General features: G+C 38.1%; 1 protein-coding gene, 5 long non-coding RNA genes, 1 other non-coding gene and 3 pseudogenes across 10 annotated transcripts; 5 read left to right on the forward strand and 5 right to left on the reverse strand.

Moving 5' to 3' along the window:
* Positions 1 to 118859: 118859 nt before the first annotated feature.
* UNC5D (unc-5 netrin receptor D) lies at positions 118860 to 649874 on the reverse strand. Its single transcript, XM_025426288.3, is given in 18 exon segments — positions 118860 to 125569; positions 137542 to 137720; positions 144821 to 144985; positions 152049 to 152198; positions 159613 to 159720; positions 159722 to 159841; positions 161533 to 161701; positions 180643 to 180727; positions 185503 to 185880; positions 189310 to 189495; positions 204707 to 204739; positions 221410 to 221574; positions 223440 to 223607; positions 224464 to 224644; positions 306184 to 306287; positions 332824 to 332967; positions 346665 to 346883; positions 649621 to 649874. Coding segments are annotated over 18 exon segments (2862 nt in total). The 5' UTR covers positions 649724 to 649874; the 3' UTR covers positions 118860 to 125364.
* On the forward strand, positions 232000 to 237894 carry LOC112646575 (uncharacterized). The gene is made up of 3 exons (XR_003127740.1): positions 232000 to 232151; positions 232257 to 232454; positions 237632 to 237894. It is a non-coding gene; the product is annotated as an uncharacterized LOC112646575 (long non-coding RNA).
* Positions 557362 to 557831, forward strand: LOC112646401 (28S ribosomal protein S33, mitochondrial-like; annotated as a pseudogene).
* A 7117-nt stretch (positions 649875 to 656991) lies between the features above and the next one.
* LOC112646505 (uncharacterized) lies at positions 656992 to 696907 on the reverse strand. 2 transcript variants are annotated; one of them, XR_007402649.1, is made up of 8 exons: positions 696824 to 696907; positions 686508 to 686654; positions 684767 to 685761; positions 682703 to 682787; positions 676677 to 676733; positions 668734 to 668850; positions 664225 to 664293; positions 656992 to 657039 (listed from the first exon to the last, which is right to left on the reverse strand). It is a non-coding gene; the product is annotated as an uncharacterized LOC112646505 (long non-coding RNA). The 2 variants fall into 2 exon arrangements; XR_007402650.1 differs by lacking the exons at positions 656992 to 657039; positions 664225 to 664293 and adding an exon at positions 666738 to 667138.
* A 52260-nt stretch (positions 696908 to 749167) lies between these two features.
* LOC112664531 (uncharacterized) lies at positions 749168 to 799732 on the forward strand. Of its 2 annotated transcripts, none has more exons than XR_007402651.1 (5): positions 749168 to 749372; positions 772060 to 772175; positions 775115 to 775234; positions 777214 to 777339; positions 799564 to 799732. It is a non-coding gene; the product is annotated as an uncharacterized LOC112664531 (long non-coding RNA). The 2 variants fall into 2 exon arrangements; XR_003139799.3 differs by lacking the exon at positions 799564 to 799732 and adding an exon at positions 782882 to 783115.
* On the reverse strand, positions 751396 to 751503 carry LOC112664673 (U6 spliceosomal RNA). The gene has a single exon (XR_003139884.1). It is a non-coding gene; the product is annotated as a U6 spliceosomal RNA (small nuclear RNA).
* Positions 799733 to 843476: 43744 nt separating the features above from the next.
* LOC125752645 (uncharacterized) lies at positions 843477 to 859909 on the forward strand. The gene is made up of 3 exons (XR_007402652.1): positions 843477 to 844679; positions 848644 to 848872; positions 859617 to 859909. It is a non-coding gene; the product is annotated as an uncharacterized LOC125752645 (long non-coding RNA).
* Positions 859910 to 926090: 66181 nt separating this feature from the next.
* Positions 926091 to 927114, forward strand: LOC112664525 (L-lactate dehydrogenase B chain-like; annotated as a pseudogene).
* Positions 927115 to 1056733: 129619 nt separating this feature from the next.
* Positions 1056734 to 1064431, reverse strand: LOC112671407 (ATP synthase subunit d, mitochondrial-like; annotated as a pseudogene).
* A 35927-nt stretch (positions 1064432 to 1100358) lies between these two features.
* On the reverse strand, positions 1100359 to 1105582 carry LOC118350984 (uncharacterized). Of its 2 annotated transcripts, XR_007402777.1 has the most exons (6): positions 1105406 to 1105582; positions 1104903 to 1105013; positions 1103153 to 1103342; positions 1102498 to 1102557; positions 1101391 to 1101585; positions 1100359 to 1101160 (listed from the first exon to the last, which is right to left on the reverse strand). It is a non-coding gene; the product is annotated as an uncharacterized LOC118350984 (long non-coding RNA). The 2 variants fall into 2 exon arrangements; XR_007402776.1 differs by having other exon boundaries at positions 1104903 to 1105582.
* Positions 1105583 to 1153433: the final 47851 nt, after the last annotated feature.

Raw genomic sequence — 1153433 nt, forward strand, 5'->3', positions numbered from 1 at the left:
TAACATATAACCTCATAAACATGTTTTTCTTCCTTGGACTAATTCAAAAGACCAAGAAAAATGAGTTGCATAAGTGATAGCCCGGAGGGACATCTCAAATGTCTATAATATGAAGTGAACCATATGAAATTATCACTTTGCCTGGGTCAAACCCAATTGAAAACAATTAATTTTATTTAACTCAAATTAATATTATAATTATTTATATAAACATATTCTATAATATCTATTATGAAATATTGTAAGCATACAAAAAAAGGAATATTATGATGGACATCTATGTAGCTACCACCCTGATTTGTCACATATCATATTAATAATGTGATATATTTCCTTTTGATTACTTTTTTAAATAACTAGAACAATAAGGTTGAAGCCCTTGTTTACCCTTCCCCCAAATCCCAGTCTTCTTTGGGGAGCTAGAAAATATTCTTTATGGATATTTGTGCACCCTATCTGGACACAATTTATCTTTTTTTCCATGAAAACAAAATCAATGGTCTTTCTTTTGGTCCAATGAGCCACTCAATTTCTTTTTCATTAAAAAAAATATCTCTCACATATAGGTTTAATCAGATTCCACTCAAAAAACTGAATAACCTTTGAACATTCTATTGTATATAATGGAGGAAAAGGGCAAAAGTAATCTTGAAGACTTCTCAAAAGTGATCTGATTGGTGATCCAAAAAACTCAACCATTTTTTGGCAGGTGTTCTCAAAAACTCTGTGAAAGAGGGTTTAAGAGTAGAATGAGAATCCTATCCTGATAAGATGATGGTACAATGGATCTGAAATCATTAATTCATTTTGATATTTTTGTTATTATTGTTTTTGTGTTTATGCAAATTCTTTCTCTTTTTATTCCTCTTGCCTCTTCAGTATTCAACACACATATGTGAGATTGTCTGCCCTTCTTGGTCATGCCATTTGGGGAGACACACAGTAGCTCCTCAACACATGTGGGAAAACCAGTCATGAATATTAAGAGAAAATATTCAAAAGGCTCTTTAAAAAGTTAAGCAGTTAGGGTTTTCCTAATCGTATACAGAATAAAGCTGCTCATTTACAGACATGTGTGTGCATGTATAAGTACAGCTGCAGAATTAGAGGTAGAATTTTTTAAAATAAAGGTTTATTGGACTGTAGGAAATATCAGCCCCAAGGGAAGGAATAGTTCAAATATTCTTTTCAATCTCCAATTTTGACTAAAGTTCACATCATTGCCTTATGTCCATGTGCAAGTAGCCATTTCATCCTGAATTATACTGACAGCTTTCAAAATTTAGTGGAGGATAGTGAGTTTCTTCTGGAAATAAATGAAAAATTGAAGTTCCTAATGAAGGATATTCTAGTTGGAGTTTGAAAGACTGCAAACTTTCATTTGGCATTTGAAATCTACAAACTTCAACTTTTTTTCCAAAGCTTTTCTTACCAAGAAACCTCTGCATTTCAATTATTATAAAAAGAATTTCAGAAGCCAGGAAGTAAGAGAATTGGTTTCAAAGTATAGGTAGACAAAGAAGAATGTTTGATTACTTGTGTTTTGATAGCCACTTTTTAACTATACTTGGTGGGTGGAGGTGGTAAAAACTGCTTCTGATGCAAAAGCACTATCTATTTCCACTGAGGTAAATTGAAAACTGCAGAACTAGTTATCATCAAACTTTTCAATGTAATTTGTCCCCAGCACCAAAGCAAAAATTACTATAGCCTTCACACTCTTGAGATTGTATATGTGAGTGTGTTTAAACACATAGGATTCTAGTAGAATTGCACACTGGAATATGTAGAAAAGCTTTCACTTGGCAAGTAATTTGATATATGTCAAAACACTCTGATTGAGTGATTCACTCTTTAGAATAAACAGTCATGTAAGGATCTGGGAAGGAAGATTTCCAAAATCTCAGTTATAATCATCCCATTTTTCAAATGCTGACTCCCAAAAATCTACTGACATCATTAGACCTACTATCCATTAACCTACTACCTCCTCACCTCTCATCCTTCTTTTTCTCTTCAGCTATCTAAATTCCGTGGTGTCTTTGAGCTACCTTACCCTCCATAGCATCACTTGCTGCAGTGTACCATCCAGAGCCCCCCTTCAGGACAGAAGCATCCATTCACTCAACTGCTAAGACTACTGGCTATATTTGGCTCACACCCTAGTCTACTCCTGCCCCCCAGGAACTGCCCTCCACCAAAGCAAACCAGATTGTCCAAGGCGACACTTCTTCCCCAAAGCATCTATTTTCAATGACTGGTTAATGTAAGGGTACAAAGGCCAAGATTGTTTCTTATCTCAATCAGAGTCATCTCTGAAGGGCCTTCCCAGCTCTCTTCCCCACTAGGATCAGCTAAAGACCACATTGGGTTTCAAATTCTCCCTCTGCCTAATCCTATTCCCCTTACTCCATGCACATTTATTCTCCAGATCGCTGTCCTATAAAACACCTGCACACAAATCTCCATCTTGGAGTCTGGGATGGAGACTTAAACAGTTAGAATTAGAAGTGGAACAAGAGAGTGGATCCTAAAACCAGAGTTTGGAATGGGATCATCTGTCTCCAGTTGGCCATAAGGACCGCATGACTAGTGGCAGTGGAGTTAGGATAGCTCCTGGTGTGTCGCAGCGTTGTGATTATAGTAAACAGAGATGATATAGCCATGGAAGAGAGTGCACTGAGACATGATCTCTCAAACACTTGAGAGATACAGGAAAATACTAATCATATGAACTCTAGGATTGGAAAGCTGCCACAGAGGGTTGTTAAAATGCTATAGAAAGATAGTGAAAGGCCAAGGGTAATTAATCACCAATATAAGGCACATAGTGAAAGTATCCTTGGCAACATGGAAAAAATCTCTCATCTGCTGCAGCCAGAGGGAAAAAAGAAAATTGAAGATCAGGCTCAGGGCTTAATTGGTAGGAGTGCCACATAAACTTGAATTCTGCAACCTGAAAAAGTCAGCTACACCCAGGCTGGGGCCCAGATTGGGAAGTAATGTGACTGTGAGTCTTGAGATGGGCGTGTATGAGCATTTCCAAACTTTGAATGGCCAGATTTTCCTGAACATCCAGGGCTTGCAGACATGGTCCATTCCTTTCTATCAAAGGCTCGTGATCTCTTCTTACCTGAGAGGAGGGAGCATAGTCAGCTTTCAAGTTCACTAAGGTTGTTAGCAGAGTTTATTTCCTTGCAACTGAAGGACTGAAATCTTTAGTAGTCAGTATTTCCCTCCAGCCCACATTTAGTGACTGTTGATATGGGGGATCTTTACTCGCTTTTCTCAATTGAGACATCTATTAAGAGTCATTCCAGTGTCAGGATCCTGAGCCATCCCGAGGGGGCACACCAGGGATCAGTTCAACTCCTCCCTCTCCTCAAATCTGCTTCCCTTCTTCCCTTCCAAATGTCTTTCCCAAAAGGACAAAACCACTTGTATGCAAATGTCAGCTTCAGAGTTTATTTCCCAGGGAACATAGCCTATGACATTTGGCTAAACCACAAGCTGGTTGAATACAATGCTCTTCTCATTTCTTGTTTACATCCCTGAAGTTGATGATGACTAGAGAAAACCACACAGCAGTGCTAACTAACCCAGCTCACTCTGCCTTCATGACCACTGACCTCAAATAGACCCTCAGGGCTGCCCAGAAATTTTACCATCTTTTTTTTGTGGTTGTTCAGTCTTATACTCTCTTAGACTATTTCTCATCTTTCCTTTCTTTTTGCAAATCTACAATATGTCCTCTCCATTCGCACTTTCAGCTGACAATCTTGCTTTTTATATTAATGATGAAATAGAAGCGTTAATGATAGAACCCCACTACTCCCACCATCTCGTCTTCTCACCTGCCTGCATTTATGCCTGTTACTATTCATACTAGTCCCACTCCTGCCAAGTGCCACTTCCCACACGAGTAACATTTTATTCCATCCCCTTTCTTCAAGGACATTGCTCCAGAAATTCTCACTTCACTGCCACATATAATACTGTTTCACCACTCTACAGATATTCCCCATCTGCACACAACCATAATGCTATTTTTTTCTCTCAACATCATTTTATCATTCAGTTGCTGCCCAATTTTCTGTTCTTTTTTAAAGCAAAGTTCCTCAAAAAGTTGTTTGTACTCTTTCTTTAATTCATCACTTTGAGTTCCTTCTTGAACCCATTCCAAATAAGTTTTTTTTTTTTTTTACCTTCCACACATTATAGAGACTACTCTTTTGAAGGTCACCAATGACTCAAACCCAACAGAAAATTCTTTAAAAAAAATTATTTGACAGAGAGAGAGAGAAGAGAGAGAGCGCGCATGCAGGCAGGGGCAGGGAGAAGGAGAGAGAGAAGCAGACTCTCCACTGAGCAGGGAGCTCAATATACGGCTAAATCTCAGGACCCCTGGATCATGACCTGAGCTGAAGGTAGATGCTTAACTGACTAACCCACTCAGGTGCCCTGCAACAGACAATTCTTAATCTTCATCTTGTAATGTCATTTGATACAGTTAAGTACTCTCTCTTTCTTAAAACACTGCATTCACTTGGCTTCCAGGATTCCATATTGTTCTGGATTTTCTTCCACTCCATTGGACACCTTTAATCTATTCTATCAATTTCCCCCTCTTCTTCATAATACCTTACTGTAGGAGCAGCCTAAGATTCAGTCCTTTGACCTCTTCTCTTTTTTATTGACGTTTCCTCCTTTGATAAATTCATCTAGGCTTATCACCCATAAAACAATATAAAACCTATTGACTATCATACCTATAATTTTTCGCAGAATTTTCCTCTGAACTGTCTTTGCAACATCTACATTTGAATGTCTAATAGTCATCACAGACTTAATATGTCCAAACCTAAAATACAATTCTTCACCCCTAAACCTTCTATTTCAGTTCACCCATCTCAGTTAATGGCTCCTCCATCTTTCCATTTTCTAAGTCTAAAAGCACTGGAGTTATTCTGGAATGCACTCATTCATACACTTTCTTAGTCTGCTGGCTGCTATAAAAAACTACCACAGACTGAGTGGCTTATAAACATCAGAAATTTATTTCTCAGAATCCTGGAGGCTGGGAATTCCAAGATCAGCACCGGTAGATTCAGTGTCTGCTGATAGCCACCTTCCTGGTTCACAGACAACCCTCTTCTTGGAATGTCCTTACATGTGGAAGGGATCAGGGAGTTTTCAAGTTTCTTTCATAGGGGCACTAGCCCTGTTCATGAGAGCTCCACTCTCAGTACCTAATCACCAACCAAAGACCCTACTTCCTAATACTATTACACTGAGAGTTAGGGTTTCAAACATGAATTCTGTGAAGACATAAATATTCAATCTATGGCACACACTCTATCCAACCTATCAGTAAGTCTGTTGAGTGATCGTTGGGTTTGTAGGTTTTTCTTGGAGAATATCCAGAAGCTGACCACTTATCCTCTTCTCCTCTGCCACCTGCCTGCTCCAAGCCTACATAAGCTCTCCTCTTGATTATTGCAAGAGTCTCCTAATTGATCTCCCTGATCCCACACTCTCATTGTCTCATTGTCTATTCTCAATACAACCTCCAGTGTAATCCTGTTGAAACATTTGTTATTCTGCTCAATACCTCCCAATGGCTCTGGGCCTCACTCAATGTAGAAGTCAAAATCCTTCTAATGGCCTGTTGTCTGTATGTCTTGACATCCCCCTTGGCTCTCTGAACTCACTTCATAGGACTTTCATTTCTCTTATTTTACTCTAGCCTTACTGTCCTCAAATGTCCATGAACACTCCCTTCCTGTTGGCCTTTGCAGATGCTGTTTTCTCAGCCTCTAATGCTTCCCCTAGATACCTGTTTTGCCTTTTTGCCTTTCCTATGATATTTACCCAAATACCACCTTTTCAGTGAGACTTTCCCTAACCACATTATCTAAAATCACACAGATCCTTTCCTACACACATGCTTTCTATCCCTCTACCCTCCTTTATTTTATCTTCATAGCACTTTCCATCTCCTAGCATACTATAATTCAGCTACTTCTCTTATTACTGTCTGCTTCACCTGCCTGGACTTCAGGTTCATAGGGACAGAAATTTCTTGCTGTTTGGTTCAGTGTTTATATTCCTAAGGCCCAGAATAGTACATAGCACATAATATTTGTTGGATAAATAAATCAGTAAAGGAGTAGATGGATGAATGGATGGATGGATGAATGAATGAATGGATAAAACTGAACTCTTCTGGGCACTTGAGTGGCTCAGTGATTGAGTGTTTGCCTTTGTCACAGGGTCATGTTCCTGGGGTTCTGGGATCGAGTCCCACATGAGACTCCCTATGGGGAGCCTACTTCACCTTCTGCCTGTGTCTCTGCCTCTCTCTCTCTTTGTGCCTCTCATGAATAAATAAATAAAATCTTTAAAGAAAAAACTGAACTCTTCTATATAAATCAGGACACCTGCAGAGAGTACATGGGAAATTAAAATAGGGAAGTTTCTGTAAAGTTTAAAGCCCTTATTTAAAAAGTGTGGACAAAAAAAAAAGTGTGGACGGGATTGGAAGAGACCAATAAGGATGGTGAATTACCCCAGGGCCAAGAACAGAGATGTAGTAGTGCTGTCTCTACAACTAAAGAGCAAGGAAAGGAATCAGATGCCAAAATATAAAGAGAGAAACTATAAGACAAAACTGTCTAAGAGAAGTATAAACTCCAGTAGAAAGATGTCACCAAAATCAAAGGTGACCCAGTGGGAAAAGAGTTTGGAAGACAAATACACAGACATCTTCCTTCTTTTGCCCTCATATATCCTGCTGATTCCTCCTATTGGCCAAACCCACCTGCAGGTCAGAGAACAAGGAAGCCTGTAATATAGTCCTGCAGAGCCAGCATGCAAGCACAGTGTTGGGTAGGAAAGATTGGGGAGTGGGACACCTGGGTGACTCAGTGGTTAAGCACCTGCCTTTGGCCCAGGGTGTGATCCTGAGGTCCCAGGATTGAGTCCCACATCCAGCCCCTGCATCCTCTCTCTGCCTGTATCTCTCTCTATCTCTCATGAATAAATAAAAAATAAGTAAGGAAAGAAAGAAGAAGAAAGAAAGAAAGAAAGAAAGAAAGAAAGAAAGAAAGAAAGAAAGAAAGAAAGAAAGAAAGAAAGAAAGAAAGATTGGAGAATGAATCTAGCAAGAAAATGGCAACTCTCCAGGACATTTGATTTTACCTCTATCACTCACAATAATTTCTGGGCTGGGATGGAACAAAAGTATTATTTTGAAATGAGCATCCATTTGCTGTAGAAGATAAGTTTCATTTATGCGAGAAATTTTGTATGTCTAACTTTCTTTTCTCATTGCCTGTTGATCACTCATTTCTTTCCCTTAAAATAAAAATATTCAATCTTTGGATTTTTCTTTATTTTAAATCATTACAGTTCAGACTGTTTTTCCCAAATCAAATACTAACCTTTAAGAGAATGTCTAAAGGCTACATTCTTTAGCTTGTTCTATTTAAGAAACTAGGAAGAAATAGCTTTGAAATTTTCTAAAGGCATCTTTGGACATTTTTGAAATGAGTCTTAAAAACAACAACAACAACAACAACAAATGGAAGCAAGTAAAGTAAAGGAAACTGAAGCAACCATATTGTGGTAGGAAGCAAGAATTCAGCTGTGGCTAAAAATAGCACCCATAGCTGCTGATGAGAAAGAGAACATCTGGTAGGAAGAATGCATTTATCAGTTTACACTTTTGAGAAGGTGCCTAAAGCATTTAGGACACCACAACCATCCCTATATGATGGTATCCCTAAGAAGTTGGAGTAAAAACAGACAAAATTTTAGCATTACTCTTAATGTTTAGGGTAAAGTAGTCTTAGCTTTCTATTGTGTGTTGGGACTTTCTACTTGTGAAGGGTTTCCCCTGTCTTCATTGTACCTTTACTTTAAAGAAAAGCAGAGAGAGAGAGACAGAGAGAGAGAGAGAGAAAGAGAAAGAGAGAGAGAGAGTCCCAAAGAAAGGGTAATTGATGACTCAACAAGGAGGTTAGATAAAAAGAATCAGTCATTGGAAGGACTTTGGCCCAAATCTGGAGGCTCAAATATAAGTTCTTAAACCTAAGAGGTGTAGGTATAATACAGAATTGAGTAATAATATTACAAAACTCTACAGTGATTTTGTTCAGGGGCTATTGAATATGGCGATACTGCCTTTGACTCTTGATATGCATTCATTTACCATGGACATGTTCACAGGGTTGTTTTGTTTTCCTTTTGGATTTTTTATTCTACCATGTATGTCTCTCTTCTTTCAGCTCTGAGCTCTTGGGATTTGTGATTTTTGTCTTTTCTCTCATTTCTGTCTCACAATTCAAACTTTATATCTTTTGCCTCCTCTTCTTTTATCTGTGATTCCCTTACCACCACTCTTGATTAGCAAATAACTTGTGCTCTGTGTCATGGTTACTAATCATCAATAAATATTTGCTAATTTCCAGTAAATCCCACTGCAAATTCTTTGGTCACTTTTTACCTTTTCTGTGAACTCTTGGCATCTCTGAATCAGTGGCCCTGCCACATTGTCCTTCCCCATCTCAGTAAATCTTAACTGTAAATGACCAAAAAAAAAATGTATGTTTTTCACTTCTCTTTAGCGTCAAGACTTACTCAAAACTCCATTTTCTCCCTCCACATGCAGCCTGGACTCCTGCTTGTAGACATTCAGGTCTTTAATCAGATTTATCTAACTTACTTCAAACTCTGTTCCATCTGTTGAGGCCTAACCCAGATTACTTTCTCCAATATTATCCATAAAATTAGATAATAATACAAGAGTATGTTAGAGCAATTTTGTTTGGGAAGCACTTAAATTGGATGCTACTGCTTGCTGCCCTTATAGACAACATTTGCCTATGGAAATAACAAGTACTATTCCAGAGCTCTGCTCCACTAATAATCACATCTGACATCATATCTGCAAAGTAGGTTCTGTTCTCCCCATACCACAGATAAAAATCTTAAGATTCAAATAAGTTATTGTCCAAGATCATACTGTTGGTAAGTGGAAGAAGGATATAATACAACTATTTATCTAATGTAGTACTTCTCAAGCCTCAGTGTTCATTGGTATCATCCATATCAGTCTTTCTCAATATTTACTACACACATAAATCACCTGAGGGAATCTTAGTAAAATGCAGATTGTGATTTATTAGATCTAGAAGAGGGCCCAAGATTCTGCATTTCTAACAAAGTCTCAGGTGATACCAACTCTGCTGTGGTCATAGGACATATTTTGAGTAGCGAGGACTTAGAGTGCATTTAAGAAATTATTTTTGCAAGACTCCACCAGACACATTCAAGCTGAAGATAAGGGGCCTTGTGGTACATGTACACACAGGAATATTACTCAGCCACAAAAAATAATGAAATCTTGCCATTTGTGACAATATGGATGGACCTAGAGGGCATTATCTTAAGTGAAATGAATCAGACAGAGACAAATAACTTATGATTTCACTTATATATGGAAGCTAAAACAAACAACAATAACAACAACAAACAGAGAAGCAGACTCATAAATATGGAGAATAAACTAGTGGTAACCAGAGAAAAGGGACTGTGGGGATAGGAAAAACAGGTGAAGGGGATTGAGAGGTACAAACTTCCAGTTATAAAATAAATGAATCACAGGAATAAAAAGTACAGCTTAGGGAATATGGTCAATACTACTGTAATAACATTGTATGTGACAGATGGTGACTACACTTACTGTAGTGGGCATTTAGTAATGTATATAATTGTGGAATCACAAGTACATTGTACACCTGAAACTATCATGTTATATGTCAACTATACCTCAATTAAAAATTAAAAATAAATGTTTTAAATATTTTAAAAGATAAAGAGCCACTCACTTGACTTAGAAATACATTCAAAATAAGGGCAATTAATGGATAGATACATAGATATATGATAAAGTAAGAATATTGCAAATATAAATTTCAGGAGGTAGATATATGGCTTTTAACTCTAAAGTTCTATATGTTTACATTTTTTTCACAATAAAATATTGGAGAGGGATCCCTGGGTGGCGCAGCGGTTTGGCGCCTGCCTTTGGCCCAGGGCGTGATCCTGGAGACCCGGGATCGAATCCCACATTGGGCTCCCGGTGCACGGAGCCTGCTTCTCCCTCTGCCTGTGTCTCTGCCTCTCTCTCTCTCTCTCTGTGACTATCATAAATTTAAAAAAATAAAATAAAATAAAATAAAATAAAATAAAATAAAATAAAATAAAATAAAATAAAATAAAATATTGGAGAGTGGAAGTTAGGAAGAAAAGCATTTTTGGGTTCAGAAATCCTTTCTTCCCTTCAGTATACACCAGTTATACCATTCTTCTCTAAAATAACCCACCTATTATATCTTTGCATAACCTTTATTTTATTTCATTTCTTTCTGCAAAGCTATTCACACTTATTTCACTGATAGGGATAATTCAAATCTTTGAGATGATTACAGATGACTCATTGCAGAGCATGAAATTTGGGGTCAGCTAAACCATACCAAGGTATAAATTTTAAATCTGTTCTGCCCTTCACATATTAGTATGCAATTTTACCCAAGTTACCTTGTTGGTCTTAGTTTCATAATCTGAAACTTGTTATTTATGATAATATTAATAAAATATTTTCCTTATAAAACCAATGTAGCTATACTACATTAATATATACTAAGATGCTCCTTCTCTATGTATACTTTTTTAAGACACTGAATCCTATCACATAGTAGTCTTTGCTGTCTCAAACAGCTATGATTTGTGCCACATGGCTTGTTACTGACCTATCACCACATTCCCCGACACACTCACAACAGATTGGGCACACTTTAGACTAGTAACCAGTTAACACTGACTAGTCAGTGACATCTGGCTTGTAACCTATTCAAAAAGATGCACTAAAAGCATAGCTACATCTCTCAAAAATATAAACCAAAAGACTCAGAGAGAGGCAATAGTTGGTAGTAGGTTCTGAGATGGGAAATTGTATAAAGACAAGAGTTGGAAATCATCTTCATTTGGGTCAAATTTATGATTAGTAATTATGTAAAGTTTACTGAAAGAGGAAGAAAAAGTAGCTGGTAAGTAAGAGAGAAGCAGAAATGTGAGTCTATACCGCTTTAAAATATGAATAAAAGAACACCAGCTACTAGACTTTAGTTTCCTGCCCCAGTGAAACATAAGTGCTCGTGGTTCTCACGTGCCACATCACGTTCTGATGTGCCTAAGATTCCCTGTTGAATCCTTTCACTAAGCTCCCCTTCATTTGAACTGAGTTGAAGAGATCTCCATCAGTCAGGATAGATTGTAGTTTGCCGTTATAACACACACAAAATCACAGTAGTTTACAATAACAATTATTTCTACTTCTTACACATTACTCATAGTTTACAATAACAAACATTCTGGGGTACCCGGACAGCTCAGTTAGTTAGGTATCTGCCTTCTGCTCAGGTCACGATCCCAGGGGCCTAGGATCAAAGCCCTGCATTCAGCTCCCTACTCAGTGAGACTCTGCTTCTCCCTTTCTCTTCCTCTGCCCCTCCTCTTGCTCAAGCTTGCTTTCTTTCTCTGTCTCTGTCTCTGTCTCTCTCCTTCTCCCTCAAATAAATAAACAAAATCTTAAAAAAAAATTTCTATTTCTCACTCAGTTCAAGTTAGCTGGGGCTCTGTTTCATAGTATCTGAGGCTTAGTTAAGGGAAATTTCTTTTTGAAACATATCAGCAATCAATTGCAAGGCAAGCCACCATGAGCCACTTGGTGAAGCTACTGCACAGAAGTCACATTTGTGACTTCTCCCATTTCACATGTCCATACCAGAGTTCAACAGGGCAAGGATATGTACTATCAGGGAAGGGCACTGAATATTAGCCAATAAAACAATCTACTACAAGGTCTCTGTTGTTGTTGTTTATTTTTTTTCCATAAAAATAGCACTAAATGAGAGATAACATAGCAAATGGCTGGTACATAACAGATAATAAATCAGTGTGACATTTGTCCTTGTGAAGATCTTTGCCCATTGAAGGTCTTTCTTAAAGTGTCAGAAGGCTTTTTATTCATTAATTCCTCCGATATATAGAGTGTCTGCTATCTGCTAGGCTGGGTGTCAATGCCAGAAATAAAATGAAGAACAAGATAGATATAGATCTTACACACATGGTGCATAGGGAATAATGGATAATAAAGACCAACAAATAGGCAGTTTCAGTACCTTTTATAATGTTTATAATAAAAGAAGTACTGGGTGCCTAAGAACATAGGAGGTGAATCTAATTTAGAACTGGGACACACCAAATGTTTCTTGGAGGAAATGACAACAGCTAAAACCAGATAAACAAGAAGGAATTAGCCAGGCAAAGGGCGAAAGAGAAATAACGTTTTCTAAATAGAAAGGCCAACAAATTTACAGACCCAGATGTGAAGAGAGCATGGACCATTCAAAGAACTACAAAAAGAGAAGGGAGGGGCCCAGCAGTAATAACCTGTGCAGTGGAAGTTGAACTTTATCCTAGGCAATGGAAAGCCCCTAAAGGTGTCAGGAAAGGAACTTCATCAAATTTGTGTTTTAGAAAGGACACTGAGAACACTAGGGCCCACTTGAAAGCCATACATTTATTTACCAACACTTACCTCCTACAGACACACCTGTGCTTATTAAACAAAAGAAAATGGACTTATTTCAACTAAACTCTGTGTTTTCTCCATTTCCCATCATAACTATTTTGTATGTGGCATGTAGTTGTACAGTGTGCTGAAGTGGGAACTAAAGCAGTGAAATGGATACCAGACAGATAGTTGCTTGCCCCAATTCTATTGCTTTCTCAAAATGGGCAGGTCATTTAACTACTCTGAAAAATAGTGATAACAAGTTAACCTAAGAGCTTTGGAAAACATAAATCTATTACCATGGGTACCATTATTGGGAAATTTTGAATGCCAGTAGTTCAAAAAAAAAAAAAAAGAAACAAAAAATCTGTGCAATGATCTAGTTGTGGGACAAGTTAGATTAATATAGTTTACTTGTTTCATTTAGACACAACTGACCAGTAGTCTCTTTAGCAAATAAAATGCTCAGGTGGTACTCTTCAGATATTACTCAGATGTATTAATTGAAATTTTTCTTTAGTTATGTGGCTGACAAAGTAAAACAAGAGCTTTTGGGAGACTTGACTACTCTCACCGATAAGCCACTTCTGAATACTGAACTTAGTCCATTTACAAGCATTGACTTTTCCTAGTTTGGGTTGGATTTTCCAATTTGCATTTGAAATTCAAAATGTCAGGCCTAATACTCCTGCTGCATCTCTGAGGGCATGACATGGCCTTTATAACTAAATGTTAACACATAACTTGATGCCTGATAGTTGCAATTCCATTTTCCAATGCGTGGTGCTGTCAAAGGCACTGTGTGATGTGCTGTCAAGCCAGGTTGGTCAAGCTGCACAGAATATCATCTCCTTTCTGGATATTGTTCTTGAACAAGGAGCATCTCATAGGCATTCCTGTTGTCTTACAAGATGCTAGAAAAGTCTAAGATTCCTTTTTATCTCTCTCCCTTTAGGAAGATTCACCAAAAAAACCCTTCTGAGATCCAGAGAGTCAGTGCCAAGAAGTTGCTAAAGCTCATTTTTTCCTTTCTCTACTGACAATTCATTTGTTTTTCAAGTGAGGCAGCTGCAAAATGGAAAATTGTCCTGCAACTAGGTAGATTCACTCATTTGTCAAGGATGGCCTTCCACAGCCTGCAATGATCTGCTAGAGTGGAAGCAGTGGAATAGTTAACATGTTCTAGAATAAACACGGTTTAAAGACCCAAAGGAAATATAATAATTGTCAAATGATTTTGAATAAGATATGTCCACATAAAAGCTAGTACCCAACTTTTTAATGACCTAGCTCACTATGGAGATGATCAAAAAGTCACCTTAGTAGGGGCTTGAAAAAGATTTAAAAAGATGCTTTTGCCAACAAATCAATGAATGACAAATTTTGATGAAAAGAAAAACATAACAGAAGTTATGCTTTGCTGAAAGAAAATACACAAGATGGAGGGCATTAGGAAAAAAAAATGTACATGATCCTGAACTGTCAGTGAAGCCCAAATAAATGTGGAAATTCAGGAAAATGAAAATTATATAATGAAGAGTTTCCACTTCTGGTAGCAGAGGAGTTTGTTGCAAATCAACTGTCCAACAGATCAATAGCACAAAAATGTAGACTTGAAAACAAGCATTACTGGAGATAATGAAATTACTGATAAAAGTGACAATTTACCCAAAGAACGGATTTTTTATGGAGATAGAATGGCATTTTGAGTTCCTGTCAAGCTTTTTCAAGAGTTCATAAAGTCATAATTTATAAAACATTGTTTTTACAATTATCAGTCAGTTGCCTCTCTTGTCATAAATTCACTAAGGGCAGAAATTCTATTTATTATTATATTCCCAAGTTCTAGCATATAGCAAAGCACAGAGTGGGAACTGAATAAATAATTTTTAACTGAATAAATGGTTGGATGGATGGGTATAGGGACAGATGGACAGATGGATGGATGGATAGATGGTCAGTCTAGGCCTCAGAAAAGCATTATGCTCTGTTTGTATGATAAATAAGATGATATCTGGACAATGATGACATAACTTGCATATTTTTAAAACTCGAATTATTTAATAATGAGTGAGGAAATACTGGGACATCTTAGTTATAAAAATAAAAAATAGGCTTTAAAAATTATAATAACTGTGGAGCACCTGGGTGGCACAGTAGGTTAAGTGGCCATCAGCTCAAGCCCTGTGCTGGGCTTTGTGCTCAGCAGGGAGTCTGCTTGAGGATTCTTCCTCCCTCTCCCTCTGCGCCTCCCCCATGATGTGCTTTCTTTCTCTAAAATAAATAAATAAATACTTTTAAGAAATTATAATACCTTTACTTAATGAGTACAGCATGGTAGAAACTTTCTGAAGCCTGATTGAACATGCCTCCTCATTCTCCATTAATTTCATTTGATACTTGTTCTTTGTACACACCTTTTTGAGGAATTTCATGGGATAATAGGTTGTTAGAAGGGAAAATGTGAATATTCCTGGATCTTCTAGTCAAATGTCATCAATTTCCCTCAATTTACTTCAACCAAATTCATTGGTTCTATGTTTATTATTATTTTCACTGCCAGCTGCTTCCCTCTTATTTCTTGTACTCTTTGGACCTCAGGTATTTAGAGAAGAAGATAGCCAAACCACAAATGATACACAGAATTAAGAGTCTTTCAGTGGGAATCACAGCCTCCTAATTCAGTCATTTCCTGTGGTTTTATTACTGATTATGTTCCTAATTACTTCCTCTTAATCTATCACATTGATGGTCCATGTCACCAAACCAAGTTGTGGTGAAGAAAGAAAATCAAGACATTCTTTTAGGAAATCCATCCAGATAACGCCATGTTCTCTAAAACATTTAAAATCTTTAAGCATCTGTTCAGCTTTAGTTTTTGTGCAAAAAGTACCTGCTTCGTAGTCATAAATACACTGTACCTTCCTGCAGACCTATAATTGAGTTAGTTTGGTTTCCCTGGCAACCACCACGATTAATTAGAATACTTAAGCATGGTAAGTTTATAGATGCAGAAAATATTTCATGTATAAATAGTGCAATCTGTTTATGCTCAAAGGAATTTTCCCCCTCAGTTGAGAAATAGGGTTATTTTTTTTTTCTTTTTGTATGGATTAATCACATTTTCTTCCCCATAAACTCTGTAAGTAATATTTAAGGATTAATGTTGATTGAACCCTTTCAGCCAGCTCTGGCACACATTGGTGATTTCTGGCCTGCATCCCAGGTGCCTGCTGGGTGAGGCATGATTGTTCTCACATTGTATTTAGTGACAAAGCTGGTGAAGCCATCCTCTGGGTCCCATCCACATTCCTATCCTTTTCATAAATTAGCTTATGGTACAAATGATTGGAAGAATATACGTATTAAAATTGGTTTTGCTCTATGATAATCCTTGCCCAAAACCAAAACAGAACTCAGCCAGTTGTTAAAAAAAAGAAAGTCTCCAGGCAATTAATATATGTTTCACATTAGACAACATAGGAGCTATCATTTGTTGAATGTTTACTCAGTGAGTCAGTCATTTATCCAAGTGCATCCCAGAGTATATCCCAAGTATATCCCATAGGCTATGTCATTTAATCTTCATACTATTCCTATAAGGCTGATGCTCTGAACCTCATTCAGAGATATGTAAGCCGAGGCCCTAATACCTTAAGCAAGTTGTTCAATGTCCTTCACATATTAGCATCAAGTTTGAAGTTCAAACCTATACAAACTAACCTAAATCCAAAGCATAGGTATTCACACATCTGCCCTGACCATTGCCACTCTTCCTCTGAAGTGGTCCCAGAAAAAGGAATAAGAGAGATTATGACATTACATCAAAACAAGATGCCCCAATTCTTGTTTTGCACAGAATCCATCTTCATCCTTCTTTCAAAACAGATAAAATGGGTTACATGTGTGACATGTCAAAATTTCCTATTACTGACACAGAGCTGGCCCCAAACTGATTTTCAGCCATCTATAACTGGATCTTAAGTGGTTTCTAATATTCAGCATGTATAGGTAAGTCTTATGCACCCAGACTGGGAGGTGTGGGGAAGAACGAGCAGCCAGATAAAATGGAAAAGGCACTGAGCTGCTTCTAAGGAGTTTTTTCATTAACTGGCTATATATTTTAAGGAAGTACATTTTGAATTTTAGGGCTGGTAGAGGCTCTAGGAATTACTCCTTGTGATAAAAATATGAATGCCCCTCCAGTTATCTAGAAAATACTTTCTATGGCTAGCCCATTTCCTTCCAAGCTATACAATGCTAATTGCAGAAACTCACCTTCTTCCTCTCTTGGCTAAATTTATTACAGCCTTAGAAACAATGGGGATTCTAAGCTATTGTCTCAATAATTTACATATTGGAACTAGTGCAAAGATCCTAGGAATGGTTAATTAACAGTCCTATCTCTGATCATTTCCCAATTTTACCATTCTCCTCTTGTGTTAATAATAATTTTACTGTTTATCATATAAGAATATCTAATAAAAATCTGGTTCAATTTTATTAAAGTCCAATATACATTATTCAGAGACCTCACAAATCTTAAGTGGGATTCAGGATTAACTCATTTTTACTAGAAACTTGGCAGAACTTCCTTTTATGTGAGCTAGTCTCAGTGGTAAATATACATTCCCTGCTTTCATACTTGAAATTCTGAAATGAATTCACAGTGTTACTTAATTTTTTATTGACACTAATAGGTTATTTTTTGAGGGATTATTGACATGAAAAATTCTATTAGTTTCATATATATATTAGTTTACAACATAATGATTTGATATTTGAATACACTGCAAAATGATCAGGTTGGTTCACAAATTGGCTCCCACAGGGGGCAAGGAGAAATCAAAGGAAAGCAAGCCACTTCAGAAGTATATCTCCATATCGGCCCTCCAGAATCTTTAAAAAGTTCAGTCATGTATAGATTCAAAGGTTCTCAACAACCATTGCTTCTTGGAAATGGCTCCCAGTGGAAGAAAGAGAGTACAGGGAAGGGGATGAAGCGCATCCAACTGCCCAGGTCCAGCTCAAAGGTCAATTGGGCGTCACGTCCTCTTGGCCTCCTCATACAGATATACTGGAGTAAATCTAGTTAACATTTGCCACCATACATAGTTATACATTTTTTTCTCATGATAAGAAATTTTAATATAAACTCTCGGCAACTTTCAAATATACAGTACAATATTACTAACTATAGCCACCATGTTGTGCAGTACATCCTCATGACTTATTTATTGCATAACTGTGTTTGTAGCTTTTGACTCACTTCTCCCATTTTGTCAATCCCACCCCAACTCCCTGCCTCTGGCAACCACTGATCTGTTCTCCATGTTGTGAACTTGGTGTGTTGTTTTTTTTTTTTTCTTAGAGAGTCCACATACAAGTATGATCATAGGATACTTGTCACAACATATTAGATACTAATTTAACAGTACCAACATTGTATTTCTTAGTCATGATGTTAGATTGCTTCTCTAATTTAGACAGATCTTCAATTTTAGGGTCAGCGTCTAAATTGACTTTTGCTAAGAATAGAAAGTTCTGAAGTTTGTTCTCATTAAATGCTGCCAGCCCCCAGAAACTGTACAGCATACAGAATATCTAGCTTGCTTGTCTCTTTCTTTTCTCCTTTCTTCATTCTTTCCTTCTCTGACAAAGAACCTTTTTTCTTATCCCCTCTGCTGGCCCACATCTTAAATTCTCTCTATTTTGCCCCACTCCAGACATAAATACAGTTCAACTGACATGCTTAAGCAGCAATGATAGCAATTCAGGTCTTCTGACTGTAAAGATCTCCTAAGGCAATGGTATAAGCCTTTCTGAAAGAGTAGACAAGGAATTGGAGGTGAAAGCATTTAATAAAAAAAATATAAAAAAAAATAATAAAAAAAAATATAAAAAAAAAAAAAAAAAAAAAAAAGAAAGCATTTAATAAAATTGTCTCAAGAGCCTATAATGTTGGGACACCGAGGTGGCTCAGTGGTTGGGTGTCTGCCTTCAGCTCAGGGTGTGTTTCCAGGGTCCCGGGATCAAGTTCTGCATCGGGCTTCCTGCGAGGAGCCTGCTTCTCCCTCTGCCTGCATCTCTGCCTCTCTCTCTGTGCTCCTCGTGAATAAATAAATAAAATCTTTTAAAAAACAGCCTATAATGTCAACTATGTATTTCTAGATCTCTTAAGAGAACAACAGAAAGCTCATTTGGGGGCATAAAAACAGTTCTGAGCATTTTCCCTAGAGTCAAAGGCTCTAACTGTCCTAAGGGTAGGGGCCCTGTCTTATTCAGCAGTGTATTTCTAGCACCTGCCATAGGCCTGGAAGATAGTAGATCAATAGATGCACACTGGCTTGAAGTTCCAACATTATAAAAATATACTAAACATGTTTGTTTCTAGAAAATTTAGGAAGATATTGGAGGAATTAAGCAGTTGAATTAATGTGACCAATATGTTTTTGCTTAACTCTATGGGGCCTTGTTTCAAAAAATGTTACTGATTTAGAAAAAAAAAATTAATTATTTTGCAATTGGAAAGATTCTGATCAAGTTCTTTGGTTATACAAGTAGAGCTGAAAACAGCTAAAACATTTGTAAATGCCAACTCTGATTCTTTCTACCCAACCAATATTATACCTAAGATGATGGCATCAGGCACCAAGACTATGTGTAAGATGATCCATCTTGTGGAGGGAAAATGGTCATCTGCCATGGCATCTATCTGAGATGTTAAGGACACCCCCTGGTCATAAACTTATACATTTCTTAAATTTATTTAAATTTAATTAAAATTTCTTAAATTTATTTTCAAAACCGGCAAAAAAAAAATAATGTCTAAAAGCTCTATAAAAGGTTTGGCAAATTATTTCTTACTTCCTATAACAACATGCTAACACAATACTTACTATTTTCCCTTATTTGCCTTCTTGGGACTTTCAAATAAAGACCCGTAACTCTTTCATCCTGTGCATGATAAACATGTCTATTGTGTAGACACTTTGCTTTCTCATGAATATGTTATTCTATCACCTTTTGCCTTATCTTTCTATACTTAAGACTCTTCAGCATGTCTCTCCTTTCAAGTGGCAGCCCCCAAACCTACACTCTCTTGAGCGTTTCAGATTCTCTCACCAAATTTCTTCATCTCATGAATCTATAGTTTTTGACCCCAGAAAAGGGACTAAATTTCTTTATAGTTCAAGGAATAATCCCATAGAAGTGCTCATTAGCAGGCCCAACGAATGTCCACAGCAGTCTCCAGGTAGGTAAAAATTGGTGGTGACGATCAAACTGTCCTATCTAATGAGCACAGGATTCACTGAATGACAGTGATCTTGCTTCTTCAGATAGGTGACAGAACTGTGGCTCAAGTCCTACTCAAGCTCTCTTGGCCCAATAACCTCCAAATGCATAATAGCATGACATTTGTCCTCTCCAGTAAGTGTCATTAGGGTTTTTCTTTTCCAACAGTTTCCAAAGTGGCACTTCACATGTGCCCAAAGACCAATCATTTGGCCATAAGCACCACATGACATATGCCCTTTTCTACTCCGGCTTCCACTTGTCACATCCATGAAGTCTCCTTGCCACACTGCTCAGGCTGACCATAATGAGAGCTACAACACATGAAACAGGGATATAGCCTCTGATGGTCCCAAAGCTATTTTACAATTAACAGACCTTGTCTCTTAATCATATAGCTCCCAAGTCAGTCCAATGGGCCAGAAGGACAATTGGAGCTATGTGAATTTTCCTCCTTATCCTTCAGCCTACATTAATAAGCTTTTCCCCATGATCCAACATGATCTTCCCCAGGCCAATTTTCTCTCTCCTTTAGGATCAGAATTCTTAGACATCATTATTTTAGCAGCCTTTGTTTGGGGGAAATTATAATACATGAGTTTTTGTCATTGTTATTGCTGTTTTTATAATATATGAGTTTTTATTCAGGTATACAGAAAAAAAACAAGCCCCCACATTAGAAACAGTAAAACATTCTCTTGAAGTTTTTAAGCAACCAAGTTTTTTTTGAGTTTGCTCATCAAGAATTCAAGAAAAAAAAATCAAATTCCAGAACAGGATCCCTGTTAGATGGAGAATTGTTTGAATGAAGCTGGATCCCTAACTAAGATGAAGGTACTGTGAGCAGGATCTCCCCCTTGCTGAGAGGGAAAGAGGGAGGGGTGCAAATCAAAGAACTCAACCAGCCTCCAGTCCCTCAAGGGAGCCAGCACAGGAACCCAGAGCTGAGACAGAAAACCAGGCATATAGATTGAATTCCTCCAGGGTGGAGGGAAGGGCCATCCCTAGAAAGATTCTACTCAGGCTGCAGAGCAATCAGACCTATTGTAACAGGATGCCAGGCTCAGCACTTATTGATTCACACTCAGGACTAAAGATTTCTGATCCTTCTCTGTGACAGGTGGTCCTCAGGCAAGGATTGACCTTCTGGTTTGGTCATATCTTCTTTGACATAGAGCACCCAGAATTGAACACATTCACACAGGTGAAGAGAAGCCCTCTCACACCCAAATGATTTGGTGTAAAGATAGAAGTATTTGTTTTTTGGTTTCACATTATCCATGGTTGCATTGGACCTCTAGTGGCCTGTAAATTAATGTTTTTATGCCAAAGTCATTGGTTCTGTAATACTGCGGAGTGACCCTCAGCTGGGGTCTGATGGTGTTTTGGGGCGGTTACATGGTATTTATTAGAATTGCAATGCTAACAATATTAAAAATAGTGACAAGAGGTACCTTTCTGCTCGGGTCCTGCTTTATGCCAGTGCTTTGAGGGGTAGGGAGAGCTGTGGGCAAGCAGCACAGGACTGAGTAGCCCCACATACACACATGTGACTCTTCCCATGAGCATCCTGTGTCGAGGCCCTGCTATCTGAGCCGACCCTTCTCCTGCCTCATGATTAATGACTGGCTGGTACAGCAGAACTCCGTTCACAAAGCCCTTACACATGCGACATCTTGCTCAATACAATAACCCTGAGAAGTCCATAAGATAACCTTTCCTTATCCTCTCCTCCCTGACACAGACGTTTCTTCATCCCAGCACACGAAACAAAGACTGAAAGAGCAAGGTCATATAACTCAAGGGGTGCAGCAGCTGTGTGAGCAGAATCTGCCTTTCTTCACACATCCCCCACCCCGCCCCCTCCTTGCCGCTGCCTTCTGCCCAGGCCCCCCCGTGTTTTCAGAGGGCCTTTCTTTCCTGGGTTGCATTGGGAAGGAGAGGGGGCCTTCCAACCATCTCCATACCAACAGGCCACTCCTTCTCTCTCCCTTTTAAAATCACATCTTTTTAAAGGTCAAAAATAAACTCTTCCTTGGCAGGTTTTTGCATGTTATGCCTTGTGGTGTTGATCTCCCCCGCTCCCCGGGTTGGGGAGGACCAGCAGTTGGTTGCTCCATATTTATTTGCTCCATACATTGTTGTCCAGCTGCAGAGACGCAGAAAGTTTGTGCAGTGGAGCAGATTTCAAGGGCGCATTGGTGGAGCGGCTGCCTGTTCCCAGCTTGCCAGCTTTCTGTTATTTGTTTGCATTATTTGCTTTGAATTATCCAAGTCCTCCTGCATCAGCTCCCATTTCCGGTTACTATCGCTATCTTTATTCATCATCGTTGTTATCAAAGCACAGAGCATAAATAAACTACTTAGCAAATACGTTCTGAGCCTAACACAAGGAACTGTTCAGCAGGGCGGAAACAGATGCTCATTTACTCCCTGACAGCTTCTGAGCCCAAGGTTCGATGCACCAGGAACGGGAGATGGGGAGAGGCGTGGCTAATTTGGCAGAGGGATGGGCCGTGGAGTTGCATGCCTGGTTGGCCCAGTACCCAGCAACAGGTGATCAGGTCATTCCCTCCACCTGGCAATGGGGCAAGTGATGCTATCTTCATCTTCTCACTGCAGACACCTGGGACCGTGGGAGACTGACTGTACACACCCACACACCAAGGCAGTGACCCCACAGCCCTGCAGAGGGAAGAACTTAGAACTCCTAACCCTCTGGCATACACACCTTTCTAACCGGCCAGTCAGGGTCACCTCCACACATACAGGCATAGCCCCAGTGCCACATGTCTAGGTGAGCAATCACGCACACAAGCCTGTGTACATACAGATGTGCACCCATGCGTATCCATATCCTTCACAAAAATCGGCCAGTCCTAAACCAACAGATTAGAGAGCTACATCTCATGCCTGAAATCCAACAGATCTCCCTTTAGCTTACGTCTTGAAAATATACCCTTAAAAGATTTTTTAAGGTACACAGAGATGATTGGTGTGAAGCAGGTGGCAGGAGGAAGGTCATGCCCAATGTCCCCTGCCCACAAACTAAACACAACAGGCATCAGGCCTCTGAGCGTCTGTCAGAAAGGGAAGAAGCTGTAACCATCACGACTCTGTAGCCCAAACCAGTGAATAAACAGTCATCTTCCCATAACCACTTAGGAAGGGGAAATCTTCTATTATAATTCCTTCCTGATGCTTTAATGCAATTGCATCTGAGATATTTCATGATTTGCTTTAGCTAGTTAGTCTCACCTCGGCATACATTGAGCCGAATTCTTGACATTCGTTAGCACACACAGATCCATTTATCTCTGTCCCTTTTTTTGCTTCAAGAAACCAACCTTGCATTGCAAAAAAGAAAAAAAAAAAAGTACACATAGCCCGTAAAGACCCACTGATAGAGTGATAGATCTTTTTTAAACACTGGGGCATTACAGGATTTTATGAAGCAGTAAAACTTTCTCCAGGCATGAGAAGTGCAGACCAACAGAGATCATTTTATCTAGAAGGCATTAAAGTATAAGTGCCACATCGAACAAGCATAATAGAAGAGGAAAAAAATAATAATTTCAGGAAAGGCAGCCAACTCCTCGAGCAAAAAGGATCAGGCCAGGAGGTACCTAATGATCTTCAAGAAACCTGAGGAAGGAGTAGCCTATGCAGTGCCTGAGTTTTCAATCAGGGGAAACTTAGCTGCCATCCACCTTCCATCTCATCGCAAAAAGCAGAAAATTGAAGTAATTCCAGAAAGCATTTTCTGACATAAATAGTTCAGATGCTAAGAGAAAGAGAGGATTCTATTTTCTCATCCCCTTGTATCTAATTTCCCCTACCACTTCAGTGACCAATTGTGTAGTTTTATTGCTCTGCTAATATTTATTGAGCACCTACTATATAGCACACAGGCATTTTAGGTGGGGAGAAATGGCCAGGTCTCTCCCCTCAAGGATCATACATTGTTATGAGAAAGAGACTCTATGATAGTGACCAAATGAAATAAACTAGATAATTGCAGATTAGTCTAACAGCTGAGTAGAAATACAGGAGGATGTGAAGATATATTGGCAAGAGTTGTGAAAGTAGGGAAAACTTTCGTTTTTTTAATCTGAGAGGAAATTGAAGAAGTAACTACAAAGCAGGCTTTGCTAGATGCCCTTGTTCCCTTGTAGTCTCCGGAGATTTCATTTCTGGAAGGACTCTCCTGTGTTCGAACCATTCCACTTGTCTCTCTTTAGACAGTTTGGCTCTAAACATTTCCTGTTAGAGGGATGTTTGTCCTATTTTAGAGGAAGTGGATTATTATATTGTTTTTATACCATTTTTGGGTTTGAAAGTAGTCATGACATTTCTACTTCGACCCAATTTCCTGTGTTGCTTAATGTAAGCATCTATATTGTTATCCAGTTTTAGTAGAGGACCTAAAAACTATTATTCTCCCCACCAGCAAGCTTTCTGTTCTTCAGATGGCTATCTTTATTTTCTTTATTTCACCTTTACATGTAGTTACAATTTTCCAAGCTTTGGTTTTTCTAAAACTTCTTCAGAGACATTATAAGTAGTCTATCTTACCATGTAAGAGTGCTCCATTTGGATAAAGTATGAGTCACTTTTAAATGTCTTCGGCAATGAGAGACAACTGAACGCTTTCGAGCAGTGAGGTGAAATGATAAAGCCACTTTTAAGGATCACCTCCTCAATTCAAACTTCAGTGTGTTGGTGCCATATCAAAGGAGGCACAGAAATTAATGAAGCCTAGGGAATAACTCTGTTACAGGCAGTCCTGGATATGATCCGTATTCTTGGATGAGGCAGTGATTTGAGTCCATCTATATATAAGGCGCTGAGCTTTGCATGCTGAGTTTAGATTGAGAGCTGTATGTCCTTACTTTATCCTCTGATGAGGCCGGTGTATGAGTGGCAGTATATGAGTCAGTTTGAGTGTCACATCTGCCCCAGGTGAAGCCACCTCCATCCTGACAGCATTCTCTCAGTTTTAACATTGCCCATTGGTGGAGAACACTGTGGCCATCCTGTAGCATAAATTTAGGTTTTTCCAGCACTTTTGCTGATCCCCACATCATTCAGTTATTGTATTCATCATCCTGTAGTCAAACACACCAGGGGATTCTAAATGGTGTGTAAAGAGAACATCTGTCTGCTGCAGGATAAGCACATCTGCACCCATTAATTTTTCATCATTTCCCCAAATCAGAGGTCAGATGTTCACAATGTGCTAATGTCCTGGCATCTCTCTCCCCTGGATGTCATGCTTCCGAAGCATATCTTACAATTATAAGAAAATGGTATGGCTCTGGCAGAGAACATGTAGACTTGTGGAGAGACTACCTCCCACTCTTAATGGGAATATATATATATATATATATATATACACACACACACATATATTAGAGGGAGACAAATACACTTTTAAAAAGATAGTATCTTCAAGAAGATGGAAACAAGGAATCAACTTGCAGCTTATTAAATACGGGATAATTATCTTTGTTATTTCCTACATGCTTGTTTAGAATAAAATAAACATGATTTTCTTTCTTGAGAGCTCCCTCTTTTGTATTGTTCCAAAATGTAATGGCCTGTAACATTATCTTCTTTTTCTTTCACCTGCCATCAGAACAGCTTACCAGCTATTACCTCTTTTTTCCTCTATGTATTTCTTGGTCTTTTATGTTTTATTTCATCTTTTATCTTTTTATTCCAAATGAGGAAAACAATGATCTGGTGCTTCCAGACACCTGCTCTTAGTACTCCACTTGCTCAGATTTTTTGATCCCTCCCCTCTCCTCCTGTTATATTGGGTTGGATACAAGGTAAGGAAACAATTTTCAGCAAGACAGATAATCATGACTTTGTACATGACTGGCAGGGATAAATGTCTGCAATGAGCTTAACAAACATTTGCTGTAGGGGAGGAAAACCCTCATGCAAATATTACCTTCATATATAGAAGCAAACTATTTTCAGAAACATTGCCTTGGTTAATTACCAATCTCATGGTGTGTTAAATATCTAAAAATAACTATTGATTGTCCTTCTTTGCAGAGAGTTGAAATAACAGCAGGAGGGCCAGGAAGAGAAAAGATGTTTTTAAAACTTGGATGGTTTCCCAGGATTTATTTATTTATTTATTTATTTATTTATTTATTTATTTATTTATTTATTTTGGCTTCCCACTTTCCAAAAATACAAGGTAACTTCAGAGATTTCCCAAGCTGTCATAAGGTTTGGAGGGAGCGTGTCGGCATGCTCGTTGCCCCTTAGGAAACAGGCTCTCTGGTTTTCTTCCCAGCTTTGCAGTCCATGTAAGCATTTTGTTAACAGCAGGTCAGCTGTTCCAAATTCACAGGGGCTATCAACATAGACCTCGTTATCAAGGGTAAGAAAATGCTTTTTTTCCAACCTAGTTTTCTTGAAGTCTCCCCTTTGTTAGAAACCATGGCCATTAATGCTTTTATGAGTATATTTCATCAAAAACTTTCCTTCCTTAAGTTAAATTGCCTGGCTCCATTCCATGTTCTTCACAATGACTCAAAACTGCTGCCAACAGCAGGCACTGGCATCCTCAAGGTAATTATCCAGCGGACAGAGTCAGCACAGGCTTTTCTTTTCATAAAAAAGAAAAAAAATAGTAGTTTAGCATCCTGGCATCAGTTGAAGTATTTGAGTATCGGGTCTCTGTACTCTTTATCAATCAACCACTATAGACTTTCTGTTTGTTTCAGAGGTGCTGTGATCCAGGTGTTATAGGATTTAAAAGCAGAGATAACTGGCATTTCAGATGTGTATGGCATCCTACAGTTTACACAACATTTTCATAGTTGTTTTCCTTCCAAAAGCAGATTAGATAGTATATAAGATACAGTGACAAATCTATGGGGGGAGATTGAACTTATGCATGTTCACTTTTTTTTTTTAAATTGGGAAGGAAGCTAATATTTAGCATTGCACTAGGCATTGTAAATTTTTATATATGTTATCTCATTTTTCCTCAAAACAACCTTGCAAGATAAATTTCTCTGCCCAAACCAGCTTCCAAGAAATGAATAATTTGCCCTAAGTCACATATTTGAAGTTCTAATACCTGGTCCTTCCATTAAATCACACAGACTGATATTTGTTACAAATATATTCAGTAGGAATAAAGGAAATGTATCTCAGGGCACCCGGGTGGGTCCATTGAATAAGCATCTGCCTTTGATTCAGATTATGATCCTGGGGTATTGGAATTGAGCTCCTCATGGGGCTCTTTGCTCAACGGGGAGCCTGCTTCTCCCTCTCTCTACCCACCCATCCCCACTTTTGCTAGCTCTCTTTCTCTCCCGCGCGCAAATAAATAAGTAAAACCTTCTTAAAAAGAGAAAGAAAGAAAGAAAGAAAGAAGAAAGAAAGAAAGAAAGAAAGAAAGAAAGAAAGAAAGAAAGAAAGAAAGAGAAAGAAAAGAAAAAGGAAGAAAGAAAGAAGAAAGAAAAGAAAAAAAGAAGAAAGAAAAGAAAAAAAGAAAGAAGAAAGAAAGAAAAGAAAGAAAGAAAGAAAGAAAGAAAGAAAGAAAGAAAGAAAGAAAGAAAGAAGAAGAGAAAAGTATCACTGCTGAGGATCCACAGGATGTCTGTATTTCAGTGGTCCTCATACATTAGGATGTTAGTGAAGTCAGCAGTGGAGAGGGCCTGGTGGAATTTCATGTGCTGTGGGGATCTGCTGGGTCCTTAGCCCAGGTCCTTCTTCTCAGCCTCTTCACCTGACTGAGCACACATGAAATTCCCATCCTGATCTCCATGGTTACATGGATGTGTCCAGAAGACTGGGGAGTTTAGTAAGCAATCTAGATAACTCTGAGAAGCTTCTCTCTGGCAAAGTTCTGACCAATGATGAATAACAGACAGTCCTCCCAATGAATCCTTTCTCTTCTGTTTCATAAGCACTCATTCTTGGAAACAGACATAGTCCAATTTGAGAAGGAATTGGTTCTGCTCTGATAATTTACCCAAAAGGAATTGTACATAGGCTACAAAGTGAGTTTAACTCATACTAATATAACGGAATGTAAAGATACAAGTAACTTCCCAGTCAGAAAATGAACCTGCATTTCTATTACTAGTGGGACTCTGCATATTAAGATCTATTTCAAGGGTTGTTGCGTGATATGTGCCCAAAGCTCTAAAAAATTCACACTATTTTTCTCAGGAAAATAGAGTCTAGAAATATGTTAAAAAAAAAAGAGTTTGGTAAAAATATTTTTTACGATTCAGTGGGTCATCAACACATTGTTTTCAGACCAAACTGTAGTTTTTAAATTATTTTACTGAGGTATCATTTATGTATGATAAACAATATATAATTAAAGTATACAACTCAATGAGTTTTGATTCATGTTTCTACCCATGAAACAATCAAGATACTAGACATTTCCCTCCCCTCCAAAAGGTTTCTCTTGCCCCTTGGGAATCCAATCTTCCCTCACTCTTGTCCTCAGGCAACTGCTATCACTATAGAGCACTTTGTATTTTATGAAATCTTAGGTAAATTGAATGATTAGTACATTACTTTTTGTCTGGATTCTTTTAGTCTGCACAATAATTTTGAGATTCATCCATGTCACTACATGTCACTAGATCATTCTTTTGTTTTGCTAAATAGTATTGCATTGTATGTATGTGCCATATTTTGTTTATTCATTCACCTGTGAATGGACATTTGGGTCACTAAGTTTGAGGTATTACAAAATATTCATATATAATAACTCTTTGTATGGACAGATGTTTCATTTCTCTTAAGTAAATATCTGAGCAATTAGAATGGCTTATCAATCGTGGTAGGTATATGTTTATTTCATTAAGTGAAAATTTTTACACCATATAAACAAAAAACAATAGTTAAATAAATTAATGATGCTATTCTCCAAATGGAGTGCAACGCAATATTTATTATTTAAGAAGTATGGTGCTGAAGAATATTATGAACGTGAGAAAATATTTATAAAGCATTAATTGAAAACAACTTAAAATAGGCTCTCAAACAATGTGTATGATCTTTAGAAAAAAGATATGAAGCATGTACAATATTGTTAACAGTTGCTTTCCCAGAGGATAATTTTCATTTTTTTTTCCAGTTGCCTTCCCTTTCTAAATATTCTGAGGTGGAAATGTATAATGAGAAAAAAGCAAGTGTTTATGTAAATATATATGTAATATATATTTTCTTTTAGTCTTCCCAAAGGCTCACCTACCCTATGAAGGAAAGAACTTTCCTAGCACAGGAACTCTGGGGAAAGATGGTAGAGTCAGAATGAATGTTTAAAGATATCTGAGTTGCTTTACTCTTAGCCAAAAGGTAGATGATACCCAGCTATTCATAGACATATAAGTAATAGCCCTTAACTTCTTTCTGAAGCAAAGCGTCAGATGAACAAATAAATAAATTCTAAAATTCACCTACCATTTTACTGTGTACCAAGTGTTTTCCACATATATTAACTCTGGTTAATTCTAACAACTACCCTGTAAGTGATCCCAAAGGAGCGTATTACTAGGTAAGACTATATGTTTTGAGCTTAAAATTTGCCAGCAAATAAAGCTACCTCTTCAAGTGTTTTATTCAAAAGGATAAACTTTAATAAACATCACTTTATCATAGGCTTACTTTGCCTCTGTGCAGGCACATGTCCAGGTGCTTGAGAAAAGCCATCATGGTGCATGCCAGTGAAGGACATACTCTAAGATGCATTTGTACTGCTGTGAGCAATCATGGAGACATAAGTAGGAATCTAGGTTCTGGATTCTCCCTGTCTATAAACTTAAGCACAGAAGCAGATCCCTAAGTAAGAAGATGAAGGATGTTTTTTCTTCATATACATTCTCATTCCTTAAATCCATCATCTGTGCTTTCTCCTCATCTCTAATAGTGTTCTGCTCGGTGACTGATGAGTGACTCCAACTCTGAGACTTAAATTGAATAAACCCAGGTCAGTACCATGAAGGCTTCTCAGTGTTGAGTAGATTCTATAATGAATGCTCTCTCTGGTCCCTGCTCTGACCTACTTCAGAAAAGGGATTCTTCATTAACTTTTCACTGGGATATGGAGCTCACACATATGGAGCCACGTTAAAACAAAGCAAAGTCACCTGACTTTCTTCCTCCAAAATTCTGAATCCTTTATGATGTCCATCTCTATAGTTATATAATATATTGAATTTATTTTATTCAAGTTTGTACTATGATTTTATACAAAATTTTCCCCACCAAATTATATAAGCTCTCATTTCTCTTTCTTTCTCTCTCTCTTTTTTTTTTCTTATCTCTTTCACCTCTGCATCATTTGTAGAAATTTGTAGAAAGCAATTGTGGCTTTGTACATAGGAGGTGCTCAGTGTGTGTTCAATACGTTAGTTGAATTAAATTTGTTTCATTGATTCATAATCCATTTTACAAAATACGAACAGATTAATGGACCTTAATGAGCTGCTTTCATCATATTTTTTCTGGCATAATGATCTTCATGAGTGATCACATTGTCACCTAATGTGATAGTCCAATGTAGACAAAAACTTTCTATTAATTTTGGGGGTTTGCTCTATGTTGCCCCCAAAATTCTTCTTCCTCCCACCCCAACAAGAGAGATACCTGACAAAGTCTCAGCATCTTTAGTATGATCAGCACTATTTCTAGTTCTGACATGTAACTCCTCTCTGACATTTTATTCTGCTTGCAAGCTACCAAGTTATCCTAACACAGTTTTGTGGGTTGTCTGGTAGAAAACATACAACTTCTATGTCAGAAACAAAGGACATTTATTACTCATAGCAACAGCAAGTGCCAGAGTGTTAGCATTTATGCTGGTTCTCTGAGACACTGACACAAAGAGGTCCAAATGAAATCATCACACGCAATAGGTTCCATTATAAGAAAGGCATCCTGAGCTTAGGGAACTAGAATCTTTTATCATGGTCAGAAATCATGCCTGCTTTTGGCTCCAGAAGGAGACCTCACCTTTATCTTCCACGATTGTAAGTAATCATGTCCTTTGCTGTGGAGGGAAACACGCTCTCTACCATCCAAGGATGTTTGCTATGCAAGTCTAGAATGAAGGCCAGTCAATGTCTTGCTTCCCAAGTTGCACAGAAAAACAAGAGACTCATAGAAAATTATCTTAAACATTAAAAAATTACCTTAAAAAATTACCTCTTCTAGAGAATTTTCTGAGTCTCTCACTTCAATATCTACTCTAAGTAATCTGACCAGCAGGGGCTGGGACCAAATCCATTCAATTTGTCTCATACAGAATTTAATAAAGGTACTATTAACAGGACTCCAAGCAGCTGGATGAGACCAACCTTCAGTCATAACCTCAACGATGTCTCCCAGGATCCCAGATCCAGCCAGCTGAACAAACCACATAAGCCATCAGTGTTTACTTTAGAAAGTCAAGTGACTTTCTCTTTAAGGTTCTATATCGACTTTTCCACTTGACCTAAGACATTAATTAATGTACAACAGGATATATTTGCATGTTCCCAGATTCTGTGCCTTGGCCCATAAAAAGGAAGTCTAGAATAATCTCATAACCCATAATTGTTCTTATCAGTGATTTGGAGCTAAACTAAATGCTTTCTAGGGTAAAGTTTGTGTCATTGAGACAAATGTCTTATCACCTTTTTTTTTCTAATTGAGTGGCACCTATCATTATGGATAACTGTGTATCATACCATTAACTGTCTACAGAGTTAGCGTAAATAATGAGCCAGTTGTCTCTCCAAGAATTTCCTTTTGATATCTAATGGTAGCTTTACTTTAGACATCTTCCAGTCATCTAAGAGCTACATGACTTATTTTTGGTGTTTCCTTAAATACTTGAAGGTCTCTTATCACCAATAAGGTGCCAGTCATCATATTTTTGGAGTGGCAAGTTACTGAATCTCTGACTTTCTCACAAAAATTACGATCTTGAAGGCACAAATAGTACCACTTAAAAGAGTTAACAATTATTAGGGCCTACCAAGTGGACTCTATATCAGTCTGATGGCAGAGGTTGACAATACCTCCAGGATAGCCTCCCAGTCAGATGGCAGGTTTGGGTTTACCAGTTCAATTAAAATAAGTGTTTTTGAAGGGACATCCAAAAGCCATTCAATCAATCTGTCAGGTTTAACCACACCACAATGAGTGACTGAAAACAGGGTAGAGAAGACATCCTAAAGTGATGAGCAGTTAAACTGGGACCATCCGCTGCTGTCATCAGTCTCCTATGGACTTGTTGGTAAGTTTAAGAGAAAATGTGATCAAATTGTAGTCATGATTATCTCATCAGGAATGGCTGATTCAACACTCAATTAAATTTAAGGCACTTACAATAGTTTGGGAGCAGTGCAACAGGTGTTTTTCTTTATGAAGAAAATTCCAGAGACAACTCTGAAAGATGGAGATCATTAATATTTGCCCCCCCTCCAATATCTCTCAGGGTCTGAGATGTTCCCTCCCCTGTACCAGGACTGTTCTCGTTCCACGGCCACAGTAACATGACTTGTTCCCTACATGCACTCAGAACTTTTGCCTAAAAGAGGCAAGTGCAAACAAGAAAAGAAAATGTTTATAAATCTTACACAGATCTATTATGTCCCCAAATTTTGGCCCAGAGGGTCCTTCATATGGGAATTCAGCAAGCAATGTACTTGACCAAGTGTTTATTACTTTTAGGCTCTTGGACCCTGTCAACCCAAACAAGAGAATTTAAAGGCCTAAACCAGAATTCAGTTTCAGTCTCCTAGGTTACCTTTTGGTTGGACTGTCATTCAGAAGATGTGCTAACTGGGCTGACATCGGTTTTTTCATTAGGGAAAAGAAGTATCTTGCCCAAGAATGGTTATGGAAGAATCCCGAATTTTCAAAATATGTCTATACTATTTCCTATTTTATTCATACTGATCATTACCCAGAAAGTAGCTAAAAGAAAATGATCCCTCTCTAGGGAGAACTTATGAGGGACCAAACTGCCTTACTAAAGTATAGAGCAGGTAAAGGAGGTAGAGTCAGAAATCTTTTTGAGTCAACTTTTAAGGAGGCCATCCCAAGCTCAATAATAGCAGATAACTATGTATGCCAGGAATGTGGAAAGTCCATCAAATATCTTTACTATTAACCTTTGTCAAGTGGTTGTTGCAATGAAATATACACTACTGCTTCACATTTTTAGCCTAAAAATTCTCTGAAAAGCTGTAAACATGACACAGTTAGTTTCAAAGGCCACATGGTGAGGCCCAGGTCAGCTGATTTTTCCCACACAACCACACAGTTACCTGAATCAGCAACATAAAGTCTTTTGCACCCAGTCTACAGTGGTAAATGTGTTGCTATGTATGGTATGATGGTAGAACCAGGCAGATTTGGTGATTTGTGTAGTTCAGGCTGTAGAAGCAGCTTGATTACAGTTGCCTTATCAGAGAACAGGTCCTTACCATGAGCATCTTTGTGAGTGACACAGATGGTTCAATCAGCAGGCCCCAAAGTGCCTTTAATCTGCTCCAAAGGATGCCTTTAATTTGCCCCAAAGGGTGTCTTTAATCTGTCTGCCTCTGGTTTTCCAAGGGGCAGACCAAACAGCCAGACCACTGGCAACAGCTCAAGAATCAGTAAAAATACAACAAATTCATAAAGGCAAGTATTGGCCAAGGCTATGAGAACAACCCCGTGTCCTGTCCCCTGGAGTGGAAGAGTTTAAAGTGGAACAACCACATCCATTTTCCCTGTTAAGCAGCTGGTACAGCAGCACAGTGGATGCCATCAAGGGCCAGCTTAGCCAAGCCATCTGTCAATCGGGCCCGATCATTTAGAAAATCAAAAGTCCCATTGAGCCAATGACTTTGCTGCAGACACTGGAGTTGGGAGTGAAATTTCCCCCAAATGGAATGGCTGTTACTCTTTCATGAAAACTAAGATACTGGTAGAGCCAGGCCCCCTATTCTTGAATACGCCATTTCCAGTTGAAAATTGGACCCCTCCCACCTTATCAGTCAGCAAGTGTGAATTGATCTAATCCAAAATAGAAACATCAGGCTGTAGAATATCAAATTCTCTGTGAGTTAAGGTTTGCTTTTGACAAAAGTCCAATAATAGTCAGCTAATAGCTGCTTTTCAAAGCAGAGGCAACATATCCAAAATGTTTCCAGGTAGAGGCTGGCTCCCTTTGCCGCAAGCTCCAATTAGTAAATTTGTAAGTCATGAAGACTTGTAATTCAAAGTAGTCTTTAGACTTAAGGGACCCCAAAGGTATGAGTATCTCTCTACGTGCAACAACTCCTAGTCAAACTAATCCTCTCTGTCATTTATGGGACAGAGAAAAGCACATAACACATCAGTTGTTCCAATGCATTCACTGAGTGCATTGACTCCTCCCAAAGCCCCATCCATACAGTCATGTCAGCATTTCTTTTCCACTGATCTTTCCCAAAACCCATGAGTTGAATTCAGGGAAATGCTGCCTCCCCCCTACCCTCCGCCCTCCTTCCCCCTTGGGAGAATGGTGTAGAATGGTGTAGAATGGCAAGATTGGGTAGAATGGTGACTTGGATGTCTTTATCAACAGAACAATAGGAGTTTAAGTCAGTCCACCCAGATGTTCCTTACCACACTGACGTGTTAGGGATAGCTATATATGGCCTTTGATAGTCATTGAGGACAGAGAGACCTCAGCCCTACTTCTAATCATCTTCTCCTTAAAGTAGCTGGGTTTGGAGTAGAGTATGAAAGTCTAGATGGCACTAATCACAAGGTATGTTTGTTTTCAGTTTTGAGAAATATGGTGGCAGCTTGCGACTCAACCAAATGAAATTCCAATGTTTTTTATCCACTAAAAGTCCATCTATTTCAGCTTTGGGAACCCTTTGACTCAGCAGCCATAGGAGCATTATCTCCTATCTAGGACCTTGGGTTTATGTTTTTGTGAACTTGGGCTTGATTTGCATAGTAGCACCTTTTTTTTTTGATCGATAAGATATGAACATTTATTAAACAATTTCCTTATTTACGGATACTGTATCAGTTTCTACTTCTTAAACAGATAAAATTTTTGTTCTTTTTATGACAGTTTTATTGATGTATAATTCACATGCCATAAAGTTTATCTTTATAAAGTATGCAACTCAATGATTTTTTCATATATTTAGTAGAGTTGTGCAACCATCACCACAATCAATTTTGAAACATTTTCTTCACCTCAAAAAAGTCCTCAGACACATTAGCAGTCACTACCCATTCACCACTACCACCACCCCCACTCCCAGCACCTGACAACCACTAATCTATTTCCTGTCTTTATGGATTTGCTTATTCTGGACATTTCTTATGCAGGCTTCACCTGCTATCCAAAAGTAGAAGGTTCCTATGAAACTTTTGTAAGCCAAAATGGCCTAAAGCAAAGAAGCAATTACCATTTCATGAAAGTGAAAATCCTCTTCAGATTTCTTTCAGTTACCAAAAACAGAATCTAACAAGGGTATTTTACACAAGTGTTGTGGCATAAAGCCGACTTTCAAAAAAAAAAAAAAAAAAAAGGCGACTTTCGGAATACAAGAGAACCCTGTAAACGGAATTATATGGTGTGTGGCCTTTTGTGTCTGGGTTCTTTCACTTACAATAAGGATTTCAAGGTTCAGCCATATATTTTTTTTTTGCAGTATTTTAGTATGGAGGTGTAATTCACACAACATAAAATTCACCATTTTGAAGTATACGATTCAGGGGTTTTTAGTATATTCATAATGTTGCATCTATCACTGCCATCTAGTTCCAAAGTAAGTCCATCATCCCAAAGGGAAACTTTGTCCTTGTTAGCAATTCCCCCATTCTCTCTATCCCCTGGCAAGATTCAGCTGTGTTCTCCCATGTGTCAATACTTTATTCCATTTTATGGCCAAATGTTCCATCATATGAATACCATGTCTTATTTACCCATTCATCAACTGATGGACATTTCAGGTTTTTTTTCTACTTTTTAGCTATTATGAGCAAGGTTGCCATGAACATTCATGTACTAGTTTTTGTGTGGACATAGATTTTCAATGTTCTTGAATTTATGGCTAGGTGTGGAAGTATTGAGTCATTTGGTAGCTTAATATTTAACTCTTGAAGGTGCTACCAAACTATTTACCAAATCAGTGGTTTTACCATCCCACCAACAACAGATGAGGATTCTAACTTCTCTGCATCTTTACCAATCCTTCTTATTATCAGTCTTTTCGATTATAGCCATCCTAAGGTGTGTGATATCCTATCTCATTCTGGTTTTAATTGCAATTTTCAAATGACTAATGATATTGAGCATCATGGCCTGTGCTTATTTATGCTTATGTATCTTCTTTGGAGAAATATCCATTTATGTCCTTTGCTCATTTTTTAATTGGAGTATTTATCCTTTTATTATTGAGCTGTAGACATTCTCTATACAATCTAGATCCAAATCCCTTATTGATATATAATTTGCAAATATTTTATCCCGTCTGTGGGTTTCTGCATCTTCTTGGTGGTACCCTTTGAAGCACAGAAGATTTTAATTTTGATGAAATTCAATTTATCTTTTTTTCCTTTTTCTCGTGATGTCTTAGCAAAGAAATCTTTGCCTAGCCCAAGGTCATGAAGATTTACTACTGTAATTCCTTCTAAGAGTTCAAAATTCTAGTGTATACATTTAGGTTTTGATCCATTTTGAGTTATTTTTCTTTATGTGTAAGAAAAGGGTCCAATTCCATTCTTTTTACACATGAATATCAGTTGTCCCAGCACTTTTAAAAATTGAATTGTCTTGTTTATCCATGTTGAAAATCAACTGACAACTAATGTAAGGGTTTATATTTTTTAATTTTTTTAAAGATTTTATTTATTTATTTATTTATTTATTTATTTATTTATTTATGAGAGAGGCAGAGACACAGGCAGAGGGAGAAGCAGGCTCCATGTAGGGAGCCTGACGTGGTACTTGATCTTGGTCTCCAAGATCACACCCTGGGCTGAAGGTGGCGCTAAACCGCTGAGCAACCCGGGCTGCCCTATATTTTTTTTTAAATGTAGTAGTAGCACCTTTTTTTTTTTTTTTTAAAGAGCCCATCTTAATCCCAAGCATTTGCTGCTTCATTGTCATAGTGACATCCTGTAAATTCTTGCCAGATTTCAATACAAGGGACAAGAGAGTTTTCTAGGACAATGGGGCTGATCATAAGAATGTATTTGAATTCCTTTGGGACAGTTTCTCATTCTCCAGTTTAGGTCACCTTCATCAGCATTGAAACCCTTTTTGGGGAAATAAGAGCCCAAGTATTAATCACTGCCTTATCTATAGTTTTCTACACGATTTTGTCTCTTTTGGGGAAATCTCCCCAAGGAACTAAACAACCCTATGGCTGCCAAGTCCTACTGCAAAGAACTCTGAGACTTTTTACTGTCATTTTCAAATAGATCTAAGGTTTACATAAAAGGCTGCAGAAGGGCTGAGCTATAAGATGATCTTACTATTACCTTTCTTTCTTCACAAGCATTATGTGTTCTTTACTATCAAGAGAATCAGCCAAAGTTCTAACGAATCACCTAGATTCTGACCATAGTGGCCCTAAATGTCATGATTGCATAGATGCATGTCTCCATAACTGTTAAGGGTCTGAAATGTTATCTTACTTACTAGCTAACAAGTTAACCTGCTACATTTTCATAGATGCTAGCAGAAGACATGAAACCACTAAATCAGAGACCAAGGATAGTTAATACTCACAGCAATAGCACTAGTCCAAGTAATAGCATTGGTTCTAGTTACCCATGTCTTATTCCTACTTGGTGATGCAAAGAGGGATATATGACATCTTCACAAGCAGTGGATTACATTCCATGAGAGAAACCCAGAGCTTTGGGAACCTGATCCTCTACAATGAGCATAAACATGTTTACCCTTTGTTCTTGAGGGAAGCACTCTCTTTACCTTTCAAGACTTTAATTAAACCTACCTTTTGTTCCAGAGGAAGACACCATCTCTATCTTCTAAGGCTGTTCACTATATAAACATCTTTAAAAAGATAGTTTGAACAAAGGTTGGTCAATGTGCAGAAATGTAGTCCCATAAAAAATGGTCTCTCAACAGACAGCGACTGACCAAATTCAGTGTTTTTCTCCTGCTTGTGGGATCCCTCCTAAGCTTTTATTGTAAAAACATTAAACGTGATTCTCCACAGAATAGTAGTAAGGTGTGGGGCGATACCCTATTTTGCTGATTCTTTTTCTTATACATTTTTCCAACACAGCCTATTCAGTGCCTAAACCAAGTGCTTTTATTGTGGTATTATATGTTTTATAAGAGTCCTAGTTTAACAACTCCTCTTCTGAAAGACTTTAATGTATCTTTGTTTGGATGTAAAGGAGGGAAAGTGAGAGGTGTGTTGTGTGTGTGTGTGTGTGTGCACGCACACACACACACAGGCACATATACTGTTTTTCCTTAATACTATTTTTTTAAGAGAAGTTTTAGGTTTATAATAAAATCTGGAGGGAGATATAAAGATTACTCATATACCTTTTGCCCCCCTATATGCATAGCCTCCTCCATTACTAACATCACTCACCAGAAAAGTGCTTTTTTTTTTTTTTACAAAGGATGAATCTACATTGACAAATTATAATCACCTAAATATCACAGTTTATGTTAGGATTCCTTCCTGGTATTGTACAGCCTATGGGTTTGGACCAATGTATTATCACGAATCCATCACTATAACATCACACAGAGTATTTTCACTATCTAAAATCCTTTGTGCTCCACTGATTTTACTGTCTCCATACTTTTGCCTTCCTCAGAATGTCACATAATTTGGAGTCATACGGTATGTAGCCTTTTCAGTTTGACTTCTTTTATTTAGTAATACACATTTAAGGTCCCTCTATGTCTCTTTATGCCTTAATAGCTCATTTCTTTTTAGTCTGAATAACATTCCATTGTCCAGATGTGCCAAACTGTTTATCCATTTACCTACCAAAGGGCATCTTGGTTGCTTGCAAGTTTGGGCAGCTATAGATAATGCTGTCATAAACATCGTGTGTATAGGTTTTGGTGTGGACATAAGTTTTCACCTCCTTTGGGTAAATACCAAGGAGTGCAACTGCTAGACTGTATGGTAAGAGCAGGTTTAGTTTTGTAAGATACCACCAAACTCTTTTCCAATGTATCTCCCCATTTTGCATTCCCTACAGCAGTGAATGAGAGTTCCTGTTGCTCTATATCCTCACCAGCATTTGGTGTTGTCCGTATTCCAAATTTTCACCATTCCCATAGGTGGATAGTGGTATTTCATTGTTGTTTTAATTTTCATTTCATTCATGACATATGATATCAAGCATCATTTCATATGCTAATTTACCATCTATATGTCTTCTTTGGTGAGGTGTCTGTTAGAGTATTTGACCCATTTTTTAATTGGGTTGTTTGTTTTCTTGTTGTTTGTGGTTACCTTTTGAATTCTAGGACTCTGCATTTTTACGCTTTGCTTCTTATCAAAGGGTGCTGTTTTTCTTCCTTTTTCCCCAAGTTTTGTTGAGTCTTTCTTTTATTCTCTCTCTCAGAGTCTATATTTGAAGACTGAACCTTCAAACTGCACATACTTTTAAGTCCTTCCCTTATAATCTGTGCTCTGATCCACCTATATAATTTTTTTTTTTTTAGTAATTTTAGACTTAAAGTAGACTCAGGCTCTCTAGTGGTATGTTGAGATTGGCCCAGAGCTCCTTCACTGTCTTCCCTTTTCTGTCTTCTTTGCAGTTTTTCTTAGCCTCTCTTTGCATGCCAAAAACCCTACTGTGGAGGACAGGTGGTGTGGGAGTCTGAGAAATAGTACACCCAAATTTGGTCATTTTTCTTTACAGATATTTTGCAGTTTGGACATCCTCTGTCTCTAAGTTCTGCTAAAGACATTGTTTTGGTGTCAACCTATCTTTCCCTTTTTATTATTCTATATGTTTTCTGAAGGAAATATTGGAGGATAGGAAGGTAGGCTACCACCTTTGCTTCCAGTTACCTGGAAGTCCTAGACAATTTATTAAAACATGGATTGAAATATGGATTATTAAAGCACTTTTAGAGTTTCTGATTCAGTAGGTCTGGGGAGGGGCCTGTGAATTCCTAGGTAATATTTAATGCTGGTGGTCTAAGAACCACACATTGAAAGCACTTTTCTGGTGTAAAACAGCTACTTAAGGAAAATGAAGCAAGAGGAAAGGATTATCCTCCATAACAAGGAGCGTACATCTGACCTCAGATTACATTACACTTAAACTGATTGCTTCTATCTGACATGGCTTCAGAAAAATATATATAGCCAAATTATTTTAGGAATTTAGAATATGAAATTATAGTGTAGAAGAGGGAGCTGAAACTGAAATAGTAACTATGGAGTTATAGTTGTGAGTCCATGAGAATGGTATCATCAGAGCTCAAAGTTTGAGGGAACAGACATACAGAGAGAAAGGACAGAAGATGAGAGTGACACAAGTTCATATCTTGAAATAATGATAAAGGCAATAAAGAAAATGAAAAAGGTTTACATAAACAAAAGTAAGTGATACAGAAGTGGGGTTAGGCAGTGGGGCAGACAGTTTGAGATTTGTATAATTGATAGGCAAACAAATATTTGTATAAATAAAAATAAATAAATAAATAAATAAATAAATAAATAAATAAATAAATAAAGGCAGGCTTCTCTGAAGAGATGATGTGTGAACTGAGAAGTAAATGATTAGCAGCAGCCAACCATGCAAAAAATCAAGAGAAGAGAATTTCAAGGGGGATACCAAGTGTGAATGTCCTCAGTGGGAATATAAATAATAAAAATGACAGCCTTGAATCGACATTTTCATAGCTCCCTGACCTCTCTCATTGCTAAATCAGTCACCATGGCCAGAGAATTAGGATCCTATTTGAAGAAGGAGGAAGTCTGGAAATAGCCACTGGGAATATATTGGAAGCCCTGTAACCAGTCCAATATATACCTAATATATTGTATCTCTTCTCAGTGTGTGCGTGCATGTGTGTGTGTATGTTTGTACATTGTGTGTGTTTCCTATACATACAATTTGAAAAATGTCCTTGTTTATCATAATACAGTGTTTAATATACAACCACAAATTGAGCTTCTCCACTAGAGAAAAGCCAAAACCATGTCCACCTTCTACATCTTATTTTCTTTTTTTTAAAGATACTATTATTATTGTTATTACTATTATTTTTGAGAGAGAGTGTGTGCAGAGGGAGGAGTAGAGGGAGAGGGACAAGCAGACTCCATGCTGACCATGAAGCCTGATGAGGGGCTTGATCCTAGGATCCTGAGATCATGACCTGAGCTGAAATCAAGAGTCAACTGCTTTACCCACTGAGATATCCAGGTGCCCCTACATTTCATTTTCAAATGTAATCAGATCTCATATACATTCCTCAGAATTTTTCAATCTTTGAGCTACAATTGCAACGATCTTTAATTCTTCCAATTTACAAGATATATAAAAAGATCATCACATTAAAAATTCCCATGTTATGAGAAAATGCTCCGCATCACTGGCCATCAGGGAAATACACATCAAAACCACAATGAAATACCACCTCACACCAGTGAGAATGGGGAAAATTAACAAGGCAGGAAACAACAAATGTTGGAGAGGATGTGGAGAAAGGGGACCCTCTTGCACTGTTGGTGGGAATGTGAGCTGGTGCAGCCACTCTGGAAAACTGTGTGGAGGTTCCTCAAAGAGTTAAAAATAGATCTGCCCTATGACCCAGCAATTGCACTGCTGGGGATTTACCCCAAAGATACAGAAGCAGTGAAATGCCGGGACACCTGCACCCCGAATGTTTATAGCAGCAATGTCCACAATAGCCAAACTGTGGAAGGAGCCTCGGTGTCCATCGTAAGATGAATGGATAAAGAAGCTGTGGTTTATGTATACAATGGAATATTACTCAGCCATCAGAAACGACAAATGACGTGGAGGGACCTGGAGGATATTATGCGGAGTGAAATAAGTCAATCGGAAAAGGACAATCATTATATGGTCTCATTTATTTGGGGAATATACAAAATTAGTGAAAGGGAATAAAGGGAAAGGAGAGAAAATGAGTGAAAATATCAGTGAGGGTGACAAAACATGAGAGACACCTAACTCTGGGAAATAAGCAAAGGGCAGTGGAAGGGGAAGTGAGTGGGGGGTTGGGGTGACTGAGTGATGGGCACTGAGGGGGGCATTTGGCAGGATGAGCACTGGGTATTATGCTATATGTTGGCAAATTGAACTCCAATAAAAAAAAATTTCAAAATAGGGCTTATCTCAGAAATACAAGATTGTTTTAACACTCAAAAATCAATCAATACAATTCACCATATGAATGGACTAAAAAAGAAAAATACTATGTAATCATTTCAATAAAAGTAGAATTATTTTCAAAAAAAATTAAAAAATTAAAAAATAAAAATACCCATGTTAAAAAGCAGAACATATAGAGCAATATCTGGTACCATAACCTCCTTTCTAGGGAAACAGGCTTATTGATGAAATAACCTGGCCAGCCTCAGTTTTATTCTTTGAAAAGATTTGTCTTGTCCATTACCCTTCATGGCTAAGAAGGGGCACAGAACAGGGCTTTTCTATTAGAGACCATTCTCCTTTAGCACCTCCTTTATTGTTGGCACAATTGTAGAAACCCAGAGGTTGCCTAAAAGAAGACTAAAGTTATAGACCTTAAAATATGGGCCTGGCTGAGCCAATGGTAAGCACAAGAAGTGAGAGTGGACATCAGCTATGGTTAATTTACCTCTTACACAGAACTTGGTCCTTTTAAACCAAACCGTGGCTCATGTAAGCAATGGCTATTGCTCTTTGTAGTCTGTAGGAAATCATAGGTGTTGAATTCTGCAATACAATAAAAACAAGAGTAGAAATGCTTCTTAAATATTCATAATTTTGCCATTATGGATTTACTATTCATGAGCATATTTCGACTTTCAGTCTTTGAATATAGATTTTACCTGTAGAAAAAAAGAAATTTTGTAAAAGGGTCTCTTTCTTTTAATTCTTTCTTTCTTACCATGGGGATGGTGGTGGTAGTATCATTTTCCTTCCTAACCAACTTTAATGAGTTTTTCATTTATAGACCACTCTGAGGGTGGGTGGTGGGAAAATACCACCAACACAGGACCCTATAAAAAGGAAAAGAGAAAATGCTCTATGGAATTTAATTCTAATATAGATCCTGGATATACGTTTTGTAAAATCCATAACACACACACACACACATACACACACACTCACATACACACATAACATAAAGTTGATCTAGTAATCCATCCAAATAAATCAGTACATGTCAGTATGCCTCAGACACCTAATTTCCAGTTGGCTATTTTATCTAGATGTTAGCCAGTAGCTCTGATTTTTTTAAAGCACTCCTATTTATCTTTTTCTAGTCCAGTGATTTGTAAAATTCATAAACATAGAATCATGTGTATTTAATGAAATGCACACAAACTCCCAGTAAATAAAACAAATAAAATCATATTTATTAGTATATTTTACACTTACAAATATAAACTAAATTCAACTTTATAACATGTACTTGTAAAGCTAACTAATAAATAAAGCTAATTCATAGGTCATGTTTCAATGTTACATGACATATTTGAATGTGCATATTTTCTTTTTAATTCAACTTTTAAAACAGTTTGAAATAAAGTATAAAAAGGAGGTTTAAATAATCTGTAGAACCTATAAAAACCTCTGAGGAATAAACAGTTTGAAAGGCACAGTCTATATTGCTATATCTTGTCACATATTTCACTTAGCAAGTTTCTGCAAAGCACTGGCTGTACTAGTTTAACATCCTTGCAGTATAAAAAATTGTCTTCCTCTAGGTCCTTTAAGAGAAAAGTACCTTCAGAGCTATTAATTCACTTTTTAAAATTATCCTGGTTAGATAGTGACTCCAAAAGCCATCAATAACTAGTAGATGCCCAGGAACCACTGATCATAGGTTCTCTCATATTTCCCTGTAAGACACTCTTCTTAGAAATTTGCCAATATGGAGTTTGCTATTTTCAATTTTCCATTGCTATAATACTGTTAAATGTTAATATACAAGAGAATATTTGATATCCTATATGAACTAGCTCACATGCATGTTTATATAGGAAACTGGAACTCTGGATGGGGTTTGTGTGTGTGTGTGTGTGTGTGTGTGTGTGTGTGTGTAAGGAGACATTTGGACAACCACTGATAAAATGAGAAGCAAAACATCAGTAACCTCCTAATATGGAAAGATTTGGACATTCCTTGAGCAAACATATCAGATAACTAAATACTTGGGATATTTTGACTCTGATTTTATGAAAAGGGGGAGATTATAGAACTTAATTAATACAATACAACAAAATAAACATGATTTAGGACTCGCTAAAGGATTAGGTCACCTGAGTTAGAGCTCATATTGGTTCTGTGACTTTGGTGATCAATCTAATTTCTCAGAGCATCATCCCCTTTTCATTTGCATAATGAGATTGTTTAACAAGCTGTGGGCCTCAGTAGGAATCACCTGGGGTGTTCTTAAAGAAGCTGATTCCGGGGGCTCATTTCCCATGAAACAAATCAGAGTTTCTGGAGCTGGAGCCAAATTTTGGTGTTTGGTATTCTTTTTCCTAGGTAATTCTAATGTACAACTGGATTGAGAACCATTGCTTCTCCCTAGAGTCTCTTTGACTACTAAGATCCTATTTTTCATTAAGTTTCTTCTCATATTCCAGCTCAATGTCCCATAGACTTTAATAAGCATCAGAATCAACTGGGGGGTTTACTAAAGTGAAAGTGTTGGGTCCCATCCCCAGTGTTTCTGGTTTAGGAGGTTGGAGATGGAGTCCAATAATTTGCTTCTCTAACACGTTCCCAGGTAATGCTGGTGCTACTGGTCTGAACACTGTACTTTGAGACTTACTGCTCCAGCCCTGGGCTAACTCAGGCTTATTCCACAAGGTATAAGTGAGCACACATACATTCTGTTTAGAAGCATGGACATTTTCAGTTTTGCAAGCAAGCTTTGAGACCATCTCCTGATCACTTCATTCAGTTGTAAGCTGAAATAAATGGAGGCCCAGAGAACTGAGTAATTAATAAGGTCATGCGAAAAGACTCTGTGGCTATTAGAATCACTGTCCCCTGTATCTTTTCCAGTGCTTCAGAGAGGGAGAATATTTTCTCCCTAAATAATTGCTGTCAGTGGGGCACCTGGGTGATGTAGTCAGTTAAGCATCTGACTCTTGGTTTCAGCTCAGGTCATGACCTGAGGGTTCTGAGATTAAGCCCCACTTCCAACTCCATGCTCAGCATGGAGTCTACGAGAGATTCTCTCACTTTTCTCTCTGTCCCTCCCCTCCCCGCTCTCACCACCCTCCCCGCCCCACCCCCGCCATGCACTTGCTCTCTCTCTCTCTCTCAAATAAATAAATAAACCTTTAAAAAAGGAATTGTCGTCAGGGACAGCAATCTTCTTAATAAGTTATTAATTAATGAGTTCATGATAGCTGGGTTCGATGAGTACCTATTTTGTGTCAGACAGTGTGCTTAAGATGCATCATCACAGTCAAAAATAAAACTTAACTGAGGTCTTCTTATGTGCCAGGCACTGTCCTAAGTTGCTGTCCATGGATCGGTCCATTTAATTTTCATGAAAGCCCTCCAAGGTAAATAATATTAACTCCTCTGTGTAACAAATGAAGAGGTAAAGCAGGGGAGGATCAGTAACTTGCCCAAAGTTACAGGTCCAGATTCAGGGAGTCGACTACACTGTTCTTCCACCTTCCTGGCATTTAATCCTCCCAACAATCCTAGGATCTTTATTAAAACCTGTCATTTTACAGATGATCAGACAAGGTCGGAGGGTATACAACTTGTGGTTACTAAGTTGCTTGCTAATAAACTGATAAAGATAGTAGTTGAAGTTGATGAACTTTAAAATCTCGGCTTTCCCCACTATGCCAGCTCCTTTATCTGCACATAGACATTAAGGTTAGGACCAGGCAGACAATGCCAAACCATGGAACTGAGCAAGCTGGACTTGTTGCCTTATCTTTGGGCGAAAGTGCAAGTATTTCTCTCAGCTTTCTGTTTTCCAGTAGTGATTACACGAAAAAGTGGTATGAACAGACATTGCTGACAAATTTGTTCCTCCCACTATTCATTAGTGTTTTGTCACACAGCTTGACCTGAGCATCTCTTCCCCTGTTTGGCTTCTATGGGACATGTGTCAAACACAGCTGGAGGGGGAGTCACATTGACTTGATGACTTTGCTTTGCTGCACAGGTTTTTCTCCTTTCCTCACCAAAATTAGGCTTCCATTACTTACTAAGCAGTAACTATTTAGTGAATGCCTACTATATTCCTGGCACCATACTACTCATTACTGAGATAGAAAATACTGAGACTTTATGCGTTTTCACAGTCTGGGTTTCTGGTTGGGAAACCAAGAAGAATTAATGAACAAAACAAAACTAAATATGTCAATGAAAAGAACTGGAGAGTGAAACAGGCCAATGTTCAGTATAAAAAATGGGTGCAGAGGAATCTGAGAACTGAGAAATGATAGAAGCTAGAGTTACCATCTGAAAAGGCACAGCAGAGGTCTCCAACATCAATGAAATAGCTGAAATAGTGTCAATAATGGTAATCTTTCAAAGAGAAAGGCTACACAAAGGGGAAGGTGAGGGAGATCATTTAATGAGAAAAGAAAAGCCTGACAAAAGTGTGTAGTGGGGCTAAGGCAAACACCACCATATCATCTGATTTAGATACTAAATAGACTCTCTTGGAGAAAAGTCTTAACAAAAAGAAGGAAACATACACATAAATGCATCTCTCACAACCCCTCCTTTACTATCAAACAAAACTCCACTGAAGAATCTGACAGAAGAGTTGTGGTTGAACTAATATTCTTATAAAACACTCAATACCACACAAAAATTAAACAAGAAAATCAACAGACCCATACAGTGGTATTGAAAAAAGTCAGTACACCTCAATTTTAGAAGCAAATACCACTCCCCCACAAAAAACCCAATCACAAAACAGAAGGAAACTGCAAAATGACATTCTAAATAGAACTAAATATACTGAAGCAGGCATTTAAGGACATGAAACAGTTTTCAACATACAAGAACTTGAATTGTGCACTCATATACCGTTCTTGAAGTGTCTGCAAAGAAAAAGCTTTACCTATTAAGGATATGACTTTTTCTTTAAAGATTTATTTATTTATTTTAAAGAGAGAGCATACAAGTTGGGGGAAGGGGCAGAGGAAGAGGGAAAAAGAGAATCCTCAAGCAGACTCCCCACTAAGAGCAGAGCCCAATGCAAGGCTCCATCCCAGGACTCTGAAATAATGACCTGAGCTGAAATGAAGAGTCAGACACTCTATTAACTGAGTCACCCAGGAGCCTCAAGGATATGACTTTTAAAACTTCAGTGAGAAGTCTGATGGTGAGCACTTTAAAATACAGAATGTTTGTCAGTTTCTCAACTTTGGGCCTATTGACATTTTAGGCTGGGTAATTTTTTGTTTCAAGAACTCCCCTGTGAATTATGGGATATTTAGCAACATCCCTAGCCTATATTCAATATTCACTAGATGCCAAGAGCAACGCCATCCTCTGCCCACTTTCATAACCAAAAATGTCTCCAGATATTGCCGAGTATCTACAGGTAGGCTAAATTATTCTCAGGAACTACTGAGCTACATCTAAGATGAAAACATCAGCAGGGATGAAAATGGAAGGTCAATATACAATATTATATATTATGATAAAGTAGAAATAATGGAAAGAGAATGCTGCACCTGGGTGGCTCAATCAGTTAAGCATCTGCATTCAGCCTAAGGTCCTGGGATAGAGCCCCAAGTCAGGCTTTCTGCTCAGCAAGGAGTCTGATTCTCCTTCTCCCCCACCCTGCTCATGTTCTCTCTCACCATCTCTCTCTCTCTCTCTTTCTCAAATAAATAAATAAAATCTTTAAAAAATAATAGAGAAATAAAGTAAAATAATTAATTGCTGTATGGGCAACAGGTAGGAGTTAAAGGATGCCAATAAAAACCAGATAGAAGATTAAATAGTAAAACAATAGACCAAGTGTTTTAAAAATATAAGCACAAAACTAAAATAATAATACAAATATATTTAAATCCAATTTTTAAAAGATTATTTGTTTACTTATTTGAGAGAGAGAGCATGAGCAAGGGTAGGGGCTGAGGATTAGAGAGAATTTCAGGTAGACTCCACACAGCTCAGAGCCCAAAGTGTAGCTCCATCTCACCACCCTGAATTCATGACCCGAGCCAAAATCAAGAATCAGACAAGAATCAGACAACTGACTGAGCCACCCAGGCATTCCTATATATCAATTTTTTAAATTATAAGACAAAAGACACAAATATTACAAAGGCAAAAAATGGAAAATATAGTTAAATAAACAGTTTAAGAATACTAACACCAAACATATTAGTCATATCAATTTGAAAAACAGCCTTAACACACATACTAATTGAAGGAGATTTTAAGTGTGTCTCATAAACCCCAAGTGTATTCTGGATACAAGAACCAAATTTAAAACAAGGAAAAGAAGCAGAAATAAATAAGTGGTAGACAAAGGTATATCAGGCAAATGGAAAGAAAAAGAGATGAGGAATAATGATCCTGACATCAAACAAAGAAGTCAAGCCAAAACAAACAATAAGTAAAGGCACTTTTTAATGCTAAACATGACAGGTCCCAAAGAAAATATAAAATTGATGAATAATTGTGCACAAAACAACACAGTCACCATCTTTATGAAGAAAAAAATACAGAAGGTGCAAAAAGACATAGATAAAAACCCACTAAAAATACAAGACTTGAATACATCATTCACAATGCAAGTCGGATGAAGCAAATAAAAACTGAAAAAGAGAGAATACTTAAAGAACACAATCAAGAAGGTAGAATTTATAGGTATATATTAATCAGTGCAATCTGATAATATAGGAAGAAACTTCTCAAGGACTCATGGAACATTCACAAGAATTAACCAAATATTAAGTAACAAAAAGCTGGTATGTACAGATAGTAGAAATATTACAGTATAGTAAAATTAGAAGTTATGAATAAAAACACAGAACAGCCCTTACACCTGGAAATTTTTTTAGCCATTAAAAATGACTCTTCAATTAAAGAATACAAACTGTAATTATAGTTTTTAAAATTTTTTAAAATTTAAAAAATTTTTAAAATGAAACTGAAAATGCTACATACCAGAATTTTTGGAATACATTTAAAGCAGTGATCAGAGTAAACTTCATTGCACTAAACATTTTCATCACTAAAATAAAAGAATAAAAATAAATGGATTCAATTACCATATCAAGAAACAAAAAAGATACAACAAACCAAAAGAAAGAACAAGAGAAAAAATAAAGATAAAAACAGAAATAAATAAGGTCATATAGACCTAATCGACACACACAAAAAAATAGACAAACCACTAGCCAACTTGGAAGGAAAAAGAACAAGATTGCAGTATGTCTAATAGGAAATGAAATGGAGACACAACCACAGAAATTTAAAAATAAATTCATAAAGATACTACTTTGCAGATGCCTTTACAAGTAAATCCAATATTCCAGGAATGCCATGTAGATTTAATACTAGAAAGTCCACTGATATCATATATTAATATAGCCAGAAAAACAATTGTGTAATTATTTCTATATGTGCTGAACACTCCATTAACAAAATTTGACACTCATCCATGATAAAAACATACAAGGAAATAGGAATCAATTTAATATAATGATAAAATAAAGCCAATATTTTACTTAATGCAAAAGCATTAGAGGCATTTCCACTAGAGTCAGAAACAAGTCAAGGATGCCTACTATCTCTGCTGCCTTTCAACACTATATTTGAGATATTAGCCAGTTCAGTTGGATAAGAAAAAACAGAAGCATAAGAAGGGGTTTAAGAAGGAAAACTATCTCTGCAAAGTGACAGACATTCTGCAAAACACCTGACCAGTATTCTTCAGAAGGGTCAAGGTGATGAAAAGTAGGGAAATAGGGAAGAATTCTCATAGAGAATGGTGGAAATACTAAGCAGGATACCTACCAACTAACTCCAGTGTGAGACATTGAATGATATCCTGGGACCAGAAAAAGAAAAAAGGCATATAATTGGGAAAACTAGTGAAATTCAAATAAGGTCTAAAATTAGTACTATTACTGTGTCAGTGTTCATTTCCTGGTGTTGGTGATGATGCTGTGATTAAAGAAAACTAGATGGAGAGTATATGGGAACCATTTTTGCAACTTTTCTGTAAGTCTATGATTATTTCAAAACAAAAACTTACAATAATAAATTACTGTAGCAGTCCCTCCAAATGATTCTGATGCATGCTAAAACCAGAAAATCACTGCACTAGAATAACAGTCCTGGCCTCTTCCCTCTTACTATTTTTCCCCATAGAAGTGACATGCATTTGTCTAAATTTCTCAGGTGGGACAATAAGAACCAAATGATTGTCCCTTATATTTTTCTCTCTGCCATTGATCTGTAAAAGATCATGCTGTATGAAACCAATCTTTCACACCAGCTGATCTTCTCAAGGTCTGGACTTTGGGCAAGGGTAAGAGAGGAATGTTTGACCAATGTTCCAGAGTCACATTTTTCATTCACTTTATCAGTAATAAAACTAATATCTACCATTTCCTGCTTCTGTCTTTCCAATGGTTTTGAATTTGTGAAATGGAGACCTCATTAAACCCAACACCTTAGTCCCATCAGCTATGCCCAAGGGATGGGGGTCACATGATCTTTATAGGACACCTAATTAGTGAATGAAATAGGAAGGGTAATGTCCTAAATTAATTGAGTGCAGGTAGGAAGATGCACCTACCAAAGGATGATGACTTGCCATTTAAAACGTATTGAGGAATATATCTAAAACCATCAAGAAATGTTCCCAAAATTTTATGTAAATATGCAGTAGAGAATTATATATGAGGTACCAAGACAACTCAATGGTGAAGAGTCTTTTAAATAAATGTGCTGAGACAATTGGATATTCACACCAAACAAATAAAATTGAGTTCTTTTCTTACACTGTAAACAAAAGTTAATCCAAAATGGATCATAGACCAAAATGTAAGAGTTAAACCTTTGAAATTTTAAGAAGAAAATATGGGAGTAAGTTCTCATGGTCTTCAATTATGCAAAACCTTCTTCAATGTGTCACCAAAAGCACAAGAGAAAAAAAGAATAAAATGGATTAGTTGAACCTCATCAAGGTAAAAATAAGCATTTGTGCTTCAAAGAAAGTGAAGACAACTTTCAAGAAAGTGAAAAGACCATAGAACAGAAGAAAATGTTTGTAAATCATTTATCTGTTAAGGGAATTGTATCCAGAATATAAAAAGAACTTCTACAATTCATTCATGAAAGCATACATAATCAGATTTAAAAAGAGGCAAAGAATCTGACTGGGCATTTTTCTGAAGAAGCTATAAATCATCAATAAGCATATGAATTGATGCTCGACATCATTAGTTATTAGGGAAATGCAATCAAAACCAAAATGAGATACCACTTCACATCCACTAGGATGTCTGTAATCAGAAAGTCAGATAACAAGTGTTGGCAAGGGTATGGAGAAATTAGAACCCTCATACCTTGCTTGATGTATGAGGATGTAAAATGGTGCCGGTTTAGAAAAATAGTTTGACAGCTCCTTAAAAAGTGAAAAATAGAGATGATAAGCTCTAGGAATGCCTCTTTCATGTGTAAACCTAAGAGAACAGAAAACATACATCCGCGTCAAAACTTCTACACAAATGTTTGAAGCAGCACGATTCATAATAGTCAAGAAGTGGAGACGGCCCAAATGTTCATGGTCTGATGACTGGAGAAATAAACATTGTATATGCATACAATGGAGTATTATTCAACAATAAAACGTAATAAAGTGCTGATATGTATCACCACACAGATGAACGTGGAAAACTTTATGCTAAGTGAAAGACTCCAGTCACAAAAGAGCACCTTTTGTATGATTCCATTTATATAAAACATCCAGAGTAGGCAAATGCATCGAACCAGAAAGTAGATTAGTAGTTTCCCAGGGCTGGGAGACAGGCTGGAGGGGGAGGGAAGGTGATAAAAGCATCCTAAAGTTGATTGTGCTGATGCTTCCACGACTGTCTGAATACAAAAAGTCATTCAATGAGCTCAATGTACGGTATATGAATTATATTTTCATATGAATATGTGAATCAACAAACCTGCCTTAAAAAAGAAAGTCTTTAGGAAAGAAAAAAAAAAAAAACCCTCATACAACTCCATTAAACAAAACTTAAACTCAAACCCTTTAAATTATGGACCACAATCATTTCTGGGTGATAAAATTAAAGGTTACTATTTTCTTCTTTACACTGCTACTGTATTTTCAACAGGCACCAAGACTATTTTTTAAATGAAAAAAAAATTAAACCTTTATTGTAAGTGATTAAAATGGAGGGAAAGGGCTGGCTAACATAACCAGTTCCTCAGCACGCCAAAGGGAGCTATTTGAAGTGGAACACATCCCTAAGAGGAACCTATTCTTCAAATCCTGGGATGGTGGTGCCTGGGGCCTGGAATGCCTAGGACCCAAGTTCTGGTTAGCCACGAATGATTGGCAGGCCTCTTTGGGCCAATCTTAAGAAAGATCTTTCTAAACACCATTTTGATTTGCATCAGGTAGCCTGGAATTGGAATCAGAACTCCGGGAGCCACTTCCTGGCTGGAGACTTCCAATTACTTATCTACAAAATGTGGAGAGAAAATAAATACAATGTGATGATCCAATCGCACTAGATTGGGGGCTCTCAGCCCTCAGAATCAGCATCCGCTGTGAACCCAACAGAAATGTAAATTCCTGGTCTTCCCCTCAGACCTCCAGGATCAGAAACTCCAGGAACAGAGAGGCCGGCAATCTTTTTTTGTTTGTTTGTTTTAAAGATTTTATTTATTTATTCATGATAGACGGGGGTGGGGGGTGGGGGGGAGGCAGAGACACAGGCAGAGGGAGAAGCAGGCTCCCTGCAGGGACCCTGATGTGGGACTCGTCCCCAGGATCACGCCCTGGACTGAAGGCGGCGCCAAACCGCTGAGCCACCCGGCTGCCCAGCAATCTGTGTTTTAACAGATACTGATGCAGGCTGGATTTGAAAAGTACTGATCATTATTTCTTCCGTGGATGAAAAGGAAAATCCAATCAGTACCTGGGGAAGGTTTTTGAATTACATATCTTTAACCTCAGGCATTCTGAAATGCCCCTTTGACTTCCTACGTATTCTCTTCCAAACACATGTATGCACACACACACACACACACACACACACACACACACACACGAATTCCTACTTAATGAGTCACCATTACTCATGAGCATCTCTCCCCTAGTGTCCAAGGATTGTCAAGATGGCTCAAGACTTTCATATAGATGCCCTCTAATTTCTCTCAATTCCAAAATGCTGTGGTCTAGCAGAGTGCAAGAAACCACCCTACCCATCGGGAGCAGCTACAGTGGGATTTCTGGCAGGAGCAGGTAAATAGCTTTTGAAGCTGGGAAGCCATTTAGCACCTCTAAATTCACACTCCCTTCTTTTTTTTGGATACACCTCTATTGGAAATACTTGCCCTAGGGCACTTGGGTGGTTCAGTGGTTTAGCAACTGCCTTTGTCTCTGGGTGATCCCAGGGTCTTTGGATTGAGCCCTGCATAGGGCTCCCTACAAGGAGCCTGCTTCTCCCTCTGCCTGTGTCTCTGTCTCTGTCTCTCATGAATAAATAAATAAAATCTTTAAAAAAAAGGAAGTAAGTATTTCCTTACCTTTCATTGGGGTGATTTCTGGTTTTTTTTTTTTTTTACAATCTTTTCTTATATTTAACTCTAGACTTTTTCCAAAAACTTCATGATGACATATCAAAGTATTCCTACCTCCTGCTGCCTTTATCACCCAGCTGTCCTGCCCCTCACCATTGTTGTGGAGTTTGGGGCCCAAAAGCTAGTTGTGATTTTGAGAAAAGTGGAATGCCATTTAAAATTGTCTAGAAGTCTGAGCAGCAGAGGGTCTCTCTCTCTCTCTCTCTCTCTCTCTCTCTCTTTCTCTCACACACACACACACACAAAAAACACTTAAAGAGAAAGATGATATAAAGCCAGAAATGTCAAAGCACATTGCTTTGTCCACCTGAAGGAATCTAAATTCAGATTTCGTTTGCTTATATATTTGTTTTTCACCACAGCTCTCTTCTGAGAGACCCAGTTTCTTTGCCCAGCACATCTTGCAATGTCCAAGACCTTCAATGAGCGCCTTGATCTGAGAACCACACAGAAAACATTTGCAGGCTGAGCAAGAAAGTGAGGATGGACCTCAAGTTAAGTATCTTCTTTCACCTTTCGAAAACAGCAAAAATAAGCAGATGCAATTTGTTATACTCACACTGTTGACAAGCTTACCATGAATGCTACAGGCAAAGACAGCAGCAAAGAGCTCACTTCATCTGCCAACTGCTTTGTGTCTTAAGGGAATGTGTTGCCTCATTGAATGACTGAACTAAGCCATTTTGCAGAATATATGAATCTTGCCTCTGATCCTAACACTTAATGGCTATGTCGCGGGCCTGTGTTCTCCATGTCAGACACGATCTGTAACATGATAACAGCACTATCTCCTTTCCTCTCGTTCGCTTCTTATTTTTCTAAGGATAAAGAAAGGGATTCTGTCCCCTACCACAAACATTTGGATCTCTCACCTTGTTGTCTAAATTCAGCCGAGAAGAGGTTGATGGAGCTCGTCACTTTATGGGCTTTGGTAATAATTTCTCATGCTCAGAGAATTCCATCATAAGAGTAAGACGGTACTTATTTGTTCACTCCTGTCGGACAAGAGATATTTGTGTCCATAACATACATACGAAATCAACTGAGAAGGGCAATGATATTAGAACACACTTGTTCTCTAAAATAATCTGATAAGCCATTTAACAAGGAGCAAAACACAGTCAGTTTGTATCTGGAATCCCTTTCCTGTTATTTCCCTCCTTAGATCGTTCTGGTCTAATGCCCCTCATGGAAATCCTCAGGGGACTCAACACCATTCTAGCTCCTTGCTTTCTTCTGAACACATTTAACATACTCCACGGATAGTTTTCATTTCATTCTGGCCACAGAGCCTTATAGAACCAAAAGACTAAAGAATCACATTCTTCATTGAATGGAACCTCACTGGGAGGCTTTGATGCCCTACCCTGAACCCACGAATCAATCCAACAGCAGTCTATGACCTCAAGAGACTGGCCTAAACTTTGTCTCCTTCCGATTATTTAATCATATCTTTGTCTGTCTCAGAGAATCCTGGACTGATGCCCTGTATCTTTAGTTGTTTCACAGGTGGCCAAGGCATGTCTGTCCTGGATCTGCTCCCCCTCTCCTTATATTTGCTATAGAGCATACCCTCAGTTCTTGCTCCAAACACCATCACAGCAGCAATGGAGTTGTGGAGGTGCCTTCCACCACAGGTGTGCTGGGTCAGCAGCAAGCTCATACACTGCACTGGAACAGAATGACCTCTTGGCTTCACATCTAAGCTCTGCCACATACAACCCTCAGGAGCTTTTCTAAGCCTTAGCTTCTCTTACCTATAAGACACTGATGATAAGACCAATTCTAAGGTAACGCTGTGAAAACTCACCTGTTCTTTTAAAAGTTGCAGGCAGTATGGTCAATAAATACTCATTCTTTTCTTTCTTGTTTTCTCGCTATTTATATCATTAGTAAGTATATCTAAGGCTTAGGGTATTAAGGGGCGCCTCGGTATCTCAGTCAGTTAGGTGCCAGACTCTTGGTTTAGGCTCAGGTCATGACCTCAGGGTCACAGGATCAAGCCCTGTGTCCACCCTAAGCTCAGCATGGAGTCTGCTTGAAATTCTCTCTCTCTCTGCCCCTCACCCCATCCACTACATGCATACACACTTGCACTGGTGCTCACAGGCTTGCATGTACTCTCTCCCTAAATAAAATAAATAAAATCTTAAAAAAAAAAGCCTTGGGGCAGCCTGGGTGGCTCAGCAGTTTAGCGTGGCCTTCAGCCCAGGGCCTGATCCTGGAGACCCGAGATTGAGTCCCACATCAGGCTCCATGCAATCGAGTCCCACATCAGGCTCCCTGCATGGAGCCTGCTTCTCCCTCTGCCTGTGTCTCTGCCTCTCTCTCTCTCTTTCTGTGTCTCATGAATAAATAAATAAAATCTTTAAAAAAATAAATAAGCTTTATTTAAAAAAATAATTAAAAATAAATAAAAAATTAAAAAAAAGACTTAGCATATTAAACATCATAACAAATTTCCAGACATCACAGAAACTAACAATGGCACACAACTAAACTAGTGCTAGGATATTTGTTTTAACAATATAGGTCTTAACAAAAAGAATTTGTTTCCTTTTTCTTGCATCACTAAGTTTCCCAGCAAGAACAGCTAGCTGCTAGAAATGTGATCTCTATTCATAACCAATCCCTGTTACCTGGTTCAAGCTTCTCAATATTACCAAACTTCTGTTCTTTTGTCTAAGAAATTACTGACACACCTGGACATTTTTAGAAATCGCATTTTGCATTCTATACTATCATGGAAAATAAATATTTTTGCTATAGATGTGAATGCTATTAAAACTGCAGATAATTTTTAAAATTTCTTTAATCCAAAGATTAGACTCCTCATAAGCATGATTATTCTCTGGCTTTTGCCCAATATGGGCTGAAGTGTTTTTCAATATTGAATCTCAAGGCCAGAGCTTTTCTGTATCTGCATGGCTGAGTTTATATACTACCTACAGCTAATCAAAGCAAATGTAATCATGAGGACATGGTGCAATTGTCAGAGTGAAGAACCCTTAACATTACCAACTAACACACCTTTGACATTTATTTAGTTAGAATAAGTATAATACCAAAGGACAATTAAGAATCTGTTTCTTCAGGTCTTGGAGCAGGAACTATGCCCTGATTTAAAAAGGGGTGGGGGGGGGGGAGAAACTACAGCTCTCAGATAGTATGAAACCTATTGACTTGGTTTTTCACAAATTATTTTTGGGATGCCTGGGTGGCTCAGCGGTTGAGCATCTGCCATAGGCTCAGGGAGTGATCCTGGGATCTGGGATTGAGTCTCACAGTGGGCTCCTTGCAGAGAGCCTGCTTCTCCCTCTGCCTGTGTCTCTGCCTCTCTCTCTCTCTGTGTGTATGTCTCTCATGAATAAATAAAATCTATTAAAAAACAAATTATTTTCATATTCCACTGTATTTGCCCCACATTTAAATTATTAAGATCATATGAAACTTAAAACCCTGCACTTTTTTGGAAAGTGTCTGATTAGAGAAACACCCACTTCTGAATCAGCGATTTTTGTAAAATCAGAGTGGTGTGAAAAGGAAGCTCAGGGTATCATTTCTAACTTGTACCAATTGGCCTTCTCCTCTGTGACCATTAACCACAACAGATAGAACCAGGTTGATTTCCAGGGATCCTGAAAAGCAATAAAAATCATGAAGTAATAAACACTATTTACTTGGTACAACTCTCATTTGTCAGATTTTGAAAATGTCACCTCATGTCCTAAGAGTCAAGGTTTATTATTCCCAGGCAACTCTATAGGCCCAGCAGAATGATTTTCTCAGTGAATTTTTTTTTCCTGAAATCAGATTTCTTAAAGATAACATCCAAACAATTTCAAGTTAAGCACAATACTTAGGTTTGTGACTAAAATCAAAACAGAAATAGCCAGTTCTTCTATGAGGCCATTTCTGATTGTCACGCAAATCCTCTCTCTGCCACTTTCCTTCTAAAAAAGAAGTTGTGTGCATGAGAAAACAGGAGACATAAAATCATTTAGCTGAAAGAAAGCTTATGTGTCAACTTGTCACTGCAAGGATGGGAGGGAAGGAGGGAGGAGGGAAGGGAGGGATAAGGGGAGGAGGAAGAAAGGAAGGAAAGAAGGAAAGACAGAGGGAGGGAAGGAAGAAGAAGAAAGCAAGAGAGAAATAAAGAAGTTAGAAATGAAAGGGTGTTTTCATTCTGTTTTTATTCTGCTAGGTTTTCAAATGTCAGAACCGACAAGCCCTGTGCAACATTTAACTCAACCCTCTTCTTCAACTGGTGGGCTTATATTGATGAAATTAATGCTCTGCAATCAATCCTTTGAATGTAGATGGAATTCTAGTGCTGAGTTCAGCAGAACTATTAAGAAGAAAGTTGGGGTCTTATGAGCTGAACCTAAAAGCTTTTCTCTATGTAGTGGCTAAAATATGGCAAATTTTCTTTTATTTTCTGAATTGACAGAATTATTCAAATTCTAAATGCAGGGCTATAACTTCAATTCGAACTAAATGCTAATGTTTTGTCTAAAAGGTAACTCTAAAGTGATAATGTTAATGGGCATTCTATTTCCTAATCTGATCAAGAAATGGCTCTTCTTCGACTCTCTCCAGAGATTCTGTAACATTTCATACCTGCTTCATCATCATTCATCAATATTCATAGACACATCTATAATTTTTGAGACACTGAACACAGCCCCATTAGTGGTGCAGAAAAAGCAGTCTCTAGAAGGGCAGTATTGTGAAGGAAGTAAAGTGTTCCCCTTAGGGACCCTCTCCTCCTGCCCTGCCCTGCCCTACCCAGATTCATGTCTCCTCCTCCAGGGGTCTTCCTACTGCCCACTCCTACCCAGAGCCTGCCGTGACTGCCAGTGTCTTCTGCTTCTCTTCCTCTCTCCCCAAAACACCCTGCTGCAATGCTAAAGTGATTGTAGTAACCTACTTTACATGCATATGTTAATGATTTATTAGTTTTTGTGTTCCCCTCCTAGGCAACATGCTTACATACTTGCATTTTCACTTCAGCTTCCTGGGCTTTAATCTACAGGAGAAACCAGACATTCCTAAGACAGCATTTTCTGATTTTAATAGTCTCCAGCCACCTGCAAGAAGAGCAACTTCTTTCCACCTCCTTTGCCCTGAAATATGAAAAATCAATAACCAACTTCTCAAAATGATTCTGCAATGGTGAGTCCACCCCTAGCCGCAGGAGCATACCGTTCAGGTGACAGCCCCTAGACTAACACACAGCCCTCCATGGCACAACTAGAAGAAGTTGAGATGGATTTGTCACTCTGCCAGCACAGCCTCATGCCCCTCAGTCACTATGTCCGATGAAAGGCGAGAGTGTCCCAGCCCAAATGTGAAAAAGCGCCTTCTTATAGTTATTGATTCCAGGGGAGAAGAACGTGCACAGTTCAAGGGCTCTAATCCAAAAATTGCTAGGACTAGAGAACAGGAATATCTCCAAGAGTTCATTTGCTGCTGCCCTCACCCCTCCCTACTCTGCAAATTTCCTAGTATCATGCCCTTCGCCCCTCATTCTCTATCATCTTAATACCGGCAGGAGGGTAGGACCCATTTTAAAGCTAAGAGATTTTTTTTCTTCTTTGTCATGCAGAGCTTTGGGGCTACAGAATAAAGTGTTTGCAGGCCTGATTATCTCTCAGTGAAAGAAAAGATCTGCAACCACTTGGAAAGTTTTTCTTTTCTGAGTCCCCTAGCTTCAGGTACCCATCTTGTAGACCTGTTTGGTGGCACTGCTTTAGACCGAAGATCCTATTCTGTGGATATTTGTCCCTTCCCATGTAACTGTGGAACCATCTGGCATGCAGTAAACAGGCTTATGCATTAACTGTGCTCAGGAAACCTAGCAGTTAGCAATTAATTTTCTCCTTGAATAACACAGTGGCAATGATAACCGATGGGACAAAAGCGGACAACACTGGAAAGAGCCTGAAAAACACTGCATGTCTACAGATGTACAAGTTCCTATGCATTCACTCAGATCAGAAATCAAGTCCATGTCAGATCATCTTATAGTTTATGGATTCTAGTTGGTTGCATAAATGGCAGCCCACTGATTATAAATTCCACACAGGCTTCCCTTAATGACCTTAATGGGTTGCCATTATTTTCCTGTGCTATCATTCAAAAAAAGCCCATCTGGTATTCATAAATACAGGCAGAGGAGGGTGGACTTTGACATTTATAAATGCAACTGAGGAATATCTTCAGTTCAGGTGGAATGGGGAGCTTCTCTGGCAAAGCAGTTTTTCCCTCAATGAGTTTCATTAGATGCATCAACCCAAATGGCCACCATAAGGGACTGGGTAAGTAAATGGTGTTTCTTTTACATGATGGATTATTATTTTCAAATGTGTTTACCCACATTCAAGTACTGTGGAAACGGTTCAGTGACAAAAGAATGACACAAACTGCACATGTGCCACAATCACTACCATCTCATAAAAGTGCTAAGGACGACTGGCAAGGGACTTTCACTTTCTTGGTCTCATTCCTTCCTCTTCTTTATAATGAGACATGCCCCAGTCTCAGTTCCTCCTATGCACATATTGACTAATGGTCTAAGCATGAGCAATTTTTTAGGGCAATGATTCCAAGAGGCACAGTGAAGGGTGAGGAAGTGAGCTTCAGAAAAGAAAAAGAGTGTCAATTAATGAGTTGACCCGCATGGAAAACTGGAGAGAAATCCTGCTGGAGATGCTCTGAGATGCTGACTTCTCAGAATTCCCCACCAGAATATGTATTAGTCAACATCTGCCCTTTATTGCATGCCAGTTGCTCCTGGAACACTTAGTCTTATCCCATGTGGACCAAGCATGCTTCCACTTCCAGAGTACAGGAAACTGCAAGAAACCAGCTGAGTCTGGGAGAACCATCTCCAGGGTGGGCAATGGAGATGCAGACAGGGTATCTAGAGCATCCGCTAGACAGCAGTTGGTTTAGATAACTTCTTACATGCCTTCAATTGCTGGAAGCTTATTTAGAGGACAAAAATGTTACTGAATGATCTTGCTTTATATCTTTTGCATTTTCTACAATAAGCTTTAGAAGGCAAACAATAGGGGCACCTGGGTGGCTCACTCAGTTAAGTGTCTAACTCTTGATTTCAGCTCAGGTCATGGTCTCAGATTGTGGGATCAAGCCCCGAGTCCATGCAGACTCATTAAGGAGTCTGCTTGAGATTCTCTCTCTCTCCCTCTCCCTCTGCCCCTTCAATCTCTCTCTCTCTCTCTCTCTCTCTCTCTCTCATGAACAAATAAATCTTTTTTGAAAAGCATGTTATTAATTAGGTATTAGTCACCACAGTTGTGGTGACTAAGTAGCCCTCCATCCAACTGGGGAATTCTGAAAGACCATGTAGTTTACACCCCAGAGGTATTCCATAAGAGAGCCAAGGGACCTGAATGTTTAGCTACCACCTCCCATTTGTCATTTGTTGAAAACTGCCTCAGCTGGGACATTGACTCCCCAATATTGCTGATCTACACCATGGGTGGCAGAGTAGGCTCAGGTGGCCAAAGAGCATCCTTGGATAAAGAGAGTAGATGCTTGGTGTTGGAAGTCAGCCAGCTTACATAAAAATAGTGAGGACAAGGGCAGAGTGAGAGCACCATCAACATCTGCCACAGAGGAAGTTCACTTCTCAAGCCCTATGGTAGACACAGAAGGCCTAGATGACCATGTACTGTGTTATATACACAACCTATAGCTTCCTATATTCATCTATGGAGGCCACTGGAGGAAGGGATAACACCTGAGCACACTCAATCCTACTGCCTCCATCAAGGGTCTCCTACTCACCACAAATGAGCATCTTCATTGTCTTCAAACTCTTTCCATGACAGGATTGTCTCTGCCACCCGTTGAGAATTTACAACACCCTTCTTCGTTCTATAACTGGGCTGTACGTTTCTGCAGAATAGAGTGTCTGTCTTATTCTGTTCCACTCTCAGCGCCTCAGTAGCACACAGCAATGTTCCACAAATACTATTTCCTTGGATAAACTGCAAAGAATTAAGTATAGAAAAACTAAAAGGAAATGTGTTCTTTAAAATGGTATCTATGGCTGGTGGAATTATTTCCTGCTTTTGTTTTTGCCTTTGCTTTCTTTTATTTTTAACTTTTATTTTTCATGAAAACAATATGTGCTTTTTTAGAGAATTTGGAAAGCATAAAAAAAGCAATTTTTTATAAAATCGACTTTGCTTATAAAGACGAAAGTAGGAAAACAGGCTCCTGCTTCAAATATAACTCAGCCCTACATCTGTGATTGGCTCTGTATAATATCAGAATGTTTCAACTCTCAGAATGTCTCAAATCTTGTGGTAATTTGTTAAGTGGTAATTATTCTTATAGGTCTACCTAAAATAGCAATGCCATCTTTCAATAAAGAAAAGAAATGGTTAAGATTGAACATATGACCTAAGTAACTCATCCATGCTAATCTCTAGCTTCTCAAAGGATTCTTTACCTCGTTGTTTCTGGAACTCTCCAGATAATATAGAATATTTCAGGTATAAAGACTGCCTTATTTAATTTAGAAACCAAAATACACTTTAGTGCAGAGCTAAGCTTAAGAATGAGCTTTGAACTGCAATGACCCTCTTTAATTTCAATATATCATTATAAATACCAATTTAATTTCTCATGTTTTAAGAGAAACCTAGGTTTCAATCACCACATTATTAACAATTAATGGTCAGATTTGGGAAGGGATACTCTAATTTTAATAAAAGGCTTCACAGGAAAGGTCAGTGAACTCTACAGAATCAATCATTTATAAGCAGTCTTTGGTTTTCACTGAAATATTTATGAATGATAAAATTATTTTGACAAGGCGAAGTTTGATATGGAGGCCATTTTTGACAACATGACATGGTTTCATAAAAATTCCTGGGTACAATTAAAATAAAGCAGAAAGTTAAGCCAAAGGAAATGGATAATTCCATCTTAAATTCTTCAAGGAACAAAAGACATCTACTGTGAACATCCACATGATTATATATGCAACACATTTTCAGGATCAGACCAAAAGAGGCAGCCAGAACCCAGCTTGAAATGAAAATAAAAGAAAATACAACTGTTCTCCAATGTCTCAGCAAGCAGATGTTGGGACTTTCTACAGGATAAGGATGGCATTCGGTCAAAAAACTGGTTATACGCATGAAGAATCAAGTCAACATTATTTTTTAATGTAGAATTGCCTACCTCTCCTAAGACCAAATTGCTCTAACAGAAACCAACTGCATCATGTTATTTAATTTAAATGCAGCAGAGACTACAGGCAGTTAAATTAAGAATGTCCACATGATGGGCACAGTGAATTGGAGCCACCACATTGCCTACCACTGGAAGAAGGAGCTGCCTTTCAGATCTCTTTTTATAATATATGTATAAAATTAGTCCCTATAGCCCAGCAACACTGCCAGACAAAAAAGCAGGTTGATGTTCCTTTGAACCTAATTTCACATGCACAGAGACAGGAAGCCAGTAGGAAGTCATTCCTGTATGGGGTGAGCTCATTGAGATTTGCTGCTGACCCCTAGGCACCTCCACAGGCCCTCTGGTAGAGCAAATCAATAGGGTCTTCGTGTTCCCTGGGAACTAAGTGTATTTGCGGAACAGAATTAGGAATGGTTGATGTGAATGAACCAACCTTAAAGTTCCATAGCTTGGTTTACATTCTTTCCCTATCTTGCATAACAGAAAACACATCTAGGTAAATTGGAGTCAGTTAAGACTGACTAGAACTAATCTGAACCTGTTTAAACTTGCTTAATTTTGTTTGAACATGGGACTCTGTAAGCCCATGGAAAGTGAGGAAAAAATACAAACATTTTTACGAATCTGATATATAGATTTGCAGTGTCGGTAAACTCACATTAATTTAGAATAATTAGGCAGAAGCGAAATATCAAAAATATAGAAATGTTAACATTATTTTAAGCACATATATATCATGTATAATTAAAGTGTTTCCAATGGGATGCTGTGAAGTACTCCAGTTACAATATTAATGAAACTTTTCTGTTTTTTAACATTAATCATCTGCCTGTGACTTGTTCAAGTGGTTTCAAAATACAGGAAAACAATTAATTTCCTTGAGATTTTGAGGACAATGCTGGCCCGCCTTTATTAGTAATCTGCCTAAGGAGTAATTTTTTTCTACAGATGGTAGAGAATTTCCAACTAATAGACCCTATTCAAGCGAGTACAGATTCCAAATTTGTAAAACTATGGTTTATTACAGTATTTATTCCATCTCTAAGATTATTGGCTTCTGGAGGAATAAAGTTCATTTCCATCATGACAATTACTAATGTAAAATTTAATTCTCTGAACCCATGAAAAATGAGTTTGAAAATGTGGGAGCCTGCAAAACCAGTGGCCTTTCTGCCAATCTGGCATGAGCTCTACTGACATTTCCCAGTGCTGATTTCTCTCCCTGAAAAGGGTCACCTCCAGCACATTTGAGATTTCTCCTTCAGGGTCCTTTCAAAAGCATCCCATCCTTTTCACTGAATAATCCATGAATGTAGTCTCTCATCCCTGCTGGGGACTGCTCCCCACCTCCTCCAAAGCATTCTGAATATTTCCCAAACACAATTCTGATCTTGCTATTTCTTTATTTAGAAATCTTCACTGGCCCCATTGTCTCAAGTTCAGAACAGTGAATGAACACAAGTTGAATAACACAGCTTAAACAGCTGAATCAGTAAAGGTAAAAAAAAAAAAAAGCACTTCTTGCTGGAATTTTTACCATGTGTTAATATTCTCATCTGTTGAAATGGGATACCTACATTACCTGCATTTCAAAATAACTGGGGACGTTAATTAAAAATATGAAAGCAAAGTTGCTCTGAAAAGTGTAGAACTCCAAACACATGCAGGTTATCATTGTATTTCTATAAGTCTATCGGTCTGTTGGCTTTTTTGTTCAGCAAAAGTCTGGTAGTTTCTCCAGTTACCAGCTAGAACATGAGGGGACACATTTCTTTCACTGGTCTTTAATTTCTGTTCTGCCACAGAGGTAAATAAACTAAAGTCAGACATACTTAGCCCCTTGCTGTGAAAACCATTATTATTCTTTTGCATAATTATCATGCTTACAGATTTTGCAATTCTTTCCTTGTGTTTGACATTTTACTTGGTGCCCTGTATCCAATTTTTGTGTAAATCAATTCAATTTAATCTCACCGTCAGCCTCTCAGAAAAAAAAAAAAAAAAAAAAAAAAGGTTTCAAAACACCAGACTTCAAAGTTTCATTCACTCCCTGCCTTCTCTGACTCTTCACTTGGTATTTCCAACATTCATATGGTCCCTTTGGAGATCACCACATAAAAGAAAGGATGCAAAAGGCCATAAGGAAACATTCCAGGATGCTTGTAAACCTAATTTTCTGGGTCCTTCCTAAGAGTCACATTTATAAAATGTGCACTAACAAAAGCTCAGTAACCTATTATAGTGCATTAAACTTAATCCTCTGTGGACTTTTCTATTAGACTGAACTCCAATTTGATTAGGCGGAAGAGATCCCGGGACATTAAAGCTGTCTAAAATGGGTTGGGCACACACATACACATATACACACACAATAAAAACGGGAGCAGAGCAAATTCTGGCAAAGGTTTTACAAGGTTTGAACTCTGCCATTTTCACCTTCTGCATTTCTGTGGATTCTCATGGGGCAGGGAATCTTGGTGTTTTTATTTTTCACCTCCCCAAGAGAAAAGATGGAAGAAAGGAAAGGAGGGAAAGACGGGAGAAGGAAAAAAGACAAGAAGAAATAGAGAAGGAAAGAAAATGACCAATGTGGAAATGATACACGTTTTTAAACGCAAAAGAGTGAGAGGAGAATAAGGAAGGAAAACATCCCTTGGAAGGGCCAACTCAATGCTATGCTTCTATCTCCCAACCAAAGTAGCCATTCACTTCTTGAATTCACTCCAGTTCCAATTTTTAGAGCTATTAATGAGAAAGAGCTTCTTCTCTCTGAAGCTGAGAAATATAACAAAATAATAATAAAATACTGTGGTTAACACATACATTTGTGAATTAACACGAGCCAACCCTGCTCTTGTATGAAGGCTCAGAGTAGTTCATCCTGGTTTAAAATTTATTAAAAAGCAAACACTTAACCTTTGCTCCCTTCCATTCTCCATGCAGAGTTGTTTGGTAATTAGCCTGGAAGCATCTACATAATATATGTCTAGACTCACTAATGTTCATTTTCTGTGGTTGCTGCTGGCACTTTACATTGCATTACAACGTAATGACAAAATACAAGTTGTGTTAAGAGCTTTGACAGAAGACACGAAGTATAATTTTCAAAGGAAGAAGGAAGTTAGGACCTTCTTTTCTACTACAAAAAGGCCCTAGTAGGTGCATTTAAAAATACATATTTTTAAATTTTTGGTCTTTGTATTCGGATAATATATTAAAAGGGATATGGGAGTGATAAAAATTATCATTTAGATGAAGTATGTTGGTTCCCTTGAAGATGATTGGAAGTTATTCTTATATATAACTCACCTGAATGACACCAAGAACAAAGAAACTGAAATCAATAAACAAAGGGAAGAAAGTGAAAGCCCACTGTGTTGCATTATAAAACATAATCTAAATTGAACACCAATAAAAAATAAATTAAAAAAAATAAATAAATAAATAAAACATAATCTACATCTCAACAGGAGTACGTTAATTTAGAAGAAAATTAGCAAGGTTCTGTTAACAGAATAATGAATAGTTTCCTGAGGTCTACCATATCAAAAAGCTCTGTGTTCATTAATACCCAACTCAATGTTATTGTGGAACAAAGTAAGTGTGAACAAAGCAGTAATGTGCCTCATATCCTCCAAAACCTGCACAAATGTTCGCTACCTGTTACATTTACTTCAAGATATCCCATCTTAATGCCTATGGCAATATGATGACTATGACAGTCTCCAAAGATGAGGATACACACTTATTTGAAATTTGATTTTCAAGGGGTGTATGGGGATAAGTGGAGAAGGATATATGTGACCTTGTGGGTCAAAATGGAGTTACAGAGACCAAGACAATGTAGTGTAATTGAAAAATTTATACTGTACAGTGTAGATTTTAATCTCTGGTGCCCCAAATATGAGCAAGAATCTAGGCTCTCAGAGAAAAAGTGAATTTATACAATTTAGTGGGGAAACAAAATCAGTCAAATTGGTAATTTGGAAACGTGTAGACCAAATGTCCAGATGAGTGACTGGCATTTTCTCTTCTCAAACTGGTGTTTTTGGCAATAGTAGACTCAATATTGATGTCTGTGTTCTGGGGGAAATAAGTTTCTCTGTTGCCATATTTCATTTTTAATAATATTAGTTCAAATTTCTCCAGTGCCTCTCATTCCATTAGCTCAAAGCACTTTTCAAACCACTAATGAATTACACTGGCTGCCATTCCAGCAAGGCAGAAAGCAGCCCATCCATTTTCATAGCAAATGCTTCACTTCTAGCAGCACCAGCCCTTAGAGAATAGCCACAATTTTAAAAAATATATATTTTTTATTATTTTCTCACTTCCCATTTTATCTCTTGCTTCACAGGTAAGTCTGGAGCATTAAGTAGCTTCACAAGATCGTCCAAAAGGGGAGAGATCGCACCTTCAGTCCTCACTAATTTTAGTCTGTCCTACATCTTACATTATCCACTGGAGATTGATCCAATCAGTTTCTAGAACTCTCCATGGGAGGCCAAGAGAAGGAGGGAAATGCCCCCAAATTCAGTTTCCTATCAAGAGACATATCCATTACCCTTTTAGCATTCATCAGTGGGAAACAGAAAGGGTAGAAAAGAACAGGTTAGGTGACAAAAGTTATTTCCCAAAACTGAGAGAATCATTGACAACATCATCCATTATAAGGTGAGGGAGAAAGCAATTGTCAAAGAGAACAACGTTAATTTCAGATCCATTTAAATTCCAAGTCACTTTTTCGGAGAAATCCATCCAGAGTGGAGTCCTTTTGGGTTTATAAACAAACAAATGAGATGAAATGAAAGCAACTGAATGAGTCTATTTGCTCTCACTTCAAGCAATCGAATATGGTAAGTTCTACAGTTACCACTTCTGAAATTTCTGTTTTTAAAGCTTTTCACCAAGGGTAAGGAATGACTTTGATCTGCTCTATATCTACAGTACTGATCAGATTAAAATATGTAAAATAACAATGATGTTGTTGCCCAATTTGCGTTCCACAATTACTGCTTTTAGGTCCTTAACTACATGTTTCTATTCCTAGAAAATTTGACACTTTTGTTCACAAATATATATATATATTTAGATTTTTATTTATTTATTTATGAGAGACACAGAGAAAGAGAGAGAGAGAGAGAGGCAGAGACACAGACAGAGGGAGAAGCAGGCTCCATGCAGGGAGCCCGATGTGGGACTTGATCCCAGGACCCTGGGGTCAAGCCCTGGGCCAAGACAGGGGCTCAACCACTGAGCCACCTGGCATGCCCCAACACTTTTGTTCTTTTTAAAGTATGTAGACCTTCCATTTGTCCTGTAGGCCCAAAGGAGTTAGAAGAGCCCTATGTCCTAAGTGACACCCTTATGGCTGCATGAACAGAAGAAGGGTCAAGCTTCACAGCCAAGAATGAGGTGGAAGGAAAGCTTTATATGAATCTCAGAGATCAGAATATTCCTGCTTTGTGAGAAGTGTAACAGAAAGGAAGAGCAGAAGAGGAAGACTCTAGGGAAATGCAACAGCTTACTAGAGTCTTTAGAGTCTGAATTTGATATGGTATTGTAGTACTACATTATAAAATCTCAAAGTATCCAACGTTTTCATAGTTAAATGGTAGTTCAAACATATTCTGAAGTCAAATGTAAAACCTATAAAAATTAGACCACAACATAGTAAAAACAATCCCAAAAAGGCACCATAAGTGCTCCTGTTTTGCAGAGATAATGAAGGGCCTCCGGTACAGCCTGTCTGGATATGCGTAGTGTTTCAAAACACACCCCTGAAAACAATGAGGTAGAAAAAGCTTCCACAGAAACCCGTAGTAACTCCCCATCGACACCAGATGGCCTTCCACTGCCAAGTGTTCTCTTTGTGTTTCCCCCACATTAAAGAAAAGTGACAGATATTCAGAACGCTGCGATAAATACTAAATATAAGTGTGTTGTAAGCATTTTTAGATAAGTATATCAGCAAAATTTAAAGCTATAGAAAAGCAGAGATTACTTGTAAAGGTTTTTTTCTCTAAAGAGCTCGGCATATTAGTTTATTGATATAATCCTATCTCATCATTGATATTCATAACAATTTCTTTTGGAAATAGAAAAATGGATATTGCTCTTTTTATTTGACTAATAGAGATCAATGAGATACATAGAAATCAAGTTATGCTAGAAGTCAGTGAGAGAAAAGAGAACGATTTGGAGGAATAGAAATCACTTGGACCTCAGAAACTTAGGTAACAATTGGATAAAATATAAATTAATAAAGTCACCGATATGTCATTTTCTATCTTCTTTATGAAATCACCTTTAAAAAGATCAGTCTCAGGCCTCAGGCAATATATGTTAAGGTCCCAGAATAAAACGTACCTTATACATGTTATTCTATACTCCTATGCCCTCCCTTTGCTTTTTGTTCTTTAGATGTTACAAACTGGAGTATATGCACTTGTGATACCTCACTCAAGATGGAAAGCACCAGTAACTGAGTTACTTCTGTTGCTATGTAGCCCAGACTCAACATGAATAAACAGAGCATATTAAGACAGAGGAGACCAGATGAATTTCCCTTAGAATTTCCATTCATGCTACTGAGGAGGTAAAACACATCTTCACATAACCCCCTTGGCACACACTCCTTGATAAAGGGCATGGATTAGATTGCTTCAGTATGCTTTCCATAGTTGTATCAGGCAGTTAAAATGATGTCACTGACTACCTTGTATCACTGATAATGGTGATTGCTTTTTTGTTTAAGCATTGGGTTTTATTTAAGGTTGGATGAATTACCCCAGAGAAGAAAAAAAAAAAAATCTGCCACATTAAATTGATGCTCAACGTGTAAATTTTGCATCTCTCCCAAAGCTGGCTTCTGGCTTCCAAAGATCTTCACTTTCTGTTTATACCTGCTTAGCATAGTACCAAAAATGTCATGGTTACCTCCTTGTTTAAGTGCTTCTGAAGGGCAGAGACCACATCTTTCCTGACATAGCATGGTGTTTTGAACCACTTTGGGATGAGAAAAATATGGGTAAACAAAAAAACTTGGTGTGTTAAATAAACTTGTTGACATTAAATCAAGAAAAAAAGTGTTTTTTTTTCTTCCAAGTGTTTGACATAGTCGTGGATAAGATTTCACCAGCTGACTGAGACAGGAGCCACTCTCCATCAAGGGCTCTGGGTTCTGGATGATGTCACTGTGCCATGGCCAAATATATGCTTTTGCTGGAGCCACACAGCATATAACACGAATGTTGGATCTAGACAAAACTAATGGAGCTAGTAAAAACTAACCCAGAAGATCTGATATCCTATGTCACCTACCTTTATATGTGCATCCCTATGTTTAAAAGCTCACATCTCAGTAAGTATTCCTAATTCTTGAGGATAAGCTACTCAGCCTGACAAGGACCAATTCCACCTGAACAAGTACAGAGGAGAAGAAACAAAAGCAAGAATCAAAGCATCATAGAAAGGAGAAAGAAGGCCAAACCCACTGCTCATTTGTTTTCCTTATTCTCCACAAGCAATAATAGTGCCTGCTCTCTATGCCACTCAATAGAGAAGGGTAGGACTGGTGATGCCTAAGAGCTGTTATTCTCACAATAAAAAAATACATTTTTTCTAACTTTTTGGGAGGTAGGACCTGGATTTTAAAGTGTTCTAGCTAAGTTTCTCTTTGTTACATGGGTTTGGCATAGCTCAAAGGAAGAAAGGTTGAGTACCCCTGTTCATTTTGTTTAGGAACCATGGACCTACATGTGAATTCTAGTTTTACCACCTTTAGATTTTGTAAATTCTGAACCACTTCACTTCCCCTAAATGTCAGTCTTGGCTTTTCTTTCTTATTATCCAAGATGAATGGGGGCTCCCTCTATTCCTTCCCACATTTCCAGGCACTGTTAGCTTATAAGACCATAGCATCTAATTTAAGAAATTGTTTCTTCATCCTGGTCTGTCCCATACAAATTAAGGAAAATGATCTGGCTTGCAGAGCATCAAAATTGAAATATTTTTCAGTTTCTTCACTAAGAACTCATTTTGCAAAGATCCTCAAAAAACATCTTCCCTTTCTCTCTCCCTCCTTCCCTTATCTCCTGCCTTCTTCCTTCTTTCCTTGCTTAACATTTTGTGCAAATGTCCCTTTATTTACCCCTTAATTCTGTATTGCCCTATATGTGATCCAGAGTGTCCCTCATATTCAAATGAAACAAAACAAAACAAACTCTCTTCCAGATTTTTTTTTTAAGTGAAACAACCTATGTACACATATACATGTGACTTTCTCACTTTGGGGTTGAAATAATAAATTATAGGGGACATGCATCTTCAGCTTTTCTAGGTAATGCCAACTTGTTTTTCATCATAGTCTTAATAGTTTTGCTCCTACCAGCAGTATTGAGAGTTCTGTCTTTCTTGGTCTGGGCCATCCAGGGTGGATTGTTCAATTTGTTCATTTTTGCCAATCTGATGGGCATATAATGATATCCAATAATTTAATGAGCATGGCCTTGATTGCTAAAGGATTTGAGCTCCTTTTCAAATATTCATTGACCATTGGATTTCCTTTTTCCCAAAATGCTTATTCAAGACTTTTAGCCATTTTTCTATGGAATTCCAAGAGCTCTATTTTTATAATTAATACAAGCCCTTTGGCAGTTAAATGTGTGGCAACTATCTTTTCCCGCTCCATGCCTTGTCTTTTTGCTCTGTTCTTACTTTTTTTATGAATAGGAGTTCTTGGTTCTAATGTAGTCATCTTATTAATCATTTCCTTTATGGTTAGTGCCTTTTGCATCTTTTAAAAGACATTCTACCCTATCCTGATTTTATCAGTTCAATTTTCCTCCCCTTGGTTTTCAAAGAAGATTGAGTTTACCAGGCACTTGAAAGCTGCTGATTCAGCCTTGATTCAACAATGCTAAACCATACTTAGAACAATACTTTCACATTAAATGGAAACTGCTTCAGTGGCAGAAACAATATTTTATCCTTTTATTGGTATGATGGCATTGTCAAATCTTCTCATTGTTTGTAGACCTGTAGATTTGCTGGTTTAAGGCAAAAGCTTTCACATAAAGTCATCAGTAAAAGATATGTCCCTGCTGATAGCTTGATCTTAGAGGAAAAGCTACAGAAATATGAGTCCTTTACTAGGTGAAGTGGTAAAAGGCAGAAACAATGGTAGGATTACTAAACTATCATTTAGTGTGCATTGAGTTTATTCAGGATGTAAGATTTTCCCTCTACATTGATAAAGGAACTTTAAAAAAAAAAAAAAAAAAAGCAACTTGTGGAATGCCCGGGTGGCTTAGTGGTTGAGTGTTTGCCTTCGCTCAGGGCATGATCCCAGATTTCCAGGATCGAGTCCCCACATCAGGCTCCCCACAGGGAGCCTGCTTCTCACTCTGTCTGTATCTCTGCCTCTCTCTGTGTGTCTCTCATGAATAAATAAATAAAAATCTTAAAAAAAAAAAAAAAGCAACTGGTGCCACCCCAGCTCGAAAAAGGTAAAAAAAAATAATAATAAATGATAGGGTAGCAAAATCTGTAGGACACAGTTAAAATCTCATAACATATTCAGCATCTTTCTGACTATCTATATGACCAGAGAAGTATGGTACTTTTTATCCAATGGCCTTTGGTTTTATAAACATGGTCAAGAACTTCCTCTTAAGAGACCCTCCACCTCCTTACTGCGGTGAATATTCCATACTCTACTCAGAAGTGTGTCTTCCTGGTACCCTGATTAATGTTTACCCCCAGGCTCAAAGTGCCCATTCAGACATGCCAAGGCTTATAGGCACAAATCAGAAAAACAGAGCCACAAATCATTCTCCTTAAATAAAAAGGTCAACTGGTATTAAATTAGTTCATTTACAGAACTCATTGAAATTAGCAGCATGTTCTTAAATTGCTTCTTGATTGAGGACATTTGCCTCATTAATTCTGAACAACCTGAGAAGACTATTAAAATCTCACAGAAAAAATTGACCAAAGGACAAGATGCATAATACCCTTTACCTTGGGGGGCAAATGGTAAATCCCAGAAAATATATACATTGAGAGAGAAAAATCTAAGATGAGGGAGTTTAACTTCCACGTTCTACCAAGGAAGTCTCTGTGTGTGTGTGTGTACATGTGTGCATATGAGCACATATGCACATGCGCAACAGCCAAAGAGAACTTCCTAACACACAAACCTAGTCATATGATTCTCCAATTCAGTGATTCCCTTTTGTCTTTATTTTTTAAAAAATTTTATTTATTCATGAGAAACACAGAGAGAGACAGAGAGAGGAAGAGACACAGGCAGAGGGAGAAGCAGGCTCCATGCAGGGAGCTGGAGGTGGGACTCGATCCGGGGTCTCCAGGATCACACCCTGGGCTGAAGGCAGTGCTAAACCGCTGAGCCACCCAGGATGCCCCCTCCCCTTTTGTCATTAAATAAAGCTCCTGAAGATGTAGTTCTGGCTTACCCTCTACCTACCCTGCTAGTCTCTACCACACCAGACTGTTTGTTTTCTGAGTTCGCCATTCTTGGGCTCATTTTGGAAGCTTTTCATGTGCTTCTCCTTCTGCTCTCTTAGCTTAGGCCAATTTCTCCTCATCTTTTAGGATTCAATTCAGGTATCCCTTTCTCTGAGAAGCCTTCTCTGAATCCAGCATGCCACCCTGCGTGTCCCCTTTCACAATTCTCCTTACCATGAATCCCTACCACATTAACACAATTTCCTATTAATTCTTCTGTCTCCCCTACAACATGTTTTACAGAGACAGAGACTATGCCTTATACACCATTTTATTTCTGGCACATTTACCTGGGTCTTCATGGGAGCTCAATAAACAGTTGAGTGAATGAACAAATGAATGATGTGATTAGCTTAGCTCTTACTGAGCTCTTTCCCTGTACAAAGTAGTACATGATCCCACTATATTGGAACTTGTCCTCAATAAGCATTCAGTATTTTACTCAAGAGTCATACACACAAGTCACTAGAGTGTAAAATACCAGAAGTTTCTAATAATGGGCATTTTGAAGAGAGAACTTGGAGACATCAGGGAATCCTGCTAGTGTGGGAGAAGGTGGACAATATGATACAGTTCATTTGATTATTAGCTGATGATAATGTAGGATTTGGATAAGAAAAAGAAGGGATGGGTCACCTGGGTGGACCAATTAAGTGTCCAACTTTTTTTTTTTAATTTTTTTTTAATTTTTATTTATTTATGATAGTCACAGAGAGAGAGAGAGAGGCAGAGGGAGAAGCAGGCTCCATGCACCGGGAGCCCGACATGGGACTCGATCCCGGGTCTCCAGGATCACGCCCTGGGCCAAAGGCAGGCGCTAAACCGCTGCGCCACCCAGGGATCCCCAGTGTCCAACTTTTGATTTCAGCTCAGGTCATGATCTCAGGGTTGTGAGATCAAGCCCTATGTTGGCCTCTGCTCAGTGAGAAGTTTGCCTGAGATTCTCTCTCTCTCACTCTGCCCCACCATGTGTGCAATTGTACTCTGTCTCAAATAAATTTTAAAAAATCTTAAAAAAAAAGAAGAAAGAAAAAGGAGACAGGGAAGAGCATTCTAATCCAGGGAAAGAATAATATGAGCAAAGGGCTAAAGGAAGAACATTATTCATACATTCTCTCATGTATTAATCAGTCGTTGAAAACTTATTGAATACCTCTTTACTATGGCTTAGTCCCTGGGCTAGGCACAAGATATTCAGTAATGAATTAAACAAACTCAGTCTGGAGAGCCTGGGTGGCTCAGTCAGTTAAGTGTCTGCCTTCAGCTCAGGTCATGATCTCAGGGTCCTGGAATCAAGTTCTACACTGGGCTCTCTGCTCAGTGGGGAGTCTATTTTTCCCTTTCACTCTCCCTCTGTGCTCTCCCCTCACCTTTCAAATAAAGAAATAAAATCTTAAAAGAAAAACTCTGTCTTTGCTCTGTTGTAATACTCTCATCAAGAGGAAAGAAAAATATTATATAGTGAATTATATAGTTATTATATGCTTTTAACTGTAAAGGTACTATATACTATAGATAAGAGAAACATCTTTAGCATCAGGAAAGTGGGATTGAAGGAGGGTATTTTTACAATGGGTGACATGTGAGCATGTTCTAGTCCTAGTAGCAGGGATCAAGGAGATGGAGTTAAGATACAAGTGAAAGAAGAAGTAACGAATAGGATAATGGATAATGTCCCACAAAAGGCCAAAGGGGATGGTCTCTAGAGAATATGGATGACCTTAGATTAAAAAAAAGGAAAAGAAGGAAAACAAGAGAAGATGAGCCTAGCCTGGGCATAGGGTTTGGAGATTTGGCCGCAGAAAGTTGAGGTTGTACTTGTGGTCCTATATGAAACTGGAGACCAGATAATTTCACAATGGTGAAAAGAAAGTTAGAAAAAGGGACCACTCTCAGAGGTTTGAAGAGCATGACTATGAGCATCTGTGAAAAGAATCATGGAGTTCGGTGTAACTTAGGGTTTGAGTTGTGGAAAATTAGGTTGGGGTAGAAAGTGGGGCCAAATCATAGGTGGCACTGGTTATAAAGCTTAGTATGCTTATCCTTCAGCTTCTGGCTGCCTTACTAGAAAAGAAGTGGGAAAGGAACACCTGTCTATACCCACCATTTGCTTCAACGTGGATGGAACTGGAGGGTATTATGCTGAGTGAAGTAAGTCAGTCGGAGAAGGACAAACATTATATGTTCTCATTCATTTGGGGAATATAAATAATAGTGAAAGGGAAAATAAGGGAAGGGAGAAGAAATGTGTGGGAAATATCAGAAAGGGAGACAGAACGTAAAGACTGCTAACTCTGGGAAACGAACTAGGGGTGGTAGAAGGGGAGGAGGGCGGGGGGTGGGAGTGAATGGGTGACGGGCACTGGGTGTTATTCTGTATGTTAGTAAATTGAACACCAATAAAAAAAAAATTAAAAAAATAAAAGCTACCTTTTTATTATTAAGTAAATGAGGTTTTTAAATTTAATTTTTTAAAGATTTTACTTATTTATTGATGAGAGACACAGAGAGAGGGGCAGAGACATAGGCAGAGGGAGAAGCAGGCTCCCTGTGGGGAGCCCGATGAGGGACTCTATCCCAGGATCCCAGGATCATGACCTGAGCTGAAGGCAGACACTCAACCACTGAGCCACCCAGGCATCCCAATAAAAGAGTTTTTAAACACCTTTATTCTTGGTTGTGCTAAAGGAGAGGAAAAGGTCTTGCCTTTTACTCTGTGTTACTCTGACTGGTGAAAGAACTGATTCATGGAAGAAAGGAAATCACAGAGCACCTCTTGTTGAAAAAGTGCATAGACTGCCTCACGATCTCTGCATTATCAGCAGACAGAGCTGGCCCTCATTAGTGGTCTGTCATAGACGATCAGATGGTACCATTACCCCAGATTGCTGGAACAGAGCTTGGAGACCGTGTCATTCATTTACCTCATAGCCCAGCTCACAAGGAACTTTTGGAAAGTGAAACCCCCTGCAGCATCCATCATTACACCAGGGTCCCAGTGTGGTTCCTGGATGACATTAAAAGGATTATTAAATTCTGTCTTCTTTGGGGCACCTGGGTGGCTCAGTCGGTTAAGCATCTGCCTTCAGCTCAGGTCTTGACCTCAGAGTCCTGGGATGGAGCCACAAGTACGGACTCCCTGCTCAGCGGGAAGTCTGCTTCTCCTTCTCTCTGCCCCTCCCCCTGCTTGTGCTCTCACTCTCACACTCTCAAATAAATAAATAAATAAATAAATAAATAAATAAATTTTAAAAATCTTTTAAAAAATTCTGTCTTCTTTATGTATACAAAAAAAAATCATTTGGTTTGTCCAATTTCGAAGGACCTTAAATTTCAAATTTGCTTAAGTTAGTATTTTGATTTCCAGGGCAGCGCCAGGCAGTCATATTTTGGCCATGATTTTTCACATTGTTATAGTTCTGAGAATGTTAGTTGGCCATAGCAACCAACTCCCTTCCTTCTTTCCGTTGCTTAGTGTCCTTTTCTGATCCTATCAAGGGGTTACATATAGTCTTGAAACATAATCAAGAATATCATCCAAAACTGGGAAGGAAACATGGTCTGGGACAAAGGTAGGCTTCTATTTTCATCCTAATCTGTCTCGGTGATGCCTCAAATAGTGACTACCTTTCATTCTATGGAACAGCTGGAAACTACTATCATCAGGGGCCAATCTATCATGTCTCCTTTTCTGGCTTATTCATGGTCATCTTTGACATTTTTTTCTCCTGGGAGCATTCCTCTGAATGTACTCATCCCTGAAATATAGGTAAATACCCCGCCATATCTTTCACCAGACTTTAGAAAATTATCTCAATGTTCCCGGTCCTGAAAGTCAAAGAAATGAAGTAAAAGGAAAGCCAAGAATACAATCAGCATCTTGCTCTGCTCCTGAGGTTTACGTCAACCCTAGCTGATACTGACTTCGGAGGGAATCATGAGGAATGTTAACTATAGAACAAGTGCCTTGTTTGTTCATGCATATACTTATGCGCAAGATCATTCTGATGTCTAAAACTATACATAGGCAAATAGACTGAAATATAAAAGTATATTCTGGAGAAAGTTTGAATAGTGGGCGTCCCACTACCCCTTTCTGTTTGCCTCCCTCCCCCTAAAAAGGCTCTACTTTCAATGTAATAGTCTTGAACTTAAGTTTTTCTATCATATCTAGAGCTCCTTTTATGTCAAATTACATAGTGTCAACCATAGAGGAGACAGACTTACTGTAAAACTGCATGTGCTCAGGTTGAGTTATTAATTTAGCCCCAAATTTCAATTTCAGACAGCCCGAGGCTGGCCTCCCTAGTTACCAATGCTCTCATCATCTAAAAGCCCTTTGCACCCCCTATAACCTTTGGCTACCTCATTACCCTCTCTTGCATAAATATGCCTATTGAGTAAATGAGTTGTAAAGAAAATGGAACAGAGCAATGCATGAGACAGCATGGAGGGGGTTCTCTACTCTGTCACCCCCAACTTGGTGACAAACTGGTCAGCATAACGTGAGTGCCAAGATAATTAGTGGGAATGTTCTTTATGGCTGTGTAATTTCCAGCACATCTTAAAAAAAATTCTCCACCTGACACTGTGTTCCAAGGTTACTTTTTTTAATGAGCTGGTATGCGTGAAATACTAATTCTGACACATAAAAACAGAACCACTGCTGACGAGGAAGCCCAATGTGGTTTTTCAGATCTTATTTTTATATTTTTAACTCCTAGTTTTTATACACAGATTATGTGGTCTGAAGACATAAAGGATACCACACTCCAAAAATACAAATTCAAAATGTTCAGACCAGTTGAATGAGTTACATTTCATGGCTTCATCACAGCAGAATTTTATGCATCCACTGATTGGAAGTCTAAAAATCCTTTCCTTTTAGAAAACAACATCCTTTCACTATCCCGTAATTTCCACATTTATCTTTGCAAATATGTAGGAATACATTTATAAAAAATAAAAAAAAGAAATGAGACAGTCTCATCTACAGCTGATAGTTTGTCTTCTTTTCATGACCCAAGCAAAATATTCAGCCACACTGTTAATCACCAGAGGCAGCTGAAAGAAAACACCAGGAAAAAATGAAACTGTTTGGGTTCACTTATCTAATTCTGATAGGAATGTGTCACTTAGGAGGTCTTCTGGTTGTATGTTCAAGAGTGGAACAAACAATACACCTGTATTTATTATCTCCTTTAAGTGATTTAGTGATCCCACTCCTGGGATGATCCGTAGTTGAGCAATGACAGTGGGACTGTCCTTAGCATTCTGGTTGCTCATCATCATCTATGCAGTATCTTGATCGCATGGCAACTACCAAACTCCCACAATGAAGTCAAGGCAGGGAATAGGAATGTGGGAAAGCCTTATTCCTAGAAAAGGTCTGTCTTTTTATACTAGAAGCAAAGCTCTCCCATCTCCCACACCTCACTTGATGTCTCATTGGCCAGTATTGGAACTTGAGTCCACTCCTAAAACAATAAAGGGAATGGGATTGCCACATCTAGTAACTCATCCCTGGGACTAGGAACAGGTCCAACTTCCACTGGGATGGAGGATCATTTTCTACCTTAAAATCAGGGGTCTGTTAGCAGAAAATAAGAGAAGGTCACTCGTGGGTAAGCAATTAATTGTGTCAGCCACACAGAGAGGACACTGTGTCTCCAGCCACTTGGATTATTAAGGTGTTTCTTTCATTAATAACTTATTTGCCTCTATGTGCCTTCCTCCATTAACTTCAGCTCACAGCTCAGTCCTGGCAGACCTTGGGGCTTCAGGTCAAGAATGAGATCCTCATTCTCAAGTATAGCGTACTTTCCAGTACCTAAACTATGACATGAACTATCTTCTCGGAACATAAAGAAATATTCTCCAAAAGAGCATCAATAGAGCAACCAGGAAATGATACTTGAGATCCATACAGCCTGGTTAGTTTTTAAGTTTTTCATAAGCATTATTCCACTTTACCATTCAAAGGAAGAAATTGCAATTTAGGCAAGACCTAGATGAAATTCAGGGGAGGAAGCTGGCTTGCTCCTTCAAGGTTACATAGCTATTTGGTTACATAGGAAATGCTTAACCAGCGACCATCTGACCCAAATATAGAGCCTTTCTTCTGCTACTCTGAGGCTGCTCCACCTGCATCCACTGCCATAACTCTAGCCTGCTGGAGCTGCCACTCCCAGCCATTTTGCTGGTTCCACAAGGATAGCATCTTAATATAATCCTTTCAGTGTCACCTGAGTGGCTCAGTCATTTAAGTGTTCAACTGCTGAGTTTAGCTCAGGTCATGATCTCAGGGTCGTAAGATCGAGCCCCGTGTCAGGCTGTGGGCTAGGCATGGAGCCTGCTTAAGATTCTCTCTCCCTCTACCTCTCCCCACTGCCCCCCCATCTTACACTCTCTCTAAAAATACAAATAAATAAATAAATTCATTTCTGTTATCTTTCATATAGTTTCATCTTTTAGACAAAGACAATGAGGTACAGTTAGAGCTAAATTTACTCAACCAAAGTTAGAGTAAGTGTCAGCAGGGGGTTTAAGAGCCAAGCCCATATCATTCCAAATTCTACACTCTTTCCAGCATATGGCTTCTAGACCACTTTCTTCCCCAAACAAGGAGAAAAGGTGGCAGAGAGGAAATGGAACTCAAAATGCTAACTTTTGTCTCCTAACCTCAATGTAAATTCTCAAAAAGCAGCTAATTCCCCCATCTCGAGGTTGGGAGATTGGACCAACAGCAGTTGGGAAGTTCACAGCAAACAGGGTGACCCTGCAACTTATTGTTCTAAGTGGAATATTTTTGAAAGTGGAAGAAGGCCCTTTTGAAAATTTCATCAGGATAACAGGTGTAAACAAGGATTGTCCTAGGAAAATTAGGACATATGGTTGCCTGAACTATAAACTATAAAAACAAAAGCTTGCAGGAAACAAACCCTTTGGGGAGTAAAATCAAGTAATATCCAATTTAAGATTCTGGCATCAATGTTCACTTTCTATGCTCCAATTCTATCTCTAAGAAACTATTTCCACTACTGCTCCATGTACAAAGTGCATCTGAATTGCTTTTACAAAGTGTAACTCCCCTTATAAGATTTAAGTCAGGGATGCTTTGGCTTTTTTGTTCCAGCAAATCTTGTTTATCTGCCTCTCCCGTCTCCCCAGCCTCATTCTCAGGCCAAGCTTTTAGGGAGGGAAGGTTGCAGGAGAGCCATATGATGAAAAGAGTTTTATCCGCTAAAACTGCGGGGAGCAGTGCACCATGGATCCGAAAGAGATTTTAAGAGTTCTGTTTGTGCTGGTTTTCCTTCAGTGCCCTCTAGGGAAAACTCTCTGGGAAGAAAATTGGCACTTGAGCCCGACAGGATAGTGGAAAGATCTTTGTTCAACTTTATAGACTGTGTTGAACTATTTGGGGGCTTTAAGGCAATCCAGCTGGAAGGAAGCGAGCCAGGAGCCCCTATCAGTAAATGCAGGTGTGATTCAAGAAAGACTGTAAAATTTGGGGGTTTTGTTTTGGGGGTTAGTTTGTGGGGGTTTTTTCCCCCATTTTTTGCTGATTGTGTGAGGTAAAAGCTTTGGGCCTTCTGCCTGCTGGGAAAATGGGGAAAGGTTGGAGAGAATGCTCTTCCACTTAGTCTGACTTCTGGAACAAGTACCCGTGCTGCCGAAGGCAACTCTGAGTCGACTGACCATCCAGGATGGGAATTACTCGAGGACAGGTGCATGCCACAAAGGCAGAGGGATGATTGCCCTGTCCGGTCACGTTCACTAGTTTCGCAACTGCCGTCGCATCTTGTACTCACGCCAGCCCTGGCCGCAGGACGTGTTGATCGCAGGGGTCCAGGCCCTTCCATTCTGCAGCAGGGATAGAAAAACACGCTTAGACTCTGCCCAAGCTGGCCTTTCGCTCCATCTGCTGCTTCCCTGCTACTCAGCCCCTGATTGATGAGAGAAGGTGGCTGGAGGGAGGAGGGAGGCAGCAGGGAGGGCTTCAGGTGCTCCAAATTAGGGATAATTCAGCATATTAGCCTAATGAAGTCAAAAAGTTAATTTGTAGCTGCCAGCTGTTGAAAGGAAAGTTATAAAGCTCCACAGCCCCACGCAGCCCAGGAGGGGGGATGCCGAGGCTGAGCGAGAAGCGCAGGGGACTTTGAATAAACACAATCAAGAGTGTTCAGCGGAGAAAAGCGTGGCAGTGGCAGTGGCCGGGTGGCCTCATGGAAGAAGAGATAATGGGAAAAATGGTGGGAGGTGGCCAGAGCTCCAGTGGGCAGAGAAAGGAATATTTCTTTGCTCTGGCACTGGATCTAATCCCTGGTTTACAGCGCACTGATGTCAGTTGGTGCCAGGCCTAGAGCCTCCTGTTACTACAGGAATCACGGTGAGTGTCATTTCTAGGTTTCCAGCCTCCCCTGGTAATTTATATTCAGCTCCTTCATCCTCCTGTTTTGTTTTAAATCCACAAACTAGACACTTTTTTTTTAACAACAGTTCATCCCCTGCACCAACCCAGGGAGTGTGCGTTCTAGGACAAAAGCAAATTTTCAGTTGTCTTGCGGGAAGGAGAGCAGGTTCTTTCTTCTAGCTCAGTATAAGGTCCTGGTTGCTATGTGTTTCCCTATGTGCTCTTCAACTTCTCATGGCCCATCTATGTGCGGATCTTACTGGGCTTCCAAGTATACTCCGCTTAAGGTAATTATCCTCCTAACTTGGACCTTAGAGAAAATGCAAATTGTCTGGGCAGGTATTAAGTACATACTAGAATCAAAAAAACATACAGGTGAATAAATAAAAATAAAAGATTGCTTTATCTGTAAATACTTGTTTTAAATCCATAGAACTACTCTCAACAATTTCTCCTCCCAAGTATTTGGTAGTATTGGTATTATAGGATGTCTCACACTATATGGAGTTCATGTCTCTACAAACGTTCTTCTCCAGTAAACTGACTGTTCCATGGCATTCAGGAAGAAACCATAGGTCTGAAGAAATATCTACAAAATGAATGAAAAGCTACTCTTTGATGGAAGCCATCAAAATCAACCCCAGTTCTTGCTTTTATTGTGATCAGATATAGAAAGCTGTTCACACACTTAACCAGCCACAGAAAGTATTGTTTGTTTGTTTGTTTGTTTCTCAAAGATTTTATTTATTTGAGAGAGAAAGAGCATGACCAGAGGACAGGGGCAGAGTGAGAAGCAGACTCCCTGCTGAGCAAGGAGCCCGATGCCAGGCTCAATCCCAGGACCTGGAGATCATGACCTGAGCTGAAGACAGCTGCCTAACCGACTGAGCCACCCAGGTGCCCCCAAAAAGGTTTTTTGACTGCCTTGTATTCTCCTCTGCCCTGAACACTGCTCCTTCAGTGCATTGCAACTGTAATTCAGGTGCATATTTAACTGGCCTGCTGTCTCTGGGCTGAGTTTGAGTTTTAATCTTAGAAAAGAAAACTGCTTCTTTTAGATCAGGGACTGGTCATATGTGAAAAGATTATCCCCTTGCTCGTTGGAAAATTATGTAATGTTGTGGTTGTAAAACTGGGTCTTAATATCTGGCTGGTGATTAAGTCTATAATCACCCACTCAGTGCAGTGATTTAGGAACTCAGCAAATGAACTGTTGAGGCTTTTCCCCGGGGCTAGAGACTCCACCAGCTGCGCTGTTTGTGAGGGCAACTGAGAGTTTCCGAACAACGTGATCTGGCCACACGCGTGGCACGTCGCAATTCACAAAGTCCTCACCACATCTCTGGGACGATGATTTTTTTTTCTCATGTGAGCAGTGAGAATGAGCACCATCTCACAAGGAGAGTGAGGTGCAGACAGGTTAAGTAAACTACCCAAGTTTGCATAGTGTGTAAGTCATGAAGCTCAGAACCACATAAAAACCCATTATGTCTATGTTTTTCAATCTGCCATGTAGGACTCCTGCTCCCTCTGGCCAGTGAGATCTTGAAGACCATGTGTTAATTTTGTGCTTAGAGTGAGCACCTCCATGAAAAATATAAGCACCTTGAATCATCACTTTGACCATCTTTTAACCTAACATACCCATGTAGTGACCAGGTCACCTAAAAGTCCAAGTAGTGTTTATGAGCGTGTTTCTTCCATGTGATAACCAACTATTGTCAGGGAGCACCTTACAAATCAGTGTTTCACGGTGATTTTAAATAGGGAAAAGGAGTACAAAAACCAAACCCCTCAAGCCCTGCAACTTCAGACAATGAAAGCTGTCCTGAAGCTGACGGGGCCCCTGGCAGGCAGATGGCCCACCGACATCCCGCAAAGAAGCTCATCTCTATGTGGATCTGTACAGGAGCAGGAAGGCTGCACTGAACACAATTTCTATTCCTAATCCTGGTGAAAATCGACCGTTTGAAAGCAGACTTCAATAATGCAGCAATGCAAAGATTACCAGTATCTTTAATTGAATAAAACAACTTTAGAGAATGAAACTTCATTAAAATTTGCTATCATGAATTGATTGGTGGCAATTTTGATTAAGTATGTGGCCTGATTAACTTGAACTAGCCAATGATGCCTTAAAGGTATTAATACTCATTTGTAAAACACAATCACAAATTAACATTTTCTGTATTATTGAAGTAAAGATACCAAGAGAAATTAAATATAGGCCCAAACTGGAGGCTATATCATTCAATCGTTAAACTAAACATTAGTAATTTAATTTCATCAAAATAGCACCAGGCATCATATTAAATTAATGTTATTAATTTGGATTTTATTGATTTTTACAGTGTTTTTATATTTAATTTATAAACTTGGTTTTACTTGAGAACTGTAAACATAGGACACATGGAGATATAGGTTAGTAGATATTAAGTAACATATTCACAAAATAACTGGTCTTTACTCAGGGTTTACAATAACTATATTTTGACTTTAAAAGGATCCAAAATGCTCAAGTTTGGGAGCAATTACACTACTTTCCTCAGGGAAAAAAACAAACATTGAAATCTCAACTTGAGAGTAAAGCAAACTGGGTAAGTTATGGGTAAAATATTATATTCCAGGTTAATATCCTGGTTGGAGATGCTGCATATTTTTATCTATTTGCTTTTTTAAAGATTTTATTTATTTGAGAGAGAGAGAGAGAAAGTGAAAAAGAGAGAGCATCAGTGAGGGAGGGATAGAGGCAGAGGGAGAAGCAGGCTTTCTGCTGAGCAGGGAGCCCAACATGGGGTTGGATTCCAGGACCCCAGTATCATGATCTGAGCAGAAGGCAGACACTCAACTGACTGAGTCACCCAGGCACCCCTATTTATTTACTTTTAAATAGATTCAATGACTAAAAATAGTATTTATCATGCTGACCTGTTTCTGCTAAATACTTACATTATATATATATGTAAGTATATATACTTACATGTGTATGTATATACATGTGTATATGTTCGATATACACACATGTATATATAATCCTATACATGTGTACACAATATACACACATGTATATATAATCCTATATATATACACACACACATATATATATACACATATATATATACAGATGCCTAAAGAGATGCATATAAAGATGATTATCAAAATACTAATAGCAGTTTCTCAGGTGGTAGTATTTTAATATCTCTTATTTTTCTTTTCATATTTTGTGTGTTGTTCATTTCTTTCTCAAGGAGCATAATTGGAATTGGGAGGGCAGGGGGAGAGCCATTTTCATTGTGTAAAAATTAAGCCAAAAAAGTGAAATACAAAAATAGCACCTATGTTACATTTATTATTTTAAGATTATATGTGCAGGGGCACCTGGATGGCACAGCCAGTTAAATATCTGCCTTCAGCTCAGGTCATGATCCCGGGGTCCAGGGATCGATCCCTGTGTCAGGCTCCCTGCTCAGTGGGGAGTCTGCTTCTCCCTCTCTCTCTGCCCTTCTTCCTACCCTGTTTGTGCTCTCCTTTGTGCTCTCTTTCTCTCAAATAAATAAATAAAATCTTTAAAAAATTGTATCTGCGGATGAACAACAGTTGGAAAGGAACATTGGATATTGAAATCAATATTGAGAGGCTTAGGAGGTGAGAATACTGTTTGATTTCCTTAAGCAAAGGTTTCTGTTAAAGTTTCTGTGCAATTATAAAGACAAACACTGATTTCAAGGGCTCTCAGAGGACGAAGAAAACAACCAAGGGAGGAGGAAGGAAAGCAATAACAGAAAAATGAAACAGGACCTGGAATCCAGACCAGGTTTCCCAATTTATTGAATTCCTTATTTATTAAAAGTGATTTTGATAATTCTTTAAGTATGTATTAAATGCCTATGCCGTTGTAGATGTCAAGATATTGAAATCCCTATCCTCGTGGAGCTTAATTGTAATGGGAAGAGAGATAATAAGTTGCACAGTATGTTAGAACCTGGTGAATGTTCCATAAAATAAAATAAAGCTGGGAAAGCCATCGAGAATGGAGGCCATTCAAATGTAAAATGAGGTCCTCATTGTTTTTGAGCAAAAGCAAAGGAGTCAGCCAAGTGGTAGGGACGAAGCCCTGTGGATATTTGGGAGAACATGTCTGGTGGGAGGAGTAGCCAGTACAAGGGCCCTGAGGCAGGAGTGAGCCTGATTTGTTCTAGTACCAGGGAGGAAACTAATGAGTCAGGAGTGGAGTGAGGGGGCAGTAGAGAGAAATGAAGTGAGCCACTCTGGGTTATAGAAGGCAAATTGTGTGGAGCCTATGGACCACCATAAGGACTCTGGCATTTACACTGAGAAAAATGCAGAGCCATGAAGTTTGAGCAGATGAGTGACATGACCTGATGCTACCAGTCCTAGCAGGATCATTCTAGCTGCTGTGTTAAAAACAGACTGGTAAGGGAGGTAGGGTGGGCACAGAGCTATTGCTATAATCTAAGTGTATCAGTCAGGATCCCAGATGAAACAGTGACACACTAAAGTGGATAATTTGAAGAACAGTTTAGCAAAAGGACTGTTACAAAACAACGGGCAGGATGTCAGGAAACCATACAAAATGGAGCATTTACTCTTCCTACTCCTAGGCATGAAGAGGTGAGGGAGAAAGTTGTCACAAAAAACCCAGAGACAAAGAAGACTGGTGGAATGGGCTGCTTGAGGGATGGAGCCAGGCTGCCATGACCCTGCAGGTGCCAGTGGACTATGTGTGCCAGCATCCACTCCCCCTCTCATTTCTTGCTAATGTTCCCCAACTGACCAAACTCAGTGGAATCCACAGGGCAAGGGAGACCCCAATATAGTGCAAGTGTTGGCCCATAGGCCAAATGCAGCTCAGCATCTGTTTTTGTAAAGAAAGTTTAATTGGAACAGGGCCATGCGCATTCATTTTCTGATTATCTACAGTGGTTTTTACACCACACCAGCATTGAGTATCTGCAACAGAGACCATTTGGACTATAAAGCCTTAAATATTTACTGTCTAGCCCCTCACAGAAAAGGTTTGTTGATCTCTAATTGCCCACACCAGTTTGCCTCCGGGGACTGAGCCACCAAGTGTGGTAGGCAGCGGCTCAGAGGAGGGGAAGGGAAGCTCGCTAGGGCCTTGGGCATGAGGTAATGATGGTTGAGATGTGTTTTATGTCCCAGTATATGGTCTATCTTGGTAAATGTTTCAGGGGCAATTGAAAGGCATGTGCAGTTTTCTGTTGTTCAGCGAAGTATTCTATAAACGTCAACTATGTCAAGCTGATTGCTAGCTGAGGAGATAGTGAGGAGTGACTGTATTCGGGAATGATATTGAAGTTAGGCTCCGAAGGATTACAAATGAGTTAGATCTGGAGTTTAAGAGAGAGTGAAGAGTCCTGGGTGCCTCCAAGGATGTCACCCTGAGGAATGGAGGAAAGCTGATGAAGGGATGGAGAAGAAGAAGGCAGTTTTAGGGGCACCTGGGTGACTCAGTCAGTTAAGTGTCTGCCTTGGGCTCAGGTCATGATCTTGGGGTACGAGGATGGAGCCCCCTATCGGGCTTCCAGCTCAGCGGGGAGTCTGCTTCTCCCTATCCCTCTGCCCCTTCCCCTGCTCAAGCTTGCTCTTACTCAAGTAAATAAATAAAATCTTTTTTAAAAATGCAGTTTGAGACATGTTAAATTTAGGTGCCCATTAGACATCCCAGAAAAGGTATCAGGTAGAGAGTCTGATACTTAGGTCTGGACTTCAGGAGGCAGGTGTGTATTGGAAAAATAAATGGAAGAGTCATCAGCATATAGACATCTGAAGTCCAAGACTCCATGAGACCACTAAGGGAGTGAGAGTAGACAGAGGAGAGAAAAGGTTGAAGTACTGTACTCTGGGTCATTTTAAATGTTTCACACGTAATGAATCCTCACAATAATCTCCTGATGTAACTCAATGATTATTTCTACTTATGGATAAGAAAACCAATGCTCAGAAGACAACCTAGTCAAGTGTCACAGTGCTATGAGTACCCAGATCAGGATTTGAACTTCACTCTGAACTTCAGAGCCATGCTTTTAATATTACAAAGCAAGCCTTCCCACACCATTGTCCCAAAAGTTTCTCCATGTCACAACCTGAGGCAGAAGCCTCAGTGCCTGCCACCCCCCAACTCTTAGTCCTTACATTCTTGCTGGTTCTCTAAGGCTTTGTTCTTCTCCAAGGTATACCTTCTGTGAATCTCTACAGGCTATTAACAGAGGAACTGAGAGAATGAAAGGAATCTGAGTTAACTAAAAGAAATAAAAAGAAAAATATTTGGAGATAAGGAAACAAATATTTGGCTAATATAGGATGCGATCCTATATTAAAGTAGTAATAGTACTACTTTAATATATCTAATGCTATATTTTGCTATAATATAGTAGTAGTAATGCTAATTTTTGTAATCTAACTATTAAAACATCTGTGAAGAATAGTTTCAAATATGTTTCATGGTTTTTGGATGGGTGAGTAGTCTCTTAATGAAGCTGATTCAAAGGCAAAATTAACTTTCATGTAAAGGCATGTATGTGTATGTATATTTATGTACATAACGTGTATACAAACATGCACATAAATGTGTAAATACATACACACACTGTACTCCACCCTGAAAGGCACTGAAGAATGATGACAACCCTCTGTTACACATCAATATGTAAGATCTAAATGGTTGAACTGGTAAGTTTTTTAAGTTGTGACATCATAGTTGTTTTTAGCACTGAACACTTTTGAGGTTTTCTACTATTTAAGCTAAAAGTATGAGACTCCTCCATGACAACAGGGTGTGAGGCCAAGTATCTCACATTAATAAACTGACAAACTGAGAGAACCAAAAGGACTTCTGTTCAAAAGTACTTAAACCACATGACATCCAATATCTAGTTTTACTGTAGGTGCGTGAAAACACAATGTCGAAACAGGACGTTGTCAATCAGGACCTCATAAAGCCCCAGTGTGGCTCTGAACAGAACTTTGAGCTTCCTTAAAGATGCCTACACAAATACCTAAGAAAGCCATTTTGCGTTCATCAATTTGGACGAACTTCTTCATTCACCTTCATAGTAACAGTTTAAATTTAAAGCTACTTTTAATGAAATCCCAATGGAAAAAAAACAAACATGAAGCTCAAATGAACAGTGAGAATTTTATAGCATTTCAAAGGATCCTGTGTCATACTAAACACCAAATCCCACCATTACTTACGTTACTGCCCCATCGAATCCATTTACACACAAGGTTTATAATTTATTTAATACATGCAAATATGGTTTGCTAACACTGGAAAAGTTGGCCAGTCTCACACTGTATTAGAATTTCTACAGGAAAACCATGTTGACTGAGAGCTCCTCTGGCAGGAATGTAAATTGCTGTGTTGAGGGGTTCCTCTCTTGTCACTCTGCACCGGTGTCCTCTCCATCAGTATGAACCTGATGCAGTAAAAGGAAGTCAGCCAGTCAAACTCTGCTAGCTCCACTACAAAGATATATGAAGACTTCCTCCTCCTGGTCATCAATTCTCACTCACCAAGCCTGTACGACACCATCCTCAGGTCTCCCTCCCAGAACCCAGGTGGGAAGAAATGATGGTGGTGCCCTCACCTGTGCCCACCAGCCGGGCTGCGTGGGGAGAAGTCAGCAGAACTGCTCCAGGTCCAGCTGCTTGGCCTGGTGTGGAAAAATGTTGAATAATCAAATTGCCCATTTCTGCTCAATTGCTCTAATTTATTATCCCAGGCATTCGGAATGCTAATGAAAACTACCTATCATGCTAGGCCGTGTCACTCTACTTTATGATCTTATTAAAATCTCAGCGTTTCTGAGCCCAGTGACAATGAGTAGAGAGTGGGACAGCTGTCCTCCTGCCTCCAGTGTGGTTCATACACCCGCCCTGTCACTGCTAACGGCTGAATGATTTAGGCCAAATGAGCAGCCTTGGAGTGATATTTTTATACCCGTGACAGGATTATATAACTTAGAGAAAGGCCATTAGCGAATACAAAGGAATAAGCAGGAGGAGGAAGCAGGTGACAAATGGGCAAGTAAATCTTTGGATTTGACTCTTCATAATAAAATGCCCTTCACATTTAAATTTAATGAGCTGGTTATCTCACCAAAAGGAAAGGGGGATCTGTCACCTAAGCTCCTTGGCTTTCCTCAAGATGGACCCAATTATGAGGGAGAAACGCAGTAACCACAGATGCCAGGCTCTTGCCAGGGCACAGTGGCATTGTCCCTGGAAAGCAGCCCTGGGGGGATAGTTAGCAGCCCTCGGATCTTCCTGCCTAGGACTGGGAAGAGAATCCAGGAGTTCACGGGCATGACCCAAATATAAGATAAGGCTAATGAATTTTGTTAACTATTTAGGCTTTTAGCAGGTTTGTTGGTTCTTCGTAGCCACTTTATCAAAATGGAAAGAACACAATTCTGTTAGCACCATATGGTGGGAACTATTGGACAGGGTGGCCTAAAGCCATATCTTTGAGGGGGTGGGAGGTGCTGGGAAGAGCCAAACCATGTTTCTCCATCCCAATATTTTATTCTCATAATAACTATGTAAACCATACCACATGGAAGCATCCAGAGAAAAAGTATCACTACCATTTTCTATTCAAGAAATACATTCATTTGCTTTCCTCTTGGACATGATTCATAAGAGAAAAATACTTGATATTTATGTGCATATATTATCATTTCTCAGAGTTCTCTGAGTTTTTGTTGTAAAGCAAACATTAGCCTTTGTTTTAGATGATGCTCATATATAAAGCTGTGCCATTTTTATTATACACAATACACATGTAATACACACATATATATTTACATGCATATGTAACCACAAAGAATTCCTTAATGCCTACCAAGCTCACCATCTTATGGGTCCTAAGTCAGATTCCTATAGTCTGAAATCCATAATATTGATAATCTTCTGGTGAATAGCAAGAGTTCATTGTATTTCTCCAGATATTCAAAGGAAGTAATAAATAGGACGTGGACATTTGTTTTTTTTTTTTTTAAGATTTTATTTATTTATTCATGAGAGACAGAGAGAGGCAGAGACACAGGCAGAGGGAGAAGCAGGCTCCATGCAGGAAACCTAACGTGGGACTCAATCCCGGGTCTCCAGGATCATGCCCTGGGTTGAAGGCGGCACTAAAGCGCTGAGCCACCCGAGCTGCCCCTGACATGGACATTTGTTTTACATTTATTTGGGCCCTGGATGCAGCCTCTCTTGCTAGCCCGGTATCTTCTAGCCCAGTTGATACCACTTACACCTGCTCAAAATAGATTGTGCTAATCTTACTTTTTATTCCCCACTCCCACCTCTGCCACACATATACCCCACATTCCCAGGTCCCGGGGTTTCTCTATTCACCTCTTTGAAATTCCTACTGCTTACCTCCAGATGTCTGATGTGCATGTCTCTCTCTCTCTGTTGCTTACAAGGAAATTCCTTCTCCTTTATCTTTAGAATCATAATTTTTGCTGAGGAGGTGGTGGGATGGTTATAGCAGTGAGACATGTCCCAACACATGTTCTTGCCGTCACCTCCGAAGAATGAAGCGATCAAAGTTTACCACCCAGACTTCTCCTCCAAAGGGAGCTGTGTTCTCTGCAGGGGACTGAATTGTGATGCATTCAAACATAGCCTCAATGTACATAGAAATATTCTTCTTTCCACCTTCTGCTCTATTACTGGGCCAGGCTCCTTCCTTCTTTATGTTGATATTTTTTCCCTCCCTGCAGTCTGGTTTCTATCAGGCGCTATTCAAGTCCTCATAAATATCTATAGTGCTCTGAATCCCCAGGGTTAATGTTCTTACCCAGTGGCTGCCTCCATTCCAGGCACATCATGTAACGTGGCTATTCTTAGGGGTGAGGATTAATGAAAAATTTTCTTAACCTCACATCCTTGCATATGCTAGATTGGGCTGCATTAGCTGGAGTACTACCAGATGGGAGAAGGATTAAAAGAAAAGCAAGTGAAAGAAAGTAAGTAAATCTGGAAGTAACTAGCCCTGACATTAACTGATTTATCTGGACATTTACTAAATGATATAGTAAAATCCAAGCTACACAAGGGGGAACAAATATTAGCTGCATGCTTTTAAACCATAACTTAATGATCATGTCAATATTGCCCATGGAAATGTAGTATTCTCAAACTTGTCAAATTTAACCAAAAAATGTGAATAAAGAAAATACTGGTTTCCTATTCTGTGTATCACCTGCAGCTCAAAATGTTTTATATGGCAGAAGGTATCTATGTGGATGCCAGGAAAACAAAACTGTTTCATATTAGATTCTTTCAGCTTTTTTTATTCTACTCACTCACTACTGGAAATACATTGCCATAGAAGGAGAAAGACAGGATACAGCATGAATTCTTACTCAGCAGGACAAAATCAAGCTCTGTAGTCTATTTCAGCTCTCCTCTGGGTGGCTTTCTGTGTGTAATCATATGTGTGTGTGCACATATGCATGTGTGTATGCTAATAATCATTGCCATTCACCCGGGAAGAAAAATCTTCAAAGATAGACTAGAATAATAATTGTGACCTTTAAAGGCAAGACTAATTTATTAGGCTTTCTAGGGGATGAGAGGCCGTATATGTTACCGTCTCAAACCTAACACTCTCTCCTTTGCTTGGTGCTTCAACAAGCTTAAAGAATCATATGGCAGAGGTGGGCAGAGTAAGTCTTTGAAGTAAGAAGAGCTTCTTTACTAATGCTGTCTGCCCCTTGTTTAGCCTTTCCATCCATGCCTCTTCCTTGGCCATAGAAAAAATATATGCATAATCTGATCACTACCATGTTGGTTATTTGATATGTTCTTCTGATAAATGTGCACATTTTCACAGAAGGTCATCAGAATACCTAACAGAAGGAAGTAAAGTGTTGAAAGTAAAATCCAAAATATCAGTAAAGACAATGGGGTAGATGTTTAAAGGGAAGTAAAGAGAGACATGCTGCCATTGCTCCAAATTCTACCATGTAGGCTATCATTTCCTTTGCCACCATTGTTATGCTACATGGGAAAAGTGGAACTTATCTACTCTAAGTTTAACTATATTGAGAGAAATTTTTCAGTTTGGGTAGAGAGCCTAGAGTTAAGTCATGGCATATATCCTAAAACTATATAAAAGAAAAAATTGAGGCGATTGTTAACTCTATGGAAAACAAATGTTATCAGAAGACAATGTGATATATGGCCCCACTTGGCTCAACTGTAAACACTGAATATTTATTTAATAAGTATGTTGGGAGGGTAGAGTGGTACAAGTTATGTGGAAGTTGTAGTGTAAGAGTTAAACCTTCATCTTTTATCAAGAAAATTTTAAAATGTCTAAAACCAAAAATTTAAGAGATAGCAATGCTATTTAGAAACATGGAAGTATAAAGAAGAAATTAAAGAGTTAATAGCATCTGCCTCTGCTGAACGAATGATAGGGAAAGGGTATACAGGGAGCTGCTGATTATTATTAATAAATGTTGCAGATCATTTGATCTTTTCCAAGTAAGTATGTGTATTTTGAAAAAAAAAAAAAAAACCTAAAATAAAATGTTTTCTAAAAACCTCAAGACAGGGAAATCAAGAGTTCCCATTTCACGGGACACTGGGGTGGCTCAGTGGGTTAGGCATCTGATTTCATCTCAGGTCATGATCCCAGATTCCTGGGATCGAGCTCTGAGTCGGACTCTCTGCTCAGCAGGGAGTCTGCTTCTCCCTCTCCCTCTGCTGCCTGCTCTGTCTACTTGAGCTTGCTCTTTCTCTCTCCCTGTCAAATAAATAAATGAAATCTTTAAAAAAAAAGAGTTCCCATGTCTAAATACACTATAGTTTCAGGAATCTAGATCAATGAAAGAAAAGGACTGTATTTCCTTGTCTGTCCCTCTTTAAGAATGAGGAAACTTCTCCCAATATTCTCCCAGCAGGGTCTCACGTCATATCACAGTGTCTAGAACTGGTTAGATACCCATCCTTAAACCAATGCTGACAAAGAGAAAGAGAGAGAGAGAGAGAGAGAGAAACCATAAGTAACTTGGACTAATCAGAAATTAACCCTGAGTCACATGGAATGCAAGAACACCCAAACACAACAGGTGCTCTGTCAGTAATGAAGAATAGAATAGAGTTGGGTGGTCAACCAAAAGTGTCTGTTGTCACACAAAAGTTTTGATAAGACCTATCTTTCTTCATTGCTCTTTGCTTTTTGGTTTTGTTTTAAATCAGTGGAGGAAAACTAGAAGGCTGTAGGAGTAAAATACATTTGAGGCCTTATAAATGTGATCATATCAGGATTTTGTGTTTATGGGCTTTAGACTTATACTCATGATGAAGGAAAAGTGTCATATACATAATACTAATACACTTACATCTGGAACTATGTGTTATTCACTTTTCTTTTAAAAAGTTTTACAAAAGGATCTGCTTTTATTCCTATTTATGTAATGGTTCTCAGTATTAAAACAGTCACATAGATTTGGCAACTAATATTAGTTCACCAACTGCTTGAGGTATATAAAGAACATTTAAATCATATATCTGTGATATGTACCAAGAGGGGTCCTGACTCTTAAAACCACGCACTTCCAGATAATACTTTGCTAGAAACCTTATTTCCTAAGGGACTATAGGCCTACCCAATATAGTTGTAAATGAAATGCATTCATGGCTTTGGGGCATCATATAATCCTAATCTAGGTAGTATACAATTTCTGCAGGTGTGCTCAGTAGCCCATTTGAGCAACTCAAATACATTCAGTTAGTGTTAACTTGAAGGCATGCTTAACAGTTACTGATGATGCAAGGTATGATTTTGATAACAGGCTCAAGTTTCAGGGGCTCCAACCTCAGAAGATCAAGACATATCCCTGTAACTTGACTCCATAACTTAATAGCTATTGAATGAGTAAATTAGATACTCTAATCACTGGTTTTCTCATTTGTAAAATGAGAGAAGAAATAATAGTAATAATAGTAATCCCAAATGTATAGAACTATTGTGAGGATCAAATTATATAATTAATGTATCATAACTTTTAGCACATAATTATCAAATAAATGCTTAACATTTATTATATTACTCTTACTTCATTGTTGCTTTCAAGATTAGGTGAAATCATCATATGCAGTGTTCAGTAAACTACACAAAAACAGCAGCAGTACCACCACTGAACTACCTAGGGGGGCTTCATTTACAACTATTATGATATAAATGATGCAGCATGGAGTTGGGCAACCCAGAGGTCCCATATGGGAAAGTCCAACACCTGCTAGATATTTTCATTGGTATTAATAATGCCTGATCCTTCTTCTCAAAGGCCAAATAATGATTAGCCTCTATTCTTTATGCACAGAGTATTTGGGCTACACATTGCTATTAACTTATTCAAGGAGGCTCTGATGTTTTTTTCTAATTTTATTAAGATATAATAGACAAATAGCATTGTATAAGTTTAAAGTGTTCAATATAAGGATTATACATATATATATAACAGAATGATTACTATAAGTTTAGTAAACATCTGCATGTCGCACACATAGTTACAAATTTTTCTCGTCATTAGAACTTAAGAAAATGTGTTATATATTTAGAAAAATGTAAGATATATATAAAAAAAAGAAAAATGTAAGATATATATACACACACACATATATATGTATATATATAAAGATATATACATATATTTAGAAAGATGTAATCCTACCATTTGAGACAATGTGGATGGATGGACCATGAAAGTCATTATTCTAAGTGAAACAAGTGAGATGGAAAAAGACAAATATTGTTTGACCTCACTTATATGTAAAATCAAAAAAATCCAAACACAGAAATAGATATTAGAGTTGGGGTTGCCAGAGGTAGATGGCATGAATGAGGGATGGGAGAATTGGGTGAAGGTAGTCAAATGTACAGACTTTCAGTTATAAGATAAATAAAATTCTGGGGATTTAATTTACAACATAATGTTCATTTTAAATCAATTTCTTATTAGAGTGGAGAGAAGGATCCATGAAAGAATTTGCTCCTGAGGCTGCTACTCTAGTGACAATTCAAGAGAAAGCTTCATAGGCTCCTGGCAGGCTAATGTGGCACAACCTAGGCTTGTGGCACAACCTAGCATTGACAGGCTTCTATGCCTCTGGGCTGATCCTGTGGCCCCAGGATCCCAATAAGCTCCTACAAAACTAAGGTCCACATGGTCACGTACAAAACCAGGACCCTGGACAGGCTCAGCATGAGCTTGGTTATCACGGGCCTATGATTTTTGACCTATCCCAGCACCAGGCCCACCCCAACAGCACAACAACCCAAAGACCCAACCTCAGCCTGGCTTTGAAAGCACCAGGTTATAGACTTGACCTAAAGTCAGGCAGATCCCCCGGCCCCAGCTTCCAGGTAGACATCTATGAAGCCAGACTCCTTGCCCATCCCACTACTAGACCAGTTTCCTCAGACCCAAACATCAGATTCATCCAGTAGTCCCTGGGTTCTGATCAGTCCTTTAGAACCCAAGATCCAGATTCTAGACCCATCACAACAGCCTCAAGTGCCAGGCTTTCTCAGCTTTTGTCCCAGGTAACAAATCTACCTGCTGAAGCTTGCCCACAGATACCACCAGGTAGCCCACCAGGACCTTTGGATGGGCTGACAGGTGAAGAGCCTTCCCCACCAAAGCCAGGCTGTAAGAACTGGAAAGGGTGTCTATTTCCTCAAATGCAAAGACACCAACTAAGGCCACAAGGATCATGAGAATGACACCACCAAAGGAAACTAATGAAACTCCCAAAACTGACATGACAAAAATGAAGAACTGTGAATCGTCTAAAGAAGAATTCAGGATAATTCTCTTAAAGAAATTCAGTGAAATACAAGAAAACACAAATGAACAATTAAAGGAAATTAGGAAAGATTACATGAACAAAATGAGAAGTTCAACAAAGGAGTAGGAACTATTTGTAAAAATCCAGAAATCCTAGAGTTGAAGAGCACCATGAAAGAACTAGAGGATTCAAGAGACTCTTGATGTCGATTGTAAGTTCGAGTTCTATGTTGAGTGTAGAGATTACTTAAAAATAAAATATTTTTTAAAAAGAAATTAATCCCATTTACAATTGCACCCAAAAGCATAAGATACCTAGGAATAAACCTCACCAAAGATGTAAAGGATCTATACCCTCAAAACTATAGAACACTTCTGAAAGAAATTGAGGAAGACACAAAGAGATGGAAAAATATTCCATGCTCATGGATTGGCAGAATTAATATTGTGAAAATGTCAATGTTACCCAGGGCAATATACACGTTTAATGCAATCCCTATCAAAATACCATGGACTTTCTTCAGAGAGTTAGAACAAATTATTTTAAGATTTGTGTGGAATCAGAAAAGACCCCGAATAGCCAGGGGAATTTTAAAAAAGAAAACCATATCTGGGGGCATCACAATGCCAGATTTCAGGTTGTACTACAAAGCTGTGGTCATCAAGACAGTGTGGTACTGGCACAAAAACAGACACATAGATCAGTGGAACAGAATAGAGAATCCAGAAGTGGACCCTGAACTTTATGGGCAACTAATATTCGATAAAGGAGGAAAGACTATCCATTGGAAGAAAGACAGTCTCTTCAATAAATGGTGCTGGGAAAATTGGACATCCACATGCAGAAGAATGAAACTAGACCACTCTCTTGCACCATACACAAAGATAAACTCAAAATGGATGAAAGATCTAAATGTGAGACAAGATTCCATCAAAATCCTAGAGAAGAACACAGGCAACACCCTTTTTGAACTCGGCCATAGTAACTTCTTGCAAGATACATCCACGAAGGCAAAAGAAACAAAAGCAAAAATGAACTATTGGGACTTCATCAAGATAAGAAGCTTTTGCACAGCAAAGGATACAGTCAACAAAACTCAAAGACAACCTACAGAATGGGAGAAGATATTTGCAAATGACATATCAGATAAAGGGCTAGTTTCCAAGATCTATAAAGAACTTATTAAACTCAACACCAAAGAAACAAACAATCCAATCATGAAATGGGCAAAAGACATGAACAGAAATCTCACAGAGGAAGACATAGACATGGCCAACATGCATATGAGAAAATGCTCTGCATCACTTGCCATCAGGGAAATACAAATGAAAACTACAATGAGATACCACCTCACACCAGTGAGAATGGGGAAAATTAACAAGGCAGGAAACAACAAATGTTGGAGAGGATGCGGAGAAAAGGGAACCCTCTTACACTGTTGGTGGGAATGTGAACTGGTGCAGCCACTCTGGAAAACTGTGTGGAGGTTCCTCAAACAGTTAAAAATATACCTGCCCTACGACCCAGCAATTGCACTGTTGGGGATTTACCCCAAAGATACAAATGCAATGAAACGCCGGGACACCTGCACCCCGATGTTTCTAGCAGCAATGGCCACGATAGCCAAACTGTGGAAGGAGCCTCGGTGTCCAACGAAAGATGAATGGATAAAGAAGATGTGGTTTATGTATACAATGGAATATTACTCAGCTATTAGAAATGACAAATACCCACCATTTGCTTCAACGTGGATGGAACTGGAGGGTATTATGCTGAGTGAAGTAAGTCAGTCAGAGAAGGACAAACATTATATGTTCTCATTCATTTGGGGAATATAAATAATAGTGAAAGGGAAAATAAGGGAAGGGAGAAGAAATGTGTGGGAAATATCAGAAAGGGAGACAGAACATAAAGACTGCTAACTCTGGGAAACGAACTAGGGGTGGTAGAAGGGGAGGAGGGCGGGGGTTGGGAGTGAATGGGTGACGGGCACTGGGTGTTATTCTGTATGTTAGTAAATTGAACACCAATAAAAAAATAAATTAAAAAAAAAAAAAAAAAAAAAAAAAAAAAAAAAGAAATTAAAAATAGAATTACTATCTGATTCAGCAATCCTACTCCTGGTTATATCCTACGGAAATGAAACCACTATCTTGAAAAGATATGCGCATTCCTGTGTTCACTACAGCATCATATATATGTGTTCATCATCAGATGGATGAATAAAGAAGACATGATACATACATTATATGAAATATTAGGTAGCTATAAATAAGAAGGAAATCCTGCCTTGTGTGCAACATGAAGGAACTTTGTGTTATGCTGAGGGAAAGAAATCAGACAAAGACAAATATTGTGCATTCTCACTTATATGTAGACTCTAAAAAAGTTAAATTCATGGAAATGGTAGAATGGTAGTCACCAGGGGCTGGGTGGTAGGGAGGAATGGTAAGAGTACAAACTTCTGGTAATAGATTAGTAATTTTGAGGATCTAATTTAAAGCACGGTAAATATAGTTAACAGCACTATATTATAGACTTGAAAATTGTTAACAGAGTAAGTCAAATATTATTACCATATGTATACATACAAAAACAATTATGTGAGAATATCAAGGTGTTCGTTAACATTATTGATAATCATTTCACAATATATATGTGTATCAAATCATCAAGTAGTATACCTTAAACTTATATAAGTTATATGTTAATATTATCTCAATAATGCTGAGGAAAAAGCAACAATGAACATTTATTGAAAAAATTAGAGAATATTGAAAAGTATTAGGAAGCATATTAAAATTGCTAAAAGTCCCACTGCCCAGAGATGACACCATTAATGGTATTAGCATATGGAGGAATTTTTATCTGGTCATTTAACTGTATGTATATTGTAAAACTGGCATATAATTTGTAAACGGCTTTTGCTTTATCCTTAATATCATCAATTTTTTTCAAGTCATCAAAGTCTCTGACAACATAGTTTAAGGAGAGAGAGAAAGAGAGAGTCCGATGGACTATATTGTCTGAATATAAAACTTTAAATGGAGGACAGCCAAGAAAGTCACCTTATTGTACTCTACCTCATTCAGTATCAATATTAATCGTAAAAACAATGTGGGTAATGCCCTACTTATCAGGAAATCAGAATTCAGGCATCATCAACCATCTGTAACAGAAGAATGACATTTTTTTTAGTAGAGAGGAATCCAAGCAGGATGTACTGTGTAAATGATTCTGCTTTATGAGGTCTATAGGAACACTCCTTTCATTATCATATATTATATATACTGCATCCCTTTTAACAAACAGAAATTATCTTCTGTGTATATTATATAGCTGTGTTAATGTCTTCAATCCTCTCTTGAATGTTCCTTTCCTTTTTCGTTGTCTATTATGCCAATGACAATGGTGATACCAATGATGTATCTAAATGTTTTAATAGTTTCTGATACATGGTAGGCATTTCATAAAGTTTATTTTTTTTTCCCCATCATAGTACTTGCAGCTGTGTTCAGCATCCCATGTGTTCTCAGGTCACCTTTGAATATATTAAGTCCTTAAAACAGTCCATAGGCAAGGTGGAATTCATGGTAGTCCATTTATGCTGATGGACAAGTTGAGGCACTAGGAGTATTAGTAGATGTTACAAGATTATGGGGTACCTGGCTATGACAGGAATCCAAATTCTTTGTCCTCTGCTACACAATCCTGCTTAGAACCACTGTGGTCTCTACATATAATGGAAGATCTAGAACAAGCTCTTTTTAGCCACAGCCCTGACTTCAGCCTCAAATGATGTTGTTCAATTCTATGTTATTAAGAACATAATTCTGTTAGAAAGCTCCGCCTTTACATCATAGTTGTAATATGACCTTTACATTATACTCAGGGAGTACCAAGCAGGGAAAGACAACCATGGTGTGATTCCTGGGCCTAGCAATAGCAACCACTAACAGTTATGGAGCATTTGCTACATGCCTATCACTTTCTCTTCCTCAGTCTTTAAATTAAACAAAACCTCGTTGAAGTATATCTTATGATTTTCTCCAAATTACAGAAGAGAAATACAGCTTTTGGAAAGGTTAAGTAGCTTGCCCAAGGTCAGACATCTAAAAAGTGGGATAGAATGGGAACTCAGATCCAGGTGTGTTCAATTCCAAAATTCAGGGTCTTGGAACACTAATTTTGCATTATCTCTTCCTAGTTCCATAAACAGCCTCCCCACTAAACATGTTATTGAGGTCTAAAATTCTCTGCTAGACTTTCTGAGCTTAGCCTTGATTCTCTGCTTGGTTGAGACACAGTTATCTAATCTTCATGGATTTGACTCTACAAAACCTAAAGAAAACACAGTTCAGATGTTTCCAGGTGACAAGAGCCACCTCCAACCTCTCTGGAATTTCAATACTTCTTCATTTATATTAACTTTGCTCTAATCTAGTCCTGTTAAGTAGTTACTGAGACCAAATGGGAATCTGCTCACCTTCCTCCTTGTGATACTGTATTTTTTTAATATAAATTTATTTTTTATTGGTGTTCAACTTGCCAACATATAGAATAAAACCCAGTGCTCATCCCATCAAGTGTCCCCCTCAGTGCCCGTCACCCAGTCACCCCACCCCCTGCCCACCTCCGCTTCCACCCACCCCCCCCTAGTTTGTTTCCCAGAGTTAGGAGTCTCTCATGTTCTGTCTCCCTTTCTGATATTTTCCACTCATTTTTTCTCCTTTCCCCTTTATTCCCTTTCACTATTTTTTATATTCCCCAAATGAATGAGACCATATGTTTGTCCTTATTTCACTCAGCATAATACCCTCCAGGTCCATCCACGTCGAAGCAAATGGTGGGTATTTGTCGTTTCTGATGGCTGAGGAATATTCCATTGTATACATAAACCACATCTTCTTTATGTGATACTGTATTTTATAATAAATATATATTTGGTCTTTGTCCCCCTTTCTGGCACAGAGCTCCTAAAGCCTTTGGAATTTCCAGTGAATTTCCAGAGGAGTCTTTTGTTATGTTAATAAGGCCACCATTGGAAAGCAGCTGAGGATGGGGGCCAGTTGCCAGTGAAGCAAGCAGGTCATTATTAGTGAAGGGTTGGAACATTCAGTTCAATCCCTGACCTCTGGGGAGGGGGTGGAGCTGATAGTCAATGGTTTAACCTGTTATGAGCACGTAAGGAAGTTTACATAACAACCGGATGGGGTTTAGAGAGCTTCCACATTGATGAACATGTGGAGGCTGGGGGAGAATGGCTTGCCTAGAGAAATCATGGAAGCTTACCCTATACATCTCTTCCATTTGGCTAGCTTTGGAAGAAATCAACAATCTAGAAAATAAAATGTTTCTCTGAAGTTCTGTGAGCTGTTGTAGTAAATAACTGAACCCAAGGAGGGGTTGTAGGAACCTTCTATCTATGCTGGTGGGTCAGAAGCCCAGGTGACAATTTCTGCTTGCAGTTGGGATCTAAAGAGGGGAGTTGCAGTCCTCTGGGATTGAGTCTTCAACCTCTGGGATCTGATGGTATCTCTAGATGATGTCAGAACTGAGTTAAGGATACCCAGCTGGTCCTGCAGAATTGCTTGGGAGTGTGGGGAATAAATATATAATGGGAACTGGTGTCAAAACAGACTGTCTCTCCTTGTTAGGCATTTTGTGTATCTTGCATATTGCATATTTTGTGTATTATTTTGTATATTATCATCATTGGCTTAGTATTGGGTTCCTCTGACCCTCACTCTTGCTCAGATGGTTTTTATTGCTGGATTTTGCCTGCTATGTCACAGACTGTGTTAAATACTTTAGAAATACTTTGTTTCCCTGCTACCCCAGCTTCCTTTAGGCCTTCTAAATTTAATAATTAAAGCAATAATCATCATCCTATCATAAGAATTTCCAGGGAAAAGGAGCTCAGTTCTTTAAAAAGAACTCCGGTATACAATTTTCCCCTTAAGGTAGGAGTTCTAGCCTGAATCTTACTAACACTTAATATCTCTGGCTATTCCTTAAGCAGATGAAAAGACTTAAATAGGCCCCGAAGGGTCATCCTTCCATTAGATTATTAACTTTACCTGGGCAAAGACAGGGGCGAAGTCCTTACCCCAAGAGGAACTGTGGAGTTGAGAGAGGGCAAAATAAAAGTTAGAACAACAGCAGACTCCAAACATGTCTTCCATACAGCCAGGATGTGCTCACTCAGTAAGGAAGAGAGATGGAGGCTTCCCTCCAAAGTCCTTTCTTTCCAGCCATCAGAGGAATTCCATGAAGCCATTTTTTATCACTTTTGCAAATATCCTTATAATTTTTTTTGCAAATATCATAAAATTGGATGTGACAGAAGGGAGTGAGACTCTGAACCTCTATTATTTATAGTCCAGTATCAGATTAGTAGAAATCCATCTTTTCTCCTATTCAGCAGTAACCCATTCTTAACTAAGTATAGATGGCTTAAGCCACAGTATATAGGATCAAAGAACAAGTAGATTGAAATGCTTGAGAAGCAGATCTATCATTCTCCTCTTTACTCAGTTTGTCTGATTGATCTGGTATTAGAACTGCCTGTGATTTACTTCTATTGGTCTCCATTATTTCCTCCAGCTATCTGCAAAGCGAGCAGTGGGAATTGGGGTAGTGTTCTATGGGGCTATTGGCCCCTGGCACGGTCTCAGAGATCTAGCTTCCATAGAATAGTTCCCAAAAGGCCCTGAGGGAAGCAGTGGCACGGGTTCTTAATGGAAATACTTTGGCTGTAGAGAAATGAAACTCCCAACTTATGCTTAGTTTCTCCCTTCTTGTTTAAAATGAATGGCCAATCCCTGTGAAGTGCATTTATCACTTACTGATCCCCAACTTCCTACTAGATGAACCATTCAGTCATATGTTCAAGAATACATTTGCAGTGAGCAATAATTTGACTAGAGAGATGACTTGAATATAAAAAAAAAATCATTGTTGCAACAAGGGAAATTTAAAAGTAAGATATCACTGACACATGCTTTTACCATATGCTAGGTGTTAGGCAACTGATATGGGCATAATGTCCCCCCCAAAACCCTGAAGGACTGGAAGGGAAATAAAGCCTGAATATAGAACAAATTGATAAAAAGTAAACATGATCCATTCAATTCTGAGCACTTACTTGTTGCTCCCCTCCCACCCACTGGCCCTAAACCCGATGTGATTGTTTCCAACCAGTTTCTAAAGTACAGATAATTCAAACCTCTTCCAGTTTCCAGCCCAAATCCCTACCCATTCCCCAAAGCTGAACTCAAGGCCACTTTCCCCATGAATCTTCTTGCTCCTAATTCCCTTGCTCTGAGCCCTGTGTCATAGACCTTTGCCATTAGTTTTGGTTACTTGTTATTCATAAGAGTTTCCAAATCTCTTCTTTACATGTCATGTATGCCAGTCAGGTCTCCCCAACTAGACTGCATACTTCTTGAGACCAGGAACCGTATCGTACATTTCCTTTGTATTCCATAAAGTACCTAGCACAATGGGGATCCCTGGGTGGTTCAGCGGTTTAGCACCTGCCTTCGGCCCAGGGCATGAGCCTGGAGCCCCGGGATCGAGTCCCACATCAGGTTCCCTCCATGGAGCCTGCTTCCCCTTCTGCCCGTGTCTCTGCCTTTCTCTCTCTGTGTCTCTCATGAATAAATAAATAAAATCTTAAAAAAAAAAACTAGCACAATGGAAAGAATATAGTTGATTTTATTTAATCATCTAATGCCTGGTATAGCTCATGTTTCTTGATCACACTATCCTGAGCATTCACCTTCTAGGGTTTGAAGTATATGTGTGTTTGTTCGTTTGTTTTTAATTCAGAACAGAGAGATGTTTGATGTATGATGAGATACTTGGTTGTCTGTGTTTCTGGTAGGCAATTTATCTTTCTTGCTGCTACTGTAGCTCTGACCTGTCTCAGCTCCCACAGCCTGAAGTAATGTTACATCATTGATCTGACTTGGATTGAAACTTCTATGTGTCAGAAAAGGCATCTACTCATGACATATTTTCAATCAGGTTTAATACACATAACAAACCCTAAGAACACCATGGAGGTTGAGGATAATTATAATTTTAATTGCATCTGTAGAAGGGTACTTGATATTGAAGGTGGTGGCAGAACTGTGTAAAAACATAAAAACTCAGAGAAAGGACAATTACACAGGTACCGTGTGGCCTCCTGCTGGTTCCTGTTCCACTCAGTTGAGATTAAGTGTATTAACATGATTGGTAAAGTTTTTTCTTTCTTTTTTCTCCCCATTCTACAGTTGAAAGTGAACAAATACATGTTGAGGGTATTCCACTTCAATTAGGCACTTATTCTTTCCTTCTGTGGCAAATTGCCTTTGCCATGGAAGTCCTTTTGTTTTTCTGAAAATGCCTCATTGTCTAGTTGTATATTCATTTGTTTCCCCCTTTCTTTATTACAGTAATATATATACATAAGCTTTAAAATGTTGAATGGTACTTCTAAGCTTATACTGAAAAATAGCAGTTTTCTTCTCTATCCTATTCACTCCTAATCCTTGCTCCCCTGAGGAAATCCCTTTCAATTTTTGGCTATTCTTTCATATTTACTTCTGTATTTGTAAATACTATTTCTACACTACTTTCCTGATTTTTTTTAAAGCTTTATATGTTATCCATAGAATACCTACTAGGGAGGATGAGAATCTCATTCTATTAAATACTTAACACACTCACACACACACACACACAAGGATATGCACACACAACACAACCACATTCACTCATAAACACCCTATTCTGTCAATATAGTTATTCTCTTCTTCCGATGAAGATACATCACACTTTTTGTTAGATTACTACTCTGAGTTTATATTACCAAGACCAGGAAATAGTCATTCACAGCTGAACCATGTATGTAGTTCATCACAATTACATTTGCTTGTAAAATGTTAACTCCTTCCTGGTGGCCCTCTTTACCACATTTTAATTTTGCTTGGTGATCTCTTTATCATTTACAAATCTATCTCCAAAGCTCCTATCAGATTTGAAGACATCACCTGAAAATATTCAAGCAGCTCAGGTTTTCTGTTTTATTTTCTTGCTGGAGATCTTGCTCTGCAAGCGCAGATACTTCCTGTTCCCACGTTGATCGGTTCCCCTCTACAGCTGAAGCTCAGCAATATCTCAGAACCTGCACCAACATCCTGGGAATCACTTTTGCTTCTCTTTTGTTTTGGAGCTCCCTTTTCTGGATTCCGAATTTTCTCTTCTGAGTTTTTTTCTGTTTTCATGTGCATATCTTCCCAGAGTTCCCTAAGAAAAGAAAATGTTGAGACTTTTCCTGTCTGAAAATACCTTTTTTCTATCCCCCTATATTAGTGATAGCTTGGCTAGGTAGAGAATGCTGGATTGCAAATCATTTTCCTTACAATAGAGAAGACTGAAGACATCCTTCCTCATGTTCTTTTGTCTGTTTGGCTCTGGAAACATTTAAGAACTTCTATTTGAGGTGTTATGAAATTTCCAAGTAATATGACCTATTGTGGATCTTTTTTTTCCCTTCATTCACAAGAGTTCTCAATTTATGTCCTGCTCTGCCATTTGAATCTTGTTTTGTTTTGTTCTGGACAATTTCTTCTTAAATGCTATTTTTTTTCTGGATTGGCTATTATTGAATACTAATTTCCAAGTTTAATTCCTTAATCTCATGTTTCTCATCTAATTTTCTTATCTTTTTCTAGGTTTGGGAGTTTTTCTCAATCAGTAAGTTGAAACTACAAATATTTCTATGGAATTATTTTAAATGTTGGTGTCCTAGTTTTAGTTCTCAGCTCTTTTTTGTTCTCTGATACTTTTTAAAAATAGAATTTTTCATGTATTATACTTATATGTCTTATCCCTCTAAGAATATTAATCATAGGTGTTTTTAAGTATTTCTGTCTTGTATTTTTAGTTTGAGTCTCATCACTTCCTCTTATTTGTTTTTATTTTCCTCAGTTATTTTATTTTCTTTCGATTTTGGTAAACTTTTGGCTTCTTGAAGCTCTCCTCAAACGTCTGGTCATCGTTGGCCTTATATTCATATTTTAGAATGATGTCCATACACAAACCCCAACTTAAAAACTCTGTGGATGGGTAAGGCTTGTCAAATGATAAGCTTCATGGTAAGGTTATTAGGCTGACCCTGACTGTCTTGTTTGAGGGCCTCCGAACATCAGTATCCAATGTTCTTCTCTTTCAGTCATTTCATTTCCTTATTGAGGAACTCACCAATTTCCTGCATGAGTGATACAACCATTATCTGAGACAAGACATGGGAAAGAGTGTACCATGGTCTTGAGAGTTCAATATATTCACTGTCACTCTCCCTGTTCTGAGCATGGCACATATTCTTTTCTGTAGCTGTACCTGAAATGTTTCTCCAGCTGGTTTATTTTAGCTTCTTCAAAGTAAACAACCTCTGTGATCAGCATAGGACAGCCACCTCATGTGATGGAGAAAATTTCTGGGAGTCTATTTGCAATTGCTAAAGCCTATTTCAAAGGATTGTTTAAAATTAATCCTGCTTGCTGATCAACTCCACATCCCCACCTTCACTGTTTGGCTGCTACATATCCCCACTTGGAACAGCACTTGGCACATATTAGGCACTCAATAAATTTTAATGAATAATTTATAACTTTTGACTCTGATTGCTGAGCATTTTTCATGTTTTACTATAGACTCCTACCCTGAAGGTCTGGGTGCAGCCTTGTCAGATATGCTACTTTAACTACCACTCCTTTACTCCAATTAATTTCTTCTCACTGCTCTTTAATCCTTTCCCATTCTTCCTGTCTTTGTGGGCTTATGGACAGTTTATCCCTCTTTTTTCTTTTTCCATTTTCATTCTTCTGTGCCATTTTTTAAGGCAATAGAGATGGGAAGAGATGAAGGCTAATATGTACATAATGTGCCACAGAGCTACATGAAAGATTTTCTGCTTTGTCATAATTACATACATTCTGTTGATTGATTGATTGATTGATTGAGATGGGGAGTGGCAGAGGAGAGAGAGAATCTTAAGCACTGGGTGTGGAGCCCAAAGAAGGGCTTGATTTCATAACGCTGAGATCATGACCTGAGCTGAAATCAAGAATCAGATGCTTAACTCACTGAGCTACCAAGGTGTCCCTATATATATTTTGAATAAAAAATTACAAGCATTGAGATTGCATAAGAAGTATTCAAAAACAACATATATATATAAATATATATATATACATATATATGTATATAAACATATATATATATATATATATATATATATATATATATGTTCCTGCTTTGAAAAGTCTTATCATTTAGTCATCTTTGCTTCAGATTCATCTTTGTCTTAGTTTCTGTCCCTGTCTCTGTCCCGGTCATGCTCTGCCACTTGTGTCCTCACTCTGTCTTCCCACTCTAATTTTTAAAGAACCAAAGCATCTCACAAGTATATAGGTAAAGCCTCTCAACTTTCTTCAGTTTTTTTCATTTCTTTCACTCCTTAGAGGTAGCTACTTCATTTAATAGGTCTTATTCCCATCCATGTGGATATCTTAATGTCCATGTATGTGCCCCAAATAACTTATGGTTTTATTTTGCATGTTTGAAATTCTATGTAAATAGTGTCATATTATACATGTTGTTTTGCAACTTCTTTACATTCAACACATTTTCATGATGTATACGTGTTGATGCATTCACTTAACAGCTGTTGGCCATTCCAAGCATATAATCTGTATTTTTTACTTTTGTCTGTCTTAGATTAAAAGCTATCATGGAACACAAATCGGGTCCATAAAACTCACTACATGCCACCACTGCAAACAAGCAGCATAATTTTAAAAGCATGGATTGAAATCTAGAATCTTTCATTCACTAGCTGTGTAGTTTAGGGCAAATTCTTTAGCCTCTCAGGCCTTTGTATCATCATTTATAAAATTTAAACACTGACAGTACTGACCTTGTTATTGTATTAAGCATGTAGATTTCAGTACAGTAAATGACAATAGTAAATAGTCAAATAATACAGCTGCTATTATATAATGGTAACAGTTTGCTGACTCAGAATCTTAGAACTGGCATTTCAATTACTTTAGGATGTTCGGGTTTGCTTTACAAAATCCCCTCCAAGTAGTAGTCTGGCCTCTATACAAACACTTTAGTGACTTGAAATTCTTTGACTTCATCCTATCTGACAGCTATGTGAATATTACATTCACTGTAAGGAATAAAAAGAAAAAAAGTCTCCCTGAAGCTTCTGCAGAATTAGTCCTAATTCTACCACTTGGGACCAGGCAGAGCAAGTCTAATCCCTCTTCCATATGACAGACTTCCAAATATTTGAAGACAAATATCATGTCTCCCCATCCCCGAGTCTAATTATATTGAAAATTGGGGAAAAAAAGTAGAAAAGAAAAGGAGGGGAACTGGTATATGTCAGTGATGGATGAAACCTCACCTATTGAAACAAATCGGTAAAAAACAGAGATAAGTACTCTAGAACTTCCCCCTTTTGCTGGTTCCTCCAAAAGAAAAAGCTGTCAGCAGAACATTCCCTTTGAAAAAAATCTTGTAAGTGCTATTGAAATTTTTTGCTAGTACCTTTTGGGGATCTGCCTTGGTGGTATTAACATAAGTGCTACCAAATGGACTGGGAAATAATCTTTAAACATATCTTATAAAGAGAGACTTTATTGTAATCTATTATACTTTAAGCCTGGAATGGATAATAGTAGAAGGGGATGCTCTGGTTTTACAAGGCAATAATGTGGTACCTATACAGTCAAAACTTTATTGTGAGTCAGACTACAGAATAGTTTATCCCAAAGAAGCTCTCTGACAAGTACAGAAGTACCACTGCAGAGCTGGGATCAATTACAGGACAATTCTGCGTTGTTTGGTTTTTTTAAATTCTGCTTTCTAATTCCCTAATTGCATTTCTGACTTTGAATCCCGATATTGTGTTCAAAATACACACACACACACACACACACACACACACCCTATCATTATATCTTCAATGAAAACCACTTTTTAAGACTGACCTGACCATTTAGATAAAAAACATTAATACATAAGGACTTATTTTCCCCAATGCACAGCAGATTCTCAACCTGCAGAGTCATCATTGGGAGTTCAGTGAATCTACTTTCATTCTTTGGACAAGTTGTCCCTCCTGAAGATAAGGAAAGGCTAGAGCAAGGTTTGCAAACTATGGCCCTTGGGCCAACCCAGGCTGCTACCTGTTTATGTGAGCTAAGAATAGTTAAAAATTTTTTAAAGGCTTTAAAAAAAATCAAGAGTGATGTTGGACACATAAAAATTACGTGGAAATCAAATTTCAGCATCTCTAAATAAAGTTTTATTGCAACCTAGCCACACTCATTAGTTTACATCTGGTCTATGACAGCTTTCTTGTTACAGTGGCAGGGCTGAGTACTTTCAGCGGAGACCCAGTAGCCCCTAATATTTACATTCTGGCCTTTACCAAAACAGTGCACTAATCCTGAGAATGAAAATCTTGTTGGTGGGAGGAACCAAGAATCTCAACTTGAAGGGAAAGAGGGGAAAAAAAATGTCTGAGTGATGTCCTAGGATGGAAGGACTTGACCAAAATTGAAAAATGCGGGCACTGTTTGTATGCTTTAACGGAAGTCCTGGATCAAAATGATCAGAAGCTTTTAAGATTCCTTAAAAGCTCATCCCAGATTTGAACAGCTCTGTGAAAATTATGCCCCTGATAAGGGGGGAGGGAAAGTCTCGTTGTTTCTGCAGAATTGGCCCTAGGTCTACCACTTGGGAATGGGCAGAACTAGTGTGATCTGTCTTCCATATGACAGACTTTCAAATATTTGAAGACAATATCAAGTCCCCCTGAGTCTAATTATATTGAAAATGGGGGAAAACAGGAAAGAAAGAAAAAGAGGAGCATTGGTACATGTCAGTGATGGATGAAGCCTCATACATCAAAACAGACTCTTTTTACTCCCCCTCCTCCTCAACAGGCTCACCTCTTATATAGTAGCTCTGAACAACAGTCGTTGAACAAGTATAGGATTGGCAACTGCTTAGGTTTGGCTAAGGATGGAGATGATAGTGGGAGAGGCCATGTGACTTCTGTCTTCCCTGCGTGGCTTCAGATGTTGAGTTACTGATGTTGGTGGCAAAGAAGGGAAACAGACTTGCCAATTCTTGGAGTAACAGAAGGGAAAAAACCAGAAAACAAAGCACAGTAGTGAGTTGGAAAGTTGTTGAGAGATGCTGCACAAATAAAAGTCTCCCAGGAGATTTTCCAGACACACTGAGTATTGTCAAGAAAAACTTGTCAAAGACTTGAACATGGACAAAAAAAAGTACTGAGCGTCTTTTCAGGGAAGTGTTGGGTGTTGTTGAACTGGCCATCTGGGACTGTTTGATTCTGGAGGGATGTGCTCCTTTGACCTCTGCTAACTTGCTTACATTACAGGTCTGTAGCAGGAGAAGATAAACTATAGAAAACTGAGAGTAATGCAAATGAGTTTTGTCCAGATACAACTGAGTAGAAAATATAACCACAAATATTATATTTGTATTGTATTATTTTATTATATTGTACTATTTACTGTGTGTTTATTATATTATTATATTTTGATTGTATTAATATATAAGTTAATATAACAAAATTGGCCAATATCCTTTAGGGCATCTATTATTGCCCTATAAGATATCAATCAGTTTTTTCTCTATTAGCATTTCCATTTCAGAATTCCCGTATGTATGCACATGTATGTCTCTGTGTGTGTACATATGTATGTTTTCTTCAAATTCTTCTTTGGGCTAACGTTAATCAATTTCTTCTTTAAATGGTTACATATATCTTTGACACATGTTCATTTTGTATTTACCTGTGAGATGTTTTTAACTCTGTGAGAAACAGCAAATTCTTATATTTAACAATATAAAGAATTACATATTCAATGTATTCACTATAAAAAAAATCTTTCATATATGTGAATAGGTTCCCTTCAAAGCACTCCATTTTTTGTTAATGCATTTATTTGTTCTGATTGTACCAGGAAAGAGCCCTCTGGAAGGTTCTTACATGTCTCGACCAACTCTAGTGTCTTCTGATGGTTTCCAATGTGTCAGGGCTGCTGATCTCTCCTTAAAAACAGAAGCACTGGGCTCCGGGAAGCCAGTAGTGAGCAGTGACAAATAGGGAGCCTATGCACGAGGTCAGCCTTGCAGACTCCAGAAGGTGCAGCTGGTAGAATTGTTTACCTGTGGCCTGGGTGATCCATTCTGTTAGAAGCCCTGCATTCTGCCCTTAAACTAAGACTTTCTATTCTATATATAGTGTGGCTAAAAAGACCCAGAAAACAAAAACAAAAAACTTTGTTTTATAGAAATAGCACCCCAGAAGATGACCTGCTTAAACTCTGCCGCCAACTAGCTTTGTCATTTTTGGCTAAGCACTGCATTTCCTTTCTACTTTTTTTGTTTGAAGAAGCATATAATTACCCAGTTCACAGGACTTAGAGGAAAGTTTCTAGACACAAAGCACCTCATGTCTAAATGTATGACTAAGTGGATAAACCTAATGAACTTTTAGTCAGTCAATCAATTAATTTATTCAGTTTAAATTACTATTCTAATCATGTCCTTTATCCCCATTGAGGTCAGCCACCAAATGATGATCTCCCATCCACTGGACCATGGTCCTCATGAGGAGTTGTACATTTGACCCATTTCCCACTTTCCCAACTTATGAAACTCTTCCCTGGTGCTTTTTTCAGGACATCCTGATAGGGTTCAGGACACACTACCCCAAAATAAGGCATCGTGGCCCATCGAATTTCTTAAGCTGAAGGAGTTTGAGAAAATGGAAGAAACTGAAAGGTCACTGTGACCACTCCTTTTCCCCTTCTTCCCTGAATGTGGGAGCTAAATCTCCCACCTGGAAGGTATCCTCCCTGTATCAGGAGGAAGGGACACCTCCCTATAACCAGAGACAGGGAATGTAGGGCCGAGAAGGATGGATAAACAAGCCCTGTTGCTTCTTTACTATTTACCACCCCTAGCCCAATTTCCTTTGTCTTGTCAATTCTTTACCAATTTATTGTTTCTTTGTCTAGAAGGTATAAAAGGTTCCTGCTCTGGTCACTTCATTTTCTTCTGAAGCCTTCCCCTGTACATGTATAAATTCAATACAATGTGTGTGCTTTTCTCTTGTTTGCGTGTTTTGTGTCCGTTTGTTAGGCCCAGCCAGAGACCCAACATTGTACTACATTGTACTACCGAACATTTCCTCCTTTTTCTTGCTTTTAGTTAAAGCTGGCTCTTAAAGAAACTACTTCCTCTGTGATATTTTAGGGGATTGCTATCTTCTCTCCTATACTTTCTATTACCACCAGAGGTGTGGAGTAGGAGTTGTCTTTCCTTCTTATGGCCAGGTCCAAACCATCTCTTTCTTCTCCCTAATATTTTCCATGTTTTGATACTCCTGTTTCGACAGCATACCAGCCACTATCTCTGCTGGTTGTAATAATCGACGGATGCCCAAGTCAAGTCCTGTTATTTTTACTGAAGCATTAGCTTCTGACTGTCATTGTATGCAACACACTCCCACTTAAATTGTGGAGATTTAATTTTGCAGATAGATGATGCTTCTACCTCCCTACTCTAATTCCTTGAGTTTTGATTCTCCAACGATTTTGTCTTTGATCCTAGCTTAACTGCTTACTGTGACCTATCAACACATTATAGACCAGTGGTTTCAGCTGTGATTGCTCCCTAGAGGATCTTTGGGAATGTCTGGAGATGTTTTTAGTTGTCATAATTGGTAGGGACTATTGACATTTTGTGGGTACAGGCCAGAGATCCTGCAGAATATCCTGTAAAGTACAGTGCCGCCCTTCACAGCAGAGAATTATCCAGCCCCACATGTCAGTAGTGCCAGCCTCAGTAAGACTGTATCTGACAACCTGGATCACACCCCCAGCAACCCCATTCTTCTTTCCTTTGTCTGATTCTATATTCTCCTTATTTAGTCTTTAGTCTCTGCCTCCCTTCAGAGTGAATGAAATCTCTGTGAGTAGGGTAGCTTTGGTTCATTGCTGTATTCACATGGCTCCCAAGTGTTTCCTCCAGTGAAGATAATAACTATTATTTTTTAAATCAACTCAACACCTGGGTAAAGTAGAGTCAATAGGAGGCACACTTAAAGGGTAAATTGTCCATTTTTCCTAAGAATATAAAGAGTGATACAAAGAAATGGTAGTTTGGGCCCATAAAAGGAAGAAGTATTAATTTTTAGGCTCCATGCCCAGGGCAGAGCCAGACACAGGGCTCAATCTCATGACCCTGAGATCATGATAGCTGATGCTTAGCCAACTGAGCCACTCAGGTGTCACCTAGATGTGTTAACTTCTTAAGCTCTTTTGGTGATGATGAATCAGTAGTTAACCTAAGCATTTTACATAATTTTTCACTCAAGAGCATACTCCTTTTGATGATTTTTCTCAAAGTATGTGGATGTTTCAAGCTCATGTGCTGGGAGAAGAGATCATCCCTATTTCTCTGGGTACCTTAACCAAATTATTCAAGTTAGGGATCTGAGGAGATGAACAAATCTGGGTCATTTGAATTTTTTTTTTACCTGTATATCTAATAGTTTGCTCTCCTATATTGATCACATTGTTTTCTTTTGGCAACAGATAGATATGGAAAGGGGGACGGGATATGCATGATGCTGATTTAACAGATGAGGAAACTGGGACTCAGAAAGTAAACTGAATTGTCTGAGATTCCACTGGTAGGCATGACAGCTAAGATTAGAGTTCTCATTGTTTAATGCCTTCTTAACCTGCTCTGGGCTCTTTCTATTAATTGTACAGCATCTTCCTCCTGGCTGGACACCTAGCATTCACCCCTTTGAGAGGAAGAATATGTTGAATTTTTCTCTGAGCTTAGAGAAAGCGAGGTTATTTGCTACAAGTCATTTCATTGGAAAGATGCTTCCAGCTTTTAAAGCAGTCTTTAGAAGGTGGAGCAAAATATTTACAACTGACTCTTATCAGTCTTATGTGTGCCTTTTTAATTATAGAGGAACATGGTAAAATTAAGCATTCGTAGCCAAGAATTAAAATGTTAAAAAGGTTGCCATGGGCTTAGCATATGCTTAGAGATGAAAAATTTTGCAAAATACAAAGAAATTAGTTGGTAGATGAGAAAAAGTTGAAGAAAATCTAGACTGAATTAATTTAGGATGGAGGACCCAATTTATCTCTTCTACATCTTTGAAAAGTGGATCCCAGAATATTAATTGCAAGATGTTACTACATGCTCATTAAGTAGGAGTAAGTGATAAATATTTGGAAAATGTTGTAGACATTGTAGCCTTGGCTAAGTGATTAAAAATTCATATTAGCATAATTCTTTTTTCAGCTTTCCTATTTACAAAATGTGAGCAATAATAGTACTGACTTCATATGGTTGCTAGGGGATTAAATGAGTGAATCTGTGTAAAGTGCCTAGCAGATTGAAAGTATTCAAGAACTATTGACTACCCGTTATTATGTAAATAAAACCTTTGAGAATTCTTACAATAAAGAAGCCCCTGTGGATGTGATTAACTCCGCTTTTCCCATGTTGCCCGTGTTTATGGCTAAACATAGGATCAGTACCTAATAACATAGCATGAAAGTTTGGAAAGTGCAATTATGGAAGATCTAGTGGATTATAAGAACTAGAAGCATGAAAAGCTGTATGGTAGCCTCTCCTGAATAAAATACTTATGAATCTATTTATCAATGTTAATATGCCTGTTTGAATGCCCCCCCACCCCACTTATTTTTGTCTGACAAATCCTTACCTCTCTCCGATGGAGAAATTGAAACCATGAGCAAAATTCTCCACCCTTCTTGCATCCACTCCCTTTAAAGCACTGTCATTTTTGCAACAGTTCCCATCATGAGTTGGATTCTATTTCCCTCTGTGTTGAATGCGCTAGTCTTATGAGTTATGTGGGCCAATAGAATATCACAGAAATGATGGTGTTCCAAGACTATTCTTCAAAAACCTCTCCATGCTTTTCTTCCTCTGCCTTTACCATGAGGACATCCCCAGCTGCACCTACTGTGTCATTAAGAACTGTGGGGCAGAGCTTAGTCCTATCATCCTAGCCAAGGCCTTGGACACGTCAGGATCCGGGTCTGGAAGAGCCAGCACAGTTAACCTCCAAGACAGATAGCAGCACATACAGGAACGAGTTCAGCTGAGACAGCCAAGCAAGGCTCAGATCAGGAGGACCTTTCTACTGGTCCATAACTCAGTAAGAAGAATAAATGGTTACTTCAAGCCACAGATTATGGGGCTTGTTGCAAAGTGTTATTATAGATAGCTATGTTAATACAGCATCTTTAAATCTTATCCCAGTGACCACATGTCCCTGTTACTTTCCCTCACAACATACAACCTGGTTTCACCTCCCCTCCTTTATTCTCCCTTAACAATCTGTGCTCATCTCTTTCACAGCACTTTTTTGATGGCATGATAACCTCTTGATACAGAGAGAGGAAGCTTCATGAAAGTTGAGTCCATGATGTTGTTTTGTTTTGCTTTGTTTTATGAATGCCTGCTTTGTTGTAGAGGGCCTGGCACATACAGAGTAATAATAAAGATAATAATAAAGAGTAGATAACTCTTTAATTTGTACATATACTCAAGATTTTAAGGTCTTTGTGTTGTCAGAAAATGGGTCCTCTCATTGATGGAGTATCTACTCTATGCAAGATTATTACTATTTCAAACAAAATGTTACTTGTCTTAGTGATAGACACATTTTAAATATGTATTTCCCCCATCATCTGACTCCAATTCCTTCTCTCCTAAAATCATTTTAGGTGGGTGGATATAATGGATCTCATTAAAGTATTTTCACAGCTTACTGTATTAAGCATTAACCTTTATATTTGAAAAACAAAATATTTTACTTATTTTTAAGGGCCATAAGACTTTTTTTACTTTATTTTTTTGCCTTAAATAACTTTCTGCCAGCTATCAGAAAGACTAAAATTGAGTACGTCTTTGGCCCTCTTGTTACTTTACTATGATCATATAGTGAACACTCTAGGACATCTCTGTTCAGAACCAGGATGAGCCAGAAATAGAGATGTGTTTAGTCATTATATTTATTATACTATTCTTGAACATTTACTTTGTACCTAGTGAGCTTGATGGATTATCTCCTTTTAAAGACAGTTTCTTGACCAAGGTCACATGCCCAGAGAATGGCAGACTCCAGGATTACTATGTAGCCTGTGTTGATCTCCAACACATTTTGTTAACTACCATGCCTATTTCCTTTCTAAAATAAGGTAAAAGTGAATGCTCAGTTGCTTATTAAGTACCACATTAAGGATTTTACATGTATCTTTTTTTTTCCACTTAATCTTTACACTTGGGAAAGAATCTAAAATTCTATTATCATCCCTGTATACTTAAGTAGAAACATAAGTATTTTGTCTGATATTAAATGCTAAATGACACAGGCAGGATTTGAATCCGGGCTTTGTTACCATGTGGCAGATCTAAATAAATATTTTTGAATGAATATATAACCCTATCAGAGTAAATTTGATCAAATTCTAATAAATATTGGCTACAGGGAACAAACATTAGCTCAAAGTAGCTTAATCCACTCAGAACCAGTTCCTAGGTAGATGAAACATTTTTCAGACAAAACTTAAAAAAAATATTTTGAACAGTTTATTAGAGGCTCAAGCTGATATATTTTTATCCAAATGAGCTAGTTGTATCTGAATCTCTCTGCCAGCCATAGCATTCTTTATAGTCGATCAACTCAGATTGGATTTATTTGCTCTATTAAAATAGTTCTGAAACTTTGGCTTGGTTCTTCCTAATCATACTGATTTACCTAGTTAATTAAAACCAATTCTCATTCTACCAGTAACTTAAATATATTCTAATTAGCTTTAAAGCATTGGAACCTCTCACAGCCACTTTGTGGATACTATCATCCCTGCTAGTCCTATAAGATGATTCATAAAAAGAATTACATGGTCCAAAATGTTTAGAAAATGTTATATACACTCCTCTTTTAGAGATCCACCATATACATTAGATCCATCATACACTTAAAGGTTTTCAGAAATCTAGAGAATGCAGTTTCATTTTAGGGATGGTTTTCCAAATTTAATTTAATGAGCAGGGGTGGGGGTACAAAGCCTGCTATCTTACTATGCTAATTGTATTTTGTTTAAAGACAAATTTTGGAAAACACTGGTTTTAAACCAATTTGTGGCCTTCTTTTAATTTATGGCTAATTGAAATACGTCAGAAACCATCTTAAACTGGTTCTGACCGCTGTAAACAGTTATGATTACATTCTTTGGATCTTGGGAGCCTTCAGCATTTTTAAAACATTTTAAACAGATTCAGTCAGTGAAACTATCTGCAATGTGCAACATTGTACTTATTTTTGTAGCATTTTTCCCATGAAAAGGCAGAAAATTTCTATAGTGTCTGTAAAAAATAACCCAAGCATTTTGAGGTCTAAGGTGAATGATATCTCAATTACGTTAGGTTGGGATTCTCTCATGGTTTGTAAAACTACGCCCTAACTTGTGTGTATGCACGGTGGTGGTTGGGTTGAGAACCATAGGAGATAATCTCATTTTTGTTTCCAGTAGCTTCGTGGGGTCTAATTCTTGAGGCCACAAGGAGAAATTAGGTTCAATACGTTAATAGGTACTTGGAAACTGTCCTTGATGTAGAGGGAATTCCAGTTCCTGCTAGGATGTAGCAGAAAGTATATAGAGGGGGTACTCCTTAGGAAGATTTCAAATTTCCACTCATGGATATCCTAAAATGTCAATAAAAGACTCTTTATTCATAAATAACTGATATGCGGTAATTTACGTCTGTACATTTATCTTGAAAAGTCTGTAACCATCCAGTTGTTTGTTGTTGTTTTTTTTTTGTTTTTTTTTTGTTTTTTTTTTTTGCAAACTCTACATAAAACATCCAAACGGTCCATTTTGTTCAGTACAATATAACACAGCTGTTTGGCATTACCAAATATATATGTATATATATTTATAGATATGTACATGTGCTGAAAAAGAAGCCAGTGCAGCCTTTTCTAAGAAGTCCATCCAAGTATTTACTGTACAACATTCAGAATTTACATTGATAATACAAGGCACAAAAAGTGTGGTATGAAGCCAAGGCCATGCTTTATTCAAACTCTCCTCTGGCTTGCTCACTCCTTCAGCTTCATGTCAATTTAAGTGTTCCGTTCTGCTTTTTTTTTTTTTTTTTTTTCTTCTGGCTTTGAACACATCAAATAAAAGTTGAGAGTGGTATGGGTTGGAGATATGAATCACGAAAAAAACCACCCCTCCTCCTCCATGTACTTTCCCAAAATAAACAGAAGAAAACGAAATTTGTTTTAAAGTTCTTCATACAGAAATGGAGGTAAACAGTTACTCAGATTTGTTGAGTTTGGGTCAGGAGAATAAGCCAGTTTTCCTCTAATTGCTTCTATCTGCACTATTTCTGGGGGGACACTGTCTTGCGTGTACCAATTAGAAACAACTGTGAAGAATGGGAAATTTAAAATCTGTCTTAATTCCAATTTAGAAAGGAGAGAATTGTTTTCCTGACCAGAAAATTCCCACAATGAGTTTCACCTTCTTATAGAAATGTGTTGAATGGGAAGGGCCTGCATGATTGAGACTGGTCCCTCTAGAGGGTTTCTGATTGAAATTTTTTAACTACACTCTGATGAAGCTTAGATCACAGCCTCCCTGTAAGAGGTGATCTTACTTTAGCATCATCAGAGTTCGCTAATGGAGGGATATTGGAATTATTAGATCTATTTGTGATTGTAATGTCTGTTTCAGTGATGCGGGTCATAAGGCAAGATATTCTGCTTACGATTCCCTTAAAATATCATCTTCCCATAATTCAATAGAACCATTGTTAAATCTCTACCTCTTGTATCTCTTTAATTTGAAGGTACTTATACAATTTATGCCATTTTGGAATTTGTATGTAAATAATGCCTGCAATAGGGAAACACTCTTTGGGGTTAGCAAGATTTGAGGCAAAAGGACATTTCTGTCACAATCATGCCTTTTTTGTAAAAGTACTTAACACACATTTCCACTCATGCAAGAGTTACTTTACCCAATTTAGTGATCCATTTTATAATTCAAGGCGGTAACTTTTTGGAAAGGAGGATGTATCCTCTGCCCAACTCAATCATAGGGGTGGGGGAGGATATTTTTAAGCTTAGGCCTAAACATGAAGCTTACTGCCTTTTTAATCTTTGGGTTCAGATGGAGGGTGGACCCTAAGACATGAAGTTCACTGTCACTGTCTTAGGTCCACCTCATGAGGACATTCCAAATCCATGATCTTCACAGCAAAAGGAAAAAGCAAAGTAGCTGCTTCAAACACCACAATTATTCTATGTGAGTTAAATTTCCTACTTCAGATCACAGTACTACACACTAGTGACTAACAGCCAGGTCTAATTTCCATCCCCTTTTTATCTTTTGAAAAAAAACATAGCACACAAAATTGCCATTTTGCTCTTTTGCTGATGACCCTGGAATGGGGATGTGAGGAGTCCATGGTAGACGCTGGCTCTCCTAGAATTGCTTTTGCAAAGAACACCACATGCTGTCCATACAGCCAAACAGCTTTTAGAACTGCAGCTTTTGAAAGAGTATGGAAAGTAAAAACACAAAATATGTAACACGTCTAATATTAGCAACATTTTCACTTTGTGACATTCGACAAAATACATTTTGCTTGTAGTTCAGGAAAACTCTATGCAGACAAAACAGTGGAAGCTGCGGAAAAGGGTGGCCGTTCAGCTTTTGGCTACAGCATCGATTTTTCAAATACAGCGCTATGGCAACTAACACTGAAGGGCTAATAAAATTTTGTCACTATCTGTAGGACAACATTTTGCTCTCCCATTTGCTGCAGATGTGACCCCTAGTCCGGTCAATGGGAGATACCAGGATTCAGAACTTTGCAATGTTTCATGAGGAAAAGTAATGGAAATGGGCCCCATGAGGGGCCATAAGAAGCAAGTATTTCAGCCCCGTCAGGTTCCCATGACCTTCCCAGATCTGGGACAGAGACCTTGGAGGGAATTTCACCTTCACCACATCTGAGAGTGATTATTTCACACCTTTACAGAAGGACTAAGGGATTGTGGTGAAAATGGCAAAAGGAAAAGCAAGCACGTTCAATGATCTTCTCACAGTTTGAAATCCATGGGTAAATTTGCCAGAGGTTTGGCAAGTGGAGAATACTATCTAAAATCCATTACAGATGGTCCCCCAGTTATGACAGTTCAACTGACAATGTTCTGACTTTATACGATGGTCCAAAGGTGATAGGTATTCAGTAGAAACTGTCCTAGCAACTTTGAATCTGGATATTTTCCTGGGCTAGCGATATGAGGGATGACTCTCCCGTGATGCTGGCTGGGCCCCGGGCAGCCACCGCCCCCCACCTGGTCAGCCATGACATCTCAAGGGTAGACCAGCAGGATGCTGGCAACCATTCCGTTGTTTGTTTCAGTACAGTATTTGATCAATGACATGAGATTTTCGACACTTCCTTACAAAGCAGGCTTTGTGTTGGATGATTTTGCCCAACTTGAGGCTAATGCCCATGGTCTGAGTGTGCATCAGCTAGGCTATCGGCTGTGGTATTTTTGATTTAACTATATTTTTGACTTACGATGGGTTTGTGAGGACATGACCCCATCATAAGTCGAGGAAGATCTATATACCATTTTCATATTCCACTTTGTGATGTTGAGAATTTTTCTCAAGGAAAATAGGGGCAACGAATCCAGAACTTTTAATCCAAAGAGAACCCTGGTTTAGTCATCTGACTTAATAACCCTTCTCAAAGTCAACTGAAAGAAAAACGTAGGGACCATGGCACAGGAGAACACCTGCAGCTGGAGATAAAAATAATAAGAGAGAGAAAATTTCCCCTCTTTAAAGAGAATTGTGTCAATTCCTATTCATCTCTTACAAAAAGGCCAATAAAATTTTTGTGGGAGTACATCTGAGTTTTACGAGACTTTCTGCACCAGTAAATGAAGTTTGCATTTAAATCCATAGAGTGAGCTTCCTTTTGGCTTAAAGGATTTTGATGTAAACTGGTAAGACTGCACAAGCAATGTTGTAAAAACTGTAAATTAACTTTACGATGCAGCGGCAGTCTGGTACAGCTGTGAAGTGTACCTTTTGGTGGCATAATTTGAAGTCCTGTTTAAAGCATGACCATTAGACTTAAATGCCTTTGAGGACTGAAAGATTTGGCACTAAATGGGATATTTTGTAAAAATTTTAAGCAACCTGCCAAGTATTCAAGCCCATTTTTCATGTGTTGGTTCCTTTTACACTAGGACAATAAGACTTCTAAGGTAAGCACATGTACTGACAAGTGAATCTCTTTCTAGAGGGGCATTGGTGTTGTGATGGGAAAATATTAAAATAGAAAAAGGGTTTAAGGTCACAGTGAGTAACCACAAGTTCAAGTGTCAGTGAAGTCCATCTGATCTGTGATTTCCGCTCTTCCCTGACACCCCGACTCCCCAACCATGTCGGTAAATCTCGCAAACATAGGTTCCCTTTGGAATTCTACTGTAAAATAGGATCCTGATGTGCAACAGCCACAGAATTTCACATATTCCTGTAGAAATCCTATGTAGGATGCTAGCAGAAATAAAAGAAATGAAAAGAAGGAGTAAAATAGGTTGAAAGATGGATTCGAACCTTAGGCTGAAGTCAGCAGCGAATTGTGTTAATTTGCTTCCTTTGTTGTTCAATATGGTATGATGATCTTGTGAATTTATAAAAATCAAGCCACCCTCCCACCAGAAAAAAAAAAAAAAAAGTCCATGGTTGGAAATTCTAGACGTTGAGGGGTGGATGATAATCTCTTAGCTTAAAATGATCTAGATTCTAGGGAAGATATTAAATTTTTTAAGATATTAAAAACATATCAGATCTAAAAAGGATCTATGTGGATTCTCGGGTTATATGAAGCAATCATATAAGGCCAGTTATAAAGGAAAAGGAAAAATGGGTAGGATGGTTTGTTTTAAAACAAAAGTCCTCCAAGGTGGAAACTTACAAAAGTTCTCTCTGATGTTTCCTGCAAATTATTATTAAAATCAACGCAGCTTCTTTCTGTATACTACCATGCCAATAAACTCTCTAGTTTACTTTGGGTGACTGACCATCAATTTCAACGTTGTTCTCTGGAAGAGCAACATTCTTGCTCTTCCAGAAATGCTAGCAAGGGTGTCAGATGATTTACCCTCTTCTGCTTTCTCTTTGCTCATCAGAAGGAATAAATAAGTAGAGCACGTTAGCAAAAGGGTCTTTGCTTGATCTAGAGAGGTATTTTGAAAATATGCTCAGCAGTTCTAAGAGGATTTGTTTGTTCTATATGATATGCCTTTGGCTCCTGAGAAAAGCAAGATGCTTTTGAATTTCATGTAGCAAAGCCTTTCATCCAATATAGGAGACCTATACCACACATTAGTTAGAGAAAATGGCTAATGCATTCAAGAGTTGCTAATGCCTTACTCATGGTTTTATAAATTACACCTATCTCTAGGCCTTTTTTACTTCAGTGGAGATTTATGTTTTGTTTTGTTTTGTTTTGTTTTACATGAGACTTACAAAAACATTAAAAAAAAAGATTGATCATAACCCCATTGCCAAGTACTCCCCAACACCCCCATTCCCTGACTAGATTTTATTTTAATGTAGCCAGCCTCTAAGTAGCTGATCAGTCTTGTAGATAATCTAGGTCCTTGACCTCGCCTGTTCTGATTGTGGGCAGCTGATTAAAACATCCACCAGAAGATGATCAGGAACAGATCGGCACATCTTTAGTCTGCCAGGACATCTTTTCAAAAACTATTTTATAGGATAAAAGATGGAGTAAAATGTTAAGGTGAGTTTCATGAATTATTGGTGGACTTCAATTCTCCACAACATCATTGCCTATTTTTTTTTAAAGAACCATAAAGCAAGAGTCCCATATTAACAATCCTGTAGAGAAAGCATACCTAGTGAGGTTGAGTAATCAGAGCTTAAAAGCTTCCAGAACAATGCATGTGGTTTCTGGGACATTGTGGTAGACCTATTCCTCATGTCTATTTACTCCTATCATTTAGACCAAAGACTATCTGCTAATTTTCCAAGAAGCAGAAGCAGAACGAGGATGCCCTATAGCCCTATGGAAAGATTTTGTGACAACATAGTATCAAGGTGGCTAGAAATTTTCAAGAACCTGGATTGAAAAGTAGAACAGGACCCCTCATCCCCTCATAAAAATGTTTAGAGAATGGGTCAACACCTCTATCCTAGAATTATAGCTTATCTGAGGCCTTTGGCATCTGCAGTCCCTGTCCTATTTTGGGCTCGATTTGATACTCCCTCCCCCCAAATCCAAGTAATAAGCTGTGTTCTAATAGCACTTTGCACCTTGAGTGGCTGGGCTGGGAATAGAGGGTTCTGCATTGTTGAGTTAGGAGAAGTAAATTTCCATATTGAGAAGTAATTAGCCTCCTTGAAACCACTCCTATGTTCTAGGTAAGGAAGGGGAAGAAAGAATGTGGGTAGATTTGTCTCTGGGAGAGAATGAAGGTGGCATACACAGCAAGAACTAGTTTGTGGTCCATCTTACCTTCTGATCTTATTTCCATTAAGTGGTTAGGATAAATAGAGAATCGGTGCTGGTGTGATGTACTCAGAGTCTAAATTCTAAATGCCTTCCTTGACATTACCAAAGTCCTACGAATGGGTTGGCAACCCCATTTCACTTAGAAAAGCCAGTTTTACAATGATTGTTGACATCACTGGATGCCAGTTGGTAGACAAGCCTGACAATCTGGTACCAGAATCAGCTGGCCCTTTGGGGCACATCATTAAAAACCTGTTTTGAGACATGCACGATTCAATCTTTGCCTTCCTGGCTTTATTGTAGCTCATCTTTCCCCCACAATTGCTTTGATCTAACTATGCCCTCACTTTATCCTTACCACTCCAAAGCTCAGAAAGTTCATCAAGTGTGAACCCAAGTGTGGATTCAGATGAGACAGTAGAGCCCTCTTATATTTAAGAGAGCTTGTACTCTTCCCTATTAACATATTATACCTATATAAAATTCAGTTTCTTCAACCAGGGATTCTCACTGATTGTAAATGAAGGCCAAATTCTCCAAATGCCACTGGGCAGAAAGCTGTCTCTTTCCCATTTAAAGCAAATGTCCAGAAGCTGGCCATCACTGTCTCATGAGCGATCGTGGACTAGAGTCCATTTTGCCTGCTGTAGTTGAAGTCGGCTTCATCGAGCTGGGATTCTGCAATGTTAGAGAGTTTCGTGTGTGTCCTCCCAATCTCTTCAAGGGCACAGGCCAGGGAGTCAAGATCACCATCATGCTGATGACGAGCTTCCCACAGGTTCAAAATGACAGCAGATGGACTACTTTGTGTAGCAAAATAAGACAAATTCCTAGACAGAGAGATTTAAAGAAAGAAAGAACAACAAAAATGAAGACGGAATTAAAGAACAAATAAAAATCACTATAAGGAAATTAAGAATGACTTGCAGTGGATATTCTTACAATAGGAGTAGTATGTAAATGGGAGCCAGGGACAGGTCTCCAAATGACGTTGGGATTGCTCAGATTTGATCTCTCTCCACCTCCTCAAACTCAGTGCATCAGAAATGGTTACCACTCCTGTATTTCCAGATTGTCCCCCTTTGTAACTATAAAAAGTATCACTGGGATTACAAACGACCTTTTTAATCTCTCATACTGTGACATTTATTTTTGACTTTTCTCTTTATGTTGTTGCTTGCTTTTTGACATACTCAGTCTTCCTTTGCCCTTTGAGCCATTAATGCTGACTTAGGTAATACTTTGCTTTTTGCTTTCATTCAATCTATTCTCTCCATTGGGAAGACCCATTTCCTTCTTTACCCTCTGTTTATCAAGATCGTACTTTCCTGTTCATGCCTGGTTCAATTCTCCTCCACTCTTTGTTCAAAATGCTTTATTTTTTCTCTGAATTCTTTCTACTGTTGTGTTTAAATTTTCATATGAATAGGTTGGTTATATATTTCATGTGAGTTTTGCCCACCCAGCATGATTACAGACATCTGAAGGGAAAGGATCATAGCTAATAATCTTCTGATTCTGCAATAGTCCTTATCATAGTACTATGAGAGGTGTTTATTCAATATCCATTGTCTTGAGTAATTAATTGCTATGAGCTTTTTTTTCAGGTGATACAGGATCTTCAGTGAAAACAAATGGTAACCTTTTGGACAATGACTCTGCTATGATGAAGATTAAGACAACACAAAAGATTAAAGGTCACACAATTTTTCATAGGCACTTTTACATCAGGGATAGAAATGTCACCTTTGGTAAAATTTTGATAAGCTGAAAAGATCTTTGAGAGTCAACCAAGAATTGCGTATTTTGAGGATGGCACTACTTTCCCTCACCACATTCGGCAGTCACAGAGTAGACTCATGTAACGAGCACTTGGAAGAGAAGACACGCTTTTAAGGGCACATTACCATTTACAAGCACCACACACACATATAGTAATTTTGAGTGAATAAAGTGCTGTTTTATTTAAAGGTCTCAAGGGACTCCTTAAAGCCAGTTTGGTTGCCAAATAGCATGAATATCAGGGTACTATATATACTTTCTGCTACATCTGAATCTGATTGAGAGAGGGAGAAGGCCAGCTTAAAAATGTTCTTTCTAGCTTCTTTTATCTTCTTTCCTTATTTCCCTTGCCCCTTCCACTCACTTGGAATCAAATATAGTTACTTCTACACTAATAGAAATGGCAAATCAAATGGCTTGGACAATTGAAGGGATTCTGGTTCCTTTTATTTAAGAACTTTGTTTTGAATATTGTCACTTCTTCCTGGTCAGGGCCAACGTTTGTAGAGCAATCTGCTATATCTCTAGGTCTGTTCAGTCAACTGACCCACCCCTCCCAACATCCAGGCAGAATGAGAACGGAGGGAATAGCTGAGAAAAAGGCAAACTGAGAAAGTAGGGGTGGGTTAACTCTGGGTAGGCTGTGTGACAATCTCTTCATTTCCCTTTTGAGAATAAAGACCATAAACACATGTTTGTTCCTGGAATGGATAAATATTTCTGTTCTCCATTGTTGTTTCAAAAAGAAGAACAAGAAAAAAGAGAAGCATAGATTTCTCATCATTCTATTGAAGGTTTATAGTTTGTATTTGCCCTTGAAAAACAATGGACTAGTGTCCCATTAGAATAACTAGAATCCTTGTGATCTTTTCAACCCCCAAATTAGGCTTTTTTCTATACCAGGGCTCGACAAATATTTCTATGAAGACCAAATTATAAATATTTTTGACTTTAGGGGTCATATGTGGTCTTTATGTGGACTTTAGAGGCCAACTTTGTTATGGTAGTGTGAAAGCAGCCATAGACAATACATGTGAATGAGCATGACCACGTTGTAATTAAACTTTATTGACAGATACTGAAATTGGAATGTCTTACAGTTGTCATGTCACACAATATTCTTCTCTTTTTTTTTTTTTTTTTTCCTGACCATTTAAAAATCCTAAAACCTTTCTAGCTTCTGGCCTATAGGAAAGCAGGTGGTGGGCCAGATCTGGCTTTTAGGCTGTAGGGCTGATCTCTCTCCTATGTTGTCTTACAACCAAGCTAGATTTCCAGAAGTGGTAACGATTTGAGAGAAGATTAGACTGAACTTTTCATTTTGTGCTGCATTTGAAAATGAGTACCCCGAGGGCTAAAGTGGTTGAATCCACAAGTTACACATCCTGCCTCAAGCACTTTGAAAGCTTCATCCTCAGTAAATGTTCAGGGATCTTTGACATTTCAAGACATGACAAGAAGACCTGGGCAGGAAAATGCAATAATAAAACTCTGGGAGAGGCGTACAGAATATGCTTTGGAGGTCGGGATGAATCTTTGTCCTAACATGATATTAAAAGTTCATGAATCTGTGGTGAGTATGGGAGTGGGCATGGGAAGGTGTTCTAAGTAAGTATACCTGCCCAGAGGAAGAGGAGCAGGGATGGTGAATGGCTCCTGTCAGCCATTAGGTTCTCAAAAATCCCGCAAATGTTCTGATTTGTGAATAGGCAGCCAGGGCTAAAGCAAACTAAGTGATCAAGAGAGGCAGAAATATAATTCTCACTTGGCACAGGTCTCTGAACATATTGTAACAAGTGAAATGTGCTCCCCAAAGCATGGCTCAGATTTATACTCTATACAAGCACATTCATCATAACATACACAAATCTCAAATTCCACTTAATTTTAGTAGATACATACAGGAACATAATCAGTCTTATTAAAAATGATTCAGTTAGCTTTGTGATAAACAGACCTCCTATTAAATTACCTTTACTTGTCTACACCAGAATAATTAGTATATAAAAGATCCTAAAACCCTTTTTTTAAATTTATTTATGATAGTCACACAGAGATAGAGAGAGAGAGAGAGGCAGAGACATAGGCAGAGGGAGAAGCAGACTCCCAAGATCCTAAAATCCTAATGCAAAAGGCTACTCCTCCAAGATAGTTGGATTATTTTAACTGGTTATATATGTGCAAATGCACTGATTTTTGTTTTGTTCTGAAAATTTGTATACCATGCATCTGTTTGGTTGTTTCCATACTGCCCTTTTGAAATTATTCTGATCCCAACCTATGTGACCCATTTCTCTTCATAATGGTGGTGCATTTGGACACTAGCACACACAATTCAGGGAATATTATTACTACTAGAGAATAGAATTCATAGCAATAGTTGGTATTAAGCAATTTTCTGATTGTCTTTGATTTTTTTTAATGAAACCAGAACATTTAGCAAAAGTAGTAGTCCTGAAATTTAAGTGGATGCCTCAAAATAAAACTTATTTTTTTCTTTCTCTTTGAAATATGTTTAAAGAACCGAATGTTTATTCTGGTCTTAGATGCTTCAAATTATTAATCTTTTTACATTCTGAACTCTGGGTGACCTTTTGTCGTAGCCTTTTTGAATTCTGATAGACTGAAGTTATTTTTAAAAAAATGGGATTTTTATTTTTGTGGTGTCATAAAGATGCTGTATATTATGCAGATAAGATTACTCTTAAATTTTAGGAATTACTTTAGAATCCTTCTAGGTCTTCAGGTTTATTTGTCCTAAGCTTTGAAGATTGAATGGCTTTATCTTTTCATTTGGAACTCCCACTAAAATAGTAAACTATAAAAAAAAAATACATGCTAAGACAGTTGGACAAATTTATCCGTCTTAAGTTTATTGAGTAATAATGGCTTGTGAAATTTAATTTTGTTTCATTAAGCCTACATGCCTTCTATTCACCTGAGTTCTGGGGGTGTGGGGATTGGTGTTGTTATTACATGATGACTTTCCTCTGAGACTTTCCTATCCCCATCCCTCATCCTCAATTAAAATCCCATGCTTTAGGTGGAAGCCAGGACAGAACTGGGAGCATGAATCTTTACCTTAGCAATTTCACTAGCTAGACACAGGCCAACCTATAATGGTGTATATGGTCAAAAACCAAATTTTTATACAGAATCCCAGTTTTCAAAATACATCTTCAAGTTAATAACCATGTTAAGCTAATCATGGAGATTAGGTTAAAATTTGAGTATTTCTGGAAATCATGACTGTGCCTTCTGTTTCCTTTTTTTGCATGCGAGGAGGAGGGGAGAATGAAGGGATCATGATCCAATATCTTTATATCCCATCATACGGAGGGCTAGTTTTCTGAAAAGGAAAAGTGGCTGGTTGTCCCTCTCCTGAAAATTCAGAGATAGTGCCTTTTCTTAAGTACTAGAAAGCAGCATTCAAATGTAAATATCTCCAGGATTTACAAATCTTCAATCAGTTAACACAGAGATAAGAGTCCTGGGGTGCAGAGTAGGAGATGGGAGGCAAGGAGGCACAGGTCTGAGGCCCAGGGAAAATATCCCAAGGGCACAGTGCGCTCACACTGGAGTTGGCCTGGCTCCGTGTTCTTCTGTCAGGTTGTGTGTGTTGCCTACAAGGAAGGGCCTCCCTTTCATACTAAATTCATACTGAATTCCAGATAACAAACTCTGAATCCTGCTATGATGGGGGCTGATCGCAAGCTGTGAGCTCTTCTTTGTCATTAACTGGGAGAATGGATTTCCTACCGAAATATAGTTGGGGAACCACATTAGAACTGCAGCTGAATGTCGTGGTTAGCACAGAAGACACCCTCATGGCAGGGGAATGCTGCAAATTCATGCAGAATTTAGGATTTCACCCAACGCCTTCAAGTAGAAGGGGGAGGGGCATTTGTACCTGTGACATGAGAGGCACCGACCATGTTTATAGTTTACAAACTTGCTGTTTACATCTAAGTTACCTGAATTGTGTTAGCCTTTAAAAAGCCAATTTAAAAAATATCTTCTCAAGTAGGCTTGTCGTATAGAAAGTGAAAACGAAGTTTGGCTGTCTCTAACAAAGCGGGAGCCATCATTTATAGGAACTGTGCCTAATCCTGTCATTAGTGCCAAGTTGGGAAGTGAAACATAGCCCTCATGCAAAAATATTAATGTCCCGGCTATCATCCTAATTGTCTCATTTAAGGAAAGCCTCTGTGACCCAAACCAACCTTCCGTATGGTTCTTTCGAGGCCAAGAGAGGAGAAAAGCCATTCATATTGAACAGCAGTATTGGACACAACACCAGTGCTTGTTCCTTCCATCAGGCTTCCATCCCCAAATTTCAACCTCACTTGGGTACTCAACAAACCGCAAAGCTACCCTTGGGAGAGAGTCAAGTCGGTGTTTCATTTTCTAAAGGCTAAAAGATGCAGGCCATGATACCATCTCTGCCTCGCGTCCCCTTGCCTTCAAGAGAAAGGCAGCTGGCACCCACAAGGACAGGGTCCAGGCAATGGAAACCATGGAGTTCCACTGTCTTGCCTTAAAAACAGGTGCATTAATCCTTTGAGGGCAATTAATTTGACAATGAAATTCCCCTTAGTATTTCTTTTTGTCTATTCTATTAACTGGTTCTTGAAGGAGAAAAACAAGGCTTTTTTCTTTTTCTTTTTCTTCTTCTTCTTTTTCTTTCTTTCTTCTTCTTCTTCCTTCTTCTTCTTTTTTTCTTCTCCTTCTCCTTCTCCTTTCTTCTTCTTCTTCTTCGTCAAACATTTAAAGACCTGGAGCTTTCAGGGCCACCCGTGAGTTGCCAGAGAACAAGGCTGGCTGTAGACCCTGTGTTCAATTCTCCAATTTCATTCCTGACAGGATGACATTGTCTATGACAATTCGTCATATTTGGAAGTGAAGGACAATGAAAACTACCAAGTCGAATTTTTAGTTTTCTTTGAATCGGGAAAGATCAAGGAAAAAGAGGTATCATTGAAACTAATTTTCCCCCTCATAACCTTGAGACATTTTCAGCATTGTGAGGATGAAGGACATTGACCACCCATTTGTTCCCAACAGAAGACCACTGTGTTAATGCTGAATAAAAGAAGTGTCAGTGGTGTCTGGGTGGTTCAGTGGTTGAGCATCTGCCTTTGGCTCAAGTTGTGATCCTGGGTCCTGGGATTGAGTCTCACATCGGGCTCCCCATAGGAAGCTTGCTTCTCCCTCTGCCTATGTCTCTGCCTCTTTCTGTATCTCTCATGAATAAATAAATCAATTATTTAAGAAAAAAGAGGAAAAAGGAAATATTTAGACTTCTCCCTTTGCAAAATACTCAGTATGTGTTTCGCTAAAACCTTGCAAATCACTGAAAAGAAACAGTTAATCTCTTAAAGGATACTCTAATGAATTAGGTTAAAGTCCTTCCTATAATTTAATTTTCTCAAATGATGCAAACATCACATTCAGGCATACTGATGCTGCCAGTATTTTTCAGAACTGTTGGAGACTGCTCTTCTGAAGGAGATTATTTAGACAATTAAAAAAGGGCCTTGGCATGTCCGTCTTCTCTGAAAACTCTATTAGCCTAAGGGGGGGGCGGGTAGCCTGTTATTCCTTCCTAAACCAGCACAAACTCGCCCCTTGCCTAGAAGGAATGTAGTTGCCCTTGTTACAGGCCCCTGGGGCTGGCGGGAGCATGGCTTTGATTCTCTCAGAGGAACATTAAGAAGTTTCTTTTCCACATTGCCTTTAGGATGGACACCTGCCACTTTTAGGATGGTATATAGCTAGTTCGTGGCTACACTTGTCCCAAGGCTGTTTCAGCTTCACATTAGTGGGCAGTTTCAGGAGTCATTGACCTCGGTGGAACGAAATGCAAACACCCACCACTTTGCCATGTTGGGTTGTGAAGGCTCACTCTAAAGACTCTTCGCATTTCACTGCCTCCATAAGCCTCCTGGGCTACAAGCAGAAAATCTGATTTGGATGTCACTCTATTTGCTTCCAAGGACTTGTGTAATGCTATCCCTCTGTATATTAACTTCCCTTGGAAGAGTCATAAAGGTGGTTTTGTTTGGGAAATGACAGCCTCACATCCATTTTTATTACTTAAAGGTAAGGATGTGTTTTCTAGCCTCTAGCCGGCACACCAAAGCGGAGTTTGGTGTCCTCACAGTAAATCCCAAACCACGGGAATGAAAACAGCTAGTCTCCATGGTCACTGCATGACCCCCCTCTCAGTGACCTGCCTGGGAAGCAGGCATCCTGTATGGATTTTGTTCTCCTCTTCCTCTCTCACCTCAAAAGGCAGCTGGTACTGGGGCTGCTCTACTTCTGGTGAATTCTCAACAGTTATTCCAAGACAGATGAGGAAGCTGCCTTGTGACCTTCCTCTGTCCTCTTCCACTGTCCTCTGGCCATTTCACTGTTCCTGTATATCCAATTAAGAAGGTGGACAGAGGGAATGAAAGGATATGACCTCAATAGGAGAAGATTCTGTTTCTCATTAGAGGGCCTGGTGGCAAAACTAGTTATATAGCGAGGCTTATCAGCCATGAGGTTTGAGAAATTTGCTCGCAATTGCTACACCATCACCAATGAACATTAACGGCCAAAATGAACTATTTTAACCTCTGACCAATGAGAAATATGTTTCAGTTAACCCTTGAACAATGTGGGGAGTTAGCTCCCCACCCACCCCACCATACAGTCGAAAATTCAGTATGACTTTTGATTCTCCCAAAGCTTAAGCTATTACTAGCCTATTGTTGACTAGAAGCCTTCCTGATGACATAAGCAGCTTACACATATTTTGTATGCTATGTGTATTATAGACTGTATTCTTATAATGAAGTAAGCTACAGAAAAGAAAATGTTATTAAGAAAATCATAAGGAAGAGAAAATACATTTATAGCACATTTAGGGGGGAAATCCACATATAAGTGAACTGTGCAGTTCAAAGGTTCAACTGTGTTGTTCAAGGTTCAACTGCGTACTATTATGAAAAACCGTTAATAAGATGTAATTATGTGCTTCTTTCCACCTTGGCACCCTCTCTTCCATCTCGGCTGCTTCCCCTCCGCTCACACTCCCATATCTCATGCTCTTTATCCAGCAGCTGTTCCCATAGCAACATGGTCAAGCTGGCTGTGTTTTCACAAGGGTTTCTGGAATATGAAAATCATGAGGCCTTAAAGAAGCATGATCTAACAGCAGAATTTCGGGGACTGTGTAAGAGCTGAGAGCAAAGACAGGAATCCTCTCTAATGTTAGCCCTGTGAACTGTTTTCCTTTGAGATCAATTTTCAAAATCCTTTGATGATTATTCCTATCAATTCTATTTATTAGGAAAGAAGTTTCTGAGGTCAAGCATCATTAGTATCCAATAAAAGAGTTCATGTCATTCATTTAAAGATTACTGAATTTTCCCTGTAAGTAGAGAATACCATCTTGGTGGGTTTAGCCACAAGTGAGAATACAGAGTGTGGTCATCACAATATAAAGTGCTATGGAAGTTTAGATATGGGAGAAATCTTTTGGCTGAAGCAGTTAGTTTCCAACATTAATCTGTTTGGTCCTTAGCGATACTCCCCACCATCTACTTCCATGCCATCAATTCTTTATTTCTCAGTGCTACCCACCTACCAATCACATGGGGGCCAGGAGCACTGAAGTAGAGGGTTGTTGCAGCTGAATTTAGAGAACAAATGTGTAATCTCAGCTTTGAAATGCAGCAAGTATGGACTCTGAGTAATAGTCAAAGTTTGCTCACAGAATCTATAATTGCAACTGTTCTCTATGACATTCTTTGCTAGGCTGTGGAGCTTCTTTGGCGGGATCCATATGCCAGGCAAGTTGCAAGGCCACCTGTGTTGCCGCCTCATCGCACACACCACTGACATTTCTCACATTCTCATCCATTGCTAAGCCTTTCACTTGATATTCCAAGTCTTTTCCCCTATTCAGATCTAAGTAGAAACTTGTTTGGCAAAAAGGCAGATTATCATCAGTGACATTTGCATTTCACCAAAAGGAGGCTATGAGAGCATTTTCACGGCAATAAAATAAAAGCAAATACTTCCTTCCATTCCCTTTGAAGAGTCTTTCTTCCTAATTGAGGGCTTTGGTTTTGCAAGCTTTTGGAGATTTGGAAATTGAAAGGAGGTGAGGAGAGTCAGGTGAAAAGTGCTGTCATGAGATCAAGGAAGGTGAATTCTATAACAGCCTGTGTGCTTTGTCATCATCTTTCTCTTATGATCCCAGAGTTGATGGGATCTCAAGCTATGGGACAGCTCTCTTGCTCAATGATATTGGCATACTGACAATGTCAGGTTTTTGTATTTTAACACACAATAATGATCAGTTCCATGCTATTATTTGTAACCATAAGAGAGCCTGGCCAGTGATTTGGGGTTACACGATAGGAAGTTGTGACAAGTTGCATCTGAAAATCCCATTCTTCTCTGTTACGTAAGGTTTTTTCCCATGTAGGAGAGGACGGATTTTTGGTACAGTAATGAAAACCTAAAAGGAACTTGACAATTTCTGCAAAATGAGAATGAGCTAACATGGTGCAAGGTGGTTTTCAGTAGTCTTTCCTCTACTCTGCTTCTGTGAATACACTGGTGGCCCATCTGCTGGAACTAACCAGGCTGCAGGTCCTATCCTATGTTCCTCTCCCCACCACCCCCGCCAAGCTTGGATGCTGAGCTGACTCAGGAGCCTCATCTCTGGGTATTACAATATCCTATGGAAGTTTTACTAAATGAGGGTGGATTTATTTAAATTAGGAGTCAGGTAACTACATTCTATAGGGTAAAAGCAAGCTGTTGCCTGTTTTTATAAAGAAAGTTTGTTAGACAAATAGGCATAGCTGTGTTTCATGTATTATCTCTGGCTCATTCTCACTGAAGAAGCAGGGCTGAATGGTAATTATCACAGATCCTATATGGCCTGAACTATTTGCTATCTGCTTAAACAGAAGGAAGTTTGCTGATTCTCAATGTAAACCATTCTCATTCCATAGTTAGACTACTTTGGGAGAGTTAAGGACCTGCCATTCACTGAAGTTGCATACGTCCACCAAAGAAGACTGAAAGATAGCAGGTTACTTGTATTCATGCCCCCCATCTCCACCATTTGCTATTAGTGAAGACTGCAAAGAGTGACAATGATTGAAAATCAACATTTTTTGGGAACTGTGTTAGAAACTGCATAAAGTAGGTCATTTGTATTTCATATGTCAAGGAAATGTAGGCTTTCCTGTAGAAGGGCTCTTAGGGAAACCCCAGAGCAAGCAAACAGGCACACCAAGTATTCACATATAAGGATCCCGGACACTGGAAGGGCATTCTGTTCTCATGAAGCCACTTCCTGCTTGTGAGAACCCAGACACGAAAGGCTATTGACCTTCATCGCCCAGTTTGAAATGCATTTTCCCTACTGTGCAAGGGCCACAACTGATGATTCTGGGGCACTCGTAGTTCTCATAGGAAGACTGTAAGCAGAGAATGAAAGGAAAAAGGCAGGAATGAGTGTAGACTCATTCAGCAAATGAACCATAACTTCTGTGGATCCATAGATCCTTTGTGGCAATTATTTTCATGTGATTGGTGAATTAAAAATCATAAACTCTCATGGCCAGAATGGACTAAGGAGTTGATGTAGTTCGAATTCTACAAATTGCATTTGTGGAGAAGGAAATAGGAATGGTAAGTAATGTGTTGAGGCAGATTGGTATGGGGTTGTAGAACCAAGGATGCCTTACAGGGTCCCATCCACCGCCTACCCTTTTTTCTTTGCAAACCAAATTCTTATTCTCAGGTTTTTCATTCTTGTCCCTGTGGGTGATCAGAAAGTGAGCTTGACATAGTCATGGTGTTCATGGGTTATAAATGAGACATCTTCTTCCTTTGTCAAAGTTGCTGGGAAATAGTCAACCTAATTTTTTTTTTCCTGTACACTCAAACATTTTTGTGTTCTTTCATTTTCAATATATGACTCTCAAGAATGTATCTATTCTTTCTGGGCTTGTCTGTCTCTGCAAATTCCATTTTCTTTTACAGCAATGCATCGTTCCCTGATTTTCTTCTCTGAGTCTGACTGCTTTCTAGTTGGGTCCTTCGTTCCTGGATTCTGGATCCCTTTTGAAACAGGGAACAGCACTCTATCATTTCTTGGCAGACACCTACCTCCCCTTCAGAGAAGAAAGAGTCAGGTAGGATGTCTGTGAAAATAAAGAACACAAAATGGAAATGATAGAGCAAGCCAAACAGTAAGGAAATAAGGCTTTGCCTCAAAAAGGAAAAAAAAAAAGAGTAACAGAGAAGAAGGGATGTGAAATGGTTCTGGCAAAACTTGTTCTCTTTTCTAATCATTCTGGGGCATAAGGGGAGGTCAGGGTGGGGGACCAGGGCCCTCTCCCTGCTAGTTATCCTACAAGTCCAGCAGGAGTTGCCTGCCCATTGGTGCGGCTCGGGATGCCATCACTCTTGCTTCTTCTCATCGAAAGTAATCCAGCCCATTATGAATCTCTCTATTCAACTCTCAACTACAATGTTAGTATAGTAACGGGAGTCTGACACAGAGGCATGCACTTGCACTTTTGTAGGCTGAGCAAGTCCCCATTAAAGGTTAAATAACACATAAGGTGGTCTGATGCTAGGGAGAGGGTTTATGCAGCTTACTTGTTTGTTTCTATTATCACTGGCTCAAGACCATGCTAGCATCTCCAAGTACCAAGATGACCCAGTCTCTACCCCCATTTGGGTGGGCCAAATTAGCCAATCTAATGATGGACCAGGACCAAAGTAAGACTTTTCTATGACATTCCCAAAGACAGAGTGGGTGGAAGGAAATGCCACACACAGGGTCCTGTTCTTGTTCTTTGCCTAGCTACATAGCTAGGCCTCACGTGAAATACAGCCAGAGGGATCTATAAAGGCATCAGGGTCTGGAAACCATGTGGATGCACCCAACCCCCTTTGTTTTTCAAAACTGTCAGTAACCTCTTTCAAGTTTACCCCCAATTACCTGTTGATGCTGTTTTTCTGTGCTAACATCTGCCAGTCCTTGCCTTTGGCATTGGGAGTATCAAATGTAGCACAGATCCGCTGTCTGATGGAGTAGGGGATTTTGAAGGCTTTGGGACCAGTCTGTGCAGGGAAAGTGCTATCCTCTTGTGCAAAGAAAGTGATGGTTTCTCTTTCACTCTATAAACAAAGAAAGCATGGTCAGATCTAAATGGAAGTGTTACTGGTCAACACTTTTATTTTTTTAAGAAAATCTGTTAACACACATGCACAAAATGCTTGGCTTCTGTCATGGACTCTGTAACATACATTGAAATGTTCCCCTTTCCTCTAAAATAGTAAATAACTTCTCTAATAGCCTAGTGAATCATGAACTGGAGATTTACAACAGTGCCTTCCACTCGAGGGAGTCATAATCATCAAGGAGATGTCAGGTGACAGCAGAATTAAACCTTTTTTTTTTTTTTTTTACTCTCAGGGATGGATCTAGAATCAGTAGAAGTCCCCAAATGACAGATTTCAGTTCCATGAAAAGAATGACCCTGGTGATAGTCAGAGCTGACCAAAGATGAATAAGCTAATTAAAGCTGCTGGCTGGGCAGGTACCCAACAGGAAAGCTACAAAGAGCAAATGATTGTTTACTGATCAACTTTAAGTTTGTGTTGCCCTGTTCTGGGATGTGAAGTGTGTGATTCCATAGTAAATATTCTGGTCTTGTTTCAGAATTACATTGCTTTGGTCATATACAAGCCAGCGAGGAGTCAGTGAGGAGGTCTAGAGCCTGTGGAGTGGCACAGGCTGGCCGGCTTCTGCCTGCTGTCTTCCCACCCCTGCCTTCTGATTTAGAGATCCAGGGAGGACTGGTTATTTCAGTGCATGCCAGAAATCAGATCATCATCTCCAACATAAAACCATATAGACATTGGTCAAATTAAAGTGGCTGCTGATAAGTTTATGTGAACCAACAGAATTTTAAAGCCTGAAAAGTATCTGACTGAATCCTTCCTGCAACTATGATATGCTACAAGTCACAAGGGTTTCTGTAAATGTCACTAAGGCCTCTATAATCAGTTGACTATGAGTTGACCAAGAGAGATTTTCCTGGGTGGGCCTGACCTAATCAGGCCTTAGAAGAGAGAAGAGGCAGCTCTTATCTGGAGGCAACTCTCCTGCTGGCCTGGTAGAAAACAAACAGCAAGGCTGTGAACTGTCCATAGAGCAGGATAGGGGGCTAGGGTCCAAGGGCATCCCCTAGGAGCTGAGAGTGACTCCAGTCTAAGAGACAGCAAGAAAATAAGGACCTCAGTCCTCTAGCTACTATTATTGGCCAATAATCCAAGTAAGCTTGGAAAAGGACTCTGAACTCTAGCCTAGAACATATCCCCAGCCACTACCTTGATCTCAGCCTTGTGAGATCCTAATCAGAAAACCTACGGGCACCTGGATGGTGGTTAAGTGGTGAAGTATCTGCCTTCAGCTCAGGTCATGATCCCAGGACTCTGGGATTAAGCCCCACATCAGGCTCCCTGAGCCTGCTTCTCCCTTTCCCCCTGCCTGCCACTCCCCCTGCTTGTGTGTGCAAGCATATGCTCTCCCTCTCTGTCATAAATACATCTTAAAAAAAACCAAAACAAAACAATTATGCCATGCCTAGACTTTCAACCTACAAAAAATGTGAGACAGTAAATAGGCATTGTTTTATTCTGTTAAGTTTATGGTAATTTGTCATATAGCAAAAAAGAAAATATAATAATAATATAAAGAGAACTTAAAGCATCATGTCTGAGATGGGGTTAAGGGACTTGGTTAGGACTGTTTAAACCACAAGAAACTGTCCTTCATGGTAGGACTTTGTCATCTCGTGTTTTCCTTCAAGGTAACACGTGCCATTTCTGAGCTGTTCTGTGATCCTGCCTTCAAGTTTTTTTGAACCTTAACACCTCTTCCTACTTCGGCACCAGAGCCAGGAGAGCCCTTCCTGGCAAGTGCCCAGGCTCACATGGCTATAACCCTTTAAACCTTTAGACTCAGTAAGTCTTATGTCTTTAAGAATCTGTTAATTGAGGAAGCTGGTTCACACAGAGATCTTATTAATGATTGATAATATGTTTTGATATTTCATAACCATTTGACAAAGTTACATTTTGAGGGCTCTATCTTGGAAACACAGTGCCTTTATGCAGTATTTCCAAAAGGGTATTTCAGAAGATGTTCCCAGAAAGAGCAGATCTATGGTCAAATACATTTGGGAAATGCTGCATATTATATCTTCTGCTTGGAAATTCAAAGTACATATTATCATATTAAATAGATTCTACTTACTGATTTTAGTTCTATTCCTTCAGAATATTATAGAACAACACTCATCAAAATTCTTCCAGTATTTCATGATAGCATGGGATAATAGAAAAGCATAGTTTTAGAGGTAGAGAGACCTTGCTTTGGAAGATGCTTTTATACTTCCTAGATCAGTGACCTTGGATGCTTCATGATGCTTCTGTCTCAATTTCCTAATCAGTCTTTGGCCTTTTTTATAGACCCCACAAAAGTTATGAAATGTAGCGAAAGTTACCCAGGTCAGTTTGTACATGGCTGAAACTAGCAGTCTGATTTCCTAATACCTATACCAGGATTCATTTCACTATGCCATCCTACTTGAAGACAAGCAGGTGGTTAAGAAAAATGCTGAGCATTATTAGATTTATGCTTCAGGAATTAAGAGCAGGAAGGGCTTCCTGTTGGGAGGCATATGGGTTGGCTTTGGAGGATGAGTAGGTATTGACTCAGTAGAAACTGAATGGGTAACTAGTTATTTTTGGTGAAACATACAACTCTTATTCTGATATGTTGGATTGTTATACAATGAACCAACTCAGGCTTCTTAGTGCATGAAGTAGGTTACGAGAAACAACATTTTAATCGTGGTTTGTAAAATTTCTTCTGGGCTTTAAAAATGTAAAGCAAAATCAGTCTCCTTCAATTTCCTGACTTAAGGGAGAATGAGGTCCTTTAAAAAGATGGTGGAAACTATAGAGAGAAAAAAAGAATTCTATGCAAGATAACATGAGAGCTTGTCATTGTAAACTGGCATGAAAGGGTGTTAACATGTCAAAAGGTGGCCTGCCAGCAAAATTGAAAGCATTGGAAGCATCCATGATAAAAGATTCCAAGAGACTGAACTGGCTTTGAGTGGAGCAAGCTGACCAGGCTCTCTTTACTGTTGGCAGAAGGGAGACCACGCTGATCCACAGTCTTCAGGACAGTAGTGGTAGGATTTCAGAGTGAATAAAATATTATATGAGAATGACTCTTAAGTATTTTTTCTATTTTGGACACTTTAATAAGTGGGCCCCTGGTTTCCTTCTAAAGTTTCTCAATTTAAATATTTGCCATGCATAAGGATGACACTTTATGTAACATTTATGGTACATTCTAAAAGACAGCTGGGCCAAGTAATAAGAATCCTGTAGATACATCACATTTTCTGATTGTTTAAATTAAATATGCAGAGGAACAGCAGATTTTCATGCTCTGCACATCTGAGATAAGCGGCTGCTACTTGGCTAGCTGGGGAGTTGTAAATCAATGAGAAATTCCAAGTATTCTGTCTATTTTGCAACAGACAAATCATCCCCCAACCCTCCACCACTTTTGGAAGAAAGATAAGGGAACTGCTTGAAGGGAAAATTGTAACATGCAAGTTTCTCATTTAAGTTCTTTCTTCAAAAAAAAAACAAAAAAAAAAGGGATTCTTCAATAATATTACATTAACAAGGGATGATGCAATAAATGACTTAGGGATTCTTCCGTTCTCTTCAATATTAGTAAAATGATTTCGCTTTGGACTACAATTTTTAGATCAGGGATACCGTTGCTTTTATAGACTATCAATTGGCAATAATCATTAGGTAATCCAATGAGGTTACATTTAAATAGAACCCTCCTGCTTCTACAGGTTGGCACAATAATGGCCACTCTAAGGAACAGAAAAAATATACTGTCTTGATCATTGAAATAATTTTTAAGTGCGAGAATGACGTGAATGACTGTATTTATTTGGAAAGCCATTTAGATGAGAAGGCATGAAGGTATATGATGATGTGAGGCTTAATGTAAGGAACCAAGGGCCTTCAGTGAGGATAATCACGGCATTGATTCAGATATTTAAAACAAATGTTATCTTATATATACAATGACATACATCTATATGTATCTCATTTACCTCTCACGGTACCATTGTTAAATTTGTGAAACAGACCCTAAGATCATCCATTAAAATAAGTTAGAAGTTGGAGCTCTGAGCTTAACTAGAGAGGGATTTTTGTTTGTTTTTTGGAGTGGGGAAAGGGGCAGATACTTAAAAAAAATTCAGACATCTATTGAAAGCTTGAGAAGATTTATTTCATTATTATTATTATTATTATTATTATTATTATCTTTAATCAATGAAACCCTATTACTAACTTATTAAAACCACCTAATGCAGGGTCTTTCAACCTAAAGGCCATAAAGTATGATGCACTTACTAACTAATACAATTCATATCTAGAATGCATCTTGACTCTTCCAGGTAATCCTAGCTTCTCAGCACTTTATGTATCTTCACTTTTTCTGGAACCATCTACAACTAGAATCCAAGTCATTTTTAGAAAGAAGAGAATGCTCTGTATTCACTATCTATCCTCAGTTCTATGCTTCTGCCAAGAATGAGACAGTCCTGGAGTTGGAAGGAAAATGAGTGATCGATCATACACTCAAGATCTTCCATTGCAGGTGGACTGACATGTGGGAAATCTATTCTATTCTCGAAGACCTATAGAATGAACCCTTATTCCGGCCCAGCCCAGTCCAACTTTCTGCAGTCTTGAGGAAAGAACTTCCCAATTCTCATCTAATTTCATACTCAAAGACAAAATTTATGGTGCTACGATGTTTATCACTAGTGCCTAAGCATCCTCCCACCCTCCCAAAGGAAGACTTACATTACACACAAAGCCCATAGTCAGTATTATTAAATTAGACTTCCCTGATTGGGATCTGGAAGCAGTCTAGTATGGAAATCCAGACTTTGACCTGGACATCCTATAACTGGGTTGGGAACTCTTGCTCCCCATTATTGGCTTTATCATCTGGGATAGGAAAGTTGACCTCTTTGAGAATGTTACATCATGCCAAGTTGTGACAGTATAGTATTGAATCCCCAGAGTTGGGTAGTTATATGTGAAAACCCATGAAATGGTACTGAAATAGAGTGGGTTTCAAAAGTTCTTAGTTTTCTGCTGACATATAAAATAACAGATTTGCCTAGAAATATGGCTTATTATCAAGAGATGGAGAAGCACTGGGCCAAATGCCAGCAGTAACACTTGAAGAAATTAATAAAATGATCCTTCTGGGGTCAAAAGGGGTTAATAAATCTCCAAAAATGTAGTAGCCTACCAACTGGATAGTGGTAGCCCAACAGTGAATAAAGATTATTCAGATGCTTGCCTTTTATTATCAAGACATATGGTGGTGTCCTCATTTTCAAAGCATTTCAAAGTGTAAGCTTGCTAAGCATTAGACCAGGAAATGGAGAGTAAAGGGTAAGACTGTGTTTATTAGCTCATTTTCCTCCTGTTCACTTCAAAAATTTGCTTAAGTGGGGAGGATAGGTACCAGCCTATCTCAACTCCATCACAGTCCTTTTACATGGATTTCCTGTAATAGTAGGAGTTGGTCCTCACCATCTAAGTGCCTTAGAAAATAAAAACCTTTTTAACCTGGAATTGTTGTATTGATCTGTGATCAGACATTTAGGGAGTTTGCATCAGAGGTTATCTTTCCGTCCCACCTCTTCATGCTTGCTTCTGAATGCCAGAAGGAAAATCTGCTTGGATTTTCCTTTTGTATTTATTTTAAAACTTTCCTGCAATTTTTTATTTTACTTTGAGATGTATTGTGTTAAATATGCCACGACTGTTCAAGAAAGAGATGCTCAAAATATCCTACCCTATGTTTCTGGATCTACCTTGCCCATCAAAACTAGTTTAGCATACAATGTTAATTGGCAATAATGAATGCAAATACTGTACAAACATGTCAGTTAAGACAGCTATCAATTTTGAGGCACAATCCTTTAGAAAGCCATCCACTCTTCAGAAAAACTATTTGGGGAATTAGCAATGCTCATTTTGCATAAACAATGGATTGAAATGAGAATGGAGTGAAGTGATAATGTTATAAGACTACAAGTTTTCAAAGAAAAAAAACCAAATTGAGTGGTATGTATAGAACATTTGTTAGGCCTTCTGCCAAGCCTGAATGAATAAATATACATTATTTATATATTTATACATAAATATGTATGTGTGTATGTCTGTATACATGCGCGCATATGTACATATGCTACTGATGAGCAATAAAATGTGTTTTTCTACCCTAGCCAGGGATTACCTTGTCATTGCTCAACAAAAGCATCTCATGTCTCCCCTGATTCTACCCCTCAGCTGCTCTCTCTCTCTCTCCCTTTAAATAACCAGGCAGGTGGGAATGCCATTTTCTCCTTTCTAAGCCAAATACATAGCCATGATGAAGCCATTCGGTGGTTTAGGGCAAATCAGAGCCATGGCAGAAATTAGGTGTCTTTTTTGCAAAAGTGAATTCTCCTCTGACTCCCATTCTAACTTTGCCCTTTAATAATGATATGACCTTGGACAGTATCCTCTCCCTCTCTGCACTTGCATTTCCTTACTTTGTAGAATGAGACTTCTGTCTACTTTGTTGTACATTATTGCATCGATGAATCTAGATTTAATGGAAACTGGGCTATGGGGGATATGAGACATTGACATGACAGCAGGGAACCAAGGTCCTGAAGATAACTTATGGAAAAATGGTCAGAACCAGTAGAAAAGCAGCCCAATGGTGACCTCGTGCCTCTTCCAGGTCTGTGTCTCAAATGTACCATCAGTCTACAAATGAACCACAAGTGATATTCCAAACCCACAAAGGACGATTAGATTGTTTGTAGTTCTGTGCATAAAACCAGTGCTTTCCCCTAAAATTTAGCTCTCCACCGAGCCTCATCTCTGATGGGTTGAGTTTCTCAGCCCAACAGGAAGCTCAGTTCAACCCTCAGCTTGAGGAAGAAGTTGATTTGCCCTTATCGGTAATGATGCTTAAGAGTGAGTACATTCTGAAGCTCTTTTAGAACCTGTGTAACACGACTGAAATAGGTACATTTATCTTCCTGTCCTGTAGAAATGGGGTCAAGTGGTCCTGCGGACTAAGGACTCACCTCTAGGATGGATGTCTGCACTTGGAGGATCTGTTCATGGCCTTTGAGCTGCCGGATGCAGATTTTGCAGGACAGCTGGGTGGTGGTGGGCGTGTAGCGCTCCAGGGAGAAGGCACAGTGCAAGGGTTGCCAGTTACTGCACCACACGCGGGAGAATGGGACTTCCTGCAGGAAAACAGGGGAGAGAAGAGGGGTCTGGTGTGCAGAGCCTGGCTGAGAGGAGAGGCTTAATAGCAATAATTATGATGATGATGACAATGATTGCAGCAGAGATAATTGCCTGAGCAACTTTGGTGAAACTGTTGTAGAAATAATGTTCCAGCATATGCCAAGCAGCACAAAAAGTAATTAATGTCAATTCCAATGGATAACATTTGAATTCCAAAACCACAGCGCAAGAACTCAGATTTCACTTGGTGACATAGTTAGGATACCATCAAAAATTAATCCTCATGCTTTTCCCCTAAAAAAATATTCTTTAGAAGACTCCTCTGGTCCATCCTTCTCCCTAAGCCTGGGGTAGGATGATATCTTTTCATTTAAATGAAAATTTTGCGAAAGAACTCACTGACCAAGGGGCACCTGGGTGGGTCAGTCTGCTTAACGTCTGCCTTTGGCTCAAGTCATGATCTTGGGGTCCTGAGTTCAAAAGCCCCACATCAGGATCCCTGCTCAGTGGTGAGTCTGTGTCTCCCTATCCCTCTGTCCCTCCCCCCACTTATGTTCTCTAAAATAAGTAAAATCTTAAAAAAAACCCAAACACCTGACCAGCACTTATCCCAACACCACAAACTTATATAGAATTGTGTAAAAGAACACACTATTGCTAGTGTATCCACCATAAAACGTTATACATCCTGCCAATCACATGAGCACATACACACACATATACGCACACTAGAGAGAGACACAAACACTAGGCTGCCCAGAATAGTCTTGTTTGTCAACTCCTCTTCCAGGTCTGTGTCTCAAATGTACCATCAGTCTACAAATGAACCACAAGTGATATTCCAAACCCACAAAGGACGATTAGATTGTTTGTAGTTCATGTAGAACATGAACTACATTGAATTACATTGTTTGTAGAACATGTAATTCATCTGTTCCACAATTATGTGCATGGTGCTTGCTCATGACCATACGCTATACAAGATAAACAATAAGAAACTAGGTTCAGTCTGTACCATCATGGGACTCACAGACAATTAGACAATTGAGTGGCAAAAGGGGTTTTTACTATATGAGGGGGGAAATAATAAAAATAAATAAATAAATAATAAAATCTATATATACCAGCCTTTTTTCCTATTACTAGTCATTGTATGCCCGATTAGGCTGTGCTCAGGCATGTGGCTTTACAACAATGTGAACTAGAGGTCACTCATTGATATTCTTTCATCTACTAAAAAAGTCTCTCCTTCCTACTTTAATCAAGCTGAAATTCTTGGCAATGACCATGTATGACCAGCCTCTAGTAACGTTCATCTTCACTTTTTTCTCTTTTTTTCATTTCATTAATGTGTTCTTTTTTACCTTTCACTATAAATATAATTTTCTCCAATATTAACACTGGCAGGTGGCAGAAGATACATCGGGTTTGGAGGTTTGATATTCTGAAGTGTGACTGGCGATGAAGCCATCATGTGTTATAAGATCGGGGGCCATGATTAAAATTCAGTCAACTCACTTTGAGGAACTAGGAGTTACCAGAATTCTTTTTTTTTTCTTTTTAAGATTTTATTTATTCATTCATAGAAACAGAGACCGAGAGAGAGGGAGGCAGAGACAGAGGCAGAGAGAGAAGCAGGCTCCACACAAGGAGCCAGACGTGGGACTCAATCCCGTGTCTCCAGGATCAGGTCCCAGGCTGCAGGGGGCGCTAAACCGCTGCACCACCAGGGCTGCCCTTCCAGAATTCTAATGGGCACATTGCTTGTTTCTTAGTTTTCTCTACTGGAAGTCTCACAGATCCGGATTTTGGATGATTCACAGGAGGACCAGCAAGGAAGGACAGCCTTTGATTGTTGCCCACTTGAAGAGAGGAACACTAGCTGTAGGGAGTCTGAGAGAAGAAACTCATGCCCTAACCACTACCACACATCCCAGCAAGGAGTATAAGGCTTTGTGGTCTTGTTTCATTTGTTCTTAATCCTGAATCAAGGGAGAGGCAGTGGAATTTTCATCTCAAGATGCAGTCAGGGACTGAGAGAAGGTCTGGTTGGTGAGGTAGCCCAGCCATCTTTGGAGGAAGTCATTTTCCTGACAACACTCAAAAATGACTTTTCACATGCACCAAATTCTACACCGGATAAAAGAAATAATGACATGCATTTACAAGTTCTGTCATTTCTTCTTGTTGTCCAATCCAAATCTTTCTGTGCTTCTCCCCCTAAGGCTTCTCCCATGTTGGAGGCCATGGGTAACCCTTACTTCAACACTTCTGTCTGCTTGCTGACTCTTCAAGATCCTATCTGTTCACAGACTCCTTGCCACCTCTCTGTGGAGAACTCTCAATAGCTGTATCTTTGGAAGTTATCTCATTATCAATCACTGACATTATACTTCTAATCATTTTATTTGGCCTTTACTTTCTCCAACAACTCTACCTTTTCAAAACAGATTATCACCATTCACTGTCTGTCCTCCAATTTTCTTCTCTCCATTAATGATCCTCTTCTCTCCTCATTAGAGCTAACTGTGGTGACCTGCTCCCCAATCTCCTGCCTTCAGTCTCTGTGATACGGAGCTAATGAGGGGGTTAGGGCTTGGCCAGAGAGGGAAACAGGAAGCAGCTTATTGGTGTTCTTTAGGAAATAACACTGCAGTGTCTCTTCTACCTCTAATCATGAGTAGGGGACACAGATGTGACCAGATCTCCTGGGAACTCTGTTTTCATTACAAGAATCCTTTGCATTGGGGCCCAGTATGGCCCCCTGATACCTGCCACATTTAACAGAGTCTCCTGCCTGGCGCTCCGGGGCTTCCATCATCTGTTGTCCTATCTTCATTTTAATAGCCCTCAAATAAACTCTCCTTTAAGCAAGTATGTTGTTGTTGTTGTTGTTTATAGAGTTATTTTGCAACAACCTCCTTTCATGAAAGAAACTCTAAGATAGGGCTCCATGGTTAACAGGTACTTTTGCCTAATTAAGAAAACTAAAGGGACACCTGGGTGGCTCAGTTGGTTAAGTATCTGACTTGATTTCAGTTCAGGTCATGATCTCAGGGTTGTGAGATGGAGCCTTAACTCTAGAGCCTGCCTAAGATTCTCTCTCCCTCTCCCCTACCAACTCTAAAAAACAAAACAAAACAAAACAAATCAACAAACCCAACAACAACAAAAAGCTAAGGTTTTTGTGTTTTTAAATAGAAATTTGAGTCATTACAGTATAATATAAGTTCTTGAGGATCAGGGCCAGACAGAGCTGAATTCAAGGTGCCGCTCTTAAACTGACCTCCACGTTGTGCAGTGGATCTGAATCCTTGCTAATTCTTCCTTTCCTAAAAAACAAAACAATGGTACTGACCATTTATTGAAAAGTGTCTTCTCTGGTATACTTTGTTACATTTCTTATATTTTCTCCAGAGAATGCTGGCAGAAAGGTAAGAGAATCATGCTCACTGCAGAGATAATCTTCCCTTGCAGAAAGATATGAGAATCAGCACACACACACTCCTCTCTTTTCTTTTTACATTTCACTGCACACAATCAAAACATTTTAAAAATCTGATTTTAAGATCGTATCAAAAGAATATTCCTTTTTATTGTTGGGTTGAGTAGCAGCTGCCAAAAGTGCTCAACAAAACATTTAAAAGTAATAGAATTAGAAGCGCTGTGATTAGTGTGTTTTCAGGGCAACCATCTTTGCTTTCATTTATTAAAAAAAGAACAAACTATCAAGATGCTCACTGAGCGAGAGGAATGATGTGGCAAGTAATATGGGAGGACAAAGTGTAGCAAAGTTATGGGTGTTTAAAGAATTCCGGAAATGTTTTCATTTTGATTCCCATTATAATTAGGTTCCTAGCAGATGGAGAGAATGTAAATCACATCCTAGCAGGAGACAGACACAGGGTTCCCCAAGACACAAAGTATGCTGAAAAGAAAGCTGCTTTTATTCTAGGGAGGTGACAGCTCGTATTTGTGTTTTGTAGGATTTAAAGAATATTTTATTGTATACTGTTTATTCCAGCTTCCCCACCCCATAGTCAGCAACAAATAGCAGAATGGGTGATTCTGTAGCACCCAGGTCCCAGTAACCTCTGGGGAGCAGAGCTATTTATTTACCTCCTAGACAAGGTCTGCTAAATCTGTGGAGGGGATCTCTAACTGTGGTCAAGTCTTAAAAAGCCTGAGAAGAGAAGAAATACTTGTTTTTTTTTTTTTTTTTTTTTTTTCAGGGGAGGGGAAAGGGAAGACCAGCACTATGGGTTGTAGCATAGCATTTTGTCAACTCTAATCCTCCAGAAGCTAAACTAACAAGATTTCAAAGCCAGCTGGTCTGACTCTGGATCTAACCTTGAATTTACACCATTCTAAAAACATTCCTTGTGCAGTTGGTTGGTGTCTCATGGGGCAAATATTCTAGGCAGTGGGTATCTCCTAGGCCTGAAAATTCCCGGTAAATGCCAGCTATCCCAGAAGAAGAAAGGAAGGTTTCTTAGGAGAGCAGGCTTTGGGTGCCAGCTGGAATATGTCGCCTCTCAGATTCCAAAATTAAAGTTAGAGAAAGAGGGAGAGGAAGACCAGAGTTCTTCCATGCATTGAGCTGGAAGATGACAGAAGATGACAGGGAGATTTACCAGTTGAAGGAGAGACCTATAAATGATGTCAGGAAGAGTGAGATTTTATGTCTCTGCAATAGCTCTCGGTTAGTTCCCATCCACTAAGCCCTAATGAAAAGCCATTCTCTATTATCCACGCCAAGTTTATCAGTGCACATCATGTTCTACATGAAGTTCAAGCAGGATGAGCACAAACCCTCCCCAAAGGGCTTACATCTGATGCCTGGAGCAAACACAGCATGGCCATTAAGAGCAGCACAATACGCATTCATACAAGCTAGGGGATTTTAGTGATGACAGAGGCAAGAAAATTGGCGGCAAAGGCGGTGGTGGTGGGGAAAGGAGGAATGGAGCAGAAAGCCATTTGTGGGTAAGAAAAATGAAGTGGAAATGAAACTCAGTGGCAAACCCCTGGTGCAGAGAAAATTAAATTATTTCTCAGCCTTCCAAGACTCTTTCAAATTATGCTCAATTACAGAAGGCAAATATTTATCCATGTTCACAACATCCATGCAATCCAAGCCATCCCAGCAGTAAAGCTTGTTGGGTTTCCTTGTGAGCCAATGCCCTTTTTCTTTGGTTGGCCTCTGTAGCATGTTTTGAGGTCCACAGGTTCTTAGGCCTCCACACCTTTCCTGCCCTGGACCCTCCTTGGAATTCCTGGTGCTGGAATTATTGTTTAAGTGCTAGTGCAAGGTTATGGTCCTTTCATCTGACTTTTTTTTTTTTTATCTCTAAGCATTAAACTTAATAGTTACTTGTATTGAGGCACTTGCATTAAATCCAGTAGAAAGATGCCTTTAAGCCTATAAAGATTAATACAGAGGAATTTACGTGACTACCAGGATTTGTTTTAACAATGCCCTGAAGTTCAATTTGGACTGGAAACTTTGAATATGCTTTCCTGGAAACAGAGACACCTAGGTCTTAGAATATCATAAATGACCCATTTATTCATGGAAAACCTCTCAGCATAAGGAAATATGCTGAATGTGTCAAAAAAATTGTTTGGGGCCATGAGAGATGCTCTTGTTGCTCTGAATGCTCTGAAAGAGTACACAAGGGGCAGTTCCAAAGGTAATGAGAAGTCTGAAAAGTAAACAGGAAAATACAACCTTGTCCACTCTGAAAAACATGAATTTTTGAAGGCAAAAGGGTTGGTGGTTCAACTTTTTTTTCTAACTCTCATAACTCAGGCAAGGTTTTTCTCTCTGTGATTTGGCTTGTTCCCATTCTGACAAGCTGGTTCATCTTGTGCATGTTTTTGGTTGTTGTTTTTAATAAATGTCACAAGAATGGAAAGGTTAAAACCCCACAAAGCTCCATAGGTTATGATAGAACTGAGACATCTGAAAGCCTCCTGTGATCCCAGATCAATCTGAGCCCACCAGAAGCTTTTCCAAAGCTAAGGAAATGTCCTGTCACCTGGTGACTTTGATTTAGGGAATGACTGTAGACCAGCCAGCTGCTTGTGATGACAGTACTCATCAGTGGGGATTTCTATAGAATTCGGTGGCAGAGTCACACATCGATAAGAGATCTTTCTATGCTAAGCAATTACTCAAATTCCCTAAAAGTGATCTGAGGAGACTCAAGTCATTTTGCAATGTTTTAAAATTTTTTGATAGAGGAACAATAATACAGAAATATCTTTATATATTTGTAAAAGGGACCTAAAAGGCATTATTCTTTCTCTGGCTCTCAGTTTACAATTTCCTCTTCCCATCTTACTCAGCTTACTTGGTGGCAAGCACTTCATGTTCAGAACAGAGTCTCTGGTGCCTACCTGGCCAGCCAGGGCTCCCCACAATTCAAAATTGTCACCCTTAAAGGATTGACATCAGGGGTGCCAGGGTGGCTAAGAGACTAAGTGTCTGCCTTCGGCTCAGCTCGTGATCCCAGGGTTTGAGATTGAGTCCTGCATCTTCTCCCTTTGCCTCTGCCTCTGCCTCTCTTTGTCTCTCTCTCTCTCTCTCTCTCTCTCTCTCTGTCTCTCATGAACTAAAAAAAAAAAAAAAAGAAAAAGAAAGAAAAAGAAATCTAAACAACTGACATCCAGATCATTCACTGTTGACCATGATTAAAATAGTGTCTCGTAATGAACTGGTTTTAATTAAAACAAACACCACATCAACCCTGCTCTAAGTTGTTAAATGACTATCTTGAACCTATACTGAGCAAGAGTGTAAGTGGGAGAGAGGAGAAATTTTACATTGCCTGACATCAAGCATCTTTTCCCCCTACCTGTAGAAACCTGTGAGTTGATGTCAATATGATTGATTCCCTGTGTGTTGTCTAAACTGCTACATTTCTGTGACAGTTCTGAAATTAAATCCATACTTTCAAAGGAGAAGGTAAGTCAAGAGTACCCTTGCTAGGGTTTAGTGACGTGCTTGCTGGTTAAAGCAAAGCTATTTCTGTTAGCAGCCCATTTGGCCAGTACCTGGCATGCAGTGAATGGTTTGATTCTCCAGAGGAATGGAGGGATATCCAGGACAGAGATCTGAAGACTGAAGGTGTTCCCTTTGAAATGCAGCAACTTTGGCTCTTCCAGTAGCTGTCCACCTTGATGTCTTTCATCTGAAACCACTTCCTTTAGGGCAGGAAAGAGAAAAGAGGCATAACAATGAAGTGTCTAATTTCCAACACGTTGCTTTCTATAGATAGGTACGCTCACTACCATGTATCTTCTAGAAATAGACAAACAGCATCACAGACACACACTTCTTTGGTTCCCCCATATCCTTGTAAGGTCAGGGCTCCTGACTCAAAGCTGCTGACTCGTAAGGACCTAGGCTGAAAGAAATAATTGCTCTTCATTATTTGCATTGCTTAGGCTTTTAAACCAACACCGTTCCTTTCTTTAAAGCTAAAAGACCTCCCCTACCCTAAGCAAACCGTTACACCATTGAGTTGCCACAACTGTGTGAATTTCATCTGCCACAACCATAATCAAGGGATGTATTCAGAGTTTACACTGAAAGTTGAATAGCACCCTCTCCACGCTTCCACGTGTTGTGAATACGGGCATTATACAATTACTTATTCTTTGGTTCAAAATAAATGTTATAGGGTGCATGGATACTATTTATTTGCAGTAATGTTCATAAAAGTAATGCCAAAAGGCCAAGCAAAAATAAGTTATCATGTTTTAGCTCAGAAAAAGGAAATCCGATTCTTGAAGATATATATACCCTTGTATCTTTTGCTGAGAAATCTTTATAATTATATTTAAAATAAACAATTCACCTATATTCTTTTAAGCCAGCCATTTTAATTGGTTCCAAATTTGTGGTGTTTAGAATCCTACTGAAGAGATGATAAGTCAAATCAAATAACCGACATGAATTCTCCAAAAGGTTAAACTGCAGTTGGGGTGAGGCCGTCAGTGCTATTGGAGATAAGAGAGCTCCCTAAATCCATTTCTTAAAATCACCATTAATTGACTTATAATTCCCCTGCAGAGTTACAATAAATAAGATAACTGAGATCCTTTAATTATGTCCTGTAATCTTCCCAGATTCTAAGAAAGATTGTGAGAAGGCAGGCAAGTGGGATTATAAATACAATAAAACTTACATTTCAATTATCAGCGAGTAAAAGCAGCTCCAGAGGTTATCTTACCAACTCTTGTCTACGTGCAGAATAACAGGAATAAAAGCATGTCTTACTAAGATGCAGCTGTCCAGCTTTTATCCGACACATACCCATAATTGTTAATCGGTTGCTAGTATCTTTTCCCAGGACTAACTGATTCAATTCCAAGGTCATTTTCTACACTTCATTTAGCGAGAGGAGGTGTTTCTTGGGAGCTCTCAGGTCAGTGCTGAACTTTCTGTGATGTTGGAAATGTTTTAGATCTGTGCTGCTTCATGTGGTAGCCACTGGCCACAGTGGCTATTGAGTACTTGAAATGTGGCTAGAGAGAGTATGGAACTGAGGTTTTTTTCGCTTTAATTAACTTAAATTTAAACATCCACATGTTGTTAGTAATTACTGAACAGCACAGTGCTAGGTAGTCCCTAGCTTTGTAGGTCTAGCCGGCATCTGATGGGGGCTGCAAGAAGTGGAAGGATCATAGTAGGGTAGGGAGGAGAGAGAATGCAATCCAAATGCTGAGTTGAGGTTTTTTAATAGATGCTGATCAGTGGTTCTTTGTGGAGATTTAATAAGTGACCATCAGAGCTATGCTCAAACTGGACTCTAAGTTTATACAATAAACTGCCTTCTGCCACCAGAGAGCTCACAGTCTAGTAGGCATCTGACGTCATATCTAAGTATTACAAGTACATGTATACCTAGGAGGTCAAGGCAAGGCATAGGGTATAGCCTAACCCAGATGAGAGGACAGGCCAGGGAAGTAAGTGGGAAATTAATAGAAGAAGTAATATTTGAGCCTAACCTTAAATAGGAGGGCTAGCCACTGGAAAAGGCAGAGAAGCACGTGCTCAGGGCACTGAGCAGGGTATGTACAAAGGTGCCAGGTGAGGTAGAGCTGGGACAGGTAGGGTAGAAAGTAAGTGGCTGGAGGTGATGAAAATCCAATCATGAAGTCTCACTTGCTGTGCTTTGTATTTAATTTTAGAGCATGGATACTCAGGTTTTAAGGTGTGTAAGAATCTTCTGGGGACTACATATACTCAAAAGAGGATGCATTTTATTAGCTGAAAATGGAGGCTCAGAATTCCAATCACATTTCGGTATGATTGGACCAGTTACTTATTTTCTGTAGGCTTCTGTTCCTTAGCTGGGCTTATTCATGGCCAAACAAAATCATCAACCTGATACTATATTAACCTCTTTTTGCAACTTTAGTGTGGCATTAGAAACACGTACAAATAACGAATGCACTTATTAAAACCATGTTAAAGCCATACACTAACAATAGTGTGGACTCTTCAAAGTAATTTGACTGGGTTGTCTAAAGCATACTCCTTGTCTTTAAGTCATCTACCTTGCCTGAAAGTACAGAGAAGTAAACTGAGGTCAGAAGACGAAGCACCTTGGGCCAATGGCTCATTTCTTAGTGGAGAGCTAGGCTATTTTAATATTTAGAAACCACACCGAGCACCATCACACTAGAAGGGAACTGAAGTTTTAAATCACCATGTACCTTTTTACAGATGAAAATTTGAAGCACATCACTACCCCCAAAGAAAGTCATCTTCCTAAAGTTACAGGGTTAGTGAAAGAGCTAACTACAATGGGGCAACTTGACTAGTATTTTTTTTTCTTTATTTCCCTGCCTTTTTATATCCTATGCTTTCTTTTATTCTTTTCTTTTCTTTTTTTTTTAGAGTCATGTGAAGGTCAGACTGTTATTAACTCTGTCCCATAAATAATTTTTCACTGGTGCATGATATATATAAAGATGACATAGGTCAGTCCATATTTGCCCTATGGTCTAAGCAGTCCCTAAAATGCAGCATGGAGAGTATTAAAAATTTTTAATAGATGTCCACTTATAATTATCACAGAGAAAAATGGTACCTTTTAGAAATTTCTGCTTTAGGGCCCCCAATTTAAATACAACCATGATTTATCTTTGTTTTTTTTTTTTTTAGCTTACTTTCATCTCCACACATCGAACCAACTCTACACAATTAACAGTATCGCATAATCTTGCACAAAATATTAAGCAACCACAGTTACTCTGTAACAAAACAAGTACTTATTAAAATGAAGAAGCCAATCATGAACTTATCATTGTATTTATAAATTGTAAAGGCATAACTGGATCCAGAGGCAGAAAAAAACAAAGAAATAAAACCTCCTGAATACAAGCTTTAAAACACTCTCTAAAAAGAAGAAATTATACTTAGTGCAGAATTTCCAGTTATGTTCACAACTTATTGCATTCTTTTCAGGGCTAGTCCTGGACATCGGTATTTTTGAAGGCTTTCCAGATGAATCTGATGCCCAGCTGGGTTTGAGAATCAGTGGTACAAACAAACTCTGCTGAGCTAGTTCTGAGTTGCTCAGTGGATCTATCATCCCGAGTGTGAGGCCTGATACTCATTTCACTTTTCCTATCTGCCTCCTATGTGACAATGACCTTATGTTAAGTCTCCGGTTCTACTGTTAAATTGATATCTGCATTAATTAAACTAGAAAATAGGATCTGGCCAGTTTATTGTCTATAAAATGTACAAAAAGGCTATGGTTGGTGGTGGCTATAGTCTGTCTCCCTCCTCATTTCACACTGGGTGCTGCTAGCCATCCAGCTCCTGGAGTTGGCCAGGAGAAGCCTGGGCTTTGTGCCTCAGTGAGCTCTTTATGTTGATTTAACGAGACAGGCAGCAATATTCAGGTGTGCTTCAGGGATACTAAAACAGGCAGGCTGAATTTACATATTTATGAGACAAAACTGTTTGAACTTAAGTGTGCACGTGCACGCATGTGCGCGCACACACAGACACAGAGAAATTATGTCGCTATGGTGTTTTTCTTTAAATGGTTTACGTGAACAATATTTCCCAAGGTTGCATTATTGATAAACACAAGAACTACATCTGGAGGAAATCCTTTGAAATTAGATTCTAAATCCACATTAATGCCAAGTAAGTAATGAGTACCAAGAGGTACTGAATAGGAGGGCTGGGAGCAATGGAGAAAAAAAACTAGTTGTTTTTCCTTTTTTCTTTCTAAGATGAGGCAAGTGCTTAATTCCTTGCTCCCCCGATCAAGGTTTGTTTGTGTGTGTGTGCGTGTGCATGCGTGTGCACACCCATGTGAGACACAGAAAGAAAGAAAACACAAAAACCTAGGTCTTAGATGTTAGTATTTTGTAAATATCTTACCATTCCTCAACCTTTGATTTGAATTCACCAAAGGAGATGATATCAAATACACATACATAAAATGGCTGCTCTAATTATTGCAGACATACAGGAGTAGGATGGACAAAAAGTCATGGGTTGTTCTTCTACTCTTCTCTCACCTTCAGGCAGACTTTTATTTTAAAAATATACATATATCTGAGCTGATTTAACTTCCTAGAGAGAGTTGCAGATGTATTTATCAGAATACATCTTCAACAACTTGAAACTAAATTATGTTTCAAGGTGTATGAGGTATTTTGTTTTTGTCATTGAGAAAAACCAGTACTATTATTCAGATGAAGTATCCCCAGAGCAGAAGAGAAGCCCTGCAGGAGGTATAGGGTAGGAGGGCAGGGCTGGAAAGGGACAATGTTTCTGTTCCAGTACTAAAATTGTCCACAGGACTACTGTTTGGTGGGACCCACACTGGTTCTAGGAAGACAGAAGTTTTGGGTCTGGAAGCTGTCCTCCTTGCAAAGTTTCCAGTGAGGGAGGAGGTTTTAAGTATTTTATTGAACATAACTTCCCATTGATCTATGAATGAAATGAAAGATGTCATCATGATCTTCAACCAGGCTTCTTTCTTGGTGAAGAGGACAGTCCTAGTTGGGCACATATGTGTTGTTATTTCTCTGAGACATGAAAGATGCCCTACAATAAACACAGCAACTATTGTAACCAAGCTTGTGTCTGTTTCCAAATCACAACAAACATTTTTATCAAAGTGATAATGGAGGCAAATTCCAGAAAAGGCAATTTTGGCAGAAATGCTTCTGGAAGAATGACATATTACTTTTGATTAGGAAGTTAGGGTTCTATCAGAGTTACAGAACATGAGTCATCATGGTATACAATATTTTCAGCTCATACCACACAAGTTGGGGGAGCTAATATTAATGTGTGAAGTCTGCTAGAGGTTCAAAAAGTGAATTGTTGCTAAGGCTTTCTTAAAGTGGAAGAGTTTTAATAGATTAGTAACTATATAATTTTTCCCCTCTAATTAAACACCACATACAAAGCTGTGAAAAATATGACACAGATGATGTGGGATGTTAAGGTGGTTTAAAGGAACTTGGGCAGAAGGCCCTGAACCTGTTCACTTATCAAGGGAACAATCCAGAATGCTGGATTCTTTCAGAAACAAAATCCCGAGACTAAGACCGTGGACTGCATGGTTGTGTTCTGAAAACCTACAAGTTATGTTTTAATCTTTCTGTGGGCCAGTAAAGTTATTCAACCAGGGTTGACGATCTCTCACCATCCCAGGGGGAAGCATGGCTTTTGCTGCTCATGACAGCTGTCACATACATCCTGTCAAAAACAAGTACAACCAGACCCAACTTTAAAATCAGCTTCATTCGATGTAATAGGAGAGAGAAAGAATCACTGGAGGTAAATAGATTATGACAAATGAGGTCAAAAGTATTTCTACTGGGAAACATTTCTCTGATGCAAAATTAAAGTGTTTTAAGAAGTATCTCTAAATGATGAAATAAAGATATTTGGATTCAATTTAGAGGGAGAATACCATTTTCCCTAGCACTGATGAAGAAAGGATATTACCCATAGGGAAGGAGAGTGGTTTGAAAAGCTGTGTTTAGGGCCTCATTTTCATGACTTCCACTGCAATTCATATTCATCTGTGAACAGTTGAGCTGTTATAGAATCTGCTAGCAATCAACAGGAATGAAAATAGATTATCTGAAAGTCACTTAGTTTTTTCTTTAGGCAAATGTCAAACTCACTGGTATATAATATACTTCAGCATTATTCAAAGTGAGATCAAACTGGTTATGAGGGCCGACTTCCAAGGCACTTGTGATAAACAGATCCTCACAGGCACAGTGGTCGGCAGTGGGTTACCCATATGAGCCAGGAGGCTGGAAATCCTACAAGGTCCCCCTGTGTTTACTCCAGTTTACTCAGCCTTCAAAATGTGGCTAAGTTACTAAGCGTCCAACTTGAGTCATGACGCACTCGGTGGTAGTAATGACCTCAAGCGATTCTTTATTTTTGGTTGCTGAATGTCTGTTATGTATTTTATTTTGGAAAAAAATGTTATTGGGGCGGTGAAAGTAAATTAAGATGATCAAATAGCAATCTTAGGATGACATTTAACTACTAACGTTGAAGTTTTTACAAAACGGTGGCCCTCTGCGAAAAGGCCCTTTTATGAGCAGCCATATATTAAGTGTGCCTTTCAAAATGATTTGTGCTACTTAAGAGATAGTCAGGGAAGGTTCAAGAACATAGGTTGGCACTGTATCATCTTTGCTGGCTTATGTTCAGGATTCAGGTCATTGTATCTCTTTTATTGGTAAACATGAGTTTTCCAGCTCAGTGTCTTAAAAGCTAGTTACTGAGGAAATGCTCTGCATAATGGACTTAATGATCCAGGACTGGAATAGCAGGGATCTGGGATGAGGTGTGTCAGGAGAGCTAGGCTATTTATATACGGGCAAAGCTTACACAGGCATTTCTGCATTATCTTTGCTGCTATTAATAAACTCGAACTCTTTGTGAGTAGCTAATTTAAAATGAGTCTTACGTGATTAAAAATGCCAAAAATGGAAAGGAACCTTGAACTATCTCTGCCCTAGTAGCCCTAATTATTAATTGACTATGTATCCAAGGATATAATATGCCTGCCTGCTGCTGGGTGTGATTTCCAATTGTTGTACCCTAACTACAACCTTCATTTGGTTCATGCAATTTTCTCACTGCCTTCTGCACATTGAATAACTCTTGCTGTTCCTGTGGCTCATGCCATTCTCCTTTCCTGACATGGTAGCCCTTTCTCTTTTGCTCCTGAATGACATCCATCCATGAAGGTTCACAAAGGGCTCTTGGAGATTATTCTCCAATTTCTCTATTGCAATCGGCTCTCTGTTTTCTGAATTCTGACACACTTCTAAGTCAGTTTATAATTTGCACACCATGTTCACAATATGTGGTTATGTAACTCTTCTCTGTTCCTGAGCACCAAGTACCTCACATCCTTGGAACTCAGCACATTGTTGGACATATGATAACACAGCTCTTGTTTCAGGACAGGTATTCCTGGCTAGCCAATGGTGTGGCTTCATTTTGCAGACCCTCAGCTACAGAATTCTCTATGGATACTGATCTCTAGGAAATCCCATGCATTCATGACCCCAAAAGAAGAATTCTAGAGAAAAAGCTGACCTGAAATGCCCAAGGGGTATTGTCCACACAGTAGACTCTCAAGTTGTAATCCAGAGAGTTACAGGACATGCAGCCAAAAACAGCCACCTTGAGTTGCTTCACGGCACAAGTCTGTGATTGGCTCTCCAGTGAGGGCATATGTCCCAAAGCTGTCTAGGAGCACATGACATGCAAAGGGATCCAAAAGGCAGTAACAGGATGTGGATTCATCCTCCACTGACATCACTTCCTGTTGGGAAAAGGTGTGTTAGATTCTCTCAGCTTGGAAATGAGATGTGACTTGACAATGACTTTGCATGGACATACACAATTTTTTTTTTCAGAAAATTCTTATTGCACTCCCTTTCTTGGTGTCAAATAATCTTTTTCTAGCAAAGTAACTGTTTACATCAGGAACTTAATAAATAGTTCTATTCCATGTGTTGGAATTCTATAAAGTTACAACAAACCTCATTTCCAAAGTTCTCCTTTTTTTCAGTTAATTTGTTCAGTGCTGATTTTAAGAAAAATCTTAAATATTAACACCCAGCCAGTAAACTCAGTCTTGAAAAAGGTCTATTTTTAAAAATCTCTTTCCATATCCTTAAGGTAATATTTATTTTCTTTCAAATATTTTATCCTCTTTCCACCAAATTCATTCATGAGGGACCATTACACGAAGGGCTTTGATAACATGTACTAGAATATTTCACCCTCCCTGATAAGAACTTTGGTTTGTGTGACTGGGTTGGGTAGAGCATAAATCTAACACCACCTGGATGCAAAGCTTGTGAGGAGGTGCTCGTTGGAAAAAAAATTAAAAAAAAAAAAAAAAAAACTAAAACTAAACTAAAATGGTAAAAATCAAGGCAAAGCAAACCATAATGGAACAGAGAGCAAAATGTGGCCCCTTTATGAAACCCATGGAACTTCATGCCTAGAAAATGTGCCCCTGGTTGTACTGAAGAAATAGGGCTGAAGAAATAGCAGAATGCATTTTCAACAAAGAGTACAGGCTAGTTGTAGAGATAGCCCGGCAGGGTGAATGTAATCCATTGTAGCAACTGGAAATTTCTTCTCCTAAAGAAACAAGATTTTCCTTTTACTACTTTTGCTTGAAGCACTTCCTGGGAGGGAAGATCCCAGGGCTAGCTGGAACAGGTCATTCTGTTCCAGCAAGATAATTCAACTGCTTTCATGCAAAGTGACTTCAGACAGACATCAAAGGGATCTCTATCAGACAGATAAATCAGAGGTTTCACTTAAAATAGTAATTTTAGGGCAATCATTGCTGTGTCTGTCTGCCTTGTTGTTACCCTCCTCTGAAGCTTCCTCATTTTCTTGTCTTGTCTCTCTCTTCTGTTTTCTCCTTGGAATGAATTGCTTTCATATGTACTTCTATACACAGGGCAATAGTCACTCAATGATTCTCAATGCATTTGTTAGTTCACCAAAATATACTTAGCAACCACTGGGTTGCTGAGCATTTCAACATGTTATAATCCCTATGATGGCAAAATGACAGAGAAGTTTCGTTCATGAACACAGCCTGTGTGCCCTGAGCCTCCTCCCAGTCTCCACAGAGGCCAGAGGGAAAGTCAATTCAGGTAGGGTCGTGGTCTGGGAAGGACAGGAATAAAGGGTTTATGTACCGAGGATGGCCACATAAGGGTACATGTCTGTGTGGGTAGTTACAACTGGATTCTAAAACCAAACAGAAAAGCTCTGGATCCTCTCTTGCTTTCCCATCATCATGGTAAAAGACTTAACTAGCTAGCACATTGAGGATGCTGTAATACACATGCCACAAGCCCTCTGAAAAAACAAGGAAATGCTTCCATATTTTCCAGCAGACTCGTGTTAAGAGAGGGTAAGGTTAAATCTATCCCACAGCTGGGAGCCAAATCTTAATTTTTCTTAAAAGGAAGAATAGGGTCTCACCTCCCACTTGCCCTGCTGTGTCCTCTTCTTTAAATGGATGTTCCAGTGCTCAGAACTGACGTCCGCACAGTGTGGTATGGTCAATGCAAAGGGAGTGGTGACAATCATGTCTGGGGGGCCACAGGTGACTTCAGGACTCAGGAGCACCTCGGATCCATCTGACTGGAGGCTTTACGGTTGGAAAAGGATACAAGAAGCGCAGTAAAGAAGGGGGCATGTTTAAATAAGAATATAGTCATAGACTGGCTGAGGAAAACAGTTTCCCAGGATTCCCTCCTGGACGGCACCACACCTGCTCAGGCCTGGTCTGGGCAACAGCCATTTATCCGGAACTGCTCAAGCACTCGGATTGAGTTTAGCTTAGATTTCAAATCTAGGTTTCAACAAACAAAATGACAGGTATGTCTTCAGAAATACAGAGAACAGCAGAGAGCAAAGACCTGGCTGGTGTGTTACACACCAGCTGCTAAATCCTTACACTTGCTGATAACATTATCAATGACCAAAGCTGAGAGCTTTGTAGGAACAACTGATCTGGTAATCTTCCCATCAGATTCTTTTCTCCCAACAACACCTTCTATGAACATTTTTAGTGCTAATAAGTGATAAAACAAATTATTTCTTAACAAAGCACACTTTAGACATACCCAGATTGAGTATGTCACTTCTGGTTTTGAAAACATTTGTTTTCTGCCAATGTACAAATACATGAGTTATATAGCAATAGCATAAGTAGACAGTTATAAATGTGCAGAATAACATACATAAATATGTATCTTTCCACCCTTTCCTATTTTAGTTCCAAATTTAAAGTCATTCACCCAAACCTAGTGTTCAGGTTTTTCTGTATTGTGAATTATTCACAATGGAAATACAGAGTCATAAAACAGATACAGTGAAATTTAACTAAAGGGAAAGGATATCATTGAATATTTCTTTCATTTTCTTTTCCTTTGGTTTTAATCTCTGTCCCCAAACGGTAAGGTGGACTGGTTTATATGACAACAGGCAATGAGAAGAACCCAGAAGTCTGCTCATTCTTCCCCAGCTGTTTCTGGATTTTTGAACAAGCTATCTGATTTGGGGGGGGGGGGCTGTATTTTCACTTGTAAGAAATACAGTGATACAGAATATAGTCCATAAAGCAATGTAGGACTCTCAGATGAACAATGCTACAGGAGAGCTGTTGAGATTGGTATCATTATATAGAACTTTCCTCTTACTTGACCTAGGAAGGGCATTTAAATGTCATCCCTCATTGCAAAAGCCACCCCTTGAGCAAGATAAAGATGAAATTTAGCACCAAAGGATACCCTTTTCCACGGTATTATATAAACAGAGTTTTTCTATGAGTGTGTTTCACATGTTATTAGTTTCTGAGTTGCTTTTGTTGACATTGCTTGTTCTCTCTGAAGTTGGGAATGGTCATCCTGGAGCTACTATTCATAATTTGCTGTTACATTAAAAGTCCAGACACAGAAGCACCTGGGTGGCTTAGTGGTTGAGCGTCTGCCTTTGGCTCAGGTCGTGATCCCAGGGTCCTGGAATGGAGTCCTGCATTGGGCTCCCCACTGGGAGCCTGCTTCTCCCTCTGCTATGTCTCTGCCAGTCTCTCATAAGTAAATAAATACAATCTTAAATAAAAGTCCAGACACATAGGTGGGCAGGAACATCTATCTACTGTATCTAAAACAGACCTGAAAGTGAATACAGTATCCTCCCCCTTCAGAAAGGCCTGAAGACGGAGTCACAAAATTCAGTCTTCCACAGAAGCCACCGCAGTCCAAAGTTGACAATTCTTCCCATAAAACCAGGGTTCAGGGAACTGAAAATCTGTCTGCATTTATTGTTAAGCAGAGCGGGCAAGCAAGGGGGCATGGGTTGCAAAGTAGTGTATTAGCAATAACAAATGCTCACTGAACAGTCTAGAATGATATACTTGAGGTTGGGGGATGGGGGTGATGTAACATTCCAGTATGAGCTAGAGGCAGCACGAGGTGGCAGCCTGTGTGTGGATGCCTGCCAGGGGCCGTTAGGAAGGTGACACAGTCTCTGTGTAATTGCCGCTTGCATTCATCACAGATAGGAATAGCAGGGATGCTTTTGAGTGACCGATGACAAGCTCTCCTAAAAGAACTATTTAATTGCTTTCGGAGAATCATCCCCCTTGTTGAACATATTGTTCAAACATATGGGAATTTGGGGAATTATTTAATGCCAAATGAGCTGAAATCAGCTAATTAGATGAACTCTCACACTTGTGAATAGCAAGGCTCCTTTCCGTAATAACAAATAGCATTAGGAAGCAAAGGCAGAGCAGCCCAGTCTCAGGCAGAGCGGGGAATGGGAGCTTTGCCTTAAGCAGGCACTGGGCATTTCCACAAGTACAAAGGAAGTAAATCAAGATTTATATCTAATGCTCCTACTGTGAAAACAGTGTCTGTGTGTATAGGTCTCTGGTGAAGGAACATAACTTAAATCTCTCTACTTTTTTTTCCCCATGATGAATAGTAATTTGTTCTTCTCTGCCATCTTCTAGCTATAGCAATCAAGGAGATTTGCAAATATTAAAGATCTTCACACACCTGTGGAGGCAGGTGTTAACAGCATAAGGTCACAGAGAAGTCCATCAAAGCGCTGAGCTGCAAAATACACCCTAAATTTCTGACTCGTATGTAGGCCCCTGCTCTCTGTGACCAGACGTACTTTCCTTCTCTGTAACCACTAGCAGATTTCTGGTCAAGCTGCTGGCTCTTGTGACATCCTAAGTAAAGATAGGGAGAAAATCAGTCCAAGTGTAGTCATGGATACAGACTTAGGACATGTGAGGACAGAGGTCTGAGGAGAGGAGCCTTTTATTGGGCCTGGGCAAAAATATCATAAGGATAGTATGAATGACATTTCAGTTCTCCCATAGTCCATATGACAAGGAAGTATTTGCATTCCTGCTAGGAGAAAAAAGAAAAAGGCAAAATATTTTTCTAAAATTTCTGTGAGCTAATGATAACTGTGAAGTAGTAACAGCAGCAATATTAGGGCCATTGTAGGCACCACCTCCAGGCATTATATGGTCTAGTGTAGATGAAGAAGTCTGGGTGTCTTCAAGTTTTGCTACATTTCCCTTGTGTTTGATCTATCTGTCCATCCATCCATCCATCCATCCATCCATCCATCTGCTGTGCATATTTATGAACACTTATGGATCTAAAAAGATTGATAGTTTAAGAGGCAGTTCAGTGTAGCCAGGTGGTTTGTTGGGCAACTGTATGGTAACTGGGTCATGAATTCAAATTTCAGCTTACACAGTGCAGTTGAAGGTTCTGGGGAAAATTCTGCCAGCTTTGCAGTGTTGATGCCCCCAGCCACAAACTATCCATGGAGGGAGAGGGTGCTCATCACAGTCACAAGAGCATTGTGCCTAGTAATCCCATAAGATAGAAGGACTCATGTTGCTACTTTGTTTAGTACCAGAAAGGGAAGACATGAGAAGGAGAGTTGCAGAAAACACAAGAAGTGGGTGAAAGAACATCCTAATGTCCTACTGTGTCCTCACTGTACTCTTCACAGCATTGCCCTCGATACCACATTCCTTATCTGACTTTTTCTGTCATGAAAACCTCGGTTTGGCAGAAAGGGAAGCCCAGGCCTTTCTGGGCTTCCCTTTCCTAACATGCAAAATAACGCCTACTCTAAGATTGTTGTGAGAATTAAAACAAAACAAACATTAAGAACACCTAATATGTGCTCAGTGGGTGGAGGTTGTTTCTCCAATTCTGAATACTCACCTTTCCTGCCTTTTGATGAGCCCTATTTTCATAGGAACTGTGCTTTTTGAGATTGCTAACGGATTCAGTAAATTGTCATTATAGCAAGGTAGGCTTTAACAAACATTTCATGGCCTTGGAAATGGATACTGTTAAGGAATTTAAGGTATCTCAGCAATCCTTCCTTACTTCCCACGATCTATTCTCAACTCAGCAATCAGTGAAACCCAATGTGCTCCCACCTCTATGAATCCAGCTACTGTGCTGCTCTGGAGTGTTCCTTACTGACTGAAAGGTTTCCTCCAGGAAATGATGAGCTCTCATGCCACTCTGGTCTTTGCTCAAATGACGCTACTAGTGAGGCATTCCCAGACCATTCCCAACACCGACACTCATCTTTGCTTTTTTTTTCCTCCACTACATCTAACTGCCCTCTAGTACACTAATACCATTTATACATTTATTTTAGTCTCCCACAAGTGAGAATGTAAGCTCTATGAGGCTAGGGAATTTTTTTTTTTTCCTGTTCATCACTGTATTTGCAAGGTCTACTAGATGCCAGTTGTAAGCACTCAGAAATATTTCTTGAGAAGGACAGAAGAGTTAACTTGAGGTTGTTCTTACTGGTCAAAAACTGGAACATTTTGAGTATCAAAGTAAATAATGGTAGTATGAGATTATAACCCATTGAATAACATAACTCTTGAGATATATGGATATAGGTGAATGAATAATGAGAAGGGAAAACTCTCCAATGCAACAGGAAGCCAACTAATAAATGGGAAAACCATTTGGCAACCAACCATATTCCAACCAACAATACACAACCTGAATCTAATCCCAGGAAACTATCAGACAAACCCACAGTGAAGGGCACTGTGCAAAAGAACTGATCCACACTCTTAAAAATGGTCAGTGTCATAAAATAGAGACACTTAGGAAATGCTTCATAATACAGGACTGAAGACACGTGGCAATAGAATGTAATGAATGGACTTGAATTTTCATTTGCTATAAAGGACGTTATCTGGATAACAGGCAAGATATGAATAAAGTTTGTGGAGTAGATAATAGAAGTGTATCAATGCTAATTTCCTGATTTGAGAATTGTGCTGTGGTTACATAACAGAATTCCTTTCAGGATATAGATACTGAAGTATCTAGGGACAAAAGGACAGCTTGTTCATAATAGTTACGTGAATAGGCATATGTGTATGTACGTCGATCTGTGCTTTGTGTGAATATGTACACACGTACACAAATTGACAAAGAAGAGGACGGAATACGGCAAAGTAAAATGTTAACACTCGCGAATATACCTGTGGGTTGCCTGGAAGTAATATTATTCTTGCAACTTTTCCCTAAGTTTTTTTTTTTTTTAAGATCTTATTTATTTTATCAGAGAGATAATGCAAGTGTGGGGAGGAACAGACACAGAGAGAAAGAATCAAACAGACCCTGCGCTGAGCATGGAGCCTAACGCGGGATTCCATCTCTTGACCTGAGCCAAAATCAAGAGTCGGATGCTTAACTGACTGAGTCACTCGGGCGCCCCATCCTTAAGTTTGAAGTTGTGTCAAAAATAATTATTTTGACTGACTGACTGACTGACTGAATGAATGAATGAATGAATGAAGACAGAGGCCCAGGGAAAAATTTCCAGACTTGTCATAATGAAACAAGAGGGGTCACTGACCATTGCATAAAATGTGTGCTGGAGGGTGACAGGTGCCGCAGCCAGTGGTCCAAGCCTGGCCACACCAGCCACGTGGGAACTGCCATTCTGCAGCACCCACGTGCACACCAATGGCAACAGAAAGAAGGTCACGCCAAGCAAGGTCCGCTACCACATGGCAACTGCTAACCACTGCAGGTCTGGAGGTGGATCTGTGCAGTTTTGCCTTTGTTCTCAATATTTCATGACCTACTTATGGACTGGTAACGTGTCACTCTCTTCAAGCAAAACCACCGGCTCCGTATTTCGAGATGAGATTTTCCTTGTTGTTGTTGTCTGCCATGCTGCGCTCGGTAATTACACTCCCGCCTTTCCTCCTCCTGGTCTATATTATAGATTAATGTAGGTTTGATCACCTTTACCCAGAGTATCACTCAGGAATGCAGGCAGGAGAGTAATGATAGTTTTACTATGCCAGACCCCGGGTCGATACATAATTAAATCATATTTTAATGGAATAGACATAAAAGGCAGATAGATGGAGGCTGTACTTAGTCTTAAGACTGGAGCTCAGAAAACAAGGTAGCTCCAGCCTCCTACAGTTTCCTGCCCAGGAAGATACATAGTTTTAACTATTATTATTCTCTTTCATTAAAAACCTCCTATATTGCCCTGAATTCTAAACATTGCTGTGGATGAAAATCAAGGTGTGAGGGTTTATTATTCCTGTTGTTTTGAGTCTGATACCTGTCTCATTCTCCAGCTCTGACCAGATCGTTCAGACAAGCCCCAGGAAAACAATATCATAGAATCTCCTGTGGAGATGAGTCCCCAAAAGCCAAGTGTGGCTCATCAGTCAACCCCAACACCATTAGCACGTCTCCAGAGGACTTTCATTCCATAACTGCCATGTATGATTTAAGAAAAGACTTTTGGAAAAGGAGAAAAGGGGGTGAGGAGTAGAACAGAGGACAAAGAGAGAAGTTAAGCAAAATCTTCTCTTTATCATAGGAGACTCCTCTTTCAGTATTATGCAGGCCTGAAACTAAGAGTGGTTCAGAATTCTTTGGGCGGTTGACTCAAAATACTTGTAGACACCGCCAGTTAAGATTTAGATTCTGTATTTCTGGGATTTTCCATATTTTTTGTGTTCCTTACCTGTAAGATAGCCCTGGCACTAACTTTTGAGAAAAGATTGTGCAATTCTTGAAAAACAGGGGCTTGGTTGTCTGTCCAATAAGAGAGGGTAGGCTTCTGAAATGGAGGTTGGAGGTGGTCAAGGTTAAATGCTCAGTCTTAAGGCCTCGGATGATGCTGCTGTGGTGGAAAATACAACCACTCAGGTACCGTCCTACATCTAAGCAGCTTGTGAATTAATAAGCAAGGATGTCAGGTTGGGAGGGTTGATTAGTAGTAACTGGAAATAATGCTACAGCTCATCAAGCCATTATACTACATTAGCAGGGGTGGGGAAAGGAGCAGTGAGAACAGTGGATTACAACAAGCAACAAGCACAATTCACTGAGGATAGAAGCATATGCTCTACAATGAAAAGGTTTAAAGATCTGGGTCACCCACTTGGTATTATCTGAAATAGGATCGCAGGCAGGGAGATGGCATGAAGGGGGCTGGGGCAGAAGGGGAATTACATTCCTCCTGGAGTGCATATCTGAGTTTGCTGAAATGTGAGCAATCCCACAGAGAGATTAAACCGTTTGCATACGTTAAACGGCTTGAGTTTACACACACATGCCTAGGTGTTTACCAATTAATATACTAAAGAAATCACAAATCATGTGTAAGCCACCAATTCCTAGACACAATTTAAGCCTCATCTTTCATGCAGTGTCGGGCTTGTGTTCACCTTGTTTACTAGGAGGAGCGGGATAGCAGCTCATTGAGATGCCTTAGGGTGAAAGACAGGGAAGGGGAGTGTGTGGGTCTCTGCAGCACACGGCTACCATGGTTTTTATATCTGCCAATTTGTCTATGGATTCACATTTTGAATGGGAAAAACAGAGTCTTCTGGAGCAAACCTGAGTCTTTTTCCTAAATTGTTTTCTTTTAGCCTGGGAAAAGACAAGGGATTATCAGCCATTGATTGAAATGATGAAACATGGGGTATGACATGGGGTAGAGTGACATGGCCAAAGTCCTACCTTGCTTGTGACAGAGCAGGGACTAGACTCTCCAGTCCTGTTAGCAGTGGTGGTTGAAAGATATGTGTCGGGGCAGGCAGGAGACAGAACAGAAGTTCCTGGGGACATATTCCCCAAACCTAGCATTTCTAAGGTAAGACACTGGCATGAGAGTTGAAAGAGTGTACTCCAGGGACTGAGTCTTAGGATGGCAGGGCACTGAGGTCAGTTATTTGCAACAGGAGCTTGGGGTAGTTTCCCATTTTTACTGTATCATAGACTTAGTGGCTTAAAACAACACAAACATTATACAGTACTATAGGTCAGAAGTCTCACTGAGCTAAAATGAAGGTGTCAGAGGGGCCATGTTCCTTTGTGAGGGGCTAGAGAAGAATCCATTTCCTTGCCCCTTCCAGCTTCAGGAAGCTACTCACATTCCTTGGCTGGAGGCCCCTCTTCTACTTGCTGCTAGCAGAGCATCTTTACATCTTTGTATCTGACTCTGATACTCCTGCCTTCCTCTTACAAGGACCCTTCCATGAGCCCACCTGCATAATCCAGGGTAATTTCTCCTTCTTAAGGTCCTTAACCTTAATTCCACCTGTGAAGTGCCTTTCATCATGTGGGATAACATTCGCAGGTTCTAGGGATCAGAATGTGGACATCTTTGGCCATGCGGGGGAGTGTTCCTCTGTCTGCTACCTGACTTTTTATGGCTTGTTCACTTTAAAGTTAGAACCTAGAAATCCCTCTGCTTCTGCCTCCTGATCCCCTGTTGTCTCCAAGACACTACACAACTGAACAGAGGTGTCGGTTGACCTTTGGGCATGCCACTTCTCATTTCCAGATTGAAGCTTCATATCTGCATGTGACTTTACAGAGTCCTGAGAAGTGACTTTTCCTTTGCCTTAAAGATGATAACCAAAGGAGTTAGAAGGTTAGCCATCTACGTTTTTTAAAGGGTGGTGTGGATTGTCTTAGAAAGCGTGGAGACCAGCCTCAGTGTGGGCTAGTGTGTTCTCCCGGTATTTTTATTAGGCTATAACTAAGTGAAGTGGAAAGGATGATATATATTAAATATCTTAATAGGACAGGTTATTTCTACTTCCAGCGTGGGCAATAAAAGAGATGGCACATACAAATAAAAATAATTACAGTATGTGGTGATCCTTTACAATGTGCAATCAAACTCATGAACTGATGACTTTCTTCTTATTGAATTAAGGAGCACCTTCCATTCGGACCTATTAACAACATTCACAAACCATTGTTATCTTGTCAATGGCATCTTTAATTAAAGACTCCTCTGGACTGATCTAATCACTTCATATTGTCAGCTCACAGGGGCTTCAAACATACTCTGATGAAAATGACGGCAATTTTTATTTATACATATTTGTTTGTGGACCAAGGGGGTGTGGGGTGGAAGGAACGGGGAAGAGCGTGGTACGGGGAAATTCTTTCCAAAAAGATAAAGCAGATCATACAACGACAGTGTAAGAGTTCTCCAGGCCCCCCCCTTTTCTTTTCCCTCTTCCTTTCTTCTTCTCTCCCTTCCTCTCATTTTGGGGGTAATGGCATTCTGTTCTAACCTAAATGACTTTGTGAAGGAGCCAGTGTGATTTCACTGCAGTAAAGAGCACAGTCTTCAGCTAAAGGTGCATTAACCCTTCTAAGCCATTAAGATACCATTTGATTAATTGCCCCTTTTATCACACTGCATGGCAGTGGTAGCCTGAAAGAATTAATGTGTTTCCCAAATGGCAGCAATTTGCTTCCCTTGCACTAGTGGAAAGAGTCCCTTTGTTTATTCCTTTGAAAGCACCTTTCCTCCTTAGTAGTTCCCTCTGCCTGATACAGAGCTCATTAATGCCAAAGCCTCTCCAAAGGATAGATATTTGCCATTCTGATTCTTCCAATAAAAATTTTGAAAACCTCACTTAAAGCAACAAGCAGGATTCTAATCTATGGCTGAGCACTGAACAGAACTGGTGACAGAAATAATCTGTTCACCTCTATCCATCACTATCTAGTAAAGAGAGCCCGACAAAGCTTGTTCAAGGTGGCATAAGCCGCCTGCCCGGCTCACTGATCTCCTTCTCTGAACACCAGCCCACTGGAGTCCACTGTTTGGACTCCACATAGTATACCTTTAGAATATAAATCAGAGGCTCCAGTGTGATGAGAGATCAAAGAAGACTCAGTGGAACTGATGCCAAGAGTTCTTCATATCTTCACAAGGCTCTGATTTTAGAGTGAACAATTAAAACATTTGCTATCACTGAATTAATCTTTCCTGTGAATCTAGGGATGTAGTAGCGGTCAAAAAGGAACCCAGCATCTTTGGGACAGAGCTAAAGCAAATTCCATGGACTCTAGAGAACTTATCTACATAATTTAAAAAAAATAAGGCCAGATGAAAGAAAATAATATCAAAATATAGTATTTGTATGGTACTTTATACTTTTCACCAGAATTCTCATATGTGACATCATTTTGTCCTCACCATGCAATATTTCTAGATGGTAAAGTTGATGCCCAGAGAAAATAACTTGCTCACAGTCATTCAGGCTATAGGTGGCATGAGAGAGTTGGAACTCAGGCCTTTTGAATCCGTGTTCTCAAGATCCCCCATCATCTCATTTCTGATCATTCTTTAACTCTTGGGATGCCAATAACTGTGTCTACACTACTTGATTGACAAGTTATGTATGTTATCAGTTCACTTCAGTGAACTCTAGGACTTACAGATCCTTACCCAACTAGAGAGGCAAAGAAAACAAAGGTAGGCAGAAGACTGTGCCCTGCACACAGCAGGCGGGCATGGTCTGTACCCAATATCGTGATGTTTTGCTGAAAGTGTACTACTGCCACACACTCTAGCCAAAAGCTCAACATGGGATTTCGATTCAGCAGTTGTCTTTTGTCTTGGTTACAAATATTACTTTTGCGTTGTATTGATTTATTCTTTAATCAATTTCCTTTCTACTCCTTTTCCTGTAATTCAACGGGCTGTGTTTATTCCCTGGAAAGAAATCCAAAGTGGCTCCTGGAGCAACCATTATCACAAACTCTCAGGTGACCTTCAGCTGACAAATCTCTCTTAACTAGTTAATCATCAGTTCCCAAAGCAGAATTCTGAGAAGTATCTTTGACTCCTTCATCTCTCACATTAACACCTCCCCCACTCCCAATCTCTTGTGCACAACCAAAGACAAGGACATTCATATGTAGGATGACTGTAATTTATTGTCCAAACTCAGATACTTTTGAGGATGAAGAAGGACACTATTAATAACTGTGCTAGGTAAAATGAGACATATCTTCACTGTGTTCACAAAGAAGGTGCTGGTATAAGGAAGCCTTCAACTGGAAAGTGGTCGTGGAGATAAAGTAGAAGATAATACACTGAAAATGTAAATATGACCAGGTCTCCTGAAGCTTATCTTTCCCCAACCCTATCTACCAGGTAAATGTCAGTTTTCCCTAGGCAGCAAATAACCCTCCCTCTACATAGTCTAGTCCTTATCACTCCTCCTTTCATATTTTGTTCAGATTTGCTTAGTTCCAAAATATATGAAGCTATTTATACCACCGTGCCTTTGCACATTCTATTCTTTGACTGGAAAGCCTTTTCCTCACTTTCTATTTTTAAGTCAATTGTTACTTCCTCTTGGAAACCTTCCCTGACTGAGCCTTTAGACAGGGTCCATCCCTTTGCCCCTGGTTAACTTTTGTGTGTCTTTGTCACCACATGTATCGTGCTGCAATATCCTCGGTGATTTGAGTAACTGGGTTTACTTTGGGGACTTCATCTATTATGGTATTAGGTGGCTCTAGTTTTCCTAGTACAAGTTGACCCTTGAACAATATGGGGGTTGGGGGGCCACTCCCACATGGTTGAAAATGAGTATAATTTTTGACTCTCCCAAAACTTAACAGCTTACTGTTGACTGGAAGCCTTACCGAGAACATTTACAGTTGATTAATACGTATTTGTATGTTACATGTATTATATACTGTATTCTTATGATAAAGCTAGAGAAGAGAACATGTTAAGAAATTCATAAGAGAAAATACATTTAGAGCACTCTATTGAAAAAAAATCAGCATATAAGTGGATGTGCACAGTTAAAAACTGTGCTGTTCAAGGGTCGGTTATAATTGCTAACACTTGTGCTTAGTGGAACTACCCATGGTAACAGGGTCCCTCGAAGACTTCTCATTTTGATTCTATAACTATTAAAATAGTTTATTTATAAAACATATAAGACCTAAAAACTATTTTAGAAATTTAATCTTACATCTGATTCAAAATTCCACCCCCGCTCCCCAATACCAGGAACACAGACACACGTATCCACATACTCATGCACTCGCACATACACAGGGCTCTTGATGCTTGGTCTGGAGGATTCTGCTCCCTCCTGTATTCCCTCATCCACAAGTGTATCCCTATGGCACTATGGTGGAGAGCAGGGATATAAAAACACACCATCTCCTTATATAACCACCTGCGACAAGGTGGTAATATTTTCTTGGATGACTTAAGTGTCTTAAGATAACCCTTACTGGAATTGGTACAGATAGGCAGGTGCTCCAAAAATCCTCCCTGACAGAGGGTGCTGGTGATGGGATTGAAGCAGTTGCCATGGAGCCTCTGTAGTTTCTTGCTGGTCTGTTACTTCTGCCAACTGGTCCCCATCTGGCACCATCCTGACCTTGTTCTTTGACTTCTTTGCCACACATTGCACTGGCCCCTGGCAATCCTGTTTTCATTTTCACCTCCACTCCCTTCCGACTCAGATCAATCTGCCCAACCCCTTGGGAGGATGGGGACCTGGGAATAACAGAAATACCCTTTGCCCCTCTCTTCTTGGCTTTAGCAGCATGGAACAAGTCAACAAATGTACAAACCATGAGAAAATCAAACATCAGTGTCCAATTCTCCCACAGACTTTATGAGTAATTCTCTTGGGGTTAATCTCTTTGACTTTGGAGAGAGCAGGGGCAGCCATGTTTTTATACCTGTACTCCTCTCTCCTAGTCCCTTTCTTTTATCAATAGGGAGGGAGAGGGCAGGGTGTGTAAGTGTGTTGAGGAGCAGTACTGTCCATGTTGATAAAATGATGCTTCTTGGAAAGTTCTACAGGGAGGTGGGAAAATTTGCCTTTGGCTTAGAATGTGGGGGCACTTCTCTCTTTTTTTTATAAATCAGCTCTGTGCTTTGTCAATTTTCAGAACACAGAAGAAATCCACTGTACTCCCAAACATTCTGCAACATATATATAACTCTGTTCTCCAACCATCACCTTGACCAGAAATAAACTTACAGAAGGGATTGCATTTTATCCTGCTCCACAGTACTGGATGCATTTGGGACTTGATAGTCATGGACTACATTGAGCTCTAATACTAATTGTGAAAACATTTCCAGAAGTCTACAACATTTTTAGACTTTATTATTTTTTTAATTTTTATTTATTTACGATAGTCACAGAGAGAGAGAGAGAGAGGCAGAGACATAGGCAGAGGGAGAAGCAGGCTCCATGCACCGGGAGCCCGATGTGGGATTCGATCCTGGGTCTCCAGAATCGCGCCCTGGGCCAAAGGCAGGCGCCAAACCGCTGCGCCACCCAGGGATCCCATCTACAACATATTTTTGCAGTGAGAAGGTGCAGTGTTTTTGGTCTGAGCTGGGCGATGGCTTGAGACAGAGCATAGTGGGTAGGTCCCCCAACCTGGAGAAGCCCAACAGAGATACAAATCAACCCAGAAGCTTTTAATCAGATTTTCTCCCTGGTGGCAATGTCCTGAACAGTCAGACACCTGGTGTCAGGCAGGGGAGAGCCAAAGGCAGGTGCTCTTGTTTTGGGGACCTCCACACTAACTGCAGTAGCCCAGTGGCCAGGGTTCTTTACCTTGTGAGAAATCAGAGCTCTGGGAGGCCCCAGGAAAGTGTGTGTGGTTTCCTATTTTACTGTGACAAGGAGTTTTAGAATGGCCTCAAATGTCCACTTTAATATAAAGACTAGTCTACTACAGATTCATTCATTAAAATTTCATTTTTACAAGCATGGGCAACCTACCCAGGTTTTCTTACTCTTGTAGAAATGAGGTCAAAATTAGCCTAAAGGTGTTTCTTGGTGTTTGTATCTTCTGCTAGGTATGATACATGAGGACGTATGTGTGTGTGCATGCTTGTTGTTCTTGCTACCTTGGTGGCAAAGCTACGTCATTCCACAGGAGCAGCCTCCACCGCCATGTTTAACTGTGAGCCATTACCAGGAAAGAAACTTTCTTCATTTCCCAAGGTGACTTTTTGCATCTTCCTAGTCTCGTATATGGTCTTACCTCATGCTTTGCCATTAAAACTGTTGCTCCATCAAGGCACCCTAAAAACAGGTAATGTTTCATAACACTACCGTGTCTACTTCCCTGATCTTCACCTCTAGAAGTACCCAGTGGGTCATACCATTCAACAGCAAAGCAAACAAACAAACAGAAGAGAAAAAGTGGTTGAAACACACTATCTGGGCTGAGCCCAAATTCCAAAATATGTGTCCTTTTGTAAATTCTTCATAAGATTACTTATATTTCCTATTCCAGTTTAAGCATTTGGTCAGGGATATCCACATGACAGTGTAATTGGAAAAAGAAATGAGTGTTTGCCTTTGGTTTCATTTTATTGCTTCTTGGAAGAAAGCTCCATATAATAATTTTCTGGTCCAGTTCTCTACTCTCCAACTATGGGGTGGAGGGGTGCAGGAGCTGGGGGAGGAGCAGAGAGAAGGCTTTGCTGCATCCACATCATTTTCTTATTTTACTACATGTGGGGGGAGTCTCTGAAATGAGACTTTAATTCTCTTGTTGAAATACCTGCATTTTATTAAAAAAATAAATAAAAAAAATAATAAAAATAATTAAAAAAATTATCAAAACCTGGTCAGAGAGGATGAGAAAAAATTTTCCCTGAAAGCTTCTGTAGAGATGCAACAACAACCCCAGATTCGTTCAAATTGAAATTTGGGAAAAAAAGGGGGCTTTGGAGAATGAACAGTGCTGCTTTCCTGCCCTCTGAAGGGGCTGATGGGAAAGGAGGCCATGTTTAGTATTGAGCTAGCTGATTAAATACCCCAGATCTAGGAGGAGCCCTAGGGCTTCTACCAGCATATACTTCTGGCAGCCCAAATTTCATGCCTTTGCCTTTCTGTGAGGCTCTTCTAGTTCCCGTTCTTGTGATATCACTAAAGGTCCTCTAATCCATGAGTGGGCAGTGCATAAAACCTAACTCTTTGTCTGATCTGTGCCCTGGCCTAGGGTACAGTTGGAAGAAAGCTACTTAAGATAATGACTTAAAGCAGGGAAAGATATCTGGATTTAACCACTCCCCCTACCCTTCTTATGTTACATAGATAACGGAAAACGTATCCTGGAGCTGGAAATTGAGGTACTGCCCTTATGCCTTCTTTGCCTGGCCAAAGTCTACTGATGCCTTAGACTCAGGTCAAGTGATGGCTCCTGGAAGCCACTCTCTCCATACCCCATCTATAAGTCTATACTTAGACTAGATTAAGGGCCATTTTGTATTTTTCCATGGGTTTTCCATAAGATCCCCTACTGCAGTGTTGTTCTACCTTGAGTTGCAAAGTTATCACGGCCTTCCCAAATCTGAGCCCTTCCCCATCCATTTCTCTTTCACCAAGTGTGCTTTACTGGACTCATAGGTAACATACCTAATTGCACCTTAAGGTAGGGATTATGATGTAACATCATAATACATTGTAAGTCAGACACTCTTGGTTTGGTGCCTAGTCTTGCTATAATCTAAGTCAAGTTTACCAACTTTTCTTGGTGTTCATTTTCAAATCTATAAAAATTAGGATAATCATATTCTGTTTACCATACAGGCTCGACATGAAGATTAAAGGATATACTCTAGGTAGAATGCTTTGCCAAACATTAAGTGTAGCAATGAGGAGAGAACACCTATTTTATCATCTTTTAGATTTTTGCATCACTGTGAGTCATGCAACCCCACCATACCCCTATAAGGTGGATATCTATTATTTTTCAGAGGAGGACACATCTGAGTTATAGTTTTATGAATCTCTCTAAGGTTATATGGATAACAGCAGTGAAGCTTAGATCTGAACCCAAGGCCTCTGAGAGTGGAGCTCACACTCCTAGTCACTGACCTCGGAAGTTTCCTAACATTCTGTCCGCTAAGATCCAGCAATTTAGTGGGACCTGTTTCCAGCCTCTGTGCTCTCAGTTCTATGATGTAACAACAGCAATTTACCTGATGTACTTCTAAGGAAAGTTTAACCTGATCCTGACTTTCTGTCTTGCTTAATTGTCAGTGCTCAGACAGTGATTCCAGAGGATGCCTCTTTACAGGGGCCAAGAGTCGGAGCTGAAAGTCAGAAAGCTGTTTCCATAAAGTCTCTGACATTAGGGAGAGATGATATCCTTTAGTTTGTGAGCACTAGAATTGTGGTCAGATAACCTAAAGTCAAATCCCAGCTCTGCCAGTAAAGTAACACGCCCTTGGAAAGCAGCTTGGCTTCTTAAAACCTTCATTTGCTTAGATTGTTTTTTTTTTTTCTTATCTCTAAATTTGCTACAAAATCCTCTTCTTTTGACATGACTGAAGACTTAAATGAGTCAAATGCATGTGAGAGCACTTTGCAAGTTACATGGAAGCAGAGGCAATTATTACTTTTTCAAGAATGCAAAGTCCTCGTCCAGCAAACCATTTAATATGTATGTACACACAAAAAGTCAACAGAGATAATTTCTGAAGTCTTATGAGTAACCAAAGGTCCAGATCACTGCAGGAGGCTGGAAAAGATTCATTAAAATGATCATTCAAGCCTGAACGTGTAGACAGAGCAGGGACATTGAAGAATGACATCATTCCATTTAAAGGAAAGTACAGAGCCTCCTCCCGGAGGCTTCCCAGCAATAGAAGTAGGACCTCCTGAGAGGGGCAGGGTGCATTCAATTCATACAATGAACACCCTCACTTAAAACCTACCCAAGTTTCAAAATATAACCATTGGAGCCTATTTGAATACAGAGAGTTATTTTAAGTGTGTGATTCATTCCACACAGCCCTATCTCTGGGAATCTGGTAGTGAATTTGGATCAATGATTTTAGTGACAGTTCCACTAAATCATCACCCTTCTATCCCAGGATGTAACTCAGAAAAAAGCAACAGAAAGGTACCATCAATAGGAAAATGGGATGGACTTTAAATATAGCATAAAAGGCTGTTTGGAAGATCTGCCTGTAATTCTGTGTGTGGAAGCGAGGGAGAGTCAGAGGTTAAAGAGAGCGGTGATGTTTAGGTCTATGGACGGTGAGAAAAAGAGGCCATATTCTGAGCACAAGTTCAGAATGACAGAAGGACAGCATAAAATGAAAATGGGTTTTTAAGTGACATTGCAAAGGAAAGGTGACACTAAGTAGTGCCATGTTTGTGGACTTCTGATTAACCACAGGATTAAAAGCTGAAGAATTTAGATCTAAGCAGCCTCCTGTTAGGGATAGAAAAAAATTCACCAAGCTTAAGAAAAGTAGCAGCAGAAAGGCATGTGCTATTTTTAGTGTTTTGATAAATAGTTTGGAGCTTCTTGAAAGGGAGTGAGATTGTCAAGCGAGCTAAATGAACAGGAGCCCGGGGACTGGTCATTTTCTTAAGAGCCAGGAACACGTAGGAAGGTTTGAGCAACATGAAAAGGCATGTGTGCTCTGACAATGGTACTTTGTTCTCCATTTAATATACAGGAAAATGCACACCTCAGAGATCTGAAGTCTTGGATGAACCGTTCCTGTATCTGTCCACTGTTTTGGACAGCAGTAATAAACTCACTTCTTAGATACAGATGGATAAACCGAACTGGTTAGCACAGAACTTACAGAGCTAGTGGTGGCCCATGAGGTGACCACATCAGGCCAAACCTATCTTTTGAGAGGGCATCTCAAGTGACATTTCCCACATAAGTGCTGTATGTTTAATGCCTTTTGGCACATCCTAGCTCTGACCTCCTCAGATGTAGCTTCTTGTAAGAGATGGCACTTGAGGTGAATTGTAAATTGTGTGCCTTTGAAGATGGAAACTAGCCCTGAGTTGTTTCTCACATAGTGAGGCGGAAGATACTGGGTTTGAGAGGAAAGAGCTGTATGTAGGCTCAGTGGATGGATTATAAGGAAAGAAGGGTGCAAGGGCAAAGGTTGGCAGGAGGTCACGATTCGGGCAGGCTGACTGGATACTGCTTGGTACTCAATGTGCATCAGCATACATGTAATGAACCCTGACTTAAATTTTAAACAGGTATGGTTTCTCAAATAAGTCCACCAAAGAGCTAAAAAAAGAGGTGATTCTTATCTAGGAAACTCCATTTTTAGGTCTGCTTAACCGAGGTTCTGAATAAAGTGTCCAAACCCCTCTGCACCTTGGTGGCCTCTATTTGCACGTGGAGGTGCCTTCAGGAGCACAGGTGAGGGATCTCATTCTATAGGACTGAGAAGATAGCAGGAGAGCCAACCACAGCATGGCCTACTAGCAAGCCCTCTGACAGCCTCACCCAACAGCCAGCTAGCAGAGCCTTTTCCACTTCTTCCAAGCTTCCTCTCGAGAAGAAAGTTAAAACTACTGGGCACCAACAAATCCTTTCATGGAGACAGCTATCAGAATCTGTTTAAGCCATCTGTTTCTCTGGCTGTTTTTCCTTTCAGTGTTTTTCCTTCACGTGTTCTTTGCTCACAACAGAAAATCTAGTCTAAAATAACCAAGATGTTAAGTTGGAAAATGCCAGAGGTATACATCCAGTTTATGAGAGAAATTGCTTTCTAAAGAGGAGCTGGGCTGATCTTGTGTGGAGGAAAGCAACGTTTCCACAAATATTATACTTGCGCTAAGAAAATAACCAACTACTTTCATTAAAAGACTCCGCAACAAGATTTGTATTTGTTCATGTAATTGAATTTAATGCTACTGAAATTTGTCAGACCTGAAAACTATTGTGGCGTAGATGGTACTTTCACATTGAGGAAGATTACCTGAGAAATCCGCTCTCAGCCTAGAGCAGCAGGTCTTGTGCTGACCTGAAAAGGTGATAGGTCAGTCATTTTCAGCATTTGCATAATGCCTAGCCCCAAAGGACACCTCCTGGGATGATTTGTTTTGTTTTGTTTTGTTCTGAGAAGAAGACTCTGTGAAGCAGTTATTATTGATGGAGGGGCCCTGCTAATGCCTTGCCTACCGATTCAGTTTTACATTTAGTGTCTGCAGACGAGAGGTCAGTGACCTAGATTAGTTACCCAAAATTGCAGAGCCAGCTCTGTATGTTTTCATGCTAGCCAATAGTTTTGCAACTGGTTTTTTCCCCTCTATGTAGCCAAGTAACTCACAGATTTTAGCTGCACACTTTCACACCAAGTTATCTTAAAAACCTCAGAATTTCTGCAGAAGCTCCATTCCATATTCAAAATGTCATCAATATGTCATGCTTCTCTGTTTCTCACCTGGGTTCACCTTGGTTGATGGACATGTAGATCTCCCAAGAATTCTCTTCTGGGATGGCGCCATGTGGTATGAGTAAACTCACCCCTAAAACAGAAAAAGTCAAGAGGTTATTTCAATGATCTCTAAGCCCCTCAGTCGAGCACCTTATAGATGTGTGCTCTCTCGCTCTCTCTCTCTCTCTCTCACACACACACACAAATCTCACAGCAATTTATGAAATCCTGATCTTTGAAAAGTTTAAAAAGTCCAAGATAATAATAGAGAAAACATTGTTTCCCAGAAGTGACATAAAGAGGAGCATGTTATTTGACTGCATACTCAAGGTTTTTAATTTAAGGTCTTCCTGGCATTTTTTAATTCTCTTAAAAGACTGGGTGTCCTGAGACCAGGCACTGTCGAACATATCTGAGACTGTAAGAGTTTATCAGTGTATCTGTTAATCTGCTGCAAAATTTAGGAATGTTTTGCAGTATCTTGTCTCTCTCCAGTCATTTCCTGAAAAGGTATTGAGATGGTGGGCGAGACCTCTAATGCTTTTCTCAGGCCTGGTATGAAATTGTCTTATAAATAATGTACCTCAAAGTAAGTTTAAAGAGGTGATCAATGGAGTACTGTATTTTGTCAAGAAAACTGGAGGGGGAAAAAAAAAGCATGGATAAGCTTAGGGACATTGTAGGTTGTTGTATAGCTGGTATTTGGTCCTCTATTTGCAAACTGAAGCTAAAAAAGATAAAAGTTAAAGGCAACGTAACCATATTTATGGTGGTGTCAAATAAGAAAAAAATCAGCAGCCTAACTTCAGCAAAATCCTACAGCGCGAGGGGGGAAGGCCCAGGAAGGCACATCACACTGCGTCTGCAATGTCCTTTCTCTCCTCTTGTCTACTGCGAAGTAAATATTTCACTTTGGCCAAGAAAGAGGAATCTAGACAGGGCAGAGATGCTCTTTAATGTAGCTTCTTGTTTATAAAAAGAAATGAAATAGAGACACAGTAAGATCTTCGCAAAATAAAATCTCAGAACATCCTCCTATTCTCTGAATAATGTAGTTCCCACCTTTCCCCCTTTCATTAGAGCTAATGTAATTGCACAGAAAGCTTTCAGGTTGCTGATGGTAATTTACATCTAGAGATGGCAGGCTTTACTGATATCCTTCTATGTGCCTGTTAGCTGCTATAGAATCAAGGAATGCAAGACTCATTGCAAAACAAGTAATTTGTGATGCACATTTATGAGCATTATTCAGTAACATGCTAGTTATCATCAGTATCGTTCGCCAGCACTAAGAATGAGGCACATTTAAATCTTGCTTACAGCTTTTCAGCAAGAGTATCCATTTATATTCTGGACTTTAATGTCAATGGAACTGTAATTGCCATACTTAGGAGGCTCTGATCAGGCTCCTCCTTTCATTTCCTGTTCTTTTTTAAATGTAGTTGCCAAATGAAGTGGACTTCAGTACATCCTTCCCTGCTGTTGAGCAGAAGTTGTAATACACAGGATAATCTGTGTGTGGATGTCAAGCTGAATGTACACCCTAGATATTATGTATTCTCTCTTAGTTTGACACAGTGGTTTTCCTCTGTTGCCTCCCTTTTAGACGACCTAGGCCCTTGTGACAGTAGAGACATTCAGTCCTTACCCCTTAATTTTTAAAAATTTGACAGAGAGAGAGAGCACAAGCAAGGAGAGCAGCAGACAGAGGGAGAGGGAGAAGCAGACTCCCTGTTGAACAGGGAGCCTGATGTGGGGCTCGATTCCAGGACCCTGGGATCATGACCTGAGCCTGCTTAAGTGACTGAGTCACCGAGGCACCCCATGTTCTTATTCCTTGGCTTGGATATAGAAGCAAGGGAGGCAACATCAAGCAAGGATGCAATTTAGCAAATTACTTTAGCAATTACCCCAAAATAATAACTTCATTGTGCTCCCATTTTTCTTTTCCCATTCTTTTCTTTTTTTAAGGTACAATTCACATGCAAGAAATTGTACCCATTTTTAGAGTACAAATTGATGTGTTTCTGACATGCATTCTCTCATGTAATGACCACCATGATCAAGACATAGAACACTGCCATTTCCACAGAGTTGCCTTGTGCCCTTTAGAGTCCAATTTTTAATTTCCAATGCAAATGGTCATGTTTTGCTTTCTGACGTGTTGGTTAGCTTGCCTTTTGCAAACTTTCAAATAAATCATATAGTGCATGTAAAATAAAAAAGTAATGATGGCTCATTACATCAATAACATGTTGTACAATGCTTGGCACAGAGTAGGCACTCAAAAAACATCCTGAATGGATGAAGTAATAGGATTCAAAACTTTTTTTTTTTTTAAAGCCAGGTTCTGAGACATGGTCTCTTCTCTAGATCAGTCAGTGCCTGATGGTCAACTCCCATATCAAATCAGAATAAATATATGTGTAGACTTTTGAGATAGGGCTGTTTGTAGAACAGATCATATCTCATTCCTTTCAAGTCAGCTTAATTCCCTATGTTCAGATTGAAACATTATTCATAATACTCCTAAATACGACCTGAATCTACAGGATCATTAGAGCTTTAAACGATTTCATCTTTCCTTCAATCAGAAATTTTATGATTATCTTTTGAACACACTTCCCTCCTCCCACTTTAAACATGCAAATTGTAAATGGAGATGGGACATAGTCAAACACAGAGGCAGGGTCAAGATGGGTGGTAGTGTGGGTGGCGAACAGTATCTTATGAAGAATGAAAGGTGTAGTGGGGAATCCTTATGCCTGTGGGCCCCTAAAGAAGTGTCCATTTTCAATATGTCACTCACCAGTTACTTCTGATTAAAGAAACATACTCTCCCCCAAACTCCACCTGCTACCCTGACAGCCTTTTATTTCATATGACAACAGAACCACCTGTCTGAATTTCTTGCTTCATATTTTGCATAATAAATGATTTCTACAGAGTGGGGGCCATCCCATCCCTTTTGAAAAATCATTGCCAGGCACCATACAATAATCTGGGAGGATGGCATTAGAACAATTTAATTGCCGTGCCTTGCTTCTTTACACTTATCCCCCTAGGGCATATTTTGCATTTATGTTCTGCAAATAACATAGCATATGTTTCAATTCCCCACACTTATTTTTCCTCAAACTCATTCCCAGTGAACAGCTTCAATCTTGTCCAGGGCTTCTTATTAGAAGCTTTGAAAATGCCCTTTTGCAGAGGAAGTGTTTGGGAATCAGGCAATGCCATCAGAACTTTTAGATTTCAACACAAGTGCTTTTTAAGTCAGAAGGGAAGAAAAAGAAAAATCTGTTTCATGATTTCATCTCATGTTCTTTGATGAACGTTAAACAAGCAAGGCCAATGAATGGGTTGATCTTGGCATGCCTTCCACATGTGTAAACACACACAAAGATGGGAAGAGAGAGGAAAAGTGTGGGCCAGTTTATTCAGCAGATAACTACTGGGGGCCCCTGAAGTACCCCATACTGAGCTAGGAAAAGAATTCTAATCACTATATCCTGTTCTCAAGGAGGGGTTTGCATCATTTTCTTTTCCCAAAACCCACACTTCTAGTTTATAGATTCTTACAAGAAAGGTACTTGGTAAGCATGACTGACTGACTCATTCCACATTGAGCCTCCTGACTGCCAATTATGACCAGGGAGGATTACGTCACCCGTTGATTCTTGCGCACGTTTAAACGAAGATTCTTACCAGTGTCCTAAGACATCAACCAAGGAAGATTTTGAGAACTGAGAATTCAGAACACAAAATCATGAGCAGGCCTGCATTGGAGGGCTATTTCTCAGGAAGCAACTGAGGCAGGAGACCATGACATTTCTCAACTTGAACCAAAGCGCGGGGTCAAGTCACTAAGCTGCCATAGGGTCAGTTAGCTGCAATGGGAGCTTCAGACTAGTCCTACTGGAGATTTCAATTTAGAGGATAAAAGGATTGATCTGGAGAGGGTGGTTAGCTGTAGCTCAGAGGGAAGGCTGTCGAGGCCCTGATGGTCCTGATTCAATGCTGTCTGACTGTTCTGTCACACTTACTGACAAGTGTGCTCTTTCCTTTCAGCAGCCAACCAGCAATGATTCACAGCACTACCTAATTCTCGTTGCTTAGAAATCAGAGACAGTGCCTTCTCCTGCCACCCAGTTAGGTCTTAGATGGCAACTCTGAAGACTAATCCATAGATAGGATGCCATTTTAAAAGTGACCTGGTCTGTACACCCTATGTGTCCTTATCAAAACATCGGGAAAATCTCCCTTCTCAGCAACAGGAGGAAAAAAATTCTTGAGAACTAATTGTGTGCGTGATATAGCCCTGGACTTGAAGTCTGCTTTCAAAAGAACAGCTCTGTACCGAACCTGCATTCTTGCTTATCATAAAGTAACATTAAAGCAAGGTCTATGGCCACTGACGGTGTTAGGTCCCTTCCGGAGGAAATTTGACTCCAGGTGTCCTTCCGCTAAATTATCTACTAGTGTATAAACCACGTTTGGCTACAAAACATGGTATTTCTCAGTCCTGTCAAGGAATGTTTTCAGTTAGTGCTTCCGGATCATGTTCTAGGGAATATATTTCAAGGGGGCTTAAGCTCTGGGGGCCACGAAAACCTTCTAGCAAATATGGCTGTCAATTCTAACAGGGCATCAAATAGAGCGGACCCTCCACACTGAGGTGAAGATTGCCAAATCTAATCTCTGTGTCGGTTCTGGTTTGCTGTATAAATCAGGGAGCCTTAGGGATCCACGTAAGTAGCAAAGACGGTAAGGATCTTAAAAATGAATCTCATGAGACATAATTACAGACACATAAAACATTTAAAAGAATGTTCAGAAATACACAAACGCACACTTGACACCCACCTGTATTTGGCATGACTAAGCGTCCTCCTAAGTGGCCGAAGACCCCAGTGGTCCTCAGTTCTGTTCTTGTGGGGAGTGATGACAGATTCTGGATGTAGGGTGTTTTATTTCTGGGATGCATTGTACTAAAGCTGCGGTTGTTTCCGTGGGGAAAAGTCCCAGAATGATTCTTGCCATGGTACTCGGCTCTCTCAGACACGCCCAGGGACACCATGAATGAGCTCTGAACTTTGACTTTGATGTCGGACAAAGGGTTAAAGAGTGAGGCCTCTGTCATGAGCTCCTTGTCCAGAGGGTCCTGGAGGCAGATGGGCCCGCTATACGTTCGGCTGACCGTGAGGTCTGGTTGCATGGAAGAGTTCAGGAGCAGGGAGTTACCTGGTGAAAGAAAATCATTCTGTCACTCAGAAACTCAGAGGCGTCACAGTGACCCCCTTACCTCTGCCTCTGCCAACTGTGTAGCATCCGTGCTCTTGCCAGCTGCCCTTCAGGGCTGCCCCGAGAATCTATGGCAGCTCTCACAGGCTGGACAGGAGGGACTGGGGCCTTGGGATCAGGAGCTCTGGCTTGCACAGTGGATCTCTGAAAGCCGCTGACCCGAATCGCTCCTCTTGCAGAGCTCCTCGGAGGCCATCTTTTCAAAACAAGTGTTCCTGCCACCCCGTCAGGCAACTCACTCAGGTATTATTGTTTATGTGATTATCTGAACTGGCAAAGAGAAGCTTAAAGGAAAAATAAAAAGGAGGAAAGATGTTTTGCAATCCAGTTTGGAAGCAAAAATAACATCTGTTCCTTTTAAACGGCCAAGGGTGACACAGCACGGTGACTAGGTAGGGCTGTTTATAACCAGAGCGGCCCTGGCGCCAGCACATCTCACGTGGAATCCCGGGCCGTTTCTGGAGTTGGGAGAGGAAGTGATGTGTCCTCAGAGCAAAAGGGTCAGGAGACCCCATGGATCACGCCATGTCTGAGTAGTCAGTCTGCTCTAATAGCGCATATGTCACTCTGACAGGGAAAAGAGGCCCCACACGGGCAGAGCAGCTGAGAAAGGCTTCCTTTCTGTCTTGAAACAAATGAAAAAAAAAAAAAAATCTTTACAAAAACATGAGAAATTGGACTTTCATCTGTTCGGGCTCAACCGATTTTTTTTTTCTAGGCCAAATATTAAAAAGAAATGCTGTGCTATTTTCTTGTGATGAAGTAATCTCATTTATTAGTAAATAACGAAATAACCCCCGGTCCCAAACCTCCCACCCATATCAGTCCGTCAATGCGACTTCTCAAATTGAAACCCAAACCATATTAAACAGTTTTCCTTTGGGGCCTGACAAAATGTTTAAAGTATGATATTTTTGAAAATGTAGCAATTCTAGGCCATATTGTATTAGTCGCTATTGTTCTTCTAACTCATAATTTGTAGCAACGCCAGCAGGAAATCTATAACCCTGGCTTTTCCCACCTCTTGTGCCGATGCTCTAAGAATCCAAAATCATAGAGGAGGAGGTTCAAAATGAGATGAAATGGCTTTGTAGATCTAAAGGCTCCTTGATGATGCTTTTTTTTTTTTTTTTCATGCTTGAGGCTCTGGTGCCAAGATGCAGGCACAATACAGGAGCTGTGCTTTTTAATGGAACGGCACTGAATTCTATAGGTCTCAGCCTTGTTCTTGTTTATGGCCTTCCCTGGCAAGAAGCAGGACTTGAGAACCATGGCACATCTGAAAAGAATTCGGAACAGGCCCTTCCACCAAGACCTGAAAAATCATATTGCTGAGTCTCACGGCTATTTTATCTCAAGCCCTCACCTCCTGGAGCTCTCACCACCTTTCTGGCCACTTTTAAAAGACCTTTCTCACTTATGTGAAGCGAAGCAGCAAAAAGATTTCCTAGAGTTACACCTAAGTCTAACTTAAGGAGAAAATGCCTAATTATACAAATATTTATCTATGATAAGAGTCCATCTAGAGTTTAAAGAAAGTTGGCTGATTACCCCACGGTTCCCTTTGGAAATCCTTTTAAAACGTCCTGGTTCACTCTAAGTACGGCATTCTGTTGAAAAGTCTCATCACCATTCACCTTCTGGCTTTATTTGCTCAGAAGGGATGTCTCTCAAGACAACAGAGGTGAAAATAATATGAGAATCAATGTGAGGTGTATCTTCACAATAACTATAGGGTAGAGTAGAATTTTAATAAAAGAGTTTTGCTTTAATCACTAGCTTTGGGATATTCTTAGTTAAAAATAAAAACAAAATGGTGAAGTAAGTTTGGAAAGGCTATATATTCTTTTAGAGATTCACAATACAATGTAAGCTCTAAGGAGACCCACTATGGAGATATGTTTCAGCTTATGCAAGTCAGCATTCTCAAAATGTTTAGGCGAGGGAACCACCCCCTCACCTGCTGCCTGCTGTTCTACGGAACACACTGGCATCCTGTGCCAAAGTAAGAGGAAACCATTAGCTTGTAGACTCCTATTCATTACATTTATTGAGCACCCTCTATATGCCAAGGGCTTATAATCCTTGTTATTCCAGGTTACTCCATCCTCAGGAGGACCCTCTGAGGTGGATACAAGTATCCCCATTTTATAGCTCTAAAAATTGAAACAGAGAAGATAATCAATCAACTACATCATATAGTAATTTGGGATTAATCTATTTGACTTCAAAGCCTCTGTCTCTGAAACAACTGTATTTCTTTTGTTTTAAAATGGTATGGTCTGAGATACTGAGATCTTATTACTTGATGGAAGTATTTCCAGTTTCTTATGCAGTATAAAATCAGTTCTTTTTTCAATTTATTTTTAATTAAATCATATCTATTAAGCTAGGTACATATTTGTATAATCATATCATAACTACTAACAGGATGTGTCCCTTTCTGAGGCCAAGCAGGCTCAGACCTGAACCTCTGGGGCCCAGAAATGAGTGGCAGGCAGGAAAGCATTTTGTCTCTACTGGCCATCTTCCAGTTTCTACCATGTTCGGGTTCAACTTCAGAACCGGTCACTACTCAATCACTGCCAAGCAGTGAAACTTATTCGTCCAGGGCCATGGGCAGTAGAGATGCACAACAAATAGAAATAAAGGTGGTTAATATTGACAGGAAGGGTCAGGGTGGAAAAGTTTCACCCTCTAAAAGGAGATAATTCCTTTTATTTTATTTTTTTTCTAAACCAAAACCCATGTATGGCTCATCTCTATCTTGCAATCAGAAGCAGATTTGGTTCATATAAAGAGAATTATACGACTCCGTTTTGAAAATGAGTCTTGCTATAGTTCAACATGATAGATTCCCTTCTTCCTACAACAAAAAATTGGCTCAACTGGGCAACAGGTAAGAGTCATTTAGGCTAGGAACTTCATTTTTCTCCCTCTGCTGGCTAGGAGAGATTCTCTAAAGTCTTTTCCACTTCTACAAAATAGAACACAAATAACTCTACCTAATAAAGAGTATAATTCATATGAATGGGAGATTATGGTGAAGTAGTTGGTCCTCCTCGGGGCCAGCTTGTTAAAATAGAAAGTTGGATAATCTGAGACAAAATAACTTGCTAAGTTTATTCCATATCAAAGATGGAAGAATGCTGCTCATGGTAAACTGACATCCATTTACCCTCCTAGTAGCCAAGGACTGAGGCCGACTACCCCACAGAGCCTAGTTTCCTAACATGTAAAGACAATTAGGTAGCGGCTGTCAGTGCCAAGAGCTACCTTCACACAGGGCCGGAGAGCACTGGGCATCCTGTGTGAGCGTAGTCTCTATGGTCCTGAGGACGAGGTGTTGAGGGGACCTACGCCGCTGACCTTGACGGACCGTTTTGAAGTTGAAGGTCTGGAAGCCACCTGTCAATGCAGAAGAGTCAATGACGTCCACGCCATAGTCACTCTGGCTCCGTCTATAAAGGGTGACGCCAATGACCAGGACTGCAACGGCCACCACAGCAGCGCCCAAGCCCGAGTACAGAGCAATGTCGCTGGCATTCTCAATGCCTGAAAGACACAAGAAAAATCCTAAATGGCCAACATGGGCACAGAGCTGAAGAGCCACCCTGGGATACCAAATGAATGCTATTGGATTTTTGGAGCTACTGCTCAGAGAAAATGACAAATGCAGCTAGCTATAAGTTATACTCTCACACATAATCATGTTTCTCAAATACCTGTATAAATCAGATGGACTCTAGTCAAATATCTTGACTGCATTAAGGTAGCTTACCACATCATAACATCTTAAAGAGAATCAATTTTGCAAAGAATATAATATTTTTCAAGGAAAAACAGACAACTCCTTAATTTACTTGGTTTAGAAGTCATATTTACCCACAAAGTATTTTTTTTGGCATCTTATTTTTATTTGAGGGGGGACATGAGATCCACATACAATGACAAAATATGAGCGAACTGCTCTGCTTCTATATGACATGGGGAACATGCATTCACAGAGAGTGGGCTGGGGTGAGAAGGTCATACATGGTCTAGGAGTCAAGAGAGAGAAGACCAGAGCTCACAAATAGGGATTTTTAGCTTTGGCACAAATCATTCAGTTTAAGAGAACATCGACAACATTAGCTTAGGGTATTTACAGTCATTATGAGAGAATTTCTGTTGTGAGATATGGAGGTGTTGGTCCTAGGTGCTCCGATGTCCATGGTCAATGTTTTCTAGCACCATTTAAATGCTAGACTTAATACGTTTTTTGTGGAGGAGGACTAATCTCTAAAAGGGCACATGCTGTTTCTCCCATACCTCTCCTACTCCATCCTATTGAATGCATAGGCAAAGCAAAAATAAGAGCGTTAGTTGTATTGAGAATGTGGGTGTCTCCCCAACCCCCAAGATTGGTGTAGCTTCTTTCCATTTTGTTGCCCAGTTGTACTCTGGGTGTGGTTCATTCCTGAAGACATTCATAATGGCTACTGAGGTTCAAAATGAGATTTATCCAAGACCACACAACCCTGAAAGAGTCTTCATCTTGGTAAGTATGTGGAAGGAGAAGGTGGCCACTGCTAACTATGTAATTCATCTCTCTATAGATGATGGGGTGCGTACACTTAATAGGTCCCAAAGTAATTACCCTGTCACCCTGTGTTGGGTTTAGAGGCTAAAATAGAGCTATCATATATTCACCTTGTAATTGCATGGTGCTTACTATGCATTCACTGCAGCCTAATATGGTACTTATGTTATCAACTGAGTACTACTAACCACACAGGTAAAACAAATTTATTTTTGACAAAGTTAGTGGGCTGTAAAATAAGGCACTACCAAATTAAAGAGCAAATGAGGAAATCAAGCAGAACCAGTTCAGCAATAGGGTAGTTAATACATACAAATAATTTGTAAGGGAGTGTAACCATCTAAAAGAACGGTATCTGAAAGGTTACAGGATTATAAGACACTTGGAATAACCACAACAGCCTACAAGGTGCTGAGACACAGGGCATGACTCAGGTTTTAATTCCAATTCTATGGTGGTCCCGCTGGGAAAGGAAAAGGAATGGAGGCTTCTGGGTGGTGGTCTGCTCTGATCAACCAGAAACACACACGTGGTGATGGGACCTGACCCCAGGGTTCCAGCATCTGTCTGTGTCACATAGAAAAAGGGAAGGGCAGCTACGGTCCCACTTAGGCTCCCACCCTCCCTCTATTCAATTAAGTTCCTTGGAGGACATAATAAAGTAGAGAGAGGACACGTAACACAACAGAGTACCAGGGTACCAGGAGTAGTGAGACAAGTGTGGATGGAAACCAATTAGCCTTCCCCCTGCTTCCTGCCAGTTCTTCAGGCACTACTGACGGATGGCACTATTGTCTTAAAGGTGTATCTGGGGAGAACACACCTGCTCATTCTATCTCAGCACAGACAGAGAAACAGCCTGGCCATGTACTGAATGCAGCTGCTGAGTTGGCAAAGTAGAGACAATGACCCAGTTAGCTTCCAAGGTGCTAAAACAGGCAGGAGCAGAAGCCAGGATGATGACCAGGACAAACTACTTCTGCTGGAAATGGACATCTGTAGACATGAATATCTCTAGATGAAACCAAGTAGTGGGAACAGGTTGCGTCTGCTCCTCTGTCTGCCTGTCTGATTCTTTGTTTCCACCCCCTTACTAGCCAGACAACCAGAATTCTCTTTTTCAGACACAAACCCTGTTAAAGGACCCTACATATGCCTTCAGAGTGAGATTTAAATGTTTGATATCGTTCAGTGCATTTCCCAGGAATATTTGCAGAATCTATTTGAGTTAAGTCGAGTATGAAATACTGTATTACAGAATTAAAAAAAAATAAGTATGGGGACTTTGGGGATGGGGGTTGGGGGTGAAGGGAGAGAGACTCGTATGGAGGGCACTGTGTCCTTACAAAGCTCACCCTGGCACTTGGTGGGGCAGTCTAATCCAAAAGCCAGAAGTCAATCGACTCCTAAAGGAAGATAAGCAATGTGGTATTTACTTTACAAGAACAATCTATCTTGGGAATGAAAAACTTCATAATCTAATAATTTCATTTATTCAACAAACATTTGTTGAGGGCCAACCATGCCATGGAAATGAGGATGCATGTGTGAATTAACATATTCTTGTTTCTTGTCCAACAGCAGTGATGGGATTCTGACAGAGGCAGACACAAGTATTCGAAGCCACATCTATGTGTACTGAGAGATTTAATCAGACATCCTTACCCACAGCTCAAACCCTTCCAAAGTCGGGCCACAGTGCTTCTTTCTTCTTCTTCTTCTTCTTCTTCTTCTTCTTCTTCTTCTTCTTCTTCTTCTTCTTCTTCGCTCTTTTCTTCTATCTATCTATCATCTATCTATCTATCTATCTATCTATCTATCTATCTATCTATCCACTTTTGCTTCGCCTTATTCTTTTGTCTTTTTCTTCTCTGCTTCTTTATTTTCTAATCTGTCCTCTAGGAAAGGAGAGTGGTTTCTCCTCTAGGGATTGCTGCATGCTTACAAACATAGTTGATTCACTTTTCTTGTGTATTCAGAACTGGCTCCAGAAGAATCTGAGATTTAGTGCCATATCATCCACTATGACTTCATGGGAAGAGGGTGGAAGCAGAGTGTATGTGTGTGCACACATGCACATAGGCACATACTCAACTCTTATGCAAACACTGAAAGCCACCACTGCTCCTTCCCAAGAGGAGTCTTTCCAACAACATGACTAACTGGGGCTGCCACTACCCAGGCACTGATGGCTTTCTCCATGCTCTGCTTTGCTGCATTGCCCTACACCCCAAACTCAACTGTAATTTACCTGTCGGGTGGATGGATGACTGCTAGCAAATGGCTCTGTGTGGCAGGTCATTGTAAAATATTACCCCCTCCCCCTGGGCATCTAGGTACTACTCATCTATCAGGTGCCAGCTCCAGGCCCATCTCCTCCAAGAAAGTAACCCTGGCCTGGAGGATCCAGCCAACCTTGCCAACCATGTTCTTCAAAATTCCAATATCACTTAGGGTTCCTAGAACTCATTTTGGATTATGCTTTCTATTGTTTAATTATCTGAATGCCAATGCATTCTCTCTAACTGCTTTAAACGCTTCAAAAACAGTAATATCTCTACAATTTCCAACATAAATTTGCAGATCTTTGCAACTATTTATTGATTGTTTACCTGGTCTCCAAATGCAGCAACACTCTGAGGTTGATTACAAAAATCCTACCGCAGGGACTCTCTACATTAACACATATATATGTTTATACCTGTCTGCTTACTCACATACACCTGTTGAAGGTCTTTTGCTCACAATGATTTTTGAACAAAAGCACCGATATCTTGTGACTGATAATGCTGTTCTGCTTTCTGTGGGCACAGGATACTTTTCTCCGACCTTGTTTCATGAATGAAACCTTACATATCAATATGTTATTGATATCTTTCCTATGTTTTCACCCCAATTTTCCTTGATCCAAGAGTCACAAAAGCTTTAGGCAAAAGCATGGAAGGACCCAACATGTGGTACAAAAAAACAAAAACAAAAACAAGCCTGTTGAGTAGGGGAAGAGAAGGAAAAATAAGATGAAAATAGAGAAGGAGGCAAACCATAAGAGATGCTGAACTCTAGGAAGCAGAGCATTGCTGGAGGGGAGGGGGGTGAGGGGATGGGGTAACTGGGTGATGAGCATTAAGGAGGGCACATGATGTGATGAGCACTGGGTATTATATATGCAACTGAGGAATCACTAAATTCTACCTCTGAAACTAATAAAAAATTGTTGCATAAAATCTTACACCTTAGAGAAAACAAAACTGAGAATGGACTGAGAAATCTCTTGTATTCTAAATTAGTCAGGAACTACTGTGGAGTAGGTTCGTTGCTGGAAGGAGTGTGGAATATCTGCAGAGAAAGGCTGCAAAGATTAATAGAGAGCTGGAAATTGGGACCCTGGAGAGGACATGTTGATGGGTTCATTTGGCCTGGAGAAGCGAGAGCTGTAAGGTGACTGGAGGTGATCTTTAATGCACAGACTATTGTCACAAGAGGAGAACAGGCCCACAGTAGGCGCTCAGTGGCCCTTCCTTTATGATGATGCGAGTAACCAACTTTTTGCCATTTTTTAACAAGGACTGCAGAGGAGGACATGGCCTTTTATTGTAGCAATTGGGGCTCTGGTTAGATATTCAAATGACCTTTTCAACAATGAGGGTTGTTAAAAAAAAAAAAGTGTGAGGGAGACTATAGTTCTGAAGGAGACTGAAATTTCCTTTCAGAAAATCTCTGAAAAAAAAAAAAAAAGAAAAGAAAAGAAAGCAGCACGACTTAACAACAGTCTGCAGTCATTTCATTTATTTATTTTTGGTCAAAGCTGGTGAGAAGGAGCAAGTGGCCTTTGAAAGTCCCTGTGAACTTCCTAGGGTGAGGAACAGGCATCAGCAAGTTCCATGTCTTTAGGAATTTAGAGGAACCAATCTAGTGCCCAAAGGACTAAATATAAGGGCTGTTTACTCTGCCCTTTTTCACATGACTCCCATGTGAAAGACTGATTATTGCCACTAATTAATGGGAATATAACTAAATTCTTGTGTTATGAGCTTAACTATATATCAGGTTAAAATCTATTTTATATAATTAGATAGTGACACAAAATAAAGGAGTACAGCAAATGCTTTTCTAGAATATTCTATCTCCCATTAAATATTATAGAACAACTACTGCTACCGTTTCATGAGAAAAAACAACATGAATTGGCATCTAACAGAGATGGTAAAATACTGAGGAACCCACACCATCGAAATTCACAGGGAGGCAAAACAAATGGAAGACGAAAGAAGTTGTTGCTGTGCTCACTCCCCTGGAAGGGCAGCTACCGGCCATCTCAGCACCTGCCCCTGGCTCCCTGCACAGCCAGTGCTGTGGCTAGAGTCATGTGCCAGAATATTTAATTAGATGGTGAAATATAACAGAAGTTACTGTTAGAGTGGTTTATCCTTGCTGTCATTGAGAAGTAACTTTTTTAATAACACATCAGAAAATAGCTTTGAAATGGCCAGCCGTGGCCAACCATGGTGAACAATCCCAATTATATTTGCACTGCTTGGAATCTCATAACCCCTTAACCAATCAACACCTCGGCTCTTCTAATCTCCCGTCAAGAACCTCATTATTGTTATTCTGGTGACTGTTGTTTTACTGTTGCAATGAATGACAAAAATAGCCAATTCTTCAGTGTGCTTACTACGTGCCAGGTGCTGTTCTAGTTCAAAAGGAGCGCTCCTGCTCAACTGCTCTTCTTTCCAGCTAAAGACATGGTGACCGTCATATGTGAGCCCACTCCCCCACAACTCGAAATTCCTCCACTCCTGCATGCATGAGTGCATCCACTTCCCTTTTCTCTGTTCCTGTAGAGATGCTCATCATCTGGGTCAGACCGGCTCTGATCCCGCCCTCTCTTGCCTCCCTCGGGACCTGGACTCATTCATTATTCCCTTTTGGTCTTGCATCTTCAAATTTTTCCTCTGCACCTGAGCCTTGCCCTCTGCCTCCACACACTGTCTAGTCTTCTTAAATCACCTCTCCACCAAATCCTTCTCCAACTTCCTCTCAGATAAACTTCTCAAAGGCGTGGTCTTCTCTACACCCATGGATTCTTAGCTCTTTGTTTAAAAAGAACTGAAAGCATTTTTTTAACATTGAGCATTTCTTTTTTTAAAATATTTTACTTATTTATTCATGAGACACATAGAGAGAGAGGCAGAGACATAGGCAGAGGGAGAAGTAGGGTCCTTTTGGAGAGGACCCCAGGACCCCAGGATCATGATCTGAGCCAAAGGCAGATGCTCAACCATCGAGCCACCCAGGTGCCCCAACATTTAACAGTTCTTAATATGTGTTTTCTTAATACATTTCTCTAACCAATTAACTGCTGTCACTTATGTTAAGGGAATAAATAAAATACATGTATAAGGTGAGAAAATGTTTTAGGAAGTATAAAAACAGTATGCAAGGAGAAAATGCATTCTTCAACTACTATTTTTCCAGAAGTTATCTTGATAGTATCTTTGGGATCTTTGGGGGGGAAAATGTGAATGTCCTTCACTTATCTTTTTTACTCTAAAGGTTCCGCGCTATATTTCTTTTACTGTATTTTATTTTGTTGTGGGTGGTCCACATACAATATATTGTAGGTCTTTCCTATCAGAACCTAGAGATGCACTTCATTTCTTTTTACATTCGCCTCACCTGTTGCCAGGCCATATGATAATTAGTCCAGGATTTCTATGTTTGAATATTCTCTTACCCTTTAAGATCTGTCTTCCTGCCAAATCACTGTTCTTTCTTGAAGGCTGTTTACAATGTGTGCCTCAACAGTAATGTCTTTGTCTTCCTCTTTCCCACTGCTCTATAGCAGTAGACAAGCCAAGCCAACCCTTCTTCTAGAGAGAAAAAGAATGTTCCTTAAACTTGATTCCCCTACCATCTTCTTTCTTATTTAGTAACTACCTTTCATTCTCAAAGTTCTATAGACAGACTTGAAAGCTCAGTTCTTAGTCCCTTTCCTTGCTCCATGCCAATCTAATTGGATAATCGCTCACAGACAATGCTTAATGATTTCCTTGATGCCGAACATTCCTCATTAGAGATCTCCTGCCTCATCTCTTTCCTGCTCTGTGGACAACACCACCTGCATGTTGTGCTAACATCACAAATCTGTCTTCTGACTTCTGGATTCATCACTTTTACCTCTTCAAATGTTTTCTTCTCTCATATTCCCTTTTTCAGGTAATGTGACACCATGAGTGAGACTGAAGACTCATCTCTCATTCCGTCCCCATTTAGTCCTTCCCCCAAACCACTCACAAACCTTACTTGTTATATTTCCAGCGCATCTCACATCTCAATTTCAATAGGAGACACTCCACTTGACACCCTCAGTGTACAGGCTCGTCTTACCTCGTACATAGTCTTTGGTCACTGAGAGCCATTTTACACTGGATTAGTCCTCCCAAAGACAGTTCTGGTACTGCCACTCCAACACCTTTCAACGACTCTCTAGTATGAATTGAGTCCGCTCCAGGAGGGACTTATATTATGGCTCAAGATGCTTTATGCTCTGCACCATCCCATTTTTCAAAAGCTTTCATCCACTTCTCATCCACATGGACCCTACTCTCTGGCCAAGTCTGATTACTCCTATTTTCAATAGACCTTGTACTTCAGGAGAATTTTTGTTGTTCAGATTTTTTGCTCTTACTGAAAGGTTCTCCCCTCAATATCTGTTTCAATTTTAAGCATTCTTCCAAAATTGGCAATAAAGGAATTTATTTTATAAAATGTTTCTTGATAGTGCACCTTCAGGCATGTTATATTCCTCCTTTTCAGCAAAGTTGCCAGATTTAGCAAATAAAAATATGACACAGTTAAACTTGAGTTTTGGATCAATAATGAATAATTTTAGTATATTTCCCATGCAATATCTGGAATATGGTTATGCTAAAAATTTGTTGTTCACCTGACATTCAAATTTAAGGGTCCTCTCTTTTATCTGGTAGCTGTCCCTTTGGCTGCAAAAGAACTGTGCTTTTCCCCATCAGATAGGAAGAACAAATTAGGCTAGGGGATAGAGTAAAAAAGAATAGGATTTGAACTCTAACCCTTGAGAAAATAATTTTTTACTTTATTTAATTTCCTCTCCTAAAGAGTGAAGGCATAAAGCATAAACTCTGTAATCTTTGAAAATACTGACAAGTGGAGAGATGGGGCCTGTGAATTCACCTTCTAACAAGAAACTTGGGTTATTCTCTTGCTGAAGAACATACTTGTCTATCAGCTCCTTCTCTATCTGTGCTAAGTTCTGGGGAATGAAATGAAGAAAATCCCATCACATTCATTAAGGGTAGAGTCAACAATATCATTGAAAATAGTAGTAAGAAAAGGCACACACTTAGGATAAAAATTGGATAATAAGGACATTGGAAGTGGTAAGAAAATTACAAATGTTGCCTATATAGATGTGTTGGATTGATTCACAGTAGGGATGATCCTGAAGTACAAAACAAGTCATGCAATTTGCAGAAAGTGCTATATTTAGGTAATCAAAAATAATCAGCAGGAGATGAAGAAAAATGATGGGCAAACTACAAGAAAAAAAAATGTATAATGCATGGTTGAAAGATCAGCATCGAAACCAGTAGTCTAATGTTAGCTTAGAAGAGCCTAAAAGTCTGTTGAGAGTGTAAAGATATGTCCCAAAGTCACAGACAGTTCCATGGGCTCAAAGTGCTATTCAAGTCTTCATAGGCTAAAAGAAATGTCCAAATATAGTGTGGGCCACATAAATTCTGAGGCATTCCTTAACACTGTGAAGCTCCCAAAGGATGGTGATTCCCAGGCTCCAGAGCATTCCAATATGGATGAAGGCAGTACATTTTTACAAAAGACATAATGAGATGGGTGTTAGTGAGAAGGGTATACCTAGTTTTTAGACTTTAGGGACACATTTGGGCCGTTCTTTGACAGAAATGATTCCAGAAAGCACACGTTTTGGGCTTTAACTTCATGTCTGGTACAGAATAAATGATTATTCAAGATTGTGTCCTTCTCCTTCTCTGGAGTCATTTATCCTTTTCTACTTTGTATTGAAGCTGTGGGGAAGAAACATTTATTTTTTCCCCTCACACTTCACAGAGAAAAGACTATATAGAACAATTGTATAATAAATAGTTACCACATAAATGAGTAAAAATATTTAGAAGCAAATAGCTACTACATAATTGAGTAAAAATATTTGGAAGCAGACTTTATTTCACCTTAACAATAAAAGGCCTTGTGAGGAGTTAATAGGAGGATGTAAGGCATTAATTCAAGTGTTTTGAATACATACATGAATCCATCTCATACCTACTAGGCCGGTGGTGAATGCCACAGATATAAGAGTAAGTAAGACTCAAGCCTGTCTACCTGCAGGCAGGGATTGTCTGAGAAGGGGAATCCAGACCAGCATCGGGGCAATGAAAATAGAGAATTAGGAAAATAGTTTGATACTGGGTAAACTATAGGATGAATTAATGAGGGCTTGGTGGGTGAAGGTCTTATAGGGGATCTGAAGGAAGACTGAGGTCAACAAGTTCAGGATTAGGTGGAGGGAAAGTTTTCAGACAGAAGTAACAGAATATACATGTGAAAATGGGCAGAGGGTATTCAGAAAACCCAACCACTTCGTTTGGCTGAAGAATAAAGCAAGCAGCAAGTGGAACTTACCTAAAGATTCAGCTACTGAGAGAAGCTGATATGATTAAGAAGAGGAAGCTGAGAACGCATCATTTACATATTCAGTAACCTTGGACTTGATCTTAGCACTAATGGTGAGCTACTGAAGAGCTTTAAACCCGGAGGTGGCGTGACCAGAATTTATGTTTCAGAAAGATCAGATAAATTGATGAAGGGCAAGACTGGATACAGGGAGGTAACTACAGAAAATCCAGGTTGGGAATGAAGATGTCCTGATGAAGTTTTAAAAAGTTTAACTTTTTTAAAGACGAAAAAAAGTTTAACTTTTAAAGATGAAGTTTAAAAAAAACTTTCCTTCTGGGACACCATTTTCTTTTCTTTTGGTTTCTCTCTTACTCTGCTGGCTATTACTTTTGTCTTCTCTGCAGTGACTTCTGACCTCCTCCACATCTAAATGTTGATGCCCTGGAGGGCTCAGTCCTCTGCTTTCTTCCTGTCTCTACGCACATTCATTAGCTGGGGATCTCTTTCAACCTAATGGCTTTAAATATCATCTGGACACCGACAACTCTCGATTTATGTCACCAGCCAGGACTCTCCTCTGACCTTGAGACTCATATATTCAACTGCCTGCTCAACCTCTCCATTTTGATGTTTAAGAAGTTTCTTAAAGTTAGCATCAGTAACACGGACTCTTGATTCCTCTCCCTCTGGATTTGCTATACCAACCACATTTTCTCTGTTATCAGTAATGGCAACTCCGTCCTTCTAGCTGCGTAGTCAAACTTTTGAAATCATGCCCGACACCTTTCTTTCTCTCACACTTGATATCCAGTCCATCAGCAAATCCTTTCAGCTTTCAAAAGATATCCAAATGTGATCTATTTTTTTCAGTTTCTAATGTTGTCTATCCAAGCTGAGCCACATTCATCATGAACCTTGGTACTGTAAGGGCCCCCATATTCTAACAGCCTAGATTACTGTAACAGATTACTGTTACAATAGATCACTGTTAACAGGTTTTTCTTCTGCTCTGATACCCTCTATGCTTATACTCAACACAGCAGGTGGAGTTTATCCTTGAAAATATTAGGTCAGGGATCCCTGGGTGGCGCAGCGGTTTGGCGCCTGCCTTTGGCCCAGGGTGCGATCCTGGAGACCCAGGATCGAATCCCACATCAGGCTCCCGGTGCATGGAGCCTGCTTCTCCCTCTGCCTGTGTCTCTGCCTCTCTCTCTCTCTCTGTGACTATCATAAATAAATAAAAAAAATTAAAAAAAAAAAAGAAAAAAAAAGAAAATATTAGGTCATATCACTATGACTAAGCCTCAATGGCTTTCCATATCACTCAGAGTCAAGGTCAAAGTCATTACAATAGCCTATGATACATTTGGCAGTTTCCCCTCTCATTCCAATTCTCTGATTTTTGCTATTAGGACTCTTCCCTTTGCCACTCTGCTCCAGGTATCCTGGCCTCCTTGCTGTTCCCCAGACACTCCAAGCAAGTTCCCACCTCATAGCCTTTGCATCTGGTGTTCCCTTTGTCTGGAATGCTCTCTTCCAGATGTCCAGAATGCTTGTCTCTGTTTTTCAGCTCTTTTCTTAAGTGCAGTTTTAATAGAGATCTGCTCTGAACACCTTATACAAAAAAAAAAAAAAAAAGCAACATTCCTTTCTATCCACCTGAGCCCCTACCCTGCTTTATTTCTCTTGCCATCAGCACTATATGTTTTCTGGTTTGTTTGCATCCCATCCATCTCCACTCATTAAAACTGTAAGTTTTGTGGGAGCAGAAACTGCACCTGTTCACCTCAGTACTGCTTCCCCACCACTGCTTCCTAGCACATGGTACATACTCAGTCAACAGCTGTTGAGTGAACAGAGGGATGGATATGGGTAGAGTGAAAATGGAGAGATATTGATGCACTTGAGATCTGTTCAGATGGTAGAACAGTCAGATTATAATGATTTATTGAGTAACGAGCAGGAGACAAGAAAGGGAAAAGAGGGGTCCCAGAGACTGCCCGAGTTACACACATGGGGAAGTGAGTTGATGGTGTAGTATTGGCTGAACGTGAGAAGATGAGAAACAGGACTGGATTAAGAAGAAGGGCAGATAAGGAGAAATTCAATTTTGAAAAATATGAGATGAAGGTAATTGGTAGACACCAGGAACCGTCCTGGAGGTGGCTGACTCGGGAAGTGGTAATGGGATTTGTGTTTAGCAGGCATTGCTGCTGGAAACTATGTGGAAAGGAGATGAAAAGAAGACCATGTGTGTGGTTCTGGGTTATTTTTCAGGGGAAAGCGAAATCCTTCTCATCCCTACAGTGAACTTGCTGAGCAAGCCTCTCCTCAGGAGCCCTGGCCTTCTGGAAAGCCACAGCCCCAAGCCTCCTAGAAGTCCCATTGTCTGAAGGCAGCCTTTTTCCATCTGACTCTGGGGGTGCGTGTTTGCCATTCAGAATCTACTATATTTTACTGCACCTCCTGACATTGTTACACAACATTTATTGAAAGCACATTTGATGGTAATGAAGTTTCTATTAACTATGATTAAATCTCATAAAGCACCTGAAGATAATTTAAGATGTGCAGAAGCAGAAAATGAAACATTCGGTTTAGTACATTAGGATACGTAATTGATTAAATTATCTCATTTACAATAAGTGCTTTCATGAGCTATGCAGTGCACATATTTTCCCCAGTTTGTCATTATGATTTGCCAACAGATATCTTAAGACCTCACTTTCTCTTTATACCTCCCTGCAACTCAAAGCTGGCTCCTTGGCCTGCCTGCTCACAGGGCACTGCTTTCGAACTGAGTAATATCTTCTCTCCACCAGGCCTTGTGGATGTTCATGAGTACAGCTATATATAGGAACAGGTTGTTTCTCAATTATCTTCATAATTGACTTTGATTTTGCATCAGTGATGATTCATATAGTCTTAAACTAAGCCCCTCTTTCACTGAACAACCACAGCCTGAATTTGTATAATGCACTCCTAACCATGCAGCTTACAGAACCCTGTCTGGATTCCTCTGGGAGCCTTTTGCAATCACATTGATTCTGTTAAGGTTTTATTTTTAGGAAATCACAAATTAAAACAGTTTAAGCGATTCCGTTGCAGTATCCAGCAATTAAGCATGGTGTTCATGAGTGAGAACCCCAAGCAAAAACTAATTCAGGAGTCCCTGAGGACTAGAAATAGCTACTGTGGGGTTTATGGCTGGAAGTACAGATGTAACCAAATTAAAATGGCACAGGACTCACAAACTAAGCATGAAATTAATTTAAAAAAAAAACACATTTCTAAGTAACTCTCATGGTGGCCACCACATGAACACCCATGATCTTGCTGGTGCTACACATGACAGCCAGTGGAGGGGCATGGCTACGTCACCCGGAGACAGTGGGGGAGGTGGGTCCAGCTGTCACTCTGAGGTCTTGACACAAGCACAAGCAGCCAAATATTTACTGACTCTATTTTTTTCCTCCCTTCCTCAACATACACATACACACACACACATATTCACAACCAGGTTCCCCCTCTTCAGCCTTCCTGAGTTCAAAATCACCAAGCAGGATGTCAGGGGATCACTATCTAAGTACCAATAAAGACTTGATGGGCAGTGCACCTCAGGGGGAAAATGTTAAGGAAGTTTGTTTTTGTTGTTTTGCAAAGTCCTCAGACTCTGCAAGTTAACGGCACCATTATATCTCAAGCCTGCCTGAAGCAACATAACGAAGTATGAACGTAACAGCTTTCCCAGATCTTTCTCTCACGTCTCCTGACCCCCGTCCCAAGATACCTATTTCTGTCTATCCTCACAGGATCTTAATTCCTTCAAAGAAGTTCGCTAATAAAAGCTATTAGCTCTCCCAAGCTATTTGAATTTTAATACCCTAGGATTTAAAAGATCAAAAGTCATTCACTTTACACTAAAATGGGAGATACTGGCTAGGGACATCTTCTACAAGCTTATAAACCAAACTGGGCAGCTTGCTACCTCTCCTGTACTTAAGAGCTGTATTGTTGAGGCTCTTCTATTTCAAGGTTCCCCTCCTAGGCTTCACATACTTCTGAGTGCTTCAGGATCATTTGAGGAACATAGGAAAATGTAGATTCTCAGGAGGGCCCTCCCTCCTCCCGCCATCTTGTTCTAGGGATTCTAATTCATTTTTTCTATTCTGAGGTGGTGTGTATTTAACAAGCTCTCACCACACCCCAAGAATCTGAGGCAATGATTGCTGATCCCCTTTTTGAGAAATATTTTTCTAAGTGATTCTCAGCCCACGCTGCACATTGGAATCTGAGGATCTTCTAAAAAAAAAAAAAAAAAAAAAAAAACACCCAGGCATTCCTACCCTTACATGTGGAATCAAAGAAAAAAAAAAAACAAAAACAAAAACAAATGAACAAACAAAACAGAAGCAGATTCATAAATACAGAGAATAAGGTGGTGGTTGCCAGAGGGGTGGAGAATTGGTGCAATAGGTGAATTGGATCAAGAGGTACAAACTTGCAGTTATTTTAAGTCCTGGGATTTAAAGTATAGCATAAGGGAATACACTATATAATATTGTAATAACTATGTATAGTGATAGGTGGTAACTAGACTTATCATGGTGATCATTTCCTAATGTACATAAAGTTGAATCACTGCGTATATAATATTGTTTGTCAACTATATTTTAAGGGAAAAATCATATATATTGAAATATGCATTAAAATCTTTAGATCCTTAACAAACACAAAACAGGAATTCTAACCTATCCCAAATCTGATTCCATTGGTCTGGGGGTACAGCCTGAGAACTGGGCTTTTTAAAAGGGCCCCAGGTGGTTCTAACCCAGGTGGTTCAAAAGTTGAGCCAAGGATGAAAACCATAGGGTCAAATGCCTAGCTGCCAACCATTTACAGTGTGACTTTTCCCAAATCTTGCTGGATGTGTAAGGTGGATATGATGTAAAAGCCTCTCCAGGAGGCAAGTTTGTGTATGGAAAGCTCAAGCTAGCACCAACACCAAAGTTTTTAGTTTCTGATGATTTCACTGTGGAATACTGGTTTCTAGTCTACCCACTTGCTATGAATTTCACAGTTTGCATTTCAGGTGCCCCCTCCTCCTCCTTTTCCACCTAGGTAGAGAGGCTTGTAGTCAGGCTCTTGCACAACGCTGCTCTCATGAAAGCTTGTACTGACAAATATTTATTAATTTTAATGCTATAAATCTCCTCAGCAATAAGAATCCTAGATGACATTTGCAGAGAAATGGACTTATAGGCAGGCAGCATCAAGAGGAGAGATTTACTTTTACTCAGAGGTAGGGGAGGGGTGTGCATATTTCCTTTCGATTTAAATCTCTGATATGTGACTCCAAACCCAAGGAGTAGAAGTCCTGAAAGCCCTGGATCTTTTGCACAAACTTCAATTTTGTTTGGCTCCTAAACAAATACAACAGTAAGGCAGCAAATATGAGAATAAATTACATTCACAAGAGGAAAGATAACTTACTTTGGGGTTTTATTTCATGAAGAGGTTTTTTATCTAAAAGAAAGAAAGAGAAAAAGAAAGTTTCATTTAATAAATTTACATGGAGCAGATAGATTTCCTATATCACTGTATGTCCACCTCTATAAATGAAACATTTTCTCTATTTTTGCAGACGATAATGGATTATGTTGTCCGTATTTTTCCTTTTCATTCTAATTTCATATTTTTCTCTTGTGCAATATTTTCCTCTGGTGATTGCTTCATTCTTTTTATTTATTTTTCCTTTTTTCTTTTCCCTCAGGCTTACTAGAGTTTCTCTCTGCTGCATTTACTAGATTCTTATCAGCATGATGAGAGCAGGGAGTTTGCAGCGAGTCCCCTGTTCCTATAGACAGAAGATGGCTCAGGTAAGAGATGCTATTTCACTATATGTGATGATGGGGAAAAAAATGAGCTGGTGAATACGTATTTACAGGGATCCTACTTGGTTTAGCAGTTATTGTATTGAAAACTTTCAGGCTATGCCATTTGCCCGTCTTTTTTGAGGATGGATGCTGTATTGTGAGCTTGTTGGAGGCTTGTTTGTTTCATATCTCTCTGATCTGTTACGATATGTACCATCTCTCTGAATGGATCAGGTCATTTTGTAAGCGTGGTACCTAGCAGTGCAGCAGGCAGGTGAAGCGGACAGAGAAAAATCATTGAAGGGTCCGGCTCAGGTGAGACCTTTTGATCATTTCTCCCTACTGCCCTCCAGCCACTCTCTCCTGCCCTGTCTGCCATCACTAGAGAACCTACTAAATCACTCTGAGACTTGGTGCCTGTGGCTAACTCTGTCGTAGACTGTGGACAGGCTGCTTCCCATTACCCCAGCCATCCTAGACCAACACCACCTCACCACGACGCAGAAACCTGAGAAGACTCTGTTTTAATCACTGCATCGGGATTCCAGAAGATTTGCAGGGGGTGACCTCCCTCTTATCAGTCTGCTTCTGAGAACTTGGATGGAACACGGTCAGACTATGAGCTCTGAGGCTGTTGCTCATCATTCACAGAATCACACGATGGTAGGGGACCTTGAGAGGTCACCTTACACAGTCCCTTTCCTCCACTTGCCTGAGGGCAAGCCAGGCGTGGGGAGACACTGTCATTTTGGATTACGTTTTTAATGGCATCAAATCTAGCCCAGTACGTATGGGACAACTTTATAAATATTATCTGACTGCAACATATCCCCTCCCAGGCAGAGAGACACAGCTATATTCTGAATCCTTCACCAGATGCGTGTCCCTCTAACCCGCTCCTGCACTTAGTACTACTTCTGACAGCAAACCCTTGCAGTGTGCCTTCCTGAAGACAGCTCTTGTGGGTTCTGTCATCGATTTATCATGGAAGTAGCTTTTAAAAGTTGTAAGTCACCCTCTTGCAAAGGGACCACTGTTTGTTTGTTTTCCCCTCGTTATAAAGACAAGGATAAGTGGCAGAGGATAATTTCCAGCAAAGCTTTCTTTAAAATGAAAAATATTCATAAAAGATAATAATTTGCTCAAGGGGATAGGATCATATTCAGATTTTTACACAGTTAGGGTTCTTAAAACAGTCAACACTTGTGCCCCGCCCCCCCCTTTCCTGCACGGATCTAGGGCTGCTGGTTTTCCCAAGATCGGGTTGGCACCTCCCAAAGTCCAGATGCTAATGCACCCAAGAATTAGAATCAAACGGCTTTGGTGGTTTTAACCTGACTTCAGATTTTGCTTATTGCATGCTATCGGAAAGCATTTGGAAGGGGCAGAGTATGCTGGCAGGCCAGGCCAAGATGTCTCGAAGTGATGCATTACTAAGGCTACACACAGAGACTTGTAGAACATCTGTTTAGGACTCTAGCTGAGCTTAACAGCATTTTCTTCCCCCTAAACCACAGGAACGCAGATTATGCTGGGTCGCAAAATGAAACTCCATTAGAAACAGGTGAGATATAGAACCACTCCTCAGAAAATAAATCAAATACCATCAGGCTGTTAAAGCACCAAGGTGGTAGGGCTCTACCGGGCACAGCTCTAAAGAAAGAGTGAATGGGGCAGAAAAAGCCAGGGTTCAGCTGGTCATGAGACAAACTCGGTCGACAAGGGCACAAAGGGCAGAGAAGAGTGGGGCACTGCCCTCTCTGACCCAGCTCTGGGGTCATTGTTATTGGCAGTGGCATTGTGGGATTAGTGCAGACTCCCATGGTTAGCATAAGATTTCCATCTTCAATGGTTTTCATCCTATCTCAGCGTTCTCCACAGTAAAACGGAAATAACAATGTCCTTGGGCATCAGTGCTGAGATTAAATATGAGAAATATAAAGCCAATAGCTTAGCTAGCACATGTTCAGTATCAATAAATGGTAGCTGATAAGTAATATAATTTCAATATGTTATGAATAAGAGCATCATTGTCAGTCACGCAGAGCAAGAACATGACTCTGCTGCTGCTGCCTGGAGACAAGTCACAACTCCAAATCAGAAATTGTGGTGGATTTCAGGGGTACTTGAAGGGAGTTAAGAAACTTGTGTCCAGTCCTAGCTTCCACTTTAGGAAACTGAGCACAAGTTGAAAGCTCAGGTCCCTCATACAGAAAGAGAAAGACAAGGACCAGAAGACCCTTGTGGGCTCCCTAGCTTTCACCTACTATAAATTTGCAGAATAAGCAAAGACAATCCACAGAAATGCATCTGGAATGATTTTCTAAAGCAGAGTAAAAAATGATTCAAAGGGCCACTGCTCTACTGGAAGATTTGTTATGCTAAGGTCCAGCGTGTCAGTGTGCATTCTCTAACAGAAAAGGCTGGGAGCCTCTGGTGCCCGAGAGAGCTTCAGGCCCCTGGCATCAGCATCACAACTGGGTCCTGCTGGATTCTGTGAGATACCAGTATCTTGACAACAAGCTGCTATCATTAAACATTTCCCCAGTTTGAAATATCAGAGATTGTTCTACCATGAACTTGAGAGAGGTCTACCTATTGACCTCACTATACTGTGGAAGAACTGCTCAACCCCACATTCCACGTTCTTTTATTCTGTTTGCAAAATCATTCTCACAGGCCCTGGGCCATGCATCCACTTGGCCTTGGTCAAACAAAATCCTCTCTGCTTTCACTTTACCTCTCTCCAAGGCCACATTCAAATAACCCCTTAGTAAATTAATCCATTAGGGCCATGGTTCTTAATGTTGGCTGCACATTAGAATCACCTGGGGAGCTTTTTAAATAAATACCCAAGCCTGGGCCCCAGTCCAAGACCTCCTGACTAATTGGGGTTTGTGTTTTTGTGATTACCGGCTGCACCACTACTTCCTAGCGACAAATCTGGGGTCATGTGTACTCAACCAGTTAGTCTTGCCTCCCTAAGAAGCTTCAGGGTAGCTGTAGTATACCTGGAAGGATCCCTCCTGTATCCTATAGGCAGACAAATATAATTTTGAGCTAGTGGCAGTTGAGCTGTAATTTGGGAAAATCACAAGTTTTCCTGGGGTCTAACTTAGACACTGACAGGTACCTTTTGGGAAGTGGAAACTGATGTCATTGCAACTCAGTCTTATAATGATTGTGTGCATTTACAGGTTACAGATGCAAAAGTATGGTATTTTTTTAATTTTAAATTTAATTAGCCAACATAGAGAATATCATCAGTTTCAGATGTAGAGTTCAGTAATTCATCAGCTGCATTTAACACTCTGTGTTAGTATGTTTTAAATTGTCATGTTTTCTTTAAGAATCCTTATAGTCACTACACAATGTATCCAAAAATAATAGGGATCCCTGGGTGGCTCAGCAGTTTAGTGCCTGTCTTTGGCCCAGGGCGTGATCCTAGAGTCCGGGAATCAAGTCTCACATCGGGCTCCCTGCATGGAGCCTGCCTGTCACCAGCCTGTCTCTGCCTCTCTCTCTCTGGTCTCTCATGAATAAATAAATAAGATCTTTAAAAAAAACCAAAATTTTATATATATATATTTATTTTTTTCTCAAAGAAAAAAAACCCATAATTTTTTTTCCACACCAAGTGTTAACCATCCTTAATGTTAAGTTATATATATAAAATCTAGGTTTTTCTCCCCCTAAGATTTTATGTATATATAAAATTATGTGCACACATATATGTTTATATGGAACATTTTTACATACATACATTGAATTATCTTTTATATATTGTTTTGCAATCTGCTTTGGTCTGTACTCTGTGTGTGTGTACAGAGGTATGTATATTTATATATATGAAGAAGGGAGAGGACAATCTATCTTTTTATTTTTGGTAGTGATTCATTTCTTTGCCATCTTTACTTTTCTTGCTTCCTCTGTTATATGAGATGCTCCTCAAGCATTTCCATGGTATCCATTGTTCTTAGGAGCTATTTATAGCTGCACCCGTACCTTCCAACCCACAGCCAGCCTTATCCTTTCTCTGCTAGGAAACAAGTGAGGCGAGCTATGTGTACTCTAGCCCATATCCTAGGGATATAAGGAGAGCAGGCCTAAGGAGAAATGGCACATGAGGACAGATGGGTTTAACTCCAACCCACAGAGTGGGCAAGAGACTGCTGCTCAAAACTTGTGGTTGGTTATTTGAAATCAGCTTCTCTGCCTTTTAAAGACTACAAAGGTATGTTTGGTACCACAGTCTATGTTACCATTTTTTGAGAATCAGGTACAGAAGCCACTCAATGTGACTAAATGCTCCCCAGGACAGTGAGCCTGGACTCTCCTTCGAGGCAGCAATTCACATATGTCATTATAATTAATGATTATTACATTCTTTAATTTCACTAAACCACTCATGTCCCATTTTTTTCATCTCCAAAGACCATCTTTATTATTTCCTTCATAGATTCTATGCTTTGAAACCCTTTTCATCAGCTCCCCCCACAAAAGGTATGCGTTGACTGTTTTACTTTGACTCTCCAGAGCTGATTCTGAGGTCGGTGGAATAGTCAAATCTTCTTTCTCAGTCATTCTCTAGCTATTTTTTTATTCACTGGAATAAGTCTCTAGCATCAGCACCTAGTAGTCTACCATGATTCCACCTTGCCTGGAAGTCATGGCCAACTGCTCTGCCCGCCTTCCAGTCTTCTATGTACTGGTCACACCATGTTAAACGTGACTGAGTTTCTGTAGCACTTCAACGCAAATCCAAGCTCTGGTCCAATTGATCCCTGAGGTCTCCAGGCTCACCTCAGTGCTGTTGCCCATGCTGTTGGCTCTCTTTGGAATGCCCTCTTCCCTCCTATATAAAATGTCCTGTTTGCAAGGCACGGATCAATTTCTGATTCCTTCCTGAACTTTATGGTGATTATTTGTTCACAGGGATGTCTCATCCCTCTGGACAGCTTATAGTCACTGCAATACAGTGTGTGTGTGTGTGTGTGTGTGTGTGTGTGTGTGTGTATGGAGGGGGGGGTGCCTGGCCTGCTCAGTCCATAAAGCATGAGACTTGACTTTGGGGTTGTGAGTTTGAGCCCCACATTGGGAAGAAGGTTACTTTATAAAAGTATGTCTTTTTTTTCCAAATGTATTACTTCAGAACCATTCATATAGTTTTATACTTTTTAATCACTGCCGGTTACAGGTCCCTATCATAAATCATATTTAAATGATTAGCTCATGAATAATTGGCACTGCAACCAGAGAATCACAGTAAGAAAAAGAGGAAAAAGGAAATTAAAAGCTATTTGTTTGATTATTTACTGATTGGCAGAAAAGAAGTTGACGTTATTGATTACCAATGTGCTTCATTTATTCATTCTTTTCTTCTCCCCCATAACTAGAAATAATTAAGGACCAGTGCTATGCTCTCTGAATGCTAGCCAAGACTGCAGGAAATCCCAGGGCCTGGTCGATCTGCCTTGTATTATTAGCTCTGGCAGATAATTAAATAAACACAAGGCCTGCTTTGCTTTGGTGATACTACTGCGATTGAATATGTCAGGCAGACCCTGAAGATGACAAGTGGGGATTCTATTCTATGCTCTCAGCTATGCAAGTTCCTGTAGGCAGTAGAGCACAAAGAGACATGACCATAAGCTCTTGTGTTCCTCAAACTCTTCCAATGATCAAAACCATAGAAAACACAAAAAAGCATAAAACAGCCATCTCTGGTTTTCCACTCTTTTGAGTTTTTAATTTCCTAGTCGTGTTTTTATTTTTGTTCATTTCAAAGATCCTGCTCAGAATTACTCTTTAAAGACCATATTTATGACACACGTTACTGAGTTCAATTTTTGCTTCCTTATCCACTCCTCCTACCTACTCCTGCTCCTGCCCCTTTCCAGCCTGCACAGACTATTAGAAGATCTACTGCTCCTTTGAAGATGCACTCGGAGCACATCCATGGAAGACAAATGCAGAGAATAAAAGGTTTTTAGAGATTCCTCCTAGGGTTTCCCAGCTGGTCAGCAAAACCTGCCAGGGACATTCCGGGTCTGAGGCAAAAACACTCACCTGAATAAAAATCCTGAAGGTCTGAGATACATTAATAAATGAAAAACAACTCTATGGATGTCTTTCACCTAAGAATTGTTCAAGATCCCATCATGTTAGTTTGGGGAAGTCGGTGCCACAACAGAAAGCTTATGGATGTCCCTTCTCTTGATAATGATCTTTCAGAATTGCCCTTCAGTCGAAGCACATGATTAGTATACATTAGGAGATAGAGTCTTCTCTTTCAAATCTGAGGTCTCTTTCTAGAAATGTGCTTTGCCTCCTCTAAACTCAGACAAGTCTGTGTCCATAATGACCGTGTTCCCAAGGAACATTCGCATATTTCATTTTTGAGCTAAATCAGTTGAATTTCTAGAATCCATACCATCATTGTTATGAAGTTCTATCCATTTCCACCGCTTGTGTGTTAGTTTCATTTTGTGAGATGGAAACAGAGTAAAATATGCTCTTGGGTCACTGTAAATACTTTTAAGCATGGGTCCATAAAGACTTTATCAGAAATTTGCCTCAAAGTAATAAAATGCAATGTTTCCATTTTTGCTCCAAAGGAAGATGTCTATTAAAATCCTTTTCCTATCCAATAAATTAATTTGCTTTGATTCTCCCTTCCAACCACAATAGGCATACATACATATTATTAAAATAAACACTGTTCATATTGTAAAAGTTTAAGGAATAATTTATTGGTTAAGGTCTTGATGATTACTCTCTTTACCTTAAGGCAAGATGATGTCAGAATTCTTTAAAAATTTAAAAACCTTCTACAATGTAAGTGCCAGCCTTGACATAGGGTCATGGTGGTTTCCTGCTGTGTCCAGAGTTGTCCCTTTTGTGTTGCTGTATCATAGGTAAGTCTGAGTAGGGAATGGATGGGGATGGGGAGATTCAGGAGGGTGATAACTTAATGACTATTTACCAATTGCTAAGGAAATACTTAGCAACTGATATACCTAGGATATCAGTCTTACCTTAAAAAAAACAAAACAAAACAAACAAACAAAAAAAACAAAAAAATAACTCCTTGAAGAGAGATTGTGAAGAACCCTTGACTTGTACATGTTTTTAAGCCTAGTAGACCGAGCTACTTGCATGTAGTCTATATGTGTGTTTTCCACCTATTCCCAGTCCCTAGAACAGTAAATAGAAGTTAGTAGGTACTCAATAAGTATTTGTTGACTATTTCTACAAGGTTTTTTTCTTTCTTTGTTTTTTTTTTTTACATATTTTTTTTAAAAATTGGAGTTCAATTTGCCAACATATAGCATAACACCCAGGGCTCATCCCATCAAGTGCCCCCCTCGGTGCCCGTCACCCAGTCACCCCCACCCCCTGCCCACCTCCCTTTCCACCACCCCTTGTTTGTTTCCTAGAGTTAGGATCCTCTCATGTTCTGTCTCCCTTTCTGATATTTCCCACTCATTTTTTCTCCTTTCCCCTTTATTCCCTTTCTACAAGTTTTTGTTGAACACAAAATCAATGTCCATCAATTTCCTATAGTCTGTACAAATTCCTGGGATATTGTGGCTTTCAGGGAAAGGATTGAAATGGAATGCTAGTGGCCTGATTTGATGATTCATTTCCTAGGCAAGGCTGGCATGGTTTTACCTTTCTCTCATATCTAAAAGTTGTCCCCCCTCATGATGCTTAATAATCATCTAAATGGCTAATTTTAGGTGTGAACAAATTAAAACTTCTCCTCAAAACTGGCTAAAAAATAAGTGACTGAAAGCTCTGACATGTCAGTGGTATTATCTTCACATTTTATATGCATACATGTATAAACTATGTTATTGAAAATTACCTATGGAATATATATATATATATATATATATATATATATATATATATACAAGCTTACATTTAAGATATAAAATTGTAATAATTTAATGTTTTTATAATGGGATGAAACCTAGAAATCATCTGCTTTTTAAAATAGATATGGGGGATCCCTGGGTGGCGCAGCGGTTTGGCGCCTGCCTTTGGCCCAGGGCGTGATCCTGGAGACCCAGGATCGAATCCCACGTCAGGCTCCCGGTGCACGGAGCCTGCTTCTCCCTCTGCCTATGTCTCTGCCTCTCTCTCTCTCTCCCTGTGTGACTATCATAAATAAATAAAAGTTTAAAAAAAAAAAATAAAAAAAATAAAATAGATATGGACACAAAGGCACAGAATCGGGAGAGACTTGCTCAAGGAACCGTGTTTGTGTATGAAACAACTGAACTAAGATCCAGAACTCCTGATTCTTGATTCTGAGCCCTTTTCATCACCACGTGCTCTCTTTCTAAATGATCATGGCAGTTTTCCACTCTACTGAACACTAACACTGTCCTCTGCCAAACACATGTATGCAAAGCCAGGTCTTTCCTTTTTGTAAGGAGCAAGGGGACGGCCAGGGTGATAACAATGCCTGTTGATAATGTTAATATCTTCATTTTAGGTAGCACCTTTCTCCATGATCTTGAAGAGACACATGCACGTGTAATTTAAGGAGAAAAGGTAGGATCAACACAAAGAGGTTTCCTCTATATTAATTCACTTTGTTAGTACACCCCAGAGGCCACTGAATTATCTACTCAGTTTTAAATCACTTCCTTGATTGGGTTCTTGCCATTTCTTTTATAGCTGGACCACTCTATGATCTCAGGCATTAAATCTTCCTCTAGTCTAGACTAATATTTCTTACCCAGAGTTGTGTACTGTTGAATCCTGATTAGATATACGGCAAATGTAGAATCTGGATTCACACAACTAATGAAATGGAAAGAGTTTGTTTTATACTACAGAAAGCCTAATTTTTGTAAACTTCCAAAAAAGACTCTGGATATCCATAGTTGCTGACAACCAAACCCATTAAGCATTTTTTAAAAATATGGAAAAATATGGCAAAATTGCTAATTTTGTGATGTGAGAATATACAATAAGGGAAGTACCAGACGTGTAACAAATATTAATCCAGAATGGTTGGCCATGGATGGATGATTCTGGAATCTGTATATACAGTCTAATAGTGTGTATGTTAGATTTTTTTTTTCCAGAGAAAAAGAATTTTTGAATTTGTGTTAGAAAAATTAGGACTTGCTTTATAAAAATTTATTTTCTGATGAGGTGGTCAGAACATGTTTATTTTATAACATGAAGGAAACCTATATAATCTCCCAGTATGTATTGTGAGAACTGATGTTCTCACCTGGGGATCATCCCTCTCTGCAGCCTTTCCTTTGAGTGATTTTGAATTAGTGATGAGAGTCACAGCATTTAGAACTGGTTGGGACCTCATAAATCACCTGTCTTCTCCTCAGGACCAAATCCCATCTGCAAAGGAAAACTGGAAGATCAAGAGCCGTTTGTTCAGCTACTTAGAAAGTTCTGAGAAAAGGACACTGAATCTTTGATTTGACATAAGGTTTAAGAATCATGATTCTGGGGACCCTGGGGGGCTCAGATGCTCAGAGCGTCTGACTCTTGATTTTGGCTCATATCATGATCTCAGGGTCCTGGATCCAGCCCCATGACAGGATCCATGCTCAGTGGGAGTCTGCTTGAGATTCTCTCTCCCTTTCATTTTACCTCTGCCCCTCTCACTCCTCACATGCTTTCTCTGTGTCTCTCACTCTAAAATAAATCTTTTTTCCTTTTTTAAAGAAAAGAATCATCATGATTCCTAAACTCTATTTTCCAATAACTATTAATCAGAACTGGCTGGTATAAAGAACACTTTGTATCTCAGAGATTTTAATGAGAAGTATATGTTTTTTCATTAGACATACAATATTAATCAGGAAATTAGGAAATGTTTTAAGAAAATATCTAAAATGTCACAGTGTCAGTATGTAGCAGAACATGCAAAACAATTTTTCTGCCACAGGACTCCCTTTAATAGAACACACACATATGATAATTATTTACACAAATAGAGAACTTACTATGGATGCTAAATGGCTTGCATGGATTAGCTCATCTCCTCAAAAACAACCCTTTCTTTTTTCAATATAATTTCTAAAAAGATTTTATTTATTTATTTGAGAGAGATAGAGAGTGAGCATGGGGAGAGGGATAAGCAGACTCCTCACTAAGCGTGGAGCCCAACCTCCCAATACCAAATGGGATCATGATCTAAGCCGAAATTGGACACTTAATCAATTGAGCCACCCAGGTGCCCTAGCACTATTAGAACTTTTATTTTGTAGATGAGTAAATTTAGACTTAGAGAAATTAAGAACTTGCTCATAGGACTGTATTATAATTCAAACTTAAACAGTCTGACCCCAGAGTTTTGATCCTTTAACCCGTTCTTCATCTATTCGATAAATGTTCTTGTAGGCTCAGCTCATTCATTTCTTTCAATCCAAGGTTCAGACTCATTTCCAATTTTTGATAAAGAGAATAACCAGTTTCAACTCAGAATCACAGAGGACCTTTGAAGGGTATACAGCCTTTGGTCTGAATGCCAGACCTACCTTGGCCTATCCTGGGCCAGCCTGTATGAGTTCAACTTCTGTACCTTCTGACAATAATCAGTCCTAGGTTAGTGCTGATGCCTTCCCTATGCTGCTTGGGGATGGCATCTATTACTCTTTGCTTTGTTATGGATGTGCATTCCCACTAACTATCTGGTTTTGTGGCTGAAACTTCACTTCCTTAAGAAATGTTTGTAAGGTTTCTAATGGGCTGTCTCAAGCTCACACTGTCATGGGGATCTGTTCTGATTTGTTTACTTTTCTTGGGTTTTTGTTTTTTTCCAATCTAGGTGATATGATCTGGAGGTAATGTATCCTGCTCTCCAGCTGCCCAAATTTAATTTTAAAGTCCTTCCTATTTACAGTGGAGGTGTTCTATTTCAATTCTGTTCATAAAATGAACAAAGTTAACAAGATGTGTCTGAGATAAACAATCTTACAGAGATCAAATTTCTGAAGCACATGTAGTACTTTCTGTCCAATTCCACCAAAAGAATGTAAGAACTTAGCTCCAATGTCTCTTAATATGTAATAAGGTACATATTAAAACATGTGGGTGGGAAGTGGATAGGAATAGGAAACAGTGGATGGAAGAGATAGACAAGTACAATAATTGCCTTGGCTTCAATTAGCTGAGAGAGAATTTCTTCCCTAGGCTCTTCTGTCATGATTCTATACATGTAGCACACAGGTCTATGCGGAAGTAAAGGAAAAGTGGTGACAGAAGAAATTTTCCTGGATTGGGAAAAGCATCTTAAGTGTTTTAGAGCCGATTAATAAGAAGGGCCATAGATTTTTAATGACTTAAGAAATACAGACCCATCACAGACCAAGATGAAAGCCAATCCTTAGCTGGAAGGAGGATTATGTTTAAAAAATGATCAGATGTCTTTGATCTTTTTTATTAACTAGGCTAAAAGTAGATAAGTCTATAATGGATGGATAACAAAGAGGAGAGATTTTATGGTAATTTGTTGAATATGGTTTATTCTTTATTCTTTTTATGCTCCATTCCACTTGGGACATGACACAAAAAATGAGTTTTAGCCTTATAGAATTAAAAAAAATGCTTTCATGAAAACAAATGAATATTGAGATACCTCTGCTTTATTTTCTTTTTTAATTAAGCACAATGGAAACTTTAGTCATGAGCCACTCCACTCTGTCTCATTAAAGCTTGTTACTCACAGGCTTTCATATTGGGTCCCATAATGGGAAAGTGTTTGCTGGGGCATGGGGGAGAGATTGTTGCTAAGCTGCTAATGACACCATATGTGTCCAAATCTACATTCTTATTGCTCCTGTGGGCCTGCAATATTATATCCACTTCTGCTATGCAATATACATGAAGGCATCTCTGAAGTAATTGTTATACAGAAAGGCAGCGATTGGGTATTTCTAGGAAAAATCTTTGTGTAGTAAAGGAGCACCTACTGTGTACTATAAATGGGATGAAAATGGGGTTTTAATATTAAAACTACCTGGTAGAATTAGCAAGCAGTAGTAAACTCCATGACAACTTAAGAATGCACTGTGCTAGCATGTTATCCTGCTGGTGCCGTTTTTCTTTTGCCATTTAGAGTTTATGCTACAATTAAGCACTTGTGCAGTGCAGCTGGCTCTGAAATATGAACTTATCCAACACAAAGTTTAGTCAACTTAGTCAAGTGTATGTATTCCGGACTCTTTTGCCCATAGAAAGGAAAGGATGGGTTTTATTTTGGGAAAAGGGAAACCCACCCTTTGTGATCCTATATATAAAAAGCAGGCATTCTAGCAAAAGAGTTGTTTTAGATGCACTGATATAACCCAGAATGAAAATTCTCTTCTTTAGTGCCCTAGGAAAGACAGGGAAGGGACCCAGGTAATTACTGTAATGGATAACAATGAAGCTCAGAATGGTCCAGGAGAAAATGCTTACCAAGGCAGCCTTTAGTTTGATGTGATTACAGGCTCACCTTTTCAGGTGCTTCCTTTAGGTCATTTTAGTAGATCATTCAATAGACAATGTGGTTAGATTATTAGGTGTAGCTTGGGGATGTTTATTTGAACCTGCTATTGTATAGCAGGTATCTATTGTATAGATACGCCTTTACCCTTGATTTAGTTTCCAAACTGTCTATTCGAAACTTTTCTTATCAATATACCCATCAGAAATGAAAACAAACCAGCATTCAACTGATATTTTGGTTTTTGAACTGTCAATGTTAAACTGACCTATCTTACATCTTGACAAGAAGGACGGATTAGCTATCAGCACGCTCAGCCTTAAAGATTTCCTCTCTCTTTCAGACCCCTGTGGCATTTCTCTGGCTTCAGCCTCATGACACATCTAGGCACTAATCTCCTCTGAAGCAGACTGATTTAATCTTCTCAAGCCACAGCCCTTAGTTTTTCTATCTGCTAGAATAGAGGGAGAGGGACAGGAACAGGCTTCTCTTATTTCTCAGGTTCAAGCTAAACACCCTACCAATTTCACCCTTCTGTTACTATCAATGAGGCATACACCTGTGATTGACCTCTGGCTGCGATCCTCAGAGCATGGAAGCCACTAAGTTCAGCAAGTAGAAAGGGCATTGGTCAGAAAACCACTCGATGCTGGTGTTTAAGCTTAGAAAAGTTTCTTGACAATCATATCACATAATTATCTTCCTGGGAGAGAAATGTTCTAGCATAAAAGCACTGGATGTTTAGTTTAACTTTTAATTTGGATCCTTGGACTGTTATTGGCAAAGATTGCCTAATCTTACTCTCACTAGTCTTGAGGCATTTATGTTCTTGTGGAGAGCATTTAGGTGTGGCCATCTGTGATAGCATAACACTAAGGTTCTGTGCACCAGTCACAACTGACCAAGCAACAATCACACCCAAATATTAAAGTGATCATTCAGAGCTGGCAGCTCCATCTCTAGGAGTAATGCAGCCCTCAGGGACAACCAAAGAAATCCAGATACTCCGCTGAAAGCTAAATGAAATCTAAGAATTGTAGGTCATCCGAGAGTCAAGCACTGCCATTGTTAAAACTCCAAGAGAAGTCGGGAACTGAGAAATTGCTTTAGGGTTGTGTTTGGCATAGAAGGAAAAAATTAGGATGAAGGAAATTCCCCAATCATAACATGACCTAGATCCTTCGCAAAGCTACTGCTCCATAAAGCTATTGCCCAATGCTATTTTAATCAAACCCGGCCTCCATTGCTGAAACAGCTAGTTTTACCAAGAGCGGTTTGGCAGGGTACCAGTGACAAGTGCGGTGATGTTGGCATCATTTAGCTAGACTGCTGTTCATTGCTTCCTGCAGAGATGGTAAAATGTAATCCAGTTTTGTTGACACTGGTAGCCATTCTCTGTCTAAAAGGGCAGAATGTGTCCTGGTGTTGGGCTCTTATAAACACTCCCCTTTCCCATCGATGTAAAAATAGATCTCATTCACCTCTCTGATTTCAGAGGCTTCACTCTTTGTCCCTCGAAAAGCTCAGTCATTGTAGCCATCAAGAGTCCCTGATCATATTTGACAGACATCTCAATATGCATACGATGGAGGCCAGAGGTTGCTAGAAAACCATGCTTCAGTCGACAAGAGGAATGAATAGAGTAGAAAGGCTTACACAGCATTTAAACTCATGGAAGGATTTTTCCAAACCTGCTTGTCTTCCTAGCAATTTTATTTCTGCTATAGGAAAATGGAAATAGAAAATCCACTAAGTGACACATGTATGACTAAAAGAAGACATGGCCAATGTCCAGAGAGAGGTTCATTCAGTAAACTAACAACTGCTTCAAGCAATTGCCTGAACTACGGCCATGACAGGCTCTAAGAAAGAATGGAGTCTTGGAACTCCACAAGTATGTACACATCTGTGGGGATTAATTTTACCTATCAATTTGGGCCATCGGATGCCCAAATATGTGATCAAAAATCATTCTGTGAGAGTGTTTTCAGATCAGATGAGACCAATGTTTAAATTTGCAGAATGCCTTCATGATGTGGGTGGGCCTCATCCAAGTACAGTTTAAGGCATAACCCTACCCTGAGTGAATTCTCCTGCCGAACAGTCTTTGAGATATTGACTCTAAAGATATCTAAAGAATTGCTAGCTTTCATACTCACATGAGCCATTTCTTTATAATTTATATATATATATAAATTATATATATATAAAGGAATACACACACACATATAATTTACATATTATATATATTGGAAAAGAGAAGGCATTTGGAGGGAAGCTAATGGTTGGACTATTAGAGAGCATGGCCCTGTCATCACAGACCCTGGGGGTGAGTTGTCTTCTGATAGAGTCCCTTGCAGTATATCTGACATATGTAGGGTCCTCAGTACTTGGATGGAAAAAAATAAAGGCACTATGGGCATCATAGTGGTCATTTCAAAGTATTAACCATTTTAATTAATGTTTTAACCTCCTGGGTTTATTGTGAAAATACAACAGCATGTTTGAATATGCTTGCTTTGAAACCTACTCAGTCAGACCAGTGCAGAAAAGTAAATCCAAAAAAAAAAAAAAAAAAAACCCAAAAAACAACAAAAAAAAAGAAAAGTAAATCCAAATTAGACATTCCCTTTATACTGTCATTTTCCCAAATACAAAAATGACACATTCTCCTGAAAAGATGACAAACTATTGAGCTATATTATTTTTTGCTGGCTATTTTCCAAGAAGGCTACTTGGTTTTAGAATCTTAGGTTTTTTTTTTTTTGTTTTTTTTTTTTAAGGACCTAAACAAAATCAGTATATCTTAGCTCATCTGAGTAGGCAAGTGAAGAAGGGATTACTATTTACTAAGCAACCATTCTGTACCATGAAATATTCACATATATTCTTTTTTTTGTTTTTTTTGTTTTTTTGTTTTTTTTTTTCACATATATTCTTTTATCAGTTGGTCTTGCCAGTAACCAGGTTTTTGGTACTTACAAGGGAATTAAGGAGTTAGGTGACGGGTCCAGGTCACAAAGCTAGGAAGGGACAGCACCAAGTTAAAACCTGTCTATGTGATGCTTTGATCTTCCCATACTTTCTTACCCAGGCAGACTATCACCTAGAGATGGTAACAGTATAAATCCAGGAATAAAGTAGAGGCTTGGGAGTTTTGAACTGGGCACTGTATTTTGATACAAAACCACCCATCTCCTCAAGTGTCATTTTTCCCCCCCAATTTATAAGGTGAGAGTCACAACACATGTCCTGTGCCACAGAACCATGGTCTCGGGAGATTATTAAAATCTAAATATATCTTATATATATATATTTTTTTATAAAATACAAAATTTATAAAATATAAAATTTGTGTGTGTATATATTATATATACATTATTTCTTCCAAGAATTTCACAGCACTATAAAGCATTATAATATACATGTATTATATATAATATTATTATATATATTATAATATTATATTATAATGCTTTATAGTGCTGTGAAATTCTTGGAAGAAATAAAAGCATATGGTCATCTGTAACAGAATGTCACCAAGCTTTAAAATGGTGGCTAGTAAAAGAACTGTCAACTTAAAATTCAATGTTAACCACTTTCTTAAACTCTTAAAATAGATTAATAAGTATGCACCTTTAAGGAAGTTACAGTGATACAATATTTAAAATGATCCTAACGTCACTAAAAATGTACTTGACTACTTTTTACTCGTCTTACTCCTTTTGTTTTTGCTCTTGGTGCACAATTTTGCTTTCTCCTAATGTACGCAAGCAAATGGATGGTCACGACGTTTCTTTTCATGCTGTGGACAAACACTGAAGATGTTAAACAGAAGGTGTTACCTAGAATGCAGAGACCATCTGTACAGTTTTCAGATTCCTGGCTCAGCCCTTCACAGAATTTGCCCCCGTTCCTTGGGGGTGGCGCTGTGCACTCCCGAATCCGCAAATGCTCGCACTCTGGACTGCAGACGGACCATTCGCTCCACACTTCCCAGCTCCCATCCACTTTAAGGGAAACAAAAGGAACCACCATTAGAATGAATCTGGTGGCTGTCAAGAGACTCACCCCAGGGCTGCTGTTGTTCTTACAGCTGGATTTTAAAGAAATCACCACTACCATACACACACATACACACACACACACACACACAAAACAAACAAAAAACACCCAAATAATTTCTGTTTATCTTCTCTCCATGGTTTCTTTCCTCAAGACAGAGGGTAATATAAGCAGTGGTGTAATTCTCTGGCTATTTCAGGAGGAGATCAGTTACTGAATTTAGGCAAGAATTCGCATTATCGGTGCCCTTGGGGTGGCTAATAATGTCATTACCCATTCTTTCCCAGTCTTTCATGCCCAAGTGCATCTTAGATGGACAGACACGGTATGTGTGGTAACCACTGGTAATCGCCACTTCCTTGTGGGTTGACAGTTTAGAACGGAGAGTAGAATGAACTATCTTTAAGCCCTAAAAGCCCTAAACAATAAAAAGTTAAACCTATATATATTGGTGGTATTAAAGTAAAACAGGTCGGTCAAACCCCAAGATACCAGGACTTACATAAATAGAATTTTGCGGGTCACGGATTGCTTCTGTATGTAGAAATGAACAAACGGATTTTAATTCCACTAAAAATTGACCCTAGAGATTATGGCAGCTATTGGAGGCAATTGTCCCATTACCTCTTAGGAATAGGCCAACTACGCTTATGTGGGTTAAGATAGATCGTGCAATTTTTAATCTAGAGCAATTAGTCAAGAATTGGGTAACATAAAAAATACTGAATCTGAAGGAAAAATTTTGAGTACTTGTCTTGGTTGTGTTCACATAGTGGCTCCTGAGCAATCCCTTAGCCCGACTTTACTATTTTTGTAACGGGGAGATAATAAAACTCACAACACAGAATTAAAGGACATGATATCTATAAAAGTATCTTGCACAGTATCTGGCACATAGTAAGCACTCAATAAATAAATGTTTACTGAATACGAGTTTAGAATTAAACTCTGAGAATAAGCTGCTGGTGAGAGCCTCAGCTTCACTCTGAGCACTCTGATCTGAAACTTTAAAGAACACAGAGGCTCTAGTCCAGTGTCCTTGGGGTTAATGTTTTATAATGCATGTGAGACCCAGGATCAATTTATTTCTCAGTGGGAGGATATGCTTTCCATAAAGAAAGTCATCTTCCATCTCATCTATTCCTCATTGTAGAAATTGGATTAGAGCCAGTAAGAGATGAACAAAAGAGCTTATAAGAGCCATATTTGGTAAATGAAGCCTCTATTCAGAAAGGAAGGCAAACAGACCAAATATAAAATAGAAACTGCTGTGATACTGTACAATCTCTGCCAATTGCATTAGAAATAAATACAAAAATAATAAGGTTAGTTGGATTGGAAGCGATAAAAAAAAAAAGGCTCAAAGTTTTGCTACCTATTTTGTGCTCACAGATGACTCAATCCCTGTTACTGTATAAGTAAATGCCACCAAATGGAAGAACCCAAGGAGAGAAGGCAGGGCTTGGCCCAACCAAACATGGGTAATATAGAAATACTTCAAAGCATTTGGCTTGTTGATGGCAAGTGTCCAGCATCACGGAAGTATTAAAAAAAAAGTGTGTGTATATATATATATATATATATATATATATATATATATATATATATATATATTTAAGCCCCCTAATGGAGGTATCTCACCCACATTCTTGCTATCATAGTGAGTTTCACATTAGCTCTTTGGACAAAGGCTGCATTCTGAGACTGTGAGAGAGGATAACTTTGGGAAGGAAGGTTACATTCAATGCTTCCCACCAGTGTGCTAGTGTTGGTGGATCAGAAGGGAAAAGGGAATCTACACATATCTCACCAGGACAAAGAGAAGTGCAGGTTATTTTCTGCACTGACATTCCCTCACAAAAGGCCCCACCATTGAGAGGAGCTGGGTTGGTGCAGGTCCGGGAACGTTTCTGCCATCCTCTACCACAGCGAACATTGCAGGCTGACCACTCTGTCCAGGAAGACCAGCCTCCATTCACTGAGAGAGAAAAATGGGGAGGGGAGAAAGAAAGGAGAGAGGTTTTTACTGATTGCCTACTATGTGCAAGCCACTGTGCCAAGTGTTGTGAGTTCGGCATCCAGGGACCAAGGGGCCCTGGGACCCACATTGGCTGCTCCATCATGAGGCCACAGTGGGGCTCACCTCACCTCTGTCCCTCAGTCTACTCATCTGGTGTGAGAGGGACCCAGAGAATTTCCTCTGTGGGGAAATTATGAAAAATAGGAAGAATTCATCAACACATCACTAAAGCACTTGAAAATCCGTAGTACAGAAAGGAAATACCATCATTTGAATTTCTATTACTTTAAGTGCTTCAAAAATAAATCCCAGGGCTCTTCTATTGTGGAAGGGAATGCCTTTACATAAATAGCCAGGAAGTTCTTTTAAATAATACCTGAGATATTCAGTAAAGAGTAATGTTTGTTTTTGGTGGATTTCCTATGCCAGGAGAAGTGGCCACAGCAGGTCCAGAGAGGATGGGGGTGGAAGACGGATCAGGGAGGGGTGGGAAACAGAAGTTGCCCACTTTGTTTCTTTTCAAATATCACACAACAGGAGGAAATGACAGACTTTTAAAATTATTTTTAAAAGAGGGATTGGAAATGTTCCTATCTCCTGGAAGTCCAATACTGGAGGGAAGAGCCAGCACATCAATAGCAATAGGGATGTGTTCTCACCTACCAAATGGGAGAGGCAGGAGAGAGCACAGTAGTGAAGGACTCCTAAAGTAGCTTTTGGCTGGAAACAATCGAAGTTTTAATGAAATACACATCCATCTACTTCTTTGCTTTCCGTCCTCCCTATCTATTCCTGGCCTTTGGGCTGGTCTTACCATAAACCACTACTGTGGCTGACAGGCTCCTCCTCTTGGCCACGATGTTGGCTGCCATGCAGGTGTAATTGCCTGAGTCCGAGAGCCGTGCCTGTCTGATGATGAGGTTGTGGTCAGCCCTGGTGTCAATGTTCTCATCTTGCTCAGAGTCAATGGGCTCCTCATTTTTCAGCCATTCCACCTATAAGGAGAAGGGAATGTTTACTTTACTGGTCATTAAAAAGAAAAAAAAAAAAGGCCTCTTTTCTGGAATTGCTAGATGAGCACTTCTGGCATGGGGGAGATAGACATTCGTAACATATAGATCAATAGCAATGATTTTACCATATCCCATCCCTTTTATTTAGCATATTAAGGAAATTAGCACTCAATAAACTGGAGGCAGGAAAAGAACACAAATACGTACTGACTTTGACCCACTTTTAAAAAATGCAGTGGAAGAGAGAAAAGGGGGCCACAATTAGGTCATTTCATTTTATTTCATTTTATCGTGACTCTGATGATGAGGACCGTGTTTTCATGACAAGTCCAAAATGGAGCTCAGAAAATCAACACATATATGCAGAACTTTGTGATTAGAGGATATTTATGTTGTCAGACAAGGTTTCATGTCAATGTGTGCATTTAAACAAATTTTAAGAAAGGTGTGACGGGGCGCATGGGTGGCTCAGTTGATTAAGCATCAAACTCTTGGTTTCAGCTCAGGTCATGATCTCAGGGTCCTGGAACCGAGCCTAGTCTTCAGCTCTGTGCTCAGCAGGGGAAGTCCTCCCCTGTCACTGCCTCTCCCCCTGCTTGCACTCTCTCTAAAATAAATATAGTTTTTTTAAAGGTGTGATAATGTATAAAGGCCAATGTAATACAGATTTGGACAATCATAGGCAGTTAAATCCAAATTTCAGTATTCTCTAGTCTTGTGATCAATTACTTAATTCCTTCAATGATCCAAAAGACATTTAGGCCTGGTTAGATGGCAGAAACATTTAAGGCCCAGCTTCTCCCTGGAGGAGTGGACTTCCAACATCTTGGGCACAGGCTAGTCACATCTCTGATTTTTTTTTTCCTATAGTTTGCTCCTAGAGAACCTATTTTATTTTTTCCAGTTCTTCTCTAATCCTACCCTTGGTCCCAAAGTCACTTGCCTTGGACATCTGGAAAAGACAGAGTTGGAAGCTTCTGTTCCCTAGATCCTCATCTTCCCCCCGGATGAAGTGCACCACCTTTAGTGCCCCTATTTTATCAAGCAGGCCAATTTCACCCCTGAACTACCTGCCTTCCTTCTTCATCATGTATTCTGCTTCCATATCTAAGCAACATCTCTACTCTCTAGTGCCATATTGGTAGCACTAGATGCATCTCATTTGACAATAACCATTTAGCTCTAGGTATTAGCATGTATTACATACAGAAATTTAACAGACACACAAAAATCATAATTTAACACGGAAAGCAACAGTGGTGACTATACCAAAGAGACACCACACAGAAGCATATGCATTGGGGGGCTTTTCATCATACCCTGCCCTCTGTTAGCACAGACGATTGAAAGTTGGTTTTGGAATAAGATGCCTCATTACTCTTTAAATCTAAAGAATTTTAATTTACCAATAAACAAGTGGCATCTGTTGTACAGTAATTTGGTTTTATAAGGATTTGTTGGTCTTTATAAAAAGGGATTTACTTATCAGAAGAAAACCTATTACGATCCTTTATAATGAAATTTGTCCCAAGGATTTCCCCACTAATAAGTGTTCAGAGGATCCCAAATCATCACTATCCAAAAGTTACCCTCCAATTTTGGAAAATAAAGTGACACAAAATAACCAAAAGAAGAGGTCTGAGAACTGCTTTTACATATCAATAAGAGGAGAGAAAGGAATGTGGTCCGGGCCCTGAAGTAAAGAAGTAAGCCGGACTACCAACCTCAGGAGTTCCTGGAGGTATCACCATGTTCCTGCCTGGAGGAGGTGTAGGCACTGATGATGACCCAGAGCTCTGGTTAACAAAGCAGGGCAGCAGAAGGGATTTTAAAGCATCTGACCCCCAGTCTGTCAGCAAATGCCATCTGTTCCCCACTGACACTGAATATTTTACAGGAATTCATTCATTCATTGATGAATATTCAAACACACACGGTTATCGAGGGGTCTGGAGAGGGGTAAAGCAAGACAGTCAAAACCCACATAGCCTCTTCTTTCATGGATCTCACAGTTAATGGGTAAGGTGGAAATAAAGAAGTCAATCGTGTCACCACCAGATAATAAGAGCTGGTAGTGACACTGTCACCAATATCTGGAATGAAATACTTACTCTAAGGCCAACATGGATGGATTTTTGAAATCGCTATCACAGCTATGTCACTGGAAAGGACAAACTGGTCAGCTTAAAACAGGTGTGGGGAGCTTCTATTCCACACCACTCTCCTGGTTCAGAAATTCTGAGGTTAAATTGCCAGTTTTTCTGTTAATTCCCTTACTCTTACTATTTGTGGTACCTACAGAGCTGTTTCCTATGTCCCCATCTAAAGTCTTCTTTACCATAGCTCCCCACAAACAGTTGGTCAGTAAAGTCAGGCAAATCTGACCCAGAAGTAAGTCATCTCTAGTGAGTCAACAGCCAGAAAGAGCTCCGGGGACCAAAACCAAAGGAGTCCCAGCACTTAGGAATCAAAGAAAACTTTCTTGAAGGAATTTCAGCTCAGAAGAATTTAAAACCACTATCACCACATAGAGGTTTGGCTTCAAATTGAAAACTTATATAAGAACAAACCATGCACAAAATTAAATAGCCAATAAACTAGGAAAATATTTGCTACAAATTTGGCAGATAAAAGGAGAAAGAACATGATGATCTGAGGAATCATAATCTCAATAGCTCAAGCTCTCATTCACTGCTGATAGAATTCCATCCTTGGTAATACAGCGTTAAGATGAAGGAAAAAAGGGATACACAGCAATTAAACAATTGAATAAATATCCTACACCACTAATAAAAAAGTTAATATAATGAAGTTTTTCCTACCAAAATACCAAAGATTAAAATTACACACAAACACACACACAAGCACAGTTTTTATTTTTGTGGTTTGCTTTTTTTCTGAACTTGCAGATCACAGAACATTTCTGCAATCGCTCCTCTACCATTATCCCCTCTCCAGGATGTGAGCAACAGCCTCTAACTACCTGGGCTGTAGGCTGCTTTCATTCTTGCCTCCACAGTTGATTCTCCACGAAAGAATTAGATCACATCACTTTCTGGCTTGAAATCCTTCAATGGTCATGAATCTCACTTAGGGCAAAATCGCAAATCTTCACCAAAGCTAACAAAGTGCTTCTTGATCTGCCCCCGCCCCCCACCAGTCCTCCACCTCAGGTGCCCCCATACTTGGGGCACCCCTGCTCCTTCTGCTCCAGCCTTCCTGGATCCGTCCAGTCCTAGAAAGCTTAAAGCAAGTTCCCACCTCAGGGTCTTAATACTTGCTGAATCCTTTACCTGGAAGGACTTATCTGTAGGCAACCTCATGGCTCGATCACACTTTTCATTTAAGTCTCTGATCAAATGTTACCTCCTCAGAGAGGTCCTCCTAATAGTACTTTTTCCTAAGTAGCCTCTCTCCCCTTGCCTACTCCTCCACCCTGTCTGCTTCAATCTTCTTCCTAATATTTATCTCCATCCGATAGTATTAAATATAGTAATGCCTTTTGTTCATGTAACTATGACCCCAGGAATTTATTAAAGTAAAGGATTAGGGCTACAAGAAGGATTTAAATACAATAATTTATTTTTGGTAGAGAAAGAGAGGGGGGGGGGAGGAGGGAGAAAGAAAAACGTATATCAAAGCCACACGCCAAATAGAGCTTTGTTTAAATAAATCACGATGCAACAATATGATTTAATGTTATATAGACCTGCAAAGTCATGATTTCAGCTAGTGAAAATACAGAAAAGGCTCTGAATATATGAAAGGGTCCAAATGCAAAATTATATGCTTATTTAATGATATCATAAATTCATAAAACAAAAAATTCACAAATATATATACTTAATGACTGGAAGAAAATGTAGTATGTGTATAGGGGTTTAAAGGGAAGCCTTTTCTTCCTGGTGGCTAATTGTGGCACATTCAATGGAAAGCTATTTAGTAATCTGACAAAATCACTTTAGCTTAAAAAAATCTCTCTTAATTACCATGTGACACAGCGGTTTTCAAATTCGTATTCACAGAATGTTTCCTCAGTTTAATGCTTACCTGAAAGTCCAGGATGAAAAAAAAAAAGAAAAGATAAGGAAATTTCTTATAATTCCTGAAGAAGTGAGGGTATTAGAGCCACAGATGTTAGGGAACCCAAGCTGTATTAACATAGTAATTCCCAGAGCCACTGTTGGCAGAACTCCAGGAGGGATCATTCATATTCTTCCCTATGTCAGTTGTGCCCTGTAGAGATGTTCAGGGCACAACCTGGACCACCATATAAATTGACCGCACCATATAATCTATCCCCTACCCACCCACATGTACTATGGACATATACAATGGTCTGCCGGTGGGTCTCCCCAGATCATAGTTTGAAAAACACTGATATGGGATGAATGAGGTATCATAGTTTTATATATATATGTTGTGGTAAAAGTTTTTACGGTGTCACGACTGAGGTCCTGAGATCCAATTAGTTCTATAAACAAGTGGCGCATTAGTAGACTCCTAACCATAGAACTGTTTTTTATCTGTAAACTAATAGTTTATCCATTAAACTGATGGCAGGATCTTTATGAGGAAATCAGTTTGGTATTTTCTGAGCTTATAAAAATGACAAATTGCTTTTGGATTTACCCTTTTGTCACTTAGAGAAATTTTAAAACATTTTTGATGAGCTAAGTGCTCCTAATGTAGTGTAGTTTAATAAATAAGATAGAAGAGCATTCCCTAAACCAGCAGTTGCAAACTCAAATGTTCCTGGGGGCTAAGGGGGGCACATAAATTACTGAAGTGGCCCTGGGTGCAAGACATCCAGGCACATTGCTTGCATATTAAAGACAAAGGGCTGTTCATTTCCCCCAAAGGAATGAGCTCACTCTCATTTGTCTTAAAAAATGTTAGCACTTTCTGTCTCCTTTTGTTTTCCTACTTTAGGTAGAAAGATGAGTATTAAAAAAAATAAAAACCTCAAAATCAACAATGAGTATAATTGTATACTATTTATATAAGTATAATAAAGTATAATAAAAGCGACAATGACCTCATTTTTTGCTTAAAAATCTCTCAATTTTAAGGTATCGCCATACTCTTTGAATTTCTGGAGGAATCAGCCTCTGTGTCAGGATATATGGGAAATGTTGGCCATTTATGACAAAATGTAGATTACGGGACCCAAGCAAATGTGCAGCCTGACCAGTCAGGTCCAGACTGTTGCTACTAGTGTAACCAGAGCTTACAACTCTCACAAGAAAACCAGGGATGTATATTCTAATGTAATACTTCTTGATTCTAACACAAGGGCTCAAGATATATTGTGAGGGCCAGACACAATGTAGCCATAAACTAGATTCACTCCCCCTTCTCCACAGAAACTATAACACACCAGCTTTCAGGCCACTGGTGAACATTACCACAAAGAGGAGCTCAATGTCCTTCACTGAAGTTAATTCTTTTTCATGAAATCTGCTTCCTCCATCATCCTAAAATGTTATGGTTCACATGTATCACATGCCACTCTCAGGGCTTTCTCATGGAAATATCTGACAAGTATCATAAGGGCATGAATATTGAGTTAAAAAATTACTTTACAAGACGCTGCCAACACCAGAAGGCCCTAATTAAGCCCTTAACAGAAGCAACACAAATTTTCAAATTAGCATTAAGAGATCAATACATTGACTACCTTGAAGCTAACGGATATTTGTATCACTAAAGCCAAATGACCTCGTGCTAACAGGTCATCTCTTTGACAGGGAGGCTTACCAGACCCGAAGGTTGTTGGAGGCATTCACCCCTCAGAGAAACAATTCTTTGTATGATTCTCCTTATTTGGTTTAGATGGATAATCCCAGTTAGGAGTGTGTTACTCCTAGAAGAAGCTAGTTACTTAGAGGTAATGAGCTTATGGATTTGCAGGATGCCCGCATCTATTAGCATAGTGTTATGTACAGATGGTCTGCAATTTGTAGATTTTTCCAGTTTATAAACAAATCTGGAAAAGCAGACCATCAAAGACAATTAGATTTCATGCCAGACAGCAGGTTCCTGATCAGTCATTCTGGCTAGCTAGGAGCTGAACGTATGTAACTGATGAGCCTATAGGTTTTCCCAACAATAGGAAGCAAGGTGGTATTGGATGGGGAGGAAACCTCCTTTGGAAGAGTAACGGATTGATGCTTTGTGGGGCTTTTCTTATTTGAGACCGTGATTATAGGTGAAAATGTTTGAATGAGACCTAACATTTCACCTCTATTGACCTTTTGTCAGACATCTATGAATGTGCACATATAAACCTTACACTTAAATGTTTATTTTCATCAGACAGTATGTCAGAATTCTAATGCTCCTGTTCTTGTTCTTAATATTCCATAAGAAAATGAGAAGGCAGTGTTATTAACCTTTCAGAAGTGTAAAAAAAAAGCCAATGAGGATTATTTGTTGATATCATCTACCAAGTGTTCTGATCCTCCAAGACATGACAGCCATCTTGTGACTATGAACAAAAGGCAAAAGCCCACAGAGATATTGGTCCATGGTCTTTATACTCCCAAGTGAACACACTGTGATTCAAGGCATTATCTCATTGATTCTGAGAACTCTAAAGTAGGTGAATAAAGAATTTTCTTCCAATTTCACAGATCATATGATTTGCCTAATACAACATCCTTGGAAAATGGTAGAACTAGAAGCAGTAGACATCAAATAGTTTTTCTACCAGAAAACATAGCTGTTTTCTTACATCTCTCACTGACCATATAAAGTGCTATTCTTTAACATCTCCTATGATTTGACCTGCCATTCTTGAATACGTCTTAACTGTGACTTTCCTACTGCATAGCCCGACATTCTTCTACGCATAATGGAGCATACTGTCTTTTTTTTTTTTTTTGTAAAGATTTATTTATTTGAGATAGAGCACACACACACACACACACACACACATGTGAGCAGGAGGGAGGGGGAAGCAGACTCCCTGCTGAGTGGGGAGCCCAATGTGGGGTTCGATCTCTCAACTCTGAGATCATAACCTGAGCTGAAACCAAGAGTTGGTACTCAACCGACTGAGCCACACAGGCACCCCAGAGAATACTATTGTCTAAGGTCAGCTCAGGCCATTACTTGATTTTCTACTTTCAGATGACATGTCACCTGTCCTCTCCTCTCTCCTTGATAATTCATTTCCTATAATTTATTTATAACCATACTATCAGGTTTCCCCCTTTGCCTTCCTTTTCTTGCCAGACTGTATAGATTGATTTTAAAGCCACCTACACTGCAGTTTCTTCAATTTAGCTCTACTTATCTGATTACGCATCACAAAAGGAAGCAGAAATCCAGCTTAATTGTGAAGTCACAGCAGCAGAACCAGGCAAATGATAGAAACTTAATGATCACAGATTGAATCGCACTCGCTGATGCTGAAGGAAACGACAGACATGCGTACCTCTGCAGAAGCCTGAATTCTGATGATGGAACTGGATGTTCTGACATTGTAGGTCTCTTGTCAGACCAGTGCTGTCCTTTAACTTCTCCTTCTTAGTTCTGAAAGTCAGGTGTTGTCTCATGTTGTTTTTTTTTTTTTTATTCATTTTGACAGGTAAATGGTCTCTGAGAAAGGGAACACCCCTTCCACTGTTTACTGAAACTGTAACATTGTCATGAGTGAAGAATGAGCCCTGTTTACATTAACGTAAAACATTTACAATTATGATGATCAGAGGCAAAAGACATGGAACAGATGAAACATCAACAGGAGAACAGGGAGAGAGAAGCAATGGGCAAATGATTTGTCAGGGTAGGTACCTGTTACCATTTTTAGCTGTGTTTTCCATAGTGCAATACATCTTGTGCTTTGCTAATTCTACCTTGGCTCATTCCCATCTGCTAGGGAAAATGGATTCTGGCTTTGAAAGTTTGATGAAGTAACACCTAGAAGGTGCTTCCAAAGCTTGATATCCCAAGGAATGCTCATAAACATAGCGTCATGTGCCATTTCATTTTAAGACACTATTTTAGGATGGGAAGAACTCTCTAACAAGATTGCAGAGTTGGCTTTCAGAGAGACTCAAAACTGTTTCTGCATTCACATTCCCTCCCATAATTCCTATTTCCTAAATAAGGTTTAAAGGTGGCGGTTGGGAGATACTAATTAACAGTTTCCCTTTCCTGTTTCATGGTACCATGTAATATACACTCAAGTGCTGAGAAAATAGCCATTTTTTAAGGATTAAAGCATTAAAGACTGTAAAACGTTCATATCATAAACCGGTTTTAAAACCTGATATCTGAGTTACATACAATTAGATACACAAACACCTATCACTTACACACACATATACACACACCATTTGAGAAATCTAGTCTGCTCTGAATAAAAATGTTTCCATTAGCCACAGTGAAAGGCTAATCATGTAATGATCTACAAAGGAAATGCATGGACAGATATGGATTAGCTCAGCTTCTGTATATTGGGTGGCTGAGAATGAATTAGCATAATCATAAATTTGTTCCAATTACAGAAGGCAATTATCAGAGACCAGCGTAGAGCATTATCAAAATGAAATCACCAAAGTGCATCTACATTCCAGGTAGATGCCATTGAGTTAATAGTGCTTATAAAAAAAAAAAGCCCTATACTCATTCATCTTTCATCTCTTTGATTACTATACACTCCATACAAGTTCCCTTTTAGCTGACAGACACAAAGCCACAATGAAAAAAGAAAAAAAAAATACATGCTGTAAGAAAAAAAATCATGCTCAATATAATAACACAACTGTAAAAAAGTCTTGTATGGATAATTTCTCTAGATCAGTGGCTCAGATAGTGCTTTTAAATTTCAGACAGGAATTCCCATCACCTCTTATGTTCTCTCCAAAATATTGATTAGGAATAAAACTGTGACTAAACCTGTCATTATCTGTGCCAAACAAAAGTCCTCTGAGCAGAAACACAGTGCTGTTTTGCCAGGGTAACCCCACTGCTGCTCATACTGTTTTTTTTTTTTTTTTGCCCATCATAAATAGAACCTGTTGCCTTATTAATCACTGCCAGCCTGGAAAGAACACAGGAGAGTTAAATCTATTTTGTAAAGAAGGCAACAGATTTAATATCCAAATTTTAGAGTTAAAAGGCAATTCAACTTAACTACTTAAGATTATACATATATATTACAATGTGCTCAGAACTTCAGGAAACAAACATTAAAGAGATGCTTGAGAGAGGGCAGACTATAGAGAAAGACAGAAAGGTATTTTTATTGTAACTACATACAGTGGGTTGTAGTGTTAGAAAGGATGGTGGACCCAGCAGAGAGGGAGAAGGGAAAGAAGGGAAATTCACATTTTACTTGTACTGATGACCTGCTATGTATTAGACACTAATCTAGGTTCTTTTACATCTTAACCCACGAGCTGGGCATCCTTATGCTTTTATACTTAAAAAATAACTGAGCAGGCAAGAACTGAAATATTCAAACATGCTCAAAATTCTAGCGTCTTAAACAAATCAATAAGCAAACAAAACTCCTTCCTTTCTTTATCCATAGCCACCTCTTTTGAATTCTTTGGCAAACAATCATTCACTGTCATTGCACTTAAAACGAGCTTCCACCCCATCGACTCACTGGGATTGCTCTTGCTAAGACCACCAGTCATCTGCAAGTTGCCACATTCACTGAATGCATATCATTTTGCATTCTTACTTAGCTTTCAGGAATAATGAGAACATTCTTGAATTTTCTCTTCCATTGGTTTTTTATAATGCCACATGTTGCCTCTTACCCTTCTGGCCAATCCTGCCTTGTCTCTTTTCTTGGCTTCTTCTCTATCCAAACATGAAGTGCTGCATTTCTTTGGCTCTCAAGATTAGGTCCCTCTCCACATCTCATTGTATAATGTCTTTTCATATGATATCACCAGGTTTGTGTGTCATTCATGGTTGCATCCTGAACATTTACAAATCAATATCTTCAGTTCACTGACCTCGAGCTGTAGCCTCTTATATTCAGATGTCTACTCAGCATCTATTTTTGTATGCTTCAATGATACTGTAAGTTCAAGATGTAGAACTGGATTTAGATTTTTTTTTGAACCTTCTCATCTGAAAAATAGGGATTCAGTGAAAAAACTGGTAGAGTCGGTGGCATAATAATTTCACATTAAAAAGCACACTCTTGATGTCATGTATAGAATACATGGGACAGGGAAGGGCAGGCAAAGCTAGGGCAGAGAAACCTATAGAAGACTATAACAATAATCCTAGGGAGATGTGGTAGAGTGAACTGGAAAGTATATACTGGAAGTATAAGTATATATAGGTATAACTTATAGGTATATAAGTAAAGAGCCTTGACAAGAAGTGAAGGGATCAAACAGAATGAATAAAAATTTGTGACTGATTTAAGATTAAAAGAGAGGGCAGTCAATATTTGGCACCCATATTTCTGACTTGGATAAGTGATACAGGGAACACAGATGAAAAGGTCATTTGGGGATGTTGTACTGATCTGCATTGATCATCACCTTGGTCCTAATACACAAAGAGCACTCTCAAATCAGTAGAAAGAAGCAGACAAGTAAATAAGAAATGGCAACAGAAAAATATGGCGACAGAAAAATAAGCTAAGTAATTGAATAATTAACGCCATGATATATACAGTGAAATTTACAATGTATATAAGGGATTGAGATAAACAGCTTGAATCCAGAACTCTTCAGCTCCAGACCAACGTACTCAACTACTTTTTGGGAATATTTACTACACAGGCTTCGGGGTAAACTGTATCCAAGCCTATAGGCATATATGAAATCAAGCAGAAAGTGTAAGATACAGGGGGAGATTTTAAGATATAACACCCTGAAGGGGTGGCCCAGGTGGCTCAGCGGTTTAGCGCCACCTTCAGCCCAGGGCATGATCCTGGGGTCCCCGGATCGAGTCCCACGTCGGGCTCCCTGCATGGAGCCTGCTTCTCCCTCTGCCTGTGTCTCTGCCTCTCTCTCTCTCTCTCTCTCTCTCTGTCTGTGTGTGTGTCTTTCATGAATAAATAAATAAAATCTTTAAAAGAAAAAAAAATAACACCCTGAAGAAAATAATCATTTTAATGACACAAAGGGGAAGAGGAGACTGCCAAAATTGAGACTGTTGATATTGAGATAAGAGAGAAATCAGGAATATATGTATCATGGAAACCAAGAAAGAAAACATTTTAAGTACTTAAAAATTACCCCTGAAGTAAAAGGTGAGTATAGTAAAATCCCAGGCTTCATTTCAACATGAAGTTCATCCTATAGCATGTTAACTAAAGGACTCTACCCTGTCTTTGTTAATGTAAATTAATAATAATAATAATAATAATAATAATAATAATAGTATTTTCTTCTTCTGTTCACTTTCCTCAATATTATTCACTAGAATTTCCCCAAAGTCAATTGTCCACTTGAAATGTAAAGTGCTATCTCTATCTCACTCTTTACAGCAAAACAACCCCAGGCATATAAAATATTAAAAATATAGTACATGAAGCTGCAAAAGTGCCATAAGGAGGCACAGGTGAATATTTTGGTGGTTTTAGAATGGAAATGGATTTCCTGCATGATATAAAAGCAAAAGCCACAAAGACTATTTTTATTTTTAAGACTGACTATTAAAGTTTTAAAGTTCAACATACCTAAAAGATGCTTTAAAGATAAACATAAAAAAGATGTTTGCACCATATGACAAAGTGTTGTTATACTAAAATCAACATAGGAACTAAATACATTTTGTAATTTGTACATCATGATGCTCATCCAATAAAAATGGATGCTGGATAGTATATTGAATCAGTATGTACTGAATAAATATCAACCTGCTTTCTAATATGCAAAGATCATGCTAAAATCAATACAAAACATGAATTCCAACAGAAAAACGAACTAAGTACTTGAATGGATCATTTAAAGGAGAAAAATGTGTATGGAGAAGTAATATATAAAAAGTCATTCAATTTCTCCAATAATGAAAATGACAGGAATCCTGTTAGCCTATCCCTGTCGCAATCCTGAAACTATATAGGGTTGTCAAAATTGTAAAGAAATAGATGTTTTCATTTACTTAAGATGCTGGTCTAAATTAGTACATCCCTTTTGAGGGACAATCTTGCAATTTTTTTAAATTTTTTTTTATTTATTTATGATAGTCACACACACAGAGAGAGAGAGAGAGAGAGAGAGGCAGAGGGAGAAGCAGGTTCCATGCACCGGGAGCCGGATGTGGGATTCGATCCCAGGTCTCCAGGATCGCGCCCTGGGCCAAAGACAGGCACTAAACCTCTGCGCCACCCAGGGATCCCTAATCTTGCAATTTTTACCAAAACTGAAAATACTGACATCATTTGATGTCAATTTCCACTGGTTCCAGTGGAATAATCATCAGTAAAAATCCAGAGATACATGCTAAGATGATAATTATAGCCTTGTTTATAATAATGAAGAAACTGGAACCAACCTAATTGCTCATCTACAGATTAAATCAATTACACACATTTATTCAATGAAATACTATGCAACCATCAAAAAATGATGCATTTCTATTCTAATAGAAGGGGAAATATCTCCATGAGACATTCACTAGCTGTTAAAAGCAGATCTTAAAACTATATATCTATTATCTCTCCATTCAAAGACACTCATAAATAGCTGGAAGGCAGCTTACCAAACATTATTTGGGTGGTGGAACTTTACGTGTCCAAAATTTTCTTCTTTCTAAATACCTATACTGCTGAAATTTTTAGTATGAACTCTTTAACAAAATTTCTGGCTCTCCCTTACCTAAGTCTGGGTTCATTTCCTGGTCCCTGTTATTTTGGTGGGGTCATGTGACTACTTCTGGTCAATTAGTCATCAGTAGAAGCTGCTTATTAGTTCCAGGACTATTTACTTTCCCATGCTGAGACTTTTTTTGACTTCTTTGTTTCTCCCTCTGCCACAACAGCTCACAGTTTTTTTGAGAATGGCTATTCCATTAACCTTGGAACTGCAGTAACAGTGTCAAGAATAGAGTTCCCAGATGACATGTGATGGCCACGTAACACAAGAGAGAAATCAATCTTCGTTGTTTTAAGCTACTGAGATTTCTAGGTTGTTTGTTACTTTATCATAATCTAGTTTACCTTATTTTCTGCCATCTATATTATGTTTTTAAGCAAAAAGAAAAAAGCTATTTTCATTAAACAAAAATATGTTCCTCCAAATGTTTCTAACACTCCTGGTCTCTAAGAGGTAAACAAATTATCTTAAATTGCATATCTTTTATCCCCCCACAAACTAATACATTAACTAGAAAAGCAATCCATTTCTAGATGTCTGGCAGGCAAAGTGACTGTCCCCCACATTGCACTTTATCTTCATAGGCTGGCTATTTTAGATAACTCTTTCATTTCTGCATAATCTTACACAGTGTAGATCATGGCCAGTGAGTCATTGCATTCAAACCCTAACCTCTAAATTCGTGGAGAAAAATTTAAATGAAATTATGCACTTTTACATGTCACACTTACTTCAGGTAACCATACAATTTCATCAACAAAATTGAGTTTTTCCAATTCTGTTTTTATTTTTTAAAATAACATAGGTTGTGTTGTGGGTTACAAACATTCCAGGAGGAATCTAAAAAGAAGTGACTTTGCATATCTGACATCATCTCATTTGAGGAGGGTGTTTACGTTTCCCATTTTAATCAGCCTGGTCAATTAAATTGGATGGTTACCTATTTGTTTCCTCCCACTTTATCCCCCTCTTCTTTGCATTCTGCTTTTTATGAACTAGCTCAAAGCTGCTTTTTGGTCTTCACAACACTATAGGGAATGTTTAAAAAATAAACTAAATTGCTTTCGTGACTTTTTTTTTTTTCAAATTTACTGAAAATTAGATTTTCAACAGCCTCTATGCTATAACCCCCTCCTTTCTTTTTAATTTAAATTTTGGTACTGAAATGAGCTTCCAACATTCCGTTAATATCACTAGGGGAGACACTTGTTTCCTATGCAATGTACAGGTTAGTCTATAATTTTCCCCACTCCTATCCTTCATTGTTCTATGATGTACATATTATATATTTTACATAACATGTATATAACATATTTAGCAGTTTATTTGCCTTAAAAATTCTACCTTTCCATATTACTTATCAAAAGTGCTCAATGATCAAATGATTAAATCTATTGAAAAAGAGAAGTATAACCTATTTTGAAATTAAATGCTCAATCATTTTGGGAAAAATAAATGGATATACATGTATTAACTGAGTATACAGTTTTTAAATAATTAGCTGAATATAAGGTCCAGAACCAGTAGTATGCTAGACCATAAAAATATACATTGCACTTTTTCTACAGATAATTCATGAATTCTATAATGTATGTTAAGATTATCAAAAGTTGATTCTATTTCATACTTCCCTGTTAAATCAGTTTGGAGTTAATCCCCTACTATCCCTCTATAAAATGAGAAAAAAAATAAAAGGCCCCTTCTTTCCCCTACTCACAAGGATCTTGGGAGATTGAAAATGAAACTATAGAACTATGGATGAAGCAATTTTGGTACAAACGTAAAGCAATAAATTAATGTAATGTGGTAGCAGACTCCAGGAATAGAGGGTCTCATGAGGCTTCACTCGGGATGTAAAGTCAGTAGTTCAAGAGGATGAGACCAGACAACAGCAGGCTGAATATGGGTTCCACCGGTCATTCCAAGTATTTGAACTCAGCCCTGAAGTCTCCAAGGGACCACTGATGGGTTTTAACCAAAGGAGTTTGGGTTCAGAAAAAATCATTCTGCTATCAATGTGAAGGTTCCAAGTGATGATGGGTTGGAGAGGCCAGATAAGTAGTTATTATTCCACCAAGGTAGAAGAATGATAAGGGCCTGAATAAGGCAGTCAGTAAAGATAGGAAAGATCTAACACAGAATAAATACAATTGATACGTAGTGGTAATTGATAATCAGAGAAGGGGTGAATGAAGGACCTGAAGAAATGTGCATAATTCACAAGTTCTTAGCTGGGGCAACATGTACCCTTAACCAAGACAAGGGGTCCCGGATTTTCAAGGTCAAGTACCCGTTTTCTACATATTTTCTACATTGTTAGACACTTTCAAGAACCGATCCTCATCTTCAGCAACTGGACTCACCCAGCTAAACAGACATCAGTGTTTCTGGTTTAAGAATAAAAAACACTTCCACCAGGTGTTGTTATCATCAATAAAAATAATGCTTCTCCGTGGGCTTCTGGTTGGTGGTGATCATGTTATAGGTCACACCATAAAATAACTTTATAATTCTTGAATTAGGAGGAGGCTACTCTGCCCTTTATACACGTCTGACTTTTGACTGTGGTCAATAAGTGGAGTGTACAAGCATCAGAGGTAGCACATCCAGAATGTCACCACTCCTTGAAGAGCAATCAATCATTTTCTGGATGCAAGATACAACTGTAACTAGCATAAAATAAAAAAGGTCAACCTCTGGCTGGTGGTTATGACTTATTTTCTTATAGCCTATTCTTTTTGGTTTATAAACCCATGTTCTTGTTAATAAATAAAAAGGAAACTTATTTGAAGTTTCTCTACCTTTTATTTTTAAGCCAACCACTTCTTTTTTTTTATTTTTATTTATTTATGATAGTCACAGAGAGAGAGAGAGAGAGAGAGAGAGAGAGGCAGAGACATAGGCAGAGGGAGAAGCAGGCTCCATGCACCGGGAGCCTGACGTGGGATTCGATCCCGGGTCTCCAAGATCGCGCCCTGGGCCAAAGGCAGGCGCTAAACCGCTGCGCCACCCAGGGATCCCTAAGCCAACCACTTCTCATCCACTTTTTCTGGTGTAAGTAGGACCCATCAAAATAAACAACTATTGAATACTTTTTGTAATCATTTTACAAAGTGCATAGTACCTGGGATAGAAACGAGGACATTATATTTGGGAATAATTAGGATCAAATTCTTCCTCTCATTTTTTAAACATTCTCTCTCCCTCTATGTCTTTCTCTATCACACATCTAGACATATTTATCCTAACCACTGTCCTCATCACTGCCACCATCACTACTGCCTGAGTGATCAAGACAGATATGATTATTGAGAAAGGGAACCTTCCTTATTTTCCTGTGGATTCACAGCTTATCATGAATACTTAGGTTATCTTTAGGTCAAAAGGCTCAAATCATCAAATGTGCACCATAGCTACCATTGCAATAAATATTGTCAATCTGTCTGGTGCTTAAGAAGAGCAAAAATGCTAGCTGATTGGATTTGTCTTTAGAGTACAATGAATTGTAATAAGAAGGGCAGGAAGACTGGTTGGTCGGGAAGTGCTAAAAAGATCGATCATTTTCTATGAGGCTCTGGGCTGCCTAAAGACAGGGAAGGTGCTAGCTGTTTTGTCTCATCCCTGAGCACTATATCTGGAACACATCAACACGAAGCCTACCCTGGTGTTTCTGCACATAATAGTTAGGAATAAGTAAATCTCAATGAGTCCCTAAAGGAGATAGATGGTAACAGCAAACCTGTGACCATTTATGACTTTGTTTTCTTTTCAGGGTTGTTCCTTTTTAGCTTGGATGTGCTTGTTTGAAAATATCAGTGGGAGATGTGATAAATGTATGGGGGGACTCTGTGTTACCTGTTCTCTTTAGCATTTTCCCCTCCTCTTCAGCATCCTGGAGCTCAAGATCCTTTCCCTTTCCCTGTAAGTATTTACTTTGCTTTAAACCAAGACTTCTCTCCTATTAGCTCCTATATATATATATGTATATATATATATATATACACACATATATATACATATATATATATTTTTTTTTACACAAATCACAGACTGAGTGTGGTTGTTCACTTTCTCATCCACACATCTGCAATCCCTATCAACCTTGGCGGTAATGCAATATCACCAGAGGGCATTGTCTGCTTTATGAACTGCTACAACTTCAATAAAGCACAGGGCCTGCCTGGACTCTACTAGTCTAGATTGTAACTCTAACTATAGATAGGGCTGCCAGGCCACAACTCATTAGAGAACCAGGTTTCACTGAAATCGGTCTATACTGCATGAAGTTCTATTTTTTTTTTTAAGCTTCTGTTTTGTTTCTTTTTGATTTTGCTAAAGGAAAGAGACTCAAAGAAACACACATCCTATGCAGTTCATACAGAGTTAGCACTGGAACTGATACATGTTTAGGAGAGTAATCAGTCCTGGCAGCAGAAAATGTGATTTGCAACCCATTGTCCTATTTTCTATGAGAAGATAACGTTGGCACAAGATGATGCTAGGTCCTCGGCCATAGAATCTGGAGCACCAGGAGGGAAGAACTATGGAGCAGGAAATAAGTTCAATTATAGCTCTAAGTCAGAATAGAATTGCCTGGGGTTCAGGGCTGGGGTCCACTCAGGAGTTCCAGACAAGAAACCCAAAGAGTGAGAAAATCCTACACTAACTGAACAGGTACAGTTACTGGTTTGTTTCTGTATTCAATGATACGTGTGTCATCAGTGACTGGGGATGATCACCCAAAAGCAGTAAAATGTGGCAAAAGAGGGACAGTTAATGGATTGTAGCTTTACTTCTGACTGCTCAGAAGGCTGATGTGTTCTGTCTAATAGATGTGTACATGTCTAATAGATTGGCCTAGGGCTCTCGGATTTCCCAAATATTACAGAGGATTGGTTCTAGAACCTGACATAAAAGATCAATCTACAAGTGGGTGCTAAGTACCTGAGCACAAAGTCTCCAGCAGGATAAAGGAAGAAGGAAAACGGTAATTGGGGATATGACTGTGAAAGTCGTAGATTCTCTCTCTTTTATATTTTAAAGATTTTATTTATTTATTCATGAGAGACACACAGAGAGAGGCAGACATATATGCAGAGGGAGAAGCAGGCTCCCTGTAGGGAGCCCAGTGTAGGACTCAATTCCAGGACCCTGGGATCACGTCCTGAGCCGAAGGCAGATGCTCAACCACTGAGGCACCAGATGCCCCATAGATTCTCTCTTTGTACAGCTTCTTTCCATCACACTCTGCCAGTGCAGGGCTCATTCCCAAGCCCTTCCTATGCAAAAATCTCCCTTGGGAGTTTTAAACCAGAACCAATATTAAACTAGAAATGAAGTTAAAAATTAAACCAGAAAAAAATAAAAACTTAAAAAAAAATCAGATTTTTAAAAAAATGAAATTAAAATTTTAAAAAATATTTTATTTATTACTTGAGAGAGACAGAACAAGAGCACACAAGCTGGGGAGTAAGGGAGAGGGAGAACCAGGCTCCCCACTAAGCAGGGTGCCCAACTCGGGGCTTGAACCCAGGATCCTGAGATCATGATCTAAGCCAAAGGCAGACATTTAACTGACTGAGTCACCCAGGTGCCCCTGAAATTAAATTTTAAACAGAAACAAGGAAGGACTAAAATGGGCGTTACTAGTCCAAAATGTAGGCTTCAGATCCTGAGTTTTCTCTGTCTCAGTCAAGGATGTCTCATTATTTCAACTGCTGGGAACAAGCAATAGTATCTTTCAAACAAGCTCCTCTCCACTGCAATCAATTTCATAAATGTTTCTTGTCTGTGCCAATCCTAGGTGTAAAAGTACTGTGCCTTGCAATATTTACCCTGAAAGGAAAGCCATAGGAATTTACATGTCACCTATTTCCTGTCCTTACTTAGGACACTCACCAAGTGACCAGAACTCCTAAATGTACACCTAAGGCCTGGAGGTGTGTGGGAGGGAGGGAACAGTGGGTGACCTGCTCTAAGCTCATTTCATGGCAGAAGAGAAATCAGAACCCAGGCAGAAAGGGACACAGTAGGTCTTTGTTTGTTGTCAGCCACAATTTGCTTGTAAATAGGCAGCCCTGAGGGGAGGGAATCCATTTATTCCCAACCCCACTTCCTAATTGTCTAGTGCCATGGCTTTATTTTATCTCAAAGCAAACATATATATATATATATATATATATATATATATATATATGCAACTCTGCTTCCCTCTGGCTCCCCTTTTTCCCATTTCCCCTATTTTATAACATAAACTAACTCCCAGCAGAATGAGAGTGATGAAGGGGTGTCTTTGGTTCTGCATACATTACAGGGATCAAAACTAAATGCTGGGTGATAAATACCACTGGAGAGCACAGAATGCTCCAGGAGAAAATGATCTTTAATGGAGTCGCTCTTAAAAGTATCTGCATGTGGCAACGCTAAATACCATGAAGTCTCTGTTACAGATCACAGAACTCAAATGCATGAATATTAAAGAAGAAAACAGCAGTGGGGCAGCTAAAAGTGAGTGGAGGAAGCTACTAAGAGAACCACATTCATCAGGCTTACTTCCTGTCATATGGCCCCCTCCAGACAAAACCACAAAAACCTAAAACTTTTTCTTCTTGATTCATTTTCACTCATTCTTTCTTCTATCCATGCTCCTTAATCTTTCCATTTCTATCATGTTCTGCCCAGAGAGATAGGATTTGAAAATATTTGGAAAGTATAACAATGACACAGTCTCCTATATTTGTATTTTAATTGGGGCAAAGGTTTAATCTAAGAAATGATTCTCTAATGGTGAAATTTCAGGCAAGAATGAGAAAATGAAGGCGAGCATGAAATGAGTGAAAGTTTTGGTAAATTAAATCTTTAAGTTATAGCCCAGTGACACCTGGGTGGCTCAGCCAATGAGCAACTGCCTTCGGTTCAGAACATGATTCCGGGGTCCAGAGATTGAGTCCCACATTGAGCTCCCTGTAGGACCCTGCTTCTCTCTCTGCCTATGTCTCTGCCTCTCTCTCTCTCTCTATGTCTCTCATGAATAAATAAACAAAATCTTAAAAAAATAAGTTATATCTCATAAATGGTTTCCTTTATTTATACAAATTCTTTTCTACAGGCTGACTTCTTCTCTATCTGTATTCTTTTCCCTTCTAAGAATGGGTGGTGGCCATGGTGGTGGGGTGCTTAGAGCTTGGATATATCAATTTTTTCAAATGTTGACCCTGAGAAAGTCAGTGAACATTCATGTCTTTGCTCCAGCAAAGCCCAAGGTATCTTAGAAACCATCCCTGTTGAATACTCACTTGCAGGGAGGACGATGCCCATTTAAATGGCTGTTACATACAACATAGAGCATGAGGTTGATGGGGTTCAGGGCAGGCCACTGCAGAATGTGCCACTTTGATATGCAGATTATTTCAAGCTGAAGACAAGTAAATTCAAGAAGAGCTTTTTATTTCACTCTTTAACTGCCTAAAATAATTTATATAGAAGGCCTATGCCAGAAAGTGATTATCAAAGATAACTTTGTTGTTGTTTTTTAATCAGAAAGAATTCTCACCATGGCAATGACAAACAACTGATTACCAAACATTTGCTCCTTCCATCTTTCTGTAAATTGCCTTCTGCCTCTTTGTAAACTAAGTTCCTTAAGTATAACAACTCCAGTAAAAATCTACTAAGAGTATTTTTATTTCCTATTAATACTTTTCCTTCAAGAAGAGATGGCCATCATTTTCCTCTTAGTCTTTTGTGTCATTGTCATAAGAGAGTTTTAAAACCATACGATTAAACATAGGCAGAGGTCCTATTAGCCTGTGTTTCCAGCTGGCCACACAGATTGGTGAGTTCGTGGTTCTCACCAGACTGGCATCTGTTTAGATACACTTTGCTGTGGATCTCCTATGCAAAAACCAGATAAGCCTTTCCATTCATCTTTTTTTATCCTGAGACTCTGGTTTTGTGATCAGTGAGAATATTCTCTCAGGTCTCTGGAAGGGGCAAGTACAGGTGCATATCGTGTGGCCAGCTGAGTAGTCTGAGGTTCTGAAACACAGTCACAAGAGCACTTTCTTAGTCCAGTCATGCCAGCCTTCAGGGAAATGTGTCTTAAGGGATCCGGTCCATATGGCCTTTGTCCTCTCAACCTTGGTTGTCTTGTTTGTGCTGGAAAAGTCTCATTCCAGTAGTACCTGCTTGGTGTCACAGATCAGTGGGTTTGTGAATTGGAGGCATATCATGGTGCCATGGGAGGCCACAGACACAGTTCCACTACACCATTCTTACCACCCATGACAACAAAAGTTTTCGCTTTCTTAGGCTAACTCAGGGAGTGAACTTTCTACATCTTATGAGGGTCACACCTTTTGCACTTTCCCTTAGACCACCTCTTGTATCCTTGGTTAAGCCATAAAAAAAGGATTACTGGTTTTAGTCAATACAGAGAATAATAGATCTTGCCCATTAATGGCCAGATTTCTTTTGAATTAAAATAACTTTAGTATTTAAAAAAAAATTAAAGTCCTCTCACCCTAAACAACTGTCTTATTGGTACATATGGCACCCAATTAAAAAGTGGATACAAAAGAGTATAACAGCTGGCCTTGGGGACACCCTTAAGAAGATGAAAAAACAAAAATGAAACTTAGAACAAAATTAGTCTACATTCAACAAAAACTCCCCTTCTTAAAATCCAGTCACATCATCTCCACTCCCAAACTTCACCTTCCCCAGAATATAGGTTAAACACTTAATGGTCTGTTTTAGCTTCCCTTTCCTACAAAATTTATAGAGAGCACTCCATCCTCATCTGGAGGCCCAGGGTTGGCATTCTTTCTCTGTCCCTTGAAAATGTAAATCTTAGCATGTCTCTGAAATGTAAACAACCCAGGAGGTAATTGACACTCGCTTGAAACTGAAGGGTGGTGCAGGTGGTGGTGGTGATGGAGGAGGAGAAGAGGAAGGAAAAAGAAGAGACCTTTTAAAATATAAATAACAACAGTAAAGCTTATTGACTGTTACTATGTGTATTCAATGTGAGTACCTACATATAGCATGATTTAAGGTTCAACAATACTGTAAGGGGCATATAATTATCTTCAATTCACAAGTAAGGGCAGAGGGCTTAATTAACTTGCCCAAAGTCACATAGCTGCTAACAGAAAAAAATAATAAAGAGACCATTTTCAAGTAAAATACATGCATACATACACACATACATACATAAATTACAAACTGCCAAAAAAAGGTCTCTCTTGTGCAAACTCTAGATCACAGCATCATTAAGATTACATGTCAAGGGCAAATACAATTCTGAAAGTTTTTCCACAAATTAAAAAGTTTTACTCATCTGAGCAGATATGCTTTACTTCCTCCAACTGTTGTTTATAAACTAGTGAGTTTTATATTTTTATACCTGATTCAGTTAAAACTTTACAATGGAAGCTTAAAAGATCTCTGTTTATCTGCATGTTTATGTAAGTCTATGTATGTCCTGGAGGTAGGGATTACAGGAAGACCCGTCCAGGAACAAAGAAGTTGGTAGGCACCCTCTCCTCCACCTTCCCAGCATAAACACATGGCCACTTGTGGGAACTAGCACTTTGCCTGCATTCCCTACCTAACTGGCTTACACCAAGCTCTACCTCCCCATGCTTCAGTGGATCTCCTCTTCCTAGTCAAGTTTGTCTCAGTCCTAGAGCTGTGGGTCCCCTCCCCAAGAAGATCAGCATAAAGCTTGCCAACATATCTCCCTACCTGTGTGCTTTGTGGGGCATCAGTCCTGGCTGCAGTAGCAGCAGCCCATAGAGGACCAACATGAACCTTGTTAAAATTGTGCATATTACCCATGCACAATTCACAGATCCACTAGACTGACTCGGTCCCAGCAGCCCAGCATCAGGGTTCATTTGGCAAGGGGGCCAGCACACACTATGTTAAAACTGGATACCCCACAACAGCCCAGTTCCAGGGCAGTGGCATGTCTCCTCCAATATGCCCTCAGCTTGGGTCCATCCAAAGTGGTGCCACAAGCCTGGCAGAGTATAAGCAGCTCCAATAGAAGCCAGCACCAATCCAAAGTGAATCCGTCTCTGGCATGAGGGTAAGACAACCACACACATTAGTGAATGGTGGCCCCAGCAGTGGGCTGTGGGTAAACAGCTGGTCTGATTGTGGGCCTCACCCATCAATGAAAACTTCTCAAGGGCTGACACAGGGAAAGTGCCCTGTAGTGTGGTGCTACTGCATCTCTGGCAAATGCCTGGTCTGACTCAAGTCAAGGCGGCCCAACACTGGTTCACTAACAGCACAGGAACCAAACGCTGCCCACAAGAGGTAAGGAGAGCTACTACAGATGCCTGCATAGAAGGAAAAAGTGGCCAAGATACAACAGAAGGGTGCACACAAAGGAGATGCCCCAGAAGAGCCAGGTTCTGGTGAACAGGGGACACTGCATTGCAGGGCACTATAGTAACTCTTCTTCATAAGGCCACTACTTTCAAGAGCAGGGGATCTAGCTGAATTTCCTAACCGAGAAACAGGCAGAGAGTCAGATGAAATGAAGAGACAAAGAGCTATGTCCCAAATAAAAGAACAGGACAAAATCAATGTAAGGAAACTAAGCAAAAGGGGTATGAATAATATGTTCAATAGAGAATTTAAAGTAATGATCATAAAGATAGTCACTGGACATGAGAAAAGAGTGGAGGACAACAGAACAGTGAGACTCTTAACAAAGAGATAGAAAACATAAACAACCCCCAACAATCAGATGATGAACACAATAAATGAAATTAAAAATACATTTGATGGAATAAATAGCAGGCTAGAGGAATCAGCGGAAGGAATTAACAACCTGGAGGACAGAGTAATGGAACTAATCAAGCCGAGCAGATGAAAGAAAAAAAAAATATGCAAAATGAGAATAGACTTAGGGAACTCAGCAACTTCATCAAGTGTAATAATATTTGCCTTATAATAATCTTGCAATAAGAGAGAAAAAAGGAAGTAAGCAGAGTGTTTATATGAAGAAATAATAGCTGAAAACTTCCCTAATTATGGGAAAGGAAACAGATATCTAGATCCAGGAGGCACAGAGATTCCCTCGTGCAAAATCAGCCCAAGGAGGTCCAAACCATGACACATGGTAATTAAAATGGCAAAAAGTAGTAATAAGGAAAGAATTTTAAAACCAGCAGGAGAAAACACAGCAGTTTCATATGAGGGAAACCCCATAAGGCTATCAACTGACTTTTCAGCAGAAACTTTGCAAGCCAGAGAGGAATGGCATGATATACTCAAAGTGCTGAAAGGAAGGAAGGAAGGAAGAAAGGAATAAATCTGCATCCAAGAAGACTATCCAGCAAGGTTATCATTCAGAATAGGAGAGATTAAGTGTTTCTTAGACAAACAAAGACTAAAGGAGTTCATGACCTCTAAGCCAGCTCTATAGGAAATATTAACATAAGTAACATTAAGAAAAGTAGGAAGCACAAAAGCAGTAAAGATATCTGTAAAAATTAGTCACAAGGAACTCACAAAATATAAAGGACATAAAGTATGATACCGTATACCTAAAATGTAGGGGAGAGAGAAATAAAGAATGGGTACAAATTTACATGACCATCAACTTAAAATAAAGTATTATATGCAGAACAAGTTATATACAAACTTAATGTAACCACAAATCAAAAGCCAGTAATATGTATGTAAAAAATAGAGAAAGGACTCCAAGTATATCACTAAAGAAAGCCAACAAACCATGAGGGAAGAGAACAAGAGAACACGAGAAGAATCAGAGAACTACAAAAACAGCTACAAAACAAAATGGCAAAAATACATACCTATCAGTAATTCATTTGAATATATATGGACCCAATGTACCAATCAAAAGGCCTAGGATGACTGAATGGATAAAAAAAGCAAGACCCATCTATATGCCACAAACAAAGAGACCCCTTTCAGATGTAAATGTTGTGCCCAAGATTGTGAATCCTAGAAACCACCAAGGAGCCCACATCGATGCAAACAAAATGGAGTTAGTCCTGCTCTGCTTGTCCAGGGGTAGGGGATTTTTGTTAAATTTCCTGGGTTCCACAGTAAAGACATATAGATTGAAAGTGAGGCAACAGAGAAACATTTAACATGCAAACGGATGGCAAAAGAAATTTGGGGTAGCAATACTTTTATCAGTCAAAACAAAGACTATAAAAAGAGACAGAGGAACACTAAATACTGATAAAGTCAACTATAAAATGAGAAGATCCAGCACTTGTAAATATTTATGCACCCAACATAGAAGCATTCAAATACATCACATAAAACCGTTAATAACAATCACTAAAAGAAAGCAAATTAATTGATAATAGTATAATAGTAGAAAACTTTAAAATCCTATTTACAACAATGGACAGATCATCCCAAAAGAAAATATATAAGAAAAGTTATTTTTTTTTAAGATTTTATTTATTTATTCATGAGAGACACAGAGGGAGAGAGAAAGGCAGAGACACAGGCAGAGGGAGAAGCAGACTCCACGCAGGGAGCTCGACGTGGGACTCGATCCCAGGTCTCCAGGATCATACCTGGGCCAAAGGTGGTGCTAAACCACTGAGCCACCTGGGCTGCCCAAAAAAGAGTGATTTTGAATGACGCACTAGACCTTATGGATCTAACAAATATAATCAGAACATTTCATGCTAAAACAGTTGAATAAACATTCTTTTCAAGTGCACATGGAACATTATCCAGAATAGAACACACACTAGGTCACAAAAGAAGCCTCAACAAATTCAATAAGATTGAAATCATACCATGGAACTTTTCTGACCACAACACTATGAAACCAGAAATTAAACACAAGAAAAACCACAAATAGATGAAGGTAAAATAACATGCTACTAAACATTTAATGGGTCAACCAAAAAATCAAAGAAATCAAATATTACATGGATAAAATGAAATTACAATGTTACAAAATGTTTGGGATGCAGCAAAAGCAGTTCTAAGAGGCAAGTTTATAGCAATCCAGGCCTACCTCAAGAACCAAGAAGAATCACAAATAAACAACCTAACCTAATACCTAAAGGAGCTGCAAAAGGAAGAAAAAATAAAACCCCAAACAGCATAAGAAGGAAATAATAAAGATTAAAGCAGAAATAAATGATATAGAAACTAAAAATCAAAACAAAACAAAACCCCAAACAAAAACACCCAAACAACAACAAAAAATGAAACCAGGAATTGGTTCTTTGAAAAAATCAACAAGATTAATAAACCTCTAGCCAGATTCATCAAAAAGTAAAAAGAGAGAGAGAGAGAGAAGCAGAGAGAGAACTCAAACAAAACCACAAATGAAAGAGGAGAAATAACAACTGCCAAGAATGAAATACAAAGGATTGCAAGATAATATTACAGAAAAAATATGCCAACAAATTAGACAACCTATAAGAAGTGTATAAATTTCCAGAAACACATAAACTACTAAAACTGCAGCAAGCAGAAACAGAAAATTTGAACAGACCGATTACCAGGAATGAAATTGAATCAGTAATTAAAAAACTCCCTACAACATGCCCCCCTGGACAAAAGTCCTGGACCAAATGGCTTCACAGATGAATTCTACCAAACATGTAAAGAAGAGTTAATACTTATTCTTAAACTTTTCCAAAAAGTGGAAGAATAAGGAAAACTTCCAAATCCATTTTATGAGGCCATTACCTTGATACCGAAACCAGTTAAAGATACCACTAAAAACGGTAACTACAGGCTAATATCTCTGATGAACATAGATGCAAAAACCCTCAAAAAATATTAGCAAATCAGGATGCTTGGATGGCTCAACAGTTGAGCGTCTGCCTTTGGCTCAGGGCATGATCCTGGTCTAGGGATCAAGTCCCACATTAGGCTCCCTGCGAGGAGCCTACTTCTCCCTCTATCTGGGTCTCTGCCTCTGTCTCTGTGTCTCTCATGACTAAAAAAATAAAGTCTTAAAAAAAATATTAGCAAATCAAATCCAACAATACATTAAAAAGATCATTCACCATCATCAAGTGGGATTTATTCCTGGGAGGCAAATGTGGTTCAATATTGGTAAATCAATCAGTATGATACATCACATCATTAAGAGAAAGGATAAGAACTGCATGATCATTTCAATAGATGCAGAAAAAAACTTTGACAAAGTACAATATACATTCATGGTAAAAACTCTCAGCAAAGTAGTCTTAGAGGGAACATACCTCAACATAATGAAGACCATATATGTATATCCTATAGCTAACATCATACTCAATGGTGAAAAACAGAGATTTTTCCTCTAAGATCAGGAAGAAGACAATGTCCACTCTCAATCACTTTTATTTAACATAGTAGTAATAGAAGTCTTAGAGACAGCAATCAGACAATAAAAAGAAATAAAAGGCATCTAGATGGGTAAGGAAGAAATAAATTTTTCACTATTTGCAGATGACATATTATATAACAAAAACCCTAAAGACTCCACCAGAAAATACTAGAACTTATGAATAAATTCAGTAAGGTCACAGGATAAAAAATCAACAATAGAGAAATCCACTGCATTTCTATACACTAATAATGAAGCAGCAACCAAAAAAAAAAAAAAAAAAAAGAAAATAATCCCATTTACACTTGCACCAAAAATAAAATACTTAGAAATAAACTTAACCAAAGAAATGAAAGACCTGTAGTCGGAAAACTATAAAATTTCTTATGAAAGAAATTGAAGATAACATAAAGAAATGGAAAGACATAACATGCTCATGTAATAAAAGGACAAATATTATATAAGTCTATGCTTCCCAAAGTAATCTATAGATTTCATGCAATCCCTATCACAATACAAATAGCATTTTTCAGAGAACTAGAAAAAAATAATCCTAAAATTTGTATGGAACCACAAAAGACCCTGAATGGTCAAAACAATCTTTTAAAAGAAAAACAAAGCTGGAGGTATCACAATTGCAGACTTCCAAGTTATATTACAAGCTGAAGGAATCAAAGTAGTATGCTACTGGCACAAAAATTGATACATAGATCAATAGAAGAAGAAGCAGCCCAGAAACCTGCAACAATATGGTCAATTAATCTTTGACAAAGCAGGAAAGAATATGCAATGGGAAAAAGACAGTTTCTTCAACAGTGTTGAGAAACTTGGACAGTTATATGCAGAAGAATGAAACCGGACTGTTTTCTTACATCATACACAAAAATAAACCAAAAATGTATTAAATACAAAATGTATCAAATATGAGATCTGAAGCCATAAAAAATCCTAGAACGGGGACAGGTGGTAATTTCTCTAACATTGGCTCAGCAGTATCTTTCTAGATATGCCTCCAGAGGAAAGGGAAACAAAAGCAAAAATAAACTATTGGGACTAGGTTAAAATAAAAAGCTTCTGCAGAGTAAAGGAAATAACCAATAAAACTAAAACACAGCCTACTGAATAAGAGAAGATATTTTCGAATGACATATCTGCTAAACAGTTTCCAAAATACATAAAGAACTTATGCAACTCAACACCAAAACCCCCCAAATAATCCAGTTAAAAGATGGGTAGATGACATAAAGAGACATTCACCCAAAGATGACATCAAAATGGCCAAAAGACACATGAAAAGACAATTGTCACTTATCAGGGAAATGTAAATCAAAATTACAATGGGATTATCATCTGATACCTGTCAGAATAGCTAAAATCAACGACACGAGAAACAACAGGATGGAGGTTCCTCAAAAAGTTAAAAATAGAACTTCCTTGTGATCCAGTCATCATAATAGAGGGTATTTACCCAGAGAAAACGAAAACACTAATTGGAATGGATACCACACCTCTATGTTTATTGCAGCATTAGCCAAATTATGGAAACGGTCCAGTGTCCATAGACAGGTGAATAGATAAAGAAGATGTGGCCTATGTATAAAATGGAATATTATTCAGCCATAAAAAGAATGAAATCTTGCCATTTGCAAAGACATGGATAGAGTTAGAGAGTATGATGCTAAGTTAAATAAGCCAGTCAGAGAAACACAAACATATGATTTCACTCATATGTGGAATTTAAGAAAGAAAACAAACAGAGAAAAACAGATAAACCAAAAAAGCAGACTCTAACTACAGAGAACAAACTGATGGATATCAGAGGGGAAGTGGGTGGGGTGATGAAACAGGTGATGGGGATTAAAGAGTACACTTATCATGATAAGCACTGAATAATGTATAGACTTGTTGAATTACTATATTGTGCACCTGAAATTAATATAATACTGTTTGTTACTGAACTGGCATTAATTTTTTTTAAAGAAATATAATAGAAACTACCCTAAATATTTTTCAAGTTCATAGGGTCTAAAATAATTTTCAGTAAATAAAACCTAATTTAAGATTGTCAGTTTAATTATTACAGACATGTCTTTGGAGTTATCAGCATTAATATAAATAATACTTTCATTTTATATATGGTTATTAAACACCAAATAAGCTTATGTTGTCTCTGTTGCAAAATTTGTCCACAAGAAAAATAAGGTGATGGCCAGCTGCTTTTTAAAAAGATTTTATTTATTTATTTATTCATGAGAGACACAGAGAGAGAGGCAGAAACATAGGCAGAGGGAGAAGCAGCCTCCATGTAGGGAGCCCAATGTGGGACTCGATCCCTGGACCCCAGGATCATGCCCTGAGCCAAAGGCAAACACTCAATTGCTGAGCCACCCATGCTTCCTGATGCCTAGATGCTTCGTATCTTATGAAATCTTCATAAATAATCTCAGTGCGATTGTTAAGGACAATGAAATAAATGTGAATTAAGAATTCTTAGTAAACTTTTTAGCAATAATTGTTTTATATCTACTCAAACAGTTCCCCAAACCTCTTTGATAACTTGTACGTTATTGTTTTGATAAGTCCAATTAAATGATGAAAGTTCACTGAGTATCTAGATCATTTCTAAATAAGATAAAACAGAAACAATGATTACTGAACATAGGTTTATTCGCTTTTGGTTTCCTTTTACAGAGGAACTAAAGGTACTTGGGTCTATCAGTAAACATATTTCATGCCACATTGAGAAACTGTACTATGAAGAAAGAAACACAGGTCTCTAGAAATTATGAAATGCATTTACAAATTTGCCAATCTAAACAGCACAGTCACAATGGCTTACTTAGTTTTCCCTAGAAAGTAATGTTTTTAAGCATTAAAAATTTTAATATATGTAGTTAAAACTCCTAAGAGTTTAATAAGGGAAATAATTTTATGCAAGAAAAGTAGGATATGTTCTTTTGGTTAGCAAAGGTAGGAGGTATAAAGACACATTTTTGTTAAGAGAAATGTTATTTTGTCCTAAAATGAAGCTGGTTATTTCAAAATAGAAAGGAGCAAGATAAAAAAAAAAAATTACTATGGATTTAGAACATTAACAAGAGAACAAAAGGTGACATCTTATGTGATCAATCTGGCTAAAAACTGAATTGTTACTATAAGCTTTTAAATAACAATAGGGTACTCAAATAAAACAGAAACCTAATGTTGTTTCATTTGCTAAAAGGACAAAGTTTTCTTGGATTATTGATCTGCTCTTGATATTTTGAAAAGTTTTCCTTTGCGTGGTAAGTAATATGCCTAAAACAAAGATTTTGTGTCTTGTTGAATAATTTCTTATGTTTCATATCAAGTCTTTGATTAGTTAAGAAGTCTGGGTCTCATAAATATAGAGAACTGGTGGTTCCCAGAGGGAGGGGTCAGGGTTGGGCAGAATGGGTGAAGGATAGTAGGGCAGACAGGCTTCCAGTTACAGAATGAATAAGTCATGGGAATACAGGATACAGTATAGGGAATATAGTCAATGGTATTTTAATAGTGTTGTATGGTGACGGATGTTCACTGAGAATCTGACCTCCTTGTAACAGGACACAATTGGAAATTGATTATAACACCAAAACCTTGACTGGAATGTCATATTTGAGAGAGATGTACAAAGAATTTGATAATAACCGGACAGCTTTAAGGAACTAAGTTTGACTTTAATGAGCCAAAAAGAACCCTCGGAAAAATTGGCCTGGTACCTTGCTTATAGGGTTCTAAGTAGCTTTATCAGGTGAGTAAGGAAGGTCACTTGAACCTCAAGATATTTTGGGACCTTGAGAATAGACGAATTAACCCAATTCCATGTACTGCAAGCATAATCTGATGGCAAGTTCTTGGAATGGCTTCCTAGCCTCAAGAGACTTTTAAAGGCCCAATCTGAGATTCCTTATAAAAAGTTTCAGCAAAGCAGATTAAAAGATTCTATATGGTCAATTGCTATTCTAGCTGCTCTTATGTAAATATCAAGTCAATTTTATTGAAACGATGTAATTGGCAACAAATCAGTCTTATTATAGTTTCTTGATAGAAATGGGGGTGATTGTCGTAAGAAAAAATTATGTTTCAGTAGAAACTATACTATATACTTATGGATATTAGATTCTAGTTATGTTAACTGTCTTTGAGATTTTGTTTTCTACCTGTAAACTGTTGTTTCCTCCAGTATTTGTCTACAACTCTCCAAACTAACACTTTCAATTTTTTTCTCTCATCCTTATGACTTAGAATCATTGAGAACTAAATCTGTGTTTTTTCAAAACCATACCAACTAAAGTTGGACAACTGGATATAAACTTCAGAGAGATCATCACAACAGGCCATGCAGAGACAATCTTCATGTCTTTTGCTGTGTGGAACACTCAGAAAGCTCACTGGAGACATTCAGCCTGGAAACCAGGAAAAGCCGTCAGATTGCTACTGCCTACCCTCACTCCATCTAAAGAGGCTTTGAGCCTGACAGTGAGAAATCTTCTCGACTGGCTCTTCTAGAACTCAGAAACTTGTTTATAATTTGCTCCAATCATCAACTGCTGCTTTTATTTTGCTTCCATAGAACTTCTGTATTAAACACCTGATTTCTCATACAATCTATGCCTAACTTTGGAGCCCAGCTGTGTATCACCTCCTAAAATGAGATACAACTCATTTTTATACAACTATGATTATACTGTTACGTCATCAGTTTAACTAAACTGGCCTATTTTCAAGACTAAGGGATTAATTGAGTGAAATACTGGAGGAACAATCTAATAGCCCAGCTTTCACTCAATATGTGAAATTTCCATGGAAAAAGTTTCAGAGGAGGCGACTGATGGGGCTCAAAGCAGGCTGCCCCAAAATGTGCCATCTTGGCATGCAGATTATTTCAAGTTGAAGACAACCAAGGCCAGACAGACTCAAAAAAAGCTTTCTACCTCCCCCTTAACTGCCTTAAAATAATTTAGAGTATGTATACCAGCAAGATAGCTAATAACAGAGATAAGGTTTCACATCAGAAGGACTTAACTGCATGCCATGGCAAGCATTTGTATACCACGCATTTGCTCCTTCCATCCTCTTATATGTCTTCCTCCCCCTTTGAAGTCCCAAACTCTTACCCCCTTTCTCCTTTGCTCAAGATGGTATATAAACCTGAATTGCTGGACTGTTAGGGTTCCCTCGCGTCTTTGTGGAGACTTTGTGAGTATATAATTAAATTTGCTTTTCTCATGTCCATCTCTGTTCTAGAATGGTGGAAGGAAAAAGTTTTCTTCCCCTACAAGGTCATACTTTTGTGCAAGTGTTGGTATGAGCACACACATGCATGTGTGCGCTTACAGAAATATACCTTGAAGATTTCAGTTAAAGGATAAATAGAGGTTCCTAACTGCATTGTTACAAGGAAGTCAGCAATCACCATTAAATGTAACAGAGGTGATTAATTGATGCAGACCTCTACAATACCCAGAACACATCGTTTGGCTTACTAGTTCCATCTTGTGCATGTTTGCTTCTATGATTATACTGTTATGTCATCAGAATAATAAAAGACATAAATCTTCATTTCACAAAATTGATCACAAACCTTAAGAGAAGAAGAGGTCACTTTACCTGTGATACTGTCTAAACAAATCCACGGAGAGATCTTGAGTCCTTTAATCATGGCACTGTCATCTGGTTTGGGTAAGCATATTTTCCTTTCATTAGATTTAATATATAATCTCATTATAGAAACCTGACACTGCACTGACTCTCAACTCATAAATCAGCTTCTACTTCTATTCCGAAGGCCCCAAAAAGGGGGGACAAAGAAACTAACAAAATGTGATAAAAATGCATAGCATAACATAATTTGAACCATTCAGATAATGCTCCCTTGCTACTCTGCTTTCTGTTTTCATTGTTGATTTATCCTAGTCCTGCTGCCACATGGACTATCACACTGACTTCCATTTTTCTGTGCAACCAGACATTTAAAAAATATTTCACTCATGAAATTTTCCAAAAGGTCACCTCCTGACATCCCCACTCCCACCCATTTGATCACATGAGCCCTTCCATTTTTTTGTTTAAGATTTTATTTATTTATTCATGAGAGACATAGAGAGAGAGGGGGAGAGACACAGGCAGAGGGAGGAGCAGGCTCCATACAGGGAGCCGGATGTGGGACTTGATCCCGGGTTTCCAGGATCACGCCCTGGGCTGAAGGCGGCACTAAACCACTGAGCCACCCGGGCTGCCCAGCCCTTCCATTTTTACAATATCATGCAATGTCTGGGCATTCTCAGAACACCAACATAACTATTTATAGAGCATCCATGGCATGTCTTGTACTTTGCCTGTTGTTAACTGGGATGGAAAAGTAAAAGACATATTCCCTGGCTTCAAAGGTGATGTAATATCTTTGGGGAAAAAAAAATCATAATTTTAATCCCAAGTAAAGAGGCTTTCTAAATGTTGATCTGTACTTGCTGACATATCTACAATGAACAGACATGATTTATAAAATAAATTTTGTGGACATAATATACCTTTACCTAAAATAGTTTTAAAGAGTTTTGAAATAATTTCTTGTATAGACAAAATGAAGTTGTTTCTCCATTTTATAATATCATGACCCCTAAAAAAAAAATCATTAGTCTGTTGAGGCCATATAATGTTTTAGTTTCAAATAGAAGCTATGTCACCCTAAGTAGATGTGAATTTTCCATATTTGAAAATTAGTATTTGTTTTGGGAGTAGTGTGTGTGCATGTATATATATATATGTGTATACGTGTGTCTATTTTTTATTTTTATTTTTTTAAGATTTTATTTATTTATTTGTGAGAAACACAGAGAGAGAGAGAGAGAGAGAGAGAGAGAGAGAGAGAGGCAGAGACACAGGCAGAAGGAGAAGCAGACTCCATGCAGGGAGCCCGACATGGGACTCGATCCTGGGTCTCCAGGATCACGCCCTAGGCTGTAGGTGGCACTAAACCGCTGAGCCGCCGGGGCTGCCCTATTTGCTATTTTTTAAAAATCTGCTGGTAGATGGGAAGAATGAGAAGGAATGTATACACATTCCTCTTTTATAGAGGTTAATATAGCAGCAAATTCCACTCTGGCCTGTGTTGCTAAAGCTTCCCTGTGTCCAGCCTACACTGAATAACTCAGCCTTTTGGGAATATACTGTGATTGGTATTTATGTTCTTGGGATTGCAAAGTAAGGGGAGAGAAAGATTCTGTGATAAGACCCAACCTAATAGTGATGGAGCTTTGGGGTAAAGCTCCTTGAGGAGCTTTGGTTTGCATTATAGAAGTCGAAATGAAGTAACTTTTTAGTCTGACTTAAGCAGAAGGAAGAAGGAGAAAAGAAAGATAAGAAATGGGGTATGTTCAAGAAGGGAGGCCCTGTGAAGTAGTTAGCTGTATTTCCCTTGAATGATGAGGAAAATAATTTTTAATCAGCCAGTATTCAGTTTTTTGCTTTCTATGTTAAAATTCCCTCTTCATTAACTTTCAACTTCTTGGTAAAATCTGATATGTCTTATAACTTACACACTTCTCTTGCATTGAATTTGGACTGCGATGGTTTCCAGAGGCCAGAAACATAACTAGCAGTGGTCTGTGCTAGAGAATGGTGAGCAGAAGCTTGAGATACCTGCCTTTCAGCTGAGAGGCAGGTAGCTCAGGAATGGAGATTGAGACAGGTTCTATAGCTCCCACATAAAGAAGAAGAAAGTGGCTCTTCACAGGGGGAGGCTGATGCTTGGATCACACATGTGCATAACTTGAAATTGTTCTTCCTGCTGAACGTGGAAAGGGTTAATATCAATAGCCCCCAAGTTGAGTATTATTCCCATGCAAATTAAGGTAGCATTTTACATAAATAGGTGACTGAAGTTGGGTCCAGCTAAAGTTACATCTAGCAAAATCAGTTAATTTTTACGTACTGCAACTCTTTATTAGAATTTGGCTATTGGCGACTGTCTTCTCTTGCTTCCACGATGCTATCTAGTTGAGTTATTCTTGTAATGATGTGCTCCTTCCTCCTCAAAATTCCTAGAGCATTTACTCTCCACACCTTCAACTGGGACTAGCCCCACAGAGGACTGAAGTATACCTCACGGGAAGCCCCAATATCTAACTATTGCTTATTATGACACAGTTATCATTAAAATAATGACCATAACTGCTTCTTTTTATGAATAAGTACAAAAATGATTGTTGTCCTTCTAACAGAGCAAGTTAAATAAAATGGCGTTAGAGAGATGGTTATAAAGTCCATTATTTCTATGCATGGCTCCTTAGATACCAATTAAATATCCTAAAGAAATGGGCATTCACTCAATACCATCAATTGAGAAGACAATGTGTATTAGTATTTGTTATATAACCAGGAGACTTACAACTCAATAAGAGAAGATGACGATATTTTTGGCTAATATACCTGTGATAATTGGCTAAAACCAGATAAACATGAAAAAGTTAACCTTAAGCATTTTTAGGATCCATGCTTACTTAATGGAATTATTTGTTGAATGCCCTAACACATTTAGCCATTTAATGGACCTTACATGTTAAAAGTAGATCTGGGGCACCATTTTCACCACTGTAACTCATAGGATTTCAGAGATGGAAGAGGCTAGAGTTTGCCTAGCTCAGTCCCCTTGTTTTTGATCCAAGAAAACTTGGGGCCAAGGAGAAACACAAGTTACTTGAAATCACATGACTAATCTATAATTTTGGGCCCGGTAAATCAATCAAACTTACTCAGCCACATATGGAAAGGTATATATCAAGCTCTGCTAAAAGAAGGAAAACAAAAACAAAAACCAAAAAAAAACTAGAAATGCTGGCTCTGTAAGTATGACAGAGCAGCTATACAGGGAAATCTTTATTAGTACAGAGTAACTAAAAATGCTAGATAACATAAAAAACAAACAAACAAACAAAAAACCCCAACTTTTTAAAAGCATGGCTAGGGCAGCCCTGGTGGTTCAGCGGTTTAGCGCCACCTTTAGCCCAGGGTGTGATCCTGGAGACCTGGGATTGAGTCTCACGTCAAGCTCCCTGCATGGAGCCTGCTTCTCTGCCTCTATCTCTCTCTCTGTGTCTCTTGTGAATAAATAAATAAAATCTTTAAAAAAAAAATTAAAAAATAAATGAAAGCATGGCTAAAGCTGGTGCTAGTAAGATAAAAAATTAGAGGAGGCAAGACATTTCAAGGTATTTTCTGGGTGAGTCTAGGAGCAGGCATTTTCCATTGGTATGCCTTCTAGTCCTTGGGGTAGTAAGAAATGCAGACAGGATAGGGACAAAGCCTGACATTCAAGTAAGAAGGAGGTCATCAGACCCTGGCAAAAAGCAGGTATTGACAAAGGGCAACAACTCACTGAAGACATACTAGGAAAAAAAACAAAAACAAACAAACAAACAAACAAAAAAACCACAATTGGAGTTGATGTTAAGTGAAACAGGGAAAACAAAAAGTCTCTCTTGAGAGTTCCTTATCCAAAATCCATTTTCCAAAGAATGAGGCCAGGATTCATATGATAAGAAAAATCTCAGGAAGTATCAAATGAGTGGTGTCCCTAAGTAGGCAGCAGAAACAATTTACAAATATTCTCTAGAGAAACACATTCTAAGCATAGGCCACAGAGTGTTCCTATAGATGAATTCCAACAAATATGAGCTCATCATAAAAAATACTTCTAAGTACACAAAGAAACAAGTCCTATGAATGAATCTGCAGAAACAAAAAATTAAGTATTTGATGTGCAAGACTGATTGTATATAATTAATAAGTGCAGAATATACTCATATATTTAAATAAAATAATATATGAAAGTATATGAAAATAAGTCTATTAAATTGATCAGAAAATGCTGAAATAGAAACAAATAAAACTACAGAAATAAAAAGTATTTGAATTAATAAGTGCAGAATATACTCATATATTTAAATAAAATAATATATGAAAGTATATGAAAACAAGTCTATTAAATTGATCAGAAAATGCTGAAATAGAAACAAATAAAACTACAGAAATAAAAAGTATTTGAATTTAAAACTCAAGTGAATAAAGCTGAAAATATCAAATTTAACAGTTGAAGAGGAACTTCGTAAACTGACATACACAGATGAAGAAATTACATGCAAAGAGGCACTGAGAGAGAGAAAATAAGACATCTATGATCGAGGGGTTAAGAAGCATGAGAAAACAGAATAATAATATCTAACAAAGTTTGGTCCAAGTGTGGTTCCCAGAATTATAGCACTGGCATCAGCATATTCTCAAGACACAACATAGAACTATATATATGTAGTCACAAATATATTAATGACTGACATGAACGTGCACAGGCTTAAGAAGTTCAATTTGCCCCAAGCAGGATAAATAAAAATAAATCCTGACAGTAAAAATGAAAAACACCACAAACAGTAAGAAGTTTTTAAAAATAGTCAGTGAAGAAATTCAATTTAGAGTCACAAGAAATCATAATACAGTCCAGCCTAGAGAGAGGTCAGTCCAGACAAAAGCAGATGAGAAGCTTAAAGGAAAGACTCCTTCAAGATGTTAATATCCATTGAACATACAATACCTAATACGTTAGGTATATGTAAAAAAGATTTTGATACTGGCAAAAAATTTTAGGGTTTGAGTGATTGATAATCACATGAAACATTAAGAAATTTAAAGAAAAAGATTAGTAATTACTCTTCAGGGAAAACAAAATATTGGGTAATTAAAGTAATCATGCTATACCTTGTTCATCTGTGAATAGCTTTTTTATATCTTAATATAAATGATCATATAATGATCTAACATAATACAACTATATTGGGAAGATGGGCACCAAAAAGCGTGCACATATGTAACAAGGACCACGAGGGAAAAGGAAGGAAAATCTCCATTTTCTATGGGTAATACAGTGAGTATCTCAGTTTGAGAAATCAAGACATAGTAGTTTAAAACATGGAGAGAAATGCCGAAAAAAACTACTAAAATGAGAAGTAGTGGATTCTGAGGAACAATGAATATGTTTTACGTTTTTAGCAAGCTTTCTTTAACTAGTTAACACTTTATACACAACCGTGTTCAACGTTAATAATACGCCACTTTACCTTCCTGCTTACGATCAAAAAGTTGAAAGTTTGAAAACATAGTGTTGCTGAGTAAGGCCATAAGGATCAGGTACAGCTGATTGAGAGTTTACTTTTAACCACTTAGGCAGGGATCAGTGGTTTAGCGCCTGCCTTCGGCCCAGGGCATGGTCCTGGAATCCCAGGATCGAGTCCCATATGGGGCTCCCCGTATGGAGTCTGCTTCTTCCTCTGCCTGTGTCTCTGCCTCTCTCTGTCTCTCATGAATAAATAAATAAAACCTTTAAGAAAAATAATCTGGCAGCATGGCAAAGTGGGATATGCAGACTGTTTGCCAGCTGATTCTTATGTATGTTCCCTAGAGAAACTTCTGCACGTCTGCACAGGAAATACATCAAGACTGGAAATAATAGCATTGTTTGCTTGTATCTAAAGCCTGAATACAATCCAAAGGTTTCGTTTTTAAGTTTTTATTTAAATTCCAGGTAGTTAGCATACAGTATAATATTAGTTTCAGGTGTAAAACATAGTGATTCAGCACTTCCATACAATGTCCAGTGCTTCTCACAAGTGTACTCCTTAATCCCCATCACCCAATTCACCCATACCCCCACTCCCCTCTGGTAACCATTAATTTGTTCTCTACAGTTAAGAGTCTCTTTCTTGCTTATCTCTTCCCCAATGCTTTGCTCATTTTTGTTTCTTAAATTCCACATGAGTATAATCATATGCTGTCTTTCTCTAACTTATTTCACTTAGCATTATACTCTCTAGCTCCATCCATGTTGTTGCAAATGGCAAGATTTAATTCTTTTTTATGCCTGAGTAATATTCCATGATATATTTATATATAACACCTCTTCTTTATCTATTCATCAGTCAATGGACACTGGGCTGTTTCTATAGTTTGGCTATTGTGGATGATGCTGCTATAAACATACGAGTGCATGTATCCCTTCCAATGAGTGTTTTTGTAATCTCTGGGTAAATATCCTATCGTATGATTACTAGATCACAAGGAAGTTCTATTTTAACCTTTTGAGGGAAGGTCTTCCATACTGTCTTCCACAGTGGCTGCACCAGTTTGTAAGGGTTCCCCTTGCTCCACATTCTTAACAAAACCTGTTGTTTCTCCTGTTGTTGATTTTAGCCATTCTGACAGGTGTGAGGTGATATCTCATTGTAGTTTTGATCTTCATTTTCCTGTTAAGTGATGATGATTGTCTTTTCATGTGTCTGTTGGCCATCTTGATGTCTTTTTTGGATAAATGTCTCTTCATGTCTTCCACTCATCTTTTAACTGGATTATTGGGGGGGGGGGTTGAGTTGTATAAGTTCTTTATATATTTTGCATACTAACCCTTTACTAGATATGTCATTTGCAAATATCTTCTCCCATCCTATTGGTTGCTTTTTAGTTTTGTTGATTGTTTCCTTAGCTGTGCAGAAGCTTTTTATTTTGAAGTAGCCCCAAGAGTTGATTTTTTTTTGTTTCCCTTGCTTAAGGAGATGTATCTAGAAAGAAGTAGCTGTGGCCAGTGTCAAAGAGGTTACTGCCTGTGCTCTTCTCTAGAATTTTATGGTTTTAGGTCTCACATCTAAATGTCTTTAATCCATAAAATGTCTTTAATCCATTTTGAATTTATTTTTGTGTATGGTGTAAGAAAGTGGTTCAGCTTCATTCTTTTGCATACTGCTACCCAGTTTTTCCAGCACCATTTATTGAAGAGACGGTCTTTTTCCCATTTATATTCTTTCCTTATTTATTGAAGATTAATTGACCATATAGTTGTGGGTTCATTTCTGGGGTTTCTATTCTGTTCCATTGATCCATGTGTCTGTTTTTGTGGCAGGACCACACTTGATTCCTACATAATTTGAAGTCTGGAACTGTGATGCCTCCAACTATGCTTTCCAAAGGTTCTTAAGTAGGAAAATGACGACAAAAACTGTGGCACAGTCACCTAGCAGAACAGTATACAGCAGTGAATGGGGATGAACAAGACTTATACATATCGTAGATGGATCTCAGTCATATACACGTTCATGGAATAAGGGAAGAGTACAATTTCACTTACATAAAATTCAAATGTAGACAAAACTGAATAACGTATTATTCAGGGATGTATCCTATATACCAAGCAGAAAAAAAAAAAGAACAACAGAAAACAAAGGAATGAGTAGACCAAATTTCAAAATGCAAGTGATCTTTAGTGGGGAGAGAAACAAGCTGTAAGGCAGGAATGAGGTAGGGAGGGGCCAGTCTCCCAAAGGTTTTAGTTTTTAAACTGTTTTGGTGAGTTTTCTTAATGTTATTTAAGCTAAAACTGTAAGTTATATGTAGTTTTATTTCCCATTTAAAAGAAAAAACAGTAAAGCATAACCTGATTCATGCCACATACCCAGATTTTCATTTCTTAAACTGTCTGATCTCAGCCTCTGCAAACCTGGCTTCTAGCTCTGTTCTTAACCACTTTCTTTCCATTTCCTGCTTCCATGTTCTCTTCATTTGTGCACCTATTATGGTGACTCTTAGCTTCTAACCTTGGGCTTCTACAGCTATGCTTTTCTTCTTTTTCTTTGGCTCCCTATATTTACATGTAACCTTCCTGTTCTGGCCTGGCCCCTGGAAACTCCTATTCACATACACTGTTTAAAAAAAAAAAAAAAATCCTAGCTGGATTGACCCAGTTTATATATAGATATCAGAAAAATAAAGGTTGTGTGTCTTTACTCCCCACTCAGGGCTGTCCTTTAAATGGCACTGACTTCTTTTGTGTCCAGTGATACAACAGGGGCCACAAAACACGAACATGGCGCTATCTCTGATAGATGTGGAAAGTTCTACGAGCAGAGCCTGGCATATGACCACAGAGCCAAACATCTGTTAGGCTACTGAGAATGTAAGACCTTGAAGGGATATAAAGGGACAAATAAAAAACAAACAAACCCTATTTCTTTTTTTTTTTTTTAAGATTCTATTTATTCATCACACGCACACACACACACACACACACACACACACAGAGGCACAGACATGGGCAGAGGGAGAAGCAGGCTTTATGCAGGGAGCCCGATGTGGGACTCGATCCTGGGACTCCAAGATCACGCCCTGAGCCAAAGGCAGATGCTCAACTGCTGAGCCACCCAGGCATCCCCAAAAAGGCTATTTCTTGATAATGTATCTCCTTCACCTTGAAGATCATCATGATCTGCAAAGATGCTCAATGGCATTAGCAATGCAAATCATAGCTCCCCGGAGGCCCAGGACTATATAAAAATAAATAGTCACCTTTCCAACAGTACCTCCACTTTGCAATCCAGGGTAGTGATCATTAAGAGAAATAAAAAATACTCTTGTTCTCAACAATCATATCAGAAGCTGCTTCATCAGGACTAGTGGAGGCTCCTGACACCCACAGTAAGTTAATATTACCTCAGAGAGAAAGCCAGAACAACCAGAGGGCTAAATGATTACAAGTTTCACACCAAGTCAGTCACAGGGCAGAAGCCAGAGCCTTAGTCATTGTCTACTCTCTAAATTCCTGGTGCTGTGGGATTATTTGTCAGATATGGGTTATGTAGACCTTTCCTTAATCTCTGTCTTCAAAGCCCGTGTGGAGAGATATGCCACTTCCCTCACCTGTTCGTTATAAGTGTTCCTGTATTACTTAGACAAATTTTCCCTACTTTATAAATATTCTCATCCAATGATTCTTAAAAACCAGATTTATAAATGTGATTATGGAAATGTGACAAGATTCCTTCCCTTTGTTCTTTCTCCAAGAATGTAATCTCAGCGACAAGCTTAGTCTTAGTATGTGACAAAAATGCAATAACATCCCTTTCCGAGAATTCTTGTTCTTGACATTGCATTGCCTTGCTAGACCCCACACAGTTGCTTGCATTTTTTACACATATCGAAATCAGCATTAGGTGTTTTAGATTATTTATCTCTTGAGGACAGAGGGGATCTCTGCCCTGTCCAGTAGCCTTCCTTAGGCACATCGTGCCAAAGTATAATGAACTCAACTCCATCTGTCAATGACATAATTTTACATTATTAGATCTTGACCTAAGTATTGCCGAGGGTTCTCACTTTAGCTCTTGTTTTTTTTGCAGCTTCTCTCACTATTGACTTTAGAAGGAGCTTGGGATCTTTAATTCCTTTAAGGATTCTGGCCTCTGAGGATCTTGTGAGACAGTGGATGCCCATGTCTCTTTTGTTAATGATTTTAACAGTCATATGATGAATGTTGTTGCAGGGCTAGGATTCAGATTTTAGATTTAGGGCATATTAATCATGTACTTTAAAGATGTGATTAACTGGTTAATGGAAGACCACATTCTATGAGGAAGAGCTATTTGGCTTTTTTTCCCCCTGTTTTAATTGCAATACCAACTCACTCCTTCCTTTCTGCAGATACTGGACTATGATTCACTGGTGATATACTGGACTACAAATAGTACAGTACGTGTACGTGGTACACTTTCAAGTGATGCACAACACAGGACCAGTTGACTTCAATTACTCTCTAGTAAGAAATAAATGACCTGACTATTGCTGAAACTCTGGATCCCTTGACTATTGTTCATGGGAATGAGAACAGCAAATTATGTGAGTTGTCTTTGGAATGGTAGTTTATCTTGCTAACCTGGGGAGTAAAGATGGAGAGAAACACAAAGCCTTGATTTCTACAATGCTGATGTAAGCAGATTTCTTGAACCTAGATCAACAGATAAAAGAAGTCCAAAACCATTGTCTATACTTATTTCTAATTTGTCTTCATTTATAATTAACCGGGAAGTACCTACACATCGCCAATAGATAAACTGTACGAAAGGACAATCATAGATAAGAACATTGTATTTTTTGATAATCCACTAGAAGAGCATTTGTCCAGATAGCATTCATTTCAAAGATTAGAATCTGGACATAATTATAGAAAACCTAATGCAATAAATCAATAAAGTTTTGAGTATCTCCTATCCCTTAAAGTAAAAATTATGTAGTCAAGAGACTGAATAAAATTTAGGGAAAAAATGTATAATGTTGGAGGTCCCAAAAGAAACATAATTGATGCACACAAATGCACAACTACACACACACTCTCTCTCAAATATACACACGCACCACACGGGAACTCAAAACTAGGATTTTTAATGCTAATGAAGCATCTTGATAAATGTCCCATGGACAGAAAAAAAATAAATTATTTTCCATTGCTGGCGTGTGTGGGCCTTCTTTTTGATTACAGCAGCAACTTGAATATTTTTGCACTGTGTAGAAAAGCAATAGAGTCTACATGTGATTATGTTTAGAATTATAGCTAACCAGGAAGGCTGCAGATAGAAGACATTTTCTGTTGATAAACAGTTGCCTTCAAAGAGTACATTTTTCGTTTGTTTATAAGATGCAGGTGAAGTCAGATAGAAACATCATTAAGATCTGCTAATGAATCATCCTCCTATTTGCACTGGGAATAAGTGTTTGAACTCCATGCTGCATCTATGTTTGAAGAAATACAATTATTGGTTAACAAATGTGTTACATTTAGGTGGTATGGCTGGATGAATACTAACTACGAGCAAGCACAAGGTCTGTTATGCTAAAAAAAAATACAGTACATCAATGGCAACATCCCATTTTCACCTAAGCAAATACACATTTATATTATGTTAAATATATTTATCAAGTCAGAGTTACTGTTTTTAAATTAATACTGTTCTTTTTTTTCACTGATAACACATTAATTGGAAAAACTGTCGAAAACAAAGAACAAATAATCATCAACAAATCCCATCATTCAGTGATAAACACTTATAATTTTGGTGTCTCTGCTATCTGTCTTTTATCGTAGATGCACAAGCTAATTTATATATACCCACACACTCATTTGGAGCTGACCGAGAGGTAGATGTACATACAGAGGTGGCTAGTCTTTAGATATCACAATACTATCATTTAATTCTTCCCCCAGTACATTAGTGGCGAACATTGATCATGACATTGGTGTCCATAATTTATAATCTGGAGGTATTTCAATGACTAGGTTGAAGCAGAGTAGTCATAATAATGTCTGAATTAAAGACCTAGGAATAGAGACAGATAATGGGGATATTATTCTCACTGGCTCATGAGCCCCATCCAGGGTTCTTCCCAGGGCTCTCTCTGCTTCATTCCAGAGTCGTGGACTCAAATGGTTTCTGACATGTCATAACTTAAAAAGTTTTACCTCTGTAGAAGAAAGTGCAGTGCATTTCTCCTTGACTTTTCCATGCCTAAATAGGTAACTCTGGTTTCTCAACTTCACTTCTTCCCTAATTATCTACACATTTAAAGCAGAGATTGTTTCACTTGCTTGGTCCAGACCCACCATAATACCTCACATACCATGAGTACCCAGAATATAGTAAATGTGCTCAACTGTATGTCAGTGCTGCTGCCTTAAATGAAAACTGTCTTTAATATTACTCTGCTCCTTTTTTCCCCAGATGTACTCATGTCACTTATATTACTCCATGGGTTCATGGTCTGTGCTGAATTCAACAGATAGAAGGTGTTATGGGTTTTATTTGGGAATTTATTATTGTTAGTATTAGAATTGGTTTAATTTTGGAACAACTTAGCACAATCTCTTGAGAATAAGAGATGTATTTATATATCTCCTAAAAACAAGACACTAAAAATGAAATGTTTTTAGGGAATTGAAGCCCTAAAAGAACACAAACCTCACTCTTATCCAGGGCCAATAAATAGGCTAAAGACAAAAGAAAATTGGGTCTAAGTCATCATTCTTTGCCATGTCTCATCTGTCTTGACCTTGACCAGCAAGAGGCTAGGAGGGCAGAAAAGAAGACAAAACTCTCGACATGATAATGTAATTCCTTTGCCTTGCCAGTATGAATTTTCTGAAGAACAACCATATCTACTTGAAAGTGTCCTAGTTCAAGGACTGCTACTGCCAGGAAGTGAGGCCCTGGATTTTCTGGCCAGGGAAAAAGACTTACTTAGAGTACATACGCTGAAAGAGAGAGGGAAGTCCTAGAAACAAGTAATAGTTCGCTTAAAAATACATTTTTCTGGGTGGAGAAATGTTGCACATGGGTATAAGGATCATACAGTTTACATGAAATTTTTTCCCTCTAGTTTCTTTCCTTGTTCTGTTAAAGGGTCACCTGGATGCTAAAACTACAAAGCAGGCAGCCTCTGTGCATCTTCATAACAGAACACAATGCAGGCCCAACAGATTCAATAAGTGATTAATTAGGGAAACCAGGCTGCAGCTTCAGCTTCCTCAAAAGCAATGTATTAAGCCAAATAAGGATACTATCACCTATCTGGAGGAAGTGCCTCTATGCGGTCAGCTAGCTCAGGGAAGTTCGTCCAAGAGTTCCAGGGTACATAACCAAGACATTTATATCAAGACGAAACATCAGGCTTGTGCAGAAAGAAGAGATGGGATGTGGGCAGGATGCAGAGTGCATGTGCATGCATGTGCTTGTGCACATGCACGCACATGCTCAATGTGGCAAAAATGGGAGCCATTAAACAGGACGGTGCAAGCTACCCTGTCCAAGAGAAAACAGATCTGTGGGATGGAAAGACAGAGACCTTTAGAATTCCTAGATATGGTTACATTTATATCAGCTACTTGGAAAAGAATCAATCCCAGAATTCCAATAGGCACTACTCCAAGTCTCAGTGTTTAATATGTGTCTATGTCAATTGAAATTCTAGGCCTCAAGTATCTGAATCTTAGTGATTTCACCTCATTACATTACATACGATGAAAAGAAAAGCAGAAATACCAGAAACAATCAGAGTTCACTTAAAAATGTTTCTTTGCGTGTGTTTTTTTTTTTTTTTTTTTTTGGGAGTGGGGGTTGGTGAATGGAGAAATGTTACAGGTGGGTTCAAGGAAACTTACGGTTTTTGCATATTTTCTCCTAGCTGGACACAAATGTGATTAACCATAACCCTTCAAGATGATGAGAGAACTTTCACGTGAAGATAGAAAATGGTATGCAATCTTGAAATAGAATCTGAGATGCTCTTTATCAATCAGGGCAGAAATAGGCAGTAACAGGACAACCTTAGTGAAGGTTACAGCATTAGCATGCTTAGAGCTCACTGAGTTTTTTGCGTTTTTTGTTTGTTTGTTTGTTTGTTTGTTTTTAGTCTGATACAATGAGCCCAGAGAGCTTTAAAAATGCTCAAAATGGTACTGGTTACAGACCCAGGAACTGAGTGTGATGAGTGAATTTCCATTCTGAGGCCTACAGTCAACTTTAATTCTCAAGATCTCACAAGTGTCTGAGGGCAAGAGGAGGAGAAGGTGTATGCTGAATCAGCATACATCAACACAGCTACAGCAAAGACAGACTTCCTGGCCCCTGTGGATGGATTACTGACATTGTGGTGCTGATGGGAAATAAGGGTTTTCTTTAAATGCTCAAAACATGGTCATGGACATGTCTGCAATAAGCCCAAGGGAAATCCCATTCCTCCTTTTTCTGCTAACCAGTAATATCCCAATCCTTTCTTCCCAATCTGTTCTGAAATAAAAAGGATCAGGAGATCAAAAATCTTGACTCTATAGAAGCCTCAGTTTCAACCCAGTAGACTCTGGATTTTTTACTACTTTCTTAGCAATGGCAAATGCCCATGATACATTACAATTTCTAATTTCCTGGAGGGATAGTTTCCTAATAAAATTGTGGGCAAAAGTGAATCTTGAAACTGGTGAGATGCATAGCCAATGGCCCAAAGCCTTCAAGAGGTTTACTGTTCTCCCCTTGTGACCTGTGGGTAGGAGAGAAAGCATGCACTGCAGGTGGGGTTAAAAGAATGACAATAGTCTTGGGCTATTGAAGCCTGATGAAGACCAGGGCTTTATTCTTTATCCTATTTCAATTCTGCTGATACAGCTTAATTAAAATGGTAAAACAATCTCTCCAGAAGTCATTCCCTTCTCTTTCCTGACCCATTAGCATTCTGAAACATTTTTAGAAATGTAGAAGCCACTAAATGATGTCAAAGTCATGTAAGAACTGATACGCTTTGTAAACCTCAACTGTAGAGCTTTTAACACAGAGGGGGACTGCATGAAGGAGACTTGGGATGTGAAGACAGAATCAGGACAGTGGCTCTCAACAGAGGGGTGATTTCCTCCTCAAGGGATATTTGTAATGTCTGCAGACATTTTTGGTTGTCACAACTGGAGGGAGGTACTAGTGATTCTAGAGGGTACAAGTCAGGGATGCTATTATACATCCTACTGTGCACAGGATAAGTCCTAGAAAAAAAGAAATAGCTGGCCCCAAACATCCCTGATTTAGGGAGATTAATAACTCTGACTTTTATGGAGACAAGAATTAGCACGATGACCAGAAGCTATTGTGTCCCCTTCTCTAAGGATGACTTCCTGGCATGTTCCTAAACCTGAGATGATAAAACTTTCAGTGACTGTTAACTATTCAACAAAGGACACATGTTTCACCAGATTTAGAGTGGGACAGGGAGAAGAGGAAAACACAATTCTTGGAACTAAAGATGGAGGGGAGGGGGGAAGTAATTTGTAATTATGCAAAAATGTACTTTCTGTGAGCTTAATGCATCATTAAAATGTCTTATAGGTGCTTAATGCCTCATTAAAATTAAATCTGTACCTGCCAAAAAACAGTACTTTCCAGTAATCTTTGGAGTATGTACTAATTAAATTTAGTGAATGCTTTGAGATTAGCCAAGAAGCCAGCTAGGAGAGCAATCTGTTGATATGCTTTCTCTCTTTCCTGATTTGATGAGTGGACTGTGCTGATTTGGACTCTGTAGGGTTCAAAGGGGGGCCATTAGCCAGTGACACGTGGTTTTCAGGGAAATATATACACCCACTTGTTAAAGCCCGAGCATAAACCTAGATGTACAACTACAGCTAGCCCAGTGAAAGACTGGAGGGGAAGAGAGAAGACTGAAAAAAATCTCTAAAAGAAATAATACTTTCTCCTGTTGGTTCTATCACTTTTGTGATAGGATACATGTCAAAATGTGGGAATGTACTATTAATAAAATATGACCAAAGAGGAAACACACAGTGAAAGAAAAATCTCTTGACCCCAGGACTTGGAATCTAACAGTGCTTTCATCAACACTCAGGCCCTAGGTCATATGCTTAATTTACAGCAAGGAAGCAAGGTGAGGGGCAGCAGCACTCCTGTTAATTCTTCTATCAATGCAAAACAACTGCTTTAAGATCTACCATATCTGTATGACTACAAGAGTAAAATCAACGGTACGAGTAGTATTGTTAGTCATATCCAAAGGAGAAGTTACTCCTAAGACCAGTGAGCCAGGGGGGCAGTTCAAAGTCTCAGGTTGAAAATGCAAACTAAGGGGTGGGTGGTTCAGTAATTGAGCCTCTGCCTTTGGCTTAGGTCATGATCCTGGGATCCTGGGATCGAGTTCTGTCTCAGGCTCCCCACAAGACGCCTGCTTCTCCCGCTGTTTATACTCTGCCCCTCTCTCTGTGTCTCTCTTGAATAAATGAAATCTGAAAAAAAAAAAAAAAAAAAGAAAAAAGAAAGAAAGAAAATGCAAACTAACAGCAACAGGCTTTACTGAGACATTCCAGCTCCTTGCTCATAACCAATGTCTTAGAGTGTTTGAGAGGATTTTCAGGGTGTTAAATTGTGAGATGGGGCCCCCAAATGCACCCAGGAAAGCACCTGGAGAAATAAGTTTCTTCTGATCTTGTGCCAGGCCTTTATATTCAGATTATAAAAGTCTGAGACAGCATTTGGAACTGGGATCTGTGAGTCCAGAATTTCAGATAAATGATATTGTTCTCAAGGTGTATCTGCTTAGAGGTCCCACACTCCTGTTTTCCCAAGTGATCTTGAAACAGCAGTATTTTGCACAGGCTCTGTGAATGGAGCCCAAGAATCTGAGTCCTTTCTTTATACCCATGAAATGCTGCAGAATGTTAGATTGTCATAAAACATGACCAATTATAGAATATGACTGAATCTCTAATGAATATTAGCATTATTTTAAAAATGAAAGCTACATGTGTTCCCACTGAGGGAAAGGTAATTATGCCCCTACAGGCCATTGACTTAAGCATCTGGCAAAGATCTCATCAGGCCCGCCAGCCAGTGACCTCTACCTTCCCAAATGTTGTAGACTGCTTTTTTTTCTTCTTGGTTGGCAGTAAGATGTGTTATACAGACATACTCCTGCTGGCCTAAAACTGAAAAGACAGTGAATGATTAGAAACTGTTGGCAGCTATAAAATATAACTGAGAAGACACTGCTTTCATATCAAATGAGATGCATATGCATAGAAAAAAACTGCACGTTCAGCTTTATAGGTCAGAGAGGTGTGAGATACTTGTCTCTTTGAGAAACTTTCTCAACCCTAACCCATATTTTGTGAACATCTATATGAAACAACTTACAATTCTAGGCTTTGATTGGACCCACATCGAAACTACTCTCACATCTCAAAAACGCTATCTTACAAGTGAAACACAACCAAAGAAAGGACATGCTTTTGTGTATTAAAGGTTATGGCTTAGAGAATTATTGGAGAGAACAGAGTGAAGGAGATAGAAAGGAGGGGTGGGATCATAGAGTTAGGTTTAAAGAAAAACAGGACAAAAATTCTAAAATAGTCTATTCCACTAAAAGTATTCCTTTGCTCATATAGATGAACTTTGCATATTTCATAATCTGTAGCCCATTAAACAGGAACTACTTGATAGATAAGAATTCAAAAACCTGCCAGGTAAGGTGACAAGTGTGAAAACATTTTTGAGCTTCTAGGGAGTTAGATCTTGGAAGATACAGCTATTTGAAATCAGGGCAGTATGTGTACTTCAACCACCTATGACTTCTGGCATCCTTCTAGGTTATCTTTTGTAGGCAGGGATGTGATAATGGAAGATGCCAGAGATTCCTAACACCAGGGCTTCTTGCTCATGTAGAGTCACTCATGGCAGCTTTAGGTCATCCTCTAAAGATCAAATTCCAGAATCTGAATTAAAGCTATTCACTCTATAGAGCATCACATCAAGAAGGGACAAAAAGCAAACAAACAAAAAAACCGGTGGTGTTGGCCACATGCCCATTGTTAGTTGCTTCCTTCTGGGCACATGAACTCTCAAAGGGCTATGTGTTTCATTCCATAATCCTGAGTACAGAGATATAATTTGATCAGGATATAAAGGTTTCAGACCAGGGAGTGAATGAATCCTCAATTTTGCATAATTCAAGAAACTTTGAGAGCTGAAACATATTTAGCCTAGTTTGGGTTTTAACCTCATGACTTGTAAAGTAAGAATAAAAGTTGCTTTTATAATTGGTAGAAACCACCATTTCCACTTTTTTGGTTTTTCTTTTTACATTTTATGAAGGTCTATAGGAGATATCTTAAATATTTTTCAAAAGAATAAAATGAGCAGCCATGTATATAACTGGACAAACTAGAAGATTTTACATGACTTAATGAAAAAGAGTTTCCCTCCCCTACTCCTTCTTGCCTTTGAGTTTTAGCTTCTACTATTTACATCAATATGTTTTAAATAATGTGCTTTCCTGGTTATTAATTAGATTTGAGATTCTAAAAATTATCTCTTTGTTTCTCACTATTGAGGATGAGGATTTAATATATCACTATCCCTCAGCAGCATATTTCTTAATCACGCTACCAAAATAATAGACATATAATATTTTCGATTAAATTAATATTCATGGTTTACAGTATAACTATTTAGCATTGTTTGCATTTAAATTACTTAGTTTGCTATGACTCCTTTTCTTTCTTTTTTTGAGATTTTTTTTTTTAATTTATTCATTTGACAGAGAGAGAGCAAGAGAGCACAAGCAGGGGAGGTGCAGAGGAGAAAGAGAAGCAGATTCTCCACTGAGCAGAGAGCCCTATGTGGGGCTGGATCCCAGGACTCTGGGATCATGACCCCAGCCGAAGGCAGACACTCAACCGACTGAGCCACCCAGGCGCCCTATGACTGTTTTTCTTTCTTGACACCTTCTTTTTAACCCCCTGGAGTTAATAATTCCATTAATTTTCAATGGAGGCAATTTTTCATCTAAATCTCCACAAGAACTGTAAACCTCTCAATATATACAGATAAATTACCTGGGTAAATTAGGTGATATATAGTTCCACTGTCTTCTTTGAGACAAACTTGCTGAACCTCCCTACCCCTCTGTTTCCATCAGGTTACCTGAGTTGAGGCCTGCTGTGCAGGTCATTTGCTTAGCTGTGTGGTTCCTTACACTTGAGGTTTGCTTTGGGTATACAATTCAAAGACAGAATGGTACATTTATCATGATATCTATAGCACCTTTCTTGAATCTGGACTATAGGAGACTTAACAAATGTTAATTAGAAAAATAAAATCAACCAAAGTAGGTATAAGTCATATACCCTTCCTTCCCTTTACCATGTCTTAACTATAATAAGTCTCAGTACTTTTTTTTTTTAAGATTTTTTTATTTGAGAGAGAGGGAGAGTAAGCAAGCAAGAGAATATATGAGCATGCATGGGGTGGGAGCTGGAGAGGCAGAGGGAGAAGTAGATTCTGCACTGGGCAGGGAGCCCACGTGGGACATGATCTCAGTGAGAACCCTTAGATCAAGTCCTGAGCCAAAAGCAGATGCTTAACTAACGGGGACACCCAGGTGTCCCAATAAGTTTCAGTCTTAAGAGTGTTCACTTGGTCCTTTTTGCCTATTCTTGATACTATGACTGAAGCTAGTCTAAGGATATGTTTAACTTTAATCCTTTACTTATTAGAAGACAAAGAGCAAAAATATAACAAAAAATTAAAATAAAATAATAATAGTAAGAAGAAGACATAGTCCATCCTTGTCGCTGTCATTCATTTAGTAAAACTGAATCTATTATGTGCCAGATATTATTTGCAGGCAGTAAATTCTGATCCAGGGAATTCTTTCCATATTTAAACCAGTCTTCACATGCATACAGTATACCTATTTTCGTTGGCTCCCATTATTTTTTCTCAAAGCCAAGCATCTAAGCTACTGTGCCTTATGGTTGAATCACTATGAGACAAGTGTTTATTCTCATAATAAAAATATATGCAGGAAACGTAGGTGAAACATCTTCTTTCACTGTTTTAGATTAAACAGCAAATAACTGCCTTTCCTTAAAGATGAAAAAGTGTAAAAAATCTTTAATTGGTATACACACAGTTCTTAGAATAAAAATGTGAAGAAAAGATTCCATGCAAAAATGTACCACAGACTTTTTCATTTGTTCTTTTACATCCTTCTCAAGACCCAGATAACCTTGTCTTAGAGATATGCTGGACAGTGAGGGCTGGTAGTGACGTGGGGCCTGGATTAGAAACCTAATAAAGGGATATGATCTATCATGTTGTACATTGGTTGGCTGGTGGATGGGGGCTCAAGAGCAGGGCCAGCAAAACCTACAGGTCAAAAAGCAGTTCTTGAATAATATCAGAGGACGAGTGTCTCTTATAAGCATCATCATCAGCAGGGAAGAATGAAGAAGCTCTGTCCTAGGAGATGGAGCACACCATTTTTTCCCCTATAAAAAAATCCCAATCAGCTCCAAGAGACACCAATGCCAACAGAATAGGCTAACTTGTGAAGATATTGCCACCATGTGTTTACTTCACCCTCAGAGTTAATATACTGATACTGTCTAATCCCAGACTACCTCAGATCATTTAGAGAGGGCTCTGAAAATGTGAACTCTAATCCTAGCTCTTACATCCACCCCTGAAATGGGCTCATTATTACAGGTCTCCTCTCCATTTTATAGATGTGTTGTAAAGATAATTGTAAAGATACTCCAAAGTACTTTGGAGATTTCAGATGGAAATTGAAGTACAACTAGCTAGAAATTAATTTATTCTATGCACCTGGGAAGCTTGGCTTCCATGTGACACCGAAATAAGACAGTATTTTCTATTGGTGTGACAACTGAATCTGAGTTGAGCCACAATGTGTTTGTGACTCAATCACAAAGAAAAAGGTGTGATTATTAAAAAAAAAAAAAAAAAAAAGACAAAGGAGGTAAAGTTTTCCAGAGCATACATCCGTCTATGAACCTGACATATGAACAATGTGTACTGCGAATCACGAACCACTTTAGGAATTGGTGATGGGCTCTCTACTCAAAAAGGTAACAGCAGTTAATTGCACTATGTGCTTGGGCATGATCATTATTGCAATTCAACTTTCTAGGTTTCAAACATTTCTTATCAGTTGAATTTGAAGAAGGTTTGTTAACATTTTCTCCAGAGGAAGTCAGAATGGGTGCAGAGACAGATCTCAGGCAGAAATAAAGAAATGTCCCCCACAGGGGACCGGACCTGACACTGACTTGTGATTTATCCACTGTCAGAATAAACACAGCAATGTTGTTGGGGTTATTATGCTTGGTACGGGGGTTACGTGTATCTGCTGAGTAAGCAGGAGTGCCAGGTTTCCAAAATGTTTGCATAGGCGAGATATGCAAAGACCTCCTGAGGACAGGAAGAAAGGATATGCCTCTAGAGGACTCAGTGGGAATCCCTCCACTAGTGGGCATTTCCTTGGCAGATGAGTTCTCTCACTGGGGATGAGAGAACCAGGCAAAGATTCTTTGCAGTCACCCGTTCCATGAGGCAGTCTGTGTACTGGTCTTTACCTAAACCAATGGTTACATTGGGGGTGATTTTGCCCACCACTTAGCAAGGGGATTCGGCAATGTCTGGAGCCATTTCTGATTGTCACAATTGAAGCAGAGGAGAGATTCTATTGGCTTTAAGTGGGTAGAACCCAGGGATGCTACTAAACTTTCTACAATTCACAGGACAGGCCCATGACAAAATTATTAGGCCCCAAACGTCAACAGTGTCTGATCTAAACCAAAAGAATGTATCCTTTACTTATTTGATTCTAGGTCATTCACCATCTCCTTTGTGACGGATGCTCAGTTACTAAAAATGACTCTTTGTAGGTACCAAACCTATTGTTAGACTCTGTTTGCTTCCCCAACTTCTGTGAAATTGATTTATACAAATGAGTATAGAACAAATCAATAGCCCCTGCATAATGTCGGGTAAGTGCAATACAGACTGGGCAGGAGGTAATCAGAACTCAAAATGATTAGGAAAAACATAATCACTGTGTAGTTTAGCTTACTCCATGGCCTTCACTACTGTACCTTCTCTCGGCACAAATAAGGTCTTTTGAGATTTCTCCTTTCTTCTAAATATAGTTTCCTCCCCTACGTCCACCCAGTAATTTTACTTGTTTGATTTCTTTGAAGAGTGAAATGCATGTCCCCTCTCCAGCACGCCTGATTCTGGGAGAGGCAAGGCTGAGGCCATAATCTTCTAGTGCCTTGATGAGGAGGAAAACACAACAAGCATAACTCTTTTCCTTCCCCCCATTCCATATGATTTTTGATCTTCCATTTCTACATACATAACAATCTTACTGTATATGTGTCTTTTATTGTCAGCCAGCTCAAATCCTTTTGTGAAAGTAGGCAGGGTATAAATTACAAATAAATAAATGCCACACAGAAGAACCCTTTACTACATGCATCATGTGCTATTTATAGCAGGTTTCACATAGCCTTCATCAATGAACTGCCACCAGTCAGTGTTGTTAAAATGATTTCTTACAACTAAGGAGCATTATCATGTTTTTCAAGCAGGCAAGGCAATGAGTTATTATAACTTCTGTTCAACTTCTTATTAAGAACTGAACTGCCTCTGAGCCAGAGGTGGTTTCCTGGGTAGGTGAGTACACCTTGGATGAGCGACAGGAAAAGTAGAAGACACGCATGTAATGGATTAAGAGAAAATGTGCGTCCCTTTCAGAGTCAGAGGATTTTGTTGCATATGGACATGCTGTGCGACAGCAACCACGGTGTTACTCTATGGATCCATCACTGTAACCTAAAGGGTATAAATACTTAAAATGAGACATCTGAGCTGAGGCAGGGACGAGAGTCAGGAGGGACCACGGAGGGTCCGTTCTGCCCAAAACAGGAAGGAAATCATGATGCCAAAGGGTAGCGGGGGTGGCAGGGAGGAAAAATAAAACCCTAGCGGGTCCTTCTAAGAACTCTGTATCTGTTTTGTGCATCTTTGCAGAAAAAATCCAGAGAGAAATAAAACACCATGCGAACTATACCTTTATTTGTCTTATAAATGCACAAAAAGCACTTCAAAATCAGTATGTGCCATCACATCATCTATTTCTCCCTCCTGCATCAGTGTTTGCAACCTTTTGAAACTAAATAACTTGTCTCTCTGTACCCTGGAACTCAGTGTACTTCTTCTAATGCTCTTAATTCTATCAGATAGATCCATTTAGGTCACCTCATGCCCAGGAAATGAATTCACGCAGCTCTAAGAAGAGCTATCTAGTCAGGGCCAGAGGACCTCGTGATGCAAATCTTTCTCATTTTAGCGCTCCCATTAGTGGGGATGTGTTTGCTCCAGCATTTCATTTCTGTAACCTTTGTTACTCCTTTGTGTGCCGCCTTGTTTAGTTTACCACACAGAAGCAAAAATACGCAAGCCTCTTAGTTCTCAGGGAAGAGTACCATGTTGACTTGCCCTGACTGAATGGAAATTCTGGGAAAAAGCATAAGAGCTGAATGCTAGCAAAATGGCTACTGTTTTCATCTCACTTATGAGTTGAAAAGGCATTCTTCAAACAATTCTTATTTCACACCTTACCAACAACCAGAGAGATGGATATTATTATTGGGACTGAGTTTCAGAAACCTTAAGATCACATAGATTAATGAGTGGGGGAGTTAAAAATCAAATGCTAGTTTTTTGTGTCTTTTGTTTTACTGTAACACCTGTGTTCTTCCTTGTAAATTCTATTGAGTGACTGCTTTAGACCAACTTCTGGGTTCTGATCTGGTTTCTTGCCAAGATTATACCTTTCAAGTGACCATTCTTAACTCTATGGACTCTGACCTGTGGGTAAGTGATTTGCTTCTGCTTCATTGTCTAACCCCGGCTCTGTGGCACCACAGTGCTGCCTGGACCCCACTGATATGGGAAGTTTGTACTGGACAATAGACACTGCAGGTGTAGCCATTCTAACCAGATATTTTACATGCTGCACTGGGCATCCAAACAGAAAATGATTTTTTATCCTACAGAACAGGAGAGGCTACAAGAAATTGCTCAATATTAGACTAGAGGCATCTGTATCCCTAAAGTTACTGGCTATGGTTTAGAAAAAGTCTTTACAAATCAGATAAAGGTGAGACACAGAGGCCTACCTACAAGGAAGCATTTAGGCTTTTAACCTGGTAGCAAGTTAACAAGAATGTAAAGACAGACTACTAATTCACCTAAACATTGTAGAGCTGTAATTCTAACATTTGCATGATGAATCTTCTCCCCAAGGGAGCACAGAACATCAAGGAGCATGAAATATCTCAGGCAGAATGGCTGCGGGCTCAGTCAATGGCACTCTCGGAGGAAGGCAGACAGCCTTACAGAATAGACCTCAAGCCGGCCGACTTGATGAGATTTTCCTAGGACCTAGACTTTCAGATTTGCAAAATGTCCTACAGAACCAACTTATCTTCTATAAGGTGGGAGTTGATTATTAAAACTGGAGTCTAAACAAAGGAGGTGAAAATCCACTGGCAGGCAGTTTGTGGCAATGTGGGCTGTCGAGGGGGGTAGTTTTGAACTAGGGAAGAGGTGCTAAAGAAACCATAGTCAGTAGGTGAGAACTAGAGATGGCTGTTAGAACTGGCTGGATGACATGCCTCTGGTGGTGGAGGAGGGAATGAACCTAGACTTCTTGAGGTGACTGGCCCTGGCCTATAATGTGCTATAATAGCGGGGAGAAGCAGAATGGTGAGAGGTGTGACCTCGCATGGACAATATGCCCTGTCCCACAGTGGACAAGACAGTGAAAAGAGAAGCAAGCCTCGACCTCAGGAATGTGTTCCTCAGAGAATCATTTCCGTTCTTACCTATGAATGCAGCAGCCACAGTACCACAGGGACAAGGACCTGGCTGGTGGAAGGTTTTCTTATCGCCTTGGAGTAGAGGTGACTTGTGCCAGAGGACAAATACATGAACTTGAGGTCAAATACTTCAGGCTTGAGGGATCCAGGCCCCCTTCCTCAGCTTTCCTGACCATGGTGGTCACTGTGGCCACAAGGAAGAGATTTCTGTTATCCCATACAACAGACCAAATAAAAGTAGCTAGGCTTTCAGTTCCAGGTTTTGGAGGGAATCAATGCCAGCGTAAAGAGATTTCAATTCTCTAAATAACGTAGGATTTCCTCACTCAACATGCCTCAACTAGGAAGCATGAGTGGATAAAAGATTGAATTTCACCATAAAGAGGAGAAATTGAAATATTTTCCAATATGAATGCTGATCCAGGGGCAGCAGGGTTACAGATCTGCCACTGGTCCCACCTCACATATGCACATATCAGAGTAAATAATTGGGTTATAACTGGTTCTCAGCTTTATGTGCAAGGAGGCCCTGTCTTCTCTACAGAAATGCAGCAGATTGTGTCTGGAAGGAGTCCCAAGGCCTGCCAGAGAGTCAGCAAGACCAGACACATGCAGAGTACAAATGCCTGTATGAACCCCAGTTAGGAATTCATCGTATCTTTAGAGTATTGGATAAATGATGCATAGGAATTATTTTTTTGCTAATATAAGATCATAATAAATATGAACACAAGTTAGTCGTGTGAAAACACATTCTAAAGAAAGGGTGAGAGTGATGGAACATGGATCCCAAAGCTCTACAACACATACAGATCCACATACAGTAATCCACATAATCACAAAAGGTCAAGCCTAAGAGTCATCATGGCCAATATCCTCATATTACAAGTGTGGAACCGAGTCCCACGGAGGCAAAATACATTCCATAAGAGCTCTAAGCAGAATGGGGGTAAGTGTTTTCTTCACCTACTCTGTTCAGACTACTTCTGTGGAAGTGAACACCTGAGGCACTTCTGTGTTTCCATTAGCTATAATTCCCCTAGTTCATACCTGTGCTATAGTGACAAAGAGAAATGAGACTTGACCCCAGGGGACTGGCTGAACAACCTCCTAAGAGTAACCAGGTGGAGCCACCTAATACATGGTGCAGCTGAAAGAACATCCAGCCAGGAGTCAGAGGAGGTACGTTGAGAGGCTGCCATGACGCTGACCAACAGCTTGACTCTGGATTTAATTTCACCTTCCATAAAATATGGTCAAAAGATCTCGAAGGCTCTTTCCAGCTCAAATTACTCTGTGTCTCCACAAAGAAGAGGTCACAGACCCAACATCCAGAGAAACTGCTTTCATTCCCAAATGATGATCGCCATATATGGAGACATCAGTGTATTTGCCCTGACTCCCTGGGACCCACAATTATGCCCCTGAGGGAAGCCTAGCTTATATTAGGGATGAAGTTTTGCAAACTTCTGGCAGATTTTTTCCCCCTTGTCAACTCTTCTGGCTCTGAATTAATCATAAGCTTTGGTAGCACTTTAAACCAGATAACTGACATAGATGGGAAAGATTTAACTAACCACTTTTTTTTTTCTCTAGGAACTACTAGATCAGAGAAAGCAAGAAGCTGGATCAGATGGTGCAGTCCTAAAATTCTAACGAAGATCCCAGGAAATTACATAGGACAAGAATTTGCAATGTGGGCCTTCGAGAGAGAGCCAGATCACTGTCAAACACACCTATCTGTCATGATATCCCTGGCTGGATGACAAAGAAACAGAAAAGGACACCACTGTTTCTTGAGTGTTAACAAGACTTAGCTTTGGCTTTTCCTCTGCTCCAGATATAACTAGTCTGGACAATTCAAGTCACTGTCAAAGGAAAACTATGCTATCCATGAAGGGAGACTTATTTTCTGAGATCAGGACAGCTCAGAATGCATATGAATGACCACTAATCCCTGATCAGACACTGATCACACAAAGCAATTGCAAGCAGGAGAAAAATAAATTCTGCAGATCAACGAACAAAAGAGTATTTGTTATATGATCCAACTTGCTGAAATAAAATCTTTACCAACTAATTCCATTTTCATAAAAAAAAAAATTCCTGTGTGAAGTAGCTAAAGTCCAATATAAAAAGTCCAGAGTTCCATGTTGTCAGGGAAGCAATTTATTAAATTTATTTCATTGGATTCATCAATTTCAGTCCAAAAAATAAAGACCAAATTAAGGCCTTTTCTACATGTAAATATCGATTACATGTTTGCTTTTTTCAAGGAAAAAATGGTTATTAGGTAAGAAAAGATTCTAAATAAATAATTTGATTTTAATAAGGAAATGAAAAGGGAGGGAAAACAAAAAACCCTTATGGTTACCCCAAAAGAACACACAACTCTGGGCCTAGGCATCATAGGATTACCTCATTTATAATGATGTCAACACTTTCACGACTCAGAGGAGAACTGAAGACTGTAATAAACAATCCATTACAGCACAGAGGTCACAGCTGTGTGCTAGAATTTGTATTCACTTTTGTGAAACTAAAGCATTCCCTTTTCTAATTACGGGAAGAATGAGCGATTCAAAATGTAGTAAAGTGCTCATGTTCAAGTAGCTTTGTACTCTTTGATTTAAAAACAACAGAAAGCACTGCTGCCATTATTTAGTAGGAAAAAAAAAAAGTTTGCTACTGAAAGGGTGTTAAGAGTTTGGAAGAAAAATGGCAAATATAAAAGGCACAGGTTAGAAGTCCTGGATGGAAACCATACCACAGGCCTGCTCCCCATCTCTACACCAAAGAAACCCACAAGAATACCAGGGAAGACAGAACACCAGACAGGAACCTGACTGTGTTTGCATTCTAAGATCGATCTCACTCTATAGTCGGGGTTGGACAACTCTAGGTAATTAGTATAATTTATCCAGATTTGACAATTGCCAATTCTAGGAGCTATACAGATATTTTTTAGAAGGGGCCACACTGTTAGAAATTTCTAATTATGGTATCACCAAGAGTAAGGCTCATATTGTGATTTGGTATTGAGCCAGCTTCTCATGGTGTCCGTGATAACAAATTGTTCTTTATCCCCTTCGTAAACCTAATTTCTTTTTGAACCTATAAAACCTATTACTCTAGGGTTATCTAGTACCAGTATTGTAATACCTAATCCATTCCCTAAAACTCTATTTTAAGACCTAATCCATTTCCTAAAACACTAAGGACAGAGTTTTGTATTTTGTTTTTAAAGACAACTCTTTGTTGATTGCCAAGTTTCTAAGTTTCAATACCAAAGAAAAGGAAAGAAAGGAAAGGCAAAGAGTAGGCACAGTACATATTTCTCTGATTCTACAACATACATGCATACTTTTCATTTTGACACCTTGAAATCAGGGCAGGTTTGAGAGTTGATAACATCTTAAAATTAAAAAGTCACCTTTTTTCAGTGGTATATAAAGTAATGGTTCTCCTTACAACTGATGTCATCTTAAAATCTATGAAATACGGTATTATCTGTCACATAAAGACCAAATGCACACCTTTCTTCCCCCCAAAAAATAGACTGACAGTAAATGCAAAAGAAGAGTATATTATTTTTATAAAGTACTGTCAACTGGAGAATGGCATTTGAAATCTCTTGCAAAGATGACTATTTGAAAATCTTGGGTTATTTTCCAAAGAAACAAAAGGGCTGGATTTTGCTGAGTAAAGATGGCTTCCTTCTCAGGCAGAAGAAGACCCACATACTATAAATTATTCACCAGGGCAAAAGACTGCATGACTGCTATGAGGTGAATGGTGACAAATTAATACGATAAAGATGCCCTGAGTGCACTAAGATTCTGCAGCCCCCCCCCCCCAGCCTTTGCTCCTGTCATTGCAAGATGATGAATCAAACAAATTAGGGCAGAAATTACCAGATTAATTAAGCCAGGTGATTATGTCTGAACGTTATTGTTCGGAACTCGTAACTCTACCTTAAAGGTCATTGCGTTTTACTCTAGAGGGTGTGTATAAAGCTGGTAAGAATTAGAGAAGAGGAGGCTAATAGGATGGAACCTATGGAAAACTTTTTTTACTTCTTTTCATTTTGAATTTAAAGATACCCGAATATATTCTGTTCACACCTACGCTTAATTTAAAAAGATGAATGCAGTTTTTGCCTTCCTGTTTCCTAGAGGATGAGTGTTGAAGGGTAGGTGGGAGTAGAGCATCTACTTTACAGATGTAGAGTTAGCACCCACTAGGTTAGGAGCACTAAGTGTGAAGTGCCCAGTGCCGGTCCATAGAGCCTTCCTAAGTGAATCTCTCTCTGACACCAACATACAAGCCAGACGTCTGGCTGAGCACACAAGCAATTACAAACCAGCAAGGCAGTTTCATATAGAGATGTGGGCTCTATACGTATATGTAGGTTTGCCTGACAGTATTATCCTGAAAACGTTTGAACTCATACAGAGAAATAATGAAATATCTCTTGCCAGCGCACTGAGGATGCCTGGATGATACATATTCCTAGTCGGTGCTCTAGGGAAAGTAATAGCAACACAGCAAGTGGAAATTGTACCTTGCTAGCTCTGCTTTAATCATTTTCAAGCACTCCTATCTTTCAGATGGCTTTGAACCCAAATGAGCTGAAGGCTACGTGTGCCCTGTTATAAACGCAACACCTTACAGAATCTAATTAATCATTTTCATTCATTTCTAGCCTAGGAGCATGGTTTCCATGGTTTACCAAGCACCATAATCACATATATGCATATAGCTAATCAGAGTTAAAATTCCAAAAGGAGGCTATATTTTAATCTTTTGGTTGTAATTACAATTTGCAACTAAGTCCCACACAAAATGCAAGTGGACATTTTTTAAGGATTTCTAAGATCCTATGACAATTATTTGAGCATTTGTAAGCTACTGAGAGTAATGCCTAGAGTTTATACCTTGAGACTTTCTTAAACGTTGAGATTTCCTTCTTTCTTTGCCTTTTTTTGTTGTTCATCTGAGTGGCCCAAGGGAAAATTTCCATGAGGTATTTTGCAGACACAATGGAACATGGGGTCAGCTGCCCCCTTAGTGCATATGGTTCCCATTAGTATTAATGAGAATGCCACACATACATCAAGAGAGAAAGAGACCCCACAGCTTCTAAACCACAGCTGAAAGACAGTCCTGCTATCTGCCACGGAGCAATTTAATTAAACTCTTATTTATTGCCACTCACTCCAGTTTCATGGGTTTCAGAGAGCAACAGCGAGCAGCAGCAGCACCCGTGTTTGCTTATTACAAAACCAGTCTTGCTTACTTTCAACAGGGGTTTTAGATCAATAATCATTGAGACATATATTGCACACTCTGACTCGAGAACTGAAGCCAGTATGTCTTCGATGAAAAATGAAACACACTTATTGTATTTGTAACTAATGTTCCTTAAAAGTAAAGCAAATATTGATATTCTAGGCACACATAAAAACCAAGATCTATAACTAAGTGTGTAAAATGCACACTGCATGCATTTAATAATCATACTCCATTTTCAATAACGGGAAACAAGGTACAATGACTGCTATAATTCACCAGCCCTTTTTTTTCCCTTCAACAAGCACCACATTGTTTTATTACAATATAGCAATCCTGCCACATTACATTTTACAGTATGTGTACAAGAACCATAAATACACTAGCCCATCTAAAATATGCAGCAATGACTCTCCCAGCTTTAGTGATACTTCCAACTTTGCTTTTTTATGTGGATTTCACATTTTGTTGATGTGTTTGCAATGAAATCAGTACTGCCCAGAAGAGAAATTATTTTACATTTCCATTAAAAGCTACAGTAGTAAATAAACCATCAGAGTTTATGTAGATACCCACTAGAACACCGAGGAGAGCCCATTAAAGTGCCAAATCCTGTGTTAAACATTTGATAAAAGAGTATCTGAAAGGCACATTCCTAACATTTTTTTTCAAGTGATAGAGTTTTAAAGATATTTTATAATACTGTACCGACCTCTGCAGAACACTCAAAAATCAAGGCAAGTTTATGTTTGTCGGTAAAGCAGCTGTACGGTGCATCAGCACGGAGAGCCCCATCAGGGCTGGAAAAGCAACGGTGAGAGAGGACAGATAGAAGGCTACAGAGGCGGACGTGCAGAGACTGCTGGCTTGAAACACACACACACACACACACACACACACACACACACACACACCCTGAAAATAAGCATGCAGTCGATTACAATAATTAAGGCGTGATAAATAATAATTAACATTCCCGTAATTGAAAAGGCTCTATTTTAAAGAATAAATTAACAAGGAGATTTAATGTAGTCAAATACATATATGGAATGTGACTCAAAACAGCTGGCTGACTGCGGAGAGGGAAGAGCCACAGCAATTAGTTAATTTGGAGAGAGCCTGTGAATGGTTTTAAGATGCCCCATTTAGGTTTTCCCTTTAAAAAAAGAGTGCGGGCAGCCTGGGTGGCTCAGCAGTTCAGCGCCGCCTTCAGCCCAGGGCGTGATCCTGGAATCCCAGGATCCAGTCCCACGTCGGGCTTCCTGCGTGGAGCCTGCTTCTTCCTCTGCCTGTGTCTCTAATGAATAATTAAAAAAAAAAAGTGCTTGCAAGTTAAATGAAAAAGAATAAGGGAATGCGCGTGTATCCCATACAGCTATGTGCCAAGCAGTGTACCAGTCATGTCTACATACTTCCTCTCATTTACATCTTAGAACATCCAGAGGTGGGCATTACCACCATTTTCATTTCCACCACTGAAGAAATCAGTTTAGAGAAAGGAATTTGTCCAACATCACACAACCAGTGATTGTCAGAAAGGAGGGTTTGAAATCTTGTTCCTTAATTCTGAAAACTCAGGCCTTTTGTTCATGAATGTGTAAGTAAAGTGCAAAAGCAAAACAAACATCATAGGTCGCCTCATGTTGTGAATGAATGATACATAGTATCAATCTTAAAGGCAAATCACTTTCACTCAAGTAACCAGAAGTGTTTGGCACTTTAATGGGCTCTGCTTAATGTGATGGCCCCATGGATATCTATATAAACTTTGATGTGCAGCTTTTAATGCAAATGTAAAATAAGTTCTCTTCTGGGCAGTGATAATTTCATTGCAAACATGTCAACAAAATGTTTAGAAAGGTATTCCTGAAAATGAGAGTAATGCATAGGAATTGGTTAAAGAGCTAAAGGAATCTCCGACTGTCGCTGCTGCTTTGGATGGCCTCTAGCACCATGCTCTACCAGTGTTCCGTGACGATGATGACATACATTATTCATTCACAAAATGCATCATATATAATGACTTCTTTTTTTTTTTTTAGTTTTTCAAGAGGAGATCGATATGAAGAATTCATTAAAAAGCAAAATTTACTTAAAATGTGTAATTCTTAGCTTGCTTGTTTTTCAATGTCCTTGTTTTTTTAAGATTTTATTTATTTATTCATGAGAGACACAGAGAGAGAGGCAGAGACAGAGGCAGAAGGAGAAGCAGGCTCCCTGCGGGGAGCTCGATGCAGGATTCGATCCCAGGACTCTGGGATGATGACCTGAGCTGAAGGCAGATGCTCAACCACTGAGCCATCTAGGCACCCTCAATGTCCTTTTCTAAATGAAATGATGGTTATGGAAAAAGTGCCTGTTATTATATCTTAATGTCCTTCCCTGAAAAAAAAATAGTTAAAAGTTGGCAATAATCATCCAGTCCCTCCTCTTAGAGTAATTTTACTAGCCTGATATTCAGAAGTTGGAGCCATTCACTGCTCTGAAAGAGAGAGGCCAATCAATGGCATAAGCTAACTACCATGCAGCTTGAATGAATAAATGGGAAGCCAAAGAAGAGGATGTTAAGAGAGGAAGAGAGAAAAAAACAATTTTGGAAAAACTCAGGCATACGGGAATAATGAAGTCATCACAAAAAATAATAAAAATAAAATAAAATGTACGCCTTGGGTGTTCACAGCACATTCTCTGTTCCTGAGCCCAAAGTAATAGAGATTTTACTCAGCCAAAGAAAGTAATAAGGGGAACAAACACACATAAAAATGACTCAAAGCTTGACACACTGGATGTATTGACCAAGTGCTTCCCAGTCTTGGCTTGTGATTGGCCTGACAGCCACCTTGGAGAACACAGCGCTGGCTCTCACAGAGCAGGCAGTGAGAAGAAATCACCATCCAGGAGGCAGCGGGAAGTGATAACTTATCCTTTTTGCTGACTCTATCACTTAGAGCTTGGATCCATTAGTTATATTGATTCTGGATCTTCCACCTTGACTGGTACAGAGCACTTCCAATGACAAAATCAAGTTGTTCACATTCTTCATTATTTTACTTTGAAAGTAAATGGATTTGTCACTGAGAAAACATGATTCCAACAGTTGCTACATCCCTCACATCGAGAGAGATCGCGATCACTTGGAAAGAATGTGTTAGCCTGACTGGAATATGATGAGCGATTACAGGTAAGTTGGGGTGGGGATGACATTGGGCCACAGAGTTTTAGGAAGGGGGAATAATCGAGGCAACCCTCAACGTGATCTTGTATCAGAACATATTACAGTAGGAGAGCAACACGGTGCCTGAGTTAGGTCCTCAAGCTTGCTAGTGGTATGCTATGGACAAAGAGGAAAATTACAAAAAAAAAGAAAATAATAAAGCATTATTAGATTGCATTATCTAATGCTACAATAACCAATAACAATAGCCATTTACTGTGCTATGTGCTAAGAATTAAAGTAAATGCTATAATGGTATTATTTAATTTAAGTCAATCTTCCCAGTATCCTTATGAGGCATCATTAATTAATCCCATTTTATATATGAAGACCCTGAAGTTCAGAAAGGTTATATAATTAGCCCAAGATCATGCAGTTAATAAAAAGTGGGACCTGGATCGAACCACACCTGCCTTATGATTACAAGATACATCCTCTTAAATAATAGGCTGATAGTAAATAATGCCATCCTTGGATTTTACGGGACCTCTTCCCCTCCCCCCTAATCCCTTGCCTTTCAATTAGGAAAGGTAATAGCTCCATTTAAGGAAGCCCCAAGGGGATTTTGACTTTCCAGTTTATGAGCTGAGAAGGATCTGGGACCCAAGTCTCCTGCCTTCAACATGTCACATTTCCTCTACCGTCATATCAAGCAAACTATAGGATGAGTGGGGACATATTGAGCTTTGAAGGGACCACCATAGTGGCGTCTGAGGAACATCTACAGGAACATGTTGTCTTTCTTCCCTGCAGTTCACCTTTGGGGTCACCAGCAGGCTGTCTGCTTTGAGATGACTTTATCTTTAGGGTGGTGGCCTGAAGGGATTCATTCATAGCATACATTTTTGACAAGTTTAAGGCCACAGATGCAGTCTATAGTTGTGAGATGTGGCTTCTTCTTCCTTTTTTTTTTTTTTTTTTTTTTTTATGTGAAACAAATTGGACTACCTGAGGAGTAGAGGCAGAGCGTAGACAATGACCACTCTTTAGGGAATAGAACTTAATCCTGCCTGACTCACTGGGTTTCTCATACTGATTTCCTCTTTATCTATCTGTCCATCTCTTCTTACACATATTCACCTCATCTTTCACAGAGGGGTTCATGCCCACCCAATACATGTAATTTCCTGATTAATCGCAAAACCAGCAATCATTTTCACTGGAGCTCTTGGCCTACTCTTTTCTTTCAAGCATTCCCTGGATATATACTTTCTGAATGCCTATTACATGCCAGGTACTATGCTAGGGGCGGCTATAGAGATGAATATGGCATGGTTTCCACTGTCTCAATGTAATCACAAGCCAGCAGGCATCTCTTAACAGCTATCTGTTGATGCTGGGCTCAACTCAACAACAACAAAAAATTACTGAACACATGCTTATGGCAAACAGTGGATTAACCATGGTGCATAGCATCTTAGGTTTCTAAACTACAGCAAGGACTGTGTCTCAACTAGGACTGGCATTTGGCAATGTCTGGAGACATTTTTGGTTGTCACTAAATGAGGTGTGAGGGTCGAGGTGCTGCTGGTGTCTAATGGGGAGAGGCCAAGAACACTACTAAATATCCCCCACAGAACAGAGTGCCCCCCCCCCACAAAAGAGTATCAGGCCCCAAACGTGAATGATGGTGAAGCTGAGAACTCTGCTCTGTTCTATGTTCCTCTGAGTCCAAGTCAGCATTAAGTACTGAGTGACCAGTACCAGAAAAGAGAAAGGAATTATTTTTGATAGATGCTGTCCTCAATTGCCTCGGGAACCCACAGTGGCTTCTGGGAGCCAGAAAGTCAATAGAAACCAGGAAACTCAGGGATGAAAACCCAGTAATAAGAGCATGATTAGGCCCCAGTACAGAAGTGACTTAGAGGAAGATTTTAGACTTGAAAGCAGGCAAATCAAAGGAATAATGGCTCCTGCACTCTAAATGCAGGAGGTAAGGTAAGCCATAATAGCACAAGGAGACTTGAGTGAATAAAGCCCAACTGAACACATGTGTACAGGGCGAAAGCAAATGCAAAGGGTAATTGAGACAATGGGGCAGGGGAGGATGTGGGGAGAAACTCACTTCACATGATGAGTTGCAGAGGTAATCTGAGCGAAAACAAAAGCTCTTTCCACGACTCGAGTTCCAAAGAACCTTTGAGAGGATATCCACATTATCTGGATGAAAAGAGCCTGCCTCCTGGAAACAATAATGCCAACACTCTACCGTCCTTTGTCTGCCCGAGCCCAGGCTTTAGCAAAATACCCTAACGACACAGGACAGCCTGAAAAGCCGGAGCTCTGCACGTGCCTCTAATGGGCTCAAAGTCACTGGCAGACAGAAGGAGCTCGGCACGCTTCAAGGAGAATGTAGAGCAAGTACAAAGGAGGTGAAGGACACCTCAAGGCTTTGCCAAATAGTTCAGGAAGCCCACACTGAATACAGAGTTCGCGAAGGGCAGGTGCAGGGGCATCTACCGACATAGAGATTTTGACCTCTCTCTTCAGCTGCTACTTCTGCTCTGAAGCAGGGAAGGGGAAGGCACCCATTAGGTAAGCTGCGTAGTGTGAACGAAGTGAGTCCGGGCCATCGTACTTGGGGGCTACTGAACACAAATGTCTCCATTACCTACACTTCCTCCCATCAGCAGAAACGACTGGAGGGTTTTGGAAAGAGAGACCTGCCATACTAGCCGGGGTCATGGGAGGCAGGGCCAGTGGTCAGGCCCCTCAGCAGGGCACTGTTGAAAGCAGGCTTCTGCTGTGGATTTCCTGTTCTCATTCTCGAGACCTTTCTGCAAGTTCCCAATTATTTACAAATAAAGGAGCTTTGAAAAAGTTAGTTCCAAAAATGACGTAGACACATATGTGTATTTAAAACTTTCTACAGGCTTCCCTGTTACAATATCATGAAAGGGTCCATGAATGAAAAAGTAATATGGACACTGAAAAAAACAGACAAACACATAAATATGGTGTCTCACTTGTCTGGTTCAAATCCTTCAGTGGCTTCCCACCACTTACAATCAAGACATCAGTTTAAGATGGCAAACAAGGCTTCCTTTGATCTGACCCCTCCCTATGACCTAGAGTTTTCACTCCGGTGATTCTTCCATTTGTTCTCGAGCCTCTCTCAAAAAGAAGAAAACAAAAAAACAAAAAAACAAAAAACAAACAAACAAAAAAAACCTAACTGTATGTCCTGACCAACCATGCTGATTCATAGCCGTGTGCTTTTGACCATGATGATCTTGTTCCCCGAACGTTCTGTGTAACTTCCCACCGTAATGATCTCTTAACCATCCTTCAAAAACCTACATGGGAATTGTATCTTGAGAAGTCCTGGTTGACCACTCTGGCCAATAGACACAATTATGCAAATTCTATGTTATTATTGTTATTCTTATAGGTAGCACACTGTCTTAGGGAGTTATCTACACTTTTATCTCATTTATTGGATGGTGGTCAGGAATAAAGACCATCTCTCATTTATCGTTGTATGCCTTGAGGCAAAGAAGCCATCTATTAAAGTAGTAAGAGGTGAAAGCTGTATTAGACCACACAAGAGACTTTCCATGAATTGTCTTTAAGTCATACTCTGATACTTGAAACCACAAAGCTGACCCAACACCAATGGGTGGAGAGGGTGATATAATAGAAAGGATTCAACATTAGAATCAGATATATCCCTTCTGGGGTCTCTTCTTCCTTGCTTACCAAGTCCATGGCATATGGTCAAAAACAAGACACAGTGTTGGATTATCTCGAGATTTGGGCTTTGTAATCAAAGAGAACTTGGCCTCTTACCATCTGAGGGACTTTGTGGAAGTTACTTCATCTAAGCCTCAGTTTTCAGATCTATAAAATGGAAATGACAATTCAGCTGAGAGAATGAAATAGGATGGCATATGGTAGTGACGACAGCAGAGAGCCTGGCATGTAGTCCTCGATATATGGTAAATAGCTGTGATGATCATTAATAGGGGGAGTCTATTATCTGGTTGAATCACATCATTGAATGAAATGTCATATAAACACAATCCATCATTTTTAGCTCCCATTTCTACTTTGAGGTTTCTTTTCCACATTATCTTTGTTATCCTTTTTACTGTTATCCCTCTACACTTCCAATACATGCTGCCTATTATCTGAATTATTTAATTAAAAATGAGAATGTGAGTTCCCTGGCTATGAAGAAAGAGACAAATTCTTTTCCAGGCAAACGTATGATGTCCATTACCACATAATACTTTACTCCTAAACATACCCAGATTTGCAACAAAGGTATTTCAGGCAGTGCATAGATGACAATGTTAAAAAGAAGTATTAAACTGACCACCTAGCTTCATACATAATTGATGCCCTAGAGTGACTGCTCCTGTCAAATTTGGTGGGTATTACGCAGATTTCCTTGCAGTGGCATGCCAGAACTGCCTCTTGAAGGTGATCTCCAAATGATACTGTTGAGCTAGCACATGAATCGCCAGCCTGACACTTCCCGCACACAGAAATCAAGGTTTAAAATATCACTTGTAACTAGCAGGAGCCAGTGCTAGCAGAGCACGGAGGGTGAGGAATATTGCACACGATTAATAAACATGTCGACAGAGATTCTGTTGGAAGGACTGATAGCCAAATCTCTAAGTCAATACCGATATCAACAATTAAAGGGACAGTTCCAATTTAGCTAAAGCAGAGTCAAGAAAGACTCAGTTGTATTTTTTTTTTTTTTTAATGATAGTTACAGAGAGAGAGAGAGAGAGAGAGAGAGGCAGAGACACAGGCAGAGGGAGAAGCAGGCTCCATGCACCGGGAGCCCAATGTGGGATTCGATCCCGGGTCTCCAGGATCACGCCCTGGGCCAAACGCAGGCGCCAAACCGCTGCGCCACCCAGGGATCCCCGACTCAGTTGTATTTAAACCAAAATTCACCATGGCAGGGGATTATTTATTTTTCTTTTTCTTTTCTTTTCTTTCCTTACTTTTCTTTTCTTTTTGGAAGCTTAACTGATATAGCGAAGTGAATCTGAGTGATGTCTGGACTTGAGCCGCACAGCTGCTAAGCTAGGGTGGTGCGTCTGTCATGTGTAGTGTGCGAGCCACTGCAATTCATACCAACCAAAGCTCAGGGAGTTTCAATAAGTCCCTCTCTTTCCCTCAGTGTAACTTACTGCACTGAATCTAAGGAGGCTCCACAGGAGAGATCACAGCTCCTTTAGATTTTACAAAGTGGAGAAGTCTGAGCACTGTGCAGTGCAATGAAAGAAGCCATCTAGGATTCTTTCAGCAGGCACAAATTCTAGAACTGAAGCGAAACTGCAGTAAAATCAGCTGGGTGTATCTCAAAAGTACCTGCAGGCAGGTGCTTAGTCTGCAGGTCTCTAACTCATGAAGCTGAAATGGGCACGCTCTATTTTACTAGCAGTTATGTGAAAAATTCCCCATGCTGCTGATGTGCCTTCTAGTTGCCCACAGTTAACTAAAAACAAAGGACATTATAGAAGGTGGCACTTTCTTCCTGAACAGACTCTACACACAGTGGGCAGGACATGGGTATCATGGCAAAAGACTACCAACAGAAGCCGATAATGCAGTGGCTGTTTGTTTCTGTTTTAACAAGATCTGCGTACAAAACAAAGGCATTTGCTAAGTGAATCAGGACGGTGTGTGGTATGCTTCACAGAAACATTAAAATCCATGCTGTCTCAGCAGGATTGGGATGGAGTTCTTGATTCATGCCCATGGAGCATTACTGCTGAATTACAGAACCGCAGCTCTTTATGTGGAGGCCTCCCAGACTGCTTTTACTTCTGCATAATTCAAGATATAAAGACTGTTTATTGCTGCTAAACTGTGAAAAAAGGCACAGGACAGAGAAATAGCTCTCCGCCTTCATTAGGTTAATTTAGAAATCATACATTTCCTTTCCTTATGTGTTTTTCTTTAAATTTTTTACTACTGATGGATTAATTGCTAGCCTTCTGATTTTTCCTCCAAACCGCCTTCCCTCTTTTTTTTTTCCACCTTCCCTCTTGATCCATTTGTTTCTTCTTCCAATTTGAGAAGCCTTAAACACAATATGCAAATTTTATATTTTTGAAGGGAAAAAGGATGTAATTTCCTGTCAAGGAAAAAAAAATGGAGAGTAGGATAAAGGGATGTTCTGTTAGTAGGGTTTCTGCATCCCATCAAAGCCCACTGAAAGTTGTCACTGGCACTAAGCCACTCTGCAAAACCATCTCCAGAACTTGAACACAATGCAGATTCCAATGCCATCTAGTGATGGTGTTTAACTACAATTGGAGAGCAATAAGGCTCAGGCCTGTAATCCCAGACATGCGCAACAACATGCAGGAAAAGCAGTAGGCTTGCATGTGTGAACTCATATATATTTATAAATGCCATTATCTTACCTTAATACTTTTAGCTGTATATGTAGGAAACGAAATGGTAGACTCTTTAATGCCAGGCATGTATCTTACCCAGCTGCTACTCAGCATGCAATATCTGACACATAAAGAAGCTTCGTTGGGTGGATTTTTAAGAGAATAGGCTCAGAAGCCAGGTTATCTGGGTTCAATTATTGAATCAATCATTTAGTAACTGTGTCCTCCAGTAATATGTAACCTGTCTGTGCCTCAGTTTCCTTACTTATGAAATTGGCAGATTACTAGCATCTACTTCAGAGAGCTGTCGGGAGGATTCAGTGATGAACTGTGCCTGGCATAGAGTGCATATGCGATAAATGTTAGCTATATAGTAGTTTCTGCACTAATTTGTATCTGGAATAAATGACTCTATAACTAGATTCATTGAATAATGAACTCTCAGAAAGAGAAATTAAGAAAGTAGTCTTATTTGCAACTGAATCAAAAACAAGTATAATGCTTAGAAGTGAGTTTAACCAAGGAGGTGAAAGACCTGTACTCTGATAGCTATGACATTGATGAAAGAAATTGAAGATGATACAAATAAATAGAAAAATATACCATGCTCATGGATTGGAAAATTAATGTTGTTAAAATGTCCATACTACTCAAGGCAATCTATAGATTTGATGCAATCCCTATGAAAATAGCAATGGCATTTTTCACAGAACTAGAATAAGTAATCCTAAAATCTGTATGGAACCCCAAAAGGCCTCAAGCAGCTGAAGCCACCTCAAGAAAGAAAAACAAAGCTGAATGTATCATATACTTGCACAAAAACAGTCAGAAAAATCAATGGAATAAAATAGAGTCCAAAAGTAAACCCCACCTTACATGGTCTTCGTCCAAGGAGGCAAGAATATACAATAAGAGAAAGACAGTCTCTTCAATAAATGGTGTTAGGAAAACTGGACAACTACATGCAAAAGGATGGAGTGTTTACATATACCATATACAAAAAGAAACTCAAAATGGATTAACGACCAGAATGTAAGATCTGAAACCATAAAACTTCCATAATAAACATAAGTTGTAAGCTCTTGGGCATCGGTCTAAGCAATATATTTTTAGATCTGTCTCCTCAAGCAAGGGCAAGAAAAGCAAAAATAAACAAATGGGACTACATCAAACTAAAGAGCTTTTGCACAGCAGAGGAAACTGAACAAAATGGAAAGGTAACCTCCTGAATGGGAGAACATGTTTGCAAATAATATAACTGATAAGGAGTTCATATCCAAAATATATAGAGAACTCACACAATTCAACATCAAACAAAACAAAATTTTTTAAAAAGGCAATCCAACTATAAATTGATAAGAGGACCTGAGTAGGCATTTCTCCAAAGGAGACACAGATGCCCGCACATGAAAAGACACTACACACCACTTATAATCAGGAAGATGCAAATCAAAACTACAATGAGGGGATCCCTGGGTGGCGCAGCGGTTTGGCGCCTGCCTTTGGCCCGGGGCGCAATCCTGGAGACCCGGGATCGAATCCCACATAAGGCTCCCGGTGCATGGAGCCTGCTTCTCCCTCTGCCTATGTCTCTGCCTCTCTCTCTCTCTCTGTGACTATCATAAATAAATAAAAATTAAAAAAAAAAAACTACAATGAGGTATCATGTCATCCCTCTTAGAATGGGTATTACTTAAAAGACAAGAAATAACAAGTATTGGTGAAGGTGTGGAGAAACCCTCACATACTGTCGGCAGGAATGCAAAATGGTGCAGCAACTAGAAAAAACAGCATGGAGGTTCCTCAAAAAATTAAAAACAGAACTAACATATGACTCAGCAATACCACTTCTGGGTATTTATCCAAAGAAGACAAAAAGAAATTCAAAAGATATATGCACCTCTATATTCATTGCAGCATTACTCACAATAGCCAAGATAAGATGACAACCTAAGCGTCTACTGATAGATTAATGGATAAAGATGTAGTATATATAATGGAATATTACTCAGCCTGTAAAAAAAAGTGAAACCTTGCCATTTGTGATATCATGGATGGATCTAGAAGATAATATGCTAAAGCCAAACAAGTCAGATAGAGAAAGACTAATACTGTATGATTTCACTTTTATGTGGAATCTAAAACAAAACAAAAAACCACAAATGAGCAAATAAAAGAGAAAGAGACTCATAGGTACAGAGAGCAATCTGGTGCTTGCCAGAGGGGATGCAGGTGGGAGAGTGAACAAATGGAGGAAGGTACACAATTCCAGTTATAAAGTCAGTAAGGCACAAGGATACAATGTCCAGGACAGGGAATATAGTTAATAATATGTAACACCTCTGTATGGTGACAGATGCAGTTAGGCTTATGGTAGCATCACTTCCTAATGTACATAAATGTTGAATCCCTATGTTGTATACCTAAAACCAATATAATATTGTGTTTCAAGTACAGTTCAATAATAAATAACAGAGGTACTGCTATATTGGCATATCTACAAATTGTAGCTTTAAGAATCCAATGAGTCAATATATGCGAAAATCTATGTAAATTTCAAGGTGATAACTTAAGTTGAAGAGTTTATTCGTGGGTGCCTGGGTGGCTCAGTGGGTTAAGTGTTCAACTCTAGGGTTTGGCTTAAGTCATGATCTTAAGGTCATGAGATAGAGCTCCACATTGGGCTCCTTGCTGAGTGTGGAGTCCGTTTAAGATTCTCTCTCTTCATCTCCCTCTGTCCTTCCCTGCTCCTCCTTTAAAAAAAAAAAAAAAAGAGTTTATTCTTAGATGTACCACACAGCCATGTGTAAATATTCATCCACTAAGTCATAAACACTTGCCAGGTATCCACTATATTTATTTATAAATATGATTTATATATTTATATTATATATAATATATAAATATATTTATTTATATATATGATTTGCATCTCCTATCCTGAGGGGAATTACCTTAAGGAAATAGGACATACAGTCATGAAAAGTTAAAGACAGATCAGAGGAAGGGAGTAGGGGAGAGAAAACAAAACGTTCAAGGCAATATGCTATAAAAGTCTTTAGAGGTGTGGAGACAATGCTGCCCTTCCCTGAGCAGTCCACACCAATCAGATTAGGAGTCTCTTGGAAAGAGAGCTCCATGTCAACTGGGATGGCTGGGGTAGAAGTCAGAAACTGGCTGTGTTAAAATGGATCCTCCCAGGGCCTGCAGAGATGTCAGAGGTCAAGGGCATTCCAGGCAAAGACAAATTGAGCAGACACAGATTGGACTGGAAATAACAGAGTAGTGCTTGGTAAGAAAGAGACTGAGTGTGTGGAGCTAACATAGGAGATGGAGAGGGGGGAAATAAAGAAAGGAAAAGGAAGGCAAGACGAGCAACTAGGCATCCTTTCCAATCTCATTGTAGGTCCCTGCCTTTGGCTTCAAGAAATGCAATTGTATCTTCCAGGTTTTACCCCTCAAGGAATACAAAACAAGGGGGGGGGGGGGGAAGAAAGAAAGAAAGAAAAGAATTACAAATCAAGAACTTCAAATGTCTTCTCTCCTTTTCTTCCTCAGTAAGGAAACACAGCCTCCCAGATGAGGATGTGGTAAAAGTCAGTACGTTAATAAGATTTACTTAAGGACCAGTTTTAATGATGAGGGTATTTGGGCTGTAGACAGCCACTTTTTAAATAACTTATATTAACCTCATTTTCCCATCTCTCTTACGATAGCAATTTTTTTTTTTTTTGGCAGAAATGTTTTTAGAGAAGTAATTTACTGGCACTTAATTACTAGTATTTAACCAATTCAACATTCTCTTTTCTTAAGAGTCCATTAGGTTTCTATTACAATATTATACATTCTAATCAAACGTGGCTTTCTGCAAAGGTCCTCATTGTCAGTCTCCTCAAAGCAAAGTTTATCTGGACTATTAGACATTCTCTCTGCTTTGGCTGCACCAAATTAGATTAATTATTTATACCTGAGGTCCATTGCTTCAGAACTTGGGCACTTCACTTAACATTTCTCTAGTGAATTATTAAGAGTCTTATTTTTAAAATAAGGTCCTCATTTCATAGTCTGTTTGATTGAGGTTAAACACAATAGTCTAGTGATTCTTGTCTTAAACAGTTCAATATCATAAGATTCTCTCCTGGGTTTTATGCCAGTGAACACATTTGAAACAAATGAACCTTTCACTAAGAATACCCTCACAGGCGATGAGGGCAAAGGGTTTTTGACTCAAAACCTGTCTGGCACCAGTCTGGGCAGAATTATTAAAACAAGTCATAGATAGTATGTGGATTCACTGTTTATACGTCAGGAATAACTAGAGATATGAAAGGGGCCTTAGGGGTTTTCTAGTGCCCCTCCTTATTTGGCAGATAAAAAAGATATTAATGTCCCATAACATTGGCTCAAAGTGATTTGCTTTATTCCAAAGGCCACGTGGTAGATGCATTGTTAATAGTGTGGATTCCTGATCACAAACAACAAACTCTGCTCTGGCTTGTGTATGCAGGAAAGGACTTGATTACAAAATATTAGTAGTATCCAGACAATCTTTTTTTTTTTTTTTTTTTTTTTTGGCTTTTACCTTAGAATAAGGGAGACAAAAGAAAATCTCACATACATTAGAAACCATGTCAAATGGTCCACCAAGTGACCAAGATTAATAGAGCTTCTTAAGATATCTTTGCTATCCACTTGGGCATCTGGAAAGGAAAGACTCCCCTGCCCCCACATCCCTGCCCCCTCTCTCCCCTCCAACCCCCCACCAATAATTTGGCTTCTTATACTTGTCTAAGCTCTGACACACTCTTTGAAACAGCAAATATTCATTCTTTCATTCCACTCTTGGAACCTCCCCTTGTTATACAAGCATTGCAACCTAGTGATCAGTCAATGATAAAACCGATTTGGTGCCCAGCAGAAAGAAGGGAACCTCCTCCTTACCCCACAATGCACTGACTAGGGCCCCCGATCTTCTTGAATTGTCTAATTCCAGCACTGTCTTGACTCCTTGGTGAGATAAAAACAAGAATAGTGCCTGGCATGCACTGGCTCAAGGCTAGAATCTGTCAGTTGCTTAGCTTTGGGGCCTTAATTCTCAAAGACATTGAATTATTTTGAGTAGGCTGTTTACCTTGATGTGAGCAGAATTAGCCTTAGACACTAAGCCTTTATGGCTAGTTTTATTGTCCAAGGCAAATATAACCTGTTAAGATTTACAGGCTTTATTAACAGCAATAACCGTTTTATAGCCAACATCAGTAAATCAGGGTTTATTGAGAACTCTACAATTTTAATCTGTGGAAAACCATTAAAATGTCGGCTTTTCATTGGACATAATTTCTAACTTTTATGAAAGATAGATTTTCCATTTAATTGGGGAGTATAAAAAAGTGCGGTGTGGGATAATGAATTGTTTTGAAAAGAGCAAATTGGTTTTAGCTAAACAACAAGTGTCAAACACTAAAGTCGCTATCTTTAGTTAGAAATGTCCCAAGGTCAAGGTGAGAAGCAACTGCAGTGACCAAAATGCTCTAATACATCCAGCTAAAGGATGAGCTCACGGTGTTTAGAAAAACTCGGATTATCATCTGTTCACATATCAGGTTTTGCAAAGAGCGTGTGACCTATTATTATTTCATCCAAATCAGTGTGTAAATGAGTCTGTGAGAATCTTCAAGTTCATATGCTACTTTTCAGAAAGTGTTTTACTACTCCTGGTACCATACATTAGACTCTGCAATGGGGTAAGCGAGGTGAACAAACATTGATAGTCACCAGCTTCTGTCAATAACCATTTATTTCCTCCATGTGATAGATTAAAAGAGAGGGAGGTGGAGAGTGTGTCTGTCTTTTGATGAGCTTGCAAAGTAAGAATAGAGGGCTCAGGTGGGAAAGGCAGAGCTCATTGGTAGTGTGGGGTATGGAGGGATGGTCTTAGCAGCGCCCTGCTTTTCATGGGGCTGAAAATGTGTCAGATATTGTACAAGTCTCAGTTTTAATCTGGTCCTCCAGCTACAATGGAGCCTTCACCTCATCTCTGAGAACCAAAGGTTTGTGAAGCTTTATAAAAGACTAGGATAAGGAGGAAGAAGAAAAACCACAATAATCTCTACTATGTATTTAGTACCAAAAACTGTTTTGCATATTCCCTGGCTTTTTTCTTTCTTTGTCTCCTAGCAATCCTACAAGGAAAATATGCTTCCTATTTTTGGATGAGGAATCTGAGGTTTAGGGTGGCTAGTAAACTGCTAATAGGTCACAGCACTGGGAAGTGCTAGTCAGGGTTTGACCCTTCGTGACAATGAGATCTGTCATGGCCAATGCCAGATAAAGGAAAAACTGTAATAGGGTAGGGTTAGAGGGTAGAGATTACCCTTTCATACATCCACTTTTCTCCTCCTCCTTGGCCTCCTCCCTGTAACTCTGGACATTGTACTTTCCTATTTCCTAGGACAGCATCAAACCCACGCTCCTGGCCCTTGGGAGCGCAGAGCCTCCACAGACATCCTTCTCTAGACTCCTTGACCCCTTGAGCATCCAAACCCTCCATTTCTCCATTTCACTATTCTTTGTTTCACCACCAGATGACCTATCTCAAACGAAAGAACACAATTTGCAGAAGGTTTGGGATTGCTATATTAGCTAGAAGAAATTTCAATCTAAAACTCCATTTCTAAGGATGGAAAGAAAGTCTGGCAGCATAACAAACAGAGAGGTTACCCCTGGCCTAGGGGCTCTCTAGCTTCAAAAAGCTTTAGGGAGACTCACTGAACCCACAGGCTCATTAAAAACCAACAAGAAATATTAGAGAAGGAAAAAAAAAAGATCTGAGCTTTAAGGTTAGATTGGCTTCCTACTGATCTGAGAGCTTAGACAAGTTCCTATAAGAAGGACATGAAAACACATTTAATTTTCTAGCATCTCTTTTGCAAATCACATGAAATAACACAGAGAAGGCACTGAACACGGTGCCCAGCACATGGGGACATTCCATACATGGTAGCTCTTCCTATGCTTATGCAAACCGCCTTCCGTGGTCATACAGGTGAATCAGTTGCCAAGGAAACTACTTCACAGAGAGAAGACAATTGTACAGGTCTTCAGTGTGCCAACAGAGGAGACCTCATATGTCACTGCAGGACAAAACCCATGGCGCCACCAGGCACAGCTCCTTCCAGTGATGACCCCAAGGTTCCACAGCAGGTGGCAGGAAGGGAACTACATGGTGGAAAGGGAAGCATCCCTGCTCAAAGAAGATAGCAGGAGCTATTTTACAATGACGATTCTTATATAACTGACCGATTTCCAAGCAGAGTTCCCAACGACTGCCACCCTGGAGAGTCGTGAACGCTGCAGGATCCTCACCCAACGGTGATGTCAGAAGGCACAGCAGTGCACTCGTGGAAGTCCGAAGAGCGGGTGACAGGCGCTGTCAGACATCTCTACCCAGGGAGCCCCCTTTTGGAAGGGTATGCACATTCTCCCTTTCCTTCCCCATCCTGTCCTCCTCTCTCTCAGCCTTCTTCTGCCATTCTGCCCTCCCTTCAGCAAAAATACAGATGTCGGTGGTAATAACGACTGTGTGACCTATTGCATGCTAGAAGAGCTGTAAATATTGGCGTGTGGATATGGGTAGTATCTGACTCATGATTCCAAGGTAACTCAAGTGTTTGGAATTGGGATGCCTCCTCGCATTATGATGATGCGTTAAATGCTTGTCAGGGCCCCACAAGAGCCCATTAACTCACGATGTAGCTGGAACACACTCCATATCCATCCTATGATACAAAATGTACAAAACACAGCTTTCCTCCACTCTCAGCTCCGGATTGCTGTTTTAAACCATCCTGCAGTCCTGGCTGCTCCTGGCAATGGCCCTCTATTTAAAATCAGCCAGGCTGGCTCTGAAATTTATTTCTAATAACGTACACATGGTTAAAATAAAAGGGTCATATGATACCAATGGGAAAATGAGAAGTGCACTGACTTAGAGGGTCCCCCCCAGATGTCATGTCCACACAGACATCTGCAAATCAGGATTTTGAGGGGTAGATGGTGCCTGTAGCAAACTGCTGACACTCAAGTTAGAGTCCTGGGAGCACAGAGGCAGTCACGAATGGGAGTGACACATTCACCTGTGCACTTAGCGCCCCGCTGCCTGTCATCCTGCTCTGGACACCAGAGCACACTCTCGAAGGAACAAGAAGGTGGCAAAAGAAGATCAAAAATCTTTGTTTCACATTAAATGAAAATCTAAAAATAAGCATTTTCCTTTCTAATCATTTCCTATCATGCATGGAATGTTCACTTTAATTTTCAAGTCCGTTTACTTCATTTCTGTGAACCACTTGAGCTTTGAATAGTGTCCACCCAGCATGCTTTCTGTCTAAACATGCAAGTGTGTGTGTTTTTTCATTTCCCTTTATTTTCTCATTCCTTTGTCCTTCCAATTGCAAAATCCCACAGCAATTTTAGCGAAAAATATGATGCAAAGGCTCTTTCTTTCCCCCTCCCCCCCTTTTTAAATCTCTACTTCTCAGTGAATAAACAAACCATAGCTCTGAGGACAGTTTTCTAGCTTCCCACAGAAGAGTCACAACTGGACTATCTACTGCTCACCTCAGGCCTACATTTATAAAACTCATCATTCTACTAAGCATTCCTGGTACTTCCTAGCTTGCCTCTACCCCTAATATTGCCTTTCTAACTGTATTACTCATCTATCAGAACATCTTTTAAGAGTGAATGAAAGATTTAGGAAGGTTTCTCTATCACCACCATAGGTCATCACTGACAACCATATTCTAATAGCATGGTAGGAGTTCTAGAAAACATGCAAGGAGCAAAAACCACAGTGACTCTGGATTTTAGACTCCCACTGGGAAGGAGACCTGTGGCTTCATCACTTTTTATATTCCCCATGCCGGCACAATGCCTACAGCACAATAAATGCTCAGTGAATGTCTGTTCCATTACTAAAGAAAGACTAATAAGTACAAACATCAGTGACACTTGGCTCTAGGGGCTGATCTCCTTCTCTTTGGGCTTTTTCACGTGGCTCTGCCTGTTAGAGCTCAGGTTGATTCATGACCCAGTGTGCATATCACAGTGTCCAAGGTGACTGAGGACACAAAGGATACCACCTGTGTCATCTGAGGTCACCAAAATTAAGACAACAGACCAAATCCTACTCAGGCTACCTCGCAAGAGCTTTATGTCACCAACCAAGTAGACGAGAGACAATTTCCTCTTCCAAATTATTTCCTCCACAATTTCTTCATCATCTTTGGCAAATGGGTTCAGACAGCAAGAACACCACACACAGGCTCTTTTACCTCACTCAGGATCACGCAGGACTTGGTTCCCCTTCTTGGGTCCCGGGCCTTACCTCAGCAGCAGGGACACCCTCGGGCGGTCGGCAGTGTAGCACTATCATGCCTTCGATGGGAACCTCCCTTCCCTGTGGATCTTGTTCAAAGTTTTTCCGTAGATCTGCAATTAAAACAAAAACAAAAACAAAAACAAAAACAAAAACAAAAAAAAAAGAAGAGTGTGAGAGTGTGAGGTCCACGTGACAACTTGCTCTAGGGCCAGTATTATTCACATTGGTTCCAGATGCAATAAGTTAGGGAGCTTAAAAAAAAAAAAGAAAAAGATAGCGAGCTTCATGTCACAAACTAGATAAATACAGAAAAGTCACTGGGTTTCAGGAATTACAGAAGAAAACCGTTTTCCCAAGTATTCACGAGCACATGTGAAATAAACCTGCACAGAACTTCCTAACGCTTTATCCTGCCGTGAAGGATGAAAGATTTAGTGGGAGAGCAGAAAGAAAACCAACAAACAACTCATCATTTCCTGAGTCTGTGCCAGCATAATCTGCTTAGCATCTGATGAAACACTTGGCCTGATAAATTGCTATGCACAGCTATTATGCAGTTGAGATGCACGTGAATTTTTTTATTATTATTAACGAAAGAATGCCTTATTAATCTGTAACCTCTGCCTTTTCCTTAACCCTCTAGAGGGCTCTAGAAGATGGTAATAGAGTGAGATTACCTATTAGGCTTTTATGTGTAACCAGGGAGAATGGGGCAACATTCAACCACAACAAAATCTATAACTCATCCAACCAAACATATAATTAAAAAATACAACGCCCTCCAGTCAAACAGTGATGCTGGGTATCTGCATAGTGCCCTTCATGGAAGGCTCGAGGCACTTTGCAAACAAGCTGCACTATTAACCTTTTACACATGGAAGGGTGATGTTTGGAGAGGTTAATTGGCTTGCCAGTGGTCACGGAGATCATCAATGCAGCGAGGGGGAAAAATTCCCTGAGCATCCTGACATCCAGGCTCTGCTGGCTCACCAGCCAAACTTTCTTCGGGAAAAGGACACACAGATAGTTCAGAGAGAACAAGCTTCGCTGCATGGCTTTCCACTTGAGTGGATGCTTCAAGAACCAGAGTGGGAGTTGGCCTCTGCTTCTTTTGAGGTGTCACAACAACACTCTGATAATTTTACAGCACAGGCTTCACTCTTGCTGTCACTTGAAATCCTGGGATAGTAGAGCAAAGATAGCTTTACAAGTCTTTCTCAATGTAAATGATTCCCCCTCCCTCCCAGACAATGTATTTTTCTTCAATTGAGTATCTCAAATTACAGGCTGTGGATTTATTGATTTAATTTTCTTTAGTGCTTACAATAACATGAAATATGTTCTCTGTAAAGAGCAGAGCTCCAGAATCAGTTACATCTTTACAAATTGTATAAATACATTAAACTTGCTTTTAGCAAGTCAGAAACACTGGATGAATAACAAGCAGAGCAATCCATGTATTCACTTTCTTCTGAATTCTACTCTTAATGTTTTCCCTCCCAGGGGCAACCGATGTCTTTTGTCAGTAGTGCTATATATTCAGGGATCTTGATGAGTATATATGAGGCAAAAGATCTTAGAAGGACTTGCATAGCAGACAGGGGGCAGGATCCTTCTTCTCATTTCTCTGCTGTCCCCTAAATCCTAAAGCTAGCTTCCTTCTTTCAAGATCCATAAGCTTCCAGAGCCCTTAGGATTTGGAATTTCTGACTGCAAATGTGATGAGGGTTACCTGACCTAGGATAAAACTGTGAGTGAGGAACTGTGAGTAAATATCAGAATGAAAACTCTCCCACTTCCTGCACAATTTGGCCACAGGGTTTCCTTTGCTCTCCCACAAGGAATCTGTGAGTCAAAAAAAATCCCTCCTCCATAGGATTCATTTATTCATTGGGACCGTATTGAAATTAATCTAGCATACAGTGTGAGTGACTCTAACACGAGTTTTGCCAACATTCACTTTGCTAATGGAAAGGGTTGAGTTTTCGTGGCCAATTTTGTTTGGTTTGTTCGCCATTTTGTTTTCCTTGATTGTTTTGTTTCCTAAATGAAGCCTCGCTTTATGCTGCTAAATAATGGTTGCAGCTTTGACAGCACCAAATAATCTGTATTCAACCAGATGAAGCACAGAAAACGGATGGTAGGAATCTCTATTCTATCTTTCATTCCTATTCCCTTTCTTTGCTCAGGAGAAATGGAAAAGGTAGCAAAATGCATAATTTATGGTTAGTTCTGCACTCCACTATGTTAATACAGTGGCAGGTGAAAAGAAAACTAGAGTGAAATCATTTTCCCCCTCCATTCCCAACTGCTCAATGAAATAGGTTTATAAAAAAGGAAACCCTGTATTGACACCTTTCTGATACAGGAAAAAAATATTGTCAAGAAATTTTGAGAAAGTTCTAGTAGATCATATCCAGCCAGGGACCTAACCAACCTCATGCTCTTCCCCATTGACATTGGAAATCACCATTGGAATGGTTCTGACAAGAATCATGTTAAAACTCCTCAGTATGGGCAGCCCTGGTGGCTCAGCAGTTTAGCGCCGCCTTTGGCACAGGGCGTGATCCTGGAGACCCGGGATCGAGTCCCACGTTGGGCTCCCTGCATGGAGCCTGCTTCTCTCTCTGCCTCTCTCTGTCTCTGTGTCCCTCATGGGTGGATAAATAAAATTTTTAAAAAACAACAACAACAACAACAACAAACTCCTCAGTATGTAAATACAAAGACAAAAGATTAATTGGCAATGGAGTGGGAGGTCAGGGAAAAAGTATGCTGTCATGTATCAAGATCCAACTCCTAAAAGTCAGCTGGCCATGCACCAGATACCACACCAAGGGAGAAACACAATTATCATCGCATCTTGGCCTATACTAGAGGCTCATGGTGGGAACTCTGGCATTTCTGATTCCCAAGAGGGGCAAACAGACCAGAAAAATTCCAGATAGCTACTAAATGTAATGAAAACCATGGAAATAAACTCTTAGACACAGAGTTATATGCGTCCAGTTCTACCTCTGATTCTCACCATAGGTCCACCCAGCCTAATTAAGTTTCTGAATTGGCAAAACTAAGTAAGTACTTTTATCGCCTATGTTAGTTCCAAGGCTTGAAAAATTCACATAGGAACCCATGCAACTTCCAATAGTAGAGAAAACATCCCCCACCATATAAAAAGAATTCTTCTACAAATAAAGGAGGCAAACCATAGAACTGAGATTAAGTGGCTTCCTCTAAGACAAGAAACAAGAGGCATTTTTGGATAGCTTCTAATTTAGGTTCTTTAAATTCAAAAGGAAATAGCAACTGAGAATCTAGAGTAGGGAGTTATAAATAGGATAACATCTGAGATCAAGAAAACTGCCACTATGCAGGAGGGAAAAAAACACAACATAAGTGCTGAGTTAGAAATACACATATCATGAAGACTGTAAACAGCATCCTGAATACTGCAGAAAATTAAACTAAGGGAGGATCCAGGCAGGATCCAGGCAGGAAAATTAAAAGGACAAAGGGGGAAAAAGTTGGAGTAATAGAGCTGTGAGACACTGGGTATTGGTGCTGGCACCTCTGGAACTTGGAAGAAGGACCCAGATCTCTGAAGAAAGACTGACCATCAGCCTGGTGCTGACCTCTGTGTGGCCTAACAAAGTTGGTTCTGGAAGTACTTTAGAAAAATAATAACCTAGAAACCAGAAGCAACTGCCACTTCTAGGATGAAGAAACTCTCAGGGGTGGAGGTGGGGGTGGGAGTGGTGATACTGACCTGGAAAGAAAATTAACAAGAAGTAGTCTTTCTCCCTCTTGCACCTGTCAGTCACCAGTCCCCTCTGGCACCTACCACTGGTGGAACCTTACAGGGAGCCAGGGTCTAGCAAAGAAGTCTCCATCCACAGATTTACAAACTATAGACCAGTGGTTTTAGAGGCAAGAAATAATAGCTTCGTAATGAACAAAGCCCATTTTAAGAAAGTTCCTCTAGCAGGACTCTTATGATTGCTTGCTGCCTATTTGCCTTCCTCACGAGATCGTCAATTCTATGAAGGGGGGGATTTATTTTTGACATGGCCACCCACATGTTCCCAATGCCCATATTCCCATATTCCCAATACTTAACATCTGATACAGACCATGTGTTTATGTTGAGGGATGCCTGGTTGGCTCAGCAGTTAAGCATCTGCCTTCAGCTCAGGGAGTGATCCTGGAGTCCCAGGATCAAGTCCCACATCAGGCTCCCTGCATGAAGCCTCCTTCTGCTATGTCTCTGCCTCTGTCTCTTTCTCTCTCTGTCTGTCTGTCTCTCATGAATAAATAAATAAAATCTTTTAAAAAATTGAAATAAATAAATATATGTTGAATGAAAGAGCTAAGAGAAAAATGATAAAATGGCAATACATTTTCCAGGAAGATAAAATAAATAACAAAAGATAACACTGAGATAAAGAAATATAGCATTAAATATAATAGGAATTTCAAAAGGAAACAAGCTGAAAGAAAACACATAATAATCTGCTTAATAATGATAATAATTCTTTAAATTGTAAAAAAGTCTTGAGTTTGTAAAAGAGCTCACTGGATACATGCAAAATAGTCTTAAAAATAAAAAAAAGAAAGATCCTAAATACATCATAGTTGAAATTTTGAATTTTAACAAAATTAAGAAAATCATAAACACAATTTTATAATTATCTTTGGAGTAAATAAAAAAACAACTAACAATATTATAGACTAGAAGAATTAACATTGTTAGCATTTCTTTTTTTTTTCATTGTTAGCATTTCTATACTATCCAAAACCATCAATAGATTCAGTGCAACCCCTATAAAAGTTCCAATGGCATTTTTCACAGAAATAGAAAAAAACAATCCTAAAATCACATGGAATCACAAAACACATTGATGAGCCAAAGCAATCTTTGAGAAAAAAAAAAAAAAAAAGAACAAAGAACAAAGCTAGAAACATCACACTTTCTGATTTCAAATTACACTACAAAGCTATAGTAATCAAAACAATATAGTATCAGCACAGAAAGAGATACACAGCAAAGGAAAAGAATTGAGAGCCAATTATACTAAATAAGGAAAGAATATCTCTTCAATAACAGGTAGCAGGAAAATTGGATAACCACATGCAAAAGAATTAAATTGGACTACTACCTTTTAACATTCACAAAAATTAACTCAAAATGGTTTAAGAGTTTGGAGCGCCAGGGTAGCTCAGTCTGTTAAGCGCCTACATTCTGCTCAGGTCATGATCTCAGGGTCCTGGGATGAAGCCCCATGTCAGGCTCCCTGCTCAGCAGGGAGTCTGCTTCTCCCTCTCCCTCTGCTGCTCCCCACCACTCATGCTCGCTCATGCGCCCTCTGTGTCTCAAATAAATAAATAAAATCTTTTTTTTAAAAAAGAAATGGATTAAAGACTTAAATGTATGACCTGAAACCATAACTAAAAGAAAACCTAGGAGAAAAGCTTCTTGACAAGGGCCTTGACAACAACTTTTTGAATGTGACAACAAAAACACAAGGAATAACAGCAAAAACAACACCGTATCAAATTTAAAACAATTTTGTCCAGTGAAAGAAATGATCAACAAAGTAAAAAGGCGACTTACTGAATGGTAGAAACTATCTGCAAACCATATGTCTGATAAGGGGCTAATTTCCAAAATATACAAATAATCCATTCGACTCAAAAACAAAACAATAAACAGTCCACTTAAAAAAACAGGCAAAGGACTCAGATAAACATTTTTCCAAAAAAAGACATTCAAATGGCTAACAGTCATGTGAAAAGGTGCTCAACAGCATTAATAATCAGATAAATGAAAATCAAATCCACAGTGAAATATCACTTCACTCTTGTTAGAACTGCTGTCACCCAGAAGACAAGAGATAAGTGTTGACAAGAATTTGGAGAAAAGGGAACCCTCGTGCACTGTTGGTGGGAATGTAAATTGGCACAGCCACTGTAGAAAACAATACAGAGCTTGCTCAAAAAATTAAACACAGAATTATCATAGCCTGCAGCAATCCTGTTCCTGGATATGTGTGTGTGTGTGTGTGTGTGTGTGTGTGTGTGTGTGTGTGTGTATACATATATACAGGGCCTTCTGAGGAGGGGGCAAGGGGACGGGTTCCAGGTAACCAACCATCTCCCACACTCGCAGCACACACCCGAGTGGGTGCCATGCCCACCCCTACCTTGGAACACGGTCTAGAGCCACCTGGGATAGCCTTCGAAGAAAGGGCCTGTGCACAGGGCTCTGAGGGATTTCCAAGGAAAGTGCCCAGCACCACCCTCAGGGGGTGAGGGGAAGGCCTCGACTCCACAGCTGTGCCGCCCACACCTTGGGTGGGTTGCGTGCACCCCGAGCCTGAGCCATGGGAAGACACCAAAGGCTCTCCCAGCAGATCTGGTCACACTTCTCTGCTTTAAGCCTTAGCCAACTAGTGACAAGTAAAACCGGGTAATAGCCATGTGTTTTGGAACATTTATGTAAGATTGTCATATGAAATGCATTTGGGAACACATTAAAACTTTTAGCTAAAACATATATATGTATATATATATATATATTCATATATATATATGTATATATATATATATTCATATATATATATGTAAAGGAAATAAAATAACTATCTTGAAATGATGTTGACACCCTATGCTCATTGCAACATTACTCACAAAAATATGGAAACAACGTAAGTGTACATCAACAGATGAATGGATGGAGTTGCGAGTATATATACACACACACAATGGAGTGCTATTCTGCCTTAAAAAAGAAAAAAAGGTCCAGCCATTTATGACTACACAGATGGACCTCAAGGGGGGCATTACACTAAGACAAATATTGTATAATATGGAATACAAAAAAGCTGAAATCAAAAACAAGGAATAGATCAGTGGTTGTCAGGGGCTGGGGAGTGAGGAAATGTAAGATAGAGGTCAAAGGGTCCAACTTCCAGTTACAAGATGAGTAAGTTCTAGGGCCCTAACATACAACATGGTAAATATAGTTAACAGTGCTATACTGGACACTTGAAAATTACTGAGAGAACAATTTTAAATGTTCTTACAAAAAAGAAAGAAAGAAAGAAAAAGAAAGAAAGAAAGAAAGAAAGAAAGAAAGAAAGAAAGAAAGAAGAAAGAGAAAGAAGAAAGAAAGAAAGAAAGAAAGAAAGAAAGAAAGAAAGAAAGAAAGAAAGAAAGAAAAAGAAAGAAAGAGAGGAGGGAGGGAGGGAGGGAGGGAAATGTAGCTATGGGAGGTGATGGATATGTTAACTAACCTTATTGTGGTAATCATTCCACTATAATAACATATATCAAATCATAATAAATCAAAAGTTATGTAATGTAATTTGTCAGCTGTATCTCAATAAAGCTACATAAATGATTTTTTTTAAAAAGAAGTAACTGGCAAACAAAAATCAGGCTATGACTAAAACGTTTTCCTATATTAGCATATACCAGAGTATAATTAATCATATCTATCTATTTTTGAGGGGAAAAAAAAGCATGGGCACTGAAATTTTGTTCCCAAACAAGTAATTATACGTGAGCAAACTAACAATATCATCTCAGACACAACAGGGCCAAGAGAGATTATTATCAGCTGCATATCTTCCTGAAAACATTACCTTTTTAAATGAGGCTCAAAGTAAGGGATTAAGTATTTGAAAGTTGTGGTTTCCAAAAATCTGGCAGTGGCCAATAAAAACCACCTTAAAATGTTTACATCTAAAATGTTTATATAATATAGTAAGGAATATTCATGAAAGTATCCAAGAATGCTGGAAACAGAAATGCATAACACATTATAACCATGCATGATAATTAAGGATAAGGGTTTAAACTCTCAGGTCATTTGTCCCAGACTTCCACTAGGAGAGACTGTACAGTGTTGAAGAGGGTGGGGCCAGAGACTGAGCATCTGTCTGAATGCTGGGTCTGCCACCTACTAGAACCTTGATTCGATAAGCGTCTTTATCTCTCTCTGCCTCAGGTTCCTCATCTGTAAAATGAGGATAATAATTTCTATTACAAATAGTTTGAGCATTAATTGTTAATATGTATAAAATCCTTTCAAGAGCAGGGTACATAACACAGCCTAATAAAGGTCACAAATATTACTAATCCTAGTATAAAGCTGTGATGATTAAAAGGCGCTGGCTTTTTCATAAATCAGATATATATATATATGTAATAAAATTTCAGAGCATTCTTCAAAGAGACTCAAATGAAAAGTTAAGTATATGGTAAAACCACAGCCGTAATAAAATACGTATTGGATCTTAGGATGGGGAAAGGCCCTCCTAAACAAAATTCAAGGAAGAATGCTGCAGGAAATGATTGGCAGATAATTGTTTTGGTAGAAAATGTTTGGTAGATACTGTTAAAATTAAATTGTTTCATCTCAAACATTACAAGCAACATTATAGGCAGAGGTTTGACAGCCGTAATACATAAAGGGTACTTTTAAAACAAAGTGGGAAAGATAAATATCCTATAATAAAATGGCAAAGGGGTATTTAAGCAAAATTTACAAAAGAAGAGACATAACTGACTAATAAAGATAATTAGAAGGCCCTATAGCACTAATTATTAAAGAAAGGCTCATTTAAAAAGCATCAATAGGTCTCTTTACTTTTCCAAATAGGCTTTGTTTTGTTTGTTTTATTAAATACTAATCCCTGGTGTTAGAAAGAGTGTGGAGGGGTGCCTGGTGGCTCAGTCAGTTAAGCATCTATCTGCCTTTGGCTCAGGTCCTGATCTCAGGGCCCTGGGATGGAGCCCGGTGTTAGGCTTCCTGCTCAGCACGGAGTCTGTTCCTCCCTCTACTCATGCTCTCTTTCTCTCTTTCACATAAATAAGTAAAATTAATTTTTTCAAAGAGAAAGAATGTGGCAAACTAGATAGTCATCAACACAGCTAGATGAAGTGAAAATGGGTCAACATGAAGAGCAAGCTAGAAGATGTGTCAAAATCACTCTACAAGTTCGTTTTTACATTCACTTTCTAACAAATAAATAAATATGTGGTATATCCATACCTTGGGATGTTATTTGGCAATAAAATGAAATAAAATACTGAAGTACATACTACAACATGGATGAATCTTGAAAATAATATGCTCAGTGAAAGAAGCTGGACAAAAAAAGACCACATATTGTATGATGATTCCATTTATGTGAAATGTCGAGAATTGGCAAGTCCAGAGAGCAGGAAAGATTAGTGATTGCCTCGCACTACAGGGAGAGGGGTAGGGGGTGGGGGGATATCACGATTAATGGGAATGGTTTTATTTTCTGGTGTGATGGGAGTATTCTAATATAGACTCTGATGATGGCTGTACAACTCTAAGAACATAACTAAAAACTAATAAACTATAGACTTTAAATAGATCAACTGATTGCAAGGTACCATGGATTATATCTTAATAAAGCTATTATTTAAAAGAGTTCATTTACATAATTCAAGAAATTTACTTCTAAAATTTTCTAAGAAAAAGATGAGAGAAATACCTAGAAAAATGTGGTATGGCAAGATTGTTCAAATCATCACTTATAATGCTGAACAACTGCTAACAATCAAAATATGTAATTACACCGGGGGGACATGGGTGGCTCAGTCAATTAAACATCTGCCTTCTGCTCAGATCATGATCCCATGATCCCAGAGTCCCAGGATCCTATCAGACTCCCCGCTCAGCAGGGCATCTGCTTCTCCCTCTGCCACTTCCCCTTCTGGTGCTCTTTCTCTCTCTCTCTCTCTCACACACACACACACAAATAGATGAAATCTTCAAATAAATAAATAAATAAACAAGCAGACGATAATATAATAATGGTTAATATCTTTTGGCACAGTCACATAACGGAATAGTAAGCATACATTAAAAAGCCCAAAGAATATTTTAAATGGCAAGTAAATGTTTGAATAAATTGCTACATGAGATAAAACAGAATGGAGTGAATGGTCTCTATCTTTTATATATATTTTCTAATATATGAGAGCTGGCCTCCTTGAAATGTAATGATTATATTTTTATAGAATGCATCTATTTTCAAATAAAAGTAGGTACATCTGCATTAAAAACCTGCTTGGGGGGGATTCCTGGATAGCTCAGTGGTTTAGCGCCTGCCTTTGGCCCAGGGCATGATCCTGGAGTCCCATCGGGCTCCCTGCATGGAGCCTGCTTCTCCCTCTGCCTGTGTCTCTGCCTCTCTCTCTCTCTCTCTCTCTCTCTGTGTGTGTCTATCATGAATAAATAAATAAAATCTTAAAAAAAAAAACAAAACCCTGCTTTGGTAGGTAGGCCTCCTAATTTACCTTCAGGTTTTCAGTACATATGCAATAGTCTCCTTCATTCATTCTTGCTGTGGACCATAGGCTAGACACTATGCCAGGCAGTGGGTGCGTCAGTGAACTTGATACACACCATTTCAGCCCTCCCACAGCATATATGCTAGCAGAGACAGCCAGAGACAGACATTAAACAAGAAATTAAGATGTATATACGAATGATGAGATAGAGAAGCAGAAAGTTCTGTAAGAATCTACTACAGGGGGACCTACCTTAATCTAGTGATTCCAGGAAAGCTTCTCAGAGAATGTTATAGGTAAGCAGAGGTAGAGCACCACCCAGCCTACATAATACATACTGTACCACTTTTACTGTTTCAATCAGGCTTTTACTGGCTTAAAATAATTTTTTGTTTTTTGCATATAGATGCACTTGTTTCTTTCTTGCAAGTCTCTGCAAATGCCCGCCTAGCTACCTCTCTTTCCATAAGTTATCACATCACATAAGGACACTCTTTTATTAGACTTGGTCTTCTATTCATACATATTGAGAGGGTGGAATATAAATAGATTTCCACCTTCTGATCTCGCTCACAATCATGCTCACATGGTCTCTGGGAAGAAGAGAAATAATAATTTTCACATTATTTTGTATAAGGGAACTGAACCAAACTGCATACATACACATCACGATTGAAGGTTTTAAAATTTTAAAATAGCAACTGGTGTGGGATTACTATATAGGTTATAAGAAAAACCCTGAAGAGAAATAATTCAATATGTCAAAGATTTGCTGCTGGATGAGTATGGGTGTATTAATTCTCTCCTTCATTTGTTTCTGCATTTTCTAAGATTTCTGTAATGAACATGAATTATTTTTATAGCCAGAAAAAAAAAATAATGTCCAAAAAAAGCCACTCTTTCCTAGGAATTGTCAAGATTCTCTGATTTGCTAAATCAGAGTGAATCAGAAACCAGGGAAGAAAGACATTTTGTTTCATTTTATTGTAGCAAGTTTCACCCCTATCATGTCTATTAGAGAAGGAAGCAAGAAGGACTGTATTTTCAATCTTTCATGAATTCCAAAATATTGTTTTAAAATTTGACTCATAGGAATCTGTGCCTGAGGACAAAATTTTTCATTTGTTTTGTTCACTGACTTGCCTCTAGTACCTGGAAGGGTGTACAGAAGGCACTCAATAAATATTCGTTGAATGAATGAATGAATGAGTTTCCATTTCATCTCATGTGAATGATTATAAACTTATATGCAACTAGGTCCCAATAGTTAAGATGACTAGAAAAAGCAAAAACATGATGAGATAAATGTACTATAATGATGTTCAAGTAACACTTGTTCATTATCCTCGTGTATATGTGTGAGTGAACGCACATTAACGATGCTAACAACATCAGCACTGACCAATGTGGAGCAGTCTCCTGTCTACTTCTGCTCCTTCTTCACCCCACTGCCCTGCTCAGTTTCACAGCAGAATGCCAACAAGGCTCAAAGTGACTGGAAACAAAGACAGCAGAAGGGAAGAGGAGGGCAAGGTGATGAAGCCAGGTATTTGGCTAAGCTGTAAATCATCTAATCAGCACCAAGATCATCTCGAGTCAGCAGTGCCTGCCAATAAGCAGTCCATCTGGGGCGAGGCCATGGGAAGCAGCAGCCTCCCCTTCCTCACCCTATGCCCTACTTGGCCTTTTTCTCATTTTCCTTTCATGCTACTATGTTAGAAAAGTCATTGTAGCACAAGAAAATCAATAAAAATTCAATTCCGAATAATAGTTCTTTGCGGCTCAGCAACACCAGGGAGTTATCGGCTCATTCAATGTTCTGGCAGTTAATGCAATGAAATAAAAATAATTTACTCATTCAAACCAAATCAGCCAGTGAAAAATCATAGTCATTTTTTTTAATAGTCATAGTCATAGTCATTTGTTAAGATTGCAGGAGGATGGTACAATGTCCCATTAGTGTCCAACGACACTGGTATGCAAATCAGCTCTGAATCTCTCCCACCCATATTTTTCGGAAGGAACAACAAACCCCATTTGTCATACATAAAAGGAATTTGTAACTTAGCCAAATACAGATCGTTTGTTGGAATAAAAGGGCTGGTTCAAATGCAGAACAGATGGATGCCAGCAAAATGAAAGTCAAGGCCTGGTGCCCCCATTTGGTTCTGCGTTAATCCTCCAGCCCTGGATGGTTATGGCCTGAGAAGTCAGCTACTAACTCCATTTCCCAGAGGAAGCATATAAAAGGCTTCCTGTCAGGTCAATTCCTTCCTCTGTATATGCTTTCTTTGCCAGCCTGGCTTAAGCCCTCTGCCTTGCTGAGATCTATGAATTTTGCACATTTCTTGACCACTGATCCATATTGATGCAGGGCGGTTCCTATCTTTTATTTCGTGTCTTCACTTTGGATCTTTTAGTTGTTTTACTATATGTCCCTGAAGGACAATTGGTGCTAAAATGCAATTCTACATGTACGTATCTCTTTCCTAAAATCTGTAAATATTGTAGATTTGCCTCCTGCTGAGTAAATCTCACATCAATAGTGAAGGAGGGACACCTTTGACCATAGTTGCATTGCATGGGTCTCTCTGCATTAGCCCTGAATCCTACACTGGTGCCAAGCAATGAGCCACCTCTGTTTATTGGGACAATAAAGCATTTGGCTGATAACAGGGGTCCTGTCATTCAGAGACTCCTCCAGGCTGTTTTTCAGGGCCACAGAAAAACTCTGGGGCTTTGCTGGATACCCTGTGTTCTGCAATCCCTCTGCTGTTCAATTGCTGTTATCAATAAATAATTTTATAACTAGTCCTGTGTGTCACTAGCCCTTGCACACTAAGTAGCATAGTTTGTCAAGCACCAATGGTGTTGCAAAGGCAGCGTTCAGCAGTAGGGACTGATTATGGTAGGGATAAACAGCTGCAGTTTTACAAACTGCTTTGAGCACGAATTTAACCTGCTGTCTATTGAGTGATCCCCAAGTCAATACATTCCATTGCATTTTGTTTATAAAGATGCAAAACTCATTCAGATTCCATATAAAAATTGAGCATTTATTGAAAATTAGATGGACAAGAATCTTAATTTTGAGTCCAGGACTGATTGGAAACCAAGAAAAACCACAAACCAGACTTGAAAGAAAGAGCACCACAAACAAGCAGGTCCTAAGAGAGACTGTAGCACGGCCAGACAAGAGGATGAAGAGATCCAGTGAAATCCTATTTACTGGGTGACTGCATAATTCTCTTAGCATGGATGTGGCCTCCATCACTTCTGCACCTCCTAACCAATTGCCTCTTGCTCTACTGTCTTAATGGCCTCTGCTTATCTGTTGCTCACACTCACTTGGGTCTTCTTATGTCTCAGGGTCACACAACCTGCTTCTTTGTTGATCTGCCCCTTTCTGTTGCCTCTGCCAACTACTGATTCTCTTTTAAGATCAAGCCATACTTGGAAAAGCAAGAATCTAGAAATACATAATCACTTTAATCTTTCTCGAGAGGGTCTCTTGTACTGAATTTACTCACATGCAGCGAAAGTAGTGTACATTCTTGGTCCAATGGACGTGATAGCAGGCCTCTGAGGGACATAGCATGGCCACCTAGGCTTATCAACACCACTTCCCTCAGCAAAGAAATATGGGTAGGACTCCATACAGGGGAACTGTGCCTATAGAAGGATTTCTAAGGTTTGCTTTGACTCTAAGTTCCATAAAAGACACTTTCTGTGTATCAATAATAATAGGTTTGGCTCCCAGATGACAGCTGAGGTTTGACCTAAGTAGCAGATTTTCACAAGCTTCAATAGGGAAATGTTATTAAGTGAAAATATAGAAATTCTCTGTTCCCCTTGTTTTTAAGGCATTAAATCCAGTTAAAATAAAGTTAGTAACTCACATATTGTTATCTTTACATCATGTTCCGTTGAACACTCTCGGGACAATGTACCCATAAGCTCCACATCCTATGAATTTGAGAATACAATTGCCCTACCTGCTGTGCTAATGGGGACAATGAGTCTTAGATGAATGCAGAAGGAGACACCAAACCAAAGTGCTTTTGATGGAGGGAAAAAAAAAAAGTGCAGACCCAGGAATCATTGACTAGATGGGGCTGCCCAGCTCTGAAGAAGTATAAAGAAAGGTCACACTGCTCATCTTTGTCCTGTCAGGGCTCCCCATCCACTTTGTGGCTTAAGCCCCACCCCACTACCAGCTGCTCATCCATAGCTCAGCATCCCGATGAGGGTTCCAATGCAACACAAGCTCCAGGGTTGATGAAACTTAGTTTTAAGGACAACAAAGACAATAAAGAATCATTCCTGACTGTCCTGGTGCCCTCACAGCTCACTACAGAAGATTAGAAGGATGTAAACAAGCAATGCGGTTCAAAAGAAATGAACTAAAAATAACCTGAAGCATTCCATACCCACCATCTCATTATAATTCAGTACTAGTACTGCTGAGATGGGGGATGGATAGAGAATAAAGGGTAGGGGGAAGAGAGTCCAAAAGAAACAAGCCACCCCAGCAGTAGGAAGAAAAAAAAAAAAAAAAAATATATATATATATATATATATATATATATATATATATATATATAATTATTTTTTTTAAATCTGCCTTGTTAAGCTTTCTGATTCTTCCCTACTCCAGGTCTCCTCCAGGCCAGGAAGGTCGATCAGGACAGGATGTGGCCAGTGTCTTGAGCATGTAAACAGTGGACTATACCAGCAAACAACTAGCACCCTTGTCTCCTGCTTGGCTCCATGTGGCAACCAAATGAGAGGAAGGAAAACGGCATTCTGCTTTACTTTGAATCCATCTTGCTGGAACAAGGAGGATCTAAGAGATCACATTAGCCTGAAGTTGTTCACATTTTTGGTAGCAAAAGCCATGGTTTACATTAAGTCTTATAAAGAGAACTAAGAATAATGCAGATGGGCTGAAAGTTGACAAGAAAGAATCAACCACTTGGAGGTCTGGAGGGGTGTTTTCAGGAAAAGGCTCTAAAATAGGGACAATCATGGGTATCTGAAGAAGAAACACAGTCACAGGAGCTGGAACAATGAAGGGAAGCATTGTGGTGTAAGAGAACACGAGAAGGGCTGGTTAATTCTTATGGGTCCCAAACAGCCTTTGGAAAGCCAGCAGGAGAAGCACAGTCATGGGACAATGTGATCTGGGTTGTTGTTGATGTTTTATTTATTTATTTATTTATTTATTTATTTATTTATTTATTTATGATAGTCAGAGAGAGAGAGAGAGAGAGAGAGAGGCAAAGACACAGGCAGAGGGAGAAGCAGGCTCCATGCACCGGGAGCCTGATGTGGGATTTGATCCCGGGTCTCCAGGATCGCGCCCTGGGCCAAAGGCAGGCGCTAAACCGCTGCGCCACCCAGGGATCCCCTGTTTTTTTTTTTTTTTTTTAATATGCATTTTGGCTTCAGTATGGAGAATGGATTTTAAGATGTTAAGAGTGGAAGCAGGGAAGAGATGATTATGGTAAAGGAATAACAATTGTCAGCACCAGGGGGATCCCTGGATGGCTCAGTGGTTTAGTGCCTGCCTTCGGCCCAGGGCGTGGTCCTGGAGTCCCTGGGTGGAGTCCCAGGGTTGAGTCCAGGGGTCGAGTCCTGCAATGGGCTTCCTGAATGGAGCCTGCTTCTTCCTCTGCCTATGTCTCTGCTTCTCTCTCTCTCTCTCTCTCTCTCTCTCATGAATAAATAAATAAAATCTTTAAAAACAAAAAAACAATTGTCAGCACCGATGGAGAGAAGGTGGTGGATTCAAGGTGGGTTTTGGAGATAGAGCTGCTGCTGTTGGGACATGGCTGGAAGAAAGAGAAGAGTCAAGAAGACATCCATGTCTTGTCAGAAGCACTGCAGGGACTGCTACTGAACCAGGAAAGACCAGAGAATGAACACAGATTTGCAGCATTGTTGACAGACTGAAAACCAAGAGAATTTTCTTGGGCATATATTACATTTAAGATATCTCCTAGATATGAAGGAAATACCGGGTGGGCAGTGAGTAAAGAAGTCAAGGGATGAAGTGGAAGGGTAGGGCTGAGAGTCACTGACACTCAACAGACAGGACCCGAAGCCATGGAGGAAAAGATTTCACCTGGGGAGAGTCTGTGGCTTGAGGAGGGAAGAGGTTTCCAGAGGGAGGTCTAGAGAACTACAATATTTAGAGGTGGGAAGAGAAAGAAGCCTGCACAAGAAACTGTGTTGTGGGCAGTGAGAGAAGACAAGACAGCAAAAGTCATAAAAAAGCAAGCTTGGGCCCTACTCCCAGGGATTCTGGCTCTGGGCATCTGGAGCAAGACTAATTTAATGCTATCACTAAGCTTAGAGTCCTCAAAGATTAACTAAGTTTTATTTTTGTTTTGCTTAACAGCTGTTTGCATTAACTGTCAGAAGGTATCTTTAGTAGAGAAAATGAGTGATGAACTAAAATCTGTATCCTCTTCTCGGATACACTGAAGTATTTACATTTTTTTTTTTCAACTTCCAAAGTAGGAAGACTTTACAACATAACCTTCTATGGAAATTGAAAAAAAAATCCTCAAATAATATTCCTTTGTGCTACTTTTTACTGACCCTTATGTGACCAAGAAGAATTTGCAAAAATATGGCCACCACCTTTTTAGCACCTCCTGTCTGCTATTCTTGTGGTAAAAGTAAACCTTAAACTTCCTTAGAAAATGGCCATTTCTGTAAACAAATCAGTGTATCGGAGAAGAGATACAGATTTTAGTTCATCCCTCATCTTCTCTACTAAAGATACCTCCTGACAGTTAATGCAAACAGCTGTTAAGCAAAATAAAAATAAAACTTTGTTAATCTTTGAGGACTCTGAGCTTAGGGATAGCATTAAATTAGTCTTCCACAGTAGGTTATGTTGTAAAGTCATGCTACTAACTAGTAATTCCCACCTTAAAGGTGGATGTACTCCATTGTGCGCACAAATGAAGCCAAAGTAGCACAATTTTTATCAATTCTATATAAACCATTCTACTCTGTTCAGAGAATCACAATCCCTTATTGTTCAGTATTTCTCACACTTTCTTTTTTTTTAATTTTTATTTATTTATGATAGTCACACAGAGAGAGAGAGAGGCAGAGACACAGGCAGAGGGAGAAGCAGGTTCCATGCACCGGGAGCCTGACGTGGGATTTGATCCCGGGTCTCCAGGATCGCGCCCTGGGCCAAAGGCAGGCGCTAAACCGCTGCGCCACCCAGGGATCCCTTTCTCACACTTTCTACTGAAGTGCCCCTACTGGCAGAGGAGAAAAAATTTATATCTCCGCTGCATTTATGGGTGGAGCCTCAAAAGATGTGACATGCACAAAATGGCTTTAAAAATTCAAGTTCCATCTTCACAATTTAAGAAAATTTTGCCTTCTACTCCTTGTACCCATGTTTGTCTTTGATTGACCTAAAGGAGGAATATACCTGATGCTGCGGAGAGATATAGCATGTCTATCCTGAGGCTCCTTCTATCCTCAGAACATCCCTGCAGTGTTACACACAGGGCTGGCTGGCATTTTGAGAGACATGTGAAGTTAAAAATGACCTCTTATGTAAAACATTCCTCAATTTAGGTTTGTCCAATGTTCTCCTATGGTTAAATATACATTAGACATTTTTGGAAGACACATCACTAAGTGATTCAGTCTGCTCTGTCCATCACGTTGGGAGACACACACTACCGACAGCTCCCATTGCCGGTGACGTTAACAGCCAACACTTGATTAAGATGGTGTATGGCAGGATTTCCCACTGAAAAGCTATATATTTCCCCTTGGTAAGTATTAAGTATCTTGTGGAGCGATACTTTAAGATCATATCAGCATCCTGTTATTCCTGAAACTTTCACCCTCTAGGATGAGCATTCATGATACTTGTCTGAATCAATGAATATTATGATGGTGCTAAATGATGATTTCCCATTTCCATCATTCCTTTTACATTTATTTATCCATTTACTCTACTCTAAGGATGTGCTCTCTCATTGCACCTATTTATTTATGCCTTCATTCAGTTATTTTTTCAAAATACCAGTATGGATTTTTTCGGTTATTTACTGAGTTATAATCGGTCATTACCAATTACTTTGATATTCAAATTGTCCCAGATTTGGCCAGCGGGAGTCTTTTCTAGTTGGCGGATGCTTCCTCTTTACTAAGTTCAAATTGAGGGGCATTTTACAAAATAACTGACATTGATACTTGCTCAGTGTCATGAATGGCAGAGGAAGACTGAGGAATCATCTGCATTAAAGAAAGATAAAGTGACCTTTCAACTGAATGCAACCTGTCATCTAGGATCTTTGTTATTGTTTGAAAGGATGTTACTGAACAACTATGAATAAGGTCTCAGGATTAGATAATAGTATTATATCCCTGTTAATTTCTCCATAATTATACTATATACAATTATTCTTCAAAATTAGACTGCTCATTATGTCAGAAAATATCTTTGCTCTTCAAAAACCTACATGATGACGTATTTAAGGGAAAGGGGGCATCATGTCTGCAGTTTAATCTTGAACACGTCAGAAAAAAAATGATAGTCGATGTACAAAAACATGTATGGACAAAGAAAGAGAACACCAAAGCAAATGTGGTAAAATGTTAACATTTCAAGATTCTCAGTAAAAGACGTGCCTGGGTGGCTCAGTCGGTGAAGGGTCTGTCTTTGGCTCAGGTCATGATCCCAGGGTTCTGGGATTGAGCCCTGTGTCAGGCTCCCCACCTCTCGGGGAGGCTGCTTCTCCCTCTCCCTCCACCTGCAGCTCCCCCTGCTTGTGCACTCTCTCACACTCTCTCTCTCCCTCTGTCAAATAAATAAATAAAATCTCTTAAAAAAAAAAAAAGATTCTCAGTAAAAGACTTAGGGGAATTCTTTGTATTCTACTGTAACTTTTTTGAAATCTGAAATTATGTCAGAACAGAAAAAAAAAATGTAAAAACCCCTTTAAATGCACCCTTTACTCACCTAATGTAGTAATTCCTTCTAGAGAATACCGACCCAACACATACCTCCTTCTGGCCCGTGCATAGTCTACAGGAAAACAGGACCAAAGAAGAATGCCATGCATTTTTAGTTAACACCAAACATGTATTTTAAAACTTAGATCCTATGATGCTGCCTCTGGCTTTGGAGTAAAACAGAATAATCCTGTTCCCAATTCTATGTGTAATCAGTTCGAATGAGTCCCTGGATCTTTCTAGGGCAGTTATTCCCTTTTTATATAAACATTACATCTACAAAATGATTCCTGAACCATCATCACATTACTGCCACTGAAAGCCAGCTTCGTGGGCATGGGACCAGTGGGTTGCCCGGGGCCCCATACTTGACTGAATGCTTTCATGTGGATGGCTTAAAACCCTTAATTTTTGTGGGTTTTTTTTTGTTTTGTTTTGTGTTGTGTGTGTGTGTTTAAGATCTTATTTCCTCACGAGAGACACACAGAGAGAGGCAGAGACATAGACAGTGGGAGAAGCAGGCTCCTCGCAGGGAGCCCGATGTGGGACTCGATCCCAGAACCTGGGATCACAACCTGAGCCAAAGGCAGACACTCAACCACTGAGCCACCCAGCCGTCCCAAATTGTTATTTTTTTGTAAAAAGGGCCCCACACTGTCATTTTGCACTCAGTCCCACAAAATTAAGTACCTAGCCCTGTTGCCACAAGCTTATGTGGCACCTTTGTGTAACTTAGACACACATGAACAAAAGGCTTGAAAAAAAATCACCTCTGGGTTAAGAAAAACCAGCCCCTGCCTTCAGGTGATTGGAAACCGTGTTCCAGATATGCATCCTGGCTGGTGGGGCGCAGGCTGCATTTCAACCCCCATTCCTGTCCATGGCTAGATGTTCCTACACAGTGCCCAGCTTCATCCAGATGCACAGACTCTCATATCTTCAATAATACTCATATACAATTGATCCTTGGACAATACAGGTTTGAATTGCGCAGGTCCACTTATGTGTGGATTTTTTCTATACACACAATACAGCACTATAAATATATTTTTTCTTCCTTATGATTTTGTTAAAAATATTTCCTTTTTCCTAGCTTGCTTTAACTGTAAGAATCCAGATATAATACACACAACGTACAAAATATCTGTTAATCGATTTTGTTATCTGTAAGGCTTCTAGTCAACAGTAGGCTATTAGCAGTTGTGTTACTGGGAGTCAAAAGTCATAAAGAGGATTTTTTTTTTACTGCAGGGGAGGGGGTCAGCACTCCTAATTCCCATGTTGTCAAAGGATCAACTGTAAATTAATTTCAGTCTAAAGGAAAGGCTCGACCTTTGGCAGAGTAAAATAATATTTTCTCTTCACTTAGGCCACATTCTTCCATGAAGAGAGAAAAGAGAGTTTGGAGCTTTTGTGCAATTTCTACCAAGTACTGAGGGGTCTTAACAATTTCTTCCCATAACCTGTGAGCAAATTCCATGTTCTGAAAAGAGAGGAACAGAACAGTGCATGCAGCGCTGTCAGCCTTGGCCTCTTTCAGAGCCATACACTGTGTATCACAGAGTTGTATAGTTGTAATGATTCACCTACTCCCAAATCCCTATTGACCCTTTCTTTATGGCCGTAAAGATTAGCAGGAGTAGTACACAAGGCAGGGAGGACAGATATGATCCTCATAATAATGTCCTGCTGAGCTATGGATTCGCTAAAAAGCCAGATGCCATGTTAGTACCAGGGTACAATCACGACAAACTACCAACCAGTGGAAGTTTCAGAGAATTGTATCGGGCATTGATGAAGTTGCCTTTTTAAACCAAACATTCCTAATACAAGCGATGTTATAGATCAGTCTCTGCAGTAGGCTCAAAGGTCAAGACAGTGAGGGTAATACAACTGAATCTTAAAGTAGGTACATTCTAAGAAGGGAAATCGATCCCATACAATAACTTCAAAATTACTATGATTCTGGTCAAACTATAATAAGTATCATGGGATAAGTTCTAAATAAGTGCTATGAGAACTCGAGGATGGATATTTAGATCCTGTCAGTTTTGAAGCTGGAGATGCTACGGGGGGAGTATCTTTGTCAATAGCTCAGTAGATGTGTCAGGTACTGAGGTCAATTAGCATTAAGGGATTTATTAAATGGGTTTCATAGAGGAGACAGCATACAAGGTGGGCTTTGGATGTAAAAATTAGGTGGAAAGAGGCAAGAGTGCAAAGTGGGGCTGAAAATATGCTGTTCCAGGGATGAGAAACAATATGAGCACAACACAGAGGGGAAAAGTGGGTCTCATGTCCCAGAATCTGAGCTGTGCTAACTTAGTGGGAGCTCAGCACACTTGCATGACTTGTGGTGGAAGATAAGGCTAGAAATGTAGGTTAAGGCTGCATTTGAATATCAGGCAGATGTGCCTATATTTATTCCTATATCTAATGTGCTGTCAGGAGGGGGTCACTGACAGTTTTTAACCGGTGAAATTATCAGAGCTATGAAGCTGAGTTCCATAATTGAGGTTTAATTGAATATCTTTCTTCTATGTTTACCAAAAAGAAACCACCACTCCCCCAAAAGAAACAAATAAAAATAATACTGTTTTTACTGTGTGCCCATAAAATCAGGTAGAGAGTTTCATAGCTTTTAAATGAGGTTCTCCTTTAAACTCTCCACTCGTTCTTGGCATCACTGTAGCGGTATTTTAGGAGTGCCTCAAAGAAGCAGCCGATTTATATTATATTCAGGATGTATATTTTATAGATCTTAAAAATCAACAAAACCGCCGTTTCCTGCTGTGTTTCATTCTAAGGGCCAACTTGCTGTGTGACTATAACAGACACAGGTTTCCCTTCTTTTCAGCCCCAGCTCTTATATTCGAAAAAAGGCCCAAGTCTCAAGCAGCAATCGACCGACCAAGGGTTAATGATAAAGGCAAAACATTTTGTAAGCAGATGAGGAAGACGGAGAAAAACTTGAAAGAAAAGCAATAGCTAAGCAGCCAAATGTTCACACATGAAAATAAACAACTACGAATAATTGAATATTCCTAGTTTTGACAACCATCCAGCAGCAGAAGTAACAGATGCCACAGTGGCCCGACTATCTCCAGCTGGATTGGATCAGACAAATGAGAGAAGGCCCCTGGGAGCTCCTCCCTGGAGGCGGGATTCTGCCAACCTGGTGGGGGCGGCGTGTGTGTGTGTGTGTGTGTGGGTGGGGGGGGGGTAGGGGGTGGCTTTATTTATTTATTTTTACGTTTAGAAAATCACTTTTGAAATAGTGCCTCAGCTATTTCCAGCCCCAGGCGTTTGGAAGGCGGCCAACATCTCCCTGACACCGTGTAGAATTATTAAGGAAAATACAATAGTTTAAAATGACAGGCACTTTGGTTACTAAAACAAAGCCCGTACTGATTTCTCAACGGTAAGGCAGCAATGTGTTATGACTTCATGTATGTACATGTCTGTGTACGTGTGTGTGTGTGTGTATAATACATACAACTTATATGCATTGAAATATATTCAATAAATGCAATAAGTCTACCATGAGGAGGAATCTACTCAGCAATAGAATGGAAAAATAATCACTGCTTCCTCCAGGAAACACTTAAATGCACATGAACTCTTCTTGCTATGATGGTTCTCAAATTCCATTTGATAAAAAGGGATCAACAGGGCTTAGTAGCTAGAGCACAGAGGAGGGGGTGAAAGGGTGTTAATATCCCTCTGACTCCAACATGTCCGCCATCTGCTAGGTGACCTTGGGTGAAGCCACTTAACCCTTCTGAACATCTCTTACTCAGCTCTTACATGATGTAGTTGGATAAATGGGTTAAATCAACATTTCCCAAATAGTGCTTCATAAAGGTTTCTTTTTAGGATCCTGCTACTCAGACTATGGCCCATGGACCTACTGGCAGTATCATCTAGGAACTCTTACAAATAATAGAATCTCGGACCTTGGACTGGACTTGCTGAGTCATTTTAGTTGAAATTGCCTGTATTTTAATTGGATCCTGATGGATTTTTATGTATGTTCAAGTTTGAGAACCACTGTCTCTGAGCAGGATGTCCCAAGGTTACCTGATTACAGAATCACCTGGGTAACTTCATGCAAACAAAGATTCCCTGTTCCCTCCTCCAGAATCTGATCCAACAGGCCTGGAGTGGAAGCCAGGAATCTGCAGGTTTAACTGATAACCCAGGTGGGTGCATGTCAATAAAAATACAAGTTAAATATATAAAATAATTGCATTTATCCTGTTTCCTTTTAAAATCGAATGATGTCTAAGTGATATCATGCCAGTGAGCTTCCTGATATTCTTGCAGAGATTACCTAATACGATCACGTCAAGACACTCCAGTCAATACATCCCTTGGCTGAGTGCCCCAACTGCCATGAAGGTTTTGCTTGCTGTATTTTCCAAATTGCTAAATTCTTAGTGCATCATCGGCTAAATGCAGAAAGCATACGGAGCTCTGATGTTGAACTACAATAATTTAATGAATAATATAAAAATGATACTAATTTTGCAAAGTCCCCTCAAGACAATTGTCATCAGATTCATAAGCTACATTCATCTATCAAAATCCTTATTTAGCACATTAAGATGTCTTTACTACTTCAAAAACCAATCTTAAAAAGAAGAAACATAGAGACAATTATATCTAATTTGGCTTTTCATTTATTGGGAATAAAGACTATCCTCATGTGCAATGTGTTATTTGCTGGGAAGTACTTGCAAATAGCAGCCAGAAATCTTATTTCAACAAAACATGAAAGTTATTAAAAAAAAGAGAGACAGAGAGAGCAAGCCTTTTTTTTCCCCCTACGAGCAAATGAAAAAAATTTCAAGCAAGGTCCTGAAGGCAGTTTTTTTCCCTCCACTTTTGATGTCATTAAACATAGTTAAATTTCAATTTACATTTTAATGTACATTGGTCCCCAAGTCAAATGCAATATTTAATGACAAATCATGTCTTGACTTGAATAAATAATTTTAAATAAATTAAAGGACCTGTCATTTGATACATAGGAAAAAATTAAAAATATGTTTAAATTTAGGAGATTGCATTAATTGCATGATACAAGTTTTAATGATCATTTTAAATTTAAAAATAACACGCTTATCATATTCACATGAGCATACCATATACAAGAATGATAAAATGATTTTTTAAATCCCTGAACAGATTGGTGAAATTATTACCACAAAAGTATCAGATGATTCTAAAAAGGCAGGAAATGATAGAAAAGGGTTTTCCATTTGTAACATTCTTTGATCCTATCATGCCTGGGAGAGCTGAATCCTAGGGCTGCCCTAGAATGGATTTTTTTTAGAGTCCATATAGCCATAGTCTGCAGAACATTTGCTAACGCACTACCATGTAACCCAGTACAGTTGGTTTTGCTAAGTATTAACACACCTACTGAGGAGTAGGAGGCTCAAGTATGTCATAAACCAACAGCTAATAATTGGTAAGGGCTAACTCTGTGCCAGGTAGAGTTTCAAACACTTTCTAGTTATTGATACCTATGACTCTTGCAATAACTCTACGAAGTAGGCACCCTTTTATCATTGGAGACATTAAGACACAGAGAGATGAATAACGTGTCCACCATCATAAAACTAAGTAGTGGAACTGGAAACCAAGAGGAATGCAGTGCCTGGCTTCTTAACCACCGTGATATACCGTGATATACATGGTAAAATGAAATTCCAGGAGCCAAGGCCTACATCAGGGGAGTGAGAGTGAGAGTGAGAGTGAGAGTGAGGAGTGAGGGTGATATGCCAAGTGCTTGGAAACATCTAGTGTACATGATCAAAGGTTATGGAAAATGAACAAAGGTGGGTTGGAGCCATTCTTTGCCAAACTCTGTGAGCCAGGGGAAAACCCCTGGAGCTTTCCAGCAAGCAGGTGACTATCAGAAATTAAGGGGACAAGTATGGAGGTGAGAGAGACAGGAGGTGACAGATCAGTGAGATGCTATTTATAGTAAATTACAGAAGAGGCCACATGGGCCTCAGAGACACGGAGGAAGGCAAGGAACGGGAAAAGTGATGTGGAGTCACAGAACTGGCTGTGTTAAGGAAGAGTAGAATCCAACATGCTCCCTCTCTCAGCGGACCTGCTACTTTAGAGTCATAAAGTATTTGTTGGCTAAAATCAACTAAATAACTACGGGGAAACAGTTTACAATGGCTCTCATATGAAAAGCACAGCTGACAAAATGACCTCTTCTCCTTGGCCTACTAGGGCCCAGTCCACATCCAGGAAAGGGCCTCCCAAATTGCCAGTATAGTGAAGGTGAAACGCATATTTTGAGAAGAAGATTTCATTTCCCAAGAAACATAAATGTCTCTGCAAATAGCAATTCATTCCTATTCTCAATCCCTAAACCATCGACATCTGCTATGAATTCCTTGAGTCCTCAAATAAATCCCCCTTGCCCTGTATTCTTTATGGCACTCTCAAAAGGCAGCATTTGAATAAAACAACAATAACCAACTCTGCCCTCCTTCTCTCAATTTCTTTCTGGAGGAGCTTTTACACCCCTGGGCTCACCAAGGAGGTTTTATGGGGACCCATTGGGATGGGATAATGGGGGTAGGGGAATGAAGACATTTTAAGAAAGGAGAAAGGAAGTTTCTGTACTTCTAAATATGTTTGAGATGATAAAAGCACTGATGCTGAAATATGATGAAGACATCTTGGACTCTCCTGAAAAGCAATTTCCTGCTTCTTTTTTTCCCCCCAAGTGTCTTTTTTTTTTCCTTCCTTTTTTTGCTTCTTTGGAGTTCCATGCGGGTCAAACACATGCAGTTTTAAAACCCATTTCCATGTTTTAAGATTCAGAAGCAAGAGGTTTAGTAGTAGGCTATAAAAATCCCTTAATCTTTAATGTCTTATTTTTGCAGATTTGCTGGAAAGTGCAGTAAACCATCACTGCTCACCTTTTTCCAACAATGCCCCTTGAACTTGGTCATTGATAACGAACAGCAGAACCCACTTACATGGGTTTCTTTCTCTCAGGAACCGATTTTCTGGGCATTGTTGAGACACCTGCACTCTGACAATCTGCAGAATCTCTTAGCCTAACTGATTTGCTGATTGTACTCCAGAGGAAATTATCGCACATTCAAAATACAACTCTAAAAGAGTAAATTTAGTAGAGATAGAGATAGTTGTGATAGTGCTCGATGTCCTCTAATCTCTATTCTGCAGAAGCACCTGGCACATCTAGAGCCCCCCTTCAACTCCACTGATCTCTGGCCCGTGATCCCACCGGACAAGACCCACAACCCAGAATGTACTCACAAGCTATGCGCACGGAGGCCTTCCTGCTTTTGGAGGTCCCCAGGTGGCTCCATGCCACACACTGGCACCAGTAGTCCTCTGGCCCGTGGAAGTCCTCCACCTGCTGCCTGGTAACGTTGATAAACACCTCCCGGACCTTCAAGCCTGATGGGGAGACAGAGCAAATCCACTGAGGCCGCTGTATTTTTCAAACAGAAAGTTAAGGATAGCCAAACCTTTTCTTGTTAATTAAACAATTCGGTTTTTAATCAAGGCAAGGTTTTAATTACTCTGACAATAATACATTGCTGCTAATTAAATTCCAACAGCTGAGTAGGCTGGAAAGAATGAGTGTCAAGTATTACCAACCAAATGTGGCTCCAATAAAATATCAGAATTTTCAGAGTACCTTGATTAGTGCTTTTTCTTAGTCTTTCTTGGTGTAAAACCTATGAGGAATGTAGGATCACAATTAACTTCTAGGATTCTAGACGCTAAGGAGGTCTCAATACATGGACTCCAGAGATGTTATGCCAGGTGGCTCTAAATGGCCGTGTCCCTGGGTTTGAGAGTGGGCAAAGGGTCTAGCAGTGTGGCTTAGGAGAAAGAGGAAACAGGGAGCATGTGTGAACAGGCAGGGAAACCAAGGAAGGACCAAGTTTCGGCTTCAGGAGCCTCAGACAACAAATGCAGTGCAGACATGTTGAACTACGTAAGTCTCAAACCCCTGACAAGAGAGCCCAGGAAGGCCCCATAGCAGTGGCCGTGTGGGAGGAGAGAAAGGAGAGGCTCTTACAGGAGCTAAGGCTACATCTTCAAAAGAAGATAAAACTAAGAGAGCCACCTCTTAGTGTAGTTTATTATTATTATTATTATTATTATTATTAATTACTTTGCATCCTCTTAATAGTTAGAAAATATGTTATTTCTTACAGGGGAGTGTGAGTTTCTTCCAAACCTTTGACCAAGGACTATCAGCCTTCCTTTCCTTGGGAAGAATAGTCACCTTGCACAGGGTGCCAAGGATAAAAGAGAACACTCCTCAGTAGCCCTATCAGTTCAACCATCATGAGCCAGACAGCAGCTCTGACAGTCAGCCTGCTCTCTCCGTCCACCAAACATGCTGAGGCTGGGCCTTGCTCTGGGCTGGGCCTTGTTCTGGGCTGAGCCTTGCTCTGAGCTAGGCAGAGGAGGAGAAAAAGAGGCCATGCCTATTGAATTCCCCTTATGTACCGAGCATCATGATCAGCCTTTAGCCTACTCACTCACTACATTTTCTCAACACACTGTAGAAATAGTAGAAACTATTGCATCCCCACCACGCAGACCAAAGCACTGTCTCGGAGAGACTAATTCACCTGTCCACAGTTACACAGTCTGATAATGGAAGATCTGGGGTCTTAGAGCAAAACCAGCCCCACGTACAGGTCCCTCTCGAAAATTAAAATTCTGTCTCTGTATTTTAGGTGCTTATACTTAATTATGGAAATAAGCCTATCACAGGGGACATTTAAAGAAAAATTAAATGCATAATTATGCGTTTGTCTTCAAATTCAAAAGGAATTCATGGGATAGAGCCATCAGTGTAATCAAAAGAGCCCTGGGGCTTTTGATGGAGAGGGTGGAATGTGATTCTGTCTTGGGTGCTGATAGGATGAAAAGAACAGAGGTGCAAGGATTGGTCAAGTCCCTCCTAACCAATCCTTAACATGTTATCGATAGTATGTGATGAGAGAGGTTTTTTTTTTTTTTAAGATTTTATTTATTTATTCATGAGAGACATAGAGAGAGAGAGGCAGAGACATAGGCAAAGGGAGAAGCAGGCTCCATGCAGGGATCCCAATGTGGGACTTGATCCCAGGACCCCAGGATCATGACCTGAGTCAAAGGCAGACGCTTAACCGCTGAGCCACCCAGGCGTCCCTGAGAGAGTTTTATGACCTCAGAAATCACCATGCACAACTGGAGTCACACTTTCTCAATTTTTAGGAGGGACCACATACAGAAAATCACTTTGATGACAGCTGTTAACCTACGTTTCCCTGTTTGTGGAAGGAAAGAACACTTTGCTTCCCTGGAAGAGATGTAAGAGTCCCAAAAGCTGTGTCCTACACCGAACAGAAAAGAAGCCTGAGAGGGGTTTTTATGGATGGCGGTGTTTTCATCTTTGCACTTAAGGAAATATAAAGTGTGAGTGGGAAGACAGGGGTGAGGAGGAGGTGGGGTTGGCAGGTCAAAGAGACAGGAGAATAAAAATTAAGCAATCAAACAAAACAGAATGGTTAGGACAAAAGCAGACGGGGGATGGGGAGTATAGCCACGCATGCTGGGGATTCGAAAATATGTTGAAATAAGCAAAAATAAGGAACTGGGCTGCAGAGCAGGGGGCTTTTGTTATAGTTTTCTCTTTGATTTGAGGCAAATGATGACTTACTTTGAATAGTGGAAGGGAAGAGAGAGAACCCCAAATCAATGCATCCTCTGTCACAGGGTGAAGAGACCTACTGAGGCAGAAATATGCCCACTATTTAGGAATCAGGGGTCTCTCAGAGAAGCATTCAATTATAAGCTTGAGAGGTCTGCTTGTCTTGTCTGTATGCCTTCCTCCTGCTTGTGCTCACATGCTCTTTTTCCAATAAATACGTTTTTTAAAATCTAGAAATATGTTCAAGCTGGGGGAGGGCTATTCCATTCTATTCTTTCTCCATCTTACTAGAACATCTATATTATCAGCTTCCTCTAGGTTGGAAATGAAGACAAACATCACCTCAAAATGGTTCAGGACTATTTGGATGCTTATTAAACAGGAAGTTTCCATATCCAAACATCAAAACTTGCTATGATTTCATCTAGGCACCATGGTTTTTTAAGGGCACCCAGGGTTTGTTTTACTGAGGTATGGTAAGACCACACAAAACAAATGGAAACAATTGTCCAGAAAGAAGATTTAAGCTCAGAAATCCCTAGAAACAACAGGCACAGCACCCAATGCAGGGCTACCTGGGGGATGCTAGGAGGCAGAGGGGCACAGGAAAATGAGGGCAAGAGCCTTTACTGTGGTTTCCTCGGGAAGAGGCAGGGTAAACAGGTTTAGAATGGACTGGTTTGAATCATTTCAGTGGGACATAATGGCTGTCCCTAGTTGTCAGGTACTCGGTCCTGAGGTGAAGATAGGAAAATATTGCCCTGGAGTCTAAGAGCTTAATAAAATAAGTGGCTAGGCGGATAGGCTCTGGATTGATTGATCTGCATATGAAAGGCACTCTCACAGACAGATTCCCTTCTCTGTGAATTAGCCAGCCCTCTGGCAGGACAGCAGTGTCAGCAAGAGCCCAGGACGTCAGAGCATCAAATACAGAAACTAAACTTGTGGGCACATAGGCAGCTGCGTGTTTGTTTTGGGAAGCGTTAACTGCGGACCATGGACAGTCACCATGAAGGTCCTAACTGATCTTACCCCCTCCTCTAGACAAACTGCAGATAATAGCACGATGTTGAAGTCACAATTTCAACGCTAGGATGACTCAGTTACACGTCTTTCACAGAGGCTTTCCCAGGGGACTGGAGAAGCCAAATGAATAGTGGAAACCCACTATTTCTAAGCACAGTGAGTTTTTCCTGCAGGTAGCATCAGGATGGCAGGCTTCTTTGAAAGGCCACAAGAGACATCACCCCCCCCCCCACTCCCTCAAAATCACTATCTGTCTGTATTAGGCCTTCTTCTATCCACAAGTCTTCAGTCTTGTCACACATTCTCTCTAGGAGAACTCTTGGAAAACCATGAATACCTTGTACCTATTTTACTTATCTCTACCATAACAAGAAATAATTCTATTGAATACAAAATATTTAAATGGTATATTCTCTCCAAAGTCCCCCTTATTAACTCTGCCTACTGATATATACACCACATACACATATATTAAGTGCATGCGTGCCAAACACCCACGAGGAGCAGCTCTATTTAAGGAAATCTCCACTCACTCCCCTCCACTGAGGTTCATCCAACAGTGCCAACAAGATGGCTATCCACTTCCACATCTCTCCAGGGAACCTGTTCACAGGAAATGCTACTGAGGAGCACAAATCCTAGCAAACAGGAGATGACTCTCTTAAGTAAGGGTCGCACTGTACCCAGTAACTCGTGAACTAATAAGCATGGGAAGAGTCCAGCCCTGTAAATTAGTGTGTAAATTATAACCACCAGCCTTTGTGATGGACTAGAGGCTTACAAGATATAAAACTATGACTATGGGACTGATATGCTAATAAGCTTTCGGCGCTGTTGGATGGTTCAGTTGTATGGAGACTAATGTTGCCAGCAGATGAATAATTGCTCTGCATGTACTAAACATAACAGAGCAGCACAGAACTTCATCATTTGTCAGCTTTATTTGTTTAAATGAGAAAAATGCTGACAGCAGTTATTGCTGTAATCCCCTTATTTATCAGATAGAAAACACTAGTTACTCTTAGCAGGTCTAATCCTGTTGGGAGACTAAAAGTTACAGAGTTTTCCAACTAATTGAAGGTAGATGCTTTAGTGTTCCAAGAAGAGAAATACAAAAGACAGCGGGGAAGAAATGTTGAGAGAAAAAGGAGGAAAATCATTTATTCCTGGCCAACTTTTAATAAAAGGGCTCTAGCCGTAGTCTTAACTTGTTCTGTAGGAAATAAAGAATAGAACATTCAGCACCATGCCAACTGTAGCCCAGTGCCTAACAGCTGTCCCACATTTTTTATCTACTGCTCATTATCACACTTCTGCAAAGCCCATCGGCAGCATCCTGCCGTGGTCACTGTTGCCAACCTGCTCTCAGATATACCTGCTGATGGGCACTTGGGGAGGGATTTGACACAGCTCTCCCATGCTTGCCACCCCTCACAGCCTCCTGTCCTTCAATCATTTGGAGGTTCTTTGTGGCCAGATGCTTGGCTTACTAGACTGGATAACTAGATTCAAGATGGCAGGTTAAGGATCCATCTTTCTCCCTTGGAGACATCATTCCTATCCCCAAACCACACAGAAGTCAGACACCAGCAAACTAGGTTTTGGTGAACTGTTTTGTCATCCAAGGCTCAGTGCCCCTTTCCCAGCCCAGTTTAGCTCAGTGTTTGACCAACCCCGTGTTTCATGTTCCACACTGGAATGTTCCAAGATTGGGGATTAACCAAGAGAATGAGGATATTGCTTTCCAAAGACAAAGTTCCAAAGAACTATTTCCAACATAGCTTTACGAGTAGCAAAGGACCTTCCTCAATTCTTTGAAAGAGGAAAAGAGGAAAATCAAACTTTTCCTGAAAAGCACCATCTCATATTCAAGAGCCTTCTCTAAGGAACCATCATCTGTCACAGTGTTTTGGTCCCCTCTGATGCCTGCATTTGGCTCTGAGTCCCTCTATACTCCACAGTCTCCTAAGAAGACAGAAAACAAGCCATTCTGCTGGAGGAAAGGAGTCCACCATTTCTAGAAGGGAATGTTTGTCATGTGCCTCTTCCTAGTCTGGGGCTAGAGCCTAGAAGACAGGCTTCAACAATGAGAAGCTCCCCCATTTTTGAATAACATTATTATTATCATTACTGATCATTATACCATTGTGTATAGCCTTTTACCTTTAGCAATGCCCTATTTCATCCTAACACCACATTAGTATTGTTTCTGTTCTCATCTTGACACAGGTCCCACCTCATAGGAAATATATCAAAGATGTCACATGATCTGCAATGTATGTTATTTGAAAACAATAACCAAGTGCATCATATGTGCCTACCACTATGCCAGGGGCTGAGGATATGGTGACAAAGTAGATGATCCATATTCTTGCCTTGGAGGAGCTTTTAGGTTGGAGGGGAGACCTCTCAACCTGCCCCAACAAGAAGGCATGAAAACTGCCCTGGCAGGAGTGCAGAGGGCTACAGGACCCATGGGAATAGCTTCCCACCTCCCCATGGCAACAAAAGCTTCTGGGGGTGGCTGCCATTCCATCAGGGACTTGAAGCCTCTTCCCCTTACATGGTCAGAATGACATCTAAAGCAAAGATTGTATTTATTTATTCATGAGAGAGAGAGAGAGAGAGAGAGGCAGAGTCATCTGCAGAGGGAGAAGCAGGCTCCGTGAGGAGCCCAATGTGGGACTCAATCCCAGTACCCTGGGATCACTACCTGAACCAAAGGCAGATGCTCAAATGCTGAGCTACTCAGGTGCCCCCTAAAATAAGGTTCAAATATATGTCCAACACAAATTGGACACATATTTGAAGTTTTAAAAGTCTGAGATATTAGGGGCGCATTCACAGAAGTGTGCCTCCATTTCTTTGGGGACCTTGGATATCTTCAGGCCAAAATGCTATTGAAAATAGTAAGTTAAATGTAGATAATTAAAAGGTAGAGCCATATTTCATTTTACTGGCAGATGCTTAATTAGGGCTAAATGTCTTTTGCCACTTCATCCTAGCAACAAGATTAAAATGTATTTTGACCAAAAAAAATAATAATCCTTTGAATGTGCACGATGCCTAATGAATACTCTTTAGTTTCCCCTAGATAATAACCACTCCACGTATTCCTCAGAAGCACCACAAGTTCAGTGTTAAGTACAGAAACTAAGAATACACTCAAGCTCTCCAATTTCCTCCACACCAGAGATTAGAATTAATCAGCACAGAGGTGTCTGGCAGAGGAAAGCAAATTAACTTGATATTGTTGTCTGATAGCGGAGAGAAGGAAACTCAAGAGCCAGGAGTAGACACAGTAGGGTTACATAAAGGACAGAACCCTGTGAATGACTTACTCAGACATCAGATTCACAGCTATGTGGGCAACAGTCATGATTTCCAACCTTGCCACCCAAGTCAGCGACTTCCCCATCCTGCACTCACCCAAATTATCTGCTGTGAGGTTAGGGTATACCATATGACTTCTACCACCCACAATGCTACCATTGGCTTGGAGAATAACATAAAACTTGAAGGGAAGAATCACAAGCCAGTAACAAGTTCTTCTAAGCAAGACCAATACTTGGCTATTAATAATATCAGCTCTTTTGTCTTTTGGGAAGTATACAAGTTTGTAATTTTCTATTTGTTTTTGAAGAGTAATCAACAGCCACATGCTCCATTAAAAATAATAATAATAAGCAATTTTAGATTTATCCATTTGAAGGCTAACCTTGATTGACCACTTGCTCTACACCAGGCCCTCAGATGAGTAATCCTCATAGCAGTTTTAAGTGACAGATACAATCATGGCTATTTTACACTTGGTAAAACTGAGGTAGAAAGAAGCCAGGTCACATGTGTACCTGAAACAGTCTATAAAGGGAGAGTCAGATTTCAAACAGTACCGTCTAACACTGATAACCTATGCTCTTTATCACCACACTGTCTTCAAGCTTTCTTTGAGATTCCTCTAACTCCTACTTCAAACAACAATACTTCTGAGTGTTGTATGAATAGAAAAAATGGAAAAAGTCCAAAGGCACTGGTAAAGAATTTAGTGTTCACAACAGATCGCTGGTGCCTATCAGGAGGGGTTATTAAAAATTACAGAAACGGTGAGCAGCTATCTATCTCCGCTAAGGATGGAGTGAGTATAAATGGTCTCCAATTTTTTTGTAGGTAGGATTAAACTGGACACGAGAAACAAAGTCTTCATACTCTGTCACAAGTTTATGGAAAGAATTCATAATATTTTCCTGGAAACCTTTTAAGAATAGGTCAGTCCTCTCTGAGTAGCAGACTGATGAACAAGATGAAATCTGGGGTGGGACGGAAGAACATTTCTTTGAAAGTAAGTTTTAAACCCACAGACTGTCAATGGAACACCTGAGAGATTGATCATTTCTGTGTTATGTGGACTAAAATATGTTTCCCAAATGTACCTTGGTGATTTGTGAGTCATTGACGGTAACTTCAAATTAATGGTTTTCTGGAAGAAACTATATTCAAATCCCCATCACTAGCACAGCAAAGTTCTTAGATACAAACTTTAAAGATTTAATACATTTTTATTTCTACTCTTCTCCCTTTTCTCAACACAATCCATTAACCTTTTATCCCCAGAGAGGGACTCCAGTTGTTTAAAAAGGAAATCACACACAATTGAAAGCCTTGAAATGATATTCTTTAAGAAGAAAAATATTAGTTTACCAGAGTTGAAACTTTTCCCATAACGCATTGGAATATACATTATTTCACTCATTAGAGTTCAATATCTCCAAGGTAGAGTAAGATAAGAGCCATGGAGCGTTGTTAAGGGAACTCCTGTTTTTATTGAACAATAAAAAAGCGGTTTAGCTTATTGATAACTCAAGCTTCCCATAGGCTACTTTATCTTAATTGCCAAGGATGGGTTTTGCTCATTCTTGTTTTTTTTTTTTCCCCCTCTGTGTGTGTGTGTGTGCGTGTGTGTGCCTTCCTGTTATATTAAATCTCTTAATTTCTCCGGTACTGAGCACTCTGCCTGTTTTCTCAGGGGCGCGATTCACGAGTTGGGATTACCTCTCCACACCAGATGTTAACAGAGGAAAAACCCCAGGAAGTAGAGTTCCCATATTTCCAAATGAAATGAGGCCGAACAAATGAAAGAGGACCCGTTGGCTTGTGCACAGAACCGAAAGTGTACATTACTAAGAGGTATAGCCATGTCTGTGCAAACACAGTAACTCATGTCAAATAAATTGTGCCTTTTGCAGGAAAGAACTCTAGCTCTGGGTTTTCCAAGCTAAATTGCGTGAAAACACACAATCCTTTTTCTTCTTATTTGAACTCTTAGATGACGGGGCCAAATTACCAGAAAGACCAAAGGCAGTTTGCAGCCTTTAACAACTGCAAAGACTTATTGCTTCCAATTTGGAAAACACAAAAGATTCTGTGTCTACTCCAAACACTCCCAAGTCTTTGTACTTGGTACAAAGTACATTAGTACTTTGAAGGAAGAAAATGTTAAGCAAAAATAATATCAAAATTCTCTTGGAGGGCTGACATCGAGATTGTGTTGGCCAAAGATATATAAGGAGTTACTACCAACTTCTCAAAAAAACATGGGCAATTCTCTACCTCTGCTCAAATGTGGTCTTACTGTCTTTGGCCTCTTGGCATCCTTTGCTCCTACTGGACTGGCAGGAGTTACTTTGCAAACCCAATCAAAAGCCATTAAGTCTGTAAAGGTAGTCAAGCCCTGTGCTCAAGCTCAGTATTGAAGACCCCAAGGGAAGTAATGCATCTATTTTTCAATACTGAAGGCCATTTTGTTTCCAACCTTAATTGCACTGATGTATTGGTTTGGCATACACCATCTCCACTCATCTTGCTCCACTTTCCACTATTTCTCTATTAATACAGACCTTAGGAAACATAATTGCAGTGTGCAGTGGACAGTGATTTTCATTAAGTACAGAAGAAAACTGTTTAGGGCGAAACATTTTTTTTTTTCCTATTGATTCAATCAAAATGACTTGGAAGAAAAGGTTGTGCTTATTAAATTCTTTTCAAAGAGGTAGCTGCTAAAATTTAAATTCTTTCTCAACAAAAAATTGGTATATAATCTCTTCAGGTTTTGTCATTTATGAATCCTTATTCTTTCCAGTTCCTTTGAAATTTGTGACTTCTATTGGTCTTTTTTCTTTTTCCTTTTTTTTTTTTTTTTTTAAGTGGAGAGGGGCAACTTTTACATGGAAACAGAGAATGTAATCAGCGCTGCTATCTCCAAGACATGGAGTTGCCTAGCAATGCTAGAAGAATTAAAAGGGGGAAGCAATAGCAAAACAGAACATTGCAAAATTACAAGAGGGTGCAGTGTTAAATTGGATTGCAATACTTATCGAGAGGTCCTTCGATGAGAATGGATATAGGATTTTCTAGGAGTGGTATAAAAAAAAATGCCTGGCCATTTTTCAATGTTCTTCCTAGCTTTCATTTGGAGTTTACCCAATGGGATTCTGCTATTTTGAGTTCATTACGGGACAAAATCTAGGCCAGAAACATCTGACAATAAAACACAGAGCCTCACTGAGCCACTGGAACTTGAGTCCTTTCCAGCTGGACTAATTGAATATAAGACATATAAGCCTTTCATAGTCTCCCATTGTTCTACAGGCTTTTGCTCACATGGCAAATGCTATTCCCTTTGTTGTTCTTTCCCAGATTTCAGAGACCTCCTTTGAAGTTTTCACACCAAGGTAAATGGGGCTACTCTGTTTGTGACTCAGTCTCTCTCAATGCAAGAAATATTTAAGATCTCAATCCTGGGAGCATAAAAGAAGAAACTTTGCTGACACCAAGATTTGATTTGTCTTCCTCCTTTGCCTTGATTATGCCAAATCCTTTCTTTAAGAAGGACATTATACCTGCAATCCTAGAAATGTCTGTTTTCAGTTGGTATAAATTCTTGCCTAACAGCACCAGACTCATGACCTAGAATAAAGGATTAGCCTTCACAAAGATGGCAGAAGTGCCGAGGGATAGAGAAATCCCAATGGAATAACTATGGGATTATACACTTGGGAAGCAGAAATACAGGCACATGATGAAAATGAGAAGCCATGTGCTGAAACCCATCCTCATGTCAGTAAGGGAATTTGTCAATATTCTGACTACACAGGAGAACAGGAAACTGTATGTAAATGTGGCTTATAGTCTGGACGGACTATATCTGAAGTAGAAAGCAGGAGACCTGAGTTCTATTTTTCTAAGATTTTATTTTTAAGTAATCTCTACACCCAATGTGGGGCTCAAACTCACAACCCCAAGATCAAGAGCTGCACACTCTACTGACTGAGCCAGCCAGGTGCCCCAGGAGATCTGGGTTCTAGAAATAGCTATGCCATAAACTATTGTAGCTCTTGGAATTTAAGATTTTTATTGCATAAAATAGGGCTGTTAGATTATTACTAAGGTCCCTTCCAGTTCTCACATTTAAATTGCAGAATTATAAGCATGCTTTTGGTCTGCAGAACAACATCTCTAAAATAGGCACTTGTTTTTTTTTCTCTTCTTTATACCAGGTCCAAACTGCAAGAGGGAATTGTGATAAGGTTTCAGGTGTTTCTCTACCTTTTGAAGTTATGCAATCCCAGATGAGTTCAGAACTGTATGATGCTTAGCACTGTTTATATATGTTTAGTTCTTTGCCTTCTTTATTGATTCCCAGGCAGAAACAGCATCACCTGAAGATCTTTTGGAAAAAGTTTCACTTTTTCTTTGGAGCAGAGCATACTCTCTCACCCTGCATGCTTCTTTGTTGGCTGGTGATATTCCCCCTACCGACTCCCAAGGAAGTAGCATTCTGGATCCATTCTCTTTTCATGTTGCCCATTCTCTCTTGACAACTCTTTTGTCTCCATGGCTTCATCCTTTCTTTATGACGACCAAATTGACTCTTCTATTTCTGAACTCTATAAGCTCCATATCTACATCTCTTCATTATATCCCACAAATATTTCAAATTCAGCTTGTCCAAAGATCTCAGCCTTCTCTCCTTGCTAATATATTTACATCAATAGCATCCTCCCCTTCTGCTTCTGTTGAGACTGTTATTCCTCCATCTTCTTCATTCATTCATTGCACCAGCTAATAAGTCTGATTGGTTAAAGTGCTTCTCACACCAGAAATCTAGTTCTTATTTCTGTGGCTACCACTCTGGAGGCCAGACTTTTCTTTCAACTCAACTGAAATATCCCAGTCTCCTAACTCATCCATTCTTGTTTCTTCTTACCATTTCAAACACCTGTGCCAGATTCCATCTTAAAAGCAGAGCTCCAGCCACTGCATTCCCATATGTCAATATAATCAATCCCACCCTGCCCATATTCGTGAAATTAAGTAAGGAACTGCTCACTTATAAGTGAGGCCTTTTAAGCCCTTGATTGAACTAAATTGGCCAGTTTCCACATCCATTTTCTATTTCAACCAAATCAGACTTCTTTCTTTCTTTTTAAAAGATTTTATTTATTTATTCATGAGAGACACACACAGAGAGAAGCAGAGACATAAGCAGAGGGAGAAGTAGGCTCCCTGTGCAGGGCCTGATGCGGGGCTTGATCCCAGGACCCTGGGATCACAACCTGAGCTGAAGGCAGATGGTCAACCACTGAGCCACCCACTAAGCTTTCCTTCATTGCTAATGTTGACCTCCAGGCCACAGATCTCTCTCTCTCTCTCTCTCTCTCTCTCTCTCTCTCTCCTATTTAGTATAGAATTAATAAATTAATTCACTCACTTACTTTGAATTAAGGAATCATCAATATTCCTTTCAAATGCTATTTCTTGGGCAGCCCCAGTGGCGCAGCGGTTTAGTGCCGCCTGCAGCCCGGGGTGTGATCCTTGGAGACGCGGGATCGAGTCCCACATCGGACTACCTGCATGGAGCCTGCTTCTGCCCCTCTCTCTCTCTCTCTCTCTCTGTGTCTCTATGAAAAGTAAATAAAATCTTAAAAAAAAAATGCTATTGCTTCCATGCCTTTTCTGATAATCCTAATTGGTCATAAGCTTTTTTTTTTTTTTTTTTTTTTTTTTTTTTTATGCTCCATAGGATAAGTACATCTATGGGTATATTGGACTTCTCCATATCAGTAGGTGTAAAGTCCCAGAGATCACTGTGTCTTCGCATTCTTCGGACACTATATAAGGCCTTGAGTTGGCCTCAGTGTAGCAGTGGTATAGAGTTAATACATTAAGCTGACTTGAAACTCCTAATTATACTCAGGCTTTCTGACTTATTCAAAATCTGTTATCTAGAGAGTGAGTTGGGGGAGTAAGAGCAAAAATCTATAGTGAGAACAGATTGGTTTTAGGGTGAGGCTAAATTTTCAGGTGGTCTGAGGAGCCAAAGTTCAAAAGCATATACTGTTTCTGTTACACACTAAAATTTAACAAGTTAAAAATTTCGCAAGTTTTTAAAGATGTATTATTTATTTTAGGGAGAGCAAGTAAGCAAGCATGCACAAGCAGAGGGAGGAGGAATCACTGAGCATGGGGCTCAATTCAAGAGCCTGAGATCATGACCTGAGCTGAAATCAAAAGTCAAACACTTAACTGAACCACCCAGACACCCTTAAATTTTGCAAGTTTGAAGTCAAATAATCTTGCTTTCAGATTCAGCACAAACTTGCAGTTTACTTAGTGTCTCTGAGTCTCAGTTTCCTTATCTATAAGAAGGTAATGACAGTATGATTTATCCCAGAGGGCTGTTGGAAAGACAGTGAGAAAAGGTCTGTCAAATACTTAGATAAGACCTGGTACATAGTAAGTGCTCAATAAACACTAGCCAGTATGATCATTATTCTCATCATCCCCATAGGCCAAGTTAGCCAAATTAATAAAGACAGCCCCTAAATTCTTTCATACTGGAGATACTATTCATTTTAGCACTCAAATTTGGGCTCTGTCATCATACAGTAAATGAAAAGAACCTAAAGAAGATTCAGAAACCCTCAACCATGGAGAATGATGTTATAATAATAAGATCTAGGAGGAAAGTTTAAAGAAACTGAAATTATGCTGCTGAAAAAAAGGTATTTGGTGAAAGATTTGCCTTCCAAAATATTTAGAATTGAGAATATGAAAGCAATGACTGGTAGATCTTATTTCCAGTGAGAATATTAGCTTCCATACAAAATTGGGTGCTAAAGTTATATAGAGGAGGGAAATAAAAATGCCCCTTTACTCTCCTAGAGTCAACTAGCAAAGTTGCTGTGGAGTCATTTAAATATACAATAGCACTTTGTATTCCTGGATGAGGTCAATAGGACCTTATTCAAATAAAGCACTGGTGGGTGGCCCCCATAGCTTTTCTCAGCCAGAGACAACATGAGGATCTAAGGAGCCACCATGTGAGGATCTAAGAATTGCTTCACATTCTTACCTGAACTCTCATCCAGACTCTCCTCAGAGACATGTTCATTTTGATGGACCCACTCGCCATTGCATTTGAAGAATATCTGCATGGCCGGCCTTGCTTTGCACCTCAGTGCAATGGGGTTGCTCTTGATGATGTAAGCATCATCTGGCTCTTCTATGAAATGAGGCAGGGTCCCAGGAGCTGAGGGGATGGACTCAGGGAGGACTTCGCCATTGTCAGTTCCTGCAAAATCGAAGAGGCCATTAGCATGCTGCCTATATCAATAGTACATGTGTCAGCATGTGGGCTTTAAGAATCTGTGCTGGAAAACACTGCATCATATCAATACAGCACACTTGTGAAGGCCTGTGCACATGAATTCTCTTCTAGAGGACTAAACTAGTATAATATGGTGCCTCGAGCTGGACACCCCTTCAGGGTCACCAGACAAGGGAAAATAATGAATAGGAAATTTCCTCAAAATTGCAGTTCTGAGTCTGCAAGTCTTTGCTGAAAGAACAGAGACAACATCTGGCGGATGAGAAGCTGAAGCTTCAATTCCATCTGGCGAGTGGTTTACCTCAAGGTGTCCAATGAAGGCCTCCGAGCTGCCTCCAAACTTTGAAATAATGGTGGAAATAGCTTTTGTTCTCCCATAAATGAGCATGGATAATGCCAATGTTTTCGGAGGATGTTCAGTCTTAAGACATGTGAAAAAAATTCCAAATTGTCTGTCTTCTCTACCTATGAAACTGGAGATTGGCTGGTATTCAACAGTTTTCTCCAAAACCTCACCAACTTACTGAACCTTTTAAAAGGAATGCACATTCGTTCCACTTGACCATGGCTATATTCTCTGCCCCCAACCCTCCCCTCAATATACTGTGAATCTCTTTCAAGGCTACAAACTGAAATGAACCACTAAAATAGCCATGAGCTTTTTACTTTTGGACCTATAATTATGTATCTTCAAAGATAAAAAAAAAATGGCCATGATTCTCCCCTAAATTTAGGGAGCTGATGAGTAGAGAGAAGCAAAATAAAAAAGGAAAGGCAGAAGCCAAGACTTCACTTCACTACCTCTTCACTACACTAAGCAAGGACTTCAGTCCTGGGAAACTACCACAAAGTCACGGGGAGCAAGATCTGAAAGGGAATTGCCAGTATGGTGGAAGTGCCCAGGAGCAACAGGTATGCCTTCCATGGCCACTCCAAAGAAAGAACAAAGAGGGCAAGAATTTCATAGGGAGATCAACAAGTGCCCTGGAAAGGGTTATTCACATGCAAAGCAAACCAGTCTCCAGGAGAAAGCTGGGGAAAGGGACCCAGCTAGGGCACTGGATGAACAACCCAGTTCATCAGGAGCAGGGGCAAGCCTCGGTGACAGGGTGCATCCTGTGATGTAGACTGGCCCCTCTCTGTGTGCCTTCAGCATAGTTTGGAACAAGAGCCTCTTATGATTCACACTTAGGTCCACAACATGTGTCAAGGAAGCACCGTCCAAGGTAAACATAAGCCACAGTAGTAGGGGGTAATATTTTAAGACTTGGGGCATTCTCCAATGCAAATAGAAAGAGAGGGACTAGGGCATAAAAGGTATAACAGCCTATAATTCTATTTTTGTGTAAGGAAGGAAATGAAAGACAGTGAGTTATGAAAAACACGCCTTGTCAGTGGAAACACACAAGCACCACTTGTACCACTGCAATGAATTACATAAAACAAGAGTCTGAATCTCCAAACTATTTTTTCCCACTAAATACATCAACGTAAGGGAGGATAAAACCTCACACAGCAAAGAGTTTAAGATACTGTAAGCTTTAAAACGCATTTGTAATAGAAAAGCCAGATCATGTGTAAGTTACTGGAAGTACCAAAAATTCATCCTAAAGCAAATGCCCTAAAGAGCAAGAGAAGAAACAATTTATGTCATAAAAGTACAATACAGTCACTCAAAATAAATTGTGTATATGCCATATGGCATAAGAAGGGTTTCAGGACAGTATATGAGAGGTTTATTGTGGTTTTTTTTTTAATGTTTTAAATTACATTGACAATGGACTTCATAAAATAGATCATATATTAATTCATTTTGTTATTGACTGCTCATGCCAATTTCCATCTTCAATAAATACTAAGTCCCCTCAGGCTTTTGTAAATCCATGCATTAGAGGAAATGACAAAGGTATTAAAAGATTTTATATGGACATCAAACAGCTCACACTCCCATCACGGGCTTGAGTTCTGTCCAAAGTAATTCATTGCTGCAGAAAAGGGTCACTTGATAAAGAATACCCAAACCTTATGGTGACAGCCTGAATGAACAGCCCCAGGCATACATTTTGGATGATGCCTTTTGCTTAACTAGTAACAATGCACGAATGTCCAAAGGAACTACTAAAATAAGGCAGGGTGAGTCATAAACAACTAATTCTAGATAAACAGTAAGGCCACTTTATTCAGAATAAATAAACTGTCAAAGGCACTACATCATTAATCAAGTTTAAACCATCCAATTCACAAAACAGAGATCTAAAAGCAATTAAGCTACCATCCTGCTATTTTAATAAATACCCTTTAAACAAAGTAAGAAGTTTAGCTTTCACCTGAAACAAAACAGGAGAGTAGAATAGAAAAGTATGTAGGTAAGTGTCCTGCTATCTCAAGGACCTCCATTAAGAATCAATCAATCTTAATGTTCAGAGGAGGGGGGAAAAAGGCAAATTGTAACATTACATCTTAATTATTACTGAAGCCATGTCAAAGTCATGTATGTCTAGGGAAAGGGCCGGGATCCATGAAAGAAGGAACAAAGGAAAATGTCAATTTATCAAGGGTGGCAGTTGGAAGGTGAGATCATAGGTATATTTGCATACATATCACCATTTATTTGTATCCTTCCAACAATGAAATGAAATAAATGATTTTCTTTATTTTTTATTTTTTATTTTTTTTTTGCTTTTCCGTTTTTAAGTTTTTATTTATTTATTCATGAGAGACACACAGAGAGGCAGAGACACAGGCAGAGGGAGAAGCAGGCTCCTTGCAGGGAGCCCGATGCAGGACTGATCCCAGGATCCCCAGATCATGACCTGAGCCAAAGGCAGACGCTCAACCACTGAGCTACCCAAGTGCCCAGGTTTTTTGCTTTGTATAGTGAAATGTTGGGAGTGGTGTTTACTAACACCCTCCCCTAGGCCCACTTCCTCTCCCCTATGTTCCTCATTGGGCTCAGGATCAAATTTGTACTACAGTAATGCCCAGCTCTCCAGATGGCTTCTGTGCCACAAGAAGGCTGGGATCTCCCGGCAGGCAGACCTCCAGGAAGATATCCCTCCCTTAACCTGCAAGGCAGAGTCACCTGCCTCCATTTAAGCAATAGGAATGTGGCAGAAAGAAAAGTGATGTGGGTACTTTTCAGGGGCTTAGAAGTTGCCAATGGATACTGCTCTTTGGAGGAGGTGGGAGGGGGTGGCAACTTACCTTAATAAATGGTTTTATGGAAGCCTGCATGAACACTTGTGGGCTTCAGGGTAAAGGAACCTATAATCTCAATACACACGCCACTGCTTTCTAATTCAAAGAAAAGTTTTAAACCCAGTGTGACGAGCGCTGGTGACTATGCGACCCGGTCAATTGCCTTTTCCCATGCCTGCTTTTACAGTAGAGGCTGCAGAAGGCATGGACTCAGTTTACTTCTTTGCAGGTAGGAATGGTCACATGACAACCCCCTGGCAAATGATTCCTAAGCAGAAATCTCTGAGGAAGCTTTTATTTTCCTGATAAAAGAAACAGGGGTAGTAGGTTCCTGTCCCTTCTCCTTCTTGTTCCTGCCTTAACTAGGGAAGATCAAGAGGAAAAATCTCAGAGGAGCAGACAGTGTAGAGGCTGAAATAACTCCATGGGGCATCCACCTCCAGATAATTTTTTTTTTAATCTTTACTTATTTAAACTACTAACAGTCAGATTTTTCTGTTGTTTTACAGAAGATATTCCTCACTGATACAGGTAGATCTTTCTTCTTAAGCAAAACCAGAGCTCCAAGCTTCACTTTATTAAATTCCAATGTTCTCAGTGCTACAGAATTTTGGACAGCTAAAAAAGCATGGAAACTAGGAGAGCAGGGAGTAAAACTAAGAGCTGCCATGTACTGAATGATTACAGAATATGGTGATGCAACTTCTGTGTGGATTAGGTCACTTAAGCTTCATACCAACTCTCTGTGGGAGGCACTATAAGTATCCTGTCTTGCAACTGAGGAAATGCTTCAGTTAGTGTGCCTTGTCTAAGGTTATATGGTTGGTCAATGGGGCCCAGAATTTGAACACAGGTCTCAGACTCCAATCACCTCACTATTTAATTTTAGTTCAGATGAATGGACCCTTAGAAGTCTGGCATGATAATTTAGTGACCGTCTTATGGCAGTAGCATGCAGTTCATAAAACCGAAGAAGATATAAAATTGTTTATTATCCATGTAGTACCTGAGAGCCTACATTAAGTGTAATATTCATCTTAAAGATCATTCACACAGTTATCCTGTTAGCAGACTAGAAAGGTCAGAAAGCGTGTATTATGGACATATTCTAGACAAGGTCTTGAGAAAAAAATATTTTTGATAGAACAGCACAGTAGGTATTCAACTAATTATGATCAAATGACTAGGTATCCTCACTCAAGTCAGAAAACAAAGAAGTTGAAGAATAAGTGTTTGAGAGTAATGAGAAAGCTTTTTCATTATTTCGTTTGGAAACAAATATTCTTGCTTAGGGATGAAACAAACTACTGAAACTCCAATTAAAATAACATGGAGTAGGGGTGCCTGAGTGGTGTAGTTAATTAAGCGTCTGACTCTTGGTTTCAGCTCAAGTCATGATATCATGGTCATGAGATTGAGCCCCATGTTGGGCTCCATGCTGAGTGGGGAGTCTGCTTAAGCTTCTCTCCCTCTCCCTCTGCCCTCCCCTCTGTGTGGGTGCACACATACTCATTCTCTCTCTCTCAAAATGACTAAATAAATATTTCAGAAAATAACAAGGATTATTTACAGGAGACAGTGAACCTCAGCAAGAAAGAGACTGGGGCCAGGGCAATGCCATATTATCATGTTTAACCATACAACACTGCCACTATTCTACACATTGATCTATTAAATCTGTAACAGGATTGGGCACAGTGGAGGCCAGAGTCATTCCAAACTGGGATTCATAACACCCTGGGCTACCACAAAGTATGCTGGCATTGCACAGGGTTAGAGTACCAATAAAGCTGAACTTTAACAGGCTTTACGAAATTCTAAATTATTTTCATACGTTTTTTTTTTCTCCAAGAGTACTTTGAAACACATTTCTTCTTCTTTTTTCTCCCCCTTTTCTATCTCCAAAGTATGCTGTATTCTCACTGGTACAAAATATCTGTATTTGTTTCAATGTCCAACCAATAATCCTGCCATAAAGACTATATCTGGTAAAAGAGAAGAACTTTAGAAACAAATAATCTGACTTAAACTCTAGGTTACCTCTGTGAACTTCTATGAGTAACTTAACTACAAGGTTCCAATTTTCTCATTAAAAAAAATGAGCGATTAAAATTTATTAGTCAGTGGTTTATGACATTAAAGTAAGATAAAGCATGGAAAAAATACACAGTATTCTTCAAATTTCACATAAATACAATGTGCCACCACTACCACCACCAACACCAGTGCCTAGATAAACAGCAAACAAAACAAAGATATTTATAATTATTATCTCTATTACTTCCATTCCCAAGCTTATTATCCTAATATTTGTATTTTAATTTTGTGATTATGACTCTTATGTTCAGCCCAGAGCCCACATGATATGAACTGTTGCTTATAACATGTTTTTGCTATTTTCTACCCATATATATGTTAGTATAATTTTGTTAGGTCAAAACCCATGAAAACATGCTGTGAAGCATTTATTTATTCAATAAACACATAGCAAGTGCTTATACCATAAACCAGGCACATGGCTGTCCTGCAATGCAGTATGATAATACACAATGGATTTCCTGCTGGCCAGATCCCAAAACCATTGCCTTTAATAGGCAAGCAGTTATTAACCATAGGAGATTTCACAGTATTCCAGAGCTCCTCTCACTGCAGTATTTAAATGAAGCAAGGCACCTTAGAAATAGCTCTTTAAATTCCACTCGATGTCTGTGAGCATATTGGGCCACAGCAATATACAAATCAGAGCAGAAAGCCATACGAGGGAAACCAAGTTACATAATCTAAGACAATACAATAGAGCTAGGTTCTTTGCTTTTGTTTACAGAAATGTGGCTTGTCTCCATATGGTTATTTAATTAGACAGGGGATGCATTGTACCACTGAATGCAGAACAAGAGCCAGAATTTTACATACCAAATATTTAATGCAATTTATGAAACACAGACTCTTTCCCTAGGCCTCAATAAGTGTTTTCTTTTTTTAAACTCAAACTATTCTACCTTCTTCCCAACCTCTAATAAAAATGGAAATGTTTTATATATCACTGTATTTGCATAGTTCACCTCACCTGTGTCGATCTTCTGTATTGTCAGCCTAGGATATTATTCCATTGAGCAGATCTTAAATTTTTCAGAGTACAAGATGGTAAACAACACTTCCTACACAGCCAAAGAAATATGAAGGGCCATTCTTTGTTCCTCAAACAAGAAACTTTAGATTTCAGGAGAGCTTATAAAAGCACATTCACTATTCCCCAAATTATCACAACTTAACTTAATATATTCATTTTTTAAACTGACGTATGTGTGCATGCCTACTAAGATTAGTCAGTGTTCTCTGTATTGGAGATTCAAAGTTAACTGAGACATAGTTAATTTATTCAAGGAGCTCATACACTAAATTAGAGACAAAAAATTACAGAACAACAATAAACATGCAAACAGTATATTAGAAGTATACACAAAATGTCATAGGAGCACTATGGAGAGGGGGAGGGAGGGAGGGAGAAAGAGAGAGAGAGAGAGAGAGAACCTGACTTTCCTTGGAAGGGTTCATGGACAACACCACAGGGAAGATAACATTTCAGCACAGTTTGGACACAGGACTTGAAGACTTGAACAGAGAACAAATGGAGAAGGCATTCCAACCTGAGTCATGGTATGTGCCCCAAATATATTTCATTAGAACTCACATTTGAAAGAGTTTACTTTGACGTTTGTACTAAATCATTGGTCCTACTTGGACCTAACATCTCGAATATTTTTATTTTATTTTATTTATTTGAGAGAGAGAAAAGAGAGAAAGCATGAGTAGGAAGAGGGGAAAGCACACTCACCACAGAACAGGAAGCCTGCCTTGGGGCTTGATTCCAGGACTTTGGGATCATGACCTGAACGGGAAGGCAGATGCTTAACTGACTGAACCACCCAAGTATTCCCCCAACATCTGTTTCTACGTGCCTCTGACTAAGAGCTTTCTGAGATGTAGACACAGAGTAACCACCAAATTACAGAAAGATAGTATTCTTGGTTTAACAACATGGGCCCCAAAGCCAGGTTTAAAGTAACTATTTTTATATACTTCCAATGAGGGAGAAACCATGTTTATTCTGCTATGTTGGAAAGAGTTATTCTTTAAATCATACCAATACAAGTGGCATTATCTCCCAAGGCCATAGGAAAAGTTTTTTTGTTCTTAAAATGACCACCATTCTGGTTCTCCCTTGACTTATACACAAAATAGATTTCCGACGCTGCGTCTTAAGGCAGAGATTTTACACTCTTTCTGATGGCAGGCCTTGTTCCTGAAGCAACGTGCAATATACAATCAGAGTTAGCATGAGACACTTATTCCCATGATAGCAGTTCTCCAAAGGGACTTTGAAATAAGAGGCCACATTTAGTTCAATGGTTCTCTATGTATTATGAGATTATTGAGAATTTACATTTGCATTGTTTTGCTTTCACTATATTTTTAAAACGTGTTACAGATACATACACTTAGAAATAGAATATAACAATATAACCATATGACTATATATAGCATGTGTGTATGTATGTGTGTACATATTTATACATAAACAATTCTCTGTTGAGAGAAGCAATATAAAAGGTTCTGTAAACTATGGCGACTTCTAGGATTTACTTCACGGAGTCTAACTTCCACTGTGTTAAAATTCATGAATCAGAAAAACTAACAAATCTATCCCTAGGAAAAAAAATGTAAAGGATTAGATTATAAAATTTATAAAAATTATTCATTCTAAAATGTAAAAAAAAAAAAGAGTAATACTTTGCTGAAAATAGGAGGTAAGATGAAGCTTAGAAATTGTTTCTTAATTTTTTCCCCAACAATGGATATATTTGTGTATGAATGTGTACCACTGACTAGTGTTCAAATTCTTCTGAAAACCTAGTGGGATTTGGGAAAGGTTTTGCTTTTCAAAGTGTTACCGCTTTTCATTTATAACTGACAGTTTTTGAGAGTGAGGCCATTCATAGTTATGGAAAAATGGTTGTTTTAATGCAACACTGAATGACAGAAAACCAAACAATCAAACACCATTCTCATATTTTTCATTCTTGGAAAATTACCTTTCAGGAAGAGCTTCGTATTTTATGTTCTGCACGCAAATACAGCAGGGACTTTCAATCTTTTTATGACAAAAAGAAGAAACAAAAGGTGGGAAACAAAAGCATAAGAAGCAAACACTAAATTCCCTTTGAAATAAACACACTTCCATTGCATGTCAGGTCACATTTTTAAAAACTCAGATGGTGACCTATAAATTCGGGTACCTCAAAATTTTAATATGGGCCAATTTGACTGCAACCTGGTTTGTACATTTTCTTGTATGTGATCTGGACTCAAGCAAAACAGAGTGGGAGTTCATCTTAGATAATATCTGGGCCAACTCTTATCTCAGACCCTCAGAGGTTAAACAACTTATCAAAGAGCTCCAAGGAGCAAACTTAGGTTGAAATCTCTCTGTTGACATCTACAATAATATTTTCCCCATTATGCTGCTTTTATTTGGACAGGATACAAAAAACTAAAGATATAACTAAGTCTTGTGTTATCATCTATGAGAAATTTTACACAGAAAACAATCTTATAAAAATCTCTTATGATGACCTTGTAACTTGCAAACATTCTAGTAAAATCGAATACAATAATATAATCTTTAACTTTTATGATGCTTTTTATTGCAATTTATGTCTTATTATGAAACATTAAATTAGAGAAAAAATTAAGTGTATTCTTTAAAATAGTTATACATTGTCACCAAATTCCTAAATTCCCATTCATAATTCAGTATATTTCATTCTCTTTTCTTTCTTTATCAGATGTATATTGAATATTTGGGTTTTCTGTGCATATTTGGGAGATGTTATTTCATTTTCCCATGGTATTACTTTCCATTAACTAGATTCTTAATGATTGAGAGTAGATATGTCAGCTTTGAACTTGCCATTTTCTTACTATTTAAGAAAATACTATTACTTTAAGTATTAGTATAGTACTAAAGTACTATTGCTTAAGTATTTAAGAAAACTTACTTTTAGGAAAATACTACTAATAATAAAACTATTACCATTTCCAAACTTTATTTTATATTGCTTTTATAATGCTCCACTTTTCTATTACTCTAATTAGATCCAAATGTGTCTCTTCAACCCATTTCCTTCTCTAGACATTCCAATCTGTATAAGAAATTGCCTCCAGATATATTCACATAAATGTCCCTATAGACTCCTCAAACTATTTTCTTTTTTTTTTAGATTTGAGAGAAAGAGAGAGAGAGAGAAAGAGAGAGAATGTGCAAGTAGAAGGAGGAGCAGAGGGAGAGAATCTTGAGCAGACTTCCTGCTGAGCACAGACCCAGAAAAGGGGCTCAATCCCAGGACCCTGAGATCATGACCTGACCCAAAACCAAGAGCTAACACCCAACTAAGCCCCCCCCAGGTGCTCGTAGACCCACTCAAACTTCTTATACCTAAAGGGACAGCTTATTACTTGGCTCCTCAGATCTGTTCTCTGACCTAAGTTCCCTAAATGTAGTAGTCACGGGGTTCTCCAAATTCCCCAGGGCTAGGCATCACCTACTTTCCCCTGCTCAGCCCCTACATCCAATTTATCACTAAACCCTACTGGCTCTGTTTCCTAAATATCTGTGTAATTCAGTAACTGCTTTTCATCTCTATTCCCACTACCCTGCCCCTAGTCACTACCACTGTTCTTCTGAATGACTATCACCAATCCAGTCTTCATTTTAATTCTTGCTCGTCCTCCTTCACACCTAATCACGTCACCACCAGGAGGCTCCAGGCACCACCAATTCATTCAGTGGCCTAAGGCTCTTCACTGGGGATCTCTGTCTGTGCCATGCTTTCCTTCTGCCTACTTTAATAATTTCTCCCAGTTTAGCTTACAGCCTATTCTCACCTTTCAAGCTTTATTTAGTTGACACATCAGTGTGAAGCCCTACTGGAACTTCAGGGATACATTACTCTGCTTTGCCCATCCATAATACTTTGTACAACTATATAATTATTCATGTATACCAATGTACCTTCTTTTAGATTGTAGATTCCATGAAGGCAAAGGACAAGAATATCTAAATTAACAGATAGCTGAATGAAGCATGTTGAAACTCTGTGACCACTCTCTGTAACAAATATGTATTAAATACATATGATGTACAACTAAATTTATTTTAAATAAACTTTGCAAACTGACATGGCCACCAGCATTATAAAACTTGATCATTTTCCTCATCCTCACCAGTAATAAACATTTGGTGGTATTTGCTAATTGATGGGTAAAATTAATATTAAATCTTTGACATATACTTCTTGGTTATCAGCCAAGTTGAATATTAAAACATGTTTATCAACTATTTCATTTACCCTTCTACAAATCACAAATTTGTATTTTTTACCATTTTGATTTTGTTTTACAGTTTTAAAATGTAGCTACAGAATCTCTAAAAATAAGTACAAACATAAATTAATTGCATAGATTCCATTGTTCCTGTATCAGGTGCTTAATCACACGAATTACACCCTAATTTTATGCTATTTCTTCCAATCCATTAATTCCTTCTTTCATCACCAATTTGGAGTTACAGAAATCAAAAGATCAGTTCCACTATTCCAGAAGCAAGAGAAGTTTGACTAAAATGGTTAGCTCTAGACAAAGATGGTCTTATGCAGGGAAGAACTTACATCTTAAAAAAAATAAATCAACATTTTATGAGGAGGATTCATAAAGAGAAGTAAAAGGAACAAGATTTGTCTTCCATTTCTTAATGAAATGACCTTCTTTCCACAGCAAAGTCCTTCTTCTGGAAGTCACATAAGATGTTGATATGAGGATGAAGTTTTGATGCTCATATGAAATTCCTTAATTCCTTTGTTATTTTTTCTAACACACAGATTTAGTTAATCCTGCTGAGATGCGGTATTTAGTGAAGACTGACAATATACCACACAGCACTAGTGACCAGCAACAGAAGCTGTGTCCTGATCTGATCTGACAGTCATCTGATTGGGAGGTGGAACATGTATAGTTGAGGGGCTTAATATCCTTATCCTCCTTAGAGAGGATGTCAGACACTATCAGAAACAGATTTATACCAAGTTGTATTAGAAACACAAAATACTATTCCTCCTGATATCTTTTATCAAGAGGCAGCTTGATACAAGAGAACAAATGTGGGCTTGGAGGTAAGGCTTGATTCAAATCCAGGCTCTCTTATAATTAGTTATAAGACCTGAGGCAAGGTATCTAACCTACTGTATCCTCCTAATTCTTCCATATAGAAAAAGAATACTATAATACTCGACAGAACAATGAAACTGTTGTATACATTCAAAAGTAGGTAAGTGTAAACTGACCAGGCTATTTATTATAGGCCATATAATAAGCACTCCATATTAACAGAAATTATTATAAATTTCCCTTCTTAAGGTCTGGCCCAACTGCCTCCCCAAATTCTCTTACCTCCCAAACTCCTCCACCTTCCCCAGAAAATCAGTTTAAGCACTCAGCTGCCTGTTCCAGCTTTCCTATTCCTACAAGATGTACAGAGCCCTCCAGCCTCATCTCTAGGCCCCAAATGTAGAACTTATTCATATAAATGCAGACAGCCAGGAAGCAAATTTAGGAGAAGCATAAACAATAAGCTTCTTATGCTGGGCTGTCTAATGAGGCTCTATAAGTTTCAGGGCTTCCTAAGCAATGTCTTTTATGGATATACTCTCCACTCAAAGAATTAGTGACCCCTGAACAACAGCACATCTAAATTACAAACCTTTTACCCTTACTTTTAGAAGATCCTACCAGTTTTAAAGGGGTAATTAAAAAGATGAATGGCCATTCACAGTCTAACTCACAGGGAATGTATTTGGTGTTCTTCCCATACTGTGGTTATCACACAAGACTCTCCCTCCCCTATAAAGCCTCCCTCACAGAAGAAACAAATAGCCAGATTTTTTCCAGGGCCTCCTGCACATGACCAGGAAATGGTTTGGCTGGAGGCTGACATTCAGAGGCTAACAGACACATAAGTTGAGGCTTTTTCCCCTCAGGTGAATTGATCGAAGGTTAAATTGGGCACTCAAAAAGCAAGAGAACCTCCCATGGCCTTTGCTAAACATTTTGTACTGTCTTTTCAAAGACATACTGCTTTTAACCCTGAAGCTCCAGAACACAAAAATCTTGTAATTTATATATCAATAGACAGTATTCTCTCTGATACAAAGGCAAAATCAGAATAGCATGCTTGGGTGGGCCAAACTCTACAATAATGAAATTATTACAGTGGAAGAAGGCTACCCAATTCTTGGAACGTAGCTTACAGGAATGTACATCAACAACAAAACAAAAACAAAAAGAGAATGAGTAATTCTTGATTTACAACTTGAATCTTTAGAGATACAAAATTGTAACTCTAAGAGCAATTCCAAGTCCAATCACTGTTTCCTATTTGCCTTCAGACATTTAAAGAGACTGTAAAAAAAAAAATCATAACATTGGAAGTAAAATTGTTGTGCACTGAAGAAAAAGAAAAATTTACCCAGATTTCTCAAAGACAAACAGACCCCAAGAATCCTAGGAGAAAACCTGCATTCTTACCTGTCCCTTGAAGATATAAATCTTATCATGTCTTTGAAGTGTAAACACTCCAGGAGGAACTAAATCTATACCCTAAGACAAAAAAAAGAAGAAGAAAGAAAGAAAGAAAGAAAGAAAGAAAGAAAGAAAGAAAGAAAGAAAGAAAGAAGAAAGAAAAGAAAAGAAAAGAAAGAAAAGAAAAGAAAAGAAAAGAAAAGAAAAGAAAAGAAAAGAAAGAAAAGAAAAGAAAAGAAAGAAAAGAAAAGAAAAGAAAAGAAAAGAAAAGAAAAGAAAAGAAAAGAAAAGAAAAGAGAAATGCCCAAATCTGGTCCATGGTCTTCATAAGATCACTTGTCAAGGACAAATACAAATCTCAAAAGACTTCTCTACAAATATTGGTAAAAAACTAGAACCATGCAAGTGGGTAACTTTATCTTGTTCCACCTGCCAGAGACTCCAGGATTCATAAACTAGTGAGTTTTGTATTGCCCCTGATTTATAGCTAAAATTTTAGAACAGAAGCTATGTAGTCTCTGTGTCAGCCTTTTTATATTTATCTATGGAATATATATATATATATATATATATATATATATATATATATGACATTTTTCAACTTCTGGAGGTTATTGCAAAAATTAATTTGTAAAGAACTCTTTAATTGGCTTACAGACAGGTGCTTATCAAGTTATGTATTCTAAATCTCAGAAATACAATGGAAATGAACTCAGATGTTTATCAAGTTCACACGCTCTCATATGTTTTGGTAAAAGCTAGTTTAATTTTGCTGATTTAATTTTAGAGTTATCAGCATTAAGTATCATACTTATAGTCTATCTGTTTTTACTAAAAGTCAAATGAACTCATGCTATCTCTGTAACAAACTTTGTCAGCAAGATAGATAATTTCAAACGATGGCTAACTGCTTTAATGTCCCATGAAATCATCATAAGGAATCTAAAAATGGTTGCTAAAAAAAAGTGTATTAAATAGAAGTAGGAGGAGAGTTTTTAGGTAATCATTTCAACAATGTTTCACAGTATGTGTACTTGAAAATAGCTAAATTTCTTTGACTTCCACTGGTAAGAGTTGTGCTATGTTAAATGGCACTTCATTGACTATCTAGATAATTTCCAAATAAGATAAAATACAGAAACATTGGTTACTGAACATAAGTTTATCCACTTCTGGATTCTTATTACAGAGAAACTAAAGATATCTGGATTTGCCAGTGTACATGCCTGATGCCACATACTAAATAAACTGTACTATGAGAAAGTGTATGCTTCTAAAAAATCATGAAATACTCTCAAAAATTTGCCAATTTAAAAAATGCTGGCATGACAAACAGTTGACAATGGCTTAGTTTTCACCAGAAATTAAGGTTTCCACGGGTTAAGAATTCTAATATACAGGGGCACCTGGGTGGCTCAGTTGGTTAGATGTCTGCCTTAGGCCCAGGTCATGATTCCAGTCCCATATCAGGCTCTCTGCAGGGACCCTGCTTCTCCCTTTGCCTATGTCTCTGGCTCTCTGTGTCTCTCATGGATAAATAAATAGAATCTTAAAAAAATAAAACTAGTAAAAAATAAGATGGCAAAAAATGTATGCAAGGAAAATTTGATTTTTGTTGTTGTTAGAAAAGGTATGAGGTATAGAGATCCATTTTTTTTAGAGGAAAGTGAAAGTGATTTTGCCTAAATGGCTATTTCAGAATGGAAGAAGGAAAATGAAAGGCCAACTATGGGCAAAGGAAGTTGACCAGAGAGAGAGAGAAAAAAAAGGAAACCTTGTACAGTTGGAGTTGGCTAAAAAATTGATTTTTAATCAATTAATTTAATAAATTATAAAATTTATTATAAGAGGTTTAAAATTAAGCTTTATGGATGTCTGGGTGGCTCAGCAGTTGAGCATCTGCCTTCAGCTCAGGTCATGATCCCTGGGTCCGGGATGGAGTCCCACATTGGGCTCCTACGAGGAGCCTACTTCTCCCTTTGCATATGTCTCTGCCTCTCTCTCTGTCTCTCATTAATAAATAAACAAAATCTTCTAAAAAATAAAATACAATAAAATAAATAAAATTAAGTTTTAACACCACTAGTGTGCTTATATAAATCTAAATCTGCTGGAAGGACAAAGTTTCTGGGACTGTTGGTCTGCTCTTGGTAAGATACTGTGAAAGTTTTTTCTTTACCTTTTAAGTAATTTGCCTAGAAACAAATATTATTTAGTGTTCTATCAAATTAATTTTCTGTACTTCATATTATCTTTATCATCAGGTCTTTGATTATTTAAGTACACCCAAGTCTTCCTGATATTGAAAGAGCTAAGTTTTGCTTGGACTATGTTCTCTTCTATACTTGCCTCTGAAATCTTTTTGTCGTTCAGCTAAGTGGATAATTAAGTATTGTTTCATAATTATCTGTAATCTTAGTTAAATGACTGAAGTTTTTTGTTTTGTTTTGTTTTTTCACAAAATTCCCAAAATTCAGTTTCTAAATGACGTCTTCTTGGCCTCAAACTAACTTTCAGATTTCCCAGAGGAATCCCTGGAATATTTCAAAAGATTTATTTTCTCTGTATTAAAAAAGGATGGGGGTGTGAAAAAGAGAAAGAGATAGGTTACACTACTTAGGCTTATGGGCACATTAATTACATAGGAAATACTGCCAAATAAATAGTAATGAATCTTCTTAGGTTATATTTGGGGTGCCTGGCTGGCTTAGTTAGAAGACTCTTGATCTTGGGGTCATGAGCTCAAGCTCCATGAAGGGGGTATAGATAAATAAATTAAAACCTTCTTAGGTTATAGTATACAGGTAATTGTTATTAATACAAATATTCTAAAATTGCATGAAATTTCTAAAAAATCTGGAATGTCCTGGTATAAGGTTATCTCCTGTAGTTCTAGTTATTATCTTAAATGTTGTATATTACAGAAAACCAAATTTCCTCATCAATGATGAGCAATCCCTTGATCTTCAATGATTGTCATTTTTAAGTTTTTTGTCATTTATAGGAAGTTTATTGTTTTACCCTGATGCTTTTGCAATAGCATTCCTGCTAGTGTCACTTTCATTTTTAGAGAAAGTCATGGAAAAGACTGTGATAAGTATAGAATACAGGTATCTACTAACTTTCAGGTTCTATCATTGAATTAGATAAGAAATTACAGAATTTTAATGGAAAAAAACAAAACAAAACATAAAGTTGCTAACAAAAGATCCAGATCAACAAGAATGACAAGGGACAGAAAGTGATGAGAAAGAATTTTTATGACTTTTTGTTTGAAATACTGCTGGCTCTCTAATATTTTGTTTTCCAGATATAAGGAAACCTCTCCTCCTAAGCGAACAATGACAACAGTTTGGTAAAATAGACCTTTACAAGCAGAACTGAAACATCTTTTTCTCCCCTACCCGATCCTCCAGAATTCAAAAACACTAGTATTATTATTTCATGGCCATATAGTTATTTGTGTAAATTTCTTAAACATCTATTCTTGTAACAGGACACAAATGAAAACATTAGTTATATCAACAAGGCTTTGATTAGGTCATGTTTGAGACAGTCATGCACAGAGCCGGGTATAACCAGGCAGCTTTAAGGAACTTCACGGACCTTACGGAGTCAGTCAGACCCCTTGAAGACAGGGCTCCCGGGCAGCCCCGGTGGCCCAACGGTTTAGCGCCACCTTCTGCCCGGGCCTGATCCTGAAGACCAGGGATGAAGACCCATGTCTGGATCTCTGCATGGAGCCTGCTTCTCCCTCTGCCTGTGCTCTGCCTCTCTCTCTCTCTCTCTCTCTCTCTCTCTCTGCCTCTCATGAATAAATAAAATAAAAATCTTAAAAAAAAGAGAAAAGAAAAGAAAAAAAAGAAAGGAAAAAAAAAGAAAGAAAAGAAAAAAAGAAAAGAAAAGAAAAGAAAGAAAAAGAAAAGAAAAAGAAAAGAAAAGAAAAAAAGAAAAAAAGAAAAAAGAAAAAGAAAAGAAAGAAAGAAAGAAAAGAAAAAGAAAGAAAAGAAAAGAAAGAAAGAAAAGAAAGAAAGAAAAGAAAAGAAAAGAAAAGAAAGAAAGAAAAGAAAAGAAAAGAAAAGAAAAGAAAAGAAAAGAAAAGAAAAGAAAAGAAAAGAAAAAAGAAAGAAAACAGGGCTCCTGGCAGCCTTACCAGGTGAGTAATGAAGGTCACTCGAGGTACCTACGAGCAGATCAGGATACTTGCAAGCCTTGAAAGGCTTTTAAAAGTCTGAGATTCCTTATAAAAAGTTCCAGCACAACAGATTAAAAGATTCTATGGTCAATCACTTTTCTTGCTGTCCCTATGTAAATCATTAAGCCAACTTTATTGAAACTAGATGTGATTGGCAAATGAGTCTTACTATAGTTATCTTGGATAGAAATGGGGGTGATGGTAGAGAGAAAAGCGGTTTCAGTAGAAAGCACACTTAATGGAGATTAGATTCTAGTTCTATTGTCTTCAAGGCATTGTTTTCTACCTATAAGCTGGGTTGGATCCTAGATTTTTGTAGTTGTCTCCAATTCTGGGCTACAACTCTTCAAACTGACACTTTCAATTTCTCCCCAACCTTCTGACTTCAAATCCTGGAGAACTGACACTGCCATTCTACCGAAGCCATGCAAGCTACAATTAGAGGATATGATATATTCTTCGAAGAAATCACAGCAGGTCATGTATGAATAATCTCTGTGCCTATTGGTATGTGAGCCATTCAGATGACTCAAGACATTCAAACTGCAAATGAAGAAAATCTGTCAGATTGCCATTGGCCACCCTGACTCTATCTGAAGATGCCCTCGGCTTGACAGATAGAAATCTTCTTGACTGGCTACCCTCAGAACACTGAAACCAGGATTGTACTCTGCTCTAAGCATTAACAATTGTTCTGTTTCTATAGAACTGTCTCCTAATACGTACCTGACCATTGCTTGAAATGATTTTAACTGGACTGACCTATTGTCAGGACTTAGAGATTGGATCAAAGAGAACAATCTATCAACTCAACCTCTGGACTGTGAAATTTCTTGGGGAAGTTTCATAGGTGGGGTTCATGGGGAAAATATATGACCCCAAAATAGGACACTATGACATGTGGATTATTTTGAGCTGAAGGCAATCAAGAACTAACAGATTCAGTAAGAGGTTTTGGGGTTTTTTTTTACACCTCTCCCTTAACTCCCTGAAGGAATCTGGATAGAGAGCCTGTACCATGAAGAGAGGTTATACCACAGATAACTTTTTATGTCAGAAACACTTATCCCTGTGGCATGGGAAAGATATATGTGTGTGTGTGTGTGTGTGTGTGTGTGTGTGTGTGTGTGTGTAGGTATATAATATATATATCTAAATAGATCAATAGATTTTTTTTAACCAAACACTTGCTCCTCCCATCTTATGAATTGTCTTTCCCTCTGCTTATAGTTCCAGACCCCCAACCTCTTCTCCTTAACTCAGAATACCATATAAGCCTCAATTGCCTAGCCTGCCTGATAGACCTTTGGGGTTCCCATATGTACAGAATTAAATCTGTGTATTTGTGTGTTACCTCCTGTAACTCTGTAACTCTGCCCTATGTCAATTAAGTGATTAGACCAGCCAAAGAACCTAGAAGGGGGAAGGAAAAATTCTCCTTCCCTAAGATCACAACCCAGTGACCAATTCTGAGGACCTGAATGTTCTTTGAGGATTAAGGCCACTAGACTTTGCTGTAATGTGTTTGGTAAAGAGCTTTATGTACATCATTTAAAAACCTAAAGTTGTACATTGAGAATCTGGTATTTGACTTATGAAGCTTAAAGGAAAAAAAAAAGCAACAACAGAAAAGCCTACTACACACTTGATCAGCTTAGTATTACCTAATCAGCTTAACTGCACTGGGGTGAAACCTGGTCTGCATGCTGTCAGCAAGAACAATGGAAGGAAAAAGAACACTCTAACACTAAGTTTAATTACATGATGTAATTTAATTATTTAGCTATCCCAGCACCCTACCTCCATATATACAAATAAATATGAATCAGACAACATGTATATATCACTAGGCTATTTGTTTGCCATTTGTCATCAGTATGTTGATACCTTGCAGATACCTAAAGCTTATTAGCAAGCATTCAATTTTTTGGCACTTAGGGTCTGGGTCAGAGATCTGTAATGACCTGTGTTACTAATGAACAGGTTTTGAAATTAAAAGAAACAACCAATACTAGTTGATACTTTGGGGGAAGATATTAAACCATCATTCAAATGAGTCCACGCACCCTAGAAGGAATGAAACATTTCCTACCATTCAGAGGTAACTTCCAGGCAAAGATGTAGGGGGTCCAGGAGATGATCAAAATTTTTTTTTTAGGTAAGTGGGGAATAGAAAGAACAGATGCTGAGATCATTACACTATCATTCTCTTACTCCTTCTCCTGTCTCTTAGTCTTTTTTTGAAATGCAAATATATATCAAAGCAAATTTGACTATCATACTTACCTAGTCAAATACAAATGTTGCCATTTTAAATAGTAACTTACAGAACCAGTAGCACTGCAAAATCTGGGGAAGGAGATATGTTCTGGTACCCTTACTTTAAAAATGGATCTATAAACTTTTCAGATACAGTTTTACCTAAATGGATTAACTTATACTTGTTTAGAATTAATCTTTTTTTAAAAAAAAGTAGGCTCCACACTCAGCATGGAACCCAAAGGGGAGCTTAAACTCACAAGCCTGAGATCAAGACCTGGGCTGAGATCAAAAGTCAGACGCCTAACTGAGCCATCCAGTTGCCCCTAGAATTAATCTTTAGGTAACTCTAGAATCATCAACCAAAGGACTCACAAACAGGAGACCAACAATGGCATTTACAGTTGATTAGAATCAGAATTTAACACCCTAACTGAGAAATGGAGAGAAAGCGCACTGTGTACTTTTATCAGAAGAAAACAAAGTCCCGGGCATCCTGTGGCTCAGAGGTTTAGCGCAGCCTTCAGTCCAGGGCGTGATCCTGGAGACCCGGGATCGAGTCCCACATCAGGCTCCCTGCATGGAGCCTGCTTCTCCCCTTGCCTGTGTCTCTGCCTCTCTCTGTGTGTCTCTGCCTCTCTCTCTCTCTCTGTCTCTGCCTCTCTCTCTCTCTCTGTGTCTCTCATGAATAAATAAAATCTTAAAAAAAAAAAAAAAAGAAAGAAAGAAAGAAAACAAAGTCCAGACATTAAAAATCAGTGTAGGGATCCCTGGGTGGCGCAGCGGTTTGGCGCCTGCCTTTGGCCCAGGGCGCGATCCTGGAGACCCGGGATCGAATCCCACGTCGGGCTCCCGGTGCATGGAGCCTGCTTCTCCCTCTGCCTGTGTCTCTGCCTCTCTCTCTCTCTGTGACTATCATAAATAAATAAAAATTAAAAAAAAATAAATAAATAAATAAAAAAAATAAAAAAATAAAAATCAGTGTAAGACAGTGCTTAAAGCTGATAGTATGAGGCATACAATGGCGTGCCAGTACTGGATGAAGCTAATAAGAATGACGTTAGAACCCACTCACCAGAAAAACCCCTAGACCCATGCTGCATCGCCCTTCCATACCTATTATACAATCCCTAAGATGAAAAATGTAAAGGCAAACTGAGACTTAGAAATGATTTTTCCCACTGGATGGTTGATAATATGTTGTCTATACAAAAGACCAGTTGATTTTGGGAATCATAGTAAATCTGACTGGACATTGTCCATCTTTCAGGAAGGAGCCTCTAGAGTACAATGATTATCACCACATAAAAACACCACCTCCTTGTTTATCTGCTATAGGTAAGGGATAAGCGAAGATCCTAAAAATCTCAATACAGAAGAGGAAAAAAAAACAGTAAGGATCCTACAATTGTTTACTATTCAACATCTCAGAGTGCAACTTCTAAGGTGTTTTTATTTTTATTTTTTTTATTTTTTTTATTTTTGTTCAGGTGACTCATTATAGATAACAAGCCCATAATAAAATGTAATAAAAGCAGAAGTGAAGGCACACAAAGTTCTGACCCATACTAACTATAAGTAATCATCTACTCATACAGGCAGTGTGCTTGGCTATGGGGCTGGAACAAATGTTGCTATGGAGGGTATAGAAATATCAGATATATCAATACACACTTAATGGAGCAAACTGGGCTTTCACCTCTTGTTAAAAATTACCGGGGCATGGGGCACAGTGAATACTCAGTGAAAACCAATGTAAGTGACATAAGCATTTTTCCCTCTTGGATAATTCCTTTTTCTTGGATGGCAGAAATTAGATTTTCTTCATGAGGGAAAACAATAATCCTTCATCTTTCAACATTTAAAGTTCTTCGACATAATCTGATAGAGATTAAAATGTGAACACTACAAAAAACAAAATAATTCACTTGTCTTCCATTTCCCCCTACATTTGTAGTCCCCACCTCACACTCATCCTAGATGAAACTGCTATGACAACCACAAAGACTGGGGTGACAGGGGAATCCACTTGGCTTCCAAGATACCACATGCTTCTGAGGTTATGTGTGCATTACAGATGCAGCCAAGATTGATGAGGTGAGCTCCCACTCTTATTATACCTCCAGTGTCCAAGGACTCATGGAGCTACTTTCTGAAGAATGTGCTGCTCTTCCTATGACTGCAGGGAACAACACAACCTGCAAGATAAATGTGGACCCCGGATTTGGTTGAAGGTCTGGGCTTGTAGCAAATGCAGATTACTGGTTTTCTATTAGTAAGTGGAAAACAGTGGGCTTCTGTTAGATTAATTATATATCAAAGCAATGTTCTCAATTGACAACAGTAGACTTGAATGTAATACTACCAGAACAGAACTGTGCTTTTTCCCTTGGTCTCACAGGGAACTATTTCACTCCTGGGCCATTATCACACTGCAGTGATTCAGAGAAGAATGTAATGCTTAATGAGCCAAATATGAAGATAATTATGCCAGTTATATTTGGGACACACACAAAATATAGTCGACCGTACTTGTCGACTCTTTATGAACACTCTAGCGCAGGGAGAGAAGAGAAGATTTTCTTTTTTAATACCTGCACTGGATTTTACTATGACTAAATATCTTTGAAGTAACACATTGCTTTTCTGCCCAATTAAAATAACAACAAAAAGTTAGTCAAAGAGTGCATTCTTAATTTCAGAGGCTATAAAAGGGATTTTAAGTTGCTCTGAAACTCTTAATCTTATTCATGTGACCTTCCAAGTGTATAATCAGATGTCATTTTTTTTTAAGATTTTATTTATCTATTTGAGAGAACAAGTGAGTGCACATGAGCTGGGGGGAGGGGCAGAGGCAGAGGGAGAAGTAGACTCCATACTGAGCAGGGAGCCTGAGGCAGGATAGATCCCAGGACCCTAACATCATGACCTGAGCTGAAGATAGACACCTAACTCACTGAGCCACCCAGGCACCCCAGATCTGTTGTTTCTTAAAAATTATCTACTGACACAGCAGTATCTCTTCGTAATTGCTTTTTTGTGAATAACATTTTAGATAAGCCTACACAACAATACCACTGTAATTATAAGTAAAAATAAGCCTTAAGTCACAAAAGGACTCGAAGAACGAAATAATTCTAGATCTGTTTAATATAACTTGTTAATATAGATCTGTCTTAAACAAAGCTGGTAGATAGCAAAGATAATCACTAATTGACAAATACTGTTAATAAGGTTTCCATGGCAAGTATTCAGAGTAAGTAAGAGCGAAAGGCAGTAATGCTAAGTTTTGAAGACACGTGCTTTAAAAAAATACTTTATAGGAATATTTGGGGTGAATCCGTTTTGGAACAGGCAGAAAGGGGTAGTGTGGTTGAAATCTATCTTAGGAATCTGTGTGTTAATGACAGAAAGCACTATTGAAATCATCCCCCTTAAATCATTTTACAGACACGTAAAGTGTCAATCAGAGAACCTAAGTAAGTTGGCCAAGTTTACTCAACTAGCTAATGATGAAGTCGAGCTCGAGAAACTAGAAACCCCTCTCTTAATAGAGTTCTTTTTGTCATCTGAAACCAAGAATCAAGTGCAAAAATCTGACATTTAAACCCAAAGTTACCTTAAAGTATTTTTTTCCTTTGAGATGAAACTTCCTCTTTCTGCATAAACGTCTTGCAGAGTAAAAATATGCCAAGGCATTTCAGGAATTGGTTGAAATCGCAAAGCTCATTGTAATCATCTTCGCAAGCTCTCGGAGTTCTGGGAGGGCTCCACTGATCAGAAAAAGGGCAAGTGAAACATCACGCTTGGAGGGAATTTAGATTTGTCTCCACATGAGAGCTCATCAAAGACTAACTGAATTGAGTTTAGATCAGATTACTGCCAAGTAGGTGCACAACTGATTAGAAAAATGATTCCTAAAATCTGATTTTAGACATCCAAGTAGGATGCCAGTTCTCTAATGCATTGTCACAGCATTTATTCCAAAAATAGTCTTTGAACAAAATAAACATACTTAAATGTTAATTTTTAGAATCAGCAAATATCTCATGAGGATATTAGGATTAGTAAAGCACGCTATGTGCAATGTTTTGAGGGCTGGGTATCATGAGGTCACAAAATCTCAGACTTTGGATAGTCAAACAATCATGTGAATTGTTCCTCAAGGCATCTTAAGTTCAATACCTAAGGGAAGCACATAAAGCTGATCATTGCTTTAATTTTAAAAAACATTTTGATTAAGGCTGGGTTAGAGAGTTTGTTCATTAAGGTGCTGATGAGACCCAATTTAGTTAGGTGTGTAACAACGTTAGAGCAGCTGCTTAAAATACCATGTTACTTTTACAATTTTGAAAAATGGACATATACGCAAAGAGAAAGACATATTTAGAAAGGCCAATAGGGATGTTTCAAATGGTAGAATGATCCTACATCCCAAGGGTGGATATATATATTCAGGGCTTATATTTATCTTATATTTTAAGGTTCAAATGGGATTTCAAATGAAATTCTCACTAACCAAACCATTCATGGGGTTGGAATTCACAGCATTAGAATCAACTCCTAATCTCTACAAGGAGCCATTGGGAGAAGTCTGGACAACCGAGCATTTCTTAACTCCTATATTTTTCTCCCTCTCTAAACTAATTCAGTTTACCTACTCTCTCCTTTTGTCATTGAAGCAATCCCTCTTCTGTGACAGGAAAACAATCAAAATTTGGTTTCAGGTAGTCATCTTCATAAAAGGAACTTGTTCATTCCCCCATGTAGGTTCTTTTTTTAAGATTATTTATTTTAGAGAGAGCAAGTGAACACAGGAAGCGGCAAAGGGAGAGGGAGAGAACCCCATGGAGACAGCCCTCTAATCACAGAGCCTGACTTGGGGCACAATCCCACAACCCTGAGATCATGGTCTGAGCCAAAATCAAAAGCTCAACTGACCAAGCCACCCAGGAGTTTCTCCCTCGTGTAGCTTTATTCTTTTTCTCTCATCCCACCTCACCTCTTCCTCCTCTGCTATTCCCTCTTAAAGAGCAAAACAAACAAACAAACAAACAAACAAAAGACAAGACAAAATAAACCCCTTCCTTTCAGGAAAAAAAAAATGTTTTCCGTCCATTTTCTAATACAAAAAAAAAAAATCAGATTTGTATAACCCAAAACTCATTAACATGCTTGCTGAGCAATGGGCCACCTCTACCGGATGTCACCCTTTGTCTGTCTCTAGCAATCTGTCTGAGGGAATAGAAACAGTATAAACATGTGTGGTTCCATTAATAGCAGGTGCCCTAGCTTCTTCAAAAGGTAGAGAAGGCTGCATTCAGATTTTCATTATACAGTTCTTGATGCATATAAACATTATAGTAGTAAACAATGGTTAAACAATATGCATAATGTGAACATGAGGAATGAAGCATGGTAATAAAAGGAATGATCCACTTATGTCAAGGAAATATCCCAATACCATGACTCCATGTTCCCCTCTGATATGATGGCCTATCTGAAATGCACTATTAACAACCACCACTCTATGCAACATTTTTCTTCTTTTTCTTTTTTCAGATCATTTCCTCCTTCATGTTTATGGTTTTACCCTATGGGTATATAACTGTACACAACTTTTATTTGTTTTTGAACTTTATAAAAATCTCAGTAGGGTACAAGCATTTTTCTGACTGCTTTTAAAATATATATATATCTTTGAGATAGAATTCCTATATCATAAAATTCACCCACTTCAAGTGTATAATTCAATGGTTTTAGCATATGCACAGTTACATAACCATCACCACAACCTAAGTTTATTTTATTTTTTTTAAGTAGGCCCCATGCCCAACATGGGGCTCAAACTCACAACCCCAGATTAAGAATCACATACTCTATAGACTAAGCCAACCAGGCACCCCCACAATCTAAGTGTAGAATGCATTCATCACCCCAGAAATTTTGCACTCTTAACTCTTTGAGAAACAGCCATCTCTTGCACACTGCCTATACAATTTTACATTCCCACCAACCATGTTCAAAGGTTCATATTTTTCCACATCCTCTTCAAAACTTATGATCCTTCTTTTTGATAATAGCCATCCTAGTATGAGTGTAAAATAGTTTCTCATTATGGCTTTGATTTGTATTTCCCTAATGGCTATGGATGTTGAGCATCTTTCATATGTTTATTGGCAATTTCTGTTCTTCTGATAGCTTTTTGCACTCAGCATTGTTTTCAAAATCCATCCATGTCAATGCATGTGGTTGGAGATCATGCATTTCACTGCAATATTCTATGGCGTGAATATATCATGATTTACTTATACATTTTCTTGTCAATGGCCATTTCAGTTTGTTTTGTTTTGCTTAGCTACTGAAAATCATCCTGCTATGAACTTTCTTTACATATCTTCTGGTATACTCTAAATAATCACAACCTCCCCCTTTTATCAACTAAATAAATGTCTAATAGTAAAAACTGCCTTTGTGCAGCATATCAAAAGGCATAACTGGTCAACCTAATAGGCTACAAGCTAAGTGTAATTCAGTCATTCAGTACGGTCAGTACATGATGCATGCTGAGCATATATATTTGTTCTAAATTTTGAAGGTTTGCTCAGAAGAAGGAACACAATATGTATTTCCTGAATAAAATGACAGATATATACATATCTATACATAAGTATAGATTCAAAAAGTCATATATAAAAACTATGCAGTAATATAGTCAGCCCTGTTCAAGGCTATCATTTTTTTAAGTTTAGAGCCCTATTTTTTTAAAAAAATAAGATATGAATCAATCTGAAAAATCCTTGATTAGAACTACACAAATGATCTAGGACAAGAAATACCAGGAGAATGACTCAAGAGACTGGACTCCTTCAAATCAGCACATGGGAACACATGCTTATTTTAAGGGTGGAGGCAAATAGTTGGTCTTCATCACTTCTGGAGAAAAGCAAGAGAGAATGGGACTTCGATTAGAGCAGTAAGATTTTAGGTCAAGTGCTATGAAAAAATTCCCAACTCTAGTGTTCTGAGATATTAAAAAATGTAACCAAGGAATCTGGGAACTGCTACTGAAGTACGAGGGAAACTAAACCAGGAAGACAAGTTGACAAAAGTAAAGCCATTTTGGTTTCAGGCTGATCCTTAACCTGAAAGTCAGCAGGTTATAAAAAGAGTCACAATATCTGACTCATGGAAAACTACAAGACCTCACTTCCTGGGATCCCTGGGTGGCGCAGTGGTTTAGCGCCTGCCTTTGGCCCAGGGCGCGATCCTGGAAACCTGGGATCGAATCCCACGTCAAGCTCCCTGCATGGAGCCTGCTTCTCCCTCTGCCTATGTCTGCCTCTCTCTCTCTCTCTCTGTGTGACTATCATGAATAAATAAATAAAATCTTTAAAAAAAAAAAAAAAGACCTCACTTCCTCTTGAAGTAAAGGCCGTATAGGCTGGACATTCTTAAAATTGCTCCCTGTTGGTAATTAAACAACCCTAAAACAATGGAAAAACTCACTGCCTAACATAAATGATAAACTCAAAGTTAACCTACCTATACAGTTAAGCTAAAACAACAACAAACTTATAAAACCATTTATTAGAGGTAAAGGTAGGGGAGATCCTCTTCATCTGAGAGGAGATGCTACTATTAAGTAGCTCCTTTCTTACTTCTCTACTAAATAAATCTTTATGCCTTTCTCAAATGGCTTCCTCTTGAATTTTTTCTCATCTAAAGTAAAGAAACCTCTAAGCAAGAGGCATGAGGTCCCACATCTTGGTGAGGGGCATGACATTCTTCCTCTTGGGGGTTTGGCCAATCCAGCATCACTAGTCTGATATTTTTTTTCAAAGAGTAAAGAAAATTTCTAGGATAACTTAAATTAAGCACTATTCATAGGGAGAGGGGCACATTATGCACATTATTATAAGAGTAGCATTCAATTCCTTTGATGACCTCTTCCTTTGGAATATATCATTTAAATGACTCTGCCTAGCAACCACTATTTGTTAAGTAATGATTTCTCTCACTGCTTTTTAATTAGAGACATAGAGAAATTTCCACCAGGACATGAGCCAGAAAAAGCATGCATAAATATATTCTAGATGTTTTCTAGACAATAAGTAAAATCAATACACCCATCTGCTATGAGTAGAACTAATAAATCAAGGAAAGCATATTTGTGGAATAGAATACTATACTGCAATAAGAAAGGACTATCGATCTACCTACCAACATGGAAAAAATCTCAACTAATAAGAAAAAAAAAAAACACACAGAAGAATATATCTGTAGGAATCCATGTTTATAAAATTTTATAAAACATGGTCATAAAGCAATGCAAGAAATAACTATTCACAAGTATGTAAATGTATGCTAAAATATAAAAATAAAATAGAAGGATATTAAATTACCAAGAGGAGCTGCTCTTAGGGAAATGGGGAGGGAAAGACAATGGAAAGAGGTATGAAAGAAAAAGTACTTTGATTTTATCTCTACTTTTATTTCTCTTGTTCAAAATGTACAAAGCTGTTACAGAAAACCAATGCCATTTAATAAAAAATAAGAATTAAAAATAACAAGGGTTAAAGGTAGGTATATATTTTTATGGTATTTTTTAAAATTCTCAGACAACAGATAATCAAAATCTCTGATTAATCCATTGTTTCCAGTATAACCCTACTGAATTTCAAAAGTTCCAGCCCAAATGAGAAAAATGTATTGTGAGTAAATGCTCACTTTTCGTTATGCTTTATGAAATGCTGGAAATAATGCGCTTTCCCCAACTGCTCTACAACCCCGTGGTATCCCAAGTTAAAGTCAAGGGGATGGCAACGGCTCTCTTCAATATCTTCTCACAGACAAAGAATCAGACCTTCCTAATTTCATTTCCCTCTCTTTAAAAATAAAAGGAAACAATAAAGACATTGCCTATTTTCAACTAACCTCTATGTCAGGATTTGCTTTGTTACAGAGTTGCTACGCCACCAGCAAGAACTAATTCCTACCTTTCCGTTCTTTTCCACCCATACATCTGGTTCCCAAATTCTTTGAACAAGATTGCATGACAGCCTACATGCTCTATCAATCGTCCAGCTACCTGAATCAGGGAAATCAAAGAGAGGCACATTCCTGAAGATGGGGCCGAACCATTGGTTTTCAGGGAAAAGAGAAGACATAGTTTTGGAAAAGAAGGTAAAAACAGGGAATAAAAACTCTCGACTACAAAAAGGCTAAATGATCTCAAAATCCTAATCCTAAAGCTTTTACAATTATTGTGCTGAAATAATCCTAAAGGCAGAGAAGAATGTAGATCTCTTAAAAGCTTCAGTGAGAACAGTGGGATGTGGTCTTATTCGATGTGGTATTATCCATTTTATCTTAAAATTTGGGCGAATTTTGAGTTTCACTTGATATAACTAGTTAATGAAAACAAACAAAAAATGGTCTTTTATGTTTAAGTAAAATCAATGCTCCAAAAAGATGGAATTCCTCATATATTTCCACACTGCCTGTTCCTAGGATGGCATACCTCTTCTTGGGAAGCACAGAATAGGTAAGCAAAGATATTCTTTGGATTTTTACCCAGATATAGAAAGGAAGAAGCAGCCCGCAGGCTGAGCCTGAAGGGAAAGGTCTGGGAAAGTACATTTGGGAGGGGAAACAGAGAGGAGGCAAGCTGAAGGATGTACGGTCAGCTTGTCCATTCTGTATCTTGGGTACACCTAGTGTGAATGTTGCTGTGCTTTCATCAGTTGACAACATGATATGAGGGCAGATTATGATCAGCACTGGCTTCTAGCAGATTGTGGAAGCCCTTAGCACACCAGCGTAGCTCTGCTGGTGGTGAACAAAGCAAACGAGCTATGGGAAATACCAACATCCAGTACAAACTGTAGCAGGTTTTTAGAAGAAAATATATACAACTCAGTTTGGAGCAAGGCTATCACGTGTATGCAAACAAGTTAACAAGTATATATAAACAACTTAACAAAATGCTCTTAATGATCGAATATTCTAGATTTGTATGCAACTGATGGGAATTAGAAAAAAAAACGTAAGCTGAAAGATTCCATAAACCATATCTATGACGTGGTCTGAGTTCACAAAGGCATTATTTCCAACTGCATGCCTTATGGAAGGCTTTTTGGAGAGAGCTGAATTTGTAGTAAGTTGTGATATGTAGTTAAAGTATAAATTTGATAAATAGGATGAGAAAGAACATGAACTAAAGCATAGCAATTTAGGTAATTTGCAAGGAATATGCAGGAAACAACAGTTGGGCTTGACTGGCTCATAGGTCCAGAGGATAGTGGAAGATAAGATAGAAAATCCAAGTCAGGATCTCATTATCCAGGGATGCGAATGCCAGCCCATGAATGTTAGCCCTTTCCCTGAGGTAACTGAAGAGTCCTGATACAGCCCGGTAAAATCCAGGCTTCAGAAAAATTCTTCTGACAGCAGCAATATTATTGTTACTTACGATGTCCATAAAGTGTTTGAAGAAACAAGGGAAAAACAGTTTTATATTTATTCTGACAGTTTAAAAGGTTGCTGCCATTATGCATGGATTTTTGAAATCTGTTTTTGTTGATTGTACAGACTCTGCTGGCTATATACCTAACAAACTACAGAGGGATATAAAACTCAGTGGAGACAGTCAATTACTTGAACCTGAGATCAAACGACAATTTCATTTATACCCATGCACCAGTGCTTTACTTTGGTTCCATTTACCAGGAAGATGAACAACAATAATTTCAGGCAATTAATTCAGATCTTTGGCAAGGCCACAAGAGTTTTGCTGAATACAAGAATACTGTTACAGCATAAAAGAAAAACGTCAACTGCCATGCAAGTTGAGAAGCGTGAGTGTGTGTGCGCACACATGAGTGTGTGTATGTGCTTGTACGCACAAACGCACATATGTTTCTGTCATTGAAACTAGTCTTTTGGAAATTGCCCTAACCACCAGAAATCCTTCCACAGCTCCATAGACACTTTCGCAAGCTGGACTCTGATATCAGGGTAGTAGTTTCATTAGGGACCTCTCTCTTCCAAAGATCCACAGTATAAACTTTCAGAGCCGGCAACATAATCCTTCTCATCAAATATTTGGGCGACAGGTGGAAAATTGTTCTGCCAGCTGAAGAAGACAAAATCCATTCCTTCTGGCAATTTTCTGCAATGAAAACTCCAGAAATGAATGTGCAATAACTTGTGGAAATAAATTTCAAATATTATCACACAAAAGCAGTGTGCTCAAAATCTCTAACTGTAAACTAACTCCTGCTTATCTGAATTTTAAAATGTTGATTTCTCTTTGTGTTTGAATTGCCACTAAGGAAAGAGAAAATATTTTCAGATGTAAAAAGCCAAAGAAATGCTAAATTCAAACAAAGTAAAGCCATGTTGAAAGCTGTCCGAGGTTAGTGGCATCTCTCAGGTCTGGATGCCAGAACAAAAAGACCCTTTTCTACCATCACCTCATTCCTAGAAAGCATGAGAGTATCCCCCTCAGATCAGAATGCTGTACACAATCCAGCCTGGAAATGGATGTATGTTGGGCTTTGACTCTTCTTGGTTGGTTACAGTGACTTCCATCTGCTCTGGGATGCAGAGATGGATCACGAGCATTCTGATAATGTTTCTTTTAAAGGCTTCTCTCAAAAGCCCTCATTTGCTCACTCTCTAACCATATAAGAGCCTGGCAGATGGGTATATGATGGCATGGGGAGGCTAAACAGGTTTGCGGCAAGTTAATGACAGAGAGAGGATTGCACACGAGCTCTCTGGGTCTTCAGTCTTATACATGAACTGTTCAACCATTCTTTGCTATATGGGGCTTAACGCATGTCAATCCACGTGGCTGCTGAGATATAAAATGGATCCAGTTGGAGAACAGGAGAGCAATAAGGATTCTACTATTAAAACACTGTATTGAACAACTTAATTTAATCTATTTTCATTTATTTGGAAGACTCTCCTCCCTTTACACCAATAGCTTTTTTTTAATGTGGTTTGTGTCTGTAACGATAACCAATTGATTCCAATTTACTTAGTTGGAGTTTTATGCAATCCACTGATGAAGTGTATTTTTTGTAATAGCTTAAAAATGTTAAAGAATGTAAACAAAATGACCAGTTTAATGCATTCGTTTTAAAAAGCAAACTCTTTTCCTAGATTTTAAAAGAAACCATATCACAAGTCAACAACCATCATGCACACGATTTCAGTCATTGGAAAATGGTATCTTTGACCCTTTCTCTGTGCCAGCCACTCTGCTAGAGTGGAATTTCAGTGGTCAAAGAAAACAAAACCCTTCCCCTTCACATAGACGTTCTTGGGCAGAGACAGACAATATACACATTTTTACCTTTTTAAAAATAGGTAATAAAATAAAATAGTTTGATCATGATAACAGGCCATGGAGAAAAACAGAGCGGGTAAAGAGGGATTAAAACTTCTTAACCACAATAGTGTGGTTAAGAAGGGTTTAGGAAAGCAAAGGGGATAAGGAAGCATATGGCTATTTACCCAAGTGTGTTTCAAATATATGGGGCACCTGGGTGGCTCAGTTGGTTAAGTGTCTACCTTTAGCTCAGATCATGATCCCAGGGTTCTGGGATCGAGCCCAGAGTCAAGCTCCCCACTCTGTGGAGAGTCTACTTCTTTCTCTGACTCAACTCCCCCACTCATGCTCTCTCTCAAATAAATAAAATCTATATATATATATTTTAAAAGACTGAAAAAACTATTTCAAGTATACAAAAGAACAAGTGCAAAGGTCCTGAGGTGGGAGCATGGCTGTAATACTAATGGAACCATAGGAAGCAAATGAGGAGTAAGGCGTGTATGGGGGTAGGGTGGGTAGGAGGGAAAGCAGGGAGATGAGGAGAAGAAGAAAATAAAGAAGGCACAGTACACACATGGAGTGATTTAGAACATGGGACTCTGAGTCTGAGTGAGGTGATAGATCTTTAGAGTTTCTCAACAGAGGCGTGACAATTTCACTTTCTTCACATCAGCTCAGATGTTACCTTTCTGAGACCTACCTTGACAACTGTATTTAATACTGCAACTTGTGCCAGTCTTCATTCTTGATTCATCATGCTCAATCTACTCACTTCTTATCCCACAGTACTTTTCACCTTCTGTCTTCCTAGATCTCTTTGTGATTCATAATGTACACTGTTTATTCCTGATCTCTTCTACTAGAAATGTCCGATATACCAAGGCAGGAACATGTATCCAGCTGGCTCACAGATGAATCCCAAGCACATTCACGAGTCCCAGGCACTCAGAAGATGCTCAGTAAGGCTGTGAATCCTATCCGTTGTTTTGAGTGATTCAAAGAGATCTTTAAAATGCTAAGAATGATTTCAGAACAGTTCACAGAAACTTCTTTATTTTGAACACTAAAGGGAAATTTGAGGAAGTGTGTACTAGAAAGAATAGTTACTTATCACCCAGGTTTATGGGGGAGGAGAAGAGGAAGGGAGGAACGAGTTGCTATGAGAAGGAAACTAACATAACACATTTGCTGGGGTTTCTCTTCAAGATTGTTATACCCTCCCAAGTTCAAGAAATTGCTCTTTGTCAAATTATTAGAATCCTATCTAATAATTGGCAAGGGAAGAAATGTAATTTAAATTCTTCTTAGAAAATCTAATTAGTTTTCTTATAGATAATGGTAAAAGTTTCTAAGAACCAACAAGAATGCAGCCAGGTAACTAATGAAGCAACTGCAGACCAGATTGCTCTTTTAGTGTCTTAATATGTGAAGACAGACTTCCTTCCCATATTCATTTTTTTAGTCTGGGAGTACGTGTCTTTGGGTAATGGACCTCAGAATGCCTGGTGAGTTAAGGCACTGCACAATACAGACACCTTCAATCTGGTCTCAAGTTCAATAATTTAATAGCCATAAACAATTTATAGTAAACTACCCTTAATTTTATGCCCTAATTAGAAATAATGATCCTTTATCCTGATAAACCTCTAATATTCTCTATAATTATAAGGAGAATTCACCAAGTAAATTAAAAATGTAATGACTGGGGAAGGAAAATATTTGAAGCTAGTGAAAAGACTCCTATGTTTCAAGGACTTCAGGAATCTAGTTGGAGAACTCTTTTTTGCATGATTATATGAAATGGGAAAGTTACCAAATTTCTTTTTTAATGTATACTTTATATATGTAATGTGACATACCATAGTTGGTATTCATTAGTTGATATTCTATTGGGATAAGGTGTTTTGGCCAGCTATGCTTTCTGATTAGAATTACAGTATCTCAGAGTTAGAATAAGATTTAAGTACAATCTCATCTCAATATACTTTAGATGACTGAATTCTTCAAAAGTTGTATTATCCATCTCCTGCCAGAGCACATCTGATGATGTGGTCCATCATTGCCTCTGAAGACCTTCTCTCTGTCTTTCAAATAGCCAGATGCACAGAAGGCTCTGGCAGTGGTAAGGAAACCAGCTCTGGGGTTAGAGAGCATGAATCCAGATCCCCGCTACTACTACTTACTAGTGTGACCTTCAATAACGAACTCGACCTCTCTGCACCTCTGTTTTCTTACACGTAAAACAGGAGTAACCACAGGATTTTCTTCCTAGGATGGTTGTGAAAATTAAGATTTAAACCCCAGAAGATGGGGGCAGCCCAGTGGCTCAGCGGTTTAGCACTGCCTTCTGCCCAGGGCCTGATCCTGGAGACCTGGGATCAAGTCCCATGTGGGGCTCCCTGCGTGGAGCCTGCTTCTCCCTCTGCCTGTGTCTCTGCCTCTCTCTCTCTCTGTCTGTCTTTCATGAATAAATAAATAAAATCTTTAAAAAAAATAAACCCCAGGAGATGCTTGTTATTAAGTTAATTATATAGAAATCTGCATTGTTGCTATTATTGTCATTAACTTGGTTCTGCACACAGGTCCTGAGCTACTGAGGGTTAGCGTGAGATCATGTTAATTAGAATTACAAGACTTCATTTTGGTATTTTCTTGGCATCTCAGGATTTTGCAGACTTCATGTAGTGAAATAGAGGGAAAGATCAGAGTTCAGTGAAAGAGGCACTGCTCTTGCATTGACCCTAAGATTATAATCTAGAAATCACTTTTGAGGGGGAAAGTCCCTGAAAGCTTGATTTTCCTAAGAGTTGTGAATTCTCTTATAAACGCAAGGAGGCCCAGAATTGATTGATTTGGATCTTGTTAGTTGGGTTCCAGTTAATGGAGCCTTTGTTATATAATTGGCCTTCCCCTCAATTAGTCTAAATTAGTAAATTTTACTGTACATTTGTTACTGTCAAGAATGAATTAATAATTTAAGTGTGACATTATATAAATACCAGATACTGATTTATGTGTGTCATCTTTAGTATCTTTAGTACATATCAATTTTCCTGTTAAATCCTTCATAGTGACAAGAGCACAGAACAGGTAAGGTGATCAGGAAAACTTTTATGGTACCTATGCAAACCATTAAAAAATATGTGCAAATATCACTTCCTTAGAAAAGCACAAGATTGGTTCCAATTTATAGATTGTGAGCATGACTTGCCTTAATGCTGGGCAAGCTCTGTATTTGAGCATACTGGTGGGGCAATGGTGGTGGTAAGTCATCTGTTTTTTGGACGCAACTTCATGGGGCAGTGGTTATAAAAAGTGATTTGTCACAATGAAGCTTGGTTTTCCATAAATAAGTCAGAGCCAGGAGGTGATAAGTGGTCACAGGTGCTGAAAACATGCAAGCACACAAGTGGTGATGCCTTTTCAACAAAGAAGCTGGTGAGAAAGGATGGGGAAAGTATCCAGCGCAGGAAAGAATACAAGGGAAGAAGTCCAGCATGTGATATACCCCAGAGTCTTCAAGAGCCATGTTTGAGGAAAAAAAAACATTCCCCCAGCAAGCCAGGTAAGCTTGGGATCCATGTTCGAGATCCATGTTGACCATGTATTTCCTTCCTTGCTGTAGGGCTTTAGTAATTGGTACCTTTTCCTGGACCTCCTTTCGCACTTCTTGGCCCTGGTATACATCCCATGGAGGGCTGAGGTCAGGCATGTCACCCTTCCTACTACCCTAATGGGATAATATATATATATATTTTTTTTTTCCTTGATGGATCTACAGGAAAGAAAAAATTGTGCTCCTCCTGTGATTCTGATATTCCTTCTTGCCCCAAACCCCACTCACCATATATATACGACTTCTACATGTCAGCACAATTTCTGAGTAAAGACCTTTATTCCATGACATAGTCGAAAATATGGGAAAAGAGCATGTGGTGGCAGGCAGTCACAATTGAATGTGCACAATATCAGTTCTAACGGAAGCCATGAAGGCTCCTTGAGAGGCTTATCTATGAAGATGCAATTTAGAATATCTACCTTGAAGGGTGGCAGCAAGACTCAAAGAAAATAAACTAATATCACATTTTCATTAGACATTAGATTTTTTTTTTTTTTGAAAAAGAGAGCATGAAAGCCAGCTCAAGAGGGGTGAAGGGGAGGGTAGAAGGGCAGAGGGAGAGAGAGGGAGAGAATCTCAAGCAGGTTCCATGCTGAGCATGGAGCCCAATGCAGGGCTCAACCTGAGATTATGACCTGAGCCGAAACCAAGGGTCGGATGCTCAACTGACTAAGCCACCTAGGTGCCCTGTAGTAGACATCGGCTACTACTACTAAGTTCCAACTATTATTTTAAGTGTTGGAACTATGCTCACTATATCACACCTGAGGTATGCACGCTGCTTGATTCCATTTTCTGAGGGTGACAGAATTTGCCCAAATACCTCCAGTTCATTTCTAGACTGCAAACGAAGCCCTACATCTTTCTTTTACCCTCTCAGCTCCATGTAAGCTTATCACCAGTGTGTGTAATTAAGGGGCTTAGTGCTTCAGTGGCATTCTGAGACACAGCCCCTACCCTCGTGCCACCTGGCCATCTATCAAAATCTGCTGCTATTTTGCCATTTTCTTCCCCAAAATCCTTTTGTTGAAGAGAAAGTCGGACGAGATGTGAAGCCAGTTTCTATTTCTCAGCAGTACTTCCAAAAGGGTGCAGTTTGTCTTGCTGGAGCCTTCCTCTCCTCTCTTGCCTATTTCAGAATGACAAGAGAAGACTCGAATGCCACAGTTTGGTGCAAACACTCCCCCATCTTTGTTTCTCACTGGTCTCCGAAGAGAAGTGCCATCTCTGTCTCTGTCATTAGAAAACTCCTGGTGTACTGATAAAGTCAAAATGTCAGGCCCTCAGCAAATGGGGATAATTAAAAAATTTGAAATGATCTAGACTGAGGTCAGAGTTTTAACTTTTCTTCCCAGCTGCCTCTGAAAATAGCCATTACCTTTAAATAGAACAGGCAAAAGACCCTCCAAAGTCATCGCACTAGGAGTCGATGGATGTCCAGTGAGGCAATGAGGATGCCAGGACGTTCCTAGGGGCAGTTTCTAACTTTCAAAGCATTACATGCATTCAACCCTTTTATTTATCATAAGAGCTTGGGGAGTTGCCATGATTAAACTCACTTTGCTAAGCAAGAAAATCCAAGTGCCATACTGGCCATCTCAGAACCAGCGAGTGGCAGAGCAAGGGCTTCTGACTTTAGGCTTGGCATCGTTCCCATAAACCAGAGCTTCTGCAATCTACTCACTTCTGAAAGCAAGGTTTCTATGATTTTTCTCCTTGACTCCTCTTTTTATCAATTTCCCCCTCTACCAGATATTATCATTGTCCTCCAGCACCTTCACCATGAAGCCATTCTTCGTTACACGGAGTGAGGGACAGATTCTCTCCAATGGCACCGATAATCCCATTATTTCACCTATACTGTGGGTCTGTCAACAGGGATTGATGAGAAGGGAAACCGCAATGGAGACATGCCCCAAAGACTCACCTCTACAAAAACACCTTCGAAGGGTATGAATTCATCTGTCATACATGATTCTGAAAAGCCAGGATGACACTCAATAAATCAGTTAAAGCAATGTGGTCCATCTCATTTAGTCTTAGAGGTTGACAGCTCTTTACTAAGAGCCCTGACCCACAGAGTCACACGTGTCCCATTCCAGATTCACAGGTTACTCCCAACTCACAGTATCACGAGCTCATGCCAGACCACACAAGTGTCCTGTTCCGAACCCTCCCTCTGTGTCATAAGATCCCCCGAAATGACTTAATCAGTGCTCTCAGACTCCAAATACATGCATATGCTACACAAAGCAAAGAGGTCTATGAATCACATCGTAAGGAAGAGTTTTTAAATTGTGAGCTTTAGGTTCAAAATTGTGTGGTTCAAAAACTGGCTTGTCATTTTCTAACTGTGTGATCTTAAGCAAACTATTTGAATTTTTGAAAGCTCAGCTTCTTTGTCTCTCATGCTAAATCCACCTCTATCTCTAATAGATACTACTGTTTACTAATTTCTTCTTCCTTCTGAAGAAAAACACCATCTTGTACACTCCTTTAGGAGGTTCTGCAATTTCTTATGACAATCAGGAAATTGCGATCCATTTGCTCTCCCAGGAATAGGCCCAGGTGGCAATTTTGACCATCGAGAGGTGTATGACAGGATGTTAGGAGACTTTGGGACTTATAAAAATACACCCAAGAAAGAATCTTTTTTCTTCTACTAGACAGTGTTGTATCTGAATGTGATGGCTAGAATTGTTAATAGTGATCTTGTTACCAACAGTGGAGCCAGCCTAGGATACACTCTGCTCACTGGGGATTACAGAGTATAAAATTCAAAAGAACTTGTTTTTCTGATATCTTTATTGAACTACTGAAGTAATGATGTATGTTGTGTCAATTAATAAACATCCTTGTAATTTACATAATCTGAGCCAGGGCTTTCCTACCACTGAAGCTGCTAGAAAGCATACTAAGTAAAAATAATGACACTATCTAACATCAAGAAATTTCTCAATGTCAAGTATTATTTGAAACACTTCAGTATATTAACTTATTTAATTATCACAACGCTCCTCAGGGTCTGTGAGGAAACAGCACAGAAAGGTTACAGAACCTGTTCTGTTCACCCAGTAGGGAGCAGAAAAGCAGGCATTTCAGCACAGACAGGTCTGGGGCCAAAGCCAACACCGTGAAAATCTCTTTCCTTATTTACATACAAGATCTTATATGGGGTAACAGGCTTAGCTCTAAAAATAAAGCCACCTAGACCGTTCCTCATGTAAAGCTGAAGGTTTTCACATAGGCTGTGAATTTTGTTAATGATGTTCATTCTGTTAACACTTATGTGTTCCATATGTGTCCTATACTATCAGGCATCTCCTCATCCATTGCCATTGTGTAATCTTGTCTCCTTAGCATCTAGATGATTTTTTTTTTTTTTTACGATTTTACTTACTAATGGCAGACACAAGAAGAGAAGTAGAAATATAGGCAGAGGGAGAAGCCGCTGGCTCCCTGAGAGGAGCCTGATGTGGGACTTGATCCCAGGATCCTGGGATCATGACCTGAGTCAAAGGCAGATGCTCAACCACTGAGCCACCCAGGCATCCCTAGATCTTTGACTTTATTGTTCATATTGACCTTCACCACAAACTGCCCAATTGTATTTTGATGGCCTACATCCCTATCCTAGACCTTGTCTCAAATTAGCACCACTTACACCTGATTCTTTTGTTGTTGTTATTGTTGTTTGAGACAGAGAGAGAGAATGAGAGAGTGTGAGCAATGGGGGAGTGGACAGAAGGTGAGGGAAAGAGAGTCTTAAGCAGACTCCCCACTGAGCATGGATACAGGGCTCAATCTCAGGACCATGAGACCGTACCTTGCGCCAAAACCAAGAGTCAGACACTTAACCGACTGAGCCACCCGAGTTGCCCCTACCTACATCTGATTCTCAAGACTAACTTCCTTTCTGTTGGGAGCTTCCAATGTTGCATGCCACTCTTCAGACCCTAATGTTATTTTTTCAACCTCTGATTCAGTTTCTTCAAGCCAGCCTACAGAAGAGCTCCTGACCATTCAGTTGTACTAGGGCCCTTTCTTTTTTTCTGATCTCCAAAATATTCCCATAGTTTTCCAACATCCTCCTCCAATGCTCCCAAGTGAATTGATCCAAATCATCCTGAACCAGTTCCTGTCTTCATGCATTGACCCCATCCACAGCAATGTTGCCTTTTAGGGACATTCAGGTGTCTGATCGAGCTACGTCTCCATTTGCAGTGGGAACTTGAGAGTAGAGACAGGTAGCTGGGCCTCGAGAGGGGAAGATGGATTCTGTTTTACTGTAAAGGAAAAAACCACCATGAAACCACCACTACCAAATGAGTGACTTATTAGAACTCAGATGTCCAAGTCCTGCAGCAGACATAACACAAAGTTTTTAGAGACCTGGCTCAAGGATATTCATTTTAAAAATTCCCCAGAAGATTCTGATGCACATTAAGTTCTAGGACTTTATCATAATGGCCCTAATGGCCAGAAAAGAACAAAGGAGCCAACAAAGTAGAGCATTTAAATGGTATCTAAACACTTCCATTTGGTATTTAAACCTGGGGTAAACCTGTCTTCCTTCACTTCTCTTGCTTTGTTCTTATATAATGCATTAATTACACCCCACTTAAAACACATCTCCGCCCTTTCAAAAGTAGATCATTGGCCCACAGTTGTATTTACAGGGACTATATCTAATACTTCTTAATATTCCCAAAGTGGCATGAATACTAAGAGCTAACACTGATAAAGGATCCACAATAGGCAATGCCTAAGCACTCCTGTGTGTTAACTCCTTATGATGCTGTGCTCCTGTTATTTTGCCACATTACAAATATAACACCAGAAACATTTCATAATTGGCCTATGGTCACAGAGCTGGTCATAGACGATCCAGGATTTGATCGTGGCATGTGGTTCCAGAGTCAGTGCCTTTTGACAATAGTGCTTCAATGCCAGAATCCAGTGGGAATTTATCAGTAGTTACTGCCTCACTCCAGCCACGAAGTCCCATGAATGGCACACTCCCTCCCTTTAAATCGAATCTCATACTCTCCCCCGCCTGAGATCCCCTCATATCTTCCTTATCTGTCTCTTATCCATCCTTTCAGGCCCTTGGTTAATAAAAGTCAGCCAAACATGGCAACCATTTCATGGGTTAACATTACAGGAGATAACATTCCCTACTTTATAAGTTTCTTGAAATTTAAATTATATGTAAATGCTAATAAGTACTGGGCCAGCACATAGCTAGCATGCATAGCAGGTAGCTATATTTAATGTTCTTCACACTGGCCCACTCGCTTTCTTTAGATCTTAAGATAGCACGAGACACAAGGAGGCACTTTTAATATACACTCTTCCAGGGTGATGATTCAGAGGGAGGAACACCAGGAGTGGGAGTGGGAATTAAAATTCTAACTCCCTTCCTATTAAGAAAACTTCCTGCACAGCTTTTAAGCATCCTAATTAACAAAAACTTATGCTGCTCATTACTCTTAATTTCTCTGTAAGAGAATACAACTGTAGCACAGAGGAGAGAACTATACTGGGTCTTGAGCTAGGGTCAAGTCCTATCTGACACTCGCAGGCTTGTGATCTTGGGCAAGTCATTTTACCTGGATGTGACTATTGGTGCCAGCAATGCCTTTGAGTCCTGGTTTGGCCATTTTATCAGCTGTGTCAATTTTGGCAATGCTGCAAATCACCCGGGAATGCTGTTAAAATGCAGACACTGATTAAGTCTTTTTTTTTTTAATTTTTTTTTAATTTATTTATGATAGTCACAGAGAGAGAGAGAGAGAGGCAGAGACACAGGCAGAGGGAGAAGCAGGCCCCATGCACCGGGAGCCCGACGTGGGATTCGATCCCGGGTCTCCAGGATCGCGCCCTGGGCCAAAGGCAGGCGCCAAACCGCTGCGCCACCCAGGGATCCTGATTAAGTCTTTTGACAAGTTTTTAACAAGTCATTTCTAACAAGTTTTGAACTGGTCCTGATGCTCATGGCCTATGGACCACACTTGGAGAAGCAGTTTTCTTGTCTGTTAAAAAATAAACGAAAATAGCAGTGTCAACATCACAGAGTCTTTGTGAGGACTCAAGGAGAGATACCATATAACGTATGTAGCATACAGCCTTAGAAGGCACACTAGGGGACCCCTGAGATACCCTAGGTAAATAAAGGTTAGTTATTAAAATATCGGGGCTCAAGGAGCTTTCATCCAGCATAGTAAGGACAGCCCTGAAATGTGATCCTGCTCACACACAGCTAGGACAACTCTGCTTTGATCTGAATAGTACTTGCTTTTGTATTAGAGAGGGCTTTGGATAACTTTATGGGCAGCTCTCATCTCTAATTTCACTCCACCCTTGTTCTCTGTGTGCTTTAGGTAAGCTCTGCCAGGAGGTCCTTACTCCAGTGAGACTGTGCAGAAATTGAGAGGGGGTAACTTCCCTGCAAAGCAGGTCAGTCATTGGCTATGGGAGATGAACACATTTATATCTATCAGTGAGGATTTAGTATGCTCATAAAACACAAGTGGTAGCTGAAAAGACAATATCATCATCCCATTGCAGTCTCTGTGTTTTAACTCCTCATTTTTATATATCTACCTATCTACCTTTTTTTATATGTACACAAAGACACACATACACACACATCAAAAAACCCTCAAATATTAAATATTAAGTAGAATGCAAGTTACAGTACTGCTTCTCACATTTATTTAATGTACAGATTAAGAAAGGAAACCACATTCAATAAACATGAATCAGCCCCTCAAACACACACAAAGCTTTATTTGCTAATACATCAAATGAAGCAGAGCACAGTATTCACTCACAGGTAAAATGCTGGAGTGGGAACTCTGTAAGGCTCAAGGGAATCTATTTTCCTCAAATATGGTAAGGGTGGGGTAATGCAATCCAAATCATTTATTTCAATTCTGAATGAGAAGAACAGTGAATTGAAACTTTTTTGTTTCTTCCTTCTTGTATTATTATTATTATTATTATTATTATTATTATTATCATTATTTTAAAGATACAACTACTCAGAACTAAAGAGGCTTCCTGACATGTTTGTTTTACAGAATCTGTCCATCTGCCCTTGCATGGAGACATCAACAACCCAGAAAGACAGATGTCAAAATTAAGCTTTGGCTCTGGGTAACTTGAGAACATTTCCCCAGAGGACTATTCCCTCCCTCCCAGCAGCACGATGGCTTCAACCATGAGGCTGGGCTCAGGGTGATCTGCACCTGAGAGCTCTCTTCCTACTTCCTTAGGGTCCTGTGACTTTTTTGTTGATATTGCTGTTTTGTTTTATTAAGATTTTATTTGAGAGAGAGAGAAGGAGTGTGCACAAGTAGGGGGAGTGGCAGAGGGAGAGGGAGAAGCAGACTCTCTGCTGAGCAGGGAGCCCAATGTGGGGCTCAATCCCAGGACCTTGGGATCATGACCTGAGCCAAAGGCAGATACTTAACTGACTGAGCCACCCAGGTGCCACGTCCTTAGGATTCTTTGTACAGAGATCTAAAAGAAAACAGCCACAAGCACAAAAGCCACACATAGGGGACAAACACCATCTAGGCTGGCCCCTGAAGGCTGTTTGTGTTTTTAGCCTTGGTCAGGCAACACTGGGAAATGAAGGAGTCCTCAGGAGAATTTATTTCTGGCGCTAAGCCCCTCTACATAAATGAGCTTATATCTACTGCCTTGGTAATCACATTTTGTGAAATGGGTGAACTTTTCCACAGAGCACTTTCATGGCTGGCTGTCTGCCTGGTTTTGGTCATCAGACATCACATTTTTACTGAGCACCTACTATATACCAGGTAATGAGCTAGGCAGTGATGCGTAACTCAGACAGGCTCCCTGATGCACCCAGACGTACATTGCTAAGAACAGTGGTATTCTAAGTGCCTGAAGAAATCTTTCTCACCACTTTTTCTTCACTTATTAAATTATAATTTTACTTCATAATTATGATTTTAACAGTTTTTTATGAACCCCAATTACAGAATTTTTTGGTTATGCTTTTAATCCATTTTGTAAACATATTTACCCACACCTGTCTTTCAATGTAGATAACATCTGATGAAATTTACAATGATCTGGCCTGATCTCTGCTTTAATTCATTCATTCATATGCATGCATTCAGTCAATCACCAGTTCTTCACTGATCATCCATGGTTTACAAGGCTCTGTGCTGACCAGGAGAAGAAGTCCTCAGGATGCTCAGAGTCTAGTAAGTAAGGTGAAAACACTCCCAGGCAACATGAGTTGATGTGTTCAGAAAAGAGATGCCAAGAAGGGCTTCATAAAGGAGAAAATATAAAAGTCATTGGTTCATGGACATACAGCTTAACTAGACATATAGGGAGATAACAGAAGCATTTAGCATCTTATGTCAAAGAGGTAAAGATAAATCTCCTTGAACACTAAGCCATACTGCTAGAACATAAGTCTTGATGCCATTCAAACATAAAATCAATTATCTGAAATGAAGGGTGATGGTACAAATTTCTTTTTGTTGTTGCTAGATGCAGTCTTGGGTTTGAGTGGCGCGAGGTAACGTTTACCCATTCCCAACTTGATAATTTCATTTGCACAAAATCCGATTAGAATATCAGATGTTTGGCATTTTCCAGCATGAGTATTAATGAAACATCGCAGGGTGGGAAAAAGATGTTTGAGTCTGCATGATTCACGGATGTTTTCCAATATCACGCAATGCTCCAACTAATGAGCAATAGCAAAGAAGCAATATAGGGTATTAACTGTTACATATTAATGATGCCCTGCTTGGAAATGAAGATGGGCCTTTTACATGCAACTTACAAACAGCCTGTAGTCCTGCAGCTTCTCGCCTACCCCATTCCTCCCTCCAAGCTACTCTTCTCAAAAGCTTTTCAACATTAAAATCAGAACTTTCAAGGGAGATTAAACGAGTTCCTCAAAAATTGGCTTCTCTGGCTCAGTGATGCCCAAACAGACATAATTAAAGTATATTTACAACATTTGTTTAAAAGTTTTCACCCCCAGAGAACAAAGTTTTCCCAACAACTCAACTTGATATAGTCGCCGAATCATGTGTGGTCTGTCTGATGAGAAGATTTCTCTCATTTCTGTCAGTTAAGTTATGACTAATCAAAGAGAATAAGGTCCATGAGGGAGAACTAACAGAAAGCAGGGTTAATACCCCATCCTCCACCAAGGAGGGCACTAACCTAAGATTCCTCCCAAGTGCAATTACTGACCTAAGGTAGAGGCTTATGAGGTCTCCGGTCTGAACAGTTTGCTAATGCATGGACTCACACACTGGCAGGAGGGCAGTAATAAGTGAAATTGGATCCTGCCCCTGTCATAATGGCACTGTGGTGTGGTGTGTATTCTTAGCTGGAGAAACATTTCATTCACTGAAGCTACTGGTCTGAACCAATCCCGAGGCTCTTCCCTCAACTTGATTTGCCGATCAATTGTTGTGATTAAAGGAAAGAGATTTGAAGGAGCCAAGTGCTGATTCAAATGTTAGAGGTGCTTACTGCAGTGTTATTCACATCCTGCTTTAGACTAAGCTGGTAAAGGTCCTGTTTCCAAGCAAGAAAGTTTCGAAAATTTGATGAATGCTTGGAAGTAAGAGTTAGGGAACAGGATCTATCCAAGGGAAAGAAGGATATAGGACTCAAAGTCATGAAAATATGCAGGGTAAATTCTGAAAAACCCAATTCTGGTCAACTATGTAGGGTTGTTTCCTTTAGTGATTATGAGTTTTGAGCTCATAAAGCCAGGTTCGTTGCTTCTCTATACACACGACTAGGTGGCCATGCCTTATGTCTAAATCCAGCCAACAGCCTTTAGAGAAACAGGCCAGCCGTATGAATGCAAATGTATCAAAAGGGAGATACACAAGTCCTAAAACCAACCATAAATCAACTGACATCTCCACACAGTCCTATGTTCTCTTCCTGGTGTACGGGAGGAGTGTCCATCTTCCTGTTCATATAAGTTTGCCTTTGATTCTATTCTCTGCTTTCCCAGGATGCTCATCTACATGATGTTTTCCAGTCCAGTTTTCTGCACTGATCCTGTAGGTCCATAGTTAGTTGCATTAAAATCTCTATCATATTATCAAAAGCATTATTCAGCTCTACTTTCTACACTCCTTCTTGTCCTTCAAAAAGGTGGCCCTACATTCATTATTCTTTATAACCCAATCTTTAACCTACTCAAACTAGAATCATCCAAGCCACACAACTCTAACGTACATCACCAATGGCTTCCATGACAATCAACCAGAGGAAATTTTCATCACCCAACTTAAGTGACCTATCATCTTTCTATCTATCTATCTATCTATCTATCTATCTATCTATCTATCTATCATCTATCATCTGTCACAACTCCCTTGTTCTAGAAATGTTCTCATCACTTTGCTCTTGTTTGTCCTCTTAGCTCAAAGGATATTTCCTCTAAACTACAGGAGACCTCAAGGTCCAGTCCCAGACACTTTTTTTTCTTTTGTCTTCTTTTGCTTTTTAATCTATGCTCAGAGATTCAATTACCATCTATGAATTAGGTAGTCCCGCTGTATATCTAAGAGGCACTTCACTCTTGACATATCTAAAACCTAATTCATCACCTCTCCCTTCTTTATTGCCCATCCTGTCTCCTCTGATGCTACCTCTCTAAAAGAAAGGACCCACTACGTTTCAAATTCCATGGGTAAACTACAACATGGATGCACTTTTGCTGAGTGAAAAAAGCCAGATATAAAACACATTGTGTGATTCCATTTATATGACATGTCTAGAAAAGGAAAATCTATAGAGATCAAAAGTAGATTAGTTGCTGCCTAGGGTCAGAGAATGGGAATGGAGAGTGACTATAAATGGGCTTGAGTTCTCCTTTTAGGGTTCTGAAAGGATTTTAAAATTAGACTGTGAACGAACTGATGGTTGCCAGAGGGGAGGGGAGTAGGGGGACAGGCAAAATGGGTGAAAGGGAATCAGAGATAAAGGCTTCCAGTTATGGAATGAATAAGTCATGAGAATAAAAGGCACAGCATAGGTACTGTCATAGTGTTGTGGCAGATGGTAGTTACACTGTGGTGGGCACAGCATAACAAAGAGAGACCGAATCACTGTTGTATACCTGGAACTACTGTGTGCCAAATATATGGAAATTTTTCTTTCAGTTAGACTGTGATGTTGGCAGTGCAGCTCTAAAATTATACTAAAAACTAATGAGTTGTACACTTAAAATGGGTGAATTTTGTGACATGTAAATTGTATCTCAATGAAACCATTTTCAGAAATTATATAGAAAGAAGTCAGGTTTGATTCCCTCCCTTTTCTCTGTCATCTCCATTGTCAACCTATTCCTAAGTTCCACCAATCAGACTATCAGAATACTTCTCAATTCACCCATTTTGTGCTCTACTTTAAAGCAGCAGTATCTTTCTTAGACTACTGCCAATAGTACCCATCAGCTCTGGTACCCACAACAGACTGTTCTACACACTTCAGCCAGAAAGATCTTCCCTGCTTGGAAACCCTTTATTGGCTTCCAAAAGTCCTTAAAGTCCACATTCTGGGATGCCTGGGTGGCTCAGGGGTTGAGCATCCACCTTCAGCTCAGGTTACGGTCCCAGGGTCCTGGAATCGAGTCCCACATTGGGCTCCCCTCAAGGAGCCTGCTTCTCCCTCTGCCTATGTCTCTGCCTCTCTCTGTCTCTCATGAATAAGTAAATAAAATATTTGAAAAATAAAACCACAATTCCTTCAATTGACCTAAAAGACCCAGCGTGACTGGCCTACTGACCCCCTTTCACCCATCCTCCCCTCCCATACTTCCCCTGGGTCAGGGACAGTTTCACCTGCAACTCTCTTCTACTCCAATCCTCACCTGCTCCATTTCCACTCCTTCTTGGGTGGCAGCCCAAGAATTAGCTTGAGGAGAATTACCCTGACTCCTCAGTGTAAGTCTGCCCCATTGGCTATCGGTCTCAGAGAACCACAATTCATGTCTTCAGAGAACAGATTCCACTATGAGGACTTGGGTTCATATCCCACCTGTGTGCACATGCTTCTGCCCTTTTGTTCATCGCTGCATCTTCAGCACCTAGACTGGTACCTGACTGTAGATAATTGTTCAAATAATAACTTCTCTGCTGGCAAGAGTTAATATCAATACCTTTTATTAATGAATATGAAATTTCTTTCTGGATGGGCCAGTCAAGGGAGAGGGGATTGATATTATTTTGTATGAAATTTTCACACACAACAGTCCTTAATACAACTGTAAAATAACCTAGTTTCCTTTACTCCATTGAGCCTGGGTGAACAGAGGACTGAAAAGAACAAGCTGGCTGGTCTCTGAGAGGTCCAGGAGCAGCCTGAATGGAAATACGAGAAAGCTCCACCTCCTTAAAGATCAGGCAAATTACTTCAAAATTTGTCTCGAAATCATGGCTTTTCTCCTATTTAATAGAAAGAGCCTCTGCCAGCCAAATAGAAATGTTCAACCTCCTCCAAAATTCTGCTAGGAAAAAAATGTTTTGACATCCTTTCCTTATCTCTGGGCACACTGACTTCTCCCTGTGCCTCTGTTCGGAGCTGCGACAGCACCTGTGGCAAGTCCAGATTCCTCAGTCTCTCTCTTGCTTTTTCTTGTGATGAAAATAAGCTGCCAGGAGCACCTGGGCGGCTCATTCAGTTAAGGGTCTGCCTTTGGTCAGGGGCCTGGGATCAAGCCCCGAGTTGGGCTCCCTGCTCAGCAGGCGCCTTCCTCTCCCCAACTTGTGCTCTCATTCTTGCTCCCTCAAATATGGAAAATCTTCAAAAGATAAAAAATAAAATCGCTCCCCACCATCACATTGGCAATAAGGTTAGCTATGAGGTGTCTAGTCTCAACCCTATCACTCCTTTGTAAGCCCTGAGACTCACTGCCCATCTTCTGCGTATCGTTTCCAAATCCAAACCCAGAGCCCTTTTAAAGGCCATGTAGATGGGAAAGAAATCTGAAATTGTGGGCAAAAAAAAAAAAAAGTGTTAAAACAAGATTTCTAAGACTTTTTTCAGAGACTTTAAAAATGAAATAGTGGGAGGGGGAGAGTACAATTAAAACAAGGCAAAGGAAAGTCCCCTTTTAATAAAACAACTGGGGCAATTGGCTGGCTCAGTCAGTGAGCATGCAACTTTTGATCTTGGGGTTGTGAGTTCAAGCCCCATGCTGAGTATAGACATTACTTTAAAAAAAAACTTAAAAGAATATATGAAACAGGGGCACCTGGGTGGCTCAGTCAGTTGAGCATCTGCCTTCAGCTCAAGTCATGATATCAGCATCCTGGGATCCAGCCTCACATCAGGCTCCCTGCTCAGTGGGGAGTCTGCTTCTGCCTCCATCTGCTGCCCTCCTCCCCGCCGCCCTCACTTATGCTCTCTCTCTGTCAAATAAATGAATAAAATCTTAAAAAAATATATATGAAACAGAATTAAAATACACTTGGAACTAAAATAAAATCCACAAAACTGATAACTGACAATATTGATGTTGTAGATATGGACAAAATCCTGATCTGTCAGAATTATTCTGGGCAATTGCATCTGAATAAATATTCCAAGCATTTGACTCAACTTATGCGGGGCACACACACAATTAAAATTCTACCAGTGTGTACAAATGGTTTGAATAGCAAACAGCTGAATGGAGAGTACTGCTTTTCATCACGGTCACCATCTATCTGTAATTCTTAGGAAATCAATTCTTTCTAGAGATTATAGATTTTCTATCTGTAAAATGAATATAATAATACTTGGCTTTGTCACAGGATTTTTTTTAAAGAGTAACAAAAATATTATAGCATAAGTAAAGGTTCTGGTTAGGAAAGACAGGATTCTCATACTTCTGTTATTAGGGTAAATAATCTGAAGATGTCCAAAAAATGCATTATAATGCAAAATGCTGTTCAATATATTTATTATTTTATTATTTCATTTCCTTGAGAAACATTCTGAACTGTGCTCTTAGGAATTGTTCTGCAGAGATGGCAAAGATTTAATCGGATACTTCATTAACACAAGTGAAACATAAAGTTATGCAATTTAACTACAGCACTAAATAATCAATAATGTCACAGAGAAGGTAGTCTGTGTTTTTGCCCAGATTTCAGGAAATGGGAGAGTCAACTAAAAGGAAACTGTAAGCATTTAGAACAGATGAGCATGATGGGAAGATGAGAAAGATCATTTTGAGAATCTGACTCATCAGTTGGCAACTATCTGATCAAAGGGATCCATCCACTAGCAAAAGGGGGCTTAAATCCTGTCTCCATGTACTGTAATGTTAGTCATCCAAAAACAAAATTATGAAAGATACAATTAATTTAAAAATATTTTCATAGATGTTCTCTTTGCTTCAGAGAAAAATCCACCTATTAATTTCAGTAAGTTTCTCCCTGATACATTCTAATAAAACCTAGAAATGCAAGATCTCCTGCTCACAGAAATATGGCGGATAGTTTTTCAATTAAAGAAAGAAAATAAAGTATCCACTAAAAAACATTATAAAGCATACTATAAATCAAACTTAATATGGAAAACTTCAATATTCTCTTTAATTCAAACAATTTCAAATACTCAATATTAGTTTTTTTCTTTCATATTTATAACACCAACAACTGTTTTTGTTTTAATCCCATTTGTGGGTTTGGATTTTATTATTTATTTTTTTTATTCTGTGATCCAAACAACCTAAAGCTACCTTTAAATTATGTGCCAACTGGAAGAGCAAATTTAGTAATTATAAACATAGGACCAACAACATAAGGAAACGCAATGGAGTTTTAAAGTAATTGGCTTCCAGACCCTCTGTGACACAACATTTCTAAACACATCGAACCCTGACACTCCCTCTCAGCAAGACAGATCACATGCTGCCTATTTTCAAGAGTAGGAACAGATGCTTAACTACAAAGCAAACTGGTTTTTGTCACAGGCTTCATTGAAGCAAATCTTAATTGTTAATAAAATTAAAGTACAGATAAGAGGAAATGTTCAGTGTCATAACGCATGTGACAGCTTCTGGGACCCCCATGTTCTCAACCACTGATAGCTAACTCTAGCATTTCCTTGGTTGAAGAAAATGCTACTAGCCACCTTGCATTTCCCTGCTTTTGCACTGCTGATGAAGAGCAGACCCCACTGATACAGTTATTTCTTTTGACTCACATCATGTCATAGTTAAAATAAAAATAAAACAGATGAAAGATAAGAAAAATATATCTGTAAGCTCTGTGAGGAACAGCCTGGCTAGTGGTTTGATTTGACCAAAACCTGAAGCTCATTTGCTTAAGGAAATAATGACAAGAAAGGTAGACTTACATTTGGACTCTAGGAAAGAGAGGAAAAAAGAACAGTGAGTCTTCAGGAAGCAACAGAAAATAAAGTAAATTACCTAGTGAAATATTTGAGACAAGTTCATTATAGTTTATCAAATACATACTTCATGTAACGGCCATCTATCTACCCAAGTTGAAGGGAAGGGTACACTGGTTCTCTTACAAGAGAGAGATGGAAAAGAGAAAAAAAAGAAAAAGAAAAAAACCACAAAGAAACATACGAAAACAAAAACAAAACAAAACCCACACAACCACCACCGCACAACAAAAAACTACCACCACCACCACCACCACCACCACAAAAAACACAAACAACATGCACACAAAACTAAGGCGGAAGGGATCTGTTTAACAAATATCCCTACAAAAACTAATGACAGTAATATACATTCAGGATCATTTCTGGCAAATAAAGGTCTGGGTGGAGAATAAATAAGGAAATGCAGTTTCAATATTAGAAGGATATGGCGGGGGTAGGGAGGGGGGAAGAAAATGAAACCAAAAGGATACATGTGTCACAAAGTACCATTTTATCAATCCTTAAAGACAGTTCCTAGAAGCTGAAAGAACAAAAAGATTTATTTTGAATTGTGGATTTCCTCCCACAAGGAAACAAGTCTAAAGTGCTGCCTTCTTCTTGAAGTGTATTTTTGAGTATGTTGCTAGAGCTACCATAGATAGTAATGCTTGAGTTCCTCATTTTATGGAAATGAACCATCTAAAACACCTAGTTTGTAAAAATCAGTTAAAATTGAAGGATGTGGGACACCTGGGGGGCTCAGTGGTTGAGCATCTGCCTTCAGCTCAGGGAGTGATCCAGGGGTCCTGGGATGGAGTCCTGCATCAGGCTCCCTGTGGGAAGCCTGACTCTCCCTCTGCCTACATCTCTGCCTCTCTCTCTCTTTCTCTCAAATGAATGAATGAATATTTTTTTAAAAATTGAAGGATGTGGTAATATAATGATTTTGTATTAAGGTACCTTTAAATAATGACATCTCTGATGTAAATCAAGTGGAATCTAATTTATCAAATATAGGCATATTGCTTAAAGACATGGGTCTGTCATGTTAATAGTCACATTAAAAGTCAATATCTCCCTAATTCAGTTAATGTTTGTTTTGAAAAGCTACCACATGGTAAATAAATGATAATAGGTTCTCTAAAACAGAGCATTTATATCTCACTTGCACAAAAACGACAAAGGACAGGAAGAGATAAGCTTCTGGAACGAGATCCTTGTTTGATGAAACCTGCTAAAAAAAAATACTTTCTTTCCCTAAATTTCAACTCAGCAGCCTCAACTACCTGAATGTAAACAAGCAAATGGAAAGCATTGGTAATCTCTTAAAAATGAATGTTAATACTGCAAAGTTCAAGCACTATAAATTAGGCCTATAATCACAACCTATTTTTGCTTACTTTGCAAACAACTCTAGCCAATTCAATTATGTAAACACGCAGTGAGTTTTTGGAAAGCAAATAAGGAATGAGAAGAAAAAATGCTATAGGCAAGTTCATGAAAAGGAAGGAAACAAAACAATTAAATACAGTTAAAGAAAATTCTAACAAAAAAGTAAAAATTCTAAAACTATCCTCAAGAACTCAAACCACAGGGCAACTTGAAGCTGTTTGGTGAAATGACAACCAGCACTAAACTCTTATACCATCTCCTGAGCTCCCCGCTCTCCCAGAGGTCAGAAAAATGATAATGTTCATAAGGAAAATCCTAAATCAAAAATATAACACAGGTCCACTCTAGCTAATGCACCAAGCTAGAGCGTGATGAATGTGCGTAAAGACATCTCCATCCAGGATTACTAGGGTGTCTATTTCAGTTTGGATACATAAATGACAGCTTTGGTTATCTAGAGGTTTCCCTCCCACAAACCTACAGAATCCTTTAATAAAAGCAAAATATATAATGCAATCCTGTACTTACCTTTCTAGTGGCTGCCAAAGAAGAGAAAATGGAATTGCAAAGTAAGGAAAGATTGGTTATAAACAAGTCACAATTTTTAAGATTTAAGATATATATATATATATATATATATATATATATATATATATATATATAATGAGAGAGAGAGAGAGAGGAGAGGGAGATTTTATTTATTTGAGAGAAAGAGAAAGAGAGCATGAGGGTAGGAGGAGAGGGAGAGGGAGAAGCAGACTTCCTGCTGAGCCGGGAGTCTGACCAGGGCTTGATCCCAGGACCTTGGGATCATGACCTGAGCCAAAGGCAGATGCTTAACCAGCTGAGCCACCCAGATGCCCCTAAAATAATACTATCTTTATAATGTTTCATTCCCATTGGGGTTATGTGTAAGTGAAGTCCAAGTTGGTATATGAATAGCAATTATCTCTTGCTTTTAAATGGGCCATATTTACTATCTGTAAAAAATAAGTGATCTTCAACATTAACAACAACAACAACAACAACAACAACAAAACCCTATAAATACAATTAAACCTGGATGTAACTGTAATTCAGTACAAATCTTTGATGGACCTGGCTTAGATGGTGTCTCAGGATTCCAGAGTTAAGTAGCATACCTTCTGCTGCATAACTTTTAAAATAACCAACTCAAAGCATCATAGATGTGAAAGGAAACTTCACAGATAAAGCTGACTTTAACAAGTGAACAGGTCAGAATGATATACTTAGAAAAGACTGCCAAGTGTCTTTGCCAGGGCTGCCATAACAAAGGATTTGTGGCTTAAATAACAGAAATTTAATACATCACATGTATGGAAGCTGGAAATCTAAGATCAAGGTAAGGGTAGGTTCGATTTATCCTGAGACCTCTCTCCTTGGCTTGCAGATGGTCACCCTCTCCGGTGCCCACACATGCCCTTTGCTCTGTGCATGTGATCATCCCCAGCATCTTTGTGTGTCCAAATTTCCTCCTATAAGGACACTTGTCAGGTTGGATTAGGGCCTGGCCTAATGGCATCTTCTTAACTTAATCAAACCTCTTCAAAGGTCCAATCTCAAGGCACAGTCAGTTAAGCATCTGCTCCAGCTCAGGTCATGATCGCAGTGTCCTGGGATTGAGCCCTGCGTTGGGCTCCCTGCTCAGTGGGGAGTCTGCTTCTCCCTCTCCCTCTGCCCCTCCACTTTACCACCCCCTTGTGCTCACTCTTGCTGTCTCAAATCAATAAATAAAATCTAAAATAAATAAAATAAAATAAAATAAAATAAAATAAAATAAAATAAAATCTCCAATCACTAAATACAATCACATTCTGAGGTCCTGGGATTTGGGGCTTCAATGTTGGAAATTCTGAAGGGAAAAAGCCATTCAGCTCATAACACTCCACATTCTGGACCTCAAAATTCACGTCCTTCTCACATACCAAACATACTCATCCCACCTCAATGATACCCAAAGTCTGAACCCATTCCAGCATCAAGAGTAAGTTTCAAGTCTCACAGTAAATCAAGTGTAGCTGTGACTTGAAGAAGTATTTATTTTGAGGCAAAATTCCTCCCCAGCTGTGAACTTGTGAAACTGTACACATTATATGCTTCCAGAAGACAGTGGTGGGACAGGCATCAGACAGATATTCCCCTTTCAAAAAGGAGAAACAGGAAAGGAGAAATGAATTATGAGCCTCAAGCAAGTCTGAAACCTAGCATGGCAAAGTCTGTCAGATTTTAAGGCTCAAGAATAGTTCACTTTGGGTTGATGCCTTGTCCGGGGGGCCCTTAGAGGGTGATGGGTCTGCCATCCACGGAGCTGGCAGTGGCGACCTTTTGGCCCTGAGCTGCAGACAGGCCCTGCCTAGGAGGTAGCCCTGCCTTCTGGGACCGAGGAGGGGATAGAGTGTCTCACCTCTGAAACCAGGGCTCTCTGGGCCCACGGTGGTAGTGGCAGCTCTGCCAATCTCCCAGTCACCTTTTGGGTCGTTCTTTGCTTTTTTTGAAAGGCAAGACATGTTCACTGCCAGAAAGCTCTATTGTTCCATCCTGAAGGAGCCCAGAAATCTGACAATCTTCCTTCATTTTTTCCTATTTCTGCCCACTTTAGTCCAAACTTTATTACTTAGAAGTTCTATCTACCACAAAACCTTTAACACCTGTATTTTCACCACCCCAAGGCAAGCGAGGCTTTTTCTAACATGTACCTCAAAAATCTACCAGCCTCAACCCATTACTCCATTCCAAAGCCACGTCCATATTTTCAGGCATTTGCTACCAGCAGCAACCACCTCTCAATACCAGAATCTATATTAATCAGGGATCAATTGGAAATAGAATCAATAGGACATGTGTGGTCTCTCCTAAGGCTCATGAGGTATACATTTACACACAAAGAGAGAGGATTGGGAGATTTAAAATTGGGTCACATGACTGTGGAGGTGGGGTAAGTCCAAAATCCGCAGGGACGGCCAGCAGACTGGAGACCCAGGGAGGAATTGCAGTTTGAGTCAAGAGGCCATCTGCTAGCAGAATTCTTTCTTGCTTGGGGGAATCCCAGGCTTTGTTCTAGTAAGGCCTTCAACTGATTTGATGAGGCCCACCCACACTGTACCATTCATCTGCTTTACTCAAAGTCTTTCAGTTTAAATGTTAATCTCATTCCACAAAAACCCAATTTCACTGAAATATCAAGAATAATGTTTGACCAAATATCTGGGTACCATGGCCCAGCCACAATGACACATAAAATCACTCCTGACACCATATATCATTTTAGTTCCATAAGGCATATGCAGTGGTGTAGAGCTGTGTCCATTATAAGAGGCTCCGCAGACTCTGAGAATCCTTACCTTCTAAGAGGAATAACTGGACTAAAATCGCTTAAGGCAGTGAGTGTAATAAGAATCATGTACCAAACCTCAGTTATGACACTCTGACCTGAGATTGGAGGGTACGGCATAGGATTTTGCCACTGTCTACCAGGAGTTTGGGGCGGGGAGTCTTAAGATTTATGAGCATGTAGCTGTATGACCACATCTCTCAGCCTCTGTCTCTTAAGTGCTCAGTCAGCAGGTACGTTAGAAGCTAAGGTTCTTCTATGTCCAGTGACAACACTCAGGGCAGCCTCTCCAAATACCTCAGGGAATCTCCTGGACAAACTGGCAATATGGGATACTTGCATTTGGACAATAATTAAACTGAATTCACTGAAGTAGGGAGTTGGATTTTTCCCATCCATCTGATTTTTGCATCTTTTTCCAGTTATAAAGATAGACATTTTATTTAATAGGATTTCCTTACCTGATTCCCTCATGACAAATCACAGGCATTGTATGACTGGCTTTGATCTCATGCAGCAAACCAGTCAGTGATGATTAAAACAAAACCAAGTTAAAAATGTCATACTTTGACTCTAAGTTTGGATTTTTCTCCAGATTCAAATCCTTGTAAGTTTCCCATAGAGTAGGAAAGGTCAAAGACCATTTTCATATTTATCAGAAAGAGAAGCTCAGAAGAAAATTTCAAATGTCTTCTTGGGCCCCCACTCAGTCAGCATCTGAGCTTCTTCTAGCTCAACTGTCCTCAACCTGGGCACTAGATTACATGTTTAGGGGACAGATCCCCTTAGCATATGCTGGATGAATCACCACTGCAGAGGGAGTTTAACCACATGTATGCGTTACAGGAGTTAGAACGTGCTCCTCACGGCACTCAGCAAAGACTTTTATATCTACTCATGCTAATTAGGAAATTACTGAAAATATTTCCCATATTTAAAACAGCAGCACTCCTCATTGATATGCCACTCTGTCCTTATATGGCAACCCTGCTATGAATCAAAGCTGAATAATAATCCATCACTGTCAAAGGTAAATTACTGCCTAGAAAAAGCAGCAGTATGACATTTAAAAGCACCGAGAAATAGGCAGCCAGTCCTCGGTGTGATCCCTGAGCCACAGAAAGGCATGAGTGACGTGGGCAGTATGAAGGACCAGAGCCAGCAGAGGCCAAGCGGAACCCAGATCAGAGATAATCATGCCCACAGTGGAGACCGTGATGAGGAGACAACTGTTTGATCACCTCCCCTGTGTCTACACAGCTTTACACACGCTGTTGCATTTGATTCTTGGAACTACTCTCAGGTTCTAATCATCTCCATTTGATACATCAGAAGCCTTGGCCACAGCAAAATTAAAACTGTGCTCAGTGTCTTGCTGCTACTAAAAAGGGGAGCCAGGGCTAACAAGCAAAGTCTGTCCATCTTCAACACTCTGTTATTTTCACTGGCCCTGCCACTGGTTTACTTAGGTGATTGGCAGTATTTTGGTAGGTAGCACCACAAAGCAGGAGGCCAAGTGGATTAATACAGTGGATATTAATATAAATCCTGGAATATAAAATTACCTAGGGGCACCTGGGTGGTTTAGTCAGTTAAGCATCTGACTCCTGATCTCAACTCATGCCTTGATCTCAGGATCCAGAGTTCAAACCCCGTTAGGCTTCATGTTGGGCATGAAGCCTATTTGGAAATAAAAATAAATAAATATAAATAAATAAATATTATTTTTTAGAAATCGCCTCAAGCTTTCAATGAATCAGATTGCACACCACCATATAATGGAATAATAGTTAACTACCATAGGTTATGGATATTAAGTGAAATACTCTTCATATTTAGTGATAGTGTATTAGCACAGACCTAATAAAAGTATGATAAACCAGGTTTATTCTTACTCCTAACTCTAAATTCTGAAAACAGTGACAAATGTAAGGAAATATACATATATTCTACTCATCTTGTTCATCTTTCAATTAAGTTATTTTGCAGGTATTCCAGAAACAAATATTTGCTCAGTTCTAGGGAAGCAGGAGCACATGCTATTGCTATAGTAACAACCACTAAAGTAAACATTAAGGTCAACAGTAAAGTAGATGTTTGAGACTTTAAATACCCCGTCACTATTTATCTTCCCACCCACCCTCTTTTCTGTGCATTATGCCTGTCGGGGTTTGTCTCTTTTGAATCTGTGGATCTCTCTGTCGTCGAGGATAGAGACCCAATGAAATGATATGAAATGTTGTGTGGTGATGTAAATCATTACTTCCACAACATAGTTGCTTTACTAAACATTAAACAATTCAAAAGGAGGTTCTTTGCTTATGGCAAATATGTATTCATGCTAAGATACTGAGAATACAGTCAGAGCACCTGACTGTAATCCAGAATCCACAAGCTACAGCGAAACTGGGAAAGCTGTCCAACTTCTCTCAGCCTGAGTTTCTCCACTGAAGAGGGGATAACACCATCACCAAAGGGTTGTTATAAAATAGGATGTGAAGCACTTGGCCCAGTAGAACACACAGTGTCTGCTTGGTATATTTTTGTTTTGGGAATGCTAGAGTCCATGTCCATTAAGTCAAGGAAAGCCTTTAAGAGTGCTGGGATGTTCTTTGCCTAAATCATGCCATACTGGCACCACCCATCCAAACCAATAAGCAAACCATGGTCAAACAGGCAGCACATGGCATTTGCATAAGAATGTACTAGAATAGCTGGTCACCTGGGTGGCTCAGTCAGTTAGGCATCTGCCTTCAGCTCAGGTCATGATGGTCAAGGTCCTGGGATAGAGCTCTACATTGGGCTCCATGCTCAATGCAGTCTGCTTGACCTTCTGCTCATGCACACTCTCTTGCTCTCAAATAAAGTATTTTTAAAAATATACTAGGATTGTACCATCCATCCTGAGGCAGAAAACCAAAGAGCCCTACCTCTTTGGCTCTCTTTAGGCTCTCATAGTGGCCTATCATCAAATTCAGTCTCCTCTCTACCTCCAACCTGTAGATAAGGACACAGAAAGACTATTTAAGCAATATGGATTACCAACAATTATTCATTTTTTGAGCACCAACCATGTTCAGGCACTAGGCTAGGTGTGTGGAAAAGCAACCACAAACCAGACTGGCATGATTCCAGATTTCCTGAAATACATATTCTATCACAGGAGAAAGACCCAAACAAAAGCAGATAAAAAGTCACCACTTTGTGATGTATGGCCTGAAGGAAACAGATAAGATAGAAAGATGCAAACCAGGAAAATAATGTTGGGAAGAACTATTTTAAATAGGCTGGTCAGAGCCACCTCTCTGAAATTGTGGTGTCTCACCTGAGACCTGCCGGATCATGTAGGGGGAAGCTGTTATGCACAGGTAGGGAAGCACACTCAAAGTAGAGAAAAGGATGCTCTGGTCCTGAGGTAGAACAGATAGTATGGTGTTTTGGGCACTGAGAAACTACAGTGGAAAGGAAGGACTCAGGAAGAGCCACGAACCATGAAGGGAGCCCTTGACAGCCCCTGAAGGATGCAGTATGCATACTGAAAGGTCAGTGGGAAGCCACCAGAGGATCCAGGCAAGGGAACGGTGCCACCTCAGTTACTTCTAAGAAGATCACTCTTCGAGGTGAAGAATAACCTTTAGTGTCCCAGTGTGAGCGTAGTGAGGCCAGTCAGGAAGCTAGTTCAGTGACAGGAAGGATGAAATGGTGCCTCAGACATGAAATGGATAGTGCAGATAGAGAAAATAAAGGGAACAGAAATAGATTTTGGAGCATAAGTGATAACACTTTCTGATGCTAGGTCAAGGCAGAGTGAGAAGAAGAGAAAAACGAGGAGTAACTGGACCTTCTGGCTTGAGGGGTGGGCTGGCCAGCCCCAGGGGAAGGCTAGACAGTGAACAGCAGCCAAACTTTGAGAAGTTTCCCACACAAGTGGAATAGGAAAGTTCTGTGGGGATGCAAGGGTTTTTATTCTTTTTTTCTTTCCTTTCCCTGACTTAACAGGGTTTTGACAAGGAGCTTGACATTGATGTCTTGGTGATTAAATATAAATATGCTTAATTCATTACAGCCAGAGATAAAGGAACTCAGCTGTCCCTTAAGGGTCATTATCTAGATATGATTATATTGTGAGTTGAAGCCAGGTCTCTGGAGGCAGCCGATCGATTGGCCAGTTCACAAAGCCCCTCCCCATCTCCCCACATTTGGATGCAGCACAAATATCCTGCTTGGAATCTTTACTCCCAGCAGCCCTGTGTTCTCTACATTCTGAGCCTCAGATGTCAGAAAAAGCACTCTAAATGACTGCCTGAAGAAGAAAATAATTAAAATGTTTGTATCTCTTCTCGTGTCTCATTCTGCACTAATATATTAATTCAACCACTGCTCCAGTGAGTGGTGTTTTTTAATCAATACCTCCTAAGACCCAAGGAAGCTGGGGTGGGTGAAGAAAAACTCTTAGCTTTCTTTGTGCCTAAATACCTCTGTTATAATGATGGAAAGATACAAAATCTTGGGATGCTGTATTAGGGAATTCAACACTGGAGGACGAACCATATTGCTATAGAGGTGAAACAAAAGCTCTAATTCTTAGATAAGTTTCCACTTTTCAAGCCGTACTTGGCTCAAGAAAAGCCAACCTTATGAGTGACCCAACATAATCTGTGCTTCGGGAGAATTAGTCTGGCAGCAGTATATAAACTAGAGAATGTGGCCTATATTTTTCACACACACAGTCCACTCGTGTTTGGTGATGTATACAGACTCTGTATTGTGAACCATTTATGGCAAGTAAATTTAGCAGATACACAAATCCATCTAACTTGGCCATTGTGGGGGAAGAAAAATAATACCCCCTCTACTTTTCCAAGTTCTTGGCTAAGGCACCCTTGTAATAAAAAGCTTAACAAGAGCAAAAGACCAATACAACTTTAACGACGTGTATACCTCCTATACACATGGGAGATACCCAGGAAAACTGAGAGACTCTCCCAAATGGCCCAAACTACCACCTTAAATAATACCTCCAGCTAAAGAAAAAAGATGGTGGGGGTGGCGGAGGACATGGTCATGGGAGGTTACCAAGAAAAGCAAAGTACAAGCAGTAAGGTCTTCATACAGATTTATGTCATTGTCTTCTCCATGGAAAACAGTTTCTAGAGATTTATAGACATCCTGCTCTTCCTGGTATAGAGATGAGACACCCTTACAAACAGAGATTTCCCTTATAAATACAAATTTCTCTTACGAAAAGGTAATTCCTCCATTTTCAGAGCTGTTGGCTGTTTCTTACAAATATGCCAAAGTAACCTTATGTCAATAAGGAATATTTTGGGGTAACCGATTCTGTTCTCCTTCACCACCATCAGTAGACCGCTCTCATCGTTGATGGTGAGAGATCATTCTGAACTTAGGAAGGAAGAATCTTTTTGAAACTACTTAGTTCATAATTAGAGAAGATACATAACACCTTATGCTGTCAGTGGATGGATCTAAGATCTGGAGCCCAGTCCACCAAGATCCAAAACTCTTGCTGAGCATTGTCTCTTCTCCTCTTTCATATGGGACTGAACAGTAAGAAACTGGAAGACTCTCTTCAATGATGGTTGCCCTTACTTTGCAGATCATATATATTTTTAGATTTAATGTTTATATTTGTGGTCTCTCCTAAGTTTCATGAGGTTAGGTTAGTATGTGTGTCTGTTTCATCATTTACCTAACGCCCTGAATTTGCATAAAGTATTGTTAAATATATGACAACAGGCCTAAAATGGAGTCACTCTGCTAAGCCCCACATCACCAACCTGAGACTGAGTTTTGGTTCTCTCACAAATAACATCGTAAACCAACCAAGATTCATTCAGTTGGGCAGACCTAACTGACTGGTGCCTATTATCCTCTAAAGAAAAGTGACCTTACAATTCCCAACTAACTTTTTTGTCTAGTATCATTTTCTTATTCCATCTCCCTTCTGCCTACTAACATCTTTCATTTTGTACAGCTACTCAGAACCCCTTTCTGTCTGCTAAATTGGATGCTTCCTGGTTCATGAGTCTTTTAATAAAGACCATAAGAGCTTTAAAATTTACTCAATTGGGGCACCTGGGTTGCTCAGTGGTTGAGCGTCTGTCTTAGGCTCAGGTTGTGATCCCGGGGTCCTGGGATCAAGTCCCACATCGGGCTCTCTGCAGGGAGCCTGCTTCTTCCTCTGCCTCTGTGTTTCATAAATAAATAAATAAAAGTATTTAAAAATTTACTCAATCAAATTTTGTTTTTTAACAGTATTTAAACAAATAGTGATAAATTAATGAATTCTTTCTCATTTAGACAACTGTTTTCAATTCTAAGGTCCATATTTTAAGAAGATTTTTACTGTGTCTAGAATAGGCTGACCATGATGACAAAGGAACTGGAAAGTTATACTAGCAACATAAAAGTCAGAAGTGACATCCAGGAATAGGATGGAGATACAGCAGTATTCTTTGTGGACTTGAAAATTGTGTTTCAGAAAAATTAGGCTTATTCTGGAATTTCAAAAGACAAAATTAAGAAAAATGCATGGAAAGCAATGAAAGGCGCATTTAACTCAAGTTTAGAACATGTTTACAATCTAAATTGTCTAAAAAATAAAAATCTCCCTTGGGAAGAAGTGCAGATGTATCCAAACCACCACTTAAAGACCACAGCCACCTGGAATTTTACTGAGGAGATGCCTTGACCTAGGGTAATGTCCCTTTCTCCAACAATGGCATGGTTTGGTGACTTTCAATCTGTAGATTAAAATGTGCATTTTGGCTTATTTTAGATAAAAAGTGATGTATATAAAGCATGTTCTAACACCTTAATTTGGTATACGGTAGGATATATTTGACAGAATAAAGACAAAAGCATGTAATTAGGTGTGAAGTCATAAATATTTAATTAGAATGATAAAAGTAAGGATAAAGGAAAAAAGGTATCTGAGGGACATGGGAGGAATTCAATCCACATATTCTTGTGAATAACTGGATGTAGAGTTGAAGACATTAAAAAGGCACAGGATGATAATGGTTAGGCACAAATGAGTATAGGAATATTGGTAATGTTGATACAATTATTATTTTTTTACTGTAGAGGAGAAGTAGCTTTGGAAGAATAACTCAATTTTTATGGCAAATCAAAAGTTTAAGTGACATATTATAAATATATGGAAATATGCATCATAAGGTCAGACACTGATCTCAAATTCAAGGAGGAGCTTAAGACTCAGAAACATCATAGCTGTTACTGAAGGAGGAAAGGAAGAGAAAGATATGAGGGTGTAGAAGCAAGGGAGAAGAGGAAAGTTCTAGTAACCATGTTAGAGTACAGGCTTAGGAGATAGAAATATTCTCTTATTTTGGCTCTAGCACTATGTACAACAAATCTGTCAATAAGAGCAACTAGCAATTGTGTGCTTATTCTGTGACACACACTGCATAAAGTGCACTATAGTCAGTACAAAAAAGTAAAACCATCTTGAATAATAACATGAAATATTGTATAGATATTAAAAACAATGATTATATCTGTATCTATAGACCTTGAGAGATACTCACTATTCACTCTAGCTACAGAGAAATGTGTGCAGTAGGATCCTAACAGGACCACACATTATATATACACTGTATATTTCTATCACACTTCAAATTTTTCACAAAATTCTTTGATGTGCTATTTAACATACACCAAACACCACACAAAAAGGTGTAGCGGGCTAACCATCATGCTGCTCACACCAGCTATCTAGGAAGTTAGAGGGTGATGGAATGAGGTGTCTAAAACCAAACCAAACCAAAAACAAAACCCACCTGAACATAAAGATTCTAGCATATTATGAAGTTAAGCGAAAAAATAAAATTCTATCCATATTAGCATAACATCCAATGACTGCATATGTTTATAGACTGTAAGTAGAAGACATTTTCTTTTTTAAGAGAGAGAGAGAACATACATATGAGGGAAGTGGAGTGGGCTACTGGGAGAGGGAGAGAGAATCTTAAGCAGGCTCCATGCCCAGGGCAAGCACGATGCAGAGCTTGATCTCACAACCCTGAGATCATGACCTGAGCCAAAATCCAGATTGGACACTAAACTGATGGAGCCACCCAGGTGCCTTTAAAAGGTTAACATTTTTTAATAAAACCACTGAGTTGGGGATCCCTGGGTGGCGCAGCGGTTTAGCGCCTGCCTTTGGCCCAGGGCGCGATCCTGGAGACCCGGGATCGAATCCCACGTCAGGCTCCCGGTGCATGGAGCCTGCTTCTCCCTCTGCCTGTGTCTCTGCCTCTCTCTCTCTCTCTCTGTGTGACTATCATAAATAAATAAAAAAAAAACACTGACTTGAGGGTATTATGAGACTGTGGGCAATTTCAGGTTTAGATAGCAGTTGTTTTAACACTCTTTCAATATGATACTATACAAAACTAATCCTTATAGCTGAATCCAGAGGTCTACAAGAATGTACGCTCAGTGAAAAATATTTATTGTTACTTATTCTAAGTTTAATATGGCACAACACAGAAAAAACAAGTATGTCATCAAGTGTTAAGTATGTGGGGGTTAGAGAGCCAATACAAATCTATGTACAGGATATATTTTTTGTGGGTTGTTATCCACTCACTAATTGCATTGCTGAGAGCAAATACACTCTGCCTCAGTGCTGATAAGAACAGGAATGGTATCACCTTTCTGCCTTCTATACTCTAATCCTCTGCCCATCAGAGGGGCTGTGAGCACTTCATTCAATGTTAAAGGTCAAGTCTTTCCTCCAGTAGGATCTGTTTGCTTGATAAAGTATGCACACAGCTTTACATGCTATAAAGCAAATAAAGTCAGTTGGCTTGACCAATGATTACTTCATCCACAGAATCAACTAAGAGTGTGTGCCAAGAAGACCCTCTGCAAGAACCTATTACCTTCTCAGTTTCTCACTTCGTTTACAAATTACAGGTGTTTAGACACAACTCCACATCTTGACTTGGCATCTCTCCACATAGGAGACTTAACTTTCATCTTAAACTACACATGACCAAAACTAAAATCCCTACCTGCTACCCATTCTCACCAAATTCCCCCCATCTTAGTGAAGAGCAACTTTAGTCTTACAGGTAGCCGGACCAAGAGGACTGGGGTCCTTGTTGAAAGACTCTTTCTCACATCCCAAATCTAATTTATCAGGAAATCTTGTTGGCTCTCCCTTCAGGATATATGCAAATTAGGCCTGTTTCTTACCACATTCACGACTACTAGAATGACTGAAGCAAATATAATATTTTGCTCAGATAATTGTAATAGCCTCACAACTAGTCCTACCACTTTCTCCTTCGACTCTAAAAGCCTGACAGAAGATAGAGTGATGGCTTAGAAAGGGTAAGTCACATCATTTCGCGCCTTGACCAAACCCCTCAAATGATTCCTTATTCCCATATATTTCCCCTGTCAAACGTGCATGCATTCTCCTGCAACCCCCTGGCTTCTCCCACTGTAGAGAGTTTGCTTGGGCTTTTCCTTCTGCCTGGAATGTCTTATTTGATTTTATAGGGGTGAAAGGTAGGTCACCCCAAAATGTGCCATGACTGAATACTGGTTTTTAATTACAGGTATTTAAGAAACGGTTGGTGTAGGAAGAATACTCTGACACTCCTTTGTTTCCAGACAACAGGAAATATATCTCCCAGGTCAAAAGTCTCCTGAACCAGGAGGTAGAGACATCCTTATTGTCAGAAATAAGGGATTTAGGGACCAATAAGTCTATATAAACATATTTGAAGCTCCTGAATATAAATTTTCTTTGTCCCCTCATTCTGTACAGATTTAGGTTTCTAAAGTGTTTAAGAGCTGCATGCCTTGGTCATTTCTTTGGGTCTCAATTTTATTACTGGGTCTCCATATGCATGAAATTACACCCTCCCCCCATCAAGTCTATTTAATTCTTAGACTATATAGAAGAGTCTTGAAAGGTAGAGTAAAATTTTTCCTCCCCAACATTATCTACTCTGCTAACTTCCCTTTTTAATTTCAAAGGCTATCTTTTCAATAAGGGCCACCCTAACAAGTTCAAATAAATGATTCTTACAGAGGGTTTCCTTGGCACAAACCTCTCCTGACTTCTTTTATCTTATTGCCACCCCCCTCCCAGTCTTGGCACTTAAACATCTTCTAGCCTTTTATAGAATTCAATTAGTTATAAAGTTATGATGTATTTCTTGTCCTGACCCTATAGATCTGTGCCTTATATTACTGACGTATCCCAATAAGCTAAACAAACCTTCACATATAGTAAGCCCTCAGTAAATATTTTGTTTTATTTTACCATACCAACCAGAGTTGAACAACGACAAATATTTGGTCTTTATCTTTCTCTACCAAGGAGTTTCTTTAAGATCCTTCAGGAACTCAAAAGAAAGAAAGTTCAAATCCTTATAGTACCTTAAAAAATAATTATCAAAATAGAGTTCTTAATCTCATCGACAACTCTTCTAATAAAGTCTTTCTTCTAAATATTCCAAAACAAAATTGTTTTGTTTAGTTTCATTTTTTTAACTTAGATTTAAAAAAAATTAGTGTGTATTGCTCTTTATGACTTTTGTTTCCCTTTGGAAGAATAGTGGTATGATAGTGAAATTATATACATTTAAGAGCAAATATAGGGAAATCTACCATCAATGAAAGCCATGTGTTCAATATTCTACATCTAAATCACTAATTTAGTGCTGAAACACAACACAATAAAATGGATACTAAAGTGATCTTGAATAGGCTTTTAGCATATCACTGCCAACTCAAAGAGATCATAGTTTGTCATGGGATCACCATTAGAACCCCTTGTTAGAGATAGGTCAGTACTGCATTCCAAAGGACAGAGTGATGGATTCCCCAAATTTTAATGAATATATTATTCATGAAGGGCTCCAAAGTCATAGGATTGACACTTATGCCCCAGGAATCAGATACTCAGAACAGCAATTACTGATTTTAATTCCTTTGTATTTCTTCTCCAATAAAAGAAAATTACCTTCATAGAGAATCAAGCCCTCCCAAAGGCTAACAAATAATTTATTAGAAATTCCAGGTGGGTGACTTTCTGCCCCAAGTTTGAGGCAACATAGACTTACTGGTTCTCTGCGCGTCCACACCATCAAAAGGCAGGGGAAATGCTCTTCAGTGCCTCTCAAGGCAAACAATATGGTGTGAAACAAAAAGATGAAGCAATCCAGTACTGAAGATGTTGCTCTAAACTAACCTTCCTATTTCTGAGCTCCAAAGACTAATGATATTTCTCTAAGTCTCTTAGTCTAAAAAGACATCATGCTCTCTGAAGAGTTGTCCTTTATTTCACTCAGAAAATTTCCTAAAACCCTCTCCTATAATGACTAGTTTGAAATGTAATTTAAATAAACTCAATAGCTCAGAGTGAGGAGCTGCAGTGTAATTCAACCAATCGAGCCTTAAATCCCTAATGATCTAATTAAAAACAGGTTAAAGAATGTTGTACTTGACTCTTTGCTTCCTCGGATACCTCACACTTGATCAAAAAGCATAGAATGTTTAATGTCATTAACACATTTCAATACCATCAGCTTCAGATCTGATATTCAAAAACATTTAAAATAAAACTGAAATGAAGGATCAGAACTCAGTGTGGATTTCTCCCTCCTGAGACAGATATATGTGCATAGGTAAGCATGGTCTTCTGCTTGAAATCTGGCTCCATCATGAAGGAGTAACTTTAGCACCAAACATGAGGGTTGGTGGAACATAAGATTTTGAAACACGTTAACCCAGAAATACGAATCTTCGTGAGAAGAGACACTGAAAGCCAAGTTTGCTTATATGTTTTTATCAGACTATTAGAGTATAAGGTTACAACTTTATGATAACAATTCACTTCCATAAGTGCTAGTGAACATCAACTCCTGACAGCTCTTAGGTGTGTGCTTCTAACCTATGGACTGTTGATGTCCAGTTCATTTTAGTCACCAAACTAAACGAACAAAGTCAGTATAGTAATATTTAAATTAAGGTCACTGTGTTGGTTTTCTCAAGAGGGCTCACATAGGTTTGTCACACTATGAAATAAGCCAAATAAAAACTAAAAAGCTTTTGAGGTAACAAACCCTTCTGTATTGATTACTTTGGATTTTTATCTTATTTCAGGACAGATTCTAAATATTGGCTTGAGATGTGTCAACATCTAAGGGCAACAGAAAGGAACAACATTGCTAAGTGCAAGAATTATAAACTTGCCTACAGTTTCTTAAAATGAAATAATCTATTGATTGATGTAAGGCCTTACATCGATCTTGATTAGTGATGATAGTTCTCTGGCATGGAATTAAAAATTCTTTATGAATTTTTACTTTTATGTACCAATGTTTGAAGAGTATCCTCCAACTTAAGCCAATGATTTTGGTAATAAAAATATAAATAGAAACTCAATAGAAGTGGTTAATTACTTTTGTCTATGTGATCACTAGCACACATTCCAGACATGGCAAGATTTTTATAATTCTTATAAGTTGCACTGTATATCCAGATATAACCACTGAGTGTTGATTAATGACTGTTTGGTAGAATGAGCAGAATAATAATGCAATATTAAGTTTCTGGTCCATAAGACTCTGGATGTAGCTAGTTTTTAGTTTTTAGTATTGTTTTTTTTTTTTCTGTGTTGCTTACTAGCCACACACGATTGTCTTTGATTGGATGTCAGAATAGTTTGTGCTTAGCTACATTCAAATTTTCTTCACACACACAAATTCAACAATTTTTTTCTGGCACAAAAAAAACAACATCATTAGCAGTGGCATCTCTCAACAATGAGCATCATAAAAATCATCTGTGAAGAGAAAAGAAGCTGATTTTCAATGATGTGATACAGACTTTGAAATCATGCAGGTAAATGCCCAAATGATATGTAATGGATGAGAAAAAACAAAAACCAAAAACCAAGTAAACGAGAAGATGAAATACCATCATGAGTCTCAGGTTTGTGTGTGCAACATGCACACTAGAAAGAATTATTATAAACATTGGAAAAGAAATTCTTAAACTAATCAAAGAGAGGAAAAGAAAAAGATGACATTCTAAGTTTTGAATGCATTAAAATTAAACCCTGGAATATCTTCAAAATTAAGTGAAATGAATCTCAAAAGTAGGCAAATGTCTTTTAAAGTACAAAGAAAATTACCTTAGAAGATTAGACAGAGGGTCTTTTCAAGTGCAGCATATCAGATAAACCAGAAGGACCCACAGGGGGGCTAGCTGCCTGGTAAATGCAGTAGATGTTACTAAACATTCACATGCATGCCCTGCTATAATAATCACAGAAGGAATGAGATGCAGACATTAGAGAGAGTGGCCTGATTCCAGGAGCAACGAAAGAGGAGGGGAAGAAAAAGGAGAACAGAATGGAAATCAGTATTAATGCCAGAATGGGTGATCAAAGCATCGCAACTCAACATCCCGACCCTGGGCTGTGAGGCTTGAAAGAAATAAAAAGATACATATGCATAATCCTTCATTTATTTTTCTAGCCTGAGTTTGGAGGAGAAAAATAAACAGGAAAGAATGTCTGTAGAGGGAGGCGGTCTTAGTTTCAGCAAAGGTCTGAATCCCACTTGAGGCTAACCCAGAACAAATGGCTTTGCAGAAAGCGGGGCAGGAGATAATAGAGAAGGGAAAGAAACCTGGCTCGGAAATAAACTTCAGGAAGCTATTTGTCAGTGGTGGGATTGAGGACAGACACTTACTGCTTTGAGCCAGTATTGTGAAGGCCAAGTTAAGGCTAGAGAGCGTTCATGTTCTATATCACAGAAGATGTCTCTTTCTCTTATCAGTCTTCATACATAACATCCAAACTACACTCCTGGAAAAATGCAGATATGAATAAAAGAATTCAAATTGAAGAGCTGGGAGAAAGCTTTGCAAGCGTTTAGTAGAACACCTTTATAGCTCCATGAATAAATCAATACCTAGACAGGTGAAATGTCACAACAGAGCCAGGCCTAGACCCCAGGCATTCGTTCTTCAAGGCTGGTGTGCTGCATTTCCACCATGCTTACAAGGGTCCATGGTTCAACTCACTGGTTCTCAAAACAGGTGTTTGCAGAAGATTCATTTGGAGGCTTATTAAAAGATAATCCCAGGGACACCAGTCCTAACCCAACATCAACAGTTGACAGCAAGCAGGCTGAGCCAGAAAGAATTATTCCAGCACTCATACAGCACTGCTACCTTAAATTCAATGTAAGAGACATTCATTGAGGTCTCTCTGTGTGCAAGGTACTGTTCAATGATGGAAAGTCAATGATGACAAAACACTGCCCTCAAAGAGTTTTCATTAATCTAGTTACTGAACCACTGTTTCAGGCACCCAGGGGGCGTTCTGTAGACAGAGTTGACAGTAAGGATGCTAGAACCTGCCAGCTGGTGATCAACAGATCCAACAGTATGAAGAAAGGATACCTCTCCAAGTACAGTATGGATGGCCAACTCTCCACATATGCTCAAAACAGAAATGGCGTTGGGTCATTATGGTCATGAAATGTCAACAACATGTAACTATGCCATAATATTTAAAAACTTAAGAAATCAGGATGCAGACCAATATACCCCCACCTTCATGTTGAAACAAGATATAAAACAGAAGGTGTGATGTCAAATAACTCTCAAAGAAGGTGCCAAATCTGCCTCTTCCCTCTTCTCCTCCCACACACCCATTCACCAGGAGTCAGGCCTGAGCCATGGTAGGTTGAGTCCCTTGGGTACTCACTAGGAAGTGCTGCTCAAAGCTAGAGGCACAAGATCAGCCTGCAGCAACTTTAGAAAGCTAAAGGTCCAGGGACCCCAGGTGGCTCAGCTGCTTGGACATCTGACTCTTTTTTGTTGTTGTTGTTAATTTTTTTTTATTTATTTATGATAGTCACACAGAGAGAGAGAGGCAGAGACATAGGCAGAGGGAGAAGCAGGCTCCATGCACCTGGAGCCCGATGTGGGATTCGATCCCGGGTCTCCAGGATCATGCCCTGGGCCAAAGGCAGGCGCTAAACCACTGCGCCACCCAGGGATCTCTGAACATCTGACTCTTAATCACAGTTCAAGTCTTGGTCTTGAGACCGTGAACTTGAGCCCTTGTGGGGCTCCATGCTGGATGTGGAATGTACTTTAAAAAAAAAAAGAGAAAGAAAGGCTAAAGGTCCAACAGACCAAGAGCTGAATGGTTTGCCCAAAGTTCAAGTCTCAGGACAGAGCCAGCACAGGGAACAAGAGGTGGTCAGTTTCTGGATGTTTGTGGTAGCTGCTTTTAAGTCACCTGTTGGGTCTGAATGTAACTGCAGTATAGGCAAGTCCAGAAGAAAAACTGACATGCAGCAGTCCTAGACTTGGCCCTCCTTTGCCTGTCTCATTGGGGTGCTTTCATTTTGATTATCACTGATGGCAATAAGGATTTCTGAATTTAACAAAGATGTTAAACAAGGAGTTTAAGAAAAATGCAAGTAAGGCAAAAGTCAAAACCAATCAAGCAAACACCCTTCTCCTTACTCCTAGAACATTCTTTCCTATTCCCCCAAACGTTAAAGCCCAGATTAAGCCTCCCAAAAGCCTCTGGGGAGGACAGTGAATTCCGTTGCTGTTTCCTCCTCACTATTCAATCCCCTGCATTTAAGTGATTTACATAATGAAGGATCTTACCTACTGAGGCTCAGATTATCAACCCCACCCACCTAAGGAGAGCTTTATAATTCACTTCTCTGGTGGGCCTCCTTTCCACCACTATAAAGTGGTTCAGTTCACTAAAACCTTACATAAAACTTTATTAGGCAAGATAATTTAGCTTAGCTAGTGCAACAAACAATGGAAATCTCAGTGGCCTGATACAAGAAAGGGTTATTCTTTGCTCAGATAAACTCCAAAGCAGGTCAATGGGGAACCACCTCCATCCAAGATTCAGGGACCCATAACTCTGCCATCCTGTGATGGCACCACCTCAACATGTGGCCTTCAAGGTTGTTGAGACAGGGGAAGGGAGAGATGAGGCATCTTGCTGGCTTTTAACTAGCTCCACTCGGAAGTATCATGTCACACCTCTGTTCTGTGACCAGAACTAGTCCCACGACTTCATTCTAGTTTCAAGAGACCAGTAAAAATGAGGAAGCTCATGAAAGATTTAGTGTGCACAATTTCTACCGTGACAGTAATAATTATCATCTACCTACAACATTAGCATCCATGTCCTATCTGGAAGGACCTTTTCCCCCATATTCCCATAGTCCATTTCTCAAAAGTTGTTTTTCTGAGTTTGAATGCTGAGAAACATTCTCTTCCAGTGATTTAATGAGGTAGTCGAGTAAACCATTAAAACCAAAACAAAACTGTGTCAAACAAGAAATTCTTGTTTTGTTTTTGCATGTGCTTAGGATGAGAAAGTAGAAATGGTCAAGAATGAACTGTGGTAGATCACCAGGAAAGGGGTGGAGAAAATAAAGGGGAAAAATTTAACAGTTGAGTGTTATCTCTGATGAACACGTTAATATGCATCTAAATGTAAACATCCTATAGTACAAGTACACATACCTACACATTCAACAAAACAGCACGGTTACATCGTCAATTGTGTGGACATATGGCAAGTCCATGATTCACACCCCCAAGCAAATGAAGTCTAGGTATCATCCTAGTGGGTTCTACCTTCTACCATTCAATGCTCTCCTGGTTGCCCATGCTGACTGAAGAGTAAGAGATGTCCTTCAGATCGTTCTTAGAGCTTCAGGGGGCTCTTGAGCTTGTAAAGAGAATTCATTTCAACTTAAATAAAAAGTATTTTTAGGGTCTTTCTTTCTTTCTTTCTTCTTTCTTCTTTCTTCTTCTTTCTTTCTTTTCTATTTTTAAGAGAGGTGGGGGGAAAGCAGTGGGGGGGCGGTGGATCTTAAGTAGACTCCATGCCAGCATGGAGCCCAACAAGGGGCTGGATCTCACAACCCTGGAATCATGACCTGAGCCAAAATCAAGTGTCAGATGCTTAACTGACTGAGCCACCCAGGCACTCCTGAGATGTATCTTTTAATGCAGGGTGAGTACCAATTAATATGGAAAGGTTGGGAAAAAAAGAAGTCAGAGGGATATGCTAATCATCCAAACATTCAACAAATACTGAATTCCTCCCACGTTGTTAGGCACTAAATTTGAAGATAAAGCAGTGCATAGGGCTTACAAAAATCCATGCCTTCATGGAATTCACCTTCTAGAAGAACAGCATTCCCTAGTCTACAAGGCATTTTTTCTAGTTGGTTGTTTTCTTCAGTCTTCCTTTTATTCCCAACCCCCCAAGACGAACTTGATAGGCCTATTTCCAGATACTACTTCCTCTTTCAGTGTTCTCCCACATTGTCAGCTGAGGTTGACACCTTCCCTGTAATAGAAGTCATCTGCTCACTCATTTCTTGGAAATTCTGTCACTTACTGTCAGGGCAGTCACATTTAAAGAAACCTCATGCTCTACAATTGACAATGTGAATATTATTTTCACGTTCTGTTTTGCCTGGTTCACTGATCAGTCAGGCTGGCAGGACAACAACTCTGGTTTGCCTCTCTGATGTGCTTTTTGTGACTTCCACACCTGCACCACTGAACCCTCGTGGAAAAGTCAGCTTCCAATATTCTACCTTTATGCGATGCTTTCCATCTCCAAACTTCATTTTTCCATCTTTTGCTCTTTCTCATTTTTCAAGTCAGGACAAGTCATATATCATGGAAAGATACAGTTTGGGAGGAAACATGGGTCCTATGTCAATCCTGACAACAAAGTACTTCTTGGACTTTTAAGCAAATCACTCTTCCTCTTTTGTGCTTCAAGAGGTTTCTTGGTTCAGAGCTCTTAAGCACAGATCATTCCCCGCCACCACCACCCCCCGCTTTTATTTACCAAGGGGTTTTATGGTAATAGAGACTCTATGGCCTATTTTTTTAAATTATTTTCCTGGAATGGTCTCTATTTCCCACATCCTTTCCCAGAAGTATGCTATCATTCTTGTCAGACCGTATCTTAATTCCCATTAAAAACACAAGGTTACAGTTCATCTGGTTGCTTACCAGGGCAATTCACATTTAGATCCAAAGCCTCACACTTTTCCCAAAGTTCTTCCAAATAGCCTTTTTTTGTGACTTTTTCCCACTCCACCATTCATCTCAGCTTAAGACCACGTATCGACCTCCTACTCATTCTGCCAACCCACTCTTGGTTCCAGGAATCACTCAACATCCTCTTTCTTCATGGGCTGCTCTCCCAAACCAGTGCTCACCAAACCTCCTCTACCTCTTTTCAGTGCAGGTTCTAAACTATTGCTGCTCACTCCTGCGTGGGCATCATTCTCCTGACTGTGCCCCAAACCCCTACTCATACATGCTCCTTTACCAGTAAGTTTTTCCTGACCTATGGAGCTTGGTAAGGGCTCTTTTGAGGAGATCTCCTTGTCTAACTAATCTCAAGTTTTCTGCATAAGTGGGAAACTCCATTTCAACACTGTGTCCTTGGGCAGCCCTGGTGGCGCAGCGGTTTAGCGCCGCATGCAGCCCAGGGCGTGATCCTGGAGACCGGGGATTGAGTCCCACATCAGGCTCTCTGCATGGAGCCTGCTTCTCCCTCTGCCTGTGTCTCTGCCTCTCTCTCTCTGTCTCTATGAATAAATAAATAAAATCTTTTTTAAAAAAAAGCACTGTGTCCTTGAGGTCTGCCTGTCTCTTTTCAGTTTATTCTTTGAGAACAGTGGACGTTAGTTTCAGATGTACAATGCAGTGATTCAATAACACTCAGTTATGATATTCTCACCACTAGTGTAGCTGCCATCTGTCACCATGCAATACTATTATGATACCATTGACTAGATTCCCCATACTGTGCCCTTTATTTCCGTGACTTATTCATTCCATAACTGGAAGCCTGTATCTCTAACTCCCCGCCACCCATTTCCCTAACCCCTTCCCCTCTGGTAACCATCAGCCTGTTTTCTGTATTTATGGGTCTGATTCGCTTTGTGTTTATTCATTTTATTCTTGTTCTCTTAATTCCTTAGATAGGGACTAAGAGAATTCAACATCTTTACTTGTCCAGTACTGAACCACAAAGCAAACACTAAAGTGTTTGCTTGTTTTGTTTTAATTTATATAGTCATTAACTGGTTGGCAGTAATCCACAATAAAGCATCAATACATCTCGTAATGGCAGCTTCCTCTTTTAATAACTCAATGGATCTTTAAATACTCACCGAACACTACAATAGCCATCAGACAAAAGATGTGCCTACCAGTATGTGTTTGTTTAATTCATTAAGTAAAACAAACAAACAAAAAAGGAGTTGTGGTCGACTGCATCATGAAAACATTACCAGATCCCAGAATATCAATTAAGTTTTAGCTATGAAGAAGAACAAGGATATATACACTAACAAAAGAAAGACGTAATACAACAGAAAGTACTAAAGCAACAGTTGGATGTTTTTACTACTTTTCTTTTGGTATTAATTGCTTTAAAGTCCACTGGGGAACTTGAATTAACACAAAATTCAGAGTTTTTTCCCAATGTTTGTAAGTTAGCTTGCAAGGTGTTGCAATTCTGCAATTCACTGTAATTATGTGTTCTTGGCTAAAATACGATGAGATTTTTGCAGTACCTTCCAGTTGCAGGGATGGGGAAGATAGGAAGGTGCTTTGTCCAATTCCTCAATTCTCTATTCCTTATGAAATCTTTTCATCAAACCTTCCACAACATATATCAATACAGATCTTTACTTAAGGACTGTCTTAAAGTGGTTAGTCCTTGGCTATTGGGTATTTTGAATAAACATTGAGATGATGAAAGTATTAGAGGGTAAACATCATTTGTCACCCCTAGTTACAGAGCAAGGTCATCAAATAGTCCCTCTCAAGCCATGGCTCTGAAGGAGATGTGGAGGTAGACAAAAAGCTATGATCAAGGAATCAGTTGCAAGAGACCAGAATCAGAAAATGGAGGGTCAAGTGCTGGAATCCATAATAGCATGCTATGTGAACATAAGACTATCCTTTAAATCTGAGTCAGTTTTTACAGTTACAAAATAGGAAGCAACCTTAAGGGTTTGTTACAAAGCTTAAGTGAGATGATCTCTAGGAAAGCATGTTTAAATACACATAATAAAAACTCAAGGCCTCAGTGGTGATGGTGGGCAGATGGTAGGTTGTCACCCACTGATGCTTGAGCTGTGCTTTACTAGTCAATGGCAAGGCAATCCTATGTTAATTCATGTTAATTCTTCACACTATGCCTGTATGTGTAGGTCTTCCTTCTCCAGCTAGACCATAACATCCTTAATGTCATAATGCACAACTGACTTCCCACAAACCAACTAAGTGCCAGGATCAGAAGATGTTCAATACATGTTTGTTATATTAATGAATAAATTACATCGAACTGTATCCTGTTAGACTATGGCCACAAATGCTATTTCAAAGAGGAGAGTCTTTCCCTACAATCCCCCACACAATCCTGTTGGTATTTCCAAACCATTTTAAACAGACCTACATCAATACATGTCTCAGTTAATTGAAATTACTTACGCATGTTTGTCTTCTCAATTACTAATTGTATTTACTTTTTAATCCTCAGCTCCTAACTGAATATATATTCATGATTCTATGTAACCTTTGGCTGGAAAGTCATTCAAAATTCAAACCTGAAAAGTATTTATCAGGACCAGTGTCTTGCCCAATACCATGCCTACATCCTTCACCAATGGTATCCAAAACACAAGGATGGAGCTGCTTAGCCATTATGTGGTGGCCATCAGACATTCAAGAAGGACAGAGTTCATTCTTCATTCTCTTACCCTCCCCTGGCCCCCCAAAAAAGCCTTTGCATATACCTAAATCTCCATCCTATTTTGAGAGTTCTTCTTCTCTTGAAGTATAAAAACTGTGGTGCCTGGGTGGCTCAATGGTTGAGCACCTGCCTTTGGCTCAGGTCGTGATCCTGAGGATCCTGGGGATCCGAGGAGAGAGTCCCACATCAGGGTCCCCCGCAGGGAGCCTGCTTCTCCCTCTGCCTATGTCTCTGTCTCTGTCTCTCTCTCTCTCTTTGTGTCTCTCATGAATAAATAAAATCTTTTTTAAAAAGTTATAAAAAACTGATGTATGTCAGGCATAAATGTAATAATGTGCTCAGGAGATCTGATTTTGAGCTGAAAACCTTGTATTGATTACTCAGATCTTCCTGGGGGAAAAGCACTACGGTTCCCTTCAAATGCTCTTCTTTGGCCCAATGAAAGCATTGCTGGATTCATAATATCTACCTTTGTGGCTTCTGCGAGAGAGGAATAGTTAATTCTATCAAGTTCTTGGAGTGGTTGGGAAATTAAGACATAGATGTGTTATTAAATAGTTATTCTGAAGCAAAAGGAGTTATTAAACTCAAGGCTGCATTGTTTTTTCCCTCTCACACCCCAAATATATGCACCAATATAGTCTGTTACAGGAAAGAGAGATGGTGTATTTAGTAACTTATAGGTTCCCTAGCTTTGGTCCTGAAAGTAACACTGAATTTTAATTATTGAATACTGCCTATGGACAGATACTATCCTAAGTGCCTTCTCTGCATTATATCATTTGCTTTAACTTGCAAGATAATGTGATTAGGCAAGCATTATTATGCACACTTTAAAGATGAAGAAAATGAGCCTCGTGGAGCCTAAATGAACTGTCTAAGTTTAAGTCGAATCTAGTCAGCTCCAAATTTTAACTAAGTATATGTCCTCCTGATAATTAGGAGATTTTACCTACGCTGCTTTGATAACAAATGTCATCCATAAAACTTGCTCTCTCTTTGATCAGAAAGGGCTAATAGCTCCTGTCACATCACTAGAGCATTTTTAACTTGCTGAGGAAGGTGTAATCAAGGATTATTTCCTATTATCAGCTACCACCCTCTCCAACGCCCACTTTCCCCAAAGCATGGATACTTTCTTTCTACAGAGGCTTCTCTGGCCACTTTTCTCCCATTTCTAATGCCAATTAACAAGAACTCCCCCGTTTCCCAAGCACTCCCACATCCTCAGTTTTCTTCTTTCTAACCCACCTATTAATGCAGCATAAGCTAAAGAGAAGAATCCTAATTAAAAAGTCATCAGCACTGTCCCATGGAAATCACACCTTCTTTGCCAGGAGGTGTTCAGTGACAGAAAAATGGGACTCCAGTCATTCTGCAAGACTCAAACTCCCAGAGCAATTTGCTGCCACTGGCCAGGTGATAATCTAGTTAGTGCTGGAAACTATCCAGGCTGTGACACAACCTGAAAAAAAAAAAAAAAAAAAAAAAAAAAAAAACAGAGAATCTTGACCCCCATAGCTACAATCCCTCAAGGAGACAGAGGCCCTACCAACATAGAGGGTCAGAGGTACGCAAAGGAGAGCTCAGGATTTAATGGCCAACACTGACAACTCATTCTTTCTTTATTGGAAAAAAAGAGTATTGAAATACCACTTTCACCCCATAAGCTATTCTACCCAACATGAAGGAGAATTTTGGTATCCCAACGAATGCAGGCAAAGCAGAGAAGTATCAAATGGCAGGAAGAGCTGGTGATCTTTGGCTTATGAAGCTTAAAAGCACTTTCTTATCCCTATTTACCTGAGGCTTCATTTCACATGTTCCCAGTGATCATTCATCACTCTAGCACTGGTAAAACCTCTACCAGAAGCATGCTTCCGGGTTAAGTTAGTTTCATCAACCACTGCATTGGAAGTGTCATCTTTATTTACCTGACTAAAGTCATCAGCTAGTAAAGTCTGTCCTAGTGATAACTTTAATTTAGGTTATTATTTCTTTTACAGGAACTTATAGAACTCAATGAGTATATATGTGTGTATGTGTGTCCTTTTAATAAAAGAATTTTAAGTTTGGTAGGAAAAAAAATCATGAAGGCCATCCAGTATCACTTCCCACCCGACCTTTCCCTAAAAAGTGATCCTCTAACCTTTTGGTGAAAGCCTGAGGTTATTGGAAGGACACTCCATGCTTACTCAGCTCCTGTTGTAGGAGGATGCTTTGTAACAATGAATGAACTCTGCCTCCCCCCAACACCTGACCCTAAGTTCTGGTTTTGCCCTATATGCCACCCAGTAAATGAGATAATTTTCTTCCTTCTCTATCTGCAAGTCCTTTAAATATCTGGAGACAGTTATTGACAGGTCACACAAACAAGCCTGATTTTTTTTTTCCAATCATAGTGTCATTATGGCTGGGATGCTCTCAAATATAAAATAATGGCTCTGGATTATTCTGAACATTAATGCTGTATACCTAAGGGGATGAGTCCAACAATCTCACGTATTTCCACTGAATTTAAATTATCTTCCACTCTGCCTTCATGGCTTAACTTGTGCTTTCAAACTGTCAATCCACCCACTTTGAAACCAACTAACTCGGCATGTCCACACACCCTCCCACACTTCTTCTCATCTTCCTAGAACACAGTTCCAGGATGAATTTGGCATTGGAAAGAGAACAGGTAGCTTTAGCTGAGTTCTCAGCAAAGGACATCAGACTTTAGAAACTAGCCAGCCAGCCATTACTTAACATAAAGGCAAATGGCACTGAGGGGTAATTTTTAAGGCAGGCATCTTAAAGAACTGATGAGGGCATATGAGTTTCTGAGCCTAAATATCCAAATCCTACTTGTCAGAAGCAGCTTCAGAAGACATCCTAAGTGTCTTTACATTCACATCTTATTATAGCTGTATATGTTCACCAACCTGGAATTTTGCTCCTTGTCAAAGAGTCTCTAGGAGAAAGCATCCTTGACTTCATTTTATATTCCAACAGAAAAACGAAATTAAGTTGTAGCAAGTGAGGCAATTTCCTCATTTTCTCCTGACCTCTTCCTAAAGAAAACACACAGGACACTTACTATATAGTATAAACATGCTCAGATGAGGCAGTCAGTCTTCAGCTCATGTTGCACTTCTGAACATACAGTTGTGCTGTTTACAAAAGTCTTCATAAGCAAATGTATTTAATTCTAGTGTGCGTACCAACCTTTATTTTAAAATGGCAATGGAATTTTGATATATATATATATGTGTGTGTGTGTGTGCGTGTGTGTATGTGTGTGTGTATATATATATATATATATATATATATATATATATATATTCCTGCAATTATAAATACAAGACTGTTGAAATTCCAACGCTCTCATTTTTTTCAACTAAAAAGAAATGAGTTTCTCTTTTCAAAAGGGGTCAAAGAGATGGTCTTGTGGGATAAGGAAATTATTTCTTTAAGGAAATATCTCCATCTTGTGGGCATTTAGGACTCATGTTTAGCACCATATACAATGTTTTGCATTTTTACAATTCGATTCAAAAAAGCATTGGCTTGAATGTAAAATTCTGTGAGGGGATACAAAAATAAGTAATCTACTAATCCTATTTTCTGGATATTCACAATCTGAGGTTAGAGAGACACACACATGTATCTAATAAAGAGAGTGTGCTGACACAGGACACAAGGTTTTAGGTAAGTATGGTAGGGTTAGAGAGATGAATTTTGACTACAAGTATCTAGGAAGTCCTAGAGCAAGTGAGATTTACACTGGACTCTGACGTCTATCTGATTTTAGTAAGTCAATGGGAAGAAGAAGCTTACCTTCAACACAATGATCAGCTTGAGTATAAACATGAAGGTGGGTATGTTAGTTTCCCATTGCTGTCGTAACCAATTATTTACTACTAGCATAGTGGGTAAAAACACAAATTCACTACCTTACAGTTCTGTAGAAGTCTGACATGGGTCTCACTATGCTACCTCAAAGTGTGATGCCCCTTTCTGGAGACCCTAGGGAAGAATCCTATTTCTCTGCCCTTTACAACTTCTGGAAGCTACTCACATGCCTTGGCTCAGGGCATCTTCTTCCATCTTGAAAGCTAGCCACAGCAGATGGAGTTCATCTCACATGTCATCATGCATATCTTCTTCTGAAGTCCAACCCCACCAGTCTCTCCCCTCTGCCCTCTTCTTCTACTTTTAAGGGCAGTTTTTGATTACACTGGTCCCACCTGAGTAATCCACGATCCTCTCCTTATTTTAAGGTTAGTTGATTGGTATCCTCAAGCCATCTTCATTAATTCCCCTTTTCCAGGTATCCTAACATCTTCCCAGGTTCTAGAGATGAGAACAGGGGTGGGGGATTTTATTCTGCCTATCACGATGGGAGAAGACCACAGTAAGAGATGGTGGGTAGAGAGGGTTTTGTGTAAAGAAACAAAGGCATATGGGAAGGATGTTAGGGGAAATAAAGTTGGAAATGAGAGATTTGAGACTCCCCACTGGCTTCTGAGCATGGAGAAATGTTATTTGATCTTGTTATGAAGAACACAACTCTGGCTGCACCATGGCAGGCAGGGGAGACCAATGAGATGAGCAGGGATAGTTATGACAAGTGATTGTGTGACTAGCAGATGTGAAAGACACTGCAAAAGAGAGAACAGACATGACTTTGATGATCATCAGGGTTCTGGAGAAGACAATGGAAGATTCTACCAACACTGGAGTCTCAAATATGAGAAAATACTATTCTGTTAGGAGAGCTTGGGAACATAGGAGATATTATTCAAGTGTGTGTGGTGGGGGCCCGGGGGGTCATGATTTAGGAGATGCTAAGGAAAAGGGATAAACAGAGTTTTAACCTAAAGCAACAGTATCTGTAAGATCAGACAAAAAGACTAGATGAAATATGAAAATAAACAGCTGAGAATTGACCTCCAGAGACTGCCTCCATGTAAAAGGGGCACAAAGGAAGAAAACAGGAAAAAGGTGAAGACAGAGTGAAGGAAGACTTAGAGACAAAATACAGAGAAAAACACATGGTGAAAAATGAAAGCTGCACATATGCTAAGCAGGGTAAGAAAGAAGACCTACGAACCCAGGAAATTAAAACTAACCTGGGCACCCAAGGCTGGAGTAATTCAGCATTAGCAAGGGTTTTTCTCCAGGTGAGGGAAATCACAGAGATCACAGATCAATACAAGTATGAAACTACTGGCCTGGTAATCATCAGGCAACTGTTTCCAGAGAGATCACTGCGAGATTAGAAATCTGCAATGGATGACAGACAAGTTTTCATCGAAGCATACTCATGGCCAAGTATTTGTTGGAAATTTTCTGCATGCCAGTCACTGTTTTAAGAACTTTACTTTTTGTTAAATGAACAAATATACTATCCAGGCACTACTGCAGGTGCCAAGGAGACATCAATCACCAAACAGATGCAACTGCTGGTCTTCAGGAAGCTTCCATTCTCTTGGATTTCATACACTCAACAGTCCTTTGAGGCAGGTCTTGCTACTGTTTTCTGGATGAGGTACCTGAAATAGGTATGATCAACACAGCCGTGAGACACAAAGCTAGGGGCCAAGCCAGGTGGTGTCGCTTCAGAGTAACCATACAGGTACTGCCTCTTGGGATATAATTAGTCCCCAAAGGGAGAAAGTGATACCTAACATACTTTTAAAAATAGTTGCATTTCACATTAGCATTAGTGACTTTCCAGATTTGCATAAATGCTTCTATTTGCCTTCTCACTTTTTCTCTTGTAACTAATATTAAAACCCAGAGCTCTATCAATAAAAGAAACATATCCCAGGCTTCAGCAAGCAACTGCAAAGTGGGGGATATGCTATGTGGGAGAAATGGGACATGGCTTCAGTCTGTGGGAACACATTCAGGCAATGCTGTGACATATGCAAATCCAACTGGAAATGCTTTTAATATCTACCTAAACAAGTTGTAGTTCTGCCAGGAAGAAAATATTTGTTGAGAATACAGATTCAACATGTATCCAATTCAAACAGGTATTAGAAGTCTTACACAAGGATGTGATGCTCCAGAGGGGAAGACATCTCATGTCTTAAGAGAGTAGGAAGAATGAAAGATCCGCCTGTGTTAGCTACATGCCTAGGGATGGTTACAACTTTGTAAGGAGAGCATTAAGTTCTGACATTACTTAAACACATCATTAGGACAATTTCTTTGGCAAAAACCAAGTTATTTGTTTCACCCTACTATTTTGGGTCTGTAACTCACCTATACTAGGACAAAGACCCCATATCCCCTTGGTATGACATTCTCTTCTTCTTGGTCAGTGCAAGTGTCATTTAACGCAGGGAAATTTAGAAAAAAAAAAAGTATAAAAATTATTAAGACAACCAGTCCCAGCCTATTATTATCTTTATTAAATTTGAGAATATCCCATGTAGGGGATCCCTGGGTGCCTTAGTGGTTTAGCTCCCGCCTTCGGCCCAGGGTGTGATCATGGAGTACCAGGATCGAGTCCCGGATCAGGCTCCCTGCATAGAGCCTGCTTCTCCATCTGCCTGTCTCTCTCTCTCTCTCTCTCTCTCTCTCTGTGTGTGTCTCTCATGAATAAATAAAATATTTTTAAAAAAGCATATCCCGTGTATAATTGATATTTTAAATACATTACTTGTATTGTTTAAGAGAATTCAATGTTGAATATTTAAGAAATTACCTTTACCAGTTCAAGTTTTAAATGAGGCATACTTGAATAACTTTTGTCTTTCTTTTTTAAGTAGGTGCCATATCCAACATGGGGTTGAACTCTTTCTTGATCCTTGTGAATCACATGTTCTACTGACTGAGTCAGCCAAGCGTCCTTAACTTTTAAAACTGTAAATTTAAATTGATAGCTATAAGAAAAATTTCCTAAAGTTGTAAGTAATCTTGTAACATGCAGAAGAATTAAAATCCACTATATTTACAACCTGAATTTATGAGATTTACAAGTGTTATTGGAGCATGTGAGAAAGTTTATTTGTTAGACAATTCAAGTACTTAAAAAGAAAATAAAGTATCTTAAATTTATAAGTGCAGTTTAAAATATTTAAGTGATTTAATTAACTAGGTCATAAAAAAAAAACCTCTTTAAAAGTGATTGCTAAAGTTGCCAGATTTAGTAAAATAATTAGATTTGTAAATTGAACTTAAGGCTTAAGAAAGAACTGTTTTTGAATTTATAATTTTAATAAAGTGAATTATCAATATTCAAAATGAAAGTAGCCCTTCAATAATCTTTGTAAGGATTAAAATATTTAAGAATACCAAAAAGCTCACACAGATATCGTGTATCTGTTGCCTCATTGATTCTGAAAGGCCTGGGTCAAAGAGCCTCTAACATCCCAGCCAACTCCTTATAAAGAGCTGAAGGTCTTGTATCTGGCCTGCTGGGTAGTTTGTTATTCATCGTTGGTCACATTTACAGTCTTCTCCAAAGGGTCACAGGGTATAGTTCAGTTCTTATCCCAGAACCACGGTTCAGACCTTAAGTGAGTTGTTTCCCACCCTCACGCACAAGAAGTGGACTTCCCAGCCCCTGCTCACTGGGCTGCCATGAGAACTAAGGAAGCAGTGTTTCTTCTTTCATGTAGAGGCTGCATCTTACCAAGACGTGGTTATAACAACTTTCTGTTCTCCTGTTTGTCCCTACAATGCTAAAAGGTGTAGGTGAACAGTATTCAGAGTGGGATGAATATACCTCTTCTCCAGCTGGAATGGAATCCCTATTATTGTGTTAGGATCCATTAATGGTTGTGTGTATTGGATTTTTTCACCCCCTCCAGGTGATGGATGGGCTCTCCACCACCTCACACGGCTCCACTTTGCTTCTGCTCATGGAATCTTTCCAGATACAACCCTGAGCATTTCTCTTTTCATCAGAATATAGCACAGAAGTAGGAGCTTCGGAACGTAAGCAATGCAGAAGCGTGAGATATAAACCCAGAAATAACTCTGAACTGAAAGGCCCCAACCCACCTACAGAAACAATGGAACATAGAATCTGTCAACAAATATCATTCAATGTCCCTTCTCTACCCAACCTCCTGTTGCCTCTCCTGTCAAAGAGTACCTTGCCCTGTAACTTTCTCCTAATTATCCAGGTAACTACCTCATCACGCCAACTCCACCTAGGTGACTTTGCTCTCAGAACCACCCCATCTGATACTCAAAGAGTGTCACATCCAGCAATCCCAAGCCCTGGGACCGAGTCTGCTTCATTTGCCTAAATGCACAAGAGGGATAATAAGGTAAGGATTTGCTCATGAGCCAATAATGGGAATCATCCTGACCACACTTCCTGTTTTGCTTTCCAAAGAAACAGACCACTCGATGGACAAAGTCTGAAAAATATAAATAGAATGAATCACTGCTGCTGGTGTCGAGATCAAGCAAGCCTTCTAAATTCGCTGAATGAAAGAACAGGGTGATCCGAATTGCCTGAAGGGCATATGCACAGAACAGAGCAAGAAACAGAGAAAAAGAGCTAGGAAAAGACCAATAAGGAAAACTGTCTCCAACATGTGAGCAAGGGCTTCAAGGGGCTTGAAAAACTTTAAAGGCCTCTGCATTACTCCAAACAAAGAGCAGGAACAATGGGGACATGATAAATAAAACATACCCTCAAAAATCAATGAATAAAAATTAATTGGTTTGCAGTTTAGCACTATAGTCACTGCATTTCCTTGGCTGAAACCCTATCTACCCAGGGGATTTTGAATAAGTTGATGAAGCCATGTGTGTTTCAGAGGTTTTGTGGTCCTGGTATAATTTCTGGTTAACAAGTTCAGACTTTGCATTTCATGTTATAGCATCTGGACCATTTCCTGATGTGGAGTTCATATTAACCTCCATTTCCATGAGGTATCTTGAGATGCTCCACTCTGGTGTCACGCAAGCTGTCAAGGCCATCCTCCTGGGGAGATTTTAAGCTTTTCTAGGGAAGGCAAGCCTCAGGAATGTTTTGAAGAAGGGACTACTTCTCTCTCGTTTTTTTAAATTTTTATTTATTTATGATAGTCACAGAGAGAGAGAGAGAGAGAGAGGCAGAAGAGACATAGGCAGAGAGAGAAGGAGGCTCCATGCACCGGGAGCCCAACGTGGGATTCGATCCTGGGTCTCCAGGATCGCACCCTGGGCCAAAGGCAGGCGCTAAACCGCTGCACCACCCAGGGATCCCAGGGACTACTTCTCAATTCCGTTGCTCAGAAAGCAGCAGGGCCAGCATTTGCCATCCTGACTGCCCAGTGCACAGTCTTTTAATGTTCTGGGAGTAAATACATTTTGATAATCCCAGTTTTCTAAACTGATGCCAAAATGAGCTTTTCTTTCCTTTCCTTTCATTCCAAACTTCCATATCATTTGGGGACTGGCTCTCCTGCTCAGAGGAGCTGGCTGGCCCTCACTAGTTGCTCTCACCCCTTCCAGCATTCATGAAGCTGAATCCTCCAGGATAGATCTCTCCAGTTCAGTTACATTCTGTAAAGGCCACAGCAGATCTAAAAATACTTAATGAGCCATGTTCATGCAAATGTTTGCCAGTTATAGAAGGACTGTCCAATGGCATAAAATCAACCTAAAAATATATGCAATAACATGTTAGAAATCAAAGCAGAAGGCTCATTAGTCTAACAGGAAGGGTCTACATTTGAAATAAGATACTTTTGGATTTGACAGTATCAGTGGAGTTCATCCACCCCCATAACTAAGCCCTGTCTAAAAAAAAAAAAAGGTAGTGTTTCCTTCACCTAATCTGATAAATAATGCATTGGTGATGGTGACAGGTTTGTAAAGACTGTGCAAGAGATCATGGGGGCTATGAATCTTCTTAATTCTTCCCTGTCTAATACACACCACGACCTTCAGCTTTGTGATTTGAACATTTGGCCTCAAATGTCAAAAGGCTTATGCAGTGAGCCGGTGAATTCAGCTATGTGTGATTGGATTCACCACAAATTCCAGAATTAATGTGTGTTCAACAAGCAGTTATACTTCAATAACATTTCAGCATGAAAGAAAAATGGGGCCAAGATGTAAAAATTGAAATGTTATTAGCCTGCTTCTCCTTGTTATTGGCAATACTATCATTTCTAGTTAAAGGCTTAGCACTGCTGCTTGAAATTCTCCAGCTTGACCTAACTGACTAAGACACGCCGGATGAATGAATGCAGCAGTCTCTTGTCCGCACCAGGGCAACAGAGGCTATCATCAACAGGGACCCGGCACTACTTGTGAAATCAGATGAATTAGCCTTTCTGATATTACCCTTCTTCTCCTCATACCACACCCTGAATAAGAGCTAGGGAAAATTAAGTAGTAATATATCAATCAGTGACTTCCACCGAGATATCTACTGGTTCATGGACCTTCTGAAATTTTTTGACCACACATGTATGGCCATGGAGACCAAAAGAGGAAAAAAAAAAGGAGGTTATGGGGATGGGGAAGAAGGGGAGGGAGAGAGAGAGAGGAGGGGAGAGAGAAGTGGTTTATACACTTAAGATAATTATAATGCTATTTATTTGGATAAAAATAAGAAAGAATAGGAAAACCTCCCAAATCTGAAGCTTGCCTAAGGTTATGTTGGCCTTAAAAAGGCTACTTGTAATGTTTTATTTCATTGTTTTCCTTCTGAAGCATGTCTCTGACCCTGAACGTGTATCAACAATTTCCGGTGTCCCTGGGGTCTCCTCTCAGTGCACCTGTTTTCATCCATCTGGAAGCGTCTTGTTATTTAAGATCAGCGTCTTGGTTTTCCTTAGTGGCATAAGTGAGGGCTTTCCATGCCAGCATTGTTCTCTTATTTGTTTTCCTTTAGATGCTATTAATTAAAGATTCCTTGTTGGAGTGAAGAGGGACTGAATCCCATGGCCAACAGGTCAGTGCTGGGGGCCTCAGAAAATGGTAGCACCAATCATGGTGAGCCCTCAGCAGCAAGCTACTGACAAGGTCAATAACCAGCATTAGCAATGCTTCTCTGTGGAATGTATCCTGATGACCATTTGTACTAAATTACAGAACTCATTTCTGGGTTCATTACAAGGTAGGCAAAGGTACTGGTAGGCATTTCTGTGCCAGAAAACACAAACTCCCCACAAGGGGCAGTGAGTTTCCTGCTTTGCGCAAGAATCGGACTGTCCTGGGCAATCTTCAAGAAATGGCTCTAACATTCTGTTCTGTACAAGTGGGGACGGTCCCACAGCCCCATTATTAAGGCACAAAGCAGTCCACCAAAGAGTTGAAAACTAACACATTTCATAAGGTCTTAATACGATGTTCCATGCTTTACTGCCAATTTGAATAAGCCTTTTAAAAAGTTGCTTGCCAACCTTTCATGAGATCCTTGCATGACTTGCGATTGTGTAGAAATTCTTCTACTACTAAGCTCTTTTATTCAAAAACTGTGATTGAGCCCATACTGTGTGGACACTGCGCCAAGCAGTAGGAATAAGAGAGTAAACAAGACCCAGTGTCCTCAAGCAGATTCTTCCCGTTAGGTTCTGGAGGGACTGAGGGAATAAGTGGCCTGGAAAATTAGTAAAACAGCAGAGAACTGACTTCAGATATGTCGCTTCTTCATGGATTTGGGGCATTAGACACCATTCTAACCTTTCTCACCCACTTAGAGTGAGGCTGATACCCCTGCCTGCAGGTAGCACCCAAGCCAAAAGTATCAAAGTGTAACAACATACTCAAACTCACCACCTTGGGGATGATAAATAGTATGGTAGCAAATGAGTCAGCTGGAGACAGTCAGACCCTGGCCGTGGCCATCCTGTTCAGAAGCAGAAGGTAAGACAATAAAGGGAGCAGGTGGTCAGAATTTGAAGCTCACCAGTCTTTAACTGGAAGACCTCCCCCATCTGAGTCTTAAAGAACACAGAAACATCATGAGACCAGAAATTCTTTCCAATTATGTCTGAAATCAGGAGATTTCAATTAATTTTTAAAATTTTTAGTATTAAGCAAATGACATAAAAAGAAAGGGAAAGAATTAAGTATTTATTACGTGCCAGTCATTTCACAGGCTATACGATTTAATCTTCGAAGTAAACCTAATTAAGGCTAGGTGGTATTATCCCCTTAGCAGAGGCGGAAATGTGGCCCAGTTGGAAACAATAAGAATATGCGCTCGAGGGCATACATTAATAAATTTCTGAGCCAAGACAAAAACCTTGTCTAAATGCACTATAAGTATAGGTAGTGGCATGTGTATTACCTATGTATTACAGAGACCACAGCTGCTAAGAAAGTTAAGCATGAGACATATGTTGAGTGTGATCTCTTAAGACCCGAGAGAATGTATACATAAACCACATCTTCTTTATCCATTCATCTTTCGATGGACACCGAGGCTTCTTCCACAGTTTGGCTGATACCCAACCCCTAGATTGTGTTTCCCATCGTCCTTTCTTAACAAGCCAGAGAACATTACTAAGAAGTGCAGCATTAAGACCCAGATTCCCATGTAATGAAGTGAAGCACTATTGGATTGAACAACTCTTGACTTTTAACAAATATTCTGACAGATAAGGTCAATTACATCAATAACTCTTTCTCCCGTGGCCCTTTGTGGTCAGGCAGGTCCTGCCTCACCAAACACATTTCTACTTTTAAGCACTGTGATGCTGTGACAAGCCACAATGAAACGAAAGCCTTTTTTTGGGGGGTGGGGGGGTGGGGAGCATCACCACTCCATTCTCACAGTGCATTAAGGACACAATACTAAATGTTGGTTACATATGACGATCTGCAACTGTCTGATGAACATCCATAAAGGGGAAAGGCTAATCTCACCCAAACTTCTCTAATTTTTGTGACCTGTTGTGTCCTTGAGTAGCGGGTATCAAGTTGTGTTTGCACAACCAACAACATCAGCAGCACCTACAAATGCAGATTCTGGGCCCCATCTCAAACCTGCAGAACCAAAATCTGAAGTTAACCAATTTTTAACCTGGGAGGGCCTCCAACCTGAGGTTTGAAAAAATTAAATCCAAGCCTGGGGATGAAACTCAACCAATCTGTGTTTTCACTTACAACAAGCCTTCTAGGTGACTTAAATAGTCATTCCAGTTTCGAACAACTGGCCTAAAGAGAATAGCAGCCGAGTAACCTGGGTTCTAAATAAGAGGGAAAGGGGGTGCTTGGGTGGTTTAGTCGGCTGTCAGACTTGGTTTTGGCTCAGGTCAAGATCTCCAGGTCATGAGGTCAGAGTCCCGTGGTAGGCTCCGAGCTCAGTGTGGAATCTGCTTGTGAGTCACTCTCTCTCTACCCCTCCCCCTGCGTGTGCATATGCTTGCAACATTCTCTCTCAAAATAAATAAATAAATAAAATCTAAATAAGAGGGAAAGAATCTGAAGCTCCAACTAATTATAATGCTAGGTAATATTCTAATGAAATCCCTTACAGAATGTGGAATCGGAAATATGCTTGCCTATTTTGATAAATGGATGCTCTTCCTTAAATAAAAATTAAAATCTGAATTATGCAGGCCATTAAGTTTACCTTAACTGCTAGAGTACAGTCTCTAAATTCTTGGCTGTTCTGTATATTTATTTCACAACCATCATCTGTGATTTTTATTATATTAGAATATCCATTTCTAATTTTAATTTTTTTAATTAATATTTTTAGAATTTTAAAACTTTATTTTATGATAGGAAGGTGAAACATTTATTACTACTATATAAAATACAGTTTATATCTGAAAGCACAATGATATAAATAGGTGGAATGAAAGACGGATGGGTGATTAATAAATAAATGATAGATTGATAGATAGCATGGTACCTTCCATCTATATGGTAATTTTCACCGGAGCAAATCTAAAGTCTCCACAGGGCCTCAAAAATTGTCTCCGCTAGATTATCAACCACATGAGAGCAAGAAATAAGCCTTACTAATTAAAGTGCGTAATAAATATTTGAGTTATAAACAAGCTCTAGAGAAGTTTTTTCTGAGTCCAGAAAGAGAAGCTGCCAAACAAGAAGCAGTTCTTCACCAGCACAGGAGAGGATAAACTTCCTCTGCACTCTCAAGACGTGTCACTGAGGTTGGTGAATCAAACTGATAAAAAGCCAGACTAACAGGAAAAAAGGCAGATACATCCTAGCGATGTTTTTAATTTTTATGAGTTTGGGGGATTCACAGAAACAAGCGAAAAATCAATTAAATCATAGGCTTGAGGATTTATGTACCCTTTTAATAAAGGGAGATAAATTGTAGAGAAGTGACCAGACAAATGAAAAGGGTTTGAGCCTCTACCAAGAAAGTGAAGATGCTCAGAAACTAATGAAATATAAGGGTTATTTTAGTAATGTTAGTTTGCACGGACGTGTCTCAGGACAAACTTTCCTTCTCTGGTGCTTACAGTTGTTCTCTTCCTCCTGGTAGATGAGAAGAGACGAGGGTACATTCACAAAGAAAAGGTGATGCCCTGCTTTTGGGGCAAAGAAGGGGAAAGCAGAGATTCCTTCCTGGATTTGCTTCTTCTCAAGTATCTTTGTCTCAAAATAATCCCTGTGATAAAGTGGCATATTTTGAGGTGGCATATTCTGATCCCCTTCACCAGTAATTCCTGAATCTCTGAGTCAGTGAAGAAAAATGTCTCTGCTTGCTGCTTGCTGGTTCTCTTCTTTGGTATGTTCGTGTGTGTGTGTGTGTGTGTGTGTGTGTGTGTGTGTGTGAGACATCCTCTAAGCTCCGGACCCCTATCCATCTGGCCAAAGAAGTTTAAGAATCACTACTGCGACAGTGATGGCCACGGGCTATTTTTCCCTTTCCACTGGTTTCTATGTAACAGGAAGACACTCAGGCAAGAGAGGGAAGGAAGGTTGATCAGGGCGGCAGATCATAGGTGGGTCATAAACCCAAGATCCAAGTATCCTGGGCCATTTCATAGGCTATGCAATGCAAACAGCCCAGTATTGTTATCTTTTGTTCTTAATGCTTTCCTCTATTTCTCTGATTTCGTATTTTTCTGCCATTAAGAGAAACAGGTTGGGGGGATGGGGGAGGGAAGTGATGGCTTAACAAAAAACAAAGCCAGCCCCTGCTACTGAGTGTGGGCAGGAGGCTAATTTTACACCCCAGCTAAAGCAAGATGAGGAATGTCCTGGTAGGCAGGAGAGTGGGCGAGTGGCAGATGTCTCACTCTGCCTTTTAGAAACCCACGTTTGAAAGTGGAGTCCTGAATATGCTACCCCCTTGAGATGCAAAGCAGCCAAGAGCCCTGCAAGGAGGGAACACAGACAAAAAAAAAGAATTAGGCCAAACAGCAATTAGGAAGAGACATTAACCAGGAAAATGCCAGAGGACTTTATCCTCTCTTTTCTCTGTTCTCCGAGTACAAACCTAAAACTGTTAAAGGAACAGAATTATCCTCTTATTTTATTTGCTTTACTCTTCAACTGCTCTTAGGACTCTGTCATCAGGGAAGACCCTGAACATCTCTCAAATTATAATCATTGAGATTCATGTGACCAGGAGTTGCCAGAAATTTGAACTTGCAGGGGTAATGCCACCCACTTCCAAGTTACCTTTGCCTTAGGTATCCTTCTGAATTCATCCATTTCTCTCTCTTTATTAAAAGATTTTATTTATTTATTCATGGGGGGGGGGGTGGAGACAGAGACATAGGCAGAGGGAGAGGTAGGCTCCATGCAGGGAGCCTGATGTGGAACTCAATCCCAGGACTCCAGGATCATGCCCTGAGCCAAAGGCAGGTGCTAAACTGCTGAGCCACCCAGGCGTCCCATGAATTCACCCATTTCTCAAGACTGTCAAAATACAATACATTCACTTCATAAATCTCCAATCTCCATTTTGATGGAGATGGTGCACAGAATGGGCATTAACTAGTAACAACTACCAAAAAATTCCAGAATTTGAGGATAATAATTCATTGTTCTCTGTGTCATCAAATGCTACTGGAAACAGGAGCAGAAATTCAAACATGGAAGTGCAACTTCAGCCTCATGCCGTTCATCTGAGGTCAGTAATTAAAAAGATTTCCTCACATTCCAATGAAGACATTTCTGACCTTCCAAAAAGAGGCTGTGGGTATTCTACTGATTTTGCATAAGTGTGAGAGCCAGAAGCCTGCAGGACAAATGCATTATTTAATTTTCTACTATCACACACTAAACAGCTTCTTTGGACTCTAGACATCAATTTGTTCCAATACTAAAGGCCCCAGTGGTAAAAAGATATGAAAATATTCAAAGTAAACTAATGCCTGCAAAACTCTTGGATCAGAATACTAATGCCTCCATCTGAAGAGGCCTTTAGTCTGTTATCTTTCCATTAGAAACCTTTCACATAAGTCCATTTGGACAATAAATACCTGCGGCTCATGGAGCAGTAGTCAGTAATATCCATTTATTTTCCTATGTAATGCCCTTCTTTGTCTGCATGCCTTGTGCAAATTTATCAGCTACACTGTTTTTGTGCTTTAAATCCTCAAGAATTTTTTTTTTAAAAAGGCCTCTACTAAGCCTCTTTTTTAGCTACCTTTGAGTGGCAACAAGGATAGCATCATGTGGCTTTGGTGCTTGATTACATTTGTTAATGAAAGATATTAAAATTCTCTTCTCTACACACACACACACACACACACACACACACACACCCTGAAGCTCTAAGCAATTAAGTTAACAAATTTGTATGGTGGGCTTGTGACTCACAACATTAATTCACATGCTAACTCATTAAGAATTTGTTAAGTAGTTGCTATGTGCCAGGCACTGAGCACGGCACGTTGAATTGGACAGATAACACTTGTCCGTGAAGAACTTACCAAATGCAGAGAAGGAATGCATGCAACTCTTTCACTAAATAAATGTGTCAAAGGACTGCTCATTGCTGGGTGGGAGTGGAGAGTGAGGACAGGGGGTTCATAGGAAGTGTTGGGGCTTCACAAGAGAAAGCTCTAGTTCTGGTTTCTTCTTCAATAGAATGAGGCTCTTCCTTACCAAAGGAACTTCATATTTCTTCCCTTCATATCACAGCGTGGAGAACAAAATGAACTTAAAGACAGCATTGCACCATCAATCAGAAAGGCCCAGGGCACAATCCTCAGTGTAGAGCTTATGGACTTTCAGCAACAAGTGCAGACTACAAATGACCTACGTTCAGTAATAAGAAGGCCCACACACATGCTCTGTGACACACGGACAAGAATATGGAAGAGCACATCATTTAAGACCATGAGAAGATGAAAACTTCAGAACATTTTCTTCTGCAGTTGAAACCTTAGCTCAGTCACCTATGTGACCTTGGCTGAGCACACCTTATCTCTCCATATCTTTCTATACCTCTCTGTTCCTGTTTCTTCATTTGTAAAATTAAGATAGGAATGGTTCCAACCATGTTGGACCAGGGTGAGGACTCCATGTCTTAACCTATATAAAAAGCTTAAAATCATACTGGTACCTAGTCAAGTGTTTTATAAGGATTTGCTAGCTAATGAATGATTCAATTAGTCACATAGGTTATAAAAAAAATAGCACTCTTGGTTCTTATTGAGTGAGAGGCAGATTGCTTTCAGGAAGTACTGTAGTTAATCTTCATTTTCAAGTATACTTTATAAAGAGTACCTAGGTTCCCCTATATAATATAGATAATAGTCCCTGTGGTCATAAGGTGTCACATGAATTATTACTTCATCATTAGACAAATTTAAAAGCGCTTTTGTCTTCCTTCCTAAGTCCTAAAGTAAAGAACTAATCTACATATTATTATAGACCTCAATGTTATTAATAAATAAGAGTGGGCCAGAATAGGAAAACCCAGGGAAACATATGGCTGGCTCTTTTACTTGAGGATATTGTCTTTACTGGTAGAGGAGACCAATAAGCTCCCCTGGACAAGGCACAGGGCATGTGAACTAATGGTCACTAGAAGTGACAAGGATGGAATTTTAGTGAGCCATTAGAGTGCATTAGCATGCATTTCATCAATCCAAATTTATTCGGCACTCCTGGACATGACATCTTACTAAGTGCTAAACAGGTTACATTTGCATTTTTGGCCTTCGAGGAGTTTAAATTTTAGCTGAGGTATCATGTCTAGTATAATATAAGCTTAACAAAAATGTGTCATGAAAAAGTTCCAGAAAAATCCAGGGTAGGGTTATTTTATAAGAAATCATTATGGGTCAAAATGGTCTCAAAAGGCTTTGCGGAAAAGGAAGATAAATGAGAAGACTCTGGGACCAGTTTCGATGCCTGCAGGTGTCCTCTCACCACCAAGCAATTCCCACACAGGAGCTGGATGTTACAGTTCAGCTCAATCCAACTCTATCTACCTTCAGGGCTCAGTCCCACAAAACCATTCCCACGTCAAATACCAATCAAAAGTCCAGGTTGTTACCTGGATTTCTGACCAATGAGCTATAAATCAGAGGTACCTAACCTATAATCATCATCTTAGGTTTAATCGATTTGTTAGAGAGGCTCACAGAACTCCAGAAATTAGCTTACTCCTTAGATTAGCAATTCATTACGAAGGATATTAAAGGATAGGAAGCAACAGCCAGATGCAGAGTTACATAAGGTGAAGCAATGAGCAAAGGACCTTCTGATCTCCTGGTAATCCTCAGTCTAGCACAGTTGTACAAGGAAGCATGTTCACCAGCCTAGAAGCTCCCTGAATCCTATCCTTTTGGGTTTTTATGGAGGCTTCATTACTAAAGCAAGACTGATTTAAAAATTTGCTCATTAGCAATTGTAGTCAACCCTCAGCCCCTCTTGTGGCAGAAGGAACCTGAAAGTTCCAACCCTCCAATCACAGGATGGGTTCTCCAGGCAACCAACCCCCATCCCCAGGTGCTTGCTAAAAGTCACCTCATTAACACAACAAAAGACCTCAGTTCTTGCTCTCCTCTCTTAAAATTCCAAGGGTTTTAGGAGTCCAGATGCCAGAAAAGAGGTCAAAGACTAAATATATGTTATTTATTATAAATCACAATACCACACATGGGAAGCGATTCTTGAAAGACAGAAATGTATAAAAGTTACAAAGGTCATGCTGAATAGATCAACATTGTAGGCAAAAGGTCAAAGACTGGCAATTGCAATGCATAGTAGTCAATGTTAGTGTGAGTTTAGTTATAATACAGAAACGTCCTTAATAGAACTAGAATATAGTGAACAACTACGGTGTATAAACAATAGGCAGGGTGCAGAGGTAGCAAGCCAAAAGAGAGGCACATGATCTAATGGAGCTTTCCATACAGTTGAATACATAAAAAAAGGAAAAATACTGACAGCATGATGTGAAATCAGTTAAATTATGTAAGAAAGATTCCAGTTCCCAAACACAGAAAATATAAACTCCATGAAGAAAGGAACCAAATCTATTTTCTTACTATTTTGGCAAAGTAGATGCTTAGTAAATATTTGTTCAATGGAGAAACATCAAAGAGATTTAAAATATTCTAGACAAATTAGGGTACAGGCCAATATTATAGAGGGGGGCACTGAGAGTCAGGAAATGCTTCATGAATGGGTTGCCATGTGAACTGAGTCATGGACAATGGGCATATTTCCATGACAGAGCAGAGTGGAGATGTAATGTGCCAGGGAAAAGGCTCAATGAGGAGGACCTGAGGGTGGGGTGGGGAGCAGGAACTTGAGTTTGGTCCAGTAATGATCATGTCCAGTAATGATGACAGTTATCACCAATGTGGAAATAGAAAGTTTTGAGTTTCCATACTAATGGACACTAATCACTAGAATTTGAAAGGAAACAGAATGTCACCCCAAAATAGGCCACTTTGGCATATCAATTATCTTGAATTAAAGGTATTTAATAGCCTGTGTGAGAAGGAACCTCTGACCTTCCTTGTTTGCTGTGAAATAAACCTCCCATGTGAAAGGTACCTTCCATGTACCAGTCATATACAAAAACTGTTGCTAAAACCAACATCCAAGAGCTTATTGCCTATATTTTCTCCTAGGAGCTTTACAGTTTCGAGTTTTGCATTCAAGTCTTCAAAGCATTTCGAGTTAATTTTTGTGAAAATTTTATAGGGATCTAATTTTATTCTTGTGTATGTGAATATTCAGTTTTCCCACCACTATTTATTGAAAAGATTATCCTTTCTCCATTGAGTATTCTTGGTCCCCTTGTCAAATATTAGTTGATTGTATATGTATGGATTTACTTTTTCTGGCCTCCCAATTTTTTCCATTGGTTGATGTGTCTATATTTATGCTAGCACTATACTGATTAGGAACTATAGATTGGTAGTATAGTTTGAACCTAGAAGTGTGATTACTTTCAACTATGTTCTTTTCCAAGATTGCTTTGGCTATTCAGGATCTGTTTGTGGTTCCATTTGAATTTTAGGATCATTTGTTCTATCTCTGTGAAAAACGCTGTTGGAATTTTGATAGGGATTGCACCCAATCTTTGGATGGCTTTGAGTGGTAGAGACATTTTAATAATATTAACTCTTCTGATGCATGAACATAAAATATCTTTCCTCTTGTTGTATCTTTAACTTCTTTCATCAAAGTCAGTTTTCAATGTACAGATCTTTCACCTCCTTGGTTAAATTAATCTCTAAATATTTTATTGTTTTGGATGCTATTGTAAGTTAGTTTTCTTTATTTCTTTTTCAGATATTTCACTGTTCATGTATAGAAATGCAATTGATTTTTCTACATCAGTTTGGTGTCTTGCAACTTTGCTGAATTTGTTTACTAGTTCTGAGGATTTAAATTTCTAATAGCTTCCAGGTGCTGCTGCTGCCACCTGCCCTCCTCTCCCATTGGAAGTGGCACTGATCTAGATAGTATGAACTTAGCAAGGGCTTTGGGTCAAGTGAAGTCTAGCTAGGAAAGTAATTTGGGCTGGGGGGAAAATATTTATTAAGGAACAATAAGACATTATTGTTCAGCTTTCCAAACATCCCATCATCACCACCACCATCATCACCATCATACTTAAAGCAAATGAATTAATCCTTCACTTCAATCCTCAAGACAATCTTTAAAATATTCTTTTAATAGTCTTAAAAACACAATCACAAAACTCCAGTGGTCAAAAAGCATATGGAACAACACCAGCCTAATCTGATGGGGGCAGAATGGAATGGAATTTCTGTTTACCAATGGCCTTTGCTTTTCTTCCTTCTTCCCTTCCTACTTTCCTTCCTTCCTTCCTTCCTTCCTTCCTTCCTTCCTTCCTTCCTTCCTTCCTTCCTTCCCTCCTTCCCTCCTTCCCTTCTTCTTTCCTTCCTTTCCCCACCTCCTTCTTTCTTTATTCTAGGCCAGCATGTTTATTAAAAGATATTAATTTCAAATTGATGACAAAATGTGTCACTGCTGCAGCTGAAAATCCTAACAAGCAAGAGGGAGGTGGAGGGAAGGGGAGACTTGGAAAATGCTGGAAAACAGCCTCAAAAAACAGCAGGAGTTTTAGGAGGGAAAATTCCAGAAACTTTCAGACAGAGGAGTATTATTTCCTGAAGGAATACTGTTGAATTTTCAGACCTTCTCAAGTTTTACTGCAACTGGTTTAAGACGATGATTATAACAGCAGACTCTGGAGAAGAAGATGCAGAGTAAAGACTTGGAACTAGATTTTCTGAAACTCTCCATTCCAGGTGGGGTGGAGGGGATGAATAGTAAGTCCTCCAAGGTAATGCTTCTTCTCCATGCAACGGCAGTACCCTATGGCATGCACAAGTTAGCTCACCCAAACTATCTTGTTTTCACTGCAACCGTCCAATTATTGGCACTACTGCCTAAGAGACACATTTTTAAATACTTTAAATGTCATTTAAGTCTCACAATATCTTCTAGAAAAAACAGTAGTATTTTCTCTACTTTACAGGTGAGGTAACAGGCCCAGAAAGGCTAAATGACTTGAAGGTCAAAAATCATACATATTAGTTGAAGGATTCAAACAGTTTCAAAGTCTGGACTCTCCACACCTGTGTTCTCCTAGGCCCATTCCTTCATGCAGCTGATGAAAAGTGTGTAATCACAACCTCCCAGATGTAATGAGAACCGCCTGCAGCTCGCCACCAAACAGCCGGTGATTTGTCCTTGGCCAAATACCCTGCCCTCTCAGAATGCCATATTCTTCCTATATAAAATGGAATGTCATCAAGTCAGTAAGATTTAGTAGATATTTAGTAGGTTTTGTGATAAGTGTTTACCAGTAAACACCCAACTATTTCACTTCTTGGCCACATAACCTTAGCCAGCTTTCTTCTTCTCTCTGCCATGGTGAAAAATAAGAGTATTTGCTTCCCAGAGTTTTTATACAAATTAAATAAGCTATTCCACAGAGACCACTTAGAATAGCCTGGCTGGTACAAAGTAATCATGGTAATGATGATGATGGTGATGACTATGCTACTTTTATCAATACCTGTCCGCAAACCTCCCGTTCTCCATGTAAAGGTAAAAGCAATTAACGTTCTGGAAAGCATAACGCATAAGGCATCGCAGTACACAGATATTAGTTTCCAAAGAGTCATTCAGAAACTTAAAAGAATTGTGTTTACTGGAGGCCAGGTAGTGGATGGGAAGAAAGGCCATCTGAGTCCAGACTTAACGGAGTGCTGGAGGGTCACCTAGGGATAGGGAGCGGGGGGAGCTATACTCTGAAGCCAATGGCAGAAATGGATAAGGGTTGATATATACATCACCTGGTCAGGTGAGATATTTTACATTTAAATGATACAATTTGACCCCAGGATAAAAACATCGCCCATAGCTAGAGTGACTCTGGGAATTCTCATCCAAAGTAAGACACTGTAAATGTGAACAGAGGGAGGTAATACTAATTATTACAATGGACCAAAAAGTATAAATGAGACTTCTAGCCACAATCACCCTCTTCCCTTGATATCAAAATTACTAAATTGAAATTATTCTTTTCCTCGAGTCAACAAAGATCATTCTTATCAGATCTGAATTACCTTGGGGACTTGGGATTCAGATACAGTTCTAGAGGAAAGCTTGATATAATTGAAAGAATAGAAATCTGGAACACAAAGTGACCTAGATTCAAGATGGTGGTCCAGGCCAGAAATATCTATCCTATAATTTCTGCTGCTGTTGATTCTCCTAAGATTAGAATCACTTAAGACAATAATTTTTCCAGCTCTGTTATGATTTTATCACATGAATGGATTTGGGAAAACTTGTATGTGTGTTTGCATTTGTTTGTTGTGTTATCACATACACATGCATTACAACACACACACAAACACACACTTATTCTATGAGTTACATCAAAGGGGAAAAGAAAATCAATCAGGTCCTTCCACAAAGACCGAGAAAAATCTGCAACAGACTGATTACTTTCCAGGAGGTGAACATTCTCTAAACATTCCAAGTAATATCAGAGGGAATATACTTCCAAATTGAAATCAGCCAAGTCCCTCAAAGAGTTTATCACTTGGCTTAGGAGAAAGAGCTAGCAGAATGTACAAAGGTATAAAGTGAAGCATAAAAGCACTAATACATACACATACATTGCCCTTCAACAGAGCAGAAAGAATAGGGAACTTGATATTTGTTCCCCTGATGCCTACACACTCAGTCACCTTCTATCAGGAGAATGAACATACAGAGATAAGGTTAAGAGAAGATCCCTCTCTTGGAGTGTGGTTATCATGTGCTGTGATGAGCAATTCATAATGTTTTTTTTTAATATTTTATTTATTTATTCATGATAGACATAGAGAGAGAGAGAGAGAGAGAGGCAGAGGGAGAAGCAGGCTCCATGTCGGGAGCCCCACGCAGGACTTGATCCCGGGACTCTAGGATCATGCCCTGGGCCAAAGGCAGGCGCTAAACCACTAAGCCACCCAGGGATCCCCGAGCAGTTCATAATGTATATGTAATTGTTGAGTCGCTATGCTATAAGCCTGAAACTAATAAAACATCAGATAAACTTCAATTAAAAATAAAAACAAATTTACACATAGCAAAAAAAAAAAAAAAAGAAAGAAAGAAAAAAAAAACAAAACAGAAATCCCTTCAAATGCCTTTGAACAGTTGGTAGAAATACCAAATTACTTTATTAGGCTATATCAAATAATTTCATTTTTTCAACAAAAATACATTTTTAAAAATGAGTCAGAAAAAGTACATACAAAAATAAATTATCATCAGCTTCCATATTAAAGCAGTGAAGAAACTGGCCCTGTCTTATGTATGTATGTAACTCTTCTAAGAGGATCAATACAGAACTTAACAACTCTGTTTCTGTTCCCATGATGAAAGGTGATCAGCTACTTCTACCTAATATAACACCTTCAGATACATTAACATACAGACTTCCATATGTAAATCTAATGCTATATTACATCCCCGGTGTTAAATTTATGGCAACAATCAGACCTCAAGGGAATGACTTCAGAAAGCACCGCTTCATTAAAAAGAAATCTTACGCTTTTAACCACAGTTTGTTAGAAAAAAGAATTCTCTCTAGTGTGAAGCTAAAACCATCAGCAGGAAAGGATCTGGAGCAGAAATAATACAGTGCCTTTCTTCTTGATTAGAACATTTGTCACATTTTCATTGGAATCCATAACCTATCTTTTGAGAACCACCAAAGAACTAAACATCATTTTCCCCAAGCTGCATCAAGATGGAATCAGAACATGCCTCTTGTAATCAGTATCTGGCTAGGAGCTTTTCCCCATTTATTCCCATCTGAGGATACCGGCTTCTGTGGCTTACTTCCCCTTGCCAGTAGTAACTGAGTGATCTGTTGAGATTAACTCCTGCTGAGTCATCTCCATGCTCCTCCTCTGGATACTGTACTTCATTGTCATACACAGCAAATTGATTCACTAGCATAGAAGTTGCTATATGCTCCAAGAAAGAAATTGCAATAGGTACATACTTTACATGAGTCCTTAGCATTTTCCTTCTTCTCCAAGGAGTACATCATGCCTAGTCAAATAAACAGGGTTATTTGGTTTTTAGCACCCACAGATAGAATAAGCTCAGGAAGGTATGGTGTAAAGACCATGTATAAATATGTAGTCTAACACTGTGTGGGTCAATTCTCTCTTCCTAGTTACTAGTTTTAAATTTAGAGGCAAGCTAATTAACATCTCTGGGTCTAATGGTCCTCCTTATAAAATGATATTGTGATGTCTATAATCAATGTTAACATAAAGTATAGCGGTGTGTGTGTGTGTGTGTCTGTGTGTGTGTGTATTTTGTGTGTGTTAATATGTGACAAACAGAGCTTTAATTTACAACCACGGGTAGTTACTTCTCTGAATTCGGTTAGTTCTCATATAATCTAAGGGATACAGTAGCTATTAAAACCCTCCAATTATCTTTATCTCTGAGCAGCAAAAGAGATTTTTATTAAAAAGCATAAAAGATTTTTGAAATGGTGTTTCATTGACAAATTTTGTAATTTCAAATTGTGTGGATAGGCTAGAAATGTTACACATTTCCCCGCATGAACTTGTTATACAAAGTCTGTACCTTTGAAAGGGACCTGAGATTTAGTTTTTAAAAGGACTTGAATCTCTCCACTATTACAGAAGATTCTGATTATGAAGGCCAATTATTCTAGTAAATAATTCTTGCCTCTAGGAAAACTGTTGTTTGCTACAGTCAATTTTTTTTTTTGTATACCCTGTGGGTAGAACTCTTAAAAGAACAGACCACTGGATGTTGCTGTTCAGCTACCATGATTATGATTAATTTCACACTTTCATTCCAATAAATACTTATATTTATAGCAAGGTTTGGATGCAAATATAATTTGGCATATAACAGTAAAGTTATCAAGGAAGAAACGTGTAACTCTCCCTACCTCCAAGGACTATTCATTAAAAAACAAAGCATAACAACAATAAAATAGCACCAAAAATACTTAAGGATTGGGAAAACCAAATTTGGTTCCATCAATTTATAAAACATAAAGAGAAAAATAAGTACAAATAATAACTTTGCATTTTACTAGGATCCACAGGATCCACAGGACAGATAGGCCTTGGTAAGGATGACAGGTGATGTTATGTATCTGGTACTCAAGACAACACGAAAAAGTTAGTATTTTATCATCGTGAAAATGAAATAGGTTCCAGAATCAGAATTTCATTGGCACATGGCTGGATCCTTAATTGAAGAATCTTGCCTTCTTGTTGTTTGTTCCCTTATTAATGTTAGATGAATGATAATGATACATGATGAAAAACTGGATTCTGCTGAATATGGTACTAATTCTCCTTTACCTTTCACAGGTAATACCCAGTATTGAATGTTCAGTCAGCTTCTCTTATTAACCTATTCTGTTGCCCTACACTGGCTCAAATAGCTGCCCTACTTTATATCTTAGTATAAAACATGCTAAAATGTGAAAATTTGTAAATTGTAGCAATATAAAAAAGATGTAAATTGTGGAATCAATAACATAAAATGTGAGAAAGTAGAGTAAAAGTATGGAGTATTTACATATGAATGGGTTAGTTGTCACATTAAAACAGACTGTTATAACTACAAAATATTTTATGTAAATCTCATGATAATTGCAAAGAAAAAACCTGTAGTAGATATATAAAACAGAAAGAAAAAAACAGAACCAACTGCCACAAAAATATTAACTAATCTTTATTCAAAACAGTACTAGTAGTAATAGTGATAAGCAATCAAACAAGAAAAGGAGATAAAAGGCACCCAAATTGGTAAAAATGAAATAAAACTGTTACTATTTATAGATGACAGGATACTACACATGGAAAACCCTGAAGACTCTATGAAAAAACTATTAGAACTAAAGAATGAATTCAGTAAATTTGTAGAATACAAAATTAATACGGAGAAATCTGTTGTTTCTATACACTAATGATGAATTATCAGAAAGAGAAATTTAAAAAATCCCATTTATGACTGTATCAAAAAGAATAAAATACCTAGGAATAAATTTAACAAAGGAAGTGGAAAACCTGTACTCTGAAAACTATCAAACACTGATGAAAGAAACTGAAGGTGACACAAATAAACAGAAAGATAGATCTTGCTTATGGATTAGAAAAAATATTGTTAAAATGCCCATATTAGCCAAAGCAATTTATAGATCCAATGCATTCCTTATCAAAATACCAATGACTTTATAGAACTAGAACAAATAATCTTAAAATATATATAGAATAACAAAAACCCCAAATATTCAAAGCAATCTTAAGAAAGAACAAAGATGGAGTATGTTCTCCAGATGGTATGTTCTCAGATTTCAAACTATACTATAAAGCCATAGAAATTAAAACAATATGGCACCAACACAAAAAGATACAAACAAATCAAGAGAGTAGAAAAGAGAACTAAGAAATAAACTCACGCTTAAATAGTTAATTAATCTGTGACAAAGGAGGCAGGAATACACAATGAAAAAAAGATAGTCTCTTCAATAATTGACGTTAGAAAAACTGGACAGCTACAATAAAGGATGAGATTGGACCACTTTCTAAAACCATATACAAAAATAAAATAGAGTAGAGAACTAAATGTGAGACTTGAAACCATAAAACTCCTAAAAGAAAACGTAGGTAGGAAACATTTGGACAAAAGTTTTAGGGGATCCCTGGGTGGTTCAGCGATTTAGCAAACATTTGGACAAAGTTTTAGCGGATCCCTGGGTGGCTCAGTGATTTAGCACCTGCCTTCAGCCCAGGGCATGATCCTGGAGTACCAGGACTGGGTTCCACATCGGGCTCCCTGCATGGAGCCTGCTTCTCCCTCTGCCTGTATCTCTGAGCCTCTCTCTCTCTCTGTGTCTCTCATTAATAAATAAATATATTTTTTAAAAAGTTTTAGCAATATGTTTTTGGGTCTGTCTCTGTAGGCAAGGGCAACAACAGCAAAAATAAACAATTGGGATTGCATCAAACTAAAACAGCTTTTACACAAGAAGGAAGCCATCAACAAAAAATGCAATCTACTGAATGTAAGGAGATATTTGTAAATGATACATCCAATAATACTATCCAAATATATAAAGAATAACTCATTCAACTCAACAGCAAAAAAAAACAAAAAATCTGATTAAAAAATGGACAGAAGACCTAAATAGACATTTTTCCAAAGACATCCAGATGGCCAGCAGACACATGAAAAGATGCTCAACATCACTAATCATCAGGGAAATGCAAATCAAAACCATAATGAGATATCACCTAACAACTGTCAGAATAGCTAGTATCAAAAAGACAAGAAATAATAAATGTTGGCAAGAATGTGGAGAAAAGGAAACCCTTGTGCACTGTTAGTGGAAATGTAAATTGGTATAGCCACTATGGAAAATAGTAGGAAGTTACCCAAAAAATTAAAAATATAAGTATCATATACTCAAGCAATTCCACTTCTGGGTATTTATTCAAAGAAAACAAAACTACTAACTGAAAGGATATATGAACCTCTATATTCACTGCAGTATTATTTACAATGATCAAGATAAGAAAGTAACCTAAGGGCCCATAACTAGATGAATGGATAAAAATGCATAAAAATACATACACACACACAAAAAATACATATACACACACAAATACATACACATACATACATTGGAATGTTACTCAGCCATAAAAAAGAATGAAATGCTTTATTTTGCAGCAACATGGGTGGATCTAGAGAAGGTATCATACAAAGTGAAATAAGTCAGACTGAGAAAGGCAAGTACCCTTATATGTAGATTCTAAAAACTAAATCAAATTTAAAAAATGGAAACAAACTCATAAGTACAGAGAACTGGTGATTGCCAGAGGGAAGTGGGTTGGAAAATGGGTGAAACAGGTGAAGGCAGTTGAGAGGTACAAACTTCTACTTATAAAACAAATAAATGATGGGGATATAAAATACAGTACAGGGAGTAAAGACAACAATATTGTAGTAACTTTGTAGGGTGACAGATGGTAACTAGTTGTATCTGGTGATCATTTTATAATGTATAAAAATGTCAAATCACTAGATTGTACATCTGAACAAGCAAGCCTTCAATATCTCATTTTCCATGATGGATAGATAATCCAGATAGAAATTAATAAGAGCAGACATCACTATTGATGACCAAATGGATGCAACAGATATACATAGAACAATCCTTTAAAATATATATACATATATATAATTTATTTGAGAAAAAGAGAGTGTGAGGGGAGGAACAGAGGGAGAGTGAAAAGCAGACTCCCTTCTGAACAGATAGCCCAACATGGGGTCCAATCCCAAGACCCCAGGATCATGACCTGAGCTGAAGGCAGACATTTAACTGACTAAGCTACCCAGGTGCCCCAGAACATTCCTTCAAATAGCAGCAAAATACATTTTTTTTTCTAAAGTGCAAAAGGAATATTCTCTGGGACGTATCATACGTTAAGAAACAATAAAGTCTTAAATTTAAAAGGTCAAAATTATATCAAATATCTTTTTCCAACCACAATGGTATTAAAGTTGAAACCAAAACAGGAGGAAAAATTGGAAAATTCATAAAGATGTATAAATTAAACAATACACTCCTAAACAACCAACAGACCCAATAAGAAATCAAAAAGGAAATCAAAAAATATCTTGATACAAACAAGAATGGAAAAACATACCAAACACATACAATGCAGCAAAAGTAATGCTGAAGGAAATTTATAGTGATAAACTACATTAATATTTTTTAACAACTACATTAATATTAAAGAATGATCTCCAAAACTCTAACTCTATACCTCGAAGAACTAGAAATAAAAGAATAAACAAAACCCAAATTTAGCAAATGAAAGAATATAGATCAAAACAGAAATAAAATAGAGATAAGAAAAGTAACAGAAAATATTAAGAAATCTAAGAGTTGCTTTTTTAAAAGAACAAACAAAATTTATAAACTCAATTACACTAAGAAAATGAGAATAAAAAATAAATAAAGTTATTAGTGAAAGAGGAGATATTACAACAGATACCACAAACATAGTTAGATAACTTAGAAGAAATGGATAAATTACTAGAAATATAAAACTTACCAAGACTGAATCATGACATATTAGAAAATCCAAACAGATCAATAATGAGGAAGGAGATTGAATCCATAATCTAAAATCTGCCCACAAAGTGCAAACAAACAAAAAACAAGAGCAGATGGTTTCACAAATCTATTCTACCGAACACTGAAAGAAGAATGAATGCCAAACTTGCTCAAACTTTTTCAAAAATTGAAGAGGTATGACTCATTCAAACTCATGCTATTAAGTCAGCATTATTCTGGTACCAAAGTTATACAAAGACATTCCAAGAAAAAAAAATTATAGGTCTATTTCCCTAACTAAGATAGATGTAAACACCGTCAACAAAATGCTAGGGCACAAAGTTCGAAAGCTCATTAAAAGGATTACACAAATTATCAATTGACTTCTATCCCTGGAATGCTAGGATGGTTCAACATACACAAATCCATAAATGTGATATGCCACAGTAATAGGATGAAAAAGAAAAACCATTTGATTACATCCATAGATACAGAAAAAAAATCATTGAACAAAATAAAACGTCTTTTCATAATAAAAACTCTCAACAACTTAGATACAGAAGAAATGTACTCAAATATAATAAAGATTATAATGACAAGCCCATAGATAATATCCTCAAAAAGCTAAAAGTTTCTCCTATAAAATCAAGAACAAGACAATGCCCACCCTCACCACTTCTATTCAACATAGTGGAATTAGGCAAAAATAAGAAATAAAATACACTCAAATAAGAAGAAAGTCTTTTTTTAACAAATGACATGATTTTTTAATATAGAAAACCCTGAAGACTCCATCAAAAAGAGTTTTGGGCTAATAAATGCATTCAGTAAAGTTGTGGGATACAGAATCAACATACAAAAATCAGTTGCAATTTTATACACGAACGATGAACAATTTGAAAAAGAAATTAAGAAGATAATCCTGTTTATAATGCAATTGAAAAAAAATAAAATACTTAGGCATAAATTTAGCCAAAGAAGTGAAAGATCTATACAATGAAAACCCAAAACATCGGTGAAAGAAAAGTGAACAATACACAAATAAGTCGAAAGATATCCCATATTCAAAAATTTGAAAAATTAGTATTGTTAACATGTCCATACTATTCAAAGTGTTCTACAGATTCAAGAAAATTCCTATCAAAATTTCAATGGCATTTTTCATAGCAAGAGAAAAACACGATCCTCTAAGAACACAAATATCCAAAGCAATCCTGAGCAAGAAGAAACAAAGTTGAGGCATCATGTTACCTGAGTTCAAATTATATTACAAAGCTATAAGATACACTTCAGAGATATTGCAGGCTCAGTTCTGGACCATGGCAATAAAATGAATCTGGCAATAAAGTGAGTCAAATGAATTTTCTGGTGTCCTAGTGCACATAAAATTTATATGTATACTATACTGTAGGTCTACTAAGTATGTGATAACATTATTTCTAAAAAAATGTATATACCTTAATTAAAAACATTTTATTGCGAAAAAAATGTTAACCATCATCTGAGCTTTCAGCGAGTCATAATCACTCATTATAGGTCATCATAATAAATATAATAACAAAATTTTAAAATATGTGAGAATTACCAAAATGTCACACAGAGACACAAAGTGATCAAGGGCTATTAGAAAAATGGTGCTGACAGACTTGTTCAATGCAAGGTTGCCAGAGACCTTCAGTTTGTAAAAGTGCAGTCTCTGAAGCATAATAAAAAAAAAGTACAGGGCAGCCCAGGTGGCTCAGTGGTTTGGCGCCACCTTCAGCCCAGGGCCCAATTCTGGAGATCCAGGATCGAGTCTCATGTCGGGCTCCCTGTATGGAGCCTGCTTCTCCCTTTGCCTGTGTCTCTGCCTCTCTCTCTCTCTCTCTCTTTCTCTCTCTCTCTCTCTGTGTCTCATGAATAAATAAATAAAATCTTTAAAAAAAAGGAAAAACTTTATAAAAAAGTACAGTAAAATGAGGCTTGCCTATAGTAATCCAAACAGTATATCAGAATAACAATAGACATATCAACTAGTAAAACCCATACTTTCCTGGTCAACTGGTTTTGTTAAAGATTCCAAAAACATAACAATGAAGAAAGGACTATCTCTTGGGACGCCTGGGTGGCTCAGCAGTTGAGCGTCTGCTTTCAGGTCCAGGGATTGAGCCCTGCATCAGGCTCCCTGCTCAGCGGGGAACCAGCTTCTTCCTCTCCCTCTGCCTCTGCCCCAACTCCCCCCACACCAGCTCGTGCTCTCTCTCACTCTCTCAAAAATAAATAAATAAAATCTTTTAAAAATATGTTATTGAGAAAACTAGATATCCACATGCAAAAGAATGAAGTCGGACTCCTATTTTACACCATACACAAAAATTGACTCAAAGTGTATTAAAGACTTAATATAAGACTTGAAACTCTAAAACTTCTAGAGGAAAATATAAAGAAAAAGTTCCTTGACATTGGACTTGGCAATGATTTTTTGGATATAACACCCAAAGCACAGACAACAAACACAAAAATAAACAAGTGGCACTACACCAAGCTAAAAAACTTCTTCCTAGCAAAGGAAATAATAAAATAAATAGTCAACCAATAGAATGGGAGAAAATATGTGCAAGCCATATATCTGATAAGAGGTTAATATTCAAAAGATATAAGGAACTCATACAACTTAATAGCAAAAAAAAAAAAGAAAGAAAGAAAGAAAAAAATTAATAAACACAAAGAGAATCTAGTTCTCCAAAGAAGACATATAAATGGCCATCAGGTATATGAAAGGATGTTCAACATCATTAATCATCAGGAAAATGCAATTCAAACCATAATGAGATATCACCTCATATCTATTAGAATGGCTATTATTAAAAATCGAGGGATGCCTGGGTGGCTCAGCAGTTTAGCGCCTGCCTTTGGTCCAGTGTGATCCTGGGGTTCCTACATCAGGCTCCCTGCGTGGAGCCTGCTTCTCCCTCTGCCTATGTCTCTGCCTCTCTCTCTCTCTCTCTCTCTCTCTGTGTCTCTCATGAATAAATAAAATCTTTAAAAATAAAAATCGAAACATATCAAGTATGGGCAAGTATATGGAGAAAAGTACATCCTGTATACTGTTGGTAAGTAAGAATGTTAAATTAGGTCGGCTATTACAGAAATCTGTATGGTGATTACTCAACAGAAACTAAAATATGATTCAGCAATGTCCCTTTTGATTATTTATCCAAAGGAATTTAAATCAGGATCTGAAAGACAAGTCTGCACTTCCAGGCCCGTTGCTGTTATTAACAATAGCCAAGATCAGCCTATGTGTCCACTGAAGGATAAAGGGATAAAGAAAATGTGATATATACATACAATGAATATTATTCACCCCTAAAAAATAAGAAAATCCTGCCACTTGCAACAAAGTGAATGGACATGGAGGACCTTACACTATATGAAACAAGCCAGCCATAAAAAGACAAATACTGTATGATCTTATGTATATGTGAAATCTAAAATAGTCAACTTTTGGCAACAGTTTTACCAGTTGCTGAGAGGAAGAGAAACTAAGGAAATGATGGCCAAAGGGCACAAATTTTCAGTTATGCAAGATAAATAACACCATTATATAGCACAATGCCTATGTCTAACAATACTGTCTTGTGTACCTAAAATCTGCAAAGTGGGTAGTTGTTATGCTCAATGGGGCGCCTGGGTGGCTCAGTGGGTTAAGCATCTGACTCTCTCAGTTTAGACTCAGGTCATGATCCCAAGGTCCTGGGATAGACCCCTGTGTCAGGTTCCCCACTCAGCAGGGAGCCTGCTAGAGACTCTCTCCTCCTCCCCTCCCAAACAAATAAGTCTTAAAAAAGAAAATATGCACATTCAAACATATATAATATATTAATAATAATGAAAGAATGCAAGGAAACAGTAGTGATGAATATGTCTGTGGCCTTGCTGTTACTGTTGGTTTCATGGGTTGGTTTCATCATCAGTGAGGATACTTATCCCCAGACACATCAGGTTTATACTTTAAATACACACAGCCCCCCCTTTTTTTTACACGTTAATCACACCTCAATAAGGTGGTAGAAAAAATAAAGATCTCTCAGTACAAGAAACCCCAATGTCATGGCAAAGAATGGGGAGTTGGATAAACTAACAGGAAATTGCATGCCCTGAGGACCTGCAAATCTTCCACCAGGCAACATTTTAGAAAACACCTAAACAGCAGATCTTTATTAAACATAGTTAAGGGAAAAGATAATATCTGTTTCTTGCCTTCATCTTAGAGCATTAATAGTCTGGTCATGGAGATAAGATCACCATGTATGAATCACCGAACAATATATTTGAAAACACATGAATCAGGGACAGTATTCAGAAGACAAAAATAGCACTCATTAATCAAAGAATATATACAAATTAATTTATGACAAATGTTTTATGTGGCAGAGTCGTTTAGGGAAGATAAAAATTGGCAACAGCAACTAACATTTGCATAGCACTTCCACGTGCATTAATATTCCTTGTCTTTAATCAAGACAAGAGCAGCCAAGGAAGGCTTTGCGGAAAAAGTAAGATTCTAAGAGCTCTGAGGTTCAGTGTGGTCCAAGTTTAGTAGAGGGCCTGAATGCATCAGAAAGCCCCAAGAGAAGTAGTCACTATACAGTGTGTCTATCTGGACACAAGCGCAAATTAAAACACACACAAACCAGAAATACAAAAATCTTAAAATTCACATTTTAATTTTTTTTTTTTTCATTTAAGGCATGCTTCATGAAAAGCTGCCAGAAATGGATGTATTTTCTGAGAGACACAGGCTGACTGAGTTTGGAAGAATGCACTCTCTAACAGTGATTTGTGTTCCTGTGATATGCTCCAATGATGCACTGGGGATTCTAAAATGAGACCATAACACACAATCAGAAGGCTTTTAGGATCTTAGATAAGCCCAGATGGCGATGCTTAGTTTCTTACCTATGAAGAAACATTTCTCCAAAACAAAAGGATGGAGTTAGTTAGAGCCGCCAGGGGCCTATCGCTACAGCTCAGCAATACAGGTCACCAGAGTGATAAAGGTGAACTTGAGGACAATTGTGGAAATGGAGGATCAGTGAGCATGTGGGGCAAGGGCAATGTACCAAATCTGAAAGTACCTTCCTTGTGACCTTAGATCTCTATATAGTACAACTGAATACATCTTCTTATAACTGCAAATAATTTTTCTATCTCCTTTCATTTACCTTTAAAACATAAATTATGCCAGCAGGAGAGACTCTTTGCTACTTTGATACAGGCAGGAGTTCAGTAAAGGATGCGGATTATTCCTCTCTTCAGCAGAGCAAAGTGTCCTAAGGAAAGATATTCTCCATAGCTAGGAAACCCTTCCTGGGAATGACAGCGAATTCAGTATATATAGTTTTGTTCAAACACTCCCTTATACATAGCAAAAGGGAAGCCTGAGAAATTAGGAGGTGGTTGTTATGTGGCCTCAAGAGACTTCTGCTAAAACAAGCATTCATTACAGCAGAGACACAGCGTTCCAAACCAGACGTTGGTTCCTAAACTTGCCCAAGTAGTGAAACACTTGGAATTTGTTGATTTGGGAAGAACAGCATGAAATGTTGATACTGTTCATTCATTTGTTTTGTCATCTGTTGCCGCCCACTGGCAGACAAGGAGCAGTCAACACCAAAGGGTGAAAACATCGATCTCGGAGAAACTGTCAGTTAAGAACATCCCAACCACACTCAGGTTTCCTGCAAATTAAGAAAAGGCTATTCTCACGCTATTTTATTAATAGTGGCACACACTGGATCTGCTTGCAGAATGCAGCCACTGCACTGGGGCTCAACGATAATTACTATTTACTCAGAGCCTCTCGGGCAGCTGACACAATTGTAAGTACTTTCCAAATCTTTCAAACAGCCTGTGAGGTGGGTATTATTATCGACATTATAATATCTAGAAAGAGGGCTTACATAATTTTAAAAACTTGCCTGTACTCACTCGGCTTGGCAAAATGAATATTTGGACCAGAGCTGTCTGATTCACTAGGCAGATTTCCAGCCTCTGTATCCCCTTCTCCCTCCACAGAGGTCCCTTTACCTGCATTTCCCCTTTTATCCCTGTTGTCTCGGAAGCCAGATCTGTACCTGACATTTCCCTATAATCTCATGCCCTAATTATGGTAAAGAGGCTTCTCATGACTGTTCCCTGTTCGTGGATAAGTTGACATTCTAAATTCTTTACTGCCGGTGTTGTACCTTGCAGTTCTTGATCATTCATTAACTGGAGTTTTAACCTAAGCTTCAACCTTTATATTCTAGTTCTTGCAACTTGCTGCAGATTTTGCCAAAGCAAATTATGTGAATGCCAGGATCAAAGCAAACCTTCCATTAAAGGGGGTTTGTTTGTCTTATGTTAAATAGTCTTCGATACACACACACACACACACACACACACACGTACATATACCTATCTATATATACATACATATTTACACATACCACCATATATAGGGATCCTTGAAAGCATATGTGAATGTAAAGGCATTTATAGTTTCCTATATACAAGGTGACCACACATCATTGCCAAGACCAGACCTGATTTCATGGTGATTGTCCCGTATAATTAGGGATATGCCCGCCATTTAACTCTCAAAGCGGTCTGTTTGAATGACAAACTTTAAGGTCATCCTAACCTATGTGCACTATTGAGACGTTGTGAAGGCACTACTCAAACTTAATCTATCTTTCCACGTGAATTTGAAAATGTAGCTAACCTTATTCCCATTATATAAATGAGTTAAATGAAAATTAGCCAAGATATCTGAATCAAAGACACATGATTAACTAAATGGAGGTTAAATTCATATCCAAGTCTGTCTGAAGTGAGGTTCCAGGTAGCCTTCTTCCACTAGCATGCTGCTTTCCAGCAGGTCTTTCCTAAGAAACCCTAGAACACCTCTTTGTCTGCCTATCCAACAGTCCATGTATTTTTTTTTTTGCCTTTTCCAATATAGATGTAAAGTGGCTGACAATTACACATAAAATATACCAAGATTACATAAATCTGAAGTGGAAATAAAAATACTAGAAAACAGAGTCTTAAAATGGAGCCAGGTATAACTATAATATCAAATTATTTAACATATGACTCAATATTCTGGCTTCTTGGGAGAGAAAGCTAACCAGTTTGTAAACCAAGTATCAATAAGAACAGGAAAAAAAAATCAAATGATGTAAAGAAACCTGTTGCTGGTACTAAGTCCAGAAAGTAGCAGACCAATTCACCTAAGAAGCACTCAGAAAAGGGACATTGTATCTAAGGAACAAAAAAAATCACAACAAAATCTTTATAATAAACCTAAAAATGTTTTAAAGGTTTCTTTGCTATAGTGTCTGTCCTCTGATATTGGCTAATGGCAACACTGTAAAGGATAATTCAGGAGAAAGGGAGTAGAGGTGGAGAAGATAGACTGATTTTATATGAAGCTAATAAAATACAATTCAGGTAGGTGAATATTATAGCTGGGCTTAATTCTGGAATAGATATTAGCACATTTAACAGGTATTCATCACGCAATCGTCTATAGATGTTGTTTCATTCAGCTTAATATTGACAGATACAGGGGGAAAAGTCCATGTATTGCCAGAAGAAATTTGCTGGCCATTATATACAGATCAAAGAGCTACATATATTTTTTTTCATTATAGCTTTATATTACATATGTATCATCTACTCATTCCATGCTATAGAGAAAATTCAATACATTAAGAAATGAAGAAGTCAATGATATGGGCAAAATTTGATGGTTTTTCAAGGAAATACTTACTAGTCATACCATGTGTTTAGGTTTTTATAACAAAAATGACAAACGCAGTATCTATCCTAAGAACATTAGAGCACACTTTGTCCCTCAGAATAACCAAAATGGATGCTTTAATGAAGTTTCATTATAGCAGTAAATTGAGCATCCCAGTATTGCTATGAAAGATACATTTGAAATAGTTTGTAAATATTTTCCTTTATTCCCCAATGTCAAACCATATACCAATTAGCACTAAGTTTTTCATTTTTTAAAAGGCTCTAAAAAAAAAAAAAAAAAGCCTAGAGCCTGTGCAAACTGGACTAAAGTAGAGATTCTGACTCTGAGTAGTTATTCCTTTCAAATTATAGTCCCTAATGAGTTCAAGAGTTACCAGAAGACTTTGTCTCCCGATCAAGTGAATACATTCTGATTCTATCCTATTGTGAATTTTTTATTGTGAGTCTTAAATGGAGTTTTTATTAGTATTTATAAGGTAAAATGCAATGTTAGTTCCAAAGGCTTCTAATTGGGTTCATCGCTTAACAAATCTGAATGCCAATTGCTGAAAATACCAGAAAGTTCCTTAGCTAAATATATGGGTTTTGGTGTCCTCAAGAGTAGTTTTTGAGTACAGAAAAGTCTACTCAGAGCTTTTCTTTAGTTTCTATCATAAAATCCAATTTTTAAAAAATGCATAAGCTCAAAATCTTTCTTAAATTTTTAAACTAAATGAATGAAGTTGCTATTTATAAATCTAATAAACTTATTTTAAGGGTGCTTTGAATAATGTTTGCTTTAGTTATAAATTTAAACATCTTCAAACATTTGAAACTGAATTTATATATTTAAAATTTTGTAATATAGGCCTTAGTGAGTAATTAAATTACTGTTAGAATCAATGTATTTAAACTATAATGTGAAGGAATGCAAAATTTATGAATTAAGTGTTCTAATAATGTTTACAAGCTTACTAAGACTCAATTTAAAATCATGGTTCTAAATTAATTATTCAAATTATAAATTTGAATAAGTATTATATTACTATAATAATATATTAATAATTATTATAAATTTGAATAATTAAGTTAGAATTGGAGTTACAGGCTAATCTATCTTTCTAATAGTTCAAATATTTTTAAATATTTTAAGTTTTTATAAACTGCTTTTTTGTATAAATATTAATACAATGAAATCAATGCTTCCCTTACCTCATGTTAAACTTCATGTTTCTCTTAGTCTCCAAAAAGGTTTTTTCTCTTATATGGATTTTTGCACTGTTTCATATGCTTAGAAACATTATAATAATACATCTAATTGAATTATGATTAACACATGGCTCTGTTGTACTATTTGGTTAAAGCTTTCATGGTCATTCTACCTATAATCTACAGTTCTCAGAAAGGAGAGAGGTTCTTTTTTTTTTTTAAGATTGTATTTATTTATTCATGAGAGACACAGGGAGAGGCAGGGACACAGGCAGAAGGAGAAACAGGCTCCATGCAGGGAGTCCAATGTGGGACTCGATCCAGGAACTCCAGGATCATGCTCTGAGCCGAAGGCAGACGTTCAACCATTGAGCCACCCACGCATCCAGAAAGGAGATTTCTGTATTATGAAGTCACTCACATTTTAGGATGGCAATTCATTTTTTCCAGTTTTTCCCAGAAATGACTGGAAGAATTTAAGAATGAAGACAGAGAATGTTTTCATGCAATGATAAAGTTATACTGTAGCTTCTCCTCTTATTCCTGAAGTGAAATGCAATCCTTAATATCTGCATTAGTATGTAGGTCATATTTAGTTCTTCATAAGTATTCCTAAATTAATTTGTTTATCATGTTAAGACATTCCAAAACAAAACTGCAGTCATATGTGAAATAGAGATGAAATGATTTGGAGAAACTCCCATATAACCAGCTAAAAGATCATTGTTCTCAACCCCCTTTGAATCATTGAACAACCCCTTTCAGAAAAATCATATTGGTCTTAAAGGTTGCTAATATTTTTTTTTTTTAATTAGCACTAGCTAATGTAAAAATCTCTTTCTCTCTCTCTCTCACACACACACACACACACACACACACACACACACACCTCTAATAATAACAGACCAAGGGTTGATTCCCATCCTTTCATTAATAATCAACAGAATCATTCCTCTGGGTCTATAGCCAGAGAATATATTTTAACTGTTACAATATAAATTACAGTTGTTGTTTTGGTTTTCTTTAAATGAAACTTTATCTAGCAAAGAACTTTCATGACAGTTTTCAGGAAACTTACTTGCTTTTAAATTCTGGTATATACTTAGAAATACAATTTTCCGAATGAATGGTATACGAGCCATTTCTAAGTTAAATGTAGCACTGAAGTAATCACTCAGGATTCATAGTAAGTGAATAACAAATATGCAAGGAGGAAGAGGAGGGAGAAATGAAGAGGAAGAAGAGAAATGCTCATTTTTACTTCTAGGAAACAGTTTCTTAGCAAAAAAGTTAATATTGTGTATAAAATTTGAAAGCCAATGTCCTACATTTCAATATCAGAAGTGAAAAAGAGATTGTCTGTTGTTACACAGCTATTACTTAAAATCAAAATAAAACCATTCCCTCTTTCAACATCCCCCTAATAAAACAAATTTTCACCTCAGACAAATTCTAAGGCAACAATTAATACTTCTTAAAACCTAAAATTCAACCACTGGTTCTTATTAGAACTTATTATATTTCCACTAAAATGTTACCAAATTGATTTCTGTATTTCAGTATTATGGATGAGTTAATATACAAAAATCCATATGAAATTGATTAGATTTAATTTAATGCCAAGTCCATCACAAGATTTCATAAAATTCACCACACTTTTCAATAAAGGCTAAAATTTTTACTTTCCTCAATCAAGGAATAGATTTTAGTGCTCTATCCCAAGACTTATCACGTTACATATTCTAACTCCTTCTTGAAAAAAATGTTACTTTAAAAAGTAAGTTACATTCTAAACAAAGTGATAATAATAAAACATACTGCAAGCATATGTTGCAAAATAAAGTAGGAATCAGAAAAAGGTACCTTGGTAATGACTGAACTGATAAAGTTTCATTGATATAAATTAGAACATAAGGTCATTATCAGTGAAAATGGTCCTCTTCATCAACATGAAGCTAAGAATTATTTTACATACAATATTTACAAAAGTACATTCTCTTCATTCTTATGCTCTCTGAGTACTGATGGTTTATAAACCAATTAAAAAGATATGAAAAATATAAATATACTGCCCATATTCTTTCATTTATGTTCATATTCAACACCAGTAAAATATACCACTATTTTCAACAGTAGTCTTTCAAAACAGAATTAAGTAAACTTTTATGATTATGTTTTTGTTGGCCGCAGGGGTGAGGGGGCAGGGGTTGATAAAAATTAGTTCATTTAAACTCTATAAACTACTATTGCTTTCTTTTGGAGTTAGTGAGTTTTCTTCTTGTATATTGCTCCCACTATTAAACTAAGAAAGGAATTTTAGAAAATTTAGATAGATAATATTCTACATAATTTCAAATTCAATATTATAGTCTTAGTAAATGGACCAAGGAAATAAAGATTTTGAGATGCAAAGGGAGATTCCAAGGTACCCGTGAATATTACAGACCGGGTGGATCCATATCATCCTAGGCCCTAACCACTGCATTTGATTATCCATCCTATAATTTGATTCTTGCTATTTTTAGAGAGAGCTGGCAAACCAATGGAAATTTATCATCTAAGTCTTCATGCAAAACATGATAGTCAGTGAAGATAAATTTTAGCTTTCAGACTCAGCCTTGGAAATCAGGTAAGTATTCAATTCAATTACATAAGAATTTATGTACCTAATATGTATCAACACCATTAGCTGTCAAGGACATAATGTTGTATATGACATAGACCTTGACCTCCAGAAATCTCACAAATATTTATGAATATCCTGTTTGCTTAACTACACATTCACTGTTTCCCTATGTAACTAAATAAAACACTCTTCATTAGAGTCCTAAGAAATTAATTGTTCCTGGCATTAGACAAAGTTGCCTTGGCCTTGAAAGTGATTGCAGATCAAAAGTATTCAGGCAGGACAGCCAACTATTTGGCGAATTGAATTGAGAAATTGGAAACCTTTACTCTTATGCAAATATGAAAAATACACAAAATGTGATTTCAGTGCAAGCAAGATAAGGGATGGTTTCTTATTTAACTGACGAGCAATCCACTTTCCCAAGTCTTTCCATCATCAAACACTTTTCTCCTGCTTTTCCACCACCGAGCAGACAACATTAATTTCATAGGATTTTGCACTAACCTTGATGATCTAACACATTCTAGTTAGAATTAAAATATTCAGGGGATCCCTGGGTGGCGCAGCGGTTTGGCGCTTGCCTTTGGCCCAGGGCGCGATCCTGGAGACCCGGGATCGAATCCCACGTCGGCTCCCTGCATGGAGCCTGCTTCTCCCTCTGCCTGTGTCTCTGTCTCTCTCTCTCTCTCACTGTGTGCCTATCATAAATAAATAAAAATTAAAAAAATAAAAATAAAAATAAAAATAAAATATTCAGTATAAAGGGTAATAGTAACAGTAAAAGTAGATGGGTCTTTTCAGCACTTTGGACAGTACCACAGAGCCAGAAAGGGAGGGAGTATTTCATAAAGCAAGACAATGGAAATTGGATCTCTTTCAACTGAGCATTTCCAAAGTTTTTCTGATTCATTGAACTGTGTCATAATAATATGTTATATTTTCAAAACTTGGAGGATTAAAAAACTATTTTGAGGAGGAATAGTAACAATAATAGAGGTCTATGTGCCTGATACGATTTTAAATATTTTCTGTGGCTAAGCTGGTTAACCCTCCCAATTAACACTATGATGTAGTTTGGTATTACTTCCCCTGTTTTATAAATAATTACACTGAGATTAAATAACTCTCCCAAGGTCACACAACTAGTACCTTATCAAACCAGGATTCCAAGACAAATATCTTGACTCTAGAGCCCATGTTCTTAATCATTTTTCTGTGACATAATAAAGAAGAAAGTTTATGTTTTTAAATATTATAACATAAAGTTCCTGGTAATACTCTACTTAAAATTAATCATAACTTTTACTCAGAAAATTGTTTACTTCCTTCCATTGAAAAAGAGGCCATGCTATTTAATTTATTTCAAGAATAATTTATTGTTAATATTATTACTTGAGACAAAGCATAATTTATACATTTTTTTAAGATTTTATTTATTTATTCATGATAGTCACAGAGGGAGAGAGAGAGAGAGAGAGAGAGGCAGAGACACAGGCAGAGGGAGAAGCAGGCTCCATGCACCGGGAGCTCGACGTGGGATTCGATTCTGGGTCTCCAGGATCGCGCCCTGGGTCAAAGGCAGGCGCCAAACCGCTGCGCCACCCAGGGATTCCCTATACATTATTTTTAATTTAATATTACATTATATTAAATTTGGAAAACAAACCCACACTATGATAAAGCAGAGTGAAAAATGTAGAGTGATTTGGTATCAAAACTGTATAAAACATCTTTCATTATCTGATGCTTTAAGTTTTTAGATTTTATTCATAAAAAAAAAACATTTGGCATAAATATATTTGTGTTTTATTACTAAGTGATGACATAACAAATCTTTATACCCTCCCAAATGAAAAACCAACCTGAATATAATTTTTACTTCCTTTTTTCATTCTATGATTGTTTGCAAAAGCAAAAAACTAGGTGGTAAAATTTTAAAAGGGAGTTCTATGGCAAATTCAAACAAAATATTAAAATCTACAGAGACAAAAATATATAAAATCAGTAGTTGTCATAGGCTGGGTACTGGGTCAGTGACAGACCACAGGGGGATATTAAAAAAACTTTCAGAAGTGATGGAAATGTTTGGGATCTTAATTAGGATGGTGTCAAAACTCATCAAAAAGTACCTGTAAAGTGGATATAGTTTATTACACATAAATTGTACTGTTGATGACATTGATAAAATGGGGAGAACATTATTTTATACCTTGTAGAGTACCCTTACAAAACTCACTTGCCCAAGGGAATGTTTTCAACATGAAAGGTTAAATAATAACAGTAATATAAAACACACTGAAAATAAAATCTTCAAAGAGAATATGGATTAGTGGCGCCTGGGTGGCTCAGTTAGTTAAGCATCCGCCTTCGGTTCAGGTCATGCTCAGGGTCCTGGAACTGAGCCCTGCATCAGGCTCTCTGCTCAGCACAGGGCCTGTTTCTCCCTCTGCCTCTCCTTGCTTGTTATCTCTCTCTCTCTCTCTTTCTCTCTCTCTTTCTCTCTCAAATAAATAAAATAAATAAATAATCTTAGGGAAAAAAGGAACATGGCTTCAAGACATTAGAAAGATTACAACATACATATCTAGAGTTTTGAGTTCGACACCATAAATAAACAGATGTGGTTGAACATGCCTACCTTGGTTTCCACCAGAGATAAAACACTAAGTTAGTGAAATTCATATGGCGAAACAGGTCACAGGGTACAAAATCTAATCAATTGCTTAATGGACAACCCCAGTTTATTTCTATCTCTATGAAAAATCAACAGTTTAAAATTACTTCCACAACACTCTTTGACCTTTTAAAGACACTGACCCCCACTGTACCTCATACTGTTATCAAAAAAGTAAGGGATCAAAAGGGGACAAATACAGCTCTTGAAAAGCACAGTCCATATTCATGATGACAATCAACTATGATGTGTTTTATACAATGTAAATGAAGCATAAAATAGCCAACAGATTTCACTTTCATTGGTACCATATTTTCCATTTAACTAGCAAATTGGGGCAAAGAGATGGATTTACTCCAGCTTAGCATTATCTCTCATTCTCTCAATGACTAATCAATTACCATATTAAATCTCTTTGTAAATTGCCTACTTTTTCAGTGATTATTTACTGTTTATTTGAAGGCTGTAAAGCCTTTAACAAAAAACAAGAAATGGTCAGGAGAGCAAACACTCTCCCTCCTCACACTGAGCGTCGGTTTGCTGTTTTTCATTAGCAAGCTGTCTCTTCCTCACTACCACAGAACTTTTTTTCCCAAGTTAAGCTATGATAGAAAATTCTGATATGTGAGTTCTTGCTGCTGGATTCAATACTAATTTGCTAATTAATCTCGGGTATTCATTAAGATACATGGATACCCACATTAAGATACATGGATATCCAACAAGAATTATAGTGTGTGTGTTTGCGTGTGTATGTTTATGTTCTATGTGATTGTGTGTCATAGTTTCTGAACACAAGCACAGTGGCCTTATGTTGCACAAGGCAAATGCATCATAAATGGGGCCGAGGAGAGCCAGGAAGGAGCACCATCCATTATTTTACAAGAAGTAGGGTTAAAAATACGATGTGACATACCACTGAGTCCCTCAGACTCATGTCAGTGGATGAAGAAAAGGCCACATGAGCAAGGCTCTCTGCCTATCAGTGCCTTATGATTCTGGACTCTGCATCCTCGGTTCAACCTAAGACTATGTCATTTATTTATATCAAATATTGGGATTCCAGAAAAGATTTAGTTTTGAAAAAAAAATTGACTGTTGAAAGCATTTGTAAAGTACAACTTTATAACACTCATCAGACCCACTGCATCAATGAGTTTTAGATTCATTGGCTCTGACTTGTCCTGACACAGAATACCTTGCTACTTCATTAGCATAAAATGGCAAATATGTCCCAGATGCTTGTGACATATAAATGAGCATTCCAAAGAAAACTTAAATCTGATCAGGCTGACAACATCCTGGAGATTATCAGTGACAGCAAAATTGTCCAAGAGAACCAAAAATAACTTAGTCCAGCCTAGTTAGTGTACAAAAAAAGGGACAGGGATTAAAAGCTACTCTCTCAGAATCGTAGAGCAGAAACTATTCTAACTGAAATAACCCATGATCAACAATTTCTCCTTATTTCATGCAAACTCCATCACCACTATATCTAAATCTATCCTTACCCATTCTTCAAAAAGCAGCATGTGTCTCAAGGCTGATGGTGGACAAAGATATCAAGCTCTGTTTGGCATCCATCCTGCTAAAACACATGAAAAATTCTCTGATCACAGAAGCAGTTCAGCAAGTAGAATTTCATATAGCAGTAGTGTGAAAACTCTCTGGACTTCTCATTCTGGTTTCCTATCTGGATGGATACTGCCCTAGGTAGCCACAGGTGGAATTTTGAAGGTCTGTGTTCACTTGTGCGTGCGAGTGTATGTGTGTGTGTGTGTGTGTGTGTGTGTGTATGTACTCACCTATGTGTGTGTGAACATCAGTATAAGAAGAGAAAGAAGGGCCTCAGGTAAGCAGAGGTTAGAATAGGCACCAAATCCCAGGCATGTCTCCATCTCTTTATGGGTGATTTCAGCTAACAGGCTTGACAGAATAATTCAAAAGGAAAAAACAAAACAAAACAAAACTCTGAATTCTACATACAGTATCCAGTTAGAGCTGGATATCCTCCAATTCTACCAAAAGCTGTTTTGTCAACGCAAGAGGAATAAATCAAGGAAGATGTATTTCACCTTTAGTGGAGCCAAGTGATTGCAAGAATCAACTCGTTCATCATCTTCCATCAGTGAGAAATTTAGTAAATAGTAGCAGAATAGGAGTCGATAAATGTGCTTAAATAATACCTTCGCTGTTACTTGCTGTGCTTTTAATTTGGTAAATAAATGCCTTCCACTGGGCGCGCACCCTAGAGTCCAGGCAATGACGTGGATTAAGTACTCTGTTAGTTCTGCAAAGCTGAATGCATCTCAGAGGTCTAGCTAACTATAATGGTCCTGGAACATTCCGCCTAAATCTCCCTGCTGTTTAATTTCAAACACTAAAAAGGGGCATATGGGGGCAACAAAACTCTGAAGTTAAAAATACCACCTTTTTAATAGTTTTAAGTCTGTCAACTGTAGAAGAGATGAATGCTATCAAGTTAAGAAATACTAGAATATAGATGCCTCTATAAGATCATCACGAGATATTTCACTAATTATATTAAGTTAACCTCAAAACAACCCTCCTAATATAATACTAGAAAGGAATACTTAGCAAAGGAAAGACGCCCACTGTCCTCCTACTTGGTTTCACAAAAGTAATGCAAGAAGTGGAATGCACCATTATTTTCTAAATGGTGAATTCTATGATTATCCAGAAGAGAAAAAGAAAACCTTCACATACGTTTCTGTTGCTCCTTTCTTTTCCTTATTTCTTCCATCTTTTATGAATCTGTGTTTGTCAGATTATATTTAAAGCACAACATTAAAGGCATAGTCCTGTAAATCCACTGAGAGGAGAATAAGGAAACTTGGAACGTTTTACGAGTAAGACTTGAAAGAACTCAGAATTAATCCACCCAAAGAGAGAAAGGCAGATAGAAACATTGATGGAGGGTCGAGGAATCATAGCCAAGATCCTTATTTTCAAATATTTGAAGAGTTGTCGTGTTTAGGTGTCCTACACAGCTTCAAAGGAAAGAAGTTACAGGAATAAATAGTTCAGTTGAATTAAAGGGGAAAATGAGCTGTTCATACATGACCTGGGCTGCCTTAGAAGGTGGTGAACTTCCTGTCATTGGGGTTGTTAAAAAATAAACTTGGAGGAGAAAATGTCAGGATGTTAGGATGTTAAAAAATCACATAAGGGGTTAAACTAGCTAGTTTTTAGGTTTCTTCCAACCCTTGAGAGGGTTAGAAAACAGGTCATTGTTACGTCACCAAAAAGCAAACCTTCACAAATTCAAAGCCTGCCAATCCACCCCTTTGAAGTAGGGGAGCAGGGGCAGGGCAAGTAGAGAAGCCAGAGGGCTTGAGCAGCAAATAGGAAGAATCAGAGCCTTTGAGAAATGTATTGTCCTTGAGCAACTCAATCTGACCTTCTAAAGTACAGCTTTGTTCAAATTTCTATAAACACTCACTTAACTTACGGGCATGCTGTGTAGCTTACCATAATCCTAAAGTGACACGGTATACTGAGCACAGCAGTGTTTTAACCTGGGGGTCTCCGAGGGCTTATACATCAGCATTTACCACATTTTGTGGCTGGATAAACAGAAGCATCAAGAAGCTAAAAGGGTAGCTAAAAGAATAATGCATTTAGCCAGGGGCTGAAACAGAACCTTCCCAGATTTCTGCCTTTACACTGACTCTGTTTCTACACAGAGCATTAACAAGTAATGGGCTTCAAGGCAACTTCCCCAGGAAGGACTCACCTTTGCCAGAAGAAGGATAGTTTCAACTCTATACTTACTTGCCCATTCACATTAACAAATAGCCCTACAACTATCCCACAACCAAGGGTTAAAGAAAGAGAGAAGGTTAACATTCAGATTCACTATTTGAGTATCAGCATCCAATGAGTCAATCCCTTGCTGACATAAGGACAAATTTGTTATGTGCTGAGTTACCTTATGCAAAGCAGAGCCATTAGAATTGAAAAGAGGCCTAAGGCCTGAGTCCACCCTAAGGAGGTTGGTGTCAGGAACTGAACTTCAGAGTCCCTTGAAATCACCCAAAGGGCATCAGCAACAGATGTAGAGGTCTCACTCCAGACTTACCAAATCAAAACCTCTATGAAAAGGGTCTAGGACGTCTTATTTTTTTAAAGCTTTATAGAGAATTTTGCAACCCACAGAAGGACCATAGGGTTTGTGGATCATTTCTACACTGCTACCCCAGATCTGCCCTAATATGGGAGCCACATAAATTGCTAAGCACTTGAAACATGTTTAATCCAAAATGAAATATAAAGACACAACCAGATTCCTAAACTCAGTACTAAAGAGAGATTATAATACGGATTACATTTCAAATGATAATACTCTGGATATATCATATTCAATAAGATAGATCATTAAAATTATTTCCTCTTGTTCCTTTTTCTTTTTTTAATGTGGTAAATAGATTGTTAAAAGTCATGTATATGATCTATAGGCACTGCATTAATTACCTCTTTCATTTCTACATTTGTATAGATTGTCATATTTTCAAAGCATATGCTGCCCCAAACACTGTCTCATACAAATGCTCAACAGAAGGTAATTACTCAAACTCACTCAGAACTATACTCTATTAACATCTTTCAGAGACACCTGGGTGACTCAGCAGTTAAGCATCTGTGTCTGGCTCAGGTCGTGATACCGGGATCTGGGATCAAGTCCTCCATCAGGCTCCCCGCAAGGCCCCTGCTTCTCTCTCTGCCTGTATCTCTACCTCTCTCTCTCGGTTTCAAATAAACAAACTAACTAACTAACTAAAAAAAAAACCTTTCACTTTACAAACCCATTACTGCTATGTCAAGCCCTTTGGTTTCAATTAATGTCAGCAGTAGTCACCCTTTATATGTCTGTAGAAATGATGCTGTTCTTAGTTTTACATCCTTCAGGATATATTTTTCCAATGACATTATCTTCAAAACTTGGCACCTATCCAAAATTATAGCCCTACTACATATTTGGTGATCAATGGTTACTTGCCAAAATAGTAATGGCTCAAGTATTTGTCACTTTCCTATTATTGAACACAATCACTGAAAAATTGAGTAAATTTCTATGTCCCTGTGTTTATTAATCAACTGGGGGGTTGTAAAATAAGGTATATGGCTTTTAACTTGAAGGAAATTCATCTCATCAGGGAATAAGCTTACAACTGCACTGTGTGTCTATCACCCGTTCCAGGAGTTGGAGCAGCTGACTTGGCAGGGAGAGACATTTCAGAGAAGAGAAACATCATGAGTGAAGGTCTGAAGACTGCCATAAGGATGGCATCTGTAGGACACAACATGGCTGGAATGGCTCCTGTGAAGGTGCTTAAGGACACATGTGGTGACAGAGGCTCGTGATATGTGTGTCTTCCCTATTCTTGCCTCACCAACTGAATTATGAACATTGTTCTCCATGCAAGTAGAATAACATCATGCCATATGTGCCATCAAACCACTGGCTAAGTTGTATTGCATCTGTTTCTCAAAAGCCAAAGGGTAGTTTCCACTTGTGAGTGATCAGTATCGAGGGATGAGTGACAAGACCTGGAGTCCAGCACCAGCTCTTCAAGTAGTAACTATATAATCTGAGGCAAGTCACTAAAATATGGGGCTTTGTGTATTCTGTGAGATTCTTTATTTCAGAGCCTCAAGTAAGACACTTGCACCCTTTCCCACTTTTAATTTACTATCATTGCAACATGGTGGATTTTGGAGAGAGACTATTAATATTTCTCTATCCCAGTTTTCCAATTTTAAAAGAGAAAATACCACATATCTCATACAGTTGTTACAAAAATTAAATGTGATTATTTATTTAAAGCACCTGGCACATAGTAGGAGTTCAATAAATGATAGGGTTGGTCTCAACTATTATTATTTCAAGTGCTGTCAAGCCACATTCAAAATTTTATGCACATGAAATTTAGTCACACACACACACACACAAAATTCTCTTCTGCATAGATAGTGAAATTTATGGGGAAATGGAACCTCAGGATTCATGGGAAGACGTGTCATCTTTTGTCATTCTATATTGTGGAGGCAATTCTTCCACTCTTTAATGCCTGAATCCAATGACTGGTCTCCTGCTAAGCACGGCAACTGTTTCTAGACCTTCACTGACAATGAAAAAATATTGTACCTTTAGAGAACAATCAAACCCTCTCTCACACCAGAACTGACTCAAACAGTTCTGCCTGGCAAAACAAAGGCTAACTGAGAGAACGGTCTCCCAACGAAACTCTCTCCTCTCCAACTTCTTTCTACGCAGACACATTTTTATTAGCACATTCTTCTATTTTGCTGTTTCCATAGAGTGCCATGGACAGCAGTCCAACTGTTGCCGTTACCGTGTGCCATAAGCTCACCGGAAAAAGGCCATATTGAGGTCTGGCAGCAACTTGGAGAGCATAAGGGTCTCTGCATAGTTGAAATGGCTCCAGAACCCCGGTGCATATACAATCAGCCAACCACATGCAAATAATCACTTCAGAGCTAAAATAGTCAAAAAGTCACTGTTGAAAAGGTGTTCCATTAACAGCCATGAAGAAGACAGAAGGTATATTACTCTTCTCAAAGTTCAGTTTCTATCTTGTGTTTTTCAGGAGGACATCAATGAAAATTTATTTATTCACAAAGGCCCACTATAGAATGTGTGGAGATATATATATGTGTATGTATGTGTATATATATATATGTATATGTGTGTGTGTATATATATGTATATATATATATATATATATGTTGAGTTTAAGTTTTCTTTTTCATTATTTCTAAAAGATAAATGATAGTATAAAGAGAAGTTTAGATTAGTCAAAAGAAATCTAAAACTGAGGGTGGGGTTACTTAGATGCACACACATATTTCATACATAAATATTTTATGGCTATAAAAATACAAGCTCATAAGAAACTAATGCAATCAATACTGAAGTGTATAAATTATAACACTACTTTATAAACAATGCTGCTGCCAAATAACAAATGGATAAAATATAAACAATCCCCATTATTAAAGCATAATTTAAAAGTTTCTAAAAACAGGAGCTGCACTTACTCACCAAATCTCTTCAATGGGGATCTGATACATATTTGTCAACAATATAAATGCCTTCCCTCCTAAATTATGTTTATTCCACAATACTAATAATTATCTTCTCCCCTTTCCAATTACAGTTATTAGGTGAGGTCTTGAGGCCAACGCCAAGGCTGACTCGGCAGGGAGGGCTGGCAGAGGGGGGGACAGTCTCCTCTCCAAATTCAGGGCTTGATGAAATCATATTTCAGTCTGTGCCACATCAGTTGTGCAAAGAAGCTATGCTTGGCCTCCAAATGCCACAGCTCTTTCACCTACCCCAACTGTGCATCTGAGAGAACTGGCACATACTCAGATTAAGATGCATGTGGAAATCAGACCCTGATTGGGAGTCAAGGGAGGTGGAAGAAGGAGCACTTTGAGCCGCAGAGCTCCTAAATGGGGAAGATGCCAAGGAACAAGGACAAGAGTGCAGGGTGGGCAAAGGGGGCACCTTATACCTTCACAAAGTTGCCTCGGCCCAGCCTTGCAAAGAAAGATAATAGCACCCAAGCTATAACTTAAGTCCAAGTCTCTGGTAATGCCAGAACAAAGGAGTCACACATCATTTCTGACCTGTATCCTATTTGACTTGTCAGACACTTTATATAATGGTGATTTTTATAGCTCTCCGGGGTCTACCTCTCTGTACTAAGGTATGAGAGGAATATACACACTCCCTTCCAACATACTGAAATAGCAGTCTCTCCAGAAAAACCCATGGTATTAATACATTTAATTAATATGGCATCAGTATGACTTTTCCACTCACTTACCTCCTAAACTGTAGACTATTATGGGAGAAAGAGAAGGACAGGAGGTACATCTGGCTCCCTATGGGGGAACTGGTGTCTCCACAAGGCATCTGCTAGTCTATTCTTGAGTTGTGGCTTCCACAGACTCCACGCTAATTGTAGTCAAATTAATGGAGGTAGCAGACACTTTATCGGAAGCTCCATTCCCATATCTGACTTCAGGATATATCATCAGGCAGCTTGTACAGTCCCACCTTGGCAACTACCTTTATGAACAGTGAGAAATGCATTTGTGCAGGGGGAATCAATAGGAAAAGAAAATGCTATGTTAGTTGACTTTAATGAGAAGTTTCCTAGAAGGTCAGATCTTATTCTTACATCTCTAATCAAGAGGATGTTTAGGAGATTTTTACCAGGTTTGTGAATGCTATTCAATTATAAATATATTAATAAAAGCTTTATGGCTTCTATAAGGGGGCTCTTTAATTTTTATATTCTTTTCTCATAAAAAAAGAAGAGGAAAAGGAAAAACAGTTGCTCAAATGATTCTTCATTAGCTGGCCACAGAGATGCAAGGATTCCTCCCAGAGGGAAGTCCAGTCAGCTGTTTAATTAGCATGACTTGTGATGCTGGAGCATTCTTACTACACAGAAATCCACATGCAATTTGTATCCTACTTACTGCAAGGCAGTGGTGCCACTTAAGAAGTGCAATGGTTTAAAAGTAGGTGCTAATGAGCCACTTCATCGTGATACCCATGGTTGTATTTTGGGAATCATGTAGAATTGTGAATTTTTCTACTAATAAGTGGTTTTGAATATTTCTGGCTGCTTCTGCCACCCTAAGTAAGTCTATTCCCATTTCCAAAGCCCCAGTGCCCAACTAAAGTCAGGGACCATCCATCCCATGGGCTCTCAGGCCGTTTGCTCACAAAACCTATGCCACTCCATCCTTCCACCCTTCAAAATACTTTCCTGACTCCACGGTGAGGGTTCCAGGAATTTGTGCTAAACAATTCGGGACACAACTTTTAAGATACTGCAGACACAGAGTAAAGAGTTCAGTGTGCCAGAGTCTGCTGGTGAGCATAAGCCTACTCCACCACATTCATTTTATGTCAGATCATGATGCTATTAATGAGATATGGAATAGCAACCGGGGCAGGGCTTTCATTACCCGGTCCTTCCAATTCATTTCTACTTTTTATTGTAGTTTTGCCTTATCTTGTTTTGTTTTCTGCATCACAATCAGGAACTCTGGCAGGACTCTGACTGTCATCCTGACATTTTTTTAGAGACAGGAGCGCAAATGCCCTGGCATTTGTCTAATTCAACAGAGGTACTTCCGTGTTTCATCATCCTGGAACAAGAATCTGAAGCACATGGAAAAGCAGGGCAGCAATAAGGGCTTTAAAATCATCATTAATGTGCATTGAAATGAACAATATGCCCCAAATGCCTTTACTTGTCAACTAGGAAGTAAGCTTCTGGCACCTGCAGATGGAAAGACAATGAAATGAAGTGCTGGCAACAACTCCATAGCCCTGCGAGAGAACAGGATGAGTGTCTGGTAACAGCTGCTCCCTGGAGGCTGTGAGACTGCTGTGAGCAAAGCAAGAGAGGTAGAGGGTACCATAACCAAGGGCTGAGATGATTTCTGAACACCAGTGACATGGGCCCTGGGCTGTAAGACACAAAAAGGCACAGGGTAGAATTTTTTTTAATTAAATAAAAATAAATTTAAAGCTGATTAGCTCCAAGGGGGAGTTCTAGCCCCGTCTCTATTTTCAAAACTCTGCACTTGCCCTAGACAGTGGGCCCAGGGCCTGGGAGAGGGGACTGCTCAAGGCTTGCAACGGGAAATAAATGCACTCATCAGATTTAAACTACCTCACCTAAGCACTGTTCAGTGGAGTTGAAAATGAGCATAGTTAAAATCTGGAAATCAGAGTCAAAAGTCCCATTGTCTTCACTCCACTGATTTATTGTGTGACACAAATACTCTGCCTTGGATGTTCTCACATCTGTGAATCTGGGATAATGATTCTTTTGTTGGTCTGCCTAGAAATATGGAAGCAGTAATATAACATGCCCAGGGGTCTCTTTGGCAATCACTTTTAAAATGAAAAGACAGTTCCCATTTCAACAGGGAAATTCAATAACCCAAAGGTGAATGAATGTCATAACAAATAAGCAAATGAAAAGGCATTAGCATGTTTAAAGGAGAAAAATTTATTTGTGTAACACCTAGATTTGAGTCATTTAAAAAAGAAAATCTATATGTTTGACCTGTTACTTCAAGCAAGATCAGAATGGAGTGCTGTACTGGCGGATTCATTCCATGTTATATTGCTTCTCTGCACACTAACTTTTTTCAAATGGTTCTGTTGGAGAAAATAAATCATTTGTACAATCCACTCCTTAGCCACATCAATCCTACTTAAAATGTATATCCAAACGTAATGCAAGTACCCAAACTCATCTTGCCCCACTGAATCTGATATAAAAATCAGTCCGCACATCCTTTCTTGACCAAGTTCTAGATGTTAACTCTTAATAGCAGACCCCACATCCAAATGGTTCATTTTAAAGAACCCTCAGGTTGCCAAGTTCCATCTCAATGATAACTCAGCTTGCAGTCAGACCACGGACATTAAAAGCTGTACAATTATTGTCATGCATTTATCTGCTGCCTTTCAAATGAAACAGAGGGAAAACTCTATGTGGCACGTTATCATTAGTAAATCAAGGTCACACATACTTTCTTCTCTCCCAGATGGAAAAAAATCAAAACAGATACTGTTGACTTGATTCTTATTAGAAAGGAAATGCCATAAATGCAACAAAAGTAGACAGTGAGGCCACCTGTGTTTTCTTCACACATTTATCCAATTAGATATTTTTAGGGTTATTGTCAACTTTCCCTCTCAGGACTGCCTAACAATTTTTGATATTTACATTGTCCAAGCTTTTATAGATCAACTTGTTTATGAAGTACCAATTAAAACAAATGCCAGATTTAAATGTGCTCTGAATTAATCATTTCTAAATGAAAACAATACAAGTATCAGTGCAGTACAATATCAAAGTGGGTTTTTGGATTCGTTTTGGTTTTATTTTGGTTTTGGTTGAACTAGCTGCTTCTTTTCTCTCTCTCTCTCTCTCTCTCTCTCTCTCTCTCTTTTAATCTCACTACCTACATCACCTTTCTGTGCTCAAAATCTGGTTTTCCTTTTCTAATTTAGTGACTAATTTAACAATGAAGCCAGCAGGTACAACCTCTCGACTAAGTCAATCTTCCTATGGTGATGCCTGACCCTTGGCACCCTGGAATCTTGCATCATAGAAAGGCGACAGCAGCAGTAGCAACAATTAGAAAACTTTACTTTGTTCAATACTTTACAGTGTGCAAGGTACATTCCCAGGGGAAGTCAAATCCAAATCTTTTAATAGAAACTCAGGTATCTTCCTAACCCATTGTGGTTCACTTTTCTGATGCATGAAAGAATTACAAAATTTGGGGCACCTGGGTGGCTCAGTGGTTGAGCGTCTGCCTTTGGCTCAGGTCATGATGGCAGGGTCCTGGGATCGAGTCCCTCATCTGGCTCCCAGCAGGGAGCCTGCTTCTCCCTCTGCCTGTGTTTCTGCTTCTCGCCCTGTGTCTCTCATGAATAAATAAATAAAATATTTTTAAAAATCAGGAAAGTAGCAGAAACAGTGGGTAAAGGAAACTAAAAAGAACCACCTGGATAATTCTCCATTAGCAAGTGGGAGGCCACTGCATGCACCCTCCATGGCCAATGCTGTAAGAGAAGTGTATAGCTATCTAGTTGAGAAGGAGTCAGAGAATATTCAGGAAACCGAGGGGTGACTGTTTCGTGAGGTAGGAAAAAACTAAGCGGCCAGGCAACAGAGAGTAGAATACTCTTTCCTCTCTAACCTTGAATAGATTTTAAATAATTCAGGATGTGCATTTATAGGTTATTTAACACATAAATAAATTGAAGAAGAAAGAAAGGAAGCCAGATGGATTGCATGGTCATAGACGGTCTGGAAATTTGCTTTCCAACCTTGACTTCACATCGGAATTACTGAGTTGTATGGGGTCACTTAGTTATTCATTTAGAAAAAAATAAAGCAAGACCCTGAGGTTGTCAGACTCTAAACATACACAATTTTGTCAAGATTAGTTATAAATCTAGACACAAAGACAAACTATAAAATGACTATTAGAAACTCTATAATAATTTTTTGTAATAGTATTGGGTGGGAAAGGCAAAATTTTATAAGCAGAATTTCCAAGATAATTTTGTTTGAATTTAGTGGGTCTGAGATGGAAGTCTAGCCATTATGTACCTTATGGAAATTCCCTAGAGTTTGCTGAGTGTTCTTTTAAACACTGTGGTAGTTAGTAGAGAATATTTTGTAATAAATGACAAGAGACAGAGCAAAATGAAGAGTCTTCTTATTCAGGCCCAGTGCACATCTAACTGTTCACTACTGAGATAGGAAAAAAGATCAAGTTTATCATGATTTGGAAAACTGACCCATGAAGAGTTGTAAGAAAAATATGAATGAATGGAATAATCATTGTGACAGACAGAATTTCTTCAGAAGTAAATCCTAAAGCCTCCCATTCACATCAAAATTTGCACCAGTCCGTGGTAAAATGTGACAAGCAAGACAATGTATTTTGTTTTTCAAGAAGCTCAACTTCCTCTAAAGCTTTCCTCAACTTCCTCTGAAATTGTGTCCTTTTTAATATTTTGGTTCTCAAATGTCTTTTTTCAAAAGTGAAATTCCCCTGGTAGTAAATCGTAGTGTCTTTTTCATTGTGGAATCTTAGATTTGTAAATAAGGAGCTGGAATACCTAAATTAGACTTGCAATGGGGCTAGAAGATTTTTTAAGTAAGTATGACAAATGAAGATTGTAAGAAGAGTATATCAAAGGTAGATAAAGAAGGCTACAATTGGAGAATAGGTAACACAGCATGTGTTAGAACTACATGAGAACAAGGTAGTCACCATAAATTTTAAACTTTAATGACCATGAAGTCTTGCATTAAGACCTACAACATAAATATTCAAGAGGCCATGAAGAAGACATAAGACATAGTTCCTGCCCTGGAGTGACTCATAATCACAATTTCATCAAGGGTTCTTGGATCTGTTTTGGATTTCCATGGGAATCTTGACTGCAGACTTTACAGAAAGATTAATATAATAGAGCTGGGTGGGGTGACCTAATAGGATTGATGAATGCTACAATAAGTGATTTCTCAGCATCACTGGCATTTTAAAACAACTTGGGGAACTTTATAAGCAAGTGACACGTTGATAGCTGTGTCCCATTCTGATCAAGAATCTGAGGATGGCTTCAGGACACAGATATCTTTTAAAAGCTCTTGAGATGATTCTAATGTGCAGCCAGCATTAAGACCCATTGATGTAGAGTCTATACTTTAGAAATTCTATATGACAGAAAATTTGTAGACCTATTAGGGGGAAAAACCACTCTCTGCTACCAATTTAAGAGATGGATTAGAGCAGATTCTCTTTCCTCCACTTTTTGTGATTTCTTAGGCCAGCCTCACTACTTTCACAGGGCATTTGAAAAGATCTTAGCCGTTCTTTGAGTTGAATGGATGATTGGACGAATTTGAAATAAGTATTTTGAGCTTTGCACATTATTACAAGTTCCCTGGGTAGAGAGACCCTTTCATCAAGATCAAATTGTCTCTTTTTACATCCTGTCATGTGACTTAGATGATGGCAGAAAGTCAAAGGGCAATCATGATCGTCACCACCTCCACCATCCTCCTCATCATCACCACTCCACTTAGCGCCTGCCAGTACTATGGCAATAGCTGCTATTTTCACATTGAGAATGTAGCAGTAAAAGTCTCCTGGAAGCAACGGGCTTCTGGCTATATTCTTAATGAGTTTAAGAGGGGAGAGAACAAACAGCTGAATGTTTTGTTTTGTTGCAGAGTCTGTTAAAACCCTAGCTTCCAGATGTCCAGCTCCAATTTGCTAGGACTGCAAAGGAGTGGGGGGAGGGATCAAAATCCCTAATTAGAAAACCAGAGAGGGATATCTTTAGAAATCTAAAATGCAGGGAGATGGAACACAGCTAATGTAGATTAGTTTTGCACTGACGACACAGTGTAATTCACGGTTGTCCTTCGAAGTAAACAGACCAATACTGGCAAATTTTGTATGCAGCTCTGAGCATTAATCCACTATATGCTGTGCTCAGAGCCACTCGATGTAAACAAGAAACTGCCTCAATAATGAAATCAATAGAACCAGGTCATTTTATATGCCCAAAAGGAAGCCCGTGAGACCCACACATGTGTTATGAAGCTCTTTCAGTGGAGACTGCATACCCACCTCCCTCTTGAAAGAGTTTTCTGCAGCTCTCCATGGAATTAGTTTGGTTCTGTTTCTAGATTACTAATTGTGAAAGTTGGAAAAAGCGCCCTAACTAGTTGTGCGTGATAAACAGGAGCGCACCAGGATAGTATCCCATACCTGACAACAAGCAGTCTATCCCGAAGGATTATCTTATTGTGAGGATTTCCTTTCCAAAAAGGCGAGTGCTTTGTTTACATGTATTGATTCATCTTTTAAGATTCCTATTCCTAAAAAAGAAGATGCCATTTTGTCATGTTAAAGGGGATAAAACCAGGGCAGGAAGAGATTAAGTACTCTGCCTGAGGTCATAGAGAAATCTTACAGTATTTGAGATTAGAAGTCCCATCTTTCTGATTTGTGCTTCATGTTTTTCCTGTCATTACACACAAAAAACAAAGGACCTCAGCACTGCACAATGAGCATCCTTAGCCCAAGGGAACATCTCTAAAAGTTTCTTCCAAATCATTTGTTTTTACTTAACCCAATAGCATGCATATTTTTTAAAAAGTGTAAGATGAGATGGGAAGAGCCAATACCACCAATCTGTGCAGAATATTTTATCCCTATTAAGGTCAGAGTGGGCAATTTAAAGATGTCCCCCACTGCTGCCCACTGGAGGGTTCTAAAAATAGGATGAGTGGCAGGAGCTCAGAGAACCTAATCACCAGTACTGCATTCAAAATACCTGTGAAGCATTCACATGGGAAGAGATGTAAAGGAGAACACTAGACATTCATCAGAGGCAGTTCAGTCACCAATAAATAAGAAACAGATAAAACCAATCAGGGAAAAAGAGGATGTCCACCATAGCAGATCACAAACCTTTTTCAACAGGAGATGTTCTGTTCACTGTTAAATCCCCTCCTCTCTTTAATACCTCCCTAGTGTCACAGGGACAGGACAGGACAGGATATAACGTGACACACAATCTCTTCTTTAATTTTTAAGAGAATTACTAAAAGCAGGTAAGAATCATTTTATTCATTCAGTCAAGGAACAATGATGGAACACTTTTTAATACAATATTCAAAGAACCATACTGAGTACTACGGAGATACGTTGGTAAACAAAACAAACACAATCTTTGCTGTCCTGGAAATTACAATCAAGAGAAGAGAGAAAATAAGTATATATGTAATATAATGCTAGTGCTATTTATATCATGAGATATAAAGAAAGCAGGGATACATGGGTGGCTCAGCTAGTTAAGCTACTGCCTTCGGTTCATATCATGATCTCAGGGTCCTGGGATCAAGCTGCACGGTGGAACAGTAAGGAGTCTGCTTCTCCCTCTCTCTCTCTGCCCCTCTGTTCCTCCTCCTGCCCCCCATTTGTGCTTTTTCTCGCAAATAAATAAATAAAATCTTTAAAAAAAAAAAAAAAAAGGAGGGGAGGGGAGGAGAGGAAATTTGGCTAATGGAATCAAGAATGACAGAGGATGGGGCAGCCTGTGTGGCCCAGTGGTTTAGTGCCGCCTTCAGCCCAGGGCGTGATCCTGGAGTCCCCGGATTGAGTCCCACATCAGGCTCCCTGCATGGAGCCTGCTTCTCCCTCTGTCTGTGTCTCTGCCTCTCTCTCTCTCTCTCTGTCTCTCACGAATAAATAAATAATATCTTAAAAAAAAAAAAAAAAAAGAATGACAGAGGTTGTATATATGGGTAAGGTGGCCAGGGTGGACTTCTCCAAATATGTGGACATCCAACTTGAGATCTAAGTGAGAACCATTTCATTCACTCAGTCATTCATAAAAAATTGGGTCAATGTCTACTCTGTGCCAAGCCCCATTTTAGGTATTTAGCATATATGTTAGAAAATGGCATCCACAAAGCCTCTGCTCTTTAAGAACTATTTAGGGGTAAGAGTAGAAAGATACAATTATGTCACTTTAAAATTATGAATGGTATTTGTAGGTTTATATACAACCACACAATTTATGCTCTAGTTTTCTTGTTTCTTCTTTAACCCCTCGAGCAAACTGAATTCACATATTTAAGAAATCATAAATGCAACAGTTTTAAACAGCTCAACTGGCACATCTGTAGATGGACTTCACGTATTCTGAGACAGCAAGAGACATTCTACTTCGACAATGAGAACAAACTTTTGAGGCCCTCAAGGCCCTGAATGATTCATGTGCCATGAATAACCCATGGGCCATGGGTCATGGCTGGAAAAGCAACCGTCCTGTGTCAGAAAGCCTCATTAAACTAAGCTGACACCTAGTTTCTGATGATCTCTCTCTCTCAAGTCTGACAGTGTTTCCACCTGGATTACAGGAATAACATAAAGTAATGAAACCCTGATGGTGCAGACTTAGCCACCGACTAGGGCTCCTTACTATGAGGGAGGGGCCTCAAGACATCCTTCTCTCAAATCAAACATTGAAGCTAAGATAAAGTCCAGTCACATTTCTGACTATAGAATACAAAGGAAACAAAAAACAGAGTTTCCATAGAAACAAAGAATCCAGCTTGAGGAAAATCTTGAAAAGGCAGTCATTGAGGGCTTTGTCCTAAGAATCAGGAGATGGGAACTCTATTTATGCTCTTGCAACAATGTGTCGTGCAACCTTGGGCGAGTTACATAATCCTCTTTGAGGCTCACTTTTCTCATCACTGCATTAATCATAGGAGGCTTTCAAATATCTCTGCAGAGTCCAGTTCAATCTGAGCAGCTCTGCTTTTAGCTATTTTAACTGTATTTCTGAGTAAGACTTCATTTTAAATGTATGTTCCCTGATGAAAAAAAGAAAAACAATATGATTATCACTGGAAGAGATGTTCTCTGAAGCCTCTTTCTGCCCTAAGGTACCAGGATTTCTACCACCCCTCAGACCTGAGGTCACAGCTGAGGAGACGAGGGGGAACCTTTTGAAAAACAAACTCTGACCCTGCCTTACACTTGTTACCTTCTACTTTTCAAAGGTGGAATAAGGTACCACCATGATACCACCACAGTTTTGTTTGGCAACTGAGCACAGTGACCACTGCAGGGAGTTACCTGAAGGTTTTTCACTCTCTCTCTTTTTTTTTTTTTTCAAAAAAGAATTGCATAGTTTCCTTTACCCCTAAAGATTTCCCTTGAATAAAGTGAATGAGAAAGACAAAATCAATAGTATCTTCGCTAAGCTGCTGCTTTATCCAATAAATATTTATTGAATGCTTACTACATACCAGACACTAGTTGCTCTTGGGAGCTAACTAGATGTTCTCAAGTTAGAGTATAATCCTCAGTTAAATATAAATCCCAGACCTAAACAAAGGGAGTTACTTTGCTCATGGATTGTAATACTCATTATCATTAAAATGTCAATTCTTTCCAACCAATTTTATTTGTAAATTCAACAAAATCCCAATCCCAGCAACTTTTTTGTAGAGATTGACAAGTTCAATCTAAAATTTATATGGAATGGCAAAGGCACTAAATAGGCAACAATTCTGAAGAAGAATGAAGCCAAAGGACACACAACCCAGTTTCAAGACTTACAATAAAATAACAGTAATCAAGGGGATCCCTGGGTGGCTCAGTAGTTTAGCACCTGCCTTCGGCCCAGGGCGTGATTCTGGAATCCCAGGATCGAGTCCCACGTCGGGCTCCCTGCGTGGAGCCTGTTTCTCCCTCTGCCTGTGTCTCTGCCTCTGTGTATGTGTGTGTGTGTGTGTGTGTGTGTGTGTCTCATGAATAAATAAATAAAATCTTAAAAAAATAACAGTAATCAAGAGAAGACAGCAGATCGTGTTTCCAGTTACGAAATGAATAAGTTATGGGAATAAAAGCTATAGTATAAGGAAAGTAGTCAGCGATATTGTAATAGCGATGCACTGGGACGGATGGTAGGTTTACTTCTGGTGAGCATAGCGTAATGTATAAACTTGTTGCATCACTATGTTGTACAACGTGAAACTAATACAACTCCCAAGTGTCAACTATACTCAAATTGGTGAAAACAGAGACATACAGACCAATGGAACATGAAAGAGAACCACACAAATACAGTTAACCGATTTTCAACAAAATACAAAGGTAATTGAATGGAGAAAAGATAGGTTTTCAACAAATGGTGCCTTAATAGCTGGATATTTTATGTAAAAAAAGAACTGAGAGCACGTGTGTGGCTCAGTTGGTTAAGCGCCCGACTCTTGATTTAGGCTCAGGTCAGGATATTCTGGTCATGATACTGAGCCCTGCATTGCGCTTTGCACTGGGTGTGGAGCTTGTTTGAGATCCTCTTTCTCCCCCTCCCTCTACCCCCTCCCCACCCCACCAACAAAAAAGGAACCTAAAAGTATAAATCATACTTCATAAAAATTTAATTCAAAATGGGTTATAGATCTATACATAAAATGTAAAACTATAACATTTCTAGAAGAAAAGAAAAACTCCATATGGCCTCAGGTTTGCTGGTGCTGGTACTGATCTTAGATATGACACTAAAAGCCTGATCACAAAAGGAGAACTTGATAAATGAGTCTTTTTCAAAGTTAAGAATTTTGCTTTGCAAAACACAGAGAAAATAAAGACATAACACAGACTGGGAGAAAATGTTTTCTTATCACATACTCAGTTAAAAAAACTTGTATTCAGTGTGTGTGTGTGTGTGTGTGTCTGTGTGTCTATATATATATATATATATATATAGACACACATGCAGAACTCTCAAAACACAACAAGAAAACAAAAGTCTCACTTTAAAAGTGGGCAACAGGGGATCCCTGGGTGGTTCAGTGGTTTAGCGCCTGCCTTCGGCCCACGGTGTGATACTGGAGTCCCGGGATCAAGTCCCACATCGGGCTCCCTGCATGGAGCCTGCTTCTCTCTCTGCCTATGTCTTTGCGTCACTCTCTGTCTCTGTGTCTCTCATGAATAAATAAATAAAATATTTTTAAAAAAACATAAAATTGGGCAAAAGATTTGAACAGACACATCACCAAAGATTTACATATTTCAATAAAGTATTTAGAATGACATAAAACCGCAGTGAAATACCAATTTCTACCTGTTAGAAGGCTAAGATTAAAATAAACAACAACGAAAGCTGGCAGTAACAAAGATGTGGACAGGCTCTAGAATGCTCATACACTGCTGGCAGAAATGCAAAATGCTAAATAGCTACACAGCTTTGAAAAGAGTCTCGAAGTTTTTTGGTTTTTGGTTTTCGAGTCAAATAAAGTTAACATATACTTACTATACGATGTAGCATTCCTGCTTCTAGATATTTGACCACAGAAAATTAATGTAGGTCCACCCAAACCCCTGTGTGAGAAATTTTAAAGCATCCTTATTCACAACTGCCCCCAAACTGCACACAGTTCAAGCATCTCTCAACTGGAGAATGCATAAGCACACAGTGGTACACCCTAAGATGTGATGCCACTCAGAGATGAAAAGCAAGAAATTATGGGTACATGCAACAATATGGATGAAACACAAAGGCATTAAGCAAAGTGAAATAAACTAAACTTAAAAGGCTACATATTCTACTTATCAGATATTTTAGAGAATGCAAAACCGTAGAGATCAGGGGATGAGAGGAGCTAAGGGTGGAGAGAGTGTTTCACTACAAAGTGATGGCAGGAGGGAGATGTTTGGGGGATAACAGAAGAGCTCTGTATCGTGAATGTCATGGTGATTGCATGACTGCACATTTGTCAGGATTCATGGAACCATGCGCTTTATTGTTTGTAATTAAAAATATGTTTGAATCAACTTAAATACATGGGCATCTATGACAGACATAGACATAGGTACAGATTTCTCTACCTTTACTAAATCTCTACTTACCTAGGAATCTAAACGTGTGGTCACATTGCAGAATTTTTTTTTTTTTTCTGAAATCCTACAGGTGAATATGAGTTTTAAATTGTGCTGGCATTGAAGCATGTAATATTTATGAACACACTTTTGATTTAATACAGGAAGTATTCCTCCTGATTTCCCATCCCCATTAAATAATACATTTCAGCCATGCTCTGAAAGCCATGCAAATGAACAGCCAAATATTCGTAAGAAGCAGTCTCATTGGAGCTAACTGTCCAAGTTTGGCTCCCCATGTAATAAAAGTTCAACAGAACATAACAAAATCATACACACAGATACAGGCGCACACATACACACACGCAACCAGTTACTCCAATGGACCTTTAAATCCTGTCCTTTTCGGGGATCCCTGGGTGGCGCAGCGGTTTGGCGCCTGCCTTTGGCCCAGGGCGCGATCCTGGAGACCCGGGATCGAATCCCACGTCGGGCTCCTGGTGCATGGAGCCTGCTTCTCCCTCTGCCTGTGTCTCTGCCTCTCTTTCTCTCTGTGTGACTATCATAAATAAATAAAAAATTAAAAAAAAATTTAAAAAAAAAAATCCTGTCCTTTTCATTTTGCCTAATGTAAGTCAAGACCCTATTGGTATTAAAATAAGGACGTATATTCCTGGATTGTTATTTAAATATCGTAATTTAAAAAATAAAACATCAAAGAATTTTCAGGAATACAAGCAATTGCAAAGAAGGAAAGTGAATCAAAGAGCTCTTTAATCTTTAAACTGAGTCAACTAAATCTTTAGCTGAGTCAACTAAAAAGATAAGAAACCCTGAAAACAAATGATTACATTTAAAATGGATCCCTTAGGTTTCTTCTCAAATATTAATAATCTTATACAATATTTTTATAAAAAGCACCTGTCTGAAATGATATGAGTGATCACAAACTTTCCTGAAGAGAGAGCTGACCCCACATGATCTAAAAGTGGAAAAATAACTATAGTTTACTCTTCTATTTTAAAACTTACATTTCTATAATATACCCTTTGGGATTTTTATCAGAAATTGATCGAATTGAAAAAGAGAGAGAGAAAGAAAGTGATCAAATTCAGTGTAAAGGTGTATGTCTTCTCTCTGGAGGCACATTTACTAGACGATCAAAAATAGTTAATGCAAAAATATTACTATCAAGTGTTTTTTACTAATTCATATATATACATATACTATATATATATATATTCACATGGCAGTTCATACACATATATGCATACATATACCACATAATCCATATATATGTAATTCTGGATGTATGAGTTTGTGATACAATGAAAATATTCCTAAAATACATGTCCAATACTCTACGAGATTATAATCTTAACTATGGGACCTTGGAAAAGATACTTATTTTTCCTTACCTTTAGTTTGCTAAATCTAGAAGATCATTTCAAGTTCTAAAATTCCATCAAAGTTCTAACTAAGGAAATCCCTCATGGGAACTTAAGTACCTTCTGTTTCTTTCTCCCACTTGGCCTCTCTTCCCCCTCCCTCAGTACCAAATTCTCTCAGGGAGATACACTCTTTGAAGCAGATGCTACTAGTATCTTTTATTATTAAAACATTTCAGAGCAAATGACTATCTACACCGATCTTTCAGACCAGCCCATTATGATTTGGATGATGCACAGTCATGGAAAATTAAAGTAGCTAAATTTTATCAAGGAAAGGTAACCTTGGAAAGCAATATAACTCATAATTCTCAAAAATATGTGTAACTTGTCAATACCTCAGTATGCAATATAGAGATTTAAGGTTTCACAATTATCATCATCTTTTGGAATGACATTCAGCTGATATCACTGGAGAAGATTCAGTTACTGTTTTGTTTTTTTTAAATAAAGATTTTCTTTATTTTAGAGAGCGCAAGAGTGTGAGCACGGAGGGGGAAAGAATCTGAAGCAGACTGTGCACTGAGTGTGGAACTCAACTTGGGGCTCCATCTCAGGACTGCGAGATCAGGACCTGCGCCAAAACCAAGAATCAGATGCTTAACCCACTAAGTCACCCAGGTGCACCTACTATTAAAAAAAAACAAAACAAAAAAACAATAAAAGGTAATTACAGGTGGTTAAGCATCCAACTCTTGATCTCAGAGTTGTGAGATCAAGCCTTGTGTTGTGCTCCATATTGGGCACAGAGCCTACTTAATAGGAAAAAAAAAAAAAAAAAGGTAATGATAATGTGGAGAACCTACGATTATTATCTCTAGTCCATCTCACTTGCACTATTTCATTATGAAGCCTGAAATACAATAAATGGAAGAAGAGGTGAGATCTCACATTGCATTATTTGTTCTCCATAATTAATCTCAATTTATGTTATTTTAATAAGTATAGAGAGCTCAGAAACATGTATATTTGTACTTCCCTTCCTTTTAGCCCATTTAAATCTACAAACCCAGATTGCAGCTAAATCTTTGAGTTACATATGTCAGGATTCTAAATTCAGCAAATTATATTCATATAGATATTATTTTTATATACTCCAGTTCAGCACACCAAAAGGAAATATATAGTCACATGTAATAATATTTTCCTACGAGAAAGAAGTGCTAAAAGCTGGTCAGAGTCGTAACTAGAAATGAAGTTGAAAATTAGAAAATGAATCAACTGTGATAATGTGATTTCAGAACCTATAAAAAAAAGTTGTGAATAGAGAATGTCAACTCCTGAAAACAGTTTAACATTAAGGAAACCTCATTACCAAATGAACATGGATTTATATGAAAATAAAGAATGTGGGGGGATTATTTTTAACTTCTCCTTTCACTAAATATTTTCAATTATCATGAAATATATAATACCATCACCGTGTCAGCTTACTATGCAATTTAAAACCAGTTGGTCAATCTAACACAAGACACTATGTGAACCATAGGCCCAGCTTGAATTCAAAATATATCTGATATTTTGCCAACTGGATCTTTAGAATTTCAGAATATTGTAACATATTAATTAGAGTATAGGGTTCACTTTCACTGGGAGTCAATATACACTCCCAACAGCCCAATTACTATCCCTAATCTTGACTTCCAACTCTTTCCACTTTCTCCAATACTAGGTGAAAACAACTATAATCATATGGGCTGGAACTGCTGCTGCTATTAAAAATGAGATTTTTTGTGCAAAGTCTCAACTCTTGACAGCTCTCTACTTACATAATATCTTAAAATTTTCTTATGTTTTCATAAGAGCTTTCAAATATATGATTATTTTTAAAATATTTACAACAAGGGTGCTTGAGTGGCTCAGTCAGCTAAGCATCTGCCTTTGGCTCAGGTCATGATCCTGGAGTCCCAGGACTGAGTCCCATACTGGGCTCCCTGCTCAGTGGGTTGTCTGCTTCTCCCTCTCCCTCTGCCCCTCCCCCCTGCTCATGCTCTCTCTCTCTCTCTCTCTCTCTCATTCTATCTCTCTCAAATAAATAAATAAGTTCTTTAAAAAATATTTACAACAAAATCCCCACTTGATAGATAAGTATACTAAAAGACCAAAAGCCTAATATTAGCAGCTATTAGTAAGACTGATCCCTATGAAACCTAAATTGCCTAAGAATCATTTGAGAAACAAGACAAGGGTGCCCACTCTCACCATTCTTACTCAACACAGTACTAGAAGTCCTAGCTAAAGTAATGAGTAAGAAAAAGAAATAAAAGGTATTAGAATTAAAAAGGAAGACGTAAATTTGTCTCTATTTGCAGATAATGCTTTTCTTTCATATAGAAAATCCTAATAACTACATCAAAAAACAGATCTAATCAATGAATTCAATAAAGTTGCAATATGGAAAAGTAACATGCAAAAATCAGTAGCATTTACATATACTAATAACAAATTTTCTGAAAAAGAAATTGATCTCAAACAATAAATACTTAAGAATAAATTTAAGAGGATGAAAGATCTCTATTCTGAAAACTATAAGATGATAACAAAAGAAACTGAAGAAGACACAAATAAATGGAAAGGTATCCCATGTTCATGGATTAGAAAAATTAATATTGTTAAAATGTCATTACTACCAAAAGCCATCCACAGATTCAATGCCATCCCTATCAAGATTCCAATGGCATTCTTGACAGAAGTAGAGAAAATACTCCTAAAATATATATGAAACCACAAAAGTTCCCCAAAAGCCAAAGAAATCCTGAGGAAAAAAAGAACAAATCAAGAGGCATTATACTTCCTGATTTCAAGCTATACTATAAAGCTATAGTTCTCAACACAGTATGATACTGACATTAAAAATGACAAACTGACCAATGGGGCCAAAGAGGCCAGATATAAGCCTAAGCATATATGACCAACTAATATTTGACAAAGGAGTCAAAAATACTCAATGGAGGAAAAAAAAAAAAAAAAAACAGTCTCTCTCTTCATTAAATGGTGCTGGGATAATTGGATACTCACATGTAAAAGAATCAAACTAGACACATATCTTACACCACTTCCAAAAATTGATTTGAAATTAATTAAAGGCTTAAAACATAAGACTTGAAACAATGAAACTCCTAGAAGAAAAGACAGGAGTAAAGCTCCTTGGCATGAGTCTTAGTAATGATTTTTTTGGATAGGACACCTAAAGCACAAGCAACAAAATCAAAAATAAGCAAGTGGGACTGCAACAAACTAAAAAGCTTCTGTATACCAATGAAATCATTGGCGGAGTGAAAAGACAATCTACAGAATGGGAAAAATATTCACAAACCATATAACCAAAATATATAAAGAAGTCATACAACTCAAAGCAAAATAACAAGAACCATAACCCAATTTAAAAATGGAAAAAGCACCTGAATAGATAATTCTCCAAAGAAGACATACAAAAAGCTAAGAAGAACATTAAAACGTGCTCAACATCACTAGTCATTAGGGCAATGCAAATTAAAACCACAATGAGATATCAGGATCATGCCTATCAGAATGGCCATCATCAAAGAGGCAAGACATGACAAATGCTCATGTGGATATGGAAAAAGGGAGTCCCTGTGCACTGGTGATGGGACTGTAAGTCATCAGTATGGCCACTATGAAAACTATTTGGAATTCAGATATTCTATGGTACACAGGATCCCACCCACCCACCAAACATGAAAATAAAATGACCATATGATTTAGCAATTCCACTTATCAGAGCATATCCAAAGGAAATGAAAACAGTAACTCAAAAAAACTATCTGTACATGTATGTCCACAGCAGCAGCATTTATAACAACCAAGGCACAGAAACATTCAAAGTGGTCACTGACAGATAAAGAAATAAAGAAATTCTCTCTCTCTCTCTCTCTCTCTCTCTCTCTCTCTCTCTCTCTCTTTCTCTCTGTGTAATATTAATCAGCCAAAAAAAAAAAAATGAGGAAATCTTACCGTTTGCAACAAGATGGATGGCCCCTGAAGACATTATGCTAAGTGAAATAAGACAGATAAACACAAATACTGTCTGATCTCACTAACATGTAGAATCTAAAAAGCAAATAAACAAATGAAAAGACTTCCTAGAAAAAGAGATCAGATTTGTGGTCACCAGAAGTGGAGGGTAAAGGGAGGCAAAATTGGAAAAAGATGATCAAAAGGCACATATTCCCAGTTGTAAGATAAATTAGTACTAAGGGTGTGCTGTACAGCATGATGATGACAGTTAACACTGCTGTATGATACACAGGAAAGCCGTTCACAGGAGAATTTTTTTCTTTTTCTTTCTTTTCTTTTTAACTTATCTGTATGAGAAGATGGATATTAGCTGAACCTATTGTGGTAATCACTTCACACAATCAAACCACCATACTGTACACTTTTTTTCCCTCTTTTGTTTGAAAGATTTTCTATCTATCTTTCTATGAGAGAAAGAAGCATGCATGCATGAGCAAGGACCATGCCTCCAGAAATGTCTAACCACACTGGGCAAATCCTCTCTTCCATCCCATTACCACACGTTCTCGTGTTTTCTAATAGACCCATACGAAGTCACCATTTAACAGAATGGCTATCTTTTTGTTTTCAATACTAGAGAGGCTACAGGCACTTGTACTCTAGCAGGCCCCCAGGGAGGTGAGGCTGGAGAAGGGAACACCATCTGCAGGACCTCAGGCTAGCAGAACAAGTGCCGACAGCACGTGTCAACACCCACACTGTGATCTCCACACAAGAAACCAGAGAGCTGGCATCAGATGAGATCTGGTGAGAGGAGTGGAGAGAAGTCAGAGGAGGGAACAGAGGGGAAGATGGTCAGAGAGGCACAATCCAGGGACAGGACACTCTACCCCAAAGGGAGCAACTAACTGGATTTAGTTCCATTTAGTCAGTCAAAGGACAGCTGAAGAAGCTAATGAGAATTCTCTTTTCTGAGAATTCTCTACTGTAAGTGAACTCAGGGCACTGAGGTATTTATAATTTCTCCACTTTTGATATGCCTCGAGACTGTTTACAGCCCCAGTGTCTTCCACACAGTAGAAGCAACATAGCAGCTCTTGGAACTGTACAGAGGACCATAGCTCTAAGAAGTAGGTCTGAAGCTGGATACAGAAGCATCCTCCTCCAGATGTCCTAACCATCCAGAATAGGCAGCAACACAAAGGTGTTAACATAAAGCATCTTCACTGAGGAGGTGACCTGAATGTGGCTTTTACAAATGTGACATGGAGATGGGAGACTGCTGGCCAGCAATCTTCATCAAAGGGTGAGATCATTACAAATGGCTTATGGTTTCACTTCCATTATTTACACTGTGTAAAGCAATGGCTGAGCCTGATTAATACAGGGGGCAGGGAGCAGAAACAGCAAAAAGTGGCAAATGTCAACTTACATAGTCCCTGACTTTCAGGGCCTGATAACTCCTATTTTCCAATGACCTGGCAGGACCTGACTATGACACCAGAAAGAAAGAACAAGTCTCTGAGAGAAAATGAATGTTTATGCAGGTATGGCTTTCAAAGGCTGGAGTAGCACTTGAAAGTGAAGCCTGAACCATTAGAATCCCAGGGTCTACAAATATGGGGAACCCTTAAATGAACAAAGCATTGGATAATCTGAAAGGCATCCAACTGTCTCCAATTCCTTGAGGGTCATAGTTCTCAACTTCTCACTATTCTTTTGGGCTAATGGGGAAGAGGGCACAAGGATAATAAAGATGTTCTGAAGAGTAATAGTAGTGATAAAAGTAATCAAGCTCCTAATGGAGACTCCTAATCCTTCCTCCAATGGAGGGTCAAGATGGGAAGCCATTGTCAGACAGCTTAATTGGTCATCAAGTTGGTGAATAGGGCCAAAGAAACCAATCTCTTCATGCCTCATAAGAATAGAGAGTTTGCATAAATTTCAAAATCCTACTTAAGAGGATAGGAAATAATGACAGACATATCAGATAAAGATTCAGTTTTCTGGAAGCCACTCAATAGGACATAAACCATCCAAACTCCTTGCTGGTTAGATTTAACATTCAGAAATGCAGGACATTTCAATGACCCATTTGGAGCATGAATAATGGAGCAGAAAAGCAATCATACAAAGACTGATCAGAGAGTGCATGGGTATGAAAGTGAGCAAAAGCGTTCCAGGTTAAATCCATTATTCACGAGGCCAAATTAAGATCAATATTAATTAATTAAGCTAATTATTAATGAAGCTAATATTTCTCTCCCAGTTTCTTATCCTCACTTTTTTTTTTTTAAGCAATATCTTTGTCATGGTTAAGTGGACTTATTCATCCTATCCTAGGAGTATGTTATCTTCTTTTATAAGAGGTGTATAGCTCATCAGGGTGGACATTCTTGAGATCATGCAATTCTATTGCTTATTTCTGGTAATTCTAGAGATTATTTACATGTAAATTGTCTTACTTTGCCAAAATAACAGTGCAGCTGACTGCTTGCTGAGAATGCTTCTAGTGCTAATGAATAGGCATTATGTATCAGATATATACATATCCTATACATATATATCCCCCTTCCCCGTGCAGGCACACACCACTCAGTAAGATGAATAACTGCACTAAGAGCCACAGGGGCAATGACAGACTTTCTGATCCCACTTCTCCTGGCTCTCCCTCACAGGAGAACTGAGCAGGAGAAAGTGGTAAACGATTGCAACTGAAGTCAATTTTGAGTGTGAGGGGAAGACAGTGATGATGATGGAATAGCTACAAAACTTTGTCAAAATGTATCACTTTCCAAAATCGGGTCTAGAAAGTTTTTGGCAACTAGTTAAACAATACCTGTATTGATAAAAACCAAGGCACCATGCTGGTGTCTTTGTTGCTCTAATGACCTGAAGGAGAACAGAGAAGCGATGAATGTAGGGTTTTATTTCACTAATGAAAAAAGGAAATCCACACCTGTGGTTAGACCTCTAAGGAACAGAAAAAACCAGTAAAGGAGAAAGTGTCCTTGCTAACAAAATGCTGCCTTAATTGCTGTTAATATAATCCAGGATAATGAACAGCTTGATTGTTAAGCCCAATGGTAAAATATCTATCACCTAAATTCAGGTACCCACTAAAATATTTCACCAACACACACAGACACACACACACACACACACACACACTTTCAAATGGGTATCTTAAAGGTAAATTTATCATAAGTGCATTTGAATTTTTAAATTAATTTTCCCAATGTATCAACAAGTTTGTTATTTTTTTTTCACTTAGAAACAGAATCTCATCTAAAGGTGGCTTAAACTATAAGGACACGTATTATCTCACATGTAGTATTGGAGGATACCTGGTGCTTCCAAGGTTGCTGCAAATGCCCAATGATGTAGTTAAAGGCACGTCTTTCTTCTTTTTTTCCACCTGGCCAAAAGATTGTCAAAAGAGGGCTGCCATTGCTCCACACATCACATCCTTATTCAAAGGCAAAAAAAAAAAAAAAAAAAAAAAGTGGTTTCTCCATACATAGCTGTTTTTATCACAAGGGAAACATTTCCAGGAATTCCCAAGCTGAGCACACTCAGACTCTACTCCCTAGTTTTCAGATTTCTCCTCTGATCTCATGGTGCCATTTGCCTACTTTCTGGCTGCTGAGGCTTCAGAATAAGTGGATATTGTATCTTTTAGCTGTATAGTTAAAGACAGCTCTGCTGCCAAAGAGGAACCCTAGTGAGTAGGCAATCAACTGTGTCCACAGCCAGCTTTCACAATTAAAATTTAAACTCTTGTATTGAACGAAGATCAATGAAAAGCCTTTCTTCTGTAATTAAAGCAGTCTCAATTCCAATTTTCTTTTTTTTTTTCTTATTGCTTAAAGAGACACAGATGTTAAGTATGCTAACTTTTGACATATATATGCATGGAAATTTGTGATGCCCAGATGTAGAAATGAGTGTATAAACAAATTTCCAAAGATAGTGGAAAGTACGTGGCTTGAAAATAGATATACAAACCCTTCACTTTGGGTTAAATCTAAAATGAAAGCTCTCACTCTAGAGAATAAGGTATCATAACAGCAGGATGACAGCAGTTGAGCCAAGTGTTGAATTCTACCCACAATTTTACACCTATTTGACCTATTTGGACCTTTGAAGAAAAAGAAGACAGGGTTGCCTGGATCACCACCTAAAAGGTTGGGAAATGCCAAAGGCTTCCTAGCATTTGGAGTACACTGCTTTGTTCATAGAAACCAATTTTGTGCTTGACTAGTTCTGGGAGATCAGAGCAAATTCACACCTACAGGGGTGAGATGAATTAATTGATATAAAGAGAACTGTTTTTTATTGAATAGTATTCCTGTTTAAAAAAATAAATGAAATTTGGATCATTCCCATCTAAAATGCACACAAATCACTAGCAAACCAATATGCCTGCGAGTTTTTGCAGAGATAAAACGTCAACACATAACCACATTAATCCTTTTACATACTCAGTAAGATAAAAACTGAAGAAATATCTTCGTGATGTTAACGAAGGGCTCCCCAAATACAACTTTGGTGAGGGGTAAAATAATAAAGCAAGAGGAATGAAGAAAAGACAGATCAAAAAAATGCCTGTATGGAAGCTCAGCCATTACCTAATTGTGAATTTAGGAACTATTTATAAAATGTCTCCTGGGACTGCTGCTGCTTGCTGGCTATAATGCCCATGAACTTGTGAAACTTCACAGCATAGTGGAGATAAAAGATGTTAAACAAATCATCACATAAATTAGTACATAATGATTATGACATGAGTAGTGTAAAGGAAAATGACAGGTTGTTAGAGACGAAGACAGGCATCCAATTTCGACAGACAGGGTCAAGTAAGGGCTCTCCGGGGGAGGGACTGATTATTAGGATGACGACGTTTCCAAGGTTGCACCTGCTGACCTGGAAGAATTACAAATACCACTCCCTTTTACTCTAAAGGGTGTCCCGGTTTGGATGATAAATCATGTGCTTGCCCGACCTTTAAAGTAAGCTGTAAACATTAGGCGTTGACCGAACAATAAGAAAGAAAAGTAGCCTTCCAGGTGTATGAATGAGCTTGTGTAAAGCATGGGGATGGAGAGAGCCCAGGGGCATGTGAAAACCTCGGAGAAGGCCAGCTTCTCTGCAAAATAAGAGAGAGAGAGTGATCCTAGATGGGGATGGATGAGTCAGAGCCAGCAGACGTCACATTACAGACTTTGCAATTCATCTTAAGAATAATGTGAGCTCCTGAGGAGTAATGTTAACCAACTTTAAGAAAGTTTCGGCTGCTTTGAGGCATCTGGATTAACAGAGGCAAATGTTGAACAGAGAAGCTGGTTTGGAGGCCCCTGCGACATATCAAGAGATGAGTGGCTATGGAATGCCTGGGTAGCTCAGCGGTTGAGTGTCTGACTTTGGCCCAGGGCGTGATCCTGGGGAGTCCCAGGATCAAGTCCCGCATCAGGCTCCCTGCAGGGAGCCTGCTTCTCTCTCTGCTTGTGTCTCTGCCTCTCTGTGTGTCTCTCATGAATAAAGAAATAAAATCTTTAAAAGAAAGAGAGAGAGATGAGTGGCTGGAACTAAGATAGGGCAAAAGAAACTGGGTGGACCCTGGATCTCTTTGAGGCATAGAGGACATAGAACTTAGCAGGGGATTGTGTGTTGGAATGGAGGAGAAGCCAAGTAAAGCACCTATAAGTATTGGGGGGGTGGGGAGGGATGTGAGATATAATCAGAGTTTTCAACAAGTGCCTACTATATCAAGTTTCAAAACAACAGGTAAAGAAATTAAGAAGATTACAGATTAATATACAGATTGTGCAGAAAAAAGATAACAGAGCAGGCCAAATGGCTATCTTTTCAAGGGTCTGTTTATAAAGTTGGTCCTTAAACTGGCCTCTGTGAACTTGGATTTCAAGAGGGCTTCCACCATTCCAAGAACTGCTATGAATGGTGCATCGTGACCAAACTGCTTATATAAACAAGATGGTTTACACTGAACATCTGTTTTCTTTATGGGAGTCTGGAATTTTGGTCATGCCAAAAACCCTGGGCAGAGTCCCTAATGAGCTTCCCTGATTGGCAACACCTCATATGTACGGTGACAATTCATTCCTGGAGGGATGAAGCACCTCCTGTATGACTCCACTGAGAAGGGGCCATTGGATGCTTGTGTCTCATCTTCCTTGGATTTTGCCCTGTGCACCTTTTTCCCTTTGCAGACTTTGCTTTTTATCCCTTTGCTTTGTATCTTTGGCTCTAAAACATCATGGCCCAGAGTCCTCCTAGTAAACCACCAAACCCCACGATGACCATGGAGCTCTCTGACATGATGATCAAATGCCAAAATGGAGATTTCAGCATAAATGTATAATAGAAGATAAAGAATGGAGAGTGGACTATGTAGGATACATATGCCAGAGACAGGACTTCAGGGAGTACTTAGTCAAATAAATGCCAAATGCTAAATTCACTCCAAACTCATGTTTACACAGCTCACACTCTGGAGCTTTCCCTTCCTTTCTTCAGGGAGATAAAGACACCATAGCAAGAAAAGAAATTACTGATAACAGTATTTTCTTGACATTCAGGTTAAATTTTCCAGTATTCCAGGGCCTGGGCTTTCCACTGTGCTGAAGAATCGAGTTTAAATTCTGTATCTGTGGACCACACAGAACGCCTGGGGACTGTGACAGAGGGGAGACTAGGGCTTGCTGATTTCTGATGAAAATAATATCAGGGGCTGAGGAAGTGCCTGTGGATTTTTTTTCCTGAATAAGAGGTGCTTTCTTGTCTTGTAAAAATATAAAATTTGGCCATTGCCTACCTATTCTGGATGGGAGGGACTAAATAGAGAGATGTGAATTCTGAGCAGGTTTGGTCCCGGCATGGTGATTATTCATGAGTTCTCCTACCATCTGAAATGTTTACTCTCTAGTATTACATCTAAAAATAAGTTCTTGAGAGAAAAGCTTCCTTAAATACAAAATAACAATTCTAGCAACACAGGCAAAGACAATCCAAATAAACGTTAGGATAATTATAACATTAACTCTACCCCACAGTCTCTGCAGCCTAGCATTCTCTTTTTTCTTCTTGTAAATGATGTTAAGAACACTGCTCAGATGTTGCCTTTTACTCTATCAGATGTGCAAATGCCTTATTTGGTTAGCCCCTCCACTTCCATAGCCACATGTTTAGGGAAAAACAATATTTACCTCTTCTTTATTTTTATATATTTTTTAATTTATATAATTTAATAGCTTTATCAACTGCCTAATATTCAAGGCACAGTTCTAGATATTGGCAGAAAATAGTAACCATAGGAATCATCCACGCTATTGAGGATTCGAACACTGGACCACTACCACTTGGAATAAAAGGTCTCCCTTCTGAACCTGACATTCCCAAAGCACTCAATACACATTGTCCATGTAATTTCCCACCAGTTCCATGAAAAAAAAGAGAGTAGCCCTATGATTTTCGATTTTTGTTTTGTTCATTTTTGTTTTTATTTGTTTACACATAAATACTTAAGGCACTAAAAAGTGAAAATACTATTTGCCAAGGAAAGGTAAAAGGTAGGTAGAGGTGTTCCCACTGCTCTACCCATCTATTCATCCAATAAATGTATTTGGCAACAAGTACCAGGGTCACTGCTAGATTCTGGGGATTAAGAAAAAAGTATGAAACCCAATTTACATTACCCTTGATCTAGAGATTGGCCCTTCTGCCTTTCTCGCTACTAATGTGAACTGACAATTAAAATGACAGGACTTCTGGCAATATGAGAAATAATACCTCTTCGTATATGCACAGACACTCTTATCCTATTAATTTTCATGCTATCTTGATGACACAGAAGCTAGCATTAGTTTGCCCCATTTTTTTGTAGTAATATCTTGTAGTTTTTTGCCTTTTCATTTGCTTTAAAGAGGGTTACTAAGCTGTTATATGCCATTAATTCACCAAAATTTAAGCCTCCTTAATTTTTATTTCTTTCTTTAGATAGTCAATATAAATGCTGATCATAAATTTCAAGTCACCCAGATATGTATGAAGCATGAAGTAACAGCCCCAACAGGACTCTAATCCTGTTAAATTGTTAAGGTATCATCTTTCCACATGCTCATATCTCAGCATAAATATAGACACATAGTTTTTAATAGTATTAAAATAAAATGTATATACACAAAAACGCACAAGTCATTGGTGCACACTCTTTATTTTCATACCTCTGGAACTATTTCCCAGATGAAGAAACACTGTAAATATACCACAAATGTAAATTCTACTGTCTGCAACTTCCCATATCAGCAAATATTCACTAACACTGCATTGCTCTTCTAAATTATTCAACTTAACTCTATTTGATAGGCATTTAGGTAATTTCCAATTTTTCATCATGTGAAGAATCACAAATATTCATACCCACGCAATTCTCTTCTGCTAGTAAGGAACTACTTCTGTAACACAAACCTTGTCAAGCCCGTGACAGAATGGTCAGGTGTGTGCCTAAAAATATATGTCATTTAAAGTCTTGGGGCTGAGAACAAGAGAGAGAGAGAGAAAGAGAGAGAGAGAGAGAGGGAAAAACCTAAGAAAGGGGAAAAAAGGAAGAGGAGAAGGGGAAAGAAAAAGAGTAGGAAGAAGCGGCACAAAAACAAATTCCTATGCCAGCTCTATATTTATTCCCATATTTTATTTAGCCACACAAAAGTTTAAAACTGAGATTATCTTGGTTTAAGCTCTATAGTGGGTTAGTCCAATCTAATTTCAAACTACCATTAAAAAAGAAAAGAGGCCAGGAGCACCTGGGTAGTAGTTCAGTTGGTTAGACATTCAACTCTTACTGGTTTCGGCTCAGGTCATGATCTTGGGGTCCTGAGATTGAGCCCCGCATTGGGCTCCGCGCTCAGCAGGTGTTGCTTGAGATTTTCTTTCCCTCTGCCTCTGCCCTCCCACCCACCCCTGCTGGCCCTCTCTCCCTCTCTGTCTCTCTAAAAATAAATTTAAAAATCTTTTTGTTTAAAAAAAGGCCAATTTTGACAGTTGAACAAGGCAAGTTCCTTCCCCTTTCCTTGGAACATACTTCACATAGGAGTCACAGGGTGGTCATGAGGTGCCTTGAGGCTTAATGAGAATACCTTCCATGGTTGAAAGATCTTATGGTAACTCAAGGGGAAAAAGGAAAGAGTTCTTTCTCCCTGTGCTTTTCATTTTCGGTAACTAAAGTAGGGCACTCAAATCTATGGGTGCCACTGGTGCTTTTCAAATGAGGCAAAGTCTGTGCTGTTGATGTCTTTAATTTGGGGAATACTCTCTGCACTGTGTCTCAAAGAAAGGATTCCTAATTTATGTAAAATGATACTGAGAAAGCGATCTATATGATGGTGTGATATAAAAAGCTAAATGCAAGTCATTTCTCACTGAAGATAATTTGAAAAAGTATTGTATCAAGGGAGTCACTAGATTACAGAGGATAAAATGTAGAAATAGGTATTCAGATATTTAGCTATATTTGCATAATCATCTTAAGTAGGTATCCCATGTTCTCCTGGGGCTAACTAGCACACAAAGAACAGGATGGTAGTTTCCTCTAAAAAAAACACCATAGAAAAGATTTTTTAAAAAAGCATAGAATATATGAGTGTTATCAAATAGGTCTTAATGACATCCATCTGATTTTAAGAGGCAGAAGCTCTAAAGTTCTTGCTTTTTATGAACTTAAATAAATGCTCCAAGATTTACCAAAGAATTATCTGTACCATGAAGTCATTCTGGTAGCCAAAGGCTGCAAGAGGATAGTTTTCCCAATTTCTAGGGAATTTATCACACACACTGTAGGGCAAATAATGCGACTTCTCCACTCTCCAAGATGTCCTCACCTTAATCTACCGAACCTGTAAATATGTTATCGTATATGGCAAAAGAGCCTCTGTAGATGTGACCTTGCAGTAGTGGGAATATTCTGGATCATCGAAGTGGACTCAATGGAAACATAAGGGTACTTAAAAGTGGAAGATGAACACGTAACTTTAAGAAGGGTTAGAGAGATTCAAGTTTGCTGGCTTTGAAGATGGGAATAAGGAGCCACTAAGTAAGGTATATGGGCAACCTCTGGAAGCTGAGAAGTTCAAGGAAACAGATTCTGCCTGGAAAACATCTAGAAAGGAATGTAGTGCTATAGACACCATGAATGGAGCCCAATGAGACCTATGTGGGAATTCTTACCTACAGAACAGAACTAATAAAGGTGTTTTTAGCTACTAAGATTGTGGTAACTTATAGCAGCAAGTGGGACACTAATACACACTGCTTCTCCATCATTAAGTTTGAAAACTGAAACCATCACACACTACGGTTTCTGTGGTAAGAAATATTAGAATCAAGCAAAAGGAAATACTTGTGGTTGATTGGTTGGTTGGTTTTGTCTCTGGAAGCTAAGACCATAAACCAGGTAAAGTAGGAAACTTATTGACAAGACTAATGGCTGGTTAATGATCCTGATCCCACTGTACCCTGATCTCACTGTACCATCCAGACCAGTTTTTTTTTTTTTTAAGATTTATTATGTATTCATGAGACACACACACAGAGAGAGAGAGAGAGAGAGGCAGAGACACAGGCAGAGGGAGAAGCAGGCTCCATGCAGGGAGCCGGACATGAGACTCCAGCCTGGGTCTCCAGGATCACACCTTGGGCCGAAGTCAGTGCTAAACCACTGAGCCACCCAGGCTGCCCCAGACCAATTTTTATACAAAGAACCGCACAATCAAAACCAGCTCCCTATCTACAAGACCTGCCTCAAACTCACCCACCCAGCCTTTTTATTTCATAAACAGCCTCCCTCATTTTCTTCCTTTTTTGAGACCCCCTAAGACTCCTCAAGTTGATATTCTTTCTTATTGCAGTAAGTCTACTGAACTTATGCTTAACCAACAGCGTTTCCTATTTTGAAGGGAGGTCGCACAGGACATGGGACATTTCTTCCATTGGCACAACTGAAAATGTCTCTATATAACTATAAAGGCAAAGGCATACAGACCCAAGTATACTTCTGACTAAGATGTAATAATGAGATGATAGAAATTAAAATGTACATTGAAGACCACAATTCTTCATTTGTTTGTGTTTATGTTTTTAAATGCCAAACCCAAACTTTACATGTAGTAAAAATTTTAAATGGAGATGGGCTAAGTCTGTGTCCAACAGATAATAATTAGCTTGGCTCACATTTTGGAGAACTAGGAATTCCATCTGGAGCTGAGGAATGAAGATGGGAAGGCAGAGGTCTACGCATCCACCGAAGGAAAGCAGATGGGATGGCTTTTCCCCCACTGCATAACCAGCATTTCACAACATGAAAATGGAACAAATGTTTCACCTCAACAGAATCAGTCCACTAACATGCTTCTTCATCAAGACTCTTATACCTATGGCTAGGGAACAGGAAATCTGGGCTACTATCCCCATCCCAGCACATGTCAGGTGGCCAGTCACAGATGAAAGGTCAGGGACTCAGCTCCCACAAGCTCTAATTTCATACAAAACAGAAAGACTCAAGGAATGCCTTAAAGAATTCCAACATTACCACTAAAAGAAACCTCCTTTGGGCACGTGGAATGTAGCTTTTGTTCTCTCTCTTACTGTTTTTTAACTCTTGGAAAAATAAGAGGAGTAGACTGGTGCTGCTTGGTTTAACCTGTTCAAATGACAATGAAGAGGAGTTCTAATCCATTACATCCAAATTACAACCATCTCTTGGAATGGGGTGTTTACTAGTGAACATGAATGTTTAATCCATAAAGAGGAACTAATGAGACATTTGAAATGGAACACATGCTTAATTTAGAGAGACTTTGCCTCTCTATAATGTATTAATGACATGCCAGAGTATTATCAATTAACAGGAAAAATATTTCTTTAGGATGTTTACTTTACAAAAAAAGCATGTTTGTTCATTTTTTTCCTGAAGTTGTAATATTTCGGTTTTATCCTATCCCTTAAAGATTTTGATTCTCAGCATTTTGCTCTTTAGAATTATTCTTATTCTTCTTATATTGTAACCAATACTGAGAAAGTTCTCTTAAAAGGACCTCAAGAAAAAGGAGCATTGCCATCAGTGATGATAATGTCAACAACAAGAATGATGGCCATAACTACTATTTACTGAGAATTTACTATGTATGCCAAGAGTCTCAAACCTATTTTAAATTAATGTTCTTAACAGGTGGGTATAACCAGTAGGTATTTTCTCTTAATAGATAATGATGATTATAATTATGTAGCTATAACTGTATCTGGATATCCACGTACATATTCTTTCTCATTTCCTTTTAACTTCTCATTACTTCTATATACTGCCCCAAAAGACTGACTTTTTTATCAGTCAGAACATTAACTTCCAGAATTCCATTAAGGAGGTGAACCGTGGTTGCAAAATCCTTTCTATACTGCAAAGTCATTTTCAGGCTTGGTAATATACATTTAATCATGTAAAGAAAGAAAGGGCAAGTTATTTAGAAAGTTGTAATATTCTTTTCCATTGTTATAAAACAGGAAAGCAAAGATTCAGAATTGTCATAATTAGGGTCATGGTACAGTATTATTTTTTTAAAGTATAGATCATGATCTAGTTCTTTACTACTCAAGATGTGGGCTGAAAACCTAGAGCATCTGCATCACCACCAAATCCTCAGAAATGCAGAGCTCCAGGCCCTACTCCATTTGAACAAAATGCCCAAGTGATTTGCATGCCCATTATAATTTGAGAGCAATGACCTAGATTTTTTTCCTCTCATGCCTTGAGAAAGCCTGTACCAGGACTCAAGAATAAAGCAGGGCTTCTCTCCTAGTCTCAGCAATCAGACAACAAAAAGAAATAAAAGGCAAAGAAGAAGTCCAACTTTTACTCTTCACAGATGACATGATACTCTATATAGAAAACCTAAACTCCACCAAAGAATTGCTAAAACTCATATAGGAATTCAGTAAAGTTTCAGGATATAAAAATCAATGCACAGAAGTCAGTGCATTTTTATACCCTAACAATGAGACAGAAGAAAGAGAAATCAAGGAACTTATCCCATTTACAACTGCACCAAAAATCAAAAGATACCCAGGAATAAACCTAACCAAAAGGGTAAAGGATCTGTACTCTGTAAACTATAGAACATTCATGAAAGTAATTGAAGAGGACACAAAGAGATGGAAAACCATTCCATGATCATAGAGTGGAAGAACAAATATTGTCATACTACCCAAAGCAATCTACACATTCAGTGCAATCCCTAACAAAATACCATCAACATTTTTCACAGAGCTGGAATAAACAATCCTAAAATTGGTATGGAACCATAAAAGACCCTGAACAGCCAAAGTAATGTTGATAAGGAAAACCAAAGCTGGAGGTATCACAATTCTGGACTTCAAGCTCTATTACAAAGCTGTGATCATCAAGACTGTGTGGTACTGGCACAAAAACAGACACACATTAAAAAACAAAACAAAACAAAACAAAAAAGACAGATACACAAATTAACGGAACAGAATATACAACACAGAAATGGACCCTCAACTCTATAGTCAACTAATCTTTGACAAAGCAGGAGAGAATATTCGATGGAAGAGACAGTCTCTTCTACAACTGATGTTGGGAAAAATGGACAGCCATATGCAGAAGAATGAAACGGGACCATTTTCTTATAATATACACAAAAATAGGCTCAAAATGGATAAAAGAGGGGCCGCTAGGTGGCTCAGTTGGTTAACCGTCTACCTTCAGCTCAGGTCATGATACCACAGTCCTGGGATGGAGCCTGACTTGGGCTCCCTGCTAGGCAGGGGAGTCTGCTTCTCCCTCTCCTTCTGCCTCCACCCCCACTTATGTTCATGCGCTCTCTGTCGCCTACTCTCTCTCTCTCAAATAAATAAATAAAATCTTTTAAAAAATGGATAAAATACCTAAATGTGAGACAGGGATCCAGCAAAATCCTAGAGGAGAACATAGGCAGGAAACCTCTTTGACCTCAAACACGCAACTTCCTGCTAGACACATCTCCAAAGGCAAGAGAAACAAAGGCAAAAATGAACTATTGGGAATTCATCAGGATAAACAGCTTTTGCATAGCAATGGAAACAGACTTCTCAACTTTAGTTGACAAAACTAAAAGGCAACCTACCGAACAGAAGAAGATATTTGCAAATGTCTTACCAGATGAAGGGCTAATATTCCAAAATCTGTAAAGAACTTATTAAACTCAATACTCACAAAAACAAAAAATCCAATCAAGAAATGGGCAGAAGACATGAACAGACATTTTTCCAAAGAAGACACACAATGGCCAACAGACACATGAAAAAATGCATCACTCAGCATCAGAGAAATACAAATCAAAATCACAATGAGGGATATCTCACCAGTCCAAATGGCTAAAATTAACAACTCAGAAAACAATGGATCTTGGTGAGAATGTGGAGACAAGGAAACCCTCTTTCATTTTCGGTGTTAATGCAAACTGGTGTAGCCACTGTGGATGAAATCAGAGTAGACAAATCATAAGAGACTCTTAACTCTAGGAAACAAACTGAGAGTAGGAGAGGTGGGTGAGGGGATGGGGTAACTGGGTGATAAGCATTAAGGAGGGCATTTGATGCAATGAGCATTGAGTGTTACATGCAATTGATGAATCACTAAATTCTGATATTAATAATACTAATAATATTCTATCAATTAATTCAAGAATTTAAATTTTTTAAAAAATATAGGGTTTCTCAGCCCTAGTTGTCTATTAGACACCAGTGCAGAATATGACCTACAAATTCAGAATCTCCAGAAATGGGTTCCAAGCTTCCATGTTTTTAAAGAAAATTAGACACAGTTGGTTGTGATGTACAGTCATTACTGAAAACTACAGGTAAAAGTCTAAAGAGGTTTATTTTCATCCACTTAAGAACTACCTATGCACACACACTCCCTAAACATTCCTTAGTCTATCTGTCAACTCTGACATGCAGCAAAGTTACATAAAATGCAACGCAGGGCAGCCCGGGTGGCTCAGTGGTTTAGCGCTGCCTTCAGCCCAGGGTGTGGTCCTGGAGACCCAAGACTGAGTCCCACATCAGGCTCCCTGCATGGAGCTTGCTTCTCCCTCTGCCTGTGTCTCTGAGACTCTCTCTCTCTCTCTCTCTCTCTCTCTCTCTCTCTCTCTCTCTCTCCCCGTGTGTGTCTCTCATGAATAAATAAAATCTTTTAAAAAAAAAAAAAGCAATACAATGAACTCTGAATGGATTCAGTGAAAGGAACCACTCCATTCACTCAAAAAAGAGATCCTTGAAGTCTCTTCGAAAAAACAAAAACAAACAAACAAAAAAACCTTACTCAGGGGATCCCTGGGTGGCGCGGCGGTTTAGCGCCTGCCTTTGGCCCAGGGCGCGATCCTGGAGATCCGGGATCGAATCCCACGTCGGGCTTCCGGTGCATGGAGCCTGCTTCTCCCTCTGCCTGTGTCTCTGCCTCTCTCTCTCACTGTGTGCCTATCATAAATAAATAAAAAATTAAAAAAAAAAAAACCTTACTCATTACACTAAGCCGAGAAATCTTTGTATACACAAGCTGCATTTCTTCATATCTAAATGTTGACTGCCTTATCCATGCTCAAATTTTACCTCAAATAATTATTAATTCAAATATATTCTGGCACATATCAGTGCCTCTCAATTCAAAAATCAGAAAAACAAAAAAGAACAGCCATTTAGGGAAATAGCATGTCAGAGTCCTGATAACAGGACTATCTTTCATACACATTTTAATCTATAGCATGGAGCATGGGGATTACACAGATAGAATGTGTGCAGTTAATGGAACTGACTGGAAACATGCCTATAGGTTGGTAATAGTACTAACTCTCGCTGAAAAACTGTAGTCGTGCCATGCACTTGCCAGTGATTTGACTTTACAACCCTTTTATTTGGGTTAGTATTACAAGACTGTAGAATGTTCAGATTTAAATCTTAAAACTATGAAAACAAGGAAACACACTGCCTTTATAAGGACATTCTGAAGGGGCTCAAAGTGTGGTGGACTGAACATTCAGTGCTCAGTAACACAGGGAAAAGAAGGCAGTTTAAAGGGCTCTGGATTTAGGGTGCCTAGGTGGGTCAGTCGAGCATCCAACTCTTGATTTCGGCTCAGGTCATGATCTCAGGGTCATGAGACTGAGCTCCATGCTGGGTGTAGAGCCTACTTGGGATTCCCTCTCTCCCTCTTTCCCTATCCCCCTCTCTAAAAAAATAAAATTCAAAAAAAAAATTTAATGAAGGGCTCTGGATTGTTTCCATTTTCAAATCTTCCTTCTTAATAAAAAGCTGATCCCTGAAGAGGACTTAAGGAAATACCTCTTTGGTAGAACTCTTTACCCATTCTAGATCCTTTCCTCATAGGTTTATATATTGCTCCTTTGGGAATCTGGTATTACTTCTCTTCTTAATTGTTTATCCCATCAAAGGCTTCTTTCAGTAAAGAACCAGATAGCATTCATTTACACATTATCATAATATCAAATACAAAATTATTTTATTGTTAGTCATAATTAAAATAAGCAGAATTTTTACTCCATGTTTACTAGGTCCCAGGTACCATCTCTAAACATATGTACTCACAAAATCTGTTCAGATGCATAATATAAACATCCCTGTACCATCCCTATTCTACCCATGAAAACACTGAAGATCAAAGAGGAGAGGTTAAGGAAGTGTTTCATGGTGGCACAGCCACCAAGTGACCTAGTTAGGATTCAAATACAGATGGCCAACACAAGTGTCTTCACACTAGATCTCAATCTTATTTGTTTCTTTTTTTGAAAGACAGAGAGAGGTGGGGGGTGGGGAGGAGGAGAGGGAGAAAGAAAATCTCAAGGGGACTCTGCACACAATAGAAGCCCAGCATGGCGCTTGATCTCATGACCCTGAGATTATGACCTGAGCTGAAACCAAGAGTTGGACACTCAACCAACAAGCCACCCAGGTGCTCCAATCCTGTTTGTCTCTTGGCTACCTTTCATTTCTTCAAAGTTAAAGAAGTCTGCACCTTTAGCCAACAGAGAAGTATTTTGAGCCGGTAATTGCAAGTAATTTGGAGACTAGAGAAGGAAGGGTTCATCTATGAAAACTGTGTAGACATGAGGGTCTTATACTTCAGCATGTATCTGATCCATGCCTTCACTATGGAGGGGTGGAGGGGATGGGCCAGGCAAGTAGATTCTTTCTCACCATCCATCATTTGCAAATTACATCCATCACATTTCCTAAGTGATTTTTCATTTTCGATCTTCAGCTTCCCCTCATTATCACCTTCAGAAGAGAGTCTTGGTTTTATTTTTTTTTTTTTTGAGAGTCTTGGTTTTAAAAGGGGAAAAAAAAAAAAGTAAGCCCTGTGCATATCATTTTCTACCAGAGCTTTCAAAAAAAGGTAAACTCAAATCGCCCCATCCCATAGTCACAGATTTAGCCACTTCTTGAGATTGAATTTAATGTGGAAAGCCTCCTGCATGCCACTTTTGATAACAAATAACCCCGGACACTCTTCAGTGCCATTTCTTCAATTATATTTTCTTTACTGTTCAAACAAGATAAATGGGGGGAATCCAAACAATTTTTCATAGGTCAGAGATTCAGCGCACCTGATGCAGCTGGAGTTTGGTTAACAATACAGCAATAGCTCTTCTAAAATTATAACCTAGACGTTTTTTCCCTCTTCAGGCTTTTTGTGGACTTTCTTTTCGCAGCACTGAGTCTCCTTTTGCTAAATAAATAAATAAATGAATGAATAAATAAATAAATAAATAAATAATAACAGAAGTCACTCCATCTTTCAGTTAAAAAACGATGAGGTGCTGTCATTAAAAAGGCAAGCAATTGATTGACAGGCTCTCGGTGCTGAGGGATTTTCTTATGTAAATTGCTGTGTGTATGTGTGTGTGTGTGCCTGTCTTTAAAAAAAGATATACCATATTTCTACTCTTAGCTAATAATTTTAATAGTTCCTGATTGAAAAGTCCATCTTTAAATTTGAGCACATGGTGCTCTTACAGAGTTTGGGTTACACAGCTTGAAAATAAGTGATAGCTGACTTTATCATTCTTCCTCACCTCAGAAATTTTTACTAAAGAAAGAGAAACTGGGGGAAAAGAAGTAAAAAAAAATCAAATTAGGCATGAACATTGACATTTCAAATAGACAATGAACCCCTTTGTAATTCTGAGGTACATATAATAATTGTTCCATGCCATAGGACATATCTGCAAACTGAACTGACACATGATTACACATAATACTGGATCACAGTCAGAAGTGAAATTGAAGGCAATCTCATACAACAAAATACACAACCATTGCCTGCATAAGTTTAGAGGTGTCAGAAATTGTTGTGAAGCATGAGAGAAATTTTCAGCTAAAAAGCTAATCCCCTTTTTACTGGCTAAATATCTGCGTAATTCTGAAGAGGGTGCTTCTACTGCTGTCTTTTGTTGAGAGGAGAAAAGCAGAAGGACGTGAACACAAAGCCACCACAAGTGTGACCCTCTCTAATAGAGTAACCATCCTATTGAAAAATTGGTGGCATGTCGGTTTCAGGTGGTGCAAGAATCTTAACGAGGAGCTACAAGGGTCTGTGTGCAGAATGACAGCTTGAACAAATCAAAAGAAATTCACCACTGGGAAAGATCAATACCTTATCACTTGCATCAGTTAAAAGTGGACTGGACAAAGAACTAGAGACTCAACCATAAGCAACAATCCCCAGCCTGGCAGAGAGGGAAGGGCTGGATGACATCAAAGACCCTTCCCATCTTAATTTCTATGAATTCACAGCACTAGCCAGGCCAAAGTAATTTCACTAAGGAAGTACTGTGCTTCGAGCAATAGCTTCTTGCCAAGGCTCCTTTGACTTCACACTGGCGTTCTCAGAATACCACTTAGGGAACACTTTCAACACATGACATAGAGGATGGAGACTCTGTTCACCACCTCACCGCGCAGTACCTGTTTCCAGAAGGCTCCAGTGTAATCTACCACCCTTTCATGCAAATTCCAAAACTAAGACCCATGCCTTGCAGGATGCCTGGACACTCCCATGCTGCTTCCAGACTGCTGTAAACTCACAGACCTAAAAACACAAATATTTTATGGGATGCCTGGGTGGCTCAGTGTTTGAGCATCTGCCTTTGGCTCAGGGCGTGGCGTGATCTTGGCTGGGGTCCTGGGATCGAGTCCTGATATCTGGCTCCACACAGGGAACCTGCTTTTTCCTCTGTGTCTCTACCTCTCTCCTGTGTCTCTCATGAATACATAAATAAAATCTTTTTAAAAAAATGCAAACTTTTAGTCCTATCAAATTCCAGGGCTACACTTATGGTAGTAGATATGCCTTCCTTTCTGGGGCCAAAATCTCACTCACCTTGTCAAATTTAAAAGTGAGAATGAAATAAACTGCACCTTTCACCTGCTAGTTAATTAGCACACTCTATAAATGTGGGTCAACTGCTTGCCTCTTACTTCTCTTTGTCCCAGTTTGGGTTTGTGCAGGTGCTACCATCTGTAACTTTGATTAAGAGTCTGGCATTTTATTAAGCAGCCAAAATTGTTTAGGGGAACAACCGACTCATTTGGAAGCAAAGTTGCACCAAATAAATAGGCATTAACAACAGAAGGCGCTTTTAGAGGGTTGACTGTCAGTATAGACTTGAAAGATACAAACTACTTACAACTTAAACGGGGAAGAAGAGAGAACCCAAAATGTAAGGCCAAGTGTGTTGAAATGCACACATATGGGTACACCCACATTTACAGTGTATTCACAGTGTATTCTTTGTACGCAACCTAAATACTTTGAGAGATAGAGTTAATTCACAAATACGCCAATAATTTTCGAAGACCATACTATTCTAATTGTTGGGGGATTTTTTGTTTTGTTTTTCTTACTGCAGTCATACACGTTTATGTACAATGAACTCAGCTTTATTAAAAAATTAAGGACATTTCAACTGCAAAACAAGGTCAAAAACTGGAAGCTAAACTTTAGTCTGTAATTTATTTTAAATCCCACCTGTTCAGCCCCATTCCCACTCCTATTCCCGCTGCCATGCTTTTGCCTGCACTGTGCCTCCTACGTGAGATGCTCTTTACCTACTGACTTATCCTTCAAGCCCAGATAGAAAGAACTCTTCTCCTGGAAATCTCTCAGATAACATCAGTCAGGTTTTTCCTTATGAACTCAAATGAATGGGTACATAATTATGTAACTTCAGTAGCACTTCTAACTTGCCTTGCAATTTTCATCCCCTCCATGTGACTGTGTGCTCCTCAAGGGCATGATCTATTTAGCGTAATATGCAAATATATATTCTTGACACTTAACTAGGAGGTTTAACTAGAACACTTCCTTGTGACAGGTGCTGCAGGAAATGACACAGATCGGGGAAAGCAAGTGGGGCCCTGAAATTAAAAGGCCCAGGTGCCAGCCAGGGCTCTGGTTTTACCAGTGGTGAGCTGCTGGACAAACTGTCCAATGTCATTGTGATGAAGTCACCTTATTTGCAAAATCAGGAAGGTAAACTGCCCTCCCCTCGAATGGTTAAATCCGATCACTGATATGAAAGTGTTCTTTAAGTCTAATGGGTTGTCAAATCACCACTCAATATGCAGGTTCTTCTCTCCTACTTCTCAACGTGGAGTGTTTTAAGCAAGGTTCCACCGAACACCTAAAGTTTACTAAGCCTGCACAGTCTTCTAGCAAAGAATTCCTGGGACTTTCAATCAAAAGTCAGTGATAAAAGTACTAACAAAATGACAGTAACAGCGATAAATGGGAGAAGTGATTACGATCAAGGATATAAACAGGAGGCACACGTTTTCACAGAAGCATCAAAGCCACAGTCACAGTCCAGGGGTACAAACAAGCTCACCAGCATTCTGGGCTCCATAAACAAACAGTGTTAAACTGGCGGGTGTGGATGTCCTCTGCGAGATGTGATAGCAGGAACCACGTGCAGACATAGTCATTGTAAATCTACAAAGCAAAAATCTCCTTTGCAATTCCTATTCATCTTTCGGAATTTATCACCGATGAAATATTAAAGCTTAGCCTCAAGACAATACAAAAGATAAAATACTTCAGCCAGTAAACTCTAAGGTGAATAAAAAAAAAGTGTGTTTTTTAAAATAAATAAAATACCTGTAAAACCCCAAATCAGCAAAAGGGAGCATTACATTTTTTTTAAGTCAAAAAATAAAAAGGGACATCACTGTTCACAGTTGTGTAAGCTAAGGACTCTGAACAAGTTCAGTTTTCTCTTAGAAAAAGTGACTTGAGGCAATTCTAAAAGTCTCTCCAATGTTCTTTTTCTCTTCTGTTTAAGGACATCACAGACACGTAAAGGAGGATAAGAAATACAGTTGTCTGGCCCAAGTTACATATCAAAAAATGTCATCAACTGCTGTAGGGGAAAACACAGAACCTCAAACTCCAGGCTTCTGGATGCCTTTCAATTCACCTTGACAGATTTTATCTTCGTCTGGGCAGAGCTGTGAAGAACTCCTCAAGGTTATTTGAGATTGCTTTATGGTGGGTCTACTGTGTCAAGATTTCCAGGCGCTTGTTACTTAAAAATGTACTTGCACTAAAATAATCCATAATTACAAAGTTATTTTAAAATCCCAAAAGGCAAATGAATTCTTTCAAAACGCTGCAACACTCACTTTTGATATCACATCCAACCTTCAAACAGGTGATCCTGGCAGTGTTGCTGTACTAACATCCACTCCCCTTTTAAGTTAATGAAGATTTAATATGAAATGAAAACTCTGGCACAAAACAAAAGCGGCAGAAATCTGTAACAAGAAAGCATGAAGAGGAAAGGAGGCAGGGGCTCTGTTAAATCAAACCCAGGCAAGTGTGCAAAGCACAGGGTGACTATATGCTTTGTGATAAGGCTTTCTGCTAGAATCAAAGGAGCAAAACTTCAATATTTCATGTTACCATAGTGGCTTGGCAGGGCTAAAAATTTAATAAGTGCTATTTAATCTAATGGCAGTGCTTCAGACTGGAAAAAAAAAAGCTGCATAAGATTAAGCATTCTAATGACTACTTAATGAAACTTAAAAGAATATAGATCATCTTTTCTTGAATTAAATTACTCACTCTAAATAATAACAGTTAAGAAACATAGTAACAGCCCATAGCTGAGTGCTGCGTAAGAATCGGGAGCAGAGCTAGTGATTAGGCTGAGATCTCACTAACACTGAATGCCTGAGTGGGGGGCTTGTGCAATGCTATCGCTAGAGGGGATCTGTTAACAGAGCCATGGCTGGCCTAGCTCCTCTCCAAAGTGAACATCTATAGTTATAAATCACCCAGGCTTCAGGGCCTTGGAAGAGGTAGAAGTAAAAAGAACAAGATAAATTATCTGGACTCAAAAGGCAAAATTTAAGTGTCATTCACACCGTCAAAGTTCTCGTGATCATCTCAGTCAACCCACAGAGGTCTCATTCATTCAAATTCTTAGAGGAGTTCTCTCTTCCACTCATCGGAACATTCAGGAAGCTGATTTTCCATGCTGATTATCATATTAATTTGACTTACTTATACATTTAACTAGAACAATAATTCTTCCTGGTAGAATTTTCACACACACACACACACACACACACACACACACATCTTTGTATCTATCCACAGGGTCTGACACCATACCCGTTTTCCTGATTATCCAGTGAATATTTCTTGAGTGATTAGAAGGTTACCACCTAGAGCAAGAGGATGGGAAGCAGAGTCCTAGAAAACACGATGTCAGACCAAGCACTTCATTTTCAGGGCGTCTTTATTTCTCTTCAGAGTGGATCTAAAAACTGCTACAGGCTTAAAACAAGAACTATGATTCAAATACATGCATCCTATCAGTCTCCACACAATATACACAGATTGACATATTGCTATAATTATCAGTGTATGTCATTCCTAATTGTGTAAGATCCCAAATCCTCCTTCTTCATCTAATTGGCAATTTTACAGAACGGTTTGCTTCCTCTGCTTTATGAGATCAAGTGCAAAGAAGCCTTACTTTCAACTTTCTAATGTGGAAGCCAGATTCTTAAAAGCATGAAATTATATAAAAAATAATTAACATTCATAAAAATCATACCCCCAAAATCCTTACATTGTATTCTTCACAAAAAGATTTCCTCTTCCCCCACAGAAAAGATCATGCCTTAGGATGCAACATCCTTCTTCCCAACATAATTCATGGGCCCATACTATAATACATTCAAATATATTCAAACATATTTGTGTTTGTGTATGTGTGTATATGAAATGTATAGATGTATATAATACAAATGTATATAAAAATGGCAGCCTTACAAATCAAAGCGTGCACTGGCTAGGCTACAAGGCAAGGGAAGCTAACCTTAAGGAAGCACCAATATTTATTCCCTTTGTCTCTCTTCACAGAAGCCTTTGTGTAAATATGAGTTGCCGTGTTTGCTTTCTTCTCATTAAGTCACTGGTTTTCTTAACTCGGGGTCCCAGATAGAAACTCCAAGGCAACGGAGAGTCCAGGGGGACTCGAATAAGAGGGGATGGAGAAGATAGGTCTGTAGCCATGCATTTGGTAGATGGACATGGCAGTGTGATTTTAGGGCAGGACACCCCAGAAAGTCAAGAACCCCCACTGCAATCACTAGTGAGATCGTTCTGGGGAAAAGTCATGCAGATAGTGCCACGTCCAAAGAAGACAAAGATAATGGAAGGAAGAGAAGAGATAAGAATAGATCTAGAGATGGGACAATCCACCAGTCCTAGTGACTCACAGAGGTCAAGAGAAAGGTTAGAGAGGATGTGAAGAGCTCCCACATAGAAGACGGAGGAGTGGATGTGATGCTATTTGCATAAAGAGGAACAAGAAGAAGGTGAACCATTGGTGGGAAAAGAGCTGAAATGTAACTAAACAGTGTGAACACTGTCAGAGCCAATGGGAAGAATACTGGAGCGGGAGAGCTCAGACCCCCTTAGCAGTGACCTTGGCAGGACACGTAAATCACCTCAGGCTTCAGTTATCTCCTGCCAAATGAGCAGGATGAATTAGATGACATTTTATTCTTTCCTCAGCTCAGGAGACTACAAGTCTGGCGTTATTGCTCCTATTTCCCCAATCAGCAATATAGAAAATCAAAAGAAACATCTCTTCTTCTTGACATGGGCAGTAGCTATAAAGAAGAAGGAGGAGAAAGAGGAGAGAAGGAGGAGAAGGAGAAGAAGGAGAAGGAGAAGAAGAAGAAGACCAGAGAATTTCCTGCTAACGTTCTTTCTGGGGCTCTCCCAATAACCAAGGACACCTGATTAATCGACCTCCACACCTGTGACCTGACACAACCAGAGACTTAACCTCCTGCTTTTTAGTAGCACGAGAGGAGCACAATGAGAAGGCAACTGGAAGGAAGTCACTGTAGGAATTCCTAGTCCATCACCAAATTGCAGGGCCCACCTGTTCTGTTCCCCTTCCTTCCTTCCTTCCTTCCTTCCTTCCTTCCTTCCTTCCTTCCTTCTTTCCTTCCTTCCGTCCATGGTGCCCTGTCACCCCACAGAACTTCCACAACCCAGGTGTTCACCAGAAATACTCAGTTTGGGGCACGTGGGTGGCTCAGTCGATAAAGCGTCCGACTCTTCATTTTGTCTCTGGTCATGATCTCAGGGTCATGCGATCAAGCCCCACCTTGGGGGAGGAGAATCTGTACTCAGAGGGGAGTCTGCTTGAGATTCTCTCTCTGTCTCTGTCTCCCTCTGCCTCTCCCCCACTCACATGTGCATTGGTTCTCTCTTTCTCTTTTCTGTCTCTCTCAAAAAGTAAAATCTTAGAAGAAAGAAGAAGAAGAAGAAGAAGAAGAAGAAGAAGAAGAAGAAGAAGAAGAAGAAGAAGAAGAAGAAATCCTCAGCTCTGTCTATAGTTTCCACTGGCAGGTGAAGCAGAATGAACTCAAAAACAAAGAGATTGATGCCCAGGGACACAGGGCATTCCAGCAAGAGTGAGAACCCAGAAACCAGGCCAGGATCAGGCAGGTGCAGCCAAAAACATGGGAGCTGTGCACTGTGCTTGAGGAAGAATGTCTCACACTGGTCACAGGAGACACCTGAATGTGCAAACTCATGGAGTAGGGCACAGTCCTGGATACAGGCCAAACTTCAGGAGGCAAACCCCTCAACACCAACTAGGCTTGTTTAGAAGCAGGAGCAGGAGTCAGAGTGAAACCGGAAGGCCAGATTACAGTATGGGTCATAGGTATTATCAGGGAGCAAAGAGCACACCCAGGGCCTGGCTACTGATTCCAGAAGACAGGAGCTTCTGCTTCAAATGTGATGTGACACATCCTTTCCAGTCGAACACAGGGTGGAAGGCTTGCCTGACTCTTCAGAACTGGGCCAGTCTCCTCAGATCCTTTTTCTCTGCCTGGAACCCACAAAGGAGGCTGGAGCCTTCAGGGAAATGCTCCAAGAGAACTGGTGGATTGAAGCCAAGTGAAAAGTTAGTCCAAAATAAAATTTTCTCCTTGGGCAGAAAATGGCACTCACATAGGTCTTCCTATCTGACAGGAGCTATGAAGGACCCCATGATCCTGCCCTTGTAGGGAGGACTGTCATGAGACACTGTGGGCAAGGAGATAGGGCATACGAGTTAGGAAGCCAGCATGGCTAGCCTCACAGTAGAATTTTTTAAAATACTAAAGATTTGAGGGTAGAGATGGACAGGTAAAAACACTAAAGACTGAGTAATGAAACAGTAGTAGCTACAAGTGATTCGTAATCACCGAATCACTGGACACAAGCAGTTCTAGGACACAAGCAAAGGCAGCAAAAGCCTTGGATGACAATAGGATGTCTGTAATATGGCAGGTGGATAGAGGTTGAATCTCATAAAAAGGAAAACAGAAATAAAGTATATATAATAGAAATGGACAACTTCTCTCAGGAGGAAAACTAACTGGAAACTCAAAGCAAATGGACAGACACAGTAGAAGAGCACATTAAAAAAAGAAGTGTACATGTGACATTTTTGCTAAATCCTTCAGAAAAGCGACTCATGATGGCCCAGTGACCCAGCAGTATCCACATATATGAATGTCTTCCGCATGGCTCACCTGGAGACTCCTCTAATATATATCACCACCTTTTTATGTAAACACAGATAAACTAGAGGGAAAAGGGCAGACAAATCAAAGGAATTCAAGCTGTCCCTGCAGTCCTATAGAGGTTCACTAATATATTCCTGGGCTTCACAGCAGGAAGCTGGGGTCAGCAGGAGAGGAGGTGACATGGGGAGCTTTCCCACTGTGCTGCACTTATAGAAACACTCTGCTTTAATAACCCTGAACTCAGAGCTTGCAGAGACATGTCACTCACTCTCTCTGCCCTTGGACACCCACTGAGTGAGCTCTGCAGGAGGCTCTGAACAGTGGGAGCTGGGTTCAGGGGCTCCTGGAAGATTTAAAATGCAAATAAGAGACCTATGCTCCACATTACAGGACAGTAGTCATCCCGCACCTGAGCCAGGATTAAGGTTCTACCAGAAAGTGTCGCCCTGTTACAAAGGCGAGAAGGCTCCTAGGCCCCAGATCAGGTCGGACATCCAAAGGCAGTTTTGTCACAAAGGTCTGTGATGATCCATATGGCCAAACAAAAATATTTGCTGAGCAAAAAGGCACTATGCAGTATAAGATCTGAGAAGTAGACTAAAAGAAATACCACATGTGCTATTGTGGGGGGGAAAAAAGCCAACCGGAGAAGATGATGGGTATATAAAATAAGTATATAAAAAGAGGTAAGGACTCCCAGATGGCAATCCAAAGTCTACCAAAGGCAAGCAAAAAAGAGAACAAGCATTATGAGGTAAGGTAGTCATGGACATTTTTATGAGAAAGTTATGATTTTTGCTGCCCATAAGGATGGTAGGAACATGAACCACGGTGGGATGGGATGATGACTCCTGGCTAGAGGACAACTATGAGCAGAGGGAGTAAGGAAGACCATGGTTGGTTACAGAGTGCAGACATCGTATCGGAGAGCCCTGGATAATGCACAGGCAGGTTAGGACTATAGGGTAGTCTGAAGAGACTCCATCATCTGGTAGAAGGAAGCACTGAAAGTTTTGGAGTTGGAGACTAACTTCTGAGAAAAATCAAAGGAGTCACAGATTTGGAGGAGATACATTGGCACATAGTCTTATCAACTCTTTTTATCAGTGACATGCACTAGCAAAAAAGCATCTGCTTTCCCACCATCCCCTCCAAATAGCCATGCTTACTCACATACCTATAACTTGGGTTTTTTAGCAAGAGCTCTTCCCAACCAGGCTAACCATCCACCATCCATGGAATTGTACTCATTACCCACTGTGCCCTGTAGCTGTTCGTCTCGCAAAGGACATCACACAAGCCAACGTCATTTTCTTTACCAAATATTTTACTGTGCGGAAATTCTTTCTGGTCTATTGTCCAAAGTTATGATAAGAAAAGCCTTTTAAGCAAAGGCCTTTGGGGACAGGCTTAAAATTCTGACGTGTCTTTGCTCTATTGCTGCTGCTTACATGCTTGCTAGTGCAAGAGAAAGTACATGACACAAAGTACCCTTGTTGATAATCATCTGACCATTAAGTGTGAGTGTTAATTTCTGGACTATCCATTGTATTCCACCAATCTGTCTCTCTATCCTAAAGTGCCCTGGATTGGTCTTTGCATTAATCACCAAGGAAATGCAAATAAGAACCACAGTGAGCGGCCACTTCACACCCATCAAGATGGGCAGAATCAAAAAGACACATGATATTAAGTGTTGATGTGGAACACCAAATCAAAGGGGTTCCCCCCAAGAAGACAGTATGCAATATGCTCTGCTTATACTTCAGTTTCACTAGAGGGCATTTAATCCATTTTTGAAACAACAATTTTACTAAAAATGGGAAGTGGTAAGATTTTCTTCAATCAAAAATGCACAATATAAGACCTTCTTCAGGACAACGAGATACAGACTGCCGTTGGCAAACACCAATTTCTGGGATTGTCTCACATTTCTTCTGAGATTCAGGAGGTACAAAAGCACAAAGGGGTGTTTTTACCTAAAATTATCTTGTTTTTTTTTTTTTAAGATTTATTTATTTGAGAGAGCACATGCGTGCACTTGCAAGCTGAGGGAGGCACAGAGGGAAAGAGAGAATCTCAAGCAGACTCCCTGCTGAGCAGGGAGCCAGACACTGATCTCAATTTCAGGCCAGGATCCTGAGATCATGACCTTAGCCAAAACCAAGAGCCAGAAGCTTAACCAAGTGCACCCCTACCTGGAATTTTCATATTGAAAGAATCTAAAAATGATTAGCATTTGGGAGCCCAAATACCGCCCTGTGTTCTTATTCTAAAGGGATTAAAAATATAATTCCTCTTTTCAAAAAAGCAGTTGAACTACTGGGACAAATTCAGTTGCCCAGCAAATCCTCTATAGCTTTAGGAACTGCAGACTCCATGAAACTCGACTGAAATCAATAGTTTGGATTAGAGAAGAAAATTCTCAATGACCTTTATTTATTCTGTTGCTCTAAAATGTTAGTGATTTCTAACAAATGGAATTCCCACAGTCAAAATTAAATATAGAATGTAAAGCCACCACCATTAATCTTATTTGTTACAATTGTTACTGTATGAGGATTGGTTCGCCATCATTCGCGTGATCTGAACTGTAATTCAGACTTAGGTTTTGTGTGCCTGTTGTCTTTTTTATTAGATAAAAGACCAACTGCAGGAGGGGGGTTCTTAACCATCTCTAACTGCTATAGGTGGACTCCGTCACATCCACTTTCTTTTTCTTCTCTCTCCTTCCCCAGTACCAGCAAGTATGGCAATTATCAAGGTATGAGCTCTTTAGAAAGACATACTTCAGGAGTTCATACTAAATATCTTGATCCTTTACTTTATTATTTTTATTAAAGATTATTTATTTATTTATTCATGAGAGACAGAGAGAGAGAGAGGCAGAGACACAGGCAGAAGGAGAAGCAGGCTCCATGCAGGGAGCCCGACGTGGGACTCAATCCCAGGACCCCGGGATCACGACCTGAGCCAAAGGCAGACGCTCAACCACTGAGACACCCAGGTGTCCCAATCTTGGTGCTTTAACAAAGTGTTGGCAACAGACATTTTTTGCTTAAAATACTTTCTGATTCTTCCGTGGATAGTCTTTTATGGAAAGCAAACTTAATAAAAGCTTTTTCCTCCCTTTACCTTTCAATGTGAGAGCGATGACATGAACCCACCTATAAATAAAGATTTTTTTTTCCACTCTAGATTGTAGTTCACATATTTTTCCCTATAAAACAAGCTCACTACTTTCAGCTTTATTATAGCCTCTAATAATATGAATATAATTCTTAGCTGAATTCCACCTTGATACTATGCATGATTTTTAAAAACTTGCAAATAAATAATATGGAAAAGGTTGTAAAAAGAACAGTTAGCTCCCTGTAATAAAACATTTTTTCTCATTCTCAGAAGGTTCGTTTATATGTGAAAATTTGATCTGCTAACGCTAATTAAAACTAGTCTTACCTCCCTATTAAAGCAGACCTTCAAAGAATCTCAGGCAAAACTGTGAGCGTTTAGTTCTCAATGCATCACATGGCCATACAATGTGCTTCCATTTTTAAATTCTAGAATCCAAACTTGCCACCAATTTTACTTCTCTCACAAAGGCTCTGATTCAGGGAAGGCCTCAATGTACATTTGTGACCTCTGTTAGGAGGCAGAGGGAGATAAAGTATAACTTAAGTGAGTATTCAGTGGATGTGGTTTTTTTTTTTTTTTAAGATTTTATTTGTTTATTCATGAGAGACACAGAGAGAGAGGCAGAGACACTGGCAGAGGGAGAAGCAGGCTCCCTGTGAGGATCCCAATGCAGGACTCAGTTCCAGGACCCCTGGGTCAGGACCTGAGCCAAAGGCAGACGCTCAACCACTGAGCCACCCAGGTGTCCCAGTGTGTTTTTTTGAGACAGTAACAAATACACATTTGGGAGTCTGCTACTGCTCCACACAGATGTGACTGTGGATGGAAGGGAGTGAGGAGGGAGTGAGAAGGTGGATAATTTCTAATAGCCTCCTTTGTGTTTGGTCCCTTCATGGACCCAAACTAGCTCTATCATATCCTGTCCATTCTCCATACACCAAAAGCTTTGTGTGTTCTCTAAGCTGTATGTTACGTTCTCGTCACTCCTCTGGAGTCTGTTTTCATAGCCACTTCTCATTCTGACCAGAAATTGGTGAATACCCCATGAAAAATCATTCTCACTTGTATTTCTTTCCTCCAACTTCTTTTGGACCAAAAGTGGAACTTTCAACCCTTACCATTACATCATCATCTTTGGACACCTGGCTGGGAACAGCAGACAAACCCTATTTAAAACATATACATTCTGTCATCATTTAAGTGAATTACTTCTAGTACTAAACAGAAAAGGAACAGTTTACGGGGAGAGCAAAGTAAAAGCGCAGTGGTAATTTCTCCAACTGAAATGCAATATCATCAATACACATTTAAAATGTACATAAAACTACCAGTACGTCACACACACACACACACACACACACACACACACACACAAACATGATTTCTCTGCAAAGTTCATGGTATTTTTTTTTTTTTTGCAGCTACTCCATTGTATAAAAAAAAAATAGCTTTTTAAATGCACGTCGTTCACTCACTTGCTTATCTTTTCCCTTAAGACAAAATAGTTCCCAACCCACCTTGGGAAATAATGCACAGCAAAGAAAGAAAGACCAGTTTGATCTCTGGAACCTGGTGCTCAAATGAGATAAGGAAGTGTCTGTACTGATGTGTTCATCAACATTTTTTTTCTATAATGATACCAAAAAGTGAAGATGAGTTTAGACTCATGAATTTTGAGCTAACTCTGGGGTTTAAGCATTCACACGGTGTATAACCACAGATCGTTGATTCTGGCCTCTCCTCTCAATTCCCTATCCGCTTTCCAGGGTAAGCCAATCCTAAATGCATTGCTGATAAGTTCTCAAGACAGGGTAAATCCAAAATAACAACATCATCTGCCTTATCAGGGGGCCCCTTGGCTGCACAAACTGTCGCTTTATTGCACCAGAGATAGTAATTAAACCTTCACCAGCTCACGCATATGTCCCAGTGCAAGCAGAACAAGCATGTGGCTTCCTATTATGTGATGCTTATTAACTAGAAAATAAAAGCTGTGTCAAAAAAAAAATGTGCCTGACAGAAGAGAAGGATAAATATGGCCATGCTTTATTGCTACATGTATTTTTTAAAGAAATGCCTATTGTACCGTGGAGTAGGTAACATTTCCCAGTATGTTTGAAATCATTCAGTGTAGCACCATATGGTGCGGTAATGTCACTGAACAGTGGGGCACAAATAACTCACAATTCATTTCACTTTGTACTCTTATTTGTTTAAAAAGTAAAACTATTTTGAGAACACTGCCATTTGGGGTCCTTCAGAATCAGGAAAGGCTGAGCATGAGTGAAGTTATTCTTTTTCACATATGAAGCCACTGTAGAAATACAAGAGGACAGGCTATCCTTCTGGAAGGGATATCTAAATTAGCAAATGTGTGAGATAGGAGTGGATCAGGCAGAGAGAAGGGAGATGCTGTTTACCTGGCATGCAAAATAAAACAAACCACTGGCCCTGAAGTTGAAGAGTATTTTGGCACTCATTGGGGTGGACAAAAAGATGATTCAGTCAAAGGAAATGTGAACGGAATGGGTGAGTTGAAATATTCAGACTGTCTGACCCATTATGAAATTGAGCGCCTATTCCTTTTCATTCTGAAGCCTCAGCTTCAAATATCAAACAATGGCTTTGTTAGGTAAGCCAGTCTGGTTCTTCTGTGAAAATATATTAACTCCTAAAAGTATACAAGACCGATGTAGTTTCAAAGGGCCAAAAACTAGTGAGGAGCCAAATCAAGAAGAAATCTTCTTGTGTCATTATCAAATGTCAGTGTGAGGGTGGGGGAAGTGAAAGGAATGATGAGACTCAGATCAGAGAATAAGATCAAAGAATCAAAGGGTAGTTGAGTAGTATGTCCCCATGATTCCTCCTGACCCACTCAATTAGACAACTGTTCATTTTCATACTTGTTTGATCTGTTCGAAAGGACCAAAGCTCAGATGTCCTAACTAAGAAGAATGATTGTAAAAATGTCTTTAACTCTAACCATCCTAAACTAAGCATCTAAACTTCCTGATGGGACTCTATGCAGAAATACTTACCATTATACACAGTGAGGCAAATAAAATTATAACCAAACAAAAAAAACCTCTAGAACTGCAAGTTATAAAAGGATGTGGCAAGAGTGTCCAAAGATACATGCTTCAAGAATTGTAACTTGGACCAATTTTTTTTTCCAGTATGAGTCTTAAGAAGTCCTGACAGCAATCATTACCTAAGGAACTGTAACATGGTTAAGTTCCTCTTACCAAACCAGGAAGACATACCTTCAACCAGCGGTATTCCTTCTCCTACCAGGTATTTACCAGACAAAGGCTTGACATTCAGCCATAATCCTCAATGAACTTTTCAATTTTTTTAACATCCTCTATATTTTTAAAAAAGGATGATGCCAATGTAACACATGTCAAAACAGAGAACTTCATCAAATGCAAGGGAGGGAAGTATTGAATCAGTACTAGCCTGGAAGCAGCAACACTTTTTCCTTTCTCTCACATTAAATGGGACCCAACTGTCACAAGTATGACTAAGACGTAGCGATCCAATAGCAAAGGAGCATGAGGCATAAATCAGAACACATCTTACCTATATGCTCTCCATCCCAACTACCTCAGACACTTTTTGAAAAAAATAAAAATAAATTTTGTATGGAATGTTTTAACATGTACATCATAAGGAATTCAACAGAAATTTTCCTCGGGTTTCTTTAGAGGTGATTGACTAGGCTGTTTTACCACTTCCTTAGTTCCTTCATTCATTCTGCCTATCTCCCATGAAGGGTAGCAACCCTCATTATGTTACACCCATAATTTCTCATGTTGTTAGAAAACTATGGTGGTACTTGGCTCCATACCAACAAATAGAATGGATTTGATGGCCTCAGCATGGTTTTCGTGTATGTTTCATTTTCACGACTAAAGTTACTTTTATTATTTGGTTCCATTTTTTCTCAGCTAACAGGAAATAAAGCAGAAGTTGACAGACTGTTAAAAAAATATACAACATTCTAAACAGCACAAATAAAAGTGAACCATAAAAATCTTGGGAAAATTACTGTTTTTTCCCCCCTCCAACGACAGTTTTTATTTTAAACATTTCAATATTCTTATGAAATCTTCTAGACACAATTACACTGAAAAGGCTTCAGACATTTAAAAAGAATATGACAGAGCACTTAGTTAAATGTTATATTAAAGATTCATTGTAAATTAGATATTAAAGTATTCAACAGATCCAAGTGTGGTTCAAATCCATCTGTTACTACAAGCTATATTTTTTCTTTATCTTAGCATTGCCATATGCCATGGCAGAGCACCCAAGCTTTTTTTTTTAATTTTCCATTTGAAAACCTTCCTTAGAAATGAATAGTCATGGTTAATACATGGCATTTATTCTGCACCACAGATTATCACAGAGTCATATTTCACTAGGTTCAAGTGAGAAAGACTATAGGTAGAATTTAATTAGAAAAAGCCTTCCCCCACCACCAAAAAATGTGTTAGCTTCTTAGGCACTGTGGATAAAATGCTCATCACTAAATCAATCTCAAGGTATAAGAAAAATGAAGAAAGGGAAATATTTGTAAGAGTGGGAAACAAGGAAGTAGGAAAAAAAAGAGATGCCAAACACAAAGCAAAAAGAAAACTGCAACCCAGAAAACAACTGAGAGGCTTTACCTTTCCATTCTTTGTGCCACTGACAATATGATTATTGACTATACAGAGAAAGCAAAGGAGAGAAAGATCTAATAAAATCCTTACTGAACAAAAGCTCATGAGACACAGGTCTGCTCATGATAGTCTATTCTGAGGGATAATGAAGGGGACAAAAATGGACAAAAAACCCTAGAATTGTCTACATATCATTGCAGAACAACCAACATACCTATTCCCAGTGGGAGCTGCTTGCAAACAAAGACAACAAACCAGAAGAGGAAGAAAAAAGAACTCTACGGGACACATCTATGGATGAACATAGCCAATTAAACAAACTCAGTCCTACTGGACCAAGGCAAGAGGAGGAAGCTGTTGACAGCAGATCAACCTACATGATATGGATTAGAACCTTTTCTGGCAGAGGCAAGAAAAATCTGAGGGGACAAGTCAATTGCCCAACCTCTCTCGATAAACATCCCCATTACTGTTTTCCACCCGGCGGTAACAGCGCAATTGCCAAGTGTGTGTATACTTGATTTCTATTTCAAAGGCCCTAAATCCTGACTATTGAAAGGAATGTCACTCTACTCATTAATTTTTTTAGAGATTTTATTTATTTATCCATGAGAGAGGCAGAGAGAGAGAGGCAGAGACACAGGCAGAGGGAGAAGCAAGCTCCTTGTGGGGAGTCTGATGTAAGACTCAATCCCAGGACCCTGGGATCATGACCTGAGCCCAAGGCAGATGCTCAACCTCTGAGCCACCCAGGCGTCCCTCTATTCATTAATTTAAATAAAATGAATTCAAAGTATAGTTCTACTCACCAAGTTTTCTGCATTCCACTCAGCATTATCTAGACGCTGAGAATACAAAGATGAATAGTATGTGAATCCCAAATTACACCTGATTCTTGACCTTTAGAAGCTCAGTTTCTAGGGACACAGACAACCAGAGAGACAGGTCTTGTCATCACCACATGCTAATTACCAATATAGTTCTTCTGAGTTGTTACACTGTTAGATAAAATATGTTTAAAGTAGGATTACGGAGGGCATTTAATGGGATGGGCACTGGGTGTTATACTATACGTTGGCAAACTGAATTTAAATAAAAATTTTTAAAAATAAAGGATTAAGATACATTATCTTAAATAGATCCATATTATATCATAATTTATCATACGATAATTTTATAATGGTATCTAACTCAAGTTGCTATAACAAAATGCCACAGACATGGTGGCTAAAACAACTGAATTTATTTCCTCACAGATCTGGAGACTGGTCCAAGATCAAGTTACCAGCAGGGTCAGGTTCTGGTGAGAGCTCACTTTCCAGCCTGCAGGAGGCCACCTTCTCACTGTTTCCTCACATGGCTTTCCCTCAGTGTGTGCACTTGGTTAGGAAGAGCAAGCCCTCTACAATCTTTTCTTAGAAAGGCACTAATCTCAGCAGAAGGCCCACTCTCATGACCTCATCTAATCCTCATTACCTCCCAAAGGCTCCACCTCCAAACATCATCACATTGGAAGTTAGAGCTTTAACCTATGAATCTGGAGGGATACAAACATTCAGTCCATAATAAACATACTATATAATATATATTACATATGTTTTATGTAATACATGACTATATCATATTATCTTAAATTTATACTATATATCTTAATTTTTACTAAATAATTTTTTAAGAGAGAGAGAGAGAGCATGTTTGCATGTGAGCAGAGGGGAAGGAGAATCTCAAGCAGACTCCCTGCAGAGCACAGAGCTACTTGAGGGGCTTGATCCCACAACCTGGAGACAATTACCTGAGCTGAAATCAAATCAGATGCTTGACCAACTGAGACACCCAGGTGCCTCTAAATAAATTTATATTAAATATTTAAATTTATAGCAAGTTTCTTGAGTGTGATGCAATATGATGCACTAGAACATCTTTGTTTTTAGCAAGAAATACAAGCTGATATATTCAGAAATGAACTACAAAGATTTCTGCCAATCTTTAAAATGGGTTACTTTAAACCTCTGTGTGTGTTGGGGTGTGTGTGTGAGAGAGACAGAGAGAGACAGAGAGAAAGCAAATGTTACAAAACATTAGTCACTGGTAAATCTGAATGAGAACTCCGCATAAGTATATTTGCTATTCTTTCAACTTCTCCATAAGTTTGAAATTTTTCACAATAAAAATTGGGAAAATCACAAAGTTAACCAAAATGATGTTTTAAACCTAAATAAAGCCATTACAGATGTACCAGCTTTAAGACTTTTCTCTTTTCCTAGGTTTTTGGAAATATGTCACAGATACGATTTGATCTTTTTTGCTACCCTGTGATAACGTCCTACCACGTTATTAGACCACTACTTCCAATTATAATCAAAAGCAGGATTACACCAAGCAACGTGCAAGAGCACACTTTAAGGAAATCTCCTTGTTAATCAATTTAAAATAGAGGTATAGAGAAGTATGAACATATGGAGAAGGGAGAGAGGGAAGAAATAAGTAAGGTGGAGAGAAAGGAATGAGCAGACGGCCTTGTAAATGGCTTATATACTGGCAACCATTTTGTTATGCCCCACACCACACAGAAGAATGACTAATTGGTTTGGCTCATCTGGTTGAACAAGCCTGTAAGAGCAAACTTTCAGGGTTCCTGCAGCCCAAAGAACCACCATGATACTGACTCTCTTTGCCACCATTAAACAATTCACTTTGTTTTTTGAAGTCTCTGAAGAATGCCTTACTTTTTGTTTTAATTGTTGATCTCACTATTTTTCTATCTGCTATTTTATACCATTACAGATTCAGAATGCAAGTATCTCAGGGTATACATAGTTGAGAGAAGCGTGTTCAGTAGTTATACCATGTTCCAATCCTTAGGAAGGTATTCTTCCTCTGGGAAGATATAAGGGCACATTCTCTCATCCACTCCCAAACACACTGGTCCCCAACATGATTCATTTATAATCAGCTTATCACCTGGGGAGGGAACAGTCCCTGCTTTGGTAAGAAAGTCTAGTATGTCTGAAATCTTCCTTTCTTTCTTTCTTTTGTTTTTATATATGCAAGAGGTAAGAAAACTAGAAAAATGAAAGTTTAATGGCACGCAGGAATTGTGGAAGTTCATGAAAGCAGGGGGAGGGAAAGGAGCTAATAACTTATAATGATTATAATAACTTATAATCATTCTCTCAATAGGTATGTGGGGTAGGGAAGAGAGAGAGAGAGAGAGAATGAAAATCACTGATTCTACAAGATGCTCCATTGTGGGGAGAAAGAAAAAGTGTTTATGATCATTGTGGAAACACCATGTACTATATTCTCTGTGAGATCCACAATGAAGAATAGTATATATATGGCAGGCTCAGTTACCTCCATTGTAACAGAATTACTAGTACCCTTTTAGGCCAAGAGATCTGGTTGTTACTTCCACTAACTAAATTGTAGCCCAGTCCGTGATACTCTTCCCTGTTTCTCCCAGTGTGGGCTACTCTAGGAAATTATTCCTGCCATCTTTAGCAAGGAAGTTCTCAAACCCTTCATCTCACCTGGCTGTAAGTGATGACTGGTAACTGTGTGTGGCTTTGTTATCGGTCACTTTTGGTGGGGGGCTATAAAAACTGCAAGCTGAAGAGATAATCCTCCACTGAGAATTTTGGACAAAGAGCAGTAGGGAAAAAAATTTCATGAAGGCACACGTTGTAAGGACTTCCAGCTGGGACCTTCTCTTAAAGCTATTTCTAGGTACGTCTTTGTTTTAACCTAATATATCCTGGAATTATCTCCAGTTCATAGAGATCTTCATTTTTTTTTTTTTTTTTGTTACAGCTCCACTGCCCAGGGCCAATCTATGGATGTATAATTTACAATAATTAATTCAACCTTTCTCCTATGTATGGATATTTAGGTTCTCATAGTATTTTGCCACTACAAACAATGCCACCTAACATATTTTACATATATGCATTTCCTATATTGCTGGATGTAGAATAGCGTATAAAAAATTTCCATGTATCTGGCTTACTTGTATAAAATGAAACATAGAAAGCATACACTAGTCATTCCCAAGATAAGTTACACCCCCAGAGATAAGTGGGAACAGAATGGAAATATGTATAAATGGGACTGGGGTAGAAGGACAGAAAGAGTGACTCTTCTCTGAGGGTAACTTTTCAATACTTCTGACTTGAGAACTATGGTAAGGTTTTACATTTTACATAAGTAATTAAATTATATGGGAAGATGGTAAACAAACACTCATAAGTGAAATGAATTTTATTACAAATGAACAGCATAACTACACTGAAGGAGGGGTCACCTAAGTGACCCTGGAAAATAATACACTAACTATATAATATAAGGCTAAAGACAAAAAACAAACAAACAAACAAAACAAAAAACAAAAACCACAAATAGGCGCGTTTTCACAAGGTGTAGGGTAGCAATTTCAAAACTACCTGCTTTTATTCTAAGATTGAAAAAATTAGTATATCATGCATAATGGGAGCCAGCTTTCTCACTGGAAAGGAAGGAAGTTATAAATAAGAAACAGGGAAAGGCTGGATTCCCTTTACGTTGGATTGAAATTAAAAGAATTGGTATGAATTTCAATATACACACAGACACAAAAACAGAAATGCACATGTGTATGTGTGTACACTTACACGTGTTTATGTTCCAGCTCTGTTCACTGACAGGGCATAAAACCTGTGGTACTCTAGTAATAACAGCATGTTTACTTCCTCCCTTCACTATTTCTAAATATTACTATCTGATAAAATGAGTCAGCCATCCTTAACAAAATACCCTGATTCCAGGGCTGGGGCAAACAGAGCACAAGATGAACCCAGAACATCTTATGGTTCCATAATCTAAGAAAATGCTTAAAAAATGATGGGGGCATACAAACAGAAACAACAGCTTACTGAAGCGGCCTCCCAGCAGCCAAATCTGTGATGTTTCCAGAAAAAAAATGAAGACACAACAGAACTTTGCCTGATGTACAAAATATAAACAAACAAGGAATAAGGGAAAGCAGGTCCTCACAGTAGAATTCCAACTGATAAATGAAAAAGGAATAATAAAACTAAAAGGCATCATTTGACAAACAATACAGTTATTAACTGTTTAAGGAAATAATAAAAAAATGGACACTAAAATTAATGGGCAAATGTATGAACACATAGTCTCAAGGTAGGATCACTGCAAAGGAAAGAACAATAACTTTTTTTTTTTTAAGATTTGTTTTTTTAAGTACTCTCCACACCCAACATGGGGCTCGAACTTACAATCCCAAGATCAAGTGTCTCATGCTTTACTCACTGAGCCACCCAGATGCCCTGTGACATTTAAATTGAAAAGAGAGAAACAGGGGCACCTGGGTGGCTCAGTCAGTTTAAACATCTGTCTTCGGCTCAGGTCATGATCTCAGGGTCCTGGGATCAAGTCCCACATCTGGCTTCCTGGTCATCAGGGAGTCAGCTTCTCCCCTGCTCCTTCTGCTCGCTGCCCCGCCCCCCTAATAAGTAAATAAAATCTTTTTTAAAAATGGGAAAAGAGTAAGTGTATAGTGGAAAAACCTGGCAGATAACATACCATCCAAATGTTAGCATCGCCAATAGGGGATAAATAGTGTGCTTCCTGATATAGTGCACAGAGAAGGTCACAGTAGCATCTCTGTGTTATTCTTAATGAAAATGTACTATCTAAATATAACCATGAAGAAATATCAGAAAGGCCCAAATTGACATACCACAGACAAAATAACTGGTCAATCTGCTTCAAAAGTTTTGAAGTCACTAAATATAAAAGCAGACTGAGAAATTGTTCCAAATAGAATGAGGAGGAGACATGAAAACATGTAACACAGGACCTGGGATTGACTCTGGGCCCAGGAAAGGATATTAGCAGGATAATGGACTCATTTTGAAAAAAAGGTCTTAGATTTCACAGGTTGGAAAACTAAGGCCAACTACCACCTCTTCTTATGATTAAAGTTTTTGAAACACATTCCTAATCATGTTGATATCCTCTATGGCTGTTGTCCCACTATGATAGAGATGAACAGTAGCGACCAAGACCCTACCTCCAACAATGCCAAAAATACTCATTCTTTGGCCCTTTACAGAAAAAGCAAGCTCATCTCTGGATCAGAAAACAGTACTGTACCAACAAGCAAGGTTAGTGTCATGATTTTGGTCACTGCTCTATGATTCTTAAAAATGTCAGTTTGGGGAATCTGAGAGAATGGTTTACAGGAGTTTCTGTTCTTTGCCACTGTTTTGTAAGTCTGAAAATATTTCAAGATGAAAAACTCGAAAATAATCTATACCTTGGAGTCGAGTGATTTCCATTGTCAGAGCGGTTCAGTCATTTGTAAGATGAATTCTTCCTTGGCATAATACATTGAGGTTTGGCCCTTCATTGCCTCTGGTGAGAGACAGCTACTTTTACGGGGCGCTAAATATGGAAATGCAAAATCCATGCACTCAGCCAGAAAGTGCTCTTACCTAGAACGCACTTTATGGTTGCCATTTATTCTGTGTCAGGCTCTGGGCTAAGTGCTTAACACCTATTTTCTTGTAAAGAAGTGCATTTGCAAAAAGGAAAATCCATTTACTTAGAGATTTCTAATTCCATAAAGACACTTTTTACTAGATAGTAAAGTAAGCAAGCAAGAGCTACAGAGGAATGGCATGAGATACTGACTCAACCATCAAGGACGCTGCGTGAAAGGGTTATTTTTAGCACGAGTCCTCCATCTCAACATCCCAAACATATTAATGGAGGTTTTATGTATTTACTTTACAATGAATATTGTCTGAATAAAGAGACTCATACCCATACCTTTCCTGGTAATACAGGTGAATTGCATAATCCATCTAATCTGATATCCTATTGATTATAAGATACACCAGTGTTTTACTGATCACAAGGAGAAGAGGCTTTGCCGATTATACTTGGAATATGCCATCAATTATAAATACTTCTAAATTCAAATATGCATACTTCTGAATGAATTACAATATATAACACATACTCAATATGTGATCAATAAGTATCTTTGGAGGTACCTTTTATCAATTTGGATTGTTCTGTGTGAAGGATATTCCAGGTCTGCCTTAGCAAAGAAAGCAAAGAAGCAGATGGCCAGTTAGAGCCGTTGCTAAGACTCACACTAATGGGAATGCTGGTCAACACTGGAAAATTTCAGCTCTGATGAACGAAAGAAGCTGCACAAGCGATTCTGAGAACCCAAATTACCTCCCGCACAGACTCTGTTGACTGCAAACTAATGACCTTCTCACATATCTCTGCATTTCTGTGAGTGCTCTGCGACTGATATCCATGACAGTCAACATCCCACCTGAAAGAAATCAGTCCAGTGTCCTTATTTCTAAACATTCAGAGCTGGCATACTGAGGACACTGCGATAAGTGGCCAATTTTTTGTGACTTTCATCCTGAATGTTTGTTGTTCTGGAGAGGTTGTACAGTCTGATAATTTAAAGTCAAACTGCTCTATTTATTTCCTTATTTGTCATCCATGTTAAAAACAAGGGCAACCAGGAGACTTTGTAGTTGGGTCTTAGATACTATCTAGTCTCAGTTCTTTATTCCATAAAGGAGGAGAGACCAAAGTAGAGAGGTGAGAGTATTTGTATTTAGAAAGGCAGTGAGGGAGACTGGGGCAAAGCCCAGACCAGAGCCCAGTGTCGTCACTCTTGGTCCAGGAGCCAATCCATTTCATTACACAGAGGACTGAACCTTATTCAGTATTTTGCAACCCCTCTGAAACTTCTCCACTACCCACATGCCCATTATCACAATCCTGGCAAGCATACTTGTTTTCATGTATTTTCACATCCATTAAACTTATTTTGCTCTTAAAAAAATGAGTCAAAATGTGCTTTTGATGTTTAAGGGTATATATTTTTTTTAAAAAAATCTTTTTAAAAGCAAGTTGTATAAAAATAAAGCCATCTAAAGCAACAGCAATTTTGTAATAGTATTCCAATCACAACTCTCCCACCTGCAGAGACCAACTGAAAAAACACAGTAAGAGTTTTAAACTATTGTCAGTAGCTATAGCTTGAGTTTTTAAAAAATACATGGCCAATTTCATATCACCTCTTGGAATATATATTCATATGAATATAGTCACACTCTACACCTGCCACGATGCCCATCTAGCCTTCCACACTCCTGAAATATGTACTCAGCAAGCAGAAATTAATAGATTGAATTCAGAAATGCACATACTTATAGAGAAGCTGCGGTTAAAATTCAGATGCATAGAACAGAGAAGACAATTTTCTTTTCAAGTAATGACTGGTAACCTATAGGCAGTGCACTAAACAAGACAGATTACAGAATCCTGGAACACACTCAGCATTCCAGAGAATATGCCGAGCAGCACATCGAGCCAATCAGCAGCTCAGCAAAGCCCAAGATCAGAGACCACATCTTCCATAACTCTGATTTAATGTAGTTCACAGAAGCTGTTTTCAAAGAAGAAGCCTGAGACAAAATTAAGAGTATAGAGATTCTCTAATTGAAGCACTCCAGGCAGAAAAGATGTGTGAGTTACAGGAATTCAACATGTTACAACTATTTGGAATGGCTGTTCACATTTGCACATGAGAGAAAAAAGAGACAACTGACCGTAGAGGCATGATGACATAAGCACCACATCTGACCCAAACTTGATCAATGTGCTGCAGATAAAGCCTTTAAGGACAGGGAAAAAAAAACTGAGAATGGTCCAGTTTGAGGGGAAAAAAACCTCAAACAACCAAATTTCTAGTGCATTCTCATTTGAGTTTGCACACTTAAGTAGAATAATTTCAACTAATTCAGAACAAAATTGAAAGTGATCACAGAGTCAGCTAATGTACAGAAACTCCTCATTAACCCTCACTTCCAAGCTTTCATGGTAGAATGATAATTGGTATTCATAATTTTAGATATACCACTTTCTGAATCATCATAGAAGATTATCAGAAACATCCGTTTAATAAATGCAAATGCAACCCAGAGTATATTTTGAATAAGCTACATACTCAATGCTGCAGGACTGGAAGATACGAGGGTCATAATGTAGGTATTAAAAGGAAGGGGAATAACATATTTTTCAACACTAGGCAATCCATGTAGGGTATAAACAGTAACTTCATTAATCAGACATGCAATTAACTACTACAGGCCAAAGAATAGAGTTTACATGGATTGCTACAGGAACCACAATCCTCTCACACATAGGAGACCTGGATAATATTGTAAATGTCGACAAATAAGGATATATGCAAAGGGAGATACATTCCACAGGGGTGATGAAGTCTTACCCCATGATTTGGCAATCATAGAGAAGCTGGTAGTCGTGTAAAGAATTTCTGTTTTGAGAGTTGATAGTTTGTGTGCAAGAAAGAAAAGGAAACCACAGGGTCACAGAGGTATTCAGACTTTTGCTAAATGTAAAAAACAAGGATGTAAAACCAAACAAAAATATGCTGTTCAAAAACAAATAAAATTTCTCTGTTAAAAGATTTAAAATCCCTAGGTCCACTTTCCAACTGTATCTTATATATTTATAAGCAAACATGATTTTGAATGGGTTAATTTTTGACCTTTTCATGTAAACATCTAGTTTCCAGTTAACCTAATAAAGGCATACAATGCTATCAATTCCACAGGAATACCAAAGGATAGCAGTAATATAGTTCTTAAAATTTTCTAAATAGGGAAGCATGAATAACTGCCACTGGACAAGATTGTGTGTATCACAAATATAAGAATGCTTCCTAAGGAAAGAGATAGTTGGAATAGAATGGCTCAAGGGTTCAAAGAGATCTCATGAAGAAGAGATGAATATTGCACTATGATCAAAAACATGGCATAGCAGATACAGAACACAGAATTTGATCTAAAACGTCTGGAGAGTAAGCAAAGATCTGGAGGCTAAAGAAGAATTTCCCAGAGTTTCAAATATGATATAAATATGGAAAGATGCTGTTATAAATTATAGTAACTTCCTACTCACCTGGAAGTCAGTCATATGGAAATCTCAACTGTCTAGATTAAAATAGAACCAAAAAGAGAAAGAAAAAGAAAAAGAAAGAAGAAAGAAAGAAAGAAAGAAAGAAAGAAAGAAAGAAAGAAGAAGAAGAAAGAAGAGGAAGTAAGGAAGGAAAAAATGAACAAAAAAGGAGAGGAGAGGAGGAAGTGGAGGGAGAAAAGAAAAGAGAAAAGAAAAGAAAACAAACACACTGGCAAGCTAGCTGGGTCAACCACAAGTATGTTGCCATAACAATGGGCAACAGTGCTTCATCCAAAGAACCACTGGCCAAAGCATATTTACTACTAGCTTTACTTTTCCCAACAATTGATCTTTATTTGGAGCCTAGGATATACCAGGTACTGTTCAAAGCAGTGGCAATATGGCACTCCAAAAACTCCAGTCTCTTACACATGAAATGAATGTAACACTGTATGTAAACTATTTCCAATTAAACAAGCAAACAAAAAAAACTCCAGTCTCCAGCCCCCCAAGCTTCCAGTCTACAAGGAGATACTAGACTAGCAATTGAGCAAAGTCAGCTCAGTAACATGCAAGGATATCTATCATGCTAAAAGTAAGAGGCTGAATTAGGAGCATATGCGGTAGAAACTTGGTCTTGGTGGGTCTAGGAGGGCCCCTTGAGAGAACTGTCCTTCTTTCTGAGACTTAAGAAGTAGTAGGGAGAGGGAAAGAGAAGGGAGGGGGGAGAGGCTGGAGAGAGCAGGGGAGAGACACCATGCACATGGCCTGAAGTTTATAATAAGCAAAGCATGCAAGGGGAACAAGACTGGTTCACACAGTTGGAACATCAGGGAAGAAGGGGAATTTGGGTCACGATGAAGCCTGAGGAAAGCAAGAACCAATCATTCAGAGGCGTGTAAGTTATTTGACTTTAATGGCAACAGAGCCATTAAAGAAATTTAAGCAGGGATTTCACATCATTAGATTTTCACATTAGGATGATCACCTCCAGCTGCAATGTGAAAAATAAAACAGAATAGAGACAAGACTGGTATCAGAAAAATCAACTGGGAGACTTTGGACAAAAGAGATCTAGAATAGTAGCCAAAACAGAAGCAACAGTAAAGAGGAGAGATAAAACAGGTCGGGAGTAGGTGCATGAAGTTTAAAGAGAGAATAACTAACTGCCTTATCACCATTCATTTATGTAGCTACACTGAGCACTACCATACTCCTAGGACCTCCTGGTGCTGGGGATACAGACACAGACAAGACACTTAGCCTACTCTTCTATATTCCCCTAGTCCACAGGATTGGCTGAATGATGAGGGCTGAAGAATTGGGAATAAGCCCCAGTGCCTCATGAAAGGTGGCACTCCATAACAAGGTTCTCAGCAGCTACTTCAGTCTGCTTGACATACCAAGATGGAAGACCGAGAAAGCTCGTCTTAAAAGGCTATTATGTAAGAATGAATAAGCACAGTTTTGGGACTGAGGGTCAGGTTACAGACTGCTAGGATGAAGAGGAAGAAGAGAGGCTGGATTCTATATTCACAATTCCCATCTAGGCAAGTATTTTCTAATAAGGTAAAGAATAGTAAGTTGCTTTGACTTGGCACAGAAGCACAGGCCAATTGCTAACAAGGAAGGAAGGTACACTTTGGAGTTTGAGCTGAATGAGGGCATTTTAATACTTCCCAAAAAAGTCCTCAGGATCTTGTCCAAGTTCCTCATAAAAAAAAAGAAAAGAAAAAAGAAAAAAAAAAGTTGGGATGGATTAAAATTAGTCCCAAATACTTTGACATGCCTTCCATCAATAGGTTGGTCCAAGTCCCCTGCCTCTGGACCTGAGTTGACTCTGAGACTGCACTGAGTACAGAAATTATGGCAGAAGTGACTTGCACTAGTTGCCATGTCCATCCTAAAAAGACTGGCAGCTCTCAATTCCTATCTCTTGGAAAAGTCACTCTAGGAAACCAGCTGCCAAGGAAGCAGACTGATCACCTGATACCACCATACTGGGAGCATCCAAGCCACAACAAGAATCTTGTAGAACAATGTGCTGTGTGGACAGAGAAGCTATGGAGAATTGAGGTGCCTCACATTTGGGTGAAGACACCATCTTAGAAATGGATCCCCCAGGGTGTGCCTTAGTGGCTCAGTCAGTTAAGTGTCTGCCTTCAGCTCAGGTCATGATCCCACAGTCCTGGGATCGAGCCCCACATCAGGCTCCCTACCCAACAGGGAGCCTGCTTTTCCCTCTCCCCCTGCTTGTGCTCTCTCATTCTCTATGTCAAATAAATAAATAAAATCTTTAAGAAAAAGAAAGAAAGAAATGGATCCTCCAGCCCCAGCTATGGATGAAAACCAAACCACACAGTCAAACCTTTCCTAATACCTTTACCAAAGGAAAATCATGAGCTACATAAAATGGTTGTGTAAGCCTCTAAGTTTTGAAGTAGTCTGTTATGCAGCAATTATCTAAGGATAACTGGGATGAAAGTATAAGTGAACTAAGAAAACAAGGCCACCTTTTTAAAGGATCCTAAGTAAAAAATTGCTTCTTTGGTATCAAGAGAGCCTCTCCCTCTCCTCAGTGAAAATATATTAGCAACATAAATAGTGAACAGGCCAAGGATAGTAGTTACTATGTAGACTAAGCAAAACAGAATAAATTATGCATAACAAAAAGAAAAAGCTCAGTCACCTTGAAAACACATGCATATGAAATAGCTCAAGTTGCACTGAAGCTCACTATAACCCTCTGTTAACATCTTGTAAGATGATAATTTTAAGTGCTTATTAACAAAGATGTCATAAACTCATAAAAATTCCCACAATGAACTTTTCCAATGACAAGCTGTCACTCATGTATTTGAGCATTGTCCCTGCTTTGCCTGATATATCAGAAGAAAGGAAAGACAAGAACAGGGGTAAGAAAAGAATAAACACATGGCTCAGAAAGAAATGGCCCACTTATTTTACCCTGTTTGAAGATTAAGACTTTTGAAAAAGGAAAAAAAGAGATAATGGCACTCAGTGATTCCAATAGGTTTTCCTGTATTCAGTACAACCTTGTGAGTAATTACTGAACATGCCCAAAACAAACTGTGGGCAGCCATATTAATATCTTGTTTATAACTAAATATGTATGAGGTGCCTGGGTGGCTCAGTCAATTAAGTATATGACTCTTAATTTTGGGCCAGATCCTGAGATCAAGCCCCATCCTGGGTTCCATACCAGGCATGGAGCCTGCTTGAGATTCTCTCTCCCCCTATCACACTGCCCCTCCCCTCACACTACTTTCGCTCTCTAAATATACATATATGTAATTTACTTTCAGGCCAAGTAATATATTTATATTATTTATATTATATCATTCAAACTCTAAACCTGGTAAAGAGAATAGAAAGAAAAAGTCACTCTCACTATCCTGTCTTCAACCATGCAGCAATATTTCCAGGAGACAATAAATATATTCAGTTTCCTATACATATTTCTAGAAATATTTTATTTAATGGAAGTACATATGCTTTTATACAATTATATTAAATATATCCCAAATATATGTATCTGTGGGGGATATATATATATATATATATGCACATTTTATATATAAATTTTATGTACTTGAGTATGAATGTGTAGATATACATAACTTTTACCCTTTCTACACATTCATTATACAATGCCATAAAGCTTCCCTTTTCCAATATGGTTTTGGAAAAATTTCCAATATTAATACACACTATCCTGTCACACCACTATTTAATCAGAGCCCCTGATGCACATCATCAGATGCTGGCAGTCTTTGCCCTTCATCACCAATGCTGTGATGAATGACCTCATACATCCTTTGCTGGCATACAATATCCCTAACATTTCCAAGATGTGAAGGTTCTGGGTGAAAAGGTAAATATGGCTGACCTCTGAATACAAGTTTGAACTGTGCAGGTCCACTTATCTGTGGATTTTTTCCTTATCCTGGATTTTTTACAGTACAGTACTGTCAGTGTATTTTCTCTTATGATTTTAATATTTTCTTTTCTACAGCTTAAGAATACAGTATATAATATACATAACATACAAAATATATATTAATCAACTGTTTATGTTATCAATAAGGTTTCTGGTCCACAGTAGGCTAGTAGTAGTAAAGTTTTTTGAGGATATAAAGTTTTAATAAAGATTTTCAACTGCATGGGTGGGCAAGTGGAATTGTTCATGGGCAAAATCCCTGTATATTTATAATTTGGATAATTACAATTTGCCTACGCAGAGACTATATAAAGTTACAATCCCAAAGGCAATGGTTAATTGTATCCACAGACATGACAATAGTCTTAAATGGTTAGATTTTTGCCAAATTGACAGGTGAAAAATTAGTATTTTGATTATTAATGTATAAGACCCATTTGTGTTTTCTACTCTGTGAGCTCTTGGCTCATATTCTTTTCTGTTTTCCTATTGAGTTATTAGTCTTCGTCCCTTAGGTTTCTAGATATGCTCTAAAGAAATTAGCCATTTGGCTGTGATAGGAATTCCAAAAATTATTTTCTAGAATTGTCCTTTGAATTTGCTTTATGAGGTTTGCTATGAGAATTTTTTTTAAAGATTTATTTATTTATTCAGAGAGAGAGAGAGAGAGAGAGAGGCAGAAACACAGGCAGACGGAGAAGCAGGTTCCCTGCAAGGAGCCCGATGTAGGACTTGATGCTGGATCCCAGGATCACGCCCTGTGCAGAAGGCAGAAGCTCAACCACTGAGCTATCCAGGCATCCCTGCTAGAAGAATTTTTAAAATGTAGTTGAATTTATCAAAATTTTCTCCAGTGGCTTGTGCATTTATGGTCATAGTTGTGAAGACTACTTTTCTTGATTTATTTTGCTTTAATGAATTGACTATCCTGCTCTACAAAAAGCAGATATTAGTCAAATGTCATTAAGAAATGTCATCATTGAGAATATCTTCATGTAACAAAAAATGTCTTCTAATCTCCTTATTAATGAATCAATTCTTTCTAGCAACATTTGAATCACAGCAATTATAGTACAATTTAAGAAATACAATGGAGGCAACTTCTTGGTTTTCACCAGACAACACAATTTTAGATAATTTTTGATGTTGACAGTTTTTTACTTTTAAAATTATTGAACAGGGGATACTAGCAAGATGGAGGGCTACAGGGTCCCAAAGCTCATTTCTCCTATAAAAATAACAGATAAGTACAAATTTTTGAAAAATGGTCTGGGATAAGTTTGGGACTATGACAAAACAGCAGAAACTTTGTACAGCCCCAAACTGAGGATTCCTGTTTAGAAAAACATAGAAAACATCGTATCTGAATTACCCCATCTCAGAAACCAGAGCAACTTGGCATCAGAAGGGATTCCTTCAGAGGGATTTCACCCCACCAGAAAAAGAAGAGTAGAAGATACTCAGCAAGATTTGCTGCCATAAACGTTTGCAGCCTCTGCTACTGAAGACCCAAGTCTTCATCAACACCAAACACAGCTGATGGAGATACCCAGAGTCCAGCAAACACATCCCCTCCCTAGGACCAGAGATACTGCTGACCTGAACCCCACCCTCAAGATCTAAGTTGGGCCTCTGACTCCTCATACCCCGATTGAACTGCATCCCTGGCTACTCTGAATCCCTCCCTCTGGGTCCCAAATCAGAACTCTGACCTACCTTAACCAGGGCTGCGGTGATGTTGCTTTGCAGCTGGACCCTAGTTCCTAAGTCACTGCCTTGATTTGTGATCACTGGTACCCTGCCATTGATGCTCTGTGCTTAAACCTCTGGGGCTTGAAATGAGGTGTTAAAGGGTCATCACTAGGCCCATGACACTGCTCTTTTACAACTGCCCCCAGAAGGCTACTCAATCTCACTTTGACCTGCCATCCTTGGGGTGCACTGCTGCAGCTCTGTACCCCACCCCAAGGTTCTAAGTTGTGGCTTTGACCCGTCATTGCTGGAGAACACTGATGCCTGGTCTGCACTGCAACACATACCAAACATAAATTACAGAACTGAAAAAATGAAATGAATAAAATGCAAAATGCAACACAGAGCTACAATGGCAGGTTCAGTCAACCAGAAGGAAAAAAAGCCGAAACTGATCTTTCAATATTAATCAGGAGAAAAGAAAAAAGAATAAGAAGGAGAAAAAAGTAAGAAAAACCTGCATGAATTATGGAATACCACTAAAGAAAACAATATTAGCAATGTGGAGGTCCCAGGCAAAGAGAGAAAGGGATCAGAAACCTATTTTTAAAAAAATCATGGCTGAAAACTTTTCAAATCTGGGAAGATGTATGGCCATCCCAGGCACATGAAGCTCAAAGATCTCCAAATGGATTCAACCTAAGGAGGTCTTCATCCAGACACATTATAATTGAACTTTGGAAAATCAAAGATAAATGAGAATTTTGAAGGCAGCAAGAGAAAAAAGACTAATACAGTGGAACCCTGATAAGACTAACAGCAAACTTATCAGCATTAAATTATAATAAGAGATAAAGAAGGTCATCATATAATGATAAAGGGGTTAATTTACCTAGAGGACATAACAACTGTAAATATATACACACCCAATATCAGAACACCTAAATATAGTGAATTATTATTAACAGATCTGAAGGTAGAAATAGACAGCAGTGCAATAATAGTAGGGGATTTTAATACCCCCAGTTTCAACAATGGATAGATCATCCAGACAGAAAGTCAATAAGAAAATAATGGACTTGAACTATACTTTAGACCAAATGTACCTAACAGACACATACAGAACGTTCCATCTCACAGCGGAAGAATACACATTCTTCTCAAACACACACAGAACATTCTCCAGGACAGACCATATGTTAGCTCAAAAAATAAGTCTTAATAAATTTAAAGAGACTGACAAAACCATAGTAAGTTACCACCTCACATCTGTTCATGTGGCTCCTCTCGGAAACAAATAAAAACAAGAAGTAACAAGTGCTGGTGAGGATGTGGAAAGAAAGAAATCCTCCTGCTCCACTGATGGGAACACAAACTAGTACAGCAACTGGGGAAAAAAGTGTGGAGGATCTTCGAAAAATTAAAAATAGAACTACCAAATGATCCAGCAATTCTACTCCTGGGTATATATCTGAAGGAAATGAAATCAATAACTCAAAGAGATATCTGCACTCCCATGTCACTGCAGCATTATTCACAATAGTCAAAATAGGGAAACAACCTAAATTTCCTTTGATGGATGGATGAACAGATAAAGAATATGTGATATATATACACATACACACATATACCCACTAGAATGTGTGATTCACAGCCACAAAAAAAAAAAAAAAAAAAAAAAAAAAAAGACAAAGAAATCCTGACACAACAATATAGATGAACCTGGTGGCTGTTACACTAAGGTGAAATAAGACAAGAGAAATACAAGTAATGCATATTATCACTTACATATAGCATCTTAAAAATTAATTTTAGGGACCCCTGGGTGGCTCAGCGGTTAAGCGTCTGCCTTCGGCTCACGGTGTGATCCTGGAGTTCTGGGATCGAGTCCCACATCAGGCTCCCTGCATGGAGCCGGCTTCTCTCTCTGCCTGTGTCTCTGCATCTCCCTCTCTCGCTCTCTCTGTGTGTATTTCATGAATAAATGAATAAAATCTTTTAAAAAATTAATTTTAAAAAAACTGATTTCACAGAAGCAGAGAAATCGGTAGCTGCCAGGGGCTGGGGTGAGAGGGAAATGAGGTATAGTATAAAACTTTCAGTTATAAGAAGATTATGTTCAGAGGATCTGAGGGACAGCATAGTGACTACAATTTAAAATATAGAATTGTATACTTGAAAGTTGCCTTAAAGTACATTTGAAGTGTTCTCAGTTCAAAAAAAAAAAGAGTTAACTATGTGAAGTGATAAACGTGTTAATTATCTTGATATCAGTAGCTATTCCCAAATAGGTGTATGTGTCAATATGTTCAGAAAAAAAATTATATACACAACAAATGATTGCTATGAAAAGCCTGGAAACAGAGTATGGACCAACCAAATCAAGCCAAAATTGTTGGACATCCCTCTATCAGAATAGCTGCTATTACTCAAGTGTGTATCCTTCCTGTTTTGTTTCATTTGTTGGACATTTAATAACAAATTGTACATTATTTTGTTTAGCATTGAAAGAACATCCTTCTGTATCAATAACTATAGAACTATACACTTATATATAATAATAAAAATTTGGACATTTAATAACAAATTGGACATTTTGTTTACCATTGAAAGAACATCCTTCTGTATCAATAACTGTAACTATAAAACTATACACTTATTTTAATAGTTACATAATACCCTCTAAATTTATATATTTTTCCAACCCCCTAATGTTGAATTTTTTTTAAGATTTTATTTATTTATTCATGAGAGACTAGAGAGGCAGAGATACAGGCAGAGGGAGAAGCAGGCTCCCTGTAGGGAACCCGATGAGGGACCTGAACCCAGACCCCAGGGATCACACCCTGAGCCGAAGGCAGACGTTCAACCACTGAGCCACCCAGATGTCCCCCAACTCCCTAATGTTGGATTTAGCCTATTTTTCATTTTTGCAAATACTAAAAATACTTAGATGTGTCCTTATGTAACAACATCTTTTTATATTTACACTATTATTTTCTGTTTCCTGGAAAATTTTCAAAAAAGGGAATATATGAATCACTTCTAAGGAGTTTTAATAATTATTAAGAACTTACCATCAAGATAGTTGTCCACTACCAATTTCTCAGTGGACACATTGCCCATTTTCCATATCCTTGCCAACACCAGCACCAGTTATCATCAAACTTTTAATCCTTTATTGATCTTAAAAGGGGAAACATGGTATTTCCATATTTTAACTTGCATTTTTAAATTATGGATAATTTTTTAAATAGAATAAAAGTTTTGTCATTTATAATCCTACTAACACAAACCATTTCTTATATTAGTCAATTGCCTGATGAATGTCACCTCGGGACAAGGAAATTAGTAAATTTCATTTTCTGAAGGTGGTAGTTATTTAAAGCAATGAATTTTTTTCCTTCCTCAGGGATAATAATTCTTAGTCTTTATGTGCAGAAAAGCAGTTGTTTGGTTCTGCAATCTTTAAGGACACCATAGGTAGAATGGCTCTGACTATAATTTAGCAAGGAAGATGCTACTCTGATGGTGCCACTTGCCATATTATATGAGACTTGAAAAATATTTACACTGGCATATGTGAACCTGTCCAGCTTTATAAAATGTATAGATATATTTAATATTCTGAGTTCAGCTGCTTTAAATGCCACTATCAGGAATATTTTAGAAATCTCTCTATAAGATCACCTCTAACTTTTAAAAGTTATAACTGTTTAAAAGTTACATGAGCTATGTGGGGACTAGGTGAGTAAAGAAAGAAAAAAAAATTTTAATGATCTTTTAGGGAAAAAAAAATTTTCATGTCTTTGGAAATGTGGCCTCTGTTAATAAGTACTTCCATACACGTGGATTCCCACACCTGATTTTAAGCCATTAAAAACTGATGCATACTTATGCCAATGTTTTCAAGTTGGCTGTCTGTAAAGCTTAAATACAAAAATAAAATAAAATAAATATATGCGCACACACACATACTTTGCTCTTTTTACAACCAGTAGAAAGAAATATCCCCCTCACCAGAATAACATGGAGTCTCAAAACATAAGCTTCTATTTAAAAGGCCTTTTTTAATTTTCAGAATCCGCCATTCCCCATTAAATAAAACCTGAACATTTTCCACTTCATGAATATAGGGAAACAAAAACAGCAGCAAATGCAATAACCCACAAGCACTTGATGGTCACAAGACAAGAGGGTGCACAGATTGTAAGGCAAAACCAATGCAAAAATAGAAAACAGCATGTTCTAACATATTTTTCTAAACATAATTCCCTTCATCTCCTGACTTATGGAATGAACCATAAACTTCACTTTTCATGAAGACTTACAAGGAAGATGGAGGATAGGAAATTTGACTGTTCCTAATAATTATGCCAAAACAATCATTTGGAAAAAATATGAATTCTCGATGTTCAAGTCCATTTTAAAGCTAGACATGAGTTTTAAAATCCAAAGTCAGGGAGGGTGGAAGGAGTTTATTATTCCCTCAGTGTTTTCCTAAACATTGTACTGTTTAGTAGTTTTCCACACTCTTGAAATTTTATTAATGGAAATTATTGATTTGTCAAAAAAAAATACTTACTGAGGGGGCACTGGGTAGCTCAGTTGGTCAAGTGTCAGACGGACTCTTAATTTCGGCTCAGCTCACGATCTCAGGGTCATGAGTTTGAGTCCCACACAGGGCTGCACGCTAGGCATGGAGCCTGCTTAAGATTCTCTCTCTCTTTCCCTCTGTCCTTCCCCCCCACTCACTCACACTCTCTAGCTCTAGCTCTCTAAACAAACAAAACAAAACAAAACTTACTGAGTGCCTATGGTGTGCTGAGCACTCTTAGTTCTTTAAGATGCACACATGAATGAAATAGACAAAGATACCCAGCCTCACGGAGATCACATCAGTTGGCTATAATCTTTTTCACTTCTCTTTTTTTTTTACCTAACATGCTTTAGAGATAGAACCCCATGCTCTGACCATACTACAACTTATTTATCCATCTCCAAGTTAATGAGCATTGAAGGTATTTCTGAGTATTTTTCTATTACACACAACTGAACAAAAAAACATATCTGTACATACAGTTTAGTGAATATGTGCAAGGTTTTCTTAAGCCATTATTCTGAAAACGTGGTTGACACAATGCCGGGAGTTCCAACACTCGTTTAAGGGATCCAGGAAGAAAAAAGTATTTCACCAAGAACACTAAAATTTCTCCTTTCACTGGGTTGACATTGAACTTACGGTATAAAATCATGGTGGTTTCAACTTGGAGCACCTTAGCACCTTAACAGAATTGATACAGTGGCACCAAAGCCTACTTGTCATCATTGTATTTTTTACCACCACACCTTACACCCAAAACGGTGCCCGCCTCAGGCTCTTGATAAAGCAGTAAACATCATTCATTCTATTAGATCTCCACTCTTGAATACATGTATTTCTAATAACAAAAACTATGCATAAAGCCCTTCTGCTGAATATAAGACTGGGATACTAGTATATAGGAAAAGCCCTCATGTAACTAGTTATAAGCTAAACCAGTTTTTTGTTTTGTTTTGTTTTTCTCATAGAACCCCATATTCTACTTGAAAGAAGATTGACAAAAATATCATTCAGTGACACCTGGGTGGCTCAGTTGTTGAGCCTCTGCCTTTGGCTCAGGTCATGATCCCGGGGTCCTGGGATTAAGTCCCTCATCGGGCTCCCTGCAAGGAACCTGCTTCTCTCTTTGCCTAGGTCTCTGCCTCTGTCTCTGTGTCTCTCATGAATAAAATCTTAAAAAAAATGAAAAGATATTATTCAAAATTGGGTATTTAGCAGAAATTTTCTCAAAATAAACAGTGAGATTACCACTTCAAAAAGAAACTGACAGAACTCATCACTAATAACAGAATTTGTGCTTTCCTTTGAAAATGAGAATTCCTGAAAATTTTTACCTGCCACCGTGAACTTTACAGTTCCCTGATACTCAAAGTCCTTTCAGGTGAAATCAGTAGTAATGTTAATAAAAGTGATTTTTATATTGCATTATGAAATGTTTCAACACTTGGAAGATCTGCAAAATTCTGTGAGCCAATAGTTTGTAATTGACTATATTTTCTATCTGTATTTCTGGTCAATAATTTCTATTGACCAATATTTTCTAACTGACCATCACAGAATGTTACAAATACATACATGGGTAAAGACCCACTCAAAATGCAAGCTAATAGAATATAAATCAAGTATAAAAGTTCTTTAATGCTGTGTCAGATTGACTAAATTTCACAAAACCACCACTCGTCAAGTTTTGGTGTTATATCAAAAAGGATGCCCATAAAAAAAAAAAAAAGGATGCCCATAAATGCTGAAAAGCCTACTAAAACACTCATTCTTTTCAAGTATACATCAGCGTAAGGCTAGATTTTCTTCATATACAGGAATCAAAACAAGATGTCAGAATAGATTGACTCCAGATGCAGATATGAGTTGTTTCCTATTATGCCAAACATCAAAGAGATGTGCAAAAATATGAAATAACACATTTTTAGTAAATTTATCTTGGAAAACATGACTGTTTTTCATAAGAATATGCCATTTATGATAATATGGAATGCACTTATTTTTACTATTTCTAAATATAATGATAAATATCTTTAAGCTGTCTAAAATTTAACACCTAATATTGGTAAAGATCAATAGATAAAACCTCTATAAATAAAAGCTTCCTTTGGGTTCTCAATTCTTAAAACTCTAATGGTTCCCAAGACAAACTATTGATAATCTCTTGTCTCAGGTACATTTCTAATATAGAAATACAGGATTTAGGATATACACACACCTTCAGCTTTATTAGATAATGAAAAAAAAACTTCCAATTTTTACTCTTAGTTGTACATATTTAAGTGTTCCTCTTCTCTATATCCTTTCCAATATTTGGAATTATCAGAACAATTAATGTTTGTCGTTCTCATCACAAAGAACTAACATTTCACTGTTGTTTAACATTCCTTTTCTCATGACCCAATGAGAGCAACTCAGTGTGGCAACCTGACACTGATTTTCACAGGCTGCTTTACAGCTCTTCATAGCATTTCTACATCTTTCAGTACTAGAAACAAAGAAGCTGATTTATACTGAATAATTAATTTGGTATATCCCTCTTATTTTATTGCATGCAATAGGCTTCATAATTATTGAACTCGCTTCTCTCCCAAATGCACCTCACAGTATGCCAGGCTTTTGCTTATCTGCTTACATGTCTTGTGCTCATGACTTTGTTCACTCTATGATGCATTTTTTCGTGCAAATTACACTAATATGTAAACAATTATTTTATTTTAGTAAAACAATGCCATCAATGATATGGGAATTAAATCTACTTTAATATAGTCGTATGAACAATTTTAAAAGGTGTAATGAGAAACACCAAGCTGTCGATATTGGTTGTATCAGGTGAGGAGATTGGGATCAAATCCCAGGGAGGGAAGGAATCAGATCAGTTTTGCCCTTATACATCTTTGTATTGCTTTGTTCTGCTCATTAAAACAAAGAGGTATTAATTCTGCAATCTGAAGAAACCCAAATAAAGATAGGTAAAATAAAACAGTATTTCTCCTTAACACCAATCACATGTTACTCGGTTCTGCTTATGTTAGACCTTCATTAGTCTTCTGTAACTTTTCTTGTTCTTGCATCATGTGACTTCCTTGGGCACAGTATAATGTAAATTGAATTCTAGAGCATTCTACAGAGTTAAAATCATCATACAAAAATTACAAATTAGGATGACAGTCATAAAGTATGAGGAGGACTGATCTGGAGGCCAGGTCACTTTCTCTCGTTGCTACCCGTCACCACATCAAGGCTCATAGGAGTAGACTTAGCAAGGAGGGATGTGTTGGGAGTTTGAACAATGCATGATGGCACTCAAATATTCTCCAATCAAACCCTAAAGGAATCACATCACAGGTTTAAGAGAATGAGCTCTAGGTATACTGGAGGAGGAGTGGAGGGGACAGGGGATGACACCAATTATGGTGATTCTAGTAAAAATTTTGCATCAGTACTCTTAGGAGAATTCTCAATTCCCAGAGAATGCACATCAGCTGCAACTAAAGTGTCCATATAAATGTATTTAGATTAAACTGAGTATAGACTAAAGATGACTGGTCTACTGCCATATTTCCATCACACACTATGACATAGAAGTTTAGGTTACAAAGCTCTGAAAGACAATGACTAAATTATATGCCCTGTAGAGTCTACCTACCACATGGGTAGATGATTAGCTCATGAGCCACCACGGCTGCTGCTCACGGAATCGGCCTCTGTGTAGGCTCTTTGCGACAACAAACCTATTTCTGGTCCAAATGAGTCAATTATTTAACTTGTCAGTTGGTGTGATCTGTTGACCACACTCACATTACAAGCCTCCAAAGCCATTTTCCAAAACATTAAGTTGTTCTTCACTATCATTTTAATGGTAGCAAACATCCCTCTCTTATATTTGCTTAATTTTAGTTCCACTTCTGCCAAGCTTCAATTAACCCAGGGAATAGTGGCTATTGTGCTCTAATGTATAAATTGTCTTGTCTACATTGATGTATTATGTTATTCTGAAGAGATCCAGGGTGGTTTTACAGAAACAAACACAAACAGAAAGAGAAAATCATGGCTGTGGATGCCAACATCTGACACATAAAATCATTAGGGAAAAAAAATTAAAAAGAGGTACATATGAAGGAATCATGAAGGCTTACTGACTCAGAACAAACTCATTATAATTCTAATAAGAAGATAATGTTTAGGAGAGTAACACTCTACTATCTACAGTCCAAATGAGCAATTGATTCCATTGTACATTCAGTACAAAATTTTTATCTGATTTTTATTGTATCAAACACTTAATATTTAAGCTTAAAAATTCTTGGTTCTATGAAGATACTGTACAATATTTATACATATATACTAATATCTATTTTATAGCTATATGTGTATATATATCTTTATCTTTATTCCATGGTTTTATATTTTTCCTGAAGATGATCAGAAATTCTTCTCTGATATAGTATCCCTCCAATTTCTTTTGACCACTTAGCCTGTTCCAACAACATAATGCATACACTGTCCAACTGTATATTGAAAAAAAAGCAGCAAAATGGCACATATGATTAAAAATGAAAATACACCTTGAATTCCACATGTCACCAGGGTTTTATGTTGATTCTTCGAATCTTTGCAGCCCTCATCAGTTTTCATTACTTTCTATATAAATATATATTTAATTAGTCATTATCACTGGAAGTCTCTAATCTGATTTGCAATTCCACACAAAGACAATGACTGCTTCCACACGGTTCCTCTGTCAGTTCCTACTAGTCTAAATAATGATGATATCATGACTGCCATCTACTTTACACCAAGCTACAGCTCATTTCCTTTTCTCCCCAGGAGAATATACAAAATAGGAAGGGAGCATCAAGTAGAGCAAAATGTTTTTGGACATACAGAATACTTTTTCTTCTTTCAAGAATTTCAACAGGATGAGAATAGCTTGGAACTCCTCCACAGAGAATATGTACCATGACCTAGAAGGTCAGGGTAGACTACAGAGAGACACTAAAGACCACCAGAAATTACATGTGCAAATCTTCTTTATCTTTCAACTCGTTGGTGATATGCCTCACAAAGAGATGACTCCACTTTTTAACTTAATTTTTGGCTGTCAGGTGTGTATTAAAATCATAAAACCCTTGTTCCTTCCTTTGGACATTATCCATTTTATTAGGCACTTTCATGCATGAGTTTTTATTCAGTGTTTGAGGTAAAAAAAAAAAATCTAATACGTGTTTCAATATCCTCTAAATTTTTGTGAGCACACAGAAGAACATTTAAAATAAAAGTTTATAGCAAAGTCCCAGAGATATAAAGTTGGCATATTGTGTTTCTGAGCACACAGCTACGTTTACTTTTCTTCCCATGCCTTACACTGTCAAAGATGATGAAAATTACTTTCCCAAATAAAAGAAATCCCTCTCTTTAAATGAAAATGAAAGCGGAGTCAGAGGAAGCTTACTAACACTGAGATGTGTTATTCAAATGTACCTAAAGCAGAGTAAAGCAGAGTTTTTGTTTCTAGAAATGCTCTGCCACCTAGTAGGAAAGCTCTCTTAAGGTTCCCTTGGGAAGATTTAAGTGTTTTCTAGGAGGCATTTTTCTCTCACACTTCGGCTATCTTATAGCAACTTATTTTCTCTTCACATGTTAGCAAAAGGGTCATGGAAAATTCTTGAAGAATCTCATGAAATGAAGATCCAGCAGGTCAGGAATAAATATAGGCATTATGAAATGTAAACACCACTGGATACAATCAAATATAATTAGATTACAAGAATTCTTTCCGGCTCCTGCATGGAAAAAAATATGCATTTTGAGGTAAATGCCTATGATTTAGCAAATTTAGAAGTTAATATACAAATTAAACCCTGCCATATTTGAAACATTAAATGTAATTGAGTTGCACTATGTAACCCTTTTGGCATTTACCATAGCAAACACTTTACTCAATAGGCTAGAGACATATGTACATTATTACCATTATGTTATTTCTATACAAGCACAGGAACCCACTTAGGTAAGTATTAATATTTATCTAGGATATTAAACACTAACATAAGAACATCATCTCACATTTTGAAATCTATGCTTCTTACATAAACTTTGTATCAATTAACAATACCATGTCCTGGCCAGAAAGACAAACCCTTCCAACCCCCTAGTAACATTTCAAAGGTTTTGAAAGATAAAACATAAATGATCTGAAGCATCAGAGTACCGGATAACCATTCAAAAAAGCAAAAGATTCTATGTAGTAAACCTCTTTATGAGACTGTAGTTGTTGGAGATGAAATTGTATGTGGGAAAGGGTAGATTGCTTTGATTTAGAAAATTGTTGCCATTAAACAGTTTACAAAGAGCCTACTGTTTCTGCATCATTATCCCCAATGTGTCAAAGTCAGCATTTTCACAATATTTAAAGCACTCCCAACTTCCTCATAAATATCATTTATATTCCTGCACAGCTATTCAGCATATCAAGGAATATCATTTACAGTCTTCTACAGTTGCACAGTATCTGAGCCAATGCATGTGAACCCAAAATAACGACAGAGAAGAGGGTAAAGTTCTCTCCAAGCAGAATCATGGAGATCATGTACTTTTACTGCCAACATTGACCCTAGACTCAAGGCAATTATATGCTTTGCATGTGGAGAGTAGCCCAGGTCATCTGGCCTTATGTATGCAGCAGACTCTCACTACTGGGCAACTCAATTGTGAGTGAACAGCTGGCCCAGATACTGGCATTGCCATCTATTTTTATTTATTTGTTTTGTATTGGACGAGGCCTTTCTTATATTGACACTCCTGTGTAAGTAACTAACTCTAAGCCAGGAGAATGATAAAAGTAGTCTCTAAGGGGTATTTGCAAACAAATTCATTTATGTTCAAAATGGCAATGCGACAGAATTGTAAGTGCCTTCCTACATCTAACGCAGTGAAAAACAAACAGTGGCTACCACAGACAGCAAGTTACCTCGGGTGCTGTGACTGGAAGAACTGAAGCCTGTAGTAGCCACAAGGTAAAAGGGAATCAACCAGCAAAGAAAATAATTTGTTTATTAAAAGTATAACTCTGCAAGTAGCCAATATAAAAGTTTAAAAAGAAAATGCCAGGAGTGCCTGGGTTGCTCAGTTAAGTATCTGACTCTTGGTTTCAGCTCAGGTCACGGTTTAGGGGGTCCTAGGATAAAGCCCTGCAATGGGCTCTGTGCTAAGCTGGGAGTCAGCTTCCCCTCTGTCTCGCCCTCCTCCTTCAATTGCCTGGCTTGCATGCATGCTCTTGCTCTTCATAAATAATCTTTAAAAAAATAAACAGAAAAATGCCCAAACTGGGAAATATTTCCAAGATAAAGAGAAAACTTATTTTCTCTATTAAGCACTCTACCACAAAACCCTGAGACTAACAACACCTCATTGAAAAAGTAAGCTACAGACAGAAAAGCAACTTGCCCAATGAAAAGAGAATTTTCTAACATACCAAAAAAATCATGAATATTAAGAGTGGTAAAAAAACAAACCAATCATGTTTTACAAGACAACTATTTATTGATTTATTTGTTATTTGCCTATCAGATGAACAAAGACTAAGATAGGGAATGCCTGGGTGGCTCAGAGGTTGAGTGTCTGCCTTTAGCTCAGGTCACGATCCCAGAGTCCTGGGGATCAAGTCCTACGTGAGGCTCCCTGCGAGGAGCCTGCTTCTCCCTCTACCTATATCTCTGCCTCTCTCTGTGTATCTTTCATGAATAAATAAAATCTTAAAAAAAAAAAAGACTAAGATAGAATGATGAACTCTTGGGTTTTTGAGGTCCTGGCAAAATCACCATAGCTATCTACTGCTGGAAGGTAAGTTGGCAACATAGATCAGTATATTTGAAAATTGTGATCTCCATCCTAGTAATTCCACTTCTGCAAATGATCCTAAGGAAATTATCAAATCAGTGCATAAATATGTACATAACATAACTTATTATAGGAGAAAAAATGGAAATACCATACATGCCCAGTAGGAGACTGGGCAAACAAATTAGTCTTTCACTGAATCTATGATAAAGTCTTTGATTGAATCTATGAAATCCAAAAGCTGTGATGATACATAATTATTTTAAAAAGGAAAGTATTCATGCATTGCTAAGTGAAAAAAAATCTGTCACAGAAAAATAAAGCATGTTATAAATATCTGTGTAATAGAACACATTATTAATCAATTAATGTCTTCAATCGCCAAAGCCCCCCCAACCTGCTAAGGGAACCTAGGATCTGCTTCCACAATTACTTTCCTCCCAAACTTCTAAGTAGAGTTCCAGCTAGTCAGACATTTTCTTTCAGACTTCTTTTCCTTGTTTTTTCTTTAAGATTTATTTATTTGAGAGAGAGAGAGAGCCTGAGCACACAAAACAGTGGAGCAGCAGGAGAGGGAGAGAATCTCAAGCAGACTCCTTGCTGAGCAGGGAGCCTTGATGTGGGGCTCAATATCACCACCCTGAGATGATGACCTGAGTTGAAACCAAGAGTCAGACACTCAACCAACTGAGCCACCCACATGACCCTTCTTTCAGACTTCTGATATCATGTAAATTTAGAAACAAAAAGGATAGGAGTAGAGGATAATTGATATCAATCTGATTCTGGGTAGGGTTTTTTTTTTTTTTTTTCTTTTTAGTGAGTTTTAGAAGTTGTACTACTCAAAAAAAAAAGTGCAGGAGCTACCCTAGAATTTGACAGGTGTGAACAGAACAAAAGGATATGTTAGAATTGAATTGCCACGTTTCACATACCTAACCTTTAAATATTCCAAGAATTACAATTAAAGAATTTGTGCTACTTTAATTGCTTCTCCGTTGATGGATGTGTCCTTTTGAACACAACGCAGCTCTAAGACTAGACTTGGGAGGTCATGGCTAGCAGTACAAGACGGTACGTGATCTGATCCCCATGTTCACTTCTAGATGCTATGTGACTTAAAACTTTTACGTTTTGGTACATGAAATTTCTAATTCTCCTATAATGAACAGTCATTGCTAATAAAATAAGTATACTTCACAAAGAGTCATTAAAATGTTGAGTTGCTATATAAATGTTTCTTAGGTGCTCATTCTAGTTTCCTAGCATTAAGTTTTTTACTCCCCAAGCCCAAAGTAACCTAAGAGACAGGATCTAAGTGAAAGTGGATTTCTTTAGGATGTATTGCTAGAAAACACTGGCACGTAAATGCATAATAGCAATGCCCGTAGGTACAGTGATTGAAAGGAAGCAAGGAGGACAAGGAGGCCAACACAGGATACAGATCTGAGCAGGTTACTCTGCACCATGGGGCCCAATCCTGCTGGGAACCTCTGAGAGAGGCTGTTAGATGCTTTCAGAGCTGTCCCTGCCTTGGGGTATTTATCCAGCAATTCTCTTGCACTAATTCCTCTGGCATTTCCATCTCCAACAAACCTACCCTCAGGTCAAGCATGGTCAGCCAGACAAAGCCCACAGAAGCAGAACAGAGGGACCCTACTCTTTCCGTGTAATGAAGCATCAGCTACACAGCGACAATGCCATACATTATTCTGAAAGTTCCCTCCTTTCTTATCTCCTCCCCATGATAGCACTCAAGACTGAGTAAGAAATGTGATAGGGCCACCTAGGCAGCTCAGGGGGGTAATTATCTGCCTTCAGTTCAGGTCAGTGGTCCCAAGGTCCTGGGATGGAGCATTAGCTCCTCACCATGGAGTCTGGCTCTTCCTCTCTCTCTGCCCCTCCTCCTCATGCCCTCTCTGGCTCTCTCTCAAATAAACAGAATCTTAAAAAAAAAAAAAAAGAAGAAGAAGAAGAAGAAGAAGTGTTATAAGGTAACACTAATCTCTCCCAAAACATCTGAGTCCTATAGTCAATGTCCTTAGAATGCAAACCTTTAGAGAGCAACCTGCCCCACGAACATTGTCCACTGTACTTGGTCTTTATCTGTGTTCTCACCCAGGATACTCGGTCCTTGGCTGATGAACTTAGTAAACAACAAACAGAAAATAACACATTTGAGGGGAGAGGAAGGTCGAGAGTAGTAAACTCTGCGCCCAACATCGGGCTTGAGCTCATGACCCCAAGATCAAGAATCACGTGCTTTACTGACCAAGTCAGACAGGTGCCCTAGAGGGGCCTCTTGCTGCTCAGGAAATGTCTTCCCTTTCAGAATATGCCTTGCACATGACTCGTCTGAGTGCCTGACTGTTGGGTGAAATTGCCAGGCCTACTGACTCCAAATCAATGAAAGCGGTGAAACTATTTAGCGAGCAGCCTTTGGCCAAGAGGAAGGAGACTTATGACTAGTATCCAAATCACAACACTTTGCACTCATGGGACACTATGTTTCCTTGGCCTGTATAGAGATGAGCATCAGGACTTCAAGGATGAGCAGCTGCGTCTCAAGAAGCTTCGTGGCAAAGGAAAACCTAGGAAAGGAGAAGGGAAAAGAGCCACAAAAAAACAAATAGTGCTGGTCCATCAGAAGAGAAAAGTTCTTCCTCAGCAGCTGACCACAGAAGAAGGTATATTTATCTTTCCACTTGCTGGAGGAGTGTGAGCTTCCGAGACTGAAGAGTATTTGGAGGGACACGACCATTTCTGTGTTGAAGTCCAATCCAGTTGAGTTATAACTGGTTCCTTGGACACTTTCTAATTCTGCAAAGCTATTCTGGCTTTGGCTTTATACTGTGAGGTTTACCTCTTTCTCTGAAGAAGTGAATGCATAGGTGGTTGAAGACAGACTCATTTGGGGTGGGAATGTAAGGTTGGGATCATGGGAGGAGACTCGTTAAATGAGCATTGTTTCATCTCCCCAGGATCCATTACACCAGCCCGACCTCTGTCATCCCTCTGGCCCTTCAACCACTGTCTCCACCACCAAGCTCACAAAGCTCACATTATTACCTAGTAATACCATGGTTAGCAAGAGAAAACATTCCCTGCCTCATGGAACTTTCAGGCTTGTGTGAAAGATTAATATCATTAGATAAATAAAATTGTTTAAAATGCTACAGGGGATCCCTAGGTGGCTCAGCAGTTTAGCGCCTGCCTTCAGCCCAGGGTATCCTCCTGGAGTCCCAGAATCGAGTCCCACATCAGGCTCCTGCATGGAGCCTGCTTCTCCCTCTGCCTGTGTCTCTGCCTCTCTCTCTCTCTCTCTCTCTCTCTCTCTCTCTCTCTTTCTCTCTGTCTCTCATGAATAAATAAATAAAATATTTTTTTAAAAAAGAACACATTTGATAAGAATACAAATATATGGCATAATTTAAAGCATTCTCATCCAATTATTCGAGGTAGAGAAGGAGAAGAAGAGGAAGTCATCAGACTGGACTAGAAACAGGTTTTTTGTTTTTGTTTTGTTTTGTTTTTTAAGAATTCTTCCTTTTTAAAGAGAGAGAGAGAGAGAGAGAGAGGAGAGAGGCCAAATAACAGCAGGGGGAGGGGAAGAGGGAGAGAATCTTTCAAACAGCCTCCCTGCTGAGTGAGCAGCCCTGATGCAGGGCTCCATGCCACAACCCAGAGATCATGACCTGACCCAAAACCAACTGCTGGAACCCTTAACAACTGAGCCACCCAAGTGTCCCAAAACCAGTCTTTTTTTTTAACTCCTCATTAAAAACAATCTGTCTCAACTTGCTACAATAGAGGTTCTTCTCTCCAAGTATCCCCAGACCAGCAGGGTCAGTCTCAGCTTGGAGCTTGGTGGAACCACAGATTCCTAGCCCTCAGCCCAGACCCACTACACTTGCCAGAAACTCTCTAACAAGACCTCCTGGAGATTGTTGCATGTTCAAGTTGGGGAATGACTACTTGGAAGACTCGTTTCAAGCTGCAGCTGGTATAATATTGCTGCAGAAAGTTGTTTAAAATGTTATGGCACGACAGCAGTTAAGGATGAAGTGTCACATGCCTGCAGCTTACTATGAAATAGCCCAACAACATCCCCTCTGCATTAGATATAAGAAAGGATACAAAGGAAATCTGGCAAATACTAACAATTGTCGAGTCTAAACGGAGAGTGCATGACACACAGTCTTCCCAGAGATTGTGTTAAAACAGGTCTGTGCTCAGGGATCTGGGTTTTTAGCAAGTATCTCAGGTTTTCCTTAGGATGATGGCTTACATCACTTTAAAAAAATGGTTAAAAAACACTGCTATAGACATCTTCCATATTTCCTAGTAAATGATGGATTTGGCAGAGCAGTCATCTACCCTAGAAGATACAAGTGATTTCTATGTGACAGGCCAGCTGGTTTTATGGTGTGCTTCTCTTGCCCTCGCTCCCATTATCTGCACACAGTGGGTTACCAACAGCTTTCCTGATGGTTCAATACTTTCCTGCACACATCACAGAAGATCATCGTCAATGTGTTTTGAATCAGAAGGACACATGGCATCATGTGGTCACTCACTAGAAGATCAAGTCAGTCCCAGACCTTCCTTCTTTCTGTCTGTCCATGAGACAGAATTTGACCTACTTGGGATACTCACATTACAGGGAATAACCAGAACTCATAGACCTGACCTCAATGAATTTTATATTATTCACAAGTTTCCTATCTGTGAGCTCCAAAGTCCTAAAAATTCCATGAAGGGCTTTGTTTGTCCCACAAATCACCTTGGGAGAAATCACTTCAATAATTGCATCAACGGTGAGTTAAGTTTTACAGGATGTTACAAGGTTGAGAGCCCAGGGTCTTGAAGATTGGGGGGGGTGGGGGGGGACAAAACCTATATTCTACAGTATTGATACCATGAAGCATGTCATTTAGGCTACTCTAAAATTATAGTGCTCAACATTTTGCCATATTCTCCTAAATGTAAATAATTGGGGAAAAAAAACCCACATGCTACTCCAAGAGCCATTTATACAACATCTCTTTAAATATGTTTGTCTCATAAAGCTGAATTAGCTATGATTTTCTCATTTTAAAAATGTTAGCTGGCGGCTGCATGTTTCACTATCAATTCCATTTATACGAAATATTTGTCACATCACTGGCCACTCGTTAATAACGTGTTTTGTTATTAGTTATTTCTCCTATCAAAGATGTGTCTGCTCTGCCTAATTTACATGATTATTAAGCATCTTGACTTTCTTCTGAGTATGTATGTAAAGGTTGTATCAATACGACAAGCCAAAATGTCTTTAAATGGTTGTAAAAGAAGAGGAAGCAGCAAATCCAATGGTGCTAGCATATCCAAGGATCCATTCAATCAACTTCAAATCTGTCCCTTCTAAAAACAAAAGCTTCTCCCTGACACTACTGCCTCAATTTTGGTTCTGGCTTTTCCGCTCACTACCCTTCTATCTGGAAGACTATCTGAGCATTATTGCTTATGTCAGGTCAGAATGAACATCCCTGTAGTGCTGAACTCTACTCGAAGAGAATTGTTTAACTAAGCCCTGTCTTTTTTCCACCTTAGATACATATATCAAAAAATGGATGCTAAATGTCTTATATTTCCCACATATAGTTTTGAGTACTTATAAAAATCATTTCTAAATTATAATGGAAAAACTCTGAACTATTTCAATTTAATTTATATGGTAAAAAAATTCTAGGGATTTTGGTCTGAGTGTCATGGCTCCCCAAAATCTTCGTGATTTAGTTGTGTTAACAATATAAATGAATAATCACAGAGAACTGCTGTTACAATAGTCATAGGTCAGGGTACGTTCCTTAGTTCTGAAATCAACCATTTTTAAACTATGGAAGATTAGATATAGAAAATCATTCTATTCTCCTGGAAATATCTTGTACTCTCAGGAAGAAGGTGGGTATCAAAGGAATAGATTTTTGGCCAAAATGCTTTTTACCTACCTAACATCTGACTAGAAACATGCAGCCTCTGAGTTTCAAGGCTGGTAACAAATCAACAAATCTGCTGGTTCCCTTGTGAGGCTATTATGTATGTCTCAACTCTAGGGTCCCTAAGTCAGGTACTACTTGTTATCCGTGCTCTGCACAGCAGTATACACATATTCAGGTTTTTCTCCCAGTGGTATATCCCACGTGACCAAACATTGTGAAGAGGGAAGCAGAGAATTCTGGACATGGGTGCCAGAGACAAAATAGAGATAAATTCTAAGTTGCAAATGGAAGATTCCCAAATCATCTCCATGACCATGAAGAGATACTCTTTTCAATCCCATCTGCTGCCTTATTGTTTTCATCCACACTTTACAATGCCTATCTAAACCCTCAAACACACCAAACCAGTGAGCATTTTGCAAGTAAAGCAATCAGTCACTAAATAAAACCCCACAGAGCAGGAACAGTTCTGGTCCACAGACAACCTCGTGCTAGGCTGATGTATCTGTTATTACACAGTTTACAGTATTCTTCCATAATCCTGTTCAGGGTGTCCAACAAGGCATTCCCAAGAAGATCTGCATTTAGAAACAGATATTCCTGCCATGAAACAGAGGAGTATTTTGTACTATAGGGATAAATTGATTTTGTGTCCTTTTGTGAGCATGGAGTGTGCAAGGGTGCCTTTGAAAATTCTTTCACCAGTCCTGTCCTCTTGACTTGTTAAATGCACTCTGGATGGGGGCATAGGCCAAAGGAGGGTAAATAGCAGGTGTGAAAGCAGTGGAGAAACTGCAGTGTTTCTGAAACAGTAAGGCAGAGAGAAAAGCGTACTGAAGTCAGAGATAGGAACAAAACTTTTCCTCTGCCCCCAGTGGCCCAAGACCAATCCTGCAGTGGTCTCTAACAGAAAATCTCCAAAGTCACTAGAGAATATGAGTTATGCACCCACTGTTCTGTGGCTCAGTTGATCCAGGTCTTAAATCTATCCTAAGGAAAACGTCTTTTTGGCAAATCATCTCATGGGCCTTTCTTATTTTACACACATATATAAACACACACGTATACACACACAGACAAAGCGAAACATGATTAAACGAATATTGCTGAAGGCATCACTGAATTTTAGACACAAATCCATCCTGCCAATTGCTATTAGTTGCTCAACATTTAGAAAAGAAAGAAAAAACCCTTAAGAACAGCAAATTTGAAAACCTGGACAAATCTGCCTTTTGGGACACTAGAATTTGGCAACCTATCCTGTGAGAATAGGTTCCAATGAACTTTCTACATTGTAAAGGAGAGTATATTACCTTTATGTTAAATGATCATTTAATTCCCCAGAAATTGCGTTTAAAAATACATTCAAGAAGATCAATGGATGAATGTTGAAGGGTTTCATTTTGAGTTTCCTTTTAAAACACTAAATTAGCACAGTGATTGTGAATACTGTACAACAATTTTAATATAATCATTTGCATTCTGCAAACATTTTAAAGCAATGAGAAAGCAAAAGGCAAATTAAATTTTTACCGCATGCCAATCAATTTGGCTAATGCAGAAGTGAAAAAATATCACAAACACAGACCTTTAATAATTTATAACTTTGACAGTAATAACTAAAAATATGATTACCACTTTGGAAATGTTAAAATTAAACCAACAATTGACTTTTTTGACTATCTGATTTGCCTTTTTTGGTCCTAGAATAGGAAAAGATGATGCAGTTTTTCCATATTTGCATAGAATGAGGCTTTTATAAGTTTTTCCAACAAAGATGATCAGAAGTTGAGTTTGTTTGAGAGAAAACATTCTAGCAATTTACTGAAAGGAGCAAAATTCAATGTAAGCTGTGTACCACACTGGAATGCTAAGAGGAACTGCCCACAAATTGGGGCACATTCTCTGAACTCAGTAGGAAAAGCTGACTGCTTTCTTGATGACTGGGAAGCTGAAGTCAGTGCACGTGCTCAGTCCCAGCAGACTCACTGAATAGGCTAAATGCATGAATAAAATGTCAGTAGTGGCCCAAAACATTACTTCCTTATGTCAGAATGGAAAGAAATTATTCTGTTTAAAACCAAGCTCTAAATAAGATACTGCCAAATAAATTTCCCCTGCCTTTCAGGATTCCTCAAAGAAAGTAACCAGTTTTTAACTGAAGAGATATTAGCTACAACCTTGGAAACTCCTATCAAAAATCTTCCCCTGCAGACTGCTCTGGTGGTCCTGTTGAGATGTGGGGGCAGAGAGACTGAAATTTATTAGAGACGCTGATGTCTCCTCAAGTGTGCATCTGAAAAAGACAGCATTAAGATCATTCTGCAGTTCAAGTCTATGATATATTGTATCAGAATTTATCACCACTGCAGTATTTCTAAATCATTACTCTCCTATAGTGGGGTCAGCATTTTGAATATTACTCAGGGAAAAGCAGCTATACATATAAATAAAGAAATATGAAAAATGCAAATAACAGTCCTGACAAAATAGTGCAGGGTGGTTATTGGACAGCAATTGCTCACTGGCATCTGTTCATCCAGCTGCTAGTTGGAAAGACAGACAGCAGGTGTCGATTTAAGTGCAGTGTTATGGTTAATTTCATATAAGGCAGCAGCACTGAAAATAATATCCAAACAACAGTAAAACTAAAAATAAAGTAGAAGAAAAATCAGCACTTCCTAATGTCTATCTGGGATTTGTTTGCAAAAACCACATCTTTGGAAAAGGGTCCTTCCTCCGGATACTACAACAGTTGGCAGGAAAGAAAAATGTCTGTGAACTGCTCATGTCTAGGCGACTTTCAAGCAAACTTGGAGGGAGGGCAGCTGCCCAACTCTGACCCCTAGTCAGTAGTGATAAAACCCAAGAGCTTATCTCCACCTCCTGTGATACCTGGCTGGCTTTCAGCATGCAGACCAAAGAGATAACAGAACTGAATCTGAACACCCAGAGAGGACTCCTGCATAAATACATTAATATCTACACCTCTCCTTAAGCAATCATAAAACTCTCCATGGGCATAATTAAAAAATGATTTCAACTCAATATTTAGATTTGAGGTAGTGTCAGAATGGGTAAAGAAGTACCTTGTCATATAATGTGTCACAGAATCACAGATTTTTGAGCTGGAGGCTAATTCTTCTAAATGGCAGAGAGGTTAAATAATGTCCCCAAAGCAACACAGCTAATAAGGAAAGTGGATCCCCTCTCAATCTAGAGATCGCCCCTCAATTACTACACAAGAATGAAAGGAGAAGCTACAGAATTGCATTCTTTATCTCAGTTCTTTTATTATTGACTTTTCATATATAGATAGATATTTATTGTTAACTCTCATTAAACTGATTACACATTTCTGTGCATTTTAATATAGGGATAGTCTTTTAGAAACTGAAATCTCTGGTGTCAACCTATCAATTCAACAAATCTTGGCCTGCTAAACCTTCTATGTATTTCATTAGCTAATAAGCATGCACATACCTCCTGTTACAAGTAAACATACCTTTTAAATATCTTTATAAGATCCACCATTGTGCAGCATGACAAAATAATCACTTTTCACATGGATGAATTTTCCCAAGAAATAAAGCTAAGAAATTTCAACCCTGAAATTTTCTAAAGTCTTAAAATATTTGAAGTTTAAAAAAAATACAGTTAAGATGATCAATGTGTAATATAAATCAGGCATAGTACTAAATACTTCACATGAATCATATGATTTAATCCTTCTAACAGACTTGTGCCTTACATACCAGAGATTAAATTATTTAACCCAAATCATAAACTACTAAGTGGTACAACAAAGATTTAAATCCAAGTAGTGTTTAGCATAGGACCCAGCCACTTTCCTTCCAGGTATTTACCCAAGAGACTGAATGTGTCGCCATACATACAAAGACTTGCAAACGAAGGTTCACAGCAGTTTTATTTCTTACAGCCAAATAGCAGTAAGGATCTAAACATCCATAAACATTGTCACAGGTATATACAACAGAATACGACTCAGCAATAGAAAACTACTACAATGTACATGAATCTCAAAACAAGCTGAGTGAGAATTCTGACCAAGGAAAAAAAAAAAAAAGAACGTATGTAATTCCGTTTGTTTTTGGTTTTTTTAAGATTTTATTTATTTATTCATGAGTGACAGAGAGAGAGGCAGAGACACAGGCAGAGGCAGAAGCAGGCCCCATGCAGGGAGCCCAATCCGGGACGTGATCCTGGGACTCTGGGATCATGCCCTGGGCTGAAGGCAGGTGCCCAACCGCTGAGCCACCCAGGAGCCCCGATAATCCCATTTATATAAATTTCTAGAAAATGCAAACTAATCGACAGTAACACAAAGCCCATCAGTGAATGCTTGAAGGGGAGTACAGAGTAGGCAGGGACAGACTTGTAACAGGTATGAGGAAAATGTTTGAGGGTGACAGTTGAGTTTATTACCTGGGGTGACTGTTTCACATGGACTATATAGGTCCAAATTCATCAAACTGTGCACTTTAAGTATGCGCAGTGTATTGTACAATAACTATACCTAAATTTAAAAAGCTAGCTTCCCAACTCCACAGCTTGTGCCTGAGCCAACACAACATCCAGCCTCAGATACGGTAAAATTTCTATGGAGCAAAAGAAATGTATTGACTTTAATTCCATTTTACTTCGTGCAACATCACTTATTTTCCTCTATATAAGATATAAAGGGCTAACTGACACCTGTTGTTCTAATGTATGACTGTCACCTCCCTGACAGTGAAATCCCTAGGGACAATCTAGTTTTGATCAATTTGCCCCTACACTGATGGCCCCGCACCTCTGCTCTGTTTTTACTGATGTAGCCTGTCCTTCCCAGCTGTGATCTCTACGGTTACATTTTGCATTGTCTACGTGTCTTTTTTTTTTTTTAAACTTATTCTTTTCATCTGTTTTCCTCGATGTCTGCTATTCCAATCTCTGAGGTTATGAAGTTATGTAAAAATGGTAGAGCACATGCTGCATATAAAATTAAGTGGAAAAAATAATCAAACTGACTGGATGTCTGCTGAAGGAGACTGTCTGCCACACTTTGTCTACAAAGTAAAATGCTGTTAGAGGCATTTTGATTGACACTGAGGGCTAATTCACTTAATAGTACTTAGGTTTGAACCTGAGGCCCTCCCCAAGTTTCCCAGATCGGAGCATTTGGTAATTGGTAATTGACACAAGTCAAGGTATTATTTTAACATTTTAAAACATTGTAGCAAAGCACCCTATGTTCTACACTCAACTTTGTAGTATAAGGTTTACCCTGAGATAGTGATTAAAATAAATACTCACTCCCCAGCTTCAGAGAGAGCTAAAACTTACACAGTTTGAGGGAGTCACTTCAAGACTACAAAACAATAAATATAAAATTTTGTCAGGATATGGAACCAGCCCCACGCAAATAGGCAGAGTGCTTAAAAGTCTTAAGGGAAATCCATCTCTGATCTCAGAGCAGCTTATTCACAAGGACAATTAGGACACGTTCCTCTCCCCCAGCTGGGCTGGAATATCAGGAAACCTGCACTTGGTGAGAGCTGTAGATCGACCCCTCTCAGAAGGAGTGATCAAGAGCTGAAGCTCTGGTGGGTGCCTTTCTGGGGGCAGTGAATGCTGGAGTGAGAACCAGCTGGTTGTCAGGCGCCAGCTTCCCAGGCCTCAAACTAAACCCACTCCTCTGACCCCACTGCAGTTACCAAGGGAAGTGACACGGGAGGTGCGGAGGGCATTTAGCACTTGTCTGGTCGTTATCAGATTTCTTTTTTTTTTAAAGATTTATTTATTTATTTATTTATTTATTTATTTATTTATTTATTTATGATAGAGAGAGAGAGAGAGGGGCAGAGACGCAGGAGGAGGGAGAAGCAGGCTCTATGCGGGGAGCCCAACGTGGGACTCGATCCCGGGACTCCAGGATCGTGCCCTGACCCAAGGCAGGCGCCAAACCACTGAGCCATCCAGGGATGCCCAGTTATCAGATTTCTTAGCCCAGAAATGGAACTTCCAGAACTTGCGTGGTCTTAACCAGGACTGGTCTGCCCCTACAAAACTGAAGGTTGATCGTGTCAAATTATGTTGTTTAGCTACCAACATTTCATGTTGTAAAACCACATACTAGTGTTGGTAACAATGCTCTGACCATTGAGCTACTAAACCAAAAGAGCTGCTAAATTTAATGAGTTCCAATGAAATCTTTGCATTTTGGAAATACTTAAGGTTATTACTAAATAATAAAGGAGAGACACCTGCTTGGTGGTGGCAATGATACTACTGTTATCCTCACTAGAACTTGAAAGATGTGTGCTTGGGAATATTAGACCCAGAATTTTGAGAGTGAGCTTTTAATAAGCCTGCTCCGCTGTATTACAGTAGAATAGTGATAGTGAAGGCCTCCGGAATGGATGCAGACTGAACTCTAAACCTATATCTGACATTATTATATTTAAAAACTGCCAGGTGAGCACACTCCTAGCATTATGTCCACCCTCACTTTTGCCTGTTTTGGCCTGAATCAGCAAGCTTATATGATTTTCTCTCTCAACAGAAGGTCCTCAGGAGTCATTCTGCAGTCTGAACACACAGTAGATAGTTTAACTGCAAGGCCTCCTTACATTAAAAGAAGAGTTTATTCCCTTCAGGCAAGAGAGAAAACAAGTGAAATTGTAATAATAATAATGACTAGCAAATATTGAACATGACCTATATGCAAGGAACTATGCCCTATGCACACTGCACCTGCCTTTTCCAAGATCTGGGCAAAGAAAACATTGTATTCCCTTTTCCAGATGAGGCACAGAGAGATGGAAGCACTTGGCAAATTTCCTACAGTCAGTAGTGGCAGAGGCCTGATGTAAGGCTGAGTCCAAAGCCCATTCTTATTTTGTATCAAGCAGTTCAACTGTATTCATGTCACTTTCATTATTATTCTTGGTGGGGAGAACAACTAGTTCAAGATGGGAAGGAAACATTATAAAAATGCGCATGTAGTTAGCCTTGACCACAAAGGTCAGTCCATTTTCAAAGACTGGTGAAACTGGTAATATAAACTGGAATTGCTTTCTCTCTGGTTAACTACTGATGAACCATCAGACCAGCAGTGCGGTTGATAGAAGACAGAAGGATCAGACAGGTAGACACAGCACCTATCTGCCCACCAACCTGCAGGTCCTCTTGAAGCTCTGTGGCCACTGCTACCTCCATGGATGGAATAGTCTACCATATGAGAGGAGCAAAGGGCTCTGTGAATATTTATGGCACTGAGGCTGGGGCAGAGGCAATATCCAAGCTCAGGAGTCTATAAACAGCTAGAGAAGGGAGCGGTCATAGTCATAGTCACCAACTTTGGTTGTTTTAATTTCTTTGCATCACTGGTCTTAAAGCACGCCCAGTAGCCCCCCCACCACCACCACCAAGGTAACAGCCCTGTGCCTTTACACAGTTTCAAGTATCTATATATTATAGGCTTATGAATTAACATCTATTTCTCTCTCTGATTCTTTTCTCTTTTTCTCAGTTCTGATCTTTCTCAATCTTGCTATTTATCTGCCTCTCAAAAAATCCCCTTTGAAGTACAATTCCTAAAAAGAAAAAAAAATCAAAACTAAGATAATCTTAATTTAGCAAACAACAAACAAACAAGCCCATCAATGACAACCCTATACAACCCAAAAAGCACTTAAAAGAAAGGAAATGTGGCTGCCTTACATTCTTGGTCTCCCTGAGGCAAAATGCTTTACAGTGTGACAGTGCACTTCACTTACACAATCATTTTTAAACTCACTTATCACTTTATCCACATTTTGTATAATGCAGCAAAAGAATACACTTGAAAGCCAAAGCATCCGTGCATTTAGAAGGCCTGTCATGGTTCATATCGAGTTCAATTTTATAGGTTTTTTTATTGCAGCCCCCAGCTATGCCACTATATGGTATTCAAAGTCAGCCTCGTTCATATCATCTTATGTATATTTCAGATTTTCAAACTCAGAGTTAGAAGCCTAAATGTATTTTGTTTTTCAAACATTCTGAAAAATGATAGAGGCCCGGCAAAAACGTATCTAGATTGGATCTAAATGGAATTATACCACTACAGCTGAAGTGAAGACCAACTGGAATAAAGCAATAGCTATTTGCCCACTAACTGGTGCATCAGCTGGCGGTTCTGAATGATTTCCTAGTCACTACTTCTGATTTTATTCGTCAGAGTTTAGACGAGACCTCAGAGCTCATTTAACTCTTTCCACCGCATTTTAAAGCTGAAGAAAAGTGCAGAGAAGTGATGTGAAACATCACAAAGCGAAAAGTGGCATAGATGAAATTCAAACTTTGGTCTTCTAATTATAAGTTTGTTTCAACAGAATTCAGGCTCACTCTTCTCGATTCAAAAAGCCCTTCTGAGCAATGAATATGTGATAAAGACTGTGTTAGAGATGGAAATCTCATGCTAAGGACTGAGGCCATGGAGTCTGAAGAATGAAGAGTTTGAAGCTGCCTCGCCTATCTGCTATCTCCATGACTTTGGGCAAATCACTTAGCACCTGTGAAACCACAGACAAGTTACTAAATTTCCCAGTGTTATTCCACAGTCACTCTCTCCTTTGTAAGTGTGAACAATTAAATGAGATAATGCAGCTGAAGTGGTGAGCACAGTGCCTAGAATTTATTAAGGGTGCATTGAATGTTAGCTACTGTTATTACAAGGTGAAGAAAGCATTGCCCATACCTGCTCAAGGGCTATAATTACAAGTCTAAAGACAGGTAGAGAGATGGTGAATAAAAATGGGGTGAGTTCAGAACAATCCTGGAAGCAAATGTAAAGGGCAGAGACACCACAGATTCTAGTCAGTGTGAGGCACCCTCGGGCACACTGGGCTGGGTCCCAGTTATAGACTTCTTTATTTTTATCACTGTTAGTTCTGGGGGTTTTGTTTTTACTGGCTCAACTTTATTACCAAACCCAACTGTAGCCTAACATACAAAAAGGAGTGGGGGGGGGGGGGGGGGGGGCGGGGTGGACAGAGAAACACAACTGAAATAATGAATGAGACTTTAGCTATTCTTAACAGAAGTTAATAACCATGGTGTTCTGGTGCTTATCTATTCTCTGGTCTCATTGGAACACCAATCTAATTTATCGCTTTTGGGATTGACATCTAATTTTTCTTTTTTTTTTCTTGATATGTCACCTGAATAAGAACCAGGAAATTGGGAATTTTCCCTACTTATACTGTTTTCATGTGCTGGAAGACGCTTATCTTTTTCTTTTTTTGATCAGGAATACGTACTCTTCTGCATAGAAAATGGGTGGAAGCATTAGGGACTACAGCGTGGAGGATAAAAATGGACTTGGGAAGTAAACAATTCCAAAGTCGAATTTTGGCTCTGACTTCCAGCAAGTAATTTAACCTCTCTGAGCTCAATTTCCTGTAACAAGAGAGAAATCATATCCATTTTATAGGTGCCAGTGATGAGTAGCAGGTATAATACACAACAGAGACTAAGCAGACCAAACACGGAACAAAACTGAAAGATTACACGCCATAAAATTAAAAAAAAAAAAAAGTAGAGAAAGAGGACTTTATAAGTAAGAGAACTCTGTGAACTCACTCATTCATCAGTATCTCAGAGAATAAGACTGAGATCATGAACTCCTGCAGGAATGTGTGTGTTTTAAAGCAGGGATTTGGGGCAGAGATTAAAAACAAACAAAAAACCGAAGACAGACAAATAGTGTAACGAGTATGTGTGTGTGACTGAGGAAGAAACAAAAATGAAATACTTGCAAAATGTAGCATGAAAGAACCAGCTCATACCAGTAACACGCAGAATGATACCCCCGTGGCTTCAAGGAGTAAATGCATCTCCTGATACAGACTGACTGCCCTGCCCTGGAAAAGGAACTTATACATTGGGCCAATATGACTTTATCAAGTTTATATGTGATGGCTCAGCTGGTGTATTAAAATTTTCGCTCAAATTCAAGTCCTCTCTGCCTCGAGAACTGGTATCAGAAGGTCCAGCATGTTACATCAGGAGGCCCGATACCAACGAGAGTTTATAAGAAAGTTGATCCACAGACATATTTTCAGAGTATAATTGGCATAATTATTATAGTGGGAAGAAAGAAAAGACTTTGAGTTCTGCTGGGACTAGAGCTATTAGTTCACAAAAATAAACTGAGCCTAGGTCCCTGCCAGGAAATGAATGTCAAAAGGCTTGCTCAATGCCAATGTTGAGATAATTAAAACAAATATATAAACAAGCAAACAAAAACAGCATCACAAGTGATGATTTAACTTTACTTCCCCAGGGAAGATTAAAGTGCTTATTGTTTGAAGAGCACAACTGTTACAAACTCTATGGTCTGTGATTAAAAAGGATTTGAATCAATGATACGTGCGACTTTTTCAAAGGGATTATCCACTCACCATTCACGCAGCATCAGGCACACACAAGAAAGTAAATCCTGCTTTAAAAAATGATTTCCATGATATCTTTTCTTTAGGGTTTTGCATTTCTCTACAAATACGTACACAGACACTCTATAAGGGTTATGGCAAATGAGACTTGGCGGGCGGGGGGGGGGGGGGTCATCCATATGTGTGCTGGTGTTATTCCAGGCAAAAGAAAGAAACCACCGTGGCACTGAAAGAGTAGAAATGTCCGTGGAGACCTTTCCTGACCACAGATTCCCAATCACACAGACCAGAAATTAACAAATTAACCCACTGTCCTCTATCACAGACCATCTTGTCCTAATCTTCTGTGAGCTATTTCTCTAAGCCATGTGTCTAGCAGCTGTCACCTCAAACATCCACATCTCTGGGTTCACACTTCTGATCAATGACTCTTGCAACATTGTACTTGTGAAATCAACTGACCAGCTGGGAACCCAGAACTTTAACTCCAACTGTCACCTTCGATCCATCACCACAGATCGGAAGGCGGTCATAGTTCTATAGCCACACACCGTGCCATGCTTGGAAGGCAACTGTGGTCGGTTAAGCAGCTTAGGAACCAACTTTCCAGGTCCCCCTACAAGAGATAGGCATCGTGCTCAAAGGAGACATTTGTACAGTCAATGCCAGAGACAGGGTTCTGGCAAAGGAGCCCTGTCAATCCTCCCTGGGGGTCACAGAACTCTGGGAGAGGGAAAATGGTCCTCCTGCTAAATGAGGACTCTGTGGCATTTTCTTGAAGGTGGGGATTCTTTCGCAGAGCATGGGATAAACAGGCAGCAGATGTGCACAGGCCACTGGCAGGAGATGGGTCAGCAGACACGCCACCAGCGATACACACATGCAGAAAAGACATTCCAGAGCAAAGAGCATGCCTATAATCATTTGAAAAGGCCATTTAGTCCGTGTAAAAATTAACTGGTGCAATTTGCATACTTTCAAGTAAGTGAGTGGTATGCTCATCACTGACATATCCTTTGGGAAACATGATTTAGAAAATATCATTACGGCTATATGTCTCAGAACTCAGTGGGCGTCTAATTGTAACAGGCAATTCTTTCTGTTCATCTTTCTGCCAAGACACTGGGTAATGCACCTTCGGTGCTTGGCCCTTCGTACAAATACATAACTGACCACTTCTGCTAATTCAGTCAAATTTTCCCCTCCATGAGCCAATCCAGTTGGGGGTAATGTTCATTACAACTCCACCAGAGCTGAAACAAAATGATGCCACTCCTGGAGGTTAACACATTTATACAGTTGCAACTATCCAGGACCCTGTACTACACACACACACACACACACACACACACACACACACACACACGCTGCTGTGGCACCTGTCACTGGGGATTACTGACTCAGCAGAGCTTCACCGCTGTTCTCCAGGTGCTGATGGCTTCTTTCTTATTTTTCCACATGAGACCTTGCTCTTTCAGCTCCTGTGGATCTCCTGCTCCTTAACCAACCATCTGGGCGGCTTCCCTGCCTGCCTTCATTCCTGATGTGCTACCTACACTCGGATGCTCAATCCGGATTTATTCATAAAATCTGGAAACATACACATTCAAGACCGGAGGGAATGCTAACAACATCTGCAACTGTCCCTACAATATTCTTGGTTGAGAGGACATCTTGCTTTGGCCTGAATAACTCCTTTCTCATATAAAAACTTTGTAAGGTTTTACCTCTCCTAGTAAGAGAATTTGGTAGAAAAAGGATTCATTATATTCATTATATTAATGTAAATCATTGTGCAAGCTTCTACCTATTGGTCTCATTTCTCACCCTTGAGGAAAGAACAAAGCAAAGAATAAGGAATTTGGGTATTGAAAGCCAGAAGATCCTAGTTGGTACCATGGTAATACCATGGTACTTGTGGTATGAACTTGTGCATCACACCCAACCTCTACAAGCCTCATTTTCTCAACTCTATACTGAACAACCATGATTTTTTTTGGTAAAGATTAATTACAGTACTTTAGTCTCTGGTATGGGGCCTAGAGCACAGGGGACAATACTCAGATGTCTGTACTTTCCTATCTCCCCTTCTCCCACATAAAAGCCAGTCTCTCAGATGTCGAAAAGGTCATCAGGTCTCCCTTGAACAATCTCTTGATTGCAAATTCCTTAATGTTAGTGGAAACTTCCCCATGCATGTGTTCTAGTTGATTAGATTTTTAACACAGTACCCAGAATGGAATGCATTGCCTCATGTGTGTTCAAGCCAGTGCAGAGCAGAACTGAGACCTCGTTTGGTATTGATGCTATACTTCTAATGCCCTCCTTGCCCCTTCTGTTGACTTACATACACTATGCCTTGTACTCAACACAGACATCTGCCCAATAGTCCTTCTGCCCCCACTCACTCGCCATGTCATGTTGAGCTTTCTCTATCTTATTTTCTTCCTGTATTCCTTGACCTGGTGCTTGTATCTGGCTACCCATCAAAAAAACACGTATAACATCACTTGCCATCAGGGAAATACAAATCAAAACCAGAATGAGATATCACCTCACACCAGTGAGAATTAACAAGACAGGCGAAAATTAACAAGACAGGAAACAACAAATGTTGGAGAGGATGTGGAGAACCCTCTTGCACTGTTGGTGGGAATGTGAGCTGGTGCAGTCACTCTGGAAAACCGTGTGGAGGTTCCTCAAAGAACCTCCTTAAAAATAGAGCTACCCTAGACCCAGCAATTGCACTGCTGGGGATTTACCCCAAAGATACAGATGCAGTGAAACGATGGGACACCTGCACCCCCAATGTTTATAGCAGCAATGTCCACAGTAGCCAAACTGTGGAAGGAGCCTCGGTGTCCATCGACAGGTGAATGGATAAAGATGTGGTATAGTTATACAATGGAATATTACTCAGCTATCAGAAAGGACGAATACCCACCATTTGCTTTGACATGGATGGGCCTGGAGGTCATTATGCTGAGTGAAGTTAATTGTCAATCAGAGAAGGTCAATCATATGGTTTCACTCATACGGAGAATAGAAGAAATAATGAAAGGAATTATAAGGGAAGGAGGGGAACTGAGTGGGAACAATTAAGAGAGGGAGACAAACCATGAGAGACTCCTTACTCTGGGAAACAAACAAAGGGCTGTGGAAGGGGCGACAGGTGGGGGATGGGGCAACTGGGTGATGGGCACTGAGGAGGGTACTTGATGGGATGAGCACTGGGTGTTATACTATATGTTGGCAAACTGAACTTCAATAAAAACAAATGAAAACAACAAAACAAAACAAAAACCAGGCATGATACTACCACATTTTCACTGGTAAGTTTCAGGATTTTCAAACTAGAAGTGTGTGGAGAGCAGTATCAAGTCAAATCTCTTTTAAAATAATCACCAAGAAATTTGTTTTTTCATCTCTAACCTCCAGCCTCTAAACTGTGTCTTTAAAATCTGTTTTGAAAATTAGCTGCTTAACCATTGACCCCAAAGCCCAAAATCTTTATTCATTGCTAAAAATTGCTTTGTCATTTCCCTACTGGATTCCACTTAGCTGCTTGATCCCTGAATCCAAGAGTCCCCCATCTGTTGGCCTTTCTAGGCTTCAGCTTTTCAGTGGCAAGGGAACCACCCACCTCGTCTGGGAACCCCCCTCCCCCCATCTTTCCAAGGTTTGCTTCTTCTTTGAGAACATGACCATCTCAGGTCCAATCATGCTGATAAATAAGGTGATGAGTGGTATCATTCAACACAGTTCCTGGCACATGATAATGATCCCCCGCTGTCCTCTTCTCCTGCCAAGGCCAACAAAAAAGATGTTAAGAACAGCCCTTGCAGTATTGAGACTGCTTTACAAACACTATCCTGGGGCAGGGGTGGGCTGCCTTCTGCAGAACAGAGAACTAATTAGCATTCATTTTCTGTAACAAGCAAGCTGCTAATTTGATAGGAAAATCCAAGTAAATTTGCAGCTTCCCTTCATCATATAATATGCATTTTTATTTAGCAACATGGCCATCTCATACTGAATATTAGTTCTGAAATTTTAATTGACTATGTGTCTTTTACTCAGGAACCACAAACACCAAGTTTAATCATTTGTATGGAATATAAATGGAATTAACAAATGGTCAAAGTTACCCATGAGAAGGGCACACGAAAACACTGTTTAATAAAACAAGCAATGATAAAAATAAAACCTAATATTTGCACAGCAGTTTAGAATTTATAGAGTGTTCTTTATATATCTACATTACCCATTTTAAGTACTTTAAAACAGCAGGGAGACAAAAGATGGAAATGATGTAATGAACAGTTTAAACTGAGTATGAAATTGGGAAAATCACTTTCATTATTCCTCTTTTTGGCTCCCAGTGTCTTATGGTACATAGTAAGTACTCAGTAAACATCCATCTAATGAATAGAAGGTGGAATGATCCACCATTATTCTTATATTTGCTCAGAACCTGGGTACACATGGCATGCTCTCCAGAGCTCTGAACAGGAGACTTTTCCGAACAAAAATGGACAAGTTGCCAACCCGTGAGCTGGAGGAAGGCAATGACTTTGCTATCAATCACCTTTGTGCACGTGGTTAAATGTATATTGCATTTGTCAAAAAGAAAACAACAAGCTCAAAAGGAAGTCATTTATGGTAGGCCATGGCACCAACCTGGGCCTAATACCTAACCTAAATGCAGGTTCAACCTCACCCAGAAATGGAGTTTTAACCAGTCAGGAATTCTCTGGTATGGCACCAATGAGCTAATCTGTCACAAGGACCCTCCCAAACCCCCAAAGGATGATGACTTAATCTGCCTGATAAGGACCCTCCCCCCATTCCTCCTAAGGGAAAGTTACCTTGCCTGAAACAATCCTTTATTCTCTTTTGCTCCTAACATCCCTCTTATAAAAACCTTCCAATTTGTACTACTCCTAGGAGCTCCTTTCTACTTGCTAAACGGGATACTGCTGAATTCATGAATTGCTTAATAAAGCCAATTAGATCTTCAAATTCACTTGGCTGAACGTTAGTTTTTGACAAGTTTTACAGAAAAGATTCTGGAGACCTACTGCTTAGGTACAGATTCAGCTCCACCCTAGAAAAGTAACAAGCTTTCTGTGCTTCAATTTATTCTTTGCTAATATGAGAATAAGAATAGTCTCTGCCCCATGTGGATGCTCCAAGAAAATTAGATTAATGTACCAATGCTTAATAAAACTCTGCTCCACACACTACAGACATCCTATGTGTGTCTGGAGTTAGCGGTGGTAATACTTTCAGCACCCAACACATTGTGTGCCACAAAGAGCTGCTTAAGTGATATCTGTTGAATAAGTGAATGATCCGTGAGACCCATTTCTACTTGGAAAAACTGAATCTTTTCATAGTTTATACTGTCTAGAACTAATCAAAAATCATAAAGGACAAGAAGGTGGGCAGACAAGTAATTTTGCAACTCATTACAGATGGTACACTGCATTTCCATAGAAAGCAAAGTGACCCAGAAGAAAGGCTGTGTCAAATAAACTGAACAAAACACATAAAGATACCAATTAGGTAGCCCATTCCCAGTAGGCTGAGGCAAAGATTGGAACAGTTCCTCAAGATAGTTCCAGGTCTCATACTGTCTGAGACAGGCTTTTTCTAAAGTTTAATTCATGTAAAAAAAGGCAAGGAGGAAGAAAAAACAGTAAAATGTCAAGCTATTTTTTTCCTAATGTCAGAAATGGAAATGATGCAATGAATTAATATCTACTTTCTCTGATGGATAGTATTAGTTCAGCTCTCAGACTAAATATTGTGTGATTCTATTCTGATATATGTGAAGGTCATATGAGCCCTACCGTTAAAACCAGATTGCCAAAGAAGAAATGTCTGGGCTCAAAGGAAAAAAAGCCTAAAGATATGTCAACCAGAAATAGTTTGCTTAACGGAAGGACCTGCTGCTATAACTAGATATTATGTGGCAAAAAAAAAAAAAAAAAAAAAAAAAGGACTGTATGATTTGTCTCTTTAAACCTGTCAATCCGACCTCTTCGGAGAGTAGTAAACTCATCAAATCATTATAACAATTTAGAAAGATCATTTAAGAAATCGTAGTACTGAGCCAAAACCTTGTGCCATGATTAGGAAAAATTAGAAGCATTAAGTTCCCTATAAATAGGAAATCAACATATTAACCTTTACTTTATTTAAAGAGGCAGACACAACATGCATTGCAAATGAGGGACATTCGCATACACATATTTCCCATTCACACTGTGATTAAGTTCTCTGGAGGAGGTAGGGTCAGAGAGGGGATTAAAGCACAATGTTTCCTTTAGTCCCCTGGGGGAATCCAAAACTGTATTGCTGTGTAAAAGCAACAGAATGACACAGGGAGTGTGTGACCACAAGTAAAGGGATGTACCCAAAGCAGATGCTAATCCCAAGAAGCTAAGTAAGAGGTGAGTATGTAAAATGAAGATTTACACATGTTTTGTCTTAGTCAATTCATAAGGTACTCTTGCAGAAGAAACACTGTTTTCTGATTTAAAGGAACTAAGAGAGAGAGAGAGGAAGGAAGGAAGGGAAGAGAAAATGCTTATTTGTTTTTGATTCTTTATGTAAGTAATAAGAACCATTAAGTATTTGAAATTTAGCATATCTGAGAAATGAACAGGTAATAAATATTAATATATGCCTTCTGAGGAAGGAAAGAAACGGGAGGGGGACTGGGGGGGGGGAAGAAGGGAGGAGGAGAGGGGGAGGAGAAGGTGGGAGAAAGAGGAGGGGAGAGGTAGAAGGGGCAAGGAAAGTCCTTGACCCAGTAAATAAATATCCCCTTGACTGTAGGTACCTCTTAACACCAGAATCTGCTCCTATATTATGTACTATGTTCATAGCACTTGTTAAAAATACTTTTCGTCCTACAACCAGTGATTGATCACATGGATAATAATAAAAGCTAAGCTGTGTTTAAGGCACCAGGCTGAGCATTTCACATATGTTCCTGATGTATTTGTCTTTTTTTTAAAATATTTTATTTATTTATACATGACAGACACACACAGAGAGAGAGGCAGAGACACAGGCAGCGGGAGAAGCAGGCTCCATGTAGGGAGCCTGATGTGGGACTTGATCCCAGGACTCCAGGATCACGCTCTGGGCCGAAGGCAGGTGCTTAAACCGCTGAGCCACCCAGGGTGCCCATGATGTATTCCTCTTAAGAAACCTATGAAATAGATACTGTGGGTTTTTGTTTCCTGCCTGAGGGACAGATAAAAATATACACGTATCAGTTTAAAAAACTTTCTTATAATTTGCATTACCTTGTTGGTTCATCAGCTTGAGAGATGGTGAAATAAGACACAATATAGAAAGCCAGCAGCCTCCTAGCATTTTATAAAGGCAACACTTGCAATATGAAACCGTGGTGACCCAGGGACCCCAACTCCAAGCATGACTCTGGCCTCTGATCTGCTTCTACAATTGCTTGGTTCTATTATCTGCATATCATTGAACCTACTATAGAGTTAACCTTCCACACCCCAGATGCTTGCTGTAGTCTTGAGGACAGAAGGTCTGACATGAGCTCACAGAAGGGGTGTATGATAATTTTGGGCTGCCTCCTACTAGAAGTTTGTGTGTTGAACAGTCTGGCATAAAACCTACTACATTATAGCCCACTGCTCAAAAGCAAGTTGTGGTACAAGGAATACACAGTCGCCACTTCTCCTTGGTCTCCAGATGCTACTGCTATTTCCCAGAAGAATGTGAGAATTATGAAGGCATATATCCTATTTAGTCACTTTACAAAGTTTCAATCATATCAGAAGCTGATGGCCAAAATATAGTCTTGCTCTTTTCTGGCTTCTTTACTATGTAAGTTGAAATCAATGTATCTCAGTCTGGTGGTTCTCTTAGCTAACCACCATTTTAAAGGACAAAAATGCAGAGGTTGGTGGAAAGTAAGTTGATAGTGCAGTGGTCTTAACTACACATTTCAGAGAGACAAAGGCTATTATATATCATAGGGAAATAGACAGTCTTATTAAGGAATACAGATTAATCTGACCTTTTTCCGAGTGCACACTGAATCAAGGATTCAGACAGCCTTGCATGCAGCCCTTAAAGATTCTGGGCTGCTGCTTATGTAACAACAAAAACAAAATGTGGTCTGTTACTGACAAGTAGAGGAGCAAATTAAAAATGTATTCTAGAAACTGTAGCAAGTCAACACTGTTGAGGCCAGTGGGGGGCAGAGGGAGATATGCTCATGTTTCCATAAATGAGATGTTAAGCTGGCCTGAAGGCTATATTTTAATAGGAAGTTATAATGTGGTTGTACGTTTCATACAAGGGGGAAAAATCCAGACTTTATCATGACAACTTGTGCAGCTGAGCTAGAAGATGCCTTGTCAGCTAAGTACTAAACACAGACAACATATGGTTATGAAATGCTACCAGGGGGAGATCATCGAATCCTTTCTTTTTCTAAAGACCTGAAAGAATAGATGATTGTTGTTCAGGGAGTGTTGCTGAGGTCTTTCTCTAAGATTCTTTGCGCTCAGGCAGATTAGCTATTAAGGGAAACACCTAAATGCGGATTAATTTTTGTGTGTTGTAAGGATACTCTGGCAGATATACCTTGAATGGATACGTTGCAGCTCCTCCAGAAACTCACATATTTGTAGTTTTGGTATCCAAAGGTCTTTGGCAAAAATTTATAGTCTTACTTAGAATATTAATAAAGAGAAACTTCACTAAAACGGACCTGGGTAAGCAGAAGGGGGAGCAGTGCCACTCAACATCAATCATAGGAAGAACTGCCAATTACAGACCCCAACAGAAGAATCCTCAACAGGAAAGAATCAACTTCAGGATGCAACGGAAAAAGATGCACATCACATCCCCTACAAGGATTTGCCTATCCCGGCCCACAGCTCAGCCCATGAGAAACCTTTATCATCCTGAACTCTTGCTTTTCTTCAAGGACTTTCATTGAAAACAACCCCTCCCGGGATCCCTGGGTGGCGCAGCGGTTTGGCGCCTGCCTTTGGCCCAGGGCGCGATCCTGGAGACCGGGGATCGAATCCCACTTCGGGCTCCCAGTGCATGGAGCCTGCTTCTCCCTCTGCCTGTGTCTCTGCCTCTCTCTCTCTCTCTCTCTCTCTCTCTCTCTGTGACTATCATAAAACATAAAATAAAAATAAAAAATTTAAGAAAAAGAAAACAACCCCTCCCAACGTCCCTGTCCTCTCCATAAAGCAATATTCCTCTCCTTTGTTGGACTTGTTTTGCCACAGCTTGCATGTTCCAAATTGCAATTCTCTGCTGTTCTGGAATACACCCATTTTGCTGGTAAAATAAGAGTCTTATTTTTAAGGTTAACAACTCTGAGAATGTGCTACACTGAGGCACATTCTGATTTGTGTTCAGGCTGTTCTGACTATGCTAAGGATAACAAAGTCTTAGCCAATGTGAAGTTATTATTTCCACCTTTAAATATCAATAATCTACAGTTCTCAGAGGGAAAATACAGGATTAGTAAATACCTCTGTGGTAGCCATATTAATATAGCCTGGAATGTACAGAACTGCTTTAAATCTTAACAATCTTAAAAGGCAGGTATCATTAAAATATTATGTATGAGGGGCGCTTGGGTGGCTCAGTCAGTTAAGTATTTAACTTAAGTATTTGCCTTTGGCTCAGGTCATGATCCCAGGGTCCTGGGACTGAGGCCACATCAGGATCCCTGCTCAATGGGGAGTCTGCTTCTCCCTCTCCCTCTGTCTCTGCCACCCCCGATGCCTGCTCCTGCTTGCTTGGTGTCTCTCTCTTTCTCTGTCTCTCTCTCTCTCTCGCCCTCTCTTTTTTTTTTTTCTTTTTTTTTTCTCTCTTGCTCTCTGTTGATCTCTCAAATGAATAAAACCTTTAAAAAACATAAAATGTTATGTAAGATAAACAAGATTAGACGTAAAGATACCTGTTCCAGGTCACACAGTTGGTAAGAGGTGAGGCTTGCTTCAAACTCCATGTCTGATTTCCACGTCTATCCTTTTTGTACCTATGTTAGGGATTCATGTATTTGTCGTGCTTACTTTTTATACTGCTTACAGGAAACATAACCTGTCGGTTTCATTACTATTAATAGGGGAATGAGAATCAGTACTTACGGAGCTTTGCTGAGCACCAAGAAGATAACTGCTCTTTTACATATCGGTCTAGCTGTACCCCTGGCAAAGTATGTCTACACTTATGTAGAATCTGGCTTCCAACCTAGGCAGGGCTAGAGGCAGAACACAGAAATGACAATAAGGAGATGTGGTACCGTCCAAGAATTGGGGAGTAAAGAGAATTAGGTTGCCTTCTAAAAGTTAAATAGTAAAATGAGATCAGAGACATGTAAAGTCCCCTTTCAGAGAGATTTCTGCTGCCTAACCCAGCTTGAAAAAGTGTTAATATATGTGGTGGCTGGGGAGGAGCAGGAGTATCAACCAGAAAAGATGACCAATGGAACTTGATTAAATGAGAACATATCCCTGCTGATCCTCATACTGCCAGGAAGGTGCCTTACACATGCCCCCAGCCTAAGTTCTCTTGTCCTGGAAGAAGGCAGTCCTACAGTGAACACGAACGTAAGAGGCAGTATTAGCTTGGGACCGGGAAGTATTTGACAATCCTCAATGCCTGCTCTCAGTCTAACTCTGAGCTTGCCAAGTCATCTGGTTCCCCAAGTCAGTAGAAGCAGGACAGTGCACACAATAGGTCCAAATGAACAAATGAACATCTCCTTTGACAGATGGTTACAACTCTCATTGTAATGCAATGAGCAGATGGGCATTCTGCTCTCTATCCATAAGTGTCTTTCAAGGATTGCTAATGTGAGGTAGCATCCTTAGTCAAGCACATCCTGATAATATTGTTCCTCATGTAATTTTTGGACCGGTAAGTAAAAAAGTTAAATCTTTGACCATGACAAACTTACCCAGATATTGTTACAAGGTCCTTTATAGCCAGGAAAGTCAGCTAGCCAAAATGACCCAAAGTGCTTTCTTTTAAATATCTTCAGAATCCATGTGACTATTCAAGAAGAGATGTTCTCTTATCAGCAAATGGACAGAGTTCTTCATTTTAGCAGTAATAGGTACACACTCTTCTGAACATGATATTTGGGGATCGATTAATCATAACTAAAGGATAATGCACTGGATGAGAACTAGAAGGTTGGGTTATTTTCCTAACCAGGCTGCTAATTGGCCACATAACCTTGGAAATGTTATTTAACTGTTCTCAACCTCGATATCTTTATCCATAAATGGAGATATTGAATATGTGTTGTCCAAGGCCCCTCCCAAAGCTCTGGAGTTCTCTCACTTTAAGATGCTAGCTGATCCTCTAAAAGTCAGAGCATTCATTTTATGCTAAATGACTTCATTTTCTTTCAAATATTGGCTCTTTGGCCGTTATGGCTGCTCTCGGTGATTAAATGAATGTCCTCTGGTGGCCCCTAATACTGTCAACCCATCTGACAATATATTTCCTGAAAATGTAACCTAATATAAGCAATGAAGAAAACTAATCTCCATAGTCTCTGCATTATCTCTGACCTTACTTACTCATCACACCAAAATGCAGGCTCGATAAAAATTTAACCTAAATAATTATACTCTCGATTAAATCTGTAATCATTTTCATTCAGGCTCACATGAACCATTTCAGAAATCAAGAGGCTAGGAATCACTAAATCAAATAAGATAACAAAATCCCTCTTTCATTCTTGAATAGTTAGGGCAATGTATCTGATTTTTCTAAGATGCTAAGTCAGTATTCAGTAAAAGTATATGTTCACACCTTGTGAGTTAGTTTGGCAGATGGACAATCACAAAGGAGTTTTCTGTGCACTGAATAAGTGCCATCTATATGTTTCACTTAGGGAGGCCGAATGGGGACTGGCATCTTTACAAAGCTAATTAGCAAATGTATTCGTTAAAGTCCCTTTCACACCTCTTTTGTCAACTCCAATCATTTATTTATATCAACTAAAATCTTCTGCCTTGATTACTCATTATTGACTAACAAATGATTAAGTAATTGTACTTCCCTAAATGTGTTACAAACCCACAATTCTAGTTTTCTAACATCCAGTCAATAGTGCCATATAGGTATGATCATTTTTAACATGGCATTAGATAAAACTATATAGCTGCCCAACTGCTACCACCTTAGGTCAGTCTTCCATCAACATCCTGATAGATTAATGTTCTGAGGAGTTGGCTGACCAGTCACTATTCAATATTGCCCTCCTATAATTCATTCTCCATCATGCAGCTCAACTGATCTTTCTAAGCTGTAAAGATGATTCTGTTAGTCCTCTGATCATCATTCTTCCCTCAGGATAAAAGCCCAACTTCTCACAATAACATACATTGTTCTTCATACTCTTATACCTACCTTACTTCTTTCCTAAAAAGTCAGCAGAGTACAGTGAGTAAGAATCAAGAAACAAACTGCCCTGTAGCAAAATCCCAGACCTACCACTTGATGCCTATGTGACCAAGTTAAATATTCCCTGGACCTCAGAGGTAATTGCAGTTGACAATAAAAGGACCTACCTCAAGGTTTGTTTTTAAATTGTAGCAGATTACAAAATTGGTCCTAAGTATTCTTACTTTTCTCAAGATGTGAAGTCACATCTCTCACACCCTTCAATTTGGGCTGACCCTGTGACTTCCCTTGGACATTAGCAGAGGCTTTAATGTGGTTCAGCGTTGAGATCCATCATCCTGCTGATCTTAGAACCCTTTGACTGTCATGTGAACAAGTCTGGCTTCCTCACTGAATGACCACAGACACAGGGTCAAATCTTTTCCATTGCCCCAGCCAAAAGCAAAGCAATTGCTAGGCATGTGGGTGAGATCATCTAGACCATCCAGATTAGATGAACAACCAGCTGAGCAGGGATGAAGATGCAAATCTAGCCAAGATGATCCAAGCCTGGCCTGTACCACCAGAATTACCCTGCTGAATCCTAAATTCACAAATAACAGTAAGTGTTTTAAGTCACTAAGTTGTGGGTTTACCATGCAGTAAAAACTACTGGATACAACACAGTTACATTAATTGATACAGTAGAACACTTTTACATGTACCAGGTACATGAATATAAGCTATTAAAACTCAGTGGTCTCTATCTCACAATCTATTATTACTTGGACCACTAGTACTTACAATCCTGGAATACTCAGGTGCTCCCATCCCTAGCCCTTTCTATAGTTTATCAACCTAGAATACCAATGCCCCTACCCTAACTTCACAAACTCCTATCCCTCTGAGTTTAATTATATCCTCTTTTGAGAATCATTTACTGACACCATTATGTGGTGTTAAATGTCCTTTCTGTGAATTCTCAAGAATGCTATGTTTACCCTCCACTGTGGTATTTCCATACTGTACTATTTTTACTTGTAGATTTGTCGCCCATACTATCTTACAAGCTCCTGGAAGGTAGAGCCTGTGTCACTACTAGGTATTAGTTACTGTTTCACTTGGGACTCCTCCTTAGCATGGCACTTAATTCAACCTTATCTAACCAACCAGAGTCCATTCTCCAAAAGAAAAACGGTTTCCATTTAAAGGTTCAAAGTGTTTTTAAATAAATTTCATTAAGCTTAGATTGCTTTACTATTGTTTTTAAAAATAATGACTTCATATGTTTCCATTAAACATTACTTCATTTTTTATCAACCACTGTTGTACTTTTTTTTTTTGAAACTTACATTTGTCATCAACATTAGCTACCCTTCCAGAATGTGTGTCACTCACATGATGTGCATCTTTCCAAAAGTCTTCATGGAAACCAGGGATATAAATACTGGATGAAAAGGGCAAAATAACTATACTTTTTAAAACTGAGCAGCCTCCCTTGAGAATAACAGTCATTCTTGTGGTATTCTACCCACAAAAATAGTACCTCTATTTGAGCAAGCTTATGTTTTTTACATTTTGATCAAAATATGTAATGAAAGAATCCATATACCTTGCAAAAATCCCAATAAGGCATCTCTAATTCCAACAATCCAGTAACTCTTTCCAAAAATGCGATTAGGCTAGTTTGAAATGACTTGCTTTTAATTAACACATTATGATGATGGTGACCAGCACAGTTTTTTGTGAGCACTCACAAGCCATCTGTTTGATAATTCTGACTAGAATTTTTCAAAGGAGAAACTGTAACAATCTATTATTTTCAGAATCCAAATGTTCCATCAATTTAGAAAATTAGAACATTTCCATTCTCCTGACACCTTTCTCGTGCTCAACGAAGCATCGAAAAATTTAATAGTACTTAACTTCAACACATCAATTCATATTAACAAAAGTTATAATAATAATAATGGCTAAATTTACTGGGTTCTTACTATGCATTAGGCACTGCTCTAAGATAGAAAAATATATAAACTCATTCAATCTCCAAAACAATCCTATAGGGTTGTACTACTATTATGTCTATGTAACAGATGAAGAAACTCGTGCATAAAAAAGTTGCAATTTGCCAAAATCACACAGCTCTTAAGGGACAGAGCTAATATTTGGACCTGGGCAGCACGATTCTGTGCCCATCCTCTTTTTTACACTGGGGCAACAAAATGAGACAACTCAAATCAGTCCCTGATGATTGGTGTGATCAATCAGGCCTCCCACCTGCATTACCTCATTTGGAAGATATGTCAGTGGGAGACCATCAAGAGTCTGCCCATTGCTCGTGTGAAGGACTGCTTAGTTTTCTGCAAATAATCACAAAACTTCCATGTAGAATGGGATAATTATAGTAATCTTCTATCACTTGGGACATGGCTCTATTTCATTTCATGGAAGAGAAAATTTGATGAGCAGTCCACAATATGCTCAAATGTTTTCTGTGCCACCAGTTCAGCAAAATGCAGGATCACAGAAACAAAGCACCATGGTACTGAAGAGTATTGTACTTAATGACAAAGAAAAGATTTCCATGAACTATATCCTTCTTGATAAATATTTGCATAGATGCATCCTATGTGCCATTGACATGAGCTTGCACTCCTGTATTTTAAGAAAAGTACAGTCCATACTAATGACATATCATGGGTGAACTCTAATAAAATAAATGCGGACTAATACCTATTCCAATGGGGGCTCTTATACTCCCTTTAAGTAGACATTTCCATTGAATTTGAACTGATTGTTCCTTTCAAAGGACCTGTTGAATTATCTTAATGCAGTTACCCAGCTGTCAGATAGAACCATCCTGCCATCTGATACAAAATTGTCAAATGACTGCATATTGATAGTGCTAGGTCCTCTGCTGGTCCAGGAGGAAGCTGGCGGGGGTAGGGGGGAAGCACTAATCTGATAATTTAGGTTATGAAGCCAAAGAGTAAATAAATGTTAGATAACAGTGACAATTTAGGGAGAGTTTATATTCTGGAATACTGTCCAAAGTTGAAATGCTAACTGCTAACGCAGAGGGGAAATTTCAACACAAATTCAACACTTCCTTTGATTCCAGTGAATCTGTGCTATGATCTGACAACTCTCCTAAGACAGCTGGTGTCACTACAGTCCGTAAGTATTCTGAGATGCTAATCATTTGTTAGGAAGTCTATTGAACATGTCAAAATTCATTTTAAAATATTACCCAGTATGACAAACCCATCCTTATTCCCTTCAAAAGATCCTTGTATCCAATTTCCACATCTAATAATTCTTAGTCACACGGTCGGGGCTGGACAACCCTGCATTCTTCCAAAACTTGAAATGTGGTGTGAACACACAGGAAGACACTTATTGATACACAGGACATTAAACTTTAAAGTCACCAAGGAGAAGTGATGCTTTTTTATCTTGGCAGAGGATGTATTCTGGACATATATTTAAATGTTCAACTTGCCTGCAGTAGTAATTTCTGACATTTTCAAATGGTAGTGAATGCTACAGGCAGTAAAAGCACAATTACATATTTGACAATTATGTCATCCTGGTTAAACATTTTGGATATTACTATAAGCTGTGTTGGATCTTGCCACGAGAGGTGCTTTCAGAAGCTGGGTGATGACAGCAAGGCATCACAGTGATTTATGGTGCTTGTGACAGCATTCAATTAAATTGTTCTTAACTGATTTTAATTAATTGAAAAACAATGTTAGTTTGGGAAACATGACTTTACCTCCGAGAATGAAATACTGATTGAATGGAGTACAGCATGAGCATAAAAGCAAGAATTTTAAAAGAATGAAGGAATTAAAAAGAAAAAAAAAAAAAGAATGAGGGATTCCCTCCCTGCCATCGCTCTAGGAACAGATGGGTATATACTAGCCAATGTGGAGTCAGGAGTATTGATACAAGGACTGCACTTCCGACAGATTAAAACATATCCCACTAATTCCTGAGGACCCAACTGAATTTTCTCTTCCTTGTACTGTTAATATAGCTTTGATCTGTTCTCTTGCCTCCAGCACCTCCCCCAAAAACTTCCTCAGTCAATTCCTCAAACTACTGGCCTTGCATGTAGGTGCTGAGGGTGTGACAATGTATTTTAAATCCTATTCTGCGTTAATCATTTTCATGTTATTAAACCCTGGCTGGAACACCATCTCTAGCATAAATATATTTGCTGAATGAAAAAAAAAAAAAAAACAATGATCTCCTCTCCAACCAGTGTTGAGTGTCTGCTGTAGGCCAGCACATTACATGCAGTCTTTATTTAGTGCTCCAAAGAGCCTCCTGAAGATGGGGAGGTGTTTGCCCTATTTTAGAGATAAAGAATCTACAGTTTTCTGAAGTTAGGTAATTTACCCCAACAAAGATCATACCCTGCATTTGGGTCTGAACCACTCCCTATTTCTACATGATCTGCAACCCAGCCATCAAATGACTCCCCTGCACAAAATGAATGCCTGTCATCCATGGTCCAAATCACTGGCACAGTGTCAAGACCTTTTATAATGTTCTATGAAATAACCTTTCAGCTTCATGCCCCACTATTTCTCTGTACATTTTCTCACTTTTAAATTTGTACATGGCCAAATAAGCAACTCCTCTCTGCCACACACCTTGCCTCGATTCTCTGTCTCCCCCTTCCTTTCACAAAACTGCATTTGGCTTCACATATCTGTTTCAAATATAATCCCCTCCGTGAAGCTTTTCCCACCAGGTCCAATGACAGCTTTGTTCTTTACTAGGCTTTCAAAGGTTCTGTTGAAACTCATCACCTTATTGTCCACATCACAGAAGTACAGTTCAATAAGCCCACCAAATCACATATCTTAAGATCTGTAACTCTGTCTTCAAGCTCTTACATTTTCATGCACTATGAGACTGAACTGTGCCCACTCCCCAAATCTCATGTTGAATTCCTAATCCCTAGTGTGACTGATTCAGAAATGGTGCCCTTCAGGAGGCAATTAGAGGTGAGGGAGATCATCAGGATGGGACACCTTAGAAGAGGAGAAGACCAGAACGTAAAGAGACACTGGTGGTGTGAGCCCAACATGTGAAAACACAGCAGAGAAGAGAGCAGTTTGCAAGCTAAGGAGAATGTCCTCAGGAGAAACCAACCCTGAAGGTATTTCAATCTTGAACTTCTAGTCTCCAAAATTTTGCTAAAACACATTTTGGGCTATGGGGCTCTGTTCTGGCAGTCCTAGCAAACTAATGCATCTACAGTAGTTTGTCCCACACCCAGCAGATACTTAAAAACTCTTGGTGAAATAAATTAGAAAGGGATTCATGATATACTCCATATAAAGCAAGAGCCAAGCTTCTATGCAAATATATTTAAAGTATATAATCATTCAATACTTTTCCTTCCTTTCCCTTTTACTTCTTTCTTTCATCCTTTATTCCCTCTTTTCCTAAATTGTTGTTAGAACTCTGTGAAGAATGCTGTTCTAACTACTATATTTATGTTTTTTTTCCCCCCCTGGAGAGCTGTGTAAATTAGCTGTAAATTCCCAAAGGCCTAACAACTTCAGGAAATTTTAAGTATAGCTCCCTCTTCGTTCTGCATCTTTCATTTATTGTATTTATTTATTGGGAGATTTCTTTAAAAAAAAAAGACATAAAAGCAAATAAAATTTCACATTCACATTGGATTATACACTAAAACACAATTAAAATTACAAAGATACATATTAACTGTATGGCATTGTGTCCTTTCTACAAAAGACATTTCTAACTTCCAAGGAATATTTGAATAAAGTGCCTAAAGTATTAAGATCTAGTTATAAGAATAGAGACTGAGACATGAAGAATCTTGAATAGCATCAAACTATAGAATCGCTTACGTGTATTCATTTCAAGGCAATACTGTAATTCACAATGTCTCAAAAAACAATAACTAAAATTAAAAATATAATCAGAATTCAAAACCAGCACACTTGGTTGATGATTCCCAAAATGTCTTTTTTATTTTCTGTAGGAGAACCACCTAGAACACTGAATGAACATGCAATGTCTTGAGCTCCACACCAGCACTACTTGACAGTGATTTCTGGGAGACTATAACCTTGGAATCTGCAATTTAAATGAACTCCCTAGGAAAAGACTCTATCTTTGAAAGTTTGAGAATATTCTAAATTATTAGCTAGGGGCGCCAGAGCAGCTCAGTCAGTTAAGCATCCAACTGTTGATTTCGGCTCAGGTCATGACCTCAAGGTCATGAGATGGAGCTCCCCATCGGGCTCTGAGCTCAGCCCTAAGTCTGTTTGAGATTCTCTCTCTCTCCCTCTCTCTCTCTTCCTCTCCCTCTACCCCTTCCCCCACTCACACTATCTCTTCCTCTCCCTCTACCCCTTCCCCCACTCACACTATCTCTGACTAAAATAAATAAAATCTTTAAAAATAAATAAATTATTCGGTAAAAATGGTAACTTGTATTGACAAAAATGTGAGTGAAATAATTCATGGGAATCCTACACTTCAATAGAGAACAGAGAAGCTTTGAGAGCCACTAACTATCCACAATTGAATTAATATTTATGCTGTAGTGCTCTGAGTTTGTTCCAAAGAGGACTCATACTTAAACAATATTTATATTGACAAAGAAAGGCTTATTTTCCAGACACACATGTCCCATGTAACAGAGGCAAAGACCTGCAATAACTAAGAGCTCAAACAAGCGATAAGGCTGAAAGAATGGGCATGAGGTCACTCCAGGCGTTGTCCCTAAGCCAGTATGGCCATGACCGTGTCACCTAAGCCTCAGCTAAACCTTCCATGCCTCATGTCTCCTCTGCAGCAGGAGTGGGCAGGTGAGAAGTCACTGCAGTTCCTTCTACTCTGAGAATACAGGACTTTGGGTGGCAAGGTCATTCCGAAGTTTCTAAATCCATACGTTGAAACAGAGCTCCATTCATGGGCAAACATTAGTGTTGGTCGATACCAAAATTGTGAGGGAAGTTGCCAAGCATGAAAGTTCCAAAACTGTTCACTGTTGAGGAATGAGGAAGAGCCCAGTTGAGCTGGGATCTGCTCTCAGCCAGTGTTCCTGGGGATAGTGGGTTTTATGGAAGGCACCACATACAAAGTAAATGGTCAGCAGCATGGCTGTCTTGCCATCACTATCTCCAGTGTCACTCGAGGCTATTGTCTACCCAGTCTGACCCTACCCAGTCTGACTCTCTCCCTCTCCCCTTCTTCTGCCTTCAAGCAGTGAAACTGCAGGCTTCTGTCCTCTTAAGTTTTATAGCATCATGGCTCCTTCCTGTTAAAGACTAAAACTATCCATGGCATAGTATACTCGTTACTGATCCACAAATCATGGCTATGGTTGTAATTCTAGTATAAACATTAACCATGCATTCACTTAAGTCCATACTATCCCTTCTCAGGAACTGTCATTTCATATGTATAAATATTGATTGAGCTTTGGTTCCTACTACCAGATGGCAGACCTGTGAAATACTAATATAGTTGAGGAGATTCAAGCAGATGATCATTCCCTGACAGGCACTGGAGACCACAGTGAAGGCCAGAGTTATTTCAAAAATAAGTAATTAGAGTTGACAGCAGAAGTGTAAATAGGGCCCAAATGAATAAATTTGCTAATTGGACTTCCCCTTGATAGTTGTTAACCCAGGACTGTTGGGTCATAAAACATGTTCACATGTCTACAGCTTCACTGTAAGAATGTCCTTGGATTCATGTCACAGAATGGGGTCCCAGGTGAGAAGTGAATTGTATTAGCTGGTAAGAATTTGGCTACTAATTTGTGTCTACTCCATGTAAGGCTTTGTAAATTACTTACTGACAGGACGCCCTTCTGACAGAGACGCGTGATACACAAAAATCACGGACTGGAATAAAAGCTGCCCTCTCTCTAGGCTTCTGTTTATAGATGCACATATTATCATTACACAGAAAAGGCTGAAGACAGGTAACTCATCCTATCACTTCTATTGCAAACATTTCCTTCTTTTTAGTAAGAAATAGATAGGATAATCAAAGTGGTATGAAGAAGCTGCCTCTATAGCAAATGAGAAGTGGATCATCACAGCCCCAGCATGTAACCTCAAGATTTCCCCTAAGTCAATAATTAGGGTTCGCATCTCCATACTTTCCGAAAGAAGATTTCAGAAGCCACCCTGCCCCTCACCGCCCACCAACAGTCTTTCCCCTTGCAATCAATGTGGAGCTTCTGACATTGAATCAATATTAATTGCAAAGTCCCTGCATGGTATTTCCATATGCATGTGTAGGAAAGCAGGGTCAATTTTATCCCAGAGAATTCTCTCCTCACCCACCCAAAAGACTGCACAAGTGGAAATGCAAGGTTAATTAAGCCAGGTACACTGCAAATGACGATGCATTGCTCTTCCTTCTATTTCCAACTCTATCATTTCAATCTAAGGCAATTTAAACAATTTTGCACTAAGGGGACTTCCCTTCCCCCAGCTCATCCCTTCTCACCCTCTTTGGAATCTCTCCTCCCTTAACCAAAGAATTACTTGTAAGTTTTCTCATTATCCCGGTAGTAACCAGTACCAGGCAAATGGCTGAGTCCACAACCATCTCAGAGAATACTGAAGATCACCAGCTGCTTTGACTAATGCCACCTCACTTGAATGCCTTGGGAAAGAGCAGAATGAGAGAACACTAGGCAGGTAAGATATCTTAAGATGACCAGTAACCAGAGAGTAGTAATGAGGCAATGCAAAGTACAGCGTTTATCTCAACATAAGTCCTGCCCTTGAATTTGAAGCTATGGTGTTGACTACTGTTTTGTATATTCCCAACCAGGAACACATTTTTCTAACAAAATTTGAGACTTGCCAAACTGTCTTTCAAGTGGAAATATCAATGACAAACTAAAAACAAAAGCACAACACGAGTGAATGGGATAAATAATATTTCAAATTTCCTGTTAAACAAGTTTAAAGTATTTCAAATATAAATGGAACTTTGGACTTAGAAAAAAATGTCTAATCACCCCAGAAGTTAATCCTAACTTCAGTTAAATACTCTTAAAAAAATATTAGATGTGAAATTCCGGAGATGATTCATGATGGTGATGATTTATTACAAAAGGTCTTCTTCTGGGGCACTCGGATGGCTCAGTGGTTAAGTGTCTGCCTTTGGCTTAGGGTGTGATCCCGGGATCCAGGATTAAGTCCCACCTCAGGCTCCCCACAGGGAACCTGCTTCTCCCTCTGCCTATATCTCTGCCTCTCTCTCTCTGTGTCTCTCATGAAGAAATAAAATCTTTAAAAAACAAAAAAGGGTCTTCTTCCTCTAATGCTTGTAAATAAATCTAAACGAATCCCCTTCCAGAGGTAGTTCATAAGTTTTACCAACCTGGTTGGCTATGAAGAATTACCAAAATTTCACTAGGGATTTAAAAACTTAAATAATTAAGGCTTACTCAAAATAACCCCTTAGAATGGATATGTATCCCTGTCTCTCTGTGTTTCTGTCTCTCACACTCTATGTATATGCCTCAATAATTTTTCATAGTATTCAGAAAAAATAGCACCAATTACAGTATCTGTCCCTTTTAAAAAGGAGTGATTTAAAAAATGACCAACATTACATCTATAAAGTGTATGTCAAACCTGAAAATATAACTGGTAACCTTGAGAAACTGAGAAAAAAAAATCAAATGGATATTTTTAAGCCAGTGAGTCAAAGGGTGATCATTAGGTGAGAACATACTGAAAGCATCTTATAACTGAAAATAATTTTTAAAAAGTGCATGGAAAAATATCTGCCACCTCTTTCAAAGGTCATTTTTTTTTTTTTTGGCCTACCTTTCATCATTTACCCACTCCCCTACATAGTTTGTCAACTCTCTGTTATTCTTTTTGCCATCCCAGGTGAAGAATGAAACACTTCATTATCTTTCCATTAAAGTGGTATTTAAAGTTTAACAAGTAGATCTACATATATCACAGAAAGCCATATTAACCTAATTGATTTCTGCATTATAAAGGTAAAATGTATCATTACTTCCTTTTTAAATATATTTAAAATTTATACATTTATACATTAAAATTCCTCCCACCACCACTATCTTCCCATGTATGCATATCTACATAGTGGTAGGAGAAATTTTCCCCAAGTCATGATATCCAAGTGGCTCACTCACAATTCTACAATATTTTGCTACAAACCCAGGCTCCCTCTAGAGGCCTGATTTCATGGGTCTCAAAGTTGGAAGTAAAAGAACTTTAGATGCTTTCTGCTTATGTTTTTAAGTCCACCTATCTAGTGATCTAATTCTGGAGAATGTCTGGCTTTAAGGGAAGGGACCTCCAAGGACACGAAGACACTGGGAACTCCTCAGGTCTCAAGGAATTATTTGCCTTCTATCTTTCGATAGTTCTGACCATGATCATGTCTTCCTTATATTCAATTAAAATCTGTCTTGTCACTTCCAGCCACTGATCCTGTTTCTCCCACCTGAAGTCACACAGAACAAATATAACCTCTCTTCCATAAATCTTCAAATATTTGATGACAGCTATCATGATTTGCTTATATCTTAAGTAAAATGAAAAGGCTGCAATGACCACATTTCACGAAGATGACCTTCAGAATAAAGCTGGATGATCAGGGGGTAAAACCATCAATGGCACTGCTTCAATTTTTCAGCCTAAAATAATATAATACATTTCTTTGGCTTTCAAACTAATATAAATGAATATAATAACTTCCTTTTGTTCATGGCCGATTACATTATATTACAACAGCACGACTTCCAGGGCTAGCATGCAAAAGTAATTTATTTTTCTCCCACATCTGTAACTATTTGGAAGAACAGCTAAGTCTTCATAATTACGCTGCAGACACAGTAAATAGAGCAAACCCAATAGGTCACTCTGTGACTATAGTTCAGGGAGAGAACAATTATTTTATCCCATATAATTTGCATCCAACATTTCATATAGAAAACTAAAGAGAAAAACAAAACACTGGCTTACAAAATTACTACAGGCTTTTAATATTCGCTCTTTTTTTCCCCCTATTTAATGGCTTTTCTGTTTGAAAAAGAACACACACACACACACACACACACGACATGTCTGAATAATTTTCATTAAAAAGTCATTTCCTTTTAGGTTGTGATTTATTTTATTCTGTCTGATGTAGATTAAGTTATTATGAAATTAACTAAAATCGCTGGCATATCATTCAATTTCTCTTCTTTATGCTTTTCCTTCTCTGTGTGCAAAAACAATTATCTACCATCTGAAGAATGGTCAAAGTCAAGAAACAGGGTTTTCTGTTTTCATGGGCAGATACTGCCCAACACACATTTTCTTCCTAAGGAAAACCCGTTGCCAAAATGCAAATCACTAACAAGCAAGCATCTTTCCCAGGAACCCATGTCTGAAACAGACAGGCTAGCATCAAGAAATGAAGCCAGAGTGCTTTCAGGGCTTTTTAAAATATTATTATTAGTGAAAAATAGGAACTTCAAAATGATTCTCTAATGATACTGAGTGGGAAAAGAAAAAAAAAAAAAGATCAAGTCCATGGCAATTTTCTCTGGCAATTAAGGGATTTTTGTCAAGATTTCCCTTCTCACTGGGAACATCATTGTGAGTTCCCTCGAGAAGAGGAATCTAGTAGCCTTTGTTTTTGTAACACGAAAAAGCCCCAAAATACATAAAACAGAAAGAAAAACGGTATGACAAGGACAAACAACTCAGACTCTTAGTGAAGAACAACCACCAGAGAACCCTGCCTGGTAAAACAGAACCAGCCTCCAGCGTGAAATGGTTTCAGCTAACCATTTGCATTTTTGTTCTCATTTCACTGTGGCCATGACTGAGATTGACCAAGAAATACATTAGCATTTCTGCCTGTGAAGTGTGTTTGCTTGCTCCTCTCTGAAAGCCCACCTGCTCATGCTTATAAACAAGCTGCCTCACAGTGGACAACTTATGATAGGCATTCGGCCCATCAGCTGAAGTACAATTACCCAAAGTAGAAGAGAGAATTCATTCAACTAAGCAAACTCTCATTACCACCCAACTTCTGCTAAGCAACAATATTTCCATGTAAGAAGTTAGAGTGAAGATCATTGAAATTGTGAGTCATGTTAATTCAGATTTAAATGTCAGTTCCAGCACTGATGAGCTCTGAGGTCTTGGGTAACTGATTGTAATTCTCTAAACTTATCCTGTCCCCTGTGATCACCATCAGCCACATGTTGCTACTGAGCACTTCAAATGTGTCAAGTGTGATGGAGGAGCTGAATTGTAAATTTTCTTTCATTTTAATTAATTAAAATTTAAATTTAAAAACAGATAACTTTATTCAATTCTTGGAACAACTTCGAGCATGTTGAACAACTTGGTAAGTAAATCTGTTTCAACTGTACATTTCATGAAATCTAAATACAGATCAAGTATTTCCAATAAAAATTCAGCATCCAAACTGAGATGCCAATGTATAAATAAGTTCCAATTAAAAGATACAGTATAAAACCTGTAAAATATCTCATTAATAATGTTTTATACAATTACATACTGAAATAATATCTCAGATGAATTGAGTTAAATAGTACATACAACTAAAATTAATTTCACTTGTTTATCCTTTTAAATGTGGCTACTAATAATTAAAAATTACAGGCATGCCTGGCTGGCTCAGTCAGTGGAGCATGCCACTCTCGATCTCTGGGTTGTGAGTGTAAGCCCCATGTTGGGTGTAGAGATTGCTTAAAAATAAAATCTTAAAAGAAATTTAAAATTACATATGTAGCTTATTTTTTTTTTAATTTTTATTTATTTATGATAGTCACAGAGAGAGAGAGAGAGAGAGGCAGAGACACAGGCAGAGGGAGAAGCAGGCTCCATGCAGGGAGCCCGACGTGGGATTCGATCCCGGGTCTCCAGGATCGCGCCCTGGGCCAAAGGCAGGCGCCAAACCGCTGCGCCACCCAGGGATCCCACATATGTAGCTTATATTTGTGACTTGCACTGTGCTTCAATTGGGCAATGCTGCCCCAAAGATTAGATTCTTTATCTGTCAAATAGGAAGATAAATATTGTAGAGTTTTATGAAAATTAAAATGCACACACATAACGATTATTCTCTACTGTCTGGCTAACCACTCAATAAATGGTAATTTTTATTAATTCTACTACCTAATACAGGGGATGGCCTACTTATCTTGAACATTTAATGTCTTAAAATCCTAAATAACTATCTAAATTTCCTAGACCATTATCTTCTTTTTAATACTTTGCAATGCAAGATCTTCATTAATACTTAATACATGTTCTCCAAAGAAGTAAAAGAGTTTTTTTAAAATCTCATCTTCCATCCTGCCTTCAGATAGCATCCCTTCAAAATTCCTGCTCTCTTTGTTCTATCTTGTGCATTCACATCCACACACACAGCTACCACTATTATGTCTGGTCCTGGAAAGAAGGGTCTTTAAAGCAGCTTTTGAAAATCATCTAAAAGTCCTGATGTCATACAACATCAGAGAAAAGAAAATATGTAAAGAGCCTTGCAATTCTTGCATTTGGAATAAGATCATTCTGTTGCACTGCATTTCAGTTGCATTTGGTTTAGCTTTCCCCTTTCATAATGCAGAAAACATCCAGAATCCTAAGGGAAGAGTGGAGAGATTGAATTTCTCCCATGAAAGGATTTTCTAGATTTGGCTCTTGGCCCATCTCCATTTGGAGATTTGGAGCTTCTCTCATTCCTCAAAACCCAATGGCACCACTGAGTCGCTCAATGCTAAATAAATATTTCAAGCAGAAGGGTTAGCTGTTGAATTTATCCATACTGGATTAACAAGAGTCAAATTCTACCCTTTCTCCTTCCTCCCAGCCTCCACTATGTCTCACCCCACTTAATCAGGCACAAAACTGTGTCTCTCAAACCCATGGCTTTCCAACCACTGCTGAAATTTTCAAATCACCTCCCAAGCTCTTTATCTGTACCTCTCTCTCCCTCTCTCTAATCATTTTAGGCTTACAATGTATCAAGATTTCCTTTACACACTTCAGTCATCTTCCCCTAATGTTAGTATCTTATAAAATCATATAATTGTGAAATCCAGGAAATTAACCTTGGTACAATACTATTTACTAAACTACAGATCTTGTTGAAATTTCACCAGATTCCCATGAATGTCTTTTTTCTGTTCTAGGAGACAATCCAGGATCCCACATTACACTGAGTTGTCAAGGCTCCTTACTCTCCGGTTTATAATCATTCTGTCTTTCCTTATATTTCACAACCTTGATACTTCGGAGCAAAAAAAAGAAAAAAAAGTGGTCAGTAACTTTGTGACTGTCCCTCAATGTTTCTGTTTTTTTCTCAAAATTTGATTTGAGGCTATGGTTTTATTTTTGGCAAGAAAACCACAAAAATGATGGTAGGTCCTTCTCAGTGTGTCATATTAAGGGATACATGATGCTAATGTCTTATTATTACTGATAGTACCTTTGATCACGTCGTAAAAGTGGTGCCTTCAGGATTTCTCCACAATACATGTTCTATTTTTCCCTCTGTAATTTAATGAATACTTTGGAGGAGATGGTTTGAGACTCTCCTATTTCAACTCAATTTTTCTTTTTTTTTAAGATTTTATTTATTTATTCATGAGACACACACACAGAGAGAGAGAGAGGCAGAGAGACACAGGCAAAGGGAGAAGCAGGCTCCATGCAGGAAGCCCGATGTGGGACTCGATCCCGGGACTCCAGGATCACGCCCTGAGCCAAAGGCAGATGCTGAACCCCACTGAGCCACCTAGACATCCCTCCCTCAACTCAAATTTTCATCCACAAATTCACTTCTATCATTGGATCTGGCCTGCATCAATATTACCATGTTGTCTGTCCAATACTGATGTTTCTATTTCCCCCATTCTTTCTACATTTAGTAAATGGAATTCTCTAAATAGTCCCTTCTCCCCCATTTATTGACTTCTTCAAGTATTTATATCAGTATGGACTTATAGACATTTATCTTATGGATTAAAACGTAAACTGTCCTACTGATTCGTTTATTTTCCCAAGTTGTTCCACCTTTGGCCAGTAAGAGTTCTTTCTGGTCTGCTTCTGAGTCCTTTCAAAATATTCCTATCTTTTTAAACATATTTTGGTAATACAAAATATTTGTGACTCACCTTGGATTTTCTCTTCTCCTATTCTGGAATCAGTTTTCCAAGTTTCTTTTCATTGGAAAATGGTATTTAGAAATCAGGATTTGGTTGTCAAGGTGTGCTCATTGCTACTGGGTTGTCACTGCTTCTAGTCTCTCTCAGACAAAGGTAGGCAATAAAGGCATTTACACACATACTTGCACATGCATGAACACACTCACATCTATATTTCTGTATATATCTGTCTGTACATATAGTAAAACCATATAGTAAAACCATATAGTAAAAACCATGTATCCATATTAATACCTCCATTTCTAATCCAATACCCAGAGTGTTTACTCTATACTTCATCCTTCCAAAAGCGACAAATTCCATGCTCATTATCCAAAAAATCTTTATCTATTTGTTTAATCCTAAATTACTCATAAATACACAAGTGCTAACCCATTCTGTAGGAAACAAATTTACTAAATAAAGTGTGGCACTGGAAAACACCCTTTTGTCTTTGGTCTTACATATCTAGTCAAAATGCTATTCTCCAAAGTTACATAGGTTAGTTCTTTTCTTTTAGATGGTTATTTAACTCATTTATGATAAAGTTAGGTTCCTTTATATTACTTGTATTCCCTTTGGCTTCCACTCACAGCCTGGTAAATTTTAATTATCTTTTTAAATAAACATTATTCTGATTCTAAAAGGCAGAACAAAATAGAAGGTACAGAGAAGCATTGCTCCCTCTCTCATCTCTACTACCTACTTCCTGTTCTTTCTAGTCTTTCCTCAGCCCTCTCCTAAAGATACCTGATCTCAGTGCTTGCTTCGGCAGTACATATACTAAGATAACTGATCTCATTAGCTTCTGATTTATACTTTCTTTATTTCTTTTGTACAATTAGCATCTTTCAGATTATTTTTCTAACATAAAGGGCAACATATAGAAATGTATTTGCACTTTGCCTCTCCATTTAACAGTACATTCTGGAAATAACTCAATAATAATCAATTCACAAAAATCTTCCTGACTGTTTATACCTATGTAGTACTTCACTGTGTAGATATAATAGTTTATTCAACCATTGTCCTATGTGTAGAAATTTAAGTTGTTTCCAGCATTTGCATTTACAAACAACACTGCAATACATAATCTAATTCATATGTAGCTTCATATAGTTGGAGATGGGTCTTTTGCATAAATTCCTAGAAGTGGGATCTTGAATCAAAAGGTAAGTACATATGTGGTTTTGTTACATATTGCCAACTTTTCCTTCAGAAGAGCTGTAGCAGATTGTATGACAGTGCCAGGCTCCACATTATTATTATTATATTTGTTCCCCTACATCTTCCACAAAGCATATGAATCACCTAAAAGGAAAAAAGAGAGGAAGAAAAGAAAAAAGGTGCTGATACAGAGATTTGAACATACTATTCTCCAGGTTAAAAATAAATGATAATCCCCTACTGTCTCTGAAATGAAACACTCATGCCTTTGGAAGTTCCCACAAGGCTCTCTCCAGGAAGATCTGAGGTTATATCCTCATCTTCAGCAACCTTCTCCTGACACTCATTCTACCAAGGATTTGCCAATCCTCAAACATTCCATGATCAGTTCTCAATTTTATTAGCTTTGCTCACACTCTTCCTTTTATTTGCAGTTCCACACCCCTATCCATTACCATTTATCCTATGTACTTTATACCCATTCACCCTACAACCTCAAAGGGCAATCTTGCTCCCTCAGAACAGGTTTACATTTCACATATTCATTAATATTCTAGAAGTTCTTCATTCACACCATCTCAACTATACTGAAGTCATCATCAGCTCCAGGCAAATCTGACTTCTTTGCATAAATGTTCAATCTTTGACAGTGGGGACTCTATCTTACTCAACTTTGAAGCTCAATACTGCATGCACACAAATTTTCAAATGAATAAGACATTGAACATAACACAGCTTCTTATTTAAAAGCAGACATATCTTTCTTGTATCTCTTCTAGTCTAAGAGTTTTATTAACATTCGAGTATCCCATCTCTCCATAAACATACTTTGAAAGAATAGATATCAGTACTTCCATCCAGAACTACCAGATACATGTCCTTCCAATACGTTTCCTTCTGACGGTCTTTGCCAATTTACTCTATTTTCCTTGCTTTATTTTCTTAAAGCAACCCTTGTTGCCACTGAGTGTACATGTCTGAACCCTATTCTTCATCACTACTCCTCCTTTCCTCCACCCGGTAACATACAAAGAAACTGGGGCAAAAATATAAAACTCTAAGCAATCAATCTTCATCGTGACAAAGAGTTAGGGAAGAGTATCATTGACTAAGATATTAATTTGTATTTTGTTCTGGTGCCATAGGAGCCTTCCACCCCCATCTCCAATTCTGGTCCTTGAAACCAAGAGGTAGACTTCTCTTTTCCCAAGTGATAATTAACAGTTGTTTCTACAAATACATATTCAAAAAGGATGTGGAGCCAAAGTTTAGGGGGAGGTGGGTTGGGAATACTCAAGGCTAGGAGAAGGCAGAATGGCTCAAGGGGGAAGACAAGATTGGCTTTTCTGGGACTAGGAAGGATCCAGAGCATGTGGGGGTGTTTCTGTAAGAGTCCTACACCCTGCTTGTATGTAAAGTGCAGATCAGTCCAAAAAGGCTCTAGAGGGTCAGCAGGTGCTGCTGCCTAGAGGTGACCTTCCAGAGCAGCAGGGGAGGCAGGGCCCTGTGGTTGAGCCTATGGTCTCACCCTGAGGATGCAGCTCTTTGAGCAGCATTTCTGAGACTAATCAGAAAGAACATCAGCACTGACTGTGAAGCTAAAGGAGAATCTCATTGACCAAAGACCAGGCTCCTACCCTCTGTTTTAGACACCAAGAATGCCCCATTTTTTTAACCCACCCAACGGAAGTCATGAGACTGCCAAATCTGAGTAAATCTGGGGTCTTAGTATTCTTAGTATCTTTATGTATGTAGGTATTGTGCCTTATTTAATTTGCTAATTTTTTTTTAAAAAAAGATACGCAGAAGACTTTAGGAAACAAATCATACCTGTCACAGTCATTGCCTATTAAATGCTAAAGGGAAAGGACTGAAAGTTTTCTATGCACCCTCATCATTAAGATTAGGTCCACTGGAGGACAAACTGGCACTCTATCCCAGTGAGAACAGCCGGAGTGAATTCTAGGTCCCTCTGGCTCTTCAACTGCCCAATGTGACCTCAGTCAGCTTTTTTAGGGAAAAATCTCAAGGGATATGACTTCATCATATATATTATTTTATCCTCTGCTACTCAAACCACGGGAAATGAAGATCAAGAAACTGAACAAAACATCATTTCAGAAACACCTCTACCCTCCTAGCAGATTATTTTATTGATACCTGGAGGCCTGTCATTGATTGAAAATTGAGAAACCTGGTTAAGCCACAATTTAGAGTTAAGCTGTTTTCTTAAAATGGAACCCAACAGTCAATGAGTATCTGTATGACTAGTTATGAGAAATTTTTCTAAGTAGAGAAAGAAAGTGAGAAATATATGACATTTGCTTTTTTAAGAGTCATCAAAAATAGTCAGAAGGAACACAACTCTGCCTGGGGTCAACCCTGTTGATTCCAATGAAAGGATACAAACATAAGCTTCCCACTAACAGTCATTACCACAACTAATAAAATTGTTTTTATGTCTTTAATTCAACTAAATATCTTTAATTTTTTTTCATATATAGGAGTTTCAACTCTAAGGAATCCATCAATACCAGTGTTATTATGTGGTTGACTTTGAAGGACACAGATTGGCATGACATTATTTGCTGAATGCCCTTTGACTTAAAACTGTGAGTATTACACATTAGACAGTATGCTATATGAGAAAGTGGTGTGGTATACTTATTTTTGATCCCTGATTATAGTCAACTAATTTACTTTAAAATAAATTCAAGTTGCTTTATAACTATCTATGGAAGCTTTGACCAATGTCTAATATTGCAATGCTATAATAATTAGAACAAAAATTTTCCACTAGAAATGAATTAATAACTGAAGTTCTGAATATGCAGCATGCACTAATCCTGGTTTTTAAAATCTCTAATGGGCTTTGTAGCAATGCAATTTGGCAAAATGAGTAAAATCCTAACATAATAGATAAAGGTAATTAGAGATGCAGAACAAATTATTTTTAAATGCCCTGCATGCAATTCGGACACTTTAGTTCCCTCCTCAAAAATGGGAAACTAGCAAAGGCAAGAAATACATCAAGAAAAGAATAAGGAAATATTGAACTGTATCAACCACAAAGGGATTTGGAGTTTGAGAGTTGTTAAAATTCCTTCTAGCTATTTTGAATTTCCAAAATTCTCAAGAAACTGGCCAACTTACAGTTATAAATCTCTCTACTTAGAAAGCTGCCTAAGTTTAGTTAGGATGCCAAAATGGGGGGAAGACAACTGGTGGTCTCAGGAACTAGAAGAAACCAGTGGTGAGTGCCTTAGAGAAAATGTATCCTTTTTGACATGGCTATACAAATCTTCTCATAACTAACAGCAATCATTTCAAGTAAGTCCATGAAGAACAAAATTGGGTTATTACATATAGAATTATATATAATATATATTATTTGATTCACACCTTTATGTAATTGTACTTTATTATATAATTAGTATACATTTATATATTATGCATTATAGTAAATATATATTCTACAATGTTGTATAAAATGTAGTATATATATAATAATTATATAGTGCTTGGGCGCCTGGGTGGCTCAGTCAATTGGGTGTCCAACTCTTTAGTGTCAGCTCAGGTCATGATCTTCTGGTCATGAGATCAAGCCCCAGAGCAGGCTCTGTGCTCAGCACACAGTCTGCTTCAGATTCTCTCTTTCTCTCCCTCCCACTCACTTTCTCTCTCTCTCTCTCTCTCTCTCTCTCTCTCTCTATATATATATATATATATATATATATATATCCAACGGATAAAATCTTAAAAAATAAAAATAATAATATATTGTTATATAATAAGTATTTATATTTACTACATTAAACATATACCATTTTCATTGTTGAACTTCAACTAACCAAGTATAGATACAGCTCAGAGTGACATGATTTGCTGTAAAGATGAAATTCAGTTTGAAGTCTAAACAGGTACTCATTTTCTAAATTTTATATACATATAAAAGTAGCTATTTATAAGTAAATATTATACTTACTATTTACTAAATAATATTTAATTTATATAACTTATTCAAAACTACATATTTGTAATGCATTTAATATTTAACATAGTTAATATATAATATTCACAGGATAAATATTATGAATAGTTATTATTTAATATGCAATATTTATATTGCCGATATTTACAAGCTGTTGTTTACATAGTAGCTGAAGTTCAATAATGCAAGAGGAACAAGTGGAAGAAGTAGAATTTAGAATCTAGGCATCTCAGAGGTGGGAATGCCTCAAAGGTCACATAGTCTACTACCCACTTCATTTAAGCATAAAGGAGCAGAACCTAGAATTAACCCAAGTATCTAAGAGGTGACCACAGGGACAGGTCAAGCTGGGTCGAGAGCCAAGCCTTCGGTTTTCCAGTCAATGTTTTCTCCACTGCAGAAGTGATCTGTGCACCCCACAAGAAGCTCCAGAGGCCTCTCAACAAGGTGGCTCACCACCACACATGATCCCAGACCACCAAGGATGTCGTGTGAACTTGCGGAAATGTTTCCTTTATGGTACTTATTTTTTAGACAAGTTGGTTAGTTGACTTACGCAACAATAGAAAAGAGATTCTGAATACCTACATTCTATTTGCTCTCAGCTTACGAATGGTAATTCTGAACAACTTGGTTTTCACTTAGGGCATTGGTTTGGGGGTTTTATTCTAAAGCCTGTCCCCAACAGTAACAAGAAGTAGCTGATCTGTTGTTATTTCTTCCAATTGCTTTGACACACCTTACAGTCACACTTTCTTCAAGTCCAATATGTTGGTTATATTTGACAGACAGAGTGAAACGCAGCCCTATTTTTGATGATAATGCCTTTTAACAGTTGTCAAGACAGATTTAACAGAAGGCTACAGTAATTCATAACTCCCAAACAGCTTTTTCATCTTTATATAAAAGTTTGGGGCCCCATGAATAGTTATTTTGAATCTTTTCCTTAGAAATGACATGCTCACTAAATTATAACTTTTTTTTAAGTGCTGGTCTGAATTTTATCTATTTTCCAAGCTTTTTAAAAATTTTATTTCAGTCCCAGTATAGCTAACATACAATGCAATATTAGTTTCAGGTGTACAACACAGTGATTCAACATACAATGCCCGGTGCTCATAATTTTATATTTCTAATGCTATTTTTAAGTTTCATACTGTCACATAAAATTTATTAATTACATAATTACAAGACTTCCACCTCTGTGGCTTGCAAACTCCAAATTGTAGGTGACAGGTATGAAACAGCTTGACAATGCTGACTGCCTCATTGTCAGGTACATAGATAAAGGAAGAGATCTCTGGATTCCCCCAGCCCTCTATGGGGTAACTTTTCTCCAGGGGAAACAACTTTTGCTGGGTCTTACTAGCAAACACCTCAATAAGTAGTTTAACTTGATGTGATTTTCTTCACCATTCTGTGCTCTGGATCAAAGAAACAAATTGTTTATCCCAAATCACTGAATAAATATGATCAACTAACTTGATCATTTCTTCTCTTTTATCTCACATAATAGCAAAGGAAATGTGCCCCAGAAAGTTCGCTCGGAATTATCTATGATCTACTATGAAGAAATTTAATTTTCTTTACAGATCCACAGAACCCTAGAAATCGAACTTACTTGAAGCTTCCTTTAAGACCAGTTAATACTTCTAAGCAATATTATAGCCAAACATTCAGAATAACAGTTATCTTCTCTGTGCTACAGAATGTCCTATGACGAATGCTATAATTCTCCTACAGAGACCCAGGGAAAGGTGTTCTCCTGAAGATAAATTGGTCTCATCCTGTGGAGAAAAGGCTGGGGAAACCCACAAGCCTGTTCCTCATCCATGAACCTGACAATGAGGCTATTGCCATCGTCACACAGTTGCACACTTGTCTAGCTACAATTTGGGATTTGTAGTTCACGGAGGTGAAAGTCTTACAATTATGCAATTAGTGATGTTGTTTGCATAAGCTTAAAAACACCAGAAATGAGTATACCATTATGGAGTGTATCATTTAGGTGCTAATAACTGTCTCAAAATCACCCAGAATGAGACTGTTTTAAAATCACAGGTCAAAAAGGCAACAAAAAAGAGAAATGCACTCTAGGTCAATGGAAGCAAAGTGGTTAAAATAACTTTACTATATAGCATATACTCTGAGCAAGAAATGTTTGACTTATAGAAAATACATTATATTTTTAAAATAATTTTTCCCAGATTTTTCCCACTGTTAAATCAAAAAAGAGATGTGGTTTCTGATAACTAGTTCAGATAACTGAAATTGTCAGGAAGTAGTTTATTTCCAATTACTGCATGAACCTGGAGTTTAGATGGATGGTGCTGGAGGTGGCAGAGGAAGGTGATATTTTTGACATTTGTGTGCAAAGAAAATCTCTGTCACAAGAAGTAGCAATATTTTAAGTTAAAAAAGGTTTTGCAATCTCTATGTCTTAAAAGATATTTGCTATTAGTTTAATAAAAGCCACTTATGCCTCTGAGTCTATAACTGGTGTGTATGTGTGTGTGTGTGTGTGTGTGTGTGTAATTTCTAAACCAGTGCAATTACTTCAGCAACAATTATACACAAGCATAATATAGCCTGATATAGCTTCATGTAATCTTGATCTTTTTCTATGTATTCACAGACCTAAGCCAAGACCAAGATTTTTTTGTTGGTATTCTCACTAAATCATTTCTTATTCTAAAATGCATTTCTTCCCAGTGAGAGTCCCTTTCTACACCTATAGAAATTACTCATGTGAAAAGGTTTCAAGATTTTTCTGAAGAGTCTAGACACTTGAATGATTCTTGATATAAGTAGTTCTCAACCTTGGCTCTGCTAGAATTATTCTGGGAAATTCTGAAGAAACACTTGCCTGGGCCCCATTCTCGTATATACTATGTAAGAATCTGAAGCTGGAGCCTGGACATGCGTATCTTTAAATCTTCCCAAGCAATTCCAGCCCACATCTGGAAACCTGTGTCACAGGCTAAACTGACTTGATGTGGCCCATCTCACCTCATGACACAACTGTTTATGTTTCCTCTCACTACCTCGAGACGTCCTTACAGAGAAAGCGCATGGCTAAGTGCTGATGGTAGTCACTGACACTAGTAGGAATAGTCTGAAATTAGCCCTTTTATTTGCATATGGGGGACAAAAGGAGTCAGAATGACCCCAACAGGTAATACTCTATTTTTTAAAAAGGAGGAAAGGGAAACGATTACATGAGTACATTTTCTCAAATTAATTTGTTTTCCTCCCATACATGATGCAGTTTTCTTTTAATGTGTTATATTAAAATTGTCATCATAAACATCTTGCTAAAGTATTTTGAACTCCTTTTAGAAGTTCAATTTTTGTTTATAAATCAGTTTTTCCAGGGCTTCTGGGTGGCTCAGTGGTTAAGCGTCTGCCTTCAGCTCAGGTCATGATCCCGGGGTCCTGGGATCAAGTCCCAGCATCGGGCTCCCCACAGGGAGCCCGATGTCTCTGCCTCTCTATCTCTTATGAATAAATAAACAAAATCTTTAAAAAAAATAAAACTTGGGGACACCTGAGTGGCTCAGTGGTTGAGCATCTGTCTTCAGCTCAGGGAGTGATCCCGGAGTCTGGGGATCAAGTCCCACATCGGGCTCCCTGAAGCAAGCTTGCTTCCCCCTCTGCCTATGTCTCTATCTCTCTGTGTGTATCTCTAGTGAATAAATAAATAAATTCTTATAAATAAATAAATAAATAAATAAATAAATAAATAAATAAATAAACTAAATCAGTTTTTCCTTCAAGAGTATGTTCTCTCCAATCTACCTTACTCAATCTTAACTCCAGACTATTCCATTTTCTTGTGAAAAACTTTTTATATCCATTACCACTGACAACCTCAAGAGTGAACTTTCCCTAAAGAACCTCAGAAGAGCATTAAATCGCCAAACAAAATAATGTTCGTGTAAACCACATGTAAACCAACAGTATTAGGTTTAGCCAACCTGGGAGATGATAAACCATCAAAAGTATTTTCAAGACTGAAAGTCTATTAAGATAAATGTACTGATGTTTTCATATAATGGAAGATTTGTTTAAAAAAAAGAGAATCCTTTACAAGATGCTTCACTCCAGATTTAGAAAATAAAAATCCATAATCAATATATTTGGAAGGTTCCATTAGTAGTAGTATGACTTTATGTTAGCTGATAAATATTATTGCTCCAGGATAGAACATCAAGAGGGAAATAGGTGGGACACCTGGGTGGCTCAGTTGGTTAAGCCTCGGACTCTTTGTTTGGGCTCAGGTTGTGATCTCAGGGATGTGAGATCGAGTCCCATTACAGGTTCCTGCTCAGAGGGGAGTCAGCTTGGAGATTCTCTTCCTCTGCCCCTCACCCCACTCATGTTTGCATATTCTCTCTCTCTCTCTCAAATAAATAAATCTTTAAAAAAGAAAGAAAGAAATATGTTGTGTTTTCTGACCTGTTAGAGTAGCAAAATAAAGTTCAGCAGAGAAATAACATTTTAAAGAACATGGAGCACATTTTTACCTCAGAAGTTTTGTAGACTCTTGTATATCAGCTTCAGTAACTTAGAAGAGTCTATGCAAAGTTATATACATGGAACAAAACTATAGAAACTCTACCCTCTTCCTGCCAACCTCTCCTCCTGTTAAAGAGATCTTACATGTGACACAACTTCTGATAATGCATAAGTTGCAATTATGGAATTGATTAAAACTGGTGTTAGGAGTGGGGGTCATGGAGTCATACAGTGTAAGTTTGGTGTGTCATATCTTTATAAGAGGAGAGGGGATTACTGCTCTACATTTACATAATTTCCAACTAACTTTTAACAGAAAACAAATAAAAAGGAAGGAAAATTTGTTCATAGGGCTGGTAGCCAGCAAGGCAAGAGCATGCTGTCCTGTGGACTTGGATGACACTTTAATATTAACAGCAGTATTCAGAGAGTGGCCACCATTTCAAGAAGTTATTTCTAAAAAAAAAAAAAAAAAAAAAAAAAAAAAAAAAAGGCCATCTAGGATTAGCTTTTTTCTTTTCTTATTTTAAGAAAAGCAAAACACATATATGACCAAATTCCTGCCTCTGCAAATTCTTCTGATCCTTCAGAGATTGAGAACTGTTCATTACAACTGAATCTTGCCTAGATGGCTATTAAATGATGCAAAATAACCCAGTATTTTAGTACCCAAAAGAATAATTGAGGACATATGAAGGGGTAAGTCATTAAATGTGAATATTCAAGAAGTGACATAAAAGTAATTCACACAACAGAGGATATAAGAGTTGAGAAAGATACTTAGATTCAGGATATTATTGGAATACCTTCACCAAATGCAATTAAACAAGTATGCTAGAAGTGAAGAGAATAGTATCTACTAAGAAGCATCAAAGGCATGACGGGATTTATTTCCCATTCTAATGAAGATACATCCCATGGTGGACAGCTGAATGAGGCTGTCCCAGCCTTCAGCCCTGAGGCATGTTCACAGAGGAAGATCCTACAAGAAACCTTTACATGGCCCATAAGCCTGTTTTCAGGAAAGGATGTATAGCTATGTTAGAAATTCAAAAGGAAGAGTTTGACAGAAAGTACTGGAGAGAAAGAGCTGTAGTAACTCATAATTACTCATTTAATGCAAGAAACATTTACACACCGAGACAGAGATTAAAGATCCATTTTTTAATAAGTGGTGTCGGGCCTGGACCGCACACAGCCATGGAGCAGGTCATGGGACTGTCTCTCCTTTGCTAAATCAGTGCAGGGAGAGCAAAGAGAAAAGAGGGGAATGCAGTATTGTCAGGAAAGAGGCAAACTTTACTGAGGGCCAGGACTCGAAAGAGCATTTGAAAGGTGCTCCAGTATAAAGAGGAGTTTGCCCCCAGGGAGAAGGTATACAGAGATGTGATCACAGAGCAGAGATCTGAGGCACAGAGCAGGCCCTGCGAGCTGGTGAGGAGCCAGGTGAGCTCTGGCTGGGGGAGCAGAGAGAGGAGGCTTTGTGCCTGCAGTGACAGGTAAGAAGCAGCAAGCTGGGAGATATAATGAGTTTGGACACAGGCACACGTATGCTCTCACTAAATATCATGTTGGAACTTTATTTGCTAGGTGATGGGGAAACAGAGAGAGGGAACCTAAGAAAGGAGACACAGCCATAGAGTACACACACACACACATACACACATGCACAGCCAAAGGGTACATACACACACACACACACACACAGAGCCATACGGTACATACACACACACACAGCCACAGGATACATACACACACACCCATGGGGGACATACACACACAGTCATAGGGTACAGCAGGAAGAGGAACCTGGTGACCCAGGACAGAATGAACCTGTGGGGAATGGCACCAAGGATAGATGTCCACTTGAATGCCATCTTCTGGGCAACAGACAGCTAAGTGGCAACAAGGATGAAAAGAAGGTACAAGACTAAATCAGAATATCCATATTCCTAACAAGATAACTTGTTATGAGAAATATCAAGGACAGTTCCAAGTACTGTCAAACCTATATGAATTCTGATCTGGCTGACAGCAGATAGAAGGATTAGCCAAGCAGAGGATGTATTCCTGTTACTCTATGGAGCATCCTAATATTAACAGTCTTCCTGCCCCCGACATACACACAATTTCACAGGTAGATGCAGGAATAAAGCTATTTTGGGGAAGGTCAACTCTGATCTAATACTGTACACAATGGACTCTCTCATTCAACACTAAATGATTAAATACCAAGATTCATTACTATCTTCTCAAAAAGTTACTCTAGCACAGGTATTTTGCAACGTTGAAGAATTATAGATGAACCCCTATAAAGAAAATGCAGCATGTCTTCCTACAGAGTTGTATGTTGTCTGAGTCTTTAGCTTACAACTAAAAAGATGATGTTCCATTTCCTCTATGTTCCATTTCCACTCAGAATCCTAAATGTTTTTCGATTTTATAAGGCCACATCTATAGATTCTATCTTCTGTTGCTGTTTTGGCTCGAATGTGCTGTAGCTAATTGGAAGCCAGGGATCTCTGGCCTGTGGGAGAGCTAACAGCAACTACAGCCTGAGCCTGTCTCTGCCCCAATGTCTGTCTGAAGCAAAGCAAGGTCATTCCAGAAGTGTTCCTCATCAGAGCACTTCTATATATGTGTGGAGGGAGTAGAGATGAAGGTGAGAGGGAAATCACCAACATCCCTCGAGGTTTACTGTGGTAGTAAACCAAGTGGTAGACTTGGTTATTAACTGGCCATAGAGGACTGATTCCTCCACAGTCTACATCTGGGATCTGCGTTCATTAATCACCAGTGTGACCTACAACAAAAATACACTGCTGACAAATTTTTTCTTCATTGCAAAGGGTCAGTCAGCTTGGGAGCAATTTGCCACCCACATAAAATTTATATTATGTTTATGCTCTCCAAATAGTTTACAAGATCATCACGGTATCTCAGAGACAGCTGGTTCTTACTCCCAACACCATCTCCCTCGCCCCCAGCAGTAGATACAAACACACCAAGTTATAGGTGGACAATTGACTGAAATCCCGCATATTCCATTTGAGCGTATTTTATCTTCCTTTTTTGGAAACACTCTGAATAATACCTTAACTCAACTCTGTAAGCACTAGTCACTATTTACAAAGTGACTGCACACACAGATGTAGGGTCCACACAACATCATTTAATTTTTTTTTAATTTTTATTTATTTATGATAGTCACAGAGAGACAGAGAGAGAGGCAGAGACACAGGCAGAGGGAGAAGCAGGCTCCATGCACCGGGAACCCGATGTGGGATTCGATCCCGGGTCTCCGGGATCGCGCCCTGGGCCAAAGGCAGGCGCCAAACCGCTGCGCCACCCAGGGATCCCACAACATCATTTAAATTCCAGAAATATTCCTCATCTTCCTCGGCACAGCTCTGCAGGATGAGAAGGGTCCTGTTGGAGCTCTCCGGACTCTCCTGGAGGAGGCTTGGGCCTGTAGTGGCAGGTAAGAAGAAGCAAGCTGGGAGAAATGGAAGGAGATGGAGAAATCAAAACTTTTATGGTATCCTCTTATGGTAACTGGAGCTGGGATAGGGCAGAAAGCCCTTTTATTTAAATCCTGCATCTTTCTTAGGAAAGATAATCACTCACTACTTGTGACAGTAACTGGCACCTACTATACTGCACAAAATTGAACATTTAGTGGATTGTTTTAAAAAGATATTTTATTGTCTAGGTAATATACAGCCTCAAACACACAAGGCTCCATCCCCTAATTCAGATACCCACTGAAATGACCAACCACTAGATATTTTAAAATAAGGAATAATCTGCTTATATTTTTCACACCAGAAAACTCCAAAGACTTTTCACTAAAAGATGGAGTCAAAATTAAGAAAAGTATGGCCGGATGAAGACATCTTAGGTGTGAAGAAAGTGTATACCTGGGAAGGTTGTGGAGAAGATCCAGAAAATTGTTGCTAATATAGGCAGCAATGGCGGGGCCAAAGATGAGTGTGGGTGTCGTCTGAGGCATCTGTGACTTTCCTAGTGCATCTCGGGAGCAGAAGTGCCTGGAAGGCACTCTGAGCAGGACCTGTCATCAAAACCCACTACTGGATTAAACCTGGCTTTCACTGGGCTTGAAGAATGAAGCATGGTCCTGGCTGGCTGCTAATTAGAAAGACCAAGCCAAGCCAAGGAAGGCCTCAGTAGTCCAACTAATCCTTGCATACCACACTATAGAAATGTAGAAGACACTGGCAAACAGCCCTTTCTTTGGTTCTGGTCACCCTGGCCCGAGCAATGGAATCTCTGAAAATTTACCATCTTCTTTCATTAAAGACTGAGAAATTTGAAGAGCATTTATTGTCATCTCTGAAAGAACACACTGCAATTGCCAATCTGAAAAGCATGGACTTCCCCCCATCGCCATATACAGAAGCAAAATTTTGAGGAAACAAAGTGATTGTCTTCCTGAGAAAAATAGTAACAAGAAATGGGAAAACTGATTTTTAAATGTATTCCTTTAGTAGAAATCGAAAAGACACTGCATCTTTGTTTTAATTTTTATTTATTTATGATAGAGAGAGAGGCAGAGACATAGGCAGAGGGAGAAGCAGGCTCCATGCACTGGGAGCCCGACGTGGGACTCGATCCCGGGTCTCCAGGATCGCGCCCTGGGCCAAAGGCAGGCGCTAAACCGCTGCGCCACCCAGGGATCCCCAGACACTGCATCTTTGAAACAGTGAGTAACAGAAAGCCCAGCCTCAGTTACTAAAGATGACAGTGAAAGTAGAAAGAAAGGGGGGGGGGGCAAAGCAAAAGTTTGAGAAAAGTCTCCCAAGACTCAAGGGGAAGGATGAAGAGATGGAAATTTAACAATAAAATCTGAAGGACAATGAAGGCAGGCCCAGGATGGCCAGTAAGCCTTACAGAAATACCAGCCAGAGAACAGAGCCAATATCCGAAAAGAATTATCAAAGGAACAAGTAAATGAAAACTTGTCTTTCTGGGGAGCCTGGGTGACTCAGTTGGTTAAGTGTGTGCCTTCGGCTCAGGTCATGATCCTGGAGGTCCTGGAATTGAGCCCCTAGCCCCAAATTGGGCTCCCTACTCAGCAGGGAGTCAGCTTTTTCCTTTCTCTCTGCCCCTCCTCCTTGCTTATGGCCTCTCTAGCTCTCTCAAATAAAGAAAATATTTTTTAATGTGTCTTTCCTGAGAAATAAAGAAAAAATTTTTCTCAAAATAAAGAAAATATTTTTTAATGTGTCTTTCCTGAGAAAAAGCTCTGAAAATACACAATCCATTTGCCAGTCTTTAAAATATATTGCCAAAAGAATATATTCCTGCCAACTGATGAACCAGTATTTCCAATACTGATCTATTAATTAACAGTGACGAGAACTGTCCCAAGCACTGGAGCATGCAAAATTCACCCGAATTCTCCCTGTATACAGACCAACATGGGAACCTGTATCATAACTCAGAAGACTGATCACTGAGTATGGGATCAAAACAAATGGAAAGAGATGGAGAAATCAAAACTTGCATGGTATCCTCTTATGGTAACTGGATACAGCCATCTAAAAGTATGTGTCACCACTATACTGATGGATCAAGAATGCTTGAATCCACTGACAAAAGCTCACTGTAACTTGGGGAGCGTTTGCACTGACAATGTGACAAGGGGATCCTTGACATCAATTGTTCAAGCTCTGGAGTCTGAGGGACATTCTAATAGATTATTTATTATGTTAATTCAATCAATCACTTTCTAGGCAAGGTCAGATCTTCCAGGCCCAGAAGGGATTCTGACTAAAAATAAATTTTAAAAAATTACCACATAGAGGATCTCTGATCTTTTTTTTTACTGAAGTTTGATTTGCCAACATACAGTATAACACCCAGTGCTCATCCCATCAAGTGCCTTCCTCAGTGCACCTCTTCAGTGCACTTCTTCAGTGCACTTCACGCAGTCACCCCATCCCCTCAGCCTGCCTCCCCTTCCACTACCCTTTGTTCGTTTCCCAGAGTTAGGAGTCTTTCATGTTTTGTCACCCTCTCTAATTTTCCCCACTCTTTTTCCCTCCTTTCCCTTATAATCCCTTTCACTATTTCTTATATTCCCTGTATGAGTGAAACCATATGATGATTTGGACCTTTGATCTATGACATGTCAGTTTTCAATTTAACAGTCAAAGGACAAGCTTAATGCCATTATAACTGTGCTGTAATCGGGCAATTCAGGATAACTCCCTCTACCGACAATTTACTGAAGAATTTGAAAAAAATTTTGAGGGGTTATTAGATGCCTATACACTGAGAGCTTTATAACCTGCCCATAAAAAAACATGCATTTTATTTTCAATTCCCATGAAACATTAACAAAAAATTGATCATCTAGTAAGCCACAAAGGGAATCTTCTCTTTTTATCTACCCATCTTTCAAAAAATACAATCAGAACTTGCACATATCTCATTTCTCTGGCCAATGTCCCTGATCCCTTAGAGATTTACAACTATTTTGTTTACAAAAGGGCTTGGTGCTATGAGAAAAAACTCAAAACTACAAATGAAAACCACAGTTCCATATATCTTATTAATTAATAATTATTATATATAATTAATGACTATATATATATATGTTACAGCCTACAAACAAAACTGCAATTAGAGGCAAATCAGTAGCACTTTATATACTATCTTAAGCTCTTGGGGGAGGTATCATGATGCCAATCTTACAGATAAGGAAACTAGGGCACACTGATTGCTTCAAGGTCACACAGAGAGTAAATGACAGAGCTTAGATTCTACATATGCCAGATTGCGAAGTTCATACTCCTTGTCAAAGTATCAACTAGACTTCAAAAATAATGAAGACAAATCAAATAAGCATAATTTCATGGAGCTGAATATAAGCAGAGATTTAAAAAAACATCTGAAAAAACAAATAACAATTTTCAACTATACTGTCCTAGGGAAAAGAAAAGCAAGTCGAGTTCCTCTATATAAAAGATATGTCTGTCACACTGGTTTGTCAAGATAATATTGATTTGAACTTATAAAACCATTTTTTTTCCAATACACTCTGCCTGAATTAAGGCCACATTATTTTTATAACAGATGGTGACACATGTTATCAACTTTTAATCTAAAATATTAGATTTCTTCTGAAGGTCTCTGGGAGGAGGGGGTGGTAAGAAAAACAGGCAACAGGAACAGTATGAGGGAAATTTGGCCAAAATGTGGGAGGCAAATGAGGGGGAGCAGGGAGAGAGGAGTACAGATTTATTTTCCTATTCTTTATATTTTTACCAAAAGCTGATTTTTAGAATTGATCGATTTAAACCACTTTCACAATATAGTAAGTCATTTTTGCCTGCTAAAATTTCCTCTGGCTGTGGTTACCTATGATTAAAATACATATTCAGTGTTTCAGACATAGAGAGACAAACTCTGAAGTGATAAAACTACTGCTCAGCCCACCTGTGTCAGGGAACAAATAAAATAATGAGTTAATGTTGTTAAACTTTGCCAGCAAAAGATACCTTGGGGTATATCATAAAGCAATGGTATTGGAAGGTTCTCTTCCATGCTGATAAAACCATTTGTCATGAAACCACCTGTCATTATCATTTCAGCCGCATATGTGCACACCTGTACACAGGCACATGCGCGCACGCATGCACACACACACGCGCACACACACACCAAACCCGCAGAGGTGCTGGACCTCATCCAATATTTGCTGGGTAAACAGATTACAAATTCAATTCGGCTGGAGAATCATTTTCTCGCCCTTTTGAGATAGTTTAGTTTCTATGAATGTGATTGCTGCTACACTGGACTTAACTCAATGGTTCTTAAGACAAATCCTTCCAAGAGATTCACTAAACCATCAGAAGGAAGCATTTCTCTTGGATTTTCAGCTAGTCCTTTTGCGTCGTGGTGTATTTAAAGCCGCACATTCATATCATCATGGGAGGAAACCTACATAATATTATGATGACTAAGAAAAGACTTTACTCTTTGAATGCCAGCTGGTAACCAGCAAGATCTTTTGAACTTTACAGAGACAAGATTTGAGATTCTCAAAGGTTACAACGGGCTCCATTCAAACCATAATTATGAGCAATTGAAGTAGACAATTGAGTCTTCATTCCTGAGAAAGATTTTAAAAACTTCACAATGAATTAAAAGTTCATAATAGGCTTTAAAATGAAACTAGGAAACCTAGGAAACAAATAAAAAGCTTCAGATGGTTAAGCCCTCTATTTCTCCCAAAGTTACAAATAAAATTAATGGGGAGGATGTGAGATTTCATATCTGACAAACTTCCAGGCTCTGTGGGTACTTTTCTGACTCATACTTACTGGAAAAGCAACTGGATTTGGGTAAACCAATAAACACCCAGGAGTAACATGGCAAATTTTTAATTCACAACCTGGAATGGTTAAATGAAAGTAAAATATCAAAGTTAAGTGGAGTATGTTTTTTGCTGAACTTTATTTTTTCTAACTTCCCTGGAGAAAAATAATTCTGAAGTCAACCTTTTGGGGAGCTTTCCAAACATACCAGAGGTTCTGTACCACTATTTTATAGAACTCAGAGGACCCCCAGAACAGAAGTTGGATTCTTCAAATCCAAAGGAGGCCTGGCCGGGCACCTGGGTGGCTGGGTGGCTGGGTGGTTGAACATCTACCTTCGGCTTAGGTCGTGATCCCGGGGTCCTGGGCCTGCATCAGGTGCTCTGCGGGGAGCCTGCTTCTCCCTCTGCCTATGTCTCTGCCTCTCCCTCTCTATATCTGTCATGAATACATAAAGATTTTTAAGAAAACACAAAAAAAGCAAAAGAGGCCCTGCTGTCAGCTTCTCATCCTAACAAGATTAAACATGAAGTTCCAAAGTGCAAAGTTGGGGTAAGGAACTTAAATCACACCTTCTGATTCACCTTGAAACACCTACATGTTTCCTCACAATTACATGTGTGTGTGTTCACATGGTAGAAAGCAAACGAAAAATCAAAGGTACATGAATCGCCATGCCTGCACAATTGTTTCAGTTGGCTCTAGCTGATTAATATAAGAAGCAGTACTTTGTTTGATTTTGTCTATAGACCTTCAAGACTTCTATCTGGCAGGAAGGTTATGAGACCCTCAGTTCTTTGTCATTATAATGAATGTGTTGCAACCAGATTCCATCTTTAGGGAAAAAAGCACATGTTCCCCAGCTGTTGGGGCTGATGGCTTTCAGCTGAGCCCTCCTCTCTCAGCACCACTCCAGAGTTCCTCAAACTGTATCACTTCTGGGAGCCTTTCATGGCTCTCCTTAAATTAAGAGATGCTCAAGGGCACCTGCGTGGCTCAGTCAAGCGTCTGACTCTTGGTTTCAGCTCAGGTCATAATCTCAGGGTCGTGAGATCAAGCTCTGAATCAGGCTTTGTGCTCAGTGTGAGGCCTGCTTGGGATTCTCCCTCTCCCTCTGCCCCTCCCACTTGTGCTCTCCCTCCCTCTCTCTCAAATAAATAAACTTTTTTTTTTTTTTTAAAGAGAGAGTCTAACCTACTACTTATAAGTAGGCCAAACAACTTAAAATGTATTTAAGTCTTAATGACGTAGCGCCCATGAAGCGCTACGTTTTCCAAGCTTTCAAAGACTGGACACTACCACGTTCCTTTGCTGTTTTGTCTTGTTTCTCACATGGAACTTGCCTTTTCCCATACTGACTGCTGAAGCCTGGTTTTGAAAGGAAAACTTTGATCCAGTGTGGAAACACTGAACTATGTCAAGCTTGTCATTTCTGTCTTTGTGAATCCACGGGGAAGCCTGGGACACTCAGGTGCACAGTAGTTTGGAAACCGGTATGATTTCTCAGCCGAAGAGTCTCGTGCACTAGAAGAAGCACTCCATGGGGAGGCCAGATCTGGTGACAACTAGGGGCAGAAATGGGACAAAGGGGTAAATTGAAGGTCATAGGCACTTGCCTCCATGTGGGACAATTCTAGAGGGCCATCCTGGTTTCCGAGCTCCCGTGAAGCATCTGAGGCCCCTATAGTAGCCACACTGCCTTTCAGCTTCTCCCTCTGCCAGTCCTGCCCACTTCTCTCCGCCCTGGACTGAATCCCAGAATGCTCTGCATGCTGGTCTGCATCCTGCCATGTGCATCTCAGGAAACCCAACCTGTGAGTTACTTCTGACGAAACATTCAAACATGCAAGAATACACTCTCCAGCGAGACAACTGAAATTTTACTTTAAGTATTATTTTTATGTATCATTTTCAGTTTTGTTTGGGATTGCACAAACACCAATTCAATCTCACTTTTTTTTTTCCTAAAAATCCAACAATTCCAAAAACAGCATCACATTAACTCCATTCCACAGCTGCTGGGATCTTTTGGAGTTTTATTTCAGTGGTGGGCAGTGTCCATATGTCACACCTAACCAAGACTACACTGCACATGTAGCTAAAAAAGAGCCTCCCATCCTTACTATGTTTTCCATGATAATTTTATCTACAGCGATGACACGAAGGCTTCTAAAAAGCGATCCTTAGAGATACAATTTATTTTAAATATACCCACTCATAGGGAAGTCCCATGAGGGGAGAAACCTATCCCTCATACCCTAGTGCCTGCAGCCAAGCAAATTATAGGCACTTGATACCTATATTTGTTGTTGAATAAAAGAATCTCTCAGATCCAGTTTTCGCACTTTCTTTGAGGATGTAAGTATAGGACAAAACTCATTAATCTCTCCTTAAAAGATCCGTCATGATTATTGTGACATGTGTGTGTTTTAAAAACAAAGCTCACACAAACAGATGTGCTCTACTGATAAGAAATGGCAGGAGGCCATCCCTAATAATACAGTAACATATCCATAATGTGCCTTAGGGGCACATTTTGATGTTAAGAGTTAAAGAAATAAATAATGATTTTTTTTATTATAGTCACAAGTATAGTACCTTAAACTGGCAAATGCAAGATATGACTGCCTATAAATTTACTCTATGTTATGAGCACTGTTTTAAGTGGCTAGGAAGCAGGTGTCTGCTAGAGACTTGTACAAAGCAAAGAGGTTCATAAAAATATAAATGAACAGCGCAACTCTGTCTTAGATCTTATAATTTAAATCCGAGAGGACACACAGTTTTACTTTTAATTTGGAGAATATACTAAATTGCACCAACCACTAGTATAACAATAATTACATACAGTCTATCAATTTGTCAAAATAACTAATTAAGGAAGACAGCCTGTTGTGTTATTATTGTTATTATTAAAGTTATTCAAAAGAAAAAGGCAAGGGGATCCCTGGGTGGCTTAGCAGTTTAGCGCCTGCCTTTGGCCCACGGTGCAATCCTGGAGTCCCGGGATCGAGTCCTGTGTCGGGCACCAGGCATGGAGCCTGCTTCTCCCTCCTCCTGTGTCTCTACCTCTCTCTCTCTCTCTCTCTCTCGAATAAATAAATAAATAAGTCATTTAAAAAAAGAAAGAAAGAAAAGAAACAGGCAAAAGCTGGGTGAATAAGGCTTAAAATTAATTCGATATAACCAGAACCAGAATGAGAAAATTATTTGTCATAAAGTTCATCTACTGAGAAAAGGAATAGAAACGGATTCCCTTTTAAGGATGGCCATCAGTTGAATTAAACAGTGAGGATGGGGTGCCTGAGTGGCTCAGTTGGTTGAGCAGCTGGTTCTTGATTTTGGCTCAAGTCACGTTCTCAGGGTCCTGGGATCAAGACCCGTGTGGGGCTCCGAGCTGGGCAGGGAGTCTGCTTAAGTAGTTTTCTCCCTCTTCCTTTGCTCCTCCCCCCACTCATGCTGGTGCTCTCTCTAAAATAAATAAATAAATCTTAACTGAATAATTCAGTAAGGGTAAAGGTGCCTGGGTGGCCCATTCAGTTAAGCGAGGAACTCTTGATTTCGGCTCAGGTCATGATCTCAGGGTCATGAGACTGAGACCCACATCAGGCTCTACACTCAGCATGGAGCCTGCTTAAGATTCTCTCTCTCCCTCTGCCTTTCCCCCACTGTGTAGGTGCTGTAGGTGCTCTTTGCTCTCTCTCTCTCTCTCTCTCAAAATCAATCAATAAGAGTAGTAGGCACAGCAGGATCTAGCACCTAATTCTACAAAGAGCTCTAGCTTCATGCAATTCTATATCTGAAGCCTGAGAAATGGACTGCTTATCGCATGATGCGTTTATGTGATCACACACACAAGCATCTGGTAGGGGAGTGCTTTAAATAAGATGGGAAATTCACAGGGAGAAACAAGGAGATGTTCTTGCAAGGGCAACTAGGGTAGGTCCCAGGGCTGTTACAAAGAAAAGTTCACATCTCCGTCTACCTCCATTTCATTTCTTGACCCCTACCCTCAATTTTCTTACTGTATCCAGAAGAGAAAACATTCAAAGTAAAGTGGTAGAATAGAACCTCTTTTCCCATCCTTCTCCCAATCTTAAAATCCTATTTTGCACCACCAAGGATGTCTCACACTTTGGTGTTTGGAAGGTGCCATCAACGTTGTACTGAACACAGGGTTTTATCTAGTGTGGTGGATGCAACCTGGCACTTCACAGTCACCGACCTCAGTTTGAATCTCCTTATCTACCTGGATGGCTCAGACTCCCACAAGACCTACCTTATTGGATTTACTGGTCAGATTAAATGAAATAATCTACTCAAGTGCTGAACAGAGGGTGCTCAACAAATAAATCAGCAGCAGGAATAAGAGTACCAGACCAGCAATGGTAGAAATCATAACAGGACATGCCTGGCAATGGGCCAACCAGTGGGGATTAAAAACTGAAACAGTCATTGTTCTTGGTCTGTGCAACTTTATATTCTATTGGGAAATAAATGAGAGAATTAAACGAATGGATAAATAAATGCAGGAAAACATGTATAATACATAAAATAAGTGGCAACAGTGCACATGGGAACCATAAATTTTGCAAAGGTGGTCAAAGTGGGCAAGCATAGAAAAGGAAGCATTTGAACTGGGTCTCCAAGAATGAGTGAGCACATGGATACCAGTTTGGGAAGAGGAAAGATCACACCCCAGATTTAGAGGCATGAAGAAAGACTATTGTTTCGGACCACTTAGGATCTGACTAGACCTGAGGATATCAGGTCACTATGGGCTGGAACCAAGCTATGAAGAGGTCCAGAGGTTGCTTCATGAATTTCATCCTCTAAGTTAGTGGCAGGCAAACTTTTATCACTAATACCTTTTCTCAGTTATAATTTTGTAATAGAGGCCTCATAAATGTACATTATTTACTTATATATAGTGATATTTCACTATTATCTACATAGTGGATATCTATGTGGGACCTAGCATAAGACATTTTTCCATACTTCAATTTCCAGAGTGGAAATAATGATGGCACTGTTTTCATAGGGGTGTTATGAGAATTAAATGAGCTAATAGGAGCAACATTTTAGAACAGGACCCAGAATCTAGTAAGTTTTAAATACAAGCTAGTTACTATGATAGTACTGTAAAATATACCCAAAGCAGAAAATACTTAAACATTAGAATATGAAGTATTTTTAAGACACATTGTTCTATTAAGAGTACAAAAAGTTTTGATATCACAAATTATCAATCACTAATATCTTTAACAGAAATGTGACTGAATATTCTCTGATATTTTTTATTATCTTGGTTTTACTTGGTGGTGAAGGAATTCAAGGCTCTGGCTCTAAATTCTATTTATCACTAACTAGAGGATGTCCATTAGAGTTATAAAAGATCTCCCAGGAAAACAAGGATACCAAAAGAAGAGTTATGTTTCCACATGTGCTTACAAGTAGTTTAATCACTATTCAGTTTTATCCCCCTATTTTTTCAGCAATATTTTGTTAGTTTCATCTGGTAAATTTTCATTTTCACTCATGTCATTCAGTTGTTCTTAAAATAAATCAGAAGATACTAAAATTTTATATTTTTACAAAAGGTTGAAAGTCACTGGAAATGTTATCTTTTGGAAGAATTTAAAGTACATTTATAAGTTCTGTTCTAAATTTTCTAAATAAATAGATACAGAATTTCTAGGAAACACAAATAGTATTTGATATCAAATATAAATTAATCATCATTTCCAAAGTGTCATTTTCAAATGTTCTGTACATTGTAGAAGTTTATTTTAAAAATCACTCTGTTTTCATTCATTTTAATAATAATAAAAAACATAAAATTTGGAGCATGTGAGTGGCTCAGTCGGTTGAGCATCCAACTCTTGGTTTTGGTCCAGGTCATGATCTCAGGGTCCTAGAATACAGCCCTGCATTGTCGGGGTTCTGCCCTCAGTAGGGAGCCTGCTTCAGGATTTCTCTCCCTCTCCCTGCCCCTAATCCCACTCACATCCTCTCTCTCTCTCTCAAATAAATAAATAAATCTTAAAAAAAAAATCAAATGTAATTTTTCAAAAACTTTGCTGGAAATCTAGTGTCACTCTCCTGTCACCACACTAAAGGTCAGCAAACTTGGAAAATCTTCTTTTTAAGAAAAAAAAATATGGTATTCATCTTTAAGTCTGACAACTCTTTAGGTTACTTTGCTTAAGATAATCAGAGAATTTCCACATGGCTCAAGAAGTATTCACAGTCATTTCCCAACTCATTACAAAATACTGTAAGATTCTACAATAATTTATTAAGTTCTAGTCTTTCATAAAATAAGGTATATCAATGGAACGTGCTATTCAGTGTGTCACTCTGGTTTAAGGTTCTCAACTTTTAGAGTTCAGTCTTGAAGGACAGATAAATCAACTTCCTAGCGATGGTTTCTCATTAAACTTACCCTGAAAAAATCATTTTTATCCCCATCAACAGGGCTCCTTCACCAGTGATTACATTCACATAGATTTATTTATTGTTTACAGTTAAGAATTTATCTTCTCTGACTTTCCTTTAATGGCTCATCGAAAGAAAAATTCAGTCCCTGTGACAGATTTGTCCATGTTCCCCAATATTGTGACACTCTTCCCATCTTAAGGTGAGGTCTATGTCCCCTTCATTTCAATCCTGGTAAGCTTGTTGATGGCTCCATCTACACATTGTGATAGAAATGACTTCTGAGGTTAGTTTGTCAAATTGTCTTCAGGCGGGTACTTTTGTCTGGTTCTCCTGGAATGCTCACCCTCTAGAGGCTCAGTCTTGGAATGCTTCCTTTCAGCACCTAGCTGCCTTGCTGTAAGAAGCTAAGCCACACAAAAAGACCACATGTAGGTGTTTCCAACCTACCAGTTACGTGAGCGAAGAAATTCCCAGATGATTCCAGCCCTGACCATTTTGTCACTTATAAGCATTCAAAATCATCCCTTCTGAGGCCACAGACATCATGCAGCAGAGACAAGCCACCTGCACCGCACCCTGCTCAATTGCTGACCCATCCAATTTGAGAGCATAATAAAATGGCGGCTGTCTTATGCCACTACATTTGGGATGGTTTATTATACAATAGTCCCTGGAATAGATCTTTATATATTTCACTATTAGAACATAATCTGACTACATAAGCTCTGAGCTGTTGAAACTTTTGTACTTACACCTAACTCTGTGACAAACTTCCCGTGTTGTATACTTTCTTCTAATACTTGTTCCTTGAAAGCTTTGATATTTTTTACTATCTGCTTTCTAACAGTATTTGTCAGCAGAAGAATGCATTTCACTTAAATGCCATAATGTTTGGGGCATATTACTTCAGCCATTGTTACCAAGGAAAGGGAAATAAACTCTTTCAAGTGGTATATAGCCAATTAACTTTTGGCCTAAAGAAACCTCAAACAAACTCCTAAGCTATCAAAAATAGTGAAATTTTATAAACTGCTGGAATGAATGCTCATTTTAAACATTCTGAGGGGGAAAAAAATTAGAAGTCTGTCCTAATGTTCTGAAGGCTGGTTTTCTTATGAAAAGTTTAAACGCCAACAGTCGGAAGTATATAATTAACCTCATATACCCATTATTCACCTTGAACAATTAGCAACACATGGCCCACCTTTTCTCATCTATATCTTCACACGCTTTCCCTACACTCCCAGAGTATTTTGGATGATAATCACACACATCATATTTCCATAAGCATTTCTGCATGCATCTCTGACACAGGGGTCAGCAAACTACCGCCTGCAGGTCAAATCCATCCTGCTGCCTACTCTTATAAATAAAGTTTTATTGGAACCCAGCCACACTCATTCATTCATTGATGGACTGTCTATAGTTGCTTTTATTGACTGAGTTGAGTAGTTGTGTGCAAACCTATGGCTTCAAGCCTAAGTATGATGAAGCCAAAGATTTTTACTCTCTGGCCCTTATTCAGAAAAAGCTTGCCAACCTTTATGCTAAAAGATAAAGAATTAAAAAAAAAAAAAAAGGTAACATAATATGTCTTGCTAGTCATTATCGTCCCATACTTAGATTGGTAATATGGTACGAGCTTCTCACTATGATTAGGTAAGAGTTTAAATATAAACTGAAGGCAGGATTTATTATTAACTGTAGTCAAATAAGGTCACTTTAAAATGATCTGGTTCACTTTCTGTCAAGTCAGATTTGATCGTTACTGTTTTTCCTCACAAATACAGAACACAGGGGCATGCCCTCAGACCTGAAGATGCACATCTCTCTCGTTTTCTTCTGGTTTTATCTGCACTTGCCTCATTAGCACTATTTTCAATGTACTGTTTGTGTGTGCAGGAATAGTTATGACCCATCTGCCCATTTATGTAGATTAGTTAAGACCAGAACATCACTTAGCAGTCCCCTGTGAGCCCTGTGGGTTGTGTCAATCCTGCTTCTCCTGGGCTCTCATGTGCCATAGGATGGTCCTGCCTGTAACCCGAGTGGGCTCAGGAGTCAATCTGCGTTTTATATATTTTAAAAGCTTAATGTCCTTTATTATCTTCTAGATACCAAGTTAGATGTGTGATAAAGTTTGGTTCAGGGACCATGGAGAATCACTCTATAGTATTCTCTATGCGTTTTTTTTTTAATATACTTGAAATATTTCATGGGAAAAGATATTTTGCTTTTGCACTCCCAGAGATCATATTGCAAACCCCACTTTGAAGGCTTATGTGGGAATTTTCTTACTCCGTTCATTTACACTTTAAACATCTGCAGTGCCTAAGCAAATAAATCAATGAATTGATAAGCTACAGCTTGTGCTGTAAATTTAGTCTGTATATTCTGTGGCTGGATATAAATGAGCCAATGCTTTCACTCCCCAAAATGTCAACATATCTTATAAATCACATGACCCAGTTTGATTACATTTTCCCTGGACCAGATAGAGATGACCCATGTAAGTTTTGTATCAAAATACAAAGTGCTTTTTTCCTGGGAAGTATATTAAATTGAATACTGGTATTAATTATAGCCAAAAAAGCCACATGTGAACATTACTTTCAGATAAATTTGTGACAATTTTATACCACTGGAGTTTGCATCCAGTATAGTAGGACATAATAGCATAATTTGTCAAATGAGAAAGTTATAGGCTAGGAAATTTGCTGACAGCCAGCCACAAGGTAAGTAAGTGGTCAAATGTGGATCATCCAAGAGGATGGGAAGAACTGAAAACATCAACCATGTCATTCTCACTCCTAACATCAGTTCACTTGTTTGTTTTCTTACATCTACTCTGCCATTATCAAGGCTTAATACTCAAATGCTCTTTTAAAGCCTGAAGTCATAATGTGTGGATATAAAGCTACAGATGTGAAGTTTCATCATCACTAGGTTGAATATAAAAAAAGCCCACTATTAGTAAAAAGAAAAATGACAATTTATTAAGTATCCATGATGTGTTGCACAGATGAATAAAACACAATCCCTTAAAGTTTAATACAAACTTACAGAAATAGGCAATCTATGCATTGCAACTTAATACAGCAAGTCCCATATTTTAACTACTGGCTTCAGAGAAGAGTGATTCACTCTGCTCAGTGGAATTCTTAGAAGAATTTCCAGTGGGGCTCACCTTTGAAATGGGCTTAGAAGATGAAGTAGGAGTTCATCAGCCCAATAGAAAGGTCAGGCAAATTTGTGTCTTGGAAAAAAGCATATGCACAGCTGCAGAGCTGTGAAAGTTCAGGGTATGTTTTTGTGATTGAAGTGTAAAGTATACAGTGGATAGTGGTGAGGGATGAAACCGGAAGAGTCACTGAGGCCGAATTACATTACCAAGGAATGTGTACTTCAGTTTAAAGGCAATAGAGAACAGTTGTCCATGATGGGGAGTAGGGGGGGAATAGTAAAAACCATGCTTTTAGAAACAGATTTCTTATAGAAAGATTAATTGGACTATGGGACATGGGCAGGTAGCCCAATCTTGCCCTCGTACCTAATATACAAGATTCTATCTCAAATTTATGAAGCTATTGTTTTTTCTAGGTCTATAAATCAGTTTGGCAAACAACACAGTTATTTTAAGCACTTTGCTAAGAAATAAAATTTCTAGATCAAGAAATCTCCCCGTGAAGGGTACCCTGTTGTGTGCAGCTGAGATACCAGCAGCCTTAGTTCCCAATCCCAGGAACTACCTCACCCTGGCTTTCCAATGAAGCCCTTCTTAATTCTCTCAATATAATCTTAGCTCTTCTGATTTGGGTAAAAATCTATTTCCTACTGAATACAATGCTTTAAATTTAACTATGCTAGAAAAGGTGCTTCCCCCCACCTTTTTAAGCTGGCATAGCTGTGTTCAATAGTTAAGTAAGCTTTTAAATCATTTCAAATTGAACCTAATATAAAAGGCCAAATATTTAAGAAGCCAGGGCTGTCTATTGGGCAAATATTTACACAATCTTTAAAACATTCAATATTTATTCACCCAGCCATAATTGTCGTTTCGAAGACATTAGTTGATGTAAATACATGCTAACCAGAAAGAGGGGGAAGAAATGGCTCTGGCAGAGAAGTGGCTCTTATCCTGTTAGCTCTCCTGGCTTTTACTTCCCTGGAGTTTAACAGGCTATAACCTAAGTATTTTTTTCATTTAAAAAGTCCCACTATTAGCTCTTATTAGTTGCACTTAAACTCAGACCCCTCCTCCCCAGGACTGTTAAAATTTTCTGTGCTGGTACATAAGTTTAACATCGTGCCACTGCCTACAATGATCCCCTTACATCATGAAAGTAATCTGGAGAGTTTTTTCATTACTATACCTTAGAGGTATTATTCACACAGGTCAATAAAAAGAGATCAAGAAATAAGGTAGCTATAATGAGCCCATTTTTATTTTTGCTAGCACTGGTTCTATTTAGTAGCATCAGATATATTATTGCTACAGATATATTTGGCTTCCAACACTGGTGGGGGGAAAAAAGTAGCTGAAGAGCTTAATTAAAAACATCCTCCTTCCCAAACCTAGCGGCAAAATGAAATTTCTAAACGCTCCCTATTATTCAGCACTAGAAAACAATAACACGGAGTACTTAAGATTGTTCTCATCAGAGTTAAGAAAATATTTCTGAAAACCATTTTTCCCCCTGTAACAAGAACAACAGTCCATATTTTGCACCAATAATGAGCCTCCGTTAAACACACACATGCACACGTACACGCACGTGCACACACAAGAATTATCGTTAGGCCAGGTTATATTTCCCTTAAAAGGAAGAGCACAAAGATGAGCACACAGAGCCCTCCATTGAGGAATAGCTCTGGCTGCCTATAGCATAATAAACTGCTGTTTACCTTTTGGATTCTATTTATGCCACATGCACATTGTTCATCATTATTAAATGATCCTTTTTTATCTTTCTATGACAGTTACATATTTTAACAGGTGACAGTTTGCCTTTATAAGCAGCAAAACACTGGTTTATTAGTATGCTTGTGTGGCATAAAATAGAGTTCATTTTTTACTGAAATAACTGGAGGAAAGAAACATCAATTGTGCACGGTTCTGAATAGCTCAATGGGTATAGAAGGTACTGGCAATAAATTAAGATAGGTTTGCTTTATTTATGAGTCTTAGGTATTCCTTCACAGTTGCTACTGTGCATGAATTTTAAGTGGCCCTTTGATGGGCAAGTCCATCCAAAGCAGTATCATAAACTCTTACACAGTTTCACAATTAATTGCTTTTCTGTAGTAAACTCAAGGAAGAGTGTAACTCTACTACTCTCCCTGTCTCCCAACTAGAGCAGTGCAGCCTGTCTTAGAAGAGAGAGAGAGAGAGAGAAAGAGTGTGTGTCAGAGTCATTACAATACCACAGAGTCCCTGAAATGGCAGAGAATGTTCCTTATCAGCTTTAGACTCTAGAAAACCCCACCCCACCCCAACACATTCTGGAAACAGCCAGCGATGTTCTTGGAATGAGGGTCTGGGGTAATTCATTGGCCTGCTGATTAATGCTATGACCCCTGGGTACCCAAAAGAAGATACCACTTCTCGCAAATAGCATTTAAGAACCTCAACTGCCACAAACCTCATATGCCAGTGTTCACATTTATATTTAATAATAAACATAAATAAGGAAAATCTTGCCTGCAGATAATACTTTGTGGTCTGTGCTTTGGGGAGAAAGCAAACAGCCCATCCAGCACAGAATGCCAACAGCCAGCACTGCCAACGAAGCCTGAGTTAGTAGATCATTTCTATGGCTGCTTATAGTAAGCACCTCATTGGGTAAAATATGGCCCTTTCAAATGATGGACACCCCAGAGGTGTCTACCGTGCACAGGTGTGATGCAGGGGAAAGATAATGGGCCCGGCTGGTGGCTCAGTTATTTGTTTCCTACCTGACAGGTGAACTGTTCTCTCTTCATTTTTGAGGAGACATAACTATACCTGTCATTCTGAAGGCAAAACTCACTCAGGAATACCTCTGCCAAATTCTTGATGGTTATGCTTTCATTCTCAGGGGTCAGAGATTTGGCAAATCAATGCCAAGGAAGGAAGCGGTGTTTTCTTCATTGAATTCTTGAGGAACACCATTTATTTTATCTTAGCATGGGCCTGGGGTGAGAGGGGGGGCGGGAGGATAAGGGCTATTTCTCCTCCAGTAAGTTAAAAAGGGAAAAATAAAATAAAATCCCAGCAACAGAGAAAGCAGTCATTAACTCTCCCCAAATACACATCTCTCTCTCCTCCTCACCCTCCTTCCCTCATCTACCTTTTTACCGGCGTCCACACACACAGGCCCGGAGCATATGTCTTAGACATGTTTTCATTATAGCACTTAAAAAAAAAAAAAAAAAAGATCAGTCAGCTTTTTGCACTCTTCTCTCTCGCTAAAGTTGCTTCTGCCCTTTGAAAATATGAAAGCCCTTGAGTGATTTTATATTTTCAAAGGGTAAAAGTGCTAAAGAGCACTTCTCTATTTCAGAGAGGAGGAAAAAAAGTAAATCAGTCTGCCTAAAGTGTTCACTTGGAAAAGGTAAAAATGAACTACCAATGTGATGGGAGCACCTGGAGTTATATATATATACGGCACTCGGGAGCCGAGGACTGAAAAGCACAACACGAGGCATTGCCTCCACCCCAACCTTTGTGGTGTCTGTTTGTAAGGGAAGCAATACTTCTGGAACTATCGCGATGATCCCAAACCTCCTACCTAAAATCCCTCACTCAGCCCGGGGGATTATTTCCTCAGGGTAAACTCCCATTTCAGAGGCTCGGGAAGAGAGGGGGGTTGGGGGGGGCTCTCCGTGCTTCCAAAGCACCTTGTGGTGTCTCACTCCCCGCATTTCCCACAATGTCTTGTAGGTTTACTCTAGCATCTCCTGTAGTAGACGGTAATACTCTTGTTGGCAGTTATAGTATTTTTTATTTCTAGATCCCAGTTTCCAACAGTGACTCAAACACAGTAAGACTGGTAATATAAATCATGATGTATGAATTATTTTAGGCACTTTGCATATATTAATTAATCCTCAAAATATCCCTATGTAATAGGTATTGTCACTTATCCCCATTTTTACAGGTAAGGAGACTGAAACGGAAAGGTTAAGTCATTTTCCTATGGCCACACAGCTAATAAGTGCTAAAAACTGAATTCTAACTCAAATACTCTGATTCTAGGAACTGTGGGCTTTATCACTATTCTTCACTCCCTTTCAAAAATAATATAGGCATACAAATAAATGTACCCAAATGGTTTTTGTAATAATTAAAAAATTCAGATCCATCATTTACAATATGAATGTTCATTTAACATCTTCCAATTTTATTTCCTTCTCTGCAATCTCAGTTTCCTCCTTTTGAGGACTAAATTTTAAAAACGGCCTTGTAATCTGGCTAGTAGCATGCATGAATGTGTTGAATATATGTTAACTCTCCTGCCCAAATACCCACCAATGGGACTAATTATCTTAGTAGAGTGTCAGGCAATAAAAGCCCAGTCAGAAATACAGGCAACTTATTTTTACCTGAGGTGATCATTTGGTCTATAACTAATATTACCAACTGTTACCAGTTCCTACATCAACTCATGTATATCTTTGTGCAAAGCAAGGTCAGTCATCCATGACACAGACTCCACGGCAGAGAGCTTCTTATTTCAATCTTCCCCTGATGTATGGGAAACATCCAGCCCTGAAACAGCAAGGACCCCCATCACCAGCCAGAGAAGGCCAGTGGAGTGTGCTTACTGGCCCACTACAACCTCAGAGAGCCCGACTCCATCATTCCTGAGCTTGCTGTTTACACTATCAAAGAGGAAGACAGGTGTGGTGGCCAAGAATATTTGCACAGTAGGAAAAACAGTCATCAGTAAACTGCTTGTACCAGAGACAACAGCTAAGGACAGAACCAAAAGATAAGACTCCAACACATGTTCCCCTAGGGAACGGCTACCATACCTAGTAACTAAGAAGTAGCTGGGAAAACCAACTATAACTAGCTCTCAAAGGAGTATTATGTCTGAAGACTCCTGGACACTGTGGAGTCCATTATAAAATTGGAAGGCGCCTTGATATGAGACAGAAGAACATATATGTATTAGAGCTAAACTGACCTGTGCTCTGATCCTCCTCCCTTCCACTGTTACAAGTATGGTCTTAGGAAAGTACATTTGAGCTTTAATTTCCTTATTGTTAAACAGAGAATAATGCCTACCTGACACAGCTGTTGTAGGAATTAAAGCATACGTATATGTATGTCAAGCATCTACCACAATGAGTGGCAAAGAGGAGAGAGTCACATGATCATAAAAAATTAGCGAGCCAGAGCTCAGTTAACACACAAATATTCATTGTAGCTAACTATTCAACCATTCATCTACTCATTTATTCCTTGAATCACTAAAATGTGTCAAACCATAGGTATGCAAAGATTCAGGAAACAACAAGCCTGTCATCAAGGTGTTTTATATGGAAACATAAATAGGCATTCAACTCACTGCACAGATGACTACCAGCTATGAAACTCCAATACCATTACAGATATGCACACACTGGGGAAAACTACTTCTGTAGCTTAGGAATTTAGAAGCTTTCATTTTGGAGGTAAGGATTTGAACTAAGGGAGGTGGTGGTGGTAAAGGGACAGATGAATCGAAGGCATGTTAAGTCACAGACTGCCAAAAAATACGGTCTTCAGATTTTTATTGTCTACATCTTAATTACTTCTGATGCATTTAAATCTTTTTAAGAAGAAAGTAAGAGGGGACTTGGCAAAGACTAATTGTTCTAATCTTAATTAATTTTGCCTATGAAAATTCCATATAATTGTTTGTTGCCATCCAAGAAACAAATACAGAATATGAGTGTCTGTAATGATGATTGCTCTTGGGTACCTAGAGACAGGCTTCACCACAACTGAGACAGTCTGCATACACGTAATAACAATAAATATCCTAAACAAATGTATCCCTATTTATCTTAGTCTACAATACTTAGAAGTGCTCATATTAGCCAGGGTCTGATTCATCTTGATGTTGAGATAAAATCCATGATGTGGATGTGGTAACATACCAGGCATAGAAAAACCATCCTTCAAAGTTGTCTTGGGAGTGTTAAAAAAAAAAAAAATATTGTCATTCAGAATTTCAGAGTAGTAACCAAATCACATATCATCCTCACACTGAGAGATAAAGAAATGATTCGGTGATCTTTTCTCTAGTCACCTCAATGAACACAAAGCAATATTGACAGAAATTCTCACAAGACACAGCTGTCAAGGGTCTTGGGGTACTACAGCTACAAAGTGTGTGTCCGTTAGCTCTGGCCAGTTGCTGAAAAACAACAAATATGTGCTATTCTCACATTATCCAAAGCACTGAAGATATGTCATAGGGATACTGAGAATCTGCTACCAAGAAGGCAACATTCTGAAAAGACAGGAAGAGAAGAACTAAAGTATTTGGTTTAGTACTCAGATAACTGGTTGCTCCTCCTTCAAAATGGTAGACGCAGAGAGGAATTGACAGGATTTAGAGGCTAATAGAGGAATGTGGCTTCTACCTGGAGAACTCCCTGGAGTGGTTATTTTTGCATATCTATTGGGATTTTGTTCTCTTGAATACTTTCCTGTATTTTCAAGTTTCTTCTAATAAACACTTGGTGTTTTCAAAATTAAGGAAAAAAATACTTCCACCTAAAAGAACTACTTAGAGTAAGTACAATTAAGCTCCCTTGGGCTCCTTAGTTGTATTAATCTAACCATTTAAGCCTACTCCTGACTTCCGGGATGGAAAAGAGAATGCCAGCTCTGAAACTCCCACTGCCAGCCCTGCTGGCTCACTGACTTAGCTTCCTGAGGTTCTCCTGCCTGGAAGCTCCCAGTAGTAAACAGTGGAGTGAGGAGACACTCAAGAGTTCACCTTCATGACTTGCAACAAAGAGCAAGTCGGAATGCTCACTCCAGAACTATATTCATTGCAGGCCCAGCTCTTGAACCAAAGCATACTTATTTGTAGCTGGTTCCCTCTTATCTCGTCCTTTCTCCATACTTGTCCTCTTTTTGAACCCTCAACTCAAATGCCTCAGATCCTTAAGTTCTCTTCTGATTATACAAATTCCCAACTATACAGCCTCATTCAATCAGAAACCCAGTGTGCTTTCAACCCAGCCAAACCTCCCTAACATGGGACATTTCAATACTATTATACCAAGTTCTTTAGCTAATTTAGGCTACTGTTATAACAGCTAATATTGTGGAAGTATATTATCATTCCCATAGGTTTTGTATTTCATTAGACAGGGTAGCACAATGACTCTACCAAAACGAATTATACACCTAAACAATGGAACGACAGAACATATTTATAAGCTCACGCAAAGGTTCTGGTTTTTTTTTGCTTGTCTGGTTCTGCAATCAGAACACCTTGGAAACCTAATGGATTCCAAACATAGCCCTGTGTTAGATGTTGAGAAGATACAGTAAAATACAAAACTATCTCTGCCTTGGTTGGAAAAAATCAAGAGCAAGAGAGACTTATAAATAAAAGAACTAGAATACAGTCTGATTGGTGCAGTACCAGAAATGATGTCAAGGTCTGGAAATACAGCATTCAATAAGGAGAACTTACACTCTAGGTGAGGTGAAAATTCATGGATAGTGGTCCACAAAGACAGCTTTGTTGAACAAGGAGCAAGAACAATGGCATAGAGATGTGAGTGAGCACAACATGCTTGGGAAAATGCCCCATGTCTGGATGTGAAGTGAATGTTATGATTGGCAATGGACTCAACCAGTCTGAGAATCCTGGACTTGCCACATATTCTCTTCACATTTTTTCTAGTATCTTCATATTAGTTCATACTTCTGGGCAATGCCTGATAGTTCAGTTCTTTCCTACAGAATGGATAATGAAAGGTGTTCTGGAATAAGTTAAAAAAAAAAAAAAAAGAATCAGGGATCCACCAAGATGTGTGACCCTGGTCACTGCATTTAAATTCTACAAATCTCAGTGATCATCGGTGGGCAAACACAATGAACCTCGTTGGATAATATCCCTTTATTTACAAATCCCAGTTTTGTTCAATGATTTGTCAAATATCTGTTAAGTGAAAGACCATATTCTGTCTAAAGATAGCAAAGATGAATAAAACACCATGTCTGATTTCAAAAATCCAAATATAACGGAGCAAAAGAGAAATAAATATACCTAAAAATAATACATAAGGCAACATGTGATAGGTAGAAGTAACAAAATGCACAGACAAAGGAAACTGTGGGGTAGTTTAAAAAGTACAGCAAGGAGTCCAGTTAAGTAGAAGGCACATAAGGAGATAGGAGGGGGGGAATCAGAAAGGTTTGCTGGAAATGTTCTAAAGACAATTTAATGTCAGACCAAAAAATATCTATGCATATATGAAATGTTCATATGTTACAAAGGTGACATCATAGATCATCAGAGAAAGTAGGGGACCTCTCAACAAATGGTTCTGGAACAACTCAGTATGCACATAAAAGAATGAAATGAAATCTCTAACTCAAACTCTACATGGAAAAAAAGAAATAAAAATGTAGTCTAGGTGGATTAAAGGCAAAAATATGAAAAACCAAACTATACAATTTAGAATATAGGAGAATGTATTTAATTACATTTAGGAAGGATTTTCTAAGCATAACACAAAGGAGTTCAGCATAAAATGACTGAAAATACTGATTACATTAAAATTGAAACAAGTTCATGAGAAAATAACACAAAATATTCAATCATCAGGAAAATACCATAAAAAAAAACTAGAAGAAGAAATTTCAATCACCCGTAATACATTAAGGAGTACATACGTATAAAACATGTATAACACATATACACTTAAAACTACTACAATAATAGAATAATAGAATAATAGAAAAATAATAGAAATATAATAATAAAAATAATAATAAAAATAATAGAAAAATAATAGAAAAAATGAGCAAAAGACTTGAGTAGGTGTTTCACAGAAGAAATATAAGTGGCAGTGAGGTATACGGAAGAATATTTAACTTTGTTAGTAATCAGAAATATGAAAATTAAGTCTATGCAGAGATAATCATATTATAACCCACTAAAAATGAGCAGAATCCTCCAGGCCTAGAAATATCAAATAGTAGCTGATGGGAAAGGATGAGAACTCACAAACTCACATACTGAAAAACAATGTGACATCATCTGGAAAATTTAAGATGCTTGCATTCTCAACCTTAATAACCTGCTCTTAGATAGGTAAGAAACACTTGAAAATGAGTACCATTAGATATGCATAACAAAGTTCCTAGGAACACTTCTACAAAAGAAAAAAATCTGAACAGGCCTAAATTTCACTGACAGCAACATAAGTCAATTATGGTTGAGTCACACCATGGAATATTGTATCTGAGGGAAGTGAATCAACAACAGTACATGTAATAACAGAGATGAAACACAGTCTTGTCGTGACAACAACTGCTGAGAAATATGTAGACTCTAATTTAAATACATCTCAAGAAGAAGCAAAAGTAAACTGTGTTTGGGTAGAAGTACATACATATTTGTTTTAGCTATTTTTTCTTAAAAAAAAAAAAAAACAAGGAAATGATGAGCACAGAATGCAAGAATGATTACTTCTAAAGGAGCATCCGAGTGGTGCATTACAGGAGAAACACACACAAGAGTCAAATGGTGACAGCACCCCATTTCTTACCTGCAGTGCTCAGCGCACAACTGCCCAGTTTAATTTTAGGTTTTAAAAAACTATCTATTCATACACAATAAGATTACAAAATGTCTTACAGTTTACATATTTGATTTCATAAATAAGGAACCACTGGTAGTTGTGAACAGGGCAGTACTATTAGAAATGCTTGGAGTGGAAAGATACCCTACACCAAGTTGCCCTGGAATGGCCATGGTGTCCCTGCCTGCCTCTCTGCATCAACAGCAGTGGTGCGGACTGTGACTCTGACCTACACTGTAGGAGGAGCTGCACTGCCTATATCCTTCAGACACCAAGGCTAGTACAAAGATATTAATCCAACTCATAAGTACGATGACTTATTGTTTGTCCTGGGCCAAGGTGATGTTCAATGATGCCTCAAGGGGCTAGGAATCCATGAGCCCTGGGCTTTTGTCCAGAGGGGAAACATGGTACAACCTCCAAACCTAGGTTCCTTTTTTTTTAATGTTTTTTTAAGTTTTGATATATTTATTCATAAGAGACACAGACAGAGAGACAGACACATAGGCAGAGGGAGAAGCAGGTTCCCTGCAGGGAGCCCCATGCAAGACTCAATCCCAGGATCCCAGGATTATGACCTGAACTGAAGGCAGACGCTCAACCACTGAGCCACCCAGGTGCCTGGATTTTTAATATATAATCCCTCTCATATAATCTCATCTCTTTTAGTAATACCCCAGTTGTTCCCTCCTAGCAGATGTCTAGCTCCCAAAGGCTGAAATGTGTTGTGCCGATATCCAGTCTCACTCATCTGGGACACAAAATGGAAAGATGAGGCCTAACACAGAAGGGGAGGCAAATGCTGAGCTGTCACCTTTAATCTCTTTGTGATTCTCAAATTACTTCTCTAAATTTCAAGACAAGATCAGAACCTACATTTATATACAATCAATGTAACCATTAAATCAATGGCTCTCAGTCTTGTATTCCCAAACTGAGATTCACCTGGGCAACTTAAAAAAAAATGCCAGTGGGTCATCCCCCCGGAGACTCTGACTTGATTACTCTGAGGTATATAGAGGCCCTTGCCACAGCTGACGGAGAACAATAGAATGACCCTGTCGTCATAATTTAAGTTATACACATATGGATTTCTGTAAACCAGGGTCACACGACACTTTGGGTGCTCATCTTTAATCTACTGTTTCGATAAAACTGTTTAAACATAAACTGTTAAACATCATTTTTAAGCTCAAAACAAAGTTGATGCCCACACACATTCAAAGGACCCGCATATGGTTTTCTCCCCCATCCTGGCTGACAACACTACAGACATCTGCCTTTCTGCTAAGTTTGAGAAAATAGCATTGCTGTGATGACCAGGGATTTGTAGATCTAAAACCTGACCACCAGTTCCAGCAGCAAGATCCTACACTGATAACTGCTAAAAATAACCAGACCCCAATTATTCTGACACCTCACTCCAAGAATCAGAAGTTTTTCCACGCCCTATGTGTTTAACACTTTCCCAGCAAGGTGGCTTGGATATGAATAATCATCATGATCCAGTCCCCAGAGTTTCCACACTCCAGCTCAACCACAGGGATTGCTTTTTGCAAGTTATCATGGCCTTCAGAGGTGCAGAATTCATTTTAAAATAAGGAACAATAGGGATCGCATGAGAAGCAGCAACTGAAGCTTTTAAAATTATATCCAGTCACTCTCTTTGAATGCAGATGTATAGCCTTTTGAGGGTATCACTAGCATACTGCTGCCAACATCAAAAGCTCTCTTAGAAGAAGCACAAGTCAAATGCTTATGCACATTTGAAGTCTGTTCCACCTACTGTCCTCAGAGTGTCCAAACATTACATCCACTTGAATAACACCGCCTTATAACAGGCCCAGCTGACCATTCAAATTGCAAAGTGTTACCTTCTCACCACACCTGAAAATCCAGATTTACACAGGGAAAAAAACAGAAATTGGAAGGGATTTACTTACCCAGATACGAATTAGCAGCTGTGTGGCAATGCCATTCTGAAAGTATATCCGTTGCGTAAAGCACAGTTCACAGCGCTAATATCACATTGTATTAGTGGAAATGCAGTTAATATAAGATTCTTCCCTATGTACAGATTTTTAAAATAATGACATTTAGAAAGGATTTCAGGACTGCTAGTGATTATAGTAGGTCCAAAACACCAATTCAGTATTTGTTCATACTGAACACACTTACTACCAAGGATCAGAAGTAACTGAGACCAAAGCTCAATAGTCACCCCAAATTTCATCCCAGCATAAAACAAATCTATAATGTAAACCCTTTCTATGACATTAATTAGCTCTGCTACACTGAACTAACTGGAGTCCCTCAAATCAAAACCTCAATGTTCTGGGACTAAGACCTGACCCAAGAAGGGAAAACTGTATTATTTCAAAGGTATTTAGAAAAATATAAACATTTTAAATGAAAGGAAGACATCCTTTAACAGAGGAAAAATGATCAATAGTCTTTAGTCTTCTGGTATCATTTCTTTTGAATTCCTTTGTGCCTCTATTGATTACTTTTGTTATTATAGGCCTGGAGAGGAAGAGAGGTAAGAATGACATTGAGAAAGGGAAGATGTGGATTCACAAGCGAACTCCACAAGAAATGACCTGTAAAAATCAAAAAAGCTACTTTGCTTCTCTAGACTTTGGTTGTTCAAGGAGAAAGTTGGTCTTTGGCCTAGTAATTTTAGGATTCTTTTCAGGGATATAATTTGATGATTTTCTTCTACGAGCAGAAAATAGAAGTACCTAGAAACTTGGTGATCAAATTAGTGTTTATCAAATGTTAGATGGATGGCCATGTAAATGCTTTCTATCTTCTGCTTTTAGACAGTGTGTGTCCACAAAGCTAAAGGAAGCTTTAGAAGTACAGCTCAAACAAAGAAAGATGAGTATTGCACACAAGAACTGACTGGCTCCCGATCCTTTAAATCTCTTCAAAAATGCACCAAGGTCATTGAGACAAATTGGGAGCCTGAGTGGTCTATAGAGTGAGTTTTGTTCATCAAAGGTGTTTTATTAAAACAATGTGAGAAGACTTTGAACCTGGAAACATAACATTTCATAAGTCTGGTTTCTCTTAGAAAAAAAGGCAATCAATAGTGCAACCATAGCCCCTTGCACCCAACTGAGCAAAAATGAGCTATAATGGGGGTGGGAGTGTCCTCACTCCAGCTATTTTCCAAGCAACCCATTTCAGTTGCTAGAGTTGCTTGTATCTGCATTAGTTTACAACCACTGATGTAAGAGAAACTGATACCTAGAAATAAATGTTTTATTGTGTTGGTACCGTCCTCAAGATGCTTAAGCCAAGGCCTACCAACAACATTCCTGAAGTCCCACTACCTTGTCCTGGAAATTCTACCCCACGACATTTTTTTTTTTGAAAGTTTTGATACATATCTAAAATGCCAAGAAATGCTTCCTGAAATGATTTTTTTTTTTTTAAAGATTTTATTTACTCATGAGAGACAGAGAGAGAGAGAGACAGAGGCACAGACAGAGAGAGAAACAGGCTCCATGGCGGGAGGCCGACGTGGGACTCGATCCCTGGTCTCCAGGATCAGGCCCTGGGCTGGAGGCGGCGCTAAACCGCTGAGCCACCTGGGCTGCCCCTGAAATGATTTTAAAAATACTGTGAACAAAAGATACAGGAAAAAATGGAGGGCATCACAAAGTGTTAGTGCATGAAGGAGCTTTATAGGTAATTTATTAATTTCTTTCTTGCTTTAGAAACTAAAAGAACCAGAGAATGAAGGGACATGTGGAAGGATATGTGGCCTTGAACAACCCAGGCCCATGACATTGCTTAATGGAGAAAGGAGTTTTGGAGAAGGGAGTGATGGCAGGAAGAAACAGGCAGGGGTGCCCGGTTGGTGGCGTAGTTGGTTTAGCATCTTGGTTTCAATTCAGGGTCCTGAGATTGAGCCCTGAATGAAGCTCCACATTCAGCGAGGGGTCTGCTTGAGATTCTCTCTCTGCCCCCCACTCCTGCGGTCGCACAAGCTCTCTAAAATAGATCTTAAAAAAAAAAAAAAAGAAAGAAACAAAGATTTGAGGGTTCCATGAGAGAACCTTGGAGAAAGACAGAAATGGAAGTACCTAAATTAAGAAGCTGACTTAGAAGTCAAAACTGTATCTACATCTCAAGTGTGTTATTAATGCCATTTAAATTAATAGCACAGAACTTTAATGATCTAAATTTGCTATAATGATGATATATGACATTCTGCTAATATATAATACATACACAGATATCCATGCATTAAAGCACTTATCACCTTGACAATTATTAATAATTGGCTGTACAAGTGATGGTCTTCTCTGCTGCAGGATATGATACAGTAGAGCTGTCTTTTCGCATCGCCATTCCAGAGGTTGACATGCATTTCAAGCTGTCTGCTAAAATGGAGAAAATATTAAATGGGTTGAGTGCAGGTTTTTTTGCTTTCTTTTTGCCTCAATGTGAAAAAGGAAATGAATGACAAATCCTTTATTCAGCTTTAATTCTTTAAAGCAAACCCCCAGATACTTACATCCCACCCAAATTTCACATTAACAAAACCTGTGAAATAAATAAATAAATAAATAGATAAATAAGTAAATAAATAAATAAATAAATAAATAAATAAATAAATAAATAAATAAAAAATAAACCTGTGAACCTTCTGACTGTTTTTGTTGTTTGTTTGTTTGTTTGTTTTTCTTAAGGGAAACAACTTTGGAAATCTGATGCAAGCTACACGCAATGAGGGTAGCTTCTGGTCCCAAGACTAAGGGAGATATAAGGGTTGATGATTTAGATCCAGGATGGTTAAACTTTTTCCAGCCTCTTTCAAACGGCTTATAACACACATTTGTCTGGTAAAGAATTTTATCTGGTGGTCTGTACTTTTTGGCCCTACCTCTTTTTAAAGATAGGTTGGAAAACTCTTAAAGACACACGGATGAAAATTTTTATTGGAAGTTCAATTGCATTGTGCCACGCCACTACTTTCAAGTACAAATTTAAAGACCTTAATCTTGTTTTACAAGTGTACACAGGAAGAAAAAAATAAAGCACAAACACTCAAAATTAATAATAAAGACAAAGTATTTAAAAGCTATGCAGGGGCACCTGGGTGGCTCAGCTGGATAGTGTCTGCCTTCAGCTCAGGTCATGATCCGGGGGTCCTGGGATTGAGCCCCACATCAGGCTCCCCCCACTCAGCAGAGAGTCTGCTTCTCCCTGTCCATCTGCCCCTCCCCACTGCACGCATATGCTCTCTCCCTCTCTGCTCTCTCTCATATAAATAAATAAAAACCTTTAAAAAAAGAAAGCCATGCAGATTGAGGAGCTAGTAGTCTATTTCTAAAGAGTCTGGTTTGTAATGGCATCTTTAAAAATAAAACCAGAAACTAATTAGTGATTTTACCTACTTTAATGAACACTTTAATTCCTTTGATGAGGAAAATATTATTGCCTAGTGAGTTCCTCAGAATATTTGACATACAACTTTTGCTATACTGCAGTATGTCATTAGTGATATATTCACAATTTACTTCTCTCCAATCACTTCTGACCCATTTCCCAGGCGGGGCCATCTCTGTTTATAACTATGAGAATCGTAATACCAACAGACCAAGAAGGCAACACAGCTCATCTAAATTTTTATTCACTTATTTCTCTGACATCATATATCATGCAACCACAGCCCTGTCTCAAACGTATTGTGAGCAAAATGTCGTATCATCCGGTTCGGGTCTAATCAACCTATCTGGTAATAAAACAGAATTCCATGTAAAGAAATCCAAAAGTCCCAGAAACCAGCTGGAGGCTCAGCTTCTAGTCCTGGTACTATTTACGGCTACCTACCTGGCCTTGGTTGAAAAACCTCTCAATCTAATTTTATCATCTGTTCAATATCAGGGTGGATGTGAAAATGCAAAGCAATTGGACTTGTGAGCCCACCTTAAAAAGGTCAGGTTCCATGCAAATGAATTATTGCTCAAAACAGGCATCCATGAGATTGTCACTCTTAGACTTAACCATCTTTCTAGAACAGTCTGTCTAGGAAGGTAGGCTTTACAATCTAGTTAAGGGAAAAAACAAATATAAAACCCTTTTATAGTTTTTAATTATTTCTCTGGCAATTAAATTTTCCTAAGTTATTTTATCAAGTATTAAATAAGTTTTTAGCAAGTTTAGCCTAAATAGTATTCATACCTTAACATAATAGGGTTGGAGTAAAAACTATTGGTTGGCATATGCCATTGGACAGGGACTGCCAGGTGCTGGGTAAGTACCAGTAGATCATAATGGGCCCTGTCAAATAGAGATAACTATCTCGCAGCAGAGAGACAGACCCCAAACAGCAGCTACACATGCTATTGTGACAGCCACAATCCAACTGGTGGGGGAGCCTCCGTTCGCTATATGAACAGTGCTTTGTTTTTTTGAACCAACTGGTTTTACTCTACCTCTTACTTAGCCATAGCCTCGTTCTCTCATCATCCTGAATTCCAGATCATTTTAAGTGCAGGTACAGCCAAGGGACAACAGAATGAAGGAGTGACCCAGAGGAGTAGAAAAGCTTCTTATTTAACAGACTTTGGGCAAACTGCTCAACTTCTGAGGGACTCACTTTCTCTTTATTACATGCAAACATCAGTCCTCAATTACTTCAAAAGAGAATTCGGGACTTTTCAAATATTGCATCTGTCCTTACAAACGCCGAAAGCAGGACAGGGTATCATCTCAGAACGGAGCTCCAGAATGTGTTAGTTTTATGAGTGGCTGCATGTCTGTCTGAGTAAAAACTGACATTTGTGTTTACCGATTCTTGTATTGGCATTTTAAAAACAGTCTTACACTGAATTCCACTTCTTACTGGCATGCACGTGAAAAGCAATACTGAAAATACAAACCCTGAATTATTATCACCTATAGCCCTGCTACTCAAAGTGTGGTCCATGGATGGGGTCGTCTAGAAGCCCTTGAGAAATGCAGAATGTCTGGCCCCTCCCCAGATCCACTAACTCAGAAGGTGCATTTTAAGGAGCTCTGCAGTGATTCAAATGCACATTAACATTTGAAAAGCACTGATTTGTGAGTTTCAAAGATATTACCAGCTTAGCTTCCATAACCCATGATCATTTGGTTTCCCCTCCTCTCCGAGAGTTTATTAAATTAAATTCAAATAAAGACGGTAACTAAAAAAGCACTGTTGCTAGCAGAAGCCACCAATCACTTTCACACTGCTCCCAACAACACGCGTACAAATATATTCAGAGGCAAATTTCTCATCCAATATTTAGAAAATAAATTTGCTTTTATAGTAAGTTATCAAAATCTGTGAATGATATTACACAAAACATAGCTATGCCAGTGCTGGTTGAGCCTCTGAAGTATGCAGGGCGATTTCTTCCTGTGCCAGCCTGCCAATCACCTACCTTCTGGAACTTCTGCACTATCATTTTCCCTTGGACTTACCTGATCAAGAAATTACAACACCTGATTTTTTATAACAAGAAAGTGTCTGCGAAATTCATTCGTATTAAAGCTCCACAACGTTGCAGTGCCGTTTTCCCCACACGATTCCTCGGGGTCTTACAACGCCAGGTTGGGTTGGTGGGATACGAGCACAGAGGCCTCTCTTTCTGGGGAGGAAGGCTCTTTTGCACTTTATGAACCACAAACTTGGTGACAGAGAGTCAGTATCTGCATCAGGGTTAGGGAAGCTGTCATTGACCTCACTTGGAAGGCAGCTTTTGGCTTTCCAGTTTCCATGTTTATGAAACAAGGAACTGGCCACAGAGGAAGAGTTCAGGCCTCACCTTACTCTTGTCTTGTTAGAAACAATATTAGGAAATACTTTGAGTCCTGCACTGGTCTGATGTACCTGAGAAGCATAATACAGGTGTCCTGCTTCTACTCAAGCGCCAGACACACAACCCAGTATTTCTGCCCCTAATTTCTAGTTCAGTAAAGTCGGTGCAGTGGGGCAGGTGTAAGGCATAAAATACGTGGTACACCCCGTACTGCGCACACACATCCGCTTTCAGAAGAAATACTCCAAAAGCACAACAGAGTTCGCAGCGGCTTTCTCAGGCAGCCCAAAGTGAACACATTAACATCCACCTAATTCTGAAAATTATCTACACACAGCATGTGTATGCGCACAGTAAGGCCATACGATGCAATGTGGCACAAACAATTAAAAGTTCTTTTCAAAGTGGAAATGCAAAATAGAACGAATATCTATTTTCTATAAATGAATCTAGCCATCTGCCTCGAAAGAGCAGCAGCAGGAGTACCCAAAGCAGCAGAAACAGCAGCCTCTGGTGTTAACAATCTACTCTCAAATCTCATGCTCCACATTTCCCCGGCAAACAAGGCTAAAAATACAAGACATGCAACAAATAGTCTCTTGGGATCTGCCATTCCATGGATGGTGTATTCAATCAGAGTAATATTTTCTGTTGAAATTCAAAATTGAAAAAAAAAGCAAGCTATCATATTAGAAACTGGCGTTCAGAATTTTAAGTGTGAATCCAATCCCAAAGTATATTGAGCTGAATGGTGAGAGGGTGGTTGTTTTCATACAACATAAATCTCTGAGATTTATCTGAATATATTTATAGATTTATTTAAGCTACTCTGAATTCCTCTACAACTCTCACAGTTATAGAGAAATAATTTTAGTCCTTTTGTCACCAAAATATAAGGGTCATTTTATTTTTGGCATCGTTCAGAAAGCAGTCCTATCGTTCAGAAAGCAGTCCTATCGGAGTATAGGTTCGAATCCAGGCTCTTCCATAAACTAATTCTGTGGCCTCACACAAGTTATTTAATCCCTCTTTGCCCTTTTTTCCCCATGTTAGAAATGAGAATATTACTTACCTCACAGTGTTAAGGACTAAATGAGTTAACATACATAAACTATTTAGAATAATCAATGGCACACACTAAATACGATAATTGCTATTATTATGTCGCAATCAAAAAAGGCTACAAAAATGCCTTCTCCTAAGGAACAGGCATAATACAAAGAGTGGTTGCAACACAATGGTAACTTCTCACGCCAAAAGCAGCCATTTAGCAAATGAGGGGGAATGAGCTGGCCAGGATCTTCACCTGGAGTATGTGGCTCTCATTACAGGAATGTTCCAGTTGGTTATTTAGTCATGCCATTAGTTCACGAAGACATCAGAATGAAGAGGACAGAAGAGAAGATGATGGCACGGCTGGTCAACTGGCACTCTCCAGAGTATAGGACGACCAGGATTGATGGCAAAAGTGCAATCAAGAAGCATCCCCCTACTGGGACTTTCTATGAATGGGGGCACCTGTCCTTTCAGATACCTGTATCTTCACAACTACCTTCTTTAAGAGGATGTTATAGAATAAACCTTTCTCTGGACATGCATCTGTCTTTGAGATTAGATTTGAATGCATGTAGTCTGGGTCTCTATCCTTCATATTCAAAAAAGAAGAAAAGGCACAAAGGAGTGGTATCAAATATCCACTATCTCCTGTACAACTGATTCCTTGAGAACCCTTTAGAGTTGGCAATATTTTAAGCTGGGTACTATATATGGCAGAAGGAGGACAATAAAGTCATCGAGACCATAGACCCGAAGAGTGCTTCCTTCACTAGGAAGACTGACCCACCCAGTCACACAATTCGGAGAGCTCATGGAGGATTCCTGGCCCCATAGCCTTTCCCACCAAATGGGGTACCACTTACAGAACCACACACAGGTCACTCAGAGAGTGAGGAAGGATATTTATTTTTCAAAGTAAGACCCCCGAAAAAGGACAAGTGCTTGCCTTCTAAGGGCCAGATCAAAACAAGTAATGTCTTCTTAAGAACTAAGATACTTAGAGACATTTCTTGAGCAGAACACTTTGTTGGGTAGGAAAAGAAGGTGCCATGGGACTATCTGAGCTGAGAGCAAACAACCCAAGAGTCAGAAAAAGACAAATCTGGAAGGAAATTGGGAGAAAAGACACTTTCCTCATAGCACTATGTAGGGATAGTTTTTTTGTGGAAAAGGAACAGAATTAGAAAGGCCAGGCGTAGGGGAGGTTGGGGAAGGAGGCAGGGGCATATAAAGTTCATTAAGAAGGAAATAACTATAGATTTTAAAATGTATGAATCAGACAGATAAAAGCATTTAAGTATGTGTAAACCATCTGACCCTATTATGCACAGAAAATAAATGTGTATCTCTCTTGCCCTTAATGCATTACTATGGCTATTATAAGGAAGATGTCATTGTCCGGGAAATTTTTTAAAACAAGGAACTGTGTGTAAGTTTAGCCTATCTAAGATTACTTCCCTCCCTGCCTTTAAATGAGGCTATCTTTATGTACAGTATCTAATATAAGAATCACAACCAGATCTACAGCACTATTCCTGTTTTTCAAAGAACAAAAACAAATCAACATGACAACACGATGTAGATTCAATTAGCACTTGGCAGGTCATGAATAACTTTTAAACAATCTTCTTTTAAGCTGGAAAGTGTTAAAATATACAGTAATCATGGCACCAAAGTGCCTTCCTTACAGTTTGCCAGCAGTCAGGAACATAAATCTTAAGAGGTAAGTCATGTTTGCAAAGGAAGGAGCCAGAACATTGCTCCTTGGGCTGTAACAGTTTCTACGAGCAGTCTCTTGTCCCAAGTACCTTCCTCTTTGAGTATATTCATTTAAAGCCAATCACTCCAAACCTCCCTCTGATTTTTAGATGGTTACATTAAGTATGAAGGAGAAGAAAAGGAAAAAGAAAAAAAGTTGGTGCAATCATCTTGCACACAAAAGATAAGTAATTGTAGAGAAAATGTTACTGAATTGTTAATTATTCTTGGGTCTTCAAAACAAATGGCATAATTCTATATACCCTGTTGTTCCAGGCGACAAAATACCTTGGTTCAAATCAACATGAAAAGGCTTGCAGAAAAAAAAAAAAAAAAAAAAAAAATTCCTTGAATAAAGAAGAACAACGTAGGGCCAACTCCACAGTGTCTGGTGAGACTACTCAACAAACATGCCACAAGAGTGCACCTCACCTTCCTTCTAATGAATGGACACGGTCCCAAGCTGGGAGAACTTAAGTAACACTGAAACACCCCCATGGTTCTGAAAATTCCAATTGTGCCCACCTGTCCAAAGCCAGATGCATGGAGCTTCACAGGCTCCAGAGCCGGCTTACTGCTCATTTCATATAGAATCTCTGACAGGTGCTAAGGAATGGGCTTCATACCCCCAAACATAAAATACTACAAGGGAAATATTAGATATACTGCTCTACTCCATGTGTCTTGAACATTACTATGATCTGTGCAAGACATTTTGTTGTAAATAAGCCTGCAGAGTGTACAGTATGTTTTCTAGGAGACCTTTAAAGAACAGCTTGCAGACAAGAGGTGCTAGCCTTAGTTTCACAGCCAGCAAAACTCCATCCAAGAGGCTTCTGGCATGTCCCCACCTCTTGTTTGGAGCTGGCTTCAGGACAACTCCACCAACCAAATTCCAAGGGGTCAGTATATGGAGTCAGTCACTCTTAGGTATTCCACATCAAACAGCAAGTAGGAATTCAGACATTTAGATAATTTAGAAAAGGTCCATTTTCCCCCATAACAGTGTATTAAAAAACAACTCAAAGCTGACTTTGCAAGGAGGCATTCTCCCTAGTAAATTAAATGGCTGAAGCTTATGCTTCTAGCAAGGGAAAGAACTAGGCTTCACTATAACCCAGTGTGTGCAATCACAGAGGCTCATTTTTAAATCTTTGCTGCTTTTTAAAAAGCCAAGAAAGAAAGAAAGAAAGAAAGAAAGAAAGAAAGAAAGAAAGAAAGAAAGAAAGAAAGAAAGAAAAAGTTTTCAGGGAATGAAATGCAAATAGTCACTGAACAGGATCATAAAACAGAAAGCCTCTACCCACCTCTTTTTCTTTCTTTCTTTCTTTCTTTCTTTTTTAATTCTTCATCCTAGGCACCCTGACTGCTTTTTAACACACCGTTAGCTTTCATAAAAATTAGATTAGACTGGTTCTTTTGTGATCCTCGTCAACCCCTTCCAGCCTGTTCTGCCTGCCGGCTGCTCGTCCTGTTGAGGCTGGCCGGAGAGCCGAGGGTGAGGTGGTCAGCTCGGTGCCCCCTCTCGCCAGACCAGCGTTAGGTAAATCATTCGGCGCAACTACATATTCCAAACCTAATGGATGGCACACAGGCAAGGAGAAAGGTAAAGATGGGCGGGAAGGAGAAGCTTCGGGATCATTTCAAAGGTAAAGCCACAGTATTCAAGCTACGTCTGAAACTGCCTCTGATCATCCTCAAAACAAGTCGGCGGGATCTATCTTTAACTTGATGCTCCCGGTTCTCGGTCACGGTGGAGGTGAAACCAGTTGCAAAATGTTACTCCACTGGAGTCCAGACGGGGGGGGGGGGGGGCGGGGAGGGGGACCTGGGAAAATGGGGTTCACGTTCCGAAGTCAGCAAGCAGCGGTGGTTTCCCCGCGGCCCCGTGGAGCCCCGCGCTCCCGGGCTCCGGCTCCCCGCTCCCCGCTCCCCGCTCCCCAGCCGGAGTGGGCGCCGGGCGGGCGGCCTCGGGCCAACGCTTACCCCGGCTGGGCTCGGCGGGCGCAGGGGCCGCGGGCGGGGCGCGCAGCTCTCCCGGCTCCCGCACACCGCGGCCTCCTCGAAAGCAAGCCCAGGGCTGTCTAGGACCTCGGGCCGGCGTCGCCCAAGGGGTGTCCAGCTCGGCGGACTTGAGCGTGGGTGGTGCTCCCCAAAGGGAAGAGGCGCCCCCTCCAAGGGAGCCCACCCCACGGGGACTGCCGCCACCCCGCCCCTCGGCCGGGAGCTCCCGGACACCACGAGGCGCCCACCCACGGTCTCTCGCCTCGGAGGCTAGTGGGCAGGGCAGGGGCGAGCGAGGCCGGGGTGAAGAGGGGCCGCTCCGGTCTGCAGCAACCGGGCAGGGCTCCGAAAACGCAGCAGCGGGGGCGCCAAGGGTGGGGGCCCGGGCACGGCAACCTGTAGGATTGCGGCTGACGGCAAACTTGGGTGGGAGGCCGTGGGCCCCTCCGCGTCCTCCCCGCCCGGTGGGGGCCGCGCGCGCACAGGAGCGGGGCGCAACTTGGGCAGCCGGCGCGGCGGGCGCGGGTCCCGCTCAGGGTCGCCGTCGCCCCCTCGGCCCGGCCCGGCCCGGCCGCCGCCGCTCCCCCGGGCTTACCTCGGGCAGCCGCAGCCCCCGCCGCCCAGAAGCAGAGCCCCAGCCACGGGAGCCAGCGGCGCGCCCCTCCGGCGCCTCCTCCTGCGGCGGCCGCTCTCCCCATGCTCCTCGCCGCGCTCGCGGTCCGGCTCCTCTTCCACGCCCCGGGCGCCCGGGAGAGGCGCGGTCCCGGAGGGCTCCGGCGAGTGACCGCTCCGCCGCGGCCGCCTACAGCCCCGGGGCAGGGCGCCCCGAGCCGCCGCCGGCCGGGCCCCGGGAGCCCGCACGCGCCCCCATCGCCCCCCGCCGCGGGCCGCCCGCCGCCGCCGCCGCCGTCCCCGTCCCCGCAGCAGCCCTCGCCGCGCTCCCGCCGCCGCCGGGTCCCGGACTAGCGGGCGGAGGAGCGAGTCCGCAGCGCTAATGAGATCCCCGCGGCCGCCCCTTCTCCACCCCTCGGAGCGGCAGCCAATGAGCCGGGCCGGGGCGGGGCGGCGGCGGCAGCGCGGGAGCGCGGGGCGGGGGCCCGGAGGCGCAGGTGAGCCCCGCGGCGGCGGCCCGAGCCCCCCGCCCCCGAGCCCCGGCGCCCCGCGGACGCCCCGCCGCCCGCCCCGCCCCGCCCGGGCCGCCCACGGAGGGAGCCGCGCCGCAGCCACGCGGGGAGTGAGCGGCGCCCGCGGGCCTCCCGGAGCGGCCGCCCGGCTGGGGTCCGCCGCTTCCACCACACCGCCGCGGTGTTCAACTTTGAGCCCTTTCTCAGCCCTGCCTCTCCTGCTTCCATTCTTTATCATCCGCTCAGACAGCACTCCCAACATGTTCAAAGAAAAAGGAAAAAAAAAAAAAAAAAAAGCCTTAAACGCCAAGTGGCGAAAAATAACACTAGAATAAATCCATTATTGGAACTATGGCAAATATGCATGCATGTAAATAAAGGAGGGGGGGGAATTACAGTCAGGGGTGCATTAAGGGGTGTGGGACAGATCTTTATTTATACTTTTTTTTTTTTTTTTTGGACTGATCTGAAATCTTCCTCCTTTCTGATGCCTCCTGGTTTTTGTTTGTTTTAATCTGGGCCCTGGGAATTGCCTTTCTTCTAAGTATCAGGGAAAGTGAGTCGTGCTGGCCTTTGTAGCAAGAAGGAAAGAAGACTTTTTCTTAAAGGTGTGGTTTATTTTGAATAAACTGTCAAGTCTTTCTTTCTTTAACTGCTTTTGAAAGTACTGGTGGTTGCCTCTTATTCTTCCCTCCGCACTAGTAACTTCGGAGAGATTGCCTTAGGCCACACAGTTTCAGATGGAAGAACAGACCGGGGGACTGAGTCAGAGCGGGTGTCACCTCTCGGTAGTGAGCCCCCAATGTGGTGCCAGAAACCCCACTGGTTAGAATACGTGTCCCCTTTTGCCTGGTTGACCCCAGCAGAAAATGAAGTCTTGGCTCCAAAGCAAACCTTCTTAACGGTTCCCCACTGCCCACCCTCAATATTGATACAAGTACTTCTAGAAAAATCTATCTCTCTCTGGCCAAAGTGCTCCCTGCTCCCAAGCAACTTTCTCAGGAGAATAAACAGTTTAGAGTGAGGTAATTGTTCTGAATGAGGTAATTGCGTTAACTCCTTTCTTCTGAAGAAAAAGAGGAGAGTAGGCAGAAAGATTGATTCCCTGATAAGCACATAAACCATCCCTCTCCTGAATGCCACCAGACATGTGAAGGCCACTGAGAGGAGACACTTGTTTCTCCCAGTCTTCTGGCAGCTCAATAAAAGGTTTTGGTCCTGGTCAAGAAAACCAAGCTCTGGGGAATGAATGCTTCAAAGCAAAGACTAATGTGGGGCTGGCTGGGGACTTGCCTGGAAATCTCTTTAGAATCTTGGTAAATGAGTGTTTTGTCCTTTTCCTCTGAGAAGGTGAATTGAGAATTAATCTACCAAATATGCTTTACCTGTCTTCTGGAAAATAGTCATTCATCCTCTGACTTTCCTTATTCTTCAAGACTATGTGGCAGTTCTATCACAAATGAGTATTTTCTAAAAAAAAAAAAAAAAAAAAGAAGAAAAAAGAAAGAAGAAGAAAGAAAGAAAGAAAGAAAAGAAAAGAAAAGAAAAAAGAATTACTATGTTTCCAAGATAGTATTTAAGTATTACTACTGTCCCCAGAGGGAGCAAAAGTAAAAACAATTTTATTTATTAAAAAATATCTAGGAGGGGCGCCTGGGTGGCTCAGTCAATCGAGCGTCTGCCTTTGGCTTGGGTGGTGATCCTGGGGTCCTGGGATCGAGCCCAGGGTTGGGCTCCCTGCTCAGTGGGGAAGTCTGCTTCTCCCTCTCCCTCTGCCCCTGGTCATGTGTGCTCTCTCTCCCTGCTTACTCTGTCTTTCAAATAAATAAAATTAAAAAGAAAACATATCTAAGAAATAGATTAGCTAGTATTATTAGTTTAGTTAATAAAGTAAAACTGCAATGACAAATGAGACAGAAAGAGAGAAATAAGAAAACTTTGAGAGCATACTCTGTTCAAGGAATGGGTGTTTCACTTTTTTTTTTCCATAGGAGTACCAAATCCTAGAATATAGGTACTATTATGCCTGTCTGGTAGATAAGAAAAGTCAGGCTGAGCATAGAAGTGATTTGGCCAAGATCACATAGGTGAGTGTCTAAACATCAAGAATGAGACACAAGGTTGTGTGATTCTAAACCCAAGATGAAGGTTGAGGTAGTGTCCATTCAATCAGGTGTTCCAGAAATATACATTCCCCCTCATCCTTCTCAGTACTATTTAGCTATTGAGTTGGGAAAAGTTGAACCTTCTATATTATTCCCACATATTACACGTCATGTATGAATTATAGACCACGCACTAATTATGTTCCATATATTGGTATATCCTGTAATAATCTAATTCTGGCTATTTTTAAACATAAATGAATTGTTTTCCATTCCATTTGGAGAAATAAATTGAATAGTCACTGCCCAGGATCAATGTCTCCAGCCAGGTAACTGCGGCAAAGCATAGTAGAAGAACCAGCCTAAGAGTCCGGACACCAAGGGACTAGCCCATGACACTGCCAGGGACATGACACTGCCAGGGACTGGTTCTATAACATGGGGCAAGTCAATATCTGGTTTCAGTTCCCTCATCTGGAAAAATGAGGGTATTTGACTAGAGGATTCTTTTTTTTTTTTTTTAAGATTTTATTGATTTATTCATGAGAGACACACACAGAGAGAGAGGCAGAGACACAGACAAAGGGAGAAGCAGGCTCTCTGCAGGGAGCCCGATGTGGGACCCTATCCCGGGACCCCAGGATCAGGACCTGAGCCAAAGACAGATGCTCAACCACTGAACCACCCAGGTGTCCCTTGACTAGAGGATTCTAAGAGCAATCCTTTTTCAGATCCATCATTTTCAACCATAGTATGTTATGAGTCTGAATACTCAGTACAGCCAAATCAGAAATTAAGCCACCTATTCTGGAATTGGGGCAATTATGTAACGAATGCAAAATATGTTCTAGATAGGTTATTTGGGATTATAGCCACCCTAAAGGTATTAGCTGTAATCTGGTAATATTAACTCAATGAACAGACTTGGTAAAGTGTTATTTCTCAATTCTTTGTTGTTTGAATTGACTATTTTCTAACACTTTATACAGAAAGATTACGAAACATTCTACCACATTTCCACTTGCATTGCCTTTGACCATCTTTAGCCCAACTAGTCTCAAAAATAGAAAATGTTTGAGTTGAATCAAACTTAAAAGGAGAGGAGATAGAGACTGAGCATGGAGAGATACATCCTTCCAAATATAATGAATTTTTTTCCAAATATAATGAATTTTTTTAATGGCTTACTATAATTCCTTAAGAAAAGCTCTGTATTTGACTGGGGAAAAGTATTTAAAGATGTTAACTAACCTGCTTGGTGTAAATAGTAAAACTCCAAGGGAAGTTAAAGAAAATAGAAATACATGATAAGTAAGAGGAAGAATCTGTTGTTCTAGAATTTGGGGAAGGAAGAGAGGAGCCAAAGGGTTGGTGGAAAGCCACGCCCAGCCAAGATGTGACCTTTCTCCTGGTAGCTCCAAATCATCCTTAAGGTTATGGAGGCAAGTGAATTTCTGAAAACTGGTGACGGGATTGTAGTTTGTATCTAGATTACTAAAGACAAAACAGACACTCAGGAGACAGCAAAAGGACCTTAGACGTGGAAACTTTTGGAAAGTATGGAGATATTTTTGGATTGTCCTAAACTAGATACCTGGATTCTTTTAGGAGCAGGAAGTGCCTTATTTAAAATCTGAACAAAAGCACGATGTCAGATGTCAGTGAGATCAAGACTTTTCGGAAAGGAATACAGCTATAATTGAAAGGGAGAGGAAATGAGCTTAAGAACATTGAACATTAAGACTAAGGGAAAGAAAGGGCACCTGGGTGGCTCAGTTGGTTAAGTGGCTGCCTTTGGCTCAGGTGGTGACCTCAGGGTCATGATCTCGGGGTCGTGATCTCGAGGTCGTGGGATCTAGCCCCACGAAAGGCTCTCTGCTCAGCAGAGAGTCTGCTTCTCCCTCTCTCTGCCCCTTCCCTCTGCTCCTGTTTTCTTTCTCTCTCTCAAATAAATAAAATCTTAAAAAAAAAAAAAAAAAGACTTCGGGAAAGAAGACCTGAAAAGAATTCTGTAATATATTTGTGCTTTTATCTAACCTTCCAGGCTCAACTGGCAATTTTAGTTAGAACTGCTCCAAGAATTTCTCTTAAGGTTTGTAGGATGTTTGTACACTGCACACAGATCCTTTCCTAGGCATGGGTTATAGGAAAAGGGTAGTCTTCCCACATTTGAGGTGTTAACACTATAGCCTCTCTCTTCCCAGAAGCTGACTAGTGTTTCAGAAGACACAACTGGTGGATATTTCTGATAAAAGCACCATTTGTAGCAATCATACAATTATGATAATAAATAGAGAAGACCAAATATCAACTGGACAAAAGGGCAACAGCTGGCAACTTCAATGGGTGAACTTGGCAATGGAAGTAAATGAGATATTCTACAAGTGATATTTCCATAGGGAATACTCTGTGCCAATCATTTCCCCCAGGAAGGTCTTGTTCAATCAGAGCAGCACATTTTAGAAATGCATGCGACTTTCGGAGAACATGCTGAATTTTATTCAGCAGCACTGTGTGCTCACAGCCCAGCTCATGATTCATGAACCTGCTGGAAGCATGGGGTAAAAAGGATGTTCAAAACCAGGGAGCTGTGAGTTCTTCACATGTCATGTTCTATCTGTGCACAATAATCCAGGTTAACAGTCTTCCCTGTTAAAAGCAATATGGGATCGTTTTGTTAAGTAAACCCTCTCACACAAAATTAGAGAAGTCCATTTTAGATATTGGGCTATAGAGCAGCAAATAAAGTACAAAAATCCAATACATTCGTTTAAAAAGGGCAGTGGGCCACCAAGATAAGAGTCTAACTAAACAAGTTTTTCCTGACATTGCAAGTGTGCCTTCCCCATTTTGCACCCAGGGAATTCCTCCTGGAATCATGCATCCTGGAGTTTCAGCTTCAGCTGCTGACACAGACGAATGAAAGAACTTCAAAATAATAACAAGAAACACAATTCTTTGGCAGAAAAATTAATGTGTTAGTGCTTAAAAGAAATAATAAACTGGGGAGAAAAGATGAGATATGTTAACTCATAAGAGATGTAGCCTCGGATGACAGCACAACACGCGAGCCTACGTTACCTGACCTTGGCATTTAGCTTCAGAAATGTGACAGTTTACACATCCTGGCAGTTTGTGGTATTTGTGGTAGCTGAGGGATAGCCTGGTGTCTTTCCACAATGGGAGAAAACACCATGGCTCTTACTGTCAAATGGAAGATGCTGCCAAACCTCTGCGGAGTATGTATTTGGGACAGGTTTATCTGGGACAGGTTTTATCTTGCTCAGTTTTGTTTCTGTTTGTTCCTTTCAAATCCTGCCTTGGGACATCATTTAGTCACTCATTCATTTGTTCCTCTTCATCTATTATGGTAGACACTGTGCCTACTAGAAGAGGCAAGGGAAGAGACATCCAAAGACAACTAAAGTAGGGGTGCCTGGTTGGCTCAGTTGGTTAAGCATCTGACTCTTGATTTCAGCTCAGGTTATGATCTCAAGGTTACAGTCTCAAGGTCATGATCTCAGAGTCCTGGGATGGAGCCTTAAGTTGGTCTCAGCACTCAGCACTGAGTCTACTTGTCCCTCTCCCTCTGCTCCTCCCCTCGCTCGCTTTTTATCTCATCAATAAATAAATTTTTTAAAAAAAGAAGAAAAAGACAAAGAAATCTATAGTTCAAAGTCATATAACTGCCATGTAGCCTTAGTTAGAACACATAGGTTAAACACATAGCTATCTCCCAACAGAAGACTTCAGCCCAGAGGAAACGGTTGCCCTGCCAGTTGTGGTTAAGAATAGAGTCAAGAGTCAAAATGGTAACAAACTGAACAAACTCATATTCCAATCTTACCATCCCCTAATTAATGTTATGAAATCCGGAGGTGATTGATTTCCCTGGTTCTGGCACAACACCCACAGCAAACCTCTGTGGGAAGGTAGAGTTAGATACAGTTTCAACAAACAGACATGACTCAGGCCAGTAGATATGTTTTCACACTAAAGCTACCCATTTTCCTCCCTGAAAAGGGCTAAGGAATAGACAGACACAGTCAGGAGGATATCTGTGTGTCAAAATTGGGGACTCACAGGGCAAATGCACCTGTTTAGAGTACCAGAACCAAAAGAGGTTGTCTGGGCTCTGGAACAAAATCTGACAAACAGAAGGTTAGTGTACACGTTTAGTGGGTAGCCTATGCTATCAAAGGAATTTATCTAAAAGTCTTTCTTTTTTTTAAAAGATTTATTTATTTATTTATTTATTTATTTATTTATTTATTTATTTAGAGAGAGCAAAAGAGAGGCAGAGACACAGGCAGAGAGAGAAGCAGGCTCCATGCAGGGGGCCCGACGTGGAACTCAATCCCAGGTCTCCAGGATCACACCCCCGGGCTGCAGACGGCGCTAAACCGCTGTGCCACTGGGGCTGCCCCTAAAAGTCTTTAATCATAAGCGACTTGTACAAATGCCAACTAGAAATCACTAAGACAAGAAAGGAATGGCTCTCTGAAATGTAAAAAGAAGAAAAGAAGAAGAAGAAGAAGAAGAAGAAGAAGAAGAAGAAGAAGAAGAAGAAGAAGAAGAAAAGAAAGAAAGAAAGAAAGAAAGAAAGAAAGAAAGAAAGAAAAAAGAAAGAAAGAAAGAAAGAAAGAAGAAAGAAAGAAAGAAAGAAAGAAAGAAAGAAAAAAGAAAGAAAGAAAGAAAGAGAAAAATAACATAAGTTTTCTTCCCATTTAGTTTTTACTTTCTGCTCTCATTTTCTTCTTTCCTTCACTTTCCTTGACTTCTCATCTGGAATAAGATATTATAAATTAATCCCTGTCACTAGGAGAAGGATGACAGCTCTAGTAGATTCTTTAAAGCAGGACTTAAGTAACTATTTCACAATTCCATTTGAAGGTGTGCAAAGAGAAAATGCTAGCTTAACAAACAGAATTGTTTCCAATTTTCAAATAAAGCTTTGACTTTCATGGCCCAAATCCTACCATACCTGCTTCCTTTCTCCATCTTTATAGCCCAAACCCTAAAAACCCTATGAATTTATAATTTGTTATATCTTAAGGCTCAGACAGTAGATTTAAAAGCATTCATTAGTAAATGGCTGTCATGCATTTTGAAGGAGAAAGGATCTACTTTACATGTTAAGTAGTATTTTACTGAAAATAAAGTTTGAGAGTACCATTTGCAATTTAATTCAACCACATATTCCACTCATCTTACCAGGTATAAGGATGACTTCATCCCAATTCAAGTACCAATTTCCCTGGAGACAGACAATCTAGTTGTAGAGTAGATTTGGGAGGGATCACTAGAAGACCATGGTCATTATTATTACTTTGGTAAGAAACTAATCCAAACAGAAGATAAAGCTAGAACTCCTTTGATTCTCCTGTACTCAATCTACTGACTATAACTTTTCTGTTGAGAAGAGAAAGCAAATTATACACACTCACAATATATATACACATACATATATATGTGCACATGCATATATATATATGTATACATACTCTGGGTAGATGTGCCATTTCATTTACATATACATGAAAGAATATTATATATTTATAAATATGTATATATGAATGAACTATGTGTATACAGATGAATGAATCAATATGTCTCTACACATAGGCATATATCACATGTCAACATACATACATACACACATACATATATGTGTTATGTGTGTATATAAATGAACTGGCACAATTAATCAGAGTGGTTTGTGTGCATGTGTGAAAACAGAACTGAAACATTTAAAAGCATTTTTAAGACTCCTTAAAAAAAGAAGATAACTTCTGACCATGATGACCTCATAATTTTACTTTAACCTTTGTCTGGTCTAGACACCCAGGAATGAGACTACATATCAAATATGAAACTGAAAAATATAGCGTGGCTCAAAACCAAGATAAATATCTGCATGAATCATCAACAAAACAAAATTGCTAAATGGTGACTGGGGCTAAATCCGTGTACTTTCTGGGCCCTGGCTCTTGAAGCAGGTGTGGAATACAGAAACCTGAATAATGCAATGTAATGGGCAATAAATGGTTCCATGACAAATGAGATGTCAGAGCCAGTTGTACAACTGAAAGAAGGGATTGGCATGGAATCCCCCAACGCAAGGGAATTGCCTTAAAAAAAAAAATCAGCTAACCTAAGACTGCTATTTAGGGAGGCAAGAATTACAAAGACACAGCTCTTCCCTGGGAACTGAACCTAGCCATATACTGGTTCAAGGGCTGATATGATATACCCCAATAATACTACAACTCAGATGTCCTGAATGACTTTTATAAGACCTAGTTTTCTACTTGGATCCTGGGTTTAAGTGGAGGTAGCCATAAATCTGCAGTTCAAAGAGTGGTAGTCACAGGACAGAGGTGATAGTGGGGAGGAAAGAGAAAATGAACCTCCTCCTTTAAAATGAGCATACTGACCAACATCCTAAAACATTTGCAGATAACAGGATGTTAAAAAAAATACAGAAAAATGCAATGTTTGAACGTCAATTCACGCTTCATAGAAAAAAGGCATCATAGAACTTAAAATATATTTATTTGGAATGCTCCAAGCAGTAAAAGAAAGAACTACATTGATTACAAAATTATAGAAAATAAATAATAACTGAATTCAAACAAATGAAATGAAATGAGTATTGGTAAATAAGAAAAAATGTAAATCTAGAAACTGAACATTACGGTCAAATAATGGAAAAGTAATAAACACAAGGCTCAAGGCAGACAAAGTTGAAAAGACAATTAGCTAATTTGAAAATAATACTGAAGCGACCTCAGATATAGAAAAAACTACAAGTGTAATTGCAAACTTTAAGCAAAATTAAGAGACTCTGAGGTTAGATTGAGATACTCTGACAAACATCTGAGTTGCAGAGAATTATCATAAAGGAAATGGTGGAGAAATAACTTCTTAGAAAACAGAAAATGAAAATTTCCCAAGCTTAAAGACATAAATAATTATTCAGCTGAAAATTATACTCAGATTACTAAGTGCAATACATAAAAATATATCCACATATCAACACTTCATAGTGATATGTCAGAATAGAGAACTATTAAAAGTTATCAGATGTTTTTGAAAATATGTATTATGTAGAAAGGAAAAGATTTAGCATCAGCTATTGTGGATGGCTAAAGACCATGGAATGATATCGCCAGACTATTAGAGTGAACTAAGTATCAATGTAAAAGGTAATTAATTTAATCTATAGTATAGAACATATTAAATGATTTCTTACACATAACAGATCAGTACATCAATATGATTAATATTTTAGCAAATTACATGAAAATATGGAAAATTTAATCAGTGAACTAGAAAAGTCAAAATAATCCATTACAAATTCTAGATCTAAAGAATAGAGTAATAATGGAAATTAAGAATTTGTTGGATGAGTAACATTATAATAGACACTGAGGAAGAGATAATTGGGGATGTGAAAGAGAGATCAGAAGAAAATATCCAGAATGACACATTGAGAAAAAAAAACAGAGATAAATAGAGGAAAGAGCGCAAGAGACATATTACATTCTAGAAGAGTCTAACTTGGAATTTCAGTAGCCAGAAGACAAGAATGAAGAAAGGGCACGTGCAATATTGAAAAAATAATGCCTGAAAATATGATTGAATCGATGGAACTCATAAAGACTCAAATGCTTAAAAAGCTGAAGCAGGATACAAAACAAAACTATAGCAAGTAAAACTGTTGGAAGAAGGGGGAAAAAGGACTGAAATTGTTTTTTAGAAGGAAGCAGTAAAAACCAAGGAATGGCAGAGTAATGATAATGATTATTGTTCTCCTCACAACAAAATGATGAAAGTTATACGACAGTGGAATAGTATCATCAAAAGAATGAAAAATACGTCAACTTAAATTCTATATTCACTGAAAATATCCTTCAAGGGACACCTAGGTGGCTCAGTAGTTGAGCGTCTGCCTTTGGTTCAGGTCCTGACCCTGGGGTCCTGGGATAGAGTCCTGCCTCAGGCTCCCTGGGAGGAGCCTGCTTCTCCCTCTGCCTGTGTCTCCACTTCTCTGTCTCTCATGAATAAATAAATAAAATCTTAAAAATAAAAAGAAAAGAAAATATCCTTCTAAATGAAAGTAAAGTAGGTAAACTTTTTTTACACACACACAAAAAAATGAGAGAATTTATCACAAGCAGATATAAAAGTACTAAAAGGGAGTTCTTCAGGCAGAAGAAAGATACCTTATGAAAAGACAAATATGAAAACAGAAGAAAAGCAATACAAAGATGACATTTTTAGCAAAATAAAATTGATTATAGCAATGATATAATGTTATGTTTTTTTAAAGACTTTTTACTTATTCAAGAGAGAGCACCGGGGGGGTGGGTGGCAGAGGGAGAGGGAGAAGCACCTGTCACAACATATCCTAGACTCCATCCCAGAACCCTGGGATCATGACCTGAGCTGAAGGCAGACACTTAACTGAGCCATCCAGGTGCCCCTGAAATTATGTGTTTAAAATGTGTGTACATATATACATTTTAATAATGGGCAAAACTAATCCAGGGTGTTAAAAGTGAGGGATGAGGGAGAGTATGATGAATAAAAAAGAGACACAGGAGAGTCTTTTTCCTGCTGGTGCTGACCTATTTCTTGATCTATCTGATGGCCTCATGGCTGTGTTCACTTTGTGATAAATTATTAAGCTGCAAAAGTATGATTTGTTCATTTTTCTATATGTAAGTTATACTTCAATAATGATTTTAAAAATTGTGTCCAGGGTACCTGGGTGACTCGGTTAAGCATCCAACCCTTGATTTCAACTCAGGTCATGATCTCAGGGTTATGAGAGTGAGCCTCACGTCAGACTTTGTACTAGGTGTGGAGCCTGTTTAAGATTCTCTCCCTCTCGGGATCCCTGGGTGGTGCAGCGGTTTGGCGCCAGCCTTTGGCCCAGGGCGCGATCCTGGAGACCCGGGATCAAGTCCCACGTCGGGCTCCCGGTGCATGGAGCCTGCTTATCCCTCTGCCTGTGTCTCTGCCTCTCTCTCTCTGTGTCTCTCATGAATAAATAAAAATCTTAAAAAAAAAAAAAAGACTTAACATTTAAGATTCTCTCCCTCTCCCTCTGCCCATTCACCCTTGCTCTTTCTCTCTCTAAAAAAAAATTATGTCCAAACATCATAACTTGATAACATCAAAAACAAACAATAAAATGGGGAAAATTTTCGCAACTTAAATGACAAAAAATAATTACTAGTTCTAGTAACAACATGCTTCTATATATTAATAACTAAAAGCAATTTGATAATATTATAATCAAAGAAAGGCAATTATCTAAAAGAGAAAATCCAATGGAAAATACACACATGAAGTAATTGATTTTATTAGTAGTCTGGGCAAGCCAGTTAAGTATACAATATTCTTCTACTGTTCACCTATAACATAAGATACAATACAAAAATGATGTTATGAAGAAGAAATGCTCACTCATATTTTACTGATGAGTGTGAATTACTATTACCCTTTGGGAAACTTTCCCGAGAATATTTATTGCACTACAGTGGTACTTTGATAAATTTATCTTATAAGCTTGAAAATACTGGTATATAATTTATATATACAAAGATGTTTATTTTTTGTGGGGGCAAATAACAACAAAGCAATAACAAATTCTTTGTAAATCCTATATGGATAATCATTAACCTGAGGAAACTGTGAATAAATTGTAGTTCATCCATCTTGTGAAATATCATGTAACCATTAAAAAAAGTAGGTGAGACATTTACATACGTAGACCTGAAGAGATACCCAATATATCCAATGTCTTTAACATAGGACACTAAGTCATGAGCACTCTGGATTCCATTTTAATAAGAACGATAAAGCACCAAAACAAAAACATTGAAATATGTAAGTATTTGTATATTTTTATTGCAGAAAAATGTAGGAATAAAGTGACAAAATTTTTGAGAGTGGGAAGAGATTGCTAACTTTATGCATCTTTTCATTATTCCACTATATAAAATGAACGTGTATTTCTTTTGAAATTCAAAAGTTGACAAGGAAAATTTAAGAAAAAAATTCCTTCCTAATTAAAAAACTAGCATAATTCACTGAAATACACAGTGTGTACCAGAAACAGAAAACTACCTATCAAATAAATTCTTTTTTTTTAAGATTTATTTATTTATTCCTGAGAGACACACAGAGAGAGGCAGAGACATAGGCAGAGGGAAAAGCAGGTTCCCTGTGAGGAGCCCGATGTAGGACTCGATCTCAGGACCCTGGGATCATGACCTGAGCCAAAGGCAGATGCTTAACCATTGAGCTACCCAGTGTCCCAATATAGCAAATAAATTATGAATATAACTACAAAGCTCTAAATTAATTAAAACAAATGCATTATACCTGTATGTGTATATATGTAATATATGATATATATGCAAAAAATATATATATACCTTTACATATATATTTATATATATCTAAAATATGACCAAGTAGGGATTTTTCAGGAATGTAGAGAGGTTCAATACTAGAAAATTTTTGGGAAAGGCAGTTTGTTTCCTTTTGTGCATTCATTTTTCTACCCTCATGTCTGCAGAAGTGTGGGCCTTGGGTCTGAAATATTTCCTTATGGAACGCTAAGGAGTCCCCACAGCCTATTCTGGGCATATCTCCCTATTTGGGAGTATTTTTCCTTATTCGGGGCTTGATGTATGCCTTCTTTGTTCTGCTTAAGGGTGTGCATCATGTGACCCTCAGCCATGCTCTCAGCTTTCTGAATTCCAGACCCCATGGGGGAGGTGTCAGGATCTTCTGCTTGCAGGAGAGGGGTGCATGCAGACCATCATTCTATCACTTTGGGAGGGGACCCACTGGCTGTGGGGGCCTAACAGCCACCATTGAAACTGATGTTGCTCTGTCTCTTCTGTTTGGAAGTAAGCTCTGTTCCATCTGATATGTGTATGACTCATGTTTCTTGCCACACCAGAACACAGAGTGAGTTGACAGCCTGGGACTGTGGCTCCTGATGGAGTAAGATCCCTGCCCTGAAGGTGATAACAGCTGTCACTTGCTGGGCAAAAATACTTAAATACTTGAAACTTTGCAGTCATCGCAATAGAAGCTAAAAAGACATTTGCCACATTCTGCATATATATTCTGACTAAAAGTTATTAAACTGAAAAGAGGAAGACACTCTTATGATTGACTATTCCAAGCAGAGCCAAATTTATAAAGCAAAATACAGTCATTCTCATTAAAACTGTGAGTGAACTACAATGCTCTCATTCTAATTTTTTTAACAAGGCTCCAGATGATTCAGCCACCATAATACATTACACTTGACCTTGGAACAATGCTGGTATTAGGGGCATAGATCTCCCACACAGCCAAGAGTCCATATATAACATTTGACTCCCCGAAAACTTACCTACCACTAGCCTACTGTTGACCAGAAGGCTTACTGATAACATAAACAGCTGATTAAAACATATTTTACATGTCATATGTATTATATGCTGTATACTTACAATAAAGTAAGCTAGAGAAAAGAAAATGTTATTAAGAAAATCGTAAGAAAGAGAAAATACATTTACAGTCCTGTACTACATTTCTCAAAACCCTAAGTTTACATTATCTGTTTATAAGATGAATCATCTGTCAGTACCTACATCAATATTGTCTTATATAATACAAAACAGTGTAGATGTTATTCATATTACTAACACTAGACATAAAAATGAAAAGATAATGTGAAAAATAAATTCATATTTATTTGCAGGTATAATGATTCATGTGCTGATAAAGAAGTGGCAATATGATTTCTATATGGCAGCCTTGTCTAATTGATATGATTGTTTTATTGTAGCCTATACACTAATGAATTAGTCATTATAAAATTTAAAATAAATACAGTATTACAGTCATACTCATAAGACAGTATTAGAAAAATTGTTATTTTTGAAAAGCACTTACCTGTGATGATAGGCTGGTACATAGTTTCTCTGGTTATGAGAGAGAGACATACTCTCCAGTAATGTAATTCTTCAAAAGCAAAGTCATAAAATAGTAAAAAAAATTAACACATTATTAATTTTATATTAAATATCACTCACTTTCTGCCTATGTAAAGATAGGCCATCCACCTCTGCATGAGCCTTGCATACCAGGTTTTTCATGATGAATACTTAGGTGCTGCTGCTGATGGCACAAAATGTCTCTTATAGTTCCATGGTGCAGTTATTAGATTTTCGCACAAAGACACACATACACAACAGCTAAGTTTTTCACTCTATGCAATCATCAGTATTCACTATTAACTAAATGGAATAGATCCTAATTGTCTTCACATTGAGTAGGCTGAGGAGGAGGAAGAAGGGAGGTTGGTCTTGCTATCTCCGGGGTGGCAGAGGCAGAAGGGGAAGTGACAGAGGCACGCATACTTGCAGTTGACTTTGGAGAAATACATTCTAACTTCTGTCTTTGCTTTTTCGTTTCTCTAAAAATATTTCTATATGGTACCAATCATTCCACCATTTGCTTAGTTTCAGTGCCTATATTATAGAAGGGTCCATGTTGTAAAAGAAGTCAAAACCAGTCTTAAATAATCAGAACCTTCCTGCCATGTTGTCTAATGTCAATATGGTTTTTTGGTATTGCTTCCTTTATGTCTTCTTCATTATCATCTGGCACTGGTTCAGAAGCATGCATCTAGATCAAGCTGTCTTTGATTAATTCTTCTGGTGTGGTGTCTCTTAGCTGTTAAATTTCTCCAAGGTCCATGTCTTGAAACCCTTCATCTCCTACCTTTTTGGCCATATCCACAATCTCTTTCATGATTTCCTTGATTATTTTTTTTTAATCCTGTGAAGTTATGTAACATCTCGACACAATTTTCTCCAACAGGAATTTATTATTTCAGGCTTGATGGCTTTCATGGCTTTTATTATATATATATATGTATAACTTATATATATATATATATATATATATATATATATATATATATATATAAACAGTAATGGCATCTTTAAAGGTGTGATCTTTCTAGACTTTCATGATGTTCTCTTCATCAAGGTTCTCTTACATAGGGTTGACAATCTATCCTTTCCTTAGAGTACTATGTGTAATAAGCCTTCAAAGTCTTTATGACCCCCAGATCTAGACAATGAATTAGAGATATTGTGTTTTGGAGCAAATAGATTACCTTGACACTTTTGCTGTCGAATTTATGGGGTTCTGGGTGACAAAAGCATTGTCCAATATCAAAAGAACTTCAAAAGACAGTCCCTTACTGGCAAGGTACTTCTCGACTTCGGGGACAAAGCATCACTGTAACTAATCCAGAAAAAGGTTCTCATTATCCAGGCCTCCTTATTGTACAACCACATGACCAGAGCTGGTATTTATCTTTTCCCTTTAAAGCTCAGGGTATTAGATTTATAGACAAGGGCTGTCCTGATCATAAACCCAATTGAATTTGCCTATTCCTTCCTGCCTTAAATCCTGGTGCTCATTGCTCTTCACCATTAATAAATATCCTTTGTGGCATCTTTTTTTTTTTTTTTTCCAGAAAAGGTACTTTCATCTGCATTAAAAACCTGTTAATGCAGATATCCTTTGTCCTCACTGATTCTCTTGATGGCACCTAGGAACTTGTCAGCCTCTTAGTGGGGAGAAGCTACCTCTATTGTTATGTTTGCAATTTTTAAGCCAAACTGTTAGGGTAGGCAGTTAGGTTATAACAAGATGCCTGGAGGCTAGCAAAGGGGGGGGGAAATCATGGCCTACTACGTGAGAGGAGGAGTTAGAGACCTGTTCTGGCAGCACTCCAAAAACAAAGCCACAAGAAGCTGGATCAGACCAGACAGGCCCAAGACAAAGAAGGCCAGGAATGCTGACCAAGTAAGGGAGAAAAGATATGAAACACTGCTGTCAATGAAATCTCCTCCCTAAATAATGAAGAGCCCATTCCCTAGGTACAATTGTCAATAAATTATAGAGACCCAACCCAGGCTCATTGCTCCCTTTAGCTCACCCTCTCTCACTTCTTGAGAGTATATCCTCACTTTAATAAACTTTTCTACTTGCAAGGCTCACCACTGTGTCTGGTCTATCCTTGAATTCTTTCTTGCTAAGAGACCAAGAAACTCCAATATGGATGGGCTAAGTAGATGACTCAGGGCCGGAGGTCTCCCCCGGTCCACCAGGCAACAAAACCTCTCTTTAAAATTATCAAACCATCTTTTGCTAACATTACATTCTCTAGCTTTAGATCTTTCACCTTCCATTTGCTTTAAGTTGTCATATAATAACTTTGCTTTTTAAAAAATCATATTAGAGTCTATAGGTAAGTCTTTCTGATAGCAATTCTGCACTCACATTAAAGCTGCATTTTCTTTTTTTTTAAGATTTTATTTATTTATTCATGAGAAAGAAAGAGAGAGAGAGAGAGAGAGGCAGATATACAGGCAGAGGGAGAAGCAGGCTCTGCGCAGGGAGTCTGATGTGGGATGCGATCTCTGGGACTCTAGGATCACACCCTGGGCCAAAGGCAGACGCTCAACCACTGAGCCACCCAGGTGTCCCAAAGCTGCATTTTCAATATGAGATAAAAAGGTACTTACAAAAAGTCCCAGATTTTCATGCCAGTTGGCTTAACCAAAGCAATGGCTTCACAAATTTCCCTTTCTTTTTCCACAATGGTCCTTACACTGGATTTATTATTTTGAAATGATGGCAGCTGCAGCTGTAGACCTCAATCTTTGGTACATATCAAGCAAGTCAACTTTTTCTTGTTATGTCATGATTTTCCTCTGCTTCTTGGGGGCATCTCCAGAATCACTAGTAGCATTTCGTATAGGTCCCATGGTGTTATTCAAAATTTACACTATTGCAGTAAACATGATGAAAAATACACAAGAAATTCAAGAGATCACTTTTTTTCTGCCATATGCAGTTTACTGGAGAGATGAACTGTTTATGGGGAGATGATTAGGATCACATGGCATTTCAAGTGGCTACTCACCACACTTGAGCTCACTGCAATAGCAACAGGAGGTGGCTCTGAAGTTATTACAGTATGTAGTATAGTTAATTTTATGCAGTCATGATTTGATACTGCATCTTTACCTTTGCCTACATTTCCCTGGACTGGGAATGGGGGCATGTATGGTCTGTAAGTGTGTGGGTAAGTTTTGGTAAATTTTAACTTTTTATCATAGATTTGTGCATATTTTGTGGTAGGATGTGAAAAAAGAGACATCTATATATATTTTATGGATTCATGACATACTTAACTTTTTCTTAGTGTTTAAACATTTCTAGTCAATGTAGTTTGTCTGCAAATTTTCTCAAAATCACAAATCTCCAAAAAATTTTTAAATATATTTATTGAAAAAAAAAACCCATATATAAGTGGACCCACACAGTTCAAACCCACGTTGTTCAAAGGTTAATTGTATTATTAAAATTATACTTACCAGAATGGAGACTAGGTAACAAACATTATTTATATGTGTATGATTTTCTTTTCTTTACTTTTTGAAAATATATGTATAATTTTCTAAGTAGAAACTAAAAATTACTAAAACCACTATGGTGATTTCTGCTTGTGGCACCAGAAAAAAAGCAAACAGACCTAGAAATCCTGCATTAAATACCATAATGCAAAAACCTCTCTATACTGCATTGTCAAGTTCATGTAAAACTAAGGGGAAAGTGCAGAAGCCAAAAATTTTATAATTTTTTAAATTTTTCTGGAAATCAGAATGATAAGCTTACTTTGAGGCTGTGTTTGTTTTGATGTATCTAACAAAGTCTACAGCCTATGGGTTTGCATTTTAATGCTAATTATGAGGACAAGAGGCTAATTCTTTGGTCTTCCAAAAGGGAGGAATTAGACTTGAGATCTACATACAAACCAGGGACCCGTTAAGTACTTCAACACAACTGAAAATGTGGACCGGAAATATCCACTTATCAACAAAGAAAGGCCACAAAAAAGAGTCATCTGTCTTGGCCTAAAATCTAGGTCAAAAAAAAAAAAAAATCTAAGAATTTTAAATGAGGCCTTCCCAAATGTAGGTTTGAGGGTCAAAATTATATTGTCTGTGTGAAACCATGAAACTAATTTGTGCTAGACAGGTAGAGTCCCAGGCCGAGCGTACGTAGCAGAAGGGAAAGGATGTCCTCTTTGGAGAGAGTACCCTTGAACACTGGGATTTTTTTCCCCCCATAAAACCTGGGCAAATAAACTTACAGTCAGTATGGCAAATACCGGGAAATAAACATCAATGAAAGTTCATCAACAGAATGAACAAACTGAAGAGTCATGTTACTGAAAAATTCAGATATTGCAATTTTGTTTATGCAATTTACATAAGACTTTTTATAATATTTAACAAAATAAAATAATTGAAAACACACTGGCAGGAAACAAGATGCTAAACAAAATCTACACAAAATGCTAAACAGATCATTTACCTCAGGAAGGTTGCAGGGAGTATGTCATTCTTCTCCATATGTTTATAATCCAGCACACAATTAGTAGATAGGGATGTTCACTAAGAGTTTGTGATTGATAAAGCTCCCCCAAAATAGCTGAAAACAAAAGTTTGCAAGACAGAATTTATGAAAATCAAATTAAGGAGGAATCCAAAGAGTATTGTTTTAGCTAACTTACCTTGGTGGGCTGTAGAATACAACAACTACTTCAGAGTACTCAAACTTGATAAAGAAAACAAACTTATGCTTATGGAGGCATTGAGTGTCAATAAACACTATCTGGGGAAAAAAAAAAGCCATTTCAGGGCTCTAAGAATAAGAGGTATTGAGAGAAACCAAGAGGACAAAATGAGACAAGTTTGAGGGTAAGAACAGTGGGAGTCTGTGGCTTTCTGGACTAAGGTACTCCTATCCTTCCTTCCTCACTTGACTAGTAAGAACTATGGTTTTGCCAGCATAGGAGTGGCAACAGTCCTAAGAGTTTTGCTGCCAGAGTGGGAGACTCAGTTTTGGGCAGGGGGGACATCTGCTAGTTTCATCAGCTTGAAATGGAACACTCCATAGGAAATGAATGGGAAACACCTGCGACTGTGCAATCCCAAGATTGAGGTCCCAAGTTGTGGCAAGCAATCATGCAGAAATTTATGTGAGATTCTGGAAAGGTGAGAGCCGTAGAAGAGCTAAGATAAGTTCTATCTGCCTGGAAACTACATATAGGAGCACAGGAGACCTGAGAGATTCCAGCACAAAGTAAAAGGCAAGGGAAATGTGGGCACTGGCTCTAAATTTGAATGTGCTCCCCAAACCACAGAGTTCTAAATGCACAGGATGGCAGCCTTATGGGCTTCAGGTGTTTGGATATAAGCTCTTTCCAAATCACCTTGCTAACCACTAAGCAATGCAACCCCTAGGCAAACCCTAGGCAACCAGACTAGGACATAAAATAGAAAAATCAAAAGCTAATAAACATCACTTGCACTGGGTGGGAGACAGATTCCACACTTTCATTCAAGGCAGGATATTCAAAATAAAAACAATGAAAAAAAAAAAAAAACAAAGAGAACCCAGGATATTGCTACAATATGTTATTTTAAATATCCAATTTTTAAACCAAAATTATGAGCTTCCCAAAGAAACAGGGAAATGAAACCTATATTCAGAAAAAAAGACTGTCATAGAAATTTACTGGGCCAAGGTGTTGGGTTAGGTGAGAAAGTTTCCAGCAGTTTATATATGTATTCAAAGAAAAGAAGTTCAGTGGATCCTTTTTGAAAAAAAATAAACAAGTTTAAAACTGGAGAAAATGAGCCTTTTCAGGCTCTGAAATTTATTTTTTTTTTATTTTTTTATTTTTTTAAAATTTTATTTATTTATGATAGTCACACAGAGAGAGAGAGAGAGAGAGAGAGAGGCAGAGACACAGGCAGAGGGAGAAGCAGGCTCCATGCACCGGGAGGCTCTGAAATTTAAATATAATAAATTGATTCAGGAAAGAGGCAACCAAATGCCAAAGGAGAAATAGAAACCATATAAAAACATAGAAATATGGTTGGGACAATAAAGTTATAACACAGGTGGAGTGACCCAATCAGGTGGAGGCTGGTGGCACAGGGGGTGAAAGGATTCACTTGAGGCAGAACAAAGAGAAGTTTATTGAATACACTGCAGGGGAATAGCTGGCAGGACTGTGGGGGGTGGGGGGGATGGTTAAGGGGAAAAGATGAAGAGGTATGGGGACATATGGAATTCTCCTTTGTTGGCACTTGCACATGGCTGTAAGTAGCCCATTGGTCAGCTAGGGCTTATGGACATTTTGAGGTGGGTCTCCTAATGGGCCTATTTGCATTTGGCCTGGTGGTCACTATAGGTCCCTTTACCTTACTCAGGTTTCCACAGTTCAAGCCTATCACCTAAAAGTGGCCTCTAAGACATACAGAAAATAAATAACAATATGTTAAAAATAAGTTCATCAGTAATTACTTCAAAATTTGTGAATGGATTAAACTTCCCGATCAAAACACCTAGATTGGTAGAATGGATATAAAGCCAGAATCCAACTCTGTGATATCCACAAGAGTCTCACTTTATTTTTATTTATTTATTTTTTAAAAGCTTTTATTTATTTATTCATGAGAGACACACACACACAGAGAGAGAGAGAGGCAGAGACGCAGGCAGAGGGAGAAGCAGGCTCCATGCAGGGAACCCGATGTGGGACTCAATCCCGGGACTCCAGGATCATGCCCTGGGCCAAAGGCAGGTGCTCAACCACTTCAGCCACCCAGGTGTCCCAAGAGTCTCACTTTATACCTAAGAATGGAGCTAAGTTGAAAGTACAAGGATGAGAAATAAATTTTGTGCAAATAACCAGAAGAAAATTAGCGGTAGCTATACTATAGTAAAACCAAACAAATAGACTAAGTCAAAAACTGTTATAAGAGAGAAAAAGGACATTATATATTGATTAAAGTGTCAATTCACCAAGAAGATATGACAATTAGAAACATATATGTACCAAGTATAAGAGCTCCAAAGTTTATGAAACAAACATTGACAGAATTGAAGGGAGATAACAGACAGCTCTGCAATAATAGTAGGAAACTGGAAACTTCAAAGCCACATTTACATTAATGGATAGAGCAACCAGATAGAAGATAAATAAGAAAATAGAAGTCATGAATACTATAGACCAATTGAACCTAACAAACATGCACAGAGTACTCCATCCAAAGATAGCAGAATACACATTTTTCTCTTATGCACATATAGACCATATATTAGACCACAAACAATTTTAATCATTTACAAAGATTAATGTTATACAAAGTATCATTTCTGATTACAGTGGAATAAAAGTAGAAACCAATAGCAGAGGGAAAACTGGAAAATTGCAAATATGTGTAAAAACCTCATTCAAACAATGAGTCAAAGAAAAAATCATAAATGAAATTAGAAAATATCTTGAGACAAAGGAAAAAATTATAACAAAATTTGGGGGATGCAGTGAAAGAAGTTTTAAGGTGGAAATTTATAGTTGTAATGTTTACATAGATTATAGCACAGAGAAAAAATAGATAAAAAAATAGATAATAGGTAATCATTAGAAAAAATTAGTGAAACCAAGTCTTGGTTCTCCAAAAAATTCAACAAAACTGACAGAACTTTAGCTAAATTCACAAAGTAGAGAGAAAACTTTAATAACTAAATCAGAAATGAAAGTGAGGACATTTTAATGAATTATACAGATAAAAAAGGATGAAAAGAGAGTGCTATGAACTATTTGTTCATTAACAAATTGTATAACTTAAATGAAATGAACATGAAAAACACAATCTACCAACATTGAACATGAGAAGTAGAAAATCTGAACAGATTTCTACAATAAAGAGATTGAATCAGTAACTTAAAGCCTCTCAACAAAGAAAAGCCTAGTACCAGCTGGCATCATTGGTAAATTCTTCCAAATATTTAAAGAAAAATGAACACTGAACTTTCTCTAATGCCTCCAAAACTATTGAAAATGAGGGAATTTTTCCTAACTCATTCTGTGAGAGCATTACTCAGTTCCCAAAGCCACATAAAGACATAGTAAGAAAAGTATATTTTTTAGTTTGATGCAGTCCCACGTGTTTATTTTTGCTTTTGCTACTTGTGTTTTAGGTGTCATATCAAAAAACTTGTTGCCAAGACCAGAGTCAAGGAGATTTTCCCGTCTTTTCTTTTAGGAGCTCTATGAACAGCTGTTAGTTTCAGAGCAATTCCATGATCTTAAAATATTACCACCCACAAATTTATAGACAATCCATACTGCCACCACCCTCTGCAACCCCAAGGCAAAGCTACCTTAGAGTGAAATTGCAAGATTGGTTGATGAATATATGCTAGATGTTTCAGAAAACTGCCAAACTATTTTCCGAAGTTAACTGTACCCACCAGCAATGTATGAGAGTTCCAGTTGCTCCCTGTTCTCACCAAAATTTGATATAATCAATCTCTTTTACTTTAGCCATTCTAATGGTTATGTAGTGGTATATTGTGTAGTTTTAACTGTATTATCCTGATGACTAATAACATTTAATATTTTCCATATGCTTATTGGTCATTCATGTTTTCTTTGGTAAAAAGACTTAACTAAAAACAAATAATTAGGATATCTTGATGACTCAGTTGGTTGAGGGGCTGACTCTGGATTTTGGCTCAGGTCCTAATCAGGGTCATGGGATCAAGCCTCATGTCAGGCTCCATACTCAGCAAGGAGTCTACTTGAGGATTCTCTCTCTCACTCTTTCTCTCTCTCTCCCTCTGCCTCCCCAATTCACACACTCTCAATCTCTCCCAAATAAGTAAATAAATCTTAAAGAAAAAAATGGACCTGACCACATATGAAAATGCACTGACTCATAACTTCTGCAGCAAAAAGTCCAGGAAGCCAAATAATAGCTGCTGCACCCATGGGCAGAGAAAGGTCAGGAATTGATCAGTAATTGCCAGCTTTCCTTATTTTTGCCTCCACTTTCAACTTAGACCAGAGAAGGCCAAATATTCTCCCAAACCGATTACATTGGCTGCTCCACCCCCAGTTAGCACCGTCTCCAGCTTCTCCATGCCAATAATCCCTCATCAAAACCTGCCTGAAACCTTTTTCATTTTTCACTATAAAAATTTTCCACTCCTTTGCCTGCCTTTGAGTCTCTGCCAAACTCAAGTGATGGTGGCTGACACCCTTACAATAGCAAACTCTGAATAAATAGCCTCTATCAGTTCTCTTTTGGATTGTCTTCATTTATTTTTGAACTGGTGAAGCAACTATTCAAATTTTTATGCATTCTTTTGGGGTTTTTTGTCCTCTTACAAAAAGTTATAAGTGTTCTTTAATTATTCTGAATATGTTTATAATCAAATACATGATTTGCAAATATTTCACCTCACTATTTTATTTTCTCATAGTGTCTTTTGAAAAACAAAAGTTTTAAATTTTGATAAAGTTCAAATTTGGTCATTTTTTAAATGGATGATGCTTTTGGTGCTATAGTATAGAAATCTTTACCTGATGCATGATCACAAGATTTTTTCTATTTTTTAAAACAAATTTTAGAGTTTTAGTTCTTCCATTTATTTCTGTGGGGTTTTTTTTAGAGAAATGTCTATTTCTCTGTCAGAATCATTGAAATGATCATGTGTCATTTTCTTCTCTTTCGTTCTGTTAATGTGGTGTATAACACTGATTGGTTTTTCTGTTCAAATATTCTTGCATCCTATTTGGTCATGGTATATATTCCTTTTATTATGTTGTTGAATTTAGTTTGCTAGTATTTTGTTGAGCATTTTTACATCAATATTGATAACATCTTAGCCTGTTTCCATGTCTTGGATTTTGTAAATAATATTTCAATGAATGTGGGTGCAGATAGCTCTTTGAGAATAGTGATTTATCTTTGAATACATACTCAGAAATGGAATTGCTGGTTCATATTAATCATTTTATTTTTTATTTTTTGAGGAAACTCCATACTGTTTTTATAATAAATATTTTATTTATTTATTAATGACAGACACAGAGAGAAAGAGAGCAGAGACACTGGCAGAGGGAGAAGCAGGCTCCATGCAAGGAACCCGATGTGGGACTTGATCCCGGGACTCCAGGATCACACCCTGGGCTGAAGGCAGACACTCAACCTCTGAGCCACCCAGGTGTCCCTCCATACTGTTTTCCACAGTTGCTATATAAGTTTAATTTACAGTGTACCGTGTTTCCTTTTCTCTACATCCTAGTCAGCCCTTATCTCTTGTCTTTTATATAATGGCCATTCTAACAGATGTGAGGTAATATCTCATTGTGATTTTGATTTGCATTTCCCTGATGATTAGAATGTTGAGCACCTTTCATCCTGCACCATTCACAAAAATTAAGTTGAAATAGACTAAAGACTTAAATGTAAGACCTGAAATCATAGAGCTCCTAAAAGAAAAGACAGAAGAAAATCTCCTTGACTCTGGTCTTGGCAACAAGTTTTTTTGATATGACACCTAAAACACAAGTAGCAAAAGCAAAAATAAACACGTGGGACTGCATCAAACTAAAAAATATACTTTTCTTACTAAGATTTTCTCAAAATCTTTGTATTGTACACTTAAAATAAGTGAATGTTGTCTTATGTAAATCACAAATTAAAAATGACTGTCAGATTTCTAGAAATTTATATTAGGCAATGAAAATTTAAAACTCAATAAATAGCTTAAACAATAGCAAGGAATTTCCTTGACTTCACAGCCCATATCCTTAACCATTATCCTATATCCTGTATTCTGAATGTTTTAATTTTACAGTGGAATCAAGACGTTGTTTTAAGTTTCAGTTACAATCTTACTTTCTGGCCTCAGAACATACAATGGTTTCTTGCTTCTTGTCCAATGAAAATAATTCAAGTTGGTAATTTAATAATTTCTGCAATGCTCCAGGTTCTCAAAGATTAATAATAGAATATTATATCAGATGATATAGAAAACATTTATTAGACTCCAGCTCCGCAACATGTAAATTCATAAATTTGGATAGTAGACATATTCACATTTTCCTTTTCTCTTAAATGGGCACCTTTTTTAAAATTTCTTTTTATGGCTTCATATACTGATATGAAACCTTTTTTATTTTTTAAATCTTTAATACAACAACTAGCATTTCCTTACAGCCCCTGAGAAGCAACTACATCTTTCCTGACAGTGCTTCATGCAGCCAATTATTTAGATATTTTAAAAGTATGAATATTTACAGGATCCATCAGGTGACAAAATTTTGTAGGTAAATTCCACACTACAAAAATCATGAAGTATGGAGGTCAACCCCCATAAGCAAAATAAGAAAGAATATGTCTGATATATAATTTACATTTTGATTAAAACTCATTTGAAAAGCTGTATTTCATTTCCTTTTTTAAAGGATTTTATTTATTTATTTATTCATGAGAGACACACAGAGAGAGGCAGAGACATAGGCAGAGGGAGAAGCAGGCTCTCTGCAAGAATCCTGGAATCACAACCTGTGCCAAAGGCAGACGCTCAACCACTGAGCCACTCAGGTGCCCCCATTTCTTTTTATGTAAATACCATTATTATATTGCCAAAAATATAGAGTTTGAGGCTATGTCATTGAGTAAATTACCCCAGGCTTGGACTTGTGGTCATTCTATTAGACATAAAACAATGCCATGATTCCATTGTTGTAAAGGGAGTTACTTCTTCGCAAGTATGTCTTCTCTTTGTCTATGAAATCATGAGATGGTTCTATTGTCTGTACAAATGTGATGATTTTTTTTAAAAGATTTATTTACTTACTTTAGAGAGAGATAGAAAGTGGAAGTATGAGGGTGGAGGTTGATGGGGAGGAAGAGAGAGAGAATCTCAAGTAGATTCCCCAATGAGTATGGAGCCCAACACAGGGCTCAATCATGACCTGAGCCGAAACCAAGAGTTGGACACCCAACTGACTGTCACCCAGGCACCCTATGATGATGATGATTTTGATAATGATTATGTCAAAAAATAGGCATTTCTGAATATTGACACTCAATTTTAGAACAAATGAATGGAGGATATATAAACTAAAATCTTACGTTTGTAAAAACCACATTATTTTTTAAGTATTTCCATTAACTGCTTACTAACTAGCATATGACAAAAACAATTGGCTATATTGGACAGAAAGAAGTTGGCATTCAATTTAAAGCATGGCTATAAGGATCACCTGCACTTTATTTCTGTCATTGCAAATCGAAATCTTGTATCTCCTTTGTGGGTTCAAGAACTTATTCTCAGTGATTTGACATGAAATGATTTGGCTGCTTTGTAAGCCTATATTAAACTGACAGACAAGAATGCTTACTTACTACAAGGGATAATAGGAATATCTAAATAAATAATCCTACCTGTTGCTGCAAGATTGTGGTATGCAGATGATGGAGTTTTGATGAGTGACCTTCATTCTGTAGGAAGGCAGAGTACTGAAGGTCAGGAAGGACCCTGAGAGGTACCTCTGACATATTACCATAACATTAGAAATTGCCATTCTTCATCCTAGTCTTTCAGCTACATAATGAAGTCTGGTCAATAGAATCATCCACTATACTGGCCATTTTGGAAAATATAAAAACATATTGGCAAATCCTTTAATTCACAGGCTTCTTTATTTTACTGTTGTTTGAGTCATCAAAATGTTCTGGTATTATGACATGATGAAATAATGTACATATAAAGTGATTTTGAAGATAGCCCAAATGTCATCCAAATACATTTGATTGTCAGAACTACTATTCTCTTTTTGAAGATTTCTTTCAATAGCTAATCTAAAATATATGTTGAGTCCTTTGTGATAAAACATTCGGGTAGACTGTTTTCCAAATTTATATCTGAATTTATAAGTGGAGATGGGATTCCTTTTTTACAGTTTTATCATTCCCTATAAAAATATGCCTGCTTCAATTATATCATTAAAACAAAATATAGTTAGGTTTGTACCAAAGTAGTACCTTTTCTTTCTGTCTTTTTATTTTTTTTAGAGATATAGAAAGCACAAGAGCCAGGTGGGGTCAGGGGGGTGGTGGGAAGGTGGAGGGAGAGAGAGAATCACAAGCAGGGTCCACACCCAGTGCGGAGCCCAACAAATGGCTCTAAGGCTCCATGTGGGGCTTGATTGATTTCATGACCTTGAGATTATGACCCCAGCTAAAATCAAGAGTTGGATGCCCAACTGACTGAGCTACCCAGGCACCTCACCTAAAGCAGTATCTAATACAATTATGTTTTGCTTAATGTTATTTCAAAAATGAACAACTTATGTGTTCTTATTGTTCATGCCAGGACAACATGATTATTACCTTATGATTTAAAGCTCTATTGTATATTGCTTAAGTATTCTGTCAGAGAATGAACACACTGTGCATTGCAACATTAACTTGGCCACAGTCAATGTTGCTTTTGCTACATTACAGAAAAGCAGGTTTGACAAATTAACCGATTGGTTTTTATTTTTTTTTAACACAAGGAAGGCAGTGTCCCTATCATCTAGAGGTTCTTGTGATAACCATGACACAAACAAAATGTACTCAGAAAGAGAAATGTAAACAAAGCAGAATTTCAAGTACTATGAAACAAGTCAAAGCAAAGCCACCTGGTAAAAATAAATTAAATGAATTGTATTATGCATAAGTATTCGTGTAAGAGGATTCTGTTACTTGAGAAGTGTGAACTGCAAATCACAAAACAAGAGGTGGAAGGGTGGTTTGGTGTTGGTTGTGAAAATGACCTGCTCATTTCAGATCTTCACTTACCAAGCTACAGGAAAATAGGCAATTCTTTACTGACACCTTGGAAGAGGCTTTTAGTATCGAAATAGAAAAATACTCTCAGCATATAGTTTGAGGAAAAACACAAACATGGCATGGGAAAAAACCACACTAACATCTATCTACTCTAAACTAATACAATTGTTTTTATCTGTAGAACAAATATGACATTCCTTGAGTATACGACATCTGCTAGGTGGTGTTTTTTCTCCCTGAATGTAGTTATTTAATTACCAGCATGTAATTAAATGATGCAAAGCATTCCAAGGTGCTCAGTTACAGAATCGTGCAATTCAATAAAAATGCAAGTCTACTAATTGGCTATAAGAAAGTCATTATATATAGCACAAGTGTATATATATACAATAATATATAAGCACATATATATGTATAATGAATGTACATGTATATACCTGAGATATAAAAATCCCATCTATTCTTATATATATATATTCTTATGTATATGAGAGAGAGAAGAAAAGTATATCTAGACTCTTCTCTCCTCACATTTGATTTTTTATTTTTATTTTAATTTTTATTATTTTTTAAAGATTTTATTTATTTATTCATGAGACACACACACACACACACACACACACACAGAGAGAGGCAGAGGCACAGGCAGAGGGAGAAGCAGGCTCCATGCAGGGAGCCCTACCTGGGGCTCAATCCCGGGTCTCTAGGATCAGGCCCTGGGCCAAAGGCGGTGCTAAACCGCTGAGCCATCGGGGCTGCCCTCCTCTCACATTTTAGACACAAAGGAAAGGGCAAGCTTTTGCCTTATTGGAGTAATTTCTTGAGTTAGGACCTAGAGTAATAAGAGCTATAAAAATGTCCACACCGAGCCAAACCATCATTTAGCACTGTCTTTCTGCCTTGGTACCAACTGATATTTTGGGTATATGTCCCTTCACAGTCCTGTTATCATGATCCAAATAAGACATGAGAAAAAGCTCTGCCAAAATAATTCATGAGTGTGCATGACTCTCTAGTGAATAGTCACAATTGCTGGTGCAAAACTTGTCAAAATGATAAATAATCCATGCGCAGTGGAGAGCGGAACTGAGTTGAATGGTAGTATTGCTGCTAAAAAGATCTTGGTTATTGTGGAGATTTTCTTCACCTTGTGTTTTAGTGATGTGGGAGTGGCTGGGCCTTGTTTGAATTCTGTTAACATCTCCTTGTTAATGCTTTAGATTCAGGTTGTTCCATGGGAAAATCTCTCCCATATGTCCAGATGGTGTCATGTTGCAAAACCCTAGATACAATGGCAGCTACCATGGTTATTCCATTGTGTGAGGGAGTTGGACGGAATTCAAAGACAATGGACATTGTGCAACACACACACACACACACACACATATATATATATATTAGATTTATTTATTTGAGAGAGAGAGAGAGAGAGACAGCAGGGGAGGGGGTAGAGGAAAAGGGAGAGAGAGAGAATCCTCAAGGAGACTTCATGCTGAGCTTGGAGCCTAACACAAGGCTTGATCCCAGGACCCTGAGATCATGACCTGAGCCAAAATCCAGAGTTGGATGCTCAACTGACTGAGCTATGCAGGTGCCCCACAACACTTAATATTTATTTATTTATTTATTTATTTATTTATTTATTTATTTATTTATTTATGAGAAACACACACAGAGAGAGAGAGAGAGAGAGGCAGAGACACAGGCAGAGGGAGAAGCAGGCTCCATGCAAGGAGCCCAATGTGGGACTTGATCCCGGTCTCCAGGATCACGTCCTGGGCTGCAGGTGGCGCTAAACCGCTGTGCCACCGGGGTTGCCCAACACTTAATATTTAAACATCAATCTCACACTATTTGTGTCTCCTGAACAATCAAATAAAAGGGGAGGGGTCAAACCACACATAACTTGATACCCTAACACTTAAGAATCTTAGCAGAAGATTAAACTGGAAGATTTAAGGATTGGTAACTTGAAGTTTAATTTTCAGAAGCTGTTTGAAGCATAAGTCAAGATCCTCATTTGAATAAATAAGTAAAAAGAGATGACTACAAGAGACAAAACATTAGCGATACCATAACCAAAGAGTCTGGCATTGGGTATTCCAAAGAAACATTCCAAGATGAATGAGAACTTGTTGCAGCAATTATAGATCAACTTGATGACTCAACTGATTTTGTAGCTGAGTCAGGGATATGGGTTATTGCCTAGGAAAGGAGACAGGATGATTCTGTGAGTCATTACAACTAGCTGAAAGAGGAATCAACACAGTCACTCTCTTCAGAAAGTGTTTCTTTTAATTAACTTAAAATACAGTTTAGTATATGAGGATAAATTTGCACCTGCTATGCTGATAAAAGAAAGATAAGATTAAGGCAGCCCGGGGTGCCCCTGGGCTGAAGGCGGTTTAGCGCCGCCTTCAGCCCAGGGCGTGATCCTGGAGACCCCGGATCGAGTTCTGGGTCTGGCTCCCTGCGTGGAACATGCTTCTCCCTCTGCCTGTGTCTCTGCCTCTCTCTCTCTCTCTTTGTGTGTTTCTCATGAATAAATAAATAAAATATTTAAAAAAGAAAGATAAGATTAAGTGCCTATGAAAAGAAAATAGTTTTCATGAGCATATATTATATCTTGTACCATCAAGAATCTACCACAATGATTTTGCGTCGAAACCAAAAGACTTAGTTGTTTTCGATAGTTGTTTAAACAGTAATAGAGACAATGTCCACAATGGGCATGCCGTTTCTGTGATTTTTGTGAGAATTTTGCTTCTGTAGAAGCTTAACATTTTTGCCTAAAACTCCTACATGACCAAGAGCTGTTCTGTTTGCAACACCAATGGAAGAAAGAGTGTCCGGCTTCAAGTGCACAACACGCCCTTACTTTGCTCATCTTACTCTGCAAGTCCTGACAAGGTCTGCTTCAAGTTGGTGATGAAACATTTATGTCATTTCACATCACTTGCTTGCTTCTCTGCTCTCACTTTCATCTGATCAGTCTGTAGCTTATGAAACTTCTGCTATCTGAAGGGAGGGCATACCCTCCTGGGGGCAGCAAATAGTTTCTCTTTACTGCTCCAATTTGTGCTCTTTATTTCAAGATCTTTCTTCATTTCTGAGCACACTGTTCCTCTTTTCTATAAAGATATGAGGGGTTATTTCATGACCATCTGTTGAGAAGAGTTGGTCTTGGGTTTATAGAAGCATGAGAATGACTAGAGAGTTTTTAAGTTAGCCCTTTAACTGACTCCACAGGGAGGAAAGCCCAGAAAAATGTCTGCTTGTTTAATTATATTTTTCAGTCAGTTTGTATTTTTTAGTTGATTAGCAGTATTGGTAGGCTCACTTTTGGTTTTGTGTGCTGCATGCCCCTGCTAACTCACAGTGAATTTGAACAGATGTTAGTGCTGCTTTGTGTTGTGTAAGAAGCAAGACTGTTTAAAAATGAACCTGAACTTCCTCCAGGTGGTCTGGACAAGGAGCTAGTGGGAGGGTTGGCATAGGGAAGTCTTTCTCCAACTAGAGGAGCTGCAACCAAGGTCAGCTTCCTTTGAGATTCATGGGATCTTTCCTATAGGAAGGAGAGGCACAGCAACATCCCAAGAATCCCAGGTTCTGGGCAGCAGGCATTTCTAGGCAATTCCTGTAAAATTGCTAGCAATCATATCTGGGCTGTCTGGAGTCCAAGATCTGTAGGTGTCCCCTCACCATTCATGTTGCTTGCATGGTTGCCCTGTGGAGAGAGAGGCAATCGAGAATGGAGACTACCCTAAAAAATGCCAACTCACATGGTGTGTCTGTTCCCTGAATGTTTTGCTGTGGGATACTGTGGGTGAGGGCCTGCAGTTTTTCTTCTCTTAATTATCCCTGTCTGGTGAGGTGGGCCTAATCTTGCAGGACAATTCGAAAAAAGAAATGATGCATCTCAGCAGTGTGGATGTGTATGATCATAAAATACACAGGTCTGAAGCCTGTAGGTACCTACTTTGTGTTCCTAAATTGCCTCCCTCCAGGTTACAAGCACGGTCTCTCCCTCGTAGGCATGTCGTGATTCCTTCTGAAAGCTGGAATAATGAAAATAAGCTGTCGGGATGCCCCTCTTTCCCAACAATATGAAATGATGTTGACTTAGTTACAGAATAAATGCGTTAAACACATGAAGTAAAAGGGTGCTTCAGTGAGGATCTCATCTTGAATTCAGAGAAGGCTACATTCCCAATGGACACAATGATCCTTAAAAGACCAGATGGAATGAACAATAAGAACTAATTTGCCAACTGAATTCTACTGGAAAGCCATAGTCAACATGGTCTTCTTCTCCTCCAGGTGCATTCCATATCTGCATTTTTCCTCTTGTAACAAATTTTCCTGCCCAAGAATGGCTTCCATGTTTAACTTTGATATCATTTAAGGTACAGACTAACTTCGGTTTTAAAAGCCTTGACATTTACAATGCAGGTTGACATATATTAATACTTATTGATACCTGTAATAATGTTGCAAAGGGATTTTAACATTCCCAAGTTGTAGTGGAGGAGACAGAGTCCCTTCTGCACTGCGGGCAGTATCAAAGTGTTTAGAGAGAGAGAAAGAGAGTGATGCTTACTCTGACACATGGGGGTGGAGTGGTCTCAACTTACTTAGAGGTATCCACTTCAATCAAGTATCCTCCTTTTCTCCTTATTCATAGTGTACAACCAAGGCTTTCATTTAGTTTTATAAACACTGAAATACAAAGATCAGCCACATGTTAACTCAAACCTTTGGGCAACAAAACTAATGGCCAAAATTCAAAAGCTGCATCCATTCATTTACTTATTTGCTCTTCAATCCATCCATCTATCCATCATCCTTCCATCCATCCCTTTCCATCCAATAAATGCTAAGTTGAGTTTTCAAAGGGACCACAGTAGTCTACATGTGTTTGTAAAGATGAGTCTTAATGGGAGAAGGAGATAACAGAAAGAAACATATAATGAAATATTTCTTACAGAGCTGAGTTTGTGGACTAAAATCATAGGTGTTGTATATATTATTATATAATATAAAAATAATGAAATCACAATTATGATCATCGGGGCATAGATACTGTGAGTGTATATGAAATGAGGACATAGTCTAGAATTAGGAAATGCCCACCAAAAGGAAGAAGGAATTGCTTGTGTAAAGTCTTTAAGGAGAGAAAGAGATTGACAAAAATAAAAAAAAATGTTTGGAATATATATATATTTAATATAAATATTTTATATATAAAATATGTTTATATTTAAAGACTTCTATTTTTATATAAAATTTTAAATATTTTAAATATATATATATATATATATTTAAAGATTTTATTTTTAAATAATCTCTACACCCAACATGGCGCTCAAACTCCCAATCCTGAGATCAAGAGTTGTATGTTCTACCAACTGAGCCAGCCAGGTGCCCTGTTTGAAGTATATTGAGCTAAGTTATAAAGAGCTAAAACTTGAGAGGTGGACGTGGACTATCCTGCAGGGACTTTTAGGACATGTCAAAGAATTTTCATTTATACCAATGAAGGGTTTTAGGTAAGAAAGTGGATCAGTCACACTGCCTTTTACTTTCTCTTCTAAATTCTGCAGTTTTATTATTATAGAAATTTTTTTTTTTTGGAAAATGTAATACTGTCACATAGCCAAACTTTAAAAGATGTAAAAAAAAATTGTGTGGTGAAAAATCTCCCTTCCACAATATTTTCCTGTCCCCTGGTGACCCCTATTAGAGGCAACCGATTTTTCTATTTTCTTTGAATCCTTCCAGAGGTGCCATTAGTGTGGATTTAATTTGATAAAACTTTTTATTATAGAAAATATTAAGCATCTTTAAAAGTAGTGATAGCAGTATAACAAACCTCCATACACCCACCATGTGACTTTCCCAATTATCAAATCACAGGCAATCTTATATGTCTATAACTCTACCTACTTTGCCAGTGACTCATAAATTTGAAACAAATCCAGACATCATATAATTTTATCTATAAAGGTTTTAGAAAGTATCTCTAAAAGTACCTCTTTAATTTTTTTAAAGATTTTATTTATTCATGTGAGACATTGAGAGCGCAGCAGACACATAGGCAGAAGGAGAAGCAGGCTCCCTGCCAGGAGCCTGATGTGGGACTCAACCTCAGGACCCCAGAATCATGACCTGAGCCGAAGGCAGATGCTCAACCACTGAGCCACCCAGGTGCCCCTAAAAGTATCTCTTTAAAATAAGACATTGACCCTATAATCACACTACAGAAAAATAAAGTTATGATTATGAAATTCCCAGTGTCTTAGTCCAAGTTCCCCCAAATTAGGGAACCCTGAGACAAAGATTTGGATGCCATTATAAACTATCTTTGGAGGTGATACCAGGAAGCCTTTCCAAGTGGGAGGAAGTGGGCAAGGGAATGAATAAAGAGCGTGCTAATGGAGAAGTGCTGTTGTGGGAAAGTAGGATCCAATCCCGTTGAAGACCCTTGGAGACACAGTGTGGGGCACATGTCAATATTGTCCCACAGAAGGGCATGGAGGCTGCGTATTTATCCTCTGTCACATCTCACTGGTTGAGAGTTATGTCCTGGGACATCTGGCCTGTTTCTGAGGCCAGAGAATGTTCTCAGAGAGACCCATAAAGAGTCTGGCAGGCCCGAGAACTACTGTGGTGAAGTCAGCCTCAGATACAGTACTCACCTGTCACAAATTCTACTCTTTGTTTATTGAACTAGGATCCAAACAAGATCCATGCACTGTGATTAACATGCCCCTTAAGTGTCTTCTCCATTTCTCTTTTTTTTCTTGCATTTTTTTTTGTTGTTGTTGTTCTTGTTGATATAGAATCCATCATTTTTCCTGTAGAATTTGTTGCAGGCTGTGTTGTGGAGGTCATATGCATAATGCTAACATCCTGCATTCTCTATATCTCATGTACATGAGTAGTCATCATATTCAAGTTAGAGTTTTTTTCCAGACTCCTTCAGGTAGTGCTGTGTTCTTCCCATAGGAGGTAACTAATTTCCAGTTTTCTCTGTTGTTATGATAGTAGTAGCTATTGAAAATCACTAATCACTAATCACTAGATGAATTAATTCATTTGACGTTACAGAAGGGTAATATTCCATCATTCCTTCCTCAATCCTTACTATAAATACTTCTATATAGAGAAATCTGTCTTCATCAACTCTTTGATTGCCCTAAGGTATAGCTGTTAAGGGTTGAATGGTTATTTTCTTCCATTTATGAATTTTCAAAATCGTGAGGCTTAATATTTTCCAAAGGTGATGATTGACTTCATAGATATCATTATGAACTCATGGATTTAAATAGTTTAATATTTTTCAAGCTACTTTGGTCATTACCTTTATTGATGTTCAAAATGTCTCATCTTTGACTAGCAAGGACTGGTTTAAGTTGGCTTCTAAGTTCTTTTGCCACAGTGTAGTCTTCTCAGATAGCTGCCTTGCTTTTTGGTCGAGAAATGCTCATCCTGTTTCTTCCATACACCTAACACTTTCCCAGGTATCTTCTCCTTGATTATTTTGAAAATTATCCAAGTCACATTTTTCTTCCTGGTAACAGCTATGCCTTCAAAGACTTCTCGTTCTTCTCAGTTGGTGATAACATATCAGGACCATGACTGGGCATCAGGGGTATTATTCATTGCTTCTAGGCCTTCCTAGGGGACAGAGCTAGAAAATATACATTTAAAAATACATTTTGAATTTATACTGATATTTCCAATTAAAAATCAAGACTTATCCCATGCCTCAAATGATAGTTCTCAATAACACCAATGTAATTACTCATTTGCTTTATCTCACATTATACACACAATAGCCTCATAACAGTAATACAACATTACCATCAATGATATGATTACTGAAAACAGCTACATTTTTTCTTTTGCAATTTGTTTCCCTTGGGATCTATCCCACTATGGACATGCAGCCAAATTATTGTGTTTTAGAGTCCCTTGAAATATTTCCTCTCTGAAATGGCTATGCCAGAAATCGAATTACACAGTTATTATTTATTTTGTTTTATTTTTTATTTCTAGGATCATTTTTAAATTTAAATTTTATTTTATAATTATATAATGGATGTACATAATTTCAAATTCTAATTTATAAAACAAGCCACTGTCAAAGAAGTTTAGCTTGAATTGTTGTTTCCTTTACCTTATTCTCTCACCTACCCCCTTATAGGTGTGCATAACAATGTAAGCAAATATATATATTTATATTTTTATATATATTATATATATATATAGATTTCATGTGGTATGTACACACCCACGTACGTATTTACACACACACACAAACACATTTGTATTCCCTTCCTCCCTTTGATGGATGAATAGCAAACTGTACATACTTTTCTCTATTTTTGAGAATACTGTTTTAATTATAATTGAAACAGTACTTAAGAAGACAACCTGTTGGGGATCCCTGGGTGGCGCAGAGGTTTAGCACCTGCCTTTGGCCCAGGGCGCGATCCTGGAAACCCAGGATCGAATCCCACGTCGGGCTCCCAGTGCATGGAGCCTGCTTCTCCCTCTGCCTCTCTCTCTCTCTCTGTGTGACTATAATAAATAAATAAATAAATAAATAAATAAATAAATAAATAAATAAATAATAAAAGAAGAAGAAGACAACCTGTTGGGCAGCCCCGGTGGCTCAGCGATTTAGCGCCGCCTTCAGCCCAGGGCGTGATCCTGGTGACCCGGTATCGAGTCCCACGTCCGGCTTCCTGCATGGAGCCTGCTTCTCCCTCTGCCTGTGTTTCTGCCTCTCTCTCTCTCTGTGTCTCTCATGAATAAACAAATAAAATTAAAAAAAAAAAAAAAAAAGACAACCTGTTGCGCCAGAGGCTGCAGTGTGATGAGAGAAGGGAATGTACAGATGTGAGGTATCTGTTACAACTGAAGTCCTTTACATAGTATAGTCAACATTTATATTGTTTTATGGCTTTTCCTAATGAAATTCTTAATTGCCACTTACGTGCTCTTCTTTGTTTGTGCCTGGTTTTGCCAGATAAAAATGCTCCCTTGACTTGTCTGAGTTAAAGATTACTCTTGAATTCTGATAGAGTTTCATACAGGTTTTTATAAGAACAAGCTGCAAAATCCCCATTAGGACACATGTCCCTTATGCTACACACATACCTCATGCAGGAAGATGTTGGCTTTCCAAAGTATTAGCAATTTGGAAACACCATTTGCTCTTTTGTTATTTTCAATTTAGTATAGTACTTTTGCATTTAACAGAGTCAGTAATAAGTGAAACCAGATTAGTCAATTTCACTATGGATTACTCTTCAATTTAAGTCAGTTTTCTTTTACTGGCCCTCTAGAATTAGCATAATGAAGTAAGCTTTAGCACCAAAAGGAAAACAAAGGCCATTTTGCAGGATATATATATATATATATATATATATATATATATATATATAATTTTAAAACACATTTTCTTCCAACTGTGTCAGGAAAATTAGTGATTCCTTATTACTTCAGACAAAAATGCTATTTCAGATTCTTTTTTCTTCACATCATGTCTGGAAAATGGAGCTGGCTCTTTTTTTTTTTTTTTTTTTTTAGATTTTATTTATTTGTTTCTGAGAGATGTGAAGAGAGAGGCAGAGACATAGGCGGAGGGAGATGCAGGCTTCTCACAGGGAACCAGATGTGGGACTTGATCCCCGAACTGAGATCCCACTCTGAGTCAAAGGCAGACACTCAACCACTGAGCCACCCAGGCGTCCCTGAAGCTGGCTTTAACTAGAGGAAGCAAGTGCCTATCGGTGAACTTATTGCTTCAATAACAAATATTATCAGAACTTGTGGGGGTGTTGGTGGGGATGATCTAGGAAGAGGTCCTGGAATGCGTGTTTAAGGAGAGTCTATGAGTGGACACTATGTGATGTAGAACTGTGTGGTTGGATTGCAATGCGTAAGTTGGTGCCCTGGTATGGGAGTGTGGAGATTTTGTGAAGCCTTGTGTAAATGCATACCTAATCATATATACAAACCTTTTTTGAAATAACAGAATCAAAAAGTAATATTCTTACTAAAATCTCATTTCAAAAAATCAAAGTCATTCCATCTAACATTATTTTGGCAAAATTGAAAGTATCAAAACTTGCAACATAAAGAGACAAATATCACTTACTACAAAAAGTCAGTCATTTTTTATTTCCCGTAAATGGCAAACTTCCCTAATATTCTTACTTCACCAGCATTTGACTTAGCAACAGCATTATACGAAATTGTTAAGTAGGTATATTAATGATGATCATTTTTATAGCTTTGTCCACATGAGATCATTGGTGACCTTGGGAAGTCAACTGCAAATATTTATTTGAAGAGGGTGAGAAAGTGAAGAGAGCCAATATAATTTACTCATGCTTTTATTACAATAGCATGTGTTATACTTTTAAGAAGTCTAAGTGTATATGAAAATGAACTCAGATGGTAGTATGAAGCTACAATGGAATCAAAGGACAGTTTTCTGATGAAATTTTTGCTGCTGGAATGGAATTTCTCTTATTTTTAAATATTGAATGTTTAATTTTGAGTAATAAAAATAATTTTTACAGGTAATACATTCATTTTGGTAAAGAAAAAAAAACACACAAACCAAAATCAAACCAAGTGAAAAGTGTAATGTTAAGATGAGTCCCCATTTACTCTGGTTTTTGTTTGTTGGCCTCCATAGGCCACCATGTGTATCATTTTCTTGAATCTCTCTCCTAATTTTTCTTTATGCATATAAGCAAATATGAATATATGTTATCCATTGTGTTTACTGCTATCAGAGGACTCTTAGTGATGTAGTAGTGAGATGTGGGGGAATGGAAGCATTCAATAGTACTGTGGTCAGGGCTCAGTTTTTGTTGTTTTTTGTTTTTTTTTTTTAGAAAGGGGAGGGGCAGAGGGAAGTGGGAGAAAGAGAATCTTAAGCAGGCTTCATGTCCAATGCAGACCTGGTGCTGGGCTCATCTCACAACCCTGAGATCATGACTTGAGCTGAAATCAAGAGTCAGACGCCTAGCTGACTGAGCAACACAGGGGCCCGAGGGCTTGGTCTCTTAGCCTGTGCTTTTGGATTGTAAATATGCAAGTATTTCTCAGATTTTTCTCTCCTGTTGGGTAGTGGAAGGTGGCTGGAGTTACTTCAAGTTGGGTTTTTCCTTCCCCCATGTCAGTTAGGCTCCAGTTAACTCATTTTTCATGGGTAGACCCCACTATGTATACTATTCATTTTTAAAATTGTGCATCCTCTGATATTTAAACTTTTTTCATTCCAGGTGATTACCACTATAATCATACCTACTATCTATTAGTTTCTTTTTTGTGGGCATTGGAAAATTAGTTGATAGCTTTGTGTATTCTTCATCCACCTTCTTTTCTCTCTTTTCTACTTCCTCCTCCTTCAAAGTACTTTCCCTATATGTGACCACTGTATGTGTAACCCTGCTTATACTTGTTTTTTGATTTGCCAGCTTTCAATGCTATCTCTTGCATCTCCGTTACTAGCAATGAGGTATCAGCAAGTTTATTTTATGGGCACCCTCTGATTTGTGAACCTCTATAAACTCTTTGAACATTGCAGACTCGATTTGGGGGGCCTAAAACTTTATCCTGCTTTTTGAAAACAAAACTACATTAAACCTCTGAGCTGTGCAAAGGCATATGACTGAACACAGACCATTACACCCACATTCTTGGTAAAAATTGGGTACTGCAAAATCTATTTTCCTAGTGACTGTCATAAGCTACTCAGATAACCAATAAATGGTAAAATGTAAATTGTAATTTTTGGAAAGCAACTTGTGTATGTTTCTTAGTACTTCTTTTTTAAAAAAATTTATTTGTTTATTCATGAGAGACACACACATAGAGAGAGGCAGAGACACAGTCAAAGAGAGAAGCAGGCTCCATGCAGGGAGCCCGAAGTGGGACTCCAGGATCATGCCCTACGCTGAAGGTGGCACAGAGCCACCTGGCTGCCCTGTTTCTTAGTACTTCTGTCATTTGTTAATAAAAGCCTTTAAAAATGATTTACTTATTTATTTTAGAAAGAGTTGTGGGATAAGAACAGAGAGAGAGGGAGAGATGATCTCAAGCAGACTCTGTGCTGAGCTTGCAGCCTGATACAGAGTTCGATCCCAGGACCCTGTGATCATGATCTGAGCCGAAACCAAGAGTCCGTCATCTAATTGACTGAGCTACCCCAGCGCTCTGCTAATAAAAGCTTCTATGTCAACTAGACATAATTAGGGATGCTACTCAAATCTGTGCTGTTGAATTGAAGTTCTAAGACCTAAAATAAAGGCTTCTGTTTTGCTTCAGTGCTTCCTTTTTTCTAGGTCTATACTCTTCCATTGTTCCTTTTGTAAGCTGTTTTCTTTGTATGTCACCAAACCATCTTGTATTTCCATATGATGCTGTTACCCTGTTGCTAAATTTTCTGCTATCATTTCTCCACTGAGTAAAAGCCCTAAATCATTTCATCAAGCAAAGCTTACAGAAAAAGTATTCTCAGAATTTTTCCATTTTAAGCTGTCTGTAGCTATCATATATGGCTTTCTATATCTTACATGCTTAAAGGATAGCATGGCTAGATATAAAATTTTTGATTCATAATCTATGTGCTTTTCATATTTTTTAGGCACGACTTCACTCACTGTCTTTGGTCTTTTGGTGTTGGATATTATGGTAGAGAGAAACATCTGATGTTAGCTTAATTATATAGAGGTTTTTTTTTTCCTTATGACTTCTTTTTTTTTTTTTTTTTGGTTTTATATCTGAAGGATTCTTTCGTTATCTCTAACATTCAGTAACCTTACTAGCATTCATCATAGAGTTGACTATTCTCATGAGTATTTTCTGGAACAAAATGTAGGCTGAGTTTCTCTATTTTCAGAAAAGTTTCTTGAATTACATTTTAAAACCTTTGTTTTGTTCCATTGTTATTGTTGTTGGATTTTAAGGATTCCAAATGTGAATATGTTACCTGCCCTTCTCTAGAGTCTTTAGAGTTAAGAGATTTCACCCATTTTATTTCTTTTATTTTACCGTTCCTACTGTCCCCTCAGGGCTACTGATAGCCACAAAAACTGCTCTCCTTGCTTTCTTTCCAATAATCCTCATTTGTGTAATCCTTTTGTTTTTTTGTCTCTTCCTTCTCTGAGTGTTGTCAGCTTTTGTTTCACTTGTCTGTGTTGTGTGGCCATTCCCCACACGCTCTTATATTTCTGCTTTGTGGTCTTCCTTTTTACTGTAATTGCTTCATAACTCAGTTTAATGGTGGGATCTTTGGCTAAATCTTTGGCTACAACTTGACAATTATCTTTCTGGTGCCTTCACCAGATCCTTCTCTCGTTGGAAAGTTTTACTGCTTCTTTACACATTTTTAATAGTATCTTTGAATGGATTCTGTGCCACTGTTCTTTTATGACTCAAGGTGAACTAGGTTAGATTTTTTTCCAGACAAGCAATTTCCATGGTAGAGGGGACCAGGAAGTGTGAAGCAAGAAAATGGCCACACAACTCAAGGATCTGTCTTCTGCTGCTGGAGGAACATACTGTTTACTTTGGTATGACACTTCCATGTACTTCTGTCTGTGACTTCTGAATAGGCCTCCACCCTTTTCTGAAGTTAATGTGGTCCAGAAGGGCTTTTGCTACTAGCTCTGGGCTTGCAATTGGCTGTTTTCATGGGATCTATTGCAGGGTATTTCACTAAATGCTTTCTCCCAGCAGACACTGCTTGTCCCAGCCTCTATTGGCATTTTTCTTGCCATTTCTGTGCACTGAGTCTCTTGGATAATCCTCACCTCTGTTCTCAGCATTCCTATGCAGATTTTGTACCTTATGATATAAACTTTATCTTTAGGAATTATTTTTGCCAGTGCTTTCTGGGAACTCTTGCACTGAGATCTTTTCATTTCATTCATAGTTCACTACTACTCTTGATCCCAAATACCATGCCAGCTCCCTGACAAACCTGCCCCTGCCCGAGCAGCTTTCTAATTTCTTGTCCTTTTTTAAATGGAGTGTGTGTGTATCTTTTTGGGGGCACTTATTTTTTTCCATTATTTCTTTCTATAATTTCCTAGAGAACAAGGGAAGATTCTGATTTAAATTCTTGCTATTACTTACTAGGGTGCTTTTTATTTGTTAGGTTTTAGTTATTTTTATACATGAGGAGACAAACACAGAGAAAAATACATAGAAAAAAGCCAATGGAAAGTCACAAAATAAAACTTTGAAGAAAAAGAAATATAAAGAAGTTCTTGAGAGATGCAAAACAGTGTTGTGTCAGTAACACAGAGACAGTTCTTGTTCTCCAGGAGAGGGGGGGAAAGAGCTTAGAGGAACATTCAGGCCAACCCTGAGATGATGGGGAGCAATAGTCAGATGAAGCAGAAATGAGATTAGGAATTAAGGCTGGATGAGCTAGAATTTCTCAATCATGTAAAGAAGAAGAATAAAAGGTCACCCCTGAGAGTTAGGGATATGGAGATGACACTGGGCATCCAAAGACTCTGTAGTCTTGGTTGGGATGTAGAATCACCTACTGTGGGCTATTAAAGGAGATAAGAAATGATAAATAAAAGTTTCTTCTGGGTAGTGCAGGCAGTCTAATTGAGTTGGGAAGATGAATTAGGACATAACAGAGAATATTTTTTCATGACTTTTCTCCTCATGTTCAGCAGCCGGGAGTTAAAAGATTGGGAGAGAGTACAGGATGAAGGCTCAGGATTGGGAATTGGTACAGGAATGGCAGAAGTTTATGGGGTGATGAGAGATTCTACAATGCTCCAGAAGATGTGCTGAAATGATAACCATAAGGTCTGGGCCTGGTGAGCACCTAGCCTCCACCTGAGTCTTTCTCCCTCACACACAGACTCACCGAGGCTCTGTTCAGCCAGCCCTGCACCATGATACAAGAAAACTTAATTTCAGGCAAGGACAAATTAACTTCTCTGTTTATTTTTCATACTTATGAGCATCCGTGTAAATATAATGTAAAGTCTAAAATTCTGCATAAGAAATTATGACCAATAACATTCAATTTGTTACTTAGTTAAATGTTCTGATTTATCTCAATATGAAAATCATTTCAGGTATATAAAAACCAGTTAAAACATGCTTCATCAAAATAATCATTTTATTTAAAAGGCATGTTCTAGGCCTTTCCATTTTGACTTCAATAAAGCCAAAGTTTTTCTGTGAGAGTGAATTTTTGTATAAATCAGATTTAGGTTGTGTTGTGTGTGTGTGTGCGCAAACATATATTTAAATCAGAAACTTCTAAAATTTCTAAGTAGTCTGTTCTTATTCACAGAAGCATGTAGGTTTCATTCTCTAGTATGTATCTCCTGTAAACCGTGATGAAATCTTTACCTTGAAGTTCTGAAATATCCCAAATCAGATGGCACATAACAAAGCCAATAGACACCTAAGTCATAAGCCAACTCTGAGAGTGAATAAGCAAACTACTCTAAGGTGAAGGAGAAAAGACACTCAAAATCTGACCAAATTCTATAGAAAAACTTTTTGCCAAAGCAGAAACTCTTATGAGATGCTGTATTTTCAGTAGAGTATGTACAAAAATGGAATTCTGGTCACAAGTATATAATCAAATTCAAGCTCTTGAATCATTGGATTCAGTTATTTAAAGAAGTGGCATAAATCCTTATAATACTTTACTTGTTCTGTAACTGAGAGAAATTATCCCTACTTGATATTCTCTTGACTTAATTGTGTCATGATCCAGGTTCAGGGGAAGAAGCTAGTCATTAACTACTTGCTTCCTTCTAATTTTAAGTAACTCTGATATACACAGGACAAGAGTCCGACTCTGTCTTTACCAGAAGGAGTGTCACCTCTCTGACAAATTTTTGTAACACAAAGGTCTGTATCTTCTCATATTGACTAATTAGCGCATAGAAAAGTCTTCAGGAAACATCTGCCTCTAGTTCTTAAGGGAGACCTTTAAGGCAGCCTTACAATCACTGCTTGACAAACAGAAGACATAGAAGCATAGCAAGAAGATAATTCTGACTCCTGACTCCAGACTGCTGTGATTGCTTGTTTGCTGCTAGAAATTGGGCTAGAAGGTTCTCAGAGAGGGTTAAGGATACCAATTAAAACATTAGAGCACATAAGTTTTCCTCATTCTTTAAAAATTAGTATTTCTACAGGTACTTTGTTGAAAACTGTCTCGAGTTTTAAAAGTGAGGAGCGAGACATGGCAATAGTGGTAGATTAAAAAGAAATTGGTAATATCTTATACTTGCTTAAGAAAACAAAAGAAATCAAATCAGCAGAGTAATTCCTGCCTTTCAGAGAGGCAATTTAGCAGCTTGATGATATAGAAAATTGTGGGCTTAGGGGAAAACATTTCAGATTCCAACATTACAGGAAAGTTACCCAAGATGGTCTTTAAAACATCTTATACATTGTTGTGCATAGCACTGCATATTGTAAAATAGGGGTTGTTAAGTACAAAAAGTGACAGAGCCTCTATAAGAGAGAGCAAGATGGAGAGATTATACTTAACACAGGGATATGGACAAAGAAATAATCTGGGAGTTGAGAAAATAATTTTTTATGTATCTATTTTTCCCCCTTCTACCAGTTGAAATTGCTTTTACACACTCATGGGCTATCATAAATACTTGTTCAATAAATGAATGCCTATGCCACAATTAATCACAACCACCAGTGCTACTGAGACGTAGGGAAAGGAAGTAAATAAAGGGAAGAGGAAAGGTGTGACAGGAAAGATGTTAGATCAGTGCATCATCTGTAGTGGTTACAAGTAAAGATGGGAGTTTGGACCCACCCTGGGCTCAAATCCTGGTTTACTATCTCTTCTTGACTGTCACTCAACAAGCCATTAAACTCTCTTAATTTAATTTCCTCATCCACATAATAGGAATACTTCCCCAGCATCTCCTTCATGGAGCTATTATGAGATCGAATGTTATAAGCCATACCAAGTACTTAGCATATTATTGACATGTAGTAAGGATAAATAAATATTAGTTATCATCATGTTATTAATAAAACATGCAGTACCGTTTTTTTTTTTTTTTTTTTTTTTGCTTTTATTGCCTGTGCTTTAGGTGTTGTATATATATAACAAAATCATTGCCAAGAGCATTGTCAAGGAGCTTTCCCCTATAGTCTTCTAGGAGCTTTATGGTTTCAGGTCTTACATTTAAGTGTTTAGTCTATTTTAAGTTAATTGTTGTGAATGGTGTAAGAGAGTAATCTAGTTTCATTCTTTTGCATGTGAATACCCAATTTTTCCAGCATCATTTATTGAAGAGATTGTCTTTTCTCCATTGAGAATTTCTCCATTGAGTATTCTTAGCTTCCTTGTCAAATATTAGTTCACTGTACATGTGTGAGTTTATGATTCACAATACTCAATTGTGTCTTTAAAATTTGCAAAGATAGTAGATATTAAAAGCTCTCATCACAAGAAGAAAATAACTGTGTGAGATGATGGATGTTAACTAAACTTATTGTGGTGATCATTTTATGATATATACATGTATCAAATCATTAGGTTGTACACCTTAAACTTATACAATGTCATTATGTCCATAGTAGTCAACAAAACTGGAAAAACAAACAAAAAACACATTATGGTGGTATAAAGGTGACTTACTTGGAGGGAATCTGCTCAAACCCTGTTATTTCAAGATCATTTAAACCCTGGAATATCTTTCGATTTGAACCTCAGACAAGTAATATTAACTTAGCAAAATAAATAATAAAAAAAGTTACAGGGATGCCAGCGTGGCTCAGTGGTTGAGCATCTGCCTTTGGCTCAGGGCGTGATCCCAGTCCTGGGATTGAGGCTCACATCAGGTTCCCTGCATGGAGCCTGCTTCTCCCTCTGCCTGTGTCTCTGCCTCTCTTTGTGTGTCTCTCATGAATAAATAAATAAAATCTTTAAAAAATAAAAAAATAAAAAGTTACAAAGTGCATTATATGTTCTATATTAGAAAAAATAAGAAAGCAGTGGTGATTCCCTCCACCACCATCACCACGGGCACATAGTAAAAAAGCAGGTTCTCCTGGGAAGAGGAGCCAGTTTAAGACCATCGCTGGGGATATTAAAAGCGGCTCATTGAATTTACAAAAAGGATCTTTTAAAGTGTTAATGACTGCTGAGATTGGTAACTGAAAGGAGGAAGAGAAAAATGTCTTCCTCTGTCAGCTGAAGCCTAGTTGGGTGGGTGAAGGTGGAAGGCGAGTTGAATGAAAGGTTTGAGTCCAGCTGCTTCCATCCACTGCTTTTGAATCATTTTTTTCTTAGGATAATCAAAAGTTACATTAAAGTCCCATGAGCACAAAATCTCACCACCAACCTGTGAGAGCTGGCCAGTCCAGTGGGAATAGAAATGTAAAAATTCACTTACCCCATCATCTTAGATATTGAAACTCTTATGGTATATCGATGTTGACATATGATTAGTAGCATGTGAAGAGCTCCGTCCTAAGGAAACCACATGCTGACTGGATGCAAGAAAACCAATCTGGCAGATCCAGAGCATACCACTAACTTAACATGAATTTTCTTCCCTTTTTTTGGATAGGAAATTAATCATCTAAGCTTGCAAAAATTACCAAAGAATGTCTCTGAGAGACTGAATGACATCAAAAATATACACCCTTTGATATGTTAGTACAACAAGAAACTCAGATGTTTCTCTCTTACTACTTACCTCTACATGCAGAATAGTGCATCCTAAGGACAGAATGTTTATTTCCCTTAAAATTCATATGTTGAAGCCCTAGCCTCAATGTGACTATATTTGAGATAAGGCTTGTGAGGAGGTAATAAAGGTTAAATGAGGTCATAAGGGAGGGACCTTTGCCTGATAAGGCTTATGAGTGGAGAAAGAGACACCAGAGCTCTCTCCCTCTGTCGTGTGTGAACACAGGGAGAAAGAAGCCATCAGCAAGCCAGGAAGAGAGCTCTTACCAGCAACCAAATCAGCCAGCACTTGATCTTGGGCTTTCCAGCATCCGGAACTGTGGCAAATTAATGTCTGTTATTTAAGCTATGCAGTCTGTGGTATTTTGCTATGACAGCTTGAGCTGACTAATATAGTACATACTGAACACACAGGCTTTAAGTCAGACAGACTTGAGTTCAAATTCTGAGTTTGTGATGTACAAGCTCTGTGATCTTGGGAAAGCACGTAATCCTTCCCTGTTTCCTCATCTGTAAAATAGAGATCCTAATCTCTTCTTTATAGGATGTTATGAAGATTAACTGAGACAATGTTTACAAAACACTTGGCCTGGATTGACATTCATTCATTTATTTTTCCATTGAAAACCACATCTCACATATCTATTCTGGCAGCTGTGATGGTGACATGAGGAAAAGACAGTCCATATGCTCAAGTAGCTTATCCATTGTGGGGGAGAAATGTTCATTCCTTCCTTTCTTCCCAGAGGAGTTTTATGAATGGGCCTTAGGTGAGATTTGGACTACTAAAAATTATATGCCGCACTTTACATGCATGAAGACTTTTCTAAAGAAGAGATCAGAATTTTCATCAGAGCCTAAAAATGGGTAAAGAACATGTGGCATATGCATACAACAGAATATTTCTCAGCTTTAAAAAAGATAGAAATCCTGCCATATGCAACTATGTAGAAGAACCTGTAGGACATTATGTAAGGTGAAATAAGCCAGTGAAATATAAATACTGCGTGATTCTATTTTTATGAAGTATCTGAAGTAGTCAAACTCCTAGAAACAGATAGTAGAATGATGGTTGCCAAGGGGTTGAGGGAGAGAGAAATGGGAAGTTGTTGTTCCATATGCATAAAGTTTCAGTAATGCAAGATGAAAAAGTTCTAGAGATTTGCTGTATATCATTTTGCTCACAGTTAACAATACTGTACTGTATCATGATCTGTTAAGGATAGATTGCCTGTTATTTTTTATCATGATAAAAATGAGTGTGACCCCCAAAAAAGTTATGAAGAAACTACCATCTATTAATGTGGATAATAATGCTACCTCCCTCAGAGAATGAAGCTGACCATCAGTTGAAACATTGATGTAAAACTTATATAACTCTGCCTTTGTGTCTTCAATATCTGAGAAGTATTTACATTATTCCATTTCCCAAAGACTCTACTCTTACAAGCAGCCAATTAGGAGCAGCTTCTGCTCAGGTAATGCTGTAAATATCATCTTCCTTTCTTTTGGGTCTTCATCGGTCAGTGACAAGTTCACCTCCTAAGGGCTCCCAGAAAGGCAGCTCTGTGTACCAGCTGCCCAGTTGAGATAACTGCCTTCCTTTCCCATCACTGCTCATAGGATCCTCACTTAAGCAAAATATTCTCTGGAAATTCTCATCTTTTGCCTTTGATACTTACCTCCTTAAGAGTGGAATATTTTACAAGGCAATGGAAACTTGCTCTTGCTATCACTGGCCATCTTTCAAGTACTCCTTTCCTTTTAGCAATGAGGAACAAAAGGAGTGAAATGAAGAAGAAAATCCCATATGCTCATATACATGGAAATGTTTGGTAAAATATAAAGTGAAATAGAAATCATCACATCGCATGGATAATGCTTGCTAAGGCCTTAATGTGTTGTAGGTACACGGTTAAGTGTCATTTGTGAATTAGTTCATTTCATCATTATGACAACTCTGTGAGACAGGAAGATTATTTCTCTCATTTTAGAGATGACAAAGGAAGCTTATAGAGGACAAATAATTTGAAGGGTAGGTAGAAGGGCTCCCCTGAACACAGGTAACAAAAAACAGAGTACGAAACTCAGTCTCCTACAAGTCAACAATAACTCTACTCATCTAAGTCTCAGCTTTTATTTTCAGGCCTTTAGAACATTTGTCTCCAGATTGCTTTGGAATATACATAATAAATAATATATTATCTATGTATCAAACAGTTTTTTTTGTAGAATTGGGCTCATGCATGCTAACAATTTTAAGTGACAAACAGAAAATCTAAATTCCAAATTTTTCTAGCTGATTTTGTGATTCAGAATATCTCACCGTTAGCCCAATCTTTTCTGCAAAATGATGAGTATATGAGGAAAAGCATGCACCAAAGTAGAGACACAAACCAAGTGCTACCAAAAGATGCCAGTGTCTAAGCAACAGGAGGCAGGGACTTAGTACTCATCATTTCTGCTATGGATTGTGCTTGCCTTGATTGAAGACATTTCACTGGACTTTGACTTGCTCATTGCTTTGAAGTAATCAAGCATGGAGATTTTATTTCCTCCTAGCCAACCAGAATATTGAGACCTGCTAAGAAATCATGAGAAAATAGGGCTCTATTTTGGGCTGATGTTTGTCCAATTCTGGAGTTTGGAAAGCTGTCTCCTTCTGTCATTAACCTGCTTCCTTCTATGTAGAAATAGCCCATAATGTAGCACCTTAACTCTATGAAGAAACTAAAAGTGATTTCATATTTCTTATAAGTCACTGTCCCAGGAACACGGTATACTCCTGGTTGCTAAGAAGCTGAATTATTCAAGGCTTATCTGACCTGTGTACCAGGTGGCTTAATGAAGGCAGAGAACAAGGAGAGACTAGTCACAGGTCTCGCTGGAACTTCCTCCCCAAACTTGCAGAGAACTTTCTGGAAAAGGCACATTCATCCCTCAAGCCAAATGGAAATACAAGCGTGGCACTGAATCTGGATTATATTAAGGTACAAGGAAGATGATTCTGGCTGCTGTATCAGTGCTCTCTGTGTGCTAACAACACACCCCCAGAGGACAGGGGCAGGCTTGCTTGATACCACTGGTGGACTTCCTTAATGCTCACAGCTTAGGCAAGATACCCTCCTCATTAGCTCCAAAGCGAAGAGCTTCATCAGGTTTTCTGCGGCACAGGGTAATATCAGAATTTGTGTCAGTGGTGATAATGGTAACAGATGTCCCTAACGGAATATTGTTTGTGGGTGAAGAGGGGTTATTACTGTCATTATTTCTTTCCCATCAGGTGCTTACTTACAAACTAGGTGCCATATGGGATGGGAAGTTAGTTTCCATCCTGCCAGAGCCAAACGTGATTCTGCACGGACTAAGCTGAATGGAGAGTCTCCCTGGGGTGGCTCAAGCCAGCAAATAGCTTTGATGCATTTCAGGCTGACAACGTGATTTTCAGCCATTCGCTGTGATGCCTCACAGCCACTTCAAATCTTTGTCAGATGCCAACTCAGCGGGGACAAGCTGACTTTGGTCTCTTTATTTCTTCCTTTGGGAAGCTTGGAATTCAATCCCCCTGGAATATTTTCACAGAATTCAAATCTATATTGGCATGAAGGGAAGGGCAAGAAATAAGGAGCAGGCATCTTACGGGTTTCCTGAACTAAATGGTGTGTCTGGTCTTACAATGGTAGAAACTCACAACATTGAGCATAAGGTAATAAATAACACTGATCAGACACTTGTGTTACAGGCATTGTTACAGCACATTACAGATGTTATGCTATTTTATCCACAAGCCTGTATAGACTTATTATGTCTACGTCTTATTATGACTTCCATTAGACACAGAAGGTAAGTAGGGGGTCTAAGTAGCCCAAGTGCAGTCACAGAGATGGTAAGCTGCAGAGATGGACTTTGAATCCAGTCCTTCTGGCTGGTCCCAGAGTCCACCAGATAATTCATAATTTGAACATTCTGGAGGCTATATTTCTGTTGCTGAATTAATAGGACTTCAATTTCATAAATAGTTTTCAATTAAATAATGAATTTTCACCATGCTCTTTGCAATACATTTCTTGTCATGATGTAAGAAAATTCAGAAACCCTCCTGTTTCAATACTGGATCTGGCCTTATTACAGAGCTATTGCTCATATTCTTTTTAAAAGCAGTTCTATTCCTCCACAGACATCACAATTGGTATTTGAGAGGCAGTCTGAAAGAGCCTTATTATTGCGGCATGTTGCTGACAAGTAATGCACTATTGCCATCTATTGTAATGGAGACTAAGTTGATTTACTGCAAAGGATAGCGAGCTAATAGGAAACATTCAGTATGCAGTTGGGAACCGCAATTTATTGTTCTCCTCTGTCCAGAAGCATCTCTCAATAGCTCAGGGCAACCCACATGCCTTCCTCTCAGGGACAGAACTTGACCTGAAGAAACCAAAACCTCCCTCTGTCCAGGGTCATGAATCCCATTCACTGATGAGGAGGCTAAGCAAGATGAGACAATTCTTTCACTCTTTTTCTTTAAGCCCAACAAGAAACATTAGTATTATCTCTTGCAAAAGCAGCATTTTCTCAGGAGATCCAATTCAAATAGCATTGGAGCAAGTGAGGCTGGGACTAAGCTCCCAGCAGCTTCACAGCATGATGGTGAAGGAAATGTCCTCCTGGTCCTTTCATGTTGGCACCATCTCCTGCTCCCCAAGGAGATGCAAATGATGGTTCACTGATTTCGGGGAACTATCTGCTGAGTCCCATTGCCTTGCCTTCCAAGCTCATCAGAAAGCCTTAGGGGGGCCCTCATACCTACTTTGTTTCCTCTTGCCTTAAATAACTTTGTGATCTGCTGGTTGGCACTGGGATCCTTCACAGGGGCAACCAACATCCCACGCTTTCTCATGTCTGATCTGCTGTGGTGCAGGCCGGCAGATGCAGCTGATCTCTGGAAAGCCCTGCAAGGCAGCCAGCATCACTATCCAATCAGCCTGTGGCTGTTTCAAATCTGGCACATTCAAGCAAGTCTCAAATAGCATCAGTTCTTCTAGGAAATTAACTTGAATTCCTTTCCATTTATGTTTAACCTCTTTGGCTTGCTGTCTTTTCTCCTGTGCCAGGAGAGCACATTTCTTTAGCGTGGTATCCCTCCATTTTGCCTGCTTTCCTAGATTTAGTGCATCTCTGTTGATAATCAGAAACTCCCACTCTAGCCCTGACACCTGTGGAACACCTTTGGAGACATCAGTTTCTATGTGTTTCCTCTTTGGTCTTCCCACAACTCCGAAGGGAAGTGGGAGAGATTCAAGTCATTGTTTAGAACCTCCCAATTCTGTTTTCACCAGCAGTTTTGAATTTTAAAAAGTGAAAAAATATCGATTTGTGTTTCTGGGAGGCAGCATGGAGTTAATCTGAACAAAAATCCCTGCACAAGCTATCCTTTCTAAAGGATATGGAAGACACTGGTGGCACCTGGGATGCCTGGCTCCCTTGTTTGCCTCATTGATTTCCTGTTTTATCTCATTCTTCAGTGCAATGAATACTACTGAGCTCAAACTACGAGTCAGGCATGGAGCTGAGCACTGAAATGCAAGGATGAAAAAGGAGTGATCTTTATTCTCAGTGTGCTGATGAAGCCAGATGTAATACATGGATGCCTCCGACAGACTTGTTCAGGGACATGATAGAAGTGTGCATGGCATGGAATGGGGCTTCGGAAAGTTTCCTGGAGAGCAAAACATCTGAGCTGATACTTGAAGCTAAGCAGGAGTAAGGCAAGTGAAGAACGAGTGCAAAGGACATAGACAAGTCACAGAGCATGACTTGGGTATTAAGCCAACTGCAAGAGTTTGATCTCGTTTGAGTATGAAGTGTGCAAGCAGGCAGGCATTCAAGAGACGCTGACTTGCAAAGTAAATACAATGTGGGCAACCACTACCTGAGATGCCTGGAAGCATCTGGTTGTCTTGCCTACATTTCTGCCTCCGGTAGAAAAAGCATAGAGTTTATCTAGGTGCCTGTTGGGATCGTTGGATTACACTTTTTACCAAACCAAAAGATTCTGGATGGTGCCACAGAAGTCTTAAAAATGTGGAAGTCCAGGAATAGAAAGTGTCATGAGAAAAAAAAAAAAAAAAAAGGTCTGGACAACACTTGTATGTAGACATGCCCTGAGCAACTATATTCTCCTTTGCTTTCTCTCTGGCAAAACTGAATTCTGTGAAACTCTAGCTTGCAAACCCATCAAGGGGCTCCACTGCCTAATTTGTCATGGGCCCACTTTACTTGATTTGGGCAATTTAATCAGCATGAAGATGAATCGGCTGCAGGTCTAGTATGAGCATGTGTCATTTCTCTCCCTTTTTTTTTTTTGGAATCTGTATTTGTTGGAACAGATCCTCAGTGGAGCCCTCACTAGGGCAGGGGTGGGGAGTAGGGGGTGGGGGAGTTAGCAGGGGGGAGGGTGTGCAGTAGGAAACCAGAGTCAACACAAGCTGAAGCTCTAAACTTGCTTCTAACACATCCAACAGGCATAAAGTAGACTTTGAAGTGCATTTTAGGGTTGTATAAGACCTTTCTTCATCTTTCTCTCTCTCTCTCTTTCTCTCTCTCCCTGCAATGAGCAGAGAAAAATACTACTCCAATTTAACATGGGATCATTCTCCCCATAAAGGAAAGTACAACTGTCTCCTCTAATGAAATAACCCTTTCTTCCTGCTTTAATCAGCGGATTGGACTCCCTTTTAGGCTTAAATAATAATGGTCATATAATCTAATACAGTAAAAAGGAAATCAGCAAAACTATCTAGATGACCAAGAGTTATTATCTAAGCCACTTGAAGAAAATGGTATCTGTTCTGCCTTTTACAGATCTGGAATTTTAATATCTACGTAAGGGAAAAATATATCCACAGAATTTGGAGGTAAGCAAAAATGTCTGATAAACAAAAAAAAATGTATACCTTGTTGAATTATCTTCAGTTTGTGAACAAAACTTTGTGGCACTTAGATCACTTATTCTAAGAAAGCTCCTCAGAAATACTAGTTCTTAGGGAATTTTCTCTCTGTTGTACTCCTAGAGTACTTGTTATCTGTATTTTAATTTGGCAATTAATCATACTGGATTCATGTGTATTGTGTATTGAACTGTTATTTATCTCTTGTAGTGCCATTTAATTTTTCATGGTTTTATGAGCGGTGGCTCAGCATAGGAGAAAGGATATGGGTTCTAGCAAGACAAGAGCTTAAACTTAAATTGGCCAACACAACTGGATCGGACAACCTGGACTGCCTACTTTACAGCAATGTGGATTACACAACAATTCTGAATCTTGGTTTCCTCATCTTTAAACCAGAAGTAGTGGTACTCACTTTGCAAGGTTATTAGGAGAATAAAATAAAACATATTCACAATATCTGGCATAGAAACGGTGATAATTAAAATAGTACTATTGTCAGGGCAATTGGGTGGCTCAGTGGGTTAAGCATCCGATTCTTGCTGAAAGCAAGACGTCATGATTGCAGGTTCGTGGGATCAAGCCCCATGTTGGGGTCCACACACAGCAAAGAGTCTGCTTGAGGATTCTCTCTCGCCCTCTCTTTTTGCCTCCCCCTCCCCCGGCTCATGCTCTCTCTTTCTCTCTCTCTCAAATAAATAAATCTTTGAAGTATCATTATTGTTTTATTTTACCTCTTAAGATGATTTTAAGCTCTTGGTACACTTGCTTAGGGGAAGCCATTTGCCATGGTGAGAAATTTAATGACTGAGGCTGCCATACCATGTGGAAAGGCTGCATGGAGAGAAAGCATGAGAGCAAGAAAGACATGCCCAAGCAGACATCCTAATGTCCCACTTAGGCACCACACATGAGTGAAAAAGCCTCCAGATGACTCTGGCCTCATGACCATCTAACTCTAAGTGGGATGAGAGGCCCCTAAGTGACACCACCCACATGAACCTGGTTTACTCTAACAACCAAGAGGGATGATACTGAATTTTTGTGTGAAGTCATAGAAAAGGATGTGGATTGCCTTTAAGCAAGTGTTATTCATTTCATGTTTTGTATTTCCCAAGATCTAGCATCCTACCTTATGCAACAATCACTATTTACAAGTAGACTGCTGTTTCTATGTCTTATTAAGCTAGAATACCGATATATCAGTGGATCTCTGTAACAATACACAGATTTAAAACCATCTGATTTTCTCTCCATGCATCTTCACAGAGGGATTCTCTTTGTTCAAACATGTATATAGGCATAATTGTAACATATTTTAAAGTAGTGCTTATTTACTCAGAATGTATGGTATGCTAGTACTATATCCAACTTATCTATAAATCATAGGAACAAAAAATCAGCAAAAATCTCACAATAAAATATATTTTGGGAGTTGTTTTCATGTTTGCTCTTAAGCCCCCAAAAGAGATCTGTGACTTCACAGATTGAAGAAAAATTCTCATAGAAACTTAGGTTATGCAATAATTACACTTACATGCCATATTTAGTCAGATATTTAGTCTATAGATAGATAGACAGATAGATAAGAAAAGTTACAGTGCCTTCATAGCCTGAAAAAAACATGGATTTCAGTTACTTAGAAAAGACAATGTCTGATGCTAAATTCTGTGCAGACAACTTAATATAAGTCCTCAGGTTAGAGTTCCTGATTAATAACAGATGAATTCTTCAAAAGAAAATTTGCTAGAAGATGCAAAAACTTACTTCATGAACACATTTCTCTCTCTCTCTCTCTTTACAAATTTTATTTATTTTTAAATAATCTCTACACCCAATGTGGAGCTCGAGCTCATAACCCTGAGATCAAAGGTTGCAAGCTCTACTGACCAAGCCAGCTAGGTGTTCCCATGAACGCATTTCTTATCATGATCCTATATAAAAATTAGGATGTAATGTTAGATTTTAATTCAGTAAAAGTATTTTATTTTATCTTGTGTGGTAGCAACAGAGGTGAAAGTTTGCTGAAGAAACAGCAAATTAATCTTATTAATTCTCTGTAATTAAGTAAAAACAGAGCTGAACACTGAAATGATGGAATATATAAAAGATGATAAAAGCCAAACAAGAGAGAAGCCAGAGCTAGAGCTAAGAAACCATTACCTGGCATCAATAACTCAAAAACCAGGTTGAGCTGATGAGAGAAAGAAGTACAGGAAAGAGGTAGACCCCAAATGTCATTGGATGTTCAAAACCACTAATCTAGACTAATTTTTATAAGACCAGGCTAGTGTTAGCAATGCCCTAAATGTATTCCCTGGCACCTGATAAATTGATGTGAGGTGAATGAATGAATATGTCTTAGATTCTGTGTTCTCTTTATCAGCAAGCTTGATACAAAATGAACTCAAGAAAGCCTGTAAGAATGGACGATTCACATTTTTCTTATACCCCCCTTAGCATATTCCAATCATTCTAAGTTTTCTTTTCACATGAGTTTGAATAAGAAGCTCTCCCAGATTAATTAAGCTCTGACAAGAATCTGGAGTCCAGACTGTTGGCACATCAAGGCACATCCATTTGCTTTATATACTTGTTGTCTGGATGGCAAAGCTAACAGTCTTGGATAATGATTTGAAGTCTTCCCTATATAAAAGATTACACAATACCTTTCAGAGATAGATAGAGGTGCCTGCTTGTGGGCAAAGATTCCTGATAATAGTTACAACAGTAATAAAAATATTAGTAACTTAAATTTATTCAGTGCTTAGTCTGTGCCAGGCATTCATTTCCTTTCATCTTTACAGCAATATGATGCTAGTATGCAATAATATGCCTACTATTATCATCATTTTACCAGTGGGGAAACTGAGGCCTAGAAAGGCTAAGTCCTCAGAGCTGATAAGGAGCAACTTTTAATCTTCCTTGAAAGTTCATATGAATTTTTGCCTTTATATGTAAATATTTGCTTATATAGCACATTATATAACACAATATATAAAAATAATTTTTCACTTTTAACATGTTGAGCAGAAACATAATCACAGAGTTTATTCAAGCATATGAATTGGCCTATTCATCAATTTATACAAGCTGTTGCTGCAATACATTCAGGAAAAATCCCTAATGAAACTCAATCCCACAAAGATTGATCAGGAGATAATGTGTCATACACAGATCAAGGATTGGAAAATTTTTTCCATAAAGGGCCAAAAAGTAGATATTTTAGGCTTTGCAGGCCAGATTGCCTCTGTTACAGCTACTCAACTCTGCCATCATGTGCATGAAAGCAGCTATACATAATACGTCAACCAATGAATGGGTCTGTGTTCCAATAAAACTTTATTTATAAAAATAGGCTGCGGGGCAGGATGTGGCCCTTGAGTGTGATTTGGCAGCCCCTGATACAGAAGCAGTACATACACAAAAGTAAATGTGAGTGTATAATGTATAACATGTATGGGTGCACACTGCTTGTTATGTATACATACACATACACTATACATTAAAACCAGATATATGCAATATGTAGCTATTTCCTTCCTACTTTCTATTAAATTAATTTCTGATACTGCTGCAATATTAAGCTGGTCTTTGTAATCACACTTTGATAATTACCTTCTATGAGAAGCAATTATAATTATAAAATTCACAAACAAATGAGAATCCAATTAGATGTTACGTATTCATTGCTATATAGATTTTCATGTATATGATTCCCGAAGTTTCTTCCTCTACCATACGTAGCATTTTAATTCACTCTGTCAATAAACTGAATTGCGTTAAGTTAGACTTTTAAGTGTACAATGCTGACATTGTATTTATATTTGTAGGTGGTAATGATTCTGTTGATCTAAGTATACTTGTAAATGCCTTACACAAAGAGTTAAAAATGCGTTCTTGTTCTTTTTACTAACTCAAGATTTCTTTCCCCAAGAAAAAATTTCTTTATTCACAGTATGCTTTTATATTCCATCCAGCTTGGGTAATTAAAGGGTCAGATTCTTTCTAATAAGTTTCTGGCTTTCAGCACTGCCATTTTTCCTTTCTTGGCATTTTTTTTTTTTTTTAAGATCTAGAAGAAGATGCTTAAACAGATGTAAAATTTCCTCTATTTGTCTTGGAATTAAATGTGTGCAATTATTAGGTTTTAAAGATTATTTTACATTAACTGATTTCTACTAGCGCTCATTAAAAAAAACTTAAGACACTGATATTAAAAATTGAAGCTCAAGAACTTAATGTTTCATTGGAAAGGAAAGAAAATAAAAAAATGCCCAGTTTCAGACTTCCTGGATCTTTTCTGATAGTTCTCACATGCCCATTGAATGACTTTGGGGAAGGGCACCATGTGGCAGAGGGAAGGTAGGTTCAGCAATAGCAGGGGCCTGGAATGGGGCCCACATCTCAGCTGAGCTGTGCGTGAGCCATACCCAGGCTCCTTATTTGCTACTTAGATCAGTGATGCCTGGCATACACTTATTACAAGGAAAAAGAAAATGATGTATGATAGAGGATGGGTGGAGTACATCTCTTGTCTTCTTTTTTATAAGTAGTGTTTTCTGGATTCTAGAAGTCACTTTTTCATTTTTTTTTTTAATTTTTTTTTTAATTTTTTTTTATTTATTTATGATAGTCACAGAGAGAGAGAGAGGCAGAGACACAGGCAGAGGGAGAAGCAGGCTCCATGCACCGGGAGCCCGACGTGGGACTCGATCCCGGGTCTCCAGGATCGCGCCCTGGGCCAAAGGCAGGCGCCAAACCGCTGCGCCACCCAGGGATCCCCACTTTTTCATTTTTAAATGAACCATTCTTTAAAAAATCAGCATGCTAGTAAAGGAAAAGCCACCTGAGAAAGGAAACAAAGATGGGCACAAATGAGAGGGTGGACTCTGAAAGACATATCTGAGAACAAATTACTTGATGGAGAGTGAGAATACCCCTTCCTCTGACTTTTGTGACTCCTTTAGCTACATCCCAAGATAGAATTAAAGGTTAAAAGAGAGTCATTATTGATTATTTAGAAGGTGATTGTAATGAGATGAGATTAAAAAGAAATCACACTGCAAAGCTTGAAACTTCTTTTCTTCAAGCAAAGAAAATGATTTCATCAAGCAGTATGAGAGATTGTTCAGGTTAGGCTTGGGCATCATGTCAAGAGAGAGGTCGAAGACAAAGTCTTCTTGAATGCAGGGACTTTTTGTATTCGTTGATGCATCAAGGAGGAGAAAAGGGAATGTGTATGCATAAGACAGGAAAAGATCATTTTATCAAAAAAACTGGACATCATATGTCCTCAACAGGGGGAGCTTTCAAGAACATCAGCTGGCTGCTTCTCAGGTTTGCAGTAGAAATTGAAGTCAAAGAGGGGAATTTTTCATCTGCAGAGTTTCTAATTCACAAGAAAAGCAAGACTTTCTTTGTAAATTGATTTTGGAGATTCTCTCATCTGATGTGCGAAAGAAACCATGGTATTGTTTTCCTATTAAAATTTTTTTGTTTGACTGTTGTTGTTTTTTTTTCCTTTACAGAGAATAAAATCCCTTAACCTCATCAGACTTTAACTCTGAGACTTTTTGATGCTAGGGAATGATTTCTTAGAAAAGGCAGTTGGGAATCCGGAAATGTCATCCCATCCCTCTCTGCTAGGTGCAATTATTTTCCTCAGCAATTTCTCATCCTGTGTATTTATTTATCTAATGTCTAGCTATCATGTAAGGGCACCCAGTAACAAGTTTAGCTGGTGAAGTGACTGGGTGGATACCAACTCACCCTGGTCAATGCTCACTCAATTCCTCTCTTGGTGACTGAAATCAGGCTTCATGCTGATCACCGGATGGTCCTTCCAGGCAAAGATTTGCCAGAGTTTCCCTTGTCTTCAAGATGCAGGAGGCCCACTCTGCAACTTTCCTGAGGAATATATCCTTCTATTGATCATGAGCTGAAAGGGAGAAAATTTCTGTGAGTCAATGTGTGGAAGTGCGTGTGTGTGAGATGGTGACAGAGAAAGAGCATGCTTTCTTGTTGAAATGAAACAGAATTTATGAGTAGGAGCAGACAGTGTTTGCTCCTGTTTGGCACCATGCATAAAAAGGAGGCCTGTGTCTCAGTTTTCTTAAGGACTCAGTTCCAATGCATTTCAGGTGCGTGTGTGCCAAGGAAAAAGGATTTGAGAGCATGGGGAGAGCTAAAAGAATCATGCAGGCAAATTCATCAGCATGGTGGAGAGGAAAAATCGGTATTGGAGCACTGTCCCTTTCCCTATAGAACATGGGGTGTCCACAGGCTGAAAACCACTTCTCCAAAGAAGTGTTTGTTTGAATCGCCACAGCGATGCCAAGGTCTTAATGCAACATTGTGCTGCTCTGTAAAGAGGATGGTCCCTCTAGGACAGGGCCAAAGTACAGGCGGGTAGGGAGGCTATGGCAAGGGCTCTGGGTTACAATTACCTGGGCTTTTTCTTGGCCTCTGGGACTCTGCCTGGGATCCCTCATTGGTCCCAAATTCACATTCTTATGCACCATTATTTTCTGCACAGATTAAAAGGAAATTTTTTTTTCCCTCGCTGGATCAAACCACAGCATGAGTCTAAGGTCTTAACGTTAACATTCTGTATTTCAGTTTAATTAAGTCCATATCCTAGAAAATGTTTTCCTGCCAACCCTTACAATAAAGACTCATGTCAGGCAGAGCTAATCTTCAGTGCTCTCTGGACTAGCCCATAATTAATTTTAAGAACAAAACTTGAATTATTAAAAGTTATCTATATTTAATCATGTTTGGGGGTGGGGGCAAAGTATATACTCACTTTCCAGGGTTCCTTTGTCACTGACTATTTAGATTTTTGCCGGGACTTTGATGAAGACCCCTCAAGCCATCAAAAGGCCCTCCCCAGCTCCCTCAGGAATTTGTTACCAGTGAGATCTTGGCTTACGAAGCAGTGAATTTCTAGGAGACAGAGTTTTCATGGACACATTTTTACACTTTTTATTACTAGCAAGAAGGGAAAAATTTTCCTCTCCAAAAGCAGACAATTATTTCCAGGATTGATTCCCTGTGATGAAAGCAAAGTGTGTGTGCCAGTTTGTGCAGTGTGTGCATGTGTGTGTGTAAAGGCTGATTGCAATGAGGAGAGTCAATGTGTGTTTCCGTTTGGATGGCAGGATCGCTACCTGGAAGCACCTTGCCAGTAGCATTTAATGATTGTCAATGAAACACAGCAGTGATGGGAATTAGCTTTCATGCTTTATCTATAGCTCCTATCATTAGTTGACCTTCAGCTAAGTAGCACGCTAGCCCTCTTAAGGACTAGCTTTGTGTGTCTCCCATAAAATGTGTGAAGATGGTGCACACCAAAGAAGACCACAGAGGGCTCTTGGGTGCCACAGGAAGCCTCCTACGTGGGGATTATAGGGGATGTGAAATACAGAATGCCGCAGTCATCCCAGGCAGATTCCTTAACTAAAATAAATGTTAAATCATATAGAAACACTACTAGCATTTCCAGAAAAGATGGCTCAAATCCCTCATGCACAAAAGTGGCAAGACTTTTTAGGTAGGAACCTCCCTGAAAAGAGAAATAGCCAATATCTGAGGACAGTCACTCTGGAGCCCTGGGAAGGGTCTTTGACAGACAGCTGTATACAAACATAGTGATCTAGGGAAGGTCATGTCATATCAACTGTTGTAGCTCATGAATAACAGTTCAATCAGACTCAAAGATCTTAATTTTTCTGCCTAACCTCCTTCTGAGACATTGACATGGACAGATGTTTTATCAACCATTTGGATCACTAATGGATTCATGAAAGCTGAAAAAAGTGTCCTAAACCAAATCGCAACAAATACTATGTCTTTACCAGTCCCAAGTTGATGAGATAATGTCTGGATTATATTAAGGAAGTCACCCCTTTTTATCTAGGAATATTAGTAAAAATATTTTCTTTTAGAAAAATGAGTATTTCAAGCAATTAAATCCAATGTCTACACTGAAAAACCATTATTTATACAACAAAGGAGTCCTGCGAACTCTGTCAGCCTGAGATTTAGTTGGACTGGCTCATTCATGGCAACCCCAACCAGTGGTATACTTCCCCGCTGTAACTCCACTTATGTTACACCTTCTTCTTACTTTCTCCATGTCCAAATCCTAACCACCCTGCAACAAACAAGTTGTTATCTGCTCCCTTTTTGATAACATTCACACTCACAGTGATCTCCTTCTCAGTTTTTGCATTCACCACTCATTTGGCATGTATTATTAATTAGCTTGCTTTTCTTTTTAAAGTTGTATTTTGAAATGACTTTAGATCTACAGAAGTGTTGTAAAGATAGTACAGAGAATTCTGGATGCCCCCCATCTAGTTTCCTGTAGTGTTAATATCTTACATACCATGGTACATTTATCTAAACTAAGACATTCGCTTGGTATAATACTATTAACTAAACGCAGAGTTGATTTGGATTTCCCCAGTTTTTCTAATATGACCTTTTTCTGTTCCTGGTTCCAATCCAGGATTCCACATTGCATTTAATCATCATGTCATTTTGTCTCCATCAATACGTGACAGTTTCTCAGACTTCGTGTGTGTGTGTGTGTATGAGACCTTGACATTTTTGAAGGGCACTGAGCAAGTGTTCTATAAACTGTACCTCCATTTGTGTTTGTCTTGGGTTTTTCTCATGACAAGAGGAGGTTATGGATTTTGAAGAATACTGAAGAGATGAGGCATCCTTAACATCATGTTATAGCAGAGGACACATGATACAACTATGGCTTATCACTGGTAATATTAGTCTCAAACACTTTATTAAGTTTTATCTGCTAGGTTTCTCTACTAAGTTATTCTTTTTTCCCCTTTCATATTCTATTCATTAGAAGTGAGTCACTAACGCTAGCTAGCTCACATTTCAGGGGAGGAAAATTAAGGTCCACCTCCTGTAGGAAGGATTATGAAAGAATTTCTGGAAATATAGTAAAGATGATGATGGCAGTTACAGAAGACATGCTTTGAGGCTCTTCATTTATCCTATTATTTCTTAACATTTGCTCATTAACTTTAGCATCTATCAGCGAATCTTACAAAAAACAAAGTAGTTATTACTATGGTAGTCTAAAGGTACTTTTCTATTTGCCTCACATCTTCTGTATTTTCTGGGATTCTTTTGGATGGAATAGTTGTCTATTTAGCATATTAATTAATTTGCTCAATTACTTATTTATATTAGTATATCATAGACATTTGTTTATATTATTATTATTTGCATTATAATCCAATATTCTCTTTATTTTGTTCCAGTGTTGGCCTTTGGAAGCTCATGTATTTTGGCATGTCTCCATTTTTTTTTTTTTAAGTAGTCACCATGTCCAGTGTGGACCCAAACATGGAGCTTGAACTCATGACCACAAGATTGGGAACTGAGCTGAGATCAAGAGCCAGAGGCTTGACAACCTGAGCCACCGAACCATCCGTATTTTTTTTTTTTTTTTGTGAGCACTTCTTTAATTTCTGGAACCAAAAAAAAAAAAAAAAAAGATTCTATTTATTTATTTGAGAAAAGGAAGGCAAGAGAAAGAGAGGACAGGCAGAGGAGGGGTGAGGAGAAGCAGATTCTTCGCTGAGCAGGGAGCCCGATGTGGGGCTCAGTCCCAGGACCCTGGGATCATGACCTGAGCTGAAGGCAGATGCTTAACTGACTGAGCCACCCAGGCACCCCTAATTTCTGGAATTTCAAGATGCTCCAGGATCATCTTCTATTTTCTAAACCCTAGAATCAACTATTTTTCTGAGAAGCCCTGGTTCCTATTATCAGAGAATGGCATTTTGAAACCAAGAGCTGGGCACTAGCTGTGTGTGCTTGCTGCTACTAGCCTGTCATTGCTTTTCAATCCTCTCGCTGTGCAGAACTAGGAAATGTATCTGTATATCCTGTGGATATACTCATACTTATATTTCAATACCTTCCCTCCTTTTTCCCATTTTTCTTTCCGTGGACAATGCGTGCACGTGCACACACACACACCGTCTCCTACTCTAATCTCCTCCTTTGGCAGTGAAAGACTTGGCTTCGATTATTTAGGAGTCATTATACTCCAGTGAGTGTTTACACTTGCTAGAGTATACACATAAAGTAGCTTCAGAATTGCTTAACTATACCTCTGAAAAACAAACTTATCGACCACAGTACAGTACTTAGGTAAAGTTCTTATTTGTCTTCAGCTCTACATTTTCCAGTTAAGCTACTGCATGTCAAATTGACTTAAGTGGGCTCATTTTTTGCCCCACCCATTTCAGAGTGATTTTCTCACATATCTGTAATATGGTTGGATTCATTTGTCAGAGTCTGCATTCCATCTGGGAATCCCAACATGTTCTGTTTATTTGTTTGTTTAATTAGCACGTAATAAAGTTCATTTGTGGTGTATGGTTCTGTGTGTTTTGACAAATGCACAACATCATTTATACACCTCCATAGTGCTATGCAGAACTGTTCTAGTGCCTCATAAACTCCCTTGTGTGCCCCCATGCATCAATCCCTCAAACAAAGGCTTACCCGTTTTCCACTCCTATAGTTTTGCCTTCTCAAGAATGTCACATAAATGGACCATACCATATGCAGTTTCGGGTTTTTTTTTTTTTTTTGCTTAAATTTAAAAAATTAATTTAAATTGCATTAAGAGCTCGTTCCTTTTTATCACTGAGTAGTACTCCATTGTATGGATGTGCCACAGTTCACTTAACTATTTACCTGTGGAAGGACATCTTGATTGTTTCCAGTTTTAGCTCTATTATAAATAAAGTTGCTGGAAATATCTGTGTACAGATTTTTTGTGAGTATAAGTTTTTAATTCACTTGAGTAAATACCTAGAGGTGGATTGCTGGGTCCCATATATGCTAGGTCATATGGCAAGTATAGGTTTAATTTCATAAGACACCAGAATACTGGTTTCAAAACTGCCTATATCACTTTGCATTCCCACCAACAATGAATTAAAGTGAATTAACTTTTTATATTATTTTTACCTGTAATACCAGCATGTGTAAGACATTGTTCATAATTGAGTCCCTATGTATCAAACACTAATTGAATGTTTTTTGATCAAGATTTAATTTGGTTGTAGGAGAAAAAATGCATGAACATATAAATAAAAATGATAATTTTAAAGATGAGTACCATTAAGAATATTGTTCTAAGATTGAGATGAACCACTTCGAGAAATTGGATCCTTAAAATTTCATTTGCCCCACTGTCTAAGAACTTAATAAAAATTCACTGAGACCAATGAATGTGTAATGGGTGTTTTGAAATGATGCTTTGGAAATGTATTATTCAAAGGAAATTGAATAAACTATAATCTTTCACTAAATTTCTGGTTCTAAAATCTCTTACTTGTATAGCAAGTGGACAAGGATCTCTTGAAGTAGGCTCAAGCATCTGTTTTTTTTTTGTGTGTTTTCTTCTTTAATGTTATTTGGTGAATAATAAGTAGGGGAACAGAATGGGAGAGAGACCAGAAATAGAGGGAATTTCTTGATAGTCATCTAAGATAGACTCTGCCTTGACTAAGTTGATTTAAAGGAGTACCTGGCTGGCTCAGCAGTTGAGCGCCTGCCTTCCGCCCAGGGTGTGATCCTGGAGACCTGGGATTGAGTTCCACATCAGGCTCCCTGCATGGGGCCTGCTCTTTCTCTGCCATGTCTGCCTCTCTCTGAGTCTCCCATGAATAAATAAATAAAATCTTAAAAAAAAAAAAAAAAAAGAATTGTGATCCCTGGGTGGCTCAACGGTTTGGAACCTGCCTTTGGCCCAGGGCGCCATCCTGGAGTCCCGGGATCGAGTCCCACGTCGGGCTCCAGGCATGGAGCCTGCTTCTCCCTCTGCCTGTGTCTCTGCCTCTCTCTCTCTATCATAAATAAATAAACAAACAAATAAATCTTAAAAAAATAAAAAAATAAAAAAATGTTTTCACTATCAATGAGAAATAATTCAATTTGCTACAAGTGTTTAGTTTTAGAAATGGAAGATACAATATATCTTTTTAAAGAAAATTATGAATTAATTTAAGAGATCATCTGAAGAGACATATAGTATCATGTGTAGAAGCAGGAACAAACTTGATGTTTCGCTGTAGGAGGTTTAGCATTGATTTTCATAATATTGGATTTATGGTTCAATAGTTTTCTATTTGGATGGAGGTCAGGGTGTCAGAGATGTTTCCCTGATACCATCACATTTCTCTTATGTAGAAATGCATTATTATCTAACATAGAAGAGACAGACTCCCTGAAACTAGATATTTTAAAATATTAATCATGGAACTTTAGCGAATGAAATATCCTAGAATGCCCAAAAACCTATAATGGTGCTCAGCTTAGGTTTCAGATGCACTGAACACTAAGTGAATATACTAAACCTATTTCTGGGGAGATGACCCTTATTAGAAAGGCTGAGCTTGGCAGAGACAAAGAAGCTTCACTGGAGATGCAATTGTAGTCGAGAACAAGTGAATTCCAGTAACTTTAATGTGAACTGTTTCTACTGGTATCTGCTTTGGCTATTGAATACTACTCTCCTCTCTGTTCTTCCAAGTTTATGAAATTAATATTTGCCTATTCTCACTTAATGATGTGGCTTTGAAGACAGTTTAGGTTAGTAGCCTCTTGGGGAAGGGAATAATTTGAGGGGAAGTTATATTGAGTGTCATTGGAAATTAATGCTTTGCCAGAATTATGAGCAAAAATATTCAGAACCAATTTTGGAAGGCTGAAGTCATATTTCTATGAAGCAAAAAAATTCAGAGATGTCTCATGAGTTTGGAAGAATCTGTATAGTTCATGGACAGATCCCATTCTCTGTGGGATCATAATTCTCTGAAGCAGAGCTCCAGCATCACTCACCAGCTAAGGATCCCCAGAATTGTGATTGAAAGATAGACAAGCATAAGGCAGGTAAGACCATTGGTCTAATGCACATGAACTTCCTTGCGGCTTCTCTTTAGGTGATCAGCAACTCATTTCAGATGTATAGGAGTGATTTTCTACTTGTTGCTGTTATTTTAACCTCACTTTATGCATGTCACTTTAATAAAATGACTACATTTTCTCTGTCAAGATATGAAAAGGCATTGATGAATAAAACATGGGTGAATTTTCTAGGGAAGATAAACATGCATACGTATATGCACATATATATGTGTGTGTGTGTGTAAATATGGGTATATACGTGTGTTTGTGTGTGTATCTTCTTTGATCCTGTTTTGACTTTACTTGTCTCTGTCAGATTTCTGAAGTCAGAGCTTCTGTTCTTTTCCATGGCCCATGGCATTGATTAGATGCTATTTTCCTCAAAGCCAAGGGTGACAGTGTCAGGTAAGGGAAGAAAGGGGGAAAAATGAAAACTTGTTTCTGAGATTTAAAACCGACAATACTCTAACAGTAGGACTTACTTAGGGAATTGTAATGCAATGAATATTTAAAATATTTTAATGAGGTAAACTATAGTTAAGCTCATTTAAAGCAAAGAAGTGAAAAATGATGAAAGGAAAGCCTAGATTTATTTAAATATAGGTCAAAGTTGGGATCCTGTGCAGATACTCTATTTTAATTTGTGGATGATCACCCGCTTAATGAATAAATACCATTTTTGGTGATAGAATTACGGCTGGTCCCTCTGCTGTTAGGGTGTACTGGAGCACATATGCTCCAGTGCATACAAGTCTGCAGCTGTCTGACTAACAATCCTGTAGGCGCTGCATATATATTGATCTGCTTTGCAGCAGCTCCACCTATTGGTAACAAAGGGCAGGGGACAGACCAATGCAAATTGACTTCAAGGCAGATTTCAATAATTTTGGCTATAGTGTACCTCACGCTAGTGAACACAAGGCAACAGGACATGAGACCACCATTTTGAACCTGACTCTTCATGTTCCCCACACTGAGCTGCAGGAGAAGCTGTCAATGTTTGTTATTTTAGTGCCAGCTCTGGGAATTAACTCCATCATACCGAAAAGGATAGTGAGGGGATTTGCAGACAAAATGAAGAGAAATACTGTCTGAGGATTTCAGGTTTCATGTTATTAACAAATATTAACAAAGATTTTCATCCCTCAGAAACTATAACAGTAGATTTCTTCTTTTTCCATCTGTCCAGTGGTCATGGGGAAGAAAGTTCAGACCTCCTTGGAGGTAATGAGCTCTGAGCATTCATTCATTAAGGATTTCCTTTCTGCAAGCAGACTTTCTGGCCTAGGGATTCCAGAGGGCTTGAACAGCAGGTTGTATACTGACATTTCAACATATAAAACTGTCCATTCTCCACATTCTAGGCAGGGTGATGCCAGGTAGATAGATGGTTTCTTTAGTGGATGTTTGGCCGTGCATTATGGCAGCATTGATGTTGGAATGGAGCTGCCCTGCAGAAAATTCAGAAAAATGCTAATACCAAATTATTCTTACCTTCCCATTCCAAATGTAACTGGAATCATTTGCAATTTCTACTTGTTGTAGTTGTTATGAGGAGACTAGAAAGAGGGATGCTTAGCAACACTGGTATTTCTAATTTTCTTATAATTAGCTTTAATTTTGCCCCTGCTTCTGACTACTTCCTTTTTCTTTCTCCCCAGTTCAAAATGGAAGGTGGAGGAAGACAGGCCACTTTGGGGTTTATTTCTTAATTAAATAGTCGCAAGGACCCAACTGCAAGCCCGCATTTGCTTTCAATTCTCCCTCACTCAAATAATACATGAATCTAAGAATCTAAGGCAAGAATATAGCCATTAAGGAGGCAAATTCTTTCCTGACAGTATGTATAGGAAACAAAAACAATGAAATGGGTGAAGGGATAGCTGTCCCAGGACCCAGAGGGTTGAAAATTGTGAGTTAAAATCAGACGTAGTATTCAAACTCCACTATTATTTTTTTTTAATTTTTATTTATTTATGATAGTCACAGAGAGAGAGAGAGAGAGGCAGAGACACAGGCAGAGGGAGAAGCAGGCTCCATGCACCGGGAGCCCGATGTGGGATTCGATCCCGGGTCTCCAGGATCGCGTCCTGGGCCAAAGGCAGGCGCCAAACCACTGCGCCACCCAGGGATCCCTCAAACTCCACTATTATTAATACAGAGTGAATCTTTCCTCTCTTTCTGTCATTTCTCAAAACCAATCCTAGAATCATGTATACTTAAACATACATGTCCTGAGCAAAATAATATGAATCACAAATGATCTCTCTTTTTTTTAAAAAAAGATTTTACTTATTTATTCATGAGAGATATAGAGAGATAGAGGCAGAGACACAGGGAGAGGGAGAAGTAGGCTCCTTGGAAGGAGCCCAATGTCGGACTCTATCCTGGGACCCGGATTACACCCTGAGCCAAAGGCAGACACTCAAATGCTGAGCCACCCAGGTGTCCCACAAGTGATCTCACTTAATATCATCCCACCAAATAGCTCCTGTTCAATCAAAGTACACCAAGTGAGCTTTGCTGGAATTAAGCGCCTTGATCACCATCCCTAACATAAGACATAGCAAAAGCCAAACATATAAAATAAAGTTAAATTAAACAAAGGGAAGAAATGGACCCTCTTCTCCAAATAAAACACAAAAAAGCTTGAATATTTCACTGTGTGTTCTAAGGATTAAAATAAAACAAAAACTGAGTTATTATTTGAATAAGTTATGGAGGAGACCACTCATTTCCAAGGGAGATTTTATGTTTAAAATCTAGCAGAGGTAAGGTGTGTGCTTATTAAAATTAAGTAGCATAATAATAGCAGTAAGCAATAAGAGAATATTAAAAAGGCAGCAATTAATTAGCAAATGAGTGGTATATCATGTTCTATGTGTTTATAAGAAGTGGTCACTGACGGTCTAGAGAAGCAAATGAGGAATCTTTTGGCTTTGAAAAATAGATAAATTAAAATGATTGTATGGTAATATTATGTCCCTTTCCTAATTCTTAAGTGTACTTTTCAGAGGTATCTTACTTTGATCTCTTATGCATTTTCTAAGGTAAGTGGTTTTATGCCTCTTAATTCAGGTAAACCTAAAATATGTCATAAAAAACGAAAAAAAAAAAGTTAAAAGGCAGCTTTGAACTCCAACCTCTTCAAAGAGCTGAGATAAATGAACAAATTTAAAAAACAACAATAACAAATTTTTGATGAGTTGGAATATACAGATGGAGACCATTAGACCTTGTTTTGGAAGCAGACAGTGTATCATGAACCATTTTATAAATACCAGTGCCTGGAAATGTGGCTCACAAATGCAATATATTTGATATTGCATTTGTACATATATTTATTTTCTCAAAAATTTGCCAAATCTTTATTGGGTGCTTACTTTAAGGACAAAGCCTGATCTAGGGAATAAACACTAGGAACTAAAAAATAAACACTGGGAAAAGACATGGATATTTGGCTATGGAATCTCTCAAAATAGTGAAGAGACAAGGATATTCAGAACTAAGGTGAACAATGTTATGTAACAGTTACACAAAGGGTATAGGAATCATCTCTGACCTTGGGATTAGAGAAAGTACCATGGAGGATGTTTTTAGTCCTTGAGGAATGCTGACATTGGAGAAAAAAAAGAATTATAATTCTTCACAATTATATAGTTATAAATAGAATAAATAAATGGATGGAGGAAGGGTATGAATAGTTTAAGTAAAATGCTAAATAATTTGGAACAGCAAAAGAGTAGAAGGGAAAATTGTCAACAATCTTTTGTGCCAAGATAGAGTTTGGACCTCACCCTTATAGCAATTTTTTAAGGCCATGGAATGATTTTAAGCCTTGATATTTTAGGCGTTGACTTGTGTTAACAAATGAATTTGACCAGATAATTGTAGCAAGGAACAGCTGAGAATAAAGTGCATTAGTTCTAGTAAAAGATATGAAAGCATGAAATAAATGAGAACAACTATACTGGGATAATAGTAAAAATGGAGAGATAAAAAAATGATAGGAAGAAGTAATGGGAATTAGGAATGATTGTGTTATAAAAGAACTAAAACAACAGAGTGATTAATGACTAAGTTTTCTTACTTGGGTGATACTGTTGGCTGTTGGCCAGATTAAGCTAATTTCTATGACAACCCCCACATGGTGGCTGAACACAATAAAAAAGTGTTTTTTAACTTATATTCTAATGAGAGTTCACCGTGACTATCTCTGTTCCATGAAGTAATTCAGAGATCCAGGCTCCTTCCATTTTGAGCTCCACAACCTTGCAGGATCTTGAATTCCTACACTGAAGCTTCTGCATCTCACCAGCAGGTGAGGTAAGAGGAAGACAAAGTAGAATATTTCATAAGGTTTTAGGATCAGACTCAAAAAAGGTTCATACTGGGCAGCCTGGGTGGCTCAATAGTTTAAGTGCCTGCGTTCGGCCCAGGGCATGATCCTGGAGTCCCGGGATCAAGTCCTATGTAGGGCTACCTGCATGGAGCCTGCTTGTCCCTCTGCCTGTGTCTCTGCCTCTCTATCTCTCTATGTCTATCATGAATAAATAAATAAAATCTTAAAAAAAAAGGTTCATACCACTTCTACCCAAATTTTATTAAGTCACACGATCCATTTAACCTCAAAGGAGTCAGGAAATGGGTGACATTAAGGAATAGAACATGGATATTGTTGAGCAATTGGCCGATTTCTGCTAAATGATCAGTAGATGGCAAAAAATTGAACCAAAAATTTAAAAACCAAGTTTGATGGAACACAAAGAAAATGAGTTCAAGGTTGGATTCGTTCAGTGTTGCATGTTTAACTCCATGTTGGTTGAAATGTTCTGCAGGTAGTGTTACATTCAAGTTTGAGTATCAGGGTGGAGTTTCCGACATGCGAATTATTAGTATGGAGCTAGTATTATAAATGAAGTTGTGATTCAGATAAAGGGAAAACCATGGAAGAACCATAAGGGACCACATATTATAAGGCCTGGTAGAGGAGGAGAAACAAGCAAAGGGGGTTGAAAAAGTCAGATATGTGGAAAGAAAATATGGAGAAAAGACTGTCAAGGGAGCCAAAGCAGACTAGAGCAAGAACGAAGAGGAATTCAAAATGTCATATACTGCAGGACAGGGGAAGAGGTGAGGACAGTGGAGAAATGAGAATTGGCGAAGATAAAAATATTTGCTGAAAAGTGCAGGAAAGATAAAGGGGCAGGAGACTAGGTAAACGATGGCATCAATTAGCAATGAACACAAGCATTGGCAAAGTGTGTTTTTGTGTTGAATTGAATTATATGGTAGATTGTGGATTCTAGAAATGTGAAAAGAGCACAGACTTGAATTTGGATTATGGCTTCTAACTTAGATCTGCTTAGCCCTGACACCGTGGGCTAAACATTTAATCTCACTTAGTTTCCCCACATGTGAAATAAGCAATTGGACTCAATGTTCTCTAAATTCCTTCTCTCTTTACAAATTTGAGCCAAATTATTAGTTAAGGCAATGCAGTGTAATCATAAAGAAATGAACCCTGCCTTAGTCTCATCCCTATGATGTAGCTTTGATCAAATCATTAAAATTCTCTAACCTTTATTTTCTCATCTCTAAAAATGAAAAAGATATCTACCTCCTAGGAGTGTTTAAGGTTTAAAGAAAGTCACTGATTATAAAACTCATAACACAATGCTCAATATCTAGTAAATAATCCTAAATGTGAGTGCCTGCTAGGACCCAGTTAAGCCAACAGTTAGGCCATTGGGATGGATATGATAGTGAATTCAGAGAAGGCTACTGGTGTGCAATTTTGTTTTTGTTTTTTTTTTTTTTATTTTATTTATTTATTTTTTTTTTGGTGTGCAATTTTGAAAAGAGAGGAACAGCTCGTGGCATCTAGGAATTGCTTGATTCTTACTGATTATACAAAGAGAACATGTGTGGGTATAAAGAGGTTAAAAAACAAGAATGGAAATCAATGCATGTATTCACAACAGACATTCAGGAGGACTTATAACCTACTCAGACACTGTTCTTGGCACCAGGAGAAGAGAAATAGACAAACAGTGAAAAGTTTGGTTTCCATATTTAGCCTGTATAAATGACTAAATTGTTTTTCATTCGTATCCTACATAGCCTTAAAACAATGGAGAATGATCTTGTTCTCTAAATGATTGTGTGCGCATTTAGAAACCAAAGCCTTACTAAAATACAGAGGGGAAATAAAACCAGAAAATAATTTTGTTTCTTTTTTGTGTAACCTGAAGTGGGTAGCCTGCAAAAGACCAGCAGCAAGCCCTTGAAATATCCACTTTTAAGTGCCTCTGGTAATTTTTCACACAAAAAAGGCACTCTTGTTTATTTGAGTAACAGAACTGAAAAAAATATATGCACCAGAAGCAAGATAAATCAACATCCTCGCTGTAGTAGAATTAGTTGGCTGCAGACAGTGTTTTATGGGTTGTTTCACTACCACTTTAATTAACTTCAAACAAGGAATACATTCTAGCTTTGCTCTTTTTCCAGTGTGTGAAGCTGGATTCCATATGTGTGATGATTATAACATTGAATTCTACCCTTTGGGAAATCAACCTGACATTGCTCTGAATTGCCCATTGAGTATACAAGGCATTCAACTCCTTTAAATTATAAAGGACAGTGTGAAGAGAGTCTTGCCTTCCATGTCCTGATTGGCTGTTACCTTGTTCCTCTGAGCCAATAGCATTAACAAGCTCAATTAGAAGGGCTAACACTGGAGCTGGGGATTGGGACTGAGCAGATAGAGAAGATGTAAAGAAGACTAGGAAAATAGTATGATAGCTACATGCAGAATTTTAAAAATTATGAAAGTTCTTCAGAAATACTTCTATAAAAAATTAGAATTCAGTTGTGACTTACATCTTTATCTAGCAGTTTTCTTTCCTGTTAGTTTTTTTTTTTTTTTTTTAAGTATGTGAGATGTATTCCTTATTTTTCTTTGTGGTATACATATAGTCCTATGTTCTCTGTAGAGTTACTGTTTACTAAACACTTGCTTTGTGCTAGGCAATATGCTAAGTGCTTTGCATATTTTACTCCTATACTCTCCATTATCACCTAAAACTTAGTTATCATTATCCCCGCTAAACAGATGAAAAAAGTGAGGCTAAGAATTGGTAAAGCTGGCATTTCAACACAAACTCTAATCTCCCAAGACAACATACTTTATAATCACAAGGCTACATAGAGTACCAGTTGCCACATAAGAAAAGTGGGGAGGGGTGGAGATTAATCTTGGAGAGACTGAGACTAAGGTTGGGCTGAATGTTGTATCTTGTGTCAACAATTAGCTGAGCTTATCTTTGGGAATTTCATAAGATTTATACAGAGCTACTTTTTCTAAAGTTTCAAAGGGGTTAGAAATTTTTTTTTTTTAATGTGGCAACTTAGTTGAAAAATTCTCTTCCGGGCCGGACAGAAGACAGGAAAGTGAATAGGGGCCATATTATGAAGTAGAAGCAATTTTTATTACTTCTCAGCTATGAGGTAGATCATCTGACCTCACAGAGTTAGTTCCTTTCTCCTTTATACCACCTGAGTCTGTGATTAGCTTGTGAAAAGGAGAAATGCAGATGTTTCACATTGGGTTTGGCTGCAGCTGGAAACTTACTCAGCTAGGAATGGAAGAGATTTGTCTCCTGAAAAACTCAGCTTTTCCTGAGTCTGGAATATTGTATAAGCTCAAAATGGTAATGGCCTGCCAACTTCCTGCTGTAAAATCAAAGTCCCTTCAGCTCTCTTACTGTCGAGAGAGTCGCTATTAATTCTCACTGTGATTTTTTTCTAAGGTGAAACATGTATGCACACAAGCTCAACATGGTGCATGGCTTTAGAAGAGGTCAGTAATTATCCACCTGGCATGAATCACTCACAAAAGTGAATTCTTTTGGTTCTTGTTTTTTTTTTTTTTTTTTTTAAGATTTATTTATTTATTTGAGAGAGAGAGAGAAAAAGAGAGAGAGAGTGTGTGGGGATGGTGGTGATGGTGGTTGGGCAGAGGGGGAAAGATCATGACCTGAGCCAAAATCAAGTCTAACACAACCAACTGAGCCACTCAGGCACCCCTTGGTTCCTGTTTTTTTTTTTTTTATTTTTTTAAGGAGTGTTTATGAGCATAAACTCATCAGTGTTCCTTCATTTTCCATGGATACAGACAATTGTCACATGACTTGACTACTGTGTCCTCACCCTATTAGGGACCCAGGATGATGTGTGAGCACATCTGAGTGTGTGTCTGTGGGTCCATGTATGCTATTCTGAGAGAATTTGTGATACAGAGGGAAGAGAATTGGCAGCTTGTTCAGTGCTGATCCTTTCTGACCTTTCACTGTCATTTCAGTGAGCCACCTCCTTTAGAGAATAGAGGAAGAACTCCTCTACCATGAGATGCGAAAACGATTAGAATTCTAGCTGCCCCTCAGTATGTGTATGCCCTTGGCGGCCACTTGACTGTTCTGAGCTTTAGTTCCCTTGGCTATAAAATCAGTGCTGTCATGCTTACTTACCTTATGGGTTTGTTGTCAGGATGAAAACGAGATGATGTAAGGGGAAAAAAAGTGACAGGAAGAGCATCATGCAGCTCTAGTGTGGTATTAATTGCATTGTCTTTGGTTAGGTATGCTGAGTCTTGCTTTTCCCTTGTCATGGCCAACTAGCCTGGACAGGGATTACATGCACGTGGTGGGCAAGGAGAGAGGGGGCAGGGAAGGTGGCAGCCAAGGCTGATCTGCAAACTGCTGGTAAAACAAGCCAGGGCTTAAACCTGCAAATATTCCCTCAGCTTTCCTACAACATGAAAGCTAATCCTTAGTATTGGCAATTGCCTTTTCCCCTTAGACCTCTAAGGCTAAAATGTTTTGCGACTTATTATAATTTTTGATGCTCTTTTCAGTTTATTTAGAGCAGATCTTATGTAAATATTAGGGATGGAATGGTGGAAAGGAAGATCAAAAAAGTTAAAATTTCCTTTTGACTTTATACTTCTTAGGGATAACTTTTGGCCCTATGTCAATTTAAGACATCTTTAGGGATAAGATAAATCAAAGACTATGATCCTTCCTTCCTTTCTTCCTTTCTCCCTTCCCTCCTTCTTTCCTTTTAAGTAAAAAAGATAAGGTTAAGTTCATTGGAGAACTTTATTTATTCCACATGCATGTAACTAAAGAGATTCTTTTTTTTTTTTTTTTTAACTAAAGAGATTCTGATTATGAATCAGTCACTGAGAGCTTGGCATTACTGCTAGTAGGTATATTTCTATATTGACATTTTACTTAGATAAGCCAAAGGTTGGTAAGAGATTGAGTTATAAAATAGGTAAAGATCTTTGGTTTACAAGTAACTTATCTTTTGTGTGTGGATTGCAGATGTTTCACTGAAAGGGAGTCAAAATATGCTCCCTTAAAATAAGACTGGAATTGATGTCAGAAAGTGACTCATACTTATTAACCCAGAGAAGAACACAGATTGTATACATTCAACTCCAGTGTGCCAGAGTACAAATCTAAAGGGACTCATCATCCACTTTTGCTTTTTTAGAATTTATATTGTTCCTTCTTCAGCACTGAGAAATGTCCCTTGCAAAAAGCACTTCCCTATTAGCCCACAACCAGCAGGGAAAGAGTCTTCTTCAGTCACTGAGACCATAGAGAACATCTGGTTGATTAACAGATGTTAATGCCAGAATAGCTTTGGTTTGATCAATGATGTAATCAATCATGAAAGTTATAATTTTAGCAAGGTTTAGACTGTTCCATTAAATAAAGATGGAACATGTCTGATGTTCCAGATTTTCAGAAAAAATTTTATTTCTCTAAAACTAGTATTTGTGGAACATCTGTATACATACAATTTTAGATGTCATTTTTAACACGTCCATATGGCAGCTACCTTATGTAAAAATGATATAGTAGGGGAAACATAAATATTGATTTTCCATTGTAGTTGAAAGAAGGATATGAATTTAGTCTGATTTTTATGGATTAAAGAGACAATAGAAAAAATATGAGTTGAAAAGCCAACTGAAGTCCAGTTAATTTATTTAGGAGAAAACTGTTTGATTGATTGTTTTATGTTTTAGATTTTCATATTATGGTATCTGAGTGTGATTTTTAGTTTTACTTTCTGTCATTAAACAAAAGGAACAACTATGCAACAAAACAAAAAGTGAAAATGAGAAAGAGAAACCAAAGTAAAATGAATGGTAAGCATTTAATACCTTTTTTTTGTTACAGTAGGAAATTATGATGTCAAAGCAAAACCTAGAAAAAAAGGAGAGATGTAATCTAATAGCAAAGACAGAATGCAACTCCTCAGGGATATGGCAAGGGAAGGAGATTGAAGGTGGATGAACAAAGAAAAATCTTCAAGTATTTCATGGAAAATTTTTTTGAAATGAATTTGAAGATGAATTATTTACCTACGAGTTGTTGCTAAAACAGCAGAAAAGCATGGTTTTCAGAAAATTTCTCAGAAGGAAACCCTCTATCCAGGAGAGCTGATTATTTGCCATTATTATCAGAAGTCTGAGGACTCTCATTAAAGGGCTGGCATCCACAAATGAATCTGTGACACAGGCAACTCCATTGCATGGATGCACATGGCTCATATTCAATTAGCTAAAATGCCCAAATGTGTATAGCAAACAAAACTTGTGATATCACATTATTAGTAACTAGTTCCTGTTTGTTATATTGAATTCACATGTGCCTCTTAGTTTCAACTAGTTTTACATGTAAACACAATCAGAAATATAAACTCGTACTTCTGTTACACATAAAGAACACCTGGCTTGAGTGTTTCTTACATTCCAAGGGTTTTACATGAACTAAACTCATTTAAGCAGCACAATCACATGACAAAAAATACAATTATTTTCTCTCTTTGTGGATGAGAGACAGAAGCCCCAAGAGCTTAAAATTCACCCCATGTTATATGACTATTAAGGGCAAAATTAAAATTCACACTCAGACACAGTTGTAACCACCATGCTATACTGATGTCTTGCAGTTTTGTATTAAACCATGACTCAAAAAGAAATTTAAAACATTTTCAAAAATTTTTTGGTCATATAATCTTACTGAATGCAAAACAGATGGCCAAATTTGATTCGTGATTGTAAGAAACAGTGTGCTTCACCCAGATAAGCAATTCACTTCTTCCTACCCCTAAGATTCAAAGATATTAAATATGCTCTGACATGAGCCTATTTTTCTTACTTATGTTATTTTGGAAAAAAAAAAACCTCTTGAGAATAAATTTTAAGCCCAGTGTTTCAAAAACTTTGATAAAAAAAACAATTTTCCAAATGTCATCCAAGGGTAGTAGTGCTCTCTAAAACTATCCTGTAAAAAATACTTAAAAGCCTATGCTAGCAAAGAAAGACATTTAAATCTATGAAATATGACATTGTGACAAGTGATATATAATCTTCTGCTGTGAGTTCAAAGTTAGGAAATATTTTCCTTCTTAGAAACATAGATTCTTAAAAATAACCAAATAAAAAAAGCTTCTTGGTTCATTGATACCAAATTTAGTTTAAGAAAAAGGGGAATGACAAACAATAACAAACTTTAACTTTCCTTCATATTTTGGAACATTATTTTCTTAGTAGTTTTCAATATCATGTATATTTGTCAGGGTTCCCCCAGAGAAACAGAACTAATAGGATGTGTGTATATATATATACACACATATGTATATATAAAATACATATGTAATATAATATATATATCATACCCTATATGTATTATATGTTAATGAGAGATTTATTTTAGGGACTCGGCTCATATGATTGTGGAGGCTGGCAAATCCAATATTTTCAGAGCAAGCTAACAGGCTAGAGACTCAGTTGATGTTGCAGCTTAAGTCTGAAGGCAGACTGCAGGCAAAAACCCCTCTTTCTTGGGGATATCAGTTTTTTCCCTTAAGATTTTCAACTAATTGGATGAGACCCTCCAACATTATGGAGGTAATCTGCTTTACACAAAGTCTACTGATTTACACGTTAATTGTATTTAAAAAATACTTCGTAACACCTAGACTCATGTTTGACCAAATATCTGGATACCAGTGGCCTAGCCAAGTTGCCACATAAAATTAACCATCACACAATGAGAACATTTCTTCTAAGGATTTGTTTTTGGCAAATGGAAACTGACCCCTTCTATCTCAGTCAAGAGCCAATAAATGAGACATCTGATTTCACAATCTATTTCTATTATATATAGAGAAGTACATTTGTCAGTTCTATCTCTCTACTTTGGGATGGATTCTCTTTCTAAAGAGAATGTTGTTACTCAAAGAGTAGAGAGTAAGATCTTTTGTTACATTCAAATGTTAAATGCCAGCACTGATGTCCCCATATGGGATGGCAGAGTATGTGTGAGATTATAAAGATTTTTGGATTTCTGTAGAAACAGAACATGGAGGAAGTCCAAGATCGATGAGCCCTATCCTGGATATCATTGTAGAGTGGTGTGTACCATTATGAAGGATGGGTATGGAGCACTTCACGTTGAGGAGTCTCTTTTATTGCTTGTGGTGTTTTAGAAAGTTAACATCCAACCTTCAATCTTTTATTATTTTTATGTGACTTTAAAAAGCTGCATTTCTTTGGAGCTGCAGGGCTTTTGAAAATGAATTCAGCTGACACATTGAATTGGGATGTATCAAGATGGATGGCAGATTCATATTCCAGTACATCACATGACTTGCATCAATTTAGTGTGTCAGCTAAAAAGTTTAAGGAGAGGGGAAAAAATCAGTTAAAGAAATTTCATCTCTGGTAAAACTGGATTTAGGAAACCTGTGGTTATTAAAAAAACTTCATATTGTGAATCGTCATAGGGGTTTTAAAGACTGTAAATATAGTGATATTTCTGTTTAAATTTAGATGTCAACATGGTCCATGGCAAAGATTTTGGACAGCATTTTGGAGTCCAAAGGAAAAAGCAGGGAAGCATGAACAAAAAGTGATATATGTCAGGGGGAAAATGAGACTTGTCCATAGTTTAAGGTAAGAATATCTGGGTGATATTAATTGGAGAAATAGGACTGCAGCAATGTTATATGGCAAAGAGTTCAGCTCAGTCAATATGGAAAATAAAAGTTTGTAGATTTTTCTAATATTTAGGTTATATATATATATATATATGATTTTATTTATTTATTTATTTGAGAGAGAGCACAAGCAGGGGGGCATGGGGGTGGGATAGAAGGAAAGGGAGAAACAGACTCCCTGCTGAGCAGGTAGCCTGACATGGGGCTCCATCCCAGGACACTGGGATCATGACCTGAGCCAAAAGCGGATGCTTAACTGAGTCACCCTTTAGGTAATATTCTTAAAATTAAAGAATTAATATACTTATGGTATGAGTCAATATGTATTTATTACCTGCTATATACCAGACAACATTCCAAGTACTTGGAATACATCCATAAACAAAGCAGACAATCTTAGAGCTTGCATTTTGGCAGGGGGTGATAAAAATAAGCCATGAATATAATAAACAAGTAAATTCTGTAGTGAGCTAGAAGGTGTTTAGTGCTATAGAATAATAAAAAGAGATTCATCAGGATTGCAGAGATTGAGAGTGCCTCAGTAAGGTCAGGGGGAGGGCTGGTTGCTCAGGTAGGCCTCACTGAGAATATGATATTCAAGAAAGAGTATGAGATAAGTGTGGAAGTTTACCTCTTCGCTTTCTTTTGCTTGTTCACCTTTTGCGAGGAAAAACACTCCAGGCAGAAGGAACACCAAGGCCAAAGCCCAATTGGAAGGAGGATAATGTAAGAATATAAAGTCATTGGAAGCCAAATTAATAGAGTCCTAAAGATCAATGCAGTAAATTTGACCTTAACTTAGAGTGATGTGAGAGACATTGGTGGTTTTGGGAAGGGAAGTGAAATAATCTGACTTATGTTCTAAAAGGATGACTATGGCTTCTTTGTTGTCAATAGAGCATAGAGGGAAAACGTAGAAGCAAGGAGACATAGAAGGCAAATACAATAACCCAGGAGAGAGAAAAGATGGTGATTTGTGCCAGAATAAGTGCAGGGGTCAGGGTGGGATGGTGGGGTGCAGCATGGAAAGTTGGTTGGATTCTGGATATATTTTGAAGTTAGAACCAAGAAGATTTTTTTTGGCAGTTTGCATATGGGGAACAGGAAAAAGAGAGCTAAGATGACTTAAAGATTTTTGGTTTTGGCAACTGAAAGGACAGAATTGCCACCAGCTTAGAAGGGCTTGGATGTAAATGGAGTGACTTGGTGGAAATGAACTGGAGTTCAGTCATGACAGTGTACGGCGAGATATCTATTAGACAGCCAAGGGAAATGCTGAGTAGGCTTTTGGCTATATTGTTTGAGATTTAGAAAATACATTGAGCTGAGATTTGGCACCATGTAGATGGGACAGAAGTTAAACTATATACAGCTGACAATGCTTGATAATTTTTTACTGCAAATGACAGCAGTTTCATATGATTCAACCTAATAAAAATCTTTGGAACTGGAAGAGATCACCAAGGTTGAGAATACAGATAGGGAAGAGTGCCAAGGAGGGGGACTTGAGATAGTCCCTTTGAGGAGGTTAGAGGAAAGATGAGGAAAAACTACCAAAGGAAATGAAAAGTGGAGAGGCAGGAAGAAGGAAGCTGTGTTGTTCAGGCAGCCAACCTAAAAGAAAAAACAAAGGAATAAAAGTAGAGGATGTAATCATCAAGTTAGATGCTAGTGATAGATCGATGAGGACTGATAATTATTTTTTTTATAATTAAATTTAACAATAAAAATCTTGATAAAATCTTTTTTGATAGAATGTGGGAGTATAAGCATAACTGGAGTAGTTCTAAACAAAATGGAAGGGAAGAAAATTAGAGATCACACATACAGACAACTCTTAAGAAATTTTGTTGCAAAGAGAAGCTGATAAATGAGGTGTTTGGTGAGAGGGGACTTCACATAACATTTTTTATGTGGGAAAAATTCATATACTGATCAGAATAAATCTATAGAGAAGAGAAATTTTATGACATGGTGGAAGTGAGGAACAATGACTAGAGCTATGTTTTTGAGTAAGCAAAAGGGAAGAGAATTCAGTTTACAGGTAGATTTATATCACCATTATATGGTCTTAGAAAGCCACACAAAGAGGTTAACTCTCAAAACAGAATAGAAGGTAGGCCATATGGACACAAATATAGGTGACATAGAAGTTGTACTGATAGGAGCATGTGAAAGTTTTTTTTTTTTTTTTTTGTGGTAATTGTTTTTATTTTCTTAATTAAAAAATAAAGCAACATCATTAGTTGAAAATGAAGAGAAAGGGAAAGATGAGTAGAGGCTGCAACAAATGTGTGAAATAGTTACTAGGTGGTTTGGAAGTTGACTGGGGGAAATGAAGTAGGATTGTCCTGTGGTACTGAGGGCCCTTTAAGGATGGCAGTCATGAATTTAGAGTGAGGAGGGTCATCAGGGTGTGTGCTTTTCTCCAGCCACATTCTGCTACATGGGTACTGGTATAGGTAGAAGGAGAATTGAATTTAATCAGGGTTAAATTCTGAGCAAATAGGAGAGAAGGACAACTGAGTTGAATATATCTATACAAAAGAATAATCATTAATATACTGAAAACCTAGCATCTAACCTGTGTATGGAAACCAGGGAGGATGTAAAGAGTGTGGAGGAAAGTGAAAAGATAAGATCTAAGGACTTAAGGGCCTTTGGAGTTGGGGTTCTGAAGGCGGTGAGCTGCAGACAGGAGGTGGTGCTTAGAATTGATATAGAAGAGATGTAGTCATTGGCATAAGAAGCCTAAGATGTGATTATAGGAGTGAATAAATGAGGTAGGGAGGAAAATAAGACCATTGGAGGAGAAAAGGTTAAGTCATTGAAAGCCTCTATATTGGAAATATCATAAATGAAAAATTTTGAAATGATCAAGAATTAATTAGCTAGGCTCATTTCATTCTTGGACAAGAAGATTGATTATTTCTTGGATGTTGACTGACCTTATATGTTTAAACACAAGCGAACTGAAAATCTCAGAAGGTCTTTTTTTGGAATTTGAAAGCATGAATAAAGAATTCTATAGAAATAAAATGATTGGGAACTCTGCAAGATGTTTGATTGAAGATTAAAATACTAAAATTAGGGCACCTGGGTGGCTTAGTGGCTGAGCGTCTACCTTTGACTCAGGGCATGATCCCAGGGTCCTGGAATCGAGTCAGCATCAGGCTCCCCATAAGGAGCCTGCTCTCCCTCTGCCCATGTCTCTGCCTATGTCTCATGAATAAATAAATAAAATCTAAACAAACAAACAAACAAAAACCCCAAAATTAAAAATTTTGAATATTAAAAGTAATAAAGGAAGCTTTCTTACCAGGTATTATGATATGCTATAAATTAAAAACAAGACAACAAAATAAAATAATGTAGTAATGGCTCACAAATTAACAGAGACACCACCTTTTTTTAAAAATATTTTATTTATTCATTCATGAGAGAGAGTGTCAGAGACAGGCAGAAAGAGAAACAGGCTCCATGCAGGGAGCCCGATGCGGGACTCAATCCCGTGACTCCAAGATCATACCCTGGGCCAAAGGCAGGCACTAAACCACTGAGCCACCCAGGGATCACTTGAGACACCAACTTAATAGAGTAAATAACTAAAAAATAGACAAGAGTATATTGGATTTATTATATGATAAAACTGGCATCATAAATAAATATGTTCAGAAAGTCTTACTTAATAACTGAATCTAGCTGTTTAAATAGTTAACTATTTGGAGAAATAAAAGACTATACTACATAAAGATAAAAATTTAAAAAGTCACATGAAAAAATAAACCTTAAAAACAGAAGATAACCCAGGACAATCTTTTCTCTTTCTCTTTCTTTTTTTGGTGTTTAATATAGGGAAGGGACTTCTTTGGTGACCTAGTAGAATTGACATTTTATTTTTTATTTTTAAAGTTTTAAAAGATTTTATTTTTTTATTCATGAGAGACACAGAGAGAGAGAGAGGCAGAGACACAGAGGGAAAAGCAGGCTCCATGCAGGGAGCCAGATCTGGGACTTGATCCTGGGACTGCAGGATCACACCCTGGACCAAAGGCGGATGCTTAATGGTTAAGCCACCTAGGCCTCCCTAGATTTGACATTTTAAAAAGGTTACTTTGGCTGTCGTGTAAAGAATGATTGAGAAGTGTAAGATGAAATCAGATAGACAAGTTGGAAAGCAGGCGAGAAATGGTGGTGCATACATGAATGCAGCAGTTTTTGATGAAGGGAAAATGTACAGGTTTGAGATGTGGATCAATAAATTAGTCCCAACTTTAAATCTCATCCAACAATCAATTTCCTAAGATGGAAAAGAAAATACTTTCAGAATTTGAGTTTTTCCTGAATTTTCAGTTATTTAGTTGACTCTATCATTTTTTTTTCTGTGTATTTTAGATTATTTATTTTTCTCTTTTTCTCTCAGGTTAGGTATTGTCTTGTCTCCCTGCCTTCTCTGAAATAATTAGACTTTCAAAAATGTGTAAAAATAATATAGTCCCCTGTATTCTTCACCCAGCTTCTCCTAAAGGTAATATTTTTTGCTTTCCAATTGATCGATCATAGAAAAAAAATGCCTTTTAATCAATATTTCTATTTTGTCTTAATTTGCTGTCTTGTATCTTTGAATATTTCTTTGGAAAAATTTTATGCCAGCTGCTATTTCCCTGCTTCACCAGTGAATACACTTTGACTGGCTAGCTTAGGATATTTTCTTAACTAGATGGGTTTTAGTATGGATCACTTTGTGACATCCTTCCTCAGACATAGTTTGCCCATTATTATGCATGCTCCAATCTTTGATTTCTAGAAATATTTCTTAAATTATAATTTTAGGTATTCTTTACAATTTGTCAATATTTTGGTGTTCCTTTTGGGGAAACTCACTCACACTTATCTTTGATTATTGCATGATGCCTTTCTCATTCAATGTTTTGTGGAAATTATTTTACATCAACTAATATTATTCTATCATGTGTATGTGCATAATTTATTCAGCAATTCCATTATACGTGGTGTTCACTTTATTTTCTATATTTTGTTTACTTTTTAAAAGTCAAGCTTATTTATATATATGATATATTCTAAAATTTACCTTTTTTGTATTTAATTCTATGAATTTTGACAAGTGCATAGTGCTGTAATCACCACTACAAATTATAAATTTGCATCACCACAAATGTTCTATAATGCCTAGCCAATCCTCTCCCCACCCTTTAGTCCATAGCAACCCTTAATATGTTTTCTGTCTTAATAATTTTGCCTGTTACAGAATGTTCTATAAATGAAGTAACACATAATGCATATAGTGGTAACTCATAGATTTAACTTATATATTCCTAATGCCTAATGGTTTGACCGTATTTTTATGTGCTTCTTTTTAATCTGTATGCCTTATCTGTGAAATATTTATCCAAATCCTTTTCCATTAAAAAAATTGAGTTGCAAATCCAGCTTAATCTAGCCATCCTGTTCCACCTAAGGAAAGGAAAAGCTGGAATCAATTCATGAAGTTCACAGTTCAGAGGTAAATTCTCATTAAAGGAATGAAACCTAATCATAGGACTATAGATAGTTCCACTACCCTAACACCTTACCAACATAATTAAAAATATATTTACAAAAGTTTCTTCTATTTAGTACATCATTACTGTCTATCAAGAAGAAGCTAGAATATATACTAAAGAGCAAAAAAAATAAATTTTAGAAGACAGAAAAAGCATCAAAATCAGACTCAGATATGGCAGACACGTTGAAATTGACAAATCTGGAATTAAGACAACTAGATTAATATACTAAGGCTGTCATGGGTAAAGTAGATAGGATGTAAGAATAGACAGAAATGCGAGCAGAGTGAAATTGTGAGAGAAAAGAGAAAAAGAAATGCTAAAGATCAAAATCATTGTAACAGAAATAAAGAATGCCTTTGATGGGCTTAATAGTGGATGGTCATGGCTGAGAAAAGAATCTCTGAGCTTGAGGATATTTCAATAGAAACCGTCAAAACTTAAAAGCAAAGAGAAAATAGACTACAACAGATAATTCTAGAATTGTGGGATAGCTTCAAAAGGTATAATACACACACACACACACACACACACACCAGATATAAGTGAAATAAATATCAGCAATGGTGCAAGAGACAGGAGGGAGGTGTTAGGATTATTTTGTTGTTATAAAATATTAGCATAACCTATGAAGTATAGGGTCATTTGAAAATGGAGTTAGATTAGTTGTAAATGTATATTGCAAACTGTAGGGCAATCACTAGAAAGAGTAAAAAAAAATAGTATGAATGATATGCTGAGAAAAGAGGGAGACTGGAAACATATAAAATGCTCAATTAAAATTACAAAAGGCAAAAAAAGACCAAAAGACAAAATAGTAACAAAGAACAGAGAAACAAATAAAAAAATATATGTGAAGATTAAAGAACACATCTCTTAATAGCCCACAGACCAAAGAAGAAATTTCAAGTGAACTTTAAAAAATATTTTGAACTAAATGAGGATAAAAATACAACTTATCAAAATTTGTGGAATTTGTCAAAAGCAGTAGTTAGAGGCAAATTCATAGCATTGAGTGACTAAAAGAAGATCTAAAATCAAATATTTAAGCTTCTACTTTAGGAAATCAGAAAAACAAAAGTAAATTGATACCAAAGTAAGAAGAAAAATGAAATAAAAGTGAGAGGAGAAATCTAAAAAAGAACTAGGAAAACAATGGAATAAAAAATTAGTTCCTTGATCAATAAAATTGATATATCTTCAGCCAGGCTAAGAAAAAAAAAAAAGGACACATATCATGAATATCAGAAATGAAAGGGAATGGGAAGCCCAGGTGGCTCAGTGGTTTAGCACTGCCTTCAGCCCAGGGTGTGATCCTAGAGACCCGGGATTGAGTCCCACCTTGGGCTCCCTGCATGGAGCCTCTTCTCCCTCTGCCTGTGTTGTGTCTCTGCCTCTCTCTCTCTGTCTCTGTCTCTTATAAATAAATAGATAAAATTTTTAAAAATAATAATAGTAATGATAAAAAAAGAAATGAACGGGAAGACATCTATAATCCAAAAGACATTAAAGGATAGTAAAGGAATACTATGAACAACTCTATGCCCACAATTTTCTTTGAAGATTTTGTTTATTTGAGAGAGACAGAGAGAGAGAGAACACGAGAGAGAAGAGAGCCAAAGGGAGAAGCAAACTCCCCACTGAATGCAGAGCCTGATGTGGATATTAATCCTGGGACTCCAGGATCATGACCTGAACTGAAGGCAGATACTTAACTGACTGAGCCCCTTATGCCCATAAACTTGATAATTAAAATGAAATGGATCAATTCATTAAAAGACCAAAACTCACAGAAGACAAAATAGATATATTGTATAGGCCTAATTCTATTACAGAAATTGAGTCTATGAAACCCACAGTTAGCATCATACTCAATGGCAAAATGCTGAAACAAGATCAGGATTAAGACAAGAATGCTCACTCTTGCCACCTTTATTCAATATAATATTGAAAGTCCTAGCCAGAGCAATTAGGCAAGGAAAATAAAAATGTTCAATTGGAAAGAAAAGTAAAACTGTCACTATTTGCAGCTGATATAGTAAATCACCAAGGGGGTGAAAAGATCGGTACAATGAAAACTAAGATCCTGAAAGAAATTGAAGAAGACATAAATAAATAGAAAGATACTCCATGCTCATGGATTGGAATAATTAATATTGTTAAAATGCCCATGATACCCAAAGCAATCTATGGATTCAATGTGATCCCTGTCAAAATTGCAATGGCATTTCTCACAGAAATAGAACAAGCAATTCTAAATTTCTATGAAACCACAAAAGATAAGTGGGATCATATTAAACTAAAAAGTTCCTGCACAACAAAGGAAACCATCAACAAAATGAAAAGGTAACTTATTGAAGGAGAAAATATTTGCAAATCATATTATTTGATAAGAGTATAATGTCCAAAATATATAAAGAATGCATACAACTCGGAGGAGGGGCAAGACGGCGGAAGAGTAGGGTCCCCAAATCACCTGTCCCAACCAAATTACCTTCAAATTACCCTGAAAATCTATGAATTTGGCCTGAGATTTAAAGAGAGAACACCTGGAATGCTACAGTGAGAAGAGTTCCCGCTTCTATCCAGGTAGGAAGACGGGGAAAAAGAAATAAAGAAACAAAAGGCCTCCAAGGGGGAGGGGCCCCGCGAGGAGCCGGGCTGAGGCCAGGGGCGAGTGTCCCCAGGACAGGAGAGCCCCGTCCCAGAGACGCAGGAGCTGCACCGACCTTCCCGGGCAGAAAGGGGCTCGCAGGGAGGTGGAGCAGGACCCAGGAGGGCGGGGATGCCCTCGGGCTCCCGGGGACACTAACAGACACCTGCGCCCCGGGAGAGTGCACCGAGCTCCCTAAGGGCTGCAGCGCGCACGGCGGGACCCGGAGCAGCTGGAGGGGCTCGGGGGGCGGCTCCGCGGAGGGGGCTGCGGGGCCCCGGGAGCAGCTCGGGGGGCTCGGGCGGCGGCTCTGCGGAGGGGGCTGCGGGGCGGGAGCGCGAATCCAACAACGCAGGTCCCGAAGCACAGGGCGCCAGGACACAGCCCAGGATCCGGCCTCCCCCGGGACAGGCAGAGGCCGGGAGGGCCCAGGACAGCAAGGACGCTCCTGCCCCGAGCTGAGCAGATCAGCGGCCCCGCCCCGGAGCCTCCAGGCCCTGCAGACGGAGAGCTCTGGAGCTACTGCGGGGGCTGAATCCAGGGCTCCAGAGCTGGCCCCGCCACTGGGGCTGTTGCTCCTGCGGCCTCACGGGGTAAACAACCCCCACTGAGCCCTGCACCAGGCAGGGGCAGAGCAGCTCCCCCAAGTGCTCACACCTGAAAATCAGCACAACAGGCCCCTCCCCCGGAAGACCAGCAAGACGGACAAGTTCCAGGGGAAGTCAAAGGACTTAAAGTACACAGAAGCAGAAGACACTCCCCCGTGGGCTTTTTGTTTTTTGTTTTGTTTTGTTTTGCTTTGCTTTTTGATTTGTTTGCTTCCCCCAACCTTTTTTTCCCTTTCTCTTTCTCTTTTTTTTTCTTTTTTTCTTCCTTTTTTTTCTCTTTCTCTTTTCTTTCCTTCTTTCTCTCCTCTCTTTTTCTCCTTTTCCCAATACAACTTGTTTTTGGCCACTCTGCACTGAGCAAAATGACTAGAAGGAAAACCTCACCTCAAAAGAAAGAATCAGAAACAGTCCTCTCTCCCACAGAGTTACAAAATCTGGATTACAATTCAATGTCAGAAAGCCAATTCAGAAGCACTATTATACAGCTACTGGTGGCTCTAGAAAAAAGCATGAAGGACTCAAGAGACTTCATGACTGCAGAATTTAGAGCTAATCATGCAGAAGTTAAAAATCAATTGAATGAGATGCAATCCAAACTAGAAGTCCTAATGACGAGGGTTAACGAGGTGGAAGAACGAGTGAGTGACATAGAAGACAAGTTGATGGCAAAGAGGGAAACTGAGGAAAAAAGAGACAAACAAAAGACCATGAAGATAGATTAAGGGAAATAAACGACAGCCCGAGGAAGAAAAACCTACGTTTAATTGGGGTTCCCGAGGGCGCCGAAAGGGACAGAGGGCCAGAATATGTATTTGAACAAATTCTAGCTGAAAACTTTCCTAATCTGGGAAGGGAAACAGACATTCAGATCCAGGAAATAGAGAGATCCCCCCCTAAAATCAATAAAAACCGTTCAACACCTCGACATTTAATAGTGAAGCTTGCAAATTCCAAAGATAAGGAGAAGATCCTTAAAGCAGCAAGAGACAAGAAATCCCTGACTTTTATGGGGAGGAATATTAGGGTAACAGCAGACCTCTCTACAGAGACCTGGCAGGCCAGAAAGGGCTGGCAGGATATATTTAGGGTCCTAAGTGAGAAGAACATGCAACCAAGAATACTTTATCCAGCAAGGCTCTCATTCAAAATGGAAGGAGAGATAAAGAGCTTCCAAGACAGGCAGCAACTAAAAGAATATGTGACCTCCAAACCAGCTCTGCAAGAAATTTTAAGGGGGACTCTTAAAATTCCCCTTTAAGAAGAAGTTCAGTGGAACAATCCACAAAAACAAGGACTGAAGATATCATGATGACACTAAACTCATATCTGTCAATAGTAACTCTGAACGTGAACGGGCTACAGACCCCATCAAAAGGCGCAGGGTTTCAGACTGGATAAAAAAGCAGGACCCATCTATTTGCTGTCTACAAGAGACTCATTTTAGACAGAAGGACACCTACAGCCTGAAAATAAAAGGTTGGAGAACCATTTACCATTTGAATGGTCCTCAAAAGAAAGCAGGGGTAGCCATCCTTATATCAGATAAACTAAAATTTACCCCAAAGACTGTAGTGAGAGATGAAGAGGGACACTATATCATACTTAAAGGATCTATCCAACAAGAGGACTTAACAATCCTCAATATATATGCCCCGAATGTGGGAGCTGCCAAATATATAAATCAATTATTAACCAAAGTGAAGAAATACTTAGATAATAATACACTTATACTTGGTAACTTCAATCTAGCTCTTTCTATACTCGATAGGTCTTCTAAGCACAACATCTCCAAAGAAACGAGAGCTTTAAATGATACACTGGACCAGATGGATTTCACAGATATCTACAGAACTTTACATCCAAACTCAACTGAATACACATTCTTCTCAAGTGCACATGGAACTTTCTACAGAATAGACCACATATTGGGTCAGAACCGATACCAAAAGATTGGGATCGTCCCCTGCATATTCTCAGACCATAATGCCTTGAAATTAGAACTAAATCACAACAAGAAGTTTGGAAGGACCTCAAACACGTGGAGGTTAAGGACCATCCTGCTAAAAGATGAAAGGGTCAACCAGGAAATTAAGGAAGAATTAAAAAGATTCATGGAAACTAATGAGAATGAAGATACAACCGTTCAAAATCATTGGGATGCAGCAAAAGCAATCCTAAGGGGGAAATACATCGCAATACAAGCATCCATTCAAAAACTGGAAAGAACTCATACAAAAGCTAACCTTACACATAAAGGAGCTAGAGAAAAAACAGCAGATAGATCCTACACCCGGGAGAAGACGAGAGTTAATAAAGATTCGAGCAGAACTCGACGAAACCGAGACCAGAAAAACTGTGGAACAGATCAACAGAACCAGGAGTTGGTTCTTTGAAAGAACTAATAAGATAGATAAACCATTAGCCAGCCTTATTAAAAAGAAGAGAGAAAAGACTCAAATTAATAAAATCATGAATGAGAAAGGAGAGATCACTACCAACACCAAGGAAATACAAACGATTTTAAAAACATATTATGAACAGCTATATGCCAATAAATTAGGCAATCTAGAAGAAATGGATGCATTCCTGGAAAGCCACAAACTACCAAAACTGGAACAGGAAGAAATAGAAAACCTTAACAGGCCAATAACCAGGGAGGAAATTGAAGCAGTCATCAAAAACCTCCCAAGACACAAGAGTCCAGGGCCAGATGGCTTCCCAGGGGAATTCTATCAAACATTTAAAGAAGAAACCATACCTATTCTCCTAAAGCTGTTTGGAAAGATAGAAAGAGATGGAGTATTTCCAAATTCGTTCTATGAGGCCAGCATCACCTTAATTCCAAAACCAGACAAAGACTCAACCAAAAAGGAGAATTACAGACCAATATCCCTGATGAACATGGATGCAAAAATTCTCAACAAGATACTGGCCAATAGGATCCAACAGTACATTAAGAAAATTATTCACCATGACCAAGTAGGATTTATCCCCGGGACACAAGTCTGGTTCAACACTCGTAAAACAATCAATGTGATTCATCTTTTCAACAAGAGAAAAACCAAGAACCATATGATCCTCTCATTAGATGCAGAGAAAGCATTTGACAAAATACAGCATCCATTTCTGATCAAAACTCTTCAGAGTGTAGGGATAGAGGGAACATTCCTCAACATCTTAAAAGCCATCTACGAAAAGCCCACAGCAAATATCATTCTCAATGGGGAAGCACTGGGAGCCTTTCCCCTAAGATCAGGAGCAAGACAGGGATGTCCACTCTCACCACTGCTATTCAACATAGTACTGGAACTCCTAGCCTCAGCAATCAGACAACAAAAAGACATTAAAGGCATTCAAATTGGCAAAGAAGAAGTCAAACTCTCCCTCTTCGCTGATGACATGATACTCTACATAGAAAACCCAAAGCCTCCACCCCAAGATTGCTAGAACTCATACGGCAATTTGGTAGCGTGGCAGGATACAAAATCAATGCCCAGAAATCAGTGGCATTTCTATACACTAACAATGAGACTGAAGAAAGAGAAATTAAGGAGTCAATCCCATTTACAATTGCACCCAAAAGCATAAGATACCTAGGAATAAAACTAACCAAAGAGGTAAACGATCTATACCCTCAAAACTATAGAACACTTCTGAAAGAAATTGAGGAAGACACAAAGAGATGGAAAAATATTCCATGCTCATGGATTGGCAGAATTAATATTGTGAAAATGTCAGTGTTACCCAGGGCAATTACACGTTTAATGCAATCCCTATCAAAATACCATGGACTTTCTTCAGAGAGTTAGAACAAATTATTTTAAGATTTGTGTGGAATCAGAAAAGACCCCAAATAGCCAGGGGAATTTTAAAAAAGAAAACCATATCTGGGGGCATCACAATGCCAGATTTCAGGTTGTACTACAAAGCTGTGGTCATCAAGACAGTGTGGTACTGGCACAAAAACAGACACATAGATCAATGGAACAGAATAGAGAACCCGGAAGTGGACCCTCAACTTTATGGTCAACTAATACTCGATAAAGGAGGAAAGACTATCCATTGGAAGAAAGACAGTCTCTTCAATAAATGGTGCTGGGAAAATTGGACATCCACATGCAGAAGAATGAAACTAGACCACTCTCTTTCACCATACACAAAGATAAACTCAAAATGGATGAAAGATCTAAATGTGAGACAAGATTCCATCAAAATCCTAGAGAAGAATACAGGCAACACCCTTTTTGAACTCAGCCACAGTAACTTCTTGCAAGATACATCCATGAAGGCAAAAGAAACAAAAGCAAAAATGAACTATTGAGACTTCATCAAGATAAGAAGCTTTTGCACAGCAAAAGATACAGTCAACAAAACTCAAAGACAACCTACAGAATGAGAGAAGAAATTTGCAAATGACATATCAGATAAAGGGCTAGTTTCCAAGATCTATAAAGAACTTATGAAACTCAACACCAAAGAAACAAACAATCCAATCATGAAATGGGCAAAAGACATGAACAGAAATCTCACAGAGGAAGACATAGACGTGGCCAACATGCACATGAGAAAATGCTCTGCATCCCTTGCCATCAGGGAAATACAAATCAAAACCACAATGAGATACCACCTCACACCAGTGAGAATGGGGAAAATTAACAAGGCAGAAAACCACAAATGTTGGAGAGGATGCGGAGAAAAGGGAAGCCTCCTTACACTGTTGGTGGGAATGTGAACTGGTGCAGCCACTCTGGAAAACTGTGTGGAGGTTCCTCAAAGAGTTAAAAATAGACCTGCCCTACGACCCAGCAATTGCACTGTTGGGGATTTACCCCAAAGATACAGATGCAATGAAACGCAGGGACACCTGCACCCCGATGTTTATAGCAGCAATGTCCACAATAGCCAAGCTGTGGAAGGAGCCTCGGTGTCCATCGAAAGATGAATGGATAAAGAAGATGTGGTCTATGTATACAATGGAATATTACTCAGCTATTAGAAATGACAAATACCCACCATTTGCTTCAACGTGGATGGAACTGGAGGGTATTATGCTGAGTGAAGTAAGTCAATTGGAGAAGGACAAACATTATATGTTCTCATTCATTTGGGGAATATAAATAATAGTGAAAGGAAATATAAGGGATGGGAGAAGAAATGTGTGGGAAATATCAGAAAGGGAGACAGAACGTAAAGACTGCTAACTCTGGGAAACGAACTAGGGGTGGTAGAAGGGGAGGAGGGTGGGGGATGGGAGTGAATGGGTGACGGGCACTGGGGGTTATTCTGTATGTTAGTAAATTGAACACCAATAAAAAATAAATTAAAAAAAAAGAACTCAAAAAAAAAAAAAAAGAATGCATACAACTCAGTAGCATAAAACAAAAAACCAAAACAACAACAAAAAATCTGATTTTAAAAATAGGCAGAGGAGCTGAATAGACATTTTCCCAAAGAAGATATGTAGGTGGTCAACAGATGCATAACAATAGGCCTAACATCACTTTTGGAAGTCCAAATCAAATCCACATGTGATATTTCCTCACATCTGTTAAAATGAATATTATCAAAAAGAAATAACAAGTGTTGACAAGGATATGGAGAAAGGATACATTTGTGAATTGTTGGTGGAAATGTAAATAGGTATAGCCACTATGGAAAAGAGTATGGGGGTTTCTCAAAAAATTAAAAAGAGAACTACCATATGCTCCAGCAATTTTCTTCTGGATGTTTATCAAAGAAAATAAAAACACTAACTCAAAAAGATATATGCACACCATGTTTATCACAGCATTATTTACATTAGTCAAGATATGAAAGCTACCTAAATGTCCATCAAAAGATAAATGGATAAAGAAAATGCGGTATATATGTACAACATACATTATTGAAACACAAAAAAGAAAGAAATCCTGCCATTTGCAACAACATGAATGGACCATTAAGACATTATGCTAAGTGAAGAAAGCTAGACAGAGAAAGACAAATACCTGAACATCTCACTTACATGTGAAATCTAAAAAAGAAAAAAAAATTATAGAAATAGAACAGGGTGGTTGGGGGATCCCTGGGTGGTGCAGTGGTTTGGTGCCTGCCTTTGGCCCAGGGCGCGATCCTGGAGACCCGGGATCGAATCCCACATCGGGCTCCCGGTGCATGGAGCCTGCTTCTCCCTCTGCCTATGTCTCTGCCTCTCTCTCTCTCTCTCTCTCTCTGTGACTATCATAAATAAATAAAAAATTAAAAAAAAAAAAAAGAACAGGGTGGTTGTTGCCAGAGGCACAGTGGGGGTGGGGTGGGCTTGGAGGCAAAATGGGTGGAGTCAAAAGGTACAATCTTCTATTTCTAAAATACATAAGACATGGGAACGTAATGTACACCAAGGTGACTATTATTAATACTGTATTGCATATTTGAAAGTTGCTGAGAGAGATCTTAAAATTCTCATCACAAGAAAAAATTACAAATATATGTAGTAATGAATGATAACTAGATTTATTATGGTGATCATTTTGTAGTATATGCAAATATTGAATCAATATGTTATACAGCTGAAGTAATGTATGTCTTTTTATCTCAATAAAAAATAGTAAGAAAAAAAGGAACTGAGTCTAATTAATAAGCTTCCATAATAGAAAGTACCAGACCCAAATGATTCTCTGTTGAATTCTAACAAACATTTACGGAAGGCATTATGCCAATCCTCTAAATTTCATTTAGGAGATAGAAGTAGAGGGCATGCTTCCTAACTCATTCTGTGAGAGTAGCATTATTCTAATATGAAAACAGACAAAGACATTGCAAAAAAGGAAAACCATGGTCCAATATCTCTCATAAACATATATGAAAAATCTTCAACAAAATATTAGCAAATTAAATCCAACAATGTGTAAAAAGAATTGTATGCCATGAAAATGTGAGGTTTATCTGAGGTATGCAAGGCTATTTAATACTCAAATGTCAATTAATGTAATCCATCAAATCAATAGGCTAAAGAAGAAAGTCACATGATTATATAAATAGATTCAGAAAAAGTATATGACAAAATTCAACACTTCATGATGAATTCTCAGTAATTAGAAACATAAGGAACTTTCCTCAATTTGATAAAGAATATCTACAAAAACTCTGCAGCTAAAATCATACTTTATCATGAGAAACTTGAAGCTTCCTCACTAATTTAGGAAAATGCAAGGATGTCTCCTATCACCACCCCTTTCAAATTATACTAGATGTCTTAGCTAATACAATAAAACAAGAAAAGGGCCAAAGTATGGATTATGAAGGAAATAATAAAACTATCTTTGTTTGCAGACATCTTTGTTTATTTGTGTGTGTGGCCTTAAAAAAATAAACAAAATGTTCCTGGAACTAATAAGAATAAGCAGTAATACCAAGCTTACATGATACATTGATGATATTATATGAACATACCAAAGTAACTATTTACAAATGGGATTCAAAGCTAAAAACACACACAAACAAAACAAAACAAAACAAAAGTTAAAAACACAATAACATTTACATTAGTATTTTCAAAGTGAAATACTTAGCTATAAATCTGACCACAGTGGTATGAAGATAGAAACCAATAACAGGAAGAAAGTTGAAAAATGCACAAATTTGTGGAAATTAAATAACACTCTCTGAATAATCAATGGGTCAAAAAAAATCAAAAGGAAGATTTAAAAAGATCTTGAAACCAATGAAAATGGAAACACAATAAATGAAAACTTATGAAATGCAACAAAAGCAGGGCTAAGGGGGAAGTTCATAGTGATTTCCACCTCAAGAAACTGGAAAAAAAAGGAACAGACTAAGCCAAAGTTAGCAGAGAGAAGGGAATAACAAAGGTAAGAGTAGAAATAGTGACCAGAAAAACAATAAAAAATATAGCCACCTGAGTGGCTCAATGGTTGAGCATATGCCTTTGGCTTAGGTCGTGAACTGGGATTGAATCCTGTATCAAGCTCCCCAGAAGGAGCTGCTTCTTCCTCTGCCTGTGTCTCTACCTGTCTCTGTGTCTCTTATGAATAAATAAATAAAATCTTTTTTAAAAAAGATAAACAAAGAATTTGTTTTTTGAAAAGATAAGCAAAATTGACAAACCTTTACCTAGACTTACCAAGGGAAAAAAAATAGAGGACTTAAATAAACAAAATAAGTGAATGAAGAGACAGATTACACATAAATACAAAGGACCATAGGAGATTACTATAAATATTTATATATCAAAAAATTGGACAACCTAGAAGAAATGGATAGATTTTGAAAAGCATACAATTTACCAGGTCTGAATCATGAAGAAACAGAAAATCTGAATGGACCAATTAAAAGTAAGGAGACTTAACCATTAATCAAATGTCTTACAAAAACAACAAAGAAGCCCAGTGACATAAGGTTTTACTGGTGAATTCTACCAAACATTTAAATAATTATGACTGATTCTTCTGAAACTTCAAAACAATTGAGGAGGAGGGAATACCTAATTTATTTTGTGAGACCAGCATTACCCTGATACAAAAGGCAAGTAAGTATACTATATTAAAAGAAAACTACAGGTCAATATTCTTGATAAATACAGATGCAAAAATTCTGAAATAAATTCTATGGAACCCAATTTAATACCACATTAAAATGATCATATATATCATGATTAAGCAAGATTTATCCCTGGAATGCAAGGATGGTTCAAAAAACGCAAATCAATAGACATGATACACCACATTAATAGGATGAAAGACCAAAAATCATATGACCATCTCAACAGATGCAGAGAAAACATTTGACAAAATAAAAAAAAAATCCATTCATTATGAAGATGCTCAATAAGTTGTATATAGAAGGAACATATCTCAACACAATAAAGGTCATATATGACAAACCCATACTCCATACCCAAACCCATATCATATTCAAAAATAAAAGGCTGAAAGATTTCCCTCTAAGTTAAGGAACAAGACAAGTGTGCCCACTTTTCCCATGCCTATTCAACAGAGTACTGGAAGCATCAACTATATATTTGAAAGTTGCTATGTAAGTAGAGTTGTATTCTAACTATAGTACCAACAACAATAAAATTGTAATTATATATGGTGAAGGATGTGTTAACTAACTTTTTGGGGTAAACATTTCATAATATATACATGTAAACTGTATCTGAATAAAGCTGGGGAAAAAAGTGAAAGATAATCCACACAACAGGAGAAAATGTTTACAAATTATATATCAGAATTACGTATAAAACATAAAGTAACAGTTACATATAAAACATAAAATATTCATATAACTCTATAGTAAAAAGACTAATAACTCAATTAAAAATGGGCAAATGATTTATATAATAATTTTCCCAATGAAGACATATAAATAAATGGACAATAAATATATGTAAAGATGTGCAACATCATTAGTCACTGGGACAATGCAAATCCAAACTACAATGAGATACCATTTCTCACCAACTAGAATGGATGCAATTTAAAAGACTGATAATATGTTTTGGCAAGGTGTTAGGTAAATCAAAACCCCATACACTGCTGCTGAGAATGGATATAATACAGGTACTTTAGAAAATAGTTTGGTAGTTCCTCAATAAATGGAATGTATAATTACCGTATAACCCAGCAATTCTACTCCTAAGTATATACATCCCATAAAACAAGATATATCTACACAAAAATTGTATGTGAGGGGTGCTTGGGTGGCTCAGTCCATTTAATATCTGCCTTCAGCTCAAGACATGATCCCAGGGTCCTGGAATTGAGCTCCACATCAGCCTCCCTGCTCAGCGGGGAGTCTGCTTCTCCCTCTCCCTACTGCTTGTACTCTTTCTCTCTCTCAAATAAATAAATAAAATCCTTAAAAAAATGTATGTGAGCATTCATAGCAGCATTATTCATGATTGGCTAAAAGAATAACTCCTATGTTCACCAACTGATGAAATGATACACAAAATATGGAATATATATTGGCTATATAGTAATGAAGTACTGATAGATGCTGTGACATAGATGAACCTTTAAAAAACACTGAGTGAAAGAAGTCAGTCTCAAAAGGCCACAATTAATAATCAAATTATATGATTTAATTTATGCAGAATATATCCAGAATAGGCAAATTCATAGAAGCAACAAGTAAATTAGTGTTTGTCTTAGAGCTGGTTGGTTGGGGAGGGGTCACTGAGATGGATGAGATGGGGCTGTCTAAATAGTGTGGAGTTTCTTTTTGGGGAGATAAAAATGTCCTAAAATTGTGGTGATGGCTGCACAAAACTGTAAAGGTAGTAAAAAATAATTAAACTGTACACTTTAAGTGATTAGTTGAATGTGTGTGAGCTGTATTTCAATTAAACTGTTACCAAAAAAGTCCTCAAGTGTTCATCTATTGTTGCCTTGGCCTTAGGGCGGTAGCTGTGGTGACAGAAGGCTTTTATTGGTGTTTGTGTTCTACTCTCACCTTTGAGCCTACCAACACCTGCACACAGGAAGGTCTGTCTCTAAGTGCCCCCCCACCTCCCCCCCACTTCCCCCCCCTCCCTCCACCACAATTCTTTCTACTTAGTGCGTTGCCAAGCTAGTCTTGGTGATTCTGATCTAGCCCCTTAGACTGGACCAGCATGCCTGGGTCTTAGCATGCGATTTTCTTGGCCTTCTGGAGTCTCCTCTCCATGACAACCAAAGCTTTGTATCTGTGGAAAATCTTGTATGGAAGAGATTTTCTGATTTACTTTTCAGTGGTAAGTAACCTTTAATGGCATTAATAATGAGTCTACGATCCAATGTTTTTATTATTATTATTATTATTATTATTATTATTAATTTTTCCATCAGTAGTGGAAATGTTCTGTTTTATCTTCTATCCTTTCATGAACTATCATGGGTCTTGATGTGTACCCTGCAGGTAACAGCATTTTAAAAACCTTTTTTTTTAGAAGCTTAAGGCTTTGGTTTGAAATGAGAAAAATGTCTGTGGTGGGGGATTAGGGGTGATGAGGCTCTATGGCTCTATGCCTTTTCCACAGTGGGTCCTCATCCCCTCTTGCATATCTACACTACAAAGCAGATGTGTGTGGGGGGGCTTGTTCTGTTCCCCTGTCCTATCACCAGTATTTTTTGGTGACTGCCTGATAAGTTTCTGTGAAAAAGCCCCAAATGAACCCATGGAAGTAGCTTGAATAGCCAGCTCCTTTCTTTCCCTGTGTTCTGTCACAAGCAAATCAATCTATTTTGTCTTCCCCTGGGAGGGACCTGTCCATCTCTGGCTATTCCAGCTTCTTTAATGGTGTCAAGAAAAGGTATGATTTTTAGTTGATCCAGATTTTCTTCATTGTTCATAGGATCCATGCTTTTTTAAAAAATTAATTAAAATTTTTTATTCAAGTATAATTAACATACAGTGTTATATTAGTATTAGGTGTTCAACATCATGATTCGACAATTTTATGTTACTCAACGCTCATCAGGGTAAGTGTCCTCTTAATCCTCTTCTTTTTCCATCTTTCTCCTTCCCAGTGAAAGAAAAACTCATTTGTATCTTTTGCCACTGCAAATAGTTTCATATTAATCATCTATATACATATGTTCATATTAACTGAGGATTTTTCTTTTCAATAGGAAATAAGACCAAAAGCAGGAACTCAGTGTCAAATGGTATGAGTATAGTTACTTTTGGGGTGGGATCAGGCGTATGTTTACGTTTAATTGCTCTTGCCAGATTTCTTTCTACATTTTACAAAGACGGTAACAATTTATGTTTTCATCTCCTATCTTTGCCAGTAACATACTGTTTTTAAAAAATATTTGCTAATCTTAGTGGTATAAAGTTTTATTTTATGGTTATGTAAAGGTGAATTTTCCTAATTAGTATTAATTTTGTCATTAAAAGCTTCTATGCTGTGAATTGTCTTTGCCTACTTTTTGCCAACTTTTCTATAGGGTTGTTTGTATTTTTCTTGTTTTTTTACAACAATCCCTGTGTATTTCAAACAACAGTAGTTAGTTTATCATCTGCATTATTTTTTCATTTATTTTTATTATGTATTTTGGCATACAAAAGCTTACATATTTTAAATTTATTTATTCGTAGGCCTAGGTTTCTTGTTTGGTTTAGAATGTCTTCTTTTCTTTAGATTTTTAACATTTAATCTCCTAGATTTTCTAACAGTATATTATTTCATTAAAAATAAATTTAAGTTTATAGTCCATTTGTGATTTATTTTGTATATGGTGTGAGGAAGGGATATAATTTTGTTTTCTTTTAAAAATATGACTTTGTTCACATATTCTTTTAAAGTATATCATCTTTACCCACTGAATTCAAATGCCCTTTTGTTGCTTGTTAAATAATTATATTTTCTTGGATTTATTTTTGGATTTTTTCTTTGGTTCCCATAATCTATTTGTCTGTTCCTATGCACTATCACACTGATCATATTCAAGTGAATTTTTAGTATATTTTGATATATGGTAAGGCAAATTCCTATACTACTTTTACCCTTATTATTCTGTTTCATGATGTTCTTGGTTATTCTTAAGTATTTATTACTCAACATAAACTTACTTACTCTGGGCTACAAAGCTAGATTAGATAATCACATTGTGGGATACAAGCATTGAAGTAGATTAGGAGAATAAAGGAAAAATATCCTTTCTTTTGAGAGTTCTAAGACCATAAATCTGTGCATCTTAAGTGGCAAATGATCAGATTCATAACCCATGGAACATTTTTGTAGCATTAAAGGGGAAATAAATTTTGGTTTCACACAGGGATTCCATGAATTGTGGTTTACATGTCATCCTTGGGCAGGCACCATACTAATCTTCTCTGAATCTCTCCAATTTTAATATATATGCCGCTGACACAAGTATGAATTGTGGATGGACAGTGCAGCTTGATTAGAGTGCCATGGGTTTTGTTCCCAAGTTATGTTTTAAGGAACACTAGACTCTCTCTCTTGTTGCATAGAGGTGTTCTTTGCTCAAATGGACATGGGAAATCCAGCTTATTTTGCTAAAATCTTTGAAGAAGATGCATGTAGCTTCATTTAGCTTTAATTTCTTAATTTAACTTCACATGGAATCTTTTTTTCTGAGACATATCTTGAATCTTTAATGGGACTTACAGAAGATGCTTTGGAAGATGTTCGTCCTGGAAGAGGTACAGTGGATATTGTCAGGTCAAATAATCTCACTAGGCAATGGATAAGGTGGAGGATATCACTGGAGTCAAACTATATTTATGTAAATTACTTATGGCTGAAGTAGAAAAAAATTTTAAGATCTCAGAAAAATAAAGCTGATCTGAATTCTTGCTAGCTTCATCTTTGGCCATAGATTATGCCTTGATTTTGGAAAGTAGAACAACTTTGAAGTGGTATAGTTAAAATTCTCCATGCCCTTTCTAATAATGTCCTGATTAAGTCGTCATTCATTTTTATTTCTGTCTTGCATATTATTTTCCTTTGAGGCTGACAGTTGGTGTTCGGATCACCTGAAAACAAATCTTTTCCATACTTTTCCCTCTTGTCAAGTCTTATTCGTCTCTGGAAAAAATGCTCAGCATTATCTGAAAAGAGAAAATGCTCTCTGTGTCTCATTTTCCTGAGGCAATTACTAGTTAACTATCTTTGCCTTTAGCAGAGGTAGGAATATACATCGAGGTAGAAAAACTATATGTACTTGGCTTCTTCTCTAACATCATTTCCTTGCATATGTATAGCTGTTCTTCTGAGGAAATCAAAGCATTTGTGCAACTATTTTATACTTTTGTCTTAAAAATGTGTATAGATTATACTTATAAATACTATATACCTACATTCCCATGTAGACTGATCACTTAGCATTTATTCTAGTTTAAATTCCTGGGAACTCGGATAAGGCAGGTTTTCTGAGTGTAACAGCTGTGAGATGTAGTAGATAGATCTGTGGATATGGAGGTTGAAAATTAGTGTATACCTGGTTGTGCTAGGAAAGCTATAGTGCTGAATCTCTAAGGTCCTTCCTACCTCTAAGATTTTATCCTCCCAGGGAGAAAAGAGTAATTTGTCATGAAGGCAATTGCCTATACATGTAACACATGGCAGAATTAGCACAGGAACCCTGGCATTCCATTCTCCATCCACAGTCTAAAATTATTTCATCAAAACATTCCTTTTCATTTTGTTACTTTCCTTGTGGCTTGTGCTTTGGAGATTGGATAGATTAGAAAATGTTATTGTTTTGAGATTTTTGAATTTGGATGGAATGGGTAATCAGCTAGTGACCGGAGGCTTCTGGAGCACCAGGAAAACTGGCACTGCCAACATCCCAGAGGCTTGACCACCTTCTGCTTGAGCAGATGGTAGGCAGAAACAACATCTTGAAAAGTTGAAGGAAGCCAAAGTGGAAATGGTCCTTGGAAGGCAGTTTCAGAATGTAGTGAGGTCATTCACTACACCTTGTGCATTAGTTTGTGATATACTCTACTTTTACTCTTGTCCTTTCTTGCCTAGAACACCTTCTATTTCATGCTTTGTAGGGCTGACTTCTTTTTGTTCCTTTGAGGCTTAGCTTAAATATGACCTCCCTAGTGTAGCCTTCCTTGACGACTCAAAATTTCTAAATTGCATTACCCTGTTATTCTCTACTCTTCTCTGTTTTAAAGTCATTTGGAACATTCACACAACATGTAGTTACTGTATATTTTTGTTTGCTTACTTTTTTATCTCTTTCTCTCTCTCTCATTAGATTGCAAAATTCGTGAAGGCTGGGACAATGTCTGCTTATTTTTCTGTGAAGTCAGTATGTTTTATGAACAAATACATTTTATAAGGGGAGCATGGATGGCTCAGTTGGTTAAGTGTCCAACTCAAGATTTCAGATTAGGTCATGATCTGGGGGTCGTGAGGTTGAGCCCTGCCTGCTTTGGGCTCTGTGCTCAATGCAGAATCTGAGATTCTCTTTCTCCTCTCTCTGCCCTTCCCCTTGCTCACACATGTTCTCTCTCTCTCATATAAAAATAAATAAATAAATAAATAAATAAATAAATAAATAAATAAATATTAAAAAATATGTTTTATGAATAAATAGCTCTAAAACCTATATTCATATCATTTTAAGATTAACAATAGTATAGTCACCTGGCAAAACACATGTCACTTGGCGAAATACATAATAGCACTAAATAAATGATAGTGTAAAGTAAAAAATTGTTTTTTAAGATTAAAAATTGAAGCATGTAGGATTGAAAATATGCAAACCTCTAAAAATGCTGGAAACAGTATGCACATGTTTAAATTACATTAGAAACCAGAAGACCAAAAAGGAGTAAGACTGCTGCCCAGAGGTGTAAGAGAAGTTGTCAATGGGTGATATTTATATACAATAAAGAAAGTACAGGTTATTTTAAATTGTTTTCTTTTCCTTCTCTATTTTGGATATTGATCTTTGGTCTACATATAGGAGCAAAGATATCCAAGTTTAGCAAACAGACTATGAGAAAGTATCAAGCTGCTGTACAAGGATTATGTTCTCCTGGCTATAATATATTTTATTTCAGGGAACAAGAAGATGCAAAAAGGAATCTAAAGAAGTTTGATTTTAGGAAGATGGAACACATGTACTTTTTCCTATTCCTCCCACCAGGTACAACAAAATGTGTTGAACATTATATACAAAACAACCATGAGATTCAGATAAATTGGAAAGAAAAAAGCAGAATGGCTAGGGACTTCAAGTTGAGGGACAATACATGGTGAATTCCCTAGGTTTTCAGTTTGCCTCGTATGTCCCAGACTGGAAGGAGCAACTTGAAAATTTGCATATACCAAAAAGACAAAACAAACAAAAAGCTGCCGCCTTAACAAAAGGACCAGGAAAGGAGTAACATAAGAGAATGAAAAATTTTAGGGCAATAATTACTCTTCTTGAGCCAAACACCACAGAACATACTTCAACTTCACCCAAGTCTACAATGGCCAAACTAGAAGTCTAGATTTCCATTCTCACCAAGCTAACATGAGGCATCTTAACACCTTATCACTATGGTGGTGTCAGAAGAGGTTGAGCATTATACTAATAGTTTTATCCTTCTTAGATGGTGAAGTGTCCCCTTCTCCTTTTCTATGGCATCACCAGAGACAATGTGGGGAGCCTGGACATTTTCTCCGTACTCACCCACCCAACAATAATGAGGAAACCTACTTATTTCCTGCTGGAATAGAATTAGAAGAGGCCTAGTGGAGTAAGAACTTTTACCACCATCCAGCAGTAACACAACCCCTGCCCTCTCCCTTAGTGACTCAGTGGAAGCTGCCTGGGGAGCAATAAAAAGCATTTCTTGCTGTCCTAGCTGGAATTCCCATCTCTGCCCAGCAGTAATGAGGAGCTGCCCACCCTTAATTGGATGTTAGTGAAGGCCAATGAAAGATCCTAGACTTTTATTTGATATGCAAAGCAACAATGCAGAGCTCTTCCACACCCTCTTTCCTTGTCAGAGCAGTATCATACAAAGACAGATAAAAAAACAAGTTTTAAATAAGTCCAAAGTTTCATAACATAACATAAAATTGTCCAGGTTTCAATCGACAATTATGCATCAAAAAGAATGAAGATAATCTCAACTTGAATGAAGAAAGACAAAGATAATCAGTAGACACCAACATTGAGATGATGACAGAATTATCCTACAGTGATAAAGCAACCATCATAAAAGTGTGTCAAGGAGTAATTTTAAAAATTCTTAAAACAAATAAAGAAAAAAAGGAAAGACTGAATAAAGTAAAGAAGCATAAAGTTTCAGCAAAGCAATGGAAGATATAAAAATAAATAAATGAAAAAATTTAGAACTGAAATATATATTAATTAAAATAAAAATATCAGTGGATGAACACAACATCAGAATGGGCAGGGAAAAAGGAAAATCTTAAAAGCATAGAAAAATATACCAAAAAAAGAGAGAAAATGACAGAACTTCAGCAACCTGGTGTATCACTGGAGTCCCCCAGAAGAATGTAAAGTGAAGCAGAAAAAGTAATTAAAGAAATAATGGCTGAAACTTCCATATTTGGCAAAAGACATAAACCTACAGACTCAAGGAGCTGAAAGAACCACAACATGATGAACTTACAGAAATCCACATCAAAACAGTGCAGTCAAAATTCTGAATATTAAAGACAAAGAAAAAATCTCGAAAGCAGTGAGAAAACAATACCTTACCACATACAGAGGAAAACAATTCAACAATTAGAAATAGCAGATTTCTCATCAGAGAGCATGGAGACCAAGAAAAAGTAACATCATTTTAGAGTGTGAAAAGAAAAGGAATTTCAACCCCAAGTTCTATATCCAGTGAAAATATTCCTTAGGAATGACATAGAAATCAAGACATTCTCAGATGAAGGAAAACTAAGGGAATCATTGCCAATAAACCTATTCTAAAAGAAGGGCTAACAGAACTCTCTTAAACAAGAAATTACAGAAGGAAACATCCAAAAAAAAAAAAAATAAATGAACAATGGAAAGGGTAAAAATCTTTCATCACCAGTGTGGTATCAGTGAACATATATAAGTGCAATAGGTTATTGTGATACTGAATATTTTAAATTAAGTTTGATGATTGAAGCAAAAATTATAGCACTCTGATGAGCATTTAAATGAACATAGGGGGAATATTTGAGCATTATATTATAAAAGGGGAAAGAGAAATTAAGGCATGGTTTCTACATTTCATTCAGATTGGTAAAATGTCAACATTGGTAGACTGTGTTAAGTTTTGTATAAAATGTAATACATAAAGCAACTACTAAAAACATACACTCAGAAACCATATAGATAAGTAAAAATGAAATACTAAAAATCAAATAACTCATAACACACAGAAAAAGAAAACAAAAATGAAAAACAGAGATCACAAAATGGAAAATAGCAGACATAAGCTCTAACACATAATAATTCCATTAAATAGAAGTTGTGTAAACATAGCCATTAAAAGACAGAGATTGTCCGAGTGAATTAAAAGACATAGCCTGTTTTGCCTACAGGAGACACATTTTAGATTCACATATACAAATATGTTGAAAGTAAAGGGATAAGGAAAGATATACGATGCACAGACCAACCATAAGAAATCCATAGTTTTTTCATTCCAAGAATGTTATATAAATGGAATATATATATATAAATATAATTTTTGGAATTTGCTTTACTCATACATAGAATTATCCAGAGATACATCCAGGTTGTATGTATCATATAGTTTGCTCCTTTTTAATCACTGAGTAGTCTTCAACATTGTGTATGTACTACAGTTTAACTATTCCCCTATTTTTTTTAAAGATTTTATTTATTTATTCATGAGAGACAGAGAGAGAGAGAGAGAGAGAGAGAGAGGCAGAGACACAGGCAGAGGGAGAAGCAGGCTCCATGCAGGGAGCCCCAGGTGGGACTCGATCCCAGGTCTCCAGGATCACACCCTGGGCTGAAGGCGGCGCTAAACCGCTGAGCCACCCAGGCTGCCCCTATTCCCCTATTAAAGAACATCTGAGTTGTTTCTAGTTTTTGTCTATTATGAATAAAGCTGCTACAGAAATTCCTATATAGGTTTTTGTGAACAGAATTCTCATTTCTCTGAGAAAAACACTTGAGTCTGCCTTATAATTTTTGTTTTCCACTTGTTCTCTTTGTTTCTCTGTTTTATGTTTTCTATCTTTCTTTAAGTTACTTGAATATCTTTTAGAATTTTGATTTGTTTTATCTATAGTGTTTTTGACTGTATCTTTTTTATAGCTTGTTTTAGTGATTGCTCTGGGTATTACATTATACGCACATAATTTATCATAGTGTATTAATGTCAACATTTTACCAATTTGAGTGAAGTGCAGAAAGCACACTTTACTTTATGTCCCTTCACTTTTCCTATTTTTATAATATGATCATCCTAAATATTTTATCTCTGCTCACGTAGATCTGCATCTGACAGTGCTGTAATTTTTGCTTCTATCATCAAATATAATCTATAATACTCAAAAGGTAGAAAAAGCCCTTTCTATTTACCTATATTTTTGTTTACTGTATTCTTCCTTCCTGATATTTCAAGTTTCCTTCATGTCATTTCATTTCTGTTTAGTCATTCTTTTAGTGTAGGTCTGCTGGTGACAAATTCTTTGTTTTTCTCACCTGATAATATCTTGATTATCCCATTCATTCCTGAAGGATACTGTCTAGGTAGAAGAATCTGGCTCACCAGTTTTTTTTTTTTGTCGAACCTGAAAAATATTGTGACATTTGCTTCTGGCCTCCAAGACCTCTGACAAGGGACACACTGTCATTCAAACTGTTTTTCCTCTGTAGATAAGGTGTCATTTTTTGTGCTGCTTTCAAGATTTTTTATTTCTGTTTCTTTAGTTTTTAAAGCTTACTTATGATCTGTCTTAGCATGGATTTATTTGGTTTTATCCTGTTTTGGATTCACTCACTTCTTTTATTTGCCAGTTTGTGTCTCTTGTCAAATTTGGGAAAGTTTTGTGTAAAGAATTCCATTTCAGCCTCACATTCCTTCTTGTATCCTTCCAAGACTCAAATGGCATGAATGGTAAATCTTTTGTTATAGTCTCATCTGTCTTTCAGGTTCTCATGATATTTATTTAGTCCATATTCTCTCTGTGGTTCAAACTGAGTAATTTCTATTCCTCTATATTCTAGTTTATTGACTCTTTTCTCTATTCACTACATTTTGTTGTTGAGCCCATTTATTTTTATTTTGAATACTCTATTTTTCAGTTAGAAAGTTTCCTTTTGCATTTTTCCCATCTTCTATTTCTTTGCTGAGACTTTTTTTTGTTTCCAGCATTTTTTGTAATTGTTCATTGGAGCATTATTACAATACCTGCTTTAAAATTTTTGTCAGGCCAAGGTAATGAGAATTAATTGTACTTTTAAAATGAAAGTTAAAAATTTCAAAATAAAAAGTTCTCATAAAATACCCATAAAAAATAAATAAAATAAATTTTTGTCAGGAAATAATGTCTTTGTTATCTCAGTGTTGATATATATTTGGTGTCCATTTTTTATTCTGATTGAGCTCCTTGTGATACTTGGTATGATGATGATTTTCCATTCAAACTAAGATGTTCATATTATATTACAGGATTCTGGTTATTATTTAAATCTTCTATTTTAGCTGGTTTTGTCTTATACCACTTTGACAGGCTAAGTTGGGGATGGCTAGGAGCTGCCTTCTCAGTACTAGGTGGAGTCAGAAGTCCATGGTCCCTACTCACCATTCAGTGACAGCTGAGGGTGGAGGAACCTCCTCTGGGTAATGGTGGAAGTTCTGACTCTTCACTAGGCCTCTTCTGATGCCACTCTAGCAGAAATAAATTGAGGCAGCTTGTCAGTGCTGGGTAGCTATTGAAACTCAGGCTTCTTATGTAGTCTCCTCTGATACTTCGTGAGTGGGACACTTGTTACTAGTCAAAAGGATTCAAAGTCAAGCTCCCACTTGGTCATCTCTGACATCACTCTGGCAGAGGTACTGAGATACCTGCCTATACTGTCTTGAGAGTGGAACTCTAGGTTCCTCTTTTGGCTTTTTCTGATGTGGATGAGGGTTTGGCACAGGTTTTTGTTTCTGTTTGTTTGTTTTCTGTGTTATTTGACTGAAATAGAGTGGCTCTTGTCCAAGAGTTTTCTGTCTTTCCTGGTCCTTTGAAAAAAGAGGGCAGGCTTTGGGGGGCTCTTTTTCTTCTTATGTGTTGGTATTTCTGTGTCAGTATCTATTTCAACTCTATGTAGGGAATGTATAAAGCAAAAAGAAAACTCAAGGAAATCATTACTGTCCTGTTCCTTATGTTCTCAGATCCTCAGCCAATCTGTCTTTTCTTCACCCTTCAGAGTCTTCTTATGTTTATTTATAATGTCCAAGTTTTTAGTTGTACCTAGTGGGAGGAATAGGGAAATAGGAATGCTTCATCTTCTTAGAAATGTAATTTCCCACAGTTGTTTTTAATATTCCATCTTATTTGTTGCTATCTGTTTTACTTGCTTTTTGGTACTTCTTGACTTTTTTTCTATCTTCTAGAGTTTATTCCTTTTCCCATATACCACCACTGATTTAACATTGCATATTCTTTCTATTTTTTATAAGTACCCTTAAATTTTTAATATGTATACTTGACTTTTCAGATTCAGTAGTTAATATAGAGTATACTTCTCCTTCCTTGAGAAAGATACAAAGATCTTAGGACTTTAATTCCAATAGCCCTCTCTCACGCTTATAGTAGATGATTTCTTTATATGTTTTATACTTTTGGTTCATGAAATGATTTATTGCTGAGATTTTTGGAGGGATATCTATGTTGCCTCAAGATGTGTGAGAGGTTTTGTGTTTTATGTTTAGCTTCCCAGAGTTGTCACTGGTCAAGAACTATTTTTTATTAGCTTGGGGACAGGTGTTCTTTAACCCTTAAGGTATAATAAGTTAAATCCCAAATGTATATAATATAAATTCTGAGTGAGAGGGATTCTTTTCAAGCATAGAAGCTAAGCCACTATGAAACAAAGAATGGAGGACCCCAAACAAACTTCTATGATTTTTCCTATTTTGGTGTCCAGATATTTTTCTAATATATCTATGTGCTAAGTCTGCTGTTCTCCAGGGGTTCTGGTTTGTATGGCAATCTCAGTTTCACTTTTATACCCTGAAAAGGGCAAGCCTTATCTCTTACCCTTTCATGCATGCAATAATCTAGTCCTCGTACAGCTTTGGAAACTGGCATCTCCTCAAGCTGCTTAAAGTAGTGAGTTACCTATTGCTGGAGCTATTCAAGAATCTTTAAAAATGGGTTAGTGGGGATGCCTGGGTGGCTCGGCGGTTGAGCGTCTGCCTTGGACTCAGGGTGTGATCCCCGAGTCTCCGGATCCAGTCCCACAGTGGGCTCCCTGCATAGAGCCTGCTTCTCCCTCTTCCTGTGTCTCTGCCTCTCTCTCTCTCTCTCTCTGTCATGAATAAATAAAATCTTTAAAAAAATGGGTTAGTGATTCCTCAAGATCCCTGCAACTTTAAGATGGATTTGATATTGCATAAATATGATATAATCCTGTTACACTTTCATTGTGTAAATGAGATCATTATCTCATGAACATTGAGTGTAAAATGTTCAGTGACTATACTAGATGTTTAATGACACAGCATAGTAACATGATATGGATACTGAGCAAACATATAAAAAGCATAATAAGAAAAAACTACATGAACAAAAGAAGTGCAACATGGCAAACAACCATATCTTTTCCTTAGAAATTATAAGCAAATGCTTTCAAGTCTTGAACACATGACTGATTGTGTTCTTTTAGAGATGATGATAAATATAGGTATTCTGCTCCTATCATTAATGACTCAATAAATAAAATCCCAAGATACTTTTCAAAAGTGCAGTGTGATATCCACTGTTAAAGGCAGCTGTGCCTCCTAGTGATGTGTGGAAAATTTGATAAAATGCTTCAAATATTCTGAAGATCAAAAGTGCCATGTACAATAAATGATGAGTGATGATTGTAATGGTAGAGAATAGCCACAGGTATAGAGACACTATTGTTACCTAGAAAAAGTTGCTTCTTCTTTTTAAACACAGAAACATTGCCTTTTTTTAAAAAATAAAGAACTTTAAGACCTCTCATATAGATCTGGTACTCCTGAAGTTGAAAATTTTCTAGACTCCATATACTCTTCAGAGAGAATTTAGTCCACTCTCTGCCTCTCTTAAATTAATGTAAGGATACTTTCTTGTTAAGCCATGCCAGAAAAATATCCTATATCTTCACATGGGTACCATTTTAGCACATTAGAAAAATTAACCTAGTCCTCTGTTGTCCTTCAACTTCGTGTGTATTGGCTAACTACTTTCATGGAAGAACAATATAGACATAAAATATGAGAGAGAATAGAACAGCTGACATTTTAATTCTATATTTTCCAGCGCATTCTATTGATTAAAGAATCATTTATTTTGTCTATATGAAGTTTGAAGGGTTATAAAAGTGGGAGTTAATGTGGTTGATCCAGCAATGGATTATGCCAATGTATGTAAATGCTTTTATGTTCTGCTTAATAATGTAAGCAGTTGGCAATACAGGGTGACTCATCAGGCTTTTAAATTTAGGATGGAATGCATTAGTAAAATTACTGTGAGCAATGATTCAGCTTGCACAGCTGGATTACCTTCAAAAATGCCGTTCTTGAGCACATTTATATAGTAGGAGGCTGTTATGATCTGGAGGCCTAACCTACCTCTCTCCTCCTTGAGTCTGGAGACATATAGCAACATTTATTTCCCCTGGAAAAACCCAGTGTTATGCTAGGTGAAGAGTGGATAAAAGAAGATGCTGTAGGTGTTCACAGCTAAAGGTTTCAATGCCTAATTGGCTTTAAAAATCCTGAAAATAGGAAGTGCCATTAAAAATATATTTTCAGTAATAAAGTGTGATCCACAAAGTTAGCAAATCTGCAAAGAATATAAAATATTTCTATACTCCTAGCACTTTGATCATAGATCTTCAGCACACAGGAGCAGATGTCCTATAAAAATATCAGATCTGGCGGTTCATTTAAATGAGTTTCCCTCTCTTGATTCTCACTGACTCACTTAGGTTTACCGCTCCAGTTGGCAATATCCCAAAAAGATAACAAACATCCACTTTCTCTAAAGCCTATTTTTAAAAAACTTGAATGTAACTTCAAATAGGAAGAATTGTTAGGGCAAATGGACACACTTAAGGTTTGTTCATAGTCCCTAAAACGAAAAAAGATTAAGTATTTTGGAGGTACATATTAGAAGCTATGTTATTTTTTCCCTCTGTCTCATCTCAAAATAGTCCAATGTTTGGCCAATCCAGAGTAGGGAAACTAAAGTATGTTCAGTTCAATTTCATTTCCAGAAGATACTGAATCATGTTTCAGGTTTTAAGTTTCTATTTTCTGAGAAACTTACACAGAAAAGTACTTCACTGTTATGTTTGAGAACAGTCAAATAATAGCATGGTGTTTAATATTTGTTCATAGGAACAAATTTAATTACACAATCTGGATCACAAAATTACCCAAATTGCCCATCCTTTATTTAAGAAAAGAGCTACTCAGAACGTGCTGTGAATGAACAAACTGTCTCCTTAAACACTGAACCTTGACCACATTTCACATTCTCTTTACCCAATTTTACTGAACTCTCAGAAAATACATAAATATTAAGAAGAAATAAAGAAAGATGAGAAAAGGAGATAAAAAGTTAAGAGGAGTGAGAGACTGAATATACATATGGACAATGGCCAGATCATATGGAAAAACAAAAATCTGACCCACAATCTGCAGTGAATAGTTCAGGAAGTCAGCTTTCTATAAGTCAGATTTGTAGGAAGCCAGATTGGTATCTAATACTAATACAGGAAGGGGAACAATAACTTCTGTAACAATTGAACAATTGGTCCCAAAAGTCCAGGGCTTAATTAATAACTGACAACTTCTCTAAATTTTGCTCCTGTTTCCAACTTTGGACCAACCAGACAAAGCCAAATATGTACCCAATGTTAATTTCATAGAATTCCCCACTTCTAGTTTGCCTGCCTCCAGCTTCCCATGCCAATAACCTCTGATCAGGGCCCATTTGAGACTTCTCTTTATATCACTCTAAAAATTTCCGTTTCCTTTACCTGCCTTTGCATCTCCACCAGAACCTAGATGATGGTGGCTGACTCTCTTGCTGTTGTAAACTCTGATTCAGTCGCTTTTTCCTGTCTCATTTGATTGGTCTTTACTTATTTCGACAGGAGAAATAAAGAAAAGGAAAAAGGAAGAGTAAGAGGAAAAAAAGGAAGGATAAGGAAAAGGAAGTTTACAAAACAAAATTAAACACCAAAAACAAAACAAAACAAAACAAAAACAAAAAAAAACCCCTGTCATACCATTGCCAATCCCACAATCCCTGCACATGTTCAATCTCGCAGAAATGAAGAAGCATAAAATGAGGTTCCAGAGTTCAGTTTCATTTTGTTATGTCATCTACCTAGGCCTCCTAATAATTTATATAACTAAACCTTGAAGCAAAATCCATGCAGTCCTGAAAAGAAGTGATCATCTCTTCGAAAGTCCATGTTAACAGCATTCAAAATTTGAAAAGAGAATTCCTATGAACAAAAATATCTAAGTAGTTTTTAGTATTAAATTTATTTTATTTTTAATTTTTAAAACATTTAATTTATTTGAGAGAGACAGAAAGCATGAAAAGGGGGAGAGGCAGACTTTGCTGAGCTGGGAGCCTGATGCAGAGCTTGATCCAGGATCCCGGGATTATGACTGGAGCTGAAGGCAGATACTTAATTGACTGAGCCATTCAGGTGCCCCAGTTTTTTGTATGTTAAATAAAGATAGGTGGGTCAGGACTGATATTAATCCTTTCCTAAAGGAATGACATCTGTTGCTATTTTAACTTCCTATTAGGCCTTCAAAGTACTTCATACATAAAGAATAAATGCTGTTGCCAAAAAAAAGGAGGGGGGACCTCTCTGTATCACCTCTACATTTGGCTCCTAGTGCATACAGAGACCTCGACTTTGAAGTTAGCTTAAGATATAAATTGTATTTGGACAGGATTTTTTCTTTCAGTAGAGATGGAGAAGAGAGTACTTTTTTTGGGGGGGGGGGCGGTTAAGGAGAAAATAATTGACATACATCACTGTCTCTATTTAAAGTGTAAAGCATGGGGCAGCCCCGGTGGCTCAGCGGTTCAGCACCGCCTTCAGCCCAGGGTGTGATCCTGGGGTCCGGGAATCGAGTCCCACGTCGGGCTCCCTGCATGGAGCCTTCTTCTCCCTCTGCCTGTGTCTCTGCCTCTCTCTGTCTCTGTGTGTCTAGCATGAATAAATGAATAAAATCTTAAAAAAAAAGTGTAAAGCATGATGGTTTGACTTACACATATTATAGGATGATTATTGGAATAGCTTCAGATAACACGTGTCTTCTTTTACAGCTACAATAAAGAAAAAGGGAAGAAGAAAAAAATTTTCTCCTTGCAGGGGCACCTGGGTGGCCCAGTTAGTTAAGTATCTGCCTTCAGTTTAGATCATGATCCTGGGATCCTGGATCCAGCCCTGTAGTGGGTTCCTTGATCATCCGGGAGTCTGTTTCTCCCTTTCCCTCTGCCCCTCCCCATTGCTTGTTTTATCTCTCTCTCTCTTCCTCTCTCATAAACAAACAAACAAACAAACAAACATCTTTAAAAATTTTTTCTTCTTGTGATGAGAACTCAGGATGTACTCTTTTAAAAACTTCTCTAGAGGGATCCCTGGGTGGCGCAGCGGTTTGGCGCCTGCCTTTGGCCCAGGGCGCGATCCTGGAGACCCGGGATCGAATCCCACATCGGGCTCCCGGTGCATGGAGCCTGCTTCTCCCTCTGCCTGTGTCTCTGCCTCTCTCTCTCTCACTGTGTGCCTATCATAAATAAAAAAAAAAAAACAAAAAAAAAACAACAAAAAAAAAACTTCTCTAGATATCATGCAGCAGTGTTACCAATAATTCTCAAGTTGCACATACCTAGTACTTACTTCTCTTATAACTGGAAATCAGTATCTTTTGACCACCTTTCCACAATTCTGCCTTCCTGAACCCTCTGTCTCTGAAAATCACATGTGTGATTTTTTTCTATGAGCTTGGTATGTATATATGTATGTATCTATTAATAATAGATTCCACATATAAGTGAGATCATATATCATCTATGTCTGACTTATTTTATTTAGCATAATGCCTTTAAGTTCTATCCATGCTATCACAAATGGTAAGATTTTCTCATTTTTTTGTGGCTGAATAATATACTTTTGCATCTGTCATCTATCATCATCTCACAGTTTCTTCATCCATCCATCAGTGGACACTTAGGTTGTTTCCATGTCTTGGCTATAGTAAATAATGCTTCTATGAACAGGGAGGGGTACAGATATCTTTTCAAGTTCATATTTTTATTTTTCTTGGATGCATTCCAGAAGTGAAATCGCTGGATCATATGGTAGTACCAATTTACAATCCCACCAGTCATGCACAAGAATTCCTTTTTTCCACATCCATGCTAGCTTTTGTTATCTTTTGCCTTTATGATGATGGCCATTCTAACAGGCACAAAATGATACTGCATTTTGATTTTCATGTGCATTTCCCTTATGACTTGATCTTGAGCATCTTTTCATGTACCAGTTAGTCTTTCATATGCCTTCTTTGAAAAAAAAAAAGTTTATTCAGGTCCTTTCCCCAATTTTTAATTGGATATTTTTTTTGCTATTGACTTGTATGAGTTCTTTATATATATTGGATATTAACCCTCTATCAGATATATGGTTAACAAATATTTATTCCCATATCATAGGTTGATTTTTCACTTTATTGATGGTTTATTTTGCTGCACAAAATTTTTCTTTAGTTTTAAGTAGTTCCATTTGTTTAGTTTTGATTTTGTTGCTTGTACCTACAGTGTTATATCCAAAACTCATTGCCAAGACCCATGTCAAGGAGCATTATTCCTATATGTTCTTTCAGGAGTTTCATGGTTTCAGATCTTATGTTTAAATCTTTAATCTATTTAATCTATTGAGTTAATTGTGAATGGTGGAAGATAGGGGTCCAGCTACATTATTTCTCATGTGAATATCCAAGCATCTCAGCAACATTTATTGAAGAGACTGAATTTCTCTACTGAGTATTCTTGGCACCCTAGTCAACTCTTATTTGACCATATATGCTTAGGTTTATTTCTGGGCTCTTAATAGTGTTTTGTTGGTCTATTTGTCTGATTTATGCCATATTGCTTTGATTACTGTAGCTTGAAGCAGACAGTGTGATGCCTCTTGCTTTGTTCTTCTTTCTCATATTTCTTTGGCTATTCTGAGTCCATATACATTTTAGGAGTGTTTTGTTCACTTCTGTAAAAATTCCATTGAAAACTTAATAGAGATTTTTCTGAGTCTATAGATGATTTTAGTATTGACACTTCAATAATATTAGTGTTTTCAATCCATGGTTATGGGATACATATCTACTTCTTCAATGTCTTTCATCAATGTCTTTTAGTTTTCAGAGTAGAGATCTTTCATTTCCTTGGTTAAATTTATTCCTAAGTATATTATAGTTTTTGATGCTATTGTAAATGAAATAAATTTCTGTCTTAGTATTAGGATAATGCTGGCATTAGAAAGCAGTTTGGCAGTGTTCTCTTCTCTTTGATTTTTTTGGAAAAGTTTGAGAAGAATTTGTGTTAATTCCCCCCTAACTGTTTGGTGAAATTTGCCAATAAGCCTTCTGGTCCTGAGGTTGTCTTCATTGAGAGATTTTTTTTTTTTAATTACTGACTTAATCCCTTACTAGTTATTGAACTGTTTAGATTTTCTATTTCTTCCTGATTCAGTCCTGGTAAGTTATATTTTTCTAAGAATTTTTCCATTTCTTCTAGGTTGTCTAATTTTTTGGTATATCATTTTTCATAGTAGCTTCTTATAATGCTTTGTACTTCTGATAGCAATTGTAATGTCTTCCTTTTCATTTATAGTTTTCTGATTTGGGTACTGTTACCTTTTCTTTGGCTAGTTTAGCTAAAGGTTTTTCAATTTTATTTATCATTTCAAAGAATAATTCTTACTTTGGTTAATATTTTCTATTTCTTCTGTTCTCTATTTTATTCATTTCTTTTCTAATCTTTATTATTTTCTTTTTTCTGCCAACTTTGGGCTTGGTTTGTTTTTCTTTTTCCAGTTGTTTAAAGCAGAATTAGTTTGTTTGGAATCTTTCTTGCTTCTTAATGTAGGCATTTATTGCTATAAGTTTAAACTTTCTTCTTAGGATTGATTTGCTGCATACCATAAATTCTGGTATGTTGTGTTTCCATATTCTTTTGTCTTAAGAAACTTTGCTATTTTGCCTTCAATTTCTTCTTTGATCCATTGGTTGTTCAGAAGAGTGTTGTTTATCTGCATTTGTGAATCTTCCAGTGTTCTTTTTGTTATTAATTTCTAGTTTCATACTGTGTGGTCAGAGAAGACATTTCCATCTTCTTCAATTTGCTAAGATTGGTTTTATGGCATAACATATGGTTTATCTTAGAAAATTATCCATGTGTTCCTAATAAGAATATATATTCTGCTGTTGTTGGACAGAATGTTCTGTATATGCCTGTTAGGTCCATTTGGTCTATCATGCTGTTCAAATCTGCTGTTTTCTTATTGATTCTATGTCTGGATGACCTATCCATCAGCAAGAGTGGATTATTAAAGTCTCCATTATCAGTGCATTACGTTTTATTACTTTTTCTCATTTTAGCTCTGTTTTTGCATTATTATTTAGGTGTTCTGATACTGCAAGCATAAATATTTACAATTGTTATGTCTTCTTGATGGGTTAACTTCTTTATTTTTTTAAGATTCTATTTATTTATTCATGAGAGACACAGAAAGAGAGACAGAGACAGAGAGACAGAAAGAGAGAGAGACAGAGACACAGGCAGAGGGAGAAGCAGGCTCCATGTAGGGAGCCAGACGTGGAAATCAATCCTGGGTCTCCAGGATCAGGCCCTGGGCTGAAGGTGGCGCTGAACCTCTGAGCCACCCAGGCTGCCCAGATTAACCCCTTTATCATAATGTGATGACTTTCTTTGTTTTGTTTTTTGTTTTTTCCATTTTTAAAGTCTATTTTATGTGATGTAAGTATAGCTAACTCTGCTTTGTTGTTGTTTTTGTTACCATTTGTTTGAAATAAATTTTTCTACTTAATTTTACTTATGGTGTATGTGGATCTTTAAGGCTAAAATAAGCCTCTGTAGGCAGCATATTATTGTATTTTTTTATGCAATTCTATGTCTTTGAAGAATTTCATCTGTTTACATTTAAAGTAATTGTTGATAGGTAAAGACTCACTATTGCCATTTTGTTAATTGCTCTTCGGTTGTTTTGCAAATTCATTGTTCCTAGTCTCTTATTTTGCTTTTTTTTTTTTTCTGTTTTAATGTCTTTTGATATCAGTATAAATTGATTTCTTTAACGTTTTCTTTTGTGTAATTGCCACAGGTTTTTCCCAATGGTTATCATTAGGTTTACATGAAATATAAACATTTATAAACCCTGTTATAAGGAGATATCAACTTCAGTCAATAGAGTCCCCAAACCTTACACTTCTACTTCTTCTCTCCCTTCACATTTTATGTTATTGCTGTCATAATTTACATGTTTTTAATACAGTAAAACTAATAATGGATTATCCTAGTTATGGTTATTTTAACTACATTCATTTTCTTAAATTTTTGAACTGGAGTTGTAAGTGAATATGTGCCATTATTACCTAATTACAGAATTTAATTTTAACTCTAATTCAACTCTAATTTGGAGTTAATTTACCATTACCAGTGAGTTATATGCTAACTTTTCTGTTTTTATGATGTTAACCAATGTCCTTTAACTTCCACTCACATAGTTCCCATTAGTATTTCTTGTAAGGCAGGTCTCAAGGTTATGAACTCCCCCAGCTTGCTTTTGTTTGGGAAAGCTTTGTGTTCATTTCTGACGGATAATTTTGCTGGCCATAACATTCTTGGTTGATAGATTTTTTTCTTTCAATGTTTTAAATATGCTATCCCATTCTCTCCTTGCTTGAATTGTCTGTGTTGAGAAATCTGCTTGTAGTCTTAGGAGGTTTCCCTTGTATGTAACTTCTCTTTTATCTTGTTCCTCTTAAAATTCTTTGATTTTGGCTTTTGGCAGTTTAATTGTAATGTGTCTTAATGTAGTCCTATTTGGGTTCAACTTGGAGACCTTTGGGCCTCCTGGATATGGATATCAATTTCTTTTCCCAAGTCCAGGTAGTTATTGGCCATTATTGCTTTAAATATACTTTCTGCCCCTTTCTCTTTCCCTTCTTCTTCTAGAATCTCCATAATGTGAATATTGTTCCCTTTCATTGGATCCCATAAGTCTTGTAGAATTTCTTAACTATTTTCCTTCTTTTCACTTTACAAGTTATAAGATTGAAAGTCACTTATTCTTTCTTCTATATGGTTGAGTCTACTTTTGAAACTATTAAATTCTTCAGTTTAGTTATTATATTTTCCATCTCTAGGATTTTTAGGGTTTTTAATGGTTTCCATTGCCTTGTTGATCTCATTTTTAATGCATTATTTCCCTAATTTTATTTAGTTGTCTGTCTGTGCTTGCAGTTCATTAAATCATTAAATGTCTTTAAGATTATTCTGATTTTTTGATAGTTTATAGATCTCTGTTTCTTTAAGATCGGTTATTAAAGCTTTATTAGTTTCCTTTGTCAGTGTTATATTTACTTTTTAAAAAATCATTGACTCTTTGTAGTGATATTTGCATATTTGACTAATCAGGTTCCCCTTCCAGACTTTAGGTTTGCTTTGGCAGAGACAGATCTTCACCAGTAGCTTAGTTTGAGTTTCTGGGTAATGTTCTTGGGCAAGGGAGTATTGCTGTTATGTTCTATTTTTGAGTGAGAAAACTGTTTGCCCTCTGAGGTTGGGGATGGGAGTATGTGTTAATGGCTGAGAATAGTTGGATTGGACTGTTTGGCTTCCTACTCAGTGATGCTGTAAGATGGGTCCTGCATTTACCTGGATTCTCTGGTCAGGCTTACTAGAGAGTTGGGACTACAGACTATATTCTGTAGTAATATGAATTAGCTTGCCTGCCCTAGAAGGCATCAAAATCTGAGACCCAGGACCTGTAGCTGAGACTCATTGTGTGGGCTCCAAATCAGGCAAAAGTGTGCACTAAATTTCCTGGTCAGGCAAGGTTACCAGTTCTTCTCTGCAGATTCAGAAAGCCATGGGCTGTTCTCTCTGTTCAAATACTACTGTAAGCAAAACTTTTGAATGGGCTACATAGTTTCTCATTTGCTCCATTTAGGTTCCCTGTATGGGCAGGCTGGAGTCTATATTCAGTAATGAGCAGAACTACAAATTAATTTCTATGCTTGGACCCAATGGGAGAAGGAGCTCTAAGACCACTGAGATTCTTTGTTGTCTTAGCTCAAGCTGACCCATGCCTCAAGTTGCTTGGCCAAACAAGTTCAGGGTTTGCTCTGCCTGCCCCTCCTTCCACTTGAGTGCCACTGATCTGTATGGCTTCCAGATGTTATCAATAGCCCTTTTGGTTGAATGGGGCTAGGAACCAGAGTGGGTTGGTGGAGCTATGTCTCAGCAACCTTGCCTAAGAAGGATGGGGGAAGGGCTGCTTCAAGGGACTCTCAATTTCCCAAACAACCTCTCTGGTTGGGACAGGCTGGGAGGGACCCACAGTTTTGTGCCTATGCATACTATGGGAGTCTTCTATATTCAGAACTTGCTTTGTTATGGGAGTGATAAACCTCTTACCTCAAATATTATTGGGCCACACAGCTTTCAGGTATTGTCACCAACCCCTGTATTCAGATGTGCCCAGGAAACTCTTGCCACAGTGTTTAAGGGCTGTGATTCAGCATCTTTTCTGCAAATGGGCAAACCAGGCCTTTAGGGCTTGCAGAACTTCTTTTTTTTTAATTTTTAAAAAGATTTTATTTATTTATTCATGGGACACACACACACACACACACACACACACACAGAGGAAACCACACATAGGCAGAGGGCAAAGCAGGCTCCATGCAGGGAACCTGATGTGGGACTCAATCCCAAGTCTCCAGGATCACACCCTGGACTGAGGGTGATGCTAAACTGCTGAGCCACTCGGGCTGCCCCAAGAACTTCTTGTTTAGTAATATGAATCAATAAGATCTTCAGTCTGCCAAGTTTCCTGATCAGAGTGCACTACTAACCTGGTTTTGCACATAAACAAAACTGCTGGTTGTGACTAGCACTTGGGTGCTGTGGATATAGACTTGGTCGACCAAGATCCATGTGCTGGTTGTTGTAAGACTTTCCCCTCTACCTTATCAGAGTCATTCCCAGTAGTTGACCCCTGAAGATTCCCTTGCAATCTCTATGGGATAAGATCAGAATAGTGGCTCTCACAAAGCAACCCACAGTACTGGTGGGGGATCTGATTGTCCTCCCTGGGTTCTCTTTTCCTACTAGAGAAGTTGGAGGCTCAGGATAGGTCTCTGTGCATGGTTTACCCTAACCTGGTGAACAGGCATTGCTGTCAACATTTAGCCCCTTTTCTTATTTTTCTAATGTAACCTTAGTCTTTGTCGTGTAGGGGTTAGCTTCAAGCTCATTCTTTTTTTTTTTTTTTCTCTCTCTCACTCCTTAGAATCGTCTCAGTGGTGTTTCATTCTTGAATAGTTATTGACTGTTCTTCTTGTGGCAGTCAAATTCCTACTTTGAAAAGGTACTTCTATTTGATATCAAAATGCATAGTTAAGCTGTGACTTTTTGAAATGAAGAAAACTTTTTGAATTTGACTACTTAGGATCCTGTTGGGCCCCCTCATCTGTGTTGGAAGTGCTGCAGCACAAGGAAAAATTGGATGAAAGTCAAGACAGCCTATTTGAATTAATATTATTTCAGTGCATTGAAACAAACAAGGTAAACTAGTCAACCTGCTTTTATTATGTAAATAATCTAATCAATTATTAAGTATAATGAAAAATAATTTATTATTTTAACTTTATATTTCATTTTAATTTTATATTTAATTTTATTTGAGAACCAGAATAATTTATCTCTTTACCCTATTTACCTATTTTGTACATCCCCCACCTGTAGCAATATTTATGTTATAACAAATAGTGAGATTTCATTCTTTTTATGGGAGTAATATTCCATTGCATATGTTATATATATCATATGCAAAATATATATGTTATATATTTATTATATGTACATATTAAATCTTACATATTTGTATATGTTATATATTTGTATATAATCTTATATCTTATGTATTTATTATATATAGTATGTTATACATTTATTATATACAAAATATGTATTTATTTTTAGTAAATATATAATAAATAACATTTAAAATTTTTATGTTTATGTTATCAGTGAATTATCAGTATATATATACACTGATTTATACACTATACACACACATGCCATCTTCTTTATCCATTCATCTTACATTGCTTCCATATTTTGGATATTGTAAATAATGCTGCAATAAACATAAGGGAGTATATATATATATATATATATATATATATATACATATATATATAAAGGTATACAAAGAATTCTATGAATTACAGTTTTTGTTTTCTTTGGGTAAATACCCAGAAGTGGAAACACTGGGTCATATGGTAGTTTTAGTTTCTGGAGGAACCTCTGAACTGCTTTCCACAGTGATTGCACCAATTTACATTCCCAGCAACAGTGCAGGAGTATTTTCTTTTTTCCACATTATTGCCAATCCTTGCTATTTCTTATCTTTTTTATACTAGCCATTCTGACTAAATTATAAGCTATTCTTATCCTTTTGATACTAGCCATACTGACATACCTCTGAGGAGGTATCTCACTGTGGTTTTGATTTGCATTTCCCTGATGATTAGTGACATTGAGCATATTTTCATGTGTCTGTTGGCCATTTCTGTTGTCTTTGTTTATTTTTTTAACTTTTTTTTAAGATTTATTTATTTATTCGTGAGAGACACAGAGAGAGAGAGAGAGAGACAAAGACACAGGCAGAGAGAGAAGCAGGTTCCCCGCAGGGAGCCCAATGCGGGACTCGATCCTGTATCCCAGGATCATGACCTGAGCCCAAGGCAGGCACCCAACCTCTGAGCCATCCAGGTCTCCCAATCTCTGTTGTCTTTGGAAAAAATATTTACTCATAATCTCTGGCCATTTTAAAATCAGGCTATTTGGGTTTTCTGGTGTTGAGTTATATAAGTTCTTTATATATTTTGGATATTAATCCATTATCTGCTTTATCATTTTCAAAGATCTCTTCCATTCAGTAGGTTGCCTTTTCATTTTGTTGATGGCTTCCTTCATTGTACAAAAGCTTTTTAGTTTGATGCAATCCCAATTGTTTACTTCTGCCTTTTATATCTTTTTTTCTCTTGTTGAGGAGACAGGACCAGAAAAATACTGCTAATGCTGATATACAAAAGATTATTGCCTATGTTTTCTTTTAAAAGTTTATGGTTTCAGGTCTTCACTCCATTTTGTTTTTGTATATGGTATAAGAAAGTGGTCTAGTTTCATTCTTTTGCATGTGACTGTCCAGTTTTCTTAGGACCATTTACTGAAGGGTGTCTTTTCCAAACTGTATATTCTTATTTTTTATACTGTATATTAATTGACCATATAAGCATGGGTTTTATTTTTTGGTTTTCAATTCTGTTCCATTGATCTATGTGTTTATTTTTGTGCCAGTATGTAGCTTTGCAATATAGTTTGAAATCTGGGATTGTGATACTTCTACTTTGTTCTTTCTCAGATTGCTTTGACTATTCAGGGTATTTTGTGGTTCCATACAAAGTTTAGAATTATTTGTGCTAATTCTGTGGTAATTACTTTTTTTTTTTTTTTTTTTTTTAGAGAGAGAGAGAGGGAGAGAGAGAGAGAGAATGAAAGCAGGGTGGGGAAAGGGGGAGGGAGAGATCCTTAAGCAGACTTCATGCTGAGTGCAGAGCCCTTCATGGGCTCTATCTCGTGATCTGAGATCATGACCTGAGCCAAAACCAAGAGTTGGTCAATTACCTGACTGAGCCACTCAGGTGCCCCTGTTGTATTTTGATAGAGATTGCTATAAATCTGTCAATTGTTTTAAGTAGTGTAAACATTCAGCAATATTAATTATTCTGGTCCATGAGTGTGATATATCTTTCCATTTATTTGTGTCACCTTTGATTTCTTTCATTAATATGTTATAGTTTTGAAAATACAGGTCTTTCACCCCTTCAGTTAAATATATTCCAAAGTAGGGGTGCCTGGGTGGCTCAGTCAGTTAAGCATTTGCCTTCAGCTCAGGTCATGATCTCAGGGTCCTGGGATTGAGCCCTTCATCAGGCTCCTTGCTCAGGAGGGAGTCTATTTTCTCCATCTGCTTCTTCCCCCACTCATGCTGTCTCTCTGTCTTAAATAAATAAATAAATAGATAGATAAATTTCAAAAATAATGAAAATAGAATTAAAAAATTATTCCTAAGTAAATTATTCTTTTTGATGCCAATTATAAGTTGGATTGTTTTCTTAATTTATTTTTCTGCTACTTTACTATTAGTGTATAGAAATACAACAGATTTTTGTATATTGATTTGTATCCTGCAACTTTACTAACTACATTTATTAGTTCTAATAGTTCCCCCACTTTCAGATCATCTGCCCTATGTCTAATACTGACTTTAATTATCATGTATATACTTGTCATTCCCATATCTATATTTCTAGCCATGAATTCTCCCTGGAATAGCCCTACTTCTTCTTAAAGGTATGATAAACTCAGAGTAGACAAGTCAGAGCTGTTGGTAACACTTTAAACCTTCTGCTTTTTCCATTTTCCCTATTTCACAGGTGATTAAACTAAGAACCAAGAAAACAACTAAATTATCCAATCTGAAAAATTGTCTAAGTTGTCAAGGAACTAGTAATGGGACAGGTAGAGTATGAGCCAAGGCAGTAGAACTCCTGAGGGTGAGTTCTTATCCACAATAACTTACCACCCCCATGTCAATTTAAATTGATCTAAATTTTATATTCTGAACACACTTATGAAGATTTATTTTTTCAGAATATTTTTAATCCCAGAAAAGTTAAGCTACTAACCCAATGTCACCAGCTATTACTTTGTAGATCTGGGATTCAAGCTTAGGAATATCTCTCTATATATTACTTGTATAGGTTGTTTATTTGTTATTTTCTCTCTCCCACAAATTTTGGTTCCTTGATCCAAGGTCTCTAAAGATATATCAGTACTTCATTCAGTTTCTATCTCCTTACTCCAGCATAATTTTTAAACATACTAGATGTTCATGGCATATGATCATTTTAATGTGCTGTTGAATTCTGTTCACTAATATTTTATTGAAAATTTTAAGAGTGATATTCATCAGAAGCATTGTTCTATAATTCACTTTTCTTCTGGTGTCCTTCTCTGGCTTTGGTATCAGGATCAAGTGGGAGTTATTCCTGGGATGCAAAGCCCGTTCAACATAAGCAAATCAATAGATGTGATACACCATATTAATATATTGAAAGATAGGAGTCAGATGATCTTAATAGATGCAGAAAAAGCATCCGCCAGAATAAAACATTCTTATAATAAAAATGCTCAACTAACTGAATGTAGAAGTAACATACCTTAACACAATACAGGCCATATATGACAAACCCACATCTAGGAAAACCAGGGAACAAAAAATAATAAAAGGCATGCACATTGAAAAGGAAGAAGCAAAGCTATCTTTGTTTGCAGATGATGTGATTTTATATAGAGAGAATCTTAGACTCCACCAAAAATTGTTAGAAGTAATTAACAGATTTAGTAAAATCGCAAGATACAAAATCATCACACAATAATCAGTTATGTTTCTAAACATCAACAACAAAATGTCTGAAAAAGAAATAAAACAATCCCATTCACAATAGCAATAAAAACAATAAAATATTTAGGAATAACTTTAACAAAAGAAGTGGAAGATCTATACACTGAATACTATAGGACTTTGATGATACCATATGAATTAACTTATATGTAGAATCTGGAAAAACAAAATGAATGATCAAACAAACAGACAAAGACTGAAATAAACTTGTAAATAGAATGAACAGACTAGTGGAAGCCAGAGAGAGAGGGGTGGGACTATTGGGTGAAATAAGTGAAGGGATTAAGGCACACACTCCAAGTTATAAAATAAATAAGTCACAGGATGTAAAGTACAGCATAGGGAATATAGTCAATAATATAATACTTTGTGTACCAATGGATGGTAACTACACTTACTGTAGTGAGCATTTCATAATGTAAATAATCACTGAATCACTATGTTGTACACTGAAGCTAATATAATATTGTATGTCAATATACTTCAATAAAAATTAAAAATGAACTGATTAGTAAATAATAATATGAATGTGATCATAAAAAATTAAAGGAGTTGAATAAGACCCAAGCAAATGGCAAATATGTTCATGCATTGGAAGAATTAATATTGTTTAAATGTCCATATTACTCAGAACCATCTATAGATTCAATGCAATCCTTACCAAAATTTAAATGGCATTATTTTATAGAAATAGAAAAAATGTCCTAATTTTTTTTGGAACCAGAAAAGATCTTGATCCCCAAGCAATCCTCAGAAAGAACAAACCTGGAGGCATCACATATCTTGATTTCAAATCATACTATTAAGCTATAGTAATCAAAACAGTATGATACTGACATAAAAATAGACACATAAATCAAGAAAACAGAATTGGGAGTTTAGAAATAAACCCTCATGTATGTTGTCAACTAATACTTGAAAAGAGAAGCAAGAATATTCACTGGGGAAAGGATAATCTTTTCAATAAATGATGCTGGGAAAACTGGATAACCACATGCTTACATGAATCTTGGGCAACACCGTACTTTAACAATCTGACTTCTGTCTTCTGTATTACATAACAAACAGATGACTAGAGCTTCCTGCGTCCATCAGCTATTCAAATGCTTTTAGAACCATCACTAAGATTCGAGACATAATGAATAAATTGACCCACTCAGAAAATATTGATCTGTCACCTGAAGCATCTCAGTGGTATGTAGAAAGATATGTCCATATATTTCATTTATAAATGAATAGTAATCACCTCCCTGTTTGATGTATATTTTTAGTTTCTTTTCTTTATAGTTTTTATCACATTGATAGCATGCCTGACCCAAATTAGTCCTTGCCAGACTGGATTGTGGTTATTTCTGAGAACTAATCACAGTTCATCTTGGATTCTCCTGGAATTTTCTAGGAAAGTCCAGCTATCCATGGAAGAGAGAGCTTATATTTATCTTTACTTTAGCACATGGGAAGATTTAGGTTTGATTCCTGGCACTGGATGGACACTGTGTTGATAGATGCAAAAAAAAAAAATCTGTTTCTTATTTATATAATTCTCAGAAACATATCTCAAACATGCCATTTTCTATGCCTATAATTAGAGGGTAATATCTCTCTTGGCCACCTCACAGAGCTATATAATGACTCAGCTGAGATAATGTTAAAAACAAAAATCTTGGAAATTATATAGTGTCAAATTAGTGAGAAATGCAGGAGAGAACTAGCCTCTACAAAATGTCATAGTTTACCAACAATCTCCTTTAATTTTTACAGTAATCCTTTTAGGAAGAGGGATTCAGATAAATTGATTAATTTCTCAGGTAGACAGTTCAGGTTAACTGAATAATTTCACAGATATTAGGAAAACCAGCATTTTAAAGCTATGCTATTTAAGTCATAAGGTCTTGCTATTTTTGTTTCTCTTTTCCAAAAGATGAGATCAAATGTTACTTAAAAAAATATATCTAAGTCTTTTCAACAATTTACACCTTTTCCAGATGTATTGTGATAAAAAGAGAAGCATAACAGACATCGCTGATTCTTCTACAATCTCTGAGTCAGCCTAACATGGTAGAAATAATACTAGGTGGAGAGAGTTTAAAAATAAAAACAAAAACCAGTGGCCCTCTTCATGGTTACTTGTGTGAACTTGAGCAAGTTACTGATTTTTTTCATTTTATTAACTTCTCTGTTCAATGCATTGTTGTTGGAACTGAGACTAAAAAGACAATTAAGGCACTGCCCCTAAAGAGATGGATATGCAGCCAATTATTTAATAAAATATTATTAGCAGTGTATCATAAGAACAAACTGCTATGGGCTTGCAGCATTGGATTGCTGCTTAGAATATGTAGAAGCTGGTCACATGGAAGAAAGCTGAAATTTCCAGGAAGAGATAGAAAAGAGAGTCATTAGAAAATGCGACTACTGGAACAACAGAAACACAACTCTCTGGACCTCGTTTTCTTCGTCTGTAAAATGAAGTTAGACACCATCATCTCTAAATTCCTGTTATACTTTACTATTCTAAGATTTTGTTGTTACCTCTGTGACTTGTGCATCTCCTGTTCCCATATTTGGTGTCAAAGAAAGCCAAGTGTATGAAGTAGCCCACTATCCTGTTAAAATAATACAATTAAACTTTGATATGAGCAAATAACTGACAGGTTTATCTACTCTCAGCTGCAAGCTTTTGAAAAATATTAAAAATAGGTGACTTGAAGGCTAAGGCTTTCCTTAAGAAGGAGCGATTACATCCCTCAGCATATTTGATTCTCCCATAGGCATTAAAACAGCAGGGGCCTGTATTTCCACTGAATTATAAAAGGGTTAAATGTCAGACATGATGTATTACTAGGGAATATCATCGAAAAGGGACCAGGCCACTGCCCTTAGAGCAAGGCTCATTATTAGCCATCAAAGAAATAGCTCTGACATTCAGTCACCTCACTATACTTTAAGGTGAAGGATCACTTTGGGCAAATGGAAAGCAACTTGTAAGTACTTATTTTAAGAAATTGCTCCTATAGATCCTAATGGATACCTTCTGTAAATGTTGGTTAAGCAGTTAATCAATTCAGAAGTCAAAAATATTTCCCATTTTGATTTATCTCAGATTCCAAAGAAAAGGAACTTACAGGAGCAGTGGTTAATAAGAACCAAAACATCTTAATTTACAGAGGCAGCAGGGGTTAAAAGCTTAACTAATTACAAGGTCCACTTCTTATGAGACCTTCTTCATGTAGTTTTTAGTTTCAAAAATGGTTTGGTTCTCCTAATACTAGTATTAGAGGACTTTGTTTAGTGGGTTGTATAAATTGGTGGTTTATTAAATTCTTTGGGAAAATAGAATTTTAAAAAAAACAATATTTTGTACATAATGTAATAGTTCTACTGATCCATTTTAACATGAAATATTTATAAAATATTAATTTTTTATTTGATATTTTGCTGTAGGTCTATTTTTTTTTACATATGCACGAGTATGTGGGGGTTAGGAATAAACTCAGCAAGATGATAGACAGCTGTTTAGCAACTGACTGAACTATCACAGGTTTCCTCTTGGGACTTAGACCTCATGCTGGTCAAAAGTGGAACTTTAGGGGACTTGAGAGCAGTGACAGTGAAACAAAATCAAAATGGGTTGGTGCTTTTCCTTAAGTAAAGAACCGCATCGGTGAGCAGCACACCTCTGGGATTTCCAGGTCAAGAGAAAGGAACAGAGCTACTATTTTGAGATTGCAGATCTCAGTGAGAAGACTGATCATAATAAACTTCCAGAATAATCTTGATTACTAGAAATAGGTATGATTCTGACCACTAGAGTGAATGGATCTAAGATGTTAGGAAACTCCATTTTCTGAGGAACTTCCTCTTGAGTTCTTTTCTAGTTATCAAAAGCAAGACTTGCTTCTCACTCTAGGGACAGCTAGCCCATGCACTGGAGTTAGATGCATCATGGGCTTGTGGTAGACTTTCTTGTTGATCTATCTTTTCATCTTCAGCACTCCTCTGAACCTAATTTCAAATTGGTATTAAGCAGAGCCCTCACCAGGGTTATTCCTAAGCAATGGGCTCTGCAGATTTGGTGATTCATGGGAAGTGTTTCCTAAAGTGTGGTCTTTGGAGCACCTGCTTAGGAATCAGCTGAGTCACTGTTAAAAAATTTAGATTTCCAGACCCCACCTAAAACTACTGGGAGTGATCCCAGTAATGGTATAAAAGTTCTATCTCTCCAAGTGATTCTTATATTAAAAATGTTCGGGAATCTCTAGCCTAGATCAATGATGGAAGAGCCTAATAGATAAGGAAATTGCTGATTATAAAACTGCCTGATGTGATACATCTGCTCCCCTCCCCATGAAAGTGATGGATAATCTCTAAAATGCCAGAAAAAAAATGCCAAGTTGATGAAAAGGGACAATTACCACAGTTTATTAAAGGCTCCCAACAAGGGCCACCACACTTAGGAAATTCCTAAATTCAAGTGCAAAGTTTGAGGTCTCCAGGCTGCACCTCAAAGGGTTAGAGAGTGAAACGTTGTTCCACAAAATCTTGTCCATTATTTCAGTCTCCAAATTTTTCAAAAGCATTTTGACTTCATTGGTAAAAAGAGAGGAAAGTGAATCATATTCCTTAGCAGCCTCCATCTGTGAATATTTTGTATTGATCTATTAGTTAACACTACCTCCTTTATCTTAACCTGGATATTAAACTTCAGGTTCACCTGTTGGTAGTAAAGTCTTCTCAATATTCTGCAATGATTTTGACTCCTCTGCTTATCACTTGTAGATGCAAGCGCCAGAGCAATCGTGAGCCTTTCTCCCTGCAGGGTCACTGATTTGTTTCCTACTACTTAGAATGTAGGAAATTTTTTTTTTTAATTTATTTATGATAGTCACAGAGAGAGAGAGAGAGAGAGAGGCAGAGACACAGGCAGAGGGAGAAGCAGGCTCCATGCACCGGGAGCCTGATGTGGGATTCGATCCCGGGTCTCCAGGATCGCGCCCTGGGCCAAAGGCAGGCGCCAAACCGCTGCGCCACCCAGGGATCCCGAATGTAGGAAATTTTGTTTTGCCTTTATGTGATGTGGGGACCAGGAAGCACTGCCAAGGCTCAACACTTAGCTACTGGGCACTTGCCATGTCCTCGTATAACCATTTATTCCAGATGATTTTCCTTCTGCTTCCTTATTACTTCTGGCCCTTTAAATCTGATCATTTTTATTTTACCTCTTACACAGCCCAAGGTAATGAGTACCAGCAGGTACCATGAGTCATGCTGAGTGTTTCCCATGAAGGAATGGAGTATGATTGAGGTAACAAAAGGTGCTTTGTTTAACACAGTGGATTAAAATTAGCCACACTTCATAATATACCTGATGTCTCTTGTCAAGAGAGAGGAAATGAGAAGCATGACTTGTGGCAGTATCTGCAGAAATCTGTTCAGGTAGCAGAATGCTTAGCCTATGTTAGTTCTGGTAATGAAGTGGTAGGGTTTAATTCAATTGTTGAAGTTACCTGTTATAAACATAATAATTAAGTTCTTGCCAGTCAGTACAGTACTGAATTTATCAGCAATAGAAAGGATATAGTTCAAAACAGCTAAATCAATTATCTTTCAGGAAAAGTAAAAGCTTACTGAACCTAGCCACTCAGGAAATGATTCATGTATATAAGCTGATGCTTTAATTTATAAACTCTTAGTTAAGGGGCTATAAGGCAATAGCAAAAACATTCCTCTTACCACCATCACGCATAACTTTCATACTCCACTTCACACCATTGCTCTGAGCGAGGATTTCAGCAAACTTCTCAGGCAATTACTGCAGCGTTCTGATTACTGTTCATTAGTTCCTGGCATCTCCAGACCTGATACTCTCTTTCAGACTCCCAACGATTTCCCAGATGTCTTATTCTGGAGATGCTATACTTTGGAACATCTCACATCTACCATTTTCTGCTTTCAGCATTAATAAATGTAAACCCAAGCAGAGAGACACCAAGCACTGTTGCCTACCAGGGCACTGTAACACAGTTGTGAAAGCACATGCTTTCGAGTCAGACTTCATAGGTTTGAATTCTGGCTCTGTCACTTAGTAGCTCTGTGATTTTGTCAGGTGATCTAACCTTTCTGTGCCTTGGTTTCTTTATATAAATTGAGAATAATATTAGTAACTATCTTAGGCAGTTGTGAGGATTGAAAGAATTAATACATGCAAAGCACTTAGAATAGTGTCTGAAACATAGTAAATTCTCAAAATTATTACCCGCCATTGTGACTACTATTATCTAAGCATATGTCTTGTGTTTTCATCAGGGATAATTTGGTTATAAAGGAACATAACGGTTTGAAAACTACCCCAAGCAAAGCAAACACATGAAAAACTACATTTTCCCCCCAAAGTTAGAGTAATAATCTTATGGATACCAGTATAGCTGGTTTTCTGGGTGCTCCTCAGCCAGACTCAGAAGCACTCTGAAGTGCTTCAAGGCACTCTATCTCTTATTTTATTGGGAATCAGATGACCCTTTGTCCCTGATCCAATCAATTGTGGAGAGAGTTTCAGAATCATGAGTCCCACTTGCCCACTAGTAATTATTGTGGGAATCTACTATATGAGAAAGGGCCTGGAGAGGATATAGATACATTGCTTACCTATTAACCACTAACTTTAGTTTGAAACATGCGAAGAAAATGCCTACGGTGCCTTGGTAGACTTTTGATAGATGTGTCCATCTCTCCATAGATGAAGTGCAAATCAAGGAAAATAAAGAGGTGAACAGTAAAATGCACCTTCAAGAAAATCTCAAAGCATAGATCCAGACATCTTATCTTAACCTTACTAATTTTGCATAAATTCGGGGTAATTTTGTCAATGGATGGTGAGAAATCAATCCTTTTGCATGTGAATTTATTACTACCTATTTCCCTTTTTAAATCTACTGCTAGAAGCCTTTTTACTGCGGCACAGAACTACATGCTGGGTAAGGATTTTATTTTTATATTACTGAGATATGTAATTTAATACAACAGATATATATATTGGATACGTGATTTTTGAATTTTACATGTTTTTATAGGCCAAAAAACAATCCCAAACCAAAAGTCTAACAGAAAAATCCAATTCCACAAATAATAAAAACTGCCTGAATTTGAAAATACAGAGTATTAAATCCATGGTCATTTGTGACTTAGATTTCAGGAATCTCAGGTATTCTTTTTTTTTTTTTCAAGATTTTATTTATTTATTCATGAGAGACACACAGAGAGAGAGGCACAGACACAGGCAGAGGGAGAAACAGGCTCCATGCAGGGAGCCCAACATGGGATTCGATCCCGAGTCTCCAGGACCACACCCTGGGCTGAAGGCAGGTGCTAAACTGCTGAGCCATCCTGGCTGCCCTCAGGTATTCTTTATAACCATTTCCGAAGCAACCAGTTTCCCTTAGCTACTGTTCAAACTAAGACACAAGTACCTATGTATTACTATATACATTTTAATAGCATGTTAATGTAAGAATGCTTAGAATATTGAATTATTTCTAGCTATTATCAGCACTTAGAGTGGGGAAAAAATGGAATCTAAATGCTACTTTTCCATTTCATTGTTGGCATTTCAAATATTTCTCATTGACCAATTCTCTTATCAAGAGATTGGAGAGATTTACACTTCCCAACCCCCTGAAATTCTGCAAAGCTACAGACTACAGAAGGCCTATATAATGAGAGCAAAAGCACTGCATGTCATCTTCCTGTAAGGCGTTTTGTTTTCAATGCTTGACTATCTAGTCACCCAGGATTTGGCAGTGAGTTCTGACGTAGAGATCCAAGCTGCCTGGAATACTGAGATTTCACAAGGAAAAATGTTAATCTGGGATTCATTCAGACCCACAATGGACTTTGTATAAAATGACCAACTTCATCTTTATTTTAATTTTTTTTAAGATTTTACTTATTTATTCATGAGAGACACACAGAGAGAGGCAGAGACATAGGCAGAGGGAGAAGCAGGCTCCCTGCAGGGAGTGTGATGTGGGACTCGATCCCGGACCCGGGATCATGACCTGAGCCGAAGGCAGATGCTCAAAGGCTGAGCCACCCAGGTGTCCCTAAACTTCATCTTAATTGTGTTATAATTGAAAAATAAAAATTGTATACTTTTGAGGTACACAGCTTGATGTTTTGATGATATTCATATACATGTGAAATAATCGCCACAATCAAACTAATTAATAGTCATCACCTCACAGTTACCTTTTTGTTTTCTTTTTGGTTTTGTTTAAGATTTTATTAATTTATTCCTGAAAGACACACACAAAGAAAGGCAGAGACACAGGCAGAGGGAGAAGCAGGCTCCTCGCAGGGAGCCGGGTGTGGGACTAGATCCCAGGTCTCCAGGATCACGCCCTGAGCTGAAGGCAGATGCTCAACCACTGAGCCACCCAGGCATCCCATCCTTCTTGTTTCCTTTTGTGGTGAGGCTTACTTAAGATATGCCTTCTTACCAAACTTCTAGTACACAATGCAATATTGCTAACTATAGTCGTATTGCTGCATATTAGATTCCCAGAACTTACTGGTCTTGCATAACTGATACTTTGTGGCCCTTTGGGTATAAATTGCAGTTTGAGAGCTGTTTGTTACGGCAGCATGACCTTAGGGTAGATTCTGTCCACCATCCATTTCAGAGCTGACCAGACTTTTGGACCCATAGAGATTGTGGAAAATCCTGACACTTGTGGAGAAAGGGAAGGGAGAATAGGAAAGAAGATGAGTTTTATAGCAAATTCTTATATCTGCTTTTATGACTTGAGAAATAGTATAATACAACTTCTTCATTTCATGTACAAATGACTTAGAGACCCAGAAAGAGGAACTGACTAGACATAGTTCAAACATTTGTCAGTGGTAAAGTCTGTTAATGTTTTACATACTATTTTACAGAGAAATAATATGAGAAATAAAAGGGAAAGCACAGGCTAGGATGAAAACCCTGTAGCTGTGTGCAATTTTAATAAAATAAGATTTTGACAAAAACTGTCAGTGGAAATGTGAGAATCTTGAACTCAGATTTAAAAGTCTATCCTGGGGGGGTCCCTGGGTGGCGCAGCGGTTTAGCGCCTGCCTTTGGCCCAGGGTGAGATCCCCGGGATCGAATCCCACGTCGGGCTCCCGGTGCATGGAGCCTGCCTCTCCCTCTGCCTGTATCTCTGCCTCTCTCTCTCTCTCTCTCTCTGTATCATAAATAAATTTTTAAAAAGGCTGTTTAAAAAATAAATAAATAAATAAAAGTCTATCCTGCCATTCTGTTTGAAAAAAGAAATGAGGGGCACCTGGGTGACTTAGTCAGTTAAGTGTCTGCCTTCGGCCAGGTCATGATTCCAGGGCCCTGGGATCCAGTCCCGCATCAGGCTCCCTGCTCAACAGGGAGTCTGCTTCTCCCTCTCTCTTTGCCCCTCCCCCTCCTCGTGCTTTCTCTCACTTCCTCTCTCTCTCTCAAATAAATAAAATGTTAAAAAATAAATAAGAGGAAATGAGGCCCCATGCAGTATTGTTAGCATTAGTTCGCCCTACCACCAAGAGACACAGGAAGATTCAAGCACTCTGCCTTTTTGTGTGACTTATATATAAAAAAAATAATAAAAGCAAAAGAGCAGGCAGTGACTAAAAATAAAGCAAAGAAAGCTTGGTAATAGCAGAGATGGGGCAAAAATACGAGTCTGTTTGACTGACAGTTAATTAGGGGCAGATGGTTAAAAGATGTGAATTCTAGTTCCAAGCTGGGGAAGTTGAGACAGGTTATTTAACTTCATTAAATTCACTTTCTGTATTGTAAGAGTTGATTGACTTCTAAATTTATTTCTCACATTACTTTTTACCTTCTTTTCTCCACCAACCTTCAGTGATATATTTTTCAATATTAGACTACTATCCTTAAGTAGTAAGGTGAAAGTGTAAGGAATTTAGCAAAGAATTGTTGGGTAGTGCTAAGGCCACTTATTCTTTGACAATACTTCCTTCACGCCACATATCAACACTTGCTGTTGCAGGAACAAATCCTTTCCTTCCTGTCTTCAGCACTCCCCCTTTTTTTTCAAGTTGGACTTTTCTTGCCCTTAGGAGCCCTCCACATTTCCCATCTCTCCTCCTACATGGAAGCTTTGTGGTACTGTAAGCAAGGAAATTTTCCTCTGATCTGAGACTTTTCTGTTTGTGCTCTTTCCGTTTCTTAGCTTTAAATGAAAATTGGCTTTCTCCAGTGGCTTCCTTTTCCTGGCTTTCTTACCAAATTCTTTGTCCTCTTGCCTTGACAATTCGTGAGACAAGTTGATGGAGTCATACTTTTTTTTTTTAACCTGTCTCATGCTGTCTCTACTTCCAGACTATGGCTTCACTCAGTAACTTGTTTACTTTTGAGGTTTTTGCCATTTTCTTTTAGTATCCTTTAGGTGACTGAAGACATTCACCACATTCATCTATCAACATCCATGATGTTTCCCTCTTTCACAATGAGCATAGCATCTTGCTTATACATTTCCTCTTTTTTTATGGTTGTCTTGACCTTTACAATCCTTCTATTTCATAATACATATATAATAGTAAGAATGCCTAATAGACCTCATTATCATTCAGTTTGGGATCTCTGGGATGCCTTTTTTTTTTTTTTTGACTATCAACTTTTTATAAGGCCCTTGTAATCGTCATTCTTGCTGACATGCCTTTTACTTTCTTCATAAATATGAATCCCTTAAAATTTTCCAGTTCTTATAATGAATCCACTTGCCTTCCTACAAAGCCTAGGACCTATGGTCAGACAATTCAGTGACATCTCATTAATATCTTAGAATTCTCTACTACCACTCCCAACCTTCTGTCCTGTTTACTTTACTTTATCCCTAACCCAGGATAACCCCATCAAGCATTCTCAACTCTTTCTGCTGAGCTGCCAGCAGTAGACAAAGGAAGTCACAAAACTAAAATAATTGGGTCCACTGCAATTTCATGCTAAGTAAACACAGTCAGGCCTTCCATGCTGCTCAGTAATCCTTGATCTATTTATTTATATGTGGGGGATGCTTTGTTGCATCCCCCACAACCACTGCTCCACATTATTCCACATTATTAATTTCCTTAGGTTGCCACCCCTACACATGTCACCTGAAGGTTCTAACTACAGTTATGATACTAGCAGCATTGAAAACTTCTGACTTGAGTTTCTTTATGTTCTTCAATATCTCAATACATACATGTGTCCTTCCTGTTCTCTTCTCTTCCTACTACAGAGTCATATAAAACCGTATCCTTTATCTATTCCAAAGTTTCCAAAGTTTTCTCCTATGCATCTGATAATAACCCCTGTCTTTATAACCAGTTCCTATAAATTAACCCTCTCTTTGAGCATCTCCTTATCTATGATTTCTTTTCTTTTATTGTGTCAAAGAGCAAGGCCAGATTCCACTATTCTAGAAAAATTAGTTTTCTGGATCATTCTCTACAATGCCCAAATTATTCTATTGTAACATTTGCATAAAATTATGGTCTCTTTTGCCTCTGCTGGCATTTAAGCTCTTGATCCTTGATATTTGCACTTACTTTGGAAGCCCTCTCTGAATTTCTGGTGAGTAAAGGACAATATTTGAATATTAAAGTGAATTATAATGATATTTGGAGTTAAACTGACTAGAGTTTCTTAGCGTGTCAGGCTTGGGTACAAAGATTCATGGAACATTATAGCAAGCTGCTAGGGAAGATAAAGATGGCAGGAATGGACTGTACTAACAGTTAACAGAAAGGATGATTCCAGATAGATTGCCCATTATACAAACTACAGTGTCCAAACTTTTGGAAAACACACATTGTGTATCAGTACCCAAGGAGCCCAAGATGATCCCTGGTATGGTTGCAAGAACTTTGGGTCAATAAAAGAAAGTGGTCCCTGGAGATGTATGGAACCAATCAATAAATAAGTATGTGACCAGGATTAGTAAGAAGCTTGGTGATCAGTCTTCCATTTTAAAGGAGTCCACTGGGATCAAGGTCCATGTATTTCTTAGATTTCTATTTTCATGAACTGGTAAGTTTTCAGTCAGTATTTATCCCTGTGGTCCCTTGATTTAACAGAATTCAATGCACAGAGTAAGATTTAGTGACTATTCACTGAAGTGAATTGAAATGTAATCAGACAATTCAGAAAACCAAACCTTAGGACTAGGAAAACTATTTATAGATGGGTAATGGGAAGCTACAACTCAGCGAGTACACAAGTGTTCAAAGCTGACACCAAATTTAATGCAGAAAGAAATTTCAGGCTCACTGCTCCTTGATGATGGGAAGGTATCTCTTGATATACTACTACCCATGGTCAGAGTTGGCTCATAACTCAGTCAGCAAGTGATCCTCTCAGTGCATGAGACTGAAAAAGCCTGGTGAAGGCGAGTAGCCAATTCTCATTCTCTTTTGGTAAGTTTCTTTTTCTTCCAAGGAAGACTAAGCTCCTTCATTCTTGGATATATAGCATATTCTATCTTCAAGTGGACTAAACTCAGACTGCTTATGGAGATAACTTATACTGTCCTTGTAACTTTCTGTTGTAACCCTTATTGTGGTCAATATGATACATCTCTATAATCTGTAGATGTACCTGGAAACACATAGATGTCAGAAAATAGAATTCTGGATGGCAGGAAAAGGTCCAGAATTTACTTTGTGAAGGGGCTGATAAAAGTGTCTCATATAGATCCTGCTTTGTTGAGTGACTTCTCAAATGAAAGGAGTTTATCAGTGAAATTACTTGATCACTATTGGCGAGAAGAAACGCTTCCTGCTTTATTGACATAGCAGAATTCACATCCAAACACAGTGCCAGTCTGAGCCCTTATGAGACGTGTGTGAGACTAGAGGCAGATACATATCTTTCCTAGTCTCTAGGTGGAACACTGGCTTTCTTTTTCCACTGACCCAACACAATATGGAGCATGAATGTGGGACTTCTGGAGGGTCAATAAGAGAAATATGAAGCAAAGCAGGTATTTCGGTTAACATAGCTGAAGTTCTGGCAGTAATTTCTACTTTTTCAAGAAAGCATACAAATAGGCATGTTTTTTGTTTGAAGTAGACATTTGGTCTTTAATGTATTTTTTTAGTTTTATTAAGGCATATTATTATCAATAATGTATTCCTTGTTATTGTTGACTAATATTCCATTGTATGGATATACTGTAAATCATTTATTCATTCACATATTGATGGACATCTTACTTGTTTCCAGGTTTTTTTCTATTCCAAATAAAAATGCTGTGGATATTCATGTACATATCTTTGTTTAGACACAAATTTTCATTTCTTTTGGGTAAATATCGGTCTTGTATATTATGCCTATGATTAACTTTTTTAAGAAACTGTTAAACATGTTTCAGAGAAGTTAAACCATTTTACATCCCCACTAGCAGTGAATGTAGGTTCTAATTGCCCTATGTTCTCACCAACAACTGATAAGATCATTCTTTTTAAACTTTAGACATTCTGGTGGGTATGCAGTAATATGTAGTTGTGAGAAGAATTTGTACTTTCCTAATGACTAATGATTTGAGCATCTTTTCTCATATTTACTGTCATTCACATCTTTGTAAAATGTCTATTCAATTATTTTTGCCTATTTAAAAATTTGTGTTCCTTATCTTCTTAACATCAAATTATAAATATTTATTTAGTCTAGACTCAAAGCCTTTCTCAGATATATGTTTGCAAATATTTTCTCAGTTTCTGGCTTGTTATTTCATTTTTATCAAAGTATCTTTTGAAGAGCACATTTTTCAAATTTTGATGAAGTACTTGAATTGTATTTATTATTGAATTGTACATTTATAGTTCATAATTTTTGTGTCCTATTTAAAAAATTGTTGCCAATTCCAAGGTCTCTAAGATTTTCTCTTCTGATTTCTTTACTTTCTTTTTCTTAAAAGATTTTATTTATTTATTCATTAGAGACACAGATAGAGAGGCAGAGACACATGCAGAGGGAGAAGCATGCTCCCTGTTGGCGGGGTGGGGCAGGGAGCCTGATGCAGGACTTGATCCTTGGACTCTGGAATCACAACCTGAGCCAGAGGCAGATGTTCAATCACTGAGCCAGCCAGATGCCCCTCTTTTGTTTCTTTTAGGCATTTTAGATTTTAAATTCTTACAGTAAAGCCTATGTTCAATTTTGATTTAATTTTTGTTTAAGCTGTGAGGTTAGGATTAAGGTTCATTTCCTGCATATGGGTATCCAATTTTTCCAGCCCCATTTGTTGAAAGCTATTCCCATAAATTCTCTTGGTATCTTAATGAAAAAGCAACTGACCAAATAAGTGAGTTTATTTTTAGATATCCTATTCACTTTCATCATGCTGTAGTTTCCTATCTTGGTGTCAATACTACAGTCTTCATTACTAAAACTTTACAATAAGTCTAGAAGTTGGGCATAAATTTCCAACTTCTTATTTTTAAAAGTTGTTTTCTGTGTTCATTTCTACATTCTAAAAATGTGTGCAAATGGCCATCATGTTTTAAAACATAATTGTAAGGAAATGTAAGAAGGAAATAACATGATATTTTCCTGAACATCTGTGATCCTAGAATTGTTCTTTTCTTCTGTTTTCTGAGTTCAGAATGCAAATATTTCCCTCATCATAAAAGAGGGGTCCTACTGTTAGAGGCCAACCGTCTAAGACTCTGAAGTTATACTTCACAAAGTTTGGCCTGTAGTGTCCTATTAGCTGATCCAAAGTTTCTTATTGTGCATTTTTATTGTTCACTCATTGTGCATAGAGGAAATAATAATGTATGCAATTTTACATACTTACTATCTAATTAATATATAATCTTTCTCAAATTTATAAAATGGCTTACAATTATAAAGTATTTACTTTTCATAAATTTCACTTGAATCTCACAACAGTTTTGTAGAGGTCTTATAAGCATTAATAGCAGTATAGTTGTTCCAAGATGTATATTATAAAACTCACAGCAGATACTGTTAAAATTTTGTATGTGATATGGTACATTACATACAACCATAAAGGTTATAATCCATTGCTTGTAAAAATAATAAGTTTGTAGAACAGAAATATTTACATATATATTATATGTGTGTTATATTGTACATTAATATAAATTATTGCAAAGTTATAAATTAATGTTTACTAGGGTATAATTAACTAATAGTTGAGATAGACAATATATTCTATAGGAATTAGAAAGGAGTGAAAGCATTCGTGAGATTGAATTATCTAGAAAAGGGTTCCCAGACTAAGAAGGACTCAGGATTCTTTTTTTTTTTAAGATTTTATTTATTCATTTAAGAAAGAGAACATGAGGGGATAAGGAGCATAGTGAGAGGGAGAAGCAGACTCACTGTTGAACAGGGAACCAGATGTGGAGCTTGAGTCCCAGGACCCTGAGATCATGACTTGAGCCAAAGGCAGATGATTAACCATCTAAGCCCCCCAGGTACCCTGAGAGACTCAGGTTTAATTTAATGGAAAGGTAATATGTTGGCAAGGAGGAAGATTTTTTTTTAGGAAAATGCAATTGTATGAACATGGACATAGGGGTACAAGTGCACAACATTTTTGCTGAGATAGTAAAAAGAATATGTTCTTTGTAGGAAAGGAATTGATTAGAAAAATGCCATAGATGATGCTAGAATTGTATGTTGATGTGGTTGGTAAGAACCTTGAATGCTTTCTCATACAAAGACACAGCTTCTACTAATGCCTATCTAGTGATGATTCTTACAACCAAGTTTCCAAACCAGAACCCCTTCCTGAATTACAGATGTATGGGTGCCAATGCCTGGAGAATTCCACAGATAACTCCAAATATACATGGTCAAATCAGAATGCTATCTTTTCCACTAAAGCTTGTACATCCTCCTATATTCTTGATTTTATTAAACACAATCTAAGCTATCCAGAAACTAATCAGAAACCAGGGAGTGCCTCTAGTCTTCTTTCCATCTTTTTATATGACTCAATTATCTCTATTTTAACTTCCGATATATCCTCAACCTCTTTCCTCTTTTCCATAATCATTGCCATTGCCTTTGCAAAGGTTTTCATCTTCTCTTTTCACAACTATGGGGATGATCATCCTATTATTTTCCTTGACTTGGGTCTTACTTACACCATCATATAATTTCCTTAACAAAATTCTTCAATAGCTTCCCATAGTGATATTTTCTTTTATTATGGCCTGTGCCCAACTTACATTTTTTTTTAAGTTTCAGTTATTGTAATTGGTGCCCTTCCTGTATGTACCCTGTGCTGCTGTCATCACAACAAATGCATTTCCTTGGAAGTGCCATTTTCTTTTATACCATTGTCCATTTATTCTTGTTGTTCTCTCTCCTGGCATGTGTTCCCTGTTGCTCATTTATTGTGCCAAAGCTCAAGCTCTAAGCATCTATGATGGTTTGATGGTTACACCAAATACAATTGGGTGTTCTTTCTTCTATGCTCCACTGCATTAGGTTCAAGCTTTGATTTGTTTGTATGAACGTGCCCCAGGAAGACTGTGTGAGCATTTTAGGAAAAGGATCATATGCTATTTCATTTTTTTTGTTGTTGTTCATACTCACCATGATGTACGTAGTCACCATCTGTCACCACACATTATTACAATATTATGGACTATATATTCTCTATGCTGTATTTTCATCTTCATGACTATATGAAGTTTGCTACCTTTAATTTCCTTTATCTCTTTTTCCTGTTGCCCCTCCCCCACATTCCTTTTGGTAACCACCAATTTGTTTCTCTGGATTTAAGAATCTGATTCTATCTGTTCATTTGTTTTGCTTTTTAGAGTTTATATGTAAGTTTGCTACCTTTAATTTCCTTTATCTCTTTTTCCTGTTGCCCCTCCCCCACATTCCTTTGGTAACCACCAATTTGTTTCTCTGGATTTAAGAATCTGATTCTATCTGTTCATTTGTTTTGCTTTTTAGATTTTACATATAAATGAAATCATATATCTGTTCTTCTTTGTCTTTTGTCATTTAATATGATACCTCTAGGTCCATCTATGTTGTCACAAAGGGCAAGATCTCATTTTTCTCTATGATTGAGTAGTATTCTAATGTATATATACCATGTCTTTATTGGTTCTTCTATTGATGGACACTTGCATTGCTTCCATTATCTCTTGACTATTGCAGATAATGCTGCAATAAATATAGGGGTGCATATATCTTTTTGAATTAGTGTTTTTGTTTTCTTTGGCCAAACACCCAGTAGTGGAATTATTGGATTTTGTGATATTTCTATTTTTAATTTTTTGAGGAACCTCCTTACTATTTTCCACAGTGGTTGCACCAGTTTACATTCCCAACGGTTCAGGAAAGTTCCCTTTTTTCCATACCTATACCAACACTTGTTATTTCCTATCTTTTTTATTCTAGCCATTCTGACAGGTATGATTTGCATTTCCCTGATGATTAGTGATGTTGAGCACCTTTTCATGTGTCTATTGGCCATCTGTATGGCTTCTTTTTTTTTTTTAATTTTTATTTATTTATGTTAGTCACAGAGAGAGAGAGAGAGAGAGAGAGAGAGAGGCAGAGACAAAGGCAGAAGGAGAAGCAGGCTCCATGCACCGGGAGCCCGACGTGGGATTCGATCCCGGGTCTCCAGGATCGCGCCCTGGGCCAAAGGCAGGCGCTAAACCACTGCGCCACCCAGGGATCCCTGGAAAAATGTCTATTCAGATCCTTTGCCCATTTTGGTGTTGGGTTGTATAAGTTCTTTATATGCATTAAATTATATATATTATATTAATATATATAAAAATATAACATATATTATATATTAAAAATATGTTATATATTCTTTACATATCAACCCATTATTGGATATATCATTTGCAAATATTTTCTTCCATTCACTAGGCTGCCTTTATTTTATAGATGGTTTCCTTTTTCTTTTCTGTGCACAAGCTTTTTATTTTGGCATAGTTCCAATAGTTTATTTTTGTTTTAGCTGCCCTTGCCTGACATATTCATAAATACGTTGCTAAGGGCGATGTCCAAGAGATTACTGTTTATGTTTTCTTTTAGGAATTTTATGTTTTCAGGTCTCATATTTAGGTATTTAATCCATTTGAGTTTATTTTTGTGTATAGTGGAAGAAAGTGGTCTAGTTTCAATCTTTTGCATGTTGGGGGTCCACTTTTTCCAGCACTATTTTTGAAAAGACTATTTTTTCCCCTAATGTATGTTCTATTTTTTTTAACTGAAGTATAATTAACATACAATGTTATATTAGTTTCAGGTGTATAACATACTGATCTGACAATTCTATACATTACTCAACATTTGCCACAATTAGTGTAATCATAATCTATAACCATACATGTAATTATAATATTGTTAACTATATACCCTATGCTATACTTTTCATTGTTGTGACTTATATATGTTATAACGGGAAGTTTTTGTCTCTTAATCCCCTTTATCTATTTCACCCATACACCCCACATCCCCTTTGGCAACCACTAGTTCTCTGTATTTAAGAGTCTGTTTTGTTTGTTTATTGTTTTTAGATTCCCCATACAAGTGAAATGATATGGTATTTGTCTTTCTCTGTTTGACTTATTTCACTTAGCATAATACCTTCTATTTTTTTTAATGTTTTAAAGATATTTTGTTTATTTATTTGAGAGAGAGAGAGAGAGAGAGAGAATATGTAAGTGCCTGAGTTGGGAAGGGGTAGAGGGAGAGGGAGAAGCAGGACCCTGAGATCATGACCTGAGCAGAAGGCAGATAGTTAACCGACAAGGGCACCTGGGTGCCACCCATTCTAATTGTTTTAAATTATTCTAATTGTTTTAAATTATTCTAATTGTTTTAAATTGTTTTCCCGGGGCAGCCAGGGTGGCTCAGTGGTTTAGCACTGCCTTCAGTCCAGGGCCTGATCCTGGAGACCCGAGATTGGGTCCCATGTCAGGCTCCCTGCATGGAGCTTGTTTCTCCCTCTGCCTGTGTCTCTGCCTCTCTCTCTCTCTTTCTGTGTCTCATGAATAAATAAATAAAATCTTAAAAAAAACAAACAAAAACATTTTCCCTACCATGATAACTGGCTTAGAGAAGGTGATAAGTATATACATTTTTGAATGCTTGAAGTGAACAAATAATACAATCAAAGTCCTAAAAACATAAACTCGGTGAATTAAAACAATGAATGGGAGCGGTGAATGATGCTGGGTAGTCTGATATCTGAGAAGCTTCTTTAGAATAGGGGTATGGTGGTGAGTACCCACTCATTGCACCTTGGACTTAATCTAGATATCCATTTTTACCCTCCTCTACTATAGTCCTATTTATGAGTCATTTCTACCCAATTTACCCAATCACCCACCCCATTTTCTTCAGTCCATTACAAGTCTGAATCAGAGAATTGGGTGGCTGAAAATCTCATGGCTGAAATTCCTTTTAGGAAGATAAACCAGGACAGAAAATTCAAGCACCTGGTTTTCAAATAATTACATAATTTTTGAAGGCTTACATCTGCTTCAACAGTAAGAAACTAGGAAATGTTATTAGAGGCCTTACTTGCCCCCAAAAGAAAGGTGATGATGGAGATAAGAGACACAATAAACTGCTTGAAGAACTCTATTAGTATATTTTTGGGAAAAGTAATTGACCATTGGCAGGACTGACATTTTAATCACATTTTCTCTTCCATTCACTTATATTCTTTAAATCCAGCTTGCTGCTTATTGAATTGGAACACTGTCCTGTCTAACCTTGTTACTTTACTGAGGTCACCTGGTGGCTAAATATTTTAATGCCTTTAACCTTCTTTAAAATGTGTAATTAAATGATGCTTAACCTTTGACATGATTCTTCACTTTTAAGAATGAAGATAGTCAAGGTACTAAATATAGTTGCAGTCACAGAATAGAATAACAAAAACAAGAAGAAAGACTCCAAAGAGATAATGTTAGTGTGGGGGGAAGGATGAGTCAAAGTCTTTACGTTAACTGCTTTCTTTTTTTCTTGTTGGTCTTTGTATAAACTAAATTTTCATAGACTTGTCATTTTACACAAAAAGCAACCAGAATATATGTACTATACCACCAAAAATATTTCCAGTGTGTGTTTTTTTTGGGGGTGGTGGTGGTGGTGGTAGTGGTGAGGGCACGGCAGCAAAGGAAGTCAACATGAAGAAAAGAAAAACATGAACAGTAGCACTTGGTGAATGCTGATGAGAAACAGATGTATCAGATTATAAAGCAATGGGAAAGTCAGAATTAGCACCAACGGGATATTGGAATTTCCAGCTGTGACAGGGAGCTTTCTTAATTCCTGGGTTCACTGCCCACTATAAAATATGTTTTCACAACTAACCAATCCATCAATCATAAATCTACTCACTGTACTGGATGTTATGTAGAACTAACCATAAATCAAGCATAAAATACTACCTACCTACTAAGAGTTTATGGCTTTTCTAGGAAGGCAAGATATGATGACATGTTCTCCAGAGGAAGTAAAAATATCCAGTTGCTTTTTCTTTTCCTCTTCCTCTTCCTTTTCCCCCTCTCCTCCTCCCTTCCTCCTCCTCCTCCTCCTCCTCCTCCTCCCCCTCTTTCTTCTTTTTCTTCTTCTTCTTCCTCTTCCTCCTCCTCCTCCTCTCCCCCTCCTCTTCATCTTTGTCTTCATCTTCCTCTTCCTCTTCTTCTTTATTTCTGGTCTATGGAGTATTTTGAAAAAGAAGCAGAGTAGAAGAGTTTACTGAAAATTGGTATGGAGTTGGGATCAGAAGCTTGGATGTCTGAGATTTAAAAAAAAAAAAGCTTCAGAGAAAACTTTGACACTCAAGAGATACATATAAGAGGAAAACAGTGGACATTCTGTTCTTCCCATGGAGTTTCTCTATATGAAGCTATTAAGTAATAATAATTATAATATTATTAGTAACAATAATGTAATTGTTACAATCTAACTGCTACTATCAAGTAAAGGTACACATTTAAATTTTTTTCACATCACTACTGACTAGAATCTCCATTTGATAGTGGGGCAGGATTGTCTGTGAAACTAAGGATCCTTACTCTGCTCCAGTGCATTACGGCAAAACAGTAGAGGATATAATGTCTACTAAAGGGTTACTTCATTGCTGCTGTTTATATTCTGAGCAACCAGTGAAGTAGTGGTTCAGCCAGTCTAAAGCTATCTTGTTCACTGATATGATGATGTTTTTTCTGTTTCAAACAGTTGTAGAAGCCTTGGTGGTTTTCAGTTGGAGAGATCTATTTGCCCATTGTTCTTTAGCTTGCCTTCTTGTCCAAAGTTCATCCACTGAGTGTAATTGGGCTTTCTCAGCCGACATAAAAAAATCTGATCACAGTCTTTTTTTCTGAGTCATTGGGTACCTATGTGTCTTACATTTAGATAAAAATAGGATTACACTCAAGTGATTCTTCCTTGAACAAAATATAGTCCAAGGTAACATGTGATTTCTATTTGGACAACTTTCAATGACAACTTGTCTTAAAAATAGAAGCATAATATTCAAGCACTGGATTGCTTAGCTACAATTTATTGAATACCCACTGTATACTGACTTTGAACTGGACCACAGTATCTCATTTAATGTGTAATTCCAGTCTATAGACACAGGCCATGAAAGTGCTAAAATAAATTTCAAAATAAAACCATAATTTCCAATTACAGTCTTTCTGATTTTAAACAGTATGTTCTTTCCTCTGTGTCAGAATGCTTCATGCTGATAATACACTAAAAACAGTTGGAATTTCAGCCCTAGGATAGAAATCAGCAAAAAAGACTTTCCTTAATGGGAATATTTACAGGGTATGGGCCATTAAAATATTCTCTAAAAGATAGCACATTTCTTTTTTAATTTTAGGAGAAAGAATATTCTAGATAGAGCTGGATAATTAGTGCTGGGAAGTATTCGAGACTAACATGACACATACCTTCAAAAAACAGCTATGTAAAAAGTTAGCAATATACACAAATGTAGTAAGGTCCTAAAATATTTATTGATTTGATAAACACTGATTCAATGTCCACTATGTGCCAGACACTAATAGAAGTGTCAATGATACAAAGGCATGATGATCCTTGTTCTCTGAAAACAGTATAGTGGCAAAAGTGAATCTTTGAATTATCTCAGCAAAGAAAGAAAATGACAATTTGAGATGACCAGATAACCAGCTATCTTGGCAGACAGTCCCTACACACCTTACCAAAAGATTAGGAAAAAGTAGCACCCTTCTAGAAAATGATTCACACTTTCTCCTCTCTCTGAAATACTCTTAGCCTATAGTTTCTTTGTTCTCTGAGCAAATCTAAATACTCAGGGTAAAATTTCCATGATGTCCTGCCTCTTCACTTAGCATCCTAGGTATTCCTAATATTAGACTTCATCCTATCTCTCCAAGGACATTACTATAGTAATTCACCCTCACCTGCACAGTGTCCCTCTTTATCAACATCACTCCTCAGAGTGGTGCATTGTTAAACTGATTAACCTGTGTTGACATATAATCACCCCAACTCCATAATTTACTTTAGGACTTATTATATATATTCTATAGTCATGACAAATAATGAGATGTATCCATTATTTTAACAATTTACAGAGTGTTTTCTCTCCTCTAAAAATCTGTGCTCTACCTATTTATCCTTCCTCCACCCCAACCCTTGGAAACAACTGACTTTTTTACTGTCTTCACAATCCACCTTATTGGGAGCATAAGAATAGAGGAATAGTTGAAAGTAGTGCTAAGTATTTCCCAATTTCCCACTCCTATACTAAGGCTAGGATTATCATATAGACATTCTACTTTTGTGAACTATATATCTTACAGCAGATATGATGCTTGTTAAAAGTTTCTTCTGAATCTCACATGGTTTTATTTTTGGAGAGCTGAGTCTTTAGGGCTGTTTCTGAACAGGATGGAAAGAAGGATAATCATATAAGCTCCTGTGTGTAACTGTGGCTTTGCTGCCATATATGTCCCTTAGAAATCCCCACACACATACACATAAAGCTTCTGTCTGTTAGAAGTAACTTATTCTTCTACTCTAAGATACCTGGAAGCAAGAGTTTATCTTCTCATTGGCTTATGTCTTCTGAAGTGGAGACATAATTTCACCAAGGATTAAATAAGTTCAGTAAATAAAATTATTTTTCTGTAGAAGTCTAGATAGCCAGTAGAAATTTACTCTTAGGACAATCAACATGCCATTTTGACCATTTCTTCAATTCCAATAGTAAAGTTCATGTTAGATATTAGGATATTGTTATTGTAAATATCCCTGGTTTTATATTTTGCATTTCAATTCTTGAGTTTGAACATGTCAACAGTACTTTAAATTTGTACTTGATATTTCTAAGTTACTATGTTTTTATTCACCAGGTGTTATTAAGACTATGAACTGGGATCCCTGGGTGGCGCAGCGGTTTGGCGCCTGCCTTTGGCCCAGGGCGCGATCCTGGAGACCCGGGATCGAATCCCATGTCGGGCTCCCGGTGCATGGAGCCTGCTTCTCCCTCTGCCTGTGTCTCTGCCTCTCTCTCTCTCACTGTGTGCCTATCATAAATAAAAAAAAAAAAAAAAAAAAAAAAAAAGACTATGAACTGCTTGAGAAAATTATTTTCCTTTTTTTTTTTTGGTTTGCCGACAAAGCCTAATCAATTTTAATATCTAACAAATAATACATATTCAGTGTTTAATGAATCCCAGATTAAATCACTACAATCAAATTTTATTGCTTGCCAAATGATAAGTATTAACCAATAGCATTTTTTTCTATCTCTCTAAGAAAGCACAGAACCTCACTGGGAGTCTGTAAGAGTAAGGTGTTAGCTTCGCAATGGAGCTAATCTCAGGCTCGTGGACTAGTTTCCCAGGAAGGTACACCTCCACCTTCTCTGAAAACACATTTGAAGAAGAAACATATTTAGTTCTTAGACTAGAATAAACCAAACAAATTGAGGCCAAAGAAAAGAGAGATCACTTATAATTTGGTATGAGTCCTAGACATATACCTTGAGAAATAAATAAGTCATGTAAAGAGAATGTGGTCACTGCATCTGGAAAAGGGCTCAGATTTCCAGGTCTGACTGGATCTTTTTGAAAATGGGCTCCATTTATTTATTAAAACTTGTCTTTAGAAGTGAAAACAAACAAAGCTTGCCTGTCCTTTCCTGATTCTAGTTCTTTATTTAGGACTGGGCCTTGCTTGGGCTGTGCCTCAAGAAAGGGATTTCACTAGTCCACTTTACCAACAGGAGTCAACACTCCTCATCAGCATTTCACTTAATCTGGCTCATTAAACATTCAAGGCAATCAGAAGGTTAAATTACACCGAACAAACACCAGTGACTGGTGTACATGTAAGAGGAGGAGGAGGTGTCCCTGGAGGGCAGAGAGTGGCAGGGCTGGTAATTTTGTGAATTGTATCATTAATAAAATATATTTTATTCTATTTGATGCTGACTTTAGGAAGGTTCCTGTGTGATGATTACATTTTTAAGCAGGCAATTTTTTTTATGGCTTTACCCAAGGCTAAAGGGAAATCTAATACAAAATTCAGAAAGACTTCGCTGAAATGCCCATTAAAATTTTATTTGTGTCCTTTTAGGAGTTTTTAAGAGCTGTAAATTCAAAGCTGCCCATGACAGAAAAAATGTAACTATAACAATTACATAACTCATGATGGGGAGCCTACCAAAGTGTGATGGTTCTATAATTTTAATTCAAAAACACTTTAGAAGCTTTTATTTTCCTGATGAATAATATTTAAAGAAAGTTTATGTTTGGGGTGAGAGAAGTATCTTAATGGCAATTAGATTTTTTTCAAGTTAATTGAAAGACAAATTTACTTATATCATCTTTTTATATATCACAAAGCTAGGAGAGTGCTTTGCCATGAATTAACTATGAAGTCTTTAACCTGCATAATTGAAGTTTTATGGACATCAATCCCTTCAATTTTATGAATGATGCAGAAAACTGTATGCTATTCAACATTTAAGATAAACTTGGCAATATCCAGAGAAAGTATTCCTTCTATCTCTTAGCATGCAATAGATCAAAAGGATTAATTGAAAGAAAAAGGATAGAAATTGGACAGCTTCCCTGTGTTTCTAGAATCAAACCTCCATAATGCGAAGTTACTATTTTAATTTCAATCAGTCATCAAATGTTGGTTTACATTTCTTAAGCCAACACTTAATGAGCTCTTTCCTTGTGAAAGACCCTGCTTTGGACATTATATACAAAGTTGACTAAGAAAGGATCTCTCACTGACAGAGTGTAATCTATAGGAGAAATAAACAGTATTTGTTCACAAATATCTATAATATCCCATAAAAAGCAAGTCAAAAGCAAAACTCAGGAAGAATCCCTGGTAGAACATGTCAGATGTTCCTGTAATGGCTGAGAATATGGGCTCTCAAATCAGAACACCTGGGTTCCAATACTAACCTTACCATCATACTGGTAATTACTATCTCTTGTTTAGTTTCCTTGCCTGAAAATTTGAGGAAAAAACAATGTACTTAAATGGATGGCTGTGATGATTAAGTGAGATACTATGTGAATAGCTCTTCATCTGGAGGCTGACATATTACAAATCTTCAGCACATAAAAGCTACTTTAATTATTCAACACTTGAAATTATCTCATTATTCACACTTCAGATCCATCTTCCATTGGTTAGAAAAATTAGTGCTTAGCCATAAATATATATTTATTTTAAATGTGTGAATAGATAAACAAACATCTATCCACAAGTGGAACTGAGTGAGGGGAAGACAAAAAAATAAATGGATAAATAGACACATGCAGCACAGTGGGAGGGCTTAAGTTCCAAAATCAAAAATAAAGGAGTTTGAGAGGTTGAAAGCTTCCAGTTATAAATAAAATGATTATGGGAGACCTCACTAATAATACGTGTAAGTAAAAATCTGAAGGAGGAAAAAAACAAGGCATACAAGTATCTGAGGAAACAGGAACATTGTATCAAGTTCTAATTGTGTATAAAATGTGGGAAACATACACATACACACACACACAGCAAGAGGGCCAATGTGGCCAGAGCAGATTAAGTAAACAGATGTGAAGAGATGACATTTGAGAGGTAATGGATGAGGCTGATTGTGTAGGACCTTCTAGGCTTTTGAAAGAATCCTGACCTTTACTTTAGGTTGTGTGGAAAGCCATTAGAGGGTTTAGAGCAGAGAAGTAAGAGGATCTAGCCTACTTGGTTGCATCCTGAGGTTTGGCAAAGAGAAAAAAAAATGAAGACAAGTTATAAAAATATGTCAATAACAGAGAAGAGCAAATGCTGCTTTGGCAAAGGCCTTATAGTAGGAATTGTGATAATTATCGGAGGATTCTGGATATCTACTGTGGTGGAGACAGGAGGTTTTCCTAACCGATTCCTGACAGATTTTCCTAAGCTACGTGACATGTACATTCAGCACTAACTGAAATGGAGACTGTGGGTGGAGTATGTTTAGAGAGGAAGGTCATATGCTCAATTTGAAATGTCTTTTTAATGGTGGGTGTGCTGAGTGTAACAGCTGGGAGTTGGAATTACAAGTCTGGAAGAGTGAAGACCTGGCTGCCATACAAATTTGGGAAACATCAGCCTACAGATGCTATTTAAAGTGAGGCTACTAGATAAGACCACAAAATGAGAAGAGTAAGTACAAAAGGATGGAGCTCCAAAGAGTAAGTCCTATATTACCTAGAAGGCCAGGACAGAAGGGAAAACCAGATGAAGAAACTGAGAAGCTGCCCCCAGCAAAGAGAAGAAAAAAATAGAGTATGATGTCCTTCAAGTCAAGTAGAGGAAATGTTTCCAAGAGGAAGGAGTGATTGATTATGCAAAGTATTAGTGTTACCTCAAGAAAGATAACTAAGAATTATTTATCAGACCTGCCTATACTACTTGTGAAGTGGTATAGTATTTTATTTTATTTTTATTCCAGTATAATTAACATATAACATGGAGGGCTTGTGTGAATTTGATAACAGCAATTTCAGTAAAGCATTACTGGTGAAAGCCTGACTGGTGTGGACCCAAGGGAAATGGGAGGAACCTAATTGACTGCAATAAGCATGTCTCTTTAAACAAGTTTTCTTGTAAAGGGGGAGAGAAAAATGATTGCTGAAAGAGATGTTAAGAGAATGAAAGCATGTGTGACTGGGAATGGGACTGATGCATTAAAACAGGAAATTATGAATTATGGTTTCTCATTCCACAGATAAGAGGCTTGGCAGTTGTCACCCCATCCTGATAACAAGTAAAAGTCTGAACAGACCGAAAAATCAAGAACTCCTGTAGCACCCATAAAAGAGGAGGACACAGGATAAACCACCGCAACCAATGTTGGAAAGACAGGAAAATACAGAGAATAACAACTCACTAGAGCAAGACTCATGTGAAAACTGCTGCAGGAACCAGTGCCAGAACAGAGAAAGCTCAAACTATAGTTGAACTACCAGAGGCTTAGTATGGACAACTCTGAGAGTTAAAAACTAGCAGGAAACTAGTCATAGGGAGGCCCCTCAAATACCGTAAAATTTACCTCCAGGAGATCAAATCAGATTCCCACAGCAAATTATAAAGAAACATCCCCTCAAACACCTGTCAGGGAGAGGAGAAAAGGAACCATTTTGAAATAAGAGAGTACTTTGTCCTTCTTAACAAGGTCTGCCCTCAAACGCCTGGGTGGCTCAGTGGTTGAGCCTCCGCCTTCAGCTCAGGGCGTGATCTTGGAGTCCCAGGATTGAGTCCATATCCAGCTCCCTGCAGGGACCCTGCTTCTTCCTCTGCCTGTGTCTTTGCCTCACTCTCCCTGTATCTCTCATGAATAAATGCATTTTAAAAAATCTTTAAAAAAACAAACAAATAAGGTCTGCCCTCAAGGGAAACTAATTAACCAGAACCTAACTTGCTGGCATTTTATCAGGGCCTAATTGACCTGGGGGAAGGGAAATACCTAAATTCAGCCCACTCTAGCCACCCTCTCCTACCTGAGGGAAGAGAAAATAAACCAAGACACACTTGTGAATTTCACAGTCCAGAGGCACAGCCTCACTAAAAGACTGACACCTATCATAGAACTATATAAAGCTTCCTCTCCCCTTACACTTCACCATCATAGTACTAACGGCCTACTTACAGCAGTTTCTTTACCCAGTACATCATGTCTCACTATCAAAAAAAAAAAGAAAAAAAAGAAAAAAAAGAAAAAAAAGAAAAATTATAAGACATACCTAAATGCAAGAAAAACACAATTTGAAGAGAGAGCAATCCTGCGAACCAGATATGGCAGGGATATTGGAATTATTAGATGAGAAATTTGAAACAAGTATGCTAAGGGCTTGAATGGATAAAGTAGACAGCATGCAAGAACAGATGGGCAATGAGTGCAGAGAGATGGAAATTCTCAGAAAGAACCAAAAAGAAATGCTAGAGATGAAAAAATTACTAGAACAGAAATAAAGAATGTCTTTGAAAGACTTAGAAGCAGAACTAAGGAGAGAATCTCTGAGCCTGAAGATATCTCAATAGAAACTTCAAAAACTGAAAAGCAAAGAGAACAAAGATGAAAAACAAAACAAAACAAAACAAAACAGAAGAGAATATCCCAGGACTGTGGGACAACAACAAAAGGTGGAACATATACACAATGGGAGCATTAGAAGGAGAAGGAAGAGAGAAAGGAACAGAAGAAATCCTAGAAATAATAATGACTGAGAAATACCCCGAATTATTGTCAGACACCAAAACAGAGATCAGAAAGCTCAGAGAACACCAAGTAGGATAAATGCTAAATGCAAAAAGCAAACCAAAACCAAAACAAAACACTACTGCTACCACGAATAACAACAACAACAACTAAAACAAACTCCCAAAATTCTACATAAGCCTAAGTATATAATTTGCAAATTACAAAAAAACCAAAGCTAAAGAAAATGTCTTGAAAGAAGCCAGGGAAAGAAAAAACACCTTACTTATATAGGAACAAAGATAAATACATCTGAATTCTCCTCAGAAACCATGCAAGCAAGAAAAGAGTGGAGTAAAATATTAAAAAGTATTGAGAGAAAAAAAAGTACCAACCTAGAATTCTGTACCATATATAATTATCCTTTAAAAGTGAAAAAATAGGGATCCCTGGGGGGCGCAGCGGTTTGGCGCCTGTCTTTGGCCCAGGATGCGGTCCTGGATATCTGGGATCGAATCCCACGTCGGGCTCCCGGAGCATGGAGCCTGCTTCTCCCTCTGCCTGTGTCTCTGCCTCTCTCTCTCTCTCTCACTGTGTGCCTATCATAAATAAATAAATAAATAAAAAGTTTAAAAAAAATAAAATAAAATAAAAGTGAAAAAATAAAGAAGATTATCTCAGACAAAAAAAAAAAAGAGGGAATTTTTTGTCAGTAGATTTGCCTTGCACGAAATGTTAAAAGATTATATATATATATATAATACATATATAATAAAAAATAAATATATATATATAATACATATATAATAAAAAATAAACAAAACTTGGATCAACACAAAGAAAGGAAAAGCATCAAAGAAGTCTTAAGGGTAAAAGAAAAAAACTTTTATTTTTATTTTTCTTGTTAATTGATAGAATTTTGTTAAAAACAACAATAGTAACTACATACTCCAGGGGTGCTCATGTATGCATCATATCTGTAACTTACATATGTATTTATATATAAATGAAACGAATGACAGCAATGATACAAGGGTAGGAAAAAAGAATTAAGATTATTTTGGTATTATAGAGTACTCACACTACTTGTGAAGTAGTATAGTATTTTATTTTTATTCTGGTATAGTTAACATATAATATATACTGTTATATTAGTTTCAGGTGTACAGTATAGTGATTCAACAATTCCATACATCACCCAGTGCTCACTAAGACAAGTATACTCTGTAGCTCCATTCATGTTGTTGTGAATGGCAAAATTTCATTCTTTTTTATGGTTGAATAATATCCCATTATCTATATATACTATCTCTTCTTTATCCATTAATCTGGTATAGTATTATTTGAAATTGGATTCGAATGCATATTGTAAACTCTAAGGCAAAAAAATAAATAAATAAATAAACTCTAAGGCAACTACTAAAAAAAAGTCTTTAAAAAAAGAGAAGCATAACTGATATGCTTAGAAAGGAGAGAAAATGGAGCACATAAAATGCTCAATTAAAACCATGGAAGGCAGAAAAAGAGTAAAAGACAGAAACAAAAAAAATGGACAACAAAGAGAAAACAGTAACAAATAGAATAGATATTAATCCAACAATATTAGTAATCATTGTGAACATCAGTGGTCTAAGTACAGGGACTGTCATATAACAAGTTCAATTTTCTAACAATCTTTAATGCTATTTATAGCATCAAGTACATACATTAGAAAGAAGATCTAAAATCAATCATCTAAGCTTCCATATTAGGAAACTAAAAAGGAGGATCAAATTAAATCCAGAGCAAGCAGCAGAAAAGAAATAATAAGAATTAATGCTGAAATCAATGAAATTTAAAATAGGAAATCACAGCAAAAAATCAATGAAACCAAAAGCTAGCCCTTGAAAAGATCAATAAAATTCCTAAACGTCTAGCCAGACTGACTAAGAAAAATAGAGGACACAAGCTACAAACATCAAAAATGAAAGAGGGAATATCAATACACATTCCATAGAAATTATGAGAATAATGAAGAAATACTATGAACAACTTTATGTCCATAATTTAATAATTTAAATGAACCAATTTCTTGAAAGACACAATTTGCAAAAACTCACTAGAAAAACTAGACAATTTAATTTGGTCCATATCTGTTAAAGAAATCGAATCAACAATTAATAACCTTCCCAAAGGCAAAACACTAAGCACAGATCGGTTTACTATGGAATTCTACCAAATATTTAAGGACACAATTATAATATTCCACAATACCTCTTTTAGAGCACAGAAACAGAGGGAAGACTTCGTAAATCATTCTATGAGGCCAGCATTATTTACTACCCAAATCAGGAAAAAAAATCCAAAACACTACAAATATCTTTCATGAATATAGATATAAAAAGCCTCAACAAAATATTATTGAAATATTAAATCCAACACTTTGGAAAAGGATTTATACAATATAACCAAGTTTTTCTCGTGATTAGCTTTATCTCAAGTATGCAAGGCTGGTTCAACCCTTAAAAAACAAAGTTATCTATCACACCAACAGGCCTTAGGAAAAAACTCACATGATTATGTCAATAGATTTAGAAAAGCATTTGACAAAATTCAACATCCATTCATAATAAAATTCATATATATATATATATATATATATATATATATATATATATCCCTATATATCCCTCTCTATAATCTAGGAATAGAAAGGAACTTTCTTAACTTGGTAAAGAATATCTACAAGGACTGTACAGCAAACATTATAGTTAATGGTGAGAAACTCAAAGCTTTCCACTAACATCAGATACAAAGTAAGGATATCCCTTCCATCACTCCTTTTCAACATGTTACTAGACATTCTTGCCAATGTAATAAGACAAGGAAAATAAAAAGGATACAAATCTGAAGAGAAGAAGTAAAAACATCCTTGTTTACAAACTGTATAATCATTTACACAGAAAATCTGAAAGAATTGACAAACAAAAAACAAAAAAACCTTCTGGAACTAATATGGCAAAGTCACAGAATAAAAAGTTAAGATATGAAATTTATTGCTTTCCTATATACCACCAATTAACAAGCAGGTGTTGAAATTGAAACATATCTTTGTGGCTCAGTTGGTTAAGTATTAATTCTTGGTTTCCGCTCAGGTCATGCTCTCAGGGATGTGGATTGAGCCCTGAGTCTGGCTTCACATTCAGTGGGGAGTTACTTGAATAATTCTCTCCTTCTGTCCTTCCCCCACTCTGTCTCTTAAATAAATAAATCTTAAAAAAAGAAAACATGATACCATTTATATTAGCATCCAAAAGTTAAATTCTTATCTATAAATCTAACAGAATATGTATAAGGTCTGTATGAAGAGAACTACAACAGTATGATGAATGAAATCAGAGAATAGCTTAATAAGTAGAGAGATGTTCCATGTTTATGAATGGGGATATCCTCATTGTAAGGATGTCTCTTCTTCCTCCGTTAATCTATAGATTCAATACAATCCTAATCAAAATCTCATTAAGCTACTTCTGTATATTGACAAGCTAATTCTAAAGTTTATATGGAGTGGCAAAAGACCCAGTATAGTCCACACAATATTGAAGGAGAATAACAAAGTTGGAAGATCTTTGAAAATGGAGCAAAGGCTATACAATGGAGCAAAGATTGAATTTTAAACAAATGGTTCTGGAACAACTGAACATCCACATGCAAGACAATAACAAAACTACACCCAGACCTCACATTTCTTGCAAAATTAACTCAAAATGGATCATAGATCTATATGTGAAATGCAAAAGTATAAACTCATGGAAGATAACAGGTGAAAACCTAGATGGCCTTTGGTATAGCAAGGGCTTTTTGGATGCAACACAAAAGGCACAATCCATAAAATGATAAGCTGGACTTCATTAAAATTAAGAACTTCTGCCCTGTGAAAGTGTCAAGAGAATGAGAAGATGAGCCACAGATTGGACAAAAATATTTGGAAAACACACATCTGATAAAAAATTGTTATACAAAATATATGAAGAATTCTTAAAACTCCATCCTTAAATTCTTTATTAAAATATGGACCAAAGTCTTAACAGATACCTCATCAGAGAATATATACAGATGATAAATAAGCATATAAACAGTACTCCACATCCAATACCATTAGGAAATGCAAATTAAAATGATAAGATATCACATATCAAAATCTGGAACATTGAAAACACCAAATGTTGGTGAAGATGTGGAGCAACAGGAACTGCCATATATTTCTGCTGGGATGCAAAATGGTACAACCACTTTAGAAGGCAGTTTGGCATTTTCTTACAAAACTAAACATTCACGTACTGTTAGACCCAGTAATCACACTCCTTGGTATTTACCCAAATAAAACCTGAAACTCAGGTCTACACAAAAACCTGCACGTGGATGTTTATAGCAGTTTTATTCATAATTGTCAAAACTTGGAAGCAACCAAGATGTCCTTCATTAGGTGAATGGATAAATATATTGTGGTACATCTAGATAATGAAATATTATTCAGTGCCAAAAGAAATGAGTTAGCAAGCCATGACAAAACAGGGAGGAATCATAAATGCATATTACAAGTGAAAGGAACCAATCTGAAAAGGTTATATAGTGTATAATTCTAACTATCGGACATTCTGTAAATGGCAAAACAACTGAAACAAAAGATTATAGGTAAATAGATCAGTGGTTGCCAGGGGTTGGGGAGTGGGAGGGATGAAGAGGAGGATTTCAGAGTATTTCTAGAGCAGTGAAAATACTGTGTGTGATATCATTATGGTAGCTACTTGATATATACATTTGTTAAAACTATAGAATTTACAGACACCAAGAGTAAATTATAATGCAAACTGTGGACTCTTGGTGACAATGATGTGTCAGTGTAGGTTCATTGGCTGAGTGATGTCAATAATGTGAGATGCTGTGCGTCTGTTGGGGCAGGGAGTAAATTTCTACCTTCTAATGAATTTTTTGTTGAAACATATACTGCTCTGAGAAAATAAAGTTTTAACTAAAAAAGTAAAAGGAGAGGTGAAAAAGAAACAATGGGAAAAAAAAAACATGCTAGCAATAAACATAAGATAGCTGGAGTGGCTATATCAATATCAGACAAGGCAAAAAAAAAAAAATCAGACAAGGCAGATGTCAAGTTAAAGAGTATTATAGATGAAGGGAATTTCATAATTATGAATATGTCATTTTTTTCCAGGAAGACATACTATTTACAAGTATGTATATGGCCAAAAATAGTTTTAAAGTACATAATATGACTGAACTGAAAGGAATAATACTAAAATCTACACATTTTTTTGGAAATTTTAAAACCCCTCTCTAAGTACTTGATAGAACAACCAGACAAAGAATTAGTATGCCCATAAATGCTCTGAACAACACTAAACACATCCTTGAACTAATTATAATTTATAGAACACTATACCTGAATACATATTCTATTCAAGTGTACTGTTTACATTTACCAAAATAGACCATATACCGGGCTGTAAAACAAGTTTTGATATGACAAAAGTTTTCAATGTTTCAATATGGCTAAAAGACTGAAATTTTATAGACAATGTCCTCTGTTCATAATTAAATTAAATTATAATGAAATTAAATTATAAATTAGTAATAATAAGATCTCTATATAACCTCAATGGGCTTTAAGAATAAATAAATCACAGAGATATTAGAAATTAGTTTTTACCTAATGATAATGAAAAGATAAAAGATCAAAATGAGTGGAATTAGGTGTAAACTTGATCGCATTAAATGCTTATATCTGAACACAAAAAAGGCCTAATATCAATGATCCATAGGTATACCTTAAGAAGCTAGAATAGCAAGGTAATTATAATGTAATTAGAAACAAGGAAGTAATAAAGATTAGAGCAGGTATGCATGAAATAAAAACCAAAAGTATAATAGAAACAATATAAAGCTAAAACATTATTTTTTGAAAGTATTAATGGAATTGATATATTCCTATGTAGACTGTGTGTGTGTCTGTGAGAGAGTGACAGAGAGAGACATAGAGAGAGAGAAATATAAAACACCAGTGAAATATAGTATATCAGAATAGATATACAGATATTAAATGATACTAATGGAATGTTATGAACAATTTTATGCCACTAAATCAGACAACTTAGACAAAATGAGTAAATTTCTTAAAATGTAAAACCTACCGAAAAATGGTACAAGATAAAACAGAATCTGAAGACTCATATACTCCCTAAAGTAATTCATATATTTATCAAAAATTGTTTCACAAAGAAAATTTCAGGTCCTGATTGTTTCAGTGATGAATTTTACCAAACATTTAAGAATGTAATTTTATCAATCTTACACACATATTTTGAGAAAGTATATAAGGAAACACCAAGTTCTTTTATTAGGCCAGCCAAATACTGACATCAAAACCTGCCAAAGATATTCCAAAAACAAACATGTTACATGCAAATATTCCTCATGAACACAGACTCTAAAACTTTAAAAGATATATTTGCAAGTAAAATCCAACAATACATAAAATGACAATATATTATGGGCAAGCAGGGCTTATTTTCAGAAAAGCAAAATTGGTTTAACATTTGGAAAACAATCAATATGTAATTTGACATATAAATAGGATAAGAAAAATCATGCTATCATCTCATTAGATGCAGAATGGTATTTGGCACAATCCAAAACTTATTCCAAGAGTAAAAATTTGGTGCATGGGTGGTTCAGTGGTAGAATTCTCGCCTGCCAAGAGTAAAAATTTTCAGCAAACTGGGAATAGAAGAAAGCTTCCTCGTTCTGACACAGGGCATATACAAGAAAACCCCACAACATCAGGATAAGGATAAAGCATGGAGTCCATTATCTCCATGATGTCCACTCCCACTAATTTTATTTTGCTTTGAATTGGCTGTCTGAGTCAACGAAATAGGGTAAGCTAGGAAATTAAAAGACATTTATTGGAAAGAAAAAATTTGGCTTTCTTCTCAGATGACTTGATTATCTACAAAAAAAAAAAAAATCCCAAAGAATCTACAAAAATCACTAGAAATAGGTAAATTTGTTAAAGTTAGAAGCTAAAATATCAATATACAAAAGTCAATTGTATTTCTATATGCTTGTAACAAACTTTGATATTTAATTGAAAAAATAATATTTAAAGTAATATAAAAACCCAACATACTTAAGAATACATTTAAGAAGTATGGTGTAAGACTCCTACACTAAAAGATACAAAATATTACTGAATGGAATTAAACAGACATACACTGACAGCATTTTTTTTACAGAACTAGAGCAAACAATCCTAAAATTTGTATTGGACTGCAAAAGACCTCTAATAGACCAATTCCTACAGAATGGGAGAAGCTATTTGCAAAAGACATATCTGATTTAGTGTCAAAAATATATTAGGAACCTATAAAACTCAACACCCAAAAAACAAATATTCAATTAAAAATGGGCAGAAGATACTAATAGATATTTCTCCAAATAAGACATCCAGATGGCCAACAGACACATGAAAATATACTCTTCATCAGGGTAATGCAAATCAAAACTACAATGAGCTATCACCACACACCTTCAGAATGGTGAAGCTCAACAACACAAGAAACAACAGGTGTTAAGAAGGATGTGCAGAAAAAGAAACACTTGTGCACTGTTTGTGGGACTGCAAACTGGTACAGCCAGTGTGGAAAACAGTATAGAGGTTCCTCAAAAAGTTAAAAACAGAACTACCCTATGAGCCAGCATTACTGAGTATTTACCCAAAGAATACAAAAATACTAATCCAAAGGGATACATGCACCCTGATATTTATAGCAGCATTATCTACAATAGCCAAATTATGGATATATATATATATATATATATATATATATATATATCTCCAAAGGAATATTACTCAGCTATAGAAAATAATGAAATCTTGCCATTTGCAACAACATGTATGAAGCTAGAGAGTATAATGTTAAGTGAAATAGAGAAAGACAAATATATCATTTCACTTAAATGCAAAATTTAAGAAACAAACAAAAAAAATGAGATGGGGGAGAAAAAGAGAGGCAAACCAAGAAACAGACTCTTATAGTATACTCTGAGAACAAACTGATGGATACCAGATGAGTAAGCTGGGGTATGGGTAAAATAGGGGATGGGGATTAAATAGACACTTATCATCATGAAAAAAATAAAATAATAAACTTATGGAGAAATATACATAATTATGGATTGGAAGACAATAATTCAAAGATGTCACTTCCTACCAAATTCATCTATAGATTAAATGACATCCTATTTAACATCATTTAACTAACCAACCATTTTCCAGAGCTATCAACACCAAAGTCCACTTTTGTTGTAGCAAATATTGACATCTCCCAGTATACTAGTTTGAGAAATTCATTAATGTTATGAAAATCGTGGATATATTTCTGTACGAAGGAAAACAGAATTTGACACAAGGAGGTAATGACAGAGGACAGAGGGGTAGAAAGTCACAACAGAGAAGCCTGAAGAACAGAAGATATTTTGCTGGCTCTTCAAGATGACTTTGCAAGCTTTCAAAGTTCACCTAATTCTAGACTTAATTGCAGTTTTTTCCTTTTTTTGTTGTTTTGTTTTTTTCCAAGTCTTTCTAACTTGGGGGAAACTCCGTATCTTTGCTTTAAGCACTCTACTTTCTATGGTGTAAGCTATATATATATGATCTATAAATCTCACCAGGGCAGAATTTATGCCCATCTTCGTCACCTTTATATTAGCCAGTATAAGGCACAGCAAGTATAGAGTAGATGCTTAACTCGTTTCTTCATTCCTTCATCCCTTTATTCCTGGAATATTTAATAAGTGCTCACCATGCATTAGGCACCATTTTAGGTACCAGAGCAATGGCAGTGAACAAAATAAAGCTCAGCTTTCCTAGATCTTAAAATAAATTTTTGTCAAATGAAAAGAATGAGTGAAAGAGAAAAATACCATCTTCTAATAAACATTTATATTTTTATAGTTTCCAAGCATATCGTTTCACCGGGGTTTCCTTTTTAACTTTTTTTTTTTTTAATAATTTTTATTTATTTATGATAATCACAGAGAGAGAGGCAGAGACATAGGCAGAGGGAGAAGCAGGCTCCATGCACCGGGAGCCCGACGTGGGATTCGATCCCGTGTCTCCAGGACCGCGCCCTGGGCCAAAGGCAGGCGCCAAACCGCTGCGCCACCCAGGGATCCCTCACCGGGGTTTCCTAACAATGATGCGGAGAAGGCAGAGTGCAGTAGTGTTTCACTTTTGTAGATAAGGAACCTAAAGACCAGAGAGACGGTGAGCGGCTGTGTCCCACAATGATGAAGCAAGGACATGCATGCAGGTCTCCAGAGGGGAACTCTCACTTCCGTTCTTTTTCCTTTAAAGTGGTCCAGAAAAAGGATGAAAATAGATGAGCCCCACAATTTAGGATTTATGAAGCCTGCGGTCCTCGTTGTCCAAGCAAGGAAAGCTGGAAGCATTAAGGACTTGCTTATTGTTTCACAGCATCAGCTGGGGCTGCTACAGCGGTGATGCTTTGTTACCAGGAGGAAGAAGCATGGTTGCTTTGACACAAATTTTCTCTTGTGGCCTGCGGAGGATCAGGCATTCATCATGTGCTGTTATTTATTTATTGTATCTTAGACATGGCCCTCAATAGCACAAATGTGAAAAAAGCAGTTTCCCTTCCCCCGGGGAAGGCCAAGGCTGATGAGTCAGTAATTAAAAAGAGCCTCAACAGCTGACACTCCCTGAAAAGCTGCAAAAGGGCAGGGGAAACAAAAAGTTCTTCTTAGGAAGTCAAAGCAAACTTCGTCAGTGCAGGAGGAGTTGTGGGCAAAGGGGAGGGAAAAAGATTGAGGGGCCCTGGTGGACCATTAGCCTCCTGGGAGTCAGCCACGCAGAGATTCCCTCCGACAGCAAGTGTGATGCCAGCAAGGATCTGTAACCTCAAAAGTGCTGGCATATGATGCTAGGGGGACATTTGATCCTGGAAGAGGATGCAAAGTTTAGCTCCACAACGTGAGTTCGAAATAAAACTGTAAGAGAAGTTTCTGATGACCCACTGAAGAAGAAAAAGAAGAAGAAGAAAAGAAGAAGAAGAAGAAGAAGAAGAAGAAGAAGAAGAAGAAGAAGAAGCAGCAGCAGCAGCAGCAGCAGCAGAAGGGAACAGAAAGATAGATGACTTTGCTTGAAAATCCTCAATAAAGCACATTGAAAAGATGATAAACTTTCATTTCCACTGGACACAAGAGGAGCAAGAATGAAGGCTATGTTGAAGCCAAGGAGTGTTAAAATAGTCCAAAAATAGCTAAACATTTCATTGTTAGTGTTGTTAAATAGCAACAGACTACCTGGAAGAAAAAAAAAGTTCCATTTGTTTTCCTCCAAAAAATGATTTGAGGACTGTGTTTATATAGCCCTTATTACTGGATAGAACTGGAGGGCAGTGGATGGTGGGACCTTAGAAGGCCCCTCCAAAGTCCTAGATTCTATTTTCATTCTTTTAGTCTCTAAGGAGGCTGGTGCTCACTGGGAAGTGTCAGGCCTGTTGACTTCATTTCCACAGATGCCAGTGAGTAGTGCTGAGTTAATTTAAAAACATCTTTATATGGCTTTTTGTTGTCCTCCTCCTCTAGTTACTGAGAAGAATTCCCAGAAGAACACAGGTAATCTTTAAAAAGCATGTTTTCTCCAGTTGTATTTTTCTTATATTTTCTTTCTAAGGCTTCATAAACGTCTCATCTGAAATTTTAAGTATTTGAAACATTAGTTTAGATAAAGAGAAGAAAATGACAGGGTTCATAAAAGGTTTCAATAAAACAATATGAATGAAAAAGAATGCTTTGAACTTAACTACTCTCCTCGTGGCATTGGCCTTAAACATCTTCCATCTACAGTTTGCAGGGGGAAGCCCATGAGGGAGAGGGAAAAACCAAGCTGAGGATAAAGGTGTCATTAGACCTATCCCAGGCAGGGCCCCTCAGTTAAATGACTGACTCTTGATTTTGGCTCAGATCATGATCAGGGTCCTGGGATCAAGCCCTGTATTAGGCTCCAGGCTCCAGGTTCAGGGCTCAGTGGGGAGTCTGCTTGAGGATTCTCTGTCCCTCCTCCCACGTCTCTAAAATAAATAAATCTTAAACATACCCAGATTAGGCAAGAGGAAGTCCTTGGTGAAAAACCAGCCTTAATGACCTTCAGAATTATAGTGCAAAGGGTAGAATTGTAAACCAGGGGCTCTCAAAAGCCAGCCTTAGCAGGATGCATGGCCATAAACCCACACATGTCCTGGTTTTACAGTACTTGAGAATCTCTGTATTCTGAGTGCTCTCTTATCTCTTCTGTTGCCTTAAATTTCATCATTAGAACTTCTGATCTTCGACTTAAGGGTTTTTGTCATTGTGATGTTTCCTGGGGTCACAGTGTAAGCCTTTATGCAATGCAAAACAATTGATCAGATGCATTCATAATAGTTTATTTGGCTGAGGGCTGAAGGTGTGAGGAGGGCAGAACATGAGACATCAGAGACACAGATAAAAGCAAAGTAGAATAAAATGTAAATATTGGAAGTGATTTTTAAATCCATATTATTATATCCACCCAGGACAGAGTGAAATTCTTATGGATGCTATGATTTTCATCTAGTTCATACTTTGAATTTGAAACCACAACGAAGAGGAGAGATGCCCAAAGCCTGGAGATTAGCAAATAATGCTTCTGGTTTCAAAAAAGAAGATAAATTTCAGCAAATAATAGGCTACTGAACAATGAAAATAACAAGCTGATTCATTTTGTGCAGTTTTATTGAGATATAATTTGCAACCACATAATCCACCCGAAGTATGCAATTCAAGGACTTTTTATATATTTATAAATTGTGCATCCATCACCACTAGTTTTATAATGTTTCATTATCCCAGAAAGAAATAACCAATTACACACAAAGTTAAGAGACATTAAAATGTTTATAAAATAGAGCAAGCATCTAGATTCTTTGAAGAAGATATACAATGAAAGATATTATTATTCATAAAATTTGAATCTAAAGTTCTAGCTCATAACAACAAAACTGATAAAGGAGGAGAAGGAAACAAAGTTAGGTACTTTCTCACCTCTGTAGGAGGAAGAATGAAGACACTATGATTAGAGAAAAGAAGAGGTTCAACATGTTTTATAAAAACTATATAAAGGCTTCTGTGGGTGAGATAGATAAAGGAGATTAAGAGTGCACTTATGATGAGCACTGAACGATGTATACAATTGTTGAATCACTCTATTGTACACTGGAAATTAATATAACGCTGTTATGTTAATTATACTGGAATTAAAGCAGTTTCAAGGCTTCTAAAAATAAAAAGTAAATATAGTCTAGTTTAGAGAGAGGAAAAAAGTCAAAGAAAAAAGCAACCTTTAAAAGTGATAGAAAAATGGAGACAAAGAAGTTTAACCAAATGGTACCCCCATCTCCTGTTCCCGGTCCACTTCACATTATTCACAGTTCATCTAAAGCTTCACATCCTTCCACGGGGGTGCCTAAAGTAGGCCTAGACTTTATACCCAGATTGAGAAAAATCCCCTTAAATCATGCTCCCACAGCTCTCTCAGTTTCCCGATTATTAGCATTAATTCCACATATTAATATATAACTAATGGGCCTTCCAAGGAATGCAGAGAATACATCTATCCTGCTCATAGATGTATTGTATACAACAGACATCTTATAAATGCATGTTAAATGATCAAATAATGGATGCATGCTTGATCACAAATACAGAATGTGCCAGTACGATTTCAGAACAAATATACCGATTTATCCATTATATGGAATATATAAGAATCTATTAAAAATCATGTTTTTTTTCCATGAACATTTGTTGGCATGGACAATGCTCATGATGAAATATTAAATGAAAATACAATCCAACAGTCAAAGTTTGTACTGAAAATACACAAAAAAGAGAGCCAAGAGCAAGTGAGAAAAAAGAGAGAGGGCGTGGGGGAGGAGAGTTTGGAAGGAATTTTTGTTAACATTGAATATTTCTGGAAAGCCTTGTATGACTTTTTTTTCTCACAAAATTATCTTTTCTTAAAAAATTCTTTTAGTATATGGGAAGGACTCATTTTGTTTTATTCGTTATAAAAATCATCTTTTTATTTTTTATCTTTCCTAGCACCTTTAATCCTTTTGTTCTTACCTATCTTTTTAAATTCAGTTTGTCAGTTTAGAATTTTTTTTACTCCAGTCAACTTATTTTATTTTTCCCATTTTTACTCCATTTAAAAAATTCATTTTAAAGTGGAATTCTTTGCACTTTGTGAGATCATGTTTACATGCTTTTCTTTCACCTTTTCCCTATCTTGACTTTGGTCTTACACCAAAGTTAAATATACTGATTGCTCACTGTCCAACCTTTTGCCAAAAAAATTTACATTATCTTTTGGTTGGATGAAGATCATCCAGAAAGACTCTTGACAAGTGTCTATTTCAGGCATATATCATTGTCTGTGGCCTTGACAGTTGGACAGTAGCTTACTTGGATAGAAAACCCTTGGATCGCAGTTCCTTTTCCATGAGCTTCTTCTTTTTTTTTTCCTTAAGATTTTGTTTATTTATTCATGAGAGACACACAGAGAGAGAGAGAGAGAGAGAGAGAGAGAGAGAGACAGGCAGAGGGAGAAGCAGGCTCCATGCAGGGAGCCTGATGTGAGACTCAATCCCAGGACCCCAAGATCACACCCTGGACCAAAGGCAGGTCCTAAACCGCTGAGCCATCCAGGGATCCCCAAGTTTCTTAAAAATATTGTTCCACTACAGCCTTGCTTTGTAGGTTGAGTTTGAAAGGTCTGATCCCAATATCATTTTCTTACTTTGGTCTTAGGGTATATAAATCCTAAGACTTCTTGTTTTTAATTTTAAATTGTAATAGTTTGGGGCACCTGGGTTTGTCAGGGGTTGAGCATCTGCTTTTGGCTTGGGTCATGATCCTGGGGTCCTGGGATCAAGTCCCACATCAGACTCCCCTCAGGGAGTTTGCTTTCCCTCTTCCTATGTCTCTGTCTCTCTGTGTGTCTCTAATAAAATCTTTAAAAAAGTAAATTGTAATAGTTTTACTAGCGTATGTCATGAAGTTCAGAATTTCAAATCAACTATTCCAGAAACTCAGTGGACCTTTCTAATATGTAGAAGCAGAGTTTTTTTTTTTTTTTAATTCTAAGATAATTTTCTTTGACTATAGTTTTTTTTTTGTCCTGATTCTTATGTATAATTACATGTACGTACCTATGTAAGATTCAACCATTTTAAAAAATTTTATTTGAGTTCCAGTTAGGTAACATATATTAGTTTCAGGTGTACAATTTCATGATTCAACAATTCCATACATCATCCATTGCTCATCATGCTAAAAACACTCCTTATTTCCTATCACCTATTTAACCTATCCCCCCACCTATTTCCTTTCTGGTAACCATTAGTTTATTCTCTATAGTTAAGAGTCTGTTTCTCAGTTTACCTCTTTTTTTTTTTTATCCTTTGCTCATTTGTTTTGCTTATTAAATTTTATTTCTTAAATCCACATATGAGTGAACCATATGGAATTGTCTTTCTCTAACTTATTTTGCTTAGCATAACACTCTCCAGCTCCATCCACATCATTGCAAGATTTCATTATTTTTGATGGCTGAGTAATATTCTTATATATATATATATATATGTATATGTATATATATATATATACCACACCTCTTCTTTGTCTATTCATCAATCAATGGATCCAGGCCATTTCCATAATTTGGCTATTGTAAATAATGCTGTAAATAATACAACATCAAGATGCATGTATCCCTTTGAATTACTGTTTTTGTATTCCCTGGGTAAATACCTAGTAGTGTGATTGCTGGATTGTAAGGTGGTTCTGTTTTTAACCCTTTTTTTTTAAAAAAGATTTTATTTATTTGACAGAGCACAAGCAGGGGGAGAAGGGAGCTCAATGAGGGGCTTGATTCCAGGACCCTAGGATCATGACCTGAGCAGAAGGCAGACGCTTAACCGACTAAGCTACCCAGGCATCTCTGTTTTTAACCTTTAATGAATCTCAATACTGTTTACCAGAATGGCTGCATCAGTGTGCATTCCAACCAACAGTGCAAGAGGGTTCCCGTTTTCCACATCCTCATGAACACTTGTTTCTTGTTTTGTTGATTTTTATCATTCTGACAGGTGTGGAGTGATGTCTCATTGCAGTTTTGATATGTATTTTCCTGATAATGAGTGATATTGAGAATCTTTTCATATGTCTGTTGGCCATCTGGATGCCTTCTTTGGAAAACTATATTCATGTTTTCTGCCCATTTTTGTAATATTTTTTTGCATGTTGGGAGAGGATGATTGCAAATGACTTATATGATAACAGGTTAGTATCCAAAATATATAAAGAATTTATATAACTCAGCATCCCCAAAATGAATAATCCAATTAACCATTTTAAATGTAGAATATGATGATTTTTGACAACATATGCACTTGTATAAACCATGTAACAAATGTCACAATCAAGATATAAGACTTTCTCATAACTGAAAGAGGTTTCTTCGTGCCCCACTTTGGTCAATACCTTCCACCAACACATTTGTAACATGCCAAAACTCTATTCTGGCTGTAAGAAAGTACTGATTTGATTTCATCACTATAGATTAAATTTGACTTCTCTATAGTTTCATATAAATGGAATCATGCAGTATGAACTCTTGTGTCTGGCTTCTGTTCTATCTTGTTTCTCTTTCTCAGTATGGCTTTAGAATTTATCCATATCATGTGTTAGTAGTTTCTTTCTGTTTATTGATCAGTAGTATTCAATTTTATGGATATATCACAATTTGTTATGAGTTTCACAATGTGCTGTTTCACTTTTTAGCTATTAAGACTAAGCCCTCTATGAACATTTGTGTAAAAATGTTGTGTGCACATATGCTTTTCTTTCTCTTTGTGTAAATCGGAGTAGAATTGTTGGATCTAGTAAGTGTAAGTGCACATTTAATTTTATAAAAAACTGTCAAACTATTTTGCAAAGTTCTTGAACCACTCTACATTACTACCAACAGTGTATAAGTATTCTGGGTGCTCCTTTTCCTTGTCAATACTTTGTCTTTTCAGTTTTTTGTTGTTCATTTGCTTTTTGCTGTAGTCATTCTAGTAGGTCTGTAGGGGTGTCTAATTGTTTTAATTAGCATTTCCCTGATGTCTAATCCTGTTGAACACCTTTTCATGTAATTATTTGCTACTCTTATGGTTTGTTTTGTGAGGTTTCTGATCAGATCTTTTCCCAGTTTGGGGGAGTTTTTTGTGTTCATGTTATTGAATTGTAAAGTTTTTTCTATTTTTTGCATACAACTCCTTTATTATATATATGTATTGTGAATATTTTTCTCCCAGTCTGTGCAGCCTATTAATTTCCTTAGGAGTATCTTTTGAAAACTGGGTATTTAAAAATTTGATGAAATCCACTTTATCCATTTTTAATTTTATGCTTCCTTTTTCCTAGTTCTTGTCCAGGGAATCTGAGTCCTGCTTCATCAAAGATCATAAGTTGCCTTCTATTCTTTCTCCTAGAATTTTTACAGTTTTAATTTTTACAATAAGGCCATGAATTATTTATATGTTATTTTGAATTAATTTTGTGTATGATGTGAGGTAAAACTTGAGGTCTACTTTTTTAGTGGATGGATATCCAGTCATGTAATCACCATTGGCTGAAAAATTAATCCTTTCCCTCATGGAATTACCTCTGTGCCTTTGTCAAAACCCAATTACTCATAAATATCTAGGTCTGCTTCTGAATCTTCTTTTCTGTTCCATTCAGGTAAATATCCTTTTTAAAGGCTAAAACCTCTTTTTTACTTTGCTGTAGTGTAAGTCTCAAAGTCAAGTGAAATCCACCAATCAGCTTTTACTTCCCATCTAGTGAGTTTTAACTTTCTGTTAACTGTATTTTTCAGTTATATACTATGCATTTTGATAAAAATTTTAATTTCTGTATTGCTATCCTTTATCTGTTCATTCAGTTTTATCATTTTCCCCCAAATTAATTGAACATTTTTCTTTTTAATTGATGCTTTGAAGTCTGTCTGCTCTGTGGAAGAACTGCTCCTGCCCAGATTATGTTTTAATTGCCCTTTTTTCTGAGTATGTTTATTTATTCATTAATTTTTTAAAATTCCACTTTGAGTGAGATCATATGCCATTTATATTTGTCAGTCTGGTTTATTCCACTTGAGATCCACCCATGTTACCACAAATGGCAAATCTCTTGTTCCATATGGTGGTATAATATTCCATTGTGTATATATATATCACAAGATCATTCTTATCCATTCATCTATCAATGAACACTTAAGTTACTTACATATCTTAGCTACTGTAAATAATGCTGGAATAAACACAGTAATACTTATATCTTTTGGAATTAGTGTTTCCATTTTCTTTGGATAAATACCCAGTAGTGGAATTACTGCATCATGTGATATTCCATTCCAAATTTTTAACTTTTTGATGAAGTTCTATACCGTTTTCCACAGTAGTTGCACCAACTTACATTCTGATCAGTAGTGCATGAGGATTCCATTTTCCTCATATCCTCTCCAACATTTGTTACTTCTTGTCTTTTTGATGCTAGCCCTTCTGGCTGGTGTGATGAGTTTGTATTTCCCTAATGATTAGTGATGTTGAGCGTCTTTTCATGTGCTGTTGGCTTCTGTTTGTCTTCTTTGAAAAAATGTCTATTCAGCTCCTTTGCCCATTTTTAAATTTGATTTTGTGTGTGTGCGTGTGTGTGTGTGTGTGTGTAGTTGAATAAGTTCCTTATATTTTGGATATTAACCCCTTATTGGTTATATTATTTGCAAATATTTTCTCCCACCCATTAGGTTGCCTTTTTGTTTTGTTGATGGTTTTTAATTTGATGTAGTTCCAATAATTTATTTTTGCTTTTGGTTCCCTTGCCTGAGGAGATATATCTAAAAACATGTTTCTATGGCTGATGTCAAAGAAATTACTGCCTGTGTTTTCTTCTAAATTTTTATAATTTTGGGTCTCCCATTTAGGTCTTTAATCCATTTTTAGTTTACCTTTTGTATAGTGTTAGAAAGCGGTCCAGTTTCATTCTTTTGTATGTAGCTGTTCAGTTTTCCCAGCATCATTTATTATAGAAATTGTCTTTTTCCCATTTTTCCCCTTTATCATAGATTAATTGACTGTGTAAGTGTGGGTTTATTTCTAGGCTCTCTATTCTATTCCACTGATAAATATATCCATTTTTGTGCCAGTGCTATACTGTTTTGATTACTGCAGCTTAGTAGTGTATCTTGAAATCTGCAATTGTGATACCTCCAGCTTTGTTGTTCTTTCTCAAAATTGCTTTGGCTAGAAACCTATACAAATCCTAGAATTATTTGTTTCAGTTCTGTGAAAAATTCTGTTCGTATTTTGATTAGGATTGCATTGAATGTGTAGATTGCTTTGGGTAGTATAGACATTTTAACAATATTAATTCTTCCAATCCATTAGCATAGAATATCTTTAAATTTATTTGTGTCATCTTTAATTTCTTTCATCGATGTTTTATAGTTTTAAGAGTATAGGTCTTTTACCTCCTTAGTTAAGTTGCCTAGGTATTTTATTCTTTTTTGGTGTAATTATAAATGCAGTTTTTCTTAATTTCTCTTTCTGCTACTTCATCATTAGTATGTAGAAGTGCTATTAATTTCTGGGTATTAATTTTGTATCCTCCAACTTTACTGAATTCATTTGTTACTTGTACTAGTTTTTTGGTGAGTCTTTAGGGTATTCTAGATGTAGTATTTTGTTATCTGCACAAAGTGACAGTTTAACTTGTTTCTTACTAATATGAATGCCTCATTTCTTTTTCTTGTCTGATGTGCAGCTAGGATGAAGTTACTTGTGTTAAATAGATATCTTTTATATGGCTGGGGTGGTGCAAGGAAAGAATTCATATGTCTTTTTTGTTTTAATTTCAAGAGATCTATTTTTTCTCTTTACTCTTTCTTTTGCCTTCGCTATTAGTTTAAAAGGATATCTTCTCCTTTCTACTTATCTGCTTCTCCTCCAGAAATGTTCTCTGGAGGTCTGTCCAAGACTACCATCTCAGGACCTATGTATTTTCAAATCTTTTGCCACATCTAGTACTTTCACCTATCAGGTTTTAGACCTGTGTTCATTGTTGGATTTTTCTGTGGTAATTTTATGTTTGCTTCGTCCATGCCCCCTTTTCTCTTTTCCTGTTTTCTATGCAGTTGCCTCAGTCTTAGCCTTGTTCTCCATACACTTGTTCTTCAGGTGATAGTCGGAAGTCTAATAGTAGCTATTTTGGCATTTAATCTTGATTTCTCTACATATAGGTAATGAAAACTTGTAGTAGTCTCTGTTTTCTAATAATACTGAAAGCTGTGTGTTTTGTATGGTTTTATCTGTACTTCTTCATTTATCTATTTGTTATTTTGCAGACTATGTGGGTCTATTCTGATTTTTTTTTATCTGATTTTGATAGCCACCATTATACCAGGGCCAATTGCACTCTATATTTCCATGTGATTTTGAAATTTTCTACAATAAATATTTATACATTTTATAATAAACATTAATAAAATATTTTCCCCAAATTTTAGCAAGGTACATTAAATTTTCTAAAGTCATTCTAACTTTGGGGATGAGATAACTAAATAAATCCTAGCTGACAATATAGAAAGGTAAATTTAAAACCTTTTAAGTAACCACATACAAAAAACCCCAGGATCTTAAGAATCATGTCAATTATGAGGGAAAGCTAAAGATCAAAGGGTTCTGTTACTGGTCCTGTACTATCTGATGTTTTAATCAATAACTTAGATAAAGGTTTAAAGGCATTTGTTTCAGATTTTTTAGTGACAAATTTTGAAAAAGCTACCAATAGTTTAGATTACAGAAAAAACATTCAAAAAGAATCCTAAGAGGATAGAAAATGGATTAAAACCCACAAAAGTAATTTAGCACAGTGCTTTTTGATTACTTTAGATAAAAGAAAAAAATCAATAGTGTGAATTTAACATGTGATAAAATTGGTTTGTCAGGAATTCATACGAAAAGACCTGACATTTCTAGTTAACTGTGACCATAATATAAATCAACAATATGATACACTGCACAAAAAAAAAAAAAAAAAAAAAGAAAAAGAAAAAGAAAAAAAGATGAGCACAGTGTTAAGTGTTGCTATTAGGCTATTGTAGGATGAGTGCATATAAAGTACATTTTAGTACAGGTTTTGCCAGAAAACGCAAAGATTTCTGAAGTCAGACCATTTGAAAAATAATAGGCTAAGTTTAGTTTGGGGAGGAAATTGCTTGTGATATCTGAGAGTGGATAGATAAATTCAGTGGAGGCTCCAGAGGATGGTCATAGAAATATGGGTGTAGGTGATTAGGATAAGTGATAGATACTTAGTATAAGAAGACATTTCTAAATATTCAACCCAATCATGATAGGCCCTTTCCTGTGAATTCCATAAGCTCCCATCACTGTAAATTATTAAGCAAAGTCTACTTATATTTTGTGTATCTGCTTTGTGTAGAATGTAGCACAGAGATGACTTTTAAATCTTTTTCAACTTTAAAATTTCAGTCAATGGGGCAGCCCAGGTGGCTCAGTGGTTTAGCGCTGCCTTCAGCCCAGGACCTGATCCTGGAGACCCGGGATTGAGTCCCGTGTCAGGCTCCCTGCATTGGAGCCTGCTTCTCACTCTGCCTGTGTCTCTGCCTCTCTATCTCTCTGTGTCTCTCATGAATAAATAAAAGCTTAAAAAATTAAGTCTATGATACTATGCTTACATAAAACAGAGAACAAAATAAAAATGTTTTGAAGTCTGTATGACTACAGAGATAAAATTGGTAAGGAAACACTACAATCTCCCTTCCTTTCCACTCGCACAGGTAACTATGGTCAGATTTATTTGATACACTGAAAAAATCAATCATAAAATCACTGGGAGAATATGTTTAAGTTCAGATTTGATCTGAAAATTGCTCCATATATAGAGACCATTGTGATATAAAATGCCAGCCCATCTCTATAGTAGAACACAAATCAGAATTCTCATGAGACACAAAATATGACAGTGTAGACGTGGTTAGAACAGGGATGACACACATTTGTAGAAGTGTTTTCAACACTTTCTACACAGTGAAAGAATCTTGCAACTTTGTAAGTTACCAATAGAGATAACTAGAATTATACAAATAGGGTTTTCAAGGGCTTGCTGCTTAGTCTGAACTTTTAGTAAGAGAGAAATGGAAAATGTTATGCAGTTCCCTGTTAAAACTGAAGCACGTGGGATTTTTACCTTACCTTTAAGCTAGTAAATTACCCTACCACAGATGATGAAAGAAAACAAATAACTTCTGGATTAGAGAGAAAAGACAATTAATTACACAGTAGCCAGAGAATCAGTCTTTTTATGCACTGATGCCCTAAGCCCCAGTTCCCGCAAGGTGATGTGAAGAGGGCCCGGTGACACTTGTACATGTGATGGGTTGTATTACAGGAAAGAAACCTTGAACTTAGGAAACATGTATCTTTTATACTGGGCACTAAGCAATCCTTCCTGTTGCTCTCAAGGAAGACACTATATCCTTCAAGGTTGCTTGTTGTGCAAACATTCATGAAAATATAGCTCAGAACAATCATATAGTCAGGGTTTCTACTTATAAGATATGTAGAGAAATACAAGAGATCTATAGATAATTGTCTCCCAATACTGAAATTTCTTAGCTGCCATAATGAAGCTGCTATTCCATTGGAAATCAGATATAAAGAAGAGTGACCCAGGATGACAAAGAAAAAAAAAGAAAGATTATGACCAAACAAAGATCTATTTTTAAATTCATTTGATTAATATTATCACTGATTGCTACCAAAAAAAAAGGGATTAGGCATTATAACCAGAACCATGTTAAATATTACTCTAATTATTGCCTATTTTTTCCACAGTCTGTACTTATGTCCCTTTCTTTTTCCATACACACATGCTCTAGTAAAACCATTCCATTATGGACATTAAAGTATTTTCAATTACCTCCCCCCTTTTTTCAATTCAAAAGTTCAAAAGTCCTACATGTATTGTTATGAATAATTGTCTTAACTAGCTGGAACCCAGGTGATAATCACAGTCAAGAGTCTCATGCCAAAGAACAGACATAATTATTAAGAACCCTGTGATTCTTGAACTTTCTTGAGTTGTCTCTGGGCATCATCTTGCAGAATTCTGTCTTTCTCTTTGAGGAGTTGTAGGGTCATTCTCATAAACTTGGTTTTAAAATACACCACCAGTGATTTTAATGCTGCTCTATTTGAACAATGATTTGAGAACTAATGCTTGCAGAGACAGAGTCTTAGTGGATGACTATTACTAAAGCATATTGAAATGTAAAGCACCAAGTGAGTAAAAGGCATTGAAATATTAATATCATTTTTAAGATTTTATTTATTTGAGAGAATGAGAGAGAGAAAGCATGAGGAGGGGCAGAGAGAGAGAAAGCAAGGGAGAAGCAGACTCCCCACTGAGTGCAAAGCCTGGTTTGGGGCTCGATCCCAAGACCCTGAGATAATGACTTGAGCCAAAGTCAGATGCTTAATCAACTGAGCCACCCAGGTGCCTCGGCATTGAAGTATTATTAGAAAATACTTTTTCAACATTACTAGGCTATGTCTATGTGCATTAATGTATGTACATTTGAGTGAAGACGCTATGGAAGTGGACCCTATGGAGAGAAGCAAAAGTGGATGGAGATCCAGAAGTCTCCAATTTAGAAGAGATAATGGAGTCCTTACCTGATAATAATAGGAAATATTTATGGTTCACTATAATTAGTGCAGAGTTATTAACTTAATAGAAGTCATTCAGATATAGGCAATGTTTTTATTTTACCTCTGAAATTGCCACTGGAAACTTAGAAGTTTTACTATTTCTTTTCTCAACCCTTAATTTGCAAAGTCACTGACTTGTTTATACAAATTGTTATAAAACTTGTGGTGAGAAGCCAGACCTTCATTTTATTATAATCAGAGACCAAACAAAAGTGTTGATAGGTATCACTCTTCTATTGGAAGTACTCTGAGCCCATCAACTGGAGAATTTCAGTGATGCAAGGGATGCTTTGTTATCACGCTCCAGTAATATGTCTCGTGGCTCCTAGGTCTAGAGTTCTAATAGCAAAAGTTGTAATAATACATTTTGGACAGGGAGATAGGAGCCTCATGAGCCCTCCTTTAAAATTCTTCCTTTCATGCCTGGTTGAAGGGACTAATCATGTGGATTTCCTAACAAGCAATGCTTTAGTTTTTATTATACTTTGCTTCTGCTCTACATAAAAAAATGCAGTTGAAAGAGTTAGATGAAAACTTTATTACAGTTTTTCCTTGTAGATGCTTTCTACTGAAATGTAAATTAATTAGGAAAATGAGTTTTCATTTTTTCCAAAAGGGGATCAGTTATGTTGAATGCCTAGGGAGATACTTTTACAAATAATCATTTACATTTTATTTTTTTCCCAACACTTTATTATAAAAAGTTTCATACATAGAAAAATATAGAAGGGTACAGTGAATACCTATATATTTACCACATATATTCCTTGATTAACTTTACTGTATTTGCTTTCTCACATAACTATCTGTCCCATTGTTTACCAACATCCACTTAAGTTTTTTGATGCATTTTAAAGTAGGTTGTGGGCTATAAATAAATATTAAAATCTACTTAATGATATGCATGGTGAAGTGTTTAGGTGCTTCTAAATACTTCAGCATACATATCATTAACTGGTGTTCAACATTTGTTTATTGTTTTTAAGGTAAAGTTTTTATATAACTATATGCAAAAAAATTTAGTGTACAATTCAATAAGTTTGGAATTTGCATACATCTGTGAAACCACAATTCTTTCAAGATATAGAACTTTTTAAAAAAAGATTCTATTTATTTGAGACAGAGAGAGCGCTCATGGGTGACAAGAGGGGCAGAGGAAGAAGTAGACTCTCTGTTGAGCAGGAAGCCAGATGTGGGGCTTGAGTCCCAGGACCCTGAGATGATGACCTGAGCCAAAGGCAGATGATTAACCAACTGAGCCAGCCAGGTGCCGCAAAGGTATGGGACTTTTCTATTACACTGGAAAGTTTTTTCGTGCCTTATCCTCCTCAATACCTACTCTCCTGCCCTCAGATTCACACACCCTTCTGTTTTTCTTTTCTGCTCGAGATTAGTCTTGCCAGTTTTATTTATTTATTTTTAAAGATTTTATTTATTAAAAACAAAAAAAAAGATTTTATTTATTTATTCATGAGAGAGAGAGAGAGAGACAGGCAGAGGGAGAAGCAGACTCCATGCAGGGAGCCCGACGTGGGACTCGATCCCGGGTCACCAAGATCACACTCTGGACTGAAGGCAGCGCTAAACCACTGAGCCACCAGGGCTGCCCAGTCTTGCCAGTTTTAGATCTTTATATAAATGGAAACACACCTTATATATTCTTTTATATAAGCCTTTTTCATTCAGTTTAATGTTTTTGAGACTAATCTATGTTGGTGTGGATAGGGAATTTGTTTCTTTTTATGGATAAGTAGTACTTCACTTTATAAGTGTACCACTATTCATTTTTTTTATCCTCTTACTGATGGAAAAATGAGAGGTTTCCAGATTCGTCTATTCTGAGTAAAACTGCTGTGAATATTTTTTTGTACAAGTTTTTTTTAATGTGTGTTTACTGTGTCTAAATAGCTATTTTGATAATTTTTGGGGTCGACTTGGAGAATGTTTTTGGATGAGCTTAACATTTATAATTTGAATAAGCAGATTGTCCTTTATAGTGTGGGTGGGCTTCACCTAATCAATTGAAGGCTTGAATAGAACAAAAGATTGGCTTCCTTGAGCAAGGGGGAATTATTCAATACATTGCCTTTGTATTTCATCTGCACCATTAGTTCTCCTGGGTTTCTTGCCTGCTGGCCCACACTGCAAATTTGGACTTGACAACTTCCAAAATCATACCAACTAATTTCTTAGAATAACTCTCTTTCTCTCAGACACAGACACACATACGCACATACACACACACTTTTTTTCTGTCTCTGTGTAGAATTCAAATACATCTATAAATATAATTAATGAATTTTATTTACTTTTAATAGCTATACATACACATGATTTAAAATTGAAAAGTACAAACTGTATTCAATGAAAAATAAATCTCTATATCACACTGATTCTCACTGGTGCCCTAAGGTCCCTCTCATAGACCACTGCTTGCAGCACATAGTTTTGTGTTGTTAAAGAAAAACTATTCAGACTTTCAAAAACCCCACAAAAATGGTAAAATGTACATTGTTCTCTACTACCTTGACTTTGTCACTTATGAGAATATAATTTTAAAATATGTACTTTTTCATTATTTGTTTCTACTCAGAAAAGGGAATTTAAGGCTTAGAAACTGAAAAGCCATACTAGTTTATCAAAAAATATTTATAGTATGTGTTCATCACATACTTTTTCTATTTACGGAAAATATTTACTGAGATTCTCTTGGATAACAGGTGTTTTACGTATGTTACTTAATTTAATTCATGTAATCAATTCTGATAGTTCATTCAGGAAATGTAGTGATTGTTTACAATTTGTTAGATACTATTCTAAAGACGGGTTGCACTGGTGAATAAGAGAGGCAAAATTATTATTTTCTGCTTTAATGGGAGGGAATATGACAATAAACATAGTGAATAAGTATATTATATACTCTGGTAGAAGTGATAATTATATACTATGGTAAAAAGTACTATGAAGAAAAGTTAAGCAAAGTAAGAAGTACAAAGAGTACTTGATGGAAGTAGGTTTGTTATTGCTTAGAAAAAATGGCATTTGAGCTAATATTTGAAGGTGAAGGAGTGAGCTCTATGGATAACCAAGAGAGAAGAGTTCTAGTCAGAGGGAACATGCAGTGCCAAGGCCCTGAGGTCGGAATATGCCTGGTACTTTTGAAGAATATTTTTATAAAATCAAATGTATTTGGAATTTACTTTTTATGTTAGTAGACTAAATTTACTATTCATCTTAGGGAGTGAGAGGAAGAGCAATAAGAGGTGCTGTTAAGGTAGGGAGATCCAGAGAAAGAGTTTTTGTAATACCTTTAGTTTTCATTTTGGCTTAACTAGGGTTTGCTAGAAGATTTGGGGTAGGAAAGTGATTATTATCTGGCCTATTATTTCCAAAATTTACTCTTAATCTCACGACGAAGACATACTGAAGCAAAAGTAGAATGAAGGGGACTGGATAAAAAATAATTACAATAAGTCAGGCAATAGATTATGGTAATTTGGTTTCAATAACCAAAGTGGTTAGAAGAAATTGAATTCTTTATTTTATTTAAAAATTATTTTATTTATTTTGTTGGGTACGTGAGTGAAAAGGGAAAGTAAGGGTAACTAAGTTTTCCTTTTTGTTCTCGGATTTGAAATAAGAGGTTGTGATTTGGAGAGACTGAGAAAAATGTTAAGTGTGCTACAGATTCAAATAGGATAATGATTAACTTTTTTGACAAAAATATGTTTGAGCTGCCTATTAGACACTGTGGTGAAGAAGTCAAATAGCAAATTAATATGAGTGTGGCAGAGAAGAGGTTTGGCTTGTGACTTAAAGTCACAAGACTGGATGAGATCACTGATAGACATGGGCAGGGAAGAAAAGATGTGAAATAATTGAGCCCAGGGGTACTCTGAGTTTAAGACTTTGAAAGGAAGAAGAGAAATCAGCAAAATACATGGAGAATGAACTAGGGATGAAAGGGGAGAGCTATGACTATATTGTGTATTGGAAACCACAAGTAAAATGTTTACAGAATAAGAGAGGGATCAACTCTGCCTAATGTTGCTAGGATAAATATTAGTACTAAGAATTATCTAGTAGGTTTAGTAGTATGAAGCTGCCTGATGATTTTGACCGTGTCAGTTGAGATTGTAGGTAAAAATCCTAATTGGTGTAGTATAAAATATAATGGATAAGTTTTGCTTATGATTAGAATGTGCTGAACTAGAACATGTGTCACTTGCATACAAAAAGTAAGATAAATTACAAAGTCATTAATTTTCTGGAACCTACCATGTAGTTGATGTGTAGGGCAACCAAGTAGCCTAAAGGTCAAGGACAAGACCTTTCAGGAGAGAGAAATAATAGAGCATGGGAGGGAAAACCACCAGTTGTCATTCAATGGGTAAAAAAACCTCAGTAAATACAGTAATGAACAGTGAATCGTTGAATGTGGGCTAATATGACAGTATAGATCCCCTAGAAACCCCAGACACAGTGCAGTTTCATACTCATTTATAGACTATTTTTCTTGAACATCATTCAGGTGCATGGTAGAAAGATTGATGGTCCAGAACAGGAGACCAGAGACTCTTCCACAGTGCTATAGGCCTGTAAGAAGGGCTTGATTGCATTCCAGAGCAGGCATAAAACATCACATATTTCCCCAGACTCTTTTGCTCACACAAAAGAAAAGTTTTAAGCCTCTTGGGAAGGGACAGTGAACCTTAAGGTGTTTTTTTTTTTTTTTTTTTTTTTTTTTTTTTTTTTTTCTGGGAAAGGATGGAAGAAAAATCCCTATAATCCTAGAGAAAGAATAGAAAAGAATTTTAGGTTGATTATCCTATATTCAAGGTCTAGAAGCAAAAAATTCTTCTACCACAGACCCAAGGCAATGTTGACTGTTACAGGGAGGAGGAGCTGGAATGCTGAGAATCTCTACATCTGAGGTTCACTAAGAAGGGGGCCAGTCCACAGTGGAGGCTGGACCAGTACAACAAAGCACCTGTCCTGTCCTGCCCCAAGCATAGGAAGTAGATAATGACAGTCGAAAAGCACCCACCTCACTGGGTGAACTTAAAGGGATTCACCATGACACATTATAATCAAATTTTCAAAGTCACACTTTCTTTTTTTTTTTTTTTAAAGATTGTATTTATTTATTTATGAGAGACACAGAGAGAAAGGCAGAGACACAGGCAGATGAAGAAATAGGCTCCTTGTGCAGAGTCTGATGCGGGACTTAATCCCAGGACCACAGGATCATGACCTGAGTTGAAGGCAGACGCTCAACTACTGAGCCACCTAGGTGCCCTTCAAAATCAAACTTTCAAGTGAAAAGTGATATTATATACTATTAAAAGATTGAATACAGCAAGGAGATATAATAATTATAAACATGTATGCACCCAATAACAGAGCATCAAACATATGAAGCTAGCATATGCTACTTTAGTGAACCTTATGCTAAGTGAAATAAGCCAGCTACAAAGAGACAAATATTATATGTTTCTGCTTATGTGAGGTAATAAGAGTAGCCCAAATCATAGAGACAACAGGTAAAATGGGAACTGCCAGGTGCTGGGGGAGTGACAAATAGGGAGTTATTGTTTAAAGGGTATAGAGTTTCAGTTTGGAAATATGAAAAAAGTTCTAGAAATGGATGGTGATGAAGGTTATACAATATGAATGTACTTAATGTCACTGAAATGTACATTTAAAATGATTAAGATAATACATATCATGTTATATATATTTATTGTACCACAAAAATTAAAAAATAAGAGAATGGAAGAAAAACAGGCAAAGACAAATATGGGTAAGTTTTTAAAGGACTATTATTATATCAAGGAGTATAAACAGGAATGGAAATGGGATAAAATGAGTTTTCTTTAATATGGGAGAAATTGTAGCAAGTTTGAATACTGATTGGAATGATCCAGGGGAAAGGATGATATAAGATAGAGGGAGGTGTTCCTGGAATGAATGCTTTAGTAGGTGAAAGGAAGTTTGATTTACTGCAGTGGAAGAGTTGACCTTAGGTAGCAACACAAATATTTAATATCTAGTAAAGCCAAATAAATAGTAATAGTACTATTTATAGAAATGCAATAATAACTGACATTGATGGTGTGCCCTTGTTAGGTGTTGGGCATTATTCAAAGCATTTCATACATATTGCTTAGGAGTACATACATACTGCTTAGTGATGCAGTTAGTCTGGTTTCAGAATTGGTTTACTAACCAGATAGGCATGGTTATAATTTTGATTAGCAAACTGAGGCTCAGACAGGTCCATAAACTGGCTCAAGGTCACATAGCCTTTCAATGTGGAGTGGGCTTTATTGGATCCCCAAATCAAATCCCTTTCTAAGGCCCCATCTTTCCCTAATTCTGAGAAACGAAGCTATTATAGGTCAAAAACTTAGAACAGCTCTCTAGACTGTATTTTTGTTGGTGTGCAAATGACATCAGAAAGCATTAGTATGCACCCTCTCTCTGCCCCTTACTCATTGGGTGTGCCTGGATGGGTTCCTTGATTTATAAGTATCTCCCATTTTTTCTTAAAATGAAAAAAATAATAACACCTCCTATGGTTCTTGTGAGGATCAAATGATTTATAAGAGTGTTCTGCACACAGTAAGTGATCTATGTGTTAGTTACCATTTAAAAATTTTATGCTATGCATTTTAGTGATCATAATTAATTATCTCATTCATGCAATGCATTGTCAACAGAAGCTTATTGAATTCTTAGTAGTTATAGTGCCTCGTGCTAGGACACATGGGATACGGAAGTGAGTTAAACAGTACCATATTTAAGCATATAAATAAACATAAATATACACATACATATACACAAGCATATGTAAACAGAGCCATATCATTTTCATTTCGGAAATGACAATTCTGAATCACCAACTCCAAGCTCTCTGGCTCCTCCCATCTTAATGAATTCCTCATGCCTGACTAGACAAGTGAATCAAAACTGTCACAGTCAGGGTTGTAACCTCCCACATTGCCTAGTATAAGCCCAGTCCATGGTAGGTATTTAATAAATGTTTGTTTAGTGAAGAGGTTTGAAAGGAACATAAGTTACAGTCCCGAATGGTAGAATGATCTCTGTGCCACAGGAAGAGCTGGCTGTGATGTGCTTCACATTCCAACTGAGCATTCCAGCATCCCTAAATCAATGCTGAGCACTAAGCCTATCTGGACATTGGTGATGCTGATGCCAATAAGGAAATGTCAGACAGGGAGGGAGCCTACTCATTATTTCCAGAAAACTGCATGGATGCAAGGTCTGAAAGATGCATCATGAGCCACTAAAGAGCCTTTGTTATCGACTGTTCACAGGCAACTGCTTGTCATCTGGCTTCTGACAAGAGAATATAATTTTCCAAAGTGGAATCATTTTCCTAGGTAAATGTATCTTGTGCTCTATTCCACTTTGATGGAACTGACATATTTGGTGTTGGATGCCTTCCATGTGAAGATTTATCATTTAATTATAACTAAGAACACTGACTCAATCCCAGCTGCTTGGGGAAATTACTTATCCGAAATGCAGGATTCCCAATAAAAGACCAGGAGCTTATTTCTGATCCACAGACTCAAGATTTCGATTCCGTAAAAGTGACAAATGTTTCAGGCTTCAAGAAAGAGAGAAGCCCTAATTATGAGAAACGTACTATATTCCAAATTAGAGAAGCACAAACATGAGCCACTCTGAAAGGCATTTGGGTGGTTTGAAAAGAAATCAGGAGTGTTAATTCCTCACTCCATGTGGGCAGTGTATGCCACCCTACTTCTATCAGTTGTGACCTATAGCAGCCTGAAAAATGTGTCTCTCGGTGCCATGTGGGTAACCACATCGCTTAATTATTCTGTTACAGTGAAAGGAAACACAGAGAATGTTGTTTCTAGGCTTTTCATCTTTTGCTCTCTAACCTCAAAAGAGCATTAAAGGGATGGGAGCTTTCAGACAGCCAATTTCATTAAGAAAATTAATTCAATGATGCAGGGAGCTTTCACCATTTGGGCTTTTACCATTTGTTGCTATGATGGATACGTTAGGACTAGATTTGAGTGCTGGAGGCAGTTTTGTGCAAGGAAGCATTTGATACTGTTTCATCATGCGGAATTTTGAGCAGTGGTTCTCAGTGCTGGTATACATTAGAATCATATGGTCATCTTTTAATACATACCAAAGCTTTGGTCCCCACTTCATAGATTCTGATTTAATTAGTTTGGGGTATAGTCTGGGTACTGGTATTTTTTAAAGCCTCCCCAGATGATTTGTATTTACAGACATTGCTATGAATCACTGTCCAAGATTCTCCAAGTCAATATTGAGCCACCAGCAAGAAGAATCATGAATAATTAGAATATATCTAATAAAAGCTGAATCTTCTTCTTGGCTGTAGCTCCAAAAGGACACAATTGCTGTGATTCCGGCTTCTGTAGGTGATTCTACATTTTGGATTCTAGTAACATCTTTCTTTCCTCTGTCCTTTTAGCTAGAAGGAAGTAGGGATTTGTAGGCACTAATCTTGGCCTCCTTATCTGACCCTACTGGTGTCTCAGTTTTTGCATTATCTAGTTAAATTACCTTTGTTTTATTTTTTTTTATTTTTTAAAGATTTTATTTATTTATTTATTTATTTATTTATTTATTTATTTATTTATTCATGATAGACACAGAGAGAGAGAGAGGCAGAGACCCAGGCAGAGGGAGAAGCAGGCTCCATGCCGGGAGCCCAACGTGGGACTCAATCCCAGGACTCCAGGATCACGCCCTGGACCAAAGGCAGGTGCCAAACCACTGAGCCACCCAGGGATCCCCAAATTACCTTTGTTTTAAATGCTTTGAGAGATTTCTGCTTTACTGGTTGACTCTGATGGATAGAATTCCCATCTTTAGACAATTCTTGCCCAAACACTATATTCCTCTTAAATGAGGGTCACATTTCTCTATGCTTAAAACTTAGCAGTATTTGTTTCTACTTCCTTTTTTTTCAGATGTTGCATGAATCTTTCGTGATCAAGCTTTCATCTTCCCCAGTCCAACCAAAGTATTCTCATAGAATCAATTGTGAAATATAATGAATAATTCTGTCATTTTCTTACTTCTCAGCAGCATTTGACAAAGTTGATTATTTTCTCTTTTTGAAAAGTTTTTATCACTTGGTTTATGGGGTCCCTCTTTTTCTATAGGTTACTCCATCTTAGTTCCTTTTTCTGGATCCTCTTGACCTTCCTGAAGTCTAAATAGGTGCCAAAGTCCTTGATTCTACCAGTGATGCAGCTGGGAAGTGGACCCGGAGAAGCATCTTGGTTCTCATTCCTCTTGTCCTACAATCTTCCCCCCATTTTTCTCCCATTGGCCCAACCCAGCACAGGTCGGTTAGCCTGTGAGCATGGGAAATGTGGCCTATCAGGACCAGACCCTGCAGAACCAGGGAAGTCAAGGGAATGGATATAAGATGAGAAATGTTATGGTACACTTGTTTACTTCTAGAAATGATCAGTAGAAAGGGACAAATGGACAAAACAGAGAAAGAAAACAAGGAAGAATGGTTTGCTTTTTTTTTTTTTTAAGATTTTATTTATTTATTCATGAGAGACACAGAGAGAGAGAATGGAGAGAGGCACAGACACAGGCAGAGGGAGAAGCAGGCTCCATGCAGGGAGCCTGACGTGGGACTCGATCCCGGGTCTCCAGGACCACACCCTGGGCTGAAGGCAGCGCTAAACTGCTGAGCCACCCCGGGCTGCCCAAGAAATGTGGTTTGTAAGGGACTGGAGGTGTGTTTATATCACTCCTGAACCTACTCTTACCCATCTTGTTTAAGGGCACTACTGCACATCTTGCTGCCCGGACATAAAAAATGTAAGTATCCCCTCCACAGCTACATCCAACTGATCCATCAGCAAGTCCTATCAGCAACATCTGGTAATGCGGCTTAAATCCACACATATCTCATTATCTCCTTGTTAGGTTTAGCCGTTATCTCCTCCTGCCAGATTATCCCAATCGCTTTTGATAAGGTCTCAGCTTTCATTGTATTGCCCTGAATCACGTGCTTACAAAAAAAGCAAGGGGCTTCTTTTTAAAATAGAAGCTGTTGTTACTCCCTTGCTTGCCCTTAGCCTTGGGCCCACGGCCTAAACTCATGCAGACTATGTCCTGACCAATTGTGGGGACTAGGAATGGTGCCTGTGTCATTAAGCAACGAAGAGGCACCACTGAAAGAACACATACTAAAAAGACAAATATGGGGCACCTGGATGGCTCACTCTGTTGAGCATCCCACTCTTGATTTCAGCTCAGGTCAAATCTCAGGGTTGTGAGATGGTGCCTGGTGTTGGGCTTAGTTTTCAGTTGTGAAGTCTGCTCATCTCTCTCCCTCTGCTCCACCACCCTCCCCACTCCCAAATAAATAAATAAAATCTTAAAAAAAAAAAAAAAAGAACAAATACATGATTGTGGTCTCCAAAGCCCTGCAAGGTTGGTCTGACTTGTTTCTTGGGCTCATCTCCTACCCTTCTCCTCCTGGGTCACTACACAATAGCCACACTGGTCTTTCTTTTCTTGATCATACCAAGCTTATTTAAATCTCAGGGACCTTGCATTTTCTGTGTCTTTAACCCAGATGTTCTTCACTGACACCTGTGGGTGCCTCATCCCCATATTTTATTCAGGCCTCTTCTTAGATATTATCCTCTCATAGAGAACTTCCATGCCTGCCTGTATAAAACACCATCCTCCACCGGAAGTTAGGCTTTTTAAAAAAGTTCGATTTGCTTTCCTTTTTATAGTATTTATCCACCTGACATTATATGTTTTGGTTTTTTTTTGACATTATATGATTAGAGCATATTGTCTCTCTTTTCATCTAAAACGGGAGCAAATTTTTGTATATTGATTTCTGCTATGATCACAGTAACACAAACAGTATCTGGCACATAGTAGGGACTTAATACATTCTTGAATAAATACAAGATAGAAAAAATAATGAATTAATGGTGGGTATTTGCTCTTGCCAGAGCTGAAAGCATCCCTTCTGTAAACACCTGAAACTCTAATGCAGCTATTTCTGAATACTATATAAATCTCAGAATGTCAGAGTATTGCTAAATTCCATGCAAAAGTCAGAAGAGTGACTTTCTGCCAAGCCCCATCTCATACATGGCCCCCCAAAGAGTTTTTATTTTGATCAGTGTTCTCTGTGTTCCACTATACAACCTCTCCAGGCTCTAGCCCCAGACTCAGACACTCATTCTCTACATGGAAATTATTCTATCCACTTGCTGCCTTTCCTTGAATCACAGAGACTTGAATCCTGTCCAGGAGGACAGACAGAAGCAATCACCATACCCTTACTGGCTCTTTTCCTTTGTCTCTAACTGTGCTTCCTGAGCTTCAAATCAGAGGCTCTTTGGCGTATTATCATCAACGGAGGAAGAATTCTGGGCATAGAGAAGAGGGTGTGCTGTTTAAGAATGCAACATCAGGGGATCCCTGGGTGGCGCAGCGGTTTGGCGCCTGCCTTTGGCCCAGGGGCGCGATCCTTGGAGACCCGGGATCGAATCCCACTGTCGGGCTCCCGGTGCATGGAGCCTGCTTCTCCCTCTGCCTGTGTCTCTGCCTCATTCTCTCTCTCTCTCTGTGTGACTATCACAAATAAATAAAAATTAAAAAAAAAAAAAAAAAGAATGCAACATCAGATCCCCAGCAGAACCCGCCAACTTATTCCATACTAGTTCAACATATCTTAAGAAATACAGGTCATACAAAGGCAAGTTACACTGAAATATGTATGACAAAATGATACGATGTACGGGTACCTGAATGCACCCGTGTGTACTCTTTTCTGCACATTTATGTTTGAATTCTTTCAGGATGAAATGGCAAAAGAAACAAAGAAACAGACAAGGAAGAGTATAGAGTTAGCATCAGCAGAATGCTAAACACCTTTGTAAATCAGAGTTGTCTGGTATTATATTTCTAATGAAAACCTGTAGCTGAATATACAGATTCCAAATCAAAGACTAAACCTTCTCTCCCCTTTGATAAGTTTCACCCTTGAGACACAAGTTCTCATTTCTAAATGAAATGGCATCAAAAGGTATCCAATCTCTCTTTTTTGTTGACCTCTTCATGATAGATCTTCTAAATATATCCAGACTCTTTCTGAGGAAGTGTTTTTGGTGTTCAAACAGGCTGAAAGAAAGAGGCAGACCAGGCCACATAAGATCGACTTGGCAAAGTCTTCCCATGGAAGGTACTTTTATGGCCATTACATCTGATATCAAATGCTTCAAGCAGAGAGTCATTGGCAGCAATAGCTGCACACTCCAGTGCTCATGGGACCTTCCACAAGCAGAGTGAATAGGTTCATTCTTACCATTTGTGGTCCTATTTTGTATGAAGCTTGGAGGAAAATGGCTTTCTAAAGTGCAATACATCAACCTTTCTCTTTGATAGGAGGCACTCACCCATCTGGCCACCTGCCCAAGCACAGCCCTATTAAGCTTGACCTTTTGGGTTGTCCAGACTGGTTCTTTTCTACTTTCACCCAGAGTCCACCCACTGTTCCTAATTAATTTAAGGGAAAAAAAAAAACAAAACTCAAGCAGCTAGGCTAAGCCATTTTTTTAGCTGTCTTGTATCAGAAAGATCCTGCTTTTGCTAGAATTTCTTCTGGTCTTGACAATTAAAAAAAAATGTATATATATATATATATATATATATATATATATATATATATATCCTTTCCTAAGTGTCCTTTCTTCCTGCTGCTGTTTCTGACCCAAAACAAGGGAAAGAGTTTCAATCAACACTTGAAACTCTTTGTTCTTTGGATTCCAGAGTGAGCACTCCTGAAGGAATCCTGTTAAGCAGCAGCAAACTCTGTGTCATAGGTGATTTTTTGCTAGGTCTGCTTCCTCAGAGGCCGAAGGATGAAGTTTATAAACCACAGGGAAACCCTCTGACAGAGGAACCAAGGGTTCAGACTTGAGCAAGCTAATTACTCCATTCTGAAACAGGCCAGGTTGGCCTGAGGCGAAGTTGTGAGCACTTGGCATCTATTGATGCATCACCTAGATTTTCTTTCCTTCCTGCTCCTTATTCTTGCTTTTTTAAATTATCTATTTCCCTGCCAGGTGACCAGTATTTCTCTGCTGTTCTATTTCTCCCACACTTAAGAATTAATTTATTCTGAAGTATTACATATTTTAATGCTAACTTCTTACTTGTCTCAGGTGAGTTAGAAAGAGAAGAAACCCAAAGGATTGGATGGTGGAATTTCAGTGCTGAGGGCACTCTGGAAAGGGTGGACTTTTCCTTTTAGAGAATTCCATCAGTGAAAAGTGTCAGTGTATGGAAGAACTGGGGGCCTGATTTCTAGTCTTTACTCTGTCAATAATTACTGCAGAGAATCAACCTACCTGTCAACCTACCTGTCAATAATGAAAAGTGTCAGTGTATGGAAGAACTGGGGGCCTGATTTCTAGTCTTTACTCTGTCAATAATTACTGCAGAGAATCAACCTACCTGTCTAGACTTCTGTCTTTATTTGCATGAAATGAAATGGTTGGTCTGGAGCTAAAGTGTTCCAGAGACTAGCATCACATCATACATGCTCATAGTAAGTATGCCTCCAAATATGTGGTGACTGAAGCACGGAAACTACTTTCAGCTTTACCGTACTGTGATAGCGCATCTTGAAAGCAACACTCTATCTGTGCACCTGTCTAGGCCTCCCATTTGACCAATGTCATTGCAAATTCCATTTGCTTGGTTGAAAGCTCATAGGAAATAAGATTACACTTTAAGGTATTTCAAATTCTTATAGAGAAACTTTAAAGGGAGCTTTCATCTGAAAGGCATAATCTATGCTTCTAAGAGATGGTTTGTTCAAGATTTGTGTACAGCACAGGATAGGTCCATTAAAAACAGTTTAAGTCAGTAATAGAATATAAAATGTCCATGTAAAGCAATAAGAGATATGCAATATAAAATGATAAAGAAAAGCCATACATATAGCATATCCATGAAAGATGTGCTTTAAAGCTTCAGATCTTTTACTGAGAAAGTTAGTAGGTGTTCCCGCGAGGCACTTCTTAGAAGGGTTCCATTATTTGGAATATTATAGGAAATATATCAACAATGACAACTTTCTATGGATTTCTAGGCATTGGGAATCATGCTGGCTAGAATACATTATTTTCTTGCACGCCATATTCATATTAATTTATTCATTTACTCAGTAAGTTCTCATTTGAAGATGCATTAAGTGCCAATTACTCTGAGTTACAAGGGCTATAAATATGAAGAAAATATAGTCCTTATTACTGACAATCTCATAGTATAGTTGGATAGATGGATAGGTAAAGATAATTACATCATTGTAATAAGTATTGTGATGATTACTTTGAAATAATGCAATACAGTACTTTGAAATAATATAGAAAGGAAGGAAAAAAAGTACCTAAGTCTTAGTAGGCTGACGGGTTAAGAGTGGCTTTATTGAGGACATGGCTTCAACAGTGTGAAGGTGAATTGTAAATATGTAGAGGTAGAGAAGAACATGAAAATCTCCTTCGCCTTCCACTAATAAACTAAACTATTTTTTTTTTTTTTGGAGCACAATGTAAATTTGGGAGAATACAAGGGGTTAAGACCAAAGTTGGTTGCAGAACTTAGTTTGTGAAGATACAGATGAGTTGAGATTTTATATTTTAGTCTTTGGGGAGCTATGGTGTCCTTTGAAAGAAAAGATCAGTTAGTCTTTGCCATCTTGTAAGTCTCAAAACCTATAGTCATACACACAGGAGAATGGTACTTAGTGATAGATGTACTCATGGACCTGATGAGGTATCTTGGGGCACATCACTTATGATTTTTGTGAATTAATCAAGAAATTTTAATTGCCATGTACCTTAAGCCTTCAATTGTACTCAAAGATGATTGCTATCCTTTTTTTTTTTTTTTTTTTTAAGGAGCCAACATACTGATAAAAAGAGAGTAGAGGTTAAGTGGCTCAAAATCTACTCTAACACCAAGTGTCCAGTGTGAGAGATCACTGATGTTTAGAGTAGCACGGCAAGGTGTTTGGTGAGAAAGGTAAGTTTCCAGCAAAATTTTTGGTTTGTTTAGTTTTTCTTAATGTCCTTTCTCCATTCCAGGATTACATCAAAAACACTGCAAAATTCTGTTTAATGATCATGTGTTCTTAGGCTCCTCCTGGCTATAAGAGTTTCTCAGATTTTCCTTGTTTTTGATGACCTTGATAATTTTGAGGAGAATTTATGAGGTCTTTTGTAGACTGTACCTTACCTAGAATTTGTCCACAAAAGACCTTATAAATTCTCCTCAAAATCTTCTCATGATTAGACTAGAATATGGGTATGGGTTTTTGAAGGGAAAACGACAGTGATAAAGTGATATTTTCTTTCTGTTTTTGAATTTTTAAATTTTTTTAAAAAGATTTTATTTATTTATTTATTTGACTGAGAGAGTAGTTAATTTTTGCTTTTGTTTCCCTTGCCTCAGAACACATATTTAAGTTGCTATAGCTGATGTCATAGGAGTTACTGACTGTTACATTCTAGAATTTTTATGGTTCTTAACTCTCATATTTAGGTCTCTAATCCATTTGAAATTTGTTTTTGTGTATGGTATAAGAAAGTGGTCCAGTTTCATTGTTTTGCAAGTTGCTGTCCAGTTTTCCCAACACAATTTGTTGAAGAGATTGTGTTTTTCCCATTGGATATTTTTCCTGCTTTGTTGCAGACTGATTGACCATATAGTTGTGGATCTGTTTATGGGTTTTTTTATTCTATTGTACTGAACTATTTTTGTGCCAATACCATATTGTTTTGGTTACTACAACTTTGTAATATAGCTAGAAGTCCAGAATTGTGATGTCTCTAGCTCTGCTTTTCTTTTTTTGACATTGCTTTGGTTATTTGGAGTCTTTTGTGGTTCCATACAAACTTTAGGCTTATTTGTTCTAGTTCTGTAAAAAAATGCTTTTGGTATTTTGATGGAATTACATTAAATGTGTAAATTGCTTTGAGTAGTATAGACATTTTAACAATATTTGTTCTTCCAGTCCATAAGCATGGAATGTTTTTCCCTTTCTTGTGTGTGTGTCATCTTTAACTTCTTTCACTAGTTTTTTTTTTTTTTTTTTTTTTTTTTATAGCTTTCAGAGTACAGGTCTTTCATCCTTTGGTTATGTTTACTCCTAGGTGTCTTATTTTTGGTACAATTGTAAATGGGATTGTTTTCTTAATTCCTTTTTCAGCTGCTTCATTTGGGGGGGGGGGCATAGAAGTGAAACAGTTTTCAATGATTGATTTTGTATCCTGTGACTTTACTGAATTTATCAGTTCTAGCAGTTTTTTGGTGGAGTCTTTTGGGCTTTCTATATATATAATAAAATGTTATATGCAAATAGTGAAAGTTTTACTTCTTTACTGATTTGGATGCCTTTTCTTTCTTTTTCTTGTCTAATTTCTGTGACTATGACTTCTAGTACTATGTTTAATAAAAGTAGTCTTGTTCCTGACTACAGAGAAAAACTCTCAATATTTTCCCCATTGAGGATGATATTAGCTGTGGGTTTTTGATATATGGCCTTTATTATGTTGGGGTATGTTCCCTCTAAACCTACTTTGCTGACGGTATTTGTCATGAAAGGATGTTTTACTTTGTCAAGTGCTTTTTCTACATCTATTGAAATGACCATATGATCTTTATTTTTTCTGTTTTTGATGTGATGTAGCACATTGATTGGTTTGTGAATACTGAACCACCCTCACAACCCAGGAATAAATCCCACTTGATCATGGTAAGTGATTTTTTAAAAGTGTATTGTTAGATTCTCTTTGCTAGTATTTTGTTGAGGATTTTTGCATGTATTTTCATCAGAGACATTGGCGTATAGATCCTTTTTTGTGTGTGTGTATGGTGTCTTTATCTGGCTTCGGGATCAGGGTTATGCTGGTATCATAGAGTAAGTATGGAAGTTTCCTTTCATTTCTATTTTTTGGAATAGTTTGAGAAAAAATAGATATTAGCTCGTGTTTTGTAGAGTTTGCCTACAAATTTGTTTGTTGGGAGTTTTTAATTATTGATTCAATATTTTTTGCTGATAATTGGTCTATTCAAATTTTCTATTTCTTCCTGTTTCAGATTGGTAATTTATATGTTTCTAGGAATTTATCCATTTCTCCTAGGTATCCAATTTATTGGCATTTAGTTTTTCATAGCTTCATAATTGTTTGTATTTCTGTGGTGTTGTTTTTTTATTTCTCCTCACTCATTTGTGATTTATTTATTTTGGTCCTTTCTCTTTTTTCTTGATAAGTCTGGCTAGAGCTTTATCAACTTCGTTGATGGTTTTCAAAGAATCAGCTCCTGGTTTTATTTACCTCTTCTATTGTTTTATTTCTGCTCTGATCTTTATTATTTCCTTCCTTCTGCTGGTTGTGAGTTTTGCTTATCTTTTGTTTTCTAGCTCCTTTAGGTGTAAGGTTAGATTGTTTAAGATTTTTCTTTCTTCTCAAGGTAGGCCTGTATAACTATAAACTTTCCTTTTAGAACCGTTTTGGCTGCATCCCAAAGGTTTTGAACTATTATGTTTTCATTTTCATTTTTTCCCATGTACCATTTATTTCTTCTTTGACTTCCTGGTTGACTTGTTCATTGTTTAGTACCATGTTATTTAACCTCCATGTATTTGTATCTTTCCAGATCTTTTCCTTGTGGTTGATTTCTAGTTTCATAGTGTGTGGTCAGAACAGATGCATGCTATGACTTCAATTTTGAATTTGTTGAGGCGAATTTTGTGGTTCTCCTGTGATCTATTCTGGAGAATTCTGATCTTTTTCCATGTGCACTTGAACAGACTATGTATTCTGTTTTTTTAGGATGTAATATTCTGAATATACATGTTCACTCCATCTAGTCCAGTATGTCATTCATTGTTTCCTTGTTGATTTTCTGTTTGGATCGTCTATTATCATTAATTAGTTCCATTCTGTTTGTCATTAACTCTTATATATTTGGGTGTTCCCATGTTGGCTGCATAAATTTTTACAATTGTTATATCTTTTTGTTGGATTATCCTCTTTAATATCATATAGTATCCTCCTTTGTCTCTTATTGCAGTCTTTGTTTTAAAGTCTATTTTGTTTGGTAGAGGTATTGCTACTCTGGCTTTCTTTTGACAATGATTTGCATGATAAATGTTTCTTCATCCCTTCATTTTCAATCTGCAGATGGCTTTAGGTCTAAAATGAGTCACTTGTCAGCAACATATAGGTGGGTCTTGTTTTTTTAATTCATTCTGTCACTCTATCTTTTGATTGAAGATTTTAGTCTATTTACATTCAAAGCAATTATTGATAGATATATGTTTTTTTTGCCATTTTATTACTTGGTTTGTGTTGTTTCTAAAGATTTTTCTGGTCCTTTCTTGTCTTTCTTTCATGACTTTCTGATTTTTTTTTTTTTTTTTTAGTGATCTATCTAGATTTCTCTATTTTTTGCATATTAATGGTTTTTGATTTGTGGTTACTGCTAGATTTGTATATAACATCTTCTGCATATAGCAGTCTATATGAAGTTGATGGTCATTTAAGTTTGAACCCATTCTTTATCTCTTTCCTCTCACATTTTAGGTGTATGGTGCCATATTTTATATCCTTTTATTTTGTGAATTCCTTGACTATTTTGTTTTCCAGAAATACTCATTTTTACTGCTTTTGTGTTTTCTACCTTCATGCCATCAGTTTTTGTCTTTTCACTCAAAGGTTCCCCTTTAATATTTCTTGTGGGCCTAGTTTAGTAATCATGAATAATTAACTCCTTTATTTTTTGTTTGTCTGGGAACCTCTTTATCTCCAACTCTTTATTTTCCAACTATCCATTGTCCATTTACTTATCTGTGTAATTCTAGTTTGCAAGAGGAAGTATCAATGATCAATTTATATCATCATGGGACAATTTTATCATCTGGAATACAATTCTTAGGTATATCTTCTTTTGCCTTTAGTTTGACATATTCTACTCATTTCCAGTTACTTACATCAGCAGTTTCCCCCATTCCCTAGAGTGAGGTTGTTTCATACATTTGTAATAGAGTTAGATTGTTTTGTCGCATTCTGCATTCCATCCTGGGATTCTCCTGACCCCCTACATGTTGCTTATTTAATTTGCATACCTTAAGTGCTATACGGTTCTATGAGTTCTGGCAGTTGCATATTATCATGTATTCATCATTACAATATCACATGGAATATTTTCAACCCCCTAAAAAGTCCCCTGTGCTTCACTTATTTAGTCCCCTGCCTTCTTTCCCCTTTCCCCAAACTCCTGGAACTACTGATCTTTTTATGGTTTTGTGCTCTTTTATTGGTTTGGCTTTTCTAGAATGTCATATAATTAAAATCATACAGCATGTAGCCTTTTCATACTGACTTCTTTCACTTAAACATTATGTATTTAAGATTTATTCATCTTTTTCTGTGGCTTGCTAGCTAATTTCTTATTATTGCCGAATAGCATTCAATTATACAGGCATACTACAGTTTGCTTATCTATTCACATTTGGAAGCACATTTTGCTTGCTTCTAGGTTTTGCTAATTATAAATAAATCTGCTATAAACATTCAAGTGCAAGTTTTAGTGTGGTCAGAAGTTTTCACATCACTTAGGTAAGTATCTAGGAGCATGATTGCTGGATCATATGATAAAGCTATGTTTAGCTTTGTAAGAAATTGTCAAAATATTTCCCAAAGTGATTGTACCACTTTGCATTTCCACTAGTAGCAAATGAGAATTCCTATGACTTACTATACTGTACATCCTTGCCAGTATTTGGTATAGTCTTTTTTTCTTTAGCCATTTTGATAGGCTTTAGTGGTATATTGTTTGTTGTTTTAATTTGCAATTTCTTAACAAAAATGATGATGAAAATCTTTTCATATGTTTATTTGCTATCTGTATATCTTCTCTGGTGATGTGTTTGCTCATGACTTTTGCCCATTTTTTAAATCTGGTTGTTTGCTTTCTGACTGTTGAGTTTTAAATGTTCTTTGTATATTTTGGATATAAGTCCTATGTCAGATATGTGTTTTGCAAATATTTTCTCTCAGTCTGTGGCTCATATTTCCATTCTCTTAATAGTATCTTTCACACAGCATAGGTTTTTTTTTGTTTGTTTTTTTTGTTTTTTTTAAATTTATAAAGTCCTACTTTCTTTTGTCTTCAATCTTGGTTTTGGTGCTGTATGCAAAAACGCATCAGCAAGCCTAATATCACCTAAATTTTCTCCTATGTATTCTTCTTGAGGTTATATAGCTTGGATTTTATATTTAGGCCTATGATCCATTTCAAGTTAATTTTTGAAAGGTGTAAGATCTTTCTTTAGTCCCTCTCCCCTCTCCCCTTTTCTCTTTTGTCTAATTTGGCATCTACTTGTTCCAGGACCATTTGTTGAAAAGACTATTCTTTCTCCATTGACTTATCCATGCTCCTTTGTTAAACATTAGTTGACTACATTTGGATTGTAACTTTCACAAGTATTTCTCCATTTAGATGAATATTCTGTTCTATTGGTCTATGTGTGTATTCTTTCACCAGTACTATACTGCGTTGATTACTGAGGCTTGTACTAAGTCTTGGAATCAAGGTAATGTGAGCTCTCCAACTATGTTCTTCTTCAGTATTGTGCTGGCTATTCTAGGCCTTTTGCCTTTCCATATAAATTTTAAAATCAGTTAATGTTAATATCTAAAAATATCTTACAGGAATTTTTATTGGGATTACATATAATCTTTGGATCAAGTTGGGAAAAAATCAACATCCGAATAATATTGAGTCTTCCAATCCATGAACACAAAATGTTGTGCCCAAGATTACGTATCTGAGAAACCACCAAGGAGCCGACACCGATGCAAAAACACAAGGGTTTATTTACAAGCTCAAGCTTGGGTCCAAGTATACCCGACTCAATGGAGCAGAGACTTGGACCCTGAGGTGGGTTCCAGCTTAGTTTTATGGACTGGTCTAGGGGACCTCCAGAAGCGGGGAGGAAATTCTCAAGTTCTGTTTACATTCTGATATGGGGCTTTCAAGGGCATTGAGCTCTGTTCTCATTCTAATATGGGGCTTTCTAGGGCATTAAGCTGTAAGCTGTTTTTTCCTGTAACTGAAGCAAGGTAAATTTCAGCTCTTATTCACAGGGGCCTGAGATGTCTTTACTTGTGCTAACGCTGAACTTAAGGTGGAATGGCCTTAATTTTCTCGACTGCCACAAAAATATGTCTTCAATTATTCAGATAAATTTTTATTCTTCTTATATCAGAGTTTTATAGTTTTCCACATATAGATCATCGACATATTTTGTTTGATTTATACTTAAAGAATTAATTTTTCGTGTGTTTTTTTTTTCCCATTTAGGATATTTTATTTAATTAATTAATTTATTTAATAATAAATTTATTTTTTATTGGTGTTCAATTTGCAAACATACATAATAACACCCAGTGCTTATCCCGTCAAGTGCCCCCCTCTGTGCCGGTCACCCAATCACCCCCACCCCCCGCCCTCCTCCCCTTCCACCACCCGTAGTTCGTTTCCCAGAGTTAGGAGTCTTTATGTTCAAAATGGTATTTTTCTTTTATTTAAAATTTTAATGGTTTATTGGCGGCATATGATACAGCGATTGATGTTAGTAAATAAACATTATATCCTACAACCTTGCTATATTTGGTAATGTTTCAGGAGTATATTTGTTGATTCCTTGGGATTTTCTACATAGACAATCCCATCATCTCGGACAAATGAGAGTTTTACTAGCTCTTTGTCAATCTATCAACATGTTTTATTTCTTTTTCTTATCTGATTGCAGTAACTAGGCCTTCCAGTATTACACTGAATAAAAATAAGAGAGGACATCATTGCCTTGTTATTGATCTTAATAGGAAAGGTAACCAGTACTTCACTATTAAGTGTAATGTTAGCTATAGGGGTGTGTGTGTGTGTGTGTGTGTGTGTGTGTGTGTTCTTTAACAAGTTGAGGAAAATCCCCCCTATTACTAGTTTGTTGAGAGTTTTTATCACGAATGGTTAGTAGGGATTAGTAGGGGAGAGAAAGCATTATATAATCTTATGTTTCATCTTGTTTTCAAGGGCCTGGGTCTCAGGTTTGTAACTTTCACAAGTATTTCTCCATTTTATAGCTCTGTTCTTCCCTTAGATTAGACAGGAAAGCTAGAGGGCAGGAAGTGGCAGCAATGTTCTTCCCTCATTTCAGATAAGACTTTGGTTAGATTTTTTTTTCCTGAAGAGAAGGTCTTTGTATGGAGAATACTCTTAGAGGGTATTTCACATTGACTAGTTTCCTCCTGGCACTATGAGAGAATCTTTCTTAGATCTTCACTTTGAGAAACTAGTAGATTCCTGGAGGTAAAACGTACAAAATCTGGGGACTCCTTTAAGACTGCAGCTCTCAGGAATATCTTACTTACGTGTTCCCATGAATTTTTGACTCCAAAACTCCAAAGTTTGCTGTAGGTATGAGCATGCCTTTTACACATTTGAGCTGAAACCAGTGTAACACATTGCTTTTTATCTCTAATTTGGAAGCCCAGAAAATTTAGAACCTACTCTGCATTCCATGGATCATCATGTATCCTATTTGTCCTATAAGTTTATGTTGGTCACGGAAGCAGAGAAACATTTGCCTCTAGAGCAAATAAGGTAATTTCAGTTTAATTGAGAATATAATGGATGAAATCAGGACAGGAAAGAAAAATGAATTATCAACGTTTAGCTTTGCAAAACCCTTTTGTGAAAAAAAAAATAGGCCTAAGGCAACATTTTTCTGGATGGGGCAGTTGCGAGCATAGAATCATTTATTCCAGAGTACTATTATATGCTTAGCTCTATGGGAGGTGCTGGAGCTATGAGAATAGGTAAGATGAAGGTATCCATTCTACATGCTCAGTTTAAAGTTCAGGGAAGGATATACAATCATGGTATATTTAATAGTGTGATTGGAGGATAATCTTTAGGCAAGAGAAAAAGCCTAAGTAAACCTGGAGATAAAAGAGAACAAGAACCGAAAAGAAACAAAGAATCCCAGGATGGAAGGAGCATGGAATTTATTCAAGTCAGAATCAGAGTAGGAAATACATGGCACATTCAAAAAGTACAGTTGAGGATAATTTAAGTGACAGACTGTCTTCAAAGATGTTGACAAGGTTATGAAGACTATCAGGAGTTGATGAAGTCGTTCCACCCATTGAAAGAGTCACGGGAGGGAACGGTTATGAAACCTAGGGGAGAGAGATAACTGTAAGAGAGGGCTGCCAGAAAGGAGATGTTCCCCTCAGTTGAGGAATGTAACTTCTATCAATTGCTGGCCTGATAGGAAAAGATGCAGGGGCATTAAACCTCTACCCGATGATTTCCCATAGTTGGTTATCACTGGGGGAACCCAAAGTCAAAGTTTCCTCTTTTTTTTTTCCCACTAATTCCATGATCCCATTGCTCTCTATCAGCATTTCCTTTGGATGGCATTATTTACCAGGTAGGATGAACCCAACCATAATCTCCACAGCAGTTGAGTCCTCAGCAGTCCTGATCTTATTGGTTTGCCTCAGTTTTCTATTAATTAATATGATTATTTAAAAGGCATCTGAATGAATCTTCTTGATATTGGTGATAAGTCCTTGACATATCTAATTCTCTATTAGTAAACTGAGTGAGTCATCTCAGCCAGCAGAGTGATTACTTTTACTACTTGTTGGTTAAGCAGCATGAGAAGCTGCAAATGGCTATGAGACAGTCTCAGCTTTAAAATTTAGACAGAAACATGATTATATTCCCCAACAGAATCACCTCTTTTTTAGGCACTAAAACCTCCAAATCCACTGTTCTCAAGCTAATGGGGAAGGGCAAGAGGAATTCCTTAAGTGTTAGGTATTAAATTGACTTCTTCCATTGGGTTTCTTGATACCAGGACCAATTCACTTTGACTGTGGGTAGCCATAACTATATGTTGCCCACACATGAAAGAAATATGCTACACTTTGTAGGACAACACTATAACCCTAGGTCCTAATTGGAACAAATTACTACCTGTTCTGTGATGGAATCAATCTGCAACCAGATAGGTGCTCTTTCTAATGCTATACTGGGGCTTAGTGTTGCCTTCTTCTGATGGCAGCCTGGGCACTCAGCTTTGGCACAGTATGAGCAGTATGCCCTTTATTTTTTGAAGGGAGGTGATTTTAAGTTTTTATTTTAATTCCAGTTAACATATAGTGTTATATTAGTTTCAGGTGTGCAATAGAGTGATTCACACTTCCATACATGATCCAGTGCTCATCACAAGAAGTGCATTCCTAAATCCCCATTATCTTTTTAACCTATCTCCACTCCCCTCTTCTCAGGTAACCAACAGTTATGTTCTCTGTAATTGAGTATGTTTCTTGCTTTGTGTATGTGTGTGTGTGTCTCTCTCTTTTTTTCCTCCTTTGTTTACTTGTTTCTTAAATTGTGCATCTGGGTGAAATTATATGGTTTCTGTCTTTCTCTTACTGACTTATTTTTATTGGCATTATACTATTTAGTTCTATCCATGTCATTGCAAATGGCAAGATTTCCATTCTTTTTTGTGGCCCAATAATATTTCATTGTGTATATACACCACTTCTTCTTTACCCATTCATCAATTGATGGACACTTTACCTGCTTCCATATCTAGGCTCTTGTAAATAATGCTCCTATAAACATAAAGGTGCATGTATCCTTTTGAATTGGTGTTGTGTTAGTCTTTGGGTAAATACACAGTAATGCAATTGCTGGATCACAAGGTAGTTCTATTTTTAATTTTTTGAGGAACCTCCATACTGTTTCCCACAGTGGCTGCACCAGTTTACATTCCCCCTAACAGTGCACAAGTGTTCCTTTTTCTCCACATCTTCATCAACACCTGTTGTTTCTTGAGATACCACCTTATTCTTGAATAGCATTTTAGGGATACTCTCCATGTCCCATTGTTAGGTATTCAGTCTCTACCAGAGCCAAGTAGTAATCTAGCAGTTGCTCTTCAAAAGAAGACATATCTACAGGAACCAGTACTGCCTTACTCAAAAATTGTAGGGAGCTTAGCCATAGACTCTGTAAGTCATCTCTATGTTCCACAAATAGCTTCTGACACTATTGGGTCTACTGGGTCATAAGATGCAAATAATAGGACAACTTACATTATAGCCTCATTCTGCTGCAGTTTCCTCTTTCTCCAGATCCCATTCAAAACATTTAGAATTTTAGGTTACCTAGAAAATTAGACAGCCCAACACATTCAAATTAGCCTATGTTGTCTTCCAAAATCCAAAGACACTCCCCCAAATTCTGTGCCTTTTTCTGTTTGATGGTTAATACAGCGGTAGAGACCTGATTCCTACTTTAAAAGGCTTTTGTTGTTATTGTTGTTGTTTTGGTCAAGCTGTTTGTCAGTGGACCATTAGTAACTTCACCAATGCAGCAGGCTCTGCACTTTCGTTGGGTTTATCTCTCATCTTTTGATATCAATGTGCTTTACTTAAACATATAGGATAATGGCAAGAAATAACCAGGGCAGATTGGGAAAATTGTCCTTAATGTAATGGATGAATGTAGTCTCCTATAGGACATCAAGATCTTGAAGGTTTTGCAGACAATTGACTGGAGAGTTCTCCTATCTCTATGTGTAGATAGTGAAGGTGAATCGCAGGTTTTGCCTTCTGAAGACAAACTGCTTTTGATTATCTTTGCTGAGGTGGACTAAAAAGAAAGCATTTATTCAATCAATATCTGCATATCAAGTATGAGGTGCTTGTTGATTTGTGTTAGAAGGTCCCACTTCTGGAACTATAGTCATGATAGTATCACCACCTGATCAAATTTGTAACAGTTTATAGTCACTCTCCATGCTGCATGTGGGTTTTGTACCTGGCAAAGAGGTGAGTTTAATGAAGCCAGAAATCACCTACTCTTAAATCTTTGAAGCCTTTACTGGTGGCACTAGTTGCTTTAATAATAGTCTCAATGAAAAGATAACATTTGAGGGTTACTGTCCTGGAGATTGGGGGGCAATTTCTAAGTTTCTGGGATTCTGAGTTCTGACTTTATTTATTAAAAGGTCGTATAAGACTAGGATTGTATATAATATGATTTACCAAGGCTTTAAGACCCTATCTGAGTGGTAAGCTTAAACAGACTTTCCCAGTGATGTTAGCCAACTTTGAAGTGAAAAGTCTAAAAAAATAAAATAAAATAAAATAAAAAAAAGACTAAGGGAAAGGAAAAGATTTTTTTTTGAGAGGTCAGGGTCCAAAAGAATGATATATAAACATTGGGGTATTGTTAGACAAATAGACCAGATTGCCTTGAGACATTCTTAATGTTTCAATTGGAAAGGAAAAAAAATGAAGCATGAAACATAAATACAATCCATTTACCAGCAATGGAAGTTTCCAAGGGTGACTTTTTGCTTGTTTGGATTTTTAGCATAGCCAGAAGTATTGTTCTTTTCCCAGGTACTGCCTCTTTCTGAAATTAGTAATGGAATAGATATTGTATTTTTATTGTATAGAATAAAATAGTTCATCTTAAAGCAGTGGGAAGTATGAAGGTCTTGTCTCAAGGCATGGGCATGCATGCTTATTTTATAAACATTAAATAGGTAAGTGTGTACCTGGAGAATAATTTGGAGGAGGGCACATTTCTTCATCTGAATCCCATGCTGCTGCTCCAAAAAGATCTGGACAATCAATGCTTCCTTCCAATATTGTTTTATCAAAACTTGTCTATATGTAATGTTCTTTGGATGTCCTTAACAAATTCAATCAAGACTACTAATTTTATCTCTTTATCCACAAAAATTTGCTTTGTGGACATAAATTTGTCCTTTCAGATAACACTGGTTTAAGTTCTGGAAGGATATTAACATACTTTATTTTTCTTATGATTTTCCATTCTTCCTTGTATTATTTGGGCTCTTGATAAGCCAGTTAGTTACTGTGTTTTCTAGAAAAAGAAAGTTGGGGTATGTTAACATTCTCTTCAGTTTCAATACTTTGTCTTGAAGATGATGAGCTGTCATTAGCTCATTCTTTTTTTTTTTTTTTCATTAGCTCATTCTTGGACCCCAATACAGAAAATAGACATATTGTCAAAATACAGGTTAAGAACTTGGCCTGTTGATATGAGGAATATATATTTATTCAAAAATATTTATTAAATATCTAATATGTGTGAATATAATGGCAAGTATAAGAATGTTGATCTCTTCCCACAAGAAGCTGAAATGGAAAAGACATAAAATATTGCAAAAAAAAGTAAATACAATCACATTGAGAACTTATAGCATAGGCATTTGACCTAGTAGGGGGTCAGGAAAGACTTTCTTGATGAAATGAGTTTTAAGCTGAAACCTGTAACATGAGTAAAATTGTGAGGTGAAAGATGTGTGTTTCATGCATACACAGACCAGTGTGTGTGTATAAGGAGGAAGGTATTTCAGGGAGGATGTGATGATGTGAAAAAAAAAACCTTATGAAAAACCTTATGAAATAGAAATAGCAAAATACACAGAGAAATCTCACAAAAGGAGTAGTGGAAGCATAGAGTGTAAAGGAGAACATGCTTTAAATAAGAACAGAAATGTTACACAAGGTCTTGAAATCAATTTAAGAACTTTTGAATGAATTGGATTGAATTCTGAAGCTAATGGGCAGACATTTAAGCATGTTAAGCATGGAACTTGACATAATCAGATCTGTGGTTTGGAACAATCATGCTGGCCTCCATGTGAGAAAGCACTGTGCTTTTTATGGAAAGAGCAAATCATTAATAGAGAAACCAAAGAGAGCCAGCAGGAGGTGGTTGTCCAGTTCAGAATGGAAGAGTTCCTAGTGAATGTTGGTGGATTTAATGTGAATGAAGGGGAAGTAGAGGAAGGATTGAAAACTCATGGGTAGGAGTAGAGGCAGGAGTACAAATAAAAGAGTCTATCTAAATGCTGGAATAGAGCATGATAAGTCAAAAACATCAAGTACTCAGGACTTTCACCTAACTTTGACAATTGATAATTATGTCCTTTTAAATGAACCACTGTCTTCATTCTTTTAATTAATAGTTAAAAAGCATCTTCAGTGCTCAAATACTATGTATCTTAAACATCATGTAGATTTACAAGCCTCAGTATCTTCTTGTATCAGTGTGGATATGGTTAGGAAAATGAAGCCATTCCTGGAATAAAGGGTTTCAACATAGGAATTAAGTTTTTTACCTAACTTGGGCAATGATGTTCTGGGAGGCCACAGTTAGATTAGAGCTGATAGGAAGAAGATTGCAGTTAGAAGAATTCTGAAAATTTCAGCCTGAAACACTACAGTGGGTGTTTTTCAAAAGTACTATGATAAACCACCACAAATTTTAAGTCTTTGGGAAAGATCCCACCATTTTCCCAGTTTACCATAGTAAAGAGCTCACAGAGAGGTTTGTAAAGCCACTAGATTTGCTCACAAAGACCTCCAAAGCATAATGACTTCTCTTCCATTCTGCCTTCTAAATTCATGCAAGTTACTTTCATAGGTAAACTTTATAAAGAGCCATACAGGAAAGGAATAGCTTAGAAATGTATCTTCTGGCTTCTACCCTGCATTGTAAAGGAGATCTTAAGATGGGGTTGTATTAGTGTAGGTCATCCAGAAAGCTGACTCCAAGATGGAGTTAAGTGCACAGATTTATTAGGGGGAATGCCTGTAAGAGAAAAATAAAAAGCGAGCTAGGGAAGGCTGGGGAAAGCATCAGGTCATGATGCTATTCTGATTAATAGTAAAGGAAGAGAGAAAGAAGGTTGGATGGAAATGAGGGGGTACTGCCATAGAGTCAAAAGAAAGTTTGCCAGAGTATCAGGGAGTCTTCAGGCCAAAGTTGGTCATTAGAGTAATCCTAGGCCTCCCAGAAAGATGCCTGCCTATACACTTGCCACACCCAGTCACTGTCTGGTTGTAGCTCATGGAAAGTGTGATCTCAGTAAAATGTGGTGATAGATTTAAGAGCACACACAGAGTTCTTCCTCAAGTGGGCTCTCTGCACTTGAGTTCTGGGAGTCACATTCTCATAGACATCACATACAAGATCTAGTGAAATGTTGGTATCTGACAACCTAGCACAGTCCACGCCTTTGTTGACTTAGCATCCATACCACCCCTTTAACCCATATTTAACTGGAAGAAAGAACAACATCTGGCTAACATGGAGGCAGCTGGTTGATTACAAACAAACACCTTCTCATATTCTCACTAAATGGACACATGAAGTTATATATGCCACTTTACTCACCCTGAGTGATATTACTCTTCTAGTAAGTTATAATCCTTCTAGTAATTTACAGTCTTTCTGATATCATTAATTTAAAAACTGAGTTAGAGAGTTAACAATTATTAACACATTCTATTTTTTTAATTGCTAAAAGTGTTTATTTTAATCCAGTTATTAACTTACAGTGTTATATTAGTTTCAGGTGTACAGTACAGTAATTTGACACTTTCATGCATCACCCTCTATTAACACATCTTATATCAGATACAAAGTAAATTGAAGAAGGGAGAAAGAACTGGTAATTTGTATGTGTGTATGTGTGTGTTTCATACACAAAGTGTATTATCTATACTGAAACAATGAAAAATATGCATAAATAATTTGGTTCTCATTTTTGTAACTGGTCATAAGTCTACAACTGCAATTTGTAGCTCTCCTTCTCCACTGCTCATTTCATTTTTCCTTTCTATTCAGCCAGTGCCCCAGATGGTTCTTATTCTGGTGGGTCTGTACTTTTAATAATTTTGATTATATTTTGTTATTGTGGTTTCTTACCATGAAATATGGGGATAATAAGAGGTCCCCCAGAGAATATCTTGGATTATAAACATACTCCTTTGTGCCCCATTGTGTATCAGTAACTGTATCCCCTGGATAGTCAGAATTTGTCATCCAGCCAACACGTAATCTGTTTGAGAAGCCCAAAGTGGCCAGGCATCAGTCTTGACTTACCAGGTCAATGAAATGCTTGCTGGGTCACCTAGAAGTTTCTCCTTTTTTGGACACTAAGACTTCTAATTAAAAGGAACCCAAAGTTTTGAGAATGAGAAGCAAAAAACTTCTAGTAGGTCATTAGATGTTCTCGTGAGAGAATTTATTCTCTTTCCACCTCTGTGTTCCAGACTTGTATATGCTGACTCAAATCACATATCATACCCAGAGGACATTACCTAGCCATTAAACTATCATATCCCATACCCAACCAAGCATTCAAAAATACATTTCACTCTTTTACCAGTTAGTTAACATCCCTTTAAGTGATCTTTTATGCTCATTCTCTCACTAATAGTGATTGAGTATGCCCCTGTCTTCAAAACTGTTAGAGGTTGCAGAAACTTTATTATCTTAAGCATCACAGTGATGTATAAGATGTGATTCCTTCTTTTAAGAAGTTTCCAGGGATTAAAAATGTCAGATCAATTGTCATTGTATAAGTAAGAAATTAAAAATACTTTAATAGACATACAAAGAATATGTACACTCATTATTAAGGGGAAAAAACACTTTTAGTTTGAAGGTCAGAAAAATCTTGATGGGAAAAGACATGTGTAGGTGGAGGATTATTCTAGGCAGTGGAAACCAGAGCGAAGACAAGACACGTAGCGATTTCAAGAGCTCAGCAAGAACAGTCTGGCTTGGCTGGAGACAAAACAAGCACAAGAAACAGGTGGGACAGGAAGTTTGAAAGGCGAATGGGTATGAGATCTTTGCTGATACTGCAATGTCAGTCTGTCTAATGACTTCTTACTGCACTGAGAAACAGCAGGAGGGTTTTCCTTTTGTTTTTTTGTTTTGTTTTGTTTTCTTCTAGAAAAAAAATTGTTGCAAAATATTACAGGTGAAGAAAGCTTCAACCTTGCTTCTACTGCTCAATTTTATGATCTTGGAGAGTTCATTCTCTCTGAGCTTCAGCTTCATTGCCAGTAAATATAGACAATAATACATCCTTCACAAAGTTAAGAGGATGAAATGCCTGTTATAGTACCTAGTTTTTATTAAATAAATATGCCCTGAGCTATGCTCTGAAGTAAGTGGGTAGTGGATCATGATGACAATGAAGATAGATAATTGCCCTTGGGAGGCATCATGTATGGGTGCAAACCACCATTCACCTTGCACCAGCCCCCACAAAGGCTTTTGTGAGACAGACTCTAGGGGTGGGAGTCCTGGCCCTCTGAGTCATTGGACATCAGGAGGTAAAGTGATGGGACTCTCTCTCAACCACATTTTACTGGACCATGACATACTCCTTTTAATTTCTTTCATCTCCTCATTCTTTAGGGTGAAAAATTACTGTATTACAGTCTGTTGCAATCATAAAAAAGACTATATATAAGTATAGAATTTCGTAACTTTATCAGATAAAATATAAATTGCTTAAATCTTTTAGGAATTTTAGCAGACTTTTATATCAGATTCCTCTCTCATTTCCAATACTTCCAAGCCCCATGCATTGTCTGCCTCGTGGAAAGATACCTTACTCATAATGCATCATGATCATTATAATAATAGCTTGTTCTTGAGATGTACAGGTGCTGTTATAGCACTGCACACATATTATTTTATTTAATGAGCAAAACAACTCTATGAGGTTTGTGTTGTTTTTATTCTGATTTTGCAGATGGAAAGAACTGGAATACGAGGGGATCAAGTAATTTGCCAAAGGCTTACTTTACAGCTGCTGAGTGGCAAAACTACAGTTCAAAGCTTGAGTGCCACTCATACACATGTCTGGCTCCCTTTAGCCCATGCTGCAGCATGGCTGACATCAGAGGATCAGCCTTCCCCCAGTGGTCCTCTACACACCAGCACTGGGTTCCTCCACTCTAGTTCTGTCTTCCTGAGTCTTGGTTACTAATAATATCTATGGATTTCATGCAGCACCTGAGAATATTTCTAATAAATTTCCTTTATGATTAAGCCAGTTTGAGATGGCCTCTGTGACTTATAAGCAAGGGTCTGCGTCAGCCACTGTGCCTCCCACTTGCACTCTTGCACACAGGCTACCTGTCAAACAGTTCTTCAATAATAAATATTATTTTGCTAAACCACACACATACTATTATTCTTCCCTCAGTAAAGGAAAGGCACACTCAAATACACATACACAAAAGGAGCTTTAGCTGTATTTCACTTTTTTCTATCAATTGCTTAACTCTTATTTTATAGCTAGAAATTTCCTTTATGTATTTCAGCCAATATTTATTTTTATAAAATATAAATATATTCTTAAATCTGAATCTTATAACTAATACTAAATCCTGAAGCCATTATTGCTCAATCAAACTGAAATAGCATTTTTTGCCTTGAGATATTACTGAAGTGGACACTTGTAAAGCAAGGTGCACCCTCTCTATAGTGAAGGACACTGACAATGACAATCTTGAGAAGTGGCACTTAGCAAGAGCAGCAATAGTATCGGAGCAAAGTGGGCAAGGAAGATCAAAATTTTACTCTTAAACTATTTTGGATTTGGATAGGAGGAAAACATGTTTATTTCATAAAGTGAAGTTTGAAACTACATAGTTTAATTCTATTTAAAAATTAAACCAATCAGCTTATCAATCAATACATATGTTTACAAAACCAATTAGGTGCCCAGTGCATTGTTAGGCTATTTTAGTGTTTCTCATTCTTTTGATTCTATTATCTTTCCAATTAATCTTTTCTCAGGCCTTTCAATGAAATCGAAGGTGAGTACTGGGGCAGCCCAGGTGGCTCAGCAGTTTAGCGCCAATTTCAGCTCAGGGCCTGATCCTAGAGACCAGGGATCAAGTCCGAAGTCAGGCTCCCTGAGTGGCTCCCTGAGGAGCCTGCTTCTCCCTCTGCCTGTGTGTGTCTCTGCCTCTCTCTCTATCTCTCTCTCTCTCTCTCTCTGTCATGAATAAATAAATAAACAAAACCTTAAAAAAAAGGTGAGTACTGTGAATGCCTTTGCTTTAGATTCTATCACCATCGCTTGAGAGAGGCACATTCATGATGAGAATAGATTGACAGTCACTAGTGTCCATATATCTCTCCCTGTCTTGTGGTTTATTCTTTGTCTGTATGCCACATTTTGGGCTTCTATCTAAAATTTTCTCTTAAAAATTTCTATCTAAATATGGAAGTTCAAAATGCTACTATCACCTTTGCTTTTGGTCCTATGAGTCTTCTAACAAGCTTGGCTTGCAAGAAGGGACGAGCAAAGCTTAATTTTCCCTCAGTGAAGTGGTTCTCAACCAAGGGCCACTTTGTCCCTCAAGAAACATTTGGCTGTGTTTGGAGAAATTTTTGTTTGTCACATGGTGGGAGCTGGAGGAGTATCACCGGCCATCTAGTGAGTAGGGGCCAAGGTTACTTGCTAAAACATCCTGCAACACATGGGACAGCTCCTCACCCCTCAGTGTCAATAGTGGCAAAGTTGTGAGAATCTGCCATGGTGTTACTGCAAAGGCAGTGCAGTGAGAAGGTTAAGAGCACAGATTTGATTTTATTAATTTAATTATTTATTATTTATTTATTCATGAGAGACACACAGAAAGAGACAGAGATGTAGGCAGAGGGAGCAGCAGGTTCCTCACAGGAAGCCCAATGCGGGACTTGATCCCAGGATCAAGGGATCCCAGGGATCATAACCTGAGCCAAAGGACAATATTCAACCACTAAGCCACCCAGATGCCCCAAGAGCACAGATTTTAGAGTCAGACAGACCTGAACTAAATTCTGGCTCTTCCATTTACTAGCTCTGATGTTATTGCAAGATATTTCTCTTATCTGTTCCTCAGTTTTCCTATCTGTTAAATAAAGTAACATGGTAATTATCATTGTGTAGGTTTGCTGGGAAGATGAAATGAGCTAAATACATGTAAAACATTTAGCATTGTTCAAGACATGTAATACTTGGTAATAAGTCATAGGTTTTAAATTCTTCACCTGAGATACAGAATTTTTCCAAAGAACTTTTCTAGGAAACTAAGGCAAATATACAACAAGCAGGAACCAAAGGCAACAGTCCAGAAGTAGACACAGTATCAAGTCAAGATTCTGTGTCATAAAACCACTGTACCCCAAACCCCAAGAAGCCTGCTGGATCCAGCCATCTTCCTTTGTCTTTCTTAGTTTGTGTAGAGCACAGGTAAGGCAAAGTCAAGTGATTGCAGGGGCCAGACAGCTAATATAGATGACACAGGTACCCCAATGTTGGCATTTTAAATATATAGGAATGTCTGCACTTCTACAAAGAAATATACTTGCTCCCATTTTTCTTGAATCATATGGCTCTTTCAGTCTTTTGTTTTCCTGCTGTTGACAGAGACATGGGTACAGAGAATTATTTATCTGCCTTAATCCATACAAAGGTACAATAACATTGATAAATGGCAACTAACACTTGGCCTTGATGTTAGAGAGATAGTTGTAGGTAAACTAGAGAAGGTGAGCCTGGCCTTAAAAAGATGCTTCTACTCAAGTTCAGATGATTGTTAGAATGTGAGAATATAGGCCCAGTGGATGCCAAATATTTTCATATTTTGGAGAGATGCCAAGTCCTGGATTGTTATGTGAACTCTCTTGATATTTGAATATTTGTTTATATTGTAAAAAAATCGCTCTGCAGAAAAAGCAAAATATGGTTGAGGACTGCATTCAGCCTAAGGGCACTCAACCTACTGCCCCCAGACTAGTAAAATAAGGCTGTCTCCCCCTACATTTTAATATCATTGTCATTATTCAAAATTCCCAGAAATATCTAATGCATTTGCTCATTCAACAATTATCACTGAAAATTTACTGTATACCCAGTGCTTTTAAGTGCTGTGGATATAGCAATGAACACAAAGTGCCTATCATTATGAAGCTTGCATTCTTGTGGAAAGAAACAATGAAAATAAATAAATAAATAATATAAAAGGCAACAATATGTATTATGAATAACATATAGCAGGGGAGATAGAGTGCTTTATATGAGAGGCCTCAAAATTAGGATGTATTTGAGCAGAGATACAAAAAAAGAGAGGAAAGGAGGCTTGCTGATTTTTCTAAGACTAGAAGTCTAGGCAATTGGTACAGAATGTGCAAAGACCCTGAGGCAGACAGATCACTTAGCAGAATTGAAGAACAGCAAGGAAGCCAGAGTATAGTAAGTGAGGACCAGTGTGGAAGGGCATATGGGCTATAGGAAAGGTTTAGATTTTGTTTCCCAGTAGATGGGAAACCATTGGAAGAGTTTCGGCAGAGAAATGTGTTTTTATGTATATTTGAATAGAATTATTCTGTTTTCTCTTGAGGATAGATGGTAGATAAATAATTTATTTGAGTTTTCTGAGAATAGTTGAGGCTGGATCTTGGTGGCAGTCAACTGTGAACACAGCTGAAACTGATGCTTCAACTTAACACTACTTTTCCCTGAACTTTCTAGTTAAGCTACAAGTTCCCTTCCTCTCACTTATAGGCACAATCTATAGATCCCTACGCTTTTTTTTTTTTCTTCTCTAGCATCTTCCAGGTTCATGTCTTTGCACTTGTTCTTCCACCCTCTGCTCAGCTATTTATGGATTTGACTCTCTCAGCTGGAATAGATACCTCTCTTATCAAATTCATCTTTATCATAGGATGAGTGGTATTTGCTTTACCTTCTTCTCCATTCCTTTTCTTATCTATGGATTTTTTAAGCATCTAAGCACCAGCAGTACCTCCATGTTCTACTTGTTCTGGAAATGATTTGAGGAAGACTTCTGCCCTGGATACGTCTCTATGGCCATCTCTTCCCCAGTAAGCAATTGTGCATTGCTTACTCTTTCAATCACTGTACCCTCTGTGGATAGTTTTCCCTTTTTCCTTAAAAGAGGCTTTTATTTTTTTCATTCTCTCAGTTCATTAAGAGCACAGGCTCTAGAGATAGTCCATCAAGGTTTAAACACCACTTCCAGTCTGTGGGTCTCTAGGCAAGTAACTCAGCCTCTTTGTTACCCCCTGCATTAGGTGGAGACAATATCACCATCCCACAGGATTGTTGCAAATATTAAATGTGTTTATGTAAAGTACCTAGCAAAGCATCTGACTCATAGTATTCACTTAATAAATGTTAGCTATTACTATTACTGTTACTTTTCATTATTTAGATGCTTTAAAAAGTTTTAAAATTTTGGGAAAGAGGTAAGATGGTGGAAGAATAGGTAAACTTTAAGCTTGCCTCCTCCCACAAGCACAGCTAGACAAATACCAAATCATTGTGAATACCCAAGAAATTGATTGGAAGTCTTAGAGAACAAAGCTACATATTTACACACCAGAAAAATGATGCATGGAAGGCAAAAGCTGCAGAGTTGATTTATGGGAGAAAAGAGCTGTAGGCACTACCCAGGAGAGGGAGCACCGGTAGAGGGAGTGGCAAGAGAAAAGGAGAGAGAGAGAGAAAGCATGGAAAAAAAAAAAAAAAAAAGAGTGAAAACACACACACAGAGGACTGCACAAGAAAACCATTCCCCAAAACCACTGACAGAAGTTTAAGGAGAGGGTTACAATACCACCAGTTTTTATAAACAGCTGAGCACAGAATCTGAAGTTTGGGAGGTCTGCGATATTTTCAGTATTGTGCCTGGGGAGCTGAATGGTGCTCTGGTAAGGAAGCAGGGCAAAGCCCCAGGATCCCAAGGGTCACACAGGAGAAACAGTTCCCCTTCTTGGGTTGCATTTGGTAGAGGTGATAAGGCTTCTCCAAATGCAAAGGAACCCCACTGGTGCCATCTAGCTGCCCAGCTCACCAGTATAGGAACAGTAATCCTTGGTGCCAGCTGTATGTTGTGATTTACCACAATCTTTGAAGGTTTGATTGCAGAACTGTAGTCTGAGCTGGCACTGGCCACAGCACAGGGAGATGCAGAAGTTCAGTGTGGGTCCATGCTGTGGGCATCTCTAAAGAGTGGGGTTTTGAAACACAGTAGTGCCTGAGAAAACAAGAGTGTGATGCCTTTGTAAGGTAGACTGCTTGGACACAAGGTGAAGGCTGGAATCTGATGGAAACCAGGGACAAAGGAGGGGTCATTGTTTGTACATCCGTGAGGGCTTACTGAAGGGGGGTGACATGCATTTTCCACTCTTGAGAAGAGAGAACGGGGTAAAGTAATTTTCTCCCTGCACCCACCATCTTGATCCACCTCAGTGAGTCACAGCACCACCAAGTGGAGAACAAAGCCTACACCAAGTCACACCTCCCTGTGCCCACACCAAGTCTACTGATCCTAGACTGCTGTAAAGCCTCAGCTCTAGAGGAAACAGGATGTAGTATCCTTTGTTTTGTTTTAGTTTCTTTCTGTTTTGATTTTGTTTTTTGTCTTGGTCTTTTTTTGGATACAGAAAGAATAGTTTTTAAAATTTTTGAATTTTACTTTAGGTATTTTATTTTATTTTATTTTATTTTATTTTATTTTATTTTTTCTTTTCTTCCTTTCTACTTTTTTTAAAAATCAAGCATCTCAGACAAGAAGACCAAAACACACTTAGGACCTACCTTCTTTTATATATTTATTTAATTTAATTTTTTTAATTTAAAATTTTTATGTTGTTTTACTTTGCTTTTTTTCTCTTTTCCCTCCAAAATGAGAAGATGGAGGAATTCACCCCAAAAGAGAGAACAGGATGAAATGATGGCCAGAGATTTAATCAATATAGATATAAAAAGATGTATGAACTAGAATTTAAAACAACAATTATATGGATACTATCTGGACTTGAAAAAAGCAAGAAGACATTAGACAATTCCATACTGCAAAGATAAAAGAACTAAAATCTAGTTAGGCCAAAATTAAAAATGCTATAACTGAGATGCAAACCCAAACGGATGTCATAAAAATGAGGACAGGCAAAGGAAAGGAATGAATAGTAATATAGAAGATAAAATTATGGAAAATAATGAAGTTGAAAAGAAGAGGGAAACAATGGTAATGGAACATGAATGTAGACTTAGGGGACTCAGTGACTTATTAAAATGGAATAACATTCATATCTTAGGAGTCCCAGAAGATAAAGAGAGAGAAAAAGGGGAGAAGGTTTATTTGAGCAAATTATAACCAAAAACTTCCCTAATCTGGGGAAGAATACATGCATCAACATCCAAGAAGCACAGAGAACTTCCATTAAGTTCAACTAAAGCCTCCCATTGCCAAAACATATCATAGTCAAATTTGCAAAATACACAGACAAGGAAAGAATCCTGAAAGCAGCAAGGGAGAAAAAGTCCTTTACCTACAAGGGAAGACAGATCAGGTTTGCAGCAGATCTATCCATAGAAACTTGGCAGGTCATAAGAGAATGGCAGGATATATTCAATATGCTGAATGGGAAAAATATGCAGCCAAGAATACTTTATCCAGTAAGGCTGTCATTCATATTAGAAGGAGAGATAAAGAGTTTCTCAGATAAACAAAAACTAAAGGAGTTCATGAACACTAAACCAGCCCTGCAAGAAACATTAAGGAGGACTCTTTGGAGAAAATAGACCAAAGGCAACAAAGACTAGAAAGGACTAGAGAATATCACCAGAGACACCAACTCTTCAGGTGGCAGAATGACACTAAATTCATATCTTTCAATAATCACTCTAAATGTAAATGGAATAAATGCTCCAATCAAAAGACACAGAGTATAAGAATGGGTAAAAAAACAATATCCATCTATATGCTGCCCACAGGGGAATGCAAACTGGTACAGCCACTCTGGAGAACAGTATGGAAGTTCCTCAAAAGGTTAAAAGTAGAACTACCCTTGGATCCAGCAATTGCTAGGTACTTACCCAAAGGATACAAAAATACAGGTTTGAAGGCATATATGCACCCCAATGTTTTTTAGCAGTATTATCAACATTAGCCAAACTATCGAGAGAGCCCAAATGTCCACTGACTGATGAATGAATAAAGCAGATGTGGAATATACACAATGAAATATTACTATCATCAAAAAGAATGAAATCTTGCCATTTGCAATGACATATTTGGGGCTGGAGTGTATTATGCTAAATGAGATAAGTCAGAGAAAGACAAATACCTTATGATCTCATTTTAATATGGAATTTAAGGAAGAGAACAGATGAACATATGGGAAGGGGAAAAAAAGAGAGAGGGAAACAAACCATAAAAGACTCTTTTAACAATAGAGAACAAACTGAGGTTGTTGGAGGGATGTGGGTAGGGGATGGGCTAGACGGGTGATGGGTATTAAGGAGGGCGCTTTTTGTGATGAGCACTGGTATTGAATGTAAGTGATGAATCACTGAATTCTACTCTAGAAACTAATATTGCACTGTATATTAACTAAAATTTAAATTTAAAAAAGTATTAATTTTTCAATATATATCAAATGCATGTACATACTGCTCAATAAATCAATGTTTAGAACTAAAAGGAGTTAATGTCAGTAGCTTACAAAGGTTTAATTATTCACTGAATAATGTGGTCAGTATTAGGGAAATGTCACTTTGAATGAATTTTTTTAAAATAGGAGGAAAAGAGGATGTTATAATTTAAATGAATCAAAGCTATTCTATTTTACAACTCTGCCAGAATATGTGTATTTAAGAATTTTAAGTGGAAAAGACAACCTCCCATAAATATTTTTTTCTTATATTCATATCTGATCCATGTTGGATAATTAGGTCCCTCATGGGGTATGAAAAAAAAAGGAGGTGGGGGGCACAGAAGGAAGGAGGTTGAATGATGCTTTTTCTTTTGTCTGCAGAAAAAAAATAATGGCTCTGAGTGATCAGACTTAGTCTCCTTTTAAGAAGAAAGGTGAGGAAAGAAAGATCCAAGGGCTGAAAGAAAGCTAGAAAGCAAAGAATAGTTCACATCATTTAAAAAACCTCATAGTGAGTTCTATAATTGGTATTTATGATTTCCATGCCTTAGGGAATTCCATGGGTGGGAATCTAGCATACAAAATAAATGCAAGGCAATCTGCTTTTGTAAGACTCAAGACAGGGCTGTTTTTAAGGCAAAAGTTCCTTGGGTGTACTTAAAAGGAACTCAAATTGTAAGAAAATTGGTTTGCAAAGAGCTTTTTGAGAACCATCCTTTAATAATTTACGAATCTATTTACATGTTTGTGATTTTATTAATGATAGCTAGACCCTCTGGAAATCCTGTTAAATCTGAAATCCTTATCTTCCAAAGTCTGCATGAGCAATGATTAAGGGATTGAGGCAAACAGGTGACACCAGCCTTTGAAAAGATTTTGAAATAGAGTAAGAAATTCACTAAGAGCTGTTGGTCCTCTGATGGAAGGCTCATCCAGTTGATTTATAGTGTTGACCAGACTAGACAATCATTTCAGGGTCTTGAAATTGTGGTGAGGCATGACAGATACCACCGTTTCTCTACAATTCATCTTTCTCTGATCCCTATTCTCTGGACCCCTAAATTTCCTCCTTTAATGCTATATGCATTTGCATGTTATACATATTTAAATGAAGTGTTTATACATGTTTCAATAAAAATATACTTTTAAATGAAAACACACGTTTAAATGAAAATACATGTCATACATATTTAAATGAAAATAATTGAGGCCAGCAGATGGATTAACATCTTTCAGACTCAATGCTCTTTAGGTGGTGATTCAATTTTTCTGTCAGTTCATTTATAAATCTGCTGCATCCAATTGCAAAATGCAGTAATTTGGTTTAACCATTGGCCTGGTGTGCTACATCTTTCTCTGAGTTGAATATCTTCCATCTCTGCATGGCTTCCTGTTAAATATTTATTATTGAACAATGTTGGAAATCAGGTGAGATTTTGCATCCAACTAAGACACAATTGTCCCATGCTGAGTCCCTACCTAATTAAACCTCTAGATCCTGTCCTTGTAAGGAATGCTTCAGTAGAGAACATAAAAGAACAATAAGAGTCTTCTGATTAGCGCAGACTGTATTTCCAATGCCATTACATTTTGTTTTTAAACTGGCATGAAACAAACACTATTATGAAACTTTCCTTTTTCAATTCTTAGGCAATGTGTCAGTTACCTTGGCTTTTTTTTTTTTTTACCTTGGCTTTAATACAGGGTATCAACAAGGTGATATACTTATTAGAAAAAATGCATTTACTTGATTAGTTCCTTAATTTTTGGTTTGCTGAGATCAGAGATAGATGACAAAAATATAGCTGATATATGAAAGTTGGATCAAATAGTCTTTCAGGTCAGTTGTTCTGGAAAAAAATTCCCCTAGTATTCGCTTTTGCTTCCATGTGTTCAGCCATGTGAGCCCAGGTTCTCACCAAAAAGTATCTTTTGAAAGGCAAGGTTAGGTTCATACAGGACTTGATATTACTTGATGGTCTGTTTTCATTTTTGGCATTCTGTTTACAGATCAACGGTTACCAAAGTTACATTTATATCTCTCCTTTCTAAAAAGAGTTCCAGTTAGGGCCAGTTAGACCAAGGTATGTATAGCAAAGTCATCTGAAACACAATGATCCTTATTTCCAAAATGTTAACTTACTCTATATTTTTCATGATCTCACCTTGTTCTTGAGAAAGTAGTTTATCTTGTTAAATTATATTAATGAAACTTCTTTGTAGGCAACTCAGAATGTTAAATTCTCTATCAAGACTGTTTCTCTCCATTTCCCTTTCCATGTTGAAGACTTGGTGCAGAGAGAAGGGCTTCTATTATTCTATCATACACATGGTCCTGTCTATATTTCTGAAAGCATCCTTCATTTTGTTGCATCTCTGCATCCCTGGGTATTGTTTGTTGATGTCATCTGAGATGATGATGGTCCCACCTACTTCCTTTAGGTTTCTTGTTATTACCTGCTGTTTAATTCTGGCTCAAACATCCATGACACTTTTCCTGGTCTCAAATTTTCACAATGTAGTGACCTTCAATCTTAATTCCAAGCCTTTATAAAGAAAGTACAATAACAGAATGGGTTTCATTAAAACAAAGAAAAAGATTTTTTAAAATTATTTTTGCTTACAAGTCTTAATTGTACATAAATTCTGACTTGTTTCATATGGTAACCCATTTCTCTATATTGTTTTCTGCTTTAAATGTAGGAGGCATTAATATTTTGACATCAGATACAGGATAGATGCCAGCTATAACTTTTCTGCCAATAGAAATTATATTTGGATGAATAAGAAATTGACACAAAGTGATAAGCAAGAACCACCTGGCACTTTTTCTTCCTGCAAATGAAAAACACAGGTCAAGGGAAGAAAAATGGTATCTGAAGTAACTTTGCAGCCAGCTGATTGCTGCAGAAATTCATTTCTTGATGAAGGAAGCATGAGCCAGTATTTCTCTCCAAAGGCTTTAGGCTACTTTTCTAAAGTATTTTTCTATACTATATTCTATGCATATTCAATATATGCATTTATTGTAATTAGCACTGTCTGTGCCCAGTATAGTGCCTGACTTGTAACATGCACTCAATAATATTTGTTAAAAGACAAATGATTGAATGGATTGTCATATTATGCTGCTTCTACCTGGAAGTGAAGATACTAGAAGAAGGCTGTGAGTTTAGGTGTTTTTTTTTGTTTTTTTTTTTTTTTTAAAGTCAGGAAAATAAAAGGAAAGGAAGAGGAGGAAAAGAGTGAGGTCAAAGCAGAGAAGAAACACGAATCCATAATGCAGGAGCTATAGGAGAAACTTCTCAAATTCTTCTATGGCATTGCTGGCTTACTTATTACTCTTATCAAGCCTTGATTCTTTAAAAATGTCCTTTGAGTCTTTCTCTATTCTCTAAGATGTCTTGCTAGTCTTATTTTGTTGCCCTTTTTAATTTTTCCCTTCTGTGTTTAGTTGCTTCTATCTTTCCACCTCTAGAACAGGGAATTCAAATCAGTGTATTAAGGAAATTCAGAATTGTAGGAAACAGGGCCTGTGAAGTAAATGAACATCTCTGCCCACTTCTTCCAGAGGCTTTCCAACATCAAACATAAAGGTTTATCAAGAACTATGATGCTTCTTTCAAACCTAGAAAGTTTTCCAAATCTGTGTTAATCCTAGGTTATAAAATGTTCCCCTTCAAAGGTCAGCAGAAAACCAAGCACACACACACACACACATGCACACACACACGCGCACACACACACACACACTTTTTTTTTTTTTTTTTTTATAGCAAGTCTGGAAAAACTCCAAAAACTCCAAAGAACTGGGAATTCTCTAATGATGGCACAGGAAACAGTAATTCTTCTCTTGCTGGCCTTAGTATTTACAGACTGCTAGAACCTTTGAGGCTGGGGCAGCCCCTCATAGGCAGAAAGGGGACTTCAAGGCTCAGAGAACTCTGCAACCCTTCCTCAACAGTTCACTGCTCTGAAAGGCCCTATACTAAATATTTTTATGCCAAGGCCATGAAAATCCAGGGAGTGCAGCCATCCTCAAAATTTCTCATTTCTTACCTGCTGTGGCAAGGTCATTAGGTGGCTGCACAAATGGCTGTGGGATAGATTACATACAGCAGGGCAGGCAGAAAACAGGAAAGGGATTTTATTGAAATGGCACTGAGGCCCTTCCAGAGCCTTCCTTCTTTCTAAGGCAATTCATAATGGTCCTCCAGCTCAGGTTGTGCAAATGGGCTTAGTTGCAAAAAAAAATTCTGAAAGGCTTCCTCTTACTGTTTTATGACTGTGTTAACATAGTTTTATTGCTCAGATTCAGAAGAAATAGGCTCATATTTAGTGCTTTCCTCATAGTATAATGCTACTTGACTCCACACTTGTTACCTCTGTCAGCCTCCAATCTCTAAGAACTAGTTTCTTCTCAAAGGTGCAGATTAGCCTGCCCACCTCATGAAGCTGATCTAAAGATCACAAGGAGGTAGAAAAATTAGAAAGTGCTTCATCAACTGGCACAACAGGGAAATGTATGTAATGAGTTTTGTCTCCATACATCACACATTTTTTCCCTCTAGGATTTACCAGAAGACACACTGGGTGCTGCTTCTTTCAACCTACTGTTAATTTATGCAGTTGAGTCTCATGACCTACCATGAAGGTACTTCATTGAAAAGCTCTCTCCATGTAAGGCTCTGAAGGGGGATGGCCACTTCAAAGGACAAAGTCCACTGGAGGAAGAAAAATGGCACATAATCCCTAAGAAATATATAATAGTAAATTCTTGCTCTTAGTCAACTGCGGGAGGATATTTTCAAGATCATATTTCTTTTATATTTAAGCATTCTATTTCTATTTTCCTTTAAAATATTTTTCTCCTGATGCTCTTTACTTTTTCAGATTTTCATTTTTTCAATTTTGCATTTTAAGTTCCCCATTCCATTCTTAATCCTTAATCTAATTTCTTTTACATATTTAATTTTTTATCTCCTGAGCTTTAGCCTTTTATCTTAATTTTTATTTTCTGTACTTTCATTTGTTTAACCTCTTTATCTTACTGGCTTCTTGCTCTTTATCTTTTATTTTAAATCACATCTATTTTATCTTATTAAGTTTTAATCTTTAATCTTATCTGAATTTTATGTTTTGCTGTTTACTTAATTCTTTTTATTTTCTCTCATATTTTAGTCTTAATTTGCATTTAATTGTCTATCATACAGTCATTATTTTTTTTTAAATGATTTTTTTTATAAATTTTTATTTATTATTTATGATAGTCACAGAGAGAGAGAGAGGCAGAGACATAGGCAGAGGGAGAAGCAGGCTCCATGCACTGGGAGCCCGACGTGGGATTCGATCCAGGGTCTCCAGGATCGCGCCCTGGGCCAAAGGCAGGCGCCAAACTGCTGCGCCACCCAGGGATCCCCAGTCATTATTTTTAAAAAGTAAAAAATTAAAGTCTTTTTACTATAATATATTATTCAAAAAATTTTTATGATGATAGGTAAGCAGTATGGTTGTAGGTGTGATGGTATAAATGAGAATCTGAAACTTAATGGTCAGAGGCTCCACTTATGAGCTGTTCCTCAAGGTACCTTGAAAAGGCTTCCATTGTTAGAGGCTGCATTGCTCAAAAATACCAGAAAATCAAGAGATCTAGATGCTGAGTCTTCTCTCTTCACATTGGTACATTTGGTTTATTGGAGTGATGCTGTTTCCCACTATTATCCCACCAATGCTTTTGCGATATTTTGTGTGCTTATAATCCTTAAGAATAAAACTTTATTTGGTTGGCTTATCAGTAAGACACAAACACAGCCCATACACCTATAATCTTCCACATTCCTAGTATCAAACCCCACTTTGGGTCAGAAGAACAGAGTCATCTGGATTAGAGTCATTTGGGCCAGTCAGATGGAGCTATATACTCTGCTGGAAAAAGCTGATTTCTTGGAAATAAGATTAATAGCAAGGTCAAAAGCTCTATTTATTTAAATTCAAAATGCTCTGTGGAGCATGTACCATCTATCCCACATGATGAGTGCTTGAGATATGAAGGGTAAAGATCTGCAGGTGTTGCTTTATCAGTATATCCAATATTATTTGTATCTAAGTGATGAGATATTAGAACAGTTACCATGCTGATCTTATCTTAGAACTTATTTTTTTGGTTGGCTATCAAGGCTAAAATATGACCTCTCTGTCAACATTAAGAATCCTACCACTGAATGTCCCATGTCATATAACCTGAAATTTTTCATCCATTCCTGATCTGGTTTCATACAAATGAGGACATGACTTTTTGTGACACTTACATTCTTACTCTATTGGGACCTTCAATGCACTGAGCCTATTATATGTTCAGATTAAGCTAGGCAAGTTAAGATAGATGCTATTTTCTCATTGCTCCTGTTTCCTCAGAAGAGAAAGAATCAAAGTCACAAGCTAAGATTGAGGATGTTTTAAGTGCTTGTAGAAAGAAAGAAGATATAAGTGGCCACAGGGAAAGGGATAATTCATGGACTAGAATATAATACTATTGCTGTGGAGTCTACAAATATAAAATGAGTCCAGTTGACATAGAAGTGTGTTTCTAGATTCATTCAGTTGTGCAGATGCTGCGTTTAGTTTGATAGCTGCATTTAGCCAGGTTTCGGATTTTGCCAAGAAGAAGAAACAAGTGAGGGAGTCTAGGGAGTTCAAGATATATCCAGTGTAACATTATAATATGAAATTTAGGCTGGGGAAGGGGGGAACCAATGACACGGAAGGTGTGAGTTACTGTGAACATTTAATAGCTTGAATGCACTGCAGATCCCAGTAGGGTCAAAGAGTTTAAATTGTCAGAGTGCTCAGATGAAGTGAGTTTGAAAGATAGAAGGTGGAAATCAGAAAGTGAGATGCTTGAAATTGAGGATACAGAAGGAATATAGTTATTGGTAGAGTCTATGGTGTAACTATTAGAAAAAGTGACTGAGATTGGGGGAAGAACAGGTCATCGGAAGAGAGGAGTTCAAGGATCTGAGATGTCAGGGTCTGGAAGGATCAGAATCAGGGCTATTGAAACCACCAAAAATTATCATGTGAGTGGTGATGAACAGAGTAAAAATGAGCCATGAGCCAAAACAGTCTGGGCATGAAAGTAAGTAAACTGGGAATGTATAGTGACAGCACAATGAGGGGTGGAGATCACCCCAGCACAGTGAGGTGATAGTTGAGGTTCAGATCTAAAGTCTTTTATAGCATATGGAGGGACTATGCTCTGAGAAGAGCATGAGGGGCAAGGAAGACACAATTATATCTACACACCTAGGATTATGAAGTGTGTGAGAAACAAAGCAGCCATCAGTGGGGAGAGCTGCAAGAGAGGAGCTGTGTTTTCCCCACTGAACCACATAGAACAAAATGAAACAGGCATTTTGAGATAAGAGCCTAAAAATAAAAAAAGATGTAGCTGATGAGTGACTCTTAGTTTCAGAGGAGAAAGGGTGCCAGGAACAAAGAGAGGCCAAGACATAAATTTGGATTAGGAAAATTTGGGTGCTCAGAGTTGGGAGTGCTGAATTTCTTGTCAGGAGAGGGTAGTGGGTCAGGAGTGGGTAGGAGAGGTAGAGGGACAAGAGGGCTTCCTCTTGATGCTCTGTCTCTTTGACGGTGGTGGTAAAGCTGGGAGTTTTCCAGGAAATGGAATGGAGCCTCACCAGGAACACACAAAATGTTAGCACCCCAACTTCCCTCCTGTCTATGGCAGCATGAAGTCAAGGGATGGAGAGTGACTGTGGTAGCTGAGTCCTTTCTGTCTTCCCTCACCCTGAGAAAGAATACTGTAGATTGGAGAACACTTTTAAGTTGTGACTTTGGTACAGATGCCTGGGACCTCACTTGCCATCATTAGTTAGACTGGTAAGATATGAGGAAGGAGAAGAGTTTGATGTACTTGGAGATTTCAAAATCTCTTGGGGATCTGTGGTTATATAAGGGCTTTTAACTCTGACTTGGAAAAGGATCTGAATAGACTGTTCAGCAAAGAAAGAATACCAAGAGCTCATAAACATAGAAAACAATTTTTAACCTCTCTATACTCAAATACATGCAAATTAAGAATACAAAGAGATAACCATTTTCAGCTGTCAGATTGGCAATGTGAAAAATAATTATAACATTTGAAACTGGTGGAGTGGGGTCACAAGAGGAATATCGTAACTACTAACATAAATTATTATAACGTCTGGAAAATAATGTAGCAAAATGTTTTAAAGTCTTAAACAATCGACATCTTTTGATCTAGTAATATTGCTTGTAGGAATCTAGCTAATGAAATTTATCAGAAATTTATGTTCTATACATAGAAATGTTTACAGTTGTATATTTACAAGATCAAAATTAGAATGAACCTATATATAAAAAATAGAAAAATATTTTAAACTTTATAATCTGTTCACATGATGGGAAACCATGAGATTACAGAGATTATTAAAAAATCATGCATTCAAAGAATCTTTATTGAAATAAAAGTATGTTATAATATTTTATATATTTGTATATAAATATATATTTAATAAAATATAACATATATATGATATAACAAAAACAAGGCAGCATATATAAATCAAAATTGGTTCTCAAAATTGGTGTAGTTGGGAAATTTATTAAAATTGCAGATATCTTGGTCCTATCTTGGAGCATTTGAATCAGAATCTCAAGGTTACATATGAAGTAGGAATATGGACAATTACAATTAAAAAATCATATTGTTTTTCAAAGGAATACTTATTACTTTTTATAATGAGAAAGTTATAATAAATGTTAAAATGTAATATATCCTCCTGGTGCTTGAAAACAAGGCTTCCCTTCCAACTCATTATAGGAAGATTGCTGATGCCCTAATATCAATACTATCCTCAGAGCATATCAGTAAAAGAATATCCTTGCTATAGACAGAGTCAAGGTTAACAAGGATTAGTAGGTAACAATGTAAAACAAAATAAGTTAATATTTGGATTTAGTAAGAATTCTTCTAGGATTTTTATCTTATTTACATTACTTACATACTCACATAGAAATCTCAAAAATACAAAACCTCAAGTGTGGTCACAATATGTAGTGAAACCCAAAGACCTTGGCTGGCCAATAGATCTGGGATGGGACTGATGGAAGAGTGCAGATCTTAATGAACAGGAAGGAACTTGCTTTCCCAAGCTTCACAAAGCTGGCTGACTGCCTTGAACTTTACTAAGCCAAACCTACTTTCTGAGTAGGTGCTGGCAGTAAATGTTTTAAGACTTTATTTATTTATTCATGAGAGACATACAGAGATAGGCACAGACACAGGCAGACAGAGAAGCAGGCTCCCTATGGGGAGCCTGATGCAGAACTTGATCCCAGAACCTTGGGATCACACCCTGAGCTGAAGGCAGATGCTCAACCGCTGGGCCACCCAGGCATCCCTATCAGTTTGTTTTTTAAGAGAACAAACCTTTATTTCTCCTAATTAGCTGCCATTAGTTCATTAAACATTCCATATAAAACATTTGCCAGTTCTCTTATTGATCATTGTGTTGTTCATTCTAAGGCTGATCTTCTACACCAAGAGAAAACAAGGTTGATGTATAGTTATATTGCTGTTGACCCCAATTAATGGCACAATTTGTCATTGTTTGTAGAAATCAGCTGGAAGAACACGAGATTATGGCTAGTACTGACCTTTCCACTTTCTTTGTTTCCGTGACATGAATTGTTTGCCAGGTAAACTACTGGAGCTCAATATAAGCTCAGGATACTGAGTTTTTATTGTTCATATAAATCCTTTCTCACAGTAGAAGAGGAACTGTATCAGATAACAACACAATTCTTAGCAATTCTTAATGGAGATGTGTTCTGCTTTTTAACTTGTCCTTGATAACTTGAAATCACTCTTGGATAAGTGGATATATGCCCTTTACCACAGAGGACAAAAAGATGGTGTCTTTTCTCATATGCAGGTTACACAGATTTCTTTTGTCAGGAAGAAAGATTGGTCTTAATAGACAACTGGCTCTTTTGTCAACTGTCAACATGAATATCACAAAAAATCAATTTAATGATTGGTATATGATCTCTAATACTTACCTGACTTGGAATCAATAATTATATTTAGTGAGTTAATTCATTTAGTTAGCTAGGCTTATATTTTCAACCAATTTACCTTGGAGAGTACACCAGGAAGTTATATGGCCTAAGGTAAAGTAACCATGCATGGAGGGGGGAGGCAGCTTATGATGTTTGGGGAAGCCTTTTTTAAAAACAGCATAAAAAATCAGGTGTAAGTTAAATGTTTATGTAGACAAGAATAAATCACAACAGGGGCACCTGGATGGCTCAGTAGGTTAACCATCTTGACTGCTCAGGTCTTGATCTCAGGGTTGTGAGTTCAAGCCCCAAGTTGGGTTTCATGCTTGTTTACTTTAAAAATAAACAAACAAATCAAAACAAATTACAACTCATAACAAAAAGTCAACAAATACCACAGACTTTACAAGTTGTCAGGATCTTTCTAGAATGTTAGAAGGGTCCTGCAAATCCAGAGCAATGAGACTTAAGCCTCATTAGCTTCATAGTAAATCAACATTTGAGTCCTTGGGAGCCATATTGAAAATAATGGTCATGAGAATGTGTGGAATTTGGGTTTGTCTGCTTTAAATATCTTCAGAAACATGATTGCAGTTTAAGATTTGGAGGCAAGTATGCAGTTCAGTGCTTGATGGTGGCCAATGAAAGATACTTTTTAGAGAGAATTTTGGTCTTTCTACCATGTGTATTTAGGAGGCCTATATGAAGACAGAGAAAATGAGTGGGCTTAAGAGCACAGATTTTTTTTTTCCAGATTCTCAACTTTTATAAGAGGATGCCAGCTAAAGCTTACCTGAGCAAGCAGTTAAGAGATAAGGCTCCACCCTTTACTGCTCCCAAGACACTTGTCAGGAAGTTCACTACCCTTAAACCTTATTCAAAGCACAGTTTGTGGAAGCAAGACTTATTGCTCACTCTCTAGAGGAAATACATTCAATCCACTCCTCTAAAAACAATCATCATCTTTTTAGTGCAAGGAATCAGTTCCCAGACATGGAGACACTAATTGATTTGGGTCATTACATATTGGTACTCAGGGCCATAAACATTGGCAAGACACTCAACTACTCTTTTCAAATCTGTTTCTAGACAGAAATATTTTTCCAGATATTTTTTTTTTCTTTACTTCTATGCACTCTCCCCAGAGCCTAAAGACTTTTAAATTCTATCTTCTGCATATTGGCTCCAGATTATGTTTATAATATGTCAAACAATCACACCACTTTCATCTTAGAAAGATTCAAATACTCTCTTTGTATGCAGAATAAAATCTAAATTTCCCAACTTGAGGTTTTAAAAAAATAAACTTGTATCCCTTTCACTCATTTCTCCCTCCCATCTCCTGATCTCTGACAACCACAAATCTGTTCTCTGAATCTATGAGCTTGTTTTTTGTTTGTTTTTAATTCCACAGTAAATGGAAACATACTGTATTTTTCTTTCTCTGATTTATTTCACTTAGCATAATACCTTCAAGGTCCAACCATATTGTCACAAATGGCAAGATTTCTTCTTTTTTTATGGCTGAATAGTACTCCATTTTATCTATTGATTGGTTGAACAATAGATATCACAATTTCTTTATCCATTCATTCATCAATGTACACTTAGATTGTTTCCATATCTTGGCTATTGTAAATAATACTGCAATAAACATGGAGATGCATATATCTCTTTGAGTAAGTATCTTCATTTACTTTGGATAAATATACAAAAGTAGAATTGCTAGATCATATGGTTGTTCTATTTTTAAATTTTTGAGGAACTACCATACTGTTTTCCATAATGGTTGCACCAATTCACATTCCCACCAATAGTGTACAAAGGTTCCTTTTTCTCCACATCCTTGCCAACACTTTTAATTTCTTGTCTTTCTCAAATAGTCATTCTAACAGGTATAAGGTGGTATCTCTTTATGATTTTGATTTGCATTTCCTTAATAATTAGTGATTGGGCAACTTTTCATGTATCTGTTGGCCATCTGTATGTCTTCTTTGGAAAACTGTCTATTCGGATCCTTTGCCTATTTTTTTATTGGATTGTTTGTGGGTTTTTTTGTCATTTAATTGTATGAGTTCTTTATATATTTTGGATATTAGATTCAAATCATATGTGATTTGCAAATATTTTTGCCCTTCAATAAGTTACCTTTTTTACCTTTGACTGAAGAATTAGTCCATTCACATTTGAAGTCTATGTCCCTAACTTGTGTTTCAAAGTCTACTTTAAACTTATGTGCTCATTAATCCAACTAACTCATGAAACTTCCAGATTTTGCCATATGCTTTTGCTCACAACTTATCTTCTCTTTTCTGTTTTAGGTATAATGTACTCATTCCTCATATCTGTGTAGTTATCTTTCAAGGCATCACTAAATTTAGATCTTTTCCATGAATGTTCTTAATCATCCAAAGCAGAGTTAATCTATTTATTTCGTATTCTTCCACTGACATTTTTTTCCCCTGGTGTATGAGTGTAATGACTATACACTCACCACAATTTTCTTTTGCTGTGTCTGTTTGTTTCTCTTATATGATGGTACGTCTGCATAAGTGAACCTATAGTACTCAGCAGACAATCTTATACTACAAAAGCATACAGGTATTATGATGAGAGTGACTGCCAGATGGTTTTGGATGAAAACAGCTCTCCTCTCTCAGCCTGGACCCTAAATGGCTTTGTGAAGTAATGGCAAAATTTAGAACTGATTAGACATATAACCAAATCCTGACTCTGTTATCATTCAAAAACTGTGACCCTGAGAAAAGAAATTGCTCTAAACCTCCGTAGTCATTTGCAAAATCGAATATTTACCTGTGAAGATATTACCTGAACTAAAGATAATGCAAGCAAAACCAACAGTATATGTTTGATTAGTGTGGCTGTTCTATAACTGTTTAATTTCCAGATTTCTCGCCCCTGTGGTAAGAATCACGAGATTCTCCAGAGTCAAGGCATCATATTTGCATCTACTTTAGTCCTGAGCCCTGTGGAGATGTGTGGAATTTACTTGTCCTCATCATCTATGCCTGAGTCAAGACTTTTCTCTTTAATACAGATCCCCTCAAAGGAGCTTAAACATTTGTCATGATAACTGAAAGACAATGTTATGCTGACAGGCTATGAATTGAATCCTAGAAGGCAAAATTTGGAAGGGAATTTAGGAAAGATAAACAAACCTCTGAAGCTGTAACGTGTTTAATTCTGCCACCATGAGGAGCCATGTGTGGAATTCCTTAGCTTTGCCTATAGGCACCAGGTGTCTTTTGCTACTGTCATTCTTTTGCTTGGCTTCTTAAAATTTCATTTTCTTATGGCTCGTGTTTTACCAATGCCTTGTGGGCTGAGGACTCGGTGAGGAGTGAGTGATTAGGAACTAAGATTCATGGTGTTTCCTTATATAAAGGTCAGTGACTATATTCTCTTATACACAAATAAATTTCATTCACGTACGTATAAATAAACAAGTGAACCAACCCTCTTGGGGATGATTTGGTTGCTGAAAAGGAGTACAAAACAATAGTATACATAAGTGTGTGTGTGTGTGTGTGTGTGTGTGTGTGTGTGTTGCATGCATGTATGTGTCTATACTTATTTTTTAACTGATTGAAGACATCTCAAAGTACTTCATAATAATGAATTTATTAATGCCAGCTCAGGGGTTCTGCATTTCAATGAAGAAAACTATCTGTGTTTGGTCCTACACATTCCTCAGTTGGAGAGATCAAGCATTTTTCACTTTTTTTATTTTTATTTTTTATCTTTACGAGGCTGAAAAACTGGGTAAGATCCTAAAATGTATCATGTGATCATTCCCTGGTTCTTTTTTTTTTTTTTTTTTCATCCTAATAATCTACTTTTACTAGCCCACCTAGGGAATAGGCTTCTGTGAAATGATTTATCTGGAAATGGTGTATTCCTGGTGCATATATCAGCAAATGTCGTTTCTGTGAACCAGCTGTAATTCTCTGAGGAGCATTTCTCATCCAACTGTAGACATTGTAAGGTCTAGTAATCTGGCCATTTATACTCTTAATATCTAACCATAACATTACTCCTTCTCTCCCAACTACTCTCTTTTTTACACACACACACACACACATGCACACACACTCACGCACACACATTGACACACATATTGACACATGCACAATCATTCTTCCTTCTCTCTACACTATGGGTCCTTATAAGTTCTACCATTACATATAATAAATAAAATTATAATGATAAATGAGGGGAACATGCAACATATTATAACATATCCAGGCATTTCCTTTAGCTCAAGGAATTGTCTTATGCTTAGAAACAAATATTCATCTGTGTAAAATATTTCAGCCTAGAGTGTTATATTTATTTCTCGTAAGAATAGTTAAAAGTTCTGCTTATTTGAGCATCTGAATGGATTCTTTCATTATCTTGATATTTAACTATTGCCATTACAAAGCAGTCCGTTAATAAATTACATTAGAGATGTCCCTACAAAAATGTTTAGTTGATCCAATAAGTCGTTAATACTTACGAAGCCTGTAAGAATTCTCCAGATTCCATCATCTCCTCCCTTCCTAAACCTAAATGTCAACCCACATCTTTCCTTACATATCAGTCCAGTGCCCTCCCTCTTCAGGCTGCTGAGACAGTTCCAGAGGGAAGTGACAGAGTCACACACATCAAGTTTGTGTCAACAATCAGGTGAACCCGGGACCAGGACCAGGACTTTTCTTTCTTTCAATCCTAGGTAGAAAATAACATCTTTATGTAGCTTAGCTCATTCCAACACTGTCTCAACAAAAAGATATGTTTTTGTCACTTTCACACACAGATAAGACTTGTATCAAGGTTGTTGGGGAAGGCATTGCGATTTTTCAATTTAAACAACTGCTCATATCAGTGAAGTCTTGGTGAAACAAATTCCCAGTGAAACACAAGATAAGGCAAATCCATTAGTATATTAAATGGAAATTTGTTGCTGTATTATGTGTATCAGTGGGGGGGAAAAGGAAGGAGAGAACATCTGGGTGTGATCTGATAATTACCCATTAACTAGTGCAATTAATAAATTCTCCAGACAATAACCTTGACCCAAATATTTGCTCGAACCCACAATTATTATGTTTACGGTAGATGACAAAGAGATCTTAGACATAATCTTGCCCTGCTTTACCTGCCCTTGCCTATGTCTGAGCAGAGGTCAGGTGGGTCTTGCTCCCATCTGGTGCCTTTGATTAGCTTGTGTTAGTTGTAGAGATTTAATTCAGGAAATATGGAGAGAGAAACATATGAAAGTAATCTATGGAGGATGAGGTGACTTTTCCCCCTCTTCCCCAGCTGCAGATTAAATTAAAACACTAATTGTCATACTTACTTCAGGCTATTAAAAAAAATCCACAGATTGGTAGCTTAAAAAACAAACATTTATTTTTCACTGTCCTGTGGGCTGGGAAGTCCAAGATCAAGGTTTCAGCAGATTTGGTGTCTGGTGAGAACCTGCTTCTTGCCTTGTAGACAGCAGCCTATTGCTGTGTCTTCACATCCTTACATGATGGAGAAAGTAAGTTCTGGTTCCTTCATCTCCTTATGAGGGCACTAATCCCATTGCAAAGGCTCCACAGTCAGGACTTCATCGACACCTAATTGTTTCTCAAAGGCCCCATCTACAAATGCCATCATATTGGAGATTAAAGCTTTAACATATGGATTTGGGGAAGATACAAATATTTACTCAACATGCATAGAAACCATGTGGTTGATTGCAGCCTTCACCTTGTGGAATAATTCTGGTGAATGTTGGAGCTCATGGCTGATGGGCCAGATGGAGGTAAGCTCAAAAAAAGTGGTGTCAGCTGGACTGGGAGGCAGAAGATGGCTGAGAGGATGTTTCCAAAGGTTGAGTGGGAAAAAGTTGAAGGCTGGAAGAAGGGGTATTCCTGGGTCTGTTCTGTCCAATGCAGTCAAATCAAGAGATAGATCTGCGGACTGCTAGCACATTGCCTAGACAGTGGATTTTTTGCACTACAATATTGTAAATGTATTTTCTCTTTTTTTAAGATTTTATTTATTTATTCATGAGATACACACAGAGAGAGAGAGAGAGACAGAGAGGGGCAGAGACACAGGCAGAGGGAGAAGCAGGCTCCATGCAGGGAGCCCGACATGGGACTCGATCCTGGGTCTCCAGGATCATGCCCTGGGCTGAAGACGGTGCTAAACCGCTGAGCCACCTAGGCTGCCCAATAAATGTATTTTCTCTTCCTTATGATGTTCTTAATGACATTTTATTTTCTCTAGCTTACTTTATTATAAAATTATAGCATATAATGCAAATAATACATAAAATATATGATAATTCACTATGTTATCAGTTCAGTAGGCTATTAGTGGTTCAGTTTTTGGGGAGCCAAAAGTTGTACGTGGATTTTTGACTGTGCCTGCGTTGGTGCCTCTAATCCGCCCTCTTCTCTCACCTTGCACCATTCAAGGGTCAACTATATACTGAAATGTACAAAAATCAATTATATATATTTATGGGATTATAATGTGAAATGTATTTCCTACCCTAGACTATGTTTAAACCATTTGAATGGTACTGTAAGAGGAAGTGAGAAATAAGAGAAATATGGTCCTGTAAACCATAGAAGTTAACAGGACATGCTTTTCACAGGTTAGATACGTGCAGGTAGAAAGAAACATGGCAAAGCCATAACTACATCCAGCCTGAAACATCAATCCCTTGTCGCAGGGGGAACATCATAAAGCTGGGCCATACCAGGGCCTGATCCTCTCTGCTTTGAACATGGGCCCTATGCTTCCAACAGATGGAATTGCTGATGGCTTCCTGAAGGTGGAAGAGAGGGTGCATTTAATTTCAACTTATAAAATCAAACACAAAAGAGGGCCTACTTAGAGCTGTTATCTGCTACCAGTTAAATGTTTCCACTGGGAGTTTTTCTCCCTTTAGATGTCCCTCCACCTTTTTTTTTTTTTCTCCTAAGAAATAAGTGAATAAAAAGTAAAAGCAACCTTGAAATGTTGGTGACACCTTGACGGATGCATTTACATGACTTCTGGGAATGGACCAGCTTCATGGGACAGTAACTTCACTGAATATTTCTTATGGGCCATTAACAACAGAGAGGGAGGTCTGTCCCAGGGATAGCTTTGCTGGCACTTTTTTGTCAATAATGATTGACAGGTCACTTCAGCCACAATGATGGGGAAGACATCTTCCCTTCACCATTTTTGCAAAGACAACGGAGATTTCAAGCATTGGATCTTTTAAATTACTCATCCTAAGGAGGATTTTGATTTTGTTGGAGATATAGGGGAAAGAGAAGTTCTTGAAAGATAGTCCCTGAGAGAATAAAGTTGAACATTTAGCCCTCACTGAACTAGAAAGATGGATCCTGTTTCAACTTTGGGAAGAGAATCTCAGAAGTAGAAATGTAGAATTCTGCTGTTTTGTCATGTGATCTTATACAAATAATTTAATCCAATTTACTTTTTCTGTGCCATCTGGTAGAACAGGAGTTAAGATCGAATAATTTCAATTTAATGCACATTAGAGTTATCTACATGAAAGGCACTGAGCAAAGTACTGGAGGCATAAAGAAGAATAGAGGGTCTCATCTGTGAATTTGACATAATAACAATGAATGTTAATGTAAGGTATTATAGGGTAGGCTGCATGCATCATAGAGAATAAGAGCACTAGGATATGTTGACCTAGGCTGTGAGGACCCATCCTTGGTTCCTCATGAGAGTGGTCTCCCACCTGTTAACAATCCTGCCCTCTTATTGTTGCTGCTCTTTGCTCCACCAAAACCACCCAAGTAGCCATCCTCTCTCAACTGGTTTCCAGCAATGGCATCCAATGTTTTGAGCATACCATAACATTTAGCTCCATGGAATTCACACAAGTTGTTCTGTTTTTCTGACTAATTTTGACTAACTTCTGCTGATCCTTTAGGTCTCACCTCAAATATCTTTTCTAGGGAAGACATTTCTTGACCCAAGAGCTTATTAGATCTATGGGCTCACCCCACTCCCCCCCACCTCAACACTCATCTACTGTGAACTGTAATTTCTGGTTTAGTACCTCTCTTCCCTGCTCCACTAAAACTTCTTTTGGGCGAGTTGAATTCTATTTGAGAATGGAATAAAAACAGTCCTTCCAATGACTCTGCATATAGATTATTGCTGTTAATGTCACATTTACTTTCCTATGAACAAGAAGGCAACAAACAAGAAAGATTTATCAGTATGACTTCTTTATCTCACTTTAAAATGATGGAGTAATGCTTAAGTATCTCTAAGTTCATTCAGCAATGCCATTCTATAATTTCATTCTTAGAAAGGATATTTAGAGATGACAGTTAAGAGTGGGGGACTCCTGAGACCCTCCCCTCTTCTACCTCTTATTAACTCGGTACATATGGAGGTTCTTTGAGAGCTAGATTTCAGAGAAACTGGTATATGCCAGCACTCTTCAAAGTGGAAACTGGTAACTGCATTATTTGGATCAGCTCAGATATACCTAACAGGGATTTTTTTTTACCTCTATAAAGCCACCTCATTTGATACATCATTATAATTTTTTTTTCAGGAAAGTGAATTGAGATTGGATGGCATGGGGTCATGAAATGTGTTTGGACTGCTGAGTCAGCAGCCCTGAACAGCAGCCCATTCTTGGGGGGAGAGAGAAACTTGAGAAGGGCAGCCTGTCCCTTGGGGGAGGATTTTGTCATAGAAACTGCCGCTGCATGGTGACAATAAAAAGTAGGCTGACTTTTTATAATTGTTCTTAATTTCTCTTTAAGACACTACACTACCCTCTTATTGCCTGCAGAGCAACAAGGGATTTCCTTTTTTTTTTTTTTTTTCCATCTCACCTAAGCAATCTTGTGCACACCAATGGATGGGTTTGTTCTCTTACAAAATTTAGAAACTTACAGGTTTGATATTCCTTGGTTTATAATGCCAAGTCATATACATTTACTTGGAAACCTTAATACTCTCTGAATTTTGTAATAAGTGCAACTATGGTCTCAAAATTGTCATCATTCCCTTTCACCTCTGCGATCTGCACATTAGAACATTTCAGTATTAAATATTTACTAAAAATGTTAGATAAGGGGAAACACACACTGTGTTTGTTCTAATCATCTGCCAATTCTTCAAATTTCCAGGCTTTTGAAATAGGTCAACAGAAAGCTATTTTCAAATCAGATAATTCTGCTAACCAAGAAACTTCTTTCTTGGCTCTTAGTAAAGTATGAACTCCTAAAGCTTCCAAAAGTCATTCCATCCATACTTAAGAGGTGAAAAATATCTTTCCTAAATTGGATTAAATAAAGTAAGGTGTGGATAAATATGTATATAATATTTTAATAAGGGAAGTAGATTCTGCTTTCTTTCATTACATCTTCCATTCATGTCACCCTGACTATAGAGTACAGAGGAAGCTGTTAAATTACATTTAATAACAGAGCAGGGTGTAGAGTGTATATTAATTAAATATCAGCAGATGGTAAAGGCAGACCTTGCTGAGTATGAATAAGGAGAGAGAGAGAGAGAGAGTTCTCACTGCCGTGTAATTAGGCTGAATCTGTAGAAACAATAGAGGTGAGATTACTTTTTTATTAACACATTATACTTACATGTGATGTGGAAGGATTTTAATTACTCTGTAACATCTATTATGTTAATCCAAGTTGCTATCACATCTAGTTGGTCTGTGTTACCCATAAACACGATGAAGCAGTCTAAGTCACATTATTTCTAAGCATTTTGATGTCATGTTGTGCAAGTTCCTGAATGTGCCTCTGTACCACAAGGTGGCTGGCATATCACTTCTATTTCCTGCTAAATATTAGTGGGTAACTCCAGAACTTTAGAGAAGAGCAGAAATAGAAGGGCGAGCTTGTGTTTCTTGCTGTGGCATGTCTTGGACATATCACGTTTGTTCATCAGGTTTTACACAAGTTAGAAAAAGACAGGAAAAGAGAAAACAAATCTGTTTCTGCCTTGACGTTGGTAAGCAAGTTAGTTGCCTTGAATTGTAAGCAAGTTCAATCTTTGAGGGTATGTTTGCTTTTCATGATCACTTGTTCATTTGGATACAGATATATACATATATAAAATTTTATATTTTAATATTTTATTATATATATATTTATTTTATATATCTATGCATACATATTTTTAAATTTTAAAATAGGAGAATTTAGTCTTTTCTTTTCTGGTGGTGCTGGTCCAGGTCTAGCATCCACCAATGTTTTCATGGAATTCTCAGAATGTTGAAGCTTTTTTTTTTTAAGGTTTATTTATTTGAGAGAGAGTGAGCAGGAGGGTGGGGTACAGAGAGAGAGAAGGAGACAAGTAGACTCTCTGCTGAGTGGGGAGCCCAAAACAGAGCTCGATCCCAAGACCCTGAGATCATGACTTGAGTTGAAATCAAGAGGCAGACGCTTAACCAACTGAGCCACCCAGATTCCCTTTGAAGCTCTTAGTTAAAGGAAAAATTGATAGATGTTCATGGGCAGGGCCCTTGATTAATATTTGTGATTCATCTAGACCTTCCCTAGTCTGATTATGGGCATATGGAAACTGATTTCAGGAAAGCAAAGGATGAGTAGCAAACTGGTAGTTCCTAGTATGATGAGCGCTTATGCAAAGAATTTGTTAAACAGTGCCAATCTTTGGTGAATATTTGCTTTTACAAGGAGAAATACCCTCTGAAATTATCTGCACAATTTCCTAACTGGGAAAGTAAAAGTATTAGCAAACAGGCAAACCATAGAAGGAAGCATTATGGATCACCCCTCAAATACCAGCCTTATCATTTTCCACTATATTGTGGTAAGACTTGATCTCTACCTCTTTCTCTGTCTTCTCAATGTTGGAGCCATGAATGATAATACCAGTTGTCACTGACTGTGAGCTCTTGATTCAAACATAGCCCAGGTCAGGGATAGTTTAAGGGGAGCCCTAATTAAAATCTGGGATGGCTCAATTCAGGGTCAGGCGAACCTTAGTTCTAATCGCCTCTTTCCTCTTTTTTGTTTACATTTAAATATGGATTTCAAACCAAATTCTCATCTTACACTTTACTGCCTAGACTTGGATCTTGGTTTTCTGGGCTGGCTGAATTGTGAACCTCCCAGTTTTCAAGTCTCTTGGGAATGTAGATAGTAAAAATAACTCACCCAAGATTACAGATTTATCAGTGAAGGGGCTGAATTATCCACAGCTTTGACTTAAGGGCCTGAAAATATTAGTCATGAAGTTCTGATGACCTGAGGTTTTTCTGTTTGGGGCCATTTATTTCTAATGCTCCAAACATTTACACCCCCTCTCTGAAATTCTATTTAAAAAAGACATATTCTGCAATCAAAGTCTTCAGTTTCAGGAACTGAAACAAACAAATAAAAAACTAAGCACACTCTTTTTTTTTTTTTTTTCAAGGCGGTAATAAAAGACATCAATCACTTTATAGACCTGGCTGAACCACTGACCATCTCTGCAATCCTGCTCCAGTTACTTCAAGTCTCTGTTCCTCTGTTCCTTTGTATTAAAAATGGAATGATAAATCCTGCTTAATTAGGATGCTGTAAGGATGGAAGAAACTAACAATGTGGTCAAATGTTAAGTAGCTGGTAGTCAGCTACCTTTTTGCCTTTCCTAACATCAATATAACGTTATATAGGGCTTGGGAGGGAGGTTCTCCAATGATGATGGGATCATTTCAAACCAGGAATAGAATACAAAGGAAATCTCTAAAGATCAATCCGTATCTGGGATGCCTGGGTGGTTCAGTGTTTAGCATCTGCCTTTGGCTCAGGTCGTGGTCCTGGGATCGAGTCCCACATCGGGTTCTCCATGGGAAGCCTTCTTCTCCCTCTGCCTATGTCTCTTCCTTTCTCTCTGTGTTTCTCATGAATAAATAAATATTTTAAAAAAATCAATCCATATATAGGATTTGTATTTTTAAATGATGTGATGAAGTAAGAATGCTCTCTCTTTTTTCTTTCTCAGAAGGAGATTCTCAGAAAAATTCTAACTACCCACTTTGGTTAATCCTGATAAATTTTGGATTCAGACTGTGCTTTAAATTATTAGGACCCAGAGTTTAAAGGCATTTGCTCCTGAGTCAAATATAAATGGTTCCAGTGATGGATCCTCCTGGTATAAGAACAGGAGTATGGGATCCCTGGAAACCTCCAGCCATATTGCAGAAGTGGCTGGGAGCTAAAGGGCTGATATTGATCCTGAACACAATACACAATCTTTCCTAACTGACAGTAAAGGAAGAAAATATCCACAGACATGTACATTATTATTGATCTATGGATAACCATTCCTTTTTTTTTAATTATCAAAAGTCATTTTAAAATACTGGTAGTCTCCCAAAGGACATTAACACTTAAAACACTTTTAAAGTGTTTCAAATTTCGAAGTGGCTTTAAAAGTTACTGACTCTGGGACACCTGGTGGCTCAGTGATTGAGCATCTGCTCTAGGCTCAGGGCATGATTCAGGGTCCGAGGATTGAATCCTGCATCGGGTTCCCTGTGAGGAGACTGCTTCTCCTTCCTTCTGTGTCTCTGCTTCTCTTTCTGTGTGTCTCATGAATAAATATAAATAATTTTTTTTTTAAAAAGTTACTGACTCTAATTGTTCCCATCCTTTTTTTTTCAAATAAGGAAACAGAAAGCTGATGTGCCCTGCCATTCCTCACACCATTTAATATCTAGTTCCACCCTCTGCTTCCATTACCCTTTCCATGCTCTACCCTCAAACATCACTGAATTAACTGTGTTGAATTAGCTTAATCATGCCTGGGAAATAGAAGGAGTATACATGGTCCCTCACGAATCTGGCATTAAATCCTCATGGGAGGCCTGCTTACCTGCAGTTTTTAATGAATAAATGGAACCCTTGTGTATATAAACACAGTCATTCCCATTAGACCCGACAAGCTCATTGGGCTTATACCAGCTGCATGCATTGCCAGAAACCCCAAGAGTAAAGTTTAGAGTATCTCTCTGCTTTTGTAATAGCCCAAGTGTCACACTCCATGCATGGACTCCTTTTTTAAATCCACTTCTCCCTCCTTTGGTTCTCTGGCAAGATTTGTAACCAGAGCTGCCTTCTCCAAAAGCAGGATTTGAAACAGAGTAGTATATCCAAATGTGCCCACTATAGTTCTAAATGGAACCTCTTTCTAAAAATAAACTTAAGAAATAAGCCCTCAACTATTAAATTATAAGACACAATTAATAATTCATTTTTATTAATACAGATAATTCCTCTGGGTCATTTGCAGTAGGGGCCAAGCCAACATAAATTCACTTCAAGTCAGTCTTACTATTTTTCTAAGAACCTGCAAAGATGTAGGTAAACTGACACACTGTGGAGGGAAAAGAAAAACATGTTTCAGACTAAAAAAAAAAAAAAAAACCAATTCCCAACAATAAATAAATCCACTATGGCCTTCAAAAATTGCAAGAATACAGGAAACCTTCATATCTAGAAATAAGATAGAATATTATATGTATTTCTTCACCACTGGCAAAGAAACATCTGATTTTTCTAAATTGTGAGAAGAGCATTAGGGCAGCAAAATCTCCTATTCTGCTCTATAACTAAAGAAACTACTCTAACCTTCCAGACAGTGGAACCCAGTGCATTTTTTTGACAAATACCCTATAATTTCAAGCATGGTGTTCCTAAACTGCAAATAAATTCCAGGATATTTAGTCCAATAGAGTAACACTTCTAAAGTGGTTATAGAGTAGAACCTATTTCTGGCCCTGAAGAGGACACAGTAAGTGGATCAGATTACAGTATAGGGATGTGAACCACATTGACTAAGGTTTGAACTTGTCTTCATGGGAATGAAACACCCTTGGCTTCTCCCCTATTCGTCACAATCAAAAAGTGTCCCTGCAGTTCTTAATACCTCTATTCTATGCAAGCAAGAAAGACCACATTGCTCAGTCTTTCTAGGCAAGGTAATAAGCAAAACACTGCAGGGGATGAGCCTCTGTCCATTTGAAACATTATATATCTCTCAATGTGTGTTAATTTCAGATCATTTTCCTTTTCTCTTGGATATGGGATGGTTTCCCCAGCAAGGCATGAGAGACTGTTTCCTGATTGGGGCCCATAATAGATCATAAATAATTCAGACTTGATTTTTATTGATGCTCACACCCAGACTTTGTATCCATTCTTAACTTCTCTTTATTTTTGCACATCCCACATGACTTTTCTTTTTTTTGTAGGTTCTACATTCACAATACTTTAAGAAAATCACTGCATCAAACTTCCACTTTCTCTCTCTCTCTCTCTTTTTTTTTTAAAGATTTACTTATCTATTTGAGAGAGAGAGAGAGAGAGAGAGAGAGAGAGCATCTCAAGCCGACTCCCTGCTGAGCACAAAGCCAGACTTGGAGTTTGATCCCACAACCACAACATCAGGATCTGAGCTGAAATCAAAAGCTGATACTTAACAGACTGAGCCACCCAGATGCCTCATCCTCTGTTCCCAGTCTTGTCCAGGAATCCACCATTCATCTTCTCCAACCGATTTCCCTTTCACCCACATGCCAGTGCAGCTTATTTGCCCAATGACCAAAGGGCTCCTTCTAAATGGTGCTAAAAATCCTCCTATAGCTTCGTAGATAGGAAATTCACCTCCATACTGATTTTCGTTATATATTCTCATTTACTTTCTCTCTCGCTATGACTTTCTTGCTGATTCTGAAATATGTCAGGCATACTTCCAACTATGAAACTCTGCATTTGCTTCAGGGAACTCAACTTTGTCAGTATTAACACATACCGCACACCCTCAGTTTCTTACATTGTTGCTTAGATATTCTAAGAGAGGGCTTTTTAGACTGATTGAACCAAATACCCAACTTATCTGTTCTCCATATGCTTCAGCAATTTCATCCCTAGTATTTATTATCACCTGAATGATTTGGATAGATGGATGGATGGATGGATGGATGGATGGATGGATGGATGGAGGATGGATGGATGGATGGATGGATGGATGGATTGACTAATTGCTTTTCCTCTAGGATATGAGCATCCTGAGAGTATGGGCTTTACTGTATAGATCTTGCATCTATGACAGTGCCTGGCATCTAATATCTATTCTATATATATTTGTAGAACGAAGTAGGGTTGAAAAGATTATTCTAATTGATTATAATTAGCAAGATTCAACATGAATGGCCCCTACTAGCTTTGAATGGTCCAAACAGATTTTTCCTGGATCAAAGAGGATCCAAGTTGTAAGGTTCAGTTTTCACATAGCTTTCTACCAACTCAAATAACAGGCAGCAGTTGGCTACTCTGTGATGTTTCTGAAGGAGGAACTATCACTTTTTTGTTGTTTTACCTTCGCCACCTAATATACACATGACCTGTATCAGGCACTTAATTAAGGATCATGAATTAGGTGTTTACCAGAACACAGTGCAGTAAACTAATTCTGATTAGTTTGCGTAAGACACACTCTGAAGTTGTATTTAAATATGATAACTTACTAAAATTTCTCCAACAGCTTACCTGCAGCTGATGAAGAAACTATATTTCATCATTGCCTTTTCTAGTAAAAACAAGTATATAGATCTTGTCTTTTACAAACTCAACTATCACAAATAGCATATGAAGTCAATTTGGAGAGAAGCTTTCTGAGTCTTGTAGAAAGTGAAACAAATTAAGATTAGTATAAGCAGAATATTTGAACTTTTAAAAACATATGCACTGAACTGTAATTTCAGTATGACAGAGTTGAGGGTTTCTTCCAAATTCATAGTGAGATCAATTCTGCCTTTCATGTAATTCCCTAGGAAAAAACTGTTTGCAGTTATTGATAGTCTTTATTTAAAGAAAGAAATTATGACAGAAAAAATTGCTAGCCATAGATAACTAGCTAATTACAAAGTCATAGTAATTATTAATTACTATGTAATGCAGTAATTAACAATTAATATATTAATACTTATAATGCATAATATATCAATAAATATAATATATAATTAATATGCTACTTAATATAATTATTAAGTGTACTGTATTAATACACTTAATATTATTATTACTTACATCTCTTAGGTGCTTCACCAAATGCCAAGCACTATGTTAAAAGCTTCAGATGAAGTGCATATTTAATCCTTAAGCAGCTTATAATACAGATACTAATGTTATCTTTGTTTTGTAGACAAAGAAACTGAGATTTAGATAATGTTAGTTTTCTCAAGACCACACAATTAGTACTTGATTGAAGTTGCATTCAAATTCAGGTCATTCTGGCCCCAAAGTCTGGGTTGTTAGTATTCAGTTTTATTTTTTTTTATTTTATTTTTTTTTAATTTTTATTTATTTATGATAGTCACAGAGAGAGAGAGAGAGAGAGAGGCAGAGACACAGGCAGAGGGAGAAGCAGGCTCCATGCAGGGAGCCCGACATGGGATTCGATCCCGGGTCTCCAGGATCGCGCCCTGGGCCAAAGGCAGGCACTAAACCGCTGCGCCACCCAGGGATCCCAGTATTCAGTTTTAAAAGCTACATTCAGTTATGACTGGGGATGTATCCTGTTTTCTTATTAAAATACATGCAAATTAATTACAAAAGATTATCTAGAGTATACTATTAAGTATATAGGAAAAGAAGAGATATGAGAAGATATGCACACATCTGCTCATTTCTGCAAAATGGAGAAAGTATAAACCAGAAACTAGTGAGATGAGTTGCCTAACAGGAGCATAGAGGAAGAAGGGATGGGGTGATAATATGATAAAAGGGATGAGGAGAGAGTGACTCTTTTTTAAGTATACCTTTTTGGTGATGCCCGGGTCTCTCAGCAGCTGAGCATCTGCCTTAGGCCCAGGGCATGATCCTGGAGTCTCAGGATTGAGTCCCACATTGCGTTCCCTGCATGGGGCCTGCTTTCTCTCTGCCTATATCTCTTCCTTTTTCTCTGTGTCTCTCATGAATAAATAAATAAAATCTTAAAAAAAAAAAAATAAAAGTAAATAAACATACCCTTTTGTTTTCTTTGGGTAAAGTTTAAATGTTTAATGTGATATTGTGACATAATTATATCTATATCTATCTATATCTATATCATCTATATCTATATCTATCTATCTATCATCTATCTATCATCTATCTATCTATCTATCTATCTATCTATCTATCTATCTATCATCTATCTAGATCTATTTGCTTTTCCTCCCCATTTCTGGCATAGAGCTCTTAAAACTCTTGGAAAGCAATATAGCTGTCTTTTGTTGTATTAATGAGGTGACTTTTGGAAGGACCTAAGGATGGGGCTGGTTGCCCCATCTATTGTAATTAGTGAGTTAGAGTTTTGAATCCTACACTTGACCTCTGGGGAGGGGAGAGGGACTAGAGTTGAACTGTCAATGGTCCATGATTTAGTCAATCATGCCTGTGTAATGAAGCCTTCATAAAACCCCAAAAAGAACAGGTTTAGGGAGCTTCTGGATTAGTGTACACTCAGAGATTTTGAGGGAGTGGCTCTCTCAGAGAAGGCATGGAAGCTCTGCGCCTCTCTTAACTCCATACCTCACCCCATTCATTGCTTCCATTTGACTTCCTGAGTTATATTCTTTTATAATCATTTGGTAATCTAGTATACAAAATGTGTTTCTGAGTTCTGCGAGCTCTTCTATTTTTTTTTAAATATTTTATTTATTTATTTAGGATAGTCACAGAGAGAGAGAGAGAGAGGCAGAGACACAGGCAGAGGGAGAAGCAGGCTCCATGCACCGGGAGCCTGACGTGGGATTCGATCCCAGGTCTCCAGGATCGCGCCCTGGGCCAAAGGCAGGCGCCAAACCGCTGCGCCACCCAGGGATCCCGAGCTCTTCTATTAATTGAACCCCAGGACAGGATTGTGGAAACCTCTGATCTGTAGCCAGACAGACAAGCATAAGTAACAACTGGGACCTGCAATTGGTGGCTGAAGGGGGGGCAGAGAAGTAGTCTTATAGGACTGAGCCCTTAACCTCTGGTACCTTATGCTAGCTATTTCCAGTAGATAGTGTCAGAATTGAGTTGAATTTAGGACATCCAGTAGATGTCTGAGAAATGCTTGTGGGGTGTGAAGGGAAATCTACCTCCTCTTAGAATTTAGTGATCAGAACCCTTTATTCCACAAATAAATAAATAGTTAAGGGACACCTGGGTGGCACAGTCAGTTAAGCATCCAACTCTTGGTTTTGACTCAGACTGTGATCTCAGGGTCATGGGATTGAGCCCCACATCTTGCTCCAGGCTCAGCACGGAGTCTGCTTGAGATTTTCTCTCCTCTGTCTGCCCCACTTCCCCCCTTTAAAATAAATAAATAAATCTTTAAAAAATTAGTTAAAATCAACAAGGATGTCATGAGGGGGACCCCAAATGGAATTCAAACTCTAACAAGTAATGGTGACCATGTCATTCTTGGCTTGAATAACTTGAATAAAATAATCACATTTGATTCAAACTCTAACAAGTAATGGTGACCATGTCATTCTTGGCTTGAATAACTTGAATAAAATAATCACATTTAAGAGGGATGAAAGAAAAGGATTGACTTAAATAGCTTTGAGAGACATGACTTTGGCTACATGCTGTAAGGATAACAAGAAAAGGAGCTGTACAGTAGCATGGCTTTCTTATTAGTAAATTTTGTTTCCACAGGGATATGACTAATAATTCTGAAACTAATTTATGTATATATTTGGAATGAGAAAATAAGTAAATATATAGTTGATAATGAGAGCTAGGTTTCTCACTTGTAGAGGAGGAAAAATAATTTTCCCTCTACCTTTCTAGGTTATTGGCTGAGATTTCCTTGCAATAAAAGACAAAATAACAGGAGAAATGAGAACAGAAGTTTAATAACTTGTATACATGGGAGAGACTTAGGAAAACTGAATAACTCTCCCAAATGGCCCAAGCCACCACCTTAAAGAATATTTCCAGCTAAAGACAAAAGTAGATGTTGGTGGTGAGGTGATGAGGGAGGTCAGTTAAAAGAAGTCTCCAGGAAAAGTAGTGTAGGCAAGTGTAAAATTTTTATACAGATTTAAGTTATCCCCTCCTTGTAGCCCAAGTGTCCTCCGTGTCCATCAATTGATGAATGGATAATGAAAATGTGATTTTATATATATATATATATATATATATATATATATACCCATATATATATATAAAAAATCATATATATATGATTCAGCCATAATAAAGAATGAAATCTTGTCATTTGCAACAACATAGATGGAGCTAACGAGTATAAAGCTAAGTGAAATAAGTCAGTCAGAAGACAAATACCACATGATTTCATTCATATGTGGAATTTAAGAAGCAAAACAAATGAGCAAAGGAAAAAAAAAGAATAGAGAGAGAAACAAACCAAGAAACAGATTCAACTCTAGAGAGCAAACTGCTGGTTATCAGAGGGGTGGTGACGGGGGGATGGGGAAAATAGGTGATGGGGATTAAGGAGAGCACTTGTCATGATGAGCACTGGATGACATATAGAACTGGTGAATCACTGTTATTGCACACCTGAAACTAATATAACCCTGTATGTTAACTGACTGGAATTAAAATACAGACTAAAAAAGATGTTATTGCCTAACCATTGATAAATTTCTAGAGATTTAAAGTCCTTGTATTCCTGGTACTGAGAGGGAGGCCCTCTTACAAATGGTGATTTCTCTTTTAAATGTAAATGTCTCTTATAAAAGGGTAACTTCTACTTAGTTTTAACAGTTTTTCTACGTCTGCTGACAAATAACAAGCCTAAAACAATTCTTATGCCAAAGAGGCATATTTTGGAGTGACAAATTTTGTTCTCCTTCACACTGTTAGAAAAAGAAGTTAAAGTTAAGAAAAATCAACAAAGCTGTATCTATGTGCACGTGAATAGACATACTTCTCACTTGTCTCTATCTAAACAAAGACCTACAAGCAAGCATACGCTTGTAGCAAGGAACACATCTGGTGCCCAGATCTTGGTTTCTAATATCATTCTTCAATAAAAAGAAGTAGGGCTCCTTGGAGGTATGATTGATATAGGGCTGGGGCAGGAGAAATACAAGATGACCTTGGGATATCTTTTGCTGCCAGAAAGTCAGAGAGTGTTTAAAACAACAGAGTTATGCCAAAAGAACACAGGAGCAAACTGAAGGATTTCTCAAAGGCCAAATGCGTGACAACTTGAATAACAACGAAATGATACCAATAAATCATAATACAAAGAATAAAAGAAATATCTTGGGACCATATTGATACAGATAAATAACTAAAATAAATAAATAAATTAGAGAGAAGGAAAAGCCTCTTCTTAGAGAAGAATTCCAGTTAAACAATGTAGAATGAACTATGAACAGAAATTTAGCACTAGGAAAACTTTGCAGTAATAATAATAGTTGCAGACAAGAATTGATGTAGGAAAGATATTAGGGTTCAAAGCTGAGGGCAAAGAAAGAATTCTTGAGATGCCTTTGGTGCAAAAAAGTGGGGACAGGACTCATGGGCAGAAAGAGCTGCACCGAGATCATGAGGAGTGGCTCTTTATGTATTTTCAGGTTGGGAGGGGTTTAGGGAAGGCATAATTCTCTAAGGAATTTTGGAAGAAAGGTTTCCAGGACCTGACTTGAACTATCATTGGGAAAAGGTCATTTATTACTCTCTAATAAACCCTGAGTCATGATACCCTTCAGATGTATATTAGTGGGCCTTATGCTTGGGGGATGATTGCCAACATGTATCTTGGGGGTGTTTGGAGATAAACAAATTTTCTAAAGGAATCTTTATATGTTAAAATAGACTTACAGAATCCAGGGGGGTTGGCTAGAATTGCCTTTTGCCCTTAGCAAAGTATTAACATGGAGGCAGTTGAGTCCCTAGAGGAATGTCACTCTGCCTGTTTCAAGGACTTGTCAATGGGCTGTAGGTAGCAAAGAAATTAATAACGTTTCTTCTGCCTTTGTTTCCCACATCCAGAACCACTGAGGGATGTGAAAATTAGTGACAGAAACATGAGGAAAAAGGAGACCTGTCTAATCTTAAAGTATCTCCTACAGGATACTTATTAATGACTATGGAAAAATTGTAACTATAAAGTGGAGATACCCATTGGATACTATCTTAACAAAGTGATCAAAATTAGCATCACTAATAATCATCCCTGCTAGGAAGCACTGAGAAGGGCACATAATCCTTCCTGTGGTATTCCTGCCAAAAGTACAGAGCCTTCATCTCATCCTGAGCAAATAGTAGAGAAATCTAAATTTTAAGATACTGTAAAAAAAAAAATGCTCTTGACCAGTATTTTTCAGATACTGAAGTACACGAGAGATAAATATACTACTAAATAATCTGGAAAAAATAAAGACTGGAACTGTCACAAATTGGAGAAAAGAGATGCATAATAATGAAATACAATACAGAATCTTGAATTGGACCCAGAGCTGTAAAATAGGTATTAGTTGAAAAATTGGTGAAACAATTAAGTGAGTCTATGGATTATTTAATTATGTCATGTTAATGTGAATTTTCTGGTTTCAGTAATTTTACTATGGTAATATATGATGAGAACATTAGAGAAAGCTGGGTGAAGGGTATACAGGAAATTTGTGTCCTATTTTTGAAGTTTCTATGAGTCTACTGTTTGGAAAATCCATTTAAAAATATAAAAACACTTGAAAATAATTCTAGGAGAGCAGGATGAGGGAGTACACACAATTTAATGAAACATATTCATCATCAAGAAGAGAGAAGAGAATTTGGAACATGCTTTCTATTGAGCACTCTATTAGTCTGTTTAAGTTGTGGCAGAATATCATAGGCTAGGAGGCTCAAAAAAATAGAATTCTATTTTCTCATAATTCTGGAGGCTAGAAGTTCAAGATCAAGGTGTCAGCAGGGTTGGTTGCCAATGAGACCTCTCCCCCTGGCTTGTAAATGTCTACCTTTTCACTCGGTAGAGGAAAGTATGGCCTTTCTTCTCTGTATATGCACAAAGTGAGAAAGCTCTGGTATTTCCTCCTCTTTTTTATAAGGACTCCAGTTTTTTTGGATTAGGGTCCCAGCCTTATGACCTAATTTAACCTTAAACTTCCATAAAGGCCTTATCTCCAAATGTAGTCACACTGGGGCTTGGGCTTTAATATTTGCATTTGGGGGGAACACAACTCAGTTCATAAAAAGACCAACCAGACTCATAATATTTATATGTAAAAAAGAGACAGTTGGTGGAGATTTTTTATAGAAGGAAGAGAACAAGGAGGAAGATGAGAGGAGGGGAGGCTGACAGATTCTGTGTAAGATGATGTGGTGGAAGCATGCATACGTTTTGGGTGAATACTTATGGAAAAGTTTTGCTGGGGTAAGACCCACAATTTGATTCCCACATAAATCATATAGTTAGTGACACAAGAGACTACATGGAAATTATGTGTGTGCACGTACGTGTGTGTAAGGCAAAAAACCACTTCTATTTCTCATCAGACTGCCCAGATTTTCACATAACCTCTGAAAACAAGGGGAAAAAGGGGATTTAGAAGCAGAAGTAGCTCCATTAACTCATACTAGCTGAATCTCGGTTATATTCAATCTGACATAAAACTCCATGAAACAGACAAGAATGACATTTAAATGCAAGCAATTGACAGACCTACCTTCCCCCCTCCACTCTAAATAATAATGTACAGCCACATTCTCTAGCCAATTCCACTTCGTAAGTACCTTGTTTGACATTTTCCTGCAATGAATGGAACCCCTACCAGCATCATTAGCTTTGCAAGATTTTCTCCAGGGAATGGGCAAAGCAGCTGCCAATTCTAACCAGCTAGGATAGAGGGGAAATAAAAAGAAACAAAAAGCAGGATAAAATAAAGTAAATCCTCGCCGTAAATTTGAGAGGTTTTATTTGCAAAAGTAAAAGATGAAACAAATATTACAGCTTTTGGGTGCATCAGTAATAAACTACCAGACATTTACTGCAATTTAAAACAATCAAATCAGAGGCCACAGTGAATCAAAGGGTAAAAAGGGAGGGAGAGGGGAGAGAAATAGCCTCAACTTCCATGACCTACACATCTGGATATGTAGAGTTTTATACGTATGTCTGGTTAGCTTGTCCTCAGCTGGGGAAAGATTATTGGCTGTAAATATTTCAGGGTTTTGCTCATTAGAGTTGTTGTTCTAGTTTACCTTCGTGCTCTGGTTATAACTCCCCACACCTCCATCAGAAGGTGAGGTGGAGAGGCTCTTACATGAATGAAATCCATAGCACTGATGTGAGATGCTAGAAAATATGCATATTGATCTTTGCCTTCCGTTCCTGACACAGAACTCCTAAAACCCTGGATTTAGGAATCTTGATATCTGGGCTTTGTCTCATTCCTAGTCCAGATCTTAAAGCCTAAGTCCAAAAGTTCAAAACACTAGAAATGATCAAAACAGTCTTTAAGCCAAGATATTCTAACTTTATACTCTAAATATCCATGTGGCCTTTGATAAAGCCATGGAAGCTTCATAATTTCAATTTCTTTTAATCTATAAAAATAGATTATCAACAATTCCCATGTTACAGCAATATTCATCTGATGAATGAGGAAGTGTGTTGTAAGCTACAGAGACTATGGAAATCCAATCTATTGAAAAAATGTGGCCAAATTCTTGAGGCTGCCAGCCATTCTTCTTCTTCTCCTAAGAACTTCTAAGATTGCAGGCAGCAACATAGTACAAGGAAGAAATGAGACATGTATCAAGGTGTCTAGGAGGAGGTCAAAGGCCAGGCACTGGAAAGACTAACTTGATATGTCACATTTAAGACTGAGGGGATGAAAAGGAGCAATGCAGAGTGTTTCCAAGCTGGAGAGTCCCCTTTGGTGGGAGGAATCTTTGAAGTGGGCTTGCCAGGACAGTTGCTATCACTCCAGGTAGATGTCTGCATTTGGTCTTCATGAGTTGAGATGTGTGGTTTGGACTGATTTAAGGGTCACAGGACAGACAGCAGGTAAGGGAAATAGAAACATATAGCTAAGCAAGGCCTGCCTTAAAGTGTGGGGGGAGATCCCCCAAAAGCTATCAAATAATAGAAGCAAATGTCACAGAACCTTTGATCACAACAAAGATGAGAATTTGACCAGCACCATTATAATTCCATATACCTTCCCATTATATATGCAACAATGTAATAAGAGCATTTCTTTGTGCAATGAAATCTTGTTAAATTGATATGGTTTTATTCAAAACAGCATGAATTTGAAGTAGCTATTTCTCCCTAGTTGACTTAAATGTCTTATCGCTCTTAAATAAAATATCAGATAATATATACTTAAGGTTCTTTTTTTTCATAGCTCTCTTAATATAGAATTAACAAGGTGTTCCTCAATTATTTAGAGTTTTCTGGTAAAGTGCCCATAAAGCTTTCACAAAAATAATGGGAAATATGTCCATAATTCTCATCTGACATGTGATAAAACTCAAATTTTAGAACGTGGGTCAATTTTTGTAGCTAGCAGGCCCAGCCTTCTGTTTCATGAACTTCAGTGCTGAGGCATGGGGCTGAGATCTGGAGTCAGTGGTGGTGAATGCGAGAGCCAAAGCGCGGGTATTGGTAGAAGCACAGCAGTCGCCAAAATCAGTATCTGCATTCTCAGCATATGCTGTTAAGCAAAACTGATTTGGACAAACCGATTGCTTCAGAGAAATAGCAAGAGGCGTCCTAAAAGGGAATAGGAAATGCAGTGGTAGAAAATAGAGGAGCAAGCTGTGTGCATCTATGGCTTCAGCACAGTAGATTGTTACAATAGGCTTTTGGAGTCAGACATACACTGGCCTTTGATGTCTTCCACTTTCAAGTTGTGTGACTTTATGGAAGACATTTCTGAACCTCGGTTCCTTTATTTGTTAAATGAAAGGCTAGCCTAATATTCATGCCAAAGGGCTAAAGTGAAAGTCCCAGAAAAATAAAGTCCAAAGATATTAATATTCTATTCTCATAGAATTATTTTGAGAATTAAGTGAGCAAAATTATGTACAAGTGCTCTGTACTCTGTAAGTCATTATGCAAACACTACTCTTTAATTTATGTATGCCATGTGAAATGGAAAAAAATGTTCTCTTCAAATTTTAAAAGTTAACTATAGAAATTTAAATATATATATTTTTTGAAAGAGAAAATTTAAAAGGTACAGTTAAACTCACTACTCAAAAGATTTTTAAAAATGATGGCAGAAATTTTTCTCTCTCTTTGTATGTATAAATACATGTATATGTATTTCAATCAGCATCATATAATACATACTAGACAGAACTAAAACTACTTTTTTCTTTTTATTTAATAACATGTTTCCACATTCTTGAATATCTCATTTCTAAATAGGAAAAAGGAGATATTATTGACTTAATCCCAATAAAATGAATCAGAGGTGACTTTTATAAGAAAAATATTTATTTAAGTCATTTGTTGGCAAGTACTTACAACTGGCTGCTGGGATTTTTGTTACCTCAGCCAAGGACTGTGAATAAAAGATTGAAAAATATATATATTCAAAGCAAAAGTCAATATGGTAATGAAAAAAAATCCACAGGGAGAAAAAACAAAACTCCTTACTACATGGTAAAGATTATAGAAAAGTATTAAAGATTTAAGATATGTTACCAGGCTTGAGGTTTAGAAGGCTTGCTTATTATAAAAATGAAATAAAATACAAAGAATGTATTAATAAAAGAGAAAAAGACTAATTCTGTAACTCAGTGAATAGTTGAAGAACGGCAGACACTAACCTTTACCAGCGTTGTAGAGACCAGCTTTTTTGTAAACCCATCATCAGCCCCTGGTAGAATAACTAACTCCACATTAACTCATTGAAATATGCATTCAGCTGTTATGGGGTACCTGGGTGGTTCAGTGTTTGAGCGTCTGCCTTTGGCTCAGGGCATGATCCCGGGGTCCCGGGATCCAGTCCCACATTGGGCTCCCTTCATGGAGCCTGCTTCTCCCTCTGCCTATGTCTCTGCCTCTCTCTTCTGTGTCTCTCATGAGTAAATAAATAAAATCTTTTAAAAAATATGCATTTAGCATGTATATAGCATGAAAGAGACCAGATAAACTGCATGTGATGCTGTTACACTTTACAGCCTGCTCCAAATTAAGAATTTTGTTTTAAACAAGTATTCCATCTAAGCTGGCATGTTCTTTTCACTTTGCAGCTTCAAAAACACTACACGTTCTCCCCTTTAGGTCATTGGCACTGGAAAGTATTACGTGTCCCAGGTGTGCCCATGTTTCTTGGCCAGGGAAGTTGGTTGTACACTTATTAATTATGCTCCTGGGTAGGTATCACTGTATAACAAATAGCCCTGCAATTTAGGGATTTAACAGAGCAATGGGCATTTATCTTACAGATCTGATACTTGGGCAGGATGTATGGTGTTGATCACCTCTGCTTCATGGCAGTCTGGGACCTCATACTTACTCATTAGAGAGGTTAGAATAGCTGAGCCAGGGCATCTCTCTCCTTGCTTCATGTCATTGCTGTGGTTTTCCACGTGGTTTCTTCAGCATGGTGGCCAAGACCTAGACTTGTATGGCAGCTCATGACATTAAGGAATGGGGGTAAGGGGTATTCCCTGAGGCCTTGGCAGAAAACTAATACCAGAAGGCCTGGAATTATTATTGGTCAGATGAGTCACTAAGGTCAGCCCAGACATAATGGGAGAGGAATCAGATTGGACATCTCAGAGACAGGAGGAGGAGTATGGGAGCCATCTTTAATCTCCCATGAATTCTCCTATGAAAAATGCTCTTCTTTGAAAAAAATTTTTGAGAGAATAACTAGAGAGGAGTGTGAGACTGAATGTAAGAATTCATCCTAATTTTTTGACTATTAAAAAGAAGAAGTGTGGTATACAGTATCCCTTTTTCCAGCTTGCCTTGACTCTTAATAGCTAACTCCTTTGCGGTTCCAAAAAATATTGGTATCTGGGACCCAATGATTTATACTTTCAGGGAATTTCTCCCCTATGGTATTGCAGTTTTCTTCTTACTTAAAAAATAAGCAAGATGCTATAACTTATAAAAATATTGCCAGAATTACCAGATACCTTAGTTTTGAAAGAACAAAGTCTTCATTTTATTTTCTCCTACCCAGAGGCCACATGGGCTGAAACTAAGAGAAAAATTTTGTTGTTGATTTAATATTATCAGGTAAAATCTGCACAGGAAAATCATTTCACATCTATTCAAATTGCCACTGAATAGCAGTGATGTTTGGCAGGCGATGAGCAAAATAAACTGAAAAAAAATGATAAAGTTAATGAAAGCCAGATTCGAGAATGGTACTGCTTATGGGTTACAGAACAAACAGTGGAAGAATGAAATATCGGGGGAAGTGTGAACTAGTGTTAGTAATATCTCCATCTTTGGAGAAGCTGTCCTTGAACTGAGAGAAAAGCAGAAGCGCATTATTGTTTGACAAGATGATAATTTCCCTACTCTGAGCTGTAGCTTCCTTTATCACCACCTGCTGCCACTGTAGGTGCAACTCACAGACGTTCCTTGGGTTTGTGACTCAAAAGCCTCTTTTGTGGTCTCTAAAGCCTCATGATATCATCCAGTTTCCAGGTTGTCAAGCTCACAGAACCCTCCTGTTTGAGGGGTAGTAATAGAAAATACCCTTATGGAAAGGAGACTATAGATCAGGAAAATACCCTCACTTACTTTTTTAGATGCCATGATGGTTCTCTTTCCCCTTCTCTCCCTGGAGATTACCTATAACCCATGTTGGGCATGGTGTGCTCCTATTCAGACTTCTTGATACCTGACATTATTCAGAACTCTTATACTCCCTAGTGTCTCCGGTCATTATTTAAAGCTATGGAGTTGTACTGAACATGCAGGACTCTGTAATCAACCTGCAGAAGAGCTACAACTTATGTGGCATCCATTATATCCCTTGTAGTTCTGACCACTTCATGTACAATCCTATCTTATCCTATCTTACCCACATGTTATCCTTACAACAACCCTATGAAGTAGTTACCATGAATTATGTCCATATTGCAAATGGGAAGGCGAAGACACTGTATAGTTAAATTAATCACTCAAGACGTTACTCAAATAGCAGGTGGCAGAGGTGAGATTCAAACCTAAGCAACCTGAATCCAAAGTCTGAGTTCTTACAAGGCCTCTTGAAAGGCTCATAGAACACATTGCTACAGAAAGTTATTAAATGCCCACAGAGAAGGAATGCTCTTTACCCAAGCTCAAATTTAGTAATGAGAATTATGGCTTTTCAGAGCTTTCTTAAATTTTAAGGCAGATTTACCTGCTGCTTGGTCCATTGCAGTAGGATGGAGCAGCCTGGGAGAAGATGGAATCGGGAGCTATCTCTGACCTTTGCTGTGGCTGATGGTCTTCCAGAAATGAATATCCTGGTACATAAATCTTTACATACATTTTTTGTTATTTTTAGACAAATGGATGAATGAATAGTTCAACTTCTTAAAGGTATTTAGCACATTTTTCCAAACCATTTTCCAGAAATGTTGTACCTATTTACCTTCCCCCCATAACTTGAAACATTATCTATTATCCTTTATTTAATCTTGGCCTATTTTATGGTTGAGAGTGGAATTATGTCACTAATTCTTCAGTAAATTGAATATTCATTTATGGAATGGTTATTGTATAAACATATACCTGGATCTGCTCTAGATTCCAGGGCATCAGATAATGTCTCATAGTTGCTTTATTTTCCACTTTAATAGCAACTAGCCATGTTTATCATATGTGAATTGATTGTGTCTCTTCCTTACTTTGTGTCTAAGTCCTCTGTTTTTGTTGAAATGTTAGTCTCTTACTTTCATATTTGTAAGATCAAATCACATACTGATTCAGTTCAGATTCAAGTACAAGAATATTTTGAAAGCTTTACAAAATTATGCAAGCATAGGTTCTGGTTTGAACTGATTCACTCATTGTTTTCATTCATCCATCTACCCATCAAACAGTCATTGAACTTCTATTATGCGTGCAAACTCAAACCTTCTTGTAAGCACTGGGAAATAGAATAATAAGATGCTATTTCTGCTGTCAGGTTGATCACAGACCAGTAGCAGAGAAAAATGAGACAAGCAATTATAATATAGGATCATTTTACTGTTAAACAGATACATTTGTTTTTCTATTTGGCATTCATGCCCCTTTTCTGGTTGAGAATGCTTTCCCACATTGTGTTGCTTTTTTTGGTGGCTGACAAGGTTGGGTTTCTAGTGTGAATACCTGAGGAGCTAGGTACACACACACTCTCTCTCTTCACTCCAGCAGCTAACTTGGCCATTTGATGCCAATAAGATGCTCTCATCCAGAACTTTGAATTTTAAGCAAGGGCTGCAAACATTAATGGCTGTGATACTAATGGTGTACAACAATGATCACAGAGGTGTCCTGGAGTGGCATCAATAGTATCCAGTTTTACTGGCAGTGCAGTATAGAGGCAGCAGTAGTGTCCTAGTAGGGTGTACCTGCTAATAGACTATAGTTGAAGTTCCTATTTTATAAGACCTGGAAGCTATGTTTATTGCTGTTGATTTTCCAAGTCTGTCCGTATGCTTTGAGAAGTCCTTTGTAAACCATTTAGATTCTCCTGGAAAATTGCTTTTCTTTCTCTTCAAACAGTAAGACCTGGTTTCTCCTACATGAAACCAGAGCATCGTAACTGTATGGACGTTAAGTGCTAGGTTATAAGAGAAACACAATTAGGGCTCAGTTAAGCAACGAAGAGTTGGTGTTGGCTTCATTATAATTTTCATAAAACACTTTTTTTGTTTTATTTTACTATTGTTTGGCACATTGTATGGATCAAGAAATTTTCTTTAAAATGATTACTAGACAATTATTAATTGAACCCATTTAATGATGGAAAAATATCTTTGCAGAAGCCTCAAAAAGAGTTCAGTTCATAGAAAACCTCAATCTTTCTGTCTTGGTAGTATTTTACTAGCCAAGAAATACTTATCTCAGGGTGGGGCAACCTGTCCTTGGAAGATGTGTTTTTTTTGCCTCTCTGTATAACTCATCTGTGGACTGCTTGTAAAGTCTTTCTTGATTTATATGAATGTTTACCATATATCCATTATTTTCCTAACTCATGTAGACTCTTTTGGAAAAATCATCATGTTATATAGTTCTTTGAGTTATCACAGAGCTGAGAATAAAATAGACATTCACTAATTATTGCATAAATTAATCAGTGTAAAAGAAAAGTTAAAAAAATAGAAGCAAAAATAATGCCTTAGAATTTTGATTTCAAATGCCATTTGCTTCATATAACCAGAGCCTATGAAGGCTGTGTGATAAGCTACATCATTTATTTAGTGAATGCAGAATGAAATCCATGAATTTTTCTACACTAAACACATATATAGAAGTCTGGATCAAGAAAGAAAATATTCCCAGCTCCCTAGAACACCAAACAATTCTGTGTGCCCTCCTCTACTATCCTGACTTGAAACTGCAAAAATTATGTTTTTTGGATATATATGTTTTAGTCATAAAAACATATTATTTATGTTTGTCAATATTTTGTTACTGATATTTTAATATATATCTATCTTGTGTGCAGCCATAATTGTTCTTTGTTACTGCTCTATAGTATTCCCTCATAGCAATGCACACAATGTGTTTATCCATTCATTTTTTTTTTTTTTTTTTTTTTTTTTGTTTATCCATTCAGCTGTTGGCAGACATTTGGGCTTTTTCCAAATGGTGTTTCTTTGAACAATCTTATACATACCTTTTGGTGACTAAACACACACACACACACACACACACACACGCATGCAAGCATGCATGCACCTACTGGATCCATAGCTGGGAATGGAATTGCTTAATCATAAGATCCGAAATTATACACACTTAGAAATAAGAAAACCGAGAGCATATCTAGAAATGAAGAAAAATTATTAGGCAATTATAAGATTCAAAAATGATCTCCCCGGAAAATAGACTTTCTCAAGTGTGTAGCTCAAACCAGTTGGCAAATATCTGTAGTGACTTATTTTAGCATCACCACTTCGCCTCAGAGGGATATTTACATTCCTACCTGTGCAAGATTGTCTCTATTTAAATAGACTCTGAAGTGGGTCCTATGCTCCTGAGGCAAATTAAAAATGAAACCCGGGAAGAATTGACAGGCTGTTCCCTAGAACTCTGAGCAGCTCTAATTATGTTACAATACGTTTAGATGGTTTAGCACAAAATACTCTACCTGCCTTTTGAGAACTGAAACCTGAGTAGAATTTCCCCAAAGTGCTTCTCTTGATGTGCGCAGGGAAGCTTCAGTGTTACACATTAATGAAGGGAACAATTGTAGGTTTTTGTACTACTTAATTCATTGCTGTGTTTGACTTCTGTTTTTACATTCAGTAATACGGACAGTTTCATGATGCTAATTCCGAATCTGAATCTCTAAGTGTTACTGTTTGAGTTATGCCTGTCGCTAATGCTTTCGTCTTTGCAATCACTCAGCATACAGTGTGAGGTTCCTATTCATTAGCCACAAATCGGGTAAAACCCCAGTCCTAGAGGGATATGGGGGTGAGAGAAAGAGAGCACCCAAGCAGGAGGATAATTTGCTCAGCATCAGCAACTCCTGCTCACGGGAACTTCTCTGTGTGGTGTGACAAACTTTAGGCTTACCTGTCACCAGCCTGCCTGCAGGAAGTCCACCAGAGTGCCTCTGCTGTATTACGGTAACAGCAGGAGCTTGAAAGTTCTCCAGATCATCATGTCCTGCTTGTGTTACATAAGCATCCTGGGTGACATATTCTGGGAGAAGAATACAAATAAGATGATAATAAATGAGCAGAACTGTCTCAGATGGTAATGTATTTCCAAAGGTGTCTGTGGGGAGTCAGTGGAGATGTCGTAGTCCCTGCCTAATTTGCGTGGCTTTCTATAATCATTTCCATTTATCTGCAATCTAGTTAAAAGCTGCTAGCTAGTTCATCCATTTCTACATGGGGATCCATTATACGAAAGCACTTCTCTTGGCAAAGTAAGATCCATTCTTCCCTATTCCCCAGAGTGAACTATCAAAGGTTAAATTATTTTCCAGGCAGGCGCTCCACGCCACTGAACAGCTCAATCTGTGTTCTTTTATCTCTGCGTCTCTCACTTGATGTAATTCCTGTGCTAGTTCATTAGCTGCTTGTAGTCAAGGTTCCTCCTTTTCTAGTAGGCTTTATAGCCCCAGAAGGGTCTTCATTTGGGCTCCTTTCTCTTCATGACTTGATTTTCTGTTTACTTTGTAAATAGGGGAAAAAAAGAGAGAGAGAGAACTATCCCATCTCTATTTGTAACTAAACTGCATTTTGCAATTCTTATTTGTGTGTGTGTGTGTGTGTGTGTGTGTGTGTGTGTTCATGTATGTGTTGTTCGGTGGGAGGAGACTCATGACGGATTCTCAAGGCCAATATACTAATGAGTTATTCAAATTAAGATTAATTAAAAAAATGAAATTAGAAGTTTCATTCCTCAGTGACACTGGCCACATTTCAAGTGTTCAATTGCCACATGTAACTAATTGCAACCTAATTGGACAGTGCAGATTGTAGAACACTGCCCACACAAAACACTTCCCACGGAAAGTTCTATTGGATGGCACTGCTCTTCCAGAGAGTCAAATCCTTTGAAGAAGAGCGCCCTTTTTAGGCACCCTGATAGCCAAGGACATGGTTAGGAGCTTTGTAAAAAATAAACCTACTTTAACAAAAGTCTGTTTGATGCATGAGTGGCAGAGGAATGGAGCTGATGTGCTGGCAATGCCCAATCACAATTCACTGGGATTTTCTGATTAAAGAACATTTACCCATAGAGGTCTTAGAAGAGTATGTATGATTAGCAAAATGATATAAGGAAGAAAATAAATGTATTACCTGTTACTGAGAAATGGGAGATTAAAGCATTTGCAGACACGTGGCAATAACTAAATAAAACTTCAGGCTAGTGAACCAAATGCTACCAGGAATCACATGAGTAATTGCTGGGTGACTTACAGTAATACAATAGTTATACAAAAGGTCTGAGGAATGAGAGCATGGATAGATGGTAATCAGTGAAAGACTTCACAGAAGAACCAAAGCCCCTGTACATCTCTTTAGTGTGACTGGCATCGCTGACACCACCCAAATGTGGTGAGATGTGTGGCGGTGCCCTGGCTACATCATTGCGATCTATCTCATCACTAAGCATGATTTCAGGCTAGACAAAAGTCTTTTCCTCCTTTCTGTGTAATTCTCAGATTTTTTTTTAACATTTTATTTATTTGTTTGAGAAGGAGAGAGAGCAAGCAGGACCACAAGAGCAGGGGGAGGGAGAAGCAGACTCCCTGCTGAGCAGGGAGTTGGACATGGGGCTCCATTCCAGGATGCTGGGATCATGACCTGACCCGAAGACAGACTTAACCAACTGAATCACCCAGGCACTCCTGTAACTCCCAGAATTGAACACTTTTCGAAGGACCCTCTTTCCTGATGGTGATAATCTAAGCTTCTCCAAAAGATTATGGTAGCTCTGCTCTCCTGTTGAGGTCAATGAACCAGACGTCCTCATCTTTGCCCTGGGCTCTCTGGAGGTCTTCCATCATAGGAACCCAGGCCTGCTACCCAAGGGTCCCATCCTGCAGACATCATGGAAACTGCCCACTCCCATATATGATTTAATTAGCTATGGCACAGGAAGGAGGAAGGATTAAAGGCTGATTAAAGAGCTTATAGAAAATAGATGTGATTTAGGAGAATAATCCTCTGGAAACCCAAGTATGCATATGACAAATCCTCCTGGGCAGACTGTACTCTGGCAGAAATCACTGCTCCTGTAGGACTTACAACAAGAAGTCACTCTGGAAAGTCAGGTCAAAGAAAAGATGCTTCATGTGGAAACAACTTGAGAAATGGACAGAAACACACACAATATATCCTGTATTCAAAAAGAAAAACAGATGCAATTGTTCTTCATCATTTCATGAAAAATAATGTAGGAAGTATTTCTGAAACATAATTTATGCAACACACTTTTTCCTAAGTAATATTTTATTAATTAACATCTATTTACCAACAAAGGAAAGCAACTACTCTGACAAGCACCTTATTCAAATTTTAATGTTTGATTAGAGAGTTAGCAGAAACTACACAGAAGGCACGGTGTCATCTCATCCTCATCTTTAACATTTCTATACATACTTGAGATGACTCCAAGGGGGGGGCAGGGAAGTGAGCGCGTTAATTCCTCGGAGGGACAAAACTTTCCACTTAAGAAATTTCTCCCTTTCCAAGACTTGATCACAACCTAAAAGCATTAGCTACAGAGAAAAGGTGCTTGCCACCTTGAGTTGTCAAAAATAGAAGGAAGCAGAGGGCAAAGGATGACAGAACTCCAATCAGCTTTGTGAGACCCCTGGCAGCCTGTGTTTGCTTTAAGGTACCATAGTTCAAACTCAATCAGCTTCCATTACACAGGGCAGGATCTTGATGAGCTTGTAACCCTATAAACTGTTCTCTGGAGAGATGTGTTAAGTTATTTGAATATAATTCATCCAGGCAACAAATTGGCCCATCACTCAGCTCACAAATCTCTCTGTTGACCAGGCTGCCAAAACAGGAATAGTGTTCCCCTCTGCAGAATTCTTCCTTTAAACTGTGCTCATCGTACCAAAAATCCTGAGTCTTTTAAGAGCAAAATAATAATTAAACAAGTAAAAACAGATATATTTTTTTCACAAGTTCTTCCAATAGTTCTGCACGTTAGGAGGTATTCACAGTATATATGGAGGAGATTGAAATTCTGAGATGCTGATATAATTTCTAAGTTATAAAACTGCAGAAAGCTACACCCAAATTCAGGCCTCTGTTGTTCTTCTGCTAGGCTCCACGGTTTCCTTATCTTCTGCTGTGAGAACAAAGTTGCAAACAACATGAAATTCAAGAAAGAAACTTCTGGTTTTGATGATGGGAGAAAGTTGATTTAATGGTCTGATAGTTTTTGAACAAGTATTAATTGATCATCGACTTGCTTGACACTACGCATCTTACGGAGAAAATGTCTTCATTTCTGATCTCAAAAGACAACAAATTCCCCTTTGCCGTAGTTTCAATTTAGGACTCTTCAAATGTGACATTCTCAGATCCTGACATGGGCAGCCGCGGGAATAGAAAGTGACTACCATCCTGACAAATATGAGACCATGTTTGGGGGCAATAACAAAATCAAAAGCCAGAGAGGAAGGCCAGCTGTATCTACTCAAGGGGCAAGAGAGAGGAAAAAAAATTGGTACAGGTAGCACCAAGGGTTTCCTTATTAAAATCTGAGGATTATCTGTAATACAGTTCTCCTATTTCCTAGTTCTCCTATTTCTCCATTTTCTTTGGTGACTGGGTATAAACAAGGCAAGAGAGTCCAGTAAAGTGGTAGTACGTTAGGATTTGAATTGTAATGGAAAATCTAGATGGCTCCCAAACCGAGTCAATAGGAAAAGAGATTTCATTTTTTAGGTGAAGACAGACTTTATTGGAGGGACTGCTTGGGAATAGAATTAAGGAATAAAAATAATTAAAAAGAATAGTAATTCTTGGGGGACCTGGGTGGCACAGTTGGTTAAACATCTGACTCTTGGTTTCAGCTCAGGTCATGAGCTCAGAGTCATGAGATGGAGCCTGGCATCAGGCTCCACACTCAGCAGGGAATCTTTTTTTTTTTTTTTTTTTTTATTGGAGTTCAATTTGCCAACATATAGCATAACACCCAGTGCTCTTCCCATCAAGTGCCCCCCCTCAGTGCCCATCACCCAGTCACCCCAACCCCCCACCCACCTCCCTTTCCACCACCCCTTGTTCATTTCCCAGTTAGAAGTCTCTCATGTTCTGTCTCCCTCTCTGTTATTTCCCACTCATTTTCTCTCCTTTCCCCTTTATTCCCTTTCACTATTTTTTATATTCCCCAAATGAATGAGACCATATAATGTTTGTCCTTCTCCGATTGACTCATTTCACTCAGCATAATACCCTCCAGTTCCATCCACATCGAAGCAAATGGTGGGTATTGGTCATTTCTAATGGCTGAGTAATATCCCATTGTATACATAGACCACAGCTTCTTTATCCATTCATCTTTCGATGAACACCGAGGTTCCTTCTACAGTTTGGCTATTGTGGACATTGCTCAGCAGGGAATCTGTTAGAGATTTTCTCTCCCTTTCCCTCTGCCTCTTCCTATACTTGCATGCTCTTTCTCTCTCTAAAATATATAAATAAATATTTTATTAAAAAGAATAGAAATTATCATAGTAATCTCACCATTATTATTATTGCCCTGAACTTTGAACTTTGGGTTATTGTAGTCCAGCAAGCATATTGCAGTTTAGAATTCTGAAGCCAGTTTATTCCTTACTAACTACATTAAAATCTTATTTCTTAAGTACTTTGAGTAGGTTTCCCTCTTGGCTCTTTTTGTTTTCTGCTTGGGGGTCTCCTATTAAAACTGTTGTAATTATTGGCTATTGGTATGGTATCCAAGAGGACTTCTCTTCTGACTGGCATGGTATTGGTACCTTTGCTGAACAGTTCACCAAATATCACAAACATCTTCCCTGTGTAGTGGGATATTGAATGTTCAACATAAATACTTTATACCTCTTAAAATTTTTTTAATCTCAGAATTTTACCCTTTTAACTTTGTACTGACAAACTGAAAGAATGCTTTGGCTTAATTTTCCTACAAACTAATTTAAATTTATATATTAAAGATATGTAATCTGTGAACATTCTACTCTTTATTTCTATTTCTTTTGTTGTTGTAATCATAATTTGTAGAATTTAATTTCCAACAACTCTGATTATTGCTTTTTTTGGCACTCTATCCTTTATCACTCTGTCTTCTCTTTCTCTTTCTCTCTCCTTCTTCTTTCTTGCTTTCATTTTCCTCCCTATTACATTATTTATATCTCAGAGTTGAGATCGTACTTGGTTTCACAAGGAAAAATTTTTTTCATTTCTTTTTATGGTATCTACATGAGATGATGAATGTTAAGTGCACTTGTTGTGGTGATCATTTCACAATATAGGTAAATCAAACTATCATGGCTATATGCCTTCAACATATATGGTGAAGTATATTAATTATTTCTCAATAAAACAGGAAAAAATGCACCTAATTTCTCTTTATGTTCCTTGTGTTAACTCTGTTCCTTTATTGACTGACCCTTGTGTTCATTTCTAAGCTTAGTTTCATAATAATGTTTCCTCTCAACCTTTTTTTTTTTTTTTTTGTAAGGTTTTCTATTTGACTAAGTTTTGTCCATGGAGAGGAATGCTTTCGCTTTGTAGAAAAATCTCTATTTTCCCAGCAGTCAACAAGGATTCTAGTTGTGGCCTTTGTTTCTGGTCACCTAATGTAGGGCAGTCAAGAGGAGATCTGTGGCCAAGCACACTGTCCTTGGAAGCTGTGAAAGACAGCTTTGCCTTTAGAGGCCAAGTAGGTAAGGCAACTTTTTGAAACTGGTGGGAGTGTTTAAGATAGTAAGGTTTGTTGGTTACTGTAAAGGTGAAGAACAGAAGAGTGTATGATGTCTTCCTTCTTTCAAATAAAATGAAACAATGTCAAATGAAACAAGTCTTCTGTCTGGATAAGGAGTGATCCTCCCTTACCTTGTCACATTAATAAATCCTGCTCTGTGGTTTGCATGGATCTTCTGGGCGTAAGATTTCCCTGCCCCTTTTGGCAGAATTAATTTATGTAGGACAATGTCCTACTTCTACAGTGCCAGCACCTGCTTTGAGAGTCTCTTGTCAGAATTTCTAATTATTTTGTAAGATGTAAATTTGACTTGTAGTTTTATCCTGAAGGCAAATACTGATGCCTATTTATATGAAAATGCATACTTGACACAATTTTTCAACAACAGCTATTGATTACTGCCTGGTTCTGGCAAATTGCATTGTTATTTAGTATATACTTATTTCTGTTTTACCCCATCTGTGGGAGGGTTATACCCATCTGCCCCAATAATGCTGAGCTTAGCCTTATCTTATATTGATCATTGCAAAAACACGTTGAATTGGCACAGACACCTTTTTTTTTTCAGACGCCTTTTAAATATAATTGTGCTGTTTATGTATCCTCTTTTACTCCTGCATTTAAGCATGAGATGAGAATTTCCCAGGTAACTGCTCCTTTAGCATGGATCCTGGATAACCAGAAGATATAAAGTGCTGAACACTCTGACCCTAATCCCAAAGTCTAGAACAGAGCCACTGGAGATCTGTGAGCATGAAATAAATGTTTGGTTATTCTAAGGCATTGAGATCTGGGAACTATTTGTTATTGCAACAAAGCCAACTAATATAGAATTTGGTACCAGGAATGGGGCAATGCTGTTAAGAAAGCAAAAACAACAATGAAATGAAACTAAACTATATATCATTAGCTTTGGGGCAGAACAATGAATGGCAAAGGAGTTGTTACAGAAGGTTGAAATAAGGCAATCCATATATAATAGCAGCAAGGCAATTGATTAAACTTTCTCTTGCAAAACCTAGAAAGCAGTCAAAATATCTGAAAACTCATGCCTTTGGTTGATGCATCAGGAAGAGAGATTGTTTGCAGTTGAGTGGATTGTTACTGCTAGTGTTTGAGACATTTTTATAAGAAAATAACATCAGCTTAAAGAAAAACAAAAGCAAAAATAAACTTGTTGGAAATTAGGAATGAGAGGTAAAAGAGAAAATCCACAATTTTCCTTACGCGGGGTTGAATGATGCAATTTTTTTCTCTTTGCCAACCAAAGATAAAATTGAAAACCACTCTGAGTGAGAAAGGACTGGAGAGATCCAGTTTAAGACTTGACCTCAGGGCAAAGATCGAAAAAGGACATGATTACACTTTCTGTTAAATCTACTGATTGGATTAATCTGACCCCAGATGATCCTTTTTGGTGATCAAAATGACTCATAATAGATACTAAGGGCAAGCTCCCACGGACACACAAGAAACTCAAAGTTACGAACTCAGAGTCATTTCTTGCAAAGAATTAGGATTAAGGACACCAGTATATTGAGCTGATGATAGATTAACCAACCCAAATCAAATAAAGAAACAAAAACAACAAAATTTTTGACCAAAGTATTTCCTATCTATATTAAAAGATCCTGTGACTCTGAGATGTAAAGTATCCTTGGAACCCAAATTTAGATAGAAACCAAGCTGGGAATGCTGCTCAGCCACCCTAGAGTGAGTATTTTCTAATGCCTTTTTTTTTTTTTTTTTTTTTTGGATGTGTTCCAGGAGAAAAATGGAAAAGGAATAATTTATAAGGGTAGAATTAAGAGCCAATGAAGAATGGAATAAGGGTTAATCCCAGGGGTAAGACTGGTACCTAATTAGTTTTTTTTACCACCTGGATGAGAGACCTTGCAAAGTTTGTCCTGCTGGATTTCAGAATTGCTATGAATCAGTGACTGCCACATGTCTTCCATTCTTACCCTTCCTGAATGTATGTGTTCCATGTTGGGTGTTGTGGGAGGAGATAACCTGTCATTCTAGGTCAAAGGTCTCTGGATCAAGAGGACCAATATCTGCAATCACTAAAAGGGATCTGGGGCCTGATGGCATGTTTGAAAGGTAATTTGGGGCTTCTTCATTGAGGAGAAGGTGACCGTTTTTTGTATTTTGTATCAAGTGAATATTTGTGATTAAAAAGGAAAACTAGTGGATCTTATTTAAATACATACACTGTTCTCCCACCCCCACCCCCTGTGGATTGGATTATACTTGCTGTCCCATTGATTTTGGGCTTGATCGTGTGACTTACTTTGACAAAAGGAATCTGCCCCAGTTCCAAGCAGAGGTGTTGAAATATTGTATGCCACCACTCACCTTATTGTGCCCCAGGCTTTGACAATGGAAACAGGATACTCCAGAGAAGATGTGCTTCTTTAGCCTGGGTCCTGGAATGAAACATTTGGAAAGAAACTGAACCTAACTCTCACCTCAATCAAAGCTCTCATAGCCAACCTTCATAGACAAGATCAAGAGATTAACATTGATTACTGAAAGCCAATAAAGTTTTAGATGTGTTTGTTGCCCCAGCAAATGCTGATAAATACACCAGCCTACTAGCCCATGGCCCATTTTTTTTTTTTTTTAATTGTATCCCACTAACTGAGTCCTTATAAGTTTCTGCTAGGAAGACATATCTCCTTCTGGAGAATTTGCTGTTCATTTGTATATACTTCTTAGTTTCTTTGTTCTGTTAGCTTTCATTCCATAGAATATGTTCATATCTTTTAGAAATCACTGTTTCAGCCTGGAAATAGCATTTTTTTCATTCTTCCAGGATTACCATGAATTTATTCTTATTTTTTTTATTTATTCTGCTTTTTCAATTGGAATTTTAAGAAGGAGAGATAGCTTGCAAATTTAGTGAATCAACTTGACTGGGCCAATCTGGTTAGATTCTCTTCAATCCCACTGATATTAGAAAAGGGTACCTATAAGAAAGTTGGCTAGATAAGAACATCTCCTATTTGTATGAAGGTTTTCAAGCTAGAAACAATGTTACTGCAATTGGGGAGAAAGGGTTGGAGGTACCAAAATTATCTGAGAGGATGTATGTATCTCTTTGGGGCTTCATGGACCCACTGAAGCTCTAATAACCCCATAAAAATCTGAAAAAAGTTCTCTAATATAGATGCTCTAATATCTAATTGATTTGATTCAGTTGATGAAACTGAGATTCTAGCCAATATAATAGCTATCATCCCCTAGTGAAGGCACAAGAATTCTGTCTTAATTCTGAATTTATGAAATAAGTTATAAAAGAAGGATGGATTCTGAATAAATTGAGGCAAAAATATGAGAGGAGAGGTAGGAGCCACAGAGACATTCTCAAAGGAGCCTACTCGTATGGAGGATCAGCACTGTTCTTTAGTTTAAAACTATGTACCATTAACAATTGCTGTAAGTACACTGGAATTTTCAGCAGCTATTGCTACTGGAACTCTTTTACCCTGAGTTGTAAACAATCATATTATTCATATTATTCTGAAATTTTCTTTGAAAATTAGACAACTGTCTATCAGAATTTTTCTGGAGGTATTACACAGATTGGAGTTACTAAAATCACAGGCTAGAAACAGACTTTCCAAATCCATCTAGCATCTTCCATGTCAAAAGTTCTAGTGCTCTCCTTTTACCTCCTGCTCTACACTGCTTGGCTAGGAGCACTTAGTACGCATGCTTACAGTTTAGCATGTTATAGGGAGCATTATCCATTATGATTCCTTTCCCATTGTATATGCCCAGGCATGTGCATGGACATCTGCATGGCTGAATTATTGTATCATTCTTTCAAACAAATTCCTGGTGAATGTCACCAAATTATTAACTCTAATTGTCATCAAAACAAACAAACAAGAGAAGTAAATCAGATGATTCTAAATCTTTTAGCCTTTAGGATGCAGAGGAGTTATTTAGTTTCTTGAGGAGTTATTTAGTTTCTTTTTTTTTTTTTTAAGATTTTATTTATTTATTCATGAGAAACAGAGAGAGGCAAAGACACAGGCAGAGGGAGAAGCAGGCTCCATGCAGGGAGCCCGACATGGGACTTGAACCCAGGACTCCAAGATCACGCCCTGGGCCAAAGGCAGGCGCTAAACTGCTGAGCCACCCAGGGTTCTCCCGAGTTATTTAGTTTCTAAATAGAATTTTCTTCTTCTTGTATCTTAGAGTAGATTTGGCACCCTAGAATCCAGCTTTGTCATCAATCATGGTACACTAACTGCAGTGACTATTCTCCAAGATGATCTTGGAGTGATCCCGCCTCTTGATAGTCAACCATTTGTATAGTCTTTTTCCACATTCTACCAGGTTTGGTCTGTGTGATCAATTCAATATGGGAAAAGTGATGGTATTTCTTTTCTAAAATTATAAAAGACACTACAGCTTTTGTTTTGCTCTTGTTCTCTTGCTCTCTCACTTAGTCTGGATGAAATATGGTGAGAAGTCTCATGAAGAATCTCTAATGGGAGAGAATTGAGGCCTTTTGTTAATAGTCATGGCCATTGAATGACCTTGAAAGTGAATTGTTACCCCAGCAATAAATACACCAGCCTACTAGCTCACGTAGGGGCTTTAGAGATGCACAGACTTGGCTGACAGCTAGGCTACCACTTCAGGACAGACTCTGAAGCAGAATCATCTAGCTAACCCTTCTTGGATTCCTGAACTGCAGAAGCTCTGTAAGATAATGTTTGTTGTTGTTGTTGTTGTTTTAGAGAGAGACTGGTGGAGTGTGCAGAGGGGCAGGGGAAGAGGGAGACAGAATCTTAAGCAGGCCCCATATCCAGTGCAGAGCACATTGCAAAGCTTGATCTCACAACACTGAGTTTATGACCTGAGCTGAAATCAAGAGTTGGACACTTAACCAACTGAGCCATCTAAGAGCCCCTAGATAATGTTGTTTTAAGTTGATGTATTTTGAGATAATTTGTTATGTAATAGATAACTAAAATAAGAACAAAGCCATGGAACATGTCTGTGTCTACCTTCTTACCTATAAAATAATATGACATATTCTTACCTGTCTCATAGAAATAGTTTCTAAATATATTGAAAATACTTAACCATTTAGAAAGAAAAATATAATTTTTTTATTATTCCTTATGGAAATCATTTATATTATTTTTAAATTACTACATTTGATAGCATTATAGCAACTTTTGTTTGTAGAAAGAAATTGTATTTCTTTTATTCAACCAACAAAAATAGTATGCATTTACCAATGCAATTATACCTTCTTCCACAGGTGTACAACAAACTTTTGTCTCAGATCTCTTTGTATTCAGAGTTTATTTTTAAATCACATTTGATCCTCTACAAGAAAGTATATCAATACGATACTTGGCTTATCATAGTCCTTGACTTCTAGCCATCCTTTAGCCATGATAGGATACTTTAAGACTTGATGTCACATTAGTTTTGTTTTTTCCTTGATTGAATTAAATTTCTATAGAATTTAAACACAGACTCTCTTGAGAGTCAGTTGGAAAGCATTTGAAGATAGATGTTCAGCATCTGAATGATAATTTTTCATGAGTCATGACTTGTTCATATAACCTCCTGACTTTGAAAGCCTATGATCTATTCCAAGATATTTGGTAATTTCTACAGCTTTTAATTGCTTTGCCTGACATGTGACAGGCAGTCATTTTGCATGTGTCTCAATGACAAGGACACATAGCTTTTCTTACTTGTGGGTGTCTTCTCTTTTCATGTCCTGTCAAGTGCATTTTTCTATCATGAATTTATACCATAAGATCTGTTTCTTTGCTCCTCTGCATATAAATGAGTTTTTCTTTTAATGCAGCATCATAGTGTAATTTTTCTGAAAATATTTCAAACTAAATATAGAAATCCAAATGTAAAACTCAATAATTCTTTGGTACTGTTAATGCACACATTGCAATAAGATGATAAATAGAAACATTCTACCATTGAAACTTCACAAATACAAACAATAATTTTGTCACAATGTATATCTTTTAAGAATGCTCAAATTTGAATGAAGTGTGTTATAAATTGAGGGAGTGACTACCTACTCTTTCTGGAGAACTTCATATACATCTATATATTGCTTATTTAAGTTTACCAATAGTCTTTCTGGTTTCCAGATGAGGAGATTGACATTCATGAAGTTTGAGTAACTTGTTCAGGCACATAAGATGTAAGAGACCAAGTCGGAATTTAATTCTCATTTTCCCTTCCAAAGATTGTGCTCAGCCTAGCATTTACTACTGCTTCACAAATGGCATTATTGATTTTACTATGTCTTTAGTCTGTTCCTATAAAGCAATACCAGTGAGAGAAAATTCTGTTAGCTTTTAGCTTGGGAGATGGAAAGGGATCTAGTACCCATGCTTGCTGTCTTGATAGTCTCTCTGTAACTGAGCTCACACTGTGCAAGCCTGTCCTGGTAAAATGTTAACACTACACACTTTTTCATTTAAAAGCTGTACTAGATTTGAAACAAAGTAAAAAAGAAAAGAAAAAGAGGAAGAAAAAACTAAGTCAATGTAATAATAGAGAAATCTAAGATTTTTTCTAGAATATAATTAATCTTACCCAGTATAACTAGAAGTGAAGAGTCCAAAGTGCAGGTTGTTGATGCCAAATATTTTCTCTGAACTGCTTTCAGATGAGCCACTATTTTGCCTAAAAAAAAAAAAAATCTATGTATGTATATAAGGGAGTGGTAGATACACATGCCTTTGCCCATAGAAACATATGTATAATGAAGAAAGAATTTTATTTCCTGCATCCCCAGGATCTCTTTCCAGTTACTTACATAAAATAGATTTTAATTAAGGGGACTCTCTATAGAGGGACTGCATGATTCAAATAAGGACAAAAATCCATAGAGACGCCTTAGCAATTCAGGGTTATATGCTGGCAATAGTTATAAAAACAATTTTTCCAACTAGTTAGCTGCTGTTTTGAAACTTTCTGGTCAAGCTACATCTATTATGATATCTAATTATACATCTACTTTGTATATGTTAATCTGCCCATACAAAATAAGATGGAGTAGAAATAGGTCTTTTGTAGGATGATTATAGTTATATCCTTCCAGATTCAATGGGAACCTTTTTGTAATTCTGGTGTTTAATTTGAAATTTCACAATCAAGCTGATCCCTCCTTACTTTAGACTAAAACCTTATTTTGTGCCTACTTATTGTATAATTTCCCTCCAAGTTAAGAAAATGCCATAAAGAGCAATTTTTATATAAATTATTTGGATAGTGAGTTATCAATATGTAAAATAAATCAGACTGCACTATGCTAAAATTTGTAGAATTCATGTTAACTGGCTTCTATCCCAGTTGAGGAAATTGAGTACAGTCTCAATAATATGTCACCCAACCACATCTATCTTTTTTAATGTTGAACTTATTTCCTGTTAGCACTCACTTTTCTGGTGATTTTACCAAGCCTCATGGCTTGACATATTATATATTTGCTACCAGCACCAAGTTTATAATTCCAGGCTGTACCTCTTCCTTTTATTCCAGACTCAATATGTCCACCTGGCATCTTCTTTTTGATATATACTACTTGAGTATTTCCAATATGGAGGCCTCGACCTTTCCACCAAAGACTGCTCCTCTTTCATCTCCCCATTTTATTGAATGGCAATTGATTCTTTTAGTTTCTTGGGCCAAAAAATGTGGAGTCATTTCCGATGCTTTGATCTTTCTGTCTCTCTCATCAGCAAATACTGTTAGCTCTATCTTCAGAATAGATATAAATAGTCATAACTTCTTAGCACATCCACTGCTCCTACCCTTGCCCTTGTCAACGTCATTTATCATATGAATAGTTTCCGTACTGTCCTAATACATCTCCCTACTTCCGCCTTGGTCTTTCTAAAGTATATTTTTGACACAACAACCTGATTGATTGGGTGAAACCCCAAGTAAGCTTATATCCTACCTCTAAGCAAAGCCCTCCAAAGGCCTTCCCTTCCACCCAGAGTAAAGGCCAAAGTGCCACATAGGCATAGGGTGTGTCCCCATCTTCTCATAGTGTCTGCCCTGCACACACAGACACACACACACACACACATACACACACACTCATACAGCTCTCCTTACTAACCTCTTCTACTGACTCTGTTATTTACACTTTTACTTACTCTGCCCTGGTCTCAACGGATTCTTGCAGTGAGTTCTTCAAATGTGCCAGGCAGCCCCTCTATTACAGACATTTGCTTCATCTTGGAACATTGTCCTCTTAGTGTTCATGTGGCTAGCTCCCTTGTTGTTTTCAAATTAATGTCACTTTCTCAGCGAGGACTTCTCTGACCACTCTCTTTAAAACTGCAATCCCAGTTCCGCTTCTTGCTTTACTTGCCTGAGTAGAGTGAAAACTCTATCGAAGCAAAGATGGTCCCTATTTTGTTCAGTAATGTATACACAGTACAAAGGACACTGCAGGACATACAGCATGTGCTCAGTAAGTAACTGAATAAGTGAATGAATAAATGCTTTGTTAATTTCTAACAATCAATCAATATATCAAAGCATTGGGAAAATATCTGAGCAAGATGTCCTCACTTATCCTATGTATCTGGAAAATCATAACCCAATAGGAAATGTTTTTTAGACATGAGTTATTATTACTTTATTAGTGACATCTTGGTTGTTTAGTGATTTAAAGCATACAATACTACATAAATAGTTTTTTTCCATTAATGAAGTGCCAGAGTCACTTCAGAAGCTAATGCCACTCTGGCCCAAATGAATTTTGTGGTTCCTGTCTTTTTTTTTGTAAGATTTTATTTATTTATTCATGAGAGAGACAGAGAGAAAGAGAGGCAGAGACACAGGCAGAGAGAGAAGCAGGCTCCATGCAGGGAGCCCGATGCAGGACTCGATCCCAGGATTCCAGGATCACACCCTGAGCCGAAGGCAGGCACTCAACCGCTGAGCCACCCAGGCATCCCAGGTTCCTGTCTTTGAAAGGAAATGATCAGGAATGACCTCGTTTAATAGTTACAGTTTAAAATGATGATGCAGATGGTGGGTGGTGGGATGAGGTGGTGGGTATCTCATTGACATTCTCAGTTGTAGATTTGGAGAATTTTAACTGGTATTTTTTAAAAAGTATGTTTAGGTCTAATAAAGGATGCTTGCAGAAATCTACTCAACGTTTCCCTAAGGCCACTCAAACCCTAACCTCCATGTAAACCATCTATTCATGTGACTTTTATGAATGTATGATGTCACAGCATTTATGTTAGCAGTGGACTTATTTATAAATATAGGAACTTATTTATTATTTATGAATAAGTTGTGAGATCTCTTATTTAGGTACGGAGCATGCTCTATATTTCTTAGAACTCGTCATAGGAGTGGCCACTCAGTATGCAAATGATAGCTGATTTGATTGAAAGCTAACCAAGTAAAGACTGTATTTACTTAAGAAAAGGATGTTGATTCTTTGTCTGTATGAACACAATGTAAAATGTCTCCTTAATTTTATCAATTCAGTGCAACATTGCATTAGTGCTATCCATTTTTCAGCATCAATTCCTAGCAGGCCTTCTGACTGTTGAACTTTTCTCTGAGCAGCAGTATGTGCAAGGGGATGCTTAATAAATGCCATTAGACAATGATTGCCTGTGTTTAATATTTATTGAGCACCTATAGGGACCTTGAGACCTTGGTCCAGGATGAAAAGCTTTAAAAAAGCCTGTACTTAATTAAGAAAAACATGGTCCCTGCTCCCAAGAAGCTTATCTGCTAAAGCAGACAACACTGATGTGGGTGCACAGAGAAAATTAATTTTTTTAGCTAAGTGCAGAAAACAACAACCACTTTTATGAAATTGCAGGATTTATCTTCTCTCCTAAACTTGTTTTTTTTTTTTTTTTTTTTTTGTGAGGGCCTCATGTTAAATGTCTGGCAAAGAATGAAGGTAGAGGAGCCTGGAACAAGGACAAAAGGATGAGGCATGAAGAAAGGGGGCGCTAACAGATGGCGAGGCAGTAGGCTGTATGGCCTGAGGGAAGGAGCAGTTGGGGAAGAAATAGAATTTCCGTAGGTGGCTGCTGTGTTTTCTGTATTTTTTAATAATTATAATGTACCATCATCATCATGATTAATTAATATTTAAGTTCCGGTTGCAAAGAAGACCAAATACAAATGAATCAGACATGCATGCTAAAAAGCACAGCTGTGATAGAGGGCAGGATTGGCATGGATTTAGAACATATCACAGTCTATTAGAAATGGTTTCATAATGCTTCTGTGTTCCTGATGCCAGACATTGGAGAACTGAGAATCAACTGGGAAATAATCACAAACTGTAGTTCTGCTTACATTTCCATTGTAAAAATTAATTATTTTTTTTACCTCACTTTCATTCCATCTCTTTAATATAATAGGGTCAGTACAAGGAAGATTTGGTTATGTATGGAAGACACATCTAGTTGTATCATCAAAATGTTTGTTTTATGCAGGGAAATTTTGATTACATCAAGAGAAGAATTTTAATTCTCAGTTAACATGTTCTGAAAGTTATCTTTGCCATATTAATTGGTATTCGATATGTAACTAGCATGTGATGTTCCTGGTTTCTCAGCTTAGGATGACAGTGGATCGAGGAGATGAGACCAAGAGACAAAACCCGAAGGAAAAGCTGGAAGTCAAGTCTGGGAGCACACCAAACAGTGTTCACCCCCAAATCACAGTGAAGACTGAGGCAGAGACGAACAGGGTTAGTCAAAAACAAGGAAAATATCAAGATAGAGATGGTGGGAACCAGTAAATGAGGCAAAAACCCAGGAAATATTCTTGAAACCAAGGATTTCTGGGCAGGGCCAGGTTTAGATTAAAACCGTAAAAGGCATCACAGTGCCTCTAATGCACACACACACACACACACCTCACAGTCTCACACTGAAATAATTAAAGGCAGTACTATTTGAATAAAGCTAAAGGAAGGCTATAGACGCAGCTAACCTGGTCTTCACGCAACTCTTACAGCCTCTGGTCTTGGGGCACAATGGCAACTCTTAAGGAAAAACTGATTGCACCAGTTGCAGAAGAAGAGGCCGCGATCCCAACCAATAAGATCACTGTAGTGGGTGTTGGACAAGTTGGTATGGCATGTGCCATCAGCATTCTGGGAAAATCTCTGGCTGATGAACTTGCCCTTGTGGATGTTTTAGAAGATAAACTCAAAGGAGAAATGATGGATCTACAGTATGGGAGCTTATTTCTACAGACACCTAAAATTGTGGCAGATAAAGATTACTCTGTGCCTGCCAATTCTAAGATTGTGGTGGTGACTGCAGGAGTCCGCCAGCAGGAGGGAGAGAGCCACCTCAATCTGGTGCAAAGGAATGTTAATGTCTTCTAATTCATTATTCCTCAGATAGTCAAGTACAGTCCTGATTGTATCATAATTGTGGTTTCCAACTCAGTGGATATTCTTACACATGTTACCTGGAAACTAAATGGACTACCCAAGCACCGTGTGATTGGAAGTGGGTGTAATCTGGATTCTGCTAGATTTTGCTATTTTATGGCTGAAAAACTTGGCATTCATCCCAGCAGCTGCCACGGATGGATTTTGAGAGAACATGGCGACTCAAGTGTGGCTGTGTGGAGTTGAGTGAATGTGGCACGTGTTTCTCTTCAGGAACTGAATCCAGAAATGGGAACAGACAACAACAGTGAAAATTGGAAGGAAGTATAAGATGGTGGTTGAAAGTGCCTATGAAGTCATCAAGCTAAAAGGATATTCCAACTGGGCTATTGGATTAAGTGTGGCTGATCTCATTGAATCCATGTTGAAAAATCTCTCCAAGATTCATCCAGTGTCCACAATGGTGAAGGGCATATATGGTATTGAGAACGAAGTCTTCCTGAGTCTTCCATGTATTCTGAATGCTCGGGGCTTAACCAGTGTGATCAATTAGAAGCTGAAGTATGATGAGGTTGCCCAGCTCAAGAAAAGTGCAGATACCCTGTGGGATATCCAGAAAGACCTAAAATATCTGTGACTTCTGGCTTCTAGGCTGTAGAAATTTTTTCTTTCTTTCTTTCTTTCTTTCTTTCTTTCTTTCTTTCTTTCTTTCTTTCTTTCTTTCTTCTTTCTTTTTTTTTTTTTTTTGGCTGTAGAAATTTAAAGCCATGATGTGATTAACTGTGAGCCTTTAGTTTTTCATCCATATACATGGATCGCGGTTTGCTTTTATCTTCCTAAATATGTGAATCTGGGCTCACAGGATCAAAGACCATGCTTGGTTTAATGCTTGCAATATGAGTCTTGAACAAATAAAATTAATTATTGTAGTGTAAAAAAAAAAGGGAAGGCTATAGATTCAAGAATATGAAATAAATTGACAAGATGCCTTTGTCATAAAACTTCTTTTGATTGACTAAAGTCTTTTCGCTCCGTGCTTCCCTTCTTGGTGGCTGTTCTTTATTTCCAATCACTTTATTTTGTAGACAAATTCTTTCCTATAGTAAGGTCTCTTCAGAAGCCACTAATAGGATCTTTTACCTGATTCATCCAAACAGATGCGATTGTCCTCTCTCTGACCCCTTTTAACTTTTTGTTTAAATCCTTCGTATGACATTTATTATATCCTGTTGTGCATTGCTGTTATGTTTGTATTTGTCTCATTCCTCTTAAAAGGCCATATGCACCATCCATGATGCCTCCTACTTGTGTCTTATTTTATCCTCCTGGTAATCTTTAGGCGTCATTATAGGTAAAATCCTTATCTCTTTCTAATAATCTATAGAATAGGACTGATCAGATGATTTGGATAAATTAAGGAGAGAGAGACAAAAATAAACATTCATGTGTTAATGTTGATACTTAAGCAAATATTTCACTGTAGAAATTTGTAATTTTGCTCTTTTGAAGAGAATGCATTCACTTCACGAAGATGAAATACAATTTCATTTGAATTTCACATGCATCCTAGAACCGTCTTTCAAATTTACTTTTTATCCTGTGATAAATCTACATTCTGGATCTGATTGTTCACTCTCATTTCAGGCCATATTGCTGACACGAGCTGCAGTCAGCTCAAAAATATTTATTAGGCTTTTAATTTGTGTTCATCACTAAGAGGTAGACAGAAATGAATCAGATACAAGTCTTCTTCCTGGAAACTTCCTAATATCATGGGGGTTCAGGTCCCCTCAAGGTAAGAGATAAAAGTACCATGAAAGTTATAAGAGGGGTGGGGAAAGAAGGTAGAAGAGTATTTGCCTTTGGGTCTTGAAGGATGAGTACAATTTTAATGAGAGACTGGGGTGAAAAACAGTCCATCGAAGAAATTGCAGCTGTCACAGGAAACAGACCATCACATTTGTCTCCCAGGCAGAAACACACCTACAAATGTCCAGGAAGATGCCTGCTGTCCATAAACATACCCAGGGTCTTTTCTCTGTGGAAAGTGGATTATAAACCATTTCTTCATAGACTTCATTCTCCTATAAAGTGGGAACCTGAAGTCTTAGCTGAACCCATGACAACAGAGTAATTAAAACCCTTAGAGGAAAAAAAAAATAGTGCAAGATAATTCCAGTAAAGTGACACAATCATTGTCTCTATTCTTTCTACCTTTCAGGCTTGGACTGGTAAAGATGTAGATTTATATTTCTTTATGGTGGGAAGGGATAGGGGGTTGTTGAGAACAATAAGCAATAAAAAGCTATTCTGTGTTGCCCTGGGAGGTCCCTGCTCAGTAGTTAGTAGCACATGGCTGGCACTTGAGATGGAAGGTTTGGGGCGTTAACCAGAGTGCACTAAAGCTTGTAGGAAAGGCTCCCTTGGGGAATTAGATAATTTTAGTGGGACAATGAAGTTACATGGGCTGTGAAGAGCTAAACAAAACCTTTACCACAGGTCCCAGGGAATGGGAAGAACATTGGGGGAGGTTTGGTTGGGAGGCATACTACACAGCATCACTTATTCTGGTATCCTCTGAGGCTTCTCCCTTACACCCTGGTCTGCCTGAGGCTATGCCAAGCACCTCCACTCAGCAGCTTGTCCAGAGGGCCCTATGCTCCCTGTCTGGAGTCCCAGCTCTTGGTGTTTGCTGTTGAGGTTCTGGCTGAGACCTCTGTTGTCACAGCTACTCAAGGCTTCAAGCTGCCAGAGCACCTTCCTTGGTGGAGTGACACCCTTATCCTGGAGACAGGCCCTCCCTGTGTTCTCAGTTGAGAATTAAGAAACTGGTGAACGATTCTGGGGCCACGGATTGATTAAGGAGAGCTAAATGGGACCTGCAGGAACTCCCTTCCCTCTTTTCTCAAGGAAAGAGACTGAAGAGCATCTCTCATACAGATTGCATTGTTGATGTCATAATGTAAGAACACCATTGATGCGATGATGGTAATCATAATAAAGCCGTCCAGCACCAGTATGTTCCAGGCATCATTTAAAGTGTATTATATAAATTAGGTCAATGATCCACTGGGAAGAAACCATGTGTCAGATAAAGCCTTACAAAACTGCCTTTGTAGCTCCTACGGAAGAGACTGGCTAGATGCTCAAAACCAAAAATATTTCCTCCTCATGGGCACTCAGGAAAATTCCATTTTCTGGACTTCTTGAAAATAAGCAGGAGCTTTCTGGCCAATGGAAAGAGGGTGAAAGCATTTTACCTCACTCCCTAGCATTTCACAAATGTAACAAGCAGTTCTTGACATTCTTCTCTCTTCGATGGTAGGATACAGAGGATCTAGTGGAAGACTCCAAGGAGATCCTAACAGTCTTTCACATCTGAGGTTCTGTGAGCAAGTTCAGGCCATAAAGAATTATTTGTGCCACTATTTCCTGATTTCTTCTCAGGATGGCACAGAGTTAGTAGATGCCTTCTATGCATAAGAGAGAAGTTAATTCATTACGTTCATGGATGCCTCAGGTTATTAGGTCTGAAGTTTTTCCTGGACTCTGAACAAGGCTGCCCCTGGGTGCTGCTGCTGCTGCCATAGAGTAGCAAGAGTCTGGATCCCTGAGTCTTTACTTGGCAGGGAATTGCAGGGACTCTCAACTTAACTTCACAGAGGGAAAAATAAGCTATTTTGGGGTATACTCACTAAGATTTGAGACTTTACATTTTACCACAGGACAGTCCTTATCCTGGGTAATTCCTTCTCTAACCAGCTTTACCGGGAAGAACCTCTCTCCCTTCTTCTTTGATGTCAAGACATTAAAGTATTTGTTGTGAGATGACCATTTGTGTAATTCTCCTGTTCTGTCATCACAGTACGCATTCTTTGTCCCTGCTCTTCTTTAGGGACATCATCATATCAAGAACAGGATGGCTTAGACTGGCTTGAAGTATGAGCTGTCGGGATCCCTGGGTGGCGCAGCGGTTTAGCGCCTGCCTTTGGCCCAGGGCGCGATCCTGGAGACCCGGGATCGAATCCCCACGTCGGGCTCCCGGTGCATGGAGCCTGCTTCTCTCTCTGCCTGTGTCTCTGCCTCTCTCTCTCTCACTGTGTGCCTATCATAAATAAATAAAAATTAAAAGAAAAAAAAAGAAGTATGAGGTGTCTACATAGACGATAGGAGAAAATCTGTTCTAAACAGAAGATAAGCTAAAAAGACAAAGCTAAATGCCTCAGAAAGAAAACCTAGAGAGGAATACTTGCATTCCTTTGAGAGAAGGGAAGGTTCAGAATTGTACCTATTTTTCCAAGAGACTGAATTTTTTTCAATTGTTTTAATGGTGATGGGAAACAGGGTGAGATTGTTATGACTCTCATACATAGGCTAGCTTAAAGACTAACTCCAAAAGGACGTGAAGTTTATGGTTTGAATCTGGTGTGGGCTGGGGAGAATAATGTAGACTGCAGTGTTTTATAAACCCATCAGCATCCTAACATTACATTAGGACTCTACGTTAGCAGGGAGGGCAATGAAGAGAGGAGAGGTCGGTGTACCATATCTTCCAGAAGCTGATTCAAAGTCCTCTCTTCTCTTGGAGAGAAGTTAGGCTAAAGATCTCTAAAGTTTCCTATAGGTTTAAAACTCTGATAGTAAGAAACAGAAAAGATACTGGCAATGCTTGTACAGCATTTACCTGTGATCTGATCCCCTCAAGCCCTGCAGAGGGACCGAACAAGGCAACATTTAATGAAAGACTAGGCATTCTCTCATCTGCTTTTACAAGGCTTGCAGAGTAGGTGGCTGTGGGGGCTGGAAGGCAGCCCTGCTATGCAAAAGGAAGAGGATAACTGCCTCACTGTTCCGTGTGTTCCCAACTAAATGAGATTCCACCTGAGCAGAACTCTGTTTTATATTCTTTCTTTGCCCCCTCCCCATACTTATCCAGTAGTACCTAGGAAAGTTCTCAGCATTGAATAGGTGCTGAGATTGATTTATTGATTTCCACAGGTAATAGGCTGCATGCTCTCATTATGTGTGACTCATATTTATGAACTATTAGAAAAATAATAACTAGTTGTATTTTTGAAGACTAACATGAGTCTTGGCACTCTTGATTTAAAGACATTTATACAAAACTTCATTATGAAGACAGTCTTTATTGTGGGAGCAATCATGCACTACTTAAAGCCTCCAAGTTATAATAACAAGAACATTAAGTTTATAGTGTAGATATTAAAATATTTGAATTTTTTTAATAAAGCAAAGTGGTAAACACTTTTGGGTTTAACTCTTTCCTTCTTCATCTCCTCTACTTCATTTGAATAAACCATTCCTGAGGTTGTTTGTTCACAATATTTTCCCTTTAGTACTAAGCGCCCAGATAGGGAGCATATCACAATTTCAGACTCACATAGTACCCCTATGGTATCATCCATATCTAGAGATTTAATCCAAATAGTATTTGCTGAAATAAAGGTGGATTTTCAATCACATACATTTATTGAATACCTAGTAGTTTTCAGGAAGTGGACCAAATACTTTTGGTCATGAGAAAATTGGAGGAAATAGGAAATTCATACCAAGACACAGGAACAATAAGGGGAAAGAGGATTGCTAGTTCTTACAGAAAGAGAGATAATGCAATATATGTTTTATACATTAATCCACTAGAAGAGTCAGCTCTCTTTGATCTGGCATAAAATAAATCCTAATTTCAGTTCTAAAGGATCCTTCCATCTGTTAATTTCTCAATTAAGGTATATGGACTGGTTAATTGAGTCAATTAAAGAACACAGACCTCGGGGTTCTTGGCATCAGAGTCGGCCTTGTTGTACAGAAGCTGACATCATTCATTTCAATGACACAGAATGTTCCCAGTCCCTGTTAGCCACCCAAGCCTAGAGCAGTGCTACTCAAAGTGTGGTTAGGGGATGGCCATGGGCCGTGGGCCATAAAGAAGTGAGAGTCAGCACTAATCAAGTATTTAGAAACTTACAGCAATTTTCACAGTAATTTTATGCATGTTGAGACTCATGATAATTTAAAAGTTGGAATTCTATTTTAGATATTGTTTCAATTTCATTTTTGTACTAATTGATTTTTAGTGTAGCTTATAAAAGTATTTGGATACAGTCTATAAAATGAGTCTTTGACCATAGATTGCTCAAGAATTGGCATGGGAAACATCATCTTGTATGCAAGAATGTGCTCTAGGACTAGACTACCTGCCCACATACCATCGTTTTCATCACTGTGTGATACTAGGCAAATTGCTTAACCTCTCTGTGCTTCACTTTCATCATTTCATTCTGGGGATAACGTTAGTATTACCACCTAGGATAGTTGTGAGAATATAAAGCACTTCAAACAGAATCTGCCATATCATGAAGGATCATATTATCCTCAGATATAAAAGGACAAGGCTGCAGTATGACAGCATAGCCATGATAAGAACTGAGAAGGAAAGAATCTAAGAAATAATTTCTGTTAGCCCACTGGATCCTGCCTTGATTCTCTCCAGAAATAGCCATCTTGATATGCTGAGAGGGTTTAACTGTTCAGAAAGTATATCATAAGAGTCTAATAGTGTCATTACAGCCTGTCTTATACCAGCTTGTCAAGGGTTGGTTAACAAGGCTGTACAAAACCTAACTAGGCCTGAGGTACACTTATGCAAATGACTATTTCTAGCCCTACCTAATTTGTGTGTTTCCTCCTACTGATTCAGATAGATGAACCACATATCATGGGCAGATGTGTTTAGTTTTTTACACTTTTTTTCTCAGTCAAGAGCCATCTCTTCATTCACTTATCTTAAGCTACTCTATGAAGTAATTTAAGTGAATGTGGGATGTATTTTATTCCTATGGCCTTGCCCCCAGATTTTCCTTCTTCTGCTACTATTCAAGACCAATTACAGCACCATTCTCTAATGTACCTCTTTAATAGTAGGACATTCAATCAAGAATTAAAATCTTATGCAACTCGGGGAGGGGAGGGGAAACTAAGGTAAAGCGAAGGTTTTACTGCAGGCCTTTTAATTTTTTGTTATGTATGTAGTTTCTGAATTTCCAGAATGACAGAAGTAATCGTTTATATGTTTAAGTGATATATTTGGGTCATGGCTTTTTTCCTTTTCATTTTTGTGTTATGGGGAAAGTCACTGAAATCGGAGCTTCAGTGTTCTCATTGCTAAATGATAATGATTCTAAATCACATGGCATTTGTGATTAACTACTAATAGCCACCTTGTAATGAGAGAAAATCTATATATTCCATGAAGTGTGTGAATTATATATAACACTTAAATTATATATAGATATAAATTCAAACAATGACTTAGGAAGATAGGCATGATTATGCTCCAATTTATAGAGAAACTTGAGTTTAAAGAGCATTAATAATTTGTTCTGGTAACTATAACTAGTGAGGAGCAGAGCTGGGATTTGAATAGAGAGCTCAGATGGAGAACCCATATTGTTGCCCTTATACCATCGAGTTAATAGAAGTGCATGCATTTTTTAAACCAAGGTTTTAATACATATCTGGCATTCTCATCATTCATTCCCACTTTTGAAAACTCCAACCCCATCCATAGCAGGTCAATAGTGTGAACTTCAAAGGCATCTAACAATTATTTTCAATTAGTTTAGTAAGCAAGAGGAGATGACTCTAAGCTGCTGTTTTTGGAGGCAGCCAGAACAGTGTGCCATTTTAGTCTCTGATACCAATTGCTTTTCCTACAGGCATCTTCACTGGTGGACCAGTTGCCAAAGCAGATCTGTCCTTCAGAGGCTTGCTTTTGCTCACACTCTCTGGGCTCACTTGATAAAGAGGCTGACTCTGAGCCATACTTAAGCTTTTGCTTCATGGGCTGTGTTCTGGAGTTGGCTCACAAACTGACCCTCTAGGGGAGAGGGAGGGAAGTGACAATAAAGGGAGAGTTATGGACTGTGAAGCCTTGCCCGACAGGCTGCCTTTCCCAGAATTAGTAGGAAAGCTAAAATGGATGTTGTGAGAGGGCAAATGTCTGGTATTGCAGCTCTTGTTGGGCTCTCTTATTGGTAAGACTCCTTAATGGCTGAGCTTGGAAGGAATGCATGATAGCTGTGCCCGGAGATAGCACACATTGAGTGTGATTAGGATAATGTTTTCTTCATTGCTTAAGCAATAGAAGATCTGGGCAAATGCATCAGGCTTTCATCTCAGGCACAGGGCAGCAGGAAGAGTCCAGACAGCTAGAAAATGGCAGTCCCTCTGATCCAGATATAATTGAGTTGTTTAGCTTACAGAAAATAGGAAACAGGAAAAAAATGCATAGATAACCTCCTCTTATAAAAAATATCTCTCCAAAACCTTGGAGTGATATATATAGAAATTATGGGGAAAGCATGGATCTATAGAGGACTCATGGGAAACGGATGGTATTGTGGTATAAATGATAGAAAGTCTAATTCCTTTCCAGATCTGACTCTCAATTTCTGTGTCATATTAGCAAAGTCACTATCCTGCCCTGTGCCTCAATTTTTTCATCTGTGAACTGGAGTTAAGACACCTAATCTATCAGAGACATTTTGTAAGGATCAAATACATTAATGGATCTAAAAGTGTTTGGAAATGTAACTATCTATTATTGCATTCATATTAGGTATTTGATGGTGAGTACATTCATTTCTAATTGTGTGAAATAGAAAATATGAGAGAAAATATCAGAAAACATGTGTGTGTATTATGTCAGGAGTTTAAAAATAAGCTCTCAAAACTTACAGTTACATTTTTGTTTGTTTTGATTTTTTACCTGTTCAGTTTCTCTTAAAAAATGCTAATTACAGACAATGAATCAGATATTCTCTACCAGTCTTTTAGAATTCAGTGTGTTTCCCAAGAAAATCAAGACTTTTTCTAAGACTTTTCTAAAGATCAATAAATCCTAGATTCTACTTTATGTTTACCTCATCTGCTGGTGGAGGAATAGTCAAGAAACAATGCAAGTGTCAATTTTGATACACACACACACACACATACACACTTCTCTGATAATATAAAACCCTCCAAATATGTGCGTCAAGACTAACTGGGGTGAAGAAAACTTTACCCTGTGTTTGTTTTTTACTGTAGGTTAACACAAACTGTATTCATACTTACTTGATCTTTCACATAACCTAAATTTAATTTTGGATTTCTCTTCTTGGAGGTTTTTATCCTTTGCAAACACATTTGAATTAAAAGCATCATATAAATATTTTTACCACAATACTATAATGAGCATATTTTTTTTTCCAAAAAGAAATGACACCAAAGAGTCACGGTCACTTAAATTCTATGGATTTGGTATAATGTTGGTCTCTTTACTTCTAGTCACTATGATGATTAATTTTATGTATCAACATGACTGGGCCACAGAGTACTCAGATATTTGGTCAAATATTTCTGAAGGGTATTTTTGGGTGATATTAGCATTTAAATTGGGGGTCTGAGTAAAACTGCTATCCTCTTCAATGTGGGTGGGACTCATAAATCAGGTGAACACCTGAATAGAACAAGAAGGCTCACCTTTCCCCAAGTAGTCAAATAAGTTCTTCTCATTTTCTAGCCTGCTAGCCTTCTAAGTGTAACTAAACCATCAACTCTCCTGGTTCTTTCTTTCTTTTTTTCTAAATTTATTTATTTATTTTTATTTACTTATTTTTATTTATAAATTTATTTTGTATTGGTGTTCAATTTACCAACAATAGAATAACCCCCAGTGCTCATCCCATCAAGTGCCCCCTCAGTGCCCATCACCCAGTCACCCTCACCCCCCCCCCCCGCCCACCTCCCCTTCCCCCACCCCTAGTTCATTTCCCAGAGTTAGGAATCTCTCATGTTCTGTCTCCCTTTCTGATATTTCCCACTCATTTTTTCTCCATTCCCCTTTATTCCCTTTCACTATTTTTTATATTCCCCAAATGAATGAGACCATAAAATGTTTGTCCTTCTCCGATTGACTTATTTCACTCAACATAATACCCTCCAGTTCCATCCACATCGAAGCAAATGGTGGGTATTTATCATTTCTAATGGCTGAGTAATATTCCATTGTATACATAGATCAATGGAACAGAATAGAGAATCCAGAAGTGGACCCTCAACTTTATGGTCAACTAATATTCAATAAAGGAGGAAAGACTATCCACTGGAAAAAAAGTCTCTTCAATAAATGGTGCTGGGAAAATTGGACATCCACATGCAGAAGAATGAAACTAGACCACTCTCTTGCACCATACACAAATATAAACTCAAAATGGATGAAAGATCTAAATGTGAGACAAGATTCCATCAAAATCCTAGAGGAGAACACAGGCAACACCCTTTTTGAACTTGGTCACAGTAACTTCTTGCAAGATACATCCATGAAGGCAAGGGAAACAAAAGCAAAAATGAACTATTGGGACTTCATCAAGATAAGAAGCTTTTGCACAACAAAAGATACCGTCAACAAAACTCAAAGACAACCTACAGAATGGGAGAAGATATTTGCAAATGACCCATCAGTTAAAGGGCTAGTATCCAAGATCTATAAAGAACTTATTAAACTCAACAGCAAAGAAACAAACAATCCAATCATGGAATGGGCAAAAGACATGAAGAGAAATCTCACAGAGGAAGACATAGACATGGCCAACAAGCACATGAGAAAATGCTCCGCATCACTTGCCATCAGGGAAATACAAATCAAAACCACAATGAGATACCACCTCACACCAGTGAGAATGGGGAAAATTAACAAGGCAGGAAACAACAAATGTTGGAGAGGATGTGGAGAAAGGGGAACCTCTTGTACTGTTGGTGGGAATGTGAACTGGTACAGCCACTCTGGAAAACTGTGTAGAGGTTCCTCAAAGAGTTAAAAATAGAACTGCCCTACGACCTGGCAATTGCACTGCTGGGGATTTACCCCAAAGATACAGATGCAATGAAACACCGGGACACCTGCACCCCGATGTTTATAGCAGCAATGTCCACAATAGCTAAACTGTGGAAGGAGCCTCGGTGTCCATCAAAAGATGAACTCTCCTGGTTCTTAAGCTTGCCAATTCACCTCACAAGTCTTGGGATTTGCCAGCTTGTATAGTCACATAAGCCAGTGAGCCAATTCCTTATAATAAATCAAATCTCCTTCTCCTCTCTTTTCTCATTCTCTTTTTGCATCTGTATACACACACACATGCAGATGCACACACACATACATATATAATACATGCATATATTCTATTGGTTCTATTTCTCTGCAAAACTCTAACACAGTTTGTCACATTTTGTACTTTTAAATTCCTTATAAGAAATGGTTGGTCAGGGATCCCTGGGTGGCGCAGTTGTTTAGCACCTGCCTTTGGCCCAGGGCGCGATCCTGGAGACCCGGGATCGAATCCCACGTTGGGCTCCGGTGCATGGAGCCTGCTTCTCCTTCTGCCTGTGTCTCTGCCTCTCTCTCTCTGTGTGTGACTATCATAAATAAATTTAAAAAAAAAAAAAAGAAATGGTTGGTCATTCCTCAATATTCCGTCTTTTTTTTCTGTACTGATTTTCCAGGTTAAATGAAACAAGGAAGTTACCATGTATGCATGTATGTGTATGTGTATGTGTATGTAAGCAGTTCTTTTACAGAAAATTTTTGCCAATGTAAGAGGTCTTTATCATATTTAAACTCACACTTCTTTTTTTTGTTCACCTAAAATATGCCTGCTCCTTATTTCTTTTCCTTCACTTTTGATCTGTAATTCTTTTCTTGGATAGTTTGCTGATGTTTTCCATCGATGATACGTTATAAGATTGATGGCCTCAAAACTTCAACTTCAGCTTTTCCTTCTTTTGCAAGTTAGGATTGAGTTTGGGTCAACTCTGGGTCAGCAAGATATTAGGTTAGTCTTTTCAGATTGTGTTTAGATCCATATATCAAGACCACACTAAAATTGAGATGGCTTCCCTTGACTGCCCTCTCAAACCAGTTGACCTTTTAAGATTCTTTTTCCAGTGTGGTTTCCTCTTTGCATTCTGTCTATACAGTTTATGTTCAAAGTGCTGCAGGAAAATCCTGTCCTAGAATCTCAAAGCCCCACATATATTTAAGTTTATTTCTTTATCATTCCAGAAGACAGAGCACCCCCCAAATAATTTGGGGGCAATTAGGTAGTGCTGTGTTAGAAAGAACACCATGCTAAGAGTCAAACCATCCTTTAGGTGCTAGATTCCTAACTTTGGATCCATGTAATTTTCAGTAAATCACTGAGCCTCCCTAATTGGAGAAAGCACTGCCTCCCTCACAGGAATTGAGGAACAGATGATACAGGATTTGGAAAATTAATTTGTAAGCTATCAATTAATAACAAAATGTTTTAAATTTGTCTTCATTTTCTAAATAAATGATACTTGATCTGTGCTCCCACTTCTCATTTTCACATTAAATCAAAACGGACGTCTCCTATATGCTTGGTGTTGGAGAATGAATGGACGTACTGAAACCTCTCAAGTATATCTGCTTTAGTTATTTTCCAAAGTCTTTCTGTAAGTGAGAATGGATGATGTAATTTCATTGGAATTTGTGGTGGAAATATGACCTGGTCGCTTATGCCAAGGCTTCTTGTGATTTCTCCTTTTCCAATGTCTCTCACTGGGACTGGTTTCATCTCAGGGCTGTTCTTGGTGATAAACTGATCCCCACAGACAGGCCCTAAGTCTTCATAGAATAGATGAGGTATATAACATTTGGAAAGGTAAGACATATAAAGTAAAGCTGCAAGAGTGTAAATAATTTGACTTAGATGTGCTAAACTTAGAAAGCACTGGAATAATAGACAAAATGGGTAAAAAGGGAAGAATGATGGAAGATCTTGAGATTTGAGTTCTAATCCTCATCTACATCATGAAATAGCAGTGGAATTTTATGGACATCTTTTAGCTCAGGTTCAGAGTTTTCCTTGGTTACAACCCCCCCTACTCCCCCCCGCCAGCCCGCCGCAAAATCGACTAGAAAAACCCTTAAGAAGTTTCCTAGCACTAACCTGTCTGATTCTGCTCTTGTCAAGCTTCTGGTTCCCAGTACTACCCCCATGCTTTCTATTTACAGGAAGTAACAATAAGCCAGCTTCCTCTTGGTCTCTAATATCCCAGCTTCCAGCTAAGTTTATGTGAGAACTAAAAGAACTGTCTCCTGCAGCATGTTATAATATATTCACTAATCATTCATAACAAAAAAATATGGTGTCCACCTTAACAAAGCTTATTCTATTGCCATCTTTTAAAAGTTTATTGGTTCTGGTCCAGGAATCAGTCTATTCAGATGTAAATTAGGTCCTATTGATAATAAAAATATAATTATTAAGGGGCATCTTGGTGGCTCAGTGGTTGAGCATCTGCCTTTGGCTGAGGTCGTGATCCTGGGGTCCTGGGATCGAGTCCTGTATCAGGCCCCCAACAGGGAGCCTGCTTTTTTTCCCTCTGCCTATGTCTCTGCCTCTCTCTGTGTCTCTCATGAATAAATAAATAAAATCTTTAAAAAATATGATTATTAAGATCAATAATAACTTGCAGTTTTTAAGTGCTTATTATACTCAGCACTTTACATAGCCACCCTGCTGAAACTCCACAATGTTATAAAATAAATAGTATGTTGGCAATGAGGGCTCTGAAGTTCAACAACACAGTCAAATCACACAGATCATAAGCAGTAAGATTAGGAAATAGATCTCATTCTAGATGGCTGTCTGCATGGATTACCCTGTGATCAAATAATCATTTAAATCCAACACTGACATTCCCATGAAAGCTGATATGTTAATGTTTTCTTCTTGATGCCTTGTGCATCTTTAGGAGAGTCACTCAGATTTAGTTCTCTTCCATTTCTGTCCCTCTGAAATAGGGACACTACAGTTTATGTGAAGCTCACGTGGTTCTGTGGATTCTGAATGGATTTCCAATTATCTTTTAGAAGTGATTTTAAATATCTTTGAACATTAAATGGCAGAAAAGAGATATGATTTCAACTACACTCAGGGTGATGCTGCATGAACAGAGGATGCTCAATAATTTTCGATGCCTGACAATTAAAAAATAAATTAATGTAAGAAGATGATTCAGAGGCATTAATTTAATCCTATTGAAGGATCCTATGCTAGATCCATTCATGGTTCTAGTGTTTTCCACCTTAGAGATGAGCCATCCTCTTAAGAGACATACAGGTTCTAAATTAACAGTGAAAAAAAAAAAAACACCCTGGGAAAGGGGTCATTTCCAAAAGAAGAGGAAATTAAAAAGAAGACTACTAAATATTCCCTTTAATCATTCAAACCCTTGTTGTCAGACATCTGTGCTCTGTGTTTGGAATGTATTCTCTTTCCCTACTCACAGATTCTCACTTGCCTTTAAAAATTCTCTTGCCATCCTTTTTTACCACAAGAGTATTTTTGCTTTATTGCAAAGAAATGGGCAATTTCTTGATAAATTTACTAAGAATGTATCAATACTATTTTCATTGAATATATATCAGTTCATTATCACTGTGTGTGTGTATGTTGAATATACATATCCCAAGACTTATTTTGGATTACAGGACAAAACATGATTTGATTTTAGTCAATATGATGGCTGGAGACACATTATATTTATCTGTTTGATCCTTTATGTATCGATTGCATTTCTCAAACCATTGCAGGTGGCTTCAAGTGGATAGATGTGAGTCATCATAGCCTTAGTCTTTAGCTCCAGGATCCATTGGCTTAATTTCTTGAACCAGCCTATCTAGTCCCTTCTTTTCTTTATGGTGGTAGTTCATAGATGTGGTTGCTCATTAGAACCTCAGAGGATTCTAGTGACAGTTTCATGCCAGAACAACTGAATCTGAATCCCAGAGGGTAGGACCCAGAAATCAGCAGTTTTTTTGAAATGCTCCCTAGATGATTCTACTGTGTAGCTAGGGTTGAGAAGCATGCATTGCTGTTTTCAGTGATGATCTGTTCAGAAGTATTCTCCACCCGATGGTTTTTATCTTCCTAACTCTGTAATCCCACTCCTGCCCTCTGTAGTAGGATCTGTTACTCTCAGCTGATACATTAGTTGACTTTGGAATTTATTGGTGTCATTCTATGGATCATCTCTTTCTGATGTCTAGCTTTACTTTAACAATCACCATTGTTAAGCCAGATAAGGGCTCTGTCCCCTCTGTATTATGGTTATTTATTAAGCTACAAACAATAGAGGCTTGGACTTACATTTCTTTATTTTTTTTAATCACGCATGGTATTAATTGTCTATTATTTAAAGCTGCTTGTTCTACTTATTTAGACAGTGATTGTGTATGTCTTCCCTGAAGGAATAGGTCACAAAATACTTTAATATCATACAACATTCCACTCAAATCATTCCTCATTCCTGCCATTCAGTGTGTAACAAGATACATACCAACTTAATTTTCCCTTGAAGTGATTTTCTCAATTAATAAATTTCCCAAGAGTGAAGGACTATTACTGCCTATACCTCTTTTTATTCCATTGTTCCAGTGTTCTGGCACTGATGGTTTACCATCTTAACCATCTCTGCCACTAGGTTTATCTGGTCTTCATGCAATCAGAACCTCCAACAATTCACAATGCTCAATTCCAGCAGGCTAACCCCTTTCCCAGTCCCTTGGAAATCCTAGATATAAATATTTATATGAATATGTTCAGTTAAGTTTTCATGTTTATAAGAATCAAGGCCTTTGAGGACAGTTGCTAGAACTTTATAAACAATCTCAATACATATTTAATGAATGAATGAAGTCGATGAGCACTACCCAGTATAAGTCAATCAGCAAGCAAAAGCCTCAGACATTATTCATCATAATGCTCCTAAAAGTCGTGTTGGGATTTCTGAAGAATAGGAATAAGATATCATTATTCCCTTTGCTCTCTTTCCAAATTCATATTATCTTCTTATCCAGTAAGTCAAGAAGATGCTGACTCAGGACCTTTCAGGGAGAAGCAGTTCCTGCTGGCCAAATTGGGTGAAACAGGGTCACGTGCTCACCAGGAACCCCTGCCTCCTACATAGACTAGTTACAATAATCAAAGCTGCTGTGACATGTAAGCAACAAATTAGACATCAAGACCATGGCTCAGTGAACAGAAGCAGATATTCACCCTCAAATGTGTAAATCCATTTAGCTGTAATATCTAGCTGCGGCTATAGTTAAGTCCCTGACACATTAAAAGGATGCCCGACAGGTATGCCTATTTCCCTTTGGGGAGAAGATAAGATAGGGGCAGGTGGGAAAGATAAGGAACTGGAGGAGGGGAAATTGAATCCTTTGGGATTTCATTTACAAGCTGTTTAGTAAAAAATTTAACACGTGCACATGCTGTGCTGAGTGGCATTATCTTCCATTTGTGTTCAGCATCTGGCCATTCTCTGTCCCCTCTGCTGGCCATCTCCCATCCTCACTGCTGTCTGACTTCGATGGGAAATAACCATCTTCCTTCTCAAAGACCCGTTAAAAATCGGTAATGCAAGGGAGCAGTCAGGCGAGCCTGCCGGCCACTCATTCCTTATGAATCATCTGGCAATTTTTTAGTTTGACAATTGCACCTCATATATTTTAATATTGGTTTTGAAAGAAGAAAGCGGAGAACTTCTATTTCTTTACAGCTCCCTGTAATTTCAACTTGCTCTTTACTTATGTATGAAGTCGACTTGGGTGGAAAGGTTAGAGGCAGATGAATTTCTAGTTTCAGAGCCTAGGAAAGGCCAATAAAATGTGCAATAATCTTAATGCTAAGGTTTCATGGAGCTGAAAGTATGTTTTATATTCATGGATGACACTCCTTGAAAATGATGACAGAGATGTCGTATTTTTAAGGATTTTTTTCTTTGATTTTCTTTCTATATTCTAACACCTGCTTAAAATTTCTTAGACAAGTATAAAAAATAAACCAAAACAAACAAGAACCTATCATGATATAAGAGGTTTTCTAATACTTTCAGATCCAAAAAGATCCACGTTTGTTTGATTTTAATCTTTTTTTGGGCCAATCAGAAAAGAGTTGACTACTTTTCCAACCCTAAATATTTACCAGTCTCTTCCTACCTATAAATTCTGCTTTCTTTAAATTTTATCCATGACTCTGCTTTTTATTGACTGCTATGCACAATTAAAGGGTTAGATTAGAAACAGTGGTAGACACAATAAAGGATTAGATATCTCTGCTGCCATAGTTAAAAATAAAACATCATATAGCAATATTTGCTCACTTAAGTTCCTAGACTTACCCTGATAATGGGATGAAACTTTGATACCCCTTCTTTTCTTCCTATTGTCCTCTGGTAAAATAGAGGACCAGGAGGGAAAGAAAGGGAAGGGAAAAAGTGAAGAGACAAGATATATTTTCCAAGATGAATTTTGGGAACCACTAGAGCATATCTAACTCAAAATTTCTGTTCTATTTTATTCTAGAGGTTCACATTCTATTTAGTACCAACAATTGTATTTATCATGACAGTACAAAGCATCAAAATAATAGCATATTTTTATGGATATTCACACTTTTCAAAATACACTCACTTACATTATTTTAACAACACCCTTGAATAATAGAATTCTATAGGTAGGAGGGTCTTCCTATACCATTACCTCAAAGATAGTTTCCAAAATTATGATCTAATCTTTAATTTTGGAGAATTTACTATAAGACAAACAACTCCATTATTTTTTTTCTTTATAATGAAAAAGCACTTGTCTGTTTCTGAAAGTTTAGAAGTTACAGGTCAAATAATAGAAGTAAAATCACTTTTTTTTTTTTTTTTTTTTTTAGTAAAATCACTTTTAAATTTACCACCATGAATTAAATGCTATTAATGTTTTTGCTATACTCATGTGCTATCTTTCATGTATGCAAATGTGATTAGTTGGGAATGTATTATTACTGTTATCCATGTATAACTATATAACAATATAACTACTATATATATATATATATATATATATATATATATATATATATATATAAAAACTATACTTGTTGATCTATGAGGTCAAAGTTGATCCCGGGGTAGGGCCTGGTTATTGAATAGCAGCAAGGCACCAAGAGAGAGGGGGTGAGAACTAGGGATAAGAGGAGAAGGCAGGGGTGGGGGGCAAGAACTGTGGAGGTCAAGAGATGCAATGCAGTGTAAGTTCCTCTCTGTAACTATACTGCCCCACCCCCCCACACATGCTGTTATCTTCAGTGAATTCAGTAAAAACACATAAATTGCTTGATGTAAGTGGACATTTTATGGAAACTGATAAAAGGATGGAACATTTTACCTGGGGTGATGAAGCCTGAAAATGACATCATCCATAAATTTAGGTGCTGCATCAGGAGTGCTTGAGCCCTTGGGAATGAACAGAAATTTAGGGGAATAGTTTTGCAGTTCCATAAATCATTCTAAAGAGTAGAGATCAAGGTTTAACTAGTTCTCTCAGAGCCAATGTGATCCGGGATGACCTTGGAGTAATATATGGAATTACGATATGACTTTATAAAATATTGTTCCAATGATCTTATATTTTGGTTTTTGTCTTTCACTTTTGTACAGTATTATTTATCTTGTAATTACACATTATTTATAATTTTTAAAGTGTGTTGCATCTGATATACTTTTTTACCTTCTTTATAGTCTTTATTTAAATTCTAGTTACTTAATATACAGTATAATATTAGTTTTGGATGTAGAAGTTAGTGATTTAACACTTCTATACATTACCTGATGCTCATCACAGCAGGTGCACTCCTTTTCCCATCACCTATTTTACCCATCTCTCCACCTACCTCCCCTCTGGTAAGCATCAGTTTCTTTGCTATAGTTAAGAGTCTGTTTCTTGGTTTCTCTCTCTCTTTTCCCTCTTGCTCATTTTTTTTTTTTGCTTCTTAAATTCCACGTATGAGTGAAATCACGTGATATTTGTCTTTCTCTAACTTATTTTGCTTAGCATTAAACTTTCTAGCTCCAGTCATGTTGTTGCAAGTCGCAAGATTTCATTCTTTTTTATGGCTGAGTAATATTCAATTTCACACACACCTGCACACACATACACACTTACACACACCCATATATACATATCATCTCTTCTTTATTTATTCATCAGTTGATGAACACTTGGCCTGTTTCCATAATTTGGCTATTATAGGTAATGCTGCTATAAACATCAGGGTGCATGTATCCCTTCCAATTAGTATTTTTGTATTCTTTGTGTAAATACCTAGTAGTGCAACTGCTGGATCATAGGGTAATTTTATTGTTAACTTTTTTTGAGGAACCTCCATACTGTTTTTCACAGTTGTTGCACTGGTTTGCATTCCCACCAACAGTGCAGGAGGATTCTCCTTTCTCCCCATTCTTGTCAGCATCTGTTGTTTCTTGTGTTGTTGATTTTAGCCATTTTCACAGGTAGGATTTGATTATCTCACTATAGTTTTGATTTGTACTTCCCTGATGATGAGTGATGTTGAATATCTTATGTGTCTATTAGCCATCTGGATGTCTTCGTGGAAAATTTTCTATTTATGTCTTCTTCCAAATTTTTAATTGGAATATTTGTTTTTGGGGTGTTGAGTTGCATCAGTTCTTTATATATTTTGGATACTAACTCTTCATCAGATATATCCTTCACAAATATCTTCTCCCACTCCATAGGTTGCCTTTTAGTTTTGTTGATTGTTTCCTTTGCTGTGCAGAGGCTTTTTATTTTGATGAATAAAAATAGTTTATTTTTATCATTGTTCAATATATATTTTATATTATTCAATAGTTTATTTTTGCTTTTGTTTCCCTTGCTTCCAGAATCTTATCTAGAAAGAAGGTGTTATGGTTGATGCCAAAGAGGTTACTGCTTCTGTTCTCCTCTAGGATTTTTATGTTTTCAGTTCTCATATTTAGGTCTTTCATCCATTTTGAACTTATTTTTGCGTATGGTGTAAGAAAATGGTCCAGTTTCCCCAAACCATTTGTTGAAGAAACTGTCTTGTTCCCATTGAAGATTCTTTTCTGCTGTGTTGAAGATTGACTATAGAGTTGTGGATTAATTTCTGGGTTTTCTATTCTGTTCTGTTTGATCTCTGTGTTTATTTTTATGCCAATACCATACTGTTTTAATCACTAAAGCTTTGTAATATAACTTGATGTCAGGAATTGTGATGTCTTCAGCTCTACGTTTCTTTTCAAGATTGCTTTGGGTATTTGGCATCTCTTGTGGTTCCATACAAATATTAGGATTATTTATTCCAGCTCTGTGAAAAACATTCCATTCATATTCTGATAGAGATTGCATTAAATGTGTAAATTGCTTTAGGTAGTATAGGCATCCTAACAATAATTGTTCTTCCAATCCATGAGCATGGAATGCTTTTCTGTTTCTTTGTGTCATCCTCAATTTCTTTCATTAGTGTTTTATAGTTTTCAGAGTACAGGTATTTCACCTTTTTAGTTACGTTTATTCCTAGCTATCTTATTGTTTTTTTGGTGTAGTTGTAAATGGTATTTATTCCTTAATTTTTCTTTCTGCTGCTTCTTTATTGGTATAGAACTGCAACAGAATTCTGAACATTGATTTTGTATCCTGCAACTTTACTGAATTTATCAGTTCTGGCAGTTTTATGGTGGAGTCTTTTGGGTTTTCTGTATAAAGTATCATGTCATCTGCAAATAGCTTGACATACTTTACATAAGTATATATGAGTTTATAGATGGGGCAGCCCCGGTGGCTCAGCGGTTTAGCGTGCCTTCAGCCCAGGGTGTAATCCTGGAGACCCGGGATCGAGTCCCACGTCAGGCTCCCTGCATGGAGCCTGCTTATCCCTCTGCCTGTGTCTCTGCCTCTCTCTCTCTTTCTCTCTCTGTGTCTCTCATGAATAAATAAATAAAATCTTTAAAAAAAAGTTTTATAGATGTATATATGTACATGTCACTGACATGTGCTCATTTGCTCATTTTTACCATTTCAAATAATGTAATTGGTACTTATGTATATAAAATACAAAAATTAAACAGCATGTCTGATGATCTCTTTGAAAATATCCCCAGATGTAAAATATTTGATTCAAAGATTATGCATACTCTTTGTTTTTTATATACTTTTTCCAAGTGTTTTTTTTAAGTTCATCAGTGAATTTACAATTACATCTGCAATTTATGAGACTACCCAGTATCTATTCCTTATTCCATAAGTTAAATTTCATCCACCTATCCAGTCTGTTGAAACATTTTTGAATTTTGATGTTATCCATTGTAGAGGAGTCCTATTGGGTTTGGTCAATCAAAATACTCATGCCATTTGTTTCATTTAAGAGAACTATAAAAAAAAAGTTAGTGAGGTAAAATATAGGCAGGGCACAGTCGTTTGGCAAATCAAGTGAAAATTCCATCCAGGAAAACACTCATTGACTTATGAGCACTTTTTTTTTTTTGATCCATCAATCACTACCTCATCTGTATTTGCATTATATTTTTACAATTATCACAATCTATTATAATTATTACCATTTATATCTACCATACTCTGATCTACCTATTCACGTGTATATTCCCCATCAACACCATGCACTGTAAAACTGTATAAATTTGTACAGCATTCTAAGGGGAGGATGATTTACTCTGCCAATAGAAACAGGGACAGGTACCATAGAAAATGTTTTGTAGAGGAAGTAACATCTAGTGTTGGCTTTGGAAAATCAATTGTAGCTCCCTGCACAGGAATGGGGCTAAAGGGAATTCCAGAATTGGAAAACATTATCTTTAAAAAGCACAGAGATATAAAATAGGTTGGCATGTAGCAAAGACATAAGAAATGGTTTGGTATAACTAAGGCATAGTAAAAAACCAAAAACCAAAAAACAAAACTATGGCATAGTGTTAGGGGTAAGGAGGAGGGATCTGGAAAAATAAAATAGTATAACCTTCTTAGTGTCCTCAGGATAGAAGTTGACTTAACTTTTGCCAGACTTAGTAGGCTTCTGCAACAGAAGTTATTTCAGACTGCTCAAAAGTAAGAGATTCATAACTAATTTCCAACATATAACAACTAAATAGATGGGATTAGAAAGGGTGAAAGGGAAATTGAGCTCCCCTTATCTAATCTGTACTTACCTAAGGCTTATAATCATTAAGATATCCTGGACCTTTGTTCCCCACAGCTTTATTCTGTTGAAGAATAGTTTTTACTTTCATCTTCCTGCTGAGTTGCTAGAAAGAGTATATTCTGGGACAATATTTGAGGTGCCCTGAAATTAAGGGTATCGAGGTGTCTCATAAGTAGATCCAGTAATCCAAGTTAGGTGTGCAAGGACAGACAGATGAATCTGATTCTACCTACACAGGTGTTAGCCAAGGTCAGGATGAAGAGTAGAAGATGGAAATCAGGACTGAATCTAACTGGGTGTAGATAGCATTGTGTGTCTATACAGTCATAGGGATAGGCATCACAATTTCAGGAAGGCTTGTATAAATTCAGGTAGAGCTCCATTCAGACTCTAAGACTCTTGGACTTAGATCCAGAATATGGGGCACTGGCATGAACTGGGTGGCAAAAAAATGAGGAGGAAATGTACTTTTTCAACCAATTAATCTGCAATTTACTGCAAGGTTCTGGTCTTTGTAGGAAACTAAATTCTTCCCTGAAACCACATAAGGGAACAAATTAAATGGATTTGGGACAACATAGCAGTTTGGTTCCCACATGGTGGCCCCAAGATAGAGGGTATAAAGCTATGGACTCACCCACTCATGAGAAAGGCTCTCCAAATTTCTGTCTAGGCTTAGGCATCATTGTTTTGAGGACTGAGTAGAATCATGTTAGTTGTGTAGTAATTTGAGATATGTGGAGGCTGACATTCATTAGATCTGGGGCAAGTGTAGGTTGGATTCCTTGATGAAGCTCCACTCTCTACTATTGTGAATTCTTTTGTGACAGCATCTGAGGTGAAACATTGCCAAACATTGTGCCAAGAGGCCTTTCAATGGGTCATAAAAATGCTATAAAAACATGAAAATTGCTGCCATAAAAAAAGAGTTATAGCAAAACAGGGAACCTACTAAATTCAAAAGCTAAGATACTGAGAAATGAAAACTGTTCCACATATTCCAAGGAGTTTGTGGGTACAGCATCTCCATAGCCATTTACATAGGTGAGGGTTATTTGTGTTCATAATATACTTCTGAAAATCTCTCAGCATCCTGCCATTAAGCATGCGGTCATGTGGCTTTCCCAGGGATTTACCCTTTACTTGAGTCCCTTCTCAGTTTTGTTGGCTAAATTCGAGAGTATCTTCTGCTCTCTTTCTACTTTGAAAAAACCACAAAAGTCCCTTTATGGGATCGAGTGTTTACATAATTTTGATGCCTGGGAAAAATAGTGCCATATTACAAGCATAGCTCTTGATTATGTCATTAACTTGCAATTAATAAAAAGCTTATTTGAAATATTCCTTTCTAATAAATTGGAGAATTAAACTTCCTTCCTGACAACTACACCTTTGCTTTTATTTCTAGTGTTTGTTTTTTCGATAAAATTCCTGATATCAATTAACACTGGTAATTTGGGGTAAACTGTGCAGAGGGAATTCATTTTCCATATGCCTTTCATGCAGATGTGGCTATATTGAGATACAGTAAGTACTATTCATATCTCTGTTATAAAATTCTGAACATGCTTAAGCAATAGTCGTAAACACATTAAATAACACCATCCCAAGCACTAAGAGCCTCTGTCTGCCAGCTGGGTGAGCCCTTTCTATATGTCATTTTGATGTAATGCACTCCCATTTCTGCTGTTATTAGATGCAAAGTATTTGAAAAGATGTTAGATTGAATTGAAATCTGATTACATCTGGGTTTGGGTTTCTGAGATATTGCCTATTTTCCTAAGATACATGGTTCTCTTTTTAATCTCACAAATATGTACACACATTCACACCCTTTCATTTCTATTTTCTCTTCTCTGCATTCATGGATCATATGGGATTTCTGATTCTTATTTTAAAATGTAATCAAGATATAGAAATGATGAAGCAGTATATCATAGATTCCAACATAGAGAAAGCAAAAAATAAAGAAAGGGAGAGAAAGGAAGGGGGAAAAAAGAAAAAAAAGAGAAATGTTTAGCGTTTGATATATCATAGATTAATGGTCTGCTGCACATTTGGATAAAAATCCATATATAGTGTGTTTATTTGTACATCATTAAGTTATAAAGCTGTGTCATTTAAGACCATTTCTATAATCATAAATTGCTTCTTACTGTATTTGTTTTCCTTAAAGCACCTTTCATGGGGGAAACTTAAATCAATAGGAACACATTTGATTACTTCTCACAATTGCTTTACAGTTTGGAAGAAAACGTGGTGGTTCCATATTGGTCACATAAAACCGCGTGGAATGAGGCCATAGGATTCTTTCAGTTATTCTCTTATTAGATTTTCTCCTTGAAAAGTCACACCTATTTATGAATACTGCATCATAATCAAAATATGATTTATATCAGGATAATCTCTATTGTACCTTCTAAAGTGATCAAATCATATCATTAATGAAAAATTTTACTTCTTGAATGAGCCTTCAAGGGTAAAACAGAAAAGTTACATTTTAACTAGTATAGGGATGATCTCCTCTCCATAAGGCCTGCAGTTTGAAGGGGACAACACAATGACATGTGTACCATATAAGGAGACTACACAACTCATGTAACCAGCACTAGGACAGAACTGAACAAGAAGTATTACCTTGGTTAATTGGACACAGCTCAGAGCTGGCCTCAGAATCTCTGCTTATCCAAGCCCCAAAGTTAATTGGCCCCAGTGAAACACATTCAGCTGGCCAAATTTACAGGAATCATATATGTAAACTGTTGGATGACAATGATTTATTTAGTTCTGCAGAGGAAAAAATTTACTCTACCTTTCAAGATTCTTCTACCTGGTCTAAGAATTAAATTTGCATGAGACAGTTTAAAAGGAGGAATGGAAATGTTTAATTACATGCATAGCACAACCTAATAATAAAATTAAGATTCAAAGAAATGACAAAAGCATGTAGCTTTGTGTTTTAGGCAAGGAAATACAAATCTTTGAGGAATTGACAGGACAAAGAAAACTTATGTTTGAGAGCTTCAAATAGTAAGGAATTCAAAACAGAATTTGGACTGTTAGTAAATTACTAAAAGTGTAAGTTTTGTTTATATAACCTTCTTGGCCCTGAATTCCCTATCTCTGGTGAGAAAGATATGTCTTTATCTCCTGGTACAGAGAAGGTACCTTTGGCACAGGAGATTTATTTCTCCTTTTATGGAGGAAAAGGTGGATTGGGATTTTTTGGAGTGGTTGTTTCTCAAGTAATTTTAATTCAAAATAATCAATACGTCAAAGTTTCACATTTTGGGGTGACCTGCCATTCTCCCCTACAATGGGAATAGTATTTTTTAAAGACTATAGTATGAATGATTTCCAGCAGGTACATTTCTGATATATGTATATCAGAAATTTGATTGGCGAGCTTGGATCTAGAGCAAAGGGAGGTAGATAGTGTTTAAAGAGTTGAGTATCCCAAAACATATAGGTTACACATTTTTAGTCTCTTGGTTTACATCCAAAGATAACCAGTCTCTTCCATAAATACTGCAGTTTACTACGTTAAGTCTTCTCTCTCAATCTCTTTCTTTTTCTTTCTTTTGAAGTACCAGGAGGACACCATATCATGTCTATACAATGTCTACCTGGTAAATGATTTCATCCTTCCTCACATACTCAAGTAAGTTGTATGGTTATCAAGTCCTGTCTCATTTTTTTTTAAATGTGAATTCCTATCCTTCCCACCCTACTTCTGTCTCTTAGCATCTCATGTTGGAAAATTTTAATAATATCCTATAGGATGTCCCTGCATTCAGTCTCTTTTCTGTGACTTTTGTCCTTTTCAAATAACTCTGCATATAGACACCCAATTTTCCTAAAACAATAGACTTCACCCAGCGATTGATCTTTTTCGAATTTTGATAGTTCTCCATTTTGTGAAGTTCAGATTCTTCAATTCAGCCCTGAAAATCTACACCCAACCTACCTGTCAGAAATCATTTGCCATAATTCTCCAACAAAAACAAACCTCTTTTCTCTAAGCCCTCCATCATATCATTCCGTTTTTCACGTTACCCTTTCTTGATAATGAATCTTATTTTGTTCTTTTTTTAACCAACATATATATAATCTTACTCAATATTTTGAAGACTAGATTCTTACTTTTAGTTATCGTTCTTCTCTGACCTCCTATGTCATATTCTGGCATTCATGCTTATTCAGAAGTTTTGTTTATGAATGTGTGTTCTCAAAACTAGAATATAACTCCTAGGTGATTTACAATCTAGTTAATTTCTACAAAATTGCTATGGCCACAGCAATGAATACACATTATTGATAACTCATGATGAATACACTTAAAAAATCATTCTCCCATTTGCCTTTGCTATTGTTGACTGTCCCATGTGATACAAATTCAGGAAAAAAGAAGTGACTTTGTCATTTTATGTCATCTCACATACATTTAATAGTTTACTAAGTGATTTTCAATGACAATTAAAATGACAACAACTTTCCCTGACTTAAAAAACAAACAAAATCCCTCCAAAACAGGAAGTAGTTTTGAAAATAAAGTTGGCAAGAGTTCATTTATCTCACTATTTTCTGTCAAATTATAATGAGTCACTCAGCCTTTCTGAAACTACATCTACATTGAGCTGTAACCTAGACTGATTTGTCCCTATTGACTCATGGCTTGTTTTTCTATTATGTCTCCTGACAGTTCTACTCCATGACTTACCCAAAAGCATTGTCCTGTTGTGCACAGGCTAAGTGCTTCAAGATTTTCTCCCCAACTTCCTCACTCATCTTCTGACTGAGGACTGAGTACCAGAAGAGAAAAGGATGTACACTTTCTGAACTTCAGTAAACTGACCCATAGGTGCTTCTTTCCTTTCCCATGGTCAGGGATTTTCTGGTGAGTACACAACAGGGGGTAACTAGCCACAAAAAGCAGCAGTTAGGTTTTTAGGAGTTTTTAGCAGTTAGCTAAAAATGTGTGGGCTTTAAAACCTTTCAGAAGAATTTCAGTTCTCAGGTCCATCACAACCTAAGTGATCTTGAACACGTTATTCAGATTATGTAATCTTGTATGTTCTGATAGTTGAAGGGAGCAAGACCACTGATTTACTAAATGTCACTATGTGTCAAGTATACTACACGAATTAAGATTACAGTTTTAATTTTTTTTTCTTTTTTTTTATTTTTATTTTTATTTTTTTTATTGGTGTTCAATTTACTAACATACAGAATAACACCCAGTGCCCGTCACCCATTCACTCCCACCCCCCGCCCTCCTCCCCTTCTACCACCCCTAGTTCGTTTCCCAGAGTTAGCAGTCTTTACGTTCTGTCTCCCTTTCTGATATTTCCCACACATTTCTTCTCCCTTCCCTTATTTTCCCTTTCACTATTATTTATATTCCCCAAATGAATGAGAACATATAATGTTTGTCCTTCTCCGACTGACTTACTTCACTCAGCATAATACCCTCCAGTTCCATCCACGTTGAAGCAAATGGTGGGTATTTATCATTTCTAATAGCTGAGTAATATTCCATTGTATACATAAACCACATCTTCTTTATCCATTCATCTTTCGTTGGACACCGAGGCTCTTTCCACAGTTTGGCTATCGTGGCCATTGCTGCTAGAAACATCGGGGTGCAGGTGTCCCGGCGTTTCATTGCATTTGTATCTTTGGGGTAAATCCCCAACAGTGCAATTGCTGGGTCGTAGGGCAGGTATATTTTTAACTGTTTGAGGAACCTCCACACAGTTTTCCAGAGTGGCTGCACCAGTTCACATTCCCACCAACAGTGTAAGAGGGTTCCCTTTTCTCCGCATCCTCTCCAACATTTGTTGTTTCCTGCCTTGTTAATTTTCCCCATTCTCACTGGTGTGAGGTGGTATCTCATTGTAGTTTTGATTTGTATTTCCCTGATGGCAAGTGATGCAGAGCATTTTCTCATATGCATGTTGGCCATGTCTATGTCTTCCTCTGTGAGATTTCTGTTCATGTCTTTTGCCCATTTCATGATTGGATTGTTTGTTTCTTTGGTGTTGAGTTTAATAAGTTCTTTATAGATCTTGGAAACTAGCCCTTTATCTGATATGTCATTTGCAAATATCTTCTCCCATTCTGTAGGTTGTCTTTGAGTTTTGTTGACTGTATCCTTTGCTGTGCAAAAGCTTCTTATCTTGATGAAGTCCCAATAGTTCATTTTTGCTTTGGTTTCTTTTGCCTTCGTGGATGTATCTTGCAAGAAGTTACTATGGCCGAGTTCAAAAAGGGTGTTGCCTGTGTTCTTCTCTAGGATTTTGATGGAATCTTGTCTCACATTTAGATCTTTCATCCATTTTGAGTTTATCTTTGTGTTGCCCCCAGACAACGAGGGGGTTCTTCTACTCTTGACTCTGGGAGGCCGCCTGTCAGCCCTGTGGGATACCATGCATGTGGCCACTGGGTCTGGGCCCGAGAGTGGTCTAGTTTCATTCTTCTGCATGTGGATGTCCAATTTTCCCAGCACCATTTATTGAAGAGACTGTCTTTCTTCCAATGGATAGTCTTTCCTCCTTTATCGAATATTAGTTGCCCATAAAGTTCAGGGTCCACTTCTGGATTCTCTATTCTGTTCCACTGATCTATGTGTCTGTTTTTGTGCCAGTACCACACTGTCTTGATGACCACAGCTTTGTAGTACAACCTGAAATCTGGCATTGTGATGCCCCCAGATATGGTTTTCTTTTTTAAAATTCCCCTGGCTATTCGGGGTCTTTTCTGATTCCACACAAATCTTAAAATAATTTGTTCTAACTCTCTGAAGAAAGTCCATGGTATTTTGATAGGGATTGCATTAAACGTGTATATTGCCCTGGGTAACATTGACATTTTCACAATATTAATTCTGCCAATCCATGAGCATGGAATATTTTTCCATCTCTTTGTGTCTTCCTCAATTTCTTTCAGAAGTGTTCTATAGTTTTGAGGGTATAGATCCTTTACATCTTTGGTGAGGTTTATTCCTAGGTATCTTATGCTTTTGGGTGCAATTGTAAATGGGATTGACTCCTTAATTTCTCTTTCTTCAGTCTCATTGTTAGTGTATAGAAATGCCACTGACTTCTGGGCATTGATTTTGTATCCTGCCACGCTACCGAATTGCCGTATGAGTTCTAGCAATCTTGGGGTGGAGACTTTTGGGTTTTCTATGTAGAGTATCATGTCATCGGCGAAGAGGGAGAGTTTGACTTCTTCTTTGCCAATTTGAATGCCTTTAATGTCTTTTTGTTGCCTGATTGCTGAGGCTAGGACTTCCAGTACTATGTTGAATAGCAGTGGTGAGAGTGGACATCCCTGTCTTGTTCCTGATCTTAGGGGAAAGGCTCCCAGTGCTTCCCCATTGAGAATGATATTTGCTGTGGGCTTTTCATAGATGGCTTTTAAGATGTCGAGGAATGTTCCCTCTATCCCTACACTCTGAAGAGTTTTGATCAGGAATGGATGCTGTATTTTGTCAAATGCTTTCTCTGCATCCAATGAGAGGATCATATGGTTCTTGGTTTTTCTCTTGCTGATATGATGAATCACATTGATTGTTTTACGGGTGTTGAACCAGCCTTGTGTCCCAGGGATAAATCCTACTTGGTCATGGTGAATAATTTTCTTAATGTACTGTTGGATCCTATTGGCCAGTATCTTGTTGAGAATTTTTGCATCCATGTTCATCAGGGATATTGGTCTGTAATTCTCCTTTTTGGCGGGGTCTTTGGCTTTGGAATTAAGGTGATGCTGGCTTCACAGAACGAATTTGGAAGTACTCCATCTCTTTCTATCTTTCCAAACAGCTTTAGGAGAATAGGTATGATTTCTTCTTTAAACGTTTGATAAAATTCTCCTGGGAAGCCATCTGGCCCTGGACTCTTGTGTCTTGGGAGGTTTTTGATGACTGCTTCAATTTCCTCCCTGGTTATTGGCCTGTTCAGGTTTTCTATTTCTTCCTGTTCCAGTTTTGGTAGTTTGTGGCTTTCCAGGAATGCGTCCATTTCTTCTAGATTGCCTACTTTATTAGCGTATAGCTGTTCATAATATGTTTTTAAAATCGTTTGTATTTCCTTGGTGTTGGTAGTGATCTCTCCTTTCTCATTCATGATTTTATTAATTTGAGTCTTCTCTCTCTTCTTTTTAATAAGGCTGGCTAATGGTTTATCTATCTTATTAATTCTTTCAAAGAACCAACTCCTGGTTCTGTTGATCTGTTCCACAGTTCTTCTGGTCTCGATTTCGTTGAGTTCTGCTCGAATCTTTATTAACTCCCTTCTTCTCTTGGGTGTAGGATCTATTTGCTGTTTTTTCTCTAGCTCCTTTATGTGTAAGGTTAGCTTTTGTATTTGAGTTCTTTCCAGTTTTTGAATGGATGCTTGTATTGCGATGTATTTCCCCCTTAGGACTGCTTTTGCTGCATCCCAAAGATTTTGAACGGTTGTATCTTCATTCTCATTAGTTTCCATGAATCTTTTTAATTCTTCCTTAATTTTCTGGTTGACCCTTTTATCTTTTAGCAGGATGGTCCTTAACCTCCATGTGTTTGAGGTCCTTCCAAACTTCTTGTTGTGATTTAGTTCTAATTTCAAGGCATTATGGTCCGAGAATATGCAGGGGACAATCCCAATCTTTTGGTATCGGTTCAGACTCGATTTGTGACCCAATATGTGGTCTATTCTGTAGAAAGTTCCATGTGCGCTTGAGAAGAATGTGTATTCAGTTGAGTTTGGATGTAAAGTTCTGTAGATATCTGTGAAATCCATCTGGTCCAGTGTATCATTTAAAGCTCTCGTTTCTTTGGAGATGTTTTGTTTAGAAGACCTATTGAGGGTAGAAAGAGCTAGATTGAAGTCACCAAGTATAAGTGTATTATTATCTAAGTATTTCTTCACTTTGGTTAATAATTGATTTATATATTTGGCAGCTCCCACATTCGGAGCATATATATTGAGGATTGTTAAGTCCTCTTGTTGAATAGATCCTTTAAGTATGATATAGTGTCCCTCTTCATCTCTCACTACAGTCTTTGGGGTAAATTTTAGTTTATCTGATATAAGGATGGCTACCCCTGCTTTCTTTTGAGGACCATTCGAATGGTAAATGGTTCTCCAACCTTTTATTTTCAGGCTGTAGGTGTCCTTCTGTCTAAAATGAGTCTCTTGTAGACAGCAAATAGATGGGTCCTGCTTTTTTATCCAGTCTGAAACCCTGCGCCTTTTGATGGGGTCATTAAGCCTGTTCACATTCAGAGTTACTATTGACAGATATGAGTTTAGTGTCATCATGATATCTATTCAGTCTTTGTTTTTGTGGACTGTTCCACTGAACTTCTTCTTAAAGGGGAATTTTAAGAGGCCCCCTTAAAATTTCTTGCAGAGCTGGTTTGGAGGTCACATATTCTTTTAGTTGCTGCCTGTCTTGGAAGCTCTTTATCTCTCCTTCCATTTTGAATGAGAGCCTTGCTGGATAAAGTATTCTTGGTTGCATGTTCTTCTCCTTTAGGACCCTGAATATATCCTGCCAGCCCTTTCTGGCCTGCCAGGTCTCTGTGGAGAGGTCTGCTGTTACCCTAATACTCCTCCCCATAAAAGTCAGGGATTTCTTGTCTCTTGCTGCTTTAAGGATCTTCTCTTTATCTTTGGAATTTGCAAGCTTCACAATTAAATGTCGAGGTGTTGAACGGTTTTTATTGATTTTAGGGGGGGATCTCTCTATTTCCTGGATCTGAATGCCTGTTTCCCTTCCCAGATTAGGAAAGTTTTCAGCTAGAATTTGTTCAAATACATATTCTGGCCCTCTGTCCCTTTCGGCGCCCTCGGGAACACCAATTAAACGTAGGTTTTTCTTCCTCAGGCTGTCGTTTATTTCCCTTAATCTATCTTCATGGTCTTTTAATTGTTTGTCTCTTTTTTCCTCAGTTTCCCTCTTTGCTATCAACTTGTCTTCTAGGTCACTCACTCGTTCTTCCACCTCGTTAACCCTCGTCGTTAGGACTTCTAGTTTGGATTGCATCTCATTCAATTGATTTTTAATTTCTGCCTGATTAGCTCTAAATTCTGCAGTCATGAAGTCTCTTGAGTCCTTTATACTTTTTTCTAGAGCCACCAGTAGCTGTATAATAGTGCTTCTGAATTGGCTTTCTGACATTGAATTGTAATCCAGATTTTGTAACTCTGTGGGAGAGAGGATTGTTTCTGATTCTTTCTTTTGAGGTGAGGTTTTCCTTCTAGTCATTTTGCTCAGTGCAGAGTGGCCAAAAGCAAGTTGTGTTGGGAAAAAGAGAAAAAGAGAGGAGAGAAAGAAGGAAAGAAAAGAGAAAGAGAAAAAAAAGGGAAGAAAAAGAAAAAAAAAACGAAAAAAAAAAAAAAGAAGAAAAAGAGAAAGAAAAAGAAAGGAGAAAAAAAGGGGGTGGGGGAAGGAAACAAATCAAAAAGCAAAACAAAACAAAAACAAAAACAAAAACAAAAACAAAAACAAACAAACAAAAAAAGAACCACCGGGGAGTATCTTCTGATTCTGTGTTCTTTAAGTCCCTTGGCTTCTCCTGGAAGTTGTCAGTCTAGCTGGTGTTCTGGGGGAGGGGCCTGTTGTGCTGATTCTCAGGTGTTAGCAGTTGGGGGAGCTGCTGTGCCCCTCCTGGTGCAGGGCTCGTGGGGGTTGTTTACCCCGTGAGGCCGCAGGAGGAACAGCCCCAGTCGCGGGGCAGCTCTGGAAACCTGGATTCAGCTCCGGCAGGAACTCCGTCTGCAGGGCCTGGAGGCTCCGGGGAGGGGCCGCTGATCTGCTCAGCTGGGGCAGGAGCGTCCTCGCTGTCCTGGGCCCTCCCGGCCTCTGCCTGTCCCGGGGGGAGGCGGGATCCTGGGCTGTGTCCCGGCGCCCTGTGCTCCGGGGCCTGCGCTGGTGGATTCGCGCTCCCGGGCCGCGCAGCCCCCTCCGCGGAGCTGCCGCCCAAGCCCCTCCGAGCTGCTCCTGGAACCGCGCAGCCCCCTCTGCACGGAGCCTCTTCCTCTGCCCGAGCCCCTCCAGCTGCTCCGGGTCCCGCCGTGCGCTGCAGCCCTTAGGGAGCTCGGCGCACTCTCCTGGGCGCGCAGTTGCTGTTACTGTCCCGGGGAGCCCGAGGGCATCCTCGCCCTCCTGGGTCCTGCTCCAACTCCCCACGAGCCCCTTTCCCCCGGGAAGGTCGGTGCAGCTCCTGCTCCTCCGGGACGGGGCTCTCCTGTCCTGGGGACACTCGCCCCGGCCTCAGCCCGGCTCCTCGCGGGGCCCCTCCCCCTTGGAGGCCTTTGTTCCTTTATTTCTTTTTCCCCGTCTTCCTACCTTGATAGAAGCGCGAACTCTTCTCACTGTAGCATTCCAGCTGGTCTCTCTTTAAATCTCAGGCCGAATTCATAGATTTTCAGGATAATTTGAAGGTTTTCTAGGTAGTTTGGTGGAGACAGGTGATTTGGGGACCCTACTCTTCCGCCATCTTGCTCCTCCCCTCAAGATTATAGTTTTAAAAACAAAGGGCAGTGTATAAATCATGGCTCCCCCACTAATTAGAGTTCTGACAATCTTCCCCAACAGTAAAATGAAGAATAATAATAGCACTTATCTCATATGGGTGTTATGAGGATTGAATGAGTTAATGCACATCAAGTGCTAGACTAGTATCTGCCATATATAAGTGGGTAAATGGTCAATAAGGGTGAGGTATTATTGAGAGGACTGAATGTGTTAACAGATATATAGAGTCTACTACAGTGTCTGGAAAGCTGTGATGCTCTATAAATACCACCCCCCCCACACACACACATACACACACCACCATAGATGCACTTTTTTCCTCCATTGATCCTATTGTCAGAATATAAGAATTTATGAAGTTAGACTTCAATTTTCTGTAGTGAATCACCAGGGTCCCTGCCTCTCATTCCTCATGTTCTCAAATTTGGAGACCCCTGACTCATCAATGGACACTGAGTCCCAAACAGGGATCCAGTTTTTTTGTGACCTGAAAGTTACACAAGTTTGATAGCCCTTTTTTAGAAGAAGACTACAAAATCGCTAATATGAAGTTAAGTATAAAAAAGAATATTTATAAAAAAAAAAAAAAGAATATTTATAAAGAGAAAACTAGGGATCCCTGGGTGGCGGAGCGGTTTGGCGCCTGCCTTTGGCCCGGGGCGCGATCCTGGAGACCCGGGATCGGATCCCACGTCGGGCTCCCGGTGCATGGAGCCTGCCTCTCTCTCTGCCTGTGTCTCTGCCTCTCTCTCTCTCTCTCTCTGTGAGACTATCATAAATAAATAAAATAAAAAATAAAAAAAAAAGAGAAAACTACTGCAATAAATTACGTATTTAAAATATTGATATTAGGCATTCTGACAGGTGTGAGGTGATGTCTCATTGTAGTTTTGATCTGTATTTTCCTGATGATGAGTAATATTGAACATCTTTTCAGGTGTCTGCTGACCATCTGTATGTCTTCTTTGGAGAAATGACTTTTCATGTCTTCTGCCCATTTTTTAAATGGATTATTTGTGTTTTGGGGAATTGAGTTGTAGAAGTTTTTAAAATGTATTTTGGACACTAATCTTTTATTGGGAATGTTATTTGCAAATATCTTTCCCATTCTGTAGGTTGTCTTTTAGTTTTGTGGATGGTTTCCTTTGCTGTGCAGAAGATATTTTGATGTAGTTCCAATAGTTTACTTTTGCTTTTATTTCCTTTGCCATAGGAGACAGATACATCTAGAAAAATGTTGCTATGGTGGATGTCAGAGAAATTACTGTCTGTGTTCTCTTCTATAATTTTTATGGTCTCAGGTCTCACATTTAGGCCTTTACTCCATTTTGAGTTTATTTTCGTGTATGATGTAAGCAAGTGGTCCCGTTTCAGTCTTTTGCATGTTGCTGTCCAATTTTTCCAATACCCTTTGTTGAAGGGACTTTCTTTTTCCCATTGCATATTCTTGTCCCTCTTTCAAAGATTAATTGGCTATATAATTGTGGATTTGTTTCTAGGCTTTCTATCCTTTTTCATTGATCTAGGTGTCAGTTTTTGGGCCGGAGCCATACTGCTTTGATAACTACAGCTTTGTAGTATAACTTGAGGTCTGGAATTGTGATGTCTCAAGCTTTGCTTTTCTATTTCAAGGTTGCTTTGGCTACTCAGGGTCTTTTGTGGTTCCACACAAATTTTTAGTATTATTTGTTCTAGTTCTGTGAAAAATGCTGTTGGTATTTTGATAGGGATTGCATTACATCTGTAGATTGCCTTGGGTAGTACATTTTAAAAATATTTGTCTTTCTAATACATGATCATGGATTTTCTTTCCATTTCTTTGTATTGTCTTCAATTTATTTCATCAATGTTTTATAACTTTCAGAGTATAGGTCTTTCACCTTCTTAGTTAAGCTTATTCCCAGCCATTTTATTATTTTTGGTGCAATTGTAAATAGGATTCCTTTCTTAAATTTCTCTTTCTGTTGTTTCATTATCACTAATAGAAGTGCAAGAAACAATAAGTGTTGGTGAGGATGTGGAGAAAAAGAAACCATTGTATACTTTTGATGGGAATGCAAAGTGTTGCAGCCACTGTGATAAACAGTATAGAGGTTCCTCAAAAAACTAAAAATAAAACTACCTTATGATCTAGGAGTTGCACTACTGTGTATTTATCCAAATATAAAAATACTAATTCAAAGGGATACATGTACCACTATGTTTATAGCAGTATTATTTACAATAGTCAAGATATGGAAGCAACCCAAGTGTCTATCAATTGATGAGTAGATAAAGAAGAGGTGGCATGTATATATTTGCAATAAAATATTATTTAGCTATAAAAAAGAATGAAATCTTGCAATTTGCACCAACATGTATGGAGCTAGAGCGTATAATGCCAAACAAAATAAGTCAGAGAAAGGTAAGTATCATATGATTTCACTGATATGTGGAATTTAAGGAACAAAACAAATGAACAAAAGGAAAAATAGAGAAAGAGAGAAAGAGAGAGAGAGAGAGAGAGAGAGAGAGAGAAACCAAGAAACTGACTCTTAATTATAGAGAACAAGCTGGTTGGTTACCAGAGGGGAGGATTAAGGAGAGATGGGTTGAATAGGTGTTTAGAGTTAAGGAGTACACTTGCTGTGATGAGCATCACGTGATGTATAGAAGTGTTGTTGAATGACTATATTGTACACTTGCAACTAATAGAACGCTGTTAACTACACTGGAATTAATATAAAAACTTTAAACATATAATAAATAGCACAATAATCTGAAAATTCAGAAAAACAGCAAAGTTTTTATTAGCTGCTTGACACATCTTAATTCTTTTTATCCTACATATTATAGCTACATACTATATGAAAGCCCCTTTTGTAATGATTTTCAAATACAATTTTCTATAGAAAAACAATAAATTATGATTGACTAAACATATTTTAATTATTGATAGTCTCTAAAAGTACCTTTCAGCTTTACAACTCATTGATAAAAATCATAACATTTTAGAATGTTGTCAATTTTGGGGATCCATGTTTCTTTTTTCATCTATTAGCTGTACAGTTTGGAGAATTTTCCCAAAGATTGCCTTCTGTCTTCATGCATTTCATATCTTGTTTCTGCTCAATTGCTCACATACCTTGGTACCAGTTACCACATGGGTATCTTCAAACCATCAGATAACCTGTGGTCCTGCACTTTAATCCAATGGCTCCTGGTGAGTAGACAAGTCGGTGGCAGGAATATTCTTGGAACATATTCCTATGCTGAAATGATGGTCAAAAGTTTATCTCTACCTATAGACTATACTAAAAGGTAACTAATCTATTCTTAATTAAATTCCACTTAGAATGATCCCCAAATGCCCAAACCATTTTTTTTGTCCACCAGACACAAGGAGAAATGAGCTGGAGTGGAAATATATATTCATCTTTATCAACTGCTTGTAAAATAACATGTATTTTTGAAATTGTATAAACACATGTGAACAGGTAACCATTATTAGGGCCCTTCTTTGGGCCTTGAATCAGAGTCTGTGCAAGTCAAGATTCTTGCAAATAAGCTGAGTTATATTCACTATAAATTTCTTCTGTTTGGAGTCAATTTCCTTAGTCATATGTAATCTAATAAGCCAAAGTCCACTTCCATTTTAAGTAAGATAAGGAGAATCCCGTTATCTTCCTTTTGCCTGACTTAATTTTTCTTCATTTCTCCAGCACTTATTCATTCCCTTTTCCTCTTTGTTCTTCAGACTGTCTCTTTACTGGCTCTTTTCCCTTAAAACTAGAAATAGGCTGCAGAATTACCCATTATAAAAATGGTGTTAAAACCAACCTCTCCACCATTGCCTTACTCATAATCTACATACAGTCTCCTCTCTCCTTTCCTTCACCACTACAATTCTTATAAGAGCAGTTACAACTAAGTGCACACTCTTCCACTTTCATTCTTTTTTAAAAGACTTATTTAAGAGAAAGGTAGGGGGAAAGAACAAGTGGGGGAGAGGCAGAGGGAGAGAATTTTCAAGCAGACTCCCTGCTGAACATGGAGCCTGACTTGGGGCTCAATCTCAAGATCCATGAGATCAAGTCCTGAGCCAAACCAAAAGTTAACTGCTTACCGGACTGAGCCACCCAGGCACCCCTCTTCCACTTTCATTCTTACCTCAACTTCAAAAAGGACCTCTCTCTTCAATTTATTGAAATTACCTTTGTCATGACCATTCATGACCTCCTTATTAAATTCAAATGGCCTTTAATGTCTCAGTCTCTAAGATGGCATCTTGATTTCTTGTGGAATTGGATTTCTACATTTTTGTAATTACACTAATCTGGCTAAATAGACACATGTGATCTATGGGATGGCTCATCTCTGAGCATGTGACCTGTTGAAATTGCATATATGAAGTTACTGAATCCCAGCTCATCCCAGTCTGGCTTATTCTGCTGCCTGCTGAGATTTAAGTTCTTGTTGTGCCATTTCCCTCATCGAGAGGCTGTAAATAACATTTTCAGACCACATATGGAGCACTGTGAGAACTGATGCTCATTAAGTGTGTTAAGTGAAAGTCATGAGTGGAGTACCAAACATTAGCTATAAATCAAAATTAACAAATGTGACTCGAGTTCTCAGGAGGCAAAACACTTCGAATCTTAAATAATATGGCTGTCAGGAATCACACTGAAAGATACATTTCTCTTCAAATATGTGCACAGATGAAATGCAAAGAAGTAAGCTGTCAAGATAGACAAGGAGAAAGAAATCTGTTGCTTGGCCCTTGAAACAAGTTAATTTAACATTATAAACCATTGGAGTTTCCTTTTCAAATGGATCCATGTGGAAAATCCAGATGGCCGAATGCTCAGCTCATAAATGTGAAAACTAAGCTCCAAAGCTTGAACGTAGTCAAAGCATTTTACTTACTTATTGCTGAACATTTTTATCATTTATATTTAAGAGCAAAACATGCAAATTATTCCTTAAGGACACAATATTAGTTCATGCTATCTTTCTCAATGGGAATCAGTTTGCAGGATTTGAGGGAGAGGGAGCAGTTTAAGAGGACATTGGACAATTTAGAAATAAATTTGAAAATTACCAACCATCAACGCTGTGGGAAACACTTGGCTGCTAGATGTTGAAGTTATAAAAATGTAGCTCTTTTTTGGATTTCCCTAACTCAGTGTATTCCTAATGCCAGAAAAATATTCAAATTCCCATTGATTATTGTTAGTAGGTGGAGATCAACTTAGACTATTTCTTCTCCTTTATCCTCTTTCCACCGTCCAATAAATCAGCAAGCAGTACCGACTTCATGTTTTGAAAGTCTCTCCATCACGGTCACTTCTTTTAACCACACTGCTGCTACCTGCCTCAGACTTTCATGGTCTCTTAGCTAGAAGATTCCCCCTGCTTCCTACTTCCCTTCTCATTACCACCTTCCCAGAGCCCTTTCTGCCTAGAAAATAAGTTAATGTTGGTCTCCTGCTTGACATTTCCTAACGGCTACCTGTAGCCCATGTGATAACATTTCAAGTTCTTAGCAGGGCTCACAGAGCCCTTTAGTGTAGGGATCATGTCAGTTCTCATCATTATCCTTTGCATAGTCCAATATTTCTGAGTTACTGTCTATTCTCCTAAATATGCCATGTTCTAGCATGCCTTTGTGCCTTTGTAGCTTTGCTCCCTCTGTCTCAAAGGACCTCCTCTGTTTTGTCTGCTTGGAAATGTGCTGGTAAATCCTCAAATTTCATCTCCAGTTTCACAGTTTCTTTAAGTCTTCACTGATATTCCCTACTTCCTATTTCTTCTGCTACCCACCCTCCCCAATATACACTAAATTGTAACTCCTTTAAGAAAGGGATCCTGTTTATATATCTTCATAGTCTAAATATCTAATACACACAGTAGTTGGTACCTAATAGGCATGCACTAAATATGTATTAACAGGTAAGAAAAGCCAAGCAAGTACATTCTTTGCCTTGTAGGGTATTTTAGCCAGGTCTCCCTGGCTAAGCAAAGGAGGTCCCCAGCAAGCAAAGCAAGGCATAAAACAAATACAAAACAAAAAAAAAAAAGGAAGAATGTGCTCCTATTTTATCAGGAACTACAATTTCCCAAAATTGGGGGGGTGAGGGAGGATATGTGTGAAAAAGGACAGGAAGGAGCCAATATGACTGGCATATCATCCAGCCGGCTACCTCAGTTGATGGCACAAAAGAAGAGAATTAGTTCATCTCTCATTCTACCAGTGGCCTCTAGTTTGTTGTTGTTGTTGTTGTTGTTGTTGTTGTTTGGCCTCCAGTTTTAAGAGGAAAAGATATCCTCCACTTTTTCCTCAAGAAGGATGGATACAAGTCTATACAGTTGACCATTCAGACTCTGAAAAGTCATAGTGCTAAAAGTTTGTTTTGAAGAAAACTCTAAATGTTGTTCCTGTAGCAAGTCCTGAAGACATAGCTGATTTTCATCATCTTCATCCTATACCCTTCAAAAAAGAAACCTCACCTTCAATAGCATTTGTGTTTTGACTGGTCTGGTAACTTATCTAGTATGGTAATGAATCCACATTCCTAAAGTCCCAGGCTTCATTGCCTTATTTTTGTTGGATCATGGTTCCAGTAATTAAATCATATATATATATATATATCCACCCATTCCCCAGTTTCAATACCTCATGTGTATATCAACCACTATTTAACCACTGTCCTTGATCTGCTGGTATGAAGAACCAAAAGAGGCATCATGGTAGTGGCAGACTTTACTTCTACTTCACTGGAATAGCTACCCTACTCCAATCAGAATTATTCCTCTTTCTGGAATGAGAAACTCTAACCCAGCAGAAGCCGTTTGTGAGGATGGCATGCAAAACTCTGGGAGTTAGGTCACTAAGATGATGGTGAAAGTCAACATTATTTCCTATGGTTCCTAGATCCATATGTTAGCAATTGGGAACTCAGCACCAGATGTTGGCCTTGGGTTCAGCACAAGAGATTACTTTATCTTGCAGGAATCTTAAGCAAGGCATAAAACAAATTACTGAGTCTCATATCAGCTGAAGTAAAGGAAGGGAGAAAAATGTGTCTAATGAGTCCCATACTGGGGCACATAGACATGAGTGTGAAGCAGGTCCTCTGGCATCTCATACCTTAGTGAAAACAGGAAAACTTGTGGTGGGAGGAGATAGGTGCCCAATACTAGGTGCAATTGGATTGTTTCTCATATGAAATCAGTCACAAGGCATATGGGGTGAAACAAGTGGCAAAAGGCATCAGAAGTGATGCACAAGAAGTGTCTTATACAAAAAGATTTACTTTATACGTAGAAAGACAAAAGTGCAAATAGATTATATTATACACACACACACACACACACACACACACACAGGTAGTCCTAGCTTTGCACCATTCCAGTAAGCATAAATTTTAGTTCCCATGACTCACGGCTTATTTAAATAATACCAGTTTCTCAACAACACGGTTTAAATGTTAGTTCCCACAGTATATTAACTGTGAGTAATTACAGAAAGTATAAACTCCCTTGCTAACTCTTCCATTTACAGATCATAACATAACATAAATAACAGGTGTGCATCATGATCAGTGACTAATATGTCACTTCTGTGAGTGATTGGGGTGCCCGGGTACTTCAGTTGGTTAAGCAGCTGACTGTTGGTTTCAGCTCAGGTCATGATCTTAGGTTTTGGGATTGAGTTTCACAATGGGCTTTGCAATCAGTGAGAAGTCTCCTTGAGAAGTCTCTCTCTCCCCTTTCTTCTGCTACTCTTCCTCCTAATGCTCTCTTCCTCTCTCTTGAATAAATAAATAAATATTTGAAAAAAATGAAGTCTATCAGTAATTCCTCACTGTGTACCTCTGGGCACAGACAACAGTGTGTAGCTGCATTGCCTCCTTGTCTCATGGTTATAAATCCATATGATATTTACTAGTATAAATAATGAAAAGGGGAAATTGGCTAACAAAGATGAAATCTCAGCAAATAAATGAAAAGTGATGACATTGGAAGTGAAATTCAAATTAAATGTAAATAGAATTATAAAAGAAATAGCTGACTGTGGGAATGTTGATGATGCTGCCATCCAAGGGATCTTAGATATGTAGCCAGAAGAAATCAATAAAGACAAACTTGTCGACATAAATGAGGAAAGAAGGAAAAGGATGAAGATGTCTCAAAAGAAGTGATGCTGGCAAAAAAATCTATACATCAAAGAAAACCAGGGAAATATTTTGTGATATTGAAAGCGAAGAAAACAAAATGTCAGAAGCCAATCCAAACTTAGAAAGGAGTATGACGATTTGCCAAGGCAGAGAGAAAATATTTCTTTGCATTGTAAGTTACAGCATGAGAAGGAAAGCTCTGCTCCAACTACTCCTAACCTTTTCTAAAAATGAAATAAAATAATCTCATTCTTAATGTTTCTAATGTTTTTCATTGCAGTGTGCTACATAATCATTTTGTTGTTTATATCTGTATACATTTATAACTAACATAGAGTTTTTAATATCTTGACAAAAATTTAAAGGGCACAGAACAATTATAATTTTTCCCACTGATTATTAAGATCACTTTGCTTGGATTTGCACAGTCATTTTTATGATCCTGCACTATTGTGCAAAACTAGGACTGTCTATGTATCTATAAACATATTCATATATACATGCATATGTACTGTGAGAAGAGATGGTATTGGAGCTGAGTCTTACAGGAAGGGTAATTGCTCACCAGTAATCAAAGTGATGATGAGGAGGGTGGTAATAATCACTACAGAACAGCACATCGATTGGCCTGATGGTGGATGGGGTACGGTGAGATTTGGTACAGTTAATGCTCAGGTGTGCAAAGGTAAAGTGCCGCAAGAGATAAAACTGAAAGGTCATCTGGTGCCAGGTCTAATAGGGATTTCCTTGCTTGACTACAGATTTTGATCTTTATCCTTCAGGTTTTGGAAACCTCTGAAGGATTTTCAGCAGATGAGTGATGTGATCAGACTTTTCTTTTAGGACAATCACTATGAGGAGTTTGGAGGTTGGATGTGGTGGGAACCTGCAGCTTGGAGGCAGGAGTTATCAGACACCAATTGGCTGGCTGAGGCAGGTTGTGTGTAAGAATGAGGAGGGACTGAGCAGAGATCCATGTGAATATGCAGTCCCCTCACTTTGCCCTTTGTCACCACTAAAGACCCCTACCCTGTTGTTTCCTTAAAATCCAACTTCCCTAACATGTCGCAGTAATCCTCCATTTCAACAGATTGAATGACATCCTTATGGACTGAGCTATAGTCACACTGCCACAGACACTCACACAAATGCCATGGGAATGCCTTCCTTGCTGGTTGAGCTGAATACCAGCTACTTCTCATTTATGCAATCAATGATTCCTTCCACTTTTCCCCTGCATGGGCACTTTGCTGAACATAGCTTTGTTTTCCCTAGCCTGATTAGTAAAAACTTGTTCAGGTAGGATGCTTCATTAACAAATAGTACTCTCTTGTTCCTTTCAGGCTATCTTCTACATTTTAATTTAGTGGGCAATGCTAATGAACACAACAGGAGGCCTAATAGTTTTCCCCAGGGATGGAGAAAATTAGAAACTTTACAAGTAAACATAGAATAGTAAAGACATAGTGATACCAATTTCAACTCTTAATGATACTGTTGCATAGGTAGTAAATGGTAGGAACATCATCAAAGTTTGCTTTTTCATACATTTAACGTTTTTAAGGATTAACAGTGAGAACAACTATGTCATATCCTTTTACAGATAAGAGGATTGGAAAATGAAACTAGTGAGAATAATTTCTTCTCTACATTAGAGATTCCAGGCCCCCCAGGCATCCTAATTTTTCTTTCAGATTTATTTTATCAGAATTTTGCTTCTTGATTCCAGAATCTAAATCCCTCTTGTAATTGTAAGGCTTCCTTGAATTATATACAGTTTAGTTTTTGTGAATTTGAGTTTTGTTCCATAAGAAGAGAAAGAAACTTATTGCCAGAAGGCACCATTCCTTTACAATCTGAGGCTACATCATTTTATCCAAGTATGTCCACAAGCCTTCAATCAGTGGTTTTGTTTCATCCATATTGACTAGTTCTGCCCTTGGATGAGATTCTGTTCTTTTCTAGAGAACATGTCCTAATTCTTTCTTTGTTAAGATATTTTCTATTGTAGTAGAGGGCAGTTTTTTATTTCACTACACACTTGGCAGATTTCCTTATTCTTCATAATGATCACATCAACATCAGCAATGAATATCAATTATAACAATGTCCCTCTTCAGGCCCTTTCCTAGGCAGACGCATCTGGCTTCCTCATTTGCTAGAGCCCAGGCACCAAGATAATAATTATGGCAAGGACAGTGATGCCAGCCTTTCACTCTTTGACCAATTACCTCCTTGCCATTGTTCAAATTGAAACCAAAACATCCTGAATAAGTTTACTCATCTATAGAAGTTATGAAAATACATGAGAAGCTACAAATAACACTAGAGCGCTTTTCTGAGTGATGGAAAGAGACACTTATTCTTTCTAGATAACAGCAACATTTTCATTTATTATTATTTTTCAGGCACTGCAGAGAAGAGTCTGACAATTTTGTATGGACATTCAAAGTGATAATGCATAGAGTATCAGATGCAGGGCACATACTTATTTCCACAACTATAAGATAACCCTAAGATCATTAAAGTACTGAATTATAGAGAAAATGTAGCAAAAGAGTTTTCTGAATTACAAAATCAATTAAAATTATTATTTTAATGATGAATGGCTGCATTACTCAGGTGCTTATCACAACATAATTATATCAACAATGATATGAAAAGTAAAGGGTAGTAGTAGCACATTCATGAAGGAAAGGCAGTTATTACTTTTTCAGACTCAAAAACACAGTACAATATGGTAACTGGGAAACAACCATAGTAAGGGAATAGAAATATCAAAATCCCTGCAAAAGGAGATTGACGATGAGTCAAATATCACAAAGATTATAAATTTTTGTGGAAAACAGATGTAGTTCCTAATCAAATAATATGCAACACATTTTGAAATGACTGATTTTCTGCATTGACATGTATATAAAGATACCATATGGTTGCCATTTAATAAGTATAGTTGTATCTATGCCAATGGACACACATATGGGGAGATGTAAGCATAGTTATACATATAAATTCCTCATGTAAGGCTTAACAAAATTTCAGATGATTTTATGCCAAACCCTATAATCTAATTAATTCTGATATTCTGCTAAACATAACCTTTTAATAGCCATTTCAGAAGATTTACAGTATTATTATGCTTAAAAATACTACAAAATAATTTGGTGATTAAAAGAATGAATCCTGGATTATTTAGAAATCAAAGCAATATAATTATTTGGTATACATAATAGCATATATACCAGAATATTGCTAGCCAGAATATTCCACTTTTAACAACACTTGATAGCAGAAAGTTAATGTTTTTCTATTAGTTATACATTTGCTCGTGTATAATCTCCCTTTTCCTCTCATTTTACAAGCTTTGCTAGGGCTGGATTAACACACACACACACACACACACACACTTTATTTCTATATCTGGTTATAGTCTTTAAATATGAACTAAAAGCTTACCTTGAATGGCACATTTAACATGAGATCTCCTCCTAGTATGTGGTAATTTAGGTACTATCTAGTCTTAGTTGTTATAGCTCAATTAAACTGCATTTTTAAGGCCATAGTCAACAGATTTCCAAGATGCAGATCTGCTCAGATGTTGGGTTATTAGTGGGCTAATGAGATGAACTGAATAAGGAAAGATCTCATCAACCATGAGCTTAGTATATATGAGTAGGCTACTGTGTATCTTTGTTAAAAAACAGTTTAACTTTGATCAAATGTACTAAGTGTTTAGACAAGAAAATATGCTTGGTTCTTAAAGAGAAGTCAAGCCAAACAGAAACCAAAATCCAAAAAAAAAAAAAGTTACAGAACTTTAAAGTATATAAAGAAAATTCTGCTAGGTTAGGGAGAGTAGTGAAGTACATTTCCAGAAAGTCTATTTCCCAACTGGCTAAGGTGTTAGGGAAATGAGAATGAAAGTTTGTATTAGTTTGTATTAGGGTTATTTTCTTCTAGCCACAAAAATATGTGGAGTTGGTATAAAAAGATTGAAGACAAAACAACAAGAGTAAAATGTGCTCCCCCATTTGAAAAGAAAAATACAGAAGAAATAGAGAAATGAATATTTGTAGGAAACTTGGAATGATAAAAAAAATTAAAATAAAAAATTTTCCACAGATAAAAGCTTTTGTAATCTGCTTAAGTCTATCCTATCACCTGGGATCTACTAGAAAAGTCAAAGCAGTTGAAAATGTTAAGAAGCAGTTATTTGGAAGCTAAGAATGGATAATACCCAGGGTGGGAAGTTAAAGATGTCTCTCAAATGTCAGAGAGGAAATTTTATTGCTAGAAAGTACTCCACTAAAGTTTACTATGGAAATGCTAATGAATAGGTAAATATTGGACATTTAAAAGAAAAATGAATTCAACTATGCTTCCAGAATGTTTCTTTATCCTTGATCTATGTGTCCAAACTGCCAAGTTTTACAACTGAGAATCCTTGGGCCAAATCAGAGTTAAAGCATCTCCACACTGTTTCATAAACTGAAGGGCAGCATGTATTCTGGGTGGAACACCTGAGGGGTGCTGTGTGGAGTAGAGGTCTTCTAAGTGGTGTGATTTCAGAGGTACCAGGAATGAGCCCTCCCACATGCCTCTCAGCTGCCAAGAATTTTACCATCATGTCCTATAGATTTTCTTCAAGACAAGTCTTTTCAGAGAGTTTCCTACCCTTTATGTCATTTAACTATTCATTATAACTTATAGCTGGATGTATGTGGTTTCATCAAATACTTCCATTGGCATAGTTCCCTGTGAGTAAGGAACAGAGGGTATTTGAGATTATGGAAGATGGGGAAAAGAGCATTTTGTACATGGGAACTATGGGAACTATGTAGGTATATCTAGCTCTGGAAACACAGTGGTGGTGGTGGTGGGGGTCCCTAGGTAGGTAAGGAAAAAATAAACACACAGGCCATTACCATGGATTTTGGACATTTGCAATGAATTTCCTTAATCTCACTTCTTTCTATAATCTCCTTTTACTTGTGAAGAAGCTGAAATTTGGGAAGAATATATGTGGCTTGTTCAAATTTGGGCAGACTCACTTAGGTCTTCAGATTCCAAGTCCTCTGCTCTTTTCAGTAGAGCATGAGAAACCTGAGAACTTAGGGAAGGCAACAAAATTTTGACAAAAAGAATATAAAATCTAAAAGGGACAATATTTTTCATTTCTACAATTCTGTCAAGGATTGGTTTTCAAATTATATTTTAGAAGGTTGTACAAGTAATTTCTGAGATTAGCCATATTTCTACCTATGTTGACCAAAGGACCAGACTGAGTTTACATCATATGCATTGTCAATGTACTAAAAGTCAATTACATGCACTTGATAAAAAAGAGGAAGTTACCTAAGATCACTAGTGACTTGCTCCACTATTCCTCTCTGTGATGTGTGGTCACAGATGAGCAATTATACACAGGCACGTCTCTACCAGTCCTTATCAGCTCCTTCTGCTACCCCTAATGTGAGTGGTTCACAATGAGTGTGGTTCTATTATTTAAAACATTTTTGGGGGGATGCCTGGGTGGCTCAGTGATTGAATGTCTGCCTTCAGCTCAGATGGTGATCCCAGGGTCCTGGAAATGAGTTCCGCATCAGGCTCCCTGTAGGGAGCCTGCTTCTCCCTCTGCCTATGTCTCTGCCTCTCTCTCTGTGTCTCTCATGAATAAATAAATAAAATCTTTAAAAATAAAATATTTTTTTTCATATGAGATTTTTAGTTTAGGCATGGTCTTTAGAACCCAAGCCCTGGTGTATCGGCTCCACAGTGTTTTATTTGGTTTTCTACAGTAGTGTCTTTGAATTAAGACATGTCCTACATAATCTTAGTTCTGTGTAATGTCAAACAAATAAACCAGGGAACTCTTGAGGCATATATATATGTATGTAATATATATTTGTAATATGTATATATATATGTATATATATATATATATACACACATATATATATTAGAGAGAAAGAAAGAAAGACAGGTTTGACTATAGTACTTACCAATTCTCTTAATGTGCAAATATGAACATGAATCTCTAACCTTGAGGGAAGGGATCCAGTGTGCAGTTTTCCAGCGGATGTCATGGGCATTATGTTCTGGGGAACACACTTTGGATTATACATATGTATGTATACATATACATACAGTCCATATATATATATATATATATATATATATATATATATATATATGTATATATGCATGTGTATAATATTTACATATAAAATATATAACAATTATCCTTTTTATAATGAGAATAAACAGTCTCTAATGTTAGAAAGGGGAAATAGGTGATTTTGAAATGATAAAAAAAAAGAGGCATGGGATCCCTGGGTGGCGCAGCGGTTTGGCGCCTGCCTTTGGCCCAGGGCGCGATCCTGGAGACCCGGGATCGAATCCCACGTCAGGCTCCTGGTGCATGGAGCCTGCTTCCCCCTCTGCCTATGTCTCTGCCTCTCTCTCTCTCTCTCTCTGTATGACTATCATAAATAAAAAAAAAAAAAAAAAAAAAAAAGAGGGATGTATGTAAGTCTCCCTGGTCTCTGCCGACTGAGGACTGAGCAAGCAAACCACAAAGAGACTTGAAGTAGAAAAGTATCTTCTGGACTCGAAGCAGATTGAATCAAAGGCACCACAAGGAAGGATTGCAGACTGAGCACATGCAGCAGAAGAGACCGTGTCCTCCACTATCCCCACTCTGGACCAAGAGGGGAGTCAGTGCCTCTCCGTGGAGGAATAACTAAAGCTCCAGCTACTCTACAGACTTTGGTATAGGCCAGATAGGAGGGCTATGACATCAATAAAACAGAATTTCTGAAATGATAATGTTCATGTAAGAGAAAGGAGAAGCTGAGATTCCTGTCAGAACAATACACTTTCTCTTTTGAAGCCATTTGCTTCTCTTGCCTTCAGATCCTCATGTGGGACTGATTCTTATTGCTAATGGTACCATCCAACAGCCCCTTCCTGGGGGTAAGTGTGGAGAAAGACTAAGTATATGCCACTGATTGTGCCCAGTTGTTCTGAGATGCATTGTCACCATTCTGGCTGCAGGCCTCATATGGCCTGCATGTAATAATACAACCACACAATAATTATCATAGGAATTTATTTCAGGAAACTTAGCCATTTGGGGCCTTTATTTTGCTTGTGAACCTGGAAGTTAATGTGAGATAGGCCCAGCACATTTCTAAGCAATTACAGTGCATGGCGTAGGATCCAATGAGACAATTCCAGGCATTCCTACAAACTACATGATCTGAGTAAAACCAGCCGTCAGTCCCCACCCTACCCTATCTCCATTCAAAAACGATGCTTTTCCACTGTGGAAAAAAGGATAATAACCATGGGCTAGAGAAAGAGAAGTGGTGCCAGGGCAGGGAATGGAGCAAAAATACATGTTAAAGACCAGCCATGAGATGCCCTTTTCAATAGAAATCCATCCATACCCATACAAAGGAAATAATGGCATAGTAAAAGATTTTAAGATTAACATGGGCACAGTCCAAAGACACATAATATTTTTTTTTTGTTAAATATGACCATATCTCTTTCTCTAAGTGCATCACAACCTAAAAGGACAGTTTGCTACTGTCTAAAGCTGTATTCAAAATTAGAAACTTAGTTAAGCTTCATATTTATTGGGATGAAGGGAATAATTTAAGCACCAAGTACCAGGGATTGACTATCTTTCTGAAGGAATGAAGAAGAAAAGTGTATCTGGATAAAAAATAAGATAATACCACTTGCTCTCACATACATATGCACACATATGTACACGTCCACCATATACCCTATACACAAAGGTAAACCTTTCATTGGGCTTCATGTCTCTCCTTCAACTTGAAGAGAGACAAATTTTTGGTCTGCCACCAATGAAAGATAGTTGGTGACAGCTTTTAACATAGTTCATAATTATCTAAAATCAGAGAAATGTTCCATAGGCTGCTGGGAAATGGTCTCTGGATTTCAGGATGCTTATTTGTTGGGGATGCTCTCTCCTTACACTGCCAGGGCTAGTTCTGTGTGGGGGCTGACTAGGTAGGAGGACACCTACCTGTACCCTGTGATTTGAGGGCGGCTGACAGAGCCTTTCACCAAGAATATATTCATCATATGCCTGTCACAGTGACCAAGAGACAAACAAAACTCCATCAGGGTCACCCATTAATAATTATGACATAGGGAATCATAGATAAGAGGAAGAAAGACTTTGAAAGATCACCTGGTCAAACCCCTTCATTGTACAAATGAGTACATGACGCCCAGAGGTAAGGTGATTACTCCACATTTTTTTCTAGTCAGTCCATGATTACCTGTGTCAGCAAGTAAGAGCTAGGATCTTGTATGTAGGTGTTCCTGAAGGATATTACTAATGCAAAAGGCTTCATGAAGTCATGAGGAAATTGTAACAGAGCTGAATGTGTGACTCCAAAGAAGGCCATCCCTCTTCTCCCATCCATTATACAACCATTCAGAGGTAGCATACCTGTGTATATGTGTGTGTGTGTGTGTGTGTGTAAAATTTAGCATATTGTAACTAACATTAATAACTATACATCCTCATAATCCTCTCTAATGACTTCATTAGTAATCAATGGCATGGACATAATGTGATTTATTTAGCCGATACTATTACTTAATACTTAGGTTGTACCCTTTTTTTAAACCTCTACATTGGACACTGGTATTTTTCCAATTTTTTCAATTTTCCAAGAAGTAATTGCTTTACATGCATGTGTGGTCCTCTCCTAAAAATATGGTTGTACATGTGGTATCTCTTAAGTCACAATTAACTATTATTTTAAAGATTTGATACAATTATAATGACATTCCTTTCTGTACGTATCTACAATCAGTTCCACTCATAGGATCTCAAGGATCTATTGCTACTTGGATGCACTGCCATTCCAGAGCCAGAGGAGGCAACCTAGAAGCTCTGTTGTCTCCCTGTATCCTGCTTGCACTATTTCTTTTTGAGCTTCTTGTTTTGAAAAGCCTGGGGGTCATTAGAAGTGGGCAGAAATCATGGGGCTCCCTGAGTGGCTCAGCGGTTTGGGGCCTGCCTTTGGCCCAGGGCACTATCCTGGAGTCCCCAGATTGAGTCCTGCATCCGGCTCCTGGCATGGAGCCTGCTTCTCCTTCTGCCTCTCTCTCTCTTTGTGTGTCTATCATGAATAAATAAATAAAATCTTTTAAAAAAAAAGAAGTGGGCAGAAATCAGAGAGGAGAGCAAAAGGATTGCAGAATAAAAGAGAGAAGAAATGACCAAGGAAATAACTTCATCTTACCTGTTCTGGAATCTAAGGGACTCCAATTACTGGAGGGAAAAGAAAGCCATGGTGGTGCAAAATATATTAAAGAAGACCAGCCAATCAGACCAATTGCAACAATATCTGCCATGATCACCAAAAAGACACAGTTTTAATTGGGAGAGGAAGCGAGAGGGAGAGAGCGCTGCAATGATTGTCAATTGTTATGCAATTTCTCAAGGCCTTTGTAGATTTCAGCTCCTTCCCTTCCAGAAAGGTAAGTAAGCCCTCTTTAAAGCTCAACTAAGCTATGGCTTCCAGGTAACATTTAAACAGCTTACACTGTGCCTTGAGGTATAAGCAAAGGCAAATTTATCAATTTCTCCAGCCATGCCGTTCACAGGAAGTGTTTGCCTTTTTAATTGCTCAGCTAGGCTCCATTGGACATAATTGAACAGCTACCTGATTAGAGGGCGCAGGCTGAGAATGGCAGGAGCCAGCTGTCAGGAGTCTCTGGCAACTTTGAGTGGGCTCCCTCTGCCTGGTTCCCCTGCTGGGGTGAATGGAACCAAACCATCGCTAATGCTCCCTTGACTGGGGAGGAGGACAGGAAGTCCCTTTGACCCGACCAGCCAGTCAGCAGCAGGAAAATAGCCTGCCAAGATCTCTCTTTCATGACCAGATGTTAACTGAAAGCCTCATTTCAGGGATTTCATTAAATGTGAGAATCACACCTTCTTCTCATCACCTGCAAAGAGCTGCAGCCTCCCTGAGGGAGAAAGGCAGCTCCACTGGCTGAGTGCCTCTTTCCTGACTCCCTGTTGACATCTTTGAATAGGGCTGATACCATGAAAAGGGATCTTATTTCTACTTTGAGAGGCCTCAGGACATTTTTCTTGAGCATTCATCTTTTCCCTTGCCACACTTAGACTTCCAGCAACTGGAGTTCATCGGCTTCCAAAATACAATCATCTTGCAGTGCAAACAGCTGCTCCAGCTTGATTTTGCAGACAGGTTTTTAAACATCAGAGGCAGAAACTTCTTTTTAGCCCATTCACAAATTTTCATTAGTACATCTCACATTTGCTAAAACAAATCTCTCATAGTTGTCCATAAGTTCTCCCTCTCTATGATGACATGATAGAATTTTAGAGTTTGGTAGGAATGAAGTGCATGGAATAGTCTTACTTTCATGAAGTTTATTTATTTTAGACAGCAATGATAGAGGGTGTCATTTAAGATAAAAAGAATAATGCCAGGTGCACATCTGTTGAATTTTATCTAGCGGATTATTTCTTTCAACATCTTTTCAGCAACTCTTCGTGGTGGTGGAAACTGGTGGCCCCAAAGGGTAAACATCCCAGTGGTAAAGTTAGGCTCAGGTTGAGGTAGCCTTGCTTTTCTACAAGTAGAATATGTTTTGGCATTTAAAGGTGGCACAGCATCTTGTTTCTGCAAATGGTCCACAGAACATTGCCCTTAAGGCACCCAAACAGGAAGTATTTGCTTCTCCTGGGAAGCTTTCTTCTTATATCTTGAGAAATTAAATTGAGAAGGGGAAATGTGTCCTCCAAGTACTAGACCTATCTGATCTGGGATTGCCCTTATTTTACTACTGTACTCAAGACCAGCTACCTAATTTGTGGGACCTTGTGCAAAGTGAAAATATACATCCCCTTATCCAAAATGATTAAGAATCTTAAAAATAGTGACAACAGAGACAGAAACCAAGCATAGGTCCTTCTAAGCAAGGGCTTTGTGTAACTGGCAATTCTCACACCCGTGAACCTGGCTCTGACTATAGATCCTTTTCTGTCCTGTCCCCTCAAGGGTGGCATTCTTGGTCAATTAAAATGCACCAGGAGTGGGAAGGAATTTTAGGGAACAGATCACATAGAATTGACATAAATTTAAAGTGTAATTTCATGTTACTACATTAATCTGGCATAAACTTAATTCACTAAATGAGCCCTCTTGGCTTTCACTCCCTTTCTGTTAGAGGTACCACTTCTGACTGTACGTTTTGGAGCTACTGGTTTAATTTGCTAGTCTGCCCTATTTAAGTCTTTTAATTGAAAATGAGTTCTGTATTTTCACTCTCTAAAAAAACAATGTCTTTTCTTCTCTGACACCATATTCACCTCCTCTCAATTTTAATTTGGTTCTTTTATTTTTAATTACCCTTTCTCTTTTTCAGTTTTCTTCAGCCTTTTATCTAAAGCAGCATTTCTGAACCCATTTTTTTAATTCCCCCCTAGGGAGTGTTCTTAGATCATTTTTTTTTTCCTAATTGCATGCTCCATGAAATTTTAGTACTGTAGATACATAAAGAATATTTATCCATATTATATACTAAGTATATGAGGAAGCAATAGTAGTATGCATTATATACTTTAAAAAGTTATCTATATATGTATAACTTTTTCTCCTCCTACGAGAATTCATCTTTGTTCCTTTGGGGGTGATATTACCTCTTTTGAGATTATCTAATCTAAAGGAAGATGTCTCAGCATGCTGTTCAACCCTATCCATGTATCTTAACTCTCAAAAGAATAACAAGAAAGTCCAAAACACTAGCTTTTACATCCTCAAACCTCTTGTCTGAGCTCAGAGTTCCACATCGCCAATTGGGAAATTCGCCTAAAAACATTTGTGTACAAGTATATGCTGTGAATCTATTTTATATACAACTTCTGTTGTGCCCAAGATTGCGAATCCGAGAAACCATCCAGGAGCCGACACCAATGCAAGTACACGAGGGTTTATTTGCAAGCTTGAGCTTGGGTCCAAGTATACCCGACACAGCAGAGCAGGAACTTGGACCCCGAGGTTAAGAGGCGTAGCAGCTTTATAGGGGCCAGTGGTCAATGGCATTGTAACACATACAGAAAGTTGCATAGTCATGTCAGTCCACACGCAGGTGGCCAATTGAATCACGATTCACCCTATAGTGACCGTTTGAACTAGCCTATCACTCTGGTCAGAATTGGCGTGCAGGTTTGGTGGGCAAAAGGCGGGGTTTACATTCTCTGGTGACTAGGAGCTCCACATTCCTGTATGAGCCAGTTTCCGGTAAGGGTGTGCTCAGCGGCTTACTAGGGTGGGGGAGCGCCTTAAGCAATAAGCAGGTCATGTGGGGGTTATACATGAGATGGCGGGTGTAGCACAAAATGGAGTTAGTCCTGCTCTGATTGTTCAGGGGTAGGGGATTTTTGTTAAATTCCTTGGGTCCCACAATTCATTCTCTCAATTTCTAAGGTCAATTCTATTCATAGCTATTCAAAGATCTATTCAAAGGGGATGATTCTAGGGACAAATATTAACACAAAGGTGTAGTTCAGGGCACACTACCTCAATATATGGGACCTTAGCATATTGTATATTTTAAGCTGAAGGAGTTTGAGAAAATAACAGGAGCAGGAAGGTCACTTCAACATTCCCCTCACCCTTTTCCTTTGAAACAGTCATAAACACTTAAGTGAGAGGTATTTTTCCTATGTTCAGAGGAGAGAAGTACCCTTACCTTTGAAGACAAAGAGACATGGAGAAAAATCTGAAAAAAACAAAACAAAACAAAACAAAACAACAACAACAAAAAAACAGTCTTCGTGGTTTCCCCTAGGTTAGGGTATGTAGTTTATACTCTTTGACCTATCCTATTTCTCTAGGATTGTCTCCTCTTCATCAAACCTTGCATAAAAATCATCAGGCTTGACCATTTCTTCAGGTCTTCATTTTCTTACAAAGGTTTCTTTGTCATGTAAAATTTATGCTAAATAAATTTGTATGCTTTTCTCCTGTTCATCTGTCTTTGTCAGTTCAATTTTCAGGTCCAGGCAGGAACCCTGAGAGGGTTAAGAAAGACTTTTTCCTTTCCTACAATGGCAAATTATTCCCAGCAATCATGAAGGAACAGTGGAATTTCTAGGCAAACTCTAGAAAGATGAACTTTATTCTAGTTTATCAATTTCAAGAGCAATAGATTGACCAACATTCTCTGGACTTAAAGGGGCACATCATAAAGCCAGTTTCCAACACAGAATGTCTTTTTCTCCATTAATATGGCAAAAAGTACTGCTAGGGCAGCTCATTCATGGACCATGGGAATGTTGTCACCGGATTGGAGGCACTACTGGAGGGAAAGAAAAGGCACAGATAAAGGATTCCAACACTTCTGGTCTGATCTCAGGCAGAGAAAAAATGGTCTAAAGGAGTTGTGAAACATTAACATAAAGTACCACTTTTCCTAAAGATAAGATAAAACTTTCCTGTATCTTTTTTCAATGGTATTATTCCATTGCTTGATAAATGATCTCTTCTTTTGCATGAAGACATGGCAAGACGATTAAACTAACTATAAAATATTTACTTCCATATAGCAACTAGCTAACCATGGAATGAAGTTTAACTCAGCTTGAAATAGATAGCATAATATAAAGCAATTTACTCTCTTGGAATTATATTGCTTGGACCACCTTGAAATTATACTGCTAAAGCAGGACAGCTAAAAAATAAAGATCAGTGAAATCATCAAACCCCCATTTTATCTTGTTACATCAGTGTCTTTTATATCTAAACCTATCATAACGGCTCCTGGAATAGAGAGAGATGCAAGTTTTCTTTTTCCATCTAGGGAGGAGCTGTGTAGTAAGCAATGAAACAACCAAATGGGAAAGGGTATAAGGAAAACTGAAAACAGAGTCTGTCAAGAACATATGCTGTCTAGATGGGAAATCAGGAAAAAATAATTCTTAGTGTAGAACCCCATGATTTTCATTGCTTAATCTTGCTTTTATGTCTTCAGTCAACAAATGGTCATTGAGCACCTATTCTCTCCAAATGATTATGCTAGATGTTCTGTGAGATTGGATCTAAACTATAGCAGATTTTTCTACTAATCCCGGCTTCTGAAATATTTATATATATTTGCAAGGTTTTAGCTCTATTTCAATGAAAGGCTCCCTCCATTTCCCTACCTCCACAAACACCTCTAAGGCTCTTTTATAATTAGCTGCAAATGCCTGTGAATATGGCCCATTCAGGAACATCTATAATGACTGACCTTCACAGGCCTATAAAATATTCAGCGGTTCCATATTATTTCTCCTAGTTATATTAGTCTAAGTTTGGAGTGAGAAAGGAAGCAGAGAAGATGTAGCTGGACCTTTTAACTGAGAAGTATGTCTTTCTCTTAGAGATAGAGACTCTATGAGCCATCTAGCTCATAATTTTTTTTTTTTTTTGAGTATAGTATCTATGATTTGCTTTACAATTTTGGGTACAAGTACATTCACTTTTATTTTTTTCCAATTAATCACTTAAACACTATCTCTTGTTATTACTAAAAGAATGTTCAGTACCTTCTCCTTAATGACTCCTACTATTGCCAAATAATACAAGAACCTCACTGGATTTCCTCGGAGTGCAGTAAGGTAATCCTGACTCTGTCAGTTAGCCAGAGAGTGGGAGCACTGAGATTGAGACCCTCTTGACCATGCTAATTAAAGAAGCTTTCTTGAGGAGTGACACTATCAACCGCCACAGAATTTACCATCTCCTTCATAGGTTGGCAAACTCTGGGCTGTTGGCCAAATCCAGCCTGTGGCCTCTTTTCATAGGACTCTTGAGCAAAGAATATTTTATTTTTCCATTTAAAATATATTTGCTATCTTAATCTTTACAGAAAAAAATGTTAACCCTTGTCTATATTAATATGATCTTACTATTTTGTTGTCACCATTAGCCTAACTTTAGTATTCCAGTAGACTTTTGCCTGGGGAAATGAAGCTGCAAATAACTTTATTATTTGTTACAAGAAGTTCCAGAAAGACCTATCATCTTGTTAATAAAAAGAATTGAAAAGTAGTTTATATCCCAAGACTCTTCAACTACTTGCCTCAAAATCTTCCCGTCTATGTCCACAAATCCTAAACTATTATATTATGATCCTCATCTAATACTAATTAATACTCCCCTCCTCTGTTGAAGGAACTGAACTTAAACCAGACCTCAAAATTAGATCAGAATATATCCTTCCTCCCTCAAGATGCTATCAAACTCTGTTGAGGTAGGGTTGGTTTTTGGATGTGATAAACAGTAAACTCAACTTTGTCTTACCAATATATTTTTCAGAGGATATTTGGGGAATGTTAAAGAAAAAAAAATATTTTGAGACTTGTTAAAATGGTAAAGAAGCTTTTATTCAAGACTACTGCAATAGGAATGAAAACTATCACAATAGGGTAGAGAGATGGGCTAACCTCTGAATACAGAAAAGAGGGCTGGGATTTATAGCCAATGAGCAGAGTGAGGGGGTCAATGGATGGAGAACTGTCAAAATAAAACATCAAGTTGCGGGGGTGCTCATTCTTGCTAAACCAACAACAAGATTCTTGCTGAAGGCAGGCCTGGGTGATCAGACATCAAGGGAGCAGGGGTGGGTGGTGAGAATTTGATCAGATACTGAAAGTAATTTAATATTAAGCATGGGGATTCTCCCTAAAGGGATTTAGCAGAATTCTTGCTAAGACTAGGAGATGCAGGTCCCACAAGAACGGGAGACAAGGCTGAGGGGTGGTTGAGCAGAGGGCTCAGAGGAGCTTAAGTGAGGATTAGTGGAGAAGACAGTCTTCATGAAGAATGGGTATTCTCCAGCCACTCTCTGCACAACTATTTTGCTTTATTTCTCTCATAGTGGATATCTTATCTTAAATGATTTTATTTCTTTAGTTGTTTACTTTATGCCTTTGCTACTAGAATTTAAGCTCTCTAAAGGTAGAGATCATGTCTGCCTTATTTGCTGCTGTATCCCTGTGCCTAGATGAGATCTCATTACATTGTAGACACTCAATAGATATTTATTAAATGAATATTTGAATTGCCTTGAACAAGGCCCTAAGATGTCACTAGTGAAAATAAGTCTCACCCAACTCTAAGCATTCTTGCCCACTACTGCATTGCTTTTCATTGGTCCAGATCCCTGTACTTCTGTAGTGCAGCTACACTGCTTAAGCACACTTAAGTTTGCTAAGTGGCAACCATTTTTATTACCTAATCACATTTATTACTCTTGTAAGGGAGGAAAAATATTTTCCTTCTGTCTTTCTCAATTCTTGGCTGGGGCCCCTCTTAACTAGAGGCAGATTAACAAGAGAAAAGCACGTACACCTCATCTTGAGTATGACCTTTTGATGTCCATGAAAAGCCTGGGTTATCAGACTACTTTACTATTTTTGTCCACTAAGTTTTCCTTTGGCATTCTTGCTGGTCTTTTCCTGCCAGCAGATCTCCATGAACATGTTAGCTGATAGGAGAGGTCTCCTTACAGTCAAATCTTAAAAAGGAAGAGTTCAAGGTCTATACCTTTTCCCTCCAGAATGGTCTTTAGCAAATTTATCCAGTGATCAGTTTTGCATATTAAAGTATATTTAAAAATGAAAGCTTCCAGGTCAAGAAAGATCCTCCAGAGCAGGGTTTACTAAATTTACATTTCCATAACTAAAGGTGCTCACTCAAGGAATGCTTTCTAAACAAAGACTTGTTCTAAGGTGAATTTCTGTGTTCTAAACCATGGTGGTGCACCCTGAGGTATGTGGCCTTCCTAGATCCCCTTTAGAACTTATTACCACAGCTGCTGGGGTTACTGCAGGCTGCCAGTCTTCAGGAGTCAGCTCCCTTTGGGGCTTGCCACTGTTGAAGAGAGCCAGTCTTATACCCCTTCCTCTGGGGACTGTCCACACTCATGACTGATCCATATGGGAGGGGAAAGGACTGGCCTCACTTCAGCTTGGATACCACAGCCGCTATAGAATTCTCTGTAGAGTTGGCTGCCACTTCCATCAAGATGACACTGCAGTTCAGTTTCTCCCTTTGACCAATCCCATTTCCTACCTTTTCCTTCCATGATGGTCATTCCTAAAAGTCCCCTCAAATAAACATTCTGCATGGGAATACAACATGAAATAGCCTAGTAATAGCTGCTGTTAGGACTGTTGAAAAACTCACTCCATTATAATGAGAAATAACATGACAATTTACTTATACTTTATTTACAATTTGAGAATAAAGATACTCAAATTTCAATAGCAAGGCTAAGCAATGTCTCAGGTTTTGTTGGGATATAATGAAATTAAAAAGAGAGGTGAAAAGATGGAAGTGAGAGATAGTTCAAATGACTAGAGAGTATATGAAATTAAGATTGAATTGTATCAAGGGAAGAAGAAGAAAGCTTGCCCCAGATTTTGAATGAAGGGCTAACTGGTGATCCAAATAGTAATTCACATTTACATTTTGTTTTACAATGCCTAAAGAATTTTTATATACATTGACTTATTTTGACATCTCAGTAGATCTGAGGAGGAGGTAAAAAAAAAAAAAAAGATTTGTAAGAATCAGTGAAAGTCCTGAAATATACCCTCTCTCTTGAATGTAAGAATGTGCATTAGATATCTCATTTGTAGGGGTTCTGTGGGAATACAGCAAAATATTATTTTTAAAAGATTTAGCGTAGCACTTTAATATAGGTATATAGGTACCTGATGGATGTTAGTGATCCTCACCACCATCATCATCCTGCCCACCCCTTTATAACATCCTTCCTGAAGAGAGAGGATACAACTTTGCAGTTCATTATTGATTTTCGTATCTTTGCAATCCTGGAACTATGGCTCCAGGAAGGTAAAAACTCTACTCAAGACACATGGGATAGGAAGTGTCATAGATGAGACTAATACTCAGCTCTCCCAAGTCCCTGTCCACACCCTGTTCTAAAACTTTCAAAATGTCTTGGAACTACACATTAAACCTCGGAGAATCTGGCTCCTTCCAGTTGGTAGATACTAAAACTGAGAAACTGTGAGAGGTGGCATGATCTCAGTGAGAATGTAATACAAAATCTGTAAGAAATATCATTCCCTGGATACTCAATCCAATCTCTTCTAAAGTAAAGTGAAAATAAATACCAGGCTTTACACATTCAATAGGGCTATGGTGGACTTGGGCAATGAAGTTGGGTCTGTATTAGAAACATAAATGATATTTTTAATGTGAATTGCTACACATTATTGACTCCATTCCCTCAGCCCCTCCCGGTCCACACCCCTGTGTAAACAAACCCTCTTCCTCTCCTTCCTTCTCCCCCATCCTCTGTTCTCATAAAACAAAAATGGTATATTGTATTGGTGTCCTTAGTGCTCTGGAGGTACTGTTCAATTGGTTCTTTTTATTTATTTATCTATTTACTTTTTGGTTTTTAAAATGGAGGTTAATTGAGGAGATTTACATGTTTGTGAGGAGCTTCAGGTATTGGCAAGCTATTTGCTTCCGAGGTCCTTTATGGTCATTGTAAATGACTCATTCCATTCCTGACATGGAATCACTGCTTCAATACCATATCTTGTGTGAAGTTAAGAGTCCACAAAGAGTCTCTTTTATGTGACTTAAAATAAGTATCTCCTATTTCAACATTGCTTAAGGAAGTCAAACTTGCCATTTGGCACATCCTTGCTGTTTTGTTACTCCTTTCATTTCCTAAATTTTAATTTTTCATTTTAACAGATAAGACTTCCACATTTCCACATCTAAGTACAGGTGACCAAGGGCAAAATTGAGGAACCACTGAGCGATTCTGTAATTTCATATCTATTAAGAAACAAAAGCAGCAACAACAAGCCTCTGGCATTCTCCTTTCTCTGAATAAGAAGAGTGATAAAGGCTGAGATGCTGCAGGATTTTCTACTGTGGTCCTGCTTAGTGCTTACAAAAAATGCCAGCCTTATTAAAACTGTGGCATATCCGGAACCAACATTTCTCTGCTCATTTTGTAGAATTGGATGTCACAATAAGCAGGGTTGGAGGAAAAAAAATGAAGTCCTTACCCAGGTGTAGTACTAAGGTAGAATTACTGAATGTTAGATCCTAAAATATGGATGATGCTTGAAAAGCCTTACGCTCATTTCCTTTCTTCTTATTTAGCACTTCTGGAAAATTAGACACAACACATAGGGAAATTTTAGTTATTCTTGGTGAAATAAAAGGTTTGTCCATGGTCCCTCCAGGTTAATAGTGAAAATGAGGAGCTGAAACCAGAGGGGACATCACAAGGTGGATATATGTGATGACCACCAGAATTTCTGAATAATCTATTTTTCTTTTTTTTAATAATTTTATTTATTTATTCATGAGAGACAGAGAGAGAGAGAGAGAGAGGTAGAGGGAGAAGCAGGCTCCATGCAGGGAACCTGACATAGGACTTGATCCCGGGTCTCCAGGATCACGCCCTGGGCTGAAGGCGGCGCTAAACCGCAGAGTCACCCAGGCTGCCCTGAATAATCTATTTTTCTTGTTTTCTTGATGACACCAATTCCTTTTGCATGTTTGTACCTCCCCCACCCCCTGACCCCTAATTCTGAGATTCTGAGAGTCTCTTGGTAATTATTTCATAAGCAGGTCTTAAATTTTAAAGTTTCTCAAGAAAACAATAACAACAACAAAGGTCAAATAGGTATGTTCAGATTTTATAGAAAAATTAAATATTTACTCCCTAAGGCCAAAAAAACTTTATGTAGTGTTTGTGCCAAGAATCAATTTTAGAGGGCAGCCTGGGTGGCTCAGCAGTTTTGTGCCACCTTTAGCCCAGGGCATGATCCTGGAATCCTGGGATCGAGTCCCATGTCAGGCTCCCTGCATGGAGCCTGCTTCTCCCTCTGCCTGTGTCTCTGCCTCTCTCTGTCTCTCTGTGTGTCTCTCATGAATAAATAAATAAAATCTTTTAAAAAATAATCAATTTTAGAGACAAATTGTAAGAACCTTCAAGGCAAGCTTCTAAAATGGAAATGTTGAAAATGTCCCTGTAAAGAAGTACCACAGGAAAAGGGAGTCAGTCTGTAAGAGCACTATTTCCTTCTCTCAGACCTGGAATTTCTCCTTTGCCAACACTAAAAGGGGGAGTTTCTTGAATCCTTGGTTGAAGAGAGCCTACAATTGACATAAACAATCTGTCAAGAGCAAGGACAGGGATTTCATTTTATTATTTTTCAAGTGTTTGTGGGCATTTTTTTCAAAAACTTTGAATAAATTTAAATATATGGAGGAGTTGCAGTGTTGTAGGATGAACACCCATACACTACCTGGATTTTACAATTAACCTTTTACTCCACTTATTTAATGCTATCCACTAATGCAGCCCTCTAACTATCCATCAGTCCAATCTATTTTGTTGAAGCATGTCACAGTGTTATAGAATTGAGTGCTTCACCCCCCTACACATGCCAGCATGTATTTCATTAGTTTGCTTGTTTTTATTTACAATTCTGATTACAAGAAATCTCTGTGAAGAAGCTGGGTATTATAAGGTAGATCCATAAAACTAGTCTCCAAGCCCAACTATTACAATGGACCAATTATTATCTCATATTTTAGTATTTGTATAATAATAGTTTCAAATTACATCATATCATTTCATAAAACCCGACAATCATAACACACATATTAGAAAAGCAGGAATTCTTTTCCAGCAGCTTAGAATGGAATTAAATGAATAACTGAAGCTCTGTTCCTTCCCAATTTCTGGTCCCATTATTTAGGGATAAATTATGTCTGTGGCTTTTGTTTTTACTTCTACCCTTGATGAGCACCAGAAGTCTAAATAACATGTTAGAACTCCCTTTCTGGATGCACCAGCTTTAGACCACAGGACTGTGAGAACTCCAACCTACCATTTTCCTTCCTCTGCTCAATTTTAAAAACTATTTTAGTGTCAGTTTTTAATTTTACTTATTTGTGCAACCACAAATAATATTCCTAAACTCCTGTTTCTTGTTCTATCAACTTTAACAAGGGTTTATCAGCATCTCTGTATATATCATAGGAAGAGAAAACATAACCATTCTATAGTAGTGACCAACTATGATTATACAGATTTGGGCATTTGGCAGACATTTTCTCAAAAATAAGCAAAGGAAATCTGTCACATGAAGGAAAAACAATTAGTTACTAACAGATAAAATTTAAGTTTTGAGTTAAGGTTAGAATTTTGGAAAAGTTGTATCTACCACCAGAGCTTAATGGTTCTAGATTCTAAACAACTTTTCTGATCAGATCAGTGGTCATATTTACAAGTGCAAGTTTTATTATTGTATAATTGTGTCGATATTTAGAATATCTGTATAACTACCTGAGCCAATATTTTCTGAATGACTCATTTACACATTATACAATAATTCATGAATAAAAGATCTATTCATAGCACAAGATAGAGCAATGGATTTTCATGTCATGAAGAATGAAAAGCTCATTGGTATACTCTTTGATTCCACACTGCAACTAAACTTTAAACAATGATTTTGAGTTTTGGTATAGTATCAAAGATGACTACAATAATCTAAAAGGTTATTAAATTATCCCTCCCTTCTTCAATTACAAGTCTACTTGAGGGCAGCTTTCTTCATATATAAGCAACCAAAAAGCCAAGTCCTAACAGATTAAGTGCAAAAGCAATTAGGAGAATCCAGTTGTTGTCTATGAAGCCACATATAAGGGACTTACAAAAATGTAAAATGTCATTCTTCATTAAATTTTTGTTTTGAAAATATAGTTTTTTTTACAAAATTACTCTGTGCTAATTTAATGGATTACCAATATTTTAAAAAATATTTAAATCTTTTCATCAGTCTTAGTTTCTAATATAATATAAATATAACTTAATAAGAGCTCTTTAAAATCCTCTGATTCTCTACATTGGTTCTACTGGCTGTCTTAAAAAAAAAAAAAAAGGTTCAGAATCTCCCATCCAATGACTTATTTTCTACTATTTTCAGTATCCTTGTGATTTTATTACCTTTTAAATACTTCTTAGCTATATAAAAGTGTTACTATTATTACCATCATGATCATTAATTATTATTTCACTAGGGTTTGGGTACAACGAGTTTAGCAACAGGATCACAAAAGTTTACCTCATTTTAAATAAACCATAATGTTGAAAATATTACTTTTTATATCAGGTATATAAACTGGGGTACTTTTTTCCCTTTTATGAACAAATTCATTGAAGTATATGAGATAAAGACATATACAATTCAATATGTGTTCAGAGCTTGTTTTCACTATGAAAAATAGCATAATGTAGTAGAAAAAAATTCAGGAGTCTTGTAAAGTTACGGCTAAGTTGTATATTTTGAGCTAGACTTTACATTTTTGCAGCTCTCCTATTTGAAATGGACATTATATCAAAATTCCTATGAGGTTCTTTCGATCTGCACTTTACTATGGTGATTTCTTTCAGTTATTAATTAATAAAAATCATTCATTATCTATTACATTAGAAACCAAGGAGATTTTAGGGGTGTTGAAGGACACAAACATGTAAAACATAATCACCACTCTCAATAAACTGATAACTTATTTGTATATGAAGAGAATGTAACCAAAGATAAAAAGGTAGCAGTAATGGAATTTTTTTTCTTTCTTCCTTCTTCTTTTTTATTCCCATGGAAATAAACAAAGACCAACCAATGAGGAAAGCAAAGCATATATATTCAGAGTTTGCTAGAGCAATTGAGTTAGCCATGTCAATAGTCTTTTAGCAAAGACTCAGAGGTAGGCAGGGTGTCAGGACAGTTTTATAGTGGAAGAAAGGGAAACTTTAAGTGGGCTGTAACTGGAGGCTGTTGGCATGAAGAAGCTGTGGTGGGCTCACTAGAAGTAGGGCATCTTATATAACTGGTTATAGGATATGTTTAACTCTCTGTGGTTGGTGCTAAGGTGGCAGCAGAGACAAATTTATGGACAAACATTAGGAAAGCTGTCAGCTGTTAATCAAATGCTGGCCATTTGGGGTTGACTTTTATAGAAGTTATCTCTTTACCTTGCTGTGCTGTTATTAGAGACAGACAGTCGTCTTACTTCCTCCAAGTCCTGACTTGTCATAGACTGGCTTTCCGGCCTGTTCATTGCCAGCAAGAGGTTGGTTTCTGGTCAGGTTGCTGTAAGTTGTAGATCAGAAGTCTGTTTATGAGGTCTGGTCACTGTATATTCATTCTCTCTTCTCTCCTTTCCTCTGTTCTCCATCCTTTATTCTTCCTTCCGTGTTTTTTTTTTTTTCTTTTGTTTTGTTTTGGGTTTGTGAGAAGGAGAGGGAAAGAAGAAATAAGAAAGGGAGAAAACAGGAAGAGAACAATGTAGGAAATAGTCTGAGACTTTTGTGCTACTAAAGTGTCCCCGTGGGGAGGTAAATAAAGGATATTTTAATGAGGAAGCTGAATGCTTATGATGAAGTTATGCCTATGCCAAACCGTAAATACCATACACATCCTTCTTTCCCTTCTTCCCTCAAACTGTAGTCCTCAGCTACCATGTCCAGAAGACTGTGGTACAAACACTGGGAACACTCATGTGTGTATGTATATTGCTTTGTTTCATCAAGAATGAGCCAGTAGTTAATGAGAGCACCCACAGATGCCTGGAGAAGTAGATAATCTTCAAGTAACATTATCCTCCCTGTGGGATGAGCACCAAACAGAGTTCATTGGTGACCAAAAAGAAATAAAAAGACACACACACACACACACACACACACACACAAAGACAAGACAAAATTGGATGATCTGAAAACCTCAGCACCAGCCAGGGTAGTAGCCCAAATGAACAACCAGTTAATGATAGCAGATGACCTGGGCATTACCTCCCCCACTCTCATTTCTAGCCAAGTTGTCCTTTTCAAAACTGCCCCTCTGAGTGATAAGAATACTCTCTGTGATATATGGGATTTTGCCCTTTAATACAGGCCTGAGCAGGCTGTTAAAATTCGCACTCTCTTGGCTGTGATTGTCCCCATTTTATGGTTCTCAACCCTGTGTAACTCCACCCTCGTCAATATGCTTTCCCTTGCTTCCATTGCAAGGGATAAATTTTAGATTTATGGCAAAAGGTAACAATCATTTTTATAAAACAACAACAAAAAAAACAAACAAAAAACCCAAACCCAAACAACAGAGAAGGCTCAGAAAGTTTGATTTAGTAATCTCACAAATTTAGTTAGAACTTTGGAAAAGGGAAAAGGTAATCTGAAACCCACTTTGCGGCTACTGAGTCATTAGAAACAGAAATTGTTTATTCTTATTGTACCAGGATGGCCATTCTTTTTCATCAGGAAGGAGGAAGGTGGGGGTTCCTCCAACTTTTTAGAGTGTGAAATCTATTCGATTCTTAAGCTCTGTGCCTCCATCCTTCTAAAATCTGTTTTATTCACTTATTTGAATTTTAATTCATTTTAAGGAATCACTTTGTTGGAAGAGAGTGTACCAGGATAATGGTACAGGAGTCAGATAGCATGGTTGCAAATCCTGGCTCCATCACCTACCAGCTGTGTCATCTTTAGTAAGTCGTTTAATTTATTTGGATCTCACTATCCTTCATTAACAAAATGGGATAATCATGGTGCCTGGCTCAGAAGTGTTCTACTCAGTTAAATGAGATGATTTGAGCTACTATCCTGCCTGGTGCTGAGGTTTTCAGATCATCTAATTTTGTCTCTAGCATACTCCCCAAGGTCTCAGTGTTAAAAGTAATAATGGATAAAACCTGGAGAAAAAGGAACCACTTCTTTAGGAAATATAGTTTTTTAAGAAGCAAATGCTAGGAGAAAGATTCATTGAGTAGGTTGTATTGCTTTCAAGTTTTCTGATCTTTTAAGCCACTTGTTCTTTAATGTCTTGCTTCTGACAAAATTTAATTTGCTTAAAGTAACAGACTCTGTCTTATGCTTAGGGTATTATGGATATTATACATACTTTCTGTTTCCCCCTTGGATTTCTTCATATTTTTTTAAAACAATTTGTGGCTATGATACAGGCTTTAAGCTAAAGAGTTATCATGAAGAATGAATGATTATTAGAAAGTTCCTTAATTAAAGTCATATTCATCGTCCTCTGGTCATGGATAATTATTTATCCAATTTGTTTGAAGACTCCCAAATTTATTAAAATCACTATTGTGAATGTGGATTGTCCTGTCAAGGAGCCATTCTTGGTCAGTATTATTTAATCAGTTAAGCATTTAGAATGGCCCAGGGAACTCAAGCAACAAAGTAATTAACTAATTACAATAAAATGATTATCATGACTTCTAATATAACTCTTATCTCTGGACCGCCAGCTTTTATGTTAACAACTTCATACCAGTAGAACAAGTGTCTGTCCTGTTCATTTCCATAGTCTCGCAATCAAACTGTGACACATGGTAGGTGTGGGATATTTATTGAGATGAATTAAAATAAATTATCACAATTCCCCTTTTTCAGAACATGACTGTTATTGAATATCAAACCTTTAAATAAAAGGAAACTATTATCATTAGACTAAGTAATAAAGTTTCTTGCCTGTTATGAGACACTGTGTTTTGAATTGAAAATTAGGTGGTTTAGGGAGGTAGATAATTCTAGAATAGAATATAAAAAGCCCAAGAATTAAGGTAAAAAACAAAACAAAACGACAATCAAATACAAAATTTTTTTACTAGAAAAAAATTTAAGAGATATAAAGATACTAATAAATGTTTCTTGATCAAAATGTAAGAAGCATGAGAAATAATAGAAAAATACTGTCTTCTAATTTATTGTTCATAATTTGAACAAGCTGTTTTGCTTCCTAAATTTTCCTATTGATCCATCTATTCGTTCATAATGCCATCTATCTGTTAACAACAACAACAAAATATGTGTTTAGGATTAAAGGCCAGTCATAAATAGAATGTCCAAATTTCATGGTGTGTACAATCTTGTGCAGCAGTGGAGAGGAGTTAGGAATAGACCAAAGTAACTAGTGCCACTTTGTATGGGTAAAAATGAGATAAATCCTTGCAAGGAAAGAATTCTTACCTAGCCTAGGAATTGGGAAAGTTTTTTCTCAGGAAGTGGTGGCTGAGTAGACATCAGGGTGATTATGAATTTATTCAACAACCAAGAGAGGAGGAACATGCAGATGTAGGGAACTACATATGTCAAGTTCCTATTACAGAAGGGAACATTGTGCTTTGGAGGAATTTTAGGAGGGCCAGTATGACAGGATTCCAGAGAATGAGGCTCCAGAGCTGGTCAGGAACTTCACCACATTGTCCTTTAAGGACATTTGTTTTCTCTGTCCTTAATGCAAAGGGAAATAATAAAGAGTTTTAGACAGGGATGGAATTGGGGAAACACAATCATATTTTATATTTTGAGATAATCAACCTAGCTTCATTTCAGAAAATAAATTCTAGATTTGGGGGACCTAGTAATAAGTCATTATAGGGTACCAGGTAAGAGAGGATGTAGCCTGGGTAGTCTAGTGCCTGTGATGATGGAAAGATGGAAGAAAATTTGAAAGATACCCACGGCAAAAAGGCTTTGAATGGCACTCAGTGAGAAAAATGTAGGCTGATGAAGAGAGTCAAGGTTGCCCCAAGCACTGTGACTTATATAAACTAGTTGGGGATTGATGCCAGCCTTCTCAGACAAAGGCACTGACGAGGAACCAGATGTTTGTTCCTGCACATGGACAGTGAATCATGAAATCAGTTTTGGCTATGTTGTATTTAAAGCATATCTGAGTTATCCTGGTAGAGGTATTGGGTAGGCAGTTTTATACATGGGTCTGGAGCTCAGAAGAGAGGCTTGTGCTGAAGGTCATGGATATATTAATGCCACTAAAGAGCATGGGGTAGTATAAAATCCACAAGTGATATAAAGGAAGGTGAGATTCTGAACTTTAAGAAAACAGTGCCATATTAAGGAAGACAAATCTTCAAAGCAGCCTAGATAGAGTGACCAAAGAGGCAGGAAAAAAAAAGCAAAGACAGGAATTCTAAAGGCCAATGGAAGAAGGTTTCAAGAAGTTGATGGTAGAGAACTCTATCAAATTCCACTGAGAAGCCAAGTAACCTGGCTTTTATTGAGGATTCTAGTAATAGCTTTTTCAATGTAGTGGTTGGGAAATATTAGATTTTAGATTTTTATCTGAGTAATAGATTGGGAATGGAAATGAAATGTTTGTCAGCAAAAGAAGAGATGAGGTTTGAAGGGCTTGGGGGTCCAGGGAGAATTTTTATTAGTATGGGAGATACTTAATAATGTTAATATCAGAGAAAAGGTTTGAATCAAAGAAGCAATGAAATATATTTAAAGAGAAGCTGTCAAGGGCAGCCCCTGGTGGCTCAGCGGTTTAGTGCTGTCTTCAGCCCAGGGCCTGATCCTGGAGTCCTGCGATGGAGTCCCGTGTTGGGCTCCATGCATGGAGCCTGCTTCTCCCTCTGCCTGTGTCTCTGCCTCTGTGTGTGTGTGTGTGTGTGTGTGTGTGTGTGTGTCATGAATAAATAAATAAAATCTTTAAAAAAATCTAGTTTTTAAGAAGTGGTAAACAGGTAGAATTCAATAAACAGGTAGATGAACTGTCTGGTCTTAGATAAGAGGAGGCATAGTGTCTACTTTATCAGAAGGGGGAAGAAAATAGGTACAAAGGTAAACAATTGGATATTTGTCATTGTAAAGATGAGATCTTTTGTCAGTTTGCTTCTATTGCTCTGGAAAACTGGAAACTGATCAAATCACAGTGAGAGGTGAAGGAGTGTGTTGGAATTTTAATGGGTGAATAAAGTGTGAAATGGTTGTTTTAGAAGGTGGGAGAATGAGTCAACCAGAGACATATTGAGAGCCTTTTGAAGCTGGGAATTAGGAGTGTTCATGGAATTCAAGTTGCCTTTCTGTACCAAGTAATGCTAGGCTACTGGGGAAAAGCTGTGGGTAAAGAAGGCAGTAAAGGGTTTTCTACGTTGACACTGGGCTGAAAGGAAGGATAAAAAAAAAAAAAAAAGAACAGTGAAGAAAAGCATGCTACCAAAACAAACCTCAGAACCCTTAGCTGGATGATGAAATTGGAAAATTGGAGGTTTGGAAGAATGTAAAGGCTTTCACATATAACAAAACTATAAGCTGAAAAGCTTGCAGCAGGATTACATGGGAAAAAAAAAAAAACAACAACACAAAAAATAAGTGAGGGGAAAGGAATGGTATAGCTATTAGGTTGATAGTTTTGAATTTGTAGTTCTGAAAAGAATTCAAGTAGTGGCCAGGTCCTGGGTATTTCTTTAGGAACAGGTAACCAAAGTGGAGTAGGTGTAAATACTTCTAGAGATGAGGCAACTGATAGACCAGGCAATGTAATGACATTGAAGTCACCCTGGATGGTTTTAGGACTTGGAGTTGTGTGGAGGGTTGCTGTCAATAAGTAAAATATTCAGTAATAGGCCTGAATTGCCTGCTAGGTTGGTATACCCAGGCAGAGGATAGGGTTGCATAATCTAGTAACACAGACACTGAACCACCAAGCTTTCAAGATGGCAGGAAAGATATGTGTATTAAAGCCTTATCTGCAATAAATGTGACAAATGCTCCACTAATGATCTAAAGTACAGAGGTTCTCATAATAGTACCAAGGGTGCTAACTCTATTTGGGAAGTGGATCCAGAGAGGAACTCCAAAGGGACACGAAATTTTAGTTGCTAGTACTAATCTGAGCCAATGTTGATAGCCTGTTATGATTCAAATGCCAATTCCTCCACAATTCCTGTTCAAGTATAGCTCCTGTATGAAGAATACTTTATTATCCCCCAATACAAATATTCTCTTTTGCCCTAAATTATCTCAAATAAACAATGGACTTAATCAGGCTACAACATTTCCAATGGTTTCAAAGTCCTCAAGTTTCCATGGTCAGTGTTTCTGAAGCCATCAAGTAAAATGACAAATTCTCAGGAATATTCAAAGTCCATTCAGGGATTGCCTAAGGATCATCTGGGGGCATTGTCCTGGGCAATTGAGTTCACAATTAGAGAGCTCTCACATGCGAGTTCCTTTCAATTCCTTGTCTCCGTAGGGTACACATGGTTAATGAAAAAATGCTTTGTTTGCTGCATTATTCGTGCCATACTTATGGTTCCTGGCAAGTAATTTATTTAGTCACTGTGTTGTTTCTGAGTATTATAGTCTTCTTTACTCACTTTTAATGTGTAAAGTGCTTTAAAAACATTGCAACCATCAAAGGAAAAGATGCAGCACAGCTTCTCATTCTCCAGCATTGCCACAGGGCTCAATAATCTATAGATCATGTAATAATTTCATTTAGCAGCACAATAAAAGTCAAATTAGTTTCCATGAGACAGTTATGTATGATAATCTGGATTACTGTGGCCTCCTACTGACTGTATTAGCATCGTAATGTTATTTCTGCTTCTGGGATTCTGGTGGAGTTTTTTCCTTCAGCTTATATTGATTGAATAATTATGAAAACTGAGTTCTTCAAGTCTTGAAGAAATAGATTTATACAAAAAAATTAATGTGCAACGATAACGATCTTAACTTCCAATGTATCAGTTCTTTCCTTTAAAAAAGTTGCTTTAACTGTTGGGCTTTCAAAGTAGTTAAAATGTGCTTCACTGAGTTTGCAGCTGAAAAGTAGCAGTGAAAACCTGCCTCTCTTTACCTGTTTGGGCTAGTGCTTGACAGAGGCTTTCAAAGCCGTGTTGGAGTTCATATCACAGTAACTTGGCTATTAAGAAACTTGTTTACCTGTGGGCAGTTTATGTGGTTGCTAAAAGGCCAGAACTTTTCAGTGCAGATCCTTATGGTCACTTCTGCAGAAATTGACAAGCTTAATATTTATCTGAAAATGCAAAAGTGGAAATAAAATAGCCAGAGGAATTTTTAAGAATTTTAATTCTAGTATAGTTAATGTACAGTGTTATATTGGTTTTAAGTGTATGATATAGTGATTCAACAATTCAGTATATTACTTGGTGCTTATCCCAATTAAATGCACTCTTAATCCTTGTCATCTATCTCACCCATCCCCTGCCCCCACCTCCTCTCTAGTAACCAGAAGTTTGTTCTTTATAATTAAGATTCTGTTTCTTGGTTTGTCCCTTTTTGTTGTAATTGCTTGTTTTGTTTCTTAAATTACACATGAGTGAAATCATGGTAATTATCTTACTCTGACTGACTTATTTCACTTAGCATTATTCTCTAGATCCACCCATGTTGTGGCAAATGGCAAATTTTCATTTTTTTATGGTTGATTAATATTCTATTATATATATAATATATATCCCCCACATCTTTATGTGTGTGCATATATATATCCATATATATATATATCCATATATATCCCCTACACCTATCTATCTATCTCCCCCATATCTTCTTTATCCATTCATTTATTAATGAACACTTGAGCTACTTTCACAATTGGGCTATTGTAATAATGCTTCAATAAACATACGAGTACAGATCTCTCCTCAAATTAGTGTTTATATGTTTTTGTATTGTTTGGGTAAATACTCATGAGTACAATTACTGAATTACTGGATGGTTAGATAATTCTGTTTTTAATCCTTTGAGTAAACTCCATACTGTTTCCACAGTGGCTGTACCAGCTTCCATTCCCACCAACTGTGTACGAGGGGTCCTTACCAAAGCAATTTAAAAAAAAAAATAACAAAATTGAAGTTCTTGTTCCACCCAACTTCAACACCTTCTGTAAAGCTAGAACAAATAATCACAACAGTTTGATTTTGGTAAAAAGATAGGCAGGTAGATCAACAGAACAATAGATATTCCAGAAATAACCCAAATACATATGTCAACATATGTCAACATATTTTTTTTGACAAATTTCATGAACAATTCAGTAGGAGAAATCAAAATCCAGCGGTGCTGGATCAATTGTATATCCACATAGGGAAAAAAAAAATCAACCATTATACCACATGATGCACAAAGATTAATTTGAAATGGATCATAGGCCTAAATGTAAAGCCTAAAACTACAAAACTACCAGAAGAAAACCTCAGGGAAACATTTTTTGGCCTTGTGGTAGAAAAAGTTCTTAAAACCCAAAAGCTAAAGGGTTTTAAAAGGAAAAGTTGATAGGGATTAAAATGAAAAATGTCTGCTGTTTAAAAGACACCATGAAAAAAAAAATCAAAGAAAAGACTGGGAGAAAACATTTGGTACATATGTATTGCATATTACATTAAAAACCCTTTTAATTCAAGTAGATAAATAACCCAACTTAAAAAAGTTAAAAAAAAAAATTGAACAGATATTAACCAAAGAAAAAGATACACAAGTGCCTAAACACATGAAAAAATGCTCAACATCTTTAGTCATCAAAGAATGAGACTTGAAATACAATGATATTCTACTACATACCTGTTAGACTAAAATGAAAAGGATGGAGAACATCAAGTGTTGACACAGACAGGACACACTGGAACTCTTAAATATTGCTAGTGAGAAAGTAAAATCATACCCACCCTGAAAAACAGTTTGATGGATTCTTTGAAAGTTAAACATATGCTTATCATATGATCCAGATATTCTACTCTCAAGTATTTACCCAAATACTCAAGTATTTGCCAAGAGAAATGAAAGCATTTTTTATAAAACTCCTGTGTACAAATGCTTATAGCAGTTTTATTTGTACCCTAAATCTAAAAGAGATAAACGAAGAGTAATATATTCATACAGTAGGATACTAATCATCAATAAAAACAAATTTGGATATACATACATAGAAAATGGAGGACTCTCAAAAATTATGTTGAGTAAAAAAAAAAAGAGAATGGAAGGAGAAAGGACTACTTACTCTATTATTCCTTTCATATAATATTCTTTAAAATGAAAACAACCTCATAATGGTAAAAAATAATAGCCTCCTTAGTGAAGGCCAGGAGACAGTGGTGAGAAAGCGCTGATTTATAAAATGGTGCAAAAATATTTGAGGGAGCTCTGAAAATGTTATTTGCGCTGATGGTTTCATAGATGTATACATCTATTAAAACTCAACATGTTGTACATTTTTTATTTTTTTCATGGAATCTCAATGAAATTGTAAAAAAGGAGGGAGATGAGAGGAAGGAAGAGAAGGAGGAGGGGTGGACAATGGGGGAGAATTTGGGTATAACTTAAAAATGTCTAAGAAAATTTCATTTAAATGATCATAATGAGTAGATACCAACTGGAATACATGAAGTGGGAGCACTGCTATTATTAATCATGAATGATTGGGCAAATTACTTTATCTGAGCCACACTTTTTTCAGCTAAAAGCAGGACAATAATGATTGCCCTCATAATGCTACTGTGAAGATACAAAAGAGGATTTACCCTAAACATGTGCTAAAATAATTCTGTTTTCTCTTTAGTTGACAATATTAGGCCAAGACTTAGCCTTCTCTGTGAGCAGACCTTTTAGAGACATGGGCTAAAGAATGAACTGGTGTTGAAAGATTATGCAATTTATAGACATTTGATACAATTCAAAAATAACTCATACTCATCAAATCAATGGAACTCCAGGGATGCCTGAGTGGCTCAGTCGGTTAAGCAATTGACTCTTGATCTCTGCTCAGGTCTTGATCTCAAAGTTGTGAGTTCAAGCCCTATGTTGGGCTCTATTCCGGGCATGGAGCCTACTTAAAAAATAATAATCATGTAAGGATATTATATATATAATAATAATATATATAATATATATTATAATTATATATATATATATAATGTACTTCCTGAGTCTTTGTACTTAGGAACTTCCTAAGTGAGAAGAGCATTAAGAACATCTTTTGTTCTATTGAAGATGCTTGGTGGGCTCATGGATGGCTCCAGGTTGGGGGCTGATCACCAGAAAGATCAAGCCATGATTAGAAGGTTAGAATTTTTAGCCCTACCCTTTATCTACCAGACAGGCAAGAGGGGCTGAAAATGAAGTTAATAATTGATCATGTGTATGTGAGCAAGCCTCAATAAATCCCAAGAGCAGGGGGATCGGTGAGTTTCCAGACTGGGAAACACATCCAGACTGGTGTACCCCATCTGAACAGGGACAGAAGCTGGAACCTCCAATTGTAGCCAAATTGAACAGAAGTTGTGGGTAATGAGGGACTATTGCTTTTGATTAGCATCTGAAGTGGAAGGTGGGTCAGTCTTGTGGCACTGAGTTCTTAAACTGTGGGATCTGATACTATCTCGAGATAGTGTCAGAATTGAGTGAAATTGTAGGACACTGAGTTGGTGTCACAGAGAATGGCTCCATGTAGGGAAAAAGTTCCACCCATTTGGTAACCAGATGCGTCAAAAGTGTTCTGTGTGACTAGTAAAGGAGACAAAGGATAGAAACACAGTAGGGAAGAACTGAGTTCTTTCCTACATAGGAAGAAACAGACAGAAACAGAGTTTCTACTTTACAAGAGGCACCTGGTATAAACTCAGACTATCTCACCCCAGTTTGGACTTGTGATCATTCTATATAAATATTTAAAGCACATATCCAATAGCTACTGGCATATACGCATCTCTTATCCTAGTTAGGTGTCTTGTATTTGTAATCTGGAAACTGAAACTGTTTTCAATGGAAGCCTGAGTAATTGGCAGAGTTTTGCATTAAGTGTTTCTCACTGTGTTGTCAGGCCAGAACTTTACAATCCTCCTTACAGGGATTCCTGGGTGGCGCAGTGGTTTAGCTCCTGCCTTTGGCCCAGAGTGCGATCCTGGAGACCCGGGATCGAATCCCACGTCAGGCTCCCTATATGGAGCCTGCTTCTCCCTCTGCCTATGTCTCTGCCCCTCTCTCTCTCTCTCTCTCTGTGTGACTATCATGAATAAATAAATAAAATCTTAAAAAAAAAAAAAGAACTCTACCTTGGGTCACCTGGGTGGTTTAGTGGTTGAGTGTCTGCCTTCGGCTCAGGTCGTGATCCCCAGGTCCTGGGACGGAGTCCCGCATCAGTCTCCCTCTGCCTATGTCTCTGCCTCTCTCTCTGTGTCTCTCATGAATAAATAAATAAATTTAATAAAATAAAATCCTCCTTACAAAAGACATTTTTGACTTATGTTAACCAACAGCTATATGTGTCCAAAGTTGGATTCCTTTGCTATACTATCAGACTAATATTTGGAGTAATATGCCTTGGCATTAAATCATCTACTTACTTTAAAATTGGTAATTAAAGGGAAGTAATTAAATATACTGTATTTTCCTCAGGAGCTATGTTTCAGGGAATTAAATTAACCACAGCTGTTGAAGAAAAATTCTACCTTAAAGGATGGTTATTCCGGTAGAAAGCATGATAGAACCCCATGCTCCCCTCACCACAGCTTTTATTTATTTATTTATTTATTTATTTATTTATTTATTTTTATTTATTTATGATAGTCACACAGAGAGAGAGAGAGAGGCAGAGACACAGGCAGAGGGAGAAGCAGGCCCCATGCACCGGGAGCCCGATGTGGGATTCGATCCTGGGTCTCCAGGATTGTGCCCTGGGCCAAAGGCAGGCGCCAAACCGCTGCACCACCCAGAGATCCCCACCACAGCTATTATTATCAATGAGGAACGTTACTAGTTTTCTCAATTTAGTTCACACAATCCTGCCTTCCAAAAACCCTCCTCCCTCTTCTCTGTTTGTCATCAAATTTATTTTTATTTTTAAAAAATATTTTAGTTACTTATTTGATAGAGCAGAATGAGATAGAGCACAAGCAGGGGGAGAGGCAGATGGAGAGGAAGAAGCAGGCTCCCTGCTCAGTGGGAGTAATGTTCAATCTCAGGATCCCAGGATCATGAACTGAGCTGAAGGCAGACACTTAACTCTCTGAGCCACCCAGGTGCCCCTGTCATCAAATTTTTTAAAGCTCAGTTTACTTTCTGGCCTCGGAATGGGGTTTCCAGCAGGCAGCACCCTAAATGATCCCTTGCTATTGAAACTCTTTAGCAATTACTTTGTGTTTGCCCGCCAGTGCCACAGACTAATCAGTTTCTATAATGTGGAGGTTTTATCTATTAGAGACATGCATTTGCATCTTCAGTGATTTGCACATTGTCTGTATAAAAATATTTTATTGAGAAAAGTAGATTCATATGCCAAAAAAACCCCATGGTAAACTAGGAAATAATTTTTCAACCATTCATAGAATTTTTGATTTGGTAAAGACTTATCATTGGGCATTAAGCCCATTAAATGAATTTTTGATGGGGAGCTGTATGATTGAATGAGGGGCAAAATAACACCCAACTGATTACTCTCTTGTCACACGGGGAAAAAATCAGAGTACTGGAGGGATACATTAGCCATACATCTAATCCAGTGGTAAACATCAACGTTGCTAATGAGACATTAGTTACTTTGTGTCTTCTGATAGGATGCATCATGTGGTATACAATATCACTTCTAACATATACTAATTATAAATGCTTGATTTTAACTCAAGACTTTAAAGATAACTTCCAAAGCATTGGAAATTCAAAAAGTAGGGAAGTGCAAAAAAATGTCCCTACAAAGAAATAGACAAGTCCAGAAAGTATGATATTCTTTGGTAACAGAGTAGGGTTTTGTTTATTTATTTTTTCAAATGTTTCTGCCATTAAAAACAAAGCAAAGGGTTTTGAACAAAGAGAATGACTTCAACGTGGGCAGGACAGAGAAGATATTAAGGAATTACTAAATTGTGTTTACTGTGACCACACTGTTGAAACCATATGAGAAATGTTCTTATTTTTTAAAGATCTGCACTAAAGTTTTTTTTTTTTAAGATTTTATCTATTTGAGAGAAAGAGAGAATGAGAGTGAGAGCACACACAGGAGCAGGGGAAGGGCAGAGGAAAACAAGCAGACTCCCCACTAAGCATGGGGTCCCATGCAAAGCTCGATCCCAGGACTCTGAGGTCATGACCAGAACTGAAATCAAGAGTCAGACACTTAACTGACTGAGCCACCCAGGTGCCCCTTTAGTATAAAGTTCTTTCTTTCTTTCTTTTTTTTTTTTTAAAGAATTCTGGGTATTATGTACTAGGAATATCTAAGAACAACAATATTGCATTTCTCTTCAGAGATAGAGAGGCTATAAGATACTTGCTCAAACTTCCTCTAATTTTGCTTTAGAAAATAAGTCAACACACCACATACTATCCTGTTCCAAGTTGTACGTTCTGCTCCATCCTGAGGGCCCAGGTTCAATGGCTGTCCCTGAGTTCCATGTACTTTCTTAAATCCCCCCACCCACCCACCCAAGAGTTGTCTTCCATATATGAATAGTGCAGCGGAAAGTCCATCATGCTGTCTGCATTTTCAGAATACTTGGCCATAATTCTCAATTTTCTACATATGTTCCTTCATATCCATCTGTCCATCTAATTTGAGAGTTGGACACAACTGTATCTTACATGCCAAATAAAAAACCAAAAGCTCTCCTTCCTTGCAGGATTACGGTGCTTATTTTACAATGTTTCCAGAGCGCTATAGCTCATACTTTTTATTGAAAGTCACTTGGGTAATACATTAAGCCATCTTCAAATTACCCAACTTTTTCAAGATTGACACTACTTACATCGATCCTGGTATGGCTAAGAGAGATCGATAACTGAGAGAGAATTCCACATTAGAAAACACAATCCATCTTTCAGACTTTCAGTACCGGCAACCACACATTCCCATTCATCTGAAATCTGGTTCGCCATTCCTAAGTATCAGGTCATTCTCTGTGACTGCATCAGCTATTACCTGGGAGCTCCTGCCAAGCCAGATTGCTCATCTCCATGCTTCAGTACATCTTTAAAGCGTATGTTCATCCTTCTCACTTGCAGCTGCCTCACTTCAGTTCACCAGACAGTATCATCTGAGTACCCTGTTATCTTAGTGCTTCCGTGTGTGTCCAACTCAGCAAAAGTTCTGCACCCCAGAACATCATTTCAGGGATGTGGGACTGGACCCTGTCTATAGCAGCAGCTCCCATACAGTTCTCCTTTTTGGGCATTTTTCATTAGGCATAAAGGAAAATAAAGAAAAGAAGGAAAATATGCATGTGTTGGCTCCACGGGCTAGATTTATAGGAATGGAAGGATGCAGAAAGCAGAAAGGGGAGGAAAAGAAGGAACTAAGGAAAGGAGGAGGAAAAGGAGCGGAGGCGTTCAAGGTGGGGAGGGGGAAAGGAAAGGAGAGATGACAGAGCACACACATAGGAGACTTGACTTTATTCCTCGCTTAAGTGCCCTCCTGACAGGATTTACCTTCCCAGAAAGAAAGGAAACACAACTTGACAGCCCCCTGTCCCCATTCTGCTAAAGCTGTAACGTGTTTGCTTTAGGTTCTGTTTAATTGCTAGTTAGGTCCACCCAGTCCTGTAAAACTACCCTTTAAGTGTTTCTTTTATTCAAGATGTATATAGATGAGCAAATAGATCAGAAAAAAAATGAAATTCATATTATGCAGTTTACCAGATGATTAGCTTAAATGTGCATAGAAAGTGAAAGCCGCTATACAGAGTGTGCAATATTTTTTTTAAGAGATGGAGAGAGAGAAGCAGAGGGACAATCTTAAGCAGGTTCCACGCCCAGCATGGAGCCCAACACAGGAGTCGATCTCACTACCTTGAGGTCATGACCTGAGCTGAAATCAAAAGTTGGATCTTTAACCCACTGAGCCACCCTGACAGCCCTGGAGTGTGAACTACTGATGTTGACACTTGCCTACTGAGAACATGGTAAATCAACAGTCAGGGATGTCAGGGATGAACTCTTTGATTTTATACATTCCAGACCTTATTCTGGCTCCCTGCCATCTGTTAAGTATCTGTGTTGTTCTTGATCTTTGCCGAAATCGGCTGTGTCCAGGACGATGGCTATTCAAATAAATGCAGAGAAATATCAGTCTCTACATCTGCAACTGCAAAAAAAATTAAGGATTTCAAGATAGTCTTTATTGATTGTAAATTCATAGCGCTTCTTATCAAGCTCTTCTGTTTATTCTATGTTAAAAACTTGATTTCTTTCAGTGCTTTCACCACAAAATGACTGATGGTTACTAGTTACCCCCAGACGACAACTTTCTGCTTCCCTCCTAATGTTTCCTCTCCACTTACAGCAAGCAGTTCTGTTGGCATCACTGTTTTTTTTTTTTTCTATTTAAAATTTTCATGACTTAAAGTGTGGGCTGTATTTTCATGGGACCATGGTTAGTCCACGTATAAGGCATGATGTTGTTAGGTACAATCACAACTGTCTTTTAAGGGAAAGTCAGAATCATAAACTATGCCATTAATCACTACTAATGATAATTAACAATGAGATCTGACAATTTTGAGAAACTTGTGCAACAATTACTTAGAATTTAAAAAGTACTATTTGTGGTTATTCTTCCAGATAACTCAAATTCTGTTTCTTATTTAAAAAATACAAGTGCAGCCTGAGTCATAATAATCTCCTCAAATAATATGCTAAACCAGGGCTAAATACATTATAGGGAAAAAAAAAGTAATTTCTACATTTTAGATAAATATAAAGTCAAGTTTTTTGATATTTCTGTCTGTCCAAAATTCTTAAGAGGAATATTTTTGATATGGAAGCATTCGCTTCTTGGAAAGGAAGTTTGAGATATTGAAACTTTTCTAACTCAAGGATAGACATTAGTCTCATCCAGTGTCTGAGAAATACACATTCCTGAGATTCCACTTCTGGAGATTCCAACTCAATAGATCCAGGATTGAGCACGAGAATTTGTATATTGAAAAGGTGCCCATGCCTCCTTGATCATTTGCTTAGGTTTCTACAGTTCACTAAGAACAGAAACTGGACAAGAAGCAAGTTATAATACATTTCAGTAAAATTCTATTATCTCATCTAGGGGAAAAAAAAGAATATAGTCATTTCTCCTGTGTTGTCAGACTCCAAAGAGAAGACACTAAGCATAAACACCAATGCACCAGGCAAGACAGTGTAGATCTGAGTAATTTGGAGAGTGAAGGGATCTAATAGGCCAATCCCTAGGCACTGGTGAATGAGGAAGGTCTGGGGAAGTGTGGTACTAGAGGTGGCATAGAAGTGGCAAAATTCAGAGTAACAGAAAAAGGGGGGACAGGATTTTGGAAGAGTGTTGAAGGAGCAAGTACAATCACAAGCCTACTGGGAACAACAATCAAATGGTGAACATCTTTGGAGAACAGACAGAAGGGTGGAAGTCAAGGCGACAGAGAGACACAGAATGGCGTAGGGGGCAAAGAGTTTACAAAACCAAAATCCTCAAGCAATGGTTTTATGCAAAATTCCACAGGATGGGCACTACTGTTCCTCCTGGCCTTTGTGCTTATTGCCAGGGCAGACTCTCATTTCCACTGCCCCCTTTATGCTGTAATGGGATTCTCAGACAAATTTCAATTTCAAAGATTGTTGCAGGACTAGTATATTAGATTTTCACACAAACATCCTGTTTTATCTCTATTTATTTTTTATAATGAAACAATATTAAGAGTGAAAATTTGGAACACTTGAGGAAACCAATATTAGCATCATACAGGAATGCTTAACATTTTATATGAGACGGTTCTAAAATTGGTGTCTTAATCTAAACACATGGCACTTTCAAGCAGAACTGGTAAATACCAGTATTAGCCAAAAGTAGTTTATAAAAGATCTAGGAATCACCCATTAATGGAAAGTAAATGAGAGAGAATGTCAGAGAGGAGGGCCCAAACCAAACTGCTAACTCAAGACCTCTACATTCATATATAGTGAGCTAACACACCAAACAACAGCTTTTCTTCTTTCTTTTTCTTTTTTCTTTTTCCTTTTTTTTTAAGATTTATTTATTTAACTTAGAGAGAGAGAGAGAAAGAGAGAGAACAGGGGTAGTGGGTTGCTGGGGGTGAGGAAGAGAAAATCTTAGGCAAACTCCATGCTGAGCAAGGAGCCTGGCGTGGTGCTCTATGGCACGGTCTTGAGACCACAATCTGAGCTGAAACCAAGAGTTAAGTTTCAACCAACTGTGTCACTCAGGCGCCCCACCAAACAGCTATTTTTAATTGACCTAAAATGATCTCACAGAAACAAAAATTATGGATAGACAATTGTGAATAAGAACCAAACCTGGGGTTTGTTTACTAAAATTTTCTAGGGATCCCTGGGTGGCACAGCGGTTTGGCGCCTGCCTTTGGCCCAGGGCGCGATCCTGGAGACCCGGGATCGAATCCCACGTCGGGCTTCCGATGCATGGAGCCTGCTTCTTTCTCTGCCTGTGTCTCTGCCCCCTCTCTCTCTCTCTGTGACTATCATGAATAAATAAATAAAATCTTTAAAAAAAAATTAAAAAAAAATAAAATTTTCTAATTAGAGCAAAACTAGGTGAAAGGGTCTCTGATTTTGGTCTAATCCCTATTGGGTGCAGAATCAAAGGGACAGCTAAAACAGTTGTACTGAATTCAATTCAATGTATAATTAAATGCATATCTACTATATGCCAGTCACTTTACTAGACATTACAGAACACAGAAGAACAAAATGCTATCTGTTAGTTTGAAACCCAAGGTGCTTCCCAAGTGACATCTGAAACTGGCCCCTTTGCATTGGAGGAAGAAAGCAACCAAAGAAAGTCCCTCCAGATCAGTATGCAGCAGACAAAATAATCAAGGAACTCACCCATGGGGCTTGTCCTGAGCATCTGCAAGACGAGGAGATCCCCACATCAGCCAGCCAGAATCTAAAGTTTACACAGCGGCTTTCACTGGGTTTGGTTATATACACCACCAGACAATCTCAATAACACATTACTGTCTCAAAGCTGGGCCTTGAAAACAACTTCAGGTTTTGGGATGGTAGGCAGAAGGTACATTCCAGAGGCAAGGGAGGAGGAGGAACCTCCAGTCGCCCAGCTCTGGTTCAAGGGCAACTGGATATTATGTCCTCTCAGTGACTCCTCCAATATCACCCCAGCTTCATCATCTAGAAAAGAAAGAATAGTAAACCACAGTGACACAATGTAAGGACTGGCACACAGAAAGACCAATCATAATGCTGTTGGAAATGATGAAATGTTGTCTAGGGAAAAGAAATGGTACGAGGAGTCCACAGGTTAAAAGTGATGTTGGAGGCCTTGGAGGATGAAGGAGTTTCTCTAGGTGAGCAAGGGGGAGAGCAAAGAGGAGAACAATCCTGGGTGTGGGGACTAACGTTTAGGGAGCACCGAGCCTGCGCATATTCTGAATATTGGGTATTGTGGTGTGCTGACAACGTAGCAGCATGCACGGGGTTATGGATGTGGCCTATGACAATGTTCTAGTGGTTCATTATGCTGAGTGTGGCCCCAGGGCAGTGTGTGGGGCAGGTAAGGGATGCAGACTGGGAGGATTTGGGTCTCCAATTTCATAACAATGTAATCTCTGGCAAATTACCACTCCATTCATGCCTCAGTTTACTCATCTGTAAATTGGGAATGATGAAAAAAGTCCAACCTCATGGTAAGGTTTCAAGGATTGAATGAGATAATATATATAAAGGACTCAGGACAGTGCCTGTCACGAAAAGTGTACTAATGGGGACACCTGGGTAGCTCAGCCGTTGAGTGTTTGCCTTCAGCTCAGGGCATAATCCCGAGATCTGGTATCAAGTCCTACATCGGGCTCCCTGCATGGAGCCTGCTTCTCCCTCTGTCTGTGTCTCTGCCTCTCATGAATAAATAAATAAAATATTTTTAAAAAAGAAAAGTGTACTAATGTTAATAATGTATATAAGTAATGTTAATATATGTGAATAATATGTTCACAATAGGTATAAATATTAAGAGTGCAGAACTTGAAAATCAATATAAAATGATGATTAATTGCATGAATTCTGGAGTCAGAAAGACAGACTGGGGTAACATTTAGCACTCACCACATAGAACATTGAGGGAATTACTTAACTACTTTATACCTGTAAATCAAAAACAACAACTGGGAGGTATCAAAGCCAAGATGTAAAACTCTTAGCATTGCTCCAGCCATAGCAAGTACTGGATGAAGTTATCTATTCTTTTTAACCATTAAAGAGGTGATGAGAGTCTTCAAAATTTATATAGGCCAGGGGGTAAATTAGATATTATTTACTCCTGTAGAAAAACATCCCGGGGTACCTGGGTGGCTCAGTGGTTGAGCATCTACCTTTGGCTCAGGGGGTGATCCCGGGTCCTGGGATGGAGTCCCACATCGGGCCCCCTGCGAGGAGCTTGCTTCTCCCTCTGTCTATGTCTCTGCCTCTCTCTGTGTGTCTCTCATGAATAAATAAATGCAATCTTAAAAAAGAAAAAAAGAAAAAAAATCCCAAGAAAGAGAAAATGAGAGTAAAATGTAAATAGCTTATTTTGGCTTTGGGAAGCAAATAGCTAATGCTTTGGTCATAGTGGAGGTGGTAGCGGTATTAGGGTGTGTGTGTATGTGTGTGTGTGTGCGTGTGTGTGTGTGTGTCTTTCCTTTGAAAATACAGCTTTTAACTGATTTTAAATGAGACTGGCATCTGTGGCATTTGTTTGGCTGATACACTGGCTTCCAGCCTTTCCATTCTTCTGCATATAATTGCTACAATCTAGCAAGGCCAAAAATCTCTTCTCAGTGCAGTCACTAGCAAGACTCCTGACTCTGAGCATTAAAAATGTATTTAGCCTATGAGGCTGTTTGGCTTTGCAGATAATTACAAATGGCAGAAGCATGGTGTGCTAGGGGAGGAGAGGCAAGAATATGAGGAAGCTAGCCCAGAAAGCTATCTAGAATAAAACTAACAGTCAGTCTAAGCCATTGACTTGGTGGTTGGCTAAAAAGCACTTTTCAAACAACGTGTTGTTAACTCTCACGAAACATTCTTGGTGATGATTATTCTATTGATGAGAAAAAGAGGTTTCAGATATGTTAGCTGATTTTCCCAAAATTTCATAATGAGGAGATTGTAGAAATTCCTTGCTATCTATGTTCTCCTGTGCACTACCTAAACCATCTTACTGCATGTAAAGTGTGTATCTGAGGTTTTTTGCTATTGGTGGTTTTGGGAAGAGGTCTAGCTGGTGGCGAGAAATATTAAACAGCAGTTTCTCCAAACAAGTAAACTAAAATTTAGCATTTCTGATACATGGGTCACAATATTCAGTTAAATGGTGAGCTCGGATTCAAAGATGTCCATATAGAAGCATCTTTCAATTGATGTGTACATTTCTTTTGAAATATCCATTAATCTATTGATCACTTCTCAAAATTAAAGAGAGAGGGAAGCCATGGGCTCCTGTAAATGCAGTTTCTTTTCCATCTCAGGGCATTGATCCTTAGATTTGTCTTGACTTTTTCAATCCCATTGACAAGACTCACTTCAATGCTTGATACACAAAATTCTCTAACTCTTAAAAAACTTAAGCTAGGGGTGCCTGGGTGGCTCAGACGGTTAAGCATCTGACTCTTAATTTCAGCTCATGTCATGATCTCAGGGTCCTGGGATCAAGCCCCGTGTCAGGCTCTACCCTCAGAGGGGAGTTTGCTCGGGATTCTCTCTCTCCCTCTGCCCCTATTTCTCTCCCGGGTTCATGCGAGCCCTCTCTCTCTCTCTGTCTCTTTCTCTCAAATAAATAAATAAACCTTAAAAAATACCCCACAAAACTTAACCTAGAAGACATTGAATAATCCAGTAGGTATATGAGGTATATGGCTATGTGGGAAGATGGCCAGAGATGCAGGGGCACGTGAAAGAGCAATGTGGATAAGCATGCCTTATCCTCTTTACCAGCTCCCATTTTAGACTATTCCTCTTCCTTTTATTTCTAGGACCCAAAGCTCAAAAATACTGGAGATGAGAAAAGCCAGCAAGGAGGTGGGGTGAGGAGAAGCAAGGAACAGTATGGAAGAAGAGGGAAGTCATTCTTCTCTTCTTATCTTTCCACTTTAAATTCTGACTCAGGTCTATAAACATCCTCGTGTAATCATATACTAGTTCATGTGTCCCCGAGCCCATTAGCCTTGTGGGACTTTTGCTTTGATATCAAATGAGTCCGTTTGGCCTCTCCTGCCATCTATGTTAGGAGAACCAGATCTCCTTTTCCTCTGGGAATCCAGATATTCTTAGGAAACATAGGTATCCTTTACTCATCTTTTCCTCTCATCTCCTATTTCTGATGAATTCTTGTTCAATTTTTGACTTACTTCCTCACTTCTTAGGCCCCTTCGGTCTTCACTAAACTACACTTTGGGTACAAATACTGTTAACTTTTAAAAATGCCACTCACATGAGGCAGCTGTGTGTAGTAGACATTTTTTTTTTTTTTTTGTAGTAGACTTTTTGATGAAGATCAAGAGTATTGAATGGGACTACACAGACTCATGGTGGAGTCAACACTTAAAACCCTGTCATGCTGCTTCTCCTAAAATCCCCAGCATCCTTACCACCATCTCCTGGATGCCTTTATCCCTTCAGATACCAGACTTCCTCTAGTAGGACAATGACCCCCTCTTCCCCCTCAACGTCCTCACCATTTTTCCCCATCCTCCTCCCTCCATCCCTGGGACTTTCTATCTCACCTTTGCAGGCCACACCCAGAAACTTCATTATTTCCTGTGTTTAATTATGCATAGCAATTTAGTTTTTTCTTTGTTCTTCTCTTCTTATCTATTCCCTGAAATAAAAAATCAAAAGGACTCATCAGATCTGTTTGGTAACCAAAGATCGGCTATCTTTTCAAATTAATTTTCTTGCCTTATAATAGCAAAGTCTTTCAGTGGGATCTTAGTTGGAACAAAAATTCAGTAAAAGTCCAACCAAAGTCTGTTTTGGGGGGAGAGGAAGCTAAGTAACAGGTGAGATCTAGATCAGTTACTGATGGGCTTGTTTGAGCAAAGTGTGAGAAAATGTTTCCTGTTATGTGACATTTTTTTAAAAAATGCAAATGAAGAAGGTTTAAAACCTGCCAGGAAAACCTGTTTAAAAATCCTTCACTCTTGTTTTAAGAACCAAAGTTTCAAAGGCATTTCTGAACTTTGTGTATTTTGAAAGTCTGTTTCAATTGCTTTTTGTCCGGTACAATAGTTTCTTATAGTTTAGATGTGACATTAAAAATATTTGTAGTTACATTTACTCCAAATGTGGTCATGGAGTAGCTAGTTATACTATTATATGAATATATAAGAAATATATGAGAAAAGCAGGTGCAGGTGAATAAGTAGCTCTGAAAGAGGTATGACCACCTATGGACCATGCTGAGGACTCCTGTTCTCTCCCCTGCAAAAAGAGGAGTCTCATCAAGTTATTTGAAAAAGTTCAGCAAGCAGGGAATATGGATGTATCCAAGGATGCTAGTTCTCATAGTCAGCTAAGTAGATGAGAAGGAATAACTTTTTATATGTCCTAAAAATATCCCCAAACTCAGCCTGCCCATCTGCTCACCACATACAGTTGAGGAGTTCTACATTGTGGGGCACTTCCATTCTGGGAGACTTCAGTTCGTTAAAAGAGCAGTTTGTTTGAAGCACATACCCCATATTCAAGAAATCTTGCTATTCAGAGCATGAATGCCCCTGTAACCTAATATCTCTGTTGAATTTATAGACTGATATTATGAATACATGTTGGGCAGACAGGCACGCGGCTGGGTTAAGGGTTCCTCCAACTATTGATCTCAGCACAATAAAGAGTAAGTGGTGCCACTGGAAATTTGATTTTTATGTGATGGAAATGTGCTGAATCATCGATTATAGTTATACCCCATGTGTTTCAGGGACATTTATAAAGCTGTGGGGCTAAATCAAATCAGACTTGGAGTATGTAGAGAAAATATTTGCAGAAAGAATAGGTGGTGGTGGGGGGGTGTCATCAAAAATATGACTTGAAAGAACAATGTTTAGGGCCTTTCTGGAATAATGCTGTGCAGGTCACAAAGGCTAAGTTTAAAACTGCTTTGAGCATGCTTGCATTAACTGAATTCCTAGAAATCAAATGCAAAATAAATAATTTTACTAATGTAATATATAAGACGGGCACAAAATACTTTACATGCTACAATATACATGAAGAGCTAAAAAATTTGCAAACACCAGGCAAATGGAATATGTCCCTTCATGTATATCTGCTCCTATAAATGTTGAGAGGGTAAAATAATTTGATGATATGGGAAGGAGTAGGTTTTAAAAAATTCTTTTTCAAAAAAATTCTTGATATATTAGGCAAGAAACTAGCAGATGAAATCTATAATAAATGCATGGAATTCTTAAGTGATTGATGATAAATACTATATGGCGTAGAGCTGGCAATGGAGAAGCAGTTACTGTGGGAATACAGATATTGATGATACAAACTTAATGGAGCCCTCAAATGTTAATTGGAAAAGCCTCATGAAGAAATCTGGCTTTGTTGTGAATATTTGTTTACTTATGTTTCTGATCTATTGAAGAAAATGTAGTGACACAAGCATGCAGGCTAATTGAAGTGATGTAGCACATTGCAAAGCCTAACCACCCTGCATGGTTGGCAAACACGCTGTCGGGCGATATGTTTCCTTTCTGGGTTATCTCACTTTATCAAGTTATGTGAGAAATCACTGGGGAGTGGCCATTGCCAGAGTGTAAGGTATTGGACTTTGAACCAAGAAATCCATAGTTTAGACTCCACTTTTCCATAACTAGACATATGACCTTGGGCAAGCCATTTAATTTCCCTGGGCGCTTGGACTAAATAGTATTAATAATTCCAGTTTATTATATGCCAATACTCTGCTAAGCATACTTTCTTACCTCATTAATAACCCTTTTAAGTAAATATACTCTCCATTGACACAGAGAAAAAACTGAGATTTAGAGATGTAAGAAAATTGCCCAAGGTTGCAGAGCTAATAAAGAGTAGAAATGGGACTTTTAATTGAGACCTGTTTGTTCTACGTTTTAAGATTCCTGGTAGATCCTAATGCTTTCTGGCTTAAAAAACAAACAAACAAACAAACAAAACAAAACAAAAAAACATGTCACATAACAATCTAAAGCATACTCACTATGCTAGGCTGTCTTCCTGAAGGAGTGTGCATCTTCCAAGTTAGCTGGGTCACATCATGGTTAAAAGCATAGACAGAGACCCAGGAAGCCTGAGTTTAAATCCCACTCACTAGCTTTGTGACTTTCAGAAAGCTGCTTACCCTCTGTGTGTCTCACTGTTTTCATTTGTAGAATGGGGATAATATTAGCATCTACATCTTAAAGTTGCTGCAAAATATAAGTAATGCATTTAGAAGACTGATGCCTAAGTAAAATATTGCATTAACTCTTATTTTCTCTGACACAAAATTTATAGATATACACCAAAATATGTGAAAAATACAATTGAATCAGTGAACAAATATTTATTAATATTTTAATCCAGTTATAAACCTATGAAATGTTGACACATATCCCTGTTCTAAACAATAATCATTCCAAGGAGTGAAATCCCTCACAGAACTTCCCTTTACAGTGTTAATGGCCATAAGGAATTCAAACTCCATGGGAGAAAAGTAAAGTTTCCCACAGAGTGTTCTTTACTCAGAGACACTCTGATCACTATCAGATTGCACATTCTCCTGCCTTTTCTCCTGGAAAAGTATATGTCAGGAAAAGCATACATTTTTCTCCAATTTTTTTTGAAAAATATTAAATGATGTAGTACTAGTAACTCATTTTTCTGACTATTGCCTTTTAAATGTGTTCTTTCATTATAGATTTAAAGATATTGTGAGTCTGTTTATTTGTTATGACTTTTTCTCTTTCCCTGTGGCCTGGAGAGGATGCATTAATACTTCATGAAAACTTATTTATATTTATAAAGTTTCCAAAAAATAAAGCTTCAAAGCCAAAGATTTTGAATTGGGGACTTATGCATTATCACAACTGATGCCTAAAAGGCTGGAAAGTTAATTTTACTCCCTTAAGTGGAAAGTGGTATTTACTTACAACCAATAAATTAGTAATTGAACAGGTAACATTTTTCATCCCCATTATTGCTGAGGTCTGATTAGAAGCTAAATTTTTGAATATTTGGAATATCTTACATAATATGTATTTTAGAATCCCAAAATATTCTCTAATAAACAGTGCAACTGGGATCTGTGACTTTCTGCAAAATAAAGAGAAACATTTCTGAACTTGCCTAAGGTCACAGAGTGAAATAGAGATAGAATCTGGAAATCTCACTTTGATCAAAGTCCAGCGAATCTCTAAAATCTACCTGAGTATCACACATTGTATATAATGCAGGGGAAGAAAAAGAATACCAATAGTTAAACAAATATTTACAGAATGCCAATGTATGCCAGGCATTTTTCTTCTCAGTTTTATATGACAGTCTCAGAGCCCTACATGTTATCACCACTTTTGATTTGAGGAAAAAAAAAAAACTCTATTGGGGTTTGAATTCAGCAAATAGTCACTCTCTTCTCCCTCTTTGTGGATGAAGTATACTTTTATACTGAATGGATGTTGAGTTTGGCCATTTACTTTGATTTGGCCAAAAAGTGTTTAAGATATGATTCTAGCAAAGACATGGAATGTACAACTGCATTAGAGACAGCTGTCTTTTGTTTCTGCCACTGCTATGAAGCAATGCAACTTTGGCAATATACTTGTCTCAGAAGAATGCGGGGTATGTTGATCAGGGCTACCTGGTTAATTATCCTTTGAAATCTCATTAATGATTCAACCCATCCAACCTGCAGAACCTGAAGCTTGAGGCATAGCCAACCTAGCTTATCCAAAGAAATGTGAACATAATGATACATGTTTATTGTTGCAGGCCATTGAGTTTTGGAGGTTTTTTTTTTTTTTTTTTTTTTTTTTTTTTTTTTTTTTTTTTAATGCAGCAATAGCTGTCAATACAATTTCTTTAGCCAAAGTCAAAGTTAATATTCAGGGAAAGAAGATCCTTGCTTTCATACTGCCTGCAATCTTGTTAGGAAAAGAAGATTAACCCAGAGCCATAAACAATAATTGATGACTAAGATTGTATAATTTAGACCATATGATTTCATAAAATTGTCACAAAGGAAAGATTAGTGAGAGTTGGAATGTAGACATGGCATTTATAATTGTAACACAACCTAATATCTCTGCTGAGGGCATTAGAATTGTTACTTTCACATATATTAAATAGCTCTAGATTAGGGATGGGGAAATATGTGGGAAAAGTGCCATCACTCCAAATCCTGAACTAATGACATGGATTCCAAATCAGTTATGATACTTATGATAGTCTTTCCTGCAGTGCCTGGAAAAAGTCTCAAAATCCTTTTCAAAGCAGTACTGTAGGGAATGACAGCCAATTGATTAGAGTTGGCATATGAGCTCGAATCTGTGCCTCCCTTCATCTTGGCAGAAAATCTATTGAGAGATATTAATTCCTTCCCTTTAAAAGCTAATATTCTAAAGAAACTTAGTAGCAGAACATGTTAGATTAGCCAGAAGTATGGAGAATCATTAGTTTTGCTGAAAAGAGGAATATATGCTATTTTTAGAGTAGAGCGAGATGCCTCACCTGCACAGGCCTAATTAATTAATTAATTAATTAAGAGCCTCTGCTTGCTAAACACTGAAGACAGATAAATAATTCATAGTCACTGCCTTTAAGATGCTTAAAGTTTAAAAGCAGGTGAACAAACCAAACCACCACCAAAAGTGACTTTAGCAGGTGATGTGATTATAATAAGACAAGAATGCCCAGGGAAGCACTTGGCAGAGAAAACAAAAGAGTGAGCCACCTTTGAACACTTCTGGGCTTCACAGGATCCATAAGACAAACCAGGCAACCTTCCTTGGGAGAAACAACCAAGTGTGCCATACCTACAGCTGGACAAGGAACCTGCTCAGTGGCCCAGCATGGCTGTGGGGCAGAGGTTAGAGGAAATACGACAGCCCTATAAGCACTTCTCTGGGAAATTCTCAGAAGCTGCTTGTGATAAACTGGAAAAGTTGCCTAGTGTTTTCAAACTAGTCAAAAATAATTCAAGAAATTCTGGCTTCTAAAGAAACCAGGTTCTCCTTTGCGGCCTTTGCATTTTCCTGTAGTCTTATTAAGTGGAGGCACTTGTTCTCCCACCTAATGCTTATTTTAAGATCAGAGGGAGGGTCTCTTTGATCCTGGGTCATTAGCACATCTTCCAAACCATTACTCCTCTAGCTTCTTTCAAAAAGTCCTATTCCTTTGCGTCTCACACAGGGCCTGTTCTATCTTCCAGGGCTACCCCGCATTGTTATCCCTTGCTCTCTCATCCATTAAGCATTTAGTTCCGGCCTCAGTGTCTCCCTCCTGAGGCCAAGTCTTGTCATCATCCTGGGAAAGGAAATGTCTAACCTACTTTTAAATTGCTAAGCTTCACGTCGGAAGCCTGCTTCCCTTCTCTGCTTTTTCATCCTGTTTTCTTCCTAGTCCTATTTTATGTTCTTTTTAGAACATACCTATTAACAGCAAGAACAATGATGATTTCACTTTTCCTGCCTTCTGCTGTTTCCATTGCTCTTGGTATGTAACCCCAACTTTTTAAATCGTCCCTCCATGATTTCCCTCCCACCTCTCTAGAGTCTCTTCAGCTCCATACATGCTTACATTCTTTGCTTTACCTGAATGCACTGTTCAGATATTCAAATAAGCTACACTTTCTCATCTCAGGGCGTTTGAACATGTAATTTTGTCTTCCTGGAGTTCAGATACCTCTTTCTTTCGTTCCTTTTCTTTCTTTCTTTCTTTCTTTCTTTCTTTCTTTCTTTCTTTCTTTCTTTCTTTCTTTCTTCTTTCTTTTCTTTCTCTCTCTCTTTTTAAAGATTTTTATTTATTTGAGAGAGAGAGAGCATAAGCAAGAGAGCATAAGCAAGGGGAACAGCAGAGGGAGAGGGAGAAACAGGCCCCCTGAGGAGTAGAAGGCCCCCACATGGGACTCTATCCCAGGACTCCAGGATCATGACCTGAGCCAAAGGCAGATGCTTAACTGGCTGAGCCACCCAAGTGCCCCCTAATACCTCTTTCTTTGTCTGGTGCCTCGAGCCAGCTTCAACCTTAACATCACAGGTCTCAGAACGCCTGTCCTAATTCACTAGATAAAGGAGATTGCCTTTATAATGTTTCTAAGTTATTCCTTATGTACTCAAACTTCATGGTATTTATCAGACTTTTCTATAATTAATTGCTTCACTGTGTCTCATTTCTATTAGACTGGAAGTTCACACAGTAGTGATCACAGATATCTTATTTATCCCTTATTTATCTTCAGTGCTTAGCCCAATACCTGAAACACGATGGAACAAATGAATATTAATCAAATAAACAGTGACACTATTCCAGCCTTGGCTAGTTGCACTGCAACAGACCTAGTAGCTCCATACCTTCTCATCAGGTTAGGAGGATTTGCTTTGAGTCATGGGATCTTTGTGGGAATGTCAGCAGTGAAGTTAGGAAGATAATTTGAGGATAAACAGTTGAGGGACTTGAGTCCTGCAGTTGCTGCCTCTGGCAATAAAGGCGATACCCCTCAGAGCACATCTTTTCTGAAATGCTTTCACCTGAGTGCCCTCTTCTCAATTTATTGTTGACTTCATATCAAGGTAAGTAAGGCTGGCTAGCAATTGTTTCTGCTAAGTCTGTGGCATCCAGACACAGGGTATCATCTGCAATTACACTGGCAACTAAATGGCGACAATTGAGAGAAGATTTGATGTAAATAGAACAAAGAGACTCTGATCTTTACTGATGATGCGTATTCTATTGCACTTAAAATAAAAGCATTCATTACTATCAAACTCAAAAGAGATGGCAGAAATTCATATTGAAAGGGGAAGGTTAGACTTTGATGGGCCTCTAGTGTCACCCACAAACACGTTTGGAATAATAGACTGCATATCGTGATGACTAAAGCAGTATCAACATGTATATCTCCTTTCTTCAAGAGCTGGGGAACAAAGAGTTTCCCATATTATTCGGGTTTCAAATGAAAGGGGTAGTATTTTGTCACCTAGACACATGGAGAAATGCTTGCAACATCTGACTTTTTTCCATAAAGTCAATCCAGAAAAATGACATTCAGCCATAATGACTCTATTAAATCTGCTTGTAGATAAATAGAAGAAAATGACCTTGAGGACAGAATGCAGTGATTCACATAACAAAAGGCATGATTTAAGTAGCTTTTTAAATAAGGAATGTTGTATTTTAAATTAAAAAGGCAAGTAGATATTTGGTGTATTAGTATGAGATTTTTTTCCCCCCACTGTCACATATTTGGCTCCAGTTACCAACAGTGAAGAGAAAGAACTAGCAAAATAGAGATAGCATTGATAGGAGAATTAAATAGACATCTTGGATGTTATCAGGATCAATTTGCTATGAAGCATATTCGTGATTTGTGTAACTGCTGCTTCCATCAGGATTATGAATCCTATGTAGCATATTTGTAGCATATTTGTAGCAAAACTATAGATCCCTTCAGCTATCTTACAAACATACATAGATAGATTTTTTTGTGTGTTTGGTGATGCATTTCCCACCCACAATTACGAATAAAAAGACCAATGAATGACCCAAAACTGTATGTGCAAGAGAGAGAAAGGGAGAGAGGAGGAAGAAGGGGAAGGAGAAGGGACTGCTGGGGGAAAACAGAGAGAATGATAGAGAGAAATTGTTCTGACGAAGCTCTAATACCCTGACACTCAGTGACTTTCCACAGTCTCCTTACTTATCCCATAGTCTTCTTGAATGAGCCCTATTTTGATACATTTCTTTGGAGTTTCCCTTTAACAAATCTCCTCCCTATTTATTTGTTCTCAATTCCAACCAGAAAAAAAAAAAAGTCTTCTGAACCACACATCCACAATGAGGCAATAGGTCTATTTCATGCCAACTTATCCCTAAATGAGGTCCTAGAATCCTCTTCTTCATCATAATAGTGTTTATTATGAATATATATTCCTAGGTCTTAGACAAGACTAATGAAAGAATCCTAGGGATACATCCCAGGAATGTGTATTTTAGATAATCTCCCTGTGTGATTCTGATACTTGAGAGTGCTATAATTTGATAATGAGAGTGTTGACATAGGTTGGGCCATAGCTGAGCCTGGGTCTGTCACTTGGGGAAGAGCTATATTAACTTATAAGTGAGGCTTATATTAAAAACATAATAACAGTGGCTAACAACATTTGCTGAGTGTTTAACCTATTCCAGACACTGCTAAATATACATTTTTTCCATTTATTTGTTACATCATGACTAATGAGATAGGTGCTATTATCATCCCCACTTGATAAATGAGAACACTTTCGAGGTTGAAGATGTTAAATAATTTGGGTAAAGTCATGCAACTATTAAAAGCTAACTCCCAACAGTTTTTATATGTAATACATTGTTTCACTGCACTGTCTTCCAGAAAGAAATAAGAAAAGATTTGGTACTTACCTACTTAGCTCTATTAGGACTAGTAGGATTATATGATCTCAGTTCTTGTTAAATTATACAGAAAAAACTGTAGGATTGACACAGTCTCTCAAAGGGAATTGTAACCTACCAACTTTTCCAGATCTCCTCTTGACCTTAGGTCTGATTCTTAAATGCTCTAAAGAAAATATTATATTCAAACTTTCCTGTTTAAAAATATCTCTTCTTCTGTATCTGTAATAATATACTTCCTATTTTTTCTCTCTACAATAATTCCTTTTGACAATCATTTATAGAAATCATTTATATGGATCTATGTAACTATAGTGAATGTCCATTTTGTACCAGGCAGTACGGTGATATTAAGAATAGTGAAGATCAACAGCTTTAGTCCACACACTCAAATAAATAAATATGAACACTTCCATATGATGCTAAGTACTAATAAGAGAATACATGCAAGACTGAGTTTAAAAAATAACACTTGGAGGGGCAAATGTTAATTAAGATGATCAAGGCAGTCTTCTTTCAGGAGGTGGCATTTATGCTGAGACTTATAGAAAGGAGAACAGAAGGAAATAATTCCATAAAGGAAGAAAAGTAAGTTCAAAAGTTCTGAGATGACAAAGAATTTGCATGCCAGAGGTCCCTAAAAAGATGGGTGGTGATGACATTTAGCAAGTAATGGAGATAGTAGTTTAAGTGGTTCACTTCTGAGACAGTATCATACAGGAATGGATACAGAAACTGGGTTTTCTTCTGAGTTGAAAGAAAAGCCTCTGAGGGTTTTGGTGCAGGAGAGCAACAGTATTTAATTTACCCTTTAAGAGGGTCTCTTGCTAATATGTGGAGCAGAGATGGAAGGGAGTGATAATCACTGGAATTCAGTCAGTGGTCTCCTGCTGTTGTTCAGATAAGAGATGATGATGGTCCAAGGGGATGATTTTAGAAACAGAGGAAGTGGATGACTCTGAAATATAATTTATACATGTAATGAACAGGAAATGAAAATGGATTGAATAGAGGGCAAAGGGAGAGTAAAGAATCCAGGATGACTCCTTAGTTCCTGGATGTAGAACCCTTGAAAGTGCTTAGTGGAACATTTAAAAATAGAGGATATTTCTGGGGACAAGTGGAAAGGGTGCAAAAACAATACTGATTATAATAAAATTTAATAAAATTTGAGCTGAATATGAGAAAATCAAGTGCAGATAATCATTGGATATGCAATCTTGAAACACAAAATAAAATTCCATGATAGAAATATAAAGTTGAGAATAATCTACATGAATATGTTATTTTATACTATGGACATGAATGAGATCATCTGGACACAGAAAAGGATTTAGGATGGAACCCTGAGGGGTTCCCATATTTAGAGGTCAGACTGAAAAAGCTAAGACACCAAAGAAATTTGAAAAAGAATGACCCTAGTGGTATAAGAAAAAAAAAGAGGATGTTGTCATGGAAGCCAAGATAGGAGTGTATTAGAAAAAATGTGGTCAAGTATATTGAATGCGGGTCAAGTAAAATCCAGACAAGTAATTTGTATAGTCAATTTAGCACTATGGTTATCAATCAATGACCTTGACAAAAGCAGTTTCAGTGAAGTGGGAGAGAGTGAAAACAGATTACAGTGGGCCAAAGAGTAATGCAAACAAAGCACAGTTTATGAAAACTCAAGCATAATCCAATGTACAGAGTACATCAATTTCAGTTGTATCAAATAGGGAGTGCTGTTGTTTCACAGGTGAATGAGATGAACTGTGTAATTATCATAGCTGGTAGTTCCAACATAGCTGGTAGTTTCAATGGTCCAGCTATATGAGTCCAATTTGTCCAAGTCCTGGCTACAGTTTGCCACCACACAGCAGTTGTTCAGTCTTATTCAAATATAGACAGGATGACTCTGAATGCTATGGCTGCCTGGGGCTCCCAGGACTCTATAGTGCTTGTGTTGTCTCCCAATATCACACTAATTGAAATTGTACTGGGAGAGCACTGAGATTTGGTGCCCCCTCTTCATCATCCTAATTCAAATCCTATGATTTCTTAGCCTAGACACTCCTCTCATGTCCATTTCAAAGTAAGGAACTTTAGCTCATCTCTTCTTCCAACTGCTGGTTGGTTGGAGAACATTAAGTGCTAAGTGCTTTACATAAAATTTGAAGTCATTGCAAGTCTTATTGTATATTAAAACTTTCTGCTACAAATGATGACAGCTAGAATTAAGAGAAGCCTTTTCACTTAGAATGTTTTATTATAATTATTATTGTTGTTGTTATTATTATTATTTTAAGATAGAGCTCGTGTAACATGTGAGCTGCTAATGGAGACGATCCAGTAGATGGTTCTTCCATAGGGACACAAAACTGCTGCTGATAGGACAGAGGGCAAGGACTGGCCCCATATATCCAGATTACAGCCTACTGTCTGGATTTAGTGCAGAGAATCTGATCCTGAAAGCACAGAATGTGTTGGAGGTAAAATTCCTGATCTAGGAAAATATGGGAGTCACACAAGACCAGGAGTTTAGGCTCATGTAAAAGGAAAAGATCACAGTTACTGGAACTGGGATGCAAAGCAGAGATTTTTTTTTAAGAAATAAAGCTAAAGTTTAGAGGCAACAGATCAGAGCCAAGTCAGTACAAGGTTTAGTTTGATGTTAAACTTTTGGGGATATTAATCATGATTCCTGGTTAAGAGGCAACTTGAGAGATCTACACTCTGAGGCAGGACTAATTCGAGAGCTGGTAATTCAATTATCAAAGAGGTGGGCTGTAGGGGGACATTGGGACAAGGTAAGTGTCATTAGATATAAATCCTAGTTTAATATCTTCACTTCTTTATGTGTCCTGAGTACCAGCGTGTCTCCTACCTACTTAATATGTCCTTCCATAACTTACTGTTCAATAGTTTAAAATTTAAATAATCATTTTCTAATTTAAAAAAAAAGAAAAAGATTCATCTGTTTCACAGTCTTTTATCATCGGGGTCAAAATATCACTTAAAAATGACCTCTCAACTCTCCTCTCAGATGAACTTTCAAACATTTACCATTCTTTCTTTTTTTTTTTTTTAAGATTTTATTTCTTTATTTGAGGGAGAGCAGAGAGCACAAGCAGGGGAAGCAGCACAGGGAGAAGGAGAAGCAGGCTCCCTGCTGAGCAGGGAGTCTGATGTGGGGATCAATCCCAGAACCCTGGGATCATGAATTGAGCCAAAGGCAGATACTTAGCTAACTGAGCCACACAGGCGCCCCTAAACATTTACCAATTTTTTCATAATACATTTTATAATATAACTTCAATTTTTCATCTCTCCTTTTACATTTCCATTACCAAAGATGTGCTAAACTGTAGACTATAGGTTGTATAATTCTACACACCCAAGTTCAAATGTTCAGTCTATGATTTACTACATTTGTAACATTTTATGATTTAAATCTAAATATTCATTTATTTGTCTTAAAAATAGTGATGAGGTGCTTGGGTGGCTTAGTCCAATTCTTGATTTTGGCTCAGCTTGAGTCTGGCATCAGGCTCGGAGCTGGGCATGGAGACTGCTTAAGATTTTCTCCCTCTACTTCTACCCCTCTCCACCGTCACATATGTGCATGTGTGCACTCACGCTCTCTCTCTCTCAAAAAAATGAGAGAGAAAAACAAAATAGTGATGATAATTCATTTTCAAAAAGTTTTCTAAAGGTAAAGAGGCAAATCGTATGTAAGATATGTAATGTAATCTAATACATATTCAATAAACATTAGTTTCTTCTTCCTTTCACAATTTATTCAGCATATATAAGTGAAACAAATGGTGAAAATCTATCTGTTCTGCCTGTATGCTTTCTGTGTCATTCTTTCCTGAATGACTTTAAGTAAATTCAGATCCCTGAAATACCTTTAGTCAAACATTTAAAGATCTTTCTTCTGAATAAGATAGTTCCTAACTTTAGATCTCCTGTGATCTCATGTAAATTCTCGCATCCAGCTAAATTTAGCGACTCATTGCCCCTTACAAATATGCTAGTTCAGACCTGTGCTCCTCACTGTATCCCTTGCTTAGAATGTTCTTCCTAATTCTCTCAATCCAATAAAGCTCCATCAATGCCCAGCTCTAGCACCTTTCATCTGCAAAGCCTTCTGATTTCCCTCAGCTTTTAATGAACGTTTCCCTTCCAAGATTAATACTTGTTTTTATATAGGGAGCTCTATTCATAATACTTCACAACACTATTATTTTTTGTCTCATTCAGTGCTAGATAACTAAAAATGTTGATTTCTTTCACTAGACTTCATTCAGTACTATGTTTTCCAGGACTAGGCTTGGCTAGGACACTAGACAGGAGCAACTACAACTTGGTGCACTTCATTTAAAGTGCCTGAAGACTTTATCCATAGAATCTCACAATATCTGGCCATGTGTTCAGAAATAAGGGGTTGTTATGGTCTTCATCACATACCTTACACATACATTCTTTGACTGTCTCCTTGGGAGTCACTTTCTCCTTCCAGAAAAATGCTTTTGATGTTGAGGAAAAAGAGGATGAAAAGAGAACTAAGAAATTTCTATCTACAACATGCAATTTAAGTAATGAACCATCAAATATTTGTATACCTTTATGTCTTAAAAAGATATTATTCAATTTTAAGTTAATCTTTAAAATCAATAAAATAATTTTTTCATGGAAGGAAAAAAATCAAAAGAACAAAAGCAAGAAAGTTGAAATGTTTCTGGATAGTCTTCATAGGAGATAAGTTAATTTAGGCATTTATCCATTCATGCATTCAATGTATCTTTATTGATCACTAACTAGGTGCTGAAGAACTTTGTTACAGCCTAGGTACAAAGATGGATTAACCCTTTGTCTTCATGGATATTGGGGAAAATATACATTAATCAAATTATTTTACAAATGTGAAATTGAGATTGTGGCATGAGCTAGGGAAGAGAGGTGCACAGTGCTCTGGGAGTCTGCATAGGGGAGCTTAGTCCTAGTAGGGGAACCACAAAGAATGCTTTTTTCTTTCTTTCATGTTTCCTGCAACATTATTTATGATAGCCAAGATATGGAAATAAACTAAGGATTGATTGATAGATGAATGAATCAAAACATTGTGGTGTATATATATTTCATGTATATATATATAAATTGTGTGTGTAAACATATACACAATAGAATATGATTCAGCCATAAAAAATGAAATCTTGCCATTTATAGCAACATGGATGGACCTCAAGGGCATTATGCTAAGTGAAATAAGTCAAAAAGAGAAAGCTAGAAACCATGTAATCTCTCTTACATGTGGATTCTAAAACAAACAACCTAACAAACTACCACCAATAATAACAAAACCAAACTCATAGAGAGAGCAGACTGGTGAGAATAGACTGGTGGTTGCCAGATACAAGGAGTGAGATCATGGGATAAATGGATGAATGAAGGTGGTATAAAAGTATTTTTAAAAACAAACAAAAAGAGAGCCTTTTTTGAAGGCTTTATTGTATTTGGTTTGCTAACATTTTGTTGAGAATTTTTGCATCTATGCTTATTGGGGATAATGGACTATAATTTTCTTTTCTTTTCATGTTCTTATCTGGTTTTTCTATCACAGTAATGCTGGCTTCAAAATGAGTTTTGAAGAGTTCCGTCTTCTTCTTTCTTTCCCTGGGGGCTGGTAAGGGCTTGAAAAGGACTGATAATAATTCTCTTGGAATATTTGGTAGAATTAAGCAGTGAAGCCATCTGGTACTAGACTTCATTGTTGGGAGGTTTTTAATTACTGATTCAGTCTCCTTACTAGTAATCAGTCTATTCAGATTTTCTATTTCATCATGATTCAGTCTTGGTAGGTTATGTTTTTCTAAGAATGTATTCATTTGTTCTAGATTGTCTAATTTTTTGACTTATGATTGCTCATAGCAGTCTCTTATTTATCATTTGTGTTTCTGTGGTATCAGTTGTAACATTTTCTCTTTCATTTCTGATTTGAGTTCTCCCTCTATTTTTCTTGGTAGGTAAGTTAACATCTTGTTGATTTTGTTTATCTTTTCATAATCTTTTATTAATCTTTTCTACTGTCTTTTTAAGTCTCTATTTCATTTATTTCTGCTCTAATCTTTGTATTTTCTTCCTTCCGCTAACTTTGGGATTTGTTTGTTTTTATTCCTTGAGTTCCTTGAGGTGTAAAGTTAGGTTGTTTATTCAAGACTATTCCTGATTCTATTTTTTTTAAAGATTTATTTATTTATTTATTTATTTATTTATTTATTTATTTATTTATTTTAGACAGAGAGAGAGAGAGAGAGAGGCAGAGACACAGGAGGAGGGAGAAGCAGGCTCCATGCAGGTAGCCCCATGTGGGACTCGATCCCGGGTCTCCAGGATCACACTCTGGGCTGAAGGCGGCACTAAACCGCTGAGCCACCAAGGGATCCCCTTGATTCTAATTTTTTAAAAGATTTTATTTATTTATTTTAAGAGAGTGAGTGAACATGTGTAAGGGCAGGGGCAGAGGGATAGAGAGAATCTCAAAAAGACACCATCTGAATATGGAGCCTCACATGGGACTCAATCCCAGGACCCTGAGATGAGGACCTGAGCTAAAATCAAGAGTCAGACACTTAACTGACTGAGCTACCCATGGTTCCCAAAACTATTCTTGTTTTTTGAGGTACGTACTCAGTTATTACTATCAACTTCCCCTTTACAACTGCTTTTGCTATATCCTACAAATCTTGGTGTATCATATTTCTGTTTTCATTTCTCTCAAGGTATTTTTTAAAAGTTCTTTTTGATTTCTTCTTTGACCTATTGGTTATTCAGTAGCATGTTATTCAATCTCTACATAATTACGAATTTTCCAATTTTATTCATGTAATTAATTTCTAGTTTCATACCATTGTGGTCAGAAAGGTGCTTGCATAGGGGCACCTGGGTTGCTTTGTCAGTTAAGCCTCTACCTTAGGGTCAGGTCATGATCTTAGGATCTTGAGATCATGTCCCATATCAAGGTCTATGCTCAGCAGGAAACCTACCTCTCCCTCTCCCTCTGCCCTTCCCCCCTGCTCATCCTCATGTGCTCTCTCTCTCTCATGTTCTCTTTCAAATAAATAAATAAAATCTTAAAAAATGAAGGATGCTTGATACTCTCCTTAAGCTAAGTAGGAATTATTTTGATGAGGAAGTGGAGATTTTTCTAGGCAGAGGAGATGATGTGTGCAAAAGCCTGTGACAGGGTAAAACATAAAAACTATGATGAGCCAAAAGAAAGTCAGTGACAATGGATGGGAATTATGGTGAAACAGAGCAAAGAGCAAGAGTAAACTAGAGAAAATAATGCCTATGAAAAGCCTTTTTGGCCATGAGGTAGCATATGCTCTTGTTCTAAGATCATGGAACCATTGCTCGACTAATCCTCAATAAAGCAGGAAAAAACATCCAATGGAAAAAAAGAGTTTCTTCAACAAATGGTATTGGGAAAATTGGACATGCAGAAGAATGAAACTGGACTACTTTCTTACACCATACACAAAAATAAATTCAAAATGGATGAAAGACCTAAATGTGAGATAGGAATCTGTCAAAATCCTAGAGTACATAGACAGCAATGTTTTTGTCTTCAACTGCAGCAACTCCTTGCTAGACACATCTCCAAAGGCAAGGAAAACAAAAGCAAAAATGAACTATTGGGACTTCATCAAGATAAAAGGCTTTTGCATACCAAAGGAAACAATCAGCAAAACTAAAAGGAAACCTACAGAATGGGAGAAGATATTTGCAAATGTCTTATCAGATAAAGGGCCAGTATCCAAAACACCCAACAAACAAAAAATCCAGTCAAGAAATGGGCAGAAGACTTGAACAGACATTTCTCCAAGGAAGTCACACCGTAGCCAACAGACAAAAGACTAGACAGCTTCTTTGAGACATTTGATTCCAAACTAGAGGAGACAGGTAGAGGAGAAGAGAGAAAAAAATGATAGCTTATATGGAGGACAATATGAAAAGCTTAAAACAACAGTAATAATAGTCATACCAACAACAAAAAAACTAGAAAGAATCAGAGATTGAGAGGCTGAGCATACAATACAGAAGTAATAATTGATAGTGACGTTTTTCTTGAGAAGTTAATTGGAAGAATGAGTCTAATATAGAAGAGTGATAGATAAGGTAGGTTGATTTGTTGGATATCTTGAAAATTAAGAAGTTCTTGTCTAATAAACTATATTGGTAAAATAGTAAGCTGATAAAAGTAAATGGACAATTTGAAGAGAGTAGAAAAGGTTGAAATAATCTTGGAGGGTAATAGAGTAAATTGACAGGAGAAATATGATGTTTGAGAAGTGTTGAATGGCCATGTGGGGCTATATCATAAATTTACAATGGAAGTCATCTTTTGTGTTGTTTGCATTTGGTAGCATAAGTCATCAACTCTTTAGTGATAGGCATGGAGGGAGAGTATAATTTGTACATTACTGTGATGAGGTTTAACTGCGAATAACCTAAACCAAAATAAAATGATAACAAATCCACAATAACAATAATAAGCAAAAAGGAAATTTTCTGTCTTTCAGCATTCATTAAATTTAGGGCTAGTCTATGTGTGACTATTATTGTGCTTCAGAGTGTTCTATCTGATTCATCAGATATAAGTAGTTTCCTTTCCCAGAATCACTGCATGAGACAATAGGGTTTCTGCATTTTCAACCATAATGTCTACTTTTTAACAATCTGGAAAGAGAAAAGAACAAGCAGGGCATTCACCCTTCCTTTGAAGACACTCCCTGAAATCACATACTGGAGTCATATGGTCACCACTCAATGAAGAAGAGGTTGTGAAGTTTGATACTTATTCCAGATGCCTATGTACTAAGAGAGCATTCAATTTGCTGTTACCAAGGAAGAGGGGAAGCATAGATATTAGAGGGAAACTAGATGTCCTTTTCAGAGTTAAAGTCATCCAGAAAGATTATTTTTCTAGGTGGGTGGTAGTGATAGTTGTGAAAGCAGCAAGCTGGATAAATAAAAAGATTGTGGCTGAAATGATGTTTAAATTGGAGTTTGGGAGGTGGAATAGTTACGATAATGAAATAGCCCAGGCGTGGGGGAAAAATTCCTTGAAAATGAGTTGGGGAACTCAGATGCATGTTTGGATGAGTCAGGGAAATGGATGCTAATGTTGTTACCAATGAGAGTGGCACTTGGAGTCGGGAGGAAGCTTGTCCCAGGTACCAAAGTTTTTGATGAATGGGAAGGAGTTATGCAGGCATGATAAATGATAACAGTAGAGAGCAGAAGAAAATGATATAACTGAATGTCATGAGCCTTGAAGGGATAGGCTTTTAAAATTATATTGGTAGGGTAATGATCTGAAAGCAGCAATGGGTAGCAAGAATGCCTCAAGATCCATCTCTAGTGTAAAGGGATGAGATTTGAGAAAATGAACTGCCATCATGTCAGAGGGAATAAAGAAGTAGTACCTTCAAGGATTGGCATGTGTCAGTTAAGATAATGAGAAAAGAAATTTAAAGATCTTGAAAACGTTGTTGGATAATGAGCTCTAATTTCATAAGGAGTTTGGGAGGTTTAAGGAAAGGTGGAGGACAGGACAGAGGAGGGCTTCAGAGGATTATGGAAGTGGTCATTGGGGAGAGGACTAATGGGAATATGTTATAAAAACATGGAGGAGAGGAAGGTGCATATTATTTCTACAGTCATTTGGATATGAACAGGCACTGGGCCTAGTGGCCAGTGAACTTCTCACTCTGGTGAGGTGATGGCAGACCAAAAAGTCAGAGACTCCATATGCTGTGTAGACTGAATGATGGCAGATCCAAAACTGAAGTCTCATTAGTTGCATGGTTTGAGTGGTGGTGGTTTCAGAAATTTGGAAGTATCACTCACTACTGGTTTATTGATATTGGACCCAGTAAAACAAGTCTTCACAAAAATAGTAATTTTAAAAATAAATTAAATAAATTAAAATTCAAAGGTTTTGTCAGTTACTAAAGTAATAATTATTATTATATAAAATATGGACAAAAAAAGCCACTGGTATTTTCATTTTTCTGAGCAAATCCCTTTGAATTTAAAGAACAAGGCAAAGGCCTTAAAAAAATTATTGCTTTATTTGAAGGGAAGAGTGCTCTGGGGGAGGGAAAGAGCAAATCCCAAGCAGGCTGCATGCCCAGGATGGACCTGATGTGAGGCTTGATCTCAGGGCTTGATCTTAGGACCCTGAGATCATGACCTGACCTGAATCGAGTCAAACACTTAACTGACTGAGCCACCCAGGTGCTCCAAGGCAAATGCTTTATATTAAAAATATGATGTATGCTAAAATTAATACTTTTGTATAAAAGTAGTTAAATTTATTCAAAGATTTTACCTTTTACATTATTTTTGGATTTTTTCACAGCCTGAGCATATTAACACCTCAGTTCCTGGACTCCAAGCACAAACACTTTACTATCTGAAATGATTACCAGGATGTAGAGTTGGCATTTGCCAGGTTGTTTATCACAGCCATAATTTATTTAATATAGAACAAATGGTGAGGAAGGCAACTTCAAATAGTTCTATTTTATTTACAGTAATTGACTTAATGACGTGGCTTCCTGGAGTCATCAAAGGACAAAGCTGAAGTTAACGTTAGAAACCATTGCCTAAATCTCTCTCATCTGACAGATGAGGAGATGGAGTCTTGGAGAGGGGCATGCCTTATCTTCCATCACTGACCTAGTTTGTGATGAGAATAAAAGTGGAGTAGAAGTGTCCTGTTGACAAAGACAGTGCCTTGCTCCCCAGTCCCTCACTTCCATCGCACTTTCTGCTACCCACCAAATACATACTACTGTGAGGGTCAGTTCAGGAACAGGGTTGGCAGCAACCCTCTGTCGTGCTTTGTGACATCTGTTGTGTCTCCGTCTAACCATCCACACAAGAAGGAGGTTGTAGGGAGGATGTGTGCTGAGGAGGAGGCTACTTTGTGAGGATGAGGCCAATTTAAGGAGGACTTGTCTCTTTTATACAGAGATGGGAACACTCAAGTTAGTCTGACATATCTTTGAATGTTTTTATTATCTCTGTGAACCAAAGTTCTGAAGTGTATCAGGACTCAAAACCAGCCTTCTGCTATGAATAATGAACTTAAATGAGGCCTTTTGTGTTGATTATCTGATGATTCATTCTAATAGAGCAGTCACTTCAGGCTGTGCAGAGAAAAAAAAAATACAGGATGTGTTCAGGTGGCATTTTTGATTCATGGCCTTTCTTTTATGATTTATTATTCTGAGATATTCAATTTGAAAAGCAAATAGTTTGATACTAAGTGATATATTATTTTCTTTAGTATGAAGAAAGCCATGTTGACAAGCCTGGAAGAGAAGCTAACAGTGAGGAGGAGAGCTTTCTTCCCTCATGATCCATCAGGAAGTGGCTTTGACTCTAAACACAAGAGAATTTTGGATAAAAGAATCATTTGCTGAAGCCTTTTGTTCCTTTAGTAAACAATTTTGAATGCCAGCCTAACTAATGTCACGCCCTTTACTAAGCCCAGTGCAAGAATTGCAAAGTGGAGAGCAGTCATAGTTTCTGAGCAGAGATAGAGCTCATTACAGGAAACAACTACAGGCCAGTTAAAAAGCCTTATAACAATTACACACTGAAGTCAAGCAATAATGTTCATGGAAGGGAAAAAGAACTGGAAAGTGATCATAGAGGGATAAAATTTTTCAGGGAAGACTTCAGAGGAGAGCAATAGGGCACTGAATTTCAACTTGATTGAGACATTTGCAGAAAGCTGAACCATGGTAGATCAGGTGTGTAGATGTGGTTGCAGAATCTGGTGTATTGAGGTTACTTTTAGAATTCTAAAGAGAGGAGAGGGAAAGAGAGTAGAGCAAAGAAGAGAATTATACAATTGCATTGAGAGATGTTTTAAAAGATCTAAATAAATGAAAATATACATTATTATCATGAAGAAGAATATTGTAATAATATAAACTCTAATCAAGTTTACCTATATATTTAGTCCAATTCCAAATAGTTCCCCCAAAGTCTTTTATGGACTTGATATGGACAAGATAATATGATTGTAAAATTTATTTGGAAGAGCCAAGGGCCAAGAGTAGCCAAAAACTTTTGAGGAAGTGGGAAGGATTCTTGCCTCACCAGATACTAGGATTTCTTGTAAAATGCTCATAATAAAGAAAGTATATCTGTGAATCCATGAGTAAACAATTGAGCAGAGGAATAGAATAGACAGCCGACATCCAATCCACATCTTCCAGTGTCCATGTACAGTCCATCAGACTGTAAGGCTGATTTGGGACAAAACTGATTTCAAATAGCAACTTAAAAAAAACAAAACAGAGTTGTGAGTATTTTGCCAGGTAACATGGAATACCTGCATAATGAGTTCTATTCTCTGATGAATCCCATAGCTACAGAAGCCATTCAGTTAGCCAACCTTTTTCTAAACATATATTTCTTAATTTTTAAAATTTAAAAATGATTTTTACTATTTTCTCATTTGATTTTAGAGATAGCATTTTAAATCTAGAGGAAGTTGTGAATAGCCTTTCTTAGACATCTATAAATGTCACCTCCCTGGTAAAGCTGCTCCTTTGACTCCCTGAGGCAAAACAAACTGCGGTGTCTTCTGTGTTCCCCCTGCTATCTACACAAGTACTCGTCATAATGTATTTTTTTTTCAATTCTTCCAGAGAGTGAGCTCATCAAGAGAAGATGCACTGTCTTTTCATTTTTGTGTCACCGGGCCAGACAGAGTCTTTGGTCTATGGTACGTACCCAACAATTATTTACTGAATGAATGAAAGAATGAATGGATCTCTTTGAGGTTTTTTTAGATGAAGTGTTTTCTGAAGTCAGGGACAGGGCCTGGAACACTACTGAGGGAATCATTTCCAACAAGGTTTTATAATTTAGTGATGAGATGAGAATGGAGGATAAAGATCATACGAGTAAAACAAAGATTCAATTCGTCCAGAAAACAGTTCCTTTTCAAGTGCAGGCATTTGAAAGGTACATCATTTATTCTCAGCACTGAGCTGGTAATTTCAGGACAACAAGAAAAAAAGTTACATTTTATGATGCTGTTTCAGCACAAAACACATTAATTATATTCATATGAGCAGGAATAAAAGGTGTCTTGAAATTCCAAACAAAGTGATTTCTCAATGACAAGATGTGAACCAATTAAAATCAGATACTGGAAAGAAAACTTTGGCAACTGCTTTGCAATAGACATTTTTGAGAGGGCTTCAGGGAAAATGATGCATGTACATCATTTGTTTCAGCCTAAATAATATGAGAAGTAGAGACCTAAGAAGAATATTGCACAAACCATGTCATGAACAGACCATTGCATTGATTTGGGATACACGTGGAATTTCCAGGAAGGATTCTCCCTCCCTCTTCATATAACTAATCACTGGTTTATTTGTTTGTCTGTATATACTCCTGTCTACCCCACCATGTGTTTTTATTAAGGTTTTGTGATTAAAAAAATATTCAGCATGTTCTCTGTTTTTAGGCTCTATTTTTCCTTCCTAGATATTTTCTTTAGCCAAGACTGCACTCTTTTGCCAAGTTAGTAGCTGATTTTTATAATTCAAAGATATAAACTCTAGATATACCTTTTCAGTCATTAATTTAGATAATTCATATAGTTTTGGTATTAATTCCATTGTAAAGATATTTTAAAATGTAATATTCATTTGATATCTTCTACTTTTCAATTAGCTGAAATATGTCTATTATCAGAACATACTGTTTCATGATGCTTCTGGATTATCATAAACTTCAAAAGCTAATGTAGCTTTGTGTAGGGGATGTGAACACAAACTTTGGAGTCTACCTGGGTTTGAATTCTAACTGTGTTGCATGTCAGCTATTATAATGATAATAATTGTAATTAATATTAATTATTACTATATATATTTATTATATATAAAAAGATAATGATGATATTAAAAAGTACCAACTCATAAAGTTATGTTATTTAAAGTTTGAACAATTTGTTCTATGTTAAAGCATTTAGAATAGAGCCTGGTACATAGGAAACTTTGTAGGTATTTCTTTATTATTATTATTTTCATTGTTATAATTATAGCCTTCTGAAAGATGCCATACTATGTTAACATAACGTTTTTTAACCTACTTACTACTTAAAATATGTCCAGATAGGGAAAGTAGCGAACTATGGTGGAATCAAACATGATTGACCCATTGCAATGTATTTATTTGAAAACAAAGCAAATGTTGTATATAGGTCACAGAAGTATATATTAGAGAGACATAGAGAGAATAAGGGATAGAAAATCACCACTTACTACGTTTTTAGTACCATTGGTGCTAATACCATACAGGACACTTTACATATTCTCCTTTTACAGAACAACTTAGAGCAGAGGTCGACAAACTTTTTCCAGAAAGTCAAGAGATTTTATATGTTTGCCTTTATTGGCCATATGATCTCTGTTGCAACCACTCATCTGAAGATGTAACATGAAAGTAGCCACGAACAACATCTAAACAAATAGGCATGGCTGTCTGTGATCCAATAAAACTATTTACAAAAAAATAGGCATGGTTTGGATTTGGCTCATGGGTAACAGTTTGATCACACCTGATTCAAAACATCACAGATACTGATTCTAGTTTTCATTTGTTGTGTTGACTGTGCTTTTTATGGTCTATGCAGAGTAAATGAACACGGATACTAGTCTTTGCTTTTTCTCTCTTATCTTTTAATTTTCCTCATTCCTATCCATGATCAATCAATTGATGAATCCAACTACGGGTTTGGGTTTTTGTTGGCTCCCTTTGTTTACCTCTCCAGATCCACTCTCCACACTTCTATATTGGTGTTTTTTGTTTTTTTTTTAGATTTGTTTATTTATTTTAGAAAGTGAAAGTGAGTACAAGCAGGAGGGGCAGAGGGAGAGGGAGAGAGAATCTCAGACTTCATACTGAGTGCAGAGCCTGACAGGGGGCTCAATCATACCACCCTGAGATTATAATCTGAGCAGAAACCAAGAGTCAAATGCCTAACTGACTGTGCCACCTAGGCACCCCAAAACTTCTATATTCTTGTTGGATTGGCATGATGATAGTTGCAGGGAAGGAAGCTGGGACTACATGGGTGGATTCCCATGTCTTCTGGCTTTCAGTGGGTTCAGCCAACAGGGATCCCATTTGGAGATCAAAGGAGTGAGGAGGGTGAGGTCATGGATACTTCTCTTAACCTCCTTCCTACAATTACTGGAAAGTGGCTGTGTTCTTCAACATGAATACTATTCCTCTCAAGGAGGGCAACACCACCACAACACTCCTCTTTGGTTTCAGGAATTACTTGTTCACCTTATATCTTTGAGCTTCTCAGAGATAAGCCCTGGATTACTAAATTCTGCCTTGTGATTTCCCCTACCTCCATCTCCTTGGAAGTAGTACCTTTAAGGAAGACTTCTTTAATTATCCTAATTCAAGTGTGCCATCCATCAGTTTCCTGTGGGGACCTTGGCCAACAAATACTCCATCTTCCAGAACCAATCCCACAAGAGCAGTCTCAGCCCCAACATCATCATGTTATTGATCATAAATTTGGGATTAGAGTTTACTCACAAAAGGTAGTCAATGTGAACTGCCTAAGTCTGTGAGTTCACATGGCATGCTGGAAAAGACTTTTCAAGGTTTAGCGAAGAAAGGGACTTATCAGAAAGCTGGCATAGGGCAGCCCGGGTGGCTCAGCGGGTTAGTGACGCCTTCAGCCCAGGGCGTGATCCTGGAGACCAGGATCAAGTCCCGAGTCGGGCTCCCTGCATGGAGCCTGCTTCTGTCTTTGCCTGTGTTTCTGCCTCTCCCTCTGTCTGTGTTTCTGCCTCTCTCTCTGTGTCTCTTATGAATAAATAAATAAAATCTTTTTTAAAAAAGCTGGCATAAATGTGGATAAATGAGGGCATCAATAAAGTCCTTTGGAAATAACAACTGGTAATCCAAGGCCCAACTCAGAAGGATCAACTTCAGTTTCAGGCCAGGCTCCCAAATGGAGAGAAATGTGATCAGGTGAGCTGAGTGAAGAACATAGCTTTGGTACTGAAACAATTCCAGACCAGTCTATAGTATCCAGTAGATACTATATGGACCCTCTCCAGTTCCTTACACCACTGTGTTGAATCTAAATTCTTCAGTCTATGGTATCCACTAGATACTATATGGACCCTCTCCAGTTCCCTACATCACTGTGTTGAATCTAAAGTCTTCACACCCCTGTCTACTGATTGAGTTCCTATTATATTCTAATATATAAGTACTAAGATGCAATCATGTCTGTTTCACAACTTTTTTGTTGCTATGCCGTTTCGTTTATATTGGATTTTTTGCAATAAACACATTGTCTTGGACTCCCCAGAGTTGTGCTTGCCTAGACCAATTTCTATCACTATGTTAGTTGCCCTAGGCCCACATCCCAAAACTCAGAGAAGGAGCGCTGACCAGCTAGCATCATCTTGATGAACTATATGCCTATATGCTGCCCCTCCTAAATGCTTTCCCACTCTAAATGCCTTCTATCTTGAAGTTGATCTATCTGAAAATGCACTGTGCTTCCTGACCTTGAAAAATCCATACATTTAGACAGACACATGCACACACACACACACATTGCAAAATGCTCTTTGATTTCTAACTGCATTTGGTTAAAAGCAACACAATGGAAGTGTGAAGTGGTGAGAAATCAGAAGAGCATCTATCGAGAGTCAGGATGCAGAACTAGTCATGGTTCAATCTCTGCAAGGAAAAAAGCCAGGCCCAAAGTGATATATGTAGAGTGAGAAAAGTGCAAACTAATGGGTGGCTGGTTAAATTCATCTTCAATAATTCATTGAGAAATGAGTAGCAGAATAAAGCCAGAGAAATCTGAAAATGTCAAGAAGAGAGACCTGTTAAATGACTTTCCAACCGTTACCCAAGGTCAGGAGAAACATTAGCTTGAAACCATGAAAATCCTGGCTCCCCGGTTTCAGTTTTAGCAATCAGATGATAAGGCCTTGTTCTTCAAGGTGTAGTCTCCATTTTTAGGGGAATGAAAAGGAAACAGACCCAGAGATAAACAAATCTAATCCAGATTACTCTGGCCTTATCTGTTAAAAGGCATTAGTCTAGTACAAGTGGCAGTGGGTGTGAATTATTCAGTGCCCATATCTTTCCCAACTTTAAGGATTTTTTTTAAAGCTAGGTATCAAGACCATTAATATTTAATAAAGCATTTGTAAACCCTTAGCAAATGAACAGTCAAGGGACACATTAATAAAACATCTTTAAAAATCTCTGTCTCATGGCTGATTCTCATCACGTTGTCCCAAAGCGGAGTAAACGGGGCTGCTCATCCTCTAGCTCAAAGTAGGGCACAGCATGTCTTCTGACAAGGTGAGACGGAGGGCAGAGGGCAATGCTTTTTAGGAAACCAGAACCATCCTCTCCAGTTATCCACATCCCTCCAGCTGATTCAGAGAATAGAACCATTCCCCAAATAAATAAGTTCTTGGCCAAAATTTTTCTGCTGGGTCACAAAATACTCATTTATAAACAGACCTTTTGACATTTCTATTTGCAAAGCAAATATTCAAGATCCTGGGGGAATCTGAGGGTTAGGCATTTAGGAAGGGCCAATGAAATTCTTGACCTTGAGGTCATTGTTCACATTCAGCTCAGGCTAAAGGAGCAGTCAGGGTCACTGAATGCCATAGCTTCAAGGCAGTTAAGTGGTTTGGCTCATCTTATTCTTACTGGATAATGCAAAAGCAATAAAATGTATTTTACTGACATGGCATCTTTCTTTTTAGGAATAAAGAGTAATGCCAACCCAAGAAAGAACCAACTATTAGCATTTCCACCTGTCACTGACCTTGGGCAGAGAAGGGATTGTCAAAAATCTCAATGTAAATAAGATCAATGGACCAGGGTCAGGATTCCTGAGCAGGAGGGCAAGTGTGAGAAAACTCCCCACCCAGGTGTGATTTCAGATTGTCTAGTGAGGATTTAGTCATCAGGTAATTCCCCCCATCCAGTTTCTGAGTGGTCATTTTAGGGGTGGTGAATGATTTTGTCATTAGTATAGCACCCTCAAACATTACTTGAACACCATGTAATGACATCGTAGGCATGACATCATAGGCACTGAGAGTATAAGGCTATCCTAAGACACAGTCAGTGTTTTCTTGAATATTTCACTCTATTTGTGGTGGCAAAGTACATAGAAAAGTGATTTTCTCAGGTGGCACAAAATTTTAAGGCTATCATCTTCATTGTATTGTTTTAATCACCTATTTATTTTTTCAACAAAGCTTAGTGACAGATGTTGTTGTCTCCTCCAGCCCAGGCCCCATCCACTCTCACCTGGACGGGGCCTTATCCTCATACCTAGTCTTCCTGCTGCCCATCTGGCTGGCTTATAATTCTGTTCTACACAGAGTGATCTTTAACAATCAAAGTCAAGCTGTGTCACCCTTCTGCTTAAGATACTCTTTCTCACAGCGCACAGGGCTTGCATGCTCTGCTCCCTGGTGCCCATGCTCCAGCGAAGCCTAGTCACACACTTTTATTGTTGTTAGAATGCATTCTCAGCTCATGACTTTCTAAGGGGTTTCCTCTTTCTGTTTATTTTCCCTAAAAACACTTGGTCCCAGATATTGACATCCTCTGTCATTTCTTTTCATTCAGACCTCAGCTTGAACATCAGATTGGCTTTCCCTGACTCTTCAACCTACTGCTGCCTGCTTTCTCTCACATAAAATCCCTCCCCCTCAGGTCACTCTCTACCATATCACTGTTTTATTTTACTTTTCAGAAATTATTGCTGGGTGCTAATATGTTCATTTGCTTTTGTAATTGTTTCTATCTTTCTCAACCTTACATCCAGTTAGAGATAAATCCCAAGATATCAGGACCTTGTTGCATGGATGTTGATTTATACAATGGTGCACTTAAGATAGAATTCTTACTCTTGGGATCCCTGGGTGGCGCAGCGGTTTACGGCCTGCCTTTGGCCCAGGGCGTAATCCTGGAGACCCGGGATCGAATCCCCCGTCGGGCTCCCGGTGCATGGAGCCTGCTTCTCCCTCTGCCTGTGTCTCTGCCCCTCTCTCTCTCTCTCTCTCTCTCTGTGTGACTATCATAAAGAAATGAATGAATAAATAAATAAATAGAATTCTTACTCTTAAGAAATATATGTACCAAAGAAAATAGGGAGCACACTAAAATAGCTTTGTCAAAGACAATGTGTGGAAAGTCTTATAGGTGAGGTCAAGCCATAGATTATTGGAATGCAAAGAAAGATTACTTGAAGCTAGAATGGGTAGGGAAAACTTTGTGACAGAGGTGATCTTTTGGCTAATTGATGAAGGGTCTGAGATCTGGGGTGATTTTAGAGGACTATGCCCCTCAGTGTAAAGCATAGGCAAGTATTTTTCAAGACACGTAGATGACAAATTCCAAAATGCCACTGTATGACTGAAGGAGGGGATACCAAACAAAGTAGCCAGGGATTTTGTTATTTCTGGAGGATTTTATTATTTCTTTCATCATGTGGAAAAACATTGTCCTCATTATTCAAATGAAGAAGTACAAGACACCTTTTCTTGGAGATTGTGCAACAGGAAATAAATAACTTATTTTGAGAAATTATGTCCTTCAGTAAAAGGAATAAGAGCACATGGCTTATGTATGTCTTCTGGCTATTGTAATAAACCAGGATTTAATTTTCCAAGGACAAGAGATCGTCTCTTAAATAACATTAGGTATTATTTCAAAGAACCTTATATCTGATATTTTTTCCTCTCATCTATCCTCGCCCCAATGATAACATATATACTATTTTATAAGTAAATAAACTAACTAGAATGAGGAAATAATATCTGTGACTATAGATATTAAGAAGCCCAGAAATTATTCTTTGCTGCACATAAAGTTAAAAAAAAAGTGCTGTCTCCTCCCACGTGGTGTTGCAGTACCACCAGTATCCCAATCACTCACTCCCTGTCCCTCACCCAGATATCTGCTCTTGTAATAATCTTGTTCTTCTTGTAGCAACACAATTCTCTCCAACAGCCTCCTATATCCTTGTAGGCAATGGGCTGTGTCCATCCCTATAACCACAAAGGACACAATGAAAAAGATCCAGAGGTACAGCTTTGTGCAGAGCCAAGGAAAGAGGTTTTGGCAATGACACAGTTCTAATTAGTTATAAGCACTGTCAGATGAATCACCCAGTTAGACCCCTACTGCTACCTTGCTTCTGTGCTACTATGGCCGGATCTTTCCCAAAGCAAAGTCCACCTGTACATTAAAATAAGTAAGGAGCCCAATACTGCCTTTCAGTCACCGAGCAGAAGAGGAAGTTAAGAACGTAAACACACACACACACACACACACACACACAGCACACACCAGAACCAGTGGTATTGAAGATTTCATCAGCTGTCTGACAAGAGGATATTTAATTAACTCTCGTACCTGTCTCTCCCTGTATGAGACAAACAAATCAAGGAGCTTTGGAATAATAATTAATTCAAGATGTAAAAGCAGCATCAGATAAAAAAAAAACAAAAAAAATTCAAAAAACAAAACAAAACAAATGACAGGCAGAAGCAGTAGGAGTCTGGAGTGTTTAATTATCATGGATTAGGAGCCTCAGGCCCCTTGCTAAGAGCTTTGCCACTAAGCACTCTTCTGAGATCAGGACCCAGTTGGTCCTGATCCACCAAAATGCACATAATAAACCTTAGAGCTCTAAACACAGGGCCACATCAGAAGGCAACAACAGTGCTTTTGAAAAATGCGCTGGTGTATAGTAGTAGGCCCAATATCTCACTTTTGAAAGCGTGTATATTAGGAGTTATTTTCACAAGGGTGTAGATGAGTTTGCACCATTAGAAAACCACCTTTACCACTATTAGTTGATGCATACAATGGGGCCTATCTTCTGCCCTCATCTTTAATCAGTCTGCACATAGGGACAGAAGTAACGTATCTGATTGATAAAATTGGAAAATGCCCCTGAGTATACCCAGTTCCATTTTCCATTTGGAAAATGTCCCTGAGTATAAAGTTCCAGCTTCCTGCTTTCCACTTTTAGACTGAACCTGTCAGCAGGAAGCTTCTATTTTCTGTTAGACAGACCTCTAAAGTCTTTGGTTGTTTATTTTTATCCCCCTCTTGTGATGGGAATAAAATATTAACAAAACCATTGTACCACAGATATTAAATCACATTCTCCAAATTGGATTTTTTTGTTTGCTTTTTGTTTTTGTTTTGTTTTCTAGCCTTGAAGCTGCTGTTTTGTTCTCTCTTACGTCTATGTCTTTCATTCAATTATTTTAACATTTGGACAAGGAGGATGAATATATTTATTTAGGACCTCAAATACCTCTTTCCCCTACTGAGAGGAATGCTTAGAGATACCATAATGATAATTTCAACAATTTTCTGTTTCCCTTTGTTACATTAATGGACTCTTAATATCTTTTTGACTTAGGGCAAATCAGGATAAAGTTAAAAGGAACAGCTACACAGCCAGAAATTATTTTTTTAATATGCACCAATTCAAAGTTATAAAAATTGGAGAATTGTCTTAGGGGAGAATTCTCAAATAGAGGGATGCGGGTCAGGAAGGTCTAGACGCATTTACAAGAAATGTCAGACAGAGAACAAGTTATTTTATTGCCTGTAGCTTCCATCTATTGTATTTCCATCAATAATAGTTTGGAGATTTTTTTTCCTCAAAAAAAAAAAAAAAAAAAAAAAGGCACACTTGCTAAGCCTTCTGCAATGAGAGTCATTTACTTCTCTTGTGACAACTCTTCCCAAAAATTTGTTCTCCATTCCATGCAAAATATTCCACTCATGGTGGCCTGGGACTTCTTTGACTCTGCTTTTCCTCCCCCCCAATACCCAGATTCAACTGGTGCTGCAGTTTAGTCATGGTTAGCCATTTCATTCTCCTGAATAGATTTAGTACTTTGAATTGTCTCTTGATTTTTAATCTTTCTCAATGTGAGATATTTCCCTGTTTTCCCTTTATACACCTGACATGCATAGTCAGTAATAACCTTCTCTTAGAATGTAGATCAGGTGACAATTTAGGCCCTCTACATGCTTGGAACTTTTGGTGACTAATTTTTACTATGTACTAGAAACTTTAAAAATATTGTAATATGTCCAACAATACAAAAAGACATATGTACAAAGTTATTCTTTATGAATGTAAAATATTAGAAAATCCCAAATGCCCAGGCATATGAGAGGAATTGAATAAACTATGGTAAATCACCCAATAGAAAATTATGCAGCTATCAAAAAGAATTAGAAAAATCTCTGCAAAGTGCTTTAAAGGAATGTTTTGAATAGACTAAATATATGAATATTTATAATATACTACTTTTATGTAAAAAAAAAGGTATATATGCATCTGATCATTTGTGTAAAAATAAATATAGAAAGGATAAACCAGAAACTAGTAATATTGGTTACCTAAAGGTGGAGGATGGGTTTGAGGTAAAAAGAATGGGGGATGGGAATGGGACAAAAGGATGAGGGAGTCACACTTCTCTGAATATAGTTCTTGTTATAATTCTGATCTTTTAAACATACCTAAAAAAGGGCAGTCCGCGTGGCTCAGCGGTTTAGCACCACCTTCAGTCCATAGCATGATCCTGGAGACCTGGGATCAAGTCCCAATCGGGCTCCCTGCATGGAGCCTGCTTCTCCCTCTGCCTGTGTCTCCACCTCTCAATCTCTCTCTGTCTCTTATGAATAAATAAATAAAAATCTTAAAAAAAAATAAAAAATAAACATACCTAAAAAAGAAAGGAGAAAGAAAGTAATTGATCAGATTGTCCGAGGAAAGCAAAATGGAATACAAACAAATGAACCCAATGTATTACCAAGAAATGATATAAGTATGTTGCAATAACTGGGAGAAGAAAATAACTAATTCAAATAACTTGGGAAAATAGCCTTTAATTATGCATTCTATAAGGCTAAAGATAAAAATATACCCAAGTATTGCTCTGTTTCATAAATCTGGTTTTCACAGGAGTATGGTTTAGCCGTTCTGAAGCAATCTTGTATATATACAAGGACTGAACAAATAAGTAACTAACAAGAACCACACTTTCCATTGTACAAATAAGGAGAAATATTAAACTGAACTCTGTGGTGCAGTTGGACTTCCTATTTTAAAGGACAACAGAAATCATCATGAATTTGTGTTTTTTTTTGAGATATAAAGATAGATATAGAAATGTACATATGTGAATGTAGAAGATACATGTGTATATAATTTCTATATAATGTATAATTATAAAATTAATATATTATTGCATATAATGTATTAATATATATAATTTCCCAGCATTGTCTTCTGAGAGGACCTAGAAGCAATTAATGTATTAATATAATTTATATATTAATTATATATAAATTGGTAATTACATTATAGTATAACATATATAATTAATATATATAATTTTCTAGTACTGTCTACTGAGATGCCAATGCATCCATATACTAATATTGTAAATGCCATTCTCCAGCAAAATAGGATCAGGGCTCCTTGGAGAAATAGCTGATTTCAAAGTTGGGACAGAAAAAAATGCAAATTGAGCCTGGTATACTTCTTTATGGTGTTAGTAAAGTATGAAGTTCAAAAAAGATGGAAATATGCTCATATAGTACAGGGGCTAATAACATACTTGCAAGGCCAAATCTTGGATAACTGAGACACAAAATAAATAATAGTAGCATAAGGATATTAACTACAAGAGGAAAAGGGTAAATTTATAGTGGCAAAATCTGGGGCCCTACCTTAACCAAATGAGCAAAGTTAATATCATCAGTAATAAGACATACCACCATCATATACCTCCTGTTATGATAAGTTGAGAACAAAACATCAGTTTTTGACCTTCTTGCTGAAACTACATAACCTCAATCTAATCATAAGAAGAAAATAAATAAGCTCAAATTGAGGGATAGTCTAAAAATTAATGGATTAATACTAGCCCAAAGAATCAAGGTTATGAAAGACAAAGACAATCTAAGAAACTCTCATCAACAGGAGGACATTAAATAGACTTGAATAGTAAATGTACTGCTGAATCCTGAATTGAATCCTGCACCAGGAAAAGGACACTAGGGGGAATATGGATTACATTTGAATAATGTGTTGTATGTTAGTTAATAATCTCTGAATTTGAATTGTATCTATGTAGATTTCCTGATGTTGTTAATTGTACTATGGTTACAAGGTGTTAACAGGGTGAGCTGGAAGAAGGAACTCTGTTATTTTTACAACTCTCTAGTGAGTCTAAAATTATTTCAAAATAAAAATTTAAAAAACTCTATACTTAATCCTCTTATTGCCACCAGTGTAGGTATTATAATTTCCAGCTAATAAATGAAGATGGAAAGTATGTACGTTAACATTACGAAGCAAATAAGACTTAGAACTGAGTCTGTCTGACTGCTATGAACAAGTTTTCCCAATATACTAAACTTCTAAATCTTTCCCTGGCTCATGAATTCTAAAATCTGATATAATAAACATCATCTCTGTCCTTTGCCCATGACCCGACATGCGATGAATAGTAACATATTCTCACTTTGGAGGACAACAGAAGCCAGCCTTACTTGTGTAGTATTACAATAAAATGGAGATTGAGGAAATAAACACTCCAAAATTTACCCCCAATCAAAATCAGCTAACCAAATTAATAAAAGGAAATAGTAATATCTTCTGGAATCTTTGTACTCTATGTTAAGGCAAACAGTTCTTTTAGTACAGGGGAAGGGGCTTGTGTACCCATCCTTGAGGAGCTAGCATTTGTTTAGAAGTCTGCTACATGCTAGACCCTCTTCTGAGAGCAAGGTCACAGCATTGCAAGACACAGTGTTACATTTCATCCTCACAGTCTTCTGTGATTGAGGAACTACTATAATCTCCACTATGGCAGGAGGACATGTGATGTGGTAGGGAATTTGCCCTGTGGCATATTTGAATCCAGGTTTTCTATCTGACTTGCTGCAGCAACTGCCCAAAATGTTCAGTGTAAACAGAAGCTGAATGCATCTGACTGCAATATGCTGTCCTTGTCTCTTCCTCCTCTGGTCTCTGGAAACTCAGTGTGCTTCTAGTACCTAATTATGACTGTTGATTTCTTGAAAAGGTCAGGTTGTGTCCCTCAAGGTGCATTTTCCCATCATTCGCCATGCAAGCATATCTCTTCCAGCTTTGTCTTTTGTTGCTATAGATTTCCTATATTTTCAATTATGTTCATTTTTTTCCGAAGGTTAAATCAGATTTGAGGGCAATGAAGGGTTAATGAAATGATCTTGGCATAATTATTCATTATAAAACATCTCCCTTTTAGTGGTGGCCTTAGATGATTTTATTTGGGACTAAAAACAAATCTCCTGGGGCAGCAGCGACAGAGAAGGATGATGAAGGAAAGGAGAGCTGCCTATTCTTCAGCAATTTTGATCACAAGTGGAAATGCATGTTCCTTGTCAAAGGTGCTATTAGGAAACTCACTGAAATGAAGAGTGGAACCAAAACCAAAACCAAAACCAAAACAAAAAACACCACCAAAACAACAACAAAAACACAACAACAACAAAAAAACCAACAACCTGCTTTGCTTTTCCTGTTGCTCAGGAATATTGGTATTTGTTCATTTTAAATGACAGTTTTACATGTAATAAAAGAAGAAAACAGAAAAGAAGGAGATTAAGGAAGAAGGAGGAGGAGGAGGAGGAGAAAGAGGGAGAAGAAGAAAAAGAAGAAGAGGAAAAAAAAAAGCCTGGGTGATGCTAGACTTCGTTTTCTGTTCTGTTCATTGTATATGTGGATCCTGGCACTCCAACTCTTGCCAAACCAACCTCTCTCCTCTTCAGAGTGGCTTGATAGTGATGAGACTAGAACCTTTGGAACTCAAACAAAGTTGCATTTTAATTAAAAGAAAAACAGTAAAGCAGAAGGAAGATGACAATAATATGTGGGTTTGTCTTTTACCTAAAACAAAATGGATTTGCTCTATCTTAATCTTTATTACATAGCCATTTTGTGAAAGGTGTTCTGGTTGAGGCTTTGCTTTTACGAAGCAAAAAGCATTTGTATAACTCAAGCTGTTAAAATCATGGATAAGAAAGCCAAGGGGTTTTTGTTTTTGTTTTTGTTTTGCTTGTTCTGTTTCTGTGTTTTCTCTCTCAGTATATAGGCATGGTATATCATCATAAGGCCTAAGTCACCTCGTCCCCATTTCTGTTGATGAATTGTGAAATGCATCTGATAAAAAGCATAGCTCAAGCAAGTATATCTCAAGTGATCTATGTAGAAATATTTGAGACACTACCTATGTGAAATCACCAAGTTGTGAATGGTAGAGAAACACTGGGTTCTGCCCTTAACTAGCTTGAACTCTTGCAAAACCCCTTGCTATTGTCTTGACCGCCCACCTCCTTGCATTTCAATCTTTACTTCTCAGAGATCCTATAGCTGTCTTCATAAAAAGTAAAGCTATTTTTTTTAAATATTTTATTTATTTATTCATGAGAGAGAGAGAGAGAGAGAGAGAGAGATGCAGAGACACAGGCAGAGGGAGAAAAACTGGCTCCATGCAGGGAGCCTGAGGTGGGACTTGATCCCGGGTCTCCAGGATCACACCCCAGGCTGAAGGCAGTGCCAAACCGCTGGGCCACCGGGGCTGCCCAGTAAAGCTAATTATGACACTTCTCTGTGCACAAGTATCTTTTGATTGAAATCCAAAGAATAAAATTAGAATTATTTCGATAGACATAGAAGACCTTGACAACTGTATTGTAAATTTCCTTTGGAAAGCCCAGCATCTGAATAGCCTCTCCTAGGACCAGCCCACCTATTATCTTTTGCTGAGAAATGCCATTTAAAATGGAATAGGATGACCAGCGGCCTCTGACATGGATGGCATGGTAGGAAAAATATTGCCAAATGTAAATAAGGATTATTTGGTAAGCCAATGTGATTCCTTTCTTGGAGTTTGTGCTAGAAAATATAGGGAGAAGCCCTCAAATTGTCAAGATAAAATTAAGTGGACACAGAGGCAGATTTGATTTAAGGGTAAAGAGCTTGAGTATAAACTCAGAACTTCTGCGGTTGAGATTCCTAGAGCAACTTTGGATTCTAAATGACCTTCCTGGTCCAAACTCCAGAGCCTTAGCTCTACTGTGGCTTCTGCTCCTTCTCAGTCTGAATCTATGGCTTTCCCTGGCTTCTCTTGGGTCTTGGCCATGTGGCTGAGATCTTTTGTCACTTATTCCCATGTGAATCCTTAAAATAAATTTAGCATAATTTAAGGTGACTGTTACCCAGACATCCCCATCAGTACCAACTCCATCTCCATCAACAGAAATGAAATTGTAATCTGACCTTAAAAATCACTTGGCCTGGCACACATCTGTTCTTTCTTAAACTTCTAGATTAAATGCCATGTCCTTTGGTAAACCACACAATTCTGGATCCAGAAGTCTGAAATCAGGGTGCTAGCAGAGCCATACTCCCTCTGAAAACAGTAGAGGGTGAATCTGTCTTCACTTCTTTTGGTGTTTGCTGCAAGTCTTTGGTGTTCCTTGCTTGTAGATGTGTCCCTCCAATCTCTGCTCCATCATCACATAGACACTTTGTCCTTTGTGTCCCACTTCTCTTCTTACAAGGACACCAGGCACTCTGGATTAAGGGCTCATGCTGCTCTCATATGATCTTGTCAACCACCCTTTTCTAAATAAGACATTCTGAGGTCGTAGGGGTTAAGACTTCAACATATTGTTTTGGGAGGAAAAATTCAACCTGTAAGAGGAGTCAAAATCCCCAGGTACAAATTTTCATCCCTGCCACCTTCACCCTTTTTTAGCTCTATGCATTTAGCTGAGTTAGCATTTACTAACTTTTCTTTTTCTTTAAACTGGGAATTACAATGCTCATTTGTAAAGAGCAAATAAAATGCTTTATTTAGAGGTTTCTAGTATACAGCAGGTATTTACATATTTTGGTGAACACATAATTAGTACAACTGAACTTTATTTCACTCCTTTCTTAACTAGTATCCAGAAGGGGAAAAGAACTAGCATGAATCAAGGATCTCTAATGTACTAAGCTCTTTAATAAATTACTTACATGTTATTTCATTTACTACAGAGTTGTAAAAAGAGAAAAATATGGTTACTCATTTATACTTCCCAAATCAATCTTCAAATAGCTAATACCCACACGGTACGTATACACACACACACACACACACACACACCACACCTATATGTGCATACAGTTGATCCTGGAACAAGTGGGTTTGAACTGCATAAGTCCACTTACAGATAGTTTTTTTTTGTTTGTTTCTTTTTAAATACAGCACTGTAAATGTATTTTCTCTTGATTCTAATAACATTTTTCTAGCTTACTTTATCATAAGAATACAGTATATAATACATACAGCATTCAAAATAGGTATTGATTGACTTTATGTTGTTGGTAAGTTTTCTGATGAAGGCTCTCCATAGTTTTTGAGGAGTCAAAAGTGCCTTAACCCCTGTCTTGCTCAAGGGTCCAGTATTTACAAAGAAATCCTGATTATATAGCATAATTGAAAATACTGGAATGAAAATGTTATTATAGTCTATGAATTTTTTTTATTCTAGTTCTGCTCTAAGTGAATCATTTTAGGAACTATATAAATTCTGTTCCATTTATCTTGTTTCACTAAGACATTAGAAAAGAAACAAAATACCAAAACTTTTGTTTGGTTCATGGCTCAGTAGAAAAATAAAGCCAAATAAAGCCAAATAAGAAAATCACCTGAGTTCAGTTTTGAATTCAGAGTATTAGTGCTGTTTGTGATGGTTTTAAATTCACAATGTAGCCTCACAGAAGGTCCCCATTAATTATCACAGCCCTTTTGGTTGGTGTAAAGGATGGGTGGTTTTCCCGTTACAGAATGATTATTTATTTTCCCTATTACTTACAGAAACTTGTGGGTGTAGCAGTAAATTGAAATCAAAATAATTTAAAATGTCCTCTTTGTCGTTGATTCATCTTCAACTTCCAATGGACTGTGACAAGCGCCACAAAACCACTTGTGCCTCCCACACTTGTGTATATCCTTGTGAGAGACAAATGCCCCTGACTATCCGGGTGGTTATAAATTGGATCTTTGTGTTATTGTTAAGTGAGAAGGTAGGGACATAATAAAGCTTAAGACAACAGCAAACTTGTACTAGATGCCTGAATGAAGCTAGAACAGTAAAAGCATTGTTTTGTTTTCAACAAGATGTGTGTGCATTGTACATAAAGCATTGTTTTTGATAAACGATCATTGATGAAAGGCACAGTGCTGCAGAGAATAAATAGCACATTGAAGTGCTAGTATCTGTTTTGCCCCCTTGGAATATAAGAAGAACGTTAATGCAGTTCAGTTTTGGACCAATGAGAGCTTGACTTGAATGGTAATCTCCTCACTAGTCAAGTTTTTAAGAATCATAATTTTTTAAAAAGATTTAAAAGACTCTGGCTCATTTTCCTATTCTTATGTCATAAAAATCAATTCAAAATATAAGCAGCACTGGGCTTTCTCCTCTGCTTCTGTTCACTGGCTCTCTGTGGCTATTTAAATCCTGTTCAGCAATTTCTCTTTGACTTTTTAAACCCATTGGAACTTTACTTTTGTGATTTCATATTCATGGCTTCCTTAGGTTTTTCCTATTGTAGACAATAGTCTCTTTTTAGTTTATTATTCCTACCTGAATCCCTGATAATTTTTTGTTCTTATAACTATACACATACGAGTTGCTTTTCCATCTGTCTCCCTCTTTTCTTCTTTTCAGGGTTTCCTAAACTCCCATCAGATGCTCATTGGTGAATTATTACCACTAAGGATTAAGATCGAACACCCACAAATGGCTATTTGCATACAATAAAAGAAGTATGGTGGGAGATTATCAGGGCTTCTGGCTAATTCTATCCCTCTCCAGGACAAACACCAGCAAATCATCTGGTAAGAAAAATTAGTCTCACAGGCACTGGGGAAAATATTCAACAGAAGGGAGTAGAGATGTTAAGCCCTTGGATAAAGTGCTTATTGTATTAGGAACTGAAAGCTCAAGGGAGGAGCAGGAGATAAAGCTATAGAGGTGAGGGAAGCATATCTTGCAGGTCCTCCCAGGCCATTAGAAGTTTTAAATGTATTCAGAGAAAAATGGGAAGTTATTAAAAGGGTTGAGGTAGTAGAATGAGATTACCCAACTCATTGCATTTTCTTTATTTTTAAAAACATTTTATTTATTTATTCTAGGGAGAGAAAGAGAGGGAGAGTGAGTGCAGGGTGAAGGGTAGAAGGAGAAAGAGAGACAGAATCTCAAGCAGACTACACACTGAATGTGGAGCCAGTTGCAAGGCTCGATACCAGGTCCCTGGGATCATGGTCTGAGCCAAAATCAAGAGTTGTATGCTTTACTGACTGAGTCACCCAGGTGGCCCTTCATCGCATTTTCAAAAGATTCTTCTCATGGAGATGGTTGACAAGATCAGAAGCTAGAAGACAGATGGTCAAAGAAAGTTGAGGGTCACTTGAGCAATATGAAGGGAGATTATATTCATGAGTATTTGTAAGCATTTGCAGACAGCTCCAAAACTTCTTGAAAAAGGAGAGCATTTCCAGATTCTTTTTTTTTTATCCTTCCTCTCTTCCTCTCTCCCTGCCTCCCTTTCTTTTCTGGAGGAACTACTATTTTTATGGAAAGAAATCTCTAGAAAAATTGGGAAGCTGTGATGGTTAAGTATGTCTTTTTTTATATTTTATACTCCCCAAGGCTAGATGCTTTGCAGTGACTTGGGTTATAAGGATGCTATCCTGTAAACTTCATCTAGATTACCAGATCCAAGACATTGTTACATTATTAACCAACATGTTTGTAGCTTAGAATTGATCTCTTAGTTTTGTTTTCTTATTTTCTTTGATCAAACTTGGCTACTTTTATTGTGCTGGTGAGGCCTGGTTCTCAGTCTCCATCTCCTTCTGCTGCAGCTCAAAGGTGCCATTACTACTGCTTCCCTGACTTCCAATGCCAGTCCTATTCCTAGTTTGACTTAACTTGTCCCATTTTGATTCTAACAACACTTAGTAAACTTTCTGTGTCACTACCATCTTGTCCTGAAACTATTGGTTTAAACCATCCAATAGAGATTTTTTAAAAAGGACCAAAGAGAAAAATCAGGAAACCTATTGCAAAGCAGCAGATGTTTGAGGTGTTATGTGCATAAGTATAGTCAGGTTGGCATATGACAGCAGAAGGTAAATACTTCCCTATGTTTGTTCAGACAAACCATCAAATTCTTTATAGGTGCTCACTCATTTCTCATCACTTCTGTTTAGTGTGCTTCTTGCTATGATTTCTTTTATCTCCATTATCTTTCTAATAATCACCAACCATCGTTCTTTATGAAAACCAGATCCAACTCCCTATAAATTCCTTTTCCAGTGAATTTATTTTATTTATTTGGAAATATCTACAAGATACCAATTTATATTCTACTTCTGTCTTTCCTGGCTCTTCTGCTTCAGTGTTTTACCTGTTGTTTATTAGATCTTGGTTAACTTAAGACAACATCAGAGATAAAGTTTTAGAGATATTTTTCATCTCAGCTTCCTGACCTGTGGGATTTTGGATTCTTTCCAATGCCCATTCTAAGTCCTTCTGGCAAGGTAGCAGATTCAATATAAGCAATTAGCTGTTTCCCTGATATATATATATATATATATATATATATATATATATATATATATATTTTTTTTTTTTTAAAGAAGAGTGGCAGGTATATATATATATATATATATATATATATATATATATATATTTTTAAAGAAGAGTGGCAGGTATAAATCTTGAGTTTCATCACCATTGATACTGCCATTTCTCTCCATCTGTCTAATTGCTATTGACCATGGAAAGTAGTTTTTGATTGAGGCACAATGTAAAGTAATATTGATTACGGTAAATGAACTTTTGTGCAGTCACTGAGTCAATTAAGGAAAAAATTTGTAGAGCTGCATGTAACAAAGTCCAATATTCACATCACTGACTCATAGCTCTGATTCCTTGGCCTATGCCTGGATATTTGAAGTAAATCCCTTCTTTTGTTTAATATCAAAATCCCATTGCTCTGAGCAGAAGGATAGTAAAAGTAAGTCTGTACTCCTGCTGTTCAAATAGAACAGAAGGAAATTAGAACAAAACCAGATTTTACTTTTAATCCTTCAAATAAGAAGCTTTTCCACATGCATTTTTTATCAAAGCAATATACATTTTATTCTAGTTTAACAATCAAGAAATCCATATCAAAAAAATATCAGCAGTTTGCAGCTGGTGACACACTAGAAGGAGGCTCAACTCTGATTTTGCTGAGATGGCTGCTAATGATAGCATTGTAGGTGGATGAAGCACCTTTCACCCTGTAATGCTTTATAGAAATCACTCCTGCCAGCTGTGACTGCTGTTGCTTAGGCCTTTAGGGACTTAGAAGCAGTAACAGAAATGCCACATGGAGAGGGAATGCAGAGATGAAAAGCACAAGGCCATACGACAGATATAACCTTATGGCAAGAGACCCATTCAGGAGCAAGGAGAAATTCTTTAGTTATACTGTACTTCTGAAGTTTGAACATGGGGGGATGAAGGTTTGCAACCTTGTGATCTGCTATGTTAACCTAGCTATAGAAATTTACACTGGCTTCTGATCCCAGTGCCTCAGTGTCCCTGGGTTATAAAGGAGAAAACCAGTAGGTACATATGTAATATTAATATATCTTATATTCTATTTAATTTTTATTGGATTTTCACCACCATTGATGCTGTGAAAACAAAATTTAAGTATTACTCTGAGTTTGGGTACTCAATCCCTAGCAAATCTGCATAGCATCACTGCGTAAAATGCAACACTTACTTTTAATAATGTATTGAAACTTACAATATTAGATCTTCTAGTTTTTTGAGCCCCAAACCATTGTGTGAGACGGGAAGGCCATTGCTATTATTATTATTTTGTCTCTGTGCTACAAAAGTCAAAATTAAGGCTTGTGAGTTTTAATCAACTTGCATGAAACTGTGCAGGCAGCGATGATTGTTTAATACCAGATCTAGAGATGACTTCCTTTAGAAAATGTCACTCAGTGATTGAGGTTCATTCCATTTTTGCTGACATGTGTCACCAAAGTATTTCCCATAGAAAACCTTTCACTCCTATGCCAATGAATCTCAAACTCCTAAGCCACTAAATATCTTCTTTCAAATACACTGACTCTTATTTCAAATACCAATTTTCTTGGTACTTGGTATCTATGACTATTAAAATGTAACTTGTTTTACAGTTTGTTTTAGAGTTCACCTTGCATGAGTCGAATGATTCATATTGGCTTTAATAAAGAACCCTATGCCAACATTAGTCAGGTAGGCTTTTAGAAAAATATACTCCTTAATATATCTATTTTATAGATTACTCAATGAATTTCAGCTTTCTGGTTCCCAGGCCAAAAGTACTGACCATCTTCATTACAGAATTTGATTACTGCTAATTTATTATAAGACAATAATTAGTGTAATTATATTATCCTACTGAATAAATCAGCTACTATCCCCCACCCTGACTTTCTGCAGATAAAATACTTGCCACAGTTCTAATATGAGAGTGATCAAGGCTTTTGCTAAGGCAATACATCATATAATCTTGAGCACTGGGAGAAATTGGTTCAGGTAAAAACATCTTACTGACTCCAATAGCTCTATAACTCTCTTATGAAGATTAAATCATAGTCGTAAAACAGGGCTGTTTTTTTTTTGTGCTTTACCCCTCAGTGGATGCCTCCTCTGTATGGTTGAGCAGGTTGGGCACTGTGAAACCATTCTTAGAGACCTTGTACCCACAGTGATGACAATCACAGTTAATTTCATTCAACCATTGAGTGCCTACTATGTGATTTTTTCTAGAAAGTAAGGATGTAGTTAAACAAGATGATCTAGGTATTTATTTTAATAGAGCCAGTATTTTAGCATGTGTGTGTGTGTGTGTGTGTGTGTGTGTGTGTGTTTATATGTTGGTGGGGGAGTGGAAAGAAGCAAATAAAATAATCAAGAAAATATATCAGTAGTTATGTGGTATGATTAAAGTAAAATGGGATGATGTGAGAGTGACCTCAGGGCTCTTTTAGATGAAGTATTCATGGAGGGCATCTCTGAAGATGTGCCATTTAAGGTAATATCTGAATGACAAGGAATTATCCAGCCACGCAATGACCTGGAAAAAGCATTTCAATCAACGGAAGAGGAAATCCAAAGGCTACATGAAGAAAACATGTGCATCTGGAGTGTAATAAGTAAGAGGAAAATGATACTAGATAAACTCAGGAAGTAGAGGGGAAGAGCAGACTGTAGATGCTAACTGATGAAAGTAAAGAGTTCACATTTCATTTTAAATTCATGCAGGGACCAGAGTGTTTTGTACCATCACATGGAGATGGATGGCAGCCTAGCTTAGTAAAAGGGTGCAAATTCACCATTCGATTTGAGCAAGGTGATGTATTTGGTGAGGCCTTGGATGTTATGCTAAATTCAAATTTTCTTCTAAAGTTGCTGGGAAGCAAGGAAGAATGACCATATGATTTCCCTTTTAGAAAGATTCCTCAGAGAATAAATTAGAATAGGATAATACTGGAGACTGGTTAACCCTATCAATTTTCTATTAACACATAATAATCACAAATATGGTGGCTTAAACAAAACTCATTTTTTAACTCTCAGGTGAGTAAGTGAGAAGTCTAAGTGGGCTTGGCCATTTTTTTTTTTACCATATGATTATTTTTAATGTCCAAAGTTTATAATATGAGGGCCGAGGCTTTCTCCTCAACTCAAGTTTATAAATTTTCAATTGGCTTGTGAGGCCAATATGGATACTTCTTGTCTAATTTGGTTTCTGGGAAGACTTCATTCAGGTCCTCAATGGTCATCTGATCAAATGGAATTATGTTCTTCATCTTCTCCAGCTCTTTTTCATATTCTTCAATCCTGGCCTTTGAGAGGGACAAAAACTCAGCACAGCTTTTCACATCTTCTTTTTCCTCAGCATCCACCTGGACAGTGTATTTATCCTCTGGCACAGGAATCTTCAGGGCGTTAAACTTCTTCTCAGAGTCATCTACCAAGCCAGCCTTTGCCACATTGGCCTTGTAGTAAGCCCAGTCGATAACAGGTGGTTTCTCAGTAAGAGTAGCCAACCTGGAGGTAAGCATCTCATTCCAGGATTTCCGGGAGTTAGCAATGGCCTTCTGGTTTCAGGGTATGATCTCCCCAAAAGCTACCCAGTCAATGGTTTTTAGAGCAAGTTTTCGCCCAGCCGTCTTGAGATCCTTCACCGACCCTGGCGGCCCACAGTCCACAGCAGCCTTGTCTGGGTTTTTAGCTTAGGCTCTCAAAAGGCTAAAAACAAGGATTGTCCAGGATATGCTTCTATCTGGAAGCTCTGGGACATATCCAAAGCTATGCCTCCTTGAGGAACAGTATCAGAAGTTTAACATTAAAAGAGAGATATATGTAACTAAAGTAACTAGTACTAGAGATATGAACAAGCAAGTAACAATAACAAGCCTCAGAAGGGGGAGCAGTACTCAGAGTTGCTACAATATCTTATCTAAAATGTCCAGTTGAGAGAGAGAGAGAGAGAGAGAGAGAGAGAATATGCACAGAAACAGGAAAGTATGATCCATATGCCAGAAAAACAGACAAACAACAAACAAAAATCACACAACATATACTTCCTGGAAAAGTGACTAGACGCTATATTTAAGAAAAAAGACTTGAAAGTAGCTGTAATAAACAAGTTTAAGGAACAAAAGGAAATAATAATTAAAAGTAAAGAAAGGTATGGTGGGCGAGAGCAAAGTTGAGATAGCAACTGGAATCTGTCAGAAATGTTATAAAAGAAAATGTATCAAAAGTCATAAACATATACTTGCTCTTTTCTCAGCTGGTTTAAAAGACAAAATTGTGTAAAGTTATAATTATCACAGTGTATTATTCAGTTTGTAACATTACTAGATGTAATGCATACAATAATCATCTCATAGAGGGAGGACAAGAAATAGAACTATATGTCAGTAAAGTTTATGTGTCTTACTAAAATTAAGATACTAGAAAACTGAAACTGATTCTGATTAGTTAAGATGTGTAAGGCAAACTGTAGAGTAACCAGTAAAAACTTAAATTTTATAAAAAGTGAAAAAATCATGAAAGAAATTTAATATTAGAAAATCTTTGCTTAATGTAAAACAATAGGCAGTAAGAGAGGAACGAATGACACACAAGACATATACAAAAGAAAAACTGAAACAACAGACATAAATCCAACAATATAAAAAATAATATTAAGTGTGAATGGATTAAACAAAATCCAGTCAAAAATTTGAGTTTGTCTGACTGGATTAAAACAACAACAAAAAAATCAAAATCCAATTACACGCTGTCTAGAAGAGTCACACTTTAGATTCGAAGATAAAAGTAGATTAAGTGTAAAAGGCTAGAAAAATTATATCATGCAGACAGTAGCCACAGAGAAATGGAGTAGCTATACTAACATGACACAAAGGCTTCAAAACAAAGAATGTAACTAGAATTGGAGGGAAACTTAGTGATAAAAGGATTCATCCACCAGAAAGATAGAACAATTACAATTAGGTATGCACTTAATAACAAAGCATCAATATACATGACCCCAAAGCCTTATAGAAATGAGAGGAGAAATTGACAATTTACCATTCTAACAGGTGTCAGGTATGATCTCATTGTGCTTTTGATTTGCATTTACCTGATGAGTAGTGATGTTGAACACTTTTCCATATGCCTGTTGGCCACTTATATGTCTTCTTTGAAGAAAGATCTATTCAGATCCTTTGCACATTTTTTATTGGATTTTTTTTAACCTTTGAGTTGTGTGACTTCTTTATATTTTAGATATTAACCCCTTATCAGAAATTATTTGCAAATATTTTCTCCCATTATATATATGGGTGAATTATATGGTATACAAATTACATGTGCATAAAGGTGTTAAAAACAGAAAAAAAAAAACATTTAAAAAAGGGAAGGAATAGTTAATGCTTATTCCATAAATATTTAGTTCTAATATTTAAGATTATATAGAAATGCATTTTAAAAAATAACAATAAAATAACAATCCTTAGAAATTGCACATAATTTTGCTATAATTTTGTCCAACTATTCCTTCTCATAAGTGTTTCTTTGAACCTCCCTGTTATTCCAATCTATTTTAATTGGCCTCCAAATTATCACTCTAAAAAAGTGGTGCCTAAAGTGAACATAATCGTCAGAGTAAACCAAGTCTCTCCCTTCCCTTGTCCTAGATAATTTTCTTTTAAAGATACTATCTATTCTCTCATTAGATCCCTACTTCCTTTCCTAAATGCCCACAAAATACTCTTTTAGTAGTTAGTTCTGAACTGTGGACCAGAATGGATATCAAACTCATTTTTAGCAATTTAAATAAATTCACCTCTTCCACTTCTTGAAAATTGCATTACACATCTTTATGCATTCTCAGAGTTCTTTGCTTATATATCAGTGATCTCAGTACTTTGAGCTCATTTAGAACAAAAGGTATTCTCATTAAAACATTTTATATCTCTCTAAGACTCTAATTCCCTTTTATCAATATGTATTCTATTCTACCTATCCATTCATTCACGTATTCATTTAACTTAAAGTTCATTTTCTTTGTAACTTAAGGATGAGTTGATAATTTGTCTTTATAACTTTTATCCACTGTCATTGTAAATCAATACCAAGCTAAAGGTCTTTCTTTTATATTTTCCTTTATAAAATGACTTTTTTAGGATTCCTTTGTGTTGAATTTAGCTAAAACCATGAATTCATGTGGTGCTTTGTCTTTTCCATGCCATTTTAGTATATAACCTTATTTCCATCATATTTTTAAAAAATCATGTTTATCAAAAAACTTTCCATATAATTTCCTTATTTGATTATTGCTTGAGTTGTGACCTTTTTAAGGCTAGCTGGTCCCACCACAGGTTATTCTCCCAATCATCTCTTCCTGTATAATGAGTAATGCCAATACTAGGTAACACTTATTTAAGGTATAATATATACTGGCCTCTTTCCATTACATTTGGTATAGATAATTACATTTAATTATTGCAATAACCATTTGAGGTGGGGGAAATGGGGAGTCATTGTTCAATTGGTATATAGTTTGATGTACCTGATGAATTCGTTCTAAAGATATGTCATAATCCATAAAACCTATTGTCAACAATACTGTATCATGCACTTATGTTTGTCAAAAGGGCAAATGTCAGGTTAAATATTTCACTGTAAAGAAATAAACAAACAAATGACCACAAGAAAGCTTTTGGAGGTGATTGATATGTCCATTATCTTGATTGTGGCGATGGTCTTATGGGTGTATGCATATGTTCAACCTTGTCAAATTGTATACATTACATATGTACAGTTTGGTGCAGATCAATAAACTTAAAAATAAAGAGGGGGGGAGGAAGGAAGGAAGGAAGGAAGGAAGGAAGGAAGGAAGGAAGGAAGGAAGGAAGGAAGGAAAGATGGAAGGCAGAAAAAGGAAAAGAAGTGGTAGGAGAATGATTGGATGTGGCCATAAGCAGGAGAGAAGAATCGAAATGACTCCAAGGCTTCTGATGGGGAGGCTGGGCAGATCATGCCCCATTCACAAAACTGGAGATACACAGATACATACAGTCAGACAGAGGAAAGCAATAATTTCAAATGTATTCATACTGAGACTGAGTTACCGGAGAGAAATGCCCAATATTCAGTCCCCACTGAATTGGGTTAAGAGTAAAGGTTGGCATGTATCTCATGTAGCATTTAAATTTTATTTTATTTATTTATTTATTTATTTATTTATTTATTTGCATTTAAATTTTAGATGGTAGCTGAGGATGTAGGAGTAGATGATATGGCCAAGGATGATAGTGTAGAATAAGAAGACGTAAGTGGGCACACATGCTTTTGAACCATATGACATTTAAGAGGTGAGGAAGAGATAGTTGATTATTTTACAGTAATTGATGAGAAGGTAACTTTTTTTTTTTCATTGACTGCGTTGTTCATCTAATGGTGAGATCGGAGACCTTATATTCCCACTCAAACCATCGGGCCTCTGGGGAGAGATCCAGAATCTGTTCCCTTGCTTCTTCATTACATGCTGTCTACTCTTTCAGGTAGAGTGTAATACAAATCATGTCCAAAAGTGTCTTTGACTTAGTTGATTGTTTTCTGTACCTTACTTATTGCTGACTTTTGAGATGCAATATTCCTCCTAAATCTGGCTGGCATAAATTCTGATTCTGATTCCAGGATTTCTCTTTTATCCACCTTTCTCTCATTATTTGTCTATTTTCTCTAGTTAAAAACAAAACAAAACAAAACAAAATAAATACCTGCCCTCATTTTAATTGTGTTAAACTCCGAATATACTTCTAGTAAATCACAGAAAAAGATTCATCTATTTGAGTCTACTTGCAGTTAGAATCTCTTGATTGCCATATGAAGAGTAGTATGTAACCACCAACTTTGCTACCAGTTGACTATTAACAACAATAACAAAACTGTAACTGAAAATGGGTGTTCTTAATATTTTCAGTCCTTCCAGTTATTCCAGATACAAATTAGATAAGTGGACTTGGATTGTCCTTGAGATTCTCAACCAGTGACCTTCCAGCACTGAGTGTAAAGCTTCTTGGATGACTGCAGCCACATCAATCTCTCTCTGGCTTAACTCACTTTGTATTTATTGTCAGCCCTGCACAGCTGCCAGTTATTATATGTTGATCCATTCTTTAATTGTTCCAGTAACACAATTGTCTGCTATTGTCTCCTATAATAATTTGTTAATTGTTTTATGTGTGTGCACCTTCTTTCACAACAGTGAGTATAAAATCTTCTTTAGGGGAGGAAGCATGTTTCATACTTCTCTTGAATCCTGCATTTTCGGGAATAATGGTGATGATATAGGGTAGGTATGCAATAAAGCCTTCTGATGTATCAATTTTTGTATTGATTACTTACTACTTTTATTATAAAGCCACAGTAGGTCAAATAGAAGTACTGATGATGCCTTTGCCCACCTCATATGGTGTTGTGAGGATCAAAGCAGGTATTAGAAGGGAAATTACTGTGATGCTATACTACTATTATGAAGATAGATTAGATTATTAGGAGGAATTTAGTTGAAGTTGTTCTTCATATTTTATAGAATATGCTTTCTTGCCTCCTGCTTTGGAAATTCATCAAAGCAATGAAAACAAATTTTGAATATGCATTCAATGGTTTGGATCTAATTAGATGACTTTAGAGTTTTGGTCCAGATCTAGATTGACTCCAGACCTGAAGATAACCCTGCAGGCTGGTTAGGAAACTGTTAACTGAAAATATAGAGACAAGAAAATTTCTGTTCATCATACAGTATAATAGAGAAGGTAGCTGGTTTGATTTCATTTTCAGGGTTTAAACTCTTTCCCTTTGTCATCATTAATAAAAATAAATAATCCTGTAAGATCAAAGCAAGGACCTTGAGCTGTGGATCCCAAACCCAGTGCAAAAGTGGCACAAAGACACCACAGTGAGCTGACAGTGGCATAATGGGATATTTTAGATGTTCAAAGTAAAAATAATAATAGTTGACATTTACTAGACACTGTTTATTAGCTAGAGGTAGTTCATAGTTTCAACCCAAAATCATGCTACTTTCCATTCAAAGGCATATATCATATATCCTTTGTTTTGGCAGGTATGATAAAAATCAAATATGGTGTGAAAACTGGCATGAAAAAGAATGAGGATGGCAATATGCAATCTGATTCCAAGTCTGAGAATTTGTGCAGTGGCCAACATGGGCACACATCCCATTAGTACTGGAGTTAAGAATGAAATAAGCATATCTTTTTGTCATTCATTTCATGTGTATTACTTTTTCAGACAGCTAATAGGCTGTTAAGGAATAAGTACTTGGTTATTTGAACCTGTCTTTTTTCTTTCTAAATAAACTGAACATCTAGGTGTTTTTGTTTGTTTTGTTTTTGTTTTTAATTTTTTGTTACTTTTTAGGATTTTTTTTTTTTTTTGCCCAAGAATGCCATAAAAAATTAGTGAGACATTAAGGGCACTGAGAATCAAGGAAGACTGGATGCCCCTGGACCTAACGCAATAAAATATGTTTGACCTTTCCATGTACCTAAGTACTTCACAGCACTTCATTTTTTATGTTAATTTCTTTACTTTCCTATGAAGGTTTAGAGAGATTATTTTTTACACAATCCATCTAAATATAATAACATGTTTTCAATGTGTTCCTTATAAACCACCTGTAGAAAGGTTCTGATATATTAGAGACACCTTTGGATAAAGATAGTCATATCATCACTGTTGACCTTGACTTCTCCATCTGTGAAATAAGAGTAGGGCTTCTTTGATACTTCCAGTCTCCTTCTATTCTAACATTCGTTGAGGCTTCAAATCTGGATGATTCTTGAAATATAATGTTGGGCTTATCCAAGGAATGGAATGAAGAGAGCCCCCCACACATGGTTTAGGTGAGAGAGAGAAGTCTTCTGTCTAAAAGCAACAGCCTGCAGTTTTGATACCTATGAAGGCTGCACTGATATAGGTATGTCCAAAATAATGGATGCCAGAAGTAGCTGACACTTAGCTACTTGAGACAGGGACACCTGGACATTGTGGCAGAGGCAATTCTTTTTCTACTTTAGAATGTTGCGTGGGTCTTGAAGTCGGAGGAAGTGTACAGTGCAAGAAAATCACCATGCTGTTGACAGCCTTATACTTAGAAGCCAGTCCTGTTCTTCCAAGTGTCCTGAAAGTCATGTCAGATGAATGAAGAGAAAAATGAAAACCATTTTCCCTTGATATTTGAATACAAAATCCCAGGGTACTTCCTTCATGGAGGTAGATAATGTTAAATTGTGCATGCAGACAGAGTTGGCTTTCTAGATATTTACAAAGATAAAAAGGTCCCCGACTTTACTTTTCTAATATTGCAATAGCTGCTTTTATGCGTGAATAAACTCTTTTTTTTTTTAAAGATTTATTTATTTATCATAGACAGAGAGAGAGAGAGAGGCAGAGACACAGGAGGAGGGAGAAGCAGGCTCCATGCCGGGAGCCTGATGTGGGACTCGATCCCAGGACTCCAGGATCGCGCCCCGGGCCAAAGGCAGGCGCTAAACCGCTGGGCCACCCAGGGATCCCCGTGAATAAACTCTTAATTACAAATTTGAAAATACCTTTATCATCCTGTCAATGCTATCTAAGCAATATTGAATGCTTTCTCAGATTTTTTTTTTTTTTTTTGAAAAAAGAAGCTCTGCCTATGTGCAGCATGCATTTCCTGTCGTGCCTGTGCCTGTCACCTACCCTGGTTCTTTCCTGCTTTGAATGGTTCTCTCATGCCTTCTGTGTATTGTATTAATATCTGTCACTTACTCGCCTCCTTTATCCTTTTTATCTCCATCTTCTTGGTTCCTCTGTGGGCTGAACTTTAAATTATTGTTCCTCTCTTATTTTCTTCGCTCTGAGGTTTCTCTGCGATGTTTTCCCCTCGCAGTACTGTAATGTATTTATTATTCCATGCAGAACCCTTCTTATTGCATGTTCATTTATTTTCCAGTAATCTTTATTAGATCTTTTAATTTGTAATTTTTTTCAATTCTTTTTAATCCCTTTTTATGCAAATTCTTTTTATTTTATGCTCCTCACTTGCCTCCTCTCTGATCTTCCTTTGATGATTTTATTGCAGTTTCTTCTCATCATTTTTACTTTTTTCTCCCTTGATGTCTCTAAAATATGATCTCCCTACTTTCCCTGATTCTAACTCCCTGTCCCATCCTCCATTCCTGGACTTGTGGTTTTAAATAATTTATTCTCTCAGCTAATTGCTTTGCCTCTCCAACCTTCCTTTGTTTGGAAATGGTCCTTCCAGGACAATTGGTTTCCCTTTCTTAGGTAAAGATCAAACTGATGTTCCTCAGGACCTATAGTAACAAGTAGGGGCAATCCAGGGTCCAAGCTGGAGGTCAAACTGAGTGAGCTGAACAGATTCAAGTTTGGTTAAACTGCACAATTTTATAGGTCACCTTGTAGTGTGTATATTCAATGATTTTCTCTAGTAGCCCAAGAAAATTCATTTGCCTGGGGGGTGCTTGACAGTTTTAACATTCCTTCTATCCATTAGAAACTAAAGTCCAAGTTTCTGACTCAGACATAAGGCATATACTTGAAGTGAAAAATCTTCTTTTCCCTGACCTTTATATAGCTAGTTTGGGGTGGAGAAAAACAAGACAAAGGAATGGCCAACTTTTATATTCTATTTTTCTCATTTATGTTTTTAAGGCTTGGCTATTGCTTCTGTGTGGTATAGAGTGAATAGAATGCCAATCCATCCCTTCCTGTAACAGAAAATTTCCTGAATAATGCATCACTGTCTAACAGCAGTCAATTAGTGAGTACTCTCCAAGTAAGGCATTGACCATTTTCCTCACCACTCTAGGTGCAAAGTATTAATGTTCCTTAGGGTGAGATGCCCAGAAAAGAGTACTACTCCTGGTGTCTGGGGGCCAGGAAGCTGATCCAGCTATTGTTGAATATGAGTGGTGGGTAGGAAGGGCAGGAGATGTTTACTGTAGTGGTAAGGTAGTTGCTGCTCAGCAGCACATGGCACTTGAGGCAGAGCAGCTTATGATGAGCCTTATAGTTTGAGTTTCTGCCCGAGTTATGGGCTGGGGGCTGTCAGGTGACACCTGTCATTTCCCTCTCTCTCAGTTTTCTCATCCATAAGATGAATTGGTTGCACTCAGTGAAATCTAAAATCCCTTTCAGCTCCTTCTCCCCTGTCATAATGCTTCAAATTCCACCATTAAGCATTGATTTCTTTTGGTTTTTAAGGCTTTTAAGTTTTCAAGGATTGCCATTAAAATGCATACCTTAAGGGAGGAATAACACTTTAGAGTCTTTTTAGTCCATATGTTTGAAGAGTTTGACTGATATCCTAAGAGGCAGGTTATTTGGGAATAAGCCATGGGTTGCGATCAACCAGGAAAAGCAGAGATGGGGGGTGGAGGGGATGGTGGCTACTAGGATCAAGAAGAAGCACAAATGAGATGATGAAGGAACCAAAGATACACAAAGGGATAATTAAGTGCTGGTTTCTTCTATGTATATTTCTCAATTCTTGCAGAGAAACTGGGTGTAATCATTATCATACCTACACTTTTTTTCATGAAAGATGAAAGTTCAAAGATCTGAAAGCATGCCCCTACAGCCATATCGGAAAGAAGAATGGGCATAGGCACTGAGATTGTAGGGTACCAGAGTCCTTGCTCAATCTTCCCTCTGGGGTGTTACTTACTGCTTTATTCTTTTTCTTTTTTCTTTTCTTTTTAAATTTCAATTCAGATATAGTATATTCTTTTTAATTTTTAAAAATATTTTTAACTTTATTTACTCAAAAGAGTGAGAAAGAAGTGGGGGAGGAGCAGAGGGAGAGGGACAAGGAGACTCTGTGCTGACCCCAGAGCCCAATGCAGAGTTCGATTTCAGAACCCTGACATCATGACCTGAGCTGAAACCAAGAGTCAGATGCTTAAGAGACTGAGCCATCCAGATGTCTTGCTTGTTGCTTATTCTTTACAATGTTACCTACCTAGAGTGAGTGCTCAGGACATAAGGTGCATCACATGGGTTATCCATTCATTCTTAACTAATAATCATTATATCCTCCAGTTTTCAGAGAAAGACTCTAAGGTTTAGATATTTAATAATCTGACTAACCACACATAGCCCATATGTATATATCAGGGAGAGAAAATAGGTATATAATATATGAAGTATGTCTTGGAAGTTATAACAAAGTCTGTATAGCTCAGTAGCACACCCAGTCACAACTGCCCCAAACTATTCCTTTCCATATCTACTGATTGTCTAAACTCATTTCTAATAATCTACAATTTAATAAATTAATTGTGTTACTTGCTCTTATTGTGCAGAATAGTATAAAATAATTTCTCTCCTTCCCCATCCTTATTTTTCATCAGCAGAGTCATTCCTTGTGAGCCTCCTTCATTTCAAACTCCCTAGACTTTGATCTGGTAAATCAGGTTAAACATTCTGATTTGTTCATTTTGAATTTTATCAATTCAAAATTAAAGGAGGTGCTTTTTTGAGTGTCACTTATTAACTCTAAGTTCCTCAAATACTTGTTGATGAATACCTAATCCATCTTTGGAGCCAAATTTTATAGTTTGTTTGCTTTTAATATCGTTGGATGGTATTGGTAAATCATGTAGCCTCTGTGAGACCAATTTTCTATAACTGTACAAGCAGTTGTATGAGACAGTCTTTAAGATGCCTCTAATTCCAAAATGGCATACTTTGTACCAAGGAAAAACCTCCATTAGTTATTTGAAAGATATTAATGGAGAACCTAAAGTATGCCAAATATCGTGTAAGGCATTGTAAATACAATAATTAATTAGCTCTTGTGTTATGGAGCTGAGAATCTGCTGGAGAGCTCATTGCAATAGAATTACAAAATAATCTTCTATTTATGTTGGTATGCTGCTTTATATATTTTTAATATACATTCCCATGTTCCTACCCTTGCCTCTCACATGGCTCACCCGGAAACAGCATACATTGCTGTTCTTCCTTCCCATCATCAACAGGCCCATCCTAAATCTGTGTAACTTGCAGGCTTTTTAAGTGCCCCCATTCCATACATGAAATCATACATAGAAGTAGACAATCACAAAATGAATAGATGCCTGAGGACTTGGATATAGTTTGAGGGGCTTTCTGCTTGAATTTTATTTTTTATTATTTTTACAATGTTTAAAGAAATATAGAGATAACAGCATTTTTGGTTTTGGGAGTAGATGAGCTAGGGGGAAAGTAATAAGCAATTGCTGCAGTGAGGAATGGAGTGTTCTGGTATGATGGATATACTCATTCATGGTCTTTGGTTTCTTTGCCCAGCACACTTTTTGCACCATTTTAGTCTGATAGCCGTACATTGGGATATAGTTGTCAGCTCACTTAGAAATCTATAAATGCCTTGAGGGATGCCTGGGTGGCTCAGTCAGTTGAGCCTCTGACTCTTGATTTTGGTTCAGGTCATGATCTCAGAGTTGTGGGATAAGGCAATGCTTTGGGCTCTGTGCTGAGCATAGAGCCTGTGTAATTCTCTCTCTCTCTCTCTCTCTCTCTCTCTCTCTCTTCCTCTGCTTCCTCCCCCCTGCTCACACTCACTCATGTACACACTCTCTTTAAAAAAATATCTATAAATGCCTTGATATTTGCACCATTTCCATTTCTTTATGAGCCACTTTTTCACTTAACTGTCTTGATGCCCACTCTCCTGGGTCCTCTGCTCACTCTATGCTCCTTATCCCATCATTATTTATTCTAGCAGGAGACAATATAGTATATTTATATTTAAAAAAAACATGAATAAGATTTGGGATTAGAATCCTGAGATTCAAATCCCAGTTCTGCCCCGTGTTGGCAGAATTGATTAACTTTCTTCCTACTCCTCATGCATTTGATAAAGCTAGGAAGAATACCTTTCTCACAGGATAATTGTCAAAATCTAAAAATGGAGCACTGGGCAGCCCCAGTCGCTCAGCAGTTTAGCACCTGCCTTCAGCCTGGGGTGGGATCCTGGAGACCCGGGATCGAGTCCCATGTCAGGATCCCTGCATGGAACCTGCTTCTCCCTCTCCCTATGTCTCTGCCTCTCTCTCTCTGTCTCTCATGCATAAATAAATAAAATCATAAAAAAATAAAAATGGTGCACTAACTAGTGAAATACAAAACTCTAGTTACAAGCATTATAGTAACCATCATCTTATAAACACACAAGGTATAGACATCCAATAATCGCTTATTGCAACTGAAGCTGTTGTTGCCAGAAGGATGTTTAATAGTTTCACACAGAGTGTTTCCAAGCACTCTGAAAATGAAGAATCCAAGCAGGAAGTGATAATACCTGAAAAAAGAGGTTTAAAATGCCACTTATCACCACAGAAGGTGCTGAGAAAGTTGACTCTACAGAAAGAATGGGACTGCCATGGGGAATGCAGAGAGACATTGACCATTCTGGTATGGATTAGAGAACTACAACATTCCATGCCACTACTAGTATGTCAGTGGTTATGTTGAAAGAAAGTAAGTCTTTCCTTACAAATCAAATGAAAAAGAGTTAGATTGTGAGGAATGTATCTTGAACAAGTGCATAAAGCTCATTTGCAGAGGCCTGATACAAGAAATTCACCCCTGGTACAAGCAGTAAGAAATGGACAAAAGAAGAGACCCACAGTAGAGATTCGGACTGTTCAGACTGTCAGGCCCATTCCTTGGGCAAGCCTGGTGCAGTGGCTCTTGGTTTCCTGGTGAGAAGGATCTGGAGAGTGAATGCATACACATAAACACACACATATACACAGGATTACATTCACATTATGTTATTCCTTTCTATATTACCATTGAAGAATGTGGGGTTATTCACTTCTCAAAATATTTAATCAACTTCATAAAATCAACTGGTAAAGAATCCCCTTCAAGAGGAAAAATTAGAGAAACATGGAACATGTAATGGGAGGGTATAGTTTTACAAGGGTGGTATGTGTACAGGTGTGTATTTATGTAAAAATTAACCATGCTGTACATTTAAATTTTGGATGTCTCATATAACTGGAGAATAACTTTAAAGCAAGATCTCTCTAGATATTAAATGTATAGCTAGTTCCTTTGACTTGTCAGAGCCTACTTATAGAGTCCAGATTCTGGTAGTCAAATGTGCTAAACCAAGTGAAACACTTCTCCCCTGCAACACTCACTTTGGTGTTACAGGGTTCTTGCTATAGAAGCATCTTTCTGTATGTGCATGCAACATATTACTCCATGCACATGAACAAAAGCTGTGATACAGCCTTTGAAAGTTTCCTTTCAGTTTGCTTTCACCCAGCCTTTCACCATTTGTCAAGGGCCACAAGTAGTCTTTTTCAGCATTTCCTTAGGCCTCCTCCTTTTACCAATGGTTGGCTTTCTACTTTTCTGTTGATCTTGGCCGTTACAAGCAGATGCGCACTGGTGCTTGTGGTTTAGTTGCTGCTACTCTCACTTTCAAGTACCAGAAAGCACAGGCAGCCTCTAGGGCCCTTGAGTCCTGGTGCAAAGCCCTTCACATTCCACAATAGGTCTCCCTCTTTCCCAGAAAATCTTTTTCTCTTTCTTTAGCAATGCCGAGGCCACCTCAAGGCCAGCGCATGTGTGTGCTAATGACAGATTGGATGGAGAGAGAGGATGAGAAGGAGGAGTGGTGAGGAAGATGAACAAAGTTCCAAAACAGTGACTTTAATTGCTTTTGCCTGTCAAAATATAGTGTTTTGGCGGGAGAGCCAGGGTAAAAATGAACAAAGCACTGTGTGTTCCTGAAATCAGCCTAGCTGCTTCTTGTAATAGAATCTTTCATGATTTGAATTATTTCAGATTCCTCCATAAACTCCCCAAATTATAACTTTGCATTGCTTAAATGTTTATTGAGGTTTTATCATGATAATGACTAACATTTATCTTGCACCTATAACACCAATGAGTCTCCAGGCAGTTCCAGAATGAAACATAAACTCTAATATATAAACTAATTAGAGAAAACTCTCTGTCCCAACCAGATCTAGGGAAGGAATAAAAATGTACAGTAAATGTGTCAAGTTTAATATAGTTGGGAAAGAAAGGCATAAATACAAAATAATACCAATACTCATAATGGGGGGGAAATTTAAAAAATATATAGTGTCCTCGCTTGGTGGCTCTTAATGGACCATTTAGGAATTATCTGGTGGCAGATGTAGAAGTCACTGCAGAGGAAATGCTTGAGGTGAGGGAGAGCTGGATAGCAAGGTTCTTTCTGGTCCTCTTCCTGGAAGCAGTTACTAAGTGGTGTAAGCACAGTGGGTAAAGCATGGGCTTTGTATTTAGAATGGCCTGGCTGGCTGCTTTTCCCCAGCCTCACTCTTGTCTCGACCACTGCATTTAGAAATGTCTTTGACTTTCAGTTTTCCCATCTCTGAAATGGATTCAACAACCCCCGTTGTTAAAGGTTGTATGGAAATTATGTTAGTTTCAATAATTAGTGTTATTCTCACTCTGCCCCCTAATGTTTGTGCCAAGTCCCTAGCACCTTGAACACTCTTCCTTATTTTTTTTTAAAGATTTTATTTATTTATTCATGAGAGACACACAGAGAGTGAGAAGAAGAGAAAGAAGCAGAGGGAAAAGCAGGCTCCGTGCAAGGAGCCCGATGTGGGATTTGATCCTGGGACTCCAGGATCACACCCTGGGCCAAAGGCAGGCGCTAAACCACTGAGTCACCCAGGGATCCCACACTCTTCCCTTATTTTACTAATCACATGTTTATCTAACTGACTATTTTATGCCTGTCTCCTGTATTATATTGTGAGCTCTTTGAGAAAAGGGCTTTGTTCAATGCATGTTTTCATCCTCTGTGGTGAATGCAGCTCCTGCCATGTGCTAAGCAATTTGAAAATGTTGAACCAAGAAAATTATTTAATGCCTAAATTGTTTTAAATAAGTTACTCATTCAGTTAATTAGTCATTTTTCAGAGTCAAAGGAATTAAGATAATAGAATCTTTAAGTTATTAGGTTTTATTATAAGAATTGAGGAGAATATAAGTCTGATTAGAAAGCTGTCCCCTTGGATGATGAAATGGTAGAGCCTGAGGGAGAACCACAATGCTGTTAAGAAGACTGCAAAGCTCTGATGACCAGCCATTATGTCATTCTTTCAGGGTGTTCTATTCCCCCTGACTCTGGACAAGGCAGGAACTTTCAGAACCACATCTAGAAATGCTGGCCTTGTGATATTAAGACCCAGTTATTTTCTAACGACTGGAAAGTGGAATAGATCACATCTCAGGTATAGGGCTAAAGACTTCCATTTGTCTCATTTCATGATATCCTCCAGCAAATTCCACGATATGGGTATTATTGCCCACATTTTATACATAGAAAATAGTCAAGGGAATATTTAGCAAATTTCATAAGCTCACATGCACAGTAAATTATAAAGCTACAACTCAAATCCAGGTCTGACAGATGCCAAAGCCCATGCATGCTCTTTTCTCAATATCTTATTGCTGCCTCAGGGTAAATCTGGGCAGATATAATTTATGAAGGGCAATGCTTTCTATAGAATATACTTGTACAATGGGTATAAAATCTCATTCACCAAATAAAGAAATGCAACTTTATTTTTACATAACCTAATTTACATTTACAGAGCTCTGTTACCAAGGTTAGAAAGTAAGTCTCAATTATTTCAAAGCCCTACTCATCTCATTACCTCCAACCCCATCTCTGAGGCTACATTTTATAGGTGTAGGGTGGTGTCAAAGAGATTATAGATAAGGCTTGATTTGTGAATGAAGCATATGGTCCTGTGTTACTATATCTCTGTGGTACACACACCCTGATGGAGCTCTTCATATTGGTTTCTCAACATCAGTCCATAGAAAGTAATCCTGGGGACTTCCTCATGCCCAACACAAGACTATCTGAATCTATCTCTCTCTCATTTCCTTTTATGTCTCCTTGAGTTTATGGGACACTTTTAGTTCTTGGGTTTTTCTGATGACCAGTCCCCTCCTGAATATATATGGGGACCCTGACAAGAGTCACCTCATTATATGCATAAACCCTGGTATGATTGAACGGTGCTTGTTGTAAATAGTAAAAGAAGCTTCTATCACTCCTTATTTAACACTCAGGAAATTCCAAAGGTTCTAGGATTAGATACGGTTTGCCAGATACTGTTTTCAGATCTTTCAGAATCTGAAACAGATTTCTGGCAAATATATATTTCCCCTTACACCACAGTGGTGAAGGTGGGAACTGAAGCCAAATACTTCTTTCATACTCTTTTTAGGAAATGCCCTGTGGATGTCTGGAAAAAGCATCTTTCACACATAAGTATTGTATCATGCCTACCTCAACTACTAAAAACAGATTTACAAAATAATTGAAAGAACCTTGTTAATCACTTAAAGCAAGGTCCACACAAGGAGCAAATTACCCCAAAACCTAGTGGCTTAAAACATTTATTTTTTCCTAGTTTCTGTGGGTTGGGACTCCAACACAGCTTAGATGGGTCCTATGTTCAGGGACTCCCACAGGCTGTGGTCAAGGTTACACAGGGAAGTAGTCATCTCAAGGATCAAGTGGGGAGGAGGATCCTTCATGCTAATTCACATGGCTATAACAGTTGAATTAAAGCTTGGCTTTTGCCTGGAGGTCCACTCTCAGGTCCTGGCCATGTGGGCTTTCCCACAGGGCAGCTCACAACATGGTGGCTTTCTTCATCAGAGCAAGTGAGAAGAACCAGAGAGAATATACACGAATGGAGGTCACAGTCTTTTACAGCCAAATCTCAGAAATCACTTTTGGCACTTTTGTTGTACTGTATTTGTTATAAGAAAGTTACCAGATCTAGCCTACACTCACTATGAGGAAGCAGAGTTCACTGGGGGTCATCCTAGAAGTCTGCCTAAAGCATCATCCAACTTATTACCAATAATTCTGTTAAGCTTGGTCTGCCATTCTCATTTCTGGATAAAGGACAAAGGGTCACTGAGAGAGAGTTGTAGGGGAGGATAAGCATCAGCAAGACAGACCTCAGGGTGCATGCTTCCCTACAGACTGCCTACTTAGAGCTGATAATCAGGCAAAAGGTGGCCAGAAATGCTGACCTGACAGACTCCATTTGAATTTTTTTTTTCTCTTCAGTAGAATTCAAGCAAAAATCTCCAATAAAACCTTCAGGTAAAAAAACAAAAACAAAAACAAAACAACAACAACAACAACAACAACAAAACCTTCAGGTATCTTCCAGACCACTTGAATTTCCCTCACCAATCATAGCTTCAACACTCATTCTTTAAGATCATATGTTCTGTATTATATCTAACGTGTACTCACACTATACTGAATTCTGATGTTTTAACAAGAAATTCATCTCAAGTCTTTGTCATTCCACTACTCTTTTCAAGGAGTCTATTGAATTCTCTCCACCACTGCTTGAAGAACAGAAGTATTTTTCAGTATTCGATGGATACCCTCTCACCTTCCCCAGGTTAGAAAAGAAAATATGTTAGAGTTTTCCATTCTATCCACATAATCAAAACTGAATGGTCTTTTAGGAATTACTTTCTTTTTAGATTGTCTTCTAAATCTGGTTAGGGCATAAGTTTTTCAAAAATCTTAAGAGACATTTGAGAAACATGTAACAATTAATTAGTAACCCCTCTAGGATTTTGTCCCCCCCATCACTTCCTTTTTCTTTATCTCTCAATAGATTTCTAAGTGTAATTACTATACTACATTGCTAAAGGAGAAATGAGCTAGGCTTAGTTAGAACTGTGTAGAACCATTTCACAGTATACTAGAGCAATGTCTATGTCAGTTTTGTTTTGCTTTCAGATCTTAGGATGGGAATGATAGAGGCAAAGGTCAAAGCCAAGTAGAAATGGTATAATTGCATCAGCAGCAAGACATTTGATTATGTGAAGGATCTGTTCTGCTACATGATCTCTCCTCTTTGGTCAGTCGTTGGTCGGCAGATCTGAATATGGCAGCAATACAAAATTCTAAGTAATGTCTCCTGATGACTGAATCTCATAGCAGCTAGATGCAGGACAGATAGGCAGATGAGTTTCAAAATTACTCTCTGAGTGATGCTGGTAAGGGGCTGGGGAATTGAGGGGTGGTATATCAGCTTCTAGTAGTAGTTAAGATGGTTTGAGCAGCATTTGACTTTAGACAAGCAAAACATGCAAAAACTTCCTTTGATACTGATGTTTCTATAAGCAGTTAGGCCTGAAAGTCAAATAGTAGTCCTGCGAGTTCATGGAATCAAATTTATATATCAACTTATTGAATAACAGTATTTGAGAGGTAGAGGAGTTCCTGGTGATCATCTGATCTAATGGCCTTTATTTTTTTAAGTCATGAAAGAAGCACCATTTTATTTTATTTATTTAAAAAATGTTAGGGGTGCCTGGGTGGCTCAGTCTGTTGAGCTTCTGACTCTTGTTTTGGCTCAGATCATGATCTCATTGATCATGAGATTGAGCCCTGCATTGGACTTCAGACTCAGCAAGGAGTCTACTTAAAGATTCTCCCCCTCTGCCCCTTGCCCCCCTCTCACTCATGTTCTCACTCTCTCTCTCTCTCAAATAAATAAACACATTTTTTTTTTTTAAATTCTGCCTATGTGTTTGTTTGTTTTTTGGTTTCAGGCCTCACATTTAGATCTATACTACAGTTTGAATTTCTTTTTGCATATGGTGTTAAGAAAATGATCCAGCTTCATCCTTTTATATGTAGTTCTCCAGTTTTCCCAGGACAATTTGATGAAGAGACTGTCTTTTTTTTTTTTTTTAAGATTTTATTTATTTATTCATGAGAGACAGAGAGAGAGAGAGAGAGAGGCAGAGACACAGGCAGAGGGAGAAACCGGCTCCACGCAAGGAGCCTGACATGGGACTTGATCCGGGTCTCCAGGATCAGGCCCTGGGCTGAAGGTGGTGCTAAACCACTGAGCCATCCAGGCTGCCCAAGAGACTGTCTTTTGACCATTGTATATTCTAGGCTCCTTTGTCATAGGTTAATTAACTGTATAAATGTGGGTTTATTTCTGGGCTGTCATTTCCTATCTATGTATCTATGTATCCGTTTTTGTGCCAGTGCTGTACTGCTTTGATTACTACAGCTTTGTAGTACATCTTAATTTTTTTATTTTTTTTTATTTTTCAAGATTGCTTTGGCTATTTGGGGTCGTTTATGCTTTCATACAAATTTGGGCATAATTTGTTCTAGTTCTGTGAAAAATGTCAATGGTATTATGATAGGAATTGCATTAAATGTTTAGAATCCTTTGGATAGTGTAAATATTTTAACAATATTGGTTCTTCCTATCCATTAGCATGAAAGATCTTTTTATTTATATCTGTCAACTTCAATGTCTTTCATCATGTTTTATAGTTTTTAATGGATCTTCTACCTCCTTGGTTAAGTTTATTTCTAGGAATTTTATTATTTTTGGTGCAACTGTAAGTGGGGTTGTTTTCTTAATTTCTCTTTCTGCTTCTTCATTGTTAGTGTAAAGAAATGCAACAGATTTCTTTTTTTTTTTTTTGCAACAGATTTCTGTACACTAATTTTGTATCCTGCAACTTTACTGAATTCATTTATCCGTTCTATTGTTCTTTTGGTGGAGTCTTTAGGGTTTTCTATATATAGTATCATGTCATCTGCAAATAGTGAAAACTTACTTTTTCCTTACCAATTTGGATGTCTTTTATTTCTTTTCCTTGGCTGGTGGCTGTGGCAAGGACTTCTAGTACAATGTTAAATAGAGGTGGTGTCAGTGGATATCTTTATCTTATTTCTGATCTTAGAGAAAAACTCTCAGTTTTTCACCAGAGTATGTTAGCTGCAGGTTTTTCATAAATGGCCTTTATTATGTTAAAGTATGTTCCCTCTTAACTTATTTTGCTGAAAGGTTTTTTATTGTGAATGGATGTTGTACTTTGTCAAATGCTTTTTCTACATCTATTGAGATGATCATGGGATTTTTACTTTTTCTCTTGTAAACATGAGGTATCGTGTTGTTAATTAGTGAATACCGAACTACCCTTGCATCCCTAGGATAAATTCTACTCGATTGTGTTGAATGATCTTTTTAATGTGTTGTTGGATTTGGTTTGCTAATATTCTGTTACTTGTTTTATAGTTGTTTTTGTAGATTTTTTCCTGTTCTTTTTTTATTCTCTTACTCTCTTCCCTTGTGGTCTGATGGTTTTCTTTAGTGATATGCTTGGATTCCTTTCTGTCTCTTTTTTGTGCATGTATTACAGGTTTTTTTATTTGTTGTTTCTGTTGGACTCTTATCAGTCTACATTAAGCTAATGGTTGCTAAAGTCTGAACCCATTATAAAACCACTACATTTTCTGCCCCCCCATCCATGTTTTAGATATATGATGTCACACTTCACATCATTTTATTTTGTGATTCTCTTGACTGATTTTTATAGATATAATTGATTTTACTGTTTATATGCTTTAACCTCTATACTGCTTTTGTAGGTAAATAATCTACTACTTTTATAATATGTTTGCATTTATCTACAAAAAATTTTCCTTTCATGATTTTCTTATCCAGATTATGGCATTTTTCTTTCCACTCAAAGAATTCACTTTAACATTTCTTCTAAATTCATTTAACATTTCTTCTAAAGCTAATTTAGTGGTGATGAACTATTTTAACTTTTATTTGTCTGGAAAATTCTTTATCTCTCTTCCTATTCTGAATGATAACCTTTTTGGGTAGAGTATACTGGTTGTAGGTTTTGTTTTTTTGGTTTTTTTCTTCTCCTTTCAGACTTTAAATATATCATGCCACTCCCTTTGGCTTGTAAAGTTTTCTGCTGAAAAATCAGCCGATAGCTTTATGAGGTTTCCTTATATGTAACTTCTCTTGCTGCTTTTGAAATTATCTCCTTATCACTACTCTTTACCATTTTTAATTATTATGTGTCTTGATGTGGATCTCCTTGGGTTGATTTAAATGGGATCTCTCTGTGCCTCCTGGATCTAGATGTCTGTTTCCTCCTCCAGATTAGGAAAGTTTTTAGTTGTTATTTCTTCAAATAGATTTTCGGCCCCCTTTCCTCTCTCTCACAGATCTGTAGTTCTGCATCCTCTAATATGCTATTCATTTCCTTTAGTGTATTGTTAGTATCAGTTATTGAGTGCTTCATCACTGGTTGGTTCTTTTTAAATATTTTCTATCTCTTTGTTGAAAGTCTCAATTGAAAAAAAAAGTCTCAATTGAGATCCTCCTCTCTTTTCTCAGGTCCAATGAGTATGACCATTACTGTGAATTCTTTATCAGGCATATTGCTTATCTCTATTTCATTTAGCTCTTTTGCTATGATTTTTGTCCTGTTCTTTCATTTGGAACATATTCCTCTGTCTCCTCATTTTGTCTAATTTTCTGTGTTTGTTTCTATATATTAGGAAAGTCACCTATTTCTTCTGATCTTGAAAGCAGTGGCCTTATGAAGAAGAGATCCTGTGGTTCTCTGTGGTGCAGTGTCCCCTGTTCATCAGGAAAGCTTCAGATATGTCTTTTCTTTGGGTTGCATGTACCCTACTGTTGTTGCTGAGCCCTGTTTGCCTTCAGTTCAGTCAGCTGTAATGGTTTGCTTTGATTGTTGTGAGCATTTTGGACAGTGTTTTGTCCCTGTGCTGTTAAGGGGGCCAGTCTGAGGTTACTGCAGGCTTGTGCTTGGGTGGTGTCAGCACTCAGACCAGATGCTTGCCCTCAACCCATCTGCTGGGACTGCAGTCCCAATGAACTGCATGGCACTCACCCTGTATCATCCCCTGAAAGGCTTTTGTTGGTGGGCAGGGCCAGCAGTCAGACCAGGTGCTTGTCTCCAGACCGTCTGTTAGGGCTGAAGGTGCTCTGACCTACAGGGTGTTCTACTTACCTTGTAGTAATAAAGAGATAATTTTAAAAGTAATAAGAGAAAAGCAAAGTTACATATAAGGAAACCTCATAAGGCTATTAGCTGATTTTTCAGCAGAAAACTTTACAAGCCAAAGGGTTTGTTGGTGGGCAGTGCTGGCAGTCAGACAATATACCTGCCCTCAGTCCATCTGTCAGTGCTGCAGTCACACCAGACTGCAGGGCTCTCTCCCCTGCTTCCCACTGAGAGGTTTTTGTTGGTGAACAGGGCTGACAGTCTGGCCAGAGGCTTGTCTCTACCCTGTCTGTCTGCTTGGGCTGCAATTGCACTAATTAGGAGGACACACTCTCTGTGTTGCCAGATATAAAGTTTAGCTGCTGAGACTGCAGCCACACTAGTGTGTGTGGTTATTTCCACCCTCTCCTCAGGGCAAGAGTCACTTTGTTTTTTGTTGTTGTTGTTGTTTGTTTGTTTTTAGAGATTTTATTTATTTATTCATGACAGACACAGAGAGAGAAAGAGAGGCAGAGACACCGGCAGAGGGAGAAGCAGGCTCCATGCAGGGAGCCCGACGCAGGACTCGATCCTGGATCAGGATCAGGGCAGGAGCCACACTGAGGGATCCCTGCCATGTGGGGCTGATTGGATAGGGTGGATCCACAGGAGAATGCAGGGGCAGAGAGCATCATATTAGTAAAATAAGTGGAAAATGTTCCTAGTGGTTCCCACAAGGGTCTGGCTATTGAGGTGAGAAAGAGAGAAATGGTGCCCACCAATTCTTTTGTTCTTAGGAAGTCTCCTAAAGATCCCTGCCCTTCCAGTTCATGTTCTGAGATTTGTAAATAAATCTCCTTCATGTAAACCCTAGGCACTTTTCAAACTGCTACTCCTATGTGATATCTAGGCAGGGTTATTTGTTATGCTGGCTCTTTAGCTACAGGCACTCAGTTTCCTATTGCCCTCTGGTTCTCCCGGAGCTAAGCCTACTGATTTTAAAGGTATCCAGAGGTAGGCCTTGCTGATTATAAAAACTTGTGAAGTTAAGCCCCACTGGTTTTCAAAATCAAATGTCATGCAGACTTTTCTTAGCAGTGTAGGGCCCCTGTGCCTGAGGTCCCTGGTGTGGTCTGATCCTCTCACTTTTCCATGCTTGTGTCTTTCCCATTTGTAGTTAGTCTGCCCTGGGGTTTGTTTCTCAACCCTTTCCTGACCTTTTAGATGTTCCCTTTTCTCTATGATTAACTGTGGAAAGTCTGTTATATCAGTCTTTGGATCATTTTGAGTTAATTGCACTAATGTGGCTGTTACTTGGTGTGTTTATGGAAGAAGGTGAGCATAGGTCCTTCCTACTCTGCCGTCTTCCCAGAAGGGAAGGTAATATTTTAGATGCTTAAGATATATTAATAGGAAAATTAGACAGAGAAGCCCTTCATCATTAAGCTTATATCCTATCAAAGGTAGGTGGATAATAAGGAAGAGATAATAAATAAAGTATGTAAAATTTTAAAAATGAAAGATGAATAAAGAAAAAGGTAGTGTTAGATTAGAGGAATAGAACATGCTGGAGCAGATCATGGGTTGAATTTTAAATGAAGTGGTCAAGATATAGCTCACTGAAAAAAGTGAAATGTTAGAAAAATACTTTTTAAAAAAGTTGTATAGAATATCTTATGTTGCTATGATACCATAGAAATACCAAGTATCACAACAGCAAAAAAAAAAAAAAAAAAAAAAAGAAAAAGAAAAAAGAAAAAGAAGAGTAGTACATAATGGTTACATAATTCTATGAAAGATGTGCTATTTTTATCATTTGATATATGGAGGGACAAGAGAACATCCAACTTGCTGGATGGATGGAACAGAGGGCAAGTATGGCAGGGACTGAATGATAGAGAAGACAAGTGGAGGAGGCCAAGGTGGAAAGGCCCTCATCCACAGGCCACACAGTCATTAAATGTGTTATCTGTGAATGGTGTTGATTTCATCTTTTATTCTGGGTGAGATGAGGAATCACTGAAGAGTTTCGGTGATAAAATTTTACTCACATTTTATAAGTTTTGGTATGACTGCTGAGACAATGGGCTATAGAGCTCAAAGGTAAAAGCAGGGAAAGAGGCTATTTCTGTGACCTAGGTGTGGCAGTTTCCAAGTAGAAGATGAGATATGGTGATTCTGGATATGTTTTAAAGATACAGCCAACACGATATCCTGAGAAATCTGAAAAGGGTCAGGATGACTTCTTGGGTCTTTGAATAATTAGATGTAAAGAGTTGTCATCAGTTGGAATACAGGGAGCTGTGGATGGTGCAGATTTGAGATAAAGACTAGAGGTTGGTTTTGGACTTGATTATCACCTAGACACCTATGTAGAGATGTCAAGTACATGGGTTTTGTTTTTGTTTTCCAAAGAAGTCTTATGGAAACTCAGAAAGTAGGAGATATGAAGTGAAGCTGGTAGGGTTGAAGTGAGAGGAGGAGGAAATGAGGAGGAATAAGAAATGCCCTCCCAATACATCCCCTCTCTCCCCCACTGCTTTAGAGGTAGCTCTGCACCAGCCCAGTGACCTTCATAACAGATCCTGATTTCAACATCCTCATTTATAAATGTAGAAGCATGAGTCCTGCATAGATACACAAAATAATTTGGAGATGAATACATATTCAATTAATAACAGAATCCGGTAAACCCTGGCCTCTTGACTTCCAGTCTCCTGTTCTTTCAGTAGACATTATTGGTTGCACATGGTGTTCTTGAGAATGTTCTTATTCCCAGACTTTGCCTTTTGTAGACCAGTTAAATTTCAAAAATTCTTTCAAGTTCCAAGAGAGTATTACTAGATTCCAATTTTTCCATGTAAGAAATTTTTAAAAATTATAGAGTTATATTTCTGAAAAATTTTAAAAGAAAAAACTCATAATAAAAACAAAAAAAGTAATAAAAATAAAAACGAAGGAAGAAGGATAGAACAGCCAACAAATGCACATGCAACCACTGTCACTATAATTTCTTATAAACCAGGAAATATTCACAAGAAGAAATTAGAAGGGATTTATTTAATCTCAGAATGAAGGACAGTCCTTCTTAAGAAGGAACAGTTGGCAATTTGACATTGGCTCTTCCAAATACATATCTAAACTTGTGAATTTGTATGGCCCTTATTTTTTAAGTTCCTTGTTTCTGCAATGCCATAAAAATTTCATCACAAAAAAAGTTTTAGCTGCAGGGTTTTCTAAACCATGGTTTTCTACTAAGGGGTATGCAGGAAAAAAAAGTAAGATTGATAGGGAATATCTTGCTCAACCCATGAATGCTTCCCTTGTCATCTTACCCATCCACCTTCTTTTTGTAGATCTAGATCATTTTCACTTTGAAGAGGGAGCAGCTGTGTCTGTCTTGACAGCCAACTTGGCTGCAGAGAACAGAATGTTTGCTCTGGAGGCAAGAATGTGTGAAGCTCCATTCCCCTGTGAACTCATAAGGGCACATCGCCATCATTCTCTGCTTTAAAATGTCTCCCAATCTTATACACTCAATGGTCATGACTATCTCTTATTATTTAGTTCAATTTAATTCATTTGGGTTCAGAAGAATCCAATAACCATGTGTTCCATGCCAATTATAACTCAGAAGCTATACAGGACACCAGAGCTCCTGGAAACAACTTCTATTACAGTAAATAATGCAAGGTGCTAAAAGAGACTAGAGAAGTATATATGAAGTATTTGAAGAACACAGAAGGAAACAACTAAAGTTTTGGTTGGAGTGATAAGCAGCATAATGTTTGTTGTTGGTGTGGGCAATGGGAAGCATCCTATCAGAGAAGGTTACAGAGGGGAAGACATAGCTGAGTTTAGAGTCTGAAAGATCAGTCAGTGTTTACAAGACAGGAATACCTGACAGGACAAAGAAAGAACACAAGCAAAGGTGAAGAGATATGGAATGGCACATGCAGTAGAAAAGACTAATCTGGTTTGTCATTAAAGTGACCAGAAAGGACACTGGCCCCTGATAGAGAAGGCATGTCTTGCAAAAGAATTTGAGTCTCATCCTTGAGGATTTTTAAGAAGTGTGATGCAACCTGACCATTTTAGAAAATTCACTCTGGTGGTAAAGAGCATGCTCGATTTGGGATGAGACAGACTGGAGGCAGGAAAAATAGCTAGATTGCTGTTAGAATAGTCTAGGCAAGAGATGTGAGAGTTCTGAGCTGGGTAGTGTGGACAGAGAGGAGGATAAAGATTCAAGATGTGTGATCTTCTAATCAGCACAGAGTAGCTGTAAAGGTCCAATCATCTTGCCCCTCTGGCACAAGCTCCATTCACTTGAAAATAGCAGTATTAATTTTGGTAAAGCAAAGCACCCTAGTAAAATATAAAATATGGGTAACCACCTAAGGCTGCATCCTAGAATCTCTGTGATGGGCAGTAAAAGCCATCCTCAGCCAGGCACTGAGTTGGACTTCATAGAAATTCTTAACAGCAATAATAAAAATAATACAGCCCTCTAGAAAGCTAGAAATGTATTTGAACACACAGGTTTTTATTAGTCCCACAAACTTTCCATCAAGCTTCTCACATTTGATTTGTCAGAATAGGGATGTGATATGTCAATAAGCAAAAAGCATCATTAAGGTGAGAAAGTGGGTCTGAAACTTGGTGATTCACCTTGAGGTTTACTGGCTGAGATTTTCATGTTTATCCACAACATCCTGGCTTTTGTCTTGAAATAGGACTTTTTCTCTAGAATATTAGAGCTGTATATGTCAGAAATGTGATATAAATCTTTGACTTATTTCCCTGTCCTCATTGTGTCTGTGAACAGGAGATGCCAGGCTTTACCAAAGCCACATGCCAAATCAAGAACAGTGGCAGATGTCCTGATTCTGAATCCAGTGCCTTTTCACCTTACCCCACTGTCTTTCCAAGGGATCCCTTCAAAGAATTTCCTCCTTTGAAGAATGCAGCTCTGATGTCATCTGCACCACAATGCTTTAGTGCCTGACGTGCTATTTCCATTCTATCCTTCACCTAGTACTGTCCTCTGCATGTTCTTGCTTTAGTTTAGTTACACTCCCTTAGGTTGGCATGGCCTTGTCCTCCCCATGTCCAGTTTTGCTATTTTGTTTGATATTTTGGTTAGGAGGACCGGCTTTTTGTATCTATCTCAGAAACACATCTACTGCATAGTGCTTACTACTTAGAAGCACATGTTAGAGAAAGCCCTCCATGTTCTGCTACTTTAACAAGTCAAACCTTGATGAGATCTCTCGCCAGCACCGGTATTATCCAAAGGTTTTATGTTACATCTGCCATTCTCTGTTCCCCTCTTCTTCAGATTTTCATAATCAGAGTTTCTGGTTCCAGTAAAACAACCTGGACAGATTCATATTTCACTTTCTCTGTAACTGGAGAATAGGTCTCATTCACTGGTTGGACAAATCATTTGAGTGTCTACTTGTGTGTTAGGCATTGATCTAAGTTAAAGGAATATATAACTGAATAAGATAGATGTAAATTTTATTTGCTAGTGGGAGAGATAAGAATTAAACATGTAATAACATAAATATATAATTACAAAGTGAGAAAACTATTATGAAATGTAATCAACATATATAGGATAACTAACATTTTTATAGTATTGGATCCAGGACAGAGAGTAAAGTTTAGAAGAAGGTTTATGAGAAAGTAATATTCCAGCAGACAGCAAAGGAATGATCCAGGTTCAGGCCAAGGGAACAAGATGTGTGAAGACACTGCCCAGGGCATAGTCTGGTTGTGTCTGGAGGACCTAAATGCCAGAGTGTCTAGAACCTCCCACAAAATGATACCAGAAAAATACATAGGTCTTGGCTCATACAAGGCCTTAGTTGACATGGTGAGGCCTTTGGATTTTTCCAAGTTCAGTAAAATATACACTAACGGTTTTAACCAGGAAAACAACTAGATAAGTCTTTCATTTTTATAAAAATTACTTTTAACTTCTTCATGGAGAATGGATAAGAGGATGAGAGAGTTAAGTAAAATAGTGAGGAGAACAGGTAAAAAGATACTGCTCAAGTTCTAGTAAGAGATCATGGTTTCTGCCAAGGAAGAGCCTCTTCATTGCAGAATAGGAGAGATACTCTGTGTAAAGAGAGGGTGCCTAGGAGAGTTTTGCAAAAAGATAGTCTACTTCTTTATTCCCTTTCCCTTTCTTCTTCTACTTCTTCCTCTCCTCCCTCCTCTTCCTCTTTCCTTTTCCTCCTCTCTCTTCCTGCTTCTCCTCCTTTTCCTCTTCCTCCCTATCCTCTTGCTCTCTTCCCTCCTCCTCCGTATCAGTACTGTAAACTGATTCCTTTTAGACTTTGAACCTATTCTAATTCTACAACCTGAAACAATACATATGATATTTAACCAATACTCTGAATACAACATGGTTTTCAACAATCGTGATAGCAGCACCCTCCTTCGGCATAAATGTTTATTCAGTGTCATGTGTTACTCTAATTTTCATTCAATCCACAATTCAAATTTTGTTTCCAAACTAGTTTTTTTTTTAATTTACCATTAAGACTGCATGCTTTTCTTCACAAAAACAGTAAGATAAACAAACACATTAAAACAAAACAAACAGACAAACCCACCAAATATGGTGGGTTTCCTGGAAGGAAACTGAGATGTCAGTGCTAAAGTGAATGTTAGTTTAGAAATATTTCTAAGACTGAAATAGTTTAGAGCTAGAAGAAAGTTTACAGATCATATATACAACGTCTTATTTTTAAAGATGAGGAGACTAATGTACAGAGAAGAGTGACTTGCCTCAAATCCCACAATCAGAAATAGCAAATTCTGGATAAATATAAATATAGGTGTCCTGACTCCTGGGCTAGTATTTCTGTAACTATAATTCATTTAGCTTTTGTTTTATTTGCTTCCTTCCTTTTTTTTCTTTCAAACTCTATCATTTCCACAAACTGTCTTTCAACCTTTGTGATTTCCACTGCAAAAATCCAATCAGATAAGCAGTGCAATCTAACTAGTTGGCTAATGTTCCAGACTAATAACTTTTCCCATTATCAATTGAATTGAAACAATAATTTTCCTACACGAAGCCCAGCATTGTATTTTTACAGCCATATTTGAACATAAAGAAGGTTCATTCAGCTGATTAAGATCGGCTTATAAATTCTCCTGCCGTCTGCTATTATTTACACTAAAGGGAAAGCATCCCTTGCTTCTTGTTCACTCCTCTTATTGCACACGCTGATAGAAATATCATTCTTTTAGTCAATGGGAATTCAATTATACTAATTTAAAGACTTGTATTAAGAACTTAATGGACTGTTTTCTGCCTTTTATCCTGGAAACTCAGCTCATTTCCCACAGAAAATATCATGAGCTTTGTTGTTATTTGACAAGTGGCCTTTGTTTTAACCTTTCAACTTTATCCTTTCCCCATGCATTCTTCATTTACACTTTCCTATTTCATCATAGAAATGCTTCAAGGCAAATCTTTTCTTTATTTTTTAAGCCACAATTACTACTTTTCTTTTTATTAGCAATGTGCCAAAAATATATGCTACAGAGATACATATATTGGTGATCTGGGGTCCTTGTTGCTTAGAAACAGGGGGCCTAAATTGCCAGAGGCATCAGTTAGGATTGTACGTATTTTTCTGTAGTATGAGCCAACTGACTGTAGAAGTAAAAAGCTCACATCTTGCTGCTACACATAGGCTGGAAAGAGGAAGCAAAGAGTCTTGCATGCTGTGCACTCTTAGTGGTCTTTTGAGTTGGCTGTGACAGCCATTGAGTCAAAAACATTATACAGGTGGTTTTTGGTTAGTTGTGCCAGGCAGCCTAAGCTACAGCTGAGCTACTAGGCTCTCAGCAAATGAATCGTCTCCATATATTCATACTGCTGCTGGCTCAGGTTTTGATTTAAAAGCATGCAATACAATCATCGTGAGAGATAGGAAATCTTTTCCTGAGAAAATACATATAATTGGTAGGCCATCAAACGGCCATCAGAAATTTCAGAAGGTTTAATTGGGACTTAGGACCGAAGGTGTTAAGGTCTTCATGAAAATAATGGACTAGATCACAAATAGCCCTTACCTCACACCTAGTCTTGGTTCCCAGATGGCATCTGCCACCAAACTAGAGAGGAAATCCAAGCACAAATCATGTTGATTAGCAACAATGCGGCCTCATTGGGTCTGGTCCTTATCTGACCTGACTTGATCATCAGGGCCAGTTCCCTGCAGATAATAGTAGAGGAGAGAGGGCAGGCTTGTATGTGGTGAAAAATTTGTGTATATGGAGGTATGCATGTGGGAATACACTAAAATGAGTAAGAGTAATTGCTTTCTTATGTTTATAGACATGTGTATGGGCTGTGGTTATTCTTTTAAGTTATAACTGAGTAAGCTGATTTCCGCATTGGTTATTCTTCAAGCATTTTTAAGTTCCCAAAGTTTCCACTCCTCCAGAATTGTAACTCTGACAGAATTACACCCTGAGGATATACCTGGTGATTTCCTGGTGATATACTACTGGTGATTTCCTACTTATGTTCTCCTCTAGTTTTGTTTGTTTGTTTGTTTTGTGGTTTGTTTTTTTTTTTTTTACATTTCTCAGATTAAGATCTGCACATATGTCTTTTGATAATTTGCATTTTTTAAAGAAATCAAATTTCTGAATTTCAGAAATTAATATGATATAGCTATTCTTCCCATCTCCTTTTAAAATATGAAGTATTTGTATTTAAAAATGAAATGCTGTAACTTTAAAAAGTGGAATCTAAATAGGAACATAAATTTTTATTCTTTCAATTTGATTCTTTTTTTTACTTATAAATTTATTTTTTTTATTGGTGTTCAATTTGTCAACATATAGAATAATACCCAGTGCTCATCCCGTCAAGTGCCCACCTCGGTGCCCGTCACACAGTCACCCCCCACCTCCCCCCACCTCCCTTTCCACCACCCCTAGTTCGTTTCCCAGAGTTAGGAGTCTTTCATATTCTGTCTCCCTTTCTGATATTTCCCACTCATTTTTTTCTCCTTTCCCCTTTATTCCCTTTCACTATTTTTTATATTCCCCAAATGAATGAGACCATATAATGTCTGTCCTACTCCGATCGACTTCTTTCACTCAGTATAATACCCTCTAGTTCCATCCACATCAAAGCAAATGGTGGGTATTTGTCGTTTCTAATGGCTGAGTAATATTCGATTGTATACATATACCATATCTTCTGTATCCATTCATCTTTCAATGGACACCGAGGCTCCTTCCACAGTGTGGCTATTGTGGACATTGCTGCTATAAACATTGGGGTGCAGGTGTCCCGGCGTTTCATTGCATCTGTATCTTTGGGGTCAATCCCCAGCAGTGCAATTGCTGGGTCATAGGGCAGATCTATTTTTAACTCTTTGAGGAACCTCCACACAGTTTTCCAGAGTGGCTGTACCAGTTCACATTCCCACCAACCAAAGCTAAGTCTTCAGAAGGACCCTATGAATGGAGACAAATTCCATCCATTTGATTGCAGAGTCAAATATAAAATTATATATATATCCTTTATCTAAATTAATATAGATTATTTACAATTTGCTCAAGTCTTAAGAAGTTCTTAGCATACAAGACCAATGAGGCTACTTTCCCTAAGGGGCAAATCTTTACTTAATGTGATCTTAATCTCTATTGTGATTGATTTCTGCATTTCTGAGATTGATATTAATCTGAAGCATCTGAAAAAAAAAGAAGGTAGAGTATTATTTTCATCCTTGCTTTATCATAAAATACCACCCGCTGAGTAGATAAATAGATGAATTAGATCTAGATATCACAGGCTTGGGTAAGCAGCAGAGTTTTAGGAGTTGTTTATCTCTTTTCCTTTCCTTCCTTGTGAGAAATGCACTCATTGTTAGTAATTCCTCAGGTATCCTATATCCAGGGCTAAGAAATTGGAAAAAACTGTGTACTACAACAATACCTTAAGTTTCCCATCTATAAATGTTGACTTTCCATGAGTAATGGGTCCCTGAGGCAATGTCTATGCAGCAACTCAATATCACTTTGAAAGTTCAAAGAATTAAATAATGGAATTGATCAAAGAGATGCTGGCACCTCTCACATTCAGTCCTAGCACTTGTTTTCACTTGATTTTCACATCAACCACTTAGTTCTACCATTTTTCATCCTATGTAATTCTGAAAGCAGTAAACCATGTGTAAGATTGCTTTTCAATCATTTGAGATTTCCTTGAGACAAGGCTTTTGCTAATTTTGGAGCATTTCACTGACAGGATCCAGCCTTTGTAGGTCAATTTAAAAGTATACTAACATTTAATTAGTCCTACTATGTACCCATTTTTGTGCTAAATGAAGTTTAATAGCTCATTTAGCCTTCATAGCAATTTTACGATGCAAATGAATATATTATTTACACTGTAAAGGTTAGAAAACAGATGGAAAAAGAAATTTGCAGTCTGCCCAAGTCACCCAATAATTAAGTGGAGGACTGTGGATTTAAAGTTAGGCCTTCTAGATATGGAATTACACAGTTTTTGTTACTGTTGCTTGTTTTCTTATTTTTTGTGGTTTAGAGTTTCTAAGATGAGCATACTCTAAATTAGATATAAACCACACTCACATATGTTATTTTTGTAAATGGTACCTATTTTACTATTTCTTAGTAGAGATGATGTAAGAAACTAGAGATCAGTTATCTTTAAGGATCCAGTGAGAACACTGGATGAGTTTGCACTTGGAAATGTACCAATGAGAACATTATTATTGTTCACATTATTATTGTGAGCAACTCCCTTTCTCCTCCCTTCTGCTATCTTCCTCTTCCTCCTCACTCCCCCTTCTCCTTCCTTCCCTCCCTTCCTCCCTTCCTTCCTTTCCTTTCTCTCTTTCTCTCTCTTTCTTTTCTTTCTTCTCTCTTTTTCTCCCTTCTTCCTGTCCTTCTTCCTTCCATTCTTCATTTCTTCCTTTCTTTGGATGGCACCAAGAATCTCACCATTGCCAAGACTTAAACTCTGATTCAGATTGGGTAATTTCAGCAGGGAAATAACCAACAGTAATGGCTAGCTTATTTTGCTGAGAATTTCCAAGAAGTTCTCAACTCAGAATATTATTACAATAATGTATGTAAATAAGAATACAAATCACATTAATGGGCCTGTGTATGCACACAAGTATAGAATGGAAGGGCAGTACTGTTTGCCATGCAACACTATTGAAATGCAATACTTAATTACCCATAGGTCAAGAGTAAAGGAGAATATTATTGAAATAAACAACAATTTGATATCATTGTTTAAATATTTTATTAACTATTTAATAGAGTTTGGAGAGTAAGGATAGATGATTTTGCTGCATAATTACCAAATAATACTGAAGATTAAATGTGAGAAAAAACTTGCAAGACTCTCAGAGGGGTTCTTACTTGTATGGGGGGGAAATAACTTTATTATTTATACTATTATGTGCTTTCCTTTAAAAAGTGAAGTAATTTCTTTTAATTTTTCTCCAGATGATATTGCCTAAAAGGACTGAGAGAAATAATTTACAGGTATAAACCTTTCTGCTGAGATTATTAACATAACTTTAACCACACCACAGTTAATGTGATTCCAAATATCTTAACTATTCTATATTACTTCTTTTTTATATTTTGAAAAAAATGTTTAAAATTCTCAATTAAACATCAAATTACTCTTGATTAATACAGTAGCAGGAATCATTGCATTAAATTCAATTTGTTTATTTACTTTTGATAAATTAAATCTTTCAATATTGGATGAGTTTTTCTAGAGTCCTTGGGACACATTCAGCCAAAGGCATGAATATATCGTGTACTCTTTTTCATATTTAGGAAAATGAAGATTTCAAAGGTACCCTGCAAGTTTCTTTTGTCCAATAGACTGTCATTGAAAGATAACACTTTAAAAAAAAAGAAAGATAAAAAATAAAAGCTTTATGCTAATCTATTGGTTCACTTTTCCAAAGTAATATCTTCACTAACATTTTTTAGCACCAATCACATTTCTGTATCAGAAGGTCACAAAGTCTTAGATTAGGACCCACAAAGAATTTCCATGGAACTCTAAAATCAAACTAAGTATGCTAGTTGGAAAATCAAATCTGGTTCCATTGTTTCATGCTATGGTTAGGAAGGCAGAATCTTGCCACGTCTTATAAAATGTCACACTCTTACTTAATGGTGAGGCTGAGCTTAGAAAATCTCTTCTCTTAAGCTGTGTCTTCTGTCTTTCCTTCTTTGGCTTCCTTTGTCCTGTTCATTATCCATCAGCAATCAGTTCCTTTTTTTATCCTGTAAAAGGTCCCATTTTATTCCATCTCCAGTCCTGCTTTGGCTAAGAGATATGTCAAAAGGGTTAGCCTTCAGATAGACTGACTTGCCTGTTCTTTGCTTTTTATCTGAGACTGGTGGCAGTTAAAATCCTGTTATAGTTCCCAGTGGGTCCCTTGAAGGAATATTGCAAGCTGTACTAGAATAGTTAGCTCAATTATTTCTGTGATCACCTAGAATGGAATATTCATTGAGGGCAAGACTCATAACAGGGGTAGAGGATAAATGTACTTTCTTTGTCAGTTAGGGCCTGCCTTTTGACACAACCACCTACCTAATTACCACCAGCAGTGACCAATCATGAGCCTTCATGTGGTACCATAAATTTCAGGGAACAGTTAGGGCATTTATGGCATGGTGCTTAAATTGACACCTTCCATCACAGGGAGGGCACCATATGTTTTCACAGAACAGACATCAATTCTAGATTTTCATTTTCTTTTTCTTACTATCATTCTTTTTCCAGTACTAATCATATAAGAGAAACTTTTCTGGATGCTGATGGAATCTTATATTAGCTACCAAATGTCCTACCAAATGACTTAATTTATAGTGAAGGAAGCTGGACAATGAAGGGATGCCTGTGGGATTTGTAGATCTGACCTAGTATGTCATCACCCAGAGCAGTTGGTCTTATAGATTGGTGGAATAGCCTATTAAAGACACTGTTATGATACCAGTTGGAAGACAATAGCCATGAGTTTGTAGTGTTAGCTTTAGCATGTGGCAAAATATCTGAAAATGTTACCAACATACACTGCTGTCTTTTTTTTCCCCCACAGCCCATATGCAAGATCAGAGATAAAGGCACAGAAATGGGGTAGCATCTTTCAAAATCACACCTACAATAGGGAAAATTTGCTTCCCATCTCAGTGACCTTGGGCAAATGATTGGAATTTTTAGTTCCCAATGGAGGATGATTGACATGAACCCATGTCAATGATTCCAATGAAATAGGAAACTGCTCTCTACAATTTAGGTCCCTTTGTACCACTGGTGGAAAGACAAACAAAAGAGTCACACTGTGGGTTGCATAGATCTGACATGACAATTGAGAAGAAAAAATGTAGTACCATTCAATAAAGGCAGAGAGGAGCATGAATAGAAACCATTAGAATCACCTGCAATAGGGATCCCTGGGTGGCGCAGCGGTTTGGCGCCTGCCTTTGGCCCAGGGCGCGATCCTGGAGACCCGGGATCGAGTCCCACGTCGGGCTCCGGGTGCATGGAGCCTGCTTCTCCCTCTGCCTGTGTCTCTGCCTCTCTCTCTCTCTCTCTCTGACTATCATGAATAAATAAAAAAATTAAAAAAAAAAAGAATCACCTGCAATACTTCATATTATTTTACTTTATATTATTTTATGTGAGGACAAACGTGCATTGTGCTATGCTGTCACCACAACCAGACAGAACACCAAGGTTCAGATTCCTTCAAGAATAAAAATTGGGTTCCCTTCACTGCGTAAACAGCCCTAGTCATCTGAGATACCAACTGAAGACACATATTTAATAGAGCAGGGATGGAATGGATGTCATCAACTCCCTGGATCCAGTCGCAGCACTGAGGAATGTGGTCACTTTCTATGGAGCCCCTCACAGTGACAGAGGAAGCAACACTGTATGGCAGGCTGCCTGGATTGTACCCTGGCTTACTAATCTTTCTGTGCTTTAGTTTTACTCACTTTAAATTAGTGGATAACAATGATACCTACCTCCTGTACTTACTGTTGGTATTACATGGGATAGTGTAGAAACAAGCACACAATTTAGTGCATAATAAATGTCACTTATTAACTGATAATAGTAAGTATTACTGTTGATTGCTATTGTTTTTCTTTTTTTCCTTGCAATATCATCATTTATTTATGTACTTTAACAAAGTTCTCTTTTTTCTTTTACTTTTCTCTAATATTCAAAAGAGGGTTTGTTGGTATTAATTAGTCAAGAATGCTGAATATTGATGAGGCAATAGCAAAATTAGTAGAGGTATGGACATCTAGGGATTCCAGACTTGAAGCTATACACAGTAGATGGTGAGATCTTAGGCAGTCTCCCTTCACGAGGTGTGTGGGGGTATTATCAATAATAGGAGAGTAGTTGTATTTGAGAACTGTTTGTTTTTTTATACACTAAAATATTTTTAAAAGTGTAAGTGTAGCAACAAGGGATACATGTAGATTTTTGGCAGTCCACGTATTGGATTGTAGTGAATATCTGCCTTTTTATTTGATCCGCAATATTCCATTCAGTGCCTTTAGAAGCATTTCCTCTGTGATTGTGATTTGGGTGGGGCACATGGAACCTTCAGTGATCAGAGAGTCCTCATTGTCTGCAGAGAGGCATGCATCTGTGACTGAGACTTGGAGAACTGGTTACTCTGACCTGGAACTTCAACTCTTCTGAGTGCAATGCAGATATGGGGTTTGTCATCTTACACTGGCTGGAGCAGCTGCCCTCCCCCCATGGTTTGCTTCTTCTCACCATACTTTTCTTTCAGGTAATTGGGGGAAGGCCATGGAGACAACATGGGAGGAATTAAGCAAGTGGAAGATATCACCCTCCAGTGACTAAAGGCTCAATACATCAGTATGCCCAGAAACTCCGTAAGTCAATGGGTAAATTAGTACCCTGTCAGGAGGAATAAATGATTGGCTATGAATAGGAGAGGGCACGAGGGAGGAGCAAGGAGAAAGGAAAATCTTCTTTCATAAAACAAAACAAAACAAAATAAAACCCCTATCAACCTTCACAATATCTAAAAAAAAAAAAAAAAAGACTATTATCTAAGGAAACATGAAAATGAAAAGATATGATTTTTTAAAGGAAACATTTAAAGGCCACTAGGGGAGGAGGAAGTCAACTTCAGGAACACTAGCAATGAGAAGAGATGAAAACCTCATGTATGAAAAGCCTTCACCTCTCCCTGGAGTAACTTCAGAAAATACATGGGTCCATTAGGGAGTTAGGTGGTGAAAAACATTTGACTCTCTTGGAGAGAACTGCCCCCATGGCAGATATTTCTAGAGGTAAAAGAGAACAGAGGGAATCAGAGAAGATTAGAAGAGGTAAAGTATATTTTGTTGAAATTAAACTTGCAGGTAAATGATTCCATGTTGAATGGCTTATTTTGGGATCAGATTTTAACAAAGCATCAGATACTATGAACAAAGCCGACTGAATGTTAGAAAGCATATGAGCAATTGGGTTTTGGTGTCCCTGCTAGGTTGTTTGTTTTCTCTTGTCCTCAATTTTCTAATACATAAAATGAATAGAAAACCTATACCCTACCTAGATTACAGGATTGATTTATATATATATTGCTTTGACAGTTTGAAGAGTTTTCTTTGGCTTTTATTTATTTTTATATGTATATATTTAAAAAAAAGATTTTATTTACTCGGGAAACAGAGAGAGAGGCAGAGACACAGGCAGAGGGAGAAGCAGGCTCCATGCCAGAAGCCCGAGGCAGGACTTGATCCCGGGACTCCAGGATCATGCCCTGAGCTGAAGCACTAAACCGCTGAGCAACCCAGGGTGTCCTATTTGTATATTTCTTATTGGAGTTCGATGTACCAACATATAATAGAACACCCAGTGCTCAGCCCATCAAGTGCCCCTCTAAGTGCCCATCACTCAGTCACCCCATCCCCCCACCCACCTCCCCTTCCACTATGCCTTGTTTGTTTCCCAGAGTTAGGAGTCTCTCATGTTCCATTACCCTCTCTAATTTTTACTCATTTTCTCTCCTTTCCCCTTTAATCCCTTTCACTATTTTTTATATTCCCCGTATGAGTGAAACCATATAATGATTCCTTCAATTGACTTACTTCACTCAGCATAATACCCTCCAGTTCCATCCACGTGGATGCAAATGGTTGGTATCTGTCATTTCTAATGGCTGAGGAATATTCCATTGTATACATAGACCACATCTTCTTTATCCATTCATCTTTCGATGAGACACGGAGGCTCCTTCCACAGTTTGACTATTGTGGACATTGCTGCTATAAACATCGGGGTGCAGGTGTCCCGGCATTTCATTGCATCTGTATCTTTGGGGTAAATCCCCAGCAGTGCAATTGCTGGGTCATAGGGCAGTTCTATTTTTAACGCTTTGAGGAACCTCCACACAGTTTTCCACAGTGGCTGCACCAGTTCACATTCTCAGCAACAGTGCAAGAGGGATCCCCTTTCTCCACATCGTCTCCAACAGTTGTGGTTTCCTGCCTTGTTAATTTTCCCCATTCTCACTGGTTGAGGTCGTATCTCATTGTGGTTTTGATTTGTATTTCTCTGATGGCAGGTGATGCGGAGCATTTTTTCATGTGCTTGTTGGCCATGTCTATGTCTTCCTCTGTGACATTTCTGTTCATGTCTTTTGCCCGTTTCATGATTGGATTGTTTGTTTCTTTGCTGTTGAGTCTAATAAGTTCTTTATAGATCTTGGATACTAGCCCTTTATCTGATACGTCATTTGCAAATATCTTCTCCCATTCTCTAGGTTGCCTTTAGTTTTGTTGACTGTTTCTTTTGCTGTGCAGAAGCTTTTTATCTTGATTAAGTCCCAATAATTCATTTTTGCTTTTGTTTCCCTTGCCTTCATGGATGTATCTTTGAAGAAGTTGCTGTGGCCAAGTTAAAAAAGGGTGTTGCCTGTGTTCTCCTCTAGAATTTTGATAGATTCTTGTGTCACATTTAGATCTTTCATCCATTTTGAGTTTATCTTTGTGTATGGTGTAAGAGAATGGTCTAGCTTCCTTCTTCTGCATGTGGATGTCCAATTTTCCCAGCACCATTTATTGAAGAGACTTTTTCCAGTGGATAGTCTTTCCTCCTTTGTCGAATATTAGTTGACCATAAAGTTGAGGGTTCACTTCTGGATTCTCTGTTCTGTTCCATTGATTTATGTGTCTGTTTTTGTGCCAGTACCACACTGTCTTGATGACCACAGCTTTGTAGTACAACCTGAAATCTGGCATTGTGATGCCCCCAGCTATGGTTTTCTTTTTAAATATTCCCCTGGCTATTCAGGGTCTTTTCTGATTCCACAGAAATCTTAAGATGATTTGTTCCAACTCTCTGAAGAAAGTCCATGGTATTTTGATAGGGATTGCATTAATCGTGTAAATTGCCCTGGGTAACATTGACATTTTCACAATATTAATTCGTCCAATCCATGAGCATGGAATATTTTTCCATCTCTCTGTGTCTTCCTCAATGTCTTTCAGAAGTGTTCTGTAGTTTTTCGGGTATAGATCCTTTACCTCTTTGGTTAGGTTTATTCCTAGGTATCTTATGCTTTTGGGTGCAATTGTAAATGGGATTGACTCCTTAATTTCTCTTTCTTCAGTCTCATTGTTAGTGTATAGAAACACCACTGACTTGTGGGCATTGGTTTTGTATCCTGCCACACTGCCGAATTGCTGTATGAGTTCTAGCAATCTTGGGGTGGAGTCTTTTGGGTTTTCTATATAGAGTATCATGTCATCTGCGAAGAGGGAGAGTTTGACTTCTTTGCCAATTTGAATGCCTTTTATTTCCTTTTTGTTGCCTGATTGCTGAGGCTAGGATTTCTAATTCTATGTTGAATAGCAGTGGTGAGAGTGGACATCCCTGTCTCATCCTGATCTTAGGGGAAAGGCTCCCAGTGCTTCCCCATTGAGAATGATATTTGCTGTGGGCTTTTCGTAGATGGCTTTTAAGATGCTGAGGAATGTTCCCTCTATCGCTACACTCTGAAGAGTTTTGATCAGGAATGGATGCTGTATTTTGTCAAATGCTTTCTTTGCATCTATTGAGAGGATCATATGTTCTTGTTTTTTCTCTTGCTGATCTTATCAATCACATTGATTGCTTTACGAGTGTTGAACTAGCCTTGCATCCTGGGGATAAATCCCACTTGGTCATGGTGAATAATCTTCTTAATGTACTGTTGGATCCTATTGGCTAGTATCTTGTTGAGAATGTTTGCATCCATGTTCATCAGGGATATTGGTCTCTAATTCTCCTTTTTGGTGGGGTCTTTGTCTGGTTTTGGAATTAAGGTGATGCTGGCCTCATAGAACCAGTTTGGAAGTACTCCATCTCTTTCTATCTTTCGGAACAGCTTTAGTAGAATAGGTATGGTTTCTTTTTTAATCGTTTGATAGAATTCTCCTGGGAAAGCATCTGGCCCTGGACTTCTGTGTCTTGGGAGGTTTTTGATGACTGCTTCAATTTCCTCCCTGGTTATTGGCCTGTTAAGGTTTACTATTTCTTCCTGTTCCAGTTTTGGTAGTTTGTGGTTTTCCAGAAATGTGTCCATTTCTTCTAAATTGCCTAATTTATTGTAGTATAGCTGCTCATAATATGTTTTTAAAATCGTTTGTGTTTCCTTGTTGTTGGTGGTGAGAAAGATGAGGAGATGGGGAGAGGTCTCTCCTTTCTCATTCATGATTTTATTAATTTGAGTCTTCTCTCTCTTCTTTTTAATAAGGCTGGCTAATGGTTTGTCTATCTTATTAATTCTTTCAAAGAACCAACTCTTGGTGTCGTTGATCTGTTCCACAGTTCTTCTGGTCTCCATTTCATTGAGTTTTGCTTGAATCTTTATTAATTCTCTTCTTCTGCTGGGTGTCAGATCTATTTGCTGTTTTGTCTCCAGCTCCTTTAGGTGCAAGGTTAGCTTTTGTATTTGAGTTCTTTCCAGTTTTTGAATGGATGCTTGTATTGCGATGTATTTCCCCCTCAGGACTGCTTTTGCTGTATCCCAAAGATTTTGAATGGTTGCATCTTCATTCTCATTAGTTTCCATGAATCTTTTTAATTCTTCTCTGATTTCCTGGTTGACCCTTTCATCTTTTAGCAGGATGGTCCTTAACCTCCACGTGTTTGAAATCTTTCCAAACTTCTTCTTGTGATTTAGTTCTAGTTTCAAAGCATTATGGTCTGAAAATATGCAGGGTATGATCCCAATCTTTTGGTATCAGTTCAGACCTAATTTGTGACCCAGTATGTGGTCTATTCTGGAGAAAGTTCCATGTGAACTTGAGAAGAATGTGTATTCAGTTGCATTTGGATGTAAAGTTCTGTAACTATCTGTGAAATCCATCTGGTCCAGTGTATCATTTAAAGCTCTTGTTTCTTTGGAGATGTTGTGCTTAGAAGACCTGTCGATTGTAGAAAGCACTATATTCAAGTCACGAAGTATAAGTGTATTATTATCTATGTATGTCTTAACTTTGGTTATTAATTGATTGATATGCTTGGCGGCTCCCACATTCGGGGCATAAATATTCATGATTGTTAGGTCCTCTTGTTGGATAGATTCTTTAAGTATGATATAGTGTCCCTCTTCACCTCTTATACAGTCTTTGGGACACACTTTAATTTATCTGATACAAGTATGGCTACCCCTGTTTTCTTTTGAGGACCATTTGAATGGTAAATGGTTCTCCAACCTTTTATTTTCAGGCTTAGGTGTCCTTATGTCTAAAATGTGTCTCTTGGAGACAGCAAAGAGATGGGTCTTGCTTTTTTTTTTAATTTTTTTTTAAATTTATTTATGATAGTCACAGAGAGAGAGAGAGAGAGAGAGAGAGGCAGAGACACAGGCAGAGGGAGAAGCAGGCTCCACGCACCCGGAGCCAGACGTGGGATTCGATCCCAGGTCTCCAGGATCACGCCCCGAGCCAAAGGCAGGCGCTAAACTGCTGCGCCACCCAGGGATCCCGGGTCTTGCTTTTTTATCCAGTCTGAAACCCTATGCCTTTTGATGGGGTCATTAAGCCCATTCACATTTATAGTTACTATCGAAAGATATGGATTTAGTGTCATCATGATACCTATTCAGTCCCTGTTTTTGTGGATTGTTTCCTTGAACTTGCTCTTTCTTTTACAGGTCCCCCTTAATTTTTCTTGCAGAGCCAGCTTGGTGGTCACATATTCTTTCAGTTTCTGCCTATCTTGGAAGCTCTTTATCTCTCCTTCTATTCTGAATGAGCGCCTTGCTGGATAAAGTATTTTTGGCTGCAGGTTCTTCTCAGTTAGGACCCTGAATATATCCTGCCAGCCCTTTCTGGCCTGCCAGGTCTCCATGGAGAGGTGTGCTGTTGTCCTAATGCTTCTACCCATAAAAGTCAGTGATTTCTTGTCTCTTGCTGCTTTAAGGATCCTCTCTTTATCTTTGAAATTTGCAAGTTTCACTATTAAATGTCGGGGTGTTGAACAGGTTTTATTGATTTTAGGGGGAGATATCTCTATCTCCAGGATCTGAATGCCTGTTTCCCTTCCCAAGTTAGGGAAGTTCTCAGCTATGATTAGTTCAAATACAGTTTCTGGACCTCTGTCCCTTTCGGTGCCCTTGGGAACCCCAATTAAACATAGATTTTTCCTTCTGAGGCTGTCATTTATTTCCCTTAACCTATCCTCATGGTCTTTTGTTTTTCTCTTTTTTCCTCAGTTTCTGTCCTTGCCATCAACTTGTCTTCTATGTCACTCACTCAGTTCTTCTACTTCGTTTACCCTCAGTTGTTAGGACTTCCAGTTTGGATTGCATCTCATTTAATTGATTTTTAATTTCTGCCTGATTGGATCTAAATTCTGCAGCCATGAAGTCTCTTGAATCCTTTATGCTTTTTTCTAGAGCCACCAGTAGCTTTATAATTGTGCTTCTGAATTGGCTTTCTGACATTGAATTGTAATCCAAACTTTGTAACTCTGTGGGAGAGAAGATTGTTTCTAATTCTTTCTTTTGAGGTGAGTTTTTCCTTCTAGTCATTTTGCTCAGTGCGGAGGGGCCAAAAACAAGTAGTACTGGAAAAAGGAGAAAAAAGAGAGAAAAAAAAAAAAAAAGAAGAAAAAAAGAATTAAAAAGGGGGTGGGAAAACAACAGAAACAAACAGAAAAGAAAAAATAAGGGGGAGTATCCTCTGATTCTATATCCTGTAAATCCCTCCACTTCCCCTGGAGCTTTCCAGTGCTGCTTGGTCAATAACTTGCTTTTCCCCTGACCTTCTAAGTAGTCTTCTGGGGGGAGGTGCCTGCTGTGCTGATTCTCAAGTGTGTGCACCTTGGGGAGCTGCTCAGCCCCCTGCCAGGTGCAGGGCTCAGTGGGAGTTGTTTATCCTGTGAGACCCCTGCTCAGTCCCAGGTACAGGGTGACACCAGGAGGGACAACAACAGTGGCAGCGGCCAGCTGTCCAGCTCTGGAGTCAGCTCCTGCAGTAACTACCACAGCCCCCAGTCCACAGGAGCCTGGATACTCCGGGGGCAAGGGCCACTGATCTGCACAGCTCGGAGCCGCCTGGCGGCAGGAGCGTCCTTGCTGTCCTGTGTCCTCCCGGCCTCTGCCTGTCCCCAGGGAACACCAGATCTTGGGCTGTGTCCCCTGGCGCCCCAGGCTCCAGGGCCTGTGACACTGTGAATGGATCTAAAGTACCACGATATATAATTTAAAAGCACCAGAGTAAATTTTGTGTGAAGTTAACTTATCCTTTATTACAAATAAAACTCATAAGCCATTATACAAGTTTATGAAACAGAAAATATAGGTACAGCACAATGACAGGGGAGGGCAAGCCTCCGTTGGGCTTCAGCCATCATGAGCCCCGTGGTAAGAGCTGCAACGGGATCCCGAGGTGGTTCAGGGTATTGTTGCTCAGGGGCTGAAGCCAGTTGCTCCAGAGGCAGGTGGCAGCTCTGGCACTTTGGGGACCCCAGTTGCAGGCACCGGAGCCTACTCCTCCTCTGGGGTGGCCAAGGGTGCAGTTGGCTCCTCATTGGGGCAGGGAATCATAGGTGCGACCACCACGTGTACTGACTTGGACTCAGGAGCCAGCATCTCTGCTGGGGCCAAGCCCTCAGCTCCAGCAGCCAGGACCAGCTCGATCACCTTAGGCCCTGAAGCTTCAGCAGGCCCCACAGTCGGAGCTGGGGTGGGCTCTTGGGGTGGTTCAGGGTGTTGCTTGGGGTCTGAAGCCAGTTGTTCCATTGAGTTAGGTGGCTGCTCTGGCACATCAACAACCTCGATAGCAGGTGGTGGCGCCTGTTCATCCTTCAGGGCTCCTAAGAGTGCAGGTGGCTCCTCCAGGGTGGAACAGCGAACTAGAGCAGTGACCACTATCTGCAGGGGCTTTGACTCAGCAGCTGGCACCTCGGCTCAGGCTAAGCTCTCAGCTCCAGCAGCCAGGACTGGCTCAATCACCTCAAGCCCTGACAGTGCAGCAGGCCCCACAGTCGGAGCTCAGGCGGGCTCTTGAGGTGGTTTAGGGTGTTGTTCTCAGGCCGAAGCTGTAGCTCCAAGAAGACAAAGTATCATCACCAGGATGGACTTTCCATGTCCCTCCCAAATCAAGGACACTCTTCCCACTGTTCAACGTGTGTGAGTGCAAGAGCCCTGGGAGGTCTCCCCAGACTGCAGCCTGTGGGGATGGGGGTGTGAGCCTACCCACTGCTCCCGGCCCAGCTTGATCTGTGGGGCTCACCCTGTCCCCAATTCAGCCACCCCCAGTCCTCCTCACCCCCAGCCTCTGGCTCTGCTGCACGGAGGCATCTGAATTGTTTGACAGTAACGCCAGGCACGGTGCTCCAGGTCTGAGCCTGGCATGCACTGTCTCATGAATTCCAGCAGCTTTGTCAGGGAGGGAAGTTCTGGGAGCTGACAAAAATCCTCCCAATAGTAGTCCAGCCAAATGTCCAGGATTCAGGAGATGGCCCTGGGGAGAGACAGGTGGGCACAGGCATCAGAAGACAGTGCTCCCTCACACACAGGAGTCCTGGGGAAGCCCTGCAGGAACCAGGGCCCCGGGCCTCCCACTTGGGGCTGTCGGAGGCCAGTCTTGCTCCTTGTCCATCTGCCACCTGGTGGTCCTGCCTGCCACAGGCCTGCTCACTGAAGAGGGGCTGGCATGAAGCCTCTGTGCGTGGGAGCCCATGACCAGTGGTGTGACCATCACTGTCTTTCCTGGGGAAGCAGGACTACCTCCTCAGCCTGGCTCCTTGCCCACTTGCCCCTTGAATCCACTGGCAGGTGTCCAGGGAGGGGGGCATCTGGCCTGTCATTGCCTTCACTGCACACACTGTCGCTCTGGGAATGTCCAAGCGAGGAGGGCTTGGGCTCTGTGTCTTGCCAGGCCTTGCCAGGAGCCGCCTGGTAAAGCCACCTTCCCTCCTGTGGCTCTGCACTGCCTCACTCATGAGGGGCCCACAGAGGGTGTCCTTCCACTGACTCTAATCTCCCATCTCCCATGGAGTGAGGGCCTTCTGGTCCGTGAGCCCTCACTGGTCCTCCTGAGCACCTGCTGTGCACCCTGGTCCAGGTACCACCAGATTGGTGAGTGCGATGCTCCCCACACCCTCTGCTCTGGGTCCCAGGTGTGGGGTAGATGGAGGGTTGGGAGGGGGTGGGCATGGAGAAGGTCTCCTTATGGGTCCCAGTGCTCTCTCACAAGCCCGCACCCCATCCATGGCTCTCTTTTGCTCTTTTCCTGAAGGGCCCTTAGACCTTTACCCTGTCACAGGCATTGCAGATGTGTGGGGTGAGGGTACAGAAGCCCCTCCGACCCACAGTCCCTTCACTGCCCTCCTGGAGAGGGAAGGCCCTCCTGCATGAGCCAGAGCTCACTCACATTTTCCACTGCTGCAGGACTGCGTCGTTGTCACCACAGGCAGCTACGATGCATCCATATCTAGAGGGCGGGGGGCATCACGTGAATCGTCCTGTGGATGTGACCTCTCATCATGGGGGCTGTCACCCTCTGACCCCTGACTAGTCTGGAGCCCTGGGGGGCCATTAGCTCTGTGCGTGGGGCCACGGGCAGCTCCTGGAGAAGCGCCTGAACCTGATTGGGCTTCCTGAATGCTTGAGGAATGAAAGGGCTCCAGCCAGGCCCATGGCCAATATCCGAGTGGGCCTGGGGCACCCCGGGATCCCCAGGGTCCTCCAGTCTGGTTGCCCCAGGACACAGACCCCCAGTGGACCCTCAAACCTCCCTTTCAATGGGAAAACAGGCCAGCTCAAGACCCTGGTGACAGTGGGGGAGGAGGTACAGGTGTCATCATGGGGGGAGAATGTCGGCTGATGAGCACAAGCCCAGCCCCACTAGCTGACCTGCCACAGGCCAGGTCCCGGGGGGCTTCCCTATAAGACCCGACTAGGCCCTGTGTGACTCTACTCCAGTCGGAGTCAGCAGCCCAAGGGGCTGGGAAGCTCAGAAACATTCCCCAGACTCCCAACCAGTAGGTGGCCCATCCCACTGGGCTGTGGAGGGTCAGGGTGCTCACTTGGTAAACAGGTCCAGCACCTCTTCGGTGCTGCCAAATTCATCATAGTTGTCTAAGAAACTGAAAATAGAGATCATGTCCCTGTGCAGCAAGGTGGGCAGCAGTTGTTGGACTTCGTGCTCCAGCAGCTCGGTCCGGCTGGGCTTTGTTGGGAGATCAGATTCCACTTCCCGGCAGAGGCCCTTTCAGCCTGAGGTGGGACAGAGGGGACGTGCAGCCTGCACTGTAGCCTCCAGGAGACCTGGGAGTTGGAGTGCAGACCAAAGCCCGAGCCCTCGGTGGCTGCAGGGGGGTGGGGGGGGTAGGCAGGAGTGCCCACAGCAGGAACAAGGGGCTTGATGCCTGTGACTCAGTCACTTAGCATCTGACTCTTGGTTGTGGCTCAGGTCATGGTCTCAGCATCCTGAGATCCCGCCCCTGGCAGGCTCTGCGCTTGGGGCTGAGTGTGCTTGAGGAGCCTGTGTCTCCCTCTCCTGCTCCCTGCTCTCTGCCTGTCTCTTTTTTTTTTTTTTAAAGATTTTATTTATTTATTCATGATAGTCACACAGAGAGAGACAGAGAGGCAGAGACACAGGCAGAGGGAGAAGCAGGCTCCATGCACTGGGAGCCCAACGTGGGATTCGATCCCGGGTCTCCAGGATCGAGCCCTGGGCCAAAGGCAGGCGCCAAACCGCTGCACCACCCAGGGATCCCCTCTCTGCCTGTCTCTTAAACAAACTATCCAATAAAGAAATAATCTTAGAGGATAAATTTTCAAAAAAATTGGATCAATACAAGGATCTCAAGTGGGAGGGGTCAGTATCCCAGGTCCACTTGTCAGCTGAGTTTTGACAGCACCTCCCTGCATTAACGGCTTCACCCCTTGAATTTGACCACACGTCCCTCTCTTTAGGTGCCCACCCAGAGACCTTTCCTTGGGTGGGAGGGCCCAGGGCGTGAGGGCTGCAGGATGTTCAGTGCCGCCCTGTGATTTGGCAACAGAAGGGAATCGCATTGAAGTCCTGCATCAGTGAAGGGCTCAGTGGCTGTGGGAACCAACTGGCCTTCTGACGTGTTGTGCAGCACACGAGGCCCCTGTGCCTGACCCCGGGAGGGGGGGCAGGGATGCGCTCCTTCAAAACCTAACTGCAGAGCGATAGACATAGTACAGTGAGCCCCGTGTCCCTTTGGGGAAAAGTCTCCCAACTCACCAAGACCATGCTCAAGCCTTGGAGAAGGTGGGGAAGGACATCAGGCCAATGGGGCCTCCTGAGAGCACCAGTTAGGAGAAAGCATAGCACAGTGCAAACTACTGGAGACTGCGTGCGATGAGACATGGTGTGTCTCTTTTTTAAAGGTTTTTATTTTTTTATTCATGAGACACACAGAGAGACAGAGACAGAAAGAAGCAGACACACAGACAGAGGTAGAAGCAGTCCCCATGCAGAGAGCCCGAGGCCGGACTCGATCCCGGGTCTCCAGGATCAGGAGGGCCTGGGTGGAAGGCAGGCGCTAAACCACTGGGCGACCAGGCCTCCCCTGAAGGCCCTACTCTGATATTCCTACAAATCTGTGCACAGGGACTCTGCATCTGGCCCAGACAGGGGCAGGGCCATGAGGACAAGTTTGGGGAGGAGGGGAATCCAGACTCATGTGGGAGCAGGAATCTAGGGGGGAGCCCAGAGGAGTAGCAGGCTGGCTTCTGGGACCCAGGGCCTTTCCTGTCACATTGGGGCCCTGGGTGTCGGGGGGCCCCAGGCCCTGCACTCACCTTGAGCCCACGCTGGCCTCTGTTAGCCATGCAGGGCAATTCCCAGTTCCTCGAGGCGCTGGGGCAGATGACCCCTTCCTCCCACTCCAGCCCCATGTCCCGTGTGGATCTCTGTGAAGACAGTGCGGGGCAGCCAGGCAGGAGGCCTCAGCGCCCGGTCTGGCCGCCTCGGCGGGGCCGCACACCCAGCTGACTCTATTGCAGACCCACCACAGCACAGCCGGCACACACCTCCCCCAAGGAGAGCAAAGGGGGGCGGCTGCAGGGCCTTAGGGTAACTCTGGGAAGGGTAAGAAGCTCCTCAGGAATCCTGTTTCCACCCTGCCCACCGTGACATCAGGGTGACCCTGAAGGGATCACCGGGGAACCTGCTCCCCTGCAAGGTCCTCCAGCCTGGATGCGACCTGCCCACACATCCCTGTTTCCCTGAAACTGAAGAGGAGGGGATGGGGCCGCCCAGGATGGCTGGCACAGGTGGCCTGGTCTGGGCTGCTCTGTATTACCTTATGGTGCCTCCTGATAAACGCCCTGAGGCATTGGTTTTTATGGTGGAGCCAAAGCCTACAGCATTTGAACAAGCGGCACCCCTGGGGTTCCTGGGAGCCAGAGTCCCCAGAGGTGGGAAAGCAGCAAGAGAACATCTTCCAGTAGCGGATGTCTCCAGCCAAGTGAGCCTGAGGTGGGGCTGCACTAGAATGTGGGGGCCCGGGTGCAGGGGTTCCAAGTTCTGTTGGCCTCTGTTGTGAAAGAAGTGACCTCACTGCCTGGGACCCCCTCCCTGAGTCCACTCCTGGAGGAAGCTTCAGGAGCAGCGCTCGGGGCTGCCGATGCACCCCCCGCCCCCAGGCAATGGCCTGTGTGCACACAGTGACACAACCGCACCCCTGTCCACAGGCCCCAGGGAAGGACTGTGTGCAGCCAGGGTCCCAGCCTGGAAACACACCTGGGTTCAGACACAACTTTCCATTCTTCCCTGGTTTTCACCCCAGAGAAGCCATTGTGCCCGTCGGGGATGGTCTGCCTCTTGCCTGTGGGACAGGGATTATCCTAGAGGGTGCTTCCTCCAGACGTCCCCAGGCCACTGTGGCATCATATCTATGACATTGGAGGCGGGTGTCACATGCAGGAAATACCTCCCACCACATGTTCTTCCTTGGTGTGTACATGCGTCCAGGCCCACAAGGTCCTGTGTGCACACACGTGGGCACTGGTACTCTCATTCTGGAGGCCCAGAAGATGACAGTCCCATCAGGACAGGGATGGGCAATAGCTTCCCACGATCCTAGGCTCCTGAATCCAAGGCAAACCCTACAGTAGGTGTCGGAGTCTTGGCCTAGAAGGTGTGAGGCCGTCCTTATCCTGAAACCCTGCCTGTCGTGTGTGTTACGGGCCATTCCCCCATTTCCACTGGGTGAGCTGTGGACAGCGGTGCACCCAGTGGGTCGCCCTGACCTGGGCTCTTCCTCAGACTGGAACGTGCTGGAATGCCTCCCGTCTGGGCTGTCGATGCCCACCCCCACCCCAGTCACATCTCCATGTCTGTAGCCAGTTCCATCCACACAACCTTATCCCAGCCCCTCAGGAAGGGGAGGGGCAGCCTTGGCCCCCAACGGAGGACACAGAGCTGGCTTCATGCCCCCTCTGCCTCCTTCCCAGGCTGTGATCCTGGCGAGGCAGTGGCCCTGCTGGGATCTTCACCTCCTCCCCTCAGTGGCTCCCTGGAGCCCCAGCTGCTGCATTTGTCAAAGCCCCACAGTTTGTCACAGCCTCACCTCCGGAGCTCAGGACCCAGAGGTAGGACCAGGCTGTTTTTCTAGGGAGCAATTGCTCTTTTTGTTTCTGATTTTGTCTGTATTTTGTCCATCTTCCACCCTGGAGCATGAGCTCTGAGAGGAGGATCTGGCCTGCTTATCAGCTCTGGCACTATCTGTGCTCAGGGCTCAGCGGCTGAAGGAAGCAGGCGGGAAGACCCATCCCACCACGGGCCAGCTCAGCGGTGGGAGCCTTATTGATTTGGGGCATTTTTAAATACTTTGTGCTTTTCTTTTTTTTTTTTTAAAGGAAACTCTGTGCCCAATGTGGGACTCAAACTCAGGACCCCGAGATCAATAACCACACGCCCTTCAGACTGAGCCAGGCAGGCGTCCATTGGTCATTTTAAAACTAGTAGACTGATAACTATTTCAATTAATTCAATTTAATTTATTAATTAATTAATAAATTAATTTTCAATTAATTTCCACATTTTGTAGGTCTATCCTATTATGCTGAATTACCAAGTGACTCCCCCACTGTGCTACCACGTCAGCACAGATTGCCCCACCTGACAGCACTGAGGCGCTGTTCAGATTGGAGACTGTTCAGATTGGAGACTGAACTCGCTCATGGGGTCGTTCAGGAGCCAGGGTGGCTCCTCCATGGGCCTCCTCCCTCCCCGGGAGGTCATGCACCTCTGCAGCCAGCAGCACAAGGGGAAGACAACAAACACAGGCATGAGGGAGGGGGTCTCCAGCCAGGTCTAGCAGGCCTGCATGTCCACCTTTATGCTCACTCTGTGTGTTATTTATTAGAAGTAGTATTAATTTTTAGGATTTTATTTATTTGTTAGAGAGAGGGAGAGAGAGAGCATGATTGGTGGAGACAGGCAGAGGGAGAGAGAGAAGCCTGGCATCCCCCTTGAGCGGGGAGGCACAATTCCAGAACTCTGAATCATATCCCACAAAACAGAGAAAACACAATACCAGATCTGCTCCACAAAACAAATAAAAGGCATCTCCTCAAGCTGAAGGAAAATTTTCTACTTGAAGTACAGACCGTCTGAGTGAAATGAGAGCAAGATTTGTGTGTGTGTATACACACACACATATATATGGAAATAATGCTCCCTATTTGAATATGGATATAAAAATGAACATGACCATTTATGAATATACATGGACAAAAAAAAGGGGAATGAACATTGACTGTTAAAAATAAGAATTAAAAAAAATAAGAATTAGTGCATTCGCAGGCATGTAGAATTGAAACATGTGAGGGTGATCATAAAAAGGCAGCGTGATCAATCAATCTAGTGAGTCTTCAGACTGTTTACAAGTAGGAAACCTGCTGTCAGCCACAGAACTGAAAGTAGACAGGAGGCACTGACTCTCCAGCTTGACCACCAACTGAACTGAAATCATGTGTATCCACGCACACTGACAGAGACACAGAGAAACGGATATAAATGTAGACACATATGCAGAACTAGGAAGTTAGCAGAGGAGAAGTAACATCATTGAAGATCATTAAATAAAAAAAAGAAATAAAGCTGAATCTTGAATGGAGAAAATGGAGTAATTAAAATAGAATCATGAAAAATAATTCATCAAACCAAAAAGCAGAAAGAGGGATAAAGAAGCAGGAGCACATTGGTGACACAAAGAGAGCGGCAAGCCTCGAATGCAAGGATGATCGTGCCTCACAGATTCCATGGAACGTAAGTCGAGCAACAAGCAGCACCTTCCAGCAAAGGCCTAAGCGAATTATTTTGTTTTGTTTGTTTTTATTTAAAGATTTTTATTTATTTATTCATGGGAGTCACAGAGAATGAGAGAGGCAGAGACATAGGCAGAGGGAGAAGCAGGCTCCTTGCAGGAAGCCTCATGGGGGAATCCATCTGGGATCCCCGGATCAGGCCCGGGGCTGAAGGCGGATGCTCAACCCCTGAGTCACCTGAGGGTCCTAGACTAAGCTAATTAAAATGTACACATGATTGTGTCATACTCTGTTTGTAATGTGGTAAAATTTCTCTTTACCAGGAAAGAGAGGGCAGCCCAGGTGGCTCAGCGGTTTAGCACCGCCTTCTGCCCAGGGCCTGATCCTTGGGTCCCGGGTTCGAGTCCCACGTCGGGCTCCCTGCATGAAGTCCTGCTTCTCCCTCTGCCTGTGTCTCTGCCTCTGTCTCTGTGTGTGTGTCTCTCATAAATAAATAAAAATCAGTATACACCACATTTTCTTTATCGATTTATCTTTGATGGACATTTGAGTTGCTCCCACCCCGTGGCTATGATAAAGAATGCTTCTATGAAGATGGATGTCTCTTGGAGACCCTGCTTTCAATTCTTTTGACTACATGCCCAGAAGTAGGATTGCTGGATTATATGGTAGTTCTTTTTTAATTTTTTTGAGAAACTCTCATACTGTTTACATAGTGGTTGCACCATTTTACATTCCTATCAGCAATGCACAAGTGTCCTAATTTCTCCATATCCTTGCCAACAATTTTTTTTTATAGTGGTCATCCTAATGGGTGTGAGGTGAACCTCATCGTGGTTGTGATTTGCATTTTTTAATCGTTAGTGATGTTGAGCATCATTTCATAGGTTTATTGGCCATTTATACATCTTCTTTCAAGGAATGTCTATACAAGTTCTTCGTCCTTTTTTTCATTGGGTTACTTGTTGCCTTGCTACGAAGTTCATAGGAGTTATCTGTATATTAAGTTATTGTCAAATACATGATTTGCAAGTATTTTTCCCATTCTATTCATTGTCTCTTCACTCTCTGGATTGTATCCTTTGATGCACTTTGAAGTTTTATATACCCCATTTGTCTATGTTTACTTGTTTGCTGGTGCTTTGGTATCATAGTCAGGAAATCATTGCCAGGTCTATGGATGCCTGGGTGGCTCAGTCAGTAAGCATATGACTCAGCTCAGGTCTTGATCTCAGGGTTGTGAGTTCAGGCCCCATATTAGGCTCCACACAGGGTATGGAGCCTATTTAAAAAAGAAAGAAATCATTAGCAGATCTAATATTGTGAATCTTTTCCCTATGTCTTCTTTCAAGAGTTTTATAATTTTAACCTTTACGTTTAGTTCTTTGATACATTTTGAGTTAAGTCTTTGTAGATGATGTCAGGCAAGAGCCCACTTTATTGTTTTGCATGTAGATAGTCAGTTTTTTCAACAGCATTTGTTAAAGAGACTATCCTTTCCCTATTGAGTAGTTTTTACATCCTTTTTGAAGATTACCTGACCATATGCATGAGGGTTTATTTCTGGTTCTGTTACACTTCACTGGTCTGTGTATATCTATCTTTATACCAAGGACATGCTATTTTGACTTCTTTAGCTGGGCAATGTATTGAAATGAGGACATGTGAATTCTCCAACTTTGTTCTTTTTTTCCAAAGTTATCTGGGCTATTTGGCTTCCCTTGATTCAAAATAATTTTAGGACGGATTTTTTGATTTCTGGGGAAAAAAATGGTATTGGGATTTTGATAGAGATTGCCTTGAACCTGTGAAGTACTTTGGGCAGCATTGGCATTTTAGCAATATTAAGTCTATCATCTTAATGGACTTAGCCACTTAATGGTGGTTCAGTAGTTAAGCATCTGCCTTTGGTTCAGGGCATGATCCTGGAGATCCGGGATCGAGTCCCATATCAGGCTCCCTGCACGGGGCCTGCTTCTCTCTCTGCTTGTGTCTCTGCCTCTCTATCTGTGTGTCTCTCATGAATAAATAAATAAAATCTTAAAAAAATATATTAAGTCTATCAACTTATGAACGAAGATATCTATTTTTTGTGTTTTTTAAAACATTACTCTGACATATGTTTTCTCATTTTCAGTGTATGATTCTTTCACTTCTTTTGTTAGTCTTATTCCTGAATATCTTACTTTTTTCAGTGTTGTGGTAAATGGAGTTGTGTTCTTAATTTCCACTTCAAATTCTCCTTTAATCAAAGCTAAAAGATCTTGATTATTTCTTTTATCTGGCACCAAATTAATTATAAAAGCTATATGTTAATATTAATATTGCTTCACTGTAGATCAATAGCTTGTATTACCTTTGAATCAAACGTTTCCATTTTATAACAAAACTTCACAGTGCTATTCAGAAAAATCCAAGCATACAAATTTATGTAAAGATTTAAATGGAAGTGTTTTATCTTTTAATCATTCAACCAAGCTCCAGTTCAGTGGCATAATCTGCTTAAACTGCACACGTTCTCACATCCACAGGAATCAGATGAAAGCAAGGTTTATGACATTTTTCTGTCATTTTCACCAGTAATTCCCCTTGATTGATTGCTGGAACTCACAGGGCTGGGAGGAATTACTGCATCCCAACCAGTCAGCCAAACTTAGAATGCTTTAGTGCAATTCCAGTATTACCTCTTCCTTCATGGCTGCATGACAGCGAGGACCAGGATGTTCCCAAGAATTCATCATCCTGTTCTCCCAGAAAGAGGAGGAAAAAAACACTACTTTAAATAAGTGCAATCTGATATGCAACTTTACCCCTTTTCAAGAAGAGCGATATTTGATGTAATAGTCTGAGGTGGAATTTTTTTTTTTTTTTTTTTTGCATATTTGTAGTTTGTTAGTGAAAGCATGACTGTGCTGAGGGTACTTCCTTTGCTGGCACCAAACCCTCAGAACAGGGATGGACTCAGATCCTAGATTTCTAGACTTTGTCCCTGACAGAAGTTTCTCAGAGGAGAGCAGCAGAAGAGCTCTGGAAGTTGCCTCTGTGGTGGAACCACTTCTTCTTTGGTCTACTGCTTTTTATGGGCAGGTCTGCAAGCAGTGGGTAAAGGATCTTGCAAGAGGATCCTCATTATATATCCTCATTTCTCTATAGAAACCCCTCACAGTGCTAACAGCTTCAGCTGCAAAGCAAATTTCCAAACTATTACCTCTTGAGAATCAATCAAGCAAAGTTTTGGGTATAGACATGACTTGGGGTTTTAGGTGGGTCAGTCAATGGTCAGTGGGTATGGAAGGTCTGTGGGTGATGAAAACATGAAGGGAAGGACTAACCTATCCTTTTTTATCCTCTTTACTTTTGTTTTTGTTTTGTTTGCTTTTCCCTCCTTGTATTTATCCTTTTTCTTGTTTGTCTTGTATCTAGTTTAGTTTTCCTTTTATTTTCTTCATCCTTTTTAGCCACCACATTGGGGTTTTATCAAACATTCTTTTTCACGATAATGCTATACATATATTTTTGTTTCTTTTGATGGTGGCAAAGAGTGCAGGTAGTACAAAGAGTTTTGGTTTTACCACAGATCATCTGGCTAGAATCTAATTTTTTTAAAGGAAAATTTGAGATTTTCTACCTTTGTCTTAGTATTTGAAACCCCTTTCTTTAGACTTGTTCCTAAAAGCTTAGGTTTGAAGACTGAGCAAATTAGTTATAGTGTTTTCATTGTGACTCTGTCACTTTAAACAACAAAACAACAACAATGGGTTCACAGGTGACAGCATACAAAGATCACTTTGGTTGCCAAAGGTACTATGACCCTTGACTGAGCCTCTTTAGTGGGATTGCATTTGGATTTTACATACAAATGATATTTTGATCAATGAGTCCCTCTTCATAGGTCTCACTTCCTTCTCATGAAACTGATATTTGGGACTATTCTGTGAAAAAAATAAATGAAGAAATAAAAGAATATGTACTCTGAGCGATAGACATTTCACTATTCTGTGAAAAGAATATGAGGCAGGAAATACATTCTTAACATGCTCAGACTGAACATCCAACTGCCATTTATAAACTATTTTGTTGGTTTAAGTGACAGATTCACCATTAACTAATTTGGGGAAAGACAATTCATCCTTTTTAGGCCTCAATTCTCTTATCCACAAAAGGCAGTGATCGGAATAAGTCATCATTTAAATCCCCTCTAGCTCTAACATTCTGCCTTTAGGAGCAAAACTGGGGTGTACCCCCAGACACTTCTAACTTCACTACTCTCTTAAGGCACTAGGTGGCATAGGCTTTGAGTACTCAAACTCATTTTTCTAATGTTTTGACTATTCATCAATGCTACTGTTAAGGATAGTTTTTACTCAGTTACTTTCCATCTATACTTGGCACATGTTCTTGGTCTGGGCTTACAGGAAAAAAAGGGAGTTACCACAAAAGAAGAAAAAAAATTTTTTAGTATTTCCCCTGAGCTTTACTCTGGCTAGAGAAGTACACATTCCACAATAATTTGTGGGTAGAGCATTACTGAATTGAACATATCCATGAGGAAATTGGGTCAAATATCACCTAACTCAAGATCGTAACACAACTGAGTAGTACAGCCAAGATTTGTGACAAAGCTCAACACCCAGGCTACACTAACGCCCCTTGTAAGGTCATTAGCTAGCTCTCCTGCTGCCTATGGTGTCCTGATACACTTGGTTTTTTACATATCTTCAAATGTGGGTTGTTTTACATATCTTCAGAGAAACAGAATGAAGAGCTAAGCCCTATGTAAAGGAATGCCCTTCTTTCTTTTGAAAGGCAAAATTGCAAAAATGGAATCCGAAACGTGCCACATCTCTCCTGTTCCAACTGACACACTAGTCACTTCTATTCATATTCTATTGGTCAAAGTCAAGTCACAAGTGAAGCCCAAAGTCAGTGGGACCTGGATATCTACTATATTTCTTGGGAAACTATGGCAAAGGGAGTAGATAAAGAAAGCTACTGCAGGCAGGGAATAGCTGGAAAAGACAATTTATCTATTTTAGGAAACTATGGAATAAGTTGGCGAAGAAGTTTTAGAACGTCTTAGAGATTATCAAGAAGAGGGAGAATGAACAAATTAATTTCTATTTTGTGAAATTGTAACTAAAAACAAGAGTATATAACTGCTATACCATGATCTTAAAGTGCATATCATTTTCTGTACTTTCTAAAAAGGAAATATTAAGTACATATTCATACTCTTCCCAAACTGTATCCATAATTCTCTTTTAATCTATTCATTTTCCAATGGGTTGCCACTATTTCTAAAATAAATACATTCTTTTAATGATCACATCCTGGATTATGTGTTGAATGTAGTTTATCCTCACAAAAGTTAAAATACTGTGGATGCTAGAGAAGAACAAGTTCTAACTGCTCATAACTGTCACCATGAGAAAATTTCGTTTTTAAAATGAGACATTCTACATCCAAACCATACCTTATTTTCTAATAAACTCTTCCAGAATATTATTCTCTCTCTCTCTCTCTCTCTCTCTCTCTCTCTCATTCTGTGTGTGTGTGTGTGTGTGTGTGTGTGTTTAAAGGAAGTATGGTGGAATCTTGACTGCTGATTTCTGGCAAAAGCAAACTCCTAATGTAACTTTGCATGTTAACTTAACAACAAAGTCAAACTTTAAGCTTCTCATTCTTGCTTGCACTTTGGCTTCTACTTCCTCACATCTAACTGCAAAGACACCAAAAGACATAGCCTAGCCTCCAGGGAGACAGTGCACATTAAGGGTCTGCAAAGCTGAACTTGTTTATGTGTCACACAAAAGCATTCGTTTCTCAGCAACAAAGGAAGCCACCATATTAAGGTCACTCTAATTACTCATCTGTATGCAAGAAATGGTCCTCTAAATGAACCTTTTCCACCCCCTCCTTTAATGATGATTTGTTATCTAACCCTTAACGAGATTAGATTGAATGTGCCAAATCAAGGTAGAGAAATGACAGCTTTAATGTGTGGTGAGACAGTGTTTAAGGAAATGATGCTGATAGTTTATTTTTCACCATGACTAAGCTAAGAATTGAGGTATGAATTTAAAGAGATACTATTTTTACTATTTTATTTTTTATTTGTTTTAAAGATTTTTATTTATTTATTTGACAGAGAGAGAGAGAGAGAGAGAGAGAGAGAGCATAAGCAGGGGGAGTGCCAGGGAGAGGGAGAAGCAGGCTCCCTACTGAGCAGGGAGCCCAAAGTGGGGCTCGATGTGGGGCTTAATGTCAGGCTCAATCCCAGACCCCGGGGTTATGACCTGAGCTAAAGGCAGATGCCTGGCAGACTGAGCCATCCATGTGCCCCTTGTTTCTACTATTTTAGAGGTTGGTTTAAAATCATAGCTGCTTCTTATGCCACCAAGTATACCAGAGATGAAACAGACTTCTATGACTTATGAAGGACAACTTAAGTTACAGAGAGGTGGTAAAATTTTTTCAGTGATATACAGTAAGTTTTAAAGAGACTGGTATTCCCAAAAACAAGCTACCATTGTGAAATATCAATAATTATTATCAACAATAATTTCAATAATTATTCTTACTAGTAAAAGCTTATTCACACATACAGTTTTATGATTATAAAACTTCTTAAATTGCATCATTTCATATGATCCTCTTTGCAACTCTGGAAGACAGAACTATCATATGTTTTTTTCTAAATAAAGGAATTAGTAGCTCTTTTCACACATGACTTAACTTCTAATATTTAATACCTTTAAGACTCTGTAACAAGTTCATAGATCATTTAATATTTGTGGCAGTTTGAACTGCTTTGTTTAAAGTTTTTTTTTTTTTCTTCTTTTATAAATAAATGTTTTCCATCCTAAGGAAATGAGTTGTACAAACAAGACTATTAATAAAATGGTTAAATTACCTAATAGAATACTATTTAACAAGTGTCATAAAGTACTTGAAAACATTCATTGACTATGCCAAAATTCATGGACCAATGAAAAATTACACTAATTAATTGATAAGGTGAGTTTTTGTATGTTTATTTTTTAGATTTCCATTAAGATATAAGCTGTGTGAATGTTCTACTATTAGGACTTTTTAGGAGTTCTATTCATAGTGTTATTTGCTTATATATCAGGGATAGTTTTGCACACATAATATTATGACAAAATTATCTCCTTGATTACCAACAGCTCAAAGAAAAATAAAAATTAAGCAACATGTGTCTGTACTTCCTACCCTTTGTGTAAGACACCTCTAACTCTAACCATCAGATTATTTGCTTTTTCTTTGATTGACTAGTGATACTTTTAGTGTATCTTTATAACAAAATTCCATTTTGTTTGCAACCTTCTTTTTCTTTCTTTTTTTAAAAATTTGTACAGAGATTTCCCATATACCCCTTGCTCCACACATGCCCTCTCTCATTATCAACATCTGTCAGCATATTGATACATTTGTTACAATTGATGAGCCTACACTGACACATCATTATTATCAAAAGTCCACAGTTTATGTGAGAGATAATTCTTCATGTTGTACATTCTATGGGTTTGGACAAATATATAAAGACATGGATCCATCATTATTATATTGTCACCCTTACAAGTAAAATAGTTATTCTACCAGCAAAACTTTTCCCCCCAGGAATAGCACAGGTGATTTAATTTTAGTCATTCCAACTTGAATTTAATGATATATTCCTGTACTTTTAATTAATATTTGCTTAATAACTAATCATGTAGAAAATCATTCTATGTGCTTATTCCCATATTGATGTCCTCTGTGGAGATATATATGTTTTGCTCTTGTAACTATATGGTTTTTATTTTATCTATTTATGTATTTATTATTGAGTTTTAAATATATATATATAAATATATACGCATACTTAAATGAATATATACACATTCTAGGTACTAGTGCTTTGTCAGCTATATGGTCTACAAATGCTTCCTCTTACTCTATAGCTGGTCCTGTCATACTCCTAACACAGAAGCTTTCACAGAACATTTTTTTTTTCTAACAGGAAAATATTTTAATGATATTTTTGTAGCACAAAAATTTAAACTGGGGTTAAGAAGAATGTAAGGGAATATATAAAAGCATTACATTATGTTGCTTAAATTCTTGATATAGCCTGGATACTGAAAATGAACAGGTGTCCTTGCATTTTTCTCTCAGAGGCAGAGTTTCATGACATATTAATTATGATGAAGTCCAACTTATCTTTTTTCTTTTATAAATCTTGCTTTTGGTATTAAATCAAAGTATTCCTTGCCTTACTGTAGGTGCTGAAGACATTCTCCACTTTATTTTCCTAAAAGTTTTGTAGAGTTACATTTTATAGTTATGTCTATGAACCACTTCTAATTAATTTCTATAAAAAGTGTGAGCTTTAGGTCAAGGTTTTGTTTGTTCATTGTTGGCTTATGAATGTCTAATTGCTATAGCATCATTTGTTGATCATTCAATAAATTACTTTTCCTCCAGTAAATTACTTTTATATCTTGGTCAAAAACCAGTGGGGTGTACTTGTTTGGGTCTATTTGTAGATTCTCTATTGTATTTCATTAATGCATATGTCTATCCCTCCCCCAATACCAAACAGTCTTGATTAGGTAGCTGCATAAGTTAAATTGGTAGTCTGATTCATCCCAATATATTCTTATTTTCAAAATTGTCTTAGCTATTTTAATTATTTTACTTTCCCATATAAATTTTAGAGCTATCCTGTCTATTAATAGAAAAAATAAAAACAAAAAAATAAAACTTTTCTAGGGTTTTGAAAAGAACTTGTCAATCAATTTGGGTAAGGTTGACATCTTTACTACCTGATATTTTCTGATCCATGGACATGGTATATATATATATATATATATATATATATATATATATATCCATTTAGATCTACTATGATTCTTCTGACAGTATTATATAGTTTTTAGCATTCAAGTCTTGAATATGTTTTGTTAGATTCACACTTATGTATTTCATATTTTTATTAATTGTAAATAATATTGTATTTTTAATTTTAGTCCCCATGTGTTTTTTACTAATAAATAAAAATATAACTTTTCTATGTTCATCTTGTAACCTATCTGGCTTAACTCAATTCTAGGTGATTTTTGTTGTTGTTGTTGATTTTTAATTCTTGTGAAGTTTTTACCAAGACAATTATGTTATCTGCCAATATGAACAGTTTTATTTCTTCCTTTCCAATCTATATTCCTTTTATTTGCTCTTCTTACCTTATGGTACAGCCAGACTTCTAGCACTTTGTTGAACAAAAGTGGTGAGAGTGGACATTCATGTCTTCTTCCTGATCTTAGGAGGAAAGCCTTCAGTTTTTCATAATTAACTATGATGTTAACTGTAAGGTTTTTTGTAGATACTTTTAACCAAGTTGAGGATATTCATCTCTATTACTATCCTTATGAATATGTCTTAAATTATGTCAATGGATTTCTGCATTAATTGATATAATCAATCAGTAAAAAAATAAATATGATTTTTTTCTCTTTAGCCAATCAATATGTTGAATTAATTGATTAGGTTTTTTATTTTTAAATTTATTTTTATTATTTTTTAAGATTTTATTTATTTATTCATGAGAGACACAGAGAGAGAGGCAGAGACATAGGCAGAAGGAGAAGTAGGCTCCCTGAGGGGAGCCCGATGTGGGACTCAATCTGAGGACTCCAGGATCAGGCCCTGAGCCAAAAGGCAGATGCTCAACCACTGAGCTACTCAGGTGTCCCAAGTGATTCATTTTTAATACTGAGCCAGCCTTGCATTTGTGAAAAAATCTACTGAGTCATGGTATATAATTCTCTTTCTATGTTTATACATTCTGTTTGTTAATATTTTGTTAAGATTTTTTTGTTTAAAGCTGTAGTAATCAAAATAGTATGGTACTGGCACAAAAATAGACACATTGATCAATAGAATCAAACAAAAAATGCAGAAATAAACCCACAATTATATGGTCAACTAATCTTTAGCAAAGGAAGCAAGAATATCCAATGGGAAAAAAGACAGTCTCTTCAACAAATGGTGTTGGGAAAATTAGACAGCTACATGGAAAAGAATGAATCTGGACTTTCTACTACCATATACAACAATAAACTCAAAATGGGCTAAAGACTTAAATGTGAGACCTAGAGCCATAAAAACTCTAGAAGAGAACACAGACAGTAAGTAATTTCTTTGACATCAGCTGTAGCAACTCCTCTCTAGATATGTTTTCTGAGGTGAGGAAAACCAAAGCAAAAATAAACTACTGGGACTACATCAAAATAAAAGGCTTCACAGTAAAGTAAATAGTCAACAAACCTAAAAGGCAACCTATGAAATGAGAGAAGATATTTGCAAATGACATTTCTGATAAAGGGTTAGTATCCAAAATATGTAAAGAACTTATACATTCAACACCAAAAAACCCCAAAAATTCCAATTAAAAATGGATGGAAGACATGAACAGAATTTAATCCAAGAAGACATTCAGATGGCCAGTAGACACATGAAAATATGCTCAATATCACTATTCATCAGGGAAATACAAATCTAAACCACAATGAGCTATCACCTCATGCCTGTCAGAATGGCTCAAATCAACAATACAAGAAACAACAGTGTTGGCAAGGTTATGGAGAAAAAAGATCCCTTTTGCACTCTTGGTAGGAATGAAAACTGGTGTAGCCACTGTGGAAAACAGTATGGAGAGTTCTCAAAAAGTTAAATACAACTACCTTTTAATCCAACAATTATACTACTGGATATTTACCCAAAGAATACAAGAACACTAATTCAAAGAGATACATGAACCCCTATGTTTATAGCAGCATTATTTACAATACCCATGATATGGAAGCGGCCCAAATGTCCATAGATTGATGAATGGATAAAGAAGAGGTGGTATGTATATATGATGGAATATTATTTAGCCATTAAAAATAATGGAATTTTGCATGTGCAAAGACATGGATGAAGCTAGAGAATTTAGTGCTAAGCAAAATAAATAAGTCAGAGAAAGGCAAATACCATATTTCACTCATATGTGGAATTTTAAAAACAAATGACAAAGGAAAATGAAAAGAGAAAAAAATCAATCCTTAATATAGAGAATTGATGGTTACTAGAGGAGAAATTTATACTACTAAATGCATACATTTAAGAAAAAAAATTGGAAGTCTCAAATCAAATTAATAATCTAAGCTCCCACCTTGAGATCATAGAAAAAGAAGAGCAAAATAAGCCTAACATATGGGAGGATAAAAATCAGAACACAAAATAATGAAACTGAGAAACTAAAAATGATAAAGCAAATCAATGAATGAAAGAACGCATTCTTTGAAAATTAATTATACTTTATCTTGGTGTGACTTTCTTTAGGTTTTATCCTATTAAGTGTTTGCTCAGCTTCTGTAGGATTATGTCTTCTACCAAATTGGAAGGTTTTCTACCAATATTTTTTAAATTGCTTTCTCAGTAATATCTTCTTTCTACTCTCCTTCAGATGCTAATGACATGAATGCTAGATTTTTTGTTGTTGTTGTTATAGTATCACAGTCCTTAAAGCTTTGTTCATTTATTTTTCCAATATATATTCTTTCTGTTGTTCATGTTGGATATTTTCATTGTCACTGATTATTTCCTCTGGTTCTACCGCTCTAGTTTTGAACTCATCAACTGAATTGTTGTTATTATTTTGCTTTTGCTTTTTTGACTATTGCCTTTTGAGCTCTAATATTTCTATTTTTTCTTCTTTATTTGCTAAGAATTTTTATTTCTTTGCTGAGATACTTCAGTTTGTTTGTTTCAAGCATATCCAAAATTGCTTGTTGCAGCATTTTCATCATGGCTGCTTTAAAATCTTTGGTAGTGGGATCCCTGGGTGGCGCAGCGGTTTAGCGCCTGCCTTTGGCCCAGGGCGCAATCCTGGAGACCGGGATCGAATCCTACGTCAGGCTCCCGGTGCATGGAGCCTGCTTCTCCCTCTGCCTGTGTCTCTGCCTCTCTCTCTCTCTGTGACTATCATAAATAAATAAAAATAAAAAATAATAATAAAAAAAATCTTTGGTAGATCATTCTAATATGTTTGTTATCTCAATGTTGGCATTTATTGATTGTCTTTTTTTTTTCATTCAGTTCCAGATCTTTCTCATTCTTGGCATGATGAACGATATTCAGTTGAAATCTGGTCACTTTTCATTATGTATGAAACTCTCTTTAAACTGGACTTTTGGAACACTATTCTGTTAGGACAAAGTGGGGAGAGGGGACTTTTTGTTATAAAATGGAGACAGAAGTCTAGATTTCTCAATCAGCTACTGTTTATAGCCAAGAGGAGGCAAGGCTTTTCATTACTGCTGGATGTGAGTGAGAGTTCTGGGTCCCCATGTGGCCTCCCCTGATGCTACTATGGGGATGGTCTCATTACTGCTGGTTAGAGATGAACATACTCTCTGCTAGGCCTCCTCTACTATTAAACCAGAAAACTTATGGAACTCAACACCACGTGGTTCCTCATGTCTTGAGGTCCCTAGCAGTTATGATCTCTCCCCACTTTTCAAAGTATTCTTATGCTTGTGGTCATAAATTTCAGCAGTATTTAGCAGAAAAAGGGGAGGGTCATGTCCATCTTCTTAAAGTCTTATCCATCGTTTAAAAATTTTTTTTAAAGGTTTTACTTATTCCTTTGAGAGGGAGAGAGATAGAGAGAGAGCATGAGCAGGGGGAAGGGCATAGGGAGAAGCAGATTCAACATTGAACAGGAAGCCCCACTTGAAGCTCAATCCTAGGACCCCAAAGTCATGACCTAAGCCAAAGGTAGACATTTAACACACTAAGCCACCCAGGCACCCCCATTTTTCATTTTTGATTGAATATTTTTAACATATATGGAACCTTGCTTTTAGTTGTCTTTTTGTTTTTTAACATCTGATTACTGTCCTTTTTAGTGAAATATTTCTGCATTTTCCAGGAACTAGCTAGTAGTTTCCAGCAAGTGCTTTTATAGCTTTTTTAATTATTATTTTGTGTTATATTCAAAAGCATATTTTTGATGTTTTGTTGTTATGAAGTGTTCAAATAAAAATGCAACACATAAACATTTTTATTTCTCTACCTAGATAACTTGTGTGATATGAAATGGTTTCAATATTAGATTTTCTTGTTTTGTTTTTGGAAAGCCAGCTCTACAGCACAACAAAGGCTATTACTGTTTGAATTAAATATAAGTCATGGAAGCCAAAAGTGAGACACTATTTAAGGTGCACATACTTGTGATAAGATGTTAAGTACTTTTAATATGCTCTAAAACATTATAGTTAATTAATTCAACAACTTATTTTCTCTAAGTGTTGACAATATATGTGAGCTTAAGTGGTGCTTTTTAAGCCTCTTTGGTTTTACATAACAAGTATATTCCTAAAATGTTAGGATTATTGACTCACAAACTATTAGAGTTGGAAAGTCACCCACAAATTTTGGTACATGTCTATGGGCACATGGCAAACAGTGTATGTGGGTTACATAAAGTCAAAATATTGTCAAAGCATAGTTTACATAGAATAAATAATGTTAAGAAATATGGAGAAAGATACTTTGAACTTTCATGTTCATGCTACTATGTATGAACAATATCATGAGATAGTATTTTCCTATTTTGCCTTGTCTGTAAGTATTGCTGTTAATCTTCCTTTTAAAAAAAAGCTGAGAAAATTGAACTACTGTATGTAACTTCAGCTCTGGTGATAATTTGATATTTTGTTATTTTGATGCTTGTTAATAGAATCCAGTGTTGCTAGTACTTCAGTCTGTTACAAGCAAATAGGGTTGATACTGAAGTTTAGTATGGTGATGTCATTTAAAAATAGTACTTAAAAAAATAAAAAAATAAAAATAGTACTTATTTGTGATCTTATATAGGAGGTCTTACAGCATATATTTTTCAAAAATGTGACTTCTTATGAACCAGTGTTTACTGACTTCGAGTTACTTAAAAAATATCTTACTCAAATTATTATACCATGTGCACTCAATCACATCTTTTTATTTGTTCAAATGCGCATTTACTCCTTCAAAAATATTTAATGTCTATTTTGTATCAGTGTAGTGCTAGGCAGAGGAATAGAGCGGTGAGCAAGAATTATATGATTCTGCTCTTACCTAGACATACTGTCCAAAAGGAAAGACAAATATATAAACAGAAATATAAAGTAAGATATGTTATGGGAATTTACAGTAAAAAATTGGCTTCCTAACATGGAAGTATTAAAAATTTTTGTTAAGTGATTATTGATGAAATCCTTGTGTATGCTTAATTACAGTTTGTATTTTTCATCATTTACATGTTTCAAATGTATCAAATTTAAACTATATTTTTCATAAGAAACATATATTTTATATATAAATATAAAATTTAAAATCCAAAAATTTAAACCAGTAAGAATCATAATGAAAAAAATTTAGAACAATATGAACTCAATTAGTGGAACCAGAAGGATTTTCCCTTAAAAATCTAGGCAATAAATATTGTTTATTATATGACCCTTATATGACCCTATTCACAGTTATAGGAAAATAGCTGCAGGTAATCTAATAATTGCATATTGTACTTAAGTTTGTACTTAAATATTTATATGAGAAAGTATTTTTTGTTATTAATATGAAAATGAACCTAGGCTTCTTTTGTGAATAAACGCTAAGTAACAACTCCATGAGACTATGCCACTTGTGGAGATATTCAAAAAATAAAATGAAAATGATGAAAGAAAATTAGCAGTGTTTTTCAAATAGAAATAAAAAGCCATGTCCATATGAAATATACAGAAATGCAAAATTAAGTAAGCAAGTGAAACGTGTTTGAATGTTCTTCAAGGTTTTTCAGGTTTGCCCTGGGAGGTGAAACTTAGGCAACTGGAGAAAATTTGGTGATGCTTTTAACTATAGATACTCAAATCTACTATAGATTAAGAGAGAAAATAAGAGAGTAAGAGAGAAAAAGAGAGAGCTTCAAGTATCATATCCCCACCCCTAAAATGTACTTTTAAAAGTTATTATTTATTTATTTAATTTATTTATTTGAGAAAGAGAGAGAAAGTAGGAACAGAGAGAGGGGCAGAGGGAGAAGCAGGCTCCCCATAGAGCAGGGAGCCTGATGCAGGACTTGATTCCAGGACCCTGGGATCATGACCTGAGTCCAAGGATAGACACTTAACCAACTGAGCCACCCAGGTGCCTTCTAAAATGTACTTTTATAGAGTTAGAGGTAATATAAACTATTTTAATGGTCCTAAAAGGGTTATTTAGATGGATTATTTTGATACTTAGGCAGTAATAATTAGCCAGGATACTTAGAAATTACCACTGAATATGTTATTATTGGGTAATTTTACTGCTCATTTGTATTCTGTTTCTAAATATGTTGTTATTTTTTCATGGAAATGTATTAATTGCCAAATATTTTATGGAAAGCTGCTAGTAAATATATATGTGTGTATGTGTGTGTGTAAGTATATATGTGTGTGTTTGTGTGTATATATATGTATTTTTTTTTCCAGAAGAAGCAAATGAACTTGTGCAGAGGTGAAGCCAAATCTATAACAGATATGTCACTAAGTGTGGTACCATTGCATCATGGAAATAGTAAATCCTGAATACATGAACAACCAACCACTGCATTCTCCAAGAATAACAGTGACAGTAAGAGCACAAGATGGCCATCAAAATGGTAAGTTTCTTAATGTGACCCATTAGCCAAACGTCCATTTAGTCTCTGTGTAGAAAAGTCACTATATTGGTTTTTCTCCATTTGTCACCCCAGATGCACTCTCCATATCCCCTTCCTTGCTCTAAACCTAGGTAACTGTTCCCAGAATCTTCCCAGCTACCTCATGACTCATGTTTTGGGGGAATTTAGCCAGTAATGGGCAATCAGATATGTTTTCATACTGCTTCCTCTTTGCTTTGTATACTGACACTCTGGCACTGGTGGTGTTCTTCTGCACTCAGAGCTTCTACCAAATAGTCCCTCTTGTACAGCTCCAGCTCACATTGGGCTTCAGCAATACTATTTCTTCACTTGCTCCTATTGTCTTAGAAGTGATTAAGGCTTCCTGCTAGTGCTAGTCTCTGAGTAACTCAACATCCCTTTTTCTTTCTCCTAAAATACTCCCTTTATGCAAGTCTCAACACTCTGAGTAGAAATGTTTCTTGCTGGATTAATGACAAATATTGAACTTTCTCAATTATACTTGGGGGAAACTGTTCACTGAAAACAGTTGAATTTTTAGCCTTCCCTACAGTTTAACTATCCCTCACAATACTATAGTTACAAAGAAAAAGAATATGATCAAAGAATCAGTGACCACACAATGATCAACATTCATTGAATGTTTACTGTGTATGAGGGACCACTCTAAGTACTTCATATATATGAATTCTTTTTTTTTAATAAAATTGCCATATATTGTGTATGCTATTATAATTCTTAATTTACAAGCAAGAGAAGTGAAGGATACAATGTTTTAATGAAAAGGGTGGTAAACTTAGTGAGTGCCAGAGTCAGGCAGTTTTAATCAGGTTCTTAATTTTTGTGCTACACTACTTCCAATATAAGTTAGCTAAAGTCTTAGCAAGAAGATTTACTAACCTAAATTTCTACCAACAGATGTTTATTTTTTTTTAAGATTTTATTTATTTATTCATGAGAGACATGCAGAGAGAGAGAGAGAGAGAAGCAGAGGCACAGGCAGAGGGAGAAGCAGGCTCCATGCAGGGAGCCTGACGCAGGCCTTGATCCCGAGTCTCCAGGATCAGGATCATGCCCTGGGCTGAAGGCGGCGCTAAACCACTGAGCCACCCAGGCTGCCCCCAACAGATTTTTTAAAATATTTTATTTATTTATTCATGAAAGACACAGACTGAGAGAGAGAGAGAGAGAGAGGCAGAGAGACACAGGCAGAGGGAGAAGCAAGGCTCCATGCAGGGAGCCTGATGTGGGACTTGATCCCGGGACTCCAGGATCACACCCTGGACTAAAGGCAGGTGCTAAACCGCTGAGCCACCCAGGGATACCCCCAACAGATGTTTAAAAGTATTGTACCCTTCACTGCTGAACTAGTTCATTGGCTGCATTAAATTTTTCATTAGTGATGGAAATAAAACTGTTATTTGAACTGATACATGTCCTGTAATATTCTTCACTAGTATTGTGAACTTTGGCTATAAGAACACATAATTCAATTATTACATTTTCACATTTGCATTTCTATTGCTCCCTCCTGCACTATAGCTATACTCTTAAGGGGACAGGGATTATCTCTGATTGTTCACTGTTGTATTCTTAATGCTTTGCAAAGTTCCTGGCACATTTTAGACACAAAATAGATTTTTACTAAGTAAATGAGTAGACAAATAAATTTGTATATCACTGGGTTCTCACAATAGTATAATTACAGAAAAAGAAAAGCAAATTGCAGGGTTGCTAAACCTAATAATTCAACTTTTAGAATTTAGCACAATTTCCGAAAATTGATAGATACTAATGCAAGAGGTTTTCTCATTAACCCATGTGATAGGTAGAAAACTTTCTTCATCTATCACAGTTAATAATTTTAAACATTCGATATATTTTGAACAGACAAACATAGATTAGAATGAAAAAACTTTCTTGAACCTTTTCTAACAAAGGAAAATTTTCAAGTATATAAAAAGCTGAAAGAATTAAACAGGAAATTGATATACTAACAACTTGATTTTACAATGAACATTTTGTTATGTTTTGTTATCCTTGTCACAAAACTCTCCCTCTAGTCCCTCCCCAATCCTCTCTTTTTAGTATATATAATAGTAGATTGTTGATATCAATAAATGGTACCCCTAACTAATTTGGGGTACTTATCATTAACTAGAGTTTAATATATTTTCATTTTTTAGCTCCACAGGTGAATTCTACAAATATTTAAAGAAGAGTTAATAACTATTCTCAAACTCTTCCAAAAAGTAGAAGAAGGAAAACTTCTAAATGCATTCGATAAGACTGGCATTACCCCAAAACCAAAACCAGAAAAAAACACCACAAGAAGAAGGAAAGAAGGAAGGAAGGAAGGAAGGAAGGAAGGAAGGAAGGAAGGAAGGAAGGAAGGAAAGAAGGAAGGAAGGAAGGAAGGAAATAAAGAAGAAAATAAAAGAGAAAGGATAAAAACCACACGATCATCTCAACAGATGCAGAAAAAACATTTGACAAAGTACAACACCCATTCATAATAAAAAATTCTCAACAAAGTAGGTTGAGAGGAAACATACCTCAATATAATAAAGGCTATATATATGAAAAACCCACATACACAATTAGTGAAAACCTGAGAGCTTTTCCTCTAAAATCAGAAAAGACAAAAGGATGTTCACTCTCATCACTTGTATTCGACATACTACTGGAAGTCCCAGTCATAGCAATCAGACAAAAGAAAAAAAAAGATAAAAAGGCAATCCAAATTGGTAAGGAAGAAATAAAACTTTCACTATTTGCATATGACATGATACTATATATAGAAAACCTTAAAAACATCACCAAAAAAAAAAAAAGTAGAAAAGATAAATTAGTTCAGCAAAGTTGCAGGATACAAAATTATTACACAGGAATCTGTTCCATTTCTTTACACTAACCATGAGGTAGCAGAAAAAGAAATTAAGAAAACATTCCCATTTATAATTGCACCAAAAATAATAAAATATCTAGGAGTAAACTTAACCAAGGAGGTGAAAGACCTATATTCTGAATCCGATAAAACACTGATGAAAGAAATTGAAAGTGACAGACCAAATGAGAAGATATTCCACACACATGGATTAGCGAACAAATATTGTTAAAATGTCCATACTACCCAAAGCAATCTACAGATTTAATACAATCGCTATTGAAATATAGAAAATAGGGGATCCCTGGGTGGCTCAGTGGTTTAGTGCCTGTCTTCAGCCCAGGGCATAGTCCTGGAGTCCTGGGATTGAGTCCCGTATCAGGCGACCTGCATGGAGCCTACTTCTCCCTCTGCCTGTGTCTTTGCCTCTTTCTCTCTCTGTGTATCTCATGAATAAATAAATATTTTTTTAAAAAAATAAAAGAAATATAAAAAATAAAATAAAAGACAATGTGCAGGTATCAAGTGTCTCATTTGATGAGTTTTAACAAATTCATACAACCAAGTACACCACCATCAATTCAAGATACACACATTATTATTGCTCCAGAAATTCCTTTAATGAACCCTCTCTGTCAATCTCCACCTCTATCCCTTTCCAGAGTGATTGGTATTTTTCCACCAGAGTTTAGGTGTGCCTATCCTAGAACTGTCTCATTAACCATTCTCATCATTTCCAAATCAGAGTGTTACTTTTCCTGATGGGAATTTTACCTGTCTTCAAACAATGCAAGGCTTACCTTGCCTTGTCTTTTTCATATAGTCTTTAACTTCCAATCATTCTAATAGAGGTTCCAAAGTGTCTTTAATGATTTCAGATAGTTATTTCCCAACTAATATTGAAGTTTATAGTATCACCTATTTCCTAGTAATTATGTGCATATATAAGCTTATACAGTTTAATTTACTCATCTTGATCTGTGGTTTGTGAAGGATGTCTGAAGAGACTAGAGTTTAGACAGCTGCCATTATCCAACAGAAACCTTCCAGTGCATATCTTCATGACCTATATTATTTTCTGAAAATAAGCATGTTGGATAATTAATAGTTTTACTAAGGTGGATTTCTCCATAGTGGAGTGCTTGTATCTCAGAAGGAATGAGACAAAAATTTTAGAATTTTTGTATCCGTTTTCTTTCTTAATCTGAAAACATGAGGAAGGTATTAAGCTTTAGTAATGAATCAAGAATTGTCTGTAAGTATAAATTAATAACTTAAATTTCCACTGATATATCTATATTATAAAAACAGAAATAGTGGCATGTGAGTATTATGAAAAGTTCTATTCAGAATTTCTCTTCATTATGAATAATATCTGTTCTTAATCAACTTTTGATGCATCAACCAAAACAGAATAGCAGATTTATTATATAGTGTATTAATACATTTTTTCTTTTTATCATAGAATCTGTGTTAGTGGCCACACTCTTATACCATTTCTAAATGGCATAGAATGACCATAATACATTTGTTTATTTTGACTAATCACTGATATATATCTTCATACTTGATGGTTCAGTCAATCATGTTGACTATGCATCGATATGGGAAATGATGTTACTTAAATAAATTGGTATTCTGGTCCTTTTTTAATTGCCTGATTTACAGAGAAATCAATTTAATGTCTCAGTTAAAAGGGTAGCAAGATTTGGTAAGATAGAAAGATGCGACCTAGTAATAGTGGGGACAAGATTGCCTTGAAAAAAGAATTTGCTTGGGGGAAAAATTAATGGTAATAGATACATGACTCCTAAACTATCTACTTGTTAACATTATTTGTGCTATACTTTCTTCCACGTAGCAATGCTATAAGCAATGCTTCCAAGGTCAGTAGGCTTGGATGCATCTTGGTTCACCATAGCGTTGTCTCAGTAGAAACTCAACAGATAATACTACATTGGGATGGCAAATTTGTGTCACAGTACTCTCCATTTTTAATGAAAGGTGTTTTTTGTTCATTAAGGCACTCTTCTATATTGAACCCTCAACAAGCTTTCTCATCATAATGTTCCAAGAAGACAAAATCAACTAACTGAAGTTACTAGTTAACATAAACTTTTTGCATTTACAAAAAAAAAAAAAAAAAAAAAAAGAGGAGGAGGAGAAGAAAAGAAAGAGGAGGAAAAGAAGACGAGGAGGAGGAGAAAGAAGAAGAAGAAGGAATAAGAAGAAGAAGAAGAAGAAGAAGAAGAAGAAGAAGAAGAAGAAGAAGAAGAAGAAGAATTAAAAATAGTGATTTTATAAAGAATAGTCATCTTTGACTTAGATCTCTAACAGCATGAGGCTAAAACCTCAGGAACAGAATCAGGAACATCATTGTAGAATCACTGTAAAGAATGAGCCTCAAACATGGCACTACCTTATTTTAAGAAGAGCTAGGACTTACTATGATGTGAGCAAAGATCAAGTTAGGAATAATCCAGTTTAAATACTGAAGCTATGATCTAAAGTGAGAGTTGGCTATTAGTTTTTATGTTTTGATAGAGCCATCAATATAGAAAACTTTAAAGACCCCAGGGTTTTAGCAGCCATTCTGATTTTCCACATCTGTGGCATTGTGATACCAAGAAGTGCCTAGAAATTTGCTAGGTTGGTCAGTAAGAGTTATGTGACGCAGAGATTTGTGGCTCAGAATACTCCCTGGGCTGTGTGGAGCGCAGTCTCTCAGAGCATGGTTCCATCTGGTAGGAGCCTTCTTTATTGGATTACTACCATATATCTCTTCAGTTCCCTATCATAACCTTTACATTACTAAAATAAAGGCCTTGAAGACACCACTTGTTTTGATATTTAGTGCTTTGTGGCTGCATTGATTAAATTCTAAGTCAGTTTGAACAAAATAGGACATAATTTCTAACCTCTGGATAGCTATAGCATGAGAACCATGCTTACATATTAGGTTGTATACAAATATATTTGATACCAAGTAGGTGTTCTTTCATTACTGCTATTTTTAATGAAGCTAGTTATTTTCCACCTGACTAGTTACAAGTGATACCTCTTTCTAGACAAATTCTGGCTGTAATCAGTAGTCAGAAACACAAAAGTACTATAATTTTATGCAATCTTTTCCTGCCCTCTTTACCGATATCCTACATCCCGTCTCATTTTTTCTTTTCGACATAAAGCATTTACATAAACTCTACTCATACACCTAATTTGATAAACATAGAAACGGGGATAAATAAAATTATAATATGGTTAGCAAGATCAGGAGTAGCTTTTATACTTCCATACTGACAGAATTTAAGGGGAATATTGTCATTAAGAGGGTGTGCATGTGTGCAGCATATAAATTTATAAATTTGAGTTACTCTAAACAATGTCTTAATTTATTTCAAAGTGGTAAATTATGTGTGATTGATAAGAGGTGAAAATTCTTTTTCATAAGCAATTTTAGTTACTGGAGAAAATTTTATTTTACTTAGGGTCACTGTCGTTAATCTTTATATTTGAAAAAAAATTCATGACAAACATTCCTGGTGGGAGCAGGTAGGTGAGCCCTGATGCTTGTGCTGACTCTTTCCTCAGTAGCAAGCCAACATTTTTCTCACTTACTCAACAGCAAGCTACAACTGTTGACATTTCTCAGTTTCCAATTAATTCAAATATCTTTTCCTAAGATAAAAATGTTTCTTTCCAATGACTGCCTTTCAACTATTTGATTAAACTCCTGTAGGTAAGCACATTTTAAATAGGGTGGGATAGAAACTCTGAGAAAAACAATTAGTCACAAAATGTCATGAATTGAGGTTGGAACTCTAACAATCATACTCTTATAACCCACACAAAAGTTTTCATGACATGAAACTGTCTAGTTTAGACATCCATGTTTACAAAAATGGGCTGAGGTGGAGGTGTTATAAAATTAGTAGGTTAGAATTTAATTTGTGGACATTTTAGGAAAAGTGTTTTTCTTAAAATTTTTGCTTCAAACTGCTCAATTTACATATCATCTCAATTCTCATGAGTTGTACTAAGATTGACAATATGGAAGAAATGAAGTATCAGCAGTCTAAAAAGCAGAAAATGTGAATTCTAGTGCTGAATGTGACATCAACATCTGTGAGGCAATCAATTTAGAAGCTTGAACCTTAAATTTATCATCTGGACAACATGAAAATTGGATCTGATGGCCTCTAAAGTCATTGGAGATTTTGATTCATTTACTGTAGGAGTAAGACCAGTAATATTATGTATTTTTAAAACTTCCTCCAAGTGGGGGCACCTTGGTGGCTCAGTCAGTTAAGCATTTCACTTTGGCTCAGATCATGATCTCAGTGTCCTGGGATCTAGCCCTGTATAGGCCTCCATGCTCAGCAGGCAGTTTGTTTGTCTCTCGCCCATTGTCCCCACTGATGTTCTCTCTTTCTCTCTCTCAAATAAATACATAAAATCTTAAAAATAAATAAAAAACAAAAACTTCCTCCAAGTGTTTCTGATTCATAGACAAGTCTGGGATCACTGATCTAATTTTTTTCTCTTACATTTGATAATTTATGATTCAAGCTTTTGAGAAAGTAAATATTCTGCACTATAGACTGAGTTTTATGCCCCCACCCCCCACCCCAATTCATATGCTGAAGGCTTAAGTCCAATGTGACTTTCTGGAAATAAGGCTTATAAGAAGGTAATTAAGTTTCAATGAGGTTTAAAGATGGGGCTCTAACCTGATAAGGCTGGTACCCTTATAAAAAGAGGAAGAGACACTAGAGTTCTTCCTCTCCACCATGTGAGAACATAGCAAGAAGCCTCCTCCTTGAGAGCTCTCATCGGAAACTGAATTGGCTGACACCTTGATCTTCTTTGACTTCCCAGTCTCCACAGTAAATTTCTGTTGTTTAAACCTATAGTATAAAAAAAAAAAAAAAACCTATAGTATTTTCCTATGACAGCCTTAGTTGATTAGTATATTCACCAAGTATTTGACAGATGATATTAGTGAGGAAAGCTAAAACTATATCAAAGAATCCTCAACTCTCAGAGGCTTAATGAAGTAAAGTGTATTATTTACTTGTATAATATCCTAAAGGATGGAAGGATGATATGTTCCATTCAGTTATTCAAGGACCCAAAGCCTTTTGTATCATGATTCCATTATCCTTGACATATTTCCTTCATGGTCATAGCAAAAGAGAGGTTTTACTTTTTTAGTCGTCTAAGTCTAGAAGTGACATACATCATTTTCAACAATATACAATTGGATAATAGTAAAATGGCCAGATACAACCTAGATACAGAAAACTGAAAAATGTAGTTTTCTGTGATTTTAGGGGAAAAATAAAAGTATTTGATAATTATTTAGCATTTTGTCTGCCTTTGAATAAATACAGAAATTTGGTTAATCTTTAATATCCTTTTCCTCAGTGATAGGCAAAATAATGCCTCTTCCCAAAGATATTCGCATCCTCATCACTAGAACCTATATATATATATGTCACTTTACATAGCAAAAGTGAAATAAACTTGAAGATGAAAGTAAGATGGTAATCAGTTGCCTCAAATTAAGAAGGTTATTTTGGGTTGTGAGTCCAGTGCAATCACATGACCCTTAAAAGTAGAAAAGGAGGCAGAAGAGTTGGTCAGAGAAATGTGATGATGGAAAAAGAACAGAAGAGATCCAGTGACTAAGAGAAATCAGCTCACCATTACTGTCTTTGAAGCTGGTGAAAGGAGCCATAAGCCTATGCATGCAGGCAGCCTCTAGAAGCTGAGAATTGATAGCCAATAAGGAAATGGAGAACCTCAGCTCTATGAGCATAAGAAACTCAATTCTCCCAATAACCTGAATAACCAAGAAACTGGACAATCCCCTACAACCTCCAGTAAGAAATACAGCCCCACTAACAAGTTGATTTTAGCTCAATAAGACCCATGTCAAACTTCTAATCACAGAATTCTAATATAATAAATTTGTGTTGATTTGAACTAAGTTTATGGTAATTTTTTTATGGCTGTAATAGGAAACAAATACTCTCCCCAGCATACATATTCCTTTTTTCTTGCCAACTAACAAGCATCAAGGTTCCTGTGGTTCTAGAAATAAAGAACAAAAATCTCTGAAAATCTTTTCCACAGTAAATTATTAATAACTTCATGCTGTTACCATCATGATAGTATATGTATTTTAAAACTGAACTTCCTGGAAACGATGAAGCATACCTAAAATAAAAATCAGGGTCACAATTATGGTCAAAGCTCATTTATGGTAAAATATTTTTAGAAAAGCTAGGTTGGGCTATCTTCTCAGTAGTTCTCCAACTATATTTCTGTAGGAATGTCTAGATTTTGAGCATAGACTCAATGCAACCATGTTTTCTAAAAAGATACTTGTAACATCTGGATTAGGATGAGAAAGAAGAAATCTAGAAAGTAGTAGAGATTATGAAAATGATCACATATCAGAGGTAATTGAAAGGATGTGTGGACTGGAGGAAAGACTTGGTGGAATAGGGTAACTATTTTTTTCTGTTCCTTTAGAAGTCATATTTGAGAGCCGTATATAAAATTTATTAAAAATAAGATGTATGAGAATGGTATTTTTACATACTAGTCAGCCATTTTCCCAGACATACTTGTTGTTTGATTATCACGTGACTTTTTTCTACTTGGGTAGCACTTAGGATACTTGATATTATGTCCCAGAAAAAAAAGTGATGGAGGATAAGATTAAAAATGGAGTGGCAAGTACTCAGCTTTGGGGCATCAAATAAGGTTTTGAAAAATGTGGAAAAGATAAAAATTTTGGCAAAAGCATCTGAACTTCAAAAGCATTGATTTAGTAGTATCAAAAGCTAAACCTTTAAGAGATTCACAGCCTTGAAAGGCTGAGTGAGATTAAAAGGAAACATATCACTTCTGAGAGTACAAATAATTTTGAGAATCGGAGAAGAAAATAAACTATGAGAAGAGATGTAAAGCAGAGACCACTGGGTTTTGGATGCAGGAACAAAGCAGGCAGAGTGAATCAGCATACACAGGCATCCTAGCCTTTAAACAAATGCAAAATATCCATTGCCGCTGCCAGAGAGTTATGTGAGAATAGATTCAGCACCCACAATTTTCTAGTCTTCATGTAATTGAGTATCATAAGCCACCTATTTTGAGGAGTTTTGATAATTTGCTCCATTTTGGTATCTACTCTCTGTCATCAAAAACAATCAGCTTGTTTCTCATTGACCATCTAAGAGGAATTATGCTTATGTGAGAAATTTTATAAATTTCCAACATCACTGAACTTGTATTTCATGTGTTTTATAAGCCCATTATAAAGACACCTCCAGCAGTTAGGATCATCCAGTAATGGAAAGTGAAAAGCCATGGAATGCCTTGTTATTAGACATCTCTTCGTAGGAGCTAGATATAACATAAAAGATGCTATATTGGGTGATACATAGATCTTATTTGTGTTTCACAATGTTTGATAGAATACCAGCACTTCTCAAATTATTGAAATGTGTCCCATGTAAAATGAGTATAACAATTATATACATTTGAGAAATCCTTAGTTACTGTAGAATTTTACAAAGCTTTTGATATCCTAATAGAATCTGTAAATAGATGCAAGAAAAAAAACAGAACAGTAGACAGAATTTCCCAGATTAATTAATCTTTGAAACTCTTCAATTTACTCTGTCTTTAGAAAAACAATGTATTTATATCTTGCGGACATTACCATTTTTTTAACAGCTTAGAAAAGGTAGATCAGGTGGCAACCAAGTTCCACCAAACACTAAGAGCCTCTGACTCTTTGATCATGTATTTTTCTTGAGCTCAAGAAAACAAAAGTGAATGAGACATGTCAAAGTGGTATAGATAATGAAGAAAAAAGACATTTGAATATGTAGGATTTTAATATATCAAAGCTAGAAACTCAAAAGAAGGAAATTCAATTTATATAGCTGGGAAATTTATTTGACACTGTAGGAAAAAAAATCAGTTAGCTTGCAACTTGTGAGGAGTACTGATGAGGCATTTCATAGAGCGTCTCTCAGTTTGGGTTTGTCTGATGTTCTCTCATGATTAAACTGGACTTTGTGATTTTAGAAAGAATACCACAGAGATGAAATGTCATTCTCATCACATTATATCATGAAGTTAACGATATCCAAGTGAATTAACATTGATAACATTGGGACTCTTGAGTGCCTCAGTGGTTGAGCATCTGCCTTGGGCTCAGGGCAAGATCCTGAGGTCCGGAATGAAGTACCGCATTGGGCTCCTTGCAGGGAGCCTGTTTCTCCCTCTGCCTATGTCTCTGCCCCTCTCTCTGTGTGTCTCTCATGAATAAATAAATAAATAAAGTATTTTAAAAAATTGATAACATTAACATCGGTTAAGTTGGTGTTTGCATTATAAAGTTACTTTCTTTTTCCCCAATTCCAAATTCTGTTTATGAGATTTGCATACCTAAGCCCAGCTCACACTTAAGACAAGGGAAATTAAACTCCCCCTTGGGAAAGGAGGAATAGCAAAGATTTGTAGGTATGTAATAAAATTCACAATAATTCATAAACAATTTGTGGCAGTTACTCTGGAGCAGGGCAAATATTTTGTTTCTCTGTTACTTTTATCCAGTAATTTTGGAATTCATTGGTTGATACTGCTGGAGTCCTTATAACTGGTATTCTGATTGTGATTTTCTATTTCTGTCATTGTTTTTGCATTTGTTATTTAGGAATAATCATAAGGAAGATTTGTTCCATCTCTTCCACTTATTTGTACAATCATTCATTTATCAGTTTATACTCATCAGAATTTATTTTATTCTTTGAATTTTAATCAAATTCTAGCTTTATTTACTGTGTTGCTCAAATCAGTCCAGCTTTGGCCATTGATGGCTCCTTCAAATTATTAGCCCTTTTGACATTCTCCTTCCCTTTAGTCAGCATTTTCTTACTTTCTGGCACCACAAAATTCTCCAGGCTCATTTCATATTTTCCTTGTTCCAAGTTTAGAGTAATCTATTTCTCCAGGGGCTCTAACTTATTCTATTGGGAAATAATAATTAGTAACCCAAATCTGGGCACTGGTATACTCGTTACTATTGTGGTGTCACTGATTCTAGGACATCTCAATGGACAGAAATAGAAAATACGTATATGTATACTAACCCATGTATATTCTTCCTCCCCTTCTTCCTCCATTCATCTCTCTCTCTCTCCTACTTTCCCTCTGTCATGTATGTATGTGTGTGTAAAATATGAATTTATATTAATATCTCAATTTTAATCCCACATCATTTCATATGAATTTTGGAAGGACACAATTCAACTATAATACAAGAGAAATATGAAGATAGCTTTTTATTATGGCAGTAATAATCATATAAATAGAGAAAGATTCTTCCTTTAAAAATAATAAAATAATATATAGTATTAAGAAAAAAACAATAAGTAATATATCCGGCCTATAGAAAAATAATAATAAAAACATACTGAGATATAAAATTATTTGAACTAATATAAAGGAATACTTTGCTTCTGAGTGAATTATTTCTAATTCATCCAAAGTTTTTGTCAAAATGAATATAATGATAATGGATTGAATTGTGTCCTCCAAAAGATATGTCCAAGTACTAATTCCTATTACCTGTGAAATGTGACCTTATTTGCATGTAAGGCCTTTGCAGATGTATCAGATCAAGATGAGACCATCCTGGGCATCCTAAAGCCAATGGCTAGTGTTTATATAAGAGAAAGGAGGAGATTTGACACACACAGTCATAAAAAGACAGAATTCAGAAAGCCATGTGAAGATGGAGATAAAGATCAGAATGATGCTTTTATAAACTCAGGAATGCCAGGTATTGCTACAGCCACTGGAAGTTAGGATAGAGGCATGGGATGGATTCTCTCTCAAACACTGCATAGAAAAAAAACTCACTGACAATTTGATTTAGGACTTCTGGAGTCCAAACTGTAAGATAATAAATTGCTACTGTTCTAAGCCACCAAGGTTGTGGTAATTTATTACAGCAGCTCTAGGAAATTAATATAGTAATTAGAACATACCCAGAATTAGGTAAATTGGATAAAATCATAGTAAATCTTATATAAGAATAAATTCCCAAGTACAAAAAATATCATTATGAAAAAGTAGTATAATGAAGCACCTAAATGTTTAGACATTAGAAAGTATTATAAAGCACTTGTCATTAAATAATTACAAAATAATTATGATTATGACATAGACATTTTTCATAGTACATGAATTTGAAACAGACCCAGAATATATGAAAAATATATATCCAGGTCATAATTGGCTTCAGAGACAAAAGGTAAATTAATTCACAAACAATACTGGCACAACAGATATTTATCTGGAGAAAAAAAAAAAAACTTGGACTCTTATCAAAACTATGCCAAGAATTAAAGCCAGATATAGGAAAGATTGAAAAAAAATTTTTTTCAAATCTATGACTTTCAGAGAAAAAAGATAAAAATTCCAGCAGCAATCAAAGAAAATATTGACATATTTGAGGATATGAAAATTTAAAACAAATAAAACTTTTGTATAGCCATAGGCACTAAAAACAAATAAATATTAAGATAATATTTATAAAGCTTCTGATTGATAAAATGTCAATATATATATAATACACATATGATACAATATATAATAGCTCTTCAATTTAACAAAACACAAAATAATCTAACAGAAATATGGCCAGTTCATGGAAGAGACTATTTATTTTAAAGAGCTGACAATTTATAGAAAGGTACTCAATCTTTCAAATAGACAAATGTAGAGATGAGTCATAAGATAATATACCATCAAGCTAGTAAACTACAAATCCAAAAGGGCAAAAATTGCTATTGCTGACATCATCAAGGGGAAATTGTAACAGGCTCACTGGAAATCTACCTAGAGACTTCTATTTAAAAACAAAACTAAATTGAAAAAGTATCCTTTGACTCAGAAAGATCACTTCTAAAAAATATATCTCATATATATTTTATATATATATAAAATCTTTGGTATATAAGGGAAAAGTGACTTTACTTCAACATTTTTAGAGTGCCAATACATTGGGAAAAAGTAAATGTCCATCATCATTACAAGTGGTTTAATACATCATGATATATTTCTATTACATGATACCACACTACAGTTTTAAAAGAATATAGTATACCCATGACTGTGGACTTAAGTGATTGTCATGTTATAATATGAACACCTTTAAAACTACAGTGACATGGGGCAGCCCAGGGTGTGATTCTGGAGACCTGGGATTGAGTCTCACGTCAGACTCCCTGCATGGGGCCTGCTTCTCTCTCTGCCTGTCTCTGCCTCTCTCTCTCTCTATGAATAAATAAATAAAATCTTTAAAAAATTTAAAAAGCTACAGTGATACATATCTTTATACCAGTGAGAAAAAAAATGGAAGACATTTTTAGGAGAAGTCATTTGAGATAGGTTTTTGGGTGATTGAAAAAGAAAAAAAAGAGGGTAGGAGAAAGGCAAGCAAACACAGAAATGGGGAAAATAATACTACATTAAGAAAAAAACAGAAAGTTCTTTCATTTATTGTATAGATGGGTACATTTGCAAGAAAAAATTAAAATAAATCATCTATAATCCTATAGTTCTCCATAAAATAGTGTTAAGAGAAAAAATAGAGGCAAATGGCAGATATAGACATAGATATAGATAGATATAGATATAAATACTATTCAATTTTGTTTAAGTTACATAAGCAAACACCCTGTGTATTTGTATATATGTGTGTATGTACTTTTAACAGAAAAAAACATGGAAAGAAAAAGAGGCTATTAATATGGGATGGGGTTATTAGAAAACAATGTATTTTGTTTTCATTCTTTTTGTATTGTTTATTATGTGCTGGTAATCAGGACACACTACCCCCAAGTATGGAATCTTGTCATATGGAACAGCTTAAGCTAAAGAAGTTTGAGAAAACAGCAGGTGCATAAAAGTCACCCTGACTGCTCCTCCCTTATGCTTCTTCCTGAAACATGGGTCATGAATCTGCCACGTGGAATGTACCCTTCTTGTGCTAGGAGGAAAGAATACATCCTTATCACCAGAAACAGGGATTTTAGGGCTGAGAAGGTGATATAAACAAACCATGTTAAACTAACACTTTCTTCCTTGTTACTTTTTCACCATTTACTATCCCTAGTCCAAATTCCTTTGTCTTGTCAATTCTTCACAAATTTATTGTTTCTTTGTCTAAAAGGTAAAAATATCTTGCCTCTGGCCAACTCTTCAGATCTTCATTCTTTGTGTAGGTTCCAGTGCACATAAAAATTCAACAAATGTGTGTGATTTTCTATTAATCTGTCTCTGTCAGTTTAATTTTCAGATCCAGCTAGAGAACCCTAAGAGAGTCAAAGAAAGCTTTTTTCCTCCCCTGCATTATGCATATATTACAATTAAAATGATGAAAGAAATATCTCAAAAACGAATTTGATTCCATAAAGCTTTTAAATTATCTACATGAAATACCAAAATCAACAAAATGCAAAGAAATGTTTGCTAAAATAAGACAAAATTTTAAAATTCTTAATATTTAAGCAGTCAAACTCAATATGCAAAACAAGATCAACAATACATAAATGAGGAAAAAATCCATTTTCTGACAATTCAGAAAAGAAGAAATATCTAAGTAAATGTTCAAATGTACTGAAAATCAGAATAATGCAATTATAAATACACAGATATTATTTGTCACCTTTCTAATTAGCAAAGACATTAAAAATATATTGGTGACAGCACAGAATAAAAAACACTACAATATTCTGCTGATAGAAGCGTAAATTAGTAGTTATTTTTGGAAAAACATTTGACAATCCATTTTAAATAATACAAAATATTAATATGCTGTGACCAAATGATTTTAACTTTAAAATATATGTCTTAAGGGGAAAAAAATAACAATGTAAAACAAAGCATGAATAAAATTAGTTAAGAATTATATAACCATTGTGTATAATTATAAACAAAAAATTCAATATTGATGTTAGTAGTAAGGAAATAATTTCTATCCAACATAAAACATGCAACATTAAAGGTGATGCTTCAAAGTTTTTAATGGCATGAAAAATTTTTATGATAAAAGTAGAAGCACATAAAATAAGGTAAAATTTTGCATAGTATTTTGATTTTAGTTATAAAATCTTGATGGTTGCTGTGACTAAATGTGCTTCAATATAACTGGAGTTAGATATTGAATGCTCTGTTTTAAAAACTTTTTTTAAAAGATTTTTTTATTTGAGAGACACTAAGAGTGAGAGAGAGAGAGAGAGAGAGCAGGAGGGAGGGGCAGAGGAAGAAAGAGAATCTTGAGTGGATTCCCTGCTGAGCACAGAGACTGATGTGGGGCTTGATTCCAGAACCCTGAGATTCTGACCTGAGCTGAAATCAAGAGTCAGACACTGAACTGACTAAGCCACCCAGGTGCCCCTGTTTTATAAACTTCTATATATTCTATTTTTTCTCAATGAACATTTATTGATTTTACAAAACAAAATAAAATAATTTGTAAAAGGAAAAGAAAATAACTGCTTAGCTATAGATTTGCATTTGTACAGTGTTTGCTTAGATTAATGTCATCTTTGAAACAACTAGTTGATTGATGCAATGACTATTGTTTTCTGAGTTAATAACTTAGTATATATCAACAAAATAAAAAAAATATTTTAGTATATGTCAGATACAATTACACCTATATCTCCCAGATCAAATCCCATGTTCTTTTCTTTCTCCTAAACGTCAGATACAATTACACCTATATCTCCCAGGTCAAATCCCATATTCTTTTGTTTTTTCTAAACCCCTTTGTGTATTGACTGGGTAAGGAATTGACCTCTGTGTGTATATTTTATGTGGCAATTGAAATCTTTATTCTGATATGCCTACTTGCTTGTGGTTATGGATTAAATCACTTCTTCTAGCAGAACAGAATCATCCTTGAAAAATGGAGACATTCACAATATCAGTCATGAAGTAGTTTTTGTTCTTAATAAATTTTTGCTGGTTATATGAAGAAACCAATCAATTCTTTTGCAGTAGGTAAATATGAACATTAGGTATCATTTTAAGTAGGAATTCAGAATTGTTCAACTTCAGAGCAACTTACCAAGGCTTCAGAAATTAATTACTGGATCTTAAAATCAAGGGTTACCACAGTAAAGAAAAATAGAATGAGTCTTTAAATGGGTAAACTGTATCATGTGTAAATTACATCTCAATAAAACTTTTTCAAAAACAAAACAAAACAGGTAACTTTTTAACCAAGAAAAATCACCTTGAATTAGCAATGGAAATGTGGAAAGAAAGTAAATAAAAATATGAAAAAATAATGGCAGAAATAAATTCTAATACTAGCAGTTAGTGCAAAAACATAAGTGGAATCAAAAGCAATATTTCTGATTAAATTTTAAAATATAACACATTCTCTATACAAGCTATACTTTTAAAAAGAGACAAAGGTTGAAAACTAAGTAAAAACAATCTATGTGGGCAATGTGTCAGAAATCTTACATTCCATCAAAATAAAATTAAGACACGGATATATCACAAGAAGCAATGAATGATGTGATGTACAGTCAAAAAGAAATATACTGCTGTGAACATAACCTCATGATAGAGTCCCAAAACATATTGAACAATTGACAGAACTACAGAACAAAATACAGATCAATATGTTTAGCTAAAAACCTCAACTCATCATTCTCAGAAGCAGGTAGAACAAGAAGAATAAAAGTAAGCAGAGAGACTTCTGGAAAAGTAAAAAGCTTAGAAGCTGTCACTCCCAATCTTACAACAAGAAAAAGCTGAACAAATGAAAATCAATGAGTTTTCTTAGGTACACCAGGGAACTGAAGTTGGAGGGTAAACTGCCACCACAAAATCTGGAGACAGGCAGATCCAGAAAGCCACATCACATTATACTACACCATATATATTATATTAAAATATAATATTATATAATACATATATAAATATAAATAATATATAATATATAAAATATAATAATATATAATATAATATGTTTTCTATACAAGCTATACTGTTAGTTTCAATGTGAAAATCTGATAGGGATTATATAGATAAAGCCCAAGAAAGTGTTGAGATTCCTCTAAAACTGTAATCTCTCCAGAAGTTTTTTGCTCTGATGCTAGTATACACTTAGCCCCCAGTCATCAAAATTACCCTTTAAGTGTTCCTACTAGCTTATGCTCCAGTTGTTTCTGCTGTCTTTGAGAAAGAGAGGGGAGGTGGGGGACAGGCAGAGGGGGAGAGAGAGGGACTCTGCACTGAGCTCAGAACCTGAGATCATGACCTGAGCCAAAATCAAGGGTCCATGGTTAATTAGACAAGGGCATCCAGGAGCCCCAGGAGAAAAGATTTTAACAGAGCCTTATCCTGTCAAGGAAGAAGTGCTCCTAATACTCAAGTCCCCTGTAGCCTTCTTGTCTCACCTAAGCAGAATGGAGCCATACCACTGAAGAAATATTCATGACAGTCATAAACCCAAGACACAGGTCCACTAAAAGACACATTTTATCTTAAGATTTTATGATAAGATCCCTGAACTTGTCCCCCTCCTTTACAACCACATCAAAAGGTTCAACTATAATAACAGTGGATTACAGAGCTACAAGATGCAGATCTGTCTGAAGAAAACAACTGAAGAGGGGAGACAAGGAGGACACTAAACAAATTTAATACTCCAATCCCTACAGCTGTATCACAACTCAGCTAAATTAACATCTACACACTAAAGGCTTACCTGATACATGATGCACTTGTAACATAAAATTATAAAGCTTAGGAAAATGCAAGAAAAAAGTCTGAAGAGATACAATAAGCTCAGAACTTGACTTACATATGAAACACACGTTGATAGAGAAGATGTGGTCTATGTATACAATGGAATATTACTCAGCCATTAGAAACGACAAATACCCACCATTTGCTTCGACATGGATGGACTTGGAGGGTATTATGCTGAGTGAAATAAGTCAATCAGAAAAGGACAAACATTATATGGTCTCATCCATTTGGGGAATATAAAAATTAGTGAAAGGGAATAAAGGGAAAGGAGAGAAAATGAGTGAAAACATCAGTGAGAGGGACAAAACATGAGAGACACCTAACTCTAGGAAATGAACAAGGGTAGTGAAGGGGGGGTGGGTGGAGGGTTGAGGTGACTGGGTGATGGGCACTGAGGGGGACACTTGGTGGGATGAGCACTGGGTATTATGCTATATGTTGGCAAATTGAACTCCAATAAAAAAGTTTTTAAAAATAGAAACACATGTTGGAATTATTGGTTAGGAAATTTAAAATAACTATGAATAATAGGTTAGGGGCTCTGTATTAGAGTTTCCAGAGAAGCAGAATTAATAGGGTATGTGCATGTTAGGGGGTATATTTATTTTAAAGAATTGGCTCATGTGATTGTGTGGCTGGCAAATCCAATGTCTATGGGGCAGGCCAGCAAGGTGGAGACCCAGGAAATAGTTGCAGTAAGAGTTTGAAGGCAATCTGAAGGCAGAATTCCCTCTTTTTGGGTGGACCTCAGTATTCATTTTTAATGGCGTCAATTGATTAAATTAAACCCACTCATATTATGAAAAGTGATATGCTTTACTCAAAGTCTACTGATTTATTTTATTTTTATTTTTAAATTATGTATTTATTTTTTTCATGAGAAACAGAGAGAGAGAGAGAGAGAGAGAGAGGCAGAGACACAGGGAAAGGGAGAAGCAGGCTCCATGCAGGGAGCCTGATGTGGGACTCGATCCCAGTCTCCAGGATCACACCCTGGGCTAAAGGCAGCGCTAAACTGCTGGGCCACTGGGGCTGCCCAAAGTCTACTGATTTAAATCTTTAATCATTCATCTTTGATCCATTTAACCCATAATTGCATTTAAAATAAAAAAAATATATTCACAGAGACCTCTGGATTGGGGCTTGGCCAAATATACCATGGTTTACCCAATTTGACACATAAAATTAAGCATTATGAGTTCTAATGGCAAAAGTAGACAACATGCATGAACAGATGTCTTATGCAGACAGAAAGATGGAAACTAAAAATGAATAAGACAGAAATGCTGGAAAAACAAAAACTAACAGAAATGAAAATTGTCTTTGATAGGCTTATCAGAACACAAGATGGTTTGGGAAAGAAAGAGTGAGCTTGAATATAAGCCAATAGAAACTTTTTCATCTGAAATATAAAAAGAAAAAGAAAACTATGAAGAAAACAGAACAGAATATCAAAGAAATGTGGGTAACTTCAAATATATACCATATATATAATTGAAATATCAGAAGAGAAGAAATTAAAAACAAAGAAGAAGAAATATTTAAAGAAATAATGACTGAGGGGGCACCTGAGTGGCTTAGTTGGTTAAGTGCCAGTCATCAGCTCAGGTCATAATCTCAGGGTCTTGGAATCAAGCCTCATGTCGGGGTCCCTGCTCAGTGGGAGGTCTACTTCTCCCCTTCCCTCTGTATCTCATTCCACTCAAGCTCTCTTTCTCTCTCTCTCTCTCAAATACATTTTTATAATCTTTATAAAAAAGAATGACAGAATTTTACAAAATTCATGACAGACATCAAACTACAGATCTAGAAATCTTGAAGCATACCAACCAAGATAAGTACCATCACCAAAACAAAACAAAAATCTATACTTAGGTATATCATGTTCACATTGAATTAAATCAAAGATAAGGAAATTCTTAAAGTAAACAAGAGGGAATATAACATGTTATAAATAAAATAACAAGAATATGAATTATAGTAGACCTCTCATCAGAAACAATGCAATTCGAAAAAGAGTGGAGTAAAATATTTAACATTTGGGGGGGGAGAACAAGTTAGAATTCTATATCCAATGAAATTATTCTTCAAAATGAAGACTAAGAACTTTTTTATAAAGCAAAAACTGATAAAGTGCAACCACCTGAAGACCTACGATGAAATAAATATTAAAAGCATTTTCTTCCAGGAGAAGGAAATGATAGAGATAAGAAAGTCAGATCTACATTACAAAAATAGTAGGAGAATTAGAGCAGGAACAATGGGGGTAAAATAATTTCTTTTGCTTTTGTATTATTAATTGACTTTAAAGGCATGGGTTACAAACACATATGTAAGTGAAATAAATTACAGCACTGTCATAGGGACAGGAAAGAGGAATTGGAAATATGATTCTTAAGTTTCCTAGACTAGACACTAAGGGGTACATTATTATGTAAAAGTGGACTTGGATTATTTTTAAATGTGTATTGGAAATTCTAGGGTAACAATTTCTTTGCTTCTTCTTCTTCTTCTTCTTCTTCTTCTTTCTTCTTCTTCTTCTTCTTCTTCTTCTTCTTCTTCTTCTTCTTCTTTCTTCTTCTTCTTCTTCAGTGGGATGAGGGGCAGAGGGAGAGAGAGAATCTTAAGCAGGATCCATGGAGCCTGAAGGGGGGCACAATCTCACAACCCTGAGATCGTGACTGGAACTAAAATCAAAAGCCAAACATTTAACTGACTGAATCACCCAAGCTCCCCAACAATTTCTTTTTTAAACATAAGCACACTGAAATGCTAAGAGAGGTGTTAAAATGGAACTATATAAAATCATCAAGTAAAACCATCAAAGGTAGAAAGGAGGTAGCAGGGTTGGTTGGGGAGAAAAAAAGGAATAATTCCAATAATGGAAAATAGGGACAGACATGATAGATATTAATCCAAATGCTAGAGACTGCATTGCACACCCTAATTTGAATATGTTGAAGCCCTAATCAGCATTATGACTATATATGGAGATGGGGGTTTAGGACAAAATTAAGATTAAATGAGGACATGATACTGTGGCCCTGATCTGATGTGATTAAGTGTTCTTAAAATAAAATACATCAAAGAGAGCTAGCATGCTCAGATGAAAAGTCATGAGGACAAAACTGCCATCTGAAAGCAAAGAGGTGACACCAGAAACTAAAACCCTGCTGGAACCTTGATCTTGGACTTTTCCACCTCAGAACTGTGAGAAAATAAATTTGTGCTATTGAAACCATCCAGGTGGTAGTATTTTGTTATGGCAGTCCAAGCATACTAACACACCAATTATATCAATGATCATTTTATATTCAATACTCTAGATGTACAAATCAAAAGATAGAGATTATAGGAGCAGATGAAAACAACAACGAAAACTAGAACCCAACTATGCTATCTATTAAAAAAAAACTCACTTTAAAATATAATAACACGGGATGCTAGGGTGGCTCAGCAGTTGAGCACCTGCCTTCAGCCCAGGGCATAATCCTGAGTCCCGGGATTGAGCCCCACATTGGGGTCCCCACAGGGAGCCTGCTTCTCTCTCTGCCTGTGTCTCTGCCTCTCTCTTTCTGTGTCTCTCATGAATAAATAAATAAAATCTTTAAAAAATGATAATAATAAAATATAATAACCCAGGAAAATAATGGAGAAAGATATGTCATCTTAATAGTAATGAAAAGAAATCTCGGTAACAATATTCCTTTTGCAAAAAAAAAAAAAAAAAAAACACAGACTCCAGAACATATGTATTTATGAGGGGAAAAAGAGGATTATATAATGATGGGGGGGTCAATTACCCATGAAGACATAACAATTCAAACATCTATGCATCTAAAAACAGAACATCTAAACATGTCAGGCAAAACCTGTTAGAATTAAAAGAAAAAATACACAAATGTACTATTAGAAACTCCAATACCAGGATGCCTGGGTGGCTCAGTGGTTGAGCATCTGCCTTCAGCTGAGGGTGTGATCCCACATCAGGCTCTCTGCATGGAGCCTGCTTCTCCCTCTGCCTATGTCTCTGCCTCTCTCTTTGTCTCTCATGAATAAATAAATAAAATCTTAAAAAAAAGAAGAAGCTCCAATATCCCACTTTCAGTAATTGACAGATCAGCAGTCAGAAAATCAATTAGGATACAGTTGATCTGAACAGTACTATCAATCAACTTGTTTCAAATGACATTTGTAGCACACTCTATCCAATAACAGCAGAACGATCTAGAATTCTATATCTGATAGATCTAGAACATTCACCAAGGCAGACCACATATTGAGCCATACAAGACACATAACAAATTTAAAAAGGAGAAATAAAAAACAAAACAAAACAAACAAACAAAAAACAACAACAAAAAAATAAAAAGTAGAAATCATCAAAAATAAATTCTCGACTGCAATGGAATTCAACTAGAAATCAGTAACAGAAAAATAGATGAAATATCCCCCAGATAACTTAAAATTAAACAACACCTTTCTAAGTAGCACATCACTAAAGAGATCTCAAGAAAAATATTTAATATTTTACCACTAAAGGAAAATGAAAATACAATTTATAAAAATTACCATTTAGAGGCTAATAGCATAAAATATACATGTTAGAAATATCTAAAATCAATAACTTAGCCTCTACTTTAGGAATGTGGGGGAAGAACAATGTAAGTCTACAGCAAGTAGAAAAGAAATCATAAAAATTAGAGCAGATACCAACGAAATTGAAATCAGGGAAACAAGAGAGAAAAATTTCCAAAACCTAAAGCTGGACCTGTGTCTTGGGGCTGTTAACTTTGTGTCTTTGAAAAGATAATATTAACTGGAAAACATCTAGTCAGACTAACAAGAGAACAAGATTGATGATAAAAATGTAGAGTACCATAAATGAAAGAATGCTAATGTTCCCATGGACATTTAAAAGCTAACAGAGAATACTGCATACAACTCTATGCTCCCAAATGTGGTGATTTGGATTATATGTACCAATTTCTTGGAAGATAGAACTAGGTAAAGTTCCCACAAGGAGAGATAAACCATCTTAGTAAACCAGTATCTATGAAAGAAATTGAATTCAAAACAGAAAACATCAAATTCAGACGGGTTTATTGGTAAATTATACCAAATATTTAAGGAATAAATGGTACCACTTGTACTCAAATCTTAGTGGAATTTCTAACTAATGTGAAAACACAAGTAAAGGAAATGAAATTTATACATATTGAAAAGAAAGAAAACTGCTTTTATCCACAGATGGCATGATTTTCTATGTAGAAAATCCCAGAGTCAACAAAAAACTACTGAAACTAGCACTTATCAGAAATTGATAGTATATAAGATTAATATTGAAAGGTTTATTACTTTCCGGTATAATTGCATTGAAAAATCATAAAATAAAATAAATAATATTATTAGCCATTGTACTTCAAAAATGAAAATGTAGCTATGAATTTAACAGAATATTAAAGGATTTATATATAGAAAACTACAAATCTCTGATGAAAAAAAATCAAAATTCTAAATAAACGTGGTGGTATTTAGTTTCCATGGATTATAAAACTCAATATTGGTAAGATTCAATTCTACCAATCTTAACTGTAGATTAAAAATAATCCCAGTTAAAATGCTATTTTGTAGATATTGACAAACTAACTCTAAAATTGATGTGGAAAAGCAAAAGATCTAGAACACTCAATATTGAAAAGGAGAAAAAAAAAAAAGACCTGATTTCAAGCCTTACTATACAATTACTGTATCAAAATAGTGCTGTATTGGTGCAAAATCAGATATATAGATCAATGAAACATAATGGAGAAGTCAGAAGTAGATCCAACCAAATACAGTAAGTTATTCTTTGACATATGTGCAAAGGAAGTTCAATAGAGAACGGATTATCTTTTCAACAAATGGTGTTGGCAACTATACAAAAAAAAATGAACATAGATACAAACTCTACATCTTCAAATAAAAACTAACTAAAATTAATTGTATACCTAAATACAAAATGCAATATTAACATTTCCAGAGGAAAATAGGAGAAAATATAGGTCGCTTTATGTTTGGTGATAAATTTTTATTTTATTTTATTTTATTTTATTTTATTTTATTTTATTTTATATTTTTTGGTGATGAAATTTTAGATATAACATCAAGAGTATGATAAATGAAAGCAGAAATTGATAAGTTGGACTTATTAAAAGTACAAAAGAATCTGCTCTGTGAAAGATAATGTATGTGAATGAAAAGACAAGGCACAGACCAGGTGAAAATATTTGCAAAACATATCTGACATAGGAGTTGTATCCAAAATATGTAAAGAACCATTAAAACTCAACAATAAAAAATAAACAATCCAATTGAAAAAGGGGCAAAATATCTGGACAACTCACACACAAAAATAAACAAATAACAAACATGAAAAAATGCTCAACATGTTGTGATATTAAGGATTTATTGATTAAAGCAAGAATGAGATATAACTACAAACTATCACAATGGTTAATATCCAAAAAAAACCCCTGATAGTATAAATTGCTGGATCAATAGGAACTCTAATTCATTGTTGATATAAATACAAAATGGTACATTGACATTGAAAGATAGTTTCTTAATTTTTACAAAGCTAAGTCTTTCTACGTGATTCAGTAATCACACTCATAGGTATTTACAAAATTGATTAAAAAATCTATGGGGTACTTAAGTGGCTCATTTGGTTAAGCGTCCAACTCTTGGTCTTGGCACAGATCGTGATCTCAGGGTCATGAGATGGAGCCCCTCATCAGGCTCTGTATTCAGTGTGGAATATGTTTGCATTTCTCTCCCTTTCCCTGCCCCCTGCCCCTTGCTCTTTCTCTCTTTCAAATAAGTAAATAAAATTTTAAAAATTTATGCCTACACAAAAACCTGTGTGCTAAGATATCAGCAACTTTATAATTGCAAAAAATTTGAAGCAACTAATATATGCTTCAATAGGTAAACAACTATGGTTCATCCATACAATAGTATTCAGAATTTTTAAAAAGCTAGCTATCATACCACCAAAAACCATTAATGAATATTGCTTCTGTTCAATAAAATAAGCCTTGAATAAAGTTTGTACTGGGCAAATACCAATACATGTTATATATAAAACTTACAGAAGAGATGAAGAAAATCTGTAAATCAATATGAAATATGGCATCTCAATAGAATAATTAGGTAAAATATAAAAATACATGAAGAGATAATTTATATAAGAGGTAGCCTCAAATGGCTAACATGTTAATAAAATATGCAGTCTCATGAAGAAAAACATAAGTAAAACTAACAATGAAATATCACTTTATATTTGAAAGCTTGATATTCTCCAGAGCACACAATGATGTGTGAGTACTAAAAGCCTACACTGCCAGTGGGAATGCAGACTGAAGCCTCCATCAGACAATGTGGGGAAACAGTCTGGTACCATTCAGTGAATTAAATATAGAACTGAAAATTTAGCAATTCTGTAGAATTCTATGCCTAAATAAATCTTGTGGGGATTTTTTTTACAGATACATGAAGTGTTATTTGTGGTGGCAAGCATTTGGAAGAGGAACCCTAGTTATCCATCATCAGAAAGGTACATGTGTAAAATGTAGTAGATGCAAACCAGAGAACTATATAGTGGTTAGAGGCAATAGAAAATATGTAGATAGAACAACATGGATGGATCTCAAAAAACAAGTGTTGAGTGAAAAAAAAAAAAAGGAAACAGAATACCATTATGTAAACAAAATTTCATGAACACAAAATAACAATTCATAGTATGCAAGAATGCATAATTCACAATATCTCAGTTTGAGACTCTTATAAAACAGAGTCAGAAGCAAGTTGAAACTGCTAATTCTTTACTAGAAGGTACAATCCCAGAGAAAACAGAAATTAGGTAAAGTAGGATGAGATGCTCAAGCAGGGTGTTTTGGCCACTGCTTTATGATGAGCTGCAAAATACACAGCTTGTCTCTTATGTTTCTTTTGCATATGCTAGGCTGCATGAGACATTTCTGGGTAGACTCTATGGGAAAATTGTGTTTTGGAAGAGTTAATAGGAGGTTGGTATAGAAAGAGGATTTATTTGTTTTATCTTGTGTCTCTATTGGTTAAATTACTCTTCACAGGGAATTAACTCTACTTTAGTTTAAGTTGAAGAAGAAAGTTGGCCCCTTGGGAAGTCAGGCCTCATGACTCTAGGTGTGGCACTTCATAGTGTGGTGGGGAACTGCAAAGTCCTAAGCCTTTGATGGAGGACACACATGGGTGCTCTTGGACTCAGTGGGCTACAGTAGTGACTGAAGTGGGAAAAGTGGGTAAAATTCAAGACAGAAGTAATTGTAGGAGATATGTGTCCTATCTGACACACTTACAAACAAAAAGCCACTTATTAAACACATTGAAATGGTTTCCTATGGTGAGGGAAGAAAGAGTGCAGAATGTGGATAAGAGAGAATTAATAAAACAAGAAACTGTTTGCTGGGAACAGGGTTATAACAGGTTATGAAGCAGAGTAGAGTTAGTTTTACCTTCTTTACCTAAATTCAAAAAGAAAGAGAAGTAAAGAAAATCCAAAAGGTTGTATCATAATCATCAGCAAATAAATGGGGTATGAATTTTCAAATGAAAAGACTTTACCTGGTAAATAATTGAAAAATCACAAGATGGGGTAATGTGGAAGGTAATAAGCTAGGACTTTTTTTTTCATTTTTAATGCAGAAAACTAAATCAAAAATTGGTTTCATTTAATTAAAATATGAATAAAATGATATGATAAAAGTAACATTCCTTATATTACAAATATTATCAAGAGTACTAGGAAAGGCCAGGGAGGATTAGTAAATCTGTGAATCAAAATAGACAGAAATTGTTTACTAATGCATTGACAAAAGTGTTTAATTTAGAAAGGTATTACTTACAAACTATAAATCCTTTGGGTCTTGAGCAGATAAAAAGTTGTCTTTGTAAAAGAGAAATGCTTAGTATTGGAGGGAATCAAAAGTTTGTGTTTCCTCAAAATTTATATGTTGAAACCTTGACCCCAGAAGTGAGGGTATTAGGAAGTTGGGGGCCTTTGGGAGGCAGTTAGGTTTAGATGAGATGATGAGGAGACCCCAGGATGGGGTTAGTTCCCTTATACATAGAAGAAGGGACCCTAGAGCTTCCTCTTTCCACCACGTGATGCATATACACTGAGAAGGCCATCTGCAAGCCAGGAAGAGGACCACCCCAAGAATCAAATCTGCCAGAACCTTGATCTTGGATTCCTCAGCTTCCAAAACTCTGAGAAACTAACCCCAGTTGTTCAGGTCGATCAATCCATGGTATTTTGTTATGGTGGCCAGGTCAGACTAAGACAACCTGTTTGGACTCTTTTGCCTGCACATGACAGAAACTCAACTCAAACAAGCTTCAATTCAACAAAAGAGTAGAAAAGAGACATTTATTGTCATGCTCAACAAAGTAAGGGGTGTGATTGGTCTCATGGTCAATTTGAATCTATAATCTCAGAAATGTGGGGTCGATTTTCACATTCTCCCTTTGTCAATTTCTTGTCACAGCTTTTGTCAGTATTGACCTCTCACTCCAGATTTTCTTTATGGCCAGTGGCCACAGTTGCCAGTATTCTGAGCTTACCTAGGTACTGTAGCACAACACAGAAGTTGAAAGAGAAAACTATGCCTGTCTTAAATTCGGGGAATTCCAGAGAAGGACTCTGAGTAGCCAAGCCAGGATCTCATGACTAGCTTTGTAGCCACAGACAGTAGGAATTAATTCATATTAGAACAGAGCATGGGTAAACAGTAGAAGCAAGTCTTTGAAGACTAGGACGTGATTACTAGAAGATGGAGAAGCTAAATAGATTTATTTTAAAAAGCTATAATTAAAATATCCCAGTGTTTGCAAATCCTTAACAAGCATTAATCCTTGGGATTTTAGAAGAAGAAATAAAAATTCCAGGGATTTCTTCAGATATCTCCAAAATCGTGTTGCTGTATAATTTTTTAAAAAATATTTCATTTATTTATTCATGAAAGACATACAGAGAGAGAGAGAGGCAGAGACACAGGCAGAGGGAGAAGCAGGCTGCATGCATGGAGCCTGATGTGGGACTTGATCCTGAGACTCCAGGATCACGCCCTGAGCTGCAGGCAAACACCTAACTGCTGAGCCACGCAGGGGTTCCATTACTTTATAATTTTTATAACATTTTATGCATATTTTTAGTTTTTTGAAGTTTCCATTTCCTTTTTTCCCCCTTTTTAGTAATCTCTACTCCCAATTTGGGGCTTGAATTCACAAACCTGCAATCAAGTCACATGCTCCTCTGACTGAGCCGGCCAGGTGTCCCATAAGTGTATTTTTTTTAAAAAAATGATTGATCATACTAATACGTAATGAATAAAAAGTTTCTGTGATGTGTTTGTTTGTTATGTTAAAATGCAAGTAAAAATAAATGTATGTTTTAGTATCTGTTATCAACAAATATATGTTGACAAGGTTATGAATTTTAATATCATGTACAAGTAAATTAGTATCCCTTACA

The sequence above is a fragment of the Canis lupus genome, chromosome 16, assembly GCF_003254725.2.
Source record: "Canis lupus dingo isolate Sandy chromosome 16, ASM325472v2, whole genome shotgun sequence".
NCBI classification, from domain to species: domain Eukaryota; kingdom Metazoa; phylum Chordata; class Mammalia; order Carnivora; family Canidae; genus Canis; species Canis lupus.